Consider the following 1,153,433-nt stretch of genomic DNA (forward strand, 5'->3'; position numbering starts at 1 on the left):
GTATGGCTGGTGATGAACATTTTCCTCATCTTGCAAATGACTGTGTGAAAAGCCTAATCCCGGGTCGGTCAATTAAAATAATTTTGTGAATATCCTGTCAAATTTTTCATTCCTCCTACGAAGATAACGAAAATCTACCAATTAACAACTGAAAGTATTCAGTGGGTGTTAACATTTTTTAAAAAATAACGCTAAATTGGTCAGAGGCTTGTTATGCCTTTTAAGTTATTTTGAGGTTACCTCTATATGTGGAATACATAATTATTATTAATAATACATGGGTCAATTCAATCATTAAATACATAGGTAAATTCTATCAATTTAGTGTAATATTTCTCTTGGGGGAAAATATTTGCATTTTGTTCTTGAATGGCGCTCTATTTGAGAATTAAGAATTTAATTGGTCACGGGATGTCTAGGTTTCCGTAGGAATGTAAGCTATTTCTAATTTACATGTCTGCAAACATAACCCCTGCAAGAGAATCAAATGGACTGAAAAATGCACAACTGAACTTTTATTTGGGTAGTTATCCACGTAATAGGATTGCATATTCCATAGAGAAATAATATTTGAGACGCTATAACTAAAACTAAGATTTAATTGCAAGCTGCGTAGTAGACATAGCCACAGTTGTCAAACAGAAGGTTGGTGTGTCACGAGAGGGAGTGGTTGAACCAATAAAAAGGCTAACGACATGTAAATTTCCCACATCTGGGGACAGTTTCATTCCCTGTACCGCCTATAGTTTCTCAGGGATATCTGCTACTCGAAAAATTGCCCAGGAACAGGTAGAACTTCAATCGAACCTGGGCCCTCCGATCAGTAGGGCAACGCTCTATCAATTGGGCCTCTTGCCGAAATTTAAGAAAGTAAATTGTTTACTCGTGGGACTTCCTCCGTGGGCAGTGCTAGTTCTATTTTAAGTTTAAAACATAGTCACCGATGTTCCACTTTTGTCCGTGCGTGGTAATAATTTTACTTATTGATCATGACAACATCATTTATGTCGAAAAATATTAAATTAGCATTTTCAAATAATGTAGATCATTTTTACCCTGTAAATGATAAAACTTCAACAATATTACGACTTAATTGGCGCAATTTTTCCCCAATTAGAAATCCCAATGGATGGCAACCATGCTCGCCTGTATTTAGGCAGGAGTGTGTAATGTTTTCGGGGCACGGCAGAAAATGATAACACTAACGTTGGAGCGTTGTTGTCGCGAACTTGTTAAAAGAAGAGCGTAAATCATTTTGGCGATCAAAGAAAATAATGTTACTAGCTTCTCTTGAAATGTTGTTCTGAGGTTTTCTGCTCCCATTATTGGCGACAAATTAGTTTTTTCGTTGTGTTCTCAGAGTGTCAATCTGTATAATTAAGGAATGTTTGCGTACATATCTGAGTAAAGGATTGCGTTTGACGTAGTGTATTGCTAATTCCAAATGAGTAGCAATCGTGGAATGGTGGACGAAGTTCTCTTCGAATTTCTGCATGCCGAGTTGGTATCGTACATCTTAGATAATTCCAAAGAATCCAAGGTAACGCCCACATTTTTACTGCCTTTTATAGTTGTGCTAGTATTTGAACCTTCAGCTAATTTTGTTTTTCACAGAAGGGAGATGTAACATCATTGGAATATATCGGCTTCTCTTCGGGCTACCGAATGATTGAAAGGTCGGTACCTGAATCAATTCATGGCATTTACTTTCTCTGTAATACTTATTCAATGCAATCAATTAATTTCAGATTAACGAAAGAATGGCCTAGATTTAAAGATGAGCTAGAAACAATGAAATTTATATGCACGGACTTCTGGTCATCAATTTACAAGAAACAAATAGACAATTTAAGAACTAATCATCAAGGTGTTTACGTCCTTCATGAAAACTCATTTCGTTTTCTCACAAGAATATCTGCCAGCAGGCAGTACTTAGAAGCAGCGCCCAAGGTATTATCGGTTCTTTTTTTAGTAAAAAAATTGCTCTCGTTTACTATAGAAGCAATGCACGATTTAGGTGCTCCTGTAATCGCTCGAAACGAATTACGGCAGCAAACGCTGTTTCCCCCCTGAGTCCCTGTTAATTACCCCATTTTTGGTTGGAAACTCATAATCAGTATTTTAAATTAAGTAAGGGTGGCCACGTTTCTATCTATTTTTCTTGGGGTCACTAAATGTTTTTGTCGTGATTATATTTTGCATTATTCTCGCCTAGTACATTTAAGTCATAAGCAGTATTCATATGATGGCCAGGTCAAAACATCTATTTGCTAATATTATAATGCATTTTTTATGTAAGCCTTCTGTGGTTGCTAATTTTTATGTATTCATTCCTGTTCAGCATTAGCGTTCAGGGAGAAGAAATTAATGTAAAACAGCTAGTTATAGTCTTACCTCCAATGGCAAAACTAACTTGAAACCCAAGTGCTCACAAGAGCAATTTCTCTATTGTGTTTCTTGAGTATTAATGGTTAGCATCAATCCCCAATTATTTTCCGTATCTCTTAGATTCCTGATCTACAATTTAGTTGACAATTCCTGGGTTGCATGCCGTCATCTTCCACCTATCCTCACACTTGGTCCACTCGTAATGGAGTCCCCCACTCCCCCCAATACCCTAAAACAACCTCCGATTTACTGCCACAGCCCCCTCTACAGTAATTCTCAGATCAGGGAAGTCACTCATTTTAAGCCTTCCTTTTCCCTCAAGAGTGATTGGAATCTAACCAGGATATTTTGTCAATTGTCACTTCACTAGCCGTTATTTAAGGTCATGGTGCTCCTGTTGCAGCTATTGTGCGCCAGGGCTTGCATGTACAATGCTCTACAGCAAACAGTAACGAATCCCATTGCTCATGGGATCCAACTAACTCATCAGGAATACTCAGTTCCCATTTATTCCCAATTTGTAGATAAAACGCTCAAATAGCATTGCAAATTCTTCATGCACTGTCTCCTTTGATTGTTTTCCATAAGACACTATTTGTGCCTTCCTTCCAATGTTTTGAATCCTTTCCCTGATGACTGTTCATTACTTTGTACTCCACACCAATCAGTTCAAGTGATTCAGCATTTAATTGGGTCCCAAGGCACTCACTCATCTTTAGAGCAGTGGAGCATCGCAAATTACCATTCAATGTTTCAACCCCTACCTCTCCTCCCTCCTCCCACACAATTAACAGTGCCCACACAAATATATTGACTTAACGCTAGTAAAAATGGAGGGCCAAAGTCAATCAATCTTAGGACTGAACTTAATAAATCAACTTATTTGGTTTCCAATTTCTTATTTCTCCTCCCAAATATGCAGCCTTGCTTTTCAATTTGATGCAAGGGTTTGAAAAAAAAGTTTTCAGAGATTTGTAAAAATAAACAAAACTTTTGCATGTTCAAGAAGTTCTCTCGGGTTACCCACCGGGTCAGGTTGCAGTACACCGACGTGTCGAAGGCTGACTCTGCCATCGTCTTCAGGGTCACCCTGAAGATTTCCCGTGTGAAACCTGAGAGAACTTCTTGAATACCATACGCCGGGAAAACCTGAGATCCTTCACTTTTGCATGTGTTTGACTTTATTTTCAGTCAGCATTTTTAATCTAATCCGGTAGTTTTTTTTAACTTGAATGCATATAACTGTCACTCAACTTAAAAGATAAATTTAATCATGTCCCTCCACTGAAATCTTTGAAGTCCTACCTTTCCAGAGTCCAGCATCCCTCGTCCATGTCATCGGTTTTTTGGTAGTAGTTATGTGTGAGCAACTACAGCATGTACAAGGATGTACAAGTATGTACAAGGATGAACCGCACCAAGAGTTATATCAAGAGCAAAATATCTGAAGAGTCCTCTGATAACTCCCCTTAGAATTGCAACTACTTCCATTGACTCGCATATCGATGCAATAGTTTCTTAAATAAAGTGTCGAATATCTCTCTGGTTTTATCCTGCTCAAAGATGGCTCAAAGTGGCCCAGTTGACCCCAAATTTGGACAGATTTGCTTTAAACCTTGTCAACTGTGGACAAAGACATCGAGACAAACACATCCCGTGGTGCATCCAGGGGTGAAGCATGTGATCTGCCACGCAATTGCAGCTACCATTCTGCAAGATGCATGCACAGGAGGCCCAAAGAAAAAAAAAATGAAAAGGGGCACTTCAAAGGCTTTAAGATTTGCTTTACTGCAAAAATCGTATGGTTTCACGTGCTTTAATTTTAATAAATATTATTTGTTTCAGTTTGTTGCCTTCACCTGTGGGCTCATCAGAGGTGCACTTGCCAATCTAGGATTGGACTGCACTGTCACTGCCGAGATACAGCAAATGCCTGCTTGTAAATTCCACATCCAAGTTCAGAAGAACTAATCAAGTCTGAATATATGTATCTTTTATATTAGTGGTAACATTCCATTGTATACTCCTCATTTATTCTTTGTTATTAAATGTATCTTTGTTAAACGGCAATTTAAATTCATTCATACCTCCTATATTTACCGCTGATGGAATCATTTAGCCCAGCCATTATCATCATCCATATCTTTGCGATCAGTCTGATGATATTATTATTAATTACTCTTAACAAATTATTTACCATTAAGAAAAAGAAGTTTAGTTCATCAGTTAGACCTCTGCTTAAAAGGCGCTCCAATAGGAAGGGAACAGAGCAGCACCCAGTTTTTAGGAATGTCTATTGATGAGCCCTTTAACTGGGGGATTCATACCAATGGCCTATGTTCCACGATGGAAAAAATTGGATTAATCCTGCAAAATCTTGCAAACATGTTAGAATTAAATATACTATAGATGGCTTACTACAGCAACTTTCAGTCACATATGAGTCTTCCATCATTAACTGTGCTCTTTTCATCTGACGATCCTGAAAAAAGTGAACAGATTATATAGTCTTAGTAATTACTTTGCCAATTCAGATTCTAGTGACACACACATTGCAGGCTTGAGAAATATTCATGATTAAGTATAATTGCTTTACTGATTCTTTTGAGAAAGGTTAAATTTGTGTAACTAGTTGAGTAGCATTCACGTTTTCCCTCCATAATATACATATGTTTCTCACCACCTAGGTTTTGTTGTAGTTCAACAGCATCAGGTGAGGTTGAAATTACAGCAGCAAAATATATTTTAAGTGGAAGAAGTAAGTTATGCCTTTCATATCAACATAAAGCATTTCCACAGGCTCACTGGATACAGTAAACCTACTAGGTCTGTTCAAAAAAATATGAGACTGTTTGAATAAATACTTGGATTTTTTTTAGTAACCCTTAAATCCTGTTTATCGCTTTCAAATTACAACTGGTAGCTGCCAATGCAATGCTCCCAACTTTCTTCCCAGCTTTCGAATGTCCCCTGGAACGCTTCTTTTGGGATAGCTGTTAAGTGTGTTGTACAATATTGTGTGGATGTCTTCAATAGTTTCAAATTGGCATCCTTTCAAGGTGGATTTCAACTTAGGAAATAGGAAAGAGTCCAAACCAAAGAGTAAGGTGGCTGGGGCATCACTGGTGTGCTGTTTTTGGCCAAAAACTCTAAGAAACAATCTAAAATGTGTGTGCTGGGGAATTGTCGTGATGAATGCACCAATACTTGTTTTCTGGGTTTGTGCTCTCTTAATTAAATGAAGAATACAATGTGTCTTTCCACTTTCATTGTATTCTTCATTTAATTAACATGAATTTCCACAACGTTGAGCTGGGAACAATTGAATATTGTGGTCTCTTCTGCAACATGGTGTGTTTTAACGTTATCATGACCTCCATTTAGTGCTGCCTATTTGCTGTGGGCACATTCAGAATGAATAATCTCTTCCAATAGATGAAAACGATTGACATCGCCCTCAGGTTCACTCACAACATGCGTGCTTTTTTTGATTCTTGGGGAAGATGGACCCTCCCATTCCCCCAACACTGTGCCGGATTCACTGCAGAATGCCTCTTGAATCATTGCACAAGTTTCAGTTCGATTATTCCTGAAGTTAAAACAAAATTCAGCCCACACACACTCACTATTTCATTCTCACCGACACAAGAATTTGTGCAGCATGTGCCAGCTCGGACAAGAATCTCTGTTGTGTGGAGACAAGTCGAGATATTTCCCTTGGCACAGACATCGCACTATTGGGCGATGTCTCAGCGTGAATTTCTCCATCCGCCATTCTCCACTACTTGATTTCCGCTTATGCTGAGAGGGTCGGTGTGCTGAGAGCCGCGCAGTTTCCACACGCCATCAACCCTCTCTTCCCCGTTTTCATTGAGGAGTTCCTCCTCCAGGTGTGATTCCCAGTGGTCCTTCCGGACTTCTGTTAGAGCATTTTGGACTTCGACATTCAGGGCTCTCAGCTGTTTCTTCAGGTCTGTGGTTCGGTATCGCTGCCAGTGACGACGGATGTTATTCCGGCGCCTGACGAGTGCACGCACCGGGGTTGGGAGTGATATTCGGAGGAAGTGTGGGTGCACCGCCTTCCTTGGAATGGAAGTCTCCATAGCAGTGGTAACCGTCTCCACAAGATGACGTACCATGTCGTCCGCTTCTTCACCCGTCGTGGGTTCCTCAGCTTCCTTCGGTAGCTTCGAGGCGATGTGTCTCCTGTAGGAAGCCCAATCCGCTCTTTTATAATCCCACCTGCTCGCCGAAGGAACACTTGGAGCTTTGGTACCCATGAAGAGGATTATTGGATTGTGATCCGACGAGAGCTCGACACACGTATGTATGCTGAGCGACGTCCTAATACCAAGAGCAATCGCAATATCCAGGACACCGCCCCTAACCTGAGTCGGCTCCGTCGGGCCAAGTACCGTTAGTCCTTCCTCGTCCGCTTGTGCCCTCAGCGCTCTTCCTCTGGGGTTGAGCCTTGCTTCCTCGCCCTATGTGACTACCTCTTTGTGGAGGCGTCCCATTCGTCTTACCAGTCCTTGGGATTACGAAGACATTTTGTGTTCTTCTGCGTTGCCTCTTGGCGGCTTTATTACTTCAGGGAAGTCTTCTTAGCTCTTCCTTGGCTTCTTCCCCGGCGGAAGTGATGCAGGGGTGTCCAGGCTAGCGATGGGTCGTTTGTGGCGATCCCACGGCCAGACCTGTGCCTCGGAGATTCTGCGGATAACAGCAAAGTCCGACTCCGCTGCTTTTCGGAAGAAAGCCTGCGCTGCCTTCGGAAGTAGAACGTCTAGCGGTTCCAAATTCCCGTCGTGGCGCATGCTTGAGGCAGGTTCGTAGCGACCCCGCCCCAATATACACCGAAGTGCAGCAGTCTGCACCACCTGGACTCGGGCAAGACTCGTCTTTGGCACTCCAGACCATACCGGTGATGCGTACGTAATTGCTGGGAGCACGCACGCCTCGGTACTCTTAGTGTCCGCGCTTAGAACTCGCGGGTGAAGAATCGGCCGAAGTCGACTTACTTAAGTGCTGATGGATCGAAAGCTCACCTGGAAATCCCAGTGCGAGCGCGCCCACGCCAAGGGCTTTGCGTCGTTGAGTCGACTTCGGCCGATTCTTCACCTAGACGTTCTACTTCCGAAGGCAGTGCAGGATTTCTTCCGAAAAGCAGCGGAGTCGGACTTTGCTGTTACCCGAAGAATCTCCGAGGCACAGGTCTGGCCGTGGGATCGCCACAAACGACCCATCGCTAGCCTGGACACCCCTGCATCACTTCCGCCAGGGAAGAAGCCAAGGAAGTGCTAAGACGACTTCCCTGAAGTAATACAGCCGCCAAGAGACAACGCAGAAGAACACAAAACGTCTTCATAGTCCCAAGGACTGGTAAGACGAATTGGACGCCTCCACAAAGAGGTAGTCACATAGGGCGAGGAAGCAGGACCCCCATTCCCTTCCCGACTCCTGGACCCCATTCCTTACCCCCATCCCTCACCTGCCACCCTGTCTCTGAGTCCGTCGGTCGTAGGCTCCTACGATCACACCAGAGATGCCCTGCCTTTCCCCGCTCCCTCGTCCATACTCCCCGGTGCCTGAGCCCCATTGCTTGTTAAGGGTTAAGTAAAAGAAGCATAAACCAAATACGACTCTCTCATTATGTGCTATGCTCCCACCAATGATGTCACGGCCGCCAACCACGTGACAACAGAACTGGAGAGCAGAGACGAAGACGCCTTCATCAATCAGCCAGCAGTCCGCAGCAAGACCTATCGCTACAAGCAACATCTTGCTCCGTCCGCACCTACGCACCCCTTGTAATTGAGCAGTGTGACGATAAACGTTCCGCAGTTTTCTTCTATTAGCTTTTTCCTTTCATTTTGGTAGTCGCTTCAGCTTCCCTCTTCGGCCATGACAATAGTCTGTGTCCATCCAAAATCTACCCTAACTGTTAGAATACCAATAATAATAAAAGGAGATCTTATAACTATTCATGAAAATAGAAAATCAATTTTTAATGTTTGCACCTCTTCTACTGGCTCTATCGAGGCTAGTCAAGGTCTGGAGTTCCTGCATCCATTTGTGTTATCCCACATTGGAGGCATCCTCTTCTTCTTCTTAGATCAAGAACCTTGAATTTTCTCATCTACATTTAGATATGCATCTTTATTTTGATGGTTAGTTTTTAATCATTTTGTCCGAGAAAGATTCCATATTAATTTTCATAAAATCAACATGAGATTTTATTATAAATCTTTGAGACGGGAAGAGAATGCATTGTTAAATACAATACTTCCATTGTTGGGAAATTAGATGCTAGTCATGCTCCATTGTCTAAGTGTTTTTATTCTGTTTTTGAGTCTCTCATTTGGGTAGGTCATCCTTGTCTTCAATTGTAAATTTTCAATGTTTTCATGCACATCCAGAGGTGATTTTTTGCTCGTATGCCTGCTATGATTCCATTTGGTAAAATAATGTCCTAGAAAGGAGTTATTATATATTTTATCTTAGATTATTTATCATTTTCCATCACCATAATATCTGCTTAAAATTATTTATACCGCTTTCAGTCATATGCTGTAAGTCAGTATAGGCATTTTGCTAACATTTTTCCACAAATACGACGGGTCTAAGAAATATATTAGCCAAATTTTGCTTGACAGAACAGCAAACGTCTCCCCTTCTGAATGGTTTGAATAAATACTAACAGTTATAATAGATATGGCAATCAACAGGACACAATGCTCACCAGTCAGAGTCAGTCAATGGTTTGCCAAAAGTACAGACACAAGGTGTCATTTATGCTATAGTTTATGCGAAAATGCAATTCGATTTGTGCTTTTTGCCCAATATTAGTGATGTAGTAAGTAATTAATAATACAAATAATATTACCAACTACTTTTAAATGTTTGATGATATGAATGGCATTAAATTAAGTATCTCTAAAGAAATAAGAAAAGCCATTAAAAATTATGAATTTAAAGAGGAATTAATGTAATGAAATTAAGAATACAAAGTAACTTTCCACTGTCCTTTTTTAGCGTACAACCGGTTAATTACGGACAGTCGAAAGTTACTTTGTATTCTTAATTTCATTAAAATGAATTTCCACAAGGTTGAGCCAGGAACAATTGAAGGAATTAATGTATTTTTAAGAGTTTACAGGAATAAATTCACAACAAAGTACACAAAATATTGAAATGAAATAATTTACTTTGTACTTCGACACAATTTTAAGTAGAATCACAAAGTAAATTATTTCATTTCAATATGGTATGCAAATTCCATAAAGTTACGCCTGAGACAACAAATTTTTTGTCTCAGGCATAACTTTCTAGTTGTTGAGTATCATCTCCTGCAGTGTTCAAATTTTTGCCCTGCTATTCTACATTGGCTGCTTGACAGGGGCACCATTCTTCCAAATTTCAGGAAGCAACCCTTATCCTTTCACAACCATAACCTTTGCAGCTGACAGAACAGTCTCCACCTTCTTTGGTGCAGACTCCCTGCTGGCAATACATAGATTGGCCTATTCCTTACTTTCAGCATGTTGTAACGTAACCATGCTTCATCCACAGTAATGAAATGATGCTTCAAGTCCTGTGGTATTGCTTGAAACAGCTGCTCAATGGCCTGGGGATATTCCGCAAACATTCATTTTTAGTTGCCCGTGCTCTTGAGTATTACCTAAATATTTTGAAATTGAACCCGAAATTTGTCAGAAATTCATTTAGAAAAAATAACTCATCTGCTTTATCTTTTTTATTTTCTCTATGATACAAAATAATACTTTACAAACATGATATAACATTAAATTTCCTTTCTGTAAGTATCCATGTTGTTTCTGTGAGATGAATAGTGCATGCATAAATGATATTTCTGATACATATGTAGACTCTTACCAAACCGTACTCAGGCCGGTTTGGAATATCACATTGGCAAACATAGAGAAATTATATACAGTAACATTCATACACAAAAGGTCCAAATCAATCGATGCGTCCCAAAATTGAAATATGTGGATATACCTGTATTATGAGAAACGTGGCCAACATTGTTCACTTAGAAGTGTGAAAAACGGCATATTTTGGTATCTTCCAGTCACATTTAACTCACGGCATCATTTTCTGGGGATTATCTCCCAAGTTTAAAATCAATTTGTTTAATATGTCTTGCAAAAATGCGGGATTTCGTATGTAACAAAAATACCTGCTCTGCAATCCTGTAAACCATACTATTACAAGTTTCACGAAAATTTTACCCAGCCATGTTTATACATTTACCACTTATGTCTGTGGATAACAGGAGTGAATTTATTACCAATGCTCACATACGAGGGTAGTAAGAAAGGTTTTTGGAATGACGCCAGATGTCAGCACTAGCAACCTTATATGAGATGTACAGTGTCAGTGCTCTGGGTGGAGATCTGTGGTGTGGACGGCTCTCTGTTGTTGTTCCCAGTGAAGTGATTTGTGAAAATGGATGAAGTTGAGATTCCAGCAGGAATTAAATACTTTGTAAAGAAAAGAATGAATGTAAAGGAAATTCACACAGACTTTCAGAACACTCTGGGGGACTCTTGCTCTTTCATATTCAACTGTTGCCAAGTGATAAACCGAGTTTAAGTTTGATTGGGACAGCTTAGATGATGATCCATGGAGTGTTTGGCCAAAATATGCCTCATCCCCAGAAATTATTGCAAAAGTGCACAAATAATGTAATGGAGGATTCCCAACTGAAAGTGCAAGAAATTGCTGAAGCTGTTGGGATGTCATCCGAAATGGGTAAATCACATTTTAACAGGGGCATCGGATATGAGTGGGTGCCACAACTTTTGATGCAAATACAAATGCATTGGAGTGGAAATTTTTCAACAATGTTTGATCCGTTTTAAGAGCAACCAACATTCTCTGCCCCGGTTTGTGATCACAGATGAAACCTCGGTCCACCACTATACCCCAGAGACAAAACAACAGTCAAAGTAGTGGAAACATGTTGTTTCAACACCACCAAAGAAACAAATGCAATGCTCCGCCGAAAAGGGGATGGCTCCAGTTTTCTAGGATGTAAAACGAATTCTGCTGATAAATTATCTTCCCACTGGACTACACTATGCTAACATCCTGGACCACCTTCAATATAATAGACATGAAAAAAGGCCAGGCCTGGCAAGGAAGAAAGATACTCTTTCATCAAGTGATAATGCAAGCCTACACAAAATTTTCATTGCCGTAGCAAAAATACATGAACTAAGATACCAAAGGGACCACACCTGACTTATTCCCCAGATTTGGCTCCATCCAATTCCATCTCTTCCCCAAGCTAAAAAATATTCCCCGGCCGATGGAGATTGCCTTCAAAGAAAGAACTAACAGCCTCAGCAGATGGATATTTTTTGCATGCCTGAAGATATCTAATTTTCGAGATGGGATCAAGACATTGGAACATTGCTGGACCAAGTAGATTAGTGTACGGGGAACCTACATTGAAAAATAAAAAAAATTCAATGAGACAATTCATTTATTTCTATTCCATTGGGAGAACTTCCCTAGTTACCCTCATGCATGAGAATAAAATGCGACAAAGAGTGGATGTGCAAATGTTTTCTCACTGAACATTGATGTACAATTTTTACGATAATGAATAGAATAAGGGTCCCTTCCCCAAAGCCATTTGAGTCTACACCTATTTGTCATCTGGCATAAAAAATCCTCTTCTAGGGATAAATAATTTATAAAGAAACAAACAATTTGAGTTAGAGATAGGCTAGTACGACATACAGGACTTTCTAGAAAAGTCTTCAGGACTTTGAACCATTGTTATCTATATTCTATGTTCTTTCTATTCTGCCATTTTTTCATATGATCTATGCTATATTTTTTTTAGTTATTTTTAATTATTATCTTGTAAAATATTTGGGTCAATAAATATTATTATTATTTCTCAGAAACATCATTCAATGAATATCACCCACAAATTGGATAACTTGTCCTTTCAAAGTTTAAGTGTAACTAATTAGGAAGTCAACAAATAAATTATCAGAAAACACCTCCAACACATCTTTTGGCCATCTTGAAAATCAGTCCACTGTGCAGCCAGATATGAGACCAGGAAATTTCAAAGCCCTGCTCCGAAATTCTTCACCCACCTGAAAATACAGAGCAGTATAAGACCTAATATTGAGCACCAGAAATTCCCATGAGTGCACAGAGTATTACGAGTGCCAAACAATAGTGCAAGTGGAAGTCGACCAATCACGGTCTACTTATGGGCATTTTCCAGGGCTCTACATTCAACAGGTATATTCAACCATATATTCATACAAATTTCTCTTACATATTCTTAAAAAAAAATATTTAGTTCACCATGCTATCTGGTTTTTGGTAGGAACATCGGTGTGTCAGTAGATATTTTTCCTGAAGGCTCGTCCGTGCTCCTCAAAGGGTTAGACATAAATAGTCAGTCATTAACAATCTAGAAAGTTAATATCCAATGCTTGAGAGACAAATTAAATCTGCTGGGAGTGGCTATCACCGAGTTCGAACCAGATATTGTGTGTATTTGTCCACATCTGTTAAAAACTGAAGAATTAATTGTCATCTCACTTTCAAATTACTCTCTATTGTCCTGCCATACTACATAGAAAAATGATTTTGTGGCCATATTTGTGCACTGTAGAGAAAAGGATACTATTAAATCATTTGATGTGCCAGTGAAGGAAGAAAAAACGACGAATTTTATTACTGAATGAGAGTCATAGTTTTTCCATTTAAAAAAAGACATCTAATGAAACCAAATGCATAAACAAACTACTTGAGAGAACGATGTGAAAGTTGTCTTATGAAATAATAACACCCTCACCCAGGCAAGAATCATAAATTTTCCCTGATTAGAACGCCATCTCTGTGTCAGGTTGAGAACAATTCACCTTGCCCACAAATGAATGATTATTTATTTTTAAGTATATAAATATTGTGTCTTATCTTGAAAACAATTTCTTACATTCAATCCTCAGCATGGATTTAGATCTGAAAGATCTACTATGACTGCCGTGTATCAGGCAATTGACAGCTTAATTAACTCATTAGATGCTAAACACAAAACTCTTGGGCTGTTTTTTTATTTGCCAAAGGATTTCGTTAAAGTTAACCATAATAGACTAAATAAACTAAATAGAATTGGTATTATAGGCATCCCTCTAAATTGGATTAAGTCTTATATCAAAGATCGGACTTAGAGACTGCTCCATTAAGCAAGCGATGGAATGTAAATTTTTAGGCATTTCTTGGTGCACATATATTTCTTGGGAAACACACGTTAAATCCATACAGTGTAAGCTCAGTTGTCCTCGCTATTTATTAATACATCTGCACAAGACTAAAGGCAAAACAATAATACATAATTTACGCCATGGGGAAAGGTATTCAAATATAACCTGGGGTATGATATTTTGGAGCTCAGCAGCCATTTCCCTCACTCTCTTTAATGTGCAAAAGAACGCCATCAGCATGATCACGGTCACTGGGCAACCTCATAATGCTCCATCAAGGCCATCATTGAATTCCAGGAATTAAATTACTCCTCTGCATTTGTATTAATTTTTTGATTGAAAGAAAAACATTGGCATCCATTCCCTTAACTCTGATTCTCACCGTCATTCCACCAGAGGAAGGTACAGCATCCATTATGGCAACATAAAAAATAAAGCATTAAAATTAGGGCTCAACGAAATGGGCATCATTGCTTAGCATTCTCCCCTCAAACACAGTCTTCAACATGCCATTTCCAAACAAATTGCTTTGCATCCATTTTTACGGCCTTCTCATGACTGCCCCCAGCAATCCTCTTTTCTCCCACACCATACCGAACACTTCCTCATTTGTTTCCCTTTCTGTTCCAATACACTTCCGAAATATGTCAACTGCTGCCCCAGCTCAAGTTTATGAGCATCTATTGTTTTTGCTTACATTTATTCTCATCCCATACTTATCGCAGTGAATTTTCAATTCACTTAGCAAGGCTTGCAACCCCTTGGCTGACCGACAAACGAACTTGGCCATCAGCAAACCTAACTGATTTTACGAATTACATTCATATTTCCAATTCACCCATGCCTCTTTTATCATTTCCTTTACATGTTGAACAGCACTGGTAATAATGGACAACCCTGCCTTACACCTCTTCCTAACACTGCCCATTCGGACTCTCCATTCCGACCCTCCACTCCCAGTCTGAGACATGTACAAAACAGAGAAATAGATCCTGGTTATATTCTACGTTCCTCTCTATTAATGATCTCATTGCTGCAAAGGCATCACGCATTGCTCTCCCCTTACTGAACCCAAACTGTGCACCCCCCAACTATTCATTTGCCCGGCTCACCATCCTCTTGTTAATTATCCTGAGAATCGCTTTAGCTGTGAGCAAAATCAAACTTATTGTTCATAAGTGAAAAATTAAATGTGTATAGTCATAACACAACAAGCTAATTGCCAAAATACTTCTAACAAGGCACACACAAAGATTAGACAATACTTCCTGAACTTCCAGTGATCATAAATTCCCCAAATTAATCAAGTAGTTGTTTTTAAAATTCTAAAATGGTTAGTTACAATAGAATAGAATGATATTAAAGTCCATACAAACAAGAGTTATTCTGACAAATGAAAGCACCTAAATTATAGTATAACGAAAAAAAAGAGGCAATTAACAGAGGACTTACATATACTGATGCAAGTACATTCAGAAGTCTGCAAACTCCTTAGCACACTTTTCTGTTGATGAAATTCGCAGTGGTTCTTCTTCATAGTCATCGAAATTACTTGTATCACAGGGGCTCTTGCATTTTGGTAAAAATGGTGCTTCCACCTATAAAATATTACGCTATAACTTAGAAATGACCACAAGTTTATAGTGAATCAGCATAAACCACTTAATTAGCAGTGTCTCAATAATAAGAATAAATTGTCCAAAGTCCACTAGGTTTCTTTAACCTTTAGAATTAACATCCAATCACCATCAGGACAAGAATTGGGTGATTAAAGGCGTGAGCAGAGATATGCTAAATTTACATCCTAAATGCATAGCGGACATGAAGGGGCTTAACCAAGACATTTTTTAGAAACTTCGGAGTCACATGCGCCAAATTCTCTCTAGAGAGAAAAATGGGGAGGGAGGGGGGGGGGCTCAAAATTAATGTCTAAGTCACAACCTACTCTGAGCTCATCACATACAAAATATCTTACATAGCTCATAGTATTTATTACATATGTATCATAGAATAGTATTTATTAAAAATACCTTTGGTTACAAGAATAAAATCAATTTTAGGGAAAAATCTAATTAAGGTTTCCCAAACCATTACTCATGCATTTATATGAAGAAGGAAAAATCTTATTTAAATTGAATTCCTTACACCAGAGCATGCACTATGTAAAAGCAATAAGTTCGATAAGAAAGAACCGCTTAGAGGAAAGCACTAATTCAAGGAATGGAGAATAAATCAGGGATTTACAGATGTGATTAGAAATTTTACATAATCATACTTTGGATGATCATCCATCAAATAAACTCACAAAGATACATCAACTGTTCCACCTTTTCTAGTCATTGCCATTTTATTTGTACATCCCACCTAGCCTTCCTCATGCTAGAATACTGCACCACTTTGTTTCATTTATATTTATTCATATAATAACCTGATTGTATTCTATATTCCTCTCGATTACTGATCTCATTACTGCAATGGCATCACGCATATGCCTCTTCCCTTCCTAAATGCAACCTGATCATCCCCTAAGTATTTAATTGCCCTACTCTCTATCCTATTGCTGATGATGCTGAGAGCAAGTTGAGCTGGGTGTGAAATCAAACTATTTTTCTGTCTTCCTCACACATGTCTGCGTTACGCTTTTAGTCTATATGAGGTCCCTCTTCCTCTCTGAGTACTTCCTTCCTCCCTTCATCCCGTGCAACATCCCTATCCTGTTCCTTCACTTTCTTCATTTGCCTAACATTCTCCCCTCAATTACAGTCTTCCAACATCCCACTGCCGGTCAATACCCCCTTCATCCACTTTTCCTGCCTCCATAGGATTGCTCCCAACAAACCCCTCTCTTCACCCACCATACCAAGAACTTCCTCATTTGTTTTCTTCTCTGTCCATTTCACCTTCTCCATTCTTCTGCACACCCACATTTCAAATGCCTCCAGTCTACGTTTATCCTCCTGCTTCAATGACCATGTTTCGAATGAGCCTATATAGCCTCTTCCTCCCACATTTTCCTAAGCACTTTAAAAGTTCCACGGGAATGTTATCCACCCCCATGGCCTTATTTAGTTTCATCCCCCTTAATGCCCTTTCTATCTCATCGTCGAGTATGCCTGGACCTACTATCTTCCTCCACGCTATGTTCCTTTCCTATGTCTAAGTTGTTGGCCTAAGTTCTATACCACGCAGTTCTTCTATATTATATTCCATCTATCTCTCCTAAATCTTTTCTATTTCAACTATTATCTTATCTGACTTATCTCTAAATGTTAATACAGATATTCCCTTCTTTCTTCCCATTAGTGTTTTCACCTTCTTGTATAGTGAAACAATTTCACCCTTCCTCTGCAAGCCTTCGATATCCTTGCACTGCATCTTCCGCCATGCCTCTTTTGCTTTATTTGTTACCTGTCTCAATTTATCATTCAATTCCTTGCACTTCTTTCTGCCAAACTCAGTGTGTCCATTCTTCCATTTCCTTCTCTCATCTATCTTTCTAATCATCACATCTATGATCCATGGTTCCTTTGTTCTTTTCCAATTAACGGTTCTCATACTTTCTTTTGCGGCTTTCAATATCCCTTTTTTGAAATATTCCCATATTTCCTCGGGAGTACTCAGCTCTTTACCCTCATTCATTATTTTCTCTACGGCCAGCTGGCACTCCTTCGCCATCAATGGCTTTCGTGAGATGACAACCATGGAAGCATTGCCTCTCCGGCTACTGGGCATGACGCATGGCCGATTGGGTCAAGTTCCATCGTTGCCTGGACACACTTTCTCTATACTGTTCATCATAAAAGCCTTGGAAACAATAACTGAGATGATTTCCTGTTGTCTTCATCAATAGTGTATTTGATGTGACACCATCACTCAATGGCCACCCCAATTCAGATCCAAAATCAGATGCCTTTGCGCCATCTCACTGAGGAACATACGCTGTGCGGACTATCTTTCATCTGGCTCCTAACCTTCGACCTATCTGGCATGGGTGACCCTACCATGACCAATCATCATTGCTCCTGCCAGCACAGCTCCAGGGGTCATCGAAACACACAAGCCCTTCCACCACGTCCATAACCATTAATCAGGGATGGAATTAACACCAACACAATCTGAACAAAATGGTAGAAAAAGAGAAATGGAAAAGCAATTAAATCATAAGAGCACTTGTTTTTAAAATAAAACTACTTTGATGTTAAACATTCCATTATACTGATATAAATTCATGCATGAAAATCTGTAAAAATAGATTAGTGATAAACTATCTAGCTGCATCCAAAGCAAAAAAGTTTCAAAATACATTTCAAGGCTTTTGACTTGACGAAGAACTTACCTTCTTTTCAAAGACGGATATCCAATCAGTGGACTGAAACCACTTGTGTGCCTTGATGTCATTGACTCCATTCCTCAGATTTCCATAACGTTTGGTAAGATCAACTTGCAAAAGATTTCGAAGTAAATCTTTGAGTTCGGAGCTGAAGTGGGAGGGAAAGCGCATCTGCTCAAAAAAAAGAAATAAGAAACACATTTTGTACAGACTTTTTGATCAAGGGCTTGTTAATTTAAGTTATGATATTTAAAAACAAAATAGCTAAGAATCATAAAACTTAAACTACTCCTTAGATAGTATGGAAAATCTCAATATCTGATTCTGGATATTTTCCTCTTATAATGTAAAGATGTTTGGACTACTGGAAAAACTCAAAATAGATTGCAGCAACAAAAGAATAATCTATCATCTATACAAGAAGCAAGTATCCACAAAGCAAACGAGAGATGGAAGCCATAAAGAGGCTAAGATTAACAAAGGAGTCAGACAAAGATGCAACCTCTCACACCTTCATTGTTCAACATGTACCTGGAGGAGGCAATAAGAGAAGCACAAGGCATCGGATTAAACAGAATTGGGATCAATGGAGAAGAGATTAACATGCTATGCTTCACCGACAATATTGCAATGATAGCAGAAAACCAGGAGGATCTTCTAAGGTCACTAAACATACTATTGGATGAAGTTCTACAAAGATTCGAGGGTTGCTATTGATATTTGAGCCTTGACAACACTAAGTTCTTTAGACGCCATCTGACATTTCCATCAAAAAGTTTGACCCTTTTAATGCTAACTTACTTCAGAACATTTTGTCTTTGATCATTACTTGTGTTGTTTACAGTGAATGGAAAATTTTGTCTCAGTGAAAAAAATGGAGTTAACTTGTGAACACTTTTGAGCAATGATCTTCTCCCACTTTTGATGTGGATTATCAAGACAGGAATGCATTGATCAACTTACTTCCTCTTTTGGCGATGACAGCACATCCTTTGCCACTGTGATATGCTGGTATAACGCGTTCCATCATGGCCACCGTTTGCTGTGACGAGGGTTGTTAAGGTCATTCAAAAACAGTTGTTGTGCCAAATAACATTGATGCTGTGCAAGAACTAGTCAAGGAAGATCATCATGTGACTTATCATGAAATTGAGGCATCCTTGGGGATCAGCATCAATAAGATATTGCATGAACATTTAGCTGTGGAAAAAACTTGTTCGCGTTGGATCCTGCATAATTTGACAAAAGTTCAAAAAGATGCTTGTGTTGATAGGTGCAAAGAAATGCTCAATAAATACACTCGTGGTGGATCAGAAGCTGTATATAACATGTAGACAGGTGACCAATCTTGGATCTATGCATATGAGCCTGAAAAAAACAGCAATCCACTCTATGGGTCTTCCAAGACGAGCCAAATGCCACGAAAGAGATTCGAGCACGAAGCACATTGAAGCAAATGATCACCTGTTTATTCGGAATAACTGGACATGTGGAAACTACCTCAGAGCAACATAGAACCATGAAGTCTGAATGGTACAGAAGCATTTTTTTGCAAGAAGTGCTTGGTGAGATACAGAAAAAGATTACGATGAAGACTACTTCCCGAGAGGAAGACCAAGAGATAAATACATTGGACAAATAAAGAAGAAAGTACATAGCAAAAAAATACCAGGAAGTAAGCCAATTAGATAGGGTAGGATGTAGGGCTGAAGTCAACCAATCTTAGGATTGAACGACCAATGAAGATGATGATAATGTAAAGGTTTTCAAGCACTATAAATAATGCGATAATATCATTCCTTAAAATTTAATGGTTTCTCATGAGGGTATTTTAGAGACCACATTTTGGAATCACCCAGCCAGGTCGCAAGCACTCAATGCGGTGTGGAGGGGAAGGTCCCCATTGCACTGAAATCATCATTTTTCAACACCATGACAAGTGCCATACTTTTAATTGGAATAGTTTCTGCCTTAGTCTACATTGTACCATGAATAATCACAATACCATTATGATTATGGATAATATTTCAAATCAACATCTCTGGGTGCATTCACATGAATTTTAGATTTGTAGGATATTACTTTCATTATCTGACAACTTAAAGTCATCCATTTTACCAATTTCACTGCATTTTCAGGTTGTTGACATTTTCCAGAGCAAACCTTACATTTTCTAGCTGACATGTAAACATATGTAAATGACAGAACCAATCATGCAACAAAGTCTCCCATCAATGCATTAATGGACATTTCCATTTCATAGATACTCAATAATATAATTCACCGTAAGCGACCCATTGCATTATATCTTATGACGGGTAAATCTTGAAAAAAAGACTCAAGTCAGATAAACCACAAATTATGAAATTTCTTCACAGCAAGTATTGGTCTCAATACAAATCACAGCAGTAAACACCTCCAATGTATGAATCTGATCCCAAAATTTGTACAAAAGCCACAGTTGTTAATTAACCTTTCAATTTAATGTCGCTTCATATTGCTTCAAAAAGGGTGAAAAAGTTTAAAAAAAAACACCTTTAATGTCAAATAGGAGCTGGGCATTCAATAATAAATATATGTGAATGAGGGGAAATTGCAATGAAGTAGAGCGATCAAATTTCAACACAATAAAGAAGAGGACTCTCCACAAAAACCATGAAAATTTCTTTTCCCAATATAGTTATTTCCTCAGATTCATAAAGAGGTCAGTCAACTTAGAATAATTAATTATGCAAATCATGACAGACATATTACAGTGGATATGACTCAGTCAGGAACTCTAAAACAGTTTAGGTTTGCTGCCAAGAGTGACTAACACAATGATGGAAAACTGACAACAAGTTGCATGGAACACAGATTTATTATTTAAATAGTTATGGTATAGTAAACCATATTTGTTAGGTTGTGGACTTTTTCATTTTGGTACCAATTTGCACAAACACACTGATACTGCTCAACATTTTTCATTTTACCGGGTGCGGCAACATAACTTCCTTTTTTCAAATGCAAAACCCCTTTAAAAAATAGAGTTACGTTGCAGCACCCTATTATATAGTTTAGGCTGATATAAACCAGGAACTTAACTAAAAATAAACTCCAAAATATATTTTATCCTTAATCCTCGTTTTTTAAATAACCTTCGATTTTAACTATGTTTATCATTGGTCCCACGAAAACATAATTTGATTTTTTTCCTACACCAAAGTGAGCTTCTCCAGTTTAACTGAAAATGTGTGCTGTATTAAGTTAGGATCATAAATGCAAATTTGACAAACTTTCATTTGTGGACTAAACCAAAAAAGTGATAGGTGCTGTCCTTACAGATCATAGCACTTAGCATTATCAAAACCAATACAATGATCAATGTGGGTAAGAACTATCAATATTCCAAGCATAAGAAGTTTCAAAAATTCAATAAATAAACCAGTATTTAATGTCATATTTATATTCTTTTAGTTCATACACCTAAAGTAGTAGTAGTTTTGAGGGGAGGCGACCGACAGCTAAGGTCATTTGTGCCATAGGGGATGGACAGGAAAGGATGAAGGGTGGAGAGAAACCCGGCGTCAGCATTAGCCTACTCTTTACGAAAGGCGCCAAGGGGTCCGCAGTTTAACGTCCCATCCGACGGACGGCGTACTCACTCAAAGTGCCCTCCACAAAGCACCTCAAGTAGGGATCGAAATACCTCTGAAAAATATTCAACACCGCCGGGATTTGAACCCTCGCCCTCAGGGTGGGAAGCCAGTAAGTTAGCCCCTGGACCATCTCGATCCCCCCCATACACCTAAAGTTTACTTCTAAACACTCACAGAAATCTCTTAACATATTGCCCACAAAATAATTAAAAATATGACATGCACTAACTCCATATCTAAATGACATACTGGTAAAAATGTTGTTTATAATACCTTTCCGGAGACAATTTTTTCATAAATTTGTATGGGTTGATCAGCAAAAAATGGAGGATAGCCAGCAGCCATTTCAAATATCAGGACTCCAAGAGCCCACCAATCAACAGCTTTATTATAACCCTGAAATTCAAAGATATAAATTTGCTACAGAAAACTAAAACATCACATTATTGAAAAAAAAACATGATGGGATGCATGACATCAACTGAATTCTGCATAACTTCAAGTCCATCAATATTAGGCAATGATTATAATTGAGGCACTTCATGGAACAATGGCAATGCTACATTAATAGATTTTAAGGTTGTCGGGGACATGAAACACACGATATTTTCCAAATAAGCAAAATTGAATTCATTGACAAATGCCTCTAGATCAATGAACATTGAATAATTGACTGAATCATACATATTTAACATTAAATTGCATCTTAAATTGGCGATTTATTGGTCAAACATGACAATATAGAACTCAGGAGAGAGCTATGGGAGTCACTTAATTAGGGAAAAAGAGGAAAAAATTATTTTGAGCAATTTTTTTATTTTTCAACATCTCCTTTCAGCTCAATACACTTTTCCCAGCATTTCTCCAATTTTTTAAAGCCGTCCATTACGTAGGATTCTTGGAGGTCCTCAAAATAGGAACTAGCCATGGTCTGGCCAGGTACTGGCCATGACAACCTCATTTGACGTATCCTGCTACGCCATTTTCTTCAAGTTTGGAGATAAAAAAGGTTATTTGGGACCAAATCGAGTGAATACGTGTAAGCTGTAATAATTCAAACTATAATTCCATGATTTTTTGCCATCAAAACTCCACAGATATGCACTTGTGAATTGTCTTAATGAAAGAGAATATTTTCTCTACCAAATGAGAACATTTTTTCTTGATTTCTTTGCTCAACTGGGGAAATAACAATACATAACACTCTCCACTAAATGTTCACCCTTTCTGCAAGTAATTCATGAAGATGATTCCGAGGGCATCTTAAAAAAAACCATGGCCATCACCTTGTAAGCTGATTTCACCATCTGCTGATCACCTTCAGAAGCCCACTGCTTTGACTGTTTCTTTGTCTCTGGAACGTAGTAGCATATCCATCCATTTATCACCTACAGTTAAGTATCAACAAAAATGCTCGCTCGTCAGGATAGCAACAGAAAAGTGCCAAATCAGCTCCCAAAGTGACCACAAATTGTGTTTAATCTCCACTGGACAGCAAACAGAACGGTAACCTTTTTGCCAAGATTTTTTTCACTCTTGAATTTAGTACAAAATTAAAATGCTGCACTGCCTAGTGATATGCCTGTGACCTTGGCAATTTCATGAACTTTGGTTCGTCCATAACGCATAACTATATCATGGATTTTATCATTCATTATGGAGGAAGTCACTTTCATTGGACATCCCAAACGATGCTCATCAATTGTGGACATACGGCCATGCTTAAACTCATTTATCCCAAAGCAAACATTAGCAGACACATAAGCAGATGTGCCATGAACTTCATCTAACTTGGCTTTGACCTCTTTTGGCATAAAGCCCTTTTAAATGGTAGTGTTTAATCACAACACGAAACTCATTTTTTTCTATACAAACAAATACTGGCTGATTCAATTAACTATAAAAATTAAACCACGCAGTGGATATAGCTGAAACTTAATCAGCAGTCTACAGAGAGATGAGGCTTACTTAAAGGAAACCTTTTCCAATACTAAGAGCACCATCTCTTTGATTTTCTAAGGAATTATTGAACAATCCATGTCTCTATGCAATAAATGGCTCGAAAGATCTTGTAGTTTAAAGGCGTATCTGTTGAGTCACATCTTCCAGCAGGGGTTTGTCTCTCCATCGCTGCTGCCACTTTGGAAACCATTTCAGTCATCCTCCTCAGGGATTCTGAATGCCATTTTGTCAATATTGTCCCATATATAAAGATTTATCCTAGAATCAGGCATTTCCTGATTGGTCTGTAGACCAACATCCATCTTGGTATCTCCTGATTGGCCATATATTTTTCCTGATTTGTGATATGCACCACAGAATAGGTCTTCAGGTATTACATAATTGAGACCCCAAATCCCAATCAAAATTCTTCTTCTTCTTCTTCTGGAGGAGGGGGGTCTCAATATCCCCTTGGACCAATAGCCATGGGAGCAGCATAGTATTTTTGCCTCTTCCCAATATCATGCCGTGATCTCAGCTGATGCTGTGTTTGGTTGTTTTTGATTTCTCCAACTGCCCCGATCTCAGGTACCTTTCATGTTCTCACTACCGGTTGTGTTAGGGGAGGCGACCGACAGCTAAGGCCATTTGCACCATTAGCGGTGGATGGGAAAGGAGGAAGGGTGGAGAGAAACCCTGCGTTGGCATTAGTCTACTCGTAACGAAAGGTGCCAAGGGGTCCGCAGCTTAACATCCCATCTGATGGACCATGTACTCATTCAAAGTGCTCTCCACAAAGTAATTTAAGTAGGATCGAAAGACCAAACCCGGAATTCACACCCGGGCCCTCGGAGTCGGAAGCCAGTACACTAGCCTTCACACCTTCCCGATTGCTTTTGATGTTCTTTCATTCTAGTTTCATTCTTGTGGCCTATTTCACCAATATAACCTCACCACACTTACAGGGTATCTGACATATCTCAGGAGGCTCGAGGCCAGTTAAGTCACGTTGACCAGCAGGTGCCAGATGAATCGTGGTGATGTTGACTCTTCAGATTATTCTGGACATTTTCCCCAACATCCCGGAGATGTGTGGTGGGCAGGCTGTGGCAACAGGTATTTTGTCCATCTCCTATTTTCTTCTTCCGTATCCCTCCGAGGACCTCTTCACAGCCAGGGAGATTTTCCACTCGCCGAATCTATTCTGGAGAAACGTCATCCTCAGGTTTTTTCTGGCCAGTTCTCCTGGTCAACTATACATTTGGCCATGTGTATCAATGATGACAGTATGGCAGAGCGTTGGGGAGGATGTTGGTGGCCGCTAGCATTGAGATCAAAGTGGGTGGGTTTGCAAAAAACGCTCTGCTCTACTCTCCCACCTCTTTTACTGTGCATCAGTATGTCCAGGAAGGGGAACCAATCATTGAACTTCATATCCATTGTGTATTGGATGTTCAGATGCTGGTCATTCATGTGGTCCAGGAAGGAGTTCAAGGCATTTAGCCCATGAGGCCAGATTAAAAATGTGTCATCACGTATATGAAGAAGCACTTTGGTCACTGAGGAGCTGATTTGAGGGCCTCCTCTTCAAAATAAGGCCACCATGGTCAGTGCAAGTGGTGATTTTATGGAAACACCATCTGCTTGCTCATAGACGTTACTCATGCAAAGGAAATAAGTGGATGTTAACACAAGATGGAAATGCTTAACCGTATTGCTGTCGAATCTTATTTCCAGGAGATGCAAGGTGTTGGCAAGCATGACTTGAGTTAATGGAGGATACCACATTGAAACTGGCCACGATGCCGGTTGCTTGGTTGACTTTGGTAGAAGACCCAAGAGGATTTCACTCAACAAATGGCTTGTCATGAAAACAATACCACATTAAAACTCTGAAATGAGGGAAATTTTCCAGTGATTTTGAGTAATTACCATAATATTTTTGTCAATTCAACATACGCACTTTATTAACACTTTGTAAAGCAATAAACTAAAGAACATAAATGGTATCAAAGTCAAGAGTCGCCCATCCAGCAAAATTCAATTTAACTGTTAAAAGGTGATATTCCCGTTCATATGACATCCCAACAGCTTCAGCAATTTCTTACCCTTTTAGTCAGCAATCCTCCAAAACCACTTAATGCACTTTTGTGGTATTTCTGGGGCAGTGGCACATTTTGGCAGACCACTATGCCGTTCATTATCTAGGCTGTCCCGACAAAATTTAGACTCATTTTTCCATTAGTCAGCGGCTGTTGAATACAAAGGAGCAGAGTCCCCCAGAGTGTTCTGTGAGTCGCCATGAATTTTGTTTGCTTTCATACTGTTGTTTATGAAGTATTTAATCAGTGCTCGAATCTCAATTTTTTCCATCTCCACTAATCACTACACAGAAACTACAACAGAGAGGAGTCAGCACCTCAGATCCCTTCCCCGAGCAATGCTGCGTTACATGTTTATTCACATAGGATTACCTATTCATAGGGGATAAAATAGTTGTGCTAGCGCTGACATCTGGTGATGATTTTGAGAGACTTTCAAACTACACATAAATTACAGATTCAGGTGTAGTGCAGTGGAACCATTCCATAATAACAGAGACGAAAACTCCTGCAATTATCTGCTAAATAAATATTTATTTTTGACTAGTTTTGATGCACTACATCATTTACCTAAGAGCCTGCTTGAAAATGTCATCAGTTAAAATTGGATGCATGCATGGCTTTCATTAGCAATGCTCGGAGATAAATTGCCAAAGAAGTTTAATTGGAATACAGTACCTTGCTTAAGATGATTTCCGGGGCTAGGTACTCGGGCGTTCCACAGAGGGTCCATGTCCTGTCCTTAACTTTCTTTGCAAAACCAAAGTCAGTAATCTGTGGAATAAATATGAAATGTTTACAGAAACACCTGAAATTATGGGCAGAGATGAGTGTTAATACAGTGTAACTTAATTTAGCAGAAGTTCACGGGCCAGAAATATTTTCTTGCTTACATTATTCTATCACCCACCCCTAATGTCATATCTATATGGGTTGTGATGCCCAAGGAATATTGAATGACATGAAAACCAACCCCAGAAAGAATAAACGAAGCATTAACAGGACCGTCTTTCAGGCACCTCGTCGTGGCCCCTTTGACATATTCCAGTGATCCAAAATTGTACTCAAAGGGGTTGTACTTAGATTACACCCAAAGACCCATGTCTCGTCACCAGTAACAAAATCCGAGTCACTTTCAAGTAGACCATCTTGGCACACCTTTTGCATGGCTAAATCTTCTGTAAGAATGCAATGCACTGTGGTTTTCTGAATATTTCACCCTTCTGCTAATATCCTGACACTTGGGGGTCAATCTTAATTGAGCATTTGTCTCACTTATTGCACGTTTCCATCAAACTGTGATGTTGATGGATGCCCACGGGGCATTCCCCATCGTCAACCTCCTCTCTACACTCCCAAAACATCCTGTGCAGAAGCAGAAAACCATCACTTGGGACATTCCTCCATCTCCATAAGCATCCTTAACCATGGTCATGATTTCCATACCCAATTTTTCATTCTTAATCTGTACTCATAACGCATATCATTGCTCCATGGAAAGTGGCATTTTAAAATCATAATGCAACCCTCAAACAGGGGTCCAGTCCATCAGCAATCCACAGACTATAAATGCCCACAGTTAACTGGCATGGGTTGTATTGCTTTCCCTAGATCTCCAAATACCTTTTCCACCGAAAATCACCTCACTCCAGCCATCTGCATTGGTGGCAAAAAATCATTCTCCCTATTTTTGGGACTGACCCTGTATGACCAGTGGTAACGCTAAAAAAGACCACAACCTCCAAATAGAATTTTACATACTTATTTAAGAAAAGAATGGCTCAAGCACACTGAATGGATTTTTTTGCCACGAATGAGGGCTGACGAGCAAAATCATGACAATACTTGAGCACCAGAGTGGCCCTCATAGCGATTGCTAATGCTAAGGGCCATTACTACAGCTTGAGAAATTTAAATCACCTTAGAAAGCCTTAGAAAAAGGAAAAAGGGATTGAAAGGAATTCAATGTCGCCGTAAAAACTGCTGTAAAACTGACCAGGTTCGTTAAGTGTGATTCTAGATATAGAATAGAACTCATGAGCCCATCTCCAACATAGCATCAGATATTGATACAGAAATTGAATAATTGTCATTGCAATGCCATCATTTGCAATCTCCAGCAAAATGTACGTAAATATACACAATAGACACTGCCAACGTTAATATTATGCGTAAAGCAAATTACATTTTCTAGAAAGAATTAAAAACCAACTTACCAAAGAGAGCTGTACAAATTCTTGTGATAAGCGGCTCTTTGATTAGATATGGCACAGAGATTAAAAATATGATTCATTAATCAAATAGAGTAACTCACCTTCAAGTAGCCTTGGTTATCTATCAATAAATTTTCTGGTTTGAGGTCTCTGTATATGATGTCCAGAAAGTGAAGGTACTCAAATGCAAGCACAATTTGAGCTGTATAAAACCTGGAGTGAGGTTCGCTGAAATAAAATGGAAAACATTTAATATTAAAATAATCTGAGTTTTCATTTTACAAAAAAATGCCAGAGGCAACTAATATACGAGCCTCCTGAGCCTGGAAAAATAAGGAGAGTGCTTAATAAAACAAGAGCAATTACCTGAACCTTCCAACTTTCCTAAGATGTGAAAACATCTCTCCTCCTGGCACAAACTCTAGCAGCATGTACAGGTTGGAATTGTCCTAAAATAAAAATAAAAATGATAAATTAAACAGTAATGGTCATTATACTGATATGAATGTCTACAAGTACAAAAGGTGGATTTAAAAAAAAAAGAATCGGATGAGTGATTAAAAAAGCTTCATTCAAAGTATGCTCCACTGCTAGTTTGATATTTTTCCCATCTTTTGGGCAATTTTTGGATATCACGCCCACATTTAAATCTTTCATTTATGCCGGGAACCATTAATCGCATCATTTTTTTTGCATCTTTTTGGCATTTTCCCGTGTTCCTTGTCCGGAACATCAAAGTCACTACTTTTGAAATGCCAAAACCATCGTTCACACATGTCTTGCGATAAAGCATGTTCACCAAGACCTTCTCGAAGTAATCCGTATGATTCAGCTGTAATTTTCTTCAATTGAAAACGAAAAGTTAATGATCCCGGTGAATGCTCTTTGTTTGTCACAAATTTTGATAAATTTAGCACAGCAACACAACTTTTCTTCAATTTATCACCCAGGCACGTCTGACACTTGTTCATAGCACAACTAATGGCATAAGTGTCAAATCTTTATATCACAAACTGCATTGGTGCACCATCTGTTGTCTGAAATCTGCATTTCACACTTGCACACCGGGTAATTCAAGTGAGCACGTGCTCCTCAATAATGATGCTGTCAAACTGATATAAACAAATATCAAGTACATGAAAACATAACAAGTGTAAAAATAAACCCTCACCTCACAAAAAGGACACGTGAAATCTTAGTTAATGCAGGAAGGGTGAAGAATTGATGCCACAGTTGGCCTTCTCTTTGTGCAAGGCAACAAGGGGCTAGCAATTCAACCTTCTAACCAACAGATGGTGTTTTCCAATCAACATTGACAAAATAATAAATGAGTAAGGCAAAACATCAAATTTACATTTTTTAGTGAATGAGACAAAAAATACATGGGATTGGGAGTGTTTGTAAGGCGGAGGTAGAGGGATGTGAATTGAGTTGCTTATTCTGATGTTTACCAATTAAATGTCTAACGAGATTATCATAAAATAACGAATGCCAACGCCATCCATTTGCTTATGTGAAGAGGTTCAATGCAAAAAGAAAAATATCTTCACAGTGAAAACTTTGCAGTGTGACTTCAAAAATGTCAAGCTTTATGGGACTTCCTAAGGTTTATTTAATGACTAACCACTTTCTGAAAAAAACTGAAGAAATATCATTGCAGAACAATATAAAAAGAAGTATCCCTCACCATTCTTCGGGGCCTGTCCTTTTCTACTGGCTCAGATATAAAATGCAAATGTCAATTCCTCTAGTTAATTCTTTTCATACGCCACAGAAGAAAATTGACTGTAGTCCATACATTAAGTTTACAGACAACAGTCTAGGACGTACAACAGGTATTAAATTCCTTGGTTTGTTCTTAAATGAATGTCTTAGTTGGGATAGTTGCATTGATAATCTTGCATCTCAAATTGCCTCTGGTTGTTATTTAATCAGAAGGATGAAAAAACTTACGAATACTGACACAGCCATAAGTCTATATTATGCACATGTCTATAGCAGATTGAAATATGGCATAGTGGCATGGGGAAATTCCCCTCCATCTGAGAGAATTTTTAAACTCCAAAAGTGGGCAATAAGAACAATTTGTAATGCTAGTCAAAAAGAGAGCTGTAGAGGCCTATTTAAAAAGCTGAGGATTATGCCTCTATTCTGCATTTATATGTATGAATCCATATTATTTGTAAAAACTTTTGAAGGTAAATTTAACTTAAAAACAAATAAAAATGTGCATAACTATGATACCAGAAAAAAATCCAATTATGTAACAAGTTCTCATAAACTTTCTATGTTCAGCAATGGGCCTACGTATATGGGTTGTAAATTATTTAACAATTTGCCAATAGAAATAAAAAATGAGCAAAGACTGGTGTATTTTAAAATTAAATTAAAAAAATATTTACTTGACAATTGTTTTTACAATGTAAAAGAATTCTTGTTTAAATGACTGTTAATATTGCTGTATGATGTTTAAATCTTGTAATATGTACTACTATTTTAATGTATATTTGACAAGGCCTATATATGTACTAACATATCAACAGGACCAATAAATTTATTATTATTATTATTCCCCATATTCACACCAACTTTTTGCCCGATTAATCGCTCATAACCAATTTTCAACGCGTTTCCATTGTGTCTCAACCAATTAATGATGAGTCTCAAGCAGGATCATTGTGTTGTCCTGAAATAGCATCAGTTTGTTCCACAGATGCAACAGTGTTCTCTTCAATTGCAAACCCTACTATTTATCTGAATTTGAAGTTTTCTTCTAGCTGTAGTCCACCTTCATTAGTTTAGTAGTATGGAATGAAGAACAAAATGTATTTTTCTACTGTTCTTTACTTGGGCACTACTAGTTTCAAGACTTAGACGTCATCATCAGGTACCTGATGATGACGTCTAAGCCTCAAGCGTTGAAACTAATAGCACCCAAATAAAGAACAGAGGAAACATACATGGCGTTCCTCATTCTATGAACATGAACTTCCACAAGGTTGAGCCAGAAACCATCAAATATAGTTTATTAGTACTTCTCAATTTAGAAGAATTGTCAGTTACCATATGAAGGAACTTATTTTTTTGAGTGCATAATCTTTATCTACTAAGAACTCGACAAACTCATGTGAGCATCAGTGACTTCTACCTGGAGTAAAAGTATGAAATGTGGATTTCAGATAATAGATGGTGCACTAATGCAGTTTGTGGTATAAAGATTTGACACTCATGCCATTTTGTTGTGCCATCTACATGTTTTAGATATGCACAAGTGATATATTGAAAAAGTGTTTGCATAGTGTCGTGTTGCTGCGTTCAAATTGTCAAAATTTACACCAAACAAAGAGCATTCCAGGACAGCATTATCATTTTGTTTTTATTTGAAGAAAACTGCCGCTGAGTCATAGCGATTATGATTACTTCGAGAAGGTCATGGTGAACATGCTCCATCAAAAGATATCTGCGAATGATAATTTTGGCATTCCAAAAGTGGCGACTTCAACATTGCAGACAAGGAATACAGCCAAAAAGGTACTAAGGCATGCAAATGCAAACATTGTTGGCCAAAGATGATTCAAAAACACAAATACAACTCTCAAAGCAATTGAGCATTAGTCAACAGGCCATCATTACTGGAGATGAAAAGTGGATTTATTTTGAGAATCCTAAGTGCATATAATCATGGGTAGACACAGGTACACCATCTGCAACGACCACAAGACTGAATCGCTTCGGCAGAAAGGCAACGCTCGGGACCAGAAGGGTGTGGTCTATTATGAGATCTTAAAACCTGGTGAAACAATTAATACTGAACACTAACAAAAACAATTGTTCAATTTGAACTGCTGGCTGCTTGAAATAAGACCAGAATACCAAAAGGTGCAACACGTGGTCATTTATCTTCATGGCAATGCTCTATCACATACAGCAAAACCAGATCGCGACACGCTAGAAGCACTGAGCTGGGAAGTTCTACCCCATGTGGCTGCTTACTTGCCACGCTTGCCCAATTCCAACCACTACTACTTGTTTGCATTGATGGGTGGCGCACTTGCTGAGCAGACCTATAGTTCGTACGAAGATGTGAAAAAATGGCTCGATGACTTGTATGTTGGTATAAAACAGACAGGGAAATGGAGTGAAGTGGGTTTGAAGTCTCCCTGGAGCAGATATTAACAGAGACCATTCACTTCATAGTGCAGAAATCGAGATAGGACTGAAAAAGATAAAAAGGGCTGCGACGGTCAAAAAGTGGGATTTGGATAAACTAAAGGAACTGAATAGGGAGGACGTCCTTGCGAAGATGAAGAGAATGAATACAACAACTGAGGAGAGCATAGAGGAAGAGTGGGAGGGAATAAAGAAAGGCATTGAAGAGGCAGGCAAAGAATCAGTGGGCTGCAGGAAAGAGAAGAGAACAAAGAAGCCATGAATAACACCCGGAATGACTGACACAATTGAGGAGAGAAGAAAGAAGAGAAGTAAGAGGACCATGGAGAGACAAAAGTTGCACAGACAAAGCTAAGAAAGAACGTGCAGAAATAAAAGAGCTGGAAGGCATTGGAAAGCACTAGAACTTCGTGAGTACAGTGGACAGGTATGGAGATAGAGAAGAGGGAAGGAAATGTGATTAAGGAAGGAAGAGAAGAAATGGGAAGATGGCAGGAGTAGATGGGAGATCCACGCATGGCAAGCTAAAACCCTGAACATTTAAACGTGGAGGAGGAGTATGAAGTGGACAAAGACTGAATTGGAGCGGATATCTTGCTGAGTGAAGCTGTAGCAGCAGTAAAACAGATGTAAAACGGAAAGGCACACAGTGTAGATGGAATACCTGTCAAGCTCCTGAAATGCCTGCAGGAAGATACATTGGTGGAATTACAGGGTGCATTCCACAAGTAATGCAACTGAATTTCCCTCTCCACTCATATTGGTTGGAAAAAGGGTCATCAGGACGGGAAAAGACATCCCCTTCACCTGGCAACTCAATCATAACAATGCGCAACGAGTCTACTACGAGTTTCTGGCCAAACTCCAGGTGCCAACGCTGCCCCACCCCCCCTTATAGTCCTGACATCGCCCCAGCAGACTTCTTTTTGTTCCCTTGGATTAAGGCAACCCTGAAAGGAACCCGTTTTTTGTCCATAGGAGAGATCCAATCAGCTCGGTGACGAAGACCTTGTGGTTGGCCCCTGAAGATGCCTTCTAGGGTGCGTACTGTTCATGGCAGAGTGACTGGAAAAAATGTGTAGAGACCCAAGGACAGAACTTTGAAAAATTTTTCAAGTGATTGTGTAAGTCTGTTCAATAAATTACTTAAATAAAATAAAAGCATTACCTTTGAAACACACCCTATACATGATCCCTCTGCAACAGAATTTACTGTAACAGAGAGTGGTAGCTGGATTTTGTGAGATCGGAAAAAGAAGAACAGATATCAAAGAAGAAAAGAACAAGAAAATGCGAGGAGCATCGTACAATAAGCATCATCGCCCGTGCAGCGAAGTTATTTCTGCGCGTCCTCAATAGAAGACTGAACAAAATCATGGAGGAGAACACAGAGGATGAGCGGTATGGCTTCAGAAGAGGAACGGGCACAAGAGATGCAACAGAACTAGTGCGCACCATTGGAGAGCGATGTCTGGAGAAGGGGAAAGGTTTGCGTGTATGTTTTGTTGATTTGATGATGGCTTTTGACTGTGTATGGTGGGAAAAAAACTTATAAAAATCCATAAAGAAAAATGTGTGAACTGGAGAGACAGAATTTTTCTTTTTTACGGGTGACCTAACACCCCCTGCCATAACGCCCTTGCCCCAGCTTGCAGGATGCAATGCAGATGCAGATGTATGTGGCTCGTAATCCAAAAATTAGCACTAACTGAAATAGGAATACATTTCTGCAAATACTATTCGCCTTATCCCTCATGTCTAGAGATAGATTTCTTTCCATTATTTTTATATTTCATCGCAATGATGATAGTAATTATATTCCAAGAAATGGACAAAGTCATGATCCTCTTGATAAGCCAGCAACTTTTTAAAACCACATTGTAAAAACTTACTGGTGGTATTTTTGTCCATGTGAAAATTTGATGGCTAATGAGAAAATGAGTCCATTCGGAGGTGGTGTCCAGTTTTGAGTGCGCATAAATAAAATAGATATTGTTTGAAAGTTTACAAACAACATGGTGCAGCAATTGGCAACTATGCAGAACAAACCAGCAAGCAGAAATTTCATGAATTCAAGAAAATACATGGTATTGGAAAATATTTTTAAAAATAATCCAATATTTATCATCAAGGCAATTCTAATTTAGTTTAGCCCAAAGTCAGAATTATTGCTCCATGGTCAATAGCGTAGTTGTATACGCTTTAATACTACAGTATTAAGTAGATATATGGGCAAATTACATTAGGCTTAATATGACTTTTAAAAAATGAAAAAAAAACATAAAATGAATGGTTAAAAGTAATATTTTTTCTTTGAAATAGAAAATGAAAGCATTGCATTCTAAAATTATCCATGACACCCAAAGTTGCAAAAAAATTACTAAATGGATTCCATTGAGCAATGAGTCATAGCTAAAAATTATTACTATGTGATATCTACCAAGGACCTATCCATCAACTATCAACTATAATTTTTACCAGGACTCTAAAGACATTAGACTAATACGCAAATGTTGACATACCTTGAAGTGAAATTTCAACCCAACCAAAAATGGAAAGCTGATTGCTTGAAGAATTCTTTTTTCATTTAATGTGTGTTCCACCTGTTTTAATTTTACAACCTGCAAGAAAAATTAACAGATAGGAAATAGAATTTAATTAGCAAAGACTTAAAAACATATTACAACAAGGACCCATTACAGACATCAGCAAAACAATTACAACAGAGAAAATTGATGTAACCCAAGCATTACTCCTTGCCCCAGCACGTATTTCAGGGCTCTGGTGACTTCGGGAGATGCCAAAACAGTTAGTTTTCATGGAGTCATCCGCTAAAAGCACATTACAATGTGACAATTTTAAAGTGTAAAAATTATTGGCCTTGCCCGGGATTTGAACCCAAATCCCTCAATGTCAGGCCACGTGCTTCCGCCAGTTAAGCTACCGAGGCATCCTACTGGGACATCAAGGGATCCTGGTTTGAATCCCAGTCAATGCAATCGATTTTTACACTTTGAAATAGTTGTATTGTAATTCAGGATTGCTACCCTGTTATTAAGAAAGTCCCTCATGGGAGCTCAAACAAAATCCTCAGTAAATTTAATAATGCATGATTCTATTTAATAATTACAATCATGATTATTTACGAATATTTGTTGTGGTACCATAATTACTCAGTCTATCAAAAGGTGGCAAGGGTAATCCATTGACTCAGATTTCCTTGCAGACATTCTGTGACCTCAAAGAATTTCAAATGACACCAAATCTGTACAAAGACAAGGTGCCACATGAAATTACTCCATGGTACCTGAACTTAGAATGGTCGTGTCATATTGTCCACAGAATATTACATCCAAAAGTGCACATGCACCAAATCAGAATGGCGATGCCTTCACATAGGCACAACTTCAACACACACATTCTCCTAAAACATTATCAACACAATAATGGCACTCCAAAATAGTGATAAAATCAACACTTCTGCTATTCTTTCTTGCAATTAGTCAAGTTACCAGGCATATAGTATACATTTTTGGGAAAGTCATGCTGCTATTTTTGGACTTAAATGTGTTTTTTATTATTGGAATTTCATCTTGCTATTATTGGACTTCCCTAGGCAAAAGGCGGCTGCTGCAGCAGTCTGACAAAACAAAAACCTAGCATCAAAATAACAGTGCTGACATATGATGACTATCAGTGTGTTTGTTGCAAAATGAGTTAATCACTGGGAGTTGATTATAGGTAACTGCACACAAAATGTATGAAATGTTCCAAGGTCACACCTGCTCAGTAAACGAGCTAAGCTGATCAGGCACTGACAGTTGCTTGATCATTTGCAAATACAAACATAAATGTGCACCATGAAATGAAACAGAAATATTGACCTAATATTATTCCTAGATTAAATTCTCAGCTTTGCAAATACAGTGTAGATAAAAATACAGGTATTTTCATACCTACATTTGGCTAACTTCCAGAATGCTGAGCATCAATTAGTTGCCTTCAGTGTGCGGACAAATATTTAGAATTTAAGCAAAGTGCAACCTGTATTCATGATTTTAAATTGGAATGATATAATCTAAGTATAGCCATAAGAAGGAGAATCGAAAGTATCCATACTGCCATTCCCAGCCACACTAGCCCGTACCCTTACAGTCCCAAATTACTTCCCTGATCTTAAAATATTACCCGAGTGCACTTAAAACGAATATACTACAGCTGAAGGAAAAAAATCTCTAGAATAACATTTTTGTATTTTCGCTAAAAGGAACATAGCCAATATTTAAGGAGCAACATTTCTTGGGAAATTAAATTGAAAACTACTACAGTCCCTATGAGCATGTTTCCATTGCATGAAGACTAATCAATATCATAAAATGATTTATTGATTAACTGTCAAGCAAGATGAATGCCACCCAAGGCATTGCAATCTTTATTCATCAAGGAGCAGCACTTGCCACTATAGAGGTCATCAAATGAAAAACATACGAATACATTCATTCATTACCTCAGTGAAGAAATACACATGTGTTTTAATTACACTCTTGAGAAGTCCAGTTCAAAATATTCACTTAAAGAACGCAAGGGATTTGCAATCAGCCTATCTTCAATTACATTTATGAGCCTATTATAGCTAATCTGTCTTGCAGCATGGGAAGTTTGTTAGAGAATTTGAAGGCAAGGTTATCAGACTGATTGAAGGTCTAGGACAATGTGCATTGGGTTTTGTCTAATATATTTTCTCACCTTGTATTATAGCTGTGTATATTGCCTCTTATTTAAAAGTTATTTACATTATCTTTGACATGAATTAAGCACTGGTAAATGTACATATATGTTAAAGAATGTCACCACTCTTAGTCTGACAAATAGTGGATGACAGTGATCATGATGGCCAGAGCTGGTACTAATTATTATTACTTTCTTTGGTAACAGAAGTAGAGTTATTTGGTTACTTGCATGTCCCCAAAGCCTAACGCTTTAGCTAAGGTGACTTTGGGAAAGAGTCCAAAAGAGGAAAATCTCAATTATTCCTCAGGAACACAGCTTTTAAGTCCCCTGACTAGGAAGAGATTCTTGTCTAACAGAACAAGCATGCATATAATGCAACACTAAAACAAAAGAACTTCATACATAGAGGTTACATAAGTATGGTGAACTTATACAATGCACAAATGATGGAATGATGCTCATTTAAAATGGATACAAATTGTGCGCATACTTTTCTTTGTTGTCTCTGGCATAACTTAATGGAATTTGCATAACATATTGAAATGAAATGATTGACTTTGTAATTCCACACACTTTATTTAAAAACATGACCCAGGTTTCGGCATAGAACGTCGTCATCAGGTGGTGAGCCTAATGAGCTCACCACCTGATGATGACGGTCAACGTTAAAACGTGGATCCTGTTTTTATTTATTTATTTTAAAATATTATTCACATACAGCAGTAGCACCAATTTACGGTGAAAAATATTTTTAAGAACATAATAAAAATAACTAAAAAAAATAAAGTTGTGGAATGGCAAAGTCAATTATCTCATTTCATTTAAATGTGCACATACTTATCTTCAAACCAATCTTCTACAAAGAAATCAACCCATGGTTTAAATGGAGTGGCATTATATTTCGTATAGCTCCATAGATCATACATTGTCTTCATTTTGATGTTTTTGCTCGCTAATTCTGTATGCAAAACTTACTCTGCGTACTTTTTCTCTATATATTTACATTATTATTTTATTTTGGTATTTTACAATGGTAAAATAACAAGCTAAGGTCCCATAACAACAAAACTTGAATGAATATAGTTCCAAAAATAAACTCTCCCGTAGGAGTCAGAAGTGATACCTTCCCACCCATCTGTATGATCCATGATCTGCCCTTCCTCTCGTTTCAAAAAAGATTAATTGGGATTAATTTCCTTCAGGGCAAAGATTGGCTTAAGACCTATTTGGACCTGCATTTAAGATCAAGAAGTAACATCAAACCCTCAAATCCTAATTGTTATTTCTGTACATAGACTTGGTGAAGCTGTGGAGCCAAAAAAAGCTATCTCATGCATGACAATTACTTAATCTTGGACATTGCAGAAGCTTAATATTTAAAACATCAATGACAAAATCAACATACATGTTCGTTCAAGTCATGGATTACTTCAGGACCAGAAAAAATACCTCTGTTGATTTGAAATTCAAGTGTTTACTACCCAAGTCATTCATAATACACAAAGCGAAGGGTTATTCCACAAAAATCGAAATTACAAATTATATAACTTCCAATAAAGGAGCATGTTAATCAACAGATGGAGACATTTTAATTTTATCATCATTTAACCAAAGGTTGACTCAAGTTTTAAACTTGAAAAATGTCATTTTGAGGAACAAAAAGGAAAATATGAAACATAACTAATAGCATTGGATGAATAGGAATGAACTTTAAAAATAATGGAAGAATTATGAAAAAATCTAATTCAAATTAAAAACAATAAATTCAGGAAAATGAAAACAACCACTCTTCAAAGCGTGCTCTTCCTTACTTTTTGTTTATCCAATATTTTCATGGCGTGGTACTCTTTAGTTGACTTGTGCTGAACCAGCATAACCCTCCCAAAAGAGCCAGTTCCCAAAGTTTTGATCCTTTCAAATTCATCAAGACCAGCAGTATTCTGAAAAAAATTATGAACTTGCATTTAAACTTAAGGCAAGTAAATAGCATCAAAACACAAAAAGCATCCTTATTTGTTTCATCAAGCTTACCAAACCCAGAAAAGCCAAGGACGTTCAAGAAGATTCTCTAAATCCTCTGGCAAGAAGGATTTGTCAATCACCAAAGGAAATTTCACGTTGTCTCATATTATGCTACATAAATTGGTAGATTTAATATTTTTCATAACATTGTAGGCAGCCATAAATGTATGCCTGTACCAAAACAAGGCAATGAAAAATTTGGCAAGTAAGATTACATCAAAGGGCCATTACATGGAATTTTAAATGAGAAAAAAGTATACTTAATCAAAAGAACTGCTCACTAGTTAAGGATGTTCCAATTTTTTTGTTCCTAATTGGTTCATGGTTTCAATAGTAACAGTGAAAGGTGCCAAGCCGTCAGAAGTTACAATGGCAAGCTCAATCAACCCTAAATAATTCATTCCCTCATTAGAAATTATGCATATGGTTCATGAGGAGTTCTATACTGTTGAAAATTTAACGATTCTTCTTCAAGATTTTTTTTCAAATCTTAACAATGATGGACAATATTTATAAATGCACATATGATGAATGGCACATTGTTTATTGTCAAGTGGTGAAACATTCCCATATATTTTTCAAGCATCTGTGGGTTTGCTTCGTTTTTTTATGAAAATTAATTTTACTTCCCTTCACAAGATGTATGACTTGGGCATGTAATAAATAATTACTTAAATTCTCCCATGTTATGTATCTTCCCACTAATATTAACAATATGATTTTCATAAAAACATTTAAATTCTTTAGTTTCCCGCATGATACATTGGAACTTTGCCTAACAGGTGACTTGCATTGCAAGTAATTTGTATAATGAAGAAAATTTTATTTTCAAAAAAGACTTGCCTAATGACCGAGTGTCTGCGTGACGAGTGATGGGGAGGGGGGTATTCCCGGAGTCATTGTGTGCCTCCTACAGCACTTTGTCCCTACCACTCATTCTACTAGCAACTTAGTTTTGCAAGTGATTACACATTTTTCCAAACTTGTGTTTAGACACATTATTTGTGATCTTTTGGTGCAAAGTTTAATAATATTTTGAGCATAGTTTCAAAAGTGACCCCGAAGAAAAATCTGTAAGAATAAAGCCTCAAAAGAATAAAAAGAACAGTAGAAATGAGAAGTTAGATCATTGAAAATCAGGAACAAGGGGGGGAGTGTCGCTGATCTAGTTTGCACACCAACCATTTGCATTTTTTTCAAGAGCAAGGCCCAAGTTAAGGAGATGGATGCTTCAAAGAGAGTGACAAGAATATCTACGCAACGATCAGGTGTTCTCAACAATATTGAAAGGCTGCATCTCATATGGATAAACAAAAAGAAATCGCTATGAGACACTACTAATGAGAATCATTTGTCAGAAGAGGAAGACGTTTTTTGCCAGACTCGTTAAGAAGATGCCAGGATCATCAACGGAAGAAGAAGTATTAAAGGGGAGGCGCGTGTGTGGTTTGGGAAGTTTAAAAGAAGAGCCATCATCCACAGTATTGTGAGGCATGGTGAAGCAGTCAAAGGCAGCAGAGAACTTCAAAAGTGACTTCCAGAAGCTTGTAGATTCTCAGAGCTATCTGCTGGCACACGTTCATCATTGTGACAAGAGGGGTCTCTTCCACAAAAAGATGTCGAAGCAAACCTATACATGTACATGTACGAGACAACATAGGTCAATGCATTGATTGGCCACAATCTAATGAAAGACTATCTCACACTCCTCTTACGTGTCAATGCAAGTGGCAATTTGAACATTAGATGCTAGCTTACCATTCATGAACCACATGAGCCTTCGAGTGTTAGTGTTAAGTCCTAAACAGAAGGATAAATGTGACGTGGAGGTCATGGGGAACTGTTGCACCAAACATTGAGATGCACCGCATTAAGTGTTGCATTTTCTCAAAATTTCGAAGCTTCGGCAAAAACAAATGCCTCCAGACAGATTTCTTGGAAAAAATAATTAGGATTGAGTCATAGATGGTAAACTAATGATTTTGATTCTATTTGGTTTTCTACGTATTGAATTCTCATTTCAGGTTAGTTCTATCAGCAATGGAGAAAAAGATTAAAGATGACTAATGATCCCAAACACTACATATAAACTTCTTTGAATAAACCTTGGACATAATTTAATTTTTATTGGAATGGAACACATTATTAGTTCTGACCCATCGTGAACAATTGCGAACCAAATTTTAAATGTAAATAGCAGATCAAATTTTACGTCAATTTAGTTAGGTATCTGTAAAGGGCAACACTAAAAATGCTTATCCACCTATGTTTTCCAACCAATGGAATGCAATCTCGAAGAATATGGCATCATAATTACGAGTAACATGTTTATTTACATGATGCAATTTATCTAGCATTGGCAATTTTACTATTCATTACATATAAACACATGAGTTAGTTAAAAGTTACATTTGTTCCAGTTAAAATATGAACACGTTTCTTAAATGGTTATCTATAAATTACAAAAATAAACACTCCCAATTTGTACTAAATTTCAGTGTCAAAAATTGAATGATACAATAAAGGGCCTGTCCAAAAATGTAAGTGAAATGATTTTTCCTGACGTAGCGGACGACTGGAGTGGGACTATTTGTGGTGTGACAAATGGTGAGAAGTCTTCGGAAAGCAACGCAACCCATGTCAGTTAACTGTGGGAATTCACAGAGTGTGGATAGCTGCTAGACTGGACCCCTGTTTGAGGGTTGCATTATGATTTTAAAATGCCACTTTCCATGGAGCAATGATATGCGATCAAATTATTGTGCATTAAACTTGGAAAATTGGGTGCAGGGACCATGGTTAAGGGTGCTTATGGAGATGGAGGAATGTCCCAAGTGATGGTTTTCTGCTTCTGCACAAGATGTCCCGGGAGGGTAGGAGAGGAGGTTGACGATGAGGAATGCCCATCAACGACACAGTTTGATGGAAACGTGCAAAAGGTGAGACAAATGCTCAATTCCGAGTGACCCCCAAGTGTCAGGATGTGTTAGCAGAAGAGTGAAATATTCAGAAAACCACAGTGCACTGCATTCTTACAGAAGAGAGAGAGAGGTGTGCCAAGATGGTCCCCAAGGTGCCGTCGGAAGACTGCAATCTTGCCTTGGACCTCTTCGACCAATGTGAAAGTGACCAGAATAATTTAGAATAGGTGGTCACTGGTGATGAGACATGAATCTTTGACTGCAACCCAAGCACAACCCCTTTAAGCACCATTTTTGGGCCACTGGATTATGTTAAAGAGGCCGTGACGAGGTGCCTGAACGAGATTCCCATCCGTGACTTCCAGTAAGCGTACCAGAAGGGTGGCAGAGGCACTGGCGTGTTCATGCACAATGGTGATCTTTTGAAGAGGTTTAGTAATTGTGTCTTGATCTGCAATAAAGTTTCCCCCAATTTATTCTACTGATATTTTGGGATGGATCATGGCCTGGCCTATGTACATATTTAAAGGCAATATTCTGAAATATTTCACTATTAATGCCTATTTGACAAAAAAATATTTTAAAAAAGTAACTAAAAGAAAAAACTTTTTCAGCTCTTCATCTTTCATTTCCAGAGGAAAGACTCTCAGTCTCCATTTTGCCGCAAAACAAAGACGACTATCTATCTCTATAAGGCATATGCAACTCAAAGCTAGTCCCAAACAAATTTTAATCATCTTGCAAATATATGAAAGTAAATTAGCACAAGTCCTAGACTTTACCATGAAAGAATTTAATCACACCCATCACTCTTCAGACAATTATATTATTTGCCATCAATCAGCACAGTTATTGTGCATTATCATTTGTTTACAGGTCTATTACCCAATGTAATATTTTCATGTTTCTAATAGCAATGGCAAAACACGCCCACTCACCAATTCTATTTAAATAATAAAAACTCAGAAATAATGATTATCTCGTTGCCACTAACTGATAATCACAACCAAGATTTTCCTTAATTAACTTTTAAGGTGCCAACTCAGTTTCAAGAGCAAAAGACTTAAACCACCATCACAGAATAAAATTCAAGGGTCCAAAAAAATTATCATCAGCATTTGCTCACGTTCACTTGTAGTTTCACGGAGGTTCATACATTATTCACCCGTGTACATGTCATTTCGCTCAAAGCAAAATCCTTACTGCCATGGCCCAGCCCACAGGCAAGCAATCATTAATTTCCCTGGCTTTTCCTTCAACACAAAATGCTTAGAATGAACTCCACTTACACACTAAGTGACATGTGAATGCCATTAAAAAGTGCAAATAAACCAAATTCGAACTTCATAAAAACAAACATGAATTAAGACCATTTAGGTGCAGTCATGTTGGAGCACAAATATCTTCCAAATGCCCTTCGCTAAGGATACTGATGTTACTTAATGTTTGACCTTCAGGTATTTACCCTTACCTCAACAAATTCCCAAGGAAAATAATATCTGTGCATCAAAAACTATCACAAATTTAGCAAAAATATGAAACATGCAGAGTATAATTATTATAGCTGTTAATGCATTGTTTATGAAAAAATGGCTTTCAAATTGTAAATTCAAACAATACTAATTCTACAAGGGCATTCCAATACCCAAAAAACCTCTCAAGCATTGATATCAGCTGCCAAGTCAAACTTGACAAACTAAAGAAAATATAGAACTAAAGTCTATGTATTTAACATCATGCATAACATTGAGGAAGAGAAGACTTCATATATCCAAACCTACTGTCGGGTTCTTTTTCCATTCTTCTTCAAATTCATCCTTGGCTTTCTCAAGGAATTCCTTCACTGAAAAATTAAAAAAAAGGTAAAGATAAAAGGGAATACCACCATGAATTGACAACATTTGCTTTAACAGCTGCTCAACAAATGAACTCATAACTTTAACCTAAATTCCATCCATTTATAATATGGCGCTACATGTGCTAAACTACTATTAATTCATAATGAATGGGAAAGTGGTATCAGCTAAAATAAACTGTTAAATTTAAGAGAAAAGAGAATGCTAACAACTTTCAGTAAATATCTAAAAGTATGCCATTCAAAACACTGCATACGAGTAGACAATTGCAATGAACAGCAAACAATGTAGAAATGTAGTAATGGAGAAACATATATTGAACGATGGATTTTATACCACAATTTTGCGACAAGGTAATTTGGTGAGAATTCTCCCACTCTCCTTGTAAGCTAACAGTTAACTTAGTCACCAATCTCATTGTTTGTTAGCAAACAGGAATGGCATACGAATGTTGAACAAAATGAAGGAAGGAAGTACGTGGATTTGAAGAGGGGCTTGTTGTAGAGCAGGATGTTGGGTTGCCTTTTGCCTGGAGGGATAAGATATATATTTGCTAGTTGTGTCTATCCAACACCTACCTTAACAGGCATATTACCTATAATTATAATAACGACCAACCCCTTTCTGGCTCTCATCTCCTGCACTCTACATCACTCTATAAATAGCACTCCACTAACATTCTAAGTTCCTGTTCCAACTAATTTGATCTTCTTCTTCTACGTCTTCTGTTCTTCTGCCGTCGGTTTTACTTTGCCACAGTTTCGTGAGATGACGACCGCGAGACCCTAGCCTCCCCTGCTGCCGTGGACCACACAAGGCCAATCGGGCCGAGTCCCATGGTTGCCACGACTCATATTCACTCTCCTGTCCATCATTATTCTAAGGAATGACTATTGAGGTGGTTCCCTGTTGCCTTCCTCGAGAGTGTTTTTAATGTGATACCATCACTAATTGGCGGCTGCCCCACTTGGGTTAGACAGAGGAACAGATGCTGCATGGACTACCTTTCGTCTCGCTCCTAACCTTTGACTTATCTGGCTTGGGAGATCCCCTAAGGAGCAATTTTCATTGCTCCTGCCAGCACAGCTCTAGGGTTCATTGGAATGCACAAACCCTTCCACCAAGTCATGGGAGGGAGAGCCTTACACGACCAAGTCCATGGGAGGGAGAATTCAGCTGCTCTCCTCAAAATCTTACGGTTAAATCATTCTCCCATTGTCAACAAGAATCCAGCAATCTTTAACTTCAAATATCATATTCCCTGTTTCTGGAGACTTAAAAGAACCCGAGCAGAACTATAGAAACCCATTGCAGTCTACACAGAATGTCATTTAGTCAAAAATAATCAATAAGGAATATTCGAGGTCTATCCAAGACTGAGAATTATTCTGAATGAGAGATGGTATAAAAATTTTCAGCCAATCAGGTACATCAAGCTAGTAAACTTAATTGATTTACAGCACAATTTTAATGACTAACATTTAGTGGCCAACATTTAGCCCACCATACCAACCCCGACACCAAATTTAATATAAATTAACTTTTTAGAAATGCATAATGAGGACACCTCCATGTCAGATAGTGAATTGGAATTGATTTCAGGGCAACTTTGTGAATTAACACATTCTATGGACTGTAGAACATGCACATCAATGATGACTCGTTAATTCAGAATTGTAATGCCCATGTACTTAATTATTTCGAGAAAACTTAACGTCCCGTTAAGAGAGGTATTAAGTGTCTGCCATTAGCAAAATAATTCTTAATGAAATGAGAATTACACGAGTAAATAAGATGCAACATCAACACCCATCACATTTAAGTAATACAACCCTCTCCTGGTATCAAGGCAGCAAAAAATATCACACTTTCTCACAATTATCCCCGGGTGGAATGCAGGAAATGCCTATAGAAGTACTTTCACTGACTGGAAATTCAAAGAAATTAAATTCTTAGCACAATTATTAGGTTAAGTAGTTGACAAGCAAGGCACGTTTGTGTCCACAGAATATTTAATTTCTTGTACTGAAATAGTGGCATTACAGCTAGTTTTTTGAAAACACAACATACCTCGCTCTGCATACCCCACATTCATTTGACCAAGGTCCGTTTGTGCCATTTACTGCTTGACTTTGTCAATCTATCTTTCATTTTACATTTTGTGTGATATGGCATGTGATTACTGAATTGTATATTCGGCACTTGCACGTAACAAAAATTACAACTATTACATTATGGTTGGCATTTGCAGCTCTAAGGATCCAATAGCACAACTTTGCTATTCGATGGCTACGTCACAACTGTTAGATTTCACAAATTTACCAAAATAGTCCAACAAGACCTCTGGCTTCTGGCGGTATTTCTATTTATAGATCAACTTGGTATTTTTAACCCATTTTAAATTTGGGTGTGATATAGCAATTTCATAGTGACAAAGGCGTACAGTTTACAAAATTATAACCTCATCCTAAGCACATATTGTCTAAACAGCTCATTCACTCATAAGTACCACATTAACTAATTCCACAGTAGGGCATACAGAGTAATTCCAAGGTAGGTTTTGGATGAACACAACTACTACATAAATATTTTGTGACTCCTAACAAAACACAACCCAACATCCTACTCCACATACAACCAGCCCCTCTTCACCTCTGTATAATTCATTCCTCCCTTTATGCCATCCATGATCCCTATGCTATTCCTGCCCTTTCCTCGTTTGCCCAACATTCTCCCCTCTATTACTCTCTTCAACATACCACTGCCGATCAACACGCCCTTCATCCATCTTTCCTACTTCCTGATCTGATTTCTCCCAACAATCCTCTCTCCTCACCCAAAATACCTAGCACTTCCTCATTGTTTTCCTTTCGGTCCATTTCACCTTCTCCACACACATTTTTCAAAACCTCCAATCTGCGTATAACCTCCTGCTTTAGTGACAACGTTTCCTTGCCGTACATAACTACGCCCCAAACAAAGTTTTCACATGTCTTTTCTAAACATCCTTACTCGAGGTCCTCGTTATCAACTCCCTCCTCCTAGAAAAGACTTCTTTACCTTGTGCAATTCTTCTCCTTAGGTCCCTACTACTTGGGACCATTGTGGTCCATAGCACTTCCAAGATACTGAAACGGTTCCATCTGCCTTTGCCCTCCTCTTTTAACGCTTAACTTAGCCTTTATCTTTCTATAAAACCGCATAACCTTCTTTTCATGTAAATGTATTCTCACCCCATATCTGTGGCACTGAATTTCCGATTCACTCAGCAATGCTTGCAACCCCTTGGCTAACTGACAAACTATAGCTTGATCATCAGCAACTGATTTTACGAATTCTCCGCCGACTTTCATTCACACTCCACATATACAGGTACGTTGAACAGGAGAGGTGATATAGACAACCCTGCCGTACTCCTCTTCCTAACACTGCCATCTAGACACTCCATCTCCCACCTGAGCTGTCTGAGACATGCACCGGTGGCGGAATAGCTTCCTGCCCCTCCAATATATTCCTCTTTTCTGAAATATATTCATTCGCTTTTCCAAATTCACTGTATCAAACGCCTTTTCGAAATCTAAGAAACAGGCAAATACGTCCTGATTGTATTCTATATTCCTCGAAATTAGCGATCTTATTACTGCAATGGCAACACCCGTACCTCTTCCCTTTCTGAACCAGAACATAATCACCTAAGTAATCAATTTCCCTGCTCTACATCCTCTTGTAGATGATCCAGAGAACCTTCTTAGCTATATACAAAATCAAACATTGTTCTGTAGTCCTTAAATGATGTAGCCTTTACCTTTTTGAATTAATAACTAACACTGATCTGAAGAAGTCTTCCGGCCAGATTCCTTTCTCATTAATGCTACGGATTAGTTTATATAGACTATTCCTCCCACATATTTCCAAATCTTTAATCGCGAGCAATTAACATTGCTCCTGCCAGCACAGCTCTAGAGGTCATCGGAACGCACAAGACCTTCCACCACGCCAATGTGTTAGTCCACAGGAGGGCATTGGGATTTATGGCAAGAACGTATAAAGGATTGTATTAAGACATTGATAGAATGTAAAAAGGCGTGAGAATTCATTATACACGTCAATTATCTTACCACTCTCAGCTGAATCAGCCTTCCTATTGGTTGCAGGGGCATTTCCCATTTTCTCACCAAAACTATTCGATTTTCAGCGATTATTCACGATGAGGCAGTGTACAAGGGGCACTGTCCTTATTTAGTAACTTATGCGCACCACTTAAGGATAATCTTGCTATGGTTTGGAGCAATTTTGTAGGTGAATGACTAAACTACTCCCGACTGCATCAAACTTCCGTAATAATAAATTGAGACAACTTTCCACATTTAGAAATGACACTAAATGAAGTAGGCGTAGCCACTCTCCGGCAACAGCGATGTTCCCTAATACACACTCATAAGACTACACAACCAGTCTTCCGTACAAGGCAAGGGCCGCCCACTCCCGTAATAAGACCTTTAATTCTATTTTCTTTGGGAACCCCGCTCGAAGATAGGGCTGTTTTACAATTAAACACGACGTAGTTACATTATTCGTTGATAAACAGCGCTGGCAACACATTGCTGCTGTGTGGCTCACATTCCGTCTCATATATATTACTATCCTACTCCGCATTCTCGATAACGTATTCCACGTAATACCCATTTCATACATTTTATATTATATTTTATTACCAAAACGAAGCCCCAACATTTGGAAATGACTTTGGTGATGTTCGCAAGCAAGAAAAGAACCTGCATTGGCTAATACATATTTATTGTACAGCGAAACGCATGAAAGTTCAATTGAAAACCACAAATTATTAATAATTTAAGAATTGCCTCACATGTAAATACCTATTTTTGCCACGATCTTTACAAAAGGACTGCTAATTTTTACAGGAAGCCCTAAAATCTTCCAAAGATGCTACTTTATTTTCTAGTAATTGGCTCTGCAGTAAAATTAAAGAATTGTACCAGAATTGTGGCATTATGCAAGGCATTGTGTGCTTGAGAAAAATGCATATGAAATCCAATCAAGTTACAGTTGAAGGATAAGCTTTCTTTTCGATAATTCATTCTACATCTACAAAATACCCCGCAAGCGGCCGCAAGGGCGTGTGGCGGGGGGTGTTGGGTCACCACCCGTAAAAAAAGAACAATACTACATGCAAAATCAACAGCATGGAAAACTACGCTCACAGCGGCGCACACACTCATGCAAAAATCCCTTCATCCAACACTGATGCAAACACAAATATTATAAACCAACAGACAACTGCACCCCAGGATGCAGCACGAAAGCCATCCAACAACACGCAAGCCAGGACACAACAAGCAAGAATGCAAAACTCCACCACCACATGAACATTCAATACCAAACGCTCTCCCCCCGAGGAGACTGTGAAAGGCAGGGAAAGCGACCCAACGTTGCAGGTATGGCTATGAATACTGCAATTACAAAAAAATAATTAAAATGACAGTAGCACGAAAAGGTTGTAAAAAAAACAAACATTTTAGTAAAATTTTCCACTACCAGCCAAAAGGTTATCTCTTATTTGATGGGAAAACCCCATGTGGAAAAGACATCCCCAGGAGGCATTTGAGGAACCATTAAGTAGTGCAATAGTGCAGTGTTCACTGCCTGAATAATGTGAAAGTGACGGCAATGGATAAAAAAATATATCATCTGCAAAAAATATAGGCCAATATTATTCATGTCCAATCTTTAGAAAATGTGAAAGTAAATAACTGAGTGCGATCTGAAGAATCAGAAACAAGTAGTGAATTAATGCCCAGGGTTAATAAAGGCAGTCAATGAAAAAATAATAAGTAGTTAATTTTGTTTATCTCTATACAACACTGCTTATTGGACACTTCAATGATAATTGAAAGAAAAAAATCGCAAAATTAAGTCTATGAGCGATACCTGAGCCAACATGTGGCATAAAACACATATTGCAATGGTACTGTAACAATATCTCGAGCATACCGCAAACAGAACCAGTATTTCACTAACCGAGACAAGTAGAACCAATGCTTCATTAATCGACTTCCGAATGAGTATAATATAGTTATTTTACATATGAAATAAAATTTGATGATTAATAATGCTAAAAATGATTCCCTAATTCACTGGCAATATATGCGCGTGAGTTCGTTACGTGTAAATCTTATTACGCAACTTACTCACCTCTCTATTACCCTCGGAGAGTTGAATTCCCCTTCATTCACAGCCGAACACCCAACATCTTCTAGTTGCCATAGCTGAATAATGGAATATTCAACAGGAAAAGATTACACTAAACTCTACTTCTTCTGAAACTCGCAAAATTGGATTTTTCCCGGGTAGACGCTTCCTTCCTCCCGCTTCCTCTCATTTAGAAAGAGGGGGGGGGGTCTGTGGCCTTCTCTTAGTTGAAAAATCCTCTCACAGGTGGCTAAAAAATGGACAGGCCACTGTCACAGTCCTGCTTCATTCCGTCCATGTGTGATATCAGCGACATTACCCTGGATTAATACGGGAATAGGAAAAACCAAGCAGGAGAAATGAATTACGATTGGCGTAATATTAGCGAGGAAATTGTTCAAAATGATAGATGATTGATGACTGAAATAACCGTTTTACTGAAAGAAAGGCAAAAAATAGATTAGTTTGTTATAAAATCTTGGGCGCGTGTACTCGAGCATGTGAAACAATTCACTTTTTGGGTAAGTGTTTTGGATGAGGGTTGGGTCGGTGGTGGGGACATCAAAATAAAAATTCCAAGAGTTTCAGTAGGATTTACAAAGTGACTGGAGTTGATGGCGGGCAACCTAAATGATGTTAAGAAAAAACAATTGAAAACTTCAATTAGGTTATTAATTTTGCTTGGTTCGAAATCTTGGACGAGACAGAACCGTGTATTGGTGGCCTTAGAGTTGCAAATGTGAATAAGAATGGAAAAATATAAAATGGATGGATAGGAGGACAAACGGTGAAGTACTAGGCAGGATAGGGGAAGAGGAAGAGTTGCTGGGAGAAACCCAAAGTTGAAAGGTTAAAAAGTTGCAGGAGATACTGGGAGGCAATGGACTGATGGGAGTAATTGTGGGGAGAATTTGGGGAAAGTGAGATAGCGGTAGGAGTGGAATGGGAATTTTGGTTTGTTTAAATGAGGTAGAAAGTTGCAGGGCTAAAAATATAGTTATTTCAATATAGGGTTTATTTTGTAGCATGCTATTCAGGGCTTATGACAACTTAAGTCCGTAGAGTCATCAGATGGCTATTGTAAGCCGTTAGACTACAATTAATGTTAAGTATGGTTTTAACTCAAATCACTGCAGCAAGGAGATGGAGGATGATTTGTAAAGAAAAAACTGCAGAATAAACTTTGTCAAGCATATCTTTCCCCCAACACATTAATCTTCTATAATATTCATTTGATAAAAAATAGCCTGCTGTATTGACATGCTTTCATCCCTGTCATTTCTTTCCCTGCACCTTCTTTCTCTTCTTTCACTGTGCTAAGGTTACTTTTTTGAGTAGTGTTGCTCTGCAGTGATTTTCTCTCGGTAGATCCCCAGGGTGTAGCGCTTTCATCGGGAATAGCTTCAACTTCTTCTGCAGTCAGCTCATTTGCAATCTCCTCTACTTCACAAGTCGTATAATTTTCAGATATTCTGTCTCTGAAACTGATCGATTGTCACTTTCCAGCTCCTGTTCTTGCTGCAATCAATGCATGGATATTAGAATGAATAAAATTGCTCTAATTTAAATTACTGAGAGCAGCAATTGAACAATTTCAATATAGTACTTTGCAATTAATTGCTCTTTTCCCGAACATTACCGAAAGCATTATGGTAACATTCAATACTATGGACACCCCTTGTTGGCTCTCGTCCCCGCCGCTGTATATTATTCTATAATTATCACTCCAGTAATCCCCACATAATCGTAAAATCAGTTAGGTGCGCTGATGACCAAGCTTTAGTTTGTCAGTCAGCCAAGGGGTTGCAAGCAATCCTGAGTGAATAGGAAATTCAGTGCGACAGGTATGGGATGAGAATCAATATTAATAAAACAAAGGTTATACGATTTCCTAGGAAGAAAAAAGCTAAGCTGAATAATAAATAGGGGGGCAAAAACTGGAGCAGGTAGAACAGTTTACGTATCTCGGAAGTGTGTTTGACCAACATGGTCAAAGTAGTAGGGACGTTAGGAGAAGAATTGCGCTAGGTAAAGAGGCTTTCACAAGGAGGAGGGAGTTGATGTGAGGGACATTGAGGAAGGATATTAAGAAAATACTCGTAAAAACTTTGATAAGGAGCATAGCTATGTAGAGTGCGGAAACATCTTTGAAGCTGGAGGATGGAAAGAGATTGGAGGCTTTTAAAATGTGGGTGTGGAGAGGAATGGAGAAGGTGAAATTGACCGTAAAGAAATCAAATATATTTATTTTATATAAATTTTTATTTATTTTTTTTTCATCGCAATTGGGCGATTTTCCTGGTGGCAATGGTCAAGTTTGATCAAAGATAACTCTTGCAGTGAAAATTACATACATACACGCACTATAAAAATAGGTAAGAGACAAAATATTCTTACATACAATGACACTTCCACATCACATACAAAATGCCATCCACTTCACATATAAACAATATTTTAATAACTACAATGAAGTTAATTACCCAGTGGCTGCTTTACATTTATACTTAAAACTTCTAAAATTGGATGTAAAGGGCTCAAACAAACCTCCAGGCAGCTGGTTCCAATCAATTATAGTTCTATTTTAAAAAAGAGTATTTTTTCTAATTTGTTTTTTGGGTCCTTATTTTTATTTTGAAACTATGGTCGTTTTTTCCCTTAAAGTTAGGCTTTTCTATCCCTCATTATTGCAGGGATAAATCTTCCCACGCTTTGTCCTTTTTAACAATTCTATGCATCGCGCCTATCCTACTCCTTTTCCTTCCATTTTTCAAACTCTACCATTTCAGAGATTCTCAAACTGTAACATTTCTGTGACACTATCTGTTCTTTTGTACCTTCCGAGTACATATCTTACTGTCTTTCTTTGAACTTTTTCTATCTTTTTAATATTTCCCACCTCATATGGATCCCATACTATGGAGGAGTATTCTAGGATAGGGATAACCAGTACATTATATGCTTTTTCTTTTGTGGCTAAACTACTTCCTTTTAAATTTCTCATTACCCAATGCAATGCTTTAAATGCCTTCTGTGTCAAATTATCTACTTGGACCCCCACCCAAGATCCCTAGTTAAGTAAATGTCTAAATATTTGCATTGACTGGTACATGGGATTCTTTCTCCAAAGAGGGTGTAAATTTCTTTTTCTGCATTCTTTTTATTTGAAAAATGTGTATGCTTACTCTTACTTATATTAATGCCTATATTATTATTTGTAACCCAGTCACCAAGGCGAGCGATGTCATTTCATTTACTTGCTCTATCCATCTGTATACAATGCAGTTATCAGCAAAGAGTCTTATTTGGGAATGTTAATTGTTTGGGTAGATCGTTTACGTAAATTAGGAAGAGTAATGGCCCTAGAACACTGCCTTGTAAAACTCCTGCTAAAACGCTCACTTCATTTGAAAATGTATCCTCTAATTTTACTCTTTGAGTTGTCTTTAAGGAAATTTTTATCTATATTTTTACCCTCAACCCCAATGGTAACGAATCCAACTTTAACAAAATTTATCGTAAGGCACTCAGTCAAAAGCTGTCAAAAAATCAGCAATTACTGCATCCACATCCTTTCCTTCATCTATATATATTGGCGCTGATATAATGGCTTAATGCCAAAAGCCGCGTTTCACACGAGTATCCCGTTCTAAACCCATGTTGGTGTTTGAATAGCCATCTGTCACTTGTCCAACATTCCCGAATGTAGTCAGCGATTCTTTTTTCCATTATTTTGCAAACAACTGAGGTTATGCTTACCGGTCTATAATTGTTGGCTATTGTTTTATCCCTTTTCTTGAAAATCGGGGTAATATTTGCTTTTTTCCAGTCATTGGGCAAGGCATCATTATTTAAAGTTACTTTGAATAGATGACTCAGGTACAAAGCAATTGCGGTATTACCCAGTTTTAGAATGTCAATTGAGATATTATCCGGTCCCACTGACTTATTTTCCTCATCCTCCTTATTTTTTTCACAAAATATGAGTTCTCTACGATAATACTGTTTGTCGAGGGCAGTGAGCTATTTGGTGCTATTATGCTGATGAAGTTCTCTGTCGTTTCTGAGCTATTTAGGCAAGCCTTATTTTCCTTTTTGTTTTCTATTCCCTGGAAAACATCCGTAAAGCAGGAGTTGAACATATCTGCTATTTCTACCGTGACTGTTACAATACCATTTTCCTTAGTTTTTAATATGTTCACGCTTTCCCTGTTATCTTTCCTCATTCTCATGTATCTATAAAATTTCATTGCATTGTCTTTCGACATTGCATCTATAAGAAATTTTTCCTTTGCCTCCTTCTTTTCCCTATTTAGGTTCCGGACCAAGGTCCTGTAATGGTGTTATATTTCTTTACTTTCATTCTTTAATCTGTGTGCCTTTCTTACCGCTCTCTTTAGTTTTTTTTTATGGTTTTGTTGAAGTACTCCGGATCCATGTTCTGTTTCAACATTTTTTATGGGAACATACTTCATTTGCCCTTCAAGAATTATTTCTTTGAATGTTTCCCTTATTTTCTCCACGGTCGCTCCACTAGCTGCCCATCCAGGAAACTTGCCCCTTAAAAATTCCTGGAACCCTTCCCTATCTGCCCAGGTATATTGCCAAATTTTCTTTTCATCCCCCATACCTCCTTTTGTTGATGTATACCAGTCCATTTGAACAAACACTGCTGCGTGATCACTTATTCCCGGAAAGACATCTATACTAAGGATAGGGTTTGGAGATCTAAGTAGAAAAACGTCGAGCGTAATTTCTCCCCTAGTGGGCTTATTTACTACCCGACTAAACCCTTCGTGGTTAATGAGGCGATTTACCAGATCTTGTGCCTGCCCACCACCCGCTGTTTTGCCCCCCCACCCGTTTTCTGGAAGGTTTAAATCCCCTGCTATGATGATGTTATCTTGGGGGTTTTCAGAACAATAGTCAGCAAGGATCTCCAACAAGTGCATTCCTTCGCTTGGACTTCTATACAGTACAATTATTTTTAACCATTTGCTACTTTCTTCTTCTCGTATCCTTGCACACATCATCTCACAGTTACTTTGTTGCCAATTTAAAAAGCTTATTATGTTGCTACAAACACAAATGAATACTCCTCCACCCCTCCCACCTCGATCCCTTCGATAGACATTATAATTTGACGGAAAAATTTCGGCCGATGTAATGCTATCGTTAAGCCAAGATTCTGTGCCAATTATGATGTTGGGATTACACGCATCTATTACAGTCTCAAATTCCCTAGATTTGTTGAGGATACTTCCACAGTTTACCTGGAGGATATTTAAGCCCTTATCTTCAATTTTACCGTCTATACCGTGCACAATCTCGGGTCTGCTTGTACAGCCACTGGGCAACACTCTGCTCGCCACACATCCCGTCGTTCCTCGCCATTCCCCATCTTCGTGCTCGTTGAGTGTCCTCTGCTTCCGTTCCCTGCTTCAGTTCTTCTTTGTCTGACAGACTCTTCTGTGAACTCTCCCCCGTTGTATGAGGCTGTTGCACAGAAAGTGATTTTGCCTCTGCGGTGGCTGTTGATTTCCACTTCCAAATCACCTCTGTTGACCCCTATAAGTTTCCCTGCTTCTTGTATGTGTTTATTAAATTGCCTAGTAGTCTTCCGTGCTTATGGGAGCCCCTTCTGTTAAGATGGACACCATCTATCCCCAAATCGCCATCGTTAATCCAGCAGTTTGTACCAACAAAGAATAAACCTAGTCTTTGACGCACCCAGTCTATTCCCTCGTTAATATAGTCGATTTTGTGGTCCCAAATATCTTTTCTTCTGATTATCCCACTAATCACTATGTTTGCCTTTTTAAATTTCTTCTTTGCTGCCATGGCTAAATCCCACACCAATCCAACTACATGGTCACCTGTTTTAGTCCCTCGGACATCATTTGTGCCAACTTGTAGGATCACCACTTCCTCTTCCTGCTCACCCTCCATCTCCTCAATTTTGTGTTGCAGTTGCTCCGTTCTTATACCTGGGAAACAATTTACCGTTGCCCCATCTTCCTCGGAAACTTCTCCGCTGAATCTTATGATAGAATCCCCCATGATTCTAATCTTTGTTTTATTCTTCTTTGGTTCACGCATTTCTTGTGGATGTGATTGACCTTCCCTAACTGAATTTACTTCTCTTGTGCTGCCTCCTCCACACAAATCAGCACTGCAGCGTTTTTCTGGTGCTCTCGTTTCCGTCCGTCTCTTACATCTCCTGTCTCTAACAGCCTCGAAACGGCACATTTGTTATCTAGTTGGCATTTTAACCTCTCGTTTTCATCCTTTAGGGCTGCTATTACTTCCTTAGCCGTTTGCAATTCACTCCTTAGCTTTTCTATGGTAGAGTCTTTTTTGCCTAGTTAATTTGAAACATTCTTTTCACATTGTTCACACTTCCACCCTTCTTGAACACACTCCTTCATGGTCTTCTTACTGCACTTGAAGTGAAACCAACATCCACAATCCGTGCATTGGGCACCGTTGGGGAAGGAAATAAGGAAGTACTTGGTATGGTTTGCGAAGAGAGGGTTTGTTGGGAGAAATCTTATGGATGTACGAAAAATGGATGAAGGGCGTATTGATTGGTAGTGGGACGTTGAAGCCTGTAATAGAGGGGAGAATGTTGGGCAAACGAGGAAAGGGAAGGAACAGGATAGGGATGTTGGACGGGATGAAAGGAGGAAGAAAGTACTCAGAGGTGAAGAGAGACCTGATGTAGAGTAGGATGCAGGATTTTTGTGTTTTGTTAGGAGCAATAAAATATTTATTTTGGTAGTTGTGTCCATCCAAAAACTTACCTTAAACTGTAGGTAACCTTAAAAAAACGAAAAATATAGAAATGGCTCAATGGTAGTAGGTGGATGGTTCACTGATACATGCAAATGTAACAGAATCACTATCAAGGTACCTAAGTGCTGAGGTTTGTACTAAAACACAGCTATCTTACTGTGGGAGACCAGAATAAGGATTTAATGTTCTCTACTTCATATGTTACTCTAAACAACCATTGTCATTTTCTTGTGATAGCCTACTATTGCAGTACTCCTCATGTAATCCTTGAGGCCAATTTAACTGGAGAAGCAAGATTTTGCAGGAAACAAAAGTCCATTTGGAAAATGTAGAATGTTGCTGTTTGCAACTTTTATCTTTGATCTGTATCACCTCTAACAGGCACTACAGTCTTTCTTTTGCCAATTACCTCTTGACCCTGAATTTTGCAGAAGTAGTCAAGCTTTCCTCTTACACTCTCCTTTTGCATCTTTTGACCTCAATAATTCTGCATCACACATTTGACTAGGGCTTCGGAGGGAATTCTATGAATCAATTATTTGTTCCATGCATTCTGCGAGTATTTGCAGTAGAAAAAGAGGAATTATTCACATAATAATTGCAAATTATGGAAGAACGAACAACATTCATTGGACAAAGTCTTCCAGTCTTTGCAGTGCTTGAACGATAACATCCGGAAGGAGGGCAGCCAACCCATCACCCCCTAACTCCGATGCATCACTTATCCAATGCTCAGTTTCTCTCTCTCTTGCCTGAAGAAACTCTTTGCCATCCTAGAGGAAGGCCAGTGCTGATGTCTCACAATCGCCCAAGGACACTTGCCTTAGAACACTTTTGTAATACTCGCTACTGCGGCATGTGTCCTTGACACAACCCCCTCCGGCACCCACTTCCTCACCCCTAATGGGCATGGGGGATTTCATACTTGGTGATGCCATTGCCCTGGTGCCCCAGGCTCTCCGTGAGGGAGGGGAAGGCCCCGAGGGCTCTCACCCCTTTGTCGCCATCCCCAAAGTGTAGGCAGCCCCTCTTGGGCCACCGCACATAGTGTATGATGTACACCTCTATGTACATCAGGATTACCAACACAAGGGCACACTCACAGCGATCAATATCGCCAGCTCTGAGGAAGAGGGAATTTCAGGGTATTTGCAATCCAACAACAACAGTGCCTTTTCCAACCAGTTGCGCATTCCTGTTTTAGTTGCTTTTCAAAATTTAACCAAAACCAGCCTCAGATAAAACCCCACAAGACATTCAACTGTGTGCAATGCAAACGTTTTCACTTGGCAATACCAAGGCCTGAGGACGATGGACGGATATTTCCTACTTTAAATTTACAGCAATTTGCTCAATTGATGATCGAAATGCAAAAATTTGCAGGATACACATTTTCATTGATTCTGGCTGTTATTGGGTATCCAGAACAGGGTTCATTGGCGACCTACTCCCCGATCTCCTTTGAATGCCTTGTGCCTCCTCCCGGACTGTGACCTGGAAATGCAGTCGTCCTTGAAGGCCTCTTGAAGGATCTGGAATGTTTTGGTTGCATTCTTTCGAAGTTGCTTGCAAACCCTGATGGCATAATGCTGTTCAAGCAGATTCTCCATCGCACCAAGCTACATAGTCGGAAAACACACTTTACGCAGAGGCATGTCTTGCCACTCAGACTGCTCAGAGCAAACTGAAGACCAGCTGCATTGGAATGGCAGACCCCCCCCACCACATTTCCCAACCAGTGTTACCGCGCTGCCATGAATAGTCGCGTCACAATAAAATCATGTGCATTACTATCATAATTGTCCATGTATGTATGAAAAATATAAGATGAATGGATCTGGATGTGTGCATGCAATCAATGAAATATTTGACATGGCTGGTTAAAAGAAAAGGTGGAAGTTAGATCAAAATTAGATGTTGGAAAGCGATGATATTTTTTCATGCATTACAATTTGTTTCCTCGTCTTGCAAATCAGGTTGATTTCAGTCAGGACCATGAAACTGCACTTGAGCCTCTGATAAACATATTATTTTTGAGAAATTTTACATATATTTGAAAAGGTATGAATTACCATTCACATGACACATCATAATCTATTAGTCTAAAGCCAAATACCATCGACAAATATCTGATGCAACACCTCAGGGGAGATTTGTGTCTTCTGATTCAACATTAAAACTTAAAACCAAAAAAAAAAAGAAAATGCTTCACTGTCTCTTCTATTAGGACTACAGGGTCTGTCCCTAAAATAAGTAGTCTATAATTTATCGCCTTTTTCAACTCAAAAGGTATTATCCATGAAAGTTGGTGACTATTGGATAGACAGTGAATGGTAAGCTTTACGTGAAAGCCCTCGAAAGGTTGCGGAAAAGAGTGCTGTGCAAAGAGACCTTTGACCACTGAATGCTGTGCAATGACAATATGCCATCCCACACCACCTTCTTCACGACCACGTACCTGGCCAAGCACAAGGTGGCAGCACTGCACCAGCCACCCCACAGCCCCAATGGGTTTCTTTTTCTTCACTGGATCACTGCATGACGTCAAAGAGCTCGAGATGAGATGCCAGAATTACTTTGAGTCTACCAGGAAGCCTATTACAAATGGCAAAGGCACTGGTATCGCCGTGTGTGTCGATACACTAGGGTGCTCTTTTCAAGAATTTCAGTTATCTGTGTTTAGATCTGCAAGAATATTTTTTCCCAGATTTATTCCACTTATTATTTGGACAAACCATGGATAAAGGAAATCCATTGAGGATATTACAAAGGATTTCAGATCAAAATGAGAAGACTAGTAAATGACATGATGGAATGGAAGAAAAAAATCATGGGTGACAACTGGTCATAAAATTGATAATGGGAGAAAAAGTTTGCGACAACTAACGGGAAAGTGGGGTTTGGATTTGACAATCAATTAGCTTTGGGAAAAAGAGTTTAAAACTACTACACATGCATATTAGAGTATAGGTTTAGAAGTTATTTCTTTCTGTAGGATGATATAAATTTATCTCAGACAAATGTCTGTATCACAATATTAAGTGAGATTTACGGGGTCAATGAATCAACTTTAAGTTAATGCATTTTATAGTATTTCAGCCACTGTTTAGTGACAAAATCTAAAACAGTCAAATTGTACATAACAATCTCCTCAGAACCATGAAAATATTTGGTCACCCAGCAGTTGAGCAATGCTACTCTACAAAAAACAGATGAGCAAATGGGTCTATGGAACTCACCGTTAATTTGAATATATAATTGCTTAAATGGGCAAATTTGCTGGGTTTTATGAATAATTCTATTGAAATTCCTCAATTCATTGTTCCTTCATTGATTTCTCATAATCACATGTATTGTGAAATTAGGCAAAAAAGTAAATATTGATAATAATGAATTTTGTCATGACTTGGATTATTAAATGAAGAATACAATGTATCTTTCCACTGTCCTGTCCTTTCAAGGACAATGGAAAGATACATTGTATTCTTTATTTAATAAACATGAATTTCCACCAAGTTGAGCCAGAAACAATGGCATATGACTGGGATTGTTTGGTTTAGTTATTTTGCAGCTATATATGGAAGGTTTGCCTACTTAAATGTCAACGAATAAAAGGCAGGAAATTATTATGTCAGTTTATTTCTTGATTGAATCGAAAAATCTCTACCCTATGAATCACTTAGCTGTAGACTCAATTCTTTGTGTAATATACCCAGCTGAAATTATGTTGTTTCTAATTATAATTTGAAAAATTTTAATTCGTGGGACTTTATAATTGCCAAGAAAATAAGAATGGGAAAAAATTCTAGAATTTAGTGCAATCATAATAAATTTATGCTAAAATCTACTCGCATGATACATGGCCTCACTCTGGTGCAAAAAGCTTGAACTTTTGGATTCCAATCAGCATCTACTACACCTTAGCCAGAGCGTTTTTTGCTATCATATTTTAGTTTAATCATTTTCTATTTTTACTTATTTTTATTTAATTTGAATTATTCATTTATTTTTGTTTTTTCCTCTTTAATTTCGCTCACCATATCCTTTGCCCACATGTAAGAGTAAGACGGGTTGATTCTTCCCATAATATTCATAAGATCATACGAGGGTCATCCGGAAAGTATTACCCGTTCGTGCCGCATGAAGTGCTGACGACGCGAGTAGCCGCTGGACGAGGTCAGATAGCTTCAGTGGCTTGTCTGCCTTCTCTGAGCCAAGTTGCGTGACGCTAGCATTGCCTGTGTTGTTTCTGTGATTGTTTACAATGTTTAAAAAAATTGAGAACGCCACCAGTTGTGAAGTGAGGGCAGTGATTAAATTCCTCAATGCAAGAAACGTTCGCCCATGTGATATTCATCGCCAATTAAAGGAGGTGTATGGAGACAATGTAATGGACGAGTCGTCTGTTCGGCGGTGGTGTCGCAACTTCAACATGGGGAGGGGGAACACACACGACGATGAGCGTTCGGGGAGACCGTCTGTCATTACAGACCAACTGGTGAGCTCAGTTGACGAATTCGTGAGGAACGATCGGCGCGTCACAATTGATGACATCTGTGAGCATTTTCCCAATGTTTCTCGAACAATTGTTCATGAAATTGTTAAACACCATCTGCATTATGCAAAAATTTGTGCAAGATGGGTCCCTCGCGTATCTCAATGAGCTGGCGGCGAAGGACTATGCAGCAGGAATACAGAAACTTGTCACACGTTATGACAAATGCCTTAATTTGCTTGGAGATTATGTTGAGAAGTAGTTTAAAGTATCCTCTTTCAAATAAAATTTTTTATGTTTGTTAATATTTACTTTTGTGTCTTTATTTCACGAACGGGTACTACTTTCCGGATGACCCTCGTAGTTACAGTTCGCTTCATACATATGTAAGTGAATTGACCTAAAGTCTGGTGCTTTAACTCCATCTGATTCTCAGTCTGTCTGTCATATATAAGATGAGGCAACCGTACACAATAGTAATTATAACTCCATGTTATGCAAACCCTTGCTTTCAGGTTTTAGACACGCTGTGTACAGAAAGGCAAACATTAGGTTCTTTAAATGGCTGTTGTCCCCCCGCTTCAATAGGAACATCAATGCATTTGTGGGCTTCAAGCAAGTTCTTTTGGTTCAGTTTACTTATTCTGAACATAAAGACATCTACTTTCAGTGATAAAATAGAGTTATTGTTATAGGTGCTTCTGCATAAAGGAAAGCTTGAGAATCCCAACTGAGTTTGTCTGCTTTTCTCTTCCCCATTCAGGATAAAAATGCCCCCACGCATCTCTAGCAAGATGCAGCAGAGAGCCTGCACCATTGAATACTCAGCTGTGCAGCCAGGACCACTCTGCAATGAATAAAGTCTAAGTTTACCCACTCCACATGACCTATGTTTCACAGGAGATACACATGGACTATGAATGAATTTACTTGAAGATTCAAATAAATGGTTATAATTTTCCTCATCCTGAAGTCAATGTTTTGCAACTCCTAAATGTTCCATTGATTCTTGCATAGCCTAGACATTTTGGAATCCAGTGGAAGATACAATGCAAAAGATCCTGTTGAACTCTTTTCGATTTACAAACTCACTAACATAATGCAAAGATGTTTTTTTTTTTGAGGACCTGGTACATTTCTGGAAATCCGTCACCAAAGACACACCTGAGAACAGGTATGCACTCAGGGGGAATCTTTTCTTCAAAGTGGTGTATGGGAATGGTCAGGCAATAGATAAAGCTCATTCTTCATTAACTTACCTGATCACCACAGTCAGGTTATTTCCTGTTTTCATTTTCATCTGGGCAGAAGGGAAACCATTTGTTAGAGAGCTTACTCTCACGAGGTTCTCTTCATTCCCTTCTTTTTTATTATTACTCGCTGCCTCTGGCTTATCTCCTCTGAAGATGCCACAATTATTTGGTTATAAGTTTGGAATTACCAGGATTGTGTACTCATTCAACCATTTACAAGGTATTTAACTGCCAACACAGTTTAAAATTGTAGAAAACTAATATGTTAATTTTTTAAACATAATAGCTCAATGTTTATCATAAAGGTGACTTTTTTCATCCTTCAAGTTGTAAGAGAACATGGAGTGATTTGCTAGGTGTTCCTAAAGAGCATATTTAAAATTAACCATCTTGAAATGAATGTATTAAGCAAAGTTTATGCACGTGAAATGTCTCAACAGTCTGAAGTACTAATAATATTTGAAGTATCTTGGATAGAATCGTCAAAGAGTTGCCATCAGAATAGAATGTTATAATTTTATATACTTGGTGTGATTAATAGTTCATTAAACCTTGGGACTATTCTTTGATTTTTCCAAGGCTTTTGACCTAGTTAATCATCAGTTACTCTTGTCCAAATTAGGACACTATGGCATCAGAGGTATCCCTTATAACTGGATCAAATCTTACCTCAGCGCAAGGCACCAACAGGTTATTTTGTCAAAGAACGGTACTAATTTTACTTCTCCTAGTAAAGAAGTTACATTAGGTGTACCCCAAGGCTCAGTCTTGGGCCCTATCCTATTTTTACTTTACATTAATGACTTACCAAAAGTTCTGCAGTCAGTTCCAGGAGCCGAGCCAATTTTATATGCTGATGACACTAACGTAATTGTATCAGCACCATCGTTAAACAACTTGACCTTGACAGCAGCTAGAGTTTCCGAACTTCTTTGTGAATGGTGTTCACAAAATTCTCTGAAACTCAACCCTGACAAGTCTGGACTCATATACTTCTCTAATAAAAATAAAGCCCCTGCTTCATTGGCCATTGACCTAGGGGGAACGTGTGTACCTCAAATTTCTAGATCCAAGTTTTTGGGAGTTGTTATAAATAAAAATTTATCATGGGATGAACACATATGCAATCTTCGTAGCAGGTTAAATTCCATTTGCTTTCTTATTAGAAGTATTAGGAAATCTGTAAGCCTTGATATCTTACTTTCAATTTATTACGGAGAATTTTATTCTTTAATTATCTATAGTATTCTAAAGGAGATAGCTTCAGGCGTCACTTTGTGGAAACGATACATATTGCAAAGGAAACACTTGGTTTTTCCACATAAAATATTTATTCACGACCTAGGTTTCGACGCTCAGCGTCATCTTCAGGTGAAATACAGGCCAAAATCTTTCTTTATATAACAGAAGGAATGGGGAGGTGGGGGGGGGGTGTATGGATGTAAGAAAGGAAGAGGAGATGGTGGGGGAGGGAAAGGAGCGGGATTGGGGTATTACTGAGAAGGAGGAGTCAAGGTTAGTCTCCGGGGGGGGGGGGGGGGAGGGGGGGGGGGAGGTTAAGGAAGCATGGTAGGGAAAGGGTTGCCTGGCGGGGGTCCGCCTTACCCCCCCTCCCCCCCCCCCCCCCGGAGACTAACCTTGACTCCTCCTTCTCAGTAATACCCCAATCCCGCTCCTTTCCCTCCCCCACCATCTCCTCTTCCTTTCTTACATCCATTCACCCCCCCCCCACCTCCCCATTCCTTCTGTTATATAAAGAAAGATTTTGGCCTGTATTTCACCTGAAGATGACGCTGAGCGTCGAAACCTAGGTCGTGAATAAATATTTTATGTGGAAAAACCAAGTGTTTCCTTTGCTATAGTATTCTGTTCTGGGGTTCTTCCCCTCATTCTGATTCAATTTTTAAAGCTCAAAAATGTTTAATACGATTAATATGCAATGCTCCCTACAATGCACCTTGTCTTTCCTTCTTCAAAAGGTTAAATATTCTGACTGTTCCATGTATTTACATTTATGTCGTATGCATTTTCGCTAAAAGTAATATATCCAATTATATGACAAATGACAACGTTCATTGCCACCAAACCAGAGCCTGCAGAGACCTGCATCAAACTTATTGCAGGACTTTAAATACATCCCTGGGGCCTAAATCAATGGGCCTCCTTGCACTGAACAGGCTCCCTTACGATTTTAAGTACGTAAAGGATCCAGTCCTGTTCAAAAAGAAATTAATATCATTTTTAAGGAAAGAACAGTTTTATTCTGTAATGGAATTCATGGAGAAAAAATAACCATACTGAATATGGAATATATTTTATGCAAAAAATTTATTATTGTGTCATGCTTTTCTGAATTTCATCATTGTTTAACATCTATATGTACATATGACGTGTCCTATACACTTATATGATGTATCTATTACACTGTGTCAGTGTCTTCTGGGCAAGTAAAGATTATTATTATTATTATTAAATCTAAAATTGTATCTTTTAATTTTCATATCTTTCATGAGCCTTTGAATGCTACTTTCATCTCATTAAAATTTTTGATTTTGGAGCAAATTAAATGTAAAGTTGAGGGGAAAATTATAAGTTTCAAATTAATTTGAAAATCAAAACATTGAGCACCAATATTTTAAGCAAAATTGTATAATTTCAACCTGTGCATACATTGATTTGTATCAGTAAGTGCTGTTTAGAGAATGGTTGCCAGGGCTGGTTTCATATTATTGGTCTATTGTCACTGTAAACAAATTTCAGTTGCTATTTATGTCAACAATGGTAGCAAACTTTAATTCTGAAGATATATGTGATCCTTAATGTGAATAAGTGCTGCATCAAATGTAACAACAAATACAAGTTTATTTTTTGGAGGCTGTATATTGAACCATGGGTTTCAATTAAATTAAAAAAAATAAACATTGCTTGAGTATGTGTTATAAACTTTAATTTGAAGTTACATCTGAAAAATTAAAACTCCCCTCAAGCAAGCACACTTTCATCTAATAGCACCTGATTTAATTTTACATTATTTCATACCTTCATAGTAGTCCTTAAAACTTCTCACCCCAATCGAAGGAAAATAGGTATTATTTAATATTTCCTATGTTAGTTTTAAACAACTAGATGTGGTTAAAATGTATGTGTGAATTTTTAAGGTACTTTAGGCAAATTGTTGCATTTTTAAAATATATTTTAAGCACCAAACCTTTCCCTATACTATTAACTTCATACACTTATACAATATTGTTAAAAAAATATATAATCTTTTCAGGGCTTGCAAGAAAAATCAAACGAAAAAATGGAGGTAAGGTTACAAAGATAGTTCATAGGAATGTTATAACTGTGTTGTATATTCAGTTAGTTATTTCATGGAGCATTTAATATTCCAGGAGAACCGAATCAATTGCTTGGAGATGCAAATTAAAAATATGCAGAAAGAATTGCAATGTGTGCAGCTGACTCGAAAACAAGCTGAATTGGAGCGGTGCAGACCCCAAGAAGCCACTTCCTCAATGAGAAATAGGGTAATCTTTCTGCTTCACTAAGAAGGTTCATTATTTTAGCATAATACTACCAATATTCATACAAAGACATCCTCCATTTCAGCCAACAACATCTCCTCAAGTGAACCAGGACAAAATCTGTGAGAATATTCAGCAACTGAAAGAGAAGTATGCTAGAGTTACAGAAGACTACAAGTCTAAAGTGACAGAAGTAGCTGCAATGCATGTTGAAAATGAAAATTTGATCACTGAAGTGGAAGAAAAAAAAAGATGCTTGAAGGAAGCTGAAATCGCAATTAAAGAGCTTCAAGGCAAATTAATGAATGATGACTCTGACAAAAACAGGGTACAAAGTATTAGTATGATTTACACTGATGATATAATCCATGGAGTTGGCACTTTTTAGGCTCGGGTAATATTGCTGTTTGAAGAGTTACAATTGATTTTTTTTTCATATTGATAGGGATCCAAAGGACAAACTAGTCAAGTGATGATTCTTGAGCAACAATTGCGTGATGTAAAAGATGAACTCGAAGAGCTGAATATGAAACAATCAGAATGTGCTTACCAAGAGGAATATTATAGAGAGAAGGTTTGTACAAATTAAGGATATTTACAGTTATAACAAAAAGAAATAACCCAAAGATCCTCTCTGTGGGTGCAAGGTTGTGAAGAAGGTTGAAGCAGTAGTGGTCGAGGTTTGTTTTTTGGGACTCTATAGGCAACTTATTTGCGCCTTCATTTGAAAACAAAAAAAGTTTCTAATTCCACTATAAGAACAGTTGCAGGCACTACTTATTTGTGAAATTAGCTCATGAGAAGTGTTTTTCATTCATCATTAAATTCTACTCTCTTCACCACTCTGTGGCCACAACGAGTATGAACCTACAGATTTTTTTTTATTGTTTCAGGAATACACTAATTACATTTGGTTTATTAATTTAAGAATAATGCTGCAACTGTCTATATATGTTTGTCGCTGTCAGTAAAATTTGATCAAAATATAATAAAAATAATTCCATTCATGATAACCATGATGCAGCATTCAATGAGGCAACCAAAATTTAATTTCAGTACATTGAGCAAATGGGTATAATTTCAATATTCAAGGGGAATATTGTCGTCTTTGATTCACAAATGAAAGTTGTGGTATTCAATATCTTTTCTTTTAGCATTTGCTAGCTCAGCAACAAGTTGAAGAACAATGCCGTAAAATAGAGCTAATGGAGGCAGATAATAGACGAGTAACAAAACAAGTTGAAGAAGAAATTCAAAGAGTCAAGGTAAATTAAATACGAACCTATGCATAATACAAAAAATTTTAATTAAAAAACCTTTTCATAGAATTTTTACTCAAATATGCTTGGATTGAAGTAGCTAAATGTATACATCTCTAATTAAAATAGCAAAGAAAACACTCTTTGCATTTGGAACATTTTAGAAAAGTCAGATTCCCACATTATATTTTTTACTTTATTTTTAAGAAAAATAGCATACATGTCATGTCACAAAAAATGTCCACATTATGTGTCATTAGAGGAGGGCATATTCCTTGTAGTGTGTAGTGAGCCATGGTGTACTGGTAAAGTGTATTAGAGAATGAATCTGTGGATAGGTTAGGTACATCATTACTTCATACATTACCTAAATTCAGATAGAGGACACTATACAGGTATGTTAGTATACTTGTATATTACAGAACAAGCACAACAAAATGCTAGTGGAGGTGCCTAGAATAAGGGCCACAACATTTATTGTCAATTCAGCCATAATTGGTGTTTTGACACCCATAACCTCAGATTTTGACTAAAACAGGCATGTTCTATCACACTGTAGAACTAAGTAATCCTTAAAAACTAAGCTCATCTAACTCTATCAGGTATAATTTTGTAGCTCCTCAAACTCAAGGTAACCTCTTAACTTGTTCGGTTTCGGAAGCTTGCCGCAAAAGATTCTCTTGCACACATACTTCAACACATAACTCATAAATGAATCTTCAAAAACATTTGGAGCTAGATCAATCAGAATGAGAAATTGAGAACAATAAGCATGGGACCTTAAAATATGAAAAGTTCTTGAAAAATATTTTATGATGCCTAGCAACGTTTTTAGGGGAAAAAATGTATAATACTAATAGTAATTTAATTATTAATAAATCATCCTAACATAACTTTCTTTCTGATTTTCATGAAGAATTACTCTTTCATTCTTGGATATAAATATGACAGTGTTTTTCATTTCTTCTTTGTTAGTTGTTAACATTTTTGTGTAGTTTTCATATGGTAGCTGCCAAATAATACTTTTAAACATGTATTCTGAAAAAGTCATGTTTTTCTATGACAGCACTCCACAGAGACCATTTTATAGATCTTTCAATTTAAGATGTCATTTTTCAAATAAACAGTATGACTGTGCAGAAGATCATTTTATTTTTTATCTTTAAATAATTAAAAATGATACTGGTACAGGCATGCACTTGTTTAACTGCTTTAATTTATTGGGCTAATTTAATATAGTAAATAATCGTTCAACTTAATACAATAGAATAGTTTGCCTCTATTTGAATTAAATGAGACAGTAGAATTCTATCTTAAAAATATAATTAAAATTGTAGACAAGTGCATTTTTTACTTTAAAGCAGTTCCATTATAGGTAGGTTTAAATCACAAAAATAACTCCTCCATGTCCACAAAAGAATGATAACTTGGCAGAAAATATGCACTATTACAAAATATATTCAATTGAAAACGAATTAATTAATGAATTTTGCTGAATCTATTTGTGTTATGTAACCAGCCTGCATATATATACATGAACCTTAAATGGATCAATTTTAACAGTGCCAATTTCAAGAGAAATTAGAAGAACTGAAATCATTACCAGATATTCTTAAAACTACTCAATGCAGACTGCAGGAAGCCATTCAGAAACAGAAAGCTGCAGAGGAGAAGTGTTATGAATTTAAGTTGGAGGCGGAAGATTCTCGAGCAAAAGTAACCCGTGCATTTCATTTTCTTTTATTGTGAAATAGCGTTATTTCCTTGGTCAGAAAAATCACAGCCGGTGTTCTTCATTACACAGATGATGGAAGCTACTCAAAAATTGGACCAGTTTTGGAACCAACAGCAGGATTCAATCAATCAGCAGGATTCTCTCACAGCAAAGGCAGAGGCATGGGAGAAAAAATGCAAAGAACTCACTGACTGCAACTGCAAACTTAAGTAATATTCAGCCCTATAACTTACTCCACTTAATGAAAAGGCAGAATTGGCAGTGCATGCTAGAATTTACGGATGCAAATAGTATAAAAATATTCATTGAACATAATCATTCTTAATGCATTGAAAGCTTAAATTAAGCACATTTGTTTTTTTAGGCCAAATTCTATAATTTGAAATAGCAATGACATCACAAAGTAACCTTATTCATACACTCTATGAGTTTAGACTGGCATATATATAACTCTGATTTATTACCTAGTTCTGGTTAGGGATCCATTGTATTTATTAACCCAGTAAAGTAGTGAAACATTTTAAAAATGTCTATTATGAGTAATAGGCAAACAAGATTTTTGAAATACATTAAAAATTGGTATGTACATGGTTTTTATCAAAAGTGTCCAAAGAATTTTCAGCAAAATAGATCTATTACTACAAAGTTCTTCAAAGTAATCGATGGTTTCAGGCGTTATTTTATGGAATCGGTTCATACTTCAGCAGATAAAATAATACTTTGTAATTCCACAGATTTATTTCACAAACACACGACCCGGGTTTCGACGTACAACGTCATCTTCAGGTGTAGACATACAGGCGACCAACATATATATACCCTTAGACCGGGGGGGGGGAAGGGGGGGAGGAAAATAGGGGGATATAAAAGGGGGGGGGCTGGGGAGGAGGATGGTGGGGGAGGGGGTTGGGCAAGGCACGCTTGTGGGTGGAGAGCCAGGCGGAATAGAATGAGTGGGTAATGGAGGGCCGTGGGAGAGGGGGGGGGGAAGGAGTCCCTACCGGATTATCCCTTTAGTGGGAGTCCCCAGCGGGGGGGGGGGGGGGGGGGGGAGGTAGTGGAATTTTTAGGTTCAATATGGATATCTCGGAGGGAAAGGTTAAGGAGAGGGGAATGGGAGGTGTACAATACGTCATTAACAATAATTTTTTCCTTGGAGCGAACATATTTTAAAATCTCCAGTTGCTCTAAAGCGTCAAGTCTATACCCTTTCTTCTCAACATGTAATATTTCTAGCTGAAAGCCACTCTGGTGGTGGTTGTCCAGCAAATGTTTAGCAAAATGCGAAGATGGCTTTTGGTTCCGCACACAGGCCTGGTGTTCCTTCACTCGCGTACAGAATTTCCTTCCTGTTTGACCCACGTACACTGCATCACACTCACAACGTAACATATACACACCGCTCTTTTCTCCTTCTAAAATTTTGTCCTTTGCGTGTGAGAGCAGGTTTTTAAGGCTTGATTTATTATAATAAGCGATTTTTAACTTATCTTTTGGTAGCAATTTGTAAATTTTTTTCCAGGTTTCACCCAGATACAGGATTCTCCGCCATTTGGCAGAGGAATCTTGTAGTGGTTGGGATTTATAAATTCTGTCAATTGCCTGTTTTTTTATTTTATCTAAATATAGTTTATCAATTAATTTATCATCGTAGCCGTTATTACGTGCTATTAATTTAATTGTTGACAGTTCTTTCTTGAAATTGCATAGAGACAAAGGAATGCTTGTCAGTCGGTGGATCATAGAATGGAAGGCGGACAGTTTCTGGGAAAAACAGTGCCTTGAGTTACAATGAATAACTTGGTCTGTGTATGAAGTTTTCCGGAAAATGGAGAATTCCAAGTGATTTTTAACTTTTGAAATATTTAAGTCAAGAAAATTGAGTGAATTGTTTTCTCCTAACTCACAGGTGAATTTAAGGTTCTTATTTAGAGAGTTTTTTTAGTTTAGGTTTGGTTTGGTTTGTTTTTTTTATTTAGAGAGATTTCTAAATAAGAACCTTAAATTCACCTGTGAGTTAGGAGAAAACAATTCACTCAATTTTCTTGACTTAAATATTTCAAAAGTTAAAAATCACTTGGAATTCTCCATTTTCCGGAAAACTTCATACACAGACCAAGTTATTCATTGTAACTCAAGGCACTGTTTTTCCCAGAAACTGTCCGCCTTCCATTCTATGATCCACCGACTGACAAGCATTCCTTTGTCTCTATGCAATTTCAAGAAAGAACTGTCAACAATTAAATTAATAGCACGTAATAACGGCTACGATGATAAATTAATTGATAAACTATATTTAGATAAAATAAAAAAACAGGCAATTGACAGAATTTATAAATCCCAACCACTACAAGATTCCTCTGCCAAATGGCGGAGAATCCTGTATCTGGGTGAAACCTGGAAAAAAATTTACAAATTGCTACCAAAAGATAAGTTAAAAATCGCTTATTATAATAAATCAAGCCTTAAAAACCTGCTCTCACACGCAAAGGACAAAATTTTAGAAGGAGAAAAGAGCGGTGTGTATATGTTACGTTGTGAGTGTGATGCAGTGTACGTGGGTCAAACAGGAAGGAAATTCTGTACGCGAGTGAAGGAACACCAGGCCTGTGTGCGGAACCAAAAGCCATCTTCGCATTTTGCTAAACATTTGCTGGACAACCACCACCAGAGTGGCTTTCAGCTAGAAATATTACATGTTGAGAAGAAAGGGTATAGACTTGACGCTTTAGAGCAACTGGAGATTTTAAAATATGTTCGCTCCAAGGAAAAAATTATTGTTAATGACGTATTGTACACCTCCCATTCCCCTCTCCTTAACCTTTCCCTCCGAGATATCCATATTGAACCTAAAAATTCCACTACCTCCCCCCCCCCCCCCCCCGCTGGGGACTCCCACTAAAGGGATAATCCGGTAGGGACTCCTTCCCCCCCCCCTCTCCCACGGCCCTCCATTACCCACTCATTCTATTCCGCCTGGCTCTCCACCCACAAGCGTGCCTTGCCCAACCCCCTCCCCCACCATCCTCCTCCCCAGCCCCCCCCCCTTTTATATCCCCCTATTTTCCTCCCCCCCTTCCCCCCCCCCCCGGTCTAAGGGTATATATATGTTGGTCGCCTGTATGTCTACACCTGAAGATGACGTTGTACGTCGAAACCCGGGTCGTGTGTTTGTGAAATAAATCTGTGGAATTACAAAGTATTATTTTATCCGCTTCTTCAAAGTACATTCTGTTGGTGTCAACACACTTTTGCCGGCGGTTTGTCTATGACTTGAAGGCTCCTTGGTTGGCGGAAGGTTCTTAAGGATACGTGTGCAAGCTTCTTGGACGGCACTAATGCTCCCATGGAGGTGTCCTTTGAGGGAGGATATCGCTTTTGGGAATAGGGAATAGTCTGCTGGTACCAAGTCTGGGCAGTCCAAAAAGCCAGGATCTTCTTCAATGCGTTACAGAAGGTCTTCGCAAGAAGACACTCGACTCTGCTCTTGGTCATCGGTCAAGACTTTGGGGACAGGTTTAGCACAGCTCTTTTGCATTGGAAAATTTTCAGCAATAATGGTGTACACTGTCATCTTATCAATGCCCATACGATCTATGATCATGAACACACTTAACCTGAATTCAACACTTCACGCATACGGCAGGGAAAAATTGTGACTAGCACTTTTTATGCAAAACTTTTAGAATTATTTTTCATAAATCCTCTGAAAGGTTAGTTTTCTGCACACTATTTATGATTATGGGAGAATTTCTACTGATGCTTATAGCATGTTCATAGAAAAATAATTGCATGAATCAAATTTCAAATTATACATTGCTGGAACATTACTTTCTTCATACTTTTAGAACTCCTATTCTAGAAAATATGAATTGATAATGATGATAAATACTTAAATACAAGTAACAAAAGAAATCTGGCACTAAAATCAAGACAAAGGGAAAAAAAGTAATCTCAATCATTTTGGTGAATAAGATGACCATCCAGTCAGCAATGGTGGTTAGTTACCATGCTGACTGTAGTGAGCATGTACATATACATATATAAGTGTGCTTTCTTTCATTCACAACTGAAACTGGAGGGGATAAATGTATCACTTGAAGAATATCCCTTCTGAACGGATGTTAATCTGAGTGACATTAATATAGCACGGACAACTGCCATCCTATCTTGTAATTGACAACACAATGAATTGACAACGTTTTTGTCCAGAGAAGCCAAAATTTCATGCATTAATGAAATTAGTAGAAAATAGGTTCCACATAGATGCAGATTCTCAAGCCACTTCACACTTGGCCACTTAGGTTATTGGACTTCAATTTAAAAGTAAGTATATATTAAGGACTAGATTCAGTAACTTCTCTCTAGCTTCAGATAGAAATAGGACATGATTACTAAATATATGCATATTATGCTACTTACATTGAGTATAAGTGTACTTTTTCCTTCATTAACTTGTGTTGCAAGTTTTCTCGATGGAAATTTTGCCACAGAATTTCATTTCTACCAAACTACTTTATTGAAAAAAATAGCAGCAGCTCCTACTTTATGATACACGTGGAGAAATTATTTTTAAGGAAAAAAGTACACCAAACATTATTGAATTCTAACATAATATTTGGCAGTATAAATTCAATCACATTATGTACTTTCCCTTTGAGGGCCACAAACTAATGACCAGAAAGTATATGTATTTGAGTTTATAGATATACCTGTTTGTGGACTGATAATTTGCAAAACAAAAGTGGTAGGGAGTAAGTGCTTGTGACTTTCCAGAGGAGAAATGAAAAAACTAGAAGAATGTGCAGCCCAGTGTAGACGACGTGCTGAAGAGAAGTCCATGGAGATACTCCAGCTAAGCAATCAATTGGAGTGCATAAGAGAAGACTCTGCAAGGCAAGTGGCCAGGGCAAAGGAGAGATGTGAAACTATTCGAAGGTCCTATCAATGCCAGATTGAAGACCTTGAGAGGCAACTTGCTCAGACCAGAGCTAGTACCAATGCTGCACAAGCAGAAAGAGATGAGGTAAGCAATTCCATTTACGGCTCATTCCAGTCTCCCTTCTGGGAACAACATCAATGCCAGAATAGAATAAGGGTGGACCTTAGACAGATTTCCCTAAAACACTGCTATCTATGGTTTGAACCAAAATAAAAATGTCAGGACAGGTATTTCAAATGATACAAATCGAGTCTAGTATTGAGGACTGCTGCAGGCCATGAATAATGTTTTTGCATGAACAATCGTACTAAATCTTAACAATTTAAAACGTTTAAACTACTAAATATATAAATAACTAGGTTCTGAAATGTTAATTGCAGCAAAATGGTATCAACAACTTTTCTATATTATTTCAACTTCAGTATTTTTTTGAACCCTGATAAAAATATGTAGTTAATACAAATTATGAACTCAATCTGTTAGTATTTTTTATCGGAATAAGCATTTATAATATTGATTCTTAGGAACCTATAGGTCTTTTAAGAAAAAAAGTTAATGTTGAAATAATTTCCCAATTTTACATGAGATTGAATCAATTTTGAATGCCTTACCCGATTGACTGGTTTGATAAATTCAACTCAAAACTGCCAACAGGTTATGACTTAATGGACTGCAGGTATTATTCCAGGAATCAGAAGTTACTGTGGTTACATTTTGATCATGATAACTTAAAGAACATTTTTTTATACACAGATATCCTTCATCCTACAAATATCGATTTTTACCTTTCTCATATAAAATCATAAATTTTCAAATCCTATATGAGCTTTTTGAAACAAGTGTTTGCCCCTCCACGCTGATATGCTAGTCCTTAAGTTGGTCACATTCAAATCTGCACAGCCACACAAAAATTGCAACTATTTGAACCAATACAAAAAAGTTCTCTTTAGTGAATATGTTCTAGAGATTGATTCATAGGTTATTAGACTCTGGGGGCACGCTCATAAAGGTGTGGAAATACTTTACTGCAGAAAAAGGTATTGAGAATAATAAGATATTCTGGAGCCCATGAAAATTGCATACCTATATTAAAAAACCTAAAAATTTTAACTAAACAGACAGTTTATGATATGCAGCCTCCTGCACATTAAACGAAACCTTAATCTATTCCCAATCTGGTCACTCACTCAGTCACTTGACAAGATCTAAGCAAAATCTTGATATGAACCAGTGTAGGCTCTTTAAGACCTACTGTCAACCTGACAATATGAACGGCAATAAAATCATTCATCAAGATGCCAAGCAAGTCCTAATCAATGAGCAGCATAAGTTTCAAAAATGTAATTGAAAACTGGCTAAAGGTTGGATCACCTCTGGGTCATACCATGATTATGAGATGTGAGAGAAGCATAGAAATGGTAAAATGGACACTATAACACTCACATGCTCTGAGTCTATTTCTAGTTTTCATGCAGGAACTTGCCACTTGGAAAAATCTAATGAAAATTTGGAGCAAGCAACATCTACACAGTTGAAATAGCACGACCTATAACCTTTGGTGAACCACTAAATGGCATGCCCACAGATGAAATGGAACTGAATGCTGGCTTGTCTTAAAATCAAATTATACGTCAGTCGATTGATTTTTGTGACTGCAGACTTCATAGATAGATCAAATGTATTAATGTTCAGCCACTTTAGTATCTGTATTGATTTTCAGGGTTTTTCTACTTTTATGCAGTTACTTCAGGAGAGTTCTTACACATGTTATCATGATTTGTTTTCATTTTATGATTTTAACATTTCATTGGTTCCAGATGTGGTTTACTTCTCCTGACAGGAGTAGTCTTACATTCTTTAGATGTCTTTTCTTTCACTGCAGTACTATTCCATCATTATTACTATAATTAATGCCAAATATGAAATCACAAACATGAACCAATGCATTTTATTGGATAATTCTGAACATAAATGCTGATTATTTTGCAGATAAGGAAGAGAATGCAGTGTGAAATTGGAAATTTGTCAGAGAACTTTGAGCAAGCTCAATCAAGGATTTCCTATCTTCAATGTCATGTGAACAATCTGAAGAGATCTTTTTCTAGCATCCTGGCCGAGTCTCCTGATAATATGCCTATTACTGATTCAGGGGAATTTTGTAACGGCGACTGAACAATCAATTGAGGGAACACACCAAAAGTTGGAAAACAAAAATATGTGCACACTGCATGTTCCTACAAAATGCTTTCTTGCTCAAATTTAATATCATAAATGCATACTAAAATTTTTAAAATTAATTAAAAAACAATTATTATCAAAATAAACTATTGCACTGATTAACCAAGGTTTTTTTATTTGAAATTATTATTTTACTATAATGTACGCACATCTAAAGACCAACATTTCAGTCTTCTTAAATCTCTTGGCACTGATAATTCTAAAGAGCAGATAGATCGTAAATAATTTTGTTATGAAATGTCAGAATATAAATTTCCAAAAAAAAGTTCACACATACCAATGGCACATAATCTCAAATTTTTAATCTAGTCAAGGGAGTAAAAATGAATGAAGGATAACTGGCCAGATGGCCCCCTATCTCAGGGATTAAACAATGCAGCTACTACCTAATTATCCAATATTTTTCAGGAAGTTCAGCTTAACTCAATGTATCACGATATGTTGCTTTGCATTACGAATGTAAAGAAATTCATTGAAGCAATGATTTAAGACTGTCACGAATGCATATGCTGGTGATCTGTGAAATTAAGAGCCTAATAAGTGGAACGAGGAACTTAACTCCTCCTCGCTGGTTCCTAAATCTAAATAGGAATTTAATATGCATGAGAAAATCAAGGCTTGTTGAATTGTGAACACAGCAGGGGGGGAGGGTGGGGCTGCAGGAGAAGGCTGAGCCAACCAACCTCTGCCCTGAACAGTGGGGCTTCATTTTTATTACCAGATAATTTCCAAAAGTGAAGAATGATTAATAACGAAGGATTGATTTCAACTGCTGAACTTTATTTCTAGACAGTCATTCATGAATGAACTCCTCCATACAAACATTAACTGCAATCAATAAAATGCAGGAGTTCCACAGGGTATAAATCATTTACCTTGACCAGGTTTTGAACCCAGGTCTCTCGATTTTGGACTGAAAGCTTTACCCAATCACTGCATTTTAATGCACATTAATGGATGACTCAGTCTATATAAATATTATAGCATTTCCTATAGTACTTTGAAGCTACCAAGAGAAAAACACCTTAGTTATAATACTATGGCTTTAATCCTGTGGACTGTGTCAAGAGTAAGTGTACATGTAACATTGCATGTAAGTTATTTTGTCATGACACCTTATTCTTGGAAAGCCCCTGGAAATTACCACTGTAAGTGGATGCCTTGGTAGCTTGATTTGTAAAAGCACCCTGCTGGGAATCTAGGGATCCAGATTTGAATCCTAGCAAAAGATTTCCATCCAGTGAAATGTCTGATTTCCATACAAATTAATAATAATACTTTATTCATTTTGAAAAATGGTAAAACCATATTAAATGTCGTCAATATAAATATTATTTAACATATAAACATAAGTTCTTAAATGCGATGAAGATTATCACAAAAGAATTCATCAAATGAGTAAAGTGGGCGAGCAAGTAACCAGGTATATACCCTATTCTTGAAACTATGGATACCATCAGATTTCAAATGAGTAGGCAGTTAGTAATACAGTCATATGTTCATATTATGAAATGTGTTGTAAGTTGATGACAATCTACAATAAGTAGCATTTAGATTTGATTTACCTCTTGTGGAGTAGTTATGAATATTATATCTTAATTGGTAAGTTTCTATATTGACTTTCACATGAATAAGAGCCTTTAAGATATATAAACTAAATACAGTCATGATTCCGTACCCAATCAAAAAAAGTTTGCAGAATCACAAGGTGGTATATTAGCAAGAGAGCAAATAGCTCTCTTTTGTAGTTGCAAAATTTGTTTAACATCTGGGGAATGACCCCATAACTCATCACCATAATTCAAATGACATTGAAAGAAGGCATGGTAAAGTGTTAAACGATACTCATTGGAAATGAGAAAGTTGAGCTTTCTTAACATATAAACAGCTTTACTCAGTTTATTACAGGTCTGACTGATGTGTCTCCTAGTTACTTTTGTGTCAATATAAATTCCTAATATTTTAACTGTTTTAACATCAATTATTTTTGATTTAAGACTGCGCACAATATGCTGAGATTTGTTAGTATTTAAATGTAAATGATTAACATCAAACCATTCCTTGGCCTGTCTTTGGGTAGCGCTAGATCGTACCTTTGCATCTTCTAGATGTTAACATTTTTGCTCTAAAGTAGTGTCATCAGCATATAAAACAGATGTAGGTTTCATATAACAGGGCAAATCATTAATCATGATGATGAAAAGTATTGGGCCAAGCACAGAGCCCTGTGGTAGACCACATTTTACTTCAAGAGCTGTAGATTGACAGCCATCAAATTCAACCAATTGGTGACGATCATCCAAATATGACTTCATTAGTTTCAGTGCAACTCCCTTAATACCATAATATTCTACCTTTGTTAGTAATATTGAATGATTAACACAGTCGAAAGCCTTACTAAGATCACATGTTGTTACAGAGACTGACTCCTTCTCTTCAAATGCATTAATGATATAATTAACTATGGCCTCTACTGCCTAAATTGTAGATTTCCCAGATCAAAAGCCACACTGTGATTTGGAAAAGAGATTTGACTCAAAAAAATTACATGCTATATTTGATCTTTCATAATAGCTTCAAAAATTTTACCAAAAACTGGGACTGTGGAAGTGGGGTGATAGTTAGCTAAATCATCTCTATCACCTTTCTTATAGACATGTACTGTTTCGGAATATTTCAGAGCTGTTGGAAAATCTCCTGTTTCAAAACATAAGTTGACTAACATAGCTTATGGTTCTGCAATGAACACAAAAATGTCCTTTATTAGGGAATTGGAGATACCATAAATATCCATACAGTTAGATTTTTTAACAGTTGATATAATATCAAATGGAGTAACGAAATTCCATTTAAAATTTTAATTATTCGGAGGAAGATTTTGCAGCAAATTGCCGATATTGGCCACATCAACGTTTCGAGAGAACAAATTATTTTCAACAGCTTTTAAGAAAAAATTATTTACAGCATCTGGGGTGAAAGGAAGATTTTCTTTTCCATTACCATGACAAACTTCTTCATTGATTACTCTCCATGCTGCCTTTTGTTTATTTTTTGCATTCAATATAAAATCCTTAAAAGCTTTACTTTTTGCACACCTAACTGAATTATAATAATCTCTTTTGTATTTCAAGTAAGCCTCTTTGTCATGCTGGCTTCCACTGGTTTTGTAAGAGTAAGAGTAACTAAGTAAATCATTTCTAAGAGCTAATATTGTAAATATTGGGCTTATTTACACGGCATAAAAAACGCTTCCAGTAAATGTCATGACAGTCCGACTGAGCTTTTAGTGTGATACTACTTCTGCTGGAGCATTTATGGTGATATACACATGAACTAATATCTCAACTAACGACTCTATCTCGTACTTCAAGTCGTGTTTTACAAGAGCCACAGCACTGTACAGACAACGTTGACGCCATCTTGGCTGTTTCCCGATGACTCCAAAGAAGTAATTTTTTCGGCATCACCAAACAGATCTTTGAATATGCAGTAAATATAGCCATTCCCAAATGAATGGAATGGAAGATTTCTTCACAATCCCTAAAACATAAGTCACAAAATACTTGGCTCTTGTTGTCACTTATGGGAACTTTCAATCACTCTTTAGAAAATACCTACGACTTTCAATATAGTATAGCATGTATGTTGTGATCATGTTTTATCCACCTTGTACGGAGGCTATTTTGTGCATGCAAGAGAATTTTGAAACTATGCACAAAATACACTGTCATACTATATGCTGTACATTGTCAAAGTTACTACTACCGATGAAAACCTTCCCCGGACTACAACCTTGACGTGGTGGAAGGGCTTGTGCGTTCCGATGACCGATAGAGCTGTGCTGGCGGGAGTAATAATTATTGCTCCTGGTAAGGTCACCCATGCCAGATAGGTCGAAGGTTAGGAGCCAGACGAAAGGTAGTCCACGCAGCGTCTGTTCCTCAGTGAGGCGGCTGCAATGGTGTCTGACCCCAGTGGGGCGGCCAGTAAGTAATGGTGTCACGTTAAAAACACTATTGAGGAAGGCAACGGGAAACCACCTCAATTATCATTCCCAAGATTAACATGATGGACTATACAGATATTTTGAGTCCTGGCAACCACGGGGCTCGGCCCAATCGGCCGTGTGTCGTGCCCGGCAGCGGGGGAGGCAAGGCTTCCGCGGTCGTCATCCCACGAAACCCTTGCAAGGGAAAACCAGCAGCAGCAGGACAGAAGACGCCGGAGAAGAAGACCAAATTAGTTAGAATAGGAACGTGGAATGTTGGGACAGTGATGACGACAGGGAAATTGGAGAATGTTAAGCGAGAGATGGAAAGGGGAAATATAGATATTTTAGGTCTATGCGAGGTGAGATGGAAAGATAGCGGGGATTACTGGAGTGATAAGTATAGAATAATATACAGCGGTGGGGACGAGAGCCAACGAGGGGTTGCCATAGTATTAAATTAAGAGGTAGGAAGAAGCGTAGTCAACATAGAGCAGGTAACAGATAGAATACTACTAGTGGAGATAAAAGCAGAACCAACGAACTTGGTTATTATTCAGGTGTACATGCCACCGAGCAACCATAAGGAAGAAGAGGTCGATAGGATATACGATCAGTTAGAGGACATAATCCATAATCGCGTGTGTTCCTGCAGGGAAACACTTGATAGTGATGGGGGATTGGAATGCAACGGTAGGCGAAGGCAGAGATGGTGTTGAGGTGGGGGACTACGGTTTAGGCACGAGGAATGACCCCGGGGAGAAAGCAGTTGAGTTCTGCAGAAGACAGGGGCTAGTCATCACCAGCACTTGGTTTAGACACCACAAAAGACGCAGGTACACATGGAAAATGCCAGGTGACTTGGAAAGGTATCAGCTAGATTATATCCTGGTTAGACACAGGTTAAGGAACAGTGTGATAAATTCGCACAGCTTCCCGGGAGCGGACTCAGACCACAATTTAGTTGTTATGAAATGTAGTGTCTGTTTCAAGAAGATAAGGCAGGGGCGGCGAGTTAGAAAATGGAATGTAGAAGCATTACATGGTTTGAAAAGGAAGGAGTACCAACAGGCGGTAGAGGATATCATGGAGGATGGTAAACAGCTAAGTACTATCGAAGAAAAATGGGAAAGTATCAAGATAGAGCATTCGAAAGCCGCAAAAGACACTATTGGAACAGTTAACGCTAAAAGGATTAGGAAACCATGGATCACGGATGAAATGATTACAAAGATAGATGAGCGGAGAAAATGGAAGAATTTAAATACAGAGTAAGGCAAAATGAAGTACAAAGAATTAAACAATAAATTGAGGCAGGCAACAAATAAAGCAAAAGAAGGATGGTGGAACACCCAGTGCGAGGATATGGTAAGTCTGCAGAGGAAGGGTGAAATTGGTGCGCTGTACAGCAAAGTTAAATCTTTATCGGGAAGTAAGAAAGGAAGGTCGATGATAGCAGTTAGAGATAAGGCGGGTAAGAAAATAGTCGACGCAGGAAAGATCCAAAAGAGATGGAAGGAATATATAGAAGAACTGTATAGTAAAGAACTTAGACCAACAAAGTTAGACATAGAAAAGGGACATGACGCAGAGGAAGACAGCTTAGGTCCAGGCACACTAGACAGTGAGATAGAAAGGGCATTAAGGGAGATGAAACTAAATAAGGCCGTGGGGGTGGATAACATTCCCGCGGAACTTTTAAAAGGCTTAGGAAAATATGGGAGGAAGAGGCTATATGGGTTGATCCGTAGTATTTATGAGGAAGGAATCTGGCCGGAAGACTTAGTGAGATCAGTTTTAGTTCATATTCCGAAAAAGGTAAAGGCCACATCATGTGAGGACCACAGGGCAATAAGTTTGATATCGCACGCAGCCAAAGTTGTTCTCAGGATAATAAACAATAGGATAGAGAGTAGGGCAAATGATTACTTAGGGGATGATCAGTTTGGGTCTAGGAAGGGGAGAGGCAGGGGTGATGCCATTGCAGTAATGAGATTATTAATCGAGAGGAATATAGAATACAACCAGGAGGTATTTGCCTGTTTCGTAGATTTCGAAAAAGCATTTGATAGAGTGAATTGGGAAAAACTAATGAGTATATTGCAGAAAATAGGAATAGATTGGAGGGATAGGAGGCTAATCTGCAACCTCTACATGTCTCAGACTGCTCAAGTGCAAGTGGGGAGTCCGGAAGGGCAGTGTTAGGAAGAGGTGTAAGGCAGGGTTGCCCATTATCACCGTTGCTGTTCAACCTGTATGCAGAGGAAATGATTAAAGAGGCATGGGAAGAACTCGAGGTAGGAATGAAAGTGGGCGGGGAATTCGTAAAATCAGTTAGGTTCGCTGATGACCAAGCCTTGGTTTGTCAGTCAGCCAGGGAGTTGTAAACATTGCTGAGTGAATTGGAAATTCAGTGCGACAGGTATGGGATGAGAATCAATATTAATAAAACGAAGGCTATGCGATGTTCTAGAAAGAAAAAGGCTAAGCTAAACATTAAAATAGGAAGGCAAAAACTAGAGCAGTTAGAACAGTTAATGTCTTGGAAGTGTTTTGGATCAACACGGTCAAAGTAGTAAAGACGTAAGGAGAATAATTGTGCTATGCCAAGCGGCTTTCACAAGGAAGAGGGAGTTGATGACAGGGACGCTGAGAAAGGATATTAGGAAAAGACTCATCAAAATTTTGATATGGAGCGTAGTTATGTACAGTGCAGAAACACAGTTACTGAAGCAGGAAGATAGACGTAGATTGGAGGCTTTTGAAAAATGGGTGTGCAAAAGAATGTAGAAGGTGAAATGGACCGAAAGGAAAACAAATGAGGAAGTACTAGGTATGGTGGGCAAGGAAAGTGGTTTGTTGGGAGAAATCCTAACAAGGCAGACAAATGGATGAAGGGCAGGGGGATCTTGAAGACTGTAATAGAGGGGAGAATGTTAGGCAAATGAGGAAAGGACAGGAATAGGACAGGGATGTTGAATGGTATGAAGGGTGGAAATAAATACACAGAGATGACATGTTGTAGCCATAGAGCAGGAAGTTGGGTTATGAGTCACAAAATATTTATTTGGTAGTTATGTCCACCCAAAACCCACCTTGACCAGTAGATTACCAAATAATAATATATATACATACAAATTCAATTTGTTCCAAAGATAAAGCTATCCACTGAGAATAAATTTGTTTTGAAGAAAATTACTAACTTCATGAGTTTGTAGTTACATGTATGTACTTATAAATTTATCACTAAATTTCAAAAGAAAATATATATATAGGCAAAATAAAATCCGTGCAATTATTCAAAATTCCAAACATTGATTTCATTCGCGATGTACATTTGCTTGAAAATTATTTCACTAGTACCTGTCTCAAAAATGCATCTACTAAGTAAAATGACTTATTTGACAGATAATAATAGTTTGTTTTTGAATGCATAAATATTCTGTCAAATATTTCTGTAGAGATAGGAAACAATTTATTGATTGATAGGAATCAATTGATTTCTGAGTTAGAACATACCACTTTATTAAGTTTAGAAAAAGACAACAAGCTGGAGGTTCCAAATGGAAAAATTTAGTAAAAATTATGTTCAGCCCTATTCCTTTTAATAAATCTTGCTAACTATTGCAATACAGAAGTGCTAATCCCAGTATACCACGGTATATTTGAGTCCATAGCTCGATATGGCATCATCTGCTGGGGGAGTTCAGCACATGGAAACATCAATAGAATACTCACCCTCCAAAAACGTGCATTAAGGGTTATATGTAAACTAAACGCAAGAGAATCCTGCAGGGAGTGGGTAAAGATTATCTTCATAATGACCACGGCCGAGTAGCAGTAGAGCAAAAAACCCCGGAAGTTTCAGGATGACTGATCTCTAACCGACTTCCTGAAGAGTTTAAACGAATACTCCCCCAAGGAAATAAATTCAAAAAAATATCGAAAGGTTTATTTGTAAATAATCTTTTTTATAGTGTCCAAGAGTACATAGAAAGAGCCAATGCAGGGAATTCTGTTTTTTAAATCTTCAATACTCGTATATTTCATGCACATTATTATTCCTATGAGTTTGTATATATGTTAATGCACCAATAGATGTAACTGAATCTTAACGAAGCCCATACAATTATGTATTGTTCTATGGCAAATAAATCTATCTATTTATTGGCTCAAATGCAGATACCAGCAGTTTGTTAACTAATGTGACACCTATGCATTTCAATGTCTTGGGTCTTAGCCTCAAGAAAATGTGATATATTTACATTTCTTTTGCATAAAATTTAATAACATAAATATGTATAGGTGTTAACTATCGTAATACAATTAGCAACATACAGTAGTTTACAGTGATCAATATGAGACTCATTACAGATTATTTTGTGTTTTATTTTGCAGAACTAAGTACAGGGCAGCTTTGACACCAGAGGAATTGGCCCATGGTTTTAATCCAGTTAACACGGGGAAACTGATACACGCAAGCAACAAAACAATTAAGTTCATAAATAAGTATAACTAGAATTTCAATATGCATTTCAGGGAAAACTGAGAGAGCAATCATTTTGTAGTCACAAACATTGGGTAGATTGCACTCAACCCCTTGAAACACTGCTAACATATACATCGGATACAATCTTTATATTTCACAGTGTGCCACTAAATTTAACCCTGTAAGTTTGAATGCAGGACGATAATTCTTTACAATGATTAGACAGATTATCACAGGGAGATGTTACTTCACTATCATACCGTCACCTGTCCTCTCTTTAAAAATCCCATAAATGAGCCATTGAGTGCACATTAATAAGCAAAATAACTGTTTCAGATGCCAATTCTTAATATTTCTTCCTTTAGCTCACCTTGGAAGAGTTGCTCATCTTGTATGGAAGCTAAAACTTTCACCTAAATTCATTTAGTTACGTTCCTCTCCAGAAACCAATCCACTTCACCATCCACATGTGCTCGGATACGGTCTGAGAGGTGTTCTTGATGCAATCATAAGACTACCAAGCATCATTTTTAAAATAAGAGAAATGTTTCATGAATAAGTGCTAAGAACTTCAGGTCTAAAATCAGAAACATTTATTCAGTCTGAGGATACACACACATATTAGTACCAAATTCAACTTGAAAAGGGCAATCAAATGATCCTCCCAGATTTTCATATCAGCACAGCATAGAAATGGCCGACAAATAACCAGGGCTTAAATAATTAAAAAAATAAATAATCTTGCCATCAAATCAACTGAAATTAAGAGCACACTCCCAATTTAATAACCGATCCTTATAAGTTATATCACTGCTGCTATCTCCAAGTTTTTGCATTACACTTATTTTGCACTACTATCCACCACTCAATCAATCAACCTCGTCAAATTCTACTCCACACGAGCAATGAGCATTGAATATGACACCATTCACAATCAATTATCCCTGAGATTTACACGATTTCCTAAGAATCAATGAAGGCACAAAGAAAATAATCATTATCTGGAACTATCTGGAATTGAATAAGTAGAAAAAATAAATGAGCATGCAAATAGCTAGGATAAAAAAAAACAAAATTGTGTAATTAAATATTAATAATCAAGTATTTAAACACAGAAGATAATGACAAAACCAAATGATAGTAGTAAATTCCTTTCATCCATTAACTAGATAAGTACCTATGCGTGCACCAATTACATTTATTCAACCTTTTCAGAAGTTTTATTCAATTCATCATACAAAAATAGTAGCCAGTATCTTCTGAGGTTTTAAAACTAACAATTTGCAAAGTGCAACTGGCAACAAAACTACAAGAACATGACTTTATTCTTGTGCCTGTATTTTAATAAGCCATTCAAGAAATCAATACTCCAGTTTAAGCTTGAGGAATTGCAGGAGAGGCAGACATTTAGCAGACATTTATAATTGATTGATAACGTCACACCGTCACTTCACTTGGAAACCACAGTGTGGCAAATTCAATGCCAAATTTTACATTTAAGCTACAATTTATTCGTTCTAATCGGGATGAGAGCTGTTCCGACAGAAAAAATACTACAAAAAGGCACATAAGAGATAGAACTGTTGGTGTGCAAATAATAAAATGTAAATCAGAATGCATTTATTCCAAAAGTAATAAAATGTACCAAAAATTAAATCTTTCAATCCTACTATCTCCTGTGAATAGCATCAAGTGTACTCAGAAATCCATTACAATGAAACATCTAGTTCTAAAATCACCTCAGTATCAGCCTCAGGTTTGACAAGTGATATTTTTAAATTACACACACATTAATGTTGTGCAATGAACACTAGTATTTGTGATGTTTACTTTAAAATACTTCGTGCCAGACTTATATTTAAGGTTGATATAAGGAATTGCATGAATTTTGCAACTGTTGCACGAGTATAAAATTTCACTGTAATTTTTCTGCATGACGACAAGGCATGGAAACTACAAAAATTGCTTTCACTTGATGAATAAATGAATACAAATAATTTGATCAAAGTTGCATGAAGATGTTCAAATCTTCAAATGCCCCTATGCCCAATCATCCATCATTATATGAATGCCAGTTGCTTCCCCTAAACTAAAACAGCTTATGCGTGAATTCTACTGCACAGAGAAAAATTTCAACTTCGCTGATTCCACTTAATATCATTATAGTAAGTAGAATTTAAAAAGTCACAATTTTTCTTTCCACTAAAGATAAGTTCCACAGAGTCAAGCCTGAAATTAAAGATTTTATTCTGAATTTTATTATTTAACAATATTAAATTATTTAATTTTTTTATTACGTGATGAAATCAAATATAATTAATCCATCCTGAGGGTATTCAAGTCTGAAACGCAAAAAAACGAGGATGCACTTCAATTTTGTGATGATTCACCTCAGGGGCCTAAGGAGAAACTCAACGAACATTATGGCGAATCTACACCTTTGATAAGAATGATTTGCAAGTAGTTTCAAAATTTCTGGGAGGCCATACGAGCACATGTAATGCTAAAAGTTCTGGATGGTAGAAGGTTGAGTGAGATTGTTAAATATCTGGAAGCATCTCGAGTGAATGGGTACATAATATCATCATTTGGACATGAGAAAGCAATCTGCTGGACGAATGTCACGATTCAAGTATTTCTCAGGTTTAAAAGAACTTTTCAAACCACAGTCATGACTAACTTTTTAAGAAATAAACAATAGCTATAATAAAAATAACTAATGATCATCTAATAATAATCATGTTTAAAATGAATCAAATATTTACCAATATTTAATAATGCCAGTGTTGGTTGCTTTAACATTTTATTTCTTGCACCATTCTTTGGAGTAGGTAATTGTCCGTGATCAGTGGCACCACCACTAAGCAAAACAACAAGAAGTTCACTATAGGCAACCCGTGCTGAGACAGAGCACGATTTTCTTCCACCACAATAATGCAGGCTTGTGCAAATGAAGACTGATACTATAATCTGTCAATATTAACACAACACCCATCACTGCCATTTCCAATTAGGCAACCTTAACAGATTTAATATCTCTGTTCAGCTTATTGTATGAGTAGCATGACTGGCCTTTGTTCTTCCAAATTTTCAATGTTCTGCTGAGGTCAGGAATAAAGTTGCAACAAAACAAAACGACCTCCTTTATCACTATCTCTTGGCAGGAAACAGCCATACCACCACAAACCCAATTCAGCTCATACGCACAGGCTTCTTGGATTCCTTCAGATTAACTAGGAGGCTAATATTTACTCATAACAGCCTTAGATCCACTCTCTCACTAAGTAGTTTTTGACTCATCAGTGCTGATATGCACCTCCTCATCACAAATTTGGAGAGATCCCTTCATTCACCAAAAATGAGAGAAACTCACAGATGACTATTTGGATCGCAATGTAAAAATGTGGATGCGGCTCAAAATCAAACAGATACATACATTCATACATACATTGCTCGACAATGAGGAAACATACATTGACTGCACGCAAGCATATTCGTGTTCTTGTAACAAACCAATAAGTCTCATATTCAAATGCACATCAACCAATTTGATTTTCAGTTTTATGCCACAATGCCCTCCACTTCATATATTTATACATAAATAAACTCTGGTTTCTCCCATAATTTATCTCAAAGTTTATCAGCCATTTGAAGGGTAAGTTTATCTGAAAGTAAGGACAATATTCATCTTGAAAAAAAATTAATCCTCTTACCTTATATTCATCATGCATTAATTTTCTTTTTGAATGAGGCAATGACTTAAAATTTACTAGACATTTAAATTAATATTCAGTTAAACACATTACATGCATAAAGAGCATGTAACACATCAATAATTTTCATACCTTGAAGCAAAAGATCACAATCAACTGATGTTTGAAATACTTCTCGCTGGAGCCAAACCTCATAATGTTGCTTGAATTCCTCAGTTAATTCAACAGGTCGACCAAGGACACTGGTTATACAATTATCCACAGGTTCAAATTCCGGATCCTAATTGGAAACATTACAAGAGTTTGAGAAATTACATAAAGAATTAAATATATCCTAAAGGTTCACTACAAAGATGGCCAATATTCTGGCATTAAGAAATAAACTTGTGCACAAAAAAAAGTCATTTAACTTATCAAAATCAATGCATCAATGATAAAACAAGGCATAAAACATATTTCCTTTCAGAGCATCATTGGGCAATGCAGTTAATCAGAACATAATGATAAAAAGACGGGTTTTAATAAATGCTGAAACACTCAGATACTTCTGACAACTATATAAAAAAAAAATGACCACCCTTGTTCCATTGCCTTCCTTTTCAGAAGGCTTCAACTCAATGCCAGAGAATGCTGGTTACGACCGATGAAAGATTAAATAAGTAACCCTAATGATTGTTTTTTTTTCTTCAGTTCTTCCACACACAGAAAAGGAGAATGTAATGTTTTCACAGAAAAATTCAACTTCAGGATTAAACAAAAATATGCCTTAACCCTACCTATGAATATGTGAGCCCTTCAACCATTGGAAGGTGCTTGAAGGGTTAATGCATTCTAATGATCCCAAGAGCTGTGCTGGTGGGAGAACGGATAATGAAATGAAATGAAAGATAATGAAAAGAAATGATAATTGCTCTTGGAAGGGCCACCACTCATGCCCGACAGATAAAAGGTTAGGAGCCAGACAGAAGGGAGTCCACGCAGCAATTGTTCCTAAGTGGGATGGCTTACAAAGGGATTTGACCGTGGCGGGGCAGCCATTTTAGTGATGGTGTAACATTAAATAATCTATAGAGACAGCAGGAAACCTCCTTCATTAGAAGACCAAATTATTTAGAATAGGGACTTGGAATGTTAGGACAATGTTGAAGTAGTAGGAGTAGTTTTTGTGGGAGGCGACCGACAGCTAAGGTCATTTGCGCCATTAGGGATGGACAGGAAAGGATGAAGGGTGGAGAGAAACCTGGCGTTGGCATTAGCCTGCCCTTAACGATAGACACCAGGAGGTCCACAGCTTAACGTCCCATGCGATGGACATCGTACTCACTCAAAGTGCTCTCCACAAAGCATCTCAAGCAGGGATCGGGATACTAACTGAAAAATATGTCTTCGCCTGGATTTGAACCTAGGCCTTCGGGGTGGGAAGCCAGAACGTTAGCCACTACACCATCCCGATTCCCTCATAATGTTGAAGGCACTGAAATTAGAATACATAAAGTAGGAGATGAAGAAAGTAAACACAGTCATTTTAGGCCTGTGTGAGGCGAGATGGAAGGATAGCTTGGATTAATGGAAAGATAGTTAGAGAGTTATATACAGTTGAGGAGAACAGAGAAATGAAGATGGGGCATGCCATTTTTAAGAGGATATAGGTGTCCCTGGACGGAAACATTGGATGCTAATAGGGGATGGGAATGCAACAGTAGAGTGAATATACTGTTCAGTAAATCAATATGGAGTACATATGTTAGATCCGTTCTTTTGGAGCTAATCAAACTTATTATTGGACAACCCTTGCCTGTTCTATGCTCTTTGGACAATTTTTTCAGAAACTCGATGCTACAGTCAATGATAGAATAATTTGCTTGACTGCGGAACATGCTCAGAGGGTCGTATTTCTAAACAAGAATTGCCATTATTTGCAAAATATGCTATATTATTTTTAGGAATAAATCTGAATCTAATGATGGATTTTCATGGTAATAAAATAAAAAATATTAATTGACTACAATAATTATGAGAAACAAATTTGCACTTTTCCACAGATTTAAACCTGGGGAGAAGTCCATATTAGTTTCTCATAATGACGAACTTCCACTACATCTCGCCTGAATCTGTTGAATATATTCAGACAACAATAACATTAGCTTTATTACAAAACCCTTTCATATCTAGGAGCTTTATGTACAAAACTCGAGAGATAAAGATTCCCCTCAATCAGATCCCCAGGAGGGGAATACATTGGGGTCAACTACCCATTGTAAGGGATAAGGAAAATAAAGAGAATGCTAAGAAGGGAAAGTACGATGCAAGGAGTGCAAAGGAAAGGATAAGAATAGGGACATGGAATGTGCTCACACTATTTTAGGGAGGTAAGTTGGAAAATGAAAATCATGAAGAGGTAGAAAAGACTAGGAATTCTTAGGATGAGTGAAATGGATGGAGTGGTAAAGAAGAGCTTCAGAAGGGAAAGTCTTAAAGGTCTGTCCCAAAAGTAGTAGGGCTAATTTTTTTCCAGATAGATGGGCGGATGGGCAGCAGTTTCTCTGACTGGGTTCGTGAGAGGGGAGTCTCAGGAAAGGCTGGGGGCCAGTGGCAGTTGGCTCCCAGCCTTTGCCATTCATTCGCAAAACCTGTATATCGTGGCCTCATTACGCTCCATCATGAACTGGTCATTGGAACAGCACTATGCAATCAAAATTTGCGTGAAACAGGGCAAAACCAGTAAAGAGACTCATGACATGACCAAGGCACCTTATGTTGATAATGCCATGGGTAGATCGGATGTTTTTGAGTGGTGCAAGTTGCTTAGGGAGGGATGAGAAAATTTTGAAGATGCCAGACGTTCAGAATTCCCTTCCACCTTGATAAGTGATGAAAATCTTGCAAGATTGAAGGCTTTGTTGGGCAGGGATGGCAGATGAAGTGTTCATATGGTTTCCAATGAACTTGGCATTGCTGAAAGTGATGTGCATCGACATGTGACAGAAAACATAAGCATGAGAAAGGCGTGTGCCAAGTTGGTGTTGCAAGTGCTCTTGGTCAAACCAAAGGAAATATGCATGTAAACCTGCCAAGAGCTTCTTGACCATGAGAAAACAAGCCCCACAGCAGAGAAACCTGAGATGATGATATCATGCTTTATAACCAATCTGTTAAGTTTACAAGAAGAGAAGTACTTATCAAGTAATGTAAGTGAATTACTTAAGGCAATGGCAAATAATAAATTCACTCTGCATAACGTGATGACTGCAAAGTTTTAAATAAATGATCTATGATGTTTTTTCAACTAAGAGCAATTTTTGAGTAAATTACGTAACAAAAGAAAATTTGTGGTGTTTAATTACACATTCAAATATATATCTAGTAATTCAAATACAATCACCAAAGTACTTTTCCTAAATCTAAAAATTATGAGAAACAGGGTGCGGTGGTTATCTTTGGACATATTTCAATTTGAATGTACCACCATATATCATAGTTCCACAGGAGGTCGTGATTGGCGTTCTTGAAAGCTATAGGCATCTAGTAAACAGTTAAAACCACAAAAATGGCCAAGATGTTACATACAAGTGCAAAGTACAATCAAAGAGCCGCTATTACCGAAAGTGCTCGCCCTGGGCGTTATATTTCGAAATAGTTTGATTCTTCTGGTACCCCCAGATCAACTGTTTTCAATATTCTGGCTAAATACAATGCTTTGCAGGAGTTTGGGGAAGGTTTTGCTGACCCGGCGAGGAAATCTTATTCGAGGAAATGCATGCTTGTCTGGATTAAAGCACCGCACCCTGTACGAATAGAAAAATGCAGATTAATCATAGCGCTCTCATTTTTTCTCTCAGGTTACCTTAGAATCCACATAATATCTCCTGTTATTGAACCTGTCCACACATGCCCTCAAAGCACATTCTTCAGCTTGATAGTCCCATGGCCGAGCATCCAAATCTGCAGAATCAAACATTAAAGCTAAGAAAATTATAAAACTCAGAACACATTAACTTATATTAATCTCACAAGCGAGATACCATTGCTACATAAAGAAGTTCAAAGAATCAAGTGACTAACCATTTCCATATGCCCAATCATCATTCAGTCGGTGACGTACTTTCTGATAGATAGCACTCATTGTTTTCATATTTGACTGCCTCCATTTCCTACCTAAATATTTAGTTTGCATTTTGAGTAATTTCAATACATACAACTGCATCATGGCATGCCGTACTTTCAGAGTCCTTTTCAATATTGGTGCTGACTTGAAAACAACCATCATCTAAATACCAAAATACAATTATGAAAAACATTAAATTCCAAAAATGCATTTTTGTATTGAAAATCGCAAAAAACATTAATGTACTCTTACATAAATACCTTTCAACAAAACCAATCTTAATGAATCATATGAGCAAAATGAGCATATACAGATTGTGAATTAGAGAACTTATTGGTCTTAAAGTCAAAAACAGTTAAAATCTGCTATTAATACAAGTTTCAAGACTTGAAAAGTATAAGTACTTGCTGTATCAAAGTACTTGTATCTTCTGGTGATTAAAGAGGTACACATCAAAAATGCCCCCATCCTAAAGGCCGGCTACTTTCTCAAATTTTGCACAAGTAGACGCATTTGGAAAAAGCATTCTGATATTGGCCGGCATAGAATAATAGCTATACTGAAGGGCGATAGAGTTCCTCACAATGACAGAAAGGAATGTTATGCTTTCTTTATAGGCATAGGAATTCCTGCAACTATATCAGGTTCTAGCAGTGAAATAGAATGTAATAAAGTTGAGATATTCAATGCTAGCTAAAATTTCGTTTTAAGGACAATGAATTAAATTGAAAATATGCTGAAGAAATTTGTGATAGCACAGTATTTGAGCTTTGATGATGCAGTAGCAGTCATGGCAAAGAAAATCTAAATATGCAGAATGATTTCCAATTCAGAGAAAGTGGTTTAAAAGTATAAGTTGAAAATAAAAAAAGTCTGTTAATGGTCAGAAGTCGTCTCAAGCAGAAGACTAAGGAAATTTGCTAAGAAGACACCACTATCATCAATAGCCAAAGAAGAAGTATTTAATGGCCGCCGTGCATTAATTCTAGGAGTTTTACAGAAGAAATGACATAATGGCAAGGTGAAACAACAATCTCTCAGCCAATGACAGCTGAGAGCTTCATTGGTGATTTCAAGAAGCTCATGGATTCTGAGGGCTCCCTACTGCAACATACTTTCAATTGGGATGAGAGCGTTTCTTCTGGAAGGAGATACTGAAACTAGCCTATATATATACGAGGGTAATGTGAAAAGTTCTCGGCCTGAAAATGAAAGTCTGCGAGTTTTAGTTACAAAATTATTTTATTTTTCTACATAATCACCCTTGACTTCAACACACATGGTCCAGCATTTCTCCAACATCAGTATTCATTCCCGGAAGTGAGAATCTGGAAGGCTGAGAAAATGTCAATCTATGGCTCTCTCAACTTCTTCATTGGATGCGAAGCTCTTCCCAGAAACAAATTTCTCCAAGTTTGGGAACAGATGGAAGTCTGTGGGCGCTAAATCAGGAGAATAGGGGGATGGCCGAGCAAATCCCATAGTTTTCCCATCACCAATGCACCTTTGGGAGTAGGTGCATTGTCCTGGTGAAAGATGATTTCCTTTTTCTTCAAGCCAGGCCTTTTCTAATTCGTGAAAATTCCCTGCAATATATTTTCCACTGCTAAATCTGGCAATGCCTATCAAGTGGCAACCATGACAAAGTGCTTCTCTCATCTTTTCCATCTTCCTCTGAAATGCGCTGTGATGCATCTAATTCCCGTGAGCACACGCACCAATTTGATACGCCACAGTCGAGTCTAAATTAGGTATTACAGAGACTGCTGTCGGCCCTTTCGCTGGGAGGGGCTGCCATTCCCTCCCTCCTTTCGCGAGAAGAGGCCGTTTGGCTTCTTCTTGCGAATTCTGGCATCCAGCTGGTCAGGAAGTTTGGAGCAATATCTGCCTTTTTCAAGGTTATTGATAAACAGGATCCCTTTTGCATCCCAAAACAAACTGGCCACGACCTTTCTGGCAGATGCCACTGACTTTGCCTTCTTTGGTGCTGAACCACTGACATCCACCCACTGCTCCTTCGACTGCCGTTTCGTTTCTCACTCGTAGCGGTGGACCCATTTCTCATCCATGGCGACAAATTGCCACACAAAATCCATTGGTTCACTCTCGAATCGGTCCGAACATTGCCACAAAATCCATTTGCGAATTTATTCTTGATCAGCATTCAGCAAATGCGGCACCCACCTTGTGCACCGCTTTCGCATCCCTGATTCTTTGCGCTAGATGTTTCTGACCCTTTCTTCAGATATCCCCCCCACGACCCCACTCACCTCCACTCGCCTCTTGCCCAAGACGACATCGTGCACCTTCCCTATGGTTTCCGATGTGGGCGTGGTTTTTGGCCGCCCTTCACATGGGTCATCTTCGAGGGATGCGCACAACCATGTTTAACTTCAGCAGCTCACTTTTAAACGGTTGTCATTGAAGGAGAGCAAGAGTCCCCATTACACTTTGGCTGACTTCAGATGAACAATCTTTAGGGGTGAGTCCATTCAACACAAAGTTTATGGCCGCACCAAAGTTTTTCCAGTTTAAAAAAAAAACACAAAAGACATCTAATGCAACAATACATGTAAACAAACTACTTGAGAGAACAAGTTTAAACTAGTCTTGTGCACTAATACACCCAGGCAGGAATCATAACCTTTCGATGAATGGGACGGCTTCTCTGCATCAGGCCGAGAACTTTCCACCTTACCCTCGTACTTACAGAACACTAAACTGCAGAGGAGAATGCATGCATTGGCAACAAGCCATTGAAAGGTCATCTCACGCTCCTCTTTTGCGTCAATGCAAGGGTCAATTTAAAAGTGAAACTCCTGATTGCATACCATTCAGAAGCTGAATAACTTCATTAAAAATTTCAACCAAGACATCCTCCAAGTAGGAGTGGGTGTCCATAATGCGTTTAAAATTTAACACCCTAAAAACAAAGTCCATAATAATAGATAGCACTAAGCTCTTGAACACTATGAAGTCAAAACTACTTCCCAAATTATTTGTGAATAATGAAGAATTATACTATATCAAATATGCACATGCACCATATCAGAATAATCATCAACCAAATATGGAGTGAAGCCATCCACAAAACGTACAGCAAGCACGGTGGCAGAGACACTGCAACACCAGGAAACATTTTAAAACTTGATGCTCGAGGCAGATACTTTCTGATGCAGTATAATTTTAATTACTGATCATGAGCTTTGTCCAGAGAACATCTTTGAAGAACTGTGGAATACATTATACTAGAGACCTTGCTTTCGACGAGCAATTTACATGGCAAAACCTTAGGCTACTTAACAAAAGAACCTAAAGTGACAATAAGTAATCAAATTAAACAAAATAAAGTGAGATCAAATACTTATTTATAATGTATTTTGATAAACAAAACCAACTATGTCCAGAAAATATATACAAACATTAGTTAAAGAAGATTCAGATAACGAGGAATAATAAGTTTATTAGCCCTATCATAGATGAGCACTCTATCATTGATCAAACATTCTTTTTCACATCATACAAACTGTGCAATAACCTTCCACGTGAAATAAAATACTCTTAAATAAATTTCTACATTCAAAAGGGCACTTTTAAAACATTAGCAAAATTCTTGAAGAATGCAACATTTGAATTAAAAAACTACAGCATTTTATTTTTTGAAATACCTTTCATGCTATCATTTGTATACCTGATAATAAATGCCTACTGAACTAATTATTTTTATAATATGGATATAATCTCCACATTTTGTGTGTACACTGACATCCTTGATAACATGATGTTCAGCTATGATTGGTTGCATTATATTACAATGTCAAAATAAGGATGTGAAAATACAGTTTAAGAAGTCCATCCCAACCAATAAATATTGCCCAACTCTTCACTTCAATGAAGAAGGTTTTCACTCAAGACTCTGATTTGGCTTTTCAAGAGACAAAATTATCTGATGAAGACAAGAGACAAGGGATAACTGAATGGGAAGATTCCTGCAGGAAGACCCCTTCACAAAAAGAGTTAATGGAAGACAAGAATACCAAAAATTGACGTCATTTAAGGTAAAGAGGAAAAACATTTAGTGCAGAAATGCTCTTTCCTATCTATCATTATACTAAGATCAATTATTATTCATGAAATTTAATAGCACACCTTTTCAGAGTGTGACCAATTGGCTACTCCATTTCTAATTTATAATTTGGGTATAAAACACTTTTACTAGAATAAAATCGTGAATGAAAGCTTAAGTAACATGGCAGGCAGTTTGAAGAACACAAGCTTCGGAAAAAAAATTACAATAACTGTATTCTAAATTAGGTAAGCTTACCACAATTCGTGAATGTTTCCATTTTGTCAGTTTGTTTAAAATACGAAGTAAATTGATGCAAGAGAACATATTCCGCCAGCAAAAAAGTTGGTAATCACCAATTTCCAGATTGTTTGTAGTTAACTCAGGTTGATCCCCAATGATGCACGACGGAAAATCCAAAATAGGTATTCTATAGTTGTTTTTTAACATTTGAAAAAAAAATTAAATGTTAATCAATACTAGGAGGAAATTAAGAATTGAAATGAAGTTAATATTTTTCAGTGATCTCATGAGTGAAAACATTATGCATCAATTGGACATCATATCACTGCACACCAATATGCCTTTGACAAAATTCAAGCACCCAACAACCTTAATTTCAAAAGGCAGGCACGAGGATTTGTATGCTCAGCTAGAATAATACAGAAATGCCACTTCAAGTCGTTAATTATACCTTTATGCCAGTTATTCATTAATCATTATCAATGAAATTACAAATAAACCATCACAACCGAAGATTATTACTAAGTGGAATTACAAAGTCAATAATTGCATTTCGATAAAAAGAATGTCATTCCCATTAAGATTTCCCAAAATCATATCCCTGATCTCCATATAAAATTCCTCCCTTCTTGCCCATCACCTCATTTTATCCAATTCAATTTTTGAATTTTTCCTGGCTTATCCAACCGGGAGACCACCCTGACAAGACGGACTCCGAAGAAAAAAGGAATAGAGTGAATATACCACAAAATCTTTTTTCTATGGACAGCAAACTCAAAAATGGTCAAAGCTGTCATGTGGAATGTGTTCCTCCTTTGGATGTTTATTCTCTTCCAAAGGAAAATACAGCCTTTACAGTGCTGATGTTTGTATGACAGGAACTGTTATTGTTAGTTTCCCACTGAAACTTCATCTGATAACAGGGTTGCCTCTATGTTTTCTCATTCAAGTTCGTTCAAAGATTTCAAAAGAATACTTCCTAGCAATCTTTATAAAAACACTTGATGCTAGTGGACCTCATTTGGAAGCAAACCTGTAGAGCATTCAGTTACTGACTGCAGGGCCTGAGATTCATTTGCCCAGACTATGGACACCCTAAGTGTGTAATGATGAGTATCAGATCTGCCTTGGAAACCAAAAGGGACAGTACAAAAACCTACCACAATGTGTGATTTTCATAAACAACAGAGGTTAGTTCAAGGTGAGCTCTACCCTTACCTGTCAAACCAACTATGTGGTTAGTTAATGTGATACGTTGACAATATATTTACAGTGCTTAAGGAAAGGGGTTGGAAGCATGATTTGCTGATTTGAAAGACAAATGCTATACAAATACACAAGTTATGCTGCTGCACCCAGATGCCAAAAACATGTACATCATGAGAAAAGCTCACATTTTAGCAGGTAGTTAGTATTTTGTGGCCAATATTCATCTTCTATTTTTTCAGAGTTGACTTCAAGAATTTTTTCAAGGATTTCCTCATTCCTCGTTTCGACCGTTTTACTAATTCAAGGGCTTTCCTGACAACCCCGCTTGATTCAGTGTGACCGAAATTGAAATTATGCAGAGTTTGGGAGCCACTTCCATTGCCCCCTCGGTTAATTCAAGCAACCTCAACAATGCTCTTGCACAGCCCAGCGCTTGAGGTCACCAGCTAATTCTGAAAACATTGCTCTAATACACAGCAGGAAAAAAATTCAATCTCCCTTAAACTTAAAGACTTGGAAAACTAAACACATAGGCTCTAATGAGTACATTGGTATATATCAATTTTGTAAAATAATCTTTTAGTATTTATACTAAAAAACTATAAAGATTGTACGTAAAACTGTATGAAATTTATCATAAACCATACATATTACTTTTAAGGTGATTGAGCTTCCGTTTACCATTGAAACTGTCATTAGTTTAATACCTAACCATTCACCAGAACTATCAGAATCAGAACTGATTCCAAGAACCAAACCTAAGATCCAAACCTGTGGCAGAACAAAAAAAGTGGACTTGACCGCTCACTGATTAATATATTTCACTTTACAGAGTTCTGGACGTCATGACATTTTATTCTTCTAAACTTTTCCTTTTAATGCTCTCCTTTATCTAATTATAATTGAGGTGGATGATATCTTTGTTTACCCCAAATAGCAGACTGGGGACGTAATGCCCCCCCTATGCCCCCTGCTTCAGTTCCAGGGCCAAAAACTATTCCTTAAAGGGGAAGTGTCTCCAAAGTGTTTAATATAACACAGGTAAGAGTACCTTTCCATATTCACCACCAAATATTATACATTCACATAAAAAGAAAAGTTGCACCATAATGCATACTTACACATTCTTTGCACCAACATATGCTGAGATATTTTGATTAAAGAATTTGAGAACCAGGGGGATGCAGTTAGCAAATACTAAATGCTGAGACATGAATTCAAACTGATAAATGTGATTCAATTTAAAATGCTTCAAGAGTAATAGTAATATTCCAGATACTGCTTTCACAATTATTTCCTGGTGGCGATTTACATCTATGCCAAGTTCCATGGACTGAAGAACACTCATCCTGCAATGAGAAAATATTTCCATGGTGCAACAAATATGGATTAACCATGCCTATTTTAATATTAAATACTGTGTCTGTACATTAAAAATCAAGTTTACTAACGGCATTTCTTCAGGAAGAACATCCGCCATTATGTTCATAGAATCTGTTTTAGCTTTAGATGTTGGAGCAGCAGCAAGTAAGATTTTGAGAAGGGCAATCATATACTGTGATAAGTTGGGAACCATTGCCTGAAAAAATTATGATTGTTACAATCAAGTTCACCTTTGCCACTAAGATATGTTTCATTGCTTACAATAAAGCAGCTACGAACCTGATAGAGAATTTCAACGGGTGTCATAGGAACATCAATTTCAGGATTAGAAACAGGATTTCTGACTAGTTCTTCTTCCCTTTGCACTTGAACCTCAGCTAAAGATGTGTACATGTGCTGCAAACAATACGCATAGCATTAAAATTGGGCAACAGGCTGCATGGCAATATAGCGAAAAATAACTGTGAACATTGCTACCAGAACCATATAAATGACCTTTAAAATTGTTTAAATGCCCAAGAAAACAGGCGATACTTGGCAAAACCAAAATGGGTACTTTGTGGTTTGTCAACACAGGGATCAAACTTTTCCAGGATTTCATAATGCAGTTATTCTTAGAATAAAAAGGTGATTTTTGACTTTTGTTAGATGAATGGAAAGCTGGCATGCATTACCATTATTGACTATTATTGACTTTAATATATACCCAGAAAATCACCATTCCATAATCCATATTGCTTACCTGTTTCAAAACTTTGACTCCTTCGTGAATTGGTTGAGGCAGACCTGCAAGTGAGTCGCGATCACCAAAGAGTGGGAATCCAACGAATTTCTGCCTTGTGCTCTCAAGGAATTGATCGAGATCTTTCTGTCTCACTTTGGGAGCCCACGGCAATCCTTCATAAAAGTACAAGTTCATAAATGTATGCACGTCCAAAAAATCTCACAAGACTAATCATCATTTCAACGATTAGAAAAACTTGATTTTTGGAAACTACTCCCATTAATGATTAACAAGAAATTGAGCTCTACAGCCTCCTAAATATATAAAATAACTATAAGACTTTTGATTTCATTTTATTAACCCATTAATGATTTTGCGCACTACTCAATATGATATATGGTACAATGCAGATGAGATATTGTTCATCAATAAATTAGCTAACTGGGAAAAAATAATGAATAAGTTAAACCTTTTAGTGCTTGCTCAGGGTATAGGAAGTAACAGGAAGATGAAAATTGGCAATGCATGTATTTATGCACTAGCATAACAATGATTCTTACAGAATTCATGCCCGCACGCATTCACATACATGTAAACAAGCAAGGTCCGTCCCACAAGTAGTAGCACTGAGTTGATTTGAAAATTTTTGTTGCCGGAATTGATACATTTATTAAAGTCTTTGAAGCAGTGCCCTTATGCATCCACACGCCCCTGCCAGTGAGTTTTTCATGCCTTGTACGCCTTCTGGAAGATGGGGTCCAGAATGCTGCAAAGCTACCACGTCACTGCCCGTTGTAATGCTTCCTTCGAGCCACGGTGATGTCGTTTTGGCACGGATTTGAGGCAGGGGAAGAGGAAGAAGTCTGGTGAGGAATTGTCCAAAAAATTTGTATCTTCATTCTCATGGTCGAGAAGCTCTTGGCAGAGCCGTGTGTAAATTTCCTTTTCTTCCTCCAAGAGCACTCGTGGCACCAACATACCTCTCTCATTCCTGTGTTTTTCGCCCCAAGTCCATACGCATCACTTTAAAAGATGCCTAGTTCTTTAGCGAGCACTTCATCTGCGATCCCTGTCCAACAAAACATTCAATCTTGCAAGAGTTTTGTCACTTTTTGAGGTCAAAGGGCGTCGTTCAGTGCCTTCGACATCTTCTCTACCCTTCCGAAACATCTCGTGCCACTTGAAAACACGCTCGATCTACCAATTGGCGTTATACCACCATAAGCTGCCTTGAGCATGCCATGAGTCTCTCTCCCGATTTTGCTCAGTTTCATGCAAAATTTGAAGACATGCACGGCTCATATCACAGGCTCATGACGGAGCGTAACAATGTCACGTTACAGAGGTTTTGTGAATGAATAATTGTTGGGTGCCAACTGCTACCGACCTCCAGCCTTTCCTCAGATTCCCCTCTCTCGAACGCTGCCCAAGAAACCGCCACCCGTCCGTCCACATGGGAAAAAATAAGTCACGCTGCTTTTGGGGCAGACCTTTTCTCTAAAAAACTAAAAAACCAGCATAAGCTATTAATTACCAAGGATTACTCAAAAGTAATAACTTCATCATCAGTAAGCAGCGAGTCAATTGATTCTTGGATAACCTGGACTGGTATCCGATGGATGTACGAAGGTACGAACCACACATGGGTGATGACTCCAAAAAAACCAACCTCCCCCCCCCCATTCCCAACAATTCTGCACATCTGTATCTTGACGCAATACACAACGCTAATGTCATGAACATTGAATCAAGGCCTTCTAAATAGTTTTTGCAGTCAACTTATGGTATTTTCCCCTTTCCATTCATGCTGGAGGAATGATACATAAAATTGTCCAAACAAAAGTGAAAACAACATATGCCGACTCTTGTTTGGATGTCATGAATACTTAAGACAACTCATCATACTGTGATAATACACCTACAAGTTACACAAGTGTTTTTGTTATTATTATTATTATTATTAGTGTGCAACAGGTAATAATATTCTACCAGATTAAATGTCATTTGCCGCAGACAAGTAAGGTGAAAACGGTATGGACAGGAGTGCAGAGAAAAGGTTCGCTGGGACCAACAAATGATTCACTCATCTGATAACCTAACGGCAAAAGAGTCTTATGTAGCACAGTCATTTGTAATTAAACTAATATTTCTGGTATTTTCTTTCAATGATGTTTAAAACTCCCACAGGGTGTAATCTCAATACTATTGCTCGTACCATGCTATTTATAGGGTCACCAATGCAAAACATCAATTTCGTCTAAACCTTTTAACATACTCTTTACTGTATATGCAGAGGAAATGATTAAAGAGACATGGGAAGAATAAGAGGTTGGAATGAAAGTGGGTGGGGAATTTGTAAAATCAGTTATGTTTGCTGATGACCAAGCTTAAGTTTGTCAGTCAGCCAAGGGGCTGCAAGCATTGCTCAGTGAATTGGAAATTCAGGGCGACAGATATATGCTGAGATTCAATATTAATAAACCAAAGGTTATGCAATTTCCCAGGAAAAAAAAGGCTAAGCTAAACATTAAAATAGGAAGGCAAAAACTAGAGCCAGCGGAACAGTTTACGTATCTCAGAAATGTTTTGGACCAAAATAGTCGAAGTAGTAGGGACGTAAGGAGAAGAATTGCACAAGGGAATGAGGTTTTCACAAGGATGAGGGAGTAAATGAGAGGGACATTGAGAAAGGATAATAAGAAAAGACTCGTAAAAACTTTGGAATGGAGTGTAGCTATGTACAGTGCAGAAACGTGGTAATTGAAGCAGGAGGATAGAGGTAGATTGGAGGCTTTTGAAATGTGGCAGTGAAGAAGAATGGAGAAGGTGAAATGGACCGAAAGGAAAATGAATGAAAAAGTGCTTGGTATGGTGGGCAAAGAGAGGGGTTTGTCGGGAGTATCCTATGGAGGCAGGAAAAATGAATGAAGGTCATATTGGCTGGAAGTGGGATGCTGAAAACTGTAACAGAGGGGAAAAAGTTTTTTATGTCTGTACCACTGGCAAAATACTTACATGAGCTATGTTGTTATGTAATTGGTACCATTCATAGAAGTAGAAAATTCTTACCCAATCAACTGACAGAAATATCAGCTGTGGGAGTCAAGAGGTATTTTCTCCAAGGCCCTATTCTTGCTTCTGCATTGTGAGAGGAGAAAACTCAATGTTTTCCAGTTATCTTACTATCCACCAATTCCAGAGCAGAAACCCGTGAACACTCACTCAAATGTAGAGGTTTTGAGGAAAGTGTTACCATCAATTATAAAATCATATAGTGATTGCATGGGTGGAATCAACACATCTGATATGATGCTGTACACATACATGCTTCTTGATGAGAGGTGGAATGTGAAATACTGGAAGAAATATGCTTTAACATATTTTCGCGAATGATACTCAACAGCAAATTTACAAGGAAAACCTCCCATCTGAGGAAAACCCTTTGATCTGTTTGCATGTTACTGTAAGCATGGTTACAGATCAGGGAAATGAATGGCTCCTAGAGAAGCCATTACAAAAATACCTTGAAAAAGTGAGGGCTGTTGCATGTGCAGCAAAAGGAGTGAAAGAGGGAAAGGTAAATGAAGAAGGAGCCGTACAATATGTACTAAATGTGAGATAGGTTTTCATGGAGCATATTACCCAGAACATAAGTGCGATTGTTAAATGACATGGTGAGGGACTTGAGTACATATTTCCGTATATTCAATCCACCTTCAAAAAATTAAAGTCAAATACACTAAAATTTTTATGTAAGCTAAGTAGCAGTGTAAGAAGGAAATGCTTAAAAAATTACTGTATAGTATCCGCCGTCACTTTGTGGAAACGATTCATAATGAATAAGAAATACTTGGTTTTTCCACACAAACTTTATTTTTACGACCGGGTTTCGACGAGGATCGTCATCATCAGGTCCATCAACCTGATGATGACGATCCTCGTCGAAACCCGGTCGTAAAAATAAAGTTTGTGTGGAAAAACCAAGTATTTCTTATTCATTAAGCTTAAAAAATTAATAATTTAAAAAAAATATCTACAACAAATTTTCTAATCTAATAGTAAAATCTTTAATTAAATAAATTTTCAAATTATATTTTTTCCCTAATGTGTAGAAGAGAAACCAACATAAATGAATTTTTCATCATACAAATAAGTATGAAAAGTGTACATTAAAAAATATTAGCTCCAAAAAATTCACATTAGGCTTTACATACATTTACAAATTCAAACCTACAATTTCATCAAAAGAGCCCAGGCATTTTTCACGTGTACCAGGGAAAAGAGGATGGCATTAAAAGGGTTTATTTATGATTTAATTTCTCTAATGAATTCTTGCACGCCCCAAAAAACATCCAGCTTTTCAATGCTCTTTTCGATGTATATTATCATAAGTCTGGTCACAAAATAAATAACAATGAGTATATTCCTGGTGAGTGTACACCAGGAGTGTACACACACACTTCATGAAAGAGGACGCACACTTTGTAAGATTCTGAATTAGAAATTAATCTAGATTCTAAGTAAGCAGTGCCTCATGGATGACTATTAATACAAGGGATACCTCAAGAGACAATGCTTAGGTCCAACGAGTTCCATCACAAGTTCAAAATGCACATCTCAAGTCAAGTGCAACCCACTTCCTAAGGTTGCAATCAGATGAGATGGGTGGGAATTGGAGAAAAAATGAGCGGCACTCACTTGCATTTCAAAATCATGCTTCCATTTCTTTCCCTTATGAAAATAAACTGCAACACAGAGAACAAATTATAATTCACAAGACTATGGAAATTCATCAGAAGAATGGCAAATACCAATGGCTTCACTGATGCTAACCTTTATACAAAACATACGTATTTTTCATTGTAGTTGTTACCATACTAATTATTGCCAACAATTGTACTTTCCCCATTCTTAATTACGATTGGAAATAAAGTTTTTTCATTGCATATTTTAAATTTCTTGTTGGTGATGGCTTCTGAAGGTCAAAGTAAAATGGTAGTATTCACTTTTGGATAACCTGAGGATGATTCCCCCGGCTCCCACAGAGCCTATAGTCTAAAAAAAACTGAAACCAGTACTAAACCTACCTTTCATCCTTGAAATAACTGGTGTTAATGGCCGAGGGCTGGGTGGCTGGGGAAGCTCCTCTGCTTCTTCAAGTGCTCTAGGTTCCTCCATTTCCCTCAACACGTCGCACGACTGGTTACTTGGCTGCAAATCAACTCCCATTTGCTCATCAAGATGAGTCTGCTTCCTCAAAGCCTGCAATATTAAGCACACCGTGTATTTCTGCTAAGAGAGCCATGTTATATTCAAGTGAAGTGGAGCATTTTCCAATTTGTGAAACATACTACAACATTGAACAAAATGACATGTAGGGTAAGGAAGCAGCCTAATTTTACTTCCTTGCAGTGCTCTCAGGGTTAAATACCAATTATGCTCAATAAATTGATGACAGCTTAAATACATGACGTGATAACACTCATTGCCTAGACAGGTCACATCTTCCGCCAACCCGACCCAATTTGGGCAAATAATTCAGTTTCTCTCTTAGCTGAAGTCAAGAGTGGATCTGTAGAATCGTGGTCCTAGCCCCATTTATATCACTGACATACGGGTGCAAATTATCGTCACACTTATGATGCCACGCCGATGATGTGAGATTCCGATGAGTGTCAGCTTCCTTCATCACCTATCCTTTTCAAGTAAACATTACAATAAAGCTAGTACAATTAAAATGAATGTTGGTATTTCCCCTCAACTGAGTTAACTCTCTCTGATGACTGCCAATGACTTGAATAGCATAAAAAGACATTTCAGACGTGATATGGTGGAATATCATGATTAATTAAAAATTGGCATTTTTTAATGAAACTTTAATAGCAAGTAAATCAAGTGCAGCTTTTGCAAAGAGTGAAAATACTTCACAGTTTCCATTTAAGCATGGATCATCACGACAACCAAGTGATGGCTGTTTAGAACACTTATGAATTTCATTTTGAATTCTTTCCACAACCGACAGTACTATGCAGCTAAAAAATATAGATATGTACATTGTTTTATTGAAATGGTACATATGTACTTCATCAGCAAGTGTGTGGCAAGCTTTAGGATTTATGCAGACACTTGGCATTTGAGGGGAGAGAGGAAAGGAGAGGTAAGACGTCATGAGAAATTCAAGCAAGGCAGGACAGGCTAATACAGGGAACACTGAGAGCAAACGGGATGCTGAAGTCACTGTGATATAGGGGAAGGTTTTGGGTGAGTGAGCGGCGGTATCCTAATTCAACAAACTGCACTTTTGAATTTTCGATCAATACATTCAATTGATTCAAGAATTTTACCAAATTTGAAGGCTTCAAAGGTCCATGGAACAGCATGGGAATATTAAAAATTAAAATAGAAAGAAAGGATAAAAAATTCTAGAAGAAACAATCACTAATGTGCCTTGTCAAATTTCAACCTGATTTACAAGTACTTTCAATTGATCTAAGTTTTACATGCATGCAATTACAAGTAAAACTAATTTATAGGTTAACATTCTTTCTAATTGTGAGGCGTACTAATGAATCATAAAAATCAAGCATTATCAGCCCTCTGACACTAGCCACACTTCTCTCAGTTTTTCCTTCAATCATGGCACAAAGCATTCTCTGAAAATAAAATAGAATGCCAATGAACCTGCATGACTGACCCCTGCAATAGTATCCTCGCCATATTTAAGACATTAGCAGCTCACTCAACAATAACACAGACCCACAGATATGATACACCTTCACACGAGTCTAGAATTAAAGCCACAATGTTCTGCCCACCATTTTGTCCATATTTGGAGGTCAGTGCAACCCATAAATCTACAAAGAGAATTAATCAACTGTAACACATTACAGTTTCAACGTATATTTAACATCTACACCCTTGGAAAACCAATCCAGTCTGTTATTCTGACTGGAAACAAAAGAACCATCACCACAACCCCCCCTTTACTAGAGATTGTGAACAGTAGCCTTCTCCAATAACACAGTTCTTTGAATCACACATATTCACCAGCATCTATCTCAATAAAATAAACAAACCTTCCGAAATGGTCTATTGTTCCTCTTTTGGCTGTATACTTCAATCAAATCATCAGCAACGGCAGGATGAGAAGACGTCATTGTTTTAGCCACTTCCACCGTGTCTTCCTTTACTTGACTCAGTCCTGCTTGCTCTCTGTAATCTCCTGAAATCAGATGTTTGGCATCATAATCAAAACCAAAACTCACTCCCATTTTATGTCCTTAAAACTGTCCACTTTCAATGTTTCCCTAACTATGTTAATAAAGGAGAAGTTTGGTGTATCAAATACACACAAGACGATAAGTTGATTTACTGATCAATGGATGAAAATCAATTATTAAAATATAGTAATGAGTTAGAACTTCGCAATCAAACTCTTCCAAGTATATTGTTTGGGTGAAAACACTCGGTAATATTTTTAACCTAAGTAAAAAAATGGAAAAGCTAGAATAAAGCAATCAATAACAGGAAGAATGCAAAAGGCACCAGGAATCAAAATTGGAACAGATAAAAAATTATGAAAATAAGTAAGACTTTGGTTCTTCAGCCTAATAAGCAATGATACTCATACAAAATGAGAGATATTGGCGGACAAGATGATAACCATCCTTATATTGCAAATGGCAATGTTCAAAACATTTTGAACACTTCATCTGACTATTAATTCATTAAAAATTATCATAGACACAACAGGACAAAAACAAACACGATCTGAAGTGATGAAATCCGATGCCTCAGAAAACTGGTGAAAATCAAATGGAGATACTGAGCCAAAAATGATGAAGACCTAAGTAAAGAGACATCTGCAGAAAACACAAAGTCAGAGAGAAACATACTAGTCGTACTCAGAGGAAAAATAGTGTAAGGGAGAACTAAATGGAAGGAGCCAGTGAGAGTATGCAGAGAAGATCAAATTACAAGTAGCAAAAGAAGGATAAAGTCAACAAAAGGGTTTATGAAGAAAAGAAGAAGCAGTTAAGAAAATAGAAAGTACAGAGGTCTCCTAGAAACATTCCCAATGACAAGTGACAACCTGTAATAGTAATGAAAACAAGAACAAAGCAGGAACCTGAATTTGCTGCTTGAGTGGCATCCTTCGAGGACATCGGTTTCATTATTGATAAAGAATCTTATTTTCATAATCAGTCCACAAGGTATTAAGTAACTTTCTACAATATCTAATAATCTGATGTTGCCAAAAATCAAATGATTACCATTGAAAATTATAACCATACCATTTTATCAATTGAATGGCATAGTTTCAGGCATGAATGGGTTGAAATGGAACATTTTATTAAAAAAATAATTGTAATTTAACACTTGTGAATGAATTACTTCCCGATCAGTTTTCAATAAACTACATTAGCTTTAGGTTGATGATGGAAGGAGGGAATATGAAGCCTCAATTTTACTCCAATAAAAAGTCAAATAAACGATGATAGTACATGCACCAACCATTTTCTGAAGACTTTATTAAATAATGATTTTGGCAGATAACAGCAAAAAGGAAGCAAGTATGAAGCATTTTCAAACAGAACTGCAAAGCAAGAACAACTAGCTTGAGCGGTAAAAGCTTCCTGGCATGCTATTGCCTATCAAAGCAGCTCAGTCCCTGTGATGCCATAACAGCCAGCTCTTACCATTCCCAGTTCCTCATCATTTATCACTGCAAAATTTCCATTTTAATTTAATTCTAAAAAATACATATTTTTGCCTTTCATTGGAATGGCTGATTCCAGGTGCTCTATTTAAAACAATTAAGGATATATTTTTTGTTTAGATAATCACTGAATTAAAGGCAAACAGTCTTCCCCAAAGTCAACATGCCAATATAACTAGCATGACTTGAGCTTCATGCTGATCATCTACTATCACTGCCATTTACGAAGCCATCACTACCACTACACACCACGACTGTTTCAAAAAGAACAAATCAAGTGCAGACCTGCTAAAAGACTTCTAACTTCGCCCCTGAAAGAAATGAAGGAAACTTACTTTTCAGATTGCGTAGCACATCCATTCCCCCCAGGGACAAAAGTATGATTTTCCAAAGTAATAAAAGCACCTTCTTCATAGGAAAATGAGGAGCTGTTCCACTGCAAAAATTTGTAACCATGCCCAAAAGCTTAACAGCTAACAACTCATCCCCGTTCTGACAACCTGATAATAAAAAATGTCTTGAGAAGAATTTGGAAAGCAGTTTTCCAAACATATAACACAAATATTCACACACAAAATTACCAAGTTCAGATTTAAAACTTTCTTTGAGGTTCTTAATGTCATCAGGGCCATCCTCTGGAATCGATCTAATAACTTCTACCATTATATACAGGACACTCAAGATCACCCTCAGATCAGTAGAATCTGCCAAACTCACAACCAATTTATGGAGAGTCGTAGTTGCTGTAGAATTACTTCTGAAAATAATGGCCATTATAACTAATGCGAATAAAGAACATTATAAATGTCATACACTTATGTCAAACAAATTGTCAATTGTTTCCCATACAGCATGTAACAATATTTGAATATTCAGAAAATACTCCAATGAGGGATCAATTATTTTTGGAACATCTGTATAACATTGCCTGGAATTCATAATTGACTCATAGAATTCATAACATTACACATATTCAAATTGAATGACAATTATAAAAATAAAGTAAGGGTGGTGACCACTGATTTTCAACCAGAAGGAGCTCATGAATAAACATTTTTCAACTTTTTAAATACTTCAATTTCCTTTCCAAAGGTTAAGGGAAGCTTCCAGAAAGGAAAAAAAATGACTAAGTGCTAGGCATTGTGGGGGAGGAGAGATTATTGTTGGGAATAATCATGAAGACACAGGAGAGATGGACGCAGAGCATATAGATCGGAAATGGGATGTTGAAGTCTGTGATGGAGGGGGCAATGATAGGCAAATGAGGAAGGGGCAGAAATAAGATGGGAATGTTGGACGGTATGATGGAAGTATACCGAGATGAAGAGGGGATTCATGGTAGAGTAGGATGTTAGGTCGTCTTATAGGAGAGGCTAAGAAATGTATTATTGTTTCATCTACGCCCATTAAAAACCTACTTTGTGTAATAGAACAATGATACTAAAAATAAAATACTTTTCAAGGACATTCTCGAATAAAATTTGCAGTGATTTAACACTACACAGTGGGACAAAATCTGAAAAGAGGAAAATATAATTTTAACAGCCTGAAAATTTTGATAGATTATGTGCCGAATTATAACGTAATAAGACCAGGCCATAGAGCACACGTATTACCGAGTCCATTGTGGGCTCAGTAATACACATGCTCTCATTTATTTGTCACTTACACAACTGTGTCTTGTGCCTTGCTGCTTTCTTGCTTCACAATCTTGTTTCCAGTTCAGCACTCAACTTTGCTTCCGATGCTCGTTAAAAATATTATTAGTATGAAATGCTATCTTCTAGAAGGAAAGTATGAAAAAGTGGCCGATCAAAAGTTTCCAAATCATAATTCTTGCAGAAATATGAACTAACAGTTGGCTGAACATAATTTACCCTATTTTGGTATTACTTGGTGACAATTCTTGGTGAAAAATTTTAAAGCGCCCGAATGAACCTGAATAATTTGAATGATTAAGAGTTTAAAGTGACTCTCCGTCGTAGCTGTATGGTGCATTTTATATCAGTGGATGGCATTCACACTTTGAAAGAATGACTTTGAGAGAAAATTAAAACATGGACTTCAATTACATCATGACTGTATATATATGTTATAGTTCTTGAATTCTTCCCAGGTGACCTAATTCATAGGTTTTCCAGGATATCCTGGACAGATGCATACCTGACTTAATCTTCCCTTGCATTGAATTGTGAAACCAAACCATGTTGCATGCATCTTTCCACGCGTAACACAGGGCATAATGGGTCAGACAAAAATATTGCATTAAGAATGAACAGCAAATCAGCTTCTGGGCGAGAGTTTCTCTGCTCCATGTTGTGACTCTTCCCAGGACCCCTATGCATATGAAACCCAAGTCAACGATTTATCATTATAGGAATGAATGTAAATAAAATTTTATATGGGAGCAAATTGTATTCCTAGCTACTGATCACAAATATACTTTGAATAAAATATGGAACACAAATAATGGCTGTATAGTTTGATTAAAATATATTTATTAATGTTTCTAACCCATTCCTTGTTTGTTTTTTTTAATATTACTTATTACATCTGGCATGCATTTATTTTTTAACGGTAATACAATTAGTTTCTTCTTGTTGTACTGCTTATAAACAACAGATTAAATCAGAATGAAAATTCATGAATTCTTATTCAATCAACTCACACCAAAACTGTGGCCCAAGTTAAAGATTTAATAATTTTACAAGATTTAACCCACTTCACTTTCTGAGTTAACTCTTTGCATTTATAAGGCATCTTCTATGCACAAGGATTCTTGGGTAAAGGGCATGAGCGGTGAATTTCACTTTTTCCATACCAAAGAAAAGGATGCAGATAGGTAGGAAATAAGGAGATTTGACAAAATGTAAGCTACCACTCAATGAAACAGGTTGCTTCAACTCACACAATTTCAACCCATAAGAGGCCTCGATCGTTAGAAAATAAATGTTGAAATATAGGAAAATAATCACGTCACTTCAATCATTAAATATTATTTAATGCGCTCATTTAATGATTCAATGTTAACATAAAGGATGAACAATCTAGAGAATCATTCAAATGGTATCATCTCAAACACAATATTAACTATAAAGTGATGTTTGAATTCCATGGGTTATACAAATTGTAACAGAAATATTCATAAATATGAGGGAAAATGCGAGGATCCTAAAACACAGCCCTACTCAATGCTAGATGGTCATAGAATTCATATTTAAAATTCATTAACTATTATTAACCATAAAAATTAGAGAAGCCTGATGGTTGAGATAGTTCAAATTTCAACATCTTTCAAACACTTAAAAAAATGCTAACCTAGAGCATTTGAGCAACACACTTGATAATTCCTTACGTAATGTGTGCGATATTTAATAAGTGGTACTTTTTCATATGGATTATATCATAAGTGCAGCAAAAATGAATGCCGAGCTACCTTTCATTACTCACTCTGTTTCGATGTTTAAGAGCTCTACAAAAGATGAAAAAACACCACTTTTGTACAGCAAAAGAACGTTTTTAAATGCCCACCGCTGTTGCTCTTCATCGCTCTGAACTTCAGCCCAGCAACCCTACAACAAAATGTAATCAACAGGTATCAGATCCCACAATCCTGAATGGAACACGAACTAAAATAGTTGATAGTTGTCACCCGGTTGCAGATTGACGACAAGTTTACATAAAAAATAAACGAGAAGCATGCAATTTACAACAACAAATATTTTCTATGGAAGACAAATGTCCTAGACTAGGTAACTAACCTGGGCCAAATAAAGCAGGCATCTTGCAGCTTTCATCCTCATACTTTTGTCTAAAAATTCTAAATGGTCCAACAGCTTCATGACGACCGACTTTCTTTCAGCCTCACTTAGAGATTGCCAACATGGTTTGAGTTTATAATCTTGCATGAAATCTTCGAACGCCTAGGAAAAGTGAGATCTTGAAGATATTGGACCAAAAACTCTATTTTAAACTCAGTGTAACCACCGAACATACCTTCACATTAAGCTGGAACTCAGGCTGTTCGGTGTAGCTGTATAACTCTGCTATCTCATTGGCATGACAGTCCGCGTCTTCGTAGTTAAAATCAAGGTCTTGGCATTCTGCACCTTCCTAAATCAAGGAACCCACATAAATGACATCTCCAAAAATCACGTCGCCAATTACGCATTAACTGCAATATAAAATCAACTTCGCTTCAAATCAATCGGTTAATCCAAATGATTTTCCCATGAAATACGAGGAGAGTATAATTCCGTAAGTAATTGATATAAATGGGGACTCACATCCGAGTCCTGCATTTGTTTCGAAAGAATATGTTTCAAATTCGAAAACCCACGCCTTCCGTTGCCATTAGTATCCATCACTGGCAATAAGTTTCATTTGCGTTAAAAGTCTTTGCGGGGAGAATCATTACACGCCGACAACGTTAAAATATCCCCCACGCACAATTCCAATCATTATGCCCAGATGGCAGTTCAAAACATTCATGTTTAGTCACCTTATTAGATCTTAGAGGGCAGCTGTAGTCCTGTCATTTCTAGCAGACAAGTAATTGAGTCCATCTAAAGTAGAGGAACTCCCTGCCATCCCCTAATCTTCAGCACCATGTTTCAAAGGATTCTACTCTAGTAGCTGTCTCTTCTTAATGCACACCATCTTAGCTTGACCTATTTTCCCATGATTCGCCAAAATTCGTCTATCCCAAGATATACTGCTGCCAAGGTAGACGAAGGATTCCGCGTGCTCTAGTTCCACACTTCGAATTAGTTAACTGAACTTGGCCCACGACTATTTGCCGGCCGTTGAAGCTCTGGATTTTTCAGTCACACCAACGTAAATATTTTTGCATGAAGTAACTAAGTAAATCCCCTAAACCATTGCAGTAATCTCACTACAACGGACAAATTATACTCAGTGATACTCCCTGTAATCACTTGTATTGTAAGACCGGGATGAGTTATGTAGTATATGATATATGGTCCTAGAAAGACATCTACACTAACGCTAGCCCAAGCGGGAAGTCGTCTTTTACAGCGAAAACTGAAAGGTCGTAACGAAAACGTTTTCGACAATATCTGCTCAACTAGAAAGGTACTTTCCTTGAAAGTCACCATAAACACTCGGAACTCCCTTCTCTATCACGACGTAGACATAAAACCCACAACCATATCCTAATTTAGCATCCAGGGCCCAGTGCAGTCACCAGAGTCGCCCTTTCACATAAAAAATAAGAAAGTACTTAACAATCTCTCCTAAACTACATAATTTTTTTCTAAAACATTGCAAAAAACACTAAACCATCTTTCCTCCATCAGCAACCTTTCGCTTGGATTTAGGCATCATTCACCCTAACTGAAACTGCTGCTACAAGAATGGTCATAACGACTACTATAAGGTATGGCTGAAAAGGTATCACGTGTAAACTGTCAGTTTTGATTCAAGATTAGGAATACCAACAGAGAAATTGATTACATTTTTTGGAAAGATTAACTAAATAAATAATTGTAATATTTTTGAGGAACTTCTTTAATTATTTTTCACAAGCTACAGAAATGTTGAGGATACGAGCTAACCACACTGCATGACGCTTGGCAAAACGAACTTGGTGCACATCGGAATGGAGTTGAAGAGTACAGTGGGCCACCAAAAGCTCTTCCTGGGTTTGCATAGCCCTCAGGAGCTGATCCGCTAGATCTTCTCCACACGCCACCTTCACCCAGTCACTTACCATCCCCACCACAGTCCTGACAATAAAGCGACGGTGGCACCACAGGGCTTCGTGGCCTACAAACTGACAAATGAGGTCGGTGTTGACAAGCAACTCACCAATCGCAAGCCTCAACAGGTTCTCACACATGTGCCCCTCAAAACCACCATCCTCTGAGATTGATGCCAAACCATCCCCTGGATTCTCACGAAAATTGCCCAGGGCATGGGCCATGACTTGAATGAACCCTGTATCCTGCTCGCACGTGCCATCGACAACTATACCACCCTCATCATCGCCCTCTGAAGAGCATGCCATCATGCGGTCAAGCAAGAACTGCCGGTACTGCATACCGCTGTGGTCAGAGACATGAGTGGCCACCCACTGACCCGTCTCGCTCCACTCGCGAAGGAGCACTCTCCATAGCAATCCTTTGGGGCAAACATTCTGGATTGTCCAGATTCTATGGTTCCAAGCATGATAATTGTTCGCGTAGCGGTTGGCTGCCAGGCCAGACACATTCAGTTCGCCATTCAGGATGTCTGAGATGGAGCCGAGTGGAGAGGGGAGACTTGGATTGAGGTCAACGGCCTCGCCTCCTCGATGAGGACTGGGAAAAGTTTGGGCAGGGCAGAGGGGGAGGAGGAAGTGTGAGATGACCCACCGTCGGTGGGAGAAAGCCTCCGAGCACTTTGGTTTGTGGGAAAGGACGACCAAGGAGAGGTGGAGGTCTGCAGTGGGGTCAAGATGACTCGAGAGCATCAGGTCCTTGCGCATGTGCCAGAAGGATGACACATCTGGGTTAAGCAGCAGGGCCCCACGCAGGAGGCGGATCAATGTCCCAGGGTCTGGAATGGTAGAAAAAGCAGAGGGATGAATTGCATCGACTATGGAGATTACTGATAGGAAGCATCACACTGATATCTAGAAAGTTATCAGTGTATGACAAGTGCCGGCAGGAAAATGGGGGTATTACATCACACACACAGACCAGCCAATGTCCATATTAAGTCATGGAGCAGTATAGATTCCAACTTGGAATGTGGTACATGTGAAAACTGATCAAGACGTACTCGTGAGAGAGTAATTCCCTTATATGCCTAATTATATTACTCACAGAACCATCTTTCTGTCAGGTTACATTTAAAAAATAAATGATACAAAGTGAGACAATGAAAAATGAATTATAATTTTCTCCTGTCTACTTAAAGACGTATCCATAAGCACATTTACACTTGATACTTCACCTGATATATCAGTATGATGACTGCCCGGCTATCTACTGCATGGGCCAGAAAAACAGGGTGTGTGTGGAGATGAAAAAATAAAACTAAAGAAAAATAAATAATACTAATAATAATAGTAGAAAACCCTCTCTCACTAAGAATCGTGGAACAGCAATCCAAGTGTCACAATCACACACTGGATTTATGGAGAATATCTCCCTTTAGCAGACTTGGATGACACTTATCTGACAGGTGGAATGAAAACGCACTTATTCACTTGCTGGCACAGATAATGGGATTAGCAGAGAGAGAATTGGAGTGGATGGGAATGCGGTTCCAGCAAAGAATGATGAGAATAAAAGGGATAGGCAGGAGTAACAAATGAAGAATATTCAGAGGGAGACAATTTGAAGAGGAAAAGTTATCCAACATCTTAAGGCAATGTATCTTACTGAAGAACATACTTGAGGGAAATACTGTAGAGAGCAATCACTGGGGGGAGGCTAAGAATGAACCAAGAGAAGCAGGTAATGGAAAAAGTTGAGGCAAAAAGCTGAGGAAACGAAGAGATGGCAAGTAACAAAAGAGTTGGAGGAGCTACTAAATACCAATTCTCAGACAGACAACCTGCGATGGTGATGATGATATATATGTATATGTGTGTGTATACATAAACATACATATATATATGTGGGTTGCGGTAGTCCAGGGGGTAGAGTGTTGGACTGCTGACCGGATGGGCCCGGGTTCGATTCCCGGGCAAGTCTCTGGGCACCTACAGCTACACCCAAGCGTTAATTTTTTGGGTACCAGATCTTCCTGGGAAACCATAGCTGGCACAGGGAAAGGAACTGACCCCCTTCCCTGATAAGTATACCGTGTGAATTTCACATGCCGTCGGGCTTAGTACTGGGTGAACTCTACCATCACCCAACCAAACCGACCTTCTGGTTGATTACTGTTTATGGTACACACGTGTATATATATGGTTTATGTACATATATATAAACCATATATATACATTCAAACACGAAATCCCACCAAACGGCGAATAAATACTCATATATACAGAAACAGATATAAGGAAAAGGGATAGGAACACATATAAAGGACGAACACAATAAAGGTGGGGAAGGCGGAATCGAACGGATCACAAGAGTAAAAATATTTCCTTGACCGGGACTCGAACCTCGGATCTTTCCACTTGCCGGGCGGATGCTCTTAACCACTTGAGCTATCGAGGAAACGTAATTTACCCTGAGATCCGTGGGTCTAATATGTCGCCAAGCGCCCCGATTCTTTAGCCAAGAGATGGCGTCAGGGGACTGTTTCACCCACCAAAGGAGAAATAGACAATACACAAGAGGGAAGGACAGTGGTTTAGAATTCATACAACATCATACAGGAAAGGAACAGTGCGTTTCGTGGCATGCATTGGTTAAGAGCATCCGCCCGGCAAGTGGAAAGATCCGAGGTTCGAGTCCCGGTCAAGGAAATATTTTTACTCTTGTGATCCGTTCGATTCCGCCTTCCCCACCTTTATTGTGTTCGTCCTTTATATGTGTTCCTATCCCTTTTCCTTATATCTGTTTCTGTATATATGAGTATATATATATATATATATATATATATATATATATATATATATATATATATATATATATATATAATTATATATATAATTATAAACACAGGAATCTAACCTAAGGTCAGTCTGGCAGGTGATGGTAGAGTTAACCCACTCATATTCAGTCTGCTTTGCAATGGCCGACAATCAATTACTTACATACTTTTAATTTGCCATTCCCTGTCCACTCAGGCAAAATTAAAAAACTTGATGGGCTCGGGCATAACTTGATATAAGGAAAGCATTATTATTAACAAATTAAAAACTAGCTACTTTCACACAGTATTTATTACACAATGAAAATAACTAGTATTGCCCTCTAAGGCATTTATCAGCAAGTACAATTTCGAACAAGGGTAGTGATTCAGGAAGGGGTTGCAAAGTTGTAATTCTTATGGAATACAATCTCCAGCTGTTTCATGGAGTTGATTAAGTCTAAGGACTAAGATTAAGAAGATTGCATGGGGATGAATTCACTAAATCTTCATTCTCTCTAAAGTGTTTTTTTTTAGCAATATGGGACTGGTCAATTTGGGAGTTTACATTTAAAAAGGTGGTCCTTATTTGCTCTTACTTAGAGGTTTTTCTCCATATGACTAATTTAAATGGTGCCTTCTAAGTGTATGGAGTCTTTTCCCCTTGCAGGCAGATGTCGTTTTTTTCTATTTTTCGGGATATACAGTCAAAAATAATTGATTTTTATTCATCGGGGATTTTTATCTGGAGACTCATTGTATACTCAGGAGACCAATGAAAGTTAGCAAGTTCGCCATCATAATGCCCATGGATTTCAGGACATAGAATTTATGATATTAATGGAATATTCATCATTAGCTGTGGTATATTTAATGGTCTGAATTCTTTTCGTAAGATTAGGGTACTTTTTGAGAGTGGAATCAACTGGATTACAAGCAAAACACCTTCCAAGGGTCATAAAATAGCTTTCTATAATTGGAAATATCCCCATAACCTTGTAGCAAACAACAAAGACATAGGGAGCTGGTGAAACACTCCAGGGCTTACAAATAATTGTCAGTATTGAAAGTAGAAACTCATCTACATTGGTCCACGGGTAGTTACCTCAAAATTATGTAAATTGACCAAAAACTCACTTTTTACAAACTACCAAGTAGAATAGTCTAATTTTGCTAAACAATAAGAGAATTAATCGTTTCAGGTGTAAATTTGTTGAATTTCTCCATGCTGAATGATATCAAAATAAATCTTTCTAAATCCAAATGAAAAATAAACTTTAATGCCGCCAAACAGGTTCAACTTAGGTGCGGCATCATAAAGCACCTGATGATGCTGAACCACAGTGAAACCTGAGTCGCGGCATTAAAGTTTATATCTCATTTGGATTTACAAAGTTTTATTTTGACATTATTCATCAAACAAGAGGGAGAGCATTTCAATGACTCTGGTACAATTAACAATACAGAATAAAAGGGCATTAGACTTAACTTGGTGGAACAAGACGCCACACAACATCATTACCACCTAGACAATGACAATCCCTTTCTCAATAATGTCTGAAATTTGATTGCTCAGAAAACTTGAGCCTCCACCACCCCACCTGATCATCCCCCCCCCCCCCTTGCTCCCAATTTAGTTACTTTAGCTGCCTCCATGACTGAGGTGAATCCACCACTCATTCCTGATGCAAATTACCACTGGGCGTACTTTATATCGCTGCAATAGATGCAAGAAATTGTACTGGATGATTCTTCAGAAGGTGGAACTAAGCAGATGTTGGGTAAGAATCAACTTGCTTAACATAATGATAAATGAAAAGGCAGACCCCAGGTCATTTAAAGAATCTTTCTCTCTTCTACCTATTTCTTTCCTGGGTCAATCCACACAAATTAAGGCAAACATTGTTTTGGCATCGATCACCTCAGAAATTTTTTGGACTTTCTTGCGATTTTATTGCCTCTTAAACTTCAGAGAAAGGAATGAAGCAGCAGTTTTCACTTCCGATAGTAAAAGAATCATTAGGTAATGAATTTTACTATTTTCTGTGTACATCGCTTCAATTATCATTCACATCCGTGAGACTTACGTACAAGATATAACGTTGTTCAACATGAATAAAACTGAAGCAAAGAAATAGAAAAGGGCAATGATTAAAATTTCATCATATTGCCAACAAAGTTCCAAAGAACCTCCACAGCAAATTTAAACATTCTCATAAGATACTTTATAAACAGATAGTTGGAAAATAATTAGCTTTTAGTTTCATCTGTTTAATGGAAGATATATTTTCAGTGATGAGGCAATGTACCCTAGTGACAGGTGTCTTCATTGCTATGCCCTGGGTAATGTTATTGAAACTTACATTCAATTAAAACAAAATATCCTAAATGGATAGCAATGGCATCGACTTAAAAAGTTGAGTGAAGACATTAAACAACGGGGATGGCGTAATTCCACAAAGTATCATGGACAAGGTTGTCCAAGAATCGATTTGGAAAAATTTCCTGTATATACAATTCTGCAACTTTGCCAATTTCAAGTTGACAAATGGCCTATGGACAAATGTCATTACACACTTATTAATTGCAAACTTCGTAATAGCAAAATAATTACACAAGCGAAGTCTATGAATTGATTCAGTGGAAATTCTTCCCAAGTTACTTTCGATAAAGCATCAACATGTTCACCCTCTCAATATTTCACGACGTACATATAACAAAACTTACAACATAAAAACATTTTGCAAATTATGACTCGCCACACAATGCATTGAAACAATACTTCTAGAGGGAGGTGCAAAATCGAATTACTTAATTACTGTTTCACGTGGGAAGTGATTAGGGAATTCTCCAAACTAGTGGAAGAACCTTCATAGTTACCTTCTCTCCCGCGCTTTTTTCGCAGGTCCATTAATCTTTGATATATGAAACAAAAAACGTGATGGACACACCATGACTCGAGCCCTAAGGAATGACTAGCATGCAAGACAGGAGACTTGTTTTGATTTTCATTTACAGGTACTATGTCAAACTCCGACCTATAAAAAATATACTTGACGTTTAGTTTATATGAGCTAACTTATCCAAAGATTATAATCAACTAAAAATTAGTGCTATATAATTTCGAGAAACATTTTCATGAAAATAGTTTATATGGAGCCATACAGTAATTTGCGTCGACTCACAATTTCGGGTCCTTTTTGAATACTGATTCAATGTCAGCCAGTATTCTTTCGGCTGCTGGAAAAGGATTATCTTGCATATTATTTTCAATGCTAGGAAAAATTCGGGAAGCGAGCATTAACCACGAAAACAGGCTCGGAAAGTGAACAGTTAACAATTAGGTCAACTCCGACCTTCATTATTCACAATTTGGATGATTCGATTCTATCGATGGTATTTAAGAAGTCGATTACAGCGGTGAAGTCGACAATTGCTTCGAGTTATCTACTTTTCATTTGAAAGTTCTGATATTAAGAACTTAGAATTTGATTTTCACCACCGGTGTTCTGCTATTATACTAAGTCTATCGATGAGCGTAAATTTTATTCTTAGCAGGGTTGATTTTTATCATTAACTTTTGTGTAAACAAGTAATAAAGTATCAGAGCTCCAGTGATAGTAGCATGTGGGCGGTATGCTGAACATTGTTGAAGGCCAACGCGCACGCCCAGTCATTTCCAATTGTACTGCGTATCTTTTCAAAAAGATAAGGTGTACGACTGCATGATTGCGACGAGAGTGGTGTTGTTTGACTGAAATGGCTGATCCTCGACTGAAAACTATTAGGATTAAGTCGGGAGTTGTCAAACGCTTGGCGAAGGAGAAATCCATGTATGAGTCACAAGTCGAACAAGAGAAAGTAAGACTACAGAAATTCAAAGACCAAGGTTTGTTTTATAATTTGACTTCTTACGGCTTTTTATGCTTTTTGTCTTGGGGAGAGTGAAAATATTATCGTTTAAGTTTTTTCTTTGAGAAATATCAAAATTTAGCACATTTAGTTTGTTTTAGCTATGGGCGACTAGAATCCAAAAATTATCAATAGCTAATATGAAGTCCACATTTGCAGGTAAAGATGAATATGATATCAGGAAGCAGGAAGAAGTCATTCAGGAGTCAATTATGATGGTGCCAGAAACCCATAAGCGACTTCTTGCAGCCTTTCAAGAACTAAACAGTATGTTGGAAACAGAGAAGGAATTGGAGGAGGCTGAAGAATATAAAAACGCATTGCTTATTGTAGGTGATGTCAAACTCCTCATTGGGGAAAGCAATTAGTGTGGATAGACAAAGAGAGCCTTGCTTTACCATGAATTTGGACAACAGTGACGATTTGTGCTATATTTGTTTTCGCTTTACGCGTGAGTTTGACTAAAATTCGACTGTGAATAATGGTTTTATTTCGATAACTTGTGACATTTCTTTTTATTCCCAAACATCTGTTTAAATTCCTATTAAGGAAACCGATGGCTGAGTTGCCAAAGGCACATTTTCGCCCTGAAAGGGCTGGTAACAATTCAGTGACGTCGCCCTTTTTCCCCAGCCTCAACTGCAATGAAAATCCTAATGGCGTTCAGGATGTGGGGATGTGTCAGCCTAACAGTCAACATTTCGTGCAAACCTTCGCCCCTCACGGCTGCTCGGCTCCCAGCGTCCAACGAGGAGACTATTCCGGGGTAGAAATGATCAGCAGTGGTGGCCATGGTTCAAATATTCCTTCGTATTTGCAGTACTCCCAATGGTCTCCAAGTTGGAATAGTCCAGGGGTCTCTAATTGTCAACCTGGAGTCATTCATGGAGGGATTTACCCTGCAGGGGGTCCTGCGGCTGTCATTCCTTTCGATGCGTCTGTCCCACCGCCGCTTCCTAGAATCACTGTACAGCCTCCTCACCAACAGTGCGTTCGTAGCCAGGTGTCAGAGGTTGGCCAAGACCTAGCAAGGAAATTTGACGGATCTGGATCACTCATGGAAAACGATCGGATGTGGATTGATTCCTGGTGTCAGCATCGTCAGAATACAGAAGTGATCCAACCCTCTTCCGTCGTTACCCGGAATAAAAAGAACTTGAAAGTAAGGTTGCTTGGGATTATGCCATGGGGTTGTTAATAATTTTGACCGTCAAAGACTTGGATAGACTTCATTGCTCTAGCATCACTAATGGTATGTTTTTACCACATTCCAGATCTGCTACTGATTCGTTTCACATTACATTTAACATATTTTGGCAGTTAAAGAATATTTAAGAGATAAAATGTGCATGTAAGCGTAATTCAAGAAATGATTTCAAGTGCAATAAACATTGTATGCATGGTACTCATATTCATTCCTGATTGTTATTTATTTAATAGTTTGTATCAGTTTAAACACGATCATCATGGTCGTGTTTAACCATTCATTAGGATATTATAGTAAACTGCAATTTGTGGCATTTATTTATCCTGGAGAAATAGATAAATTCATACTTTGTGCTGCAGTAGACTGCATGAGAAGCTTAGGGTATCATATCACTAGTTGAAGCAATAAACTGCATCCTGTGGTTTGTTCAAAAGCTGAGATTAGAGATCATCTGTTGTTTTGTCAAATGAGGAGTCAAAGTCATAATCGCAGGGGAATGGTACAAGTACTTGCAGGATGTGCACTAATGTAGAATTTCTTTCTGCTGATACTTTAAAGTACTTCTAAGGTGTTTTGAAAAATATTTTGGGCTCATTTCAGTAAGACATGTCCCATGCTGCATTTTTTTATTCGTAACAGTTGGTGATAATCTCCCTGCTATTAACACTAAGAGATCTGGTGTTAGCTGCTCGCCTCTAAATATTAGATGCCATCAGTTGTTGGGGGATGAATTCATTTGCTGCATGCATTTCTAAGTTACACTGACATTAGAAACCCATGCTCTCACAAGTACTACGTATGATAAAAAATTAGAAAATTTGTGTTGAATGAAAGAAAATTGTTTATTCATCAATATTAGAGTCTTCGAAGCACCTTTGGAATGCAGTTTTCGGTATGGCTTTCGGCTGCTGCAGTGATTGTTACCTCTACATCCTCCTAGTTGGCAAAAGTGTTGTTCTTCTATAGTTTGTTTTATCTTTAGGAATGGAAAGAAGTGATGGGTGGCCATTTTTGGTGAGTACTGAGGCATCGCAATGGTGTCTGTTTGGCCGAAAAGTCATGGACGAGCAGTAAAGTTTGCTCAGGTGCATTATCATGGTGCCATTGCCATGAGTTATTTGGTCACAAATCTACTTTTCTTTGGATTTCTTCATGTGAATGACTGAGAACGTCCACATAGTACTTATTTCTCTCCATGACCTAGTGGCAAGAACTCATGGTACACTTTTCTGTTTTAATCAAAAAAATATTGAGCAGGAGCTTTACATTTGATTTAACTTGACAAGCTTTTTGGTCTTGGCTCTTCAGGGAGCTTCCATTGGGATTAGTTGGCCTTAGTTTCATCACCAGTTCTGGATTGCAGTTCATTCCGTATTGGTTTCTGGAGAAGTGTCCATTCCGTACTGCTTTTGGTTGAAATTCATCACATTGAAATGAAGGAAGTGACTTTGTAACTCCGTGCACACTTTATTGAAACACGACCTAGGTTTTGAGGTTGGGCGTCATCATCAGGTAGTTCCTTCTGAAGGCAACAAAGAGGGGTTTTGGTCAGAAGGGAGAGTGGAGGGGTTAAAATGTTAGATGGGGAAGGGAAGCACAGCCTGTGGTGTCAATCGTTGGCTATTAACGGGGGTTTGTGTTAGGAGGGGGAGCACTGGACGTGAAAGATTGGTAGATCTAGGATGTGGGAGTGAGAGAGGTGCAAAACTTCATTTGCAACTTCACCCTTGCAACAGGCACTTTTTAAAATTTCTAATTGCACCAATGAATCAAGTCTATGGCCTTTATTTTCTAAATGGAGAATTTCAGGCTCAAAGTCACTTTAATGGTCACGTTTGAGAAGGTGCTTTGCGAAGAGGGATTTCATGTTCCTATCCTTAACATATGTTTCGTGCTCCTTTATTCTTTCTTTAAATATTTGTCCCGTTTGCCAAATATATTCAGTGGAACACTCTGACCACTGTAATTCATACCCTCCACTCCTCTCGTCTTGTCTTTGGCGTGCGAGGTCAGCGTTGGGTCTCATCAAAAATGAATCAGGAAAAATATTAATTGAGCCAGGGAAGATTGAAAAAGAGAGGAAAGAACTGTATTGAGTCACTATATTGTAAAGACATTAGCGCAGCGAGTTGAGGCGTAGAAATAAAATGTCATAGATAAAGAGAGCTGAGGTCCAGGCATACTGAATTGCAAGATAGAAAGGTCATTAAGGGAATTGAAATCAAATAAAGTAATGGGGTTATTATATTCTTAATGTGTCGATCAAGGGTTTAGGAAAAAATAGGGGTAAGTTTGCATGGACTAATTCATAGAATTTACATGGAAGGAATTGTCATCCAGAACATATCATCGATTAGTAGAAGCTCCCATCCCAAGAAAGGGAAATGCAGCCTTGTATTATGGATCAATAAGTTTGATTTCGCTCACATTGAAAGTAGTACCGTGGATAATCAATAGGAGTATGGAGAGAATTAGTGATTACTTAGGAAATTATGAGTTTGGGTTCAGAAAGGTGCAGGTTTTACCGTAGCAGTATTATCATGGAATGTGAGGACCGCTGAATATACTTTTAACTTTATTTAGTACATTTTGAGAAGGCGTGTGATAGAGTTAGAGGTAAAATAAATGCATGTTTTGAAGTAAATGGGAGTAGTTAGGAGGGATATGAGAGTTGTTCTCAGTCCGGACATGTCTAAGACTGCTTGGGTTCAAGTGGCAGATGGAGAGATTGAATGGGCAGTTTTAGGAAGAAAGGTAAGACAGGGGTGTCCCTTATCACCAATGCATTTTGGGATATATGTGGAGGGAATGGGAAAAGAGGCAAGGAAAAATCTAGAGATAGGAATGAAAGTTGGTGGGAATTCATTGAATTGGTTTGGTTGAAACTTCAATCAGCCTAGGGTACAAAATTGATGAGTGCGTTCAAAAATAAGTGTGCTTGGCATGCAATGAGCATCATTGAAACAATACAAAGGTTATGAATTTTAGGATGAAGTAAAATTGTAGTAGTTATATGTAAAATATTATCTTTTCATTGTTCTGGACGATGATAGTCAAAGTAGTATGGACTTCGGAAGAAAATTCCATTGTGGTGTAAAGTCTCCTCAGGGAGGGGATAGAGAGCAGTGACTTTGAAATAGGATGTTAAGAAAAGACCCGTCAAAACTTCGAAATAAATGTTGTTTTGTACGGCATGGAAAAATTGCCATTGAAACATTATGATAGGCAAAGATTGGAGGCTTTTGAAATGTGGGTTTGGAGAAGAATTAAAAAGGGCGGAATGGAAAATGAATGAAGAGTAGTGATGGAGGGGTTATTGTTGGCAGAAAACCAATGAATGTGAGAAAGGTCGATTTATAGCAATTTGACGGGAGGAGATGGAATGTTAAAAACTGGCAAGCGAGGAAGGAAAAGGATAGGTATGTTGTATGGAATGGAGGGAGGTAAGAAGTACGTATTAGGAATTGAAGATCAGTTAAATATACTGTTGGCTGCCAAAGTGTGTGGGGTTAGGACTGGGAAAAAATTTATTGTTGTTCATCTGTGTCCATCCAGAAACTGCCGTAAACAGTTGGCTACCAAATAATAATAATCTATTATGTTTGAATTCCACATAATCACTCCTAAATATTCACCGTTGACTCTTGGTAGCAGCCTTTACTCGTCCATCATTATGCCTCGCTTCCTAATTGAAGAACAGGATTGGAATGCATATTTTTTCCCGCAGGTGTGGGAAGTGAAGCAGTTATTGCAGAGTTGTATGTCACTCTTGGGGGAATTGGAACGAGTGGAGCAGCAGCTGAGAGTGGGGTGCGGGGAAATGAGTGAGGCGGAATGGGACTGGAAGTTGAGGGAGGCAGAAACAAAGAAGGTGAGTGGAGAGGATCAATCCGATTGGCAAGAGGCAGAGGGCATTGTGTGTCGGGAGGGATTGAAGTCTAAGCTGTTTAAAGCCACCTCTTGTTTTTTGAACTAATCTGATATTAGTCTGAGGGTCACAATATTTAAAGTCGTTTGCACTTCCCACTCTGTTCAAAATGGAATGTGAATCAGGGGTTCTTGAGACTTCTTATGTGATCATGCTGAAGTTGGGTGGGAGGTGAGATGCCTCTTCGCTCCATTATATTTTGTTTGATAAATTGATTCAGGGGAGCTGGGAGAAATGGCGTGAAATCCAATGACTCTAATATCACTCCTGTCACAAGTACACTGTTGAGTGGGAGGGAAAATAGTTGGTTTTCAAAGAGGTGCACGTGCAAACAGGGGTGTCGCAAAAACTGAGTTTTTGTGAGGGGCTCTTTAGCCAGTATGTTTGGTTACAGGTGATGCTGAATAAATGCCTGGGAGTCCTTGATGAGGGAGTAGTGTGGAGCGTAAGGTCGGTCCTCGTAAAGCGTAGACGTAAGCGGGCTCGGCTGAGAGGCCGCCGTATTCTGGAGGAGGAGTTGGCAGCCGTCAGGTCGGAGAAGCGGAAGAAGTTGCACCTTCAAGTGGACATGTGGCTGGAAAGGAAGCAGGCAGAAGTAGACTTGCACAAGCGGGTAAGGCTCTCCCACTTCACCACAAGCGCCTGACAACAAGGGAAGACTTTGAAATTATCAAGGAAGTTGGTTAGGGTACATCTACGTCGTCGGTACGCTTGATTTTTGAGATCCCAATTGATTGTATTGGAAATAATTTCTTCGGCCTATTAAAGAAAAACAACCCCCCTTTCTTTTTCAATGAAATCAATTCAAAATGTGGCAATTACGGATGAGAAGGTTCCAAATGGAAAACAAATACAAATATGGCCAACCAAAATTTGGTAAAACCTTGGTGGTAAATAATCTTGCTGGGGTTAAAAAAATTGATTCATCAAATCAAATTTTCATCATTTAAACGGTCACTTTCAATAAGTCAAAGTACCATTTTACTGAAAAATTGGACGTGATGCATTGAAATATTGACATTGGATTCTGAACTTCTTTTAAAAAGTTATATTAAAGATTTCTATAAAAATTGTATTAATTGTGAAACATTTATTGGCACTGAGGCCCATTTCTAATGATGAAAATAATGAGATTATCCATCAATACAGTGGTTGCATCCCAATTTTGATATCTTAAAATGGAAGAATAAGTGCTGCTTGGTTTTTGTGAGCCATCCATGCGTTGATGAGGCATTTAAAAAGTTGGTTTCGATTTATTTGAAAACCCGTTTGATGTGGGATAAGTGATGGGATTTCAGGGCTAACTCGTGGTGTGTCTAATCTGTGCATCTGTTGTTCATTTCTTTTGCTCTCACTCTCAGGAGGAGATGATGAAGCAGGAAGCTGATGCAGTGCTTTGGGAAGTGAGGCGGAAGCAGTCGGAGGGTCGCAAAATATTGTCCCTTCTATCAGCACTTGTGAAACTGCACCATGTTCGTGTGAAAAAGAATGACTCTGCCTCCAATCCTGCCCCCCCTGAGAATGAGGATCAGTTCCAGATTATCATAGGTTTGTTCTCAGTTGACTTAATCCTCATTCCTTGTGGGTGTGCCAGCCTATAGCCAGTTTGATGTAAACAATTTTCTCATTCATAAAAACCATAAACTCAGTAATCAACCCAAAGGTTGGTTTGGTAGGAGGAGGTAGATTTCATCCAGTGCTAAGCCAGATGGCATATGATACTCACGGATTAGGGTTGGGGGGCCAGTTCCTTTCCCTGTGTCATCTATTGTTTGCCTGAAAAATCTCACGGCTTGGTGGCCCGGAGGCTTGCCTGGGAATCGAACCTGGATCCTTTGGACGGTAATCCAATGGACTACCACATCCCATGTTGTCATTGATAATAATTATTTTTTATCATGCAAAAAAGCTTGATATGTGCTATAAACTGTCGAGGAGAAATTCAAGAGAAAAATACATGGAGGATGTTTAAAAAAATTGAAATATGCATTTTCGCAGGCAATATTTTATGCTTGATGGAATTTCTTTAGAATATAAAGCCTCATTTATTGAATAAGAGGGGTTACATAACAGCCTTCATGTATTTAGATCAAAGATGAAGCTTCTTAGAGGTTCATTTTTAAGAAGTACATAGGCATTCATTGATTCTATTGTAGATAAACTGTCAAGCCTGTGGGAGCGTCAAATGTCAGAGTATGATGCTGAGGAGAGGGCACTGCGCGTGATGCTGAAGGATAGCCCTGAAGATGGTGGCCCCGGGGGTGTGGGTGGCTCCAAGGACAGACACAAGGCCACGGGAGACCTGCAGCGCAGCCTTCGCCTTTGGGAGTCACTGCTGTTTGGCACTGGGGCAGCGAGCCCAGAACTCTTGAGCCTGAGGACTGAATCATGCCAATGGCTCTACCTGCAACCCTCCAGATCTCTGGATGCATTAATTGAGAACAGGTGAAGCATAGAAAATTTCGATTGAAATTACATGTATGGTCTCTTCTGTGCATGAATTAGAATAGCAATGGGGCCATCGCTAGTGAGAACCAGTGGTTGCTTCCGAAACCCTGTAATGACTCATGTCTTTAAGAAATTGTGCTCAGCATTATAACTTGGAAACTTTTAATGGTATCGCTTCATTTCAATTTTCCTGATGATTTTTTTAACACCTTCAAGTTTCTCTCTATGTGCAGTGGAACCCTCATTGTATGAGAAGAAGAATCTGTTCCATGGTCTTTCTTGTGAAGCAAAACCCTCATTTAATGAAACGTTTTGTGAATAAATTAATGTAGAATATAGTAATGCTTGCATTGCATGCTGGAAAAACTATATCGTGTCCAAGGTTTATTCTCTGAAAATTACGATATATTGTTTAGAATGGTGGATCACACTCATCTTTTCCTCTTATTGCTGAATGAATCAAAATGAATTGTTAAATTTTTTTGATACGTACCTAATTCCTTTTTATTAAAAAGCTGTCTAGAGACAAGGGTTCGCCAACGCTTCACAATTTGGTAAATATGTGGCTCGGAATGATCATTGAAGAAATTGCTGGCGTGCATTGCCACTGCCTTGCGCAAGGTATGACGCAACAGTTTCCAATGGCCTCATTACATTCAGCCAGTTGTTTTGAACTAAGCACTTCTTGAAGGCTCGTGGAGTGCCTGAATGATAACAATGAGGGGTTTGATTATCAAATCACCATTTGCATTTGTGCAAAATAGCAGCAAGAGACTGCCTTTTATTGCCTCGTGGTTGGGCCATGCATTCTCTTCTACTGTGATGGTCACAAATATAGGTTTGTCTCAGCATCTTCTTCCCAAAGAGAGCCATCTCGCCACAATTAAAGACATGTTGTCGCAGGTAACCCTTAAAATCTAAGAGCAGATGCCACCGATGAAGTTCTCTGCTGCCTTTGAATTAGAACTTCTGCTTCACCATGTCTCAAAATACCAAGGATGACGGTTCTTCTAAACTTCTCGAACAGCACACGGCTTCCCTTAAACACTTGTTTGGCCATTGATGATCCTTGCATCTTATTGACAAGGTCTGCAATAATCACTTTCACCATCTCATTGATAATATTCTGGATAATGGTGTCTCATTGCAATTGCTTTTCCTTCATCCATATGGAAAGCAACCCTTCAACATTGTTGTAAATATGCAACCATTGCATAGTTACTCATGTCACTGTGTTTTAAGCATCTATCTTCTTAGCCTTGTCTGTATTCTTAAAGAAAAGGCCAATGGCTGATTTTGGCAAATTGTTGATGTATGTCCTAGATCAGCCGTGCGCAAACCTTGTTCCCTATTTTCAATGATTTCACTATTCATTTCTAATGTTATTTTTAGTATCTTATGGCTTTCTTACATATTTTTCTTTGGGGTCAATTGTAAAACTATGCATAAAATAATCTTAAACATTATGCAAAAAATATCTAATAATATGTTTGAACGCAAGTCACAAGTTGGGAGAAATTTGTGATTGCTAGCAATGATAAGATGTTAGCAGAACAAGTGCTAGGGACCAACTGCTGCAGGAGGCATGCAATGCCTCCGGGAATACCCCTCTCCTCATGACTCCTCATGCAAAAAGTCGCTCTTTGAGCAATTCATTTTCGGGACTAATATTTTTGCTCAATATGCAAATTATTCGCTGTGCGAGGTGCTTGTTAAGGGAGGTTCTACTGTTATTTGCTCATCCAAGAAGTTTTGCTGGGTCCATTGTTTTGGGGAGAATCATATGGCAGTTTTGAAAGAATTTTTTGCTCAGGTTCGTGGATATAGTAATTATTTAACAGATTTATTTTAATTTTCAATAAATAAAGAAATGTTTTATATCTTGATATATTTCATACTCCCATGGATCCACGAAATATAAAAATATGGTTAATTATTTCATTAAGTAAAATGTAAAAATCAATATATTGTATAATGGTGGACATGTGCTCTGAAAGCATGGGGATAACATTAATTATGGACTGGTGAAATGTGTATTTCTGACTGGGGAAAAACCAGGCATTAAAATTTCTCATGAGAATGGGCTCTATACTTATAAAATTGTAATTGTCCACAAATAAGTTTTTGTATTTTTATGAAACAAAATTGTACTAAATTTTAAATTCTGAAATATCACGCATCAAATAGTTATTTAGTAGAGGGTGATCAAACTTCTTTATTTGCCCAATTTATTTACTAACATTTAATTCTATGTTGTATTGTTAAATTAGTGTGTAATGTAGATGTGTATGGTAGAAGTTTGTCTTTATTAGGGGAAGTTAAGCATTCTCATGCTGTTGCTTTCACTAAACATAGCCGTCAACAATTCAATCAACGACTGGAATTGAAGTTAAAAAAATTCCTTAAACTCTGAATGGCTTTTTTATGGGCCTTAAGAGGATGCCCAAATATTAAGCCAGACCCATGGTGGGAGGAGTTTGCTGCCTACAGGATGAATGTATACATATATGCCCGCCTTGCTTCCGTCCTTTTCAGGCGGCAGTGGGACCAATTCATTTCAAACTCTCCGTTGGCATCATCGATTCCCGTGGGGTGGGTGATTCCTGCAGAAGCTTCATCTGAGGAGTGGAAGGCCCTGATTGGTTCCAAAGGGGATTTTGGCTGATGCTTATTGCTTTATTCATTATTGTTAGGGTTGAGGAATGTCTATCCTCTTCTTTCGAGACTTCGGTCTTGAACAAGTAATGCATGCACGGTGGCTTCGCTGCTGCTTTTCATTGTGTATTCCAATTTTCTTGTCATCAAATTGAATTGATTATTGGTGGTGTAAAATGCATGCTTAAAAATGTGTTGCTTTGAATCTGTTGCTTAAAATATGTTGTTTTAATGACTACAATTAATAAATGGTGGGTCCATGCTTATTTTTTGACTATGTGATTGTGTACTCTCACCTCTGCACCTTGTCTGTCCAGTTTTGACTAAAAGCATGACAATAAATATTTCACTTATGGTCATTAGCTTTGTAATCGCATTGCAATAAAGAACAAAACCCTGAATGACTAAATGTCACTTTTACCTATAGTAAGTGTTTGTGGTTTTACTTGTATTATGTTTCTAAGATTACCCACATTTGCAAATAATATTGAATCATGGTCCAAATGCTAAAGATAAGTGTGGGTTTGTTTTTTTAATGAAATATCCTTCAGAAAAATGTTTGATTTGTCCTCGTGGCCATTTTTGGTTGGCAATAAAAATGTTCACCTAGAGATTATGGGCAGAGACTGAAAAGATAAATAAGAATAAGCTACCATAGATATCCTATGGAAACTTCCAGGGATTGTGGGATAGGGTTGAGTGAAAAATCTTTGTCGAAAAACGTTGAGGCCTGGTGATAATTTGATGCCATTTATGGTGCTGAGTAATGGTGAAAATTTTCAGTTTGATCATTCCTTTGGTTCTATCAGGCATTTGAAAATCTGACTTACTGCCCACTGTGGATGCCTAGACTTCCTCCCCTTATTTCAACAAGTGAATACTTTTGTCATCTCATTGCACATGACTAGTAACTAATAATGGCTCTTCTAATGGGTGAATGAAACTAAAATTTTATCACTGTGTGGTAAACCCATGGTCATGGAAGTGAAATATAAAAATTAATTTTTGGAATTGCCATTTTCTTTTGTCTCTAGAATGGAAAAATTTCACCCAGTAATGGCTTGAACAGTGCAGTGTAAAAAGCAAAAGTTAAGATTTCGAGTTGTGAGAAGCTGAAGTCAACTGATGAGAAATGTTAGATATACACAGAACCATGTAATTGTTCTTTGGCGAAAGAAAAAAATCACGATGCTCATTCAGAAAACGAGAGAAGGTGAGTCGTATTGAAAGATGGCACAAGAGGAGCATATCTGTGTTTTAGAAGACAGTTTGGTGTGCTTTGGTCATGTAATCCTGGCCAGTGGGCGTGAAGCAGCATCTGGTGGAGAGCCATGTTATTTCTGTAAGAACCAAATTGACAATTTATCTGTTGTGTCAGGTGTGTGACGAAACCAGTTTGCATCTGAAGAAAGAGTGGTTCCACGGGTGGTATCAGGTAAAAGTAAGGGAAGCCACTTCACTGCATCCTTCACACCAATGAATGACTGCTGAAGCATCTCATCGCAAGTCCTGACGACAAAACAGGAGACCTAACATTTACGTTGGCAATGTAGGACAGCAATGAGAAGTAGGATTGTTTCAATAGTGGACTGACTCAGTCCATGTCGGATGCAATAATGAGATACAGAATAAGAGAAACCTGAGCACCAGGTACTAGAAATTTGAAAAATCAGTCTCCTAAAAACTTGTGGACTCGGGTTGAACCAAAGTGACTTATGACTGCCAACAGAGTACTTAATCTACATTATCAGAGAACTCTAACATCATAACTTAATTCAAATTTCCTGGTTGTTTGATGCCTTGAAGCTTAACTTAAACCCTGGAAAATACAGCATCATGACTCTTACTCTGAAAACCACAAACCCCTGACATTCAACTATGCCGTTAACTGAGCTCCCTTAAACAGAGTAACAACCATGAAAGTCCTTAGAATTTTAACCCACCAAAAACTGAATTACTCATATCAAATTCAGACTAAAAAATAAGGCAATGTCCCTATTGGGCCTTCTTTACAACTTCACAGAAATTCAAGATCCAATAGCACTCCATTCGTACTTCTCAACAATTGTTCTCCCAATAGTATCATATGGCTCCCCAATTTGATCCAAGTCAGCCACAACTAATCTAAAAGCCCTTGATTGCATCTCTTTGTCAAAATAATCAAACACACAGAGACCCACATTTTCGCAATATGCCATCAAATGCTGTTCTGTCTTCTTTATCCATTTCTAGTCCCCAAAACCACTGACTTAAAGCTGATTCAAAACTCCTCCACAGCACCCTAAACTCGACTATTGATTACCCTGAACTGCTCTCTCTCTCTCTTCAACTTCTGGATACCAACTCAATCCACCCACTCCCTACTCTATCTCTGCCTATTCCTAGGATATCTCTCACCAAGCCCTCACCTTTATTTTGCCTCTCCTCCCTTCTAAATTCACTCCCTCACACTGTCGACCCATTTAACTTATCATGCAACAATGTCACCACCCAAGCTTTATCCCACCTCTCAACAATTAAATTTCCCCTGTCCACATTCAGCTCTTGTTGTTTATTGTTATGCTGTTATTGTATTTTTGTCCTCTCTCATGTTTTTGTAATATTTTTTATGGCTGCATGTGAATAATGTTTCAAATAAATACGCGAGTTAACCAAGGCCTGCTTGTCAGTTAGGTCCATTGTGAAGTGAGATCTTTCATGTTGTGAGTGATAAAGACATATGTGGCACCTCATTAAGCATTCCCATGTTTTCTTGAAAAAATTGGCAAAAATATCATAGATGGAGACATTGGATGAATTGTCATTGAATGCATTTTGAGAATATTATTCTCAGTTTGATAACTAATGAAGACTAAAAAGTACAAATAATAAAAAAGTTGATAGCTGGAGAAGAGTGGCATGAAAAGGAGAGAGAAAAACACTGAGATTAGAGAATTCAGAGTACCACAAGATCTTAACTTTTAAGTTGGTCACTTTATGGACGAATATATGAGATGGTTCGTTTTGAAAATCACAGATCTATCTGCCTCATTTACAAGATGGAAATTATGCTCAACATGTGGAAACAGTCTCCCAAATGAGAGTAAATCAAGTGTTCCATACAATACTCAGTCCAGAATGCAGGGCCAAAGTCATCCAGGTCAGCATGAAATCACCACTGGTAATATTTAAATTGGGCTCCAAAAACATTTTGAGATACTAACTAAACATAAATGGTAAATGTGAACAAGGGAGAATGGTTGGATGGTTGATATATCACACTCCTCACAGTGAGTTTTGTGATTTTCCTGTAAAACAAGCAAAGAGCTCAGCATAGCAAAATTTGTTGTGTGAAGGGACAGGAAATACTTTAATTTAAGTTCCTGTTCAAACATCAGGGCAGTCTTTATTTATTACCAGTTGTGTGGAATGAGTTGATGACATCAGTATAAATGAGTGATGGCGGACCCACCTGGTTTAATGAGCTGCCTCTGCTGTGAGCACCAAGCTGGATTTTCAAGGGTTGGCTCAAACCATAATAAATGGCCTAACTTTAAAAAGTGTTTTACCCTAATGCTTAACTTCATAAATTGCCTACATTTTAAAAAGTATTTCACCCCAATGCTTAACATCACAAATGGCATCAAGTTATCCCTAAGGCTGAAAGAATTAAAAAAAAAAATTGTTTTTCACCCCACTCTATTGTGTGAGCCTGTGAGATGCAGATATCGGCTACGATGAGGAAGATGAGGCCTCATTGTAAGCAATTTCAGAAGTAGTCCTATCCGATCATATTTACTCAAAAATATTGTCCATCGCATGGTGAATGCCGCTTAGATGAGACAAATGATCCTTAAATGCAGAACTAAAGGTATTTGTCTACTGCTCTTTATTTTTGTACAACTAGTTTCAATGCTTAGGCTTCATCATCAGAACTTGACTAATTTTTACCTGATGATGACACCTAAGCGTTGAAACTAGTTGTACAAAAATAAAGAACAGTGTAAATATACATTGCGTTCTTCATTTAATGAACATGAAATTCCACAAAGTTGTGCCAGAAACAATTGAATACATTACCAATGATATATTGATATTTATTGCTTTCTAAAAGACATGCATGAAACATTTCACATTTATTGCAAAAATTCCAGACAAACACAATATAATTGCAATTAAAGTTTGAATACAAATGATAGTCCCAAATAAAAAGGAAAATAGGGGCAATAACAGCATATATAAGAATAAAATTATTTATCGACAGAGATTGATTTGAATTCATCCACAGAATAGAATTGATGTTCATACAGAAACTGATAAAGTGTAGACTTAAATGACAGACATTTTTTATTTTTCTTAGTTTTCTAGATAATGACTCATTTTTTCTGGAGAGAATCATTTTTCTCGCATTTTGGGAGAAAACAAGTTACAGACTAAGATTTGGAGGTTCTCCCATTTTGGGAGATTCTGAAGCAACTTTCTCGGGAGGAAGCAATTTACACACTTGGGCCCCAGGAATTACATTCCAGCATGACAAGAATTCTTAGCAAACATAGTCGAGTTGTGAGCAGTTATCCTCAAGTTATTACAGCCTCCTGTACTGTGCCTATGTACTTGAGCATGGCTTTGTTTTGGTGCACAATAGTAATATCATGGAAAATATACATACTGGGAACAGTTAAAATTAAAAATTTTTTTGAAGTAAAGTCTAAAACTACATGCATTTGGGACTTTACACAGGGTTCTCACGGCCCCCGTTTGCAGCCTAAAAAGGTCCATGAAATGATATGAGTGCCCCCATAGTAGTACGTAAGTAACATTATTTTCTCTGTTTCAATGCGGTAAGAAGAAAATTGAATCTGAAACAATAAGCTCATTTCCATATCTAAACTAATGATAAGGATAAACTAATGTCATCTTTTTTGAATATGTCAGTACAGTATTTCATCATGTAATCTCTTCCTTTTGAGTTTTCATCATTTGAGAAATGGAATTTTTACATTTTGTTTAAATGCCATTTCAACCATTATGAACATCATGTGAGAATCAATATGGTCAGTTTATTGTTGGTGGGTTTACATTGGGCGACTTTTAAATCATCTTCAACAGCCTGATAAAAGTTAATTCTTTCATCTTTGTTAATTTAATGTCAATGAGTGATTCAAAAGTGGCTGCTTTCTCCACAAGTGGAAGAAGTTAAAGAAATTTCATGCCTTTGCTTATATTTTTTAAGTCCAACACAGGAAGTGGGAGCAACCCCTAAAAAATGCTGTCTTCTTGCTAAACATTTCAAAAAGATTTTTTAAGAATGAGGCTCCACAAAATGTTAGCTCTTTTCACAGTCAATACATAGAAGCAATAGGGATGATTCAAATTTACCTAATAGGTTAATTTTAAGTTTTAATCATTTAGCAGAGCAGCTACTATTGGTATCTTCATATCTACTTAGAGAGGAATTAAGGAGTGTCAACATAACCAATTCTTTATGCAAGGTATCAAGGACGTTTGTTAAAGGTCTTCACAGCTGAAGAAACAATTGCATTCTGGGACTTAAACTGCCTACCAACTACTTAAAAATTAATGAAGCCCATATTGGAACCGTAACAGATATGGTAAAGAGAACTAAGTTTGCCCAATATGTATCACTACAAAATCTCTTAACACTCTTGATGTTTTGAGAGGTGGAATCCTCTCTTAAATATCTCGGTTTGTAAGCCATGCAGGATCCTTGCAATCCGATGAGCTGCAGTAAATGCTCTTGAACAAGTTTCAAATAATGCTTGCCTAACTGGTGAATCTTCCCAATAAATGTAATTAGGAGCGCCAGGAATTCAATATTATCTTTCCTCTGTATTTACCTGCTCTCCTTCCTTGAAATTTCACGGTGAAAATGTATTTGTTAGGAGCTCTGGCTCATAACTACATTGAAGAGAAGTGAATATATATATTTACCTCAATGACATTTTAAAAATTATTGAAATAATAGCCACTTAAATGGTTATCTGGCCCACTGATGTGTGAGGCATCACCTTAAGGATAAGTTGATAGATAGGCTTGCATCAGGCAATGAGCAAAAGATCAACTACCTATTAACCATTAGAGAAGGTAAGAATCATTAGAGTGAGTAAAGAACTGTGTACTTCACAGCTGAATGAATAACTTGATTCTGGGACTTAAATGCCCACCAACTGCTTAGAAAATAATGATGCCTCTATTGGAGCTGTAACAGAAATAGTAAGGAGAGCTAAGGTGGCACATATTAAACATTATTTTATAAAAGGGCATGAAAGGTTTTGATGCTCATGCATCATCACCAAGAGTTAGCAATTCAAGCTTGTCCCTCTCGTGTTTTAATAATTGGGAGGAGGAGATTTAGGTTTGGGGAGTGAGAAGATTTGAGGGATGGCTTAATTTAACTCATCAGCTGGATTAAGGATACCTATTCATATCAGATGTTGTAATGCAGGTTAAAATCTTTTTCCATCAAGAATTGTTTTTGATATAAATAAATACTTATCGTCAATGCAGGACGCGGTAATTTTAATGTAACCATTTCTCCTACATATGTAGGTAATCAACTGGTTTAAGGTAGGTTTTGGATGGACACAACAACTGAATAAATATCTTGTATTTCCAAGAAAAACACACTCTACAACAAGCCCTCTTCCATCTCCATATACTTCCTTTCTCCTTTTATTCCACCCAACCTCCCTATCTTATTCCTTCCCTTCCTCATTTGCCTACCATTCACCCTTCTATCACCATCTTCAACATCCCAATCAACAATCAATATGCTTAGCATTCATTTTTCATGCCTCCTTATGTTTTCTCCCATTAATTCGCTCTCCTCGCCCACCTTATTTAGCACTTCATATGTTTTCCTTTCTGTCTACTTCACCTTCTCCACTCTAGCATTTCAAAAGCCTCCAATCTATGCCTATCATCTTGTATCCATGGCCATATTTCTGCATTGCACACAACTACATTCCATATCAAAGTTGAGCCTTTTCTTAACATCCTTAATGTCCCTGTCATCAATTTCTTCCTCTTTGTGAAATCTTCTTTGCCTAACGCAATTCTTCTCCCAATGTTGTCTACCCCCACAGCTTTATTTGATTTCATCTTATCGTTGAATATGCCTGGACCTAAGCTATCGTCCTTTACGTCATGTTCCTTTTCCATGCCTAACTTTGTTGGTCTGAGTTCTTTCCTATACAGTTCTTTTATATATTCCTTCTATCTCTCTTGGATCTTTCCTGTGTCAACTATTATCCTACCCACCTTATCTCTAACTGTTAGCATAGATCTTCCTTTCTTACTTCCCGATAAAGATTTAATTTTGCTGTACAGCGCACCAATTTCACCCTTCCTCTGCAGACTTTCCATATTGTCGCACTGCATCTTCCACCATGCTTCTTTTGCTGCCCGCCTCAATTTATTGTTTAACTTTTTGTACTTCATTTTGCCTAACTCTGTGTTTACATTCTTCCATTTCCTTCTCTCATCTATCTTTCTAATTATCTCATCCATGGTTTCCTAGTCCTTTTCTGATTAAGTTCCTATAGTTTCTTTTGATATTCCTTTTTTCATATATTTCCATTTTTCCACGATATTTCTTTATATAATCCAACTAATACCTTATCTGCCATTTTCCATGTATACCTTTGTCTTTTGTGGTGTCTAAACCAAGTGTTGGTGATGACTAACCCCTGTCTCCTACAGAATTCAACTACTTTCTCCCGCGGTCATTCCTCGTGCCTAAACTGTAGTCCCCCACCTCATCACCATCTCTTCCTTTGCCTACCGTCGCATTCCAATCCCCCATCACTATCAAATTTTCCCTGCCGGATTATGTCCTCTAACTGCTCGTATATCCTATCAACCTCTTCCTCCGTATGGTTGCTCGGTGGCATGTATACCCAAGTTCGTTCGTTCTACTTTTATCTCTACTAGTAATATTATGGCTACCCCTCGTTGGCTCTCGTCCCCGCCACTGTATATTATTTTATAATTATCACTCCAGTAATACATGAATGTATATTTTTGTGTGACTTTTATTTTAAAATTTTACAATAACAAGATGAAATAAATAATAGATATAGATAAGAGTTTTGAGAGAAATGATGCGGAACTGAACGTTACCTATCCTGAATCAGTTGAGGTAAGGGCACAAGGAAATTGAAAAAGGAGGATGTAGCGATTAAATATCATATCACCAAATATGGCTGTTTTATATCCATAGATAGCAATTTCCAGTGTTCCAAAAAATCTACTAGAACATGCCAGTGACAATTATGTAAAATATAGGGGATAAAATCAGAAGAATGACAGTGGTGTATTGTTTTGCTAAGACTGACTTGTTAGAACACCTAAAGCATTTCAAATATTCTTAGATTTAAGTCGATACTAATAACTTTTTTCCCAAATTGTCACAAATGTCTTCTTTAAAAGCTCTTTCTCATTTGAAAACTCATCATCCCATTCCCCAACCCTCTTACTTCAATACATGTGAGTACACCCAAACCTCATTTATCGCTAGCAAAGTGAACCTGATGACGCAAAAGAATATCTCTTGATAATAATGCATTAGCTTTGGAACTAATCTGGTTCTTTTATTAAAAAGAATGGAATATTATAAAGTGCTTTCCATATCTATTGATATGTGATTCCACTAAGTTACCACATCTATCTCCTTAAAGCTTGAATAATATTTAAATGCAGATGCAGTTACTTTATTATTATTACTTTTTATTTGCCCAGAGATCACAATACAAAAATACCAAGTCTTCCTTAGTGGGACTAAGGCTCTAAAGAAAAGAAGAGTTTTTGTGAACAATATTGCGTACAATATTATGCGCCAGCTCTTTCAATTGGCAACATTGAGCAATGGTGATGAAGGGTACAGCCTTTTAAAAGTAGCTTTGCCATCATTCCCTCAACATTACTAGCAATGCATCATAAAAAACTGACATTTCTTAAGACATCTTTTTCTATCTCACTCCTACCTGATATTGCAGTGTTAACTTACTTTCTGACCTTCAAATAAGGTCCACAAATCATTTTTATTCACTCATTTCCTCTCAATTTCTATCATTTAGGACAATTTTTCAAAGCTACAAGTCTATTCATCAGTTCAAGTTAGATGTAGTGAAACAGAAAACCTATCTCAGGGTGAGGGAATAAAAACCAGAGTGCAGTAAACGAATTTGATAATTAGGTGTTGATAGTATTGTGTACATATATATATATATATGTACTATTACCATATATATATTTATGTATGTACACAATGTAATGGTACATATTTATGTACCATTACTTCTATATCTTCAGATGAAGACGGATTGTTTCCGTCGAAATATCAAGAAATAACGTGTGAGTGTTCTTTTTTTGTGTTTTCTGTAAACATTATATATTCAATGAAATTCCAAATTATAATTTCTAAATAGCAAAATATGTAATTTTTATCAAGAATGGGTTTGATGGGGAAATTTGGTGGCCTGGTGTTTTCTCCCCTGCCACTGTAGTTTTGTCAATAAATTCTCAAATCCAGGAACACACAATGCTTCTACTTATTCGTCAAGAAGCATTAGGATTTGGAACAAGGACTCTGGATGCTATATCAACAATGGATGTCAATTACTTAACATGCAGTTCTTTGCTTCTTTTCAGCAATAAAATTGTTAAGCCAACTGCTTTTACATTTCTAAAATAAGCAAATGCTTAAATTTGTTTTTTTCTCTCTCACTTCATCCAGAAAATCTGTTGCAAAAACCTTTACTTGGAGTACATTGTTTTACAGATGTGAAAGTTGGACATTGGGAAAGATGGAGAAGTCTTGGTTGGAAACAATGGAAATTTGGATTTGGAGAGGGATAACAAGAACAAGATAGAAAGACAAGAAAAGCAATGTAGAAGTACCGAGAGGAAAGGAATTTGAAGAAAGAGATGGAGAAAAGGAAAATTAAATTTGTTGGCCATGTTCTGTGGCATAACAGCCTCCTGGAAAAAATAGCAAAGGGAAAAGTATAAGAAGTTGGAGATAACAGAAATGGAAAGACACATACAACTGCCAGGATAAGGCTATGCCCCTAAATGAGAATATTTTTCATTTCATGAACAGAGTTACAATTTAAAATCATGTTGGTCCAAGCCATATTAAAACCAAAAGGTCAATTGCACATTAATAGATTAATTTGCAACCAAGTCGGAAGTTCATAAATAAACAGATGGGAATAAAATAAAATGCCGCCAAACAGTTAATAGGTAGCCATTCACTCTTTATGTTCCATGATCAAACTTACAAATAAGAACAATAATAATAGTCTCACTGACTGGGAGCTGACTCACTCGTCTAATTAATGAATTTTCAAAAATCATCTCGTTTAAAGTACATTCAATATTTCACTCTCCCAATAACACACTGCTATCATTTATGCCACTTATGTTTTTTTTGCGGTAAATTTTATTTTGTTCACACACATTGATTGAAATTGGGCACTTCTTTTCTGCCATCTTTCAGCATGCAAAAGAGCCAAATAATATATTTTATCTGAATAACAAATTGTCTTGCAAGAGAGAAAAGAATGTTGCTTTCACTTTCCAAAAATTCATTACCCTTTTCAATGACCCATTAATTAAACTATGCATATCCATTACAGCCCCCTCCCCAAGCAGTCTTTTTTGCTCAGTCAAGTTTTGATTATTAATCTCAATTAAGATTTCTAGTTTGTAGGACCAACCACAATGTGTTTGACAAATTTTTAAATACCTTACATTGCCATTTTTACATTTGACATTCACTTGAGCTTGCATCTTACTTGTAATAAGATTCAAGCTACGATATTAAAAAAATTATGAGAGCATTCTGATTACATTACTTCACATTTTTCATGGAGAAAGAGGTTCCATTGCCATTAGCTGAAAACAATTTTGGAAGCCTATGCAGCAACCTGATCACCAAAACACTAGGACAATCACTTCTGAATGAGACTTTAATGATTTCTGAATTTTTTCTTTCTTATCATTTTTAACTATTGCCACATAGAACTGTTTGAAAAATAGAGAAAACATTTAAATGCTCTTGAAACATGTGGGTCACAACAAAAAATTTAAGATTCTGGACATCAAAAATCAACCGATGAGCACCAATATAATGGCAAAGCCAACACTTTGATTTCACATCACACGGGTGCATTTCAGTTAACTGGATTGTGTGAGGTTCAACTGGCAGGAAAGTATTGATGCTTTTAGAGACATAGAGCTGAGATAGAGAAGGGATCAGTCAGTTTAATCACCCAATAAAGATTTGATAGAACAACAACAGGAATTTCTCTGAAATAGGGCATCTTAAACTTACTCCAACTTCCTCAAGTTCAGGAACAATTCCACCCATGAATAGCTATTCCAGTGCTGATAAAATACAGTCATAACAATGTAAGCAATGTTATAAACATGAATTGCAATGCAATAGATTAATACACTTCATGTGATCCAAGCCTAAACCACAAGGGAAAGTTTTCATTTCTCATTCCCCTGTTGTCCACATGTGCTAAACATTTGCCAAATAAATTCTTTCAGATAGCTTATAACATGGTAAAATTACAGCCTGACCTACACTGCATGACATAATTCTCAAGAAATAAATTACCATGATGATTATTATGAAAACTCAGCTAAAATATTGTAAATTTTCAGTAACAAAAATTATAAATTAAATTTTCAATACAAGCATACTCACTGCCCATAAAGAAATCAACAATATTTAAAATATTTCAAATATATAGATGTCAAACATTTCAAAATGTATTTTTGCATAGCATTTTATAAGATGCTGATGCATATAAAAGAAGACATTTCTATAAGGAATTTCATAGCTGCTCTCCAGTTAACTTCATTAGAATAAATAATGTCATGTGCCTAATTAAAAAGAAATAAAAAAAACGTCATTTAAAGGTCATTAAAAAATACCTTATAAACACACGCCACAATATGAACAACACACACACATACTTTTTGACTCTTGATCATGGCACCACACAGGGGTTAAAAAAGGTAAATAACCATCCGCTGGATCCCAAACATAGAAAAGAAACAAGATGTAGCCACTCCAAAAAGTTCAGTTCCTATCGTCACAGACAAAATTAAATCCAAAGATGAATCAAGGAGGGCACCACTGTTGTTTGGATACTAGGGGAGTTCACAATTACCCTCATGGCTTATCCAGTCTTTCAGGACAATATACACTTTCAAACACACACACACACACAAAACCAATTTACATTTACCACTCTCTCAACAATTTTCCCTTCCCAACACAAAACCCCATGGATTACATGGGCGAAGAATGCAAGAAGTTGGCTAAGCTTGATTTAGTTACATGATTCTCCTTTCCTTGCACAATACTTGGCATGTATTGATCAAGAAAATCTATATTGCACAAGAGCGAGGGTAGCATCGGCAAAAGTATGCAATATGTTTATCTCTCGCAAGTACAATTTATAGCCTCCAGGGCTTTATATTTCTAAGATCTGACTCCAGCTTGGGGAGAGCGTTGACACTACACTCATTGCCACAGTCCTGCATAGTTGCCATAGAGATTTGCCTGCAGGGGTCCTCCGGCCGTGAACAACCTTGTACCAGATGAGTCATAGCAGTGGGTATAGATGGCAGGTGTGTACTTCAAGTTTTGCATCACATCTAGGAATTCATCATCTGGAAACTAGAGGTGCAAAGAAATTATGGCAGAAAGAAAATTTGCAATAAACCTCATTGAATGACTTGAGAACTTTAAAACAAGATATATATATATATATACATGTATATATATGTATATATATAAATACATATATATATATACATATATATATATATATATATATATATGTATAAATACATATACATATATATATGTATAAATACATATACATATATATATGTATATATATATACAGAAACATATATAAGGAAAAGGGATAGGAACACGTATAAAGGACGAACACAAGACGAGGTGGGGAAGGCGGAATCGAACAGATCACAAGAGTAAAAATATTTCCTCAACCGGGAAATATTTTTACTCTTGTGATCCGTTCGATTCCGCCTTCCCCACCTCGTCTTGTGTTCGTCCTTTATACGTGTTCCTATCCCTTTTCCTTATATATGTTTCTGTATATATGAGTATTTATTCGCCGTTTGGCGGGATTTCGTGTTTGAACGTATATGTATATATATATATGTATATATATATATGTATATATATATATGTATATATATATATATATATATATATATATATATATGTATATATATATATGTATATATATATATATATATATATATATATATATATATATATATATATATATATATATATATATCTATGACTCCATACGTGAGCACAAATGTAAAACGAGAATAATTAATCAACCCAAGACTTACTTTAAACTCAATAGAAACCTCATTTCTATTCTCCCGTCCCACAAAGATAGTGGTAAAGAAAAGACTAGCCAGTAAATTGGAGAATGAATATGATGTACAAATAATGCAATTTAAAAAGGAATCTCATAATTAAAACACAGGCAACTCTGAAAATAAACCCAGGGCAGTGTGGACATTTGTTAAACTTGGCAGCCATAACCAAAAGCGCTCTACTGATCTATCTCCTCCTCCAAATGTATGACATAGATGCAGGTAAACAAATAAATCGCAAAAATTACATTAATATACGCAAACTGGATGCATAGACATCAAAACACTCATGCTAATACACAAGATTAACAGGATATTTGAAAAATAGTACTTTGGAATTATGATAAATTAAAAGCCCCAGCTAAATTTATATGCTTCACATCACCATCATGATGGCTCAGGGCCAAAGAATGAGGATTGGTTAAATAGAGTAAATTTGCCTAGAAATTTGAATATATCAAAATGAACATAAAACATTTCCACAAAGTAAAATCTACTATCGTACCATTTCTGACATGCATTTTTAAATGTAATAACATTTCAGTTAATATAAGAGGATTGCCCCACATTTAAGAGCTGCATAGTAATAAAATAGTATTTTGTACAACACATTCACAACTGAGCAGAAAGAAAAATCAGTGAGAACCCTGTGAGGGAGGTTTTGAAGGAGAGAGAGAATGTACAAAGCGGAATGTCAATTACCACCCATCCCTTGGATGCTTTCATCACGACTGTCCGACTGGAATTGATGCTGGACTCCATGTACTTCCCGGCCCGCAGGTCAAAGAACATGAGGACACCTAGCCCAGTTCCTACCGTGAGGACATTCCTCTGGAAACTTGCTGACCGAATGCCTGAAGAGGAAACACTTCATGAGATTGACATTCAACTGGAGATTAATAGGCTAACATTTGCAGACTCCCACAGGCTTAGCCAATCAAAATGAGAACATGGAAGGATATTAAAAAAAAAGTACCTAAATACTTTAAATTATCAATATTTCTCACAATACCCTCGTGAAAATCCAATATGTAACTTATTTTAGGTGGCCCAAATATACAGGGAATGCTTCAACATCAAACCTTCAAAAATACCTTCTTTCCAAAATATGATGATTTTTGGGGGAGTCAGCTTACATCTGGGGTCAGTTATTATCCAGACCGATACGGTTCTTTTATCTTTATCTAAAACTGTTTCAATGAATTGTTAATAAGATACAAAAACACTAGCAATTGTTACTGAGCCACTTGATTGACCACCACCATCCAAAGTGATAAGGTATCAGAACATGCTGTCATATTATGCAACAAGGAAGGATACATAGGCATTAATAAATAGAGGTGCAACCTACCAACCAGAGGTATGCTTTGTATGGTCCCTTATACAACAAATAAGGTACATCAAGATGATTTTGACATACTAAGTAAAAGCCAAGGTGCTATTCATTGTGACTGATATGTAAATTAAATCAATAACAGTGATATCCACAGATTTTGCCTTTAGTAGCCAATCAATACCCCAAGTAGTTCAGAAGGATTTCAAGGCATGCATGCATTTGGGAGGGGGGCATTCTCTTGGGTTTCACTGCACTCACTATTTGTGCTGAAAACGGTTTTGCTAGTTCCGTGAAACTTGACACTCAAAAGTCTATAAATTTGATGCATAATTTTAGTATGTGTTGTCAGTTGGCAATTCACTGAAACATGCCAAATTAGTGCAGTAAATTCAGTAACACACTCCAGTTAGCAGCCCATATGGTTTATCTATCATATCTATACCCTCTAGGTTTCATTGGTGGTTTACAAATGTTTGCAAGTGTCCATTTAACTACACACAAAAGCATTTTGAGACCAATCCAATGAAATTTCCAACAATTTTATCCACATGCCATCCATTGATTTTTAAGTGGTTTAAGCCTCGATTGATTGACACAAATACTGAAAAAAGCATCACTGTGACTGCACCCAGAGTGTTGGGTGGGAATCATTTCGTTAAATATGAATTCACAAAACCAGCACTGTCAATGTGGTTGGGGGGGAAGCTATTTTTGAGTCTATAAAGAGAGATCATAAACTGGACATTACCACAGCCACTGTATCGAGTGGATATTTTCTTCACAGCTTGCAATGTTCGTGCATCCAACAGCAACGTGTACGACCTGCATCCCACAGCATACATACCTCCCTCTTGAATTGCAAGGCATACATTTTCTTGAGATGACGGTAGTTTCCTTGAAAGTTTCTGAAAAGAGATTTCACAATTCATGTGAAAAGATTAAACAAAACCAGTTCAATAAATGAAACAGTTTCTGGCTTCACTTGGTGGAAATTCTTCATATTGAAATTAAATTTAAAATACTTTGCCTTTCCACATAAAATAACTTTTATTACGATCTAGGTTTCGTTATGGTATAACATCATCATCAGGTGACCCCATGATGTTATACCATAACGAAACCTAGGTCATAATAAAAGTTTTTTCACGTGGAAAGGCGAAGTATTTTAAATTTAATTCCAAAACCAGTTCATTTACTTTAAATGTTACTTCTCTGTATGTCTTTGAATGGAGGATATATAGTCAGTACAGTAGACTTCCTATGAGGTCTTGCTTTCACTGCCTGACACGTAAATGTCTCTCTAACTCCACATGATCAATCATGCAAATATACGAGTACTAGTGGTAGGTATGTTTAGTTCTCTTTTTCTTGCTTCTTGGAGTTGGAAGCAAACAAACAATTCCAGAACTAACACTTCTACCATGCGTGCTTCCACTCACTAAAAACCTCACATGATATTATTATATTGAATGCAGAGAAGCCCATGACTCCGTGAAATGCTTTCCAATGAAGTATTCCAGCCATGTTGCCCTTCAAACATCCACTGCTGCTTACAGGACACTCCAACAGAAACGTATGGCACCAAACTACGCAATAATTGGGAATTAGTGATGGTGACCCCTGGAAAATGATCCACAAAAGCCAATGGCACTCACATGGTCTTGTCTACCCTGCGTGTGATTGAGATGCACATCCCTAAAATGGGATGTTTGTCCTTGAACATTTCATGTTGTGCAGAATTCATGCATTAAAACAACTCCTTGATTGCATGAAAATAATCAAGTGCTGGAGAAGGTGGCCAGCAAAAAACGAAGAGTAAAAACAGGTTGCACTCACATATGACATACTTCATCTAATTTGTCCTCTGGCTAACTGATTTTTTCATCACAACATGTGAGGGTACGTATTACCTTACATACGCATTTTATAGAAACTAAGAGTTAGTTTATAAGTTGACAAGTTCCAAGTCCAAACTCAATAAACCCTATACCATTTAGTCAATAGTCCAATCTATTTCTAGCAGTATGGGCAACCCATAAATTATCATATTTATGGCATGAGTGATAACTGCTCGTCTTCTCTGAAGTTCAACATGTATCTATAAGGTTTATCAAGCTTAATTAAATGTTTTGATAAAGGCAAGGAATAATAACACTACAATTAATTTTGTCAAAGCTATATAAAAGACTTTTTACCAAGTGAACAAAAGCTATATAAAAGCTGTTCAGTGTACTCTAAAAAATGCTTTACACCTACATGGGTATGTAACTTCATAACTTTGAACTACATCTTATAAATTGATGAAATTTGTTGGGATTCATTACGTAAAACTTGTTAATTTCTATTTACGAAAAGAGAAAGAATGTTCAGAAAAAACTGACAAGATATATAAGACACCCCCAAAATATTTGTGCATGCGATACCTTGGAACAAGTTGGTATGAATCTCAGAAATATCACTACTTTTCATCTATTTACTTGGCTTTGCAAGGCAACAGGGCAACAGAAATGTGAAACATACATTCCACCTTAACTGTTTAATAGCCGAGCTGGTGCAATCTGGTGGGTATGATGTGGACTAGAGCCCCCTTAGCCCACTAGCGGCGGTGCTAGTTGCCTGAGACCCAATGGGCCAGCCAGCCTGTCCGCCTGGAGCCAGTTTGTGCTTGGCGGATCGTCTAGCTGTGCGTTAGGTGCCAGTTACGTTAGTTTCTGTTAGTCCTTGTTTTTACTATTCGTCAAAAATGGAAATTGATGAAATTACTGAGCAACGAATCTTCATCAAGGTTTTTTGGGGAAATGCGGTAAAAGTTATCAAGAAATTACTGACATGTCGACAGCTGTTTACGGTGATAATGCTTGCTCTGAAGAAAACATCCGTTTTCAAGTGGGTTAAGTGTTTTAACCACTCATCTGGGTACGCCGTATACATACGTCATGAGGAGATTATCCCTTGGTGGGTATGCGGAGGTGGCTATGCATGGAATTTTTTGATTCATACGGGAAAGGACACAATGTATTCCGGCAAATATAAAGAAGAGATTATCACCGCCAGGATCGTCCTTGATTCAGCGGATAATTGGTTGGGTAAGGGGCATATTATATATTTAGACATTTGGTACACCAGCCCTAGATTAGTGGACTAGTTATCGGAGAGTAGAACGGATGTGGTTGGGACGATGGTGTCAAATAGGAAGGAGTTCCCTCAATCTGTAAAAGCTGCCAAATTGAAGAAAGGAGAAATGGTGGTGACATTTCGAGGGAAATGGATGGTGATGAAATGGAAGGACAAAAGAGATGTGATAATGGTGAGCCCATTTCATGGGACTGAAATGCACGAAACGAAGAAATTGGGGAAAAAAGAGGTGAAACCAATTGTGGTACAAGACTAAGAAAGAATATGGGTGGGGTTGATAAAAGTGATGGACTCATGAACATATACAAAATTGTGACAAATCGACCAAAATAATTCTATCAAAAAATATTTAGGCACTTGATGGACATGGCAAAGTTGAATGCTTATGCGATTTATAAAAAGAATAAGGGAAAATTGAATCGAAAGGAATTTCTGATCTCCCTTGATGAAATACTGATAGCGAAGTATGGAAAAGATACCCAAGTAGTCCAAGGAAGGCATCTAAATCCCCTAAGCCATCTCGCCTTACTGAAAGACTGATTTCCTGATACTGTCCCCCCAACAACCAAAAAGTACCCCGGGAAAAGATGTGTGCTACAAAGCAGGGAAAGGGAATGAAACAAAATATTGGTGTCCTGATTGTTGTGTTGGTTTGTGACCTGCCTCCATGTTTCAGAGTACACCCTGCCCAAAATGATTTCTAAAAATAGATATTCATTGAATTTTAAAATAAATCGTTTTTTTGTGAGTAAAACTAATTGATGTACAGCAAATTTAAAATAATGGCATTGATTTCGCATAAAATTGTTTCAGAATTTCATTTCTCTGCATGTTTGCTTCAAACAATTTCATTTTGTCCTGTAGTCTTTATTTTTTTGATGGTTATATAAAGAGTGAAGTTTTTTTTTGTGTAGAAATAAAGTATTGTAATCATTTAAATATATTTTGCAAAAGAAGAGTACAGAATTAAAAAATACAATTGTAATGTGTGGCTGGCTATTCTGCCTCCTTCATTTTACAAAATTTCTAACTTTGTAATTTACATGTTGCCCATTGGTCGAAACACTCTCCTATCACTGATGAAACCATTTATCTCAAATAGCATTCATTCTACGCTAAAGTTTTCATTAATTGTACGAGTAAGTAAATTGTTATCGTTTTTAACTTTGTTAAACAATCATGGTTTATCATGAACATAAAAATTTAAACCAAAAATTTTCATCATTTTTAATGACTACTCAAAATATTGGTTTTTATACTGCAAATAAATATTTAAAAATGTTTATGTTTAATCATCCTACAACAAAAATAGAAATTTGGGCTCGGTGTAAAATTAAATAACCACCACGGGTTGGACATGGAAATATTAAATACCCCGGTGAGTGGTTAAAGATGGCCGACAAGGCACCAGGGACGATTCAAGGCCGGGATGACCTCCTACCGCCTCTGTTGGCGACAACATTGATCGCGTGCGGCCCCTTGTCCTTACCGATCCTCAAAAAACTGTCCAAATGATAGATGATGAACTGAATTTACGAAAATCAACAATGCACACATTTGGGTTCAAAAAAAGTGTGCAAAAATTGTGCCAAAGCTGCACTGATTGCTCGCCAGTTTCTGGCAAAACATTCAATCACCTTGATCCTTGATCATCCTCCTTATTTGCCAGATCTCACCCCCTGAGACTTTTCCCTATTTCCGAAACGCAAAAAGTGATGAGGGGACATCACTCGGAAGATGTGGACACACTAAAGCAAGAAATGATAAAAAAACTAAAAAGACTAACTGCCGAAGACTTCCAAGGGTGCGCTTAAAATAGTGCAAAAGAAGAGGGTGGAATAAGAAGTGCATAGCAACGAATGGAGAGAGTACTTTGAAGAAGGGGACAAAATCGACGTAGACTAAATTTTGCAAAATAAAGTTTTTATGGCCTAAGATCGCGTATTTATGTACACGTACAATGTACATAAATACGCACTGTACATGTTTCTAACCACAATTACAAAGCTATATCATACAGAAATTATCATTTGATGTTTCTATAAATGTCAAATCATCATTTAGGTTTTAAATTTTAACAAATTCCATAAAGTTTGTATGTAAAATTCTGAAACTATTAATATTATAACTATAATAGAAACTATATAATATTATTGAAACTATTATTATTAATTATTATAGTATTAAACTTCTCAGAAAATATACAGTGTAATAACAGGTAATCTACCACTTAAGGTAGGTTTTGGATGGCCACAACTACGAAATAAATATTTTGTTTCTTTCAACAAAACACAACCCAACATCCTACTCTACAAAAAGCTCCCCTTCATCCCTGTGTACTTCCTTCCTCCCTTCATCCCGTTCAATATCCCTATCCTATTCCTGCCCTTTCCTCGTTTGCCTAACATTCTCCCCTATATCACAGTTCTCAACATCCTTTTTCCAATCAATATGCCCTTCATCCATTTTTTTCTGCCTCCTCATGATTTCTCCCAACAAACCCCTCTCTTCGCCCACCATTTCTTGGACGTCTTCATTTGCTTCCCTTTCTGCCCACTTAAACTTCTCCACATCCACATTTCAATAGCCTCCAATCTATGCCTATCACCACCCTGCTTCAATGACCATGTTTCCGTAAAACATGTTTCCATGTGTGCATAACTACGCTTCATATCATAGTTTTAATGGGCCTTTTCACAAGATCCTCACTCAACGTCTCTGTCATCAATTCTCTCCTCCCAGTGAATGCATTTTTGCAGAGTGCAATTCTTGTCCTTTTGTCCCTCCTACCACCAAATTCTCCTCCTCGTGTTCCCATTACTCCCTCGAAAACCCTATTACCTTTGTTTTATTTAAATACATGCACGAGTTCTCATTGAGTGACAATTTCTTTGAAGGTGACTTAGCTTTTGTTCCATTGTAACTTTGATGGCTCTATGGTTACAAATTCACCCCAACTACTGGAACTGGAAGCGAAACTGACTCATCATTGCGAGAAAACAAAGATGCTCTTCTCATAATGACCAACTTCCACTACTCCTCGCCTGAATCTGTTGAATATATGTCTCATCACTCATGAATCTCATTCAGAAAGCAAAGGTCCCCAAACATAATAAATATTATTAAACAATTTGTATCCTTAAAATTAATTGAAGAACGGTTAAATGGAATGTGGGGTGTCAGATTGTCATTTTGTTAGACAAGCTACGAAGTGTGGTGATGTTCAGTATGAGTCCACCCAACACTTATCTCAAACCATAAATGGTACTCTACTAAATAAAAGCATTTTGTACTTTTACTGAATAACTGACCATTCATATATCTAGCCAGGGGGGGCCCCCATGCTGATAGGTTCACAGTAGACTGATAAAGGGAAGTCTACAGTGATGCTAATTATATGAGTATGAAAATGAATATTAATTATACAATGGAAATACATCGTATTTCCGGCCCCGGTGGCGGCGGGGTAACGTCCTCGTCTGCCATTCCAAGGGTCGCGGGTTCGATTCCCGCCTGGGTGAGTTTCCCTCCATCTAGGGCTTGGGTGTTTGTAAATGTGACATTGTTATCGTTGTTAATAGTTCGATGTAAAGGCCTAAATGTGCTGTTTTCGGACTAATACCGAATAAATAAATAAATAAATAAGTATTTGAAATAACAATTTCATGGATATAAAGTAAACTTTACAACTCTTCTGAGAATGAATAACCATCTTCTGAAATGGTCTTCCAAACTAGGAGTGAGGTACAGTATTATGTTATCAGTACATTTGGTGATTGTTTTTTGTTAGTTGTGTTATCCCACATGAAATTTATAGAAGATTCATTTTCAGAGTGTTTGTTGCCTGATTTCAAGGCGTCCATACAAATGCCAGGAAAGATAAGTTGTCAATGGAGTTGAAACTCTGGCTTCCAATTTCTACTGTTGCAAATGTATGAGAAAAATATTGTTCAACATATAGCACATCAATTTCGTCCTACTGGGCAATGAAAATTATTTTTATCTATTTATTCAGATGTGACTTCATGGGTGCTTAATGACTGGAAGGAGAGGATGCAACAACATTTGCTGTCCATACATTTTGGGGCAGTAGTTGTAAATAGCATAAGCAAGCTGTGAAAGTAATGGTGAGCTAGGGTTGATACCCAAACTAATGGCAGAATTGTGAGAGTAAAGGAAATGTCATCTATGCGTGCAAGTGTTTAAAGAATGCTGCTTAAATGCAAATAGTGCTTAAAAAAACTAGAATCTGATTTTCATATGTGCATCACATGGTGTGGTCTCTTACATCCCACTTTGGTTATTTCATGTGCCCACCCGAATGTTTGTTCACCAAATATAGTGACCATCTTTCTACTTGGCAATTCATTGCTATAAACAACAGTATGGCATGGACAATCACCTTCATCTTAATGTTAACGTGAACATTGCATTTCTTAATGTAATCTATAACCTATGAACCAAATAAGCAGGTATACGATGTAACACATGATGTTGATGTTATGATACTGGTATATCTTAACATAACTAAGAGGATTTAAGTATGACTTCTTTTTTACTCTGTCAATGATATGGCATTTTTGTTGAAAAGGAAGCTATTTCCAATAGTATGTAGATTATTGTCATATGGTGTAGAAGACTTATGTATAACTACTCTATTATATTCTCTCTGTTTCAACTATTTTAAAATACTGTTAGAGTTTTATATCATTCCAGTAGGGAACACATTTAAAAAATCAGTCACATTTCTCATGGTGAAAAATAAATAAATTGCTTTAAAATGCTAATATTTCAAACTTCATAGGAGGAAATGAACTAGAAGATTCAGGAACAGGAACGGCTATTTTTCAATCAATGTTCAAGCTTGTTGTGATGCAAATCTTTATAGAAATGAGACATTGTTGCAAGATGGCCTGGGTTGACACATTGACACAGGTTACTTCTGATGATTCAAGATTAAAAGGAAATTTTGAACTAGGTAGATATGAAAATGGTTTGTTTATGGGGGATTCTGGGTATAAGATTGAAGAAGTATTATTGACTCCAATAAGAAACCAAAGGAGACCAGAAGAACATTTATTTAATAGCAAACATGATGAAACAAGAAATGTAGAGGAAATAATACTTGGAATTTGGAATCGATGTCTCCCCATTTTATCTATAGGCATGAGAATTTCTTCAAAGACAGCAATGTCACTTTAAGTTGCTTGTTCAGTCCTTCATAATTTAGCAATTAAAGGAAAGGAAAATGAACCCCAACTGATATTCATGTAGAAGTAGAAAATAATGAAGATAATATTGCAGGAGAGGAATTCAGCCGAGTTGGGCAAGATGGGCTTTTCCATTGTGATGATCATCACTTGGTTTGGGGATCGTTCCCGTACATCCAATAATCATCACCCGCGACAACCTCCGAAAGAAAATCTAGATTGGTTCAAAACTGTTCTTTCAAGTCTCTCCTGAAATCTGGGCTCTTTCTGAATGTTGCTTAAGAGTCACGGCAGCAGCGTTGATGCCATCCTGGTATGTACTATGCTCCCGATAAAATCCACTGGAATGTGCCATGAGATGATTCCAATGCTACAGATGCCTTGAATGGTCGGCCAAAATTGCATTCTGACCACAGTTAGGTGTAATGCTGTTTGATGGCCACCTTCGGGAACATTCATCGTCAGCACCAGAAACTCAGCCAGGTTTGTAAAGCTTCTTAAACCAGACAAACATTTGTGTTTAACCCAGAGCATCGTTTCCACATGCTTCCGTTAACACTGTGCACGTTTCGGCGGTTGTCAAACTCAATTTCACACACAACTTGAGAGAGAAATGCTGTTCCTTCAAATCAACCATTGAAAAATTGCAAAAAAGCAGACATGAAAATGAAAAACTGTTCACCCACAAGAAACATATTCACTCGTAATAAAGCCGCAAGCCATACTGACTTGTGAGCAGAATGCACAACAGTCCAATTGGCAGCATTTGACACCTAGGTCTGTTTATACATGCGATCTAAATTTTGGGAACTTTAGGATAGCACTTCATGTGATATTTTTTGCATTTATCACATGGCATATTATGAAGTCATCTAAACAAATGTTAGATATCATCAGCAGAGAAACACTTGTCTGGTAAGCAGTAAAGAACTGACTCTACACCTTAGAAATAAGTTGTACCGCGGTGGCATGGTTTTCTTTTGCAAAGGCCCCCCAGATGGTAAATATCCTCATACATACCTGCTTGAAGTTGGAGGCACTCCAGATGTGGATGTAACCATTGAGCGAGAGGGCAGCTATCTCCTCAAAGCAGCGGTTGAAGGCCAGCGATCGAACCTTCTGCGCTGCCTTGCACTCCTTGACCGCAACAGCCTTGATGTGCTGGTACGAGGGGATGTGCAGCTTGCTGGCCCCATTTGACGCCTGCTCATCCTCGTCCTGCTCTCCCACCCCCCTCCGAGCGCCAGCCCCATCCGAGCCACAGCCTTTGGCCCAATCGGAGCTCGACTTGCATATGTGGCCCCCGATCCTCTGGCACTCATGGTACGCTCCTTCCTTGCAAGGGTCATCCTCGATCTTCCACAGTGCCAAGTGAGTGTCCCTGGAGCCGGACACGAGGAACTGGTCGTCGAGCCAGCACAGGTCAAACACCCAGTCCCGATGGGCTTCCTAAGGCGAAAGAAGAAAAGCATAGAACTCTCAACATTCCACTTCTCTCTTGCTGAAACCACCATTTACCAACCCATTTAAGGTGGGTTCTTGGCCGAACCCTTGAAACTATTCTACCTTATAAAGTAAGAAATTCACAGAACAGGAAGTTGAACCCAGATCCCTCAATGTTTTCTATTCACAACAACCATGGGTAAATTATTTAATGATGACCTTGTGCCTCTTATTAAAAATTTAAATAAGTACTAACCATTCACATTACTCCCAAAAGGAGCTTGGACAAAAACCAAGTCATGGAGATAAGGATTGACCAGAAACATACAGGAGAGGCAAAAAAAATCAATTGCCTCATTCTGTATTACCCCATGCATCCCCAAAATATGAAAAGACAGAATCCTTGCTTGCCATAGAACAGTGAAATGAATCTCTTCAGTAAAGAAGACTCGTGCAAAATTCATGGCGACAGCCCAAGGACAATGTCACTGTTGATGTGGAAGACAAAAATGAGGTAAGGCAATGTGTATTTTGCGAATGGAGGTTGCACAAATTGTCAAGCAACTGAATGACTTATACAAGGAAGTTAATTTCCTTTAACAGCACGGAAGAGATTAATCCAACCTTTCCACAAGACAGACCAATAACAAGTCTCACTGTGAGAAAGCACCAAAACTGACAAACAACAGCACTTCACACACAGGTGCTAATATTCTATAAACCCAAGAAAACCACTGAGATATTAGTTCAAGCAGAAGACATTTTCTGAAACGGATGTGAAAATGTTGCCATTAAGGCAAAGTATGTGTGGAAAAAAAACTAAAAGCACTTCATCCAGCCATGGCCACTATGAGAACTGACCTACTAGACTGCGCGTCCTGCCCCACAGCAGAGAGAGCTTCATAGTTGTCATCACAAAAAATCCTAGCAAAGCAGAACTGACAGCAGAAGCACAGAAGAAAACACAGAAGAGGACCAAACCAGTTAGAATAGGAGCTCGGTATGTTAGTGCCAAGTAGAAGACAAGGAAATAAGAAATTATAAAGCATGAAATGGCACTACGAAATATAGATACATATTTTAAAGATATGTGAGGTGAGATGGTACGGTAGCGGGAATTCTGAAGTGATAGTAATGGAGTAATATGCAGCGGAGGGGAGAGAGCCAGCGAGGAGTGGGAATAACATAAACAAAACGGTAGGAAGAAACATTGATAACATAGAGCAAGCAATGGATAGATTATTACCATTAAAAGTAAAAGTGGAACTGACGAACTTGGTCTCAGGTATACATGCCACCAATCATCCATAGGGAGGGAGTTGAAAGGGCGTTTGATCAGTTCAGAGGACATAATTGTGGGTGTTCCCGGGAAGAAAAACTGATAGTTTGGTGATTGGAATGCAATGGTGGGCAAAGGAAGAAAAGAGAGTGAGGTAGGGCACCATGATTTAGGAAGGATGGGGCAAAATGAATAGATTTCTGGAGGAGACAGGGATTAATCATAATGAACAATTGGTTTAAAAACCACAATAGACATTGGTTTATGAGAAAATGCCTGAGTATGTGGAGTTTATATCAGTTTTATTATCATATCATACTTGGGCACGGATTTAGGGAACAAATTAATCTGCAGCTCTCTGGGAGTGAATTCAGGACATAATTTAGCCCTAATGATGGATTAAATCAGATTCAAGAGACTAAAAGAGGGAAGACAGACAGGGAAATGTTAAGTAGAAGCATTAACTGGGACCAAAAGACAGGAGTTAAAGGTGTTAGTAGAAAAAATTATGAGTGAAGACAGGTATGATAAAAGAAAAATTGAAACATATATATAAAAGGATAAGATCTGAAACCAAAAATACAGAAACCGTCAATAAGAAACGCACAAGGAAATCACAGATCACTAATGGGCGATTAGGGAGATAGATTAGAGAAGGAAATGGAAAATTGTTAAAACAGTATTACAAGTCCAAAAACATGAAATTTAAAACTGAGGGGGGAAACTGATACTACCAAAGAAGTATGGCGAAAGATGCAAAGCGAGGATATGGAGAGTTTACAAAGGAAGGGAGAAATGGCTATGGTGTATAGGGAGGCAAAAGCATTTTCAGGAAATATGATGGGAAAATCCATGCATATATATTACTCATACATTATCCATGCACTATTAGAGAACAGGAAAATTAATAATCAAGCTCTGAAAGATTGAAGAAGATATGGAGAGATTGCAATGAGGATCTTACATGATAAAAATACACAGCCAGCAAGCTTGGCCATAGAAAGAGGGATAGCTTAGATTCGGGCATATCTGCTTGAGAGTTGTAAATCAATTAAGGCAGTGGGTACAGACAACGTCCCCACTTCACTATTTAAAGGAAAATGTGGAAGGATTTTTATGGGATAATTTGTAGTATTTATGAGGAAGGAATTAGGCTTGAAGATTCTGATAGATCACAGTTAGTTCCAATCTCAAAATATAGAAAGGCAGCTATGAGGAGTGTAAAACAATGTTAGTTTGATTTTGCAAGAAGTTAATGTGATATTTACTTATCACCATAGAGGATAGAGAGGATGGTAAATGATTTCTTAGGGGATAATCAGTTTGGGTTTGGGAAGGGCAGAAGTACAGGTGATGCCATAGCAGTAATGACATCAGTAATCGAAATTCAAGTGAGAAAGTATAGGTGGATGCAGAGCATTTTAATTAGGAATGGAATGCTGCGATTGATGGGAGAACGTTGGGCAGGCAGGAGAGGAGGAGGAAAAGGAGGCATGTGGGATAGAATGGACAGAGGTATTAAGTAAGTGGAATTAAAAACCGGTTTCTTGTAATGTGAGAAAATGGTTTTTTCTAGCCAGATGAAGCTAAATGACGATCAATCCGGGGCTATCTAAACCGTACTTCAACAGTTAACTACCAATGATGACATCTAAATTAAAGGAGTTAGTGATTTTCCACAGACTTCATTTTACGGTACAACGCGTTTCACAGCCTTGCGGCATCATCAGGCTGTACCTGATAATGCCACAAGCCGGTGAAACATGTTGTACCGTAAAATAAAGTAAGTGCAAAATTACAAACTCCTTTAACATGGACATCATACAATTCCACTAAGTGAAGCGTGAAAGCGTAAAGTATACCAATGATGATGCTGAGAACTTTCCCAGAAACTATCAAGCGACACAGGCAAGAAGGGCCTACCTATTACTGCCCTAATTCATGAATTTCACATGCCATAGGGCTTGCTTATGCGTGAGACCTACTCCCTCCCCCACGAAAAAGATCTTCACTTTGATTACTGCGGTGAAATTCACTTAAAAGCATTACTTTTTGTTAAAACTTCAGTAAACATTGAGTTACCCAAAAAGATACCTCTGCATGATTGATTCAGGTGCAGTCTGAGGTGCATCTTTATATAAGTGGAAGAATGAGTAAATGTCAAGGAGTGTAGTAAACTCACCTCTCCTATGCAAACAGGATCCAGAGTTGGGAGCCTATATACAGCTACTTCACAAGAATTCCGTGCTCCAGTGGCCAGCAATGTCCTTGAGGGATTGATCTGCACCGAATGGATACCACACTGTTGCTCTGGTGGTCCACAACCAAGCCTCCCTTGTAGAGATGGAATTCGATCCAGCCTCTGCGTCGCCACATCATACACCATTAGCTGCGAGTGCAAGGCAGAAAGTGAAACATTTGGTTCGAAAATATGACAAACATGGGCCATGAAACAACACAATAAGACTGCCATGATCGTATTTTGATCAATAACTACTCAAAGGTGTCTGACGAGGAAATGGCACCTCCCTGTCGATCACATTACATATTTAGATGCAGAAAAAACAGCGGGAAATAATAACGGGAATAGGTTTCGCAGAAAGAAAACTTGTGGAATGGGCTTAATGAAGGTGAAGAGTGTACAGAATTGTCTATTTATCAAAGAACTATTCACCTTCATTTTTATCTCGTCCCATTTAAAATACTCTCATACTAATAAAGAGTATCCTTCAGAAATCTTTACCATTTGAAAACACTAGAAAAACAATGTAAAACATAAGACGATGAGTAAAGATACATTAACAATGAGTGAACAAGGGTCACTTGCAACCCTTCCGCGACTAAGAACGTGTATTTCTTATTACTGTCATACGATGGTAGCAAGTAAAACTAGCCAAAAGATGCATGAAAGTGTACAATAACATGTTAGCAAAACAATCGTTTATCCACCAGGCAGACATCTCACGTCAACCTCCCATGATCTTGAACAGTAAGGTTTGAAATTACTGCATTTCAACAAAATATGAATGGCAGACTTCCTATCCTAATAATGATAAACTGGGATCAGGGGGAGCAAAGTCAAAGTGCACATTGAAAAATATAAACCATGCATCGCAGGATATTCATATAAACATAATAATAAACTAGTACGATTTATTATTGAATGAAAGATCACCATATATACCTTATTACATTTGGTTCCAAAAACAACTTGTCGGTCACTAAGCCACTGGGAGCAAAATACTTTGTTCATGCTTCGCAATGAAACAGTATGCTCTTTGAACATTTCGTGTGTTAACATATGCCTCGTTCCATACTCAGAACTAACAGACATTGGTTCCAATCTCTGATTACCCATCTCCCGGCTGCGTATATAATCCACAAAACTAAAAGAGGTATTAAGAACATGAGTGCTCTCCAATTCATCATCATCACTATCTTCATAACACATGAAGTCATCCGGTTTATCAGATTTCCGAGCTCTATCAAGACGTAAAGCTCGAACACGATTTCTTCTTTCTTCCAAACGGGAACTTTCAGCACACGAGGGGCGATTGCCATAAATTGGAAGTCTCTGAATTTGCGCCATTGTGGACCTGAATGAAAAGATACGTTATTCAGGAGCAGATTGTGATAATTTTCCAATTCCTTATAAATAATGAACATGCACGGCCATCATCTGGTCAACCAAAATCTTTAAGGATTAAGAAAAACAGAAAAAATGAGAATGCACAAACAAATAAAACTTTGCAAGTCCACTTACCACTTCCACCGCTTCAAAATTTCTTTATTTTTCCAAACGAGGAGAAAATATTTAAAATCGTTCTTCTCAATCCAAGTACTTAAACATCCTACAACTAATTCTCATATACATTGGATTGTTAAAATATGACGCTTGTATTCTCTCAAGCATTGCTGTTCACTTCTGAGATTTAAATGTTGGTATACATAGAATAAACCTTCTTACTGATATGTCAACAACCCATTATTGTCAATAACTGAAGCAAATAAGTTAAAAAAATATTACCAAGAAGAAGGAAATTTCGAAAGCTTCCGAGAAGTAAAAATTATAGATCACAGCAACTGATGCAGCGAACCCCGAAAATTCCAGTTTTGCTCGTAATACCAAGATAACCGAGACTGAACGATACGCATAGCTCCATAGCTTACATGCGCACCGCCACCATGACAGTTACCATAAACAATTGGAAAATAGTTGAATGTCAATTATTGAAAGAGCAACACTTCTAATGAAAAGTTATCTTTGACTGTCTACCCATTTTATGGTACACAATAACTTCTTTAGTTAGCATAAATAAACCTTTTTACCAATGCGGGTACTGATATAGGGTGATATGCATTTATATGACATTATTGAAATAATTTATTCCTATTTCGACGATGGAGAAAGAACTGCCAGGGATGAGTAGCGTATTTTGTATTTATGATTGCCTGAAAGCTTTCGCGAGAGGTGACCATTTATATTTTTCTTCGCCTCATACCCTTTTTTTTCTAAATTATCTTTAAGATACTTGATAGCTATGTATTACCACATAAGAGTTTGTGATTACCCATCAGTTTATTTAGGTTACTTTTCTACTACAATGATTTGGTTACAACATCGCGCTGAATAAGAGAGCCTGAATGCGGAGATTGTTAGTACTACATATATTCAACATTGATGCGATTCTAAAGTAAAACAGACGAATAATGAAATTGCGTTGCGTCTAGCCAGGATAAGACATGGGGGAATTCAAAGCAACGAATTTTAAGGCATATTCAAGACTTCAAGCAAAATTAACTGAAGACGTTCTTTACTGGAAAAGGCTGGGAGTAAGTCTGAGTTGATGGTTTATAATAATTCGTGATATTCACTCAAGATTTATTGTTATTGAGTTCCCACGTGTTCGCCCTTCGGTGTGTTCGCAGGTACCTGTCATTTTTAAGGAATTTGGAGGAATTGATTACATTGATTTCTCTCCAGTGGAACCATACTGCTTCGCCGTGACATGCTCTGTTCGGGTAAGTACAAAGTTTCGGTAAATATTTGAATTGGGGAACGATTCTCTGCCAATTTATAGGCGATCAAATAATGTGCATACATTTTTGTTCTATGATATAATAATTGAATGACATGATGGCTGTAGCATCTTATCTTGTTTGTTATATTTGCTGCAACATTTGAGTATATATTGCAGTGTTGTGGCACTTCGAAAAATTTGCAACGAGGCAAGTACGAAAGCTCAAAATCACAGCCACGTGTATAGAATATGTATTGAAACATCCCAATAATATATTATTTAAATTCTCTCGAAATAATTTAGTTGTATACACGCATTTGTACATCGTAGGGGAATGCCGGATCTCTCTGACGGCTGTTCGTAATACCTCGTATACAGATTTCACGGGAGGTACATTGTACTCATATTCATTGACAATATCAATCGCTATGAGTAGGATATCGCTCCTAATTGATATTTTGTTATATCGATTGCGCCGTTTACAATTTTGAAAATAATGACCACAAGACACTAATTAACCCTTAGGATGGTTTGAATGTTGAGGGTCGAGCTCACTTCTTTTCAACCGCCATACGGTGAAATTCTTATATCGGGGGCTTTTGTGCTTTCCCATCGTCGCCTGTTTTCCCATGTCAGGTACCAGAAAAATCACCGAAGGTCTGCCCGAATCCAAGCTGATGCTCAAAAATCAGTAGCCCGGTGCTCTAACCAAGCTGGACCAAAACTTTCCGCTTAATATTTATGCCTTCAAATAATTTAATGGCTGGTTAAATCAATTAATAAATAAGTATATTCTTCTCCTCGTGCCCCAGCATTATTTGTTATCAATACCGATAGTCTGAGTGTAGTCAAGTGTAGATCCCAAGTCTGATAAAACTAAGACAACAACAATCAAATTATAAGATTTTCCATTTGGGCATAGTTATACATCGTTTAATTCTAGCACAGGATCTAGATTGCATCACTAAATGGTGTTCAAAATGGGAATTTTCATTAAACCTTATTAAATGTTTGGTGGTGAATTTCTTTGAAAGATCAACAGAATATGATTACAAATTTGCTGGAGTTGACCTAGAAGTAGGTATGTGGGTAGGTAGGTATATAAATATGGTAAAATACCTAGGTGTTACATGTACTGAAGACTTAACTGTGGGGACCCACTTATTTAAAGTTGGTGGGCAAGCATATAATAAATTGGGATTTATTTGATGAATTGTCAGCAGAAGTGACTCCAAGGTCAAGGAATGTTACCATGCTCATTCATGTAAGGCTTCATTTAGAATATGCATGTAGTGTATAGTGAAGGAGGCCTCGTTCAGTAAATTGAGAAGGTTCAATGCTGGGCAGCCCATTTCGCATTATTAACTCTCCTGATAAAACGAAAAGCATCACTGCTATGCTTAATGGAGTTGAAAGTGGGAATCAGAAGATAGACGATTCAATGCTAGGTGTAACTTGCTAAATAAATTCAGATCTGCTTGTTTCAGCACCAAGGTCTCGCCAATTATTTGCACTCTTACATACATTGGTCGCGTGAATCATGCATGTAAAATTCGGGGAAATAGATGCCAGAAATAGCAGACTCTTTCTGCCTTCCTCCTTCTTCCCACGGACAATACGGGATAGCAACTGCAGGGTTATAGATAGCAATAATTATACTTGCCACCCTCGGCGTCTATAAAAAATAATTAGTTCTACTCAATTGCGTGCACTCTCACTGACCTCGTGTGTGTTGTTGTCAAAACCCTTTCTTTCCGCATGACCACATTAGAATGCCATTAAATAATGTAGTGCTCTTTGCAGTATTGCCTGCCCTGTTTTGTTTGTTTTCAAGTTCCCCCTTCCATCCCTCGTCTCTATCTCAGAGGAGGGGCCCTCCCGCTACCTGCAGCGTGGGATCACATTCTTTACCTGTGTCCTTGGGGTAGGAGACTGTATGTTGCATGTCCATGTGGTAGTGGAGTTTCGCCTGCTTGCTATTCTAATTCTAGCTTGCACTTATTGGATAAATGTCTTACTTCAGACTAAGGTATTTGTTAGATGATAGTACATGTATTTGCATGCGTGTAAAATGAAAGGACTTTAGCATGAATGTATACGCCACTGTGGGTATGGGCTGGCGTGTGTGTGTTGGTTTTGTACCCTTTTACGGCTGGTGGCCCCCCGCCACACGCCCTTGCGGTGGCTTGCGGGGTATGCTGTGGAGGTAGATATATTGTGCTTAGTTTTGGGTATTAACTTCCATTGTTTCTCATAGTCCTACCCGATAACCTTGTGGCATAATCAGTATTGCAGTGCTTTGTGTGCAACCCCTTTTTAATGGCCACGGACTAGTAACAAATTGCTACCGTGGTAAGAGTAAGGGATAATTATTCAAGACCATAGGAGGCATGGGATAACCTGAATAATTGTTTCTTTATTTTAAACCCTCGTATGCGAGAAAGTTCCTTTTTTTTGCATCAAGCTGGGGTTTTCATGAGGTCCTAACATATTCTTTGGTTTTAGCGTAATCATATGAGCGTACTAAAGGCTGCCTAACCATCCATTACTCTAATCGTTTTTAAATATCCTAGAGACTGAGGGCCTGAGTTGAGTTACATAACTTACCATAGACCGCTGAAACCGGCCAGGCTCTAGTGGGCTGCATCTAGCACCTTGGAAATTGTCACTCCCAGACTTGTATTCTCTGTTTGAGTCTGTCTGCTATTTGCCAATCCTCCCACTGCATTTTTCTTGAGTTATTTTGTTTTAGCCCTTTCCCACTTACATGCTCCTTCTTCATTCTCATGTCTGAATTTCCTTCCCTTTCTCACTTCTTGGTTTTCATTTCTCCTTCCTTGTGTACCTGTCATATTTATCATTATTTGTTTCATCCTCCTGAAAAGGATATTTTTTGAGGGCTTTGACCCTGTCAGTGCCAAAGTTACTGCGAGCAACACTTGATGAATTATCTCAAAAATGCCATCATTTTTGTAGCCGACCCTTTTTCTCGTTGCCTATAAATGTAAATAACAATGGAATAAATCTTATTTAAATGATTTATTCTTTTATTTTTGTGCTCCATTTAATAAATTTTATTGACATCCCAAATTATAAATTTTATTGACGCTCAGGGAATTATTATTAATAATAATGTTTGCTCAAATATTTTTCATAAATTTTGCATTTCTCTTTGAAATAGCATGGCAGTTTTCACTTGAACGAAGTAATACTTCACTAGGGCCATTATGCTTGGAACTCTAGGGTTAGGAATCTTTAAAAACATATCTGTAGAACAAATAATCAAGTGGAAAGTGCTACGATCAGTTATTCATTCTTTAAACCACAAATTGAGAAAAATTTACTTTAAATAATAAATTGTTTGTTATTTTGCGTCGTGATATCTGCTCTTCACCAGGACCATGATTATGATATTTTTTTAATTACTTCATAAAAGAGGAAGGTATTTTTTGCTCAGGAGGCTTACACGGCAAGGATTTGATGAGCTCTGAATATTTCTCAGGTTTTGACCACGTTTGTTGACTTGGGTAGACAACAGTTTTGCAATCATTCTGGCCAGTCCCTTCAAGTTGGAATGCTGGTGGAACTCTCTATCCAAGCCAACAACTGGTGTAAATCCAATAACTCATTTTCCTATGTCCACTTGAAAATCAGCAAAACTATTTGTCTGAACAACCCTATGTCCCTGAATGCATTAATTAATATCTAAGGTAAACCCCTACTGTGGAAATAGGACAATGTTTCTGTAACTGTTGCATTGGCCTGGCAGTGGCATGTGAACTGCTTCCTAATCTCTGGAATGTTGCAAAGTATGTAATCAAGTGGTAGTCGCCAACACAACGTAGACCTGGAATACAGTACTTCATTACAAGAGAGCTCCCTTGAATATTGACAGTGCTACTTGGGGTCATTTTCTGTATTTTGATGGATACTTCACTGAAATTGCCACAAAACCATGTACAGATCCCATGTCATTTCTGTTGTTCCCCCAAATCAGCACCTGCAAACACCTTAATACAGCTTTTGCCCTTGTTTTGTTCTGTTGACAGGTTAAAGGTTGGCCCTAAGTATTATGATTTTGATTTAACATTCTGCTAATTCCAAGAAATTGTGAGAGATGCCATGAAACTAACTTTTAACGGAGTCATCTGCTATATATGCATTACTATGTAACAATTTCATAGTGTAAGTGTATATCATCACGACCCCTTGTTCCTTTAAAGCCCCCACAATCTGGGAGTGTAAGAGGATGCCTCTCAGTAGGTAAACTGGCTAAAGCAGTTGGCAGGACAGCGAGGGGTGCAGGTTTCGAATCCTGGTCAAGTCAAATGATTTTTACACTCTGAAATTGTTGCATTGATTCTGCTAATTCTCCATGGTCATATTTGAGCAATACTCCCTTGTAGTGTTTGGAAACAGCCAATTACAGTTCAGATGTGTATTATTTGCAAAATGTAAAAGGCTGTAAACTGCCTTTTCTATATCCTTTTATCACAGAGCCTACTCTCATTTAATTTGTTGCTCGAACCTGAAGATATTCCAGCAGTTTAGTTAATCCCTGATGCCTGTGACATGCCACAATTTTAGATTATTCATTATGTAATTTGCTTGGTATAGCAAAATTCAATCCCCTCTTCAGTTTTCTCACTCTCATGAATGAAAATAAGAATATCTAGTTTTCTTGGTCCCTAATATCTAGAAAATTTGAGCCCACAAATATCAGTAATTTCAGAAAGAGAATGACTCTGATCATTCCCCATATTTCTCCTTTCTGGTGCTAAATCATGCACTTGACCTCCCGAATTGATTGAATCTCTTTCTGGTTTAAATATAGACATCATTCATTCATCATCAGTCGTTTTTCAATGGATACGATCCTGTCTTTCTTGGGCGCAAATTGATGAGAGTGTGTACCAATTCTCTCCCTCTGTACCCAACCCATTTCTGCTCATCACCATGCACCATGATTAAATATTTGCCTTGTCATATGAAATCTAAATCAGTTTTATTTGCGGATGACACTACTTTTGTAAAAAAAGTCAAGAAGATGTTAGTCTGTGTAGTCTTCATATACTTTGCTGCTATGTTGGCACCCTTGATATAGAAATGGTCGTCGTCCCACTGCTTCTCTATTGAGGTACCATCATGGTTTTGATCATCTTCATTTTGAAAATAAGGAAGGCTGTATGTACTTCATAATCATTTTCACGAATTTGACTGAAACCCTTTGCCAGTAACACATGTCTTGTGCCTCTATTTGTATCTGCATTTCTCTTGTTCTTCGAAAGCCATTTACTGCTGATTATGTTAATATCCCTTGGTCTTGTGATAAGCTGCCACATCCTCATTGTATCGAAAATTTCAACCTTTCATTACTTCTCAACATTTGTTGTGTTTCATTTTTTTTCTTGATGTTGGACTGCATTGTAAGCATTGTTTTATTCAGAATTTGGCATCTGTTGGCCCTTCTCAAGCGAGATTAATGTTCCTCATCTGCCTCCTCTTGCTCAGACACTTCAACCCTGTTGAGGTTCATCCTATTTTCCCTTGGGCTTGGTACCTCCACCCACAGCCCGTCAGTGTGACTTTTTGCATTTCTCCTTTCCCCTGGGGCTGTCAGAGTTCCATGGCAGTGTCACTGTTTTGCTCTGCACATGATATTATGCTTAAATGAATACACCCAAATAATTTTTGGTCTTAGACTAATGCTTATGTTTGTATAACATTTGATATGAAATTTTTATGGTACCAATGGTATAAAATGTATTTTACAGGGTTTGTTACTAAGCAAATTCTTTTTTCTTTGCAGGTTCAGTTATTTAATCCTGTGTTGAAGCAAGCAACCAGGAATTTTAGTAGATTTGGAAAAGCTGCACATGGAGCAACTTTCAGGTCTGATGGTCATTTGTTAGTTGTTGGAGATGATGATTGCAATGTGAAGTTGTTTGATGTGAATACCAAGTCATTGCTTAGAGTCTTCAAAGGACACACTGGGTGAGTTTAGAGGGAAGGACAATGCCGTGGACATATTACCATGCTTGAATGGATAGAGAGAAATCTCTCAAAATCATGGATGAAAGAAGTTTTTGTAAATTTTGGTTATAGATAAATTCATACTATAAATGATGGTAGGGATTAATTATTTTCAACTTTAAGATAACCAAGGACTTGCATCTATCATGTAAGACTTGGACTAAACTCAGTTTAAAAAATGTTTTAAAGTAAACACTGTATTGCGTGCACAGAAATTTGCCTTGTATGAATATATCTTATAGGGGGGATAGAACCTGGATCTTGAAAAGCCAATGACCAGGGAGGTTAAGGGTGTAGATCACTGATCAAATATTTGTAATGTATGTGAATCATAAACGTGCATCAATTATATTAATACTCATTACACATTTCAGTGCTGTGCATCGTAATTTTTTCACTGCTGACAAAATTCATATAGCTAGCTTTGCGGATGATAAATCTGTGATGGTTTGGGACATCCCGAGTGAGAAGCCAGTGCAGACCTACAATGAGCACACGGTAAGTGTTTGTGGAACACCTTGTATTATATAAGTGTGGAATGTTCTTATAACTGCTTGTCAGCTTTTGTTTGTGTGTGGATTACTTAAAATTCTCCATTGAAGCTTCAGTTTAAACACCATTGCTTTTGAATGCAGGGCAGGGGATAAATGTCTTCATATAATCTCCCAATAATGTGTGTAAAACACACTGATCGTGCCGAAAATTTTTACTTCAATTCATCTGTGCCAGAAATTTCGAGAGACAACCTAACATTATCAAGTAAATACAGGAAAAGCTCCCACTACAATATCTAGCATTTACAACCTTGCTAATGGAATTGCTTAGCAGAAAAAAATCTGCTTACATGGGAGTCCCAAAGGGAATTATTATATTTGGACAAGAAATATAATCTATCCATCTAGATCTATCGATCTAGAAACCGATCTAGCCGAGAAAATAATTAAATGTCATTGTAGAATCCAGGGAAACATTCAATTTAAGTGAGGATGAGCTAGTATAATAATAATAATTTTATTTCCCCAATTGACAGGTACATAGTATGGTACAGAATATCATACAATTATGTAATCGTATAGGGTACATCAAGAATGAGATTGCATTCAACCTTTCCAAGTTTAATTTTTTTTAACTTGCTAGGTAAGAGATTTAATTTAATTTCCAAATGTTTAATATTTTGTTTTGAATTTCTACGAAATATTCTCTATTTTTGCGACTAATCAAAATGGAGAAATCCATAAATAAACTTCCATATAAACATAATAAACTTCCCATCTATAGGTCACGTGTTCAAATCTTTGGCGGGTGCAGAAGATATTTTTCAGTGGTCTCCTGATCCCTACTTGAGATGCTATGTGGAGAGCACTTTGAGTGAGAGCGTGATCCGTGAGATGGGACGTTAGTTAAACTGCAGACCCCTTGGTACCTTTTGTCAAAGAGTAGGCTAATGCCATCATTGGGTTTCTCTCCATCCCTCCTCCTTTTCAATCCATCCCATATGGTGCAAATGACCTTAACTGTTGGTCGGTTGCCGGCGCCCTAATTCTACTTCTACAAGCTTGATTGTGCCATGCACATTTTGCTCACTGAATATTGGTTCTATTGGACTATTTGACTGCCTTGCACCTGATAATTGTTCTTTGAGCCAAAAGGTGCATTGTATAGTAAAGTTGTCTTTTGGTGGACAAGTGCATATATCTTTTAATTCTACAATTTAGAATCCTTCCGTCATATTAAACCAGACTGTGAATATTGCTCAGAAAACTTATGCATATTTTATTTACATTTGTTCTTTGTGTGTCGAGATTTATGAGCTTTGCTTATCATTTAACTTCTGTATTGTGTGAGTGTTGACCGACATTTTTGTGCTTGTAGGATTATGTTCGTGCTGGTGCAACATCTCCAATATCATCGGACTTGGTGCTCTCTGGAAGCTACGACCAGAGCGTTAAGTTGTACGATTCACGTACAGGGAAGGCCGCGATGAGTGTGGATCATGGTGCACCAGTTGAGAGCGTGCTTTTCCTCCCCACCGGAGGAATATTTGTCTCGGCTGGTGAGTTTATTTTTGTGGAGATGTGTTGACGTTATTCCGAAACCACCTGGCCATTTGTGTAATTTTTGTCAGTGTTGAGACGTTTTGGATTTCACGAAATCATTTAATGGTGAATTTTTATTATGTGGATGCACTGGAATACTTACAGGGTATTCTTGCTAGTCACCAGAAACCAATTGGTCACTGCTGAAGGTTGAAAATGTTTTTGATTCACCGTTTCTAGTTTATAGGAAACCCAGGAATTGTATGGGGAATTCATTTTCCCCTAGAAAAATCGAGTTTTGAACCATTCTGGAAATTCTAAAAACTGCATTCTTGCCTGAATGTTAATCATGTGCTCATGTAGATAAAAATCAACCATATGTGTAAAATATACATTTTCCATTATTATTTAGTAATCTACCAGTTAAGGTAGGTTTTGGATGGACACCACTACCGAACAAATATTTGTTTATTCTAACAAAACCCAACCCAACATTTTACTGTACAACAGGTCCCTCTTCATCTCTGTGTACTTCCTTCCTCCTTTCAACCCGTCTAACATCCCTATCATAATCCTTCCCCTTCCACGCTTGCCTAACATTCTCCCCCTTTCTTTGTAAACTTTCCATATCATAACACCATGCCCTCTACATCTACTTAATACCCCGCAAGCCACCGCAAGGGCGTGTGGCGGGGGGGTGTTAGGACACCACCCGTAATTTAGAAAAGAAAAAAAAACCGCATGCAAGAACCACAAATTCATACATCCACAAAAAAAACATGGCATACATTCATGCAAGAACAATTACACCCCACACACATGCAAACACTCAAACTACCAACTAACATACACATGCACCTACAAATATACCTGATGTCTTTGCAGTGTTTAACTTTGCTCCGACTTGTAAATGCAATGTTTTTAATATTTCTAAAGTGACCTAGGTTTCTTACTATTATGATTTCTGATTGTTTGGGGGAAAGAATGAGTATTTGTACCTATCTGTCCTGGAATCTATCTCCCTTATTTTATCTTTGTGGTCTGATCTACCTAAGTAGTGTGGGGCCATTAGAATTCCTTCAGTGTCATAGTTAAACTCGTTTGTTCTGAACCTTTCTAAAAGTCTAAGCCTTGCTTGTTCTCTCCACACTTCAAGTGATTCCCATCCGAATTCCCCTAGGAGACCTGTCACACTTGTGTTCTTAAGATGAAAATTTTTAACGAATCCAGCGGATTTTGTCTGGACTTTATCTAATTCTTTTTGCCAAATTTTCTGCCAAGGATCCGAAATACTTGCGGCATATTCCAAATGAGGTCTAACTAGAGCAAAATAATACCTCTAACTTTTTCAATACATTTCCCCACCACCCGTTTTATGAAGCCAAGTTTCTTTAAAGCTGATCCGCATATTATCCTGGTATGTGCTCCCCATGAAAGGTGTGGTGTTAAAACAATTCCCAAATATTTAACTTGATGGGCCGTAGTCAGTACTGAACCCTCTATTTCGTAGTTTATATCCTGTTCCTCGCTTCCTTTGTTCCAAAATTTCAAAACTACGCATTTATCTATATTAAGTGTTAATCCCCATTTATTGCACCATTCTGAGATATTGTCTAAGTCTCTAGAGAGTAGCTCGCGATCTAGTTGGCTCCTTATTTCCCTGTATACCACCGTGTCGTCAGCAAATGTGTGTGCTTAAGTCATTAATGTATATTAAGAACAGAAGAGGCCCTATTACACTTCCCTGGGGGACCCCCGAAGTTACATCTCTATCCGTTGAGCACAACCCATCTATGACTACTATTTGTTTGCGATTTGACAAGAAGTCTCTAATCCAATTAATAATTTTCTCATTGATTCCATAGTATTTACGTTTATGTAACAGTTTATTGTGTGGGACTTTGTCGAAGGCTTTTTTGAAATCCAGGAATCGACTTGTGTGTTGTTTTCTCCCGATCTAAGTGTATCGTGAATGAAGAGACCAAGTTGTGTTTCGCAAGATCTGCTTTTCCTAAATCCGTGCTGGTTAAGGATAAGTATTTTCCTACTATCAATAAATCTCATAATGTTAGTGACAATAATGTGTTCCAATATTTTACAAGAGATCGATGTTAAAGAAATGGGTCGGAAATGGGTTAAAGAAGTGGGCCCTCCACCATTCTTCTCCCTCTGGTTGTTTCCCCCCTTAGTTTATTATTTAACCCCTCTGATAGAGTTTGTCTTCCTTTCTGTCTAAATTTCTCCCTTCTCTGCCACACCCACATTTCAAAAGCCTCCAATCTATGCTTATCCTCTCACTTATAAAACCAGGTCTCACATTTATAAAGTACTATTCTCCATCTTAAATTATTTAGTAATCCTTTCTTCACATCCTTACTTAACATGCCTGTCATCAATTCTCTATGAAATGCATATTTTGCGAATGACATTTTCTCCCCTAGTGCCCCTGTTACTCTGCCCCTTTATCCCTCTTGCTCCCTCCTATTTGGTTTATCATAGCTTTCTTACTTATGAAGAATGTTATTGCTTTTGATTACATGGGTGTATTCTAAGCACATATCTTGCATGCCAATGTCCATCTTAATTTGCAATGCCTAAAAACCATTTCAATTTTAACTGAAGGGAGATAACCAATTTTTGGCTTGCTTGCTGGTGCAGCGCAATATACTCTAAGCATGTGCATTAAGAGTATTGTGTGGGAATCAGCCTTAAGTGTGTGTGCAAATAAATGCAAATCACACCAAGGTTTTGTGACTTTTGTGAGACCTGGTGGTCTTCATTGCACATACGCTGATGTAGTTATTGTGATTGTTTGGAATCCTCCCATCTATACAGGTGATTGATTCTAAGAATCGTCCTTAGGTAACCGATAAAGCATAAACTTGCCAGCTGCAACTTTTTTATACTGCTTTATTATTTTTAGAAGTACCCTATTTTCCCATCGATTAAGTGCACCTTAAATGTAATATGCATCTAGAACTTAGTAGCTATCATGAATTTGCATAGATACCACGCACCCTTTTTCTCATGGATTTTTGCGATGAAATAGCTGTAACAGTAGCACATCTGTATAAAATAGAATGCAATTGGAAAGGCATGCTTCCTGACAATTTATTTTTGTGAGACTCTTCTTTAAATTTTGTGTACATATGTATGTAAATGTTTGGCTTTTTTCAATTTTCATTTTAGATAACATGCGTAGTCATTTTTTTCGATCATATCAACATTTTTGTATGGATAAAGTGCGCGTTATCGATGGGAATATACAGTACTTGTAGTACTTGATAAGCAATGGTCAAAAAGTGACTAGGAAAACAATTTTTGGGTTAATGCCATATTTGTAATTAATTTCTAAATGATATTTCTTTTTAATTGTCTGCATATGACTTGTTAAAATGGATTTCAAATTTTGGTCCAATTTCGTGTGCAAATTGTGTCTCAATAATTTCATTAGTGCACTCCTGTGTATCCAGAGAAGCTTTTCTTATTGTTTCACTTTGGCTTTCTCCCTTCAGGTGGCACTCAGGTCAAAGTGTGGGATGCGCTGGCTGGTGGCAGGCTCCTTGCCAAGTTATCCCAGCATCACAAGACAGTGACTTGTTTGAGGCTTGCCTCAGGTGGCAAGCGCCTTATGTCTGGTTCCCTAGACAGGCATGTGAAAATCTATGATGTTTCCAACTACCTTGTGGTCCACTCCCTGGATTACCCATCATCTGTCCTGAGTCTGGGAGTCAGCGTGAGTATGATTCTTTTTCCTTTAACTGGAGTTTTCTTGAAAGATATTTGCTTCATTTGTGGGTCGTTCAATGTCCTTATTTAGGAAAAAATAGAGGAACAAATTATTTTGGGTGGATTTTTGTTTCTCCACGTTTATCCAATTATTTTAAGCCATTGAAAAAGTGGGATTTTGGAAGTCCTCAAAATAGGCATCTGTGTTAGCAATTGCCTCTTGGTTTGACATGATTCATTTACTGCTGAGCCATTTTTTCGAGTTCAGAAATGAAAAACATCACTGGGTGCCAAATCTAGTGAGTATTTTGTGATTGTTCGTACTTAAATTCCATAATTTTCGCCATTGTAATTGTACAGGTGTACGTACACTTGTGCATTGTCTTCATGGAAGAGAATTTTTTTCGTTGCCAAACTTTTTCTTGATTTCTTTGCTCATTTGGTGAAATAGCGATGCATGGTGCTCTCTTTTTATTGTATATCCTTTTTGCATGCGATCAATTTCATTTTTATCCCAAAAAACTGCGTTTATCACCTTGTCAGTTGAATTTGCCATCTTTGCCTTCTTCGTAAGCCACCGTTTGGACTGCTCCTTTGTTTCTGGAGTGTGCTTAGTGTTCATGTTTTGTTCACAGTGTATTGATGCAGAAACTCTTCCGCATTGTGATGAGAAAGTGCCAAACCAGCTTCCGAATCGACAGCACTTATTCTTCACTGAACAGCAAACATCCTCTCCAAGATTTTTTTAGCACCCAATTTTTTGTGCAAAATTGAAAGCACTGTACCTTGTGATTTGCCTCTGGCCTCAGCTAATTACCAAACTTAAATTTATCAGTCGCTCAAAACCATATTGTGGATTTTGTCTACAATTTTGGAGGTAGTCACTTCTTGTGGACATCCCAAACAATGTTCATCATTTCTGAATGCCCAGTCATGTTTAAACTCATTCACCCAATTTTTAACAGTTGCAAGCACAGGAGCAGGTGCCATTAACTCCATCCAACTCAGCTTTGATTTCTTTTGGTGTTTAACCATTTGGATGGAAGTGTTAAATCACTGCATGAAACTCATTTTCTTTCATTTTTCTAAATAAAAGTTTCTTGCTTTAAGCAAAGTATAAAAATGGAACCATGCGATGGATATAGCTGAAACTTTAACAGACGTCCAGCAAGAGATACTAATCTGGCTTACTAAGAGCAAATGTTATTCCTTGCTATGAGTGTCTTCTCTTGGATTTCCTACAGAGTTATTGAATGACCCATGCACTCAACTGGGCCTTCAACTTATTAGTTCGTGTGTGTTAAGTATATCCTGTTTAGAGGCTATCTTTAATAAATCAGGCATGTACAAACTGAAATGTGATAATTGCAACACATTATGTTGGTCAGACTGGGAGTAATTTCAAAACACGAGCCCAAGAACATGCCAGGTGTCACAAAAAGCAAAACCCCAAATCCCTCTTTGCAAAACACCTTTTAGATTGTGAACATAATAGCAATTTTGTCCCAGAAATACCACATGTCATCCCTAAAGGATTGCAAATGGACATTCTTGAGCTAATTGACATTCGAAGGCACTTGGCAGATCCCAATATAATACTTCGGAGTGAGCAATTATATGCCCATCCCTCCCCTCTCTTTTCCAAAAAATTGACCTCAAGGGTAAACAAACCCAACAGTTGAACGGACACAGTTGCGCGCCATGACCTATGCGACGTCATAACCAAGTCAACTCTATTTTTCCGTTTTGTTTTCTCTCTCCTCGACCACCAACTTTCACTTCCAAAAAATCCCCTGACCCTTCACAGCCATCCTCTCCCCCAGGGTAAACAAATCCAAGGGTTCTAAGTAGCCATCTGCCCCAACCCCCTCTTAAAACCCTGGCCACACCGAATGCTTAGTCATAACCAAGGTGCCACCACATCTTCTTCCTTCAACCGATAAAGCCACCAAGTCCCAAAGAACTCCCCCTTCCCTCTTAAATTTCTCCCTCTCCTCCGTCTGATGGGTATGCTATATTCAACAACTGTGTGTGTCCCTTGTACCCGATGATGCCGCAAGTCGGTGGAATGCAATGTACTGTGATCTAAAGTCAGAGGAAAATATCAAACTCTTGTGATATAAACTCAATTGGTTCCAGAATATTTTTCTCAAAGTAAACACACTCGTTTAATGAAACAATTTTTCCCACGTAAATTATTGTTAAATGCAGTAATGAATTAATTCCATGTCAAGGAGAATAATTCATGTTCAATGTCTATTTAAAGAATAAAATATATTTGTTGTTTGGGGTGTTGGGAGGTCTTCTCTTCTCTCATGGAAGAAACCAACATGGAATGTGAACTCAATTTTCAAAAACAAAAATAGAATTGACACAATTAGTTAATTATTTATGATATACTTATAATTATTTTTTATGTCTTAAGAGATTTGTTTGGGCCAATGCTTCGAAATTTGGTAAATATGCGACTCAGAATGATAATTGAATAAGTTGTAGGTGAGCATTGCCACTGCCTTGTTAGGGTGATGCTTGGTGTGCATGTGACAATTGAACATTTTCCTATGGTTTCCACATCACATTTAGTCTCTGCTACTAGACTTTACTCTCCGTTGAAGGCTTATTGGGTTACTGAATTATAAGCAGTCAGGGATTTAATTTTCAAATTTCCAATTGTACTTGCACACGCTATAGCTGCGTAAGACCTTCTTTCATTGACATGTGGCCTGACTGCGCGTTCTCCTCTGTTGTAATGCGCACACGCATAGGTTTGCTTCGGCAACTTCTTCGAGAAGAGAGCCATCGTATGGAATATCCCTGTGGGGGCACTCTTTTATCATTCCATCATTGTGTGCTCCCTAAGGAAGCAAAAATAGGCCGTGAGACTCCAAGGTACAGCTCCAACGGCAAGAAGATGTTGACCTTAATTTAAAAATTTTACATTTTCACTATTTCTTGATTGTATGTATATATGTATTCCAAGTTATTATTATTGTTCAGCAAAACAAACCCATGTTCAATTTGATAACCTATGCCTGATGTGCATAGGCACAGTACGAGAGGGTGAAATGACTTGAGGATAACTGCCCATAACTCGACTATGTTTTCTAAGAACCCTTACTACTCTGATGTGAACTTCCTGAAATCATGACCTAGAAAACTAAGGGAATAAGAAAAATTGCTGTCATTCTAAGCAAGTGCTGGAGAACAGCTTGTAATCATGTTTTCTGCACTTGCTCAGTTAACATGCATTTAATTCATTGTCGAATTAATGAGACGTGGTGATTATGGATGTTAAGTGTTTGTTTGTTGGTGCAACAGCTCAAAGAAGACCGAACATTATGTGATAATGAACTCTGAAAACCTTTACGGGCCTAGCTTTAATCATATGTATGATAAACAGTCTCCTTAATGAACAATATATTATCAGAAACTGATCTGAATGAACCAATATAAACATGGAAATATATTTTTCTGTGAATTCTTATTAAAGTATATTAAAGTCAAGGTTGCGTAAGGGTTGAAATATGCTTCTCTTGAATGATCTCCATTGTTTGCCCTATGCTAATATAATTAAAATAGAAAAGCCATATCTGTGGAGCAGAGAGATTTTATGTGAATTTCTAGTCCAAAAATCTTTACTTGGTGTAATTACTGCAGTTATATGGGAATCGGTGTATGCCATAAAAGTCTTTAAGTCTTTTGTTTGAGTATTATGTCGAATTTGAGCATTCACTGTTTCACTGGCATAATTAGTATTATTGACATATTGTCTTTCTCAAAAATATTTGATTCCTCCCTGATGTTTTCCTTCAAAGCAATGCAAATTTTGAAATGCTGAATTCTTTTTGGTGAGGCAGCAAAAATAATTTGGGGTTTTTTCAGGATTAAGTGTTTAAAAAAATGTTGTAGTGGGATCATTCAGCAATTTGGAGCAAGTAGAAATTATCCACTCCAAATGTGAAATCATGGGAAATATTCTTTGACTCCGCAGAAACACACTTAAATACTATTTGACTCCCCATGTTGAACCCCTCCCACCATCCTGGGTTGGATTTTTAGTTCAATTTCTAACTGTAAAGCACAAGTGTCAAGGCATTGCTATTTATAGGATCAGAAATTGAAGTATCCCAGGCTCTCCTGTCTTTTTTACCCCTGACAATCAATTTTGATTCCAGAGCCTTTTGTTTTTGGGACACAAATGAATCCATTCTGGTTTAAATATGCTTTTCTTGATCACTTTGCCGTATTTTTATGGGTGAAAAATTATTTTATGGGATAGACTTTAATATTTCTGACTCTTTGCTGTTGCCAATTTTGCATCTGTTACTGGTATGGGCCATTTTTGAGAGTTTTCTTTTCACTTTCAATATGTTTTGTTTTGCTGATTATTTTAGCTGAGATGTGTATTTTTTTGAATAGATTTTTCAAATCGCATCTAAAAATCATATTTTCTAATGTTATCCAAAAACAGTCCAGAATTGTATGTCCAGTGAGTGAGTGGCAGTTTGGTCTTTTTGCCCACTTTTGCACCATGGCCATCCTCTGGCATTTTGTTTAGATGGACGCAGGCGTTGGAACAAAAAATCATTGATATGATAGTTCTGGGTTTTTGATTTATTATAGTGATTGTATTACATTATGCTGTGTCATCTGATGCCGCACTTCACAGCCCTCAGTTTTTGTCCGTCAAAGGAAGCTTCTTTTCAACACTAACTGTTGTTCCCTTAGTGTGATGTGTTGTATATGATATATGAAGATCATAATGTTCAAGATTGTGCCTGGATGGTTTGGTACTCCTTAATCCTCAAGACTTTCCTGTGGCAGAGAGGTGATCAGGAAAAATTGGTCCTAGGTATTAGCCTGGTGATTCCAAGAGCTCATCGGCAGGTCCTAAGTGTGCCTCTCCCGTCTGTTTCTGAAGCCTAATTTTATGAAAATATGGTTTTTCGGCTTATAATTAGCTCTCTCATTTCTTCCTTTATTTTCATAAGCAAAGGAGGGCAATATATTCAAACCAAGTGTGTATGTATATAAATTTGTGGAATTCTGCGGTAGTGTTCTGGCTAATTAGAATGTTGAGTGAAGTTGACATTTTCTTATAGGAAAATGACTTAACTGTGGCTGTGGGCTTTACTGATGGACTGATATCAATGGCAAGGCGGGAGACAGAGGCTCGACCGAACAAGTTGGAGCGAAAAAAAGTACACTTCCGGTATATCCCCGAAGATTTTCGACCCACAGCTGTAGACATCTTCATGGCTGAGGAAACTGGGAAAATAATGAACAAGCATGATAAACTCCTGAAGAAGTTTGAATATTCCAAAGTGCTGGACTGTGCCATGGTACGATATGTTGTGAATAAGAAGCCGTCAGTTGCAGTTGGCATACTCCAGGAATTGATAAGGTATGTTTGCTTGTAATATGCCAAGTAAATCAAATTTCAGTCAGTGAATGAAATCAATGGTAAGGTGTATTGGAGAGCTGTGTTACAGTAATCTTCAAATTGTTTTACCTCAACCTTGCGGTCAGCGTTGTCATTAGCTTCTTTAAGAGTCACCTGCAACTGGGAAATCCAGGAATAGTAATTTTCAAGATCAATATTTATCTGAGGAAAGTTATAATTTGGTTGAAAGTGAGCAGTTGTTTTTATAAACTTTTAAAAATATAGAAAAATAGATTTATGCATTGAAATCAACTTAACTTTGATGTGATATTTTGAAAGGAAAATGATTTTGTGGCCTCCGAGCAATAGCGAACATCATTTAAAATTGAGTGGTATTATTTAGTTATCTGGAAGCTTTTGATGCCGGTACAGTGGAAAATGTCAATCAAATGTAACAATTTAAAAGTGTAAATATCATTTGCCTTGACTGGGATCGGAACCTGGATCTCTCGATGGCAGGCTACATTCTTAAGCTAGTGAAGCTACCAAAGCATCCTTTTACCCTCCGAAATCGGTGACAAAAACGTCAATATTTTAACTCGCCATATTTTTTACATTTTCTAATGTTCTTTCTATCATCACTGTCCTAACATTCCAAGTTCCTATTGTAACTAGATCAGTCTTCTTCTTCTGCATCTTCGGTACTGCTTCTGTCAGTTTAGCTTTGCAAGGGGTTCATGAGATGATGACCGTGGAAGCCTTAACCCTACTACTGACAGTCACGACGGATGACTGATTGAGCAAAGTCCCATAGTTGCCAGGACTCATTTTCATTATGGTCCTTGAAGTGTTTGACCATCCTTTAAGTGTTGGGATTAATAATTAATGTTTTTTCCTGTTGCCTTCCTCAATAGTGTATTTAATGTGTCACCATCACTCAAATGGCCACCTCAAAGGGATCAGATGTCTTTGTAGCTGTGGCACTGAGGAACAGGCACTGCACAGCCTACCATTTGTCTGGCTCCTTAGCCTTCTGGCGTGGGTTACCCTACTGGGAGCCTACTATCATTTCTCCTGCCAGTACAGATCTAGTAATTATCAGAGCTTGTGAGCCCTGCCACCACGTCAAGGCTGTAGTTCATGGAAAGGGCCTTTATGAAATATATATGTAATGTATGAGTAATATGTGTTTATCTGACTAAGTAAAATGGCATACCACATCATATTTAGTCCTTTTCAGTCACCTATAGGTTTCCGACTGCTTATCGCTCTTTCATCCTAATAATTGAATTTTTTCAGGCGGAAAGGACTGCAGGGTGCATTGGCTGGGAGAGACAGCAAATTTCTGATGAGATTTGTCAAGTTCATTGTTAAAAATGTTGGAGATTATCGGTTTGCCAGAGTGCTGATGGACACGTCTAATATTTTGTTGGGTGAGTCAACGTTGATTGTGGATAAAGACCCAAAAAGAATCGTCCTGTGCTTATAATTGCATGGGACAGCTGGATTAATTTTAATTGCCCTGTCAGCAATTTCCAGTCAATGTCAGTTTGATATGCCTTTGGTCAAATGGAAGAAATTTTGATTTTGATAACAGTGTATGCATTTGCAGGAATACATTTGATTATTTAGGTAAAAGGTCATCTGATACAGCTGGTGCTGTTATTTTCTGTTTTCAGATGTTTATGGAGACTCAGTCAATCAGTCACCTGAAATCACCCTGTCACTGCGCAAGCTGCGGGATTGTTTGCGGGAAGAGGAGGAGTTGACATGTCGAATGCTTGGGCTGCAGGGTGCCATAGAGATGTTTATGGCTGGCGTGTCATCTGGTGGCAGTATGAATTCGTCACAAAACCCCAGAGGTGTGGATTTAGTTAATTCTCTACAGGAGAACAGTGAATTAATGGACACCAGCACCAACCATGGTGATTCACCATCCCAGCGGGCGAGGCCGCTTGTTGCAAGTTGAGGCATATATGTGGCACATTTGAGGAGTAATGCATTTCACTTCTTGTGTTTGAGTCTTCATTATATGTATTTATTTATATAATGTGCATATTCTGTTACTCTTCTTGGAAGTCGCACATCAGCCAAAGCAAACGAGGCCTTTGGATATAAGTAAAACCAACTGTGAGTAAGAATCACTAGGTTGTCAAAAATTGTCATGATTCCTGAAACTGCTGTTTGGTGGGTTTGTTAAACAGTGGGCTTGTTTGATCATCATGTGGCGTTAAATGGGACTCTGGGCTTCGAGTGGCACCCAGGTGCCGGTTGTTTGGTATCTCTTTGGGTGATCATCACCCAGAATACTATGTCAATGTATGGGTGGCATGAAAGTAAAGTGAAGGTAAACAAATGGATTCATAATGTTAATGCATGTTTTCGGTGTTCTCAGTGATATGAAGAGGTCACTACAAAAAACAGTTGACTTGTATCAAGTTTTGTACCTTTGGATTCACCATTCCTACCGGGATTCGTTTGAAGAATTCCCTGGGGAAGGATGCCGGCTCGTTCCTTGATCACTTGCATACCTGTTTATGCTAGGCCTTGGGACAGATCTATGAAGTACATTGCTTATAGTCTGATGGTTACCAGATTTGGAGAGATTTTGATCTTAATGGTAATTGTCTGTTCATGAACATAGTTTTCTAAATAGATGCATTTAAGATGAATGTTATTCCTTTACACAACCTTTCTGCCATGGTAACACTGGGATAGGAATGATTGTATCTGTTGTGATACGAGTGGAAATTACCTCCCAATTCAAAGCAGAATTTCAATTTCACTGCAATGACAGTTATCCCTCCCATTGAAGTGAGTGAGTCATGGAAATGGAGCCCAGCATTTCTAGTGTTGTTTGGTTAAATTCAAAGTGAGAACTCATCAAAATCAATTCCACCCAAGGTATTAGTAGTTAGATTTATTGCAGTGAAGCGCACTAATAAGACCCAATCAATCATCAGTTGATTATTCAGGTCGGTTAACATGATTTCGTGTAACCTTTTTTTACCACCTTGAGACTTCCGAATGTTGCGTGTGATCATGTATTAGGGCCACATCTTACAACACTCACTGCAGTCCTTGGATCTTTACTGAAACCTTTTGGTTAGGGTTAATTTTTGCTTTTATTATAGTTGGAGTCAAGAGGGTACATCATTTTCATTAGTTAATAAAACTTGTTTTTTGATGATATCTTCAGTGAAGCAACAAAAACTTCTTAAAAAATATCAGTTTTTATTCATTTTACTTTAAGGGAGCATGCATGTGACACTGAACCATTTAGAAATGAACCATTTTTGGAATCGGTTGGTTTTGAGAAGGACGCACAAGGATTTTATTATTTTATGAGGTTTGGAAATGTACTTCAATAATTTTGTTTAATGAAAATTTGTATAATTACAGTAATTGCAAGTTACCCATGTACTTTATCATTTTATTGAAAATTAATTTTACTCCTGAACTATTTATTATATCCATTGCAAAGTTAATTATGTTTAATTATAATAATAATGATAAGTTGTCTTAATTGGGGTGGCATTTCAGCCTTAATAGCCCCTCATGTATTCCATATTAAATGATCTCTCCCATGGACTGCAACCTTGACGTAGGGGAAAGGCTTGTGCATTCCATAGCTTGTGCAGAAGCATCAAAGGCTTGTAGCCATACGAAAGGTATCCTGAATCTGTCCCTTACTGACACGACTGCAGAGGCATCTGATCCCAGTGAAGTGGCCATTGAGTGATGGTATCATTTTAAAAACACTATTGAGGAAGGCAATGAGAGATGGGCTAAATTATTATTCCAAAGATTCATATGATGGACAGTGCAGAGAAAATGGGTCCTGGCAACTACAGGACTCGGGCAATTTGGCTGTGTCGTGCCTGGTAGTGGGAGAGGCAAGGCTTCAGTGGTCGTCATCTCATGAAAGCCTTAAAAAGTAAAACAGACTGCAGAAGACACAGAAGAAGGCAGAGTTGCTAGGAATAGGAACTTGGAATGTTAGGACAATGTTGAGGACAGGAAAATTAAGTGACTATAAAGCGAGAGATAGGAAGAGGCATAATAGATATTTCACATCTATGCGAGGTGAGAAGGGTATTACTGGAATGATAGTTATACAGTAATGTACAGCGGAGGGGATGAGGGCCTATCAGAGGTTGCCATAATATTGAATAAAAAGGTAGGAAGAAGCATAATGTGCATAGGGCAAGCAATGGATAGGATATCACTAGTAGAGATAAATGTTGGACTGGCAAATTTTGTCATTCTTCAGAGCAATCATAGGGTGGAAGAAGTCAAGTCGATAGGGTATGCAATCAGTTAGAGGACATAGTCACGTGTGTTCTTATAGGGAAACATTTGAAAGTGATTGGAGGAGTTGAATACAATGGAAGGCGAAAGAAGAGATGGGGATGAGGTGGGGGACTACAGTTTAGGCACGAGGAATAACTGTGAGGAGAAAGCAATTGAGTTCTGCAGAAGACAGAGGTTGCTAATCACCAACACTTGGTTTAGACACCACTAAAGGCATAGGTGTGCATGGAAAATGCCAGGAGACTCAGAAAGGTATCAGATTATATTATGGTTAGGCACAGATTTAGGAAGTGTGATCAATTCGCACAGCTTCCTGGGAGTGGATGTGGATTCTGATCACAATTTAGTGCTCATGAAGAGTAGCGTCCAATCCAAAAGATGAGGCAGGGGTAATGGGAATGTAGAAGCATTAACTGGATTGGCAAGGGAGGAGTATAAGCAGGCTGTAGAGAAAATAATGAATGAGGTAAAAGAGCTGAGTACTACCAAGGAAATAAGGGAATATTTGAAAAAGGGGTATCAAAAGCCATTAAAGAAAATACAGGAACTGTTAATAGGAAAAGGACGAGGTAATCATGGATAAGATTATTTGCAAGATAGAGTAAAGGAAATGGAGGAATTTAAATACAGAGCTAGGTAGAAGGAAGTATGAAAAGTTAGATAATAAATTGAGTAACTATTTATTATCTAACTAACTTAAATTATTTATAATCTAATCTATTATTATTAGTATAATAATTGATAAATAATTGAGTATTAAGTTTCATAATCACATTTTTTGAAAAGTGTCTCGGTTAAGGTTAATACATTTCTCTCAATGTGTAACTAGTTTTTTCATTCCGTCCCCGAAAAACAAGACTTTTCTTGAATCCAGGACTTGAGAGCTGTCTTCAACCTTTTGTCTGATGTGTGTAGTGATTCCCCTTGAGGGGTCTCTTTGAGGAGAGGAAAAAAATAAAAATTGCAAGGCACAAGATCGGGGAGACAATGAAGGGTGTGGAATCTTCAAATTTCAGTTTTCGCAGAGGCTCTCCAGTTGTATGTGAGGTGTGGGGATGTGTGAATTTCACACGCCGTATAGGGTTTAGTACTCGGTGAACTTAAACCATCACCTACCAAACCAACCTTCGGGTTGATTACTGAGTTGAGGTTTTTTTTATATTCATGCAGAAACCTTTATAACTTACATGCATGCAAATGCATATAGTATCAGCAAAGATACTCTTGCACATGTGCTTATGAATATACCTGATGTCTACTCAGAATTTAATCTTGTCCTCACTTGTAAAACAAATGTCTTTGCTATTTGTGTGATGATTTTGGTTTCTTACTATAACGATTCATGATTGTCTGGGGAAAGAAAGAATATGTGTATCCATCTTAACTGGAATCTGTCTCCCTTATCTTATCTTTGTGATCTGCTCTATCTAAATAGTGTGAGGGCCAAAATGAATCCTTCAATGTTATTGTTAAACTGATTTGCTCTGAAAATTTCCAAAAGTCTGTCTTGCTTATTCTCTTTGTATCTCAAGTGGCTCCCTGCCTAATTCTAACAAAAGGCCTATCATGCCTATCTTCTTATTATAACAATTTTTGATGAATGTGGCAAATTTTCTCTGAACTTTTCCGTTGGCAACAATTTCTACCAAGAATCCCGTATACCAACATCGTATCCCAAATGTGGCTTAACTAGAGTGAAATAACACCTATTTTAACTTTCTCATTACATTTCCTTTCCACCTGTTTAATGAATCCAGAATTTAGAGAAGGGCCTGGAAAAATTTTACTGGAATCTTAAAAGAACCAAGAGAGATGAAAAGAATATAGAGCAGAACTGTAAGGTAAAAACTTTTGACCAGCATGATTAAACCAAGCGTGAATATAGACGTATAGACGTAGATGAGGATAGCTTAGGACCAGGCATACTTGATACCAAGATGTAAAGGGGTAAAAAATAAACCCCTGCGGGTAGGGGGATTGAGAATTCTCCCGCAGCATCCCTGCTTGTCGTAAGAGGCGACTAAAAGGGCGGGGAGACAACCCCGAAAAGAAATCCCCAGTAAACAAGGGATGCATCCTGACAATCCAGTAGATCTGTTGGGAGGTTAACAAGGACAGTAATGCCTAGATTAACGAAGAATTTTCTATTTCAAAAAAGATGTGCCTGTTTTGAATGTTTCTACCAGAGTAAGCCCATTACAAGTCTCTGGCCTACCATGAAAACTAGGTTGTGTTCAGACAAAAAAGAAATGGGGAGCCGTCCATACTCTTCAACCTTGGACATGTGGTCGACAATAAAGAGGTCTATGAGGGTAATGGTATTCACAAGATTATGGGTGGATTGGTAGGGAATGAGTAATAGGTTACAGCTAAATAGTAGGTCACTGAGAGAGGTGCTATTGTGCGTTTTCTTCATGATATCAGTGTGAAAGTCACCACACAGAATAACGCCTTTGTAGCTAGGAAGAAGACGGATCAGAGAGTGCTCAAAGTCTTAAGACATATAACCTGTTTTGGGGGGTCTATACACGACGCAAAACAATATTGTACCCTCCTTTCCAGCTATTTCAATGAACATACATTCCGGCCTGAACGGGGAGCCATCAGACTTTAACCACAATTTAAATGATAAGCTCTCGTACAAGTACACACAAACACCACCACCAACTCTTCCTGGTCTGTCATTTGGTAGAATGCTGTAATTACTTAGCTGGATAGATTCCGAGGAGATGTTTTCATTAAGCCAACCTTCAGAAATAGCAATGACTTGATAATTTCGAGCAGAAGAGTAGTCCCGGAACTCATCAAGGTGTCTGAATGATGACTCTACCTTTACAAGGCACATTTGTAATATTTCTGTGGAGTTAGGCATTTATGTGAAATTAATGAGATCTTCGAAACAGGTAATTATATTTTATTCTTCCCCGTCAATTATTCTCGTGTAAATCCTTCCTCCTCGTATCCAAATATATTTGAATTTTCCTGTTCTTTTGAGTTCCCTGGCTTAAGCCTTATGTTTCCTATTGAACTGTGTGAGGGCCTCTTTCATGTATATCGGCTGATAAGGGACATGTCGCGTGTACTAAGGTCGTGTTTAACTCTCTGCCAGATGAGGAACTCGCTAACCATTCCTTGCCTCAAAAATCGAAGCACAATGATGGGGGGCTGATCTGAGTCACTACGAGTTTTCACACGATAGACGCAATTGATGTCCAATGTATCCACTTGAACTCATATTGCCAGGCCTATCTAATGGATGATAGCACTAAGTATTTCACCTTCTTTGATTGGAACCCCCTGGATCTCAATTACATTTCTTTTGGTTTCTTGCTCTAATTGGTGGGTGAACTTAAAGGTAATTGGTATTAAAGAGTTAAAAAAGATTTTCCTGCATTGGCTCTTTCTGTCTTCGTGGGCACTTTTAAAAACATTTACAAAGAAGTCTTTTAACATTTTAAAATTGATTTTCTTAGGGAAGTATTTGTTTTAGCTCTTCAGGAAGTTGATTAAAGAGCAGTTTTCCTGAAACTTCTGGGTTTTTTTGTAGTACTGCTACTCGGCAATGGCCATTATGAAGATTATCCTTATCCTTGTGGGTCTTACATGTGAACGTCCCTATTTCTGGCCAGAGAAGGGGTTTCGGTGCAGGCATACAGAATCACGTTATGCATATAATATATTCAGGGAATGGTCATGATTTTGTGACATTTGAAATACTCCCTGCAGGATTCTCTGGCATTTAGTTAAAGTATAAACCTTGCACATTTTTGGAGGGTGAGTATTCTATTGATGTTTCTATAGCGCGTTGTTGACCGGGGAGAGAGTGGGGGTTGAAATAAAGCTCCCACACGTTTTACACCCGTATCCGTTTATTTGCACACGTGCATGGTACACAAAAATGGCCGCTCGGCTGCCCTATATGCAATCTCCCGTCGCCAAAGTCCGGTAGCAGACTCCCTCCCTTTATCGAGGCGACCTCCCTCTTCACTTTCACGGCGCACGCCGGAACTATCTTCCGGTCGCCCCTCGGGCGTCCGGTGGCCTCTCGCGGGCCTCGAGCGAACTGAGCGGCTAGTGGCGCGCCGGCTCGTCATGGCCGCTACATCACCCCCCCGGTAGTAACGCACCGCATGGGAGGGAGAGAAAGAGAAAAAAAATTATTAGTGCACGAAGTCCTGGAGGTGCTGTGGAAAGTGCACGTGCCGCCCGGCGCGTGTCTTCCTTCCATCCTCCTTGGGCGCCACCTCGGGTGCGCCTCGTTCCTCGGCGGCTGGGGGTGCTCCCTGCGTCTCCCCCATGGGAGGGGTCCTCTCCGAATCGTCTGCGGCCACGTAGGCTGGCTTCAGCCTGTCTATTGCTACCCGCACGTCACGGTTGCCTCGCCGCAGCAGGAAGTTCTTCTCCCCCCTCTGTAGGACCGCAAAAGGTCCGTCGTATGGTGGCTGTAGAGCTCCGCGGACCGCGTCGTTCCGCACGAATACCTGCGAGGCCGTCGGAAGGTCCTGGAAGACGAATGTCCGTCGACCTCCGTGGCGAGATGCAGGGTGCGGGCTGAGCTTCCGAATGTGGGCCCGCAGCTGTGTCACAAAACTGGTGGGGTCCTCGGGGTGTGTCTCCGGTGATGGGGAGAGGAATTCTCCCGGGAGCCGTAGTGATGCTCCATACACCAGGTCGGCGGCGGTCGCGCCGAGATCTTCCTTCCACGCTGCCCGGAGTCCCAATAAAACGGACGGGAGGACGTCCACCCACGAGTCCGTGGAATGGCAGCGGATGGCTGCCTTCAGCTGGCGATGCGCTCGCTCCACCATCCCGTTGGCGGCTGGATTGTATGCGACTGTTCGCAAATGCGTGACTCCTGTCATCTGCGCTAGCTGGTGGAAGAGGTGGCTCTCAAATTGCCTCCCCTGGTCGGTGGTCACACGCAGAGGCGTCCCAAAACGCGCCATCCATCCCGCGAAAAAGGCTCGTGCCACGGTTTCCGCGGTTATGTCTGGGATGGGGATGGCCTCCAACCAGCGTGTGTACCTGTCAACACATGTCAAGCAATAGCGGAACCCCTGGGACGAAGGGAGGGGACCCACCAAATCGACGTGCACATGCTCAAATCGCGAGCCAGGTAGTGGGAAGGTACCCACAGGCGACATTACGTGCCGCGTCACCTTGCCTCGTTGGCACGGGATACACTCCTTCGCCCACTGCCGACAGTCCTTCTTTACCGCCGGCCACACAAAACGGGATGACACTAGCCTCGCCGAGGCTCTCACCCCGGGGTGGGATAGATTGTGGAGGGAAAGGAAAACTTGTTTCCGCATGGGCGCCGGGACGAAGGGGCGGGCTGTCTGCGTAGACAGGTCACAGTAAATATTGGCGTCACAACCGGGGATGTTCACTTTATGCAACTTTAACGCGGAATCGGATTTAAGGAACGTTTTCACTTCCGGATCCGCCTCCTGTGCCTTGGCTAATATTTGGTGACTGACGGGATCCGACACTTCCGCACACCGAGACAACGCGTCTGCGACGACATTCTCCCTGCCCGACACGTGGAGAATGTCCGTAGTGAACTGCGAAATATAATCCAGCCACCGAAACCTCCTAGGCGTGCATTTATCCGTCTTTTGTCGGAATGCGAACACTAATGGCTTATGGTCCGTGAAGAGGACGAACTGTCGACCTTCAACCATGTGGCGGAAACGTTGGACCGCCCTGTATAACGCCAATAGCTCCCTATCATACGCGCTGTATTTCCTCTCCGTGGTATTTAATGTTTTGGAGAAAAAGGCTAAGGGCTGCCATCCCCCTTGGGTGCTCTGCTGGAGAACGGCGCCGATGGCGTCTGCAGAAGCGTCCGCCACCACAGCCAGGCGAGCGGCCGGGTCCGGGTGTGCGAGGAGCGCGGCCTGTGCGAGCGACTCCTTGCACCGAGAGAGGGCGCTCTCGGAAGCGGGCGTCCAACATATTTTCGCGTTTCCCTTCACTTTCGGACCGCACAACAATGCGCTTAGGGGGGCTTGCAGGTTGGCGGCTCCAGGCACAAAGCGCCTGTAAAAGTTCACCATGCCAAGGAAACGCCTTAGCTCTTTGATAACCACGGGCTTGGGGAATCGTTGGATGGCTTCCACTTTCTCCGGTAAAGGTTTTGTGCCTTCTCCCGACACCAAATATCCTAAAAAACACACTTGCTTCTTTCCAAACACACATTTATTGGGGTTGAGAACTAGTCCGTACTCGTTCAACCGCGCGAAAACCTGGCGTAAATGGTGTTTGTGCTCCTCCGCGGAGGACGAAGCGATTAAGATATCGTCTATGTACGCGTATGCGAAATCAAGTCCCCGCAGCACTTCGTCTAAAAACCGTTGAAAGGTTTGCGCTGCGTTGCATAGCCCAAAGGTCATCACCGGGAATTCAAAAAGCCCAAAAGGCGTTGTTATTGCCGTTTTTGGAACATCACACTCGCTTACCGGAATCTGATTATAAGCTCGCACCAGATCAATTGTGGAGAAAATTTCCTTCCCGTGCAGTGAAAGGGAAAAGTCCTCAATGTGCGGCACCGGATACCGATCGGGAATCGTCCTCGCGTTGAGGGCCCGATAATCTCCGCACGGCCGCCATGCTCCCACACCTTTGGGCACCATATGGAGTGGGGAGGACCAGGCGCTGTCCGAGCGCCTTGCAACGCCCATCTGGACCATACCCTCGAATTCGCTCTTGGCGATACGAAGCATGGCGGGGGCCAACCTCCGGGGCCGGCTCGTCACTTGCGGGCCGGGCGTGGTCCGAATGTGATGTTCTATCGCGTGTTTGCGTCTTTTTGGCACACCTGCGGGACGCGTAATATCGGGATATTCCCGTAACAAGGAGAAAAATGGGCACTCATCACCTATACACTTAAATTTATCACATACGCTATGTACAACACTATCTACAGCGCGGCCGGCAAATGATAACGACGTCACACCGTCAAGAAGACGCCGGTGACGTATGTCGACCAGCAACCCGTGGAATGCCAAACAATCTGCCCCGATAATGGGCCTGTCAACGTCAGCGATGATAAAACGCCACTCAAATGCGCGACGGAGGCCTAAATTAAGGGACAACACCATCCACCCGTACGTTTTAATGGTGGACCCGTTCGCCGCGAACAATTCGTACGTAGTCGCCGCAGGCTTACCTTTCACACGGGCGCGCGGGAAGACACACAAGTCCGACCCCGTGTCCACTAGAAACTGGACTTTTGTCCGGGCGTCGGTGACGAAGAGACGGCAGGGGCCGGGGCACTTGTCGCTGGCCGCCATCAGCGATCGCCCCCCGAGTTTTCCGCGTCGTATGTACACGGCTCCCTGCACTTCGTCGCCTTCGGGCCGAATCGGTCGTGGTACCAGCACCATGTGGGATGGCGGGAGGCCGAACGGCCCCTACCCCTCGAATTACTGCGGCGCGACGTGGGTCGGGACCGGGAATTCCCCTCTGCCAGGGATTTGGTAAGGGAAGACACTTGCCGCGTAAGCTCATCCACCCTCCTCGTGAGCGCCTCTACGTCCGGCGCCATCGCCGTGCTGGCCACGCGCGGCTGGTGAGACACCTCGTGGATTTTGTCCGCCAGTTGGGCGACGCTGTTAATCTCCACTCCGGCCTGTGTCGCTAGGATGGTCTGATGGCTGGACGGTAGCCGACCCAGCCACAGCGACCGTAGGAAGTCGTCCGTGACGGATGAGCCGGCGAGCGTCCGAAGATGGCGCAGGAACTGGGAGGGTTTCCGGTCTCCGATCTCCTCATGTTCCAACAATTGCCGGATCCGGGTTTCCTGAGACGCGGAAAGTCGGAGAAGAATCTCCGCCTTCAATTTTGCGTACTTGTCGGTCAACGGGGGATTTGTGATAACATCTTCTACCTCAACGGCGTACCTACTGTCTAACTGGGACACCGCGTACATAAACTTAGTGGCATCTCTCGTAATGCCCGCGAGGCTGAACTGTATTTCAAGCTGCGCGAACCATAGCGCTGGTCTATCAGGCCAAAATGCCGGCAGTTTCAACGCCACACGATTCACACTAACACCGGAATCCTCCCCCGCGACGGCTCCCGCTGGAGATTCCATCGCGAGCACGTGGTTCACAAAAACTAACTCCCCGTAAAAAAAAACTGCGATCACGTCGGGGTCACCACTTTATAGCGCGTTGTTGACCGGGGAGAGAGTGGGGGTTGAAATAAAGCTCCCACACGTTTTACACCCGTATCCGTTTATTTGCACACGTGCATGGTACACAAAAATGGCCGCTCGGCTGCCCTATATGCAATCTCCCGTCGCCAAAGTCCGGTAGCAGACTCCCTCCCTTTATCGAGGCGACCTCCCTCTTCACTTTCACGGCGCACGCCGGAACTATCTTCCGGTCGCCCCTCGGGCGTCCGGTGGCCTCTCGCGGGCCTCGAGCGAACTGAGCGGCTAGTGGCGCGCCGGCTCGTCATGGCCGCTACATTTCTATGTGCTGGACTGCCCCAGCAGACCATGCCATATTGAGCTCTGGACTGAAATATATTATGAAATACTAGGAATAATTCTTCTGCATTACAATAGTTGGGAAGATTTTTTAAAGGAATATCTGAGGATAATACTACATTTTTCCATTTGAAACCTTCAGCTTAACTTGTCTATTTCTAAACAGCTTGTTCCATCTCAGAAATCAATTGGTTTCGTATTTCTAGAGAAATATTTCATTGTAGGTCTATTACTAAATGCCAAGTAAATTTTTCTTGCATTTGCAAATTATTTACATGCTGCCATTGGGCAACTGAATTCACCATAACATAAATATATATATCCAATTGAGATTGTGGCTCGGCTAAAAGGTCCACTAAAATACAGTTCGGCAGACTGCTGGAAATTCAGTTTATTTCCCTGTAAATACAGAAACATGGCGCGTTGCAAACGCAGCCACGTGGTCGTGGTAGCAGAGCGTAGTTGGCTGTCTTGGCTCACGGTGGCACAGCGTGGTTGTCTCTCTGGGCTCCGTGCGCTAACTGTGGCATCCTCGTGTCTCTGGTCGTGAGTCAAGCGTTTTCGCTCGGCGCCCATAGGGTGCGAAGGGCCCATGTCTCTGGTCGTGAGTCAAGCCCATTCGCTCGGCGCCCATAGGGTGAGTCAAGCGTTTTCGCTCGGCGCCACCTCTGGTGGCCAGCCGGAGAACCGGCGACAGTTGACATTCTACCGGCGCCACATAACCCCCTTGGTAATGATATGCCCCATGGCAAAAAAAATTTAGCCCTGGTATCTAAAATGAGAAGAAAAAACAATAAAAAATCAGGGCAAGGATATTAAAACTGGAAATCCCTTAGATGGGAGGGAAGGTTGATCCTTCTTCCTGCCCGGCTGGTGTGCCTATATAGTTCATGTCTGGCGTGCTCTGAAGGGGGGCATCTTGGTGGTTGAGGCACTGGCTCTGCTTGGGGTGGCCCTGCAAAATGAACGCGCCGCTCTTGGGGCCCAGAAGGTTCTTGTACTCTGAGTGGTACAACTGGTGTAGCAGTTAAGGTCCGAGCTGCGCGTGCTTCCCGTGAGACGTCCTCTGCTACGACATAGGCTGGCTTTAATCGGTCTATGGAGATGCTAGCCTCACGGTCCCCGATCTTCACCGTGAAAGTTTTTGCATTCCGTTGAAGGACACGGCATGGTCCATCATATGGAGGATGCAGCGGGCGGGCCCCGGACATCATCATGTCGTACAAAAACATGCGTAGTTGATGCCAAATCCCGAAAAATGAATGTTTTCTTGCCGCCATGAGATCTGGAGGCACCTCCCTTCCGTTGTGTGAATCTCGATCGACTGATCCAATTCAGGCGTCGTCCCACCTATATACCCACCCGGACCCCGAATCCGAGGCCGAGCGGGCATAGGGAGGTAGGACGGTCCGAGAAGGACGGTCGGCCGGATTCAATTCGGAAGGGACATACCTCCAGGTCACATTGCGTGACAATTCCTTTATTAACGACATATATAAAGACATTACATTAGTATTATTAAATATCACACCTCTTCCCCTTGAAAAGCTATGCAACACTGCCGTGTTGTCCACAAAGATATTAATGGCGGTGTCAGGCTCTGCCACACTGACCGCGTGGTGTGCCGCCATTATGGCTGCCAGGGCTTCAGCTATTACAATCGGTGCTTCTTCCTCCAGTGCCCATACTTCTGTTGTATTCAGCATAGGTATTGTCCATGCCACCTGCCATGGCGTAGCGTCACTGTACACGTCCATAATATATTTATAATTCACAAACTCACGTGGCTGGTGCCAGGCTCCTTCATCCCATAGACGGGACAACCATGTTGTGTCGCGTTGCGCTGTCTGAGTGATCAGGAACAACGGTAGCCGAAGAACATAGACACACCATGAAACAAATCCCGCTGCTTTGGGGATATCGCGGGTGCGGATGCGTTTAATCACGTTTTTAATATAGCAAATCCGTCTTAATGAATAACGTGTTAATTTCAGGGTCATATCGACGGTATTAATGTGTACGCCTAGATATTTAATTCTGGTTGCTGGGATTAAACGACTTTTCTTAAGATTTATGGTTATTTGTAGGGTGTCGCGTAAGAACTTTACCACGTCTGGTATTAGGTGTTCTGTTTCCCCATTAAACAACAGCAACCAGTCATCCAAATACGCGACCATTACTATCCCGAATTCGCGGTATACTTCGTTTATCACCGCACGCGCCCACCGCTGCATGATGGCTGGGGCGAGCGCGTGGCCCATGGGGAGACGCGTCCAGACGTATGTCTCTCCTTTGTGATAAACGCCGTAATTATGCCTATGCTCCGGAGCAATAGGTATTTGCCAAAAGGCGTCTTTAAGGTCTATCTTAATCATGAGTGATCCTGAAGGGATGGACTCTAAAGCTTGGGCCGCGGATTTTAAGGTAAAGCGTGGCGTGCGTATGTACCTCGTCCAAGCCGAAAGATCCTGTATCACTCTGACGCCCCCTCCTGCCTTTGGAATAGCGATGAGGGGGAACGCGCTGGTTGCCCGATCCATGGTCAGGATGCCTTGGTTCACCAGCCGTACAATATAACTATCAATAATAGGTGTAGCCCTATTTGGCACGAATACGTTGGGGGCCCCTTGTGGCTTGGGGAGGTTTGCCCCGTACGCCAATGTCCGCCGTGTTGAAGCACATGCGTAATGATATCGCCCCGCCGGCGGGAAGTATTCCACCTCGGTCTCCTCGGGCACCTGCAGCTCCTGGGGACCCGTGTGCTGCTTGTCCTGCTGTGTCCCGTCTTCTTCCTCGGGGTCCGCTTCCTCCGGTTCGTATGGGATGGCCCCAGGCGGGTCGTCCGCTGTTCCCAGCGGCCCAGGGATTCGCCATGCACTTGCGTCGTACTCCGGGTCACTATCCGTGGAACTGACACTAGTCACTGTATCACCATCTTTTTCCTCACCTGGTTCCTCTAGTGATGAGTCGGATGCTGACGACTCCGTTTCCCATTCCTCGGGGTGTTCCGGCTCTCCGCTGTCGCGGAAGAGCAGGAACTCCCCCAAGGCCTGGATAGTAGGCAGCCGAGCGCCGCCCGCAGCCGCAGGTGGAATCGGCTGCCGCACTCGCACTGCCTCAGTTTTCGTATCTGGTCCCGGACCCACGGCCCCCTCCTCGGCGCCCACGGCCTCGAAAGGGCTGCTGCTGTTGGGTGAAGTTTCTGGGTCTGTTTCCTGTAGACTGCGAGGGTCCTCTTTGTTGTTGCGGCGGAGGCTGTACTACTATGGTCTGAGGCGGCGGTGGGATGGCGTTTGGTGGCAGCCGCAGCAGTGCGTTTCCCGCCGTGTCGCCTAGTCTCATGGCCGCCTCCCATCCGTGGGCTTGCACTATTGCCAGCACACGCAATCGGTTATATATGATGTATCGGGACGTAGTTGGCGTCGTCGGCCAATCCGCTATTAATCCTAATAATGCGTCGAGTTCATGCAGGTCACGGCGTGTGAGACGCGGAGAAGCTCGAGCGTTCTTAACTTGTTGCGCTAACCGGAGAACCTCCCCGTCCTCTTCGGGGGGGTCGATCCAAGTTCCCGGGCCGCTATACCGGAACGACGCAAACGTGATGTCTTCTGGCGGTAATACAGGCGTGGCTGAGCGCGGCTCCTGGCCCTGGGTCAATTGTAATTGCGTAGTAGTGCGCCGTAGCTCCTCCTGCCCCTGTTTCAACTCTGTCAGGCTTTGAGTTAAAGAACTCAACTGAGTCATAACCACCTGCCAGGGAATCGGCTCGGACTCTCCCATACTTAGCACGGGTGAGGGATTGTTTCTTCCCGGGGATGACGGGCTGGAGCGCTGGCGGGAGCTCGACCTGGCCCTTGACGTACTCGGCTGTGGTGACCTACCGCGTGCCACGGACACTTGTTTGGTTTTCGCTCGCGTTCTTTGGTTAAGCACGGGGCTCGTCGATCGGGAAGACATGCGTGGTTTGGGATACCGCCGCTGGGAAAAGGAGAGATCTGGAGGCACCTCCCTTCCGTTGTGTGAATCTCGATCGACTCGAGTGCCATGATTTTCATGCCGCTGGTTGTGGGGTTAAACTCCGCAACTGCTTCGCCAGTTGTTCGGCAAAGGAAGTTGCATCCTCTACAGTTGGTGGGGGAGTGGGAGCTAAAAATTCACCCGGAAGGCGTATCGGTTCACCATATACCAGATGAGCGGCCGTGGTTCCCAAATCCTCTCTCCATGATGCACGCAGTCCCAATAAAATGGTTGGGAGCACGTCCACCCATTGCTGCGTTTCCTGACAGCGTATGGCGGACTTCATTTGCCGGTGAAGTCGCTCGACCATCCCATTCGCGGCAGGATGATATGCGGATGTGGAAAGATGCGTAGTACCGGTCAGCCTAGTTAAACACCGGAGAAGGGCACTTTGGAACTGCCTCCCCTGGTCCGTTGTTACCCGTTCAGGTGTTCCAAAGCGGGCAATCCACCCTGAAAAGAAAGCTCGCGCCACACTCTCCGCCGTGATATCTTCCAAAGGAAAGGCTTCGGGCCAGCGAGTAAAGCGGTCAATGCAGGTTAAACAGTACCTATTACCTCTGCAATGTGGAAGGGGGCCAACTATATCTAAATGAACGTGGTCGAACCTCCTTGACGGAGCACTATATTCTTTTAAGGGTGAGGAAACATGTCTGGTTACTTAAGACCTTTGGCACTGTACACACTGCTTTGCCCATTCACGGCAATCCTTTCGTATTGAGGGCCAAACGAAACGTGAGGTAACCAGTTTCATAGTTGCCTTGACACCAGGGTGTGCCAAACTATGTAGTGAATTAAATGCACAGCGTCGAAATGGGGGTGTCACGTAGGGGCGCACGCTCTCAGTGGAAACATCACACAGAAGATCCTTTGCGGTTTCCGAAAGGCGGATCTTTTTTTAAATCAAGAGAGCTCCCGGATCGTAGGAGCGATAACAACTCCTCATCGGTCTTTTGCGACTCTGCTAGGGCGGCGAAATCAATCGCGGGCGAAACTTCTTCTACCCTTGACAGAGCATCGGCCACCACAATGTCCTCCCCAGCAACATGCCGTATGTCTGTGGTGAATTGGCCGATTAAGTCCAAATACCGAAATTGTCTCGGAGAGCACTTGTCCATCTTTTGCCTGAAGGCGTATGTTAGGGGTTTATGGTCCGTATAAATTACAAAATGGCGGCCTTCTAACATATGTTTAAAATATAATATAGCCTTATAGATGGCTAGAAGTTCGCGATCGTATGGGCTATATTTCTTTTGGGCCTTGTCGAGCTTCCTCGAAAAGAAACTCGGGGGTTGCCAAGCTTCCCCGGCCCATTGTTGGAGAACGGAACCCACAGAAAAGTCGGAGGCGTCGGTGAACACTGCTAGGGGTAGGGAGAGTTCAGGGTGGGACAGGAGCGTAGCACCACATAAGGCGTCTTTACAAGCGTCGAAACACTGACGCAACTCAGGGGTCCACTCGATAGGGTCTTTTCCTTTAACATTTCCTTTCAATAACTCGTTTAAAGGGGCCTGGAGCAAGGCGGCCTTCGGTATAAACCGTCTATAAAAATTGATCAGGCCAAGAAATTGGCGAAGAGTTTTTACACTGTTAGGCAACGGAAAATCCCGTATGGCTAGCACTTTCTCGGGCTGCGGCCGTGTTCCTTCCGATGACACAACATGCCCCAAGAACTTCACCTCCTTTGCTCCAAACACACACTTCCTTGTATTAATGACTACCGTGCTTTTTTAAACACTCAAACAGTAACCGGAGGTGTTGTTCATGTTGTTCTTCTGATTCCAAGGCAACTAAAATGTCGTCTATGTACACATAACAAAAGGAAAAATCGCGCAAAATGTTATCCATAAATCGTTGAAATGTTTGTGCTGCATTGCGAAGCCCAAAACCCATAAAAGGAAATTCAAATAACCCGAATGGCGTGGTAATTGCGGTTTTGGCGATATCACTGGGATTAACCGGAATGTTATTGTATGCCCGCACAAGGTCGATCGTCGAAAAAATGTTCTTACCCGACAGTGTCTGTGAGAAATCCTCAATATGAGGCACGGGATACCTGTCTGGGATGGTTCTCGCAGGGCTCGATAGTCACCGCACGGTCTCCGTTCTGGATCTTTCTTGTGAACTAAATGCAGGGGTGAAGACCAGCTACTCTCTGATCTCCTCGCTTTCCCGGTCTGCAGCATTAGCTGGAATTACTTCTTCGCAATTATCAGCTTATCGGGTGCCAAACGTCTGGGCTTACAAGCGACGGGTGGTCCGGGAGTGGTAGGGATGTAGTGCACCGTGTCGTGCTGCGGCTCAGTGGAGATTCCAGGGGGGCGCGTGATTTGCGGAAACAACGCAAGGATGCTGTGGTATCTTGAATTTCCCGCAACCGCTTTCACATGGTGGGATGGGCCGGGAACAACTTTGCCGGGTGCGGAAAGCGTAGTGCCGGCATCGATGAGCCGCTTATTCTTCATGTCGACTAATAGCCCGTAATGCTGCAGGAAGTCAGCGCCGACAATTGGCTTCGTAACCTCGGCAATCACGAATGCCCACACATAATCGCGCCTGAGACCAAAATTCCGTTTCAATTCAATGGACCCATATTTGCTAATAACAGATTCATTGGCCGCATAAAGTTCGTAGTTTGTTTTCTGCCGGGGCCCTTTTATCCGGGATCGTGGAAAAACACACAAATCTGATCCGGTATCAACTAAAAACAGGAGTTTGGTGGTTTCGTCGGACACGAAGAGGCGGCTGGATATAGGGCTTAGGTCGTCAGCCGCGTCTAGCGACCGCCCACGGGGTTTTCCTGATCGAAATTGCAAGGGGAAATGCACTTACGCGCATCGGCGCCAAACCTCCAATGATACCAACATATGGAATCGGGACGCTGGCGAGGCGAATAACCCCTGCTGGATTTGCTGCGGTTTCGACTTCGGGACCGCGACCGATGTCTTCTGGAGGACCAATCCCGTTGATCCTGAGACTGGGAAACCGAGAGTGATGCCACCTGGCGCGTCAGGTCATCCATGCGGTGCAGCAGGGTTGCCAACAAACAAAGCAACAACTTGCCAAGACACAAAGGGGAGTCGGGTGTCAAGAACTGCTGCATTTCTTTGAGGGCACGCAAAGATAGCCTCAATAATAAACGCGAACGGATTATACTGTTTATTGCCAGCAACAAGAATTATTACGAGTATCAATCTTGCGACCATGTGGTGATAATAAAGATGGCTGACTCGCTGTTTTTGTCTCACACGCGCAAGGCTAGAACCGGAACTGGGCTCCACAAGGCTGCAGGAGTTCCGTCGCTCCTCACTGGTGGCGTCTAGTGGCCACTGCTGGAATTAGCAACAAAAGAATGCGGGACGGCGTATGTTGTCTGCTACACCACCCCCCTGGCAATGCCATGGCCAACCTTTAGAATGAGAGAAAAAGGAGGAAAAAAACAATAAATTGTAGGCCTAGGTAATATATTGCCGCAATCGTTTGGGAAAGTGTACTCGTCGGCCAGATCTGGTGGTCTTCTCATGTTCTGCAGCAGGCATGTTGTTCCCTACTGCTGTCTCTGCTGGACCTACGTCTTCTGGTGGAGGCATGTTGCTCCGTGCAGCTGTCTCCTCCGGGCCTGCTTCTCCTTGAAGGGGGAGGTCATCTGGATCGAGAATGTGGGCTGGCTTGAGCCGGTCGATGGAAACTTTGACCTCTCCGCCCTTGATCCGGAGAACGAAGTACTTCGGGCCCGAGCGTACGACGGGGTAAGGACCGTTATACGGCGACCGAAGGGGAGGCTTCACCCCATCGTGTCGCACAAAGACGTGAGAGGAAGACGGCAAGTCATTAAATACAAAAACCTTTCTTGCTCCATGGTGTGACGCGGGTTTGGGAGATATCCGTCGGAAGTGCTCCCCCAAACGGTCGGGAAACTGCGTGAGGTCGGCTCCGACCGGCTGTCTGCTGGGCGAAAGGAATTCTCCAGGTAACCTCAGTGGCTCTCCGTAGAGAAGTTCCGCAGGCGTGGCACAGATGTCCTCCTTCCATGCAGAACGGACTCCAAGGAGGATGGCCGGCAAAACATCCATCCAATCCTCCGTACCATGGCAACGAATAGCCCCTTTCAGTTGCCGGTGAAAACGTTCCACCATACCGTTAGCTGCAGGGTGATATGCTGTTGTGCTGAGATGCGCAACTCCAGTCAGCTCCGAGAGACGCCGAAACAGTTGACTCTCGAACTGTCGACCACGATCTGTTGTAATCCGGAGTGGTGTGCCGAAACGCGCGATCCACCCCAGAAAAAGCGCTTGGGCCACTGACTCTGCGGTGATGTCCGATATTGGAATGACCTCCGGCCAGCGCGTGAAGCGGTCGACGCAGGTCAGGCAATACCGGAAACCGTGAGATGATGGTAGTGGGCCCACCAGGTCTATATGAATGTGCTCAAACCTGGAGCTCGGGACCAAAAAGGTGCCAACAGGTGAAGACACGTGCTTCGTTACCTTAGCACGCTGGCATGGTATGCAGTTCCTGGTCCACGCTCTGCAGTCCTTGGTCACTGATGGCCAAACAAAACGCGCGGTTACCAACTTGGTGGTCGCTCTGACTCCGGGGTGGGCTAGATCGTGAATTGAGTCAAAAACTTGTTTACGGAAAGGGCCTGGTACGACAGGTCGTGCTGATGGCGTCGACACGTCGCACGTAAGTTCGACCGTCGAACCTGGAAGTACTACCTTTTTAAAGACAAGAGAAGAATCGTCCCTTGAAAAGGAAAGCAGGTTTGGATCTTTGCGCTGCCCCTCCGCTAAGGCCTCAAAATTCACAGCGGGTGTTACAGCCTCTACTCGTGAGAGGGCGTCCGCCACGACGTTGTCCTGGCCCGTGACATGGCGAATGTCCGTGGAGTACTGCGCCACGAATTCCAGGTACCGGAACTGCCTTGGGCTGCATTTCTCCGGCTTCTGCTGCAAGGCGTAGGTCAGCGGTTTGTGGTCCGAAATATGACGAAGGTTCTCCCTTCGACCATATGCCGGAACCGCTGGATCGCCCGATAAACCGCCAACAGTTCCCAGTCGTAAACGCTGTAATTAATTTCCGTTGCGCTAAACTTTTTGGTAAAGAACGCCAAGGGCTGCCATCCCGCGTCCGTCCTCTGTTGAAGGCTAGCGCCAATGGCGCCATCTGATGCGTCTGCAAAGAGAGCTAGTGGCAGGTTGCTATTAGGGTGAGCAAGAAGGGCAGCTCGGGCAAGAGCTTCCTTACAATCGGCGAAAGCCCGATCCGTGCCGTCGGTCCAAGTGACACAATCACTTCCCTTCGCACTCCCCTTCAGCAATTCGTGCAGCGGCGCCTGTAATGCAGCGGCATGGGGAACAAAACGTCTATAAAAGTTCAACATCCCTAAAAACTGTCTCAGCTGCTTCGCAGTTTTAGGAGGAGGGAAACTTAGAATTGCGGCAACCTTCTCGGGCGTAGGCTTAGTGCCGCCTCTGCTCACTTGGTACCCTAAGAATGTCACTTCACTCTCCCCAAACACACACTTTGCCGGGTTTATCAATATCCCGTACTCACTCAACCGGGAAAAGAGTTTCGAAAGATGGAATTCATGCTCCTTTTCATCTACCGATGCTACTAATATGTCGTCCAGGTAAACAGCAAAAATCGAACCCCCGAAGAGCCTCATCCATAAACCGCTGGAACGTCTTCCGAAGGCCAAAAGACATAAATGGGAATTCGAAGAGCCCGAATGGTGTCGTGATGGCTGTCTGTTGGACGTCTGCATCGTGGATTGGGATCTGGTTGTACGCCCTGACCAAGTCTATCGTGGAAAACACACACTTGCCATGAAGGTTGGCCGCAAAATCCTCTGTGAGGTACTGGATACCTGTCAGGGATTGTCCGAGCGTTGAGGGCTCGGTAATCTCCGCATGGGCGCCATTCATCTCCTTTCTTGGGCACCAAATGCAGAGGTGATGACCAGCTGCTGTCAGACCTGCGGGCCGTACCCAAGCGGGCCATCAGGTCGAACTCCTTCCTGGCAGCGGTGAACTTGTCTGGTGCGAGGCGACGGGGTTTGGCAGCGACCGGTGGGCCGGATGTTGTCCTTATGAAATGGACCGTCGAATGTTTGGGATGCCGGGGCGCACCGGCGGGTCGCGTTATCTCCGGGTAGCCCGACAAAAGGGCATGAAACCTGGAGGAACCATTTATCACCCGCACGTGCTCCACATGTTGGCTCACGACACTCCCGGCGACAAAAACAGCGGTCTCACTATCTATTAGCCGTCGGTTTCGCATGTCCACCAGAAGTCCGTAATACTTTAAAAAGTCCGCACCGATAATGGGATCGGCGACATCGGCCACCACAAAGCGCCAAGGGAATTCGCGGCGGAGGCGGAGGTTCAAGTTCAACGTGACGTAGCCGTACGTAGCGATAATGGAGCCATTGGCAGCGAAATGTTCGTAGTCAGACTTACATCTGCGGCCCGTAACTTTAGACCGCGGATAAACACAAAGGTCAGCACCCGTATCGACGAGGAAACTAACTCTTGTGGTGATATCCGTTACGAACAAGCGGCTGGACGGTGGGCAACTGCCGGCGGCCGCGTCTACCGACTGCCCTCCGGGTTTCCCTGCACGAAAGAGCAGGGTGCGGTGCACTTGCGGGCCTATTTGCCGAACCGCCAGTAATACCAACACCTCCCGGATTCACGTTGGCCGCTAGGGGTCTGGCTTCGGTGCCTGCTGTGGGAACGGTTGCGGGGGCGCGAGCGTCCCCCGCCGGTCGACAGCACAGCGACTTTGCTGGTTAGATCCTCTACCCATTCCATCAAGCGCTCAAGGGTAACACCAGGGGTACTGGGAGTTGGGCAATAAGCTGCGATTTGCGGTCTCGGAGTCACCTGGTGGACCTTATCGGCCAACCGCGCGAGTCCGTCCAAATCCAGCTCCTGTGACGCCAGAATCGCCTGCACCGTCGTTGGGAGTCGGCTTACCCACAGCGAGCGTAGGAAGTCGTCCGGCACGGAGACGCCGGCCAATGTTGTTAAATGCCGCAGGAACTGCGACGGCTTCCTATCTCCGATCTCTTCCAACTCTACGAGCTGCCTAATCTTTTTCTCTTGGGATGCGGAAAGCCGGCGGATTAACTCCGATTTAATTTTGTCATATTTATCGGACTCTGGTGGATTCACTATGATGTCTTCTACCTCCAAGGCGTACCGGTTCTCTAATAGCGAGATGACGTGTGAAAACTTGGTCCCGTCGCTTGCGATCCCGCCTAACGCAAACTGGACCTCTAATTGCGAGAACCACAATGCTGGTTTTTCCGGCCAAAATGGAGGGAAACGCATCGCAACCCGAGAGATACTCGCCGAATCTAGCGCTCTATTATCGTCACCCAACATAATGACACTGTTTGTGGACGACGAATACCAAGCTAATCACGTCGGGGTCACCACTTTATTGAGGGCACGCAAAGATAGCCTCAATATTAAACGCGAACTGATTATACTGTTTATTGCCAGCAACAAGAATTATTAATGGTATCAATCTTGCGACCACGTGGTGATAATAAAGATGGCTGACTCGCTGTTTTTGTCTCACACGCGCAAGGCTAGAACCGGAACTGGGCTCCACAAGGCTGCAGGAGTTCCGTCGCTCCTCACTGGTGGCGTCTAATAATAATAATTAATAATTAATAATTGGGCCCGTTCGAGCAGGATCGGGCAATTTATTGTTTCAATTTGTTTTTTGGGGTGCCTTATGTTTAAACCCCCAATACAATTTCGTAAATTTTACAAAATACAAAATATGAGTTACATGCCATTCCTTTCCGTTACTCTCCCCGTTCTTACTTTATCTTTTGTTAATAAATCTTTCCAAAATTTTCCTAATCGGTTCCTCATGTAGGTATTGCCCAATTTGTTGGACGTTATACAAATACCCAAGGATAGCTTCCAGTTCGCGTCTTTCCTCGGCATAAATTGGGCAATAAAGGACTCTATGTATTGCCGTGCCCTCCTCCATCATGCATTCACACGTCCCCTCCTTTTTTTTCCCTATTTTCTTGAGGTATGATCTAAACTCCCCGTGGCCCGTTAAAATTTGCGTAATACCGTTGTAAGTTTTAAAGTTGATCTTCATTCTTTCCTTCACGCTAGGTAAAAATTTGTCTGGTTGTTTTACCCTTTTCTAATGTTTCCCATTCCCGTTCCCACATATCCAGGAAATACGCTCCTATAAAATTCCTGTTCCTGCTCCATTTCTCAGTTGGAGACAAAGCTACATTTCCCAGAGTAGCCTCTTCCATCTGTTTCATCCGTACCTTGATTCTTCTTTCCTCTATTGAGAACGTTATCGGCTGTATCCCAGTTATTATTTGTAGAGCTTCATTACAGACCGTATTGTAGCTCCCGGATATTGCAATTAGGCAAGATCTTTGGGCCTCTTCCAGTTTTCTCCGGATTCTGCTGTAATTGAGTCTCTCTCCCCACACCTCACTGCCGTATGCCAATATTGGGATGGTGACTCCGTTGTATATAGTTCTTAAGCTATTAGTGGTGATGCCAAATCGGTTTCTGCACAGCCTTCTTAAGCAGTTAAATATTTTCTTGACCTTGCCTGCTGCGTAATTTGCGTGCTCTTGGAATGTTAGTCTCTCGTCGAATTCAATGCCCAGGTATCTGAATGTGGAGGATCTTTTGATGTGGTGGCGTCTAGTGGCCACTGCTGGAATTAGCAACAAAAGAATGCGGGACGGTGTATGTTGTCTGCTACATCTTCATCACACGTTTGGGAGGCTGCTAGCGCCTTATAGTCAATGGAGGCACTGATTCCTGTCACTCTGCTGAGAGCGTCGGCGACCACATTTTCCACTCCGGAGACATGACAAATGTCCGTGGTGAATTGGTAGAAGTGTAAATGGCGAAATTGTTGAGGGGAGTACTGATCAACCTTCTTTTGCAGGGTAAACGTTGAAGGCTTGTGATCGGTATATACCGTGAATGATCTCCCCTCCACCATGTGGCGGAAATACTTAATAGCTTCGTACACCGCAAGGAGTTCAAGGTCGTACGCGCTGGAACTTCGTTCAGTTGGTGTGAATTTAGTTGTGTAAAAGGCAAGCGGCTGCCACTCTTACCTGCATTTCTGCTGTAAGGCTGCACCGAGTGAAATTTGTGACGCGTCTACGACGAGGGCAAGTGGAGCGTCGGGGTTGGGATGGGCGAGAAGGGTAGCTTTCGCGAGACTTTACAGTTGTTGAATGCCTGCCGCCTCTCCGCCGACCAGTTGATAGGTTGGTTGCTCTCTTTCTGCCCCGTGAGGGCACTGTGGATTGGAGCCTGAAGAGTGGCGGCGTTGGGGATGAATCGCCGGTAAACATGCCTGAAAACTGGCGCGGATCCTTCAGAGTTTTGGGTTCAGGAAAATTGTTTACAGCACTCACCTTCTCGTCAAGAGGCTGGATACCGTCCACAGTATCCTAAGATATCCACTTTAGGTGCACCGAACATGCATTTCGCTGAGTTAATTAACCGGCCGTACCGAGAAAATCTGTCAAATGTCTCCCTCAGGTGTTGCACGTGCTTCTCAGCTAACGAGGAAGCCGCCAATAATAATAATAATAAATTTATTGGTCCTGTTGATATGTTAGTACATATATAGGCCTTGTCAAATATACATTAAAATAGTAGTACATATTACAAGATTTAAACATCATACAGCAATATTAACAGTCATTTAAACAAGAATTCTTTTACATTGTAAAAACAATTGTCAAGTAAATATTTTTTTAATTTAATTTTAAAATACACCAGTCTTTGCTCATTTTTTATTTCTATTGGCAAATTGTTAAATAATTTACAACCCATATATGTAGGCCCATTGCTGAACATAGAAAGTTTATGAGAACTTGTTACATAATTGGATTTTTTTCTGGTATCATAGTTATGCACATTTTTATTTGTTTTTCAGTTAAATTTACCTTCAAAAGTTTTTACAAATAATATGGATTCATACATATAAATGCAGAATAGAGGCATAATCCTCAGCTTTTTAAATAGGCCTCTACAGCTCTCTTTTTGACTGGCATTACAAATTGTTCTTATTGCCCACTTTTGGAGTTTAAAAATTCTTCCAGATGGAGGGGAATTTCCCCATGCCACTATGCCATATTTCAATCTGCTATAGACATGTGCATAATATAGACTTGTGGCTGTGTCAGTATTCGTAAGTTTTTTCATCCTTCTGATTAAATAACAACCAGAGGCAATTTGAGATGCAAGATTATCAATGTGACTGTCCCAAATAAGACATTCATTTAAGAACAAACTAAGGAATTTAATACCTGTTGTACGTCCTAGACTGTTGTCTGTAAATTTAATGTATGGCCTACAGTCAATTTTCTTCTGTGGCGTATGAAACAGCATATAGGATGATTCACTCTTATTTATTAGAACCTTATTATTAGAACACCAACTCTCCATGTTTGTGGCAGCTTCCTGAGCTGGTAGAACCACATTTCCTGCCTGCTTTAACAGATGATTGGTATCGTCTGCATACATGAATACCTCACCATTTAATGAGTTTGGCAGATCATTAATGTATAACAGAAATAGCAGTGGCCCCAGAATGGATCCTTGGGGAACCCCTCTAATAATCTCCTGGTAGGAGGATGACCATTTTTTCATATTTGCACTGGAAATAGTTACACATTGCATTCTCTTTGTCAAGAAGGACCATATTAATTTGGTTGCAATACCTCTTAGTCCACAGCAATGGAGTTATGCAGAAGAATTACATGGTCAACAGAGTCAAAAGCCTTTCTAAGCCCCCTGCGGGTAGGGGGTTAGAGAATACTCCCGCAGTATCCCTGCTTGTCGTAAGAGGCGACTAAAAGGGCGGGGAGAAAACCCCGAAAACAAAACCCAGGCCAGCAAGGGATGCGTCCGGACAGTGCTGTGGATCCACTGTCTGTGAGCGGCCATACCATCTGGCCTGCGATCCGCCCAGGTGTTTGCCGTGCCTGGAGACCCGTAAGGGAGAAAAGGGGATCCTGGAGGGTGAGCTTTCTGGTTCCCAGCAGGGTGTCGGATGCCCTGTATGGACCGGGGAGTGATACCCCTCTTCGGCCCCGGATTTCGTGTAAACGGGAGGCCGGGAGGTAGCCACTCCCGGTCAATCGGCTTCCGTCGCGTTTTCGCTCCGGTGGCGAGTGCCAAGGTTGTGGGGGTCTGCGTAGGGAGGTCGGAGATGTAAGGGTTTTGGTGGGCCCTTGCACCGAAGATCCACCCCGAAACAGACGCCCCCCGCGGGTAGGGGGATAGAGAATACTCCCGCAGTATCCCTGCTTGTCGTAAGAGGCGACTAAAAGGGCGGGGAGAAAACCCCGAAAACAAACCCCAAGCCAGCAAGGGATGCGTCCGGACAGTGCTGTGGATCCACTGTCTGTGAGCGGCCATACCATCTGGCCTGCGATCCGCCCAGGTGTTTGCCGTGCCTGGAGACCCGTAAGGGAGAGAAGGGGATCCTGGAGGGTGAGCTTTCTGGTTCCCAGCAGGGTGTCGGATGCCCTGTATGGACCGGGGAGTGATACCCCTCTTCGGCCCCGGATTTCGTGTAAACGGGAGGCCGGGAGCTAGCCACTCCCGGTCAATCGGCTTCCGTCGCGTTTTCGCTCCGGTGGCGAGTGCCAAGGTTGTGGGGGTCTGCGTAGGGAGGTCGGAGATGTAAGGGTTTTGGTTGGCCCTTGCACCGAAGATCCAGCCCGAAACAGACAACCACTCCAGAAGCGCTATATCCCTCGAGTTAGCCCTGGCGACCGCTCCGGTTTGGCGGAGTGGCGTCCCAAATGTGTGGCTCCGTGGTGGGTGGGGAGGCCGAGGGACGAATCATTTACTATTATGGAGGAAAAACCCTTTCCACCACTAAAAAGATCCCGTCCGGACACCGGCGGGGGAGAAAAGTGTATTGGCGCATGTAAGCGCTATTTAATTATGTCGTGCATAAAGGAAGGTGAAACCTTGAAAAAGGTTTCTCCTTTCTTAATTCGCAGAGTGTTGTCACAGATTGTGCCTGGGGACCCAAAGAGCGCGAAGAAGCTCCGGGATGGTACACTTCTTATAGAGACCCTGAACGATACACAAAGTGAAAAACTGCTTGCTATGGGAATGCTCCATGACATTCCGATTAAGGTGGAGGTGCACCGCACTCTTAACACCTGTCGGGGAGTCATCAGTCACTACGACCTCCTATACGTGGACATCGAAGAAATCAAGAGAGAAATGTTCTCTCAGGGAGTGACTGATTGTCGTCGACTCACCACGAGGCGCAACGGAGAAAACGTGAACAGCACCTCCGTGATCTTGACGTTTGCGCGCGATAGACTACCCGACAAGGTGTTTGTGGGCTATGAATCGGTACCAGTGAGGCCATTCATCCCAAATCCCGTGCGTTGTTTCAAATGCCAACGGTTCGGCCATGTCGCGTCGCGCTGCGAGGGCAAGGCCACCTGCCCGCGCTGTGGCAAAGACGCGCACGAGGATAAAGAGTGCTCTTCGGAACCTCTTTGTGTCAATTGCGAGGGTACACACCCAGTGTACTCTCGTGATTGCCCGAAGATAAAAGAAGAGAGGAAAGTCATGGAGATAAAAACCCTTGAAAAAATCCCATATGCGGAAGCGAGGAGGAAATACAGGGCGCTAATCGCTCCAACTTTCTCCCGGTCCTTTGCTTCCGTTGCAACCACGGAATGTGTAAAGTGTACCATCGCCACGCAGACGGAGATACCGAAAGAATCCCCAATTGAAAACACGCAAGTGCCTAAACCCAAAAGGGTGAAGGATGGAAAGAGTAAGGTGGACAAGGAGCCACCTACTCCTGTGGGCCCTTCAAAGAAGAGCCCACTAAAAACCACCAAGGGGAACACGCCAAAAGGGCGTGAGAATACACCTTCCCCGCCGCCTCCAGTGAAGCCAAAGAAGCCGGAGGTAATTGAAGAGGACCAGAGTATCTCTGATACAGAGGTCTTCGCAAACGAGTGGAAGAGGAAACATCGCTTCAAGCGATAACCTCAATAGAGTTGGTCATCTCCCTTTTTAGTCAACTTATTTATTTATATATTTTTTTATTTATTTTAATTTAACATTTTAAATGTGTTCCATTCTGCAGTGGAACTGCAATGGTTTTTATCGGCACAAGGAGGAGCTGGCCATTTTAATCCAAGATTTTAAACCCTCTTGTATTTGTCTCCAAGAGACCCATTTTAAGGCTGAAGATAAGGGTATTCTGAAGGGATTCACTGTTTTTAGAACGGATGACCTAAGTGGCCAACGAGCCCAAGGGGGAGTAGCAGTTGCGGCCCGTGAGGCCCTTTACACCTCGCGAGTCCAACTGAACTCTCCATTCCAGGCCGTCGCTGTCACGGTGCACACCCCTGAGAGGATGACGTTATGCAACGTGTATCTGCCAGAGGGTGCACCGGTGACCCGCCTGAACCTTGAAGCCCTTGTCCACCAGCTTCCTCAGCCGTTCATTTTGATGGGAGATTTTAATGCCCATGATCCTCTCTGGGGAGGGCCAGAAACCCAAAGCAATAGGAGAGGTCGAATTTTATCCAACTTTATTGAGGATTTTAACCTGTTTTTATTAAATAGCGGCGAAAAAACCCGTTTTAACAGCTTCAATGGGGAATTCTCAGCAATAGATCTTTGTCTATGCTCGAGAAGTCTAGCCCCAAAGCTGAAAATGTCCACCCACAACGATCTCTGTGGGAGTGACCATTTTCCTCTTCTACTCGTTAAAGAAGACTCTTCGCCCACCATTTCAAAACCTCCGGAAAAGTGGCGTATTAACCGTGCGGACTGGCCACTTTTCAAGCGTACGTTTACATATAAACACGACGCAAGTTTCGACGCGTTGCACAACGTCGATAAACTAAGTTCAACGCTGTCGGCGGCAGCTACCAAAAGTATCCCTCGTACGTCCGGGAATATAAATCGAGCTCCTGTCCCTTGGTGGAACGGGGAATGCGACCGGGCGATTCGGGCGAGGAAAAAAGCATTGAATATTTTTAGAAAATATCCCACGGCAACTAATCTGGCATCACTACCGCCGCCTGAGAGCGCGAGCTCGAAGGGCCGTGAAGGAGGCCAAGAGGGCTTCCTGGATAGAATACGTCTCTACCATCAACCATCGCACGCCACTTGGTCAGGTATGGGACAAAGTCAAGAAAATCTCCGGGTCCAAGGGCTCATTTGTCATCTCGCCATTGCTTGTTGCTGGCCGGGTGGTTAATTCACCTGCCGAAATAAGCAACATATTTGCCAGTCAGTTCGCGGCCAATAGCAGTGACGAGGGCTATGCCGCGGACTTTGCGAACCGGAAGAGGCGATGCGAGAGAGTCCCTCTCAATTTTGGTGCAGGTCCTACAAGCGAATATTACAATGAGCCTTTCACGTCCTGGGAGCTTAAATCCGCCATCGAAGACTCCCATTACACCTCGCCAGGGGCGGACGAAATCCACAACGCATTTCTCCGGAACATTCCGGAAACCGCGATTGGGGAGGTCCTAAATACCCTCAACCAACTCTGGAACGAGGGCAGTTTTCCAAATGCCTGGCGAGAGTCCATCGTGATACCAATCCCAAAACAGGGCAAGGACAAAAATGACCCGAACAACTACCGTCCCATATCTCTCACCAGCTGCCTGTGCAAGGTGATGGAACGGATGGTAAACCGACGTCTCATGTGGTGCTTGGAGAGTCGACACCTGCTCTCCGACGCTCAGTGCGGCTTTCGGCGTGGCAGGGCCACGACAGACCATCTGGTTCGCACTGAGAACTTCATCCAGGAAGCCTTTCTCCAACGTCAACACGTCATAGCAGTCTTCTTCGACCTGGAGAAGGCCTATGATAGTGTGTGGCGATGGAGAATCCTCAACACGCTCCACAAGTGGGGATTTAGAGGCAACATGGCCCTATTTATCAGAAATTTTTTAACCAACCGCCTTTTTAAAGTAAGGACTGGGAAGCACTTTTCCCGATCTTTTACACGGGAGAACGGGGTACCCCAGGGTTCAGTACTGAGCGTGACGTTATTTGCCATCGCCATCAACGACGTGGTGGAATGCATTAATGCCCCGGTGATGGCATCGCTCTATGTGGACGACCTAGCCATATTTTGCCGGTCGACACGACTGCCAAACGCTTCCAGGCAAGCCCAGGTGACTCTAAACAAACTGGGAGAGTGGTCGCGAAAGAACGGATTTCGTTTCTCCATGGAGAAAACGAAATGCGTGCACTTTCACCGTCTTCGCGGTTACCACGTTACCCCGACCCTAACCCTGTTGGGTAGGATTCTTCCATTTGTGGAGTCCGTCCGCTTTCTCGGCATGATCCTGGACCAAAAGCTGAACTGGCGGGAGCATATCCGCGTGTTACGCGAGAGGTGTCGCCAAACCCTCAACGTTTTAAAGTTTTTAACTCACTCCACTTGGGGAGCAGACCGCACCAGCATGCTTTTATTGTACAGAGGCTTGGTGCGATCCACACTGGACTATGGTTCCATAGTGTATTCCTCAGGACGAGAGTCTTACTTGAGACCACTCACATGTGTCCACAATGCTGGGATACGGTTGGCCACCGGGGCATTTAGAACAAGCCTAGTCCCAAGCTTACTTGCAGACGCAGGGGAGCCTCCGTTGGAAACCCGCAGGATGATTTTAATGGGCAACTATGCCTGTAAAATTTTATCAGAGACAATCCACCCTTGTTTTAACATAGTTTTTAACCAACGGTTTTTAGACTTATTTAACAGGCGGAGAAGGGCAACTAGGCCCTTTGCCGTTCGTTTTAATGATTTTATTAACGCGTTAAATTTTACATTTCCTCAAGTATGCCCCGTCTCCTATGCTAAGTACCCGCCTTGGTTAACGCCAATGCCGGATATTAAACTCATTGCCAGTGCACGCCGCAAAGCCAAGACGACCGATTCCGAATACCAGCAGCTCTTCAGTGCCGTCCTCGGCTCACTTTCTGACTTTGTCCCAGTCTACACCGACGGGTCAAAGTCAGAATCTGCATGTGCCTATGCGGTCGTGTCCCACTACCATGGAGTCGTGAGGAAAAAACTGCACACTTCTTGCAGCATTTTCACAGCCGAGCTGTCAGCCATAAGGACGGCCCTAGGAGAAATAAAAGAAAGCAATGGCTCTTTCCTCATCTGCACAGACTCGTTGAGCGCCCTAAAATCTATATCGGTCTTTGCACCTGTGCACCCGATAGTCCAGGAGATCCATTATACCCTGTTGTCCCTTCAGAGAAAGGGGAACAGGGTCTCCTTTATATGGACTCCTGGTCACGTCGGCATAAGAGGTAACGAAAAAGCTGACCAGGCAGCGAAGGATGCCCTTCGAGAACCCGAGACCGACTCCACCTTGGTTCCAATGGAGGACGTAAAGGCTGCCTTGCGGAACTCGGTCCTGCATCAGTGGAAGGAGACTTGGCAGTCTCTGCAAAATAATAAACTCAGGGCAATAAAACCGGTCGTTTCACCATGGTCCTCTTCCATCCGGAAAATTCGGAGGGAAGAGGTCATGATTACGCGCCTGAGAATAGGACACTCTGCCCTCACTCATTCGTACCTCTTTGCGGAGGTAAAAGAAGAGCCCCGCTGCAATGAGTGTTTCCAACCCCTGACGATAAAACATATCCTGACGGAATGCACAACATACCAAAGGGCCAGAGACATGTTGAAGATAAGGGGAGACTTAAAAAATATTTTAGGGGATGACTCTGGGTCTATTAACCGAGTCTTAAGTTTTTTAAGGTCAACCGGTTTAATGGGGCAGCTTTAGCTTTGGAGCTCATAATTTTAATGCTTTTGATTTTAGCATTTTCCTTTTTTTTTGTTTATTTTATTTATTTATATATTTATTCGTATTTATTTGTTTACTTATTCCTAGTTAAAAAGGAACATAAGTTTTACGTTATGACAGTGGTGCAAAATGACCATAGCTGTCGACGCACCCTACAAACCCCTAAAACTACTACTACTACGACGCACGTTTCGACGCGTTGCACAACGTCGATAAACTAAGTGCAACGCTCTTGGCGGCAGCTACCAAAAGTATCCCTCGTACGTCCGGGAATATTAATCGAGCTCCTGTCCCTTGGTGGAACGGGGAATGCGACCGGGCGATTCGGGCGAGGAAAAAGGCATTGAATATTTTTAAAAAATATCCCACGGCAACTAATCTGGCATCGTACCGCCGCCTGAGAGCGCGAGCTCGAAGGGCCGTCAAGGAGGCCAAGATGGCTTCCTGGATAGAATACGTCTCTACCATCAACCATCGCACGCCACTTGGTCAGGTATGGGACAAAGTCAAGAAAATCTCCGGGTCCAAGGGCTCATTTGTCATCTCGCCATTGCTTGTTGCTGGCCGGGTGGTTAATTCACCTGCCGAAATAAGCAACATATTTGCCAGTCAGTTCGCGGCCAATAGCAGTGACGGGGGTTATACCGCGGACTTTGTGAACAGGAAGAGGGGATGCGAGAGAGTCCCTCTCAAATTTGGTGCAGGTCCTACACGGGAATATTACAATGAGCCTTTCACGCCCTGGGAGCTTAAATCCGCCATCGAAGACTCCCATTACACCTCGCCAGGGGCGGACGAAATCCACAACGCATTTCTCCGGAACATTCCGGAAACTGCGATTGGGGAGGTCCTAAATACCCTCAACCAACTTTGGAACGAGGGCAGTTTTCCAAATGCCTGGCGAGAGTCCATCGTGATACCAATCCCAAAACAGGGCAAGGACAAAAATGACCCGAACAACTACCGTCCCATATCTCTCACCAGCTGCCTGTGCAAGGTGATGGAACGGATGGTAAACCGACGTCTCATGTGGTGCTTGGAGAGTCGACACCTGCTCTCCGACGCTCAGTGCGGCTTTCGGCGTGGCAGGTCCACGACAGACCATCTGGTGCGCACTGAGAACTTCATCCAGGAAGCCTTTCTCCACCGTCAACACGTCATAGCAGTCTTCTTCGACCTGGAGAAGGCCTATGATAGTGTGTGGCGATGGAGAATCCTCAACACGCTCCACAAGTGGGGATTTAGAGGCAACATGTCCCTATTTATCAGAAATATTTTTACCAACCGCCTTTTTAAAGTAAGGACTGGGAAGCACTTATCCCAAACTTTTACACAGGAGAACGGGGTACCCAAGGATTCAGTACTGAGCGTGACGTTATTTGCCATCGCCATCAACGACGTGGTGGAATGCATCAATGCCCCGGTGATGGCATCGCTCTATGTGGACGACCTAGCCATATTTTGCCGGTCGACACGACTGCCAAACGCTTCCAGGCAAGCCCAGGTGACTCTAAACAAACTTGGGGAGTGGTCGCGAAAGAACGGATTTCGGTTATCCGTGGAGAAAACGAAATGCGTGCACTTTCACCGTGTTCGCGGTTATCACGTTACCCCGACCCTAACCCTGTTGGGTAGGATCCTTCCATTTGTGGAGTCAGTCCGCTTTCTCGGCATGATCCTGGACCAAAAGCTGAACTGGCGGGAGCATATTTGTGTGTTACGTGAGAGGTGTCGCCAAACCCTCAACGTTTTAAAGTTTTGAACTCACTCCACTTGGGGAGCAGACCGCACCAGCATGCTTTTATTGTACAGAGGCTTGGTGCGATCCAAACTGGACTATGGTTCCATAGTGTATTCCTCAGGACGAGAGTCTTACTTGAGACCACTTAAATGTGTCCACAATGCTGGGATACGGTTGGCCACCGGGGCATTTAGTACAAGCCCAGTCCCAAACTTACTTGCAGACGCAGGGGAGCCTCCGTTGGAAACCCGCAGGATGATTTTAATGGGCAATTATGCCTGTAAAATTTTATCAGAGACAAACCACCCTTGTTTTAACATAGTTTTTAACCAACGGTTTTTAGACTTATTTAACAGGCGGAGAAGGGCAACTAGGCCCTTTGCCGTTCGTTTTAATGATTTTATTAATGAGGTAAGTTTTACATTTCCTCAAATATGCCCCGTCTCCTATGCTAAGTATCCGCCTTGGTTAACGCCAATGCCGGATATTAAACTAATTGCCAGTGCACGCCGCAAAGCCAAGACGACCGATTCCGAATACCAGCAGCTCTTCAGTGCCGTCCTCAGCTCACTTTCTGACTTTGTCCCCGTCTACACCGACGGGTCAAAGTCAGAATCTGCATGTGCCTATACGGTCGTGTCCCACTACCATGGAGTCGTGAGGAAAAAACTGCACACTTCTTGCAGCATTTTCACAGCCGAGCTGTCAGCCATAAGGACGGCCCTAGGAGAAATAAAAGAAAGCAATGGCTCTTTCCTCATCTGCACAGACTCGTTGAGCGCCCTAAAATCTATATCGGTCTTTGCACCTGTGCACCCGATAGTCCAGGAGATCCATTATACCCTGTTGTCCCTTCAGAGAAAGGGGAACAGGGTCTCCTTTATATGGACTCCTGGTCACGTCGGCATAAGAGGTAACGAAAAAGCTGACCAGGCAGCGAAGGATGCCCTTCGAAAACCCGAGACCGACTCCACCTTGGTTCCAATGGAGGACGTAAAGGCTGCCTTGCGGAACTCGGTCTTGCAACAGTGGAAGGAGGCTTGGCAGTCTCTGCAAAATAATAAACTCAGGGCAATAAAACCGGTCGTTTCACCATGGTCCTCTTCCATCCGGAAAATTCGGAGGGAAGAGGTCATGATTACGCGCCTGAGAATAGGACACTCTGCCCTCACTCATTCGTACCTCTTTGCGGAGGTAAAAGAACAGCCCCGCTGCAATGAGTGCCTCCAACCCCTGAAAATAAAACATATCCTGACAGAATGTAGAAGATACCAAGGGACCAGAGACATGTTGAAGATAAGGGGAGACTTAAAAAATATTTTAGGGGATGACTCTGAGTCCATAAATCGAGTCTTAAATTTTTTAAGGGCAACTGGTTTAATGAGGCGGATATAGTTTTTGATCTCATAATTTTAATGCCCTTCGATTTTAACAACTATTTATTTATTTATTTATATTTAATCGTATTTATTTATTTATTCCTGAGTAAAAAGGAATTTTAGTTTCAATTTTAATGAGTGGTGCAAAATGACCTTAGCTGTCGACGCACCCTAAAACTCTCAAAACTACTACTACTATTTCCCAATCTGTTTTTTGTAAAATATTACAGAATTCTTCCATTGCCTCTGCTGTGAAGAATCTTTTTTTAGGGCGAATAACACTGTTGTTTAGAGCTTTTGAAACAACTGGTACATTAACTGATGTTATTAAAGCCTTGTGAACAGAGAGATGGGATTCTATCACAGTACCACAAGTGAAAGTCAAGTTTGTGAATATGTTATCAATTATAGTTGCACTATTCATCGATTCTCTGGTAGGTAGGAAAATGGTTTGCTTTAGATCAAATGATGAGAATAAATCCACTAGTTTGCCCTTCTCATTATCATTTTGACTTAGATCGATATTAAAATCTCCACATATTATCAGGAATTTGGTTGCACAAAAGGATTTCTCTACAACTTTAGCTAGATTAGTTAAAAATAACTGTTGATTATCTATTGGTGATCTATATAGACTCATTACATAAATATACTGCTTTTCGATGAGGAGGTCAACCACACAGCATTCAAAGTCCTTCTACACACACAAGTCATCCGATATTTTACATTCATTGGAACATAAACCATTTCGAACAAAAATAAGGACTCCACCGCATTTGAAGTTCTGCCTACAGAACATTGCGGCAATGTAAAAACCATCAATATTCACAGTAACTAGTTCAGCTGGCCTGAGCCAATGTTCGGTGATACAAACCACATCAGCATTATTCTGATTTATCAATAACTCTAAGCAATCTATTTTGTTTCTAATGCATTGAGTATTTAAGGTTAATACTTTTAGGGGCTGCTCTAGTCAGAGCGATGCACTTTGATTAGAAGGTACACCAGCTGCAGGACCATTTAGTTTACTTTTCGTATGGTTTTTGTTGAATCTAAACCTATCAATTTCTGCATTTTCTGGCCACAGACTTAAGTCAAGGACATGGCTTAACATAGGAAAATCTACGGTAATTTTAAATGAGGCATATGGACCCCGGGCGTTTAAAGTCTCAACAATCACGGGAGAATTCAATTTTTGTTCCAGATAATCTTTAATCTCCTTATCTTTAGTTTGCGGTTCGAGCCTCCAAACATGGATACGTGCTTTCCTCTGTATCGCCTTGAAAGGACAGCCCAAACTGGCGTCTCCAGTTCCGAACTTTCTTGACCTCCGCCGATTTCTCTTGCTCTCGTAAACGGTGTATCCCGCGTCATTGTTTTCATCCTGTTTCAAATTTTTCCTTACAAAGGTTCCATTAGGGGATGGAGATGGTTCCCGCGATTTTTCTCAAGTGGCCTTATTTGGCTCATCAGCTGACTGCATCGGAATCTTTTGCGAAGTTGTAAGAGGCACCTTAGATTCAGCTTTTTCCTCGGGCGTAATTGGGTTGGACGTCTTCTTATGGGTGTCTTTCTCGTGATAATCAACTCTCAGCATAGAAGAGAAAGATTTCTTGGCGTCATAATTTTCAGATGTCACATTTGAGGATCTGCATTCGTCAAAAGATACGGATTTCACAGTCTTTTGGTTGATGCCTGCTTGGTTACCACTATTGTTTTTTAGCACTCGAATCTCACTATTGAGTCGCCGTATTTGATTATCTTGTTCTAAAATAGTATCACAGCACTGGGAAACTTTAGACACGAAGCCTTCAACGAGCAACCTTAGGTCTTGCTGTCCCGTCATTAACTGAGACAATGTGCTCGTTACCTTGTGAATTTGGCGCGTAGACAGAACTTGACAGCTATTACACTGATATATCAATTCTCGGCTGGAGTTTAGAGCATTTAAGCTGGTCTTATTTAAAGAGGTGCACTGAAAGTGAAATTTAGCCAGGAAATCGAATGTACACGTAATAATTACGCTATTTTCATCGAAAGTATCGGAGCACAAAGCACAACGAACTTCTCTGGGTTCGGCCATATTGAAAGAAAAAACAATATGTCATCGATGTAACAAAAACAAAAGCCCAACCCTCTGAGTACTTCGTCCATGAACTTTTGAAATGCCTATCCCGCATTGCGTAGTCTGAAAGACATGAACGGAAACTGGAGCAACTCGAAGAGTGTTATGAGGGTAGTCTTAGGGATATCTTGAGAAAATATCGGAATTTGATGGTATGCACGCACAAGGTCTAGCCTGAAAAACAACGATTTGTCGAATAAGGCGTGCGCAAAATCCTGTATGTGAGGCACCGGATATTTATCAAGTAAGGTGCGAGCATTAAGGGCTCTGTAGTCCCCACAGGGCCGCCACTCGCCGGTGTCCTTTAGATAGATAGTGGTCTTTATTTGGGCGAAATTGAGACCAAATGGTCCCTTCTTCCATTTAACCCATCGTCATATAAATATTATATTAGCCATTTAAACTTACAGTTACATGCAAATCTAAACATAAACACATAGAGATATACATAAATTCATTAATCCAAATTTGCACATCGAAAAGAAAAAAGTATATACATATATATAGACACACACATACACATACATACACATACACACACATATATACCTATATGCATACACATACATACACATATACATACATATCCACACACACATACATATACACACATAAAACATACATACATGCATTCATACACATGCATAAATACATACATAAGTACGCACATACACACCCATACATACATACATATACATATATAAATTAAGAATACTCCTTCAAATACTCAAATTAAATGACAGTGAAGATAGAGTACAATAAAATGAGGAAAGTCTAAGCAAAGAATGAGGTTTGTGGGAAAAGCTAGGGAGAGCGTGGCATTGCTCAACTAGTAAAAACCCACGCAGGAAAAACACCCACGAAGAGAAGGGGGGTGTGAAATACCTGCGAAAACCCTAAGAATTAGAGGAAAGATACATGTACATTGTAACAATCATTTTTACAGAGTATACATATTATTAAGTTACTGAAATTGAATTGGAAAAATTTAATACATTGACAACACATGCGGAGTAATGAGAAGCGTGATGTTTCTAAAAATAATTATGCAAACTCCTACCGCTTGAGATGACAAAACAAAAAGCAGGGTAAAAAACAAAGTAGACACAGTGATCTGTATAACAGCTGAGTGGAATGACGGAGGGTATACTGGTTAAGTTAAGTACCTGAGGAAAATGAACTTGTGAAGTGCTCTTCTAAATGTTGTTGTTGATGAAGAGTTTTTTATGTCATCTGGGAGAGAGTTCCACAGACGGCATGCTGTAACATGAAAAGATTTGTGATAGATTTCCGTGCGATGGTGTGGGACAAGAAGTTTATTATTACCCCTGGTATTTCTGTTGTGGATTGAGTTGATGAAGAGGAAGTTTTTGTATAGATATTTAGGTGTGTGCTTTGAAAGTATTCCGTAGAGAAGTGAAAGAATATGTAAATGCCTGCGGCCTTCTAGCTTTAACCAGGATATTCTATTAAATGAGTCGGAAATATGATCGTACTTCCTAAGATCACATATGAACCGCACACAGGAATTATGGGTCTTCTGGAGTTTGGTTTTTAGTTCGCCTGAAAGGTCTTGGTATACTACATCACAGTAATCAAAGTGGGGTATGAGAAGAGTGGACACAAGAAGCATCTTTAAGGATGGGGGAGCAATGTGCTTTAACCTTTTCAGTGAATGCAGGGATGAGTTAATTTTTCTGCAGATAGCAATTGCATGATCAGTCCAAGATAATGTTTCATTTATGGTTAAGCCTAAATTATTTACTGTCCTTAGGTATGGTATGATAGATCCTTGCAATTTTAGTGGTGGTAGTTTATCAATACTTATTTTAGAATGTATTTTATGGTATCCAATTATGATGGACTGACTTTTGATTGGGTTTATTTTCAATAAATTTTTTATTCCCCATAGTGACAAAGCAGCCAGATCTGCATTAATTTCGTTTATAATTGTAGGTAGGTCTTGAAGGCGGGAATGGTGATATATTTGTAAATCATCGGCATAAAGGTGATGATTGCAATTTAAAATGCATTTACTAATATCGTTTATATACAGGGAAAAAAGCAAAGGTCCAAGAATGGATCCTTGTGGAACACCCCTGTGTATTTGAAGCCAGTTAGAGGATGAATTAGGTGTAGTGACACTTTGGAATCGGTTACTTAGGTATGAGCGAATCCACAGTAAAGACGAGGAAGAAAAATTCAGGTTTTGAAGTTTTGCTAAGAGAATATCTTTGTCAATAGAGTCGAAGGCTTTGGTCGAAGTCTAGGAGAGTCATTATTGTCACCTCTTTGCGATCCATGGATAGTCGGATGTCATCTGTTATTTTAAGGAGACCGAAAGCCAGATTGTAGAGGATCAAGTAAGTTATTTTCATTCAGAAACTTTGAAATTTGTTCGTGAATGAGTCTCTCGAATGCTTTTGATAAAGGAGGCAAGATGCTGATTGGTCTGTATTCAGCAATGTTAGTGGGTGTGGATTTTTTGGGGATGGGACGGACGAGGGCACGTTTCCAGAGGGAGGGATATGTTTCAGTTAGAATAGACCAATTAAAGATATGAGTTAAAACAGGAAGTACAATGGGAAGTAACTTTTGTATGAGAATAGCTGAAATTACGTCAGCTCCATCTGAGGAGGACTTGATTTTTTTGAGGGCCTGGAGGACTTCCACTTGTGTGACGGGAGAAATTTTGAATGAGCTTCCAGCAGAAACTGGAGTTGGTTCAGAATTTTGCAAACTGTATATGTATTCATTTTTTGCATTAAAGTCGATTTCCGTCGGTGGGGTTGTGAATAAACGGTTTAGGTCGTCTGGAGAAATGTCAGCAGGTAGGGAGTGTTGATTTTTAGTTTTTCCGACACCAAGGTACTTCTAGCTTTTCCAAATATGTGACGGGGGCTCTTTAGATATTTGGAAGGCATATCTGATTTTGGAATTTCTAATGACTTGTTTAGTTTTGTTACGCAGTTTTTTTGTAGATATTGAATACATTTTCGTTTTTATGTTTTTTAAACAGGCTATAGACTGCGTCACGCCTACGCATCAAGTATTTTATTTCATCTGTTATCCGAGCGGAGCGTGGTTTGGACAGTCGGATTTTTCTAAACGGTGCATGTTTGTCTCCTAGATCATTTAAGAACGTATTAAATAGTTCTACTTTTTTATCTATGTCGTTGATGAATTCTATAGACTGCCATGGAATGGTAGCCGCATCGGATACCAGGTATTTGTCATCTATGGACTTGAAATCGCGAGTAAGAATGAATTTCTGCTTAAATTTAGGACATCTGAGTATGTTAAAAATAACACACCATGCATGGATATTCCTGGGGCAGAAAGTTGCCCATATGTTGTGATTTTGTCAGGGTTGGCTGTAATTATTGCATCAAGCCAAGTGGCTGATGAAGATGTATGATGGGTAGGTTCTAGGGGAAGTATACTAAGACCGAGGGATGACATAGAGTTAGTAATTGTTTTAGAGTCATGAGTTGAGGAAAGAAAGTTGGCATTGAAGTCACCAGTAATAATAACATGGTCATAGTTCGGAATGAGGGAAGATAATGCTTCTTCCAAGTCGGAAAAATAACCTATCTTGGGTGGGCGGTAAACTATGCCTAAAAGAATTTTTTGTAGGTTGAAGGTTATCTCTAAGAATGCAAACTCGGGTCTTTTGCAGTAAACGGAAGAACTTTTTGATATAATTTTGAATGAGAGATCTTTTCTCACGTAGACACCTACGCCTCCACCACCCTTGCCGATACGATCATGTCGATAGAAGTTGTAGCCAGGAATGTCGATGGATGAGGTAGGCATATGAGGCTTAAGCCAAGTCTCAGCGATGGAAATTGCATGAACGTCGTTGTCAGGTAGAAGTTGACACAATTCGTCAAGGTGCGCAGAGAGACTTTGGGCGTTGAGGTAAATTATTTGAAAAGAACGAGGGTGAGATCTAAAAATGCTGCATAAGGTTAATTGATTGTTAAAGAATTTACTTGGAGCCACGTATCGTTCACGTAGATCAATGGTTGCAGAGGAAAGTCTTCGAGACGTATTTTTACCTTCAAGTTGGAAAGAGACGAATTCCGGTGCCAGAGGATTTAGGGATCTGTGGTGGCTTTTAGGGAAGAATTCTGGTGCAAAAGGGTCTAAGGGCGAAAAGGTTTGGGAAAATCCGAACCGGTATTTTGTGGGTAGCTGGGTAAAATGTAATGACAAGGTCATTATCGGGGAATTCAGTCGTGAATGAGGGACAAGGATTAGCGATGTTACCTGTGGGGGTCAAGGTATTTTGAGTGGAAAGGAGTGGGAGAGCATCCTGCGGTGATGGTGTTACTGGCGGGGTATGGCCGAGGGTGTCCTGCCGTGGGAGTAAGGTAGTGGGTATGCGATAATGAGTTTGGGAATTTGGGAAGGCGTAATGGCTTACGGGTGACGACTGGGAAGTTATGTTTTTAGGAACCTGAGAGCCAAAAGAGGGGTTCATCATACTTCTTAGATAAATACTGGAAATAGCGAAGCTATCTAGATTAACACAAGCAGAAGCATACGAGGAAAGAATTAAAAATATTAAAGATCTAAGTATTTACAAGATTAAAAGCATTGGTACGTTAATAGCGATACACTGTATTTGTTAAGGTAGTCTACGAGATTGTTCAGAAAAGCACTAGATGGGATAGGCGCTAAGCACTGCACTACGCAAAGACTAAACAATTGCAGGAAACAAGTAAATAAAGATCCTGCTAACTCAATTGAAAGGAAGGCACTATCAAGTGAGATATGGGAAAAGCATTACGCACTGACACTAAATATAGTAAATTTTCACTAAATTACTTCTAAACACAGCACTACGGGATGATTATTCAAATGGGAAAAAGAATATAAGACACTATTTAAAAGGGAGGCACTATTTAAGACAACTAGGGGAAAAGCACTGGGCACTGACACTAAATCACTTTTCACTTGATGACTTCGCAACGTAGATCAGGAACAGGTGAGCTGGATCAAGCAGCAACAGGGTATAGAAGGTTAGAGATGCAGGAGTAAGATGTGGTGGGAAGTCACTAGCACAGAATGAAAGAAGGCAGATCAGGAGCAATTTCCGGAGAGTGGGCGACGAGAATGTAGAGGCACAAAGCACGGAAGGCAGGAATTTCGAGTACCAAAAGGTAAGAGTGCGGCGCGGTAAGGTACTATGAGGGAATGTGTTCGCGGTAGTAAAGAGAGCACTGGCAAGTCACAAATCACTGTATTTAATTATTTTAATCTATCTGCAAGCTGTTGGTCAAAAATGCTCGTGGTAGGCAAGTATGCCTTCAAGGCAATTCACACACTGAGTTAGCGGCGTCCGCTCCTCGATGAAATATTGCGAGAGTTATAATCAACACTCGCCTGCTGCATGTCTCCTTCATTTGATACATAAATCCTGGAGCCATCAGGTTTTAAAATAGTTATTTTACCATCTTGTGTCCATACGTTCTTCGGCCCGGCGAGATCTTTGGCGGCAAGTAGCAGACGCTTCCTAGTGGCTGTGAGTGACTGTTATGAGAAACCCGCTCGCTTTTAGGTTTCTTTTTGCCCTCCACACTTGATCCCTATCTTGATAGGAGATAAACTTTACGATGATGGGTCGAGGATACTTGTGGGATTCCTTAAATGGACCTATCCTGTGGCTTCGGTCAAGGGACATGGGGTTCACGCTTACCTTTAATTTATTAATGAAGAAATCTGTGGCTACACGCAAACAGTTCTCACCTTTTTCTTCATTGATCCCATGCATAAGAAGACAATTTCTTCTCGAGTACTGCTCAAGATCATCGAGGCGGTAGTCAAACCTGGAGACGCGTTCTTCAATGTCCTTCAACCTTTCAGAAAGATGCTTTAGGTCTCCGTTGATTCCATTTCGAAAGCTGATAAATCTTTCTTCGAGCGACGTAATTTTCACCATCTTTTCTTCGGAGCCGTCCTTCTTTGCCGTTTCCAGCTCTTCTTGGAAACTCGCCATGGTTTTTAATGGAAGATGTGGAGCTATTGGCTGTTAAAGAAATAATCTCAAGGAAGAAGATCCTAAGGCCAATAAAAATAATTACGAAGAACTCCTATACCGGTATTTCGGTCACACAGGTGACCATCAACGGGGAGAAAATCAAATAGGGCACTTGAACTAAGAAGAGGAATGTGCACAGGCACCGTCCAAAGTCAAGTGGGTGTTCAGGTCGGGGGGTGAGGTATATATACCTGGAGGGGCAAGGGGGGAGGGGTTAAGTGATGGTCCGTAGGTGGGGGGGAGTTTGTTGAGGTCACGTGGGAAGGAGTGGTGGAAGAGTGGTGGCTATTAGGAGGGAGCTGTCTTTCTGAAATGACTAACAAAATTAAAAAGTGAACTGTTGATGATGCCTGGTTCATTGTTCATAAGTTTATTCTTGTTTAAGTGTATGTGTAAGCTCTCACAGGCATCGAGTTTATAGTGTTGTATCGGTTTTAATAATGTTAAGTCGTTGGGAGTGATAGAGTGTTCCGTTTCAAAAATGTGTTTGGCGACCGCTGATCTATCGAAACGTCCGTTCTTAAAGTGTCCTATGTGTTCCTTAAATCTGATTTTGGGATTACGTTTGGTCTGTCCAATGTAGGAGAGTTGACAGTGTGAGCAAGTAATTTCGTAAATACCTGATTTGTCTAACTGTGGTGTTATGTCTTTCGGGTTCCCTAAACACGTAAGAAGAGTGTTACGGTTCGCGTAAGTGACTTTGGTGCCAATTTGTTTAAAGACCTTATCAAGGCCTCGGGTTAATGTGGGGAAGAAAGGTAATGCGATAAATTTATTATTGTTGTCTTTCCGTTGTGGTAGAAGTGTAGTATGTTTATTGGCAAGTTTTCTTTTTTTTTGTTTCTAACTAATTTGTCTATAATTTGGGGTCTGTATCCGTTGTTAATGGCTACTTGTTTGATGTTTTCCAACTCTTTGAAATAGCGTTGTTTGTTGAGTGGTGTCGTCAGTAGTCTGTGTATGAGAAACAGTACACTTTTTACAGTTCACTTTTTGTACAGTGAACTGTATAGTTCACTGTACAAAAACTGTACAGTTTTTGTACAGTTCACTTTTTAATTTTGTTAGTCATTTCAGAAACAGACAGCCCCCTCCTAATAGCCACCACTCTTCCCCCACTCCTTCCCACGTGACCTCAACAAACTCCCCCCCACCTACGGACCATCACTTAACCCCTCCCCCCTTGCCCCTCCAGGTATATATACCTCACCCCCCGACCTGAACACCCACTTGACTTTGGACGGTGCCTGTGCACATTCCTCTTCTTAGTTCAAGTGCCCTATTTGATTTTCTCCCCGTTGATGGTCACCTGTGTGACCGAAATACTGGTATAGGAGTTCTTCGTAATTATTTTTATTGGCCTTAGGATCTTCTTCCTTGAGATTATTTCTTTAACAGCCAATAGCTCCACATCTTCCATTTTGAATATGGCCCTCCAGCCTAAGGAGCTCAACTTATTCCAAACCCTCAGATTCAAATCGCACACAACCACTGCCGATATTCACTTCCTAAAACGTTGCAAGAAACACAACGTATTTCCTAAATTCATGAAAATCACTGCTCCTAGAAACAACCTTAACGCCTCGAAAGCTATCCTCTTAGCGAAAAAACATTGGTTAAACACAGAAATCAAACAAAAATACGCTAAACTTGCACACACCGAAACTCAGACTTATAATCTACACCTGAAGATCACGAAACACTTAAATTTCATACAACTACAGACATTTAACGAAAGACTTCTAAACATGGACACAGTAAACCAACACAGACTGCATAAAAAACTTAAAACTTTAGACCGCAAATTCCAAGCTATTCACAAAAATATTCCTTTTCCTGAAAGTAAACCTAATCCCGTAAGAAATTTCATCTTAAACCTTTCCTCCAAACATTTCACTGATGAAGAAAACAACATTTTGAACAAAGGCCTAAAACATTGCCTCCCATGCAAATATCCCCCCACCGAAGATTTAGTTGTGGACATAGAATCGCACATTAAACACCTTAAAGAATCCGAGAAACAATTCGTAAGACATGCCTGCCAATTACAGTTGGAACGCAACAGCACCAAACTTAACACTAGACCGCATAGCGACCCGTTAGAACGCGCACTCATAAAGGAACTTAGAAATAAAGACTGTTATTACATTAAGGCCGACAAAGGTAACACCACAGTTATACTCGACAAAGCTGATTACATTGAACGCACCGAAAACACAATCGTAGAAGGCCCATACATTAAAATACATAAGAACCCACTCAATAAAATGATCACAGACACAAAAACCGCACTCAATCACTGTACTACAATCATTGACAAAAAATTACGTTTCACCTTAAAAACGGAAAACCCTATGGTGCCTAAACTCTACACTTTACCCAAAATACACAAAGCCGGTAAGAAAATGAGACCTATAATTTCAGCTTTGAATTCCCCCACCTACAAATTGGCTAAATGGCTCACCAAACAGTACAAACAATTAGGGTCCGAAGAAACCTTCGGAGTCAAGAATAGCAAAAATTTCATCGACACCATAAAACACCTACGCATCCAGCCCCATGAGATTCTTGTCTCTTTTGACGTGGAACACCTCTTCCCGAGCGTACCCATTGATATTGCCCTTGAAAACATCGCAGATTGGCTACACACAAAAGACATAACACCCATTGAAATTAAAGAATACGTTACTCTTACTAAAACTTGCATGGACATAACATACTTTCAATTCAACCAAAAATTTTACAAACAAACGCAAGGCACAGCTATGGGAAATCCTCTTTCCTGCTTTGTCGCTAACATCTTCCTACATTACTTTGAAATAGACTGTAAACACACGTTTGACTATTTCCCCAACACTTGGCTTAGATACGTAGACGACATTTTTGCCATTTTTGACACCAGCAAGTGTGACATAAATGACTTTTTGGACCGGCTGAACAAAAAACACAATTCCATAAAATTCACCTTTGAAGTCGAACAACATAACTCACTGCCTTTCTTGGACATACTAGTAATTAAAAACCATGAGGGCTTAGAGTTTGACATTTTTAGAAAACAGACCCACACCGACAACTACATCAAAGCAGATTCACACCACCCCTTTCAACAAAAAATGGCAGCTTTTAATTTTTTCATACACAGATTACTGACGACACCACTCAGCAAACAACGCTATTTCAAAGAGTTGGAAAACATCAAACAAATAGCCATTAACAACGGATACAGACCCCAAATTATAGACAAATTAGTTAGAACCAAAAAAAGAAAACTTGCCAATAAACATACTACACTTCTACCACAACGGAAAGACAACAATAATAAATTTATCGCATTACCTTTCTTCCCCACATTAACCCGAGGCCTTGATAAGGTCTTTAAACAAATTGGCACCAAAGTCACTTACGCGAACCGTAACACTCTTCTTACGTGTTTAGGGAACCCGAAAGACATAACACCACAGTTAGACAAATCAGGTATTTACGAAATTACTTGCTCACACTGTCAACTCTCCTACATTGGACAGACCAAACGTAATCCCAAAATCAGATTTAAGGAACACATAGGACACTTTAAGAACGGACGTTTCGATAGATCAGCGGTCGCCAAACACATTTTTGAAACGGAACACTCTATCACTCCCAACGACTTAACATTATTAAAACCGATACAACACTATAAACTCGATGCCTGTGAGAGCTTACACATACACTTAAACAAGAATAAACTTATGAACAATGAACCAGGCATCATCAACAGTTCACTTTTTAATTTTGTTAGTCATTTCAGAAACAGACAGCCCCCTCCTAATAGCCACCACTCTTCCACCACTCCTTCCCACGTGACCTCAACAAACTCCCCCCCACCTACGGACCATCACTTAACCCCTCCCCCCTTGCCCCTCCAGGTATATATACCTCACCCCCCGACCTGAACACCCACTTGACTTTGGACGGTGCCTGTGCACGTTCCTCTTCTTAGTTCAAGTGCCCTATTTGATTTTCTCCCCGTTGATGGTCACCTGTGTGACCGAAATACCGGTATAGGAGTTCTTCGTAATTATTTTTATTGGCCTTAGGATCTTCTTCCTTGAGATTATTTCGCCATGGTTTTGTTTATTGTTTCCAGCATGGACTTTAACTCGGCGTGGTCATGGGAATGATCGTCCTTTGGTCCGTTATGGTTGACCTTGGGAGGCATTGCAGCAGCGAGTATTGTCTGGGAGTGAAAGTGGGACGGAGCGACCGCTAAACACGTCAACCCTCTACGAGCATTCAAGGAAGACTGAAGACCTTTGGGACCAGACGACCAACTGCTTTCAGACCGACGCACAATCCCTATTTTGAGCATTGCCTCGAATTCTCGTTTCGCGAGGGCAAGCCTGTCTGGTGCCAAACGGCGTGACTTACACGAAACGGGCTGACCTGGCGTGGTGCGAATATAATGCATTGTAGTATGGCCTATAGTATGAGGGACGTCTGCGGATCGCGTGATTCCTGGGAAGTCAGCAAGAAATTCGTGGCATAACCGCTCACAGATTTCACTTGATCGGGAGAAGGCTGGGCGAAACTCCTGGGGTGCCTGAGGATCTGGGTACATATATTTTCCAAGATATACGGCACGTCAATGATCATAACATAAAATAATATACATACAAAACGTAGTTACATGCTTAGAAATTCATCAATGGAGGAGAATAAATGCAATATGAAAAACTCCCTCGCTTTAAATTTGAAAATGGGCATTTTTTTCAATACTCTTGATAACCTGAGGAAGGTTATTATACAATGCGAGTCCCATGTTCTGGGGGAAAAATTGGAGTTGCAAGTTCTTCTGAACTTCACATGTAGATGACTACAGGTCCTAGTATAATGGTTGTGAATGCTGTTGTTAGTGGCACATAATGAAATATGGCGTTTAGCATAAACAAGAGTACTTAGCATATACACACAGAGAAGAAGGAGAATACAAAGTTTTTTGAAGAGAGGGCGACATGGAGCTCTAAGGGGTGCATTGCACATTAGTCTTAGTACCCTTATTTGGATTTTAAACAACATGAGCCAAGAATACTAAAAATTAAATGGGCGTAAAACTCACCATAATATATTGACATAAGTACTTCATTATTGACAGTTAGCCTGATAGAACGTACCAAATAGCGCACTGAAAAGTTTTCTGCGTAAACTAGAAATATGGCTATCCCAGTTTAGTCCCATATAGGGTAACACCCAGGGAGGAGGCATTATCACTTTGGAATAATCACATTGTCAGAAGACACTGAAATATCTGTCAGAGGCTTATTTTTGTTTACAAAGTATATTAAATTTGTTTTATCCTTATGAATATGAAGAAAATTACGATCACACCACTTGCAAAAGGTGGCCAATATTGTTATGACTGGATACCAGGCCGTTGATTGAAGAGGCTGACAGTAAGGCATTTGTGTCATCGGCATACAGTATGGAAAGGGAATTATGCACAGAATTAAGCATCCTTGGGAGGTCATTTATATATACGAGAATAAGCACTGGGCCTAGAACAGATCCCTGGGGAACCCCGCAGGATATTTTTTTGCAGGCGATATATGACATTCCATCTTTCGTAACACACACTTGTCTGGTGTTTAGAAAAGATTAATCCAATTAAATGGAGTACCTCTAATGCCAGATTATTGAAGTTTCAGCAATAACGTATGGTGATTGACAATCAAAGACCTTGGAACAAACAAGGCTGAGGACGTAAAGGCTGCCTTGCGGAACTCGGTCCTGCATCAGTGGAAGGATGCTTGGCGGTCTTTGCAAAATAATAAATTTAGGGCAATAAGATCGGTCGTTTCACCATGGTCCTATTCCATCCGGAACATTCGAAGGGAAGAGGTCACGATTGCGCGCCTGAGAATAGGGCACTCTGCCCTCACTCATACTTCTTCACGGAGGTAAAAGAGTAGCCCCCACGGCTCCCATTGCCCCGCTGCAATGAGTGCCTCCAACCCCTGACAATAAAACATATCTTGACTGAATGTAGAACATACCAAAGGGCCAGAGACATGCTTAATATCAGGGAAGACTTAAGTTATATTTTAGGGGATGACTCTGGGTTTATAAATCGAGTCTTAACTTTTTTAAGGGTAACTGGTTTAATGAGGCAGCTATAGTTTGGATCTCATAATTTTAATGCCTTTTGATTTTACCAATTATTGATTTTTTTATTATTTATTTTTATTTATTCATTTATTCCTTCAAAATGAATTGAAGTTTTTCTTCGTCATGAGTGCTGCAAAATGACCTTAGCTCTCGACGCACCCTTAAACCCTTAAAACTACTACTCGGGCTCTATAAAATCGAGTTTTAACTTTTTTAAGGGTAATTGGTTTAATGAGGCAGCTTTTGTTTGGGTCTCATAATTTTAATGCCTCTTGCTTTTAACAATTATTTACTTGTTTGTATATTTATTTTCATTTATTTATTGAATTATTCATTTATTTATTCCTATTTTTCCCTTATGTTTTAGTCGTGTTGACAGTGGTGCAAAATGACCTTAGCTGTCGACGCACCCTATAAACCCCCACTACTACTGCTACTCGACGTATGCGTTTATCAGCACCAGTGATAATGCAACCTGCTTTCCCTAAGCCTTGCCTGCCTTGTACCTCTTCCCACCGCTGCCCATCCGGACTCACGGACCCTACTCTCTCCTGAGCAGTCTGAGCCATTTGTAGGAAGCGGATTCGCCTCCTGCTCTTCCAATGTATTTCACTGCTTTTCACTGTATTTTTCAATAAACTCAATATTTTTCTTATTTTTAGTTTTTGGTACTCTTTTTCAAGATCTACGAAACGGGCGAGTAATTCTTGATTTCCCTATAAATATTTCTCTATTTCTGATCTCATCACAGAAATGATATAATGCGTCTCTCTCCTCTTCCTGAACCAAAACTGTTCAACTCTTGAGGAATTCTTTTCCGTGCCCTCTGTTCTTTTGTCTATTATCCTGATAACTATTTCATCTGCGGGCGAATTTGAACTAAATGATCCCTAGTTCTCACATTTTGCAGTTTTTGACTTTCTCGGAATTTAAACTGGTCTCACAAAGTTTTCCGGCCAGATTAATTCTCATGAGGTACTAAGCATTATGCTATATCAGTTTTTCCTACATTACATTTTTAAATCTTTAATTAGATCTGTGAAAATGTTACCTGCGTCTACGACCTTTTTTCCTCTCATTTCCCTTAACGCCTGTTTAATTGTATCTCATCGTCGAGTATTCCAGACATAAGGCGATATTTATCTACGCCATTTTATTTTTTAATTCTAAGCTTAGAAGGCCTATGATTATTAACGTATGTTTCTTGTTATCATTCGTTCTATTTATAGTTGATCGTTATGTTTTAATAATAATTTACCGGACTTATTCCAATTGTTACCAAGGGTTTATATGTGCTACTTTCCAATAGTACATCAATCATAATGCAATTAACACCAATTTCATCATAACTCCGCAACCTTCGATATACCTGTACTCTCACTGTGACTTCCATCTCGGTCCATTTGCTATATTTGGCACTCGTCTCGTCATTACGTATTGACAGTCATCCATTTCTCTTTCTCCTATGTCTTTTCAATCATCTAATCCGTGTTCCATAGTTTCCTTCTCCTTTAACCTTTAGCAGTTCTTTTACAAGATCTGTCCCGAAAGTTGTAAGACCTTTTTTCCCGAATTATTTGACTGGCGGGTGGCGAATTCTCTGTCTTTCTTTGAGGAAAAGAGCACATGGAGTCTGGTACCGCTATAGCTTTCTTTCTCCGAACAATCAGAAATGATAATAGTAAAAAACCGAAGTCACTTTAGAAATATTAAAAATATTGATTTTACAAGTCGGAACAATTTAATATTGCAAAGATGTCAGGTATACTTGCAGGTGTATGTGTATGTTAGTTGATAGTTTGAGTGTTTGCATGTGTCTGGGGTGTAAGTGTTCTTGCATGAAGGTATGTCATGTTTTGTTTGTGGATGGTATACATTTGTGGCTCTTGCATGCGGTTTTTTTATTACTTAATTACGGGTGGTGTCCCGACACCCCTCGCCACACGCCCTTGCGTTGGCTTGCGGGTTATTAAATAGATGTAGATACCATTCCGTTATAGTGTAGACACGATACTCATTAATGTAAGATAGCAGACAATCTTCTAAGTAACATAACATTTGAACATTGACATCATTAAACGCTACAGTAGAAACGTCTTTTGCCAATATTTGGATTCCTGGGCTCAGGCTGTGGCTCATGGGACATATCGGGGTTTCGGATGTGGATAGTATATTTTATTCCCTGGAATATCCGACGAGAAAATTTTATTTGCTATTAATAAATTGTCGCGGGGACATGATGCTAGTTCTGATGTTTCGGAAAAGCCAAGTAGATGGCAGTCTCAATACACAATGTCGCGGGGACATGATGCATGGACATCTAGAAGGACTCATGCGAGCTAGTGTCCTTTTCGCCGAATCCGCGACAGCAAATTCGGCGAACGGTGGCTGGACAGTCACCCACTACCGAGGTTAACCTGCTCTCTCCCCTACCGCTAATGACACGGAGTTCGGCGCTCTGCGTTTGTACCCTGGAATTCATATATAAACCCCGAGCGCCCCAAGCAAAGCAGAGCAGTGATTGGAGATACTAAAGGTTGTGGAACTCTCTTGCGGAGGCCGAACCTTCTGCTGTCTCTACGCTGCTCCCTCCCCGGAGACACTAAAGGTTGTGGAACTCTCTTGCGGAGGCCGAACCTTCTGCTGTCTCTACGCTGCTCCCTCCCCGGAGGCACTATAGGTTGTGGAACTCTCTTGCGGAGGCCGAACCTGCTGTTGTCTCTACGCTTCCTCTTTCCTTCCGGGCCGGGCTCCTTGTGTTGTAAGTCCAATAAATGTATAGCAATGAAAGCCACTCTTTGATTCCACGAACCCAACCCTACTATGTCCACGCGACAAAATCACTGACCTGAAGACTATTTTATTTAATATACTTTGGCTAGGTTTGGTGCCACTGCTTTTGCTTGGTTTGGTGTCACTGCTCTGGCTTTGGCGTGACCCCATAGTTTTCATTAGTAATGTAAACTAATGAGAAACTAAATATTTGTTCATGGTGTTAATTATTGTTGAATCTGACCTGCCATTGGATTTGGCGATGGGAAACGAGCTAAAATTGAATTATCTACGCCAATGGAAGATGTCCCTGTTACCAGCTGTGCTTTGATGAATGTCTTTGTTGAAAATAAAATTTTCAACCAAGTTTTTAAGCATTAATGCCGCTCAATACTTCCAATCAATCCTATTATATGTTTGAAATGGGTATACACAAGTAGTGATATAACCAACGAGGAAGAATCACGTCAAATAATTATATTTTTAAAAACTAAAAGCATCTTATATGATTTGTGAACGAGATTTTTGAGAAAAAGATTTTTTATCATTTCTTTATTTAAGATAAATCTTTAAAATTCTTCACAATATAAATTGTCGTTAATATTTTTGCCGCTTGGAGGCGACACTTATTGACAATTGCCCTGTATCAATGCATAACAAACCAGTGGGATTAATTGGCAAGATATTATACTTAGCTGTTTTGAAATTGCTTCAGAATTTTTGTCATTTCGGTTTTAATAATCTCTTGACGATAATTTTATCATTGACTAAAAATATCGTGCCATTCATTCAATAGCGTACTGTTGTCTGCGAAGGTTTCTTTCCCGCCTCAGCTGTTGGTGTCCTCGTGTGTCTCGTACCCTTGGGACATGAACATGAGAGCCGCAGAATCATCTGTGGGAAAGTAAAGAGGATAGCCATCTTGAAAATGCACCCAATAATCAAGATGGATGGATGGGTTCGTCGTCCCGGCCAACGGCGATGCTCCTGGGCGTCGACCACGCGTCCTCTGCATCTCCGCTCAGGAGAAGGTGTCGCGTTTTCTCTAGGCGGGGACACACGCCCCTCAGTGGCACCCACACCCTTCTGCCACCATGCCCTCGAGCACCCTGAGGGTGCAGTATTCCCCCTCCGGGTGGCAGGTGAGTGTGGTGAGAGGCAAGAGGGCCGTGGGAGTGCAGGAGGGCCGCGGGGCCGTCCTGGGCCGACCCAGGCGCCTCAGGACCCCCAGTAGTGCGGCGTGGTTGGTTGTCGTCGGGCCCCCATCAGAGTCGGCCAATCGGAACCCGCACTTCCCGACGCACTGGCCGCAATTAAAACCCCTGCGGGAAATAACGACGAGGGTCGGGTGAGGAAATGTCAATGACCATTAGATCCTTAAGTATAATATTAGGATTATCTGGCTGGGCATTGAGGCGTATGGAATTCCAAGATATTTTGCTGAGAAATGGCATATTAAATATATCAAATTATGAATTTGGCGGAAGTCAACTGACGGGAAAGGGAAGAGTGTAGTTAGTAGGCATTTTAAAATTACTTCCTGTATCATACTTTTTACATTTCTCAGACTGCTCAGGGGCTGGAGAATTAGGGATGGAGGGTCCGGATGGGCAGTGTTAGGAAGAGGTGTAAGGCAGGGTTACCCTTTATCACTGGTGCTGTTCAAAGTATATGTGGAAGAAATGATTGAATGGGAAGCACTGAAGTTAGGAATGCAATTCGGAGTGGAATTCATTAAATTCCTGAACAAGTAAAAGACTCATTCTGTGTTGGTCCCCGTCGAAGATTTAAAGGCCCCACCGCACAACTCAAGTCTTTAGAGAATGGTGGATGCATGGCTGAACGTCACTATTAATGAACTCCGAGTGATTAAGTGACTGGCATCGACGTGACCCTACTCCAATAGGAAGAGGACGACAGAACACCTGAGGATTAGACATTGTGCCCTCACAAACTCGGACCTCTTCGCCGAAGATAAACAACCACCTCGCCCCGGAGAGTGTGACCTGCTCCTGACGGTAAATCACACATCTAGGCAGATGGTGACAAATATCCGTGGGCACGAAGTACTTCAGAAGAATAGGCCCCCCCCGCGGGTAGGGGGATAGAGAATACTCCCGCAGTATCCCTGCTTGTCGTAAGAGACGACTAAAAGGGCGGGGAGAAAACCCCGAAAACAAACCCCAAGCCAGCAAGGGATGCGTCCGGACAGTGCTGTGGATCCACTGTCTGTGAGCGGCCATACCATCTGGCCTGCGATCCGCCCAGGTGTTTGCCGTGCCTGGAGACCCGTAAGGGAGAGAAGGGGATCCTGGAGGGTGAGCTTTCTGGTTCCCAGCAGGGTGTCGGATGCCCTGTATGGACCGGGGAGTGATACCCCTCTTCGGCCCCGGATTTCGTGTAAACGGGAGGCCGGGAGCTAGCCACTCCCGGTCAATCGGCTTCCGTTGCGTTTTCGCTCCGGTGGCGAGTGCCAAGGTTGTGGGGGTCTGCGTAGGGAGGTCGGAGATGTAAGGGTTTTGGTGGGCCCTTGCACCGAAGATCCAGCCCGAAACAGACAACCACTCCAGAAGCGCTATATCCCTCGAGTTAGCCCTGGCGACCGCTCCGGTTTGGCGGAGTGGCGTCCCAAATGTGTGGCTCCGTGGTGGGTGGGGAGGCCGAGGGACGAATCATTTACTATTATGGAGGAAAAACCCTTTCCACCACTAAAAAGATCCCGTCCGGACACCGGCGGGGGAGAAAAGTGTATTGGCGCATGTAAGCGCTATTTAATTATGTCGTGCATAAAGGAAGGTGAAACCTTGAAAAAGGTTTCTCCTTTCTTAATTCGCAGAGTGTTGTCACAGATTGTGCCTGGGGACCCAAAGAGCGTGAAGAAGCTCCGGGATGGTACACTTCTTATAGAGACCCTGAACGATACACAAAGTGAAAAACTGCTTGCTATGGGAATGCTCCATGACATTCCGATTAAGGTGGAGGTGCACCGCACTCTTAACACCTGTCGGGGAGTCATCAGTCACTACGACCTCCTATACGTGGACATCGAAGAAATCAAGAGAGAAATGTTCTCTCAGGGAGTGACTGATTGTCGTCGACTCACCACGAGGCGCAACGGAGAAAACGTGAACAGCACCTCCGTGATCTTGACGTTTGCGCGCGATAGACTACCCGACAAGGTGTTTGTGGGCTATGAATCGGTACCAGTGAGGCCATTCAGCCCAAATCCCGTGCGTTGTTTCAAATGCCAACGGTTCGGCCATGTCGCGTCGCGCTGCGAGGGCAAGGCCACCTGCCCGCGCTGTGGCAAAGACGCGCACGAGGATAAAGAGTGCTCTTCGGAACCTCTTTGTGTCAATTGCGAGGGTACACACCCAGTGTACTCTCGTGATTGCCCGAAGATGAAAGAAGAGAGGAAAGTCATGGAGATAAAAACACTGGAAAAAATCCCATATGCGGAAGCGAGGAGAAAATACAGGGCGCTAATCGCCCCAACTTTCTCCCGGTCCTTTGCTTCCATTGCAACCACGCCATGTGTAAAGTGTACCATCGCCACGCAGACAGAGATACCGAAAGAATCCCCAATGGAAAACACGCAAGTGCCTAAACCCAAAAGGGTGAAGGATGGAAAGAGTAAGGTGGACAAGGAGCCACCTACTCCTGTGGGCCCTTCAAAGAAGAGCCCACAAAAAACCACCAAGGGGAACACGCCAAAAGGGCGTGAGAATACACCTTCCCCGCCGCCTCCAGTGAAGCCAAGGAAGCCGGAGGTAATTGAAGAGGACCAGAGTATCTCTGATACTGAGGTCTTCGCAAACGAGTGGAAGAGGAAACATCGCTTCAAGCGATAACCTCAATAGAGTTGGTCATCTCCCTTTTTAGTCATCTTATTTATTTATATATTTATTTATTTATTCATTTTAATTTAACACTTTAAATGTGTTCCATTCTGCAGTGGAACTGCAATGGTTTTTATCGGCACAAGGAGGAGCTGGCCATTTTAATCCAAGATTTTAAACCTTCTTGTATTTGTCTCCAAGAGACCCATTTTAAGGCAGAAGATAAGGGTATTCTGAAGGGGTTCACTGTTTTTAGAATGGATGACCTAAGTGGCCAACGAGCCCAAGGGGGAGTAGCAGTTGCGGCCCGTGAGGCCCTTTACACCTCGCGAGTCCAACTGAACTCTCCAGTCCAAGCCGTCTCTGTCACGGTGCACACCCCTGAGAGGATGACGTTATGCAACGTGTATCTGCCAGAGGGTGCACCGGTGACCCGCCTGAACCTTGAAGCCCTTGTCCACCAGCTTCCTCAGCCGTTCATTTTGATGGGAGATTTTAATGCCCATGATCCTCTCTGGGGAGGGCCAGAAACCCAAAGTAATAGGAGAGGTCGAATTTTATCCAACTTTATTGAGGATTTTAACCTGTTTTTATTAAATAGCGGCGAAAAAACCCGCTTTAACAGCTTCAATGGGGAATTCTCAGCAATAGATCTTTGTCTATGCTCGAGAAGTCTAGCCCCAAAGCTAAAAATGTCCACCCACAACGATCTCTGTGGGAGTGACCATTTTCCTCTTCTACTCGTTAAAGAAGACTCTTCGCCCACCATTTCAAAACCTCCGGAAAAGTGGCGTATTAACCGTGCGGACTGGCCACTTTTCAAGCGTACGTTTACATATAAACACGACGCAAGTTTCGACGCGTTGCACAACGTCGATAAACTAAGTTCAACGCTGTTGGCGGCAGCTACCAAAAGTATCCCTCGTACGTCCGGGAATATTAATCGAGCTCCTGTCCCTTGGTGGAACGGGGAATGCGACCGGGCGATTCGGGCGAGGAAAAAAGCATTGAATATTTTTAGAAAATATTCCACGGCAACTAATCTGGCATCGTACCGCCGCCTGAGAGCGCGAGCTCGAAGGGCCGTGAAGGAGGCCAAGAGGGCTTCCTGGATAGAATACGTCTCTACTATCAACCATCGCACGCCACTTGGTCAGGTATGGGACAAAGTCAAGAAAATCTCCGGGTCCAAGGGCTCATTTGTCATCTCGCCATTGCTCGTTGCTGGCCGGGTGGTTAATTCACCTGCCGAAATAAGCAACATATTTGCCAGTCAGTTCGCGGCCAATAGCAGTGACGAGGGCTATGCCGCGGACTTTGCGAACCTGAAGAGGCGATGCGAGAGTCCCTCTCAATTTTGGTGCAGGTCCTACAAGCGAATATTACAATGAGCCTTTCACGTCCTGGGAGCTTAAATCCGCCATCGAAGACTCCCATTATACCTCGCCAGGGGCGGACGAAATCCACAACGCATTTCTCCGGAACATTCCGGAAACTGCGATTGGGGAGGTCCTAAATACCATCAACCAACTTTGGAACGAGGGCAGTTTTCCAAACGCCTGGCGAGAGTCCATCGTGATACCAATCCCAAAACAGGGCAGGGACAAAAATGACCCGAACAACTACCGTCCCATATCTCTCACCAGCTGCCTGTGCAAGGTGATGGAACGGATGGTAAACCGACGTCTCATGTGGTGCTTGGAGAGTCGACACCTGCTCTCCGACGCTCAGTGCGGCTTTCGGCGTGGCAGGTCCACGACAGACCATCTGGTTCGCACTGAGAACTTCATCCAGGAAGCCTTTCTCCACCGTCAACACGTCATAGCAGTCTTCTTCGACCTGGAGAAGGCCTATGATAGTGTGTGGCGATGGAGAATCCTCAACACGCTCCACAAGTGGGGATTTAGAGGCAACATTGCCCTATTTATCAGAAATTTTTTAAGTAACCGCCTTTTTAAAGTAAGGACTGGGAAGCACTTATCCCGATCTTTTACACAGGAGAACGGGGTACCCCAGGGTTCAGTACTGAGCGTGACGTTATTTGCCATCGCCATCAACGACGTGGTGGAATGCATCAATGCCCCGGTGATGGCATCGCTCTATGTGGACGACCTAGCCATATTTTGCCGGTCGACACGACTGCCAAACGCTTCCAGGCAAGCCCAGGTGACTCTAAACAAACTGGGAGAGTGGTCGCGAAAGAACGGATTTCGTTTCTCCATGGAGAAAACGAAATGCGTGCACTTTCACCGTGTTCGCGGTTACCACGTTACCCCGACCCTAACCCTGTTGGGTAGGATTCTTCCATTTGCGGAGTCCGTCCGCTTTCTCGGCATGATCCTGGACCAAAAGCTGAACTCGCGGGAGCATATCCGCGTGTTACGTGAGAGGTGTCGCCAAACCCTCAACGTTTTAAAGTTTTTAACTCACTCCACTTGGGGAGCAGACCGCACCAGCATGCTTTTATTGTACAGAGGCTTGGTGCGATCCAAACTGGACTATGGTTCCATAGTGTATTCCTCAGGACGAGAGTCTTACTTGAGACCACTCACATGTGTCCACAAAGCTGGGATACGGTTAGCCACCGGGGCATTTAGAACAAGCCCAGTCCCAAGCTTACTTGCAGACGCAGGGGAGCCTCCGTTGGAAACCCGCAGGAAGATTTTAATGGGCAACTATGCCTGTAAAATTTTATCAGAGACAATCCACCCTTGTTTTAACATAGTTTTTAACCAACGGTTTTTAGACTTATTTAACAGGCGGAGAAGGGCAACTAGGCCCTTTGCCGTTCGTTTTAATGATTTTATTAACGCGGTAAATTTTACATTTCCTCAAGTATGCCCCGTCTCCTATGCTAAGTACCCGCCTTGGTTAACGCCAATGCCGGATATTAAACTCATTGCCAGTGCACGCCGCAAAGCCAAGACGACCGATTCCGAATACCAGCAGCTCTTCAGTGCCGTCCTCGGCTCACTTTCTGACTTTGTCCCAGTCTACACCGACGGGTCAAAGTCAGAATCTGCATGTGCCTATGCGGTCGTGTCCCACTACCATGGAGTCGTGAGGAAAAAACTGCACACTTCTTGCAGCATTTTCACAGCCGAGCTGTCAGCCATAAGGACGGCCCTAGGAGAAATACAAGAAAGCGATGGCTCTTTCCTCATCTGCACAGACTCTTTGAGCGCCCTAAAATCTATATCGGTCTTTGCACCTGTGCACCCGATAGTCCAGGAGATCCATTATACCCTGTTGTCCCTTCAGAGAAAGGGGAACAGGGTCTCCTTTATATGGACTCCTGGTCACGTCGGCATAAGAGGTAACGAAAAAGCTGACCAGGCAGCGAAGGATGCCCTTCGAAAACCCGAGACCGACTCCACCCTGGTTCCAATGGAGGACGTAAAGGCTGCCTTGCGGAACTCGGTCCTGCATCAGTGGAAGGAGACTTGGCAGTCTCTGCATAATAATAAACTCAGGGCAATAAAACCGGTCGTTTCACCATGGTCCTCTTCCATCCGGAAAATTCGGAGGGAAGAGGTCATGATTACGCGCCTGAGAATAGGACACTGCCCTCACTCATTCGTACCTCTTTGCGGAGGTAAAAGAACAGCCCCGCTGCAATGAGCGTTTCCAACCCCTGACGATAAAACATATCCTGACGGAATGCACAACATACCAAAGGGCCAGAGACATGTTGAAGATAAGGGGAGACTTAAAAAATATTTTAGGGGATGACTCTGGGTCTATTAACCGAGTCTTAAGTTTTTTAAGGTCAACCGGTTTAATGGGGCAGCTTTAGCTTTGGAGCTCATAATTTTAATGCTTTTGATTTTAGCATTTTCCTTTTTTTTTGTTTATTTTATTTATTTATATATTTATTCGTATTTATTTGTTTACTTATTCCTAGTTTAAAAGGAACATAAGTTTTACGTTATGACAGTGGTGCAAAATGACCATAGCTGTCGACGCACCCTACAAACCCCTGAAACTACTACTACTACTAGAAGAATAGGCGAACTGCAAAATACTTAAGATGACCCAAACTCGTTAAATCAAGTGTTACACTTTTTAAAGAAACTGGTCTAATGAGAAGGCTGAAGAGCTGGTATATTGTTTTATACTTTTGAGTTCAAGTATGTATGAGGCCGGTTTTTTTCAACCTCCGATGGTTCATTAAAGAAAGACAAGTGAATATAGAAAATTTGCAATGGAATCTCAACTCTCCCCCGCTATAGCCAACTTCTTCACGGAAGACTTCGAAGAAAAGGCACTAAAATCAGCCCCGCTCCGCCCGAAACATTTTGTCCGCTCTGTAGACCACACCTTCGCGATTTGGCCACATGCGAAGGATGCACTTAATGAATTCCTGGTGCACATGAATCGCCAGCACCCCAGTATATCCTTCACTATGGAATTGCAAATCGATGGCAAACTCCCTTTCCTCGATATCCTGCCTCAACGGAAGAGTAATGGCACACTCGGACATGGTGTGTATCGGAAGCCGACGCACACTGGGCGGTACCTCAATGGAAACAGCAACCACCACCACCCAACCCAAAGGCGAGCAGTGCTGAACACACTCTTCCAACGAGCCACGGTCATCGCCGACAAAAATTGTTTGCCGGAAGAGATTGACCACCTCAAAACTACCTTCCTCCAAAATCGGTATAGTGGACGCGAAATCTCTTTGACCCTAAAAAGGTCATTCGACCCACAAGCACGGACGATGGAGGAAAAAGAAAAACCAATAGCCAGGGCCTACTTACCGTACGTCGCCTCGATCTCCAGGATAGTGGCGAGGCATAAAATCGAGGCAATCCATAAACCACCGGGAAAAATTAGAAATGTGCTTGTGAGAGCGATGGACCCAATCTGCCTAAAGACCCCAGGCATATACCAAGGCCCGTGTACCTGCGGAGATCTCCACATTGGAGAGACGGGGCGGACCATCGAGACCAGGTTGAAGGAACACAAAAGACACTTACGACTAGGGCAGTTGAAGAAATCAGCCATCTGGATGGACCACTCAATTGATTTCAATGGGACCAAGCTACTTTCCCGCGCCGGTAGCTATCGGGACCGGGTCATCAAGGAATCTATCGAAATCAGAATGGCAGGACGGGATTTCAACAGGGATTCCGGCTATTCCCTCAGTAACACACGGAAGCCTGTGTAATGGATGTGAGAAGAGAGAGGAACAGACCACAATGACCCGGCGGCCAATCAGGAGGCTCCCCCTCCTCGGACCAAGCAGAAGTCACCTGACCCGAGAGCGCATTTATGTAAGACGGCCAAAAACCGAGTGGCAATCATCATCCCTGAGGACGATGCACGAGTCGGACATCGAAACGTCGGCCAATATGGAACCCCTGACCCGGTGGAAGACCCGAGAAAACTTCATGCAGTTCAGCCATATTTAAATTTTCGACGCCATTCAAGTACAACACCATCACTCGTCAAGTTTTCTCCGCACTGTCCCCTTTCTTCAATGGATGTATGCAGAGCTATTCCATTATGCTTGCAGGAAACGTATAACGCTTCGCAATTTGCATTTGGTGGGAGAATCAATTGAGACGGTCATGTTTATGTGACTGCCACTCAGCACAGACAGGAATTAAGCTCAGCAGTGGCAGAGCGTGTGGTGCGGGAGATGATGCTCTTTTGCCTGTCAGGCACGTCTGTTGCTTGTTTGGCATTTATGCTGTGCGATTGGAAGTGGAGAAGAAAAACCTGCCCTTGTATTAATTTCTTTACGTATATTTTTATGTATATGTTTATTTATTTATAAGGTTTTTGTGTTTTAAAACGATGTGACGGTGGTGCAAAATGACTTTAGCCTTCAACGCACATAAATACAACCATTAAAGCGAAAAGACATTCTAGTTTCAGGTTAGGTGTACATTAGGCAGGATATACTATTAAAATATCTTGTAACTGGTGATAGTAATTAAGTTCAATCGACGGTGCTGTCTAAGAAATAAGCCGAGTCATGAAATGCCCCGTTGTGTATATTATTAGCGTATCACCTGGGGGCTGCGATCCATTTTGCCAGCCCGACCTTGCGTAAGTCCACCCAGAGATCTTTAAGTCGGCACCCGTCGTGTTCCCTCGGCGACTGCACCGGCGCCTCTGGACTGGCCCGGTGCCACTCCGCCCATCTAGTTCCGTTGGCCACGCCGTCAACCACGCTTCGCCAGCGTCTCCTAATGACTCCTGCCGCTGACTGCCTCGCAACTGTTTGTTGGTAATAGAGGATAGGTAGAACAAAAAAGTGGACAGTAAGATTTCGGCCCAAACAATTAACGCTGACAAGGGTAATCTTATTTATTTAATCATCTAAAAAAGCAGGCAAAAAGGCACAAAGGCTTTTACGTTGGCTGACAGGAAATGCACACAATATATATGAGAAAAGAGAAAGGGTAGCCGAAAGCAAGTAATGAAAAATTAACAAAATAAATGTCAAGAACGAATGAGATAGCAGGAGAGCACATATATAAGCAGAGATGGCTAAATGACTCTGTGGCGTTGAAGGAAGCTGGGAAACGCGGTGAGTGAGGAAGAGAGGTCCAGGAAAGGATTCTGAATTAGGCCCTTTACACCTCCTAGTGCAACTGAACTCTTCATTCCAAGCCGTCGCTGTCACGGTGCACACCCCTGAGAGGATGACGTTATGTAACGTGTATCTGCCAGAGGGTGCACCGGTGACTCGTTTTAATCTGGAAGCCCTTGTCCGCCAGCTTCCTCAGCCGTTCATTTTGATGGGAGATTTTAATGCCCATGATCCTCTCTGGGGAGGGCTAGAAACCACAAGTAATAGGAGAGGACGAATCTTATTTAATATTATGGAGGATTTTAACCGGTTATTATTAAATAGCGGCAAAAAAAGCCGCTTTAACAGCTTCAATGGGGAATTCCCAGCAAATAGATCTCTCTTTATGCTCGAGAAGTCTAGCCACAAAGCTAAACATGTCCACCCACAACGATCTCTGTGGGAGTGACCATTTTCCTCATCTGCTCGTAAAAGAAGACATTTCGCTCAGTATATCCAAACCGGAAAAGTGGCGTATTAACTGTGCTGACTGGCCTCTTTTTTAGCGTATATTTGTTTATAAACATGACGCAAGTTTCGACGCATTACACAACGTTGAGGCACTAAGGCGAGAAGCTTTTGGCGGGAGCTATCAAAAGTGTCCCTCGTACGTCCGGGAACCTTAATCGAGCTCCTGTCCCTTGGTGGAACGGGGAATGCGACAGGGCGATCCGGGCGAGGAAAAAAGCGTTGACTATTTTTAAAAAATATCCCACGGCAACAAATCTGGCATCGTACCGCCGCCTGAGAGCGCGACTTCGAAGGGCCGTCAAGGAGGCAAAGAGGGCTTCCTGGATAGAATACGTCTCTACCATCAACCATCGCACGCCACTTCGTCGGGTGTGGGACAAGGTTAAACAGCTACCAAAAGTGTCCCTCTTACGTCCGGGAACCTTAATCGAGCTCCTGTCCCTTGGTGGAACGGGGAATGCGACAGTGCGATCCGGGCGAGGAAAAAGGCGTTAAATATTTTTAAAAAATATTTAAAACCAGCCCAGTCCCAAGCTTACTTGCAGACGCAGGGGAGCCTCCGTTGGCTACCCGCAGGATGATTTTAATGGGAAATTCTGCTTTTAAGTTTTATCAGAGACCAACCACCCTTGTTTCGACATAGTTTTTAACCAACGGTTTTTAGACTTATTTAACAGGCGGAAAAGGGCAACTAGGCCCCTTGCCGTTTGTTTTAATGATTTTATTCATGAGGAAAATTTTATATTTCCTCAAATATGCCCCGTCTCCTATGCTAAGTACCCGCCTAGGTTAACGCCAAAGGCGGATATTAAATCCATTTCCGATGCGCACCGCAAAGCCAAGACGACCGATTCGGAATACCACCCCCCCGCGGGTAGGGGGATAGAGAATACTCCCGCAGTATCCCTGCTTGTCGTAAGAGGCGACTAAAAGGGCGGGGAGAAAACCCCGAAAACAAACCCCAAGCCAGCAAGGGATGCGTCCGGACAGTGCTGTGGATCCACTGTCTGTGAGCGGCCATACCATCTGGCCTGCGATCCGCCCAGGTGTTTGCCGTGCCTGGAGACCCGTAAGGGAGAGAAGGGGATCCTGGAGGGTGAGCTTTCTGGTTCCCAGCAGGGTGTCGGATGCCCTGTATGGACCGGGGAGTGATACCCCTCTTCGGCCCCGGATTTCGTGTAAACGGGAGGCCGGGAGCTAGCCACTCCCGGTCAATCGGCTTCCGTCGCGTTTTCGCTCCGGTGGCGAGTGCCAAGGTTGTGGGGGTCTGCGTAGGGAGGTCGGAGATGTAAGGGTTTTGGTGGGCCCTTGCACCGAAGATCCACCCCGAAACAGACAACCACTCCAGAAGCGCTATATCCCTCGAGTTAGCCCTGGCGACCGCTCCGGTTTGGCGGAGTGGCGTCCCAAATGTGTGGCTCCGTGGTGGGTGGGGAGGCCGAGGGACGAATCATTTACTATTATGGAGGAAAAACCCTTTCCACCACTAAAAAGATCCCGTCCGGACACCGGCGGGGGAGAAAAGTGTATTGGCGCATGTAAGCGCTATTTAATTATGTCTTGTGCAAAGGAAGGTGAGACCTTGAAAAAGGTTTCTCCCTTCTTAATTCGCAGAGTGTTATCACAGATTGTGCCTGGGGACCCAAAGAGCGTGAAGAAGCTCAGGGATGGTACACTACTTATAGAGACCCTGAACGACACACAGAGCGAAAAACTACTTGCTATGGGAACGCTCCATGACATTCCGATTAAGGTGGAGGTGCACCGCACTCTTAACACCTGTCGGGGAGTCATCAGTCACTACGACCTTCTATACGTGGACATCGAAGAAATCAAGAGAGAAATGTTCTCTCAGGGAGTGACTGATTGTCGTCGACTCACCACAAGGCGCAACGGAGAAAACGTAAACAGCACCTCCGTGATCTTGACGTTTGCGCGTGATAGACTACCCGACAAGGTGTTTGTGGGCTATGAATCGGTACCAGTGAGGCCATTCATCCCGAATCCCGTGCGTTGATTCAAATGCCAACGGTTCGGCCATGTCGCGTCGCGCTGCGAGGGCAAGGCCACCTGCCCGCGCTGTGGCAAAGACGCGCACGAGGATAAAGAGTGCTCTTCGGAACCTCTTTGTGTCAATTGCGAGGGTACACACCCAGTGTACTCTCGTGATTGCCCGAAGATGAAAGAAGAGAGGAAAGTCATGGAGATAAAAACACTGGAAAAAATCCCATATGCGGAAGCGAGGAGAAAATACAGGGCGCTAATCGCTCCAACTTTCTCCCGGTCCTTTGCTTCCGTTGCAACCACGCAATGTGTAAAGTGTACCATCGCCACGCAGACAGAGATCCCGAAAGAATCCCCAATAGAAACCACGCAAGTGCCTAAACCAAAAAGGGTGAAGGATGGAAAGAGTAAGGTGGACAAGGAGCCACCTACTCCTGTGGGCCCTTCAAAGAAGAGCCCACAAAAAACCACCAAGGGGAACACGCCAAAAGGGCGTGAGAATACACCTTCCCCGCCGCCTCCAGTGAAGCCAAAGAAGCCGGAGGTAATTGAAGAGGACCAGAGTATCTCTGATACTGAGGTCTTCGCAAACGAGTGGAAGAGGAAACATCGCTTCAAGCGATAACCTCAATAGAGTTGGTCATCTCCCTTTTTAGTCATCTTATTTATTTATATATTTATTTATTTATTTATTCTAATTTAACACTTTAAATGTGTTCCATTCTGCAGTGGAACTGCAATGGCTTTTATCGGCACAAGGAGAAGCTGGCCATTTTAATCCAAGATTTTAAACCCTCTTGTATTTGTCTCCAAGAGACCCATTTTAAGGCTGAAGATAAGGGTATTCTGAAGGGGTTCACTGTTTTTAGAATGGATGACCTAAGTGGCCAACGAGCCCAAGGGGGAGTAGCAGTTGCGGCCCGTGAGGCCCTTTACACCTCGCGAGTCCAACTGAACTCTCCATTCCAGGCCGTCGCTGTCACGGTGCACACCCCTGAGAGGATGACGTTATGCAACGTGTAAGCAATAGGAGAGGTCGAATTTTATCCAACTTTATTGAGGATTTTAACCTGTTTTTATTAAATAGCGGCGAAAAAACCCGCTTTAACAGCTTCAATGGGGAATTCTCAGCAATAGATCTTTGTCTATGCTCGAGAAGTCTAGCCCCAAAGCTGAAAATGTCCACTCACAACGATCTCTGTGGGAGTGACCATTTTCCTCTTCTACTCGTTAAAGAAGACTCTTCGCCCACCATTTCAAAACCTCCGGAAAAGTGGCGTATTAACCGTGCGGACTGGCCACTTTTCAAGCGTACGTTTACATATAAACACGACGCAAGTGTCGACGCGTTGCACAACGTCGATAAACTAAGTTCAACGCTGTTGGCGGCAGCTACCAAAAGTATCCCTCGTACGTCCGGGAACATTAATCGAGCTCCTGTCCCTTGGTGGAACGGGGAATGCGACCGGGCGATTCGGGCGAGGAAAAAAGCATTGAATATTTTTAGAAAATATCCCACGGCAACTAATCTGGCATCGTACCGCCGCCTGAGAGCGCGAGCTCGAAGGGCCGTGAAGGAGGCCAAGAGGGCTTCCTGGATAGAATACGTCTCTACCATCAACCATCGCACGCCGCTTGGTCAGGTATGGGACAAAGTGAAGAAAATCTCCGGGTCCAAGGGCTCATTTGTCATCTCGCCATTGCTTGTTGCTGGCCGGGTGGTTAATTCACCTGCCGAAATAAGCAACATATTTGCCAGTCAGTTCGCGGCCAATAGCAGTGACGAGGGCTATGCCGAGGACTTTGCGAACCTGAAGAGGCGATGCGAGAGAGTCCCTCTCAATTTTGGTGCAGGTCCAACAAGCGAATATTACAATGAGCCTTTCACGTCCTGGGAGCTTAAATCCGCCATCGAAGACTCCCATTACACCTCGCCAGGGGCGGACGAAATCCACAACGCATTTCTCCGGAACATTCCGGGAACTGCGATTGGGGAGGTCCTAAATACCCTCAACCAACTTTGGAACGAGGGCAGTTTTCCAAACGCCTGGCGAGAGTCCATCGTGATACCAATCCCAAAACAGGGCAAGGACAAAAATGACCCGAACAACTACCGTCCCATATCTCTTACCAGCTGCCTTTGCAAGGTGATGGAACGGATGGTAAACCGACGTCTCATGTGGTGCTTGGAGAGTCGACACCTGCTCTCCGACGCTCAGTGCGGATTTCGGCGTGGCAGGTCCACGACAGACCATCTGGTGCGCACTGAGAACTTCGTCCAGGAAGCCTTTCTCCACCGTCAACACGTCATAGCAGTCTTTTTCGACCTGGAGAAGGCCTATGATAGTGTGTGGCGATGGAGAATCCTCAACACGCTCCACAAGTGGGGATTTAGAGGCAACATGGCCCTATTTATCAGAAATTTCTTAACCAACCGCCTTTTTAAAGTAAGGACTGGGAAGCACCTTTCCCGATCTTTTACACAGGAGAACGGGGTACCCCAGGGTTCAGTACTGAGCGTGACGTTATTTGCCATCGCCATCAACGACGTGGTGGAATGCATCAATGCCCCGGTGATGGCATCGCTCTATGTGGACGACCTAGCCATATTTTGCCGGTCGACACGACTGCCAAACGCTTCCAGGCAAGCCCAGGTGACTCTAAACAAACTGGGAGAGTGGTCGCGAAAGAACGGATTTTGTTTCTCCATGGAGAAAACGAAATGCGTGCACTTTCACCGTCTTCGCGGTTACCACGTTACCCCGACCCTAACCCTGTTGGGTAGGATTCTTCCATTTGTGGAGTCCGTCCGCTTTCTCGGCATGATCCTGGACCAAAAGCTGAACTGGCGGGAGCATATCCGCGTGTTACGTGAGAGGTGTCGCCAAACCCTCAACGTTTTAAAGTTTTTAACTCACTCCACTTGGGGAGCAGACCGCACCACCATGCTTTTATTGTACAGAGGCTTGGTGCGATCCAAACTGGACTATGGTTCCATAGTGTATTCCTCAGGACGAGAGTCTTACTTGAGACCACTTACATGTGTCCACAATGCTGGGATACGGTTGGCCACCGGGGCATTTAGAACAAGCCCAGTCCCAAGCTTACTTGCAGACGCAGGGGAGCCTCCGTTGGAAACCCGCAGGATGATTTTAATGGGCAACTATGCCTGTAAAATTTTATCAGAGACAATCCACCCTTGTTTTAACATAGTTTTTAACCAACGGTTTTTAGACTTATTTAACAGGCGGAGAAGGGCAACTAGGCCCTTTGCCGTTCGTTTTAATGATTTTATTAACGCGGTAAATTTTACATTTCCTCAAGTATGCCCCGTCTCCTATGCTAAGTACCCGCCTTGGTTAACGCCAATGCCGGATATTAAACTCATTGCCAGTGCACGCCGCAAAGCCAAGACGACCGATTCCGAATACCAGCAGCTCTTCAGTGCCATCCTCGGCTCACTTTCTGACTTTGTCCCAGTCTACACCGACGGGTCAAAGTCAGAATCTGCATGTGCCTATGCGGTCGTGTCCCACTACCATGGAGTCGTGAGGAAAAAACTGCACACTTCTTGCAGCATTTTCACAGCCGAGCTGTCAGCCATAAGGACGGCCCTAGGAGAAATAAAAGAAAGCGATGGCTCTTTCCTCATCTGCACAGACTCGTTGAGCGCCCTAAAATCTATATCGGTCTTTGCACCTGTGCACCCGATAGTCCAGGAGATCCATTATAACCTGTTGTCCCTTCAGAGAAAGGGGAACAGGGTCTCCTTTATATGGACTCCTGGTCACGCCGGCATAAGAGGTAACGAAAAAGCTGACCAGGCAGCGAAGGATGCCCTTCGAAAACCCGAGACCGACTCCACCTTGGTTCCAATGGAGGACGTAAAGGCTGCCCTTCGGAACTCGGTCCTGCATCAGTGGAAGGAGACTTGGCAGTCTCTGCAAAATAATAAACTCAGGGCAATAAAACTGGTCGTTTCACCATGGTCCTCTTCCATCCGGAAAATTCGGAGGGAAGAGGTCATGATTACGTGCCTGAGAATAGGACACTCTGCCCTCACTCATTCGTAGCTCTTTGCGGAGGTAAAAGAACAGCCCCGCTGCAATGAGTATTTCCAACCCCTGACGATAAAACATATCCTGACGGAATGCACAACATACCAACGGGCCAGAGACATGTTGAAGATAAGGGGAGACTTAAAAAATATTTTAGGGGATGACTCTGGGTCTATTAACCGAGTCTTAAGTTTTTTAAGGTCAACCGGTTTAATGGGGCAGCTTTAGCTTTGGAGCTCATAATTTTAATGCTTTTGATTTTAGCATTTTCCTTTTTTTTTTTTGTTTATTTTATTTATTTATATATTTATTCGTATTTATTTGTTTACTTATTCCTAGTTTAAAAGGAACATAAGTTTTACGTAATGACAGTGGTGCAAAATGACCATAGCTGTCGACGCACCCTACAAACCCCTAAAACTACTACGACAGTGGTGCAAAATGACCATAGCTGTCGACGCACCCTACAAACCCCTAAAACTACTACTACTCGGAATACCAGCAGCTCTTCAGTGCCGTCCTCAGCTCGCTTTCTTACTCCGTCCCCGTCTACACCGATGGGTCAAAGTCAGAATCTGCATGTGCCTATGCGGTCGTGTCCCACTAACATGGAGTCGTGGGGAAAAACTGCACACTTCTTGCAGTATATTCACAGCCGAGCTGTCAGCCATAAGGACGGCCCTAGGAGAAATAAAAGAAGGCAATGGCTCTTTCCTCATCTGCACAGACTCGTTGAGCGCCCTGAAATCTATATCGGTCTTTGCACCTGTGCACGCGATAGTTCAGGAGATCCATTATACCCTATTGTCCCTTCAGAGAAAGGGGAAGAGGGTATCTTTTATATGAACTCCCGGACACGTTGGAATAAGAGGTAATGAAAAAGCTGACCAGGCAGCGAAAGAAGCCCTGCGCAAACCCGAGACCGGCTCCACCTTGGTTCCTATGGAGGACGTAAAGGCTGCCTTGCGGGATTTGGCTCTGCATCAGTGGAGGGAGGCTTGGCCGTCTTAGCAAAGTAATAAACTTATAGCAATAAAATCGGTCGTTTCACCATGGTCCTCTTCCATCCGGAACATTCGGAGGGAAGAGGTCATGATTACGCGCCTGAGAATAGGGCACTCCGCTCTCACTCACTCGTACCTCTTCACGGAGGTAAAAGAACAGCCCCGCTGCAATGACTGCCTCCAACCACTGACAGTAAAACATATCCTGACTGAATGCAGAAATTACCAAAGGGCTAGAGACATGCTCAGTATAAGGGGAGATTTAAGTAATATTTTAGGGGATGACTCGGGCTTTATAAATCGAGTCTTGACTTTTTTAGGGGTAACTAGTTTAGTGAGGCAGCTTTAGTTTGGATCTCATAATTTTAATGCCTTTTGATTTAAACAATTATTTTTTTATTTATATGTTTATTCGTATTTATTCATTTATTTATGCATTCCTAATTAAAAAGGGACTGAAATTTTAGTCGTCATGACATTGTTGCAAAATGACCTCAGCTGTCGACGCACCCTTCAAACCCTTAAAACTAATACTCGAAAGATGTAAATATTGGAATCTGCTTCAAACTCGAGTTACGTGTTGGTCGAGGGGGAATGAATTGAGAAGATAGGAAGGCCATTGGAACTGAGAGTTTCGTACAAGATGCCATGTACGAATTTCATATCGCATAGCAATCGACGGCGGTAGAGATGGGAAATACCAAGGGATGAGGGAGTAAGTCCCGGGTTGTATTTTTGAGGAAGGAATGCCATAACGGGAAATGGCGATAAGGAAATAAAGAGTGCCTACAAAGTAGTTAGGGAGGTGGTGGACTGGATTGGTGAACAGTACTTGGGAGGACAACCAAAAAACACCGTCCTAAGGGCAAGAGGATCACGAACATCAGTCTAGCGATAAAGTAGGTCGACTATTGCCAATTGCTTTCGCGACTATCCTTTGAACGTGCTTGCGAAAGTTGAGATGTGCATAAAATATTACGCCTAAATCGCAGTGAGAACTGAGAGATGGGATAGGGTTGTTCGAAAGAGTGTATGAAAGCGAAAGTGGTTTGCGCTTTACAGAGAAGGTCATAAGAAATGATTTTGAATGATTAATTCATTACTGCCAATTTGAGCACGAAGCAGTGACGAAATTGAGAGCAGATTGCAGTGAAACGGCATCAGATGGGCAATCAATCTGTTTGAGAATTTTGCAATCGTCTTCGTAAAGCAAAGTATGGCATACATGGCGGACGACAATGTCAATAATGTCATATAAGTAAAGTGAAAAGAGGAGAGGGCCAGGGACACTGCCCTGTGGTACCCCGGACGGTATTTTATAAGGAGTTACCTAAAATAACTCGGGATTCACGTGTACTCTAGAAACCTATGTGATTTCAAAAATGCCCAATGACGCATGTAATAGTAATACGCATAAATAACATGCGCATAAAAGTCACGACTACTCATGACATGAAATCTTAAGTTATTCATTTCATTAGTTTTCAAGGTGCGATGTTATGTTTATTTGAATAACAGTGAAATTGGATTGCATAACGTTGGAAGCCACTGGGATGTAGAAAAAGTGTCAACGTCAGCCAATTAATGACATTTTAATTGAAACGTAAATTTTGCATGACACTAGGGTAGGGGGGTGAAAAAGAAATTTTGCACTTCCACAGAAAGACTTAATACGTGACACGACCATGATTTCGATTCTGCGCATCATTATCGGGTTAGATACATGAAAAATGTTTCAAATAATATAGCCTGGCTCTAAGAGGGGAGGAAGGGAGGGGGAGTAAGATAGAGGGGGTAAGTTGAGTCCAGTATTAGCGGGCTAGAGGAGGGATGGAGTATGTATTAGATGGTTTCTGGATCAATTTTGTGGAAGTTCCTGTTAAATAAATGAAGAACACAAAGTGCTCTTCCACTGTTCCTGGAGAGAACAGCAGGGGAAAAATACTTGGTGTTTTACATTTAATTGAGGGGGTGTTTGTCTGCAATGGTTTGACCTTCATTAAGGGGCGGTCGATGGTCATCACTGCCTTGGTGGGGGTGGGGTTGGTGAGGAAAGATATTAGAGTCTTTTAGGAATTTTAGGAGGGGGGAAGGGGAGAGGTATATTGTTTCTTCGACCACTTCGAATCTGTCTGACTGCAGAATTGCCCAATTTCCAACTCCTCCAAAGCATTCCACCTGCGTCCTTTCTTTTCTGTGCGAAGAATGTCCGGTGGTAAGTTACTATTATGATTATTTTCCAAGAGGTATTTGTGAAATGGGATTTGCCTTTCTTTCTGAAGCTCGATTGGTGTTCTTTAATCCTAATATCAAATGTCCTCCCTATCTGTCCAATGTAGATGGCGTTGCAGTCCTTGCAACTGAGTTTATAAACCCCGCTTTGTTGCATGATGTCAATTTTGTCATTGGGTGCCCCCATTGTTTTTTTTGAGTGTTTGTGCTGTAAATTGCTATCTTGATTTTCTTCTAGGAGAGTATTTGTTGTATCCTGAGTGAAATGTGGCCAATAAATGGAATTCTTCGCCATCGGTGCCCGACAAGTTTAGATGTGTCGTGTGGAGCTTTCTGGGCTACCTGCGTTTTTTTCTGTTATGCATGTTGTCAATCATTATTCCCTTGTACCCATTGTTGACTGTAATTTGTTTTATAATGCGGAGTTCCCCTTGTTTGTTTTATGGTGACATTGGGATATTGCATACCCTATGTAGCATGGCATGAAAGGCTACGAGTTTTTAGCTTCTTCATAAAGAAATACCACTAAGTTAAACCTAAAACTGTTCTTGAAGGATTCTCGGGTCTTCCACCGGGTCAAGGGTTCCATATTGGCCGACGTTTCGATGCCCGACTCGTGCATCGTCTTCAGGGTTACGACGACGACGAAGTGCCTTGCCGTTTTTTAGGCGGCTTTTTATTTCAGAGGTCGCCTTATTTGGGCTTTTGCTCTGTGTCTTCTGTATTTTTTCCGTCTTTTCCTGGACTACCAATCCAGCGTCGTTTTTTAATTCCCTTTTTCCTTATTTATTTGTCATTATGATCAATTTTTTATATATTGTTTATTATTATTATAATTTTTTCTATGTTTTTGGGGGTTTAACACCATGTTGGTCTCTTGTACTTATCGTATGGACCAATTTTGTTGATTTTAGTGTACGTCATAGCTTCGTTAGAATTTCCTGTCAGTTTTTCGAAGTAATTCTTAGTTTGCCTCTGTAAAAAGTTTTGTAGTGTCTCTATGTCTATTATTTTGTATATATTTTCGTTTTTCTCCCACGGGGGAGTCCAAGGGCCAGTCTTAGTATTTTCCTTTCAGTGGTTTTTAATTTTTCCATTTGGGATCTACTCACTAGCCCCGTCCATGCAGGTGACGCGTAGGTTAAGATTGGTCTGATAGTGGTTTGGTAGATTAGTATTTTTATTTCCTGAGGGGTAGCGCTATTTCTTAGAATTTTTGCCAGTTGTGATGTTTGTATGGCCGCTTTTTGTCTTATTTCCTTAATATGGCTGTTGAAGTTTAATTTATCGTCAATGACAACTCCGAGGTATTTTATGGTGTTACTCCATTCAATTGGCTGCTGTCCAATCCTGATGCACTCGCAAGGAATTTTTGTAGTTCTAGGGGGCGTGAATAGTATGGCTTTTGTCTTGTTTGTATTTATATGCAGTTTCCATTTTTTATACCATTTCACTATTTCGTCCAGTGCATCTTGCGCTCTTTCTTGCATCGAGTTTATATGTTTTCCTTTAACAAGGATTGCAGCGTGTTCCGCATATAGGGCAATTATGCTACGCCAGTCATTGCTGTTTCTTGGGAAGTCGGCTGTATATATATTAAAGAGGAGGGGGCCTAGAATGGAGCCTTGCGGAACGCCGGCTTTGGCACTTGTGCTTGTACTTGTTTCATCCCCCCATTTTACTTTAAAGGTTCTTCCGTTTAAGTATGAAGTCGTCCACTTTACTGTCCATTTCGGGAATTTCCATTTTTCCATTTTGTGTATAAGTTCCCAATGCCATACCTTATCAAAAGCCTTTGATAGGTCTAGGAAGATACCAATGGTTCGTTCCTTTTTGTTAAAAGCGTCGCTGATGAAATCTGTCACTCTGTGAATTTGCTGGTCGGTGGAGTAGCCCTGGCGGAAACCGAACTGCTCTTTCGGAATTACTTTGTTCATTTCCGCATGTCTCCTAATATGTGGTGCAACTACCCTTTCTAATAGCTTACCGAGGTTGGAGAGGGGGGATATGGGTCTTAGGTGTTCTTCTATTATGGTTTTTCCCCCCTTTTTAGGGATGCATCTAATTAGTGCCTCCTTCCATTTTTTTGGGTAGTATCCCAAACAGATTGAGGCGTTGAAAATTTTAACTAGATGTTCTCCTGCCGCTTCCGGGAGCCTTTTTAATAGTTCATTTGGGATGTTGTCCTCCCCAGGAGATTTCTTGTTAGGAAGTTTCGATATTACTTCGGTGACATCTATTATTGTAATTTCCGGTGGTTTTTCCTTTGCCTCTATGTAGCTTCCGTGTTGTTGTTTTATTTCTCCGGTTTCAGTTCCCGAGTCGTTTATCGTAAAAACCTTTTCGTAGAAGCTAGCCATATGTTTGGCTTTTTCCACGGACGTCGTGAGTGTCTTCGTTTTTGCTTTTATAATCGGGTCGCTTGGTGGGGTTTTCCGCAGTTTCTTGGCCAGCCTCCACACAGAGTTGTTGCTTTTATTAAGGTCGCTAAGTTGCTGATTAAATTTTTTGGTTCTTAATTCCTCTATTTGCTTTTTGATTTCGTAGTTGTAGTCTTTAACATTGATTTTTAGGGCACGAGTGCCATGGCGGTAATATAATTTTCTGAGCGTATTTCTTTCTTTGATAAGGGTTTTTACCTTATCGCTCAGCTTAAGATAATCGTCCAGCCGCCTCTTAGCTACCGGAATTGCTTTTCCTATGGCTTCCGATATCGCATTTGTTAAATCTTCGACCATTTCATCTACCAGCTCAGTTGTTTCTGGGTTTATGTTCTTTTTTTCTAAACTGTCCACGATGACTTCCCGGAAGAGCTGCCAGTTTGCTAGTCCATAGGAAGGTCGCTTAGGTCTCGCCAGATTTATTTTAGGTTTTACCCAAATGCTCAATATCACGGGGTAGTGGTCGCTAGTTAAGCTATTATGAGTAATGATGGCTGCCATTCCGTATTTGGCCGTCTTGTATACCTGAGAATAGTCAAAGAATCAATTGAAATTAAAATGGCAGGACATAATTTCAATAGGGATTCCGGCTATTCCCTCAGCAATGCATGGAAACCGGTGCTAAACCAAGTAAAGAAGGGAAGGAACAGACCACAACTGCCCGGCGACCAATCAGGAGGTCCCCCCTCCTCGGGCCAATCACAGGTCACCTGAGGCGTGAGCTCAGGTATATAAGACGGCCAAATACGGAATGGCAGCGCGACAACATTCCCAATGTGGTCATTCGGGAGCTTCCAAAGGCGGCGGTGAGGTACCTGACAAAGCTCCTAAATGGCTGTGTCAGGATTTTCTACTTCCCGACCACTTGGAGAAGAGCGAGAATCGTCTGCCTGCCGAAGTCGCAGAAATTGGAGGTGGGTCCCGGAGAATTCCGGCCTATCTCCTTGCTCGACGGCTTCGGTAAGATATTCGAGCGACTGCTGCAACGGCCGCTGACTGATTTCGTCCGGGAGAATGACATCCTCCCGGAGGAGCAGTTTGGTTTCCGTGCGCAGCATTTCACAGTCCATCAGCTGGTGCGAACGGCGGATTTCATCACGGACAGCTTCAACAGGAATAGGGCGGTTGCTGGGGCCTTCTTCGACGTCAGTAAGGCGTTCGATCGCGTCTGGCATCCGGCTCTCTTGTTGAAGATGAGACGACTCCATTTCCCACCTTGGATTGTTCGGATGGTTCACTCCTATTTGAGAGACAGGACATTCACCGTGCAATGGCTCGGGGCGAATTCAGGGGTGCGTCGGATCTCCGCCGGCGTGCCCCAGGGATCAGTCCTCGGACCACTGCTTTACAATATCTACTCCCACGACATTCCAACTCCACGTGGGAACCTCGAGATCCTGTCTCTCTATGCCGACGATACGGCCCTCCTGTGCTGCTCCTGGCAGAAGGTGACCGCGGTGCGAAGACTGCGGAGCGCTGTGGCGGATCTCCTAGAATGGTACCGCCGATGGCGCTTTGCTGTTAACGCACAAAAGACGAAGGCGATCATCTTCCGTCCGGGAAATGGTCGGCCGCCAGGAGTGAACCTAACTGTGAATGGAGTCGCCCTACCGTGGGAATCCGAAGTTACCTACCTCGGAGTGCTGATGGACCGGAAACTCCTTTGGAACGCCCAAGCGCTTCGTGTACGCAGAAAGGCATTCGTGGCGCTTAATCGGCTCCGGCCGATTATCCGCCCGCCGGTCCTGAGTATGGACACGAAGCGTAGACTGTACCAAGCGTGCGTGCTGCCTGTCATCACGTACGCTGCTCCGGTATGGTCAGGAGTGTCGCGAACGAGTCTCGCTCAAATTCAGGTGGTGCAGAATTCTGCTCTTCGTGACATCATGGCACGCGGTCGTTACGCCCGCGTTTCCGAGATGCACGAGGAAGGAAAGTGGGAAACCCTGGACGTCCTTCTTCCTAGAATGTGTGGAAAATTCTTCAGAAAAGCGGCAGAAGCGGAAGTAAAAGTAATTCGCTGGGTTGGCGACATAAGGGTCTGGCCATGGGACCGCTACAAGCGCCCCATAGCATCCCAAGACGAGCAAGACACCCTTCCGGCAAAGAAGAAGCCAAGGCTGCTCTGAGCGGGAATAAATCAAACGACTGACAACGCAGAAGAATTCTTCCCGCCTTAGTAGCCTTGGAGGCTGGAAAGGCGCAGTGTAAGGGCTACGCAAGAGCCCTTGCAAGAAACTGCTCTAAGTCTAAGAATGGCAGCCATCAACCCTGAAGACGATGCACGAGTCGGGCATCGAAACGTCGGCCAATATGGAACCCTTGACCCGGTGGAAGACCCGAGAATCCTTCACGAATCAAATACGCCGGGAAAGCACCAGATCTTACTAAAACTGTTCTGTTTAACCCTGGGGTATATAATATATAGATTATCTCTATCGGTGCCTATTTACTGTGTGCGTTAATCTGCAGTTTTGAACTGACTGCGAGTGGTGCTGATACTATATCGGCATCGAAGCACCCATCAACCAAAATGCCTGCGTGCGTCATTCAGCGGACTCACCTTCCTGCCCCAGGAGGTCGTTTCTTCGGGTGAAGATCACCAGGGCCGGCTCCTTGCCATGGACAATGCCCCTGCGGGCAAAGCGGACCCGGTCGCCGGCAGTGCGGCCGGTGGACGATGCCACGTGCACGAGGAAGCCCAGGTTGGGCCTCCGTCGGGTCAACCAGTCGGCGACGGCCGCCCTCACGTTGACCACGTGCCACCCGGCGGGCGACGCGTCGGGCCCCACGTGTTGCACGCCGAGCAGTCGGTGCGAGTCGAGCGGGAAGGAGGGAGAGGCGGACAGTCGCTGGTACACTCTGACCTGTTTAAGATGCACACACGCCCACCCGATACTATATCGTCGCGAGGTGCATTTCTACCATTGGTCCTTTCACCAGGACTTATAATTCCTCAATGCCATGTTGCCAGGAAATATTCTCGAGATCAACCGCCTTAAGGCTAGATAGCTCATTAGGACACGTGCACTGAATCTTAATCTCAAGTCTTTGGTGAGGGTTAGATGGTGCCCAGGTGGGATTATTAAACCTGAAAGGCGCGTTTATGTCACAATGAAAAATTCAATTAAGGGAAGTAATTAATTGAGAAACGAATACCAGAAAAAGTGCGGAACACTTATGGTCCGCGCGCATAAGTAAGTCTATATTTAAATCTGAATAGAAATCCTAAATGAGAAATATCCTTTTGAGACCAGTCTTTAAGCTGCACTTCATCCTCGTCATCATCTTTATTTCAGTCTTGAGATTGGTATACTACAGCCCTCCATTCTTCTTTCAAGTACTTGAATTGCGGGTACTGAATTCAATGCGCAGTGTCAGTGAATTTTATGGGATGCGACAAGGTTATGTTCGTGCCTATTGCATATTCAATGATATTCATCAGCAAGTGGACCAGTTTATAGTTATTTATGTAGTTATTTATTAAAATGTGTTTAAGTTTTTAAACGATATGTCAGTGGTGCATAATGACCTTTGCTATCGACACACCATAATTATAAAGATGATCGCTGACAAATCTTTGACACCGTATCGATCTTGCTATGCCAAATGTCTTTTCTGCGTATAATTCCATTGAGCGGGCATACTTTATTTCCCTCAGGGAATCGTTAAAAGTTAACATGTGCTACCGCCTTCCGTTTCCATCGACCTCTATATAATACCCCGCAAGCCACCGCAAAGGCGTGTGGAGGGTGGGTGTTTGATCACTACCCGTACAAAGGCCACCTCTAAAGTAGACCATTGCCACGCAGACTGAGGTCCCAAAAGACTCCCCTATCAACACGCAAGCGCCTAAACCTAAAAGGTTGAAAGATCAGAGGAGTAAGGTGGACAAGGAGCCACCTACTCCGGTGGGCCCATCAAAGAAGAGCCCAGCAAAAACCACCAAGGGGAACACGCCGAAAAGGCGTGAGAATACACCTTCCCCGCCACCAAAGCCAAAGAAGCCGGAGGTCATTGAAGAGAACCACAGTATCTCGGATACTGAGGTCTTCGCAAGCGAGTGGAAGAGGAAACATCGCTTCAAGCGATAACCACAATTACGGTGGTCATGTCACCACCTTTTAATAAACCTATTTATTTATTTATATATATTTCTTTATTTTAATTTTACACTTTTAATGTGTTTCATACTGCAGTGGAACTGCAATGGTTTTTATTGGCACAAGGAGGAGCTGGCCGTTTTAATCCAAGACTTCAAACCCTCTTGCATTTGGGTGCAACAGACATTTTAGGGCCGAAGACAAGGGTGTTCTAAATGGGCTCACCGTTTTTATAACGGATGACACTAGTGGCCAACGAGCTCGAGGTGGAGTATGCACTATGAATAGGCCCTAGTAATACGGCCCTATTAATCTGGAATTTCTTAAGAAACCGCTTTTTTAAGTAAGGACTGGAAGGCACTTATCCCGATCCTTTTTGCAGGAGAACGGGGTACCCCAGGGATCAGTGCTGAGCGTGACGTTATTTTCCGTCGCCATCAACGACGTGGTGGAATGCATCAATGCCCCGGTGATGGCATTGCTCTATGTGGACGACCTAGCCATATTTTGCCGGTTGACACGAATGACAAACGCCTCCAGGCAAGCCCAGGTGGCTCTAAATAAACTGGGAGAGTGGTCGCGAAGGAACGGATTTCGTTTCTCCACGGAGAAAAGGAAATGCGTGCATTTTCACCGTCTTCGCGGTTATCACATTACCCCGACTCTAAGCCTGCTGGGTAGGAATCTTCCATTTCGGAGTCTGTCCGCTTTCTTGGCATGATCCTGTAATGTAGAAAATACCAAAGGGCCAGAGACATGCTTCATATAAGGGGAGACTTAAGTCATATTTTAGGGGATGACTCTTGGTTTATAAATCGAGTCTTAACCTTTTTAAGGGCAACTGGTTTAATGAGGCAGCTATAGTTTTAGATCTCATAATTTTAATGCCTTTTGATTTTACCAATTATTTATTTATTTTGTTATATATTTAATCGTATTTATTTATTCCTAATTAAAAAGGAATTGTAGTTTTATTTGTCATGAGTGGTGCAAAATGACCTTAGCTGTCGACGCACCCTAAAACGCTTAAAACTACCCTAAAATCTATATCGGTCTTTGCACCTGTGCACCCGATAGTCCAGGAGATCCATTATACCCTGTTGTCCCTTCAGAGAAAGGGGAACAGGGTCTCCTTTATATGGACTCCTGGTCACGTCGGCATAAGAGGCAACGAAAAAGCTGACCAGGCAGCGAAGGATGCCCTTCGACAACCCGAGACCGACTCCACCTTGGTTCCAATGGAGGACGTGAAGGCCGCCTTACGGAACTCGGTCCTGCATCAGTGGAAGGAGACTTGGCAGTCTCTTCAAAATAATAAACTCAGGGCAATAAAACCGGTCGTTTCACCATGGTCCTCTTCCATCCGGAACATTCGGAGGGAAGAGGTCATGATTACGCGCCTGAGAATAGGACACTCTGCCCTCACTCATTCGTACCTCTTTGCGGAGGTAAAAGAACAGCCCCGCTGCAATGAGTGTTTCCAACCCCTGACGATAAAACATATCCTGACGGAATGTACAACATACCAAAGGGCCAGAGACATGTTGAAGATAAGGGGAGACTTAAAAAATATTTTAGGGGATGACTCTGGGTCTATAAATCGAGTCTTAACTTTTTTAAGGGCAACTGGTTTAATGGGGCAGCTTTAGCTTCGGAGCTCATAATTTTAATGCTTTTGATTTTAGCATTTTCTTTTTTTTTTGTTTATTTTATTTATTTATATATTTATTCGTATTTATCTGTTTACTTATTCCTAGTTTAAAAGGAACATAAGTTTTACGTAATGACAGTGGTGCAAAATGACCATAGCTGTCGACGCACCCTACAAACCCCTAAAACTACCCCGGAATGCACAACATACCAAAGGGCCAGAGACATGTTGAAGATAAGGGGAGACTTAAAAAATATTTTAGGGGATGGCTCTGGGTTCATAAATCGAGTCTTTACTTTTTTAAGGGCAACTGGTTTAATGAGGCAACTATAGTTTTGGATCTCATAATTTCAATGCCTTTTGATTTTAACAATTATTTATTTATTTATATATTTATTCTTATTTATTTATTCCTTGAAAAGGAATTGAAGTTTTAGTTTTAATGAGTGTTGCAAAATGACCTTAGCTGTCGACGCACCCTTTAAACCCTTAAAACTGCTGCTGGAATACCAGGTAATGAAAACCTGACAAAGCAGCGAAGGAAGCCTTGCGCAAACCCGAGACCGACTCCACGTTTGTAACTGTGGAGGACGTAATGGCTGTTTTGCGGAATTTTTTCCTGAACCAGTGGAAGGAGACTTGGCGGTCCTTGCAAAACAATAAACTTAGGGCCATAAAATCTGTCGTTTCGCCATGGCCCTCTTCCATTCCGAACTTATTTATTTGTGTATATGTTTTGTAGTATATGTATACTTATTATTAAGAAGATGGAACTGAGGTTCTAATAATCTTGAAAGTGGTGCAAAATGACCGTAGCTGTCGACGTACCCTATAAACCCCTAACACTACTATTACTCCTTTCATTCTACATGCATGCAAATAATATATACGATCATCTTATAAAGAATGGCAACCTGGGATGCAATAAGAAATTTATCCAATACCGTGTAATTTGAAAAGTAGGAGGGCGAAACTCCTCCATCACATGGACATGCAACTTAAAACGGTCTCCTTCTCCACATGGAAACAGGTAGGCAATGTGACCGAACGCTGCAGATAGCGGGAGGGTCCCCTCACAGAGAGAAACGAGGGATTGATGGGGACTTTAAGAAGATATAAGGCAGAACAAACAAATTCGTCTTCTTATTGTACTCACCAAATAGTACAGTATAGTTTCGTTGCTGTAATCAACTACGTTCCACAATGGCGCTGGCGTCTTTTCTCGATACAGGTGGAGCTCCGCCTCTATCATCACTTCCGTTGACTCCAGACCGGAAATGTCGAAAGTGATGCTTTCAGATGCTGTGAGGTTGCCTTCTGGAAAATTGAGAAACTGGCCTTCGTTCCGTAGCTATAAAATGTGAGATTATTGCTATGCAGTAAGGCATAACTAGTTCGCGTGCAGTGAATTTCATTCAAGCAGTGAAAGTTATTTTACGACGGAAAACAATTTAATTACATATCGTTATTGCTTTTCATATCAGGATATCAATCTAATCGCCAAGAGGAACGAAGAAAGGATGAAAAATTCGTATTTTTTCACTTTGAGCGTCATCAAAACAATTTAGGGATTGGTTTTTTTCGCCTAACCTCTGTCGTGGCAATCATTATGACCTCTGATTTAATAACGAAATATTACTATTTGCTGCAGCCCTCTTTACTATATTTGTGAGTGGAGAGAGGGGCGTGTGAAACGGTCCGGAGGAACGGTTTGTAATTTTTGCGCATGTGATTTAAAGGATATTGATTTGCAGAAACTCGAAGAATGGCTTTGCACTATTGAAGAAGTAATTCATTTGAGTTCAACGAGAGTTCTTTTGTGTCATAAAAACAAAACAAAACTTCAGGTCATTTCTGTACAACTATATGAAGTCATCATTGTAAATTATCAGTCACATCGAGAGGTACCACAGTTTACGAAGGCCACTTAATGAGTTGTATGTAGATATTTTATCGATCGAAATACCTACTTGAAATTGAATAAATGGAATGACTCCGATAGCCGTAAAGAGTTAACCTTTCAAAACGAAGCACAAATGAGGTTAGTTGGCTAAGGCCACAAGTCAGAGGGTAAGGGTAAAAAAGGTAAGGGATAAGAAAGGTGAATACGAATACGCGTATTTCGGTCACCAAGTAGCCCTCTTCACTGTACTGAAGGTGAATCAACACGACAATACAAGTTGAAGTGAGAACGGGTTGAGAGCATCCGAAGAAAATATAAGGAGTAAGGGTAATAGTGTGAAATGTGGGGGGGGGGGGGGGTGACAAAGACGGGAGCCTATAGGCTGAACTGACAGTTGAGGGGTTAAAATGTTGAAATCAATATTTTTCCTGACTTCATCAATTCGCTCCCTCTTTACAAAAAAACGGAACCTTCATTTGGACATTAAAATTAGGAGGAAGACTTTATTGAGTGAAATTAATTTCATTTATTCCAAGAGAAGCCAACTTAAAGACTGTATCTTATCTGCACCTGAAACTCACGGGGAACTTGACCAACCCGGAATACGTGATCTGGCAGGAGCTAGAGAGGAGAATTTACTCCATGGTGAAATAGAAAGTCGAAAGCAAAGCCCGAGAGACCAGCCGGAAATTAAACGGCTATCAAGGAAGTCCAACTCTTCTCCTCAAAACAGTGACATTATTGAAAACGTTTTAAACCTATGCGTATATCCGTTTGAAACCTATAAGTATTTGCAGAGAAGGAGCCAAAGTTATTATGGATTGAATCTCTATCCAGAATCTCACTACCAATCTTGTAGGTCACTTAGAAGCTTCATTGAAGTAATTCGATCATACCACTGAGGACTTCATCCGCAAAGGTTGTGAGAGACATTAAACATAACGTACAATCATCTATAAATAGCTCATCTTATTCTAAACGCAATTTTGAATTTGTAAAAAGTTTAAAATCTAAGGATTGCTTTTCCCTCAAGACCGACACAGGTAATTTGTGTCATTCTGGGCAAAGGCAAATATTTTGGAAAATTCAGTCTTCCGTTGTCAAACGGTTATTATTCTGAGGGTAAAAAGAACCCAATTAACAAACTCGTGTCACAGTTTAAATCTGTCCTTAATAATTGGCCTATTCTCATCAATAAGGAGGCTAAACTCAAACTTTTTGTCTGATTTCATTTTACCTAGACTTAACTGTCTCCCAAAAGTCCATAAGACAAATTGCCCCATGAGACCTATTGATTCTGGTATTGATCCGTCCACCAACTTATTATCTAAATGGTTTGTTTCCCAATTCTCAAACCTTAACTTCGTCAGCCCTCACTCAATTAAGAATAGCGTTGATTCTGTTTGTCAAATTAAATATTATAACTTCTCAGAGGGTGAAATCATAGCCTCATTTGCTGTATCTAACCTTATCCCTGGTGTTCCTACTAACATTGCGATATGAGCATTGGAAAACTGGCTCAAATCGCTTTCTTTAGATTCCAAAACCATTAACTAATATGTCTGACTCACCAATCTGTTGATGAATCAAAATTATTTTCCGTTCCAAGGTAAATACTTCAAACAAGGGCTTGGAACTGCAATGGGCAACTCACTTTCTCCCTTCTTGGCAAAGGTATTCATGTCTCCTAAAATGCCTTTAAATGTGTCCTTTGAGGACACATTTAAAGACAAATTCGGTTACTTCCTTGTGGTTTATCTACGAAATTAATCAAATTAAAAATTTGGCAATTTTCCACAAAGTAAAATTTATTAATGCGGTCGGGTTCAATGTAACTACATCATTGTCAGAAAAGTCTCTTTTTATTTACGAAATCTTAACGACATCTTTTCCATATTTGATACAACTAAATGTAACCTCCGTAACTTCGTGAATAATCTCAACAGTCTTTTCCCCTCCTCCATCAATTTCACGAAAAGAATTACATCCTCCCTTTCCTCGACCTGTCTGTCCCTCAATAGATCGAACGATAAATTACTCTTTGGCCTACACCGGAAACCTACACGCACAAACGATTACATCCATAAACATTATTTTGACTATTCCAGCAACAAATTCGCTTTTTACCATTCCCTCATAAACAGAATGTTAAATGTCCTTCTGAATACCATGGCCTGCAATAAGGAATTAGAATACATTTAAAATATTGCCAAATTGAGTGGTTTCCAAGAATCACAATTATGGACAATAAATTAAAGAAACAAATTGAAAAAATTAATCTCGACTTCCACCGCACATAAAGAAAGACGTATTAAAGAAATAAATTAAATTATTCTTCTTTCTTCAATTAACCAAAGGTATCGACAACATTTTCAAGACCGTTGACACGAAAATCTCCTACACCAACAACAGCAAACTAAATTAGCTTTTGGGAAACACTAAGGACAAAATACCTACAACTGAGAAGTCGGGTATTCACCAAATCAACTGTAGGAATTGCCAAGTTTCTTATATTGGCCAAACATACAGAAAAATTCTAACTAGATATAAAAAACACTGATTCCTTTACAAACACAATAAACCCGATAAATCCAGTATGCCACAGTATTTAATTGGAACAGGACATCACAGGTCAAAAGACAGTCTTCTAAAACAAACGACGAATAATTCAAACAGGGCCTATTTCCTATTCCTAATTATTCTCCCTGTTAAATGTAAATAGTAAACGGTGCATTGCGGCAAAAAATGCCCCTAATGACAGAACATGTGAGGTCCAGGGGAGTCTATCTTGGGGCTGGTGGAGACTTCCCTGCACGTGAACTGAAATTTCAGAATATCTAATTTTCAGGCATTCTGCACTCCGCGACTCACAAAGATCAGGTGGTGTGACCATCCTCATCGGAGATGATATACCTGCGAAGAGGCTGCAGTTTCCGGAGCCAATGGAGGACCAAAATGAGGGTGTCCTTACGCAAACAGCGATATAATTACTAGGTAATCTACCAGTTAAGGTAGGTTTTTGGATGGACACAGCTACCAAATAAATATTTTGTGATCCCTAACTACATACAAAATCCAGTATGCTTCTCTACATCAGATCCCTCTGCATCTCTGAGTACTTTCTTCCTCCCTTCATCCCGTCCAACATCCCTATCCTGTTCCTTCCCTTGCCTAACATTCTCCCCTCAATTACAGTCTTCAACATCCCACTGCCGGTCATTACCCCATTCATTCACAATTCCTGCCTCCATAGGATTTCTCCCAAAAAACCCCTGTCTTCGCCCACCGTACCAAGTACTTCCTCAATTGTTTTCTTCTCTGTCAATTTCACCTTCTCCATTCTTCTCCACATCCACATTTCAAAAAGCCTCCAGTCCATGTCTATCCTCCCGCTTCAATGACCATACATACATAGCAACGTTCAATATCTAAGTTTTTACTAGTCTTTTCTTAACATCCTTACTCAACGTCCCTGTCATCAACTCCCTCCTCCTTGTGAAAGCCTCTTTACCTAGCGCAATTCTTCTCCTTACGTCCCTACTACTTTGACCGTGTTGGTCCAAAACACTACCGAGATACGTAAACTGTTCTACCTGCTCTAGTTTCCCCCCCTATTTTAATGTTAAGCTTGGCCTTTTTCTTTCTAGAAAATCGTATAACCATTGTTTTATTAATATTGATTCTCATCCCATACCTTTCGCACTGAATTTCCAATTCACTAAGCAATGCTTGCAGCCCCTTGGCTGACTGACAAACTAAAGCCTGGTCATCAGCAAACCTAACTGATTTTACGAATTCCCCGCTCACTTTCATTCCTACCTCCAGTTCTTCTCATACCTCTTTAATCATTTCCTCTGCATACAGGTTGAACAGCAGCGGTGATAATGGGCAACCCTGTCTTACACCTCTTCCTAACAATGCCCAACCGGACTCCCCGTCTCCCTGTGCAGTCTGAGACATGTAAAGGTTGCGGATTAGCCTCCTTTCCCTCCAATCTATTCCTATTTTCTGCAATATACGCATTAGTTTTTCCCAATTCACTCTATCAAACGCTTTTTCGAAATCTACGAAACAGGCAAATACCTCCTGGTTGTGTTCTATATTCCTCTCGATTATTAATCTCATTATTGCAATGGCATCACGCGTACCTCTCCCCTTCTTAACCCAAACTGGTCATCCCCTAAGTAAACAATTACCCTACTCTCTATCCTTTTGTTTATCATCCTGAGAACAACTTTAGCTACGTGGGATATCAAACTTATTGTCCTGTAGTCCTCATATGATGTAGTCTAACTTTTTCGGAATAGGAACTAAAACTGATCTCACTAAGTCTTCCGGCCAGATTCCTTCCTCATAGATACTACGAATGAGCCCATATACCCTCTTCCTCCCACATTTTGCTTAACATTTCAGTAGTTCCGCAGGAAAGTTATCCACCCCACGGCCTTATTTAGTTATCTCCCTTAATTCCCTTTCTATCTCATGGTCGATTATGCCTGCACTTAAGCTATCTTCTTCTGCGTCATGTTCCTTTTCTGTCTAACTTTGTTGGTCTAAGCTCTTTACTATACAGTTCTTCTATATATTCCTTCCATCTCTCTTGGATCTTTCCTACGTCAACTATTACCTTACCCGCCTTATCTCTAACTGCCAGCATAGATCTTCCTGTCTTACTTCCCGATAAAGATTTAAATTTGCTGTACAGCGCACCAATTTCACCCTTCCTCAGCAGACTCTCCATATCCTCGCACTGCGTTTTCCACCATGCTTCTTTTACTTTATTTGTTGCCCGCCTCAATTGATTGCTTAATTCTTTGTACTTCAGTTTGCCTAATTCTGTATTTATATTCTTCCATTTTCGCCGCTCATCCATCTTTGTAATCATCTCATCCGTGATCCATGGTTTCCTAGTCCTTTTCGCGTTAACGATTCCAATAGTGCCTTTTGCGGCTTTAGACACCCCTTCCTTGACACTTTCCCATTTTTCTTCGATAGTACTTAGCTCTTTACCATCCTCCATGATTTCCTCTACAGCCTGTTGGTACTCCTTCCTTTTCAAACCATTTAATGCTTCTATGTTCCATTTTCTAACTCGCCGCCCCTGACTTATCTTTTTGAAACGGACGCTACATTTCATAACAACTAAATTGTGGTCAGAGTCCGCATCCGCTCCCGGGAAGCTGTGCGAATTTATCACACTGTTCCTAAGACTGTATCTAACCGAGATATAATCTAGCTGATACCTTTCTGAGTCACCTGGAATTTTCCATGTATACCTGCGTCTTTTGTGGTGTCTAAACCAAGTGTTGGTGATGACTAACCCCTGTCTCCTGCAGAACTCAACTGCTTTCTCCCCGCGGTCATTCCTCGTGCCTAAACCGTAGTCCCCGACCTCGCCACCATCTCTTCCTACGCCTACCGTCGTATTCCAATCCTTCATCGCTTTCAAATGTTTCCCAGCAGGAACACAAGCGATTATGTCCTCTAACTGATCGTATATCCTATTGACCTCTTCTTCCTTGTGGTTGCTCGGTGGCATGTTTACTTGAATAATAACCAAGTTTGTCGGCTATCCTTTTATCTCCACTAGTAGTATATTATCCGTTACCTGCTCTATGTAGACTACGCTTCTTCCTACCTCTTCATTTAATACTATTACAATCCCTCATTCGTTCTCGTCCCCGCCGCTGTATATTATTCTATACTGATCACTCCAGTAATCCCCGCTATCCTTCCATCTCACCTTGCATAGACCTAAAATATTTTTTCCCCCTTTCCATCCTCTTCTAATATTTTCCCTTCCCCTGCCCTCATCATTCTCATTCCACGTTCCTATTCTAACTAATTTGGTCTTCTTTTCCTGCGTCCTCTGTCCTGCTGCTCCCGGTATTTCCTTGTAAAGGTTTCGTGGGATGACGACCACGGAAGCCTTGCCTCCCCCGCTGCCGGGCACGACACACGGCCGATTGGGCCGAGCCCCGTAGTTGCCAGGACTCAAAATCTCTGTATAGTCCATCATTTAAATCTTGGGAATGATAATTGAGGTGGTTTCCCGTTACCTTCCTCAATAGTGTGTTTTTGACATGACACCATCACTTACTGGCCGCCCCACTGGGGTCAGACGCCATTGCAGCCGCCTCACTGAGGAACAGACGCTGCGTGGACTCCCTTTGGCCTGTCTCCTAACCTAATAGACCAAATAAGTCTTAGAACTTCAGGGCTGACCTTTCGTCTGGCTCCAAACCATCGACTTAGTTGCCATGGGTTACCCTATCAGGAGCAATTATTATTACTCCGGCCAGCACAGCTCTAGGGGTCATCGGAACGCCCAAGCCCTTTTACCACGTCAAGGTTGTAGTCCGGGAAGGGGAAATAGCCTTAGGCGGGACAAAAATCAGCATATGAGTTCTCTACTCAAGGACGAATGACAGTCTTCCTATCGAACCCTTTAAATATATTACCTCTCTTCGGCAATCTTCCCCCCTGCGGGTAGGGGGTTAGAGAATACTCCCGCAGTATCCCTGCTTGTCGTAAGAGGCGACTAAAAGGGCGGGGAGAAAACCCCGAAAACAAACCCCAAGCCAGCAAGGGATGCGTCCGGACAGTGCTGTGGATCCACTGTCTGTGAGCGGCCATACCATCTGGCCTGCGATCCGCCCAGGTGTTTGCCGTGCCTGGAGACCCGTAAGGGAGAAAAGGGGATCCTGGAGGGTGAGCTTTCTGGTTCCCAGCAGGGTGTCGGATGCCCTGTATGGACCGGGGAGTGATACCCCTCTTCGGCCCCGGATTTCGTGTAAACGGGAGGCCGGGAGCTAGCCACTCCCGGTCAATCGGCTTCCGTCGCGTTTTCGCTCCGGTGGCGAGTGCCAAGGTTGTGGGGGTCTGCGTAGGGAGGTCGGAGATGTAAGGGTTTTGGTGGGCCCTTGCACCGAAGATCCACCCCGAAACAGACAACCACTCCTGAAGCGCTATATCCCTCGAGTTAGCCCTGGCGACCGCTCCGGTTTGGCGGAGTGGCGTCCCAAATGTGTGGCTCCGTGGTGGGTGGGGAGGCCGAGGGACGAATATTTAATTATTATGGAGGAAAAACCCTTTCCACCACTAAAAAGATCCCGTCCGGACACCGGCGGGGGAGAAAAGTGCATAGGCGCATGTAAGCGCTATTTAATTATGTCGTGCATAAAGGAAGGTGAAACCTTGAAAAAGGTTTCTCCTTTCTTAATTCGCAGAGTTTTGTCACAGATTGTGCCTGGGGACCCAAAGAGCGTGAAGAAGCTCCGGGATGGTACACTTCTTATAGAGACCCTGAACGACACACAGAGCGAAAAACTGCTAGCTATGGGAATGCTCCATGACATTCCGATTAAGGTGGAGGTGCACCGCACTCTTAACACCTGTCGGGGAGTCATCAGTCACTACGACCTCCTATACGTGGACATCGAAGAAATCAAGAGAGAAATGTTCTCTCAGGGAGTGACTGATTGTCGTCGACTCACCACGAGGCGCAACGGAGAAAACGTAAACAGCACCTCCGTGATCTTGACGTTTGCGCGTGATAGACTACCCGACAAGGTGTTTGTGGGCTATGAATCGGTACCAGTGAGGCCATTCATCCCAAATCCCGTGCGTTGTTTCAAATGCCAACGGTTCGGCCATGTCGCGTCGCGTTGCGAGGGTAAGGCCACCTGCCCGCGCTGTGGCAAAGACGCGCACGAGGATAAAGAGTGCTCTTCGGAACCTCTTTGTGTCAATTGCGAGGGTACACACCCAGTGTACTCTCGTGATTGCCCGAAGATGAAAGAAGAGAGGAAAGTCATGGAGATAAAAACCCTTGAAAAAATCCCATATGCGGAAGCGAGGAGAAAATACAGGGCGCTAATCGCTCCAACTTTCTCCCGGTCCTTTGCTTCCGTTGCAACCACGCAATGTGTAAAGTGTACCATCGCCACGCAGACGGAGATACCGAAAGAATCCCCAGTTGAAAACACGCAAGTGCCTAAACCCAAAAGGGTGAAGGATGGGAAGAGTAAGGTGGACAAGGAGCCACCTACTCCTGTGGGCCCTTCAAAGAAGAGCCCACAGAAAACCACCAAGGGGAACACGCCAAAAGGGCGTGAGAATACACCTTCCCCGCCGCCTCCAGTGAAGCCAAAGAGGCCGGAGGTAATTGAAGAGGACCAGAGTATCTCTGATACTGAGGTCTTCGCAAACGAGTGGAAGAGGAAACATCGCTTCAAGCGATAACCTCAATAGAGTTGGTCATCTCCCTTTTTAGTCATCTTATTTATTTATATATTTATTTATTTATTTTAATTTAACACTTTAAATGTGTTCCATTCTGCAGTGGAACTGCAATGGCTTTTATCGGCACAAGGAGGAGCTGGCCATTTTAATCCAAGATTTTAAACCCTCTTGTATTTGTCTCCAAGAGACCCATTTTAAGGCTGAAGATAAGGGTATTCTGAAGGGATTCACTGTTTTTAGAACGGATGACCTAAGTGGCCAACGAGCCCAAGGGGGAGTAGCAGTTGCGGCCCGTGAGGCCCTTTACACCTCGCGAGTCCAACTGAACTCTCCATTCCAGGCCGTCGCTGTCACGGTGCACACCCCTGAGAGGATGACGTTATGCAACGTGTATCTGCCAGAGGGTGCACCGGTGACCCGCCTGAACCTTGAAGCCCTTGTCCACCAGCTTCCTCAGCCGTTCATTTTGATGGGAGATTTTAATACCCATGATCCTCTCTGGGGAGGGCCAGAAACCCAAAGCAATAGGAGAGGTCGAATTTTATCCAACTTTATTGAGGATTTTAACCTGTTTTTATTAAATAGCGGCGAAAAAACCCGGTTTAACAGCTTCAATGGGGAATTCTCAGCAATAGATCTTTGTCTATGCTCGAGAAGTCTAGCCCCAAAGCTGAAAATGTCCACCCACAACGATCTCTGTGGGAGTGACCATTTTCCTCTTCTACTCGTTAAGGAAGACTCTTCGCCCACCATTTCAAAACCTCCGGAAAAGTGGCGTATTAACTGTGCGGACTGGCCACTTTTTAAGCGTACGTTTACATATAAACACGACGCAAGTTTCGACGCGTTGCACAACGTCGATAACCTAAGTTCAACGCTGTTGGCGGCAGCTACCAAAAGTATCCCTCGTACGTCCGGGAACATTAATCGAGCTCCTGTCCCTTGGTGGAACGGGGAATGCGACCGGGCGATTCGGGCGAGGAAAAAAGCATTAAATATTTTTAGAAAATATCCCACGGCAACTAATCTGGCATCGTACCGCCGCCTGAGAGCGCGAGCTCGAAGGGCCGTGAAGGAGGCCAAGAGGGCTTCCTGGATAGAATACGTCTCTACCATCAACCATCGCACGCCACTTGGTCAGGTATGGGACAAAGTCAAGAAAATCTCCGGGTCAAAGGGCTCATTTGTCATCTCGCCATTGCTTGTTGCTGGCCGGGTGGTTAATTCACCTGCCGAAATAAGCAACATATTTGCCAGTCAGTTCGCGGCCAATAGCAGTGACGAGGGCTATGCCGCGGACTTTGCGAACCAGAAGAGGCGATGCGAGAGAGTCCCTCTCAATTTTGGTGCAGGTCCTACAAGCGAATATTACAATGAGCCTTTCACGTCCTGGGAGCTTAAATCCGCCATCGAAGACTCCCATTACACCTCGCCAGGGGCGGACGAAATCCACGACGCATTTCTCCGGAACATTCCGGAAACCGCGATTGGGGAGGTCCTAAATACCCTCAACCAACTCTGGAACGAGGGCAGTTTTCCAAATGCCTGGCGAGAGTCCATCGTGATACCAATCCCAAAACAGGGCAAGGACAAAAATGACCCGAACAACTACCGTCCCATATCTCTCACCAGCTGCCTGTGCAAGGTGATGGAACGGATGGTAAACCGACGTCTCATCTGGTGCTTGGAGAGTCGACACCTGCTCTCCGACGCTCAGTGCGGCTTTCGGCGTGGCAGGTCCACGACAGACCATCTGGTTCGCACTGAGAACTTCATCCAGGAAGCCTTTCTCCAACGTCAACACGTCATAGCAGTCTTCTTCGACCTGGAGAAGGCCTATGATAGTGTGTGGCGATGGAGAATCCTCAACACGCTCCACAAGTGGGGATTTAGAGGCAACATGGCCCTATTTATCAGAAATTTTTTAACCAACCGCCTTTTTAAAGTAAGGACTGGGAAGCACTTTTCCCGATCTTTTACACAGGAGAACGGGGTACCCCAGGGTTCAGTACTGAGCGTGACGTTATTTGCCATCGCCATCAACGACGTGGTGGAATGCATCAATGCCCCGGTGATGGCATCGCTCTATGTGGACGACCTAGCCATATTTTGCCGGTCGACACGACTGCCAAACGCTTCCAGGCAAGCCCAGGTGACTCTAAACAAACTGGGAGAGTGGTCGCGAAAGAACGGATTTCGTTTCTCCATGGAGAAAACGAAATGCGTGCACTTTCACCGTCTTCGCGGTTACCACGTTACCCCGACCCTAACCCTGTTGGGTAGGATTCTTCCATTTGTGGAGTCCGTCCGCTTTCTCGGCATGATCCTGGACCAAAAGCTGAACTGGCGGGAGCATATCCGCGTGTTACGCGAGAGGTGTCGCCAAACCCTCAACGTTTTAAAGTTTTTAACTCACTCCACTTGGGGAGCAGACCGCTCCACCATGCTTTTATTGTACAGAGGCTTGGTGCGATCCAAACTGGACTATGGTTCCATAGTGTATTCCTCAGGACGAGAGTCTTACTTGAGACCACTCACATGTGTCCACAATGCTGGGATACGGTTGGCCACCGGGGCATTTAGAACAAGCCCAGTCCCAAGCTTACTTGCAGACGCAGGGGAGCCTCCGTTGGAAACCCGCAGGATGATTTTAATGGGCAACTATGCCTGTAAAATTTTATCAGAGACAATCCACCCTTGTTTTAACATAGTTTTTAACCAACGGTTTTTAGACTTATTTAACAGGCGGAGAAGGGCAACTAGGCCCTTTGCCGTTCGTTTTAATGATTTTATTAATGAGGTAAATTTTACATTTCCTCAAATATGCCCCGTCTCCTATGCTAAGTATCCGCCTTGGTTAACACCAATGCCGGATATTAAACTCATTGCCAGTGCACGCCGCAAAGCCAAAACGACCGATTCCGAATACCAGCAGCTCTTCAGTGCCGTCCTCAGCTCACTTTCTGACTTTGTCCCAGTCTACACCGACGGGTCAAAGTCAGAATCTGCATGTGCCTATGCGGTCGTGTCCCACTACCATGGAGTCGTGAGGAAAAAACTGCACACTTCTTGCAGCATTTTCACAGCCGAGCTGTCAGCCATAAGGACGGCCCTAGGAGAAATAAAAGAAAGCAATGGCTCTTTCCTCATCTGCACCGACTCGTTGAGCGCCCTAAAATCTTTATCGGCCTTTGCACCTGTGCACCCGATAGTCCAGGAGATCCATTATACCCTGTTGTCCCTTCAGAGAAAGGGGAACAGGGTCTCCTTTATATGGACTCCTGGTCACGTCGGCATAAGAGGCAACGAAAAAGCTGACCAGGCAGCGAAGGATGCCCTTCGACAACCCGAGACCGACTCCACCTTGGTTCCAATGGAGGACGTGAAGGCCGCCTTGCGGAACTCGGTCCTGCATCAGTGGAAGGAGACTTGGCAGTCTCTTCAAAATAATAAACTCAGGGCAATAAAACCGGTCGTTTCACCATGGTCCTCTTCCATCCGGAACATTCGGAGGGAAGAGGTCATGATTACGCGCCTGAGAATAGGGCACTCTGCCCTCACTCATTCGTACCTCTTTGCGGAGGTAAAAGAACAGCCCCGCTGCAATGAGTGTTTCCAACCCCTGACGATAAAACATATCCTGACGGAATGTACAACATACCAAAGGGCCAGAGACATGTTGAAGATAAGGGGAGACTTAAAAAATATTTTAGGGGATGACTCTGGGTCTATAAATCGAGTCTTAACTTTTTTAAGGGCAACCGGTTTAATGGGGCAGCTTTAGCTTCGGAGCGCATAATTTTAATGCTTTTGATTTTAGCATTTTCCTTTTTTTTTTGTCTATTTTATTTATTTATATATTTATTCGTATTTATCTGTTTACCTATTCCTAGTTTAAAAGGAACATAAGTTTTACGTAATGACAGTGGTGCAAAATGACCATAGCTGTCGACGCACCCTACAAACCCCTAAAACTACTACTTCGGCAATCTTACCTCATCCTCGGTGACCTTAACGCCAGGAGTCAATCACTCCGCGACAGTATCACTGCCAATAAAGTTCGAGAATTCGAGCATTTCATTCAAAAACACGACATAATACGGTTTTATATTCCACCACCGACATGCGAGGGAAAATGCACCTTCATTCCCGGCCATGCTCTTGTTTCGCCGGACATAATACAATTACTTGGTGACGTATTGGTAGATGACTGGCTTGCATCTGACCACATGCCATTCTCCTTTCCGTTCCACCTTACCCCGAGGGCGCACGCAAAGGCTTACACACGAACAGATTACGCCAAGGTAGACCGGAAATCCTTAAATACAAAAATTGGCTGCGCGAACATTGCCAACCCTACGTCAACTAAATATATTGATGCAGCCGTGAAAAAGTCGAAGAGGGATGCAAGGAAGGGCTTCGCAACAAAAACGACAAATCCTAAACGACCGCCACTGCCCCAACGCTTGGTCACCCTCATCAAGGGGAAAAGAATACTATGCAGGGACTGGGTTAAAACTAAAGATTCCACACAAAAAAGAGAGTGGAACAGAACGAATGCCATCATCCGGAGTAAAATAATAGAAGACAAGGAGGCGGCGTGGGAGAGGGTGTGTAATCATTTAGACTACAGGGACGGCGAAATGTTTTGGAACAAATTCAAGGTCCTCAATGGCCAAAAGAGGAGGGAAGCCACTAGCCTCATCGGCCCAGACGGAGCTCCAATTGCCCTCCCCGAGGAGAAGGCTTAAGAGTTGCGTCGGACACTGATTAAAGTTTACCACTCGTTGAAAGACAATTTGTTCCAAGAAGACCATGACCAGATGGTAGAGAATCACGTTGCCAACCTCCCGTTCCCTTGCAGCCTACAACCAACACAATAACCACAGAACCACAACTGAATGACAACTGGAAACAACGATGAAGATGACCTAATGTATGCTAGACCATTGAGGAACACCGCCCCAGGAGAAGATGGGATCACCAGCCAACAAATGAAACATGCCCAATCTTGCAACCCCGCAATCCTTTAAATATTTAACGCCATTGTAGCCATTGGTTATTATCCACAACAGTGGCGAAAAATGACTGCTGCTATGTTACCCAAACCTGGAAAAGACACCATGAAAGCTGAAACCTATAGACCCTGAAGCATCAAAGCAACCTGGGCAAATTGCGCGAAAGAATCGTCATGGGGCGAATGAAAAACATCTTTGAGAATAACGGAGTATTGCCCGCGCATGAGCACGGTTTCCATGTAGGCAGAACTACTGCTAATACCTTTGCACTTCTCACGACAGAAGCGGCGGAGGCAATAAACCAACGCAAATTCATGGCTGCCCTATTCTTAGACATAGAAAGAGCATTCGACGATATATGGCACAACAGGCTCCTATACAAGCTTTAAAAAATTCCAGATGCCTCACCAGTTTTCATTACACCAAAGAATACCTTTCTCTCCGGTAGGGTTACCAGGGTCAAAATTGGGAACAAATACTCATCACCCTTGAAGTAAGATCTGGTGATTTCCCAGCGTATTTGCTTGATGAAGTTTTCTCGGGTCTTCCACCGGGTCAGGGGTTGGCCGACGTTTCGATGCCCGACTCGTGCATCGTCCTCAGGGATGATGATTGCCACTCGGCTTTCATAAATGCGCTCTCGGGTCAGTTGACTTCTGCTTGGTCCGAGGAGGAGGAGCCTCCTGATTGGTCGCCGGGTCATTGTGGTCTGTTCCTCTCTCTTCTCACATCCATTACACAGGCTTCCGTGTGTTACTGAGAGAATAGCCAGAATCCCTGTTGAAATCCCGTCCTGCCATTCTGATTTCGATAGATTCCTTGATGACGCGGTCCCGATAGCCACCGGCGCGGGAAATAAGATTGGTCCCGTTGAAATCAATTGAGTGATCCACCCCGATGGCTGATTTCTTCAACTGCCCTAGTCGTAAGTGTCTTTTGTGTTCCTTCAACCTGGTCTCGATGGTCCGCCCCGTCTCTCCAATGTGGAGATCTCCGCAGGTACACGGGCCTTGGTATATGCCTGGGGTCTTTAGGCAGATTGGGTCCATCGCTCTCACAAGCACATTTCTAATTTTTCCCGGTGGTTTATGGATTACCTCGATTTTATGCCTCGCCACTATCCTGGAGATCGAGGCGACGTACGGTAAGTAGGCCCTGGCTATTGGTTTTTCTTTTTCCTCCTTCATCGTGCGTGCTTGTGGGTCGAATGACCTTTTTAGGGTCAAAGAGATTTCGCGTCCACTATACCGATTTTGGAGGAAGGTAGTTTTGAGGTGGTCAATCTCTTCCGGCAAACAATTTTTGTCGGCGATGACCCTGGCTCGTTGGAAGAGTGTGTTCAGCACTGCTCGCCTTTGGGTTGGGTGGTGGTGGTTGCTGTTTCCATTGAGGTACCGCCCAGTGTGCGTCGGCTTCCGATACACACCATGTCCGAGTGTGCCATTACTCTTCCGTTGAGGCAGGATATCGAGGAAAGGGAGTTTGCCATCGATTTGCAATTCCATAGTGAAGGATATACTGGGGTGCTGGCGATTCATGTGCACCAGGAATTCATTAAGTGCATCCTTCGCATGTGGCTAAATCACGAAGGTGTGGTCTACAGAGCGGACAAAATGTTTCGGGCGGAGCGGGGCTGATTTGGGTGCCTTTTCTTCGATGTCTTCCATGAAGAAGTTCGCTATAGCGGGGGAGAGTTGAGATTCCATTGCCACTCCATTCGCTTTCTCGAAGTATTGCCCATCATACAGGAAGTAGGTGGATGTCAAGACGTGGCGGAATAGCATCACCATGGCAGCGTCGAACTTGCCGTCCAGGAGGCGTGAAGTGTCAGTCATGGGTACCCGTGTGAGAAGGGGTACCACGTCCAAACTCACCAGGATATCCCTTTCTTCTTGATGGATTTCATCCAGGACTTTCACAATATCTGCAGTTTCTGAGATGATGCTCAGAGCAGCCTACATGTGGCGACAGAGCGCCGGTGAGGTGCTTCGCTTGGTTGTAGGTGGGGGAGCTGATGGGACTCACAATTGGTCTCGGTGGTCCCGATTTTGTGGATATAGGGTAAACTGTATAATCTCGGGGGGGGGGGGGGCGGGGGCTGGTGCTTGTGGCCTCAAGTTCTTAGCAATCTCGGTCTTCTTTATGAGTGTTGGTCTTTCTCATGATGGTATCCGTCGGGTCACGGGACAACCTTACGTAAGCTTTGTCTGAGAGAATCTCTCGTAATTTACTATGGTATTCCTTCTTGCCCATGATAACCGTGGCGTTGCCCTTATCCGCAGGTAACATCATGATGTCCGTATTCCTACGCAAAGTTTGGAGTGGTCGTTTCTCCTGGGAGATGTTAGGTTCAGGCGCCAAGGCCCATTTTAGAAAGGGCCTTGCCGCCCATTCTCACTTCAACTTGTTGTCGTGTCGATTCACCTTCAGCACGCTGAAGAGAGCAACTTGGTGAGCGAAATGCGCGTATTTGTATTCACCTTTCTTTTATTCTCTTTTTTACCCGTACTCCATTCTGTGACTTGTGGCGTTAGCCAACTAACCTCATTTGTGCTTCGCTTTGAAAGGTTAACTGTTTACGGCTATTGGAGTCATTTCATTTATTCAATACTGCTATCCGTAAGATCTCAATTCAATCAATATACCTTCTTGAAATGTCTATTCCCCAAATTTGTTTTGATAAAATAGTTTGCTGGTCTTTTTTTAAATTTCGTTGAATACGTTTCAACGGAGCACAATTTAATTGCATTCTGTTATTTCGTTGCATATCATGATATCAATTTAATCCCGACTGAAGGATGAAAACTTCGCATATTTTTAACTGGGAGGGTCATAAAAAAAATCAAATTTAGGAATCGGGTGTTTTTCGCCCAAGCCGTGTGTGCTGATCCGGCGCTTAAAATAGTTCATCCGAAGCCATTAATTGTATTGTGTATTTCAGACTAATGCATTCGGGTATTACCTCGTGCCATAATGATTTCTCATCAACCTATATTTTTAATTTTCTACGCATTAGCTTCCATAATTGATTCTGGAAGTACTTTTTGCGCACAGAAAGAATGTCTATGCACTGAAGTTAAGCGATATCACCTTTCTCGCCGTAACTCCTCACGACGTGTCCCCTTAGAGGGACCCTGGGGTCAGAAGCCACCGCCGTGTAGAGAGCCTTCATGAAGGTCGGCGCTGGGCGGACTCTCCGTCGGCCTCCCCTCGGGAGAGTGGTCCAGGTGAGGCCAGCATCAGTCTCTGGCACCTCGAAAACCTTCGGAGGAGGAAGAGGGGGGTAGAGGAGGTGGAGTATTTACGCGTGACATCTCAATGGACACCGGGAGGTGATTTACTTCCACTAAGGGCAAAGGCTGCGGGCTTCAATATGGAATTTCTGGGAAATGGAGTCAGTCCTCAATGGACCCGAGGGAAAGGAAACACAGCACATTAAAAAAACTTTAAATTTTCATCAATCACATCATATATATAGCTAAAACATACTGCTACCAAAACACTATTTTGAATCGTTTGCTTGAAAGAATGAAATAAAATGCATGAATAAAGGAAAACCCGTGTTTTATAAAATTGGCTTAGCTTAGATAAGTGCAGTAGCTAATGAAATAAATCAATGTCTGAAGTATTTGGAAGGAGTCCGGCTGCAGAATAAGTATTGAATCCACAAGAGCTTATCTCAGCAAGTAAATGAAATATTGAAGCTGTATGGAAGTTAAATAAATGGAATGAGGCAAGGTGCGAATTGAGTAGCTGCAGGCGAGATGAGGTGATGTAATACATTGAAACCCGATCGTAAAATAAAACAATTATCAAGTGGAAAAGTGCTTAGACCAGTTATTCATTAGGCAAGGTACCTTTAAATATTGGCGCTAGAAAACTCAGCGCCACTGGTATTTTACGGTGAAGTGGCACCAGTAACGGTTACCTAGTGACAATACTCAACAACACTGTTAAACGTAATATGGGATCGTAGATTTTCACGGCGTTCAGATGAAAGACTCCATTCTCGGGATGTCACCGCGTAGGTTGTTTTTCTGACAACAGCTTCGCTCGTGTTTCAACGAGCGTCTTCAGGTCGAAGTGCCGGTACGTTTAGTTTTATAGGCCTTTATTTCCGTATAGAGACTGTGTACAAGAAATGCATAAAATATATGATTGAAACATAACATAACAATACGGAAACCCTGTTTTAGGATAAACTCCTCTTCGGGGGCCGGTTTTGGCCGCGTTTATATATGTATCGCCTCTCCCTCCCTGCTCTGTGATTGGTCGGGGGTTTCCCGCCAAATCCTTTTCCAGGCTCCTGATAGGCGGTAGCCATCTTCTCCGTTAAAGTTATCTTTTTCTTTTAGTATCTCGATCGATTCTCTGATAAGCATAACATATACAAACGCGGCCAAAACACGTCCCGGCACTTCGACTTGAAGACGCTCGTTGAAACACGGACGAAACTGTTGTCAGAAAAACAACCTACGCGGTGACATCCCGAGAATGGAGGGTCTTTCACTGTTAAACGTATCCTCGGCAGGTACAATAAAACAGCCTGAGAGATGTGTACTAAATAAGTGATGGAGAATGGGGAATTCACGTTCAGTTTGGTAGATGGGACGTCTTTGCACAGATAATGAACGTAATCAATGAAATAAGTTCTCTATGCAGCATGAAGACCAACGACAAATAAATCAATCCTCTGGAATACATTTCGAAGAGAGAGACATAGAAAATAGCACACGCAGCGTGTTTCACCTGCCAAGGAAGCAGCTTAAGAGGTAAAGGTCGACGAATATCAGCCGTAAAATGCCAATCTATAGTATAATCCAAGTCCGGAAGGTATCCATGGACTAAGAAAATACAGCGACTAGCGAAGAAAGAAAGAAAGAAACAGCTCCAGAAACGGAAGTGATGCTCGGAAACGTTCTTTTGCAGTTTGTTATTTTATGCTCGGTGGCAGAGACCTCAGCGAGAATGGACCAGAGATGTCAAAATAGGAACCTTCAAAATATTGTGAGGAGGCAAGCTTAAGATGAAATGGACGCGTACATGAAAAGAGAAATGCAATGTACAGGAGAGTAATTGAGGAAAATACTTGCTGGCCGTGGCACGGAAAAGGAAAACCAGATGTCTAGGGCCAACTTTTCAGATTCATTAGATCAATGGCAAGCAAAGGGATGGTCCAGCGGGAAGGCAAAGTGATAGCCATTTAATAGAGCTAAATGCAAGCTCATGCTGGGAATAATAAAAGGGCTACATAAAACTAAAACCTTCATTCGTATTCCACTCCCTTGTAACTTTCTTTTTTTTTTCTGTCCATCTTCTAAAAGGAATGCTGTACCCCAGTATTTGGCCGAGGATACTCTCCCCTTAGGAGGAGGGTGCGTCCTTGGGTCGGACTGTAGAAAACACGTACTTAAATTTTCAATCTTTGGATAGAAATACTGATAATGATTTACCACCACACCCAAATGTTACGATTTTGAGGATTTGATTTTAAGTGAATACTGGCTTGTGCCTGTGGCACCAGGCTGCTATTCCTCTCTGACGTTGGCAAAGATTTCTTGATGAGGGCAATCGTTTTCCTTACAATGGAGTCCGTGGGATCCCGGGGTATGGTCCGGTAGGTTGGATCATGGAGGAGCTCTTGGATTTTTCTGTGGTAGTCCTCAGCATTCAGCAGTACAGTGGCATTACCCTTGTCTGCTGGCAGGACCGTAATGGCACTGTTTTTGCGCAAGGTGTTCAACGCTCGTCGTTCTTCTCCCGAAATGTTGGATTTTGGAGGAACGGCCCTTTTAAGGGCCATAGAGATTTCCCCTCTGACGTCTTCCGCTGCTTCAACGGGAAGATTCCGGACAGCCTGCTCCACATTAAGCTGGATCAGCATGACATTCTTGTAAGTTTCGACGTTGTGTCCTTATTTACTAAGATTCCGGTGAAGGACACCATACTGCTGCTGGAAGAGAAGTTTGACAGCAAAATCGTGGATCTCTTCCGCCACGTGCTGACCTCGACGTATTTTCAATACCAAAAGAAGTTTTACGAGCAAGTGGAAGGCGTCCCCATGGGCTCTCCATTGTCTCCGGCGATTGCCAATTTCTACATGGAGGAGTTCGAGGAGAGGGCACTTAGAACGGCCCCACTAAAACCGAGGCATTTCTTCAGGTATGTGGACGATACCTTCATCATATGGCCGCACGGACCGGACACCATCACCAACTTCCTTGGCCACATGAATAGCATTCATCCCAGCATCCAGTTCACCATGGAGATTGAGAGCAACGGTCGGCTGCCCTTCCTGGATATCCTAATTGAAAGGAAAGCGGAGGGCAGCTTAGGCCACAAGGTGTATAGGAAGCCTACCCACACCAATCTCTATTTGAACGGGAAAAGCCACCATCACCCTGCCCAAAAACGAGGGGTTATGTCAACGCTCATCCACCGGGCAAAATGCGTGTCAGGCCAGGAAGGTTTGGAGGCAGAAGTTCATCACCTGAAAAATACTTTCCTTCAGAATGGATACACAAGCCGGGAGGTCAATTTGGCCCTTAAAAGGGCCTTCACCAGAAACGACCGTCAGAGAGAGGAAAGAGAAAAACCCGTTGCCAGGGTCAGCATCCCCTTTGTTTCCACGGTATCCCATAAGATCTCCAGGATACTAAGGAAACATAAAGTGGAAACCATCCACAAGCCACAAGGAAAATTGAAGAACTTCCTTGGCACGGCAAAAGACGAACGGGGTTTGAAGGCGCCGGGGGTATACCGGATCCCGTGTGAGTGCGGCCAGGTATACATCGGGGAGACTGGCCGCACAATTGAAAAGCGACTAACGGAGCATGAGCGATGCATCAGACTCCATTACCCTGAGAAGTCTGCAGTCGCCGAACACAGCATCACGCATGGTCATCGGATTGACTGGGGGAGCACCAAAAGACTTTGTCACACGAACGGCTACTGGGACCGAGTGGCGAAGGAAGCCGTGGAAATCCGACTGGAAGGACAGAATACCTTCAACAGGGACACTGGCTTCCAGATCAGCAGCACGTGGAGACCTGTGCTGAGAAAAATTGAAAGTACGAGACGTCACCGGGGCGGCTCGGCACTTGGGAACACATCGGACCAATCGGAGGACACCTGACCCTACGACAGGGTATAAATACATGGCGAATTCATTGCTCTGCACTTCACCCTGAAGACGATGGCAGAGTTAGCCGTCGAAACGTCGGTGCACACCACGCTGACCCGGTGGGAAACCCGAGAGAACTTCCTGAATACAATACGCCGGGAAAAACTGAGATCCTTCATTAGATGAAAGTATGTTGATGATAAAGCTAGAGGCAGAACCTGCGGATGCAGGAATAGTACAGGCCGACGTCTAGCCATTCAGATGAGGAAATAGAGTAAGTATACGAACCACTGGAAGAGGTTCTAGGAACATTAAAAGGGAAGGAAAACCTCATAGTATTGGGAGATTGGAACGCTGTGGTCGGCGATGGGCGAGAGGGAAGTAGCGTGGGATACTTCGGATTGGGAAAACGAAACGTTAGAGAGACTAAAAAGAGACGTTTCAGGCGTGATATGATGGAATATCATGGTTAATTAAAATTGGCAATTTTCCGCAGCATAAGATTGATTACCACCGGTTTCAAGGTGACTACATGATCATCAGGTAACAGTCACCACTCCGAGTCCAGTATATACTATATGAAGCTGAAAAGCAAGTAAGGGGAGGGTATTGGAAAAGAGGGGGAAGAGGAAGGAAAGGTGGAAGGCAGTATAGGTAACTATGGGAATGGGGGAGGGTAAGGAGAAGATAAAGTAAACGGGTGCAAGGATCTTCATAGTCCAGAGGGAACGTCGTAGCTGGTTGGAGGGGGGGGTTTCCCATTGGGGTTGTCTCCCAAGGAGGGGCGCCAAACTACTAGGGCCGTGGTGAAAGCGGAAAGGTTTTGCCCTATGGTCGTTGACTGGGCGCAAGGTATCAATGTACTAAGAAGCTGTGTGCAAAAAGGGTAAAAATATGATAATTAGGGATTTGGGATCACTTGTGCATATGGTTCAAAGGGGCAAACCCTAGCGAGGGTTTGCGAAAGGGTGGAGGACGGATTTCCCTCACTTTCGAATTGCCAATGAGGGAGGGAGATGTGCCGCGGCGTAGGGCCTTCTCCCCTGGTCCTTGAAGAAAGAGGGTGGGGAGTCAGGGCTCCCCACCTTGGTCGGGAAAGCATGGTCTCCATACGCAGAGGGGAGGGGGGAAATTACTATTAGTAGGGACAAGGGATCACATGCCACATGTTCGTCGTGGGAAGGTGATGGAGAGAAGAGGGGAGGGTGATGATAAAACTTGGACTTCATTGATGAACTCCAAGTCCTTGCGACAGCGTATGATTTTTAGTTGTTCCATGGCATTAGGCTTCTTTCCTTTATCCAAATTGTGAAGCACTTTGAAGTCGAAGTCACAGAAATGGCTGTAATCAAGTAGATGTTTGGCAAATAAAGAATTAGTATGACTTGTAATATAGCATATCCTGTGTTCCTGGATGCGTGTCGAAAAACTTCTGCCTGCCTGACCAATGTAAATAGCTCCACACTCACACTGAATTTCAGAAACACCACTTTTTTATTGCATTCTCTGGGGTCTTTGTTCGAGCGTAAGGCTTTGGACAGAGTAATAGGGGTGTAATATGAAATGCGGAATGTGTCTTTGGGAAGCCTTTTGGCGATTATGTGCGTCATAGAGTAGTGGAACGGAAGTTTGCATCACTTCGTTCCCAAGCAGCGGTGACAGAAAGGGAGAGGTTTAGTTTTAAGGCCTTTTTCTTCTGTTTTTTCTTCAGTAAGTTGCCTATTATGTTGAAATGGTAGCCGTTCTTAAAGGCTATGTGTTTGATCGTCTGGAGCTCTCGTTCGAAATTTGATTAGGAAGAGGGGATACTGGTTAATCCGTGGATCATGGAATTGAAGCTGGCTAGTTTGTGGACGGTGGGATGGCAGGAGTCTGAAGGTATCACTTGATCTGTATAAGTGGGTTTCCTAAATATTGAAAAATGGTGTGTGTTTCTTTTTATTTCAATTGTGAGATCCAGGAAATTCATTTTATGGTCCGCTGCCGATTCCATGGCGAAAGTTATAGATGGGTGGATTGAGTTGATAAATTGTAAGAAGGTGTCTGTCCATCGCTGCCTGTCCAGCAGCATAAAATATCATCCACGTACCTAAGCCAGTATAAAATACTATCGTTAAATTTATTATCTCTTAGGATCTTGTTCTCTAAATTTTCCTTTGGATACTTCTGCAAGGAGTGGGGATAGAGGTGACCCCATTGCCGGTCCAGCCTTTTGTTTGTAGTAGGTGTACAGAATGAAAAGTAATTTTGGTCTACATAAATTTTAAGAAGTGCAATTAATTCTTTAATGAGGTATTGGTTCACATTGGCGCTGATCGATTTATCGGCATGGCATGGAAGTAAAGAGACAGCACACGTCAAACGATACTAACCGTGTGTGGAAAGCGGTCACGAGGGGGAGTGTACGGGGGAGGGTCGATGGGCGCCTCCACGGGTGGTGACTTGGTGTTTGAAGGACCCCGCGCCTTCGGGGGAGGCGCGTGGCAGGAGGGGTCTGTCATGGCGGCTGCGCTTGGCCACATGCTTTTCCCATGCACATACCGAGGGGATTGAGAAAAATAGTGAACTTCGCTGCGCAAAAACTAATTTTCTGCCACGTTTCTTAAGTTTTCATGTTTCAGATAATCAACGTTGGGTCCTTTATTTACTTGATGTGGGATCTTCGACATCGACATAAATACCCCGCAATCCACCTTAAACGGTGTGGCGGGGGTTGCAAGCACCAGGTGGGGAGGGAGGGAGAGTGATAAGGGAGGAAACGGGAGAGGAGGGGAAAAATAATTGTTCAAACACTATCAAATAACGTGAAAATTTGTATAAGTACTGAAGGATAACTCAATTCAAAACAAAGGTTAATTCACTTAATAAAATATTTGATATGCGGAAAAAGTGAATGAGAACTAACCAAAACCATTTATACAACAGGTCTCCACCATAACAACCCAGGTAATGCAGAATTGAAAAGTAGTGAGAAGGGGAAATTCCACCATTACATGGACATGGTCTCCGTCACGAAAAAGACACAAGTAGGGAATGGTGGCACACCGCAGCGGACTGTGGAGGGGTCCCCCCCTCAACAGAGAGAAAGAGAGACGACGGATGGATGGAGAAGCTTCAAATCTTGGGAAAAAATCTCCAACACGCTCGCTTTCAATCAAATGTGTGACAAATGCAGTCTTGATGTTCCTCTTCAGAGAGCATGCATCAATGTTCCTTTATTCCTTCTCCGAATTTTCGACCTATTACATGCTAAATGCTTTCCGGCCGAAAATATGCATTTACGGAAACCTTTTTAAGTGGTGATATCGTTAAAAACCCTTTTTTAAGTAATACCTATGTCTCTTTGTGTTTTCACTTTTCCGTCGCTGTTTCAAGTGAAAGAACTGGATTTAAACCTAGATTAATAGAAATATGCTTAAACGTAATCTACGAAGAAGTACGGTATGTATGTCGTTGCAGGAATTTGTGCCGTTTAATGTAAATTTTGGCGATATATTGGCAGCGTAATCATGTCCAATCTGCAGAAACAAAAACGAGGAATGAACACATGAATCAGTCAGGAGTGTATGCTACCTCGCTGGGAAGGGAAACCAATTCGAATGACGGACACGCGGGTCAGGGCCGATCTTCTGCGTGATCCCAAAGTGAGCAAAAAGGAGTAGATAAATGTTGACCATCTCACCGTCCTTAGCTTTAGCAGGGCCCCGGCGCGCCCAGGGCCGGCGTTGTACCATGCCCCGACTCCCGAGCACCAGACGGAGGCCGCGTGCAAGAAACACCACAAAACCTGAGATCCCATCGTATTCTGAAACGGAAGTAAAGAAGGCGGGTAAGGCTGATTAGGTTGCTATTATTAGTCAGTCCCATCTGGAGAATGAAGCAATGGTACACGATGCGCATTGCAAGATCTGTCCCAAACGTAGTTGGACTGAGTCGATTAAAACAAATTGTTGCCGGAATTACATTCACTCGTAAGTGTTTGTAGTGGCCCCCTTGGGCATTCGCACACCGCTACTAGCGGATTTTCCACGCCTCGAGCACCCGGAATGCTCTTCAGCTCCCTCGTCATGGCCTCGTCTTCCACCGAGCCATTATGACGTTCTTTCAGCGCGGATTTGAGACGGGAATTGAGGAAGACGTCTGGTGGGGTATTGTCTGAAGAATGTGGATCCTCACTTTTAACATGGTCGAGAAGCTCTTGGCAGATGCGAGTTTCGTTTTGTTCGTCCGAGACCACTCGCGGCACCAACTTCGCACGAAGACTTTCCTCATGCCCATGTTTCCGGTCGCAAGTCAATGCATCGCAATTTTAGGGAATCCAAGTTCACCAGAAACCATGCGAACCCATAACCTGCGATCCCTCTCCAACAAAACCTTCATTCTTGCAAGATTTTCGTCACTCTTTGAGGTCGAAGGGCCTCCTGGACGTTCGATCGGCGTCGTCAACACCTTCTCTACCCTCCCGACCCAAACAACATGTGCTACCCAAAAACAGCCGATCTACCAATTGGCATTATACCACCATAAGCTGCCGTAAGCATGCTACGAGTCTATTGCCCGGTTTTGTTCAGTTTCACGCAACATTTTTCGAGTAGCACTATTCCAATCACCGGTTCATGACGAAGCGTAATGAGGTCAGGTAAAAGTGGTATCGCAAACAAACGATCCGTATTCCGCAAAGGCCGGGAGCCAACTGCCACCGGTCTGCAGCCATTCTGGAGACTCCACTCCCTCGGACATTGCCAGAGATACCGCCGCCCGTCCGTCCATGCGTCTTTCCGGGAAAAAAGAAGTCATACTAGTTTTGGGATTGACCTTGTATAATTTTGATTTAAAACATATACAAAACCCCTTTGGGCAGGGGGATAGAGAACACTCAGGCAGTATCCCTGCTTGTCATAAGAAGCGACTAAAAGGGCGGGGAGAAAACCCCGAAAACCAACCCCTAGCCAGCAAGGGATGCGTCCGGACAGTGCTGTGGATCCACTGTCTGTGAGCGGCCATACCTTCTGGCCTGCGATCCGCCCAGGTGTTCACCGTGCCTGGAGACCCGCAAGGGAGAGAAGGGGACCCTGGAGGGTGATCTTTCTGGTTCCCAGCAGCGTTTACGATGGTCTGTATGGACCGGAGAGCGATATCATTCTTCGGCCCCGGATTTCGCGTAAATAGGAGGCCGGGAGCTAGCCACTCCCGGTCAATCGGCTTCCGTCGCGTTTTCGCTCCGGTGGCGAGTGCCGAGGTTGTGGGGGTCTGCGTAGGGAGGTCGGAGATGTAAGGTTTTTGGTGGGCCCTTGCACTGAAGATCCACCCCGAAACAGACAACCGCTCCTGAAGCGCTATATCCCTCGAGTTAGCCCTGACGACCGCTCCGGTTCGGCGGAGCGGCGTCCCGAATGTGGTGGCCGGGGAGGCCGAGGAATGAAGACTTTTCCACCACCCAAAAGATCCCGTCCGGACACGGGCGGGGGACATGGTATACATTCATGCAAAAACCCTTACACCCCACACTAATGCAAACACACAAACTACCAAATAACATACACATGCACCTACATAATTACCTGATATCTTTTTGCAATGTTTAATTTTATTCCGACTTGTAAATTGAATGTTTTTAATATTTCTAAAGTGCCTTCGGTTTTTACAATTACATTACAATTTTTTATTGCTTTGGGAAAGAATGAGTATTTGTATCTATCTGTACTGGAATCTATCTCCCTTATTTTAACTTTGTAGTCTGATCTACCTAAGTAGTGTGGGGCCATTATGATTCCTTTAGTGTCATAGTTAAACTCGTTTGTTCTGAACCTTTCTAAAAGTCTAAGCCTCGCTTGTTCTCTTCGTATTTCAAGTGGCTTCTAGCTTAAATCCCTTAAGAGACCTGTCACACTTGTGTTCTTATCATTACAATTTTTTAACGAATCTAGCGGATTTTCTCTAGACTTTGTCTAATTTTTTTGCCAAAATTTCTCTCAAGGATCCCAAATAATTGCGGCATATTCCAAATGAGGTCTAACTAGAGCAAAATAACACCTCTCTTATACGTTCTCATTACATTTCCCCACCACCCGTTAAATGAAGCAGAGTTTCTTTAAAGCGGTTCCGAATATTGTTCAGATATGTGCTCCCCAGATAGTAAATTTTTTAAATGCGGTAAAACAACTTTATGTAGAAAAGCAGCACTGAACTTAGGAAATACGTGATTTTATTTATGAGGATATTGCAAGGAAAAGTCACGCCGCCATAATCTACATGTACGCAAATTCCCCGCGATCCACCGTAACGGTTGGCGGCAGGGTGTCCAAGGGCCTAGTGGAAGGGGATGAGTGAAAGGGAGGGTGTTCAAGGGAAGGGGGAAAGAGAAAACACTTAAAATTTCTTGACAGGACGTGCGTGGTGGTGCACACGTGTACATATGTAGTTGTTTGCGGCAATCTCAGTTCAAACCAGGTGTCAATTCCACCCTTTTCAGAATTTCTCAAGTATGCGGAATAGGAGGGGATAAAAATAAAAACCGATCAATTATATGAGCGACCGCCACCATGCTAAGTGGGGCCACCATTTAACGCTAGAGAACAAGAAGAAAAAGGAATAATTAGTCATGCAAATTTGAGGTTCCCAATGAAATGTATGAGATGAGTGTAGTATGTATGCATGCAAGTGAAACTATAAATTCCCTGGACGTGGCAAATAGCATTCTTGATTGATGCTGAGTCAACAGTGGATATCTTATATTACCCGTGGAAAGTTCGTGTCCTTGGGTCTGCCCTTTGGAAAAGGTTATCGAGCTAAGGAGATATTTACTGGAAAAGCACACATTACTGGGCGTAATTCGCGGACCCCGGTGGCGGCGGGGTAACGTCCTCGTCTGCTATTCCAAGGGTCGCGGGTTCGATTCCCGCCTAGGTGAGTTTTCTTCCACCTAGGGCTTGGATGTTTGTGAATGTGACCATTGTTATCGTTGTTAATAGTTCGATGTAAAGGCCAAAATGTGCTGTTTTCGGACTTATACTGAATAAATAAATAAGTAACGTAATTATTTTGAAGCGCAGGTTACGACAGTGAGATGAAAATGGCATGTGTGCAGTCCAAGAAATAGCGTTCGTCTACACGAAAATTTGAAGTTTGAAAATAAATTGTATCAATAATAAATTAAATTAGTAAATTAGCTTCAAAATTAAAAACAACTCAACAAATGGAAAATATTATGAGACCAATCTATTTACTCAATAATGGCGATCGATAGTCAAATAAGCAGTGGTTAGCCTGCCCCTAGCCTTCCAGGAGTAGTTCCCTTAAACTGCGGGGGAAGTGAGCGGTGTTGCTGTCGAATTAGGAATAATGGAACGTTTTTGAATTTTGCGATTGGTTTGCCGTGGCGTCGGAATGGGTAGCGCCTCCTCAGCACAACATTTACCCGGATGTGACGCCTGAATGACGCAATGGATACAAAGCTTTCCCGAGGATGCGTATCGAATCTGGTTTGAACAAAACCCTCATCTCTGAGGGAAGACGGCGAGGGCTTACGCAACCCAGGCTCCTGCCTCTCGCATCGAGAGGGGCGTAATTCGATAGAATTCGCCATTGATGCGATATTCCCGACGCTAAGGTATACGCGTCTGGAGTCGTTTAAAGCACCCATTGTTCTAAAATATCGTATTAACCATGCTATTTCGGTTCTATCGACATTGGAAAGGAAGTGCCGATGTCATTGGAAGAATCAAGGGAGACGCAAATGCATACAGGCCACTGTACGTTACCTTGTCCCCTCGACGCGACTTCAAAGGCTCCCTTCCGAAGTCCTCTCTTATCCAGCGCCCTTCCAGTAACCCACCGCAGATGCACTGCACTGACCTCACGACGACCACGCTCTGGAGCGGGTGGATGAACAATCCCACCTCTCCCCTCTCCCGTGGACGACTCCCCCATCAAATCCCCAACACATCTCACTCTATGGGATAATTGAATTAAGCGCCAGAAGATGAGTCTGCATCTTTGCAGTTTGGAAGGCCATCGTTCGTATGGGATGGTTGTCGGACGCTGAAGGGGTTGGCATCTTACGTTAAACGCGGAATTATCCCAGCCAGGGCACATTGGATCCACCATCTTGAATGATATCATTGTTTTCGTCCATTTTCCCTTGCATTGTAGGCACTGTGCAAGCCCCCGCCAGGGTGTATGGCTGGTGGCGAATTATTTCGACGCAAATATATTTACCCCTACCGCGGTCGGACCAAGTTATTTTGATCCCTTATAGTTCATTGAAAAATTGACATCTTAAATCCATCTGTTCTAAAATTAAAACCTTTTAAAAATAGTGCCGGACATAAGAACGTCTTTTTTCCATTATTACTTAAGCGACGAAACTAAATTTGGAAATTGCCTAGTCTAGTGGCCATCTTTCCTTTCAATGCAAATGAAAAAAATTAAGCATTTCACATTACGAAAAATTGGAAATAACTCGATAATGATGTTTTATCGAAACACCGTCGCGGTACGTATGAACTTGCGCTTAACAAGGCTTAGAGAATACTATCTGATTGAATTTTATTTAATGGTGAATGAAATTCATAGCCATGAATCAGTGGCCCTCGTCATTACCATCTACAACTGGGTTTTACACTCCGTGGTTCATTTGACATATATATTAATGATGTAAGTGAAAGGGATAGGAATATTCATAAAAGGCAAACGCAGGAATGATAGAGAAGGAAGAACCTAGCAGATTACATGTGTAAAAATATTTTCTTGACCTGGACTAGGACCATGGATTTATAGATTTGACGGGCCGATGCTTTAACCACTTCCGATATGATTGAATTTTCTATCATTCGGTCCAGAATATTATGAAGTTGATTAGCATCGTCCGTTATTTGTGTACTGATTGCAGCATGGTTTTCTTTATATAAATGTGTGTGTATATGTATATATATATATATTTATATATAGATGTATATATATATATATACACACATGCATGTATATGTATGTAAATAAATATGTATGCATGTATATGCATGTGTGTATATATATGTGTATATATATATGTGTATATATATATATATATGTATAAGTATATATATATATATATATATATATATGTATAAGTATATATATATATATATATATATATATATATATATATATATATATATATATATATATATATATATATATATATACACAGTAACACAATATAGAAACAAAAAAAAGAACAATCACACGTCATTTCTTGATATTTCGACGGAAAAAATCCGTAAGAAGTAATTACTTCTATATCTTCAGATGAAGACGGATTGTTTCCGCCGAAATATCAAGAAATGACGTGTAAGTGTTCTTTTTTTTGTGTTTCTATATTGAGTGTTACTGTATAATGTACTATTCGGCACTTCCGTGTTACGTCTGCGAAAGCATATATATATATATATTATATATATATATATATATATATATATATATATATATATATGTGCGGCCCGTACGGTTTTTAGACTTATTTAACAGGCGGAGAAGGGCAATTAGGCCCCTTGTCGTTCGTTTTAATGATTTTATTCATAAGGAAAATTTTATATTTCCTCAAATATGCCCCGTCTCCTATGTTTAGTACCCGCCTTGGTTAACGCCAAATCCAGATATTAAATCCATTTCCGATGCGCACCGCAAAGCCAAGACGACCGATTCGGAATACCAGCAGCTCTTCAGTGCCGTCCTTGGCTCACTTTCTGACTTTGTCCCCGTCTACACCGATGGGTCAAAGTCAGAATCTGCATGTGCCTATGCGGTCGTGTCCCACTACCATGGAGTCGTGGGGAAAAACTGCACACATCTTGCAGTATATTCACAGCCGAGCTGTCAGCCATAAGGACGGCCCTAGGGGAAATAAAAGAAAGCAATGGCTCTTTCCTCATTTGTACAGAGTCGTTGAGCGCCCTAAAATCTATATCGGTCTTTACACCTGTGCACCCGATAGTTCAGGAGATCCATTATACCCTGTTGTCCCTTCAGAGAAAGGGGAACAGGGTCTCCTTTATATGGACTCCTGGTCACGTCGGCATAAGAGGTAACGAAAAAGCTGACCAGGCAGCGAAGGAAGTCCTGCGCAAACCCGAGACCGGCTCCACCTTGGTTCCTATGGAGGACGTAAAGGCCGCCTTGCGGAACTCGGTCTTGCAACAGTGGAAGGAGGCTTGGTGGTCTTTGCAAAATAATACACTCGGGGCAATAAAATCGGTCGTTTCACCATGGTCCTCTTCCATCCGGAACATTCGGAGGGAAGAGGTCACGATTACGCGCCTGAGAATAGGGCACTCTGCCCTCACTCATTCGTACCTCTTTGCGGAGGTAAAAGAACAGCCCCGCTGCAATGACGGCCTCCAACCCCTGACGATAAAACATATCCTGACAGAATGTAGAACATACCAAAGGACCAGAGACATGTTGAATATAAGGGGAGACTTACGTTATATTTTAGGGGATGACTCTGGGTTTATAAATCGAGTCTTAACTTTTTTAAGGGCAACTGGTTTGATGAGGCAGCTATAGTTTTGGATCTCATAATTTTAATGCCTTTTGTTTTTAACACTTATTTATTTATTTATCTATTTATTCGTATTTATTTATTTATTCCTAATGAGAATGGAGGTTTTAGTGGTATTCACAGTGGTGCGAAATGACCTCATTTGGTGTATCCTTAAAACTATTACTACTCCGGGGCCGAAGAGGGATATCGCTCTCCGGTCCATGCAGGGCATCCGCAACCCTGCTGGGAACCAGAAAGATCACCCTCCAGGATCCGCTTCTCTCCCTTACGGGTCTCCAGGCACAGCAAACAGCTGGGCGGATCGCAGGCCAGATGGTATGGCCGCTCTCAGACAGTGGATCCACAGCACTGTCCGGACGCATCCCTTGCTGGCTTGGGGTTTGTTTTCGGGGTTTTCTCCCCGCCCTTTTAGTCACCTCTACGACAAGCAGGGATACTGCGGGAGTATTCTCTATACCCCTACCCTCGCGGGAGGGGGAGTAATATTTTGTTATTATTCTTTTTTCTAACCACTTTCAAAACCATTTATCGAGTAATCGAGAAATATATGGCACTTAACAACTAATATGTTATATTATAATCTTGGTCCAGTTTTCTGTTCAGTAGAATATACCCCCCTGCGGGTAGGGGGTATATTTTCACTATTAAATTGTAAAGTTTACTTATCGAGTTTTCACGATAAGAAGTTGTTCATTGTACTTGTATGAATATTTACTCCCCAAGTACCAACATATATCTCTAAAACGCTCAAAATCTCCGGACAAGTCGACCTGGTCAAAGGAAATGTTCGCCTCAGTTTTTCCAGGGGCACTTGAACCTAATAGAACTTCATGCCCCGGCCAAAAAGTGATTTATTTTTTCCCGGATGGATGGATAATTAGGCGCTGATTTATGTGGATCAGTTTGATTCTGAAAGTCTCTTGAAATCCTGGATTTCGGTTGCAAATAGCTATCAGAATCCTTTTATGAGTGCGGGGAGTTTGTTTGAGGTGAAAATTGAATAAATGAAACACTCCAATTCCATCAATATAACTGTAACGGGACCTCGTCACTTTCATCCATGATCCGGTTAACGGAACAGGGCTAGTCCGACAAGTTTCGTTGGAAACTGGATAAAACCGGGTAATAGAGTTTTAAAATGCTAATCTCATCTTGTGCTGATAAACATAAAGAGTTCATCAGGTTTTTTTTAATCACCCAAGTGGTTTCGGTATTGAAAGAAAAAATGTTGAAGGCGTCGAAAAACCAAGAAATCATTTGGCCTCAGACAATGGCGAAAATACTAACGGAATAAATGATTTTTACGACTTTGATTTTCCATTAACTGTTGGCATGGCCATGCTGTCGTTTGAACCATACGGGTGGGTATAAAAATTCACGCCACAACCCACACGAGGTCCTTCCAGATATATTTTCTTCGCCGCTAAAATCGGATTTGAATGGACGTCGCCAGGGTATGTTGCATCTTTTAGCACAAGCCTTAGGAAGGGAGCTAAGCAGCATTCTGCCTTCCTAAATCCATACAAGATATGAAAAACCCAATGACAACGGAGTGTGGACGCAAAAGGGCACTGGTCTCAAAGCTTTTGAGTGATCATGCCAATCCCGGTGATAGAAATTTTTGTATGGATGAGTGCAATTACATTTGGGACACATCACGTTGTCTCTTATCTCCGGCTTTTAAAAAGTTATTTTTGATATCTTTCCGTATTATACTCGTTAGTTATCAGATTCTGTTTCTCAAAAGTAATTTTCATTCAAGTCTGCAGATTCTTGTTTTGTGTCTTTCAAGTTAATGGCATTTAAAAACTCACAGAGAATGCATTGTTTTTTTAATTGGCCGCTACACTTCATTACCACTAAATTGTAAATAGGGTCCTATTTTTCGCCTCATGGAATCATTATATATTCGTTAAAATTTCCCTCTTTTCATGCCTGATATTATTATAATCTAACTGTTACTTTCCTGGACGTCTGATATGCTTAAACTTGCTAATATTTGGTATAAATACCGTGAATCACTCAACTGCGGAAAATATAATAATATCAATGAGATTCACAAAAAATGTATGGGATATGAGAAGCATGGAATAGGGTCAGGACGAATTAATCTTTTTCCTACATTTACAACTAGCGTTAAATAGATTCATCTGTGAAAAAATTGATTATTTACAAAACTTGATGTTAAATTGGGTGAATACGAGACCAATCTACAAACGGTTTATACTTAAAAGATCTAAGTTGCGAGTACGGGGCCTAAAATATCCTTAGAAAGGATAAGCGGTGCTAGGAAGGGGAGTTAAGAGAGCCTATCCGTTTTTACTGGTGCTGTTTACCGTATATATTAAAAAAAAGGTAAAAGATTCAAAATGAGAATTGGAGATAAAAATTTGGTCAATATGGAACCAAAAAAACCAGATTTCACATTCGACCTGTGCTTTCTTGGAGCCAGGAAATCAATGAATAGCGCCTTAAAATTCATTGAAATAAGCATGGGATGAGAAATAATCGAAGCTTTTTTCGATGCTAAAAATATACGAGGAAAGTAAATTAAATATTAAGAAATTATCGACGGGCCAGTGTTTCCAGAATTCTATTTGATGCGGAAAAACAGGGCATCATGACTTAGAATTGGTTTTGGAGGATTCGGAATTATTTAGAATCCATGAAGTAATGCTTGATGTCAGGGTGTTTCCCTTTTAGTAAGAGGAAAGTTGATTTTGTAAGTTGTCTTTTGCCATTTCAACCTTAAAAATTTCAATCCCAACAATAGTAACAATGGGTTTATTGCTTTCGCAGCGGTAATCCAAGAAATTGGTGCCATGGTACGGCCAAGGATGCGCGCGAGATTAAATTGTAAAAGGTTTGCAAGAAGAACCAGGCAACCTACGTAAACAGTTAATCAATGGAAGAAGGTTGAAGGACGGAAGTAAGAAGTCTTCAATCTATCTGTCGTACATTATATCTCCCTAATATTAATGAAATCATGATCTCAGCCACTGTAGTACGATGGAGGTAATATTAATATATTTTCAACAACATCCCAAGAGACGTCCTTCCAATTTATGCAAATTATGTAATCTTCCTATTTTATATAATATGTTTATAATATGTAATACATTAACCTTTGTTCCATGATGATTCCCAACCTAGCTCCTCCACTAATTTGGCTTCTCTATTTAATTTTTTATTGAAAGGCTTTAGAAACAACCCCTTACTGCGCTGTACCCGCTTTTATTTGACAAACCATCTAATTTCATTAGGATACCATAGACAAGCAGCTTACTCTAAATAAAGCCCATGCAGCGAAATATAACTATTCTCTTTAACCTTTAAAACACATTTACAAAAAATCCTTTCAACAAACGCCTTATTTTTATTCTATTTCATACATCCTTTAAATATTTAACCCAGAAGATCTTGTGACTAGGGTTTACGCTAAAGCAGATGCGCGAGTCTACGCAATCCATTTCGGTGTTCCTAATGAGTAGATGTTCAGGAGGACATATCCTTTTTCCAAAAATTGAAGACGACAGCATTTGAAGTTTGATAATTAGTGCAAAATGTCGTACTCGCGTGGTAAGGCGTAAAGTTTATGCTATACACGTGCTCAATTCTATAGATTACTGATATCTTTGTAAACCACTTCACCGTCGAAAAAAAGGTGTTCTTACTAGTTCTTACCGAGTTAAGGAAGCCACGTAAAGAAGAAATGAAAGAGGTATGACAGCACTTCTCTTGAGAATACACGAAGTGATTTCCAAGGCATTTTAACTAACTGGACGTATGAGTACTCTTCGTACTCGACCTCTCGTATAGTCTTTAATCCAGCCCTTAATATTTTCATCTATGCTTCTAGCTTTTTGACCAAGTTAGCCTGAAGTATTTTGTCTAAAGCATTTTATAAATATTATAAAAACGCCACGACTGGAGTATTGATTTTTTCAGAAATAAGACAGTCAACAAAATGTGCAAAATTATTTTCGCAACGACATCCCTTACGGAAGCCATTAAAAAAATAACTTTAGACTCTCCACATGTCTCAAGATCAAACTAGCTACTTATTGCTCCATGTCCTAGAATTGGTGTAGGCTTGGGAAATCGCTCTAAGCTTGCTTATTAGTTTGCTGTTTCGACTCTGATAATCTTTACTAAAATAGCCTGAATATAATCCATCAGTGGTTATTTAAAATTAAATTTAAAAAGTGCCTTATTAACATTTTTTTGAAAAATAGCATTACTGCACTGAGAAAACCAAAATGCAATGAGTTGACTAAAATAAATATCTAGCCGTTAACCTAATTTACGTTCTCTCCTGGGTGAAAAATATTCGAGGAATATGTGGACAAGCTAACAAAAATTACGATTTTTTTGGAAAATACTGGGCAATTGTGATGAAGAGATAAAAGAGGAATGTTGTCCGTCGCTGGTTAGGCATCATTTAGAGTATTCTGCATATGAGTATATGCAATCCTCACGAAGTTGGATTAATTACCGAATCGGATCGCATGCAAGCGTAGGCGTGTAGAAAACTTAGCAGCGTATCCAGAATATTAAAGGAGCTAGGCTAGGATATAATCCCGTAGCTATGACTAAATTACATATTGAAGCTCTTCAACAAATTGGGATGTCTCTTTAGAGATGTAGTAAATGCATTATTAACCTAATGGCAGTAGAGATCATGCTCTTTAAATAAGGAAAATTATGTGTCGAACAGATATTTGTTGATGTCATTTTTACGGTGAGCGATAAGTATTCATAATGTAGATTGGTCGACCGTGGTAGGGTCATTTCAGGGTAAAAGTATTCTGGTGTGTACTTACCCCCCACCAAACTACCAAGTGGTGACTTGCCGGGCGTGGAAATAAACGAGTAGAAATCTTTCCACGTCGTAAATGTCAAAGATGCAATAAGACTTTTGTTAACATTCATAATCAACGTTATTTTCATCTAACACCACATTTTTGCGGCATTTTCATTGCCTAGCGTAATTCTTTTCCGAATGTTACGGTAACTTAGGACATTTTGGTCCAAAACACTTCCGAGATACGTAAACTATCTGATCTAGTTTAATCCTTTCTATTTTGATGTTAAGCTTGCCTTAACTTTGGCTGGAATGAAACGTTAGCTTCGTATTACTTATATTGATTATAATTTCATATATATATAGCACTGAATATGCAATTCAGTAAGTATGCTTCAAATACCTTGCCTGACTGACCAACTACAGCTTGGTCATCATAAAACTTCGTTTGCCATTTATTAAATGACTTTCACATATGCTCGTGAAGTTTGAGCGTATTCTCATTTTGTTTAGTTTGTAGCAGGGTATCACTCGACCATAGCCACAGTAACCGCCACCGATATGTCCGGTACAAAACGAATTGTTGTACCTTTGGGACAGACTTACTACCGTGAAACATATTAATTTATATCCAATCGCCATCATACTATCCAAGAAGCAGAAAACCAATCGTTTGAATTTCTTGCATTAAGTATTCGGAATATACATTCATAATTTAACTATTTGATATACAGGGTCGTACCCAAAAGTGGTAGGACTGATTCTCTCTGGCGCGAACGGAGCGGTAGAGGGTGGTCTGCCTGGCAGGGTAAGGTGGAGGGGGCTCTTAGCAACAGACCGACTCCAACCTCAGTCGCCTGCGGGCTGTCGTTGAGTGAGGACACCGTTTTTAGTGAAGCAAGTTTTTTGTCCGCGTCGAAAAACAAAATGAATCTGAATTTAGAGCAACGTTATTCCGTGAAGTTTTGTGCGAAACTCGGGAAGACGGAGACTGAGACCCTCGATATGATCAAGCAGGCTTATGGGGACACTACCTTAAGCCGTTCCACAGTATTTGAGTGGCACAAGTTGTTTAAAGAGGGTAGGGAGCTCGTTGAAGACGACCATCGCTCCGGACGGCCGTCGACGGCAAGAACCGACACGAATGTGGACAGAGTGAGGACACTGCTGAACACAGACCGACGCTTAACCAGTGAAGAAATTGCAGACCAGTTGGGTCTGTCTGCATCCAACGTCCAACGCATTATTTCACAGGATTTGGCCATGCGCAAGGTGTGCGCCAAGATGGTGCCGAAAATTCTGAGTGTCGACCAACAGGCAACGCGTGTGCGCATTTCCGAAGAAGTGTTAGCCAATTTGCACCGAGATGAAAATTGTTTGGACACTAAGATAACGTGATGAAACATTGGTTTTTCAATATGACCCCGAAACGAAAAGACAATCGGCGGAATGGCACACTTCTGCGTCCCCACGTCCAAAAAAGGCTCGCATGAGCAAATCAAAAATCAAAACGTTGTTGATTGTGTTTTTCGACCGTCATGGAGTGGTTCACGAGGAGTTTTTCCCACCAGGGGAGACTGTGAACGCGAACTTTTACGTGCAGGTGCTCACCCGCCTCCGAGAACGCGTGATAAGAGTCCGACCGGCCATCGCAAACTGCTGGGTGCTTCATCATGACAACGCGCCGTGCCATGGCGCGCTCGTGGTCAGACAGCTCCTGGCCAAATACGGCGTTGCCATGTTGCCGCACCCGCCCTGTTCTCCCGATCTGGCAACACTGGATTCTCTTTCTTCCCCCCGATGAAAAGACAGCTCAAGGGACGACGTTTTGACTCGATAAAGGCCGTTCAAGAGGCTTCGACGAGGGTCATCAACGGCATCCCCAAAGAAAATTTCCAGCGGGCGTACGGGGAATGGGAGAAACGTTATACTAAGTGTGTAGCAGCTCAAGGAGCATACTTTGAAGATTATTTAGTCGATGTAAGTATATCGTCAATAAAATTCTTGTAAAAAAATCAGTCCTACCACTTTTGGGTGCGACCCTGTATTTCCTTGGACTTAAATGTTTCTTTAAGCATTTTAACCCATGTCAGTTGTTTCTGTTATCCTTTTACTTAAGCTAGTGTTTGGCCCCTTCTTGTAACAATGCTCGGTAGTCACAATAATTCTAAAGAAGCGGGAGAGTATTATTTCATTCTGTGAAATGGAGACATGGCGTGCCTCGAACTCCGCCGATTCTCGACCGGAAAGTTATTCGACGAAGGATAAAAAAAATCCGAGAATACGAGAAAAACTTGTAGGGGAGTAAAAAGTATTAAACGACTGAACGACGTGATAGAAAGCTAATGCTATCACAAAAGGATAGACTAACGGAGATCCTAGGGAATTATGAATAACATGCAATCAGCCAAACGGCGAAACAACAAAACTAGTAGACTGGATGTAGACGGGTTCAATGCATTTGTAAAATATTTATTCCACAAAGTAATTTCGTTTGTTAGCCCTTGAATGATTTTTCATCATACTTGATCTGTGTGTTATTTTTAATATTAAAACATGTTCAAATTTGGACGAATGTAAAATGTAATAATTATTGTTTTTGTGCTTTAAACTTCAATCGAATGGTATAACGTTTTTACGAACGGTTATTTTTAACTTCTTTAAAAATTAAATAAAATAATAGAAGCTTTAACCGGTTAGATAAAATAATTAAATTTCACCGTTGCAAAAAAATATACCACTGAGGAAAAAGTAGTACTAAAAAAAGTGAATTTATCTTACTTTGATTTATTTTTTTTATCAGTTTCAAATTTATTTGTTGAAAAGACACTGGAAGTTCATACAAACGTGGCGTGTATTGTGTGTTCATATCCAATTAAATATTTTCTTTTAAGAACACATAATATTTCACATTTTTCCTTTAAATCAAATAATTTTTCCCAGTACATACGATGATGACGCATTATAATGTTTTTGGGTATTTTTGTGTTTAAACTGGTCTTTGTTAAAGCGACTGACCCCTTCTCAACTCCGTATCAATTCAGGCTAACAAATTGTGTAATTAATCACTGCCCAAACGTTTTGGAGTGGTATATCCGGTGGAGGAACCTGAGAGATACCATTAAAAGGTATTGCTTAACATCGACATAATTATCTCGACTTGGGGTATAAGTATAGCTCGATCGGCCATTGGAAACATACCAGTTGTACCCAAGGAGCCTAAGAGGTAAGTACGGCAAACACCTATTCGAATAACACCCGTCTGACTTTTTGCACGAGAGTAACAGATAGAAGTACGATCTCTCCTGCGTAATTTTTTAAAACAGCATAGAATTAAACCTAAGGTTTAAAACTATTACAAGCTTCATTAGAAGCATTGTGGACTAACGTATTTAATTTCTATTTAAAAATATAAAAAAATAATGAATACCGAGGAATAGAATTAAAATCTTCATTTATAAATAAGGATTAAGAGAGGGTAAAAGGCCTCAATCGATTTGTTGATTTAAATTTGGCGGATTACATTACCTATTTCGGACATGTAAGGCTAATTAAAAATGCGTCGCGAATATTTTTAAACAAATAGATTTATGTAAGAAAGATCATCCATGACTCTGAATTTTTCTAAGTAAACCCCTTAAGAGTGCAAGTTTTGTGCACGATTTTAAAGCTCCCTGGCAGGAGAAACTCCGGAAGGTCATAATGGAAACGCGTGCAGGCTCCATGGGAGGCAGTTAGGGTCCCATGTGGGAGTCCTTTGAAGGAGAATTCCCCTGTTGGTAATTAGACAAAATCTGTATTTAACCTATATTTGTCTATAGCTATTTATTTGATTTATCTTGATCTCTCTCTCTCCCTTGTTTTGTTCACTATTGTGTTCCTTCTTTTCCGTGTATTGTATTATTTCAAATGCGTACGATATAAGACACAGACAGTCAGTCCTTTATTATCTTCATTGATCTGATTGAAGTGATTTGAAAGACAGCACACCGAACCTGGTCGGATTTATTGCACAGCCACCATTCATCGACGCCTGCGGGTTTACAGACCACCATTTTATGGAGTTTGGTATTAATGACAACAAATCAGAGATTCAGATCACAATTCTTAAAATAAAACCACAAGACGGTTGTGGTCATGATTAATGACATTTAAGGCAAGCTTGAAGTAAATAATCATTCGATACCTTACTTTAAATAATAAACTAATGAAATTGTATACTTTAGGGAGTAGAACTAACTTTTGATTATATTTGAGAATAAAGAAATGTGTACAGTTGGCTTCTGTTTCATTTTATTCCGAATGAAAAAGTTTCAGGCAAAGGTTTAATGAAATATTGGAAACAGGATGCCCACCTATACATTCGTTTGTCTGCTAAACTAACTCCGACTAACTAACTCTAACAAGCTAACTAGGCTAACATGTTAGCCGCCCCCCCTGCGGGTAGGGGGTTAGAGAATACTCCCGCAGTATCCCTGCTTGTCGTAAGAGGCGACTAAAAGGGCGGGGAGAAAACCCCGAAAACAAACCCCAAGCCAGCAAGGGATGCGTCCGGACAGTGCTGTGGATCCACTGTCTGTGAGCGGCCATACCATCTGGCCTGCGATCCGCCCAGGTGTTTGCCGTGCCTGGAGACCCGTAAGGGAGAAAAGGGGATCCTGGAGGGTGAGCTTTCTGGTTCCCAGCAGGGTGTCGGATGCCCTGTATGGACCGGGGAGTGATACCCCTCTTCGGCCCCGGATTTCGTGTAAACGGGAGGCCGGGAGCTAGCCACTCCCGGTCAATCGGCTTCCGTCGCGTTTTCGCTCCGGTGGCGAGTGCCAAGGTTGTGGGGGTCTGCGTAGGGAGGTCGGAGATGAAAGGGTTTTGGTGGGCCCTTGCACCGAAGATCCACCCCGAAACAGACAACCACTCCAGAAGCGCTATATCCCTCGAGTTAGCCCTGGCGACCACTCCGGTTTGGCGGAGTGGCGTCCCAAATGTGTGGCTCCGTGGCGGGTGGGGAGGCCGAGGGACGAATCATTTCTTATTATGGAGGAAAAACCCTTTCCACCACTAAAAAGATCCCGTCCGGACACCGGCGGGGGAGAAAAGTGTATCGGCGCATGTAAGCGCTATTTAATTATGTCTTGTGCAAAGGAAGGTGAGACCTTGAAAAAGGTTTCTCCCTTCTTAATTCGCAGAGTGTTATCACAGATTGTGCCTGGGGACCCAAAGAGCGTGAAGAAGCTCAGGCCCCCCTGCGGGTAGGGGGTTAGAGAATACTCCCGCAGTATCCCTGCTTGTCGTAAGAGGCGACTAAAAGGGCGGGGAGAAAACCCCGAAAACAAACCCCAAGCCAGCAAGGGATGCGTCCGGACAGTGCTGTGGATCCACTGTCTGTGAGCGGCCATACCATCTGGCCTGCGATTCGCCCAGGTGTTTGCCGTGCCTGGAGACCCGTAAGGGAGAGAAGGGGATCCTGGAGGGTGAGCTTTCTGGTTCCCAGCAGGGTGTCGGATGCCCTGTATGGACCGGGGAGTGATACCCCTCTTCGGCCCCGGATTTCGTGTAAACGGGAGGCCGGGAGCTAGCCACTCCCGGTCAATCGGCTTCCGTCGCGTTTTCGCTCCGGTGGCGAGTGCCAAGGTTGTGGGGGTCTGCGTAGGGAGGTCGGAGATGTAAGGGTTTTGGTGGGCCCTTGCACCGAAGATCCACCCCGAAACAGACAACCACTCCAGAAGCGCTATATCCCTCGAGTTAGCCCTGGCGACCGCTCCGGTTTGGCGGAGTGGCGTCCCAAATGTGTGGCTCCGTGGCGGGTGGGGAGGCCGAGGGACGAATCATTTCTTATTATGGAGGAAAAACCCTTTCCACCACTAAAAAGATCCCGTCCGGACACCGGCGGGGGAGAAAAGTGTATCGGCGCATGTAAGCGCTATTTAATTATGTCTTGTGCAAAGGAAGGTGAGACCTTGAAAAAGGTTTCTCCCTTCTTAATTCGCAGAGTGTTATCACAGATTGTGCCTGGGGACCCAAAGAGCGTGAAGAAGCTCAGGGATGGTACACTACTTATAGAGACCCTGAACGACACACAGAGCGAAAAACTACTTGCTATGGGAACGCTCCATGACATTCCGATTAAGGTGGAGGTGCACCGCACTCTTAACACCTGTCGGGGAGTTATCAGTCACTACGACCTTCTATACGTGGACATCGAAGAAATCAAGAGAGAAATGTTCTCTCAGGGAGTGACTGATTGTCGTCGACTCACCACAAGGCGCAACGGAGAAAACGTAAACAGCACCTCCGTGATCTTGACGTTTGCGCGTGATAGACTACCCGACAAGGTGTTTGTGGGCTATGAATCGGTACCAGTGAGGCCATTCATCCCAAATCCCGTGCGTTGTTTCAAATGCCAACGGTTCGGCCATGTCGCGTCGCGCTGCGAGGGCAAGGCCACCTGCCCGCGCTGTGGCAAAGACGCGCACGAGGATAAAGAGTGCTCTTCGGAACCTCTTTGTGTGAATTGCGAGGGTACACACCCAGTGTACTCTCGTGATTGCCCGAAGATGAAAGAAGAGAGGAAAGTCATGGAGATAAAAACACTGGAAAAAATCCCATATGCGGAAGCGAGGAGAAAATACAGGGCGCTAATCGCTCCAACTTTCTCCCGGTCCTTTGCTTCCGTTGCAACCACGCAATGTGTAAAGTGTACCATCGCCACGCAGACAGAGATCCCGAAGGAATCCCCAATAGAAACCACGCAAGTGCCTAAACCAAAAAGGGTGAAGGATGGAAAGAGTAAGGTGGACAAGGAGCCACCTACTCCTGTGGGCCCTTCAAAGAAGAGCCCACTAAAAACCACCAAGGGGAACACGCCAAAAGGGCGTGAGAATACACCTTCCCCGCCGCCTCCAGTCAAGCCAAAGAAGCCGGAGGTAATTGAAGAGGACCAGAGTATCTCTGATACTGAGGTCTTCGCAAACGAGTGGAAGAGGAAACATCGCTTCAAGCGATAACCTCAATAGAGTTGGTCATCTCCCTTTTTAGTCATCTTATTTATTTATATATTTATTTATTTATTCTAATTTAACACTTTAAATGTGTTCCATTCTGCAGTGGAACTGCAATGGCTTTTATCGGCACAAGGAGGAGCTGGCCATTTTAATCCAAGATTTTAAACCCTCTTGTATTTGTCTCCAAGAGACCCATTTTAAGGCTGAAGATAAGGGTATTTTGAAGGGGTTCACTGTTTTTAGAACGGATGACCTAAGTGGCCAACGAGCCCAAGGGGGAGTAGCAGTTGCGGCCCGTGAGGCCCTTTACACCTCGCGAGTCCAACTGAACTCTCCATTCCAGGCCGTCGCTGTCACGGTGCATACCCCTGAGAGGATGACGTTATGCAACGTGTATCTGCCAGAGGGTGCACCGGTGACCCGCCAAAACCTTGAAGCCCTTGTCCACCAGCTTCCTCAGCCGTTCATTTTGATGGGAGATTTTAATGCCCATGATCCTCTCTGGGGAGGGCCAGAAACCCAAAGCAAAGGAGAGGTCGAATTTTATCCAACTTTATTGAGGATTTTAACCTGTTTTTATTAAATAGCGGCGAAAAAACCCGGTTTAACAGCTTCAATGGGGAATTCTCAGCAATAGATCTTTGTCTATGCTCGAGAAGTCTAGCCCCAAAGCTGAAAATGTCCACCCACAACGATCTCTGTGGGAGTGACCATTTTCGTCTTCTACTCGTTAAAGAAGACTCTTCGCCCACCATTTCAAAACCTCCGGAAAAGTGGCGTATTAACCGTGCGGACTGGCCACTTTTCAAGCGTACGTTTACATATAAACACGACGCAAGTTTCGACGCGTTGCACAACGTCGATAAACTAAGTTCAACGCTGTTGGCGGCAGCTACCAAAAGTATCCCTCGTACGTCCGGGAACATTAATCGAGCTCCTGTCCCTTGGTGGAACGGGGAATGCGACCGGGCGATTCGGGCGAGGAAAAAAGCATTGAATATTTTTAGAAAATATCCCACGGCAACTAATCTGGCATCGTACCGCCGCCTGAGAGCGCGAGCTCGAAGGGCCGTGAAGGAGGCCAAGAGGGCTTCCTGGATAGAATACGTCTCTACCATCAACCATCGCACGCCGCTTGGTCAGGTATGGGACAAAGTGAAGAAAATCTCCGGGTCCAAGGGCTCATTTGTCATCTCGCCATTGCTTGTTGCTGGCCGGGTGGTTAATTCACCTGCCGAAATAAGCAACATATTTGCCAGTCAGTTCGCGGCCAATAGCAGTAACGAGGGCTATGCCGCGGACTTTGCGAACCTGAAGAGGCGATGCGAGAGAGTCCCTCTCAATTTCGGTGCAGATCCTACAAGCGAATATTACAATGAGCCTTTCACGTCCTGGGAGCTTAAATCCGCCATCGAAGACTCCCATTACACCTCGCCAGGGGCGGACGAAATCCACAACGCATTTCTCCGGAACATTCCGGAAACTGCGATTGGGGAGGTCCTAAATACCCTCAACCAACTTTGGAACGAGGGCAGTTTTCCAAATGCCTGGCGAGAGTCCATCGTGATACCAATCCCAAAACAGGGCAAGGACAAAAATGACCCGAACAACTACCGTCCCATATCTCTCACCAGCTGCCTGTGCAAGGTGATGGAACGGATGGTAAACCGACGTCTCATGTGGTGCTTGGAGAGTCGACACCTGCTCTCCGACGCTCAGTGCGGCTTTCGGCGTGGCAGGTCCACGACAGACCATCTGGTGCGCACTGAGAACTTCATCCAGGAAGCCTTTCCTCACCGTCAACACGTCATAGCAGTCTTTTTCGACCTGGAGAAGGCCTATGATAGTGTGTGGCGATGGAGAATCCTCAACACGCTCCACAAGTGGGGATTTAGAGGCAACATGGCCCTATTTATCAGAAATTTTTTAACTAACCGCCTTTTTAAAGTAAGGACTGGGAAGCACTTATCCCGATCTTTTACACAGGAGAACGGGGTACCCCAGGGTTCAGTACTGAGCGTGACGTTATTTGCCATCGCCATCAACGACGTGGTGGAATGCATCAATGCCCCGGTGATGGCATCGCTCTATGTGGACGACTTAGCCATATTTTGCCGGTCGACACGACTGCCAAACGCTTCCAGGCAAGCCCAGGTGACTCTAAACAATCTGGGAGAGTGGTCGCGAAAGAACGGATTTCGTTTCTCCATGGAGAAAACGAAATGCGTGCACTTTCACCGTCTTCGCGGTTACCACGTTACCCCGACCCTAACCCTGTTGGGTAGGATTCTTCCATTTGTGGAGTCCGTCCGCTTTCTCGGCATGATCCTGGACCAAAAGCTGAACTGGCGGGAGCATATCCGCGTGTTACGCGAGAGGTGTCGCCAAACCCTCAACGTTTTAAAGTTTTTAACTCACTCCACTTGGGGAGCAGACCGCTCCACCATGCTTTTATTGTACAGAGGCTTGGTGCGATCCAAACTGGACTATGGTTCCATAGTGTATTCCTCAGGACGAGAGTCTTACTTGAGACCACTCACATGTGTCCACAATGCTGGGATACGGTTGGCCACCGGGGCATTTAGAACAAGCCCAGTCCCAAGCTTACTTGCAGACGCAGGGGAGCCTCCGTTGGAAACCCGCAGGATGATTTTAATGGGCAACTATGCCTGTAAAATTTTATCAGAGACAATCCACCCTTGTTTTAACATAGTTTTTAACCAACGGTTTTTAGACTTATTTAACAGGCGGAGAAGGGCAACTAGGCCCTTTGCCGTTCGTTTTAATGATTTTATTAATGAGGTAAATTTTACATTTCCTCAAATATGCCCCGTCTCCTATGCTAAGTATCCGCCTTGGTTAACACCAATGCCGGATATTAAACTCATTGCCAGTGCACGCCGCAAAGCCAAAACGACCGATTCCGAATACCAGCAGCTCTTCAGTGCCGTCCTCAGCTCACTTTCTGACTTTGTCCCAGTCTACACCGACGGGTCAAAGTCAGAATCTGCATGTGCCTATGCGGTCGTGTCCCACTACCATGGAGTCGTGAGGAAAAAACTGCACACTTCTTGCAGCATTTTCACAGCCGAGCTGTCAGCCATAAGGACGGCCCTAGGAGAAATAAAAGAAAGCAATGGCTCTTTCCTCATCTGCACCGACTCGTTGAGCGCCCTAAAATCTTTATCGGCCTTTGCACCTGTGCACCCGATAGTCCAGGAGATCCATTATACCCTGTTGTCCCTTCAGAGAAAGGGGAACAGGGTCTCCTTTATATGGACTCCTGGTCACGTCGGCATAAGAGGCAACGAAAAAGCTGACCAGGCAGCGAAGGATGCCCTTCGACAACCCGAGACCGACTCCACCTTGGTTCCAATGGAGGACGTGAAGGCCGCCTTGCGGAACTCGGTCCTGCATCAGTGGAAGGAGACTTGGCAGTCTCTTCAAAATAATAAACTCAGGGCAATAAAACCGGTCGTTTCACCATGGTCCTCTTCCATCCGGAACATTCGGAGGGAAGAGGTCATGATTACGCGCCTGAGAATAGGACACTCTGCCCTCACTCATTCGTACCTCTTTGCGGAGGTAAAAGAACAGCCCCGCTGCAATGAGTGTTTCCAACCCCTGACGATAAAACATATCCTGACGGAATGTACAACATACCAAAGGGCCAGAGACATGTTGAAGATAAGGGGAGACTTAAAAAATATTTTAGGGGATGACTCTGGGTCTATAAATCGAGTCTTAACTTTTTTAAGGGCAACCGGTTTAATGGGGCAGCTTTAGCTTCGGAGCGCATAATTTTAATGCTTTTGATTTTAGCATTTTCCTTTTTTTTGTTTATTTTATTTATTTATATATTTATTCGTATTTATCTGTTTACTTATTCCTAGTTTAAAAGGAACATAAGTTTTACGTAATGACAGTGGTGCAAAATGACCATAGCTGTCGACGCACCCTACAAACCCCTAAAACTACTACCAGAAGCTCAGGGATGGTACACTACTTATAGATACCCTGAACGACACACAGAGCGAAAAACTACTTGCTATGGGAACGCTCCATGACATTCCGATTAAGGTGGAGGTGCACCGCACTCTTAACACCTGTCGGGGAGTCATCAGTCACTACGACCTTCTATACGTGGACATCGAAGAAATCAAGAGAGAAATGTTCTCTCAGGGAGTGACTGATTGTCGTCGACTCACCACAAGGCGCAACGGAGAAAACGTAAACAGCACCTCCGTGATCTTGACGTTTGCGCGTGATAGACTACCCGACAAGGTGTTTGTGGGCTATGAATCGGTACCAGTGAGGCCATTCATCCCAAATCCCGTGCGTTGTTTCAAATGCCAACGGTTCGGCCATGTCGCGTCGCGCTGCGAGGGCAAGGCCACCTGCCCGCGCTGTGGCAAAGACGCGCACGAGGATAAAGAGTGCTCTTCGGAAACTCTTTGTGTGAATTGCGAGGGTACACACCCAGTGTACTCTCGTGATTGCCCGAAGATGAAAGAAGAGAGGAAAGTCATGGAGATAAAAACACTGGAAAAAATCCCATATGCGGAAGCGAGGAGAAAATACAGGGCGCTAATCGCTCCAACTTTCTCCCGGTCCTTTGCTTCCGTTGCAACCACGCAATGTGTAAAGTGTACCATCGCCACGCAGACAGAGATCCCGAAAGAATCCCCAATAGAAAACACGCAAGTGCCTAAACCAAAAAGGGTGAAGGATGGAAAGAGTAAGGTGGACAAGGAGCCACCTACTCCTGTGGGCCCTTCAAAGAAGAGCCCACTAAAAACCACCAAGGGGAACACGCCAAAAGGGCGTGAGAATACACCTTCCCCGCCGCCTCCAGTCAAGCCAAAGAAGCCGGAGGTAATTGAAGAGGACCGGAGTATCTCTGATACTGAGGTCTTCGCAAACGAGTGGAAGAGGAAACATCGCTTCAAGCGATAACCTCAATAGAGTTGGTCATCTCCCTTTTTAGTCATCTTATTTATTTATATATTTATTTATTTATTTTAATTTAACACTTTAAATGTGTTCCATTCTGCAGTGGAACTGCAATGGTTTTTATCGGCACAAGGAGGAGCTGGCCATTTTAATCCAAGATTTTAAACCCTCTTGTATTTGTCTCCAAGAGACCCATTTTAAGGCTGAAGATAAGGGTATTCTGAAGGGGTTCACTGTTTTTAGAATGGATGACCTAAGTGGCCAACGAGCCCAAGGGGGAGTAGCAGTTGCGGCCCGTGAGGCCCTTTACACCTCGCGAGTCCAACTGAACTCTCCATTCCAGGCCGTCGCTGTCACGGTGCACACCCCTGAGAGGATGACGTTATGCAACGTGTATCTGCCAGAGGGTGCACCGGTGACCCGCCTGAACCTTGAAGCCCTTGTCCACCAGCTTCCTCAGCCGTTCATTTTGATGGGAGATTTTAATGCCCATGATCCTCTCTGGGGAGGGCCAGAAACCCAAAGCAATAGGAGAGGTCGAATTTTATCCAACTTTATTGAGGATTTTAACCTGTTTTTATTAAATAGCGGCGAAAAAACCCGGTTTAACAGCTTCAATGGGGAATTCTCAGCAATAGATCTTTGTCTATGCTCGAGAAGTCTAGCCCCAAAGCTGAAAATGTCCACCCACAACGATCTCTGTGGGAGTGACCATTTTCGTCTTCTACTCGTTAAAGAAGACTCTTCGCCCACCATTTCAAAACCTCCGGAAAAGTGGCGTATTAACCGTGCGGACTGGCCACTTTTCAAGCGTACGTTTACATATAAACACGACGCAAGTTTCGACGCGTTGCACAACGTCGATAAACTAAGTTCAACGCTGTTGGCGGCAGCTACCAAAAGTATCCCTCGTACGTCCGGGAATATAAATCGAGCTCCTGTCCCTTGGTGGAACGGGGAATGCGACCGGGCGATTCGGGCGAGGAAAAAAGCATTGAAAATTTTTAGAAAATATCCCACGGCAACTAATCTGGCATCGTACCGCCGCCTGAGAGCGCGAGCTCGAAGGGCCGTGAAGGAGGCCAAGAGGGCTTCCTGGATAGAATACGTCTCTACCATCAACCATCGCACGCCGCTTGGTCAGGTATGGGACAAAGTGAAGAAAATCTCCGGGTCCAAGGGCTCATTTGTCATCTCGCCATTGCTTGTTGCTGGCCGGGTGGTTAATTCACCTGCCGAAATAAGCAACATATTTGCCAGTCAGTTCGCGGCCAATAGCAGTGACGAGGGCTATGCCGCGGACTTTGCGAACCTGAAGAGGCGATGCGAGAGTGTCCCTCTCAATTTCGGTGCAGGTCCTACAACCGAATATTACAATGAGCCTTTCACGTCCTGGGAGCTTAAATCCGCCATCGAAGACTCCCATTACACCTCGCCAGGGGCGGACGAAATCCACAACGCATTTCTCCGGAACATTCCGGAAACTGCGATTGGGGAGGTCCTAAATACCCTCAACCAACTTTGGAACGAGGGCAGTTTTCCAAATGCCTGGCGAGAGTCCATCGTGATACCAATCCCAAAACAGGGCAAGGACAAAAATGACCCGAACAACTACCGTCCCATATCTCTCACCAGCTGCCTGTGCAAGGTGATGGAACGGATGGTAAACCGACGTCTCATGTGGTGCTTGGAGAGTCGACACCTGCTCTCCGACGCTCAGTGCGGCTTTCGGCGTGGCAGGTCCACGACAGACCATCTGGTGCGCACTGAGAACTTCATCCAGGAAGCCTTTCTCCACCGTCAACACGTCATAGCAGTCCTTTTCGACCTGGAGAAGGCCTATGATAGTGTGTGGCGATGGAGAATCCTCAACACGCTCCACAAGTGGGGATTTAGAGGCAACATGGCCCTATTTATCAGACATTTTTTAACTAACCGCCTTTTTAAAGTAAGGACTGGGAAGCACTTTTCCCGATCTTTTACACAGGAGAACGGGGTACCCCAGGGCTCAGTACTGAGCGTGACGTTATTTGCCATCGCCATCAACGACGTGGTGGAATGCATCAATGCCCCGGTGATGGCATCGCTCTATGTGGACGACTTAGCCATATTTTGCCGGTCGACACGACTGCCAAACGCTTCCAGGCAAGCCCAGGTGACTCTAAACAAACTGGGAGAGTGGTCGAGAAAGAACGGATTTCGTTTCTCCATGGAGAAAACGAAATGCGTGCACTTTCACCGTCTTCGCGGTTACCACGTTACCCCGACCCTAACCCTGTTGGGTAGGATTCTTCCATTTGTGGAGTCCGTCCGCTTTCTCGGCATGATCCTGGACCAAAAGCTGAACTGGCGGGAGCATATCCGCGTGTTACGCGAGAGGTGTCGCCAAACCCTCAACGTTTTAAAGTTTTTAACTCACTCCACTTGGGGAGCAGACCGCACCACCATGCTTTTATTGTACAGAGGCTTGGTGCGATCCAAACTGGACTATGGTTCCATAGTGTATTCCTCAGCACGAGAGTCTTACTTGAGACCACTCACATGTGTCCACAATGCTGGGATACGGTTGGCCACCGGGGCATTTAGAACAAGCCCAGTCCCAAGCTTACTTGCAGACGCAGGGGAGCCTCCGTTGGAAACCCGCAGGATGATTTTAATGGGCAACTATGCCTGTAAAATTTTGTCAGAGACAATCCACCCTTGTTTTAACATAGTTTTTAACCAACGGTTTTTAGACTTATTTAACAGGCGGAGAAGGGCAACTAGGCCCTTTGCCGTTCGTTTTAATGATTTTATTAATGAGGTAAATTTTACATTTCCTCAAATATGCCCCGTCTCCTATGCTAAGTATCCGCCTTGGTTAACACCAATGCCGGATATTAAACTCATTGCCAGTGCACGCCGCAAAGCCAAGACGACCGATTCCGAATACCAGCAGCTCTTTAGTGCCGTCCTCAGCTCACTTTCTGACTTCGTCCCAGTCTACACCGACGGGTCAAAGTCAGAATCTGCATGTGCCTATGCGGTCGTGTCCCACTACCATGGAGTCGTGAGGAAAAAACTGCACACTTCTTGCAGCATTTTCACAGCCGAGCTGTCAGCCATAAGGACGGCCCTAGGAGAAATAAAAGAAAGCAATGGCTCTTTCCTCATCTGCACCGACTCGTTGAGCGCCCTAAAATCTTTATCGGTCTTTGCACCTGTGCACCCGATAGTCCAGGAGATCCATTATACCCTGTTGTCCCTTCAGAGAAAGGGGAACAGAGTCTCCTTTATATGGACTCCTGGTCACGTCGGCATAAGAGGCAACGAAAAAGCTGACCAGGCAGCGAAGGATGCCCTTCGACAACCCGAGACCGACTCCACCTTGGTTCCAATGGAGGACGTGAAGGCCGCCTTGCGGAACTCGGTCCTGCATCAGTGGAAGGAGACTTGGCAGTCTCTGCAAAATAATAAACTCAGGGCAATAAAACCGGTCGTTTCCCCATGGTCCTCTTCCATCCGGAGCATTCGGAGGGAAGAGGTCATGATTACGCGCCTGAGAATAGGACACTCTGCCCTCACTCATTCGTACCTCTTTGCGGAGGTAAAAGAACAGCCCCGCTGCAATGAGTGCCTCCAACCCCTGACGATAAAACATATCCTGACGGAATGTACAACATACCAAAGGGCCAGAGACATGTTGAAGATAAGGGGAGACTTAAGAAATATTTTAGGGGATGACTCTGGGTCTATAAACCGAGTCTTAAGTTTTTTAAGGTCAACCGGTTTAATGGGGCAGCTTTAGCTTTGGAGCTTATAATTTTAATGCTTTTGATTTTAGCATTTTCCTTTTTTATCTGTTTTTTTTGTTTATTTTATTTATTTATATATTTATTCGTATTTATTTGTTTACTTATTCCTAGTTTAAAAGGAACATAAGTTTTACGTAATGACAGTGGTGCAAAATGACCATAGCTGTCGACGCACCCTACAAACCCCTAAAACTACTACTACATGTTAGCCGCAATTTTAAACATAGTATGAAGATTTTAATAGCCTTTTTTATTTTCATCTAATTAATTTATTTGTCATCAGGAAGAATGTTTAACCTAATGTTTTAGCAATGGCGATAAAAGGGGTTAAGGGAGAATGCAGCATGTTAGACTTGATAGCACATGTTCAATAGAAAGAAACCCTTTAATATAGGGTTACCATATACATCAATTGACAAATGTCAGAGAAAGGTTCGCGTAGACAATATGATATCGGTATTATAGTCAAATAATCGAAGCTCTCTGAACTCATATAATCGGGAACATCGGAAGCCTTTGCTGCTCGGGTGTTTAATCTCGTGCATTAAACGAATACGCCCACTCTTATGGCACTGATGGCCAGAGGAAGATATCTTTACAAATATTGAAAGCACATTTATCACTACTGAGGAGGAAGGATATGAAAGTTGTTGATGTATTAAATACACTGCCGATTTCGCCGTCACGACCATCTACCCATTAATAAACCCATTGAATACGACTAATTATTTCTTTTATCTTAATTTTGATGTTCTAAATAACTGCTTGCATTATTCCATGAAAAGAAGCAGATTCCACGTGAAAGAGAACCATCCGGAAAGAAGTAAAAATGAAGGCCTATTTATTTCTCTTTGTCGTCGTATCCGTCGCTCTGATGACCCAAGCTCGCTTGATGCCGGAGTCGGAAGAACACGGCGCGAGGGCTGTTCGTCACATCTCGGAAATTCCGTCTTTACATGACATTTTCCACTATATTATAGGTATGTGTGGTGACCTGGCAATCATTCAATACTAATTTTGTAATTAAAGAATCCAAAAGATGCAGAGTAAACCATTATTTCTTTCCCCATTTAAAAGTCATCTACGTTCACCTCCACAATAATTCTCTGCAATCACATTTCGAATGCATCCAGTGTACTTACTTCTATCTTCCGGATTTAATAAACATGTCTCCGCCCGGTATTTAGCTACGCTCTATATCAATGTTTTGATATGCCTTGTTTTGAAGTGCTTATTAGATGTCCCTTTAAACAATTTCCCTCTTCCTGTGATTATATGATATCTGAAATATTTTTGTGGTCCGAGCGTAAGACTACTGACCGGAAGGCATCTTTCAACTTGAATGCACGATACTGGGCGAATTATGTTTAGTCATTAAAATTAATGGGCAACCAAATACATTACAGAGAAAAAACCAATCTTATTCCTGAACTCTAGGAGTAATTATTCAGCCTAGATCTTCTTTGTATTCCTCCCTGACTTCACGAGTCCAGGAACCAAATAAATACCAAGGCTATAAGTGTCAAGCAAAGGGGGCTTATCTATCTCCCTTTGCGTATCATACTATCGCCTGGCAAAACCAAAACCAGCGACATGATATGAGGCGGGCGCCAGCCAGCCCTATTAGTCAAACATTAATCACCTCCCAATCAGGCCATCCTAATCAGCTATGCCGCCCCTGGCCTATCCTGTCGTTCGGGCAATGACCGAGGCTGCCCTTTGTACCCGGCCCAGCCCTTATTAGATCGCGGGTCTGAGTGTCGGTACAACGTCCTCACCCCGCCTGGCCCGCGTTCTCTCCTGTCTCCCACGTAGGACACCAAAAGTGCCCCGCCCCGTCCATACCCTTGCATTCCTCGCGCTCTCTCCGGTCCTTCTCGCTGGGGGCCAGAAGCGCCAACCATCCTTGTTCTCCCATTCTCTTCCCTGCTCCCTCGCCGGTCTCTCTAGGAGGAGTCCTGGCTGCGTGCCTATCCTACCTGCGCTCTATCCTTAACGACACCGCCCCGCTCGGTTTGTAAGCTACCTTTATCATCCAATAGATACCAATAAATGATTGACCACTCGACAACTGGTGTATTCACTCAGGTGCCCTGAACTCTGTGTCGTACACCCCTACGGCAATATTATAGCCATTTTACCTTATTTTATAATATATTTAATCGCGCTTTTTCGTTCTTCGGTGTTTATACATTTTATCATTAGCTTTTAAAATGGTCACTTTAATTATTTGTAGCCGCCCACGGAATGACTTGAAATATAGTACTCCATATAACTGTCGCCTACTCCTTTTTTTTTGCTCCTGAATGATGCCCTTGTTCACCTCTCTGAAATTTTATTCCTTTTTCATCCCTCACAGACACCTCTAGAGCTCAATCATTTGAAAGATAAAATAAAAACTTTTTAAAAACCTAAATGATAGTAATTCTAATATTTTTTTGTGTTTATAACATATAGATATTTTTCTTTTTCATGCTATCCATAAACCTATATCCTTATAAGGCCTAGGAGGTTTGTTTAAATAGAAGTGGTATTTCGCAAAATAATTAACTTTTTCTTTCTTTTTCAGATGAATTGAAATCCTTTCTCTGCACCATAACCTCTGGGGGCTTCTCCTTCTGCTCATGATGATAGCTCATAGCAGATCCAGGGATGCCAACTTATATCCGCATTATTCGAGATGAACCGCTCGTTTCGATGACTCTTCAAATGTGTAGCATTGTTATTACCTCTTCATTTGTTTGCTGTTCGTATCTTATAATAATTTAAAGAACACAGATTTATATAATTGAAAAAATGTTCATCAAAATATTATTTTTGATTTCCCGAAGAAATTTGCAATAAAAAATGTAGGTCTTGATGTTTTTGGCTTCATTGAATTTACCATTTCTGTCCAATTCTGTTGTCTGATCGTGATACAACATTTCCTCGATGAGTAGTGTAAGAGAGGCAAAGTTGGAGAAGAACTTGTGTTGAATTGCATTGGACCAGAAAAAAAGATTACAGAATGCATTTCACCCTAGGAACTCACGATTCCACACACTATTGACTGACGAGAAGTATAAAAGGAGGGGCTAGGGAAATGAAGTGGAGAATAAAAAAGTGTGAGGTGAAGTTTGGGGTTTTTGGTGTTAAAAAACCGATTGAAAATAGTAATAGTCTCTGAAATTCTTGTTGTTTTCAGGTAAACTTGCATAGAATTTGCATTGTCCGAGATTTCACTTACAATCGTGAAGTCCAAAAAATTTTAATCAGTCTTGATTGGATGGCTATCAATTCTATGTATCGGCCAAGGACATTTTGCCTCGAAAGCCATTACTTCTACCATTTTAAAGCCACATAAGCTTATTCAAGAAGAAAAATAATGAAACATTGTTGCCAAATATGTGCATGGGGTTGCGTAGAACATTTAAGGAAAACATTTGTCACTAAATTGCAAATAAATAGGACTGACCTCCCTGCTTCTCCATCTTGATGAGTGTCCTCCGGATTTCACTGGGTAAATCATGACACATAACAGCTATTATGTAAATACGCATTAGTCTAATCGCTGTTTAATACATATTCGTCCTCAGCTCAATAAAAGAGTTTTTCTGCAACCACTTTCAAAACCGCTTGTCGAATAATCAAGGAAAGTGGTAACCCGTTAACTTGTACGTTATACTTTAATCATGGACCAGTCTTCTATTCAGTAGAATCTAGGTTTCATTTATGGACGGAAACGATGAATTACGAAAATTGGAGTTCTATCTTCGGTTGCACAATATTTGATTATTTCCGACAAGTAATAGTAAAAAAATGTTTTAATGCATGTTTTTCCCTGGCAGGAACTTAATTCAATTATTCGTAATATTCTAAGTTGAATATTTTTAATTTGCGTGAATAAATAGTGGTGTTTTAAAATCCCATATTACTCTTTCACCTGCAATAAGCTTTATTTTGGCTCGGAAATTTCCCTTTTCAAAGCCCATTACAAATATTTATCTCTTTAAAAATATTTTCTTTGAGTTATTGTAGTTTTGAGTATTTGTATTTTTTTTATTTTTCCGTCGTCAACGCAAAAATAAAGGTTATCTACATTCTCTTTTAAAGTTTACTTGTCGAATTTTCATTAAAAGTAGTATTTCATTGTATTTGCAAGAATATTTACTCCCTGGGTGCCAACATACCTCTAAAACGAAAAACACCTTAGGAAAGAAGGAAAGTGGTGACCTACTTAATGTAACTTTATGGCTGAGATGGAAAATTCAATCGAGCCAATTTTACATTAGACTGAGAATAACCGTTGCAGACTTTAGATATATTTTTACGTGTGGTGTTAAACCTATGAGTATATCAGGTTTATTTAAATATTCCAGGGGTTTTCATGAATCATTGAAAAAATAATGAAAACGCGAAATTTCGAGACACTCTTGGACCTCAAACAATTACGAATATACCGAAGGAATTGTGGATTTGTACGACAAGGATTTCATATTATCTGTTTGAATGATCATGCCGATGATCAACAATGATGTTGGTGAGTGTCGGTGAATGCACGCCACAACCCACACGGTGTGCTTCTAGACTTCTTTTTCTTCAGCACTCCAAACGGATTTGAAAGAAGGTCATCGGGGCTCAATGGACGCGTTACCACTGGCCTTATGGAGGGGGCTTAGCTACATCCCGGGCGGCGCTTTCAAGAAGGCGTAAGAGCCGTGAAAAAAACCCGTTGGCAACGGTGTGCGGACGCACCAGAGTGTCTAGCCTTTTGAGTGCTGTCAATCCCGGTAATGAACACTTCAGTTTGGCTGAGTAAAATTACATTCATTTCTATCATATTTCCAAATTTTCCTCGATAGTGCTCAAGTTTAGTCTCTCAGTCATGATTTTTTTTACCGGCGGCAGATACTTTTTCCTTGCCATTCCAGAGATTGCCTATGCATTCCATTTCAAAATTTGGTCAAAATACATTATTTTTTCAGTCGAGCACTCCATTTTGTTCCTAGAAAATCAGTATAAAATTCCTCCTTAGCTCCTGGGAGACGGTAAATATTCATTTCAATGTTCCTATCTGTCTGGCTAATATTACTTTAATCTAACTGGTTAATTTTTGAGTCAGGTTACATGTTTTAAATATTTTATTTATTAAATGGCTCATTATTGACATAACGTTTTCCAAATAGCATTTGATAGACTCAATTGTGAAAAGCCAACGAGTATTTGGAGAAAATTGATATAGATTGGATGAATACGAGACTAACCAGCAAACGGAACGTGTTTCAAGCTTCTGAGTTCCAATTGAGAGGCCGAAGTGGGAGCATAGGCAGTGTCAGGATAAAGAGTAAGGCGATATTATTTGTTTTACCAGCTGTGCTGTTCAACGCACACGCTGAGGAAAAGGTAATTATGACAGTAGGATGTAATAATTAAAGTCGGTGTGGAGTCAATAAAATCAGACTTAACATATGATCTTTAGTTCTTTAGCCAGCCCAGTATTTGCGAGCAGAGTGCACTAAACCTGCCTTGGAAAAAATAAGGGGGTAGAATATATTTTAAATATTCGAGAGTACAGTTTTTGAGAAAAGGAAATGAAATATTGAATAATAGATGAATAAAATAGGTAATGTGGAAGAGTTTACCTATTTGGGAAATGTATTGGACCAACATGGGAAAGGCAGTAGGAATAAAAGGCAATGATCGTTTTTCTCGGAAAATGTTCACTAGCAGAATTGATTAGACGACACGGACGTAAAGTGAGAATTATTTGAAAATAGTTTCAATAGCATTGATATTGGGAGGGGCATTACATGGGGCCGGAACGTGGTAATTGGAAATGAATGATAAGAATTCCAAATGTGGGCGTAGGTAAGGATGGAAAAAGTGTAATTGCCAGAAATAATATATAGAGTAGAGCTTTAAGAAGGGCCAGCAGTGTTTTCACAGATCTATAGGATGCAGTGAAACTGATACAGGGCGTTATAATGCGGTTATGGCTTTGGAATGCGCGGCTTTATGTGGAATTGATGAAGGAATTACTGTGTTGTCTCATGTCAAGGTGATTCCCTCTTTATAAGAGGAAAATAAATGTATTTCTGCAAAATTTTTAAACTATTTCTTAGCAATTTAATGCCTGAACAATATAATACTAACAACAATAATAAATGACTACTGCTGTCTCAGCGCTAATCGTGGAAATTTCTGATGAGGAAATTAACCCATGACTAAGCATGCGCGGGATATTAAATTGAAATGTTACGTATAATATTTTTGAATTTGAATATTTATCATTTTTAAATGAATCAGATACAGCAAAACCATTTTTAGTACAGACATAGACTTTTTACTTTGCTTTGGAGATAGGAAGAATGAAATAATATAATGTACTCAAAAATACCAAGGTAGCAGATGAACGTCAAAAATACTGGTAAAAATGTTAGCAGGGAAAACGGACAATTTACACAAATAGTTTGTCAATGTAAGAAGGATATCGGTCAAACAATATGCAAAAACAAAAGAGATTGATACTCAACGATGTAGCGAAATCTCAGTGGCCGTTGCTAAACGCTCAATGGTATTATTGCGAGTGCTATTATGTGGAACGTTGAAACGAATAAGATTTTCGAGATAAAAAAAACTACAGGGTAAAAAGAATAAGTTATTCATGTTCAAAGGTAAGATGTAAGCACGCTTATGTGCGTTAGGTAAGTGCCAAATAACTAAATTGAGAGAATCTGGGAATTCAAACTAGGAAGGAGCTCGTCCCAAGATTTTTACGGCGTATGAAACTCAACTTTACTATAATGTGTAAACAATTCAGGCAAAGGAAAATATATATTTATGATAATATGATTATTTAGGACCGAAATGCTTTAGAAAAAATGGAATTGCCAAGTGAAATAATTGGAAGCGTTATCGAGGCAAAAGAGAAACACACTATTTTGAGACCCCCTCGTCCAAAAAAGAACTCGATGATTTGAATGAAATACATGAATGGAAGAATTTCTCATTACTTCAACACAGAAAAAAAATAAAATTGTGATAAACATACATCTCAGAACATTCAAGAAAATAATGACAAAAATTTAGTGTTTAAATAATGGAAACTTGCATGTCGAAATTAAACACTTTGATTTGCTAAATTGAGTATTTTTTCTTAAGACGTTTGTTTCGCACGTTAAGATTTATGATTAAGTTCACGCTGTGATGAAACCTAGGTCGCAATAAAAATGCACCGTATGATAAAGGAAAGAGACTTCTTTCATTAACGAAATTAAAAAAAATAGCATACAGGTATGTATGTCTGTATGCCTCTTTTTTCAATTACCTTATTGTACATAAAAGAGAAAGGTCCCCCCCCCGCGGGTAGGGGGATAGAGAATACTCCTGCAGTATCCCTGCTTGTCGTAAGAGGCGACTAAAAGGGCGGGGAGAAAACCCCGAAAACAAACCCCAAGCCAGCAAGGGATGCGTCCAAACAGTGGTGTGGATCCACTGTCTGTGAGCGGCCATACCATCTGGCCTGCGATCCGCCCAGGTGTTCACCGTGCCCGGAGACCCGCAAGGGAGAGAAGGGGATCCTGGAGGGTGAGCTTTCTGGTTCCCAGTAGGGTTGCGGACGCCCTGTATGGGACGGAGAGCGATATTCCTCTTCGACCCCGGATTTCGCGTAAACGGGAGGCCGGGAGCTAGCCACTCCCGGTCAATCGGCTTCCGCCGTGTTTTCGCTCCGGTGGCGAGTGCCAAGGTTGTGGGGATCTGCGTAGGGAGGTCGGAGATGCAAGGGTTTTGGTGGGCCCTTGCATTGAAGATCCACCCCGAAACAGACAACCACTCCTGAAGCGCTATATCCCTCGAGTTAGCCCTGGCGACCGCTCCGGTTCTGCGGAGCGGCGTCCCAAATGTGTGGCTCCGTGGCGGGTGGGGAGGCCGAGGGACGAATCATTTCTTATTATGGAGGAAAAACCCTTTCCACCACTAAAAAGATCCCGTCCGGACACCGGCGGGGGAGAAAAGTGTATCGGCGCATGTAAGCGCTATTTAATTATGTCTTGTGCAAAGGAAGGTGAGACCTTGAAAAAGGTTTCTCCCTTCTTAATTCGCAGAGTGTTGTCACAGATTGTGCCTGGGGACCCAAAGAGCGTGAAGAAGCTCAGGGATGGTACACTACTTATAGAGACCCTGAACGACACACAGAGCGAAAAACTGCTTGCTATGGGAATGCTCCATGACATTCCGATAAAGGTGGAGGTGCACCGCACTCTTAACACCTGTCGGGGAGTCATCAGTCACTACGACCTCCTATACGTGGACATCGAAGAAATCAAGGGAGAAATGTTCTCTCAGGGAATGACTGATTGTCGTCGACTCACCACGAGGCGCAACGGAGAAAACGTGAACAGCACCTCCGTGATCTTGACGTTTGCGCGTGATAGACTACCCGACAAGGTGTTTGTGGGCTATGAATCGGTGCCAGTGAGGCCATTCATCCCGAATCCCGTGCGTTGTTTCAAGTGACAACGGTTCGGCCATGTCGCGTCGCGCTGCGAGGGCAAGGCCACCTGCCCGCGCTGTGGCAAAGACGCGCACGAGGATAGGGAGTGCTCTTCGGAACTTCTTTGCGTCAATTGCGAGGGTACACACCCAGTGTACTCTCGTGATTGCCCGAAGATGAAAGAAGAGAGGAAAGTCATGGAGATAAAAACACTAGAGAAAATCCCATATGCGGAAGCGAGGAGAAAATACAGGGCGCTAATCGCCCCAACTTTCTCCCGGTCCATTGCTTCCGTTGCAACCACGCCATGTGTAAAGTGTACCATCGCCACGCAGACAGAGATCCCGAAAGAATCCCCAATGGACACGCAAGTGCCTAAACCCAAAAGGGTAAAGGACACAAAGAATAAGGTGGACAAGGAGCCACCTACTCCTGTGGGCCCTTCAAAGAAGAGCCCACAAAAAACCACCAAGGGGAACACGCCAAAAGGGCGTGAGAATACACCTTCCCCGCCGCCTCCAGTGAAGCCAAAGAAGCCGGAGGTAATTGAAGAGGACCAGAGTATCTCTGATACTGAGGTCTTCGCAAGCGAGTGGAAGAGGAAACATCGCTTCAAGCGATAACCTCAATAGAGTTGATCATCTCCCTTTTTAATCAACGTATTTATTTATTTATTCATTTTAATTTAGAACTTTAAATGTGTTTCATATTGCAGTGGAACTGCAATGGTTTTTATCGGAACAAGGAGGAGCTGGCCATTGTAATCCAAGATTTTAAACCCTCTTGTATTTGTCTCCAAGAGACACATTATAAGGCTGAAGATAAGGGTATTCTGAAGGGGTTCACTGTTTTTAGAACGGATGACCTAAGGGGCAGACGAGCCCAAGGGGGAGTAGCAGTTGCGACCCGTGAGGCCCTTTACACCTCCCGAGTCTAACTGAACTCTCCATTCCAGGCCGTCGCTGTCACGGTGCACACCCCTGAGAGGATGACGTTATGTAACGTATATCTGCCAGAGGGTGCACCGGTGACCCGCCTGAACCTTGAAGCCTTTGTCCACCAGCTTCCTCAGCCGTTCATTTTGATGGGAGATTTTAATGCCCATGTTCCTCTCTGGGGTGGGCCAGAAACCCAAAGATATAGGAGAAGTCGAATCTTATCCAACTTTATTGAGGATTTTAACCTGTTTTTATTAAAAAGCGGCGAAAAAACCCGCTTTAACAGCTTCAATGGGGAATTCTCAGCAATAGACCTTTGTCTATGCTCGAGAAGTCTAGCCCCAAAGCTGAAAAGGTCCACCCACAACGATCTCTGTGGGAGTGACCATTTTCCTCTTCTACTCGTTAAAGAAGACTCTTCGCCCACCATTTCAAAACCTCCGGAAAAGTGGCGTATTAACCGTGCGGACTGGACACTTTTCAAGCGTACGTTTACATATAAATATGACGCTAGTTTCGACGCGATGCACAACGTCGATAAACTAAGTTCAACGCTCTTGGCGGCAGCTACCAAAAGTATCCCTCGTACGTCCGGGAATATTAATCGAGCTCCTGTCACTTGGTGGAACGGGGAATGCGACAGGGCGATTCGGGCGAGGAAAAAAGCATTGACTATTTTTAAAAAATATCCCACAGCAACTATTATGGCATCGTACCGCCGCCTGAGTGCGCGAGCTCGAAGGGCCGTCAAGGAGGCCAAGAGGGCTTCCTGGATAGAATTCGTCTCTACCATCAACCATCGAACGCCACTTGGTCAGGTATGGGACAAAGTCAAGAAAATCTCCGGGTCCAAGGGCTCATTTGTCATCTCGCCATTGCTTGTTGCTGGCCGGGTGGTTAATTCACCTGCCGAAATAAGCAACATATTTGCCAGTCAGTTCGCGGCCAATAGCAGTGACGAGGGCTATGCCGCGGACTTTGCGAACCGGAAGAGGCGATGCGAGAGAGTCCCTCTCAATTTTGGTGCTGGTCCTACACGGGAATATTACAATGAGCCTTTCACGCCCTGGGAGCTTAAATCCGCCATCGAAGACTCCCATAACACCTCGCCAGGGGCGGACGAAATCCACAACGCATTTCTCCGGAACATTCCGGAAACTGCGATTGGGGAGGTCCTAAATACCCTCAGCCAACTTTGGAACGAGGGCAGTTTTCCAAATGCCTGGCGAGAGTCCATCGTGATACAAATCCCAAAACAGGGCAAGGACAAAAATGACCTGAACAACTACCGTCCCATATCTCTCACCAGCTGCCTGTGCAAGGTGATGGAACGCATGGTAAACCGACGTCTCATGTGGTGCTTGGAGAGTCGACACCTGCTCTCCGACGCTCAGTGCGGCTTTCGGCGTGGCAGGTCCACGACAGACCATCTGGTTCGCACTGAGAACTTCATCCAGGAAGCCTTTCTCCAACGTCAACACGTCATAGCAGTCTTCTTCGACCTGGAGAGGGCCTATGATAGTGTGTGGCGATGGAGAATCCTCAACACGCTCCACAAGTGGGGATTTAGAGGCAACATGGCCCTATTTATCAGAAATTTTTTAACAAACCGCCTTTTTAAAGTAAGGACTGGGAAGCACTTTTCCCGATCTCTTACACGGGAGAACGGGGTACCCCAGGGTTCAGTACTGAGCGTGACGTTATTTGCCATCGCCATCAACGACGTGGTGGAATGCATCAATGCCCCGGTGATGGCATCGCTCTATGTGGACGACCTAGCCATATTTTGCCGGTCGACACGACTGCCAAGCGCTTCCAGGCAAGCCCAGGTGACTCTAAACAAACTTGGAGAATGGTCGCGAAAGAACGGATTTCGGTTCTCCGCGGAGAAAACGAAATGCGTGCACTTTCACCGTGTTCGCGGTTACCACGTTACCCCGACCCTAACCCTGTTGGGTAGGATCCTTCCATTTGTGGAGTCCGTCCGCTTTCTCGGCATGATCCTGGACCAAAAGCTGAACTGGCGGGAGCATATCCGCGTGTTACGCGAGAGGTGTCGCCAAACCCTCAACGTTTTAAAGTTCTTAACTCACTCCACTTGGGGAGCAGACCGCACCACCATGCTTTTATTGTACAGAGGCTTGGTGCGATCCAAACTGGACTATGGTTCCATAGTGTATTCCTCAGGACGAGAGTCTTACTTGAGACCACTTACATGTGTCCACAATGCTAGGATAGGGTTGGCCACCGGGGCATTTAGAACAAGCCCAGTCCCAAGCTTACTTGCAGACGCAGGGGAGCCTCCGTTGGAAACCCGCAGGATGATTTTAATGGGCAATTATGCCTGTAAAATTTTATCAGAGACAAACCACCCTTGTTTTACAATAGTTTTTAACCAACGGTTTTTAGACTTATTTAACAGGCGGAGAAGGGCAACTAGGCCCTTTGCCGTTCGTTTTAATGATTTTATTAATGAGGTAAATTTTACATTTCCTCAAATATGCCCCGTCTCCTATGCTAAGTATCCGCCTTGGTTAACGCCAATGCCGGATATTAAACTCATTGCCAGTGCACGCCGCAAAGCCAAAACGACCGATTCCGAATACCAGCAGCTCTTCAGTGCCGTCCTCGGCTCACTTTCTGACTTCGTCCCCGTCTACACCGACGGTTCAAAGTCAGAGTTCTCATGTGCCTATGCGGTCGTGTCCCACTACCATGGAGTCGTGGGGGAAAAACTGCACACTTCTTGCAGCATTTTCACAGCCGAGCTGCCAGCCATAAGGACGGCCTTAGGAGAAATAAAAGAAAGCAATGGCTCTTTCCTCATCTGCACCGACTCGTTGAGCGCCCTAAAATCTTTATCGGTCTTTGCACCTGTGCACCCGATAGTCCAGGAGATCCATTATACCCTGTTGTCCCTTCAGAGAAAAGGTAACAGGGTCTCCTTTATATGGACTCACGGCCACGTCGGCATAAGAGGTAACGAAAAAGCTGACCAGGCAGCGAAGGATGCCCTTCGAAAACCCGAGACCGACTCCACCATGGTTCAAATGGAGGACGTAAAGGCCGCCTTGCGGAACTCGGTCTTGCAACAGTGGAAGGAGGCTTGGCAGTCTCTGCAAAATAATAAACTCAGGGCAATAAAACCGGTTGTTTCACCATGGTCCTCTTCCATCCGGAACATTCGGAGGGAAGAGGTCATGATTACGCGCCTGAGAATAGGGCACTCTGCCCTCACTCATTCGTACCTCTTTGCGGAGGTAAAAGAACAGCCCCGCTGCAATGAGTGCCTCCAACCCCTGACAATAAAACATATCCTGACAGAATGTAGAAGATACCAAGGGACCAGAGACATGTTGAAGATAAGGGGAGACTTAAAAAATATTTTAGGGGATGACTCTGGCTTCATAAATCGAGTCCTAAATTTTTTTAGGGCAACTGTTTTAATGAGGCAGATATAGTTTTGGATCTCATAATTTTAATGCCTCTTGATTTTAGCAATTATTTATTTATTTGTATATTTAATCGTATTTATTTATTCCTAATTAAAAAGGAATTTTAGTCTTAATTTTAATGAGTGGTGCAAAATGACCTTAGCTGTCGACGTACCCTAAAATTCTCAAAACTTCTACTACCAAAGGACCAGAGACATGTTTAATATAAGGGGAGACTTAAGTTAAATTTTAGGGAATGACTCTGGGTTCATAAATCGAGTCTTAAATTTTTTAAGGGCAACTGGTTTAATCAAGCAGATATAGTTTTTGATCTCATAATTTTAATGCCTTTTGATTTTAACAATTATTTATTTATTTATGTATTTAATCGTATTTATTTATTCCTAATTAAGAAGGAATTTTAGTTTTAATTTGAATGAGTGGTGCAAAATGACCTTAGCTGTCGACGCACCCTAAAACTATCAAAACTACTACTACTAGAAGAAGAGGTCGATAGGATATACGACCAGTTAGAGGACATAATCGCGTGTGATCCTACAGGGAAACATTTGATAGTGATGGGGGACTGGAATGCGACGGTAGGCGGAGGAAGAGATGGTGACGAGGTCGGGGACTACGGTTTAGACACAAGGAATGACCGCGGGGAGAAAGCAGTTGAGTTCTGCAGGAGACAGGGGCTAGTCATCACCAACACTTGGTTTAGACACCGCAAAAGACGCAGGAATACATGAAAAATGCCAGGTGAGTCAGAAAGGTACCAGCTAGATTATATCCTGGTTAGACACAGGTTTAGAAACTGTGATAAATTCGCACAGCTTCCCGGGAGCGGATGCGGACTCTGACCACAATTTAGTTGTTATGAAATGTAGCGTCCGTTTCAAAAAGATAAGGCAGGGGCGGCGAGTTAGAAAATGGAATGTAGAAGCATTAAGTGGTTTGAAAAGGAAGGACTACAAACAGGCGGTAGAGGAAATCATGGAGGATGGCAAAGAGCCAAGTACTATCGAAGAAAAATGGGAAAGTTTCAAGAAAGGGTTGTCTAAAGCCGCAAAAGTCACTATTGGAACCGTTAACGCTAAAAGGACTAGGAAACCATGGATCACGGATGAGATGATTACAATGATGGATGAGCGGCGAAAATGGAAGAATTTAAATACAGAATTAGGCAAAATGAAGTACAAAGAATTAAGCAATCAATTGAGGCGGGCAACAAATAAAGTAAAAGAAGCATGGTGGAAAACGCAGTGCGACGATATGGAGAGTCTGCAGAGGAAGGGTGAAATTGGTGCTCTGTACAGCAAAGTTAAATCGTTATCGGGAAGTAAGAAAGGAAGAGCTATGCTAACAGTTAGAGATAAGGCGGGTAAGGTAATAGTTGACGTAGGAAAGATCCAAGAGAGATGAAAGGAATATAAAAGAACTGTATAGTAAAGAGCTTAGACCAACAAAGTTAGACATTGAAAAAGAAACTGACGCAGAGGAAGATAGCTTAGGTCCAGGCATACTCGACGATGAGATAGAAAGGGCATTAAGGGAGATGAAACTAAAAGAAGCCGTGGGGTGGATAACTTTCCCGCGAAACTACTGAAACGTTAAGCAAAATGAGGGAGGAAGAGGGTATATGGGCTGATTCGTAGTATTTATGAGGAAGCAATTTGGCCGGAAGACTTTGTGAGATAAGTTTTAGTTCCTATTCCGAAAAAGGTAAAGGCTACATCATGTGAGGACTACAGGACGATAAGTTTGATATCCCACGCAGCTAAAGTTGTTCTCAGGATCATAAACTAAAGGATAGAGAGTAGGGCAAATGATTGCTTAGGGGATGATAAGTTTGGGTTTCGGAAGGGGAGAGGTACGCGTGATGCCATTGCAGTAATGAGATTATTAATCGAGAGGAATATAGAATAAAACCAGGAGGTATTTGCCTGTTTCGTAGATTTCGAAAAAGCATTTGATAGAGTAAACTGGGAAAAACTAATGAGTATATTGCAGAAGATAGGAATAGATTGGAGAGAAAGGAGGCTAATCCGCAACCTGTACATATCTCAGACTGCTCAGGTGCGGGTGGGGAAGGGGAGTCCGGATCGGCAGTGTTAGGAAGAGGTGTAAGGCAGGGCTGCCCATTATCACCGTTGCTGTTCAACCTGTATGCAGAGGAAATGATCAAAGAGGCGTGGGAAGAACTCGACGTAGGAATGAAAGTGGGCGGGGAATTCGTTAAATCAGTTAGGTTCGTTGATGACCAAGCTTTAGTTTGTCAGTCAGCCAAAGGGCTGCAAGCATTGCTGAGTGAATTGGAAATTCAGTGGGACAGGTATGGGATGAGAATCAATATTAAATTAAAACAAAGGTTATACGATTTTATAGAAAGAAAAAGGCTAAGCTTAACATTAAAATAGGAGGGCAAAAACTAGAGCAGGTAGAACAGTTTACGTATCTCGGTAGTATTTTGGACCAACACGGTCAAAGTAGTAGGGACGTAATGAGAAGAATTGCGCTAGGCAAAGAGGCTTTCACAGGCAGGAGGGAGTTGATGATAGGGACTTTGAGTAAGGATGTTAAGAAAAGACTCGTAAAAACTTTGATATGGAGCGTAGCTATGTACGGTGCGGAAACGTGGTCATTGAAGCAGGAGGATAGACGTAGACTGGAGGCTTTTGAAATGTGGGTGTGGAGAAGAATGGAGAAGGTGAAATGGACAGAGAAGAAAACAAATGAGGAAGTACTTGGTAATATGGGCGAAGAGAGGGGTTTTTTGGGGGAAATTCTATGGAGGCAGGAAAAATGGATGAATGGGGTTATTGATCGGCAGTGGGATGTTGAAGACTGTGATAGAGGGGAGAATGTTGGGCAAAAGAAGAAAGGGAAGGAACAGGATAGGGATGTTTGAAGGGATGAAGGGAGGAAGAAGGTACTCAGAGCTGAAGAGGGACCTGATGTAAAGTATGATGTTGTGTTTTTCTAGGGGTCGCAAATTATTAAATTAGTAATTTTGTCCATCCAAAAACCTACCTTGAGCGGTAGAATATCTAATTATAATAAATAATAATATATGTATATATATAGGATCATGGTAAACCCCACGGGTAGGGGGATAGAGAATACTCCCTCAGTATCCCTGCTTGTTGTAAGAGGCGACTAAAAGGGCGTGGAGAAAACCCCGAAAAAAACCCCCAGCCAGCAAGCGATGCGTCTAGAAAGTAATGTTGATCGAATGTCTGATAGCGGCCATGCCATCTGGTCTGCGATCCACCCAGTTGTTTGCTGTGCCTGGAGACTCGAAAGTGAGAGAAGGGGATCCCGGAGGGTGATCTTTCTGGTTCCCAGCAGGGTTTCGGAAGCCCTGTATGGACTAAGGACCGATATCCCTCTTCAGCCCCGGATTTCGCGCAAACGGGAGGCTAACTTTTAGTTGGGGTCTCTAAATTTTAAATGATTTTTGTTTCAAATATTTATGTATATATTTATGAAAATTGAATTGAGGTTTTAAATATTTTTTAGAGTGATGCAAAATTGCCTTAGCTGTCGATGGGCTATAAAAATCCCCAGTACTACTACTAATTCTGAAAAGAGAAAACTAAATGTCTTCACGTCCTTTGATTTCAAGGACACTATGTCCCACCAACACAAGATCATTCCCTGTTGTATAGGCCAGAAGTATTCTTTGTGGAACAGGTGTTACTTGTACGATAACTGATCTGAACCTGAGAAATTGTCTATATAATTCTCATTACTCTGGTGATACCACCATGTTATTTTAACCTTCCCCAAACCTTCTATTGGAGAGTAACCACAGCTTATTTTTAATTTGCAGCAAACTTCTATTGATAATCACATTTCTAGTAGAATTAAATAACTTGTTTGGGTAAATTATTCAGCAAACAATAGTGTTGTTAAAATATACACAAACCAGTATTATTCATATAAGTTTATTCCTTTTTCAGTACATTTTCTTTTAGTCCACAGGTATTGCAGGGATATTTGCAGTTTTTATTGCTAGACAAAAAGTTGTGAAAATGCATTCTTCCTGCATTTCGGTTCGCTAAGCATTTCTACTGAAAAAAGAATCTGGAAATCCTCTATTTCTAAGGACTTCTGTAAGTCACTCAACTGTCCTAAAGTAATGGAAAGTATTCTGTAGTGAAATCATTTTGCTGAAATTTACTTGTATTAAATTATATGCATGTATTTTCAACACACTCTTTCTCTTTAATACAGAAAAAATATATTTCTTTCCTTAGTTTATAGCACATATCAAAACCATCACATAAACTCTTCTGTGACAGTATAACTATGCTGTAATGGGTTTACATTTAATTTTTTGCATGATTTGGCCATGCATACTGTTCTTCACCTCAAAATTTGATATATGATTTTTATCATTCCTTAAGTTATGCTGGATTAACTTAAAGACTACCTTTTTTCGAAGGCTTGATGTTCTGTAAAGAAATAGCAAGAGACAGAAGTGACGATTAAATTGAGGTGGTAACTATTGGGGGGATGTAGGGTAGTTAATAGATGACATAAAATCAAATTATGCTGATTTGAAATAAGGATGAACATTCATTTTTCAGTTTTGTATTTTTAGGGAGAGTTATGAGGTTTGCAAAATATTATGTTAAAAAATTCTTGCAACCTTATTGCATACATTTAATAAATTTTTTCTAATTCAAAAGTTGCAATGTAGCAATTTTAGAAGAATTCTACATATAAATTAGACAGTTTAAAAAGTTAAACAAATGAGTATGTAAATATTTTGGGCAATTGCTTTTAAGAGTTGCCTTCATGAGTAAAACATGAATTTATTTTATACTGCCATATGTGCTTTGGAAGTGTTGTCACCATATATACTGATGTGTGTTTATGTTTTGTATTGTTAAACTTTATATCTAATTTAATTAAAATACATAATCATGAAATTTATGCATATCAGACAGTTGTATGTGTGTCATCGGGATGCAAATGTACATGCAGAGGTTAAATGAGTTACATACCTGCAGAAAAAATGTGCGAGAAAGGTTTCTTAAAAAGTATCCACATTTTAAGATAAAAAGTGAATTTTTATCAGTGCCTGGGTCTTAGCTTTATTCCTGTGTGTGTGTCCAGAAGGCTATTGACTTTGCATCTCTGTGGGTTGGGGGATTGAGAGCACTCAAACAGAATCCCTGCTTGTTGTTAGAGGCGACTGAAAGGGCATGGACACAACCCCAAAAACACCCCCCCAGTAAACAAGGGATGTGCACAGAAAGTCTAGTGGATCTGCTTTCTGTGTGCGGCCATATTATCTGGCCTGAGATCTACCCAGATGTTTCCCATGCCTGAAGACCCATAAGTGGGAGAAGGGGGCCCTGGAAGAGTGCTCTGGTTCCCAGCTGGGTTTTGGATTCCTGGCATGGAACAGGAAGTGATGCTACTCTTTGGCCCTTGACTTCATGTAAATGAGGCTAGCCAACCCCCCAGTCAATCACCTTCCATAACAATTTTGTTCCAAGGCCATTGCTAAGGCAGCAGGGGTCTGCCTTGATGGGGCCCTGGTCTTGAAGATTCTACGGCCAAAGAGGCAACCACTTCAGAGGTGATATATCCCTCTGGCTAGCCCTGGTAACCATTCCGATTCTGTGATGCGACTTCCTGAGTGTGTGACTCATTGATGGGTGGGGAATGAATGGTAATATTGATATGGAGGAAAATACACTCCCTCCAAATGAGAGATTCCATCTATACATGGGCAGAGGAGAATGTTTAGTATGTGCTAGTAATAAAAATTTAGTAATGCGGTGTTCGAAGGAAAGGGAAACATTTACAGAAGTGTCCCCCTTCCTAATACATAAGACCCTATCTAGTTTGACACCTAGAGAACTGAAGCTCCCCAATAGCACATATTTAATGGAAAAAGCAAATAGGAAACAAGGTGAACATCTATTGTTAATAGTTCTTTGTACGTTGCACAATATTCCTGTCCAGGACGAAGTCCTCAACACAAGTCGAGGTGTAAAGTCGTATTTTGATCTGCTAAGCCACGACATCGGAGAGATAAAAGAGAGATGGCCTCACAAGGAGTCATTGATGCACGTTGGTTGTCAACAAAGAAAAACAGTGAGACAATGAATACAACCTCAATTGTCCTCACATTCTCCTTAGAACAGCTCCCTGGAAAGGTTTTCATGAGATAAGAACTCATCCCAGGTAGAGCGTTCATCCCGAACCCTATGCCCTGCTTCACCTGCCAACGCTTTGGCCACATATCCCTTAGGTGTAATGGAAAGCCAATTTGCACATGTTGCAGTAAGGATAAACATGATTGGACCATATGCGGCACCGGGCCCTTTTGTGTAAACTGTGAAGTAACACATCCTGTATACTCCTGCGATTGCCCTAAAATACAAGTGGAGAAGAAAATAAATGTAAATGAAAACAATAAACCTTCATACTTCAAGGCACAAAGAAGGTGAAGGGAAATGAATGCTCCTACTTTCTCTTACTCATTTGCCACAGTCAAATCTCAGTCAATAAATAAACCTCCCATCTCCACTCAAACTGATAATAGAATATCAGAAACTAAAATTTCTCAACAGATCTTGGAATTTCAAAAATCTGAACAAACGCCAAAGACCCTGAAGGATACATCAAAAATTTTTATTTAATTGAAGCTGGGAAAAAAATCAAAAGCCATTTTGCAAGAATAAACCAAAATAACCGGAGGATGCCCTAGTCACCAGGTTCAATCTAGAGGATCATGTCTGCTGGCTACCTAGGCCCTCTCTTGGTGATTTTAATGCTCATGACCTCCTATGAGGAAGCTCTAGGGCCCAGAGTAGCAGGAGGGGATGGATTTAATCAACTTTAATCAAAATTTTTATTGTTTTTTCATTAAATAGTGGCGTAAAACATGTTTCAACAGTTCCAATGATGGTCTCTTGGTTGTACATAGATCTTGTAATATGTTCGAGCTGTTTGACTACAAAAATGAAAATGTCGATCCATGATGATCTCTGTAGGTGTAATTATTTTCCTTTCATTCTACTCATGTGAGGGAGCCCTGTCATTTTTAATCCCTCTGATTTTAGTTCTTCTGATGCTTTGCTCAATGTCGCGTCGCTATCCTCATCACAGCAGCTATGGCAAGCATACCTCGGTCATCCGGAAAATTTACTTGTGTAACCGTGGTGAAATGAGGAATGCAGCAAAGCTGTCTGGATGAGAAAAAAGGCTGTGCGTATTTGTACAAAACTTCTCGACTGCAACTGAGCTTGCTTCTTTTCGACAGCAGCGTGTGCCAGCCCAAAAATTTGTAAAACAGGCCAAGAGGTAAGAGGCCAAGTCCATCCAGGTCCTGGATAGACTTTGTCTCTCATGACAACCATAGAGCCCCAACTGCACGGGTATGGAATACAATGAAGAGAATCTCAGCTTCAAAAAATTTGTATGGAAACCCACCCACCCTTGTTTCTGCCCAGATGGTGATCTCACCCCCAGGAAATTAGTGAGATTGTTGTCCAGTTTTTGCTGAAACCAGTGGAAATACCAACCATAACACCGCAAAAATTGCTACTTTGCTGCAAAAATACTTTGCAAAAGTAGGGTTTTAGGGTCAATAAGTGCTTTTTATAAAACATTCTTTGATGAACTGTAATTTCAATGTCAGAATAGGAGAACACCTATCCTGATCATATGATCAAGGGAATGGGGTACCCCAGGGATCTGTACTGAGTGTAACCCTATTTGCCATTGCAATCAAAGATGCGATGGGCTGTATCAAGGTGCTGGTTTTGGGGTCACTCTTTGTTGGCGATCTCTCTTTTTTTCTACGGGTCATCCAGACTTGCCAGTGTCTCCAGGCATGTTCAGGTTACCCTGAACAAATTAAGAGAATGAGAATGTACGTGGCAATGGGTTCTACTTCTCTACTGAGAAAACTAAATGTGTACGCTTCCACTGAAATCGTGGACATTGTGTCCTACCGACACCATATATGAATGGTAGAATTATCACCTTCGTAGAGTCCAATCATTTCTATGAAATGGTCCTGGATGGCAGACTAAATTGGAGGGAGCATATGTGGGTACCATGGGGAAAGTGCTGTTGAACTCAAAACATTCATAGGTCTTTAAGCCACACCATATAAATGAGGAGCAGATCATTCTACCATGCTTTTGCTATACCGTGTTTTCGTGTGCTCTAAATTAGATTATGGCTCTTATCATATACTCTTTGGGGAGAGAGTCATATTTTTCATCACCTTTGACTGGAGTCCCTAATGCTAGCAATGGGGAGATGTGTGGGTGAATGTGTCAAATAATAAGCTTTGAGAACATAAAGTCAGTGAAATTGGTGTGGCCCTCATCGATTGGGAAGAACTAGAAGGTAGAGGTGTCTACCTGAAGTTAGGGCATTGCACTCTGACACACTCTTACCTCCTCACAGAGGATAAGCAACAACCTCGCTTCAATGATTGGGACCTTCTGGTGACGATGAATCATGTGAACCCAGTATCACTACCAGAGAGCATGAGATACTCTTAAAAATAGGTGAGATTTGGCTCGTATCTTAGGGGATGACCTGAACTCTTTAAACTAAGTGTTAAATTTTTTAAAGGAAACTAGTCTATGAGAAAACTGTGGCAGAGGTATCTTTTCATGAGGCTATTAGTTTTAATCATTTGTATATTTATGAATTAATTTATTTATGTTAAATAAAAAATATTTGTGGTTTTAAACCATTTGAGATTCACAGATTATATGATATAATTTTGATCTGGATAGTTCAGCGGCAGTAACAGGTACCAGGGTCCATCAAACATGTAACCTGACTAATTTTGTGGAATCATACATGATGTTGTAGATGACAAGGATAATTGATTTTAACAAATGATAATGCACCTTTCCATGGCAAATAAATTATATTTTTACCTACATTTCGACACTACTTCATCTTCAGGTCTGGCCAAATCTTAGTCAAAATATATTCCACTTACAGTGGAATAGCACATAATTATTTGTAAAAAATCTATAATACCAACCAAATTAGACCAATGATATTAAATTAAATAATCATTTGAGTGTTAATTTGTTTTATTTGTTAAATCTTTTTGAAAATCATACAATACTAAAATTTTTTTAAAGATTTCTTTGCTTTATTTTCTGCACTTAGAAAACATTGCCCTCATTTATTAATAATTTTCAGGAAAATTGTTTCTAAAAAGTAATTTCTGTAAAAATGTCTGTTTATGTGGCCTCCTAGCTTTCTTGACCACTTTCAGGTTTTTTTGCCAAACAGGACAGTTTACCTGTTGTATCTCTCCCCCCCTGGATGTCTCTGATCTTTATGGTAGGCAACTTTGTCAGCCTGAGTGAAACCATATCTTAATGGGCCGAACTGGTGTCCTTTTGAAAAGTGTTTTTATTTCCAATTCATGTATTCTACTTACTTCGATTGTTTTGTGTCCATGATGTAAAGCAAGGTAAATTAGTTTTTCAACAGGCAGACAGTCATCCTATGTTGAAAATAATAATCTGTAACCAGTAGAGGTAGTTTTAAACTGATTTCTTTAAATTTTTTTTTCATTATTGTATTTTTTAATTTAGTACAGAGATGACAGGGGGCCAGAGGGTGCTGTATGGGTGCTGATAGAGTTCCTGCCTATCCAGGGCAAATGGCCTTTTAACTCCCACATTCAATCCAACCCTGACCAAAGTAACTCATTGGTTCATATTTTGGCCTCCCAAAATTTTATGAAATATTTTCTACAAATTTATTTTTGCGTAACTTCTTAATGTTTCATTGGGTCCCAAAAGACATTTATATATTCAGTTCAAAATATCTTTCGTTGAAAGTACCGACAGTGTTTCTGAAACATTTTTCTGTAGAGAAAATTCTTTAAAAATCTTTGTTAATCATTAAAAATTATTATTGTTGATCCTTTGCTTGATTAGCATCCCCCCCGCGGGTAGGGGGTTAGAGAATACTCCCGCAGTATCCCTGCTTGTCGTAAGAGGCGACTAAAAGGGCGGGGAGAAAACCCCGAAAACAAACCCCAAGCCAGCAAGGGATGCGTCCGGACAGTGCTGTGGATCCACTGTCTGTGAGCGGCCATACCATCTGGCCTGCGATCCGCCCAGGTGTTTGCCGTGCCTGGAGACCCGTAAGGGAGAAAAGGGGATCCTGGAGGGTGAGCTTTCTGGTTCCCAGCAGGGTGTCGGATGCCCTGTATGGACCGGGGAGTGATACCCCTCTTCGGCCCCGGATTTCGTGTAAACGGGAGGCCGGGAGCTAGCCACTCCCGGTCAATCGGCTTCCGTCGCGTTTTCGCTCCGGTGGCGAGTGCCAAGGTTGTGGGGGTCTGCGTAGGGAGGTCGGAGATGTAAGGGTTTTGGTGGGCCCTTGCACCGAAGATCCACCCCGAAACAGACAACCACTCCTGAAGCGCTATATCCCTCGAGTTAGCCCTGGCGACCGCTCCGGTTTGGCGGAGTGGCGTCCCAAATGTGTGGCTCCGTGGCGGGTGGGGAGGCCGAGGGACGAATAATTAATTATTATGGAGGAAAAACCCTTTCCACCACTAAAAAGATCCCGTCCGGACACCGGCGGGGGAGAAAAGTGCATAGGCGCATGTAAGCGCTATTTAATTATGTCGTGCATAAAGGAAGGTGAAACCTTGAAAAAGGTTTCTCCTTTCTTAATTCGCAGAGTTTTGTCACAGATTGTGCCTGGGGACCCAAAGAGCGTGAAGAAGCTCCGGGATGGTACACTTCTTATAGAGACCCTGAACGATACACAAAGCGATAAACTGCTTGCTACGGGAATGCTCCATGACATTCCGATTAAGGTGGAGGTGCACCGCACTCTTAACACCTGTCGGGGAGTCATCAGTCACTACGACCTCCTATACGTGGACATCGAAGAAATCAAGAGAGAAATGTTCTCTCAGGGAGTGACTGATTGTCGTCGACTCACCACAAGGCGCAACGGAGAAAACGTAAACAGCACCTCCGTGATCTTGACGTTTGCGCGTGATAGACTACCCGACAAGGTGTTTGTGGGCTATGAATCGGTACCAGTGAGGCCATTCATCCCGAATCCCGTGCGTTGTTTCAAATGCCAACGGTTCGGCCATGTCGCGTCGCGTTGCGAGGGTAAGGCCACCTGCCCGCGCTGTGGCAAAGACGCGCACGAGGATAAAGAGTGCTCTTCGGAACCTCTTTGTGTCAATTGCGAGGGTACACACCCAGTGTACTCTCGTGATTGCCCGAAGATGAAAGAAGAGAGGAAAGTCATGGAGATAAAAACCCTTGAAAAAATCCCATATGCGGAAGCGAGGAGAAAATACAGGGCGCTAATCGCTCCAACTTTCTCCCGGTCCTTTGCTTCCGTTGCAACCACGCAATGTGTAAAGTGTACCATCGCCACGCAGACGGAGATACCGAAAGAATCCCCAGTTGAAAACACGCAAGTGCCTAAACCCAAAAGGGTGAAGGATGGAAAGAGTAAGGTGGACAAGGAGCCACCTACTCCTGTGGGCCCTTCAAAGAAGAGCCCACTAAAAACCACCAAGGGGAACACGCCAAAAGGGCGTGAGAATACACCTTCCCCGCCGCCTCCAGTGAAGCCAAAGAGGCCGGAGGTAATTGAAGAGGACCAGAGTATCTCTGATACTGAGGTCTTCGCAAACGAGTGGAAGAGGAAACATCGCTTCAAGCGATAACCTCAATAGAGTTGGTCATCTCCCTTTTTAGTCATCTTATTTATTTATATATTTATTTATTTATTTTAATTTAACACTTTAAATGTGTTCCATTCTGCAGTGGAACTGCAATGGCTTTTATCGGCACAAGGAGGAGCTGGCCATTTTAATCCAAGATTTTAAACCCTCTTGTATTTGTCTCCAAGAGACCCATTTTAAGGCTGAAGATAAGGGTATTCTGAAGGGATTCACTGTTTTTAGAACGGATGACCTAAGTGGCCAACGAGCCCAAGGGGGAGTAGCAGTTGCGGCCCGTGAGGCCCTTTACACCTCGCGAGTCCAACTGAACTCTCCATTCCAGGCCGTCGCTGTCACGGTGCACACCCCTGAGAGGATGACGTTATGCAACGTGTATCTGCCAGAGGGTGCACCGGTGACCCGCCTGAACCTTGAAGCCCTTGTCCACCAGCTTCCTCAGCCGTTCATTTTGATGGGAGATTTTAATGCCCATGATCCTCTCTGGGGAGGGCCAGAAACCCAAAGCAATAGGAGAGGTCGAATTTTATCCAACTTTATTGAGGATTTTAACCTGTTTTTATTAAATAGCGGCGAAAAAACCCGCTTTAACAGCTTTAATGGGGAATTCTCAGCAATAGATCTTTGTCTATGCTCGAGAAGTCTAGCCCCAAAGCTGAAAATGTCCACCCACAACGATCTCTGTGGGAGTGACCATTTTCCTCTTCTACTCGTTAAAGAAGACTCTTCGCCCACCATTTCAAAACCTCCGGAAAAGTGGCGTATTAACCGTGCGGACTGGCCACTTTTCAAGCGTACGTTTACATATAAACACGACGCAAGTTTCGACGCGTTGCACAACGTCGATAAACTAAGTTCAACGCTGTTGGCGGCAGCTACGAAAAGTATCCCTCGTACGTCCGGGAACATTAATCGAGCTCCTGTCCCTTGGTGGAACGGGGAATGCGACCGGGCGATTCGGGCGAGGAAAAAAGCACTGCATATTTTTAGAAAATATCCCACGGCAACTAATCTGGCATCGTACCGCCGCCTGAGAGCGCGAGCTCGAAGGGCCGTGAAGGAGGCCAAGAGGGCTTCCTGGATAGAATACGTCTCTACCATCAACCATCGCACGCCACTTGGTCAGGTATGGGACAAAGTGAAGAAAATCTCCGGGTCAAAGGGCTCATTTGTCATCTCGCCATTGCTTGTTGCTGGCCGGGTGGTTAATTCACCTGCCGAAATAAGCAACATATTTGCCAGTCAGTTCGCGGCCAATAGCAGTGACGAGGGCTATACCGCGGACTTTGTGTACAGGAAGAGGCGATGCGAGAGAGTCCCTCTCAAATTTGGTGCAGGTCCTACACGGGAATATTACAATGAGCCTTTCACGTCCTGGGAGCTTAAATCCGCCATCGAAGACTCCCATTACACCTCGCCAGGGGCGGACGAAATCCACAACGCATTTCTCCGGAACATTCCGGAAACTGCGATTGGGGAGGTCCTAAATACCCTCAACCAACTTTGGAACGAGGGCAGTTTTCCAAATGCCTGGCGAGAGTCCATCGTGATACCAATCCCAAAACAGGGCAAGGACCAAAATGACCCGAACAACTACCGTCCCATATCTCTCACCAGCTGCCTGTGCAAGGTGATGGAACGGATGGTAAACCGACGTCTCATGTGGTGCTTGGAGAGTCGACACCTGCTCTCCGACGCTCAGTGCGGCTTTCGGCGTGGCAGGTCCACGACAGACCATCTGGTGCGCACTGAGAACTTCATCCAGGAAGCCTTTCTCCACCGTCAACACGTCATAGCAGTCTTCTTCGACCTGGAGAAGGCCTATGATAGTGTGTGGCGATGGAGAATCCTCAACACGCTCCACAAGTGGGGATTTAGAGGCAACATGGCCCTATTTATCAGAAATTTTTTAACTAACCGCCTTTTTAAAGTAAGGACTGGGAAGCACTTATCCCGATCTTTTACACAGGAGAACGGGGTACCCCAGGGTTCAGTACTGAGCGTGACGTTATTTGCCATCGCCATCAACGACGTGGTGGAATGCATCAATGCCCCGGTGATGGCATCGCTCTATGTGGACGACCTAGCCATATTTTGCCGGTCGACACGACTGCCAAACGCTTCCAGGCAAGCCCAGGTGACTCTAAACAAACTGGGAGAGTGGTCGCGAAAGAACGGATTTCGTTTCTCCATGGAGAAAACGAAATGCGTGCACTTTCACCGTCTTCGCGGTTACCACGTTACCCCGACCCTAACCCTGTTGGGTAGGATTCTTCCATTTGTGGAGTCCGTCCGCTTTCTCGGCATGATCCTGGACCAAAAGCTGAACTGGCGGGAGCATATCCGCGTGTTACGCGAGAGGTGTCGCCAAACCCTCAACGTTTTAAAGTTTTTAACTCACTCCACTTGGGGAGCAGACCGCACCACCATGCTTTTATTGTACAGAGGCTTGGTGCGATCCAAATTGGACTATGGTTCCATAGTTTATTCCTCAGGACGAGAGTCTTACTTGAGACCACTCACATGTGTCCACAATGCTGGGATACGGTTGGCCACCGGGGCATTTAGAACAAGCCCAGTCCCAAGCCTACTTGCAGACGCAGGGGAGCCTCCGTTGGAAACCCGCAGGATGATTTTAATGGGCAACTATGCCTGTAAAATTTTATCAGAGACAATCCACCCTTGTTTTAACATAGTTTTTAACCAACGGTTTTTAGACTTATTTAACAGGCGGAGAAGGGCAACTAGACCCTTTGCCGTTCGTTTTAATGATTTTATTAATGAGGTAAATTTTACATTTCCTCAAATATGCCCCGTCTCCTATGCTAAGTATCCGCCTTGGTTAACACCAATGCCGGATATTAAACTCATTGCCAGTGCACGCCGCAAAGCCAAAACGACCGATTCCGAATACCAGCAGCTCTTCAGTGCCGTCCTCAGCTCACTTTCTGACTTTGTCCCAGTCTACACCGACGGGTCAAAGTCAGAATCTGCGTGTGCCTATGCAGTCGTGTCCCACTACCATGGAGTCGTGAGGAAAAAACTGCACACTTCTTGCAGCATTTTTACAGCCGAGCTGTCAGCCATAAGGACGGCCCTAGGAGAAATAAAAGAAAGCAATGGCTCTTTCCTCATCTGCACCGACTCGTTGAGCGCCCTAAAATCTTTATCGGTCTTTGCACCTGTGCACCCGATAGTCCAGGAGATCCATTATACCCTGTTGTCCCTTCAGAGAAAGGGGAACAGGGTCTCCTTTATATGGACTCCTGGTCACGTCGGCATAAGAGGCAACGAAAAAGCTGACCAGGCAGCGAAGGATGCCCTTCGACAACCCGAGACCGACTCCACCTTGGTCCCAATGGAGGACGTGAAGGCCGCCTTGCGGAACTCGGTCCTGCATCAGTGGAAGGAGACTTGGCAGTCTCTGCAAAATAATAAACTCAGGGCAATAAAACCGGTCGTTTCACCATGGTCCTCTTCCATCCGGAACATTCGGAGGGAAGAGGTCATGATTACGCGCCTGAGAATAGGACACTCTGCCCTCACTCATTCGTACCTCTTTGCGGAGGTAAAAGAACAGCCCCGCTGCAATGAGTGTTTCCAACCCCTTACGATAAAACATATCCTGACGGAATGTACAAGATACCAAAGGGCCAGAGACATGTTGAAGATAAGGGGAGACTTGAAAAATATTTTAGGGGATGACTCTGGGTCTATTAACCGAGTCCTAAGTTTTTTAAGGTCAACCGGTTTAATGGGGCAGCTTTAGCTTTGGAGCTCATAATTTTAATGCTTTTGATTTTAACAATTATTTATTTATTTATATTTAACCGTATTTATTTATTTATTATTCCTAAGTAAAAAGGAATTTTAGTTTTATATTTAATGAGTGGTGCAAAATGACCTTAGCTGTCGACGCACCCTAAAACCCAAAACTACTACTACTTGATTAGCATTTATTGTCTTTTTTATGTAAAAATAATGTGGAGAAAAGGAAATTTATTAATGACCATGATCATGCATTGTTAATTATTTTTATTCGATTGCCACAGAACATTATCGGATCAATGTCTAGACTGCTATTTTGCACGTGAAACTTGAGATTATCTTCCACCAAAAGGTTATTCTAGAAAGTGAAAGCAAAATATTAATTATATTCTCAAATCTGATCTCCTAGAGTTTGCCAAAACTGCATTTAATTGGGCTACAATGCAGTAGTTATATGCTGGGATAGTTATAATTGTGGTGGCAAAGGAAGTATATCAAAAGTAATTCCTTTCTCTGTCCATCTAGGATCCCCTTGATCCATGTTACTTGAAATGAAAAAGGATTCAGTGTGGTAGGTAAAAATTTCATCAACACTCCGTACAAAGTACGCCAAGTAAAACTCATAAACATTTAAATTTATATCTATTTAATAGCTATTATTTAAAGGGGAATGATTTTCAAAGAATGTGTCATGTTGTACTTCACAGTATCATTTATTATTTTTTCTAAAATGAATTACGTCATTGTTTTAAGTTAACTGCTGTAAAAATGATTATGTAATATATTATTTAGCATTTAGACAAATATTTGCACACCTCTATTGAGTGTGCATAAACTTAGTTTCCAAAATGCAATAATGTTATGATTTTATTTTTAATAAGAAAGTTAAAACACTTGAAGTAACAGGTGATATTCACTTATTAGCATGATGTTGCATACACTGATTGTTAGTAAAGTATTTAAAATTAATGATTGGGGTCACCAATTACATATTAATGTTGTGTGTACTGTGAAAACCACTTTAAGTATCACTTAACATTTACTTTCCTTTAGTTATTATTTCACAACTTTCCTCTGTCCAAAATGTTCATTAGTATGTAGTAGTCATGGACATGCTACGGCCACTGCTGCAAAAAGAAAACAAAAACACATGAAGCAAGTATTGAGTGCCATTTACATTTAAAAAAATGAACATGGAACAATAAGAATAATTATTCACAAAAAGTATGGAACAGAAATTCTTGGGTCTTCTCAAATGTATTATCAAAGTAAATGAATACTGAGAAATCAGTGATTATAACGGGAAGTGATATGCGAAAGAACTTGAAAACAAACGCATATTTTCTAGCAGCACACAAAAAGTAGATTACTTGGTACTTCTACAGCAAGAGTAATTAGAGAATTCTTTCAGTAAATTTTATTTATTATGAATCAGAGGGAAAGTGAATTTTTCAAGGCTCAGGTTAGGAGCAGACGCATGCCTTTTCAGTTGGATGGTAAATCATTTTTGAATGCATATTTAGTAGTTGACCATGTATGTATGAGGCTATGAGGTATTATTGGAATTATGTCCAAATAAATGTGAGGTCCTTTGCATTACAGTGTTCCTCTGTGTTGAGTGGACTATTTTCTTTTTAGAATGGCAGTTTCAGATACCATATGAATGGGAAATATCAAGTATAAAGATTAAAGTAATATTAAAGAGGTATGTATTTAGAAAATAGTTTAAAAAACTGTAAAAGAAGGTTTTATGTAGCTAACGATTAAACTGGTTGAAAGCATGAATAACAATGCAAGTAACTTTCTGAATACAAAAATGAAAGAAGAAACAGATGTGAATGCTAAGATTGAAATAAATAATTCATGCGATGAATCAAATGAGGATAGAAGTAAAAATATTATAATGGAGATCTATGGAAAGTCAATTTGAACTCTTGATAATGAGGAGTCTTAGATCTCTCTTAATACATCATTGGTATGGGCATCAAATAAAGTAGTTTATAATAAGAATAAAAATTAATCACCATATTAACTTTTGAGTATTCTATTATCTGCACAGTTTTTTTAAGTGCATTCAGCTGTATCCTGACTCAAATCATGCTTCAGTTTTTATTTATATAAGTTAAATGTTAACCCTCCTACGTGCATCAAGGGGCCAGGATACACCTGAATCAGTTCACTTACAATTGCTGTTATTCATGATGTAATTAATCATAAGGGAAATAATCAGTAATATGCTTACTGATGACAGGGTGGTATTTGAAAATTCTCTTCAAATGTGTCAGAATGATTTGATAAATACTATATATCAAGAAAATTCAAAGTTAATATGCACTATTTTAGGAGCACTTGTTGCTATGCTGGTGTCATATCATACAGAGCAACACTAATTTTGGTATGTTTAGCATAGCAGTTATTATGGCAGACTGGCTGAATCGCCTGTTGAAATTCATTATTGTAGTGAATAGGGTTAATGATCATAGTTAGAAGTTATTAATGTTTACAGAGCTATAAGTTTGCTTTAAAAAATTCTATGTTCATGCAGAAAAAAACCACAATAATCAACCAACAGGTTGGTTTGTTAATTGAGGGTAGAATCAACTTTGTGCACAACAACATGTGAAATTCACACATAGAGGGGCCAGTTCCCGTTTCCAGATAGATCAAGTATCTTAAAATTCACTTAGCATGGGTGAAGCTAAAAGTACTCTGGGATGTCTAGGTTCCTTCAGTTGATTCGTGATTGATTTCTAACGGTAGACTTCAAGTTTTATTTAAATTCATATTTGCGAAACCATTTTTTGATAAGCTCCCATTTTTCTTCTGCTCTACCCATCTCCACATCCTCACTTATTTAATTTGATGTCTGCCTTTTGGCTCTTCCTCCATTTTGCCCCAGTAAATGCTTGCTCCATTCGATTTCCTCCTCTGTTTTCCCTGATGTATCCACTTGAATCTGATGTTATCCTTTGTTAAAAATTATGATCTGAATCTGCATCTCCTCCAGGGAAACTGCACAAATATGACATTGTCCCTGTAGCTGCAAAAAATAATCTAACAGGTATCTCACTAAATCCTCTGGCATTTTACACGAATGTGTACATACATCTAGTGTTTATTTAAACTTTTTGTAATGATTTACCTTGCCTCCTGCATAACTCTATTGTTTCCTCCGGGTGGTTATGCCGTGGTCCTAAACTAATGTCCCTTATCTCACTCCCATCCCTACCTTCGCCCACCACTATGTTCTGATCACCCATCACTATCAAAAGTTTCCTCCCAGGGATGACTATAATTATATTCTGCAGTTGATTGTATACTCTGCCTATTTCTTCCTCCCTATGATTCATTGCCCAGATATAGTCTTGGATAAGGACTACATTCATTAGCTCAGCTTTTTAGAGTAGTAGAAACGTGGAACTCAAAACTTTTCCCAAGGGTCTTTCATTTTCAAAATTAGAACACTGGAAGTCATTCTACTAACCATTTAACTAATCCAATCCCTCTTTGTTAAAATACTTAATCACTGAAAACATGCAGGGACTTTTTTTAGGCTTTCTTTAGAGTGGCAGAGTAACATGGATTTTAGTTTCTGTATGTGGTGAATTGGGAGATACGAGGGTCATCCGGAAAGTAGTACCCGTTCGTGAAATAAAGACACAAAAGTAAATATTAACAAACATAAAAAATTTTATTTGAAAGAGGATACTTTAAACTACTTCTCAACATAATCTCCAAGCAAATTAAGGCATTTGTCATAACGTGTGACAAGTTTCTGTATTCCTGCTGCATAGTCCTTCGCCGCCAGCTCATTGAGATACGCGAGGGACCCATCTTGCACAAATTTTTGCATAATGCAGATGGTGTTTAACAATTTCATGAACAATTGTTCGAGAAACATTGGGAAAATGCTCACAGATGTCATCAATTGTGACGCGCCGATCGTTCCTCACGAATTCGTCAACTGAGCTCACCAGTTGGTCTGTAATGACAGACGGTCTCCCCGAACGCTCATCGTCGTGTGTGTTCCCCCTCCCCATGTTGAAGTTGCGACACCACCGCCGAACAGACGACTCGTCCATTACATTGTCTCCATACACCTCCTTTAATTGGCGATGAATATCACATGGGCGAACGTTTCTTGCATTGAGGAATTTAATCACTGCCCTCACTTCACAACTGGCGGCGTTCTCAATTTTTTTAAACATTGTAAACAATCACAGAAACAACACAGGCAATGCTAGCGTCACGCAACTTGGCTCAGAGAAGGCAGACAAGCCACTGAAGCTATCTGACCTCGTCCAGCGGCTACTCGCGTCGTCAGCACTTCATGCGGCACGAACGGGTACTACTTTCCGGATGACCCTCGTATATTATTATAGCAGAGGCCATGGCAATAAACAGATGAGTATTAATGAATCCATAGTAGAATGCTAGTTATAAAAGTTATTTTTTTGTGAAGTAGGTAATATAGACTCAGAGAGAGAGAGAGGAATTCATCAATTTTCATTCACCAGAAGCATAGTGAAATTTTAGCAGAAGTCTTTATTTTTTACAAAAAACTATACAACATTTCACATAATATGTAGGTATCATTCATACTTCAACTCTTGCTGTACATTCTATGAATATTATTCACAGTTACCCTTATCTGAGCAGTAAAATTAATTGGAGGGCTTAATCATGCAAAGGACTGTGCCATGGACAGCAATTTGCCCTGAAGTCTTTTAACTGTATGCATGCCTGATTCATGCATACATAATTTAAAATAAATGAAAATTCACTGCATTACCCTTTACAATGCAATGGAGAAGAGTGATAGTGATGCCGATGTACTGCAAAATCTAGTTTTGTTATTCACATGAACAGTAACATTGTGGAATATTTTTTATCATCATTCAGTTTACATAATTATTTCTTGTTTGCACATTTTAATGGAGTACAAATGATATTTGTAATTCCAAGAAATATTAAGCTTAGGAATGATAATTATACTCATAATCTACAGAAATGAGCAATGACTACAGCTAATGGCACAAATGTGCCACATCAGTCTCTTTACCCTGAATGATTTTCTTGTTGAGGATCATCTTGTCCTTATGAAAGCCTTTTCTTGTATCAATGGAATCAGGTTCACTGGATTATAGGAATCAGAATTCCTCTTATAGCATTCCTTCATTACTTCTTTTTTTTCTTTTAAGTCCACATTAATTTTTTTAACCTTCATACAAATTTTAGTCACCAGCTAAAATGCCACATAATAAACAAATGGAACTTATCCAAATATTTATGAAGTAGCTTATGCATGTATTTTGATTGTGATTGGGGAATGTAATTTATAAACTGAGGTATTTACTATGGTGTCACCAAGCTTTCACAAGGTTAAACATTTTTATTGAAGAATGTTTTGTTCAAATTTTGTCATGCATTCTGAGGTTAATTCATTCAGGACATACATTCATTCAATCATTTAGCCATTTTCTCTGGCCTCAGAATATTTTTAATGATTAGCTCCATGTTGCAATCATTTATCTTATCCAAATAATAACAAAACACACAAGCTATGCTTTATATGAATTTTAGCTGTTATGATAATTATTCATAGCACACATGAAATAAGTTATTAGGTGAAAAGACAAATTTGCTAGATATTTCTACTAAGATGAACATGAAACCAAGGGATCTTTGGATCCCTTTTGAGATATGAATAAGTTTTGGTTCACCGTGGAAATATGGTTTGGCATCTACCAACTAGAGCTCCCTGCTTTGTTTTCCTAATGATCCAAAAAATTTATGACAAAAATTAATGAAGTTTTCCTTTGTTAAATCGATTTATTTAGCCAGCCATGGTAAAAATGTGGCTTAATAGGTTCAATGCAATCTCTCAAACTGATTCTGTATGACCCATGAACTGATTTTTGCTTCGTATTGCTTTTTTTCTTGATACTCAACTAGCGTTAATTCATGGCTTTTCCTTGCCATAACTCTCATAAACACGTAGATTTTCTTGAGAGGTTTTGGGTTGAAATTCAATAAAAAATCAGGGTATATGTAGATGAATATTATGAAGATAACTTTTACATCATTTATATTTTTAAAGATCATGTAGTTGATGGTTCTAAGACTAATTTTTTATCTGCAAAAATAACCAATAAAGGATTTTTGTCTATTTCGTAATGAGACAACTTGTGTATGCCACATATACGGTGACAATGGAAATACCAATGCAACTTGATGGAAAGTAATAGCAGCAATAATGGCCTGAATCTTCATTACTGTCTGAAGTTCTCTGAATGAATTTGAGTTGAGTAACTCTTGAGGTAGAAAATTTGCAATCATTTTAAGGTCTTTGTCTGCTAATGTAGGTGAGCTTAAGTCATGAATAATCAAGCCTCATTCAAAAGTGGAGAATGGCCAGTCCCAGGTTAAGTTATGAAATGATCCTTAAAGTTTCAAACAAGTCCTTGAGATGTGTCATTGAAGGGATCCATTCCCATTCACTTAATAGCTTGTTGGTTATTTACTGGTTGTTAGTGATTTAGTCAAACATTTCATGCAATTCATGGTTGCGAACATGATGTGAGTTAGAGTATAATCTTGGATTTATTGGAAAAATTTCAATGGACCTTGTTTCTGTGTACCGGACTGATGTGGTCCGAGACTGTGAGTTGGTTGATGGATTCCTTTTCGGTTTGCTTGAAGTTCCCATGCCCTGGTGGCAGCACTTGCACAGCACCTTGTAGAAGCTGACGCGGAAGCTCTTTGACATGAAGCCATAGACAATTGGGTTGATGCAACTGAGAGAGGAGGAAAATATATTGATTAGCACATTGGTGTTGATTAGATTTGATCAATATTTAAAATCAAAATGGACGTGGTAGAAATTTGAGTAGGATAAGAAATGCATAATCAAAAGGGAACTGAACTGTTGACAGGGACTTTGTGCAAAGAGAATTTGAAAAGGTCAGTGAAAACTTTAATATACAAAGAATATAGAAGTGTTTGATTCTGACGATTGGTCTTTGGGAAAGAGAAAATTTGTAGAATTCAAGTTTAAGGCAGCATAAATGAGGATAAAAAAGGAAGAAATGGGAATGAAATGAACCTTGCCCGTTGAGTTAAGAATAAGATAAATAAAACTGTTAAACTATATGTTAAGTGGAAGGGAGGAAGTTGTGCAAGAAAATTAAATGAAGGTAGAAGAAGTAAATAGAGGAGATCATGGGAGGAATATATCGGGAAGTTGAAAATGGTGTAATAAATATAAAGTTGGTGAAGGACCTCTGTGAGGGAGCTCTAAGGCCTATTGGTCCATTGTACTAGCCTCCTTGAATTATTAAAACGTTCCATGTTACTTTTCTTCTCCTCCACAGTTTTTTCAGGAGGTTGCAATCTCTCACTTTTCACTGAATGAGTGATCAATGCCCCAACATCACCCGGTATTCCTCTCAATTACTCGTGCGTTTTCAGTGGGCATATTTTTAGCATGGCAATTTCCTTAGACAGGTTGGTTATTAAATTCAGAGTCAATTAGCTTCACCTGTAGAAACCTGTCACTATCTGAAGGACTTTGTCTTGTTTACACTCGATTTTTTTAATTGCATCACATGGGCCAAACAAACACTTTTCACATCGATAGAGTAATTGCGAGCTGTTAGCTATGGGATTCGCCACTGATGATATATGATTAGCTATGGTCCAATCGTTCACATCTAGCTCCTTCTTTTACAAGACTGTCTTCCATCTCATTTCCAATTATTCTCTTATGACCAGAACAGTCCTACTTTCCTTCATCTAGGTGCCTATATCATGAAGCCATTCTCTACTAGTAGATGTAAGTTACACCACATAGAGTTAAGGCATTTTAATGCTCTTTGAATGTGCATGCATGTGTGTATTTGTCTATTGTATTCAATGGCCTCTTTAATAACATGTCCACCTACTGTAATGGATAGAGCTAAGAGACTGATCAATTTTCACTTGTTTCCCTGAAGCGATAGAGAGGGTCTTGCAGGGTTTGGTTCAACGCACCCCTGCTCCAACCTTATCGTTAATCTTGGTTATCCTTCAACCTTATACCATATGTTGGCACCTGATATAACTGTGTTTTTCTCCCATTGTACCATCTCTCTCCCATTTGAAGAAAGAATCTCTTAGGTTGAACTTAACCAGCATTCCATCGCACGCTAGCTTAAGGATGGAATGTGTCTTCTGGATCTCAGTCAATAGCTTAAAATGTCCCGACATATTCTCTGTGTCATTCCATGTACCTGTAAACTTTAGGTTAAAAACTACTCCCCTGACCTATTTCTCTGCCTCCACATTTAGGGGAAGAAGCAGATCCAGCAGGGTATCCAGTACTAAGGTTGGGGTAGTTCTTACAGCCCCAGAGATACCTAAATGGGCCATCCTTTGTGCATGGATGAGCTTGCCTCTTGCACATTTATTTTTGCCATGCTCTACTCCAACATGCTATAGAGCAGTACAGTAAACAAGGACTTTCCACAACTGTACATCACCAATGCATGGCTTGCATGTGATAGAAGAGAGAATGTTGTTTAAATAGAAGAGAATGCCATTTTTCGGTTGCACCAAGGCTGAGTAACTTAACAAGGACTTTGTGGAAGGATAAAGTTGTGCAAGCTTTGACAAAGTGTTTTTGAAATTCACAATCATGCCTATTAACTGTGGGGACCCTCCAAACCCAAATCTAGGTAGCATACCACAAATAAGAATTATGCATAGGCAATAATTAATTTATTCATTTTTAAATGGACCAAACAAAACCTCCTCTATATAGAGCCTCCTTTCAAATCCAAATGAACCATGAATCAATGTATTTTTCATCCCCTGACTATACATCCGATGCTTGATTATCATTAGAAAGAATATAGACCGTGGAATACACCTGAAAAATATGAACAGCATTGAACTCAATATGCTGTTTGAAGTTGAATGACAAAATACCAGTGCCTAACTTCATTCATGTTGCATATCATTTTTAAAATTTGGTTTAGGATGTAAAGGCAAAATTTTATGTATGAAAAAGGACCATAGTTTTGTCTTCAAACATTTTCTCTCGATGGTTGTACCATCTTGTAAAGGCATGCAATCTATTAAGAGGGATGATATTTCATGAAAGAGGTACCTGTTGAAGTAGGACATGAGATGGAAGGCATTTCCCATGTGTCTCAGCGATGAGTTGGAGTCTCTCAGCACAGGTAGAACATCATAGGCTTTCAGAACATTGTCAATTAGAACAGGAGCCCAGCAAATGACGAACAGTACCACAACTGTCAAAAGCATCTTTATCACCTTGAAGAAAAGATAATCATTTGCATCAAACCAGAGATAAAACTTGGAAAATTAATGCTTTTGTTACATAGGACAGTATATGAATGTTCCTTATGAATGAATGTGCTCATGTTCTCATGCTTACCTACATCACTATGTATTCTTATAAGATAATCAGTAAATATTAAGAATATTTTACTTACGCAGATAATCATAAGAAAAATTCTGAATTGTATTCTTGAAATCTATAGCTTTAAATAGAATCATCTAGCCAATTGCAATTTCACATTAAGACTGGCTGTAGTGTCCAACTTGGAAAAAGAAATCACTGTATAAAATTATAATACAATATATAAAATTATCGCTCGTGGAATAATTAAATTCACCCAGTGATCCTTTGAATATGACTGTAAGTAATTAAGTTGCTCTGTCAAGAGATTCTTTTCTGGATATTCTAGGCATTATATTGGCCATGGAAAACTACTCTTTGGGTCTCTCTACATGCCACTAAAATTATCTCAGTTGCTCTCAAACAATCCCTAGAAAGGTGTAAAGCAGCATCATAATATACAATAGTTGTTCTCAGGGGAGGCAGATGACAGTGAATGACATAAATCTCAATGTAAATTACGTTTCCTTGATATCTCTAGTAGTTAGAGCATCCGCCCGGTAAGTGGAAAGATCCGGTGTTCAAGTCCTGGTCAAGGAAATATTTTTTCACTTGTGATTTGCTAGATTCTGCCTTCACCACCTCTTCTGTGCTCATCCTTTCTATTTGTTCCTATCCCTTTTCCTTATGTCTATGTCTATGTGAATGAATTTATGTTTGCCGAATGGATGCATATTGTGTTTGAATGTGTGTGTATGTGTGTGTGTGTGTGTGTGTGTGTATACACACACACACACACACACACACATATATATATATATATATATATATATATATATATATATATATATATATATATATATATATATATATATATATATATATTTATATATATATATTTTTATATATATATATATATATATATTTATATATATATATATTTATATATATATATTTATATATATATATATTTATATATATATATATATATATATATATATATATATATATATATATATATATATATATATATATATATATATTAGAGGACTTGAAGAAGGCCTCTGATAGGGCCGAAAGCTCGAACAATTTACCGTGTGAGTGTCCTTTTAAATGTTGCTATTCTATTCTATTTGTGTTATAATGTGTCAGCCCATCAAACGCTTTTTCGAAATTTACGAAACAGGCAAATACCTCCTGGTTGTGTTCTATATTCCTCTCGATTATTAATCTCATTACTGCAATGGCATCACGCATACCTCTCCCCTTCCTAAACCCAAACTGATCATCCCCTAAGTAATCATTTGCCCTACTCTCTATCCTTTTGTTTATGATCCCTAGAAAAACTTTAGCTGCGTAGGATATCAAACTTATCGTCCTGTAATTCTCACATGATGTAGCCTTTACCTTTTTCGGAATAGGAACTAAAACTGATCTCACAAAGTCTTCCGGCCAGATTCCCTCCTCATAAATACTACGGATCAGCCCATATAGCCTCTTCCTCCCACATTTTCCTAAGCATTTTAATAGTTCAGCGGGAATGTTATCCACTCCCATGGCCTTATTTAGTGTCATCTCCCTTAATGCCCTTTCTATCTCATCGTCGAGTATGCCTGGACCTAAGCTATCTTCCTCTACGTTATGTTCCTTTTCTATGTCTAACTTTGTTGGTCTAGGCTCTATGGGCTGATCCGTAGTATTTATGAGGAGGGAATCTTGCCGGACCCCCCTGCGGGTAGGGGGTTAGAGAATACTCCCGCAGTATCCCTGCTTGTCGTAAGAGGCGACTAAAAGGGCGGGGAGAAAACCCCGAAAACAAACCCCAAGCCAGCAAGGGATGCGTCCAAACAGTGGTGTGGATCCACTGTCTGTGAGCGGCCATACCATCTGGCCTGCGATCCGCCCAGGTGTTCACCGTGCCCGGAGACCCGCAAGGGAGAGAAGGGGATCCTGGAGGGTGATCTTTCTGGTTCCCAGCAGGGTTTCGGATGCCCTGCATGGACCGGAGAGCGATATCCCTCTTCGGCCCCGGATTTCGCGTAAACGGGAGGCCGGGAGCTAGCCACTCCCGGTCAATCGGCTTCCGTCGCGTTTTCGCTCCGGTGGCGAGTGCCAAGGTTGTGGGGGTCTGCGTAGGGAGGTCGGAGATGTAAGGGTTTTGGTGGGCCCTTGCACCGAAGATCCACCCCGAAACAGACAACCACTCCAGAAGCGCTATATCCCTCGAGTTAGCCCTGGCGACCGCTCCGGTTTGGCGGAGTGGCGTCCCAAATGTGTGGCTCCGTGGCGGGTGGGGAGGCCGAGGGACGAATCATTTCTTATTATGGAGGAAAAACCCTTTCCACCACTAAAAAGATCCCGTCCGGACACCGGCGGGGGAGAAAAGTGTATCGGCGCATGTAAGCGCTATTTAATTATGTCTTGTGCAAAGGAAGGTGAGACCTTGAAAAAGGTTTCTCCTTTCTTAATTCGCAGAGTGTTGTCACAGATTGTGCCTGGGGACCCAAAGAGCGTGAAGAAGCTCAGGGATGGTACACTACTTATAGAGACCCTGAACGACACACAGAGCGAAAAACTGCTTGCTATGGGAATGCTCCATGACATTCCGATTAAGGTGGAGGTGCACCGCACTCTTAACACCTGTCGGGGAGTCATCAGTCACTACGACCTCCTATACGTGGACATCGAAGAAATCAAGAGAGAAATGTTCTCACAGGGAGTGACTGATTGTCGTCGACTCACCACGAGGCGCAACGGAGAAAACGTGAACAGCACCTCCGTGATCTTGACGTTTGCGCGTGATAGACTACCCGACAAGGTATTTGTGGGCTATGAATCGGTACCAGTGAGGCCAGTCATCCCGAATCCCGTGCGTTGTTTCAAATGCCAACGGTTCGGCCATGTCGCGTCGCGCTGCGAGGGCAAGGCCAACTGCCCGCGCTGTGGCAAAGACGCGCACGAGGATAGGGAGTGCTCTTCGGAACTTCTTTGCGTCAATTGCGAGGGTACACACCCAGTGTACTCTCGTGATTGCCCGAAGATGAAAGAAGAGAGGAAAGTCATGGAGATAAAAACACTAGAGAAAATCCCATATGCGGAAGCGAGGAGGAAATACAGGGCGCTAATTGCCCCAACTTTCTCCCGGTCCTTTGCTTCCGTTGCAACCACGCCATGTGTAAAGTGTACCATCGCCACGCAGACAGAGATCCCGAAAGAATCCCCAATGGACACGCAAGTGCCTAAACCCAAAAGGGTAAAGGACACAAAGAATAAGGTGGACAAGGAGCCACCTACTCCTGTGGGCCCTTCAAAGAAGAGCCCACAAAAAACCACCAAGGGGAACACGCCAAAAGGGCGTGAGAATACACCTTCCCCGCCGCCTCCAGTGAAGCCAAAGAAGCCGGAGGTAATTGAAGAGGACCAGAGTATCTCTGATACTGAGGTCTTCGCAAACGAGTGGAAGAGGAAACATCGCTTCAAGCGATAACCTCAATAGAGTTGGTCATCTCCCTTTTTAGTCAACTTATTTATTTATATATTTATTTATTTATTTATTTATTTTAATTTAACACTTTAAATGTGTTCCATTCTGCAGTGGAACTGCAATAGCTTTTATCGGCACAAGGAGGAGCTGGCCATTTTAATCCAAGATTTTAAAACCTCTTGTATTTGTCTCCAAGAGACCCATTTTAAGGCTGAAGATAAGGGTATTCTGAAGGGGTTCACTGTTTTTAGAATGGATGACCTAAGTGGCCAACGAGCCCAAGGGGGAGTAGCAGTTGCGGCCCGTGAGGCCCTTTACACCTCGCGAGTCCAACTGAACTCTCCATTCCAGGCCGTCGCTGTCACGGTGCACACCCCTGAGAGGATGACGTTATGCAACGTGTATCTGCCAGAGGGTGCACCGGTGACCCGCCTGAACCTTGAAGCCCTTGTCCACCAGCTTCCTCAGCCGTTCATTTTGATGGGAGATTTTAATGCCCATGACCCTCTCTGGGGAGGGCCAGAAACCCAAAGCAATAGGAGAGGTCGAATTTTATCCAACTTTATTGAGGATTTTAACCTGTTTTTATTAAATAGCGGCGAAAAAACCCGGTTTAACAGCTTCAATGGGGAATTCTCAGCAATAGATCTTTGTCTATGCTCGAGAAGTCTAGCCCCAAAGCTGAAAATGTCCACCCACAACGATCTCTGTGGGAGTGACCATTTTCCTCTTCTACTCGTTAAAGAAGACTCTTCGCCCACCATTTCAAAACCTCCGGAAAAGTGGCGTATTAACCGTGCGGACTGGCCACTTTTTAAGCGTACGTTTACATATAAACACGACGCAAGTTTCGACGCGTTGCACAACGTCGATAAACTAAGTTCAACGCTGTTGGCGGCAGCTACCAAAAGTATCCCTCGTACGTCCGGGAATATAAATCGAGCTCCTGTCCCTTGGTGGAACGGGGAATGCGACCGGGCGATTCGGGCGAGGAAAAAAGCATTGAATATTTTTAGAAAATATCCCACGGCAACTAATCTGGCATCGTACCGCCGCCTGAGAGCGCGAGCTCGAAGGGCCGTGAAGGAGGCCAAGAGGGCTTCCTGGATAGAATACGTCTCTACCATCAACCATCGCACGCCACTTGGGCAGGTATGGGACAAAGTCAAGAAAATCTCCGGGTCCAAGGGCTCATTTGTCATCTCGCCATTGCTTGTTTCTGGCCGGGTGGTTAATTCACCTGCCGAAATAAGCAACATATTTGCCAGTCAGTTCGCGGCCAATAGCAGTGACGAGGGCTATACCGCGGACTTTGTGAACAGGAAGAGGCGATGCGAGAGAGTCCATCTCAAATTTGGTGCAGGTCCTACACGGGAATATTACAATGAGCCTTTCACGCCCTGGGAGCTTAAATCCGCCATCGAAGACTCCCATTACACCTCGCCAGGGGCGGACGAAATCCACAACGCATTTCTCCGGAACATTCCGGAAACCGCGATTGGGGAGGTCCTAAATACCCTCAACCAACTCTGGAACGAGGGCAGTTTTCCAAATGCCTGGCGAGAGTCCATCGTGATACCAATCCCAAAACAGGGCAAGGACAAAAATGACCCGAACAACTACCGTCCCATATCTCTCACCAGCTGCCTGTGCAAGGTGATGGAACGGATGGTAAACCGACGTCTCATGTGGTGCTTGGAGAGTCGACACCTGCTCTCCGACGCTCAGTGCGGCTTTCGGCGTGGCAGGTCCACGACAGACCATCTGGTTCGCACTGAGAACTTCATCCAGGAAGCCTTTCTCCAACGTCAACACGTCATAGCAGTCTTCTTCGACCTGGAGAAGGCCTATGATAGTGTGTGGCGATGGAGAATCCTCAACACGCTCCACAAGTGGGGATTTAGAGGCAACATGGCCCTATTTATCAGAAATTTTTTAACCAACCGCCTTTTTAAAGTAAGGACTGGGAAGCACTTTTCCCGATCTCTTACACAGGAGAACGGGGTACCCCAGGGTTCAGTACTGAGCGTGACGTTATTTGCCATCGCCATCAACGACGTGGTGGAATGCATCAATGCCCCGGTGATGGCATCGCTCTATGTGGACGACCTAGCCATATTTTGCCGGTCGACACGACTGCCAAGCGCTTCCAGGCAAGCCCAGGTGACTCTAAACAAACTTGGAGAGTGGTCGCGAAAGAACGGATTTCGGTTCTCCGTGGAGAAAACGAAATGCGTGCACTTTCACCGTGTTCGCGGTTACCACGTGACCCCGACCCTAACCCTGTTTGGTAGGATCCTTCCATTTGTGGAGTCCGTCCGCTTTCTCGGCATGATCCTGGACCAAAAGCTGAACTGGCGGGAGCATATCCGCGTGTTACGCGAGAGGTGTCGCCAAACCCTCAACGTTTTAAAGTTCTTAACTCACTCCACTTGGGGAGCAGACCGCACCACCATGGTTTTATTGTACAGAGGCTTGGTGCGATCCAAACTGGACTATGGTTCCATAATGTATTCCTCAGGACGAGAGTCTTACTTGAGACCACTTAAATGTGTCCACAATGCTGGGATACGGTTGGCCACCGGGGCATTTAGAACAAGCCCAGTCCCAAGCTTACTTGCAGACGCAGGGGAACCTCCGTTGGAAACCCGCAGGATGATTTTAATGGGCAATTATGCCTGTAAAATTTTATCAGAGACAACCCACCCTTGTTTTAACATAGTTTTTAACCAACGGATTTTAGAATTATTTAACAGGCGGAGAAGGGCAACTAGGCCCTTTGCCGTTCGTTTTAATGATTTTATCAATGAGGTAAATTTTACATTTCCTCAAATATGCCCCGTCTCCTATGCTAAGTATCCGCCTTGGTTAACGCCAATGCCGGATATTAAACTAATTGCCAGTGCACGCCGCAAAGCCAAGACGACCGATTCCGAATACCAGCAGCTCTTCAGTGCCGTCCTCGGCTCACTTTCTGACTTCGTCCCCGTCTACACCGACGGGTCAAAGTCAGAGTTGTCAAGTGCCTATGCGGTCGTGTCCCACTACCATGGAGTCGTGGGGGAAAAACTGCACACTTCATGCAGCATTTTCACAGCCGAGCTGTCAGCCATAAGGACGGCCCTAGGAGAAATAAAAGAAAGCAATGGCTCTTTCCTCATCTGCACCGACTCGTTGAGCGCCCTAAAATCTTTATCGGTCTTTGCACGTGTGCACCCGATAGTCCAGGAGATCCATTATACCCTGTTGTCCCTTCAGAGAAAGGGTAACAGGGTCTCCTTTATATGGACTCCTGGTCACGTCGGCATAAGAGGTAACGAAAAAGCTGACCAGGCAGCGAAGGATGCCCTTCGAAAACCCGAGACCGACTCCACCTTGGTTCAAATGGAGGACGTAAAGGCCGCCTTGCGGAACTCGGTCTTGCAACAGTGGAAGGAGGCTTGGCAGTCTCTGCAAAATAATAAACTCAGGGCAATAAAACCGGTCGTTTCACCATGGTCGTCTTCCATCCGGAAAATTCGGAGGGAAGAGGTCATGATTACGCGCCTGAGAATAGGGCACTCTGCCCTCACTCATTCGTACCTCTTTGCGGAGGTAAAAGAACAGCCCCGCTGCAATGAGTGCCTCCAACCCCTGACAATAAAACATATCCTGACAGAATGTAGAAGATACCAAGGGACCAGAGACATGTTGAAGATAAGGGGAGACTTAAAAAATATTTTAGGGGATGACTCTGAGTCCATAAATCGAGTCTTAAATTTTTTAAGGGCAACTGTTTTAATGAGGCAGATATAGTTTTGGATCTCATAATTTTAATGGCCTTTGATTTTAACAATTATTTATTTATTTATTTATATTTAATCGTATTTATTTATTCCTAAGTAAAAAGGAATTTGAGTTTTATATTTAATGAGTGGTGCAAAATGACCTTAGCTGTCGACGCACCCTAAAACTCTCAATACTACTACTACTACTAATCTTGCCGGAAGACTCTGTGAGATCAGTTTTAGTTCCTATTCCGAAAAAGATAAAGGCCACGTCATGTGAGGACTATAGGACAATTAGTTTGATATCCCACGCAGCTAAAGTTGTTCTCAGGATCATCAACCAAAGGATAGAGAGTAGGGCAAATGATTACTTAGGGGATGATCAGTTTGGGTTTAGGAAGGGGAGAGATACGCGTGATGCCATTGCAGTAATGAGATTAATAATCGAGAGGAATATAGAACACAACCAGGAGGTATTTGCCTGTTTCGTAGATTTCGAAAAAGCGTTTGATAGAGTGAATTGGGAAAAACTAATGAGTACATTGCAGAAGATAGGAATAGATTGGAGGGAAAGGAGGCTAATCCGCAACATGTACATGCCTCAGACTGCTCAGGTGCGGGTGGGAAACGAGGAGTCAGGATGGGCAGTGTTAGGAAGGGGTGTAAGGCAGGGTTGCCCATTATCATCGTTGCTGTTCAACCTGTATGTAGAGGAAATGATCAAAGAGGCATGGGAAGAACTGGAGGTAGGAATGAAAGTGGGCGGGGAATTCGTAAAATCAGTTAGGTTTGCTGATGACCAAGCTTTAGTTTGTCAGTCAGCCAAGGGGCTGCAAGCATTGCTGAGTGAATTGGAAATTCAGTGCGACAGGTATGGGATGAGAATCAATATTAATAAAACAAAGGTTATGCGATTTTCTAGAAAGAAAAAGGCCAAGCTTAACATTAAAATAGGAGGGCAAAAACTGGAGCAGATAGAACAGTTTACGTATCTCGGTAGTGTTTTGGACCAACAAGGTCAAAGTAGTGAGGACGTAAGGAGAAGAATTTCGCTAGGCAAAGAGGCTTTCACAAGGAGGAGGGAGTTGATGACAGGGACTTTGAGTAAGGATGTTAAGAAAAGACTCGTAAAAACATTGATATGGAGCGTAGCTATGTACGGTGCGGAAACGTGGTCATTGAAGCAGGAGGATAGACGTAGATTGGAGGCTTTTGAAATGTGGGTATGGAGAAGAATGGAGAAGGTGAAATGGGCAGAGAAGAAAACAAATGAGGAAGTACTTGGTATGGTGGGCGAAGAGAGGGGTTTGTTGGGAGCAATCCTATGGAGGCAGGAAAAGTGGATGAAGGGGGTGTTGACCAGTAGGGGGATGTTGAAGACTGTGATTGAGGGTAGAATGTTGGGCAAAAGAGGAAAGGGAAGGAATAGGATAGGGATGTTGGACGGGATGAAGGGAGGGAGAAAGTACTCAGAGATGAAGAGGGACCTGATATAGAGTAGGATGATGGATTTTGTGTTTTGTTAGGAGTAATAAAATATTTGTTTGGTAGTTGTGTCCATCCAAAAACCTACCTTAACTGGTAGATTACCTAAAAATATATATATATTTATATTTATTTATTTATTTATTTATTTATATATTTATTTATATATTTATTTATATATATGCTATTTTTCAAAGAATTTATGTGATAAATGTCTAGTCTTTCTGAAATGATCTTTTGTCATGTTTGGCCTGTGAGGCTCCATTCATCCAGATAAATATTAAATGATCATGGTGCTAGCCAGGAGATAAAAAATTATAATTGAGAGTGGAAGCATACATGACATGAGATTTATGTGCATTTGTGATTGATCATAACTTGATGCTGTTCGTAGAAAATATTCTGACAATGTGATCAATATACCGTACCTTTCTGACAGTGCCACTCTCCATCTCGGATGTCTCAGTGTTCATCCGCCGTGGGGCACGGAATCTCCGACTGGACTTCTTGCCTCCTGACAAGCGAATGCTCTCCGTCACCCGTGAGGTCTCAGATGACCCTCCATTGCCTAAGGGGTCATCCAGCGGAGGGTTTATCCTGACAAACAGAGAGACAAAAGGTTAAATATTTATCTAAAAAAATATTGCAAACTTCAATAGATGTTTAATAGCCTCTGTCAATCTATAATTTCCTTATATTACCTTCTTCTATCTTACCTAAATGCTTTTCTGCCTTATTTTACTTCCTTATTTATGGGAATTGTGATAAAATACTCTAAAAGTGAAACTTGTTTTAGAGAAAATATATGAAATCATGATTTGTATTCCTTAATCAAATCAAAATTGCTGTTATATCATTTAATTAGAAACCCTCTCTGTATATGAGTGTAGATGCACATTAAAGATGATCTTAGAAAATTTTTTCAGATTGTGATCATGTTGAGTTGAGAATAGTTTTTAAAATGACTTGACAACATGTAAGAATTTTGCATATTTCTGCGTCATACATCTTCAGACTCCATCCAAACAATTTAAATGTCAAATTTGAAAGTTGAAATGAAGAATTTCGGTTATTTTTTAGGGTTGAAAAAATATAGGGGGGTGTCAAACCTCATTTTTCATGGCATATGCCCATTTGCCATAAAAATTTAAGGTAAAAAATGCCATGAGAGTGGTTGCATAATGGTGGAAAGCCAAAAAACCCAAGCACAAAAATGAATGCAAATCAGGATAGGCAACCCAGTGAGCACTTCACTGCCCCCACAGAATTTTTGTCTTGCTGTCCTTTCTGATTTCCACAACCAAGAGCTCACCATGGGTTGGTGGCAACACATTAAGATCATTCTATGCCCCGCTCCACCTCTTGGCCAGATTGGGTTTAGCACATAGGCACTCTCCACAATTCAGGTCTTAGTATTCATGTTTCCCTGTCTTGAATGCGGTTTGTATGGCAATTGTTATAATTAAAAAATGGAATTTTGGCAGTATTTTTATAAATGCTTTGATGGAGCCTCTGGATTTGTGTTAAATAGAATTATCATCTATTTTACGGTGGGTATTTCCAGTAATTTTGTGGTTTCTTGATTTCAATTGCTGCTATCGCCTATTTTAGTATGTAGATGTTTATTGATGATTTTCAAGTCAAATCTCTCACCTTTAAAATTATCTGTTTTTATGGGTCTGCTACATGTCTCTATGTCTCTGGCTAGACAGATATTGATTGCCATTTATTTAGTGGCAGAAAATGAAGTGGGCATGGTGAATGACTAAAAATCTTAATTAATTTTTGTTCCAGGCAATGCATCAATTCGTTAGGAATATTAAAAGCTAACCTTAAAGACATCTTTGGGTTATGACATGCTTGTGAGGTGATTAGCTAAGAGTTATTAATTTGATTTGGATACTCAGTATTACCGTAATTTCCCATCGATAATGCACACCTTATCTACACAAAAATGCTCAGATGATCAAAAAAATGATGATGCAATGAAATTTGAAAAAATCCAAACACTGACATACTTATGCAAAATAATTTATAGAAGAGTTTTGCAAAAATAAATTCGTCTGGAAGCATGCCTTTCTAATTGCATTCTATTTTATACAGATCTGCTATTGTTACAGTTATTTCAATTCATAAATCCACGAGAAAAAGAGGAAACTTCTTCTTTATCCTAATGTATAGTACTTCACATACGCGTAGAGTATATCAGATTATATACACGTAGGTATAAATATATGATAGGATTGGTTGATCACTCAAATCCAAGAAATTCGTCACCTGAATCACAATTAAATGAATTAAGTGCATTTATTATCTCTTCAGGCACATCTCTGAGTTTACTCTCTGAAGTTAACTCTTCCTCATCTTCTAGCACTGGCATTGAAATATTGTCTAAAGCTTTTTCAAATCCATTTTTTACAAAAGTCACTCTGACACCCTGCCAACTTTCCTGGATCCACTGGCTTACTTCTTCATACGACACTCTTTCAATCCTTCCCCATTCTGAGTAGTCTTTCATACAACAGATCATCCACTTTTCCCGACTAGAACGTAACTTTCATTTAAAAGATTTATTAACTGATAAATCCTGGCAGCCTTGCGTTTTCATTTTTCTTTCGCATAATTAATGACTTCTAGCTTACGCATCCCTGTCTACAATTTTCTTCTCCATGGATAATTTTCTTGAGAAAATTCTAAATTACAAAAGCATAACTCAATTCAGGTTTGAAACAATCACCACTTTCATAGAACTTGGAGGGTGTATAGAACAGCTCAGCGCCAGTACTAGGAAAGTGAAGTAAAGCAAACAAAATAAGAAAATTCCATTGCATTATTTTTTTTTATTTTTTAATATTTGATTTCCTGAAAGGTAATTTGTAGAGCAAATAAAAGGCCAAGCAAACCTATGTCTCGTTTTGACTTACAAATCATAGCAAAAAAGCAATAACGTGGCATATTTTGTTGGCTTGTAAATATTTTTCATTTTTTGATCCTTAAGTCATTTGGAATTAATTTCAATCACCTGACTCTATTCTTCTGTATACTTACGGTAGATATAGCCACAGGCAATTATGATTCCATATATATTCCATATATTCATCGGTTGTTGCCATCTATTAGTTTATGGATATAGACATTATATATATATATATATATATATATATATATATATATATATATATATATATATATATATATATATATATATATATATATATATATATATATATACACATATACATATACAGGTATGTACGAGGGTCTCGTATATTCATATTCTATTTTTGCAAGCAATAGCATCCTTGATTTTTGGATGGCCCAGTAATTCTACCATCTCTTGAGGTCATACATATACTATACATGTGGCACAGAATGGAAAGCTTGTGAATCCTGTATAAAATATGGCTGAAATGGAGAATAGGAGGATAGGGCTTTTAATACACTACTGCTCTTATTCCGTACTACAATTCCTGCACTTCGACTCAATGCCCAATGGAACCCTGAGGGAGGGAGGAGTCAGGATAGGGAATGCAAACTAGGGCTTGGGGTGATAATTCAGGGGGAGTTAGGGGAGGAGAGTCAAGCAACTAAGGCAGGGGATACATGGTAACAGAACGCATTGCATCAAATTCAACCTATACTCCGCTGGCGAACCAGATACCCCAACGTTGCAAAGAAATAGCAATCCTTGAACCTGAATAACTAGGACAGAGACAGTAAAATTTCCATTCCTAGTCCTCATCATTAAATACAATGGAAAACATTCTTGTGTGGGTTCAGAAATCCACTGAGGACAGTTTGAAAGTAGAATAATTTGTCATTGATACTGACCTGCATGACTGACCTGATCTGATTGACCTGCATGATTTTATTGAAAAATAATTAACTTTCTCTCATATTCTTAGAAAATTGAAGCTTGAAAATAACGTTTTCTTCAGAAATATTTGGTTGATCACTGCAAAAGAAAGGGGCATTGATTCTGGCAATTCATTTGCGAACTGGGTATTGATTTACTTTGGAAATTATTTTCATGTAGGTTTTTTATTACTACAGGGTGTGTATTTAATGCCACATTACTTTATTGAAGCTATTTCAATTAAAAAAAAGAAAAATTAGGAGGTAACTTTGGTTGACTCAATGCAGCATAGGGCCTACACATTCAGGTAGTTGTAAATATTCCAGAAAAATATCGATTTCAGATCATATCAGAGTATTTTCTCCAATCCTATTTCATAAGCACATATAGCTTATTTTCCTCTCTACTGGTGCGAATCAGAGTCATACTTTTGACCCTTGGTTTAGACTTTTCACATGATAGTAAATTCAAGGCACTCTTAAATTTCTTGATGTATCCTATATTGTTTTGGGTAAAAATAATTCAGCGTAAGGAGATAGGCGCATATAATTATTATGGATAGTTTATGCACGTGGAATATGCGTTCCTCCACTCTTAGGAGGGCAGAGGGTAAATATTGGCAACTGACTGTCGTGTCAATTATTATTTAAAATATATTAATAAAAATACGTAGAACTTGCTTTCGATTAATCACGTTAAACCCCTGAATTTTAATGCTTTTTATTCATGTAGTAATTTTCTGTTCTCTTTATGCTGGAAAAAAGGAAGTAATGATTACGATTACATTAAAAAAACTCGTTTGTTGCTTCGCATAAGGGTGAAATATGTTCCCCGACGTTCTCGTAATATTACCCTACTGACACTAAGTTAAGAAGTTTTTCAATGGTTCAACATAAGTAGTGATCTCTTTTCGCTGCTCGAAAAATCCGCATATTTTAGAATTCACAGACTCATTCTCAGTGTTCCTCCAGCTCAAGTTCGACGTCGTAAAACGCGGCTAAAACATATGCATACATTTTGTCATCCACTTTGTTGAAGATGTGTTGATTTTCACAAAATGTGGATATATTTATGTAAGAATGACCCAGCCCTTTACCTTGACCTTTATTTAAATTCAACCCTGCTTTTTGAAGGTGCAGAGGAAAGTGAGCGCACATTTCAGAGTTTTCAAACGCGCCCGCCGCCTTACCCTTTCCTCCCGCAGGTCATGGCGTACCGCCTCCGCATTACTTTCCATATCTCCCAACAGATGGAGGCGTAGGCGCTGGCCATGACGCACGTCGGAACGACGAGGATGAGGATCAACAGGTAGACCTCGTGGAATTGCCACAGCTTGACGTTGTCCAGGTCCCGGAAGCACCAAAAGGCGCTGATCTTGACCCCCACGGACATGTGGACCTGGAATATAAGGAAGCGGGTGGGTAATTCATCGTAGGTACGTCTCTTGAGGATAAAGTATGACAGCGAAAGCAATGAAAATTCTTAATGCACTTGGCCGTCACCCTCTTAACCGTCAATTAGTTTATTTGGGGATTTTATTCGAAAGTTACCGTAAAAAAATCAAAAGCGATAACAACGGGGAAAAAAAGGAATGTGATCGCAATACATCGTAAATTTGCAACAGCAAATGACAAATTTTGCGGGATGATTAGGGCACCAATTTTGAATCTTTGTACTAAGTGTTTCTGACAGAGTAAAATTATGACCATGATATTGTCTTGATGTTCTAAACATTTTAGCAGTGGTTAATTTGAACATTGTATTGACCCTACTCCATTTATTGCTGACATAAAAATTTGTCCGCTCCGGTGGCGGTGGGGGAAAAACCTTGCCGGCCAGCATAGGGGTCGCGGGTTCGAGTCCCGCCAAGGTTATGGATTTTAACTGTTTTGAGATTTGTTGGAAGAAGAGACTGAAAAGTCTCGATTACGCCCCAAAAGTCGCTAAATAAAAAATAATATTACTGAACCTGTTTGAAACATGTTAAGGATGTTGTCGTACATAGGATTCCTCTACCTAGTACTATTCAATGTATAAAAAGCCATAAACATAGTGATCAACCCTTAAGGCGGTTTGGTTGGTGATGATAAAGTTCACCCAGTACTATGGCCCTATACGGCGTGTGAAAATTCACATATCAGGGTAGGGGGGCCGGTTCCTTTCCCTGTGCCGGTTATAGTTTCCCAGGAAAATCTGACACCCGAAAAATCACACAGCTTGGGTGAAGCTGCAGGTGCCCAGAGTGCCTAGCCCGGGAATCGAACCCGGGTCCCTCTGGTCAGCAGTCCAACGCTCAACCTCTGAAATACCGCGACCCACTATTTAATATATCTACAAGGTATAATAAATGTACCAGAATTGGGCATCAGCAAAGTCTGGGTGAATGACAAAGAAGTTCATGTGATTCGGTTCACAGATGGCATCGCAGTAGTTGCAGAAACGCGAGAGGACCTGGACACAACTCTGTTGCCATGGAATATAAAATGAGCATCAACAAAAAGAGAACTGTAATTCATTGCATGTGGAAGAGTGAGGTTGAAGATTGACATCGCCATTTGTGGAGTGAAACTTGAGCCAGTGGAATCCTTCATCCGTCTGGGCGGGTTCACATGTGTGACTTCGAGGACCTCGGTGGCGAAGAATAGCTCGTGCTAAGAAGGCGTTCTTGACGAAGAGGCAACTAATACGTTCAAAGATTATAAGGTTGCCAGCAAGTAAGTAGTTCGTTAAAACACTCATATGCAGCCGGGCACTCTAAGAATCAGCGGCATGGAACGCTGGAATTGGGATGAAAAAAGTACTAGTATGTCTAAATATATATCAATAAAAATATATAGATATATATACACACACACATGTATATTGTAAAGATAATACCCCATGACGTTCACTTATTCTGAAAGGACACCTGCATTTCATCATGGTTATAGAAATAAAAAGATTGACGAAAACAAAAACTCCACTATTGTTGAGCTGTGATTTGGTTAATCTTTTTATTTGTCTGCTATGCATATGTATGTGTTCATGGCCAATGCTCCAACCGCTGGAGCTATCGAGGAAACGTAATTTACACTGAGAGCTTTTTCTACAGGGTCCGTAAAATAAGTATCGTGACTGGTTCGCTGTAGCCTCAACGGAGAGGTGGATGGGTGTCCGACCGGTCGGCTCGGTAGAGGGGTCCACCACCACTCAGGCGCACTTTAGTTCAGTCGCCTCCCGGCATGCGTTGAGACAGGAGGTGGATTTTTATTATGTGTCATTGTTTGTGGTGTCGTCGCGCCAGAATGAGACCGGGCCGCGTCGGAGACACTTGGACTCATTGAATAGGCTTACGGGGATGATGCCCTAAACCGCACAAGAGTTTCTGTGTGGCACAAAATGTTTAAGGAAGGCCAGGAGCTCGTCCATGACGAGCACGACGTCGGACGCCCGACGACCGCAAAAGTTCATTGACTGCCCAAGCGGGCAAGTATAAACCACTGAGGTGAGTGAAGTCCCACCTTTACCGGTCATTGTACATAAGAAACGCATGGCATCGAAGAAAGAAACATGGCTGAGGTGGAAGTGCGGTTTGCGAGAAAGTGAAACTTAAAACTAGGAATAAAATATGAATTATTAATCTAACAAGAAAGGAAAGCCGACAGGGAACGGCTTTTTACAAAAAAGAAAAAAAAAGCACGTCACTAACAGCACTAACTGCCCACCGGCACACTCTGAGCATAGAGCGGTACAAAATGGAAGCGGAGGCGAGGGTCGCCCATTTCCCACAGCGGGAAATCACACTTGGGCAAGAGGAAGCGGGTGACAGCAAGACCGTGAAGCGGATAAAATAATACTAAAATGACTTGGAGGACGGAGGAAAAGATCCGTCCGGCCGTGAAGCAGCTTAATACTACGAAGAAAATTTAAAATTAAAAGACATAGTAAAGACTCATAGGCGAGTTATATCTTTAGGCAGTGTATAAGTGTGTTTCTCTCCGGGATCATAGTCCCAGATGGTTTGTAGCAGCGGATTTCCAGACGGTGCGAGGCGGGATTCGAAAGACGCGACTTACGAGCGAATAAACTCCGCGACGGACGGGAGTTTATGCGCCGCTCGCACGTCGGCCATCCTAATGAAGCGACTCACTTAGAGTAACGACCGAACAGCCTTGTTTTGAATGGTTTCAAGGTGACGCCAGAGCGTTTTCCGGATGGCAAACACGGGGCAAGCGTACAGAAACTGCGGGCGAATGATTGACCTGTAAAGTCGCATCCTGTCGGCGTGATTCAGGGGAGACATCACGGAAAAAAGGCAGCCGAGACGGCTCCTTGCGACCATTGCCTTCTGACTGAAAATGTCAATGTGCGGCTGAAAAGTGAGCTGGTTGTCTAGAATGACACCAAGAAATCGGTGCGAAGAAGCCCTCGGTATAATGTGTTGGTGGAAGAAAAGAGGAACGTGGGGTGTGCGTTGTCGTCTGCGGGAAAAGTGAATATGGGTGCTTTTGTCAGGATTGATTCGTATTTTCCAGGTCTGTGTCCACCGGTGCAGTTTGTCAAGGTGTGCTGTAAGTCGTCTGATGTTCGCGGAGCGAGTTCGAGATATAGCGGCGATAGCAGTGTCATCGGCGTACATGTAAAGGGAAGTGTGAGGCGTAGAAGGCAGATCGTTGACGTACAAGTTGAATAACAGAGGGCTGATAAGAGAGCCCTGCGGCACGCCCGCCTCGGCTCTCTTTACAGAAGAGAGGGAATCACCCAACGACACGCGGAACGTACGATCGCAGAGGTAATTTCGGACGAGGAGGAGGATGGGGTGGGGGGGGGAAATCGAGGGTATGCATTTTGTAAATGAAGCCCTTGTGCCAAACGCGGTCGAAAGCAAGGGCGACGTCCAGGAAGACGGCGTCCGTCGTACGGCGAAGATTGAAGCCGTGCGAAATTTGTTCACTGAGGCGAAGGATCTGATGACACGCGGGCACACGCGAACGAAAGCCAAGCTGCTCAGGACGGAGAATACCGCGGTCGCGGACGCTCGAACCGGTGCTCAGGTGGCCAAAGAGAAAAAAGTTTTGGACTCCACCAGGCGTTCAACCGGCATAGCCTCCACATCGAAAGAGAAACCTCACAAAAACGTGAAAAATTTGATCTGACTAGGCAACAGGAAATCTGATAGGATTTTCCCTATCAAGATCTTGCATATAATTATTCAATGTGTTAGAAACAAAATTTCTGAATTGGAAATACTGCTAGATGACTATTAACCTGACGTTCTATGTTTATGTGAATATTGGCTGTTTAACCAGGAATTGCCGTCCTTTAAACTCTCAGGTTACAGAGTTCTTGATGTACAGCCGATCCAACAGTAGAAATGGCGGTGTTATGTTTCTTTCAAAGGAAATACTTGAGTATCCCGCAAATGTAATTCCCTTCAAAAATTTGTTGGATTAGCGCAATTTTGAATGCCCTGTGATGGCTTTAATTAATAACAAATTTTCTTTGGCCCTTTGTTCTTTATACAGATCATTCATGGGAAACTTCCCCTTTTGTTGGGATACATTTGTCAGTCTTTTAGAAGTTATAATTGCTAAGTAGCCCACTGGTATGATAATTATTACTGGTGATCTTAATATTGACATGCTGGCTAACACAACTGATTACACTGAATTCTTGGCTATTATTCAATCTTATAACTTGCGTGTACATAATAAGGAACCCACTCACATAACTACACATTCTTCTATCTCACTTGATGGTTTCATTTCTAATTTTGGTGGTGATGAAGTAAGTACTAGGACAATCCCCTCACATCTTTCTGATCATTTACCCATCGTGGCTACTTTTATAATGAATGCTAACACTCCTTTAGAGGTTTATCCCACTCGATCTTTCAATAGCTCTAACATTCATCATTTTATGAATCTCTTGTGGCTTGAGGAGTGGCACAATGTGTAAAACACTGCCTCTTTTGATAAGTTTTATACTAAATTTCTGCACTACTTAAACGTGTCATTTCCTGTTCAGTACAAAAAAAGAACCAAGTCCCCTTAGTGTAAACCTTGGAAGAGTAATGAAATACGTTTCATGGCTCAACATCTTAAAGAGTTTCTATTTCCATTTCTAGTAAAACTAATTGTACACATAAGACAATATTGAAAAAGGAAAAAGCATTACAGTCAGCCAAACGTTGCTAAAATCACCATAGGATCATAACTCTGATAATAAATCTAGAGAAATCTGTAAAATTATTAATACCACCAGAAACAAACCCAGGAAGCAGTCTCAAATTCAGATTAATGATTCATCAGGAATTATTATATAAGACTTTTACAAACTTGCCGGTGACTTTGCTGATCACTTTCAACCTTCTTCTATGCTAAGCAGAGCAACTCTCCTAATTTAGAAGCCATTGCTGTTACCCACTCAAAGTCCCTATTTCTCTATCCCCTCATAAAATCTGAACTAAAAAATAAAGTGAAGACTCTAGGTACAAAACAAACCTCTGGTTTTGATGGAATTCTCGGTTGCATTATTAAGCAATCTATCAAATTCATAATTCAGCCTCTTCATTTTCTCATAAATGAATCTTTCCGATTAGGAGTGTTTGCATCTCCTCTGAAGGTGTCAAAAGTTGTTCCACTTTATAGAAACAAGGGCGATAGACATGACATTAACTCCTACCGTCCAATTTCTCTGCAGAACCAATTCAGCAAAATATTTGAGAAGGCAGGCATTCTATGTTAGGCTAATTTCTTACCTAGAGGTTTCCAATCTCATTTCACCATCTCAGCATGGTTTTAGGGAACATAAATCTACATCTTCTGCTAATTAGCCGTTTGTAACCAAGACTTTAAACGAAGAATCGAACAAAGAATTGCTTCTAAGTGAATCTTTCTGGCCCGAAAATGTTGCCGTTAGGCCATTCTATTTCCCCCGAAACCACACTTCCTCCAGGGAATTCTCAGCGAGGGGCAACATCACAACACAAGTTGCCGATGCCACTGCTGACATTACAGACGTAAGCGTTGAGCCTACGGTCAACTCTCTATTAATTAATTGCTCGTCTGCCCAAGTAAAGCGTCAATCGCCGGGAAAGCAATGAATTTGATATATCTGTAGCAGTATAGTTTCATGATTTAAAAAAGATATATTTCTCAGATATATATTTAATCTTAATTTATATATATATATATATATTCAATCTTTAATTAATTAAATCGGCTCTATGGCAGCGAATTCGGTAAACTATTTTATTTTTTGATTTAAATAATTAAAATAGCCTATGTTTGGTCATTATATGTTAATTTTTAAAAATATGTACTAAATGAAATGATATATTACGATTCAAGGAGACAACTTCAATGATAACACATTTGTCAACTAGATAAAAGTCAATTTAGCATATTCCTTAACATAAGATAAGTCGTGGCTTTGCAAATAATATATCATTCCAACGAAGACAGAATAATGACGAATAATGAATAGAAGGAACAGTGGAGCATGCCTGTGGCTTGTCAAAACAGATTTTTATTTGGAGACATTAATGCTTTAAAATTTTCAAAGGCCTTCCCTTGAGCAACGTAGCGGCTTAATCTTGTCCTCCGTCTTGCCATTAAAAGGAATATTTTTTTTAGCCTCAACTTCCTTAACCTGCTGCGACGTGAATTTCTTACCTATAAAAGCCCCTCCCTTACATTTTTCCTATCAAAATCGGCCTTTTTTTCACCGTCGTACACTTGGGTCTTGTATTTTTTTTAGTCAAAATCTCTGAGGCCCTCTCAGCCTAAAATATGGCCACAAAATATTCCTAGCTGGTGGCAAAGAATTCCTCTTCCTTATTTTCCTACAGGCATTCCGTAGTTCAGTTCATAATTCGTTTTCCAGATAAAAATTGCCAGGAAGGACTACCATTGCAATCTTAAAACTCGGTACGGATTTATTTCGATTGCGCTTTATCCTGTTAGCACTTATTCCTATACAAGGTCACATAAAAAGTATCGGGAGAATAGATTTTTCTCAGTTCCTGCTAAAATGCCTCAAAATTCTTCAGAGCATACATCCCTTGGGCGTCGACACACTTTCGCCAGCGGCTTTCCCACGACTCCAAGGCTTCCTCGTAAGCGGGTTCTGGAAGGTCCTTAAGGGTACGCATTCAACATTCTTTGACGGCACTTATAGCGTCCCATGTTGGTGTCCTTTGAGGGTGTATTTTACTTTAGGGAATAAGAAATAATCTGCTGGTGCCAATTCGGGACTAGTAGGGTTGGAGAATCGTCGCCATGCCTTTGCAGAAGGTCTTCGTAAGCAGACACTCTAATCTACTCTTGGTCGCCCGTCAAGTCCTTCGGAACTAGTTTATCACAGATCTTTCGCATCGCCAAATTTTCAATAATAATGGTGTGCACTGTCATCTCATCAATGCTAATACGATCGTCGTTCATACGCACACTTAACCGACGGTCTAAATTCAGCACTTACCGCACGCGTTGCACGTTGTCGTCGGTTCTTGACGTCGACGGTCGTCTCCCACACTCTTGGTCATCTTTGAAGTGATTGTCATTTAAAAACTGCAGTTTATGACATGCTTTCATCTTTGAACACTTGGCCTTATGTCTCCGTAGCCGATTCAACTTGCCCAATACAAAATTTCATGGTGTACCACTGTTCATTCGTTCGCTGAATTTGCTCTTGCACCGAGTCACAATACAGGGGTCCACCAAAAACACGAACTAGCCTGAACAAACGCTTGCAGGCGATTGGCACTTGGCGGGTGTTCAAGGTCATACCCCCCAACACCGAGCCTGCGTGGTGCGAGCGCGTCGAAAGATACAGTCTCGTGAGGATAATCAGTTCCCGGTACTTTAATACGGACATTTTATTGTGGTTTTGTGCTCTTTTAGTACATGGTCTGTCCCAACAAATAAGTAGAATGAATCGGAGGAAAAATTTATTGTAGACCTAAGTAATGCAATGCACTGTGGTTTTCTGAATATTGCACTCTTCTGCTATCACATCCTGACAGTTTGGGGTCAATCATAATTGAGCATGTCTCTCACTTTTTGCACATTTTCATCAAACTGTGTTTATTATTATTATTATTAAATTATCCCTTATCGTTAAACTCCTCTCCACTCTTCCAGGACATTCTGTGCAGAAGCAGGAAACCATTACATTTTGCCATCTCCATAAGCATCCTTTACCATGGTCTCCGAACCCAATTTCCCGAGTTTAACTCAAAACTTAATCGCATATCATTGCTACATGGGAAGTGGCATCTTGAATTTGTGACGCGACCCTCGAACAGGGGTTCAGTCTAGCAGCGATCAGCAGGCTGAAACGGCCCGCAGATGATTGGCGCGGGTCGTGTTGCTTTCTCGAGATCTCTCGCCCTTTTTCTCGCCCCAAATCGTCCCACTCCAGTCGTCCACTTCGCCAGGAATAATCGTTTTACTTACTTTTTGGGACTGACCCTGGGCAGGGAATACGCACTTTCTCAGCCGTTACGCCGACAATAAATGAATCATTAACGAATTGTTTTGTCGTGCCACAGCGATAACATTTCCAGTACCGTGTATGTGCCATTCTGTGGTTGCTCGTGCCTCTTTCATTTAACTGTTACATTTATGGATTACTCTAAATTCATTTAATGTATGACAATAATATATATTATACTATAATATTACAATAATATTATATTTTAATATTAAAATAATAATATTATTATTATTACAATAATATAGTAAAAACTTGGATATGGAGCGTAGCTATGTACGGCGCGGAAACGTGGTCATTGAAGAAGGAGGATAGACGTAGACTGAAGGCTTTTGAAATGTGGGTGTGGAGAAGAATGGAGAAGGTGAGATGGACCGAGAAGAAAACAAATGAGAAAGTACTTGGTATTTTGGGCGAAGAGAGGGGTTTGTTGGGAGCAATCCTATGGAGGCAGGAAAAGTGGCTGAGGGGGGTATTGACCGGCAGCAGGATGTTGAAGACTGTAGTAGAGGGGAGAATGTTAGGCAAATGAGGAAAGGGAAGGAACAGGATAGGGATGTTGGACGGGATAAAGGGAGGAAGAAAGTACTCAGAGATGAAGAGGGACCTGATGTAGAGTAGGATGATGGATTTTGTGTTTTGTTGGGAAAACCGGTAGATTACCTTAAAAAATTATATATATATATATATATTGCTTTTTTCAAGAATTCATATTCGCTGAAATTTAATTTTGCATGAAGTATCTAGGGTATTTTTTTTAAATTTTCTTTCTTTCATAATTCTATGAATTAATAGTGCTGCTCTTTGCCGTGACATTAAGTCCAAGCGAATCCTAGTCTTAAAAGATCATCAAATCCAAGTTTTTAAAGATCAACTTCGTTGCTATTTATTATACAAATTTTACATTGGAATCATGAATATTTTATTGTGAGGAGTCCATACATAATGAAGAACCACGGAATAATAACGAAGGATATCTGGTGTGGTATCTTTGGGTTTTAAAGTTTGTGCAATGATATTAATTATAGATTTCCAACAATGAGATGACTTAGGAGGGTTTGAAATGTAATGAGCTGTCTGATTTTTTCAAGATGACTCATTTTTCACATAAGACAGTTTCAGGCGTAACATGGTGGAAATCCTTCATAACGAAAGAAGACACTTTGTAGGACTTCACTTTCTCCCACACAATACACTTTGCTTTTCCATATGTATTATTTTTATGACTACCTAGGTTGCGTTATAGCTGAAGATTTTAACCGCGATCAAAAGATTTGACAGACGTCGACCTGATGAGGTTACGCTGCAACGACACCTAGGTCGTAATAAAAATATTCTTTGTGGAAAAGCAAAGTGTCTTCTTTCATTTATTTTCCACAAGCTCATTTTAGAATGTACATCTCTTTTACTCATCAATTTAAGCCTGATTGCATCGGCGTCCACTTCATGAAGTTCCTCTGTAAATTCATCTTCCGCTCTCCCTCCTCCCATTTGCAATGTATAAGCACATGCAATATCTTTTCGTGCCTCGAGGACCAATTGAGAATATTCCACGAACGATTGTTATGAGATCTGGTTCTTTTGCGAAATGTAACCGAATGGGTTGCAGGTTGTCGGAAATAAATTCTTATTTGGGATATCACAAAGTTCTCAAGGTTGGTTTCCATCCCTCTATGATGAATTGCTTACATATCGATGGAAATGTAACTAATTTCATTCATTCCCTTTACGAACTTCATCTATCACGCTTGATTAGGTATCAGTGAGGAATCTTATACTTGGCATCGAAATGCCAAGTCCTAAAGGAGGTTCATCATTTGGATTAAAGTTTCTGAATTTGCATACTTCAGTACGTTCTATTAAAATTATGATGATGAAACAGGGTCGTTCTTTGTTAACGTTTATATGGATGTTCAACGACAGTGGACTACCGTCAGAAGAGTAATGGATTGACGGTGGAGAAATATAAGCCGTTCTCACCGCAAACTGGTATGGTGTGAGTAATTATATGAGTTATTAAAGCGTTAAAATAACATCACCTATCCATCTTTTTTAAATGATGTAAATTAATTTGTGAGAAAAACAGCTGACATTATATGGTTTAAATAATTGGCGTCTCATAAATAGCCCAGGAAAGCTTTCAGAAAAGTTTCAAAGTTAATGACAACCTCGGAGTGCTTAAGACTGTGTATGCACATCATATCTGTTTACGAACATCTACATTTACATGATACTCCGCAAGCCGCCGCAAGGGCGTGTGGCGGGGAGTGTTAGGTCACCAACCGTAAAAAGGAAAAATACCACATGCAAAAAAACAACACGGAAAATTACACCCACAGCAGAACACGCACTCATGCAAAAATCCCTTCATCCAACACCCATGCAAACACATGTACCGTAAACCAACAGACAACTGCACCCCATGATACAGCACGAAAGCCATCCAACAACACGCAAGCCAGGATACAAGAAGCAAGAATGCGAAACTCCACCACCACATGAACATGCATGCAACACAAAACGCTCCACTATTGTTGCATTTATTTTCGTCACTCGTCATTGATGTGGCGTGAACTAAGGGCACACATTTGACTCGTGCGGTCACGGCCCAACCCCCTCAACTTGAGACAATGCAATAGTGAGAGAGTCAAGGCACCTCCAAGCCACATCAATTTCGAAACAGATGTGTTCCTATTGAAGGAAATTTCGTTTTGTGGAACGCTAAAATAGACCAAGGAAAGGATGTCAAGTTCAATCTATAGAGAACCCATTAATTCCGGAATCAACGGCGAATCCAGTCTCGGGAGTTTTAAAGTCGCGATTTTCTGCTCGATCACTCTTGTGAAACTAATTTAAGATTAAGCGAACTTCTCTTTCCATTGGTTCTCATTGGGTTCCCACAATTTTCAGGACGCAATTCTCATTGCATTGGGCAATACTTTACAAAAGACTGAGGCACAGCGGGGCCAATTCAAGTCAAATCGGGAAAAGTAATAATATCGTGCGTAAAAAGTGCGTTTAATGAACCGATTTCGAAATATTTCTTACTTTTTATTCTTCCCAGTCTTCACAGATTATCTTACTTGGAGATAACCTCTATAAGCGCCTAGGTACGCTTATTAAATTATGACTCAAATTAGTTCAAATATGTTACCAATAACCTTTCCCATTTTACGCCTCTTATAAAATGTAAATAGATAGCCAAGCGAGAATTACTTAAGTGCAATTCGTTTATAATTATAATTTTAAATATTTTTATCAAAAGAAGTATCTGTTTCATTTTCATGATATATTTTCCTAAAATGAATTTAATTACATTTAAAAGGATGCTCTCTGAAAAAGAAATGGGCTTCAATAACTGGAATCGTTGGAATATAATTACTATTGTACTTGTACATGTATATTGTACACGTGTTATAAGTACATTGTATTGTATGGCATATTGTATACGTGTATATTGCACGTATTTGGAATATTATACCATTGTTCTTATTAAAATATTGTTTGCATGTGATGTGGACGGTGTTAGAATTAGTATTGCAAAAGTGAATGAGGTGTTGACGGTTCGTGACGGTATGCATATGCATGGTAAGAGTGACCGCTGACCAGACTTGATCACTTCCGTCTGGACCATTGCCTAATTGCAACAATAAATTCTTAAATTCTTAAATAAATAAAATAAAATATGCATTTGTTTGTGATATATCTGGAGCCGTGCTTCAAAGTGAGCTCGCCGGGCGAGTGAATGCAGTTCGCCACGCACGGTGGATAAGTTTGTTTATCTGAAACACTGATCATGGTTCTAATTCATTGTGAGTGAGGTAAAGTAAAAAATTAATACTGTCAATAGGGGGTTTCGTCGGTCCGGGCCCCTGCAAACCCGGGGGAGCTTTTGTCATATGCGTCATTGCCAAACCTGTGGACTTGGGTGCATTCGTCAGAGTCAATCCCGCCCAGCTGTGACGAGCGCAACGGCGCACTCTAGCGTGCATCCTCTGGCGGAGTGGGCCAGCGCAATTGGGCAACTATTAGGGGAGGCCTTCGAGTTATTTTTGGAGATGACTTCAATTGTAATAGCTACCTATTGTCACTGAAATAGTTACTTTATTTTACTAAAAAAATCTGAACTTTTTTGGAGTTTTTACGACATCTTTTCTCATGATTTTGAATTCTATTTTCTGATAATCTTTAAGAATGTATAATACAAGAGTTTATGAGAGATGCAAAATTACCCTAATCATCGGCTAACCCGAAACTCCCTAACACTTTAACTTAAACATATTCATATTTGTTTTTTTAGCTGAACTTTTGCTTTAAAAAATTTTAATGTAAACCAAACTTTAAACGCATTTCCTATTCTTTTATTTATTCTTGGCATATTAAGTTAGTGTTTCGGACGGTAAATGGAAACTGTGTCATATATTCAAGCACTTTAAAAGCTAGTTAGTTATAAGATTTTTTGCTGTGTACATACATGCAATATTTTAATATCTTCTACTTTAGTGGTTTCATACCATGTTAGGGATCCCTGCTTTCATCTCCCCAGCTTTCATCCCATTTTATTTTACATTCTAAGTCAGCCTTCCTATCCCAGCCTATCCATCTACATACTTCCCTTGCCCTCTTTCAAATTTTCCTTTAGGATTTAATTTCCCCTTCCACCATATTCCACTCTGAGATGCAGGGGATTTGGATAGTGCGGTGGCTAATGTACTGGCTACCCACTGAGGGGCCCCGGGTTCGAATCCTGGAGGTGACAGATATTTTTCAGTGGTATCCCGATGAGGTGCTTTGTGGAGGGCACTTTAAGTGAGTACATCGTCCGTCGGATGGGACGTTAAACTGTGGATCCCGTGGCGCCTTCCGATTAGAGTAGGCTACGCCGGGTTTCTCTCCACCCTTCATCATTTCCTGTCCATCCCTAATGGTGAAAATGACTTTAGTTGTCGGTCGCCTTTCCTAAAACTACTAGTAATACTGAATTTCTTGTCTTCCTCTCCGTTTCGCTTATATTTTTGAACCCCAACCTCTCCGTATTTGAGACCAAATCCTCGTTTGAACAGTCATTTAACTGTAACAATTCTGTGCAAAGTATTCTTTTTACATTGCTAATATAGCATTTGCTAAATGAATTGCTCCACTTCCTCTTGTGGGATAATGTGGGGGATCAGTATTTAAAGGAAATGGTGAGGTTAGCTGAAATATGCAGACTCATATTTTTTATTCAGCTAAAAAGTAGCAAATAAATTCAAGCCGAAATTTGGGGAAGATTAGTTAAAGGGAAGAGGGCATGGGAAAATAAATTCTTCACATTCCATCCCCAAAAATATATTTTTTGCCAATGTGATTTATTCCACTCTCGAAATTATGTGGCATTATTTGTCAATCCTTTTCCTCAATACGTACTCTGCCTTCAATTGTTTAGGTAGCATATTCCACATTTAATATTTTCTTGGAAGCTGTAAATTCATGAGAAGCTAATGAAATTCATTGACATGGTTCTCAGTGTTTTCCATTATCATAATTTTTCAGTGGAAATGCTATGGAACGAGTCATATAGCTTAAAAATACCTACACGTTCTTTTTGAATTGCATCTGGGACCACGTCTTTTTTGCATTTCAACAATTTTTGTATGAATTATTAGTAGCGTACCATTTATTTTCTAGAAAATCACAACTTAAATTGTTAACTTTACAGTTAAGAACATTAAGAATTCTACTTATATTGGTGGGCTCTTACCAAGATGATAAAATACCATGCAAAGAGGTACATGTAGTATAAATTGTGCAAGTAAATCCGTATGCATTGCTTTTATAGTGCCTGCATGTGTCGTTTCATGAGGAAACGTTTTTCCCTATGAGAGTTAAACCATTACAATTCTATGAGCAGGACATAAACATTCTCGCCTAATATACGAACGAGCTTGCGGGATAGATGCTATGAACTATACATACTATATGTATTCCATTCATATATATAAGGATGTTAGTTATTCCAACTGCCTTCATTTTCGTAACTATTTACATGTGTAGTTACATTTCTCAATTTCTAGAGTTTATGTAATGCAGGTAATATCGAGTTTCCATTCTTGTCTACGTAAAATATTCCACAGGTGTACATATCCATCCCCTAACTCCTGACAGTCCGCTTTCCCTCTTGCCGAGTGCTGTCTGCCGACACCTCCCGTCCAAATTTAAGCCTTCACATTTCATCGTATCTTTCGGTCAATATATTTCCGCCCCCGTATTGATTTCTCTCATTCATTCGCTCCTTGATTTTCTACGCACGTGCCTCATCCCCCAACTCTGTTCTCGCTTTCTTCATCCCTTTTCCTAATCGACTCCTGATTAATCCCAGACTCCTTGATTCTTTTTGAGTGACTTTCCTAACTTTCCCTTTCACCCCTTGGTACACCTATTTCAGGATCATCCCCGACTATTCTCATTAACTTATTTTCGCATAGATTACCATCGGCTCCTTGATTGCTTCCTTTGTGTTCCCTTTAAATATCCATTGGCCGTTATCACACTCTTCTCTCCCATTTAATCATCTTTATTATAATTGACATGGCCGCTGCATCACATTATAAATATTCAGCATATACTGAGGTTTCTCTTTTGATTGATGGCGGTGTTCTTAAATCTTCGTCCGCACATTATGCTTTCCAGGTGTGATATCCGTCAATAAAGTGGCATTTCTCGCACGGAGTAACCTAATTTATGGCTTGAAGGAAACAAGGAAAAGCCTGTGGAATTGCAAACATTCGTGTTCGAATGGGGTGGGATGGGGAGCTTTGTTGGAGTGTTTGAAAAGGGGAAATCCACACCGTGCCAGAGATCAACTCTTATAAAGTGAAGGCCCATACGTAGGCACGCTCTCACGAGCACCAAGCACTCACGCACCACGTTGTCGTACGCGATAAAAATTGTTCCTCGGTTGTCGCGATACAAATTGTGGTTTCCAAGGGAAGAGTTTAAACGCACCGTAAGGGAGCAACTTAAGTTGGTTGCACTCAACTGAGTGGTTTATTTCCCCACCAGGAACCAACTCGCGTACTAGAATCACACCGAGTTACCCACAGGGTTCCCCAGGGTGGCTTGCTTCGATGTTATGCCTCACGCTAGGGGCTTGATTCGGAAAACAAGCACTCGTGCAAGGAAATCACCCGAGCAGAGTACACCACAACCGTTCGAAGGATTTTAAGTCAAACCAAAAGGAGAGGGTTGGGGGAGCTGGTTGAGGTCACAAGCAGGAACACCGAAGGGAACTGCGCCCCTTTAGTTACGGATGTGCGCCGAGATTATCAATTTTGTTTTGCTTAGTGATGAGATTGGGGTTTCAAATTAAATCTGGAAAAATTGTGAAGTGATGATATTGTGGGGAAAGAAATCTTCAGATCCTCGCGCACACAGACTCGGAGGGGTAGTAAATATGACTGATCTACCATCAGTAAAATACCTATGTTTTACACGATCATCGAATCTAAGTGTTGGAAATACACGAGAAGAAAATTTGTGGAACAGTGGTAAGGAAACCAGGGCTCATAAAACGAATGTCGAGGAGACATCTGAATGAAATTAGCGGAGAGATGTTCTTTCGTGTCGTTGTTGAGACCTAGCGCGTCGGGTGTTTCATCCTTCGCCGAAGGAAAAGAGGCAGGCGCAAAAGTGGCCTAAAATTGAGCCACTTTTTAACTGATAGTCGACTAAATGGTTCAAATACTCGTTCTTTCCGCGGGCAATCAGGAGTCATAATAGTAAGAAGCCAAAGTCACCATTGAAATATTGAAGACATTTAATTTACAAGTGAGAACAAGATTAAAGGTTGCAAAGACCTAAGGTGTATTCGTAGATGAATGTGTATGTCAGTTGATAGTATACTCGTATGTATTTCATAGCATATGTATATGTACTGATAGTTTATGAAGGTTTTTGCATGAATATAGACGACTTTGTGGGTGCAAATTGACATGAATATGTTGGTTTTGAATTTGGGTTTATTCTATTTTGCGGGTGGTTGCGGTGCACCCCCTGCCACACACCCACGCGGCGGCTTGCTAGTTGTTGTGTAGATGAGAGGCAAGAACATCAATTAGAGGGGAAAGAGTGAACATGCTTGTAGTACGTACTTATCATTCTGCCACTATCCGAGGCACATCCCATTAATCGGTACCATTCTAAATTTGGACTCGCCCGAACCAAAATCGATCACTTGCCATGGCGTAGTAAACTATCCTCCATGACGTACTCAATTGAATGTCTCTTGCACACACTATTTCCCCTTCCGCGTGGCCTCGCAGCCCGGGGATAATTCGGACTGACTACAGTGCTGCGACCCCTCGCCTCCCGTCAGAGTAATGTGGGTGTCGCTTTGTGGGGTTAGGGAAAGGACCAGCGGTATTAGGTTGCCTCACCTGAACGAAAAGGATGGGGACAGCCAGGAGCAGGGATGCCACCCAAATCCCCAGCACGATCTTGGTCGCCTGCCCCACGGTGCACGTGTACTTGGCCTTCATTGGATGCACGATGGCGTAGTACCTAGGGGGGGAAAGATGCGTGCGAAGTAAGGTCAATAATTGTATGATCAATACAGCACTAGGTTATCTTCTTTATCGGTTCAGCTCAAATACATCAGCATAACGCGTGTTTGACATTTACGCATACGTCTATATATATATATATATATATATATATATATATATATATATATATAGCCAGGTCCGCGGTTGTCCAGGGGGTAGAGCGTTGGACTACTGACCGGAGGGTCCCGGGTTTGATTCCCGGGCAAGAGACTCTGGGCACCTGCAGCTCCACCCAAGCTAAAGTGATTTTTCGGGTACCAGGTCTTCCTGGGATACCATAACCGGCACAAGGAAAGGAACTGGCCCACCTACCCTGAGGTGTGAATTTCAAATGCCGTCGGGCTTAGTACTGGGTGAACACCACAAAAGACACAGGTACACATGGAAAATGCCAGGTGACTCAGAAAGGTATCAGCTAGATTTTATCCTGGTTAGACACAGGTTTAGGAACAGGTTGATAAATTCGCACAGCTTCCCGGGAGCGGATGCGGACTCTGACCACAATTTAGTTGTTATTAAATGTAGCGTCCGTTTCAAAAAGATAAGGTAGGGGCGGCGAGTTAGAAAATGGAATGTAAAACCATTAAATAGTTTGAAAAGGAAGGAATACAAACAGGCGGTAGAGGGAATCATGGAGGATGGTAAAGAGCTATGTACTATCGAAGACAAATGGGAATGTATCAAGAAAGAGTTGTCTAAAGCCGCAAAAGACACTATTGGAACCGTTAACGCTAAAAGGACTAGGAAACAGAGATGATTACAAAGATGGATGAGCGGCGAAAATGGAAAAATGTAAATACAGAATTAGGAAAAATGAAGTACAAAGAATTGAGCAATAAATTGAGGCGGGCAACAAATAAAGCAAAAGAAGCATGGTGGAAGACGCAGTGCGAGGATATGGAAAGTCTGCAGAGGAAGGGTGAAATCGGTGCGCTGTACAGCAAAGTTAAATCTTTATCGGGAAGTAAGAAAGGAAGGTCAATGATAGCAGTTCGAGATTTGGCTGATAAGGTAATAGTTGACACAGGAAAGATCCAAGGGAGATTGAAAGAGTATATAGAAGAACTACATAGTAAAGAACTTCGACCAACAAAGTTAGATATTGAAAAAGAATATGACGTAGATGAAGATAGGTTAGGTCCAGGAATACTCGACGATGAGATAGAAAGGGCATTAAGCAAGATGAAACTAAAAGAAGCCGTGGGGTGGATAACTTTCCCGCGAAACTACTGAAACGTTAAGCAAAATGAGGGAGGAAGAGGCTATATGGGCTGATTCGTAGTATTTATGAGGAAGGAATTTGGCCGGAAGACTTTGTGAGATCAGTTTGAGTTCCTATCCCGAAAAAGGTAAAGGCTACATCTTGTGAGGACTACAGGACGATAAGTTTGATATCCCACGCAGCTAAAGTTGTTCTCAGGATCATAAACAAAAGGATAGAGAGTAGGGCAAATGATTAATTAGGGGATGATCAGTTTGGGTTTAGGAAGGGGACAGGTACACGTGATGCCATTTCAGTAATGAGATTATTAATCGAGAGGAATATAGAACACAACCAGGAGGTATTTGCCTGTTTCGTAGATTTCGAAAAAGCGTTTGATAGAGTGAATTGTGAAAAACTAATGGGTATATTAAAGAAAATAGGAATAGATTTTAGGGAAAGGAGGCTAATCCGCAACCTGTACATGTCTCAGACTGCTCAGGTGCGGGTGGGAAACGGGGAGTCAGGATGGGCAGTGTTAGGAAGGGGTGTAAGGCAGGGTTGCCCATTATCACCGTTGCTGTTCAACCTGTATGCAGAGGAAATGATCAAAGACGCATGGGAAGAACTTGAGGTAGGAATGAAAATGGGCGGGGAATTCGTAAAATCAGTTAGGTTTGCTGATGACCAAGCTTTAGTTTGTCAGTCAGCCAAGGGGCGCAAGCATTGCTGAGTGAATTTGAAATTAATTGCGACAGGTATGGGATGAGAATCATTATTAATAAAACAAAGGTAATGCGATTTTCTAGAGAGAAAAAGGCCAAGCTTGACATTAAAATAGGAGGGCAAAAACTAGAGCAGGTAGAACAGTTTACGTATCTCGGTAGTGTTTTGGACCAACAAGGTCAAAGTAGTAGGGACGTAAGGAGAAGAATTGCGCTAGGCAAAGAGGCTTTCACAAGGAGGAGGGAGTTGATGACAGGGACGTTGAGTAAGGATGTTAAGAAAAGACTCGTAAAAACTTGGATATGGAGCGTAGCTATGTACGGCGCGGAAACGTGGTCATTGAAGCAGGAGGATAGACGTAGATTGGAGGCTTTTGAATGGTAGGTGTGGAGAAGAATGGAGAAGGTGAAATGGACAGAGAAGAAAATAAACGAGGAAGTACTTTGTATGGTAGGCGAAGAGAGGGGTTTGTTTGGAGCAATCCTATTGAGGCAGGAAAAGTGGCTGAAGGAGGTATTGACCGGCAGTGGGATGTTGAAGACTGTAATTTAGGGGAGTATGTTAGGCAAACGAGGAAAGGGAAGGAGCAGGATATGGATGTTGGACGGGATGAAGGGAGGAAGAAAGTACTCAGAGCTGAAGACGGACCTGATGTAAAGTAGGATGCTGTGTTTTGCTAGGGGTCACAAATTATTAAATTAGTAATTTTGTCCATTTAAAAACCTACCTTAACAGAGAAGAAAATAAACGAGGAAGTACTTTGTATGGTAGGCGAAGAGAGGGGTTTGTTTGGAGCAATCCTATTGAGGCAGGAAAAGTGGCTGAAGGAGGTATTGACCGGCAGTGGGATGTTGAAGACTGTAATTTAGGGGAGTATGTTAGGCAAACGAGGAAAGGGAAGGAGCAGGATATGGATGTTGGACGGGATGAAGGGAGGAAGAAAGTACTCAGAGCTGAAGACGGACCTGATGTAAAGTAGGATGCTGTGTTTTGCTAGGGGTCACAAATTATTAAATTAGTAATTTTGTCCATTTAAAAACCTACCTTAACCGGTAGATTGCCTAATAATAATAATATATATATACATATATATATATATATATATATATATATATATATATATATATATATATATATATAAACACACACACACACAAGGTATGTCCTGAAAATAATGTCAGTGATTTTATTGTGACGCGACTGTACGCCGTACCGCGATCGAACCGGATGAAACTGATAGTGGGGGACCCCAGCTACAAAAGCAGCGTTCGGTCGCTCAGTGTGCCCCCGAGCATCCGGGGAGAGAGAGGGCATGGGCCTGTCTGCGATTGTTGTTCTTCTGCAAATGGAAATGCAGCACTCGTCAGAGCAAAGATTTGCGATCAATTTTAGGTGCGTGAAACTTGGCAAGACCACTAGGGAAACTGTTTCTATGATCAAGACTGCGTAGAAAGAGGATGATGCCCTGTCAGATGGGCTGCAAGTGTTCCGGTGCCACGAGGCCCCTATGGAGGCCCTGGAAGAGGTCGACGACCTCGCCGGACGGCCATCCACGGCCACCTTGGTCGACGGTGTGACGCGAGTGAGGGAACTGTTGATTTAAGACCGAGGATCAAGTGTTCGTGGCCGGCATGTTAAACACTCCGCAAACTTAAGTTTATGAGACCGTTACGAACCATATCGGCATGTGGAAGGTGTGCGCAAAAATGGTTCGAAAAGTCCTCACTGACGACCCGAAGTCACGTCGCGTTGAAACGTGCCAACAAAACCCGGGCATGTGCAAACGTGATCCCAAATTTTTGGACGTCGTTATTGGTGACGAGACATCTCCCCTCGAATTTTCTGTTTCCACTTCTCAAAGAACCCCTGAAAGACAAGCATTTCGGGACAATGGACGGCGTCAAAGCAGCATGCAACGCGCCATTCAAGGACAATCCGAAGGCCTAACGTAACGCATTCGAGAACTGAAAGTCCCGCTGTAGCCCATGTATCGACGCAAAAGGAGCATATTTTGAAGATTTTCAAAGCTCTTGAGACAAAAAATGCAATGAATAATTCGCATTAGACTTACTGACATCACTTTCAGGACAAACCTTGTATATTTTATGTGTATTTCAGCTGCTAGATTTTACTAACGATCTGGACATGGTGATTTTCAGCAAATCAAGAGCAATGGAAAAATATTTGGTGATATTTTTTTAGCATTGGAAATTACCATGGCAATGATCAACCCCAGGCGTACTCTTAATGGTTGCCAAAGGATATGGTGAGGGATTATAAAATCAGAAACACAGTGATCAACGCGTAGGTCGATTTGGTAGGTGATAGTAGAAGTGCTAAGCCCTATACGGCGTGTGAAATTCACACATCAGGGAAGGGGGGCCAGTTCCTTTCCCTGTACCGGTTATGGTTTCCCAGGAAGACCTGGTACCCGAAAAATCACTTTAGCTTGGGTGGAGCTGCAGGTGCCCAGAGTGCCTTACCCGGGAATCGAACCCGGGACCCTCCGGTCAGTAGTCCAACGCTCTACCCCCTGGACTACCGCAACCCACAGGGCAAAAATATATAAAATTATTGAATGTATTTTTATTTATTTATATTTATTTTATCGCGTGTAGGTAGCGGGCGGCTGGCGTAGGGAGAAATCTCTCGTAAGCCCTGTGTGTTTTGAATCCTTGCCGCGGGCGAGGGTGAATGCTATCTAGCGCACCTTAGCCAGAGTGTGTTTTTGTATCGTATGTTGGTTTAATCGTTTTCTCCGTCCTAACCCACAATCATTTTTCATTTAATTTAATTATATATTTTTTTGCCCTGAATATTCCCTCACCGTATCCTTCGCCCACCATTTAGAGTACGGCTGGGGTTGATCTTTCCCATAATACTTATGCGGCCGTATTTACCGCTCCTCTTAATTCTTGGAAATTACGTTTTTAGTTCTTAAATTATGATATTTGCCCGGAAATAAAAGCTATTTTTCACAAGCGATAAGTTCAGGAAATAGCTTGTTAACTCTAAATGTAAAAACTGAATTTACAATTAAATTGAATTAAATTACTAACTAGAAATACCAGTTGGAGCTTGTTTAGGATTCAATGTGAACCGAATTGTGATAAACCTCTGGCTTTTCGTAATTTAAAATATTTTTTATTGACGAAAAACGTCACTATCTATCTTATCTGAGGCAAAATTCAATGAAGCATTAGAGCCGTAGCATAGAAATCCACTCGTAATTCATTATGCAAAATGATACAGAGTAGACACTTTGAAAAATTTAGTATTCGTTAAATATTCGCGAAGATCAGTTGTTGTGAGCTCTGGTTCCATTTCTTTTCTCGCAAAAGAAGGACTTACCTTTCGAGGCTGATGGCTGTCAGAGTTAATACGGAGCATATCGTGGAGACATTCTGCATGTAGTAGACGAACTTGCACAGGAAAACGCCCATCGTCCACGTGTATGAGAACAGCTTAGCCATCTGAAACGAGGAGTTACATAAATTAATTGTTGATATCCTACCGGTTAAGGAATATTTGGACGGACACAGACAATACGGTTCCTTGTCTATTATTATGTGTTACGAAGGAAAAGTACCTCACCAGAAAACACACAAGACGGGGAACCAACATTACACAAGTGGAATCGGTAAAATACTTGGGTTTAACGATAACGGCGGATATGTCCTGGGAAAACACATTGGAACACGTCAAACGTAACACCAATATTTAAAAACGTAGAAAGCCCGAGCAATTGCAGACCTATTTCCCTCACATTCATAGTAGTAGTTTTGAGGGGAGGCGACCGACAGCTGAGGTCATTTGCGCCATAGGGGATGGATAGGAAAGGATGAAGGGTGGAGAGAAACCCGGCGTCGGCATTAGCCTACTTTTAACGAAAGGCGCCAAGGGGTCCGCAGCTTAACGTCCCATCCGACGGACGGCGTACTCACTCAAAGTGCCCTCCACAAAGCACCTCAAGCAGGGATCGAGATACCTCTGAAAAATATTCAACACCGCCGGGATTTGAACCCGGGCCCTCTGGGTGGGAAGCCAGTACGCTAGCCCCCGCACCATCTCGATCCCCTCACATTCATTTCGTGCAAGGTTATGAAACATATAGTTTCCAGTTCGATCCCAAGACACCTCGTTAATCAGAAGTTATTAATGAAAAATCAGCACTGTTTCCGAAAAGGTTGATCCTGCGAGACACAACTTGGGCTTTTTGTTCATGATATTCTTATTTCGGGGAGAGCAATGCTCCAGTGGACACGATATATCCAGATTTTAAGAAAGCCTTCGACAGAGTATCTCATAGTAAACTACTCGCAAAGCTAGAAGCATATGGCATGGATACAAATGTCACGAGTTTGATTAAAGAATTTTTGAATGGTCTGGTTTAAAACGTAGTGATAGATGGAGTTATGCAGTAGAAGTTGCTTCAGGTGTAGAAGTCTCATCATACCTCTTTTATTCCTTCTTTACGTTAACGACATTGACTCCAAAGTCACCAGTAAGATACGTTTATTTGCCGACGATGCAGTGGTTTACAGCAGCTTTGTCAGATTGCCGTGATGCTATAGAACGCTGGTGCGACACTTGACAATTAGAATTAAACTTAAAACAGTACGTAGTGAGGAATTTTTGGAAAAGGAGCAATTCCTTCCCGAACGCCTACTGCATTGGGAACACCGAAATGGAATGTGTAGACTCAATACTCAATACCTAGGCGTTGCCCTCACTCACGATCTCTCCTCGGTGAAACATACGGGGAATTTGTGGACAAGCTAATGAAATATTGGGATTTATTGGAAGGTTGGTAAATGTGATGAAAAGGTCAAAGAGAAATTTTATCTTTTGCTGGTTAGGCCTCATTTACAATAAGCTGCAAGTATATTACGGGATCCTTCTGAAGGTGGATTAATTGCCGAATTGGATCGCGTGCAGCGTAGGAGAGCTATATTTGTAAAACGTTGTAATGATAAACTTAGTAGCGTATTCAAAATATTAGAGGAGCCAGGCTGGCAATCACTCACGGAGCGAAGATTAAATTACGAATTAAATATTTTGCATAAATTGGAAGGATGTCTCTTTAGAAGTGATGCTGAAAATGTAATATAACCCCCATCGTGCTACGGTAGGAGAGATTTAATGTTGAACAGATAGATTTAAGATTTCATTTTTTCCAAGAACGATAAGAAATCAGAATAGCATTGTCCGACCACGGTAGGGGGCAAAGCCGTCGGGTCAAAATAGGTCTTGTATATATTCACCCCCTGCCACACACCCTAGCGGTGGCTTGCAGGGTTATAAGAAATACAAAAATTGCCGCAGGGTTCGTGGCCAGGCATTGCGCGCGTTCAGAAATTCGTTCTACTTGAACAGGTCGCAGGCTGCGTTACCGCACAGGCCTCTGGTTGCTCAATGCAAAATCCGATTCCAGGAAGAGTAAAATTTCTAATGATTTATTTTCATCCGTCTGAAAAGTTTTCTCTCCTTCATTCTCGTGAAATCGTCAGATTTTGAACTGAATTCGGAAGAACGTGTATACTGTTAATGTCTACTTGCGCTTGTTGTGCCAGGAACCTGACTGAAGATTTCATTTGATCAAAAGGGGCGTTGTAGTTGTGGCTGCCATGTCGATCGATGCCTCGGGTCGTTTTCGGGATCTTTGAGCGCCATTTGCTTTTCCTTCCGCGATCTATGTGACTTTTACACATTTCCCGTGCTGCATTGCGACATGCACTTCCATGGGAAAATAAACAATTGGATGATTTTAACTCGCCACACGTGCGTGATTGAAGAGAGAGAGAGAGAGGGAAAGAGCAGTATCCTTCAACCTTCGTATTTTCACGTTTGCAGCCCACTTCACTTTCGAAAGTTATTTGCGTGGCCGTCTGCCGCCAATCTTTTTCTTTATAGCTGCAGACACTCGAGAAGAAAAAGAGAGAGAGAGACCCCAGCGAAGAGTCTTGCCATCGAGTCTGAATATTCTTCCCCCGCCCGCCCCCTTTGATTTCTTCCCTTCTCTCTCTCCAGAAGGAATTCGCTTCGCTTTAAAGACGTTTTAAGTGCCACCACTTCTCGACTCCACGTTCGTTTCGTCAGGCAGCGGGAGTGGATTGGGGTTCGCAGGGGTGGCGGCGGAGGGCGGGCGGGCGGGCGGTTTCCGTCATTCGACGGGAGGGGGCAGGTCGAGCGAGTGAGTGGGTAAACAAGCGGGGAGGACTGGAATGAATTCAATGTGCGTTTCTCTGTACTAAAAAAATCTTCCAAATAGTGAGAAGTGACCTCGCTTTGCGAATGGTTAGGGATCTCGTGCGTCCGCCATAGTGGATATTTTTAAACTCGAAAATTTCGGGCCCCGCCTTCGCCCTATGGGCACCGTCACAGTTGTACATGTTTAGACGTGCGACAGGGAGCTAAATTTTATTTCGGTTGACATTTTATGTACAGCATCTCTGATAATGGTATACTGTCGTTTAATCTAGGTTTTGGACTCTCACTCTAATATTCTTAATATTTCCGCGTCTATAAGTCGTATAAAATATTGAAAGGATGGGGCATTAAAAAGTTTGAGAATACAAATACGGCTAAGTAACAAAAAATGACATTTAAAAACGAGCACTTAGATTATTTTCGAGCTACACAATGTTTTGATACTTAGTTTAATCATATAATTGGAATTATATACTCATGAAATTATTAATTGGCCATGAAATATATTAATCGATGAATAGGAAAGTCAGCCTTTCCTCCAATCTGCAGAAGGACATCGGCATTACATGATCAGGAATAAAATTGAAAGGTAATCTGGACGTTCATTTAAAAATCGTCCGGAAAAGAAAATTGAGACGAGATTCATGGAGATACTAGATTGGGAGTATCTTAAACTTGAAGAAGGAGAGAGAGAGAGATAAATAGATAGATAGAAGTCTTTATTTGAGCGAAATTGAGACCTAATGGTCCCGTCTAGAGAGAGAGAGAGAGAGAGAGAGAGAGAGAGAGAGAGAGAGCCCCCCTGCGGGTAGGGGGGTAGAGAATACTCCCGCAGTATCCCTGCTTGTCGTAAGAGGCGACTAAAAGGGCGGGGAGAAAACCCCGAAAACAAACCCCAAGCCAGCAAGGGATGCGTCCGGACAGTGCTGTGGATCCACTGTCTGTGAGCGGCCATACCATCTGGCCTGCGATCCGCCCAGGTGTTTGCCGTGCCTGGAGACCCGTAAGGGAGAGAAGGGGATCCTGGAGGGTGAGCTTTCTGGTTCCCAGCAGGGTGTCGGATGCCCTGTATGGACCGGGGAGTGATACCCCTCTTCGGCCCCGGATTTCGTGTAAACGGGAGGCCGGGAGCTAGCCACTCCCGGTCAATCGGCTTCCGTCGCGTTTTCGCTCCGGTGGCGAGTGCCAAGGTTGTGGGGGTCTGCGTAGGGAGGTCGGAGATGTAAGGGTTTTGGTGGGCCCTTGCACCGAAGATCCACCCCGAAACAGACAACCACTCCTGAAGCGCTATATCCCTCGAGTTAGCCCTGGCGACCGCTCCGGTTTGGCGGAGTGGCGTCCCAAATGTGTGGCTCCGTGGCGGGTGGGGAGGCCGAGGGACGAATCATTTATTATTATGGAGGAAAAACCCTTTCCACCACTTAAAAGATCCCGTCCGGACACCGGCGGGGGAGAAAAGTGTATTGGCGCATGTAAGCGCTATTTAATTATGTCTTGTGCAAAGGAAGGTGAGACCTTGAAAAAGGTTTCTCCCTTCTTAATTCGCAGAGTGTTATCACAGATTGTGCCTGGGGACCCAAAGAGCGTGAAGAAGCTCAGGGATGGTACACTACTTATAGAGACCCTGAACGACACACAGAGCGAAAAACTACTTGCTATGGGAACGCTCCATGACATTCCGATTAAGGTGGAGGTGCACCGCACTCTTAACACCTGTCGGGGAGTTATCAGTCACTACGACCTTCTATACGTGGACATCGAAGAAATCAAGAGAGAAATGTTCTCTCAGGGAGTGACTGATTGTCGTCGACTCACCACAAGGCGCAACGGAGAAAACGTAAACAGCACCTCCGTGATCTTGACGTTTGCGCGTGATAGACTACCCGACAAGGTGTTTGTGGGCTATGAATCGGTACCAGTGAGGCCATTCATCCCAAATCCCGTGCGTTGTTTCAAATGCCAACGGTTCGGCCATGTCGCGTCGCGCTGCGAGGGCAAGGCCACCTGCCCGCGCTGTGGCAAAGACGCGCACGAGGATAAAGAGTGCTCTTCGGAACCTCTTTGTGTGAATTGCGAGGGTACACACCCAGTGTACTCTCGTGATTGCCCGAAGATGAAAGAAGAGAGGAAAGTCATGGAGATAAAAACACTGGAAAAATCCCATATGCGGAAGCGAGGAGAAAATACAGGGCGCTAATCGCTCCAACTTTCTCCCGGTCCTTTGCTTCCGTTGCAACCACGCAATGTGTAAAGTGTACCATCGCCACGCAGACAGAGATCCCGAAAGAATCCCCAATAGAAACCACGCAAGTGCCTAAACCAAAAAGGGTGAAGGATGGAAAGAGTAAGGTGGACAAGGAGCCACCTACTCCTGTGGGCCCTTCAAAGAAGAGCCCACTAAAAACCACCAAGGGGAACACGCCAAAAGGGCGTGAGAATATACCTTCCCCGCCGCCTCCAGTCAAGCCAAAGAAGCCGGAGGTAATTGAAGAGGACCAGAGTATCTCTGATACTGAGGTCTTCGCAAACGAGTGGAAGAGGAAACATCGCTTCAAGCGATAACCTCAATAGAGTGGGTCATCTCCCTTTTTAGTCATCTCTTTTATTTATTTATATATTTATTTATTTATTCTAATTTAACACTTTAAATGTGTTCCATTCTGCAGTGGAACTGCAATGGCTTTTATCGGCACAAGGAGGAGCTGGCCATTTTAATCCAAGATTTTAAACCCTCTTGTATTTGTCTCCAAGAGACCCATTTTAAGGCTGAAGATAAGGGTATTCTGAAGGGGTTCACTGTTTTTAGAACGGATGACCTAAGTGGCCAACGAGCCCAAGGGGGAGTAGCAGTTGCGGCCCGTGAGGCCCTTTACACCTCGCGAGTCCAACTGAACTCTCCATTCCAGGCCGTCGCTGTCACGGTGCACACCCCTGAGAGGATGACGTTATGCAACGTGTATCTGCCAGAGGGTGCACCGGTGACCCGCCTGAACCTTGAAGCCCTTGTCCACCAGCTTCCTCAGCCGTTCATTTTGATGGGAGATTTTAATGCCCATGATCCTCTCTGGGGAGGGCCAGAAACCCAAAGCAATAGGAGAGGTCGAATTTTATCCAACTTTATTGAGGATTTTAACCTGTTTTTATTAAATAGCGGCGAAAAAACCCGGTTTAACAGCTTCAATGGGGAATTCTCAGCAATAGATCTTTGTCTATGCTCGAGAAGTCTAGCCCCAAAGCTGAAAATGTCCACCCACAACGATCTCTGTGGGAGTGACCATTTTCCTCTTCTACTCGTTAAAGAAGACTCTTCGCCCACCATTTCAAAACCTCCGGAAAAGTGGCGTATTAACCGTGCGGACTGGCCACTTTTCAAGCGTACGTTTACATATAAACACGACGCAAGTTTCGACGCGTTGCACAACGTCGATAAACTAAGTTCAACGCTGTTGGCGGCAGCTACGAAAAGTATCCCTCGTACGTCCGGGAACATTAATCGAGCTCCTGTCCCTTGGTGGAACGGGGAATGCGACCGGGCGATTCGGGCGAGGAAAAAAGCATTGAATATTTTTAGAAAATATCCCACGGCAACTAATCTGGCATCGTACCGCCGCCTGAGAGCGCGAGCTCGAAGGGCCGTGAAGGAGGCCAAGAGGGCTTCCTGGATAGAATACGTCTCTACCATCAACCATCGCACGCCGCTTGGTCAGGTATGGGACAAAGTGAAGAAAATCTCCGGGTCCAAGGGCTCATTTGTCATCTCGCCATTGCTTGTTGCTGGCCGGGTGGTTAATTCACCTGCCGAAATAAGCAACATATTTGCCAGTCAGTTCGCGGCCAATAGCAGTGACGAGGGCTATGCCGCGGACTTTGCGAACCTGAAGAGGCGATGCGAGAGAGTCCCTCTCAATTTCGGTGCAGGTCCTACAAGCGAATACTACAATGAGCCTTTCACGTCCTGGGAGCTTAAATCCGCCATCGAAGACTCCCATTACACCTCGCCAGGGGCGGACGAAATCCACAACGCATTTCTCCGGAACATTCCGGAAACTGCGATTGGGGAGGTCCTAAATACCCTCAACCAACTTTGGAACGAGGGCAGTTTTCCAAATGCCTGGCGAGAGTCCATCGTGATACCAATCCCAAAACAGGGCAAGGACCAAAATGACCCGAACAACTACCGTCCCATATCTCTCACCAGCTGCCTGTGCAAGGTGATGGAACGGATGGTAAACCGACGTCTCATGTGGTGCTTGGAGAGTCGACACCTGCTCTCCGACGCTCAGTGTGGCTTTCGGCGTGGCAGGTCCACGACAGACCATCTGGTGCGCACTGAGAACTTCATCCAGGAAGCCTTTCTCCACCGTCAACACGTCATAGCAGTCTTCTTCGACCTGGAGAAGGCCTATGATAGTGTGTGGCGATGGAGAATCCTCAACACGCTCCACAAGTGGGGATTTAGAGGCAACATGGCCCTATTTATCAGAAATTTTTTAACTAACCGCCTTTTTAAAGTAAGGACTGGGAAGCACTTATCCCGATCTTTTACACAGGAGAACGGGGTACCCCAGGGTTCAGTACTGAGCGTGACGTTATTTGCCATCGCCATCAACGACGTGGTGGAATGCATCAATGCCCCGGTGATGGCATCGCTCTATGTGGACGACCTAGCCATATTTTGCCGGTCGACACGACTGCCAAACGCTTCCAGGCAAGCCCAGGTGACTCTAAACAAACTGGGAGAGTGGTCGCGAAAGAACGGATTTCGTTTCTCCATGGAGAAAACGAAATGCGTGCACTTTCACCGTCTTCGCGGTTACCACGTTACCCCGACCCTAACCCTGTTGGGTAGGATTCTTCCATTTGTGGAGTCCGTCCGCTTTCTCGGCATGATCCTGGACCAAAAGCTGAACTGGCGGGAGCATATCCGCGTGTTACGCGAGAGGTGTCGCCAAACCCTCAACGTTTTAAAGTTTTTAACTCACTCCACTTGGGGAGCAGACCGCACCACCATGCTTTTATTGTACAGAGGCTTGGTGCGATCCAAATTGGACTATGGTTCCATAGTTTATTCCTCAGGACGAGAGTCTTACTTGAGACCACTCACATGTGTCCACAATGCTGGGATACGGTTGGCCACCGGGGCATTTAGAACAAGCCCAGTCCCAAGCCTACTTGCAGACGCAGGGGAGCCTCCGTTGGAAACCCGCAGGATGATTTTAATGGGCAACTATGCCTGTAAAATTTTATCAGAGACAATCCACCCTTGTTTTAACATAGTTTTTAACCAACGGTTTTTAGACTTATTTAACAGGCGGAGAAGGGCAACTAGACCCTTTGCCGTTCGTTTTAATGATTTTATTAATGAGGTAAATTTTACATTTCCTCAAATATGCCCCGTCTCCTATGCTAAGTATCCGCCTTGGTTAACACCAATGCCGGATATTAAACTCATTGCCAGTGCACGCCGCAAAGCCAAAACGACCGATTCCGAATACCAGCAGCTCTTCAGTGCCGTCCTCAGCTCACTTTCTGACTTTGTCCCAGTCTACACCGACGGGTCAAAGTCAGAATCTGCGTGTGCCTATGCAGTCGTGTCCCACTACCATGGAGTCGTGAGGAAAAAACTGCACACTTCTTGCAGCATTTTTACAGCCGAGCTGTCAGCCATAAGGACGGCCCTAGGAGAAATAAAAGAAAGCAATGGCTCTTTCCTCATCTGCACCGACTCGTTGAGCGCCCTAAAATCTTTATCGGTCTTTGCACCTGTGCACCCGATAGTCCAGGAGATCCATTATACCCTGTTGTCCCTTCAGAGAAAGGGGAACAGGGTCTCCTTTATATGGACTCCTGGTCACGTCGGCATAAGAGGCAACGAAAAAGCTGACCAGGCAGCGAAGGATGCCCTTCGACAACCCGAGACCGACTCCACTTTGGTTCCAATGGAGGACGTGAAGGCCGCCTTGCGGAACTCGGTCCTGCATCAGTGGAAGGAGACTTGGCAGTCTCTGCAAAATAATAAACTCAGGGCAATAAAACCGGTCGTTTCACCATGGTCCTCTTCCATCCGGAACATTCGGAGGGAAGAGGTCATGATTACGCGCCTGAGAATAGGACACTCTGCCCTCACTCATTCGTACCTCTTTGCGGAGGTAAAAGAACAGCCCCGCTGCAATGAGTGTTTCCAACCCCTTACGATAAAACATATCCTGACGGAATGTACAAGATACCAAAGGGCCAGAGACATGTTGAAGATAAGGGGAGACTTAAAAAATATTTTAGGGGATGACTCTGGGTCTATTAACCGAGTCCTAAGTTTTTTAAGGTCAACCGGTTTAATGGGGCAGCTTTAGCTTAGGAGCTCATAATTTTAATGCTTTTGATTTTAACAATTATTTATTTATTTATATTTAACCGTATTTATTTATTTATTTATTTATTTATTTATTATTCCTAAGTAAAAAGGAATTTTAGTTTTATATTTAATGAGTGGTGCAAAATGACCTTAGCTGTCGACGCACCCTAAAACCCAAAACTACTACTACTACGAGAGAGAGAGAGAGAGACAAAGCCTCTTAGACAGGAACAAAGAAGGCAATTGAGTTTACTTGTGGCACAAGAGTATTCATCAGAGCCACAAATATACTTTGTTTGCATAAAAAGTTTAAAAAAATATTTTTTTTCAGATATTGCTACAATACCTCAATATTCTTCAAAATACATCCATTAAGCGTCGACACACTTTTGTCCGCGGCTTTTCCACAATTTGAAGGCTCTCTGGAAGGTGGATTCCGGAAGGCCCTCGCTCGAATGGTACGCGCTGTAAGCTTCCTTGACGGCCCTAAGGGTCCCATGGTGGTGTCATTTGAGGGAGGATTTCGCTCTGGGGAATGGGAAATAGTCTGCTGGTGGCAAGTCGGAACTGTTAGGGGTTTGGGGAATCGTCGCGATGCCATTGCAGGTCTTCGCAAGCAGACACTCGACTAAGCTCTTAGTCATCCGTCCACAGAATTTCGGCAGGACAAGTTTAGCGCAGATTTTTCGCATCACCAAATTGTTATTGATATAGTGGTGTGCGCACTGTCACTGCCCTATCAATGCCAAGACGATCTGCGATCTTTCTTAAACCTAAGGCCTGCATTCAGCACTTCAAGCACGCGTCAGTAAAACATTGCTACCGATAATTTTTATACAAACCTTGCATGGGCAACTGGGAACAACAGGATAAAATAAAAGGAGCTTCCTCTCCAGTACGGAAAGATTTCAGTGCTTTTTCCTCCCAACTGTAATCTGCGATCACAGCAAAACCAAAGTCAATTGTCCCAAAAGTATGAGGAAACGCGTCAAGCTCACGTCAGTCTATCCTCCGTCACACTCAGTCAGTGCTCACGATCGGGGCCTGACACTCCCTGCCACACGCCCACGTGGGTTATTCGCCGCACTCGCCGGACGGGCATGTGTGCGTCACCGCCGGCCTGGACACGCGGCCGCATGCAAGTGACACCTATCCCGCCCTTGCCCTCTCTCTTTCGATGGAGAGGCTCCCTTAAGACAAAGCCTTGGCCTGTTTAAGATGACGGGTTGTTGCAGTGGACACTTCGGCGAAGACTTGAGACAGCTTTTTCGAGTTTCAATTTCGCGTAATTTCGAGTAATCGCGGATCTTGGAGTCGCCTGAAAAGGGCTCAAAAGGGTATTATTTACCTATTGCAACCGACTAGCGGGGTAGAAGAAACAGCAATTAACTTTAATATAAAAAAGAAATGGCCTAGCGATACGTTTACACGATGTATGTGTATGTGAATATTATTCGGTACAGTTTTCAGTATGGTTAATTATCCAGTTATATCGCCAACATTGGATACACCCATTACATCTATTAAATATCGCCTTGTATTAATATTACAACTATTAATGCTGGTGAACTTAAACTACCGAGAGAGTTTGTAATTCGATTGATTCCATGACCAATAGCTGAAACCCTAAATAACAAGAAGCCATTTTTCAATCCTACATAACTTCTACCTTCCACCATTCCGTGGACTATGTCCAACATTCTTTTCATTAGTTTACGGGTGCACTCGACAAACCTTAATCAAACACGAAAGGAAGTACTTACATGAAATACAATATTTAATAACAGGATACGTTCATTCAAATCATGCTGTAGAACTGTCTAAAAGATGGGTCTATTAAATAAAAAGAATAACATGCAGGAAGAAACATGCAACATATTGATGAATATATACACTACTAATTCTAATTATATCCTTCGTGATTACTTTCAGATCTAATTTGATCTCTAATGTTTCGAGGAAAAATCTACATGTTAAATCTATTTGTTCTACAATAAATTTCCCTGATTTTACCCTGGTGATCTAATCTACCATAGTAATTTGAGGCCTGTAATATGTTCTTAATATCCTCAGATAAGTAACCTGCGTCAAATTCACGCAGTTAATTTAACTAGTATTTAAGCCTACGGTCAACTAGAGTGGCTCCCTTCCAAATTCTTCCAATAGTGTCGTGACACTGCTACCTTGTTGATTAAACACTTTTCACAAAGCTAGCTACTCTACGTGGTACTCGATCTAGTTACAAAATTGAGCCTACTTCATGAGGATCCCATACACACTTGCAGAGAATACTCAAGGTAGGTCCTAACGAATGTGAAATAACAAAGCTCCTTGATACTTTCAATAAAATCCCCAAGTATTTTTTTAATGAATCCTAACTTTTTATTTGCTATTCCGCAAATTTCACCAATGTGTTTTCCCCAGAAGATATCTGTAGTTATCGTTACGCACAAGTATTTTACCGAATCCACCAATGCAATGTTGGTTCCCTGTATAACGTGTTTTCTGGTGAAGTACTTTTCCTCCAAATATTTATCGAAACACATTTATTCAAATTTAATTCTAGCTCTCATATTTCGCGCAACTTTTGATTTGCCTTTAGGTCGTTAGCTTATGATACTTGATCTTCATGACTGGATATTTCAATATATATTACGGCATCGCTAGTATATAGACGAAGTTTACTGAAAACCTGAGACCCGATGTCATTAGTGCATAAAAGGAACAATAGGGAACCAGCAACACGTCCCTGTGGGACACCCAATGTTTCACTTATTTTGTTTGATGATACCGCTACTAGTACGAAACTTTGCTACTGGCCTGTTAAAAAGTTACTAGTCGAATATATTACACATTTATCAATCCCATAGCTTTGCAACTTTTGGAGCAACTTTTTATGAGGGAATTCGTTGAATGCCTTTTTAAAATGTAGCATTACAGCATCGACCTGAACTTTATTTCCTCCCGAGCATTATGAACGAAAAGTGCCACTTGGGTCTTGAAAGATCTATCTTTTCGGAAATTGTGTTGGTTTTCTGTAAGTAAATTCTGAAATTCGAGATATTTCTTTATTGACCTAAAAATTATGTGATCTAAAACTTTGCCTAAAATTTTGAAAATTAAAAATGAAGGTTCCCTTTGTAGTGTAACTGTTTTCTGGTGAAGCACCTTTCCTCCAAAAATGTGTCGAAACACATTTATTCAAATTTTATTCTAGCTCCCATGTCTCTAGCACCACTTTTAACTTAGGTGCATCAATAAATTGATGGGATTGCGGCGAAGAAAATATCTTAGCTTATGGTTCCAGGGCCAGAGTAGTTAGGTGGAGATGGGGCAGCAGTTGTGTAGGGGCAGGCGAAGCCATGGAAATGGGTGTTAAAAAGATCCGTGCGAGAGTCATACATTTAAATACGACCCGGTGGAAGAATATTTTACACTCGTATAGACTCTCCGCCTATCAGGATTTCCCAAAATTTCGAATTGATTGGTACTTGAATTTTTATCTTTTATTCGGCGACTACTCAAACAGATGTTGACACAAATATAAGTGTGTTATCATCATGCCTTCGCACTTATGAGAATCCACTATCGACGGATTCAAATTGCGTACACTACGACCGGGTTCAAAATGCTTGGTTGACATATCCCTTATCTAAATGATTACTTTAAGTGTTGCTACCTTAAAATGATTCCACCATTTAAAGATTCAATAGGGTTTTAATTCAATCCAATTAATTTGTTAGCGTGTCGCCAATGAAATGTAGCGCAGTCGCTTTAGTTCAACAACATGGCCGTCGAGCGATTTTCCGAAGAAGACATGTTCTTTGTCGTTTCTTGTGTTTCTGCAATATTATATTAGACTCCAAAGTTGTGAATCAAAAGGGCCGATAATCGCTAAAATTTCTTTTCCATTTTATTTGACAATTTTTGAGGAAATAATCTTAATATTAATGAATATTTAAAAGGAACACATCTTGGAGAATCATTAAAATGACATAGCGTGTTCTAACAATGGATAAATTACATATTATTATTATTATTATTATTATTTACACTTCGTTACAATAAGGCAAATGGCCCGGTGGAAACAGTCCAGTAATGCACATCCTTAAAATGCTCAAGAGGAAAAAAATATGTGAAACAAAATGCATTTGCAAGCAATGCCACTTAAAGATTCTCGAATTTCTTAACCGTGGCTGCACCATCACATATGGCCCAGGTTCACGCCATACAAAGCGACGCATCACTAAATAAGTTATCGAGCGATAGAAGTTTGAGAGCAACTATAATATGGCGATAGTTTGTAAAAATTTACGCCCTACAAGAGTATTTTGAAAGGTTCTCGGAATCACTACCAGGTGTCAGCGCTAGTATCACGAGTTTCCCGCGTAGTAATTGGTAATCCTTTAAGAGTAAACACGCAACGCGTCAGTGCTCTGGGAAGACTGGGAAGTGATTGGGTGGCTGGGAAGAGATCTGTGGTGCGGACGCCTCTCTGACACGTTTCACTTGTAGAGAGATTGGTGGGGACGGAAAAAATGAAGATTCCAGCAGTGATTAAATGCTTCATAAAGAAAGGTATGAAAGCAAAGGAAATTCATGCCTACTTCCAAAACGCTTTGGGGGACTTTGCTCCTTCATATCCAACTGTTGCCAAGAGGAATAAGGGGTTTAATTGGGGGAGGGTCAGCGTATATGATAAAGCACTTAGTGATCGGCCAAAGTGTGCCACCACCCCTGAAAGTATTGGAAATATTCATAAAATGGTCTTGGAGGATCGGCGACTGAAAGTAAGAGAAATCACAGAAGCTGGATGTTTGTCGCGAGAAAGCCCATATCACATTTTAACGGTGAAATCGGATTATTAGAAAATTATCTGCTAAATGGGTGCCACGACTCTTGACGTAGGATCATAAATGCTTCAATTTGGAAATTTCCAAAACATATTTGACACCTTTTAAGAGCAAGCAACAGGAATGACTCTAGCGGTTTGTCAATGCAGATAAAACTGGAAAGAAGAGGAGTAAAAGCATTGGAAACATGTCGATTCACCGCCACTGAAGAAAGCAAAGGCAATGCGGTCGGCCGGAAAGGTGATGGCCTCATTTTTCTCGGATGCGAAAGGGGTTCTGGTGATGTATTATCTTCCCACTGGTCAAACGATCACCTGGCAGTACTATGGTAACCTCTTCGACCAACTGCATCAAAAGATACACGCACAAAACGCTGGGTTTGGCAAAGAAGAAAGCCGTACTTCATCAAGACGATGCGCGCCCATACATGAGTGTCATTGCCATGGGAATATATGTGAACTAAGATACGAATCGTTGCCGCACTCGCCTTATTCCCTTGATTTAGTGCCATCGGATTTCAATCTCTCTCCCAAACTCGAAATCTTCTTCGGCGGACGGAGATTAGATTCAAACAAAGAGCTAACAGCCCAAAAGAATGGGCATTTTGCAAGCCTGAAGGAATATAATTTTGGATATGGGATCATCATATTTTGGGATTGGTTCATTACTGGACCAATTGCATTAGTGTACTGGGAGACTGAATTGAGAAATAAAAAAAAAAGTTTCACTGAAGTAAGCAGTTTATTTCTATTCCATTCCGAGAACTTTTCAAATTACCCTCTCAGTTCGCATATCCAACGACACTATACCCCATATTATAAAATGCAATGCCAGTATAATCAATTCAAACCATTGGGAACAGTTTGGGAATTTCTAACAGAAAAAGAAAACAAAAAAGCGTCAGTTATGTAAAAAAAGTATTCAATTCTATTCTTCAAGTGAATTAATCAAAAGCTAAATGATATGATTTTCAAGTAATTTAAATAAATTTTGTTTTTGCAAAATAATTGCAGATTTTCGGCTGAAACAGCGCTCCTTGCCATAGCAGTGAGAGCAATCAGATTCCAAGGACGTATTCTTCGAGACCTAACTACCAAAAGAACGGAGCATATTGGGGATTGTTTTTGGGACTCAACCTTTGATGCCAGAATGTCGAGAATTAGTAAGCCATATTTATAGAGAGCCGTGTTGCATGAGTGCATGAAAGAGACCGATGTGCATCAAATGGCATCATCATATCTCGTCACTGGATGAGTGCAACAACGCGGTCATTGCTTGGGCCTGTCCGCGGATGACGCTTTGGTACACCATAGCAGTTGGCGGGGAGGGTTTGAAAAAAATAGGTGCCAGCACATCCTTGCTGCATATACACATGCATATCTATTAATATAATAGCGTTCTTTCACCGCCCCCCCTTCCGTCAGTTCATCATCCAGTCGGGCGGCGTAGAGTAGGGAGGGGTGGAGGAAGGAGACGTGCTCCTCTCCGCTACTTGCTCTTCCTCAGCTTCGCCGAGTCAAGGGAAAGAGCTCCACTCCCCGGATGAGTTGGAAATGGACACCGAAGGACATTTCTTGATTCCCGAGCGCGTTAGATTGGAGCGAAATCGGATTGACGTTTCCGATGTGCTTTCTCGTCTTGACGCCTACGGAGACGAGATTGGATTTCCAACGCTGTGCATTTCAAATGTCTACATCCGGATCAAGTCACTTTTCGGGCCAGGGATTATCCTTCAAACTTAGATTGGTATCGAGAGACGTGATCGCGCAATCAAAAAAAAAGGAAAGTAAAATAAAGTCCCTCTTTTTTAAAATATCGAGAGTGTAATTGAAATATCGACGCTCTTTCAAAACACCGGTGTACGTATGGTAACATTTGTATTCCGTGTATCTATGAGCAGTATTGAGGCAATATTTCATCCAATAACACATTTAATAACTAAATTTGAGAAGAGAGAAAAAACTACGGGGGGTGTTAGGGCGCCAGATTTGAATTTATATGCATTGTGTATTTACTGATATAGTGTTTTGTGGGAATTTAATCTTGTAAACCCCTATTTTCGATAATGTGTACCTATTATTTTCTTAGGTGTTCCCCTTTTATTGTTGCCGCAAATAGTGTGAGGGAAAAACGAATATTTAAATCAATCAGTTTGACAGTTTAAATCTCTAATTTTGTGACAGTTGTCTGCCTTGCTAATGTAATTAGGGGGCCTAATTATATTTATAATGTCGGAAACCACACTCTTTTTATCCTTGCAATAAGTTTCATCTATCCCTGCGTCTTCGCATATCTGTAGGTTCCCACTCCAGATTCTGTATTAAATGTGTGACGGAAACTCTTTCAGTAATTCCTGTTCTTTCGATCGTTTTTGTCTTCACAGCGATATCACCATCCAATCATCCCCCACTAGAGTCGCATTAGGGTATCGATATACCCTGTCGCTTGATCATCCCTTTATTCCCTCAAAGCTCCTCGCACGATGAAGGAATCTCGCATTTTATCCTTCCTCTGTAATATTCATTTCTTATGTTTCCTTTAATAATGTTCTTCAGGGGGCTGTTTGAATATTATCTTCCGAATTCAATAGTGACTTAATGACAAACGTTTTACATTGTAATCCTTCAAATTGCCTCTGGCAAGCCGCTTATATTCTTCACCGCACTCATGCTCTTCTTAACAGACGCACGAGTCCCTTTTAAGCAGTGCCTCTTGTTCAACATTGACGGCCATGCCGTTTTCTCATATTAAGATGTTATAATCGTGAGAATTGGAATTGTTTACCTTATCAAAAACGCGTTTGGACTGCATCCAATGTACGCTTCAATACTTTTCCCATTCCATACCGCGCCTTATCAATATTTATTCGCTGAATTAATAACTTTGTCTAAGCGATTTCTTTCCATTTTTGTGAGCAAATGATGTTATCGGAAATGGAACTTCATGCATGGCACGAAAGATGCAGATTGAGTAGATAACCATTCGATTATAGCCAATGCTTTTGGTTACATCCATGGTAATTCACCCTAAAAAATATTTGTAGGAACTGTGTTTTATAATTTCTTATTACGCTGTTAGGATGAAGAACGAACCATATTTCAGCGTTCAGTATGTAATTTATTGGTAATTCATTTTTCTTACTCAGGGTGCGGCAACGTAAACCTCCTTTTTAGAGTTTCGCCTCATGAAAATGGACGTTATGTTGCCGCACCCTGTATTTGAAAGAAAACTTAATGCATACTGTGTGCTGCTAATTGGTCGCACTTACGCCATTTTTTAGAATAACGACTTTTGTAATTGTTAAAGCTGTGATATCATATGCTACTAAATGGAGGAAATCTTAATTTATATATTAGCTACATTTTTAAATCCATGCCAATGATTCTGATATGGGAGATGCCATAATAGTTTCCATTCAAAATATCCGAAACATAATTGAAATTCTTTTGGGAATTATTCGGACCTATGCGTAAGATATGTATCATTCGTCGGGGTCATCGGCAGCATCACGCGCCGTCCGGCAGGTATGGTTCCCCTTTCGTCCAGCGACGGCGCCTCTGTTGCATTCGTCCGTGCTCGGAACCTCATCAAGGCCCTCAGGCCACGGGAGGCCGTCTTTTGTTTCCTTTTGCCGTAACCATGGCAACGGGGTATGCCGGCGACGCACGCGAAGATAGCGAAACCAGATTCATCCGCGGGCGTATATACGTAATTGCATTGTATGAGTTATGCATATTATGTGTGCTATTATGCGTTTAATTCCTCGGATGTGAAAATTTGCGCCATTGGATGAATGTCGTCAACGGAGGTCTTGTTAGCGTGTCCCAGAAATGCTCCCGACTGCCCCGCGAATCTGCGTTTCCGGGCGGGTGAGCCCGCACCCGAAAGTATAACAAAAGTAAGGCGACGACCCGCATGACGAGCGAGAAAGAGGGCACGGGCGTGAGGGGCCCGTCCGGGGCGGAGGGTGCTGCCATCCCGCGGCGCCATTAAACTGAAGAGGAGAGCCCCCCCCTCTCCACCCGTTGGCCGTTGATCTCTGAACCGGACGTGCCCCGCATTAATCCCATCCCAGGGGAACGAGAAAACGTCCACTCCCTCCCTCAAACCCCTCCCTCCGCCCCAGTTTCTATGGCAACAGGTCGGGATGAATTGCTCATTCGACGCATTCTACGCCGGCGGCCTCAATTAAATTATGATCGGCGAATGTTTTTCCAGCCCCGCTACATTTACGTACGCAAGGGCATTTCTCTTTTTTATTTTTAGTCAAAACTCCTTACACTTCTCCAATCGACCACTTTCCTCCCGAAGCCCACAGCGTCGTGCGTTTACACAAATATAATTAATATAATGGCAAAGAGAATGATTTAACTTGCCCTTCGACCTTGAAATCGGATGTAGAATATTTAAATACGATCTTAGCCCAGGAACAAAGTAGTTTGTCAGGCTTTTTGCTTCGAATCCTTACATCATTTCTCCCAAAGAATGGATTTCTACCTGCGTCCAAAGAGTCAATATCATAAATGGTAGTCTACAGTTTAAGGTAGGTTTTGGTTGGGCCACCTTTAAATTAGTAAACCTCACCGAACAGCCTTTTTCTCTATGGTAAACCCTTTTTCAATACTACACACTTCCTTCCTCCCTTCGTTCTGTTCTACATGCCTAATCTTTTTCCCGCCAACCAATCCGCGTGTCTGCCTCCCCCTCTCACTCTCCTCATAATTCCATCACCATACGAAATGGTCTGCTCCGCATTTCCTGCCCTCTGTGAATTTCAAACTGAAGTAACTTCTCTCCTCCCCTAACATGCAAATTTACTCCCTCATTTTTATCCCTTTTTTACCGTTTTCTTTCACATTATTCTCCACACGCATCTGGAAATCCTGTTCTGTGGATAATGAAGTTACAAACGAGATCAAATTCACGGATTGTTCGATGAAAAAAATAACAACCGCTGCTGTGTCACGTTGGAAAGTGCACGTAAATTTGAACATGGAAAGGAATGGATGGATTTTCGGATATTCACCTTTCCTCCAACGTTTTCCCACACAATCCAAGATCAATTTTACAATATTTTTTTGCTGAATTCATGGTCATATTCTAGGATGACCACACAATTTTCTTTATACATTTTTACATTTTCCGTCCTATTTTTGGGATTCGAATGCTAAGACTCATCGCATTGACGCTGAAGTCGTGATTTGGTGAATTAAAGTTATTTTTGGAATGTTTGATTTAAAAATAATTTTAAAATGGCCAGTTGATCTCCTCGATTAAACGATCTGTTTTCTATTGATCCATCGTTTTTAAACGAAATTTTTTCCGAAAGTGGTAAACATATACACAGCTTAATTGAAAATAAGGCGTAACTTAAGGATAGAATTCGAAGTTCCGATACGTAAACTACACTTAATAAACAGGCCAGTAACGTTGACGAATAAAACTATGAAATCACGAAAAATTAAAACCGTTTGAAATCATTTATGTTTCTGTGGATTTAATTGACAAAACTGTAACTTGAGCGAATTCCGATTCCTCGATTCTTTTATCTGATTTTTAGATTCTATGAAAATGTTGACATGACGAAACACGGCAGTGTTATCTCAATGCAGTGGCACACTTAAATCTATTGACGATGCCCTGAGAACTACGATGGGTTTGGGTAAACTGAGTGTCGCCAGCAAAGATACGAGAGGACTCCTTTGTTCTCGCACTACTCGATTTAAAATCAGTAAAAATAAAGCAAACAGGAGAAAATCTGGCAAATGACAGGACATTTTGGAGGGAAATATAGGGAAAACATGTTTAAAAGTGGAAAGTAATCACTCTATTGGGCGCTGAAATCAAAGCAGCCCATTGTCGCCTTACCCGAAAGAAAGAAATAACGATGTTAATTGCGCATACATTTGGGGATATCGTGTTATTTGTATTTTTACCTTAAATATATTTCGGATCCTGGACGTGAGGATCTAATTATCACCATCATCATCGGTATTTTAATCCTAGGATTGGTTTACTGCAGCCCTCCATTCTACTCTATTCGATGTCAAATCCCTCAATCCTTGATACCCTCTCTGTTTTATGTCCTTCTTAATTTGTCGTATAAGCATGTCTCTTAACCTTCCACGTGGAGTCTTCCCTTCTATTTTTCCTTCCATTTTTTATTCCTAATCAATCCATTGTGCCTCAATGTGTGTCCGATCCATCTATTTCTTCTTTGCCCTAGAGTTCTCCATATGGTCCTATCCTCTTCTGCTCTTCTATATTCTTACTTCCTCGTTCCTCACTTTGCCTGTCCATTTAATCTTCAGCATTCTTCTCCTGAACCATGTTTCTAAGGCTTCTATTCTTCGCTGGTCCACTTTTCCAATGTTCGAAACGGTCTCGGAACCATAGAGCGCCATGATCCACACGAAATTTTTGACGATTCGCTTCTTTGTTTCAGGATCTAATTTATGAATAGAAAAATATATTATCTTATCGTTGAAAATAGGATAGAAAAGCGAATAAAAGTCGTCACACCGTTTTCTGATAGATGTGTTTTAAGCTTTAAGTTTAGCATATTGAAATGTAATGAAATAATTGACTTAGTAATTCCACACACTTTATTTAAAAACACACGACCCAGGTTTCGACGTTGAACGTCATCATCAGGACGTTGAACGTCATCATCACCTGATGATGACGTTCAACGTCGAAACCTGGGTCGTGTGTTTTTAAATAAAGTGTGTGGAATTACTAAGTCAATTATTTCATTACATTTCAATATGTTATGCAAATTCCACAAAGTTACGCCTGAGACAACAAACTTTAAGTTTAGGTTTATCGTGCACAACTTAGCCGACTGGATAAATAGCGACATTAGGAGTTTACAATGACGTAGAGGGTGAAATTGTAGCATTTTCTTCAATGGGTAGGTGAGAACGAAAACGAAAGTACAGAGAAATGACTGCGGATTAAACAGATACGAGAAATGGATTTTCTCTTTCACATTTGGTGATCAAGTTATTTAAAATTCTTGAACCTGAAAACTAGTATTTGAGAAAATTACATCACGATTAATGGAAATACTCGGGTTAATCGGAAAATTTCATATTTATGGTCACTAATTCATTAATTGTAAAGTCGCGAATAATTGCGCTGGCTGATTATTAAAACACTCCATGTCTCCATTTAAGGCACATTGTCATCGTAACATGTAGATATACATCTGAATAGCACCACGCATGCCGCCGTAAGGAAGTATGGGGGGGGGTGTCAGGTCGTAAGAGAGAATGAAAACATATGCAAAATCAACATATTAATGCCAGCCAACACCCAGAAAGTCGTCTATATTCATGCAAAAACCTTCATAACTGACAAAAATGCAAATACATATACTATCGACTAACACACACGTGCACTTGCGACTACACCTTATGTCTATGCAACATTTAATCTTGTTCTGACTTGTAAATCAAATGTATTTAATTTTTCTATAGTGACTTTGGTTTCCAGCTGTTAAGATTCCTGATTGTCCCGGGAATGAATGAGGAGTATTTGTATTATTTAGTTGACTATCAATTAAACAGTAGCACAATTTTGGGCGAAGACAAGCGACGATGGCAATGTAATGGCGGAAAACACCAGCTTAAATATTGTTATAAAAATTCGCCTAATGTTGATTATGACTTCACTTTTTATACCATGGGAATTGAAAACAATTGGAAAATGGCGCGGCGGAGTTTATTCATTGATGGCGCACGCTTACAATGGCGCTTGCAGACCTACATCTACACAATAACCCGCAAGCCGCCGCAAGGGCGTGTGGCGGGAGGTGTTAGGTCACCACCCGTAAAAGAGAACAAAACCACATTTAAAACCAAATCACGTTACTTTTACACAAATAGTAGTTTGTTCATGCACTTGACAAACCTAAATCACACACGAAAGAAAGTACTTACAATACCTGCAATACAATATTTAACAACAGGATAGGTATATTCAGATCATGCTGTAGAACTGTCTATAATATTGGTCTATTAAATAGAAAGAATAACGTGCAGGAAGAAACGTATAACCTATCAACAAATACATATAAACACTACCAATTCTAATTATCCCCCACGCGATTGCTGTCATATCTATTATGATCTATCAATGGCTCGAGGAAAAAACGATATTTTAAATCTCTCCGGTCTATAATGAATCTCCCTGATTTTACGCTGATGATCTGCTCTACCGTAGTAAGTGGGGGCCTTTTTATCCTCAGCAATAGTGACTCGGGAGAATGCAGATGCTCTGAAATGCATGGGATACATCCCAGTTTTTCTCCTTTATTCTCCACCATTTTACACGTCCCCAAGTATCCACATGGAATTCCTTATCTCTACATCCCATCCGGTTCAAATCCCAGACAAGTTGATTGAGTTTTACACTTTGAAATTAATATATTTTAATAGTAATACACCTGTAAATATTGACAACACGAGGAAAGACAAGAAAATATTTTTTGAAATTAAAGCAAAAGTATCTCTGGCTTCATTAGTTTGAGGCCACACTTGTGGACGAGATTCAATAATTTCTTCGACTTCAGGTACCAGTTTCGACCATTAAACAGGTCCAAGAAACTGCGGGAGATGCCCCAACAGTAACTTTAAACGGTGTCATCCGCTAATATGCATTTCAATGCAACAATTTCAGAGTGCCAAAATCATTCCCCTTGACCGGGATCCGAACCCGGATCCCTCGATGTCCGGCCGAGTGCTTTAGCCAATTAGGCTATCGAGGTGTCCTCTGACATCGAGGGATCCGGGTTCGGATCACGGTCAAGAGGAATGATTTTGGCACTCTGAAGTTATTGCATAATACACGTCGCTAAACATTCCAATGGAATTCCTTATCTCTATATCTTTCTTTGTCATTCAAGTTAATTCTGCTCCAAGCGAATGTAATGGCACGCGCATACATTGACAGGATACACCCACGAATACTGTATGAAGAATTTCACCTCTGCCAGAACATTAAATTCATTCAAATAAAGCAAAAGCATTAATATCCAACGCCAACAGATAAATATAACATTTATTTCATGCACTACTCGGCATCACAAAACAGAACTCCCTCCACAGTCGCAGCCGAGAAATCTTATTGGGATCAGTCAGTCTTTTGTCGAACAAATCTTATATGACCGTAATGAAGATTGATGTTCTATTAACCCCCACCACGCTATCTGGCGGCCAGGGGGGAGTAATGTACATGGGAATAGTTGCCGCACATACTGAATGAACCGTCGCATTGAGATGTGTAAGGCTATTTCATGCAAGAAAATTCGAAAACTCAAAAACCTGGTAAACTGGGGAAATATACACTTGGGGCAGATAAAAATTATTCATTTCCGAAGCCAAAAATCAAGCTCTGAGTTTGGCAATAGTACTACTACTTTGGTGATTGCATGAGAATGAAGACTATCGCGGAAGAACGTAGTACATACTATCATTTTCAAACACCCTTTTGTTAATTTCGAAATCTTCGATGAAGCCAGCGCTGAAAGGAATAATGTACCTTGGGAAGCAATAGTATCTATGGTAAATTGAAGCCACTCAATCGGCAGGAAAGGAAAAATGCATGAAATGGTGATGAGGGAAGACAGAAATCCGGTAATTATCTGAAACCCGGCGATAATGAACATCCTGCAATATTCAATTAAGGTGCCTGATTTTAGAACAGAATTTACCCTCTTATAGTTCCATCCTCACACCTCAGATAGTAAAAAAAACATAAACACAGTAATCAACCTGAAGGTCGGTTTGGTAGGTGATGGTAGAGTTCACCCAGTACTAAGGAAGTGTGAATGTGTGAATTTCACACGCCTCTACGGCAGGGTAGGGGGGCAAGTTCCTTTCCCTGTGCCGGTTATGGCCAGGAAGACCTGGTACCTGAAAAATCACATAGCTTGGGTGGAGCTGCAGGTGCCCAGAGTGCCTTGCCCTGGAATCGAACTCGGGACCCTCCGGTCAGCAGTCCAACGCTCTACCCCCTGGACTACCGCGACCCACCCTCAGAGAGTATCACTGTTGACTTCGCAGTCGACGAAGGATTCACTTCTCTGGGGGCATAAACAATTAACAATATTTTATTTAAAACTGAGTACAAATGTAATATAATATACCTAACTAATTGCGTAGTTTCAGGCCTCATATGATGGCATTTGAACATAATGATTAACAAATGATAACACTCGTGGTCGCGTAATGTATCAAGATCTAGTAAATAAATTATCACGTGATAAATTGAGCGGTAAATTGCTATCATTTGCTCATTACTATGATGTAAATATTTACAAATTCTGTATCTATAACGCTTCAGGATTTTGGGATGCGTGTTTTGTTTAATTTTAAAGGGAAATTGCAGAGGCGATGATTTAATTAAGTTGCTATAGCGGAGCTAGCTTTTATTTTCGTTTAAGCCTTGCGTATTTTATCCCCGCTTAATGGCACCAATGGATATCTCCTTCCTTTCGAATTAAACATTTCTAGACTCTCCATTAACACTAACTCCATTCAATTGAGCTCACGCGCTGTATTCGAAGCATAGTTCCCCGTCAGTGCTTCCTCCAGCAGGCGTCCCTCCTCATCTCCGAAATCCTCCGTTAGTTCCTTGATCCACCCGTTCATTCCACTCATTCTTTGAGCGGCACCACTCTTCCATCGATCACTCGCGATCTCCACCGCTCCAATCGAAACGAACGGAATCGGGAAAAATTGAAACGGCGTTACATCGTAAAAAACAAAGATTCTTTTGAAGGCCCACGATATTTTATTCTTCGCGAATGACTGCATTTATGGAAATTTAAGTGAACAAACCATTTTTTATTCTATTCACATTAAAAAAAAGGATTTCAGCACTTTAATACAAAATAAAAACCTTTCATTAATAAACGCGCGTTTTGACTAGAGAGACATCTTTTGGCACAAGTCTGAAAGTGTGTTCTTGATTCGAAATATGTTCGAAAAAAACTTTTATGTTGCGCAAAAGTGATGAATATTTTTTAAATTTGAATTTATTCCATCTAATCAATCCGTAGAAGTAAGCATTATTTGCATGAGGAAAAATCGGAAACCTTCGATCCCATCTCAATATCCTGTGACTCGCACACACGATGAAAAGTACCACCATGATGAGAATTCGTCACGCTTTTTGAGAGTGATCACATCGAATGTAGACATTGTGGGGGAAGACATTTCAGCCAGCCAGTCAGCCAAGGGACTGGAGGAGCCTCGTCGGGATGGTTATACGCGTTGCAGAATTAGCGTGAGGGGTATAAAATGAATTTAATTAGTTGGAGATTCAGGAGATTTTGAAGAATTAAAAAAGCTTTGGCTCACATTACATTTTCAGAGCATACATTGTGGTTCAAAACCTTCGGAGCTACTACGTAACATAGGCTCGATATTCACCAAAATTGAGGGGGTAATTGCGGATGGAAGTATTTACAAAGGCAGTTTCAAGGAGAGAATTAATAAATAATATTCCGATTGAAGAGGTGAATAAAGATATCTGAACAAGTTAATAGAAGGCCCAGAGTTGCTTAGAATTCTGATTTCCATGGTGAACTCTAAAATGAATACACATGTTTATGAGGTTATCCCTCAGAACACCAATTCACGACCGAAAAAAATATTTTGAAACACCAAGCGGTAGTGTCTCACTTTAGCTGGAAATGATATTTTGGCAAAGCAGTTGAGTGTAGATTGGATAGTTATGAAATACACGTACGGAAAAGAGTTGGCAAAGTAATATGTCGCGTTCTTAAGGAAGGAAAAGAGGGCAGATTTCTGGGCAGAAATTTCAAGTTATTTGCAAAAGTGGGCGGCGGAATTATTGAGGCTGGGCGAGGTGTGCAGATGAATGCCCTGGAGGTAATTGGGGGAAATGGAGGATTATACGAGTATAGGAAGGACATTTTGTCTTTTTGTCATTTCTTAGTAATCTTTAATTAAATGGGCTGTGGCGTTATCATTCCTCATCCCTGCTATCATGGTGACCTACAGCACCAAGGGGAGACCTGAATTTCAACTGCCATCAAACGCCTTCACTGGACCCTCCCTCCCTCTGTACACATTGTTTGTATAACAAGTATCGGGAAAAGTTTCGAAAACGAATATTTATTTCATATATCGTATGCAATGCCTCCAAATTCTTCAATCAGTTCATCCCTTCTTGTACGTCAACACACACTTTTGCCACTGCGGCTTTCCACGACTCGAAGGCTCCCTGGTAGGCGGAAAGTCCTCAAGGGTAGGCGTGTAACCTTCTTTAATGGCACCTAGGGTCCAATGGTGGTGTCCTTTGAGGAAAGATTTACTTTTTGGGAATAGGAAATAGTTTGCTGGTGCCAAGTCGGGACTGTAAGGGGGTTGGGGAATCGTTGCGTTGTCTTTGCAGAAGACCTTTGCAAGCAGACACCCGCCTTGGTCGCCCGTCATGACCTTCGGGAGGACGAGTCTAGCGCAGATCTTTCGAATAGCCTGATTTTCAGTGACAATGGTGTGTGCACTGTCATCAATGCTAAATCAATCTGTGATCACGCGCACACTTAACAGGCGGTCTGAATTCAGTGCTTCGCGCACACATCAGGGAAAAATTGTTACCGATAATTTCTATACAAACTATGGTGCAGTCTGCCTTCGCTAGCATTACGACCTTCTGTTGAACCGTGGTATAAGCAGTGGAAATGAATTCTGGACACTGACCTATAGAATCCTGGAGTCAGACATAAAGTAAAGGTGTGTGGTAAGGTGAATATGAATATACATTCCAACTTGCTGGTCTAAATGATTCTTCAGGTGAGCTGTACGCACGTCTTCCGCTGAAGGAGATTCCCTCTCCCTTAATTCCGCTGAAGGAGAGAGGCCAGTGTCACTGAATATACATTTCAGATCAGAGTGAGTTTTTGTTATATGTGTTCTGTGTTTTTCTTGTCACGGCTATGCCATCCAAAATCTTTGTAAATTATTTCTTCGATAACGATCATAAACAAAAGGATAGAGAGTAGGGCAAATGATTACTTAGGGGATGATCAGTTTGGTTTAGGAAGGGGAGAGGTACGCGTGATGCCATTGCAGTAATGAGATTATTAATCGAGAGGAATATAGAACACAACCAGGAGGTATTTGCCTGTTTCGTAGATTTCGAAAAAGCGTTTGATAGAGTGAATTGGGAAAAACTAATGAGTATATTGCAGTAAATAGAAATAGATTGGAGGGATAGGAGGCTAATCCGCAACCTGTACATATCTCAGACTGCTCAGGTGCGAGTGCGGAGCGGGGAGTCAGGATGGGCAGTGTTAGCAAGAGTTGTAAGGCAGGGCTGCCCATTATCACCGTTGCTGTTCAACCTGTATGCAGAGAAAATGATTAAAGAGGCATGGGAAGAACTGGAGGCAGGAATGAAAGTGGGCTGGGAATTCGTTAAATCAGTTAGGTCTGCCGATGACTAAGCTTTCGTTAGTCAGTCAGCTAAGGGGTTGCAAGCATTGCTGAATGAATTGGAAATTCAGTGCGACAGGTATGGGATGAGAATCAATATTAATAAAACAAAGGTTATGCGATTTTCTAGAAAGAAAAAGGCCAAGCTTAACATTAAAATAGGAGGGCAAAAACTAGAGCAGGTGGAACAGTTTACGTATCTCGGTAGTGTTTTGGACCAACACGGTCAAAGTAGTAGGTACGTAACGAGAAGAATTGCGCTAGGCAAAGAGGCTTTCACAAGGAGGAGGGAGTTGATGACAGGGATGTTGAGTAAGGATATTAAGAAAATACTCGTAAAAACTTTGATATGGAGCGTAGCTATGTACGGTGCGGAAACGTGGTCATTGAAGCAGGAGGATAGACGTAGATCGGAGGCTTTTGAAATGTGGGTGTGGAGAAGAATGGAGAGGTGAAATGGACAGAGAAGAAAACAAATGAGGAAGTACTTGGTATGGTGTGCGAAGAGAGGGGTTTGTTGGGAGCAATCCTATGGAAGCAGGAAAAGTGGATGAAGGGGGTGTTGACCGGCAGTGGGATGTTGAAGACTGTGATTGAGGGTAGAATGTTGGGCAAAAGAGGAAAGGGAAGGAACAAGATAGGGATGTTGGACGGGATGAAGGGAGGGAGAAAGTACTCAGAGATGAAGAGGGACCTGATACAGAGTAGGATGATGGATTTTGTGTTTTGTTAGGAGTAATAAAATATTTGTTTGGTAGTTGTTTCCATCCAAAAACCTACCTTAACCGGTAGATTACCTTAAAAAAAAAACCTTTCCACGAAAATACATAAACTCACCTGTTTTGACAAACTCACGTATTTAACAAAAATGTGGCACAGATGATGGATTGATTTTTGAATGAATTGGCGCTGGATGTGAAAAAAATTTGTTTGGCGCAATAGCTTTCTATCTTACTTAACTTTTACGCTGTCTCATATTTTTGAATAAACAAAAAAAACACTTTTCCGTCATTTGCTTATCCATAGATATAAGCTCTTCGAGGTTCATGCAGGATATAAGACTGCCAAAACGTGTTGTGAAATCGAGTAAGTTTTGAGCCGAGAACTGATCTCATTTCACTTTTTGAAACGCGTGTAAGAGACTTAAGATGAGCTGCCAATTTGATGAATGAGTTTGAGCTATGCCACCTCGTTTCAAAGGTTGCAGGGTTTCCCCATCTCCAACCTCAAACACTCGGGAAGTTTATTTTGTCCGTAACTCAGATGCGATGGAGGCAAGGTGATGAGTGCGGAGGTAATTAATTTTGTTCTTGAAAATGTTATCGGGGGAACGCCTGAGATAAATGGATTTTCTCTCTTTGAAATGTTACTGTATCTAATTCCTCATATGTCCGGGACAATCCTGCGCTCAATGTTTGGATTAGAAGGCTCTGGCTGTCCCAACTGTCCATTTGGAATCTGCCGCTGAGCGTGCAAAAGAGAGTCAGTCCGTAGAAGAGTTGGGTGTTGCTTCGAGGGATAGTTTCTAGATTTACTCGCGGGTTGCGGCATGTCACGACTCCATTCTCTGGTGGCACACCTCGAACTTCAATCCACCGAAAGATTTAACCTCCGGAGAAGACGTCATCGAATGTAAACGAGCGAGATTTCTAATTTTACTCCAAAAATACTTAGAATTTTTTCGAACTGTCAATTGAGGAAAAATAAATGAATTACAAAATAACTTTTTAGTTCCAGAAAATAATGTTTTCCCGTTGATATTTGAAATTTTTCCATTAGAATGCCGAGGTTTTTTAATCAATATAAATTTGTAAATGACTTGAGTTAACATTATTTATTTTACTAAAAATCTAAGATCCATAGATGCGCCTTTTCCAGGAATAACGATTCCCCTCATTCAAAAGCTCAGTTTAATTCGATGGTTGTATGGATTATTTGCAAGAAATATCGTAATGATTGACCACAAAATTCAAAATTGTTGTTTTTGAGTTTCAAATCATTCATCTCGATCCGTGAGACACCTCAGCCATCTGAATATGGAGTGAACAATGACACAAACACATTAGTACGCGTGTTTTTACTTCCCTCCCCGAATACGTGGTGCAAATTCCAGCCCTTTAGGTATTGCGTCTTCCTTGTTTGTTTCTAGATATTCAGAGTACCCACACAAGCTCTCCCATGGACATGCGGCTAGGGTTTCGGAGTGCCAGGGCGGATTTTATATACTAAAATGATTTTAAATAAACATTTACACACGAATACTTAAACAAGAGCCGGTAAAAACATATTTGCGCACACGTCATAGTGAACACGCTTTTGCTATATCAGTCGTTATCAAAATTGTCGAAGATTTCATCACCCCAGTGCACAGGTTTTCTTTTTCTCGGTCATTCTCATATAATGTCCACCCACCGCACAACCAGATGAGCTTTCTTCTGGAGTTTTTCCTGCCAAAGATGCTGCGCTGCCTTGTTGCTGAATAGTCTCCTTCAATTTCACAGTTCAGTGATGCAAAGAACTCAGGCGTAGAAATACCGCAAGATGCGTATGACTGCTGTTAATAGCAATGCCGTCGGTATCTTCGGCAAATACTGCCGCTCATCCCGAGAAGGTGGAAGGCTATGATATACATAGTACCCTGCAAGCCACCAATTGTGAGTGGCAGGGGGTGATGACACACCAGACTACTCTTGACCCAAAACACCTTTCCCTCCTAGCGCAGTTCGACTAACGTTTAAATATTCTGATTCCTATCGTTCGTGGAAAAAATGACATCTTAAATCTATTTGTTCTACTCTTAGTCTTTCTAATTTTACTGTCATGATCTCTCCTACCGTAGTACGATGGGGGTAATAATACATTTTCAACTTCATCGCTAAAGAGAAATACTTCCGATTTATGCAAGAGATTTAATCTGTAATTCAACCTTCGCTCCATTAAATGATTCACAACCCAGCCCCTGTGATAACTTTGATACGCTACTCGGTTTATCATAACAAAGTTTCACAAATCTAGCTCCTCTAAGCCGCACGCGATCCAGTTCGGCAATCATTCCAACTTTGTGAGGATCCCATTTATTCTAATGGAATATTCTAAGTCAGATCTAGCCAGCGAAAGACAACATTTAACCTTATCATCATATTTCCTCAATACTCTTTTAATAAATCTTAATTTTTTGCAAGCTTCCGAGTCATTCCCTATGACTACCTTAGTCGGAAACCTTTTTAAAATCTAGAAAACCCGCGTCCGCTGGATCATTTCTCTCTCCCAAAATAAGAATATCCTGAACAAAAAGCACTTGTTGAGTCTCGCAGGATTTACCCCTTCGGAAACCGTACTGATTTTTCATCAATTACTCCTGCCAATTGACATGTCTCATTACCTAACTAACAATTATATATTCCATGATCTTGCAAGATATGGATGACAGGGAAATAGGTCTCTCAGTACTCGGTTCCTCCTTGTCTCCGTTTTTAAATATTGGTGTTACATTAGCCGTTTTCCAATCACCGGGAGCCTTATGATCTAATAGAGATTCCTTAATGTGATTTCTAGATACTGTGCAATATCCCACGCCAGATCCTAAAATACGCGAGCGGGTCGAGTGAGGAGGATTTATTAGGATTAATATTGTTCAGCAAAATTTCTTATCCATTTTATGAGATTTCAATTTTGGACAGCGGTGAGATAATGGTGAATGAGCTTTGAAACAAGGGATTCAATAGGTCGGCCTTCTCCCAACTGCTAGTCACTCTTTCCCCTTTGTCGCTTATGATTGAATTAACTGCAGACTTATTGCCCAGATCCTCACTGACCTTCGACCAAAATGCTTTCGGATTATCTTTTAAATTTCCCGCTTATCTTTTCCTTTTGAATTCTCTTAACGCTTTCCGAAATTCCTTCTTGGCATTGGCTTTCGACATCGTTTAAGCGTAATATCGTATTAATTTCATCTAAACTTGCCCAGTTTTTATATTTATAACCTTTCTGTCACATAAATGGTTTATTTCGTGCTTATTCTTCCTTCCTTGAAGCGTTATACTTATATATCTATAACGTTCCTTCTCATGAGTGTGTCCCCAACCACATTCACCCTGTACTTCCCCCGTACACTCCTTCTTCTTTAAAGATTTTTTCGGGAATTTCCAAGCTGCTCTTCTAATGCTGGGAGCTGATGCTCTCTCAGACGGAAAATGTAAGCATTCTAGTATTTAGTATATCCACAGAGGGAGGACATCTTTTTTTTAAATTTCGGGCCAACGACATAACATTCGATGGCATAAGAAACAATCGTCTCAAGGAATACAGCGACCGGACTTCCTTGCATCCTCGGCATCTTCGTCAAGCGGAACTTCTTGAGCCCCTTCTCCACTTTCGGATCATTTAATGCACGCAGAGGGCATGAGCCGGCGGAGTGAAGGGATTTTAACGAGCTCCCGTGTCTCTCTCTCGTGCCTAATGCATTCAATTGTGAGGGTAAATTTCTTGATGGAACTTTCCGGAAAGAAATGAATACAAAAAACGGAACAAGGGAAGTGGAACCACGTGGTCTAAATGTGTATTTAAACACAGAACTCTCCCAGGATCAACGTAATTACAACACGCTCCACGAATATATTAAGGGGCTCATTTGAATAATGAATACATTAAAAATGACTGTGTTTTACTGTATCGTCCTACGCTATTTACACATCCGTACCTCTCTATTGTATAGGTGGAATCTATCTCCTTACTTGTCATATGCAGTGAACGTATGGATATGGTATTATTCATATGCAAATGAAATTCGCGTACGCGAGTGTGAGTAGACTAAAATGAGGAGGGCGTGGTATCCCTGAAGAGTATTTTTGATAGAATAGGTGAGATAGGGGAAATAGGGATAATTGAAAGATAAGTAATTTAAGATATTATACGCCGTTTTGTCAAGCTGAGGGTGTTGATGAGAGTTGGATCTTCATACGGATTTTTACTAAGATCGCATTAGCAGTAGTCTGCCTGGTTCGGGGTAAGCTTTCAATGCACCCTGGCCTCTAGAAACCAAATGATGACATGGGAACATTTTGTTCCGATCTCACTTCTCTTCTTCCCAGAGCACTGACGCGTTGCGTGTTGACTCTTAAAGGATTACCAATTACTAGGCGGGAAACTCGTGATACTAGCGCTGACACCTGGTAGTGATTCCGAGGACCTTTCAAAATACTCTCGTAGGGCATAAACGTACGAACAAAATCCAGGTTTCGTCGTTGAAGGTCACCATCAGGTCACCTGATGGTGACGTTCAACGTCGAAACTTGGGTCGTGTTTTAAATAAAGTGGGTGGAATTAGAAAGTCAATAATTTCATTTCATTATATTATATTCATTCCGTAAAGCTAAGCCGGAGACAACAAATTTCAACTTCCCACAACAATCAGATATGAACTTTGGGACTCAGAAAATGGGTGGGCAGACATGATATTTATTTAACATTCCTGGGAGTTAATTAATCTTCACTCTGATGTTTAAGTGAAATAAAATACTACCCCAAAGCTACAATTTCAGAGTGTAAAAATCATTCGCCTTGACTGGGATTCGAAACCAGATCCCTCAATATCCGGTATATCCGGGATATTGGGGCAATATCCGGGATATTGAGGGATCTGGGTTCGAATCCCAGTCAAGGCGAATGATTTTTACACTCTGAAATTGTTGCATTGAAATGCACATTAGCGGATGACTCCGTTAAAAGTTACTGTTAAGGCATCTCCCGCAGTTTCTTTGGAATTTAACCCCAAAACTGTTTAAAAAACAGTTTACCTTCTGGGAATGTATTTGGCAAAGATTTTTATCGGAAATTACATTTACAATTACTGCTCCGGTCTTAAATTAATTACGGCCACAAAGTATTTTTAGCGAGACGGCTGAAAAATACAGAATGTACTCGTATGAAGTCTCGCCATAGTAAATTGTTTTGAGCGATTGGTCTTTCTGGGATTTTTTTCCCTGAAAAATGTTTTATTTATAGAGACTCAAACGTAAAAGGGAGGATAATGGACGGTAGCGAAAAATATTTGCGTGCGTCAAACCGACCGCGGAGGAAATTCCGCGTTTTTGAGAGCTTCTAATTGTTTGGAAGTGAATATGAGCAAACCAAAGGGGGGGGTCTCTGTGCGTTGTCCCTTTAAAAATGGCCCACCCCTGGAATAATCCCCTTCGGTCGCCAGGGGAAACGGGGGGGGGGTGCGGAGCGTGGTCCATCGGAAGTCCGTCCGAGCATAAACATTCACAAGGGGACCTTGAGCACAACGTCCGGCACTTGATCATAATTTGATCCGGCAGCTTCCTAAAATAGTTAATTGAGAACATGGTCACAGTATGAACAGGCAATGCCGGGAGATAATCCTGCCCATGCCAGCCAGCCTACCGTGGGACAAGTGACCTTTCCTAAAATTATTGAATGAGTGAAAATATACTGAACTAATCTTTCAAAACGTATTTATTCCGAAATACATTCAATTAGTAGAATGTACATTTTACTTCGCCAGTCGGAGTCTCTCTAGACTGAAAAAAATCTAATGCAACCTTAAAAGAGTAAACATCAGAACCTGTAAGCTTATCGTAAATTAATGGTAATCCATCGGACGTTTTTATTAGATCCAGGAACAAGTGAAAAACATAATTAGGTGGGCTCCCCCGCCTTTGTCACAATTGGTTGCTAAATAATTGTAATTCTCCTTTTCAGTTCATTTTTATGCCAACATTTTCTTTTAATGAAAAAAAATAAAATATATTGTGTACCTTTACTCTCCTTCTTGAATTTTAAGATAGCATTCATGCCAACTTTCGACATGCCTACCAACTGTAACGCCCAACTCCCGTGGTTTTGTCTTTTCTTCACTCGCTCTCGACACTCGGAAATTCCGACATTTCCCGGGGTTTTCTGAGAATATGAATATTCGTAGGGAGAGGAAGTGATTCACTCAATTTTCCAATGATCCTCCAAATCCTTAGGGATCAAAATGAATTTGGAAGAATATTATGTTTTGCGAGGAGGATTGTGCAAGTATGCGAAGTTTAGAGTCGATTGAGCGTCAGGAAGGGTGTGAAAATATGGACCTGTGAATGTAACAAAACGGCAACATTCTCAGGTTAGGTATCTGATTTCGAGCGATGCAGAGGGCTTTATAGCGGAAATATGGAGCATGATAAGAGAAAGAAGCCTCAGAATAATTAATTGAGTAGTTTCAGGCGTGATGTGGTGGCATTCGAACATAATAAAGAAAATATAGTCGCAATTTTCCACGAGATAAGTTTAATGGTACGACCGGGATTCGATGTATTACATCATCTTCAGGTGAATCTTGACCTGAAGATGATGTGTGAAGACGATCGACACATCGGTCGTACTATTAAACTCGTTCAGTGGAAAATTGGCAATATATTTTCTTTACTAACGAGAATAACTGGTTCAAATCAATTAAAGTTATCATCTGTCTAATTTGGCGAGCAAAAGCGAATTTGAGACAGTTTTCAACTCATTTATGGAATATTCTCTTACATATAGCACAACAAAAATCATAGTAATTTTCACTACCATTTTGCCCTCCAAGATTATTAATTTTGTGCCGTTTTATGATTCCCAGTTCAGAGCTCCATTTCTGTGCGTGGGACGGCCATTGATTTAACGATCGCCTCTCAAGTCCACGCCGCGAATACTACCTTGATCAAAAGGTTCCCGGAATAACCACCGTGTGGCGCTCCCATCGTTCCGATTTGAGTTCTGTTTTTTTTGTTAAATTGGTACATCTGTTGTTGATATTCCCTTTAAATCTTAGTGTCATAACTTGACATTTGCAAAAGTTACGTAGCCAAGAGTACATCTATCTCTGTGTGTGTTGGCGATTTTTTACAATTTCAGAAATGGATTTAAATTTGCAACAACGAACTTGTATTAAATTTTGCGTAAAAAACGGATTTAGTGGCGCACGGACGTTGGAAATGTTGGAAAAGTGTTTCGGCAACGATTCTCTAAAAAAAACGGTCGTTTACCAGTGGCACGAGCGGTTCAGAAGTGGTCGTCAGTCAATCGAAGATGATGAACGCAGTGGCAGACCATCGACATCGAAAGTCGGTGAAAAAATTGATAAAGTAAAAGAAATGTTGGTCAATAACCGCAAATTAACCATCAGAGAAATAGCGGAGGACTTGAACATTGCCTATGGATCCGCCCAAGACATTGTGGTTAATGATTTGGGTTTCCGTCGTGTAGCAGCAAAAGACCTCAATTTCATGCAAAAAAGAGACCGTGTTGACGTCGCAAAAGACATGATTTGCGAGGCTGAATCCGATCCCACATTCATCAAAAGGATCATTACTGGAGACGAGACGTGGGTTTATGAGTACGACACGCAATCCAGACATCAGGCAAGTGAATGGCGTTCACCAAATGAGCCGAGACCAAAAAAACCACGTCGTTTTCAGTCAAAAAAGAAGGCAATGCTGACGGTTTTCATGGATTACAACGGTGTAGTGCATCATGAATTTTTGCCAGAAGGCCAGACAGTAAACAAAGAGTATTATTTGGGCGTTATGAGACGTTTGCGTGAAGCAATTCGCCGAAAGAGACCAGAAATGTGGGCAGAAAACTCGTGGATTTTGCACCATGATAACGCACCGTCGCACAGTGCTATCATTATTCGTAATTTTTTGACGAAAAATGCAACAAATACCATCCAACAGCCACCGAATTCACCTGATTTGGCTCCCTGTGACTTCTTTCTGTTCAATCGAGTTAAAAAAAACCATTACGGGGAACGCGTTTTAGCAGCCGAGAGGAAGTAATGGAAAAATCGCAGGAAGCACTGATGGACATACCGAAAACCGACCGTAACTTTTGCAAATGTCAAGTTATGACACTAAGATTTAAAGGGAATATCAACAACAGATGTACCAATTTAACAAAAAAACAGAACTCAAATCGGAACGATGGGAGCGCCACACGGTGGTTATTCCGGGAACTTTTTGATCAAGGTAGTATGTCACACCAAAGTACATAAACGGCCTTGGCGGGTGAAGCACTAAAAAGAGGTCGTCCTGGTTCTTCTAGTCTAATTTAGTCTACGGCAATGCCGGTTTTCACCCCATTTTTAATTTTTCCCAAACACATTTCTGTTGATTGAGTCAACTTTCTCTGTTTAGTGGTTTTGAAACTCTAATTAACCATGCCTTCGAAATCTTTCACGATATTCGCATGACCGCTTACGTAATCCACATGCGTAAAATCTGAGGTCAAGCAAATAAAAAAATTGGGATTTATTACACACGTTGTTGGCAGGAGTGGCTCTCGAAGGTCAATCAACGTTGTTATCACGCCCTTGTAACGCATCATTTAGAATATGCATGTAGTAAATGGGATCCGACTGAATCGGGAAATTGAGAAGGTTCAACGCAGGGCAGCACGTTTTGCTAAAAAATCTTACGACAAAAACGAAAAGTGTCACTGCAATGCTTAATGGAGCTGGAGTGGGAATCATTAGTAGAAGAGAGACGATTCAATGCTAGGTTGAACTTACTAATTAAAATTCAGATCCGCATGTTTCAGCACCGAGGTCTCGCAAATTATTCGCACTCCTACATACATTGGTCGCTTTGAACATGCATTTCAAATTCGGGAAATAGATGCCAGAACTAGCCGGCTCAAGGACTCCTTCTTCCCACGCACAATACGGGATAGCAACTGCTGGGTTATACGGTATGGCGAAAATGTCACTTGCCAAACCAAGCGTCTAGGGAGTAATGGTTTTGGTTCCATACCTAGTTGGAACCCGGTTTTGGCTCATTTTTATTCCATTTTCTTCGCATAGCAATGGACTAGTTTGTCTGACGACTTAACTTTTGTTTTGAATCGGGTCTTCCTCCAGCAGATATACATATCCATGTTTGCAAGTTATTTGATGGTTTATGAACTAATATTTTTCCCTTTTCCCTTCCTCTCCCATACACTCCTCCCTTATCACTCACCCTCTCCACTTGGCGCTTGCCAACCCCCTGCCACACTCCCTTCCGGTGGATTGTGGGGTATTTTATGACGATGTCGAACCAATGATCACGTGGTTTGCAAGAATGAATGTAATCATGTTCAATTCACTCTCCCTACAAATTCACCTAGCGCTTGCATGACAGTGAAATAGAATAATTTTATTGCCATCAATCTTGCTTTCTCCACTCCGAAGATTAGTTACAAGCACAGTATTCCGTCTTCTTCTCTTACCTTATTATAATTTTCTCGAATGACATTGACCTTTCAACAATATATGTTTCTACATTTAGTCCCCGTATTTGACCCCCGTTGTCATTGTTCCAATGGTCCCTTCTATTTTCTCGTAATTTAATAAATTATTCATAGGCGTGGTGGTCAAACAGGCAAAGCATTGGCATATACTGGCCGCGGAGTCCGAGTTCGATGGATGCTGGGGCACGCCTCTCTGGGCACCCTCAGCTTCGCCCTAGATGTGAGAGTTTTCCAGTTCCACATCTTCTTCCTGGGAAACCACAAAAGAAAGGACGCAGTAACGCCATCCTAATACGTAGTGCGTGAATTTCACAGGTCGTCAAGTTATCTACATTAGCATGCTCTAACCTCGACCCAATTTCGAATTGAGAGCTACGTGCAATTCTGTCCATGCGATCGATACATGTGCAACTAAATTAGTACCTCGCGATCCAACCAAAAGGTGTACGGCAGGAGGTGCAAGCACAAGGCGAGAAGGATAAGGCATAAGGGAGGAAATGGGAGAGGAAGGGAAAGACATCTAACATCAGTGCAAATCTATAGTATATTCAAAACAAGCTCCAATTTCACCCAGTAAAATTGTTCTTTGTCATACGAAAAAGAAGGGAATAAAAAATGAACCATCTGTACGACAGACTTCCACCAGAGCAAGGCAGGTCATGTGAATTTATTGGAAAGTAACAAGGGGATATTCTATTCATTCATCGGCGTTCAGCTAACTCACGGTCTCCGCCCTTGAAGTCACAAGAGGTGAACGTGGCTCACCGCTCGTGGCAGCGAACGGCTTGAGGCGTCACACGTACCGAGAGGGACGACGGATGGAAGGGGGAACTTTAATTTGCGACAAAAAAAGGGTAGGGAATATTGTGCCGAATACAATAGTCATTGCGATCACGTGGGAAGGGATTTGACAACAAAACACACGATAATAGTGAAATTGCATGCATTTAAGTGAGACTAATAAAGCCCATTGACGTTGCGGGTGGCAAGTGGAGATTTTTGTTCTCCAACGCTGCAGTTAATATCCCGTATTGTCCGTGGGAAGAAGGAGCCTTTGAGTCTGCTGGTTTTGGTCTCTATTTCCCGAATTTTGTATTCATAATCCAAGCGACCAATGTATGTTGGAGTGCGAATAAACCATGCAACACTTCGCAAGTCACCGCTAGGATATGTGGCCGGTGGTGATATCACACCAGACTGGCCTTGACCCAAAACACCCCCTTCCCTCCTAGCGCGGTCGAAAAAACGTCATTTTATTCTGATCTTTTATCTTTCGTGGGAAAATAATATCTTAAATCTATCTGTTCAGCACATTATCTCCGATTTTATTGACATGATATCGCCTACCGTACTGCGATGGGGGTAATAATACAGTTTCAACATCACTGCTACAGAGACATCCTTCCAATTTATGCAAAATATTTAATTAGTAATTTAATCTTCGCTACGTGAGTGATTGCCAGCCTGGCTCCTCTAATATTTTGGGTACGCTACGAAGTTTATCATAACAACGTTTTACAAATATAGCTCTCCTACGCTGCACGCGATCCAATTCGACAATTAATCCATCTTCGCGAGGATCCCATTATATACTTGCAGCTTATTCTAAATGAGGCCTAACCAGCAAAAGATAACAATTCTCTTTGACCTTTTCATCACATTTACCCAGTACTACTCTTTCGGAAGATAGTTTTTCATCAATGACCCTTGACTAATGAGGTGTCTCATTATCGAACCAACAAATATATGTTCCATGACCTTTCCTGTTATTTATGTGAGGGAAAGAGGGCTGTAATTCCTCCCTGTCTCCGTTTTTAAATATTTGCTAGGCTAGTCGATTTGCAGTCACTGGGTAATTACTGATCGACTAGGGACTTCTTGAATATGATCCATAGGTACGATGCAATTTTGGACGCTAGTTCCTTAAACATACGACTGGGTATTTAATTGGCCCCGGAGGATTTCTTAGGGCCAATGTTTTTCGGCAGAAGTTCAATTTCATTACACGAGATTATAATTTTGGGCTTCAGTTAGGGAACACGATTTGTTAAGCTAAGTTAAGCCTAATGAGATCAAACCATCCCTATAACCTATCCCGGATGGCGCTCCTTATGACTATGCCTTTCCTAAATTTTCTTATTATATAATATTTGTCTAGTTTTCTCCTGTTTACTTTAGATTCACCCGCTAATCTTTCGCCACGAGCACCAGATTTCAACGTCTGCTGGCATGTATTCTCCCATCATCTTTTCCAAAGCCCCACGTCTCCTATCCAGGAAGCGTGACAAACCACGTTCTTCTTTGGGCGCGCTAGTTCTTTGGTATGCGACCACACTCTTTTCTCGGAGCACGGGGCCGAGGCATCTCTGCCTCCATCGCTTCGCCCATTCCTCTTTCCACGCCCAAGGATCCGTGGAGCATCTTTCCCCCACAGTTGCGCCTTCCGATGTTGTTTCCATCTCTTCCAATTCTCTCCTCGAGGCTTAAAATCTACCCTCTGCATTTTTTTATCACCGAAATTCACACCGAGGAGAAAGACCACACATTCCAGGAACGGAATCATCGAAACATTGTTTGCGGTATCGGACAGCGGTTCTCAGAATTCTGGGAAGTGAATAATAACCCGTCAGGGGTCTCACCCTGCCATCCCTGCTATAACCTTCGCATATGTCTCTCTCTCTGTCTTGCCTAAATTCCTGCCCTTCTTCCCCCTCGCTCCCTCCCCACAAGGCAGCCGGATCATCCCCCCCCCGGCCGTAACCCGCCCACTTCGCGGCGGCTTCGACACCCCTAGGCAGCTTTTAAAGCCGCCTCGCTCATCTCCTCCACCGACCCCGAAATGTTTACCGACGCTGAGTGCAAATGCGCTCGGCAGGGGGAGCGGGCCTGGAGGGGTTTGGGGAGGGGGCGGGCCCCTCGCGAGAAATGAAGCACGCACTTTACCCACTCGACTCCCTCTAACCGCTCTTATCTTTCATCTCCGACCACTTCTGACCAGAGCGGGCAATAGAGTTTATTTATATCCCGCGGATCCGCCGACCTTGGGGCCGAAGGCGGTGCCGAGCGAGTCGATCTTCGCCTCGTGTCTTCGAATTACTCAAGCGGCCTTCCCTCTGCCTCGCATCAACAAACATTCATCTTCAAGTATCGACAGTCGATGTAAAAAATGCCAAAGTGGCTTCGATAAATAGATTCGGTTAAAATTATCGGATTTTTTGAGGAACATCGACCATATGAGTAGAGTACATGGGAGTACTCGCCATACTGCATATCGACAATTGTGTATCCAAAACATCGGTATTATATCGAAATTGTCGACTTTATCGTCAATGACTTCCATTGGGGATATGCTCTGTATGGTCGATTATTAGTATCTCCGTTCTCGTCACATGGAACTTCATAGCACCAATTGAATGCATTAACATATCGCATGTCGTCCTTAAGGACTACATCTACATAATACCACGCGAGCCCCAGGTGGTGTGGCCGGGGGGGGGGTGTTAGGCCAACAGCCTTGTATGCGCAATCATGACCCCGCCAACTTTGCACTTTTTAAAATTGAATCTATACACTGAACTAATTTATTAGTTGAATTAAAATTTCTTTTCATTTGATTCTTCCTCCTGCATTTATACAATCGAACATTATTTGATGCTTTATTACTAAATACATCACTCTTTTCCCTTCCTCTCCCGTATACTTTCTTGTTATCAACCCTTTCCCGCTTGGTGCTTGCATCCCCTGCCCCAACCCTTTTTTTGTGGATCGTGAGGTATTTACGTATATGTAGAACTAGACTAAGTTTACTTGAAACCCGATGCATTAATTACTACAGTTCATATAACAAATGTTTGTCCTTACCTATTTCCACACATACTCTGTCGAACAAATATTGGTAGTAATACACCAATCAGAAATATCAGCCATGTCGTCGACCCTCGAAACATTGATATCGCACTCGAGTCGAAGTGTTGAAGATGATAAAATTTCGATTTGATTTAAAGATTATTAGCACTAGAATGTAGCGTAGCGCTCTACGGATCCGAAAACTGGTCTTTGAGAGGAGAAGATGAACATTTGCGTTGACCAGGGTCTTTTGAGATGTCGGTGTGGAGAGGGGTTAACAAAGTTCGTTGGAGAGAAAGTTAAGGCTGAGGTTATAAATAGGATGGGGGAGGAGAAGAAGATACCGGAGTGAATCCGAAAAAGAGATGGCAAGTGGGTGGAGGAAATATTAATGGGCAGTGGGATGTTTGAGACCGTGGCAGAAGGGAGAATGTTGCGGTAACGGAATAGAGGGAGTAGGGGAGGGGAACGTAGTGAAAGGTACCAAGGGCAGGGCATGCGAAGAACTGAAGAAAGTTATCATGGAGGGAAAGCAAATTAAGGTTCACGCGACGCATATTAGATGCTAGGATTGGCAGCGTACGTATGCATGATAGTTGCCGTCCGTCGAGTCGTCGAAGACCGTCCAAAACCTTTTATTAATAGATGGCTGGCCTTTGAGGATGTAATAGCTATATAAAAGGTCTGTCCCAAAAGTAGTATGACTTATTTTTCCCCGGATGGGCGGACGGACAGTTTCTCTGGCTGGGTTCGGAGGAGGGGAGTCTCTCAGGCAAGGCTGGAGGCCGGTGGCAGCTGGCTCCCAGCCTTTACGGAGTACGGATCGCTGTTTTGCGAAACCTCTGTAGCGTCACATGGTCACGCTACGTTTAAACCGGTTATTGGAGCAACACTACGCCATGAAATTTTGCGTGAAACTGGGCGAAACCGGAATAGACACTCATGACATGTTCAAGGCAGCTTCTGATCATAACGAAATGGGTAGATCGGGTGTTTTGGAGAAGCGCAGGTTGTTTTGGGAAGGTAGAAGAGATGCTGAAGACGCCAAACGTTTAAGACGCCCTTCTACCTCAAAAAATGACGAAAATGTTGCAAGAGTGACGGCTTCGGTACACATGGATCGCAGATTAACTGTTCGCAGGGCTTCTGTTGTAATTGGAAACCCTAGAAGGGATATGCATCAGATTATGACGGAAAACATGGACATGAGAAAGGTGGGTGCGAAGTTGGCGCCGCGAGTGCTCTCGGACGAACAAAAGGTTTTCACCTTCTCGACCACGTGAATGAGTATCCAAATTATTTAGGCAGTGCCTCATCACACTTCTTCCTTCTCGCTCGTCTCAAATGCGTGCTGAAAGGACGTCACCATGGCTCGGTGGAAGCGTTACAATAGTCCGTGACGAGAGAGCTTAGCAGTATTCCAGGCGCCGACTTTCAAAAGGCGTATGAGGCGTGCAAAACCTACTGGCGCCGGGGTGTGGACGCAATAGGGTGCTATTTCAAAGACTTTTGAGTGAAAGTATCAATTCTGCTAGTAATTTTTTTTTGATCGACCCTTGTTACTTTTGCGACAGACCTTGTAGGGCCGTATCTCATAGCTCTATCAATATTACCTCACTCAATGGAATCGTGACTAGTATCTAATCGCTCACATAGGCTATTTTCCTTATTCATATAAATAAATAAATAATATATATATATATATATAGTATATATATATATATATATATATATATATATATATATAGGAATGTATATATATACCTCCCCGGACTACAACCTTCACGTGGTGGAAGGGCTTGTGCGTTCCGATGACCCCTAGAGCTGTGCTGGCGGGAGTAATAATAATTGCTCCTGGTAGGGTCACCCATGCCAGATAGGTCGAAGGTTAGGAGCCAGACGAAAGATAGTCCACGCAGCGTCTGTTCCTCAGTGAGGCGGCTGCAATGGCGCCTGACCCCAGTGGGGCGGCCAGTAAGTGATGGTGTCACGTTAAAAACACTATTGAGGAAGGCAACGGGAAACCACCTCAGTTATCATTCCCAAGAAAAATATGATGGACAATACAGAGATTTTGAGTCCTGGCAACTACGGGGCTCGGCCCAATCGGCCGTGTGTCGCGCCCCGCAGCAGGGTAGGCAAGGCTTCCGCGGTCGTCATCCCACGAAACCCTTGCAAGGGAAAACCAGTAGTAGCAGGAGAAGAAGACCACATTAGTTAGAATAGGAAGGTGGAATGTTATGACAATGATGAGGACAGGGAAATTGGAAAATGTTAAGCGAGAGATGGAAAGGGGAAATATAGATATTTCAGGTCTATGCGAGGTGAGATGGAAAGATAGCGGGGATTACAGGAGTGATAATTATAGAATAATATACAGCGGCGGGAACAAGAGCCAACGAGGGGTTACCATAGTATTAAATAAAGAGGTAGGAAGGAGCGTAGTCAACATAGAGCAGGAAACGGACAGAATATTACTAGTAGAGATAAAAGCAGAACGGACGAACTTGGTTATTATTCAGGTATACATGTCACCGAGCAAACATACAGAGAAAGAGGTCGATAGGATATACAATCAATTAGAGGACATGATCCCGTGTGTTCCTGCAGGGAAACATTTGATAGTGATGGGGGATTAGAATGCGTTATGAATTAGTAGTGGTTAGTGGCTTTGATCTATACTGAAGTGGTGAATTTGTTATTGTGAGGCGAGATGTCTGTGTCAAGAAAGGTGATGGTGGAGTCTGAAATGGAAGGAGTGAATATAACTGGGACAGATGATTTAAGGCCAATAATAAATTACTGAGTGACTCAGATCCGTGTGCCCAGAGAATAAAAATGTCGCCCATGTTGCGGGCCCAGGAAAGACGTTGGAGGGGTTGCTGTGAAAGGAAAGTTATGCAAATACTCGTTCTTTCCGTGGACAATCAGGGATCATTACAGTAAGAATCCAAAGTCACTAAAGAAACATGAAATACACTTGATTTACTAGTCAGAAGAAGATTAAATGCTGCACAGACAAAAGTTATATGTTGGTGTATGTGCATGTTAGTTGATTTGTATTTGCATGCGTATAAGTTAGAAAGGGTTTTTCAAGAATATATACGAATTTTCAGTTGTAGATTGGCATGCATTCGTGGGTTTTGCATCTGGTTTTATTCTCCTGTATGACATAACTGCGTTCCTGGGTATCCATTTCAACTTCGTAGATAGAATCAATTGACTTTCCCTCAAAAATGTTGTATGACCACCCGGATCCCCAAAATTAAAGTAGTTTCACAGCAAATCTTCGTAAAAATGTTTTGCAATCAATGATTCAATAACAGTTATTAAATATCAGACTTAATACCCCCTCCTACATGACCGGGTACCCAATAAGGTCTCTGTGTATGAAAACCTTGTTTTCCATAAGGTGCTGGGCAAAATTGGAAGAAATGTTTCCGTTTTTAAAAGGGGAACCTATTATCAAACTGCAAAGACCAAATTCCCATAATGGAAAGAAGTGGAGTTTATCAATTGTGCTGTGAGTGCTCTGCCTTCTTCATTGGGCAAACCGGGAGGAAATTCAGTGACGTGTAAAGGAACATTACGCCTGTTTTAAAAACGGAAATATTTCTTCCAATTTTGCCCAGCACCTTATAGAAAACAACCACTCCGGTGACCTTGTCCCTACAATTCTACATTTAGAGAAAAAAGGCTTAAGATTAAATGCCTTGGAAAGGTTGGAAATTTCAATGAACAGCCATCATTGGGGTACGTTAGTTAATGAGCTAACTTATTCCTCCCGTTCTCCCCTTCTGGACCTCCCACAGCCCTTCTCCCCCCCATGACGCCCTTCCAACCGCCCTCTCCCACCCAGACGCCATACCCAACCGCCTTCTCCCCCTTCTCCCAAACAAACGCACCAGTTTCCCTTCACTTTTCGTTCCTCTCACTTCACAAACACCTCCCTCTCCTCTTCTCTGTCTACTATGTAAAGCTCTGTGTCTTTCCGTACTTTACCTGATGATGACTTTGCAAGTCGAAACCCGGGTCGTGTTTAATAAAAAAATATATGTGGAATAACCAAATATTTATTTTCTGAAATAAAATCGCTTCCACAAATCGACGCCTCAAACCATTCTCTTTATCAAGCTGCTCGCCGATGGTCAGGAGATCTGTTGTGTTATAATCATTCGCCAAATTACTATTGAGCACCAGTATTGACATCATCGAATCGAATAAAACGAGCGATGTTCCATGAGCGGCTAATCCCCATTGCTGCACGGTACAACGGATGTGAATAAGACTTCCAGTACTACGACTCGCCGCAGGTGGGTACACGGCTATAGAACGAATGGTGAAAGTTCGATTATGGACCGGACGGTTAAGGGTGGTGACCTGGCACCCCCCACCACACGCCCTTGTGGCGGCTTGCAGATATATCTATTCAAAAGTTTCCGTGCTGCTGACGGTGGGCCGAACTGAAAGACTTGACAAGTCCATCGGTGGCTACGGGGGGCCAACGCCTCGGACTGGTCTTGAGGTGTAATTCCCGTGACTAATGAATATTCATGGGAATTCCCTATTCATAGGAATACTACCTTGATCAAAACGTTCCCGGAATAACCACCGTGTGGCGCTCCCATCGTTCCGATTTGAGTTCTGTTTTTTTTGTTAAATTGGTACATCTGTTGTTGATATTCCCTTTAAATCTTAGTGTCATAACTTGACATTTGCAAAAGTTACGGTCGGTTTTCGGTATGTCCATCAGTGCTTCCTGCGATTTTTCCATTACTTCCTCTCGGCTGCTAAAACGCGTTCCCCGTAATGGTTTTTTTAACTCGATTGAACAGAAAGAAGTCACAGGGAGCCAAATCAGGTGAATTCGGTGGCTGTTGGATGGTATTTGTTGCATTTTTCGTCAAAAAATTACGAATAATGATAGCACTGTGCGACGGTGCGTTATCATGGTGCAAAATCCACGAGTTTTCTGCCCACATTTCTGGTCTCTTTCGGCGAATTGCTTCACGCAAACGTCTCATAACGCCCAAATAATACTCTTTGTTTACTGTCTGGCCTTCTGGCAAAAATTCATGATGCACTACACCGTTGTAATCCATGAAAACCGTCAGCATTGCCTTCTTTTTTGACTGAAAACGACGTGGTTTTTTTGGTCTCGGCTCATTTGGTGAACGCCATTCACTTGCCTGATGTCTGGATTGCGTGTCGTACTCATAAACCCACGTCTCGTCTCCAGTAATGATCCTTTTGATGAATGTGGGATCGGATTCAGCCTCGCAAATCATGTCTTTTGCGACGTCAACACGGTCTCTTTTTTGCATGAAATTGAGGTCTTTTGCTGCTACACGACGGAAACCCAAATCATTAACCACAATGTCTTGGGCGGATCCATAGGCAATGTTCAAGTCCTCCGCTATTTCTCTGATGGTTAATTTGCGGTTATTGACCAACATTTCTTTTACTTTATCAATTTTTTCACCGACTTTCGATGTCGATGGTGTGCCACTGCGTTCATCATCTTCGATTGACTCACGACCACTTCTGAACCGCTCGTGCCACTGGTAAACGACCGTTTTTTTTAGAGAATCGTTGCCGAAACACTTTTCCAACATTTCCAACGTCCGTGCGCCACTAAATCCGTTTTTTACGCAAAATTTAATACAAGTTCGTTGTTGCAAATTTAAATCCATTTCTGAAATTGTAAAAAATCGCCAACACACACAGAGATAGATGTACTCTTGGCTACGTAACTTTTGCAAATGTCAAGTTATGACACTAAGATTTAAAGGGAATATCAACAACAGATGTACCAATTTAACAAAAAAAACAGAACTCAAATCGGAACGATGGGAGCGCCACACGGTGGTTATTCCGGGAACCTTTTGATCAAAGTAGTATTTATGCACCTTGTAGGGAGCATTATTCTCCGCTATTCCGAAGGCATCAACTTATTTGAAGATCGAGTGTCTTTCCTTTGAGGAGTTATTGCTTTCGAATCTCGATGCTTCTCCATTTTTACTCATGTCTACGCATACATCATCGTTTTCCAAAAAAACACTAAAATTACTCTACGCAAATGGGAATGAAAACAGTTTTCGGCGGATTTTGCAATCAAATAACTAATTAAAAAATCTTCATGGCTTTATTAAAGTACCGTGTACTTTGAAAATATGCATGAATAATAAATGAATTAAATCAAATAGCAAAAATCGACTTTTTTATTTCCCGAATGATTAGATAATGAGAATAATGGAAAATCTAGGCGAATGTTGAAAGGATAGGTGACTTAATTTGATCTATGCTTCTAGATTAATTCATTGGTTTAAGGAAGGATACGAGAAAGAGGTATAAAGGGTATGAGCATTGGAGTCTGTGAGAGGGAGAGGGAGAGATTTGTCCGTTATCGTCAGTATTTTTCCTCTGAATATGCTTAGGAGAACTTAAAAGAGTGACGTCGAATGAAAGTTAACGGCGAGGTCATTAAATCAGTCATATGATTAAACAATGTATACTAAGACAGCCTACTGATCGCAGTTATCACTGAGTGCATTGAAGAAGCAAAGCGAGCAATGGAATGGAGATTAATCTCAGGAAAAAGAAAGTTATGAGGTTTTTTCAGAAGTAGGAAGGCTTCGTTAAATATTAAGGCAGGTGGGAATATTCCGGAGGAGATTGCATAGTGCACGTATACAGGCAGTACATGGGAGGGGAATGGGCTTTTTATTGGGGGAGTCAGGAGAAGGATTGGATGAAGAGTGGATGGAGTGTTTACGAAACGGAGGACACTGATGAGAGGTACACTAAGAGAAGCTTCAGAAGAACCTAATGAATTATGAAGAGTAGCTCTATGTTTCCGCAACCTGGTAACTGAGCAGATTGAAAGTAATGCATCATATCATTTGCATGGTATAGTTTACCATAGTCTTATTTGACTGAATCCAGAGTAATCGAGGGAGAGGGAAGAACAGAGGCATCCTGCTCAGAAGGAGAAAACATGAAGAAGAGAGATAGGAAATAAAAAGCAGGAGAAACAAGAGCTGAAGATGAGGTAACCCTTGACGACACATGCATATGGGCTGAAATTACCCAAAAACGGTTGGTGACCGAACGCCCCCCGCCACACGCCCTTGCGACGGTTTGCGGGGTAATGTATTGATGTAGATGACTTAAATTTGCTCCATAGTCTATCTATCTCTTTATAGTAGTTTTTCCTAGGTCATACTCGCTATACTGATCCCTAGATGAGAAAAAAAGCGTGCAATTATCCCCACGTACAAAGTTTTTACTTGTCATAATGATTTGAAAATTTGCATCAAAAGGTCGAAATTAATCATCTTAGAGACATTATTGGCATCGCAACGTACGTCAGTCCTAAATAAGTCGTTTATTCTCCTCACTTCTCCAAGTCCTTCAACCTTCATTCATTTCAGGCTTAACCGTAGCCCCAAAATTCTTCCAGCGACCGCCCCCGCAGGCCTTAAATCCACACCGCCGCCCAGCGAGGCGTTCCGCGGACAAGGGGGGCGGATTATTTCGGTCGAGGAAGCCACTCGATAACTCGGCGTGGCTGGTTAACATCTCCCTGGATAGACTGACGGAGTACAAAGTTCGGAGCGTCTCTCTTCAGCACTCAAAGGAAGTTTCGACCGCTCCATTCGCAAAGTTTCCGTCTACGAGGAGGGCTTCCGGAGGCAAATTTCCTTTTCAAACGGTCGAAGATTAAACTTGAGAGAAAAAATGGCGGATTTGAACGAGGAGAATACAAGAAGGTGTGGGAGGGAGGGAAAAATAAAAAAAACACACCTCTCAACGTAAAATTAAGCGTTAAGAAAATTCGTCCGCCAATTTCAATTTGTTGGCTGAAGTTGCGCAACAATTTGCTGGTTTCCTTTCTGGAGCTTTTCCGAATTATTAATGCGTCTCCTCTTGCATTTCTGGACATTCACGAGACACCTTATGACCGCGTGGCAGGTTGTGGCCAAAGCATATCCCTCCATTATGGAAACTTGATTGAGTGCGATTCTGCTCGATTAATCAAAGAAATTGATTCGAATTGTGTTTCGATAGTTGACGTCAGAGCTCTTAAAATGAGACCCAATGCCACTTGCCGTTTCCATGGGTCATCTGGACCCGAACAATCACAGTCCAGGCGATCCTGCGAATGCCATGATGCATATCCGCGGACCTTCTCAGTCCAGAGTTCCAATCAATTGACCATCATGCCCACGTGTTCAAAATTAAAATGTGGAATTTCAGTTAGGTTCATTGATCATACCTTGGAGTGGTAAACTTGTTTTTATCATAATCGTAGATTGTCATAGGGAAGAAATAGTATTGGAATCTTACCGTACTGGAGACTATTCCTCTTACTTAATTAAGGTTGTATTATCTACCAATAGAGTATTATTATTAGGTAATCTACCGGTTCAGGTAGGTATTCCGATGGACACAGCTACTAAATAAAACATTTTGAGACTCCTAACACACAAAACACAAAATCCAGCATCCTACTCTATATCGGGTCCCTCTTCATCTCTGAGTACTTTCTTCCTCCCTTCATCCCGTCAAACATCCCTATCCTGCTCCTTCCTTTTCCTCGTTTGCCTAGCATTCTCCCCTCTATTACAGTCTTCAACATCCCACTGCCGGCCAACACCCCCTTCATCCACTTTTCCTGCTTCCATAGGATTGCTCCCAACAATCCCATCTCTTCGCCCACCATACCAAGTACTTCCTCATTTGTTTTCTTCTCTGTCCATTTCACCTCTCCATTCTTCTCCACACCCACATTTCAAAAGCCTCCAATCTACGTCTATCCTCCTGCTTCAATGACCACGTTTCCGCACCGTACATAGCTACGCTCCATATAAAAGTTTTTACGAGTATTTTCTTAATATCCTTACTCAACATCCCTGTCATCAACTCCCTCCTCCTTGTGAAAGCCTCTTTGCCTAGCGCAATTCTTCTCGTTACGTCCTCACTACTTTGACCTTGTTGGTCCAAAACACTACCGAGATACGTAAACTGTTCTATCTGCTCTAGTTTTTGCCCTCCTATTTTAATGTTAAGCTTGGCCTTTTTCTTTCTAGAAAATCGCATAACCTTTGTTTTATTAATATTGATTCTCATCCCATACCTGTCGCACTGAATTTCCAATTCACTAAGCAATGCTTGCAGCCCCTTGGCTGACTGACAAACTAAAGCTTGGTCATCAGCAAACCTAACTGATTTTACGACTTCCCCGCCCACTTTCATTCCTACCTCGAGTTCTTCCCATGCCTCTTTGATCATTTCTTCTGCGTACAGGTTGAACAGCAACGGTGATAATTGGCAACCCTTACACCTCTTTATAACACTGCCCATCCTGACTCCCCGCTCCGCACTCGCACCTGAGCAGTCTGAGATATGTACAGATTGCGGATTAGCCTCCTATCCCTCCAATCTATTCCTATTTACTGCAATATACTCATTAGTTTTTCCCAATTCACTCTATCAAACGCTTTTTCGAAATCTAAGAATCAGGCAAATACCTCTAGGTTGTGTTCTATATTCCTCTCGATTAATAATCTCATTACTGCAATGGCATCACGCGAACCTCTCCCCTTCCTAAACCCAAACTGATCATCCCCTAAGTAATCATTTGCCCTACTCTCTATCCTTTAGTTTATGATCCTGAGAACAACTTTAGCTACGTGGAATATCAAACTTATCGTCCTGTAGTCCTCACATGACGTAGCCTTTACCTTTTTCAGATTAGGAGCTAGCAATGATATCACAAAGTCTTCCGGCCAGATTCCTAGCTCATACATACAACGAATGAGCCCATATAGCCTTTTCCTCCCACATTTTCCTAAACATTTCAATAGTTCCGCGGGAATGTTATCCACCCCACGGCCTTATTTAGTTTCATCTCCCTTAATGCCCCTTCTATCTCATCGTTGAATATGCCTGGACCTAAGCTATCTTCCTCTACGTCCTTTTCTTTTTCAATGTCTAACTTTGTTGGTCTAAGTTCCTTATTATACAGTTCCTCTATATACTCCTTCCATCTCTCTTGGATCTTTCCTGCGTCAACTATTACCTTACCAGCCTTAACTCTAACTGTTAGCATAGATCTTCCTTTCTTACTTCCCGATAACGATTTAACTTTGCTGTACAGCGCACAAATTTCACCCTTCCTCTGCAAACTTTCAATATCCTAACACTGCGTCTTCCACCATGATTCCCTTGCTCTATATGCTGCCCTCTCAAATTATTGTTTAACTCTTTGTACTTCATTTTGCCAAACTTTGTGTTTCCATTCTTCCATTTTCTCCTCTCATCCATTTTTGTGATCATCTCATCCGTGATCCATGGTTTCTAGTCCTTTTCGCGTTAATGGTTCCAATAGTGTCTTTTGCGGCTAGTTAGTATATTTAGATCAAAATTTTGAAATTGTGTTCAAGGAACACTTCCATTTGTTTTGAAAACCTCTTCAGTGGAAATACCGTTTCCTCAATCGTTGACTGAGAATATTTGATTTCCCCACTTTCCCTGTTGAACGCGGGGGCAGTCGGATGGACTTGATATGGGAATACTCATTCAAAAAGGCACATTAATGGTGGGGTAAAATTGATCATAGCTGACAAAACTAGCAACTATATGCTCCATTTCCACTTTTAGATTATGTCGTAACTGGGAATGAGACATGGGTAAATCATGTCAATCGTGAATCAAAAGAAAATGCTGTCTATGAAATTGAGACTCACAGGTTTCTCCCAGAGAACCAAGTATATGTTTGCAAGCATTTCCAACCAGAAAGTTCAAATGTAACTGTTTTTTGAGATGCTGAGGCTGTGCTCGTGGTCAATCAACAATTAACTCGGATGGATATTGGGAGACATTGAAAAAATTAAGGCGGGTGATGAAAAACAGGCGTGGGGGAAAGCCGAGCTCAAAAGTATTGTTTCTTCAGGCCAACGCGCGTCCACACCCGGTTTATCGTACCCGGGAGCTCTTGGATGGACTGGATTGTGTTTGGTCACCGGCCGTACAGTCCAGATCTGGCGCGGAGTGATTGCCACCTCTTTCCAGCGATGATGAAGACGTGGCTTGCAACACTTTGAGATTAATGACGTAGAATTACATTCTGGTCTAAGCAAGTGGTTAAAATGTAATATTTTTCCCTTTCTCCTTCCTCTTCCATATCACTTACCATCCCCATCTGGGGCCTGCACCCCCTGCCACACACCTTTCTGGTGGATCGCGGGTTATTTATGCTGATGTTGATGGTACTGTCCCCTAAGAAGCAGACGCGCCCCCCCCTAAAGTGGCCTCTTTCCGATTTGCGTGTGAATGGCATTTTGCAATTTAGCAGTGAATTCATAAATTAATATGATATGTCTGCGCTGAAAAAATGAACTTGGTACTTTTACGCGCAAAAACACTTTATACTACCAGTTTCTACGCATAGGCGATTTATACCTGATGATGTCGCCTATACGACGAAACCGGTAGTAATAAAATACAGCGTTTTTGCGTCTAAAAATACCAAGTTCATTTATTCAGTGATCGTGAATTCTCATAAAGCATAGCCTCAAAACCGTCGAATTAATGAATTTGTCGTATTTCTGCGAGTGTATGCCATTGAAATATTTCCTTATCCTTCTCTACTTTCCTGCATTCACTCTGGGAAGGAGTTGACTGAAATGTTGCCCTAAAATACTTGAATAAATGGAAAACTCCAACAGCCGTAAACAATTTACCTTTCAAAACAAAATAAAAATGAGATTATTTGGCTAGCGCTAAAAGTCAAAGGATGGGGTAAATGGTAAATAAGGAAAGGGATAAGAAAGGTGAACACGGAATATGGTTGTAATAAACTTGCAAATGGTCCAGAAAACTCTAGGTATTGAAAATAAAACGAATATTCGAAAACCGTAAATCGATATTGGTGAACGAATCACATGGAAAGTTTGTGAAGTTGAAAGGAAGGAAATCGAATCATCTTCGATTTCGGGATGATTACGGTGAATTAATGAGGCTTGGCCAAGAAGTCGCGGGTTTCTTTTGCCCTTTTATTATAGTGAACATAAGTGCCACAAGCCCATATTTTAAGATGTGAAGTCGTTCCAAGTGGTCAGTTTGTGGCCACTATTACGTATTAATCGGATAAGTTTCGGCCGAGGTTGCTGAGCTGCTGGTTGTGCCATCAGTTCATTTGCCCATCGCTCACTGGGTGCGTCTAATCATCGGGGGACGCTTTCGCCAATGGATCGTTAAGGTCTGCCATCTCTCCTGGCTGCCCTCTCACTATCGACTTCGTGGGGGATGAGCCCTCGACCCACATACGCCCAGATTTCTCCGCGAATATTGCGTCAATCATTAGTGTCCGGGAGGGAAATAATCCTCGCATACGCGTCGTGTTACAGTATGGTGTAATTTAAAGGTTAAATTTGGTTCCTTTCTTAAAGTAGGCTTGGGATTGATGCGAAAGGGGGGCGACTGGTCAAACAATAACTCACTAGTAAGATACGTTTATTTGCCGACGCTTGAAGTGATTTACCGTCATATCCGTGATCATGAGGACACAGCAGCTTTGTCAAATGACGTTAATGCTACACAGCCCTGGTGTGACAGTTGGCAATTAGAATTAAACTTTAAAAAGTGCCTAGTGATGACTTTTTGGGAAAGAAGCAATTTCTTCTCGAAAGCCTACTGCATCGGGAACACCGAAATGGAATGTGTGGACTCGATTAAATACACTTGGGCGTTACCCTCACTTACCACCTCTCCTGGGTGAAACACACGTGGGGACTTTGTGGACAAGCTAACAAAAAGTTAGTATTCATGAAAAGAGTACTTAGTAAATGTGAGGAAAAGGTAAAATAGAACTTTTATCTGCCGTTGGTTACGCCTCATGTAGACTATGTTGCAAGTATATGCGATCCTCACGAGCGGGATTAATTGTCGAATTGGATCGCGTTTTTGTGTGGAGGAGTTAGATTTGTAAAACTATGTCATGATAAATTTAGTAGCGTATCCCAAATATTAGAGCAGCTAGGCTGGGAATCACTCAATGGAGGTTAAATTACAAATTAAATCTCTTGCGTATGAATTGGAAGGAGGTCTCTTTAGCAGTGATGTTGAAAATGTATTATTGCCCCCTTCGTACAACGGTAGGAGAGATCATGTCAATAAAATTAGGGACTTTAAATGTAGAGCAGATAGTTTTAAGATGTCATTTTTTCATCGAACAATAGGGGATTTAGAATGAAATTGTTCAACCGAGGTAGGAGTCATTTTAGGGTCAAAATTATTCTGGTTTGTATTCATCCCCTGCCACACACCCTGGTGGTGGCTTGCAGGGTACATAAATAAGCTTATAAAAAACTCTCACGTGTCCAAGCGAGGTCTGGTGGGATGGGGGCGGTGTGCGCGTCTCCATTGTACGAGTGTAACTGCGACTGCGACACTGCTTGAAGGGATACTTTGCTTAGCGTGTTCGTTTGCCTTCATGATCATGGAGGGGGAGATGTCGGGCGTTGGTTCGTCGCTGTTGATAAGGGTGATTAGTAATACGGGAAAGGAAAAATGGGGCTTCTTTCGGTCTCATTTTAGACTATCTTAAATAATATTTCCATTAGCTTTAAGTAAAGGGTTTTTTCACACCACTTTAAAAGTAAAAAGGGAGGAGGATTTGGGGGATTGCGCTTTCCATAAACATCTACGTGCACATTTTCACCCCATTGTGGTTCTTTAGCTTTTACCTTCGATGTTTTGCCTTCCTCCTTTATTTTCCATTCGTTTCTTTCTTTTGACCGAAGGGCTGAAATTCCTTGCCATTTTTGGTTTTGACGCCAAGCCATCAGGCCATCCAGTGTTTTGTCCGCTTCACAGTATTCCCGAGTGTTGGCATTCCTTTGCTGTAAAACTTGAATGAGTGGGTTTGAGTGAGAGCGTTTGTGCGTTATTCCCCAAAATAGGTCTCTGGCTTCTGGATTAATTCCCTCGCAAACCCATTCGCTCTCTCCCTGCGGAAAGTGGGTGAGGTAGCACAGATCGGTCCCTGACGAGGGAAAAACTTCCCCTTAAACTTGGGGCTAACCTGTGGGACTGTGCAAATTCCCGAATACGGTTCCTGGCAATAGGATTAATTTCCTTGTAAACCTTTAGGTGTGCGAAGATGCAGGGCTAGATTAAACTTACTGCAAAGCTATAAAGCTTGTAGTTTTGCGTCAGAAATTGGAGATATGATGAGGTCCCCTAATTACATTGGCAGGAACGACAATTATCACATAATTAGAGAGTTAGACTGTCGAACTGATAGATTCAAGTATTCGTTTTTCCCGCGCAGTATTTGCGTCAACAATAAAAGGGGGACCACCTATGAAAATAATATGTACGCGCCGGTGAAAATAGGGGTATAGTCCAAGATTAAATTCCCACATTACACTCTCCAAGTGTGGCGTCCCAACGACCCCCGCCGTGCGCCCTTGTGCCAGGTGGGGTGTAGGCGAATGTACGTATATGAATTCTATTATGGTATTTGTGAATTTTCCGTTCGGAAGTCAGGGAAGGTATTCTCCTCCTGAAACCAGGGAAAGATGCCACAATCCCGGGAAATAGTCGTCCGATTACTCTTCTTTCAAACGTCTCGAAAATTTTCGAGAGGGTCATCTACATCTACGTAATACCCCGCAAGCCGCCGCAAGGGCGTGTGGCGGGGGCTGTTAGGTCACCAACCGTAAAAAGGAACAATACCACATGCAAAACAACATGGAAACTTACACCCACAGCAGCGCACACACTCATGCAAAAATCCCTTCATCCAATACCCATTCAAACACATATGCCATAAATCAAAAAACAACTGCACCCCAGGATGCAGCACGAAAGCCATCCTACAACACGCAAGCCAGGACACAACAAGCAAGAATGTGAAACACCACTACCACATGAACATGCACCGCAAAACACTCTACCCCCCGAGGAGACTGTGAAAGGAAGAGGGTCCTTCTGACCCTCCTAGAAACCCACGTCCGCGACCGCGGTATTCTCCGTCCCGAGCAGCTTGGCTTTCGTTCGCGTGTGTCCGCGTGTCATCAGATCCTTCGCCTCAGTGTACATATTTCGCCCGGCTTCAATCTTCGCATTACGACGGACGCCATGGACGTCGCCCTTGCTTTCGACCGCGTTTGGCACAAGGGCTTCATTTACAAAATGCATATCCTCGACTTCCCCCCCCCCCCATCCTCCTCCTCGTCCGAAATTACCTCTCCGATCGTACGTTCCGCGTGTCGTTGGGTGATTCCCTCTCTTCTGTAATGGGACCCGAGGCGGGCGTGCCGCAGGGCTCTCTTATCAGCCCTCTGTTATTCAACTTGTACGTCAACGATATGTCTGCTACGCCTCACACTTCCCTTTACATGTACGCCGATGACACTGCCATCGCCGCCACATCTCGAACACGCTCCGCGAACATCAGACGACTTACAGCACACCTTGACAAACTGCACCGGTGGACACGGACTTGGAAAATACGAATCAATCCTGACAAAAGCACACATATTCACTTTTCCCGCAGACGACAACGCACACCCCACGTTCCTCTTTTCTTCCACCAACACATTATACCGAGGGCTTCTTCGCACCGATTTCTTCGTGTCATTCTAGACAACCAGCTCACCTTTTAGCCGCACCTCGACTTTTGCCGTCAGAAGGCAATGGTCGCAAGGAGCCGTCTCGGCTGCCTTTCCTCCGTGGTGTCTCCCCTGAATCACGCCGACAGGATGCGACTTTACAGGTCAATCATTCGCCCGCAGTTTCTGTACGCTTGCCCCGTGTTTGCCATCCGGAAAACGCTCTGGCGTCACCTTGAAACCATTCAAAACAAGGCTGTTCGGTCGTTACTCTAAGTGAGTCGCTTCATTAAGATGGCCGACGTGCGAGCGGCGCATAAACTCCCGTCCGTCGCGGAGTTTATTCGCTCGTAAGTCGCGTCTTTCAAATCCCGCCTCGCACCGTCTGGAAATCCGCTGCTACAAACCATCTGGGACTATGATCCCGGAGAGAAACACACTTATACACTGCCTAAAGATATTATTCGCCTATGAGTCTTTTCTATGCCTTTTAATTTTAAATGTTCTTCATAGTAATAAGCCGCTTCACGGCCGGACGGATCTCTTCCTCCGTCCTCTACGTTATTTTAGTATCATTTTATCCGCTTCTCGGTGTTGCTGTCACCCGCTCCGCTGTGGGGATAAGGGAGGATTAGAAATTTTAGGCGTAAGAAGGTTCTTCGACCTGAAGACGCCGAATGCAATTTCGGCGAAACTGTTGTCAGCATCAAACAACGACGCGGTCCAACCCGACAATCCTTCAAAACACCGCCGCGAAAACCTACGCAGCCAAATGAGGAATGCGTGTTGTAGAGGGAAATGTGTTTGCGGTAATGGCCACCATTGATTATCAAATCGAGTATTGGCCAATAGAAGCTCTCCAAGCTATTCTATGATTCTTATTCTTTTCATTTCTTCGTGGTTCCCTGATTATATTACGATATGACACTTGTCCGTGCTTCTTTAAATAAGTTCCCGCCTACTCGTGCGCGGGCTTCCTCTTTCACTTGTCCCTTCCGGCTTTACTTCACTAATAGCCGGGAGTAAATTGCGGCGCTTCGGTTGTCTTCGATTAGATTACCTCTTTTTCCCGTCTTGCCAAATGCCCTCATTAACTTCAACTCTTCACTCACTTTTTGAGGTGCTTCTTTGTAAGATACTATGGCTTTCCAAACATACTTGCGAGGCAATCCATTTACCAAACTTTCCATTTATTATTTCTGCTGCATATGGTGTGCATACATGGTTGGTATAAAAAATATCGGAAAAAGTTTAGGGGCAAAACTATCCCTTGAGAGCGTCGACACCCTTTTGCCAGAGCGGCTTTTCCACGAATCGAAGGCTCCCTGGTTGGCGGATTCCGGGAGGTCTTTAAGGGTGATCGTGCAAGCTCCTTTGAGCGCAGTTAAGGTCCCATGGTCTTGTCTTTCGAGAGAGGATTTAACCATTGGGAATAGGAAATAGTCTGCTGGTGTCAAGTAGGGACTGTGAGGGGGCTGGGGAATCGTCGCGATCCCATTGCAGAAGGTCTTTCCAAGCAGACAATCGACTCTTGCTTTCCTGGTCGTCCGTCCAAAGGCCTTCGAAAGGACGAGTTTAGCGCAGATTTTCCGAATCGCCAAATTTTCAGTGATAATGATGTGTGCACTGTCATCTTATCAATACGCCAATGATACGATCTGCGATCATGCGCAAACTTTAACGACGAACTGAATTCAGCATTTTACTCAAACGACAGCGAAAAAAATGTTACTGATACTTTTTATACAAACCTTGTAGTACGTAGGGGATTATGGCTGAAGATGAGAACAGTTTTCCGGAAATTCATTGGGATATCTAGAAAGCGCTTTTTTGGTCAACAGCTATACTTTAAAGGGTCGATTTAGCATCTCTCTTTCGTAGATGTCGTGCCCTAGCCGGGAGCATTTTTAGCGCGGCAGGAAGAAGGGGGCACAGGCTCAGCGTTGAAACCACTCGTTCCCATTCCCCGTTTCGACGCGGCCGAAACGTTTCCGTCCCCGAGAATGTCGATGATAGTGATTTATCGCGTGGTCCTCCGAATGATTCGCCGCGGGGGCGTGGCGTGCGTGCGTCCGTGCGTGCGTCGGCCGGTCTGTCACAAGGTCAGCAGGGGCGAAGGAGGAGGGGCGTTGGGGTGCGCTTAAAATACTTGACGCGGACCAGGGGCGTGGGCGTCGACCTCGTCCGTTTCGGCGACCCAGGTGAGGAGGGATGGCTACAGATTAACTTCCACTCGGCTGGTCAGTCTCAGTTACCCTGGAGATGAATTACGCGCGCGACACGTCGTCGAATGAACACGGCCCGCCCGCCCCTCCCTCCACTTTCGGTTTCCCATCGGGCGCACATTATTAATTCGAGCGCCAATGAGGATAAAATACTAAGCAGGCTGGCCAGGCGGATGAAATTCTCCCTCACGCCTATTGAAACCCGGCACAGCTGACCCTAAGGAAAAGGGCTTTTCGAATCTTTTAGGAATAACGTCGCGCACGAATAACAATTGAAAAACATCTAATTATTGGCATCGTTTGGAGTAGCACTTGACAGAACGCCTTTATTATGAATTTCATAGCTACATCGTTTGGATTTAGTGAAATATAAAACACATAAAAGTAAAATGCGGCAACTCGCCGTTGAATGTTGAATACCTGTGCCTGAAACACGTCCACATTTCACTCTTAATAAAATATTTTATTTTTTGAATAGTTTTGGAAACCAAACCAAGAAATCTGGTCATAAGAGGAAATTTAAAAAGTGGCAATTACATTATTTTAGTCTGTCCTCACGCAAAATTAAGTTTTCAAAACAGGTTGTCGAATAAATATGAACATATTGACTTAACGTAAGATGTTAAATATATTTCTGAAAGGATGTCTATTTTTTCATTATAACGATTGATATTGGCACTCCGGTCAGTAGTCCAACGCTCTACCCCTGACTACCGTTACCCTATATATATACGTGTATATATATATATGTATATATATATACACACACACACATCAATATATATATATATATATATATATATATATATATATATATATATATATATATATATATATATCTTCGAAATGGAACGCCCTTCGGCGACACACAAATATATAAAAAACACAGATGTAGATTTTTAGAGTATAGAGACACAAAGAAAGGACACTCACAATTTGTTATTTTACGTTTCGACAGCACGGCTGTCGTCTTCAGAATGTCTCTATATTCTAAAAATCTACATCTGTGTTATATATATATATATATATATATATATATATATATATATATATATATATATATATATATATATATTGATGATTTCGTCGACGTAACACGGAAGTGCCGAATAATAAATTGGACAGCAACAAACAATATAGAAACACATAAAAAGATCACTCACACGTTATTTCTTGATCATTTCGACGAAATTCTGCTCTGTCTTCATCGGAGGATGGAGAAGTAACGACTCAGTCTCACATTTGACTCAGTCATTACTTCTCTATCTTCCGATGAAGACGGAGCAGAATTCCGTCGTATGATCAAGAAATAACGTGTGAGTGATCTTTTTATGTGTTTCTATATTGTTTGTTGCAGTCCAATTTATTATATATATACGTATATATACACATATATTGTAATATGCTGAATACTTCATTTTACGACGTATATTACAACTTTCTCATTCATTGCGTGCGATACTCCAAAGATTTGAATCCTATGAAGGTAGTCCTTCAGTAAAGAAAAGATCGTGATAATTTCACGATTATTTGGGAAAATATTTCACTCCAAAGAATATTTTAAAACGGTATTAACTCGAGATTAAACAATAATTTAGTCTAAAAAACCTTTTTCAATAATTAACTTAGTCAATCCTCCAGAGTACTCTATTCTCATAATTTGTAGCTTGCACGATTAGTTTTGAATGGAAGGAATCAAATGAAAGCAACGCTTTGCATTAAAGAGAGTACAGAAAATTAATGTGTCTAAGTTTCACGCAGCTGAATGGATCAGAAATATGAGAATGGGTCACTTGGAGTCTGTTGCCTCACCCGTGTCACTAGCACACCTTCCATCAAATTCAGCCGACCATTCCACACTTTTTCGATTTGCACCCACTTACAACATTTCGTTTAATCATAACTGACTCCCTCTGATAAATATTATCCCAGAAGGATCTCAAATGCATCTACACTTTAGCTTTCAGGCTTCCAAGATGAAGTGTGGTCCGAGGTATTGGGTAACCAGCCATTCTAGTAATTGCCGACTGATGATTACTGGTACGGTATGGTATTACTGTATTTGGGAACTACGATTTATATGATACAGTTTATGATCTCGGATAATGCGAGGGAACATAATATCTTACAATGGATCGGTTCTGCAGTCCATATCACTGAGGACTGGCCCGATTGTTTTATGTGGCGCCATTTGATTTCTCGGAGAATGTCAGAGTTTAACTGGAATGATCTGTACTTTCCTCTATAAGTCGCCCGTCGTGCTTTCAGCCCCCCAACGCAGGTTTACCAATAATAATGTGTAGCTTTTTTCGTCGTGAGTAACGATTTTCCACGATACAGGCAGCTTTTCTCCGATTCTTGTTTCATTCCCAATGTTATACCGATCGAGAATTGTCAAAAAAAACAGTCAGGTGAGGTCAAGCCAAAAAAATGTCGGGTGAGGTCAAGCCAACTCGAAATAGCATCTTTCCTTTCACTTCATTATAATAATATATTTCCCCATGCTCTTCGTTCGATGAACCTTGGTTTCCCTTAATGCTGCTCGACGCATCTTCTCAATAAGTTTCACCCATGTTGCTGTGGTTGGCGATAGTGCGATTCCTTGGCATTGTACTTGGCCCGCCTCTCGTACTCCTTACGTGGTGGCACTTGGTGTAGTGTGTGAAATACTTCTGGAGGCAGCGGGGGTAATTACTTCGGACATTTATTCTCCCATGCACATTAAACCATTAGCTTCTGAGCTATGGCAACTCAGAAATGTCTTGGAGCATATATTGAAATTCCTCCGATGGTGCTTAATTGTTGCGAAGCACTGCATTGGAAATGGGCCGATTCATGTTTGTGAACTTCAGGAAATATGAACATTTGCAAACATTTAGGTTGATTTTGTCTTTTATTCATAATTTTAAAGTTTTCATCCTCTAATCACAGCTTTTTTGCACCATAAAAATCGAATTCTGGGAATAACCTTTAATAGATGTATTTCACCGATACCAAACATTTGTCATGAAATACAACACTAATTTCAACTTTCTTTCCAATTATGGCTAAAGCAACAGTTATTTAATAAGCGCCGTTTTTAAATTAAGCAAAGATCTTTCCTTGACATTCTGCAACACTAAGTTTGGGATTATGGCAATAACCAAGGGTATTATGTCCTTTGGAGTAGACAGGCGGGAAAATTAAATTTTATGAAGCAGTTGGAAGTATATTACAAATTTCCGTACAATAGAAATCATTTCAATTATCACCATGCCAACCGGGTAGTTTTTCAAACGGGACGAATTTTTCCTAGAATTGATTCCTTTGATCAAGAGGCGAGTGCGATAATTACTCATACGCAATGTGATCTCCTGTTAGAGCTATATAGTGCGTTATGCTTTGTGTCGTGGCTATTGTCGATTTTTTTTCTCGAAATATCTGATGATTATTCCCTGAATATCGGACATTGCCGCGACGATATTTATTTTAGATTGATTCTGAAATATTTTGTTTGGTGCATTCTTTGCAATTACTTCTGCCTTTCATTTCATTTTGGTAAAATTTTCACCAATGCATAACTGTTAAGCATCTATCCATAGGCTCATTTCCTTTATTTATTCCTTAATTTCGCAGATTGCAAAATTAATGCGACAATATTATTTCCCGATTTTCTGGCAGAATATAGGCCATCAAAAAACACTAAATCTCCTTCTGGAGACCCCAAACCATGCCCAACTTATCCCTTGGCCTAATTTTCATATTTCGAAACCTTGACCATCAAATCTCTTTCAATCGGCGTTCGCGGACGGCACTTGGCGTATGGTTGGGGCCTGGGCTTCTCTGAGCGTTAAGGAATCAAAAAAAAACTTTTAATTAAAAAAACCACTTTTAATGCTTGGGTGAATATGATTTCGTCTTTTCTTCATTCTCTCTGAAACGTGCGGGCTCACCGAGGCTATCGGATACCACTTCCGTCCTTCAGCTCTTTAGCCGGGTTAAGTCGAAACGTGATAAAGTCACGTACGCCGAATTATGATAAAACCGTGCATATTTTTCATTGGCCTTAAAAGTAATAAATCTGCTCGTAGAGTGTTATCCAATCGCTATGTAGTCGGCTCGCAAAAACGTGCAATATATCCTGGTGTTTGGACCAAAGGCCCGAGGAAATTTACTCTTGCCAGTAGCCATAAATTCAATCAATATAAAAAAGTCGATAAATGGCGTCTGAATCTGACAGAAGAACCGGGTAAATAAGGTAACCCTCATAGTATCGCTCCAAATTTATTTTTTTGATATAGCAGACCTTCCTTGGGGAAAAGTGGAAGGAACTGACACCCCTCGGAGGGCGAATTTCAATGATCGAGCAAAATTCGATGCGGATTCAATATTAGGCCTCAATTGTCCGGACAGGCCGTGACTAGACAGTCACCTCAGACGAGGTGACTGTCTAGTCACCTCGTCTGAGGATGAACGTGTAAACTTACACGTAAAGTTAAACCTTTCGAGTGGACTTATTGACCAATCAGCTCCTATAGCATATTAAGCTATAACTATGCTAACGACTCGACGGATCGGAGACATGGAATATTGGAAAAGTGGACCAATGAATAATAGAAGCATTGGAAACATGGACCTGGAGGAGAATGCTGAAGAATAAATTGGCAGACAAAGTTAAGAACGATTAGGTAAATAGAAGAGCAGAAGAGGATAGGACCATGTGGAGAGCTATACAGCAAAGAAGAAATAGATGGATTGGACATACATTGAGACACAATGGATTAGTTAGAAACATAATAGAAGGGAAAATTGAAGGAAGGATCCCTCGAGGAAGGCCAAGAGACAAGTACATAGGGCACATTAAGAAGCAGAGTATTAAAACAAAGAGGGTATCAGAGAGTGAAGGAATTAACACTAAATAGGGAAGAATGCAGTGAACCAATCTTAGGATTCAAATACTGATGGTGATGATGCTAATGACTTAAAACTTTATCCGGGTATCGTTTCAAATGAATTCAGTGCATTGATTCAAATAGGAATTCTCACGATTTAACTACATATCTCCATTCGCAATGCATTCATGGTACAAATGTAATGTTATTGATTATAATATGGGTACTTTTTAACACGGATCATGCTTACCCACCGATGTTCAATGAAATGAAAGAACAAACGACCACGGAGGTGTTCTCGGGGTGAAGCTGGCTGTTACGGAATTCTCCGGTTCGATTCCTACCTGGGTGAGCTTAGTTCAACTTGTTTCTCAGGTGTGTGCGATTTGCCTTTGTTGTTATGTCTTGTTTACTAATTCGTTTGAAATGCCATCTTAGCTGTTTTCAGACTGATTGTTTAAAATATCGAGAAATAAAATTTTAAAATCGTCATATGAAACAGAAAAATTCTCTACCTGTGGCTTAAGAGGCGGAGAGTTGCATGCTCATGTAGTATTGGCGGAATTTCCTCTTCTTACTGTTCAATTATGCATGGCCTATGCTATCGTAGAGGCCTGTCGTACAAATGGTTTCAGTTCACTCTCATTCACTTTACATGCATAAAAAATAACTAATTCATTACAATGCAACAATTTCAGAGTGTAAAAATCATTCGCAATTAACAAATTATTTTTACACTCTGAAATTGTTGCATTGAAATGCACATTAGCGGATGACTCCGTTAAAAGTTACTGTTGCGGCATCTCCCGCAGTTTCTTTGGAACTAATTTATTAGTTGAACTATCGCATATTTTGAAAGAAGTCTTACTCCAGCATGTTTTTTGAGGTCCTATTAAAATTTGCACGTTGTTTGATAGTTTTTCCCTAACAATATATTTTCCCTTTCCCTTCCTCTTCCATGTCCTTCCGTATCTCTTCCCCTTCACACCTGGTGCTTCTACCCCCTGCCACACACATTTTCGGTGGATCGTGGGGTATTTATGTTCTAAGCTGCAGAGGTAAATGAAGCATTAAATTAATTACATGCTCAAATTTTGGCATAGCTGAATGACATTCGGAGATTAAGATTTCAGAATATTAATTTTAGATCGGTAGCAAGACCTTTGATAGTAATATGTTTAACTATATGTTCCTCGACTACTTTCGCTACATTTTCTAGATTATGCAGCGATATAGAGAACCTTATCCTAATGTTCTTCTGTGTGTCGGGGAACGGTTTAGGTGGCTTTTAGTCCATAGGTTGGCAATATATATTCTGCACCCCCAGCCCACCATTCATCGCCCTCCAGCCCTTAATCTCATATTTCATTTCATGGTGTCACGATCACACCAGCAACCACCATTGGCCATCATCATTCATCCAGACTTCGATATCTAATGCGGTAAGAGCTCTTGACCTGGAAGGTTCCTCGATGTTCCAAAAAACCTTCTTCAACTGTTTCACTTTCGTTCGGCGACCTATCCTCGCTTTCTCCTCGGGTCGAGAAAGTCGTATTAGTAGTAGAAGTTTTGAGGGGAGGCGACCGACAGCTGAGGTCATTTGCGCCATAGAGGATGGACCGGAAAGGATGAAGGGTGGAGAGAAACCCGGCGTCGGCAGCCAGGTGGGAAGCCAGTACGTTAGCCCCCGCACCATCTCGATCTCCGAAAAAGTCGTTCCCAGAGATTAATCGCAGTGGATGGCATGGTATCGTGCTATGATTCTTGCTCACCAAAAACTGCCCATTCTGCTAATATTTTTAACGCATTCAATCGCTCTTTCATCGAACTCAAAATGTACAAGGAAACACTTTTTTAAGGTCCATTAAATGCCCCAGCAGACCTTTAAATATAGAGACTGAGTGCAAGATGTCAGGGAAATATAAATTTTACATTTTGCTTTTGTCGTCTTTGTTTGCGATGCTCAGCGCATTACCTATTAACATTTCCTTGGAAATTAGGATTTTTTACTGGTGAAAGATATGGTTTTTTTTAAGGATTTAAATTATTCTTGGCACATTATTCATCATTTTAAAACTTAAATCCTTCATCGCATATTTTTCCGTTTTCTTGAGCAAAACGTTTATTTGAAGTATATAGGGCTACAAGTCTTTGGCTCTGTGACTTAACAAAGAGCTGAAAATTAAATTTATGCACAACAGGAGCTCGTGTACAGGACACGGAAGACACTCCCTCCCAGCCTGCCAATACTCACCCGATTTTTCCCCTAAATGCCTTTAGGTCTGTTATATCTTTGATAATTTTCACATCTTCATCCATATCTTAAATATTTTCACGACAGATTTTCCTTCATCAGATCCGTTTTATAGGTAGTCGCTGAAATACCCCATTTAACCTCGTCTCCCCCGCACTGATTTCGTTCAGACCACCATCTTATTCCATGCGCCCGTCAATTCGATCGCCTATGCGTATGCTTGACTTGATTGAAGTATATCCCTTTTTTCTTGAGTATATCCCTTGTATTGCGTTTCTCTAAGGAAGTAGTGACTCATGACTCTCTATCTGAAACTATTTAAACTCCTCTCTTAAATGTACGTGTGGTGATTTGGCTCCTAAAAATTCTATACATAGGGCAAAAGATATTTTAGCGCTCTTCATATTTCATACTCGTCCACCGCCACTGCCGTTAATTCACGTTTTTCATAATTTTCTTACCGATCTATTTCTCTTTTCGAAAGATCCGCGTCATTTTTCACGATTTATAATGGTATGCAGGACATTAGGGAACATTAAGGATTATTTTCAGTCGGAACATTTGGATCCATGATATTTCCAAGGTATTTTAAAACTGAATCAGAATCATCGATGCGAAGTTGAACGAAGAGAGAGTTTTGTAAAACTTTTGAATGCGTTGTATGAATACGCAGAATTAGAAGACATACATGAAAAGAAAATGCAATAATATGTTAAACAGCCGAGAAAGATGTGGAAACGATTGTGAAGAGGCAGCATGATACAGAAAAATGTAAGATCAAACAACATAAATGTGCATTGCAAATTTGCATAAGGAATTACCAAGATTAGGGCCCTATTTTTACATGAAAGACATCTCCTTGAACGTCACCAGTGAATCTCTACATTTGTTCTGTAGCAATGAAAGACCAGTGGCCAGTAGCGCTTGGGATAACATAAGATATTTGCGCAAAATTTGGTTAAATTCGTCTACTCAGCCTTTAGATTTTTCCTTCATATGAGGTATACTCGTACCACAGCGTTCTGGTTTCTAATAATGAGTAGAAAAAAATAACAATGCTGAATATCGAAATATTATAGGTGTAATTCAGCCTGAAATAGTTTGATAATATTCCAAATGCACCTTTAGAATTAAAATCTGCCTCCAGTTAACGACAGTGATAACGGCTACATTTTTAATTGCAGCTAGTTTGAGTTTCAGCATGATTGATGCAAAGCTCTTGATGAGTAAGTCCTATTTTTTAGAAACCTAACTCTTTTTATCCATCTAATTCTGAAATTGAATCTATTTCATAAAGATCTGGTCAACATTTGAGGTCTAACAATTAGAAGAACATGGCTATCCGCCTCCTCCTCGCGTTTTCCCACCATTCCTTTGATAACTAGCCAGCGCAATTCACGTACAGATTTTTCACAAGAGTGGTATAGGCTTATAGAAAGATTGGAACATTTTGTTTATCCTGCATAAACATTTCCTAGATTTGCTTAGCTCGGTGTGTTCTGGGAGAACACATAACCTTTGCCGAAATCTCCTTAGCCCACGTGTCCTTCGTATGAAATTGCGATTTCCAAGAGCTGTACATCAACGCGCTATCGGTCATTGCAAATTTTTAATGCATTCACCCGAAGTAAAACAAATATACTTGTGCGTAGTCTTTGATCAAAATATTATTTTTTTTAATCGGATCATTAAATTGAATAACGGGGCACTTGGTTGCATAAAGCATCGCAGATCTCGGTGTAAATTACGGATAGCTCAAGTGGTTAAGAGCCTCCGCCCGGCAAGTGGAAAGATCCGGAGTTCAAATCCCGGTCTAGGAAATATTTCTATATTTGTGATCTGCTTGATTCCGCCTTCCCCACCTCTCCTCTGTTCGTCCTTTATGTGTGCTCCTATCCTCTTTCCTTATATCTGTTTCTATATAAATGAGTATTTTTTCGCCGTATGGCGGGATTTCGTGTTTGAATGTATATATATATATATATATATATATATATATATATATATATAATATATATATGTACATTTGAGGGTGTCATCTTCAGAATCTGAATCTGATTCTGAAGACGACGACCGAGCTGTTGAAACATCAAAACAGCGTATTGTGAGTGTCAACATATATATATATATATATATATATATATATATATATATATATATATATATATATATGTGTATATTCCGAAAAAGGTAAAGGCCACGTCATGTGAGGACTATAGGACAATTAGTTTGATATCCCACGCAGCTAAAGTTGTTCTCAGGATCATAAACAAAAGGATAGAGAGTAGGGCAAATGATTACTTAGGGGATGATCAGTTTGGGTCTAGGAAGGGGAGAGGTACGCGTGATACCATTGCAGTAATGAGATTATTAATCGAGAGGAATATAGAACACAACCAGGAGGCATTTGCCTGTTTCGTAGATTTCGAAAAAGCGTTTGATAGAGTGAATTGGGAAAAACTAATTAGTATATTGCAGAAAATAGGAATAGATTGGAGGGAAAGGAGGCTAATCCGCAACCTGTACATGCCTCAGACTGCTCAGGTGCGGGTGGGAAGCGGGGAGTCGGGATGGGCAGTGTTAGGAAGGGGTGTAAGGCAGGGTTGCCCATTATCACCGTTGCTGTTCAACCTGTATGCAGAGGAAATGATCAAAGAGGCATGGGAAGAACTGGAGGTAGGAATGAAAGTGGGCGGCGAATTCGTAAAATCAGTTAGGTTTGCTGATGACCAAGCTTTAGTTTGTCAGTCAGCCAAGGGGCTGCAAGCATTGCTGAGTGATTTGGAAATTCAGTGCGACAGGTATGGGATGAAAATCAATATTAATAAAACAAAGGTTATGCGATTTTCTAGAAAGAAAAAGTCTAAGCTTAAAATGAAAATAGGAGGGCAAAAACTAGAGCAGGTAGAACAGTTTACGTGTCTCGGTAGTGTTTTGGGCCAACACGGTCAAAGTAGTAGGGACGTAAGGAGAAGAATTGCGCTAGGCAAAGAGGCTTTCACAAGGAGGAGGGAGTTGATGACAGGGACTTTGAGTAAGGATGTTAAGAAAAGACTCTTAACGACTTTGATATGGAGCGTAGCTATGTACGGCACGGAAACGTGGTCATTGAAGCAGGAGGATAGACGTAGATTGGAGGCTTTTGAAATGTGGGTGTGGAGAAGAATGGAGAAGGTGAAATGGACCGAGAAGAAAACAAATGAGGAAGTACTTGGTATGGTGGGCGAAGAGAGGGGTTTGTTGGGAGCAATCCTATGGAGGCAGGAAAAGTGGATGAAGGGGGTGTTGACCGGCAGTGGGATGTTGAAGATTGTGATAGAGGGTAGGATGTTGGGCAAAAGAGGAAAGGGAAGGAACAGGATAGGGATGTTGGACGGGATGAAGGGAGGAAGAAAGTACTCAGAGATGAAGAGGGACCTGATGTAGAGTGGGATGATGGATTTTGTGTTTTGTTGGGAGTAATAAAGTATTTGTTTGGTGGTTGTGTCCATCCAAAAACCTACCTTAACCGGTAGATTACCTTAAAAAAAATAACCCTACTGCGGTCAAACAATGTTACTCTGATCCCTTATCGTCCGTGGAAAAAATGGCATCTTAAATCTATCTGTTCAACATTTAATCGTTCTAATTTTATTGGCATGATCTCTCCTACCGTGGTACGATGGGGGTAACAATACATTTTCAGCATCATTGCTGAAGAGACCTCGTTCCAATTTATGCAAAAGCTTCAATCTGTACTTTAACCTACGCTCTGTGAGTGATTCCCAGCCTGGGGTTTTAGGACACCACCCGTAAGGTTGAATAAAACCAAATTAAAAACCAACAAAAAGAATGCCGATTCACACCCACGGAGACGTAAACAAGGGCTGTTTACCAAACTCGTCTATTCAGGCAAAATCATTGTAAATTTAAGAAAAGCAAATACACATACTAGCAACTAACAGACGCATGCCGCAGCCCCTACGAATATACCACATGTCTATGCGGAACCTTTTCCTCGCTTGTAATTCGAATGTCTTTATTATTATCATAATTATGACTTTAATTTATTACTACGATATTATGATTAATGACCGTCCGGGGAATGAACGAATCTGTACTGAAGTCTATATCCCTTATCGCATATTTTTGTGACCTGATATACCTAAATTGCGTGGGGCCATAATACGTGCTATTCCTTTAGTGTTACAGTTAAGCTGGTTGGTTCTGAACTTGGCTAGAAGTCATTAATCTCGCTTGTTCTATTCGAATCTCTGTATTCATGTATGCGTATGCATGCATGCATGTATGTTTATGTGTGTATGTGTATATGTATGTGTGTGTGGATATGTATGTGTTTGTGGATATGTATGTATATGTGTAGGTATGTGTATGCATATAGGTATGTATGTGTGTGTATGTATATGTATGTGTATGTGTGTGTCTATATATATATATACTTTTCTCTTTTCGATGTGCAAATCTGTGCTGAATGAATTGATGTCTGTCTATATGTATTTATGTGTACATATGAATGTAACTATAAGTTTAATGCCTAATATAATATGTATACGACGTTTGGTTAAATGGAAGAAGGGACCATTTTGTCTCAATTTCGCCCAAATAAAGACCTCTATCTATCTATCTATCTAATCTCTCGTGGCTCCCAGCCTAATTCCTCTAAAAGGTTCGTCACACTCGTTCTCTTATTGGAACAATTTTTGATGAATCTGGCGAATTTTCTCTGTGACTTATCCAATTCTTTTAGTAACACTTTCTTTCAAGAATCCCAAATACTAGGAATGTATTCAAAATGTGGCCTAAGTACAGCGAAATAACACCTCTCCTTAAGATTTCCCCACCACCCGTATGATGAAGCCGAGTTCATTTAAAGCGGATCCTCATATTCTCGTGATATATGTTCTCCATGAAAGGCATGGTGTTAGAACTACCCCCAAATATTTAACTTGATCTGTAATTGAACCCTCTCATTTCATTATTTATGCCCTGCTCATCACTTCTTTTGCTCCAAAGTTTAAAAAGTGAGCATTTGTTACGAGCGGTTTCAATCCCCCTTTTCTTGCACCAATCCGATATTGTGTCTAAAACTCTAGAGAGAAGTTCGCAATCCGCAGTCCGTTCCCTGTGCCACCACCGCGCCACCGTTTTCAAATATTCCAAGTGTGCTATTAACGCGTGAGCTTGAGCCATTAAAGTTCATATATTAAGAGCACTATCGGCCCTATTGCCTTCTCTTCCATGAGGGCCGACCGAGGTATCATGTACATGTACCACAATAGATTATAACCTTTCGATGACTAATTATTGTTTGCGATACGGCAAGAAGTCCCCGAGCCAATTTATCACTTCCTCATTTATATAAAATCGTCTAAGTTTGTGTAACAGGTGAACTTATGGACTGTCGAAGATTTTTTAAATCCAAAAATACTGCTTCAAATTGTGTGTCATTTTCTCTCGATCCAAGGGTGTCGTGAACATGGAGGCCCTATTGTGTTTCGCAATATTTGCTTAGAGTCTTAATTCTATCGAGAAAACTCATAACGCTAATGACAATAATATGATCTAATATTGTACATGAAATCATGTTAAAGATTTGGGCCCGCAATTGGTGGGTTTCTCTCCATCCCTTTTTATAGATGGGAGATGTATTTACTACTATCCAGTCACGAGAGGCACTGAGCCTCGTCGTTTCCACGAACTCATGTCACTTTGTAAATGATGTTTCACTTTATGGGAACAAAGGCCACTCGGACAGATTGAAATTTTAATTAGCTCGGCGGAAATCATTTTACGCCATTTAAAAGTGTTCCCCGATTTAATTAATTACCTCGTCCAGTTTGTTGGCTTGGCACCTTCCCCCTTCCCAGGTTGGGGGATGTGCTGTCGGTACGCTACAATCCTGAACCTCGCGTGTTCGCGGCGTTCCTCCTTCCCCTCCCTCCCCTCGCCACTTCCCCTCATCCCTCCCCCTCGCCCTTGTCATTCCTTCGGGCACATACATATGTCAAAACCACGGGGGACAGAATGACATATTATTAAAAATATCTAATGTGATGTAAATAAAAAATGAACGTACCTACGTTCGTGAGGCAACGAAAACGAGATAGCCGAGACCGCAAACTTGATTGGCTCTCGGCTTGTAAAGCGGAAAGCCAATTGTCCCTGGCATTGGAGATATCCTTGCAAACCCTGAGTGCGTGTGTGGATGTGATTCACGAGAGTGACTGTTATTCCTTAACACACCCTAGTGATCGAGTGGTTGTGAGTTTGTTTCCTTATTTAGTAATTTTACTTTTTATTGAGTGGTTGAGGTACACGAGGGTCACTCTTTCCCAAACTGACACCCAAGTGACCTAGTGTCCGTTCCCCATCTTTTCCCTTACTTGTAACATTGTTTTACTCCCCCCTCCCCCTTCACAAGCCTAGTGCCAATCAAGTCTCGGCTATCTCGTTTTCGTATCTCTAATGTGATGCCTTTCAATCAGTGCAATATGACTATGCTAACGATAGTCTACCGCTCAATTTTTGCTCTTTTGATGCACGCTAACCGCCTAACGCGACCGTAAATACCCTTCAACCCTACATGTTCATGAACTATTTTTTAACTCCCTTCATCAATCCAGAATGCCTATTGTTTCTCCTTCTAACTTCTTGCTGTCTTCCCTCAGTCACAGAGTCTCCGCTATCCGAATTTATACTCATTCGGAAGATTAAGCATATATTCTTTTTGAACAGCATTGTCGACCTGCTAGATGCGATATGCTGGAAATGTCTTACATATCATCGATATGTATGACATTTCCAGTATACGATGCACTTTTGTAAGTTCAATAAGTAAGTGCAACTACATCGTTGGCAAATAAGCGTATCTTAGTAGCGACAACGGGAGTCAATGCCTTTAACGTAAAGAAGGAATAAACGAGGTCCGATTACACTTCCCTGGGGAACACCTGAAGTAACTTCCATTGTATTTGAGCCAACTCCAACTATGACTACTCTTTGTACCCGTCCATTCCAAAAGTCATTGATCCAACCCAGCGTTTTTGTTATCTATTCCATCTGCTTCTAGCTGTGTGAATAATTTACTATGAGTTCCTTTATCGAAAGCTTTCTTAAAATCAAGAAAAACCGCGTCCACTGGAAAATTGCTCTCTCTCGAATTAAGGGTATCATGAAAAAAAGCGCAGGTTGTGTCTCGCAGGATTAACCCTTAATTCCGCGGCAGTGCTAGAAGCACCCATCTAGAAGCGTCATTAGAGCAGTCGATTTGGTAACGGATTTCGTTTTGCTCCAGCGCCCAGTGCCTCCTCACGGACTTGCGTCGCTCGTATTTTCCGAGTCGGAAGATGATGACATTCCTGAGCCCCGTGCGCGGCAGCTATTTTTCCGACGGCTAGCTTTTCAAAATACCTCGTCTGAGTTTATTAATACCTCCGTAAAAGTGATTCCTCTTGGCCCACGCCCTATTGCGGGACATCGTCCCCCCCCGCGGTCACTAGGCACGCCCACTCTCACCCCTTCGAAGTGCCCTTCATGCGATGCGAAGGGCCTCTTGAATGTGTTGCCTCTCCTCCTAATTCGTGAATTTGCTCTCTGAATATTAATTGTGTATAATCAGTATCTGTAGCTGTTGCCACTTTCTCTACCCACAAGCACTTGCAGACATTTAGTTAATTGGTTAACATCTGCGGTAACACTTTCAATCACACGTGCAAGTGCATTTTTATAAGATTGAGATTACATTTTTTTCTTCGAAAATAGATTTACGCCACGCTTTTCATTCTGTGTTTGTTTCTTTTCCATAGTCTCCAAATTATTTTCTTCGCCATCACCATTTTATTTCGGGTGTAAAGTTAGCTCGTGATTTTTGTTGCAATAGTTACTTTGACAATTATTTGATTGAATTTCAGTTAACTGTTAACTCTAATTATAAGGAATTTTCCTTTCCATCATGCCCACTGTGTTATCATGACCACACATACCAAATATAAATCCTGGCGTAAAGAAGAAACCTAAAAAGTTGCTTTTCTAAACACAACGTTAACTCTGACTGTAGCAGTCTTCCTGCAGAACTATGCAGGGAGCCCTTCCCAAACAGTACACCGCAAATTTATATTTTAAAGGCGCGACAAGTTCCAAGAAACGGCGGGAGATGCCGCGGCGGTAACTTTTAACGGAGCCATCCGCGAAATGTTCATTACATTGCAACGATTTCAGAGTGTGAAAATTATTCCGGGTCAAGGCAAATGATTTTTACACTCTGACATCGTTGTATTGCATTAAAATTTAAAGCGATAATTGCATTGATATGACAGTCTATGCATTAATGCAAACTGAATATATGTTATCAAATGGCAAATTGCCAACTTGTGACACTTTCCTAAATCAATTGATAATGCTAATTAACGGTTTTCATCTGAGTTATCCTCTAGCAATCGCTCCAAATATAACCCCGTTTCAGTTAAATTCCATTAATAGCATCGAAATCTTACTTAAATATCCCTTCATAATTTATTTTACTTTGCTTCGATCGTTAATTCCAATGGGTGAATTAATACAAAATGATGACGGGGACACAAGTTTAACAATTTATCAACGAATAGTTTCTTGGTGGTTGTTTTAACAAGGACTAATTGATTCCAACTTGAAAAAATCTTAAAATATGAATAATTTATAATAAATAATAATAAGAAGAGTGATGATTTGATAGCATGAAATATTTGGAGTTTTCATTTAGAATTTTTCATGATGTTCCAGTTAAAATTGAGAGGATGTCGACTCTTGATAAAATAGCAACGTTTTTTCCAGTGAAAAGAAACCTATGAGTGAATCCCACAAAGAAACGGAAAGACAATGGGACTAGAGGAAATTTTCACTTCTTTCACCGAGAACAAACAAAAAGAAACAGCTGTCCGCAAGCAATAGTTCGCTTACTGAGACACAGAATTCGTTGAAGGTCACGATTGCAGAAGAGAACTGAGAGGAAATAACAGCGGTGGAAGATCCAGCCTGATGCCGGAAATAATTTGTTGGCTGCGACGAAGTGAGGAGGAACGCAGAGAGATTAGCAGGGAGAGCATATAGTATTTTGAGGGTCGGTAAAAAAATTAATCGTCGTAGCTAATTACATTTGAATTTACACTATTATCAATTTGGCAGGAGATTTTTACTGAAGTAAAATAGCAATGTATCTTTCCAATCAATTATTGAGCGTAAATTGAGTAAAGAGATCCATTGGTATTTATCTTCAATGATAATGGATTTCCACAAAGTAGAGCCCGAAAACATCGAGTATAGGAAATTTTTACATATAGTATTACTTGTAAAGTGTAACAAACTCACTTCAAATCTCAGACAAAGTCACAAATTGTGAAGAAAAAAATGTACCCTTTGTTTTCAAATAAATTTAACAGAACGATAAGGAAATTAATGGTTTGTGGTTCGATATCAAGGTAATCACTTGTCGATGATAAGGGTTATGAATATGATAATGAAGGAACATGGTGAGTCCCTGAGGTGAAGTAAATTTTCGGCTGGCGACACCATATTTTCTTTTGGCTTGCATACGCAACTAGAAATTTTCAACCAACGCCGGATGTGAAGTGTTTATAAAAACTCCTCTCAACTTAAAGAACGATATTGGGTCTATATTTGGATACCTCGCGACTTTCCGCTCCCGAATCCGTGTATTCTGTGCCTACACCACTCGCTTCCAATGTCACTCTCCTCCTCCTCACGCCAAATATTATATCTTTCGCTCGCATTCAAATGTAAATATCTTTCAAATTTTCCTGAACGATTCAAATTCGATACTTATAGCCCATGACGCCATCTTCCGAATGATCATGCACCCATGAAGTCTGTGACAGGGATGCGGAATCAGGGTCAGTGTCTCAATGCAGCACGTGTTTCGTTAAACCCGAGTGATGCACGCCTCGACGTACATGAGGGTATCTTAAATTGTATCGGTGCGCAGCTTTATTGTGTTCCGCGTTCTCCATCACGATCACGCTGAGTGCAGATACGACCGGAGAATTGGTCGTGATATTCTTCCCCTCCCCATGGAAACCACTCCCTGTTTACTTGGGCACACAACAGGAAATGCGTTCTTTCAAACGCAATTTTCATTAGACGAACAGTATCGGTAACAATGAAATAATTTAGTCGCAGTAATGACCTGTTTATATCACTGATGATGTATGATTCCTTTATTTGGCTATATCATCTAGAATTATGTAACTTTCGTGCATTTCAGTGAACGAGCTTGTTCGAAGTGGCCGCTGTGACTGCAGAACTACTCATTGTCATTTTTACTAAAATTAAAAAGAACTAGTAGATAGCATTTCCTAAAAGGTTTTTATTACTTCAGTGTATAAAATCATTCAAACTTATAGCTACATTTCATGTTATATTACATGTCTTTGGATTTATATTTATTTTGAAAGGTTATCCATTCCCCGTGGATTAGTGTAAACTGAAAGTGTGTTTCGTCACTCCAATAACCATGCCATCATATTCAGTTAAGCCACCTGTCATGCTAAAAAAAACTATGTATACATACATCGGGCTTTGATTTTTAATACAGTTAATATTTTTTTGAATTAACGTTCCTCGGGCATATATTTTGATAAAACCATGTAAATGAAAGAAGCTCATTCTTACGCTGTAACGATATTGTCTATTGAGGAGAAATTACATTTTCGAACTAAAAAATCATTATTCAACAACAAAGGACAACATTTTTTTTCACTGTTCGCGAATGCACGTAATATATATATATATATATATATATATATATATATATATATATATATATATATATATATATATATATATATATATGATTAGGAACCAGACGAAAGGTAGTCCACGCAGCGTCTGTTCCTCAGTGAGCCGGCTGCAATGGCGTCTGACCCCAGTGGGGCGGCCAGTAAGTGATGGTGTCACGTTAAAAACACTATTGAGGAAGGCAACGGAAAACCACCTCAACTATCATTCCCAAGATTAACATGATAGACTATACAGATATTTTGAGTCCTGGCAACTACGGGGCTCGGCCCAATCGGCCGTGTGTCGTGCCCGGCAGCGGGGGAGGCAAGGCTTCCACGGTCGTCATCCCACGAAACCCTTGCAAGGGAAAACCGACGGCAGCAGGACAGAAGACGCAGAAGAAGAAGAATAAATTAGTTAGAATAGGAACGTGGAATGTTAGGACAATGATGAGGACAGGGAAATTAGTGAATGTTAAGCGAGAGATGGAAAGGGGAAAAATAGATATTTTAGGTCTATGCGAGGTGAGATGGAAGGATAGCGGGGATTACTGGAGTGGTAATTATAGAATAATATACAGCGGTGGGGACGAGAGCCAACGAGGGGTTGCCATAGTATTAAATAAAGAGGTAGGAAGAAGCGTAGTCAACATAGAACAGGAAACGGACAGAATATTACTAGTAGAGACAAAAGGTTATTATTCAGGTATACATGCTACCGAGCAACCATACGGAAGAAGAGGTCGATAGGATATACGATCAATTAGAGGAAATAATCTCGTGTGTTCCTTCAGGGAAACATTAGATAGTTATAGTTTGGAATGCGACGGCAGGCGAAGGAAGAGATGGTAATGAGATTGGGGACTACGGTTTAGGCATGAGTAATGACCGCGGGGAGAAAGCAGTTGAGTTCTGCAGGAGACTGGAGCTAGTCATCACCAACACTTGCTTTAGGCACCACAAAAGACGCAGGTATACATGGACAATGCCAGGTGACTCAGAAAGGTATCAACTAGATTATATCCTGGTTAGACACAGGTTTAAGAACAGTGTGATTAATTCGCACAGCTTCCCGGGAGCGGATGCGGACTCTGACCACAATTTAGTTGTTATGAAATGTAGCGTACGTTTCAAAAAGATAAGGTAGGGGCGGCGAGTTAGAAAATGGAATGTAGAAGGATTAAATGGTTTGAAAAGGAAGGCATACAAACAGGTGGTAGAGGAAATCATGGAGGATTGTAAAGAGCTAAGTACAATCGAAGAGAAATGGTAATGTGTCAAGAAAGGGTTTTCTAAAGCCGCAAAAGACACTATTGTAACCGTTAACGCTAAAAGGACTAGGAAACCATGGATCACGGATGAGATGATTACAAAGATGGATGAGCGGCGAAAATGGAAGAATATAAATATAGAATTAGGCAAAATGAAGTACAAAGAATAAAACAATAAATTGAGGCGGGCAACAAATAAAGCAAAAGAAGCATGGTGGAAGACGCAGTGCGAGGATATGGAAAGTCTGCAGAGGAAGGATGAAATCGGTGCGCTGTACAGCAAAGTTAAATCTTTATCGGGAAGTAAGAAAGGAATATCTATGCTAACAGTTTAGAGATAAGGTGGGTAAGGTAATAGTTGACGCAGGAAAGATCCAAGAGATATGGAAGGAGTACATAGAAGAACTGTATACTAAAGAACTTAGACCAAAAAAGTTAGACATTGAAAAAGAAAATGACGTAGAGGAATATAGCTTAGGTCCAGGCATATTCAACGATGAGATAGAAAGGGCATTAAGGGAGATGAAACTAAATAAGGCCGTGGGAGTGGATAACATTCCCGCGGAACTTTTGAAATGTTTAGGAAAATGTTGGAGGAAAAGGCTATGTGGGCTGATTCGTTGTATGTATGAGGTAGGAATCTGGCCGGAAGACTTTGTGATATCATTGCTAGCTCCTAATCTGAAAAAGGTAAAGGCTACGTCATGTGAGGACTACAGGACGATAAGTTTGATATCCCACGCAGCTAAAGTTGTTCTCAGGAACATAAACAAAAGGATAGAGAGTAGGGCAAATGATTACTTAGGGGATGACCATTTTGAGTTTAGGAAGGGGAGAGGTGATGCCATTGTTAGTAATGAGATAGTCGAGAGGAATATAGAATACAACCAGGAGGTATTGGCAGTATTAGGAAGAGGTGTAAGGCAGCGTTGCCCAATATCAACGTTACTGTTCAACCTGTATGTAGAGGAAATGATCAAAGAGGCATGGGAAGAACTGAATGTAGGAATGAAAGTGGGCGGAGAATTCGTAAAATCAGTGAGGTTCAATGATGACCAAGGTTTAGTTTGTCAGTCAGCCAAGGGGTTGCAAGCATTGCTGAGTGAATTGGAAATTCACTGCGACAGGTATGGGATTAAAATCAATATTAATAAAACAAAGGTTATGCGATTTTCTAGAAAGACAAAGGCTAAGCTAAACATTAAAATAGGAGGGTAAAAACTAGAGCAGGTAGACCAGTTTAACAATCTCGGAAGTGTTTTGGGCCAACACGGTCAAAGTAGTAGGGACGTAAGGAGAAGAATTGCGCTAGGCAAAGAGGCTTTCACAAGGAGGAGGGAGTTGATGACAGGGACTTTGAGTAAGGATGTTAAGAAAAGACTCGTAACGACTTAGATATGGAGCGTAGCTATGCACGGTGCGGAAACGTGGTCATTGAAGCAGGAGGATAGACGCAGACTGGAGGCTTTTGAAATGTGGGTGTGGAGAAGAACGGAGAAGGTAAAATGGATAGAGAAGAAAACAAATGAGGAAGTACTTTGTATGGTGGGCGAAGAGGGGGTTTGTAATAGAGGGGAGAATCTTCGGCAAACGAGTAAAGGGAAGGAACAGGATAGGGATGTTGAACGGGAGGGAGGGAGGAAGAAAGTACTCAGAGATGAAGAGGAATTTAAAGTAGGGTACTGGATTGTGTGTTTTGTTAGGAGTCACAAAATATTTATTTATTCACTGTATCCATCCAAAAACCTACCTTAACTGGTAATTTACCCAATGATAATCAATATATATATATATATATATATATTCAATGTGATGTAAACGGTTATGATCCGTGTATGGATTCCTAAATTGAAATGCTCGGTCCTGTCACCCATTTCTTACCCGTTACCTTTTTTGTCGCACCCCTTCCACCAATCGCAAGAAGCGACGCGACTTGGGTACCGAACAGACAGCGGACACTTACTGGAGTGGGCAGAAGTCCTTCATCAATCTCCCGTAGTCCGCGTTCTCATCGCTTTTCTCTTCACGCTCCCAACAAACCCTGCCCTTTCCACCCCATTATTGACTGCCTCCGTCTTGTACACCTGTTACACGCTCGCTTCCCCCCGCCACGCCTCCTGAACCTTACTCGCCAGGGCCCACTCCTTCCTCTCCCGTCATGGTCCTCTCTGAATATTTATTCGCTATATGCAAATGTGTAACCATAAAACCATTGTGTTTTAATACGAAAAATAACAAATTTAATAATATTACATATGAAGGCAATCTATCTGACGGGGAGCAATTCACTGAAAACGGGGTAGTACTTTTTTCTCGGACGTCATTTAGAAAATAGATTTACATTATAACTCGCTTTCAAATTTAGCCTAGGGTAAAAGATTATAATGTCTGTCCCAAAAGTAGTAGGACCGGGTCGATAGAAAAAAATGTGCAATCACCGCAATTTGCCAAATTTCTGCTTTCCACAACGTGCACAAGTTTGCCTTGAATGCATAATGTAGGGAAGAATACACGTTTATATATTCCATTTTATTTGGCTTGGACTGGTATTTACTTATTCACCTGCCTACTGCACACGCCATTGCTGGCCTTTGTCTGATTTTCATTTGTCGCACCATTTCCGCCGCATTTCCTAAACACTCCGCCAAGAAATTAAAGGTCACGTGCTTCTTTCATTTCACCATTCACACTTGATATGCAATCTTTCGTCCCATTCTCATCATCAATCACTAACATTTATCAAATGGGTGCATTAACTCATTCATGAATTCAATTAGTAACACGAATTATAATGGCAATTCAAGAACTGAAAACCATTTACAAATCTACAATTATGCACGGAGAAAATACATGGTCACTTTTTCTTGGAGGAAGAATTAAAATATTTACTTACCCTTTCCTTTGCTCAAATCAAAGTTTCTGACAGTTCCAAGATGTGAATATTTCCAATAAAGGCACATGGCGAACATGAACAGCGAATCCTTCGCCGGTTTTCCACCGGTTTAGGGTTTCGGCTGCCGACGTTTCGATGGCTAACTCTATCCTAGTCTTCGGGATGTTGATCAACGCCATGAGGAATATGTTTTTTTCATCAAAACGTCAAGAGTTGAAACCCCTAACCGATAGAAAAATAGCGGAAATTCCACCGCAGTCATTCATCCGGGAAAACGCGAAATGTTACAGTCGAATGTAAGGTTTCCGAGGAAAGGAAAGAAATCTCAAGAGAGCTGTGGTTAGAAGGAAAATAACTTAATCAGACAAATATTGCATTGAACCGTCGGGGCTGTCGAACTGACGGGGAGAACACATGGAAAACACCTCGCATGAGATGCAGGATGAAGTTGAAGGACAGTGAAGTCGTGAAGAGGCGGATGAAGGGCTGCGGTATTAGATTGATAACCATTGATGATGGAATGTGAATGAAATAATATTCATGCCCAGTTATTGCTCTGGAGTCCGATTTGTTCTCATCAGATGCCCGGGAAATATAAGCAATGAGGAGAGGGAGGGTGGTAGAAGGTTACCTACTTCCTATATGCACCTTTGCGGGTCATTTGTCAAACACAGGCCATTCTCACAAATTTGAATTCATCTCGTGACGCAAGGTATTTGACACAAGGATTCTGTTTGGACGCAGGTGACTATTATATTGGAAATTTCCGTTCTGATGAAATGGAGTTGAAAGGGGTTCCATTGTTTCATATGTCGGCAAATATTGATTTTATCCTCCTAATGATGGCCTGGAGTGCGAAATCGGTGGACGCCGCTCCGATCGGAAGATATACATACAGGAGAGCCAGCCATTTGCAAAAAGTAGATCGACAACATCTGGTCTGCCGCTTCGCCCAGTTTCAGGCGAATTGGTCGGTATCGGGCGATGAAGTGGCCGGGACGGCGGGGAGGGGAGAGGGGGGGGTTTTTTCATCAAGCGAATCGTTGCGCGGGGACATCCATCCCACTCATCCTGGCGCGCCAGTCGTCTCTTTACCTTGCGTTATACCGCATCGATGCCGTTCCTTCGCTATCTTGACGTCAATCGAGACTATTTTCTCACCACTGAATGCCCTGAGGACATACTACCTTGATCAAATATTTCCCGGAATTTATTCAGAAAATTAAAAATACAAGTTTATTCATCTAAATCTATATTGTCCCCTTCAAAGTAATCCCCATCGACTGCAACACACTTATGCCAGCGCTTGATCCAATCCTCGAAACATTTTTTATATTCGGTTTTCGGTATGTCCATCAGTGCTTCCTGCGATTTTTCCATTACTTCCTCTCGGCTGCTAAAACGCGTTCCCCGTAATGGTTTTTTAACTCGATTGAACAGAAAGAAGTCACAGGGAGCCAAATCAGGTGAATTCGGTGGCTGTTGGATGGTATTTGTTGCATTTTTCGTCAAAAAATTACGAATAATGATAGCACTGTGCGACGGTGCGTTATCATGGTGCAAAATCCACGAGTTTTCTGCCCACATTTCTGGTCTCTTTCGGCGAATTGCTTCACGCAAACGTCTCATAACGCCCAAATAATACTCTTTGTTTACTGTCTGGCCTTCTGGCAAAAATTCATGATGCACTACACCGTTGTAATCCATGAAAACCGTCAGCATTGCCTTCTTTTTTGACTGAAAACGACGTGGTTTTTTTGGTCTCGGCTCATTTGGTGAACGCCATTCACTTGCCTGATGTCTGGATTGCGTGTCGTACTCATAAACCCACGTCTCGTCTCCAGTAATGATCCTTTTGATGAATGTGGGATCGGATTCAGCCTCGCAAATCATGTCTTTTGCGACGTCAACACGGTCTCTTTTTTGCATGAAATTGAGGTCTTTTGCTGCTACACGACGGAAACCCAAATCATTAACCACAATGTCTTGGGCGGATCCATAGGCAATGTTCAAGTCCTCCGCTATTTCTCTGATGGTTAATTTGCGGTTATTGACCAACATTTCTTTTACTTTATCAATTTTTTCACCGACTTTCGATGTCGATGGTCTGCCACTGCGTTCATCATCTTCGATTGACTCACGACCACTTCTGAACCGCTCGTGCCACTGGTAAACGACCGTTTTTTTTAGAGAATCGTTGCCGAAACACTTTTCCAACATTTCCAACGTCCGTGCGCCACTAAATCCGTTTTTTACGCAAAATTTAATACAAGTTCGTTGTTGCAAATTTAAATCCATTTCTGCAATTGTAAAAAATCGCCAACACACACAGAGATAGATGTACTCTTGGCTACGTAACTTTCGCAAATGTCAAGTTATGACACTAAGATTTAAAGGGAATATCAACAACAGATGTACCAATTTAACAAAAAAAAACAGAACTCAAATCGGAACGATGGGAGCGTCACACGGTGGTTATTCCGGGAACTTTTTTATCAAGGTAGTATTTTTGCTCAAAGAAAACTTTAAATGGACGCTTCCCTCGGTTTGCGTGCCTAGGGACATTGAGCTTCATCATTTACATTTCACGAATGACATTTCATCGTTGAGAAAACGGGAATGGGTTGCTTTAATTTGATCGTGTGGCTTTATCTTAAGAAGCAGCGGTGGAAGAAATACGCGAGAGTAGGAGAGAGAGAGAGGAACTAGATTGCTTTCGCGTGATCCTCTACGACTATCGCTCTGATTTGATGAAAAAAGCAGTCTGAGTAAACTCTAAACTAAATTTTTGTTGACTCGGTTGAAGTCGGAATGTAATCAAATGCACTAATAGCTCAGCAACTCACTCCATGGATGACAGAAGCCACGAACGTCGTGCCCCGCGCTGTTGCGAACATTTTCAAGATCAGCATGAGGGCTCATTAGATCTAAAATTCATTCCTAAGGCAGCCAACTTTTTCAAGGTAAAGACTTGGAATTTTTTTACTTACACCATATCTATATATATATATATATATATATATATATATATATATATATATATATATATATATATTTGGTGCGCTATACAGCAAAGTTAAATCGCTATCAGGAAGTAAAAAAGGAAGAGCTATGCTAACAGCTAGAGATAGGGCGGGTAAGGTAATAGTTGACGCAGGAAAGATCCAAGAGAGATGGAAGGAGTATATAGAGGAACTGTATAATAAGGAACTTAGACCAACATAGTTAGACATTGAAAAAGAAAAGGACGTAGAGGAAGATAGCTTAGGTCCAGGCATATTCAACGATGAGATAGAAAGGGCATTAAGGGAGATGAAACTAAATAAGGCCGTGGGGGTGGATAACATTCCCGCGGAACTATTGAAATTTTTAGGAAAATGTGGGAGGAAAAGGCTATATGGGCTCATTCGTAGTGTCTATGAGGTAGGAATTCGGCCGGAAGACTTTGTGAGATCAGTTTTAGTTCCTATCCCGAAAAAGGTAAAGGCTACATCATGTGAGGACTACAGGGCAATAAGTTTGATATCACACGCAGCCAAAGTTGTTCTCAGGATAAAAAACAATAGGATAGAGAGTAGGGCAAATGATTACTTAGGGGATGATCAGTTTGGGTTTAGGAAGGGGAGAGGTACGCGAGATGCCATTGCAGTAATGAGATTATTAATCGAAAGGAATACTATATAGAACACAACCAGGAGGTATTTGCCTGTTTCGTAGATTTCGAAAAAGCTTTTGATAGAGTGAAATGGGAAAAACTAATGAGTATATTGCAGAAAATAGGAATAGATTGGAGAGAAAAGAGGCTAATCCGCAACCTGTACATGCCTCAGACTGCTCAGGTGCGGGTGGGGAACGGGGAGTCCGGATAGGCAGTGTTAGGAAGAGGTGTAAGGCAGGGTTGCCCATTATCACCGTTGCTGTTCAACCTGTATGCAGAGGAAATGATGAAAAGAGGCATGGGAAGAACTGAATCTAGGATTAAAAGTGGGAGGAGAATTCGTAAAATCAGTTAGGTTTGCTGATGACCAAGCTTTAGTTTGTCAGTCAGCCAAGGGGCTGCAAGCATTGCTGAGTGAATTGGAAATTCAGTGCGACAGGTATGGAATGAGAATCAATATTAATAAAACAAAGGTTATTTGATTTTCTAGAGAGAAAAAGGCTAAGCTAAACATTAAAATAGGAGGGCGAAAACTAGAGCAGGTAGAACAGTTTACGTATCTCTGTAGTGTTTTGGAACAACTCGGTCAAAGTAGTAGGGACGTAAGGAGAAGATTAATTAAAAATAGCAATTTTCCACAAAAATAAAATTTAATGCGACCGGTTTCAATGTTACTACATCATCATCAGGTCTGATGATGATGTAGTAACATTGAAACCGGTCGCATTAAATTTTATTTTTGTGGAAAATTGCTATTTTTAATTAATCATGATATTCCACCATATCACGCCTGAAACGTCTCTTTTTATTTGTAAGGAGAAGAATTGCGCTAGGCAAAGAGGCTTTCACAAGGAGGAGGGAGTTGATGACAGGGACTTTGAGTAAGGATGTTAAGAAAAGACTCTTAACGACTTTGATATGGAGCGTAGCTATGTACGGCACGGAAACGTGGTCATTGAAGCAGGAGGATAGACGTAGATTGGAGGCTTTTGAAATGTGGGTGTGGAGAAGAATGGAGAAGGTGAAATGGACCGAGAAGAAAACAAATGAGGAAGTTCTTGGTATGGAGGGCGAATTCCACCTATCGTTTCAATAAGGCAGCAATATAATTTAAGAAGATGTTTCCTCAAGTGAAAAATGAAAATTAATCGTCGCATCATCAGGGAACTATATTTTTGTCAATTGAACTTTTATTCACTCAGCTGTTCTCACTTAAATTAAACAAAGAGTTACCGATAGATAACAACAAATGTTTCTCTGGTAATGCAGCAGTCCATAATTCATTCCATGGTACTTATGTTAACATATTTTCGAGTCTTCCTATGTGAAATGAAATTAGTTTAAGAGTCCTTTGCTTCGGAAACTTCTATTGCTTAGTTTTTATATTAATCTCCTGTATGGAGAGCCCAAATATTGTTTTAAATGATTTTGTTGCTTAATGATTTTATGCTTATTTTGAATTAGACCTCTGTTTATAATACTCTGAGATCCAGACCTGCGCTGTTTGCAGACTGGGCCGTTAATTCACGTTCATTACGATTTCATTTTCCTTGGGCCGCCCACTGAACTTGCCTTTTGGTTCTTCCTCCGCTGCGCATTGAAACGGAGAAATTGGTTGATGGAGCAGTGATAAGTGAGGAATATTGAAGTGAAAGAATAATTCGTTTAGACATGGATTCAAATCTGAATTCGGGCCGTTTTGTTGCCCATAAGACTTCTTCGTGTTTTTTTAAGGGATTTTAGATATCAAATTGCTCTGATTAATTATCGCATATTCAAGAAGTACTCATAGTTGACAACACAGCACCTCAATCAACAAGGTTAGGGCAACGTTTGATAAGTTAGTGCCTGTGTGAAAGTTTCCGCGGTGTTATGTTGATTTTGAAGGCCTTCGGCATTGTTGAGGATGGACGCCCTTATATGGGCAGTGCATAGCATTGATTGTGAGATTCCCCGTGTCGAATCGTATTCCAGCAGCTTCGTTGTCCAATTGTTAGGATATCCGTCACCGCTATAAAATCACGACAAATTTTCCAAATTTCCGTTAGGCCTGCCATATTTTTTCCCCGAGTATTGAGTCTATGGTCACCGGAAGTGTAAAGACCGATTTAAATTTTCAAGATTCAAACATATTTCATTAAGTCCCTTTATACACATATCATATACTTCATATATCTTTATATTGCAGCTATGGGAAGTTATCGATGCAAAACATTTTATTTCTATTATGTCATCTTATATAGATAGATGTTTTCGTTTTCATATTAAAAATGCTATGTTCTTTCAAGGAATATTTCTTTACCTGAAATTCCGCCTTTAGATAAGCCTGGGGGTTTATCAAACAATGACAAGGAAATTTTGCAGTGAAAAATCACACTCCTTGACCATTTGCGGCCGAGTTCTTTTGAGAGTGACTCAGTGGAAGTCACTTATGCAGTATTATCCGCGGTTTCATGGAAAGATAAGCAGATTTTCATCATTTCTCAAATTTCACGCACCGAGCAGACAATGCATACTCACCAAAATACGGCACTAATTTATTTCCTCCCATCAGTACCCCAAAATTTACGTGATTCATGGTAAAAGCATCAAAAGTTAACCAAGCATCGTTAATTACCTACTTATAACCTGGCTTTAAAGATCAAGCATTCCTAATTTCCTACAATAATCACCAAACAGGTGTGCCTTAGGCCGCATCACTTGTCTTCCCCTATCCCACGCTGTGTAATGGAAGAAGGGACCATTAGGTCTCAATTTCGCCCAAACAAAGACTATCTATCTATCTCTCTCCCCTCTGCCTCGCTACCACGTGCTGCTCACTCCGTGTGCAATCGTCCCGTCGTGCCGTAGGAAACTTCACTCACTAATTCAAACTTCCAATTGTAATAATGCCAATTATTCCAGTTATCATGAGCCTTCGAGAAACTAATTTTTTTCCTGGCATCCGAAGCCTGTTGCGTGGAGGAGAATCTATTCACTACTCGAAACCTTGAAAATCATTTAACCCGCATTGCTCATGGTCTGGACATCATGTGATTTTAATTTGAACTGCCTTTGAAAACATTGTTCTGTCTTTGAACTATGGTCTCCGATAGCGAGAGCAAAAAAAAAGGATGGCAAACCTTTCAAAGGATACCTAATTTGGACGCGCAGGACACCAAGCCAAAGAGACGGGCATTGTTCCGCGAAGATGGGATGATTTATGGGGGAAAGGGGGGAGTCGTGGGTGGAGGATGGGGCAGCGGCTGAGGATAATGTTCCCTTGGCCGCCGCGTGGGTTCCAGCATTCCAGGAGCAGTGGGGAGCGACATCGAGTGGAAGGAAACGTCGAATGGGATTGGGGGGAGCGATTTGCGCCGCCCTCTTTTGATTCTTTCCTTCCCTTGTCCCGAATGCGTCCGTTGAAAAGAGCGGCCTCATTTCTTTTGGGTAGGATTGATGGATATATCGGAGGGGACCAGACGCGGAAACGGAATGCTAGAAAGTTTCATTTGTTATCTGCTTGCGCGATTGCCCCTCTCTTACTTTCAAGAACGCCACCTGACGCAAATGATGATATTCTCAGCCTTCGCCAAGTTCTCTTACATTGACAATATGTCACCAATTGCCTCTCACTCCGCGAGATAGACACATAAGCAACAATATTTGGCATCCTCACATCCAATCAGTTAAAAATTTTATTGTTTCTTCACTGATTCAATCGATTGTTTCTCTGATTGCCAATGGCTCATTCCTGGGCATGAATAATTAATCGCCGCCATTCACTTTCCCTCCACCCTGTCGCCCGCGAAGTTCTAGGAAACCTCATACTCCATGGCTTGGATTTTAATTGAGATGATGAAACAACTCGCGCTAAGTTTGGTTCATTTAATTCCTGGTAACCTGCGCATTAAAGGTAGGCTATCGAAGGGCCCTGTCGGCCATTCGGCTCTGCAGCGGGACCCATGAGGGTAGGCTGAAGACTAATGCATACATGCTTGTAGACCAAAAACAAAATGATCTTCAGAAGGACTCCTGGTAACATTACCCCCCTCAACACGCATGCGCAGGTTTGAAGCCGTTTCATTCATCCAGTGTATTTCGAGAAGTGGAAGTATGGAGACGTGTTCTAGTGCTATGTCAACGCGAGTTAAACAGCGAGACTTAAAAATTGACTCCTACTGAGATTCATCGTCCTTTAAAGGCTGGTTATAGTGACGAAGCTGCTGATAGAGAAAATGAAGATTTAACACCTCTTAAGATTATTTAAGACAAGAGTTTATTAATTAAGGTCTCTCGGATCTACGAAAATAATGCTGCTGATAGGTCTACTGTAAATTGAAATTCGTCTACACCTCCGGCGAAAAAGTTCAAAAGACAACCATCCGCAAAAAAACTTCTTTTGACTGTGTTTTGGGATGCTCACCGAGTTTATGTAACCGATTTTCTGGATCAAGGGGCAACGGTAAATTCTTCTCCGTAAACTCTTAAACACCTCCGACGTCGAGTTCGTTGTGTTAAAGGTAGCCTAGCGCCAATAATCTTGCATCATGGACTACGCTCGTCCACACTCCTCGCGTGGTGCAACTGGGCTCTGCGAAACCTGAAATTTGAACCGATTCCACACCCTCCTTACTCCCCCGATCTTGCGCCTTGCGATTCATATATTTTTCCTCAACTCAAGTGACACCTCAAGGGTAATAATTACACCTCGGACGATGAGGCGAAGGCAGCTGTCTCAAGTCCTTAATTCGAGAAAAGTCGGAAGAGTTTTTAATTGACGGAATGAAAAAATTTGATACACGTTGGGAGAAATGTGTTAGCCTTAACGGTGACTATGTTAAAAAATAAATATATTACTTTGAAACTTAATAATTGTGCCTTCATGTACTTTTGCCCTATCATGCTCTTTGTTTTTGTTCACGCTCTACAAGCATGTGAGCATTACTTTTCAGCCTACCCTCGTATGTCCTTTTAATCCTATATGGTTTATCCAGTTTTTCAAACCTATACACTATCTGCCTTCCCAACTCACGACTGCTTCTTGCACTTCCTCTTCTGACTTGAATTTCCATCCTCCAAGGTGGTTTTTGAGAGCGGGAAACGAGTGGCAGTCGCTGGGGGCATCGCCCGGGCTGTAAATAGGATGGTTTATGATGTCCCAGCCGAATTCATTGAGTAGGGTGGTCGTTTGATGTGAAGACACGTGGACGTGCATTGTCATGATGCAAACACACTCCTTTGGTGACACACCATGTTGTAACCGAGGACCTCAGACACAATATTCTACACGGAGGAGTAGTCACCCTCTTCAATAAGGCCTTCTTTTATCTCATGAAGGGTAATTCTCCGATAATTACGCACCAACTCGTCAATAGGAGCCACCGTTGATTCCGGCAAACTTGGCCGCTGCTCACCGTGGACGTTTTCCCGGCCATCAAAAAACTCCCTGCACCACTTCCACACGTTTTTGATGTCCATACACTTCTCACCGTAGACTTCCACTAAATGGTAATGAATTTATGTCGGAGAAGCAGTCGTCCGTTGGCTTCTCGACGCGGCGGGAGAAAGGTACGACGCCGGTATGAAAAAGCTGCTTACGAGGATGCAAAAGGGATTGATTGTGAACGCAACAATGTAGAAAAATAGTTAAATGCTCAACCTTTCTAACGATGTACGCAAAGTTAAGAATAAATTGGATTTTTCAGGAAAAAAATTGGGGACCTTACTTTTCGAATCTCCCTCGTATAATTTATCATAAGCGTAATAAACAAGATAAGAATGTAAAAGTGGTGAAAATGACTATCTATAAAAAATGGACACAAGCCACTTACACCTTTAAAGACACGTGAAAATGGCTGAGAAATCGTTTGGGAAAGAAAAAATGATTTTCTAGAGAAGGAATTGATCTGGAAAAAGAGTTAGAAGAGTCCTTGCAATGAAGTATGCGAGTTTACAACGGTAGACTCCCTTGAGGTCAGAAAGAAGAGGATAAAAGCCTTTAAGATGCGAATTTGGAGAATGACAAGCATCAATTGGATGAATGAATGGAGGAAATGGGACGTACTGGAGAGGGAAACAGAGGGAAGCACTTTGAAGAGCTCAATCAAGGATTGGGAAGAGATATTAATAAGAGACGCACTACGGAGGAACTGCCTCCTGAAGAATTCCATCCAAAATGCGAGAAGTAGAAGAAAGAGAGAAAATGAAAGAGACATTCAGGAATTCAGAAGAGTAAGAAGGACGAAGAGAAGGTCTGGACATGGCTTTATTCTCTATTTATATCTATTTCCTGTCAATTATATATATATTTCTATATTGTAAATATATATCTTATTATTATTATAATTATTAGGTAATATACAGGTTAAGGTAGGGTTTTGGATGGAGTACTACTAATACTATATAAATATTTTGTGACTCCTAAAATAACACAAAATCCAGCATCCTACTCTACACCAGGTCCCTCTTCATCTCTGAGTACTTTCTTCCTCCCTTCATCCCGTCCAACATCCCTATCCTGTTCCTTCCCTTTCCTCTTTTGCCTAACATTCTCCCCTATATTACAGTCTTCAACATCCGACTGCCGGGCAATACCCCCTTCATCCATTTTTCCTGCCTCCATAGGATTTCTCCCAAAAAACCCCTCTCTTCGCCCACCATACCAAGTACTTCATCATTTATTTACTTCTCGGTCCATTTCACCTTCAAGAGAGACTGGCAGTCTCTCTTGAAGAAGGCCTCTGAGAGGGCCGAAAGCTCGAACAATTTACCGTGTGAGTGCCCTTTTAAATGTTGCTATTCTATTCTATTGGTGTTATATTGTGTCAGCCCATTATATACATATATATATATATATATATATATATATATATATATATATATATATATATATATACATACATACATACATATATAATGTAATTCAGAATTGTTATGGTGAAAATAAGTTGAGGATAATAATTGATGGGCTAGTGTTTAAATGATAAAGAAAATGGTCCATAGATTTGACGTGAAACATGGAAGGAGAGATTTAATGGAAGTTAAGGAAAAAAGAAGTTCCCAGCCTAAAAGATATATGAGTGGGATTTATGGGGATATTTTTGTTGATATCTGATTTCCGGTTATTCCTGTCGGAATAACCGGAAACAGCGATACCTATGTAAGCAGATTAGTCATCACGATGATGCAATGACGCTTAAACATCGATAACGCGTACATTCCCCACATGCCTCTTTGTCGCGTCATGCGTTTGAAGTACATTTGGGGTGTTGACCTGAACAAGGTAGAGGTCATACTCAGAAGTTTCAGGCATAACCTGAGGGAATTTATTTACTCTGAGAATCACTCATATACTTTCCTGGTGACTTGGAGCGTACCATTTAAATGTAGATTCTTTAAAAAATACCTGCTCATATAATATTATATGTTGACATTTTCAAGTTATATATACATATACATATATATATATATATATATATACATATATATATATATATGGCTCCTTTACCTCTTCTTCCCTCACTCTTCCCCCGCTCGTGTCCTCTCCGCTCTTCCCCGAGAATGCTATTCTGATGACGACGGTCGTGCCGTCGAAACGGTCAAAACTACATGTGTGAGTGTCCTTCCTTTGTGTGTCTATGTGCTAAAAATCTACATCAGCGTTTATATATATATGAAATGGAATGCTCTTCGGCGACGACACAAATATGCGTACTACTCCTGAGGATCAGAATCTGATGATGACGGCCGTGCCGTCAAAACGTCAAACCTAAAAATGTGAGCGTCCTTTCTTTGTGTTTCCATTTTTGAATATCTTAATCAATTCTTCGTGTATATGCATATTTTTATAGTTTTGTTCACCAAAATGTATTTATGAACCAATCCAGTGTGTCAGGGAGAGTATCAATCGAAATCGTCGAAGCCTGAGTTTGCTAATGAAAAATTGTAATGGACTCTAAAATATTTTTATGATTTTAATATAAGTGTAAAAGTAAACCCATGAGGGTTTAACCTTCCAATAGAAATACGGGAACTTCTAAACGTCGAAGGTATTAAAAGCAAACGATAAAGGGGCCCCCCATTCAATGTTAATGAATTGGCAGTATCATTGCAGCTATGCTATTATTTTGTCAATGGCGAATTTATTTTGTCCTGAAAGCATGGGTATACAGTTTTGGATATTTAAATCAAGCAGAAATGGAAATTCGAGCGATGGAAAATTAAAAATTGAATCGGTTTAAATCAACATTTACTCGGGACCCACCTGAGGGACGTGGTCGTCTTCGAAGTCGAGGGCCTATTTGGACCCCCCATCCCCGAGGAGGTTGAGGAGGAGGTGGGGGAGGCAGGAGGGTCGAAACAAGTTCCTTTTCCCTTATAAGTCATTTTTTTCCCCTTCTTAAGAAACTCGCCTTTTCAGCGGATCTTTTCTGTCTTTTAATCCCTCCTCTTCATTTATCCCGTTCAAGAAAATTCCCTCTGATTTCGTATCTCGAAGTGTAGGGATATCAAAAAAGAGTTATCCCATCCACCCACTTTGATTTACATTTTCAATTTATTACGAACGGTTTTTTCTTGTACGAGATTTTCGGAGAACAGACGTGATTTCCCCATTAGAGACATTAATTTCGGAACAACTGGCGTGGGAGGCATTCTGAGTATTCTGACCGCCCAAGAAAAATATTACTCCCTGGGACTATAAGACTCGAATGTTTTGCCCCGGGGAAAGGGCTGGGGACCGTAGAGTTTCAACTAAGCTATGCACAATTAAATTGAATTAGTCAACACTGTAAGTCATTAATCCTATTATTATTTCTGATTTTTTTTATTGCCTAAACACAGATTCGACTTTTAAATCAAGGAAGCTGGCAGTCACCATGGACCGATCATTTTTAACAACTCTCATACTCGATTCATTTGGACAGCAATAAAAATATTTTATAAATTATTGGAAGGATGAAGTCGATAGGGTGTATAATCAGTGGGAGGACATAGTCGTGGGTGTTCCTGTAGGGAAACAATTGATAGTGATGGTGGATTGGAATGCGACGGTGGGCATACGTATGGTGATGAGGTGTGGGACTAGGGATTAGGGACGAGGGAAGACCGCGGGGAGAAACCAACTGCTGGAGAGAGGGCTTATTCATCAGAAGCACTTGGTTTCGACACCCCGGAAGGCGTAGGTACACCTGTAGGAATTTTCGAAGGAATACCTTGGTATAAGAAGTACCGAATATCTGCAATACCAAGGTATTCAGAAGGGTATCAGTTTCACTATATTATCTACATCTACACAATACGTCGCAACCCGCCTTAAGGGCGTGTGGCGGGGGGTATTAGGTCACCAGTAATGTATATAAATTCGCAATCATGCTACCTCAACACAAACATTAGTTCGGTCCGCTCGAAAAAATGTACTCGCAAGAAAGAAAGTTTTTAAATGCAACAATGTTCAATTCCATATATGTAATAATTTGATTGATGTGTGGTGTATTGTATTATATGTAATAGCTTAATTTTTTTTTAATTTATCTTTTTTTCTTACTGATTAATGGTCGTAAATGGGATGGGGATTCACTTGTTTTGTTAAAGAGATTTGTGTTTTTTGAAGTCTGGTTTATAACAGGATACGTTCATTAATACTATGCAGTAGAATTATTAAAAAGATAAGTCTATTAAATTCAAAGAATAACATACAGGATATCTACAAATATATATATATATATATGTACATATATATATGTATATATATATATATATGTATATGTATATATATTTATATGTATATATATATATGTATATATATATATATACATACATATATACATACATATAAATATATATATATATTTATATGTATGTATATATAAATATATATATATATATATATATATATATATAAATTATAATTATATCCTTCGCGATTGCTGCCATATCTACTTTTATCCGTAATGATACGAGGAAAAAACGATATTTTAAATCCATCCGTTCTTCAATAAATCTCTCTGATTTTTCGTCGGTGATTCAATCCTCCTAACTAACGTGAAATAACAAGGATTATTAACCCTTTAATTACAATTCCCAAAGTATTCTTTTTATGAAACATAACTTTTTATTAGCTATTGCGCAAAATTCACGAATGCCATACGAATTATTATTAAGCGGAGATTTCGGAACAGCGCAATAAAATCGTGCAGTTTTCTACGAGCTAAAGCGGATTCAGATCACAATTTAGTAATTAAGAAGTATAACGTCCGAATTATAAAAATAGAACGGATAAGGCGGTGTGGAAATTTAATATATGTTGAAGCATTAGCCGGGACTGGGATAAGAATGGAGCGTCAGCAGATTGTAGGGAAAAATACAAGGGATTGAAGGACGAGTGGTAAAATAAAAGAAAGATGGAATCATATAAATAAGTGATGTTGAAAACCGAAATCAACATCAACATAATAATCCGCAAGCCGCCGCAAGGGTGTGTGGCGGCACCACCCGTAAAAGAGAATAAAACCGCGTGCAAAACCAACTCATTCCAATCTACACTCACAAAGTGGTATATATTCATGCAAAAACTTTTTAACGTACAGACATGCAAAAAAATATACCATCAACTAGCATACACATACAACGACACATACCTTTTGTCTACGCAGCATTTAATCTTGTTCTGACTTGTAAATGAAATGTTTTCATTATTTCTGAAGTGACTTGTTTCTTAATATTATGATTTCTGATTTTTCGGGGAAAGAATGAGTATTTGTATCTATCTATACTGGAATCTATCTCCCCTATTTTATCTTTGTGTTCTGATCTACCTAAGTAATTTGGGGCCATTATAATTCCTTTAATGTCATTGCTAAACTCGTTTGTTCTGAACCTTTCCAAAAGTCTAAGCCTCGCTTGATATCTTCGCATCTCAAATGGCTCCAAGCCTAATTCCTCTAAAATGTCTGTCACACCTTTGTCCTAATTATTACAATTTTTAACGAATCTGGCAGATTTTCTCTATAACTTATCTAATTCTTTTTGCCAAAGTTTCTCCCAAGGATCCCAAATACTTGCGGCTTTTTCAAAATGAGGTCTAACTAGAGCAAAATAACACCTCTGTCTAACTTTCTCATTACATTTCCCCACCACTCGTTTTTTGAAGCCGAGTTTCTTTGAAGCGAATCCGCTTATTGCCCTGACATGTGCTTCCCATGAAAGATGTGGTGTTAGAACTATCCCCAAATATTTAACTTGATTGGCCAACGTTAGCACTGAACACTCTATTTTATAGTTTATGTCCTGTTCCTGTCCACTTCCTTCGTTCCAAAATTTCAAAACTGCGTCTACATTTAGCATTAATACTTATTCTTTGCGCCAATCCGATATTATGTGCAAGTCTCTAGAGAGTAGCTCGAAATGTGATGGGGCTCCGATTTCCCTGTGCACCACTATGTCGTCAGAAAATAATATGAGTTTACTACTAACGTGTGATCTTAAGTCATTAATGTGTATTAAGAACAGAAGAGGCCCTATTCCACTGAATTTTTTCCCATCTACTATTACAGTCGAAATGCTTGGCATGTTAAAGAAGGAATCATAGAGAGAGTATGAAGGGCTAGAGATGGAAATAAAAAAATATAAAAATAGAATTAGGTGGAAAAAAGTATGAAGAATTAATCTCTCATGAAGAAGAAGCTCATGTCAGGAAACAATTAGAGCAGAAACAGCGTGATGGAAGGTGCAGTGCGAGGGTACGCACGGAATTAAACAAAGATGATATTGATCAACGTTGAAACTAGTGCGCTTTAGGAAAAGATGAAAGAATATTTAAGAAGTAAGAAGAGAAAAGCCATAGGAACGGTGAAAGTAATTCAGAAAAAATACTATTAGAACGATGTTAGATTCAAGAGAGATGGAAAGAATACACAGAGTAACCATATGGCAAAGATATTAGAATAGCAAGCTAAGACATTGAAAGATATGATTACGTAGATATATGTAACTTAGGACCAGGCATTCTTGAAGCGAAACAGATAGGGAAATAATGATGTTGAAATCATATGAGGCGGTGAAAGTACGTTAGATAAATTTCTAATGTTTAGGAAAAGGCTGGAGGAAGAGTTCTGATGATCTAATTTGTAGCATTTTTGAGGCAGGAATCCGCCCGGAAGATTTGGTTAGATCAGTGTTAGTTAATTTTTCAAGAAAGGGGGAGGTCGCCACATGCACTCTCAAATACCGTGAAACGATTAATATGATTTCGCACGCAGTTAAGTTGGCGATTGAGCTCTTTAATAAGGATGAGGAGAGTCAAAGTAATAATTAGAGGATTATCTATTTGAGTTCAGAAAGGGGAGAGGCACGTGTGATGACAAAAGAGTAATGTGGTCACTAATGGGGAGTAGCAGGGAAATCAATCAGAATGTAAATTTTGTTTCGTTTATTTTGGAGTGGCAATTCATGGAGTAAATAAGGTAGAATTTGTAATGCAGTGCAGCAAATAGGAATATATTAGAGGGACCTGCGATTTAATTGGATTGATTTGCTGTGTGAAATTGTATGTTAAAGCTTAGTTCTGATTTTTTTCTTGTTGATTTAGGAAACTGATGGTCATGAGATGGGGATTTTCTTTTTTCGTGCCAGAGATTGGTGTTTGGAAGTTTTCTTTAAGTGTATTGTTTCATTTCCGACTGATTTTATTCATTATACTTTTTGATATTGATTGGATTTGAGATGTCATGTTACTTTTCCGAGGCAAGTTTGATTAAAATACTTGGAACATCTGTGCCACCTGACATTGTCTATCTGTACATGTGCGTTTCAATGATAATAATAATTATCCACAACTTGTGCACAATTCAGACTGCTCAGGAGCGAGTGGAGGATGGAGAGTCCGGATGGGAAGTGTTAGGAAGGGGTGTAAGGCAGGGTTGCCCATTATCACCGTTGCTATTCAACCTGTATGCAGAGGAAATGATCAAAGAGGAATGGGAAGAACTCGAGGTCGGAATGAAAGTGGGCGGGGAATTCGTAATATTAGTTAGGTTTTCTGATGACCAAGCTTTAGTTTGTCAGTCAGCCAACGGGTTGCAAGCATTGCTGAGTGGATTGGAAATCCAGTGCGACAGGTATGGGATGAGAATCAATATTAGTAAAACAAAGTTATGCTTTTTTGAGGCATAGGAAAGCTGAGTTAAATATTTAAATGGGAGTACACACATAAACTAGAAGATGTGGAACAGTTCACCTTTTCGGAAGTTGTTTGGACTGAGATGGCGAAAGCAGCAAATAAATGAGGATAAAAATGACACTAGAAAAAGGAGCTGTCACATGGAGAAGGAAATTGACGACGTTTGGTATGAATGCTAAGAATAAGAGATCGTGAAAACTTTGATATGGAGCGTGGTTATGTACGGCGCTGAAATCATTGCAGCAAGATGATAGGCGTGGACTGGATGCTTTTGAAGTGCGGGTCTGAAGAAGGATGGAGAAGGTGAAGTGGATATGAAGGAAAACAAATGAGGAGGTATTGGGTATGGTGGGGAAGGAGAGGGGAATGCTGGGAGAAATCATGAGGAGGCATGAGAAATGGATGAAAAGCATATTCTGATTGGAAATGGGATTTTGAAGACCGTATTAGCGGGGAGAACGTTGGGACGAAGAAAGGGCAGGAATAGGATAGGAATGGACCAAATGGAGGAAGGAAGCACGCAGAATTGATGAGGGTTGTATGGTAGTGTGAGATGCTACGCTGTGTTTTATGTTGTGAGGCAAATGCATTTATGGTTGCTTAGTCTGTTTCCATTCAAAAACATAACGTTATCATATACTTAACCTTAACAACTTAAACGCTAAAATGCCAGTTAATAAAAATCTTAATTCTTCCCTCTGCATTTGATCGTCTCTTGCACACTCAAACAGCCAAGTGCTGTAACTGTTTGAATACAAAGCACAATCAAATCGTACACGGCGAAAAATATTTTCAATGAATATTACTTGTTTATGTCATTTCCAGTTCAAAGTTCCTTAAAGTCTTTTGGAATCCGCACTCAAAAACATCTCGCGCTCATTGATACCGATTAATTTCTAAAATTCTACGTTCCATTAAATCGGTTTGCTCATTTGTGCTCACTCGAATGATTTAAATGGATCGGGGGAAATTCCGGACCACACCGCCTTGAGACCTCCTTCCCTCGCCCACTATTGTGTGCCGGGGGAGCGAGCCGCGCATTCTACCCCCGCTCCACCATTTCCTCCAAACCTCGACCGCCTCTCCTCTCGCCTCTGCAAATACTCCCCCCCCCTCCGCAGCCTCGGAGATCGGGGAGGTATCTATGCATGAGAAATTTGTGGCTGATTGTCATTCCCTTCTATTTTTATTTTCTAGTTGAAGGCTTGATACCTTTTGTTATTCGACTGAGAAATTCTAATTGTTCGCTGTTAGGATATTTAGTTGCCAAATGGCGATTGAGACTTTATCGTTCGTTCAATGCCTGCTTAGAAAATTCAGTGAATGGATGGATGGAAAGGTGAATGTTTGGACGATGACCCAAAAGCGTTTCGTTCGTGTGCACGGGAGGTTCAGGGAAACAAGTCGGCAGTGCCATCCCTAAATAACAAAGGGCAAAAACTCAACATTAGGTTAGAAAAACCTAAAACAGTAAACCAATATTTACAAATCGTTTTTACCCATCACTTAGAGGAACAAAGTGAGTCACTACCCGACCACTGCCTTGTACCTATACCTTAAATGGCAATATCTTCTCTTGAAATCGAACCCGAACTTCAAACCACAGTCCGAAAAAATCACCAGGCCCTACTAAAATCGCTACTCGCGTGTAAAAAGCGATGGACTCAAAAATAGCTCCTTTCCTGGCAATAATATATAATATATTCCTGAATAATCGCGCAGCACACAAAACCTGGAAAAAAACCAATGTCAGTCCCACATTTGGTATTATCATTCACTTTTCAAGAGGAAAATTATTTCACCCGAAAACACACTATACAGGGAACCAACATTACACAAATTAATTATTAATTATTTCATAATAATAAATTAAGTAATTATTTCAAAAAATAATTAGTTCTACTTAAATGCATGCTCTTCCACTAACCTCGTGTGTTTTGTTATAATAACCCATTCTTTCCGAATGACCTCATTAGTGTTCTGTTCATCTGGTTTTAAATCACCCTTACAATCCCTCTCCGCGGGGTAATATTCCTGCTACCTGCAACGTTGGGTCGCATTCCCTGCCTTTTACAGTCTCCTCGGGGGGTAGTGTTTTGTGGTGCATGTTCATGTGGTAGTGGTGTTTCACATTCTTGCTTGTTATGTTCTGGGCCTGCGTGTTGTTGGATGGCTTTCGTGCTGCATCCTGGGATGCAGTTTTTTGTTGGTTTGCGGTATTTGTGTTTGCATGAGTGTTTGATGAAGGGATTTTTGCATGAGTGTGTGCGCTGCTGTGGGTGTAATGTAATGTTCCATGTTGTTGTTTTGCATGTGGTATTGTTCCTTTTTACGGTTGGTGACCTAACACCCCCCGCCGCCCGCCCTTGCGGCGGCTTGCGGGGTATTATGTAGATGTAGATCTAGATTATCAGCCGAGATCAAATTGTTACGTATCTTCAGCAATATTATGACAGGAAATTCCCTCCGCGGAGAGGGACGAGGGACTGAAAGGGAAACTTAAAAACAGATGAACAGAACACGAATGAGGTCATTCGGAAAGAATGGGTTATTATAACAAAAAACATAAGGTTAGTGGAAGAGCATGCATTTAAGTAGAACTAATTATTTTTAGACGCTGAGGGTGGCAAGTGGAATTTTTGCTATCTATAACCCTGCAGTTGCTATCCCGTATTGTCCGTGGGAAGAAGGCATCCTTGAGTCTGCTAGTTCTGGCATCTATTTCCCTAATTTTATATGCATGATACAAGCGACCAATGTATGTAGGAGTACGAATAATTTGCGAGACCTCGGTGCTGAAACATGCGGATCTGAATTTATTTAATAATTTCAATCTTGCATTGAATCGTCTCTCTGCCAATGATTCCCACCCCAAATCCATGAGCATTTCGGTGACGCTTTGCGTTTTATCGCAGGAATTTTTTACAAAACGGGCTGCCCGGCTTTAAACCTTCTCAATTTCCCGAATGAGACCTTTTTCACTCGGATCCCACACGCTGCATGCGTATTCTAATTGAGGCCTTACAAGAGCGTGGTAACAACGTTCCTTGACCTTCGAGTCCCTTTTGCCGACAATGCGTCTAATAAATCCCATTTTTTTATATGCTTGACCGCAGACTTTACGTATGTGAATCCCCAAAGTTAAGTCTTTTGTGAATGTGACACCTAGGTATTTTACCGTATCAACTACTGCTAGGTCACCTCCAGCTAATTTGTGAGCAAATTCCGTTGATCTTTTAAAGAAATTTACCACTGAACATTTATTATAATTTAGTGTCAATCCCCAGTTAGAACACCATTTAGTAATGCAATCTAAATCCTGCGCTAGAATAAAACGATCCTCATCCCCAGATATCTCCCGATAGATCACCGTGTCATCCGCGAACATCTTAATTTTACTTTTCACTTCGCGGTTCAAATCGTTAACAAAAATCAAGAAAAGCAACGGCCCGATCACACTTCCCTGAGGTACCCCCGACGTGACTCGATCGCTGTCGGAACTAGCGCCATCAAGGACTACCCTCTGTTCCCGCTCTGAAAGAAAATCTTTAACCCAACTTATGGCGCCCTTGTTTATACCCGCGACCTTTAATTTATGAATGAGTTTACCATGTGGGACCTTATCAAATGCCTTTTGAAAATCTAAGAAGATGGCATCCACTTGCCTACCTCTCTCACCAGATAAAAGTAAATCATGTGTAAATAATCCTAATTGGGTCTCGCAGGAGCGGGTTTTCCTGAATCCGTGTTGATTTTCACTTAAAAAGTTAATATTGTCAAGGTGTCTCATTATTGAACTGACAATTATGTGCTCTAAGATTTTGCAACAGATAGAAGTGAGAGATATAGGTCTGTAATTACTGGGATCCTCCCTGTCACCACTTTTAAAAATAGGCGTTATTTGCGCGGTTTTCCAAATCTTAGGTACTTTGCACTCTGTGAGGGATTTGTTAAATATAAATTCAAGGTACGGGGCAATGTTTGGAGCTAAATGTTTTATCACCCTAGCTGGTATATTTTCGGGACCCGGGGATTTGTTGGGTTTAATCTCATTAAGCAATTTTAGAATTCCTTGTTGGTCCACTGTTATTTTTTCCATGGGTGGAGTATGTATTGTTTCTTGGAGATATGCGGTGGCAACATTATTCGAGAAAACGCTTTGGAAGAATGAATTTAGGATGTTAGCTTTACCCTCGCTGTCTGTATGAATTATATTGCTACAATCCCTTAAGCAAGCCACGGTTTGTTTACTCCCATTTACTTCCCTAACATATGACCAGAAAGCTTTGGGGTCAGTGTCCAAGTGCTCGCAAAGTACTTTGCGTTTAAAGCCCAATAATGCTTTGGTTCTTTAAATAAAAAATTCATTGCGATCACAAGGATACAATCAACCTAAATAAATGAAGGCGTGTTTCCACGTCTGCGTGGGCGTTAGAGTATTTCAACCATTTAGAAGAGATGATCCATACCACGCGAAATCTCCTCCGCTGAGTGTTTGGAAGATTTCCTCCTAGTGCCGCCCACGCTCATGTTAACGAAGTTTCATGATAAACGCACGCCAGGAAATATAATTATGTGTGGGAAAGCTATGATAAAGCTAAGGAGTTGGGAGGATGGGGTCACATTGACCCTCTCTATCTGCTGCAATAAGTTGATAAATACACGCTCCGGATATAAATTCCCAAACGAATCATGTGTGCGATGTTTATGCTTGGCAAGAATCCTCTCCTGTTGGAAAATTTATCTTTCGGAAAACTAAAGCCTTTCTATAAACGCCGTTGAAGGAGAAATGGAGCAGGATACAGAATATTCACATCGATAAATAGTGATTCTGAATAAGCAACCTCCCATCATGATATCCCTCCAGCTTAATCCTTGGAGTGTGGAAGTTTATTTGTGCAACGTTGCCAAATGAGTAGGGGCGGAATCGTGAAATCAATATACTCTACACTTTAACCCTTCATTTCGTGAGAGGATTTGATATCTACATTTAAAGCTTTCGTACTTTTTCACGGACCTAATTTTAAGATACAATGCGTTTCACCGGATTGCGACATCATCGGATAAATGTCATTGACATGCAGCCCTGGAATATATGCGCTTGGGAATTCGGAGAGTAGGGGAGTAGCCCTGGTTGGAGGAAGGGGTGAGAAAGTCTGGGATGTTAAGGGTGGGGGCAGGGGTTATTTGGGTAAGGGTTGTGTCGTAGCTATAACGTGACATTTGGGTGGGTTGGAGGGATATGGCGAGGGCGGGGGTGATCAGGATTTGTCCCATCAAGATCAATTTCTAGGAAAGGAGTTGGGATGATTGTGAGTTCGATTGCTCGCTACAAAATGATGGTCTGTAAAGGGCCTTCCTATCTCGATTTGGTTGTAATCATGGAAATAGTCCAGTAATGAGTTCCCCAGTTTCTCCCCTCCTGGCCGAACGCTTCCTCAATTCACCAGAAGAATATCTTTTCAACACTGGAAATGAAAAATTGAAAAAAGTGGTGCTTTGGTTCCGTTACGTTGAGGGCATTATTTGCGTGTGGACAGGGACAAACCGCCATTTGAGACTCCTACCTCAATGACCTTCTCTCGCTCCATCTGATTCATTCCGTCTACATAGAAATATATATTAACGACAGTTAACTTCCGCGATTTGTCAAATACCATGAGGGAAAAGAGGCAGGAATGTAATGACTATTCCGCTATACAGATCACATAATTCCCAATGATTCCGCCCACCATTTTTCTCACGATGGACTCCGCCCCTGTTTACTTTGTCCACCCCACCCCTTTCCCCTCCCCCACTCACATACGTAGCCACCCAGGCTGCCTTCCACCTTCCCTCCCTCTTACCCTCTTCCCCACTACCCTCCCCTTACTCGCTTTCCAGCATCATATATACTGGACTCGGAGTGATTACTGTTACCTGATGATGATGTAGTTACATTGAAACCGGTCGCATTAATAAATATTATTTATTTTGTGGAAAATGGCCAATTTTTAATTAATTGGTCGTGTATATATGGTTCGATATCCTGCTCGTTATTCTTTCTATTTAATAGACCCATCTTTTAACAGTTTTACATCATGATTTGAATGTGCGTATCCTCCTATTAAATAGTTTTCCATTTATGTATTTCCTCCCTGGTGATTAAATTTTATCGAGCGCATGATCAAACTAATATTTGTGTAGAGGTGCGATGATTGCGATTTAGCATGTGATTTCATTCAGTTTTACGGGTGGTGACATAACACCCCCCGCCACACGCCCTTGCGACGGCTTGCGGGGTATTATGTAGTTGTAGACGAAGTCAAATCCATAAATACAAGTAAACAATTTTGCATTTCTTGACATCCTGGCCGTCCGGCACTTGTTGAGTGTGAAGTGTCTCATAACTGTGCATTTTAGGTACACTATGTGAGTGAAGCCGGCGCTGCTTCTCGTCCCGATGGCAATCAGTTTGAAAATGTCATTTCACCCGTAAATTATCTCATTATTTCATAGATTAAATTCCATAATCCTTATCTTGTGCCAAAATTATTGGCCTGATTTGAATCTAACGGTTTTTAAAAATTGCAACTGCCCCTTAGCCTTATGAAATTCCCAACTTGGTATTTTGTAACCCGAAATACTAATAAACTCACACAATGATGTGTTGTTTTCAAACGATCAGATGTGGGTTTTGATGGAACAAAGTTCTGTTTAATATTTGGCATCATAAGAGGCATTGCAAGAGGAAAAGAGTCTCCATTTCTTGTAATTCTAGAAGGTTTGCTGCGTGTTTTTAACAACTGGCAATTATTTCTGATCTTTGGAAGTGAGTTGTCAGCTAACATTCATTTTTTGCGATCTTCTGTTGGTCTCCCACGATGAGGGTTGTCCTCTAGCAGAACCAGTCTCTCTGTCTTCTGACGTCAGATGGAGAACAGAGTGGGGAAGATTCAAGGTATTGGAGTGCGATTGTCGGTTGAGCGAATCTTTAAAAGAATCGTAATGTGTGTTCGTTTCACCAAGCCCGTGATCTGCTATTTCCCTACACACCGTCGGAAATATATTATTATCTCTTTTACTGCCTCGATCGCCCAAATCACTCTCCTCCACTTCTTCGGTGTTCGACATTTCAATTGACCCAACACGACCATAAATCCACTTTTCTAGCTCATTCGATGCCCTCCCAGTAACCTTCTTTCCTCTCTTATCTTTTTATCAATTTTCCGTTTGCCTTCCTGTCCGTAAAATTTTATTTTCTCTATTTCTCACATTAATCTCATTTTCTAAGCTTCCAAAACACTCTTCTACTTAGACAGTTCATTCACTATTAGAACCTCTTTTCGAAGACACGGTGTTGGAGCCATGGGAATCTTGACATATAGCTTTCTCTGAATATCTCTTAACGTCTTAAGACCCATGTCTTAAGACGTTAACTTACTGTCTTAACTCTCTCCTCTTTTCTCAATGTCTCTTTAGCTAACGTAAGTATTCTACGAATGCCCTTATTGCTTACATATTCTCATTTCCAAATTAATTCCCCGGCTTTCATTAATGCCCTCTTAATTTAATGTTCATAGCTGCTCTTTTATGTAGTGATGCTGTCCACAGCTACAGGAAACACTGTAGATTACATTGAAGTTGAGAAAATATGTCAAATCTACCAATTATTTCTCCCAACCATCAGGACATTGCCTAAAAACATCGAAATCCTCTATCGAAAGTCGTAACACACGTCGGATTTTCATTCATCGAAGATAATTTTAATATGAATTATCATTTCAAACATTTTTGTCAGTATGAGCCTGAAGGAAAGATATCAATTGCATGTACTACGGTGAAGCTGTATTGGGCGCTATTTTAACGAAACCAAAAAAAGTCGGGATTAAAATAAAATTAAAGATTAAATGATTCATGAATCTCTGTCACAAGTGAATCTCCTCTGAGGAACGGAGTTAAAACCTTTCCACGTCGAAAAGATTGGTAGCTGTGAAGGAGATTTACAAAGAAAAATTTTCACGCGTTTCTGCGGGAGCAGTATCTGCCAGAAATTCATTTGTGGGCCGAGGAAAGCCCGTAAAAATATAGCTGTCAGTAAAAATAAAGGGTTTTTCTAAATATACGATGCCTTTGACCGCTCGTTCTCTCAATATTGACTTATTTTAGGTTATTAGGTGGTCTCGTTTCCCTGGTTTCCTCCCTTTCATTTTCAGGGTACCGTTGTCCAATCGATGCTCAAAGGGAATCCTTGGAAGCTGATGAAATTTCGCCATTTTCATTGAATAGATGTATAAATTTCATCTTTATCAGTCCGTCTCTAAGCTCATTCGCCCGGCGGAATAAATTATACCTTTATAATTTTAAATTTACGTATCTCCGAAGTGCTTTGGGCCAACACGGTCAAAGTAGTAAGGCCGTAAGGAGAAGAATTGCGCAAGGCAAAGAGGCTTTCACAAGGAGAAGGGAGAGTTGATGACAGGGACGTTGAGTAAGGACGTTAAGAAAATACTCGTAAAAACTTTGATATGGAGCGTAGCTATGTGCGGTGGGGAAACGTGGTCATTGAAGCAGGAGGATAGACGTAGACTGGAGGCTTTTGAAATGTGGGTGTGGAGAAGAATGGAGAAGGTGAAATGGACAGAGAAGAATACAAATGAGGAAGTACTTGGTATGGCGGGTGAAGAGAGGGGTTTGTTGGGAGAAATCCTATGGAGTTAGGAAAAGTGGATGAAGGGGGTATTGACCGGCAGTGGGAGAAAAAAAAGTGAGAAAAAAATATACATATCTTGTTGATATATGTATATATTTTTTCGCTCTCAACAATGTATTTTTCAACAATGTATTTTTTTGTTATTTTAAATTTTCAACAATGTATTAATTCTTTCTCCCAGCCTGGTAATTTATCAATACTACCAATCCTCCTCCTCCTCCTCTTCCTACCTCAACCAATCATTGCTTTCCTCCCTCCCTCCTCTTCCCCTCCGTCCAGAGCTATATATACTGTTTGACTTGTATTATTACCTGATGATGTTATACCATAACGAAACCTGGGTCGTAAATAAAAGTTTTTTATGTGGAAAAGCGAAGTGTTTTAAATTTAATTTTAATATGAAGAAATTCCACCAAGTGACGCTAGAAACTGTTTCATTTATCAAGTGCGCGAGCAACGCAATTAAGGCCAGTCTTTACCGGAAATTGACCATCAAATACCGAATTGCATCAAAAAACATCTATTTCAACAGCCAGTGCCTAGCCCTCAGAGTTATACCTAAGTACGTGAACATCAAGTGTAAGAGCGCGTCTTCGGCCGGGAGATTCGCAGAAGCAGCCGCGAAAAGGGTATGGATTAAAAGAGAGCTCCACGAATGGTATGTCAAGAGAGAATCTATCTCTCATCACCTCTTTTTATTATATCAAGAATTGACTAGCTCTCTCCATTGGGCCGAATGGATCGCTTTGTGTCCGCCAAAGAACAAGTGAGATCATCTTCAAGAAGAAGGAGGTTATCTCCAGAAAGCTAGTTGCCTTGACCCAAGACAGTCAACCCCCAGCGAAGACGACGAACCCACATGTGTTCAACGGCAGAGTGGTTAACTTTTCCAAACATAAATTCCAAACTGAAGAACTTAGTTTATTGCACAAAGGACTGAAATATTGTCCGAATATTCCCATTTCGATTCGTGATTTGAAAAGATCTGGCCGTGGATTCAGACTTAGCCCTTTGGAAAGATGTCTCCGGTGGGAAAGAACGTATCGCCTCACAGATTCAATCCGCTGTTACCAACTTGCAGTCATCTAATAAAATCCTAAAAAAATACGGAAGACTACAAAGCCTTGCTGTCAATTAAACAAACAATTTCGAAAAAAAGACCTTATTGTTTCCAAGGTAGACTAAGGTAGCGCAGTAGTTGTCCTCGATAGAAGTGACTACGTAAAGAAGTGTGGAGATTTCATCTAGAACAACAAAGCAATAGTTCCAGCTAAGCACCCCACACCCGAATATCAGGAAGTGTGCAAAGCTTCCTTCAACTCATGTAAAGTGATAATAAGCCCCCGGGAGAAACGCAACCTAATACAAATGAATCCATCAGTGCCCAGATTTTTTGGTCTGCCAAAAATCCACAGAATCAGCGTAAACAATCTGTGTAGCAGTGCTCCTATTCGGCCTGTGATTTCCATTGTTTTAGCCCCAAATCACTCATGGGCTAATGAGTGAAAAGTCTTATTCAAAGCTTTTTCCAAATTTTCCCCGAAATTTGGAATAAAATATTCACAAGAACTGGTGGATGTGTTGTCTAAAGAAATAGTAACCCACAAGTGCAAAATGGTATCGTTTGATGTTACAAATTTATTCCCCAGTGTTCCAAGATCAGAAGCTGTAAATCTTTCAGAAGTTACCCTTGTTAAAGCAAAGGTTCCAACCCCAGTAATTTTTGAATTGTGCTCTTCCTTAAAAGTGTGTGTAGAACAAAACAGTTTTGTTTTTAACGGCAAAATTTACCAACAACAAGACGGCTTGGCTATAGGCTCTCCGCTTTCCCCGCTACTAGCAGACATTTACCTGGACAATTTTGAGCAACTAATGTTATCCTTAGAGAATCCCCTCTTAAAGAAAATCCTTTGCTGTTATGGATATGAAGATGGTGTTTTCTGCGTCTGGACGGGTTCTGACAGACAATTAGACAGTTTTTTAAATTTCCTTAATTCTAAAGATAAACATAAAATTTACAAAGGAATTAGAAGCAGATGGATCCCTCAGATTTCTATATTTAACTATTAAAATTAAAAACAATAGGTTTGATTTTTCCATTTTCAGGAAGAGGTGTTACACAGACGAAGTCATTCACCATAATTCTAGGCACTGCTTATCTAAAAAATTATCAGCTTTCCACGCCATGTTGCCTAGAGCATGTTCTATCCCCATGTCTAAAGAGAACACTCTTAAAGAACTCAGCATCATAAAACAGATTGCAGTGAACAATGGGTATAGAGAAGTGTTAATTCATAAACTTTACAACATGAAACTATCCCATTTAGCCAAGTTAGCCTTGTAAAGTTCTCCAACATCTGCAGAAAACCAGCCACAGTGGTGGAGATTCCCTTTTCTTGGCCACTTGTCATTAAAAGTACAAAGAATCCTCCCAAGGGAAAAGGTGAGACTGGCCTTCTACAATAAATCAAAATTAATCAACCTGTTATGCCACACGAAGGACCAAGTTAAACCCATACACAAGAGTGGGGTGTACAAACTCCTCTGCAAAGACCGCAACCATAGATATACGTAGGCCAGACGGGAAGGAGATTTGAAACGAGAATAAAGGAGAACCAAGGATGCTTTAGAAAAACATCTCCATGTCACTCTTCGCCAAACATCGGAGAGACTGTGGTCACAGCAGCGATTTCGTCCCCGAAATCCTGTACTTTGAGAAGAAAGGTCACCGCCTCGATGTGCTGGAGAAATTAGAAATACTTCAGCACATGGATTACGGAGGAGAGGTTTTGACCAACGAATTTCTTTACCCTTCGCGTTCCCCGTTATTGTATTTTCCTCGCCCATCTGCCAACTAAACTGACACCAAGCTAAGCCTTTTCAGCAATGAATTAACTCCTCCAAGCCTGCTACTTAATCACCTAAGTACCCAGTGCCGTTCGCAATACCCATTCCCCCACTCCTCTGCCAACTAATCGACGCCAAGCAAAACTTTTTTTTTCAACAATATTTGTATAAAGATTTTTTTCTCTCTCAACAATGTATTTTTTCAACAATGTATATTTTTGCTATTTTATATTTCCAACAATGTATTAATTCCCTCTCCCAGCCTGCTAATTTATCATTGTTACCATTCCTCCGACCCCTCTTCCTACCTCAACCAATCCTTGCTTTCCTCCCTCCCTCCTCTTCCACTCCGTCCAGAACCATATATATACTTGGTTTAACTCGTATATTTACCTGACGATGTTGTATCATGATGAAACCTAGGTCGTAAATAAAAGTTTTTTTATGTGGAAATGCGAAATGTTTTAAATTTAATTTCAATATGAAGAATTTCCACCAAGTGACGCCATAAACTGTTTTATTTAGTATTTAGATATTTTAGTGCAAAAAGTATTAGAGCAAGATCTATATTTTTTAACGATAGTATTCATCATGTACCTAGTTTTACAATAGCTAATCACTCTAATAGTATTTATTTCTATTCGATGTCACTGCAGATTAAATTCCATTGTACTGCATGCACGACACTGGAAGATGTAATTTTCATAAAAATTAGTGTACTACTTGTAATTCATTCGACATAAAACAACATAAAATATTCAAAAAATCATTTACTTGACCGAAAAAATACTGATATTTCCAGATATATTGACCTCAGTCCGAGTGTGAAGCCGGAATTATTTTGCGGAGCACGAGTATATTGGTGACAGCCTCGAGGGGTAGACCTAATTGTTTGTGGTTACTGAGGGACAAAATGGACCGGCTTGCAACGAGTTTAGGAAATTAGCATTCGATTCGATGTCTACTTTAAGATTTATCTACTTTGGATTTCGAGAAAGCCCCAATTCCTCATAAGACCGAGGCGAAGGAACCCCGTTGGACAAATATATCAGGTTCAGTTCAGCCCTCTCGGCTCTATCGGTCACTTGGAGCAATTGAAGGTTGGAGGTGGCGAATTATTAAAAGCAATAGAAGCAAAACGAATCGACACCATTGGGTAACCTCAGAGAGGAAGCAAAATGACAGAGAGGTATTTTTCAGTTCATGCGCCATCGATCTTTTTGAAAATAAAAAATAAAACAGTTATGTTTGCTCATGTTTAGGGTTGTACGACGCAGAAATGTGAACAGTCTTGTGAAATTGGATAGTAGGATTGGAATCACGGCCATACCGTCGGCGTAGACAACATAGCTTTGAACCATATTATTGGATACAAAGTTATTGTTAACATCTTGAAAAAAATGAGGTCAAACTTTGACGGTCTAAGATAAAATTAGCAATGGATGGGACATAGTTTTTTTTTTAATTTTGCTCCGACCGAAGCATCCATGGTCACGCGGTGATTCCCTTAATTTTTGGTTTCGCTCTCAGAGTCTGATTCGACTCCTTTCGTTTATCTCGCTCCGACATCATGATTTCAATGAAAATCATAAACTTAAACTTTATGTTAAGGTTTAAACGAGCTGATGTCTGGCCATCGAAATGAGACCATGTATTTTCTTGGAAATGCGACCCATAATAGCTCGCACGCCTACGGAGTCTCGGGACAGCCCTTCTCTTATGTCATTCTCCTCCTCACGGTTAAGTGGGGGACGGGGGCAACAAGGGAAAGCAAGGGTTCGCGTCTCCTGATTTCCATTGCTCAACGGCGACCCTGGAACGCGGCTCGCCCCTCCCCCATCCGCCTCAAAGCGCGGGTTCCTCACCCCACGCAGACCCCGTCACCCGTGGCAACCGTCAACTCCCATCCGACGGAAGCCTATCAGTGTGGCAGAGAATAATAATCTGAGTGGTTCCTTCTTTCCCTGCACGGCGATATAGTGTGGATGAGGAAACGGCTCCGGGAAGTCTCCGCCACGACTACGTATCGGGAGCCATTATTTGGAAGTAACATTTGGGGGTCGGTTTACTTTTAAAAATACATTTCGACCATTAACTCCCATCATCAGGAGCTTAAGGTTTTACGAGTATCACTAAGGGTAATCAGAAGATCAGTAAAATGAAAAGTCCTTTTTATATGGATGATGTTCGCAGTAAATTTGAGCATAGTTGAATTGCATCGAATACCTTTCCTACCTGGTGCTTGCACCCCCTGCCAGGCATCTTTTTGGTGGATGGCGGTGTATTAGTGTCGATGTCGAATAATACGGTATCCCGATAGTCTCAAGTTCAAAAAATTATTGGAAGAATTACAAAAGCAATTTCACTCTCCATTTAACCAAGTACTTGCTCGGATGTTATGTTATCTATCCCATTCCCAAAATTCATGCATCTCAAAAGGATATACTTGGCCTAATTATATCAATTGAAAGGAAACTACATGAGATTCCGTGACGTTAACTTTTGACGAAGTCATAATCTAATAGGCATTGCAATGCAATCTAGGCGAATAAATTTCATATTTTGAAATGTTTGTCTGTATTGAGTAGATTTATGAAACACGGACATTCCAATTATACACATTAATTTCATTAAGAGTGGCAATGACTGTATTTCGTTCATAAAGTCTAAATTTTATATTTCCGTTTCAAATCAAGAACTATTAATATTCTATGAGTAACCACAAGTCATTGTTCTAATTAGTTATTAACATGAATTTAGACAATGAATAACTTAATTTGTAGCCATCGTTTAAAAATAACGTTAAGACATATATATATATATATATTGGGCATTGAGCTATGTTTATTATTTCTGTTTAACGCTTACATTTTCATTCCCGTCTCACTTTTTGTGAATGAAACACATTTGATGCGTCATTCTTGTACTCATCATAAAGCCGCCAATCACCGAGGGCTTATCTATATTTCAGAAATCATTTGATATTTCCACACTTTGCGATGCTACCTGTTATACGCAATAGCAATCGCCTCATGCTAATTCACTCAAAAAATCTCGATTGGGAAGTCCGGAATAACTTCTCGGAACAATTGACTGCGACAATAGGGCTTCCTGTTTGCGTCGGGTGGTCCGGAGGTTTATTGCAGAAGAGTTTTCTCGATTTCGTTTCAAACCAAATCTCCTGGATTTATCAATACTCGCATTAGTTAACATATAATTCCATATCGACTTCCGAATCCTTACGGGCACTTACGCATCCTAGAAGAATGGCAGCATTTTTTATTGTTGCAGAATAAGGCACATTCAAATTACAAACCAAACTTCCTTCTTGTGGAAAGAACAAAATTCTTTCTAATTTAATGGGAAAGGGAGCAAAAGGGAAAATCAGGGTTATCTTCGATGTGTATTTTTGGTCCAGTGGGTCTTTTCTGCCGAGGCATTTTCAACAGAGGAGAACCTTTTATTTTCGTCTCTTTTTGTATTCCTTTAGGTCTCCATCGCCATGCTGGATTGACATCGTGGCTACTCAATTCAGCGCATCTCCCTCCGAAAGCCCTCGTCGCTGGATCGAGGGGGTACCCTTTGCTGTCCCTCGAGGGAAAAAAACAATATTTGCCCGCCGGAGAATAAAGGAACCCTCCTTCAGCCAACCGTGGAGCTCTGCATGTCGGACATTTGGCGGTGTATCTTGAAGCCGAGGAGGAAATGCATCGACCCAATACACTCCCTCGATTATCCTTCACTCGTGTTGAGAACTACCTAAGGCTACTTACTACCTGGTGGCATTTCTTTTGTTAGCCCAGACGAGGATGCTTGCCATTTTATACTCCACTTTTCTTCACCGAGAAACTTAAATCCATTACCTGACATAGTTAAGTTACAACATCGGTTTTCAAATAGTGTAAACATTTCTGCATTTGCAATTTGAAATTTTTGCATTACAATGCAAATTCACCGAATGAGGCCGTTAATAGTTACTTCAGCAGCTTGTCCCGCAGTTTCTTGGAATTTGTCAGAGATGGTAGCCAGTTTCTTCAATAATATGGTAATCATATGCTTTTTTTTTGAAAAATACGTTACTTATCGTCAGTCTAGTTTCTAGGATACTGCAGCTTGACCAAAAGCTAGATGTGTCCAAAAAGATACATTTGAATGTGAATTTGACGCTGTAGCTGAGACCACATGGAAAACAATGAACCGAAATCCGTAATATACCCTCTGAGCTAATTAAAATATCATGAAATACGATCTTGGAACAGCGATATAACTCAATGTATGATATGTGTGTATATGAAGAGGAGAATCACCCATTAATTTAAGAAGACTGCAATCTCTACCTTTGAAGAAAAATACAAAATATATTGAAAACTTCAGAAAAATCAGCCTGAAGACCAATGCATAAAATATTTTAGCAATAATAATATACAAAATAATGAATAAACGAAGAGGATTTACGTGAGGGTAAATTTGGATTTAGAAAAGGTATTGTAGATATTTTAGTACCCTGTAAGCCACCGCTAGCAGGGTATCACCGAATCGAATGCTAATTTCCTAAACTCGTTGCAAGCCGGTCCAGTTAATTCACCCAAGACTAATTCTGACCCGAATATGTTTACCTATACTGCGGTCGGGCAATTTTATTTTTGATCCCTTATCGTTCATGGGAAACATGACATCTTAAATCTATCTGCTCTACATTTAATCTCTCTAATTTTATTGACATGATATCGCCTTCCGCACTACGACTGGTGTAACAATACATTTTCAACATCATCGCTAAAGAGATATCCCTCCAATTCATAAGCAAGAGATTTCATCTCTAATTTAACCTTCGCTCCGTGAGTAATTCCAAGCCTAGCTGCTGTAATATATCGGATACGCTACTAAATTCATCACGACAGCATTTTACAAATCTTGCTCCTTTACGCTGTGTGCGATCCAAATCGACATTCAGTCCACCATCGTGAGGATCCCATGACATACTTGCAGCATATTCTACATGAGGCCTGATGAGCGACAGATAGCATTTCTCTTTGGCCTTATCATTACATTTACCCAGTAATTTTAATAAATTATAATTTTTTGTTAGCTTGTTCACATATTCCCCGTATGTGTTTCACCCAGGAGAGATCGTAAGTGAGGGTAACACCCAAGTACCTTGTATTTACTTGAGTCCGCACATTCCAGATCGATGTTCCCGATGCAGTCGGTGTTCGGTAGGGAATTGTTCTTTTTCTAAAAACTCATTACTACGCACTTTTTTAGGTTTAATTCTTATTGTCAAGGGTCTCACCAGCGTTGTATAGCATTAAGGTCATCTGATAAAGATGCTGTGTTCTCAGGATCACGGATATCACGGCAAACCACTGCATTGTCGGCAAATAAACTCATCTTGCTGGTGACTACGGGGTCAATATCGTTAATGTAAAGTAGGAATAGAAGAGGTCCAATAACACTTCCTTGGGGAACACTCGACATAACTTCTACTGCCTTTGAGCTAATTCCACCTATGACTACTCTTTGTATCCGGCCATTCAAAAAGTCTATAATCCGGTCCAGGATCTTTTATGCATGCCATATGCTTATAGTATTTTAGCAGTTTTAGTAGTTGTGAGTAGTTTACTATGAGGTACGTAGGTAGAGGAGCATGAGAAGCTACTCTCTCACTCAGATTCAGCATACAGAAGATGATACTGGAAATTAAACCGACCTAGAATGCATTCCTCGGGCTATGGAAAGCCATCAGCAAGGTGAACTGGATTATGAGAATATGCAGCCTAAAAGAAATTGGAATGAACGACAAGGACAGGAGTATTCTACACTCTCTGCATAAGAGGGTGGTCAGCGGTGATTGGAAGCGCTAGAAGCACGGAATGAGCTGAAATAAAAGAAGGAATAAGACAGGGCTGCTCAAAATCACCATTAAGTAATAATTAATTACCAATGGTAATGGTTAATAATTACTTATTCCATATGGTTGTTGGGAAAATAAATAGAGTAGGTAAAAGATAAAAGCAGTGGCGCACGAAATCAAGGAGAAAGGGTAAACATAGTGTCACTTGCGGACGGAGTTAAAACATAATAGGGAAGAACTTTCTAGGATACTACTAACAAATATTGAGAAAGGGATAAAAGAGAAAAAAATCGATATAAACAAGATCAAAAATACGTCGATGGTTTGTCGTTGAAGCAGGGAGGATATCCTGGGAGAGAACATAGGAATGATGACACCCTGGAAAAGATTGAAGTGTTTCGCTATGTAGGCATCAGGATCACTAGTGTGGGAAGACAGAAGGAGTGGCGAAGAAGGTTTTCAATTGGAAGAAGAAACAGCCAAGGACAAACAGTATACCACCTTGGGCGTAAGGAGGGTATTCACCAAGAGTAACAAATCGCCTTTTTACGTCTGTAACACTTTGGCAATAAGAGCAGCAGAGACAGCAAGATTGAAGGCGGCGAAAATGAAGTTCTACAGAAGAATAATGAAAATAAAATGCCCGAGTAACAAATGAAGAAGTATTTCAAGGAAGGGGGCGAGGGGGGGATGCTGGGGAGGAGGGCGAAGAAGAGAGATGATTACTACCGAAGTCGCCCGCATCGAAAGCCAATCGCATCGATCGATATTAAGTAAGCGTTTAACCGAGATCCCCCTCCCGCCCCCACCTCCCCCCCATCCTCCTCGATCCCGCCCACTCGATTGCGTCACTCGAACGCGCAGCTTCGGGCGGCAACTTGACAATCCGGAAGAGTGCGCGCAGACGTCCTTCACTTGTCAGTTTCCAAATAAAGGAGGGCGTCCACCGACTCGACGCGTCAAATGTCGGCCTGTGCCATTCGCCTCGCCGTTCCCCAACCCCACCCACCCACCGCAGTCAGTCGTTCCTTGAATCCCTGTCGGGGACACGCAACCACTCCACTCTCCCGCAACCCCACTTCTTTCCCAAATCTAACCCAACCTACTCATTTCCACACCAAATATTCATTCATGTTCTTCCATTTTTTTCGTCTAAACGGCCGACCGCCATTTACAAAATCCTTGATTACGCTTCGCTTCTGTAACGGACGCTTTCGTTTCAGTCCTATTCCACATTCGTCATGACTTGTGAATAGAGACTGGCAGTTTCGGGTTCCATTCCAGGTGCCATTTGTGTTTCGTGTACCAACGTTCTGGCTGCTTCCTATCAATTTGTGTGTTTGGCCAAGGGGGTGTCACGTTTTCCAAAGATTACTTTTCCGCTCCTACAGGTCAACCATATGGGTTTCGTCTGGCTGATAGAATTAATCGGCGTGACGGCTTCGAGGGTTTTGATCACCATTCTGGGTCCAATACACTTCTTTTTAGGCGTGAAATTTCCCTCAGAACGACCTTTCTGAAAAAGTTAATTAATTTACCGAACGCAATAACTCTATTAGTATAGGGTGAATATAAAAACCACAATACATTTAAAGTTCTCTCACGATACTATAAACGAAAAAGTTGCAGCAACTGCTATAAATATTACTTTTCCTTTTTCTAATTATTCTAAATGATGCCCTGCACAAAATCACAATGCCAATTTTAATTATCAAATATAGAGAGTTATATATTTGATATGCTACCAGTGGATAATATTTACTGCCAAAATACTCTAAAATACAAGGGAGGAAATAAGAGTATTCGGACTAAAACAGTGTGCCTTAAATTGCATCACACTTTTCATGGAATGTAGTTTGAAAAGGACTGGTGTAAATAGAATATTTCCCAATTAATTTTAGTGCTATTAGTTTTTAGTTTTATGTAGTTCTCTGTGAGTCACTGCTAGGGTGAGTATCAGGGGCGAGAATTAAAATTAGATGAAAATTGCACAAATCAACCTAGGCAAAAAATCCCATTCAATTCATACACATTTTCATATTACATTTAAAGAGTGAAATTATTTAGCCCTAAAGGGACCTGATGGATGTAATTAAATGAAATTGTTCGAAATAAAACTGCTATATTGACGAAAAATGGGAAGTTTATTACGATTTAAAAATATTTTGTTGACACGGGCCTCGAAAGTGGAAATTGAATTTGGTTCACGTCCCAGAAAAGGGAAAGGCAGCCGTTTATAGTGTGAGGAGAGTGGAAACTGCTCGAGGAAGTTTTTAAAAAATTGTGTGCAGGAAGATATTGACAGATAAGCTATCGCAGAGGCTTGTAGAATAATAAGTATGCCTTCGCTCTCAGCTGAATTGGCACTTAAGATCATCAATAATTTGGTGGGAGGACATGCAAATAAGTACTTCGGGTATTGGTTTACCTACGATTTGGGTTCAGAAAGGGGAGAGGCACGCGTGGCGCTATAGAAGTACTATTCTAAAACATGTCCCTCTTTATCTCCATATAATTCCTTCATCCCGTCCAACATCCCTATCCCCTATTCCTGCCCTTTCCTCGTTTGCCTGACAATCTACCCTCTATTACAGCCTGTAACATTCCACTGTCGATCAATACATGGGTATCAAGGAGTTCATAATTTCGATGCTCTGCATATATGTAGATTACCCTAAATTCAGCCACTTACGGCATCGTCCACGGCTGATTAGCTGTCAAATATTATCCTCCTCACAATTTTTTGAAAACTTCCTCGAGCAGCTTCCTTCTCGCACTGTACCTTTTCCATCATGTACACGAATGAAATGTCAATATCTGCATCTGTCAATGTCTGTATGACATCAGCAATGAGGCGCACCAAACGAAGGCGTCCGCCAAATCATCCCAACCGTCAATCACGCACTTCCATCTCTTTCACGTCTGGTTCCGCCAAATTTCGGGAAATGAATCAAAGCTGGACGCATGACTACGGAATATCAAAATCACGATTCGAGAGAAAAAATTACTTTTTTTAAGCCAATGTAATTTTTTTTTTTCCATGTCCATGGTTTTGGTATGAAATGCTCCGATGATGGTCCTATGCATCGAATCATTTTTAGGGAAATTTAACCATTTATGATAGAATTGAGTGTTTTGCTAGCATTTTGACATAAAAAACACGTTACACTGGAATGTCCATGTTTGTGGGGTAACATATTATCATAGATTTATGCGCCATTCCTCCAGAGGAATGCATTCATTTTTCGCTTCAGCGGAAAGAAAAGGAGGGGCAAGAGAGACGCCCAAACCGTAACTAATTTCCCTCCGCCTGCGTCCTTGTCGCTGGGCGACGTTCAACTCTTCCCGAGCGATTGGCCCGTTGCCGCCTCAAGAGAGACTCCTGCGCGCGTGCGAGACGCTTGCCCTGGCCCGAACCTCCAATTCTAGGGCGACACACTCTTATTTAACAAAAACTCGAGATTCCTACAAATAATTCCCTCGCCACCTCCGGGTGAAATCTTTGCGAAGTTTTCTCATTCGCGTCGCATATGATCCTCTTGGGTCCTGAGGAACTATCTTTAATAAGAAAGAGAAATGCGATACCTCTCTAGCGTGTATCATGTTCCCGTCGTCTGATTTAATCTGAAATGTGTAAGGAGAGTTGGAGAGGAGCGCTCTGAGTCTTGTCAATTCCCATTGCAGCAGTGGCTCCCCGTGTTTCGAACTCTCCTTCGAAGGAGAGTTCGAAATACGGGGAGCGGAAAATGTTTTAATGTTTTCGAGCAGTATTCTGCGTAAAGTCTTACAAAAAATCATCATTTACTCTGTCCAGCCGTTTAATGAAGAAATGATTTTACAGAACCAAATGTTTAACTGGAGTTTCTGAGCATTGTTTTCAGGGAAAACATGCCACCAGAGTGTCCCTCAAAATATAATAATATATTATATATATAATATGTATAATATATATACACACACACACACACACACACACACATATATATATATATATATATATATATATATATATATATATATATATATATATAATCTTAATGCGGGGTTTTTGGTGGATCACGGGGTGCCAGGTGCACGAGGAAATAGAGGGAATGCACATAGAATGGCTGGTAACCTACCACCCCCTGCCAAACATCCTTGCGACGGCTTTCAGGGTATTATGTCGATGTTATAAATTTAGTCAGTTATTTTAACTAAGATTCTCCATAGATGGATTGTTTGTAAAAAAAATAATAATAGTGAAATCCATCTGAAATGCTATGCGCAATATTCATTCAATATGTATATATTTTCCCTCTTCCGCCCTTCCTTGCTTTCCATATTTCGACTTGGAAATGTTAAGAGGACGCGGGAAGTATGCAAAATCCCAAAATTTTGTCCTGCGGATTTCATCGCTTACGCAGTTGAAATGAAATATGGTTGAATTCTCTTGTCACAGCACGATTACTTGCAAAAGGTTTAGATTACACATCTAGGCTCAAAGCTACCATTTGGCACAGAGGAAATTCCGAAAAAAAGATGAAATTAGTTGAAGGAATCAAAAGCGCACCGAAACGGCTTTGATTTTAAACCGTCAAAACTCAGAATTCATCCTTTAAGATAATCTGTCACCATAGGGCTTTTAACTTTTTCAAAGGAAAAGGTGACTATTATATCGAAAGAATTGCACTTGTCAGGTACTTGTAACATTACAGTGTCTTGCACCTTAAAATTGCTGTAACATTACATTTTCCACCGTGTAAAACTTTAATCCCCACAACCATATTATGGCATATTCTGATATATGTATGCAACTGTAAGTTATATGAGACATTAAATCAGTGTTATACATGAAATTAAGAGAGTTATGACCAAATTATGCACATTTATTGTAGCAAGGTTAGAAAATAAGCGAAGAAATAACTTTTTCATTCAAAATGAGGAATTAAAGTCCCGAAATTTTAGAGTTTAAGAAATGCCTCGACAGCTTCACTGGGCAAAGCACTCGGCCGGACACCAAGGGCCGATTTGGCTCTGAATCACGGCCAAGAAGGATTTTAACTTTCCGAAATTATTGCAATGTAGTGCACATGTTGCAGATGACTCCATTAAAAGCTACTGTTGCAGCGTGACCCACAGTTTCTTGGAATTTGTAAAATAAGGAATCTATTTGGCATTTTTGATACAAATTTAAAAGTAACATTACGTTATTATTATTAAGTAATCTACCGGTTAAGGTAGGTTTTTGGATGGACACAGCTAATAAATATATAAATATTTTGTGACTCCTAACAAAACACAACATCCTACTCTACATCAGGTCCTTCTTCATCTCTGATTACCTTCTTCCTCCCTTCATCCCGTCTAACATCCCTATACTCTTCCTGCCCTTTCCTCGTTTGCCAAACATTCTCCCCTCTATTACAGTCTTCAACATCCCACTGCCGGCCAATACGCCCTTCATCCATTTCTCCTGCCTCCTTGTCATTTCTCTCCTCTGTTAATCTACCATACATAGCACCTCCTCATTTGTTTTCTTCTAGGTCCATTGCACCTTCTCCATTCTTCTCCCAAGATGTTGTGACGAAATACCGTACATACAATGTCACAGGCATTCGTATTCGTGCGCGAGGCGCCAATGTCCACGAGGTTAAAGCCAACTTTAAACACTTACGGTGTTTACACTTTGACAAATTCCAAAGAAACATCTTGTTCCTTTAAAAGCCCCAAAATTTCAGAGTTTAAGAGGACGCCTCGAAAGCTTAAGTGGCTAAAGCACTCGACCGGATTTTGAGGGATCTGGGTTCGAATCCCAGTCAAGGCGAATGATTTTTACACTCTGAAATTGTTGCATTGAAATGCACATTAGCGGATGACTCCGTTAAAAGTTACTGTTGCGGCATCTCCCGCAGTTTCTTTGGAATTTGTCAAAGTATAAACACCATAAGTGTTTAAAGTTGGCTTTAACCTCGTGGACTGTGGCGCCTCGCGCACGACTACGAATGCCTGTGACATTGTATGTATGGTATTTCGTCACAACATCTTGTTCCTTTAAAAGCCCCAAAATTTCAGAGTTTAAGAGGACGCCTCGGTAGCTTAAGTGGCTAAAGCACTCGACCGGATTTTGAGGGATCTGGGTTCGAATCCCAGTCAAGGCGAATGATTTTTACACTCTGAAATTGTTGCGTGACTTCGGTTTCTTAAAATTATGATTTCTGATTGTACTGGGAAAGAATAAGTATTTGAACCTATCTGTACTGGAATGTATCACCCTTATTTTATCTTTATCATCTACCTAAGTAGTGTGGGGCCGTTATAACTCCTTTATTGTAATTGCTAAACTCGTATTGTGAATTCAATGTTTCTAAAGTGACTTCGGTTTCTTAAAATTATGATTTCTGATTGTTCGGGGAAGGAATGAGTACTTGAATCTATCTATCTGTGCTGGAATCTATCTCCCTTATTTTATCTTTGTTGTCTGATCCACCTAACTAGTGTGGGGCCATAAAATATTCTTTATTGTAATTGTTAAATTAGTTTTTTCTTAACGTTTTAAACAGTCAAATTCTCGCTTGTTCTCTTTGTACTTCAACTGCCTCCCACCCTAAATCCCCAAAGATACCTCTCACACTTGTGTTCTTATCATAACAATTTTAAACGAATCCGCAGGATTTTCTCTGGACTCTATCTAATTATTTTTTACCAAATTTTCTCCCAAGGATCCCAAATAATTGCGGCACCTTCCAAATGAGGTTCAACTAGAGCAAAATAACACCTCTCTTTAACTTTCTCATTACATTTCCCCACCACACGTTTAATGAAGCCGAGTTTCTTTAAAGCGGATCCGCATATTGTCCTGATGTGTGCTCCCCATGAAAGGCGTGGTGTTAGAAGATATTTCATTTTTTAAATGTATTGAAACAACTTTATGTCGGAAAGAAGCACCGAACTTAGGAAATACGTGATTTTACTTAAGAGGATATTGTAAGGAAAAGTCTCGCCGCCATAATCTACATGTACACTAATTCCCCGCGATCCGCCGAAACGGATTAATGCGCATCTTTAAAGCGGGTCCGCATATTGTTCCTGACATGTGCTCCCCACGTAAGGCGTGGTGTTAGAACTTACCCTAAATATTTAACTTCATTGCTGCAGTTAGTTCTGAGCCCTCTATTTCGTAGTTTATGTCCTGTTCGTCACTTCCTTTCTTACCAAATTTCAAAACTACAAGTTGGTATTTATTAAGAATTAACCCCCATTTCTTGCACCATTCCGATATATTGTCCAAGTCCCTAGAGAGTAGCTCGCAATCTAGTTGGCACCTTATTTACCTGTATGCCACCGTATCGTTAGCAAATAGCCTGAGATTGCTACTAACGTGTGCGCTTAAGTCATTAATGTATATTAAGAACAGAAGAGGCTCTATTACACTTCCCTGGGGGACGCCCGAAGTTACATCTCTATCCGTTGAGCACAACCCCATTTTTAACATCCTTACTCAACGTCCCTGTTATCAACTCCCTCCAGGTGAAAGCCTCTTTGCCTAGCGCAACGCTTCTCCTTACGTCCCTACCACTTCAACTATGTTGGTCCGAAACACTTCCGAGACAGGCAAACTGTTTTTCCTCCCCTAGATTTTGTCCTCCGATTTTATTGTTTTGCTTAGCCTTTTTCTTTCCAGAAAATCACATAACCTTTGTTTTATTAATATTGATCCTCATCCCCTATCTGTCGCACTGGATTTCCAATTCGCTCAGCAATGCTTGAAATCCATGGCTAACTGACAAACTAAAGCTTGATCATCGGCAAACCTAACTGAACTTACGGATTCCACGTCCACTTTCATTCGTACCTCCAGTTCTTTCTATGACTCTGTAATCACTTCCTACACATATAATAATGAGGTGATAATAGACACCCCATGCCTTAAACCTCTTCGTAACACTACCCATTCGGGCTTTCCGTTCCCCACTTGCACTTGAGCAGTCTGAGACATGTACAAGTTGCGGATTAGCCTCCTTTCCCTGCAATCTATTCCTATTTCCTGCAATATATTCATTAGTTTTTCCTAATTCGCTCAATCAAACGCCTTTTCTAAATCTACGAAACAGGAAAATACGTCCTGATTTTATTCTGCATTCCTCTCGATCTCATTACTGCAATGGCATCACGCCTGCCTCCACCCTTCACGAACCCAAACTGATCATCCCCTAAGTAATCATTTGCCTTGCTCTTCATCCTTTTGTCGATGATTCTGAGAACCACTTTAGTTGCGTGGGATATCAAGCTTATCATTCTGTAGTCCTCAAATGATGTAGCCTTTATATTTTTCGGAATAGAAATTATTTCTGATCTCACAAATATTTCCGGCCAGATTCCTTCCTCGTACAAACTACGAATCAGTCCATACAGTCTCTTCCTACCGTATTTTCCTAAACATTTTAGTAGTTTCGTAGGAATATTGTCTACCCCACGGCCTTATTTGATTTAATCTCCCTTAATGCCCTTCACATCTCATCGCCGAGTTCGCCTGGACCAAATCCATCTGAATGCCTTGGTATCATTTATGTGTACCCACGCCTTTTGGGCTGTCTAAACCAAGTGCTTCTGATGACCCTGCATTCCCCTTCTCCTGCACAACTCATTTGCTTTCTCCCCGCGGTCATTCCTCGTACCTAAACCGTAGTCCCCCACCTCATCACCATCTTCTCCTTCGCCAACCGTCGCATTCCAATCCCCCATCACTATCAAATTTTTCTTGCTGGGACACGCGGGAATATATTCTCTATCTGATCGTACACCCTTATCTGATGATTGCTTGGATGCATGTATACCTGATAAATGACCAGGTTTCTCGGGTCTGCTTTTACCTCTACTACGAATTTATCCGTTGCTTCCTCTATATTAACTATGTTCTTTCCTCCCTCATTATTCAGTATCATTGCACCCCGTTTATGCTCTCGCCCCCCGTAGGATATTTCTTTATAACTAATGATCCAGCGATCCCCGCCATACTTTTATCTCACCTGATATCTCACCTTAAATATCTATATTTCCACATTCAATCTCTCGCTTTATATTTTCTAATATGCCTGTCCTCGGCACTGTCCAAACGTTCCAAATCCCTTATCTAACTAATATTCTTCTGCATTTTCGGTGCTTCTGCTGTCGGTTTTCCCTTGCAAGGGTTTCGTGGTATGACGACCGCGGAAGCCTTGACTCCCCCGCTGCCGGGCCCGACACACGGCCGGTTGGGTCGAGCCCCGTTTTTGCCAGGACTCGTAATCTTTGTATTGTCAATCATTTAAATCTTTGGGATGACAATTGAGATGGTTTCCTGTTGCCTTCCCGAATAGTGGTTTCAACGTGACACCATCACTCAATGGCAGCCCAACTGGGGTCCGACGCCATTGCAGCCGCCTCACTGAGGAACAGACGCTGCGTGGACTACCTTTCGTCGTGCTCCTAACATTCGGCCTATCTGGCATGGGTGACCCTATCAGGAACTATTATTATTGCTCCCGTCAGCACAGGTTAACGGGGTCATCGGGAAGCACAAGCCCTTCCACCAAGTCAAGGTTGTAGTCCATGGGAGGGTTATGATTTTATGCGTTAATCATATATGTGTTATAAAGCATAATTTACTACAATGGTAGAACAATTCAAGGCAAAAATACTTATAATAATGCAGTTATGATTCTGAAACTGGCACCTAAAAAACCCCAAACGCCTAAGACAGCGGACGCACTGGATGAAAATGTTGAAATTTATCTCAGTCGTGTCGACAATATGCAGCTGTTTTGCGAAAATTGCGCCAAACTGGATGCGAAATCATGATGGCATGAAGGCATCGTCTTTATTTTCCTACCTTGATATTCTAGACTTCCTTCTCTTCCCTATTTGCTTTTAAGAAAATCAATTTTTAATATCCATTGCTGAGGGCGTCTGGAATCGGAGAAGTTATGCGGGAACGAGATAGCGCGGATCACATCCCTTGACGTGAAATAAGCCAAAGTTTGAGGAAAGGGAAGTGTGTACGGAGCGGCGAGATGAGCTATTATTTCCAATATTGATTTAAAAAAATTGTTTTGCGAGAAGCAAGAATGTGGCTTTTCAACTGAGAATTAATCCCCAAGGAATAATGTATTCGGCTGATTTCTTCCCAAACCATTTTCCTGAAATTTTTTCCACAACATTCGATAAAATAGGATGAACACTTATGATTATAGTTTTGTCCACGAATGGAGGATTTTCTGTAATATTGGAATAATTTGCGTCCCTAGAATGACGTTGGATAATCTGAACGTTGGGTTCTTAAAAATAAGGTATTAACGCGACGTTTAACGATTGGTTTTAGAGCGATATTTATAAATGAACGATGGAGTATATAGATGAGCAGAAGAGGAAAGGACTATATGGAAAGAGAGCTCTACGGCAAAGAAGAAATAGATGGATTGGACATACCTTGAGGCACAATTGATTAGTTAGAAACATAGAAGAAGGAAAAATTGAAGGAAAGATCCCGCGAGGAAGGCCAAGAGACAGGTACATAAGGCAAATTAAGAAGGGCGTTAAACAGGAAACATATCAGAGGGTGAGGGAATTGACACTAAATAGGGAAGTATGGAGGGCTGCAGTAAACCAATCTTAGGTTTGAAATACTGATGATGATAACTTAAAAATCAAATAAGTGAATTCAAAGAGTTTCGGATGTTTAGAGGACCGCGAGATTGAAAGTTAAGTGGCATTATGTGTGTGCTTCGGGAAAAAGCAGTCGAGGGCAGCAGATGGAGACATTTGGGGGTCGCTGGGGTCAAGTCTGCGTTCGGGGCAGAGAAGTTTGTAAGGCACCCCCAAGTATAATGAAGGTGTTGGGAACTTGGTGATTGGTCACCCAATCCACCAATAACCTGTGCCATTTACTCGAAGTATAGCATGGCCTCCTGCAAACGCCTTCGCCGACACCCATGACCTCCATCGACCTTCACGTGCGTGACACTCCGGGGCGATTGGCAGTACATGAAGTCAATACTCAGGGCGAGGCAAACGTTACTGAATAGGCGGTTTTGCTGAGACGTTTACGGTAAAATAATGATAACAATCAATAGTAATGGCGAACGTTGAAAGGAATTCCCGTAATAAATCCGTATTCTTACGAATTATTGTTAACCAAAAGGCGGAATATTTTAAGGTGGAATGTCTATACGATGGAAAAGTTCTTGTTTAGCATTCTCAGCTGAGGATTTATCTAGTCTATTCTAGAGCGTGCATGGTTCTAAAATGGAACAATTTAGGATTGGCAACCAGACCGGATCTATCAGTTCGGTTTCGTGGTAGACTGGAGTGTCTAAAGGGATCAAAGAATGGACTTTGTTTTTTTCTCGACATTGGTGCCATGAAATGACCTTATCGTTGTTACGGGCAAGAATTTTAGTATGCATGGCCTACATAAAAAAGTAATTAGAATGAATCGGGGGAATTTTATGACAGATCAAAGTAAAAATTACTAAAACTGTTGAAAACAGCACCCTTGTGCATCAGCACCCACCGAAGCCAGTGCCACTTCCAACAGTTGTGTTGTATGCTTCCTGGAAGGCACCAACAGGACCCTCGCTCAGGCACCTCGTCACGGCCTCATTCACATAATCCCGTGGTCCCAGATGATACTCAAAGAGGTTATAATTGGGTCATCAATCTCTCGTCACCAGTAACCCCCTAGTTTTTTAAAAATTCGGGTCACTTTCACCGCGGTCCAAGGGGTAGGTCCAAGGCACCATTGTCACACAAGCAGTCATCTGAGAAGCACCTTGGGGACCATCTTGGCATACCTTCCTCGTGGCTAAATGCTCCGTAAGAATGCAATGCACTGTGGGTTTCTGAATCTTGCACCCTTCTGTTATCACATCCTGACACTTGGGGGTCAATCTTAATTGAGCATTTGTCTCACTTTTTGCACGTTTCCATCAAACTGAGTTGTTGATGGATGCCCACGGGGCATTCCCCATCGTCAACCACCTCTCTTACCCTCCAAGGACATCCTGTGCAGAAGCAGAAAACCATCACTTGGGACATTTCTCCATCCATCCATAAGCATCCTTAACCATGGTCATGGTCTCCGAACCCAATTTCCCGAGTTTAACTCAAAATTTTATCGCACATAATTGTTCCATGGAAAATCGAATCGAGAATTTGTGATGCAACCCTTGAACAGGGGTTCAGTCTAGCAGCGATCCGCAGACTGTAACGGCCCGCAGGCAACTGATGCGGGTCGTCTTGCTTCCCCAAGACCTCTCACTATTCCAAAGAAACTGTGGGAGATGCCGCAACAGTAACTTTTAATGGAGTCATCCGCTATTGTGCATTTCAATGCAAAAATATCAGTGTGTACAAATCATTCGCCTTGTCTGGGATTCGAACCCGGATCCCTCAATGTCCGTCCGGTCGAGTGCTTTAGCCAGCTAAGCTATCGAGAGGCGTCCTCTTAAACTCTGATATTTTGGGGGCTTTAAAAATGTTGTTCCTTGAAAATTCATGACCATGAGATTTTCTGAGATTAAGAGGACTCCTCGGTAGCTTAACTGGCTAAGGCACTCGTCCGGAAATTGAGGGATCTGGGTTCGAATCCCAGTCGAGGCGAATGATTTGTATACTCCGAAATATTTGCACCTCTCACCATATTTCCCGCTACAAATTGCCCCACTCCAGTCGACCTATTCGCCAGGAAAAATCGTTTTACTTACCTCTCGGGGAAAACCCTGTATTAGTAGCTACTAGGACACAAAACGCGTCAGCTCCGTGTTCAGGGAAATATAGGAAAGAAGTGAAATAAATAAAATGCCGGAAAATCATTAATGGCAGCAAAAGCTCTTTCGAAATCACCATCTAAGACATTCTGCAATAAATAAATGAGTCGAAAAGAAGATTGCAGTGAAGATATATTATAATGAGGAGGAAAATCAGGGAGCAAGTCGAAGACGACAAAATCTGAGGGATCTTTTATCGGCTGTTATCACAAATTGAAATAAGATATGATAAAGCACCGTTGTAACTTAAAGCGTCAGAAGACAAGAGGTGAAAAAGTTCGAAAAAAATTTGGAGCATATTCATTCGAGGCCGTAATGCCGATGTGTGTTATAGAAAATTGTTGAAATATATTAATGTCGGTTCAGTAGAAGGTCGATCGTTGAGCGGGTAAAATTGGATCACAGGTGGTAGAGAAGCATACGGCAATAACATGAGCAGCCATCGATGCGTAAACTGTGGACGAAGGATCCATGGAGGTAATTGGAGAGATGAGAATGAACCTCGGAACTATAGTTTAAAAAAGGCTTACGTCAAAAATAATTTTAATTACTTCAGGACTAATGAATTTTTGGTATTAATTCATATTTAAGGATTAATTCATATAAAGATTATACCATTTCAACAATTAATTTTCACTAAAAACTTTACTTTTGAAAATCCTCAAATTTATGATGCATACGCAAATAATTTACCTTATCACTCTATACAACGTACTCTGAGTTCTCCAGGGACAAATATTGAAATCCAATTAAGCTACCATGAGCACGATGGGGAAGGGCATGGCAAAATCCGGATTTGGTTCCAAAACCGTGGTGCGCACGTCATCCAATGCTTAACTATTTCAAAGGGGTGTCATCCTTGGATGCGAACTAGGATAAGAAGAGGCATTTAATTTTCGATTAGATATACATTTAAAAAGGAATTTTTAGATTACCACATTTTAGATATGGAAACCTGGGTAAATTATGGTATTATTGGTTACAGCAAATGCCTATTGAATAATTAGACAAGAATGAAAAAAACGTGCCTTTAAATAAAATAAATATATTTCAATAATGACCTATTACAATACTCAAGCAGTAATCAATCCAAAACATTAAAATAAAAATCACTGATGATAATTTGGCGAAATACGACCCTCTCTTTCAATTATTTATTGCATTTTTAAGGTACAGTAATGCCTTGAGTCGAATTGTAAGTGCTTCTTCCTGTAAATGTACAAGTGAATCAAGCGATATTATACACTATGCTATGTTGCCATTCTGGACGTTCATGCTCAGAATGACTACAAAGTAGAGTATATTTATTTTGCCACAGAATCTTTAAGACTTGCCCATCCACATTTATTTTAAAAGTTTACAGTATTTAAAAAAAAGACAGACTACGAGTGGCGATGAGGGGCAGCGAATTTGTTGTTCCTCGGAAAATTTGGTATATAAATAAACAGTTACGTTTCAAGTAATTAATACATCCACTGCTTACGAATAACATCGGTCCCATGAGCACATTTCAGTGTAAATAGAGTGGAGTCGATTTAATGCTTGCATCTGTATAAATTAGTTACACTTAGATGGATATGTTCCATGATGGAAGGCCTCAATTTCAGAACCACACGCCAAGTTTCATTTTGAATTATCATCTGCCCCAAGCGTCCTTTCACTCAAGGTTTTCTGCCAATATTTCCTCTCTCTTTCTACACGCTTCTTTTACTGAAAGGATTTTATTCATATTATAAATATCATGCATGTTATCGCCCGTAAGATTTACGAAAGAATTTCAACAGCTACAATTTATGTTTCAGTAAGGCTTCGTATTTCTGAAAACCCCATTATTCTCCTATAATATGCATAAGTTAATCTTCATTGTAAGTAATTTAAATCTTTCAATCTCATTTTATGTTGCGTTCAAGAATTACTGCAACCTCTCTCTTTAAGTAACCATTCTATTTGAAAATTTAACTGGCTTGATGAAAGGATCAAAGACCACCTTCTTCCATTCACTCCACCAGCTCTTCCCTTCCCTTCACAATATCCACTGGAAAAGCTAAATCCCATCTTTCACTCTCACATTAATCAGTTCTCCGCTAGTGTCATCCCCTTTTCGTGAATACAGACTTCGAAAATTCCTCCTTGCAACCAATCCGCTAAACCTGCTCGAGTACTCTTGTTCAATAATATCGTCCGCTTTACTCGACCGAAAGTCGAGAAGCTGCATGATCTATAATGCTCGAACATTCGATGCTCGATTAATGTTCTCATCATCATCAATCCACAGTGTGCTCTTCCTTAATCAAAGCTCATTCTCATGCCTTGGTCATTTTCCTCGGTAATACCTTTTCTTCAAGCGGACCTACTTTGTATCCATGAAGTGACATTCCACTCGTGACACTTCAGTGTGATTTTGTTGACATTACAATGATTAATTCACAGTAGAGAACTGAACACCTCGCTCACAGATTAAATGATGCATGGAAATTTAAAAAATGTATCAATTACCAATGCTGGATCGTTATATAGAGACTATTATCAATTCTTATACTTTCTTTGAGTTCTTTCAATCGCCAGCGAATCAGTTTTTCCTTTACAGTTGCTACATCATCACGATTCAATATTTGATTGATTCCCAACGATTGGGACCTGCCCCTCGTCCTTCGGTGCGCTGGGAAGATTAATGGCCACGTTTCGAGAGTTTAAAGAAACATCGTTAGGACAATAATACTCTATGACGCGAAACAAGAAACAATTCTCATTTGCGCAAAGAAGCGCCTTGATCTACATAATCCACCCAAACCGCTGCAAAGCTGACTGCTCTGGCCTGTTGGTGAGATAAGCCATCCTCTCTTAAATATGTACATTTTTTACACACATTAAAATAATTTTTGCACGCATTCATAAACACCAGTTTGGTTACACGCACATAAAAGGCTGTCTGCATCGTGCACGAATGGGCGCGTTCGATTGAAGCATTTTGATTTGGATTGGAAATGCAGGCGTTCTTGCGTTTGATTTTGTCATCGAGTGCACGAATCCATCAGTGACATCTTTCTCTCTCGTCATTTATCCCGGTGGTCAAGTCTACTAATATAAAACAGGCCACAGTAGTTCCATCGATGTCCTAAGTTAACGTCCACCGCGATCCTTCGTAACCTTGTGCCTCGAATTCTTTTCACATCTTCCCTTCTCCTTCGATTATCTTCCTGGGAAGAGTCCGGTTCCCTCGACGAGGTAACCACCCTTTCCTGCCATTTTATCCTTTGTTTGGTCCTTCAGCAGAAAGAAGGGCGGGGGGAAGGGATCGAGGGCGCCCGGGTCACCTTTTTCGGGTGGGTAGAGCGTTGGACTACTGACCGGAGGGTCCTGGGTTCGATTCCCGGGCAAGGCACTCTGGGCACCTGCAGCTCCACCCAAGCTAAAGTGTTTTTTCCGGTACCAGGTCTTTCTGGGAAACCATAACCGGCACAGGGAAAGGAACTGGCCCCCTACCCTGATGTGTGAATTTTTACACGCCGCATAGGGCTGGGTGAACTCTACCATCACCTACCAAACCGACCTTCGGGTTGATTACTGTGTTTATGGTTTATATATATATATATATATATATATATATATATATATATATATATATATATATATATATATATATATATATGTGTGTGTGTGTATACACACATACATATGCACTTTAATCGGATTCCTTTATGTGAATTGAAGACCAGATGCTTTAATGCAAGCCTATTAATCGAGGGTCCCCCATTCTCCGATGCCTTCCTACAGCCCTCCCCAATCCTTGCCTACATGGACAAGAAATACCCTGAGAGATGTGGCATTGACCCGTGGCGGGTAATGTGCTGCCAACTATGTATGCACCGTGGAAGAATGTTTTAACGGATATCGTGAGATGACAACCTCGGAAGCTGCCCCACTGCCTGGTACGTAGCACGGCCGATTGGGCTGAGTCCCGCAGTTTCCAGGACTCATATTCTCTGTATTGTCCATCATATTTATCTTGGGAATGATAATTGAGGTGGTTTCCCGTAGCCTTCCTCAATGGTGTTTTAAACGTGACACAATCACTTACTGGCCGCCCCACTGGGGTCAGACGCCATTGAAGCCGCCTCACTGAGGAACAGACGCTGCGTGGACTACCTTTCGTCTGGCTCCTAACCTTCGACCTATCTGTCATGGGTGACCCTACCAGGACCAATTATTATTACTACCGCCAGCACAGCTCTAGGGGTCATCGGAGCGCACAAGCCCTTCTACAACGTCAAGGTTGTAGTCTCTGGTTTGGCCAGTGGAAAATTGATATTAATTTGTAATTGCATCATAAAATGTAATTTATATATGACCGTGAATTTAGCCAAAGTATAACGTACTATTTTATCTATCGGTTTTATAAATCTTGCAGGGAGCATAATGTGGACCGTGAAACTTGAATCTCACTTAAAATTAGTTGAGAGTTTCCAGCGCCATTATGGGCCATACGCAAGAGTATTGAAAGCCATACGGTAGGCCGGTGATGGCCTTTTTTCATTAAGAGGCGTTCATCTGTGAACACGTGAACGAGATGGACTAAGTGCGTGACAAATTTGCAACGAAAAATGTTGTAAACCTAAGTAAACAGATTATATTTATTTCGAGGTTGCGCCGTGTCCTACTTTTTGTTTAAAAAAACTCAATTACTTTTCAGTTCAAAATAAGGATTTCCGAAATTTTATCTTTCAGCATACTTTAGAAAGTGGGGACATTTAGTCTCAACTGTTTGATGGAAAGTATTAAGCACTTTATGTAAAAAGGGATTGAAAGCGTCACTCAGATTTCGCTTTTGAGAAGAGCTGTCAGGACAGGGCCCGCCAATTTGGGTGATATTTCTTAAGAGGTGGAACGCGCAGTATGCCTCAGATATTCTTGGAAATAAGCTTCGTAAGGTGGAAGTGACGTCGAAGGTTAAAGCATCGAGTTTCTTGGCAGTGGATCAGGGGGATGGATGTTCTGCCTATTACCTTGGATACTGAGGCCAGGGAAAATAATGCCGGAACACCTGATTCACACCGTAAGGTGCACCTCTCCATATCTGCCAAGCGTTTGGATGCAGCATTGCAATCGATCGTACGTAATCGATTGCAATCATGTATACAAAATTCGGGAAAGAGATGCCTAAACTAGGAGTCTCAAGGACACCTCCTTCCCACGGACAATATGGGATAGCAACTGCAGGGTTATATATAGCAATAGCAATCCACTTGCCGCCCTCAGCGTCTTGGGAATAATTTATAGTTCTACTCAAATACATGCGCTTTCAATGACCTCGTGTGTTTTGCTATCAAAACTCATTCTTCCCGCATGACCACATTAGGGTGCCATTAAATAATGTGGTGCTCCTATCATTATTGCTTGCTCTGCTTTTTCTGTTTTTAAGTTTCCCCTTCCATCCCTCGTCCCTCCCCGTGGGGAGACCCTCCTGCTACCTGCAGCATTGGGTCACATTCCCTACCTGTGTCCTTGGGGGAGGAGACCGTTGTATGTTGCATGTTCATGTGGTAGTTGAATGACGCCTTCCCACTTTTCCAATTTCACGTTATTTAACCAATTTCTTACTGTATCCTAAGGTGCCATTATTTTTAAGATGTAATCATATGCATTTGCAGGTGTGTTTAATGGAAGGATTTTTGCATGAATGTAGTAGTAGTAGTATTTAGGGGAGGCAGCCGACAGCTGAAGTCATTTGCGCCATAGGCGATGGACAGGAAAGGGTGAAGGGAGGAGAGAAACCCGACGTAGGCATTAGCCTCATTAGCAAAGGCACCTCAAGTAGGGATCGAGATACACCTGAAAAATATTCAACACCACCTGGATTTGAACTCAGACCCTCTGGGTGGGAAGCCGGTACGTTGGCTCCCGCACCATTTCGATCCCCCTTGTCACTCAAGAAATAAAATACAATCCAACAAACTTCTTGAAATAACTCCGCCTTTGCCGTGACTGGTTGGATGGATGAAGTTGATAATTTTAGGAATTCTCTTCGCACTGTATAAATTTGCCTCCACGAAACTTCTTGCCCAGAAGAACCTAATTTGGTCGAAGGGTCCTTCAAGGAGCCGCAAAGCTCTGGAAATGCTTCCTGTCCGACACTTCATCATTTTTCTTGACATCCTTAGCCCGCTATTTCATTATCCTCGGGATCTTTTGACCCACATAATAAGTTTGATTTTCCGATTCACTCTCTCCATCCCAAAATATTATCTCCTAACACCTTCTCCAGATCTTAAAGCTTTCCCTCCAGATATGCCATTCTGTGACTCGTTAAAAATCTGCCGTATGTCCATTGCAAACGATGATAATCCCACGTGATAAACCCTCTTTTCCACAACGCCATTATGTGATCGGTTACGGTAAGTACGGAAGAACCGTTACACAGGGCCTCAGCCAACTTTCGTTTAATAGAAAGCCAGCTGGATAGAAAGCGCAAAGAAAGTGCTGGAAAATTTCAATTATGTGACATAGCAAGTTTCAAACTAGTGCTACCACAAAGGCAAACTTAAAAAAATAACCCTAGCTTCGTTATCTGTTTGTTTACAGTGAATATCATTTTTAGATTGACATGAACTTATAATTTTCGGTAAAATTCGGCAACAATCGTGAGTGAATTGACTCGTTTATCTCTCTTCTGGATTCATTAAGCTTTGTTTGAAATTATCCTAAAAACAGCTACGCAAAATTATTCTCTAATTATTGTGTTGACAGTTCCCATTTTGATCCCGTCAACCTGGTGAGACATTTATCAGGCCTTTTTAAAAATTCAACACTGATATAACTTTTGCCTCTCGTAAACATTCTACTTACTCAAACCAGTTCTCCGGGTCAATTTATATTATTTATTTAGGTAATCTACCGGTTAAGGTAGGTTTTTGGATGGACAAAATTACTAATTAAATAATTTGTGACCCCTAGTAAAACACAACATCCTACTTTGCATCAGGTCCCTCTTCAGCTCTGAGTACTTTCTTCCCTTCTTCATCCCGTCCAACATCCCCATCCTGTTCCTTCCCTTTCCTCGTTTGCCTAACATTCTCCCCTGAATTACAGTCTTCAACATCCCGCTGCTGGTCAGTACCCCCTTCAGCCACTTTTCCTGCCTTCATAGGATATCTCCAATCAAGTACTTCCGCATTTGTTATCTTCTCTGTCCATTTCACCTTCTCTATTCTTCTCCACACCCACACTTCAAAAGCCTCCAGTCTACGTCTATCCTCATGCTTCAATGACCACGTTTCCGCGCCGTAAATAGCCACGCTCCCTACGCTCCATATCAAAGTTTTTACGAGTCTTTTCTTAAAATCCTTACTCATTGTCCCCGTCATCATCTCCCTCCTCCTTGTGAAAGCCTCTTTCTCTAGCACAATTCTTCTCCTTACGTCCCTACTACTTTGAGCGTGTTGGTCCAAAACACTACCGAGATACGTACACTGTTCTACCTGCTCTAGTTTTTGCCCTCCTATTCTAATGTTAAGCTTAGCCTTTTTCTTTCTAGAAAATCACATAACCTTTGTTTTATTAATATTGATTCTCATCCCATACCTGTCGCACTGAATTTCCAATTCAATAAGCAATGCTTGCAACCCCTTAACTGACCAACAAACTAAAGCTTGGCCATCAGCAAACCTAACTGATTTTACGGATTCCCCGCCCACTTTCATTCCTACCTCCAGTTCTTCCCATGCCTCTTTAATCATTTCCTCTGCATACAGGTTGAACAGTACCGGTGATAATGGGAAACCCTGCCTTACACCTCTTCCTAACACTACCCAAACAGACTCCCTGTTCCCCATTCGCACCTGAGCAGTCTGAGACATGTACACGTTGCGGATTAGCCTCCTTTCCCTCCAATCTATTCCTATTTTCTGCAATATACTCATTAGTTATTAATTAAATGAATGTCCACAAGGTTGAGCCGGGAACAATTGAATACTCATTAGTTTTTCCCAATTCACTCTATCAAACGCTTTTTTGAAATCTACGAAACAGGCAAATACCTTCTGGTTGTGCTCTGTATTCCTGTCGATTTATAATATCAGTACTTCAATGTAAATCCCGCTTACCTCTCCCCTTTCTAAAACCCAAACTGATCATCCCCTAAGTAATCATTTGCCCTACTCTCTATCCTTTTGTTTATGATCCTGAGAACAACTTTAGCTGTGTGGGATATCAAAATTATTGTCCTGTAGTCCTCACATGACGTGGCTTTTACCTTTTTCGGAATAGGAACTAAAACTGATCTCACTAAGTCTTCCGGCCAGATTCCTTCCTCATAGACACTACGAATGAGCCCATATAGCCTCTTCCTCCCACATTTTCCTAAACATTTCAATAGTTCCGCGGGAATGTTATCCACCCCCGCGGCCTTATTTAGTTTCATCTCCTTGAATGCCCTTTCTATCTCTTCGTCTAGTATGCCTGGACCTAAGCTGTCTTCCTCTACGTCATGTTCCTTTTCTATGTCTAACTTTGTTGGCCGAATTTCTTTACCATACAGTTCTTCTATACACTCCTTCCACCTCTCTTGTATCTTCCCTGTGTCAACTATTTCCTTACCCGCCGTATCTCTAACTGTAAGCATAGATCTTCCTTTCTTATTTCCCGATAAAGATTTAACTTTGCTGTACAGCGCACAAATTTCACCCTTCCTCTGCAAACTTACCATGTCCTAGCACTGCGTCTTCCACCATGATTCCCTTGCCCTCCTCAATTTATTTTTTAACTCTTTGTACTTCATTTTGCCTAACTTTATGTTTTCATTCTTCCATTTTCTCCTCTCATCCATTTTTGTAACCATCTCATCCGTGATCCATGGTTTCCTAGTGCTTTTAGCGTTAACGGTTCCAATAGTGTCTTTTGCGGCTTTAGACAACCCTTTCTTGAAACTTTCCCATTTTTCTTCGATGGTACTTAGCTTTTTACCATCCTCCATGATTTCCTCTACAGCCTGTTTTTATTCCTTCCTTTTCAAACCATTTAATGCTTCTACATGCCATTTTCTAACTCGCCGCCCCTGCCTTATCTTTTTTAAACGGACGCTACATTTCATAACAACTAAATTGTGGTATGAGTGCCTATCCGCTCTTTGGAAGCTGTGTGAATTTATCACACTGTTCCTAAACCTGTGTCTAACCAGGATATAATCTAGCTCATACCTTTCTGAGTCACCTGGAATTTTTCATGTATACTTTCGTCTTTTGTGGTGTCTAAACCAAGTGATGGTGATGACTAACCCCTGTCTACTGCAGAACTCAACTGCTTTCTCCCCGCGGTCATTCCTCGTGCCTAAACCGTAGTCCCCCACCTCATCACCATCTCTTCCTTCACCTACCGTCGCATTCCAAACCCCCATCACTATCAAATATTTCCTTACGGGAACACACGCGATTGTGTCCTCTAGCTGATCGTATATCCTATCGACCTCTTCTTCCTTATGATTGCTCGGTGGCATGAATACCTGAATGATAACTGAGTTCGTCGGCTCTGCTTTTATCTCTGCTTGTAATATTCTATATGTTGCTTGTTCTATGTTGACTACACTTCTTCCTACCTTCCTATTCAATATTATTGCAACCCCTCGTTGGATCTATCCTTTTGGAGCTAATCCGATCCAGAAAATTTAACTAATTTAAATAGAAATAAGCAAAAGAATCGAGATGATATGCAGTTGCTTTTCCTATTACCTTTGTCACTTCGTGAATCAATTCATGAACACATACATCAAAGTGCCTGTAAAAATAGGCACGTAATTAAAATAAAATCTTGCCGTGGAAGATGATGAATGCATATCGTATAAATAGAATCGAAAGTACAATGTATACGCTTCTATCTTTCTTGTAAACAATCAATTCAGGTACAAACGAAAGTAGAATCGTGATACTATGCATTCCTATTATTTATTAATGAAATTTTGGGATGTTTAATAAAAACATTTGAATGGTTGAATCAAAATTATTAGTACCGCAGGAATTGGTTGTTTAATAGTTTGCAAAAGCTTGAATTTATAAATTAGCTACCTTTTTATTGTTTAAGTTATAATTTTATTCTTGAATTCAAATTTGAAAACATGTTTGACGCAAATGAATATCTTAGATTAAGCCTCTAATGTCATGTCTAAATACTTGATCACAACCGTAAAATATCTCCTTAGCACCGCTCTAATGATTTTTCATCCCTCATCCGTACTAGAAGATTGCAAAAGTTGGCGGTCAAAAGTTTTTATTCCATTTCCAGTTCCATTCTATTTTAGGCTCAGCGAACTTTTGAATTTTCTTTTTCGAGTTAGTAAGACGTTTTTATTCCATGGAAGTGACGAAATGGTACTTTTACGCAATTTCACGGGGACAAATTCGTTTGGTTTCACTTTAATACGGAATTTTCCGAACAGAATAAACCTCGTTAAGGTACAACTGGCCGCATTTGTTTGAAGAAAAACTGTGGAATGGGACCAGGTTTTGTAAATTTTTTGCATACACATCATTCCAAAGAAGTGGTGCCAAAAATGTAATGTATTTGACTCAGTTTAATTAATATTGAAGATTTTTATAAAATATCTATCAGAAAGTAATTCAAAATATGATGAAAAGCTTAATTGAGATCTATATAGTTGAGTAACTTGTTAGAGAACTTCCCACTTCTAATTCGAAATCCTTACCTTAGACTTTAATGACCGCATTTCTCTTTTTAAGTTCGTCAATTGTCTTTAGATTTTCCGTTTATCGCCGATATCTCTGGCGACCCTTTCAGCAGCTTGAGGTATTGACGGAAATCCGATATAATGCCCAGCGGCTCCCTCCCAACTCTTCCCTCGCCTGGCACAAAATGCCCTTCTCCAACCCCACCCCCCCTTCCCCCAAACGCCAATGTCCTCGCCACCCTCGTCAACATAATACACCGCTCCCCCACTTGTCTCAACACATCTTCTCGCCTCCAATCTTTTACCCCTGTCCGGGAAACTTTTAACATTAGGTGTTCCTAAGTGCCTCCTCGATCAAATTTGGGCGTTTCTGCATCTCCCTCGAACCTCTCTTTAGAGTTCACTCTCTCTTTCAATCTCGAAATAAGTAGCGTGCCGGAATAATGCAAATTGGTTGATAGGAAGGCACAATCCAGGATATGTAAAATAATTCTTTGATTTGGGATGCGAAATAAATTACAGTGCGAATCACTTCCGATCGGTTCAGTGATTCTCGCCTTGCTCCCGTGAATGATCATTAAAGCGCTTTGAAAGTTCAGGGTTCAATTTTTTCGCTTTTTCTAAACTGGTGCTGAGTTTTTGTACTTTGTTATTTAAGGATAGCACTGTCGATTTGTTTCCTTGAACTTCCCATACACACTTGTATGATTAGAACCCTTTTGAATTATAGTCCAAATATTCACCTAATCATTTATTTTAAAATTCTATTAACGCCTGGCGACATGCTTTCCTTGCTAACTATTTGGCTGTTTTACGGTGAAGTATACGACTTCAATTTTTGTTATTGTTAGACTCGTCCTTTGTAATCTACTAATTTTTAATACTATGGTCTATGGTGTTTTAATGCCTCACGAACTTCTACGTTGCACCACCTAGGTTCCCTCCTGTTAATTCTAAATTTACGAGGCATTTGGATCCCACAGGGATCATCCCTCGGGGAAGACTAAGAGACAAGTACCGAGAACAAATTAAGGAGGAAGTAAACAAAGAAACTATCAGGGGGTGAAGGAATTGAATCAGGCTACAGAAGATTTGAGGATTGTATTAAACTAGTCTTTGGCTTGAAATAATGGCGATAATGATATATTTATTCATTCCGCTGATGATTGAATTTCCTCCGCGGAAATATTAATATAACGTGGAAATTTAATATTCTTCTGTTTCCTTCCTTGTCTGCTCCATGGATTGCGTGTTTGCCATTATTGTGTGTGTGTGTGTTTGTGTTTGCACATTCATTTCTATTGGTATACTCCCAGAGTGCCCCGTCCCGAAACCACCGAGCACACAATCTTTGATGCGGGAGTTTGTTTTGTCGTTTCTGTCGTCCCCACCGACCGACTCTAAGGACACCGAATTGCCAACACTTTGGCTAGCGTGACTTTTCATCTGATGAGTCATAACAATTACCATTAAGTTACATTGTCTATCCGCTTCCGGATACATTATCAGAGACTTGAATTGCGTAATTACTCTCATACTCATCCTTATAAAGAACACGTTCCCTCCCCGCCTTCCTCTCCCCCCGGACCATTCTTTCCTCTCCTGCCCTGCGGACCGATCAAAGACCGGAAGATCGCAGTTTCTCACATACGATATTTATTGAATATTTACATAATTTACAACAATCCAAGATATATGTTCACTCAATATTCTGTGAATCAAAGCTTTCTGAGAGTTTGACGGATCTAGGGGAAGGAGCATTAATATTTATATGCTGATGTACAAGTCTCGTACATTGTTTGCAAGTCTCGGGATAGACGTGTGAATCACCGGTTATGTTAAACACTCTTACAGTGCTTCTTAAGAAAGTTTAAAGGACCAATATGAAACATCCTACGGAGAAGAATAATAGACAAGCACTGAGAACAAATTAAGGAAGTAAAACAAAGAAACTATCATGGGTTGAAGGAATTATCGTCGTTCAAATTACTCACAAGAGATCATTAGCTAATCTTAGTGTTCTACAAATATCATCTTCCCCCTTGCTTGATTGATTGTAGGCGTAGGGGGGGGGGTCCCCCCTACGCCCCCCCTATTCGGGAGGAGTCCCGGTCAATTACACCTTATGGTACCCTGTGCCAAACTGTGTTTAAACTACAAATCATATGCACGAAGGGACAAGAGCTCCACGATAAAGGTATGCAGGGCGACTCATCCAAATGGATTCAACATTGCTTAACTTCGGTGGTCTCTTGGGAATCGATGAGTCAATATGGCTGGCCCCGTTCATCACTTTAATGTAAATCCTCAACCCGAGGTCAACTCTTAGCTATTTAACGTGTTTTACTCTTCCATGTAATTGAGAGAGACGTTTGATGTTGAGCAGTGCGAACAGTAATCCCTTTAGGCTTTGGTGTGAGGGAACGTAAGTCAATTATACTCTTTCGTCGTAGTTTCAAGACTCGCGGAAACAAGAGTGTTTGCTCTTGAGTTAACGCTAAACAATTGCATATTTGTATGTTGGTGAAAGAAACTCCATACCCGAACGCACCTTCTTTCGATGATGTGCCTTGGTTCAACTATGCGCTAAGAATTTTAAAGAAAAATGAAAAAGGATATCGACTTTTAGTGACTGAAACGCTGGAAGATGTATTATTTTTTAAATTTAGTGATGTAGTATTTTGATGGAGTTAATGGGAAAATGACCCGGAAAGACTCTCCGGACGATCAAAAAAATTAATGATAATCCACCAAGCGGTGTACCATGTACTCGATCGGATAATGTTACCTAGGTAATTACAATAATGTCGCGATGTACATATATGACCTATGACCTGTATATTTCTTCGTGCATGAATATCCAATTTTCGGAAAGTATCAAGTTCTTTTTTAAATTGAATTATCATTGAAGCAATAAAGAATAGTGCAGACCCTATAACACATCATATCTCACGAGGGTTGAAATTATTTGTCTTTATTAGAAATCGGGACCGGTGCCGGCATCTTTGCTGAACTATGCAGATGGAAAGACGGCCGCCAAGAATGCGACTTATTATCATATTACTTCGTTCGAGAAATGCATTGGCTTCTGGCGTCATATATCTAAACCTATTTTTTGTAATAAAAATTATGATTCATTTGTCTAGTCATTTTTCTTGATTTATGCATACATTTTGAAAGTTGCACACACCCCTTATATGTCGTACGCAGTTTTAACAATAATGGCAAACATATTTTTTTACAATACTGGGTTAGGATATGTAATAAGAAAATCATGTCATTAGGATGGCTGGTAATAATGCACTTCGATATTACGCATATAGGAATATAAAGTATAGCATATTTCATAGTCCTATGTAGTACCCTTTCCGATATTAACTTGCTAAGTGTGAATTCGAGGAGCGTGGCAACCATCGGAGCAATCTCTGTCAAGCTGACAGATCTTTCTCCACCAAAGGAATTGCGACACTAATGTAAGACAGATGCCAAATTTTTCATGTGCGCAATATGGCAATAATGCGGTTTTTTGATGAAGTAGGTCTTACTTGGAGTTCAATGCTAGGATAAATGCACTTCATTTTCCCAATTTAACCTGGAAGATCTCGATCTCCATCTTTATAACAGCAGCCTTGCCTGCACGTCGACGCTTGGCTGGGACTATTACGAGAAAAACGGCTTCTGTGATACACTAGAGTGGTGTGTCCGTTTTTGACATTGCAGGTCGAGACCGTCGGTTTCGATTTATCGTGCTGCGAATTAGATCTTTATGAAGTATTGATAATGTTATTGTTTGGATAAAGTATTGATTGTGTACCCGCCAATGATCAGGTCTGCTCTCTTATTTTATTTGGCCTATCGTTTTCATGGTGTGTCACGACCATTTGTATCATAACAATTATTTCTACGATATCTTGATGGAACTGAAATATGCTATTTACTATCAAAAATACTTTTACTTTGTTGCTCGCATTATGTTTAGGGGGCTCAGTCATAATATCTCAATGACCATTGACACAATTTTTTATCTTTTCATGAAAGTAGTAAAAAAATCAACTGTCCCGCGCTGGAAATATACCTGATCCATGAAAGAAAACTCCCTCTACAGATCCAAAATATCTCTGCTGTTTATTTCACAAGTGAGATCACTCCGTCAAAATAACTTTCCACTACCCTTCAATTATCTTTTCCCTTCAGTCCGTTTAACGAAGACATATTTCTTCGCGTAATTAAAATACCTTTGCCTCTGGAAAATTGACGGTATTTAAGACAAGGGCCTGTTATTGCTTCAAAGGGAGGTAACTGGCCCTTTCACATTTATCAACGGTAATCTGATTGTTGTATTTTCCTCCATTGAGCGCATCATATTACCAACCGATTTTTACTTTCCATGAAGAACTTTATATTCTATTCGACCTGCTTATCATGAATATGCATCATGTATATTTAAAGTACAAATTTTAAGTACATCCATTCTACGGGGCTTTCCCGAAGGCTTATTTGAATTAAATAAAAATAATACTTATGATTTAATTCCTTTTCATAAATTGTGTTAAAAAAAGTGAGAGTGATGAAGGGGTTTTTGCATGAGTGTGTACACCGCTGTGGATGTAGTTTTCCATGCTGGTGATTTTGCATGTTGTATTGCTCCTATTTAAGGGTGGAGACCTAACACCCTCCGCTACACGCCCTTGCGGCGGCTTGGGGTGTTTGTAGATGCAGATGTAAAATGAAAAAAAGAAATGCTTTTTCATCAAAATACAATTTGCGTCTGAAATAACGAAATACGTTTGCATACAAAAAAATATCCACCTTTGCTAAAGATACGGGTCTTGATGCGATGCATCACGTTGCTTTGTTTTACTGTCAGTTTTAATATTTGACGTCTTTAATATATCAGTCAACATTTTACGTTAGTAGTTGTTAGTTAAACATTTGATTTTAAATGATCAACTACTAATGGAACAATACCTTAGGATCGATTGATTTCCTAAGCGAGCTTGTTCAGAAAAGGTGACAAAGAAATGAACAAGAATCACATTATTTGATGAATTTGATGGAAGGGCGTATTGATCAGCATTGGGATGTTCAAAACCCTAATAGAGGGGAGAATGTTAGGCAAACGAGGAAAGGGCAGGAACAGGATAGGGATGTTGGACGGGATGAAGGGAGGAAGAAAGTACTCAGAGATGAAGAGGGGCTTGATGCAGAGTAGGTTACTGGATTATGTTTTGTTACGAGTCACAAAATATTTATTGGGAGTTGCGTCCAACCAAAACCTACCTTAACTGGTAGATTACCTTATAATAAAACAAATTTTTTATTCATGTAAGAAATGCCTACAAAATATGATGGCGTACTCAATGAATTCATTTGATGAGTACCACGACGAGAAAGCGAATAGCATATCGAGGGCACTTACGAGAGGTAGAAGTATTCCAATTGGAAAAGAAACCTGGGTAAAGATAGTTTACCGGAGGAAATAAGAACCGACTAGAGGGAGGATAAATTACGAGTATCAGGTTATGACAAATGCCAAATAGATAGTGGGTGTGAGTAAGTGGATCGGTATACAGGGTTCGTCCGGAAAATAAGTGTACTGAGCTCACGAAAAAAAATTTATTACACTTTTACATATCTTAAGCTAATATTCCTCAAAATAGGACCCTTGTGAGTCGATACACTTGTTCCAGCGGCGTTCCCATTCCTGGAACGCTCCCGCGAAGGCATCATCGGGAACCTCTCGAAGACTCGTCGTCGACCTCTTCTCTGCCCTCCACGAACATCTTGTGCCACCGAAAGATCATGTTTCTGGACATGGCTGACTCCCCGTAAGCCTGGTTAATCATACCGACAGTTTCGGTAGACGATTTCCCAAGCTTTACCGCAAATTTGATGGAATAACGCTGCTCCAAAAACTTCGGCATCGCGTTCCGTGACGTGGGTCGAGCGTGGAGGTTCGCGTTAACAGAGCTCCTCACTCCACCATAGCTCAGAGCCGACTGCCTTTTTCAGCGTCGCTTGCCAACATACCCCCCTCCAATGCAGCCCGTCAGAGCGGTGCTGGGCGCGCCTGGAGCGGCGCGCCCAGCCCAGGAGTCAGTACACTTATTTTCCGGACGAACCTCTTTTCCGGACGACTGTATAACTCGATAACTTTGAGAACTGATACCACCCGATCCTCAAAGTGAAATAAGAGAGAAAATGAGAGGAAATAAATTCTAGCATACAAGAAATGGCCTCCACAACAGCATTCCTTGGAATAATTTTTCAGCATTTTAAATTTCACTATACCACCACAGTTATAAAGCTTAAATCTTTATATATCGCGTAAAAATGGGATGTTGATCATTAATTCTTGTTTATCACTGTAGCAGTTCTTCCATTCATTTTAGGGTGCTGGGAATTCAAACCTACCTTTCAAAGTTCCCGCATCGTATACCTATATATTCTTACATAAACTAACACCTAAATAGAGAAAAGTTACGAAAAACTTCTCCATCAATTCATTACGTTGGTACTGAATACTACAGCACCCTTATAATAATTCCTTATTTTCTGTCAGCATTCGAACAAGGGCTCTACCCAAAATTTGAATGCATAATTATTTTTCTACATCAATTTGATAAACAGTATATATCAAGCTTACAATACTCCAGAAGAATAAATACCGATGAAACAATGCTCAAAACAATTATTTAAAATTATAAAAAGCAAATAATTTTAAATATTTGTTATTGAAATACGTAACCAATGGTAAGGTAATGAATAATTATCTGAATTTACTTGCTGACTGCCCTCTTTCTGGTTTTTAATTCGACACATATTATCTTGTTTTCAAATTTTGGTCCGTATTGATCACATTGGATAAAATACTGCACCCGGCAAACTACTGGGTCATCACACTTTATCCCAGCTTAGGTGAAATAAAACGTTTGAAATATATTCAAAGATGCAAGGAATAATCTGAGAATTCATTACAAATATACATAATGTGCTATAGAAATATCCGATTGAAGGTTATGGAAATAAATCATTTCGTGATAATTTTATCTCAGCCGAATATAAAATCTAAAGAAAACAATATCCACAAAAAAACTTCTCGTTCCAGTAAAAATCGTAATTGAACGAACTGAAAAGGAATATTGGAAACAAATATTCCGTGGCCGCTGGAAAGGACCCACCAAGACAAATCCAAGAGGCATAAAGTTAATGCAGTCACAGAGAAACCTAGCACTACTTCGCATTGGATAGGCGAGGAGAATAGAAGAAGTTCGAGGAAAATGGACTTCCGGAAAACCAATGTGAGAAATAATTCTTCATTCAAACCACTCGCAATCATTGCACTAGAAAACACATTTAACCTCCGCGACATTTGAAATTGTTACCTGAAAATATGAAAAAATAGTTTTGTAGCAAAATGTACTCACACACACACGTTGTAGACGTTGAAATCAAGTAAGCTCATCTTATCCTTACCTGAAAATAAAGAAATTGCAATATATTAATTATGCAGATATTTGGGGCGATATTTGTGGTAGTTAGGCCTGACTGTATATTGAATACGAATCGTGAGCAAAACGGCTTATTTTTGAATCAAATTAGAATGCAAAGAAAAGAAACTAGTTTCTTTTGAATCGCTCTGAACGAAAATATAGCGTCTCAATGTTATTTAATGCCTTAAGTCGAGATCGCTGGAAAGTTTAAATATAAAGTCTTAAAAAGTTCAAAAATTAAATACAACAGTTAACCCACAAGGGGTTATTACTAACCCAAAGGGTCCCAGAGTGCTTTGCCAATTGAAATCACAAAAAGAACTTAAGATTAATTTTTACCTTCGGGCAGTCAACTTTCGAGGGATTGTATTAAGTAAAATAAATTCATAATTTTCAACATTTTAAAATAATATGCCTTAAAATCCCGCAAAACGTCTTTTATTATCCCAGTATCGCACGAAGTAAAATTGTGTGCGATTAATTTTAGGTTCAAGGAAGATGTACTTTATTCACACGCGATCGCAACAGCTGGAAGAATAAACGTACCGTTTTAAAACAAATGCCACCACATGTGACGTAATTGGGAAAATCACAATGGCTGATGAATAATGAATCCCTTCCACTCATCCTCGCGGCTATTTCAGAGCAACGAAGAAGACGTGGAGCAGGCGTGTTCAAATCTCAACGGCCCACCACAGAGCGCGAGTTGTGATCTGTTTGCGCTCGAATTCTTTCGGTGAACAGTGAGGGGAACGGATTCCCTTCCCTCTGATCCCATTTGCCCCCTCAACCGGAGATGACTTCAGGAGCACGGCATCTAATTTCAGTTTCCGCGCTAGAAATATACAAGTAGTATGTCGTATGCAAGTAGTATGTCATGCAGTTGGCTCCCCATTACTTATCGCAATTAATATCCCCAGAAGCACATGAGGTACTCGGCTCGAAAAAAAGGCAACAACAAGAGGAAAAAAAGAGAATTGTAGGATTGGCATGCGGCTATGAGTATTTCTTTAAATGAGTCAAGAAACATGCCTGGTGACTATCGTAGTGTTCTGAGAATGGGCAAAGAATCATTTCAACGACATCTAAATTCACGATGTAACTGTATGCCAGGTGACCATTCGCTGTGTTGCAAATTCGAGGGGGATCGAGATGGTGCGGGGGCTAACGTACTGGCTTCCCACCCAGAGGGGCTGGGTTCGAATCGGATCGGCGGCGACAGATATTTTTCAGTTGGTATCCCGATCCCTACTTGAGGTACTTTGTGGAGAGCACTTCGAGTGAGTATTGCGTCCGTCGGATGGGACGTTAAGCTGCAGACCTCTTGGCGCCTTTCGTAAAGAGTGGCCCAATGCCGACGCAGGGTTCCTTTCCACCCTTCATCCATTCCCATCCATCCCTAATGGCGCAAATGACCTTAGCTGTCAATCGCATCCCCCTCGATACTACCACTACTGCTGTGAATTCGAGTGCTTGTGATCTACATCTACAGATAATGCCGCCAGTAGTTGCAGGGACGTGAGGCAGGGGGTGGTAGGTCCACAGCCATTCTACATACTTTCACTCTATTTCTTCAAACACCTGAAACCCCCACGATCCACCAAAAACTGCGCGAAAAGGGAGCGACCGAGCACCAATCATGCATCATGCCTACATATATTACGAGTATTACATGGTTAATAGCTATTCTTATGCTTAAACCAATAGGGCAAGAAAATAATTGAAAAGAGGGCAGGCGCACATTCAATTCAGACACGTATTACCGGTTAGTATTCTACGCATTCCGGACGGAAAATTCACAAATACAATAAACCTGGGTGGTCTTTAAAGTTTTAGACCTCAGAAATCATCAGCAATTTCAGAAAAAATGTCTTGTATCTTTGTTAGGCCGGAAACATTTCAGACCACCCATGTACATGATATAGGGGATGTGTCCATAGTAGAAATATCAACATTCAATCGGATTATTTTTTCATATTCTTGGCTCTACCTTGCCGACCAATTGTGAGGGGATCTAGAGGAATGTTTAAAACTCTCAGTGCAGTGGCCTGATCTCATCATTTTATTGGTTTGATGCTCAGATACTGTGTGCGGCACGATTGAATCCCATCTGCGGTGTCCTCTGCACTTTTTTACACGCATATCTTGATTTCCACTGCAAATAATAAATCTCATTCTTTTCGTGTTAACAGGGAGGGACCTCATCGTGCAGTCTCGAGAAATCCCACCGCATTATTTTGTTTCCATAAGACTTTTTACGAATCATAAACATTTTTTAGCTTTTTATGCATTAACATTTAAATATATCTACGTTAAACTACTCGTAGGCGTGTGGCAAGATGTATCATCGCTACCACGTAAATGTGACAGGTGCGGAATCAAGAAAAACATACGACTGAAATTGTTATCCCTTTAATTTTTTTCTGATTAGAATTGCTCAGTTTAATTTCAGCTTATGTGTGGTTTTATTCATGTTTGTATTTCGTAGTAAAAAGATAGATGGTAGACGGCATTAAAGTAATGAGATCACCAATCGAGAGGATTATAGAATACCAACAGGACGTATTTGCATGTTCCGTAGATTTCGAAAAAGCGTTTGATAGAGTGGTTTAGGAAAAACTAATAAGTATATTGCTTATAATAGGGATAGATTTGAGGGACAGGAGACTAATCTGCAACCTGCACATGTCTCAGACTGCTCAGGAGCGGGTGGGGAACGGGGAGTCCAGATGGGCAGTGTAAGGAAGAGATGGAAGGCAGGGTTGCCCATTATCACTGGTGCTGCTCAGCTTACGTGTGGAGGAAAGGATTAAAGAAGCATTGGAAGAACTAGAGGTAGGAATGAAAGTAGGACTGGAATTGGTAAAATCAGTTAGATTCGCTGATGACCAAGGTTTAGTTTGTCAGTCAGGCAAGGGGTTGCAAGCATTGCTGATTGAACTGGAAATTCAGTGCGACAAGTATGGGATGAGAATCAATATTAATAAAACGAAGGTTATGGGATTTTCCAGAAAGGCAAATGCTAAGCTAAGCTTTAAAATAAGACGACCGAAACAAGAGCAGGTAGAATAGTTTACGTATCTCGGAAGTGTTTTGGACCAAAATGGTCAAAGTACTTGTAGTAGTAACTTAAGGAAAAGCATTGCGTCAGGCAAAGATGCTTTCACAAGTCCGTGGTCTCTAGTCATGGAACCTAGCGTGCTGATAATTCTGACATGTGCTGTTCTTCCTGAATATATTTGTTTGCACAGTCATAAATAAGATCAGGCTCATTGATGATCGTTTGGATGGTTAATCTTTGGTCTACTAAGTCCTCCACTTCCTTCTCTGTTGCAACGTCGTCCGTGAGTGATGGTCTTTCACTTCTTCGATGGTCTCGGGGGACATGTCGTCAATTTCAATATTCCATTACTCCTCACAATTGCATCATATGACGGGCTATCCCTTCCAGAGAATGCCATCGTTTCAACGAGGATTGGCCGGTACTGTAACCTTTCAAATGAAGGAATTTGATCACACTGCCAGCCTCTCTCTTCTCCATGCTGCAAGTTACTTCAATCTACGGTTTCCCAAAACAAAACGAATAATGGGTAACATTTGTAATTGACAAAGTTATGTACATAAAAATGTATCTATATTCTGAATCAATGTTTTCCCAATATCTTGGTTATTTCTTAGTAACAATTACAAAAATTTCTTTCCCCCGTATGTATTTTCCACATTTGGCTCATAACCTCATTTCCGAAATATGGCGAGCAAACTCATTGACCTCGTGTGCATCCTTGCACAGAATATAATTAGGACTACATCGATCCCTCCCTATCGTGTGGCTGATTTGCAATTTGCTGCTTCTTTTTGCTTCCTTCCTTCTGAACTGAATGTGCATTTTTCGATTTCGTGATTCTGCTTCAGTAGTTATTAAATGAGTTAGCCTTATTTTACTTGTTAAGCAAGCAATTCATCTCGACGAGTGGAATCCTCCTTAGAGCAATTTGCTTTTTATATTTCTAAAACGAAAACCAAAATATGAAAAGCCTGGCCAAAAACATCCCCTTGGAACACGTACAGAGTTTTTCATCTTGTCCGCCCTTCTGTACGTGCCCATCTCTTCAAAATTCTCCAAGGCTATAAGGGAGCCAATTAAATTCCATAACATATACGCAAGTTCCAATCCGTAATTATTTTAGAACTTCTACGTGATATGTTTCCTTTATCCTCAAAGCACTTTCTCTCTATTTCATGTTTCACGGTTAAGTAATAGATCTGGTGATCATTCAATTGAAAATAGGTCATCGCCATTCCCTTCATTTTAGGCCTCCGTAATAAAGATACGTATGTATTTGGATGGTCTCTAAAAACTATTGCATATTAACTATCTTAATTTTGATATTTGATATTTTAGGACTCTGCAAATCACCGTTAGGGTATGTGGCAGGGGGTCAATGCACAAAGAATAATTTTGACCCGAATATGACCCTCCCGCGGTCGGAATATACGTATATTATTGTAATCCCTTATTTTTCGTGGAAAAATTGGAATCTTATATCTATCTGTTCTACACTTAATATCTGCAATTTCATCGACATGATATCTCCTACTTGAGTACGATGGGGGGTAATAATACATTTTCAACATCACTGTTAAAAAGTCGTCCTTCCAATTTATGCAAGAGATTTAATCTGTAATTTAAACTTCGCTCCGTGAATGATTCCCAGCCTAGCTCCTCTAATATTTTGGATGCGCTCCTAAGTTTACCATAACAACGCTTTACAAATCTAGCTTCTCTACGCTGCACGCGATCCAATGAGGGTAATTAGTCCAACCTCATAAGGATCCCATATACCAGCAGCATACTCTAAATGAGGCCTAGCCAATGGAAGATAACATTTTTCTTTAAAACTTTTCATCACATTTATCCAGTACTCGTCTAATAAAATCCTGGTTTTTTGTTAGCTTGTTCACATATTTCCCCATCTTTATGACCTGTCCTAAGCCTAAACCCTGATTTACCGCACATTACTTCCTTCTTCAGTTATTCATATTTCCTGTAAATCTTCGAGCCGCCCAGTGTTTACCTTTTCTTCCTCTTCTTCGGTCGTGTTTCATTCTCCCTTCTAATGCGACCTTGGGCATCCAACTAACTCTCAACATTCCCCCTCCGTCCGTCTTCCTTACTTTTTCAATTTTGCTACTCTTCGCTAGTCGTCCTCTCTTCGATTTACCCTTCGCCAATAACTTTCTCTCTTTCCCCATCACATTTAGTGCTTCGTTCTCTCTCTGGTTGAATGTTCTCACAAATGTCTTCGCTTTTTTTGTTTGTATTTTGTTAGATGTGCCATTTAATCATGAACTCAATCTTAACTTGTGGCGTTCTGTTTTTTGAAACCGTTGAGTCTTCCATTCCATGTTATGTCGTTTCCGAAGTAGATTAATGTTTTTACTTGTCTCTCCTACCAGCGCAACATTCGTCTTAAGACTTTCTATTTCGGAAAATAGAATTGCTATTTATAGTTATGCAATACTTGATCGCTTGTGTTCAAGGATGCGCGCAGGTCTTCTCAATTGTCAGCAATTATTACTGCGGCGTCACCTGCGAAGCGGAGTACGTTTATGCATGTTTATAGGGTGCGTCAACAGCTACGGTCATTTTGCCGTTAATTCATACTCCGTTCAAATTCGGCCAAATACTTCTTACAAACCCATGGCCTGGCAATGGGATCCCCTGTACCTCCTTTACTAGTGGATATCTATATGGACCAGGCGGAAAGTGATCTGTTCTTCTCGTCCAGCAACTTGGTGAAAAACATAGTCTTTTGGCACCGTTATATTTTGTGTTTGGTCAAGTTCACGAAGACAACTCGACAGCTTCTTGATGGATTTAATTCCTTGGAAAATGCATTAGGCTCTCAATGGAGAAAGAATGAAGAACAAGTCCACTAATATTTTAGAAATTATTATCACAAAAATAATCGGCAATTGGACTTCTCCATTTTCAGGAACGATGCTTGCACAGATCACATCATTCACTTCACTTCAAGACATCATTTCCCACAAAACTTTCAACTCAATGGTCCACCGTTTGACTAGCATTCCCTTGTCTCCAAAACACACCCAAAAAGAACTCTAAATCATAAAAATGATAGCTGAAAATAGCGGATCAGAAAAAATTTAAAAAAATAGTAGTCTTATCCATTTTCAAATCCATCCCAAAGAAAGACACATCGAAATGGAAGAGAATTCTCCTTCTGGAGAATTTATCTCGTAGAGTGACCAGAACATTTCCAGAGAACAGAATAAAACCAACCTTCTATAATAAAGGCAACTTCCGGGAAACTTTTATCAAACATTAAGGACAGAATTCCCCTCGTGGGAAAGAGTGGAGTGTGTATAATGACGTAGTAAGTGCTCTTCTATTTACATTGGACAAACCGGGAGGAAATTCTTTGTACGTGTGAAAGAACATTAAGCCTTTTTCAAAGGTAGAAATCCTTCTTCCCAATTTGCCAAGCACCTAATGGACAATAACTACACAAGTGACTTTGCTCCTGAGATTTTACTTTCGGAGAAGAAAGGTTTAAGTTTAGGTGCTTTGGAACGATTGGAAATTTCCAAGAACACTCATTATTATAAGGGATATATATTCCTCCCGCTGCCCCTCCTGGACCACCCTCTGTTCCACAGCCCCGCTTCCCCCCTGGCGCCACGCCCAACCGTCACCTCCCCCTACCCCATCACACACACACACACCAGTTTCCCTTCTCTCCCCCCTCCTCCCACTTCACCAGCACCCCCCTTCATCTTCTCTGACTACTATGTAAAGCAGTGTGTCCTCTGTACTTCACCTGATGTTTACTCAGTGAGTAGGAACCTAGGTCGTGCATAATATAGCATACGTGTGGATGAACAAAGTATTCTCTTTTCCGATACTCCGTTCACCTTAATGCCTTTGATGCCGAAATTTCTCTTTTCGATTAATGCTATTTCGAAATGCATGATGAATAACGTCGGTGAAAGAGTGAATTCTTGCAAAACCTATTCATTTGCTTTACTTCTCTACATCTACTTAATACCCCGCAAGCCGCCGCAAGGGCGTGTGGCGGGGGGTGTTTGGACACCACGCATAATTTAGAAAAGAAAAAAAATACCGCATGCAAAAACCACAAATTCATACATCGACAAAAAAACGTGGCATACATTCATGCAAGAACACTTACACCCCACACACATGCAAATACTCAAACTACCAACAAACATACACATACACCTGAAAGTATACCTAATACCGTTACAATGTTTAATTCTGTTCCGACTTGTAAATTCAATGTTTTTAATATTTCTAAAGTGACCTTGGTTTCTTACAATTACGATTTCTGATTGTTCGGGAAAAGAATGAGTATTTGTATCTATCCGTCCTGGATTCTATCTCCCTTATTTTATCTTTGTGGTCTGATCTACCTAAGTAGTGTGGGGCCATTATTATTCCTTCAGTGTCATAGTTAAACTCGTTTGTTCTGAACCTTCCTAAAAGTCTAAGCCTTGCTTGTTCTCTCCGCACTTCAACTGGTTCCCAGCCTAATTCCCCTAAGAGACCTGTCACGCTTGTGTTCTTATCATAGTAATTTTTTAACGAATCCGCAGGATTTTCTCTGGACTTTATCTAACTACTTTTGCCAAATTTTCTCCCAAGGATCCCAAATACTTGCGACATATTCCAAATGAGGTCTAACTAGAGCAAAATAACACCTCTTCCTAACTTTCTCATGACATTTCCCCACCACACGTTTAATGAAGCCGAGTTTCTTTAAAGCAGATCCGCATATTGTCCTGATATGTCATATTGTCCTGATGTTCGAGTCACGTCGGGGGTACCTCAGGGAAGTGTGATCGGGCCGTTACTTTTCTTGATTTTTGTTAACGATTTGAACCGCGAAGTGAAAAGTAACATTAGGATGTTTGCGGATGACACGGTGATCTATCGGGAGATATCTGGGGATGAGGATCGTTTTATTCTGGCGCAGGATTTAGATTGCATTACTAAATGGTGTTCTAACTGGGGATTGACTCTAAATTATAATAAATGTTCAGTGGTAAATTTCTTTAAAAGATCAACGGGATTTGCTTACAAATCAGCTGGAGGTGACCTAGCAGTAGTTGATACGGTAAAATACCTAGGTGTCACATTCACTAAAGACTTAACTTGGGGGACTCACATACGTAAAGTCTGCGGTCAAGCAAATAAAAAATTGGGATTCATTAGACGCATTGTCGGCAAAAGTGACTCAAAGGTCAAGGAACGTTGTTACCACGCTCTTGTAAGGCCTCATTTAGAATACGCATGCAGCGTGTGGGACCCGAGTGAAAAAGGTCTCATTCGGGAAATTGAGAAGGTTCAACGCCGGGCAGCCCGTTTTGTAAAAAATTCCTACGATAAAACGCAAAGCGTTACCGAAATGCTCATGGATTTGGGGTGGGAATCATTAGAAGAGAGACGATTCAATGCAAGACTGAAATTATTAAATAAATTCAGATCCGCATGTTTCAGCACCGAGGTCTCGCAGATTATTCGTACTCCTACATACATTGGTCGCTTGGATCATGCATATAAAATTCGGGAAATAGATGCCAGGACTAGCCGACTCAAGGACTCCTTCTTCCCACGGACAATACGGGATAGCAACTGTAGGATTATAGATAGTAAAAATTCCACTTGCCACCCTCAGTGTCTAAAAAATAATTAGTTCTACTTAAATGCATGCTCCTCCACTAACCTTATGTGTTTTGTTATAATAACCCATTCTTTCCGCATGACATCATTCGTGTTCTGTTCATCTGTTTTTAAGTTTCCCTTTCAGTCCCTCTTCCCTCCCGGCGGGGGGAAATTCCTGCTACCTGCAACGTTGGGTCGAATTCCCTTCCTTTTACTGTCTCTTTGGGGGGTTGAGTGTTTTGTGGTGCATTTTCATGTGGTAGTGATGTTTCACATTCTTGCTTGTTGTGTCCTGGCTTGCGTGTTGTAGGATGGCTTTGGTGCTGTATCCTGGGGTGCAGTTTTTTGTTGTTTTGCGGTGTATGTGTTTGCATGAGTATTGGATGGAGGGAGTTTTGCATGAGTGTGTGCGCTGCTGGGGTGTAATTTTCCGTGTTGTTTTTTGCATGTGGTATTTTTCGTTTTTACGGTTGGTGACCTAACACCCCCCGCCACACGCCCTTGCGGCGGCTTGCGGGGTATTATGTAGATGTAGATGTAGATATGTGCTCCCCATGAAAGGCGTGGTGTTAGAACAACACCCAAATATTTAACTTGGTCGGCCGTTGTCAGTACTCAACCCACTATTTCGTAGTTTATATCATGTTCGTCGCTTCCTTTGTTCCAAAATGTCAAAACTGCGCATTTTTCTATATTAAGTGTTAATCCCCATTTATTGCACCATTCTGAGATATTGTCTAAGTCTCTAGAGAGTAGCTCGCGATCTAGTTGGCTCCTTATTTCCCTGTACACCACCGTGTAGTCAGCAAATAACCTCAGATTGCTACCAACGTGTGTGCTCAAGTCATTAATGTACATTAAGAACAGAAGAGGCCCTATTACACTTCCCTGGGGGACGCCCGAAGTTACATCTCTATCCGTTGAGCACAACCCATCTATGACTACAATTTGTTTGCGGTTTGACAAGAAGTCTCTAATCCAATTAATTATTTTCTCATTGATCCCATAGTATTTAAGTTTATGTAACAATTTATTGTGTGGGACTTTGTCGAAGGCTTTTTTGAAATCCAGGAATACTGCATCGACTTGTGTGTTGTTTTCTCCCGATCTAAGTATATCGTGAATGAAGAGACCAAGTTGTGTTTCGCAAGATCTGCTTTTCCTAAATCCGTGCTGGTTGTGGATTAGTATTTTCCTACTATCAAGAAATCTCATAATGTTAGTGACAATAATGTGTTCCAATATTTTACAAGAGACCAATGTTAAGGAAAAGGGTCGGTAATTGGTTGGTTACTTTCAATATATCTTCCGTGTTTCATTTGTATTTTGACGACTCAGTTCTTGTGCAATAGTTATCATCATTATTCTTTGTTTTTTTGTCATCACGAGGGTATTTCCTCGATGACATAAGTTGAATTTGAAGCGTGTCATAACTTAAGCGACTCGACTTCTATCTGCAAGACCCGTGTGTGTTACCGGGGGTCAGACGGGGGAAATTTCGTGCAATTCATGTTGCATTTATTATTACTGATTTCTGCTTGGTTATACACGAGTATGTTACTCGTAAATGTTCATTCATAATTAATTAATACTGTTCTTTAAGATATTTTGGAAATAAACCCGTTAGTGTTATTGCGAGTTGCTATGTGAGGTAGTGTTATTGCTGTAGATGCTTCATTTCTTGAGCTGAAGGGAACTACTTTTGTATTTTTTCATTATATCGCTTTTGTATATTTGATGTTTGGTAATGTTGCATCGAATAAGTTTGTTTTTTTCGTTTTATTTTGTTAATTATAGTAATATCCGGTTTGAATATTAGGATTATATTTTTCAGTGTTAATGCCAGTGTACGTAGGTATTTTGATTCTCCTTTACTATTTCTGGATTGTAGTTAGACCATGGAATCCCTCTATTTTCCTTAAACTTATGTTTCTTTGCTATAAGTTCAAGGTATAATTGTTTACACACTATGTTGCTATGTCTTTCGGTGTACTCATTCTTAGCTGATATGCTGCTTTTACTTGCAACATGCACTACCATGGTTTCTTTTTGTGTCTGGCTCTTTTCAGTTATTACCTGCATCAGTTTTTTCACGATGCGCTTTGAATAGTATTTTGTCCCAATTTTTTTGTCCTCTATCGCTATCCCTCCGTTTCTGCATTTAACTGCCCCCCTGAAAGTTATTTAATGGAATTCTTAAGGTCGGATGGTTATTTAATGGACTTCTTAAGGTCTATATGAAGTTCCGATAGTCGGTAGAAATATTATTCATGCATAGCTTTTTATTTTCCGGTTAATTTTTTTCTCTTTTTTCTTGTCACGATATTATCTAATGGGGTGCATTCTCCGTTACTCAGTTACGATGAATTGGAATTTGCTTCCCAGCATATTATTGTTTTGCGTGTAGATGTATATCATCTGAAGTAGAAATATTTCCCCAAGTGTTGAATCTGATTGTGATGGACATTTTTCACGCGGATACATCCTCGTCGAATTTCGTATTCTCGACTTCATTATTATTACTATTCTCGTTGTTATCAATGTTTTTCCACTACCTTAAACATAACACTGCACTCGAAGGTATCAAAGACCTTCTCCAAGTCCGAAAAAGCTTGGCACAGTGGTTTGTTTTTGATATATATCATTTTCTTAGCAAAAATCCTTCTGCTAAGACTACCTCCTTATGTGCCCATGTTATTTCTGAATCAGAATTGAATTTCCGGCAGATTGTCTCCAATGTTTTGCTCCATCCGTCAAATGATTAGTATTTTGGATGATTTTGGAACCTTGATCAAGGTTCGATGCCCCTCATAATTTCCTCATCGCTTTGGTATCGATTGCAGTCATTCTCTCCTTTTAAAATTCCTCAAATCAACCGTCATCTTCTAAGCCTTGTCACCTCTGATTATTTCAAACGCCAACTCCATAGCTCTCTCAAGTGTTTATACGATTCTTCCGTTCATTATAGCTCCACTTTACTTATAGTACTTAGTAGGACTGCTCAAATTTCATTTCAATGCGTCAATTCCAAAAGGATTGAAATATCGTAGGCAAGATAAATAGATTAGATGACAAAATAATGTCAGGAGAAATATTACTACTAGTATGCTAAGTCTTAGAAAGAAATTTTGTTAAAGGTCATCTAACCTGTAAGTATATTATCATCAATGTCACAAAATGCACTGGAATGAATTGAAATACAATTTTGCTACTATTTAAGAATTTTCAATGCCGTATGCAAGACGATGTATGGTGACCATTGATTATTGAGGTTTTAAGTCTTTAATTGGAGTTAGTTTTGGGAATCAAGTTAAATAGCATTACTTCATATTTTTAATAATCAAAAGGCTCAAATGACGAGGGACATATTTATTTTCAACTTCTATATTTGTTTTAGATTTAATGACAGATTTTTTAAAGTAATTTTTTTAATTTTTATTCTGCTATAATTTTTCCTTGCATCAGAATTGTCATTTTACAGCAGGAAATATAGCAAAACATTGAATAAGAGACATATTCATCAAATTTCAACAATATGAAGGGTGACAAAATATTAACGAAGGCGTGAAATGGAAGAAGATTTAAATTATTTATCCAAGAAATGAGATAGAGCTTGGATGGTAAGGATTATCTTTCCACATAGATACATCGAAAGATAAAGTAAAAAGAATGATGCTATCAGGAAGTGAATTATGAAAGAACGGAGGTTGAGCGTTGATAAGTAATTAATCTAGGAAGGGAAGTGTGGAGTAAGGAGAGATTACAGGTAGATTACGACGGCAATATCAAGTTTATCAGAGTTCAGGACTATCAATTGCAGAGTTAATCTTATTATAAACATGCGTTGATTCTGTTTAAAGCCTGTGATTTGGAAGGCTTCGCATGGAGAATGAAGGCTACCTTTCCCGGAGAGTGGTCGCTTGGATTTATTCTCATCCCTTTTCGTTCGTGAGACAAATTGCATTTGAAATCTCTATAATTAATCTCTCAAATTACGTTGGCATGTTCTCCTCTACTGTGGTACGAGGGGGCTTATAACAAAGTTTTGTCATCATCGCTAGAGATCTTCCAATCTATGCTAGAGATTCGATCTGTAATTTAACCCTTGCTCTGTGAGAAATTCTCAAACAGGTTCCACTGATGATCTGTATATGGTATTTATAAAAATAAAGTTTACCAATTTAAGGTTCTCTATGCTACATGCAAATCAATTCAGCAATTAATCCAACCCCATGTGGATTCCGTGTCCTAGCAATAGATTCTGAGGCCTAACCATCTTGTAAAGTTTCCTAGACATAATATTGCTTAGGTCATGAGGGCTTAACACCGTACGGTCTATAGGGTGGAAGATTTTGATATCAGACTGGAGGATTTCATCCCAGTAAAACATTGTCATGGGGGCAAGGTGTGAGTGATGTCGTACCGCCACAATTGTAGCTTTATTGAGAAGAAAGAATGATTACGCCCATTCATTTATTGCGATTTGCAGGAGGGAATACTTGTACCTACGACCACAAATGTTCTTCTGCGATCGAATAATTGGGATCGCTCTCCCAACTCTAAAAAAATCACTTATACCTCTGAGAAGATGAATGCGGATATGTCCCCTTAGTTCGGAAAAAAATTTCTGAGTCGTTAATTAAAGAAGCCCCGACCTATTAACCAGCTGGGAAACGGGAGGAAGCATTCGAGGTCTGGAGAAAGTATTCCTTGGCGCATCCATTAATGGCTCTCGATGTCCTTCCCATTTACGTCTAATAGCGCGTCGAGGCGGATCACGTAGGTCAAAATAACCTCACGAGGGCCATTACCATGATTCCATGGGAGAGGGTGGAAAAGTTTCCATCTTTGCGTCGGGGAATAAACGCGCTGCGGAATTCCTGAATGGTATTAAAGATTTGGCCCGCACGTCTGCAACCACCCGCAAAGCGCCGAGGGGCGTGGAAGGGGAACGGGGATTTTGGAACGCTGACCATTGTAATAGATAGTAATAATAAGGGAAGGATGATATTAGTTTGCTAGCCTATCGCCCCTGGTACTGTAATCGTATATCTTGTGAAGGAATATGCGAACCGTTGAATTGAAAACCATTGAAAACCGATTTCACAATGCATCTATTTTTCATTTTGGTGGCCTAGACAGACATAAATACTGTGAGAGTGGGAATGAAATTATTTCCGAAATAGCCATGAAAAATTATTTAACGCTAAATTGTGGGATGAGTTGAACCAAATATAGAACTTTGAGCTCTAAGAGCATTCCATCACAGATTGCAGCTTGAGATTGTGTTTCCTGGTAATTTCCTCAAGAACGGGGCGGAGCGGTTAAACGTGTATTTATTTTTTAAAAATTCCTTGATCGCTTTTCTTCCTCACCCTGCTACAGTATTTTCAGAAAAAAAGAATAATGCCATCCCATATATATATATATGTGTATATATACGCATATACACATATCTGTTGGCATTTAAAAATAAGTATGCGTGTATACATGCACACACGCACGCACACAACCCTTTCTGTGAGTGTCAATGCAACAATTTCGGAGAATAAAAATCATTCGCCTTAACCGAGATGTGCGTGTATGTATGCATATGTGCGTGTGTGTATACTGACTTGAAATGCATCCAAGAAAAAGGCACACTATTGAATTTAATCGTAAGAATAGAAAATTTCTGATTCTAGATTATAATTACAATTTTTCTATTTTTTTCCACCACTCGGTATTCAGTGTAGTTTCCTATTTCTACTTTTTTCAACTAGAGATGTGATATCCGGCGGGTACACAAACTCCTATGACTACTATTCACAAATGAATAGGAAGCCAAAGTTTCAAAAAATTAGTCGGATAATTGTCCATTTAAGATGGGCTCGAAAAAATACGATTGATTGAGTGAACATTTTCTGTTTCGGCCCGTGGGGACGAGGTTATCATAAGGACGTTTCTGGGAACTATCAGCTACATCCAAGCAGTGTGTGATCTTCGTCCCATATATTCCCGGCGTTGCCGCAGGCGGTACACAGAAAGGGACTGACCCCTCCTAACCTTACGGACCAATGTAAAACGCTGTTGTTAATATCAAGAGGTCAGCCCCACCCTCTCCATCTGAAGTTGATTACACTGGTTAGTTGGCTTGTTTTTAAATTCTGCTTCTTAAAATATAAGGGAACCGAAACATGTTACGCTATCTGTTGTATAAATTACACCATTAAAAAAATATGCAGTCATCACTATACATGTTTGTCCATGCATAATTATAAACATGAATTTGTATGAACTCTGGTTCAAACCTTGACTAACCGTAGACTCTAAAAGACGGGACACTCAAAAATATCATTGACCTTTCGAGGGGTAGACTTAGATCTGAAGATGAAGTTTTTGGGATGTGAGATGAAAGTATGTCGGGAATTACTGGGGTGATAGTTATAGAGAAATATACGGCGGGGGGACGATAACCAACGAAGGGTTGCCATAATATTAAATAAAGAGGTAGGAATAAGCAGAGTCAATATAGAGCAAGCAACGGATAGATTCGTAGTGGAGGTAAAAGCAGAACCGACACACTTGGTCTTTGTTCAGGTATACATGCCTCCCGAACAACCATAGGTAGGAAGAAGTCGATAGGAATTACGATCATCTAGAGAACTCAATTGTTCCAGCAGAGAAACATTTGATAGTGATGGGGGATTGGAATGCGACGGTAGGCGAAGACCGCAAATTATTGGAACTGTTGATGGGAAAAGGACAAGGAAACCATGGATCACGGATATGATAATTAGAAAGATGGATGAGAGAAGGAAATGGAAGAACATAAATACGGAGTTAGGCCAAAGGAATTACAAAGAGTTAAGTAATAAATTGAGACGTTTAACAAATAAAGCAAAAGTAGCATGGTGGAAGGCGCAGTGCGGGGCAATGGAAAGTTGGCCGAGTAAGGATGAAATTGATGCGCTCAACGATAAGATTAAAATACTATTGGAAAGTTAGAAGGGAAGATCTGTGATATGAGTTCGAGATAATTTGGGAAAGAATAATAGCTGCCCAGAAAAGATCGACGGGAGATGGAAGGAATATATAGAAGAACTGTATGGTAAAAACTTAGGTCCACAAGTGCTAGACAGAGAATATGAAGTATATGAAGATAGCTTAGGTCCAGGCATACTCGACGATGAGATAGAAAGGGCATTAAAGGAGATGAAACTAAATAAGGCCGTGGGGGTGGATAACATTCCCGCTGAACTATTAAAATGTTTAGGAAAATGTGGGAGGAAGAGGCTATATGGACTGATTCGTAGCATCTATGAGGAAGGTATCTGGCCGGAAGACTTTGTGAGATCAGTTTTAGTTCCTATTCCGAATAAGGTAAAGGCTAGATAATGTGAAGACTAAAGGACAATAAGTTTGATTTCCCACGCTACTAAAGTTGTTCTCGGGATTATCTCGATTAAATATTCTGTTCATCTGCTGTGCTTGCCTTATGAAGTTAGCATACACCCCCTGCTACACACATTCCCGATGGCTTGGAGGGTATTATGTAGATGTGGGAATGAATTAACAGGCACACGTCACCTGTAAGAAGAGGAATGGCTATTGTTATTGGCATTACAGGTAGTTATGACATTTCATTATGTATTTGCAAGATTTGTCATAGATTTCGGTCTCCTTGCATTTTCGCCACCTGTGTAGGTCTTCTGCTCGGTTCCGCGCCCTTTGACTGGCCGGTTAATGATTATACCCTTGGATAATCGCTATACAAAGTGGGAGAGGATTATGCCTTTTGTCCAACGAGCCAGAGGCTCTCGATTAAGATAGTGTCGATTTTCTTGGTCACAATGGAATCAATAGTAGCGAGAAGTTTGCGTCAAAAAAGTGGTTTAATGTTGTATTGAATATTTTAATATTTACTGTCGGTTTAGGATTCTTAGGTAAAAGTAGTCTTTACTCCTCGGAGTTACCGAAAATCTATCGCTGAACCTTTTAGAAATAATAATAACAATAATTATATCGGGTAAACGAAGAATTTGTTCATTTAAAAAAATCAACCATTTTTGCCACCATAAATAGTGATATTCTGTATGGTAGATGACTTGTTCGACAAATTTTCACAAAAATATAAATATATTAATCGAATTTTAAACATTATGTTTACAGAATAAATGAAATATTGTAACTTTAAGAATATTTATTTCTACCTGTGCTTCTATCGTATGGTTCTTTAAGATTGCAGGTGGTGGCCAAGCAGGAAAATGTGCTCGACTGAGAAGCACTAAAACATTTCCCATCAAATCGAAACAGTTTTGCGGGGATGATATTTGAATTTTAATTGAAGGGTTGACATGGAGGAGGCAACACTCTAATCGTCTCCGTATCAGTCCACCCTGCCCCAAGCCCTGAGCCGTATGAGGGGACCCTTAATATGCCACGGGGAGCAAGGGGAAATAAGTATTTGCCTGGAGAGAGGTCGACCGAGGGGGGGTGGGGTGGGGAGAGCGTGCCGGAAGGGGATGGAATCCCCGGAATGGCCTGTGGATCCCGGGGAGTGAAAACTGATTGCAGGACAGCCATTGCCTCCGAATATACGGCCATTTAATCGAACACACCACTGTTGGCGAAATCGATTTACATGATTATGATTATACAATTTACCATAACAATAAAAAGGAAGCCACTGAACACAGCATTTCTTGCAAGTAAATTCAAATTTCATTTCAAACGCTCATTCAAAATTTGCATGAGCTACTTTCTAATCATTAGTCAAATTACTGTTTCGAAAAAAGAGAGAAAAATGATTTAAAGGACGCAAACGTATAACAATAGAGAATGTAAATGAGGAAAGAAACCGCGGAAAAATCAGTTTAAATAAATAAAAGTACACTATCCCGCAAAGTGACGAACAGGCCTATTTTTGCAATTACATAGCCAGTAAACCAATCCAAAATGTGTGTTTCAGAAAATACACGAATAACAGAACTTGTAACACGACGCGAGTGATGACAGGATGAATTGTAAAAAAGGATTCAATTAGAACTTTTGGCAACTAGAAGTAAAAGCCCCTCTCTTTGCTCCTCGAATAAAACATTCCTGGACATTGATAAAAAGTGGAAGAAAGGAAATATGCGAAACTAAACAGTAAGAACGTAAACACAAAAATATGTACACCATGAGACTTGCCGTCAGTGGCGACCCTTCTTAGCCATTTCTCAGATGCCACATTACTTAGAGGCAGTTCAGGAGGGGAAGAGGGTTGTTGGGGCGTCGGGAGGTGACGGGGTTGAATGGAGGGGGTAATGCGGGAGGAGATAGGCGTTGCCCATAATCCGAACCTCGGCCTGCTCTTTAGGGGATGGTGGTAGTGCGTTGAGCCAAGGGAAGCGAGGAGAGAGAGGGAGAGGGAAAGGGGTGGGGGACCGCAAATGGGATGCTGGGGCGCGGTTTCACTTTGTGCCCCCGTGCGCTTCCAGGGCTGTTCGCTGAAGTTCTCGCAAAGTTTTTTAAGTGGCAAGGACCCTGTGACATTAATAGTAGCGGAAAAGCGAAGGTTGCAAGCGCCGTGAGCAAGGTGTTGAGGGAATGTCTTGAAGAAGCGCAGACAGGTGTGAAAAATCACCGGTAAAGGTCTGCGAAGTGTATAAGAGGAGGTAAATCCTCGGAGCAAAGGGAAGTCTGATAACCTATAGACGTTAAAAAATATATATATATATACATATATATAAAATATATGTATATAATATAAATATAAATATAAATATATATATATATGTGCTGGCAGGAGTGATAATAATTCCCCCTGGTAGGGTCACCCATGACACAGATACGACGAAGGTTAGGAGCCAGACGAAAGGTAGTCCACGCAGCGTCTGTTCCTCAGTGAGGCGGCTGCAATGGCGACTGACCCCAATGGGGCCAGAACTTTGTAATCCCCCACGATTGAATGCTATATTCCCGAACATCACTACTTATGGACCAAAGAGTCCAATTCTCTTATGCGTCGAAATGCTTATGAGTATGACTTGAGGAAATATTCGAGATCTCATCAAAAATCGATGGAAACAGTCATTTGATCTTAAGAAAACCGCAAATGTCACAAATATCTCTACTTATGTAGACTCGTATCCCTACTACTGCCTGAAACCTATTTGGATACTGTTGGTCAATCTTCTTTTCATCTTCCCACGTAAAGAAAACCTTTCGCCAATTCCTTCGGCTGGCGAGGCGTTGATGACTCTTGGAAGAAAATGTGTGGGTAGAATAATGTATGTTTTTAATCAATGCTCTTTCTCTTCTTCAGTTTATTGACCGAAGGGGGAGGTTCGATTAAGGAGTATCAAGGGGTTTTACGATAAGGAGCGCCGACTCTTCAAATTTTCATTTGACTGGATTTACCACGATACAATATCCCAGGACATGCGATCGGAGGTCTTAAGGCTGGAAAAAACTGTGTATTTATTCTCTTACCGAAAAGTGGTCATCAAATGGCGTGCCAAGGCAACGATTGAACTGTATTATTTACCTAGTATAAGATAAAATGTGTGTAAATTTTGGACAAGTAAAATAAACATTAAAGAAAGTTGCCCTGGGGTTTCTTTTACAATTTTAAGCTAAAAAGATTATTTGTTAATTAATATATTTAAAAGTATTTAAAAAATCCTTCAACATATTTCGGCACAAATAATTACAATAAGATATCGCCGTATGGAATGAAGTGCGAGGTTCGCTGAAAATTTCTTTCCAATGCAAATACAAAATTTTTATTGTTTGTTGGTCGAGTCAGGTAATAGAGTAGCAAAAAGTTTAAAGAACTTCACTCACTTTCAGTGAAACTTATTTAGAATAAAATGAGAATATTTCCGAAAATATGTTCTTATAACCAAAATTATAAAAATATGGAGTTTTATTCACCTTTCTTGAGATGTACTTCAACTTTAAAATTCTCCGGAAGATTATTCGTGAAATAATATATAATTTAAAACAATGTATTCACGTAAGAAGCGCCAAAACTAAGTCCAAGACGCAAGCAGATTGTAAGAGTTATCGATCTTCGATTACAAGTGCGTTCATTTGATATCTTGCGTCTTCATTGAGGAAGATACATATATACAGGTATATACATATATATATATATATATATATATACATATTTATATGTATATATATGTATGCATATATGTATGTATATATATATATATATATATATATATATATATATATATATATATATATATATATCCCTCCCCGGACTACAACCTTGACGTGGTGGAAGGGCTTGTGCGTTCCGATGACCCCTAGAGCTGTGCTGGCGGGAGTAATAAAAATTGCTCCTGGTAGGGTCACCCATGCCAGATAGGTCAAAGGTTAGAAGCCAGACGAAAAGTAGTCCACGCAGTGTCTGTTCCTCAGTGAGGCGGCTGCAATGGCGTCTGACCCCAGTGGGGCAGCCAGTAAGTGATGGTGTCACGTTAAAAACACTATTGAGGAAGGCAACGGGAAAACACCACAATTATCAATCCCAAGATTTAAATGATGGTCACTCAAGAGATTTTGAGTCCTGGCAACCACGGGGCTCGGCCCAATCGGCCGTGTGTCGTGCCCGGCAGCGGGGGAGGCAAGGCTTCCGCGGTCGTCATCCCACAAAACCTTGCAAGGGAAAACCGGCAGCAGCAGGACAGAAGACGCAGGGGAATAAAAACCAAATTAGTTAGAATAGAAACGTGGAATGTTAGGACAATGATGAGAGCAGGGAAATTGGAGAATGTCAAGCGAGAGATGGAAAGGGGAAAAATAGATATTTTAGGTCTATGCGAGGTGAGATCGATGCATAGCGGGGATTACTGGAGTGATAATTATAGAGTAATATACAGCGGCGGGGACGACAGCCAACGAGGGGTTGCCATAGTATTAAATGAAGAGGTAGGAAGAAGCGTAGTCAACATAGAACAGACAACGGATAGAATATTACTTGTAGAGATAAAAGCAGAACCGACGAACTCGGTTATTATTCAGGTGTACATGCCACCGAGCAACCATAAGGAAGAAGAGGTCGATAAGATATACGATCAGCTAGAGGACACAATCGCGTGTGTTCCTGCAGGGAAACATTTGATAGTGATGGGGGATTGGAATGCAATGGTAGGCGAAGGGAGAGATGGTGATGAGGTTGGGGATTACGGTTTAGGCACGAGGGATGACCGCGGGGAGAAAGCAGTTGAGTTCTGCAGGAGACAGAGGTTAGTCATCACCAGCACTTGGTTTAGACACCACAAAAGACGTAGGTATACATGGAAAATACCAGGTGGTGACTCAGAAAGATATCAGCTAGATTATATCTTGGTTACACACAGGTTTAGGAACAGTGTGATAAATTCGCACAGCTTCCCGGGAGCGGATGCGGACTCTGACCACAATTTAGTTATGAATAACTTATCGTAGCACTTTTCCACTTGATAAAAATATTTTTATTTACGACCGGGTTTCGATTACATCATCATGACCTGATGATGATGAAATACATCGAAACCCGGTCGTAAAATAAAATAAAAATTTTATCAAGTAGAAAAGTGCTTCAATCAGTTATTCATTTTGTTCGACTTCCACCGCATCACGCCTGGAGCTACTCAATTTATTCACAACTTAGTTGTTATGAAATGTAGCGTACGTTTCAAAAAGATAAGGCAGGGGCGGCGAGTTGGAAAATGGAATGTAGAATCATTACATGGTTTGAAAAGGAAGGATTACAAACAGGCGGTAGAGGAAATCATGGAGGATGGTAAAGTGCTAAGTGCTATCGAAGAAAAATGGGGAAGTATCAAGAAAGGGTTGTCTAAAGCCGCAAAAGACACTATTGGAACAGTTAAAGAATGTAAATACAGAATTAGGATAAATGAAGTACAAAGAGTTGAGCAATAAATTGAGGCGGGCAACAAATAAAACAAAAGAAGCATGGTGGAAGACGCAGTGCGAGGATATGGAAAGTGTGCAGAGGAAGGGGGAAATCGGTGCGCTGTACAGCAAAGTTAAATCTTTATCAGGAAGTAAGAAAGGGAGATCTATGCTAACAGTTAGAGATAAGGCGGGTAAGATAATAGTTGACGAAGGAAAGATCCAAGAGAGATGGAAGGAGTACATAGAAGAACTGTATAGTAAGGAACTTAGACCTAAAAAGGCGGTATTGACCGGCAGCGGGATGTTGAAAACAGAAATTGAGGGGAGAATGTTAGGCAAACGAGGAAAGGGAAGGAACAGGATAGGGATGCTGGACGGGATGAAGGGAGGCAGAAAATACTCAGAGCTGAAGAGGGACCTGATGTAGAGTAGGATGTAGTGTTTGCTAGGGGTCACAAATTATTTAATTAGTAATTATGTCCATCCAAAAACCTACCTTAACCGGTAGATTACCTAATAATATTAATAATATAGATATACTATATTAAAGAAATTCGTAAATCGTGTTAGTTACACCATTTATAACTCGAGAACGGCTGAACTGATTTTCATGTTTGGTTTTTTCTATACGTGTCAATCCAGAAATGAAGAATAACCATTAAAATATGGTAAAAGTGTCGTATCGTAATATCGCATTGTAAAATATCGTATCGTATCGTCCATTTCAATAATATTTTTTTTGGATTCGTCTCAAACCAGAATAGCAGGTTGGCCATTTAAATATCGTTACGGTATCGTATAGTAATATCGTCTCGTAAAATATCGTAATATTGTATCGTATGATATCTAATCGTATCGCCTCATTGAAGAAATTTCAACTTCGGAAGCAAAGTGGACGCGGTTCCTGGTGATCCGGATATGCGGTCTACTGATACCCTCCTTTTGCATCATTCGTCTCGGAATGAAAATTAAATTTGTTGCGATGGTTTGTGGGAAAAAAAATCCACATTGGCTGACCACAACCTTTCAACCATAATAACATTCTGTAGTAGTTTGCGGGAATATTTTTTCCTCGCCAGTGGCCAACTACTGACACAAACACCCAAACCCAAAGTACCTTCACCAGGTTACAGGGTCTCCGTTAAAGATACCTGGGTTTATGAATACATTAAAAGTATCGTATCTTAACGTTTCATTGTAGAAATTTTAACGTCGGAAGAAAGGTGACGCGCTCCCTGTCATTTGGGACTCGGTAATGGCTGAAGCAACTATTTCTGCATCTCCAAGTCAGATACGCACATTATTTGCCATCATCCTTCCGACATGCTTCCCATCCAATCCACGTGGCCTGTCAGAAGACATTTTACATCGCATTCTTGTAAGTTCAAGAAATCTCGGTATGGAGGAAAATGAGGAGATGCATAACCAGGCTTTGCTGTTGATTGTAGACATGTGTTACCCTCATGAGCGGCAGTTTATTAGTGAAGTTAGAATGGCTGTACCGATTTCAATGATATTTGGTTTTTTGGATTCGTCTCAGCCTAGAATAGTAGAATAACTATTAAAATATCGTAAAAGTATCGTACCGTAATATCATATTAATGATTATTTTTATGTTTAGCAATTTAATGACTGGGCTTTGGAACATTATTAAAAATATTCAGAGAATTGTTGAAAATTCAACTCGAGTAAATTCGAGCTAAGCCCGGCTTGAGTTTACACGTCACTATAGTGTCTGTAAACAAATCACAGACAACAAGCAAACATTAGGTTGCCGGTTAATTTGTTTGCTTAATATTATTATGACGCGACGCAGAAGATCTAATTTTTCACAACAAACCCGTAATGCAATTAGGCTTCGGAACATAATCAGCTCAAACGATAGTGCCCCTGCTGAACCCCCAACAGAAGGAAGTATTTTTTGTTTAGCGGTAGGAAGTTCGCCAGGTCAGCTAGTGTGCATGTCTGTGTTTATATACATATATATAGATATATATATATATATATATATATATATATATATATATATATAGGTATATATACATATATATAGGTATATAGTATATACATATATATATATATAGGTATATATATATATATATATATATATATATATATATATATATGCTATCGTAGACGTGACACGGAAGTGCCGAATAGTACAATACACAGTAACACACAATATAGAAACACAAAAAAAGCGATTGTAGCCATGGCTACAATCGATGTCACCTCCTTATACACATCCATTCCTCACCAAGAAGGCCTTTCTTCCCTACGTTACTTCCTCTCCAAACGCCCTCCCCTCAAATCCCCAGTACCGATTTTCTCATTGATCTTTCCAATTTCATTCTCACCCGCAACTCCTTTTCTTTCAATAATAACCATTACCTCCAAATAAAGGGCTGTGCCATGGGTAGCAGATTCAGCCCTTCATATGCAAACCTCCACCTCGGTGTCTTGGAAGAGAATTTCCTTTCCAACTATCCTCTGCAACCCCTCCTGTGGCTCCGATACACTGACGACATCTTTCTACTATGGCCACACAGCATAGATTCCCTCAATTCCTTCATCTCCCAACTCAATGATTCCTCATCTCTGTCTTTCACCTCGACCATTTCATGCTCTCAGATTACCTTCCTCGATGTTAATATTTCATTCAGTAATATCAAATTCCTTACCTCTGTTCACACCAAACCTACTAATAAACAGCAATACCTTCATTACAGCAGTCGTCACCCCTCCCATACCAAGCGCTCCCTCCCTTACTCTCTTTCTATCCGCGGTCACCGCATTTGCAACCATCCCGAATCCCTTAACAAATACCTCAACAACCTTCACCACTCCCTCCTCCAACGAGGATACCCTGATTCTCTCCTCCATAAAAAATACTTAAACATTCCTACACCACCAAGCCTGCGTCAACCACAGACTCCCAGCCTCTCTCAATCTGTACTACCTACTTCCCAGGCATTCAGTCTCTCAAATTCATCCTCAAAGACCTATTCCCCATCCTCAAAAATCATAAAACTTTCTCCAACCTTCTCCCCAATTGCCCCTCTGTCACCTTCAAACGTTCCGCCAACCTAGCAGATATCCTCAAATCCACCAGGCCACTCTCAAAATCCCCTCACACCCCCAGAGCCATTACCACTCCATGTCATCGAGCAAGATGCAAAACCTGCCCTATTTTCACCACTCCACCCCACTCCATCCAACCATTTAACTCTCTCCCGCCCTTCCCCTATTCCTCTTGCACTTCCAAGAATGTTGTTTATCTTCTGACCTGTAAACTCTGCCCGTCCTTTTACATAGGCCAATGTTCCACACCACTTAACAATAGGATTAATAACCACCGCGACTCGTGCAATCCCTCCTCCCCGTCCGCGGGTCTCCCCATCCCTAAAAATGCTTCCCATCATAATACCCCTTTCAACCAGTGTTACAATGTTTCCGTCCTAGCGTCCCTTCCCACATCCGATAACCCTATAGAATTAAAAACTCTTGAAATGGCATTCATTTACATCTGTATGGCCTATCAGCATCCGGGCCTCAATGTCGTTCACTGATGGGAGTGGCCTAAAATTGTTACTTTGTGGAAGCAAAGCATATCGGGGGGTGGACACTGTGTTTTTCCGAATGAGTTTTGGTGTACGTGGCCTTTGTTTTGACTTGCGAGGTCTTGATCAATACTTTGTCGGTTGAAGCCTGGGTCTCGTATGTTGCAATAGTTGCGGTGAGCATGTTGTTCTATTTTCCGATTTTGTGTCAATTCCACCCCCTCCCTCTCCCTTTCCTCTCCCCAACCATTCCTTTCACCCCTCCTTCACCTCCCGTTCTCCCCTTCCCCTGGCCCCCTTCCCTTTCTCTCGCACCCCTCACCTCAACAATTCCAGCAGTCATTACTTATATATCTTCAGAGGAAGACGGATTGTTTCCGTCGAAATATCAAGAAAATACGTGTGAGTGTTCTCTTTTTTTGTGTTTCTATATTGTGTTACTGTGTATTGTACTAAATATATATATATATATAGGTATATATATATATGTATATATATATATATATATATATATATATATATATACAAATATTTAAAAACACAGATGTAGATTTTTAGAATATAGAGACACAAAGAAAGGACACTCACAATTTGTTATTTTACGTTTCGACAGCACGGCTGTCGAAACGTAAAATAACAAATTGTGAGTGTCCTTTCTTTGTGTCTCTATATTCTAAAAATCTACATCTGTGTTTTTATATATTTGTGTGTCGCCGAAGAGCGTTCCATTTCGAAGATATTATATATATATATATATATATATATATATATGCACACATACGTATCAGTACTGCATCAGTCAGTACTACTTTTTCTTCTGAGAAAGATGGAGCAAAAGTCCGTCGAAATTATCAAGAAATAACGTGCGAGTTTACAACGGTAGACTCCGTTGAGGTCAAAAAGAAGAGGATAAAAGCCTTTAAGATTCAAATTTGGAGAATGACAAACATCAATTGGATGAATGAAGGGAGGAAATGGGACGTACTGGAGAGGGAAACAGAGGGAAGCACTTTGAAGAGCTTAATCAAGGATTGGGAAGAGATATTAATAAGAGACGCGCTACGGAGGAACTGCCTCCTGAAGAATTCCATCCAAAATGCGAGAAGTAGAAGAAAGAGGGAAAATGAAAGAGACATTCAGGAATTCAGAAGAGTAATAAGGACGAAGAGAAGGTCTGGACATGGCTTTATTCTCTATTTATATCTATATCCTGTCAATTATATTAATATATATATATATATATATATATATATATATATATATATATATATTGTATATATATATATCTGATTATTATTATAATTATTAAGTAATATACCGGTTAAGGTAGGGTTTTGGATGGAGTACTACTAATACTATATAAATATTTTGTGACTCCTAAAATAACACATAATCCAGTTTCCTACTCTACACCAGGTCCCTCTTCATCTCTGACTACTTTCTGCCTCCCTTCATCCCGTCCAACATCCCTATACTGTTCCTTCCCTTTCCTCGTTTGCCTAACATTCTCCCCTATATTACAGTCTTCAATATGCCACTGCCGGGCAATACCCCCTTCAGCCACTTTTCCTGCCTCCATAGGATTTCTCCCAACAAACCCCTCTCTTCGCTCACCATACGAAGTACTTCATCATTTATTTACTTCTCGGTTCATTTCACCTTTCCCATTCTTCTTCAAGAGAGACTGGCAGTCTCTCTTGAAGAAGGCCTCTGAGAGGGCCGAAAGCTCGAACAATTTACCGTGTGGGTGTCCTTTTAAATGTTGCTATTCTATTCTATTTGTGTTATATTGTGTCAGCCCATTGTATATATATAAATATAATATATATATATATATATATATATATATATATATATATATATATATATACACATACATATACATATGTAATTCAGAATTGTTATGGTGAAAATAAGTGGAGGATGATAATTGATGGGCTAGTGTTTATATGATAAAGAAGATGATCCATAGATTTGACGTTAAACGTGGAAGGAGAGATTTAATGGAAGTTAAGGAAAAAAGATGTTCCCAGCCTAAAAGTGATATGAGTGGGATTTATAGGAATATTTTTGTTGATATCTGATTGCAATTATAATTTATCCTCGTAAACATTTTGGTAAAATAAGTTGCTATTCATAAACTAGATTCAGGCTCTTGCGTGGTTGGTAAACTTGTTCCATAGTTTATCAACCACGCAATGCTCACAAAAGACGTACCCCGAGGGCAACAAGGATGACAATCACTCGAGTCCTTCATATGATATATTCTCTGATAGAACGGGTGTACTCGTGAAAGCACGAAGCTAATGAGTTTAAAAGAAATGGCCCTAATATTTTGATCATGCTACACCTTTATAAATTTTTTTGCTAGTAATTGAATGCAGTCATTGTCGATAACATGAATTTCGGTCATCATTAAATGGATTAGGTATTATTTTCGGTGTGATATTGAAATAGTATCGTTTTCATTGAGGCATGCTAATGTTCTTATATTCTTCGATTGAGAAAAAAAATGCAGAATATTTGCCACAAGCTAAGCGTGACCAATTGCGCAGTGAGTTTATTAGGAGGTGATATTAATCGGTGCGATAACAAGGGCCCAGCGTTAATGGGTGCCATTTTGTACGCATGAGATTTAATGTATTTTAATTAATCTTATAGTGTTCGGAAATTGTCATTTCCTCGCCAGCTGCCGTTCGGATGTGTCTCAGTTCCCATTCACAAGGGCTAACCAGGAGTGAGGTCAGAGTTGCCCCTTCCCTTGCCCGAGGAAAGGGTCGATGACGTGTCAGTCCACAGGGAGAGAAGGCAATTAGCCCAATGTTTTCTACGTCGAGGAACAGAATAATTATGGAAAAAACGCCGAGCATAAATGGTAACTATTTCCCCTCTTCTCATCCCTCTTCACCGAAGTGTGCTTGCCCCTTGTAATCGTTCCCCTTTCCCCCAATCCGGATCTGAGGTGACCTTCCGTTCCTCCCCCACCTCTGCTCCCGCACTACCCCCAATCTCGCTCTACTCCACAGGATGCAATGCTTGCTATTTAGGGCTCACAGCTTTGAGTTTCAACTTAGTCCGCTTTAAACACCGTTTAATACGTTATCTTGTCCCGACTTGATGCTTTTATTGAATTAAATTAATAAGTTGAATTAAATGGCTCAAATGCAATGTGTATAACAGAGGGTGGGACCAAAGGGATTGTAAATTAATCAACCGAGATAATTAAAAAGGTTTTTTGATTCAAAAAATTACATGCTAAGCAATTTTTTTCATTAGTTTGAAAAATTATTTCATCCAGGTGACCTAGACCTTGGTGAGCGATGCACGTGTTGAGTCGTTCAAGAAAGGTTTCGAAAACTCATCTCAGCATGTCTTTCGTTATTCCAAAGCGATGGCATCTGTAATTGCCTCCTTAAGAACTTCCAAGGCCCTTGATCGAACTTTGTAAACCTCAACTTTGAGATGTTCCCAAAGAAAATAATCACATGGGCTCAAACTCCGGGGATCGAGGGAGCCATGGAACAACATCCCCTCCTCGTTAGGAGATCGAGCGGCCGGGAAATTGTTCTCGCTGGATTTGGTGTTGACGACGGGCGGTATGAGCCATGGCACAATCATTTAGAAATTAAAAAGCAGATTTCTCACCGTACTCTTCCATTTTGGGGGGTAAAAACTTCTCCTGCATCTCACAATAGCACACAGACTTCACAGAAACAGTTGAACCTAGAGGTTCAAACAAGAAAGGCCCAATAATACCTATGGAGGACACAGCGCACCAAACTGTCACTTTGGGGCTATGGGTGAAGTTCGCGAGGGTTGTCAGTCGTCCAGTAACGAAAATGTTGCTTATTAACTGAGCCGGAGGGGTGAAAATGCGCGTCATCAAATGACCACAGAATAGTGTCGGGTTGCACAGATATGCATTGCAAGCATCTGTACATTTCACCCAGTCTCCTGAACTCAATTCTGGAAGAACTTGTAGAACTTGTTGAACACCATCTTATAGGGGTGTAAGTGTATGTCAGAACGTATAAAATTCGCCTTTCCGTTCTGGGCGATATTCCAGCAGCATCGGCATGTTTCCACGCGGAGCGCGATATAGACTGCTCGAAAGACGCTCTCTCTGCCACGATGTTTGCAGGTGCCCGCACACTTTTAGGGCACCCAGTTGGTGTTATAGGAAGTGCACTAGTAATCCATTTCCTAAATGTTTTAACATCAGGAACCCTATCATGACGAGTCAAACCAAACCGCCTGCGAATAGTCCACTGCATCGCCACCAAACTATCATCGTTCTTAAAAGAACGTTTCTACAACAAAGTCTCGATGCTCATCAGACCACTCACTGCATGGTAACCACCAAGAAAGGCATTATTTTCTTCGGATAACGCTACAACTTATGCTCCTTTAATTTACCTGCTCGCTTTTTGGTGATTTTTTTTTAAATTAGGGAGTTCATTCTGCTTCACTCTGTATGTGCGCGATGGAAACTGTAGAGAAGTGGGCGTTGGCATTTTAATAGAATCGTAGAAAAAATTTTTTTTATGATGGTGAAATTGTAAAATGGTAGGGTTTTTGACACTATTATAACATATTAAGTCGAGGGTATTTCTAAAATATTAACTCAATATCAAAATGAATTGGGAAATATTACACATCACACTTTTATCTTACCTGTATTCTGCACCTAGAGTGTTACTATTCTAATCAACCGGATGAGCAGAATTAACAATTTTGAAAGTGCAATGTTAAGTATCCAAATACATGCATAAAATTGTTAAATATACATTTAAACCTTTAATTTTACTTTTAAATGGGATAATTCATTCCCAATGGAATTTCGCCTTCTTACTTTCCAAATTCTAGTTTACACGTAAATGGATGAATGTTTGCAACATTCTAAAGTACATGTGTGTGTTATCTGACGGTTTATGTATTTGTATACTTGTAAGTTAAAAAGGTTTTGGCATGAATGTATGCGTCTGCTATGGGTGTATGGGTTTGGACAAATATGCTGATTTTGCAAGTGGTTTTGTTCTCTTTACAGGTGGTGACCTAACACCTCTTGCCACACCCCCTTGCGGCAGCTTGCGTAGTATTAGGTAGCTGTAGAAGTAAGCTAGTTATGGCCTTGACGGGTCATGTCCAAATCCCTGGGATATGGGAAGAGAGGCGCGCTGGGGTAGCGAGGCCCAGAGTGGTGCACTGCGATTCTTAAACAACATTTATGGACACAACTTCCAGCTTGAACGATCTAAATGGACACCGCTTTCATTTTTATACATGGTTTTCATAAAAAGTTTCGGAAAGAATAGATTCATTACAGATGTTGCTACAATGCCTCAAAATTCTTCAAAGTGAATTCCTTGAGGGTCGACACACACTTTAGCCCTTGCGGCTTTTCCACGACTCGAAGGCTCCTTAGTGAGCGGATTCCGAAAGGTTATTATGGGTTGGTACGCGTGCCAGCTTCTTCGACGGCACTTAGTAATAGTTCCACGGTGGAGTCCTTTGAGGGATGGTGGAATTCACCGGTGTTAGGGGGTTGGGGAATCGTCGCGATGCTGTTACAGAAGGTCTTCGCAAGCACACTCGACTCGGCTCTCTTGGTCGTCCGTCCAAAGGCCTTCGGGACGACGTGTTCAGTGCAGATATTTCGCATGGTAAAATTTTCAGGAATAACAGTGTCTGCACTATCGCAGTTTAATCGATATGCCGATACCATCTGCTGATCATGGGCACACTTGCACATGAAAAAATTTTTAACAATATTTTTTATACACATCTTCTCTTTAATTCATTTTTTTCTGATATATATTTTCCTGTTTGTTTCATAATGGAATTTTGCTCTGCTACTAAATGCATTTTGTCATTTTTTTTCCATTGCAAATGTGGTCTTTGTTTTGACACAAAAGTGGGAACTTAAAACGATGTGCTAAGGATATTTTAAGGAGACTCATGCTCTTATAGGTTGTTCTAATTTTGACCTGATAAATTAGCAAATCAAAAAGTCTGATGAAAGGCATTTGACTCAAAATAAAAACACCAATAGACGTAACGGGTCTCATATTTACTCATGAAATACTTCTCGGTTGGAACATCAGGCGAAAAAGAATATTAACAGCTATCTTACGGAAAGGCAGTTAGTACCAAATATCTATTCATTCAATTTAATCCAGCTGCGGTGCACCGCTTTTAATCAGGGAAAAACACTACAGCTCAAAACTTCTATTAAATAAAGGCATTTGCCAATTTTGCGTTGATTTTAAGGGCTTTATCCAATGCGTTGTAGACAAAGGATAAAAAATTTTTTTTTAAATTTTAGCTGTGGTGACAAAGTAAGGAGATGTGGTAGCATTATAATAGTTTTATTGAAATTTACAATAGATAAAAATTTCATTTATTATAGTTAAATTAGTTCAAATGAAAGCAATTAAACTCCATACGTTGGGCTATTGCATTTGGTCTTTATTCGCGAATTTTTATGCGTATTTTCAATTCTTATTTGAGGTACAACTAACAATCTAAAGAGTATTTAGTTATTGTAACACAATCAATATGGACATGTAGGTAACATGTTAGATTAGTGGGAAAAGTGTTTGGATAGTAATCAGAGGGTCTTAAGTTGAAATACTGTGTTTTATCTCCCGACTGCCCCGTCTAAAATTACAAGCGGTAGAGTACATTCCATACGATAACTTTGTGAGAAAAGCATTTGTGTTAGTGGAAAATGAACCTGCGCATCAAACTTATAATGCGTAAATTACATTCGCTGTGCCCTTAGTTCGAGGTGAAACTATCAAAATCAACCTTCGGGTTTACCACAATGATGATGGTAATAAGTCAATGTGGTCTTAACTCATTTTAACTATGGTTAATTAGAGTTTTCATCAACAAATTACTCATTCTGCTTTCTTTTTGCCAATAGATTCTGAATGGCAAGTTACCACAAGGACTGTCTCAAGCGATGACAGTACTGAGCAAACAATTCATAATGATCATATTTGTGGATTTCTCTAATTTCCATTTGAGGGCTTTGGAAAATATGAATCAATTAAGAATCCATCGACTACAATGGATTTCCATTGCATAATGAACTGCCCAATGTGTCGGAGAGCCACCCATAAATCGCCATTTTTGCATAATATATGCGCATAGGTTCCTCACTCATTGATTTCCTTTTGTCGAAGATTTCATCAAAAATTCCACTTTTTTAATCTTAAATGGGGAATATTTTATATTCGTACTTTCGATAACCCAAGCGGGATTTTGGGAGACTTTAATTTGTTTTTTCAATGGGATAAGAGGAGACCATTTGCCCTGCGGACTTTTAGTATAACATTTCCCGGCCCTACTTTCACTTCCTCCAAACTAATGTGTTCGCTCTTTCGAGGGCAAAACGTTTTTTGTTCATTTATCCTTTCAAGAAAGTCTAGAAATCTTGATTTAAAATTGCGCAAAAGAATTATCTTACGCTTAAAATACAAAAATTTAAATAGATTGTATTTATCCTACGTTTGAGAGACTCCCATTATGTAGAAATGGAAAAGATAATAAAAAACTGCTTGTGTTTGCAAAGTTAAGTTTCCTGCGATTTTTTTCGGGAACTTACAGGAGCAGTCTAGGAAAAATCATTAATTAAACAAATAAGTATCTGTTGCATAAATTATTTATTCTAATTCTATAATTATTCTAATTATAAATCAATATTTACAGTTACGGAATCCCTTTTTTTGGTGGACAAGAGTTAAAGCATACCAAAAGTAAAACCTAATTATTACATCTTCATAATAACCCGACCCTCCCCTTGTTCCTCAAACCCGACCACAACCTTGTTCCTCAAACCTTTTATTACGCGGAGTTTACTGTTGACCTCATTCCCTGGGTGGGCATCCTGAGATGTATCCTGGTCAAAATCGTTGACCTCCTGAACGTAGTAACGGGAAATGTCATTTACGTACATCATTTTTATGAAAAGTATCGAGAAATGTTCCGGTAAAATATATTTATCTCAGATATTGCTACAATGCCTCAATTTTATTCAAGTACATTTGTTAAGCATCGACACGGTTTAGCGAGCGGCTTTTCCACCACTCAAAGACTCCCTGGTGGGCGGAAATTCGTTAAGGGCACGCGTATAAACTAAGCACTTAGGGTCCCTTGGTGGTGTCCTTTGATGGAAGATTTCACTGTTGGGAATAGGAAGCAGTCTGCTGGTGCCAAGTAGGGACTGTAAGGAGGTTGGGGAATCGTCGCGTTAACAGGTCTTCTCAAGCAGACAGACGCTCTACGAAGCTCTTGTCCGTCCATCAAGACCCTCTGGACGACTTCAGCGCCGCTCTTTCGCATCGCCGAAATTGAAGTGGGAATGGTTTGCCCATTGTCATCTTACCAATTCCAATAATGCGATCTTCGCTCACTTGACCGGCGGTCTGAATTCACCATCTGAAGCACACGGCAGGAAAAAATTGTTATCGATGCTTTTTATGGAAAACAATGTTTATTAACATTTATAAAGTATTGAGTGCCTACTTTTGTATACCCATCATTTTTATCACTTCTGTCGTGAAAATATTCAAAACACCCTGATCGCATGCTGTGACATGTATGTTACGCTCCCCTATCAAATTTCCTTCAAGTTTCCTCATCGTTGCGCATTTATATTTCCCGTAATATCTTCGCACAATTTTCCTTTGGTTTTTTTAACATTTACCTTGGTATTTATTTATAACATTTGCCTTGGCATTTATAACATGTATTGCCTATTCAAGATCTGCATGGTTCTTTCAAAGGAAGCGTCTAGAGCGCATTCCTAGAATTTCTCTTCTGTAACGTTCATGTATGGATATATACTCGTATATTTCCTTCTCAGTTTTTTCACAAATATTTTGTGGATCAATTGTCGCCGGTTTCTATTCTCGCCACAAGTACAACATTTCACGAGTTTCACTTTTTTATTTATACCCGTGGAATGTTTAAGGGAGTGAATGAAAGGAGAGTGTAGGGTAAGTAATGCAGAGAAAGGGAGGGATTAGGGCTTCGGAGAAGGATAATGTAAGTCAAAGTTACGAAAAGCCGACGAAGATTATGATGAAAGGCAAAAAAAAATTTATGTTCTCTCAGTACTCAATAGCTAATAGTCGGCAGAAACTGTCCAAAAGCTACATTCGGAAATGTAGAATATATTGAATTGAGTTAATCGATTTACGTTGTCTTCGAGTGTTGACATTGAGCCACGTTTGAAAGTGGTAATTTCATAATAAAGAAAAAATGAGTTTTAATTAAAAAAATCATGATCTGATCTGATCTGAATGACATGGCCTGAATTCTGGTTAGCCATTTGAAGCGTCACCTCACCGTCACGTATGGTCAGAATTTCCTCAAGAGAGCAATGACCAAGGAGAATGTCCCACGCGTCAAAGGTCTCCACTTCCGAGGGAGAATTAGTAGAGCGAAGTCTATTTTGTTTACACAGATTCGCCCCTCCATCCCCATTGCCCGAGAGATATATATTTTTCCTATTTTTATTTTTTGATTCTTTGAGATGAAGCACGGTGAAGCGTTTCTCCAACTTTCTCCGCCGTAAGGCTTCAAGATGGTACAGCGGCTTTAAGGATTTTAAGGGTGGCCCCTCCAATTGATTTCCGAGGAGCGTTGGGGAGCATTGAACGAAGAAAGGCATTGATATCAAAGCGCGGCGCGGAAACAATGAAACATTGCGAAAGCGAAGTTGACGGAGGTCAGAAAGGGCACTCATAATACTCTAAATGAATACGAATGATAATTTAAACTTTCAATTTGAATGCCACATATGATAAGAGATAGAAAAACATTTGCTTAAGGAGCGTCTTGGTTGAAAACAGAAAACCTGCTTGAGAGCATTACATAGAAGGATTGCATTAGGCGAAGGCGTTTTTAGAGAAAAAAAGAGATTGAAAGAAAAGGTCTTAAGAACTAAGGAATATCAGTGAGAAAATGGGGAATATTTTTACACTTACCTTCATGTTTCAAAACCCTGTTGTTGGTTCATGATAGTAAACGTGGATTGGAGGCTTTTTAGAAGTGGTTTTTGGAAGAAAGGGAAATTTATAATGGATGATAAGTAAAACAAAAAAATTCGACATAATAGAGGGAGGGAGGAGATTCTGGGAATGAATTCAAGGATGTGACATTTGGAGTGATGACATGGTTTGCTTCAAATTTACAGGGAACATTAAGGGGCCAATGGTTTCATTTCAGATATTGCTGCTGTCCCCCAAAATTCTTCAAAGTACATCCCTTGAGCGTCGGCACACTTTTCCCATCGGATTTTCTATGACTCAAAGGCTCCCTGGCATGTGGATTCCGGAAGGTCATTAAGGATACGCGTGGAAGCTTCTTTGATGGCCCTTCTACATCTACATCAATATGGGACCTCTTAGGTTCCCATGGAGGTGTCCTTTGAGGAAGGGAGGATTTCACTTTCGGGAGTAGGAAAGTCTGCTCGTGCCAAGTCGGGACTGCAAGGGGGTTGCCGCGATGCCTTTGCAGAATGTCTTCGCAAGAGGAGACACTCGACTCTTCTCTATTGGTCGTCAGTCCAAAGACCTTCAGGAGGACGAGTTTAGCACAGATATTTCGCATCGCCAAGTGTTCATTGATAATGGTGTGCACTGTCATCATATCAATGCCAAGGCGCACACTTAATCAATTGTCTGAAATCAGCACTTGAGGCACACACCGGAAAAAAATTGTACAAGATACTTTTTATGGAAAACCACGTATACTAACATTTGTAAAGTATTGCATGCACTCATTTTTATATCCATCAGATACTTCAATTTTGTCGTAAAAACATTCAAAACACCCTGATTATATGCTGTGACGTAAGTATCCCGCTCTTCTTTCAAATTTTCTTCATTTTTTCTTATCGTTGTATATTTGCATGTCCCGCAATACTTTCGTATAAATTTTCTTAGTCTTTTTTTAATGTTTACCTTGGAAGCCTTTCCCCAAAATAATCGCCAATGACCTTTCCAGTCGACCTCTTATATTCTAACCATTTACTTTTCTCTAACGAAATAATTCATTCTAATTTCAAAAGAAGATCAAACGAGAGTAGCACCTCCTCTTCAAACTTTTTCAAGCAATGGCTTTTACGCTTACTCGCCTGTGTAATACGATAAAAGACATTGTCAGGGCGAGTCAGAGGATCAGTCGACACAAGTCATGTATCATAAAACATTAGCGTTTTGCCTGATTGTTCATTACCATTTATCTTTTCAATGCTGAGGTACCATTAATAATGATTATCAGAAATCAAAACAGTTTAATTTAAAACTGAAAATAAAAATACCCATCGGAAGGGAAATAGGAATTCAGATCTAGTTGAGCATATTCGTATTACGAGGGTCATCCGGAAAGTAGTACCCGTTCGTGAAATAAAGACACAAAAGTAAATATTAACAAACATAAAAAAATTTATTTGAAAGAGGATACTTTAAACTACTTCTCAACATAATCTCCAAGCAAATTAAGGCATTTGTCATAACGTGTGACAAGTTTCTGTATTCCTGCTGCATAGTCCTTCGCCGCCAGCTCATTGAGATACGCGAGGGACCCATCTTGCACAAATTTTTGCATAATGCAGATGGTGTTTAACAATTTCATGAACAATTGTTCGAGAAACATTGGGAAAATGCTCACAGATGTCATCAATTGTGACGCGCCGATCGTTCCTCACGAATTCGTCAACTGAGCTCACCAGTTGGTCTGTAATGACAGACGGTCTCTCCGAACGCTCATCGTCGTGTGTGTTCCCCCTCCCCATGTTGAAGTTGCGACACCACCGCCGAACAGACGACTCGTCCATTACATTGTCTCCATACACCTCCTTTAATTGGCGATGAATATCACATGGGCGAACGTTTCTTGCATTGAGGAATTTAATCACTGCCCTCACTTCACAACTGGCGGCGTTCTCAATTTTTTTAAACATTGTAAACAATCACAGAAACAACACAGGCAATGCTAGCGTCACGCAACTTGGCTCAGAGAAGGCAGACAAGCCACTGAAGCTATCTGACCTCGTCCAGCGGCTACTCGCGTCGTCAGCACTTCATGCGGCACGAACGGGTACTACTTTCCGGATGACCCTCGTAGTTATTATTCAGGTATACATGCCACCGAGCAACCATAAGGAAGAAGAGTTAATACTATCGAAGAAAAATGGGAAATGATCAAGAAAGGGTTGTCTAAAGCCGCAAAGGACACTATTGGAACCGTTAACGCTAAAAGGACTAGGAAACCATGGATCACGGATGAGATGATTACAATGATGGATGAGCGGCGAAAATGGAAGAATTTAAATACAGAATTAGGCAAAATGAAGTACAAAGAATTGAACAATAAATTGAGGCGGGCAACAAATAAAGCAAAAGACGCATGGTGGAAGACGCAGTGCGAGGATATGGAAAGTCTGCAGAGGAAGGGTGAAATCGGTGCGCTGTACAGCAAAGTTAAATCGTTATCGGGAAGTAAGAAAGGAAGAGCTATGCTAACAGTTAGAGATAAGGCAGGTAAGGTAATAGTTGACGCAGGAAAGATCCAAGAGAGATGGAAGGAGTATATAGAAGAACTGTATAGTAAAGAACTCAGACCAACAAAGTTAGACATTGAAAAAGAAAATGACGTGGAGGAGGACAGCTTAGGTCCAGGCATACTAGACCATGAGATAGAAAGGGCATTAAGGGAGTTATCGTGCGGCGTGGTGCTGCGCGATGGTGTCGCGCACCACCACCCCGGTGCGTCGATGCCGTCGTCCTGGCAACTGAACCCTAGGCGGCGATGCAAGTGAGGTACGAAGAATTGCCTGCGATCCAGGATTCCCGGTGCTAGACACTCGGATCTTGACAGCAATGGTGCTGATATGTTTTCTCTTCCTCAATCCTTTGTAAGGGTCCCTAAGATATTAACGCACTTCACTAAGCGTATTCCACGAAGTGTGCTTACCTAAGGCCGCCCATCAGTTCCAAAATGAGTTTGTAATGAAACGTTAGACTTCATTGAGTCGAACGAATACGTTGACAAATACTTACTTAACTCTGAGGTGACATTTTCATGTGGATCTTTCTGCTTACCACCTTCCTTTGTGGTCAAGCAAAATCAAAATTATTTTTTCATTCACAAATGCCAAAATAATAAATTAATTAACCTTTCGTAATTACTCCATCTCTATTCCCTTGCACGCAATCAAACGTCATGAAATGGCGGCACAGAGCACTAGCCAATGGAAAAAAGTAAAGGACAGTGAGAACCCTTTATGAACGATGCTAATACAATGAGATGTATTAAGAGATAAAGAAACTGACTACACCACCGATGAAACTGTTGTTTAGCAAAGACCGAACAACGCGAGAGTATCATGAAAAGTATGGCTTCAGCTATAGTATTATTTGCAAAGAAGATATGCATTTTTGGATCACTAAATAATTGTGCTTTCAGAAATAGACTAAATATAGATGAAAACTGCCAAATTCGTGAAAGATGTCATTGTAGATACAACTTTCACACATGACAACGTATTACTAAATCACAGCAGCTAACTGTACTTAGCTGTACTGCACTTAGCTGTAAACAGGTATTGTGCCATTCGCGTGTCATTTCATAAATGATGATACAAACCTATACCGCATGGATAGACCGGGAAAAAATGACAGAAATACAGTCCTGTGCTGTCGAAACTTATAAAGTCAGGCAATACTACAGATATAATATAGTATACCTATAGCATAGCCATTTTTCTCACATAAGACTAAAAATCATAACCTAAGGAGAGGCGAATACGTGGAAACATCACCATTAAGGTACTGCCAAACGTATTGCTTACACCCTCATAGTCACTAGGAATTTGATTTGGGGACCAAGTGAATCATCTTGAAGTGACAATGCCATCGGTAGAAACATAGAGAAAGAAACCATTTCAGCCCCATCCGGGGCTTGGAATATCTTCGAAGTGGCATTAATGAAACTAAGGTACATCACGCACATGAAAATAATAGGGAGACATTCGAATTAAATTGTTACGGAGGGCTGTTATTTCCATTTTATGCAAGACATTATTTTGTTTTCCATTTTTTTCCATAATATAATAACACGAAATGATTAGTCATCTTTTTTGAACTGTTACCTCTTCATTTTTATATTTTTCTTACACTTTTTATATTTATAATTTTAACACAATTACCCTTTTTGCAGATAGAATAAAATATAATCTTTTAATCCAATTTTCAGTCCACGTTAAGTGTGAAAATTCGATATTTTCTTATCAGATTACACCACATAAACTACAGTGCAATAATTTTAATTTTTTCCAGATATTTTTTAGTCAGTCTTCAAACGATCCTATCTTCCGTAGAGGATTCAAGGGAAAGAGTACATGAAAATTCAAAATATCAGCTTTTATTTTCAAATCACTGTATATATAATTCTTTTTTCAGCACTATCAGATTACTAACTGATGTGAAATTAACAGTGAAATAGGTGCCTTCAAATAAGGGAATGCAATTAAAGGAGGTTACCAAAGAGTACGATCCTCCTGAACCCTTTCAAATCCCTGGAGAAAATTACGAGGATCAACGTAGTTTTAATAGAAATATCGAGTCTTAGGCCCACGGACGGTGCTGTGAGAGGGCTGGAACGAAGGACTGTTTACGTATGAGACCCTCTTTACTCCCATGACAGCCATTCCAAATCCCCAATTCATTCCGTAAAACGTGGAATAATCTCCGCCTGGGATCAACGACCATTCTCAAAGCGTGGAATGGCCCTTCGGAAATAACATCAGAAGGACATTTTCCAGTTACTTCCCAATAGTGTTCGAGAGAAGTTAATTGAGAGCAATTTTATGTTTCGCCATTTCATTCAGTGTGAATATTTCATTTTTATAAGTTCTGATTTACCTAGGGGTGAAACTTTTGTCGAAACTATGAATTTAAATATTATTTATTTAGCTTTTTTAACTTACCTTTCTTTCAAAATTACTATTTTAAATATACGAAATTCAATATGTCCGTAATTAAAACTATTTTAGTTCAAAAAGTTATGCATTAGATACTGTAATACTTTTGTTAGAAATAATGCCATCCCTCATGTTCTTTCAATAAAGCATTTTGCTCAACAAGTCATACAGTTGCTCTCAAAATACATTTCTATCAGTTTTTACAAATATTTTATTTGATTATTTGTCGTTTTTTTTATGAGTCCATTAGATATCGTGAACGCCCATTCATTTCTTGGAAATTATAGATGGTGATGTTTACCCGTTATTTTACTCAGCCGTTATTTTACTCAGCCGTTATTTTATGTAATCACGAAAAATACCTCCTTAGATGGATAGATAATAGAGATCTGAACTCATAAAGTCGTATATAAAAAAGATTTAGGCATACATCAGCTGGAAGAGAAAATTCAAAAATGTATGGTGTATTTTCTTGATTAAAATTGACTGATTAGATAGAAATTAAAACAGAAGATGATTTGTCGAAAGAGAAATATGTAGATCGTTCAGAATTGGGATTTTCATAAACGAAAAGATGCAGAGAATGTATTGGTAAATACTCAAATGTGGAAATTGCACGTTTTGCACGCAATTGTACGTTTCGCAACCTTGATATTTTGAGACAGAAGGATGCCAGATGCGGAAATGGTGATTAGTGGCGAAATTAGGGCATTGTAAAGAGGAGTGCAACTTGCGTAGTTATATGTCCTATCAATAAGCCGTTCATAAAGCTCTGAGTTCTTCTTTATTTCACTCCCACGCTGGCCCAGTGATCCCTCCCATCCCACTTCCTCCCTGCCTCCCCCCTCTTCCGTCTTTGCCTGATTTTATCCTGATTGCTCTCTTCCACAAATGCGGTCTTTCATATATATAAATTTTCGTAGCTAATTTTCACCTTTATTACTTTAAAATGACATTTTTCATCATTTTCCATGCATACGCACATCTCAAAAGCATTCAAAACCTTGTTCCATCTCGTTTATCAAAGGCCATATTTCGGATATATTCTATTGCTCATTTTAAAAGTATTTATAGGTCTTTTTTATGCTCGGTGTGTCTTTGATCAGTTGCACGTATATTATCAGGGATAATTTACTCATTTTTATTAGAGAATTAATGAAAACGTTCCAAATTCGTAAATGATTGTAAGCCTAAATTAACGAAGTCTTTTCCTGGAAACCATCCATCCTGTGCGTCCAACTTGAAAGTGTTTCTTGGCACCTTAAGGGTCTGGATAATAACCCTTTAGAGATGTATTATATGTTTTTGTGACATATTATCTCGGTTGAGGTCTTTGCCGTGCTCTACCGGCTGGATTTTATGGATGAAAACCTTAGCAGGTGTGGCAACCATGAGAATTTTACACCGGCCGAATTAACGGCAAGAAAGAGAATCCCTGAAGGGAAAACTAATATGGTTGTGCATTTGCCCCTGCGAGAAAGATGGTATCTACGCTATAAGTGCCATATTCACCGCTAAAATGACAAACGTAGCTTTTAAAATGAACTTACAGGGTTTGTCCGGAAAATAAGTGTACTGAGCTCAGGAAAAAAATTTTATACACTTTTACATATCTTAAGCTAATATTCCTCAAAATAGGACCCTTGTGAGTCGATACACTTGTTCCAGCGGCGTTCCCATTCCTGGAACGCTCCCGCGAAGGCATCATCGGGAACCTCTCGAAGACACGTCGTCACGGCCTCTTTGACGGTCCCGTATCGCGTTCCTTTCAAACTCCTCTTTATCTTCGGGAACAGAAAGAAGTCCGGTGGTGCCAAGTCCGGGCTGTAGGGCGGGTGCGGCAGCGTTGCCACGCCGTGCTTGGCCAAGAAGTCCGACACGACAAGCGCGGTGTGAGACGGCGCATTGTCGTGATGCAGCCGCCAGATGTTTTTGATCGCTCGCCAGATGTTTTTAATCTCGTGCACTATTGTTTTTGGCACATTACACTGCTCTGCTATCATCCGAACACTAAGACGACGATCAGAGTTCAGTACATCGCGAACTTTTCGCACATTTTCGTCGGTGAGTGTCGTTGATGGGCGTCCAGGCCGTGGTTCGTCGTCGACCTCTTCTCTGCCCTCCACGAACATCTTGTGCCACCGAAAGGTCATGTTTCTGGACATGACTGACTCCCCGTAAGCCTGGTTAATCATACCGACAGTTTCGGTAGACGATTTCCCAAGCTTTACCGCAAATTTGATGGAATAACGCTGCTCCAAAAACTTCGGCATCGCGTTCCGTGACGTGGGTCGAGCGTGGAGGTTCGCGTGAACAGAGCTCCTCACTACACCACAGCTCAGAGCCGACTGCCTTTTTCAGCGTCGCTTGCCAACATACCCCCCTCCAATCGCAGCCCGTCAGAGCGGTGCTGGGCGCGTCTGGAGCGGCGGGAAAAAATCAGTACACTTATTTTCCGGACGAACCCTGTATAGTCATGACAATATGTTACATTATTTATATTATTCAATAGGTCCGTATTTTGGGGCACACACGAACTTTCCCAAAAATGAGTGGAATGATTGTTGTCACTGATGCAGACGGCTGGAGTGGGGTGATTTGTGATGGGAAAGTTAAGGGGAGATCTTGTAAATGTAACCAGACCCACGTTAGTCAACTGTGGACATTTGCAGCATACGTATTACTTCTAGACTGGACCCATGCTCAAGGTTCTCGTGTCGGATTCACGATGCCACTTTCCATGGAGGAATAGAAATGCAATAAAATTATGCATTACTCTGGAAAATCAGGTTCGTAGACCATGACCATGGTTAAGGATATCTTATGGACAGGGAGAAATGTCCCAAGTGATGGTTTTTCTCTCTCTTCACAGGATTTTCCGGGAGGGTAAAGAGGAGGTTGACGATGAGAGGTGCCCTGGACATTCATCAGCAACACGGTGTGATGACAATGTGCAAAAAGAGAGTCAATGCCGATTGACCCTCAAGTGTCAGCGTGTTAGCAGAAGAGTACGGTATTCTGCAAACCACAGTGCATTACATTCTTAAGTAAGATTCAGCCATGAGAAAGGTGTGCTAAGATGGTATCCAAGGTACTGTTAGAAGACTGCTTCTGTGACAATCTTGCCTTGGGCCTCTTGGATCACTGTGGATATGACCCGAATTTTTTAGAATATGTGGTTACTGGTGATGAGACTTGTGTTTTAGCACGACTTAATTATAACCCTTTTAAGTACGATTTTGGGCCACTGGTTTATGTCAAAGAGGCGATAGCGAGGTGCCCGAACGAGGGTCCTGTTGATGCCTTGCGGGAAGCGTACCAGAAGCGTAGCAGAGGCGCTAATATTGGTATGTGGATACATAAGGGCGACCTTAATGGAGAATTTCAGCAATTTGTACTTTGACCGGCACTAATTTTTCCCCAGATTTATTCTACTTATTTTTGGGACGGACTTTGTAAATTCTTACTTTGCCATCGCTTACGCCGCCGGCCCCGGTGTTTCCAAGTTTCGAATATTTGCATTTGTCAATTCCTAAAAACTTCCCTCTTATTCTTCTTTCCGCTTCTTTCATACCAAAGGTCACAAAGCTTCCCCGCGCTTCCGGGTGCCGGGGTAAGATTTGAATACATTCATTAATTATACCATTCACACGGTTCCCTTTGGGGATGTACACGGTAAGTAAAGTTGTTTTTAACGTATATAGATTATGTCACACTCGAGAAAACGTTTATTCTTAAATTAATTCCTTTCTTTCCTCTTATATTCGTAATATCTTTGGACTGAGATGCATTCAAATATTATTTCATCCATACTCCTCTGTCTCTAACTTAAACTAAGTCTAATATTATTATTCATATGAGTTTTATCAACCTCAATGACCCAATATTATATTACTTAGTCTAAAAGAGTTTGAATTTCTATATTCTTTCTATCTTTGTGCCTCGTGATTTCGAAAGAATCTCTTCTTCAGAGGAGAGAGCTTTTTTTATATAGAATATTTTATTGCACATGAGTTCATTAGATGAATTTTGGTAAAGCGATACTCAAAATCAGACAAGCTCTTTTGCAATAAAACTAGAGGAAACAGTACCTTCAATGAGACCTCTTTTTGCTGGGCCATGTTTCCTCGTCACCGAAGGACGAGTGAGGACGTGTCGCCATGTCGAGGACGTGTCCAATTCTAACCGCGTAACATGTTCATCACCGAGATGCATCGATCACATCTTGCCTGTGACAGCATCAGAAGAGAATGGCCACCCGTGCACCGTGCATTCTCAATGGAACTTGGAGAGGGAGTTAGAGAAATACATTTTTCTTTTGTATTCTGCTTAAAAGTTAGTATTTGTGTGAAATTTAGAGGGTTGATTACTAACACATTTGCCGATTCTAATCTTGCATCTTTGAGACCTTCGAAAGATAATTGTTTTTTCTTTGGTGTAATGGCTCACGTTCGGAGCTGCAATTCGATGCAATAGAAGGAAGGAGTTGATGGCGGACATCTTAAGTAAAGATAGACCAAATGAAACTTTTATACTTAATGTGTTTCGGTAACTTCGCAGTTGGGATAAGAGGATATACGTGCAATGGAGACTCTTTCTTACGTGGGTGAGGATAAAAATGAGAGCAATTACAAGGAAAGAGAGAAAGCGAAGTGCTTTATGAAGATAATTAGAGCTATATGAGCATGATAGATGGTGAAAGGCAGCTGAAGGGAAAAAATCGAAGAAACCATGACAAGTTAATGAAGGAGATAGTGAGAGGTAATGGGGTTTCGAAGTATGGATGTAGGATTGCATGAATATGTTGGTTTTACACGTGGTTTTATCCTCTTTTACGGGTGGTAACCTAACACCCCCCGCCATACGTCCCTGCGATGGCTTGCGGGGTATTACGTAGATGTAGATGCATATGTGCCGATGACGTTTGTGGAGGGAAAAATGCTGGGTAAAAGGGATGGGAGGAGGAAAAGAATAAGTTTTTTGGACTAAAGTAAAAGAGCTTGGAAGTGTGCGGAGCTGAAGAACGACTTATTGTACGAGTAATATGTTGGATTGGATTAGCGGATATTTCGTGTCGGGCTAGTCATGGTTCAGAGACACGAACATGAGAGCCTGGGTTGAACGCTTATTGTGTTCGTGTCTTTTTTGCATTCTAATGATGCCTTGTTTGCAAATAAAAACTTCGGATGCATGAAGCAATTGAAAATAATAGGTATATCCTTAGCGTAAACATTCTCCGTCTAGTCAGCATATTTTCTGAAGCATCACTCGTCGGCGCCATAATCTGTTCCCCGCTTTCCCAGGCAAGGGCGTGACTTATAACTTTCGCTATGCTCGACGTGCCGGAAGATGATCAAATGGCGGAGGGGGGTTTGTGCCCTCCGTCGTATCCAAGGTGTAACCACGACGACTTCGGACGCGCTGGGGTCGAGGCGCCCTCGGGAGGTCGCTGAGCGTGTCGCAGGCCACACTCTCCCACGGGAAAGCCTCTCAATCAAGCCAACTGGAGGGAGCAGTGGGATGGGGTCTCCCTCCCCACTCCCTGCTGCCCTGCTACACCCCGTCTCCTCCTCCCGAAGGACGGACTCCATGTTCGCCTCTCGTAATGCGACGAGCGTAGATTTGAACTCCACTTTCGCCTTCACGTGAGTATTTCAAAAGTTCAGTGCGCCATGCGCTGCTGTTTTCGGAATTGAAACTGCGTCTCCGAGGTTTTGAAATGCGAGAATTAGGTGTGCTTCTTTTTCTAGAAATGTTTCGTAAATTTTAAGCTTCAGAACTCAGGCATAAGTGAAGCATTTTTGGTGATACATGGCTACGGAATTTAATGTGGCCGTATTATATTCGCACTGCGGGAAAATATTAATTTAAAGGCTAGTTATTTTCGGAGACATCATCTGTTTTTCCGGCTGCTCAATTAAAACAAATAAATTTTTCTCTAATCAATGCCAGTACTTATTTAACTGCGAAAAAATTCTGTCTTTTGTGTCTCTCCCTTTTCATATTCTGTTTTCTCTCAATGTTTGACTTATCTATCTACTCGTTCTTTTAGCATGCCAATTTTTCACTCATTACCTACCACAACCTTATTTTAATACCATACCATCAAACCAATCTAAACTTAATACTTGATACACGCCCTCCTTGTGCCCTTGGGGGCGGAGATGCCCATGTGACAGTGGAATTTTGCCTTCTTACTTTTCAAATTCTAGTTTACACGTTATTGGATACATTATTACTATACACTAAGGTGCATGTGTATGTTAGCAGATAGAATATGTTGTTGCATGCGTGTAAGTTACAAAGGTTTTTGAATTAACATATACAGGTACGCCACCGCGGTTGTAGTTTTGGGAACGTTGCTTACTAAGGCATTTACCAATTCCAATCTCGCATCTTTGAGAACTGCGACAAACATTTGTCTTTTTCAGTGCAATGGCCCACGTTCAGCGCCACAATTTGGTGTAATAAAAGAAAGGAGTTGATGGCGGAAACCTAAAGTACAGTTAGACCAAATAACACTTTTCTATTTTACGTGTTTCGGTAGCTTGGTAGTTGGAATAAGAGGTTATGCGTGAAGTGGAGACTTTTCTAATGTGAGCGAGGATAAAGATGAGAGTATTAAAAGGAACGAAAGAAAGCGAAGTAATTAGTGCTATATGAGCATGATAGTTGATGAAAGACAGCTGAAGGGAGAAATTCGAAGAGAAGATGACAAGTTAATCAAGGGTATAGTGAGAGGTAATGAGGTACCGAAGTATGGGCGTAGGATTGCATGAATATGCTGGTTTTACATGTGGTTTTATTCTCTTTTACGGATGGTGACCTAACACCCCCCGCCATACGTCCCTGCGGTGGGCTGCGGGGTATAATGTAAATGTAGATGAACATCATTCTGTTTTTCACTCTATCTACCACGTTGACCTTCAGCATCGACCTCCAAAACCATTCGGAGTATTCCCTCTTTTATTTTGATTTTCAGAGGTTCTTTCCTCCGGATGAAGGGTTACCAAAATATTTCATCGAGCCCAGCTCCGAAAGCACTTGGCTCTTTTTCCCGTGAGCTCCCTCTTCCCGTGAGTCGCCCAATGCCAGTGGAGCCTCTTCCATCCCATGCTGCGCTCCTCGGAGGCAGGTGAAAGGTGTGCCTTGCTCCAAATCGCCTCGTCACCGTTAAACTTCTGTCTGAAGCGTCCCTCATATTTTCTTTTTAATAGGGATCTAGTTTTATTTCCATTAATCATCGGTAATTTCTCCCTCTTGCCCAAATAGCTAGGTACTCTAGTTGTGACTGCTTACATTTTCCCCTTTCTTCCAAGCATGGACTAAGATGAATAAATAGCATCCTCTTCCCGCATCATCTCAATTTCTCTCACTTTATTCTTTTATTTTCAATAACATTATATTAATTTCTAGAAATAATTTCAGCGAGGATTTTCGTTACGATGCCCTTAACCCTTATTTTATCTTTCTAAAGGCCTCTTCATGCCAGCAGAATACATTCTGACCTAAAGTCATTTGCTACCTATGACGTAAACGATTCAGTAAAATTTAGTTTTCGAATCATTATTAGTGCGAAATAGGAATCTTTTAAGTCGTTAAATTTTACTTTTGCTGCGATATTTCTACATTGGTCTAACGCTAGCTAACATCAGAACTTCACTCATTCTGCTAAGTTTTTACCCTGGAATTTGCCATTGTAAGGTACACTAGGAGATATTATTTGCGTCATAAAACATTATTGGCATTCGCAATTTCGTCATTAAAATGCAGAAGCAATAAATAAAATGTCCACTTACCCAGTTCTTTTTACTGATTTCTTCCTGGTTTTTTCCTGTTATTCCATTCCTATTATTTATTGGAATGATTCTCGAAAAGATGAATTTATCTAATCGAGTTTTAATATAAGGACTATCTTAAACCTCTACTTTACGTCTTCATGTAGACTTGCTCACGGTGTAAAAATACGAACTTTTCTAACGGTCTCACATTTACATCCATGCAATATAAATTACGCTACACTTAATTTAGTGCTTCTGCATAGCATTCATTCTGATACAACGATAAAATCATGAGCTGCTTCTGTTATTTCTTAATTTTTCAAAGGAACTTATTGATTTTCGTTCTTTAAATCATAATTAAATTCTTAATCACTTCGTGTAAGAGGCGCCTTAGGAATCTTTAAGATGCTGATCTATAACGCAATACAAACAAGGTAAAACCGATCTTAAACGCTGAATATTTTCTGCTCTTTTTCTGAAGTCACCTTTTTTTTGAAGTCGTGCTTATTTACTTGCCGCGCGAGCTCTCCTGAAATGTTATGAAAACCATAAATTTTACCGCTATTTCTTTGGAAAGATATACAGCATTTATTTCATTTATCTCAAAACAAGCATTTATCATGACGTGAGTCGCAGGGGCTTTTAGCTACACCCAGGGCCGGCTCTAAGACGGTGCCTACTGTAGAGATGGAATATGACGCAGTTTAGTGTGTCATAAAACCTTTTTTAAGCCTTTCCATTTTCGCCAATCGCATTTCCCACGCCCCCACAAGGTGAGTGCTCATTTTACGTAGGAGGCCTGCAAAGAGATATCCTAGGCTACATAATATTATGCTTTGATTACGATATTTCACTGTGCTTTATTTCGGACATTTATGAAACATTTCGTAAAATGATAGTCTATAACCAATAAATAGTACCGGATTAAACGTGAATTACAATAATCGGTGGCAAATTGTGTTGGTTGATACGCCATGTAATTGGATATATTTTTACTAAATTCTAAGATGCATGTGTTTGTTAGTTGATAGTACAGGGTGACATAGATGGAAACTCCCTGATTTAACGGGTTAGTTGTAAAAAAACAATATAATTATAATAGTTTCTTATTTATGAAAAAAACATCTGTCATTTTTTTATTAGGTTTTGAACATTATTTCATCCAGGTGACGAGCTTGGTGAGCGATGCACATGCTGAGTCGTTGAAAAAAGGTTTCGAAAACTCGCCTCAGCGTATGTTGCGTTATTCCAGCGATGAAATCCGTAGTTGCCTTCTTAAAAGCTTCAAAGGTTCTTGGTCGAACTTTGTTAACCTCAGCTTTGAGATGTTCCCAAAGAAAATAATCACATTGGCTCAAATCCTGGGAGCGAGGGGGCCATGGGACATTGCCTCCTCGTTAGGAGATCGGGCGGCCGGGAAATTGTTCTCGCAGGATTCGGCGTGAACGACGGGCGGTATGGCCGCCACTGGATGGTAAGTCCGGACTATAGGGCAGTGGGTGATGGCTGTACACAATTTAGGTAGATCAGACCATAGAGAAAAGTAGTAGATTTAGGGGAGGCAGCCGACGGCTGAGGTCATTTGCGCCATCAGGGATGGACAGGAAAGGATGAAGGGTGGAGAGAGAAATCCTGCGTCAACATTAGCCTACTCTTAATGAAAGGCGCCAAGGGGTCAAACAGTTTATCGTCCCATTCGACGGACTTCGTACTCACTCAAAGTGCTCTCTACCAAAAACCACTTCAATTAGGGATCGATATACCGACTGAAAATTATCTATCGTCTTTAGGGTTTAAACCACAGGCCGGTTTCGTGGGAAGCCAGTACTTTAGTCGAGGCACCATCAGGATCTTCCCATTAAGATAAGGTATAGGAGATAGATTCCAATAGAGATGGATACAAATAATCGTTCTTTCCCCGGACAATAAGGAATTATAATAGTAAGAAACTAAAGTCGCTATAGACATAAATTGAGTAGCTTCAGACATGATGAGGTGGCAGTCGAAAAACTGATCGTAGCACTTTTCCACTTGATAAAATTTTTATTTTACGACCAGGTTTCGACGTATCACATGATCTGATGATGATGCATTATATCAAAACCAGGTCGTAAAATCAAAATTTTATCAAGTGGAAAAGTGCTACGATCAGTAATTCGCCATAGATATATAAAATACATTTAATTTATTAGTCAGACCAAGATTAAAATCTAAATATTATTCTATTAAAAATTATATCTTATTCTATTTTACGGGTGATGACCTAACACCCTCCACCATACGCCCTTGCGGCAGCTGGCGGGGTAATATGTAGATGTAGATGACGGTTCGACCGGCGAGTATAGTCATGGAGAAGGCATACGCCCTTCCTCCACACCCGTCTTCTCCGATTTTGAGACTTCAAAATATCACACCTGTCAGCATATCTTGCTATCCCAAGAGCCATAAAGTTGGCCAAACACACCCCGTTTCGAACTCAAAACACATTTGCATTGAACTAATGGCAAACTGTGTTCGTTTGAATTATTACGGTTGGGGCGGAAAGGAATGCAATCGCCGCTAACGTCATCGCCGTTTGGTCTAAGGTGAGAAGTGGAACGTCCAGGTGTTCACCATCCGTAGCAAGTGAAGATGACGAGATGAAAGATGAGGTTCAATGGTTTCCTCAACGACATGGCGGCGTGCTGGCAAGACAGGGACGTGCAAGAACTGCTCCTGAGCCTATAGAAATGCAGTGACCGAAATAGCAATTGCGTAGGAAAATAGAGGATTGCTCAAGATTTAAAATTATATATCAGTTATTGCCAATGAAAGTTTCTTTATTAATTAAAAATAGATGTAGATTTCGACTTCGGGATTAACCTCGTGTCTTTAGGAACGTTGTGAAAGGAAAGTACTCAGGGTGATCACGAGAATCGGGAAATGATAAATAGGGGTATCGCATAAATTTTAAGAAAGTAAGGGAGAAGGAAGATCGCAGAAAAGTAATTGTGGTGAACGAGGGGGATCATTGCGTTAAGGGACTAATCGAGAGGCTGCAGGTATATATAAGAATGGGATGAGAATTAATTAAGCACTTTAATGGTTTCTTTATATTCTGGCCTTTGGATTCAGACCTTGGATGTATGAAATGTGCGATAATAAAGGAGGAATAAAATGATGGTCCTTTGTCGGATGTATTGGAAGTAAAGAGGGCGCCACTTTTGCTTCATGGAAATTGGGTTTCATTAAAGAATGGGAGAGGGAAGAGATGAATTGCACAAATTTCAGAAAAGGGTAAATATCGCTCTTGGGGCTTCCCGCCACCGAGGAGCGAAGACCCGCGTGGAAGCGATCGTAGCGCCGGGGTGGAAGGTCTCCTAAATTCGCAATGAACCCACTTTCTCCTGGACCGTGCGTTGCCATGGCATTTCCCCAGCATATCGACTAGTTTACATACGCGCCAAGCTATTATGAACAATTTTAATTAACCGATATATTCATGACGGTGCTTTATCATCGGCAGGACTACATGGAAGATATTAAATATTTAATATCATGTGCCGTTCACAGGTTTCGAGGGAAACCTTTTCTGCTTCATATTTACTGGTCTTTGGTTTAAAATTGACGAGTAAAAATCATATTCAAATTCTACAAGCTTTGAGGTAATAATAGGCTTCATGGTGGGTACTAAAAAAAAAACTTATCCAAAGTTGCTGAGGACTTACAGAGAGAATTATTATGTTCTATAGATTTTTTACCACATGGAAGAAAAAGTAGTGTGATTTTCCAGAAAGAGAGATCCATGGTTAACATTTAAATGAGAGAGCAAAAACTAGAGCAGGTGGAACAGTCTACGTACCTCGGAAGTGTTTTGGACCAAGATGATCAAAGTAAAAGAGATATAGGGAGAAGAATTGCCTCGGGATAGATACTTTTACAAAGATGATGGAGTTGATGAAAGGAACGTAAAGTAAGGATGTTAAGAAGAAACTCGTCAAAACTTTGACTTGGAGCGTAGTTATTTATGTACGGCGCGGAAACATGGTCAATGAAGCAGGAGGATGGATGTAGATTGGAGGCTTTTGAAATGAGAGTGTGGAGAAGAATGGAGAAGTTTAAGTGGACAGAAAAGGAAGCAAATGAAGAAGTGCTAGGCATGATGGGTGAGGAGAGGTGTTTGTTGGGAGAAATCCTATGTAGGCAGGAAATATGGATGAAGGGCGTATTGATCGGCCGTGGGATGCTAAAAACTGTAATAGAGGGGAGAATATTAGGAAGGAACAGGATAGGGATGCAGAACGGGATGATAGGAGGAAGGAAGTACTTAGATATGAAGGGGGACTCATAGAGTAGGATGTTGGGTTGTGTTTTGTTAGGAGAAAAATATTTATTTGTAAATTGAGCCCATCCAAATCCTACATTAACCGGTAGTTTACTTAATGAATGAATAGATAAATATGAATATATACATTATATTAATTCAAATGGAAATAGGTTTGAGGAAAAGAGATTGGAGCACATATAAAAGGCAAACGCAGGAGAGGTGGGGAAGGCGGAATCATCTTAAGAGAAGTGCGAAAATATTTCCTTGACCGTGACTGGAAGCACTTGAACCGATGTTACGTAGCTAAAGAAGATTACTGTAGTACTCTATATAAGGGTAGCCAATATATGTTCATATATATATATATATATATATAGGGGAGCTTTCGGCCCTCTCAGAGGCCTTCTTCAAGTGAGACTGAAAATATGCTGGAGAGGGGAAAGGGGTATGGGTGGGGAGGGGAGGTGTGGAGGGAATGCTAGGAGAGAATTTGAAGATGGAAGTTAAGGGTGGGAATTTTGAAAGAATGGAGAGCTAATATGTAGGCGGACTCACGAGTTCTCACCTCTATATTGGTGGCTGAATCAGGTAGAGATTCTAGGATGCTGAGAGCAAAACACTGGTCGAATGAAAGGTTGTGGGAATTGGCGTGTGAAGGGATAGGAAGAGAAGAGAGTGAGGCGGAATTCCTGCAATTCTGCCTCACTCTCACACCTCCCCTCCCCGCCCATACCTTATTCCCCTCTCCACAGCAACAGCATATTTTCAGTCTCTCTTGAAGAAGGCCTCTGAGAGGGCCGAAAGCTCGAACAATTTACCCTGTGAGTGTCCTTTTAAATGTTGCTATTCTATTCTATTTGTGTTATATTGTGTCAGCCCATTATTGTGCCGCTCGTGTGAGTTTTTCCGTACAATAGTTATATATATATATATATATATATATATATATATATATATATAATGTATAACACTTAGCACTAGTGGACATAGACAAAAACACAGAAACACACAAAAAAAGAGACTCACTATTTTTCGAATTTTCGGTGGTCGTTGCCACCTTTATCAAGGAAGAGAGGGACAGAGTTCTGAGTTCTGACTGAGTTCTGTCCCTCTCTTCCTTGATAAAGGCGGCAACGACCACCGAAAATTCGAAAAATAGTGAGTCTCTTTTTTTGTGTGTTTCTGTGTTTTTGTCTGTGTCCACTAGTGCTAAGTGTTATACATTATTATTCACGTCCGTGAGACTTTCAAAAAGTGTTATACATATATATATATATATATATATATATATATATATATATATATATATATATATATATATATATATATATATATCTGTGTGTTTGCATATACAAACAATATAAGAACACATAAAAAGATCACTCACACGTTATTACTTGATAATTTCGACGGAATTCAGCTCCGTCTTCATCGGAAGAAATAAAAGTATTGGATTACTAGAGGTGGCATCAGAGAGCTGTTTCACCCACCGAAGGAAAAATAGACGACACAAGAGGAAAGATATTAAGGTAAGCAATCATACAACGTCATAATGGATAGGAACAGTACGTGCCGTGGCACCCATAGCCAGAAGCTCTCGCTTTAATATCGATATTATTCGAGATATCGCGTTCCCGGATGTAGACCAACCAAGTGTAATGGAAAAGATCAGTTGGACGAAAGGATATGGCCTGTAATAATGGCAAGCGCGATGTTTGGGAAACTTTATGGCTTCAGATATTAGTTTCGCAACTCATCATGTACGTATGTTGCCTCACTCACCTGCTGCTGACGATCTGCGAGTTAAGCTCTCTATTTCGAGAAAAGCAAGAGTGAATACATTGACAGGATTGAGGCATTCAGTGGCTGCTTTACAATTTGAAGACAAAATTCTTCTTCATTGATGAAGTCTTAGTCGGATATTCTTCTGATTCCCATCTGCTTCAATTGTCCTCTCTTACACTCTCAAACCGAGTTTTGCGCAATCCATCCATTTTTGTTGAAGGCTATCTTTGTCAACTTTATCCACCTCCGTACAAAAAAATAGCTTCAATCTCCCTAAGTATCATCCAAATGCATTTGTTTGCAAATCGCGAATTGGAAGTCCTAATTGGACCTCAAAGTTGATGATTTTAGGTATCATTCAAGAAATAATGTATCTTTTTTCCTGAAGAAGAATTTTTCTATCCTATTTGTCCGAACCCAGTTATAGTTGCGATCCATTTACGGCTATTTCCGTTTTTTTAAACTCATTGCTGTCTTTAACTTGAAAAAATTTAATTTTTACTACATCGACAGGCTCCAAGTTAAATTATCTGCCATAAAAAATCAAATGCGGGACCGCACTAATTTAATGGAAAAACTGGACAACACTTTTGACTATACATATGTAAATACGCAGATAGGACGAAAGAATTTTCATCATCGATGTATTGCATTGCTCGGCGGGAATAAGCAGCATTTTTTCAAGATGGACTCCTCCTCTTGGTCTACAGTTTTGGCGCCGCTTCAAGTTTTAAATTCAGGGTTTGGAGGCCAGTTAGCATCCCTGTGCCCTCTGGTGAAGTTGAAGGGTATTGAGAGGGGCTAATTGAATTGGAAACAAGGCTCAAAGGCTATCGGCCAAAGTATTTTTCCGAATGGCTACGACGCCAATTCCATTGGTGAAACGAGAATATTTGTCGTAGAGGTCACTACGATTCAAAGGACATTCTATGTCACATAATCGCAGGGAAAACAAACTCTGTTTGCATAAGGAACCAATGACGGGGAATAGTTTTGGCACCTACACTCTCAGCCCATGGTGAAAACGAACATCCAAGTAAATTTTGTGAACAGACTATCGATATGGTTGATTGGAAGAGTTTATTTATTTTTAATTTATTTTATCGCTCATCCTATTACCTTGATCAAAAAGTTCCCGGAATAACCACCGTGTGGCGCTCCCATCGTTCCGATTTGAGTTCTGTTTTTTTTGTTAAATTGGTACATCTGTTGTTGATATTCCCTTTAAATCTTAGTGTCATAACTTGACATTTGCAAAAGTTACGGTCGGTTTTCGGTATGTCAATCAGTGCTTCCTGCGATTTTTCCATTACTTCCTCTCGGCTGCTAAAACGCGTTCCCCGTAATGGTTTTTTAACTCGATTGAACAGAAAGAAGTCACAGGGAGCCAAATCAGGTGAATTCGGTGGCTGTTTGATGGTATTTGTTGCATTTTTCGTCAAAAAATTACGAATAATGATAGCACTGTGCGACGGTGCGTTATCATGGTGCAAAATCCACGAGTTTTCTGCCCACATTTCTGGTCTCTTTCGGCGAATTGCTTCACGCAAACGTCTCATAACGCCCAAATAATACTCTTTGTTTACTGTCTGGCCTTCTGGCAAAAATTCATGATGCACTACACCGTTGTAATCCATGAAAACCGTCAGCATTGCCTTCTTTTTTGACTGAAAACGACGTGGTTTTTTTGGTCTCGGCTCATTTGGTGAACGCCATTCACTTGCCTGATGTCTGGATTGCGTGTCGTACTCATAAACCCACGTCTCGTCTCCAGTAATGATCCTTTTGATGAATGTGGGATCGGATTCAGCCTCGCAAATCATGTCTTTTGCGACGTCAACACGGTCTCTTTTTTGCATGAAATTGAGGTCTTTTGGCACCAACTTTGCTGCTACACGACGGAAACCCAAATCATTAACCACAATGTCTTGGGCGGATCCATAGGCAATGTTCAAGTCCTCCGCTATTTCTCTGATGGTTAATTTGCGGTTATTGACCAACATTTCTTTTACTTTATCAATTTTTTCACCGACTTTCGATGTCGATGGTCTGCCACTGCGTTCATCATCTTCGATTGACTCACGACCACTTCTGAACCGCTCGTGCCACTGGTAAACGACCGTTTTTTTTAGAGAATCGTTGCCGAAACACTTTTCCAACATTTCCAACGTCCGTGCGCCACTAAATCCGGTTTTTACGCAAAATTTAATACAAGTTCGTTGTTGCAAATTTAAATCCATTTCTGCAATTGTAAAAATTGGCCAACACACACAGAGATAGATGTACTCTTGGCTACGTAACTTTTGCAAATGTCAAGTTATGACACTAAGATTTAAAGGGAATATCAACAACAGATGTACCAATTTAACAAAAAAAAACAGAACTCAAATCGGAACGATGGGAGCGCCACACGGTGGTTATTCCGGGAACTTTTTGTTCAAGGTAGTATAGTAGTTACAACAGTTTTGTATCGGCCAGCATGTCTCAGAGCGTCGTTCAATAGACGAAGGGTTCTCTTTAAAGATGGTTCTACTCGATGTAGGCTGCTCTCCGCGCTGCCTGGTCTACACTACATTTCATCAATCCGAGAAACATGCAGACTTTGGTTTTAAAAATTTCGCCACACCGAAAAAATATAGAACAGGGGACTATGCGGTGTGGAAGTATGAGGAAAGGAAAGATTTGAATCGGTCTCACTTTAAATAATTTCGCCGGGGTGGCGGAACGCCCACAAGTTTGTCTGAATTTTGTGATGCTCTTTTAATAAAATTGATATTTTTAGATTCTTTGTGATAATTAATTATTCATATGGATGTCATTTATCCAGAAAATTCTGCAAGGTTTATATTTTCCGACCAAGGTTGCGACCTATACTAAAACGTACCTGTAAAAGCTTTTTTTATAGAGAAGTCTTTACCGAAGGATAATAAGGCATTGTCAACTTTACTTCACGTCACTCATCTGACATTAATGCTTTGCTTTTTTTATTCCAAGTATGAAATTGTAAACTTTTCGTTCCCCACAGTTCACCTTCGGTGAATTAGAGCTCAGCTCTCAGCGAAGCTCTCAGCTTTTTTTTTTGACGGCCAACACTTCCTTCAGCCTACCACATAGAAGTTTACCCTTTGATGCCAGCATGCCGTACACCTTGCTTGATCAAATCAAAACTTAATTTTAGTGATTATCTTTATCATGGATTCGATGCATAGAAATGGTCTCGTTTTCATCTCGCCTTAATTGCGAAATGATAGAACAAGTGAAAAATATCGGTATTTAATAATGTTGTCAAGCAAACTCGGATACCAACTTCGAGGGTTTGTTCCAGAAATCCTTCAAAAGATGAGTATTTTACGAAACCTAATTACCATTTTTTTAGAGGAATTTGACGCATGTGTTTGCATTTGAAGCAATCCTATTCATACGCCCCTGCCACCCCTGCCGCCGTTCCCAGCACCCTCACCTTCGCCCCTGCCATCTTTATCTTTACTCTCACCGTCTTAGCCCTCTGCCCTCAACCGAAATCTCTCGCCTCCATGTCGTTCCCATATTCTCTTTTTGTCACCGTCGTCAACCTCAGCGCTTTGCCCCACGCGATCCCTCTCCTTGAATCTCGTTGTTGGCGGTAATTGGGGCCCTGAAAGGGTGTTCGGGGCAGAATTTCTGAATATGATATTCACCAAAAACGAGGGAATATACAACTCTGTCATTAATTTCGCCTCATTCTGAGTTAAAAGGATTTCTTCAGCTTCCCTATTAAACTCTCGGAGAAGACGTTAAAGAGAAGTTGGTTCGGAGCGCGAGTCATCTACCGATCTTACGAATTTGATTTTTCAATTCGATTTAAAGACTATTGAGACAAGGAGTAGTAGTAGTAGTTTTGAGGGGAGGCGACCGACAGCTGAGGTCATTTGCGCCATAGGGGATGGATAGGAAAGGATGAAGGGTGGAGAGAAACCCGGCGTCGGCATTAGCCTACTCTTTACGAAAGGCGCCAAGGGGTCCGCGGCTTAACGTCCCATCCGACGGACGGCGTACTCACTCAAAGTGCCCTCCACAAAGCACCTCAAGCAGGGATCGAGATACCTCTGAAAAATATTCAACACCGCCGGGATTTGAACCCGGGCCCTCTGGGTGGGAAGCCAGTGCGCTAGCCCCCGCACCATCTCGATCCCTTGAGACAAGGAGGTGTAGGTTTTATACCGAGAGGATTTCATCGATAACTTTTTGGCGATTGTTAAAGGCTACCGAAAATAATTTACGAGCCCGTGTGTTTCATCATCATTAGTGGTGTTCTTTAGTCCTCGAAGAATAGCAGCTCTCCGAATCTCCTTACGGTGACTGGCCTCTATGCGTCTTCAACCAAGTTCTTCTCCTTCTCAGCTCCCTAGGGTGCGTGGCTCTGTTTGTTTCATTCACAAAGATGTCTGCCGGAAGTTGCCTATTTTAAACTTCACCATCAATAAAACAAAGCATCAAATTGGCCCGCTGAATCTCGGTTTAAATTCTTTTGGAAAAACTTTTTCTCATCTACAGACCGTTTCCCGAAGCTACAAGTCAATTTCCAGGATCTAATATTTTGCGGGTGAAATTTTGGATAGAAAAGCTTGAATGGGTTATTGAAATAAGATAATTTAAGTTTGCGGATGAATTTATAGTATTTAAAAATGACCGTTAATATTCAGAAATAAAACTTATATCTATTAATAGGTGATGTTATAACATATGAAGAAATTTAAATTTACTGATCCATTATAGCATTTATTTAAAATATGATAAGAACACTTTTTGTAACAAAAACGTCGTCATCACTACTCCAATTCTAAATTTGATTGGGTACTCAAAAGTATACCCTTGTAGGTCTTCCGTTTAACACCCTTGTTTCGCTGGTTCATATACTTTTTTCCACGGCCCTTCTCGTGTGGCGTTCCAACGGTTCTGAAATGCGCGTAAATTCCCGGAGAATATTGTTCTTCTTTTCCATATCCTACATTTCTGTCGTCACTCTTCTGTCGTCGTTTTCATGCCTTATTTTCTCCTTTATTTTGAATTTAACAATTCCTTTTCAACTCCCTAAGTTTCGAAGTATTTCATCATCTCTTTTCCATTTTTGGAATGTTCCACGCTCGCGATCCGTAGCGTAGCAACCACACTCCACCCAATTGCTTCCGCATGTAGCTCACTTGCTTGAAAGCATATTTAGTTTGAGCGTAGGAGTCGTGGTAGAAGCCTTTTAGCTTGAGATTATTTCCTTTCCTTAACTTAACGCTTTTTTCATGATTTCCTTCTCATTGAATTATTTTATTTTTACTTTAGCATAATGGTTAAACTTTTACTTTTATGGACATCCGCGTGTTCTTGAAAATGAAATTAAGCACTTCATTCGCAATTTAATCCAATTAACAACGTTATCGTTCTATTTTATGTTTTTAAGTCGTAAAATTTATAATAATGGCCTAGAATTTCTATTTCATAATGAAAGCTTGAATATGCTTACAGCTTATATTGCAACGATTGTTTAAATAAGTTTTTAAAGTTCTGAGGAAGATAACTTGCACTCAAAGAAATATAGTATATCAAGCATTGTTTTTTTACTCCTTTCGAGCTCTAAAAATGTTGGCAATTATTTATCTTAGTAATCCGCATGCGTTTCGAGTACCGGTAATTTCCCTTTTCTACTTCATACCCCCCCCCCCTTCTCCCCCAATACCACTCTCCCTCCCCCGATTGACTAACAAAGAGAGCCCTCCGGCTATATATATTAAAATACTTGGCCAATCCTTTCCTTCTGAAATTTATCGCCCTCAGCAGTTGGTGGAAAACTCTATCGAGAACGCCCTCTCATTTCGCAACCCGCTCTAAATCTCGAGTCGCCAGCCCTTCATCCACATACCGCCGACTTGGACCAGCACTTGACGGAGCCTTAAGTTCCGGCGCCACGGGGTGCTTACGGGGAGCTTTAAAGCTCGGTCGCACGTGTGCATAATTAGAGTATTATGAAGGCATTTTGCGAAGTTTTGCGCTTCAAACACTCCGAGGGAATATCGTCGCCTAAATTTGGGGCTTTGATCTAAGTAGACATTTGAGAGCATAATCATAATTTTTTAGAGCAACTTAGCTGGGTATCTTCTGGATTATTACTTCATAGAATTTAAACCGAAGGGTAAAGACTTACCAGAGAGCTGAGCGTAGTTTAGTTCTAATAGGAAGAATGAATTATTTTTGCTTTTGCGTTAAATTAACGACACATTTCTGTTTTATATCATCCGCGTCAAAACTCAAAATATGCTACCCAGAAAATAACCAGATTGGATTCAAGCAGAGTGGGGGCGAGCGTTCAATTGCTCTCTCTACTCGGAGGACGCGCCGCCACCATATTTATTTGCCGATTTTGGATTATTTATATTGAGGTAATCCTGAATACTTCGTCTTAATCATGACGATAAAAGGGTCAATGAAAACACAAGGGTCATCATATATGCTGAGAGATTAGCCCATTGTGAAAAGTGCGTTTTCTTTACGTAACGATCCCTGGCTGAATATTTGTGATCATTACTGAAAAAAAACATTGGTTACGTGAAATCAACAAGGTTTTACTGCTCCGATGAGAATTCAAATGAAATCAGTTAGTTCCATTCCCTTAATAATTTCTGCGTCCAGTTTCGATAGATACGTCATCTTCAAAAAGCTTAACCATTGGTTAATTAAGATCAAGTGGGGTAGGCGGGAGGGAAGAGTTATAAATGGACGGAGAAATGAGAATGTGCTCGATGATGCTCGGATAAGGCCAAAGTATTTGGTTTGCCTTGCTATGAGAAGTCACAGTTATATAGAATCATTTGGAGGCAGGAAAAATGGATGAAGGGCATAGTGATTGACTGTAATAGAGGGGAGAATATTAGGCGACCGAAAAAAGAACATGAATTGAATAGTTGGATGGTATGAAGGCAGGAAGGAAGTACACAGAGATGAAGAGAGACTTGTTGTAGAGTAGAATGTTGGTTTGTCTTTTGTTAGTAGTCACGAAATATTAATTTGTTAGCCGAGTCCATTCAAAACCTACCTTATCCGGTAGGTTACCTAATAATAATAATATACATATGTATGTATATATATATATATATATATATATATATATATATATATATATATATATATATATACACATACACACACATCCATATATAATCTGACTTATTTATTATGAGACCATCCTCTCAGCTTTTCCGTTTTTCTTGAAGGTAAATTTTCCGATGGAGTAATCCCTATGGATTCAAATCCCCACTGTGTCCACGAGATATCTTTGCTTCATTCTGTGATTCATTGCCTTACTAAAATCCCTCCGGAGACTGGAGAATTTTGGGAATAACTTATCGTTATCAAACTTATTGCCACCTGGAAAAGGCAGGGGGGGCTTCACTTAGCGATAAATTGCTACTGCGCCGAAAACGCGAGCACGCCATAGGTTCAGTTTCTACCGCTCCGGAAGTGAAATGGTTCAAGGGACCGCTCAAGCGAGGAAAATCTCAGCAATTAATTAAATTATGGTATGCTACACCCGGATGCTAATACCAATATTATTTTATAACCTTGTAACACTTTGACGAATTAATTTCCGATTCCATAGAAAATTTTAGTATTCATGACAAAAGTGAGCTATAATGGTCCACTGCTTGGGTATTGATTTGTCCCTTTTTACTCTTCCAGTTAGTAAGGCCATGAGAATTGCGAGGCCCAATGCTCACAGCCATCAGTGTGTATGAATTTTTCTTTAATAATTGTGGTTAGAGGTCTGTATGTTGAAAACCTATACTTGACTCTACAGTTTTTATTTTTATTCGATGGTGTTGAATATTTTACGAAAAGGTACTGAACTAAGGTTGTTGGGGAACTATGACATTTTATCTAACTTTAATTATATATGCTATAATGTTTAAATGATCTTTCACCGACTCGTCAAAACTACCAAACGTACAGTAACTTCCTCCCCGTTCAGCATTCCTATTACTTGTCCTAGAATTAGCAATTACACTCTTTTCACGATAAATACTATACCTTGTCACTATCTAACCATATTACGAGTATTAGCTACGCAAGTGGAAGCGAAACATTCATTTCAAGTATGCTAATTGTCAACTTTAAATTTAGCGTACTACTGTATAGTATCCGCCGTCACTTTGTGGAAACGATTCAGTCATCAAGACCTGATGATGACGATCCTCGTCGAAACCCGGTCGTAAAAATAAAGTTTGTGTGGAAAAACCAAGTATTTCTTATTCATTAGCGTACTACGTTAAATGTGTATTTAAATATCGGATATTGCAAGTATGCTGCTGGCTCACTTATCTTTCAACGAAGGTGTTTACGTTTGAAAATGGTCAAATGCCACATCGACCCGCATTAGTGCAATCGAAGTACAAATACACGCCTTTACATAAATTTTCTTTTCTCAAGTTTGATCCAGTAATGTTGCTCAAAAACTAGTATTGAAGACATTTTATGTAATATCTTGAAATAAAATGTCAGCATCTCAAGCATTTGACATTATTACTCATATAATAAAGTATTTAGGATACACTGCTATCTCTTCTTTAAGACATTCTTCTGCTTTTGCGATAACTATTGCCAAAATATAATATTTTGAGAGGAAATATTAGCATTCGAGTAGGACACATTTTTATTTCAAACCTCATATTGTTTTCAGATATTGAAATAAGCTTTCAATATTACAATATAATAATATTGAATGGATTTACACTTTATTAAATGTAGCTGAATTGTCTCTGAGACGATCAGGGAGTGATTTTTGGTCATTTTTAGATTGTTATTTTCAATTATAGATGCAGTTGGAAACACGTATTTCCACTGTTTTCTGTTTATGCCGCGGGATCTAATGATACACCTTTTACGAAATAACCAAGAACTGTTAGGCGATCACTCATATGAGCAACAAAAACTGAGGTACTTATGATGCTAAACAATTGTTGACACACGACAGAAATTGAATCCACTGCAATTAGAGCGAATGGAATGAAAGGAAGGTGATGAGAGTGTTTCCATGATGTTTAGAAGATGTTCTGACGGTTCCTTCAGCACAGTAGCAAATTGAACATTAAAATAACTTTATTGTATTATTTTGTTCGTTTACTCAACGGATGCCAATATGTTTCTCTCAACCTCACCCAGTAATAGAATTATAAATATATTGGCATTCATAGCCCGCGTTCCACCAAAAAGGTTTGCGGCATGGGGTGCTAGCACCAGGTGGGAAGGGGATGGTGTGGGAGAGGAAGAGAAAAGGGAAAATATTGAGTAAAAAAACTATCAGATAACGTGTAAACTTGCATATATTTGCATGCTGGAGAAAGACTTAATTTAAAAAACGGGTGAATTCAACAAATGTATGAGTTGTTTGCTATACGAAAATGTAATAGAAGGAAAATATAGAACGAAAATAAAATTATTATATATAGTATTTAAAAGATTAAAATTTCTTTACCAAAACTTAATTTTGATACATGTTCAAATTTACTGACATTTGAAGTACTGAGGAAGAAAATCCTTTTGCCAATAAAAATAATGAAGAAGAACTCCAATACCGGTATTTCAGTCACCAGGTGACCATCTACGGGGAGAGAATCGAATGGGAACTTGAACTTGGAAGAAGACTATGCACCAGGCACTGTCCAAAGTCAAGTGGGTGTTCAGGTCGGGTGGTAAGGGGGGAGGGGGGGCCAGGGGGGGGAGGGGGTAAATGATGGTCGGTAGATGGGGGGAGTTTGTTGAGGTCGCGTGGGAAGGAGTGGGGGATCTGCATTTATGGTATCATCGACACCATAAAACACCTACGCATCCAGCCCCATGAGATTCTTGTCTCTTTTGACGTGGAACTACTCTTCCCGAGCGTACCCATTGATATTGCCCTTGAAAACATGGCACGCAGATTGGCTACACACAAAAGACGAAACACCTTTATTGAAATTAAAGAATACGTTACTCTTACTAAAACTTGCATGGACATAACATACTTTCAGTTCAACCAAACATTTTACAAACAAACGCAAGGCACAGCTATGGGAAATCCTCTTTCCTGCTTTGTCGCTAATATCTTCCTACATCACTTTGAAAAAGACTGTAGACACACGTTTGACTATTTCCCTAACACTTGGCTTAGATAGGTAGACGACATTTTTGCCATTTTTGACACCAGAAAGTGTGACATAAATGACTTTTTGGACCGGCTGAACAAAAACACGATTCCATAAAATTTACCTTTGAAGTCGAACAACACAACTCACTGCTTTTCTTGGACATACTAGTATTTAGAAACCAAGAGGTCTTAGAGTTTGACATTTTTAGAAAACAGACCCACAACGACAACTACATCAAAGCAGATTCACACCACCCCTTTCAACAAAAAATGGCAGATTTTAATTTTCTCATACACAGATTACTGACGACACCACTCAGCAAACAACGCTATTTCAAAGAGTTGGAAAACATCAAACAAGTAGCCATTAACAACGGATACAGACCCCAAATTATAGACAAATTAGTTAGAAACAAAAAAAGAAAACTTGCTAATAAACATATTACACTCCAACCACAACGGGAAGAAAACAATAATAAATTTATCGCATTACCTTTCTACCCCACATTAACCCGAGGCCTTGATAAGGTCTTTAAACAAATTGGCACCAAAGTCACTTACTCGAACCGTAACACTCTTCTTACCTGTTTAAGGAACCCGAAAGACATAACACCACATTTAGACAAATCGGGTATTTACGAAATAACTTGCTCACACTGCCAACTCTTCTGCATTGGACAGACGAAACATAATCCCAAAATCAGATTTAAGGAACACATAGCACACTTTAAGAACGGACGTTTCGAGAGATCAGCGGTCGCCAAACACATTTTTGAAACGGAACACTCCATCACTCCAAACGACTTAACATTATTAAAACCGATACAACACTGTAAACTCGATGCATGTGAGAGTTCACACATTCATTTAAACAAGAATAAACTCATGAACAATGAACCAGGCATCATCAACAGTTCACTTTTTAACGTCGTTAGCCAATTCAAAAATAGGCAGCCTCCTCCTAATAGCCACCACTCTTCCCCCACTCCTTCCCACGTGACCTCAACAAACTCCCCCCCACCTACCGACCAGCACTTAACCCCTCCCCCTTTTCCCCTCCAGGTATATATACCTCACCCCCCGACCAGAACACCCACTTGACTTTGGACAGTGCCTGGTGCATAGTCTTCTTCCAAGTTCAAGTTCCCATTCGATTCTCTCCCCGTAGATGGTCACCTGGTGACCGAAATACCGGTATTGGAGTTCTCCTTAATTATTTTTATTGGCTATAGGATTTTCTTCCTTGTGATAATTTGTTCAACAGCCAAAAGCTCCACATCCTGCATTAATAAGTACTGAATTCGACAGTTGCCAATTATTGAAAGATACTGCAGAACGTATTTGACACACATTTTTGTACGATATTACCTAAAAGAGCACTTGTAAAGTAGTCATTATATAAAAAAGACAATAATAGATCTAAATACGATCGTCGAAATATATATTATTATTCTTATCACTACATGACTTCAGAGTTTTTATTTTTTCCTTAAAGATGATATGAACGAGAAATAGTTTAAATCGGTAGCGAGATGTACGTAAAACGTAAAATACTAATAAGTTGCTTCTTTTGTTAGCATGGCCAATTTCAACTAAGTGAATTCACCTATTTTACTCTAATAATTTTTCATTAATGCCTATAATGCGTCATTCTAGGAAAATTGTATCATTTAAAACCGTTGGAAGGAGGTCAATTTTGCTTTGATGTAGTCAGGGTTTGAGGAGTGACGGTTGGCGACCGGCGAGGTATTCACTCACTCCGAAGACGGGATATTTACGCGGTGTTCCCAATTTGGTGAGGAAAAGAAAACATTTGAGAAGTGAATGACATTCGTCGGGCTGTGGGGAATATTAACGGCGAAGGGGAAACGAGGGTGATTTATGAAGTTACGGTGTGGAAATAAGGAAGTGTAGGACGCGAAAACAACATAAGTGTGCCATTTCTGTCAATCGGATGGGAATTGGAGCCTTGGATACGTGATACTGGCTGCGTGCACTATATCAAAAGAGGGATGTATTAAGAAGCAGAAAGGTATGCCCAAGTGTACGGGAGGAATAGAGAAGTCCGATAGGGGAAAGAGAGATCAAATGCATTGGGCCCTCCTTAGAACACGATGAAATTTTTCAGAAATATAGTATAGAAGATGAAATAGAGGGGTAGGTAGGTGGGTCCCACGAGGAAAACCAAGGGTGGAAAATATGAGGGATGAATACTAGAGGGATATAGGTAAGGATAGTTAGTAGGAAACCAAAAGGAATTAGCATTGGATCGGGCAGAGTGTAAGGAACCATGCTCAGTCCATATTCAAGTATGCATAATTGGGAATAAGCATGAAAGGTCCTCTATTCGATCAATTCTCACAACGACCATAACATAAACGAAGTCAGCATATGAAACCAATTAACAGCGTGATTGAAAGAACCGAGTATGACCCCCGCTTCCGCAACCCTCATGTCTGTCTCAGCGGTCTCAGTTTTTTCATAGGTCGTTTTTCGTCCCTCCTTATGAGGTTCAAAGAAAACTATTTTAACACCAATGCACACGGTTTTTGGCTCTCTATATCGAGTATTTAGATTTTATCTAAAAAATAATTAAAGATAGTACAAAATTAATGGTACGTTTATTCACCCAAACTGTTTGAATGTGCAACTGCCAGTTAATTCATAAATTTGAACGGTTTCGTTTATTCCTAAGAGATATTTCCTCATTTCGTCATATAGAACTGAAATCCAAATGTCTGATAATAGCTTGTGAAAATTCGAAAACTCTCAGGAAACAAACAAAACCGAATTCGTATATGCATGATAATATGCTCCCATCTCCCATGGACTACAACCTTGACGTGGTGGAAGGGCTTGTGCGTCCCGATGACCCCTTGAGCTGTGCTGGCGGGAGTAATAAGAAATGCTCCTGGTAGGGTCACCCATGCCACATACAGGTAGGTCGAAGGTTAGGAGCCAGACAAAAGGTAGTCCATGCAGCGTCTGTTCCTCAGTGAAGCGGCTGCAATGGCGTCTGACCCCAGTGGGGTGGCCAGTAAGTGATGGTGTCACGTTAAAAACACCATTGAGGAAGGAAAAGAGAAACCGCCTCAATTATCATTCCCAAGATAAATATGATGGGCAGTAGGGTGAATATTAGTCCTGAAAACTACGGCACTCGGCCCCATTGACAGTATGTCTTGCCCGGCAGCGGGAGAGGCAAGACTTCCGCGGTCGTCATCCCACGAAACCCTTGCAAGGCAACACCAGCAGCAGCAGGGCAGAAGAAGCTGGATAAAATAATCGAATTTGTTATAATAGAAATGTTGGGATAATGTTGAGGAGAGAAAAATTAGAGAAAAATAAGCGAGAAATGGAAAAAGGAAATGTAGACATGTTGAGTATATGCGATGTAAGATTGAAGGATATCGGGGATTACTGGAGTTATAATTAAAGAGTTATGTACAGCGAATGGGACGAGAGCCATTGAGGGGTTGCCATAATATTGGATAAAAAGGTAAGAAGAAGGCTACATCTATATCTACTCAATTCCCCGCAAGCCGCCGCAAGGGTGTGTGGCGGGGGGTGTTAGGAAACCACCCGTAATTTAGAAAAGAAAAAAAACCACAAATTCATACTCGTACATCCACAAAAAACATGGCATACATTCATGCAAGAACACTTACAGGGACGCACCCAAAAGTGGTAGGACTAGTTTTCTCTGGCGCGAACGGAGCGGCGGAGGGGGGTCCGCCTGGCAGGGTAAGGTGGAGGAAGCTCTTAGCAACAGACCGACATCAACTCCACTCGCCTGCAGGCTGTCGTTGAGTGAGGACACTGTTTTTAGTGAAGCAAGTTTTTTGTCCGCGTCGAAAAACAAAATGAATCTGAATTTAGAGCAACGTAATTCCGTGAAGTTTTGTGCGAAACTCGGGAAGACGGCAACTGAGCCCTCGATATGATCAAGCAGACTTATGGGGACACTGCCTTGAGCCGTTCCAGAGTATTTGAGTGGCACAAGTTGTTTAAAGAGGGTAGGGAGCTCGTTGAAGACGACCATCGCTTCGGACGGCCGTCGACGGCAAGAACCGACACGAATGTGGACAGAGTGAGGACACTGCTGAACACATACCGACGCTTAACCACTGAAGAATTTGCAAACCAGTTGGGTCTGTCTGCATCCAACGTCCAACGCATTATTTCACAGGATTTGGCCATGCGCAAGGTGTGCGCCAAGATGGTGCCGAAAATTCTGAGTGGGGACCGACAGCTCCTGGCCAAATACGGCGTTCTTCGTTGCCGCAACCGCCCTATTCTCCCGATCTGGCACCACCGGACTTCTTCTTCCCCGTGATGAAAAGACAGCTCAAGGGACGACGTTTTGACTCGATAAAGAAAATTTCCAGCGGGCGTACGGGGAATGGGAGCAACGTCATACTAAGTGTGTAGCAGCTCAAGGAGCATACTTTGAAGATTATTAAGTCGATGTAAGTATATCGTCAATAAAATTCTTGTAAAAAAATCAGTCCTACCACTTTTGGGTGCGACCCTGTACACCCCACACACATGCAAACACTCAAACTAAGAAATAACATACACATGCATCTATAAATGCACCTGATGTCTTAGCAAAGTTTAATTTTGTTCCGAATTGTAAATTCAATGTTTTTAATATTTCTAAAGTGATTTCGGTTTCTTACTATTATGATATCTGATTGTTCGGGGAAAGAAAGAGTATTTGTATCTATCTGTACTGGAATCTTTCCCCCTTATTTTATCATTGTGGTCTGATCTACCTATGACTAGTCAACATACAGCAAACATTGGATATATTCGTAATAGAGGTAAAAGCAGAACGGACGAACTTGCTCGGATGTTCAATAACCAATATATGTATATATATATATTTATATATATATACATACATATATATATATATATATATATATATATATATATATATATATAATTATATATATATATATATATATATATATATATATATATATATATATATATATATATAATATTGGGACGGACTATAGAACATAAATAAAATAGTAACATTTAAAAGGACCCTCACACGGTAAATTGTTTAATCTTCCTCAAGTAAGTAAACTGCTATAGTCTTACTTGAAGAAGGCCTCGGAGAAGGCCGAAAGCTTAAACAACTTACCGTGTGAGTGTCCTTTTACATGTTACTATTTTATTTGTGTTCTATTGTGCCGTCCAAATATTATACTGTTCGTGTGAGAGTTTCCGTATAATCTATATATATATATATATATATATATAATACACAGTAACACATAATATAAAAACACAAAAAAAGAGAACACTCACACGTATTTTCTTGATATTTCGACGGAAACAATCCGTCTTCCTCTGAAGATATAGAAGTATATGGGTATATGGGTACATGTGTATATGGGTATGGGTATATATATATATTTATTTATATATATATATATATAATATATATATATGGGTCGTGGTAGTGCAGTGGGTAGAGCGTTGGACTGCTGAATGGAGGGTCCCGGGTTCGCTTCCCGGGCAAGACACTCTGGGCACCCTCAGCTCCACCCAAGCAATGTGATTTTTCGGGTACCAGATCTTCCTGGGAAACCATAACCGGCACAGGGAAAGGAACTGGCCCCCATACCCTGATGTGTGAATTTCACACGCCGTCGGGCTTAGTACTGAGTGAAGTCTACCATCACCTATTAAGCCGACGTTCGGGTTGATTACTGTGTTTATGGTTTTTTATGGTTTATATATATATTTGTATGTGTGTGTGTGTAAATCCATATTTTATTTATTGATTAACTGGCTAAAGCACTCGGCCAGACATCGAGGGATCTGGGTTCGAATCCCAGTCAAGGCGAATGATTTTTACACTCTGAAATTCTTGCATTGGTATGCATATTAGCGGATGACTCCATTAAAAGTTACTGCTGCGGCATCTCCTGCAGTTTATTGGTAATTATGTATTGGTAATTCATATACTAGAAAATAGATTAACTCGCTGGATTGTGTTAAGATCAATAGCTCTTGTCAGCTATTGAGTGTTCCCCGAACTTATCTGATCAAGGGAATACTTTGTAAGTGAAATTATAGCTACAAAGAATGTGCTTGTTACTTTAAGTTAGATAACTAAAATTTATCCATCATCATATTACTCTTCGAGGCATCTTTTGAACTTGATAGTGCATTATGAGATGGAGAGCTTTGGCAAGTGGATATACACACCATACTATATGTAGCTAGATACGAGTATTAATTCGGGTATGAATAAATATAACATTCCCGTAGAGACCTTGAATCGCGGCTGTATGTCTCGTCCGGGTGAAAACGAGATACAGTATCGAGACGATGGAAGGTGTAACGAGTCCGTGCATTGCAGCAGTCAATGCAGCCCGCCACAGTGGCAGAAGGGACGGAATTGAGGGTGGTTTAATTAATTTTTAGACACCAAAAGACAAATCTACAGGTTACTCAAGCGTAGCAAAAGGAATATAGATTTTCGCGATTTCAAAAGGAACTATTTAAACAAATGGGGCGATTAAAATACCTCAAATGTGAGCTAAGATACCCACGCATAGGCATTCTAAATGCAAATTAAACATTTCAGAAATTTGAACCGATTTTTTCATTTTAAAGAAAAAGCTGGCCAAGGAAATTGGGTTTATCAAATGTCTCCTTGGTTGGGCTACAAAGGATACTTTTATTCCTAAGCCTCTTTATCAGTGGTAAGACTTGGGCGAGACTAAACGATGGTCGCATTTCGTAGATGGACTTTGTGTGTACAAAATGAGTAGGAATACGAGAAGGAAAGTGCCCTTGATGGAGTATACATATAGTATGAGCAACTAGGACCTCCAACCAGGGGTCCCGGCAAATCATATACAACTGATTTGCTTGTCCATCACGCTGGAGCAAATCTGGACCTAAACATATCCGGAGGAACGAGGTAATTTGAGACATAATGAAACACGAGTAATAATACATAAATGCAATGCATGCTTATCCTGAAACATCTTCGGTTGAATTTCTATTTTCAGGAAAAGAAGAGATGCGGTAACGAAAAAGGAATTGTATATTTCTAGTCTACGGAAAAAACCGATTTCATCGAAGTGACGTCGCTAAAAGGGGAAGTGTAAAATTCGAATAGAGTCGAAGAAACCTCTTATTCATTGTTCTCGTCTTAATCCGTTCAAAAAGGACCTCTTCCTCGTACGCTCCCTCTCTCTCTCCATTCCAGCCCCAGTCTTATTGACTGACTACTCTCGAACGCCGAATTCACCCTCCGCTCCTTCGAACGCCACTTTCCTTAGTCCTTCTCCTTAATTTTCTCTCTCTCTCTTCTCCCATGCACACTAAAAGCAAGTACTTCTCTGAACGCTCTCATTCCGACGTTCAAAGCAACACCAACATTGCGAGATTGTTAAATAAAAAAGACAGTAACACGAAATAGAAAATAATGCCAATTGAAACTAAATTTTAAAGTGATTGACCAATTTAAAATTGTTATTTTTCGTTGGTGAGCATAGACATTAGAGTAGATTTAAAAATATATTTCACTAAATTTGAAATGGAGTCATTTCTTGTAAAAAGTATATAATTTGCAAAAAAATATAATCGTGGAATTCAAATATTTACCATGATTGTCATTTTAAGAGGGATTCTTATTATTCAATATTTTTCTATTGAGATAAATTCATATTACACCACGGATGTTTTGCCATTAGTTTAATATGAGTAGTTGAATTGCTACTTTCAAAACCGCCAAGCATGGCCCTCGCCTGCAGCTCGACTGCGCGCTCGGAACACTGAGTGGCCCAACATTTAATGGCATTTAATGAATATTTTCCGAGCAAATGTTTTTTTCTTAATTCCTATACAGCTGCAATTAAAATTGATATTTTTAGTTGTTATGATTAAATGTAAAACTAAAATGTAAGTGTAAGGTGTACTACTACACTATAGTGTAAGGTGTAACTAGGTAGGGACCCTACGTCATCAAATTCTCTGTTTCAGACCATATATATAACTGGACGTGACTATTCAAAATATAAATGATAGATTAATTTTAGATAAAAATAATTTCCTTGGAAACGTTTATCTTTGCGCTCAATCGCTGTCGAGGGAACGTCGACGCGCCTTTCTAAAATTTGCCCATGTTTTCTCAATAAGAATTTAAATTAGTTTTTAATGGGCTTTCATAAGTTTTTGATCTTGAAATAGACTAATAAAAATATAAGTTGACATTAGTAGGCTCAATATTATTTTATTTGTATTTTTAAAAGAATATAATACTATAAAATTCATTTTCTGACGCTTCCAAGCACGGGAAAACAATAGCAATTAGATTATATTGTTAATACTTTGTTGCGCTGTAAAAGAATATTAATAGGTTGCATTGCTGTTCATAGACTGAATGAATGTGGTCTCTAAAATCTATTTCCGAAAGAGGTGCATCCCTCCAGTCATACTTCAAGAGACATGTGTCGCGCACTATTTCCTTATCTCGAGTTTCATATTCTCCTGATGCCTCCATGCCGTCCAGAATACTAGTTTCCTCTGACATTCACTCCAAACCAATCCATTCCTCCCTTTCATTTCTTCTTTCATAAGCGAGGGGAAAATTCCTTAAGCCGTGAGTAGTTGTGACACGGAAGATGAAAAAAATAAGATATAAGAAAAGGGACAAATCTTGTTTTTTTGATTTGAGGATATTTCGATAAATCAGAATGCAAGATATGGAAGCTTCGTTTCATTTTTATGATCCACGTTTTATGCCATTTCTGGCTTGACCAGTTTTTGTCGAAATGAAAACCAATTAAAACAATTATTAAGGTCACTATTGCTAATCCTAGTCAAGTAAATTTATGGATATTCCACTCCATTCCACCTCTCATTATTGTTTTCACTCTCTTTCTGTATTCTTAGACTTTTTCTTGGTGTCTTTATCTGTTCTCCGTTCCCCCCTTCTTTACTTTTATTCCATATCTTCCTACTTTACCAATAGCCGAGTATCATTAATAGCTTTAGGCGTGGCGAATAATATTGGTCGTCACCAGTATTATTACCCCAGGCAGGCAGGTAACTGAAGGCTAATTTAGGATCTCCCTGCGATCATCTCAACTATCTACGAGGTGTGCTCAAAGATTAAGGAGACTTCTATTCACGGGAAACATAGATTCAATTTTTTTTGTTTTGTTGTGCTGGCACAATGCTCAAATATTTGTTCAAATTTTCAATTATATAGCATATTTAGTTTGTTATTGACAGATATAAATGTTACGCGTGTTATGTTGTGCTTGGCGATTTTCTGCTATTAAAATAATGGGCTAAAGAATTTCCATCAAATGTTCTCTAAAAAATAGAATTAAGTCCTTCAAAACCCTTGAAATGTTGACAGTGGCTTACAGAAAGTCTGCTCTGAGTAAAAAAATGTTTATAAGTGGTACAAGCTCTTCCAAGATGGCGGAGAATATTCCAACGAGGAACCTCGCTCTTAGACGCCCCAGCACGTCGACATCAGGGGAAAACGTTGAAGCAGTGGAGAAAACGTTCTGAACAATCGTCAAATCACTGTTCGAGAAGGTGCTGATCATTTTGGAACATCGGTCGGCTCGTGCCATGCTATTTTCCGGATGTTTTGGGCAAGAGACGTGAGTCAGCGAAGTTCGTTCCGAAACTGCTAAACATTGACCAGAAGAGCGAGCATCGCTCATGAGCTGTTGGATGACGTCAATGCTGATCCTGATTTGCGCAAAAGGATCCTAACTGTTGACGAATAATGGATAGATGGTTATGACGTCGAAACTAAAGCCCAATCGTCCCAATGGAAGTACCGAGGAGAACCAAGACAGAAAAAAGCACACCAATTGGTCAAGAAGATTGGAGTTATATTCGCCTGAAATGGTTCTGCCTTTTTTGCGGTAATCAATTAACAGGATACCTTTCTCATTCCAAAACACACTTGCCATGAGCATTCCGGCACATACGATCGACTTAGATTTCTTTGACGCTGAACTACCGGCTTCCAGAAGAAGAAAAAATCATCTTTCACGAAGACAACCTGCTGTTACCTGCTCACAAAGGTACGTTGGCGATTGGAAAGCTGCAGGAGTTAAGGTATACTTTGCTCGGTCATCCCCTCTATTCTCCTGATTTAGCACCCTCAGGCTTCCATTTCTTCCTAAACTTGAAGTAATTTGGAAGAAAGTAAAACCCAAAGCCGTACACTTAAGGGCACTTATAGGTGGAATATAGAAGGGGGTGGGAAAGTTATTGTTTGGCGGGAAGCCAGAGGCCAGTGACCCGTCACTCAAACAAATGAAATTTAAAATAAATAGTTCTACCAATTACTCCCTTGATCAGGTATTTGCACACCAAATTGACCTTCACAAGTCGCAACCACACACACACGCAGGGTTTACGGGGCGGGAAGCCCGACGCCAGTGACCCGTCACTCAGACAAATGAAAAAATAAAATAAATAGTTCAGACAATTACTCCCTTGATCAGGTATTTGCACCACAAATTGACCTTCACAAGTCGCAACCACACACACACGCAGGGTTTACGGGGCGGGAAGCCCGACGCCAGTGACCCGTCACTCAGACAAATGAAAAAATAAATTAAAATTATATAACACTTACTCCCTCGCTCAGGTATTTGCAAACAAATTGACCTTCGCAAGTCACAAACACTCACACACACAGGGTTTACGGGGTTGGATACCCGGCGCCAGTGACCCGTCACTCAAACTCGGACGACACAAAAGTACAGTGCTGGAGGGGAAAGTGCCGAAAAACCTGACACCAGGTGTCACCACCCCATTCCCACCCCCTTCTATATTCCACCTATAAGTGCCCTTAAGTGTACGGCTTTGGGTTTTACTTTCTTTCCATGCACTCGGCCGTAGTACGTTCTTTATCTATTTATTGAAGTAATTTGTTCATGGTAAGCGCTTCTCGTCCAATGAAGAAGTTTAGAGGGCCGTAAATGTATATTTTCACAGGCTTCCAGAATCTTCCGGGAAGAAAAACTGATGCTGGAGAAACGCTGGACTAAGTGTGTTGGTGTCTAGGGAGATTTTTCAGAAAAATTAAATTATTTTTAAACTGAAAATGCTAGTTTTTCAATGTCAAGCCGAGAGCTTTTTACCCAACCCTCGAACATTCATTGAAGCTTCCGTTTTGTGGAAAGGTTCGCTGTTGAAAAGAGAGTAACATAATTTCAGTTAACTCAAAGCTATCCTTTCTTCGACGAGTCAGGATCAAGTGTAAGACAGCTCTTATAGTGTTCGTCAATTAAATCAGTTTTGTTCTAAACAATGAACCATAATTTATCATGCATAACTAAAAGCACATGCCATTAAAACATTTGGAGTACTGATAATATCGAAATATTTAAAATAATCGATACCGATACATATTTAAAGACGAATTTGAATGCATATAGTAAAAAGATGCTTTATTTTGCTCGAATTGATTACTTTTAACCGTGGGAAATGGTAAACATAACAGTTTCAGGTATAACTATGTGGAATTTCTTCATTATGACGTTAAAAAAGAAACTTCACACTTCATGATGCCGCACAGACAGCATAGAAACCACGGCCGTGAAATATTAAATCTTTATTATGGAAGAGCAAAGTTTCTTTTTTACCCTCATAACGTGGGAAATGGTAACCAAACAGAAAATGGAGTCACAGTTTAGGCATCACTTTTATGAAAATTCAAAACATGAATTAGTGTCATTTAAAATCATATTTGAACGATGTTTTATGAAATCTTTACTGTTTATAGATAATATTTTAAATTATTTCTAATTAAAATTTCAACTAGTTAAATGCATATCATAACTTAATGGAAGTACCAACAAAAATCAACATGTGAAAAAGATAAATTCGCCGAACTCCACCGAGAAGGTAATGCCAATGTAAATGAATCTTGTAATGATTTGATTAGACCTTTAGATTAAGGATTAATCCTAACTTTACTACAGTGCGATTCTTACTTTGATAGCTAAATTAAATGGGCAATTTTCATACTCTCCATAAGCCAGTTCGAGGGCTTTGTGTTTGCAAAGCAATGGCTATGTTCAAATGGTATTAGTGCATACGAGTAAAATCAGATTTTGTGTCTCTATGTATGGCGTCTAATATTGTTTTAGGAAATATACGCTCGGTAAATATGCATAAAAACAAAAAGGAAAATAGGGATTGATCCATTGACCTCAATTGGAAGACTTTCCTTAAATAACACCTTTTTTCTTTACGTGCTGTGATTATTTGATGCGGGAGTAAACATATACTTCCTCGTAAATCACCACACCAAGCTTAATATTCCCCTCTGTTTTCTTCTTGCGGTAGTGTAGAGAACCTTTTAAAAATTATTAAACATTCTTTGATTCACTTCTAATTTTTATCCATTCCAACCTGTTTGCTATTGCTTTATGAAGAGTGTTTGGATAAATGCAAGAGTAAAGTTGGCACGGGCAAGGGTATCGGCCTCCACGTTGGCAACCCCGATTGGTGCAGCCCCCGGGCACCTTTTGTTGGTGCCATAATGCTCTTCCGCCATCCTGGCTCTCGCCTTCCTTCCCTCTATATCTTCCGCCTCCGTGACTCCTTTCTCCTCTCCCCTCGCATATCTTCCCATCCACACCTTCCTTCCACTCATCTCTCCGCTTTTCCGGCGAGCACAGCTGGACTCCTATTACTCTTCAATTGCCTCCGTCGATTCGATTTGCGGCGACCCTTTAATGCCTCCTCACCCACGACGTTCCCAACCCTTCCCCGCGCCCTTTGTCCTCCTTTCCCGTTTCCCCGACGCCCTCGGATCTCCTCCCCTCCCTCTCGCCCCCCTCAAACCTCTCCCGATCCCGCACGACATCTCTAAGTGGGAGCGAACTGAGAATGCCATTCTCTATGGCTAATAATCTCCTTTGCCATCCCTATTCCCTCTCTCTCGTTTTCTTCCTCCGTTTTTCTCTCGACGCTTCCCTCTCACGTTTACCATAAGCTGCAGTAGTTTATATTTGTTTTCTCTTGGGAATATTAAAAACTAGCATTTTCCTTCCGAAAATGCTCATGTCCGAGGAACAACCAATTTATATCATAACCAAGCGCAAATGTGAGGTGATACGGTCAATTTTGTATCTATTCGGATGAAATTGACTTTATCGGAAGAGTATTTTTATATTGTCAGATGATTAATAAAATATTTTTCAAATGCTTCCATGATAATCTGTGCCTTATATGGTATACAATTCATGACAACTTAGTATCTTTATTTTGTTTCCTCGTACTACATCCACATATTATTTTATCGAAGTAAGACTGTCTAAAAGGAATAGTATAGTTGTTTTTCATTGTTTATTGTTTTAAATATTTTTGTATTTATTGACATTTTTGTTTAAAGAATATTGTTAGAGTAGAAATTTTGAGAATGGTGCAAAATGACCATAGCTATCAATGCAACCTAAAACAAAACCTGCTACTACTCGAAGTAAGTTTCGACATTTCTTTTTTATAATTTCGGTTGATTTTTTATTAATGATACTACATCAGCTGAAAATAGGAAATTATGTGAGTAACGTTTAAAAAAAGTGCATAAATACATACATACATACACATGTGTACAGACACATATTCATGAATGAATGTGCCCTATGTGATGGCATTGCCTAAAAGAATTTTACAAGAGAGAAGGGAAAGTTGCAGGAGATGTAAAAAGGACGAAGGTCGGGGAAGGGATGCCACCGGTTTCCTTCATAAATGAAGTCATCCCAAATCGGTAACCGAGTCAAGTACCTTTGGGTTTCCAAAAGATATCTAGAGCAACATCCATTTCAGAGAATTCGTTTAGAGATGGAATTGGCAGGGATTCAGGCGATCGAATGCATGAGCAGCGACTTTGGAAAAACATTGAAAACATTATTTAGGGTATTAGCAGTGCGTTTAAAGGCGCAGTAAGGGATGAGAAAAACAATGCACCCAATTGGCTAACACACACATTCATTCAATGCATTGAAGATGTCAGCATTTTGAGCTGAACAACTTGACACACAAATGAGCTACAGAGGCTGACGTCGGGGCAGAGCTTGAGGGAATATACCATAACTCGTTTTTGCAATCATTGCTGCTGGAGCAGTTGTGATCGCTTTCGTAAGAGTTGCTGCGCTATAGAGATCAAATCTCACAAACTAGACGAAAGAATGGACACGCATCGTCAGCTCTTCAGTGCTGCAAAGACGACTAATTCATGCTTGCCGGTGGTTTTATGTGGTGTTATCACGCTTTTTTTAAATTACGGATAATCTATATGACATACCATAGTGCTATGATCTTCATAATATACATTAGTAGCATGCAATAAAATGTATGCGTGGAACACCCATTCTGGTCCTGCAACGACAGTCAGTTTTGCCTTGACAGCAGGTACCACGTAAGCAAACATGAGAGGTTAAAGTGCATGCAATTATCAAGCTACACATTACACTGTGTCACGTTTTGTTCCAAGCCCTATAATCCATTCTGTATAATGGCAAGTCTTTTATTCTCCCTTTCACTGCATTTATTGACTTTAATATTCTTAAATCTTTAGATTTTTCATTCAAAATTAGTGTTACAGTAACCTCCAATTTTCTTCTACCTTGATTTGTGTGAAAATATTTTGTTATATACTTAAAATGGCAATTATTTTTTATTAAATCAGGTATTTTATGTACATTTGTCTTAAAAAGAGCTTCCTATAATGAGGGTATATCTAAACAGCCTGTCTATTGGCAGAAATTCTAATTTTTGAAAGATATTTCTTCAATCTGGAAAATCTGTATTTTTTGATCTAGCCTCAGACATTTTCTCCATAGGATTTTTTGCTGTTAATTTTTGGCATATTAATTTTTGTCGAACCAATAGATCCCCAGATGGTTATACAATATCTTAAAATACTCTCAACCCGTGCAAAATTCACTCTTTCGATGACATTCAAACTTGCAAAACTAGTAATGTAGACAATTTGATGAAGGATGTAATTTAATTTATTAATTAATTTTAAAATATGTTAACCATAGTTAATATTTTTTAAACTTTAACATCAATACTGGTGGATGCAGAGGAAAAAAACCTCGGCTATTACGTACAAGGTCCGAGGTTATCGAAAATGGATCTTCTCAACTAAGGAATTCCACCGTCTCGGGTCTTCGGTTCGTCATCGGGAGAATTGAGGCTTCCACAGGCGTCAGAAGACAAATCCTTTTTCAGACAATTTGGCTGCAGAACCAGAATTAAGGGTACAGAAGATCACCGCAGCCGTTATTAGAGGTATTAGGTATATCAGCAAGATGCTGAGTTCAGGGGAGATGGAGAATATCAAGTAATGGAGAAAGAGTTAAAATATAATTTTATCATGTGAGAAGGAAAGGTAGCGGGGATTATCGGATCGATAGAGATTGTGCAATCTGAATGGAAGGGGAGAAGGGAGAGCGGTTGAACTGTCGGCTGAACTTCATCAAGTGGACACGTTGCAACATTTCCACAAGTATAGCCGTGGCCACGTAGTTTTTCAGATATCAATTTCTATCTCAGCTTGGCCGTGTCTAGTGTTGGTGGCGGTAGTCCACGTCTCTTCGAGTTGTGATGGGTTGGAGCGCAAGCCGTGAGTTGATCAATTGAAAACAACCTTCTCTTCCCTCAATGTCGTTTATTTCGATTGCTTTAAAGGCGTCGCTGTAGTGAATCCGGTATTTATTTTATTGTTAATCTGCAAAGGTGGGCAGCCTCTTGCACCTTATCCTCCGTGGAGAATCAACTCCTTAATTGGCCATCTCCCTCGATTATCGAGGCTGCCACAGTTGGAACACGAATAACGAAGCAGTTTAAGATCCTGTCTCCTGCTCTTGCCCACAACAGGAAGAACGCAATAAAATACGTCCAGAAAACGAAGAAAACGTGGGAAAGAGCCTCAACACGTGAGAATAGCCTCAAGGTAAAGGAATAAAGCGAAGACCTGAAAACACTGAAATCGTGAGAAGGCTCGAGGAGTTTATGGAATTATTGTTGAATTTATTAAAAGCAGTGGGAGCAATACTTCTGAAATTTAGAACGAGCCGCAAGGAGACACGACTGAGAAGAGTTCTCCTGGAGAATTGGTTCCGTAAAAGCTGAAGCCTAGTTTGTGAAACAGGAAAAGGCGGCACGAGTGAATTAATGTGCATGTGAATTAATTAATATATATATTTATATATATATCCCTCACCGGACTACAACCGTGACGTGGTGGAAGGGCTTGTGCGTTCCGATGACCCCTAGAGCTGTGCTGGCGGGAGTAATAAGAAATGCTCCTGGTAGGGTCACCCATGCCACATACAGGTAGGTCGAAGGTTAGGAGCCAGACGAAAGGTAGTCCATGGAGCGTCTGTTCCTCAGTGAGGCGGCTGCAATGGCGTCTGACCACAGGGGGGCAGCCGGTAAGTGATGGTGTCACGTCAAAAACACTATTGAGGAAGGCAACGGGAAACCACCTCAATTATCATTCCCAAGAATCACATGATGGAAAAAACAGAGATTTTGAGTCCTGGCAACTACGGGATTCGGCCCAATCGGTCTTGTATCGTGCCCGCCAGCGGGGGAGGCAAGGCTTCCGCGGTCAACATCCCACGAAACCCTAGCAAGGTAAAACCAGCAGCAGCAAGAATAGGAATGTAGCATGTTAGGACAATGTTGAGGACAGGGAAACTGGAGAATGTTAAGCGAGAGATGGAAAGGGGAAAAATAGATATTTTAGGTCTATGCGAGGTGAGATGGAAGGATAGCGGGGATTACTGGTGTGATAATTATAGAATAATATACAGCGGCGGGGCCGAGAGCCAACGAGGGGTTGCCATTGTCTTAAATGAAGAGGTAGGAAGAGGCGTAGTCAACATAGAACAGGTAACGGATAGATTATTACTAGTAGAGATAACAGCAGAACCGACGAACTTGGTTATTATTCAGGTATACATGCCACCGAGCAATCATAAGGAAGAAGAGGTCGATAGGATATACTATCAGTAAGAGGACATAACCGCGTGTGTTCCCGCAGGGAAACATTTGATAGTGATGGGGGATTGGAATGCGACGGTAGGCGAAGGAAGAGATGGTGTTGAGTTGGGGGATTACGGTTTAGGCACGAGGAATGGCCACGGGGAGAAAGCAGTTGAGTTCTGCAGGAGACAGGGGCTAGTCATCACCAACACTTGGTTTAGCCACCACAAAAAACGCAGGGATAAATGGAAAATGCCAGGTGACTCAGAAAGGTATCAGATAGATTACATTCTGGTTAGACACAGGTTTAGGAACAGTGTGTGATAAATTCGCACAGCTTCCCGGGAGCGGATGCGGACTCTGACCACAATTTAGTTGTTATGAAATGTAGCGTCCGTTTCAAAAAGATAAGGGAGCGGCGGGTTAGAAAATGCAATGTAGAAGCATTAAATGAATTGAAAAGGAATGAGTACCAACAGGCAAAATGAAGTGCAAAGAATTAAAAAATAAATTGAGACGGGCAACAAATAAAGCAAAAGAAACATGGCGGAAGACGCAGTGCGAGGATATGGAAAGGTTGCAGAGGATTTATTGGTGCCCTATACAGCAAAGTTCAAACTTATCGAGAAGCAAGAAAGGGAGATCTATGCTAACAGCTAACAGGCTGGTAAGACAATAGTTGACACAGGAAAGATCCAAGAGAGATGGAAGGTATATAGTATATATAGAAGAACTGTATAGTAAAGATCTTAGGCCAACAAAGTTAAACATATAGAATGAGCATGACGTAGAGGAAGATAGCTTAGGTCCAGGCATACTCGACGATGATATAGAAAGGGCAATTGTCTAATATTTGCGTTTGCCTAACATTCTCTCCTCAATCACAGTCATTAATAGATGTTAAGAAAAGACTCGTAAAAACTTTGATATGGAGTCTAGCAATGTACGGCGCGGAAACGTGTTCATTGAAGCAGAAGGATAGACGTAGACTGGATGCTTTTGAAATGTGGGTGTGGAGAAAAATGGAGAAAGTGAAATGGACAGAGAAGAAAACAAACGAGGAAGTACTTGGTATGGTGGGTGAAGAGAGGGGTTTGTTGGGAGCAATCCTATGGAGGCAGGAAAAGTGGGTGAAGGGGATATTGACCGGCAATAGTGACATGTTGAAGACTGTAATTGAGGGGAGAATGTTAGGCAAACGAGGAACGGGAAGGAACAGGATAGGGATGTTGGACGGGATGAAGGGAGGAAGAAGGTTCTCAGAGATGAAGAGGGACCTGATATAGAGTAGGATGTTATGTTTTGCTAGGGGCCGCAAATTATTTAATTAGTAATTACGTCCATCCAAAAACCTAACTTAACCGGTAGATTACCTAATATACATATTATATATATATATATATATATATATATATATATATATATATATATATATATATATTTTAAGGTAATCTACCGGTTAAGGTAGGTTTTCGAATGGACACAACTACCAAACAAATATTTTATTACTCCTAATTAAACACAAAATCCATCATCCTCCACAAATCCACCATCCTCCTGCATCCCCTAAGTAATCATTTGCCCTACTCTCTATCCTTTTGTTTATGATCCTGAGAACAACTTTAGCTGCGTGGGATACCAAACTAATTGTCCTATAGTCCTCACATGACGTGGCCTTTACCTTTTTCGGAATAGGAACTAAAACTGATCTCACAAAGTCTTCCGGCCAGATTCCCTCCTCATAAATACTACGGATCAGCCCATATAGCCTCTTCCTCTCACATTTTCCTAAGAATTTTAAAAGTTCCACAGGCATGTTATCTACCCCCACGGCCTTATTTAGTTTCATCTCCCTTAATGCCCTTTCTATCTCATGGTCTAGTATGCCTGGACCTAAGCTTTCTTCCTCTACGTCATGTTCCTTTTCTATGTCTAACTTTGTTGGTCTCAGCTCTTTACTATACAGGTCTTCTACATATTCCTTCCATCTCTCTTGGATCTTTCCTGCGTCAACTATTACCTTACCCGCCTTATCTCTAACTGTTAGCATAGCTCTTCCTTTCTTACTTCCCGATGAAGATTTAACTTTGCTGTATAGCGCACCGATTTCACCCTTCCTCTGCAGACTCTCCATATCCTCGCACTGCGTCTTCCATGATGCTTCTTTTGCTTCATTTGTTCCCGCCTCAATTTATTGTTCAATTCTTTGTACTTCATTTTGCCTAATTCTGTATTTAAATTCTTCCATTTTCGCCGCTCATCCATCATTGTAATCATCTCATCCGTGATCCATGGTTTCCTAGTCCTTTTAGCGTTAACGGTTCCAATAGTGTCCTTTGCGGCTTTAGACAACCCTTTCTTGATCATTTCCCATTTTTCTTCGATAGTATTAACTCTTCTTCCTTATGGTTGCTCGGTGGCATGTATACCTGAATAATAACTACGAGGGTCATCCGGAAAGTAGTACCCGTTCGTGCCGCATGAAGTGCTGACGACGCGAGTAGCCGCTGGACGAGGTCAGATAGCTTCAGTGGCTTGTCTGCCTTCTCTGAGCCAAGTTGCGTGACGCTAGCATTGCCTGTGTTGTTTCTGTGATTGTTTACAATGTTTAAAAAAATTGAGAACGCCGCCAGTTGTGAAGTGAGGGCAGTGATTAAATTCCTCAATGCAAGAAACGTTCGCCCATGTGATATTCATCGCCAATTAAAGGAGGTGTATGGAGACAATGTAATGGACGAGTCGTCTGTTCGGCGGTGGTGTCGCAACTTCAACATGGGGAGGGGGAACACACACGACGATGAGCGTTCGGGGAGACCGTCTGTCATTACAGACCAACTGGTGAGCTCAGTTGACGAATTCGTGAGGAACGATCGGCGCGTCACAATTGATGACATCTGTGAGCATTTTCCCAATGTTTCTCGAACAATTGTTCATGAAATTGTTAAACACCATCTGCATTATGCAAAAATTTGTGCAAGATGGGCCCCTCGCGTATCTCAATGAGCTGGCGGCGAAGGACTATGCAGCAGGAATACAGAAACTTGTCACACGTTATGACAAATGCCTTAATTTGCTTGGAGATTATGTTGAGAAGTAGTTTAAAGTATCCTCTTTCAAATAAAATTTTTTATGTTTGTTAATATTTACTTTTGTGTCTTTATTTCACGAACGGGTACTACTTTCCGGATGACCCTCGTAAGTTCGTCGGTTCTGCTTTTATCTCCACTAGTAGTATTCTATCCGTTACCTGCTCTATGTTGACTACGCTTCTTCCTACCTCTTCATTTAATACTATGGCAACCCCTCGTTGGCTCTCGTCCCCACCGCTGTATATTATTCTATACTCATCACTCCAGTAATCCCCGCTATCTTTCCATCTCACCTCGCATAGACCTAAAATATCTATATTTCCCCTTTCCATCTCTCGCTTAACATTCTCCAATTTCCCTGTCCTTAACATTGTCCTAACATTCCACGTTCCTATTCTAACTAATTTTGTCTTCTTCTCCTGTTTCTCCTGTCCTGCTGCTGCTAGTTTTCCCTTGCAAGGGTTTCGTGGGATGACGACCGCGGAAGCCTTGCCTCCCCCGCTGCCGGGCACGACACACGCACGATTGGGCCGAGCCCCGTGGTTGCCAGGACTCAAAATCTCTCTAGTGACCATCATATTTTTCTTGGGAATGATAATTGAGGTGGTTTCCCGTTGCCTTCCTCAATAGTGTTTTTAACGTGACACCATCACTTACTGGCCGCCCCACTGGGGTCAGACGCCATTGCAGCCGCCTCACTGAGGAACAGACGCTGCGTGGACTACCTTTCGTCTGGCTCCTAACCTTCGACCTATCTGGCATGGGTGACCCTACCAGGAGCAATTATTATTACTCCCGCCAGCACAGCTCTAGGGGTCATCGGAACGCACAAGCCCTTCCACCACGTCAAGGTTGTAGTCCGGTGAGGGATATATATATATATATATATATATAATGTATAACACTTAGCACTAGTGGACACAGACAAAAACACAGAAACACACAAAAAAAGAGACTCCTAACGCTCCATTCCTTACTCCCTATCCACAAGGGGACACAGAATTTGTAGTGACCCTGATTCCCTTGATTATTTCCTTTCAAGTCTACACTGTTCCCTCCTAAAAAGAGGTTATCCCGAATCCCTCCTGAACAAAAGAATCCGAAAACATGCGTACACTGCCAAACCTTCCTCCACCGCAGAACCCCACCCTCTCTCAATTTGCACTACATACTTCCCGGGCTTAGAATCTATACGATCAATCCTGAAAGACCTCTACCCTATCCTAAAAAATCATAATGCCACCGCCAACCTTTTTCCCAAATGCCCCTCAGTTACTTTCAAACGCCCCGCCAACCTATCCGATCTCCTCAAATCAACAAATCCACTCCTTAAATCCCCAACCCGTCCTAAAACCACTCCAACGCCTTGCAATAAACCCAGATGTAAAACATGCCCTATTTTCAAAACCAAAATCCCATCCCTCTCCCACCCGCTTTTTAACTCTCTCCCACCAATTCCCTCCTCTACTTGCACTTCTAGCAATGTAGTGTACCTTCTGAAGTGCCAACTGTGCCCTGCCTATTATATTGGGCAAACCACCACACCCCTCAATATCAGAATCAACAACCACCGAGCCTCATGCAAAAACTCTTCCTTCATTGACATGCTCCCTATCCCCAAACACGCCTCCGAACACAACACTCCCTTTGATAAATGCTATAGTGTATCAATCATAGCATCCCTCCCACCCTCTGATCCTCCTCTGAAACTGAAAACACTAGAGCAATCCTTCATCTGGCTTTTGGAGTCCTGGAACTGGCCAGGAATCAATATTAGGCACTAATTACCCTGTTCTAATTATATTTTCATCCCCCTTCCACCCCCATCACCTTCTACATTTTCCCCACCCTTCTAACGCTGCCCCTCCAAACCCGTCCCTTCGGAATTCCCTCCCCACCTTCCCCTTCCATCCATCGCTCCAGCCCTCGTATTCCCTTCAGTTCTGTCCCTCTCCTCCTTGATAAAGGTGGCAACGACCACCGAAAATTCGAAAAATAGTGAGTCTCTTTTTTTGTGTGTTTCTGTGTTTTTGTCTGTGTCCACTAGTGCTAAGTGTTATACATTATTATTCACGTCCGTGAGTCTTTCAAAAAGTGTTATATATATATATATATATATATATATATACACACACACACACACACACACACACACACACACACACACACATATATATATATATATATATATATATATATATATATATATATATATATAAACCACAAAATGAAAACTAATTGAAAGGGGGAAGCTGAATTGGGGGCAACAACTTTTGAATAGCACATCGCCTCATTCGTATGCTTAATAGAGGAGGGGTTAAACTCGGTAGAAGGGCGCTGTATGATAAGACGAGTGAGTAATTGAAGGCGCCCCCAATCTGTTCTTCGATCGGAACGCCCAAAGAGTCGCGGCGAATGCACATGACGGGCGTGTGTGTGACACCCCTTTCCACTGACCTTTCTGGGTGAGAGTTTCGCATTTTACGGATTGGCAAAGGCTTGAATTCATAAACGGTTAACGTTCTAGTTTGTATCATGGGAACCAATTTGACCCGAATATTATCCAATTAAACAATGTTGAAAGACCTTCGATGAAAAATAACTCATTACTGATCGGTTCAACTCGGATTTGGTCTTTAACCAGGGGAACATCTAGTCCATCCGTAACCATTTCCCGCGTATAAATGTCAGTTTTACCGTTAGAGTTTATTTTTTCATTTTTGTACTATTGTTTCTCCTAGTTACTAGCGGTTCGTGCGCCTGACATTTGGAAATGTGATCAAATGGATCGCAAATGTATCTTGTTCATTGTATTCCCCATGCATCAATCTATTTCGTGGTTTGGGGCCTCCATTTTTTTAAGGAAAGCATAAATTATTTCATCAAACTTTGCTCTTTTCTACAAAACTAGCTCTTCAGCTTTTTTTTTAAACTGGATAACATGCCACCATATTTAAAAAAATATGGTGGGGAAGATGAGCAGTACGTTTTTACCGAGGCGATTTGATGACCCACAAATCTCGGGAAATGGTGACATTTGGGGTCTTCAAGCTTTCAGCGGCGGCGGTAAAATCATTTCCCTCTTCCCATAAATCTATCTCACGGAGCTGAAATTTTGGAACCCTTTTGGAACTGTTCGAATTATTTTTACTGTCTTCTGATACATGAACGACTACCGAAGAGTATTCCGTTTTCGAAAAGTACAATATAATTAGCTGTATTCTAACTTGCGCCGTGCTTTATGAAGATGATTTGGATTTGTCTTTAACTGAAATTAATTTGACACTAGCATTGTACTTATTGCCATAGGTACCTTTGTGTAATGCACATTTTGTGATGACATCTATGAGTAATCTTTTTTACTCCCAAGTCTCCCTAGGTAGTAATTAATACTTCTGGTCAGTAATACTTTCACTTTTCTGCCGACTTATTCTCTTGAAATTTGGTGTAAATTAATTTTATCCATTTAGTTTTATTTTCAGGTAGAAAATGCCTTAAGGGACAATAAAATTACGGAGTAATGAGGTATTTGATATTGAGGGATATGCTGTGCGTAGAACATCTATGTGAGTATGTTGTTGATGGCCATGAGAGAAGTGAAAGGCGTTCGTTTTCATCTGAAGGCCACTATGATTACGCATCGTGTGAGGGAGGCAAGAGTAGTGGATTCTCTCTCAGACGGCGTCTCTCTCCCTTATGTTTACTCCAGTCGTCGAATATACCGATTAAATTTGATGCAAAATAATTCCCTCTTTCCGCCAGAAAACCCGATTGTCCTCTTTATGACTAATAGCCTAACTGAATAAAAGCTTAGCCAATGCGGGAGTTGTATTTAATAACTTTAATTACGTTTGAATCGATCATTACAATGGCAGACACTTCTCCTGGCCACCATCAAAGTCCCAAACATTCAGTTTGCCATCAATGAAACCACTTATGCCATTTTACGGATGGTAACCTAACACTCCCCGCCATACGCCCTGGCGGTGGCTTGCGTGGTATTATGTAGACGTAGATGTAGATATGTGGATATTGGCTTTGGGAACACCTAGAGGCTTTGACCAAGGCAATTATCCCGGGGCCCTGCAGTCGGTATCCAGGGCTACTCTCTCTCTCTTTCTCTGTTGTCGTCACTGTTATAATCTCCCGGTTGAGAAATTCGCCTCTTCTGCATCCTTCTTCTATAGTGATTAATTATATGTTTATCTGAAATTGCTCACATGATTCCCGGAACTGAAATCACCAGATTCCAGTAACTTATATCGCTCAACTCCATCTCCTGTAAGATTCTTGAACACATCATTGTTAGTTCCACAATGAGGTACCTCGATGGCCAAGATTTATTGATTAATAACCAACGCGGGTTCCGTAAAGGTAGATCCTGCGAAACCCAACTCGCACTCTTTGTTCATGACATGATGCATTCCGGTGAAATTAATATTCCAGTTGATGCGATATTCCTAGATTTAAAAAAAAACTTCTGATAAAATCCCTCATTGCAAGTTACTCGCGAGGTTGAAAGCTTATGGAATACATGGGAGTATTATATTCTAGATTAGAAAATTTTTAAAAAATCGCGTTCAAAAAGTCGTCCTGGACGGTGCATCATCCGATACTGTCAAGGTCACGTCGGGTGTACCACAGGGAAGAGTCGTAGGCCCCCTCTTGTTCCTTATTTACCTAAATGACCTCAGTACCGTGGTTAATAACAGGCCCCGTCTTTTTGCTGACGATGCGGTGATTTATGGGGACATTCGAAGTCGCGAAGACAGAGTCGCGTTAGCTAACGACCTAAATGCAATCCAGACTTGGTGCGATACATGGCAATTGGAATTAAATATAAAAAAATGCGCAGTAATACATTTTTGAGGAAAGAGTAATTCCCTCCCATTTAGATACAAATTGAAACAAACAGAAATCGCGAGGGTAGATGCCTTTAAATACTTGGGTGTGACAATTACTCACGATCTGTTCTGGGGAAAGCACATCGGGAAATATGCGGTCGTGCTAATAAAAAATTGGGATTTTTAAAAAGAGTGAAAAAGGGTGCTGGGTAAATGCGACGAAAAAGTGAAGAAATGATGTGTTCTTGCCCTAGTCAGGCCCCATGTAGAGTATTCTGCCAGTATATGCGATCCTCAAGAGATAAATTTGATTGATTTCGGAATTAGATCGAGTTCAGCGGAGGGGGCCCAGATTTGTCAAACGTTGTTATGACCTAAGCAGTAGGGTTAGAAGTTAGTAGTTTGCTAGAACATTTAGGCTAGAATTCCCTTATACAGCGGCCTTCACCATATAGATTTAACTTATTAAAAACATTTAAAGACGGGTCCTTTTCCGAAGACATCAAAAATATAAAACGAACCCCAATGTATTCCGGGCGGAGGGATCACGAATATAAGACTAGAGAAATAAATTGCAAGACTGATCGGTTTACATGGTCATTTTTTCCAAGAATATTAAGTGACCAAAATGCTTATAATTGAAATCCCCCAGAAGTCAGCTCGACACAGTAAGTATTAACCTACACGGTAGGAACTGCGCATGGTTATACGAGTATATTTATGTATTTTTTTTGCAGGTTCCCTCCACCTTTCCCCATCCATTTGAAAAACCCTAACCCCCTCATCCCTTAACCTTTCCTCCTGGTGCTGCGCCCCCTGCCACACACCTTTTTGGTTGCTCACCGGGTATTGAAGTAGATGCAGAAGACTCCATGCCATCTAAGTACTCTTTACCCTGCTTCCCAGGATGTAATTCGGCTGTTAAAATGCAAGGACGGTGTGCTTCGACAAACCCATATTCCATGGCGGGTATTAGCGGTTGCTCAAGGTGAGCGAGCGCGTAGTATTCGCCGCAAAATGAGCATCTGGGTGCTAATCCTGAGGGAGATAAAGGGGAGCAGTAGTTGTGTTTGCTCTGATCGGCGACTGCTGATCCACGTCCATTACTCCGGAAGATAAGACGCATCCTCCCCCCATCCCTTATATAAGTGGTTTCCCCTCTCTCAACCGAGGCCACTTCTGCAAGTAGCCGCACGAAAATTATTTTATGAGGGCAGGCTTAAAATGATAAATATGGTCAACACATCTATTAAATTCTCAAATTGGAAATGATGCATCAAAGAAAGAATGTTTTTTGAACGATTGAATATTTCTCTAGATTGCCATTATCGGGCTGTCATGCGACCAATTCCAAATTGTCGCCTTGCCGGGTTCTGCGAACCATGCAGGGGTATAATGCACACACACACACACACACATATATATATATAATATATATATATATATATATAATATATATATATATCTATATATATATATATAGTTACTGTGTATTACTGTGTTACTGTGTATTGTACTATTCGGCACTTCCGTGTTACGTCTACGAAAGCATATATATATATATATATATATATATATATATATATATATATATATATATATATATATATATAAAGAGTCGGGGCAATTGGCTGCATAAATCCCCCGCAGATTTCAAAGTAAATTAGGTATCCTCGATTGTTCAAGTGTTAAGAGCATCGGCCCGGCAAGTCGAAAGATCATGTATCCAAGTCCCCGTCATGGCAATATTTTTGCACTCGCGATCTGCTCAATTTCGCCTTCCCCACCTCTCCCGTGTTCGTCTTTTATATGTGTTCCTATCCCTTTCCCTTGTATCTATTTCCATGTGAATCAAAATATATAAATATGTATATATATGTATATATATACATATGTATTCATTGAATTATATGTAAAATGGCACTATCAGAGTGTTTAAGCGTTCCACCTACTCCGAGGCCTTCTTCAGGCGAGACTCTGGCATGAATTGAAGCCATTTCATAAGGCCATGAAGCTACTCTCTTGAGACACAAAATCGGATTGGTTAGAAGAATGGGAATTAGTGCTTAGCATTGGCAAATGTGCATTTTTATAATTTTGGAACAAAGGAAGAGGCGAACAGGATGTAAACTACGAAATAGAGGGTTCAGTACTAACTACGGCCGATCAAGTTAAATAGTATGGGGTAGTTCTAACACCACGCCTCTCTTGGGTATCACTTATCTGGACAATATGCGGATCAGCTTTAAAGAAACTCGGCTAAATGGATGGTGGGGAAATGTAAGGAGAAAGTAAAAGAGAGGTGTTATTTTGGTCCAGTTCGGGCACATGCGGAATATGCCGCATGTATTTGGATTGGGATCAAATTTGGTAAAAAGAATAAGATATAGTCCAGAGAAAATCCGCCAGATTCGTTTAAAAATTGTTACAATAAGAAGACGGGCATGACGGACCGTTTGAGGGATTTAGGCTGGGAGCCACTTGTGATGCGAAGAGAGCAAGCCAGGCTGAGGCTTCAAGCAAGATTCAGAGCACGTGAGTTCAGCAATGGCACTTGAGGACCTATTATGACCCAATGCTTTAAGTAGATCAGACCAGAAAGGTAAGATAAGGGAGATATACTCCTGTAGATGCAAACACCCATTATTCCCCCAGAGAATAAGGAATCAGAGTAGTAAGAAATCAAAGCCATTATACATCGATTTATTGAAGACGGTTAATTTACAAGTCAGGACAAGATTACACGTTGCTTAGGCATAAGGTATATTTGGAGGTGCATGTGTTTGTTAGTTGATAATATATTTGTATATGTGTAAGTTATAAATGTTTTTGCGTGCGTGGATTGGCATGCACTTGTGGCTTTTGCACGCAGTTCAATCTTAATTACGGGTGATAACCCATGCCACACGCCCTTGCGACCGACTGCGGGGCACCATGTAAATGTAGATGCAGGTCGCCTTCGCGAGTTAAGGAAAGGCCTGTGAAAATATCGATTGGAAGATGTAGCTCATGATGATGCCGACGAATCTCGATATTGATTAAATTACAGAAAATAATTGGCAAAGGCATATATTGAATCGCTTCAATTACAATAAAAATACGGGAGAGAAATAAAAAAGACAAAGGTGAAGGATAATAAGAGAAGACATAAAAGTAAGCGAGACAAGGGCGCTGCCTGTCATGGCGCCGGTCAGAAGATTCTTAGGAGATGAATTCCCGAAGCACGATAAATGAGCCGTGGAGTCAAAAAGATGCATGGGGACACAACTGTAATGCTCCGCTGTGCCGGTGTCGTATCAGCAGCAAGGAGCTCCGAAGGCCTACTACATTCTCAGAGCCTCTCGTGTTTCAGGAAATGGGCTTCAATTGCCCTTGAACTGAAAGGAGACATTGAGAGTGGTTTGTTCTTTGAGAAAAAAAATTTGCTGCTCCACCTTTCTGCTTAGACATATAGTATTCAGTGCAGTTGCTGAAGTTTTATCAGGATCTACTTCTCTAGGGCAAGAAATTAATTTGCCCAGTGAAACATATTTTCTGCAGCAAGGCTATGAACAGAAATCGTAAAAAATATTTGTAAGGGCACGGGAATAAGACGTGAATTTATGATATATTTCAGTGAATATTTGTAAGGGCACGGGAATAAGACGTGAATTTATGATATATTTCAGTGAATATTTGTAAGGGCACGGGAATAAGACGTGAATTTCTGATATATTTCAGTGAATTAAAGACAAATCGAAATTTTATTCTGACTTTTTTTTTGGGCATAAGTAAATTTTAGAAAATAAAAATCGGTGAGGTTGAGATTTCCTAGTAATAGATCTCATTAAACACAAAAGAGGAGTTAACTAACTTTAACCATTGCAAATTTCTGTAACTTTGTTAGAGAGTTTAAGTAATTTTGTTAGAGACATGCTCATTTTCTGTATACTGAAACGCCTACACATGCACTGTTCATCGGAATGTAGGAGTTATACATGATTGAAATTAGTTGCTTAGAAGTTCCTTGGAAGTAGAAAAGTCTTTGACTCAGGGAAACACAAAAATGCATTTAAGAGTACACACGGACTTTGTTGTAATAGTCTTGTAAGCAGCCAAATCAAGGAAACAACCCAGCCATGTAAAGTAATATTTAATGGATGAAGGAAATTCTGCCAATTCTTTGAATAGCAACTGTACTGCTCCAACTACCCGTCGAAATTAACCTTTAAAGAAGCAACGGAAATTGAATTTCTTTCCGCAAAAATCACAATTAAATTTATAACACCAGAGCATTTAATGGCTGGCGATAGTAGAAAAAATGAAGCTATTTAGGAATGGCTTGAAGAAAAGAGAATTGGCCTTTCCAGTTTTAATAAACTAGAGCAGGTGGAGAAAACTACATGTATATACTTTTATGATCAAATCATGATTGTCTATCACTAGGAAATGCCATTTCGGAATGAAATGCCGAAACGATATCTCCAACCTAGAACTTGCTACCTGTGAAGAGCTGCTTCAGTCTACATTTCGTGGTTTCCTTATGAATAGCTAGGAATTTTCACGCTAATTAGTAAGTAAATTGTTGTGACGTTCTCACAAAGAAAGCACACCCTCAAACTGATTAGGAAGTCATTGAATCAAAAATGGGTCTGAAGAGTTTTCCGCAGCGTTGTCGCATTCGTCTCTGCGGCGATATCGGGGCCGATTTGGCACTCTCCCCCTCCCCCCCCCAATCATCCTACAAGAATACTTCGGCAAGAGAAAAAAGTGGCGAATCCAGGGCTGGTTTCCAGAGAGACACATCCCTTCTCTCCGTTCCAACTTTCCCATGTTATTTGACCCGGGCCGAACTTCTGAGAACTCTTGATGTGAAAGGGATCCACGCCCCTCGATGCTCGTTCTCTGAAATGCTGTGAGGAAACAATCTAGTTCCACAAAAACGTCCTGAATTACAGTCAGACAGAAATACGGCTGTTATTCAAAATAAGAATAATTTAACTATTCTTTCAATAAATAACAGAAGCCTCAAAATTACACAGCGAATCTCGAGCACATAATCCAAAGTCATTCCGCTGCCATAGCTAGTATTAGGCACACAGACATGGCTCTGTCATGATGTAAACGACCAAGAAATCTTGCCAACAGACTGCGCAGTTCACCGACGCGCTAGGAGTACAGGACCCGGAGGAGGAGTTTTCGTGGCAGTGAAAAGTAGTTTTGAAAGTAGGAAATTTGTGATTGAAAATAATAACATGTGAGGTTGGTCCCAGAAGTACCCGACCCAACAAAGAAAATACAAAATTTGGAAAAAAATGTATTTATTTTTCAACACAATATCCTTCCAGCTCTATCCACTTTTCCCAGCGATGTAGAATAAGTTCGATGCCCTTTTTATAGTAAGAACTGTTTCGCTCCTCAAAATAGCCATCAACTGCCGACTTCACTTCTTCACGATTGGGACATATTTAACATCGAGCCATTTCTTCAAGTTTGCGAACAGAAAATAATCCGAGGGGGCTGAATTTGACGAATAGGGTGCATGAGGTAGCAATTCAAACTATATTCATGAATTTTGTCCATTGCAATTAAGAATTTGTGAGCTGGTGTATCTTCTAAAAGAAATAACACCTTCTTCTCAGCCAAATGCGACCGCTTTTGCTTGATTTCTTCGCTCAAACGTTTGACTCGGCTGATGAGTAATGAATGGACCCATGTTTCAACTTTTCTAAATACTCAATTGTACACAAGCTATTGTATAAAGCCTATTGTATAAATGCTGGGAGAGCATCCGCCCGGCAAGTGGAAAGATCCGGAATTCAAGTCCCGGTCTTGGAAATATTTTCACGGTAGTGATCTGCTTAATTCCGCCTTTCCCACCTTTACTGTGTTCGTTCTTTATGAATGAGTAAATATATATAAAAATATATATATATACACACACATATATATACATATATATATACACACACACACACACACACACACACACACACACACACACACACACACACACATATATATATATATATATATATATATATATATATATATATATATATATATATATATATATATATATGTATATATATATTTTTTTTAAGGTAATCTACCAGTTAAGGTAGGTTTTTGGATGGACACGACTACCAAACAAATATTTTATTACTCCTAACAAAGCACAAAATCCATCATCCTACTCTATATCAGATCCCTCTTAATCTCTGAGTACTTTCTTCCTCCCTTCATCCCGTCCAACATCCCTATCCTGTTCCTTCCCTTTCCTCTTTTGCCCAACATTCTACCCTCTATCACAGTCTTCAACATCCCACTGCCGACCAACACCCCCTTCATCCACTTTTCCTGCCTCCATAGGATTGCTCCCAACAAACCCCTCTCTTCGCCCACCATACCAAGTACTTCCTCGTTTGTTTTCTTCTCTAGCCATTTCACCTTCCATTCTTCTCCACACCCACATTTCAAAAGCCTCCAGTCTACGTCTATCCTCCTGCTTCAATGACCACGTTTCCGCACCGTACATAGCTACGCTCCATATCAAAGTTTTTACGAGTCTTTTCTTAACATCCTTACTCAAAGTCCCTGTCATCAACTCCCTCCTCCTCGTGAAAGCCTCTTTGCCCAGCGCAATTCTTGTCCTTACGTGCCTACTACTTTGACCGTGTTGGTCCAAAACACTACCGAGATACGTAAACTGTTCTACCTGCTCTAGTTTTTGCCCACCTATTTTAATGTTAAGCTTGGTCTTTTTCTTTCTAGAAAATCGCATAACCTTTGTTTTATTAATATTGATTCTCATCCCATACCTGTCGCACTGAATTTCCAATTCACTCAGGATTGCTTGCAACCCCTTGGCTGACTGACAAACTAAAGCTTGGTCATCAGCAAACCTAACTGATTTTACGAATTCCCCGCCCACTTTCATTCCTACATCAAGTTCTTCCCATGCTTCTTTAATCATTTCCTCTGCATACAGGTTGAACGGCAACGGTGATAATGGGCAACCCTGCCTTGCACCTCTTCCTAACACTGCCCATCCGCAATCCCACTTCCCCACCCACACCTGAGCAGTCTGAGACATGCACAGGTTGCGGATTAGCCTCCTATCCCTCCAGTCTATTCCTATTTTGTGCAGAATACTCATTAGTTTTTCCCAATTCACTCTATCAAACGCTTTTTCGAAATCTACGAAACAGGCAAATACCTCCTGGTTGTGTTCTATACTACCTTGATCAAAAATTTCCCGGAATTTAATCAGAAAATTAAAAATACAAGTTTATTCATCTAAATCTATATTGTCCCCTTCAAAGTAATCCCCATCGACTGCAACACACTTATGCCAGCGCTTGATCCAATCCTCGCAACATTTTTTATATTCGGTTTTCGGTATGTCCATCAGTGCTTCCTGCGATTTTTCCATTACTTCCTCTCGGCTGCTAAAACGCGTTCCCCGTAATGGTTTTTTAACTCGATTGAACAGAAAGAAGTCACAGGGAGCCAAATCAGGTGAATTCGGTGGCTGTTGGATGGTATTTGTTGCATTTTTCGTCAAAAAATTACGAATAATGATAGCACTGTGCGACGGTGCGTAATCATGGTGAAAAATCCACGAGTTTTCTGCCCACATTTCTGGTCTCTTTCGGCGAATTGCTTCACGCAAACGTCTCATAACGCCCAAATAATACTCTTTGTTTACTGTCTGGACTTCTGGCAAAAATTCATGATGCACTACACCGTTGTAATCCATGAAAACCGTCAGCATTGCCTTCTTTTTTGACTGAAAACGACGTGTTTTTTTTGGTCTCGGCTCATTTGGTGAACGCCATTCACTTGCCTGATGTCTGGATTGCGTGTCGTACTCATAAACCCACGTCTCGTCTCCAGTAATGATCCTTTTGATGAATGTGGGATCGGATTCAGCCTCGCAAATCATGTCTTTTGCGACGTCAACACGGTCTCTTTTTTGCATGAAATTGAGGTCTTTTGGCACCAACTTTGCTGCTACACGACGGAAACCCAAATCATTAACCACAATGTCTTGGGCGGATCCATAGGCAATGTTCAAGTCCTCCGCTATTTCTCTGATGGTTAATTTGCGGTTATTGACCAACATTTCTTTTACTTTATCAATTTTTTCACCGACTTTCGATGTCGATGGTCTGCCACTGCGTTCATCATCTTCGATTGACTCACGACCACTTCTGAACCGCTCGTGCCACTGGTAAACGACCGTTTTTTTTAGAGAATCGTTGCCGAAACACTTTTCCAACATTTCCAACGTCCGTGCACCACTAAATCCGTTTTTTACGCAAAATTTAATACAAGTTCGTTGTTGCAAATTTAAATCCATTTCTGAAATTGTAAAAAATCGCCAACACACACAGAGATAGATGTACTCTTGGATACGTAACTTTTGCAAATGTCAAGTTATGACACTAAGATTTAAAGGGAATATCAACAACAGATGTACCAATTTAACAAAAAAAACAGAACTCAAATCGGAACGATGGGAGCGCCACACGGTGGTTATTCCGGGAACTTTTTGATCAAGGTAGTATTCCTCTCGATTAATAATCTCATTACCGCAATGGCATTACGCGTACCTTTCCCCTTCCTAAACCCAAACTGATCATCCCCTAAGTAATCATTTTCCCTACTCTCTATCCTTTTGTTTACTATCCTTAGAATAACTTAGCTGCTTGGGATATCAAACTTATCGTCCTGCAGTCCTCACAAGATATACCCTTTACCTTTTTCGGAATAGAAACTAAAACTGATCTCACAAAGTCTTCTGGCCAGATACCTTCCTCATAAATACTATGGATCAGCCCATATAGCCTCTTCCTCCCACATTTTCCTAAGCCTTTAAAAGTTCCGCGGGAATGTTATCCACCCCCACGGCCTTATTTAGTTTCATCTCCCTTAATGCCCCTTCTATCTTATTGTCTAGTATACCTGGACCTAAGCTTTCTTCCTCTACGTCATGTTCCTTTTCTATGTCTAACTTTGTTGGTCTCAGCTCTTTACTATACAGGTCTTCTACATATTCCTTCCATCTCTCTTGGATCTTTCCTGCGTCAACTATTACCTTACCCGCCTTATCTCTAACTGTTAGCATAGCTCTTCCTTTCTTACTTCCCGATGAAGATTTAACTTTGCTGTATAGCGCACCGATTTCACCCTTCCTCTGCAGACTCTCCATATCCTCGCACTGCGTCTTCCATGATGCTTCTTTTGCTTCATTTGTTCCCGCCTCAATTTATTGTTCAATTCTTTGTACTTCATTTTGCCTAATTCTGTATTTACATTCTTCCATTTTCGCCGCTCATCCATCTTTGTAATCATCTCATCTGTGATCCATGGTTTCCTAGTCCTTTTAGCGTTAACGGTTACATATATATATATATATATATATATATATATATATATATATATATATATATATATATATATATATACATACATATATATATATACACACACACACACACTCATAGCCTAAGTATGCTTCAAGTTTATTGGATCCTCATGAAGAAGGCTTAATTTAGGGACTAAATCGAGTGTAACGTAGAGCGGCTAGGTTTGTGAAAAGTTGTTATGAACAAGGTAGCAGTGTCACAAAACTATTAGAAGAATCATAATGGGAGCTTCTGGCTGTCCGTAGGCTTTAATATATGTTAAATTCAAAGCCTAAATTCGAGGCAGGTTACTTATCTGAGGATATTAAAGACATATTGCATCTCCCTAATTACTATGGTAGATCACATCGCCAACGTGAAATCGCGGAGATTAATTGTAGAAACGGATAGATTTAAAATATCGTTCTTTCCGCGTACCTTTAGATATCATAATAGACTTGAATGCAATCGTGTAGGAGAATTAGAAATGGCAGTATACGAGGGGGGTTCAATAAGTACCCGTTTTAACGACAAAGGGCGTTCCTGAGAGGGGTTTTTGTTATCATCGTGTGCTGCCATCTATCATACGACGGTGAAACAAATTTCAGACTGATTTAAAGGTTAGTTTGGATTTGGCAGCCATTCGAGTAAGACGTGTTTCGTGATTTTCGCTAAGATGGAAAAAGAGCAGTATCGTTCGGTAATTCGCTTTTTGTTTTTGGATGGGAAGAAATGCGAGGAGATGAAAGCAAAGTTGGATGCTGTTAATGGGGACACTTCGCCATCTATGACCACAGTTAGATATTGGTTCAACGAATTTAAACGTGGGCGAACATCTGTTTTTGATGAGGAACGACCAGGACGCCCGGCAGACGTGGTTACCGAGGAAATCATTCAAAAAGTGTCCACGCCATGATTCTCGCTGATCGACGAATGAAAGTGCGCGAAATAGCAGAGGCCGTGAGTGTGTCGACCGGAACGGCAATTAATATTTTACATGATAAGTTGGCGATGAGAAAATTGTCGGCCCGATGGGTGCCGGGATTGCTCACGGTGGCAACGAGCTGATCCGGTTGTCAACGCAGTTGTCGCCGCCAAACTGCATGAACTACGTTATGAATTGCTGCCGTCCCCCCCGTATTCACTCGATTTGGCTCCCTGCGACATTTTCTTATTCCCTAACATGAAGAAATGGCTCGCGGAAAAAAATAGCTCGAACGAGAAAGTTATCGCCGAGACAGAGGCGTATTTTGGAGAGTTCGACAAATCCTATTTTTTGGAGGGGTTAAAAAAATGGCCGGAACGTTGGGAGAAGTGTATCTTTCTAAAAGGGGACTATGTTGAAAATAAATTTTTTTTTGAAAAAATGGTATCTTCATTTATAACACGGGTACATATTGAACCGCCCTCGTAGATTATTATCTATATGTTGCATGTTTATTCCTGTGTTATTGTTTTTATTAAATAGAACAATATTTTTAACAGTTCTACAGTATGATTTGAATGTACTTAGACTCCTGTCATTGAGCATCATTGCGTATAAATACTTTATTTTACGTGATTAACATTTTTGGTCAGTAAAAATTCTTTTTATTCGGGAATGTTTCAAAACTTACGAACGAGTTCAAATAAATATTACGCCTGTGAAATAGCATATATGAAGCGACCAAATGTCTCCACAGTTCTTTGAAGTTCTCGTAAAATTAACTCATGAAACTGACCGCGGTTGGTCAAAGAGATGCGTCATAAAGTGAGCCAGCGCTAATTTGTGCCGAATGGAGACTTACAATTTGCCACAAAACAATGATTAAGGGAAAATGCCCGAGGCTGCGTATGTATTCCATTGCAGGAATTATTGAATGAATTAATTCTGCTCCAACACATCTCTGGCCTTTAATTTAAATTATGAAACAACCGATAGACTGTTCAGTCGCTTCCGAGGATAGTGATTACGGCTTTCATATGGCCACGGTATGTCATATGCCTGAAAAGAGCAGATCGCCTCCATTCAGTGTACTGTCAATCGTTAATGAAGCAAATGAAATTCTTGTCTTCGGCTCTTTCCTTTATTAACGATCAATATTTCATTTCCGATTAGTGAAAGCATCTGCCCTGAAAGAATGGAGCACATCGGATATCAGCACCCTTATTTTTTATATCCCAATATCCTCTCTGTTCTCACTGTAAACGTCAATATAAATAAAAATACTAATGACATGGTAACACCGGAGTGTTTAAACGGCTCGAGTTTACGGATTCGATTTCACAATTTAAAAAGTCATTGAGTCTTTCATTGAGTTTAACGCTTGCTTTCAATTCCAATTCCTCACAGCACGACCTACCTCATGGTCACAATACACGTTACACCCCTCTTCACCCCCATTCCCCAAAAAGAAGGCCTTGAATCCCTGGAATATTACCTCTCCCTATGAGCCACAGATCCCGTCCACAGATACCCTCATCCAACTGACCCAACTCCGCCTCACCAAAAATGCATTCAATTTTAACGACAAAATCTATTTACAAACAAAATGCACTAAAATGGTCACGTGTATGGCTCCTGCATACGCCAATCTTTTTGTGGGTAAAATAGAACATACCTTTCTCCATCAACAAACCATTAAACCACTCTTCTGGGCCCGCTATATTGATGACATTTTCCTCATTTGGTCCCAAGGACGTGAAACTTTATCCTATTTTATTTCCTCTCTCAACGCTGTAGCTGTAGGTTTGAGGGGAGGCGACCGACAGCTGGGGTCATTTGCGCCAAAGGGGATGGACAGGAGAGGATGAAGGGTGGAGAGAAACCTGGCGTCGGCATTAGCCTACTCTTGACGAAAGGCGCCAAGAGGTCCGCAGTTTAACGTCCCATCCGACGGACGGCGCACTCACTCAAAGTGCCCTCCACAAAGCACCTCAAGCAGGTATCGAGATACCTCCTCTCTCAACTCCTCCTCCTCCTCGGTATCTTTCACTTCTTTTATATCTGATTCGAATATCACTTTCCTAGATATCGACATTCACCTCCAAAATAATACGTTTTATACCTCAGCCCATATTAAACCGATCAATAACCGATAGTATCTTCATTACGACAGCTGCCGTCCACCTCATGCAAAACGCTCCGTCCCCTTCTCACTCTCAGTCCATGGTCTCCGTCCTCGGAATAACATTCCCTCCCAATAGAAATAGATGGACCAGCTACATAACTCTCTCAGGAAACGCGGGTACCATTGAAAAACTATTGAGCATTAAAATTCTCAAACCGCCAACCCAATAAAATCCCTCCCCTAACCAAACCACCCAAAATGCCCTTACCTTATCACCACTTTCTTCCCTGGAACACACAAAATTAAGCTTATAATCCGTGAACCCTTCCCAATTACTAATCACAATCAGTACACATCACTTTTATTCCCACATTGTCCCTCCGTTACGTTTAAACGCCAGTCGAACTTGCAAGAAATCTTCAAGTTGACAAAACGGGCACCTCTATCACCTATATCAGAGGGTGGGTTCAGATTGACGCGCTCTCCGTAATGCAACATTTCCTGAACACTGTCATAACTGCATTTCCTGCCAACCACCCTTTGGATGTGGAAGATTCGTGCTGTGAACTTTGCTATGTAGTTTTTTCTTTTTTGAGAAAACTATACTGTGGAGGAATGTCATCGTTATATACTTAAGGGAATGCAATTAGAGAAAAATAGATGACATATTCAGGCTTGGATATCTTTCTCAGGTTGTTTGTGGCCCTACCATATTTTCACTGTTCACTAGATGAAATCGTGATCAATAACTGCTCGATCAAATTAATGAATAGGGCAGTAAGTTAACTGAAGTAATCAGGAAAAGGTATTTCATTTATTTGAATATCGAGTCAATGGTACAGCCGAGGTGACAAGCACATAATGTTTATGCGAGCCAATATTACGGGCGGAGCATTCAACGACATGAGGGTGCGAGCGGTCTTGCCGCGCCTAGATATGCATGGTCTTTTCCCGTCGCCACCTCGGTCGGTTTCAACATCTCCCTCTCCGGGTTCTTCTCTCTCTCGTGACTCAAATGTTCGTCTTCTTTCTCGCTTTCTTCATTTCTTTCTCCCCAACTGCACTTAATATGCCTGCCGTAAGGAGACTAGCTTCACAGTGGAGGTTAGGAGTATAAGTAGGCACTACGAGAACATAGCTGTAAGTGGATATAACATTTACGTTCACAATTTCAGTTTATCAATCATTTTATACGTGGGTGACTTTCAATCCGTGGATGGGTGCCGATTCCCGTACTTAATAGTTGACCCTTCCTCTTCTATCTTCCGCCTTTGTTAGGGGATGGAGACATTTCTGTCAAATATGCTTTACTGATTTTGTCACTTCAGAAATACCATTTCACCGAATAATTTCACTCTGGTTGATATTCGGGAAATAGAATAAACAACTGCAGAATATTAAAAACTCGACGTTTTAATCTCGACGAATTAAAAACTACAGCTACAGCGTTGAGAGAGGAAATAAAATAGGATAAAGTTTCACGTCCTTGGGACCAAATGAGGAAAATGTCATCAATATAGCGGGCCTAGAAGAGTGGTTTAATGGTTTGTTGATGGAGAAAGGTATGTTCTATTTTACCCACAAAAAGATTGGCGTATGCAGGAGCCATACACGTGACCATTTTAGTGCATTTTGTTTGTAAATAGATTTTGTCGTTAAAATTGAAAATAGAAGGAAGTTTGAGAAAGTATCAAGCCAATGAGAAGTGGAGTGCGATACAATAAATAAATGGAAATTTTAAGCTCAGTGCTAGTTTAGTTCGGATTGAATTGCCCAATTTGAAATGGAGCAGCGTGTGTAACGAGGATTCTCAGTGTCTCCATGGCTGTTCAGTGTGTTTCCTGATATGAGATACGGATTATCAATGAATGAGACAGAGAATCATGAGATGAAGATTCATAATTAAGGTGGATGTAATTCGTGGGGATATAACTTTGACTATTTATTTATGCCAATAAGTCACATTAATGGGAGAAATTAATGAATTACCGTGGCCCTTGAAATTAAGACTTTATTATTTAGGTGAGGTAACATATATATATATATATATATATATATATATATATATATATATATATATATATAATGGGACGGCACAATAGAAAACAAATAGAATAGCAACATTTAAAAAGACACTCACATGGTAAATTGTTCGAGCTTTCGGCCTTCTCCGAGGCCTTCTTCAAGTAAGACTGAAAATATGCCGGAGAGGGGAAAGGGGTATGGGCGGGGAGGGGAGGTGAGGAGCAGGGAATGCTGGGAGGGAAATTAGAGATGGCAGTTAAGGGTGGGAATTTTAAAAGATCGGACAGGTAGTATATACGCGGATTCGCGAGTGCTCACCTCTATATTGGTGGCTGAATCGGTTAGGGATTCTAGGATGCTAAGAGCAAAACACTGGTCGAATGAACGTTTGTGGGAATTTGCGTGTGAAGGGATAGGAAGAGAAGAGAGTGAGGCAGAATTGCAGAGTAGGGTAAATGATTACCTAAGGGATGATCAGTTTGGGTTTAGGAAGGGGAGAGGTACACGTGATGCCATTGCAGTAATGAGATTATTAATCGAGAGGAATATAGAACACAACCAGGAGGTATTTGCCTGTTTCGTACATTTCGAAAAAGCGTTTGATAGAGTGAATTGGGGAAAATTAATGAGTATATTGCAGAAAATAGCAATAGACTGGAGGGAAAGGAAGCTAATCCGCAACCTTGTACATGCCTCAGACTGCTCAGGTGCGAGTGGGGAACGGGGAGTCCGGTTGGGCAGTGTTAGGAAGAGGTTTAAGGCAGGGTTGCCATTATCACCGTTGCTGTTCAACCTGTATGCAGAGGAAATGATCAAAGAGGCATGGGAAGAACTGGAGGTAGGAATGAAAGTGGGCGGGGAATTCGTAAAATCCGTTAGGTTTGCTAATGACCAAGCTTTAGTTTGTCAGTCAGCCAAGGGGTTGCAAGCAATCCTGAGTGAATTGGAAATTCAGTGCGACAGGTATGGGATGAGAATCAATATTAATAAAACAAAGGTTATGCGATTTTCTAGAAAGAAAAAGACCAAGCTTAACATTAAAATAGGTGGGCAAAAACTAGAGCAGGTAGAACAGTTTACGTATCTCGGTAGTGTTTTGGACCAACACGGTCAAAGTAGTAGGCACGTAAGGAGAAGAATTGCGCTGGGCAAAGAGGCTTTCACAAGGAGGAGGGAGTTGATGACAGGGACTTTGAGTAAGGATGTTAAGAAAAGACTCGTAAAAACTTTGATATGGAGCGTAGCTATGTACGGTGCGGAAACGTGGTCATTGAAGCAGGAGGATAGACGTAGACTGGAGGCTTTTGAAATGTGGGTGTGGAGAAGAATGGAAGGTGAAATGGCTAGAGAAGAAAACAAACGAGGAAGTACTTGGTATGGTGGGCGAAGAGAGGGGTTTGTTGGGAGAAATCCTGTGGAGGCAGGAAAAGTGGATGAAGGGGGTATTGACCGGCGGTGGGATGTTGAAGACTGTGATAGAGGGTAGAATGTTAGGCAAAAGAGGAAAGGGAAGGAACAGGATGGGATGTTGGACGGGATGAAGGGAGGAAGAAAGTACTCAGAGATGAAGAGGGACCTGATATAGAGTAGGATGCTGGATTTTGTGTTTTGTTAGGAGTAATAAAATATTTGTTTGGTAGTTTTGCCCATCTAAAAACCTACCTTTACCGGTAGATTACCTTAAAAAAATATAAATATATACCATTCAGATAATATTAATATATTTTGAACGGCGAATGATTCTTTCATTGGAGATATCGTAATTAGTTGTTGCATATTTCTTATGACTTTCCTCCCTCCTGATATCTACCTAATTCGAGGAAAATGTAAAGATTTTTTAAAATGGTATGGTAAAGATTTACAAGTGTAAGTTTCCGCCAGTTTGGAGCTTTAAAAAATACAGTAAAAATTACATTTTTTCCACGCCGTTGATTTATGGGCTCTTTCTAACCTGTGCCAGTGCATTGCCTCTTCTTCAATCTATAGCACCCCCTCATGGCGGCTTAAAGGATTATATGCGGCGGCTGGCAGATGTGAAGGATTTTTCCCTTGATTCAAATGAACATCTGAGTACTTTCATAACTGCTTTTTATGCATAATTGATTTATTAAGTGTTTTATATTGGAGGCCTGTACGCCAGATCACTCCAGGAACGAAAAAGGTTTTGATTAAAAGGTTAAATTGGGAGCCCAAGTTGGAAAAACAACCCAATGACATACTACCTCGATCAAAAATTTCCCGGAATTTATTCAGAAAATTAAAAATACAAGTTTATTCATCTAAATCTATATTGTCCCCTTCAAAGTAATCCCCATCGACTGCAACACACTTATGCCAGCTCTTGATCCAATCCTCGAAACATTTTTTATATTCGGTTTTCGGTATGTCCATCAGTGCTTCCTGCGATTTTTCCATTACTTCCTCTCGGCTGCTAAAACGCGTTCCCCGTAATGGTTTTTTAACTCGATTGAACAGAAAGAAGTCACAGGGAGCCAAATCAGGTGAATTCGGTGGCTGTTGGATGGTATTTGTTGCATTTTTCGTCAAAAAATTACGAATAATGATAGCACTGTGCGACGGTGCGTTATCATGGTGCAAAATCCACGAGTTTTCTGCCCACATTTCTGGTCTCTTTCGGCGAATTGCTTCACGCAAACGTCTCATAACGCCCAAATAATACTCTTTGTTTACTGTCTGGCCTTCTGGCAAAAATTCATGATGCACTACACCGTTGTAATCCATGAAAACCGTCAGCATTGCCTTCTTTTTTGACTGAAAACGACGTGGTTTTTTTGGTCTCGGCTCATTTGGTGAACGCCATTCACTTGCCTGATGTCTGGATTGCGTGTCGTACTCATAAACCCACGTCTCGTCTCCAGTAATGATCCTTTTGATGAATGTGGGATCGGATTCAGCCTCGCAAATCATGTCTTTTGCGACGTCAACACGGTCTCTTTTTTGCATGAAATTGAGGTCTTTTGGCATGCTACACGACGGAAACCCAAATCATTAACCACAATGTCTTGGGCGGATCCATAGGCAATGTTCAAGTCCTCCGCTATTTCTCTGATGGTTAATTTGCGGTTATTGACCAACATTTCTTTTACTTTATCAATTTTTTCACCGACTTTCGATGTCGATGGTCTGCCACTGCGTTCATCATCTTCGATTGACTCACGACCACTTCTGAACCGCTCGTGCCACTGGTAAACGACCGTTTTTTTTAGAGAATCGTTGCCGAAACACTTTTCCAACATTTCCAACGTCCGTGCGCCACTAAATCCGTTTTTTACGCAAAATTTAATACAAGTTCGTTGTTGCAAATTTAAATCCATTTCTGAAATTGTAAAAAATCGCCAACACACACAGAGATAGATGTACTCTTGGCTACGTAACTTTTGCAAATGTCAAGTTATGACACTAAGATTTAAAGGGAATATCAACAACAGATGTACCAATTTAACAAAAAAAAACAGAACTCAAATCGGAACGATGGGAGCGCCACACGGTGGTTATTCCGGGAACTTTTTGATCAAGGTAGTACATTGAAACGTGACTTTTTGTCATTTATTTAGAAAAGTAGGCGTTGATATAAATATACGAGAAACTGCCAAATGAAATCCGAGCACCCGCCATAATACACAGTCCTCTGAAAGCTAGGAGATAGCTTTTTATGCATGGATACGGCCATTGCTTTGGTTGGAGAACTGCTTAGTGGCAACTCACAGACGCACGCAGTCGTTGGTCCGCGGACTAATTGTCAGGACGGATGTTCGGTTTTCATTTGTAAACATATGATAACAAAATCATATGTTATAAAATATTTAACGATTAATAAATTTGCGCAACGCTGGTAACAGGAAATATTTGAATAACTTGTTTGAAGTTGTTTCCAGTCGGACTCACTAGACCTTGTTTTGCTTTCGGTTAATCAGTATCGGAGAGAGACGAAATAATGTTGGGAATCGTAGTGCTATGCATCACTATGCTTACAAACAAAGTTGAAATTCTTGAGGCTTAAAAACTATTATCATGAAAATTAGGAACTTTGTCAAATGCAGCAAATTTCCTCTTTTTGGGGATTAATTTTAGGTTCACTTGTGAGGAAAACTTGTAGAGCATATGGAATACATTTTTCCTAATTTTAGTGCAAAAAGATGTTTTTTGATGCTTAGAATTAGAAAACTAAATTTATTTTGCTATCACTTTGATTTTTGCGAAAAAGTAGCGCATTACTGAAAGATTTGTCATAGATATGGTCGAAAATGAATCACGGTTTAGAACAAATGTTTTGACGTTTCCCAGTAAATGGAAATTAATTTACGTGTTAAAACTGGGGAGCATAGGCCAGAGCAGATTAAACAATTCAATAATTACGAAGTATAATGTTTGTAAATGGGGAAATTATTGTAGTAAGGATATTAGGGGAATAATTGTCCAAGGAAATAAAGCATTCAGAATGAGTCTTTTTGATGACACGGACGTTTTAAGGGAGGATGTTAACAAAAAACTCGTTAAAACTTTGCTTTGGAGCATAATATTTTTAGGCTTGGAAGTAACCATTGGTGCGAGGGTGAGTTAAGATTTGAGAGGTTGCGCAGATGTGGCTTTGAATGGGAAAATCGAAATTGGGAGAACGAATACAAACGGAGGTCAAGCCGTGAGAGGAGAGGAGGTAAAGTATCGGGGAGAAATTCGAAGAAGAAGAATAAGTGGATGAAAGGCATGTGAGCGAGGGAATGAGGAATGCTGAAGTAGTGATTGGTATGGTATACGTCTATTTTAGATATTAGATATCTTTAGTACCCTGCAAGCCACTGCTAGGGTGTGTGGCAGGGGGTGAATACGCACAATAGTAGAGGGGACCATGTTTGACGAAAGAGAACGAGGGGAGACAGAATAGGAAGTCATCTTGGACGGATTTAAGGCAGGGAGACGTATAAATACCTTAGTTAAGAAATAACTCATGGTAATATGGGGTTTATAGGTATTTACTATCAATGTTTAGAATACTCCGTAGTCTCTCTGCCCAAATAAAATCGTCCTTGAGCGATGGAATATATTATTAATGATCTTTTTAATTAAAGACAGTTGAATAATTATCACATGTTCAACAAATCGATTTCGAAAGGTGTCGTTTCCCTGGACTGGAAAGTAGCCGGCATCACATCCAATTTTAAAAGCGGAAATAAACAAGACCCCGGTAATTCCCTCTCTCATTTAAGTCTTGGAACACATTATTGTTGGTTCCGTCATGTCATGGACACTCACGACCTATTATCCGACAGACAACACGAGTTTAGAAAGGAGAGAACATGTGAAACGCAGTTGGGGCATTTTAGTAGTAGTAGTAGTTTTGAGGGGAGGCGACCGACTGCTGAGGTAATTTGCGCCATAGGGGATGGACAGGAAAGGATGAAGGGTGGAGAGAAACCCGGCGTCGGCATTAGCCTACTCTTTACGAAAGGCGCCAAGGTGTCCGCAGCTTAACGTCCCATCCAACGGACGGCGTACTCACTCAAAGTGCCCTACACAAAGCACCTCAAGTAGGGATCGAGATACCTCTGAAAAATATTCAACACCGCCGGGATTTGAACCCGCGCCCTCAGGGTGGGAAGCCAGTACGTTAGCTCCCGCACCATCTCGATCCCCTTGGGGCATTTTATAGATGTCGTTCTTCAATCAGGGAAGAGGAACAAACAAGTGGATGCGATATTCTTGGATTTCAAAAAGGCCTTCGATAAAGTCCCATACGCGTAATTGATTCACAAGTTGCAATGATATGGAATAAACGACAAAGTAATAAACTGGATTCGGGACTTCTTTACGGACGGGAAACAAAGAGTAGTGATATGTGGCTCAAGCTCTAATTATCAGTAATCAATATTACGACTACATCTAGTGGGTTTTACAGCTATCACTGTCAAATTTGCAAGACCAACAATGTTACGAGTGAAACAAGTAACGAGACCGTGTGAATCAAGGTTGCGCTGTGGGGAAAATAGCGCCTCCCACCTAGTTGAACGAACTCTGGCTGGATTGCCACACCGCCCCCGAATCATCATTCATAGATTTGGGGCATCCCTCTTCATTTCCTCTTCTCCAAAACGTCGGCGTCGGGGCGATGCTAACGAACAGATCTCGGTATATCAGACGTACATCTGCCGCCGCCGCGGCGAGGAACAATCCGAAACTCGAGAAAAGTTTCCATCACGCGGTGCAAAACGAGGTTTCTCTCCCGCGAGGCCTCCTGGCCGGGGCGAATGAATCCGCGATCAGCGGCCAGATGGCGATGATCTTGGATGGGTGCAGACACGCAACGGCTCGGGCCGCACCGCCCCTATGGAGGCCGATTAGCGGATCCGGAGCCTCGCCTCCCCGTCTCACCCAAACACCCGAATCCGGGCGCGTGCGAATCCATTCCTTGATCCCGATTTTTCCGGCGCTTCACTCTATTCTACTTACTTCGACTCCGCGCGGCCGAAATGCAGTAGCTCGTAGCTACGTGTGGCATGGGGTGTTAGGTCGCCACCCGTGCATAAAGTGGTAAATTTTTGGGAATCCAGTTAAATGGCGAGAGATAATTCACATTTTATAGTTATGGGATTTGGTGGACTAGCGTGTGTTGCATTGCCGACGAACGAAGTTGGGTGTCGTAAAATGATTTATCGATTTTATGTCGGGAAATCCATTTATTGAATAAGTGCGACTCCAACTGAATTACTTTATCATCCGTATCTTGTATGCCGACATGCTTCTCTTGACTTATTTTGATTTTGAACATTATTGCCAGCAAATACCCACTTTCACTAATTTCGTGTGTTTTGCTGTCAAAACCCCTCCCGCATGACTGCATGCGACTGCCATTAAAGAATCTAGAAATCGTTACAGTATTGCTTACCCTGCTTTGTTTTCTTTTCAAGTTTCTCCTTCCACCCCTCGTCTCTCTCTGGGAGGGAGGGGGTGGACGACGCCTCCCCTACTTAGAGTGTCACATTCCCTACCCTTGACCCTTTGGGGGCGGAGGAGACCATTGTATGTTGCATGTCCATGTGACAGTAGAATTTCCCCCTCTCACTTTTCAATTCTAACTTGCCATGCTATTGGACACATTTTCAATTCATTGTAAGGTGCATGTGTATGTAAGTTGATAGAGCATGTATTTATATGCGTGTGGATTGAGGTTTTCGTATGAATATATACGCCTCTATGGGTGTAGGTTATCTTAAGTAAGTTGGTTTTGCAAGCAGTTATATTTTTAGGGTTGTGAAATAAGACCACACGCCCTTTTGGCGGCTCGCGGGGTACTATGTAGATTTAGATGTGGTTACACTCGTCTCCGGGAAGAAGAGAAAGCGTTTCCAATTTTTTTCGGACTCGCAAAATATATAAATTGCCATCACCCTATTTTAGTTTCCCTTTCAGGACTCAGGAGTATTTGTGTCCATCGGTACTGAAATATATATCCTATATCTCATCTTTGTGGTCTGATCTGCCTAAGAAGTGTGGGGCCATTATAATTCCTTTACTGTCATCGTTAAACTTGTTTGTCTAAACTTTTCTAAAAGTCATAAGTCCTTGCGCTTGCTCTCTTTCTTATTTCAAGTGGCTCCCAGCCTAAATCCCCAAAAAAGGCCTGTCCCACTTGTCTTCTTATCGTAACAATGAGCGGATTTTCTCCGGACTTTATCGAATTATTTTTGCCAAATTTTCTCCCAAGGATCCCAAATACTTGCGGCATATTCCAAATGAGGTCCACCTAGAGCAAATTACTACCTCTCTCTTTAATTTTCTCGTTGCATCTCCCCACCACCCGTTCAATGAAGCCGAGTTTCTTTAAAGCGGATCCACATATTGTCCTGATATGTGCTCCCCATGAAAGGCGTGATGTTAGGACCACCCCCAAATATTTGATTTGCCCTATTTGGCACCGAACCAAGTATTTCATAATTGATGTCATGCTTCATTTGCTCCTAAATTTCAAAACTTGAAAAGAATTCAAACGTAATATTTGTAATTGTGCGTTTTATACTAGGTTCGAGACAATTCAGAGAGAGAGAGTAAATAAATATGTACGGATTCGAGGAATAGTGCCCGAGCTAGTGGCATGGATCAAGCAAAATCTAGATTGCAAAACATATTTCATACTCGGAAACTTACACTTTTTTGGCGGATGTGTTGATTTTCAATTTGGCGCCATCGCGCCTGAATCGCCACTGCGTGGGCTATTGACTCTTCCCTCTCTTGTCCGGAAACCCACTTCATATCGTCCGTGATATCAACATCGATATTTCCGCTAGTACACTTGACTGCTCTCCGCGCTCTGGTTGGCTCATCTCTTCGCCCTCTTTCTTGCTCATCGCGCAGAAAATTGGGAGAATTTCGTGTGACCCCCTCCCGGTCCCTCGATGTCCCCCTCCCCAATCCCCATGCCCTTTATTATGTGACGCGGCGAGGGCAGGCCTTTGTCGAGGTGATGGGCCAAGGCTTAAGAGGCGATCGAGAGGCTCGATCTCGCCTCCCGGAATGCCGCCTGCCGGGAAATAAGCTAGCATTAGCCTCTGGAAATCTCAAAATCTCGCCAATCCAAAATATAGCCAAAATCTCACTTGCCATAATTTTACTCAAATACATGCACCTTCCCTAATCTCGTGTTTTACTATACGTATCTTACTTTTCAATTCTAATTTGCACATCTTTGGATACATTTTTGCTACGCTATTAGGTCCATACGCATATGTATGCTAGTATGTTATATATATATACGTATTTGCACGCGTGTGAGTTAAAACGGCGTGAATATACAAGCCACTGTGAGTGTAGGTTTGCATGAATATGTTGGTTTAAGATGTGTTTTTATTATCTTTCACACGTGGTGACCTAAAACCTCCTGCCAAACACCCCAGCGGTGGCTTTCGGGGAATTATGTAGATGTAGAAGTGAGGGAAAGGTGAAGGTGCAAGGAGGGGTTTCTTTCGATGCCATACTGTCCGCCATATTGCATAAGGTTCTCCAGTTAAGCGAAAAGGAACTTCAAATAAATGCATAACATAGTAGCCAATATTTAGCGAGGCGATTTCTCTAGCTTCTCTTATAAGTCATTCTCATAGTCTTCCCCTATTGTTCCCGGTACTTGATTTATTTGAAGCATTCAATTATATCTGTACGAATGTATCTTATGACTCCCCTTTCATCATTCGCCTTGACCAGGATACGAACACGGATCCCTCGATGTCCGGTCGAGCGCTTTAGCCAGTTAAGCTGTCGAGACGTCCTCTTAAACTCTGAAATTTAGATCCCAGTCAAGGCGAATGATTTTTACTCTCTGAAATTATTGCATTGAAATGCACATTAGCGGATGACTCCGTTCAAAGTTACTGTTGCGGCATCTCTCGCAGTTTCTTTGGAATTTCCCCTTGATTTGTTTTTTTACGCTTGAGAAGTCTCCTCCTGTCTTTTTGAAAACTTCTCTTGATGCTTTTTAATTGGATTCGGTCCGAGTGGTTTATTCTGAATCACTTCATATTGCTCATTCCGTACCTTCAGTGTTCTTCATGTTTTGTAAGATTTCCGTAAATATCTGCGCCCATTTTCCACCTCTTGACGGACTCATCCTCTTCTGGTAGCACCTTCGTTGGTGCTCATTGCCATTGTACATGGACCTAAGGGTTTCTTATCAGAATCTCATATGTGTTACTTGGATATGCAACCTTTTACAAGATATAGTATGGTGCTATGCGAAGAACCTTAGTGGTTAATTTTAGTAAGATATTCAATAGATATATTCCCAAAAGGGGCTTTGTGTAAACTATGGCCACGGTTAACGACCAATGATTCAAAAGCATTGGACTCATTAGAGGTTTTTAGAAAGACTTTTTCGAAGAATTTCTTTGAATATAAAACATCATACATAAAAGAATCATCTCTTCCCCTGCTATTGGAATTAATTATATAGAATCAAGTTTGATTTAGCTAATTAATTTTCTCAACAATTTTTTTAAGTTTATGGCTAGCAAGTTCCCTCTACCTATGAACGAATTTGCTAAATTAAAAAAAAATACTTTATAATAATCTGAAGGAAATGAAGGTTTGAGCTTTGGTCTGGATTTCTTAGTTTACTATACATTTGCACGTGGGATTAAAATCAGCACTCTTCCCTTTTGCTCGGTATATGTAAAAAAAAGTCTCGGACTTCGGGGTAAATGTCACTCCTGAGCCTGCCATATAATCAGCCACCTCTTTTAAAATTTATATTAGTTATTTGTGTCGAAACTGAGAGTTAGTTTGCCTGTGGCGGGGCAGTAGTTTTCCATTCCATTCTCTGTCAATTTTATTAGCATTTATTCCTTTAACCTCCCACGTAATGCATGTGAGGCTATTGCCTGAAGGATGGAAGGCCTTGACAAAGATCTCTCCATATTCACTGAGCAAAGAGCTTCGTGTAGTCACGAGCAAATCCATTATGTGCGAAAAAGATCTTTCAGTAGCGTTTTCGTTCCATTTTACAATCCGGGCAGGTTTAAATCCCCGTTTGGAGGAACACATAGCGATTCTCTTCAGTCAAGGCTCGAGGCCTGGATGACAATGCAGACGGTGAGAGAAATCTTCGGTTTGACAATCTTCATATATTCAATTTCCTCACCGCGCTTTCATTGAATTCGTCCTCGGCAGACAAGAGCCCAGGTTGACTGGAGAGAAAATTCCAAGGCCTCTCACCGAAAAGCTTTCTCCCCCCGCCCCGAGTAGTACTTTCGATCCCCCGGAGACGAAGGGAATATTCTCGTCGAAACAGGGGCGCTTTCGCTCGCCATGGTGTCGAAAACGTAATGGGGGGAACCTAGCGGATTGACTGGCGGAGGAGTTATATCGCTGATCCTTCTCACTCGACGCCCGAGAAAAAGACAGGGCGTCTTTCCATGGATTCAATTAGTTCTCGGCTGCTTGAGGAGTGGGCGTCGGGAGTTTGGGAGGGGAAACACGCGGGGAATGCGACGCAGGGTGATTTTCCCCGGGGCGACAGGGGTTTAGGGGAGGCCGGGGTGAGAAGGAAGCGTTCGGAGCGCGGTCTCGGGTTTGGCTCGCTCCGATTGGCGGAAGGGGCGGGCCGGGGAGAGGGAGAGGAAGAGGAGGCTGAGTTATTGGGGGGGCGGGTGAGGGGGTTGATCCATTGATTTAATTAGCCCCGATAACAAACGCGTCGATGCGACCGACCGACCCCTTTCTACGTTCCTTTCATCACTTGCGATCGGACTCCTGACGGGGGATATTCGCCGCAGCTCCTCCTTTTCCGAGAGGGCGTAACGACAGTAGCGATCGCAAGCACCACCCGGAGCCAACCTCACGCGCGCGCACACCGAAGCGATTCCCGGGTGGAGAGTCTTGGCTGGATGTGCCGAATTCAAGTTTTGTTAGATCGAACAACTTTTCCCTCCCTTTCGCAGGTGGCGGGGGGGGGGGGGACTTTAGAGGCCGACGTGGATCGATTGGCGACGAAAAAAAGTAAGGGGTCCATGGGAAACACCGGAGGATGAGCTGCCGCAAATATTATAACGCAACACGACTCACTGAGGACGCTCTTCGGGAGAATAGAGAGGAGTCCACATGAGATAAAGCACAAGTGTATACTTCTAAATTGATATGAAGACGAAACATTCTCTACTGAGTAAACAGTCGTGTCAAACGTGTCCCAGAAATGATGGGCCTTGAAGACGACCTGGTGACTGTCGAAATTACTACTATTGAAATTAATGAAATTGCTTTTAGCAGAAATTCCAACGTATGCAACAATTGCTCCATGAAAAGTTTGGAATGAGAAACGTTATCAATAACTTTCTGAGGTCGTATAAATTTAAGCGTTATCTAATTATTTGAAATGTTTTACGACCTGGTTATAAACGAACGGCTCTCATTACGGTAAGCGGAATGACTCGTGAGTCACAGGCAATGTCCTATTGCATCTACATCTACTTAATACCCCGAAATCCGTGGCAAGGGCGTATGGCGGGGAGTGTTAGGGCACTACTCGTAATTAGGAACAAAACCGCATGCAAAAGCCACAAATTTATACAGTCTGTAAACAAAACATGGTAAATATTCACGCAAAAACCCTTACACCCCACAAACTACCAATAAACATACTAATGTTATCCTTGCTTTTTTGGAGTTGCAATGGGTTCCAATTGATTCGAGGATATTGTTGTTTTAAGATTACATTTTATATGATTTTATAAGTATAAAATGATGGAATATTCCAATGTTACGAGAAAATAGATAGAAATGCTTACGCTTATTAACGAAGTGATTTATCTACTATTGCGAGAGTATATACGCTGTACGTGTCATTTATGACGTTTTTTTGTTTGTATAAAAAGTATCGGAATAATATATTTATTTCAACTAATTCAACAATGTTTAAAAATTTTTCAAAATACATCCCTTCAGCGCTGACACACCTTTTCCAGTGGCTTTTCGATGACTCGAAGGCTCCCTGGTTGGCGGGTTCATAAAAGTCCGTAAGGGTACGCGTGTCAGCTTCTTCAACAGTATAAAGGGTCCCATGGTCTTGTCTTTCGAGAGAGGATTTAACCATTGGGAATAGGAAATAGTCTGCTGGAGCCAAGTTGGGGAGACTGTAAGGGGGTTGGGGAATCGTCGCGATGTCGTTGCAGAAGGTCTTCGCAAGCAGACACTTGACTCAGCTCTGTTGGTCGTCCGCCCAAAGACCTGGAGGACGAGTTTAGCGCAGATTTTTCGCATCGCCAAATTTTCAGTGTTAATTGTGTCCACTGTCACTGTCTTATCAATACCAATAATAGATACTTTCGATCTTACTAACACTTAACCAGCGGTCTTAATTAATCACTTCACGCATACGCCAGGGAAAAATTGTCACCAATACCTTTTATACAAACCATACAGATCAGAGAATATTTAGGAGTAGTCGCAAGATTGTTAACTCTTATTTTATCACAAACTACATTTGATAAGTCTCTATATAGGACTTTAAACCATGTATGTGAACAAACACAATTTCGTTCCTAAAATAAAGCTTCAGGAATCAAACAGATGTGCGAACATTTAAATTACTTTTTAATAACATTTTTCAAATGAATACTCCGAGTTTCGCCATGAAAATAGTTCTCATCTGTTAGTCAGCAACTCGCTTGGACGGTTATGCTCATAAGGGGTTCAATACGTTGCCCATTTCGTCCTAACAAGCCGATCGCGTGAAGTGTCCACCTTATCCTTATTAATGGCCAGGGAATTTCGATTCTTAAATGAGTCTTCATTGACAGGAATGCTGGACAGTGTGAACTGACTAGACGTCCCATACCGGCCCGCAACCTGCAACGTTGGGTTGCAATTCCCTACCTTTCACAGTCTCCTCAGGGGGAGAGCGTTTGGTATTGAATGTTCATGTGGTGGTGGAGTTTTGCATTCTTGCTTGTTGTGTCCTGGCTTGCGTGTTGTTGGATGGCTTTCGTGCTGCATCCTGGGGTGCAGTTGTCTGTTGGTTTATGATATTTGTGTTTGCATCAGTGTTGGATGAAGGGATTTTTGCATGAGTGCGTGCGCTGCTGTGGGTGTAGTTTTCCATGTTGTTGATTTTGCATGAGGTATTGTACGCCCTTGAGGCGGGCTGCGGGGTTTTATGTAGATGTACATCATGCCATCTTAAATTACTATTAATCATGTTTTAGCCTAAAGATGATTTCTAATTTTTGTTTTCATCATGTATAAGTGTAGAAACTCGGCTCTTTTCAGAGTATTGAATGCTTTGAGATAAACGAGAACGCAGGATTTGTTTCATGAACACATTAATGTCTCACTATGGTTGATAAACACTTTCTTTTTTCGCAGTTACTTGGAAAAACGTTAAGCCCCAGTAAACAAATGGGAATCTTACGTCTGTATCTCAGAAGTCAAGATAACAGCAGTAGCTAAAATTCACAACTATTTGATCTTGAGCAACACTCAAATCCCAAAATAAAAAATTTCCAAATATTAATCCTTAATTTATCTTTTGAATCACTCACAAGAACGTTACCTCATCACGAATTTCATCATTATGCTTTTCAAATAAGTTACGCCAAAATTAACGCATGATAAAGCAATTTACTTCCGCGCTGGGCTAATTTCAAATTTTCAATGGGTTTCTGGGGTTTGATTTGGGGCTATAGAGGCTTTAATCAGGTGAAAAAGACAATGCATCTACAAGATAATTATAACAATAATTTTTAGTGAAAATTTTCCATCTTTCGTAGTTGTCATATCATACGATCTATCATATTAGGGAGAGGTGGTTTCGCTTTACGGATGATTTGAGTGAAATCCCTCTCATGGACCAGATGTTTAGGTTGCTTACGCACTGCATCTTCGACTCCTATGGTGATTTTTTCTTTAGGTATCTCCTTTGGAGCGATGGCATATCATAGGATCGATGGCGAGAATCATACGATAGGTTTAATGATGCAAGATAAGGTAAGCATGTATTCTTCATGCTTATAACGGTTTCTAACCCAGGCTTTCAAGCACTTTGTATTGCATTCAGTTCGTTCACACCTATTTTTCACCTACTGGGTAACTTTGTTTTGTAGCATGCTCAACTTTGAAGTTAGATCCTCGTACTCTGTGGACAAAATGCTTGGCGCTTGGTCATGGTGGAATCTAATCATCGAGATATAAGACCTCGTATTACTGAGTACATATCTCTACTATTCGTTTGATGTGGCCTAGTTTTGAAGTGGGAGGAGGGGGGAGAGAAGGGAAACTGGGGAGTGTGTGATGGGGTAGGGGGAGGTGACGGTTGGGCGTGGCGTCAGGGGGGAAGCGGGGCTGTGGAACAGAGGGTGGTCCAGGAGGGGCAGCGGGAGGAATATATATCCCTTATAATAATGAGTGTTCTTGGAAATTTCCAATCGTTCCAAAGCACCTAAACTTAAACCTTTCTTCTCCGAAAGTAAAATCTCAGGAGCAAAGTCGCTTGTGTGGTTATTGTCCATTAGGTGCTTGGCAAATTGGGAAGAAGGATTTCTACCTTTGAAAAAGGCTTGATGTTCTTTCACACGTTCACAGAATTTCCTCCCGGTTTGTCCAATGTAAATAGAAGAGCACTTACTACGTCATTATACACACTCCACTCTTTCCCACGAGGGGAATTCTGTCCTTAATGTTTGATAAAAGTTTCCCGGAAGTTGCCTTTATTATAGAAGGTTGGTTTTATTCTGTTCTCTGGAAATGTTCTGGTCACTCCACGAGATAAATTCTCCAGAAGGAGAATTCTTTTCCATTTCGATGTGTCTTTCTTTGGGATGGATTTGAAAATGGAGAAGACTACTATTTTTAAAATTTTTTCTGATCCAATTTTTCAAATAATTGGGAGCAGAAACCGTTATTTTCAGCTACCGCTTGTATTATTGGGAGTTGCTTTTGGGGAATTTGTGGGGACAATGGAATGCTAACCAAAGGGTGGATAGTTTAGCTGAATGTCGATACATTCGTGGGAAATGAAGTCTTGACGTGAAGTGAATGATGTGATCTGTGCAAATATCTTTCCTGAACAAGGAGAAGTCCAACTGCTGATTATTTTTCGTTATAGTAATGTCTAAAACATTAATGGACTCGTTAAGTTATTTCTCCATTGAGAACCTAATGTTTCTGTCCAAGGAAATGAGAAACATCAAGAAGCTGTCGTGTTATTTGTCTCTATTTATTTGTGTACGATAACGCTCTGGCACCTTAAAATGATAGCATAGAAATTAGGAATACCCCTCGGAGAAATGGTTCCCTCTAGTTCCCCTCTTCCCCTCTGGTTCAAGATGGAAACATTGTATGGCCTCACAATGTGTTGAAGAGCGAAGACAGATTATTCTTGGGTCGCTGTCCGTGGTGCGGCAGGTCCGACGCACTGCTAGCTACGAGAAAACGCAGGAGACGAGTGAGACTTAATATACTATATAACAGCTTGCGCCGAGTTCTTTCGCATTTTACCAGCCGTCGAAGGGGAGGAATCCGGTCCCATTTATCTTGCCATTCATTCATGATACCTCTGCGGATGATCCTACCATTGATCTCGGTCCTATATCCCACCAAACGTGAGAGTTATGGACTTGGGTTTTGGGTTGCCTCTTCTAAGAATGCAAGTGGCATATTTGTCGCATACGATCTTTTGGAGGGATAACGGCGAGTTCGAAAAGAAATTTTTCAATAAGCAGTGTTCCCCCGCCCGTTTCTTTAGTTTTTGACGAGCCAGTGTTTCAATAATGCGTTTTTATTCTATAAATAGAATTCCCTTTGCTTTGTGAAGTACGAGTAAATGTGTCGTCCTGAACAACTCTCTTTGATATGACGTGTATCATTGACATTGGGTGCCGTAGTCTTTGAAAGCCAGGTAAGTTACAAGAAAGGTGTTTTGCCTCTAGTATTTACTAAGAGGCTTACTTTATCGAGGAAATACTTTTAAAAACTCCGCCTTGATTGATTGAATGAAAGAATACGAGTGATTTCGACGCTCTTTGAGAAAAAAAAGAATGTAACTTGAATCTGAAACAAAAACTGAATCATACTCATTGTAGATATGGAATGGAACAGACTCTGCAACGCATGGCACTGATAACAGGAGATCACAACACAGAGGCTGAAAAGAGAGAGGCTTTTTCTTTCTGCTAAGGCAAGTCTCCTTCATCTCAATTGCTTTCAGGAAAATCCTTGAAAAAGGTATTCTTTGAGGGTTGGGTATTTTTTTTGCTGCATTCTATTTATAGTAAGAGGAAAAATTGAACCAAAGTTTGTTTTTCAATAAAAGTTCAGGGATCAAAGGAGGAGAATCTCTCGAGGGATTGGGCTCACAATGTTTCCCAAACACGGCCATTTCACTTGCTCCTGTGCTTTTCACTTCTCGTTCCGTGCAAAATCGCTCGTAAAGCTTTCCTAATCGCACAGATTGGTTCGAAGCAATAGAGAACAGTGGTTTAACCAAATAGAAATGTCGTTTTGGTAGTGGGACAGAAATAATAGAAACTCCAATTAATAATATCGGTAATCTTATAATCGTAGCATTATTCTAAGCTGTTTTCCAGGTCCGGAGACGAACATGATATTGTAAACAAATTCTAAAAACCAAAAAAATGCGTTTTAACGTTAGCAAACTGTATCGTCGCTAAAAAACGAGAGAGTATTATACGCGTTATCAAACTAATCAAAACGAGACACTTTAATATCTTGCGGACTGCTTTACTGATCTTCCACCAGAAGTTATATTAATTATCTCAAGGTGAAAAAGGTGGAAAAAAATGATATCCCTTCTTTTAAATGTCCCCAATTGATTAATGAAACTCACCTGTATTTCAGGGGAATCGGGATAGTGAGCATTCTGTCAGGTTTGAAAGGAGAGATTCTAGTTCGTTTCGTAGACTTTGGGTCAGAAAAAAATTCAACGAATTTGTTGAGGTAGGCATGGAGTTCCATATCATTGCCTCTTTCCCAAACACAAATGACCGCATCACGCGATCATTTTAAAGTCATCATTGTCACCCATCTTGAGCGAAATCCGGACGCTTGAGGGTCCGCTGGCTCCCCCCTGAGCTAGGGATTTTTGGATGCGCAGCGTCCTGCGTCTTTACATGGCCCCGACCCTTTTAGGCTTTGGTTCATTCTCGACCGGCCCTGAGCCGAAAAAGTAACGAAAGCCCCTTTCTTTCTGACTTCTACGTTTTACATTGGCTGAAAGGGTGTGGAGATTCCAAGAGTGAATGATCTGGAATCGTGAGGAAGCCCGCCGGCGTTGTCTCCGCACGGGAGTCCTTTTCCAGGCGCCGGGAGGGGATATAACTATTGAGTTTGGGTGCATGAAGAGTCAACCTTGTGGTATTGACTTAAAATTATACAGAGTGCACTTCGAGGATTCGCCGTTGACGTCTCGACTGACCTTTACGCGAAACATATTCGTGATTGCCCTTTTTTTGTGTTCCTATGATTTCCTCAAAATTAATGCGCAAACATTTCCTCAAAATTACTCCTAAAAAGAGGCAGTTACCTATCACTGGAAATGCTAAGTTCCTCTCACAAATCAACCTAACTGGACTCCCGTCACTTGAAATTCTGGACTACCCTATACCCCTTCATTAAACAGCATCCACCCTCGGGATTATTTTTAACGAAACTCTGACGTAGAGCAATCATTATTAATTCTGTAGATTAAATCTGTAAAACCATATATTAATCTCTTCATTCTCTGAAGTAACTCAAAGACATTCTATCTTTCTCTTTCCGCAAGCAGCTAATCAATGCTCTTATTATACAACACTTCGACTACTGCGATACAGTTTACCAAGACTTGTCACACGAACTAACTTTAGAACTACAACGAACTCGAAATGCCATGTGCAATTTATCTGCGGTCTCTAAAAGCTTTCAAGAAGAGATCCTGCCTCTGAGAGTTATTGCGAACTAAAATGGCCAAAACTTGAGGATAGGCGGAATCTGCATATACTCTCACTTCTATTTCAATGCAATAATAATTATCTACCTAAGTACTCATCTGATACACTTGTCCTCATTAACAATATGCGCAGTGCAACACCCGGGGAAATAATATCTAGTTAATACATCGACACGACACGGTAACTTAACGGCAAATCTTTTCGTGTAACAGCCTGTAGACTCCGGAACACGTTGCCTATAGACATTAATAATTGCCAGTCACCCAAAACAAAAAAAGTTATTCAAAAACAGACACACTCAAAATGATTCTACATGACGAAAATACTTGTCTATAAATCTATTCCTATGCAGACGTATAGCATCTCAACTACCCGCACACCATTTCTGACCATTAAATTTACCTTGCCTTAAAACATGTGCTACTTTATTTTACGTTATTATGGCTGTCTACGCATTCTAATGTATATGTTGTACTGCGCTCCATTGTACATCGTATTATGTATGCATCGCCATATTGTTTTGTACTGTACCTCACACTGTTGTATATGAATTTATTGTACTTCATTTTTTTATTTGTTCAGGGTTCTCTCAGGTTTTTCACTCTCCCCACTCCTTTGCGGGTGTTTACTAAGGACTTCATGTTTGAACTCCCTTTAAGGTTTTCACCACGAAATTATACCTTGTGCATATTTTGTAACTACATTCATGACATTGCATTTAAAAAAAATTATTTTTCTGCTCTATTTCACCCCTAATTACTAGTGTTGTTTTTATGTACTTGGCGAAGGGTTAAATGGAAGGAGGGACATTATGGTCTCAATGTCGTCTGAACGAGGACGTTTATCTAGCTATGTACCTGAATCTATGATTATATGATAAGTTTTGAAACGGAGTTTATGCATATACAAAGTTAATTCGAAAAGCAAGGGCGGTTTTCTTATATATTGACGGGTCAGAAAGAAGTCGTACGCAAGCAGGGCCATCTATTGATTCTCACAAAAGCTCTGAGGTTATTGTTTTGATTGAGTGGTCCTTTCCCTGTTGTTGAATGTAGATAACAATGCCCGCAAAATCGTTGCTCTCGCCAGTTGCATTTGCGTGCTGTGATTAGATTTCTGCGTGTAGAAGGATCGATTCCGATTCCTGGCAAGTGATTTGTTTCAATTTATCTTCCCAGCAAGGGGCTGGACATAAATAAATATGACATGATGCTCGTACTGCGGCTTTCATGCAACGTGAAATAAATCGAAGCTTCGGTAGTTAATGATAATTTTTATGAAACGAGATTGTAACTGTGTATGAAGTTAGAAAACAAATTCAGACACAGATTGAGCTGTTGAAGAAAAGGTTTTCTTTGCTTTCACAAAGATGTGTCGGCTTAGCATTCTGCTGGATAGAATACTTTTTATCTTCCAATAGTTCTGCATCTAAATCTACATAATACCCCGCAAGCCGCTGCAAAGGCGTGTGGCGGGGGGTGTTAGGTCACCATCCGTAAAAAGGAATAATTTTGTTTTTATTTTTTAAATTTTCTTTGCTCTCTTTATTTTTTAAAATTTGTTTTTTATTTATTTGTTTGTTTTTTAGTGAAGAGTTTAATTGACTGGCAAAAGCTTCAATGCCTGCTTTATGGTAATTGTAAATTTTTCTTTTTGGTTTAAAAATCTTTTTTATTTCTTCGTCCAAGTGGACATTAACTGCTTTATGGTCACTCAAGCCCTCGTCAGTTGATACACTAATAATACGTTCAGGCGTGTTTGGAAGAAATAGGTCCAATATGGTCTTTCTACGGGTGGGCATGCGTACTGCTTGATGGAGGGAGTTTCTTTGAACCAATTTCAATAAGAAATTACAAGGTTCAGGATCGCGGGCCCAATATTTCACGCTATTGCTGTCTCAATCGATACCAGGGAGGCTAGTTAGTTAGTTCCTGCATGGACATGGTCTGCTCAAAATATACGAGGGAAGGCTGAAAACTAATGCACACATGCTTGTAGACCACAAACAACAGGACCTTCATAAACACTCCCGGTGGCATGTGGAAGTAACATTCCCCGTCAAAACGCATGCGCAGGTTTTGAGATCAACACATTCATCCAGTGTATTATGAGAAGCGGAAGTATGGAGACGTGTTCTAGTGCCATGTCAACGCGAGTCAAACAGCGTGACTTGAATAGTGATTCCTACGGAGATTGATCGTCGTTTAAAGGCTGTTTATGGTGACGAGGCTGTTGATAGGTCTACTGTGAAGCGATGGGTGGTAACATTTCGTGGTTGAGAGCTTGGAAAAGCCATTCTTGTTGAATAAACACGCAGCGGATGTCCGATCACTGCCACAGACGATAAATATCGCAAACTCGTCGAAGATTTGAATCAAAATGACCGACGAATCACTCAAAAGCGTACCTCTGTCCATATTGGAATATCCAAAGGAGCGTTTCGGCTTCATTATTGAACAATTGGGATACCGTGGAATCTGTGCACGATGGGTGCCACGCCGTCTCACAGACGAGAACAAACAAAACCCTCCTTATTCCCCAGATCTTGCGCTTGGGATTTTTATTATTTTCCTCAACTCAAGAGACGCCTCGAGGTAATCATTATACCTCCGACGATGAGGTGAAGGCGGAAATTCGATAGCAGCACGCTGTTTAACTCGCGTTGACGTAGCACTAGAACACGTCTCCATACTTCCGTTTCTCAAAATTTACTGGCTGAATGCAACGTCCTCAATCCTGCGCATGCGTGTTGAGGGGGAATGTTAATCCCACATGCCACCAGGGGTGCTTCTGAAGGTCATTTTGTTTGTGACAGATTAGCATGTGTACATTAGTTTTCAGCCTAACCTCGTGACTAGCCATGTTATCGTCGTTTTATTCCACTCAAAAGACGAAATTGACAGAGAGTTTGTTCCCCGGGGCAGGCAGTGAGCAGGGAGTTACGCGTGGAAGTCCTCGGAGGCTGCGAAAGAGAGTGCAATGCATCAGGAAGGGGATGTTCGCCAACAGGAGGGCGTACCACGGGAACGTGCCGTGGAGAAAAAATTGCATATCTTAAAGAATAGAAATTTAAAAGTTCCTGAAATTAATACTGCAGGGAAAAGACAAAAAGAAATTGTATGGATTGAAGATAAAAAAAGATGGGAACGTAAAAGTGATGTCAAAGTAACTTACTGAAGGCGCCCTATATTCTCACTTGCTTTAATACCACGCAGAATGCCATTGTATTAAAATTATTTTGACATTTGTACGTATATATAGATGAAAAATAGACGAGTAATCCTTACGCCCCTGGCGTTGTTCTGAAGTTCTTGCCTTGCTTGTTCCAGCAAACCGCAGCCTGTTTGGGACCACGCTACGCGCCCTTCTGAGTGGTGGTGATTATCAGATTAAGCGGATGACAGCCGTGATGTCAGGTCAAAGTCAATAAGTTGAGGGTGTGGTTAACTGCTATTCAGGATCGACCGACCTGGGCAAGAGTTATGATTTGATGGGACAAAAGTGGTTTGGAATCAGGGGAGTCTGAAATTAAAATGTGGATTTCGCCTGGATGTTGTTCAGAGGGAATACGTTACATTAGTGAATAAAGAAATGAAAAAAATATTTTGAAATGTTACGAACCAATTTATTAACTACAGATTAAGATTATAACAGGTAAAAATAAGTATAAAAGACTTTGATTTATGTCAGTTTTCTGTGGAAACCATGGTCGGGAATTTATTGTACGAGTAAATTGTCATGTTACATAACAAAGTGATTTGGATATTCAGCGATGAAAATCCTCAACGAGGTTAAGATTTAATCTGTTTTTTCTGTAATAGTAGAAAATAATGTGTGTTCTACAGAAGGAGAAATCCAATCTATTATCTGTTGGAAGCAGTTAATTGTGGCAAGATTTTTTAGTGTTCCCTAGAGTGCATTACTTTCCGAATAATCACGGCCGGCCTGATATGCTTGGGGTTCATATATTTTACACGATGGATAATTGTGTTTCCGTAAAATAAGCTGATATTCTAGGATAAACGCCTGAATGTTATGGAATCCTCCTTGTAGGTTGTTCACGGACGGAAACCATCATCGATTCGGGAGAATGAGGTGCTCCTCAGCGTGATTTGGATCAAAAGACTGGGAGAAGTATGGAGGTATCGTCGCCACAAAGGAAGAACTTTGAGGAGTAATTCAAAGGAAGATCATCAATGAACAGGATGAAGAGAGTTGATGAGGGGGAAGCTTGCCCGTTATTGAGTAAAATGATTGCGAGCCGTTTCCTGAGTTGTATGGGATTCGGTTTGTGAGGAAGAGAGGGAGGAGGAGGGGAATGTTTAGATTTTGGAAAGGATTTCGAAGTTGTTTCTTTTCAGGGCTCAATTTTTGGAGAATTTCCCTCTGTAGACGAACCTTGATGAAATTAGTGCTGCGTCTTCCACCGCAACACCCTTTGGCATTTCACGCACCAGGAGTGGAGGAGCTCATGTTTTATTCAAATGGTCGCGGACAAAGTTGCTAGTGCGCAGGTCTTCATAAACATCCTACCCAGCGAGCCATCACCAGGTCCACAGCCATGGCTGTGCGCTGGTTTATTGTTAGGATTAGGCATCTTTTTATTTTCGCGTATTTTCAAATGCCTTGCGTGATAATTAGGACGAATGTTCTTGAAGGTTGGTTGAAGAACAGTAGTTACTTCCATATTTCTGATCGGTGGTCAGTTTCAACTTTTCATTTTACACTCGCCTATAGTTGTAATGCAGTGATAGACTTATACGCTCTATATCAGTGGTAATTAATTGAAATTCGGATTTATCTAAGTGTTCTCAGGAAAATCAGGAATCATAATAGTAAGAAACCAAAGTATTTTTCGGAATATTTAAGACATTTAATTTACAAGTTACGACAAGGTTGAACGTCATGTAAACATGAGGTATATTCGTTCGTATTGCACATGCATGTTAGTTGATAATATATTAGTTTGTATGCTTGTAAGTTATAAAGCTTTTTGCATGAATATATGCGACTTTGTGGATGTTAATTGTCATGAATTTGTGGGTTCTGCATGTGTTTTTTTTCTCATTTGCGGGTGGTGACCTAACACCCCCCGCCACTCGCCCTTGCTGCGCCTTGCGGGGTACTATGTAGATCAAGATGAAGTATTCAAGTCGTACTGCTTCGTCGATAATGTCATAAAGTGGCAAGAAAATGAAGAAGACGGTTCAGTCAAAATACCGTGTTCTTCTTGTAATTCTTGCAGCAGGAATTAGTTTAAGTTTCTCGGTCTACATTAAACCCCATTTTCCCCCATCACCATACGAGTAGTTCCGTCTGTCTTACCCCGCTCCCCATGATATGTTGCATACCAAAAACGATGAGTTCCAAACAACACACTAATAGGCACAGGGTTCGCCAACATAACTTCTTTTTTAGAAAGCGTTCTAGGTTTGAAAAAAGGAAGTTATGTTGCCGCACACTGTATTTTTTTTAATGCGGCATTCAGCAAGCTTGATTGAATGTTGCGGAACAGAATAAAAAACAAACTACCACTTCACAGATTGTGTTTATTTAGCACTAATCCAAACACAGCACTTTGGCCTTTATTAATAACATATATGTAAAAATAATTCCAAGTATCCAACCTTATTTGGGGAAAACCCCTAAAAACCAGGAGGGAATCCAACCCGCGATCTCTTGGTTGGCCGGCGAGGACGTTGCCCCGCCGCCACCGGGGTCAGCAATTGTCTACCCTTAGCAGAATTGTGGTCCCATTTCCTCTTTGAAACCTCCCAAGGGGGAATTTCCTCCCTTACCTCCCGACATTGGGGCCTCCCGAGAAAAGAGGGACAGCTGGAAGCGCGGCATCCGGATTACGGAGACGGGCGACCTCTCATCCCGCCTACTGGAGTTCACTTGGACGCCGGAAAGCACTTGAGAGATATTCCCGGACTGAAAGACATGCCTTCGAGGGCTTCGTCTAACTCATCGTCGGCGAGGGAAGCCGTGAAGCACTCTAAAATGGTAGTTAATCGATGCAGTACGCGGTAGAAGTTTTTTTTGTCAGATTCGTGATGACATAGTCAAATAATTAATTCCTTGACATCCCGTCATCGCTTAGTGATTACATTTACGGAAAGAGTTAACACTCCTTGGAGGATACACACGACACGGATTCGCGCCACTTACACTTTGCCAAGAATACAAATTTTAAATCCCGGGAACGGTAGATGTTAGTTTCAGTTCTCTATTTTATGTTGTTGCCGAACACAAGAGCCTAGATAAAGGAAAGATTGGATCGAATGGACTTTCGCATGGCGTGTGTTATCTCTATGGGGGGATCTGCTGGCCTTTATACACGGATTACGAGCTGCAATATCGCCGCATCGAGGCTAAAGAACTCTTTACAGTGCTTACTTGTTGTATTAAATCTTATCGTCGTCGGATGTCCGCGTTTTGATTTACGGGGACGAGTTTCGGTTTATGATTTAATTACCGTCATTATGTAATAATAGCACTTTATCAGTTGACGATAACTATATCATATCATTTTTTCAATCAATGGCATTCTGCCTATTTAATATAGATTTTGGACGGCCCCCTAGCGGCTTTTAACTTCGACGTATCGCGATAACGTCTTGCACGCATTGTTCACTCTATTTTATTTCCTTATTCATTGCATCGTGACTACTGACTGCCTTCATGATGTCTACAAAAGCATATTCTCTTCCATTCTCTGCATCTAATAGCAAATGCTATAATTCCTCTCACAGCCTTTAGTTTGCATCAAGATTTTCATATTTACCTTCTTAAAGATATCTACTACCTCTTTTTATCTTAAGAATTAAGAATTAAAATCAGCATTTCCCATGAATGATTGAAAATTCCCGAGCTCCAAGCGCTTTTTAATACCGAGGCCTTTGTAGGAGGCTAATCTCTTCCCTCGTGATCGGAAGATGTTTTGCGTTTTTTCAGAGGAGCGACGATCGATTGCAAAGAAAGGTAAACCCAGACCTCCAGCAGCTCATTGTGTAGTTAATATTAACACCCTGATATAACTGTGAGTTAAAATCGCCGAATAGCGTTAGAAACAGCGGCGGTATCATTAATTCTTTTTTTCAAACGTAAAAGGCTTTCAAAATTGAAGTTATGTTGGCACGCCCTATATTTGAATTTCATTTGGTGCACTTAAACTTTGGCAAAACTAAAATTTCAGATGAGACGTATTTGCCTGTCCTGACTTCCAAGGTTTTGAATTTAACTCCTAAAACATTTTGTGCATTCCTGTTCTATGTGTAGTCCATACCCTGTCCCATACGGATTTTTTCGATTTCCTTTCGCGAAGAAACATCATGGAATACGTCTTTCATTGTCATAAGCTGGCGTATTCATATTGAACGTGATTATAATTGAGGTTGCTGCAGCAGAGGTAATAATGGAGTAAAATGAATAAAATGTGTACTCCATATAAATTGACCATAAAGCTAAAAAAATTATGCCAATTTTGATTTTTTGAAATATATTATGCAATGACAAATTTATAAACACTTAATTGAACAACCCTCTTGCAAAATTGTCTCTGAGGTTTGAAAACCATTAAGGGCTCTCCGTCCGTTATGGACTCTTCCTTGCATAAATCGGTTGCACGTACACATAACCTAGGTAGTGCAAGCCCTTGAAAATATTTCCCTTGTATCGCTACTAACATCTATTCGAAATAATGAACAGCGCTTGTATGGTGTAAGAACACTATTGACTAGCAAATTCCTTTGTATTTATAGCGTATGATATCAGCCATCATCTACCTATTCAGAGTTTTGAGGAATTTCTAGCGATCTGCTCTGAATAGTTCTAGCGATCTGCTCTGTCAAGTGTGACAGGTCTGTTAGGGGATTTAGGCTGGGAACCACTTGAAGCTCGGAGAGAACAAGCGAGGCTTATACTTTTAGAAAGGTTCAGAACAAACGAGTTTAAAGACGACACTAAAGTAATTATAATGGCCCCACACTACTTTGGTAGATCAGACCACAAAGATAAACTAAGGGAGATAAATTCCAGGACAGATAGATACAAAGACTCATTCTTTCCCCGAACAATCAGAAATCATAATTGTAAGAAACCGAGGTCACTTTAGAAATATCAAAAACATTGAATTTGCAAGTCGGAGCAAAGTTAAACACTGCAAAGCTGTTAGGTATACTTTCAGGTGCACGTGTATGTAAGATGTAGATTGAGTGTTTGCATGTGTGTGGGGTGTAAGTGTTCATGCATGAATGTATGCCATGTTTATTTGTGGTTATTGCATGCGGTTTTTTTTTCCTTTTTCTTTTCTAAATTACGGGTGGTGTCCTAACACCCCCCGCCACACGCCCTTGCGGCGGCTTGCGGGGTATTAAGTAGATGTAGATGTAGAATAGTTCATGCATTTACCTATCCCTGGGGAATCAATTCACCGATGGAAACCCGAGTCGCTCAGTTGATAGAGAGCCCGCTGGCAGTGATTGCGAACGGGCCTATAGTATGTTAAACTCTTACAATAGAGCCTCAAAAATTAAAGCAGATTTAACAGCAAAGCGGGGGAGTTTTTTTGGACAAAGATGGCCAAAGCAGTAGGGGCATAGAAGAAAAATGGCGTTGAGCAGAGAAGTATTCAGAAGTGAGAAAGAAATGATGACAGGAACGTTTAATAAGGAGGTTGAAGTGACGTCTCGCCAAAATATTAATATGGAGCGTAGTTGTGATGGCGCGGAAACGCGGTCATTGAAGCAGGAGGATAGACGTAGAGTGGAGGCTTTTGAAATGTGGGTGTGGAGGAAAATGGACAGAAAGTGAAATGGACAGAAAGGAAAACAAATGGGCAGGCGCTGGGTACGGTGAAAGGGGAGGAGAGGGGATTGCTGGGAGAAATCACAAGGATGAAGGAAAATTGGATAAAAAGCATATCGATGGGCAATGGGACTGTGATGGAAGGGAATGTATTGGGTAAGCGTGGAAGAAGTGAGAAAAGGAGCGTTGGAGAAAACGAAGGAAATGGTAGAATGTATCCGCAATTAAGAATAATTTAATGCAGAGTCGAATATTAATTCTATTTTGCTAAACGAGGCAATGAAATTTTCGGTTATTCAATTTGTATCCATCAGAAATCTACCTTTATGAGTTAAAAAATCATTAAAATATGCATCCCTTCCTTGATTAACTAGTGGAAAAGGAATAACCGAAGAAAAATGGGAGAATGTCGTTTTATACGCTGCGACTTTCACTTTCTTATTCAATTGAAGGGGGGATCGTGATGGTGTGGTGGCTAAAGTTCTGGCTTTCCACCATGGTGGCCTGCGGTTTGAACCCTGAAAATGACAGATATTTTTAAGTTGGTGTACCGATCCCTACTTGAGGTGATATTTGGTAGAGAGCACTTTGAGTGAGTACGAAGTCCGTCGGATGGGACGTTCTGAACTGCGGACCCCTTGGCGCCTTTCGTAAAGTGTAGGCTAATGCCGACGCCGGGTTTCTCACCACCCTTTCTTCTTTTCCATCCATCCCTAATGGCGCAAATGGCCTCAGCTGCCGGTCGCCTCCCATAAAAACTACAACAACTATTCAATTGAAGACCGTAACATGGCAGACGGAACAAAAATAAATGACTAATATTCTTCGTGTCTATCTCATGGTTAGTTTCAGAGAAAAGGAAAACTATAGAAAGTACGTAATGGCGATTCATAAAAGAAAGATGTAGTCAATGTCAATAGTATAGTCAAATGTCAACAATGTCAATAGTTGACCTCTAATTATAAGTGAACCGTAATCTAAATTAGCAATAGATCTTAACTTTTTATTGATGGGAGGCTCCTTTGATTAATGACACCATTACTAATTGAAGCAGAATTAATGTTTCCCATAAAATTTTCAGTGATCATTTGAAAAATAACTGTGAGAAAAATGTTAATTTTTTCACCTTCTATCATTTCAATTCTTCTATTCGTTTGCTGATACCCTCAAGTGCAAATTAAATGATTATCATGTTTAAGGAATGTAAGGTGCACATTAAATGTAGACATTTTTGAAGCATTTCAAATGGATGTTGGGTGGTCATCTACGCGGGAGGGTTAATTGGCCGGAGGAAGGAGAAGGGTGAAAGAAGACATTGAGAGGGAAGATTCGATTGAGAGGAATTAAGGGAGGACGAGGCGCCCTTATTTCAAGCGGCGCCAATATCGTGCCGCTCTCTCTCTCTCTCTACATACACACACACACACTTACTCATACACGCTCACACGCACTCCCACGCACACTCGCTCTCACTCACGCACGCACGCGAGGTCCAATTTTTAAGGAAAAAGCGGGTAATTGTAGTTTTAAATTCCCTTCCCCAAACCTAATGCCCCTTTATTTAATTTTATGATGGTCCCAAAAATGAAACCCCTAGAGGGTCCCGCCGTAAATCAAGGGGTTCTCATTTAAATCATCGTCCATTGGAACATAAATGTATTTTTTTATGCGACCGAAGTCCGACTTTTTCCCTCGAGTAGCAGCGGCGGCGAGCGGTGCGGGGGGCGGAGAGGAAGTGACCACAAAGTGAACGCCACTGCCACCATCCGTCTTAATCCGGAACCCTCGGTCTGCATAAATAAACAAAAGAGCCTCTGGTCTCCTTTAAATCTGAAATACTCGAATATTTTTCTCGCGGTCCCTACATGCAAACTTGGTCAGGTTAAAAAGTAGATAAAAAATACTGACAAATGGAAACGAACGCCACTGTTGGCAGGTATTACTCCATAATGGACCCTAATATTTCTTTTAAAAAGAATTTGATCATTAAGAAGCATTGATGTAGTTGATTTTGTAAGCACCAAACCATTTGCGTCGTTGAGTGTGGTTCGTAGAGGAGAATCACCCGAAAACGAATAGTGCAATAGGGCACGAGGGTGTCCTTTAATTAAAACAAGTGAACGGAGTTTAGACTTCAATGAGTGAAACTAAGAGGGTATGGGGAGCATGACAATAAATATTAAGATTAATTGGGATATGGTTTATGCAGAGGAACTGTTTAGAATTAGAGGGGCTATTTAAAAAAAGAACATATATTTAATCTATCTGTACTGAAATCTATCTACCTTATCATATCTTTGAAGTCTAACCTACCAAAATAATGTGGGGTTATAATAATTCCTTTGTTTCATTAGTCATAGTCAAACTCAAGTGCTCGTGACCTTTCTAAAAGTCTCTCTTGTTCTATTCGCATCTTGAGTTGCTCCCAGCCTAAATCCCCTAAGAGACCTGTCACACTTCTGTTCTTATAATAACATTTTTTAACGAATCTGGCACTTTTTCTCCAAACTTTGTCTAATTATTTTAGCAACAATTTCTCTAAAGGATCCCAAATGCCTTTGACATATTTCAAATAGATAGATAGAGGTCTTTATTTGGGCGAAATTGAGACCAAATGGTCCCTTCTTCCATTTAACCCATCGTCGTATACATATTATATCAGGCATTAAACTTATAGTTACATTCATATGTACACATAAATACATATAGACAGACATAAATTCATTTAGCACAGATTTGCACATCGAAAAGAAAAAAGTATATATATATATGCACACACACACACACATACACAATCATACATAAACATACACACACCTACATACATATATACAGGGTTCGTCCGGAAAATAAGTGTACTGAGCTCAGGAAAAAAAAATTTATTACACTTTTACATATCTCAAGCTATTATTCCTCAAAATAGGACCCTTGTGAGTCGATACACTTGTTCCAGCGGCGTTTCCATTCCTGGAACGCTCCCGCGAAGGCATCATCGGGAACCTCTCGAAGACTCGTCGTCGACCTCTTCTCTGCCCTCCACGAACATCTTGTGCCACCGAAAGATCATGTTTCTGGACATGGCTGACTCCCCGTAAGCCTGGTTAATCATACCGACAGTTTCGGTAGACGATTTCCGCAAATTTGATGGAATAACGCTGCTCCAAAAACTTCGGCATCGCGTTCCGTGACGTGGGTCGAGCGTGGAGGTTCGCGTTAACAGAGCTCCTCACTACACCACAGCTCAGAGCCGACTGCCTTTTTCAGCGTCGCTTGCCAACATACCCTCCTCCAATCGCAGCTCGTCAGAGCGGTGCTGGGCGCGCCTGGAGCGGCGGGAAAAAATCAGTACACTTATTTTCCGGACGAACCCTGTACATACACATACCACAATATACATATGCAGATATGCAATACAAATAAACACACAATAAATAAATACACAATACAAATATGGCCTAACTAAACCGAAACACCACCTCTCTTTAATTTTCTCCTTATATTTCCCCACCAACCGTTCAGTGAAGCAGAGTTTCTATAAAGTGACCCGCATATTGTCCTGAAATACTATATGCTCCCCATGAAGTGTGTGGAGTTAGAAAAGCCCCCAAATATTTAACTTGATTACCGTAGTTAGCACTGAACCCTCTATTGCAGAATTAATGCCTTGAAAATTGATTATTTAGCTCCGATATTACAAAAATGCACGTTTGTTTACACTAAATACTAATACACAATCCTTGCACTAATCCTATGTTGTGTTTAAGTCTCAAGAGAGTAGCCCGCAATCTGCTGGGATCCTTCTTTCTTTGCACGAGTGTAACACCATGCCGTCAACAAATAGTCAGTGGTTGCTGCTAATGTATGAGTTTAAGTATTAGGAATAGTAGTGGCCCAATTACGCTTCCCTGGGGGACGCCCGAAGTAACATCTAAGTCCGTTGAGCACAACTCATTGATGACTACATCGATGGGTTCCTACAAGGAAATTGTTGTACATGAAAGAAGAAGTTCATGGTACGCAAAAAGAAATAGTCGTACTTTGTTTTATTACACATGTATCCAACCTGTAGTATTACCATTCAATTCTTTCTCTTCCTTTTCATTCTAAATCTTGACTCACCGCAATGAATCGGCCGTCGGAGAATATGTGAGAAAGATTACCTCTCCTTTAATTAGCTTCATAGGATTTAATCTCCTATCTTTTTATAACCAATTTTTTAGTTATTAAGGCCGTGCATTTGATTGGTATTTTAAATTAACTATAACTTTGTTTTGTGTTTAATTGAAACTACACAATTTGTGACAAAAACTATCTCTTTAACAACAGCTGCGAATATGAATATGACAATGAATATAAGATGCTGATTTTAAAAGTTCTCGGCCTGAAGATGAAAATGAAGATTTATGATTTCATAAAAGGTTTAATTTTGGATATAACCGCCTTTAATATAAATATCTTTCATCCAGCTGCGTCACAGTGCCATTATTCCTTCTGTGTAGGGTCGGTAGGGACGAAACACGTTGACCAACGTGGATGTTTATGAGTTTATGGAAGAGTCGGAAGAGGTCCGAGGAAGGAAAATCCGGGGAAGAAGGTGAATGATCACAGTGGACTTCATAGCAGGGCGTATCCTCCCATCTGCCACTTTGGTGAACAGATGCATTGTCTTTATGGAAAATGGTTTTTTTCTCTTTAAACCTTACACAAATGCTTGCGTTTAGTTTCGTCTGAAGGTCAGAATAGAACTCCCCAGTTATTGTTTTACCTCGGTCAAGATAACAGATTAATAGAATTCCTTCCGAATACCAAAAAAAAAGACGTCGTGATCTTCCCCGTCGATGACACCGACATCCATCCACTGTATGGATTGTCGCTTCGATTCCATTGTGCGATGGCGAATCCATGTTTCATCCATCGTCACCTATTCTTTCAATTAGCCTCTGCGTGTGCATTCTTGGCTGACTTATTTACGAGTAGTGTATAGTGCCAGGGTCAAACAAAAACCTTTCACAGGAGAAGAGAAAAATATGAAAGCAAAGGAAAGAATGAGTTGAATTGAAAAGATTACATTCGGTGGAAAAGGAGACATTTTGGGGAAATACCAAGAAGGAAAGTGGAAGGAAGATATTATTTATTGTAAAAAATGGGTCTTCGGTGAGAATACGTGAAACATATTAAAACGTGTTGGGAGAGAGCTAGGTTGAGGCGTAAAGAGGAGATTTTAGTCGATAGGAATAGTTTTAAAAACTAAAAGAAGCTGAAGTAAGATGGAATAGGAGTTTGAATTGAATGGGAGTGCTTCTTACTCAATAACAGTAAAGGCTAAGAGGACTACTACTAATTGTAAGAATAAGACCAAATTGTACGCCTCAACGGTGAACTGGCCATGGAGACATTCCCTTCCACCAAGGAGGCATTCGAAGATAGGGTCGAATGATTTATCGTTGAGGGGAGAAAGGCATGCAAGCGCCGGCCGGCATTGCCTCCCCCCATCTCAATTCAAAATTCAAGCAGGAATGAGTGGAGGGGTCGGAAGGGATTTCAAAAGCCTCCACCGACCCTTCCACCCTCTTAAAGTAAATTATGCGAAACCGTGCCTTTTTTGCCGTGTTTCCCAACTCCGGCTCGCGTCCTTTTCATATCCGATTGGCGTGATTACGAAAGCCGTAGAAATATTACAATTTTCATGCTAATCCATTGGAAGAACAATGGTCGGATGCATCCTCGACTAACACCGCAGAATTCGAAATGAATGGCGCTGAAGCCACAAAGTGCCGATCTTTGCAAGCTTGGCTTCCTTATCAAATAATGCAATGGTAATTTTATTGAGCATAGATTTAGAAAAAATAGATGTATGATCACATTTTATTCTTTTAATGAAGGAGACAAGGTACTCAGCTTCGTTTATAAACAAATCACGAAACTATTGAGGATTTACAAAGTTTTCCAACTCCGTTCTCTCAACCTTCCATCGTTTATCAAGAGTGAAAAAGTGCTCTTTTGAAGTCAACTTAAATATTGACCATTATGTAAATTTTGAAGCGTCAAAACCTGTGATGGGCTATATTATGGGTAAAACAAGTACTGGGTAGAGAAAGAAGCTTTGCACTTCCACATTTAGATTTATCACTTCACAAAACCAATGGTTTTGACGCTGCTGATAATCCGTAGCATTCAAACCACGGTCGTGTGAAGTATTAAATCTTAATATGCAAGTGCAAAACTTCTTTCGTTAGCATAATTATGAATGAAATTCCACAAATTTAATCCTGAAACTGTTATGCTTAAAACTAGCTCTGTAAAAATGCGGATGCAAAGTCATTCTAAGACTAACTCTTCATATTTACCGCGCTTTAAGGAAAGATAAACATTTCGCAAATCACATCTTTTAATACAAGAATAATATGGCAATTTAAATACTCCCTTTGGCTCTAGTAACTGTTTTAAACAAGATGCATCATTTCAAAGATTAACTACCGCCTCGTTCGCTTCCTACTGCCCGCACGGTAAAGAAACCGGTTTCCTCCGTCTCATCGATATTTCATGCGCATTGTTTACATGAAGCATGGAACAGTGTCTCATAGTCGTCATTATGAATTGTTTATTTATTGATCTTGGGGGGGGGGGGATGGAGATGGTGCGGGGGCTAACGTACTGGCTTCCCACCCTGAGGGCGCGGGTTCAAATCCCGGCGGTGTTGAATATTTTTCAGAGGTATCTCGATCCCTACTTGAGGTGCTTTGTGGAGGGCACTTTGAGTGAGTACGCCGTCCGTCGGATGGGACGTTAAACTGCGGACCCCTTGGCGCCTTTCGTAAAGAGTAGGCTAATGCCGACGCCGGGTTTCTCTCCACCCTTCATCCTTTCCTATCCATCCCCTATGGCGCAAATGACCTTAGCTGTCGGTCGCCTCCCCTCAAAACTACTACTTGATCTTGGGGACTGAGTTTCCAGGCAAAAATTGGCCTTCGAACGAGTGTTAAAGAATTTTTTGACTACAAGGTGTCAGGAATGAAATCATTGCCGAAAAAATTATTAAATGGTGTTCAACTTTAATCGGAAGTTGATATTCCTATCTGAGCAGGCCATTTAATCACGGACGCGAGCGATATGATTTCTAAACGTCACTCAAGAGAAACTACTAAGGCAGATAACAATGACGCGTGGCGACGTCAACGGAAATCAGTGTGGTTATAAAAGGCCCTTCGCATGGGGGTGTCTTCATTTATGCATTGATCGAAGTTGTTGATGGAACCCTGCTAATTTTTTTTTCCAATTGCTACTTCAGCCAACGTCGATTGGATTTTTAAATTTGATGCGGGACAGAATGCATCTTCGTCACCACATTTTGGTAGCATGTCTTAAAAATTAGAGGAGCTAGGCTTGGGAATCATTCACAGGAAGAAGGATAAATTACAGATTAAAACCCCTTGCATAAATTGGAAGGAGGTCTCTTCAGCGATTATGTCGAAAATGTATTATTAGCCCCATCGTACTATGGTGGAAGAGATCATGGTAGTTAAATTAGAGAGATTCAATGTAGAACAGATGGATTTAAGATGTCATTTTTTCCACGAGCAATAAGGGATTGGAATTTTCATGTTCGACCGCGATAGGGGCATATTCTTGTCAAAATTAGCCTGATGTGCATTCACCCCCTGCCAAACACCATAGTGGTAGGGTACTGAAATAACACTTGCGGGGTACTGAAATAACAAAACAAAATATCTAAATTATCAAATTTAATGGCTCCTAAGATTGAGTTTAAGTCCCACGAACTTTATTAAGTTAAGTTAAAAGTTAATTTTTGTACTTTTTTATGTATAATATAAATTTCCCCAATTAAATTGATAAATTTCAAGATGTGTTAAATATAGGGAGACCATATATTTTTATCAGCTGAATTTATTGCATAAAAATGTTTTCTTATTTTATGGTTTTGTTATTGGGTGATGCGTATGCTGGGAAGTATTATTGATTAAATTCTATTTTTTTGATCAGCGGCAATCACTGAAACATGTTGTTTGCCCACTCTTGGTTCCGATGACGAATAACGCTCAGCACAATGGCTTTTTCCCCAATTTTTAGGAAGATGAAAAAGTCATATAAGCACCTAAAGTAGAGTTGGGGTAAGGAAGGAAATTCTCATTGATTTTTGTGATGGAGTTAGCGGCAGCATTCATGGTGCGCGGCCGAGTGCTGAAGCATCTTACCCGTTGCTTTGCAAGGTAGCTTGCAGATCAGAAGAATTCCTTTAGAATCCTTAAAAAAAACGGCGCCATGGCCTTCCCCGCCTACGGCAACGTTTTTGCTTTCTTCGGGGCAAAATAGCCACCCTCTATCGCGGCACTACTGATGCTCATGTACTGTACACTTTGGTGTTTTGATGCAAGCGTGCAGTGGCGAATCCATCGTCGCATATCGACGCAGGAATTCACTCTTGTTCCTCATAGAGCACGCCAACCACTCTTTGGAATGTGTCTTCTGAATGCGTTTTTGATTCAGAGTGAGCACGAATGGAAACCATCTTGCGTTTCGTCATTTGAGTTTTGTCATTTGCGATTCCTTGTGCATTCCTTGCCGACCCCGGTGGCGGCGGGGTAACGTCCTCGTCTGCCATTCCAAGGGTCGCGGGTTCGATTCCAGCCTGGGTGAGTTTCCCTCCATCTAGGGCTTGGGTGTTTGTAAATGTGACATTATTATCGTTGTTAATAGTTCGATGTAAAGGCCAAAATGTGCTGTTTTCGGACTTATACTGAATAAATAAATAAAATGTTACCGACGAGTTCCTATGATAACGCTGGAGTATTTGAAATTTCACCGTTTCTTCGTGCACCGTGGCCGACTTCAGAGGCTTTCACGGTCTCGTTTACATTCACCCACCCATTCCTGCGCGGTGAAAGTTGATGTAAAGAGATCTCTCTATACACGTTTAAAGTTTTGAATGAATTTCAGTTTCCATTAAACATTACATTTACGAAGAGTTTTGTCACTGCCCGGCATTTGATTTTGTCAATTCTTTCCCCACACTCATCGCAACTGATTCGAACGAACGCCTACAATACACTTCTTGATGGCTTACAATTCTACTCGGCGTCCAATTATAGTTGTGCCAACACCATAGAAAAAATCATGCAGGTTGTGATCACATCTATGAGCGAAGCCAGAACATTTCAGGCCACTCGGGGAAATTGAAAGTATTAATTGGTGTTTAATTTATATCAGACAAGATAAATTATATTTCTATTCAATCGAATTTTTCAGATATATATTGTAGTTATAGTGTTTTTATCAAATATTTCCTTACGATAAACTCTGTCGTAGAAATGTTTTCTTGGGCCACCACACCTTTATTTAATGGCTTATGCATCACACGATATGTATTACCACTACCGTCCATTTTCGTTTCTCCATTCAAGCTTAAAAAGAAATCATCCACAACTCGATGGTTCCGAAAGAGCGACAAAATATAAGAACTCTTTCGCAATATAAAGTTTAAAGGCAAGATAATTTGTCCCTAAATGTTTCTTCGGCCGCGTTTCGATGCGTCTGTAGATTGCCAACTTCCAATGCTAAGCTTCGAGTTAAATGTTTCCAGGAGCACGCAATTCAATGTGACGTGGTATATTCTTTTAATGAAATTAAGAATACAAAGTAACTTTCCACTGTTCTTTATTAGCGTACAACCTGTTTCAATGCTCAAGCGTCATCATCAGGTACAAAATAAATCAGTCGCAGTTCACTTATATACCAATCATGAGGGAGAGGAGGGTTGGGTGAGAGAGGGGGGGAGAAGGAGGCGAAAGAAAATGGAGTTGCGATTGGCGTTGATGGGGAGGGGGGAGAGGGGTGTTAAGTGTCAGGACAGGTGCTTGGTTGGTTTAGAGTGGGGTGGGGGGGTTTGTCGGGTCTATCTGTGAGGGAAAGGGGTACTTCCAGGATTGGGGAGAGGTATTCAAACAATAAATCGTTAACCACATGACCCGTTTTTAAGTTCTTTTTGATTTCAAATTCTTCCCACTTGTCCATCCTCATTCCTTTTTCACTCTTGTGTAACAGTTCTGGGTTGAAATCACTCCCATGGTTTTCTTCCCATAAATGTTTAGCGAAGTGCGATTGTTTTAGGTCACAAGTTCTAAAACAGCGTTTGTGTTCCTCCGCCCGTGTCTTTAATAACCTCCCCGTTTGACCTATATATATAGCACCACAGTCCCCACAAGTTAACTTACAGGGTTCGTCCGGAAAATAAGTGTACTGACTCCTGGGCTGGGTGCGCCGCTCCAGGCGCGCCCAGCACCGCTCTGACGGGCTGCGATTGGAGGGGGTATGTTGGCAAGCGACGCTGAAAAAGGCAGTCGGCTCTGAGCTGTGGTGTAGTGAGGAGTCTGTTAACGCGAACCTCCACGCTCGACCCACGTCACGGAACGCGATGCCGAAGTTTTTGAAGCAGCGTTATCCCATCAAATTTGCGGTAAAGCTTCGGAAATCGTCTGCCGAAACTGTCGGTATGATTAACCAGGCTTACGGGGAGTCAGCCATGTCCAGAAACATGATCTTTCGGTGGCACAAGATGTTCGTGGAGGGCAGAGAAGAGGTCGACGACGAGTCTTCGAGAGGTTCCCGATGATGCCTTCGCGGGAGCGTTCCAGGAATGGGAACGCCGCTGGAACAAGTGTATCGACTCACAAGGGTCCTATTTTGAGGAATATTAGCTTAAGATATGTAAAAGTGTAATAAATTTTTTTCCTGAGCTCAGTACACTTATTTTCCGGACGAACCCTGTATACACACCACTTTTATTTTGCGTACATATTTTGTCTTTAGTGTTATTAAAGAATGATTTTAAATTATAATTATAATAAAAAGCTATTCGAAATTTCTCTCTAGGAAAAAGTTTGGCTAACTTCTGTGAAATTAAGCCATAATATGGGAGTTTGCACCATTTGTAACCTATTTCCTCCGTATTAATAGGTTTGAACAAAAGATTGTGTGCTTTGGAGGAACATTTTCTTTGTAGCATTTTGTCCACTAAATTTTCTTTGTAACCATTTTTCATTGCTAAACCCTTAATCGTTTTGAGTTCTTTAGCAAAATTACTTTTGGAAAGGGGGATGGCTAACAGTCTGTTTAAAAGGAAATGAAAAGTGGAAAGCTTATGCGATATGTGATGACGGGAGTTGGAGGGGATGATGTGATCTGTGGTGGTACTTTTCCGAAAAATTGCAAAATCAAAGTCCCGTCCCTTTCTCAACACTGTGATATCTAAAAAATTTAATTGATTATTCTGTTCTTTCTCACAAGTGAACTTGATACTTTCGCATTGGAAATTCAGGTTGTTCATAAACTTATCTAATTGTCTATCAGTGCCTGTCCATATAGCAAAGATATCGTCTACATATCGAAACCAACAGTGAATATTCTTGGTACAAATTGAGGGGTTGTTGAATAATTTACTTTCAAAATCGTCCATGTACAAGTCAGCAAGTAGTGGTGATAACGGGGACCCCATGGCTAATCCATCCACTTGTTTGAAGAAATCATAGTTAAATTGGAAATAATTTTGTTCCACACACAATCTCAAAAGTGACATGAATTGGCTGAGGAAGGGTGGTTCCGACCCAGCACTTTGCAGCACTCTTTCCGCCACTACCAATGCTTCCAAAACCGGGATATTTGTGAATAGGTTTTTGAAAATATGTTTGGAGGGCGGGGGACCTTTCTTGGAGAGCTGTGCACAGAAATCACTGGAATTTATCACTCCTATATATTTTTATAAACGCTAATAAAGAACAGTGGAAAGTTACTTTGTATTCTTAATTTCATTAACATGAATTTCCACAAGGTTGAGCCAGAAACAATTGAGTATATTCTTTTCTTTGTTGTTCTGAAAAGTGTAGCCGAAATAGGGAATAATAAACGCATGGAATGATCCCTTATGAATCATCCCTTAGTTTTCTCAATGTAAATCTAGGATTTCACCCTTAACTGTATTTTATACTTTTCCGTTCAGCTTCTTTGTGCCCATTCTCGAAATTATAGTATGTACAAGTGCTACGGGTAAGTATGCATTCAAGGTCCTTGACAAAAGCGGTAGGGTTGAGTCGATCAAAAAGAAATTATCGCAAGAATTGATAGATACACTCGGCAGTCTTCCAAGTACAACCCTTGTGCTTCCACACACCGCTAACAGTGGGTTTTCTATGCCCCGTAAGTCTGCTGGAAGGCTCCCCCGAAATGCTGCTAAGTCGTCGCCCTCATCACGGCCTGTTGTAACGCTTCCACCGAGCCGTGATGACATACCTTCAGCATGGAATCAAGGCAGGGTAAGAGGAAGAAGTCTGGTGGGGCATTGTCTAAAAAAATTTCGATCCCCACTCACATGGCCGAGGAACTCTTTGAAGTACCGCGTGCGAGTGTCCTTTTGTTCGTCCGAGAGCACTCGCCAACTTCGAACACATCTTTCTCATGCCCATATTTTCGGCCAAAAGTCGGTGCACATCACTTTTATCGATGACAAATTCATCAATAATGATGTGAACACTTAATCTGTGATCCCAGTCCAACAAAGCCTTCAATCTGTAAGATTTTCATCACTTTTTGAGGTCTTAGAGTCGTCCTGAAAGTTCAGCGTATTCGACAACTTCTCTACCCTCCCGAAGCAAATTGTGCCAACCAAAAACACTCGATCTAGCCATGGTGTTATCACTATGTGCTGCCTTGGGTAAGTGACGAGACTCTTTTCCGGATTTTCTCTGTTTAAGGCAACAACAATTGATGGCGTAGCGCTGTTCCAATAACCGGATCTGTCGGAATGTAACGAGATCGCGTTATAGAGATTTCGCAGTCGATCGATCTGCACTTCACAAAGGCTGGGAGCCAAATGCTACCGGTCTCTAATCCAACTCTAAGACTCTACTCCCTCGAAACCAGACAGAGAAATCGCGCCCCGTCCGACCGTGAAGGTGGGAAAAATAAGTCCTACTAATAAAGAGATATAGAACGTACTACGGCCGAATGAATGGAATGAATATAAAAACCCAAAGCTGTACTCTTAAGGTCCTTACTCCTAACGTACCTTAAGAGTACGGCTTTGGGTTTTTATATTCATTCCAAGTCCTACTACTTTTGGGACAGACGTTATACGTCAAGTTTGATTCAATGGAATACGCCCATAGTGAGATGAAAGACTCATGAGGTCATAAAGCAAATAATACGTATGGTTAAAACACAGTTTTAATATATTTCGTCCATTTAATGCAATTATATTCAGTGTTAAGTGCAATCCATAAAAATTATCAGATTCACGTTTCCGGCTGAACTTCATCACAAAACTTCATAGGAATGACATATGGTTATATATAAATATATATACATATATATACATATATATATATATATATATATATATATATATATATATATATATATATATATATATACATACATATATATAAATATATACACACTATATGAACATTGAAGAACATATTTTCTGCAAACTATACAGGCATTCAAAATTGGAAAATACAGGGATGTTTCTTAATAAAACTTTTTGTTAACCGTATCAGGACTGTTAATCTCCCTGAGCCCTATCGCCCTATTTCCCAATTCACTAATAAATCTCTGGGGTGCTCACTTCTGTGCAAATTAAGTCTCGCCGAATTCATGCTCCACCTGGGCGTGAGAGGTTGAAAGTCGCACAGAACCTGAACGAACGAGTGGTACTTGGAGGATTTCTTTAAAAGGGTAAAGTATTACATCTTATTCTCTCAACCACGCCAAAGGTTGAGGAAACTGCGCCGCAACTCAATGATAACGCGGGCTAACATACCAGTTTCAGGTTTAACTTAGCGGAATTCCTGCATGATGAGGGTGAAGAAAGAAACTTTGCACTTCCACATAAAGATTTGATATTTCACGGCCATGTTTCGATGCTGCGCAACATCGATGTTGCGCAGCATCGAAACATGGCCGTGAAATATTAAATCTATATGTGGAAGTGCATAGTTTCTTTCTTCACCCACGACTACATCGAGGGTGTTACGTGTATCGTATGCTCGTGAAGTTAAACGTCCGAAATAAAATGCGTTTCGTTAATATTATCATGAATTGTCAATTGCCATACGAATAGAATTTACAGTAAATATGATCTAATCTTACAAATTTAAATTTCTTATTTTCAAGTTCGTATCAAAAGTTAGAAAATAAGAACTTGAAAAATAAAGCCAATCGGAAATTTTTCATTTAGCACACTTGGTCACTATCCGGTTTTAATGTTTTTATGCCTTGAACATTGTTACTCATTGTGCGTCGGGTATCCTTTGGTCACCCTGACAACCTTTCCGTTCTCCACTAACGATTTGCTGGCCAGGATGAGACTCCCTTGACGATTCGTCATCCGGGCGCATTGTTTGCATTTAATCTGACCCACAGCGTGCGGACACCGCAGGGATCGACCTGGATTAGACTGCTTGGGACAATACGCATGCCTACATTAGTGGATACCCCGATTTTCACACCCTTGGGCATTCGTAAAACAAGGCATCAATCCTCAGACTCTGGTCCTGAGGCATTATTTATGTGATAGAGCTGCGATCGATTCACGCATTGCTTTTCATCGCCAAATCCCCCTGGAAACGCACCCAGGCTGGGTGAAAGGTGTACCCACCGCGACCGAATTCCTTCCTAAGAACTGAATTTTCAATGCCATTTTTCTTCAGGACATGGGTTTTTAATTGCCTATTTAAATAAACGTCTTTGGATTTATGTGTGAAGTGATTAAATTAAAATAATCCATTGGTTAAAATAGAAGAGGTAGGTTCCTGTTGGTCAACGGGTTTAAAAATAAAACAACATTTAATTGCGTCGGATGCGACACTCAATATCCTAAAGGAACACCATAAAATGGGCCATTATTTAAACATACGTGTTTCCCTACATTCCTTCATTTTGTCCAAATTTCATGATATTTACCTCCTGTTGAGACGATTCCCCGGCATCTATCATTCGCCTCTAGATCTCAGTCTCTAACATTCCAGTTGAATTTACTGTCCCTGCACCCACTTTTCTTCAACACTTCCTTCCATAATTTCCCTCTTCTCACCTATCGTGCCTTGAACTGAATTGTTCCTTCACATTTTCCTTAATCTCTTGTTTTCCAGTTTCCCCTCTCATATAACAATCGCCTCCACTTTATCTCTTTCTTCATGCCTTAACGAATCATTCCGCGGATATTAAAAGTGCGTCAATGTTTTCTTAAATCTCTTCTGATATGTCATCACATGAGGGTACTTACATCATCCGCATCTCCGCAAATGGATATTCGCCTGATTGGGCACTTCTTCCTTACTATACCCACACTCTAAATAAGTTCAGTGCTCTACCACCAGTGCGTGCTCCAAAGTCAACGTTTAACTGAGCCGTCTTATTAAATGAGTACATTATCGCCTGTCTTTCTTCATGAAAATTCTAACCTAGGTAAGGAATTATGAAAAGTGAAGGTCACATCGCATTGGAAACAGAAAGATTTATTTAAATTTTAAGGAAATGAAAATGACTGGGTAAGAAAATTCACCAACTTAGGAAGGCTGTCCGAAAAAATGGACATGGTAAAAGAAGTGGCTATTGAATGAATAATATTGTTCGATAAATAAACCTAAACAAAAAGAATGGAGTAAATTATCACGGCTAGCCGAAGTAAAAGAGGAGAGACGAAATAATTGAGAACTCAATTATAAAACAAAGTATTTTATGATCCGGAAACTTGGTCGTCGAGACAATAGGAAAAGCAACGATACGGTATCAAGGATTTTAAAATAAGTGTGCGGAGAATGATGAAAAAAGTTAAACAGAATGAAAAGAAAGAGAAGAAGACGTGCAGAGCAAGAGAGAAATGTTTGCTTGAAAAGCAAAAGAAGGTGTCTAAGTGGATTCTGGGCACGTCGAGTGGGAATGAGAGTGCTTCCTTGCTCGAGGAATGTCGGACAAAGACCGTGTCACAAACTTTGTCGCAAACTTCTGCGAAAGAGATTATCAGAGCCAACTCTCAGGACAATTAGTGTCACCCGAATTGCATAGACTTTTCACACGGACGAATAGCTTTCGTACGTTAGTGTGCGGAGATTGTGGTTAAAGGTTTGGTGGTGTTGATGGTGGGAGATTTGGAAATTAAATTGCCTCAAACGCCAAATATTGGTTGCAGCGGCATTAATAACCGACAGAGTGGGCGAGGATGATAATCCTTCGGATGAAAGACGCGTTTGTTGAAGGAATCAATGATGTATTGAGTGCTCTGGCGATTCTAAATAACGTATGTTATGTACGTCCGCGCTCTGATCACTTGGTTGAAACGAATGATTCGCAGTTGTTTATTTACAGTCAACTTTGATCCCTTAAGATTTTTTCCATATATTTACTGTAGATTACTTTCATTAACTGTCATTAATGTGAGTTTAATTAAACTTTGGGTTTTCTCTGTAAGTAATTCAGTCATACCTTCTTCCATTGTTTTTCATTATGTTTAGCATATCCCCACCTGTGTACATTTAATTAGAAAATTGGAAGCATCCCTCTAAGGTATGTCTTATCATTCACGACTTCTCCTGGGTGGAACATATGCAGGCTATAGGTGGAGGAGCTAACAAAAAATTTAGAATTTATTAGAAGAGTATAGGGGAAATTAAATAAAATTAAATTAGATTAAAAAAGGTTGCATGGGTGATCAGGCACCCGACAACTGCTGACGCCAAATATTATTCCCTCCGATTGGACCACGTTATTCTGGTCCCTTGTCGTTCGTGGGAAGAATTATATATTAAACATTTCCGTTCTAGCCTTCATCTCTCTGATTTCATGAACATTCTCTCTCCTACCGTAGCGCAATGGCTAATGATATATTTTCAACATCATCACTGAAGAGTAAACCTTCTAATTTATTTAAGAGATTTAAACTGCAATATAACCTTCGCTCCGTGAGTGATTCTCAACCCAGCTCTTCTAATATTTAGGATTCCCTCCTCAATCAGTTTGTCATGACAACGTTTCGCCAGCTCTTCAAAGCTACTCGTGATCCATTTCGGCAATTTATCCAACTTCGTGAGGATCCCATATACTTGCATCATATTCTAAATGATGCCTAACCAGGGAAAGATGATATTTCTCTTCGACCTTTTCATCACATTTACCCAGGGTTCGCCTAATTAATCCTAATTTTTGTTATCTTGTCCAGATCTTCCCCGCATCGAACCCTGGCGAAAATATGACCTTTTACCTTCGCAGAAACAAGAAAATTAGTGCCTCGAAAACGGTGAAGATAATCATTTGAGGGGAATGTAAAACTTATGTTCCCGTTATCCTTCCACGATATTTAAAAAACGAAACACCAGAATTCCACCCAAAAACTCTGACAACCGATAATCGGGGCACTAGGGAATAGTTCTTATATATTATACGCGAAGGAATAAAGATGTGTATTACATTCAAACTGAAATGTGTCAGTAATGAACCTAAATGATACAAGGGAAAAGTCAGAGGGTCTTTGAGAAAACGAACTAGGCTGCAAACAGGTTTTAAATATGTGAAAATTAATTAATTACTTTGAGTAAATGCATCCCAACTGAAATTAAATAAATCGTATGAAACCAAAAAGCATCATGTGAAAAGTCCTGTAATTCTTCAAAACCAAAATGCTATGTGAACATTTTGTGGAAAATCCAGTCATTCTGGACCTATGTCAGAGAAAAACAGGGTAAACCTCCAACTGCACGTTCTTTGAAGATGGATAACGACGAAGTTTTTAAAGAAAGCCTAAAAAAGGGCAATCTTTTGAATTATCTTTCCCAGAGCACCTACAATATTGATACAAACGCACCAAACGAGCTACCATACCCACCCGGGGAGCGCCTGACCAAGAAAGGAACACCATAACACTGACCAAGAAAGGAACACACGTAGAACATCAGGTCAGTAGCAACAAAGCCAACAAAGCACCAGATCTGGAAGAAATACAAGCTAGAATATGGGCGAAAGTATCAGAAAGATATTGCCCCGTTTTTAGGAAGTATTTTTTTAAGTCGATAGAAGAATGTTCTGTACCACGTGACTGGAAATTAGCCAATTAAACTCCCATTTATAGAGGGGACGATAGGGAGAGTCCTGGGGACTTTTACGGAGGTTCAGAGCGCTTGAGTTCAACTACGACACACAGGGAATTATTATAGTCCCAAACTGTGTGGGTAGATTAGGCCACAAAGATTAGATAATGGAAAAAAATTCAAGTACAAATGTTAACAAGTATTCGTTACTTCCTCGGACCCATGAATCCTAATAGTTAGAAATCAACATTATTAAATAAATAGTAAAGAGATTTGATTTACTAGTGACGACAAGTTTACACGTAGCGTAGACATAAGGAATATTCGTAGGTGCATGTGGATGTTTATGTTAGTTGCTAGTACGTATAAATATTGGCACGAGTTAAAATGGCTTTTGTATAAATATTATTCGACTCTGAGGTTGCTAATTGCCATACTATTGCTTGCTTTGCATGTGGTTTTGTTCTGTTTTACGGGTTGTGACCCACGCTCACGGATGTCACGGTAAACCACTGCGTCGTCGGCAAATAAACGTATCTTACTAGTAACTGCGGAGTCAATGTCGTTAACGAAAAGTAGGAAAAAAGAGGTCCGATGACACTTCCCTGGGGAACACCCAAGGTAACTTCTACTGCATTTGACCTAACTCCATCTATGGCCACTCTTCACACCCAACCGTTGAAAAAGACTTTTGTCATGCCGAGGAAATTTTAATCTATGCCATAGGTTTTAAGCTTTCTCACTAGTTTAATCTAGCGATGGCTTTCAGATGATCATATTTGAACCATGATATCGTCTTCAGTATTAAAATTTGGCATTGCCAAATCTTATTTTTTACTTTTTTATTAATTTTAATTGGCCGAGTAAGTGGCTATTTTCCCGTTGACCCCTCATTTAATGCTACTTCAATTTCTGTATTAACTTCAGTTCAAAAGCACAAGGCAATTCCTTCCTGTTTTTCTCTCACTCTTGCATACTTTCCTTTGACTGGTTGTTGCCACAAAACTACAAAAAATAGAAGGCATCTTATCTCGACTTGCATTCAAAGTTGCAAAGAAAACATGGATAAAAGACGCAGTAGCTTCGAAGTACTTTTGCAATATGTTCTTCCACACAGTGTGACATAAATTTTGCCCATGAAATATCGCCATAAGATAATAAGAGAGAGGAAAGAAAGAAATTTTGGATGGACGGAATGGAGGTAAAACGCATCTAGAGTTGAGGGAACTTTATTTGAATTTCATCGCTGTGAAGTGCCATTTTCGGCTGGGTCGGAAAACGCCACTGCCGAGCTGGGTCCACCAATGATATCCAAAATAATGCATGGCATAATTCACTACCAAAAATAACTTCACAACCAAAAATACTAAAATTAACAGACACTTTTCATAATCCGGTTAGTTTCACGCTAACCACTTTGTGAGAGATCCATTGACCCGACTTGACAGTTGCCACCAGGATCGCCTAATTTGCAACGATATTTATGTAGTAATAATGAAAGCTGTCTTGATGTTTTAGTAACGTTCCACATTGTATTGGCACATCGGTACATCTACCTTTCACCTCACTTTACATAGACTATCTGGGTGCAAATATGAAACCAAAACAGACATTTAAAAATTTTTTGTTGAAATCTTCTCGAATTTTCCATAAGATAGGGTTCTACCTCATGATAGCCACGATTGTTTAATTCACTCAGAAAAATGTGGAAAACGCAAATAATGCCTTCAAAAATAGTTTACTAATAGAGGGAAATTAAATGAAAATGTCCAAGTGAGATTAAATGAAAATATTTCTACTCACAACAGTGCAGTACGTACAATAGACATCGAAGTGGTCACATCTTTTCTTACCTGAAAAGAGAAGTACAAGTCGTGAAAATCAAGTTAATCTTATTTTCCTGCAAAAAGAAATAAGAATATTAATGACGTTGCATACATACACACAACATACGGTACTTAGTTCAAGGAATGTCCTTTATTTAATCTTGAAGATATAGAAAGATTAAAGTGAAAGTGCGTCGGTAAAGGATCGAGGTAGTCTCCCTTTGCATTTATAGCCACCTCTTCTAAGTCTCCATCTTAAAAAACTGTCATTTACATTGACGCAAGCATTTGAAGACTCAAAAGGTTGAACCTAAACTGTTGAGACTTGTGTAGTCAAATATTTGATTTACTTATCTCTCAGATACTACACTCGCCTTTGAGCAACTTTGGCCGGCAAGACCTCTGAGCATCTACAAAACGTTTTCATATAACTCCGACCAAGCACATAATTAAACGAGTAGAATACGATACGTTAATGTGCAGACGTCTCAGCTTGATGAATTGTTTCGTGAAAAATGTGCTGTGATACACTTAGTGATAGTAGTAAATTTGGAGGAGCGAGGTCGGAGAGCTGAGGTCATTTACGCCATTAGGGATGAAAGGGAAAGGGGGAAAAGGAGAGAAACCCGGTGCCGGCATTAGCCAACTCTTAACTAAAGGCGCCAAGGGGTCAAACAGTTTACTGTCCCATCCGACGGACGATGTGCTCACTCAAAGCGCTCTCCCCTAAACACCACCTCAAGTAGGGATCGGGATACCAACTGAAAAATATCTGTCATTGTCAGGGCTCAAACCCAAGGCCCCCTTGGTGGGAAGCCCGCACTTTTGCCACCACGCTATCGCGATCCTCCTTTTACAGGCAAGGTTTTGGAGATATTTAATGCAAAATTCTTCAATTTCTTACTTTGATAGAACAACGTATTCTTCATTTTAAGAGAATGTAGCTTATTTTTTGGTCTATCATATTACGCAAAGAGATTTTGAATAAATCCTAAAAACGTGTTTAGTATGTAGTACAACGCGATTAGGGTATGGCACTGATTGTACGGCTTTATAGCTTTACTTTTTTAAATATATTTAGGTCATAAAAAACAATGGAGACGCGCTGATACATATTTACATTTTTACGAAAAATCCTTCTCCATGCGTATATGTACGTCTAGCGTTGTAGGAGACCAAAATTAGAAGTTCAGAGTAATCTCAATCTAATTATGGAAAGTAGTTACTCCTTCGTAATAGATTATGGATTGGGTATGAATTGCATATATTCAAACTATTAAATAGGAGCAATTCATCGGGGGGCAATTGCAAGAACAATTTTACTGTGCAGCGTTATTGTTTCAAGAGAAATCGTAAAATGATTGCCCCAAAAACTATGAATCACTGATTAAAGATCAATGTTAGGCCTCTTCGTGCTGCTTGTCCGTATAATATCTTCCAAAAAACGTGCCGCGAATAAATTCATATGAATTAACTTTAATGGTCTTTGTTTACAAAACAAGGGGAGAAAAAATTGAATGACCTAAAAAACCATGATATTAATATTTGATAAGCACGTTAATGTCGAATTAAGTGTCAGCTTCGATATTCTGGGGATGGGAAATCATTTAATTGCTTGGTGAATACGGTTTTATAATTGAAAATGGGCCTTATTAATTATGATTGACGTCGAAATTTAAAAAAAATTGGTTCAGATTGCAAAAATGGCGTTATTCAGCGTAAATAAATATCACCTTGAGTACGCATAACCAATTCGCGTTCATTCTACAATTTTATATGCATGAATAAATGAATTGAGCAATAAGCAGTGGTAGCAACGCAATGTAGTTACATGTAACGTTGAAGCCCGATGTGAGCGAGCAAGAGGCGCCCCTCAATAATCAGAAGTCTACAGGGTCGCACCCAAAAGTGGTGGGACTGATTTTTTCACAAGAATTTATTGACAATACACTTACATCGACTTAATAATCATCAAAGTATGCTCCTTGAGCTGCTACACACTTAGTATAACGTTGCTCCCGTTCCCCGTACGCCCGCTGGAAATTTTCTTTGGGGATGCCGTTGATGACCCTCGTCGAAGCCTCTCGAACGGCCTTTTTCGAGTGAAAACGACGTCCCTTGAGCTGTCTTTTCATCAGGGGGAAGAAGAAGAAGTCCAGTGGTGCCAGATCTGGAGAATAGGGCAACGTGGCAACGCCGTATTTGGCCAGGAGCTGTCTGACGACGAGCGCGCCATGGCAGAATTTTCGGCACCATCTTGGCCCACACCTTGCGCATGGCCAAATCCTGTGAAATAATGCGTTGGACGTTGGATCAAACTGGTCTGCAATTCCTTCATCGGTTAAGCGTCGGTCTGTGTTCAGCAGTGTCCTCACTCTGTCCGCATTCGTGTCGGTTCTTGCCGTCGACGGCCGTCCGGAGCGATGGTCGTCTTCAACGAGCTCCCTACCATCTTTAAACAACTTGTGCCACTCAAATACTGTGGAACGGCTTAAGGCAGTGTCCCCATAAGCCTGCTTGATCATATCGAGGGTCTCAGTGTCCGTCTTCCCGAGTTTCGCACGAAACTTCACGGAATAACGTTGCTCTAAATTCAGATTCATTTTGTTTTTCGACGCGGACAAAAAACTTGCTTCACTAAAAACGGTGTCCTCACTCAACGACAGCCCGCAGGCGACTGAGGTTGGTGTCGGTCTGTTGCTAAGAGCCCCCTCCACCTTACCCTGCCAGGCAGACCACCCTCCACCGCTCCGTCCGCGCCAGAGAAAATCAGTCCTACCACTTTTGGGTGCGACTCTGTATGTCGAGGGCCACACGTAAATAACTCGCGAGGCGTAATACACAGAGTCCAAGTGCAAATTGCATGAGTTCAATATTGTAAATTAATAAGTCACCTCACTCATCACGCTGTTTGTCGAAAACAGCAATAAAAATGGTGCGTGGGGTTCAAGCCTATATGTACTTTCTGTGCCCTATTTTAATTAATTTACCTTCTTAATTATTCTAGTCCTTATTACATCGACATGCTCTAACATCATTAGTATTACTTGGCAAAGCAGACATGTTCAAGATTTTATTTCCCAGATATTCAATTTCAACTGTGCAAACTTTTTGCTACACAGGCTTGCCAAATCGACGGTCCCGTGGGTCTCTTGGCGTGTTTGGCAATTTACTGCTGCTGCCAAATTTCTCCTGGGATATCTTCACCTGTTGTGATCTGCACCTCGAATCTTTCTGGTAAGCCTGAAAGTGTACCTTTCGTCTGTTTCGTTTGTTTTGGTAATACGACTAGAATACGCAGATCCCTGCCCGTGTACTTGAATGAATCAAAAAGTTATACATTTTAGAAAAAAAATAGAAATTCTCTCTCGAATACCTACTGCATCGGGAACATCGAAATGAAACGGAGAGACTCAATTAAATACCTTAGCGTTACCCTCACTCACGACCTCTCCTGGGTGAAACACGTACTATGGGGAATATATGTGGACAAGCTAAAAAAGTTAAGATTTATTAAAAGAGTACTTGGTAAATGTGATAAAAATGTCGAAGAGAAATATTATCTTTCGCTGATTAGGCTTCAATTAAAATATTCTGGAAGTGTATGGTATCCTCACGGAGTTGGATTAATTGCCAAATTGAAATCGCGTGCAGCGTAGAGGAGTTGTATTTATGAAACGTTGCAATGTTTAACTGAATAGCATATCAAAACTATTAGGATCTACGTTTAAAATCACTCATTGGAGCGAAGGCTAAATTACATACTGAAGCTCTTGCATGAAATGGAAGGATATCTCTTTGACAATGATTTTGAAAATGTATTATTATCCCCATTGTACTACGGTAGGTGTGATAATGATAGTAAAATTATATAGATTAAGTATAGAATAGGTAGATTTAAGATTTATTTTTTCCCACTAACGACAAGGGATTAGAATAACACTGTCCGACTGCGGTAGAGTGGAAAATATCTGGACCAAAATAAAAATTTGTATGTGTGTATTCCAATAGTCTGCTTAGTATTCAACTACTGCCACACACCATATTGGCGGCTTGCAGGGGACTATTCTTATAAATCTGTGGGGAGAAATAAGATTGCGTCAGAACCCTGAATCATTCCTTCATTTCATTCATCCAATTGTTTAAATATTTTCCTCGCTTTTGCTATGCCCAAATTTGTTGACTTTGCATCAAAAGGGAGAAATACAGGTATAATAGTCAGAAATACTCAGCAATACCTGTATATATTAATGAACGTATACGTGAGAAGTTTTATAAAGGTTACTGAATGTTAATTACTTATGATGCGATGATTTAGCCTTGTAGTATTCTGGAAAAAAATTGAAATAAAGAGGATCAAGTCAAAAATTAAGATTTTTATCAATTAATTTATTTTATTAACATTTCTTTGGGAAATTTTCGCTGATCTGCTCAGTTTTGATTATGTCAATGCCATGACAATTCCCAGTCAATCATAAAATAACTCACATTCAGTGAACCGGATGAGAAGAAATTAGGAGCAGGAATTAGTGGAATATTATTGGCTTCATTATCACTCTCATTGCAACTCTCATTGCATTCCATTGCAATTTCCCAGCAAGTAGAGGAAATACCAATCAAAATTTGGAGAACAAGCTACCTACGCCTTTGAATGAGGTCTGATAATTGGTGTGGGAAACGTCAGCACGTCGACATTGTTTAACTTTTCCACTTATTTGTTGCCAGGGTCTTTGTCTGAATTAATTATAAGAATGTGTTGTGTCTAACTCAATTACTTATATCACGTTTTTTATTTCATCGCTCCTTTTTTATGAGGTTTATTGATTTCGGACGCTTTGATAATTTCTTTCGTGGTCCTTCATGAAGAAACCAAAAGAGGAAAATGTAACGTGGGAACGATTTAATTTCCGTCGATGTTCCCAATACTGTAATACGATGAAATTTGATTTAATGCAATATTTTTGCATATTTTATTTCCTCTAACCGCCTGGTATTCCTGATATTAGACGAATATTAAATTTTCCAACGTACATTAATGAAGATGATAAGGCGGCTTATAAAAAATTTAAAATTGATTTAAATATGAACTTAACTGGTAATATTGGTGCATTCAATTTTAAATGAAACCCATCTTTAATTATTTTTTCAATTAGAAAATATGCTTTTAAAAGACTTGCATACGAGTTCATATCCTTACTACTACCGTGAGGGTAATTTGCGTATCAATGACGTTTTCCTAGGTAAAAAATATTTGCTCTGAGGCACCGTATGAAATGGGAATTTTTTTAAATGAGCTCTTCGTTAGCTGTCAAGGCAGCTAATAATCCTTGGAAGCGTGGTTGAATTTGCCTGAGTAGATTAGTTTGGAGGTTAATTTCAGGCTGATAATATTGGCCCAATCGAAGTATCGATTGAGAATATGCCTACACCTTAAAGGGAGAGATCAACCATAAAGTTTATACGGAACCGGTCAGAGGACGGTGAAGATAATTTTGGTGTGGAGATATAATGCGAGTTGAATTTATAGAGAGTGCTTGTAAATTGTTAGCTCTGATTTAATGCAGCCTGGCCACGATTGATCCCACTAAAAGTACGACAGAAGATTAAATCACAAGCATGCCATGGATAATCCATAGCTTGGGGGCAATAATAGGTACCATGTCCATTGCATCAAATTATGATTTCTCGAGAATTATTTAAAAAATAATTATTATTTTGATTTTAATGGAATTCTATCGGTTAAGGTATGCATGCATCGACAATCATATTATACGTAACCAGAGCCAAACTGCTACCTAGCCTCACTTAACACATTTTGCATCGGGAGTACCGAAATGGAATGGATTCGAATGCCAAATTGGATCGCATTGAACGTGTAGGAGATACATTTGCAGACATTTGGCATAAAGAACTGAGTTGCTTATCCTACATATTTGGGAAATTACGTTGGGAATCCCTCAAGAAGCGAAGGTCAAATTACATATTAAATCTCTTGCATAAATTGAAAGGACCTCTCTTTAGCAATGATGTTGAAAATGTATTATCACCCCAATTGTACCACGGTAGATGAGATTTTGTAAATAAAATCATAGAGATAAAGTATTGAATAGATAGATGTAAGATTTCATTTTTTCTACGAACGATAAGGGATCAGAATAAAATTGTCCGACCACGGTATGGGTCATATTTGTGTCAAAATTAGCGGTAAGCGTGTATTAACCCCCTGCCGCACGCCATAGCGTCGGATTTCTGGGTACGAAATTGCTTATCTTAAAATAAGGCAAAAGGTGATGCCGTGCGGTACAAGAAAGGTTTTTACAATTTTGCTCACATCCTGCTTCCTTTCCGTTTGCGGCAACAAGTGTACCTCCCGATATACCGGCCTCTTTTAACCCTTGTCTCTTGACGAGGACGGACGTGTTCGATCTCGCTACTGAGGACCGGTTTAACCGTACCTGAGTCTACCTGCGTTACATTTGTTCCTCTATGCTTGTTCTTCCCTTTTAAAGTGTAGTGTGATGCTAGTTTAAATCTTGTGAAACAGATTATTTAATTTAGTTTTTGTGTCGTTTATTATTAATTTTTAATAGTGGGGTAGTATTCTGCTCCCTTATCGTTCGTAGAAGAAATGAAATCTTAAATCTATCTATTCCATACTTGATCTTAGTGGGTATTCTCAGTGGCTTGTAGATATTCGTTTCCTCCTCCTCTGATTGTTATTCGTGAGCTCTTTTTCTTTTCTTCTACACTAAGTAGCTGCGTAAACTTCCAAGTCCATTAATAATTGCAAACAGATTCGTTTGATTTAATTTAAGGTATCGCCTTAAAGAGGAAAAGCCAGAAAACACATAATACAGGAAATCAAGACAACATTTGTGGAATCGGTGGAATACTTTAATACATTCGTGAAAATAGCGGAATAGCTAATAAAAAATGAATATTCATGGCAGGAATACTTGGAAATATTGATGAAATGATCAAGGAGCTATTTTATTCCTCGTTATTTCGGCCCACCGTGAGTATGGCTGCAAGGGTGTGGGATCCCCATGAATTAGGCTTAATTTTGGAACTAGATAAAGTCAAATCAAACGAAAAGCATCTAGGTGTGTGAAAACTTGTTGTCAGCAAGGTAGGAGTGTCACGACACTATAGGAAGAATAACGGTGTCACGACACTATAGGAAGAATAATCTAGATGTCTGTAGGCTTAAATAAAATTTAAATTTACTTCGTTAATTTGAGGCAGTTTACTTATCTGAGGACGCTAAAAGCACATTACAGGCCCCCACATACTTACAGGTAGATCATATCACCAACGTGAAATCAGAGAGATATATTTTAGAACAGATGGATGTTTAAAATGTCGTTTTTCCTCGTATCATTAGAGAACATAATATATATGACAGCAATCACGTAGGAAATAATTAGAATTGGTAGTGTATTTATTTACAGATACCCTGCATGTTTTTCTTTTTGTTTAATTCCCTCATATATTTAACTGTTCTACAGCATGATTTTAATGTGCGCATACTGTTAATGACCATTGCTGCGTGCAAGTGATTTCATTCGTGTGTGATTAAGGTTCGCCAAGTGCCTGAGCACGCTAATATTTGTGTAGAGGTAACATGATTCTGTTTTGCATGTGGTTTTACTCCACTTTACGGGTGGCAATCTAACATGCCACTCGCCCGCCCTCGGAGCGGCTTGCGGGTAATTGTATAGATGTAGATATAAGTATATAGTGCATACCATTTTCTTCCTCCTATCCCTATCTCCTAACATCATCCCGTTTATCTCAGTCTTCTACATTTTTTTCAATTCCAAATGACATGTATTCACATTTGCTGCATCATTTGGATTTCTCCCAGCAACGCCTTCTCACTATCCCTATAACTTCTTCATTTGTTTTGTTTGAACGCCCACATTTTCATTCTTCTTTTCCATTATATCTTAAAATTCTCCTGCGCATGTTTTTCTAATCATATTGATCAAATTTGCAAGTAACATAATTCTGCTCTATATACTGACGTTGCTACTTATTGCAATGCAATTTGGCAACCGGTGATGGGGCTAGATGCGACTTAACAGAATTTTTATTATATTAAATTTTTCATCAATGTTTCTTTACAGTCTTTCTTTAAGAAGTTGTCGTCATCTCCGTCCTGATTTTAGCTACTTCACCCATCTTTATTGCCTTTTTTTCTATTATTCATTGCCTTATCATCGTCCAGGCACACTCTATGTTGGCCAGATTCCGAAATTTTCCTAGTTTACGGATTCAGGTGCTAAAGTTTACTGTTTTCTTAATGTACTGAGAAAAGGTTATAATGCTAAGGGTTTCCAGTTAACTAAAGCTTTAGTACATACCGCTAATTCAATTGATTTCGCACGATTAATAAACATATCAAAACAAATTTTCCACGCTATAAATTGAACTATCATTTAAAAATCAGGAAATACACCAAGATAAGTTCCGTTTCCATGCTTTTTGGAAACATTTTGCTCTTACAAATGGCTTTCTAGCAAGGATATATTTACGTAGCGAGCCGTGTTAGTTATAAAATGTGTTAATAATTGCAGAATATCTAAAACTGATTTATGAGACAAGCCTGCGCAAAGTTCATAACGGGCAATAGCTTCTCTAAACTTAAAAAAAATTTAATTTAAAGTTTCAAGTTGAAATCTTGATTAAATGCAAAAATGAAATAAATATTTCATACACCTTTACAACTCAGGTAAAAGTGCTCACATTTAAAACAGATTAGGAGCAATTCTTATTTAAGGAAATTATATTTTTTCTTGCCTTGCCAAATGGACATTATTCATATTTATCAAATAGACATTATTTTTAAACTCATTTAATTAAACATAAATAATATGCACAGAGAAAAATTATTCCATCAACAAAAATTGTTCATGAAATAATGAAATCTTTTCTCAATTGAGGGCATCGAAGAATCTGGGGCCTATAAGCAATTTACAATGTTTTCAAATGTACCCCATCCAGTGTTTTCGACATCAAGAGCCGCCTCCTATCCCTTCACTGAGCATTCATGCGGATGTAATGCTACCTCTCCGGCACTTTCCCCTACTCAGTCGGCCGTAGTCGAGGACCACGTAGTGGGCTGACATAATAACCCTTCCAGAGGGTCCAGTCTGGTGCGTATAATGGAGGGGGTGTGGACCTTGGACCAGTTTAGCTAATTTTTGGGAGACTTTTGCCTAAAGCGTTTTTACATTGAGTGTTTCATGCATGCATTATTTCAAATTCCGAAGAAGGATAGAATTCCTTCATTCTGGTGGATTTCGCCCGAGCAACACAATTGTCTTGCGTGGTGAAAGGGTGAATTGTCGATAAACGAGTTTTTGCGAATATTTGTCTGAAGGCAACTGACATACGATAGAGCCAAGTAAAAAGACAAAGAAGGGCGTTCTCAGATGTTTGCAGCATATAGACGAATGTGACTTTAAAGTGGACATCTTTCTTGAAAAAAGATTCGTTTTGAAAATGTTTTTGGATGATGGGACCATTCACTTAAATTTATTTCAAAATGGTGATAGTATTAACCTTTTAAAAAGTCGTCTATTTCGATAGTATTTTTTAAATTAGTAGAGTAAGCGTTTGCACCTCTTTGAAAAGTATTGACTCATATTTCACCAATACTGAGGCTTAATGCTAAAAAGTAACTTTAAAATACTCTCTACGCGGTTGAAAGAAGCGAAAAGAATGGCACAGAACAGAAAGGCATGGAGGTCAACCATAAGTGAAACTGCAACTGAAAAGTTGGTGTCATTGTCAGTCTCAAATATCATTGAGAGAGAAAGAGTCTATCCAAGTCTTTTATTAAAGTTTAAATTTTTCTTCTGATACGTTTACGGCGTTAACTCTAGCGTGACATCCATGCGCCCTTCAGAGGAGGGGGGGAGTCAAACTCCCTCCTCCGTCTCTTGCTCTTTCCCGACGTCACCGCATCGGGCCCATTGAGGAAGGAAGGGAGGGAGAGAGGGAAGTGTAGGTCCGGGGAAGCCCTTCGCATAACATTTATCGAATACTTCCTTCTTCTTCCACCCCTCTCTCCCTTCCCTAACTCTTTCTTATTTGCTGCGGCTCGTCCTCCCCGAGCCGAAGTGTCGCGGCCATCGCCGATATCCCCTCTCCACCTGCTGCGGAAGTACTCGCTCTGAAACTCCCCGAACCGATGACCCTTGGGTTTCATTACCTGGTATATGAGAAGTCACAGCCTCTCCCGTCGTGACCGACCGACCTATTACGCAACATCTTTCCTCTCTTCGATCTCTTGTGCCTCAGGAAGTCTTCCCTGCCCCTTCAACCCGAAGCGGGCGCATGCCCCTGTTCCTGTCCACGTGGAATACGATGACCTGCTCGCCATTTATTTATCCTATATGCAGTGTGAAGGCACGTGCGTTTTCTTCAATATCATCATTCGGACGACTAGAATACCAGGAAATCATGGCACCATTGGCTCACTTGTTTTCCAATGTCCCGTGGATTTTTACGCTGTGCAGGAATCCTTTTGCTATGTCGTATATGCTGGTCTCTCCAGTAAGAGAGATAGAGAGAGGGAGAGAGCGAGCATCATTCTCACTCCAAATTACCCGGGGTCGCATGCAACCGTTATTCTCTGCCCTTTCGGTGCCGCCAACGTCATCGTTCTAGGGGACCATCCCTGAATCCCTTGCAGAATGGCCTCGCTGACGAGTTTCTCGAATGCTGTTCGTCTATTGAATTCGACTCCTTTGTATCTACATGGCGGTGAGGCCTTAGTGTATCTTTTACAAGGAGGTGGCGACGGAGACATTTCCTTTTCTCGTACATAGACGTAATGTCTGTGTCCTTCTCGACTTGTGTTGTAGATGGCTACCATGTATGTTAGATGTTCCAGGGTGTGAGTTCCGTTACAATAATCTTATTATATTTAAACTATCTTATATATTTATTATTTTATTTAAATCATAAAATTTTCAATAAGTTGGAAAAAAATCTGTTATCGGAAGAATACGCTGCTTTTATAAAAGGAACAAAAATGGTAAAAGGCAATGGAAAAAATGGAAAAATGGTATGGTGAAAGTTCATTTCGGCCTTTGACCAATATTGACAGATCACCTACCAATGAAGGATCTCAGGCTTTCCCGGCGAATAGTATTCAGGAATTTTTCTCGGGTTTCCAACCGGGTCAGGTTTCGGAGTACCGACGTTTCGATGGCTGACTCTGCCATCGACTTCAACCCTGATGACGATGGCAGAGTCAGCCATCGAAACGTCGGTACTCCGAAACCTGACCCGGTTGGAAACCCGAGAAAAATTCCAGATCACCTACCAAGTTTCTGAAACGTGTATTCGCCATGTGCACGAGGCGCGAAGTAGAAGAAGGCCACTTCAGGCGATTTCTCCTGTGCTATCACTGAGATGGCCTGATCTGCCTCCATGACGAGGAGCAATATTGAAGTCAGTGGATTTTACAATGAAGTTGAAGGGTTCTTAACCTTTCTGATAATCTTAGTCTTCGTACACTTCGCTTTTAGAGGGACTCGAAAACACTTTCTCCTGCAACCCGGCCATATTAATTGTCACACAGAAGCGATTCTAGTTAAATCTACCGGCTCTCGCAAGTACATTAATTAATTATTAAAAATACACTTTCTCTTGTGAAAGAGATATCAAATAACTGTCCAGTATTCTTAATGTAGTTTTAAAACTCTGAAATAACACGACATGTTTTCAATTTTCCCTCTGCGTTATGTGCTTAAGGGAAACAAGTTTATTTTAGGGCTATGCACATATTTTTCTAGTTAGCATGTTGCCTAATTGGGATTGTAGTGATACAAAAATATCCCAGAGGTGTTGCGAGATAATTAATTTAAAAAACAATTCTCTATCCATTTTTAATTAAGATTCTCTAATTCTTTCTTTCAAACATTTATCACCCCTTATTTTAAGATAGTTCCCATTTCTAACGTTGTTTCAAAATAATTTATAATTGTTGAAAGAGCAAGCCGAATCGGACATTTGGGGCTGAAAATGTGTTTGCTGGATGAAAGAGCAAGCAGCCGTTAATTTATCTGCTTAAAGGGTGTAATGTTGTATTGTGCAGCCATCATATTAGGGTGCATCGGTGCTGAAAGGCAATTGGATGTTAAAGACTGCAACATAGGGAGAAGGGAGAAAGTAGCGAGGGAGGAGGGGGAGATAAGGATACAAGTTGTTAATATTTAGAAAACAGCAGATATTTTAAAGAAATATTTGAAGACGAATCTCATGTAGCACAAGTATAATGTTCCTTTGACCACGAAAGTTCGGGCATTAAATGGAGGAATTTAAACGGTGCAGGTATTAAATGATTTTCTTAACGTTTGAAAATGTTTCACCGCAACAATACTCGACGGAAGACCAGTTTGATTGGTGAGGCAAGAGGTCATCTGGTATTAAACCCAATGAAATGTGAACTTCGCGCATTACGGGGGGTTATTTTCCTTGTGCCGTCTTCGGTTTCCCAAAAATTCAAGGTACCCAAAATATCTCATGACTTGGGTGAAGCTGAGGCTGCCCTGAGAACTCACCTAGAGTCGAACTCAGACCCATTAGCTGGTCGCTCTACTCAGTGGAAGTCCACGTCCTCTCGTAAATGTTTAATAGTAATGCATGTTGTCCCTAACCGTTAAAATGAAAATTTCATTACAATCCGAATCCTATTTAATGCACAAAAATAGCGCCTGGTTTGTTTTGGAAGTGAAAACTGAATGGCTGGATTATTTGCTCCCCTCATGCTCTCTTAGTCACCAGCAAAAGTATGAATGAACGATATTCTGACATAATGCGCCGTATATTTATTAACAGATTAACTGTCATTGGGTAATTAAATTGCGTAATTCAAGCAGTGAGCAGATTAATTGTCATTAGGTGATACAAGTAGTTAGCTTTTAAGTCAAATTTGTTTAAATATGAATATTTATTTTTTAAATAATTTATTTTCCCACCTAATCTGCAAAAATATTTACTTTTTTAATAAAGATACCATCGCTGGATCCACCAAACAAATATCCCATTTTTTATGGATTTAAGAGGCTTTAGTTCCCCGGGACATTCGAGCAGATTAGCTTTAATGAGGCATTCATTTACGAATTTGGAAGAGAAATAAATTCCCACGAGCCTATTGAATTGATCTAGCAGTAGAACTACCACGAAACTCATTTCAACTTAAAAATCTTCTTGACGATATTCTGAATAGCTGGATCCTAATTTTATTTCATTGATAACTAGCTTCCAAGAGCAACGACCTATCCAGTCTATCATAAGACTCAATTAAGTTTTTTAGCCATTTTCAATCCTAAGTTTTATCTAATTTGGAGATTAATAATTTCCTAGAATAATTCAGAGGCAATGCTTTGAAATAGACCTGACCATGATCAGACGTTACAGAAAAGGGAATATCCGATATACACATCAGATTAGGTAATTTTTGGTAATAAATTAAGTGAGGAAACACTTTGGATTTACATGAAATTATCCAAAGGACGGTGAAATATGCAAAGTATGCAACCAAGACGTCGGTGTACTTGCTGATACTGCGAGTGTTGATTGTGAAGTGCTTCCAAGTCGCGCACTTGATTCGCAATTTGATTCACACATTCTGCGTGGAGAAGTGAACAAGAGGAAAGTGCGAAAATATGAACGCGAGAGAGGACGTAGACTGTGTGCGATACGAAGATACAATTGCGAATATGAATTCAGGAGTAAAATGTGAATATGTAAAGATTAAAAAAATGTAAACCAATTACTCCACTTTCTTGCACATTCATTCTTACCGAAAAACTCAAGTACCACAGAAAAGAAGCGTAATTCAGGATTTTGAGTTTTGTAATGGTTTGGAGAAATCAAAGGAAATACTTCTAAACGTTTGAAAGTAACTACATTGCTTGCGATAACACCGCTTCATTGATTTTCCTCTCATCGCCCTCAGCTTATAGCCGATAATGTTTGTGGTCTTTGAAGAGTACGCTTTATGAGAGCGAAGAAATGTGATCCCGGTTGGCCACTTTTGCCGAATCACCCAAAAATATCCTTTCTGTAAACAACATTCTCTGATAAAGAATATGCTCGCCAGGGAAAATGTAAATTTTATGTTGATTCAGAAAATTTCATTAAATGCCTTTTTAAGCCTAGGAGAAATTGTGTACAAAAGCCCCCAACAGTTGGAGGATAAGGAAGGAAATTGGATGACATCCAAAGGGTGTATGGAAATGCGTGAGTGATGAAATATTATCCAGGACTTTGGGAGACTATTATTGAGGATTCATTGACTCGTGTCGTAAATGAGGTTGTGTTAGTAAAATTCTATTGACGAGAAAAAAAAATATCCCGGAAAAGAGTCACAGAGTCACCGAAGAGGACATCAATGGAAAACGACATCATTACATAATGAGTAGACTCTAGGTAAATGATCGATAGATAGATAAACGTCTTCATTCGGTCGAAATTGAGACCATATCGTCCCTACGTCCTTCCTTTAATCCTTCGTCAAGCATATTAAAACAATAATAAGAGGAAATATGAAGACACCCACACAGGAAAACATCCACAAAGAAGAGGGGTGTGAAAAATTCGCGAAAACCCTGCACGGTAGTAGAAAAATAATAAATAATTAAAGAACAAAAAATTCATATATAACAGTGCGTGGGGCAATAAAAAACAATATGTTTCTACATTTACGATACGATATACAATATGGTACAATTCAAGATGTGCTTATAAATATTCAGACATTCATAAAACAGCAAATGAAGGAATCATATGTTTTAGAGCAAGGTAAAGTTAATGGTCAGAAATGGTGCAGGTAAATAGGCTTGGAGATGATATATGTCTGCATAGGAATAGATTTATAGAGAAGAGTTTTCGTCATTTACAACAATTTTAGTGTATATTATTTTTGAATGAAGTGATTGACTGCCTATTTTTAATATCCTTAGGTAAATTGTTCCAAAGTCCAAAGGCTGTTAAATGAAAAGATATGCGTTAAGTTACTGTGTCGTGCCGAGGTATTTAGGAAATATTACTTCCCCTAGTGTTGTCACCTTGCATGCTTTTAATGGGGATAAGTTTATTAGATGAGTAGTTAGGTAGATAGTTATTTTGAAATTTGAAAGATACAGACATGAAATTGAAGTGTATTATATTCCTCAATTTTCCGACGTGTTCCTTCGAATTTACGCCAAATATACTTAAACTCTGTGATACAATTGCTCTCGCAGCTATGGAAAAGTCAAAAAAGGGTAAAGAATGAATTCTTTAAGATATTGTGAAGGAAATGAAGCATAACTGATTTAGTGACTGTTTTAGATTGTGATTGGAGATGGGCTTAATGACAGTTTAAGGCGGCAACGGATGTACCGTGCTCGGTACATGCTTACCAATGATAAATGCTTCCAGCTCGGATGGCGTTACTTCTTCCTGTGAAAAATCAATGGAAATATTTTCTCTTTCTTTTACACAAATATTCAATATTTTCGTGAAAAACTTTAATGAATAGTGACACAATTACATTGTTATCCTATATATGTCGAATTTCGCCTAAATAAATGTTTTTAACAAAATAAAATAAAGCCGATACTCGGCTTATTATCGTGTTTTTCATGAAATTATACATTTGAAGTTTTTAGAGAATAGATGTCCCTGATGATGACGCTTGAGCGTTGAAACTAGTTGTACGTAAATAAAGGACAGTGGGAAGATACATTGCACTCTTCATTTAATTAGAACACATTTATTGAAGCTTATGGAGTTGTTTAGAATATTTTTGGATATATGCATACAATACCACAATCACATACATTCGATTTGAGGGAGATCTGGCGAATGTGAGATTACATTAAACGTTAATCAAAGCAAATAAAAGTGATTGTGAAAAGTGTTGAGGCACTAATTTGTGAAAATATATCATCAATGAGCAATTAAACGTTATATTTTTTCCCAAAAACTTTATTGTAATACTACCAGTTTTGACGCATTGGCGAAATTAGATTCCTGATTCGTCGAAACCTGCAGTCTTGTGACCAAGTTCCTGTAAAAAAATACCAAGTTTAATCTTTTATATCCATTATTGAAATAGAAAGAAAGACTCGTACTTTTCCACAGATTTTATTATACGGCACGACGCGTTTCACCGACTTGCGGCATCATCAGGTACAAATTTGCAAAACAGACAGAGCAAGCATATAGTATATACCCTCAGGACAGAGTGGGGGCGGGGAGGGTTGGAAGGATTTGAGGGGGGTGGGGGCTCGCAGGTGCGTTGATGGATTGTTTTGACCATTTCCAGGCTAATTTCTCGGAGACGAGGGGGATCGAGATGGTGCGGGGGCTAACGTACTGGCTTCCCACCCTGAGGGCGCGGGTTCAAATCCCGGCGGTGTTGAATATTTTTCAGAGGTATCTCGATCCCTACTTGAGGTGCTTTGTGGAGGGCACTTTGAGTGAGTACGGCGTCCGTCGGATGGGACGTTAAGCTGCGGACCCCTTGGCGCCTTTCGTAAAGAGTAGGCTAATGCCGACGCCGGGTTTCTCTCCTCCCTTAATCCTTTCCTGTCCATCCCCTATGGCGCAAATGACCTTAGCTGTCGGTCGCCTCCCCTAAAAACTACTACTACTACTCGGAGAGGAGTGGGGAGGGGTATGGGAATAATTGCTCATTACAAAGTGTCGTGTTGGGGTTCACCAAGTGCCTTCTAATCTTTAATTGCTCGAGAGCGTCCATTTTTAATCCTTTTGGGAGTGTGTGTAATATCTCTGGGACAAAGTCACTGCTGTGGTTGAATTCTAGTAAATGCTTGGCGAAGAGAGAGTTGTTATTCTGATTTTTGTGACACCTAGCGTGTTCCTTGGCTCGTAACTTGATATTCCTGCCGGTCTGACCGACATAAACGCTGTTGCAATCCTCGCATTTCAGTTTATAAATGCCTGATTTGAGAAGGCTATCCTGGGTGTCTTTTCCATTGGCTAGAAGTTTGGAGAGGGTTATGGGTGAGTAGAAGGCTGCTTTGAGTGAGGTGGGTAGGCAGTTGGAAATCCTATATGAAAGATCTCCCAGAAACGGGATCGAGCACCACTTAAAATCTTTAGATACTGCGGGCTGAGATATGAAAATGCTTTTTATGGCCATTGCTTTTTGTTTTTTCCGTAGTAATGTGTCAACTAGTTTTGAAAATTGAAAGATATTGATGTCCCGGAAAAAGCGAGGCTAGTCTCCTTCGACATTAGCAATTTATTTACTTGCGTACCAATATCGGAAACTTTGCTTAGGGTGAAAGAACTACTCAAGGATTCCACCATTGCCCAAAATATCTCAGACGAATTGGTCCCCCTCATCAAAATGACAGTTAACCAGAATTATTTTAGTTTCAACCACACCCTTTACAGCCAAACGGATGGGTTAGCTATAGGTTCCCCACTGTCCCCCTTCCTAGCCGAAGTCTTCCTCAATTCTGTAGAAGAACATCTTTTTAATGCTGACAATCAGCATAACAAAAACGTGGGCTATTGGTTTCGTTACGTGGACGATATACTATGCCTATGGACCGGAACCAACCGACAGTTAGACTCCTTCCTTAATTTCCTAAACACTCTTCATCGGAATATCTCCTTCTCCATGGAAAAAGACGTCAACGGCACCATCAACTTCCTCGACTTGACAATCACAATTAGGGATAATAGACACGAATTTGCAATTTATAGGAAACCCACATATACAGACCATATAATTTCTAATGATTCCGCACACCACTTTTCTCACAAACACGCAGCCCTCCACTCCATGATCCACCGCCTCCTACACATCCCTCTTTCCCCCAAAAACTTCAAAATTGAACTCGTGAATATCACTAATATAGCTACCAACAATGGTTTCAACCCCAAACTAGTTGACACATTACTACGGAAAAAACAAAAAGCAATGGCCATAAAAAGCATTTTCGTATCTCAGCCCGCAGTATCTAAAGATTTTAAGTGGTGCTCGATCCCGTTTCTGGGAGATCTTTCATATAGGATTTCCAACTGCCTACCCACCTCACTCAAAGCAGCCTTCTACTCACCCATAACCCTCTCCAAACTTCTAGCCAATGGAAAAGACACCCAGGATAGCCTTCTCAAATCAGGCATTTATAAACTGAAATGCGAGGATTGCAACAGCGTTTATGTCGGTCAGACCGGCAGGAATATCAAGTTACGAGCCAAGGAACACGCTAGGTGTCACAAAAATCAGAATAACAACTCTCTCTTCGCCAAGCATTTACTAGAATTCAACCACAGCAGTGACTTTGTCCCAGAGATATTACACACACTCCCAAAAGGATTAAAAATGGACGCTCTCGAGCAATTAAAGATTAGAAGGCACTTGGTGAACCCCAACACGACACTTTGTAATGAGCAATTATTCCCATACCCCTCCCCACTCCTCTCCGAGAAATTAGCCTGGAAATGGTCAAAACAATCCATCAACGCACCTGCGAGCCCCCACCCCCCTCAAATCCTTCCAACCCTCCCCGCCCCCACTCTGTCCTGAGGGTATATACTATATGCTTGCTCTGTCTGTTTTGCAAATTTGTACCTGATGATGCCGCAAGTCGGTGAAACGCGTCGTGCCGTATAATAAAATCTGTGGAAAAGTACGAGTCTGTCTTTCTATTTCAATAATGGATATCAATTACTTCCATGAAGTGAAGCCTGAAACAATAGAATATATTTAATCTTTTAGTGACAATGAGAAAGTGTTTTCTTATGATTATAAAAACAGGAGCTGTTCATTTTTTCCTGTGAAAATTGACCCAATAAGATTGAAATTGGCAATAAATATTTACTGCTGTATTTAATTAATGCAATTTCTCAGTTATTGGATATATTAGAGGGATTACGAATACGATTGTATTTACTGGACAATGCAAAATAACTATTTCTGGGCATTTTAAACCCACGAGAAAAATCAATAAAAGCTCATTGTCCTCTAATAATCATGTATTCCCTCGGGATAAAAAATAAATTGCCCTTCACATGCATCGTGAAACGATAGACGATCTGTGCCTTAATTCAACTTGAATTCAATTTTGGCCTTGGTTTATGTCGCAGAAAAATACCTGTGCGAAAACTCACTACTAAACACACCTCGACTGTAGGTGTATGCGGAAAAATTAATTCCATTCAGGAGAGGCCAAATGGCTCAAGTACACTATTATAATAGCGAGAGGTATCTACCTGGATTTTCTGGTGCTCGTATGATGAAAGCGTCGCCATTGGATCCCACACAAGCTTACTTTTTCGCGGATAAATGAAGCTCCACTTGCCAAGTTCCCACGAGCACTCGAGCAGTTTTCCCGAAGTGGATAACGGGATGATTATTTGAAGCGGAGCGATATGGACCACCTTCGACATTTTCAGGCAAAGACATATTCATCACGCTAAGAACTCAGACGGGAACGAAATTTCTTGGGAGTGTTTGACCTAATCCGGCCATCAAAGGAGAAATCTGAACCGAGAGGTTGAACACTTGAGGAGATCGGAGTGTATAAGGAGGAGGGCGGGGAAGGAAATAATGGACCACACAGTTTGGTCAGATTTGCTCTCCACAGACCCAACTTGCCTTACATCTTGTGCAAGACCTGTGCTCAGGAAACCACTTCTCCATCTACCTGTAATTGCACACTTGTGAGATCCCATTTACTGGATGTAGCGTCATTTAAATGGCGGTTGGAGACATTTCTGAGCACGCTGGGATCTTAACCGAGGTATATATTGGAGAGGAATTGGGTGAAATGCGCTAGGGGAGTGTAAGGATAATTGCAAACATAGGAAGGAAAGATATTGATTAAAGTGCGAGTTCCTGAAGCACAAGCCGGAGGATGATTTTAGACTTTAATAAAGCTTACAACAAAGTACCTCAGAAAAAACTAATCGCAAGGGTAGAAGCATGAGGCATAGATAAAAAATTCCTGGTTTGTTACAAAGAGTAGTAATTGATGAGATACCTCGAGTGCAGCCGAAGTTACTTCAGGTGTTACTCAGGGAAGTGTTATGGCACCTTCTCCTTGCCTACTTTCCGCTAACGACATTGACTCCGTAGTCACTAGTAAGACACGTGGTTAACCGTGATATCCGTGATCCTGAGGACACAGCAGCTTTGTCAGATGACCTTAATGCTATATAACGCTGGTGCGTAACTTGGAAATTAGAATTAAACTTAAAAAAGTGCGTAGTGATGAATTTTTTGAAAAGGAGCAATTCCCTCCCCTACGCCCACTGCATTGGGAACACCGAAATGGAATGTTTGGACTCGATTAAATACCTCACTCACGATCTCTCCTCGGGGGAAACACGTACCAGGGGGAATATGTGGACAAGCTATCAAAAAATTACGGTTTATTAGAAGATCACTGGATATATGTGATGCAAAGTCAAAGAGATAGGTTATCTTTCTCTGGTTAGGCCTCTTTTAGAGTAATGTGCTGAAAGTATATGTGATCCTCACAAAGTTGGATTAATTGCGTAATTGAATAGCGTGCATAGCAGAGGAGCAAGATTTGTAAAACGCTGTTATGATAAACTGAGTAGCGAATCCAAAATGATTGGAGGATCCAGATTAGGAATTGGGGTTTTCCCGGGAACAATAGGAAACAACAACGACCTTCATCAACCCCGAGGATAAATAGCATCCTTAGAGGTTAGAGACTTGAACGCTTTCTTCCTCTTTCTATCTAGTGCCGTCAAATACTTTTAATACACATGTTACTTGTTTTGAAAGGTGTCCGTATTTCGTTTTATTTATTTTCCTATATTCCTTTTCCTTACGTGATTTTATTCTGAGATATTTCGGTAGAAATATTTAATTTAATAACGGCTATCATTTTTATTTTTCATGATCTCTTGCTAATGATTATATTCCTTCTTCCTGAATTTGACTTAATTGATTTTAAATTGCGGAATCGGGACAAATGTTTTGATATCTATCGGCCTTCCGAGTGAATTTTAACTCGACGTTTAATGTGCATGACTGAAGTGAATGCAGCCCCTGATGCAATATCGGAAGCTCGCAGGGTATCTTGTACTTGTAGATAAATATTGCTAATAACGTAAAGTTTACACGACGTAAAATAATTTGCTGCAAGAGAAAGGTAATGAAAGCAAAAAGTGCAATCTTTATAAAGAATGCTGCTTTATAAAGGGCTGTTAATATTACACAAAGAAGGTTTTACAACTCTGACACAGTTTTAATATTATAAGTGGTTTAACCCGAAAATTAGAAGCCTCAAATGAGAGAAATTAATTTCAAGGCGTATTTCTATTTGCCCAGACAGAAAAGATACACATTAATCTCTCCCTTAACACTCGTGTAAAAGGCGAATGACGGAAATGGCAACCTCACTCGAACCGTACCGTGCATTCCACAACATGAGTTTCTTCTTTTGCAAATGCATTAGGAAAATTGAGTTTTTGGCGACAACTTGCCACCTATATGTTCGCTATGACCACGGTGGTGTTCCGAACTTGGATGAACGCTATCTTAAGGTGGGTGGTGGAATTTATTAGGTGCTAACTGCTTCGGCCTCCAGACGGTCAGACTGGACGCAGTTGTCCGACTAGCGGTGCGAGTTTTCAACGGAGTAGATCCTCTGGTACGTGCGGACTGTTGCTTGCGTCCCTGCTTCGATCACGTCGAGTGTAGTGGTGAAGAGACAGGGTGGAGGATTACTGAAGAGATCACTTAATATATTCGTTGAAACGATATACAGCCAACTGGTCGATGTGAAAAGTAGCGACATCGTGTCGAAGAATCATTACATTTCATTGGCCTACGAGGGTAATATGAAAAGTTCTCCGAGTGGAATAGAAATAAATGATTGACCTCAATAAAACTTTATTGTTTCTCAATCTAGTATCCCTGTACAATAATGCACTTGATCCAGCGATGTTCCAATATCTTAATCCCGTCTCGAAAATTAGATTCCTTCAGGCCTCCAAAATACCCGTGTCCTTCGGCTCTTAGTTCTGTGCTTGAAGAAAATCTCCGTCCAGCGATGACAATTGTGAGCTTGGGGAAGAGATGAAATCCGATGGAGCCAAATCAGGCCAGTAAGGTGGGTGTGGCTACAATGTATATCTCAGTTCACGTATGTTTGCCATGGCAACGATATTTACTGTGAGTGCGTTGTCTTGATGAAAGATGACATTCCTCCTTTCCAAACCTGGTCTCTAACATGGTACTGTCCAGTAATATTTTGACCAGTGGGAAGATATTCAATTAGCAGAATTCTACTGGTATTCCAGAAAACTGAATTCATCACGTTTCAGACGGACCGTATTGCCTTTACCTTCTTTGGTGGTGGTGACTCAACTAATTTCCACTGTTTCAACTGATGATTTGTTCTCTGAGGTATAGCAGTGGATCCAAGTTTCATCTGTAGCCGCAAACAAGCGCAAAAGCTTTCGTTTGTTGCTCTTAAAACGGGTCAAACATCGCTCGAAAAATTCCATTCTGATTCTCTGGGGAAGTGGCCAGACATTTTGGCCGACCACTGCACGGATCATCATCTAAGCTGTTCCAACCAACCGTAAACTCGTTCGTCCACTCGAGAAAAGGCACCAGATTCCCCCAGAATGTTCTAAAAGTCGGCACGAGTTCCTTTGCTTTCATACCTTTCTTTACGAAGTGCTCAATCATTGCTCGAATCTCAATGTTCTCCATTTTCGCGAATCACTGCACGGGAACGACAACAGAGTGGCGCCCAAACCACTGATCTCTTGCCGGAACACTGTCGCGTTACGTATTCACTCATTAAGTATTACATATTACTTCGCGGGAAACCCATTGCACTTCAAAATAGTCTATCACGGAAAACGCTAATTTCACCAAAAAAGCGTAATTCAACACGCGAGAGGATTTAGCCATTTAATAAAAAACAGATAATGAAGAGATTAGGTATTGCTTTCATTTAGGAGCAGCGAAAAAAGGCAAATAGAATTGAGTCAAAGCAAAAAAAAGGAATGTCAAACCTTGCCACGTTTAGTGTTAATAATAGTGCTTCAAGTGACAATATTTTCCACACTTGGCCATAAAAGTGAGGATGAGCGTTGAATCGTTTGTACCTTCGATATTTGTCGATCCACTCCTCCGTTTAATTTTAAAACACTCTGTTGATTGTTAACTACTAGAACTTGGTAATTGTTATGTAATGAGTAAAATATTGAAAATATACATATTTTTAGTTAAATTTCGTCATCTACTGCTGAAACTTGAAAGTTAATGGTTATCTTTTTTGAGCAAACATTTGGAACTTCAGTGGTAACGGTGATCCAATTTCCGCAATGAGTTATTATTAGCATTTCACTTTTATAAATCATCTTTCAGCAATGTGTCAAAGGTAATGAATCAGTACTGCATTCGTACACTTACATACGCAATTCGCAATTCATTTAATCGATGAAAACAGCATTTACATCCCTGCAGCCTCTTCTCATTCAGTCTCCATCCTCGCGTCCTTTCGCATCTCCTACCTCGAGGGTCGTCAAACCCTCCCGCCGCCGGCCTCTCCTCCCCTTCCACCCTCCCTTCGCACGCACAAAGGGTGCACCAAATCATCCAAACGGCAGTCGCTCGGCCGGATCTTTTCAGAGCCGTTGCCGAGAAGGAAAGCATCATAGTGGTGCTCCACTGGCCTGTCTTCTACCACCTCCTTCGACAGCAAGAGATGCTTTGTTAAGCCGTTCTGATATTCAGCAGAGGACACCCTTCGGTATACAAGTTGGGCGAAGGCCAATGGCTATCTTGCGTCACTTCTAAACGCAGTAGAAATGCATGGAAATTCTAAAATAAGCTCAAAAATTCACCGATACTACGATATCACTATATACACGAGGTTTGCATAGAATTTATCGGTAACAATGTTTTCCTAAAGTGTGCGTGAAGTGCTGAGTTTAGACCGTCGGTTAAAGTTGCGCATAATCGCAGATGGCACTGAAAATTTGGCGATGCAAAAGATCTGCGCAAAACTCGTCACGAAGGTGATGACGGACGGGCGCCGTCAAAGAAGCTTGCACGCATTCCTTTAAGGACCTTTCGGATTCCGGCTACCCGGGAGCCTTCCGAGTTGTGGAAAAGCCGTTTGCAAAAGTGTGTCAACGCTCAAGGGATGCATACTTTGAAGAATTTTGAGGTATTCTAGAAACATATGAAATAAATCTTTTTTCCGGAAATTTTACCGATACTTTTTATGCAAACTATTTATATCCACTCGTATAAATCAAGTCAAACCATTCCCGTTTGCATATATGGAATCAATTTCAACACCCCACTTTCTAAGTTGTGCATTAATATTCTTGGCGCAATGGCATTCTACGAGAACGCTTCAATGTGTCGTCCCTGCGGAGGCCGGATATTGGCTCCTGAGATTGTTCGAAGATTGGTGCTTCCCGAGAGATAACCTTTGTCAAGCAATTTCCCTTCCAAGGCGAGGCATAAGTCATCATGTCTTGGAATGGCATCGCTTATCCGATATTTTGATTAAGTTGAAAACCAATGTGCCGAATGCATTGGTATTTTTAAACAAGAATAAAAAATATAAATAATTCGTTTTTCCTCGGGAAACTTTTAGGGATGATTCTCGTGAGAGTATTTGAAAAATATCTAAAAACCCAATTATAAAGAAAATAGGATGTAGCTTAACAAAAATAATAGGTTCGTACTATTATATTTCATCCCGGGAAACTGAGATAGAAGCTAAGCTGTCATTAATAATTTAGATTTTATTTTTATCCGAAATGCTAACGTCTTCCTATCAGTAGCAAAATCCCGTTCAATATTATCTGCCGCAATCAATAAACGGATAATATGCATTCTGACGTTAATCAATATGAATGGAAGAGGTGGACTCTTAGATTATCGGGTGTACCCCGTCCCGCCCTCTCGTATTCAGTTCATAAACAGTTCCCAATTGAAATACTATTCTTCATCATTCCTATCTCTTTTTGTCTTCTCCAGAACGATGCCCTCTCCACCCCTTTCACCTTGCCTAGTACTCCTTCATTCGATTCCCTTTCCTTCTCTTCCACCTTTCCCATCCTTATCCCCCTCACACGCAATTCTCAGAAGCGACAACCACAATTTTGTTTTGTCTTGTTTTATTTCGAATATTTCTTTGCATAACCTTTTGTTTTTCCCGGAAGGAAGAAGGCTGAGTGCACGAGGGATGGGCATCTTAAGGGAGGGATGAGGTTGGCTAAGGGGAGGGGCGCGTGTTTGGAGAAAGAGAGTCGGACGTGAGGGGGGGGAGCCCCGAGTTGGCAAAGTCCAATGTCGGGTACCAGCACGTTCCCAGAAGCCAATTGCTCGCAGTCTCGAGGTTTTTGAGGTGAAATATCACTTGAAAGGAACGCTGTGAAGTGGAGAGCGTATGGGAAATTGAGGAAAGGCTGACGCGGAAGAAGGGTTGCAGGTGGTGATTGTTTATGCGGAAATTGAGGGATGCGGTGTATATGCAAACGTAAAAAAGAGGGAAAGAGCTTGCAACTCGGGAATACACCGAAAAAGGAAAGGGGTTGTGGCTTCTCATTTTGGAAAGCTTTGGACGCGGGCATTTTCGGGGATATTTTTGATTTAAAAGGACCTCCAGACATCGGCCGTTAAAGGGAGAGAGAGAGAGTCGCTTGTATTGGCGAGAAATTCATCAAATGAGTTGAGCTAATTGCAATGCATATACTGCGTGTGTAGGGTGTAATTGATGTGCGTGTGTGTTGGTATAAATGTGTGTGCGTGTTATGTCTATGCACATATCATAATAGAGTTGATAAGATGAAAGAGGACGGAAATGAGTACACTGAAGTTTCCGTTGACTGAAAACGTAGACTTCAGTCAATTCGCTCCAAAGTTAGTAACAAGTTATTTCCATGAGATAATATGAAGGAGAATTACCTGCCATTGTTTAAAACATGATATTCAATGTACCCAATGATATACCCTCTTGTCTTGAACTAAAACTTCGCGTACATTTACGAAAATGGTCTTAGAAACATTTTGTTGATAACCAAATTCACGAAATGATTAAAAATGTTTATATTTTTTTTACCATTCAACAAGGGCTTTTATGAAAGTGTAACCTGGAATGAACCAAATCTTTGAAGATAACTTGTTAAAGACAATATTCATATTATGTATGGTTTCTCAATAACTTTCAAAAAGATCTATGTCTTTAGACTATGAAGTGCGAGTAATGTAATGTACTCTCAAAGCCTCGGGGACATAGTAGTTACTTTCGAATATTTACGGGGCGATAAAAAAGATACAGCATAGACATTTCTTGCACCTGCAGATTACATAATTAGAAAATCAAAGGTGACTGGGTCAATTAACTACCATAAAGTATAATTTTTTGACAATATATTGTGATCTACAGTGCCAAAAGCTTTTTTAAGATCCAAGAATGTTATTACCGTGGTAAGCTCTCTACGAGGGTGGTCTGAAAAGTTTCCGACCTCAGGAAATTTCAGAAAATTTCAGAAAAAATGTCTTTTATCTTTGTTAGGTCGGCAACTTTTCAGACCACCTTCGTATCTATACCATCTGTGATACTGTTCACAACTAGTTGGAACTAGGAACCACACAACTAGTCTTGTGTGGTTCCTTCATTTCTTTGGAAACCAAATTGAAATTTTGACATTATTTCATTCTTATCCAAGAAATACAGCGATTTGTTTGTCAAAAACCTTTCCATGATTTTTAAAATGGCAGGTGGTGTTGACATTGGGTGATAATTATTCAAATCATTCTGAGATCCTCCTTAGCAAATAGGTCTTATGACAGCTTTTTTAAACCATTAGGGGTTGTTGCAGTGTATATTGAATGATTAATTACATCCTTCATTAATGTAATTACATTAAAGCACCTTTTCAGGTCCATTACTCTAATACCATCATGACCCATCGGTTTCATATCCGTTTTTTTAATAATCTTATGTATGTTTAATAATCCCATGTTGCATATTCGTTTTTTTAATAATCTTAAGTTTTTTAAATAATCTTATGTTGCTAAGGTAATTACTATGTTATTTACTTGGTTCTTTGTATTTACCGAACTCAGTGGTATTTAAAATTAATCGTGATATTTTTAGACAATCGATTATTCATTCATAAAAAAATGTGGGTCTAACGATTGGTCCTTGGGAAATCCAAGACATGGCGTTCGTTTAATCGGAAAAGGTTTCGAAAATATTAGGATTATACCGCAAATTATACACGGCCGCTTTATTTCTCATCCTTATTTCAGTGACATTAGGACTAAAGGTGAGACATTTCGTGGCAACTCGGATAATAGGGGACATTTTACTGTCTTGGAATACATTCCGCAATTAATTTGAAACACTTCATACGTTTCTCCATCGCTTTAACCCCGAGGACCTGGGGGCATTTGAGTGCTTGGTCTCTTGCGCCATTAAATCTTCCACTCCTGGCATCCATGGCGACCTCTCAAGCACATCCCGTTGAGGAGGTCATTATCTCAAGCTTGTCTCGCCTGTGCCCCTCGATAGCCCGGCCCTTTGCTGTGCACCTGCGACCGAATAACTCCGCCCCGCTCCCTTTACTTCTACTTAGAAGGCAATTAGAGTCCGGGTCGGTAGGGACCCCTCTCTCTCCGTTTCTATCCTTAAACATTGCCCATCTGTTAACTGGAATCAAGATACGGCTTAGCACGAATTTCCTGGGAGTCCGATCATGTTAACTTTTAGTTAATTAAATGAATTATAACTATATTACGATGATAAAGGAGATAACTTCAGGCGTCACTTTGTGGAAACGATACATATTGCAAAAGAAACACTTGGTTTTTCCACATAAAATATTTATTCACGACCTAGGTTTCGACGCTCAGCGTCATCTTCAGGTGATATACCTTGAATTAACCCATGAGCTGGAATGGACCGAATGGCTCTGCTTTGACGACATGGTCAGGCAAAAAGCCAGTGAAATCGCCCATATAAAAAGAGGTAATATCTCTCAGAAACTTAAATCCTTGGTGCAAAATAAGAAGTCGGCCTTTAACAGTAAATATATTACCTTACCAGTTCTTGGTAATCACCAATTCGGGGAGAGATTAGTGAACTTATCAGAGCACCAATTTAAACCAGACGAAACAGCCATGTTGACATCCATACACCCACCCCCACCCCCACCTCCCCATTCCTTCTGTTATATAAAGAAAGATTTTGGCCTGTATTTCACCTGAAGATGACGCTGAGCGTCGAAACCTAGGTCGTGAATAAATATTTTATGTGGAAAAACCAAGTGTTTCTTTTGCAATATATTACGATGAAAATATTTAACAAAGTGGGCAATATTTTATTTATTTATATACCAAGGCATGGAGTGAAAGACCGATTGAGTAATAATTATTAGAGAAAGTGAGCAAATCATTTGTGGTATAGTCATCAGATCATCAAGCTAATCTATTATGAGATGACGGGCCTGTTGTGGTATGGACTTTTGAAATATGGCGAATAGTACGCCTACTGTGCTCCATTCAATTCCAGTTTTGCCGCTAATACGAGATTCGATGTGGTGCTCCCAACATCGAGGGATTCGTTGTAAATGGAGGAAACAAAACATCGCTCCGTAAAATAGTCAAAGACTTGAATTATTTAACTTACAAATTATGTTTACTCAAATAAAATTCAAATGCATCACTCGTTTAGCAAAAATGTGTAATTTTAAAGAGTCCATTAATTTGACCATATTGCGGACAGAGATTCAACCAAGTAACGTTTGACAACGTATGGAAATATAATTTATTGTGCATACGAAGGCTTGTATTTGGTAAATTACTGTAAGCGTGTTTATTCTCATTAATGACAAAGGTTTTCGTCAAATTGCTTGCAAAGATGTTGTGAGGAATTTTCAAGGACAATGGAATTTAGTTCTCTGCTGTAATTTTTTTATTTCATGTGTGAAAAATACTTTCACCTCCACCGAGGTAACTTGAAATACTTTTGGAAATCCTTCGGCTGTATTGCATCTAACTTTCATATCGTCGAAGGATTTTTCCTCCCTCATTCTGTCGACGAATTGATGCAAGCAGTTAAATTGCAATGAGAATATGATGGTGTGATCTTATGTCGCGCATATATATTTAATGTAACTATTTTGTGCCTCTCTTTCCTTATTCAAACTTGGCACATTTGGGCATTTTAATATAAGGGTCGATTGAAAATGAGGCCAGTTAATAATGGTTTAATTGTGAATGAAAATCATTCTTACTCTTATCTCTCTTGAGTTACACTTCTAATGGTCTCTGATTGCGGATCATTCCAAAGACATTTAGTAACTCTAACAAGATACCTGCTTAGGACTATAACGCTGGGTGATTGTTTGAGCACAGCCGTATATATCTTCGTTAATTTCGAAATTAAAGACGCTACTGAGAGATTCGTCAAATATATCGGCTCCATTACAAGTGAGGCCACATAGCCTGCCTGGCTTTATCTTCGAATGGGTATTTTTTTATCTGCAAAACCACAAGAGTTTTATCTTGTGGTTTTACAGATTCGCTTTTTTATTCCTAGGAGATATTAAAAAAAAAAATTAATATGTACACCAGTAAGCTGTGCAGCTGGTAATGCGTTTGAATTAGACTAAATGGTAAAAGATTTGGGAGTAAAATTCTTATTTTCAGCTTTTTCGCATAAATATTCCGTCAATCCCTTAGCTATGTAGCTATTTAAACTGGTTACCATAGTGGTCACATTCATCTAGAATTCCTCTCCTTTTATTTGAAATCTATAATATTGAATTTTTATCCTTTGCGACGTCCATTTGATTTTCCTCTTTTAATGGATTGAAATTATTTGTTTCACGATGCGATGCATTCCTGCAATGCGATCGATAGATGAACTACAACCACTGGAGTGGTGCCGAAGAGATAAATGTGAAACGTATCCTGATCAATATAATTATCAAAGGAAAACAAATCCGGTGGGGCACTAAGAAGAAACTAAGTGCATATGCTGTATGGTAGCCACAGAGGAAGAGAGAATGGGGAAGGAGAAGTGTTAGCATTATAAGTAGTTCAATGGATGGGGAATTGTAAGGATGGATAGAGAAGAATTCAAAGGATAGGGATAACGGAAGGAAAGAAGCTTAAGACGTGCATCTATGATGGTTGCCAGGTTAGGCTAGCTTTAGCGTTTCCCTCAACAGCTATTTTCAAAGGAAAGAGGACAGTAAAAAACAGAAGAGAAAACAGTCGTAACTTTTCGCAATCATATTTCTATGCCTCGGCAAGAGACGAAATGAGGTTTCGATGGTATGAAAGTGGCGAATGTTTGCACGGTCCCATGCAAATTCTATTTTGAATCAAATATCTCGTACCATTCAAGGTGCGTGTTGCAAAATCGCATGTCCTTCGTTGCCCATGGATAACCCTTAGGCCGATAATCTCTCACATATACTTGATTTTCATATTTGTTCATATATTCCGTTCGGCTTCAGCTCTCATCTGACCTTTGCTCTCATTTTGGCTCCATTGGAATACGCCGTGGTCATCCATAATGTCTTCTCGATGACGGTGGTGACGAACTTGATTCCGGGTGCGTCGAATTTCCACCAGACAGACCATCCATCCATTTCCACGAGATCCTTTCGCTCAACGACATCCTTTCTTCCTCGACTAAAAAGGGAAATGTTTCCCACGGGGACATTGAACAATTGTGCTAAATTTTTTAATTGATTATTTTGTCCTCTGAACATCATAAATATACAAAGTGTTGGATATGTAAGGAAAATCTCACTAAGGGTCACTGTAGCCTACTTTTCGCTGGAGCAACTGGATCAAGTTTAGTGCGCCGTTTCACCACCACCGGGACATTTAATGGATTATTCGCGAAGTAATAAAACAATACCATTAGTTTAAAGCATTAATTCATACAGGTTTCTTGAGGTTCAACTATTGAAAAACACACTCAATACATTTTCAAGTTTGGGTACAAAAGTTATAACCATTATATTATAGGGAACAGCGCAATTTTCAACAGAATTTCCATCGGTAATATAAATTTCATTGCAAAACCACATCATCACGTAGCGCAGTGCGGTGAAACGCTCAGTTCAAGTGCATATTATTAGGAAAAATTTGTTTTCTTCCTCTGCAATGAATTTACCCAACTTTAAACGAAGCCTGATTCCTTGAAGTTAAATAAAAGATCCAGGTTCAAGAGGTTCTGCAGCCTTGCCACTCGTCCACAGTAAGGTAAGGGGTAACAAATGCCGACTCCTGTTGCGTGCCACTCCATTCTCCTTGTTTAAGCACTTTAGAAGCACGGTTGTGTACGGGTCTCGTATTTAGAGATTCACGACGATGGCAATAAATTCTATGATATTCTGCTGATAAGTTCAGTTGCAACAAAAATTGAATTTCTGTTTTTCAAATTTAAATAAATCAAGCAGACAAGGTTTATTAAATTGATATTTTACACTACACATGTTCAATGTACATAGTAAATATGCTACGTTAACAAAGAATGTAAAAAGTTGGCTGGTGATCATGAATATGTTGCTCAAAGGCTGTAGACGCAAGTCCGAAAACTATCCGACCTGCGTTCCTATCTTCGCGTCAGGGCGCTCGTGCTGCCTCTGCGGGATATGAGCGCAACCAGTAGTCCGTCACGAACTCCCAAATCCGTATTTACCGGGCGGACGCCTTGGGACGCGGGCAGCGTGTGATTGTGTTCAACGTGTGTTTTCCGTTCGTAGCATTTGTTTACTATTTAAAATGACATAAAGAACAGATCAGCGAATTTGCATCAATTTTTGCTTAAATCTCGGCAAGACTTATACGGAGACGCTTGAAATGATACAGGAGGCCTTTGAGGACGAGAGCATGCGCACAAAACAGATAAAGGAGTAGTATAGGCAGTTTAAAAATGGCCGCACATCTGTTGACAGTGACCCTCGTTCTGGTCGACCTTCGCTGACCCTTAAGGACTATGAGAAATCCGCCTACCGAAGGGAGCCTTGATGTTGCTAAAAATCTAATGGCAAAAGTGTGTAGACGCTCAAGGGATGTACTAGGAAGAATTTTTAGGCAATGTAGCGAATGCTCCCGATACTTTTTGTACAAACCATGTTTGTTTTCTTCTATCGTTTAACTACCTTCTCTGTAAGTATAGAAAAAGAAAGCCAGATAATAATTCTATGCTGAGGTAATCTTACGCTTTGAAAATTAGTTTCGCAACTGAGAAATCTGTTGCCTAAAACTTTGAATTCTACGGGAAAATTATCTTATAGGTTGCGGTCTCAGCAGGAATAAAACTGAAAGGAAATGAGCGGCCCAGGTCTTAAATTGAAACAGAAGACGGGATCGTTGATCTAATTTCGTCGCCATGGACTCTAGAGGCCACTCTCTCGTTTCCTTCGACAAACAAGAGAGGACTGTAATATTGAGGCGACTGTACAAGTGGGCGTGCCCCAGTCGCCGTTTCACTTAATAGCGACTCGACGGAGTGCCTCGGCATAAATACCCAACGTTGCCTCCTACGCATTACAATCTCAAATAGGCACTTGTGCCTGACTACATTTTGCTTTATTGTTCCATAAACCGGCGAAAATATTTTAGAGCAAATACTCCGTCGTCGAAAAAAACCAGAATTGCGACTGGAAATTCATTTCTGATTGTGTGATCGTTTATTTCATATAGACCTAAAGGGAGGACTATTAAGTTGTGCTCTCCCGGCGAATTGCTGTGGAAAATGTGATTCGGGTCTTCTACCGGATCAGTTCCTCCATCGATGACGCCAACGTTTCAGAAAATGAGTCGTTTTCAATCCTCAGGGGCTTTCCCTCAATTTTTCGTACATAGTTATCGTAATTAAATCTTTTTCTTTGTAATTTTACGTTGTCTACCGGTATTATTTTAGAAGTTACCGAAGGTAAATATAAAACAGGAGAGAATACACTGGAGCAGGTTAAGCTTTTTTTGAATCTTAACAGTAGCTTAGAAAAAAATGGGCAGTCTAATAGATACATTAGGAGATGAATTGCGTCAGATAAAGGAGCAATTTAAAATTAAGAGAAATTGCTGACGGTTATACTGAGTAAATAAATGAAGAAAAGTTTTGTTTGGATTTTAATGTAAATTATATCAATAACTACAAAAACTTTTATATGGAGCGTAGCTATGTACGGTGCGGAAACGTGGTCATTGAAGCAGGAGGATAGACGTAGATTGAAGGCTTTTGAAATGTGGGTTTGGAGAAGAATGGAGAAGGTGAAATGGACCGAGAGGAAAACAAATGAGAAAGTACTTGGTAAGGTGGGCGAAGAGAGGGGTTTGTTGGGAGCAATCCTATGGAGGCAGGAAAAGTGGATAAAGGGGGTATTGACCGACAGTGGGATGTTGAAGACTGTAATAGAGGGGAGAATGTTAGGAAAGCGAGGAAAGGGAAGGAACAGGATAGGGATGTTGGACGGGATAAAGGGAGGAAGAAAGTACTCAGAGATGAAGAGGGACCTGATGTAGAGTAGGATGATGGATTTTGTGTTTTATTAGGAGTCACAAAATATTTGTTTGGTAGCTGTGTCCATCCAAAAACCTACCTTAACCAGTAGATTACCTTATAATAATATATATATTGGACTTGGAACAATGAGAAATTCAATTGAAAATGATATAGTACATCGAAACTAGTCGGAAATAAATATTTATCAAGGGGAAAATTGTAATTGTATTCGCCTATGTTATTATGGAACAGTTCCATCGCATTACACATGAATCTATTATTTATATTGAAGCGTATTGCTTAACCAATATGCGTTCTGTTGTTTGAGGCGAAGGCGTGAGCCTACATTGTGCGTATGATATTTAGATGTGGGTGTGGCTTAGGAAGTAGAGGAAGATAAAACCCATTGATAAAACCCACTAGAGAGATATTGACAATCTACGATAAGGTCAAAGTTATATAAAGAACAATTCATCTTCCGTCTTAATTGTTGTTTCTTCTTTCATCTCAAATTTAGCTCTTATGCGAAAAGAAGTTTTAAATATTCTGATAAAACATTTCCAAGCTAAAGACTTGTGCTTATAGTGATATGATAGAATATCGCTTTCTCGTTATAAAACATCACACAGAAAAATTAAAAAATAAAAACACGTGATATTTAAAAAAAAATCAGAAGTTTAAAATTATTCCAATTTCGAAAATTGATTACAAACTCGCGGGAATCGGTGACGAGCGAAGCATAGCGATAGCATTCCTAATCACTGATTGACAGGCAGAAGTGCCACCTATCACGAGAGTGTGAATCTCGAGCGCCTAAAGAATAAAAGTCTTAAAAAAATCAATTTGATATCTCCTTGATCTCGACAATTTCAAGCAATGACAGCATTCTGTGAATTAACAGCAGTGAATAATATATTTTACTATTAAATGTTCACTCTTTTTTATTAACAGTCAATAACCAACAACCTGACTGGCTAAAATATTCACACAAATTGCTAAACGCTTCTTATTTAGCTAGAGACTTGAGAGCATTCTCCGAGAGCAACCTTGTTTATAGGTACAACTATGCAAAAATGTAAATAATTTGATCCGAGAAACTGCGGGATAATACTGCCGTGACAGTAACTATTTCAGATGCCATCCTCTAAATGTGAATTGCATTGTTAAAATTTCAGAGAAAAAAGGCAAATGCTTCTTGCACTCTGAAATTGTTGCATTGCAATGCACATTTCTCGGATGGCTCCGTTGAAATTTACTGACTATCCTGCAGTTTCGTGGAATATGTCAAAGGTTGTGTTTAACAGTTGCTGCTAAGTTAGGGAAACTGGTATTTTAACCAGGAAAAATCTATGAGAGGTAGAAGGAATAAAGAGAAGAACTGAATGAATAAGAGTTTAGACCAGCAACCTTTGATATAGAAAGAGGTATGACGTCGAAGAAGATGGCTCAGTTTATGGCTTAATTTACGACAAAATAGAAGCTGGATTTAATGTAAAGAAATAAAATAAGGTCATGAGAGTACCCAGCGAAACTACCTCAAGGCTTAATAAAATATTGAGGGAAGATACTTCATGGGCTATTCAACTGCAGTAATGAGAAGTAAACCGGCCAGTAGAATGTTTTACATCAATGTTGATTACTATTCTAAAAATGATATAACATACTAGGACTAGGTATTGCAATGTGTCTTTCTATCATTTTATTCATCCTTCATATTAAGTAAGAGTTTGGAGAGGGAAACTTTTAATGGCAAAACTAAAATTGAAATAATGATGACACTGGCTATTAAGTTGCTTAAAGTACATTAGCCACGGTTAAAATGTGATTATTTCTTCTCCACATCGTGTTTCACCATCATATTTTAGGATTCAGAATTGAAACCATAGTCTATTACAAACTATTAAGATATGAAGCATTATTCTTTTACACCATATTATATTTTTACGGTTGAGTTAAAAAAAGAAGAACACATGTTTTTTCAACAGGAAATTTTCGTTTTCCATCAAAAGCGGTTTTTATTCCTGGTATCTGTTCAATCTAGGGTATTTGTGTTCTTTCACCTAGCTTCAGGCAATCAATTTAGGTATTTCTCCTGTTTACTTTTTAGTATATAAATTTTAGTAGGACCAGTAAATCCCCATAGGGTTATACTATATCTTGAAATACTCTCATATCTTACAAAATGCACTTCCTTGATCAGATTCAAATTCACAAAACAAATAATGTAGTGAACTTGGAAAAGGATGCACGTAATTTAATTTATGTTTTTAAAAAATATATTCACAAAGGGTAATATTTTCATTGATTTTCGATGATTAGTCCCAAGAAATTATATTTTTTTTTACTTTTCCAAGCATGGGGTAGTTACAGTTATCTGTGAGTAATGTAGGTAGTCATGTAAATGAATCTTGAAAATAATATCTATTATTCAGGAAGTTCTCTCGGGTTTCCCACCGGGTCAGCGTGGTGTGCACCGACGTTTCGACGGCTAACTCTGCCATCGTCTTCAGGGTGAAGACGATGGCAGAGTTAGCCGTCGAAACGTCGGTGCACACCACGCTGACCCGGTGGGAAACCCGAGAGAACTTCCTGAATACAATACGCCGGGAAAAACTGAGATCCTTCAATATCTATTATGTCAGATGTTTTATTTTTAACAAAAAACCTTCGGATTTTTTCCCCAGTAATAACTAGATTATTAGTGGATAAATTGATATTGATTGATTATTAGTTGATTTTTATCTTAAATTTGCCTAGATTTAAATTGTATATGAGTATGATATATAGTACAAAGCAACGTTAAACTGTATTAATGATGTCGTGCGCACTCAATGCTCCTCAAATTGAATATCATGTTTCAGAACCTCATCCGCTTTACTCGTATACTTTATCAGTTCTTACTATTCTACTTTTTCCTTTATTCGGCTTTTGTGTCATCCATCCAATCCTTGAAATTTCGTTTTTTCCTGCCTAGTTCTCCTTATTCTCTTGATGCTGCGCTCATTTTTTCGTTGAAATCCTTTCCAAATACTGGCCCTGCTTTGTTTCTTTAAAGAGCCTACTTTCAGCCCAGAGTAGCTTGCCTGGGAACCAAACTCTGGCCCCCCGGTCAATAGTCAAACGCCCTACACCCGGACTACCGGAAACAACTGATTTATTATGCTCTTAAATTTAGGAATCATTTATTTCCAATTCAGATAATTTTATCTTTTACCGGATTCAGGAAATAAATATTTCCTTCTGCTACTCTTCCCCTTGATTATCGGTGGCCTTAACGCCTAAATAAAAAATATCGATTCCGCGAAAATATAAATTTCCCTTAAATGGGAATATCCAGGCTCGGAAACTCTTAAATCAGAGAAGATTTAAAGCTATGAATTTAAAATACTATGATTCAATTTTCACGTCGAGAAAACAGAAAATCTGTATCTCGCCAAAATTGGACGACATGCGAATAAAAATGTAAAATTATTGAAATACTATAGATGCGAAAATCATTGGGAATATAGGGATTCATTTTATCCGCGATTGAAATTGGAAAGCTCTCATTTCTATATCCCTTCAAACCTCATCCCGTTCTCCGAAATTATTTGCGGCGCATAACTTCACCTTTGATTCGTGGAAGTAACGGCATTTATGTGCGGGTAAATGATTGGAATAAAAGGTGGAAAAGTATAGCTATCTAAAAATAGTATGTATGGTATAGGTATGTATAGTTTCAGTTGCCCCATTAACAGTACATTGAATTTAAGATTGGCTTGATTCAGGAAGCCATTTTTTAAGTATTCAATGTTGATTCGATCACTCCACTCTGTTAAATGCCCTTCATAGTTCGTACTTGTCACTTCGTCATTCTCGCGGGACCTCCCCTTCAATTTCCCCTCCTTTGACGTTTCTAACTAACTTATTGTGTTGCAATTTGCCTCACATCCATCTAGCTCTTCTTTGCCCAATTCTTCTCCAATTGGTTCTTCTGATATTTTCTATACTACCAGGTTCCTCAATTTGTCGGTACATTTAACCTTCCATATATGTGACATATTACAAATTCCTCATTGCTTCATTTTTCTTCATTACTTCGTTCAATGCCACGGTCCATGAGAACGTTTTCAAGGAATTCAAGGAGACAATTCTCCTTTTCGACCACTTTAAATTCTTTGAGCATGGGTAGAAACCTCTTCTTCGTGATCACTTTCTTAGCGTGACCTGTTCTTCAATTTACTGCTGCCTAGGGACATGAAGGATTGCACTTGATCCAGGTTCACTTGCGATATCTGTCTCCAGCTTATCTCTTCCTTTCCTAAGGACTTAAGGCTTTCCATATTGATGATTTGATGGCATCCCCTGAGTGCTTAGTCTTTGACTTGCAGGTCCCTTTTTCTTAACAGCCTCACTCAACGTCCCTGTCACCAATTTTCTTCTTTCTCATGCTTCTTTGCCTAGCGTAGTTTTTCTTCCTAAGTTGTTGCTGCACTGACCATCTTGATCTAAAGCTATGATAGGTAAATAGTTCCATCACCTCTCATTCTTACCCTTCTATTTTAACGATAACCTTAACCTTTTTTGCCCTCGCAAACCTCATAGCTATTATTTTGCTTACATTTATTCTCACCCCATACTTGTTACATAAATTTTCTAATGCGCTCACCAATGACTGCGGTCCCTTGTTTGACGCGACATGATCATCCACAAGTCTCATTTTATGAATCACTCCAACGACTTTTAATTCCTTTTTCCATGTCTAATCAACCATTACCTACACATTATACTTCAGTTGAATAGAACGGGCGATAGAGGACACCCTTCCCTTGCTCCTCTACTATACGAATGAAAAAATAAATACGAAGCGCGCTACGAAACATCGACTTAGGATCAGGATTCCTTAGCAACACAGGAAACGTGTCAAATAGATAATCACACAATAATATCAACGTTTCGGCAGCCCACAAACGTATTCAAATGATTTTTCTTCTTTTGACAGGAGATAGGAGTACCGAAAGAAGAACAGACGAAAGGGTAAGTTTCGTAAGAGTATCAGAGATATAGTAGTTGGCGTGGCTATGACACAGGTTAGTGAGATTGCGCGGGTGCTGATGAGGAGATGTTATTGGACAACATCAAATCCCGGAGTAACGTAGGTATTCCTTGGCCAAACGTTGACCACCTCTTGGTTTCACGCTTGAATGTTACTGGTAGATACAGGGAGGATTTTTGGTACCATAACGTGAACACAGCTATCACAATCTTGGCGTTGGAAGAGAATGGATTGGTAGATTGTCGAAGGCGGTGGATTTGGTTGAAGTGACGGTGATTATTCATTCCAAAGGAATGGGCAGTGGTGTATCCACCGGTGTAGAAGAGAGAACAGAAATAATATGCTGAATTTGGTTGATGGCATGCCTGGACATGCTTGAGAGAGACTGTTCGACTGTTTGGAACTGTTTGCCTGTGGGTCAAAGAGGGGGCAAAACTTTAAAATGATGATGGGCGGTTACAATAAGAGGAGCTGATAGTTGTGTTAAGGGTATTGTTGATTTATCCGGAGATAAATCAGATGAGATTCTAATTGTGCTAAGGGTATTGTTGATTTGTCCGGAGATAAATCAGCTGAGATTCTTTTAAACTATGGACAATATCAGTCTACAGATTCCTTTAGAATCTCTACGCACGGATATCGTACGCACTCTTTACAAATTCACGGCTACGTTAAAATAATTCGTCATCTAACGAGTAATCTTGTCGTGTAACTTTTTCTTTTATTCTTTGGTGTTCATATAACTCAATTCAAAATTATCTGTGATTAAAACATTAAAAAAATTATTGTTATAAATCCTATACCCCTTTAATTTCGGACCTTAAAGTAAATCATAATCTCCAGGATTGTGCAAGGAATAGTTTTTGATTAATCAATGGCGTGAAGAAAAATAACTTCGCTCTAAATTTCGTATTCAAGCGTCGTCGGGATCCTCCGAAAGTGAACGAAGAATTCGAAAACTCCATTCCATAAATACTCAAGAAGGAATATTGTATTTGACCTCCAGACCCGTGTGTAGTCATGCGCAGGACATTTGGGCTGAATCCCTGGAAGGAGTTTTTCAGGATTCTTTCGCAACAGGGGAACCCTTCGCAATCAACGCACCCTTTAGGAGGGAGGACGCGAATGAATGGCTCGACCTGACATCCGATTCGGGAGGGATTTCCGTTACATCTGCGCTCCAATAGTTTTTAAACCTAAGTTTGAGATCTTCCGTCTCCGTGCCCACGAAGCAGGTGCCCGTTGAATTTCAAGTAGTGTCGCTCACGGCGGGAGTCAAGTGTCAGAAATCACTCCTCGATCCTTAAAATTTCATACTAAAAGGCTTGAAGATAGTTAAATTAAGATATGTTTCTGGTGATGACGTCTCTATTAAAATTTTATTACTTTTTCATTCAATATAAGTGCATTAAAACATTTTGATTCTTATATATTTATTTTATTGTTAGGATGCGCAAATATCAATGAAAGCCCATAGTTTTCAGCATTGATGTGCTTAAGTATTTAAAATTGGATTTTTTTGTTTAAATCGTTTCATATTTCTGAAATTTCAAGGATTGATTCCTAGTTACGTATCAAAGTGTTCCATCATTCTCCTCTTTATTCAAGAGGCCGTTCAAACTATGCATTGTCATAATTTTGAGATCTTAAGAAACTGAAATTTTTAATTAGCACGTACAACTGGTTTTGACAATTGAAAAATGCTTCCGGGATATTGCTTTTCACAAATTCAGGCTATTAGTTAGTATGTAACTCCATGGATGGTCTGTGCTATGTCAATGTTTCCATCCGTTAAAATAAATGAAATCACGAATTTACAGGTTAATAGAAACTCGCATGTGAATTTCCATTTGAATGCTCCAATGCTCGCATCAATTGGTCTCTGGTATGCGTGTACTTAGAATCAGAATGAAAATGTTTTCTGAATTTCTTCTATGATATTCAAAATTAAGAATTAAATGCAAATATATTCATGATGCAAAAAATGGTTTTTTAGTCCATCATCGATTTTATTCATAAATTCTGCTGACCTGAAATAAAATGCCATCGGAGCAAAACATTCGACTACCTTGGGATAAGGTCTTGGCCATTTCCTTCAGCGAAGCAGAGAGCTCGCACAAACGGATATAAAACAGTCTTCCGTCTCTCCTCCACCGGATATCTATTCAAATCAATATTCAGTTAACGCAGTGTTTTCGTTCAAATCCAAATATTCAATTGACTCCGCGCAATTTTCCGCATTGTAAGTAACGTTATTTCACTGATGAGACAATCTTTGATACTCCTAAAAACAGTTTCTATGCAATTAAAAGAGAAGTAAAACTTTTTAGCGATGTCTCATGAAAAAAATAGCGAGTGATTGTTTTATAATTTTAAATTTTAGTTTATATTTAAGAGATGTAACTTCGTTAGTTTGTTAAGAATTGCTTTAGCGAGCGTTTTTAGATTATCTAAATTTGTAAGCTGGCCAGAGGGCATTGTAAGTATTTTGAAAGGTATTAGGCGAGGTAGAAACCACGAAAAGATTAGAAAGGATTTGATGAGGGGAAAGAGGCTTACGGTGAGTGGGAAAGCCCGCGAAGAAGTTTAAGAGTGTTCAGTGACCATCCAAGCCTTTCCTCCAGTAAATCGCAGACATTGTAGTGAAAGGCGGCAACCTTTAAAACTTAAATGAATATAAGTGATTAATAAAAACAAGTGAATGTGCACTAATGAACTAGTAATTCTATTGTAAACGCTGATATAAGAGAACATACTTTTAAATTGTAGGAGCGTACGTGTTTGGGAAATTATATGGCGTCGATAAAGAACGTAATGAAGATAAAATAAAAATAATGAAAGATACATGGACTATAAAAGGGAATAACTCCGTTAGCTGAAATACAACTGAAAATAGCGCGGTGATTTATTTTTTGATAAATTTAAAAGTAAAGTAAAAAAATAGACTTAAAAGGAGAGATTAGCTCTTGAAGATTCAAAACTTTAGTCTCTGTGGGCAGAGGATGTATGTAAGGTATTTTAATAGGTGTAAATGAAGGAGAGATGAGAAAAAAGCTGGATGGAAATAAGACAATTGAAAAATACTTGCATGTGATGAAATTTGTAGGAAATAGGCAAAGATAATTAGAATATGGCAGTATGTATTCATGGAGGAAATTGATAAGTGATGGTTCACTGGCCAATGGGTGTCGGGCAGAGAGATGAATGGAAAATCTGATTTATAGACGTGAGAAAGGCTAGAAGGGAGCATACAGATAAGTGGCACGTCTAGGATGACAAAGTATTGTATTTCGGCAACGCTTAAAATAGTTCTCTAAAATAATACAGAAGGTAGTGGAATATTCCTGTGCAGCAGTAATGATATTGTATATTTTTAATAAAAAATTCTCAGCCATTATTATAATATTATTATATATACTTCTTATTTTATCCGGCAAAAAAGGGCTCATGATTTGAAACGTTTCCTTTTTGAGTGAAATAATTAATCTTTTCCATCTATTCAAGCAATAAGTCAGCCTTTTCATTTAGTCAATTCTGGGAATGATGTGTCATTCTTTTAATTCATACAACTCATCCGATTCGTATCTCTTCGACCTTTTCCAACGCGCGCTTGAAAATACAAACACATGCTCACTTTTTCAATTCTCAAGACTGATGACTGCTGGTTAATCACTTAGACCTGCAGAGCATTCATTGTGAATCATTTTGAGGAAAAATTGACCACATGCCTGGCTAATACCTATGTCCGAAATGCATTCTATGCAACGTGCCAACACCCTGATGCTCACCCAGTGTTTTTAGAATAGGTTTGAAGTAGTACACTGTAGTCCATTCGCTTTGTGCCCCGAAGTAAAACCGGAATGTCCACTTTGAAGGTAAGTCGTTCATACAATCCATTTGCTCTTTAGTTTTGTCCCAATCACGTCATAATAATATGTGCAATTGTTTTTAAACGGTTCATATTCAATGTTTTTTCATAAAATATGACTACAGCTAAAGTATAATTTTGATTATAATCCTGTAAAATCCTCAACAGTAGAGCGTAATTACTGGTTTTGATAAATTAGAAAACCTTCTATTATCTTAAGTTAATCAATGATAAGTCTCCATCTAAACCCCATTCAATGATCGCATGTGATAGGTTAGCTGCCATTGCACTTTTTTGTCATTTAATGTCTCAACTGCGCAACTGAAAAAGTTGGCTCAAGCCAATTAAAACGACACGTTTAGAACCAAATGCTTAGCTTAAAGACACAACTCTGCGTTTAATAAGGTAAGCCTTTAAGTAATTTTCTTACATTAAGTTTGCAACGTCTTGCATGGTACTAATTTAATTGAATGCATTTGAATGACTCAAATTAAACACAAAGCAAATGTCTCCTGGTCCCTGTCAGTTGAAAGACAATCCCACCGCTGTTGTCAACTTTTATTCACCATAACATATTCATCGTTCATTTGAATGGTAGTAAAATGGGTACCAAAGTAGGGCTAGTTTTAGCGTCATCGACCTTCTTTGGCGAAAGCAATATTTGCTAAGATGATATTGTTAACAGGTATGCTATGCATTGATAAGTAGTATAAGGTGATAGATTTTTTTGGGAATATAATGCAAACATTTCCAAAACCTTTTATCTGAGACAACAGTTTAAATATAATCTACTGTCTCAGGCTTCACTTCGTGGAAGCAATTTAATATCCTTAGTGAAAGATCTATGCGTGGAAATCTGCGGAAAAGTTCAAAGTCTTTTAGCATGGGCAATAGCTAGACGTTAGACTGAAGACTTCAGAGGTGTGGCTATAAAGAAGAAGAATAAACAGAGCGGAGGGCTAACAATATATGGTGGAGATGGAGAAGGCATCTTTTGAGCGTAAGGTGCAGCCCAATTGAGGGAATGAGGCATTTAGGGGCGCTGGGATGTTGAAGGGTGTTGAGGAAGAAAGAGGCAAGTGGAAGGAGGGTTAAGTAAGCAGAGAGAAGGTGTCAGCTTATTGAAATATATGAAAGGTTCTAAAAAAGATGAAGAACAGCCGAGCGAAATAACAGAGAGAAAAATATGATGTCCTCAGATTATCCAGTAGATATTCAAATAAATGTCTGCTTCTCTTCTAAATCTTATTTTGATTGGTAGGCCAACTATGGCAATAGCGATCAAGTGACGAATACCGGAAAGATTCATGTTTTTGGAAGTGAACTTCGATATAAATGTGTGTGTGAAAGAGTATTAGTTTCAACGGCAATTACTTTTTCAAATTGAGTCTTTAAGCCATAGAACATATCTTTCAATACAATTTACCACTTGGCAGCCATTTTTTCACCTCACTGATCTAACAGGCTAATAAATATCGATGAATAGAAAAAACGTAAGAACAATGATATTGAATCCAATATCAATGATATTTTTAAATTACCTGTTTGGCTGAGAATCTTTTGTAAGGGTGTGCGTAGCTGAAAAAGTGTAATATGGATAATTTATATATGAAATAAGTTAGGAAGTCTATTGAGAGATTTATATACGTATTTAGAAACTAATTAATAATTCTATATTTTTGAAGAATAGAACTTGAAATATATGAAAGATACAAAGAGGATTATCTGATGAAATAACTGTAGGACGAAACGCTTCTCATAAATATATTCAGCAATCAGTATTAAAAATATATAGAGAACAGGTTTTTACTCCATCTAACAAGGGAAGTTTCGAAGCTTTGCTGCGGTGAGTAGAAATTACTTTTTGAGAGATATTGGTCCAGTGGGCGGAACAATAAAGGTGATGGGGATATGGTGGCCGTGGTACGACAAGTGTGACTCGAAGGGTTTTTGGGAGGTATTGACAAGCCCTTTATTTGGGGCGAGAGAAAAGGGATACCCAGCCAAAAGGTAGCTGCGTTGGAATTTTGTTGGAAGTCATCCAAGATTTCAGAGGTGTGGGGGAAGCCGCGTGATTGGACATGAATCCTGCGCGTTTGAGCCCTGGATTTCGGCGAATAACCGGAAGCAGTGATCTCCAACGGCCTGAGCACTTCCTCCTTTTTCCTTATGGTTTTTTTGGATTAAGACCGTCAACGTTAGAATGCTTATGGAAAATGAGTAATCAGACAATCCAAGATTATATGGGTTGTTATAAAATTAAAAATGCTTTCAATGCAAGCAATTTTTTTTCATTTAAATGATTATTCATAAAAATACTAATAGTTATTTTCATTGGTGATCGGAAGTATTTATATTTATATCAATTCATGTTCATAGAAATTCTTGTGTTTATTGATGTTGTGTTCGAGAAAGGTATCAGGCTAAAAATTTCAACGTTGGGGCAGTGTCCTGGTTTCCCTGCAGATTTGCAATGCAGTGTCAGTTATAAATCAAAACGTTAGATTTTCGAGTGTATCCTGATACTCCAGGATTTAAATACTTGGTCAATGGTAGCAACACGAATGGGTGGAAAAAGCTAAATGAAACGTGGAGAGCATAAAGAAAAATGGCGATAAAAGTTATTAAAAATTTATTTGAAAAATCTTTCTTACCCGGTGCGGATCTCAACGCATAACGTGTATTTCATCCTCAAATGCAAATATGTAAGATACATTGGCACCCAGATCGTACAATGAAATTTGTTTTCGAGTGTTTCTCTCTGCTAGAGTTAATGGAAATGTCTTTCCCTAGTCATAAAATAGTTATTAAAATTTTAACAGCAAATTTATAAAAACAATTGTTCATATGAACAATTTTACCAGTGTCGAAAGGTCAATATTAAGAAATAATTTCGCACGCCTTCCCTTTGAGAACTTCCTTTTTGTTTGTCATGGCTGGTGAAACACTCCCTGCTCTTTAGACCTCTCCGCATGTTCTGGGACACGTTGTTGGTGTTGAATACAGTTGATCCCTTTAAAATAAGCCTGTCGGATTGCAGGTTTGTTACTTTTAAAGCGTAGCCATAGAAAAGGAGCTCCCGAGTCGATATACTAACCAGCTTCCGCGATGCCGTGCATCCGTTTGAGACATTCACTTGACGGCGTACCAGCCCTCAATCAAGAAATGGGAATGCCAGACTGCATGAAAGATACAAGCAAATTTCGGGAGTGTATGAATACTATTGACATTATTAGTATGATATCATCATTATCATGATCATAATATACTAATTCAAACTTCGATAAGTAGTATTATTCTTAATTTATGCTGTAATCGTCTAATTTCTTCATTATTACCTAATGGTTACTTGCGCAAGCTTTTTCGCTAACCGTCTTTTAGCATTTAGTCCTTGGGTTTCTTTTGTATTTCATCTTTAAGTTATTGCTTCAATCAAGGTCTTCAGTAATCGTACATAAATATGGTTCTTGTGCTTAATTTTCGCAAATAGTTTTCCTCTTGATAATCTTTTTTTCGTTCGCGCGTCTTTGTTTAGACCGATTTTTTCATCCTCAATACGATATAGGCACTTCTCCATTTTGCGCGTTTTTCATTGCGATATAATAACACTCATCTGCTGTAGCACTATATCTCTATTGCTTCGAATTGATTTATTTTCTACTGCTTCTAATTTTCACCTATAGTAATAAATAAACTTCGCAGACTTTTCGGAATCAGTTTCATAAGTTTGAGCTATAAATACATATTCCTAAAAATCTAAAAAGTTGTATATGATGAGTAAACTAGCAATATCATGGGAGAGAACTAGGGTACGGATTAATTTTAGAAAGGGGAATTGAAAGAATAAAGAATCGAGGATGGGGACGGTGAGCTGAGACGCAAGAAAAAGACAAGTGAAAGATTGAATGTGGTGCGTATTATTTTGGGATTCCACTCAAACCCAGTGAAAAAGAATTTGGAAATATTGTAGTCATCATTTTGAAGTGGAAGAAGAGATATACGTAGAAAATATCTGTATCAAACAGAAAGAGTTAGAAAAGAGCGTGAGTATCTCAGGGGAGAGTGAAATATTTTCAGGATAAAAGAGGTAAGGTGGGGTGCTTGGAAAGGCCAGAGTGATCATGTTGGATGCTGGCAAAGACCAGAATGGATAATGATGGACACCGCAAAGACCAAAATGGATGATGATGGATGCTTGCAAAGATTAGAATGAATGACGTTGGACACTCGCAAAGACTATCGCGATGATGCTGGATGCTTGCAAAGACCAGAGTAATGATGTTGGATGCTTGAAAAAACTAAAGTGATGTCGTTGGATGCTTGCAAAGACCAGAAGGGATGATTTTGGAAATAGCAGCATAGAGAGAGGTTCGGGTGAGATATTTTTACGAGGCATGACGGGATAAGTAGTGGAAAACAAGCTCATAATTTGTAGAATATTTCACATTATACTGGCAATTAAATACAATTACATGTTTCATAAAATATTTTAAATAGATTTAAATAAAGGATTAATAAATGAATAATTATTCTGTGTTTAAACATTAAAGAAAGGAATATTTATCCGTCTAATATATTTCCTTTGAAACAAATGCTGCTTGATATTTTCACTAAGTTTTGAGTCCATCTGCACTCGCTAATGTGACCCTACATATGAATAGAAATAATGCGTTGGCGCTACGTGATGCCCTCTAAATGGTCAGATGGGCCTCGCGAGGAAGGGCGGAGGATTAGGGGGCTTGGAGGTGGTTCGGGTGGGTTTTTTCACACCCCCAGAGTCGGGCAATGCCTCCTTCGCTTCTCTCCGATTCCTTAATGTTGCCTCGGCGCAATTAAAGCGGACGCACGTCCAAGAAAAGATCGATCGGATGTCGAAACAATGGCGATTAATGGACTTGGTTCTTCGCAGCGTTCCTTTTATAGGGGGCTGGCAAATGTGATTCCGGAAACAACTCCCCCTCTCTCCCTCTCTCTCTCTCGCACTTTCAGGCGATGCGTGCGGGACAGACTGCTTATTTGGAATGTGTGCTTCACGGGTCGTTGAATCTCACAGTATTTGCCTCATGCGATGCGAACACACTCGCGTTAAAATGAATGAAGGAACTTTCCTCTAAATACTGAAATCAGCACTTCAATTTTATTAATTCCTTCACCTTCTCAGCATTGTTCTTGACCTTTCTGTGTAACTTGGAACATAATGCTGCAGAGTTTCTATCGTGCAGGAGAAATCTAATTTACAATTTTGGGACTCATTTGCGGCTGTGAAAAAAAAACGGTTTTGGGTTTTTTTCACTTGTGCCCTTGCTTGGAGAAGTAGAAGATTTTCATATGATTTCTTCGTGTGCGTATTTCATTGTAAATTTTGGAGATAAGGAGCTTAGAAGTGTTTTGATGAAGTTCCCCTTGTTATTTTTTAACCTTGATATAAATTTTGGGAACTCAGGCGATGTATGGTAGAATAACCGTATAGAAATATTGCTTCCCTGAGGGATTTACATTTTGGGATTTTGAGTAACATTGTTTGAAAAGAATCAATACATGGTTTTTTAAACACTTAATGTTTAGTACAATGATTCTCAAACTCAATTAGTATATCATAAAATTTTTTTTTCAGGTACTTCCATCTTATAATAAATTGTCTGTTTTTTTTGGGGCATACTTTTAGAAAAACAATTTCTCTTCTAGCCTGCTTCGTACGACATGGAACTCTCATTTGAAAGGAAAAAAGGCTAAAATATTGGATTTGGTATATTAATTCAGAATATTAAGTGATTCAACTAATAGTTTAGGTAATTTGGAAAGGAAAATAAAGGAGTTTTATCAAGTACAGGTGAAAATAATTTTATCTTTGAGTTGCGGTTACTTGTGAACTGCAATAGTTTGTTTCGCTCGTTGACGTACCAATACAGGCAAAATTAAACCTGGAGATTGCGGTTCAAAGCTTACGCTTGAATTTTAAATTTATTTATCCACGAAAGGTATTTTCTGCGGTCCCGTTTACCTACACTGTGGGCTTTTGGGAGTGTGTCATATTTGATGGAAGCAAAATAGTACCATTCGGCCAATATGGTCATCTTATCCCACCTGAATTTCCCCTTGTAATAACTCTTTGAGTTTATTCAGAACACATAAAATCCGCATCTACCATTTTTGACAACATTTACATTTACAAATACCTTCTGTTGAGGTGCATGAACTCGGAAATTTTACAGTTGGCGATTAGGTGTATTTTTGAATTTTATGGCACCAGAAACTCATTACTAAAGATTTTTCCCTCTAAAAAACCTTTCCTCTACTTAGCTAGCCGTTCCTAAATTCAGATTCGAAATGCCAGATTCAAATGCCGAATGGGAACAAAACAGGCTCTCTCTGAACTCCGAATCGAATTCCATCTGAAAGGTTAAATGGGAACCAGAGTGTCTGATCCGTACATGATTAATGATGTCTCGCTAGTTCTTCGTAGTTAGCTAACGAGTGCGAACGATTTACAGTTGATTGATCTGGAACTAACGAGAAAAGAGATTTGCTCAAATGCAGATGGAAATTAAATTCAGTTCCTAGGAGAGCGAGTACGTATTTATAATCTAGAGTCTATTTAACAGGAGTACACCAAAAGTATGAGTACACCATATACATATACACCTTCAATCAGATATTAGTTTTCTCTTGCCCATTTATTAATATCGAATTAGCTGAAACGAGAACCAACGGGATCTGTCCCCACCAACTTAAGAAGTATGGCCCTAAACTGAAATTGCTTTAAACTTCCAAAAAATTCAGTTTTTTTAAGCATAGAACATAATGAGAGGTATTTCTAAAGTGATTTTAATGGTAATGATAAATTCTACATAAATATTTCAAGAATAATATGTCCTTTTGGCCTGACGCGAAGGTCATTCTTTTTAAATTATAGCTAAGAATGGGTCAAAACTGCTCATTATATTTAGGTATCTAAATGTTTACTGAGGTTAGATTTATGCACCGAATAAAATAAGTCATTAATGCATGTATGTGTTGGACTGAGTGCCTATGGGCGATTGACGTTTGGAAAGCCGCAAAGGGTATCAATTCTAAAGTGAATTTTATAATGAACTGTTTTGCAGTGCTTGAAAAAGTCCGGGGGCTAGTCTCTTAGTGCAAGAGTGTATTTTAAATTTGTTAAACAGAGCGTTGACTTGTCCAAATAGATATCTTCTTGTGAGTGTGACTAATTCATTTTTGTTTTTATAATTTTTCGCCAATCAAATTTTGTGGAGATAATAACAAACCATATTAACAGAGATAAAAACACTCTTGCAATGTTCAACTTAATTTTTATTTAGCAAATGGAGAATTGCATGAGTTTTCGTATTAGTTATAATGGAACAGTTCCACTGCATCACACCTGAATCTGTTATTTATAAAACCGTGTTAGTTTGATTTTCACGTGCACTTGCTGTTGAATTTAATGTTTACAATCGTTCTGAGGTCTGCGTTGTCCCGGGATCAGAGGTAATCCTTCATGACATAACGGTTCCTTTAAAAATGAAAACGTCCTTCTAAAACGTGTACAAGCACCTAATTTGACTCCACTAATATTGCATTCAACGCCAATATTATTTAAATTCCAAAAGTTGGCAGACCGCAGCTCTTCAAATCTTCCATTTCCAATCGCTTACCAGCTGATTGCTCCGATGGATTCAATTCTTCTCCACTCGAATTACATTCGTACGTACTTTATGCCTTTGGACTTCACCTTGGGGTCTTCTTATCTATAAGAAATGATCTTCACAAAGCCATTTTATTTTTTCCAAAGGTTGCTGAAATTTATTAATCACAGAAAATACTTCATCAAAAAATTATTAGTCAGGATTTCCTTAAAGGAAGTCTCCTCCTCAACTTGAACGCCCACTTATCCCAACAGTGTTTCCACTTTTTGAAACACTCCTGGAACACTTCTTCCGGAGTGCTCATTAACTCTTCCGTCAAATTTCTCTCTTTCTCTGGATTGGTGGAAAATCTTTTGCCTTTTAGTGGGTTTTTTCAGTTAAGGCAGCAGCAAACAGTCGAATGGGGCAAGGTTCGGTGAGTACGGTGGGTGGAGAGGATCAGCGGCCTTGTTTTTGGCTAAGCACTCACGCGTTCCGAGAGACCATTGATCCGGAGTATTTTAGTGGTAAAAAAAACCACATGCTGCTCCTCCGAAGTTCGGGCTGTTTTCGCCTGATTCTATCTCTTAGGTGTTTCATAACCCCCCGGGAATTCCTCATGTTAACTCTCTGGCCTTTAGGTATGTATTCGCGAAATGCAACCCATTTGCATTGAAAAAAAACAGTTAATATCACCTTGATATTCCAGTGAACCTGTCGAGGTTTTGCGGAGCAGGCGGATGTTTTCCCTATCCATTGTGAAGATTTCACCTTATTTCGTAATCTTAACCATAAACCAATGATTCATTACCTCTTATGACCCTGGACAACGAGGTTTCATCCTCTTCAACTCGATAAAACAGTTCCTGAAGACCTGAACCCGATGTTGGTTCTGGTCTGCTGTCGTCAGGCGAGTTACGAATTTGGAAGCGACTCGAGACATCCTAAAGTTTTCAGTTAGAGTGTGATAGCACGAACCAATCGTGACGTCACACTCTTCTGCAAGTTTCTTGGCAGTCAAATTTCGAGTTGCACGAATGAGATCGTTCAACATCTCGACGTGGGGGGCAATCGGTCAACGCTGATGGTCTTACGGAGGGCTCATCGTCTTCCGCTGATTGCCGCCCCTTTTTGAGCCGGATAAACCACTAATAACACTCGGTATGCTTCATAGCATCCTCACTGTAAAAAGACTTGTTAATCAACTAAAAAGTTTCCTGAAGGATTTGCAGTGATTCACGCTGAATTTCACAGATCAAAGTACTGCTTCTTTAAAGCGCTCATTTCCGTGAATCCGATTTTTCGGCGAACTCCGCGAACGCCGCTTCATATAGTATAAACGGCCGTAACTAGTCAGCAAAATAAATGTCGGCAAAGTAGTTGAATGCTGTTATTTGGGAAATGTCCGCGAACGCAACGCTTTCACGCGAATTAAAAAATAACAAACTCGAGGCGCGCCATTGAAAATTTCGGGAAAAGGTCTTACGCAGTATCTTATTCAGTTAAATCAGTGAATGAATATAAACAAAATTCTTTGGTAAACATATGTGGTGAACTGCATGGACCCCACTGATGCTTCTATGAAAGTAATTTTGAAATGAATTCTGTTAAGCTGTCAATAACAATTGTAAATCCCTTGAGTGCCTGGACCAATATTTTTAAGGTCAATTGTACATTAATCTAACTGAAAATCACCTCACCACCTCCTCCTCATATTCTTAGCCTAAGCCCTTTTCATAATAATCATAAAATTTTATCAGCCCTTGTAGAAAAATACCAAAGTGAGCGGGTTTTCGTACATCACTCCTCCTGGCAATCACTTCCCACTTCCATTTTCCCTTCGATGCCCTTAACTGTGCCATCTGATTCGTGTGTGAGTCGGTTACCCCTTCAGCTCGGTTGATATCAATCCCTCTCGCACGACTATAAGTAAGCCGAGTCCAATCGTAATATCCAGCATTCTTCATCTCATCGCTTCCCTCCACATTTATCATGGTGGTAGTTTTGTGTCAATGGATGCATTTTTTTGTTAACATATTCAACATTTTAACGCGACATCAACCCTGAAATGGTCACCCCGCTAGGGACATGTGCATTCTGCAGCCGCCCTGTTGATGGGCAGACGCTAATTTTCCTCTGTAGCTTACCCTTTGACTTATTTCACATGAATAAGAAAGGGGAAGAAAACTCCAATGACCGTAAAAATTAGTTGCCAAACTCTCGTCAGACCAATTGTTGCGTTGGTGTGACTTTCAACCTTGTGTTGGAGGGGTTTTCCCTTGGGTTCGCTGAAGAGGGCCACTTTGTGGCTGAAAACGCGTGTTCGACGCATTTCCTAGTTGCTCTTTACCTGTGTCCAGATTCTCCCAGAAGTTGGGCCCTTTTGAGTGTGTGTTTCTTGAGTGCTTGTGTGTGTGATTGGTCTGTACCACTCCTAAAGCGTGTGCTTGAGAATATCCTGGAATCTTTAACGGGGTCTACTCTACAGCCTCGTGAAGAATTCCATCTCCATCTGAAATTCTTTAACAGGGTCTCACAGCCTCGTGAAGGATATCAGTCAGGATAGTGAGCGTATGGCTGTGTGTTGGTCCCTGGCGCGGAGTAATTTCCCGTAAACCACCACAGAGGGTATTCTGGTCGAGAGGTTGTGGTTGGTCCCTGACGTGATTCCCGTTAAACCAACGCAACAATTGGTCTGACGAGAGAATGGCAACTAATTTTTACGGCCATTGGAGTTTTCTTCCCCTTTCTTATTTAATTGAGAGGCCGTAGAGCTCATTATTTCTTATTATTTCACATGCGTGAAACTACCAGGGGGAGTAAAAATACCTTCGCCAGTACATCTCTAGGCGTCAACGGAACACGCTATTCCCTTTGCGACGATAAGTCCGTACTCGATGGAATAGGGAGTCTTTTGAAAATAAAAACCATTAAATTACCAGCTGAACTCTTGGAAAAACAGTTGAACAATTGAATTGAGTTTCGTCTACGCCACATATCTCCCAGCCGCTTAGCGCTTGAAGTACTTTCGCCGGAGGTGGTTGCGCTAATATACAGAACCAGGAGTGCGAAGGCCCTTGGGGGTCAAAATGCGTGCAAGGGTCAACCTATCATGCTCGAAAACCATGGGGATTATTGACTTCATGCATTAGGATGGAGGCGCAGCTGTCGAATTCCCCCAAAGCGCAGTTTGGTCCAGCAATAGACCTGTCATGTTCACTGACGCCAACGACGGGGGGTCTAACATTTACCCGCGATTCACCTCCGGACGGAAGATACCTTAGCACTCTTGTGTACCATTCAACCATGGTGCCTACGACACGATAACCTCTCTGGGTTGTGTTGCGACCGAAATGTCACGTATATTTGGGAACTAAATTAAAAGATATGGTACAAGACAGCCTCCTATAAAGATACATTTTAAAACAGCTTTGGATATCCATAGAATTTATGTTCCGACTAATAATATTCATAGCACAATTAGCTACTAGGGACAACTGAAATGGAATACATGTTTGGTAAATTATTGTTTAAAACCTGCCCCGAGCAGAAAAAATAATTTAATGTGCTGGGTGTCTTCGGTGTTGACCAATCCGATCCTCTATCGTTCATGGTGAATGGTGAATTTTTTAAATTATTCATTCTAAAGTTTATATCTATAAAATTAAATTTTGACACCTTTAGTATAATTACGATTGTTGTAACACTTTTTAAAAACAGCAAGATCATCACAATAGAGATTCTAATTTCTCTAAGTCTATAAAACAAAGCCTCAAATTTGTTAGCACCTACTTTTGTGAAAATTCACAAGCGCAATTGAACTTGTCATAATTATTTCTTATATGTCTTCAGACCAATCAAATTGAGACTTTAGCTAATTACAGTCAACATAACTCCTTTCACTACCCACCGTATTTCTTCCTAATCATGCAATGAGAAAATCAACGTTTACTTAATTAAATATTAATTAGCTCTCGGAAAGTAGTATTAGATTTCTGCTTGCGGAAACGTAAACAGGAAATTTAATTACTCAGAAATTAAAAGTAAATTTAGATTTTTTTAGCAGAAAATAAAACTTACTCTCCCCATGAATTCATTCTTGAGATGCGCCGAGGAATATTTTTCTTCCATGGGCCTCTGGAAATGTGGCGTTTGGCCTGGAGGCTGTAGGTGTGGCCTCACTTATTTAACCGTATCCTGGGAAACGGCATTTAACATTTGTTACCAGTCGTCAATATCCTAATATGTCTCTTTCCTCGCCATACCAACGCAATATAATAATTATATTCTCATTTCCTATATTAAACTCTTGTACCATTCGTTTCCACCGCTCTTTAACAATAATGTTCAATTAAGTGAACATATTACTCCTGTTGTTTCTCCATTACGTGCATGGGAAATTAGATCCTTTTGCTCAGGGTTCAAATGCACGGAGTGAAACGAAAACGTAAGCCTAGAAAATTCTGGGTGAATTCTTCTCGGGTCTTCCACCGGGGCAATGGCTCCATAGCTGCCGACGTTTCGATTCCAGACTCGGGCATCGTCATCAGGGCTGATTGCCGTTCCGCCAAAAAGTGTCCAATATATTTATTTATTTACCCGTCTCCACGGCTCAGGTGTCATCTGATTGGTCCCCAGACCCACCATTGTCGGGGCGCCTCGTGATTGGCCGAGGCACCCAACTAATACGCCGGGAAAGCACCAGATCTTTCACTAGAAAATTCTATCATTAACTTTTCATACCCTCGGTTTTATTTCTTTTATTTTTTAAGCCTGTGGCCAGATGTCGGAAAAACTAATGACAACTCACTTCTACTCAAACTTGAAAATGAACTCACCTGATATAATGTTTTCTCGAGAACTTCAACAAAACAATAAATCTTCCATTTTGCAACGAATCTAAGGAAAGATCTCTGAAAGTTTCACGACACGTTTCACCTTTCGGCAAATATTCCAAAGAAACATCAACGGGCTAACATAATGTTGATTATTCTCGGATGTAAGGAATGAAACTTTCTTCGGGCGGATCCGATGTAGTTGATTAGACGATTTCTCTGCTTTCTAACGCCGTTAAAGTCGTTGGTGGGAGCAGTTGCATCCATTAGACCGAAAACCGGAAGGGGAGCGGGTTAGGATCGTTCGGAGACCGACGCGGCAAAATCCTACGGGAGAGGGATAGAAGTGGGGCCTCAAACGGTGGCACTGGGACCCGGATAGTTAATTAAGCAGCACGGTTACAAACGGCCCAGAACAGGGAGATTTTCTTTGCAGATGTCCATCATTTTCTACATGGAATTATCAGGAAAGGCTTGAAAGATTGGATAACTCAATATCTTGATGTACAAAAGGTGGTGTTCTGTATTTTAGGCCCTCATTTAGAAGAGAATAGCATGAGAGCGAATAAATGAATGGGATATTTGAAGATCTGCATGTCGAGATTAATAGGGAAACTTAGATGAGTGGTGAGAAATAGAGTCGAAGAGGAACTGTATCAAAATGCCAAGAAGTAAAAGGAAGAAATGAACAAAGGAGAAAGTATTAAGAACTAATGAGAAAAGACAAGATAGGAAGAGAATGAATCGATATAGGGGGAGAGTGGATAGAATATTAAGGAGGAATTTTAAGGAGAGGAAAAACGTGGGGAGAAAGCAAGATAATCTGAAGAAGGGAAGAGGAGAGAAGAGAGGGTTTATTGAGGAGACACCAACATGACGCAGAGGGATATTTAAGACCTCGGAGTAATTTGTCTTTTTGGTTTATTTTTATCAAAATAAAAGTTACTTATTCGGAATAACTAAATTTATATTATCTCTATGCCTCAAAATTAAAATGAAATTAATGAAAAATATAGAAACCAATTGCAAAAATTAAAAAAAAACACTTTTAAAGAGCTCTTTCATTCCGAAGATATTTCTACAGGGTACGGCTATTAAACATGGACAAATGAAACATTTGTTTAAAAGCAAATTCATTAAAAAAATACAAATGAAAATGAAAATCCTTTTACATGCAAGCAGTAGTATCTATCGAAAGAGTAACATTACCAAATGCAATTACCTCCTTCAGCTGCAATGTCCGCTTCCAATCTTGCCCTGAATCGATCGCACGCACTCTTTAAAACAGCAACATATAATTCAATTCAACAGTCAATATATTAGCGAATGCTGTTACGATATCGGTGCGTAGAGATGCGACATTAGGGTGCCTCGTCTTATTGGTATTTCCTTTCGACTCTGCTGCAAACATACATAATAGTCGTAGGGGTTCAAGTCCGGGCAATTCGGGGCCAGAACTCCTTTGACCAGAACATGTCAATGTTATCTACAACCCAGTTTTGGACTAAATGACTAGAATGAGCTGGTACGCCATCCTGTTGAAAGACAAATTTCTATGTCTTTCAACAGGATAACAAACAGACAACTTTCAACAGACAGACTTTCAACAGGATAACATACAAGAAAGACATTTATATGCCTGCCAGAGGCCACAGTACCATCCACGGTTTCACGGCAAGCTTCAAAATTTGCAGATAGACTTCTTTTGTTGTAGTTTTTTACATTTTCAAAGAAATGGTGCGACATTATATCACCCTCACAGGACGCAGCGCCTATGACGTGTTCGGAAATGTTGTTCGAGCAACAATCGGGACGTCCACGGGGTCGTGGGCGAGACAGCGATCATTTCTCCGGTTGATCTTCGCGTCAACGGTGAAAATGTTTTCATCAGCAAAGAATCTGATTCGCCCCGCAGCTTCATTTTTTAGAGAACACAATAGCAGGTTGCAGCGAGCAATCCGCTTTATTCTGGGTGCCTCTGACCGCTTTTGTCACACTTTTATTGTGTTTGACTTGTATCGTAGGCCCTCCTCTGCCGTCCGACCCAATTTTCGCTCGCTAACATTTAATTCTGATGCCATTTTCCTCAGCGATCGCCCTGGGTCCTCTGAAATCAGCGTCTGAGCCTTCTCGACGACTGCCGCAGTTCGTGACACGCGTTTTACCGAATGAGGTTTCCTCGTCGGGTTAGCGAAACCTTCCAATGAGAGAATTCTCCAATGCAATACAATTAGCCAAAATATCGAAAAAACTTGGTCTGGAGTACCCGAATAATCGCACCATTTCACTGGGGCAACGCCCAGCGAAACACTTTCGACAGGAGCGGATCTTCGATTGTATTCCGCCCTAGTACGTAAAATCACGTACGAATTTCTTATTGTTTTTTGCATTTTTTTGCTCTAAAAAAGACGTAGCCACAGCATTTATTTTCCAAAATAATTACAAATTTAAGAGAATACGCTTCATGGAAATACATATGTATATATTTTTTTCCATGTATATTTTTTTATATATTTCCATGAAACGTATAATTTTCAATATGTAATTATTTTGGAAATTACTTAATTACTAATTACTTAATTACTAACAAAATAACGAATACTCTTTCTATTAAATTGCGTATTACCTGACTTTATCAAAGATAAAAATATAGTATGTATTTTCGCTATTGAATATTAATGTAAAAGTCAATTTATAATATAAATGTTAAATTTGATATAACTTATGAACGACTTTGGAGATATTTTTGATATTTACAACGTCAACTTACTCGCTATATATTATTATTATTATTAGCTAATCTACCGGTTAAGGTAAGTTTTTGGATGGGCAGAGCTACTAAATAAAACATTTTGTGACTCCTAAAAAAACACAAAATCCAACATCCTCCTCTACATCAGGTCCCTCTTCATCTCTGAGTACCTTCTTTTTCCCTTCATCCCGTCCAACATCCATATCCTGTTCCTTCCCTTTCATCGTTTGCCTAACATTCGCCCATTATTACAGTCTTCAACATCCCGCTGCCAGTCAATACCCCCTTCAGCCACTTTTCCTGCCTCCATAGGATTTCTCCCAACAAACCCCTCTCTTCACCCACCATACCAAGTACTTCCTCATTTGTTTTCTTTTCTGTCCATTTCACCTTCTCCATTCTTCTCCACACCCACATTTCAAAAGCCTCCAGTCTACGTCTATCCTCCTGCTTCAATGACCACGTTTCCGCGCCGTGCATAGCTACGCTCAGTATCAAAGCTTTCACGAGTCTTTTCTTAATATCCTTACTCAACGTCCCCGTCATCAACTCCCTCCTCCTTGTGAAAGCCTCTTTGCCTAGCGCAATTCTTCTCCTTACGTCCCAACTACTTTGACCGTGTTGGTCCAAAACACTACCGAGATACGTAAACTGATCTACCTGCTCTAGTTTTTACCCTCCTATTTTAATGTTTAGCTAAGCCTTTTTATTTGTAGAAAATCGCGTTAACTTTGTTTTATTAATATTGATTCTCATCCCATACCAGTCGCACTGAATTTCCAATTTACTCAGCAATGCTTGCAACCCATTGGCTGACTGACAAACTAAAGCTTGGTCATCAGCAAGCCTAACTGATTTTACGAATTCCCCGCCCACTTTCATTCCTACCTCCAGTTCTTCCCATGCCTCTTTGATCATTTCCTCTGCATACAGGTTGAACAGCAATGGTGATAATGGGCAACCCCGCCTTACACCTCTTCCTAAGACTGCCCATCCGGACTCCCCGTTCCCCACCCGCACCTGAGCAGTCTGAGGTACCTGTGGAGCAGCCTGTGGAGTACGGGTTGCGGATTAGCCCCACTGGGGTCAGACGCCACTGCAGCCGCCTCACTGAGGAACAGAGGCTGCGTGGACTACCTTTCGTCTGGCTCCTAACCTTCGGCCTATCTGGAATGGGTTACCCTACCGGGAGCAATCATTATTTCTCCTGCCAGCATAGCTCTAGGGGTCATCGGAACGCACAAGCCCTTCCACCACGTCAAAGTTGCATTTCGGGGAGGGGATATATATGTGTGTGTGTGTATGACTTAATGGCGGGGTGATCGAGATGGTGCGGGGGCTAGCGTACTGGCTTCCCACCTAGAGGGCGCGGGTTCAAATCCCGGCGGTGATGAATATTTTTCAGAGGTATCTCGATCCCTACTTGAGGTGCTTTGTGGAGGGCACTTTGAGTGAGTACGCCGTCCGTCGGATGGGACGTTAAAACTGCGGACCCCTAGGCGCCTTTCGCAAAGAGTAGGCTAATGCCGACGTCGGTGTTCTCTCCACCCTTCATCCTTTCCCATTCATCCCCTATGGCGCAAATGACCTTAGCTGTCGGTCGCCTCCCCTCAAAACTACTACTACTTAGTGGCGGTGGTTGGTTTCTTGACTGTCGAAAGTATTATTCAATCAAATGCTCGTTACTAAAAGTAATTTTGCCTCTCTCAGACGATGGGAATAATATTTTGAAAAGGCCACATCACTAAAGTTAAGAAATGCATGTAATGATGATAATGGAATATAGGGTGGCCTAGCAAAAATAACAAACCATGAATAGTCAGCTCACAGAGCACAAAGTGTTGCAAAGAGAATTTCAACTTGACAACCCATCTAAGTGGTCTGTTGAGGATTGTGTTTCTCCGCCGGCCAAAATGTCTCTGGTTCCATTCCTGCCTTTGGAATTAGAGCTCACAAAAATTTCCCGGTTAGATAATTTAGACGCTGGGTAGACATTAGGGAATGTGCCGAGAAAGGGGTTAGGGAGAGAAACAGAAGTAAAATATAATTTACTTATTCAGTTTTTGGAAGCATTTCGGTTGATAGCAACTGAACAGAACAAATTAAAGAAATATCATATCAAGGTAGGCGTCCTTGATATGATAAAACTTTGAGGGGGGAGGGGTCACGTTGTCCATTTTCCCCATAAATGCACCATCTCTAGGGCATTACAGGAAGCAAAATGAAAAGAATTCGAAAGAAACGGAAGCCATCGGCAACCAATCCCGCGTTCATTATAAAGGGCGGATGCTCATCTTCAAGCCCAAATACATTCTCCATTAGATATCCTTACTATTCATGAATTCAATCAATAATTCCTTGCTCCAATTTTTCTTTCCGGTCATCCTTAATACCATGCCTAAGTTGCCCAAAAGGCATGTGCAGAATCTATTCAGCCATGGAAAAATTATGAGTTCAAGGAAATCATACGTCATCAATGAATCCACCTTAGGAACCATGGCTTTCTGTATTAGTTTTATTGCAAAGATAAGAGTCCTCTATGAAACACAAGACACAAAGAATTCCTAGGTTAGGAGAGAGCTGAACACCTACTAATTGAATCAGGAGATTGAGATTAATGCATCCGTGAATGGTTGTCGATTTCTGATGCAAGTCCCCGGCAATTTCAGAGAACTTCCGGCGCCACAAAAATAACACAGCGGTTATGCAGATGGCGTTGAAAGGCGTGACCCGGATTTAAGCGAAGCCCGTCAGGCAGTGTCTGAACCTTCCGTCCGCTTCATTTATCGTTTTCTTTTATTTAAATAGACATTTTTCGCCACCTCAATAAGGGAATAAGCGCTGTCTTTCAAAGATTTCTGATCAGTGTTATTGATGATCAACGAAACCAGTAGAAAAGTGTATCGTCATTGGTCTTAAATACAAATGTGCACCTTAACTTGAGATATTTAACGTCCAATATTTTAGTACTCCTACAGTGTGAAAAAAATCTGTATACGAGGCCTGTTCAAAAAGTATCACGATTTTTGTGTTTTTTTTTCAAAAATTATTTATTTATTCATGAATATCTATTTTTTCCCCTTCAAAGTAATCCCCATTAGATCTTATACACTTGTGCCAACGTTTTTCCAATCCTTGGAGCGATCCAAAAAATCATTTTTTGTGATCTTGTTCAGCTCCTCCTTCGATGCAGTCTTTATCTCGCCATTACTTGCGAGATAAAGACTGCTAGTTCGCTTTTTTTGCCAAGTGGTTTTTTTTGGGGAATATCAGAACGACTTGAGGAATTGATGTTGAATGTTGGTCTCGTCCTCCCAATGCATAAGACATTGCAAAAATCGCAGCGGAGTGTGTATGCTCGGTTTGTTCGATTTTGTCTTTTTTGGTTCCCAGATCGTCTTTGAGTGTGTCTCTGTTCTGGAAGGAGACATCGACTTTATCCTCTGGGGGTAATTATAGGATCTTAGCGATATTTCCCTAAGGGAAGGGAGCCCATGCCACTCTGACCAGTCGTTCCCTTTGGGTTTAATGTTGTTAACAAGGTATGCATAAAAAGTATCGATAATAATATTTTCCTGACGTGTGCGTGAACGGTTGAATTCAGACCCCCATTTAACCTTGCGTATGATCGCAGATCGCATTGCTATTTATAAGATGACAGTACTCACATCACTAACACTAAAAATTTCTTAAAAGGGCTTTTTGTGTAAATTTTATTGATAAATTTTTAAAATTTGAGTTAGATAACCAAAATAGGGAAAAACAAATGCTGCATATGCATAAATTTTCTCGGACAATTTAAAATTTTATTAAAGAAAAATAATCTTCCATTAGTTGCACCGTAAATCATCCAATTTTCGGTTGAAATTTTGCCAAACTACCGGTTATAATTTAGTATTCCAGGAATTATTATTACAAGAAACCGATAAGACACAAAAAATTCGAAGGCAACGCTTCGGCACTAAATAATCTTTCGAGCGTAAATTTTCCCTGGAACCCGCCTCGTTATTGACCAATGGGCTATTTCAAAGGAATTTCTCTGTTGGGTTCGATGAGTACATAGAGAAAAAACAGTGAAAATTATTCTTTCAACATTCGAATACTTTCTTGGTGGTCAAAATTAATGCTTCATGATTCCAGGATGTCTCTACCCCATCGCTTATTTCTCCCTCAACCCTTTGGCTTCCACCTCGAATATTCTTCGATAAATCTGTTAATTATGGGCTTTTCTATTTGGAACACATTATATTTTTAAAAATTGAATTCAATACTTGTTTTGAATAAGGATGAATCACATACATTTTTGGAAAAAGAGCTTCGAACGTCTACTGAATATTATACACCGAAATGGAATCTGTAGACTCGATAAAATACCTAGGCGTTACCCTCACTCACGATCTCTCCTGGGTGAAACATATATGGGGAATATGCGGACAAGCTAACAAAAAATTAGGATTTATTAGAAGAGCACTGGGTAAATGTGATGAATAGGTAAAAGAGAAATGTTATATTTTGCTGGTTAGGCCTAATTTAGAATATGCTAAAAGTATATGGGATCCTCACGAAGTTGAATTCATTGCCGAATTGGAGGGGGTGTAGCGTAGAGGAGCTACATTTGCAAAACTTTGTTATGATAAACTTAGAAGAGTATCCAAAATATTAGGGAAGCTAGGCTGGGAATCACTCAATGGAGCGAAGGTTAAGTTACAGATTGAAGCTCTTGCCTTTGAATTGGAAGGGCGTCTCTTTAGCAGTTACGGTGAAAAAGTATTATTCCCCAATCTTTCTATGGTAGGAGAGATCACGTTAATAAAATTATAGAGATTACGTGTAGAACAGATAGATTTAAGATGTCAATTTTGGAATTGTCAAAGGATAGGGGATCATAATACAGTGACATAGTCCGACCGCGGTAGTGCCATTTCGGATATAAATTAATCTGGTGTGTATTCACACCTTAGCGGTGGTTTGCCGGGTACGTAAAATAATAATAGTTATTATAGGGTTTTTTAAAGGAAATGATATCAGGGGTTTGTTTTTTATTGGAAAATTGTCGATAGATCTGGGGACTCAAATATAGCGGGTTAACTGCTTTCTCCTCAGTGCTTTCAAAGAACACTGAGGTGGAGGGAGTTAGGGTTGGAAATCGGGGTTCAAAGGGGAGTAATAATGGAGGAGAGAAAGAAGAAAGTGTAGATTTTATGGATGAAATCACGACCCGTTTCATGACAAGTGGAATATTCAGAGGCCGATCGCTCATAGTCTTTTACATGAATATGTCACCTGTGTAATGAAACGGCGATCATTCAAAAAAATTAAATATATACTGCAAACTAAAAGCGTTTCATCCTGCTGAATATTATTTCCCTTGACTTATTGTAACATATGAAAAAGTATGACATCTCACGCAGTTGAAGCTGAATACATGGCTTTTAACTTGGAGAGGGGTGGATGGTGGATGGGGAAGGGGTGCAGAAAGAGAGGGGATGCAAAGAGGAATTAGCATTGAGTAGGGGAGTGGATTTGTTGGAGGAGAATCCAACCGATCCTCCGACTAGGAGTTGAGAGGCAGAGACTGTAGGTGAGAACGGTGATGGCAGAAACACGGCATGGCGTCTGAATGATAGGGAATAATAGGCATTATGAAGTTCAGGAAGAGAATGGAAAAGGAACGCGTTTTTTATTGCGGAGGTAACTGCATTGTGTGCGATAACGGGCCCCCTAAAGGGCGCGGCGAAAGACTGGCGCCTTTGAGGTTGTCTCTGAGCTGTGCGGGTCGTTTGAAGTAAACTGAAAGGCATCAGAACAAATGGCAGAGAGGCGAATTCATCAATCTTATATATTTATATCAGTCTTATATACCTTCGCAATTTCAAAAGGATTCTTGATGCCATATTTAGGGTTTGAATTAGGAAATTCCCTGAAAACTGAATTTAGTTTTTGGCTGAATAAGTGGTTTGGAGCGGACACACAGGAAACAATGGATCTGATGGGGATTACACTTTTGTGGATGTTCAGGTGGACGAAAGATCGTGACGACCTGGGGTTAATTTCCAACAGATATAGAGAAATAAAGAAACTGGTTTTGGGATCCGGGTGTGGAATCTTTAATTTAGGGCATTAGGTTTTTGACACTGATAAAATGTTCTCAATTATCAATGTAATCATCTTTCTGTAACCACTTCGACATCGCCTCGGTCGGCTTATGATATTACCAGATTATAATGCGAGAGAGACCTATCTAACGAAGACAACATGTTGTATTTACGGGCCGGGATGCTATCCCACCTTTGAGTTTCTCCGGGGAAACAGATATTCCTTAATTTGCCTCCAAATTTATTCTTTCACCCCAGAATGGTCTTTCCCGAAGGCTAAGTGGCAATCAACCGCTAGGTGTTTCAATTAGTTAATGGAAATGGGAATATCAGACGAGTATTTGAATCTTTCTTCAAGTATATACATTTCCTCATGTATGAACTTCCTTGGGGATAATAGTTTTACTACCCAGCAGTTGAACTTGTAGTCCGTCGCATGCTGCCTCCGTTGGCGTGGTCGGTTTAGCTCGTCCAGCTTTTTGCATACGGAGGCCTTTTTGATGTAAGCGGTCTCGCTTTGGTGGGATTCATCAACTAAGATACATGTCCAGTTCAGGGGAGGGACATTGTCAATTCCATGAACAGGAGCGACAAGTAATTGAGAGATTGCCTATTTTTTCACGCACATTTCGTGGAGCTCCCTAAAAATTCCACGGGCGTTCGGCTCTTTCCACAGAAGCTGAGGAGTCAAAAGACTTGCGATTGATGCTCGCGTGCTCGGGCGTGACTCCACGGGCGAAGTACTTGCTGTTGAAGAAGATGTTCAGGGGTCCGGCGCTTGCTTATCAGTTTCCGGTAAATGCTAGCTTTTTCTGCGCTCCTGTCCCACTTATCATATGATACTGCATTCGCTGATACTCGGTGTAGTTTCTCCAGTGTATGGATTACAGAAACGCAGGTATTCCATAGTTAATATATGCTGGCAATCGTGCTTTCGCCACTGTGTTTCATTACCAGGTCAAGATATAACGTTAAGCAATGCATATTTGTATACATTTGAGGAAGAAAGCGGAGGGGGGGGGGAGGAGTGAGGGGGTTGGTTTGAAGGGGTATTGGTGTGGGGGGAAGGGTTGATGGGCAGCTCCCGGGGGCCTGGTCGCACCGCGTGGTGCAGGGGAAATGGGTGGGCTAATGGTAAACTAATAAATATTACATATTTAGAGAAATACATATAAGTAAAATAAATATCATGGGAAATGAATATTGTTTGAGCAATACATGTGTAATTCATGTGTTTCTCTTATGTATTGAAAATCACATGAGTAACGGGCGAAACAGTGTCATATACCATTAAGTTGAGGGTAGAAAAAGAAACTTTGTACTTTCGCGTAAGGATTTAATACTTCACACGACCATCATCGTTGACCTTGTGATGATGCCATCATCGAAACCACAGTCATGTGGAGTAATAAATCTTGACGTGGAAGTGCAAAATTTCTTTTTCTATGGTGGAATTCCACAAAGTTAAGCATGAAACTATTATGTTTGCCGTTAAGTTTTCTTTATCAACTCTCTCTTCCACGTAATTAATTGTCACAATACACTCTTTGAGGCGTTACGTGCTGGAAGTCTTTCGTACAAGGCATAAATGAAGGAAGACTAATTCTTCAGATTCCACTAGAATATTCATTTTTTTGGCGACCATATTTTCGTCCCGAGGCGACATCATCACGTCTTGCGACGGAAGCATGATCGTCAAAAGCATATATTCTGGTCGAAGTGGCAAAGCTGATCTTCCTTCAGTTGCGCTTGCTAAGTGATTCCCATCTCATTAATTTCAATTGAATAGTATCGTGGTGGAGTGCGCGGATGAGGCTTGCACGAGTAATTGTAATCCAGTAATTGTATGAACAGGCACACACGCAGATACACGCGGTGCGTGAGTACGCGTGCGTTTGTGCCCTTCCCTCACCCTCCTCTCGTCATCGCTCTTGTCATTCGAACTGGCGATCGCTTTCCGAATAATTGCCTCTTCATTGCTTCCTCGTTTGACCTCGGGTCACTGTCACTCCGGCGATCGCATGAGCTCCTTAATTCCTCGTTTCCTCCGGCTCCATTTCTTTCCATCCACTCTCTTCTGCCCATCCGATTGGCCGCGCGCATCCTAACGTGAGCGGGGCCCCTCTTGCTTAACCCTCTCTCGCTCACGTGGTCGGTAACGGGAAACTTTTATCTCAAGTTATCGCTAAATTGATCCGAAGGTTAATTAAGTGATATATCGATCCGATTCGAGTTGGTCGGCTCGAGAGGGTTGCGCACCCGTTCTTCAATGGAACCCGTTCCGCCGGCGAAACGGGTTCGCATTATCGGACGCACGGACCATCGCACGCATGGGATATCTTCCTCTTCGTCCTTAAATTATACGGGGGAGTGTGGTGTGGGCCGGAGAAACATGTGTATGATTTCCTGCAATGCGTGATGTAAATTGTCCTAGGTTATTTTTTGAAAACAATATTCCTTAAAGTAGAAAGAAATTAAAATGATATTTTTAAATCCCACTAATAATACAGGGTCGCACCTAAAAGTGGTAGGACTGATTTTCTCTGGCACGACGGAGCGGTGGAGGGGGGTCTGCCTGGCAGGGTAAGGTGGAGGGGGCTCTTAGCAACAGACCGACACCTACCTCAGTCACCTGCGGGCTGTCGTTGAGTGAGGACACCGTTTTTAGTGAAGCAAGTTTTTTGTCCGCGTCGAAAAACAAAATGAATCTGAATTTAGAGCAACGTTATTCCGTGAAGTTTTGTGCGAAACTCGGGAAGACGGCAACTGAGACCCTCGATATGATCAAGCAGGCTTATGGGGACACTGCCTTAAGCCGTTCCACAGTATTTGAGTGGCACAAGCTGTTTAAAGAGGGTAGGGAGCTCGTTGAAGACGACCATCGCTCCGGACGGCCGTCGACGGCAAGAACCGACACGAATGTGGACAGAGTGAGGACACTGCTGAACACCGACCGACGCTTAACCAGTGAAAGAATTGCAGACCAGTTAGGTCTGTCTGCATCCAACGTCCAACGCATTATTTCACAGGATTTGCGCAAGGTGTGCGCCAAGATGGTGCCGAAAATTCTGAGTGTCGACCGACAGGCAACGCTGTGCACATTTCCGAAGAAGTGTTAGCCAATTTGCACCGAGATGAAAATTTTTTGGACATTGTGATAACTGGTGATGAAACATGGGTTTTTTAATATGACCCCGAAACGAAAAGACAATCCGCGGAATGGCACACTTCCGCGTCCCCACGTCCAAAAAAGCTCGCATGAGTAAATCAAAAATCAAAACGATGTTGATTGTGTTTTTCGACCGCCATGGAGTGGTTCACGAGGAGTTTGTCCCACCAGGGGAGACTGTGAATGCGAAATTTTACGTGCAGATGCTCACCCGCCTCCGAGAACGCGTGAAAAGAGTCCGACCGGCCATCGCAAACTGCTGGGTGCTTCATCATGACAACGCGCCGTGCCATGGCGTGCTCGTCGTCAGACAGCTCCTGGCCAAATACGGCGTTGCCACGTTGCCGCACCTGCCCTATTCTCCCGATCTGGCACCACCGGGCTTCTTCTTCTTCCCCCTAATGAAAAGACAGCTCAAGGGACGACGTTGTGACTCGATAAAGGCCGTTCAGGAGGCTTCGACGAGGGTCATCAACGGCATCCCCAAAGAAAATGTCCAGCGGGCGTACGGGGAATGGAAGCAACGTTATACTAAGTGTGTAGCAGCTCAAGGAGCATACTTTGAAGATTATTATGTCGATGTACCTGTAAGTATATCGTCAATAAAATTCTTGTAAAAAAATCAGTCCTACCACTTTTGGGTGCAACCCTGTAAGCAAACATTTTATAATCAACCACGTTTATTATTAATTATATAATCGTTTGCATCAATAAAAATGCAATATTGTTGATGTTGTGTTATCATAGTAATGCATTATTATTAAAATATTACACACACGGTCAGTTGACTCTGGGAAGTAGTCTGGGAAATATTTAGATCATGCTAAAATTATGTGAATTGCACAAAATAGTGCAAGTTTCAAAATAATATTACTTACTTCATTTTTGAATTCGTAACATGATAAAATCAAAGCATTGAATTTACTCTCATTACTGCAATGGCATCGTGCGTGCCACTCCCCTTCCTGAGCCCAAACTAATCATCCCCTAAGTAATCATCTAAGCAATCATTATTCCTGAATAAACTCCCATAGAATCCGGTTAATCTTTCCTTTATCATACATATCAGCTGCATATTCCCCATTTTCTCTTTCGGTACTTATTTTGCATTTCATATGTCCAGCCTTAGTTCATAATCTTGTCCATGTTTGAGCTTCTTTTTTTTGCGCGCTTTTGCATATACAATTGGAAAATAGAAATTAGGGCTTTAAAAAGCAATAATATAAGTAGCAGTTTCGAAAAACCGAAGAAGAATATGATGGAAGGCAACAAAGATGTTGTTCCCGCAGTAGCTGATGTTCGGCAGAGACGGTCCGAAAGCTACGTTTGAAAATGTGGAGTACGAGCATATTGAATTGAGTTACGTTGTCTTCGAGTGTTGACATTGAGCCGCGTTTGAAAGTGGTAATTTCATAATAAAGAAAAAATGAGTTTTAATTAAAAAAATCATGATCTGATCTGATCTGAATGACATGGCCTGAATTCTGGTTAGCCATTTGAAGCGTCACCTCACCGTCACGTATGGTCAGAATTTCCTCAAGAGAGCAATGACCAAGGAGAATGTCCCACGCGTCAAAGGTCTCCACTTCCGAGGGAGAATTAGTAGAGCGAAGTCTATTTTGTTTACACAGATTCGCCCCTCCATCCCCATTGCCCGAGAGATATATATTTTTCCTATTTTTATTTTTTGATTCTTTGAGATGAAGCACGGTGAAGCGTTTCTCCAACTTTCTCCGCCGTAAGGCTTCAAGATGGTACAGCGGCTTTAAGGATTTTAAGGGTGGCCCCTCCAATTGATTTCCGAGGAGCGTTGGGGAGCATTGAACGAAGAAAGGCATTGATATCAAAGCGCGGCGCGGAAACAATGAAACATTGCGAAAGCGAAGTTGACGGAGGTCAGAAAGGGCACTCATAATACTCTAAATGAATACGAATGATAATTTAAACTTTCAATTTGAATGTCACATATGATAAGAGATAGAAAAACATTTGCTTAAGCAGCGTCTTGGTAGAAAACAGAAAACCTGCTGGAGAGCATTACATAGAAGGATTGCATTAGGCGAAGGTGTTTTAGAGAAAAAAAGAGATTGAAAGAAAAGGTCTTAAGAACTAAGGAATATCAGTGAGAAAATGGGGAATATTTTTAAACTTACCTTCATGCTTCAAAACCCTTTTGTTGGTTCATGATAGTAAACGTGGATTGGAGGCTTTTTAGAAGTGGTTTTTGGAAGGAAGGGAAATTTATAATGGATGATACGTAAAACAAAAAATATTCGACATAATAGAGGGAGGGAGGAGTTTCTGGGAATAAAATCAAAGTGGGGAAAAGTGAATATTTGACATTTGAAGTGATGACTGAATGTTTATATCGTTTGTGGGAAATGTTTCGGGATAAGTTTGGAAAAATGGATTTATTTCAGATATTGATACACTGCTTCGGAATTCTTCAAAGTACATCCTTTGAGCGTCGACACACTTTTTCCAGCGGATTTTCCACGACTTCTATAGGCACCCTGGTTGGTGGATTGCGGAGGTTCCTTAGGGGTACGTGTGGATGCTTCTTTGATGTCACTTTGGGTCGCATGGTGGGTGGTGTCCTTTGAGTGATGATTTCACTTTTTGGGAATATGAAATTTGGGAATATGAAATAGTCTGCTGGTGCCGAGTCAGGGCTGAAAGGGGGTTCGGGAATGGTCGCGATTCCGTTTGGAATGGTCTTCTCAAGCAGACAGGCAGTCAAACTCTGCTCTTTTGGTGGTCCGTCAAGACTTTCGGGATGAGTTTGTTGCAGATCTTTTGCATCGCCATATTTTCAGTGATAATTATGTGCACTGTCATTTTATCAATGCCAATATACGAATCTCATCATGCGCCCGCGACGACTAGAATTCACTACTTCACGTAAACGTAAGGAAAAAACTGTTGTCGATACTTTTTATGATGAACTATCAAGCTTGGTTGAATATAATAATTTCTTTCCTTCGTGGTGCACCGGCCCTATTTGGCCGGCTTTTCCGCTGCCCAGCATCCCTGCTCTTCTGCGGTGATTCCTTCGCCGCAACCACGGAGTTCCCGGAGGACTCCGTCAGTGTCGTGCCATTTCGGAGCTAAGTGGCTCCGGAATGGCCTTGGCGCTTTCGCCGCTTCGCCGGCGGTTGGTCCTCCGCGTTACCGGTGCCGGCGCTCGGGCGAGGATACTCGTCCCTCGGGAAAATCATGACATCGGTGATGCCGTGGATTTCTCCGTGGGAGGAGGATGCTGCTCGCGTTCTGAAGGAAATCGTCCGCTCCTGAAGGACCTTGTTCAGCGATGGGACCGGCCATTTCCCATAGCGCCTCGTTTCTCGGCTTCCACCCGAGTCGCAGCGTAGCCCGCAGGTTCTTCCTGTCCGCGATGTAGAGCGCGTTTCTTGCGCCTTCCCCCATAACAACGCACCACGCGGGTGCGGCGTATGCAAGGACGGGACACAGTACAGCCGCGAACAGTTGAATTCTGCGGCGAAATGGGAGACAAGGGCTTCCAAAAATGGGCGCCAGTTGGTGCTGCCTGGATGCCGCGATGCCGCGCACCCTCTTCACGTGGTTCTTCATGGAGAGACGCTTGTCGAGGACTACGCCCAGGTACAATAAAGACTTCTGCCAAGGAACTTCTGTTGCCCCGACGAGGATTTCGCCGGGCTCCTTCGGTCCTTTGGAGAAGACGATCGCCTGAGTTTTGTCCTCGTTTACCCCGAATCTCCAGAGAGAGTACCACGCGGTAGGGTCGTCGACCGCCCGTTGAAGGTACAGCGCCGCCTGGTGCTGCCGCGAAGATTTCGCCGTGCCGTCCGCGTATGTCGCGACGAGGACGTTGCTTCCGAAGTCTGCTGGGATGTCCGCCGAGTAGACGTTGAAGAGAAGCGGCGCGAGCAAACTCTCTTGAGGAACGCCTGCCCGGATGTGCCGCTTCTCTGATAATGCTTTTTCCCAGATTACTCGAAAGGTTCGTCCCTGAAGCCAGGATGCCGCGATCGCCGCCCACCAACGAGGGAAACCGAAGCAGTCCAGCTTCCGCAGCAATCCCTCGTGCCACACCCCATCGAACGCCTTGCTGACGTCAAAGAAGGCGCCGACGGTGGTATGCCGTCGGTTGAAACCCTCAGTGACAAAGTTCAGCAGGCGCGCGACCTGATGCGTCGTTGAGTGCTCACTGCCGAAGCCGAACTGATGCCCCGGTAAGATGTTAAGCTCTTCGGTGATGGCGACGACATGGCGGAGGAGAACCCGCTCGAAAAGCTTTTCCGAGCAAAGAGATTGGGCGAATTTCTTTAGAAATAGCGCATGAGATTATTTATTTGTTTTCGTTTCGGTAGGTATTAAAATTGATACTATGAAGAGGTTAATGACACATCGATACTAATTTTTTCCGTTTTCATAAAAAACCTCGTAACGTAAATCACTCAAACGATAGTTAAATAACAACTATAACGTTCAAAGTTACTGCAATTTTCGTAAATACCTTTTAACACATGCGAAAATGCATTTTTCAGCTTGTGTTTCACAGTCCCACCATCTTAATGCTGAAATCGGTAGCTTTTCAGACCACCCTCGAGTGCGTGTATGTGTGTCGCCAACCGACTTGGATTGGTAAACTACTGTTAAATATATTTAGCTATATCATCACAATAGAAAATGACAATAAGAAGCCTCGGCGACTCATATTGTAACATTTAAGTGGGGCCGCTGAAATGGTTCTAATGATCAGGAAACGTTATCGAACTAACAAAAGCACCAACGGTTGAATGACCGCAGATGGAAAATGAGGTAATTAGATACTTGGATATCAGCCGGTGACGCCAACCACCCTCGGATATGTCAATGCATTGGCTTAAGGTTTATTTATTTGCATAGTACCAAGCAAGCAATGGAAAGGGTTTGTGGATGCAGAATACTTTTACCTCCAACCGCTGACGGATAACGTTATTTTGGCCTTAAATCTATCTGTTCTGCATTTAATACCTCTAATTTCATTGACACGTAGTACGATGGGTGTAATAATACTTTTTAAACATCACTGCTAAAGAAACATCCTTCAAAATTCCAAGAGATTTAATTTCGAATTTAACCTTCGCTCCGTGAGTGATTCTCAGCCTAGCTCCTCTTTTACTTTGGATACGCGAATAGTTATAATAATAATAACTTGTATTACAATAATAGTTTAGTAAAAATAAAGTTTTAGTTTTGATAATAGCTTATGATAACGTCGTTTTCAAATATACCTCTTCTACGCTACATGCGATGCCAATCGGTAATCCATCCAACATCATGGGGATCCTATATACTAGCAGGATATTCTAAATGAGGCCTAACCAGAGAAGTGGAACATTTCTCTTTGACCTTTTTGAAAAAATTGCCAAGTATGCTTCCAATATTTTCTTACTTTAATTTTGTGTCCACCTTAAGTTACATTAACTTTATCTGACATGCATAAATTATTTAATAGACGTTATTTAGGATGCTGCAACATATTGTTTTTAAAAATCTTGACGGGACGTAACGAGGTCACGTTAAAGAGGTTTCGCAAAGAGAAGATATATATCTGATGATCATCACTATATTTAAATATCTTCTTAATATCTTTGCTAATTTCTATTGACGGTTGATATTGGCAAGTAGATATCGGAAAGCCATGTATGAGCTATAACTATCTGTGTAGAAACATGAGTGCCCCTCAATGTGACCTCCATATGAGGAGCCCCTTCCTTTGGCTGGCATTTCGAAAGCCAGGGATTTGCATGTGCCCCCTCAATCCACCCCCCCCCCCCCCATCACCCTCAGACCGGCCGCCTGGAGTCTGGAGCCCCTCAAAGGTGGGCTACAGCCCGTTTTAAGCTGATGACGCTGTGCATGGATTCTCGGAGAGTATGCAGTAACAACGCCGAAAAGGTGTCAGCATAAGCCGAATAAAAATCGAAAGAAACGCCCAGCGTCCCTCTTGGGTGAAACCATAATTTTAAGCTTCACTTCGTGGAAATTATGCATTCTTGAAATAAAAATTGCATATTTACGTTTATTCTACTAATTATTTTAATCCCACAACCCCGGCTTCAATGCAAAGCAGGCATATTTGCAAGCTTTGCCGGCAAATATGTACACCTTAGTGTTCCCTGTACACCACGAACACCATGCACCAAAATTTATATCATCATCAGGATTTAAATCCTAGGATTGTTTATTGTAGCCCTCCATTCTACTCTATTCGATGTCAAATCCCTCAATCCTTGATACCCTCTCTGTTTTATGTCCTTCTCATGTCCCTTGGTTTCCTTGTGGAATCTTTCTTTATGTTTTTTTCCTTAAATTTTATTAAAAATGCAGCCTTGCAGAAAAAACATATGTATATATGCATAACACTTATGAGAAAGTTAAACAGATGGGAATAACAATATTTTTCTCCATAGTACTCGGGAAAAAAAAACATTAACACAGATACACACAAAAGGGAAAAGAAACTCACACCGTGTCGAAAGGAAGCTCCAACACCGAAAATTCAAAAAACATGTGAGTTTCTTTTGTATTTTTTGTGCTCCTGTGTTTTTGTCCGCTAGTGCTAACTTGATATGCATTGCATTATATATATGTGGGTGCGTGGATATATATATATATATATATATATATATATATATATATATATATATATATATATATATATATATATACTCATATATACAGAAACATATATAAGGAAAAGGGATAGGAACACGTATAAAGGACGAACGCAATAGAGGTGGGGAAGGCGGAATCGAACGGATCACAAGAGTAAAAATATCTCCTCAACCGGGACTCGAACACCGGATCTTTCCACTTGCCGGGCGGATGCTCTTAACCACTTGAGCTATCGAGGATATGTAATTTACCCTGAGATCCGTGGGTCTTATATGTCGCCAAGCGCCCCGATTCTTTAGCCAAGAGATGGCGTCAGGGGGCTGTTTCACCCACCAAAGGAGAAATAGACAATACACAAGAGGAAAGGTCAGTGGTTAGAATTCATACAACATCATACAGGAAAAGAACAGTGCGTTTCGTGGCACGCATAGCCAGAAGAAAGAGATGAGTCACATTGGCCAAATACACATTCAAACACGAAATCCCGCCAAACGGCGAATAAATACTCATATATACAGAAACATATATAAGGAAAAGGGATAGGAACACGTATAAAGGAAGAACACAATAGAGGTGGGGAAGGCGGAATCGAACGGATCACAAGAGTAAAAATATCTCCTCAACCGGGACTCGAACACCGGATCTTTCCACTTGCCGGGCGGATGCTCTTAACCACTTGAGCTATCGAGGATATGTAATTTACCCTGAGTCTTATTTCCCGATAAAGATTTAACTTTGCTGTACAGAGCACCAATTTCACCCTTTCTCTGCAGACTCTCCATATCCTCGCACTGCGTCTTCCACCATGCTTCCTTTGCTTTATTTGTTGCCCGCCTCAATTTATTGTTGAACTCCTTGTACTTCATTTTGCCTTACTCTGTATTTACATACTTCCATTTTCTCCGCTCATCCATCTTTGTAATGATCTCATCCGCGATGAACGAAAATTGAAAATTCAGTGCGACAGGTATAGGATGAGAATCAATATTAATAAAACCAAGGTTGTGTAATTTTCTAGAAAGAAAAAGGCTCAGCTAAACATAGAGGAGCAAAACAATATGAGGGCAAAAACTAGAGCATGTAGAACAGTTTACGTATCTCGGTAGTGTTTTGGACCAACATGGTCAAAGTAGTAGGGACGTAAGGAGAAGAAATGCACTTGGCAAAGAGGCTTTCACAAGGAGGAGGGAGTTGATTACAGGGACTTTGAGTAAGGATGTTAAGAAAAGACTCGTGAAAACTTTGATGTGGAGCGTAGCTATGTACGGCGCGGAAACTTGGTCATTGGAGCAGGAGGATAGACGTTGACTGGAGGTTTTTGAAATGTGAAAGTGGAGAAGAATGGAGAAGGTGAAATGGACAGAGAAGAAAACAAACGAGGAAGTACTTGGTATGGCGGGCGAAGAGAGGGCTTTGTTGGGAGAAATCCTATGGAGGGAGGAAAAGTGGATGAAGGGGGTATTGAACGGCAGCGGGATGTTGAAGACTGTAATTGAGGGGAGAATGTTAGGCAAATGAGGAAAGGGGAGGAACAGGATAGGGAATTCGGACGGGATGAAGGGAGGAAGAAGGTACTCAGAGATGAAGAGGGACCTGATGTAGAGTGGGACGTTGTGTTTTCCTGGGGGTCACAAATTGTTGAATTAGTTATTTTGCCCGTCCAAAAACCTACCTTAACCGGTAGATTACCTAATAATAATATGTAATTATATATAGTTATATATGCTCACATATATTTATGTGTGTACATTTATATTTTTTATATAGATGTATGTGATGGTAAAGATATGGAATGCATCAGTATTGCCACCAGTGTCTCAATATTGCAATGTTGAGCGGAATTAGCGTGTATGCACTTTTTCTTCCCATTCCATTGGAGGAGGATGCAGAAGGTAGTAAATAAGTGAGTCGTATTTTTTTATTTTGCGGCAAATATCTGCTGCGTGATTTATAGTGCTTCCTTTATTAAATCTTGCTTAATTTGGAAAAATAAAGTTTTCATGCACAAATATTATTTGCCGTATCTTAGCGGTTTTTTCATTGTGTTATATAATCCGTGCACTATTGAATACTGTACTTTGGAGCCATGACGAGCTCATTAGAAAATATTCTTGAGCCTCAATCTATATACTAGGATAACTTTTCATTAGTTCTGCACATTCTAAGTATCCCTAAATTTCATTTAATTGCCTTTTACACCACATCTCCTACGTTACTTCCTTAACATTATCTTCAGTAGCATATTTTTTTGAATCTCATTTAATCTCAGTTTATCATACAACCACATTTCTCTTACTTCGGTATGCCTTTCAATCATATTTCTCTTAAATTAGCTTAATATTTCCAAACAAACATGTTTCTTCCTCCGGCTATGCCTAGCATGTTTCCATTGTTTTTCTTTCCTTTCATATCTTTCCACTATTTTCATTATCCTTCGTCACACTCTCATATCCTATGCCTCCAATCTAAGTATATCATATGCTCACGACGGAAAACTTTCACTTAGTGGTCATTAGTCTTTTATTTACAAACAAATTTACTTAAGTAGCCCTCCCAACAAGTCCAATCTCTTTGTAAAATCTTATTTCCCACAAGAAATCCTTAATTTAATTTCCTTTTTCCACTTTTTTTTCCTAGAAAGATGAACTGCTCTCCTTTTTCTTATTCAGTTCCTTAAAAGTAAATGTTTATCATAACCTTCACATTTATTTGTGATATAATTGTCGGTGTTTATTTAGAATGAATTGTCATCCCTTAAATATCATTACATAATATTATTTATTATGTATAATTATTTAGTATCATAATTAAAGATCATGATTACTTAAACATTATTACTGATTATTTGCCATGCAAAACGTGTAATAATAACAGCCCTTAGCTGCCAACTGCTGGCTGACTGACACCTGGTCATCCACAAATCTGATCTCACGATCAACATCTGCCTTCCTGCCTCCATCCCATTCCATTTCTCTTTGGCCATTTTTCCTCCGCGAAAATTGAATACGTGATAGGAATGGAGCAGGCGAGGCGGGGATTTTTTGGCATAATGTATGAAAAATTCATAGGAATTGAAATAATTTGGCCAACCGTAGTCTTCATATTGTAATTCACTATTGATTTGCGCGAATACAAAATCATCGAAAGTAATATGTTATAAGGTTAATTACGATATTTATTTTGAAAACAAATTATTCAAAACCAGTACCGTAAAATCCCGAAATATTATTTAGAATGTAAATAATTTAAATTTTAATAAAACTTTGGACGTGTCTTTACCATTGATTATTTATCTCCATGATCACTAGTGTTTGATATAGTTCTAGGTGAACTCCACCTATATCAGTGAAACTTTTTCCTGGTTTTGATTGCTGTGACTACAAGCTGTCTCTTATGGAGAACGAAAGATCTGTGCAGAAAACGAAATATTTTTAATTGAATACAATTGATTAAAGAATGCGGACCTGCGGAGAGATATTCTAAGCTTATTGTAAAAAAATGATGAAAAACGTGAAAATGATCGTATTGAGTAGTAAAGGCAGATAGAGACGGTGTGACAATCGAATCCACCTAATTATGAGGGATTTAAATTAAGCAATACGTACGAATAATTTCATATAAACAAATTTATATCATTAAGAAACAAAATAAAAACAGTGTTTCATAGAAAGACCATAATTATTGTGATTTTGCCATTTTTTTTCATTGGCGAAGCGGAGAGCATTTTGGATCAATTCTAGAAAACGCTGATTAAGGAATTAAACAAGAGACCGGAAAAAATTTCTCGGATACTTAAATACTATGCTGACATACTGTAGCAAAAATTTTGTTCAAAATCATTGTAACCTGAGAGAGAATTCTACGTGACATTATGAGAATCAACTGCGGATCCAACTATTGTTAAATTGTCTGCCGTGATGAAATACGACACAGGGTCTGTCCCTAAAAGCAAAACAATTTTTCCTGGCAAAGAGGACGACTGGAATGGGACAATTTGTAAAGTTGCTGTAAAGTTGGTGAGAGATCTGATAAAAGAACACGGCCCGTTTCAGTGTTCTGCGGGCCGTTATAGTCCGCAAATCGCTGCCAGACTGGACCCCTGTTTGATGGCCGCGTCAAAAATTTAAGATGCCACTTTGAATGGATGCGATTGAATTTGGTGTTAAATTCAGGAAATCAAATTTGGAGGCCATTGCCATCGTTGAGGATACTTATGGAAATGGAGCAATGCCCCAAGTGATAGTTTAGTGCTTGCAAGGCATGTTCTGTGGGGGTAACGAGGAGGTTGGCGATGAGGGCCGTAAGGGGAGAAAGTGGTGCAAAACTAAAGAGAGTATTCTGGAGCATATAAATTCATGCATTCACGTGCTTATTCTTGAGTTGATAATGTCAGAAAAAATGCATTATGCTTAAAAATTTACGGATGAAAAACTCATATGAATTATTATTCGGTTACCTGCGTCGTACAGGGTCGCACCCAAAAGTGGTAGGACTGATTTTTTTACAAGAATTGTATTGACGATATACTTACATTGACTTAACAATCTTCAAAGTATGCTCCTTGAGCTGCTACACACTTAGTATAACGTTGCTGCCATTCCCCGTACGCCCGCTGGAAATTTTCTTTGGAGATGCCGTCGATGATCCTCGTCGAAGCCTCTTGAACGGCCTTTATCGAGTCACAACGTCGTCTCTTGAGCTGTCTTTTCATGAGGGGGAAGAAGAAGAGGTCCGGTGGAGCCAGATTGGGAGAATAGGGCGGGTGCGGCAACGTGGCAACGCCGTATTTGGCCAGGAGCTGTCTGACGACGAGCGCGCCATGGCACGGCGCGTTGTCATGATGAAGCACCCAGTAGTTTGCGATGGCCGGTCGGACTCTTTTCACGCGTTCTCGGAGGCGGGTGAGCACCTGCACGTTAAGCGTCGGTCTGTGTTCAGCAGTGTCCTCACTCTGTCCACATTCGTGTCGGTTCTTGCCGTCGACGGCCGTCCGGAGCGATGGTCGTCTTCAACGAGCTCCCTACCCTCTTTAAACAGCTTGTGCCACTCAAATACTGAGGAACGGCTTAAGGCAGTGTCCCCATAAGCCTGCTTGATCATATCGAGGGTCTCAGTCGCCGTCTACCCGAATTCGCACAAAACTTCACGGAATAACGTTGCTCTAAATTCAGATTCATTTGGCTTTTCGACGCGGACAAGAAACTTGCTTCACTAAAACGGTGTCCTCACTCAACGACAGCCCGCAGGCGACTGAGATAGGTGTCCGTCTGTTGCTAAGAGCCCCCTCCACCTTACCCTGCCAGGCACACCCCCTCCACCGCTCCGTTCGCGTCAGAGAAAATCAGACCTAGCCTTGGGTGCGACCCTGTATTTTGTGCGTGAATTTTCTGTTAGAACTTCTTTGGATTTTAGATAATTGTCCCACTCTAAGTTGAAACAAAAAGCGTTAAAATGATTAACGCGCGCCACTCGACTTTTAATTTGGGCCTAGGGCAGAACGTCAACTTGGCTTCGTTTCGAACTGGGTCAGCGAACTCGAAGAACTTTTGTGGGAAAAATTCACCGATTTGCTCGCGGTGGGTATTAAAAGTTACTCGTAAGATTGTGAATGGCGTTATCTTTTTCCCTTGGAATGAACCGTGACATGGACTCGGTGGATTTCTTCCTCTTCTTGACGGTAACTATAAAGTAATTCATGCAACTCGAGAAAGCGGGATAAATACGCTGTGTTTTGGGCCGGAATAAAAAAAACTTGAATCGAACTCATACTGTATTGAGGTTAATGAGGAACATGTAATTATTTCAAATCTAATGGCCAATTATATTTGCTGATTAAACGTAAAATCTCATTCAAAATATGTTCGTATTTCCAATAGTTTTGTATCATGCATCGTCATTCATTGTCAGCTAAATTTTCTACAATAAAGACCACCTACGAACAATTTTTCTTATTTTTGCGTAAGAATCAATTAAAATTATTTTGTATTAAAAAAATATATAAGGAAATGATATAATTGGAAATTAATGCTCCAAAAAACTATAGTTGTTTGTAATTTTTACCGGATCCGATATCGGATTCCACCGATGAGTATAAACTCATATTGGATTGAATGTTCGGAATCATATGTTACCAATCCTAGAATTAGATTTATCACACTGCTTCTGGGAATATCCGCGCATAGCGTAGGATGGCTTTTTAGATAACACTTTGGATATCAATCTCATTGCCAACCTGCTTTCAAACAGGTCTCATTCTGCCGAAGTTAAACCTTTTTTTGGATCGCTTTTGAGTTTGTGAGGATGTGTTTCTTGAGTGCTTGTGTGTGTGATTGGTCTGTACCAGTCACAAAGTGTGTGCTTGAGAATATCCTGGAATCTTTAACGGGGTCTACTCTACAGCCTCGTGAAGGATTCCATCTCCATCTGAAATTCTTTAACAGGGTCTCACAGCCTCGTGAAGGATTTCAGTCAGGATAGTGTGCGTGTGGCTGTGTGTTGGTCCCTGACGTGGTTCTCGTTAAACCAACACAACAATTGGTCTGACGAGAGAGTTGCGACTAATTATTACGGCCATTGGAGTTTACCCCCCCCCCTCCCCTCTTATTTATGCTCAATACATTATACTTTTGCACTTATGATCTGCTTGATTTTGCCATCCCCACGTCTTCTACGTTTGTCCTTTATGTGTGTTCCTTTCCCTTTTTCTGATATCTATATCCATGTGAATAAATATTTGTTCGCCATACGGCAGGTTTTCGTGTTTGAATGTGTAATGAAATGACTCTATTTAATTTTCTTACCTATGAATGGCACCAAGTAATTACAAATTGGTAAGAGATCTTTGAGTTTATACTTAACCAGGCAAAACCTGAGTGACTTGAATTTTCTGAGTGAATTCATTGTGCTCAATCCGCAGCGTGTTTTTTAAACTCTACTGTTCTCAAAGAGCTCTTAAAACATTCTCTGCAAATGTATCAAGTTGATTCCCGGCATTACTACTTATTTCTCATGCTCCACGGACTCCTTGCTATTAATTGCTTGTCACATAAAGTCCCCCCAAGCATAGAATGCTGCCTTCACTCTCAAGGCATTTTTATCTTATGACATCACACACTTCTGCAATCCAACTTGTTACGCCATTTACATTTCGTATAGAGCAAGATTTTTAATAAGTATAATGGTATAATAGCCACTGATCAATGAAGTTTATCATTCAGTGGCTGATTTACACTTATTCTTAAAACTTTTAAAATTGGATGGGAAGGGCTCAAACAAACCTCCAGGCAGCTGGTTCCAATCAATAATAGTTTTTTTTAAAAAGAGTGTTTTTTTATTATTTGTTTTTTGCGTCTTTATTTTTATTTTGAAACTATGGTCGTTTTTTCCCCCAAGTTTGGTTTTTCTATCCCTTGTAATAAATCTTCCCACGCTTCGTCATTTTCAACGTCATTTATTCTGTGCATCGAACCTAACCTACTCATTTTTCTTCCATTTTTCGAACTTCCCCATTTCAGTTTATTTAACATTTCCGTAACACTATCAGTTCTTTTTTCCCTTCCGAGAACATATCTTCCTGCCTTTCTTGGAACCTTTTCTATCTTTTTAATGTGTCCCACCTCATATGGATCCAATACTATGGACGAGTATTCTAGGAAAGGGATAACTAGGACTTAATCATCTTTGTCTTTTGTGGCTTCGCTACTCCCTCCCTTCTCTTAACGAATCAAGTTCGTAATATGACATTCCTAACAGTGCATATGTTCTAATGATATGTATTACTTCTGGCAAAAACACTGGAATACACTAATTTACAGGTACGATATTAAGTTAAAAGTTCTGAAAATACTTCCCCTTATTTTCTTATGCCTTAAACGGCAGTAAAATATTTCAGCTATAGAATAAAAACACTAGCGACGTATTTGAATCTAGCGTCATAACTCGCTTTTACGATTTAAAATGACGCTGTTTCTATGAAGGAAAGAGGACTTCGATTCCAATGAAAACGTAGTAGAGGATGGTCGAGTTTGAGAAGTTTCCGAGAGGACAACAATTTCCGTGTTGCTCATTCTAATCACGGACGTGGAATCCAAGAACGTTGTTGAGCCGAATCTGTGGTTCTTAAAATGGCGTCATTTTTCTTTCCAAGGTCGTGACGGATACCCGAGAATCGGCCACGTCCCCCATGACCTTTACCTTAGAGAGGTGCTCGCCAATCTTTTATGCCCTCAACTCGAAGCCATAGAAACATTGATATCCAATCTAGCATAGTAGGAAAGCCAAGGTCTAACAGGAATGAGAACTTCAATTGGATGAGGAGCATAGATGAAATGCATTTTGAAAATTAAGAAATAAAATAATTACATTTGTAATATATCCACCCAAATTTATCAAATTTCATCCCTTTTCCCCACAATAAAAATTGAATCACATCCTTAGAAAATGGGATATAAGTTTCGTTGGGTCTTGAAACCTCTCGAAGAGAAATAAACGATACAATTATTATTTATTCGAGTTTCACGGAAATTAATAAAATTAAAATCTGTCCTTACATAAAGTGTCATGATTAAAATTCGATCATTATATTCGAACGTTTTTAGGAATGCATTAATAAAATACGAGGTTTTTTTGATGGCTTTAAGTTTCGTATTCGTTTCCAGACTATAAGTCAACCGAACGCAAAACCCCTAAATTGAGCGTATGCGTTTATGTGTATTTGATCATTTTGGGAATCTATGGGAGTTGATCAAAAGATGGGCAGAGTGAAATGAAAGTAACTCGAAGGGAGAAAAGACGGAAGATAATGACGTCTTGTACATTATGTAGGATTAGCAAAAAAGAAAAAATCAGAGTTTACACAGCAAGTTTGACGTTTATCTCATAGTCGACTCACTAAATTTGCAGTTATAAACGCATGTAGCTGTAAATGACAAAGCACGTGTTTAGCAACCATTTTAAATGAATCACTTAATTGAGGAACATGAAAGTCAGATTGAAAAATAAAATTGCAACTAGAGGCGGAGAATCTTTAACATAAATTTCTAATTTTTTTCTAAGTCTTTGTCTTTAACCTAAATTTCAAATCCACCCTCTCAAGTTGGAATAACTCAGCCCGGCTAACTTTTGCATCCGTCTGAAATACATTGTCAAATTAATCTAATGCAATTTATTAAAACCCAATACGATTGGATTTATTTAAATAAAGGAACTAGTCCCGTTAAAAAAAATTGTCACCTCAGCGGATAAAGGAATTAAATTTCATCTCTAGTCCAGAAATTGAACATATTTTATAGCAAACCCAACGCATTATAAGCCAGATTGGTTGCAAGATTGCAGTGTTTAACCGATTAGACTTTGTTGTCCCCTTCACTTGGAAAATGCCTGACTGACCTTTCCCCATTTTAAGGATTTTGAAATCGAATTCTAGGGAAAATAAATTTACGTTGTATAATATTAATTCTATAATATACAGCGGTGGGGACGAGAGCCAACGAGGGGTTGCCATAGTATTAAATGAAGAGGTAGGAAGAAGCGTAGTCAACATAGAGCAGGTAACGGATAGATTATTGCTAGTAGAGATAAAAGCAGAACCGACGAACATGGTTATTATTCAGGTATACATGCCACCGAGAAACCATAAGGAAGAAGAGGTCGATAGGATATACGACCAGTTAGAGGACATGATCGCGTGTGTTCCTGCAGGGAAATATTTGATAGTGATGGGGGATTTGAATGCGACGTTAGGCGAAGGAAGAGATGGTGATGAGGTGGGGGACTACGGTTTAGGCGCGAGGAATGACCGTGGGGAGAAAGCAGTTGAGTTCTGCAGGAGACGGGGGCTAGTCATCACCAACACTTGGTTTAGACACCACAAAAGACGCAGGCATACAGGGAAAATGCCAGGTGACTCAGGGAGATATCAGCTTGATTATATCCTGGTTAGACACAGGTTTAGGAACAGTGTGATAAATTCCCACAGCTTCCCGGGAGCGGATGCGGACTCAGACCACAATTTAGGTGTTATGAAATGTAGCGTACGTTTCAAAAAGATAGGGCAGGGGCGGCGAGTTAGAAAATGGAATGTAGAAGCATTAAATGGTTTGAAAAGGAAGGAATACAAAGAGGCGGTAGAGAAGATCATGGAGGATGGTAAAGGGCTTAGTACTATCGAAGAAAGATGGGAAATGATCAAGAAAGGGTTGTCTAAAGCCGCAAAAGACACTATTGGAACCGTTAACGCTAAAAGGAATAGGAAACCATGGATCACGGATGAGATGATTACAAAGATGGATGAGCGGCGAAAATGGAAGAACATAAATACAGAATTAGGCAAAATGAAGTACAAAGAATTGAACAATAAATTGAGGCGGGCAACAAATAAAGCAAAGGAAGCATGGTGGAAGACGCAGTGCGAGGATATGGAAAGTCTGCAGAGAAAGGGTGAAATCGGTGCGCTGTACAGCAAAGTTAAATCGTTATCGGGAAGTAAGAAAGGAAGAGCTATGCTAACAGTTAGAGAGAAGGCGGGTAAGGTAATAGTTGACGCAGGAAAGATCCAAGAGAGATGGAAGGAGTATATAGAAGAACTGTATAGTAAAGAACACAGACCTACTAAGTTAGACATTGAAAAAGAAAATGACGTAGAGGAAGACAGCTTAGGTCGTGGCATACTAGACAATGAGATAGAAAGGGCATTAAGGGAGATGAAACTAAATAAGGCCGTGGGGGTAGATAACATTCCCGTGGAACTTTTAAAATGCTTGGGAAAATGTGGGAGGAAGAGGCTATATGGGCTGATCCGTAGTATTTATGAGGAGGGAATCTGGCCGGAAGACTTGTGAGATCAGTTTTAGTTCCTATTCCGAAAGGTATGTGAGATCAGTTTTAGTTCCTATTCCGAAAAAGGTAAAGGCTACATCATGTGAGGAAGTGAGGACTATATGACAATAAGTTTGATATCTCACGCAGCTAAAATTGTTCTTAGGATCATAAACAAAAGGATAGAGAGTAGGGCAAATGATTATTTAGGGGATGATAAGTTTGGGTTTAGGAAGGGGAGAGGTACACGTGATGCCATTGCAGTAATGAGATTATTAATCGAGAGGAATATAGAACACAACCAGGAGGTATTTGAGTGTTTCGTAGATATCGAAAAAGCGTTTGTTAGAGTGAATTGGGAATAACTAATGAGTATATTGCAGAAAATAGGAATAAATTGGAGGGAAAGGAGGCTAATCCACAACCTGCACCTGTCTCAGACTGCTCAGGTGCGGGTGGGAAACGGGGAGTCAGGATGGGCAGTGTTAGGAAGGGGTGTAAGGCAGGGTTGCCCATTATCACCGTTGCTGTTCAACCTGTATGTAGAGGAAATGATCAAAGAGGCATGGGAAGAACTGGAGGTAGGAATGAAAGTCGGCGGGGAATTCGTAAAATCAGTTAGGTTTGCTGATGACCAAGCTTTAGTTTATCAGTCAGCCAAGGGGCTGCAAGCACTGCTGAGTGAATTGGAAATTCAGTGTGACGGGTATGCGATGAGAATCAATATTAATAAAACAAAGGTTATGCGATTTTCTAGAAAGGAAAAGGCCAAGCTTAACATTAAAATAGGAGGGCAAAAACTAGAGCAGGTAGAACATTTCGCGTATCTCGGAAGTGTTTTGGACCAGCACGGTCAAAGTTGTAGGTACGTAAGGAGAAGAATTGCACTAGGCGAAGAGGCTTTCACAAGGAGGAGGGAGCTGATGAGAGGGACGTTGAGTAAGGATATTAAGAAAAGACTCGTAAAAACTTTAATATGGAGCGTAGCTATGTACGGTGCGGAAACGTGGTCATTGAAGCAGGACGATAGACGTAGATTGGAGGCTTTTGAAATGTGGGTGTGGAGAAGAATGGAGAAGGTGAAATGGACAGAGAAGAAAGCAAATGAGGAAGTACTTGGTATGGTGGGCGAAGAGAGGGGTTTGTTGGTGCAATCCTATGGAGACAGGAAAAGGCGATGAAGGGGGTGTTGACCGGCAGTGGGATGTTGAAGACTGTGATAGAGGGTAGAATGTTGGGCAAAAGAGGAAAGGGAAGGAACAGGATAGGGATGTTGGACGGGATGACGGGAAGAACAAAGTACTCAGAGCTGAAGAGGGACCTGATATAGAGTAGGATGATGGATATTGTGTTTTGTTAGGAGTAGTAAAATATTTGTTTGGTAGTTGTGTCCATCCAAAAACCTACCTTAACCGGTAGATTACCTTTAAAAAAAATATTAATTCTATGTTAAAAGTGCGTAAACTCCTTCCCACCAAGTTTATCACAACGGATAACTGTCTTTTTCCAGTTTTCTTCACTGATTTATTAGGGGCTCTGCTTTTCTCTTTATAGAATAGTTAAGGGGAAGATAGAAGTCTTTTCCTTCAAAACACACTCCATCCCGGTCGTGTGGTTAGGTTTCCTCTTATGTTTCGAGTCGAAAGAGTTCTTGCAGCACACTTATCGGTTATCTGAGACAGCTCTCAAGCCCGGGGACGACGATCATTTCCTATCTAGGCTGAAGATGACGCACCAATTTTCAGTTCAAATATCGTCTATTAAGCACCTAGACTCAGAAATTGAAACATCAACAAGATTTGTACTAAAAATATTGTTAATAATATTTTCCTAGCTCGTACGTGAAGCGCTAAAATCCTAAATTTTAAGTGTCCGCTTGATTGCAATTATTAGCATTGATAAGATGACAGTGCACATGACTGTCAATAAAAATTTGGCGATGCGTTACATCTGCGCGGAACTTATCCCAAAGCTTGAGCTTGAGCTCTTGAGGCTCCAAGGTAACCGACTAATTGACGAAAAATATCATCGCGACGATTTCCCAACCCCCTCACAGTCCCGATTTGGCACCATCAGACTATTTACCATTACCAAAAGTGAAATCATCACTCAAAGGACACCACACACAAGGGACCCTAAGTGCCGGCAAGGAAGCTTGAACGCGTACCCTTAAGGACCTTCCGGAACCAACCTACCAGAACGCCTACGAGTGGTTGAGAAGGCGCAAGGGAAGGGTGTCGACGCCCGAGGGATGGAATCGGAGGAATTTTGAGGCATTCTGGCAATATCTGAAATAAATCTTTTATCCGATACTTTTTATACAAACCATCTACATCCAACAACTTTAAACAAATGAAACCCAAGATATTTTAAAATATTAAAGCTATTAAATATTCCATTAGTAAACAGTATAACGATTGTTATTACATGATGTTGAATTATAGCGCATTTTTTACGAGGAAAAACATCAAACTTGTTTATAGCTATAAAAATGATCACTATTCAATGGAGATTCGTTGGAAAAACGGGGCCAATTTGAAAATACATCCGATTATTTTAATTATAATAATATTTGAATTTAAATAGTGACGTAATTACTATGGGGCGTCGGGGGTTTAAAAGGAATAGGATAAAGCGATGACTATTGTTACCAGGGAATTTTCCACACCTTCGTGACGTGAATATTGTGCTTGCATGGACCCGACGTTTAATTTGAAATTACGTAGCATATGGATGTTTATAAGGTGCGAGAGGATCTCATATTTCTATGCCATTAGCACGAAGTGATGAGAGGGGTGAAATCTTAGTGCTAGCAAAATATATTCTAAATATGTACCTTATTGCGAAGTGATACTTAAGGGAGACAACAACTCTGTTTGAAGAAGGGAAAACGGGGATGTGAAAGGCGTGTCTCAGAGGTATCGAGTGGTTGAGTGAGAACGAGAGAGGATGCGAGAGAGACGGTATGGAGAACGGGGAGGAAATTTTAGGAGCGTGAAAAAGAATGAAGGAGGAAATAAGGAGGGTTCTTTGGACTAAAAGTGCTTCTTAAGTTGAAGATGGGCCTGTAACGATTTCAAGTACCGTTCTATAATCGTGGATCACCATTTAGGTGCTAATACTATCTATCATTGAAGTACCATCATACCCAATTTATTACACTTAAAAGTAAAAAATAAAACTGCCTTGTGAAAAAATATTAGGGTGCTTAAATGTTGGGAAAATGGCAAATAAATTAGGATACCAAATATTGATTCTTGAAAAGCTTTCAAAGGAAAGAAAACAGCGACGGAAAACATGTTATTGTAATTGAGGGATGGCAAGAATCCATTAGAGGTGGTCAAAGGCCTCGCAGGTTTCAAATCCATCTTCTTTAAGCCCACAGAATACTGCTTCCGTTCAGTTCATGTGAAAAAACGTCAAAATAGCACTATGGAAGGATTGAATATTCCACCACAATTATAAAATGCGAAAGCGGAATGTTTTGAAACCAGGTGGTAACCTAAGTAAACAGACGTGATGCCAAGTTTCATGCCATGTCTCTGAGGTGTAATATTTGATATTTCTACGATAAATTATAACAAATACGTTTAAAATAGAGCTAATTATCGAATCGATTAATTACATTTAGACCTTTTTTTCAAAAAGCTTAAGCTTTTCCACTGTTTCGTTTTAGTTTTAGACGTAAAAGAGAAAATGATACAATTCCTATATGCGTAAGGCGAGTCTGGCATACAAAAATGCATTCATTTTTTAATTATAATTACATTAATTAATTGGCAATTGATTTGACTTCTACTCTTCGTTATCAGCATATATTACAAGTTGAAGATGATGACAATGAAGCCAACACGGGACAAGCAATAAGCCACGTTAAAGGTTTGATTTCACCCAAACAACAAGTCGCCTGAATCTTAGTAATTCAACAAGAGACTTAACTTATGCCCTTTAGCACAGCTATAATATTATTTTTGTGGGCGAATTGAGCATGAGTAAACATGAAACGTCTTCTGATGAAACAACCCAGAAGAAAAACCAATAAACTCGAACCCTTAGTAATTTAGGCATAACTGAATTTGCTCGTAAAAAATTAGCTTACAATTATATTATTCCACAAACTGTTATTCAATTAAAAATGAAGCATCACCATTTACTGAGAGCCCTCATGTTTTAGAAGATACCCGCTCCTAAGAGACGTTTAAAATTGAGGATTTTCAAAATTTTTTTCCTACCATAAGATGAATAAGTATGAAAGCCAAATTTCAACTTCGAGAGACAATATTTCAGTGGCAACGGGGAAAAAACAGTAATAAAGTAAATTCCAAAGAAACTGCGGGAGATGCCGCAACAGTAACTTTGAACGGAGTCCTCCGCTAATGTTGCGGCATCTCCCGCAGTTCCTTTGGAATTTGTCAAGGTATAAACAACCTAAGTGTTTAAAAGTTGGCTTCAACCTCGTGGAATGTAGCGCGTCGCGCACGAATACGAATGCCTGTGTTCGAATCCAAGTCAAGGCTAATGATTTTTACACTCTGAAATGGTTGCATAGTAATGAAGTACTACCCGTGGTCAAGTTAGGTCAAGTGCTTCTTTGCTCCTTGTCGTCTCAGTTGTCGAACTTTCCACTCCATTTGTTGGTCACCTAATTGGCCGAAATATCAGCAGTTCTACATTAGTATTCAATATTGGCTACAGCATTGACATCGACATAGATCTCACATATTCTTTGCCAATAGTTCATATCATCTTCGTAATAGCATTCCTCCTTCCCCTGTTCTATAGTCCTTGTTTATGAAGAATAAATGATAAAAGTTGTTTGTGGTTATAATAGAATTATCTAAGTTCACGATTCGTCATACAATAATGGATTTGCTTATCAGAAAAATAGCAGAGGTTTTACATGCCGACTCTGAATAATTTAAATTAATAATGGGAAAAATTAAGATTTTAATGCGTAATGAGTACGTAATAATCATCATATATGACACGTCCCTCATTCACTGGGATTGAAATAAAATGCTGGATGGATGACGTATAAATACCATTAGCACACAATTCTTCCGTCATTGGTTAAAAAATGAATATTTCTCCTTTTTTTGGTATGCCACACTTTTCCATTGGTAATTTATTTATTCATTATCTCATAGCTTGGTGATTTGAATACGTTAATTAGTACGATACCAATCACTTCTCGAATAAAAAAATATTCAAATCTAGAAATTTGGGATAATAATTTAAATTATTTTTAATTTGCAAAACTGAAAACAGAACTCGCCGAAGCAACGAACGCCACGTATTTCCGTACATTCGCAAAAAGCTGAGGATGTCTTCTTCTAGTAATTTTTTTCAATTTTAGAATTAAAATTTTAACCTACTTGTTTGTATAATTATTCGGAAATTACGATGAAACATTGACATTTGGCTAAATAGGAACGAGTAGTCAAAGTTAAATTGAGGCAATGGGTGAAATTCACTTTCAAGATTAAGACGACAAGTGAGTCTATACTGTCTCTAAATGAAACTAAAGGCCACAAGGCAAATAAGAATCGATATTTAGTGAGATATCGATTATTATTTGCCTGCGCGGCAGTAGGTGTATAGATGTAGCTTCCAATCCGTCCTCCGAGTATCTAGGCCTTGGGGTTGGGGTGCTTCAGTGGGCGTCTTTAAGCAGTTTATTTGCAGGCATTATTCTGTTGGCGACTTATAAATATGCGCATATTGTAGAGGAACATCATTGACATAGCAATATGTATTCGACGACTCGATCAATCTTTAAGTTGATATTGTTGCGGACTGTTTGCAGAGTATTGGGAATGCTTTCATGGTCCCAGAGGCGTCTTTCTCTTTTCGCCGCCGCGTCATTCACATGCGATGGGATTCGTGCTCGCGGAAATTGCCGCCGCCGTTTATGGCGCATAAATAAACTCATTTCGCTCCGCATTACGGTGTTCTCTTTTTTGGGAGTCTCGTCCCACCGACCGTGGATCGATTGCGAACCATTAAAAAAAATAAAAATAGAGAAAACATTGAGGGGTGGGCTCAATTTTTTGTTCTCCTCGTTCATCCATTTCCCCCGAAACGATGTCGAACGTGACTACCAGCATACCCCTAAATCACGGACAGTGATCCGCCGCTGTCAACACAGACCCCCTGGCGGTGGCTTTGGGTGACACACGCGGGGGACATGGGGGTGGAGGAGGTGAGGGCGCCTCTCCTTCGGCCCAATTTTTTCGTTCCTGCTTAAAGGGCAGGGGAGAAAGGCAAATTGGCGAAGTGGAGACTCGGTGGAAATAAGAAATACCACGACGATTTAGGGAGAGTTTTTGGAAGTTTTTTTAAGGGAGGCGACCGACAGCTAAGGTTATTTAAAATGGGAAGGGAAGGATGGGGAGAGAAACCCGGCGTCGGCATTCGCCTACTATATACGAAAGGCGCCAAGGGGTCCCCAGTTTAACCAGCCCTCAATTAGAGATCGGGATAGCATTTAAAAATATTTGTTTTCTTCAGGTTTGAACCCAGGCCCTCTCGGTGAGAAGCCTGTATGTGGCCACTGCGCCATTTCGGCCTCAGAGTAGGCCGAAAGCTCAAATAATCTCAATTGTTAGGGTAATTTTGCGTGTTATCTATTTCATACATATACATATACATATATATATATATATATATATATATATATATATATATATATATATATATATATATATATATATATAAATGAACTATTCGGCACATCCGTGTTACATCTACGAAAGCATATATACATAAACATATACAGATAATTTATTATTAGATAATCTACCGGTTAAGGTAGGTTTTTGGATGGACATAAATACTAATTAAATAATTTGTGACCCCTAGCAAAACACAACATCCTACTCTACATCAGGTGCCTCTTCAGCTCTGAGTACTTACTTCCTCCCTTCATCCCGTCCAATATTTATATCCTGTTCCTTCCCTTTCCTCGTTTGCCCAACATTCTCCCCTCTATCACAGTCTTCAAAATCCCGCTGCCGGTCAATACCCCCTTCGTCCACTTTTCCTACCTCCATTGGATTTCTACCCACATACCCCTCTCTTCGCCTACCATACAAAGTACTTCCTCGTTTATTTTCTTCTCAGTATATTTAACCTTCTCCATTCTTCTCCACACCCACATTTCAAAAGCCTCCGGTCTACGTCTATCCTCCTGCTTCAATGACCACGTTTCCGCGCCGTACATAGCTACGCTCCATATCAAAGTTTTTACGAGTCTTTTCTTGACATCCTTACTCAACGTCCCTCTCATTAACTCCTTCCTCCTTGTGAAAGCCTCTTTGCCTAGCGCAATTCTTCTCGTTACGTCCCCACCACTTTGACCGTGAATAAATAAATATATATATATATATTATATATATAAATAAATATATATAATATAAATATAAATAAATAAATAAATATATATATATATATCTACTCATTTAAATAGAAACAGTTATAAGGAAAAGGGATAGAAACACAAACAAAGGACGAAAACAAGAGAGGTGGGGGAGGCGGAATCCAGCAGATCACGGATGTAAAAATATTTCCTAGACTGGGATTTGAACTACGGACCTTTCCACTTGCCGGGCGGAGGCTCTTCACCACTTGAGCTATCCAGGAAACGTAATTTATACTGACGTCTGCGATTTATTTGTTCGCCGTTTGGTGGGGTTTCGTGTTTGAATCTGTATTAGGTCAATGTGGCTCATCTCTTCCACCCCCACGGCCTTATTTAGTTTCATCTCCCTGAATGCCCTTTCTATCTCCTCGTCTAGTATGCCTGGAACTAAGCTATCTTCCTCTACGACCTGTTCCTTTTCTATGTCTAACTTTGATGGTCCATGCTGTTAACTACACAGTTCTTCTATATATTACTTCCATATATATCTCTTGGAACTTACCTGTGTCAAATATTATCTTACCCGACTTATCTCTAATTGTTAGCATAGATCTCCCTTTCTTACTTCCCGTTAAAGATTTAACTTTGCTGTACAGCGCACTAATTTCACCCTTACTTTTCAAACTTTCCATATCCTCACACTGCGTCTCCCACCATGCTTCCCTTGCCCTATTTGTTGCCCGCCTCAATTTATTGTTTAACTCTTTGTAGTTCATTTGACTAAACTCCGTGTTTACATTCTTACATTTTCTCCTCTAGTCCATCTTTGTAAACATTTCATCCGTGATCCACGGTTTCCTAGTCCTTTTAGTGTTAGCAGTTCCAATAGTGTCTTTTGCGGATTTAGATAACCCTTTCTTCTAACTTTCCCCATTTTCTTGTATAGTTCTTAGCCCTTTACCTTCCTCCATAATTTCCTCTACCACCTGTTTGTATTCCTTCCTCCGTTCCATTTTCTTACCCGCCACCCTTGCATTAACTTTTTGAAACGAACGCTACATTCCATAACAACTAAATTGTGGTCAGAGTCCGTATCCACTCCCGGGAAACTGTGGGTGTTTATCACACTGCTCCTAAACCTGTGTCTAACCAGAATATAATCCAGTTCATACCTTTCTGAGTCACCTGGCATTTTCCATGCATAGCTGCGTCTTTTGTGGTGTCTAAACTAAGTGTCGGTGATGACTAGCCCCTGTCTCCTGCAGAATTCCACTGCTTTCTCCCCGCGGTCATTCCTCGTGCCTAAACCGTAGTCCCCCACCTCATCACTATCTCTTCCTTCGCCTACCGTCGCATTCAAATCCCCCATCACTATCAAATATTTCCCTGCAGGAACACACGCGATCATGTCCTGTAACTGGTCGTATATCCTATCGACCTCTTCTTCTTTATGGTTTCTCGGTGGCATGTATACCTGAATAATAACTAAGTTCGTCGGTTCTGCTTTTATCTCAGCTAGTAGTATTCTATCAGTTACAAACTCTATGTTTACTACGCTTCTTCCTACCTCTTCATTTAATACTATGGCAACCCCTCGTTGGCTCTCGTCCCCGCCGTTGTATATTATTCTATACTTATCACTCCAGTAATCCCCGCTATCCTTCCATCTCACCTTGCAAGACCTAAAATATCTATATCTATTCTCGCTTAATATTCTCCAACACCCCTATCCTAATCATTGTCCTAACATTCCTCGTTCCTATTCTAACTAATTTTGTCTTCTTCTCCTGCGTCTTCTGTCCTGCTGCTGCTGGTTTTCGCTTGCAAGTGTTTCGTGGGATGACAACCGCGGAAGCTTTTCCTCCCCCGCTGCCGGGCATGACACACGGCCGATTGGGCCGAGCCTCGTAGTTACCAGGACTCAAAATATCTGTATAGTCCATCATGTAAATCTTGGGAATGATAATTGAGGTGGTTTTTCCGTTGCCTTCCTCAATAGTGTTTTTAACGTGACACCATCACTTACTGGCCGCCCCACTGGGGTCAGACGCCATTGCAGGCGCCTCACTGAGGAACACACGCTGCGTGGACTACCTTTCGTCTGGCTCCTAACCGTCGACCTATCTGGCATTGGTGATCCTACCAGGAGCAATTATTATTACTCCCGCCAGCACAGCTCTAGGGGTCATCGGAAAGCACAAGCCCTTCTACCACGTCAAGTTTGTAGTCCGGGGAGGGCATTTATGTATATAAATAAAGAAATAAATAAATAAATGAATAAATAAATAAATATATATATATATATATATATATATATATATATATATATATTTATTTATTTATATATATGTGTGTGTGTGTACGTATATATATTTACACAGGGTGATTCAGAATGGACTCCATAGTTTAAAAAATTCACAGAAGAGTTCGCAACTAAGTTAGCGGAGGAGGATTAGTAGCTTTTCCTCGGAAAACAACGCCATTTTGAGTAGTTACCATGCAGTGACCCGGTAAGCATCGAGACTTGGCCTTAGAAACGTTTTTTAAGAACAATATTATTGTGGGGCGATGTAGAGGGCGCTATGGTCTAGTGATGAAGCGCGTTTTTACCTCTCCGGACCAGTAAGTAAGCAACATTTCGTAAATGGGCAACTGACAGCCCTCACAAAATTCATGCAAGACCTCTTTGTAGCCCCAAAGTAACAGTTTGGTGCGTGGTGTAGGCCTTATTGGGCCTGATTTTTTTGAATCTCGAGGTTCACTGTTTCTTTGAACTTTCTGCAATATTAAGAGATGCTGGAGAACGTTTTACGCCTAGAAATGGAAGAGTATTTAAGCTATATGACACAGAAGTCTTTTGGTTTAAATAGGATGGCACCAGGGCTCATACCGCCCATCGCCCACACAATAATCTGCAAGAACAATTTTCTGGACGCCTTATCTTCTTACTAGGGGATGGCCCATGGCCCCCTCGCTCCCCGGATTTGAGCCCATGTGATTTTTTCATTTGAGGATGTCCCAAAGCTGAGGCTTATATAGTTTAACCAAGGAACGTGGAAGCTCTTAGGGAGTTAATTACAGTTTTCGTCGCTGGAATAACGCGATACATGCTGAGAAGAGTTTTCGAAAACTTTCGGTCTTTCTCTCCCTTGAGAAAGGTGGTGTTACTACAGAAAGGATGCTGTTCTGTGTTTTCTTTCGCTGGTGCTATCTTGGTGTATATTATTTTTCTCATATGTGATACTTTCATTCGTGTTATATACATACGCGCGTGTGTGTGTGTATGCAGAGTCTATCCCAAAAATAAGTAGATCTAATTTTTGGCATTAATATAGATGCCTGGATTTGCAGTAGTAAAGCAATGTGACTCACAACAGTTGATAATTGAGGGCAGTTAGGGGTGTGCAAAATTCTGTCAGACATGGTCCCTGTTTAACAGCTACGTCAGAAACTCGCGTTGCCACTTTCCATGAAGCAATAATATAGGATAAAATTTGGCATAAAGCTTGGAAAATTGGATTGGGAGGCCATGCCCATAGTTAAGGATTCTTATGGTAATGGATAAATATCCCAAGTGATGGTTTTTCTCTTTCTTCACAGGATTTTCTGGGAGGGTAAAGAGGAGGTAGACGATGAGGAATGCTCTCGACATCATCAACAGCACAGCGTGATTAAAACTTGCAAAAGGTGGCTCACATGCTGAATTCTCATTCCCCTCCCCCCCCCCCAAGTTTCAGGATGTTAGCAGAAGAGTGCCTGCGTTGCATTCTTCCGGAACATTTAGCTGCGAGAAAGGTGTGCCAAGATGTTCCTTAAGTTGCTGTGCGAAGGCTTCCTATGTGACAATCTTTCCTTTGACGTCTTGGACCACTGTGAAAGTGACCCAAATTTTTTAGAATAGGTGGTTACTGGTGACGAGACATGACTCTTTGAGTACGACCCAAGTATAACTCCTTTGAGTACATTCAGGACCATTGGATTGCATTTTAAAGGGGCTATGACGAGGTGCCTGAACGAGGGTCCTGTTGACGCCTTCCGGGAAGCACACCACAACTGGCCGGGGCACTGGCACTGATGTTTCGATACATAAGAGCTTCACAAGAGCAACCGATAAGGTAGCTTTTATGAAATATCGTAGCCATTGCACCTTTATCTGTAATACACCTTTTTACCCCACTTTATTCTACTTATTTTTGGGACAGGCCTTGTGGCTGGCACGACCTGGACAAAGGAGACAACAGAAAAAAAAGGTTTAGCAATGGGGTCTTTTGAATTCAAGCACTTATGAGACCCCGGTATGAGGCTTAGTGATTTCAATCGAGTTCTTCTACATGATATTTCTAATCTATGTGTAGCTGTGCAATCCTGTTCTAACGCCATAGTTTTCTCTTGGAACTACTCACGACTTATGCATCGAAATGTTTTTGCTGCCGGCAAAGATCACATAGAAGCACATTTTGCATTTAACTAGCAGTGTGATAATTAGAAGCATCTTAGTCAAATTTTCACACCGTTGAAGGTGGATAGAACCAACATAAACTGCAAATGAAACTATTTAGCCTTCATTTGTTTTCCTTGTGCCATGCCTGAGAAAAAACGGAAAATTTAAAATCAAAAGAATTAACACATTTTTTAAATGAGGGGGTATCCCGTTCAAAAATGAGATTTTCATAGTCTTTCCCCCTCGTGGGCATCTTTCTTTTTGTCCATCCCTTTCGCCAAAAATATCTGCTAAATTCCCAGCTTGATTTTCCGCGTATCCTACCTTTGTGGGAAGCCGCAAGTGGCGCCAGTTTGGAGGCCGACCCTACTCTAAATGCGGGAAGTTAACCAGCCGGTGTCCTCCGCATGAGGAAAGACCCGCACACCCTATCCTGCTGTAAACATTAAAGCCTCGCACGACTGCTGCTTTCGGCCGTAATACGGTTAACGTAGAAGTATTTCGAGAAATAAATATCCCATTTAATCATATACAATCTAGATTAAAGGTGATAATCCTTCATTTAAAATGTCTAAGTTCTAAGTAATGTTTCTCGTTTCATGAGCATGCTTCTTTCCCACCGATCGACCTCTCAACGACTTGGGTGTGCGTGTGTGTGCTATGATGATCAAAGGTAGGCAGGCGCCTCTGCCTTCCTATCCTATGTTCTCGGCAACATCGCATGGCATATAAGTTATGCGGATTGTCGCCATACAGGATACAGCGGGGCCTGGCCTCCTTTTGAAATTCAGATGATGTCCTGTGCACTGTGGCAGTTTCCCACCTTCCTGGAATGGAATGAGTTCCACGGAATGGGTCTCACAGGAGTTATTTAGGCCATTGGAAACTCTAAAGCCACCTGCGCACTAGAATTTGCATCATACTCGCAGAGGGGCGCTTATAATATTAAAGAAATTGGTGCCCGGAGATACCCTTTTCATATTGTTTTTAGCCATTTAGTGTATGTTATATTTTGCGCAGTTACGCATTCTAATGCCTCGATCAAGACTGCCGGAAAAAGAAGAAGTTTCCCTTCCTATAATTGAAACCCCTATCTCTAGCATGTAGATTGCGACCTACGTGTACTTTACTTTCGTTTGCTTAAACAACTATGGGCATGTTTATTGTTTAGAAAGAAGATATTCATTTTTATCCATAACTGAGATTACCTCTCGTAAGTTTCCAATATTTTCCCTACTTCTAATTATCTTACCAAACTATAATGTAATCAATGCTGCATTTTTGAAAATTTTTGCCATGGAGGTTTATTCCAATCGTTTCTGTTTGACTAAATGTTTGTTCAAATATATCGTAACTTTCTGAATATTACAGCTATTTTAATGTAAAATTAATAAGACATTTTATTAAAAATAATTGTTTTGGATATACTATAAACTGGAATGTAAATTTGTTTTAAGGACTCTAAAGCTACATAGCCGGTAACCGTTAAACACTATCTCATGCCATTGCTAAGATTATAAATAATAGAAAAATAACCATATTTTTAGCAGGGTATTCAATCAATAGTATCAATATTTGTTTTTTTAATACCTGGATCTTCCACTCATTACTAATTCTAACTTATCATCATTTAATTTTTGATTAATATTGCAAAGAGAGTCTTCATGGAATGCAAAGGAAAAGTATGTTTCTCACTTAATTCAAACAGGCTTGCTCTTTCGGGAGACTCTTCATTACTCTTTCTGTTTTTCGTGTAAAATCGAGATATTTTTACATTTCCTCATCCGTCGACAAAGTAAGATACAATTGCTTCATCATGTAGCCGGAGCAGCAAACTCATACCATTATATTCTCGAGTAAAGCATTCCCTCTGGGCCTCAGAGATTTAATTGACGATAGTGACAATCACAGAGTGCCAAAAAAATCTTAAAACATCTATTCAAATTAACATCTGATTTCAATCTTTCAATCAAATGAAATATCTTAGGGAGAGTGAAATTAAGCTAAGATATTGAAGTAGGGTAATTTGTAACTCATAGGTTTTCTAAACTTATGTATGTTAATTTCAAAATTATTCCTACTTTTGCATTTTAATTACTATTTCCCTTAGTTCAACGCATTATATGAAAACCTCAAGCATTTTTAGGTTACAAAAAATGTTATTTTCTCATTTTCCGAATTCTGGTTGGTTAATAAACATCAAAAGATACTCTTTTGTAAATCATTAGCTCAAGGTGTCGACATTTTTGGCAGAAAAGTTCAATTAGGGAAGATGACATTTCCAGACAGAGGAAATCTTAATTTATACTGACGTTGATACGTTTTGAGGGAATTCCCGGAGCAGTGATCCCAAAATAAAAACCACCTGCGTGACGAAAGCAAAATTGCAGACATCGGGTTTTGTAAACGCCAGCGCCTTATCTCTTGCGGCTCACTCATGAAAGTATTTTAAAGGAATTGTTTTTAATTCAATCTTTGGAGGCGGGCTGAATAAATTCTCATGAGAATCCAATTCCTCAACCTCATATATAAATTCGAAAAAACTGCAGGAGGTGCCGTAGCGGTGACATTTGACAGTTCGAGTCATCTTCTAATATGCATTACAATGCAACAATTTCAGAGTGCAAACATCATTCGCCTTGGCTGGGATGTATGGTAAATTAAATATGAAGCCCTTGCATGAAATCCTTTGAATGCCATAAAATGTTTAAACAGTGCCAATGTAATAGACTACATATTAACAGATAACTAAATTCATTCATTTTTTAATTTTCCTTTCATCTAGGTTTTCTGAGTTCGCATTGATTTGGTTTAATTAGATTTGAGTCTGGACGTTCTTTCGAGAACATAACGTACAGGTAAACACATCCCAATTTATAAGATATTGTAAATGTGTTAAACGTTTCAATGCAACAATTTCAGAGTGTAAAAATCATTCGCCTTGACTGGGATCCCAGTCAAGGCGAATGATTTTTACGCTCTGAAATTGTTGCATTGAAATGCACATTAGCGGATGACTCCGTTAAAAGTTACTGTTGCGGCATCTCCCGCAGTTTCTTTGGAATGTGTTAAACGTTTATTAAGCTGCTAATATTATTATTTATAATACTATACATCTTTCATATTTTGCATATGCTCATGCAGCTATACTTGGGAATCTATTTACTTTACACTCAAGGGTTTATACTCAAGGGTTTGCTATGCTTTGATTAAATACCTAGGAAACGGCTTCTGATGTACCGCTACGATAATTCCAAAGTTAATGAAAATTTGTGTATTATTATTGTGTATCTGCAATGCACTCAATACAAGTTCACATCAATAATATCTCCTCAGCAAGCTCTGTTATTTGATGTCAATCCCCTGATTTCGATGCTTCATTTGCGGTTTGCGAGTATTGGAATACAGAGCTCCCTATCCCTAAGATAATGCATCGTCTTGAGGTTCAGGATGAGACGAAGAAAGAGGGAAGAAGGGCTAAGGAAAAGAAGAAGGGAGAACATAATCATCCTTAAAGTTATATTTGCCAAAGTTACTGCCTCACAGAAAAGGAAATGAAATGGTTTTATCATTTTAATTTAATGTCGTTCCTTTTGCATTAGCTATGTTCATTTTGCATACTTTGGGGAAATGTTGCTCCTCGAAATTCAAATAACCAAATTGCTTTGCTATTGCAATCAGGGGTTTGAAAAATATTTACAATAGGAAAAGTGACGGTATTATTTGTTTTTGTTTATTTGATGCCTACCAAAGGAATAATGAAATAGCTATATGAGTTATAATTAAAAGTAAGCCGTGGATTAATTTTATTCAACATATATTTCGCGGAAGATAATTTAGGAAACAGCGTTTTCAAAGAATTCCTCATCCGCTTAAGGCATAAAAATTTAAAAAAATGTCAGTTTCCAAGTATCAAGGCGATGCTTTTTCTGCTAAACGTTTTTTGAAGTAATTGGAATTTCCCCGTTTTTGATTTTAATTAACTCTTTTGGATGCGCACAGACAAAAAGTTTTTTTGAGAAAATTTTTCAATCAATCAATATACAGTAGAAATTAATTAATATTACATGGTCCTATTAGAGGTAACTTTCTGACAAAATTTTACCTTCCTTTAAAAGCAAAAGTCAGCACAGTAATTTAACTCAATACTCCCGGTACCTTTTTAAGTATAAAAGTTTATAAAGACGTATTATCCCATTTTTTCAAAATAGTTAATTAATGCCATTAGAAAAAAATTTTATCCTAGATTTGCCTACAAATCAGCTGGAGTTGACCTAGCAGTAGTTGATACGGTAAAATACCTAGGTGTCACATTCACAAAAGACTTAACTTAGGGGACTCACATACGTAAAGTCTGCGGTCAAGCATATAAAAAATTTGGATTCATTAGACGCATTGTCGGCAAAAGTGACTCGAAGGTCAAGGAACGTTGTTACCACGCTCTTGTAAGGCCTCATTTAGAATACGCATGTAGCGTGTGGGATCCGAGTGAAAAAGGTCTCATTCGGGAAATTGAGAAGGTTCAACGCCGGGCAGCCCGTTTTGTAAAAAATTCTTACTATAAAACGCAAAGCGTCACCGAAATGCTCATGGATTTGGGTGGGAATCATTAGAAGAGAGACGATACAATGAAAGATTGAAATTGTTAAATAAATTCAGATCTGCATGTTTCAGCACCGAGGTCTCGCAAATTATTCGTACTCCTACATACATTGGTCGCTTGGATCATGCATATAAAATTCGGGAAATAGATGCCAGAACTAGCCGACTCAAGGACTCCTTCTTCCCACGGACAATACGGGATAGCAACTGCAGGGTTATAGATAGCAAAAATTCCACTTGTCACCCTCAGCGTCTAAAAAATAATTAGTTGTATTTAAATGCATGCTCTTCCACTAACCTTATGTGTTTTGTTATAATAACCCATTCTTTCCGAATGACCTCATTCATGTTCTGTTCATCTGTTTTTAAGTTTCCCTTTCAATCCCTCGTCCCTCTCCGCGGGGGGAAATTCCTGCTACCTGCAACGTTGGGTCGCATTCCCAACATCCCTTTTACAGTTCCTTCGGGGGGTAGAGTGTTTTGTGGTGCATGTTCATGTGGTAGTGATATTTCAATTTCTTGCTTGTTGTGTCCTGGCTTGCATGTTGTAGGATGGCTTTCGTGCTGCATCCTGGGGTGCAGTTTTTTGTTGGTTTGCGGTATATGTGTTTGCATTAATGTAGGATGAAGGGATTTTTGCATGAGTGTGTGCGCTGCTGTGGGTGTAATTTTCCGCGTTGTTGTATTGCATGTGGTATTGTTGCTTTTTACGGTTTGTGACTTAACAGCCCTCGCCACACGCCGTTGCGGCGGCTTGCGGGGTATTATGTAGATGTAGATGAATATTTTGAATGGATTTACTTTTCGAAGAATGTCACCGCGTTCCTAAAATTCATTGGTACATTCGAAATTCTGTATGATTGCTGATAATAATCAACCGTCAACGCACTTTTGGAATTAATTATATGCATGTGATAAAATTATCAAAATCCTCAAAGGGCTAGTGGAGAGAGAGAGCAATTTGGGGAATTTGGAGAGGTCAGGCGGAGTCGAGTCCCTGATCAAAGAGCGTTCACAGCCAAGCCTGTCGCCGCGCTCCTTCCTCGACGAAAAGAAATAAAGCTCCATTTGAGCGTTTCGTACTTTCTGTATCGCCTGACTACTCTTTCGAGGTAAACAAAACCTTCGGATGGAGAGCAGAAGTTTATTATTTTAATCATTGAATTTTACAATTAAATTGGAAAATAGGTTGCCTGATCCGTATGGAGGGAAACTTGGCTTTGATGAGAGAGTTTTACTTTATCCTTCGTGGTATAATTCACAGCATGTGGGCTCAAAGGGTCTGCGAGGGAAATCTCGGGCGAATAGTCGCCTTTCATCACTAGGGTATCAGATAAAATTCTCCTTCGATCAATTATGCCCAGTCACATGCGTGGGAAGGGAATGGAGTTTTAATTTAAAAAATACATTAACTTTTCAGGTAAAAAATGATCTGAAACACCCATTCTTCAGAGCCTACTTAAAAAAGTATAATTTGAAAAAGTATATAAATAGGCACTTTGCTAATATGCGTTACTTATCAAATGAGCCATACAAAATGGCTATATTTTTACATTTTATTCGGAAAGGCTCGAAGAGCCTTTCAGATTAAAATGTAAACGTAGAACCATTAGAACCAAGGCGTTTCATTTCTTGCTTTCATCTGCTTCAAATAAAGTATAATTTCTCTTTTCCGCCTCCCCCGCATTATTTTATTCTTGTACGGGGAATCATCGGTGAAAATCAAAATACTCTGTGCATGACACAAAGCATCATGCAGATATAAAGCTTACTGGAAGAGAGTGAAGGAAATTACTGTCAGTTCCGACTTAATACTTTCTGGTCCTCTCTAAACTCTAAATTTTGTACGTTTTCAAAAAGTTACAAAGGACTGATTAACAAGTACAGCTTTTTTTGACAAAACATCAGGAATGAAATGAAATCAAATCCTTAAATTTAGTGGTCCCATACTATATTGCCTTAAATTCTCCGAAACTGAATTGTCATCATATTCACAATGAAATCCAAGTGTCTTTGTGAACTTAAAATAAATATTTCGGTTTATCCAAGCAAATCTGTTCCTATCCACCTATTCAAAAGTTAAGATTGGAAACAGAGATCTGAGGGTATTTCGCTGCAGGTTAGTTTTTTTAAGTTTTATAAATGAAACGGAGGGACTCATTGACCAAAAGACACTCGTTTATAGCCGAGAAATGTAAATGCACTCTACATACGATCTGCGTTCTCTCTTCCACAAAATCCGTGTTCAGTGGCTCTCACAAATTAGAAATTTTCCAAATGGGTTCATTTTAAATTTTCGCGACCTTCCTTTTGGGCGTTCCAATTTTCCCCTTCTTCCCTTTGTCTTCACTTTTAATTTGCACGGCGTGACTTTCTGGATGCTTGAACTTCTTCGGATACCGAAGACGGCGCAAGGCAAGGACTTCCGCTTTTCCACTCACTCACCCACCGCGAGGGCGTGAATCTCACGTCAAAATGCTGTGAGGGGTGACGTACACTCTCTCAGATTAGATCAGGCTGATTTTAGCGTTTTTATTTTTCCCTTAACTTTGGGATGGAATTTCTTCTGGTTTCTTCGGCTTACTCTTTAGACTTTGACAGTATCGTCATGTTGTAAATGAAAAAATAGTAACTTTGAGATTCCACAGAAACTTTATTACGATATGACCCGGGTTTCAACGTTCAACATCATCTTCAGGTGCTCATATTAAAGATGACGTTGAACGTCGAATCCCGGTGGTATCGCAATAAAATTTATGTGGAATCACAAAGTTACGTTTTTTAATTTCCTAAATAAATCGATTCCATAATCTTAAGCCGGAAACCACCAATTATATCAAGTGCCGTCATGGTAATACAAGCAAACAAGCATTATATCTTTCCCTACTTGACACCGTTACATTTCAACTACAAGTTCAAGAGTTCTTAGGAAATAACTTGATACAAAATTTGGCAGCCTTATTTTTCTGTGACAAACAATGTCGTTGCAGCATTTTTTTAATATCTACCCTCATGTACTATGAATGAAGTTATTTTTGTGATCGTAGATGAGCCTTTTATGCATTTATAATACCTTGTTAAACTATTTTTCTGCTAAGTAGTTAATGCGTGTAATTTATTATCAGGGAAAACCATGTCAGCCTCCATAAATATTAATGATGTAGCCTTGCATTAAATACGCTAAACAACTGGACTCGAAAACGAAATCGACACCTAAATAAGATGGTTTCATGGACACACGTAACTATATATTACTGTCCGGGAAGGATCGAGCCATGCATAATTTAAAAGTATAAGAAGTGTACCTAGAAAAATGAGATGTTTTATTTTTATTTTTGAGTGCTCCCCTTGGGACCTCACACACCTTTAGCGACGCTTACGCTATTCATAACAATCGGAGAGGTCCTTTTAATAGGCAATGATCAGCAGTTGCCTCGTCACATTTCCCTTTATCTCGTCAATCTCTTGTTTTTTACAACAGAAATACGACTTCCCTAATTTTAATCACAAATTTTAATTTAAATTCCTCGTACGAAAATGGCATCATTGAAAGTCCAACTAGAATTGTTAGAGGAGTTTGATGATATTTTTCTGTCAATTATTATCCGAAATTACTCCAGAATTAACATAATAGCGTCCAATTCGATCGCTCCACACATTTGTTTACATTAAAGCTGAGCATAGCATTGATTACCGATATACTATGCTGGCGATGCTCTAAATGTTAGACCAGGAGATTATTTTTCTGATTATTTTTTGTTATATTATTACACATGAATCACTTCTAAAGCTAACATGATATTTTCAAATTATATTTATTTCACAGAAAATTCCGAATTTTTTATCTCATAAAAGATGTCCGAGCAGATTTTTGTGGGGTATTTAATGATTGAAAATACCACAAAAATGGTGTCATTCAGCAGTGTTCATGAAAACGTGTTAAGTATTTTCTAAATTTCTGCTCCTGGAATGGTAGCTACTCTGTGAATTTCATATGCTTGATTTACTTCAGGATTGACTCCAGCAGTACTATTGCACTGAAGTGAATCCAGAAGATATACAGTCATCTTTGGATGCAGTGAACCTTGTATTACAATGAGCAATTAGGGAAATGAATTATTTACATTTCAAAAAGCCTGGACTATTCAAACAAATTGAAAGCAGTGCGCATTTAGGCCAGTAAAACGCTTAAAGCTTGGACCTCGTCCATCCAACTCTATTTTCTTCTTATTCGGCAATTTTTTAAATGATTCCTCATAAATTACGATAAATATATATGTTTAAATTACCATTTAGTAAAATTTAAAAATATCTGTTGAATCGGTCAACTACTTTTTTAAAAATATTTGTTTGAATTTGCACATGGGCATATTCTCGTATGCGGACGTACCGATGAAATCACGTTTAATTGTATTCGTGTGCGTGCTATTCTCAAGTAAAAAGCATTAGGTTGGAGTTAACTCGACTTCCTGAGCGTAGTTTCAATCACTTCGTAGGCATCTCTTCTTTGCGATAAATAGAAATTTACTAGAGACTCAAACATGGATCTTTATGGCAGTTAATCCTGGATCCTTATGGCATATGATTATTCAGGAAAGTTCCGTCTATATTACCACTTGACATTGTCGACCCGACAATTCGTACCAATCTCAGGAATCGCGTCATATCTTTGTTTTTTGCCCCATCACAAGGGCCCTGATGAAATGTTAAGTCATATATAAAGTGATTACAGATAATACGAGTAAATTGAAGATCGCATTCACGGTTCACGAACATCTGTTAGTCCTTCCGAGTTGCCTTTCCTCAATTCCCCACCCGAGGGGGGATTCGCAGTGAGGGGATTGGATTCTTCCTCCCGAGAGGGGATTCGTCTAAGGAGTCAGTGACCCGAGGCTCTGCGACGCCGAGACGCTCTTGGTACCGGAACGGGGATGTTGTGGGCGCTAGGATTTGGTCGGGTGGAAGGCGAGGGGCGGGAGGGGGGTGTATCAAGGGTTTCTGGAGTTGGACGACGCGCGGGCGCTGATTGGGTGGACCCGCCACGCACGCAATTACGCACATGCCGCGGTTCCTCGAAAGTCAAGGAATACCTCAAAGGCATGCATCATAATCTTAGAACCCTTTAAGTAAGGCGATTTAATACATGCCTCGGGCCGCCTCCCTCGGTAACCGTAGAGTGTTAATCTCTAGGAAATGGGCTCAGAAAAGCTGAGGTTATGCCAGGTGAGATTTAGGAGGACGAAGGGAAGTTGGATGGGGGGATGAGTCAGGATTAAAAATTGAAAATATTGGGCTTTAAAAATCCACGTAGCTGACTGTGAGCCTTCTCGCTAGATTTCACCGCACAATGCTGACAGCAAAGTTGATTCAGAGATGACTTCCATGACTAAAAGGTGTAAGAAGTTGCCAAAAGATCATTAATAGGAATTGATGTGCTAGATAATTTGCAAAGGCGGTGGATGCTTTGACGGTAATTATGCATCCGGATGGAAAGGTTTGGCGCCGCGGTCGTTAAAGTTGAACGAGGGTTAGAAAATTGGATGATCATCTAGAGAGGAGTCTTTGGGAAAAGCGTGTTCCTGAAGGGAGAGAGCGTCAGTGATTTGGGAATAATATTGTCAGACGGATGCGGGGGCAATGTACTCGTCGTATAACAGTCGTATAACGAATTAAGAGGAAAGTTTGAAGATTTAAAATGAATTTTGCAATGTGTATGGAACCTGTAGATGGGCCTTTCTTCAACAGGAGAATTAAAGCAAAAAACTTAGTAGTAGTATTTAGAGGAGGCGACCGACAGCTGAGGTCACTTGCGCATAGGGAATGAACAGGAAGAGATGAAGGGTGGAGAGAAACCCGGCGTCGGCATTAGCCTACTCTTTACGAAAGGTGCCAAGGTGCCAAGCTTAACGTCCCATCCGACGGACGTCGTACTCACTCAAAATGCCCTCCACAAAGCACTTCAAATAGGGATCGCGATACCTCTGAAAAATATTCAACACCGCCGGGATTTGAACCCGGGCCCTCTAGGTGGGATGCCAGTACTTTAGCCCCTATACAATCTCGATCCCAGATCCCGATTCCAAACAGAAATAAATCTGATTAGTTCATACAAATTCATTATGAAAGGATAAAATAAAAAAAATACCCTCATCCGCAAGATGAAAGTGTCAGCAAATAAAAATAATCCACTAAAGGTTAAACTTAAACAACAGTATATATTTATTCATTTATAAAGAAATATACTGTATTTTTTGCGTTTTGCAATTGGATGCCGGAAACTTTTCCTTCATCGAAATAACAGCATAAGATGGAGTGCCGAAAAGATACAAGGAAAAAGAACAAGAGCAAGAAATGTTTAAAGATGTTAATTTTCCTTGCCTCTTCCGAGTAACTGAGAAAGTTTTCTACGCTTTTAATTGCTTCTGCTGGTTGAACAAGGTAAGCATTCTCTAACCCCTGACTTGGGATAACTGCTTCCCTTTAGAATGTACGGGAGTGTGCAAGATTCCCTGCAGCGGTTTTGGAACGGAATACACGAGGGTAATTGAGACATACTTGGCAGACATTAAATATAACGGAATTTACCGTGTCGTACTCTGGGCATATATTATTAATGGGAAACAAGGAATTTGTTCAGGAATTATCATACTTAACCCTGTTTAAAGAATGGAAAGAATAAAGCAATGGCAATCAAACCTATTTACTGTTTAATAATCTATATGTTAAGGTAGGATTTGGACGGACTCAAGATACCAAATAGTTCCCTAGTTTCTCTCCCCAAAAACACACAATCCAACATTCTACACTATAATAAGCCCCTCTTTCACCCCGTACACTTAAAGTTTGACAATATATCTCCCACAAAAATACAAGGAATGAGCCTTAGATATTCTTCCGTCCCCGTTTTTATAGAGACGTTCGTTATACAAACCCAAGTTTTTTCTATTACTCAGTTAAACTTTTCTTACCTTATGCTAACCTTATTGACAACATTTCCTTTGTACATGCAAAATTCCAAGGCTATTCATTAATAGCATACAGTTACTTCATAAAGTCTTTCCATATTCTCAGAGCCTGTTATTTTTCGATAATAGTTTACCCTTTTAAAAATCTAGTAGTTCTACTAGGATCTGTACGTATAGCTCACCCATTCCACCGTAGAGACGAATACTCTCCATACCCTTGCACTGTTTTTTCCATCACGTTTCCTTGCCTCTATTATTAACTCGACTCAGATTATTGATTAGCCCTTTGTACTTTCTTATACCTAATTTTCTTTTCACGTTTTTCGATATTCCGTTTTGCATTCACCCAGCATTTCATCATTTGCTAACGGGGTACTCTTTCTTTTTGCCCCAGTTCTGTCTTCTGCATTTCATTATCTTATAGACATTGCCTTATTAATTCTCTTTAGGTGAAAGTGTAATTTCATAATCAGCAAATATGATCGGAATCCGCATCTGCTCCCGGGAAATTACGAGGGCGATTCCAAAATTAAGGTCTCCTATTTTTTCCATGAAAAATCAAATTTATCCTCAACTTAAATTACATAGCTAGAAAGGTTGAGTATTTAGCTATTTTTCTACATAGTCGCCTTGATGATCAGTCACTTCTTGCATCCTTGTAAGCAACGTTTTAATACCGGCGTCGTAAATTTCTCCCGCCGCATCGCGAAGCCAACTGATGACTGCTTCACCGATATAAATTCATCATTATTTAGTGGAAGTGTACGGTGAGAAGTGTATGGGTATCAAAAACGTGCGAAAGTGGTGCAGGGAGTTTTTTGATGGCCGGGAAAACGTCCACGATGAGCAGCGGCCAAGTTTTTCCGGAATCAACGGTGGCTTCAATTGACGAGGCGGTGCGCAATAACCGGAGAATTACCCTTCATGAGATAAAGGAAGCCTAAGGAAGAGAGTGGCTACTTCTCCGTGCAGAATATTGTGTCGGAGGTCCTCAGTTACAACAAGGTGTTTCACCAAAGGAGTGTGTTTGCATCATGACAATGCACGTCCACACCAACATGCACGTGTCACATCAAACGACCACCCTACTCAATGAATTCGGCTGCTGGGATATCGTCGACCCCCCTCCTTACAGCCCGGACGTTGCCCCTAGCGACTACCACTCGTGTCCCGCTCTCAAAAAACACCTTGGAGGATAGAAATTCAAGTCAGACGAGGAAATGCAAGAAGCAGTCATCAGCTGGCTTCGTGTTGCCGCGGGAGGAAGGTACGACTCCGGTTTTGAAAAGCTGGTTAGAAGGATGCAAAAAGTTATTGATCGTTGAGGCGACTATGAAGAAAAATAGCTAAATGCTCAGTATTTGCTACGATGGACACAAAGTTGAGAATAAATTTGATTTTTCATTGAAAAAAAATAGGATACCTTACTTTTCGGATCACCCTCGTATGTATTAGGGTTGGTAACGCTAAATATATGCCCAACGTTAGTATAAGCTAATTAACTTCTCAGTGCTGCATTTAGTTCATCGTTGAAACACCTTGTTCATTGAAGTTGACTTCACTATTGACTTCACTCCAAAACTTAATAGGTTTTTTCCTCAGGGTCATTCCATTTTCCTAAACCTCCCTATGACTGCATGCTGCCAGAGACTCCTGGATTACTTCGAGATTAACCAGTGCACCACTTACTTTTCCTGGTAGTATTTTGTTTATTCATCTGTTTCAAATTCGCTTACCTTAACCCTATTTTCCTATTTAGTAATATGGCTACCAAAAGTTGGCACTCCGCCCCTCTGCTATACATAGATTTCAGCTATTGCTCCATTAATCCCCACTATCTTTCCATCTCAGTTAGCAAAGGACTAAAGTGCCATCATTTCCCGCCATCCCTTGCTTGATGTTTTACTGCCATCTTCTCTGCCTTAACGCTCCAAGTCACTATTTCCACCGTGCATTCCTCTTAGTTCTTCTTTCGTCCGCGTTTGTACTTAGAAAACTGCCCATGCTAAGGAAAATTCATCTATTAATTACCGAAGTTTTTACCAGAAAAAAAATTAAAATTAGCCTCAAAGCTACGAGAATGACGTCAACATTGAAATTTTATGGCATTAAGAGAAGTGGTGAATGGATTGAATTCGCAGTCCTCTTTTTGTTCACACGTCAAAGAGGGAGCAGTTTTAAAACCAGGATCAAACAAGTTGTTAGGGAAACGGAGAAAATTGAACAATGGGTTGAGTTAAAACGGGTAATCAAAGGAAATCTTAGCATGAGTTCAGGATGATTCTGACTTTTTACTATTCTAATCATAATATCGCAGGTTAAACGCCATGGAATATTCAGAAAAGCTCGGTGTATTTTGATGTGCAGCTTGTAAATCATGTTAATTGGCGAAAGGAATCGCATGCTGACCTTTTTTTTACTAATCCTCATTCTGATAAAGAATTTAATAAATACATTCTCTCTTCTGCTAATATTATTCCGTTAAAATTTCCCCAAGCATTCGTAAAAACGTTTAAGTATGTTTATAAGTTTACTAATTACAGCTGCACATTTTTTGTCCATGCTCCATATTCATTGTTTTTCGTTCATTATTTACCTTGTACAAAGAGAAATGCATTAAGATCAACCAAGTGGTGATGTACACATATGCATTGAAATTACTAGTACTCAATAAAAAAAACCATGGAAAAAACAAATATTTTTTTCGCTTTTGAGAGGTAGTCGTCACAATTGCTTGTATTCTAAAAGATCAATATCTGAGAATTAAAACTGACCTTGGAGATACGAGCAGCCTTTGCCTCCAAGGTTTTAGGAACACTGTGAGCGTATTCTTCATGGGCATTAGAAGGCGCGATAGACATGCAGAGAAGCCATTTCATAGGATCCGTGAGGTAAACCAGCTAATCGTCAGAGAACTGTCGAATTAGGTGTGAGCGTTGTAAGATAGTTTTTGTAAATCATCAGGTATGCAACATTTGCAGCCATTCCCTCAGAATGGCTTCCATAGGTTGAACACATGAATAGGCACGTCAAGTAGCTGTTCTCGTGATATTTAATCACTGCGATGAGTATACTTAGCCCGATTAACGGTCGCGGTCATGCGATTTCCATCCAATAACCTCGCAAAATAACACGTGACTTTGGTCGCCATGTTTTGTTATAGCCAGGGTCTGAGAATTCCTTCGGGTTAGCATTTTAATGTTTCATCCCACAGTGCACAGTCGAGTGGATGGAGTTGGTGATATCACCGAAGATTTCCAATAAAATAATGAAGATGAAAATAATTGAGTGAATGGGAATTGAAAAGTTTTGATCAAAAAGAGGCGGGATGGATGCCGTAGCTATGATGAGTTCATTAGTTGAATTTAACATACGTAAATTAAAACCTGAGTGTAATTTCATACTTCCTAGACTTCGATATGGTTTCAAAATAGTAAAATAGGTGTAGATAAGGAAATATTTACAGGATATAGGACTCCTTGGCACGAGCATATGTCAGTTTCAATCCTACATCATCCGTTATCCCCTGTTCTTTTCTGTGAAGAGGCAATGGTGTTGAAAGAATGAGAAGCTGGGGAGAAAGTAGGTGAGAATTCGCATAAAGTGTTCGCCTCCAATTTAGAGAATTCTCGGAGAATATGACATTATTCCCGCGGAGTATACGGAAGAAGTGATTGGATTTCTGTGTTTACGGACTATTTTGATGAACTATGACTTCAAAAGACGAACGCGAATGTCAGAACACTCAACGGAGAAGTCGACGAGTGTTTATTCGACGAGTGTTTCTTTGATTAATATGCCAAATCAGGATATTCTGCTTGTTAAACGGATTACTCCACATCTCCCATTAGAGTCCCATCCCTTAGTGATAGTATTGCTGGTGTCGCTCGTGGCAAATGGGTGGTACAGAGCCAGAATTCCAATATATATACATATATATATGTATATATATATATATACATATATATATATATATATATATATATATATATATATATATATATATATATATATATATATGTGCATACACATTCCTACACATATACATACATATCCACACTCTCATAAATTCATAAATTTTCATATATAAATTAAGAATACACCTACATATACTCAAATTAAATGACAGGAAAGATAGGGTACAATAAAATGAGGAAAGCCTAAGCAAAGAATGAGGTTTAAGGGAAAAGCTAGGGAGAGCGTGGCATTGCTCGACTAGTAAAAACCCACGCAGGAAAAACACCCACGAAGAGGGTGTTAATTAAGTTAAGAGGAAACCCTATTAATTAGAGGAAAGATACATTTATATTTTAACAATCATTTTTACATAGTATACATATTATTAAGTTACTGAAAATGAAATGGAGAGATTAAATACATTGACAACACATGCGGAGTAATGAGAAGCGTGATATTTCTAAAAATAATGATGCAAACTCCTACTGCTTGAGATGACAAAACAAAAAAAGTGGACACAGTGATTTGTATAACAGCTGAGTGGAATGAGGGAGGGTATACTGAGAAGACACAAGAAGCATCTTTAGGGAGGGGGAGCAATGTGCTTTAACCTTTTCAGTGAATGCAGGGATGAGTTAATTTTTCCGCAGATAGCAATTGTATGATCAGTCCGAGATAATGTTTCATTTATGGTTAAGCCTAAATTATTTACTGTCCTTAGGTATGGTATGATGGATTCTCGCAATTTTAGTGGTGGTAGTTTATCAGTACTTATTTTAGAATGTAGTTTATGGTATCCGATTATAATGGGCTGACTTTTGATTGGGTTTATTTTCAATGAATTTTTTATTCCCCATAGCGACAAAGCAGCTAGATCTGCATTAATTTCGTTTATAATTGTAGGTAGGTCTTGAAGGCGGGAATGGTGATATATTTGTAAATCATCGGCATATAGGTGATGATTGCAATTTAAAATGCATTTACTAATATCGTTTATATACAGGGAAAAAAGCAAGGGTCCAAGAATTGATTCTTGTGGAACAACCCTGTGTATTTGAAGCCAGTTAGAGGATGAATTAGGTGTGATGACTCTTTGAAATCGGTTACTTAGGTATGAGCGAATCCACAGTAAAGACGAGAAAGACAAATTCAGGTTTTGATGTTTTGCTAAGAGAATATCTTTGTCAATAGAGTCGAAGGATTTGGTAAAGTCTAGGAGAGCCGTAATTGTCACCTCTTCGCGATCCATGGATAGTCGGATGTCATCTGTAATTTTAAGGAGAGCGGTAGTTTTGCTGTGAGAGGACCGAAAGCCTGATTGTAGAGGATCAAGTAAGTTATTTTCATTGAGAAACTTTGAAATTTGTTCGTGAATGAGTCTCTCGAATGCTTTTGATAAAGGCGGCAAAATGCTGATTGGTCTGTATCCAGCAATGTAAGTGGGTGTGGATTTTTTTGGGGATGGGACGGACGAGGGCACGTTTCCAGAGTAAGGGATATGTTCCAGTTAGAATAGACCAATTAAGCATATGAGTTATAACAGGAAGCACAATGGGAAGTAACTTTTGCATGAGAATAGCTGAAATTCCGAGAATAGCTGAGGAGGACTTGATTTTTTTGAGGGCCTGGAGGACTTCCATTTGTGCAACGGGAGAAATTTTGAATGAGCTTCCAGCAGAAACTGGAGTTGGTTCAGAATTATACAAAATGTACAGGTATTCATTTTTTGCAATAAAGTCGATTTCCGTCGGTGGGGTTGTGAATAAACGGTTTAGGCCGTCTGGAGAAATGTCAGCAGGTAGGGAGTGTTGATTTTTAGTTTTTCCGACCCCAAGGTACTTCAAGCTTTTCCAAATATATGACGGGGGCTCTTTAGATATCAGGAAGACATATCTGATTTTGGAATTTCTAATGACTTGTTTAGTTCTGTTACGCAGTTTTTTGTAGATATTGAATACATTTTCGTTTTTATGTTTTTTAAACAGGCTGTAGACTGTGTCACGCCTACGCATCAAGTATTTTATTTCATCTGTTATCCAAGGGGACCGTGGTTTTGATAGTCGGATTTTTCTAAACGGTGCATGTTTGTCTCCCAGATCATATAAGAACGTAAAAAAATTCATGATGCAAATAAAAATGTATGTGATTCATTTTTTATAAAAAAACGAATGTTTAAATTGTGAAAATTCATTTATTATTGATCAGAATATGTCTTAATTTTTGCTAAAGCGTTCCTTATTTGAATCTGAAAACCCTTAATCCTTAAGGATTGTCTTATCTGGCTCGGAAAATCTTTATGTACTGCTATGATCTAAATATAGAGTAGGGGACAATTCCTTCTTTATTTTGGATACCAGGTAGGCATTTTAAATAAGCCCGGTGGATTTGATTCAATGCATGGAATTTCGGCCCAACTCTGACATTTATGGGAATCAATCGAGAAGTCAGAGCAGGAAAGGGGACGACTATGCGGCATTGAAATATGAAAATTGGAATTCGGGAAAGGCAATATGAGCAGGAATAAGGAAAAAAAGAAGCGAATGGATTGAGCACGCATAATGCAAAGGGTATGATGGATTAGTTACCAACGAAATAGCCCGAAATATTTCGCAAAAATATAACGAAATGAAAAAAGGTATTGTGTCACGAGAATTGAGAGCCAAATCTTCTTAAAAAGGAGAAGAAGGATGTTAGATACCGGTGTGAAGAGGCAATGAAACGGTGATATTATATTAAAACACTTTTAATACTGATGATTATATTAATTAGAACACCCCTCAACTATGACTCACAGTTCACTAGGGTCATGTGTTGAGACATGGACCTGTCAAGACATTGTGTTAGGCGTGCAAAGGCCTCGCTAATGAACTAATTTAGTTTCACTTCTCTCTCGCTCCATCTTGACGCAGCACTCGAAATCATTTGCGTTGTGGCACACCCGTGTGAGGAAGTGGACGCCGTGAGGATGAACGCCAATGAGGAAAGGATCTTCACCCGAAGTTGAAGATCCTTTAGTTTAGATGGACGCCATTTAGTTTTTTAAGGCAGAAAATGAATTAATTTATAAATAAATATAGCACTCAATGAATAGATTTCGTTTCATTATGTACGTATCAACTCATTAATATCCAATCTATTCGCCACTTTGGTAAATAAAAAAGAATATTAAGTGAATTATTTTTAATAACTACGCCCGAATTCACGAAAAACTGATTTAAAAATGTCGGTGAATCGACTTTAAAAAATATTAACTCGGTTTTACAAAACAAAAAGGTTTCAAAAAATATTCTGCTTTGCAAACTTTTTCATCAACTTTAAATCCTTTACAAAGGAACTTCTAAAACGACACAATCTCACAAAAAGAGTTCAAATAGAATACACTTCAACAGTATACATACACTTTCTAGAACTTTTCCGATGAGTTTGAGGGAACTTTAACGCATCGCTTTTCTAAAAGTGCCTTCAGATGGCCGTATTTTTAGTGCATATTAATGCGAAGATTAATCCAACCTGGGTAAAGTAACGTAAAAGTTTAAAAAAAGTATTCATCTAAAAATTAAACAGAAAAATGATCAAAACTTTGAGTTTAAAGACTCCGACGCATCTTTTTAAGCTTATCTTACTTCGTAGAGAATTCTATTGTTTCTCTCTTCATTGTTCTTTCGTGAGACGTCAGGTTGCACGGAAAATTAAGCTTAATTAAACTTTAGCAATTACAGTGCCGTAATGCCGACTCTGGGAGGGGGCATTACCATTCACCCATCGACAGACGGGAGAAAAAGTTATAAACATTTACTTTGTCTCTTGGTGAAAACTAAGAAAAGGACGTTTTAACAAATTTAATAGAGTGCGAGTATACATTTTTTCTTTACTTGAGCTTGAGCAACTCAATTTGCACAAGCTATGGTTGTAAGAAAAGTCAGTCAATTTTCCTCGCAAAAGCATGGCTTATAGCATTAATTACTTTCGAAAATACTTTCATGAATTCTTCTTCAAATACGCTTCGGCATATTAATCCAATGTACGTATGTGCGATGCCAATGCTTTTTTGTTTATATTGACGAAGATTATTATGATAATTTTGATCACTGTAAATTCATAGCTACGAATATCATCCAGTACACGGATTCGAATATCAACAAAGAGGCAATTAATTTATATATTTTTTCTTTTCTACGCTATGGATCGAAGATCACCTGTCCTTTGACCTTATCATTGAACACTCTCACGAGGTCATACAGTCTATGAGGCATTTAATGAATAGGTTTGGCATTTCTTTTTATGGCTCACTGAAGCATTGCACTCGTAAATTATCTGGTATATAGCAAAAGCAACACTTTTGTTCAAAAATAACAAATTAAAACTTTGTAGAAATTTTTATATCTGATACAACCTTGTTTCTGTGGCCTAAAACCATCTCTCTAAGGCCAAGGTTTCTCGCTTATTGAAATAGAACTTCTTTACAACTCATTTAAATTGTATGATTTTATACAATTACGCTTGGAAAAATGCTTGGTTTTGCAGTATTTTTATTCATCATATGCCTGGGGAGCAGTTACTGCAAGTGCGTTTGTTACAAGTCAATGTGTGGGTACATATATGTGTGTGTGTTTATATATATATATATATATATATATATATATATATATATATATATATATATATATATATATATATATATATACACACACATATATATAAATGTATGTCTAATATGTATCAGGGAAAGGAACTGACCCCCCTACCCTGATGCGTGAATTTCACGCGCCCTATAGGGCTAAGTACTGGGTGAACTCTACCATCACCTACAAAATCGACTTTCGAGTTTATTACTGTTTATGGTTTATAAAATGTATATTTAAGTGTTTAAATATATTTATGTTTATATATATATATATATAATATATATGTGGGTCGCGTTAGTCCAGTGGGTAGACGTTGGACTGCTGACCGGAGGGTCCCGGGTTCGATTCCCGGGCAAGGCACTCTGGGCACCTGCAGCTCCACCCAAGCTAAAGTGATTTTTCGGGTACCAGGTCTTCCTAGGAAACCATAACCGGTACAGGGAAAGGAACTGGCCCCCCTACCCTGATGTGTGAATTTCGCACGCCGTATCGGGGAACTCTACCATCACCTACCAAACCGACCTTCGGGTTGATCACTGTGTTTATGGTTTATATATTTGTATAGAAATGTATTCAGAGGAATCGTCCGACACACTGGGCGCTTGAAACCAATTGGGTTCTGGGTAAAGATAAAAATACGTAACGAAATATGTGGACGAACGTAAAGCAAATCAAACTGAAAAATTGTGATACATCTGGGTTCGAAATTTATTATATCTAGACAATATGCAGCGTTCTCAGCTACGCTGATGTAAATGGCATTTGGACTGAAGGCATCTTTTGGAGGTGAGGAAGGTTTTTCTGACCCCAGTCGCTTTCATTGCTGTGAGCGAATGCATACGAATATCGTTTTAGTACCGTTAATAAGATGGCTGGGAATATCAAATAAGTGACCAAATTTCTTTTATATGTAAGACTTGTCTAATTTGGTTCTATTTACCAGTGTCGAATTTGTGATATTCTAAAATATGCGTTAAATGCCATTTGTTTTCATAAAATCAGCACTGACCATCAGTATACGCAAGTTTCGTAATTCACGAAATCTGGCCTCGAGAGTGCTTTCCGAACTCTGAACCGTGTTACGAGGCGAGAATTGGACATGTTTCCAAAGAAGTCTTTCGAAAAGTCACTTCCTTTCGCTTCCATTTAAGTGTCAGAAGCAATTGACTGGAAACAACACCCTTATTGAAAAATGTTCGCCCAAAACCTACCACGCATGCAACAACGCCTTTGATGAAGCATTCCATATTTGGAGCTCGTTACCCTTTGGAGTTTAAAGCCACCAATAGCAATATCGTGGAATTTCTTTTGAATATTGTAAACCAGCCTGAAAGACAAACGTTTTTAGGAATATTATTTTAGATTACTTTTAAAAATCTATTACTTTCCGAAGTGAATAAAATCAATCAAATATGCCGCTATTAAGAACATTTTTTTTATTTGGAAGGGATCATAGTATTAATCTGTAATTATAAGAATGCAAGCACAGCATCCGGGTGTTATATGAAATGCTATTTATAGCCGCCTTTCCATGGGTTTCAATTACAGCGTTAATACCAGTCAAAAAAAAACATAATGTACCAATTTCCTAGTTTTGAGAGCCTATTGTGAAACTTCCTCGGTAATTTAATATTTTAACATGCATATTTGATAAAGCGTAGTTTGAAAAGAATAAATAACGCACTTTCATCTAGGCCTCATTGCTCGAGATCAGATTCAATCCGCAACTTCCTGCTCAATAGCTTTGGGCGATCTATTTCCGCTTCGTCTCGCACGGCTGCACCGCAAACACTTCGAAACCCAAACCAAACCTTGCCTGTCCTCCGGCACCCACGCCTGCATCCAGCCGATCGCCAGACCCTTCCTCCCTCCTGCCCCACGAGGTCTCCCTGGGGACGCCTCGTCCGCCGAATCGTCGGTCGCCAGGACATCAAGAGGGCCGAGCGTTGCCATGCGCACCCGGGGTCAATTAACGGCCGAAAATGCCGCGGTTTAAAGCTCTCGATTCCCTTACCTTTCATCTTCCTCTACCGTGTAAAAGTGCGGACTGGGCGGTGTGACAAAATGTTTCAATTCAATGGGAATCCAAAGTGAGCAAGATGAACCTCGTATGAAGGATCCCATCGGCAGATTATGTATACAGATGCATTTGTCGTGGTTTCATAGTTTTGCACAAAGTCCCCATTAACCACTATTTAGTGGTTCATTTCTGTCCCTGTTTTTATATTATAATATTTTCATTCCTCTTTTTCTTAAATAATAATGCTTTTCTGGGATAAATATGCTAATTACATTGGTTATTTGTATTAGACCAAATGAGCACTCAAAGGATTTGAATTTCTATTTGTGATGATCATTCAAAATCCTAAATTGGTTCGGTTTGGATTTTAAAATTCATTAATTAGTAATTCTAATCTCAGTATTAGTATTGAGTTTTCCGTTGTGTTTCCTATTATTATTGATAAGAATTATGTAGCTCCAAAAATACCGGTTGACTGCTTAATATTTTAATTTGATGTCACAATTATTATGCACAGTTAATCTTCGCAACCGTAGGCAAAAGATTTATTTGCAATCGTTTATACATTTTACGAGCAGAGGAAATTAATCATAATCATTGGCTGCTATATCCTTCTTCACCAAAAGACTAGACCGATCCCAAAAAAATAACCTTTTCATTTGGGGTGATATCTGCAATACTTTGAAAGAATTACAGATACGTTTGTCAGTGCTTTTCTCTTTAATACGTTCTCCCCTGATAAAATAAGTCCCTCCACTTCAAGAACCTTGTCAATTAGAGAGACGAAATTAAATATGAGAAGTGAGGGGAAATCCCCGTTGATATTAAGTTCCAATAATGAAAGGTGAGAAAATTGGGAATGTAAAAGAAAAAAAGGTAAAATTTTTAAACATTGCGGTTGTCGGATTTGTTTGAAGTAAGGATGTTACTTCTATTTGATATGTTTTACCTTTTAATTTATTAAAAATAATTGTTCGAAAAGCATTGGAAATTAATGCCAAATTAAACCACATCCCAGATCTGTAGATTTTCCAAGTCTCTTACACTTTCTATCCATCTCAAAGAGTTTCCTCGCAGTTTTAGCAAATCGCGCCAATGACATCAATCAGTAGTCAATGCCTGTACGTCTTCCTGCATGCACCTATAAATGCGAAAAATTCCTACTAAGCTGTTTTATAATTAGCCGAATCCTTATTGAGGTTAAGTTTACCAAAAATGTTCTATAAATAGAGAAATGCTACACTTACAAATAAATTTGAAAAATTTGACCATTTTAATCTTTAACTATTTCCAAAGAATATAATTTGTTATTTATAAACTTATTCAACATATTTTTAAATTTTCTTTTAGGTGATTATAGCAACTATTTATGTCACTGAGGTTTTCGGCGTAGAGAATCGATGAAATTACAGTTAGAATCTAACAGCTTTTTTACCATTGCCGTAATCTAGATAAATGTAGAATATTTGTATGAAAAGTATCGGTAACAATTTTTACCTGATGTGTGTGTAAAGTGCTGAAGTGAGACAGTTGGTTAAGTCTGCGCATGATCGCAGATCTTATTGCGGTGATAAGAGGACGGTACATACCATTATCACTGAAGATTTGGCGATGCGAAATATCTGGTACTCGGGACGAGTTTAGCGAAATAGCATGGTCCGAGTTTCTGCTTGCGAAGACCTTCTGCAACGGCACCGCGACGATTCCCCAACTCCCTTCCAGTCCCGACTCGGCACTAAAAGCCATTTCCTATTCCCAAAAAGGAAATTCTCCCTCAAAGGCACCACCATGGCACCCTATATGAATAGGTTCTCCTTGGGCAAAATGAAAAATTCGATCGTGACTGTATTTAGGGTCATAAATGCCTCAGGCAACGGGGGCAATATGCACAATACTGGTGATATGGACTATTGGTCAAGAATGAAGATACATATGTCATCTGGGGCTGGAAACAATACATACCAGATATTTCGCATCGCCTGTAAGTACATGGAATCAATTTGCGTACTAAGAAGTGTATTGAGATCGTTCCATTACTTTGTGAGTGTTGAATGAAGCTCCATCCATTGAAATCCCACCAGACTAGCATAGAATCTTTTTAAACCTGAATGAAATATATGCGAAAAAGGTTTCCCAATTTGTGAAATATTGCTACCAATCAACATTAAATATCAAGCAATCACCGTAAAATTAGGCGCGGGAATCAAAAGAGAATTATATATTCCATGCAAAGTCCATTCCATTAAAAAGCAAAGCCTCAGGATTTTGAAGGGGTAAAATTGAGTAAAAAATTTTTCCAACACTTTGGCAGGGGATGACGTAATCGTATTAGAAGTATATTGAGGAAAAAATATATATTTTTCTCTTTCTTATTTGGAAAAATACTGTCTAAATATAATAAACATGAACACGAGTAAAGACTATTTCGTTATCTTGAAAAATCCAAATATGTAAGCAGTCCAAGCTGGACAAGCCCGCAAATTCAAGTTAAACAAGGCAGTGATAATGACGCCATTTAATTTTAAGTTTTTTTCCCGCATTATTTTTTTAACGCGATTCGGAGAAATACTCGCTCATGTGAAAGAGGCTTTGTGCTTTCCAACCGCAGCGCGGCTTGACGCAAAGCCTGTGGTTCCGGAGGGGAGGCGAGCGAAACCTCAAAGTCAGTCTGCCTCCTTCCTAATCTATGCCAAGGGCGCAACGGATCTCCACGGTGGATGGATGCCATGGGAAACGGCGTCCACTCGGGAGGGTGGCGGAAATGTCTGCGGTGAGGTCGTCAGGGCGATAGCTCAGATTTGGCTGAATCCGAGGAATAGCACGGCTCATTGTGCCACAACTGGCTGTGCTCCTACGTTTGTCGTCTCCGTGTCAAGAGGCCGGAGGGCGTATCCCATTTGCTTGCAAAGGACTAGAGCTATTAAAGCCGCCTCACAGCAAACTTTATAGTAAGCTAGAAAATTTGCGTCTCTCGTAATGAATTTGAACATACATTTTCGATTGCAGTACAAAAGCACATATTTAACACCACTCGGGTCCTTAGACTAGGTGTTGATGTTTTACTTCGAAATGTGGACCGTGTGTACATCTTGTGGAGTATTCAAGTTTTCATGTTTTAATTCCAGAAGACCCGCCTAAATAAAACTACGTCCGGCGCGGCGAATTCATTCAGGATTAATTTGCAAAGTCCATATTCATACGGACAACCAACTAGTAACAGGCCGTTATTTGTGGGGGTTGTGCTTAAAGTATTTACAATAATTTTCATTGAAGAGAGTTTTGGATGTTTTTTCTCTGATTTTTTTCGTATTTGAAAAAACTGCCATTTTCGCGTTTGGCAATGTACAATTCAAATTACCTAAGTGATTGAATACAGAACATTTTCCATCAGGATTCTAATTACACCCCAAAAATACTTATTCTTCGTCTCAATATTTTCTTGAAATTTTTTTAATGCATAGTATTAATGCAATATTCCTTATTAAAAACGAATCATTATCTTCTCACTTTTTTAACTCATTCATAGCTTGTACTTTTTTATAAACTGAAAAGAAATTCAGTGTTTATCCACGCCCTGTCTAGGAGAAGGTTTTGGAAAAAATTCATGTAGTCAATGACCTACTATATCTCAAGTAGGAAAAAATAGAACTTGATTGCCAAGGAGAAAGATCCATTTTCAAATCCGTACGATTCCTCCGATAAGCTACCCAACTAATCTGAGATATTTGGCCAGGTTACTGACCTATCACATTTGAACTTATTTTGTGCGCGCCGAATAAAACGGTGTATTTATTCTTCAGGAAAACTCAGAATGAGTTGCCATCATCCTTTTTAACAAAGCAAACTTTCTTTCCCCAACAGACTCATCTAAAACCAAGCTCGACTCCTGGTGTACTTAGTGTCATGAAGTCATAAAAATCTCTGATACGGTCTTGCATCCTTGAAAGTGTTCCAGGCGTAGTTAATTAGCCCATCCGTAGAAGCTATGATGACATTTGTCTGCATTCAATACATGATACGTCCAGAAAGTAACTTACGTTTTGAAATAAAACATGAACCGGATGACAATACAAAGTTTTATTATATACACTTGAAGGTCACATTCTTAAACTATTTTTCTACTTAGTTATAATTCACATTGAGGCATTTATCATGATGCATAATCTTTTCAATACCGTCTCTGAAGTCATCTGACGCCTTTCACGATGTTAAATCGACCACTGCGGTGTCCTCTCGTCGAAGACATTGGTGCTGTGATCATTTGTAAACTGAATGCACCACTGCCTCACTCCGACTTCACTCATTATTCTGTCTTCGAACGCTTCACAAAATTCGCCTGTGATTTTCAATTGGCTTGTGGTTTTTTGCCAGTAAAAACCTCATAACAGATCGCATTGACTTGCGGAATAATCTAACGGAGCGCAGATTTTAACAGCTAGCAGTGAGCAAAGTAGAAGGGCCACAGTCGGGACACACACACTACCACAGCGGGATGCGTAATGGGTGCATGGACTGGGTGTAAAGACAAGAAGAAAGCTGCTCTGGCTCAGCCTACCGCTACGCTACGCCAAAATGTAAGTTACTTTCTGGACAGTCTTCGTACCTCGGTCCACACAAATACTTGATTTGCAAAGCAGTATTAACTATATGTGCTCGTACAATAGCGTAACAAAACTCGAAGTATTCACCCAGGAGAGCTGAACAAGGTAAGAATGTTTATTTGTTAAATCCATGTTTTATATTGTCGGGCCTCGATTGGAAGGGGAAATACGGGAGACAGTGATGGAGACATGGTACCTCTATTCAATTAAAAATTATTTCGTGAATGTGATTGGCAAGCAAAGAGGATTTACATAGGAACGATTTCAGCTCTCCCCACGCCTTCGAGGGGTTCGTTCGGATGGTGATGCACAAGAGAGTCACGGGATTGAACCCTAGGAACTTTTAAAGATATTTAAATCCCTGCTTATAACATCCCCCAAGATACATTAGCTGTTATGATTCCAGTGAATGGTAGGGGTATCTGTGGATAGAGGTCGTAGACACCCTTTGTTAAGCCGTTTCTCAAAGGCTTTGCCTCTCGTTCATTAGCTCTGAGCGCCTTCCTATCTAACTTCTCAGTAATTCCTAGTTAACCCAGGAACCCTAGTAACCCACTGGGAAATCACTCCTATCTTTTCATGCATAATATTGTTACTACTAGGAAAATTACTGCAAAAATTTTCCTCCTGGATAAAGTTGATTTTAGAATTTAAATTTAATTCGGAAATGTACTGGACTATTGAATAGAGAGCCCATCTACGAGGGTCATCCGGAAAGTAGTACCCGTTCGTGAAATAACGACACAAAAGTAAATATTAACAAACATAAAAAATTTTATTTGAAAGAGGATACTTTAAACTACTTCTCAACATAATCTCCAAGCAAATTAAGGCATTTGTCATAACGTGTGACAAGTTTCTGTATTCCTGCTGCATAGTCCTTCGCCGCCAGCTCATTGAGATACGCGAGGGACCCATCTTGCACAAATTTTTGCATAATGCAGATGGTGTTTAACAATTTCATGAACAATTGTTCGAGAAACATTGGGAAAATGCTCACAGATGTCATCAATTGTGACGCGCCGATCGTTCCTCACGAATTCGTCAACTGAGCTCACCAGTTGGTCTGTAATGACAGACGGTCTCTCCGAACGCTCGTCGTCGTGTGTGTTCCCCCTCCCCATGTTGAAGTTGCGACACCACCGCCGAACAGACGACTCGTCCATTACATTGTCTCCATACACCTCCTTTAATTGGCGATGAATATCACATGGGCGAACGTTTCTTGCATTGAGGAATTTAATCACTGCCCTCACTTCACAACTGGCGGCGTTCTCAATTTTTTTAAACATTGTAAACAATCACAGAAACAACACAGGCAATGCTAGAGTCACGCAACTTGGCTCAGAGAAGGCAGACAAGCCACTGAAGCTATCTGACCTCGTCCAGCGGCTACTCGCGTCGTCAGCACTTCATGCGGCACGAACGGGTACTACTTTCCGGATGACCCTCGTATTAGTCATATCGGCTTTTTAAATCTCACTAATTATACCTATGGAGACTCCTAGGCTCACCGAAGTGGCGCCATCTTTCGATGTCACCATCGTATGGTGACAGACAGACCTCGTATGAACTATTCCCAATCGTTATTTTAAATGTTTCCTTATTTTCGAAATTGTGAATTCTTAATTAAAATGCAATCCTGAGTGCCTTCAAGGCGGAGTAGAACTCGCCGATATTATGACTGCAGTCAAATTCTCTTAAGGCTCAAAACTGTTGAGATGCAAGCGGAAAGGAGGGTTCTAAAAGAATAATTTACCTACTACTCCGCTGGCGATTTGAGATGAACGGAGATAAATTTTAATGTTTTCTAGAAGCTTAAGGATTTATTAAACAACATACAGAAAGTGATAAAATACGTATTAAAAACTGCACAAACGTGACGACGTTGTTTGAACGGCAGGAGTCGGATTGCATAAGCTGGGGAAGATTATTTATTTGCTCTGAATAGAAAATTGTAGGGTAGAGTAAATTCCAGGGATATAATGAATTTTATTGTTTTCTTCTCATTTCTTGGACGGTGCGGCTTAGTTAATTAGAGGGGTACTTATTCTTCATGCGATCCAAATATGTAAGGGAAAATAAAGTACTTTCTCTAAAATATTACACACATATATTCCACCATAAACCCAAAATGTTATTTTTGCATTCCTGTTACAATACGGCAATTCAGAGTGGTAATATAATTTGGTAATGGTATTCCACCGATTAAGACTGATTTCCGATGGATTGTTCTAAGATCATGCTTCTAAGTTTCACTTATAAAGTTCCCAGGAACAGAAACACCAAGCGTTACAAGGAAACATTGTTTCATTCCGAATATAATCTGCTCCCTTCATTCCGTCTCCAACTCGTAATTCTTTCCGCCCTCGTAAGCTAAGTGCGCGTGTGAATCACCGTCCTCATTCTTCTCCGTAATCTTAGAGCTTTTCTGAGATGACTTATCGTCATCTCACAGTGGCATTAAGCATGGAAATTTGGAAAGGGGAAGAGGATTTCTCTGGAATCTTTCCCCGTCGGATGTAACCTCTTTGCGTGAATAAATACGTCCGAAGGCGGCTCACATGTGAGAGGAAAACAGCCCTCCCTCCCTCCCGTCCACTCTCCGCTCCCCTGCACCCCCCTGCACCCCCTGCCTCCCCCCCTTCCTCGCCCATCGCCTGGGAATCTCTCTCAAGACAGTCGACCGACCAAAAGGCCTCCTCGGAGAGAGGTACTTTTCATTATTTTATTCCCATAAGGCCTTCCGTTGTTCGACAGTCTGTCCGTCATCCTCATTCCGTCCATCTCCCAGCGAAGGGGATGACGATGCGAGCGCCCAATTCCTTCGCGGAATAAGAGAGGGGCTTCTTGTGGAGGCACCCGCCCCTTCGTTGAAGGGATGATCTCAGTCTTCCTTGTTCACCGCGACCCCTGGAGCGATTTCCATGGCAACGCAACGCCTCCCCTTCCTCCATCCCTACCGACCTCATCCCCCGCCGTATCTCGGTGGAATGGCGCCGGGAGGATTTTAAAGTGATGGTCATTATCACTCATCGCTACACTTCACAGGATTGTTCGTCTTTAAGCCTCGCCCTATCCTCTAAAGAGACAATGGCTTACGTTTCGCCCCATTAGGCAAATAAAATTCGGAGATTGGGTGAAATGATGGGTAGTGCATGAGTAAAAACTCTCCGTATTCTGTGCTTCTGAAGAGTAGTTTATATTTCAATCCAGTTCCACTGTCTGATATTTATAGCACATCTATACCTTCCGTTTGACTTAAGTCCTTCCAGATAAGGCACTGATGTCCAACTGATGACAGAGTTGGGTAACCCCTTCATATGTGGTCCAAAGCGGGGTAACATTTACAGTAGTTTTTACTGAAATGTTGCATAATAACTGTGCATTTTATGCATGGGGATCCAATTAGCGAAGGTGGAAGAGTTTAGTTCTTTTGGAATAATATTGGACGAAAATGGCATAGAAATTAGAACATTACATGGAGGCCTATATAATTCTGCTAAAAAAGATGGTTCGTGAGGTGCAGGGGATATCCAAAGCACTGCCAATACCTGAATATGAACCAAGTTCTTTGCAGAGGAGACAACAGTCGGTTTTGCTCCCAGAATTTTATGTGCACACTATCAAGTTTTTGACTTTATGCATTCATCTTAATGTAAACCGCAAGGATTAATTAAAAATATTATACAACTTTTCTTAAGGTACACCAGTTTTTTTTAATTAGCTGTGAGGGCAGGAGATGAAAAGATGGGGTCAAAGGCGGGGAGATGAGAAATGCCCGAGGGAGAGGGCTAGGCAGACGGGAAAATAGACTATCGCTCTGGGCACGACCCTCGCCGAGCAGAACATCTCTTGGATGGGCAGTAAAAGTATTTAATTCTGCGAAAACGTCCTCCGGCCGTTGAGCCTTTTGCGCTAAGAGGCCGTCGATACCAATAACAGAATCATGTTTTCAAAATAAACTAGCATCTGTAAGTCAGAAATTCTGAATTGAGGTATACTTAAAGATGAAAGAAAAGATTCGAGAGAGGCTAACAGGTCCAAAAGATCGATGATAAGAATAAATTAGAGGTTTTAAGTACATGTAGTTAGGATAGGAGGCGGGAGGTGGTTAGTTTTACATCTTGAGGTAAATATTTATCGGACATGTTGAGTGGAAATAGAAAGAAGAGAGAAAAATTGGATTGGCGGGGCGTTGAAATTATGACAAGGATGTTGATCAAGAACGCAATGGAGAGAGTGATCAACCAAATTGCTTTTACCACACACGCTTCACTGCCACTACCTCATTCTACTCTTTACATTGACAAATGTTGATTAGCCCCTAAGAGGAACATGCCATTGATACTGAACCTATTCTTATCGAAAATTTGCAAACTGGTGGAGTTTTTGGACGATTTAATATCTCCGGAAAGATCACTCTGCATGCCGAAAAAGCTAAAGATCCGCTTAGAATTTCAATTGTTTAAAACCAATATAACATTCATTGCTATTCATTCGGCGAACATTCGATATTATGTTTACATTCAAAGGACTTTTTTTGTGAAATATCAGCCGCATTTGAATATCCGACGAATAATTAGGTTAGTATTTACAAAACATCCGTAACCTTTTAATTATGCAATACCACTGTGGAATATACATTATTCCAATAAACATCATCAGATCAAAGGATATCAGAAAGAGTAGATTCACATTTTTTATCATTTTCTAAATATTTACGCGGTCTCGTCAACTGATAATAATCAAGTTCGTTCCCATTCCATAATTGAATATTCTTCCTGCCTCTTGGGCTGGAGGCAATTCCGCTCATTTTCAGATCACATTGAAACTTAGGGTACGAGCTCGTAATTACGATATCTATATATATATATATATATATATATATATATATATATATATATATATATATATATATATATATATATATATTTTGGATTGGTTTTTGGATGGACACAGCTACACAGCTACTAAATAAAACATTTTGTGACTCTTAACAAAACGAAAAAAATCCAGAATCCTACTCTATACCAGGCCCCTCTTCATCTCTGAGTACTTTCTTCCTCCCTTCATCCCGTCCAACATCCCTATCCTGTTCCTTCCCTTTCCTCGTTTGCCTAACATTCTCCCCTCAATGACAGTCTTCAACATCCCACTGCCGGTCAATACCCCCCCTTCATCCACTTTTCATGCCTCCATAGGAGTTCTCTCAACAAAACTTTGTTTTATTAATATTGATTCTCATCCCATACCTGTCGCACTGACTTTCCAATTCACTAAGCAATGCTTGCATCCCTTGCTGGCGGAAACCCAGTATGGTTTTAGAAAATCCCGCTCTACGTTGGATGCCATAAGCGAGGTGGTCAGTACTGCAAAAGACGCAATATCAGGAAAAAGGTATACAAGAGGCTCCAAGCAGTACTGCTTGATTGCCACACTAGATATCAAAAATGCCTTTAATTCAGTGAGTTGGAAGTGTGTCATGGAGGCTCTAAAGGGGTTTAATGTCCCATGGTGTCTTTGGAGGATGGTGGCGAGTTACCTACGTAACAGGTTTCTAGTGTGCAACACAGAAGACGGACCGAAGACGTATAGAGTGACTGGAGGGGTTCCCCAGGGCTCAGTACTGGGGCCACTCCTGTGGAACATCCTCTACAATTCGGTACTGCTGCTGAGACTACCGCGCGAGGTGCGCCTCGTGGCATTCGCTGATGACTTGGCGGTGGTAATTACCGCTAAACTTGTGGAACAAGTCACCGCTATATTCGGGGAGGTTTTCTTTGCGATCAAGAAATGGATGTTTTCTGTTGGATTGCAATTGGCAGAACATAAAACTGAAGCGCTTCTCGTTTCAAGCAGAAGGCGGTGCGAGAAAGTGACTCTTTACGCCGGCAATACCGAGATCAAATCGCGGCCGTTCATTCGGTATCTTGGGGTGACCCTAGACACCAGGCTAAATTTCAAGGAGCAGGTGGGGCAAGTCAGTGGCAAAGCTTCTTTAGTGGCTTCCACACTGCAACGGCTTATGCCCAATGTTGGTGGCCCCAAGCAGAAAAGAAGACAACTGCTGGCATCGGTTATAACCTCAGTGCTAACCTATGGGATACCCATATGGGCTGATGCACTGCTGAGGAAGGGGTATCGAAGGAAGGTAGCAGCGCCATACCGGATTCGTGCTTTGCGGGTGGCAAGCGCTTTTCGGACAGTTTCCGAGGACACCATAAACGTGATTTCGAGTATGTTACCAGTGGAGCTCCTGGCAAAGGAAAGGAAGAAATGGTATCGACAGGAGAATCCGGGTGAGACCAGAGAAGAAATAAGAGAAGAGAGTTTTAATGAATGGCAGAGATTGTGGGACACATCAATGAAGGAAAGATGGACGCACCGGCTTATCCCTAACGTGGCGAAATGGGTAAATCGGTCCCACGGGGAGCTCAATTACTACCTCACGCAGGTGCTATCGGGACATGGGTGTTCTCGGGCGTATCTGCACAAATACAAGCATGAGGATTCGCCGTATTGCCCAAAGTGCCAAGGAGTCGAGGAGAATGCTGAACACGTGATTTTTGAGTGCCCACGGTTCAGTGCATCGCGAGATACCCTTGTATTAAAGTTAAACACTCAACTTACGCCAGAGACCTTGGTGGAACATATGATTTCGTCGGAATCAACCTGGAGCGTGATTTGCGACTTCATTACCGCCATCATGAAGGAGCTACGAGGAGAAGAGCGTGCCAGGAGCGCAACAATGGAAACGGAAGCATAGAACTAGAGGAAAAGCTACGGCTAATGGTCTCTCCTGCGAAGTAATAAGCCACCAGCAGTACCGCAGGAGAAAACAAAGACCATAGAGGAAGAGACGAGGGGTTTTAGTCGGTGGGAGTCCGACACGAGGGACAGGAAACATGAGGGTTTCTTGTCTATCAGTGCATAAAGCATTTCCCCTGAACTCTTTAAAAAAAAAAAACACACACACACACACACACACACATATATATATATATATATATATATATATATATATATATATATATATATATATATATATATATATATATGTATGTATGTATCATATAAATGTATAATGACATTACATTTATATATATGTATATATTTACATGTATACACATATATATATATATACAAATATATATATATATATATATATATATATATATATATATATATATATATATATATATATATATATATATATATCCCTCCCCGGACTACAACCTTGACGTGGTGGAAGGGCTTGTGCGTTCCGATGACCCCTAGAGCTGTGCTGGCGGGAGTAATAATTATTGCTCCTGGTAGGGTCACCCATGCCAGATAGGTCGAAGGTTAGGAGCCAGACGAAAGGTAGTCCACGCAGCGTCTGTTCCTCAGTGAGGCGGCTGCAATGGCGTCTGACCCCAGTGGGGCGGCCAGTAAGTGATGGTGTCACGTTAAAAACACTATTGAGGAAGGCAACGGGAAACCACCTCAATTATCATTCCCTAGAAAAATATGATGGATAATAGAGATATTTTGAGTCCTGGCAACCACGGGGCTCGGCCCAATCGGCCGTGTGTCGTGCCCGGCAGCGGGGGAGGCAAGGCTTCCGCGGTCGTCATCCCACGAAACCCTTGCAAGGGAAAACCAGCAGCAGCAGGACAGAAGACGCAGGAGAAGAAGACAAAATTAGTTAGAATAGGAACGTGGAATGTTAGGACAATGATGAGGACAGGGAAATTGGAGAATGTTAAGCGAGAGATGGAAAGGGGAAATATAGATATTTTAGGTCTATGCGAGGTGAGATGGAAAGATAGCGGGGATTACTGGAGTGATAAGTTTAGAATAATATACAGCGGTGGGGACGAGAGCCAACGAGGGGTTGCCGTAGTATTAAATGAAGAGGTAGGAAGAAGCGTAGTCAACATAGAGCAGGTAACGGATAGAATACTACTAGTGGAGATAAAAGCAGAACCGACGAACTTAGTTATTATTCAGGTATACATGCCACCGAGCAACCATAAGGAAGAAGAGGTCGATAAGATATACGATCAGTTAGAGGACATGATCGCGTGTGTTCCTGCAGGGAAACATTTGATAGTGATGGGGGATTGGAATGCCACGGTAGGCGAAGGAAGAGATGGTGATGAGGTGGGCGACTACGGTTTGGGCACGAGGAATGACCGCGGGGAGAAAGCAGTTGAGTTCTGCAGGAGACAGGGGTTAGTCATCACCAACACTTGGTTTAGACACCACAAAAGACGCAGGTATACATGGAAAATGCCAGGTGACTCAGGAAGATATCAGCTAGATTATATCCTGGTTAGACACAGGTTTAGGAATAGTGTGATAAATTCCCACAGCTTTCCGGGAGCGGATGCGGACTCAGACCACAATTTAGTTGTTATGAAATGTAGCGTACGTTTCAAAAAGATAAGGCAGGGGCGGCGAGTTAGAAAATGGAATGTAGAAGCATTAAATGGGTTGAAAAGGAAGGAATACAAACAGGTGGTAGAGAAAATCATGGAGGATGGTAAAGGGCTTATTACTATCGAAGAAAAATGGGAAATGATCAAAAAAGGGTTGTCTAAAGCCGCAAAAGACACTATTAGAACCGTTAACGCTAAAAGGACTAGGAAACCATGGATCACGGATGAGATGATTACAAAGATGGATGAGCGGCGAAAATGGAAGAATATAAATACAGAATTAGGCAAAATGAAGTACAAAGAATTGAACAATAAATTGAGGCGGGCAACAAATAAGGCAAACGACGCATGGTGGAAGATGCAGTGCGAGGATATGGAAAGTCTCCAGAGGAAGGGCGAAATCGGTGCGCTGTACAGCAAAGTTAAATCGTTATCGGGAAGTAAGAAAGGAAGAGCTATGCTAATAGTTAGAGATAAGGCGGGTAAGGTAATAGTTGACGCAGGAAAGATCCAAGAGAGATGGAAGGAGTATATAGAAGAACTGTATAGTAAAGAACTCAGACCAACACAGTTAGACATTGAAAAAGAAAATGACGTGGAGGAAGACAGCTTAGGTCCAGGCATACTAGACAATGAGATAGAAAGGGCATTAAGGGAGATGAAACTAAATAAGGCCGTGGGGGTAGATAACATTCCCGTGGAACTTTTAAAATGCTTAGGAAAATGTGGGAGGAAGAGGCTATATGGGCTGATCCGTAGCATTTATGAGGAGGGAATCTGGCCGGAAGACTTTGTGAGAGCAGTTTTAGTTCCGATTCCGAAAAAGGTAAAGGCCACGTCATGTGAGGACTATAGGACAATTAGTTTGATATCCCACGCAGCTAAAGTTGTTCTCAGGATCATAGAGTAGTGCAAATGATTACTTAGGGGATGATCAGTTTGGGTTTAGGAAGGGGAGAGGTACGCGTGATGCCATTGCAGTAATGAGATTATTAATCGAGAGGAATATAGAACACAACCAGGAGGTATTTGCCTGTTTCGTAGATTTCTAAAAAGCGTTTGATAGAGTGAATTGGGAAAAACTAATGAGTATTCTGCAGAAAATAGGAATAGATTGGAGGGAAAGGAGGCTAATCCGCAACCTGTACATGTCTCAGACTGCTCAGGTGCGGGTGGGAAACGGGGAGTCAGGATGGGCAGTGTTAGGAAGGGGTGTAAGGCAGGGTTTCCCATTATCACCGTTGCTGCTCAACCTGTATGCAGAGGAAATGATCAAAGAGGCATGGGAAGAACTAGACGTAGGAATGAAAGTGGGCGGGGAATTCGTAAAATCAGTTAGGTTTGCTGATGACCAAGCTTTAGTTTGTCAATCAGCCAAGGGGCTGCAAGCATTGCTGAGTGAATTGGAAATTCAGTGCGACAGGTATGGGATGAGAATCAACATTAATAAAACAAAGGTTATGCGATTTTCTAGAAAGAAAAAGGGCAAGCTTAACATTAAAATAGGAGGGCAAAAACTAGAGCAGGTAGAACAGTTTACGTATCTCGGTAGTGTTTTGGACCAACACGGTCAAAGTAGTAGGGACGTAGGGAGAAGAATTTCGCTAGGCAAAGAGGCTTTCACGAGGAGGAGGGAGTTGATCACGGGGACGTTGAGTAAGGATGTTAAGAAAAGACTCGTAAAAACTTTGATATGGAGCGTAGCATGTACGGTGCGGAAACGTGGTCATTGAAGCAGGAGGATAGACGTAGACTGGAGGCTTTTGAAATGTGGGTGTGGAGAAGAATGGAGAAGGTGAAATGGACAGAGAAGAAAACAAATGAGGAAGTACTTGGTATGGTGGGCGAAGAGAGGGGTTTGTTGGGAGCAATCCTATGGAGGCAGGAAAAGTGGCTGAATTGGATATTGACCGGCAGCGGGATGTTGAAGACAGTAATACAGGGGAGAATGTTAGGCAAATGAGGAAAGGGAAGGAACAGGATAGGGATGTTGGACGGGATGAAGGGCGGAAGAAAGTACTCAGAGATGAAGAGGGACCTGGTGTAGAGTAGAATTTAGGGTTGTGTTTTGTTAGTGGTCACAAAATATTTGTTTGGTAGTTGTGTCCATCGAAAAACCTACCTTAACCGGTAGATTACCTTAAAAAAAAATATATATATATATATATACTTATAAATACACACATGTATATATACATACATACATATATATATATATATATATATATATATATATATATATATATATATATATATATATATATATGTTTTATCATCTTCTTAAAATAATAGTCAGGAATATTTATATAAATAGCCCAATAGCCAGGAAAAGGGTCATTTTTATCTTTTTCTAAGATATGATTGTATTCCTATTTGTTAAATTATCTTTTTTAAATTAGCGCTCCTGTCAAGCTTTATATTCCTTAATTGTTCATTATAATGTTTTCATGGATACGACAGTCTGAATATCCAAAACTATTGGGGTGGTCTCCAAACACTATTTTGCTCGCATTATAAAATAATTAGGTCAGTCACTTTGTTCCTTCGTTCCTGGTCGTATCTGACTCTAAATTACATTTTTGGCCATCACCCGTTCAACGTGCGGGGCAATAAATCAGCATTCATCCCTTGAAAATTCACTGAGGACGATAAAGTAGCTAAGTCAATCTTCTGAAATGCCTCCGTCTAAAATTTCAAATCGTATGTTCTCTATTTAACGGATTCACTCGCGGGCACGTGAGTGGCTGATTCACGTATGTATCAAAGTCAACAAACTCCCGCGAAAAGTATTTGGATCCTTGGTTAAACATCCGACTCAGTCGGATCAACAATCATATCCCTCGCGTAGGAGTACATCAAAGTGGATTCCACGGCCGTGACGGAGGTTTCGCTCCCGTAGTCCCGTCGGGAATCTCCGGAGCAGCGGACAAAAGAGGAGTGATTTGAAGTGTGTGCTCCCGGGATACCTACTGTATATTGATCAATGCTCTTCTTCGCTGGAAAACCTTCAAATCAACTTCGTAACGCCGACATGGCCGTATCCCGTTGAAATTCGATGGTTTACATTGATCTTTAATACTGATATCAACTAGAATTATGTTGCAAACCGTTTTTTCGCAAATTTCTAGGGGAAAGTAGCGAAAAATCATCCCAAATTCATAAGATAAAAAAATATCATTATCATTTTAATCTTGGAGTATTTATTCATGGCTGGCTAATTCATATGCTACAATTTTAACTTACTAACCCCCCGATTATTCCTTCTCATTTGTTGTGAGCTACTTTCTTCACTTTAGTTCTTTTTTTTAAACAGGAAGCTCATGATGTTTATTCGTTGATTTAACACAAATATCCTTATTTGTATGTTCATACGCTGCTCAGCTGTCCTAAAAATTATTTGTGCCAAAATTCCTTTCACTTGTAGGAAATCACGATAAAATGTGCACGCATTTATTGTTCCGGGTACATTTCTAAAAAAAATAGATTCACCTCAGATATTGCTAAAATTCCCTCAAAATTCTTCAAAGAGTACATCCCTTAAGCGTCGATTTAATTTTGCCAGCTGCTTTTGCGCGTCTCAAAGACTCCCTGGTTGGCGGATTCCGAAATGTCCTTGGTATGGTACATGTGCAAGGTTCTTTGATGACGTTTAGGCTCCCATTATGGTGTTATTTGAGTTAGGGAGGATTTCACTTTTGGGAATAGGAAATAGTCTGTTGGTGCCAAGTAGGGACGGTAAAGGGGTTGGGGAATCGTTGCGGTTCCGTTGCATATGGTCTGCCCTAGCAGACAACCGATTCTTTTCTCTTTTGGTTATCCGTCAAGACATGCTGGACAAATTAAACACGGGCCTTTTCACGCTCACGTGAGGAAAAAATTGTTCCTGATAGGTTTTATACAAACATTGTGTAAAAAGCAAAAGTCCAATTAGGGATGGAAAAAATATAACGAGCCGCAGTACTAAGGATAGTTGTTTTAAATAATAATATATTTAATCAATAAAATATATGATATAAAATGCAGATTTGAAAGCAATCATTATTTAAATAGAGGTGGCATGAAGATGTACAGATGCATATTTGTTAAAGAGCCGTGGGAGCCTTAACGATGAACAGGTCACGCCACCGGAAAACTATAATTACTCCGAACAAGGCAGCGCACCCGTGCTGCCGTCAAGATTGCCTTAACTGTTTCCATTTTTATGTAACCGTAGATCTTTAAACATAAAAATTATGATAACTACGAAAAAATAATAATTATCATTTTTTTATCTTTTTATAATAATTTGTATTTTGGTTGTCTTAAGAGTAAAACGGTTGGCAAATTAAAACGACTCCGATCTAATACAATACCAACTGGGTTATTTATTTTCTTACATAAATTTCTCGGATTGGCCAATCACCTCTCCGTGTCTAAACGGTGCCCTCCTCTCTGCCCAAGGACCTGGGAAAGCCTATTGGAAGGCACGCCTCCCGACCATGGCTCCAAAGAACATATTGGCATAAATTTTAAATATATAACGCGATACAATATTGATTGTCTCCAGTATTGCATCAGCCATAGCCCCTGTAACATAGAACGTGGTCAGTTTGCCTACGCTTGCTTCTGATACTGAAAAGCTATTTATATGTCGGCGTTCCCTCATTGATTTTAAATCGAAGGTAATCGTGATTTCGCATGAGTCAGCGCGAGCAAACTTCTCTCAGGTGCATTTGTTCGGTTACCAACGAATGAATAGCACCCAATGCAATTTTCGATATTTCTGAGAGTGCTCTTGGCGTTACTCGACTGTCTTCTCCCACAATGCCGCAGCCGCAATGTTGATTTCTTGATGCCCAGAGAGCAGTGGCTTTGAGAGCACGGTTCACATTTCTTGGGAATTGACTGTCTCAACCCTTTGAAAACTTTCAGCTTTCTTCAAGCCCTTTTACTTGGCGAGAGAAGACTTTCCAAAAGCCTACTGCGGCATCAAAAAGGCCTCGCCTAACGATTCATCCAGGCCAAAGTAAAATTTCAATACAGCGTTTCTTATTTACTTCGTCGTTTCCATTGGAAAACATTTTTAATTTGCAGAAGCTACCTCATAGCTAATTTTTAGTCATATCAATGAAACCATTACGATGTTTATTAAGTTAACCTGTTCTTTCTGAACAACTCTACTATGTATACACTCCATTTTTCACTGAAATTTTTATATGTATTCCCGTCGGAAGTGCTATTAAGACGTTACTGAGTTATTTTTACCTTCCTCCTATGTTTCATTACCTATGTTTATTTATCTAAAGTGCAACCTCCGTTTTCTTGTGGTGTGAGAACTAGTCGAAGGAGACGAATGGTCGTCGCATTGACGCACACAGTAGGTCAGTGCGCCTCGAATTTCAGTGAGTTATGAGGCCGCACCGCTTGTCCTTTGTTTACGGTAGCGAGCCAAATTGAACAATATCCCGTCAAAATTGCAGTTCGTTCAATGATAACGTTTTAACAGATAAAGGAATATTCAATTGTTCCCGGACGCTTGATCGTTGAAACTAATTGTGCGTGAATAAAGGACAGTGGAAAGATACATTGTATTCTTCATTTAATAGATAAAGGAAATTGAAATCTGCTGATTTTTATCGGGAACTGTTCAGAGTAAATGTAATGATTGATTGAGTTTTGCGTCAGTGTTATCGTTCGTTTAAGAGTGGACATGAATACCAATGTTGATGACAGAAGTGGCCGCCCATCTGTGGTTAACCATGAACTGCACCTAAAAATTGATGAATAAGTTCGTAAAAATCAACCTTTTACGATATCTGTAATCTTAAAAAAGTTTTCCAAAGATTTCTAAGACTCTGTTGGAAGGAAATACGACTGAAACGTTATGGCTTTTATATTATTTAAGTTACGTTTGGTGCTCGTCTTGACGAGGCACTAAGAGATTTTGTCATCAGTTGGCTTCGATCTCAGGCGGCAGAATTTGACGCTGAAGGAATTCGTCAGCTAGTTCAGAGATATGACAAATATGTACATCTGTTTGGAGCATATGTATAAAAATAATAGAGATACGTACTTTCGAGTGGAAAATGATACATTTTCAGTATCTATTCCAGTGTCTTTTTTATAGCGTAAGGGTGGCTACTTTCTGGACAGCCCTCGTAGATTTCGTTCCTTATATTCGACCGCATCACATCCCTGGTCCGATGACCAGCCGTTAGAGCCTGTGCGGTCCTGTCGGTGGCAAAGTGCCACCGACATCCTGCTGCATCTGCAGCCACCAAATCTTCAGCGAGCGGTCACCTCCCGTATATCGCCATTTCCATCTTTAATCCACTCCCATCCCACTCCTCGTCTCTCTCATTTCCCTAACGTTGGCCAGTGATACAATATCAAAAATAATTTCCCCTTAGACCAAAATCATACGGCCTTTTTTACATTTACCAATTATTCAACTGATTCCGGCGAGATTAAGTGTGTTTGCCATTAGGAGAAAAAAATGCACTATTCCACTGATAAATCTGTAGAAAATTGCAAATTGTGTTTTTAAATTTGTGGAAAATGTACAAATTAGTATAACATTATGTTTTATGATTTTGTTTTACAAAAAAGAATTCATAGCACTGCTTGAGTATTCGCCAAAAGACCTGAGCAACTTCAGGTTGAAGTAACCACAATGGAATTTTCGTTTATTAAATTTACAATATGTGACACCGTTTTGATAATCTATTCATTCTATATATTGCTCTCGAGAGATGATAAGCGAATGGCAAGGGCTAAATGATTCGCCCCTTAAGTGATTCCCTTAGGTATCTATACTTTTGTGAATGAATCGGCATCACCCTACCTCCATTGAAGAAGCTGTAAAACGGACGGGTTTTACGATTTTTCCGCCAACGCCATAAATCCTTAATACGGCTTCATTTGGTGCGCGACCTTAAGAAATAACGTGACCTTTCCCATTTCTTCCGGAGAAGCGTTAAGATGACCGAATGACCGAACCGCCCGGGCGATACAATTTTCTTCTTTCCATGATGGTCTCCCCCTTGTGATGGGGCGCACGTGCTTTGCGGGACGGACACGGCTCCGCTGGTACCACGTGGTAGATGCATTCGGTGCCCAACCCACCACACTCACTACCGTGATAATCCTTCCCAACGAAAGGAACACTAAAATCCCAATATTGTTCGGACCGCCATATAAAAAGGACGCCGTCGACGAAGTAACGTTACGTGAATCTCCCATTTCCTCATTAGCCATCTGTTTGTCTTTCATTTGATTGAATTCACTTTCCTACCCATGTAGGAAACTATTTCTGCTTGAAGTAAGCACCTTTTCACTTTACTCACTATTCTTGTGTTCTCCTAAATCGCTTTTTATGCCTGTTTCCGTGTGAAACTTTTTTAGCCGTAGTTCGTGCTTGAAAAAAATACATATATATTCCCCCAGATATAGATTTTTAAAACAAAGAAACACCAAGAAAGGAAACTCTTTGGTCTCTATTTATATAACGAATATATATATATATATATAAATAAATAAATATATATAAATATAAATATAAATAAATATATATATATATATATATATATATATGTATATATTTATAGAATATTTTCTTTAGAGGAGATACCCACCCTAACACCATCAGTGGTGGAATTCGTCCCTGAGAAACAGGGTCATGTTAATACCCTGGCCGGCTCCTCTTCCTCCTCAACGACGCTCACAAAAAGGGGTCTTTTTACGGCCATCGGGCGGCGGAAATGCATTTCAATTGGAAGGGAAAGAGGTCAAATCTCGGGTCGCTCTAGACCTCCTGCCCATATAACAAGGCCTTTTTCGCCCCTCTGTGCCACCGAACGCCCTGAACTTGGGTGTCCTGATGTTCTTAACGATTCACTCATTTCCTCCTTATCAGTCTAAGGTATACTATGCGGGAGGAATAACTGATAGAGCCATGCCTACGGTGCAATCCAACCTTAGTCTCATCAAAGCCTCTTCGCTCCTCCCCCTCCCGTTATATGCTCTCCACCTCCTCCTATGCCATGGATTCTATCCTATTGTACCTATTATCCATTGCTAGTGATTTCATTACTGCAACAGTATCGGGCGTGCCTGAACATCTCCTAAGTAATCATTTGCCCTGTTCTCCATCTCATGTCCATGATCCTTCATGATTTCTAGTCCTCAAGTAATGTATTCTCTACCCTTTTCGAAATAGGAAGTAATACTGATCTGGCGAGGTCTTCCGATCAAACTCCTCTCTCCTATATACTGCAAATTTCTCCCATAAAGAGCCTTCCTCACAACTTTTCATAAACATTCAAGTAGCTCCGGAGTTAAAATGTCCACCCCTACAGCCTATTTCAATTGAATTCCCTTGATACACTAACTGCCTCATCGTCGACTCAGCCAGGACATAAGCGATCTACATCTACGTCATTTTTTCTCCATCGCTAATCTTGCCAGCCTAATGCTTTTACCATACAGTTCCATATATCCCTTCCTTCACTTTTGGATATTTTATATTTCCTTTTACAGTTTTCCCGGCTGAACTCTGATTGTTAACATACATTTTCTCTTTCTCTTGCTTGGCAAAGTTGTTAACTTTTCTGAATAGTTCAATAATTCAACCCATTTTTTTTGTAAAATTTCCAAATCCTCGCAAATTCCTTTCCACCACGCTTCTTGCGCTTTATTTTTATCATGTTTATTATTAACTCTTTGAGCTTTCTTCTACCTAACTGCGTATTTACATTCTTACACTTCCTTCTCTCGTTCAGTAGTTTTTATATTTTACATTTCGTCTGTCTCTTAACCTTTGATCAATCTGCCATGAGTGACCTCACCACAAGCAATCGTCATTTCTCTCTCCTCCACAGCTCTAGGGGTCTTCGAAGCGGACGAGCTCCTTCACCACGTTAAGGTTAAGAGCAGAAGAGGAAAGGACCACATGGAGAACTCTACGGCAAAGAAGAAATAGATGGATCGGACACACATTAGAGCAAAATGGGTTGATTAGGAATGTAATAGAAGGTAAGATCCTTAAAATTAAATATATCCTAATTTTGGATAATATTAATATCTGTTAGTGACCTTATTACTCCTATGCTAATTATCATTTTATCTCCTTACCATCCTCTTATTGATGATCCTATTTACCACTCTCCTTTTGTGGGGATGGGAATTAAGCCTCTTCAAAAAATATCTTTCACCATAAATTCCTCCCTCATAATTCTGTGAATTAGTCCATAAAATCTTTTCTACCCAAATTATTCTAGACCTAAAAGTAATTCCGCGGGATAACTATCCATCCCAACGACCTTTCAACATTTCCATTTTTTATGATTTGGTCAAGTATGACTGAACCTAAGTCATCTCTATCCTCTTTATATTCTCTTTCCGTTTATGATCTTCCTGGCCGAATCTCTTTTCCATATTTATTCAAATATTCTCTCATATCATTATCTTTACATTTCACCATTCCTGTATCTACCCAGATTCAGTCAATCATTTTCATGGCGTATCCTTGATTGTCTGCAAGGTTTTTTCTCGGCTTTTTCTGACAACGCATTTACTGTTCTGTATAGCAAACCAATAAATAGATTTATAGTGCGAACCCTGAATTTTTTCTAGGGGCATAACGAGCCTACACGTAGCTGAGTACATGAAGGAATATTCAAGTAATGATGTAATCAAAGATCCAATTTCTTATTTCCCGGATCTGCTTCTTGCCCCAATCTTTCTTCCACTTCTTTTCCTCTCTGCCGATGCCTGCCCGCACGCCTCACCTGGCTCCGTCTTCCACTTTAACCCCAATGACTAAGTACAAGCGTAAGAGGATTGGCAACCCCAGTCCAGCGAGGTGTTTCTTCCCGCGCCGGCGGTGATTGCCCAACACGTATTTCCACTTCGAACTCGAAGGCACTTCGTTTGCATTCGCCGACACGCATTCTCAAGGGTTCTCGCGTTTCATTTTCCAAGTGAACTCATCCCACGTCATCGATTGGCATTCCCTAAATCAAACATTCTCCATTCTCCAACACCCTTTCCCTCCGCATCAATAACCGCCGCTATTCCACATAATTTCCCATCTTCCTTTATTCTCCCATTCCTAGTCACAATGCTCCCAACAACCAATCTTTCGATGACTGCTTCTCTGTTATGATGATTGAAACCCTTCCCAAATCTGAATTGCATAGAGGTTAGAACCCCATGAGATGTCGCATATCTGGGTGCTCCTGTCCTTAATACCTCCCGTACCAAATCAATCCCACTGAATCCATCCAATAGCCGTCTACACATCCCCTTCCAACACCTTGTCCGTTTCCTATTCGTGCCTAACCTCTCCTCCCCTCCCCTTACCCCATACATACCCTCTCCGCTCTTCCCCAGATAATGGCATTCTCATGATAACGATCGTGCCATCGAAACGTCAAAACTACACACGTGAGTGTCCTATCTTTGTGTTTCTATGTTTAAAAAAACTGCAACTTTGTTCGAAGATATATATATATATATATATATATATATATATATATATATATATATATATATATTTATATATATATATATGAATCCCTCCCTGGACTACAACCTTGACGCATTGGAAGGGCTTGAGCGTTCCGATGACCCCTAGAGCTGTGCTGGCGGGAGTAAAAATTATTACTCCTGGTAGGGTCACCCATGCCAGATAGGTCAAAGGTTAGAAGCCAGACGAAAAGTAGTCCACGCAGTGTCTGTTCCTCAGTGAGGCGGCTGCAATGGCGTCTGACCCCAGTGGGGCGGCCAGCAAGTGATGGTGTCACGTTAAAAACACTATTGAGGAAGGCAATGGGAAACCACCTCAATTATCAATCCAAAGATTTAAATGATAGACAAAACACAGATTTTGAGTCCTGGCAACTACGGGGATCGACCCAATCGGCCGTTTGTCGTGCCCGGCAGCGGGGGAGGTAAGGCTTCCGCGGTCGTACACCCGCGAAACCCTTGCAAGGGAAAACCGGCAGCAGCAGGACAGTGGAAGCAGGAGAAGAAGACCACATGAGTTAGAAAAGGAACGTGGAATGTCAGGACGATGATGAGGACAGGGAAACGAGAATATTAAGCGAGAGATGGAAAGGGGAAAAATAGAATGATGAATATGTATTTCAAGGAATGAGAGTGGGAGTTGAAAATTACCTGTCAAGAATGAATAAGCAGGGAAACATTGCATAGAAACCGACCACTATCCTATTGCATAGTTAAGACGTTTAAAATAATCGTAATAGTAAATTTCAACTATGGTGATCATCTTTTATCCTACCAATACCTAGGTCATAAAGGTAGGTCATAAATGACCCGATATATACATTCTCCGATTAACTCACATTTAGAGATTGAAAATAAAATTAATAAAAAATTAAAAAAAATAGCTATCGTAAAGTGATGAGAGATATAAATATTGGGGATTTTTGTTCGAGATTTCCAAAAATTAATAGTCAGGTAGGAGCTAGCATCTTCTAGTCCCATTTTGGATTTTATGTACACATTTGGTTATTTATTCTTCTGAAGCAACTTCAGTAACCCCGAAATACTTTTTTTTATTGTAATTGGCTTATCTTAGTCAAAGTTTTGTAATTGTTCAATTCAATTCATAATTGTCAAGATCAGAGTAAAAATGATTGAGCCCTTGAAATTTATCTGATTTCCAATGCATAAACTGTGTAATAACAATATACTCTTCATTTCCAAGAATAAAATAAAATAATTATTTTTAACAAGAAAATCGGAAGGAAAACGTACTTTTTAGTCTAACTGGGGATTTGTCTTTCCCATATCCTCTTCTGTGGTAGGAAAAATTTCCTCCGCCATTGTTTTATTTTAGCTCCCCGTCAAGCCAAGATTTGTCAACTGAAAATTTTTCAGCTAATTGTTGCGCATAATTTCTTCAAATGTTCTGTTAGTTTTTTATTATATCTATGGATCGTTAGAATGTTTTCTAGTCATGATGGAACGTAATTGGACGCTAATAAAACCCTAAATTTAAACCTATTTTTCCCTTTGTGACCCTTGATTACTTCTGCTTAGTTCAATGGAGAATGCCATTTACTTTAGGAGAGGGGGCTGAAAATTGCACTTTAAATTTAGTTTTTGGAAATTGCGACTCGAGCGCGAGCTGTCTTTTGCTATTAGTTTCAACCTAGCCCCGTTGATCCTTTTTTCTGCATTGTAACGCATTCCAGGTTCACGGAAGTTGTAAAGGATTAAGGGTTTATAAAGCATGCCTAGGGAATTGTTTGTTTACAAAAGCAGGGTCTGAAAGTAACGAGTGATGGAGAGGCAGGCGCCTGCATGCTTTTTGCAGTACCCTCCTACTCCCTCCCTACTAAAGCTATTCTTATGTCGTGATCTTTGGTGCCAGCAAATTTGAGTGTACCTAATGTCATTAAAATAAAAATAAGCGCCACTATAGCAAAAACGCTTTCTTTTTCAAAAGTATTAAGTAAAATATGACAATTTAAAAGAAGGCGAAATAAGGCCAACCCATATAACGTGAAGAATTTGGCACCATCTCGTCGGCTTTCTTTTTCAATGCGTCAATCACACATAAGTTGCCCTTAAAAGACTTAAATCCAATTACTATCGCATGCCCTCCAGAGCTCTGCAATACCAAGGGTCAAAGGTTGCAATACACTAGTCTAGAAAAATGATATATTTTTTTTGGCAGTCGTTGGTCCACTCCCTGTGCGGTTTTCCTGGGAAATCCCTTTGAAGGAGTGGCTGGTTGGCATGGAAACACCTTGTTTTTGTTCCTTTGTCATGCAGCACCCTCGTCTCTTCCCCAAACCCCTTCCTGCCTGTATCCTCATCTCTTCCTCCCTCTTTCCATCCCCTCCTTTGCCCTTTCCTTCATCCCTTCTTCCTCCCTCTCCCTCCCTACCCCCTCAACTAGGAAAATTTCTAGGAAAATAACGAATTCATAATATAACTACTGAAGTGAATTATTATATATTATCAACCCTAGCATACCAGATTGGGGTAGTTTCTCAATGTATTCTTGTATTACCGAATGCCGTACTTCTCTTTCTTGACTAATACGACACAAAAATCCTTTAACTCCATACTGCATAATGCAAGAGTCATTTAACTAGCACTCCATATTTTCTATTTCTATTTCCCTTAGATATATCCAAAATATGGTATTTTTCTCCCTATAACTTGATTTTCTAGCGTTCTCTAGTTAATTCTGGTCTTTCGCATCCCATTACCTCTCAGTATTATCTGCATCCATATGCACTGCCTTTCTCTCAACAACCTTCTCTCTCCACACAACAGCATCCACTCCCATCCCTTACCGCTACCGACTTAACTTGTTCCCTTATCTATCTATTTATTAATTAAATATATGGGTAGTGGTGATGCATTGACGTGGGGATATTTGTCATGAGAAGCAAACTAGAATGCCGATCTAATATACTTCATTCTCCAATTTTCAAAATTGTCTAAACTGTACATACATCGATTTTTCCATCCATACTTCATAATTCATTGTCGTACATTTCTCCGCGAGAAATACTGTCAATATACTAAATACTGCATGTAAAAATTGATCATTCACTAAATATCGTTATCGGTGCGTCCATGTTTTAACTATCGCCAAAAGATTGTCATTTGCGCTTTCGCATGTGACTTTCCCTTAAATTGATTCATATGAGCCCGTTCAATATGAAAAAAATGTCGAATTTATATTGGGCCAATGTGTCGTGGTAACGAGTAGCAGAGCCGGATAATTGTATGGAAGGGTCCCCACACTTCCTCCCTTTCATTTTTTCGGCACTGATGGAGGGGGCGGTTAAGGTCAGAGGACGAAGGGAAGGGGACATTCTCCTCTTTCCATTTTCAAGTGCGCCTCTCACTCCTAATTGCGGGAAAGGTCTCCTTCACAAAGGGCAGTCATTGTAAGGGGTATGCGTCGGTTTGCGGATCTCTCGTCACGTGGGAGCGCGAAATGGCACTCGTAATTGAGGAGGGCGAAGGACACCACGCCCGCTCCATCAGAAATGACGGGGTTGTGGACGCCCGTGAACCTCTGAGCGCGCTCATTATGCGAGCGAGTTATCCGCTGGATCACTCTCAGGGTTTTGAGTTAATAAATGCGTTTCATATTAAGCAGGCCCGACAATTCTGCTCGACTAATGTTAGGTTCGCGCCATCCTTCCCTCCACTCGCCATCACTTCCGGAGTTCTATTCTGCATCCATTCTGAGCGTTACGCTCACAGTAATCAAATCTAAATTCGGTTTAGAACACAACCCGTACCAAGTCCTACGATACTGTAAACTCACAAATCTAGATGAGTAATAAAGGAGAGCCATTTTCATTTTTCTGTTCCATATGCGACTTTCCAAAAAATTTTGCATTTGAGATTCACACAACAGTTTAACAATGTTTAAAGTTATCCAACTTAAGGAGGAATTTTGCGAGTTGCAACCGTAAAAAATTAAATCGATGAATATTTATGTTTAAAATACTCATATTTGATAGGTCACTAGAATTATCTTTGTTTATACTTTGAGGACATGAAATGATCAGCAAATGAGATTTCATCACAATTTTCGCTCAATTATATTCCCTTGTTTCTTTTCTCTTAGTCAAATTCGAATACTTTTTGCCATCAATCAATTAATCTCTGAACGATTAAATTGGCTCTTGTTTTCACAGACAAAAAAGTTGCAAGATGCGCTGGTTTGAATTCCAGCAGAGTTCTACCTTCAACATTTAAACGTTTTCCTGATCATCGGTGTCATGTGATCACTCAGGTTGATTACTATGATCGCCGTAGTCATCTCCCCTGTTGTTTGGCTACGGTCGTGAGGTGTCACATCTATTGGCTCGTGTATTGACGCTTACCTTTTAGAATGGGGCCTCAGTAGATAGGAGGAATGAGCGCCGCAAAATGTGCTCGAGGTTCGTATCGCGAGGTAAGAATAAATGGAGGGTTGCAGTCAACCAATCTTTGGATCCAAGGGAAAGCGAATGAACAACGGCGTGTCATGATAATGGCGTGAATACACTACCACTTTATACCAAGTTCTCTACCCTTTTCATTCTCCCTCGCCCCTCATTCGCCGTTTCCTCGCAAATTATATTGCCTCTCATAGCGCTTCCGCATAATCTTTTTCCCTGAATAAGAAATATTTCAGAGGAATGACGCTTCAGAAACTCTCATCCCCAGCCACAAGTCCCTCTATGCCTACAGAAAATGCAAACAGTTATCAAACCTTCGATTTTTCCCGAGCGAGGACTCACTCAGGACGACAATGGAAGTTTACCGTCAGTGTAAATTTTTTGTGATAGTTATTTTGATATATCTAAAATGTTATTTTATAATTATATATTTAGTATTATAATTTCCTATTTAGTCTTGTAAATATACCTCAACTTTAAACAAGGAAAGAATAATCTTGAAAAAAAATCCAATTAAACGAATTAACCATGATTTGACCGATTCAAAAATGGCCGTTGAAGTAATCAACAAATGACCGCATAGTTAATGCGTAAATGACGTGAAAGCCGCCGTGCGGGATTCCTCAACTGCGAGTGAGGGGCCACAAATGGAGCCAACTTAACGGGATTATCTTCGGATCGGTGTCAGTCCCATCTTTGCTCATTTTTACACTCCACTTTCATTTAATAAATGTAAATTTCTCATAGTTATTTATGAATTTAAATAAAATATATCCAGTGTTTCTGCAAATAATCATATTTGTTTGCGTATACCATACTATCTATCTGTATATCTTTTTTCTTCCCCTAAAATGATGAATGAATGGGCATTCATGTGAGAAATGTGTTGAATTCAGTCCTAATCACCGAGACTGTGTAACTCGACTACTTTAGGGTTTGAATTAGGATGAGTTGCATCGAAGCGACAATTCTATGATTTGAAAAACTTGAAACCTTACGTATCGATGAACCCTGTATTGTTCTAGTGGCTCCTTTTACACTCAGGCACATGGGGCCACCACCACTAATGCCAAATTAATCGTAAAGTTTCGACGAAAATTCAGGAAATAACTTATTTCACTTCAAGTATTCGTCAATGAAGATACGTTTCATGTCTGATAAGTAGATTAATGAATTTTCTGCAGACGGGAAGTTTCAGAAGTTACAACCGATCCTTGGATTTCCTTTACTTATTCAATAGAGTTTTGGGCTAGAGTTGGCTTGAAAGAGAACACAACTTTGAGGAATAAACCGCAATTTTCACCATCTTTGCTACAGGATTATTTTTTATGATTTCTATTTTTCATTATGTTTTCTGTAACTCATGTTTCAAATAACTTCATTTATTACATTACCGATAACTAATGAAAGGAATGTGATCACTAATCTATATTCCGCTGAATGCTTCCTTTTTCCCTTTATCAGTGCTTTTGATTACGATGAAACCATGTTAATTTAACAAAATAATATTTGGACCCATGAGGTGTCAGCTCTACAAATTTTAGTGGAAAGAAAATTATTTTATCCTCGATGAGTGCATTGAAAATAAACATTTAAACTTACTAATAAAGCGAAAGTAATCAGTGTACTGTTTCTTAGGAAATTTAAGCCACAAAATCAATGGGATTTCATTTAGATTGAGCTCCAGAGCTCCAGAACTCATCATAATAAAAAAAATTCAACTTGTTGCTGTTAAATGCACTTGAATGTTAAAAATTGAACAATTTACTGTCGAATGCAATTTTTTGTTGCTGCCATCGTTCATGCATGCACTCTTGTATACAGGCCACTCAATCCGTTGACTTTAAAGTTCCGTCATGAGTGTGCGGTGAGGGAAACACCCCCATCAAACACTTTTGCTCGATTTACAGTATATATGAGTTTCGCCCACGTATGAGCTCAGTCATGCATATCAACATCGATTTAGTCAAATACAGAAACATGTGTTTACATTTTTTAAAATTTGAATTACGTTTCAATAAACTAATTATTTTGTTCATTCATGATTTTGTTTTACTGTTATAAAATTAAAGAAGGAATTCCCTGAAGCAAACAGGAAATTGCCCATTTTCGATGACCAGGCAGACTGGGGATATTCCGTTCGCCCAAGCCTGCTACATATTCGCGCGGAGATCATTGCTGGAGTTAACCCGCATTCCCCCGCCCCCCCCCCCCCCCATGACTCCCCTCGCTTGTAAGCTGACTTTAGATCGCCTCCGCTGTAAACACAGGCGGATCTTTAATTGTTTGCCTAGCTCCCGTGGCGGTCTTTAAAGCATGCAGATGACGTCACGCGAGCATGAAACGTAGCCCCACCTTCCCGGGGGTCTTTTCTGCGCGATTTGCCCGAGATGCGTGATTCACGCCTTTTTATTAAGTGTTGGTCTTCGGAAAGACCTCAAAGCAACATGAGTTGGGTTGTCTGTTTGTGTCTATACGGCTCGCATTCGGCACTTTCTCCTATGTCACTTGCGATCCAGAACTTTTAACCGAAGAGATAATGTGAATCTTAGAAACGGAAATTTTGCAGCGCGTCGTTCGATTGTTTAAATGAGGTGGAGATATTTGGATGTGGGGTCGCGTTGGCGGAAGTTATAAGCGAAAGTTTGCTTTGCCTTGATGATAACTGATCGATTATAAATTAATGTTATCATCCATTCCAAAAAATGTGTTCCATAACCTCATATTATATTTTTAATATTTCTCCTATTGAATTAAAGAAACAATTGCTATTGCTTTCTCTAGATTGGTCTATCTATTATACGATATCTTTACAACATGGGGGTTATTTTTTTTTTATCGGGTAGGAATATAGGCAAATTAATTCATTTGTATATCGATGGTTGACTGTGTGACAATCTCGATATAATGGAATAGACAATATCAACAGTGAAAGCGATAAACAACGTCGACGATACGCAGATATTTCACGTTTTAAAAATAATTCACCTTCACTCGAAACTGGATTCCCTCCATTTCCGGTTGAGTGCTTTGACCAATCAGCATTTAGATTTTTACAATGTGTATTAGTTTTTCGTTTCAATGCTCATCACTGGATGATTCCGTTTAGGTAAATGTCGCGGCATTTTCTGAAGATTTTTGAAGTATGGACGACATTGATGATATGGACTGTGTAAAACATTTGGGCGATATTCTAGGATACATATTGGCATTAAAAAGATTAAAAAAGACAAATTGTGGCCATATTATCGATTAGCCATGCAGTTCCCATGTCAGCAATTATTTCCATATGTATCGGAAGAGTATTGCAATGGCATCGCACTGTAAACGCTTTGATTTGTAATTATATGAGGCCGACATTGGAACATGAATATCGCATAGTTCTTCTTCTAAGCACCTCATTCCTCCCACATTGCTTACTTCTCAAGTTACTGATGCCTTATACCTTCCCTCATGGAATGCAACAATTTCAGAACATAAAAAATCGTTCGCCTTGACCGGGGTTCGATCACGGATCTCGACGTCCGGCCGAGTCAATGCCATTCATCATTGTTGCATTGAAATGCATACTTGCGGATGATTCCGTTAAAAGTTACTGTTGCGGTATCTCCCGCAGTTTCTTGAAATTCCTTCATGGACCCTAAAGTGATTATTATTCGGATCCCTCCTCGCCCAGCTTCACAGCCTTTTGCATCATGCTGCCCCTCTATTCTCCAGCCAAGTTGTCTGCCTTCATATTTAATCGCAAACTATCCTCTATTTCCTCAGAATGTGTCAAAACTTCTCCGCTATTACTTCTCTCCACACAACTGATTTATTGTATTCTATCCATTTTTAAATCTAGATATAAAACCCTCTGTGATCTACGCGTATCTTGCGGTAAATAACCAATTTGGAATCCATGCGATGGTTATGACTCGTTATAGTGTCTATCAATTCTTTTATTGCATCTCAATGTATCGTGTCTGCCATTACTTCACGTGTAATTAATGAATTTTACAAAATCACAAACATTATATAACTATTTCCCCTCACCGGACTACAACCGCGACGTGGTGGAAGGGCTGTGCGTTCCGATGACCCCTAGAGCTGTGCTGGCGGGAGTAATAATAATTGCTCCTGGTAGGGTCACCCATGCCAGATAGGTCGAAGGTTATGAGCCAGACGAAAGGTAGTCCACACAGCGTCTGTTCCTCAGTGAGGCGGCTGCAATGGCGTCTGACCCCAGTGGGGCGGCCAGTAAGTGATGGTGTCACGTCAAAAACACTATTGAGGAAGGCAACGGGAAACCACCTCAATTATCATTCCCAAGATTAAAATGATGGACGAAACAGAGATTTTGAGTCCCGGCAACTACGGGGCTCGGCCCAATCGGCTGTGTGTCGTGCCCGGCAGCGGGGGAGACGAGGCTTTCGCGGTCGTCATCCCACGAATCCCTTGCAAGGGAAATCCTGCAGCAGCAGGACAGAAGACGCAGGAGTAGAAGACCAAATTAGTTACAATAGGAACGTGGAATGTTAGGACAATGATGAGAGCAGGGAAATTGGAGAATGTCAAGCGAGAGATGGAAAGGGGAAATATAGATAGTTTAGGTCTATGCAAGGTGAGATGGAAAGATAGCGGGGATTACTGGAGTGATAAGTATAGAATAATATACAGCTGCGGGGACGCGAGCCAACGTGGGGTTGCCGTAGTATTAAATGAAGAGGTAGGAAGAAGCGTAGTCAATATAGAGCAGGTAACGGATAGAAGACTACTAGTAGAGATAAAAGTAGAACCAACGAACTTGGTTATTATTCAGGTATACATGCCACCGAGCAACCATAAGGAAGAAGAGGTCGATAGGATATACGATCAGTTAGAGGACATGATCGCGTGTGTTCCTGCAGGGAAACATTTGATAGTGATGGGGGATTTGAATGCGACGGTAGGCGAAAGAAGAGATGGTGATGAGGTCGGGGACTACGGTTTAGGCACGAGGAATGACCGCGGGGAGAAAGCAGTTGAGTTCTGCAGGAGACAGGGGTTAGTCATCACCAACACTTGGTTCAGACACCACAAAAGACGCACAAAGTTAAATTTTTATCAGGAAGTAAGAAAGGGAGATCTATGCTAATAGTTAGAGATAAGGTGCGTAAGATCATAGTTGACAGAGGAAAGATCCAAGAGAGATGGAAGTAGTATATAGAAGAACTGTATGGTGAAGAACTTCGACAAACAAAACTAGACATTGAGAAAGAATATGACGTAGAGGAAGACAGATTAGGTCCAGGCATGCTTGATGATGAGATAGAAAGGGCATTAATGGAGATGAAACTAAATAAGGCCGTGGGGGTAGTAGGGACGTAGGGAGAAGAATTTCGCTAGGCAAAGAGGCTTTCACAAGGAGGAGGGAGTTGATGACGGGGACGTTGAGTAAGGATGTTAAGAAAAGACTCGTAAAAACTTTGATATGGAGCGTAGCATGTACGGTGCGGAAACGTGGTCATTGAAGCAGGAGGATAGACGTAGACTGGAGGCTTTTGAAATGTGGGTGTGGAGAAGAATGGAGAAGGTGAAATGGACAGAGAAGAAAACAAATGAGGAAGTACCTGGTATGGTGGTTGAAGAGGGGGGTTTGTCGGGAGCAATCCTATGGAGGCAGGAAAAGTGGCTGAATTGGATATTGACCGGCAGCGGGATGTTGAAGACAGTAATACAGGGGAGAATGTTAGGCAAATGAGGAAAGGGAAGGAACAGGATAGGGATGTTGGACGGGATGAAGGGAGGAAGAAAGTACTTAGAGCTGAAGAGGGACCTGATGTAAAGTAGGATGTTTTGTTTTGCTAGGGGCCACAATTTATTTAATTAGTAATTATGTCCATCCAAAAACTTACCTTAACCGTTGGATTACCTAAATAAAATAAAATATAACTCTTTAACCTTCGCTCGACTCCTTGTGCAAAGAATTACATTCAGCATTTTACTCCTGACGCGTCCTAACATTCATTTATCCAAAAATGCGATAGTAATTGTCTTACCATTAGGCCTCCCGTTTCCCTATTTGCAAAAACAGACAAGCAATATTTGATGAGAAGTTCTTTTTAAAAAAATTCAATTTTTTAGCCTAATGTAGCAAAGAAATCTATGTTGCTAGGATAATTTTCCAGTGTTGAGGAATATATTTCATAAAACTGAAGTTTTACGTTAAACCTACTCGTATATTCACGGTACCAAAAACACCTAAACTGACAGTGAACACTATGGTCTATTATTTTAAGCATTCGTACCCAATGCCGTTTTTTCCGTTTTGTTTTCTATATTTAACTATAAGCGGCTGATTTTAACTTCTGTGAGTATAAAGCATGATTCACCATTTGTTAATTAGCTTCCACTAGTAACCGGCTGCTCCCCCTTGTACTACACGCTATTATCTTATTCTTTTATTAATATAGCGTTGCATCAAGCCACACTGTTTCCAGCACAAAGTGAATAAAAAATTAGCCGCGAATATTTTGAATGTCGGGAGATAAAAGAGTTGTCATGGGCGTAGTTAAGCATGGGTATAGGAAAAATGTAGAGAATCCGCTAAGCTTGTCTAATGTGATGGGAATTCAAATAATTATACAAAGCTCTTTCAATGCAAAAATATGCTTAAATAAGAGAGTGAATGGAAAGATGGAATGTGAAATAAATTAATGAATGAAATTGAGATAAGAAAACAGATTTAATCGGTGGAAAAGTGCAAATGTTTTCTCATAATGACGAACTTTTACTTCAGCTCGCCTGAATCTGTTGAATATATTAAGATCGTGAATCGTTAGGAAACAATGGGTAACAAAATTTAACATTAGGATGAATGTGGAGATAGGGAAACACGCAATAACGTGACCGTGGTGCCTGGCAATGATGAGAAATAATCAAATAAGTTGAAAAATTGAAACGGCAAATGATAATTCCTGGAAAGAGCAAATTGGTGATAGGAATACATTTTAGAGGGCAAACACTGTGGCAACAAAAAATAATTTAAGAGCACCTCGTAGATAAGATGAAAAATAGAGTCGTATAAATAAAAAAATGCAGAATGAATGAGTTGGGAAAAACATAAAGAACTCTATCGTGAATATACTACCCCAGAGTGACACAATATAAAGAGGGAAGGGCTCAATTATCGATGACGCCACTTGACACCCCTAGCTTAACCCAGGCAGTGTGAATATACGGGTGCCTGATCTTCATGGGATGTATAGGCGGCACAGGGAAAGAAACTGGCTCCTCTAATCTAGTAAATTTCACAAAGTTTTGTGCTTTTTCCTCAGAGGTTTTATCTTTTTTTACATTTAGGAACAAAGTTCGGTTCGATTACTGTTGTTGGCATCAATAGTATATACCCCAGCATAGATTTTAACAGAGAAAATTGCCGTGAGAAATGAAGGCTTAATAGACAAACGGGATGAACAACAAAGTCGTATAGAATGTCTGGAATTGAAGGGAAAATAAAATGAATATTTATTAACCAATTTGAATGAGAAATTAATAAATCACCAACAATTTTTGCATTCAATATTTTTGCCTTTACGTACAAAGACAAATATTTTATGATTATACAGGAATAAAAGCATAATTTTGCTCTGAGTAGTCTAAGACAAATCAGATTTATGGTTAATAGGATAATTAAAAAAACGAAAAAATAGACAAAAATTAGTATTTTCCTTTGAAAGGGAAGAGAGAGACTTCATTTTTTCATAGTTTCTGAATGATTAAACAATATGGATTGTAAAAAATAGATACAAATGTCCTTGTTTTCTTCGTCCATTTCTAGGAGATGTTTTGTAAGTTAAGAGGTCCAAGGATTAAAAAAATACGCTCGGTAATACACCTAAAAAATTAGGAGAAAATGATAAACATTGGGATAAAAATCATAAATTTGAAGTCCTTTCATTAAATTTCAATTCACAATGATGGCAAATAGGAAGTAGGAACGCGGGGAAATATGTACAAGAGGAGCAAGGGGTTATCAATCCTCACTGATACCATTCCCATAGGCTCATCAAATTTGAGAGAGACTTGAGAATGACAGGAGGTTTAAATCTAATAGGGCAGAATTTCCGAATGATCAGACTTTGTTAGGTGGGCTGGTCAATTAATTGCAATACTTACGGATGGCATTGTGATGTGAGAATTATGGGGCGAGTCAAAATATAATAAAAGTTATTAGTCATTCATGAAATAGGACGGTAAAGATACATATTAAAGCAGTAGGACGTGAATTAGACAAAAAAAGTACTTTATAAATTTCAATAGTAAATTGAAGGGTACTTGAAAAAAAGGAGAAGAATCATTTTTAAGGACATTTTCCGAGTTTGCAGAATGTTGGAACTATAAGGTGCATGTCTAGGTAAAATAAAATACACCCAGGAGATTAATTTCTTGGAAGTGGGGGAGAGAATATTGAAGACTGTAATTTGATGACATCAGTGAAATTGGATGGAAGATACATGAATGTAGGAAAATAATGAAAGCGGGAGATAGGGTCGAAAATAACATATATTTTGGATATCAAAAATATAAGTAGATACAATAAAACGATGAGATACAAGAGAATAATGGCGTAGAGTGTTTTTGGTGACTGGAGAATCTTTAGTGGTCGACATTAATATTTTTAAGTTTTCAGGCGACCGCGAATGCAAGTATTTGTCTTTTTATAATATATGAAAGCATATTAGCAATAACCACGTTGTGAAATATGCCAACTTATATGGCCCTTCATGGAAGGGCTAAATGGAATATCGAATAGAATCGAAAACAGTCCCCGCACAGTATCGAAATTTGTTCCGGCCGTTGTCAACCTTAGTCACCATACGTTCCCTGAGGAGGAGAGTAATATCTTAAAGAAAGGGTTGAAGTTTGCTCCCCCCAAGAAAGTTTCCGAAGCCGACATTAAAAATCTAGCCGCAGATTGCGAGGTTGCCCTTCGGAACCAATCTCTGGCTACCAAACACCAAGTTGCTGAAATCATCATGTCCTCATTGAAGGAAGCAGTGCCAACAACGACCCGCTTTTCCAGCCTTCAGCAACATACGTCCACCCTCCGACGCCTGAGGAAGACAATTGGCAAGGAAGACCTCATCATCCAGAAAGCTGACAAGGGATCTAGTGTCGTAGTGTTGGATAAACGAGTGTATGTGGAAAAGTGCCTTGAGTTCATCAACAACAATCCTATTACTCCGTTATCCAAAGACCCAACCGCGAGTTTCCAAAGTGAAGTGAAACGTGCAGTGTCCAAGTGTCAGTTTTTCAATGCTAGGGAAAAATTTAGTTTAATCCAAATGAACCCCTCCGCCCCCAGGTTGTACGGACTCCCCAAATTACACAAACAAGCCATACCTATTTGGCCTGTCATCTCCGCTCCTTCACACCTTCTGGCACGAAAATTAAACGTAATGCCCCGAGATCTCACAGGTTTTAAACCTAAATATGGAGTTTAAAACTCAATAGAGCTAACCCGAAAATTGAAAGATATTATTGTCCCGGAAAAAGCGGGACTAGTCTCCTTTGACATTAGCAATTTATTTACTTGTGTACCAATATCGGAAACTTTGCTTATGGTGGAAGACTACTCAAGGATTCCACCATTGCCCAAAATATCTCAGACGAATTGGTCCCCCTCATCAAAATGACAGTTAACCAGAATTATTTTAGTTTCAACCACACCCTTTACAGCCAAACGGATGGGTTAGCTATGGGTTCCCCACTGTCCCCCTTCCTAGCCAAAGTCTTCCTCAATTCTGTGGAAGAACATCTTTTTAATGCTGACAATCAGCATAACAAAAACGTGGGCTATTGGTTTCGTTACGTTGACGATATACTATGCCTATGGACCGGAACCAACCGACAGTTAGACTCCTTCCTTAATTTCCTAAACACTCTTCATCGGAATATCTCCTTCTCCATGGAAAAAGACGTCAACGGCACCATCAACTTCCTCGACTTGACAATCACAATTAGGGATAATAGACACGAATTTGCAATTTATAGGAAACCCACATTTACAGACCATATAATTTCTAATGATTCCGCACACCACTTTTCTCACAAACACGCAGCCCTCCACTCCATGATCCACCGCCTCCTACACATCCCCCTTTCCCCCAAAAACTTCAAAATTGAACTCGTGAATATCACTAATACAGCTACCAACAATGGTTTCAACCCCAAACTAGTTGACACATTACTACGGAAAAAACAAAAAGCAATGGCCATAAAAAGCATTTTCGTATCTCAGCCCGCAGTATCTAAAGATTTTAAGTGGTGCTCGATCCTGTTTCTGGGAGATCTTTCATATAGGATTTCCAACTGCCTACCCACCTCACTCAAAGCAGCCTTCTACCCACCCATAACCCTCTCCAAACGTCTAGCCAATCGAAAAGACACCCAGGATAGCCTTCTCAAATCAGGCATTTATAAACTGAAATGCGAGGACTGCAACAGCGTTTATGTCGGTCAGACCGGCAGGAATATCAAGTTACGAGTCAAGGAACACGCTAGGTGTCACAAAAATCAGAATAACAACTCTCTCTTCGCCAAGAATTTACTAGAATTCGACCACAGCAGTGACTTTGTCCCAGAGATATTACACACACTCCCAAAAGGATTAAAAATGGACGCTCTCGAGCAATTAGAGATAAGAAGGCACTTGGTAAAACCCAACACGACCCTTTGAAATGAGCAATTGTACCCATACCCCTCCCCATTCCTCTCCGAGAAACTAGCCTGGAAATGGTCAAAACAACCCATCAACGCACCTCCGAGCCCCCACCCCTCTCAAATCCCTCCAACCCTCCCCGCCCCCACTCTGTCCTGAGGGTATATATTCTTACTCTGTCTGTTTTGCAAATTTGTACCTGATGATGCCGCAAGTCGGTGAAACGCGTTGTACCGTATAATAAAATCTGTGGAAAAGTACGAGTCTTTCTTTTTAGTATGGATATTAAATACTTCCACGAAGTGAAGCCTGAAACAATAGAATATATTGTTTGGAAACCTTATTTTACGGTAAAGACCTTTGGCAAAATGGATCCGGGATCTTGGTTTCTGGGCTATTGGCCACTCTGGAAATCAGTTTTTCGTGAAATTAGATTCTGAAAAATGTCCGAAAGCGTATAAGATATGGCCTTCCAAATCTCCGGGAACGACTGACTGCGTGTCTTCCGCCATAGAAATATACAGGAGGGGAACTTCTACACCTAAGTTTGGCACTGCGTTGACAAATAAGCATATACCAACTACTTCATCACATGTGGAAATGTGATACAAGGGCTGTATATACATTGCGTCATATTTTCTATATTTACTACAGGCTCACATGGATATTTTAACCAAAAGATATGAATAGATAACACGCATGTAAAAGACATTTTGAATTACCTCTGGCGAGGCAAAAGAAATAGTAATTTTGCGTGAAAATTATTTCGTTAGCTCAACTATCGATTATAAATTTTTATTTGAGGTATCAGATTGACTGGAACATTAGCGCGACCTTTTTGCAAGACCTTGAGAGAGGAAATGGGATTTTACGCTATTGCATGCCTGCTTGTCCCCTTTATTCTGCACATAAATATTTTAAAATGTGGGAAGAGGACTGTGTAATATCTAGATACAGATACAACATATCGCCATTTGTTTCACGAGCCTGATATATCCTTAGATCTATAATTTATCATATTCGTTTAATAAAATTGCATTTTATCCATATGGAACGTTACACCCGGAAGTATTCGCCATGGCTTTTACCTTATTTGTTCATGGTCAAAGCGCTCAAATCTAATTCCCTTTATCCACTTTAAAAAAAAATACAGAATTGATATAAAACACCACTAACTTTACAAATCTCTCCAAGAAAGAGAAGGAAACCAGAATTAGTGAACTGAATAGGACAATCCATCAAAAATTAATATTAGATAGAGGTCTTTATGTGGGCGAAATTTAGACCAAATGGCCCTTTCTCCTATTAACCCGTCATCATAGACAAATCATAATAACCATATAATTCATAAAAACGTGCGTACACAATACCTATACACATTCATGCACTCAAATACATGTAGATTGACAGCCATATATTACGCACAGATACACACATCTAAAAAGTATATACATACATATGCATGCAAGTATATAAATTAATATATACATACAAATAAACACATGCACAAAGTAATTGACAATGAAGGAAAAAGTAATAAAATAGGAAAAGTACAAGTAAAGAATGAGGTCTGTGGGAAAAGGCGAAAATATTTGGTGGGAAGAGAACGATAAAGCGCTCGAGTCACTGACTGGGTGGAGTAGTCGCTAGGGCTCTCTAATTAGCAGATTGTTGAGAGATACTCCTTGGTGAGATCACTTTTTGGTGAGAAGGACACAGAGTTATCACCGTCTGACATCGAAAGTAGTGAAGGGAGTCATTTTATTAGGATGGCTGGAGATAACGTTAATTGAAATATAATGAAAGGAGAGAGTTATAAAGCCCTAAGCACGAAAAAGACCCGTATACAATGTGCAAAAGGGACAGAATTTCTTACTTTAGCTCCATGATGATATTATCATGAAATGACACGAATTATTCCCTCTCAGCTATGTTAGATCGTTGACCGAATGCAATAATCAACCTGAAGTTTTGTTTTAGAGTTGAAGGTATTCATCAAATTGTATCAAGCCAAATGCGTCGAGTTAAATTCACGAATAAGAGCAGGGTGGTGCATTACTGTATTTGCGACCGGGAGCTTCCGTTAAGTGATAGAAGAGTTTGAGGGTGGCACGCAGTGTACAATCGAAAGTAGTTCCTCTGATCAGTATCCGAACGCCCCATTTACTATATAGAACGCTCTCTCACTTCGTGGGAGGAGAGTTCTTAAGTAATTATAGTTGGGGATCTGAATAATAGGCCACACCTGACAAAAATCACTCAGCTTGGGTGGTAGAGCCACCAAAGATGACTTGGGAACCGAGCCAAAGCCCTGGGCTTAGTCCGAGACGTTCTACGAACCAATCTCGATCTACCGTCTTCTAATCTGGTACGAAAATTGTAATTTCGCAAATGATATGTGGAACTTTCTACAGCTTCCTTTAGCAACTATAAACGACGTTTTATGGTTATCCCTACGCATCCATCAATCAATTTGCATGGAACTCAACGTTTTACTCCATCTACTACAAGCACTATGATGTGAAAGCGGTCATTCATGACTGTGCGTTTAGTATGATTGATCTCATTGGAAGGTATCAAACCATCCAGTTGCGAGCGGTCCAATTTGCATCACTCCCCTTCCATCTTTGGGAGCCCTTCCCCCCGTCGTTCGCCCCTTCGACCGTCGCGGCCGCGTGCAAGTGAGGGCCACAAGGGTGAGGGAAACTTCTTGAAGAGACCCCGGGAACCGCGGGAGGAGGGGGGGGAGGAGGGGAACGAGAGTGGGGAGACAATTCGTGGCTCCCCCTTCTCGTCCCGTCGGCCATCCATCAACCGGGCCGCCAAAAAAACGCCGCCCGAGCCCGACTGCCCTTCATTACGCTCCAGTCAGCCTGCGAGCTCATTTCTTTCCTCCTTCCTCTTTTGAGTTATTCGAGAGACGATGACAGGACAAGGGCCCCCTCACAGTCCGCGTTTCGGCTTCCCACTGCTTGGGGCAAGGCTTGTGGGGGCTCAGTGCAATGACGGGGCTTTTGGCTTGATCAATGATGATGATGATCATCAATTTCAATGATGTAGGACACTTACTGTGTGGTCCACGCTGTTTTCTCCCTCATAATAATAATTGAGAGATGATTTCTAAGCAGTCTTTGACTCGAAAAGGAGTCACATCTGGAACTCACTATTTACTTTTTATTTATTAATAACTAATAAAACGATATGAAAAATTGATATGGAGCGTAGCTATGCACGGCGCGGAAACGTGGTCATTGAAGCAGGAGGATAGACGTAGATTGGAGGCTTTTGAAATGTGGGTGTGGAGAAGAATGGAGAAGGTGAAATGGACAGAGAAGAAAACAAACGAGGAAGTACTTGGTATGGTGGGCGAAGAGAGGGGTTTGTTGGGAGCAATCCTATGGAGGCAGGAAAAGTGGATGAAGGGGGTGTTGACCGGCAGTGGGATGTTGAAGACTGTGATAGAGGGTAGAATGTTGGGCAAAAGAGGAAAGGGAAGGAACAGGATAGGGACGGGATGAAGGGAGGAAGAAGGAGGTACTCAGAGATGAAGAGGGACCTGATATAGAGTAGGATGATGGATTTTGTGTTTTGTTAGGAGTAATAAAATATTTGTTTGGTAGTTGTGTCCATCCAAAAACCTACCTTAACCGGTAGATTACCTTAAAAAAACTAATAAAACAGCAAGCTAACTAGGACTTGGCATTAGATTATCAAAAAACCAAGGCAATTAATGAAAATTGATGAAAATATTCTGGACGAATACAATCAACATGAAACTTAAAAGAAACATTTTTAGTCAAGACATTTCATGCGGATGAACTCTAGGCAAGAATAGAGACTGCAGAAAACATAACTGATTATAGTGTACTCAAATTTAAATTGCTTTAATTTACACCTTTGCGAACAGCATTTACTTCAATTAAAAAGTGTTTTACTCATAATTGAGTGAAGAGCATTGTTTTTACGATAGAGTTATTTGAATTTTATTTATATTTATATAAATTACAGGTTCGGGTGTGATGTATTTTACAGCCGTTTCATAATAACATATACGGAAACTGTTGCGATTTTCCACTAACTTAAGATTTGGTTTCAATTAGTTTCGATGCACTACATCATTTTCAAGTCTCAAAATTGATAGACGTCATACAACGAAGCTAGTAGAAATTGGATCTTTATTAGTTGGAAAAATGTAAGAGTTTTCGTCTTTGTTATTATTTATACTTAAAATGTAAAATCTGAGAAGGCAGAAAAGTGGTTGGCGATGATATTGATAGGAAGGTGGTTATTTGAGATGGAAGCATTTTGATTACGCGAGGAAAAGGAATAAAGAAAGGCCTTTTGAGTGATGTGTAAAAGTACTTCAGTTGCTAGAGGGGATTCATTTGAGGAAATAACGTAAGAAATTACAAATGGTGAATAAGAGTTCAGGTTGCTGGGAATAGCTGAGAAGATGTGCAGTTGTAACTTTCTAGAGACCATGTAATCGGCATTATTTACATTTCGTGAAAATTAGGCAGATGACCCGGTGGCAACGGTTCAGGGATGCACCCTTACGATGCAAAAGAAGAATATGTATTAAACAAATTCCATTTAAAACCGATGGCACTTCGAGATTCTCGAATTTCCTATCCGTACCTGGGCCATCACACATGGCCCAGGTTCGCACCATACAAAGCGACGCACCGCCCAACATCACAGTCCGGCAAAAATCATGCGCTGTTCTACACCATGCCCCATCGAAAACGCGCCGTCAATAAATCACACACTATTGCAATCCAACTTCTCACGCCGTCCACATTACGTAAAGAAAAATATTTTGAATGAATAAAATAATATAACAATCGCCGACCAATAATGTTTTACACCCGGTCCTTTGTTCAGAAGCTGCTAACAGTTAGGTGTAGAAATCTATTCTAAAAACTCCTATAATTTGATAGAAAGGGCTCAAAAAACCCTCCAGGTAGTTGAATCCAATCGAAAATATTTATATTTTAAAATTAATAACGATGTGTAGTATTTGTTTTTTGTGTTCTTATTTTTATTTTAAAACTGCGGCCGTTTTTCTCCTGAAAACTTGGTTTTTCTATCTTCATCCATAAATCTGCCCACGCTTCGTCAACTTTAACTATTCTGTGCATTGAAAATTACATACTCTTATTCCTTCTATTTTTTCAACTCTCAAATTTCAGAATATCCAACATTTCCGTAACGCTATCTGACAATTTTGTACCTTCCGAGTACGTATATCGCTGCCTTTCATGGCATCTTTTTAATGTAATGCACAAAGGAACAGTTATAGAAAACAAGACGAATAATATTCCAAATATAATCCTAAGACACTACCCTGCGTAAATAAAATGTATTATTGCAAATAGCAATTGATCGGTCCCATTTTATTTCGTAAAGATTCTGATGAACAGTTAAAACGGAGTGCGTTGGATGCGAAGAGGGAATGACAGTTAAAAGGGGACTATAAAGCACCATAGATTGCGTTTTGCGATACACTTTAGCTTTGAAAACGCATACTAGTCCGTTTACGAAGAGCTAACCATTACTTATTAGACCGCTGCGCAGGCGGGCCTAATCTATCTCGAATGTTAAGGGAAAGGCAATACGCGTGCGCGAACTTCCAATATCATCCCAATATCTTCTTTCATGCACTTGCGTAATGCGCTGCCCTCTATAGGCTGGTTTCTAAACTTAGGCTTGCCCGAACTAGCAATTAGTCAGTGCTCGTGACGTCCGATGTCCATTTTACCCCTCGAACGTACACGCCCGCACTATTCCCTCTTTCTCGGGACGTCATCGCTATGGATTCCTAGCGCAGTACGGTCGTGTATAAGCAACACCGATACGTTTCGAAATTGGTTCAAATTGAAATTTTTATTCGATAGTAATACGATAGCCATCGTTTTTGAATGCCTCGATATTTTTTTCCATATCGATAACTATTTTCGATGCTTGATTTCACGCACGAGTCTTTCAATCTTTCTACGCCAACGATGCGAGGTAGCGTTAAAAATGTTGGGCTGGGAACCTTTAAAAAGTAGAAGAAAAATAAGCAGAATTTGCGGTATGTTCCGCATTCCGAAGGGAGAGAAATCTTTGGCAGAACTAAGGAAAGAGGCGGGAAATGATAATTTTATTGAGAAAAAATTTTGTCTAAAAAAACAATCGTTCAATGCAACAGTTTACCTGCAAAACTATTCGAGCCCCTTCCTAACAGGGTAAATACATACATTTAAGAAAAGATATAAACAATTTATTTTTTAATTTGATTGATATGTTGTGTACAATTGTATGCAACAGCCTAGTTTTGATTTTTTTCTTGTTGTTTGGGAAGCTGATGTGGATGAAGTGGGGATTTTCTTTTTTTTGTGTTAGAGACTTGTGTTTGGAAGTTTCCTTTGAGTGCATTATTTTTTCAGACCTTTTTTTATCTATAATCTTTTGTGATATTGATTGTATTTGAGATTTCATGTTATTTTTCCATGACAAGTTTGATTGAAATACTAGGGGACTCGTGTACCACCTGCCATTGTCTATCTGCACATGTAAGTTTTAAAAATAGAAATTATAATTGACTGGGGAGCATAGTTATGTCAAAAGTCTCTTTCCTAGGTTCATTTAATGAAGATAAACTAACTTCAGACAATGTCCAGGACCTATTCGAAAGGCTGGGACTCCATTCCACATTGTTATTTTCAACGTTATTCGAATTATATTTCAAAGTATTAGAGTATGGGTTCTAAGCGCCCTAAGATACTTCACTTCGATGGTCCAAATTGTCCTTTGCAGCAATGACTCATATGCACTGTATTAATTCTAGTTACGTATGGGCACAACAATATACGTCAATAAAAAATATATTTCTATATTTATTATAACTCAGTGAGCTTTGAGGAATTAACTATTTTTATTATTACTAAAATCCGTGAACCAAATTAATTGGAAAATGCGTATTAATGCCAAGAAGAATTGTTAAACACTAATTCGGGGTATTTCATATTGTTACTGTATGACATCCGAAATTGTATCGATCATTGAATCAATATACTATATATCGATGATTGAATCAATATAGGTGTATTTACCTTATCAGCAGGCTTTCATGGATCCCCTATCGATGAATTCGATTCAATCCGTTCCCCAAGGGGGAAGTTGACGCGGTTTGGGGGTTGGTGCAAGGGGCGGTTACATGGATCTGAAACGACGTCGGGGGAACACGAGATGCTTCCGATAAATCCCGCGCGTGGGCGCTTTCAAAGGAGGGACTTCCCTCCCCCTCGTTTGTGAGGTATCCCGAGTGACGCTGAGGAGCGCCCGTAAACATCCCGAGCCGCTCTTTGCCCATAATCCTCTCCGCTACTCCGTCCCGCCTTCTGTATCCTTTTCGCTCGGTGATATATTCGCCAACCTTTGTTTACATACGTACGCTCGCTCATGAATCGCTTCTGTGACCCTTATTCCTTGCTCCGAACTCTATCTCTGCACGTAAGAGATTTGAGTTGACATCGTACTTTTCTAAGGGAACCTTCCAGTGACGTTTGTATCTTTGGTATTCATGTGACGCGACGCTTCTACGGCGAGCACCTTCGCGAAGGAAGGGAAAAACTTTCCCAGTTTGTTTCTTTCGAAGAAACGATTTTTTTAAATGAAATGAAAGAAAGAAAGACCTAATGTCCTCAATCACAGTCTTTGATCGTCATGTTCCAACGCATCCAAAGCTACAGTTACCGCATTTGATTTTGCCCTAAGATAGTTTTCAGCAGGCCACTGCCAATCAATACGCCCCTCCATCCATTTTTCCTGCCTCCTTATGATTTCTTCCAAAACTCCCCTCTCCTCGCCCATCATACGCCCACTTCCTCGTTTGTTTCCCTTTCGGTCCATTTCACCTTCTCCACCCTTCTCCACACCCACATTTCAAAAGCCTCCAATATACGTCTATCCTTCTGCTTTAGTGTTCGTGTTCCCGCGCCGTACGTAACCACGATACATGTCAAAAGTCTGACGAGTATTTTATTAGCATCTTACTCAACGTCCCTGTCATCAGTTCCTTTTGAAAGCTTCTTTTCCTAGCTCCGTACGTCCCCACTACTTCAGACCGCTTCGGTCCAAAACACTCGAGAGGTAGGTAAACTGTTCCACCTACTCTAGTTTCTGACCTACTTTTATTACTTATGGCATATTTGCGGTGAAAAATAGATTTATTTCCCATAAGCTCTAGGAATAAATAGAAGAAATTCCACATTATGAATATTCATTATATTTGGTTTTCCTATCCGCTAAAGCCCCAAGGTGCGCAAATGTTACTCTGTTAGAAGGCCAGGTCAAGTAGGGAATTTCTTGTGCTTGACACTGTTAAGGATTCCCCTGAGGTCAAATGTACAAAACATGACTCAGTTTGGGGTTGCTTGCTCATGTCACCCGAAGCTCGTTTTCTCAAAGCTATTAGTAAACAAATATTAGCAGCATGCAAAGACTGCAGACGAGACTCCCATCCGGCTTGAATCGGGGATAATTGTTTTAATGTGATTCCTTCATTGATGCATTCCTGGGGATATACATGCAAGTTGACTTACGTCGCAATTATTTTCGTGAGCATTTACGTTTCGTGATCACGGATTCTGGTGACCAATCCCTCCGTCCACCACGGCACCGAGTCCCCTCCAGTGCTGCCCTTTTTCCGCGCATGGGAAGACGATTAAGACCGTGTCAAAATAAAGGTCTTCTTTCTTCACGGATGAAGTATAGAGCCCAGACACCTCCCTTTGGAGGTTTCTTTTATCGAGGGGCCATCCGAATGCAAACAGTTAATTCTTTGTTTTTTTGTGCTTTAAAAGTGGTTACCGAGGCGGAAGGGAAGCCCCTGAGAAGAAGTCTATAAGTGGCCGATCGGGGAGGAAGGGAGGCAGCAGCGTGGTGCTTCAATCGCGGCCCCTTATTGTTTGGAGGCGCCGTCGAAAGATTGGGCCGCCCTCCCTCTCCAACCTCCTCCCGACATGCTTTCATGACGACCCTTGGGAGAAAATAAAACCCTCAAGAAGCATCTGCGCTGGCAACAGGCGCCACAAAACTCTCACCACCCCTCCCTCTTCCCCTTCTCTGCCTCTCTCTCTCGCTCCTCGCCGGCGAATCAGTCCTGCCAACTTCACGGAGAGCATCCTTCTAGGTCAAAAACACAATCGAAGTTGTATGCATTGCCTCCAAAGGATTATGACTCTCCGTAGAATAATGTACAAAGAGATTCCATTTTCGTGTGACCTGTCATTTCTAGGACATTAAGTTGTTTAATAAGGGCCCCTATAACAATGGCTGTCCTTTGGCCGCCTTATTGGGACATCTATTTTTCCCGATCATTTCAGGTACGAAAATAGAATATGCACACATACAGGGTTCGTCCGGAAAATAAGTGTACTGAGCTCAGGAAAAAAATTTATTACACTTTTACATATCTTAAGCTAATATTCCTCAAAATAGGACCCTTGTGAGTCGATACACTTGTTCCAGCGGCGTTCCCATTCCTGGAACGCTCCCGCGAAGGCATCATCGGGAACCTCTCGAAGACACGTCGTCACGGCCTCTTTGACGGCGTCCAAAGTCCCGTATCGCGTTCCTTTCAAACTCCTCTTTATCTTCGGGAACAGAAAGAAGTCTCTAAATGCTCTCTAAAAAATGTGGATCATTTTTGCAGTGATCCGCAAGTTGTGTCGCGCTTCCCAAACGATTGAGTCTTTGATCATCACTGAGCACTTTCGGCACCAACTTTGCACAAATTTTTCGCATCTGTAATTGGTGCCTAATAATCTCGTGCACTATTGTTTTTGGCACATTACACTGCTCTGCTGTCATCCGAACTCTAAGACGACGATCAGAGTTCAGTACATCGCGAACTTTTCGCACATTTTCGTCGGTGAGTGTCGTTGATGGGCGTCCAGGCCGTGGTTCGTCGTCGACTTCTTCTCTGCCCTCAACGAACATCTTGTGCCACCGAAAGATCATGTTTCTGGACATGGCTGACTCCCCGTAAGCCTGGTTAATCATACCGACAGTTTCGGTAGACGATTTCCCAAGCTTTACCGCAAATTTGATGGAATAACGCTGCTCCAAAAACTTCGGCATCGCGTTCCGTGACGTGGGTCGAGCGTGGAGGTTCGCGTTAACAGAGCTCCACACTACACCACAGCTCAGAGCCGACTGCCTTTTTCAGCGTCGCTTGCCAACATACCCCCCTCCAAACGCAGCCCGTCAGAGCGGTGCTGGGCGCGCCTGGAGCGGCGGGAAAAAATTAGTACACTTATTTTCCGGACGAACCCTGTATATTTGTGTTAAACAGAGAGACGGTCCTCTTGGGTCGTTCCGTTGGCAGATATGTAATTTTCGAAAGTTACGGATGGTGAATTCTTTCTTGAGCGGTTATGTTACAGTGACATGGTTCCAGCAAATTTATGGTCCGCCCTTATTCCGAGGCTCTTTTCAGGCCTTCTATCAATCAGATCCAGTTTTGGATTGATGCTTGAAGCTTTATCTCCGAGGCCTCTAAAAGTAAATTCTGCACCTGGGTATTATGCTGCAATCTGGAAAGGAGCGTGTTTTAAGAGGTGTCAGGTCACCATTCGTGTGACTCATTACTAATTGCATCGCCCAAACATATTATGCATGCAACATATTCGAATTGCATCAGTGGTAGAATGTAGATGTTTTCTGAGTATTTGATCAGGGAAAAAAAATAATTCATCGTATCCTCTTATTTGGGGTAACCTTTTCTCATCGCGAGCTCTTCTATAAGTTTAGCCCAGGGGTAGAATATTAATCTCTGCCATAGCAATGATTAACAATTATGACCAAACTTAAGGCTAAGCACTTCATGCAGCCACTGGGTAATAAACTTTATTGTAGATATGAAAATATTGTTTGTATGTGATGTGGACGGCATTTTGTATGTGATGTGGAAGTTTGTTTGTATGTGATGCGGAAGTGCCATTGTATGTAAAAATATTTTGTCTCTTATCTGTTTTTATATGTGTCCGTATGTAATTTTCGTTGTAAGAGATACCTCTGCCAAAACTTGACCGTTGCCACCATGAAAATCGCCTAGTTGTAACGTAATTGTGTAAATAAATAAAAATAAATAGTATCATGCCTCGAGAAGTTAGTGCGTGTAAATGCCAAATTAACACGTACATGGCTATGCCATTGCGTAGTGCAACTTTCTCAGTTCTTTCCCACTGGAATGTAACAGTGGTAGTAATGAGAATGTGGGAGTGGAAAAAGAGGAAGTTGTTTATGTTTTCTCTAAGATGTCTTTTCTACTCGCCATTGTGTGCTTCGGTCCCGCTTTGTCTTTCTTTCTCTCCCTCAAACTGAGGTGGACCAGTTGAAAAGATGGCTTGATGCCCATTGTCCCCCTCCGGCTAGCGTCACACTTCACGCAGCATGAACATTTGAGGCGATCGCACTGGATGCCACAGCTCAAGAGGGCTTATACATACGGGTGCACGGCCTTGATTTTTCAACTGCTGGTATTTTTGCGGGAACACTCTTTATCGTATTTCACTGTTTAATCGCATAACATACTCATAAAAGTTAAAATGAAACAAAATACATTATATATATATATATATATATATATATATATATATATATCTATATATATAAAGGAGAGTGTTTGTTTGTATGTATGTAATTTGTTTACTTTTTGCTGTCATAGATACAGCATTTTTCCAACTATGCCAGCAGGATACTTTTGCAAGAACACTATTGTATTCAGAATTGCCAAGATATTATACGTGGAATACATCAAGGAAAGTCTTTTGTAGAAGAAAAATGGGCAACTTTGATCCTGAGAATAATATTTATTCATGTGACGCATTGGGCCGAGTCTACACAGTCCATCCTAACAACGCCGAATGTTATTTTTTAAGAATGCTTCTACATACCATTAGAGGACCTCGCTCATTTGCCAAATTAAGAACGGTAAACGGAGAAATATGTGAGACATTCAGAGAAGCTTGCCAGAATTTAGGGTTGCTAGAAGGAGATCAACACTGGGATGACTCACTGCGAGAGGCCAGTTTGATTTCTCTTCCAGGACAAATCCGAATTTTGTTTGCCATCATAATAACCTCCTGTAATCCATCTAACCCAAAAACAATATGGGAAAAATATAAAGAATCAATGAGTGAGGATATACTGGCTAAAGTTCGAAGTGAAAATCCTACATTGGATATTACGTTTAACTCCGACATTTTTAATAAAACTTTGATTATTTTGGAGGAAAAGTGTATCACCATGGTTAACAAGACTTTAGTGGAACTCGGTCTTTTTGCACCTGTACAAGATCAACAGGGTGTATTTTATCCAGATTATATACGTGAAACTAGCTACAATGTCTTAGACTTAGAAGCATACATCGCGGATAAAAAGCCACTTCTTAATGAAGATCAGAAATTCGCGTACGAAACAATAATGGATCAAGTAGATAAACAAGAAGGAGGTATCATTTTTCTTGATACTGCTGGTGGCACGGGAAAAACATTTTTGATTAATTTAGTTCTCGCTGAAATCAGGGTTCATGAAGAAATTGCTCTAGCCGTTGCATCTTCAGGTATTGCAGCGACATTAATGGAAGGAGGAAGAACAGCCCACTCTGCCCTTAAGTTGCCCCTTAATATTTCCCGACAAGAAAATCCCACATGTCATATAAATAAAACAAGCGGCCAGGCACAAGTTCTTATAGAATGTAAATTGATAGTATGGGATGAGTGTACGATGGCTCATAAAAAATCTCTTGAGGCCCTCAACGCAACACTTCAAGATCTTAGAGGAAACTGCAGTTTAATGGGAGGAGCTCTGGTACTCCTGTGTGGAGACTTCCGTCAAACTCTGCCTGTCATTCCAAAATCGACTCCAGCCGATGAAATTTATGCCTGTTTAAAACATTCTGTTCTATGGAATCATGTCCAAGAAATTAGCCTTAAACAAAACATGCGAATCCTCTTAAGAGATGGGAATGCTCAAAATTTTGCAAATAAACTTTTGGAGATTGGAGAAGATAGATTAGTTATTGAAGCATTTGGTATGATAAAATTGTCATCAGATTTATGTGTATCGGTGAAAACTGTCCGCGATATGATACGAGCAGTCTATCCTAACGTTAATCAAAATTATAAAAATTTAGAATGGTTGCGAGAAAGAGCCATTCTTGCTCCTAAGAACGATTATGTTAATGAAATTAACAAGGAGATACTAGCCATGCTGCCAGGAGACGTGATTGAATATAAATCAGTTGATACCATAGTGGATGCTGACGAAGCCGTCAATTATCCAACGGAATTCCTAAATTCACTTGATCCAGCTGGATTGCCACAGCATTGCCTAATACTTAAAGTAGGATCTCCAATCATTTTATTGCGAAATTTAGATCCACCAAAACTCTGCAATGGGACACGATTGTGTGTGACAAAATTAATGAAAAATATAATCCAGGCAGTCATTTTAACTGGAAAAGGTGAAATAATTTTTATTCCACGGATACCTCTAATCCCAACTGATCTTCCCTTCAACTTTAAAAGATTACAGTTTCCAGTCCGGCTAGCTTTTTCAATTACCATTGATAAATCACAGGGACAGTCTTTAAAGTTTTGTGGTTTTGATCTAAGATCGCCATGTTTTAGGCACGGGCAACTTTATGTTGCTTGCTCCAGAGTAGGTTCGCCTAAAAATTTATAAATTCTTTCTCCTGGATATGAAACAAAAAATGTAGTTTATAAACAGGTGTTAAATAAAAAAGATTCTTAAATTTGTATGGAGTAGTGTATTATTGTACTTTATAATTTGTTGTTTTCATTTATGTAGTATATTTATATTATTGTTTCTCCCTAACCCGTGCAAAGCCGGGCATTCAGCTAGTATATATATATATATATATATATATATATATATATATATATTATATATATGCTTTTGTAGACGTGGTAATCACTACTTCTATATCTTCAGAGGAAGACGGATTGTTTCCGTCGAAATATCAAGAAAATACGTGTGAGTGTTCTTTTTTTGTGTTTCTATATTGTGTGTTACTGTATATATATATATATATATATATATATATATATATATATATATATATAATGTATATTTGTTTGTTTATATTCATTCGGCTGTGACGGGGAATTAGAAATAAACAGGTAGAAATGTTTTTCAAGCCAAACGTACGAACGAACTATGCCTAAAACAATGGTTAATTAATGAAACGAACTTATCCACTGTGAAAATCGCAGTAAACAGAAAACAATGACGTGGTCTAATTATCCATAACCAAAAGCCTTTCCTATAAAAAAATTACCTATATTAGTGCTATAATATATATTATGAAAATTATTTCTACTGTTTTCAATTGATATAAAAAGACAAGGAGCAGAGAAAAAAATAGGTGAATTTATTACAAGTCCTTATGCAGCAGCAAAAAATGAAGTAATTAAAAAAGCAAAAAAGGAGAGCTCCGTAATGATTTAATATTTTATTGAATTAACATTATCCAAATTAAAATAGTAAATCACCCCGTGAATTGAACAATTGCACAAATTGCTGTTTTTCCATTCTGCTGAGAATACAGTTTTTTCTACCTTCGTGCCAAATTTCAATTCACAAACTCAAATCCAAATCCGGTGAAGGTAGTTATACAAAATGAAGATGATCTTCCATGACAAGCAAAAATTGCAGAAAATGTAACTGAAAATCATTTCTTGCTACTGTAATTTCTTCAACGTTTGCTTTTTTATGGAAGGCCGTCTTCATTTGGTGAAACAATAAAGATCTGAAGGTGTCTCCATCAGATCATTTGTCACTTACATTGATTCAAACAAAGGTTCGATTCCTGGGGGTGAATGTATCGGTTGAAATAAAAATGATGTTGGAAGGTGGGTGGGGGAATAATAGAAAGAACTTCATGGTGATTATTCACCCCAAATGAAGTGCGATTGTCCACTTGGTAGAGAGCTGGGCTATCTGGGCTCAATAATCGGCGATGCCTTTGAAAGGGCCTGGACTGCCAAGCTAAGGATCCTCCCCTTACACTAATGTGAATGAATTAAATTCCTCTGTAGATATTTTTTCACTAAAAAGATTTTTACCATGCAACGCGTTTGAGTTGCATCGTACAATAAATGTCAAATACTTTATTTAAATGAGAAAATCGGGGCCTTGTTTATTGCTTTTTTCACTGTAATTTTTCTAACAATCACTAAAGGAAAAAGTGAGCCAATTTCTTTCAAATCAGCAATATTTTTCTCTTAAAGTTTTCAAAAGCTCTATCAGGTACCAGAAATTCAACAAAGGATGGTTTGTTTTCATATGCTCTCTGATATTTGGTGATTCTGGAGTTAAGAATGTGTTTTCTTGCATCTTTTTTTAATTAAAAATTCATTTCACATACACAGGGTTCGTCTGCAAAGTATGCAATATTCCTAGAAAAGCGGGCTACTCGTGTGAAAAGATATGTGGCGGGAAATATGGTGAGAACTTGGGAAAGCAACGCGACCCTCGACAGTTGTGTACTGGCCGTTACAGTATGCCGATTGATGCAAGATGAAACCCTTGTTTGAGAGTCACTTCATGAATTCGCGATGTCACTTTCCATGGAGCAATGATATGCGATAAAATGTTAGTGTTAATTTCGTGAAATCGAGTTCGGAGAGCATGATCTTGGTTAAGGGTGCTAATGAGGAGGGGGAAATGTCCCAAGTGTCGGTTTTATGCTCCTACCCAGGATGTCCCGGGAGGGTAAGAGAGGAGGTTGACGATGAGGTATATATATATATATATATATATATATATATATATATATATATATATATATATACATATATATATTTATATATAATTGGTCTACTTCGAAATCTATGGTACCCTCTCCGCATTTTCTCCGCTAATACTCTTTAAAGCATTTCTTTTATCTTTTAGAGCTTTCTCGTTTAAATTCGTTATATCTGCCCTCTTCTGTTCCTCGACTTTCTCACTCTATGAATTTCAGTAACATGGTGTCATGATAAGCCGTTTTCTTCTTTTTTTAGGAATATTTCTATTGCAATTCTTTACCCGAGCCTTCTCAAGTCTTTCTCAACTTTCGAATAGTTACATCCCTTGTTCAAGTTAAAATCTCTCCTATGATTTTATGGCCCAAGTTTTTCTATTTTTCCCTTCTTATGTAGCGAGGAATTGGTCTTTAATTTCATTCCTCCAGTTCAGCCTTAATTGCAATTTCTTCAAAGTCTTCCGTGCCAATTGGGGTGGCTAACTTTCGATTGATACGTGCCTTATTTTTATCAGCATTTCCCTTTATTTTCTTGATTTTCATTGGATATTAAATTTATCATCGCTTCAAAATTCAATTTTAAGAGAAAGGTCATCTTTTATTTCGTATCAATGTTTAATAATACACGAGCGGTAATTGTGATTATCTCTCGTGCATCTCACCATATTCAATGAATCTTCTCTTGCTTTTTTCTCCAAGCCCCAATTCATTCAACGTTTCACTTTCTTTATCAAATTTCCAGAGTGTAAAATAATAAGGCAAATGTATTAAAATGTTCATTCATAAGATTAAAATAAGTAATGTGAGGGGACTAAACTATGACCCTATGAAAACACATCAACAAAATAAGACCGGTAAATGACTGTCGACTCTGCATTGTGACCGAACCTCAAGTATAAGCAACAAAATAGCCAGGTATAAAGCCATAAAATCTTGTCCCGGCGAGGAACCCTTCGAAGGGAGCCGGAGTGATATTTTCCTCGAAGGAGGCGAGCCTGGCCTTCGCCTCACAAAATCGCCAAAGAATTGAGGCGATGGCTTCGGGAGAAAGAGGCCCGGGAAAAGGGTCTTTCCGGGGAGCGAATCAGTGTCGCCCACTCTAGCTGGTCAAACTCTGCCGGCTGAGATTTTGAACCTCATGCGGAAAAGAAACAGCGCAAGACAGCTATGGCTGCGTACCCACCACCCCATTGATGGCCGCAGATACAGGGCTCTTCGAAACCTTGTCACCTCCTCCCTCAGAAAGGAAAAACAATCCCTCTGGGACAGAAAGATCAGTTCCCTGTCTCATGAGGATAACTCAGTCTGGCCACTCGCCCGATCACTCCGAAAAAGATCCACTCCCCCAGCTCCTCTGCTCCATAACGGGTCATTATCATACTCCGACCAGGAAAAGTGTGAAATCTTCGCCGACATCTTGGAATCGGTCTTTTGCAACCCAAAACCATCCCATCTTGACTCCACCGCTAACCAAACTTTCGAATCTATTGCGTTTACTCCTCCTCCTGCTATCCCAGCGGCTACAATGACCGACTTAAAGGCCATCATTAATAACTGCAAAGCCAAATCCGCTCCCGGCCCTGACCGCATCTCGTACAACCACCTCAAAAACCTCCCCATACACTTCCTTGATCACCTTTTGTCCATCCTGAACTCATGCCTCTCACTCTGCTATTTCCCTGCCGCCTGGAAGTGTGCAAAAGTCATACTCATACCCAAACCCGGAAAAGATCCAAAGGACCCTGGCAATCACAGACCCATCAGCCTTCTCCCCTGCATGGGTAAGGTCCTGGAGCGCGTCATCCACTACCGCCTTGATGAGGAATTCACTTCACTAAATATCCTACGGCCGGAACAAACGGGTTTCAGAAGAAAAACAGCCACCACCCACCAAATCCTCCGACTTGTCGAGCATATTACTTTTGGTTTTAACATTAAAAAACACACCCAGGTCGCCTTTCTAGACATCAAACGGGCCTTTGACCGTGTCTGGAAAGAAGGGCTCGTCTACAAACTCTCCCAGACTGATATCTCTTTCTCTCTTGTTAAAATTATAGCATCTTTCCTCTCAAGCAGAACTTTCTTTGTCTCTATCAACTCTTACAATTCAAACCCGAGAAATATCCTCGCCGGCGTCCCTCAGGGTGCTGTTTTATCCCCAACCCTTTTCAATCTTTATATAAATGACCTCCCCTCCCACCCTAAAACCCAAGTGTACCTGTACGCCGACGACACCGCCATTGCATCCCAGTCTTTCTGCCCTGACACTGCTGCAGACAACGTCCAGGAACACCTAGACTTAGTTGAAGAATGGATGGACTCTTGGAAACTCTGTGTCCATCCAGACAAATGCGAGCATGTCAACTTTGCAAGAAAGTGGAAGAAACCCTGCTCTACGGCCCTTTTTTATGGTAACTCCCGCATCCCCCTTAAAAACTCAGCCAAATTCCTGGGAGTCATACTGGACAGGAAACTTACCTGGCAGGAGCATACTACGTACGTTCTCAACAAGGCAAACGCGGCGCGTGCCTCCCTGTTCCCCCTTCTAAATCACAGAAGTCCCCTTAAACTAAGTACCAAACTGATCCTATACAAATCCATGATTCGCCCCATCCTGACATATGGCTACCCAGCCTGGGGAGCCATATCCGACACAAACATAAAGAAAATTTGCACTTTTCAGAATCAAGCTATCCGTCATATAGCTAAAGCCCCCTGGTTCTTTCGCAATGATTCCCTCCACAAAGATCTACAGCTACCACCCATCAGTACCTACCTCCAATCCATTGCTTCGTCCTTTTCCAAATCACTGCCCATCACCCAAAACCCCTTATTAGAAAACCTATGGTCCTACGATAAAAATCCGCACTTCAAGCATAAACGTCCTAAACTTACCGCAATGCCCACCGTAAATTAAAAATCCTTTCTCCATAACCACGCCCTAAAATACCCATATCATACCACCGTTTATCAGCATCAGCTGGAAATCGGGACAAGATGCGCAAGGCGCAGTGCTATATCGGTTCGGTTCGGTTCGGTTCAGTGTCGCCCACGAAGACGAGACATTTGAGTCCGAGGACGGAGTTTGTGGAAAAGGAGTCCGGGAGGGAACGAGAGAGGGAGGGAGAGATATGTGGGTAAGATATTATCCTCTTACTACGTTATTTTATTTTTAAGACAAGACTGGCCATCGTGAATGAATTTTAATATTCGGTAATATGGAGACAGGGTAGTCCGGGGGAGCATTGGACTACCAACCAGAGGGTGCGGGTTCAATTACCGGGAACGCTTCCCAGAACGTTCAGCTACATCCGAGCTCTGTGATTTTGCGGGCAACAGAACTTCCTGGGGGGCCATGGCCGGTACAGGGAAAAGAACTTGTTATCAAAATAGAATTAACGCTCTTCGACGACGAATAAATACATAAAAACACTGTTTTACGATTTTTAAACATAGAAATATAAATAAAGGACTCTCACAACTGTAGTTTTGACGCTTCGGCGGCACGGCAGTCATCATCAGAATGACGTCTTCGGGGAAAGGCCGAGAGGATATGAGGGGTGGAGAGAAGAGAGAAGGAGAGTTAAGGGACCAATAGGAAACGGACAGGAGGGTAAGAGGGGAAATAAATATCATATATATATATATATATATATATATATATATATATATATAATGTAGTGGAAGGGCTTGTGCGTTCCGATGACCCCTAGAGCTGTGGTAGCGGGATTAAAAATAATTGCTCCTGGTAGGGGGTCACCCATGCCAGGATAGGTCGAAGGTTAGGAGCAAGACGAAAGGTAGTCCACGCAACTTCTGTTCCTCAGTGACTTTTGGCGTCTGACCCCAGTGGGGCGGCCAGTAAATGATGGTGTCACGTCAAAAACACTATTGAGGAAGGCAACGGGAAACCACCTCAATTATCATTCCCAAGATAAATATCATGGTCATTAAAGCGATTTTGAGTCCTGGACTCTACGGGACTTGGCCCAATCGGCCGTGCGTCGTGCCCGGCAGTGTGTGAGGCAAGGCTTCCACGGTCGTCATCCCACGAAACCCTTGCAAGGGAAAACCGGCAGCATCAGGACAGAAGACGCCGAAAACGAAGAACACATTAGTTAGAATAGGATCGTGAAATGTTCGGACAATGATGAGGACAAGCTTGAAGATTGGAATGGGAGTCAGTGGACAATTCAATACATCAGTTGTGTTTGCGGATGACGAAGCTTTAATTAGTCAACCCCACAAGATGTTGCAAGCAATGTTCAGCGCATTCGAAAATAAGTGTAATGAATATGGGATTGAAATAAAAGCCAGCAAAACAAGGATATGTGGTTTCCGAGAAAGGGCCAAACGTATTCAAGTTATAAAATAAGAGTTCGTAAGCTGGATGAGGTGAGCAGGTTACCTTAGACCAACGCGGTCAAAGAAGTGGAGACATTACAAAAAAGCTATCCAATATTCTTTCGCCAATCAAAACGCTCAGCATCCGAATTCTTGCCTCCTTTCTATTCTTTCTCCCGACTATCTTCTCTTCTTCCACAACATACCTAGGAATTCCTTGGTGGTTTTGCTGCCTGCCCGATTCACTCATCTCATCTTTCTCTGCACCAACATTTATAAAGCCTACAATCTACGTTTATTTTCAATGACCACATTTAGGTACCACGCAAAACCAAGCTCTGTAATAAAGTGTTGACTTGTCTTATCTTAATTAAACATTCCTATCACGAAGGCCCTCCTTCTGATTAATATTCTTGCCTCTGTTGAAATTGCATCTTTCCAGTCGTCTTTCATGAGACTCTTTAGTAATTACGAAGCGGGAAAGTTACTTCCTTTCGTCGAATGCAGTGGTGTGGCCCATCCCGATGCTGTGCTCAGCGAAAGCTGTTCTTACCGTCTTCCCAGCCGTAGGTGTCGTGGGTGTTCCTTTAATCAGTAGAGATTCCGGATTTTCTCTCAGCAACCGTGCAAACGGGTGTTGATGAATGATTAAAGAAGAAAGGAAAATAACACAGCGCCATTGCGACCAATTAGGACGCTCTAGCATCTCTCCCTCCATCAGGGAAAAATCACGAGTCATTTGACCCGTGGCCACACACTCGAATATATACATATATATATATATATATATATCCCTCCCCGGAGTACCACCTTGACGTAGTGGAAGGGTTTGTGCGTTCCGATGACCCCTAGAGCTGTGCTGGCGAGAGTAATAATAATTGCTCCTGGTAGGCTTTGCTGGTCACTCATGCCAGATAGGTCGAAGGTTAGGAGCCAGACGAAAGGTAGTCCACGCAGCGTCTGTTCCTCAGTGAGGCAGCTGCAATGGCGTCTGACCCCAGTGGAGCGTCCAATAAGTGATGGTGTCACGTCAAAAACACTATTGAGGAAGGCAACGAGAAACCACCTCAAGTATCATTCCCAAGAAAAATATGATGGGCAATACAGAGATTTTGAGTCCTGGCAACCACAGGGCTCGGCCCAATCGGTCGTGTGTCGTGCCCGGCAGCGGGGGAGGTAAGACCTCCGCGGTCGTCATCCCACGAAACCCTTGCAAGCGAAAACCGGCAGCAGCAGGACAGAAGACGAAGGATAAGAAGACTGAATTAGTTAGAATAGGAACATGGAATGTTAGGACGATGATGAGGACAGGGAAATTGGAGAAACGGAAACGTGGTCATTGAAGCAGGAGGATAGACGTAGATAGGAGGCTTTTGAAATGTGGGTGTGGAGAAGAATGGAGAAGGTGAAATGGACAGAGAAGAAAACAAATGAGGAAGTACTTGCTATGGTGTGCGAAGAGAGGGGTTTGTTGGGAGAAATCTTATGGATGCAGGTAAAGTGAATAAAGGGTGTATTGACTGGCAGCGGGATGTTGAAGACTGTGATTGAGGGGTGAATATTAGGCAAACGAGGAAAGGGAAGGAACAGGATAGGGATGTCGGACAAGATGAAGGGAGGAAGAAAGTACTCAGAGTTGAAGAGAGACCTGATGTAGGGTAGGATGTTGTGTTTTGCTAGGGGTCACAAATTATTTAATTAGTAATTATGTCCATCCAAAAACCTACCTTAACCGATAGATTACCTAATAATAATAATAATGTCTATGCTATACGCAATTCATCTATGTATGCCCTACACGTCTCTTTATGCCCTACACGGCCCTAGTTCTATTAAATATTGTTCTAACATATTTTAATTTTAGCACGGATTTTCTCTGCTCACTTCAAAAGATGATTGGCCTAGATTGGAGGCTGTTGAAATGTGGGTGTGGAGAAGGTTGGAGGGGGTGAAGGGGGCAGAAAGGAAAACAAACGAGGAGTTGCTAGTTATTGTTGGGTAGGAGAGAGATTATGGTCGGGAAAAGTCCAAAGGATGAAGGCGAAATAGATGGAGGGCGTTTTGATTGGTTTTGGGAATTGAAAGACTATACAAGAGGAGGCAATGTTGGACAAGCGAAAAAGATTTTGGAATAGGATAGGGAGTGGTTCATTCAGGTGTCCGCTGTCACTTTGCGTTTTATTAGATAAGTCGCCGAAATATACTTACCAGTAACAAATGCCTAATTAGCACCCCAAGCAGGAATCGGGGTACTCCTGATTTATGATGCAAACTCCAGAATTTATGATTCCATCACCCTTCTTTGACTCATGCTTATTTCCATTTTCGTTTTTAATGTCTCCAAATTTGTCATTGACAATTAGAATTGTTTTTTGATTGGAATCACTAAGCAAATAATCATTTGTGTATACCTGTAAGTTGTCTCTGTCGAGGAAATATAATAAATCTGCTTCCCAAATGCGTCTATCACATATTCAAGACTTCATTTCACTATGGAAAGGCTGTACTACATTCAAGATCATAGAAGCATCTAAATGGCTAAATGTTCAGGTTTAAGACTTCACAGTTTAAGACTTTTAGGGAATTTTCATTCCCTCTAACGATAGACATTTTTATAAACATGACACTCTGTTTCATGGATGGCACGTGATCTTTACTCTACGCGTAGTGCGCATGCCTGGATTTGATGGAAACTCTGCAACCATCTTTGCTGGCAGTTTGCAAGGTGCAGTGTACTTAAGACGATTCACGTCAAGTACGCAAAAATAAATTTTACTTGAAAGTGCAATATTTAATTAACCAATTGTATGGATTTAAATAATTCTCTGTGCTCTTCGCATTTACATTTGGTGCCATGCGTCATTCCGTTTACTCTCCTTCGCTTCTATCAATTACAGTTACCCCCTTGCTTTTATCTCTGCTCCTCAGGGAAACCCCAATCCCTCCCGTCGAGAGTGAAAGCGCTTCCCATCTTCATGTCACTCTTCTTAATTCTGGCGCGGATCCCGTCCACACCCACGCCCGATGAATGAGTCGGAGGCTTCCTGTGCCTTCAAGAGAAACACGAACTCGTTTCGTTATCTCGGAGGCATGTGTCCCTCTCGGAGTGAGCGAGGGATTCGAGCACCTCGGCGTTTGTCTTTCACGTGTTTTTTTCGCGTAAAGGTCATCGGGGCGAGAGTGGGCGTGAGTGGCGGAAGTCGTGGCGACAAGGGAAGTAGATAAGCAAGTGCTTTCGGGTGATGTTCCATTTGAATCATCACGTCTCTTCTGTCTTCAGTCGCCACCTCTGCTCCGTTGCCAGTTTTCAAAAGATGGGCGGATGCTCGGAGGATTCCGAGTTGTCGGATATGGAATGCGTGGGGATCGATTTGTGAAGTGCGATCTGTTATGAGGTTTTTACTGGCAAAAAACCACAAGCCAATTGAAAATCACAGGCGAATTTTGTGAAGCGTTCGAAGACAGAATAATGAGTGAAGTCGGAGTGAGGCAGTGGTGCATTCAGTTTACAAATGGTCATAGCACCAATGATCGCGACGAGAGGACACCGCAGTGGCCTTGTGCCAGATGAACTGGTGGTGATAAACAGCGTAAAAATTCGTAAAAATCGCCGTTTTACGATTACAGATCTCTCGTTACATGTGGTTTGCAACACAGCGCTTTGAAACTGACGCAGAATTGCATGCTGTTGTAAACTGAAAATGTAAGGCGGCAGATTTTTAAGAGACGGAATTGAAAAGCTCATGTATCGTTGTGATGAATGCCTTAATTTGAATGACGACTATTTACAAAAATAGTTTTAAAAAAGTGCCTTTTAAATGTTTACAATAAAACTTTGTTTTGTCTCTAGCTTTATATTTTATTTCAAAACGTAAGTTACTTTCTGGAAAAAAAAGTATTTAGTTGCTGCGTTAGCCTAAATTCAAGTTATTTATTACCAAAACTTGTGTCTGAAGGCCGAGGTCTCTTGGGTTAAGATGGCGTCCCGCTAAATGTTTCCTGGACGTATATCTTGCTATTTATAGAATTATGAAGAAATCGATTTAGATAAACTCCAAAAACATCAGAGGAAAAATCCCAGAGAAGGAAATATTCCTTCTTAATTATGTTTCTGCATTCAGATCTGAAAATATCTAAGGAGTAAAGGACTTATAAGTAAAGAACTCAAAAATAAGAGTATAAGAAGAAAAAAGAAGAGTATATCAACCACGTAAATGAATCGAATTAGGTCCCATTTATAGGTCCACATCCAATCCTTTGTATTGGGCAAATTACTACAATCCAGTTATTTTTGTTCTGAAACCATTTTGGGATTACTTCACTGAAATATTATTACCATTTAAATTCGTTCATTGTGTAAATGTATTCTTAGTTTCTGTCAAACTTTTTCCTTGGGAAATTTTGATGTACTATCTTTGCTATGAAGGGCATCGTCTAAAACCTAGTACTATTCTTGTAATGATCACTTACCGCTCAATATTAGGCGAAGCCTATCACAAAGTAACAAAGTAAATGAAGGCGCGAGAATGGTCCAAGCAGCTTCGCCACATCCACAGCTTATTGACTATAACTTCCTTCCATCGGCTATTCCTGACATCCAAGGTGCAATATCACCTTTAATTTGCTGAAATTTAACATGGCTTACGTCTCAAAATGACGTATATAATCTTTTAAAAAGTGCCTTGAAGTCAAGCATACGACCTAGATGATGACAGAGAAAGATTTAAGAGGTCCCTATCGTCCCTCCTGATCTAATATTTCGCAGCTGCATCTGTCGTTTCATTCCTTGGAACTCCAGCGGAACAAGAAACCCAAAGAAAATCTATATCAACGGATGTTTCTTTTAAGAAGGAAGATGGAGACAGGAATAAATAAGTGAAAGGCCTCTCGCCGAGATTGAGTGCGGCGACGAGAAATGAATTAAGAGTCCGCTGTAATCGTCGCCTCTTCCAAGGAATCAAGATTGTTTGCTTGGGGAGCTAATCTCAGGAGGAGGAGGGGCGGGCCGTATTCGAAGAGGCCTAGCCGGTGCTGTCTTGTCTGTCGGCCGGAGTATTTCGGTGGGAGTGCGCAGGGGGGATGGCCGGAGGGAGAGGGAATCAGGTCCGGTCGTTCCCACGTGATGCGAGAGGGCGAAGCTACCCACACTCTTGGGTCGCCCCTGTCTGCAGTCAAATCAAGTTGGGTACTTTCTGTTTGAAGTACTAGCACCTCCATTGTGTCACTGTTGACGCGGACAGTGGGACAACGAGGTGACCTACTGCCTGCCACCCGTGGAAAAAATAAATCAGAACACAAAAAGTTATCCCGCTAACCTAAATTCTACCATATGACTTCAAAGGTATGTACCAAAAATGATAAGAATACATCCGCGAAAAAATGTATTGCTGAACGGATTGCACATTGCCATAATTATTTAAAATGCGTGTGACACCCTGTCGGTATATTTTGATTATTTTAACACATTCTTATAAATGGTTTCCGAGAACAAGCACGTTTCCATCACTCGAAGCCTTCGTGCAACCAATCCACTCCTCCATCATCCTCTCAGCAAACCCCGCAGATCCTAACGCCCCGTCCCCACCTCACCTCCGACCCCCCCTCACTAACTCCACTCCCCACACTCTGGAGGCACTGACCCCCCCCCCCCCCCCAACACCCGCCCTCCTCCCCTCGCTCACTCACCGCCACCCCCCTAGGGACGAACGCGAACTGCGAGTGAGTCAGCGGGAGAAAAATACATTCCGCTCGAACTCACTGATGGAATGATTGATGACCGCCGTCATTCCGCATCGTGGCCTCCGCTACTAATCGTGTCGGAGCGCCATCCCGCCGAGGAAACATCTTTGCTCTCCATCGTGATCGGATGCGAGGGTGGAGATGACAGATAATGGGGTTTGGGCCCAAGTAATTGAATTGATGTAGATCTCCCGCTCAAAATACCAAAACAATTATGTTTACAGCTAATATTCCTCCTCTGAAATCGTAATAATTTTAAAAGCATAATCCAGCAAACCTTCCCCATGGGCTACAGCCACGAAGGGCCTTTGTGAGACCCCTAGACTCATGTCGCGGGAGTAATGATATTTTCTCCTGTCAGCCCTGGTTCCAAGGGTAGAAACCAGATGTAAGGTTATTTGTGCAGCACCAATGGGGTGGGAAAGAAAGATCATTTGATTCTATTTGAAATCCTATGACTATGTTGAAGTTTTGGAAGGTAGAAAACGTCACATGAAGGAAATATATACATGTTTGACCTATATTTTGTATAGCAGGAATCAGTTCGTAAGACTGATGTGGGCCAAATGTGGGCCAATAGCAGAATAAGAAAAGGCCAGATAGTCGTAGTCCTGAAAAGTATACTGGGCAGATTCGTAGTTAGCAAAGAAGAGGTGAGTGACATTATTATCAGTAGAAACAAAACGAGAATCGATCAGCAGTACATGGCGGAATGCATTTATGTGAAGAAAGGAGTAGATTGTGTATGGAATCGACAAGATGAAATTAAACTAGATAATGGCAGAAAATTCGAACGTAGTGGTGAGTGATAGTAAAGAGAAGTGATAGGCAAGGGAGAACGAATTTGGAAAACCAAAGCCTGCCGTTAGAATACGGAAGTGCTTTGAAGGAGAAATGCATTAATTATTAATAACACCTGGATTAAACATTGAAGATTGTGTAGGTAGACGTAGAAAATCTAGGGAAATATGCAGGTTCGGATATACATATGTGTATATTGCGTAGATGATTTTATGGTTGAGCTCACGTTTCGGAAAAACCAGATAAAAGCGTGATTAATATTTTATGGCACATACAGAAATAGTAAATATCGATAGTTTTTTTTCAATAATGTTTAATTACAACAAATATATATCCTCGCAAGTTAATCGCCTTAAGAGTAGAGTTTTCTGATGATAAATTGGTTGAATTTGAGATTGGAATTACAAGCAAAACTAATATTTACTGCTTCCAATTCCAGTCTCAAATTCAACCAAAACACTGAAGTTTCAATTTATTTATTATAAGGTGCTACACTAATATGTGCAGCTGCTCATTCTGCATGTACATGTGTACAAAGTGCTCATTTTTGAGAATTCCCTCCGGGAAAACAGGAGTGATATGATGGCGCTAATTAGCCTGTCATATATTCTGAGGGTAATCAAGCCTTTACAGCGAAAATAATCAAATTATCAGTATTGATAAAATCAGTTATAGATTTTCTACAGCTTCATTACTCGTGTATTTTACTCATACTTGTTTATTATTGCATTTTGAATAAGAAGCCATGGAGCATTTAATCCATATTTTGTTGATATATTTTTAGCGGTTTGTTGATAAACAAGAAAATTTGTGAATAATAGACGTAAAATAAACGAGCGTAAGAGACGAAAAGGAAGGAAATTCATTTGAGATTTTGGGAGAGCATACCTTTCTTCCAGGTAATTAATTAAAGAGGATTGGAGCATTTTCTTGTAAGCAAATTATATATATTGAATTACATATTTATTTTCATATCACTGTAACGCTTTCTTTTTCAATGGATGATACTACGTCCCCTTCACTGCAAATGTAGGAAACTTCTGAGTATATTTTCCATTCACCACGACGATAAAAGAGTTACCTTTAATCACCACGTAAAGAGTACTCGTCTCATTAAAAACAGAAGCAAGCATAAGATTGTAATTAAGTGGGTTAGTCTGGTTCGGTGTACTACTACTTATTGCCTTCACCCAGACCATTACAATGATAAAACTTTGGGTGATGGTATCATAAAACGTCAGAAAGATGATTAAACCGCAGTGAAATGTGCTGCCGTAGGTGACCACTGCTCTCCATCCCACCCCCTTCTTTTGCCCAGGTCATTTACCTTAGACGTGACTGAGTTTCCTTAATTAGATGCTGTCTACCGTGTCTAGAAGCTTTCGTTGGATAGGCACTTCGTAGGCACTACTGGAATTCTAAGCCTTACCTATAACGACTCTAAACACTATGCCCTTAAAAACTATGCTACATATAGAAATAACTCGTTCTAGCTCTAGTTCTACTCCATACCACCCTTATTTTAATCCAAAACGCCTTCTCTTTTCCTCCAGATGTCTCTTGTATCGAGTGTTCTTTTCTCAAATACTATGATAACATCCCATTGTCTTCCAGCGTCTCCTGCATTCACTTTTCCACTCACCCACTTCGTATTCCTCCCAACAACATTCTTTACTGCCTTACCACGCCTTGTATTTACTTGCTCACGTCGAAATATGCCAAATGACATCGAATTCTTGCCACGGCGAACAAGTTTCAGAGAGACATATTTGCTTACAATGCATATTCAAGTCAGCGCTAGGCTTTTCTTTTCTGCATCACCACTCTTGTTATCCGTCATCAACAACGCCCTTCTTTTCATCAAATATTATTTGAATTAAAAAATTCTTCAAATCATCATCATTGGTCGTTCAATCCTAAGATTAGTTGGCTGCAAGCCGTCCATCCTAACCTACATCTGATGCCAATTGGCTTACTTCCTGGTAAGTCTTCTTTGAATGTCCTTATTAACTACCTGTATAAATCTGTTTGCATAAATCTGTATGTATCTACTGACGGTGACAGGCGCTGCCCGAACCCGTTCTCTTTACGTGACCAGTCACCTCTTCGCAGCTTAACCCCTCCCTTGCTCTACCGCCTTCCCCTTAAACTCCCGCGACTCATTCTTAATTGTAGCGTAACCCTCTATTCGTCGCTCTAAATCTCCAGGGAGTGCTCTCTCTCTCTCCGACCCATTTCTTCTTTCTTCGCCTTAAATCTTTAAGGCAGGTCCGTTAGACAGCAATTTGTACTCTCGCAATAAAATCACGCGAAGTATCGCACTGAGAAACTGAGAAGATTAAAATTCCAAGAGTAGTATAATTAATTGCTCAATGGTAAACGTAGGCTTTGAGGTAGTGCCAAGCTGGTAAAATGTTGCTGTTTACGAAATTTGGAAAATAATTATATAAACTTCATTGCATTCATATTTCACCAGATGTAATACGTTATTTTTTTTTCAAAAATGTTGATGAAGTCATATTACATACTGAAATAACTAATCCGTCCATTAGAGCGCGGTTGACGAAGCTAGCACAAGTTTGCTGTTGCAAATGAGTTTCTAGAAAATTGTACTCTGGTGGCAAGTGAATATCAATGTCGCGACGTGTTACTCCTGTTCTATTTCATTCCTCCCCTTCCTTGTCGAGTTTACCAAAATATTCAAAGATTGGACGAACCGATAGCGCCATCTTTCTTTACTTATATTTTTCAAAGGTGCATTCCTGCATTATGAACCCATTTCTTTCCTTGTGGCATTTTCTTCTTCAGCTCCTACTCAAGCATTCCATTACTTTCATCTGTCATCCTAGATAAACAACTATTCTCAGTTTCATGTAACTCAATTAATTAATTCCCTCACATATGTGGACCTTAGTGTCCCTTCGGTTTACTTTTTAGCCATCATCGAACTCCCGTCTCTTTTCTCTCGCCTGGGAAGTGAGGTGCGGAAAACACGGTGCCATCATAATACCTCTTTGTTTTTCAAACTCACGTCTTCCAAGCTCTTTTTACACTTTACACCAAATGTACATTTCAAAATATAACATTTTAAAATGGTTACCTCCCTATTAATTGAATAATATTTCTTTAAATTCTAGTAGTTCTTTTTTCAAAAACATATTGACTGGAATAAATTTATTTGTAAACACTTATTCTGCAGTTTTCATAATGCCTCGCCTCTTTATAATTTTGTCGGTTATACTTCATACGTTAAATAATAATAATATAATCTTTATGAGTTAAATGTTTTGAATGGTTATTAGACATGAAAGAATTGATTCAGAGGAATATAGAACACAACCAGGAGGTATTTGCCTGTTTCGTAGATTTCGAAAAAGCGTTTGATAGAGTAAATTGGGAAAAACTAATGAGTATATTGCAGAAAATAGGAACAGATTGGAGGGAAAGGAGGCTAATCCGCAACCTGTACATGTCTCAGACTGCTCAGGTGAGGGTGGGAAACGGGGAGTCCGGATGGGCAGTGTTAGGAAGGGGTGTAAGGCAGGGTTGCCCATTATCACCGTTGCTGTTCAACCTGTATGCAGAGGAAATGATCAAAGACGCATGGGAAGACCTGGAGGTAGGAATGAAAGTGGGCGGGGAATTCGTAAAATCAGTTAGGTTTGCTGATGACCAAGCTTTAGTTTGTCAGTCAGCCAAGGGGCTGCAAGCATTGCTTAGTGAATTGGAAATTCAGTGCGACAGGTATGGGATGAGAATCAATATTAATAAAACAAAGGTTATGCGATTTTCTAGAAAGAAAAAGGCCAAGCTTAACATTAACATAGGAGGGCAAAAGCTAGAGCAGGTAGAACAGTTTACGTATCTCGGTAGTGTTTTGGACCAACACGGTCAAAGTAGTAGGGACGTAAGGAGAAGAATTGCGCTAGGCAAAGAGGCTTTCACAAGGAGGAGGGAGTTGATGACAGGGACTTTGAGTAAGGATGTTATGAAAAGACTCGTGAAAGCTTTGATATGGAGCGTAGCTATGCACGGCGCGGAAACGTGGTCATTGAAGCAGGAGGATAGACGTAGATTGGAGGCTTTTGAAATGTGGGTGTGGAGAAGAATGGAGAAGGTGAAATGGACAGAGAAGAAAACAAACGAGGAAGTACTTGGTATGGTGGGCGAAGAGAGGGGTTTGTTGGGAGCAATCCTATGGAGGCAGGAAAAGTGGATGAAGGGGGTGTTGACCGGCAGTGGGATGTTGAAGACTGTGATAGAGGGTAGAATGTTGGGCAAAAGAGGAAAGGGAAGGAACAGGATAGGGACGGGATGAAGGGAGGAAGAAAGTAGTCAGAGATGAAGAGGGACCTGATATAGAGTAGGATGATGGATTTTGTGTTTTGTTAGGAGTAATAAAATATTTGTTTGGTAGTTGTGTCCGTCCAAAAACCTACCTTAACCGGTAGATTACTTAAAAAAAAAAAATATATATATATATATAATTATTTATAGGGGTAATATATATATATATATATATATATATATATATATATATATATATATATATATATATATATATATATATATATATATATATATATATATATATATATATATATATATATATATATATATATATATATATATATATATATATATATATATATATATATATATATATATATATATATATATATATATATATATATATATATATATATTACCCCTAAATAAGTCACCAAATCCTGTTGGAGTTTGTGTTAATCCTCCAGGGAGAAAAGTTATTATATCTTTAATCATCCACATTCATAGTTAAATAATTTTTATTCTATTTTGATTGATTTTTACGAAATTATATTAAAATTTTTACCTTTATCTAGAGAATAATTAATTTCTTTGGTTGGTGTTTGTGAGTTATAATTTCACAAATTTCACTGAACAAGTTTTATCCTTTTGAATGCAAATGCAAAATATCAAAAACGGACAAATTAGAGTACTCAAGCCTTAAGTTAAGGGAAACAAATCTAGGTGTGGATCGAACCGGAATATCGCCTCTGTGTCACCGGTCGAGGAAGTTATCCGACCGCCACCTGGAGTGTTTAAGGGGAATTATCGCAACTTACCCTTGTGGTTCTCCTGCAAATGTAATTTGGGGATAGAACTATTCATTCCATTTCAGCAAACAGCCCGGTTTATATTTGGCAAATTGAGTCAACAAGTTTTCGTGTAAACCTTTTCGTCCAAATAATTTTCATTTTTCTTCAAAGGAAGACGTATGAGATCCTAAAGCATTTCCAAAAATAGGTAAACCAGAGAACTCAAATTTAATTTTGGATTCGCCGCACATGCTTTAGAACCCAATGGCCCTTAAATCAACACATCGAAGTAGGTTTGAAATTTGTAAAAATGGCGTGAAATTTAATTTTCTGAAACCACCAGCCACCCTTATTCGCAGTTGTGTATGCATAAACATTTTTCTTTTCCAGAGGATGAAGAAAGACAAATAATTGAACCATTCCAATTACCCCACCGTCAAAAAAATGCAAATAACTTAAGCATGACCATTATTAAATAGCGTTGCCGCGGCGTAAGCTGTGATGCGATTGAAAAGATTATCAAATTTAATTTCAAAAGTATTTTTTCTCCTGTCCTCAGCATAAAATAATTTCACAAAAGAAAGTCTAATTCTCTTTGTTATTAATTCATCAAGTTCAAAAGTTTTAAGTACTACGTATTTAAAATAATATTTGTCGTACAATTCAAAATTGAATAAAAATTATTATATGGAAGATTAAATCTATGATAACTTTTATCCCTGGAGGATTAACACAAACTCCAACAGGATTTGGTGGCTTATTAAGGGGTAATATGCAGATATAAAACTGAAATAATGGAATTTTGAAATGGCATACGATCTTATCGCTTAATTATATCAATTGTATTAATTCAAAAATCATTAACATATTGGCTGAGCACGTGGTCCTATAGGTAACATATTTGAGAGACAGAGATGATTTTAGTTTTCTCCAAATTGCCAAAAAAGTATCGTTTATGTTGATAGAGAATCAAAATATATATTTGCGAATTTCCATCAATAAATTTATTTTTTGACATGCTTGATCCGTTATTGCATTCTTTTAACAGATTAACCAACAAATTTCTACTACACCCCTCCTTAAAATATTACCGTTCTCCTCTTATACTTTTCATTCTTCATTTTATTGACGCCTGTTCATTTTGTACTATATCATATTCTCCACTGAAAATCGGAGATTAATGTTGCTTGGGTACTAATACTCTAAAGTAAAAGGACGATTAAAATTAAAAAACCTTTTCCCTATAAATTATTGAGATTAATAGCTTGTATTTTTAAATTGGAGTACACGTTTAAGCCATCGATCAATTGAAACAATTTTAGCTCGTGATAGGTTCTGGTATTTACTCGTACTATACTATCGTTGTGTTTATGAAATTAAAATGTTATCTATGCCACCAAATCTTATCGATTAAAGTAGATTCTAAACTGCCTCGTCATTGGGTCCTAGCATATTGATGGATTTTTAAGTTATCGTTGTAGGCTTTTCCGTCTCCTTTTGTTATAAAGTTAAATGTGATTTTACGTTTTATTCAAGGTTAAATAAGACTTCACAAGAGGTTTTTGGGGGTCATTTATAATTTTATATCAATTTCATTTATATTTTTCACTAAGTTAGTCCCTGGGAATTCCAATTGTTTTTTAACTGTGGACATATTTTCTTATCATTATTTCTTTTGTCGTTTATGCAAACTGACATATTTATTACAAGCACATGCCAATTACTCGAACTTACGCAGTGAAATTCAGTGTTCCGCCACTTTACCTCTCGCTCTTTGTAGGTTTCAGGCTAGCAAAGATGTAATCAGGAATGCCATTTGCTTTCCTCGTTATACCTTTCTCGTCTATGTAAATTCACCCCTCAATCAGAGTCTTCAACAGTTATACTACCTCTTAATCTCCTTACTTCAATTTTCCTATCTCAGAATTTTTCCAACCGTACTTCTTCCTTACCCTACCATTCTTCTTCCTTTGCCTTCCTATCCGTCTATTTTCATTTATCCATCGCTTTCCGTTCCCACGTTTCTAATGATTTGAAATTATGCGTTACATGATCTCCGTTCAACAAAGCGAGAAATTGGTTCTGAAATTTTTAAAAAATGATACCGGATTGCGGTTTCACGAGCAATATGTGCTGTGCACTAATATATATATATATATATATATATATATATATACATATATATATATATATATATATATATATATATATATATATATATATATATATATATATATGGCATGGCGTTTAATAGACGCTAGGCTTTCATATATATATATATATATATATATATATATATATATGAAAGCCTAGCGTCTATTAAACGCCATGCCGTGCATTTAGGAACCAACTCTCAGGGAACGAAATCGACTTTGAATTCATTTATTTGGGTTTTCTGGGCCACTTAGCGCCCGGAGCTTTGGACCATGTGGGTAGGGTACCCTGCGGGTGTGATTATTCAATGTCATGTCTACATGTCGTTTCTCGCGATTAGATATCCCACCCGATTAATGCGTGTTCTTCCCCGTGATGCGACTTCTGAGCCAAGTCAAACTAACGTATGATTATTCTATGTAAGATAAACACAGTCAATTTATTTAAAAAATTTATTCGTGATGAATAAATCATACTGCAAGTTCAAGTGACTTGTCGTTAAGATTTAGAAAAGAGCTCGTCGCCGACAATTCCTATGCTTTTTTTTCAGAATATGTCTTCGTAAAGGTTAATTAATTGGAGAATTTTTTTATTGTTTTCAACATTTTCATGGCCGTTAAATTAGCTGGCTAAAATGGTCCCAAATCGATATCTTTGAGGACGCAGATTGGAGAAGAAAGTAAATTTGGCGAAAATATTATACTAATATTGTTGAAACAGGTTTACATCACCGTTTCTTCTTTGTTTCTTTTGATTAAATATTTCGTCTTGATCGAAGGGTTCCTGGATTAAAATTCCCTGGAGTAAAATTCCAAGAAACCTTTGGTGCCTGTGGTCAGACGGTTCACAAAAGGTCACTGTGTTTCGCAATGCCGAGTGAGAGTTGACCTTGAAATTTCCTCCTTATAATTTGGGCATCTTCGTTAGCGCTAATCTCTTTTCTCTTGGGCGAACTATCTTGGTGATATTCCTCAAATTAATAATTTTCATGATTAAGGAAAAGAAACCTTTTTACTTAAATGACATCAAGCGTGTCTCAAATCCCAGTTATATCGCTCTAATGAAGAAGAAAGCGTGAATTTTTTGCCAAAAATATGAAACGTAAATTTGAATTCCATGACTAAAAGATAAATCTTTGGAAGGTATACGAAATCAAGGTTTTAGGCAGAACGCGGAAAATTATTCGGAGCGGAAGGAATATTCAATAAATTGGATATATTGAAACTTATTGTTGAAGATGTATACACGCTTTATTGTGCCTTTTGGCGTCTTTGCCCTTTGGTGTAAGCTGATTATGTCACAATTCATCTGAGTGAGAAAGTACTCTGCCGACTTGAAAAGAGATGGACGTTGAATATTAGGTAAAACTCAGGGTGATTCCGTAAAAACCTGGTGGTTGAATTAGAATTTAATTTAGAAAATGTCTTTGGATGACCAATTTTCGATGATTGGATGGATGAAATAGCTAGACATGCAAATCTGAAGCGTCTAAGAGTGAAACAGGTATGACTGTATGGCAACCAGCAAAACACTTGGGTGTCCGTTGGATGATGTATCCATGTTGATTCCATTGGAAATCAATTATTTATTTTTTACTGCTATGCAATAAGGTTTTTGAAAAAGAGTCACAGTTTCTACTAATAGCGATTAAATTGCATTTTGATGGGAAATAATTCATAAAAATATATCATTTTGATAATTAGTGGTAAATTAATTGATCACCTTTATTTGCATGTTTCTATGGTTATATTTTCAAATACGGAAACAACATTATATGAACACGAGAAAGACGCATATAAGTTTCTCCAAGAAGCAGGTCATCCGAAGTAGACAGATTCACATGATATGTACCTAAATGTAATCCACGCTGAGCTAAGAAACGAGGGTATTGGGGAGAGTCCGCATCCATGTCCATTATTGAATAACACTCTCTCTTCTCCTGGCGACTGAAGGTCAGTTTTGGATTTTGCAGCGCGTATCGATCTTCTTTGTATTATTTTTTACTTAGCGGAGGCCATTGGGTGGTGGGTTTATCAATTCCCACGAGGGGATCACAGGATCTTTCTCAAATTGATTTCTTTATCCTCCACCTAACCTCGTACGCACGTGATTTTTTTTCTTTGCGATAGCCTTGTTGGCTCATTGGCATATACCGAGTGCGCTCCAAAAGTAATGCAATTATACACCCCACCATTATATAGACCACGCAATACTACAAAATGACATCGATCGCCTTAGTGACTGGGTTACAAATAATAATATGGGCATTAATATAAGAAAAAGTATGCATATCAATTTTTCAAATAAAAAGAATGCAGAAAAGGAAATTTATACTCTCTTTGGAGAAAGAATCCCATGTACCAGTCAATGCAAATATTTAGGCATTTACTTAAATAGGGATCTTGGGTGGGAAGTCCAAGTAGATAATTTGACACAGAAGGCATTTAAAGTATTGCATTGGGTGATGACCAATTTAAAAGGAAGTAGCGTAGCCACAAAAGAAAAAGCATATAAGGCACTGGTTATCCCTATCCTAGAATACTCCTCCATAGTATGGGATCCATATGAAGTGGGACATATTAAAAAGATAGAAAAAGTTCAAAGAAAGGCAGCAAGATATGTACTCGGAAGGTACAAAAGAACAGATGGTGTCACAGAAATGTTAGATATACTGAAATGGGAGAGTTTGAAAAATAGAAGAAAAAGGAGTAGGTTAGGCGCGATGCATAGAATTGTTAAAAAGGATGAAGCGTGGGAAGATTTATGGCAAGGGATAGAAAAGCCTAACTTTAAGGGAAAAAACTACCATAGTTTCAAAATAAAAATAAGGACTCAAAAAACAAATAAGAAAAAAGACTCCTATTTAAATAGAACTATTATTGATTGGAACCAGCTGCCTGGAGGTTTGTTTGAGCCCTTTCCATCCAATTTTAGAAGTTTTAAGTATAAATGTAAAGCAGCCACTGGGTAATAAACTTCATCAGAGTTATTAAAATATTGTTTGTATATGATGTGGAAGTTTGTTTGTATGTGATGTGGAAGTGTTATTGTATGTAAAAATATTTTGTACCTTATCTGTTTTTATAGTGCGTGTATGTATGCAATTTTCGTTGTGAGAGTTATATTTAACCAAACTTGACCGTTGCCACCAGGAAAATCGCCCAATTGCAACGTCACTGTAAAATAAATAAATTATAAATAAATATTATCCCCACGCCGCCCCTATTGGTTGGAGTGGGATCAAACTCCTTGAGGCAGGTGGGGGGGGGGGACGCTAAACTTCGCCGCAACATCAGTGCTCTTCAAGCTGTGGAAATGGCAGGAAGTCGGTCATTGTAAATTTCAGCGCACCGACCGTGTCACGAAAGACCAGGCAAGCGGAAATTTCAAGTGAACTTTTTCAGCGTATAGAAAATGAACCTCATTATTTGGACAACGCCATCACTAGTGATGAAACCTGGGTTTCTGAATACGACCCATAAACAAAACGCCAAAGCTCTGAGTGGCACACTGACCAGTCCCCCAACCCCAAAAAAGGCAAGAATGAGCAAATCAAAAGTGAAAACAATGCTCACTGTATTTTCGACTGTAAAAGAGTGATCCAGAAGCAGTGTGCTCCTCAAGGACAGACAGTAAACGCTACCGGCTACATGAATGTGCTACGTAGACTCCAAAAACGGGTCATCAGGACGAGAAAAGACATCTCCGCTACTTGGCAACTCCATCACGACAACGCAACCTGCGACAACGCGCTACGAGTCCACGAGTTCCTGGCCAAATACCAGGTGCCAACGCTGCGCCACCCCCCTATAGCCTTGACGTCACCCCAGCAAACTTCTTTTTGTTCCCTCGGATTAAGACATCCCTGAAAGGAACCCGTTTTTCGTCCACAGAAGAGATTCAATCAGCCGTGACGAAGATCTTGCGAGAGTTTCCCGAAGATGCCTTCCAGACGCATTGATATTGTTTGTATTCGGCTAATATTTGCAAAATATTGCGGTGATTTACCGAAATGTATGCCAGGAGTGAAGGGAGAGCAGCATATTCATTTCTTAAGTGATTATCTGACACTGCGTGAATCGCGATAAAGGGGACCACTTGTAAATTAGACCCATAAATCGAATTTACAGCTTCGTCCATCCTTCAACGATAGCTCCACTCCCGTTTTTAAGTTTTGACAGTTCTGAATAAGTGAATTGAGATAGCTTCCAAAAACAGCATATATTTCAAATGTCTAAACAACATTAGAGGAAACGAATTCCGGGCTGTTGTTTTATCCTGTCATTTCTATAATGAAATCGCCACCCTTGCAGTGAATTCATGGAGTATTCTTAAGATTCCATTTAGAATCAAGATAAAATACGTAGATGGCGCATTGGATTAGTACACAACTTACACGTGCGATTCCATTACTTTAGCGTTAAACATGAAATTTCCCCTCTTCTTGAAATGCCTTAGCAATTGAACCCCCCGCTCAGATATTATGAGCCTTATAGAATTTTACATAATGACACATCCTGCGAGTTTTCGAACCAAGTTAAATGAAGCTAAAGTTGGGTTCATTGGTGAATGATGGGCTTCGTTTGCGAGTATCTTATCAGGATTCGGGATTAATTCCTTTGCAATTGCCGTCTGGGCTTCCCATGAATTGTTTCATGCAAAGAAAATCTGGGAGGCTGGGGGAATCTGGGAGTATCTAGCTGCAATTCACCCGAATTTCAACGGCAATGATATTCTCAAGAAATAGGAAGGCCACGGATGTAATGAAATACATATTCGCATATTGTGGACTGTCTATGACGAAGAGGGAAGGGCCTTAGGCATGTACAAGGTGTTCTAAATTGTATATTGTCATCAGCAGCGTCCAAACGTGCCAATGCCAACAACTTGTTTGATGAATTTCAGCTTGGAGAAACGGCCCGAATTTATCAAGGAATGGTTCCGAGCAAAGATTGGATAAGGAATAATGAAATTAAAGAAGAATTTCTTTTTGATTCGGTGAGTCGTTCTTTACGCCTCAGAAACTTGGTCTTTGAGGTGAGAGAATGAGAATTAATTGGAGTTAATTTATATATTTCGCATCAAACCAAAAACAGCGTTTGTAGACTTTAAATCATATTTTCATCAAGAAAATAACAACTAAGACCCTTACAATAACCCATGTTCTAGTCGGAGGTAAACCCACCTAGGCGGTAATCGAAACAACGACCTCTGGTTTGTCAGTCCCAAGGCATTCTCAAATTCAAACTCAAAATTCATTTTCTTTTGAGCCATCATTGGAGAGCTTCGTCTTGTTGACTGCTTGTCGAATGGTATTTATAGGTGTAAAACCCAACCAAAACATTTCTTTCTGATTTTATTTATTTTGAGACGTACTTAAAGCCTGGTGTTGGTATCATGCCGATCCCAAGTGTGGGGTGAAATCACACAGGGTACTCTGCAGTTGGTCCCTTTGTTTCATCAGGGTACTCGCTAATTTTAAGGAGTTCATGAAAAGGATAGTATTTTAAACGCAGCAGTGGTGTATATGGTTTCATATGAAACAACATCTATCCAGAAAGTAGCTTACGTTTTGAAATAAAATACAAACTTAGTAACAAGAAAAAGTTTTATTTTATACATTTCGAAGGCACATTCTATAAATAGTTAAATATATATGATTAAAATTTAGGCATTTAACATAACGATACACAAACTTTCCAATTCCGTCTCTGGTTAAATCTGCCGCCTTATATTTTAGCCATTTTTTTGCAACGGTATGTAATTCTGCGTCCCTGTTGCTTTGCAAATCACGTCAGTTAGAGACACACAATCATAAATCAGCGATTTTAAAGAATTTTTTCCATGGTTCTCATCACCAGTTCATCTGTCACCTCAAGGCTAGGCGGACCACTGCGGTGCTTGTCGTGAATATTGGTGCTGTGGCATTTTTAAACTGAATTCACCACTGCCTCATTCCGTCTCCATGCACTTCACAAAGCTGTGAGTGAATTTCAATTGGCTTGTGATCTCTTTGAACCTGATCATAGATCGCACTTCACAAATCTTGGAATTTTCTTCTGAAGTGCACATTTTAACTGCTCGCAGTGAGCAAAGTATAAGAATCACAGTCTAGACATCACCATAGCAGGATGTGCACAGAAGGTTGGGACGTGTGGACACCATGTTGGTGGCTCTAGTTCTACCCACCGTCTCGCTAGGCCGAAACGTATGTAACTTCTTGGTCAGCCCCCGTATTTAGCGCTACCGTTATAACACTCGCTACTTCCAAAACATTCTGTGATTATGTAGAAAGTGGAGGTGAGTAAACTTGGGCACATTACGCCTTAACTTTGCCATATGAACTTAATGTAAGTTCTACAAGTACTTAAATTGAAAGAATTTTTATTTTAAAACATTTATTCTTTAGAAGAACTTCCTACAAGGTCCGTACAATAGGTATCGGGACTGGTTCCAAAAATCAAATTTTTTGCAGCTATCATTACAATTACTTAATATTCTTCAAAATACATTCCTCCTGCATTAATACACTTAGCTCGGCAGTCTGCCACTCCTGAAAAGTCTGCTGGAAGTCCGTTTCTCGAGTACTGTTGAGAGCCTTTGTCGTCGCCACTTGAACCGCCTCGATGGAGTCGAACCGAAATCCTTTTAGCGCCTTTTGAACTATACTTTGAGGTAATAAGGTTGTCGAGAAAATCTTCATCTTCTTGGATGCAGTCTTTCGCAATTTCTTGCGAAATTTCCACCGGCGACAGTTTTTTTTCTTCGCAAGACTTTCGGTAACAGCTTCTCGCACACTTTCCTCATCTCAAGATCCTCTGTTACAATGGTGTGAACGGTTCCGACTGAAAGGCCGGTCTCCTTACTGATAAGGGCGGTGGTTAAACGCCTGTCAGAGTCCAAAACGTTTTTCACTTTGTCCACCTAAGCATCGGTTCAAGCGGCCGTCGGGCGTCCGACGCGGTGCTCGTCTTCGCCGAGCTCCCGCCCTTCCTTAAACATTTAGTGCCGCTCAAAATCTCTGGTGCGGCTTAAGGCATCATCCCCATAAGCCTGTTAAATGAGTTCAAGGGTCTTCGACGCGGATTCCTAGAGTTTAACGCAGAACTTCACAGCGTAGCGTTGCTCGACGGTGCGCTCCATGCTGGCGCGACGACACCACAAACAATCACACGTCACAAAAATCCACCTCCTGTCTCAACGCATGCCCGCAGGCGACTGAACAAAAGTGCGCCTGAGTGGTGGGGAACCCCTTATACCGAGCTGACCGGTCGGACTCCCATTCACCGCCTGTTGAGGCTACAGCGAACCAGTCACGATACTTATTGTACGGACCTTGTATTCAGTTTAAAACTAGCGCTCTTAATTTTGGATCAAGTTAATTATAAAATAAATATCCTGACGAATCCCAGTAATACATACTTTAGCATTGTTCTCGAGTGCGTTGGAATAAAAGCATCAGATTTTGCATGGCCGTCCACTACGAGTCCGCCCTCTGAATAATCTGGTCTGCGGCAGCTGACGACTTGCTCGCTCTCGCCGTCCAATTTAGCCGCCGGCCCTTATTTCGTGTGGCTTTGTCTTCCTCTCGCCCCGTTCCTTGTCTCCCACTCACGTGCCCTAGTTTCAAAGGGCAAGAAACAGCAATACTTGGAAAATGGATTCCCTTAGTCAACAGAAGAAAACCTGGTTTATGTGTTTTGTTTTTGTTGGAAACCTACAGGATTGGTGATTTTAAGATTTGTTCCTTAAAGATGCCTTAATAATAATAGTGTGCCGTTTCATTGATGGTTCTCCTTCACCATATAAAAGGTATACATTAAAAGTATTGGTAATAATTATATTACGACGTGTGCGTGAATTGTTGAATTCAGACCGTCGGTTAGGTGTACGCATATCGTATTGGCATTTACAAGATGACAGTGCATACCATTATAACTGAATATTTGGCGATGCGAAAGATCTGCTTCGCTAAACTCGTCCCGAAGGTGTTGACGGAAGACCAAGAGCAGATTCGAGTGTCTTCTGGCGAAGACCTTCGGCAAAGGCATCGCGACGATTCCCCAAATCCATCACAGTCCCGACTTGGTACCAGCAGAATATTTCCTATTCCCAAAAGTGAAATCCTCTCTCAAAGAACACCATAACGGGACCCGAAGTGCCGTTAAAGAAGCTTACACACGAACCCTTAAGGACCTCCCGGAATCCACCTAAGAGGGAGCCTTAAAGTGCTGGCAATGCCGCTAGGTCAGGAGTGTGTCGAGGGATATACCTTGAGGCATTGTGGCAATATCTGAAATAAATCTTTTTTCCCCGACACATTTTACGCCTGAAGCATGTACATGCATAGCTGCATTTTCACCCACACTATTCTCATCCAAGGAGAATGTTGGTAGAAATCAACAAAAGAAAAATACGCTGGGAAATAGGGAACAAAATCCATTTTATCTTAAATTTCAAAATACTTTTTCAAATTCATAAGTACTGCAGAGTTTCGGTATAAAAGACTGATGAGGCTACGATTTTATATTTACCAACATTTTAATTGGACCTTCTTAAGAGCCCAAACGATTTTTTTCATTTAGAATAATAAATGTAACCTTTAAACAAGTTTATTCCTGTCTCGAATTTGCCGATGTCATATTCGTTTATGCATAAATGAAGAAGTAAAGGAAGAAGTTATGGAGAAAATAATTATTTTGAACTAACTCGCGAATATTCATCAAACCAAATAATGCATTCATTCCATTTGAGTGCACTCGTTTGACAATTCCTTTGGAATTCACTCCGGCCATAAAATGATTGAAATTCGCATTCACTCGATTCCTGTCAAATAATGATGTTATCCAAAGCATAAAAGTACCAGTTATCATATTTAGCTGGTAACCAAGGGGTCAATTTTACCTTTGTCATATTCAGACATTGTTTCGTACGTGCACTTCCCCTCAGACTTAATGCATTGAGTCTTTTCCAATGCATTCTCTCTTAAAATCGATATTATTATCTCTATCAATTACCATCAACCCTTGTCTAAATATTGGTGTATACATGCGCCCTTGAGACACTTATTTCTTATTCATTCCACATATTGCACAAAAACTTCTCATCGATTCGAAAATAACTGATTTTCAATGGTTTTTGTCAAGTATTTCATTAATTCTTATCCTGATATAATTTAGATTTCACTTAAATACTTTTATTGCGACCGCTAGTTGATTTGATAGTGAATTTATCAAGTGTGAAATTCAATTAGTATTGTATAATGCGAATATTTACGAATTTCACTTCTCTTTAAGCTCAAAAGTAATATCGATGTCACGTAGGCCTTGGCTTTAATTAATGCGTGCCGTTCTGCCTCTCAGCTAAGTCAAAGGTAGCCTCAGTTACAAAGCAACATTAATTACGCAGATAACAGACGGAACCAATCAATTAGCTGGCTATGTAATTAGAGCTTGAAAGTTAATGAGACGAGAGCTTGAATATATTAACGATTTAAATAATCCTGTTTTCAAACCGGTATCTTTTGGGGTATTAATAAGATAAGGGAACGTTATAAAACGTCCTAGTGAGATGTTTTACGATGTCTGTCGTAGCTGAAGATAGAATGTGTCGCTGCTTCTATCGCGTATCGCAATATTCACTTGCCTATTAAAATGGACGCCATTATTTTACCACGTTGACGGTCTTGGCATTCCTTACTTCTTCATGCTGCGATGCAACTAATTATTATTGCAATCCTTACAATTATATTTTTAATTAAATCAATTGGTAGCGTATTTTTTAACCCTACAGTTATTTCTTATGAAATGAACTATCTATTATTCCTTTCACCAAACAGGGTGCATTATCTTTGGTATAATCAAATTTTATTCAAAACTTAAACTCCATTCTAATATATTTAAGTTTTCATAAAATCGGAATGGAGAAAATAAAATGGACAGAGAAGAACACCGATGACTAAGTTTTGAATATGGAGGGTAAAGAGAGAAAGCTACCGGTCAAGGGGATCCATAAACAGCAGAGAATGCATGCATGGGAGAAGCGGTGGAGCCTCTTTAGGACCGTGATGGGAGGGAGACTCTTAAGGTAAGCAGCGTATATGAATGAAGGGAAAAGAGCTTTTATACAGCGTGAAAGCAGGCAGAAATACGATTGGTCGTGCAAATATTTGATGAAGGAAATAATTGAGGGCAAGAAAATGAATGTTTTAGTGATTAGTGGAATGTAGTAGCCCTTACGGACCATTCAAAACCCATTGTGAAAATTTTGATTACCAGAAGAGGAATGAGCATTAATAACATTTTGTCCATATTAAATGAAAATTTCTTTTAAATAATATAGGAGAGTGAGCCAATAATGATTTCTTAGCAGTTTAAATATTCATATTGTATTAGCATAAGGCACTAAGACATATTAGCTGCGGTCTTTGTCAGTTTTTAGATACTCCAATATCCGAGGACATATTTTAAGTTTATTCGCAGATAACAATGCGAATTACTGAAAGCAGGTTCTCTCGCCTCTCCAATTCGGTTTGAAATGCACTCTTCTTTTCGCAGAAATTGAAAGGAGCAGTTCCATTTGTACTTATAGTACGCTGTAAAAAAAATAATTTTCTTTGTAGAAAATTCCCATCCACCTTTACGAAAAAATCGTTCGTTTCGACAATTGATCAATATTCGGGAGATATCTGCCCTTTCGCATGGAAATAGAAAATTAATTATGTAGAACTTTAAGACCCTTAATTTTTCTCGTCTTAGTTAACTTTATGGATGCCTTATTTCTCATTGTCTCCGCTTAGAAAATCCAGTGGTTGTTTCCACGGCTAAAGAAGCTTTATGAACTTTCGGCATTATTTTTTTGAACGCATCTCCAGGCACTTAAAAATAATTATAGATCAAAGTACAAATTGATTAAATTCATCACACGAGTGTCGAAACAACAACGCCAGTGCCTCCGCCAGTTGTGGTATATTTCCTGTAAGGTATCAACTTTGGTAAGGACCTTCATCAAGGCTTCTTCGGCAAAATCCAGTGGTCCAAAATGGTACTCAAAGGAGTTTTAATTGGGCCGTAGTCAATTGCTCATGTTTCTTCAACAGCAACCCCCTATTCTAAAAAAATTCGGGTCACTTTCACCTTGGTCCAAGGGGCACAAGGCAAGATTGTCACCCAAGCAGTGCTATAAGAGCACCTTGAGGACCATCTTGAGGACCATCTTGACACACCTTTCTCCCTCTTCCGTAAGAATGCCGTGCACCGTGGTTTTCTGAATCTTGCACCCTTCTGCTAATATCCTGACACTTGGGGGTCACTCGGAATTGAGCATGTGTCTTTTCATCGCACCGTGTTGTTGATGGATGCCCACGGGGCATTCCTCATTGTCAATCTCCTTATAACTCTCCCAGAATATTCTGTGCAGAAGCAGAAAACCATCACTTGGGACATTGCTCCATCTCCATAAGCATCCTTAACCATGCTCATGGCCTCCGAATCAAATTTTTCAAGCTTTATGCACAATTTTATCGTATTTTATTGCTCCATGAAAAGTTGAATCGTGAAGTCGTGACGTGACCGTCGAATAGGGGTCCAGTCTAGCAGCAATCAGCAAACAGCGAACTCCCAAAATTAACTGAAGCTGGTCGCGTTGCTTTCCCAAGATCTCCCAATACCTTTCCAACCACCAATCACCCCACTCTGGCCATCTGCATTGGTGGCATAAAATCATTCACTTATTTTTGGGGGCAGACTCTATACACACAGATTCCATGAGGAGACGTTATTCGCGCTGTCCTCCGTTTATTTCCATGGTTTCTTACTCACATGATGTGTTTGTGTGTGGTTGATAGTGTACCGCCAATGTAGGAAGACCTCAGTCCTACGTAACTCGAGTGAGAATCATTCTAGAGAAGCTAGACGTACTTCCTACTTACTTACTAGACGTACGTATGTTGATATATCATCATAATCATGTGTTTTCAATCCATCTTATGTTTCACGGCTAATAGAACTAATTAGATTCTATGATTAATTTCAACTGAAAAGTAAATAAATAAATGTTCGCCAATCCCAGAATAAGGCGTCACAACAGCGTGCCTTTGAAGTTGAAATCATGAAGACAAAACGACACAACCTTAATGGAATGCAGCGTTTTTTCCCAATATGTTTACTTAAAATATTTCCTCTGTAAATCTTTACATAGTTTGTATTTACATGATATTTGGACCAAAAGAAGATTTTCAGGCGTCCTGATCTTGAAGTTAACCAGACTAATGCATTTTCCTATTTAATGGGTCTATGCCATATCTTCATTTAAACGAAGACTTAGTGCAATCTCCCATGGAAATCATGAAAGTCCATCAATTAATGGCACTCAGGGATACGTACATTTGGCAATTAGCTTACCTAAGAATAATTTTAGAAAAACTGAAGGTTTCACCAATATTTTCACTTGATGACAAACACACTTGTTCTTTAAGTTAAAATATTTCCAAAGAAGTTTCGAACACATTTTAAATGGAAAGACACAGGGGAAGGCCTCATGCACCCTGAATTCGTAAATGTCAACGCTATAGGGATTAAGTTGCAGCGGGGTCTAACGTCACCTTCTGGAAGCAAACCCTCCAGTTGGTCACTTTAATTGAATTTTAAATTAAGAACATCGCCCCGATCACAGTCTTATGATTATTGTAAGAACAGTTTCATGGAAAGCTATGAATCCATGAAAATTCTCATCTCAGTTACGTCTGCCACGAATGGAATCTGCAGAATAAGTTAAAGTGGTGGGTTGGGTTCGGCCAGGATTTGTTATAAGTGACCTGAAGCTTCTGATTCGGTAAAAGGAATGACTTCTGACTCAACTGCTGAAGGGCTCAGAGTTCAAAACAGGTTCATGAGAAGGGTTCAAAGTTCACCACGTTATCCCCAAATTAAATAGCAATTGAAATATTTATCCTCCTGTACTATTTTAATATTCATTAAACTGAGCAGAAATACTTAATATCACAAAAGAGAGTTTCACCAACGTAATGATTGGTGTAAGAAGCAGATGAATGTCGCAAAATTTATTTTCAAAATGTATCAAAAACATCATCACAAATGTCCACTATTTTCTTTAATCAAGTATCATAATTGTGAAACATTATACAGGCACACTAGGGTCATCAAGTATCGGTCCTATATTTGCGTATCGATTCACTAATTTCACTTCTCCATTAACTAAAAAGAAAGCGTAAATCAAATATCAATTAAAACTGCGATCTGACGAGTCTGTTTTTTCTTCAGGAAATTATCACGATACTTCAGTCTTATTGCAATGCATTTCCAAAATAAGAAGAACACAGTTGAAAGGATCTTGTGGGCACAAAGAATTATGAGGCTCCCTGAAGGGAGCTTGATCACATATTCCGCACGGAATGACTTTTGGCAATATTTATTGAACTTTAAATTGACCATTTGGCCCTTATGCATTACGCTTTTCGGAGATATTATTTCCATTAGTTTCGACTGCGAAAAATAGAGAGACCTCACATCACACGAACTTTCATGAAAACTGATTTCCATTCTGTCCTCCGCCACGCGATTTTCATTTCCTCATTATTTCCGACTCTCCGCTCTCGCCGTTTCGTTACGAGTTTTATTCAAGGGGCATGCGAAATAACGACCTCAATAATAAAGTGACGATGGCTGTCCAGAAGGTAAATTACGTTTCGGTCTAGCGCGGCGGTGGGTAGAGCAAGAGCAACCATCTCTGTGTCTAAACGTCCCCACACTCGCTATTAAGCATCCTGCTGTGGTAGTGTGTGTTTGTGTGTGAAGACTTCGGTTATGCTAATTTACTCATTGCGAGCTGTTAAAATGTTCGCTAAAATAGAAAATCCCGCGAGTTGTGAAGTGCGATCTATGATTAGGTTTCAACTGGCAAAAGATTACGAGCGAATTAAAATTCGTGAAATGCGCGGAGACGGATAATAAGTGAAGATAAAGTTCAGTTTAAAAATGACCGCGCCAATGTTCACGCCATAAGCCGCAGTATTCGGCCTAACCACGTGACATGCGGCAGATTTCTTCAGAGAAAGAATTTAAAAGCTAGTCGAGAACCGCAGTGGACCTTGTCACAGATGAACTGGTGGTGAAAACCAAGGAAATAGTTCTTTAAAATTGCTGATTTACGATCTTGGACCTCTCACAGGACGTGACATGCAACGCAACGCTTTGGCAGAGACGCAGAATTGCAGGCTGGTGCAAAACAATGGTTACAATGTAAGGCGGAAGAGTTAACCAGAGCAAGGAATTAAAAAAACTTGTCTATTGTTATGATAAATGCCTAAGTTTGAATGGTGGTTCTTTAGAAAAATAGTTTAATAAAATGCCTTTCAAATGTATATGGCAAAATGTTGTCTTGTCACTAGGTGCATATTTTATTTAAAAACGGTAGCCTTTTCTGGGCATCTCTTGTATAAAACTTGATCATTCTGAGTTGGAGTTTGGTTAGAATAACATTCGATCATAAAATTTAAAATAGTTAACCCGTCTAAATTGCAATGTGATATTGAGTCCACCACAGTTATTTTGTGTGAGTTCTAATTCCAGCAGCAAATCAGGCTAGTCGAAGCCTTTTCCATCCAGTTCGATTAGTAATCAATCATTTTACAAGTATCCATCTAACTCTCGCCTGAATACATTCAATAGAATTTGCATATTGGATTATTAGTGTGGTAATTTATTCTTAGGAATGGAGTATCCAGTCAAATCTGAGGATAATTCCAAAGGGTGAATTTCTGGGAAATGCCATTGATTATTCCTAAAGCATTTTGACCCGGAGGAGTTTACGCTTCAGGCATTACTGGTTAAATACACGCAAATGTGATAGAATATCAACAAAAAGCAAAGGTGCATCTGCGGATCGTGATAAAATGAGCCTGGCTTTATTTAATGATTGGAGGCGATTGTTTTAGTGAAAGAATACGTTGTTTGTGCCATTTTATTATTCACTTTTATAATTTCACTTTTTTTATTTTTCTTAATAAATATCTTGTAACCTTTACTTTAATAAACAATATCAGCTTCACATATGTAATCTCTCATTTCATTCCGCCCAAAATGACTATACGTACCAATCCACACTCAATCTAACCCTTGCCACTGCCCCTCAGTAACTCTGACACCCAGCCTTTGAAATTTGTCTAAAGTCTCCCCTGCCACGTCTGACACTTCCTTGTTTATTTTCACTTGTTCATTTTGTTTTCCCTTGCCAAATATGCACAATTGAAAAGTCTTTAATATATATATATATATACGCCAATATTTTTATGGGTAAACTAGGCCACGACTTTCTGGAACAGCAAACCCTCAAACAACTCTTCTGGGCCCACTATATCGATGATATTTTCCTCCTTTGGTCCCACGGACGTGAAACTTTATCCTCTTTTATTTCCTCTCTCAACTCCTCCTCCTCAGTATCATTCACTTCTTCTATATCCGACTCGAATATCACTTTCCTAGATATCGACATTCACCTCCAAAACAACACGTTTCACACCTCAGTCCACATTAAACCAACTAATAAGCTTCAATATCTTCATTTCGACAGCTGCCACCCACCTCATACAAAGCGCTCCATCCCATTCTCACTCTCAATCCGTGGCTTCCGTCTCTGCAACAACACCCCCTCCCAACAGAAATACTTGGACCAGCTACATGACTCTCTTAGAAAATGTGGGTACCCAGAAAAACTACTAAATAGTAAAATCCTCAAACCGTCAACCCAATACACTCCCCTCCCCAAACCAAACCGCTCAAAATGCCCTAATCTTATCACCACTTTCTTCCCCGGAACACACAAAATTAAACATTTAATTCGTGACCTCTTCCCAATTATTAACAACACTCAGTCCACATCACTTTTATTCCCACATTGTCCCTCTGTTTCGTTTAAACGCCCGTCGAACTTGCGAGACATCTTCAAGTCCACAAAACCAACTGCGAGCACCCCCGTCTCTCCCCCGCCCCTATCTGCACCATGCAACCGCCCACGCTGCAAATGCTGTCATCCTCTAACACCCTCCCCCTCACCCAGTACCAACTCCCAACCGGTCGCCACCTGTACCTCAAAAAATATTATATATCGCCTCTCCTTTTAACTTCTGCCCTGCCTTCTACGTGGGCGAATGCACGACCGCACTCTCCCTCCGCATGAATAACCACCGATATTCCACCAAATCTCCCACATTTCGTAATTATCTCATTCCTATTCGCAATGCTTCCCACAATCAATCTTTTGACGGAGGAAAGGGAAGGAACAGGATAGGGATGTTGGACGGGATGAAGGGAGGAAGAAAGTACTCAGAGATGAAGAGGGACCTGATATAGAGTACGATGATGGATTTCTTGTTTTGTTAGGAGTTAATAATGTTTGTTTGGTAGTTTTGTCCATCAAAAACCTACCTTTACCGGTGGATTACCTTAAAAAAAAAAAAAAAAAAAAATATATATATATATATATATATATATATATATATATATATATATATATATATATATATATATATATAAATGTATAAATACGGTTTGTATAAAGCATGTTAGGATCAATTTTTCCTGACGTGAGCGTTTGTCCCACCATGAAGGCTCGGTGGTGGGGGGTCCTAATATCAACACTCGCCAATTGCCTTCGAGCGTTTGTTTTGGCTAGATCGTGTTTATATCCTAGTCACATACGTATGTACCCCTGTCGAGTGAATAGAGTGCAAAATCCAGCGAGGTACTGAACAGCGGTAAGCCGTCAAGTTTTGTGTTGGAATTCGGGCACAGAGACGTTGTGAATGATTCTACAGGTGATCAAGAATAAAATGTTACAAATTGCAGGTTTCAATCGGCAGAGGTTCTTAAACTATGGACAGAAGAGAGCGGAGGACGGGCCCTGAGCTAAACGACCGTAAAAGTCAAGACCCGACGACAATTTTCCACGTGTGCTTTAAGTGCTGAATTCAGACCTCGGTTATAATTGTGCGCATGATTGCAGATCGTATATTTCATGAATGAGATGACAGTACAAACCATTACCACTGAACACATTGCAATGCGAAAGATCTGCATTGAACTCATCCCGTAAGTCTTGACGGACGGCCAAAAGAGTAGAGTTGATTGTCTGCAAGCAAAGATCTTCTGCAACAACATCACGACGATTCTCCAATCCCCTTACAGTCTCGATTTGGCACAAACAGACGATTTCCTATTCCCAAAAGTCAAATCCTCCCTCAAAGGACTCAACAATGGGACCCTATAAGCACCGAAAAAGAAGCTTGCGTGCGTATCCTTAAGGACCTTTCGGAATCCGGTTACCCGGGAGCCTTCCGAGTTGCGAAAAAGCTGCTGGTGAAAGTGTGTCCACGCTCAAGGGATGCACTTTGAAGAAATTTGCGGTGTTCTAGAAATATTCGAAATAAATTTTTTCCGATAAATTTTCCTGATACTTTGTATACAAACATTTTCCTTGCTCTCAAGTGTTAATGACCAAATATGCGCTGCATATTTGGTCTTTTACAATGCTCTTAGCATTGTAAAATGTCATAAATTTTATTTAATCACGTACATATTATTTGGATATTTGCCTATATAACAACATATGTATATTGCTTAAATAACCTTTTTGTTCGAAAGAGCACTACTATGATACCCCGAAACCTATTTTCCAATTAGATTCGCCTTCCATCCTGCGTGACTAAGGGTCGCCGGAAAGGTATCCATTTCATTCTCCTTTTGGAGCGGCTCAATCCGTCCCCACATTGCACCCCAACAAAGGGCTCATCCCCCACACCCTTCCCAGACCACCGCCATCGCCTGACCGCAAACTCGTTCAATTTCCACCTCGCCCTTCGGCTGACACACGCCTCCCCCCTCCACAACGGCTCCCGCGGACATGAAATGCTCTCGCCAGGAATCACTGCAACACCGTGGTGGAGATTTTTCACACCCAACGGGATCGATATCGCCGTTGATAATGATATGATACTGGACAATTTAAGACCAGCGAGCCGCTAACCGTGAGTATATTAAATGACCATGGAGACCAGAAAGTCATTATTACGATGTCAACCCTATAGCTGATATTTCACAATGCAAGATATGGCCGACAAAACGACAAAGAGAACAAGTTGAAAGCAATTTTGGAGTTAAAAGTTTGGGAAGTTTAAAGAAATAAGACGAATTGGCAATATGACCTACAGGACAGTCTAAGACAAATAGTCCTGTGGACACTACAAAGATATGGGCCATGGAATCGAGGCAAGGTCCAGACGATCAGGCCCATGACGATAACTTGAATGATATTTTGATTTATCGTAGAGAGGAGATTGATACGGCAGTATCTCACTAGTCGGCAACGGATGCAATGCCCTAATCGTCGATAGAATAATACACGATATGTAGTGTCGTTAGCCGCTCTGAGTCGATAATTGGGATGAAAATTTATATTATTAATGTGGTATGCCCGATATACTCGTTAATATGATGACAGATTTCATGTGCAATATGGCAAGTACTAACGGTTTGAACGATGTAAACTGATGCCAGCATAATTAAGGCATCTATATATTGTAGATATTTCGTTACATGTCACATCAAATGTCGATATTAGATGATGGGGAAGGCCTTCACTACTGACCCTTCATTCGAAGCCTCCAATCGCCCCAAGGCCCCACCTCCTGCCCAAGCGCCCCATAGACAAGCTCGCATCGCGGGGTATACCTCCCTTTTTTCCCCCTTCCGGCCGCCCTTGTGTTCCCGGAGTCGAGACGGGGGGTGAAGGGGGCTCGACGGCGGGGTGACGCAGGGCGCCGCCCCAGAGGGCGGCGAACGCAGGCACGCACCCGAGAAAGCGGGGCACGGGAATATCCCTCCCGCATTCCATTAGAAGCGCCTACTCTGTTCAAGGGTTTAACTTCCGATCGTGTGCAGGGGTAATGAAGCTAATTCATTGAGAGCACCGATGCGAGGGCTTTCGGCCCCAGGTCATATTTGCAGACTCATTATAAAGGTAGGGACGAGTATTGGAATTTATCATCGTAAATGGTAACCGTAGGGCGAGATAGATAATAATAATAATTAAAAAATATTTATATTATTTTTATTATTAATTCAAATTTAGTTTCAGTTTTATTTTGTTTTAAGTGAGTTTCAGTTTTATTTGTTTAAATTACAAATCTAATGACAAAATTTATTTGATGATTCTTGCCTGTACCATTAGTGGATTCCCATACATTTTAAATGAGTAACATGTCAATGTCTGCTATAGAGATGGAAGACTAAACAGAAATAAGGCTAATAGGAGAAAAAAAAATGCAATTTGTCCAATGAGCAGTTTATATTTACAATAATTTATACAATTATTGAAAGTAACTCCTGAACTCAACTCCATCCAATTGAATGTATTGCATTGCTATCTGACAAACATGAGATCTAGTTAGCGCCCGGTAAAATATATATCATTAGAGTTAAAAGTTTTATTTCTAAGTTTTTTTTCTCAGGAAAAAATAAACTTGATATTAGTAAACTAAACAGTATTTCACCTTATGTGGTACATACAAACGATTTTCCCACAATTACTCCTTTTACCTCCTTTTAGCTTCAATCTTATATCATTCCAATCAATTTTAATCAGTGTCTGTCCCAAACGGGGACAGACATCGATAAAATGGTGGCGCATAAAACTTGGAAAAAAATTTAAAAAATACAGTGTTTTGGCTTTTAGGTTGATCCAAAATTACAGCAAAAAAACAGTATATCAGAATGTCAATGTATCTTACGAAAGGGTTTTTGAAAATTAGAGAAAAATATTTATGAGAAAATATATTTCATTATTGTTATTATTAACGGTGGTCTGCTGGTTAAGGTATGCTTTGAATGGACCCCTTCCCCCTGGTCAACCCTAAGCCCCCAATCCCAATCGCTTTTTCTACTTCTCCTCTCTCACCTCCTCGGGCCTCTCCACCCCTTGTCTACTAGGTATTATCTTCCCTTCCACCGAAGGGAAGATAATGCTGGGGACAATGTGCACAAAACACAAGGAAACACATACAAATTAAAATCACACACACACGTAGTCCAAATTTTCGGTGGCACCACCAATCCACCTCCACTAATCTCACCTCCGAACCCAAGGACACCCCAGGTTTATCTCCTGCCAAAAATGCACAAATCCAACATCCTCTGTCGCCCTATACGAGTGGTGTCCAGTTTTCACTCTCCCGCCGGAATAATCTCCGAATGCCTGTACTACTATCTACAACATCTTGTACTCTACTTGCCTTCCTTCACGAAAGACACGCATCACTTCATTCTCCATTCCCTCCGCCTCCATCCTACTCATGGCAACCATCGACGTCACCTCGCTTTACCCCTCTATTCCCCATGAAGAAGGCTTACCCTCTCTCCGACATTATCTTTCTCTACGCCCCCCACCCCAGCGCCCCTTGACCCAATATATCCTCAATTTAACCTCTTTCGTCCTGACAAAAAAGACATTTTCGATGCAAAATGTTTTAAAATTTACATAACAAAGGCACAGCAATGGGAGCGAGGATGTCGCCATCATACGCCAATCTCTTCATGGACCACCTTGAAGAGGCTTTCCTTTCAGAGTAACCCCTCCAACCTCTTTTCTGAGTCCGCACGTAGACGGCGTTTTTATCCTCTGGACACACGAGGTCTCGAGGAGAGTACTTCGAAGGGGAAAAAGGCCTCGTCATTGTTTTAGGTAGGCAATTTTTTTTCAAAATGTTGCATTTCTGCTTGGTTTCCGAACACTCTTATTATGCCTAATATGTAATTACTCCCTGCCGTGCACTTTTCCCGGTGCATTCTGTCCTTTAGTTAAGACAAGAGCAGTGACATTAGGAAAAATGTTTCACTTAACGTCCCCAAACTTTTTTGACATTTTCTATATTGTTGCTACTTTTTTACAGCTCACATCGTCTCGGCTAAACTCTTGGGATACCTCCACTTTCTGGGAGACGAAGAAATGGCAACATCTTTCCCTGCGCCGTTCAAATATCGCTCGGAATTCGAGGGAGTGAAATGTGAGCCCACATCCAACACGGAGATTAGGGCGGAACGCGGTGAATGTGGCGGCGTCGGTGGATTTGCCCCAAATGCCCTTCCGCGTGCGTTCGTGTGCGTGCGTGTGTGTGCGTGCGGTGGGATCGAGACTTGAGATGCTGGCTCCACTCGGAGATGTGCGCTCCTGCGCAGTCGACGGCCACAGATGCAACATCACCGAAGGAATGCGAGAGAGAGCCTTGACTTTAAGGTCTGATAAAGTTATTCGTTTTTTGATATTAGGTAAATCTTATGATGAATATTATATGATACTCAGATTTGGATATTCTAGCGCTGGCGGACTGCGGCGAGAAGGTAAAAGACAGCTATTGTCTTTCCCTGGATATGTTCCACGTGTCTTCGTGTATTCTGATTATGCATGGAATTATCGCGAGCTCAATTTAATTAATGATAGAACTGAGCTCTTACGGCTAGTATTATTAAATAAATTAAAAACTCCAATAGCCGTAAATTGTTTACGGCTATTGGAGTTTTTCATTTACTCAATTTCATTGCCGGATTATATTAAGCGATTTCAATGGTAATTATAGCGAAATGAGGAGTAACTCCGTGACATAAATGAGAATCAGTTCCTCTTTTGTTATCCCACTAAAGAGTTAATACCATAGTTTGAAGTCGAACATAATGCTCAGAGAGAAAATACCATGAACATCGCATTAGCTTTATGCATTGTAGAACCGGTCGAAGTTTATATTCAGAATGCCCTCTCCCAAACATTGAGCATTGATAATGCACCTATAACATTTGAATTATTCACTACCATTATCCCAAATGCTGAACTTTTGAACAAATTCTACATCTACATAATACTCCTTAGGCCGACGCAGGGACGTGTGGTGGGGGGTGTTACGTCACCACCCGTAGAAAGGATGAAATTGAATGGAAAACCAAAAGGTCCATGCAAACCTACAACCAAAGAGGCGTATGTATTTGTGGATAAACCTATTTCACTTACACACATGCAATTATCATACGCAAGCACCTAAAAATGTATTAAATCTATTGAATGACGTGCAAATTACAATGGGAAAGTAAGAAGGGGAAATTGCACCATCACATGGACATGCTGCTCATTGTCTTCGTCCCCAAAGACACAGGTGTAAGGGAATGGTGAGACAGAGCTGCAGGTAGCGGGAGGGTCCCCCCACAGAGAGAGACGAGGGATGGAAGGAGAAACTTGAACACAAACAAAGCAGGGCAAGCAACTCTGAAACGAGCGCCACGTTCTTCGATGGATGTCAATGCATCCGTGCTGTCAATCGGGAAGGGTTTTGACAACAAAGCCCTCGAGGCAAGTGAAAGTGTGAAGAGACGAGAGGAAGAGATTGGGCGAAGAGAGAAAGATCCCGGAAGATATCATAAAAAGAGAGAAAATGGGATGAGGACACAATAAAAGACAATGGAGTGCTGCCGGCCGTGATGTAAGAGAACTAATTAGGCCCTATGTCGATCTAATGAAGCCAGGGATAAATTACGAGTAAATGATCAAGGCAATAATGTAGAAAAATACTCATAATGCAGACAATAGTCGTAAGGGAGCATCTCAAATCCCGCTTATTAGGTTGAATGCTTTCTATGAATATCATGTTTCATTCCCATCACCATATCTACGTATAACAACTCCATTTTTGGTCAAAGAAAGAGAGCAGAGGTGACAGACGTCAAAACCATTATCGGTGAGTTTGGCGTTTAATTTAGAAAATGGAATTATTTATGTTTCACGGGGCTACATTAAATTTGTTGTCCATGTTTGTTAAATTAAATCAATTGATTGCACGCATTTTTGAATCGATGATGTGGCCGAAGTCATTTTGTTTTCATTCCTGAACTAACGCGAAAATCCGAAAAAGTGATTTCAATTCACAAGTATGCAATAATTCTTGATGTTCATTGAGCACACTTTAAATAAAATGTTTTTAAAAAATGGAGTGCCATTCATTTCACCGTATTAAAATTCATGAAGTATTAACTGTCACAGTTTAACTAGTAGCTTCACGTATGACAGGTTCTTCTCTTTTATGAGTAGTGGCCTAACACCCCCCACCACACACCCTAGCGGCGGCTTAGCCAGTATTTTGTAGATGTAGATGAGAGCAAGAAGAGCAGCAACACTCGGAGAAAGGTTCGGAGCACTCCAGCTCACCTCTTACATGAAGGAATTCTTAAGACAAAATATCGGCAGATCTACATCTACATAAATACCACGCGAACCACCAAAAAGGTGTGTGGCAGAAGGTGCAAGAACCAGGTGGGGAGGGTAAGAGATAAGGGAGGATATGGGAGAGATAGGGAAAAATATTCATTAAAAATCTATCAAATAACATTTCAGTTTGTATTTATACATGCTGGAGGAAGACTTTATTCAAAATTCAGTCGCATATGCCTGAGTTGTGAGAGTTTTTGCATGAATATATACTTTATAGGTGCAGGTTGGCATGAATTTGTTGGTTTTGCATGCGATGTTATTCTCTTTGACAGGTGGTGACCTAACACCCCCCACCACACATTGTTGCCACAGCTTGTGGGGTAATATGTAGAATTAGAGACGTCATGTTGTCCTCCCATGAAAGAAAGTCGTACTTCCGTTTACATTTCTTTTAGTAAAGAGCTCTTCACTTAGCCTTGCAGCTCAAACGCTTATTGACCAATCACTGCAAACACATTAATGCTATGTAGGCGAGGGATACATATGTGTACATATACGTTATGTTTTACAAAACGCAGTCTGTGGAGGATCTTGGAAATATCTAAGGGGAGTCTATTTTCGTTTATGAATAAAGATAATTTTATTAGTTTACGTGAAAGAAATTTGAACCATCGTATTTGTTTTAGAGGCCTCAGTAGATACACAACCTGCAGTGGTTAATTTTATGCCTTTAGTTTAGCGAATTTCAAAAACTATTTTCGGGTACATTATTACAATTTATTTCCCATTTTATGAAAGCCATAAACGTTTTCCAAGGGGTAAACATAGGGGAATATTTATGTGTTCATAGTTGAAGTTTTACATGGCGGCTAAATATTTTAAATTCACTGCGCTTTCATATATGATTCACAAAACTTAAACTTTGTTTCTCAACGTTATTTCTTTTTCAGTTATTCACTTATCTGTTATGCCGCCAAACAAGCAAATTGTTCTCCTTACTTTTCCCCACTTATCAAACTTTTTCCCACATTTCCTAACCTTTCCCGTCTCTCCTCTTTTCAGTATTATCCCGTCCCGTCAACTTTTCCCGTCTTATCCAAAGTTATCTCAACACCTAAACTCCCCCTTTCCCCATCAAGCGAAAATATTTCATTCCTCATATAAATTCTACCTCTCTCTCCGGACGATTTTCGGCATTCTTTTCACTCTCAGATCGTTAAATTCTTCAATGTGGGCTTGCCTTCTTTACCCAAGAAGCATTTTCTGAGATATCCCTCTTCCTCCTTCTTCAGTGCATTTCTTTGTGACTGAACTAAAACTTCTCTGAACAATTTTGTTTTCTCCTCAAATGTTTATTTTACAGAAACATCTCTAGTTTATCCTAATTTTTTTGGTACCAATATCTTGTTTTAGTTCAACATGCTGCCAGGTACGTGAATTAAATTTGGTCCCTCCGATTAGTTATTTAGTTTGAGAATTAGGTACACAATCATCTTATTGAGAATTTTATTGCTTTCAATTTTTCATGAGGTATTTAACTCTTTTACACTGATTACGTATTTTTCTCAATCAAAGGTCTAATGGTATTTTAATTAATTATTTCCCCGCAAGTCGCTATACCAACTAATGCCATAATATTAAGGTAATGAACATTATATAATTAACAGTTTTATCGCCAGTGATCAACATGTAGGATTTTACTTTCTAATAATTCGATGGGCTGTAAATTTGGTTGCCGATTTTCGTGACTCCAATTATTTTAAGTAAATGAGTGTTCCTTTAATTGCTGTGTCAAATGCTCAATATCCCTTTGCTGTTGTCGTCTCAACCACCAGGGTAATACGGATGTAAACGATTCCCGACATGTACAATCGGTACCAACTGGTTTCTTGTTTATTATTCAGGACCAGCGTATCATTTTCATCTAATCAGTGTCTTAATACATGGAATTTCCAATAAATACGTTTATATTTCAATTTTTTTAGTAATTTTCAGCGGGAGGATCAACTTTCCTCATCATTCCGATATCATTATGTTCATATCAATCAGAATTAGACCTTCTCCATGCGTAGCAGTGTCATGGCAATCTTGGACGAATTAGGATCGGAGCCACAAGTTGACCGTACGCTTGAATACAGGTTAAATATACTGCATACATTTTAGGCAGATTATTTATCTGAGGATGTTAAAAACATATTACTGGACCCGACTTGCTATGGTAGATCAGATGACCAACGTAAAATCGGGGAGATTTATAGTAGAACGGATGGGAATAACAGTTTCAGGTTTAACTACGTGGAATTCCTTCATTATGAGGGTAAAAAGAAACTTAACATTTCCACATTAAAGATTTAATCTTTCACAACCATGGTTTCGATGCTGTGCATCACCACCAACTGATGATGATAATTTGGAGCATCGAAACCATGGTCGTGGGAAAGATTAAATTTTTAATGTGGAAATGTTAAGTTTCTTTTTATCCTCATAGAACGGATAGGTTTTTAATGTCGTTTTTCTTTGAGCCATTAGAGATTAAAATAGAAATGCGAGCAATAGGAAATATTTAGAATTGATAGCGTATATATTTGTCAATATCATGCATGTTTTTTTATTTAACAACCCATCTATTTAACATTTCTTTCGCACGATTTGAATGTGTGTCTCCTATTATAGAATATTGTCGCAAGCACTTCCTTTCGGGTGATTAAACTTGTTTCTGTGCATGATGAAACTAACAAATGTGTGTAGAGGGGTCATGATTGAGATTGCGCATGCGTGGCTGGTCATCCAACGCGCAATAAGCCACAAGACGCTCTTGCGGCGTCTTGTGGCTTATTGTGCTGATGTGGAGAAACATTATCGAACTCTCCACTTGTATTTAAGATGACACGTCGAGGACAATATAAAAAAACTCAATGGACATGATGCCGATACGTCGTGTGGCCCCCGTGCGCGATTCACTGCTCTTTTGTTCCAACGTGTCGAGGGATCCTTGTGATTCCTGACGAACTGAGGCGCCGCGGCTCGGAAGCGGCGGAAACCAAGAATGACGTGAGGGCTGGAGCTTCCGGGAGCTGGAACCGGCCTCGTTTCCCTCGGCACTCGAATGGGAAAGAATGGAAAAGCCCAGGGGGCCGTTATTCACACCCCTGGGAAGGGTTGGTTTTTCATTGTGTAGGGGTTCTCGCGGTCGGAAGGATGAAAGGAAGGGAATAAGGGGGGGGGGTTAACGGTGGGCGAGTGGACGGGAGCATTAAGAGGTGACTTTTATAGCGAATGCGTCGGTGCAAAGTTAAAATAAATCCAAGGGAACGGGGCCTCAGGGGGTCTTTTAATTAGGTGGAACACATAAGAGTGGGTCCCGCCCGAAAAATAAAGAGAAATCCAGGGCCAATGTCTCTTTCGGCTCCTTTTAACGCACTAGTCTGTGACGACTACACCCATATAGATACCCGAGAACAAATATCATATCTACGGTTTCCCGTTTCCTTCTCTCGCTAGTTTTTGTGATACGGCACCAATAGTTGAAATGACATCCTTGTTTAGATGGGATCAGATATTTTTGCTCACACCTCCCTTCTTCCTATCTTCAAGGTACACTCATTCCATTTGAGAATGTTGTCACAGATCTAGGTTTCCTCATAGGAGGAAATTTCTAATGATCTTCACATATCTTTCGAACATGCAGAACTATTAATCAATCGCTCCACTCCCTTGGGAAGCATCAGTATTTTATGCCCATCACATGAAAAAAACAGATAGTTTCGCCTCTCATGATTCCTAACTTTGATTATGGTGACATAGCGAATCAAGCCCATTCAAGCGAGCCGTCGGTAAAACTACAAAGAGCATTCAACTTATGAGTACGCTACATTCACAATTTGAAAATTACAAATCACATTACAGATTATTTTAGCAGACTCAAATGGCTATTTCGAGATTTTCTCCGGAAACACAACATGTTGTCCTCACTCTGCCAAATACTGAATTATAAAAAAAAACTCTCAGTATTTTTCCATTGGTTTCAACAGCTTTGATGGAATGCATAAAATAAATACCAGAGGTAACCTTTAAATCGTTATCCCTCATCACAAAACAACTGCATGCAACCAGCCATATGCAGTCAAAGCATGTCGTCATTGGAATGAGCTATAATTATAAATAATATAATCCATTATAACCAATCCACCATCTCTCCCATCATTCAAGCGCGCATTTCACAAAAATCACTAATTACTCATGAAATCAACCAGTGAAAATACAGCTGTAAGAAGACTTCTAGATCCTTCCTTTTTCTTTCGTAGGAGCATCATGTTTTGCATTGGCGTTAATAAATATAACCAGGAATATTATTTTACAAGTATTGTTTGCATGTATCGGCATGTGTGTGGATACTATTTACATGTATTGTGCGTATGAGAGTTGTGTATCATGTGCGGCGATAGTTACTGATTAATTTGGCAACTAATGTATTTTGCTACTGTCTGTTAGTCCTAAGATATCGTGGGCATTGATTTTCGTACATACTTCCGCATGCATGTCCCCTAAAGTAATGGAGGGGATGAGAAATGTCGTTCAGGTCTCATTCCTCAATGAAGGGAAATATCCAATCACACCTCCTCGAGGTTGGGGACGGGCACCTAAGGGTGGCTCACGTGGCACTGGAGACCGAATGAAGGTCAGTATTAACCTTCTCCTCAATCAGTCGATGGAGGTGGGGCACCCTATCGTCCCAGGGACTGGAAAGAGCCCCCAGAGGCAGAGGAGCCACAAAGATGGCCAATGGCATAGGATGGAGAAGGCGACGAGAAACCACTCCATTAAGGATTCTCATGGATGTCTCGTATTAATACAGACAAGGGCAATGGATCATGGATTGTACAGGTATAGAAAGGAATATTACAGATTATGGGCTTCGGAACCCAAGATCTAACAGGATCTGGGCTTGATGACAAGATTCTGGAATGGGAGACCATTAATGAGGACAGGTAAAGTAGAGGAAATAAAGAAAGTAATGTAAGACAGTGCTTTAGGTATACTGGGTATTTGTTAAATCAGGTGGAGTGGCAACAGAGAGTTCAAGCGCGATGCGTTCCAAGATATACGAAGGTATCTAGGTAATGCACACATGCTTGTAGACCGAAAACAAAATCACCTTCAGAAGCACTCCTGGTGGCATGTGGAAATAACATCCCCCTAAACGCCAATGCGAAGGTTTGAGGTCGTTAAATCCATCCAGTATATTTTGAGAAGCGGAAGTATGAAGACGTGTTCTAGTGCTATGTCAACGCAAACACATGAAATTGCAAATTAGAATATCCTTAGCAAAAACGTTTATTTGGTGTACTTTACTATATGGGTGCGAAATTTGGACATTAGGAAAGAGGGAAAAGGCTCGCTTGGAAGCAATGGAAAAATGTAGATTTGGAGAAGGATTACTACCAGAACAAGTTGGACGGACAAGAAAAGCAACGTAGAACTATTGAGAGAAATTAAAGAAGAAAAAAATCTAATAAAAGAGATGGGTGAAAGGAAAATCAACTTTGTTGGGCATATTATCAGGCATAACAACTTCCTGGAAAATATAATAGATGGGAAAATAATTGGAAAAAAGGAAAATGAAGACGAAGAAAGAATTGTATATATGATAGCACTATGAGAGTAACAGCATGCAATAAACTGAAAAGAACGACCATTGGCAGTGGGGACTAGGCTCTGCCTTTGGATGATGGCGACGATGATTCATGCATAATTTACAAAATTCATGAGCAGTTTTAATATTGTAAAAGTGTGACGAGGGTTTACATGATAGAAGAGACTCCAAAGTCTCAATTTTGCCCAAAAAAAGACGACTATCTATGTATCCCTGATAAAAAAATGCATATGCAGTTTAAATATGAGCCATTCCTTTAAAAACTATCGCACCATTTTCGGTGGTAGACATTGGAATTAAAGGAACAATGTTCCATGTAAAACCAATTAGCATAAGGATAAAATTACTAAATATTTTAGATAGCAATTAATATCTTTCATATTTCTTAATCGATTAAACCGTGTCCTCTACCACTTATAGAGGTTCGCAAACGAACGAATCCGCGTTCCGAAAAAGGTTGAGATCCAAATACCACCGACCTCCAGCCTATCCTGAGACTCCCCTCCTTCGAACCCTGCCAGAGAAACCGCCGCCCGTCTGTCTCTCTATCTGGGAAAAATTAGTCACACTAGTTTTGAGGCAGCCCTTACATTTATACCTTTCAATCCTTAAATTTTCATTTTTAAACACGCGAATAAAGTCCCATTCGTGCCAATCTCCCTCAATGAGAGTGTCATTGCATGGGAATCTGAAAATAGTTGCATGGAATACTAGACCAAACTAGTTGTACGTATTTATTTCGAACCCTATCAGTAGAAATTAAATCCAAAAGCCACACCTGAGCTAAGCGGGCAAATTTTAAGAGGATTAAATACGAGAATTGGATCGATACCCGAGATCGCAATAGGTCAGAGAAACTGTGGTGGAGGAAAATTATTTCATCTAGGCATCGAAGACATTGGTTGACATATGGGCAGGTTTAGCATAATACCATTTGCAATTCAAATGAATTCCCTATTGCTTATTTTACTGGTCAAAAAAGTTATCAATAGAAAATTGATTGGCTTGAACTCTTCATTAGTTTTTCCCAATTCACCCTAACATTTCATTCTACCATACATTGCTCAATACCAAACCCCTCTTCATCTCCGTCTACTTCCTTCCTCTCTATTCATTCCGTCCAATCACCTCCATCCTATAACAGCCCCTTCCTCGATAGCAACTTTGCAATGATTTCAGCGGGCGATGCTTAGCACTGCAGATTTAAACAATTTATCTATCCAAATGAGGGCCATCTCGTGTATTCTCACTTCTATGCTGCTTTCGAATTCAGGGAGGGTTTCAATCACCTACATAGATGAGAAGTTATGAAGGGATTCATGGTGGGAAGCAACAAGAAGATGAGTAGGGATTAATGGAGGTGGGAAGTTTAGTGCGGAGTAGCGGTGGCTATTCGTGCGGATGGAAAGTGTGGTCACACTTTCACCCACGTAGAGGGCGGGGCAAAAGTTACAGGAGAGGCCGTAGAAAATAGGGTTAGCTTCATATCAGAGTTAGAGAATAGAAATATAATATTATTATTAGGTAATCTACCGGTTAAGGTAGGATTTCAGATGGACACAGATACTAAATAAATATTTTATTACTCCTAGAAAAACACAATCCAGCAACCTAGTCTACATCTCTGAGTACTTTCTTCTTCCCTTCATCCCGTCCAACATTCCTATCCTTTTTCTTCCCTTTCCTCGTTTGCCTAACATTTCTCCCTTCAATTACAGTCTTCAACATCCCACTGCCGGTCAATACCCCCTTCATCCACTTTTCCTGCCTCCATAGGATTGCTCCCAACAAACCCCTCTCTTCACCCACCATACCAAGTACTTCCTCGTTTGCTTTCTTCTCTGTCCAGTTCACCTTCTCCATTCTTCTCCGCACCCACATTTCAAAAGCCTCCAATCTACGTCTATCCTCCTGCTTTAATGACCACGTTTCCGCGCCGTACATAGCCATTCTACGCTCCATATCAAAGTTTTTACGAGTCTTTTCTTAACATCCTTACTCAAAGTCCCTGTCATCAACTCCCTCCTCCTTGTGAAAGCCTCTTTGCCAAGCACAATTCTTCTCCTTACGTGCCTACTACTTTGACCATGTTGGTCAAAAACGCTACCGAGATATGTAAACTGTTCTACCTGCTCTAGTTTTTGCCCTCCTATTTTAATGTTAAGCTTGGCCTTTTTCTTCCTAGAAAATCGCATAACCTTTGTTTTATTAATATTGATTCTCATCCCATAACTGTCGCACTGAATTTCCAATTCAATGCTTACAACCCCTTGGCTGACTGACAAACTAAAGCTTGGTCATCAGCATACCTAACTGATTTTACGAATTCTCTGCCCACTTTCATTCCTACCTCCAGTTATTCCCATGCCTCCTTAATCATTTCCTCTACATACAGGTTTAACAGCAACGTCGATAATGGGCAACCCTTCCTTACACCTCTTCCTAACATTGCCCATCCGGACCTGTGTTGAAATTTTTGGTGTCTAGGGATCGCGCGGTGAAAGAAGCCGTTGAAATCCGACTAGTCACCAACAATTTCAACAGAGACAACGGCTTCCAAATCAGTAACACTTGGAATCCAGTGCTAAAGAAAATAAAAAATGCACGGAATAGCACCCGATTGGCCGTGGTGGAGCACATTAACGTTTCCGACCAATCAGGGCACACCTGAACCTTGTCGGAGAGTATAAATACCCGGCTTTTTCCATGCTCTGAACTTCGCCTTGAAGACGATGGCAGAGTCAGCCATTTAAACGTCGGTGTACTGCAACCTGACCCGGTGGGAAACCTGAGAGAACTTCTTGAAATTTTGTCTTTGTTTGCAGAATAAAAAATGGAATATTTTAACCTAGTGGATATTGTACTTGGATACGGCTCCAGACAAATCTCCGGGCGATATAAGCTTCACTCAAGTCTTTTTGGTCCCTTTCTGCCCTTTTTGAGTTGAGGTGTGCCCTTTTAGAAATGACAGATACATTGGAATTGTGCGAGCACAGCTCAGGAACAATTTTCCAATCGGTGTGTGAGCATGAAACATGGAAGCGTTTGCGGCAGTTTGAGCTTCGCACTAAATTACCTATTACATGTAATTTTTTTGATAGGTGGTTTAGGCTGACTTTTTGTGGAAATCAATTTGAAAAGCACGAAGAAAGATTTAATGTCCCATCCGACGGACAGCGTACTTACTCAAAGTGCTCTCCACAAAGCACCTCAAGTAGGGATCGGGATACCACTAAAAATATTTTTTGTCAGCAGGATTTCTTGGTGCCTAGACAAGACTTTTAATTAAAAAACTACTGCTACGAAGAAAGCATCAAATACTTTGTGTTTCCACAGAAAAGTGTGCATGGGTGTCGACTCCATCCATCCAGTTGATTCTATAATTTAGCGAAACTATTTCGACAACAATAAATTCTTTCCTGTGGAAATCCTAGGTCTTTGATACTTTCTTTGTTTATCAATAACTTTGTATTAAATTCAGCAGTATTATGGATGAATTCGCGTACCCACTGGCTTTTGTGTGGGTGCATCATTAATTTAAACATACACCAAGTGTGTGTGATTTCCCGATTAACTTTTAATATTCCGTTCCACTACTCAAATGATTTCGGTGTTTCTTAGATGAATGCCATTTGTTTGAGCACCAATCACTCGCAAAAGGTGGAGTTCAAGTGAATGGAGAGGGAGCCGCTCCACAAAATTGTGGGCCATTTCAGGGTTGATTTTAAACAGAATAAAGGCTCTTAATTCTACATCTACAGAATACCCCGCAAGCCGCCGCAAGGGCGTGTGGCGGGGGGTGTTAGGTCACCTATGGTAATGGTACTGGGACCTAATTATGGTAATGGGACGAGCATTTAGAAAGGCTCGAAGGACATGTTCATCGTTTGCTTTTAGGGTCGGAACACGAACCTTAAACTCCCTTCCAAGAAGGTCTTTCGTTTACTGGGGCCTCTTTCACGAAGTCAAGTCATCTACATCTACATCTACATAATACCCCGCAAGCCGCCGCAAGGGCGTGTGGCGGGGGGTGTTAGGTCACCAACCGTAAAAAAGAAAAATACCACATGCAAAAAAAAAAACAACACGGAAAATTACACCCACAGCAGCGCACACACTCATGCAAAAATCCCTTCATCCAATACTCATGCAAACACATAAACCGCAAAACAACTAAAAACTGCACCCCATGATGCAGCACGAAAGACATCCTACAACACGGAAGCCAGGACACAACAAGCAAGAAATTGAAACACCACATGAAAATGCACCACGAAACACTCTGCCCCCAAAGAGTCTTTAAAAGGCAGGGAATGCGACCCAACGTTGCAGGTAGCAGGAATTTCCCCCCGCGGAGAGGGACGAGGGATTGAAAGGGAAACTTAAAAACAGATGAACAGAACATGAATGAGGTCATTCGGGAAGAATGTGTTATTATAACAAAACACATAAGGTTAGTGGAAGAGCATGCTTTTAAATACAACTAATTATTTTTTAGACGCTGAGGGTGGCAAGTGGAATTTTTGCTATCTATAACCCTGCAGTTGCTATCCCGTATTGTCCGTGGGAAGAAGGAGTCCTTGAGTCGGCTAGTTCTGGCATCTATTTCCCGAATTTTATATGCATGATCCAAGCGACTAATGTATGTAGGAGTACGAATAATTTGCGAGACCTCGGTGCTGAAACATGCGGATCTAAATTTATTTAATAATTTCAATCTTGCATTGAATCGTCTCTCAGCCAATGATTCCCACCCCAAATCCATGAGCATTTCGGTGACGCTTTGCGTTTTATCGTAGGAATTTTTTACAAAACGGGCTGCCCGGCGTTGAACCTTCTCAATTTCCCGAATGAGACCTTTTTCACTCGGATCCCACACGCTGCATGCGTATTCTAAATGAGGCCTTACAAGAGCGTGGTAACAACGTTCCTTGACCTTCGAGTCACTTTTGCCGACAATGCGTCTAATTAATCCCAATTTTTTATATGCTTGACCGCAGACTTTACGTATGTGAGTCCCCCAAGTTAAGTCTTTGGTGAATGTGACACCTAGGTATTTTACCGTATCAACTACTGCTAGGTCACCTCCAGCTAATTTGTAAGCAAATCCCGTTGATCTTTTAAAGAAATTTACCACTGAACATTTATTATAATTTAGAGTCAATCCCTAGTTAGAACACCATTTAGTAATGCAATCTAAATCCTGCTCTAGAATAAAACGATCCTCATCCTCAGATATCTCCCGATAGATCACCGTGTCATCCGCGAACATCCTAATTTTACTTTTCACTTCGCGGTTCAAATCGTTAACAAAAATCAAGAAAAGCAACGGCCCGATCACACTTCCCTGAGGTACCCCCGACGTGACTCGATCGCTGTCGGAACTAGCGCCATCAAGGACTACCCTCTGTTCCCGCTCTGAAAGAAAATCTTTAACCCAGCTTATGGCGCCCTTGTTTATACCCGCGACCTTTAATTTATGAATGAGTTTACCGTGTGGGACCTTATCAAATGCCTTTTGAAAATCTAAGAAGATGGCATCCACTTGCCTACCTCTCTCACCCGATAAAAGTAAATCATGTGTAAATAATCCTAATTGGGTCTCGCAGGAGCGGGTTTTCCTGAATCCGTGTTGATTGTCACTTAAAAAGTTAATATTGTCAAGGTGTCTCATTATTGAACTGAAAATTATGTGCTCTAAGATTTTGCAACAGATAGAAGTGAGAGATATAGGTCTGTAATTACTGGGATCCTCCCTGTCACCACTTTTAAAAATAGGCGTTATTTGCGCGGTTTTCCAAATCTTAGGTACTTTGCACTCTGTGAGGGATTTGTTGAATATAAATTCAAGGTACGGGGCAATGTTTGGAGCTAAATGTTTTATCACCCTAGCTGGTATATTTTCGGGACCCGGGGATTTGTTGGGTTTAATCTCGTTAAGCAATTTTAGAATTCCTTGTTGGTCCACTGTTATTTTTTCCATGGGTGGAGTATGTATTGTTTCTTGGAGATATGCGGTGGCAACATCATTCGAGAAAACGCTTTGGAAGAATGAATTTAAGATGTTAGCTTTACCCTCACTGTCTGTATGAATTATATTGCTACAATCCCTTAAGCAAGCCACGGTTTGTTTACTCCCATTTACTTCCCTAACATATGACCAGAAAGCTTTGGGGTCAGTGTCCAAGTGCTCGCAAAGTACTTTGCGTTTAAAGTCCAGTAAAGCGCTACGTAATTGTGTTTTGGTTTCAATTTTGGAGGATCTATATGTGTCCCATAATTGTTTATTCTCAGGGGATGATGTGTTCACGCCTGCCCTCTTTACCCTAGAGTGTAGCATTCTCTGCTTTCGAAGGGCTTTTCTAACGTCTTTATTGTACCACCTGGGGTCGCGATTTCCTTTAACGTATTTTATAGGTATGAAATCTACGATTCCTTTTTGCATAATATTGACAAATTCTGTCCAAGTTTCTTCCAAGTTGACATGACTTAAGCGGGTTTTGAACTCGGGTAGTGAAGAGTTTAATTGATTGGCAAAAGATTCAAAGTCTGCTTTATGGTAATTATAAATTTTTCTTTTTGGTTTAATGATCTTTTTTATTTCTATGTCCAAGTGGACATTAATTGCTTTATGGTCACTCAACCCCTCATCAGTTGATACACTAATAATGCGTTCAGGCGTGTTTGTAAGAAATAGATCCAATATGTTTTTTCCACGGGTGGGCATGCGTACTGCTTGATGGAGGGAGTTTCTTTGAACCAATTTTATCATGGAATTGCAAGATTCGCGATCGCGGGTCCCAGATTTAACGATATTGTCGTTAAAGTCGTCGTCCTCATGATTACTCTTAATTCTCTTCTTTGCCATTCGAAAGCATTCTTAATTCATTTCGTCTTATTTTGAGATCTGATTGATTGATTGAATTCGGGGAATTGTAACGATCATCTGAAAAATCACTTAGTTAATCACTACCCGAATGAGGTCATCTATGGATGCATTTCTTTCCGTACCTTTATAGTGAAAAGCATTCCCTCATTCCTTGCATCGAATCCCATTGGCTGTGACAGGAGGGACATTTCATTTCCCATGGCACAAATACGGTAGAAGCGAACGCGATTCAACTCAAACCAAATTGTTTGAAAATTAAACGTCCATTACAAAGGCGTTGACATTCTGTGTTATCAAAGGAGTGAAGTTCCCACCACAATAAAATGGTGGCACTAAGCTGACGGCCTTTTGGTGGGGAGTTTTGACTCAAAGGAATAATTTGGTCGACGGGCGAAAACATTATCCGGGAGTTTGGCGAACCGGTATCGTCAAAGTGAGTGGAAACTTCGTGCACATATAAGGAGTCACCGATTTTTCTCTTATTTCACCCTTTGGATCTGAGATTTTCGCGAAAAAAGACGACCTCCCTTGGACATAGAATGTTATAACAACAAAAGTAAACTGATGGACAAAAATAAAATTTGCCATATGTCTTATCTAAAGGGAGATGATGATAGGCGACGGATTAAAAAGAGGAAAAAAGCATACGGGCGTGGAGAATGATTCATTGTGGTGTTAAGTGTTTTGTGTCGGATTGAAAGAGGATTGATTTTCATTCGCAAGCCACCGCGAGGCAACGTGGCGGGAGTGTTGATGATGCTTTGTATAACATTTCTCGTGACTTTCCCTCGGAGTAAAATGGGCCCAGTTTTATATCTGCTTAGTGCCCAAAGTGCTTCATCAAAGTCCCTTTCATTCAGGGGACTGTAACCGTTCCGTAACCGTTCCTGGAAGGCGACTCATTGTTTTTACTGCCCATATCCCCGTGTCTATTGCTCGCTTCTCTTCAAGATGAAGATCAGCTGAACGCAAAGGTATTAATGCAACGAGTTTGAGCAGTGGGATCACATCCTTTCGTCTAATTTCAGCACTGGCACGCAAACTGGGGTTTCGAGTGCGTCGCAGGAACAAGAGAATTCATTTTTAGCCATGTCTTTGGTGATATTTTTTCCAAAACAAAGCGCAGTAATTATTCCTCCCCTCTTCTCATCTGCTACACATTTACTAACATCTAAAGTCATGTCGTCAGTTGTTTTACATCGCCCTTATTGTATTAATTCCCTCTCCATGTTAAATGATTCCTATGTGGATAATGGCTTTTAGAATTATATATTTTTCACAGAAGTGGTTTTTTCACAAATGATAAGTTATTATTCTTCGGATAAAAACTTTTGAAAGTGAAAGTAATAATGATGCTGTCCGTCCTTCTAACTGGTGTGATATGGTTTGATAATTGGAAAATATGTGTAATTTTCTGTTTCTCTGCAAAGCTCACTTGAAATAAAATACATTTTCGATCCATGTATCCATGCACGAGTATTCCACTTTGTAATATCAAATCTCTAAGAGGCACTCGTATGAAAATATGCCCTTCAATTCCAGAATTAAGCTGACGTCTCTTGTAAGAAATTTCACCATTAATTGTTAGCACCAAAAGAGCAGTGGCGAATGTACGATTATTATTAATCATCTATCTAAGATGGGGTCAGTTATGATATTAAAGTCGCTTGCTAGAAGAAGACATTCATGCAAACTATTATTTGAAAAATGGGCGTTGCATAAGTTTTAAATAGTTTAATATAAGTGAAGAAGTTAAGGTTAATTAAGCGACGAAGAATCTGTATGGAAAACATTTAATCTGTAATTTAACCTTCCCTCCGTGAATGATTCCCCAGCCTAGCTGCTCTAATATTTTGGATGCGCTACTAAGTTTATCATAACAACGGTTTACAAATCTATCTCCTCTACGTTGCACGCGATTCAATTTGCCAATCAATCCCATATACATGCAGCATACTACAAATGAGGCCTAACCAGCGACGAGTAATATTTCTCCTTAACCGTTTCATCCCATTTACACAGTACTCTTCTAATAAATCATAATTTTTTGTTATCTTGCCCATATATTCCCCGTGTGTGTTCCGCCCAGGAGAGATCGTGAGTGAGGGTAGCGTCCAGGTATTTAATTAAGTCCACACATTCCATTTCGGTGTTCCTAATGCAGTAGACATTCATTCGTAGCTCTATTTCCAAACATTTATGACTACGCACTTTTTTAAGTTTAATTCTAATTGTTAAGTGTCGCACCAGCGTTGAATAGCATTAAAGTCACCTGACAAAGCCACGGTGTTCTCATAATCACGGCAAACCGCTGGATCATCGGCAAAGAAATGCACGAGTACCTTACTTGTGATTACTGAGTCAATGCCGTTTACGCAAAGTAGGAATAAAAGAGGACCGATGGCACTTCCCTGGGGAACACCTCAAGTACCGTTTACTGCGTTTGAGCTAACTCTATCCATGACTGCTCTTTGTAACCGACCATTCACAATGTCTTTAATCCAACCCCGGATATTTTTACCTATGCCATATGCTTCTCGCTTCGCGAATAGTTTGCTATGAGATATTTTACCAAATGCTTTCTTAAAATCTAGAAAAATCGCGTCCCCTGGAACATTGCTCTCTCTCTCTCTCTTAATAAGGATATGATGAACGATAAGCGCAAGTTGCGCTTCCCAGAATCCATCCTTTCAGAATCCGTGCTGATATTTCATTAATAGCTGCTGATTATCGAGGAGCCTCACGATCGAACTAGAAACTGTATGCACAGCTACAGGCCTGTACATAGCAACTATAGACAGGCCTCTTCAGTTTAAAGGATGTGTTGACCCTGTCGCTAGATAATTTCGAAGACTGCTATTTTATGTTAAGCCTACCCCTGGGTCATCCCCTTCCAATTAAACATATACCAAAAGAGTACGCATTTGAAAGAAATGTCTATCTTACTCTAACAACCGGTTGCCGGCGGTACTTCTTTTTTCGTTTTGCGCGCATTGTTGGTCGACGTATAAAACAGTGCTAGTGCCTTCGCTCATGCTTGTTCCAATCTCTCTGGCGCCCTACCATCTGCAACCCATGCACTGCCATTAAGTGCTGTTTACTCTGTTCAAACGATTTGCATTCTAGAAAAGAGTGGAGCATCGCATCGGCGAGTCGAACCGGTCAGAAAAAAAACAAGGAAGCGATGCGGGGGTTGGTTCTCGGTCGTTGTCTCTCGCGTCCCATTCCTCAGTCCATCGTCACATGGGTGGTAATTAAGCAATGTAAGCAGACACATCTAACACATTTTACTGTCAGTGTAAATTTTCCTATTTAACGTACTCCACAACTAGGCGAAAAATCAAAATACTACCTTGATCAAAAAGTTCCACGAATAACCACCGTGTGGCGCTCCCATCGTTCCGATTTGAGTTCTGTTTTTTTTCTTAAATTGGTACATCTGTTGTTGATATTCCCTTTAAATCTTAGTGTCATAACTTGACATTTGCAAAAGTTACGTAGCCAAGAGTACATCTATCTCTGTGTGTGTTGGCGATTTTTTACAATTTCAGAAATGGATTTAAATTTGCAACAACGAACTTGTATTAAATTTTGCGTAAAAAACGGATTTAGTGGCGCACGGACGTTGGAAATGTTGGAAAAGTGTTTCGGCAAAGATTCTCTAAAAAAAACGGTCGTTTACCAGTGGCACGAGCGGTTCAGAAGTGGTCGTGAGTCAATCGAAGATGATGAACGCAGTGGCAGACCATCGACATCGAAAGTCGGTGAAAAAATTGATAAAGTAAAAGAAATGTTGGTCAATAACCGCAAATTAACCATCAGAGAAATAGCGGAGGACTTGAACATTGCCTATGGATCCGCCTAAGACATTGTGGTTAATGATTTGGGTTTCCGTCGTGTAGCAGCAAAGTTGGTGCCAAAAGACCTCAATTTCATGCAAAAAAGAGACCGTGTTGACGTCGCAAAAGACATGATTTGCGAGGCTGAATCCGATCCCACATTCATCAAAAGGATCATTACTGGAGACGAGACGTGGGTTTATGAGTACGACACGCAATCCAGACATCAGGCAAGTGAATGGCGTTCACCAAATGAGCCGAGACCAAAAAAACCACGTCGTTTTCAGTCAAAAAAGAAGGCAATGCTGACGGTTTTCATGGATTACAACGGTAGAGTGCATCATGAATTTTTGCCAGAAGGCCAGACAGTAAACAAAGAGTATTATTTGGGCGTTATGAGACGTTTGCGTGAAGCAATTCGCCGAAAGAGACCAGAAATGTGGGCAGAAAACTCGTGGATTTTGCACCATGATAACGCACCGTCGCACAGTGCTATCATTATTCGTAATTTTTTGACGAAAAATGCAACAAATACCATCCAACAGCCACCGAATTCACCTGATTTGGCTCCCTGTGACTTCTTTCTGTTCAATCGAGTTAAAAAACCATTACGGGGAACGCGTTTTAGCAGCCGAGAGGAAGTAATGGAAAAATCGCAGGAAGCACTGATGGACATACAAAGGTTTATAAATAGGAAAACATGGACTATGTAACCATGTCTTATATTTATGAGTACATGACTAGTGCCCTAACATCCCTCGCTATCCGCCCGTGCGGTAGCTTGTGCAATATTGAGTATAGTATGTCAATGAATCATCGCTCAGGCAATCAGGTGTTCTAGGTGTCCGTTTTCTCTCACCGGACCCACACACTTTTTTTAGTTAAAATAGCTAGGGAGAGAGGGGATATTAAGCCACGCATACTCGCAGCCGAATTTAAATCAGCTTGCCGATATAATTCCCTCCAGTAACTCATGTTGCAACCCTATCATGATTTCTTTATTCCTTGAAAGAGGTGAAGGCTAGAAGTAATATTCGAGTTCATTTGCATACGAATTATTGGTAAGATATTCGGATATGTTTTCGACAACCTTAGTACCGACTCTGTCGTGATGACGGCTTCGTAATGAGAGGTGTCCATGAGAAATGTCACTTCTAGCATATTTATAAAGGACATATCAGAAGACAAGAAATTGCTTAGGGGAGAGGAGACATATTCTAATTTAAAAGCATTGAATCCTTTTACATCTCCGTATATATATATATATATATATATATATATATATATATATATATATATATATATATATATATATATATATACACGATTGTACGGAAAAACTCACACGAGCGGCACAATAATGGGCTGACACAATATAACACAAATAGAAAAGAATAGACACATTTAAAAGAACACTCACACGGTAAATTGTTCGAGTTTTCGGGCCGAGAGCTCGTTGAGAGGGCCGAAAGCTCGAACAGTTTACCGTGTGAGTGTTCTTTTAAATGTGTCTATTCTTTTCTATTTGTGTTAAATTGTGTCAGCCCATATATATATATATATATATATATATATATATATATATATATATATATATAGATTGGAGGGAAAGGAGGCTAATCCGCAACCTGTACATGTTTCAGACTGCTCAGGTGCGAGTGAGGAACGGGGAGTCCGGTTGGTCAGTGTTAGGAAGAGGTGTAAGGCAGGGTTGCCCATTATCACCGTTGCTGTTCAACCTGCATGCAGTGGAAATGATTAAAGAGGCATGGAAAGAACTGGAGGTAGGATTGAAAGTGGGTGGGGAATTCGGAAAATCAGTTTTTGGAAATTCAGTGCGACATGTATGGGATGAGAATCAATGTTGATAAAACAAAAGTAATGCGATTTTCTAGAAAGAAAAGGGCTAACCTAAACATTAAAATAGGAGGGCAAAAACTAGGGCAGGTAAAACAGTTTACGTATTTGGGAAGTGTTTGGACCAACACGGTCAATGTAGTAGGGACAAAAGGAGAAGAATTGCGCTAGGCAAAGAGGCTTTCACAAGGAGGAGGGAGTTGACTAGAGGGACGTTGAGTAAGGATGTTAGGAAAAGACTCGTAAAAACTTTGATATGAAGCGTAGCTATGTACGGCGCGGAAACGTGGTCATTGAAGCAGGAGGATAGACGTAGACTGGAGGCTTTTGAAATGTGGGTGTGGAGAAGAATGGAGAAGGTGAAATGGACAGAGAAGAAAACAAATGAGGAAGTACTTGGTATGGTGGGCGAAGAGAGGGGTTTGTTGGGAGAAATCCTTAGGAGGCAGGAAAAGTGGATGAAGGGGGTATTGGCCGGCAGTGGGATGTTAAAGACTGTAATTGAGGGGAGAATGTTAGACAAACGAGGAAAGGGAAGGAATAGGATAGGGATGCTGGACGGGATGAAGGGAGGAAGTGAGTACTCAGAGATGAAGAGGGACCTGATATAGAGTAGGGTGCTGGATTTTGTGTTTTGTTAGGAGTCACAAAATGTTTTATTTAGTAGCTTTGTCTATCCAAAAACCTACCTTAACTGGTAGATTACCTAATAATATATATATATATATATTATTTAAATTTTAATATTTATGTACATGAAATTATCTGGTGAACAATTAAACTTTTTTTTTCAGTTTCAATGTTTTTCTTTTATTATATCCTTTTTTACTTTCAACAATTTGTTAATAACGACAAAAACCTTGTAAACGCAGACAAAGTATTCATAACTGCTGATAGTGAATTATATCTCTGTGCGTAGTATCTGCACAGACTATTATTGCGAAGTAGGACAATAAATGAAATAATAGACTGACTACAGTTATAAAAAACGTAGGCACTGCCTTATAATTTAGCATGGACAATTATGTATACAAAGAATTCTTGATCACTCTTGATTATTGAATGTTGCCAAGAGGTGCTAGTGAATTGCCAAAAAAGCTTTGAGCATTTCCTCGCCGTTACTTTTCATCATGACTTGAAGGCTTTTAAGGGAACATGTTGAAGTTGCAATAAAAACAGAATCTTAAAAATCCAATGCTTTTTAGCATCCTGAAATTATATTTTCATCACATGAAAATTAATATTTGAGTGCTCGGAATATGTTCCACAATACCAAGTAGGTCACCGATTTCCTAGTTTCCCCGTGGAAATGAAGTAGAACCTATGGATTATCTAAAAGAAATTGTGCATCGCCATTTGACTAGCGAGTGGAAGTCATTTTTACCATTTCCTCTCCATTGATGCATTAAAACGATTCAGGACCTTCGCGCGAATTACTTCGAATGTCTTTCCCTTCGTTCGATTGGTTCTGCGCCTCCCATTTCGTTTGAACGATGACCCAGACCCAATATAGTCCAAAATGCCCATTTTGCTCATTTGCCCATATCTCCATTTTGGGAAAGGAAAGGTGGCAATTCCAATTCTCTCCGGAATTGAATGTCGTGGGAAATGAAATGAACGCCCACTTCCAGAGACCGAGACGTAATTTTAGCGCTTTAGCGATGGAAATGAATAGGTTACTTCATATCTACGTCCAGATGTTATTATGCGAGCGTTCGCTTGGGTGTGTGGCTGGGAGTGATTCAACCCAGCGCGCGTCCCCCCAATTTTATGGATAATCAAAGCCAACAGAGAAGCAACTGTCGTGTCATTTGAAGGAAATATTGCACCTTTAACCCATTAAATTATGTTTGGTGAAATTAAATGACCCAATTTCGTGTTATCGACTGAAACGCAATAGATTATAGTCCTCATCTCTGCTAAATATCCCAGTCCATTCAAAGTCAAAAGCGTGTGATACATTCAATATTTACTTTTAATTTTCTAAGTGAACTTCGACAGAGTAGTGCCCAAGTCCGCGAGGTTAAAGGCATATTTAAACGCATATATTTGTTTCCAAACAAAGCCGATGGTATTGCACAACATGCGAAAAAGAGAAATTTAGCCGAGACATCGTACTTATACGAGAGATTTCAGGAAAAATGTGTCTCATGAGTACAAGACAGCTTTTGTAAGCCCTTAGATAGCCATGTTGAAAGAGGGTCCTTAATAGCTTAACTATATAAATAAATAGACTTAAATTTATACGCATAAGGGTCAGAATCCGACACTCTTTCTAAAATTTCAAAAGTAGTCCTGTCAAACTCCTCGGCTCGCCGATTCGACCACTTAAACCCTTCTACTGCAGTCGTTCAATATCCTCAACCTTCAGATATTGAGCGGGTCGAAATAAATATTTTTCAAGTTTTAGGCAGGATCTAGCATATTTTCCGTTAAAATTCAATTGTTTCAGGTTTTTATACTTGAGCGATTTAAAATGAGCTAACGAATGTTGCGGGTTGTATGTAGACAAACCAACAATGCGCTGGCAAACATGCCAGGGAAATGATGCGAGGATGGTGGCGCTTTCGTTGGATTCGACAATGACCGAGTGTCCCGATTCCTCGGATAAACCCCTCTTTGATTTCAGTGTAATTCCCTCGACAGCTCAAGTAAAGTCGACATATCCGTGCTTCAAGTCAAGGTCAAGGAAACCTTTTTCGCTTGTGGTCTTCCCGATTCCATCTTCCCCGCCATTCCTGCATTTGTCTTTCAAATGTGTTCCTATCCCTTTTCCTTGTATTTGTGTCCATGCAATTCCTCATATATATTTTTTGAGGTAAAGGTCGATAGTCAAAAGCCTAAATTATGAATAATAATGCCGCCGACCTTGCAATGATAATCAGAAAAGGCATAAAGTTTTGCTCGCCAAGCTTGTCATTCGTATGTGACCATTCTTTGATGAGAATTTATGGATTATTATCCATTGATGAAATGAGATTTTCAGAAGAAATAGCAACATTTTCATTCGTAAATTACTCCCCTAATGGACAAGGGGACATCACGGCATTAAGGATAAATCAAAATATTTAGGAAGAGTTTGTGGTAGTTGCAATACGGAAATGCAAAATTTCCAATTCGGAAAGGAAATTCTGTTGACCAACATGTATACCAACGACAGGGATGAAATGGTGACGCAAAGAGCACGTAGAAATAAAAATAATTCAATGAATGTGTCACCACTAATCATCCACGTAAACGTTGGTTTGATGTTGGGACGCATTTCATTCTGTAAAACGACTTTGAGCATTTGACCAACGCTTTGATTGACAATTCATTTCATTTTCAGCTCTAATCAGTCAAAATTCGAAAATAACATCAAAAGCTATTGTTTTCTATACCTTATTTTCAATCAATATTCACTGGAATGATCATAAAACGTTGACATAAAAACAACACTATCCGTAGCTTTATTTTGATGGAGGACGTGGCCCACAAGCAGCTTATTCAATTTGTCCCTCCCTCTAGAGAGCAAAGAAGAGGGTGATTTCCTGGATGATAGTATAGCACTGACGCTGACTATGAAACTACAAGGATGGCTAATTGTGTCTATATTTCTAGATTGTGTTACCACGGGTGAGGAAGCAACAGGAAGGGGTAAGAAATGCGGAAAGAAGACTGGTGAGTGGACATTATGAGGATCTTTGTAATAAAAGTGAGAGACATTCATTTGTGAGGCAACTGGATGAAGCATACTTAAAATACAAACAAAATCTACCGCAGTATTTGACAATTTTTGGGGAAATTCCATATTTTGGAGGGGTATTCAATATTTGAAGAAATACTGCAAGCTAAAAAATATCATATTTGGTGATAAGAACATAAAATCTTTGCAAACCACTCAATATTAAACAGTTGCGATTACTAATTGTGCGCATGTATTTTTTCAACTGAAAATTTCTCAGACAAATTTTAATATTCACTTTAAAAGGATTATATTCGTTAATAGTTAAGGCGTTATTAATTATGTAGGATGATCTCTATATAGCATTCTTAGAAATAACTATAAGGCTTAATTTTTCACGAACCAGTATGACAAAGATGCTGTGAAGTTTACAAATATGACGCCCAATTATGTCCAAGTTCTGAATCCAGTTCTTTATAGTACGCCTAACCGTGGTTATTGACTATCGCTTTGAAAAAAATCTCTGATATAACAAGAGAAAACATGAATATTAGTGTAATCAAACATTTTTTCTGCTTCTGCGCTAAGCATTAAATACAGTAAGAAACGACAGATCACTCAAGTAGCTTTCATTTTGTAAATTGTTTCTGGAGGATGATATTTTATTTGTAGTGCGATAAAGAGTCATATTTAGCTTCTCTACTTCAATGGACTATCCCCGGACTACAACCTTGACGTGGTGGAAGGGCTTGTACGTTCCCATGACCCCAAGAGCTGTGCTGGCGGGAGTAATAATAATTGCTCCTGGTAGGGTCACCCATGCCAGATAGGTCGAAGGTTACGAGTCAGACGAAAGGTAGTCCACGCAACGTCTGTTCCTCAGTGAGGCGGCTGCAAGGGCGTCTGACCCCTGAGGGGCGGCCAATAAGTAGTGATGGTGGATATATATATATATATATATAAATATAAATATATAAATAAATAAATATATATATATATATATATATATATATATATATATATATATATATATGAATGCTGCAGAATAATTACTCTGCGGATATATAATATAAAAAACTGGAAAAAATCCCAAATCGAGGATTGAAACATAAACCTTTGGAATCCATCATCTGCTTGGGAAGCAGTATAATCTGAGGAGGGAAAATATGACTGACCTCAAACGAAGAATATCTCAAGCTTAGAAGGCTTTTATGAAGAATAGGCAGATAAAATTTCCAAAGAGCCTGAGACTGCAATCAAGGAAACAGTTTGTCAAAATGTTCGCACGGACCATGGCACTATGTGGATTAGAGACATGAAACATTGAAAAAGTGCACCAGGGTAGGATTGAAACACTTTTGCGACAAGGCACTGTAGAGGAAAATCCTGAAAATGGACAAACGAAGTTAGGAATGGGGAAGTGCAATTAGAAGAGCAGGAGAGGAAAGGATTATTCGAGTACTCTGTGGCAAAGGAGAGTCAGATGGATTGGACATTTCTCCAGTTATGAATTGATTTGCTGTTAACATAATAGTGGGGAAAAAAGAAGGAAACATTTACGACGAGGGCCATTAGAATAGAACAGGCGACAAATCGGGAAGAATGTAGAACAGAAAAGCCATCCAATCGCGTTGGAAATAAAACTGAATTGACATGGCTGATTGGACTGCAAGGAATCAATCTTATGGCTGAAATTCTGATGATGATCATTATCAGCTTTTCTTCTTTTGCTCATTTTTAAGTGTTGAAAATATACTGTTCCCAAGGTATACCTAAGTCTCGGTTTCATATAACTCTATGAATGTAAATTATACTATTTTTCAATCGGAAATACCACTGCAAATATATTTTGCGTTCAGGCAAAGCTTTGTTTCCTTGCATTAATGTTCATCAAAAGTAAGTCAGCTTTCCCGAATATATCTTTGAATGGTAATATGACCAATGGATTACCGTTGTCATACATTACTGAAGCATGCCAAAATTAGAATATCAACGTATTTTGTGGGCGAATTTTGGGCCTGCATGTAATCTTCTTAGCCTTTCTCTATTAAAAAATGTAAGTATCATTGCAATGTACACATGTACTTATGAAATTGCTTTTACGATAATTAATCCTTATTTTTAGGGTTTTAAACAAGATAAAAATCATTAAATTTATAGCTATTCGTAATTGTATACAAGAATCGTAATTGGTTCCTTTATGCTGCAATATATGTATGCATCCTATGAATCCTCTATGATTGGCCAAATCATAACCTTCAACGGATATAATCCCAGATTTGAAGGCTTCCTGGCAAATCTTGACAAGGAAAATATTATTACTTGATTGATCGCATATCCTGAGTAATTGATTGGATGGTAATTCACGCTACCTCAGCTTTTGGAACAACCACCTCTACAAACAGATGGTTTTTCTATCGGTACTCAAAGAGGAAACACTTTTCAATTCGATTAAAAAGCCTGTTTGTTTGGCTGCTTAGACCACAATATTTTTGAAAGGAAGAGAAGGCTATTAAAAACCTTTCCTGGAAAACCATTACCATTTCTTATTGCTTGGAAGACGTCCGAGCTTTGGAGTGTAAGAATGTGTTTAGTGTATAGGTCTTTATCACCTGTATGGAATAAAAATGATTGTGTCGCCGACTACAGGCGACTACCATTATGACTAATGTTTCGACCCACAAATACATTTGGTGACGCTAGAGTAGCCTCATTAGAAGGCATCCGCCCATCTTTGCTCAGTAATAATTTACAATTTTTTGTGTTACTACGTACTCTTTAATTTAATATACAAGAGCAGCCTTTAAAGTAATCATAGAAGTATTATTGTCTACCTTTCGACCTGCCGGAGCAGATCTGAGGGGTTGTAGTAAAGTCCACGGTGTAAAATGTGCTTATTTCCATCAGATTTATTTAAAGTTGAATAATTACGTTCAACCTTTGATTTATGAATACCCTTACGTGGCCCATCAACTACTAAGACGTCCCAAGTGCCTCGCTCGTTATCTCCGAGCTAAAATGTTTCGAAACCAAATCGTTTCGCCGCGCCCCTGGACAATCAAAAGATGAAAAAGGAAGCAGGGGCAACAACTCTCAAGAGTGCTGGAAAAGGGAAAATGTTAAGACATGGAGAGCAGAGAAGTTGGATGTTTTAAATTGGGAGAAGGGAGCCAAGGCAAACTCCAGAGGCGCCAGGTAAATATTCATCACTCATTCAGGACAATGATCCTACGAAGTGGTTCTCTTTATTCCTTTGCTTGGAAGGGGATACCTTTCATTTTAATCTATTTAATGATTAACTTACCACATTTAAATTAAAGATATTTATGCAAAAATATTGAAATGACCTTTAAATTCACATATCATTAGAATTCAGTCTTCCGTCATTGTAGCCATTGAAAATTGACTTTCCTATTCAACCATTAAGTGTTATCTTATTCAATGCCTCAATATTCGAGAGTTGTCCAGGTCTATAATTTATCGAAAAGCCAACAATATTTGAGAATAAAGTTTTTCAAAGAGATATTTTTAAATGCAAATTCTATGATCAATATGGAATCTAAATACGGAATAATTATTTATATGGCGTGAAATAAAAATAAACTTAACAGCGGTAAACGAACACCAAATGGGAAACGTTTCGAGTATTGAGACAAGGTAATTAATTGGGTACGAATGTTTTTGATTGCGTTGATGGCGTCCATCAGGCATCCTCTCTGAATTCACATAAACATATAAAAATTATTTTTTTCTGCTTCATTTCTCATTTTCCAAAAAAAAAGCTGTGGTGACTCACGGGAAATTCTATGCAAATAAATATTTCGTCGAACCGTTTACCTGGATCCAGTATGTCCTTTTGAAGCAAATACTACCAGTAATGAAGCTTAACTATCAAAGTTAGTTGTTTGAAAATCAATTTCCTTGCCATTTAGGTCCGTGCAATTGAATGGTTTAATCAAACTACAAAACATTACTGCGTATGTGATAGTTTTGTATCTCGAAACAATAAAATAATCTATAAATTATGATAAAGAAAAAAACAATGATTCGGGACAAGCTTTCACCTTGTTAAATTCTAAGACCAGTTGATGCCATTCAAGCTAAAACAGGAATACCCTACTCCAAGTTCTTCCTATTTAGATCCACTCACTTTCGGGCATCTGTAAAGTTTCGATCGGAAAACTTTGGTCGGTACGCCTCATCATTGGACTAGGATTGGAATTCAACGACAGCGGGACTTGCTCCTTGTTTGATGACGAGTGAAAATGGGATACATACATTGGATTATGCTCCTTATTCTAGCGTAATACTAATACACATCAATCTAATTTGAGCGGAATCGTATCACACATTGGTCTTCATCTTTTAGAGTAAGTAGATCTTTTAGCAGTAGAGTAAGAGATTTAGAGTGGAGTAAGGGCCTGACTAACATGAACATAGGATGACACTAAGACGTGTAAATGTACTCGTTCGAGCGATGATGATAATGCGTGAATTAATTAACTTTGAAGGTCAGTGATGCGCTCGACGTGCATGGATAGATTCGAAAATTCGTGATTTAGAAAACGCGTAGCAAACTTAAACGCGAGAGCTTAACGGAGGAGGTTTAAAGCACGAAAAAGGCGTTGCATTGATATTTCCTGTGGATTAATATTTGCTGAGTTTTTTCAAAAGAGGATTTAGTGCTGAATTGAGCAAAACAATAAAATTAATGATAAGGTTAAATAGGGTATCAATTGAAACTCGCTCTGGCTCATAGAGGGAGTTCAAAATAAAATTACGGCCTCAGTGTTATGGAATGGATAAATGAGACCTTCAAAACTCTTGTTTGAAACACTCTTGCGGTGATCTCATCAACCCTTCTAACAATTTCGATGATCTTGAATATTAAGGAAATGATCCTCTGTCTTTTCATCGACTTTATTATTGGACATATCATTATCATGTTCATTTCTTATATTTTGTTGCTATCTTTAATTAACTCAAATAATATTGAGCACCTAAAAGTGCCATCCAAACTTGCAAATTAGCGTTCGGCAAAGTGGTACTCACCATTATTCTTGTGCTAAGCTTATGAAAAACAACTTGACCACAGTTCCTTATTCTTTATTAGCGCATATTAATGCCCTTTCAGAATGACCGCAAACTATATTAAAACTTCCTCAACACTTCCTTCCAAGAGGTTTCTCAGCAAACAGTCTCTTCTCAATACACGCCTACGGATGTTTCTCTTACTCTTCATGACGGCATCAGTCATGCTTTTCTCCTCACGTTCTCCACAGGGCCTTCTCATTCCGCTGAACACGAGAAAACATCAGCATACGAGGGCTGTCAAGAAAATAACTTACGCTTCATCCTAGCGCGGTGGTGGGTAGAGTTAGAGCCACCATATTTGTGCCCAAACGTCCCTAAACTCGGGTCATGTTCGGGTAAAAATTAGCCTGGTGTGTATTCACCCCCTGCCACACAGCCTAGCAGTGGCGTGCAGGGTACATCGTAAATAAATAAAATAAAAAGTACGCATCCTGCTGTTGTAGTGTGCAGGCACTGGTTCTTCGACTTTGCCCACTACGAACTCCTGCGAAACTTTGTGCTGCAATAGAATATCCAGCGAGTGGTCAGTAAGGGCTTCCCAGGAAGTAAATTACGTTGTGAAATTAATTATTGCCCTAGCGATGAAGATGAATTATAATTATATGCATTGAAAGATGCATTCTTAAGCTATTTTCCACGTATTTTTCATTCAAATGGACGCATTTATCATAAAGATGAACTAACTTTTACATTTCATCTCTCAAGAAGTCTGCCATCTTATATGTTGACCACTTGTTTACACCATCATGGAATTCTGCGTCAAGGTCAAAATGTTAAGTTGCAAGCGACGCCTGGCGAGAGATCTATTTATCGTAAATTGACAGTTTAAACTAATTGTTTCGTTAATATTCACCGTCAACTCATCTGTCACGTGGCAAGGTCAGCCACTGTGGTGCTCGTCCTAAACATTGGCGTTGTGGTCGTTTTTAAAGCACCACTGCCTCACTCCGCCTTCGCTCTTTTATCCATCACTCATTTTTTTCTGAAAAAAATCTAATCACAGTTCACAACTTCATAACTCGCGGAATTTTCAATTGCAGCGTGGGCTTTAACATTTGCATTGAGTTAAGTAAAAGTACCACCGTATGGTAACACTATCACAGCAGGATGCGTACTGATTGTAGAAACGTTTAGACACCGAGATGATGGTTCTAGCCCAACCCACCGCCACGCTAGGCCGAAAGGTCTATGTAACTTTCTGGACAGCCCTCGTATTTCTCCGAACCTCCTTTTGAAAGCGTTTGATCATTTTCATCGCCCTTTCTCAATAACCGTGCCTTAAATTAGCATAGAAGTACGCGACTCAAAATCACATAAAAGTCAATATTTTCCTCAGTTATAAATCCTGCCATTGTTATTCTTAATTTTCTTTCGCTTCCACTTTTCAAGTGTCTCAGTATTTCTGTTTCCAAATACGTGCATACACTGTGGGTGTGGTTATACTTAATCTTTTACTATTTAATTCAAGAGTTATCGGCGTGTTTTAACTAGTCATATTAAAATTAGGTTAGTTTGTGATTGTATTGAAAAAACTGATATTGACTGACTTTGCTTCGTCACGAATTTCTCGGGGGAAGAAAACGTGTTTGAATCTTTACGCACAAAAGTTAACTTCCCCTACTTGATCAAGGTTTTCCCACATACCGATATGATGCGGTATAGTTTGAAGCAAAATGCATTGCCTAACAGATTGCCATATTTTGTGTAATTTAGTTAGATATCTCGAAAATTGCTTTACAGGTAAGTAACGTGGTGGGAATCTTAAAATCATGCCAAATAGGTATTTTTCTTATGAATACTCGCACCTATGGAAATACCAATGTGCCAAATAATATTATGTTCTTGCTCAAACTGGAATTTATGTTGTTACATACATTTATTGGGAAAAGTTGAAGTTCAATTCCATATGGTTACCAATGATATTAAGTCTACCTTTATTGATATTTAAGGGAATATTTTGGATAATCTTGTCGGGTAGTTTTGAAACGTTTATGAAAGAGGAATACTTTGTACATACCTTGACGGGGATGCAGATGAGGATAAGGAGAAGGTCTGCAGATGCGAGGGAGGCCAAGAAGACGTTGGTGGGCGAGGGCGTCTGGAGGCGCCCGGCGGCGGCGGCGGGGGCGCCCGTGTAGCGAGTCGCCGAACCCCCCCACCCCCGGCGGCAGTACGACGTCGTCGCCACGATGATGAGGAAGTTCCCCGTCACGCCGAACACGAAGGTGAGTGAGTATACGACCAGGGCCGGCAGAAGCTCGGCCCAGTTGAACGTCCTCAGCGATTCCTCCAGGTCGTAGTCGTACTCCTCCAGGGGCGTCTCGTTTCCCCCGCCCCCGGGATCCGCGGACGACGGATCACCCGCGACGGGCGCCTCAGTGCTGGTCTCGGGGATCGTCGCCCCCCCTCCCGGTTCTCTCGTCGCCTCCCCCTCCGTCTCTCTCCCGCCCACTTCGGCCTCGATCTGCGGCAAGCCACCATCTTCGGACCCCGACCCTTCGCGCCCAATCGACATCAAGGGCCACTCGCCCGACTCCCCAATGGTAAGTAGGATTGAGAGACAAATAAGGTTTAGGGCAATGCGGGCCATTTTTGCTCAAGTTGGGTGGGACCTTTCCCCACGCCAAGAAGTGAAGGATCTTGCCTTACGCCGAAGCACAGATATCCCCTCCGATACCTCTCTTATTTTAAAAAGTTTGTATTGTCAATGTACACTTGAGTGATCCACAACTTACACAAATCCCTGTGGTACACTGGATTTTGCAGAAATTTTTTCCGCGTCTTGGGTTTTTAAGCGATCACTTTCCTCTCGAATTCAAATTAGTTTGGCGAACTAAAAACGCCTAACTGGAATTTAAATATAAACAATCATGCTGTAACCGAAGTTAGTCACTCATTCGTCCTTGATTCAAACTCATACCTAAAATTGGAGCTTTCAACTGGGAATGCGTGTTTTGGATGCGGTCTCGATAGCACTAACCTCGTTGATATTAGTCCATAGGATTCGCAAATACGCCCGAGTCATTCGAAATGTATTTTCGGGCCCGCGAGTTGGCGTGTGTCAGTCGCTGTCCCACCCTGTAAAAAAGAAAAAATATATTAAAATATGGGTATATTATTGTAACCATTCTTCTATCTGTACTTGGATTGTCTCTTTTTTAAAGTTGAGGCACTGGCATTGCGCAGTCTGTGTCCAATGTCCAATTTAGTTGGATTGGAGGCCATTCATGTCAAATGAGGAATTTAATATTAGATCATGTTAATAAATTATAGAACCAACAGGTATAGCGGATTTGTGGGGATCGTAATTGGATAGATTTTAGTTAAATATTAGAAGGCTCTTTTAGTGCTGTTTGCGTCCGGAAAGGACTCCAGGACATTGTTCTATCAGTAGAACGCCTTTTTCGCATCAGTGCTATTAGAGTGTAACGGTGACTCAATTAAAATTCCAGTCCATTGAATTACCGTTACTCAATGGTAACGGTAACTCAATGGACATTAGCATTGAACTATTTAGTCAAACAATAATGCAATATAAATAATGAGAGAGCAATTAATAGACATAAAAATAATCAAAAACTATTTATATATAACATTAAATTAAGTCAAATTCTCTGAAATATCAGTATTTATTTATTTATATTTTTATAAAATACCCTTAAAACCAATACTACGGTGTATGGCGTGGGGTGATTACACACAAGAAAATACCTTTCCCTTCTGGCGCGATCGGGCAAGCAGTTATTTATTTTGATCCCTTATCGTTCGTGGGAAAAATGAATTCTTAAATCTATCCATTCTACATTTTATCTCTCTAATTTTACTGGCATGATCTCTACTACCGTAAAAAAGGACCAATAAAACATTGCCATCATCCTTGCTGAAGAGACACCCTTCCAATTCATATGCAAAAGATTTAATCTGCAAACATATCCATCGCTCCGTGCATGACGTAGCTACTCTGATGACTTCAATGCTCTCCTCAATTTGTCAAAGGTCCAAATTGAGCGGGAAATTAGTCAAATTTAGAACAAAATCCGAAGTACTGTAAATTGACAGATTAGTCATAGACCTTCAACGGTATGTAAAGAATTTAGGGTTTAAAAAACAAGTAGTCCATGGTTATTTGTTTTTGTTGTAATAAAGGATGTGTTCATGGAAAATACGAGAGCATATATGACACTTATCTCGAACTCATCAATTCTCAAGCTAGAGTAACGAATTATTAGTAATTTGGATCTCATGAGGTAAAAAAAGAGCAGGAGATTAAATCGTGGGGACAAAAGCAATCATTTTATTAGAAAATCGAAACAGTAAAAAAAAACAGTTTTCATATTTATACTCACGACATATCGCATTGCTTATCGTCTCAGTACATTTATAATGATAAACAAACAATTGATTCTGTTTTCAAAACCGGGTAGTTTGTCGTTATCTGAAGAAAAACAGCCGCATTCCCGCACAATTTGGAAACGATCGTCGAAGAAAGACCCCAGTGTCTGCTGCGGATATCCAGTAATGAGTGGAATTACATCATAAAACGTATTACTAGTAGGATTTTCACACACATATATAGGTAGGTATTAAAACAATATATTTTTGACATGAATCATGCATGAATATATTTAATTAATTTTCCATACCAAATTATACAAATAATAATATTTTTGGCTAATGAAAATGAGGACACGTTCCCCTGTAAACTACGCCGGAAAAACTAAGCGTAGATAATTGAGAGCATAAAGAGAAATCGGTTTATTAATAATATTTCCTCCCTCCCAGATGTATTACTTTACCTGCAAAATATTTATCATTGAAGAGGCCTTACTTAAAGAAGGCCTCGGACAAGGCCGAAAGCTCAAACAATTTACCGTGTGAGTGTCCTTTTAAATGTTGCTATTCTATTCTATTTGTGTTATATTGTGTCAGCCCATTATTATACCTATATATATATATATATATAATTTACTTAACACTACGGAGTGTTCTAGGAGTGAGATGTGAGGGAAGGAGAGATTTGAAGTCTGTTAACCGAATTGGGTGTCGGGTAGGAAGAGGCAGGAACGGAAAGATTTTCCCTGGATTGAGTCCGGGAGTCCTTCTCAGCGAAAGGATGACATTGACAGGACGGATGTCGGCAGAGAGGAGATGATAGAAGTGGGATGAAAGATAGAGGGTAGCGACAAGTCGCGTCGCGTTCAATGATATTTTGGAGCTATTTAAAGTGTGCCTCACTTAAATTTTCAAAATTTCGAGATGGAAAATCTTCATCCGATGGGTTTTTATTATTTAAGTTAACTCATTTTTTGAAGTCTGAAGTGAGATTCTCAGGGAAGTGTCAAGGTTCAGTCGAAATTATTTGGGCATTATCAACGAAAAAGTTCATTTTTATAGATTGTATCGGGTGGCAGAGCATTTAAGCTAACGATTTTTTATATTATTATAAAAGTGTTTTGTGGAAATAGAAAAAAATATATGGTAAGTTTGCAAAGGAGGGGTGAAATAGTTGAGCCATAGAGGAAGATGAAAGTACTGCCATGAAGTGAAAAAGGGAAAATCTTTGGAAACATCGAAAAAAAGTCATAACAATTAAATATTAGAACTAGTGAAGGTTGGAAGTGAACAAGTGAAGTTTTGAGATATGGAATAATGTATACATTAGCTTTACGTATGGTGACAAGCACATTCGGCCAGTAAATGTAATCACAGTAGATGGATACTACGTAAACGAGTATATCTAAGCACCAGACATTACTAATGGTGAGACAGAAAGACCATTAAAGAAATAAGACTATAAAGGTAGAAAACATTCCTGTGGAACTCCTTAAAGGCTTATGTAAACCTGGGTGGAAGACTTTTCCTTGACTGTTTTATAACATTTTTGAAAAATAAGTTTGGCCAGAAGATATTACAATAATAAAAATGATTACCATGATAATCATTTAACGTAATAATTTCATTTTTTCCTTCCTTAACGTCACTATCAGTAACCCATTCCTCAAAAATACTTCAATATCGAAATTCTTCGGTCCCAATCAGTTTTTCAATGATTGCCCAGCGTAATGCTTCACGCAACAGAATCATTTGCTCTTGTCTATTTCCTCGATACATCATTCTTTAATTTTAACTTCTATTCCTTAATATTCTCATCAACTTTTGCTATGCTTATATTGATTCTCACAGCATGCCTATCACACCAAATCTGTGCCGAACTGGGGTATAATTTTGTTTCGTTTGTTGAATGAAGTCTGAGGCTAAAAAGAGCTAGCCAACTAAGCAGTAATTTTGGAGTATCGCCGGCGGCCGGAGGTAGGGTGGCGAAGGGGAGATGGAGAGTGAACCCTTGACTTATCCATGTTTCAACTCGAGGGAATATCCGGTTCGGAGCGGAGAGGTATTTATCGGCACGCAGCGAGCGAGATGCGAAGCGGACGTGTTCTCGGGGAAGCAGAGGTGTCTTCCCAATCGATCCCGAGGGAAACGAGAGGGAAGGAGAACCCACTTGGAAGAAGAAGGCAAACTTTCCTCCACTGAAGATGAAAGAATGCGAATCCATCAAGGTTTAAAGAATGGAAGCGATGTTAGTCTTTTTACAGCAACCTAGCGGAAACTGATAGGCTTTTGGGACAGAAGAATGGACGTAGATTGGAAACATTAAATGTGATTATTCAAGGAAAGAAGACGTGAAAAGTAGGGAGGAAATTACTCACTCTTGAGCAGTATTTAAGGGAAAATTGAACTTGTTATTGGGGGTATTTTTTGGTTGATCTTTTTGGAAAAATTAGATTTGCAAACAACAGGGACTCGACGAAATGTACCAACTTTCGTTACTTATTTATGTGAACAAGACATTATTATTGATTAAGAGTTGAATATTAAGCGTAGCGCTAACCGTGTGTTTCGAATTTTTTTGCGGGAGAATACGCGGAGGTAATGAACTTTAAAGACAAACTATTTAAAAAGGACGGGGAAGATAAAAAGCAGTTAGATGGCAGTCATTAATAAAATTAGATAGAAAAGATATTGAGAGGAAATGAGACTCTCCAATGGTCGCGATCGAAGGAAATATTTAGTGTATATAGTACCTGGTCTACGCGTGGTGCATGCTTGGATAATGCATATCCCTGACAGCATCACCGTTTGTGATGGCGGAGTAATTATTAAAAAGATATTAATTCATCACCACAGATTTGAAGCATGTGCTAGTCGGGCAATTTTCGCGATCGGGCATGAAGTGAATATTAAAAACCATCAGCATCGCAATGTCTTGTGTGTTGTTTTCTCCCGATCAAAGTATATCGTGAATGAAACGACCAAGTTGTGTTTCGCAAGATCTGCTTTTCCTAAATCCGTGCTGGTTGTGGATTAGTATTTTTCTACTATCAAGATATCTCATAATGTTAGTGACAATAATGTGTTCCAATATTTTACAAGAGATCGATGTTAAAGAAATGGGTCGGTAATTGGTTGGTTTATCCCTATCGCCCCTCCCCGGACTACAACCTTGGCGTGGTGGAAGGGCTTGTGCGTTCCGATGACCCCTAGAGCTGTGCTGGCGGGAGTAATAATAATTGCTCCTGGTAGGGTCACCCATGCCAGATAGGTTGAAGGTTAGGAGCCAGACGAAAGGTAGTCGACACAGCGTCTGTTCCTCAGTGAGGCGGCTGCAATGGCGTCTGACCCCAGTGGGGCGGCCAGTAAGTGATGGTGTCACGTTAAAAACACTATTGAGGAAGGCAACGGGAAACCACCTCAATTATCATTCCCTAGAAAAATATGATGGACAATAGAGATATTTTGAGTCCTGGCAACCACGGGGCTCGGCCCAATCGGCCGTGTGTCGTGCCCGGCAGCGGGGGAGGCAAGGCTTCCGCGGTCGTCATCCTACGAAACCCTTGCAAGGGAAAACCAGCAGCAGCAGGACAGAAGACGTAGGAGAAGAAAACCAAATTAGTTAGAATAGGAACGTGGAATGTTAGGACAATGATGAGGACAGGGAAATTGGAGAATGTTAAGCGAGAGATGGAAAGGGGAAATATAGATATTTTAGGTCTATGCGAGGTGAAATGGAAAGATAGCGGGGATTACTGGAGTGATAAGTATAGAATAATATACAGCGGCGGGGACGAGAGCCAACGAGGGGTTGCCATAGTATTAAATGAAGAGGTAGGAAGAAGCGTAGTCAACATAGAGCAGGTAACGGATAGAATACTACTAGTGGAGATAAAAGCAGAACCGACGAACTTAGTTATCATTCAGGTTTACATGCCACCGAGCAACCATAAGGAAGAAGAGGTCGATAGGATATACGATCAGTTAGAAGACATGATCGCGTGTGTTCCTGCAGGGAAACATTTGATAGTGATGGGGGATTGGAATGCGACGGTAGACGAAGGAAGAGATGGTGATGAGGTGGGCGACTACGGTTTAGGCACGTGGAATGACCGCGGGGAGAAAGCAGTTGAGTTCTGCAGGAGACAGGGGTTAGTCATCACCAACACTTGGTTTAGACACCACAAAAGACGCAGGTATACATGGAAAATGCCAGGTGACTCAGGAAGGTATCAGCTAGATTATTTCCTGGTTAGACACAGGTTTAGGAACAGTGTGATAAATTCGCACAGCTTCCCGGGAGCGGATGCGGACTCTGACCACAATTTAGTTGTTATGAAATGTAGCGTACGTTTCAAAAAGATAAGGCAGGGGCGGCGAGTTAGAAAATGGAATGTAGAAGCATTAAATGGGTGGAAAAGGAAGGAATACAAACAGGCGGTAAAGGAAATCATGAAGGATGGTAGAGGGCTAAGTACTATCGAAGAAAAATGGGAAGGTTTCAAGAAAGGGTTGTCTAAATCCGCAAAAGGCACTATTGGAACCGTCAACGCTAAAAGGACTAGGAAACCATGGATCAGGGATGAGATCATTACTAAGATGGATGAGTGGTGAAAATGGAAGAATGTAAATACAGAATTAAGCAAAATGATTTACAAACAATCAAGCAATAAATTTAGGCGGGAACCAAATAAAGCAAAAGAAGCATGGTGTAAGACGCAGTGCGAGGATATGGAAAGTCTGCAGAGGACGGGTGAAATCGGTGCGCTCTACAGCAAAGTTAAATCGTTATCGGGAAGTAAGAAAGGAAGAGCTATGCTAACAGTTAGAGATAAGGCGGGTAAGGAAATAGTTGACGCAGGAAAGATCCAAGAGAGATGGAAGGAGTATATAGAAGAACTGTATAGTAAAGAACTCAGACCAACAAAGTTAGACATTGAAAAAGAAAATGACGTAGAGGAAGACAGCTTAGGCCCAGGCATACTAGAAAATGACATAGAAAGAGCATTAAGGGAGATGAAACTAAATAAGGCCGTGGGGGTAGATAACATTCCCGTGGAACTTTTAAAATGCTTTGGAAAATGTGGGAGGAAGAGGCTATATGGGCTGATCCGTAGCATTTATGAGGAGGGAATCTGGCCGGAAGACTTTGTGAGAGCAGTTTTAGTTCCGATTCCGAAAAAGGTAAAGGCCACGTCATGTGAGGACTATAGGACAATTAGTTTGATATCCCACCCAGCTAAAGTTGTTCTCAGGATCATAAAAAAAGGATAGAGAGTAGGGCAAATTATTACTTAGGGGATGATCAGTTTGGGTTTAGGAAGGGAAGAGGTACGCGTGATGCCATTGCAGTAATGAGATTATTAATCGAGAGGAATATAGAACACAACCAGGAGGTATTTGCCTGTTTCGTAGATTTCGAAAAAGCGTTTGATAGAGTGAATTGGGAAAAACTAATGAGTATATTGCAGAAAATAGGAATAGATTGGAGGGAAAGGAGGCTAATCCGCAAACTGTACATGTCTCAGACTGCACAGGTGCGGGTGGGAAACGGGGAGTCAGGATGGGCAGTGTTAGGAAGGGGTGTAAGGCAGGGTTGCCCATTATCACCGTTGCTGTTCAACCTGTATGCAGAGGAAATGATCAAAGAGGTATGGGAAGAACTCGAGGTAGGAATGAAAGTGGGCGGGGGATTTGTAAAATCAGTAAGGTTTGCTGATGACCAAGCTTTAGTTTGTCAGTCAGCGAAGGGGCTGCAAGCATTGCTGAGTGAATTGGAAATTCAGTGCGACAGGTATGGGATGAGAATCAATATTAAGAAAACAAAGGTTATGCGATTTTCTAGAAAGAAAAAGGCCAAGCTTAACATTAAAATAGGAGGGCAAAAACTAGAGCAGGTAGAGCAGTTTACGTATCTCGGTAGTGATTTGGACCAACACGGTAAAAGTAGTAGGGACGTAAGGAGAAGAATTGCGCTAGGCAAAGAGGCTTTCACAAGGAGGAGGGAGTTGATGACGGGGACTTTGAGTAAGGATGTTAAGAAAAGACTCGTAAAAACTTTGATATGGAGCGTAGCTATGTACGGCGCGGAAACGTGGTCATTGAAGCAGGAGGATAGACGTAGACTGGAGGCTTTTGAAATGTGGGTGTGGAGAAGAATGGAGAAGGTGAAATGGACAGAGAAGAAAACAAATGAGGAAGTACTTGGTATGGTGGGCGAAGAGAGGGGTTTGTTGGGAGCAATCCTATGGAGGCAGGAAAAGTGGATGAAGGGGGTGTTGACCGGCAGTGGGATGTTGAAGACTGTGACAGAGGGTAGAATGTTGGGCAAAAGAGGAAAGGGAAGGAACAGGATAGGGATGTTGGACGGGATGAAGGGAGGAAGTGAGTACTCAGAGATGAAGAGGGACCTGATATAGAGTAGGATGATGGATTTTGTGTTTTGTTAGGAGTAATAAAATATTTGTTTGGTAGTTGTGTCCATCGAAAAACCTACCTTAACCGTTAGATTACCTTTAATAAATAATAATCCCTATCGCCGACTATATAGATGTGAGTTATATGGACTAGCCTCCAGTCGCGAGGTACTGAGCCTTATTCTATGGATTTAAGAAAAAACTATTTCCAAAAACGAGGCAATGTTTTCAGCTAATTACTTTAATATCCTGGGAGGTATTTCTCCCGGACCAGGTGGTTTGTTTGCTTCGATACTACGGAGCAGATGTTCTATTCCCTGCTTGGTCAGTGTAATATTTATATTATATGGGTCTTGTGTTCCCCGGCTGGGGGTGGAGTATCGTTTGGTGCGTTTTTGTCTTTATTGTAGACGCTCTGAAAAATATTGATTAAGAATTTTCCCTTTTGCACGCTATCTGTAATAATTTCTCCGTTTTCCGTCTTCAAAGAACGTACAGTTGGAGATTTACCCTATATTTCCGTAACATAGGATCAGAATGACTTTGGATTTCCCTCAAGATATTCGCTTAGCATTTTACATTTAAAAGAGTGTAGTGCTGTGCGCATAATACCTTTCGTCCAACTACGACATTCTTTTAGTTTCTGTTCGGATGTATTCGCATAACCATGTCGTCACTTTTTAAACTCTTTTTAAAATTTGACTGCAGCCTTCTTTGCTTTGTTAATGTCAATCTGACTTCCCCGTTATACCATCTAGGTTCCTTAATGTCGCATTTGAGTTTGAACGGGATGTACGTCTTCATTCCTTCGCGTGAAATATTTAAGAAATATTGCCAAGTGTTCTTAGCGACGGTTGTCGGTGTTTTAAATTCTATTCTGGTAATTCTTTTTTAAAATATTCTCATAGTCCGTAGTTCTTGTTGATTAGGCATATTTTACGCTTTTCTTTGTTTATGTTGACGAACTTAGTTTTTAACTCTACAAGAATAGCCTTATGGTCACTGATTCCGTCCATTATTTGAATGTTTATAATGATTTCGTATATAAATGATCTCCCGGTAATTCTCACACGTGACATTTTGCAGACGACTGCATTATCTACAGGAAAGTCGAAAATGGCAGCGACCGTGATATACTGCAAAAGTGCGCTAATAAAATGGCGAATTGGGTGACAAAAGAATGCGATGGATATTAATGTTAGCAAATACAAATCTATCACTTTTATTAACGAGGTAAATGGAAGCAATAGGGACTATAAATTCTCTGAAAATGTCATTCCTAGTAGTGATAGCTGTAAACATTTAGGTGTACATGTTAAGGATATAGGATGGTGGCTAAATGTGGAGTACATCGATAAGAAAGCTTTCAAATCTCTTCATTGGGTGATGAGAAACCTCAAAGGGAGCGTTAGAGCAACTAAGGAAAAGGCGTAGCAGACCCCGGTAAGACCAATTTTAGAGTACTCATCACCTGTATGGGACCCGCACGAACAAGAACATATCAAAAAACTAGAGAGGATTCAAAGGAAGGCTGCCAGGTATGTATTGGGGCAGCATAGGAGGATGGAGAGTGTGTCTGACTTGCTAAAAACGCTGGGATGGGAATCTTTGCAAAGTGGAAGAAAAATAAGCAGCCTTTGTGGAATGTTCCGCATTCTGAATGGGGAGAAAGCTTGGGCTGATCTTAGGAAAGAGGCAAGGAAGCCAAATTTTATAGGGAGAAATGACCACAAATTCAAGGTGAAATTCCATGCAAAAGGAATGAATAAAAAAATTTTCTAAATAAAACAATTGTTGATTGGAACACCTTAACTGAAAAAAAATATTCGAGCCCTTTCCTGACAGAGTGCATAATTTTAAGAAAAGATGTAATGAATAAATGTAATGATTTGTGTGATGTGTTGTGTAAAATTATATGTAACAGCTTAATTTTTTTAAATATTTTTTCTTGTTGATTGATTGATATCAATGAGATTTTCTTGTTTTGTGTTAGAGATTTGTGTTTGGAAGTTTTCTTTAAGGGTGCTTTTGTTTTACTGACTGAATTTTATTTATATTTATTTATTTATCTATATTTATTATCTTTTGTAATTACTTGGGACTTGTGTGCCACCTGACACTGTCTATGTGCACATGTGAAGTTCGATTATAATAATTATTATTATAAAGATATTCATCAGCGCTGATTTGCAGCATGTGCTAATCGGGCGATTTTCCGTTCCATCGTAAAACTAAAACAGAATATCAAAGGGAAGCGGATGGGAGAGTAAGGGAGAGTTATATTTTATGTTATTTGATTTATTATCAGTAAAGTGAATGTTTGAAAAATTAAGAGGAATATAAAATTGAAATTATTACGCAATATTTGTCAATTTCCAAGCAAAAGACATCTTTAAAGGAGGCATACATATAATGTAAAATTACAATTATTATTTAACGATTAGTGAATGTTACAAACCATTGGCTAATAATTGGATGTTGCAACACGGCAGTTGAGTGCAGAAATTTCACAGTTTAGAAATTAATCGCATTGATCACTGATTAATCGCATTGAATCACGTATTTGAACCCGAACCCTTTCGAGTTCTGACTGAGTTCTTTAAAGACCGAGTGTTTCGTGGGGATTATAAGGATTAGAGGAGTTGTGACGCATTCCCTTGCACTCTGTGTCACATCTAATCGTAGGCATTCGCATTTCGCCACGAAGGTTGAAACCTCCTACAACGTAGAGGAGTTTTCCTTGCACAAACTTAAAGAACTGCGGAATTTGCCGCGACTGTAATTTAAACATTAGGAGTCAATAGCTGGTGCGGGGCAACTTAAGGGGTGATTCACATTTTTCTCAGGGCTTATTTTAACCTCTGTCGGGGATTTATGAAGTCAGTTCGACTATTTTCCCTTACATGCGTTTTCAAATTCATTTGCCATTAAGTTCATACGTCCTAGGAGACAGAATATTGTTCCTGTGCCCTCACACGCACGTACAAGTCGCCTCCACCACATCACTAATCCGTCGTTTACTCCTTCCTCTCCAGCCACTCATTCTATCCCCATGTATATTTCTATTTGGTGTTTCCATTCCTAAACATTATCTCCACGTGATCTATCCACCGTTGTAGACTTCTGCCTTACTCATCTATTCCAAGGATGGCTAATCCACAGTCCTAACGTTCTCACCTCTTCCATTCTCATTGATTCCTCACTATATTACGCCATATTTTACCGAAAATATTTCATGTGCACCCACCGGTCACCGCCAGCATTCCACACTTACGCTTACCCCTGTAACCCCTAGTTCCATTCCTGTAAAACGTTGAATAAATCAGCCTTGTTTTATCGCTATGGATAAACATTCGTCATATTATGAAGATAACTTATTACGAAGGTAGATATTCGTCTTCCAAATGTTACCAAGATTTCTGACACATTCGTACGCCTTAAAAATCTCCTTTTTTAATTCTCTACCTTTTGAGAATATTGCTCTCACCTTTTTCCCGGTTCTTTCGAATTCCCGACCTGTTCCGGTTTTTTATTCTCCTGATCCCTAAAAACGCCGGTGGACCAATTATCTTTTTCTCATTTGTCATTTTCATTCCCTTTATTGCTTCAATCAAACTAACTAACCTGGACTCATATTCAATCTACTGGACTCTCAGCGAGCTTCTCCCTGCTGTTTGGACATAACTTAATTAGTCTTATTCGCCATTTTTGAGAAAAATAAAAACAGAAATGAAAAAAAACACTTTGGGCTTACGTATTATTTTGAGGGGGATATGAATGTGTTTTTTTATGTTTTTGAGATTGAAAGTTTCTGTTTTGAAATTGAAGTTTAATCTGAGACTGAAATTTTCAAAGAAGTTTAAAGAAAAGTTTCCAATTCATCTATACTATAATTTTATGAGTTAAAAAAATAAATTTTTGATCAATCAAACAATTAGTTAAGGAAAAAAATAATGATTTCAAGTTCTAATAAATAAAACATAGCCTTATATGGTACATTTCATTTGTGATGCCATTACTCCCTATCCGTACGGGAATCGTGGTCAACTGGGAATGGCTTTTCAAGCTCCCTACTTATAAAATACAATGACTAATGACCAAGGGACTAGACACAATTTGATGAAACTTGCATCTCAGATGTTGTCTCGTAAACATATGCATAACACATCATTATCTTTTCAATAGACAATTTGTGTTCGCTCTTGAGCTCGACAATCCTCTACCTAAGGATGAGCGTATAATTACAAGTAAGTTCAGGGGCCATAGCACGCTTCGTCAAAACGCAATAAATAAATCGTCGTTTCCAAAATTGACACCCTTATTATTCCAGTTGGTGCACTGGAAAATTCTGCAATGAGGGTTTTCGAAATAATTGTTTTAAGGTTGAGAGGAAAGGACGTCCGATGAGTGTGAAACTATATTTAGTGTTAACATAAAAAACTACTGCTACCATTATTATCGACAACAGAGTAAAAGCCCTCAACGTGAAATATTTTATTCCGTGTCCTCAAGTTGCTATAGCTACTTTGCCTGGAGTGAAGATCATATATTGATATAAATAAAATCTCCCATCATAATGGTACGCGTTTCGCGTAAATTATACCTTAAAATTCTCTATGGCGTGTGAGTGATTGCTGTCAATTTTCCTACCTTCTTTGGTAAAATACTCTTACTATCAAATATACCTTAAAAATTATCAAAAAATCCTCAGCTATAATGTCTGCAATGCCTGTGCCAAAACGCTTCCCTTTTGCTCGTAGGATTACAATAGGATTAAGCAGAGTATATATTTGAGCTAAAAAAATCGCATGTGTGTCATTTGCTTGTGCCTTGATAAATAAGTAACAGTAGATTTGAAAATATTTTTATCGATTCGATGTATTTTGGAAATATGAAATAATGGCAAACTTTGTTATGGTATCTGATCAAAATAAACTGAGTATAAAAAATATTGCTTTATTTAAAATTATTTTTAACGCTTCAATGTAGCATCAGTTGTGTGTACAGAAAAGCGATAATATTTTCAACTGATGCGGAATGGGGCATATGACCACATGCCATAATTGTGGCAAAATCAAATCATTTATTATTGTTAAATGAGTCTCTGAAAATATATCTGTATATCTTAAGGTGATCTTTGTGGTTAAATTTTTTTTCTAAATCGTCGCCAAAACTGAGGCTGCTTTGGTCATTCAAAAAATTAGATTAATTAAATTATATAATTATATTAAATTTAAAATATACATATATTCACAAAAAAATAGCTAAAAATTGAGTATCTTAACACATAATTTCTTTTTAGAATGACTCATTCCACCTAAGTTATTTTCTTTTTTTTCATAAAGAATGTGCTCCTCGCATGATAATTTCATTGCAAAAAGTTTTAAAACGTTCCTTGAGTGACACATACGTTTGTGAAGCCAGTCTTCGCTTTCACTTGCTCCAAAAATTCACCGCGTATCTTATAGGTATTTATTTTTCAGTGAAAATTCGCAGATTATCCGCACGTAGGTCGATGAGGTAATGACGAGCACTTTAAAACTGAGGGATTTTTTGCAGCCGACTGCCAATTCTTGTCGCCCAAAAATAATGGCCCATCCCGTAATGCTAAGACGGAAACCCCTATTATCTCGCTCAATCTCTGTCTGACTACACGTCAAAATAACGGGCCAGAGGAAATGCAAAGGTGTGGAGCCGTGTCATCAGTGGCACGCATCTGCTCCATTTACGCCCGCCCGCCCACAGAGAGATATTTGAACTTTTCCCGAAGCTTTCCCCCCTCGCTGTTCCCTCCACCCAGCAGTGGCACCCCCTCCCTCGCACGCAACCCTCTCTCCGTCCGCCCCTAACCCCCGCCCGACTTGCCAGTTCCAAGGCTCTCACGTATCCTCAGGAAACAGAGTGCGGAGGCGTATGGCGGCGATGGTACCACACCCTAAGTTCCGCACTGTGCATCAACGTAAACCTCGCACGGTGGGAATTTCCCGCAATCCTCCAGAACTCTCGTGAGTTTTCCAACTTCAAATACAGACCGTCGCGCATGTTTGGGGAACACATACAAGTGTGTTTTGGAGCGCCATGTACTCAAGTCTACGTTGAGCGGAAAGAGTAAATAATGTTTTTGTTTCCAAAAATTTCAATAAAGAAAACAACGAATGTTTAAATACTAGAGCCGCAAATATTTAAAGTCTTTTCAAAAATTTATAAAACTATATTTTTTTGCATTCAGTTATATGAACGATGACCTATTTATGTAATAACTAACCTTGTTTGGTAATTCATCTGTCATAGTCTGAACATAAGTGGGTAATTTTGGCTAAAAAATGCGATTTTGAGACAATTGTTTTGTTTGCGTTGATTTTTTAGGAGAGCTTAGCTCTTCTTTTTTGAAATTCTGTCATTTTTATACATTTTTGGATCCAATATGGTTCAGACCCTTAAAATATTTCTTTGTTTAGTCAGTTTATCATTCTTTCTAACTAATATCAAGTTCATCAAATTTTTCTTCTCAAAAATAGCAAATCATTGAAATCGTCTGTTAATTGAAAGTACTAGATTATTATCTTACCTATTATTTACAAATCCTGTGTGAATGTGTATTTCCTCGTTTCAATCTTGAGAAGTAGAAGCACACTTTTACCTTGATCAGTCACCCAATAAAATGAATTTGTGTTCTGCCACGCATCCGCATTGATATTCAGGGAGGGCTCACCATTCGGTGTCCTTATGGAGCCTTAGCGAGTGTTTTTGACTCCTTGGATGTTTCAGGGCACTGATTTGTGAATCACCCACTGCCCGAAGGGAGGTTGATAAGTCACCCAAGGGAACGCGGAGCACGCGTTCGCGGTCGAAGAGGAAACATCACTCACTATGGGGCTCATGAGCACAGGGGTGGAAGGGTAGCAAAAACAGGCGAATAACAACACAGGACACGGTATCACAAATTAATTCCTCCCTTGGCACGCAATCAGTTTGAATTCAAATGAAGGACAACTCCTTCACCGATCCATTTGTTCCAACGATGACCGAATCCAATTTCTCAGAGACTTATAATATACGATTTGCGATGACACCCCTTACTTCCACTCATCACGAACCCCGAGGGCCGATTAATGGTCTTTTCCAGTTCCATGCCGGTATATTTGAAACTATTTCAAGCTGCCACATTCAAAATACAGATGATCGATAGAAAATCCCTCAAGAAACCCTTAAACTGATCGGAATGTCTATTTCTCCTCCTCGGCACCCTTCACTAGATTTGCAAACAAAGTAAACTATTAGGGGAATGCGACAGCGTATCTCTTCTCCTCCTGCTCCGCATCAGCGGTGGCAATCGCGCCTGTTGCCTCGGCGATTCGCGGGCGAAGGGGTTTGCGGTTCCCTGAGGACTCACGCCGCGTTCATTCGGGGGATCGGGAACTCAAAACACAGTTGGGATAAAAACACTCCGATCCATATAAATCCAGGATTTACCCTCTTCTCGTTATCTTTCCAGAAAATCTCATAGTATTCCTGTCCCGAACGTTAACTCCTTTAAAAAAAAGCCAACTCCTCTCTGAGCCTCGGAAGGTCTCCCAGTCGATCGTGGGCTAGCCACTCTCTCGAGAGCAGCCCGAACCCCCACCGGATGATTTGGGGTTTCCTATCTCCCTCCGTTGTTTCTCCAAACTGAGGGAAGCCTTTTCCGGCCTTAGAGGCAACCCCTGAGCTTAAAATATATCAGAATAAAAAAATTAGTTCAAAAAACAAATTCAACTGTGTGTAAGGGACTTCCATGGAGTTCTCGCACTTATCTTGATATTTTGAGCTGATCTTAGCGTGTACCAACCACTCTGTCCACGAATATTTCGAAACAAATTACTCGATTGAATGAGAATGCGAGAGATGCGTGTATACACATATATATTATGTATTTGTTCATTTATTCTTTTTAGGAGAATGCTAGGAGAAGTAAAGGGAAATTTTTAATTAGCAAAATATTTCGCAACCCAGCTTCGTGCTAATGTCACAGAACTATGCCAGTGAGAATATATTTTTAAGAAAAAGAAAAGGAGCCCGCGAAGCATGTAACGGATGTTCACTCGTCATAATGCACGCTGGAAGCACAAATTCAACAAACTCCGCACACCTCCGTCGTTCCCCCTTCATGGGCCATCGGCGTGTTCTCCGTCCCCTCCCCTCCTCACACTCCTTCGCCACCGGGCTAACCTCGCCACAAGGGCCCTCCTTCCTTTCGATGCACCGGCCCAGGAGCGGGTGTAGTTGTCGGAAGAGTAATCTGCGGGGGGAGGAAATAACAGTTTGATCCGAGTGACGCGAACTGCTCAACCCCGGGCCGTGGGTGGCCGACGGAAAGGTGGGCCTCGCCCCGGAAAGCCGCGCGGCTCGGAATGCGGTTGCTCCTCCCACTCGACGCACCGCGAATAAATCTGTCGAAGACACTGTGGAGCGGTTCGCCGCGCCGGCTGGTCGTTCGCCGCTCCGGGGCACCCTCCAACGGCTGCCTCCGCAACTACTCTCCCCGCCCTCCTTCAGTGGCATTGGGGTGAGGCCGGGGGGGGGGCAGAGGGGCGGAAGAGGGTGAGAGAATAGGGGAGGGAAGGGGGCTGAAAACCCGACGGCTAGGGACACATCCATGAATCGGGTTATGGAGATATTTTTTCACATCGGCCACGAATCCGGGTCCTTTATCTTCTTCAGGTCCCATGTATCATTTTCAGAAATGCAGGCATCGAAAATGTTCGTTGATTTCATAATATGAATGATACTGTCCCTATATTGGCGTTATCACTATATTTTCGATGCATTTTATATTACGATGAATTCTATATATTTCGGCCTCGATGGCGCCGGGTTAAAGCCTTCGCGTCCCTATCTAGGGGTTGTGGGTTCGAGTCCCGCCGAGATGGGTTTTCTTTCACCCAGGGCTTGGATGTTTTGTGATTGTCTATCTTGTAATGTATAAGGGTCAGGTGAAAGCGGGACTAGGAAGTCTCAATCTCGCCCCAATAAAACATTATATAAATAAATATCATTACAGCAATTTCGCGATATTTTCGATGCAATTTATACCACGGTACAACCGATAACAAAATATCAGCATAACAACATCTTTCGTGGATTGGTCGGCCTGCAAGGTATTGTCTAGGGTAGGGATGGGAAGCCTTTTGGCGATTGAGTGCATATGTTTAAGATTAAAGAGTTCCTCTTTACTAGCGTGCAAACCTATCGAGTGAAATGGAGGCATCGATTTTTTGTATGCCTAAAAGAGACATAGGATCTTTTTAATATACGAACAATAATAGTGTTAATGCAATTCATAATTATTTTCTTTTAATTTTGAGCATTAAGTCGAATTAAAGGAAAGAATTGAACACCATGAAATATTTAGTCATTAATTAATATGAGTAATTTTATATATTGTTGTGTAAAATATAAATAATATGATACTTTAATAAAATTATACGTCATATGAAATAAATGGAACTAAGCATGATACAGAAATAAATTTTTAAAATAATGAAAATTAGACTTCAAATTAACTGAGTATTCATAAAAATCGAAGAATCCTTTACGAATGTTAGTATGATATCTGTTGGTTGAGCGGAAAATGATAAATTAATCAAATCAGGTTTTTTTTCTCTTGTATTTACGTTACATGAGCGGCAATTCAGCAATCCATAAGATTAAATTTCTTAATATCGGACCCTACTAGGTTAATAATAGATAATGGTGTTGCGTATGTGCTAGCAGAGGCGAATATCGAGACATTAACAAATATTACCAATTGCTATATTTTTCAGACTGACGATTTTTGGGCAAGAAATGTCTTGTTTTCATGGCTTAATGAACTGTATTATTCGGTGTTGACCCAGCTAACCTGTCTCTTTCAATGCTTTCTAATTCATGGCTCGTATCGATACATGTTTGCTTCCAAATACAGCTACTCTGTGAGTTAAATAGATTTTATTTCCAACAAATTCATCCAATTGGAGCATTAACTGCTTCAGTTCTTTTACCTCTCCTTATATTGTATGAATTTTCCTCTTTATTCAAATACCCTGAATCAAGTAAATCTATAAAAGGACCGTTCTATGGGTAAATCAATATTTGATAAGAATTGTATCTGGAGGCTATGAATATCTCTGGCATTCAATCTTCAAGATTAGTTAGGTATTTTTGGATAATTGGGAAACATTTAAACTTGTTAGTGTTTGCTATCATGTTTGAATACTCGTACTTTAAATTAGATTGCTCCAAAAGATATCATGAGGTTAAAAAATAAAATAAAGTTTTTCAAAGCTCTTGCCATTTATATTTCAATCATTTAAGTTCTGCGAAAAATCTGTGAAAACATCGGTTTGAAAATCAACAGGAGATGATAAAATTACTGAAACGACAGTTTCTCATCCATTGTAAAAACATAACGATTTCTTTAAAAATTCAAAAAATCGTTCAAAAATTCAAAACGCAACCTCTACTAAGCCACCAATAAGTGTAGTGCATGAGCAATGAGTAATAAAACGTGCATGCCTCCTGAGTATTCAGTAACTTAGTTGTTCAATGCACCTCACTCAGTACAGTTTGTAATTCCTTTTCTCAACGGACGCACGGAAATAAAATTAGCCAATTTGGCTATAGTATTCATTGATCCACAAAAGTTCTTCAAGATCGGGTTTTGCGCTCAAATGTCTATGAGGAAGAACGCATTGGTACTCTAGAACTGAATACACGACATATATTGCAAGAAAGACGACAAAACTTCTTCCTTATCAACCACACTTGGTGCAAGATCTGTTGTCAAGACCACATGCACCACTTTTGCCAAGTTAAAATTATTAACAATTTCCTCATTTACAACTGCCTTACATTGTAAATTTTAGATGAACTAAACTAACAAGTTAGTAAATAGTGCTGAATGAATGATTCGTCAACCTTTTCCAATTTTACTTTTACGTAACGTCACCTATCGATACAGTAAGGACTAATTTAAGCACTCAAAATGCCTAATAATCCCAAGCATAGTCCTTTATCCTCGATTTCTCCATTGCCACGCCCTCCCCCATTCTATCACAAACACACAGCGTTATTTTGGTGATAGATTGCGAGAAGAATGAATGGGATATGGAGATGCATGAGTGTGGAGGGAATGAAAATATCATTTACCGAGGAAATGTAATCAGAGTAAAGTAGCCAGGCTAATCTCATCGTTTCCAAGAGTTGGAAAATTGAATTGCGCCGCATTCATAAACAAGCAGAAATTAAGCGTTTATGCCTATGAGGTCTTTCACAGCTTTTAACTTTAGCAGGAATATGAAGGTTTTTCATGTAAGTTCGTAAGTAGTCGTTCAAATATTATATTTGTTCAGCAAAATGGCCTGATTTTCATTCATATTTTTAACTTCCACACTATTTAGAATATATACAATATAATGTGGGTCGCGGTAGTCCAGTGGGTAGAGCGTTGGGTTCGATTCCCGGGCAAGGCACTCTAGGCACCTGAAGCTCCACCCGAGCTATGAGATTTTTCGGCTACCAGATCTTTATGGGAAACCATAACCGGCACAGGGAAAGGAACTGGCCCCCCTACCCTGATGTGTGAATTTTCACACGCCGTATAGGGCTTAGTACTGGGTGAACTCTACCATCACCTACTAAACCGACCTTCGGGTTGATTACTTTGTTTATGTTTTTTATACAATAGAATATAATAATTTAATCATTTTTTTAACTGATTGCACCTTTGATGGTCTAGAATTAATGGCCATCCATTAAAGGATAAGGCGGGAATATTTTGATATCATCATTGATGAGTGTACGAATTCTGTTCAGCGCTGTTTTAAATCTTCTTATAAAGAGAAATGATTTTGTTCTAGCGAGAGTTGTTTCATAATAAAATTGAGTGTACAAGAGTTTTCAGTCATCAAAATAATTCTTTTATACTTTCCCATTGAAAAAGTGTTCCTCTGGTACCACTAAAATATGATAGTTAGTTATTTAATTTGGTGGCAGAAAGTGATAATACATTTCGATTATACTTAGGAAATATTTCGAAATAAAAAATTATTTTAAAGATTTAAATGAACTAAAGAGTTGCATTGGTCGTATTATTTGGCTGGAAGTATAAAAACAGCCACTTTGAATCATTTATTAAAAATACGAAAACCTTTGAGGGAACGCTGCTTGAAATTTCTGTTGAATATTTGCGCAATGTCTATAATCGTTTCATCACGGCCTAAGCCAGAAGTAAGTACGGTTCATTTAATAAAATGAAAATGTTTTAATCATGATGTACACTAGCAACTACCATTCTTATTTAACTGTTGGAAAATACACCTTCTTGCATGCACTAAATTCATGAATGTCCAGGTAAACCTATTCAATGCGATCTCTACGGCATTGCAGTATAGTACCATTGTGTACATGACAATTTTTAACATTTTCAATAAGGGCTTTAGAAATGCTTATAAATAGGTGGAAATGACTGATTTCACCATGATTTGAAAATTAACCAGGTGACTGATTTCAACCTAACTAATTATTTATAGAGAATCGATATCAAAATTTATTTGTAGGTAAGTAGCTGCAATGAAAACTTCATTGCCGCATTTACTGCAGTCTTACTGAAGGCAATATTTAAATCTAAACGTTTTCCAAGTAAAATTTAGCCTGTAAAAATGTTTGAAGTATTTCGCAATAACCAAAAAGATTTTTTTACGAATTCATACCTTAGACTCATATTTCAATTTGCTTAACTCATTGAGCTTCACTGTATTTTGATACTAATAGCAATTTAAATTCATAAACTTATACACGGCCAATAATGTCACATAATGCAGAAAACATTATAGCTTATTCTCCTATTGTGATGCATTGAAGTATATTTTTGAAAAAAGCTGAAATTACAAACGATATTCCAAAACCAAGGATTGATATTATTTCAGATGATGGAATACTTATTTTAATAAGTACGAGAAAAGTAGGAAAGCTTTCATATTAGATTCAATTTATTTGCCTTATATTATTCATAATTACAAACCAATTATTGCATGTAGATTTATTCATAAGTGAAGATAGATGCCATCAATCGTCCATGGTTTCAGGCAATAAATAATAATTGGGTATCAACTCTGTCATTGGTTTCTTGAATTTAATACGATATTATAATCTTGAATGCTGGTTTTTCGAGAATCAGCTCAAACACTAACCCTCAATTTCGGATCAATATACCGAATTTATCAATATACAGAAAGGGAAAAACAGCAGCAGCAGGACATTAGACGCAGGAGAAGAAGACCACATTGGTTAGAAAAGGAACGTGGAATGAAAGGACAATGATGAGGACAGGGAAATTGGAGAATTTTAAGCGAGAGATGGAAAGGGGAAATATCGATATTTTAGGTCTATGCGAGGTGAGATGGAAAGATAGCGGGGATTACTGGAGTGATAATTATAGAATAATATACAGCGGCGGGAACAAGAGCCAACGAGGGGTTACCATAGTATTAAATGAAGAGGTAGGAAGAAGCGTAGTCAACATAGAGCAGGTACGGGTAGAATACTACTAGTAGAGATAAAAGCAGAACCGACGAACTTAGTTATTATTCAGTATGCCACCGAGCAACCTTAAAGAAGAAGAGGTCGATAGGATATACGACCAGTTAGAGGACGTAATCGCGTGTGTTCCTGCAGGGAAACATTTGATAGTGATGGGGGATTGGAATGCGACGATAGGCGAAGGAAGAGATGGTGACGAGGTCGGGGACTACGGTTTAGGCACGAGGAATGACCGCGGGGAGAAAGCAGTTGAGTTCTGCAGGAGACAGGGCTTAGTCATCACCAACACTTGGTTTAGACACCACAAAAGACGCAGGTATACATGGAAAATGCCAGGTGACTCAGGAAGGTATCAGCTAGATTATTTCCTGGTTAGACACAGGTTTAGGAACAGTGTGATAAATTCGCACAGCTTCCCCGGAGCGGATGTGGACCCTGACCACAATTTAATTGTTATGAAATGTAGAGTCCGTTTCAAAAAGATAAGGCAGGGGCGGCGAGTTAGAAAATGGAATGTAGAAGCATTAAATGGTTTTAAAAGGAAGGAATACAAACAGGCGGTAGAGGAAATCATGGAGGATGGTAAAGAGCTAAGTACCATCGAAGAAAAATGGGAAAGGATCAAGAAAGGGTTGTCTAATGCCGCAAAATATACTATTGGAACGGTTAACGCTACAAAGACGAGGAAACCATGGATTACGGATGAGATGATTACAAAGATGGATGAGCGGTGAAAATGGAAGAATATAAATACAGAATTAGGATAAATGAAGTACAAAGAATTGAACAATAAATTGAGGCGGGCAACAAATAAAGCAAAAGAAGCATGGTGGAAGACGCAGAGCGAGGATATGGAAAGTCTGCAGAGGAAGGGTGAAATCGATGCGCTCTACAGCAAAGTTAAATCGTTATCGGGAAGTAAGAAAGGAAGTTGTATGCTAACAGTTACAGATAAGGCGGGTAAGGTAATACAGATAGTTGATGCAGGAAAGATCCAAGAGAGATGGAAGGAGTATATAGAATAACTGTATAGTAAAGAACTCAGACCAACAAAGTTAGACATTGAAAAAGAAAATGACGTAGAGGAAGACAGCTTAGGTCCAGGCATGCTCGATGATGAGATAGAAAGGGCATTAAGGGAGATGAAACTAAATAAAGCCGTGGGGATAGATAACATTCCCGTGGAAATTTTAAAATGCTTAGGAAAGTGTGGGAGGAAGAGGCTATATGGGCTGATCCGTAGTATTTATGAGGAGGGAATCTGGCCGGAAGACTTTGTGAGATCAGCTTTAGTTCCTATTCCGAAAAAGGTAAAGGCCACGTCATGTGAGGACTATAGGACAATAAGTTTGATATCTCACGCAGGTAAAGTTGTTCTAAGGATCATAAACAAAAGAATAGAGAAAGGGCAAATGATTACTTAGGAGATGATCAGTTTGGGTTTAGGAAGGGGAGAGGTACGCATGATGCCATTGCAGTAATTAGATTATTAATCGAGAGGAATATAATACACAACCAGGAGGTATTTCCCTGTTTCGTAGATTTTGAAAAAGCGTTTGATAGAGTGAATTGGGAAAAACTAATGAGTATATTGCAGAAAATAGGAATCGATTGGAGGGAAAGGAGGCTAATCCGCAACCTGAACATGTCTCAGACTGCCTAGGTGCAAGTGGGGAACGGGGAGTCCGGTTGGGCAGGGTTAGGAAGAGGTGTAAGGCAGGGTTGCCCATTATCACCGTTGCTGTTCAACCTGTATGCAGAGGAAATGATTAAAGGGGCATGGGAAGAACTGGAGGTAGGAATGAAGGTGGGCGGGGAATTCGTAAAATCAGTTAGGTTTGCTGATGACCAAGATTTAGTTTGTCAGTAAGCCAAGGGGCTGCAAGCATTGCTGAGTGAATTGGAAATTCAGTGCGACAGGTATGGGATGAGAATCAATATTAAGAAAACAAAGGTTATGCGATTTTCTAGAAAGAAAAAGGCCAAGCTTAATATTAAAGTAGGAGGGCTAAAACTAGAGCAGGTAGAACAGTTTACGTATCTCGGTAGTGTTTTGGACCAACACGGTCAAAGTAGTAGGGACGTAAGGCGAAGAATTGCGCTAGGCAAAGAGGCTTTCACAAGGTGGAGGGAGTTGATGACAGGGACGTTGAGTAAGGATGTTAAGAAAAGACTCGTAAAAACTTTGATTTGGAGCGTAGCTATGTACGGTGCGGAAACGTGGTCATTGAAGCAGGAGGATAGACGTAGATTGGAGGCTTTTGAAATGTGGGTGTGGAGAAGAATGGAGAAGGTGAAATGGACAGAGAAGAAAACAAATGAGGAAGTACTTGGTATGGTGGGCGAAGAGAGGGGTTTGTTGGGAGAAATCCTATGGAGGCAGGAAAAATGGATGAAGGGGGTTTTGACTGGCAGTGGGATGTTGAAGACTGTGATAGAGGGGAGAATGTTGGGCAAAAGAGGAAAGGGAAGGAACAGGATAGGGATGTTGGATGGGATGAAGGGAGGAAGAAAGTAGTCAGAGATGAAGAGGGACCTGATATAGTGTAGGATGATGGTTTTTTTTTTGTTTTTTTAGGAATAATAAAATGTTAGTTTGGTAGTTGTGTCCATCCAAAAACCTACCTTAACCGGTATATTACCTTAAAAAAATACCGAATTTAGGTTTAAAACGTTTTATGGAAGTCTGAGAATTTCTAGAAAATAAATAATTAAAAATTCTTTCCCTCGAAATAAGCAAGTGATAAATTCAAGTCCACCTTACCACCCAAGTGATAACTTACACTATTGCCAAAAAATAATATGGAGGCATTTCACCCACCATATATTCTGCGGTGAAACTTTATGGCGAGACAATTCAAAATATCATAACTCCCATGTAAAGCCATTATGATGTTGAGATAATCAGAGAGTGCTCCCAAAAATTAGGGCATCGAGTGCGTCATTTCCTGCTATTAATATTTATTCAGAAGAGCCCCAAAGGTTTGGGTGCCATTCAACATACTTTGTCCGCCATACGCAATGTGTTTACATTTCTCTAACTCTGCTCAATACACCCACTTACATCTACACAATATTTCGCAAACCGTCTTTAGGAAGTGTGATGAGGAAGTGTTAGGTAACCACTCGTAAAAGAGAGTAACATCACGTGCAAAACCATCACATCCATGCCAATCCACGCCAATAGACGCGAATGGGACATTCATGCGAAAACGTTTACAACTTACACACATGCTAATTCATTTACTGTCTACTAACAAACGCATGTGCCTGCGAACATAACATATGTCCACGCACGTTTAATCTTGTCCTGACTTCTAAATCGAATCTCAAGGATATTTCTAAGGTGACTTTGGGTCCTTACCGCTATGATTCCTGATTATTCGGGGAAAAAACGAGTATTTGCATCCATCTGTGCTGGAATCAATCTCCCTTGTCTTATTTTGATGGTATAATCTACCCGAGTAGTGTGGGGCCATAATAATCCCTTTAGTATCATTGTTTAGCTCATTTGTCCTTAAACCTTTATAAAAGTCTCTGTGAGGCTTGTTCTCTTCGCATCTTAAGTGGCTCCCAACCTAATTACCCTGTAAAAAGGTCGGTCACTTTTGTCTTCTATGATGTTACACTTTTTCACGAATCTGGCGGATTTTCTCTGGACTTTATCCAGTTCTTTTTGCCAAATTTTCTCCCAGGAACCAAAATGCTTACGGCATATTTTAAATGAGGTCTAAATGAAGCAAAATAACACGTCTCTTTAACTTTTTCGTATATTTCCCCACCATCCATTTAAGAAAGCCGAGTTTTTTTAAGCGGATCCGAATATGGTCCTGATATGTGCTCCCCACGAAAAGCGTGGTGTTAGAATAACCCCAAAATAATAACTTGATCAACCGTAGTTAATACTGAACCCTCCATTTTGTAGTTTATGTCCTGTTCGCTATTCCTCTGTTCCAAAATTTCAAAACTGCGCATTTATCTATATTAAGTGTTAATCCCCATTCCTTGCACCTTTCCGAGATTGTGTCTGAGCTCCTAGAGAGTAGCTCGCGATCTAATTGGATCCTTATTTCCCGGTTTATCACCTTGTCGTCAGCAAATAGCTCCGATTGCTCCTAACGTGTGTGCTTAAGTCGTTTATATATATTGAGAACAGAGGAGGCTCTATTACGCTTCCCTGGGGGAAATTCAAAACGATTGTACCTGTCATAACACTGGCTTCGACTCATAGATTCGCTAACAAAGGCTTGCTGAGTCATTCCAAATGTCTCCGTAGCACTTTTGTCAATTTCGATACTAAATTTCACGCACACAAGCTGTTCCTATAGCTCCTTCATTGCTGCCGTTGCACGCGGCGACGAACAGGTTAAGACACGTACCGCTGGTGCTGCGCACCAACTCAACGTAAGAAAACACAACAATTCTCGTTTTAGTGGTCAGATCTGTCGCTAGATGACGCGTTGTGTCTCATTTTGATCCGTTGAACAGTTTGCACAGAATAAAATCGGTTTGATCTTTCTTTGATGACACCTTGTATGCATGCAGCGTGCAGAAAGGCTTGGCTTTAGAACAACCCCCAAATATTTAACTTGACCAACCGTGGTTAGTACTGAACCCTCCATTTCGTAGTTTATGTCCTGTTCGCCACTAACTTTGCTCCACATTTGCCAACATTAAGCAGTAATCCCCATTCCTTGCACCGATCCGATATTGTGTCCGGGTCTCTAGATAGTAGCTCGCAATCTGAATGGGACCCTCATATTCCTGTACACCAATATGTCGTCAGAAAGTGATCAGAGGAAAATCTAGATCTCCCTCTTCATCCCCTTTGCCAGCATGAACGCAGCAGATGAAAATTTTGCGAAAAAATACTGGGTAAAACATGTACTACCATTTTGATAGTCTTAAATATGTATATTAAACGGATTAATATTGGCAGACATGCGCCTAAATTAATAAAGAGCTCAAGATATATCTTAGCTCGTTTTACATCAGCATTATGTTTTTAGATTTTTTGCCAATGTGAAATTAAGAAGACTCTGGTATATCGTTTGGAAAAAATGAGCTGGAAGTGGAATGGTTTCTCGCTATGGCGTTCGTTAAGTTTTAATAATGTAGCCACTTCGTGGGAGCCAATCAATACGCTTCTGTGTTAGTTATTGTGGGGAATTAATTAATGCATTCGGATGAGTTGGGCGGATGGCAGTTATTAAAATGGCTTGCGTGTGCTTGGTTTAAAACGAGAGCAGAGGATATCAGTCTCGAAATCCTCCCCCTTTACCGGGAGCCCAACTGCGGCAGTGCCCCGAGGGACTAGACACGCGCCACGGGCTCTTTATTCTCGGAGTTCACCGGAAGTTGACCCCTCTGCTGGTAATGTTCTGCAATCACCTTTCTGCGCACCGCGTTGGAAGTACTGACTGAACTGAACAAGATTGAGGTCCACGGATTCAAGCATATCACCGATTTCATCAATATTTTTTTGTTTTAATTATTAAGAGCAGTCACTCGGTCTGTTATTTATGTTTAAATCATAGAATTATGTAACTGGAGATATACTTTCTTCCTTTTCTCATACTAACACTGCTTTCTCTCGATAGCTCTTCCCAGAGATATCCTCCTTTATCAGACATTATCGAGCACTTAAATCTGCCTTGTGAACTACTTTCCCTCGTGTTTTTCCATCTATGGTAGCAAGGCGATTTTTAACCAACTCATCATGTCTCCAGGTGCTCCCAGTTCATTTAGTTCCCTTTTATGTCCCGTTCCATTCTATCATGTCCTTAGTTTCTTACTCCCGTCGGATTTTGTCCATCCATTTGATTTTAAATACCTGGTCTCATGGGCTAATACAAGGTGTCCCAAAAGTAATCGGGCTGAGTTGATTATAAAAAAATGTATTGCCCTTGTTCCTCCAAACACCTCTGTGCCAGCGGGTTTTCCGCGCCTCGTACGCCCTCTGGAAGGCGGCGCCTGGAATGTTTCTAATCTTCCTCGTCACGGCCTGTCGTAACGCTTCCACCGAGCCGTGTTGGAGTCCTTTCAGCTCGGATTTGAGACGGGAGAGAAGGAAGAAGGAAAGGTGGGGTGACGCCAGGGCTTTGAGGGTGGCTGAGGCATGGTCGAGAAGCTCTTGGCAGATCCGCGGGCGAGTTTCCTCTTGCCCGTCCGAGAACCCTTGCGTTGCCAACTTCGCACACGTCTTTCTCATGCCCATGTTTTCGGTCGCAAGTCAATGCACATCACTTTTAGGGATACCAAGTTCATCAGAAACCATGCAAAGACTTAATCTATGATCCTTGTTCAACAATGTCTTCACTCTTGCATGATTTTCGGGGCTTTTTGAGGTCAAAAGACGTACTGAACGTTCGGTTTCTTCAACATCCTATTGTCCTTCCCAAAATAACTTATGCCACTCAAAAACACCCGGTTTACCCATGGCGTTATCATCTTAAGCAGTTATAGGCAGTTCATTAGTCTCTTTCCCACTGTTAGGTTCATGACGGAGCGTAACGAGGTCGCATTACGTATGGAAGCTTCGCAAAGGAATAACGCCCACCGCAAAAAGCTGGGAGCGAAATGCAGCCGGCCTCCAGCATTTCCTGGGAATCTCCTCCCGCGAACCGCAAAACCGCCGCCCGCGGGTCCCTCTGTCTACGTCAGAGTACTTTTGGGACAGACCTTGTATTATTATCACGTCCGATTTTTCCGATGGTTCCTATATTTTTCGAGTGCAGTTCTAAAATGCTCGAAATTGTTTTTACACATTTAATTCTTATCTTCGTCTGAGTAGAGTAAATTTCCCTCTCCATGTGGCAACCGTATTCTTAGTTTCATCTTTTAAATGCTCATAACTTTCGAGTTTCTTTCGTCTCTCGTCTGGCTACTTCAGATAGAAATCTTATTAAAGAAATGGGCGTAGAAATGCTTTGAGATTGACCACTTCATCATCTTTAAGTGAAATCCTCAGTGGAATATATGCATTGGTAATAATAGCTCTTTGTATTATTTTTGACTAATTCCATTTATTTTAATCTGTCGGACGATGAGTATTTCATATACCTATTTCTATGCAAGATTTCCTATTCCTAATACCTATCTATCGACCCGGCCTCCATCTCCACTTCCGCTTATGGAAAAATAAAGATTGAACGGAATAGAGACGGGTCACAGAGCATATATAAATAAGTGTGAGGTCTCTAAATGGGTTGAAAACAATGGTTGCACCCGGAAGTTCCTAGGCTAATGTGTACAGTCGACGGGTACCTCAAGGCGAATGACTCCGATTAGAAATCTGAGGAACAGAAGAGCACGGGGCAAGTAATGTGGAAAAGCGGCGAAGGCGATAGAAATGTTCATAATGAGGCGGTCGGGGGCAAATTAAGTGCAGGAATGTATCTTTATGAGACCAAGATATGAATACATACACCATTAGGCAAGTAATGAGCATAGTTTTATTGTGACGCTACTATCCAATTCATCCCGGGGAAGTCAGATCGGCATTAAGAAGGCAAAGAAAGCTACAGTCAAATTTTAAAAAGAGTTTAAAAAGTGACGATATAGTTTATATGAATACATCCAAAAAGCAACTAAAAGAATGTCGTAGTAAGACGAAAAGTATTATGCGCACAGCACTACACTCTTTTAAATCTAAAATGCTAAGCGAATATCTTGAGGAAAATTCAAAGACATTCTGGTCCTACGTTAGGGAAATACAGGGTAAACGTCCAACTGTTCACTCTTTGAAGACTGAAAATGGAGAAATCATTACAGATAGCGTGAAAAAGGCAAATATTTTAAACCATTTTTTCCAGAGCGTCTACAATGAAAACACAAACGCACCAAACGATCCTCCACACCCACCCGGGGAACACATGAGCGATCTTACACTGACCAAGCAGGGAATGGTACATCTGCTCCGTAGTATCAAAGCACACAAGGTACCTGGTCCGGAAGAAATACCTGCTAGAATATTAAGGGAATACGCTGAAGAAATTGCCCCGTTTTTACATATTGTTTTTCTAAAATTGATAGAAGAAGGCTCAGTGCCTCGCGACTGGAAGCTAGCCCATATAACTCCCATCTATAAAGGCGGCGATAGGGATAAACCAACCAATTACCGACCCTTTTCTTTAGTATCGATCTCTTGTAAAATATTGGAACACATTATTGTCACTAACATTATGAGATTTCTTGATAGTAGGAAAATACTAATCCACAACCAGCACGGATTTAGGAAAAGCAGATCTTGCGAAACACAACTTGGTCTCTTCATTCACGATATACTTAGATCGGGAGAAAACAACACACAAGTCGATGCAGTATTCCTGGATTTCTAAAAAAGCCTTCGGCAAAGTCCCACACAAAAAATTGTTACATAAACTTAAATACTATGGGATAAATGAGAAAATAATTAATTGGATTAGAGACTTCTTGTCAAGTAGCAAACAAAATGTTGTCATAGATGGGTTGTGCTCAACGGATAGAGATGCAATTTCGGGCGTCCCCCAGGGAAGTGTAATAGGGCCTCTTCTGTTCTTAATATACATAAATGACTTAAGCACACACGTTAGTAGCAATCTAAGGTTATTTGCTGACGACACGGTGATAAACAGGGAAATAAGGAGCCAACAAGATCGCGAGCTACTCTCTAGAGACTTAGACAATATCTCGGAATGGTGCAATAAATGGGGATTAACACTTAATATAGATAAATGCGCAGTTTTGAAATTTTGGAAAAAAGGAAGTGAGGAACAGGATATAAACTACAAAATAGAGGGTTCAGTATTGACTACGGCAAATCAAGTTAAATATTTGGGGGTTGTTCTAACACCACACCTTTCATGGGGAGCCCATATCAGGACAATATGTGGATCAGCTTTAAAGAAACTTGGCTTCATTAAACGGGTGGTGGGGAAATTTAATGAAAAAGTTACAGAGAGGTGTTATTTTGCTCTAGTTAGACCTCATTTGGAATATGCCGCAAGTATTTGGGATCCGTGGGAGAAAATTTGGCAAAAAGAATTAGATAAAGTCCAGAGAAAATCCGCTAGATTCGTTAAAAATTGTTATGATAAGAACACAAGTTTGACAGGTCTCTTAGGGGATTTAGACTGGGAACCACTTGAAGTTCGGAGAGAACAAGCGAGGCTTAGACTTTTAGAAAGGTTCAGAACAAACGAGTTTAACTATGGCACTGTAGGAATTCTAATGGCCCCACACTACTTAGGTAGATCAGACCACTAAGATAAACTAAGGGATATAGATTCCAGGACAGATAGATACAAATACTCATTCTTTCCCCGAACAATCAGAAATCATAATAGTAAGAAACCGATGTCACTTTAGAAATATTAAAAACGTTGAATTTACAAGTCGGAACAAAATTAAACACTATAGAGATGTTAGGTATACTTTCAGGTGCATGTGTATGTAAGATGTAGATTGAGTGTTTGCATGTGTGTGGGGTGTAAGTGTTCATGCATGAATTTATGCCAAGTTTTTTTTTATATATAATTTTGTGGTTATTGCATGCGGTTTTTTTTCTCTCTTTCTTTTATAAATTACGGGTGGTGTCCTAACACCCCCCGCCACACGCCCTTGCGGCGGCTTGCGGGGTATTAAGTAAATGTAGATGTAGATCCCGGTAAAATCGGTTGGAAAATGTGGTGGGGAGCCTGTTATTTCCATGCAGTTGGTTTGCCAGTTTTCTATAAACATCCAAAAGCATACATGTTACAACAACGTTCCTGGGAGAGATTTTTCTGTCGAGAGGAGTTTCAGGGTGCCTTCTTAGGCATGGCAGACACGTCTCCGTAAGTGTATGTATTATTGATGCATGGTATGAGAGAGTATTTTGAAGAATTGTAAGCTTTTGCACAAGAACGTATGCCAATCAATCTATTTTTCCCAGGGAATGAGCGTTACTTTTATAGTATAGTGGACCCCGGAAATCCTTGTTCTTACTCCAGAAGTGAGTGGCGTGTATTCACGCGGCTTACATAAATCTTCATTGTGGGATTTGTACCGGTCGTTAAACACGGATACTTAATCAAGTGCCGCGTTGAATGGCTCTCTCAAATATACGGAAGACATTCCGCATCCGAGACCATTATCACTGCTGTTATCAACCGATGTTTTGCTTCCACCCGATCATCGGGAAGCCATCAATGGAGGCGGTGTTGATATCATCCCTACACGCTGATCAATAGCATGTCAATCCTTTCTCGTTAACCCGGGAGATGTCCGGGATTATACGTATAATGCAGCATAATTGAATTGAAACTATAAGTTCAAAATTGAGAGCGTAAAATTGAATTGTATAGGACATGGAATTATTTCTTAATCTGCGTCTTTTTAAAATATCATAGCCTCAACCAAATTTCGCCACCACTGCCTTGGTAGAATCAGGTCGATATCTCGCACTTATTCATTCAAAAGCGATACTCTGTCGGCATTCAGTAATTGCCATATCCAGAATTATGTGCGAGAATGTCGGTGCGATAGATTTTTGAGCGTTTGGCTGCATTTTTTACCATAATAACATGAATGGAAATAATAAAATACGATGAATGAGTTAATTTTCAAAAATATATGTATGCATTTGATACAATATGGTTATGAAAAACGTCAACACAATTATTATACTCAATTGTTTTTTTGCTTCGTAATTTGATTCTTGAGAAATAGAGATAATTAGTTAAGTAAAGTTGGCCAGAGCTTATTTCCATATTTTTCGTTCAGTAGAACTTATTTGTTCAGGTTCAGCAGGAATTCTTGCAATTTCACGAATTTCTGGAAAATAGGTCATCAGTTAAAAGTAGGTTTTGCGTTAAGAACAGAATTATTTACTTAAATGGAAATGTATCTCCAAATACAATTTAAAGCAGCAATAAAGCACCTTGCATACTTTTTTAAATTCTGTTGTCACATTGGCATTTGACATTTCCAAAGAGTGGAACACAATTCATCATCCATTTATATTTATTACTGGATAAAATGCAGAATTTATTTTTTTCAATGAAAATGATCTGCTGCTCTCAGTGGGGTAGCTTGAGAGAGAGACAGAGAGAATATTATAAAGTGTGCTGTGTCAGTGTGATTATTCAGCTCGTCAGGGAAGATTGTATTACATTCCGACAACCTATTACAATCAGAGTTCTGGCTGAAGTATACAATTCCTTACAAAATTTGGAATGAAGTTTCATGTGTACGAGATGCTTTCATATTTATTTCTGACGAAAGATCCATTGGGTATCACTGTTTCCCTACCAATTTGCAGCGAAAGGAGCCGTAGGGGGAACAGATTTTATTTGTTAGTTATTTTAGACCAATAGTGTTTCAATTATTATTATAACAACTTTGGATTATTTTACGGGTCTACAAAATGTTGCTGGGAGAAATTACCACAATAGCTGGTGATTTAAATAATATTTCCGATCCACGTAAGAAGTAATTTAAAAATTTTAAATATGAAAATATGAAATTAAAATAATAAATGCATCGCCAAAATTATGAGAAATTTGGCGTGCTATAGAAGTTTTCCTTAGCGCCTCTTCCAGGAGAAATGAAGGCTTCTAGTCTTCTAAAGATTTGTTTCGTTGTTCAACAAGTAGGTTTTTAGAATTTTATTTTCTTCCAAATAATAAAGTATTTGATATTCACTAAATTGAAGTCTAATGAGCCATTGAATACTAATTGATTTCTAAATGTCTTGTCTCAGGTTGAAAAATTCTCAAGGACCAAACAAATAATAAGCAACCTCATATCAAAGAAATTTTGAGTTATCGTGCAATTTATAATAAGCGATGAAATGAAGAGCAAAATTAAATCTTTTAAGAACTACACAATTCTGTTATTTCTTTCTGAAGTGTATATGGCTCTTCATTAAAATTCTTAAGAGTTCAGCCCTTTGAAAAAACCATTTTTTGTGATAGCGATATTGCCAGAAATGAGGAATGTGCAGCGTGGTCTCTTCTGAAGGATGAATTATGCCTAGTGTCCCCTTAAGTTCTCTCTTCTTAATAAAAACGTTACCTACGAAGTTAAGGTAACCTCCATAGGATAAATCACTCGGAAAGTGGTCAAAATGTTTTCAGAGAATCTCAAAACATGTATTTGCGTTGAAATTTCAAAAAGAATGTTTTTAATTAACGCAATACTTTTAATAAATTCGTGGCAACCGCGAAAAATGTTCACATTTAACTCGACAAAAGTTTTGAAACAGCAGTTTTTCAAGCTGGCCTTAATATTACATGAACACATTGCATTCACCCAAATTAGTATATAAATGATTCTTAAAATTCATTGCCGTATGTCCTTATAGTGGCTCAAAAGATTTTTCGTAGCTGCAGCTGAATTTTGTCGTTGGAACTTTTAATACTCATTTATAAGCCAAAATTAATTTTTCATCATTTATTTCAACATTGACATTTTTAAAACTGATATATATATATATATATATATATATATATATATATATATATATATATATATATATATATATATATGGAATTGGCACAAAATCGGAAAAATTGTGCCAATTTTCCACCCCCTCCCTTTCCTCTCCCCAACCATTCCTCTCACCCCTCCTTCGCCTCCCGTTCTCCTCTTCCCCTGGCCCCCTTCCCTTTCTCTCGCACCCCTCACCTCAACAATTCCAACAGTCATTACTTCTATATCTTCAGATGAAGACGGATTGTTTCCGTCGAAATATCAAGAAATAACGTGTGAGTGTTCTTCTTTTTTTGTGTTTCTATATTTTGTGTTACTGTGTATTATACTATTCGGCACTTCCGTGTTACGTCTACGAAAGCATATATATATATATATATATATATATATATATATATATATATATATATATATATAACTATTTTTCTGGATTAGCATTTCCCTGTGATATTAGCAAAATTAGATAAAGTTGACATTCTTTCGATACAAGTTAATTGAGAATGAAGCACCGTACAACTTTAGTATTCAGAGAATATTTACTGACTTAAGTAAACCGGAAGCTTAGCTTTGAGTGACCCAAACACTGCACTTTCTTTTTTTGCAGAAATATTTGATTTTAATTGGAATCGGGAAATGCAAATGTTTTCCATCAAAATATAAATTTTTGACGGAATGGGCGATATTTGCGTTCCTCTATGCATCCAGTCATACAAAATGTCGCATACAAACAGGAACATCATCCATTGTTCCACAACCCTTGCAAGCTCTACGATTCACGCTCGAAGGCATTCAGAATAGAGCATGTTCGACTGCTTTACCATTGACTGAATAGTTATTATTGAGACGTCTCACGCTAAAACTCTTTATAACTTCATTTAGAATGTCAATGTTTGCACGTCAGACTGCACGAAAATTAGAAAGCTATAAAATAACGAAAGTAATCCATTGTCGATCTTTATTTGCCATTCTGGTGATAGAATGACCGCAAAATAAAGGTATTAACTTTTATTTCACGATATAAATAAACGCTCCAATGACCAATTTTTAACTTGATTTAAAGTTGTGGCATAAAGGATTTTATTCAGAGTGAAAACTCTTGGAAATTCAAACCCTCAAACCTGGCTCCAAATATCGAGATCCCTGTCGTGCGCATATATAGTATAAGTCCAAAGAGGGCGAATGATCAAATAAAAGGGAAATCGGAGAAGAAGTATTTTATTAATTTTACATTCATTCTTTACGAACCTGATAACACATAGCCATCGCCATCGTTTATTTTAGTCAATTTAGATTTACTAGACAATTTTAATAGTCAAGTCCGAGGATACCTATTCACTCGCTCCTGGTTATAAGATTGGTCTAGTCTGCACTTGAGAATAGCTGAGAGACAGATATGAACGTAAACCAAACATCTCTCCAAATCATGCCTTTGTGAGCTCTACCTCAACAAAATCCTAAAATGTCAAAATTTGATAAGTTAACGTATCCTTATTTTTTTGGTGAACCCCTTTTCAATGTTCCGCTGCTATTGAAACTCTACGGACTGCTTCAGTAATAATTTGATTCTATTGAAGAATCATTTGACAAAATATTTGTTGATTTTAGAGAAGCATATAGAGGAAAATAGCTGAGGGAAGGGTATTAAAGTGTACTGTGAGAAAAAAGAAGACTCAAATGAAAAAAGACCCTGAGAAAAATATATCTTGTTTGGCATGAACACTATTTATAATCACAACTAATACGTGAATAAGGATTTTAGGTTATATATAACTTTTGGTCATTTATCGCGCAGTTATCAATTAGAATCGATTCAAAATGTTTAAGGTGACTTGATAAAATGACCAAGCAAACCCATAGTCCGAACACAGAGTAGACTAAATAAATCAAAACGACAGACACGATACATTCAATACACTTCTCCTTACAAAATATCTCATTGAATCCTTTGTATAACCATTCGGATTATATATTAAAAACGAATCTTCTTCTTTTTTGTGGGAAAAGGCCTTTGAAGGTTCTTTCAAATGAATAATGCAATTTCCGATCACTCTCCTTTAATTTCACGTGGAACTAGTGCATTTCAATGGTGATAGTGTCGTAGGCAGTAGAGTCAACCTCGTTCCGAGGCTCCGATTTGCGGGAGAATCTATTATCATAGCATCAATCGCAGAGTAAGACACGAATGTGCCCGAGGTGTGGCAAGGGATCACATTGCATAGGACGGCAGTTTCGCCAGCGTTGCAGTCGACGTCCTCAGATCAGGAGTTGTTGGTGCTTTATTTTGACTCCAATGACTGCCCACGAGGTCAAAGACACACCGCGGTGGAGGAGAGAGCGACGCCCCTGTGCATGCTCAACTAAACAAGGGCGGAAAGAAAGGCATGGAGTTCGGGTAGGTGCAGTTTACCTGGAATTTGATTTGGAATAAAATTAATATTAAATAAAGCACAAAAAAACACAAATTGCAAACATATTTCATATTAAACATCATAGAGATTCAGAAAAAGGTTGAAATAACACAAAATGGCATATTTTACATATTTCAAATTGATTGATCACATTTTTGTGCTGTCTGTTTTTTATCGCTTGCATTTTGACGATTTTTATGAAAAATTCTTGCACTTGGGATAGCGAGGTTTTTCTCCAATTGAGGGCACTTGTTGCGTCATATAATTACCGAGGGGTCAAAAGCTAAAAGACATAGGATTGACTCAAAGAAAAGATGTCTTTAGGCATTGTAATGGGTTTTTCGTTTGTTTTCAGTAGTTTCATATGCTAACTAGTGGTGGATTTATTGTTTTGCCAAGTTTAGCATGAACATTTTTTATGTTTAATTAGTTTTCAATTTTCCGATTTCCGATTATTTTTTTCTATGGGTCGGAGTTTCTGAAGGGCCTGCGAAGGCGTCAGCCATTCCCTTCAATCTCCTTAGTTTAATAGATTCACTTATTTTGCAGTGTCTCCAATTTATTCCACATAGTTTTGTTTATTGCAAACACTGAGCACCGTATAGAAAAGGCGGGATCCCTTTAAAAAGATGATCCGTTCATGTAGCTTCCTTCTTTGTGAGTGTAGGAGAGGGGACAGCTTGAAAGTAAGGAAGCCCGGACGTCTCTTTAGCTGCGATGAGAAAATGTTTTATTTCCCCCATCGCACTATTGTGGGAGAGATCATGTCAACGAAATTAGAGAGATCTAGTGTAGGATAGAAAAATTTGAGGTGTTATTTTTTCCACGAACGATCGGAGATCAGAATAACATTGTCCGACTGCGGTTAGGTCGCATTCGGGTCAAAATTATTCTGATTTATATTCGGTGCTTGCTAGCGGTGGCTTGCAGGGCACATCAATAAATAAATAAAAATAAAATGAATAAAAAATGAAACAATGTTTTCTTAACAGTGCATATCCAGTATGAATTAAGATGAATGTAGAAATGTATGAATGAAGAAATGAAAAATTGACTTAATTATTTATAACGTTTGCGAACAAATTAGTTGCCATAAAAGTTGACATACCGCAGGGGTCATTGGCTTCAAGGCGTACACAGTTTAACATCAGTCATACAGCCCAATCCATTTGAAGTGATCTCAAAATAGTCCTAAAAAATGAGTCGAAGTGCCTATGAAAAACTACACACCACCTGAAATCCAATCCAGACCATCTGGGTGCAATGCCAGCCCAAAACTGCACGCTACCTGATTTCCCCCGAATAATAAAACACCATATGAAGTGATAAACGCACATACTTTTAATTCCATCATTTTCCTTTCATACTACATAGTCATGCAATTTTAATTATATATTTAGCATCAATATAGCGAATTCGATTGCATTTCATTTAATTGTTTAAACATTGCAAAATCTAGCCAAAAACATTTTAAACATTTTACCAATTCTCATTGGTTGGAGAGCCATATTTCTCTCACATTGCAACTACCCGTTAATATTCTCGTTCTCTTCTCTCCTCTCTAATGCATGTTTGCATACGAATGCAGTGTGAATTGAATTCTAATTGCAGTGGGCCCATGGCCTCATGGGATACCAACACTGTACAGTGATGTGATCTCTAAGAGACTAAGCAGAGCTATTGGGGTACTCCTGACACTAATCACCACAGCAGCCTACATTAATCTATTCCTCAGCTTAGGAACTAATCAGCCTCTCTTCAAACATTTCGAAACATCAATTACTTTCCGCCTTCTATTAAGCTTGCCCAACATACTACCCCCCACCTCTGTAACGAGCATCACATTGCCCCTCATTTCCACATCCATTTTTTCCTGCCTGTAAATTTCTTCCAGCAGTCCAACTCTTTCTCCGCCTAGAACTTCTTTATTTGTCTTTATTTTCGGTCTATTTTATTTTTTCCATTTTTCTATGCTTTCATAACTTTTAAGCTTCAACTTATGCTTTACTTACATCTTTGCACAGTCATAATTTTTTTCCATTTTTTACACACTTTAGGTAACACAAATATTCTCTCACTATTCTATGCTTCCCAGGTTCATCATAAATATATTTCCTCGTAAACTGATTCTTCACTTCTAACTTTTGATTTCCTTCTACAACATTATTCTGAGCCTTCCCATTTTTTGACTACCTCATCACCTTCCTTTTTTTAAGACTAACTCTGATCCCATGCTAATTATAAATGAAAAATAGTAACTTTGTGATTCCACTGAAACATTTTTTTATTATTATGAGACGACCCGGGTTTCGACGTTCAACATCATCTTCAGATGACAACTCTGACGGACATCCATCTATATATATTACACTCCGGTGGGGGCGGGGAGGTGAGAGGGTGGGAGGGGGAGGCAATGATAGTTGGAGGGGAGGGTAAAAACATGAGGCACCCTTTGAGGAGCATTCCTCTTATTGGCGGAGGAAAGTGGATGGGTAAAAGATTTGGTGATTTCCCGGCGTATCGGCTGCGTAAATTCCTCTCGGGTCCTCCACCGGGTTATATCGTCCATATTGGCCGACGTTTCGATGTCCGACTCGGTCATCGTCTTCAGGGCTTCTGAATGCCGTTTGCCTCTTCTTTCCCGTATATACGAGGAGAACGTATATGTATGGTTTTCCCCACTGATACGGACCAATCAAATGACACCTGATTGGGGGTAAAACCATATATATATATATACGGGAAAGAAGAGGCAAACGGCATTCAGAAGCAGCTCGAAACTAAGCGCCGTGTGATATACGAGCATTGAACTCGAGACGCGAACGAAAGCAAGGGAACGCAGGCAGGCGTACTTATGTTCAAGAGAATATTCTCACAGCGTCGCCCAAGGTAAAAGGATTAAGTAGTCTAAGGAATATCTTTGAGGAAGTGTAGTCAGGAATGCTTTCCGGCAGTATTAAGAAAACTGTCGGGCAATCAAGGAGTGGTGGGAAGTGATGGCAACGTGTCGAAAGTGAAACTGCCCTTGACCCCTTCGTCCCGTTTTCACGGGCATGTGGAAAATTCCTGCAAGGATGCATTAGTCGAGGGGATATTCCAAGGAACTCTTTCCTATGATATACCCTTCCAAAAGCAATGAACAGAGCCGAGAAATAACACGGAGGCACTAGAGGGCATCTACGTCGTCGGGGACTTTTTTATTATGGAAGAGGAGAGCTTCGCTTCCATGAATTAATTTTCCCATGGTGTTGTTTTTCATGAAAGTCGATTCAAGAAATCTTGTGCGAGATCATGAATGCCGTCTCGTTTATATTCAAAACACTTTCACGCACAAATTTCCATGCGCGCCCACCGAATTTCCGATCGGCCAAATTAGGCATTTTGCGTCCGTGTAACCATCTAGTTTCCCTCAAAGATGGGCGAAACCTACACAATATGGGTAAATATTTCGTGGTAAAGGTGTCCCACAAAAGTGCTCTGAAATTGCTTTTGGAATAGTAGACATCGCACTGCAGCTAAAGGCATTGTAAATTTTAAAACTATTCAATTTTGAATATATGAGTATTTCCACACTTTCGTTTTGGAATACTTTAAACTGAATTGACCAAAAAGACAGAAAAAATAACCGACCGGGCAAATATATTTGAGAGAATTTGAGAAAATATCTTTAAATCGATGACAGTATATCAGAATCTGAATTTGGCATGGTCCATTAGCCTAATATTGTCCACAAGAAAATGTCCAAGTATTGGATTTAGGTCGTCATCTACATTTACATAACGCCCCGCAAGTCGCCGCAAGGGCGTGTGGCGGGGGGTGTTGGGTCACAACCCGTAACAAGGAACGATACCACATGCAAAATCAACACGTGTGCAAAACTACACCAACAGCGATGTACCAACTCATGCAAAAATCCCATCATCCATCAATCATGCAAACACATATACCATAAACCACCCATCAATTGCACCCCAGGATGCAGCATGAAATCCATCCAACGACGCGCAAGCCAGAATATGACAAGTAAGATGGAGAAATTCCACTACCACATGATAGTGGAATAGCTTTGGGAAGTAAAATGAAAATATTAAAAGGTATTATTGTAAAATGACTTCCAGTCCTATGAGAATACAATTGAGTTCTTCCCTGATATTCATAGTGCCGTATTAGATGGTTTCTGGCTTGACTTTGTGGAAGTTGATGCTCATTAAATGAAGAACACTATGTATTTTTCCACTGCTCTTGGAAGCGTGGTAACATACAGATAGTGTTCTTCATTTAATGGTAGTTCAGTGGTGAGTGCGATTGCTACGGCTTGATGCATGCGATATCTAAATAAGCTGATTTGACTCTAACGCCAGGTGATTATTTTTTCATATGTATTTTATTATCTGCTTTCAATATTAACTTATAAATATTTTTGCTCAGGAAACCGTTCGTGTTAATTGTATGTATTGACAAACATGCGACTGCTTTGATTTGTTACAACCATGACGATTTTTTATGATTTGGCGACGATTTTTTAACAAGCATTGGCACATTTCATAACTGAAATAACTCACTAATTTTCCTAGCAGTATAGTTATCCGCACAATATTTCATGCAGATAAATTACTAATACTCCTCTGCTAACCAGGCAAATTAGACCACCGCAATTGTTTAAGGTGCTTTGGAGATATAATCTAGTGTGTTTTTAGGAAGAATCGATGTGGCTTAAAAAATGACTTGAGTACACGTGTGTTCAAACTTACTGGTCCCACGGCTATATGTGTGGAGATGTGTGTACATACGAGGTGCGTACAAAAAGTAAGGTGACTTTTCAAATTGCGCGGGCAGCATGCATTCGATTCTCAGTTTTTTTGTGTTGGTGCACATGTCCCTAATATTTGTTTGCAGTTTTAACTATGCAGCACACTTAGTTTGTTTTCGACAGATACGCGACGTGTTTTGATGTGCTCGGCGATTTTCTGCTATAAAAAAATGGATCAAAGAATTTCCATCAAAATTTGTGTCAAAAATGGAATTAAGTGCTCCAAAACACTTTAAATGTTTACAATGGCACGCGGTGCGTCTGCTCTAAGTAAAGAAAATGTTTATGAGTGATACAAGCTCTTTCAAGATGGCCGAGAATATTACAATGACGAACCTCGCTCTGGACGCCCCAGCATGTCAACAAAAGATGAAAACGTTGAAGCAGTGAAGAAAATGGTTTCCAAAAATCATCAATTTACTATAACAGAAGGTGCTGAGGATATTAGAATATCGGTTGGCTCATGCCACGCATTTATTTTGGATGTTATGTCAAGAGACGTGCGTCAGCGAAGTTCGTTCCGAAACTGCTTAATTTTGACCAGAGGAACCATCGCATGAGCATCGCTCGGAAGATGTTGATGGACATCAATGGTGATCCTAACTTGCGCAAAACGATCAAAGCTGGAAAATAATCATTAAAATATGGTTATGACGTCGAAACTAACTTAATTTTTAATAACCATAATCCCATTCAGTTAATGAAAGAGGTAACAGAAACTGCACACAATTTGATGAACTGGCTCACTGACAATAAGCTATCTTTAAATGTTAGTAAAACCCATTATTTAAACTTCAATCTCAAGAAGAAGATAATAAATTTTAATCCAATAATTAACAGTTTCCCCACAAAAGACCTAAAGGTAACAAAGTTTTTAGGTATTTGGATTGACTCTAATCTTTCATGGGAGGATCATATAAATAAATTAACTCAAAAACTGGCACAAATCTGTTATGCATTCCGTATACTCAAGGAAATCATTTGCATTAAGGTATTAAGAACTATATATTTTGGCTATGTGCAGTTATTCTCAACTATGGTATTCCCTTTTGGGGCTCCTCTATCTTCCTTCCAAAATTATTTAAAATGCAAAAGAAGATTTTTCGCATAATAACTAATTCTAATAATAGAGCTGCCAGTAAACATATTTTTGAAAAACTAGAATCTTACCTCTTCCTTGAGTATACAGTCTTGAAACAGTGTCTCTTATTAACAAAAATCAAGACATGTTTATTTAAAATTGTGACCATCAGTCATAATACGAGAAGCCAAAATGCATTCCATGTAAGTCAGCACAGAGTAAATAAAACGATTAAAGGGAAAGATCTTCAGGGAATACTTATGTACAATAAATTGCCCGCTTATATTAAAAATATCAAAAGTTCCTTTAAATTCAAGTGTGCCGTGAAAAAACTACTTTCATGTAAATCATTCTGTATTGTAGATGATTTTCTAATGCATACCATTTTAATTGTATAATTGGAATGTGTTAATCCAAAAAAAATTGTAAATTGTATGTATTTGTATTTTTCATATTGTTTTGAAATTGCATAATGTTTTTTATTGATATGAAGTGTAAAACATGTATTGACAAAGCCATGCATAATTTTATACTTATGGTGAATGAATAAATTGAATTGACCAAAGCCCAATCGTGCCCATGGAAGAACCCAGAAGAACCTCGACCGAAAGAAGTACGCCATGTTTGATCAAACGTCAAGGTTTTGCTCACTGTTTTCTTCGATTACCGTGGCATGGTGCATCAGGAGTTCTTACCAAAAGGTCGAACGGTCAACAAAGAGTAATACCTTGAAGTAATGTGCCGTTTGCGAGCAGCAATACCGTAAAAATGTCTGGAATTGTGGAAAAACAACCCATGGCTTTTGCATCCCGATAATACACCTGCTTACTCATCTTGGCTTGTGAGAGTTTTTTGGCCAAACCAACACCACAATCCTCATGCCTCAGCCACCATATTCACCGGATTTGACCCCCTACGACTTTTTCTTGTCCTCAAAACTGAAGAGACATGAAAGGACAGAGATTTGCAACGATTTAGGAGATAAAGACTGCATGACTATAAGAGCTCACGGCTATACCATAAAGTGGTCATCAGAATTGCTTCGAGGATTGGAAAAATTGGCAAAAGTGTATTATATATGGGGGGGATTACTTTGAAGGGGAAACTTGAACATAGAAGAATAAATTAATGTTTTCATAAAAATATAAAATCACCTTACTTTTTGTACACGCCTCGTATATGGAGAGGACCAATCGTTTAAAAATACTTTTTTACCTTTTATTTCACCTTTATGCTTCACAAATTCCAAGAAACTGCGGGAGATGCCGCAACAATAACTTATAACGGAGTCATCCGCTAATGTGCATTTCATTGCGAAAATTTCAACGCCACAACTTCAGCGTAAGAAAATCATTCGCATTGCCCGAGATTCGAACCCAGATCTCTCGATATCCGGACGAGTGCTTTAACCAGTTAAGCTATGGTTCAATTTAATTTAATTTGGTCTAGTATGCTACACTGCTAGTGTTTACATTGTACACAATGTCAGCCTACAGATTATGGTTAAAGCATATTTTTTTCTTTATAAATATATGTATGCATATACATACACATAAACATAAATATGCATATACACACTTATATAGACATACATTTATATACATTGCATAAAACAATTGTGACCATGAACAATACTGTGGAAGGAAATAATAAAGGCAGGGTTCACAAAATACAGAAGAAAATATTTGGATTAGCAGCAAAACATTAGATTTGGTTGGAATTATTGATAGCTTTGAAGCTCAGTTATTCAGAAAAATAACTTTTTAACCACGGACGAAGTGTGTTCGGTACCGGGGGCAGCCACATCCGTTCCACCAATGCTTGCATACCTTTAGCGGAATGTTTATTCGCGATTCTCAACTGTGTGAATCCCACGATCAGGGTGGTCATTATGAAGGATTTCATGCTCGGCAAGAGCCGAAAGTTCAAGGTGATCAGATTTATGTCGGTAATGGCACCAGCACCGAACACGTCCCAGGTTTTATAGATCTTTTTTAGAGCTTCCCATTCTCTGATTTTATCGTTGCATCCAAAGATCAGATGCGCGACGTTGTCTATTCGACCGTATGACGGACAAAAGAGCGAATGGGCTAGCCGAAGGTGGTGCCTCACTTCCCTCTTCATGACTGTGTTCGCGATTAGGTTAAACATTCCACTACGTGCCTCATCGTTCGCCCTGCTGGTCGCCCAGTTTTTCCAAAAAATCGTTCTTTTTGAACGATTCCTTTCGTTGCTGCTCGGTAAGCGCTCTGACATACAGGGTCTTGACCCTAATTGCTTCTCCTTCTCGCAGGAGAGAGGCGACCTTTTGCGTTTCTTCAAATGCCCTCCGGTAGCATTCGTCGCGGGCGAGTTCCTGCCACGCGTCCTTGAGGAGTGCCTTGCGCCACGTGTCATCACCGCCGAGAATGCGCAGGCTAAGCTTCGCGTAGACCACCTTCGCCTTTAGAGATGTATCGGTTAAATTGAGACCACCCTGCTCAAACGGGCCATGGAGCTGGTTGCGGGACACTTTCTTTAGGTAGCCATTCCAGATCATTTGGTTTGTCGCTCTAATAAAGTATGCATTGTATTTAGCGGGTAAGAGCCACAGATGGGCCACATACCATATCCTTGGGAAGACAATCTGGTTGAGGAGGCGGACGCGGGTCACGATCGGGAGGGAAGGGAGTGAAAGCTTTCCAACACTCCATTCTACATGATGGTCAATAATTCCCCAGTTTCGTTCAATCGCGGGAGCCAACTCCTTCTCCCACCAGAACCCTAAGATTTTAGGCGAGAGCGCTTCTGACCAACCGATGGAGGTCGAGGGCCGGTTGCCCTTCAGCAGCGAAAACCTGGATTTCCGGTTGTTGAGGAAGATACTGGCCTTCTCAAATGACCTTAATAAGTCGCGGGCTAGAGCCATGTGGGACGGGTCGTCTGCGAAGAGGGTTATGTCGTCAGCGCATGCGACGCCCAGGCAGACGGCGCCGTGACGGCGTACCCCGATTCCACTGCTCTGCAGTCGTCTGAGTTGGGGGTCTAAGGCCAAGGCGAAGAGCAGCATTGATAGCGGGCAGCCCTGCCGAACGGAGTTACTGACGGGAATGGGCGGCGAGGTGGCATTGTTTATCCTAATTATAGTGTGTTCCGGTGTACATCGTTGAGATGGCACGAATGAAATACTCGGGGAATGCCATCGTCTTGAGCACGGTTAGAATCCATTCGATCCGGACCAGATCAAATGCTTTCTCAAGATCGATAGCTAGCAGTAATAAAAAACCATCGCCATACAAGGGCGCGGAAAAATTATTTTCGCCAATTAAAAGTGCTGCATCGAAGATGTTTCGCATTTTCGACACGGCGTACTGGGATGGGGAGACGACGATGTCGGCAGCAGCCGTCATTCTATATCGTAGGACGTGCGCCAATATTTTATATTCAGAATTTAAAAGGGCGATTGGCCGGAAGTCACTGAATCACTTGGGCCGCGTCATTTTTGGTATAACGGTTATCACGTTGGTCCACTGACTTGCACTCAGAGAGCCGCTAGTTAAAATGCAATTAAAAAGGTCGGTTAAAATGGGTTTTAAAATATCCCAGTAGGCTAAATAAAATTCAAAGGGGAGGCCGTCCAAGCCGGGTGCTTTGCCCTTTGGGAACATGGAGGAGACGCAGTCCAGTTCGTCTGAACTTATGTCTCGACATAAGTCATCTTTTTCATCTGTGGACACCGTAGGGAGAGTGGGGCAGAGGGCGTGTGTCTCCCTCCTTCCTCGGAGGATACCTGTTAGAGGTGTTTTGAAAGTGCCGGGCCGCTTCCCCAAGGAGGTCGGTGTCACCGGCGGCAGATTCTCTGACAGGGATTCTGTCTATATCGGAGCCGGTGTTGGATTTCATCCAGCGCCGAAGCTCAGATAGCGTTAGGGGGCCCCCTACATACGTGTCCAGTTCTTTTTACCACTTTAGGGGAGCGTATTTTTGGAGCTCGTGGTCCGGTATAATTTTTTTTAGGGACGACACTTGGGCGGGGAAACCCTCCGGCGCCACATCCTTACGCAGGAGCTCTTCTAGCGCTCGGCGGTAGAAGGAGATGGTGTAATTTTTTTCCCTACGCCACTCAAAAGTTTTCCTTTTGATGTGGATGACAATGCGGGGTTTGAAAATCTCGTGCCACCATACAGCGAGGTCTCCACCGGGACGGAGTGCCGCGATCAGTTCACACACCCGGGTGCGGATAGAATCACGACGAGTTGCGTCCACCAACACGCGGAGGTCCATGCGCCACACGGAGCCACAGCGGTGGACGTGCGCGCCCGGGGTTGTGTCCGGGCATGTAACTCTCATTATCACTGCGCAGTGATCAGAGAAGAACACCGGGAGGGTGTCCACTGTCTGGACATCATTCTTTAGGGATGCCGAGACGAAGAGGCAGTCAATCCGCGTCCGAGAGTTAGGCCCTGATCGCGTGAAGGGGGCGGGACCGGCGCAATAAGAACGCACTGCGTCAATCGCTCCGATGGAGTCGAGCATCAGTGAGAGTGCCCGGCTTGGATAGTATGTCAACCTATCCCTGTTCGAGGTACTATCTTCTCGGTGATAGATTGAGTTAAAATCTCCGCCCAATACGGCCTTCCCCGAGAAGGAATACAGATAGGGGTGGAGAAGTTCCAATGCAACAATTTCAGAGTGTAAAAATCATTCGCCATGACTGGGATTCGAACCCAGAACCCTCAATATCCGGTCGAGTGCTTTAGCCACTTAAGCTACCTAGGCATGCAAGCATTGGAAGAACGGATGTGGCTGCCCCCGGTGCCGGAAACACTTCGCCCTTGGTTGAAGAGTTGTTTTGCAGAATGATTGTACTTCAAACCTATTGATAATTCTTACCATATACGAGTAAAATGTTTATTTACTAATACAAATTTTCTAACTATATTGTGAACCCTTTTCACAGTATTGCTCATGGTCACAATTGTATATACATGTATATGAATGTATCTGTATTTATGTATGTGAGCATATTCATATCAATGTTTATGTGTACGTATGTATACAGGGTTCGTCCGGAAAATAAGTGTACTGACTATGTGCCGCTCCAGGCGCGCCCAGCACCGCTCTGACGGGCTGCGATTGGAGGGGGGTATGTTGGCAAGCGACGCTGAAAAAAGCAGTCGGCTCTGAGCTGTGGTGTAGTGAGGAGCTCTGTTAACGCGAACCTCCACGCTCGACCCACGTCACGGAGCGCGATGCCGAAGTTTTTGGAGCAGCATTATTCCATCAAATTTGCGGTAAAGCTTGGGAAATCGTCTACCGAAACTGTCGGTATGATTAACCAGGCTTACGGGGAGTCAGCCATGTCCAGAAACATGATCTTTCGGTGGCACAAGATGTTCGTGGAGGGCAGAGAAGAGGTCGACGACGAGTCTTCGAGAGGTTCCCGATGATGCCTTCGCGGGAGCGTTCCAGGAATGGGAACGCCGCTGGAACAAGTGTATCGACTCACAAGGGTCCTATTTTGAGGAATATTAGCTTAAGATATGTAAAAGTGTAATAAATTTTTTTTCCTGAGCTCAGTACACTTATTTTCCGGACGAACCCTGTATGTATAGATATATTTATATGAAGAAAAAAATATATGATTAAACAATAATCTTTAAGCTGACATTATCTATGTTGTAAACACTAGCTGTGTAAATTCTGGGCCGATTAAAGCTTAACTGACTTAAGCACTCGGCTGGATAACGGAGGATCCGGGTTCGAAATCAGGTCAAGTGAAATAATTTTTACACTCTGAAATTTTTGCATCAACACTTCACATGTCTAGAAAATACCAATCAAGTAAATGTGTACTTTGCGGTACGATGAGGCCTGATTTTGATGCTACACCGATAGTTTATCTATTACATTCCGTAACCGCTGTGATCGGTCAGATTTGATCTTGATGATAATGATGTATCATTAAATATAGGGAGGATCGGGATGGTGTGGTGGCCAACATACTGACTTTCCACCGCGAGGGGTCGGCTTCGAATCCTTAATGGCATATTTTACAGTAGTAACCCGATCCCTACTTGAGGTGCTTTGTGGAGAGCACTTTGAGTAAGTACGCCGTCCGTCGGATAGGACGCTGGTTAAACTGGAGACCCCTTGGCGCCTTTCGATAAAAGTAGGCTAATGCAGACGCCAGGTTTCTCTCTCCACCTCTCTTCCTATTCATCCCTCAATGGCGCAAATGACCTTAACTGTCGCTCGCCTTCCCAAAAAACGGCGAAGCATGGGTCTAAGCATTCGGTAATTAATGACAGATATTTTTTTATTTGTAGACATTACAGTTTTTATAAATAACTCTTTGAAAATGTCGTGATTGTCTCCCGATCGATGATTATGCGGTTGCCAATAAATAAATATAGTTTATTTGGTCATATTGTATGAATATTATTCATTTTTGCCAAGAACTAATTAGTATTTACAGTTTCTTGTCTATTAATGAAAAGAAATAAGTCAAGCGTACTATAGAACAATCGGGTAAAATTCATTCTCAAAATCAATATGGGAAACGTTTAGCTCGGGTAAACCATTATGATAATATATGTAGCTAAAAATAGCTGGAAATTTCGTTCATCACAATATTATTAGAAATGTATTCATGAAAAGACGTTTCAATAATATAAATATAAAAAAACATAATGTCTAGATATTTAAAAAGATCGCTTCAGATTTTCTCGGTAGTCTATTTACATTTTTTAAGAAATTATTTTTAAACTACGTTTAAAAAGTAGAAAGGATTCTAATTCTCGACAATCATTAGCCATATCTCTCTACTCGGAAATGAAATTGAGATCGAAATCAGCCAATTCTGCCAGGAGTCCATCGAAGTTCTTCTGCCAGACTCCGCCGTCTATTTTGCCCTTAATTTCCGGGTCTGTGAGCCAATCTGAAATCAGCGGAAAAGAAGTGCGGTCAGCTTGCAACGGCTGGGTCGAAGTGGAAAACCCTTTTTCGCCAGGTGGGCCGAAGGAGGAGGCATCATCCCCTTGAGACATCATTTCACGCAGCCACCTGGCCGCTTCCTTGTCCTCGGAGACCCTCAGCGCAGTCGGGGTTAGCTGCGAAAAGATAGCAGAAGCAGTAACGTCGAACATTTAGACAAATAAAACATAAGCATATCCTTTTTCTTTATAAGTAAACAATTCAACAAAATCAATTCTTCTGGGATGCAAACCTTTACTCTCATGTATTCCACAACCAAATATTGGCTGATCTAGATAATATCTCGCAACCTAACCCACTGAATTATAAGTCATTCTAAAAGTTACATTTTATATCCAGCAAAATGCATAATTTAGATTTTAGAACGGATATTTACGCTATATTCCCATAGTTTCTCTTCACTGGTGTGGCTTTCTAATATATGAGAAGAAATTTTACCCAAGCATAATCATCCATTGAATTTAGATTTTTTTTCTAAACTATGAACAATATCGATTGAAACAATACTTTAATGTCCGGGATTGTCATTCGATTCATGCTCATCAAAAAATGGAATTAAAAAAAAATATGCAGAATAAAAGCAACGTTATACTATTTGGCCCCTCCCCGGACTAGAGCCTTGCGTGGTGGAAGGGCTTGTGCTTTCCGATGACCCCTAGATATGTGCTGGGGGAGTAATAATAATTGCTCCGAGTAGGGTCACCAATGCCAGATAGGTCGAAGGTTAGGAGCCAGACGAAAGGTAGTCCACCCAGCGTCTGTTCCTCAGTGAGGCGGCTGCAATGGCGTCTGACCCCAGTGGGGCGGCCAGTAAGTAATGGTGCCACGTCAAAAAAACTATTGAGGAAGGCAACGGAAAAACCACCTCAATTATCATTCCCAAGATTAACATGATGGACTATCCAGATATTTTGAGTCCTGGCAACTACGGGTCTCGGACCAATCGGCCGTGTGTCGTGCCCAGCAGCGGGGGAGGCAAGGCTTCCGCGGTCGTCATCCCACGAAACCCTTGCAAGGGAAAACCGTCAGCAGCAGGACAGAAGACGCAGGAGAAGAAGACAACATTAGTTAGAATAGGAACGTGGAATGTTAGGACGATGATGAGGACAGGGAAACTGGAGAATGTTAAGCGAGAGGTGGAAAGGGGAAATATAGATATTTTAGGTCTATGCGAGGTGAGATGGAAAGATAGCGGGGATTACTGGAGTGATAACCATAGAGTAATATACAGCGGCGGGGACGAGAGCCAACGAGGGGTTGCCATAGTATCAAATGAAGAGTTATAGAAGAAGCGGAGGCAACATAGAGCAGGATACATTATTACTAGTAGAGATAAAAGCAGAACCGACGAACTTGGTTATTATTCAGGTATACATGCCACCGAGCAACCTTAAGGAGGAAGAGGTCGATAGGATATAGGATCAGTTAGAGGACATAATCGCGTGTTTTCTCTCAGGGAAACATTTGATAGTGATGGGGGATTGGAATGCGACGGTAGGCGAAGGAAGATTACTAGAGGTAGGGGACTACGGTTTAGGCACGTGGAATGACCGCCGGGATAAAGCAGTTGAGTTCTGCAGGAGAGAGGGGCTAGTCATCACCAACACTTGGTTTAGACACCACAAAAGACGCAGGTATACATGGGAAATGCCAGGTGACTCAGAAAGGTATGAGCTAGATTATATCCTGGTTAGACACCGGTTTAGGAACAGTGTGATAAATTCGCACAGCTTCCCGGGAGCGGATGCGGACTCTGACCATAATTTAGTTATGAAATGTAGCGTCCGTTACAAAAAGAAAAGGTAGGGGCGGCGAGTTAGAAAATGGAATGTAGAAGCATTAAATGGTTTGAAAAGGAAGGAGTACCAACAGGCAGTAGAGGATATCATGGAGGATGGTAAAGAGCTAAGTACTATCGAAGAAAAATGGGAAAGTATCAAGATAGGGTTGTCTAAATCCGCAAAAGGCACTATTGTAACCGTCAACGCTAAAAGGACTAGGAAACAGAGGGTTACGGATGAGATGATTACTAAGATGGATGAGCGGTGAAAATGGAAGAATGTAAATACAGAATTAAGCAAAATGATTTACAAACAATTAAACAATAAATTGAGGCGGGAACCAAATAAAGCAAAAGAAGCATGGTGTAAGACGCAGTGCGAGGATATGGAAAGTCTGCAGAGGAAGGGTGAAATCGATGCGCTCTACAGCAGAGTTAAATCGTTATCGGGAAGTAAGAAAGGAAGTTGTTTGCTAACAGTTACAGATAAGGCGGGTAAGGTAATACAGATAGTTGATGCAGGAAAGATCCAAGAGAGATGGAAGGAGTATATAGAAGAACTGTATAGTAAAGAACTCAGACCAACAAAGTTAGACATTGAAAAAGAAAATGACGTAGAGGAAGATAGCTTAGGTCCAGGCATACTAGACCATGAGATAGAAAGGGCATTAAGGGAGATGAAACTAAATAAGGCCGTCGGGGTGGATAACATTCCCGAGGAACTTTTACAATGATTAGGAAAATGTCGGAGGAAGAGGCAATATGGGCTGATCCGTAGTATTTATGAGGAAGGAATCTAGCCGGATGACTTTGTGAGATCAGTTTTAGGTCGTATTCCGAAAAAGGTAAACGCTACATGACGTGATGACTAAAGGACAATAAGTTTGATATCCCACGCAGCTAATGTTGTTCTCAGGATCATAAACAAAAGGATAGAGAGTAGGGCAAATGATTACTTAGGGGATGATCAGTTTAGGTTTTGGAAGGGGAGAGGTACGCGTGATGCCATTGCAGTAATGAGATTATTAATCGAGAGGAATATAGAGTAAAAGCCATTAGGTATTTGCCTGTTTCGTAGATTTCGAAAAAGCGTTTGATAGAGTGAATTGGGAAAAACTATTGAGTATATTGAAGAAAATAGGAATAGATTGGAGGGACAGGAGGCTAAGCCGCAACCTCTACCTGTCACAGACTACTAAGGTGGGTGTGGGGAACGTCGGATGGGCAGTTTTTGGAAGAGGTGTAAGGCAGGGTTGCCCTTTATCACCATTGCTGTTCAACCTGCATGTAAAGAAAATGATTAAAGAGGCATGGGAAGAATTGGAGGTAGAAATGAAAGTGGGCGGGGAATTAGTAAAATCAGTTAGGTTTGCTGATGACAAAGCTTTAGTTTGTCAGTCAGCCAAGGGGCTGCAAGCATTGCTGAGTGAATTGGAAATTCAGTGCGACAGGTATGGGATGAGAATCAATATTAATAAAACAAAGGTTATGCGATTTTCTAGAAAGAAAAAGGCCAAGCTTAACATTAAAATAGGAGGGCAAAAACTAGAGCAGGTAGAACAGTTTACGTATCTCGGTAGTGTTTTGGACCAACACGGTCAAAGACGTAAGGAGAAGAATTGCGCTAGGCAAAACTTTCACAAGGAGGAGGGAGTTGATGAAAGGGACGTTGAGTAATGATGTTAAGAAAAGATTCGTAAACCTTTGATATGGGGCGTAGCTATTTACGGCGCGGAAATGTGGTCATTGAATCAGGAGGATAGACGTAGACTGGAAGCTATTGAAATGTGTGTGTGGAGAAGAATGGAGAAGGTGAAATGGACAGAGAAGAAAACAAATGAGGAAGTACTTGGTATGGTGGGCGAAGAGAGGGGATTGTTGGGCTTTCCTATGGAGGCAGGAAAAGTGGATGAAGGGGGTATTGGCCGGCGGTGGGTTGTTAAAGACGGTAATAGAGGGGAGAATGCTAGACAAGCGATGAAAGGGAAAGAACAGGATAGTGATGTTGGACGGGATGAAGGAACGAAGTACTCAGAGATGAAGAGGAACCTGATATATAGTAGTATACTGGATTTTGTGTTTTGTTAGGAGTCACAAAATATTGATTTGGTAGGTGCGTCCATCCAAAAACCTACCTTAACCGGTTGATTACCTTAAAAAGGTCCTACTACTTAAAATACTATTTGGTATTTGATTTTTAGAAAATATTAAATATTGTCGTATTTTGAGAGTTGGCCATTTGCCATCTTAAACTCCGCACGAATATCACCGTAACTTCAAAAGATTCTGATTATGTGAAATTTGCCAAATTATGATTATGCATGTACCTTTTTCTCTGGCATCTTTCTCACAACCTTAGCCTTATAGTATTTTGCCCTGCGGGTTTTCTGTCTCTTTTCTGGTGAAGTTTTCTTCAAGATGCCCATTATAGTTCTCGAGGAATTATTGAGCAAGCGAATCATTTCTCTAACGGGTAGGAGGTCGTCCTGCGGCTGAAAGTCGCATTGCTTCCGTCGGCGTTGCACCATCGCACTTCTTTGTCCTCCCATACGGATCCGTCTCTCTTCATGAATGTAAATTTTGCCATGAAATGGAAGGAAAACATTCATTAACCTTATTTCTGTTTCAATGCGGAAATACTTCGTAAGCCATAGCTTTGACCCATACATTTCACGTCTCGCCGTAAATGACGTCTGGCGTGTAGCAATTCAGAATTCAGCGTGCTTCAACGATCATAATACGTAAGTAAAGAGTTTATCGTATTATGATCGATGTGTTTTTCCATCTGAAGCAGGCGAGAAGGTTATTTAAGTAAACACATCATTGTCGCTTTGTATACAAACGTAACCCTGGCAACGAATAGGATTTATTCATATTATTTGACGTAAGTAAGTTATATTTTCACTATTCTTTTTGAAGAAAACTTTAATCATCGACATTTCCTGACAAGACTAGGGAATTTATTCATCAAAATGGGAGGCAAAAACTCTGTAGTATTTTGTTTGCGCTCGTGTTTTACTTTCATCTTTTCGTTCGCTAAACTAGGATGGATTCACAAATTATAGCATGGCAAGCACTTTTACTTATTTGCTCATAGCGTAACAAAATTTTTCTAATAGGTTACCAGCTTATTGTCTGGCTCTGGCTATTCTTGTAATTCTCCAGATGTAACGGCGGCACTTATAAATTATTAATAATTCATGAAGTATTTTGATTCTATGCATTCTTTCTGTGTGTGATAGATTGTCTACTTTTATCCATAGCTGATTTTGTGATCTAATCTTCCTCGCTACCAACTTTGGGGTATATTTAAAATCGAATATCTCTCAATGCCCTTGTTCAATCTACAAACACTTTGATTTTTTACTGTATTTTCAGCAAAATCAATAGTGAAAATAAATTCAGCCCTTATATATGCATACAAATGAAAAATCCGACACAAAATTACTATTAAATGATGCCAATCCTTAAAAAAGTGCATCTGAGATAGATTCTATTTCCATGCACACGACGGTAACCTTTCACTACCATTCCCTCGCTCCCTTTGATTCACAGTTTTCCTTTAGAGATGCACGAATATCACCACCTCCAAAACAATAAGCAACTCTGTGTTCCTTCGATAGTTGAGATTTGAAATCATCTTGTGCTAAGCCTTACGCCTTTTATTATACTAAAATGAGTAATGAATCTATGTATGGACATGAATACACCACTAAAATTCAGTTAAAGCTGGAAATTTCTGAAATATTTCGGTAAGGAAGGACTAAAAAGAGCAATGAATCTAGGTATGGACATTAATACATCATGCTTGTCACGTGACAGCTCTTTCTTTTTACCTCTGACGCCATGAGCCCCCTGAAGGGCATGTGATATTTAAAAAAAACACTCAGCTTAAGTAAATCGAAGGGTCTTCAGTGTCGCTCAAAGTTGAACCTGAACCCTTAGGATCAGTGTCCTACCGCCAACTCTCTTCCCACTAGGCGACCACTCCTCAACTTCCTCCCTAAACCCTCGCTAAATTGTCTCGTCAAAATCTGAAAATAAAAGTCGCCGTTATCATGGACCTGTGGCGTGCGTGGTGTGGAGTAAGGGGTGTGTCTCCTGGGAGGGCGGAGTGGGTGTGACAAGCGCTCTTTAATGATTAACGCTGACGCTTCATTGAATAACGTGGAATTAATAAGTTCCCGAGAGGCGCCGCATCGAGTTACGAGGGGACATGGAGAGTGATGGATGTGAAGCCTTGCGTGGATATCAAGTTCGCAATCGCTCTTCCTTTTTTTCAACCGCGATCAAGAACCCAAATCATGCCGTGAGTGATCGGTAAACAGATTAATCAAAATCCTGACTGCCTTCTACGTCAATTGCCCTCACCGACTTTAATTTAACTCTCTTGAGACGGGACTCAGAGGGCATAAGCGGAGTGTTTATGCGTGTTAGAAGATATATATCCGGATAAACTCCAGCTGTTCTTCCGAGAGTCCTCTATCTAAAGGAAAGGTAATTTGTGTGGATTACTGGCGTGTGCGGCTAGCGATGAGTGCAGCGGGCCTTATGTATGGTCGATTATCGATGTTGACATAAATACCCCGCCATCCATCAAAAAGGTGTGAGGCAGGAGGTGCAAGCACCAGGTGGGAAGGGTGAGTGATATGATAGGATATAGGAGAGGAAGGGAAAAGGGGAGAATATTCGTTAAAAATGTGTCAATTAACATGCAAATTTGTATAAATACTTGGGGAAGACCAATTCAAAACAAGTGCTAACTAGCGAACTGGTCACTTACCATGCGAAAAAATGGAATAAAAATTAACCAAAACCTCCCATGCGAAAGGCCTTCACCAAAACGAGACAGGTCAGGAAAAACTAAAATAAACAAGAAGGGGAAACTCTTCTTCCACATGGTCATGCAACTTAGAGCCTCCGCCTCCAAATAAGCCAGTGGGGAGTGTGACACACCGCAGCAGGCAGACGTTCCCCCCTCCCACAGAGAGAGGGACGAGGGGTGGAAGGAGAAACTTGAATACAAACAAAACAGCAAGAAATAATGAGCTCTACGGCCTCTCAATTAAAGAAGAAAGGGGAAGAAAACTCCAATGGCCGTAAGAATTAGTTGCCAATCTCTCGTCAGACCAATTGTTGCGTTGGTGTGACGGGAATCACGTCAGGGACCAACCACAACCTCTCGACCAGAATACCCTCTGTGGTGGTTGACGGGAAACGTAAACCACCACAGAGGGTATTCTGGTCGAGAGGTTGTGGTTGGTCCCTGACGTGATTCCCGTTAAACCAACGCAACAATTGGTCTGACGAGAGATTGGCAACTAATTCTTACGGCCATTGGAGTTTTCTTCCCCTTTCTTCTTTACAAACAAAACAGTTTGAGCAATACTGTAAAGAGCACTGCATTATTTAATGACATTCTGATGCCGTCAAGTGGGAAGGGTATTGATAAGAAAACACATGAGGTTAGTGAAAGTGTATGCATTTTAGTCAAACTAATTAGTCCCAAGACCCTATGGGTGGCAAGTAGAATTTTTGCAATCTATAACCTTGCAGTTGTTATCCCGCATTTTCCGTGGGAAGAAGGCATCCTTGAGTCTGCTAGTTCAGGCATCTATTTCCCGAATTTTATATACATGATCCAAGCGACCAATGGGAGTGCGAATAATTTGCGAGAACTCGGTGCTGAAACATGCAGATCTGAATTTATTTGGGGATTGAGATGGTGCGGTGGCTATCATACTGGCTTCCCACCCAGAGTGTCCGGGTTCAAATCCCGGCGGTGTTGAATATTTTTCAGTGGTATCTCGATCCCTACTTGAGGTGCTTTGTCGAGGGCACTCTGGGTGAGTATGCCGTCCGTCGGTTGGGACGTTAAGCTGCGGACCATTTGGCGCCTTTCGTAAAGTGTAGGCTATTGCCGACGCCGGGTTTCTCTCCACCCTTCATCCTTTCCTGGCCATCCCTAATGGCGCAAAGACCTCAGATCTCGGTCGCCTCCCCTAAATGCTACTACTGAATTTATTTAGTACGTTCAACCTAGCATTGAATCGTCTTTCTTCTAATGATTCCCACCCCAACTCCATAAGCATTTCAGTGACGCTTTTCGTTTTATCGTGAGAGTTTTTAACGAAACTGCTGGCCTGCGTCGAATCTTTTCAATTTCCCGAATTAGGCCTTTTTCACTCGGTTCCCATATTTCAGTCGGAACCCATTAATCAGTTATATCTCTGGATTTTTTTACGACTGAATAATTACGATTTCCCTGAGGAGCATTTGATTACTTCCAGCAATTTTATGGCAGAGTGTAAAAGCTTAACTGAAAGTAAAGATTATTTGGGGTATTTTATCATTACAGGGTGTGACATTGACATGAATTCAATAAAATAAATCCATAAAATAAAAGCTAACACGTTCCACTGTGTTAACTAAACATCACTGAGTATACAGTCTCTGAAAGTTCAAGCTTATCCTTTTTCATTTGATACAGACATTTTTGTAATGTCTCAAATGACAATTAATTGGCCAAAGTTGATTTTGATTAATTTCCATTCTCGAACCAGGGACAAAAAGAAGAGGTCTCACTGTTCTCCTGGGGTTTTCCCACAAGGATCCGTAAGACCAACAAATATCTACTTGAGCATTCCGTTAGATTTGCCTGGTGTTGTATCCATTTTGTATCAATGGGGTCGCTTACTAAATAACCTTACATCAATAGATAAGAATAATTAACCACTCATAACTGTGAGTGGTTAACTATTCTTATGGTGTGGCCTCGCCCCGGAGGCTTCTTATAACGTCCATCGTCCACTGGCGAAGCGACCTGCCCCACAATGGCGCCCCCACCACCATTGCAAGCGGCATTAATCCCTGCCTCTCTGGTGGCTTTTCGGTGCTCTTTTGCCAGAGTTGGCTGCCTTGGAGAGCTAACGCCGAAGTGGTTGTAGCCCATCGGCATAGACATGAAAACCATGCAAATGCCATCAGCACCTCATTCTGAAGATTAGTTGAGTGCAGCCCTTGATTCTTCTATTTTTTAATACCACTCACTCCTGGGCAGCCATTAAAGACATCACTTTGCCTTTGGCATACGTATTGTCCACTTGATCTTATCAATCAAATCAATTATGACTCCACTATTGTCATGCAATGCATCTGTATTTTTATTTTCCTCAGCTGCGGCGTCAATATCCCTATCAATCACATCTTCATAACATCTTTGACTTACATAAAATAAAATTGATGGCTGGACATGGTTTACTTCTTATAGTTGCATGCAATGAAACCCTCTTGGCAATAGTGGAGTCTACTTAAAAAAGAGACTCAATATAATAAAGAGATGGTGAATATTTTGGATACAATATTATCACAACAGGGCTACATCCGAGCTTGTAAATAAAATTTGTATTATTTCAATTCATCGCCACATCTTCATGGTCATAAAGTTATATCAAAATTGGCTGGGATCCTTCTAATTTGTACTGTGCAGTGTGAATTCCCTGTCTTTCCATATACATGATCAGTTTTTTCATATTTTGTCTGTCAATTTGTTTTTCAGCATCTGCATCCGGTATGCTTTCTTGAAGAGTTCTAATTCGGCACGACTGCTTCTCCAGTGGTCTAGGTTACTGATCCATAGTGTGCCACATGATATTCAAAGGCTTTCACATAATACTTATTTGTACATACACTTGAATTCATTGGGCCTTGAAAATGTACTTTTATTTGCCGACACCCGTTTTGAATTTGTTTCTCTCTGTTTGATAACCAAGTTCCTTCTTTTGCATTCTTGGGGGTAATTATCAATATAATTACTCTCCAGTTTTCAATACAACATATTTGGTGAATGTTGGATACATTCCAATTTTTGCAGGAAACATTAAGGAAAAAAAAGTTTTCATGGTTTGTATGAAATCATGGCACTTTATTAATAGAGTACATTTTCATTTGTCACTTTATCTAATAATAATACCGAAGCACATAGTATAAAATGATAGTTTAATATGACACTTGCTATCTGGAGTAACATTATTCCAGAGCAGTGGGTGTTACAAATTACTTTAGCCTATGGGATGCATTACCTATGCCAATAAGACCCTGGGGTGTTATGTGACCCAATATTCTGGTAAAAAGGCAACTTTAAATACCATCAAAGAGGGGGAATCCATTTTACTTAATTTTGGATCTACATACAGTTGCAGTTCAGTGAATTCATAATATTTTACATTTAACTGCAATAGACTGAGCAAGATTTGTCATTTAGGAAACTGATAGTATTGTGAGCAGGCAAAATCCTCTACAATAAACAGAGTCCAATTTAGAATGATGGAATAAGAAAGGAGCCTTACTTTTGATTTTAATTAAGAGAAAGTAAGTTTATTTACCGGTGTTACTTACTGCTGCCACCAAGTGCATGTATTATTATTATTTACTGAATGAGATGACAAGCCAGCCATAAACTTTGCAATTTGGCATTATTATGCTTATGTGTTCCTCCAATTAATAAGTTTTTAAATGCACTCTTACCGGAAAGAAGTACTTAAGTACATCTCACTTTTTTGCTATAGTAGAACCTTGCTTAATGATCACCTTGCGTAATAAGCAAGGGGGAAGGCAGCGCAACCTAATACAAATGAATCCATCAGCCAAAAATCCACAAAATCAGTGTAAGCAATCAGTTTAGCAATGTACCTATTTGGCCTTTGATTTCCAATGTTTTAGCCCCAAACCACTATAGGCCAAAAAGTTAAACATCTTATTGAAAACTTTTTCCAAATTTTCCCTGAAAAATGGAATAAAACATTCACAAGAACTGGTGGATGTGTTGTCTAAAGAAATAGTAACCCCCAAGTGGAAAATGGTAATGTTTAATGTCACAAATTCGTTTCCCATTTTTCCAAGATCAGAAGCTTGTGGAAGTTACCCTTGTTAAAGCAAGGGTTCCAACCCCAGTGATTTTTGAATTATGCTCTTCCTTAAAAGTGTCAGCAGAAAATAACAGTTTTGTGTTTCATGCAAATATACCAACAGCAAGACAGCATGGCTCTTATAGGCTCTCCGCTTTCTCCCTCTACTAGAAGACATTTAACAGGACAATTTTGAGCAACTTATGTTATCCTCAAAGAATCCCCTCATTTCATATATCCTTTCCTGGTATAGATATGTAGAAGATGTTTTCTGCATTTCAACTCTCTAGACTTAACTATCAAAACTAAAAACAATAGGTTTGATTTTTCCATTTCCAGGAAACAGTGCTATACAGACAAAGTCATTCACCATAATTGTAGGCATTACTTCTCTAGAAAATTATCAGCTTTCCACGCCATGTTGCCTAGAGCACGTTCTATCCCCATGTCTAAAGAGAACACTCTTAAAGAACTCAGCATCATAAAACAGATTGCAGTGAACAATGGGTATAGAGAAGTGTTAATTCATAAACTTTACAACATGAAACTATCCCATTTAGCCAAGTTAGCCTTGTATAGTTCTCCCACATCTGCAGAAAACCAGCCACAGTGGTGGAGATTCCCTTTTCTTGGCCACTTGTCATTAAAAGTACAAAGAATCCTCTCGAAAGAAAAGGTGAGACCGGCCTTCTACAATAAATCAAAATTAATCAACCTGTTATGCCACACGAAGGACCAAGTTAAACCCATACACAAGAGTGGGGTGTACAAACTCCTCTGCAAAGACCGCAACCATAGATATACGTAGGCCAGATGGGAAGGAGATTTGAAACGAGAATAAAGGAGAACTAAGGATGCTTTAGAAAAACATCTCCGCGTCACTCTTCGCCAAACATCGGAGAGACTGTGGTCACAGCAGCGATTTCATCCCCGAAATCCTGCACATTGAGAAGAGAGGTCACCGCCTCGATGTGCTGGAGAAATTAGAAATACTTTAGCACATGGATTATTGAAAAGATGTTTTGACCGACAATTTTCTTCACCCTTCATGTTCTCTGTTATTGAATTTTCCTCACCCATCTGCCAAATAAACTGATACTGAGCAAACGTTTTCAACAATGTACTAACCCCTCCCTGCCTGCTACTTAATCACATGACTCATTACCTAGTGCCGTCCTCCCCGTTCACATGACCCATTCCCCCACTCCTCTGCCAACTAACTCAATGCCAAGCAAACCTTTTTCAGCAATGTATTAGTTCCTTCTCCTTGCCTGGATATTTATCAATACTACCAATCCTCCTCCTCCTCTTCCTACCTCAACCAATCATTGCTTTCCTCCCTCCCTCCTCTTCCCCTCCGTCCAGAGCTATATATACTGGGTTTGACTTGTATTTTTATCAGATGATGTTATACCATAACGAAACCTTGGTTGTAAATAACAAAATTTTCCATGTGGAAAAGCCAAGTCGTTTAGTTTCAATTTCAATATGAAATATTGAAATTAGATTTTAAAATATTTTTTAATATTGAGAGTTTAAAAAATATCGCTTCCACATGATTGACTGATGATGAATGGATTGACCAAGAGAGCATTGCTGAAGGTGACTTTGAGCGTCTTGAGACAACCTGGGAAGCCAAAAATCCATGAGATCATATGCTTGGCCAAGGTTATGAGACGGGAGTTGGATAATGATATAATAACCTTGATATTTATATATTATTATTATTAAAAATACACATGTGCTAATAGACATTGTCAGGTGGCACACAAGTCCCAAATAATTGCAAAAGATAGTACATAAAACCAGACTTCAAAACACAAATCTCTTTAACAAAACAAGTGAATCCCCATCCCATTTACAGCCATTAATCAGCAAGAAAAAAGAAGATAAATTAAAAATAAAATTAAGCTATTATATATAATACAATACACCACACATCAATCAAATTATTACATATATGCCTTACATCTATTCTTAAAAGTATACACTCTGTTAGGAAAGGGCTCGAATATTTTTGCAGGTAAGGTGTTCCACTCAACAATTGTTCTATTTAGAAAAGAAAATTTTTTTTTATTTGTTCTCTGTGCCCGGCATTTTATCTTAAATTTGTGATCACTTCTGCCTATAAAATTTGGGTTCCCCGCCTCTTTCCTAAGATCTGCCCAAGCTTTCTCCCCCTTCAAAATTTGGAACATTCCACAAAGTCTGCTTACATTCCTTCTAGTTTCTAGAGGTTCCCAGCCCAGCATTTCTAGCATGTCAGACACACTCTCCATCCTCCTATGCTTCCCCAGTACATATCGGGCAGCCTTTCTTTGCACCTTTTCCAGTTTTTTGATATGACCTTCTTCATGAGGGTCCCATACAAGAGAAGCGTACTCTAAAATTGGTCTTACTAGGGTCTGATAAGCCTTCTCCTTGGTTGCTCTAACGCTCCCTTTGAGGTTTCTCATCACCCAATGAAGAGTTTTGAAAGCTTTCTTAAAGATATTCTCCACATTTAGCCCCCACCCTAAGTCCTTAGTTAAATATACACCGAAGTATTTGCAAGGATCACTTCTAGGAATGACATTTTCTGAGAATTTATATTCCCTATTGTTTCCATTTACCTTATTGCTAAAAGTGATGGATTTGCATTTGCTAACATTAATATCCATCCCATTTTTGGTCACCCAATCTGCCATTTTATTAATGTCCCTTTGAAGTTTGTCACGGTCTCTGTCATTTTCGACTTTCCTGTAGATAATACAGTCGTCTGCACAAAGTCTTATCTGAGAATTAATATTTATTGGGAGATCATTTATATATATTAAAAACAAGAGCGGGCCAAGTACGCTTCCTTGTGGGACTCCCGATGTTACCCTTGCTTTTTCAGAATACACTTCTCCTAATTTGACCCTTTGTGTTCGACCTTCCATGAAATTTCTGACCCAAGAGATTACTCTTCGATCTGTGTGTAGTGGCAATTGGCCCATCTTAAGCATTAAGCGATCATGGTCAACTTTGTCAAAGGCTGTTGACAGGTCGACTATTATAGCATCCACCTCTATTCCCGCATCCATAGAGTCGAACATTTCTTGGCAGAACCCTAATAGCTGAGTTTCGCAAGAGTGCCCTTTTCTAAAACCGTATTGGCGACTATACAACCAATTCTCACTCTCCCACAAGTCCCAGAGATAATCAGCCATTATCTTTTCTAATAGCTTGCATACAACTGATGCCAAGCTTACCGGTCTATAATTATCAACTAGTGCCTTATCTCCTCCTTTGAAAATTGGCGTAAAATATGCCTCCTTTCAAGCATTTGGCAGGGCATTATTGTTTAAGGTAACTTGAATAAATGATTTATATAATTTGAAACTACACTACCACCCAATTTAAGCAAGTCAATTGAGATACCATCTGGCCCTTTTGATTTTTTTGCCCTCATTTTCATAATTTTTTTATAAATTTCTGCGCTCGTCGTTTTAATACTTTTGGTATTTAATATTTTTTCGCCTCCTTGTTGACTCAGAGATGAATCTACAGGATCCTTTTTATTTACCATAACCTTAAATACACTTGCATACCAATTATTAAACGTATTAGCCTTTTCCTTATCATCAACGATTAGTGTCCCATCCTCTTTTTTAAAGCTGTTATGTTTTCCCTGTTGTCTTTCCTCCTCCGGAGGTACTTGTAAAATTTATTTCCATTATCTATTCCGATTATTTTCTGTAGAAAACTATCTTTGGCTATTTTCTTATCTCTATTCAATTCACGAACTAATTTTTTGTAAATAATGAGCCATTCCCAGCTCTCGTTCCGTTTTTTGTGAATCACTCTCAGTTTATTGATTATGTGTTAGAGTTATTATGTTAGTTAGTTATTATGTGTCTCAGTTATTGATGAGTATGTGGCAGAGCAAAGCCAAGAGCTGACCACCAAAGAGCTTATATAGTTACAATGTGCTTCACTGGAACAAGTTGTGGAGGTGAGTTTGTCCGAGAGGGAGGAGTAGAAAACAATGAAGCAAAAATCTTCTGGTGCAAAAATAAAATGCATGGGAAAACTGTTGCATGGTATATTGAAAAGCGTCATCCCTAATAAGGTAGTGGATATGTGAATGACAACTTTACTTAACCACAACACTGCATTACTATTTTGCTATATTGCCAATAATCATCAAAAATAAATTTGGTTACACACATTTCCAGTTAAAAAGAATCAGGCACATGCATGTATCATAAATAATTAAATAATTATTTGTTTTTTTCTGCAACTTGAATTTGCCTTCAAATTTGGCTTGTGCCATGATAGAAGAATACATATAGATAAATAGTTATTCTTGGGAACATACATATTTATATAATTTTCCTTGCATAATTCTTTAAAGAGTTTTTGAGTTTTTCTTAAGTATGGAATATATCATCATTTGGACTTAAATTGAAGTAGGAAAAATAATTTTCCTTAATGTGTATTTGGCATTATACGAATGATTCTGGCATGGATTTTGCTCATTAACAAAGGTTCCAAAAAGGCATAAAAAAGGAATATATGAATCCTTAGAGAATGACAATTTAATTTTTCTATTAAATTTATGACATAATCAAGTGAATCTCAACACAAGTGCAATGGTTTTGCTTTAAAAATTTTGAATTTAAAAGAAAAATACAAATATATAAATATACATATACTTCATCATCACAATTTTTAAACCCTCACTATAGACTAGAACCTTGATGTCGTAGAAGGGCTGGTGAATTTCAATTATCCCTAGAGCTGTGAAATTTTGAGACATTGTCTCAGTCCCTATATATAAATCTATTTTTTCAAAACTTTTCCAAATACTTTTTATGCGAACTACATAATAAAAATGAATCAATGGATTCTTTTGAATGAATTATCTTGAAAAAATAAATGCAATGTTTTCTCCTGTGATATTATCTTTACAATTTCCCTAATTGTAAAATGGAAATATCATTGCTTTAATATGAAATATATTTGAATTTTTGAATGTGAATAACAAATAGTATTCCCACTCAAATTCTTCACTCAATATTATTAGAACATCATTATGCATCATCGAATAAAAATAGTAATTTTTTCTATCAAATGGAAATGAGTCAATTTCCATATTTTACATTTAAATCAAGGTTAGCTATTTAATTTAGGACCAATTTATTGTATTAATAAAAAAATAATTTGGTATTAAAAGAAGCTTGCATATTTGCCCCTCAGGACCTGCCAGAATTTGCATGCCAGTGAGCCTTCGAGTCATGGTAAAGCCTCTGGTGATAGTGGGACGATGCTCAAGGGATGCACTCTGAAGAATTTTGAGGCATTATAGAAAGATCTGAAATAAATTTCATTTCCAGAAAATATTTCCAATACATTTTGTACCAACCATGAAGATCTGTACGAAATGCAGCAACCAAAAAACCAGATTTGGCTCATTTCATTGCAACTGAAAGAAATATTTAGAAGTAATTGAATTAAAGTGGCTCCCAACTTCTTGTGATTTCATCAGCATTTTTCAAATATAATTTATACCATTATAATAGGCTTTGATTTTTTTATCCTCTGGTGGGTGGTTCCAATGCATTAAACCTCCACGTTCCATGTTAAGCTGAATGGTCAATTCATCAAAGGCTATCCATTAGAAAAATTATTTTTAACTCAGATCAACTTTGCAGCTTTGAAAAAGAGCTGGAGTTTTAGATCTGATTGGAGTAATGGATGTCAAAGGGATGTTTCAACGAAAGCACTGACAAGCAAATGTGTGAATGAAAATTATTTAAAGGAATACAGGCATGGAATTTTTATTTGTATGGTATTAGTCCGAAAACAGAACTTTTTGGCCTTTGCATCGGACTATTATCAGTGTTAACAATGGTCACATTTTATTCCTAGGTTTTAGTTTTATTAAAAATTTTTTATTCTCCTAGGACAAATAACTGCAGTGGTATTTTTGTCATTAAGTATTGATGGAAATCTCTTAATTGATTTTAGGAATTGTATATTTAATGAAATCCAGAGAAAAATGTCACACCAGCAAGCTTGAATTTTTCATTATTAAGGTTCTTTCCATAAATTTTATGATTAAATTTAAATAAAAATACAATTCACTTAATATTTTACTCAAGGATAGCAGAGAATATGAATTAAAAAGGATGGTAATTGGGAAGGTATTCATTTTAATATGGGCAATGCAAAAAACCATGCTGAAGAAAATGAATCATTCTCAGAAAGCATTGAGTAATTTTTAGACATGCCCACATTCATTCCTAAAACCTCCTCAATCGCCTTAACATGAAGCACTCTTTTCCCATTTCATTTTGGATCCGAAATGTTTGCCATCACGCCTAAAAGCTCACCAAATACACAAGTCACACCAAGGTTCACACCTCATGCCTGTCCTTAGGAATCTTTCCCAACGGTGCAGTCATTTCCCTACCACTATCTGCTACTCTTCCCGATATCCACCCCAAACTTAATGCATTTTCTTACCAAATATCTTTAGAATACCCCCACCTTATCCTAATGCAATTCCAATGGATTTGTGAACAACACAAATCAAACCTATTTTCCCTCTTTAAAATAATCTCCTTGGCTGCTGCTCACCTAATTCTACAACTCAATGCCATAATTTCGTCTGCCCTACGTTCCCTCCAACAAAAACGTCAAACTCTCCTTAAAAAGCTGTCCAATTTGTGTATTTCCTACTTCCGAGTAGGTCTCGAAATTCCACACTCTCACCCTTTCCCGCCACCTCCTCCTCAACCACCCCCACTCTTTCAATATAAGCCCGACCTCTGCAGCATTTACAACCTTCTCCCTCTTCCCAGATGCCAGCCACCACCGAACGATCCCAACACCCACCCACCCTCCGACAATGCCCATGATATTGAAAACCTTTCAAACACCAGCCTTTCAGACTATGAAATATCCATTCTTAGTTAGGGCCTATCCGTCTCCCCTACACCAAAAATAAACCACAAAAACATACTCACTGATACCCTCAATTTCTGCCGAAACCTTCAATGGCACCCCTTCTGGAAATCACAAATTAAACCTTTCAGTAACTTAAACACCAATCCCGCACTTGACAAATTCCGCTCGGCTTCAACTCATGAGTCAAAACCCCTTCCTAGTAACCATCCTGTCGAAATTTTTATATGTGTCCTTATCGAAAAAGTTTTCAATCAATCCTTCAGAAAACATCTCAGACCAAAAAATAACCTCTCCATGAACGAACGTCATGCCCTGAAAACCCTACAGTCCAATCCTAACATCGTTGTTACCTCCGCCAATAAAGGCTCCTCTGTTGTAATTCTAAACACCAATGATTATATTTCCAAAGCCCTCACTCACCTGAACGATACATCAACCAATACCACCACTCTCACCAAAAACCCAACAAAAACTTTCCTAACCGTAATTCGGTCTATTTTCCTCCACTCCGGACCAGAAGAAGGCCTCACCTCCCAAGACATATCCCTACTTTCACCCCCAAACCCCAGAAAACCCCAGTTTTATCTCCTCCCAAAAATACACAAACCCAACATCCCCTGTCGTCCTATAGTTTCCAGTTACAATTCTCCCACCGAAAGAATCTCCGCATTCCTTGACCACCACCTACAACCACTTGTACTCTCCTTGCCCTCCTTCACGAAAGACACGTACCACTTCCTCGACCGTCTAAATTCTGTCTCTATTCCCTCCACACCCAACCTAGTTATGGCCATCATCAACATTACCTCTCTTTATACTTCTATTCCACATGCAGAACGTTTATCCTCTTGGAGATCCACCAACCCTTTGGCACCCCCCCTGACAAATTTCCTTATATTTCCCCTACCTGCAACCGCCCCCAATGTAATACTTGCCTACTTATTTGATCTACTCCCCTCTCCCTGCATCCCCTTATTGCCCCCCCTCATCTCATTCCCATGCTAATTGCCTCTCAAAAAATATTATTTATCATTTGTCATGCAAACATTGCTCTCCCTTTTACATAGGCGAATGCATTACCCCCTTATCCATCCGAATGAATAATCACCGGTACTCCTGCAATTCTGCCTCACTCTCTTCTCTTTCTATCCCTTCACACGCCAATTCCCACAACCTTTCATTCGACCAGTGTTTTGCTCTCAGCATCCTAGAATCCCTACCAAATCAGCCACCAATACAGAGGTGAGAACTTGAGAATCCATGTCTATATTAGCTTTCCGATTATTTCAATCAAAATTCCCACCCTTAACCGCCATGTTTAATTTCCCTCCCAGCATTCCCTGCACTACTATATATACTACCATATGACTATATATATATATATATATATATATATATATATATATATATATATATATATATATATATATATATATATATATATATATATAGTCATATGGAATAATTTATCAAAAAACACATTAAAAAAAGTTAGAGAAACTCAATGGATTAATGAATGATAATAGAATGTTGGAAGCCATGACAAAGGATTGAATGTTGGTTAAGTGAGGTAGGAGGGAAGGAAGAAGCTATTGCTGCTGTTTGAACCATGAGTTTACGGTAGAATTTTCCAGTTTGACCAGCGGGAAGATAATTTGCCAGCAGAATCCTTTTCACCTCCCAGGAAGCTGATGCCATTAGCCTTCTGGCAGACAGTATTGCCTTTGCTTATTCGATTGGGGTTAATCAACATGTTTCTACTTCTTTGACTACTGCTTCGTCTCTAGAGTATAGAAATGGAACAAGTTTCATCTCTGATCACAAACTGGTGCATAAAACCTTCTTGGTTGCTCTTAAAATGGGTCAAACATTGTTCGGGAAATTTCATTCCAATGCTTTTGTAATCCTGGGTCAAGAGTCAGGGCCTCCATCTAGCAGATAATTCATATCCCACTCCCTTGTTAAAATGTGGTATGCCCATTCAAATGACATGCCTACAGAATAAGTAACTTAGTAGGAGGTGTGCGCAGAAGGGTCTGGGTTGGAGCCTGCCTGAAGCCACCATCGGTGCAGATCTTGGTGGTAGTAACTCTACCACCAAGATCTGCACCAACGGCAGCTCCACACTTTTACTCTGCAATCCTCCATGGTAATGCTATGCACATTTTCAATAATTTCCAGGGAAGTGGCACATTTTGGCAGACCAATACACCACTTATCTAATAGCTCTCCTGACCAAATTTCAACGTGTTCGTCCGCTTGGCAACAGCTGAATATGTGGGATCAGAGTCCCTCAGAGAGTTCTGAAAGTCGACATGAATTTCTTGTAGAGGACAGGGAAATCAGAAAATATAAAGTTTAAATTTGAGAGAGGGAAAAGAGATAAATACAGTTTATGCAGGGTGAAATAGAAGTGCAGTAGGGCGACAGGTATGTAGTAATATGCAGGGAAGAGGAAGAGTTCTGGTGAAGGATGGCAATGGTAAAAAATGTGAAAAAAGCATAAACAAGAGCAAAAGAGGGATAGAATAACATAATTTGAAATGAAAGCTTCACCAATATGCTTTGACATCATTCAAATCTACGTGGTACTGAGTAATCATAGGGAGGGAAAGGTAGGCAAACCAAAATACCCAAACATACTATGTAGTTTGGTGGAAAAAAGTTTTGCTGAAAATATTGTCTGATCATACTGTAGTGTTAATTCTTCCCCAGTGTCAGTCCGAAGGTGGTTAAATAAAAACTAGTCCACTTAATCACTGATAGGGGCTTGGCGAAAATCACAAATATACCTACTCTGATATATCTAATATTAACTGTTTGGAGGGAGTGGGTAGAGCACCGGGGTCTTCTGGCTTGAGGGCTTAGATTTGACTCTGGGTGATGCCTCAGGTCACCCTCAGCTTCACCTGAGCCGTGTGATTTCTCATGTGCCAAAATCTTCTTGGAAATCTATAGGTAGCACAAATAAAAGGGACTGACTACCCTACCCTAATGTGTGCATTTCACCCTCCATTGGGCTTAATACTAGGTGAGCTCTACCCTCAACTATCAAACCAAAATTCTGATTGACATATTGTGATTTTCAAATTATCCTCAGGAGGACTTGGGAAAAAATCTTCATTGCATAGTTACACAGAGAAGGAGTGTGGAGGGATTGGAAGCAGCAGGTGGGTGTGAGAGGAGGTGGGGTTTGGAGCAGCAAAAGGAGGGGCAGGAGGAGGGAGGTGGCCTTGGTTAGAGAGATCTGTATGGAATTAGTAAGGGGACAAGAACATTGGATCCGAGGGGAAGGTTATCTCTCTTAATTGAAGCTGGAACTACTATGGAAACATTCTTTCTCCATTCATCAACTCCATCCCTGATCCCTCTCAACCATCCCACCCAATGAATTCTACCCCTTAGAACTTTCTCTCTTCTCCCCTTCCATCGCCCTCAGGAATGAGGTCTCCTTCCTCTGAACCATTGACCCAATTCATTGAAAACCATTCCGCATCATGCCCACCAACTTCATCTTCTCCAGCACCCCTTCCCCCAGTGATTTCAGTACATCTTACTTGATGGTACTACAGGGTAGCAAATTTAGTCGGATAAATTCAGTCTTTCCAATGGAAATTTACGTGTTGTTTATTCATAGTGCATAATTGTAGAGTGCCTATTGTAACAGTGCATAATTCATAGTGCCTATTGTACATTTGCCTCAACATAAACTTTACAAACTCCTGGTGTTTTTCACTACTCTAATGCTTCTACTTCTCCCTATTTTCGGATAAGATTTATTGCAGTTCGAATAAAATCTTTTGCCTAAATCTTTCCTCAAAAATCTCACAAAGCCCTTATAAAATCTCATCCTTCCAGAATTCCCCAAATCTTTGAGTAGTTCTGAGAGAAAATTATGTGCTTCAATGATCTTGTTCAATTTAAATTCCTGAAATGTCTTCCCAATTACATAATAAAATCGACTTAAAACTAAGCCTTCCTCTATGACATACTTACTTTCAAGAGCACTTGCCAACATTTTCACTGACTTATATAAACTGCCCACATCTAACTAACTTTAATTATTTAATAATGAGAAATAATAATGGAACATCAAACATAATAAATAATATCTCTAAAATGACTTTCTTAAAATCATGATTAGTTACATTTTGTTTCCTCTAATTCCTTGATCTTTCAGTCAAGTATTTCTCATCCTGAGCTATTCCTATTTTTTTCATAATCCTTTGCTTTATCCTAGCTTACCAGTCTATAATCTTTGCCAAATGATTCTTCTGCATATTCTTTCCATATTGTCAGAACATTTATGCTTTAATTATTACTTTACGTGTTGTCTTAGTAATAGTGTTCATGAAGTTTACTTTCCTAAATCCAGAAATTTTATGCACATTTCTATTAAGCAAGTCTGATTTTCCCTGTTCTTTAAAAGACTATATATTTATGTATAATGATCTTTCCATTATGTTAGGATTGCTGTATTAGCTTCTTTCCTCAGCTAATTATTTAGCTCTTTGTACTTTCTTCCCCATATTTCTAATTATGTAATCATATTATTTTCTTCTCTTTCTCTCATTTAATCACATCATCTGTGATCCCTGTCTTTCCAAAATTTGTCCTATTCACAGTTCTTACTGTCTCATTTGCCATTTTCTTTATGCCTTTCTTGAGATACCTCTACATTTCTTCTACAGTACCACAGCTTAGCATTATCCTATCTGAGACGTTTACCAACTACCCTCTGGCATTTTGCCTTTGATCTCCTGGTAATTCTTTTATGATCCATTATCTTTGATTTCTTCCCTTACACATTCTTTAAAATTTAAAACATACTTAATGAGTGCAATTCTCATCCAAATCAATGTTTGCTCTTGAGAAACTATTTGATTTGTTCATTATTCATTGCTATTCATAAACCAATGCCTAATGATAATGCCTCGTATAATCAAACTGATACGTGTATCAGTTTGATTATATTATCTTATCATTAGTTAAGTATCAGCTGAGATTTTTCACTTTTTTCTATGTCTACGATGATGTTTAAACCTGATGTTATTTATAAAACAAGCTATCTTCCTTTAGAACACACTGCAGTTTTCTCCCATGGCCGTTCCTCCCTCTTAAACCATAATCCCCTACCCCAAGCCTATCTCTCCCTTCACCTATAACCGCATTCCAATCCTCCATCACCATCCTGTGTTTTCTTCTTGGTGCATTTGCAATCATTTCATCCAAATGATTGTATACTCCAACTATTTCTTCCTCTCAATGACTAATTGTCGGTATGTGCACCTTATTTACCACTAGATTGATTGGGTTTTGTGTCATTTCTATCAATAGTTTTCTGCTGTTCCTCTGATCTACAGTCGCCACTCTTTCCCAAGTATCCTCTGTGACATTATGGCTACTCCACCTTAATTCCCCACCTCTCCAGGATGTAGTACTCTCTTACTATCTACAATTACTCGTACTACTACCCCAATAATTCACTTTCTCTCCATCTGACCTCACGTATAGCTACATTCAAATATTTACCTCTCTCTTGGCGACAACCAACTTCCCTGTGCTCAGCATCATCCCAGCCTCCCATTGTGCAAATAATTCTGAAGAATGTAAAGAAAGAAAAAGAAATAGATGAAGCTTCTGAATCTGTTATTCAAATGTAACGAAACTTTTTCGCTCCAAGAAAGATGCTATTTGTTGGTAGTATAGTAAAACATAAATATTTAAAACAGCACAGCATAGAAGCCATAGATATAATGCTCCAAGGAGTTGGACGGTCTATAGAACAGCTGAGGGCCAGGACTAACAAAACGAAGTAAAGCAAATAAAACAAGAAAATTCTATTTCATTCATTCTCTTCTTTTTCATATTTGATTTGATGAAAGTTACTCTATGGAGCAAGTTAAAGGTCACACAAACCCCTCTCGTTTCGACTTACGAATCACAGCAAAAAAGCAATAAGGCGGCATATTGTGTTGGCTTGTATACATTGTTTATTTTTGATCCTCCGGTAGTTTGGAATTGATTTCAATCACCTGTCTCTAATCTTTTGCATATTTACGATAGATATAGCCACAGGCAAATATGATTTCATGTATACATTTCTTGTAACCATCTATTAATGTATGGACATAGACGTATTTTTACACATAATCTTTATATTAGATTTACGTGCATAAATATGTATTATCCAAATGCACGGCTTCTATACACGTTCAAGAGAACTGCGAAGCTCTGGGCGCGCGGTATGTATACACATTCATGATAACTACAAAGTTCTGGTTGCGCGTTACACATCAGGTGCGCGTTTATCGATGGGAAAATAGGGTTATATATATTCTCATTCAAAATATAAATAATTGAAGCTTAAAGGTAAAAATAATAATGAAACGTCTTTTTTTGGGGCGAAGGGGAGACTAGATAATCCCTTTCTCCACCTCACCTGGATAGTGGAATGACAGAAGGGAATATTCCACCAAAATGCTTCCGGAAGGAATAAATTAGCTTCTCGGGTGTCAAAATGGATTTAATCTTTTGCAATAAAAGGAACAATTTGTGATTTCAACTACACAGTATCTTGGATGGACTAGGTATAATGATTGTGTAACTTCATTATGTTACCTGACGGTGTCTCACCAAATTGAATCTTAGATTATGCAATATATTTTTATACGTTAAAGCACAAAGTTTGCCACTCATTTGAGAAGGAAATCAAAAAAAACTATATTCACATGACACCCGCTGCCGTTCGTCATTCATCTCTTCTTTAGCCAAAAATGTGGTGATAAATGCACCTTTATGGATATACGAGGAAGGTCCCAGAGGTACCCTGGCTGACCTAGAGATGGCGGTATCTGCTCCAGAGGGTATGCAATCTATAAAGCACCGGGACGATTTATACTTGGGCAGTCAATGAACATTAGTGGATATGTTTCAAGTTTGAAGACGTCACGTTGTTTATTATTTGCTTGGCAGCCATCAATAGTGAACGTTTTCAGTAAATTTGTCCAAATGCAGAAAATTGGTCATCATTATGTGATACGATACTTATATTTGAAGACAGCAACCACAAATGTAAAAGCTGCACTGGATTCTACTCTGGGTGAGCCTACTCTTTCGTTTACAACACTAATATATTGGGTAGCAGAGTTTAAACGAGGCCATACGAGCTCTCAAGACGAGCATCGCATTGGTCGACCAAATGAGGTTATGACTCCAGAAACGGCGATGTAAATCCACACAGTGATACTGAATGGTCGTCGACTGAAATTGCGAGAGCTAGCAGACTTAGAAGGCACTTCAGAAAGTGCGGCACATCGCATATTAACTGAAAAATTGGACATGAGAAAGCTGTGTGCAAGATGGGTGCTCACACTCGAGCAAACCCAGTGTCGTGAAGATGCTGCAATTGAGTGTTCAGTAAAGGTCCAAAGCAACAAAGCAGAACTTTTGCGCCGTTTCATAACCATGGGTGAAACACGGATCCATTACGCGGATTACGCAAGTATATGTCCAAATCTGTATTTATGTGAAAAAATGAAGGATTTCACTTTGTGCACGTCCACTGCAAGACATATAAAGGCACAAGCTTCTGAATTTGTGAAAAACGTTGTAATCTGTTAACAGATTCGGACATGTGCTATGATATTCCTGTTACCAAAGTAATTGTGATTTTACGTACAAATAATCATTCAAGTGAACATGAAATATTTCCATAGGTATTTATGGAGCCAATGCAGTATTTCCCTCCCCAGACTACAACCTTGACGTGGTGGAAGGGCTTGTGCCTTCCAATGACCCATATAGCTGTGCTGGCGGGAGTAAATATAATTTCTCGTAGTAGGGCCACCCATACCAGATAGGTCGAAGGCTAGGAGTCAGACGAAAGATAGTCCACACAGCGTCTGTTCCTCAGTGAGCCAGCTGCAATGGCGTCTGACCCCAGTAGGGCGGCCAGTAAGTGATGGTGTCACGTTAAAAACACTATTGAGGAAGGCAACGGGAAACCACCTCAATTATCATTCCCTAGAAAAATATGATGGACTATATATAGATTTTGAGTCCTGGCATCTACGGGACTCGGCCCAGTCGGCCGTGTGTCGTGCCCGGCAGCGGGGGAGGCAAGACTTCCGCGGTCGTCATCCCACGAAACCCTTGCAAGGGAATAAAAGCAGCAGCAGGACAGAAGACGCAGGAGAAGAAGACCACATTAGTTAGAATAGGAACGTGGAATGTTAGGACAATGATTAGGACAGGGAAATTGGAGAACGTTAAGCGAGAAATGGAAAGGGGAAATATAGATATTTTAGGTCTATGCGAGGTGAGATGGAAAGATAGCGGGGATTTCTGGAGTAATATTTATAGAATAATATACAGCGGCGGGGACGAGAGCCAACGAGGGGTTGCCATAGTATTAAATGAAGAGGTAGGAAGAAGCGTAGTCGTCATAGAGCAGGTAACGGATAGAATACTACTAGTAGAGATAAAAGCAGAACCGACGAACTTGGTTATTATTCAGGTATACATGCCACCGAGCAACCATAAGGAGGAAGAGGTCGATAGGATATACGATCAGTTAGAGGACATAATCGCGCGTGTTCCTGCAGGGAAACATTTGATAGTGATGGGGGATTGGAATGCGACGGTAGGCGAAGGAAGAGATGGTGATGAGGTGGAGGACTACGGTTTAGGCACGAGGAATGACTGCGGGGAGAATGCAGTTGAGTTCTGCAGGAGGGATAGATAGATAGATAGATAGATAGTGGTCTTTATTTGGGCGAAATTGAGACAAAATGGTCCCTTCTTCCATTTAACCCATGGAGGGAGGGCATAGTCATCACCAACACTTGGTTTAGACACCACAAAAGACGCAGGTACACATGGAAAATGCCAGGTGACTCAGAAAGGTATCAGCTAGATTACTTATATCCGGGTTAGACACAGGTTTAGGAACAGTGTGATAAATTCGCACAGCTTCCCGGGAGCGGATTCGGACTCTGACCACAATTTCGTTGTTATGAAACGTAGGGTCCGTTTCAAAAAGATAAGGCAGGGGCGTTGAGTTAGAAAATGGAATGTAGAAGCATTAAATGGTTTGAAAAGGAAGGAATACAAACAGGCGGTAGAGGAACACATGGAGGATGGTAAAGAGCTAAGTACTATCGAAGAAAAATGGAAAAGTATCATGGAACCGTGAACGTTAAAGGTCTAGGAAACCATGGATTACGGATGAGATGATTACAAAGATGGATGAGCGGCGAAAATGGAAGAATATAAATACAGAATTAGGATAAATGAAGTACAAAGAATTGAACAATAAATTGAGGCGGGCAACAAATAAAGCAAAGGAAGCATAGTGTAAGACGCAGTGCGAGGATATGGAAAGTTTGCAGAGGAAGGGTGAAATCGGTGCGCTGTACAGCAAAGTTAAATCGTTATCGGGAAGTAAGAAAGGAAGAGCTATGCTAACAGTTAGAGAGAAGGCGGGTAAGGCAATAGTTGACGCAGGAAAGATAAAAGAGAGATGGAAAGTATATTTAGAAGAACTGTATAGTAAAGAACTTAGACCAACAAAGTTAGACATTGAAAAGGAACATGACGTAGAGGAAGATAGCTTAGGTCCAGGCATACTAGATAATGAGATAGAAAGGGAATTAAGGGAGATGAAACTAAATAAGGCCGTCGGGGTGGATAACATTCCCGCGGAACTATTGAAATGCTTAGGAAAATGTGGGAGGAAGAGGCTATATGGGCTGATCCGTAGTATTTATGAGGAAGGAATCTGGCCGGGAGACTGTGAGATCAGTTTTAGTTCCTATTCGGAAAAAAGGTAAAGGCTACGTGATGTGAGGACTTCAGGACCATTAGTTTGATATCCCACGCAGCTAAAGGTTTTCTCAGGATCATAAACAAAAGGATAGAGAGTAGGGCAAATGATTACTTAGGGGATGATCAGTTTTGGGTATAGGAAGGGGAGAGGTACGCGTGATACCTTTGCAGTAATGATTTTATTAATCGAGAGGAATAAAGAGTACAACCAGGATGTATTTGCCTGTTTCGCAGATTTCGAAAGAGCATTTGATAGAGTGAATTGGGAAAAACTAATGAGTATATAGTAGAAAATAGGAATAGATTGCAGGGAAAGGAGGCTAATCCGCAACCTGCACTGTCTCAGACTGCTAAGGTGCGGGTGGGGAACGGGGGGTCTGAATGGGCAGTTTTTGGAAGAGGTGTAAGGCAGGGTTGCCCATTATCACCGTTGCTCTTCAACCTGTATGCAGACGAAATGATAAAAGAGCCATTGGAAGAACTTGATGTAGGAATGAAAGTGGGCGGGGAATTCGTAAAATCAGTTAGGTTTGCTAATGACCACGCTTAGTTTGTCAGTCGGCCAAGGGGCTGCAAGCATTCCTTAGTGCATTGGAAATTAAGTGCGACAGGTATGGGATGAGAATCATTGTTAATAAAACAAACGTTATGCAATTTTCTAGAAAGAAAAAGGCTAAGATTAACATTAAAGTAGGAGGGCAAAAACTAGAGCAGGTAGAACAGTCTACGTATCTCGGAAGTGTTTTGGAACAACACGGTCAAAGTAGTAGGGACGTAAGGAGAAGAATTGCGCTAGGCAAAGATGCTTTCACAAGGAGGAGGGAGTTGATAACAGGGACGCTGAGTAATGATGTTAAGAAAAGATTCGTAAATCTTTGATATAGTGCGTAGCTATGTACGGCGCGGAAACGTGGTCATTGAAGCAGGAGGACAGATGTAGACTGGAGGATTTTGAAATGTGGGTGTAGAGAAGAATGGAGAAGGTGAAATGGACAGAGAAGAAAACAAACGAGGAAGTACTTGGTATGGTGGGCGAAGAGAGGGGTTTATTGGGAGAAATCCTCTGGAGGCAGGAAAAGTGGATGAAGGGGGTATTGACCGGCAGCGGGATGTTGAAGACTGTAATTTAGGGGAGAATGTTAGGCAAACGAGGAGAGGGAAGGAACAGGATAGGGATGTTGGACGGGATGAAGGGAGGAAGAAGGTACTCAGAGCTGAAGAAGGGCCTGATGTAAAGTAGGATCTTGTGTTTTGCTAGCGGTCACAAATTATTTAATTAGTAATTATGTCCATCCAAAAACCTACCTTAACTGGTAGATTACCTATTAATAATAATAATTCAGTCATTAGGTCATAATTCGTAGCAATGCGCGATAAAGTGATAAATGTAATCAAAACTTGGTAACGATGAACAAAACAAAGATAGTATGTAGTTTTGAGTAAGAGGAAAACTAATTGAAGCAATAAAAGTGGGAAAATTCACCGGACAAGATGGGACGGTTTACTTATCTTGGAAGTTTTTCGCACAAAAATGTTAAAAGCAATCGGGACATGAGAATCGCATTAGGTAAAGAGGTATGGTTAAAAGGAATGCATGAATATGAAAGAGACGTTGGGCAAGACACGTTTAGTAGAAACTGTGATATGAAGCGTGGCTTTGTACGAACTGGAGCATAAGTGGTTCAACGGGTTGATAGACGTAGCTTGAAGGCTTCCAAATAAGAAAATAATAATAATGAAAAATACTAGAGCGATTGCGTGCCATGTTGTTATGTCTACGCATGCAATAGAGGAAGGAGAACCCGAACCTCTCGGTGATGGATGGCGTCATTCCTTTCGTTTTATCCTGGTGGTCCAATCTACCACTATAATTTGTAGCCATAATTATTCCCCAAGTGTAAGCAGGCATATTATTACCATTGCCCTCCAAGTGCCCATTTGCATAGAGACTTGGTAACGATCCTTACCAAAAATGAGAAAACTAATCCTGTTATCAAAAGAAAGGGAACAAACAAAGGGCCCCAAATTACTTAGGTAGCTCAAACCTTAAAGATAATATAAGGGAGATAGATTCCAGTAAAGATAGATACAAATAATCATTCTTTTTCCGAAAAATCAGAAATCATAATAATGAGTAACCAAAGTCACATTAGAAATATTAAAACATTGCATTTACAAGTCCGAACAAAATTATACATTGCAAAGATATTGAGTATATTTGTAGGGGCATGTGTATGTAAGTTGGTAGTTTGTGTTTTTGAATTAGCGTGACCCACCGCTGCAGGTAGCAGGAGGGTCCCCCCCTCGGAGAGAAACGAGGAATGGATAGATAGATAGAGGCCTTTATTTGGGCGAAATTAAGACCAAACGGTCCCTTCTTTCATTTAACCCATCGTCGTATACATATTATAATAGCCATTAAACTTATAGTTACATTCATATGTACACATAAATACATACAGACAGACATCAATTCATTAGCACAGATTTGCACATCGAAAAGAAAAAAGTATATACATATATATAGACACACACATACACACACATATATACCTATATGCATACACATACATACACATATACATACATATCCACACACACATACATATACACACATAAAACATACATACATGCATTCATACACATGCATAAATACATACATAAGTACGCACATACACACCCATACATACATACATATACATATATAAATTAAGAATACTCCTTCAAATACTCAAATTAAATGACAGTGAAGATAGAGTACAATAACAATGAGGAAAGTCTAAGCAAAGAATGAGGTTTGTGGGAAAAGCTAGGGAGAGCGTGGCATTGCTCAACTAGTAAAAACCCACGCAGGAAAAACACCCACGAAGAGAAGGGGGGTGTGAAAAACCTGCGAAAACCCTATTAATTAGAGGAAAGATACATGTACATTGTAACAATCATTTTTACAGAGTATGCATATTATTAAGTTACTGAATTTGAAATGGAGAAATTAAATACAATGACAACACATGCGGAGTAATGAGAAGCGTGAATATTTCTAAAAATAATGATGCAAACTCCTACTGCTTGAGATGACAAAACAAAATAGTAGACACAGTGATCTGTATAACAGCTGAGTGGAATGATGGAGGCTATACTGGTTAAGTTAAGTACCTGAGGAAAATGAACTCGTGAAGTGCTCTTCTAAATGTTATTGTTGATGAAGAGTTTTTTATGTCATCTGGGAGAGAGTTCCACAGACGGCATGCAACGGAACGGCGACGAATGAAAGGAAAACCTTAAAAATAAAATAGGCAGAACAAACAATACTGTAAAGAGCACTACATTATTTAAAGGTATTCTTATGATGTCATGAAAAAAGAAAGGATTTTGACAACAAAACACACGAGGTTAGTGAAACTCGACTATTGATTGCCCTGAACTGCTATCTCTCTCTCTTCAACTTCAGGATACCAACTCGATCCACCCGCACCCACTCCCTAGTCCATCTCTGCCTATTCCTAGGATATCTCTCACCAAGCGCTCACCTTTATTTCGTCTCTCCTCCCTTCTAAATTCACTCCCTTTCTGATTGCTGGTTGTTGGATAGATTTCTTGCTGCACCCTAAGGTGCCATTGTTGGTTAGATGATGGTACATGTGTTTGCGTGGAATGAAAGGATTCTTGCATAAACATATACGCCACTGAGGGTATAGTTCTGCATGTGTCAATTATGCATGTGGTTTTATTCTTAATTATGGGTGGTGACCTAACACCCCCCGCCACACGCCCTTGCGGCAGCTTGCGGGATATTGTACAGATGTAGATGTAGGTAGAAACTCGGCTTCATCAAACGGGTGGAGGGGAAATCTAATGAGAAATTTAAAAAGAGGTGTTCTTTTGCTCTAGTTAGACCTTATATGTGTATAACATCTAGTGGGGATTACTTTGAAGGGTACAAAATAGATATTCATTAATAAATAAATAATTTTTGTAAAAACACAAAAGCCGTGATACCTTTTGAACAGATCTCGTGCATTAATGACTTAAACTCGTACGTTAGCAGCAATCTGAGGTCATTTACTGACAACGCGGTGGTATGCAGGGAAATAAGGAGCCAACTAGATCGCGAGCTACTCTCCAGAGACTTAGACACAACCTCGGTTTGGTGCAAGAAATGGAGATTAATGCTATATATATATATATATATATATATATATATATATATATATATATATATATATATATAGACAAATGCGTTGTTTTGAAATTTTATAGCAAAGAATCAAAGAATCACCTTTCCCTCCATAAAAGACTTGGTGCTCGATATTCTAAAACGAATGGCCCAGTCTCTCAAACGATTTCAAAAGTAAATACAAAATATATTCTGCTGTTTCAGGTTTTACTTCGTGGAAGTATTTGATATCCATACTAAAAAGTCTTTTTTTCTTTTCTACAGATTTAAACCTTTTTTAGTATGAATGAGCTCAAAACAACTAGAGGATTTTATGATGTGGGTTTGAAGAGGGATATAAAAAGTAAAATTGGGTTAAAGAAATACAAACTAAGGAGTTGCTAGAATTTAAAATGGAGGAGATAACTTTCTTCAAAAAAATCCAAAGGAGGCAATAAATGCAGAGCATTTTCATTGGCGATGCAATGTATTAAGACTGTGCTGGAGGGAAAAAAGTTGTTCAGGCGAGAGAGGGGCAGAAAATTAAAATCTGGGCCGTGTGAGGGGAGGGAAGTAGTGTGCGGTATTAAATAGTTTATTGTAGAGCAGGGTGTCAGTTTGTGTCATGCTAGGTTTGACCATGAAGCGGCGGGAAGCCTACGTGTCAACTCAAAACCTGTTTTAATCGGTAGACTAACATTAATAAGCATTAGGAAGTTTATGATTTTAATGCTTTTAATAGGGAATTGAAGACAGAAAGTTCTGCCCTAAGGCAATGGTGCTTATCACGACAAAATTAATCATGCCAGTCACGAACAAATGCTTTTCTGATTGGAGTGAGGACGTGTTTTGCGGTTACCGACGCCAATTACTTAACCTGCCGACTGAACCTAATCATAACCGGTCAAGGAGGAAGCGTTCTACTACCAAGGTAGTATTTATTTTGGCATTATGGCGAGACTACTTGTCTGCCGCAATCTTTTCGGGCTCGCATGCAAGTAACGGCGTTCCGTCGGAAAAGTAAAATTTTCTTCCTCTCGTTGCTCGCGCGTTTTTTAGAGTTCATTATTCCCGGTCAATTCAAGCGAGGGGATACTAAATGAGGGACAGGGTAAGAGGAGAACTTAGGTCGATTCCCTCGAGATAGGGGCACTAATCACTTTGCATTCATGAGATTAAAAAACGCGCGGCGAAAAAGTCATTAAATTGGGGCTGCGAGGCCTATGGAGGGGTTCATTAAAATAAAGAGTAATTATCAAATGCTGTTAAAATAATTTTTACTTGGCTTTAGGGAACATATGACGTTCAAAACCAATTAGTAACAGATATCGTACAGAATGAGAATAGTTGATCTACATTATACTTTATGTTGCGTCATATTAATCGAATATATTAAAGATATTAAATTTTTATCGAGTAATCTTTTGTATTCAACAGATTCAGGAGAGATGTTGCGAAAGTTCATTATTATGAGCAAAACAAATTCAATTAACACTTTTCCACAGATTTATTTGTAACGTACAACGCGTTCGTTTCAGTTCATCTAATCGTCCTCCGGTATAAGACAAAATTCAAATTGTGAATAAATTATTCAAATACCTGTTTGAGGAAAGGGGGTTGAAGAAAAGAGTTAGGAGTATGGTGGGCGGGGAAAAAGAGGGGAAATATGGAAAACCCAAAGAAATAAAGAAACTAAATAAATGGAGAGGTGAAAGGGGGGAAGTAAGCGCTTGACGTCATTATTTGAGAGGACGTTGGCCCGTAGCTGGCGTTAGGAAGAAGGGAAGAATAAATAAGGGTTGAGCGGGAAGGGGACATGGAAAGGATAGAGGCAGGTTGAGGGATGAGACATGAGTGGTTCTAAACAGGACATTATCTGAGAAGGGTTGTTCAACACGTGCTGAGAGTGGAGGGTAGGGGGAGGTTGAACGGGAAAATTCACGAAGGGTGGAGTCAATAGGAGAGAGTGAGTTTCATTTTTTGCTGTGGAAAAGGGATTCTGAGCAGAGGAGAATGATAGGATATATATGGGGGGATATTGCTCTGATATGTGCTCCCCATTAAAGGCGTGGCGTTAGAACTACCCTCAAATATTTCACTTGATTGGCCGTAGTTAGTAATGAACCCTCTATTTCGTAGTATACCTGTATGTCCTATTCGCCGCTTCCTTTGTTCCAAAATTTCAAAACTGCGCCATTTATCTATATTAAACGTAAATCCCCATTTATTGCACTATTCCGAGATATTGCGTAAGTCTCTAGAGAGTAGCTCGCGATCTAGTTGGCACCTTATTTCCCTGTATACCACCGTGTCGTCAGCAAATAACCTCAGATTGCTACCAACGTGTGCGCTTAAGTCATAAATGTATGATAAGAATAGCAGCGGCCCTATTGCACTTCCCTGGGGAACGTCCAAGGTTACATTGCTATCCATTGAGCACATACAATCGATTACTACTAGAAATATTATTCAATAATGTGTTCTATCATCAAACGGACGGCTTTGAAATGGGATCTCCTCGTTCCCCACTACTAGCAAATATTTTATGGAGAATTGAGAATCACAATTATTTAACTCCGGCAATCCTATCCTAACTAATCTGTTCTTTTGGTATCGCTATGTGGATGACATCATCTGCTGCTGGACTGGGAGTATAAGACAACTGAACGGTTTACTTAATCTTTTAAATTCCCAAAACCCCAAAATTAAGTTAAGCAAGGAAATCAAATCCGGGAAAGAGTTGAACTCTCTTGACCTTTCCACATCTATCATAGATGATAAAAATAGTTTTGGAATTTACAGGAAACCATGTTACAGAGATGTGATCATCCCAGCCGATTCCTGCCACCCTAAAAACCGGGAAGGGCATCTTCCATTCAATGATTAACTAACTTGTTAATTTACCCCTAAATATATAAAAATTCTCGATTCAATGGGACATTTCCAATAAGATTGCATAAAAATATACAATTAAGGAAAATTTAATGTATCAATTCATAATCCGCATGCTCTGGGAAAAATCCTTTGGCGCAACCAAGACAAACTAGAACCCTTCTTGCAAATCTGGGATTTACAGGGGGAATTATGATTCCCTTGATATGTGTTACCTAAGACAGGCCAGAAGAAGATTCAAGACTAGAATTAAAGAACATGTAAGGTGGTGGAGGACTTTTGATGTCACATCACCCCTGGCTAAGCGTCTACTACAATCCCACTCATTTAAATGTAATCCTGATATTCTACATTACCAAAATAGGGGAAAAAGTGTTAATATTTTAGAGCAGCCGGATATTGTAAAATTAAATAGGAATGCTCTTTTTAAACGATAATATTTTCATGACCCACTCTCCTCCCCTCAGAATTCCGTTTCCATAGCAAACAGTGAAGCTCCCTCTATCCTATTGACTCCACCCTTCGCGCATATCCCATCTAACCACCATCCCCTACTCTCCACTCTCAGTATGCCTCGAACAACCTTTCCCTGATAATTTCCATTTTAGAATCACTTACGTCTCTTCCCTCAACTTGCCTCCATCCCTTCAATGTTCCCGTAACCCTCATTTATTCTTCCCTCCTTACTACCGCCAGGACACCAGCTACCTGCCGCCGTCCTCTGAAATAATTACCAGAAGTGCTTACTGCCACCCCCCCTCTTTATACCTCTCCATTCCTTTAGTTTCTCTGTTTCTATGGGTTTTCCAAATTTTCCCTCTTTGTCCCCGCCTTCCTTACTCCTCACTCTTTTCTTCCCCCCTCCCTTTACTCAAACAGGTATAAATATGATGCATTCACAATTTGAATATTGCCTTGTACCTTACGAGTAGGATGAGATTCGATGAAATGAAACGCGTTGTACGTTACTAATAAATTTGTGCAAAAGTGAAAATTCGTTTTGTTATAATGTTTTAAATTATAAATATATTAGGGTTAATCAGCAAAGGATTTAGGAGAATAAATTTATTTCTAAGGGGATGAATAATGTGGCAAAGAAGGAAGGAGAGAGGTGATTAGTTCTCCGATATAATTTGTAAAATAGTGCCTTGATTTTGATTAAGAGACAGTCAATGTTTAATGTCCTAGTCAACTAAAGGATTGGAATCATGGCTTATAGCATTGCAGTATCAATATTATAGGTATGTGACCAGGAATATAGAATATGCAAATTATGGAAAAATGAGGACATTAATATTCTCGATGACTATGCCAAACAGCATATTGGAGGTCCGTATATTAGACGAGATACACATGAAATTTCTGGGAAAAGTTTAAGACAAAATGGCCCAAGTGTAGTGTAATTAAGGGAATCATTACACTAATGAATATTTCTGCCCACACAAAAGTTCATTGACTGCCCAAGCGGGCAAGTATAAACCACTGAGGTAAGTGAAGTCCCACCTTTACCGGTCATTGTACATAAGAAACGCATGGCATTGAAGAAAGAAACATGGCTGAGGTGGAAGTGCGGTTTGCGAGAAAGTGAAACTTAAAACTAGGAATAAAATATGAATTCTTAATCTAACAAGAAAGGAAAGCCGACAGGGAACGGCTTTTTACAAAAAAGAAGAAAAAAAAAGTACGTCACTAACAGCACTAACTGCCCACCGGCACACTCTGAGCATAGAGCGGTACAAAATGGAAGCGGAGGCGAGGGTCGCCCATTTCCCACAGCGGGAAATTACACTTGGGCAAGAGGAAGCGGGTGACAGCAAGACCGTGAAGCGGATAAAATAATACTAAAATGACTTGGAGGACGGACTGCCCTTACAAAGAGAAGAGTATTGAAATGAGTAGTCGGATGCAAGTAAGCAAAGAATACAATATTTAAGACATTAATATGGATCAAACACAATGTCTAGTTAGAAGCTAAAGACAAAATAGCTTGTTGGAATATAGATATACACACACACGCACACGCGCACGCGCACACGCACACATATAGTCGTTAAAATTAATTTATCGGAAACACATCAAAACCTGAAAAAAGAGGAGAAATTTATGGATTAAGGAATGATAATGGAATGTTGGAAGTCATATTAAAGGGAAGAATGTTGTTAAAGTGAGGTAGAAAGGAAGGAAGAAAACAAACTTAATAGAGATCACGAAGGCAGGCAGGAAGTCCAAAGGGCTAACGGATATTGAGTGTTGTTAGAATAACGTTAAGCGGTGCTGACTTGCATTTTTTTATTTTTTTAATGAAGCCTCCCTGAACACTAATACACATGTTCCAGCGATGTCCACGGGATTGATCACGAGATATCTGGGGATGAGGACCGTTTTATTTAAGCGCAGGTTTTAGACTGCATTCCTAAATGGGATCATTATTAATCTTAAAGACAAATTAAAAGTTCGGTAGTTATTTTTTTAAAAGATCAACGGGATTTGTTTACAAATTAGCTTGATTTGGCCTACAAGTAGTCGATACGGTAAAATACCTATTTGTTGCGTTCACTAAAGACTTAACTCTTGGGGACCCACATACGTAGGCGGTCAAGCATATAAAAAATTGGGATTTATTAGACGAATTGTCGGCAGAAGTGACTCGAAGGTCAAGGAACGCTGTTACCACGCTTTTTTAAGGCCTCATTTAGAATACAAGGTGTGATAAAAAGTCAGGACTGATTTTATAACTTTTTTATTTCGACTGATACAGGTTAAATGAACTTGTCACCCTCCAAGTACATGCCTTGGCTGACGAAAAATCTTTCCCAACGTTTCTTCCAGCCCTCGAACCCTGCCTGGTAAGCCGCTTTATGGATCCTCTTCAGGTCCGCCGTACAATTAGTTTTAATGTCCTCAGCAGAGTCGAATCCGCGCCCTGTCAAGGTTGATTTTAACTTTGGAAACAAAATAAAGTCTGATGGAGCCACGTTAGGAGAGTAGGGTGTATGCGGGATCAGCGCGGGAAGTTCCGGTTCTGGCGAAAAACTGTGCCAAGATCAGCGCCGTGTGAGCCGGCGCGTTATCGTGGTGGAAACGCCATGCATTGTTTCTCCTCATGTCCGGCCTCTTTCGGCTCAATACTACGTGCCTCAGCCTCTTCATAACCTTTTAAGTAGAAATCTTTGTTGCCGGTTTGACCTTGAGGGGCGTATTCGTAATGAATCATCCCTTGCCAATCGAAGAAACACACCAGCATGACCATCGCATTTGACCGGGATATGCGAGCTATCTTTGGTCGCGGAGAACGAGGACCTCTCCACTGAGAAGACTGCACCTTTGTCTCAATATCATAACCGTAAAGTCAGGTGTCGTCGCCGGTTACAATGGTTTTAAGAAACTCTCGGCCGGCTTTGGTTCGATCCAGGAGTTCCTGACCAACGCCCACACAAATTCCAAAGAAACTGCGGGAGATGCCGCAACAGTAACTTTTAACGGAGTCATCCGCTAATGTGCATTTCAATGCAACAATTTCAGAGTGTAAAAATCATTCGCCTTGACTGGGATACGAACCCAGATCCCTCAATATCCGGTCGAGTGCTTTAGCCACTCAAGCTACCAAGGCGTCCTCTTAAACTCTGAAATTTTGGGGCTTTTAAAGGAACAAGATGTTGTGACGAAATACCGTACATACAATGTCACAGGTATTCGTAGTCGTGCGCGAGGCGCCACAGTCCACGAGGTTAAAGCCAACTTTAAACACTTATGGTGTTTTCACTTTGACAAATTCCAAAGAAACTGCGGGAGATGCCGCAACAGTAACTTTTAACGGAGTCATCCGCTAATGTGCATTACAATGCAACAATTTCAGAGTGTAAAAATCATTTGCCTTGACTGGGATCTCCCTTACAGATCCCAGTCAAGGCGAATGATTTTTACACTCTGAAATTGTTGCATTGGAACGCCCACACGTTTTTGTCCCTGTTCATCAGTCAGGACCCGCGGGATGAATTTTGATGCGTCACGCATCATGCCCAAAATTTCGGTCAAAATTGGTTGGCAGGACCCAAAACTAATGTTCAATTCCTCGGCCATCTCCCTTACAGGTGAACGGCGATTTGCCCGCACCAAATCGTTTACCAATTTGACATGGTTGGGGTCTGTCGAAGTGGAAGGCCACCCCGTTCCCGAATCTTCCTCTGTTGAGGTTCTGCCCGATTTATATCTACATTAACATCTACTTAACACCCCGCAAGCCGCTGCAAGGGCGTGTGGTGGGTGGTGTTAGGACAAAACCCATAATTAAGAAGGAAAAAAAACTGGATGCAAAAACCACAAATTTATGCCACCCTCATACAAAACAATGCATACATTCATGCAAGAACACTTACACCCCAAACACATGCAAACACAGAAACTGCCAACTAACATACACATGCACCTGAAAGTATACCCAATATCTTTGAAATGTTTAATTTTGTTCCGAATTGTAAATTCAATGTTTTTAATATTTCTAAAGTTACTTCAGTTACTTATTAATATGATGTCTGATTGCTCGGGGTGATCAAGAATGCGTATTTGTGTATCTATCTGTCCTGGAATCTATCTCCCTTATTTTATCTCTGTGGTCTGATCTACCTAAGTAGTGTGGGGCCATTAGAATTCCTTCAGTGTCATAGTTAAACTCGTTTGTTCTGAACCTTCCTAAAAGTCTAATTCTCGCTTGTTCTCTCCGCACTTCAAGTGGTTCCCAGCCTAATTCCCCTAAGAGACCTGTCACACTTGTGTTCTTATCATAACAATGTTTAACGAATCCGGCGGATTTTCTCTGGACTTTATCTAATTACTTTTGCCAAATTTTCTCCCAAGGATCCCAAATACTTGCGGCACCTTCCAAATGAGGTCCAACTAGAGCAAAATAACACCTCTCTTTAACTTTTTCATTACATTTGCCAACACCCGTTTAAGGAAGCCGAGTTTTTTTTAGGTGGATCTGAATATTGTCCATGACATGTGCTCCCCATGAAAGGCGTGGTGTTAGAACTGCCCTCAAATATTTCATTTGATTGGCCGTAGTTAGTACTGAACCCTCCATTTCGTAGTTAATGTCCTATTCGCGATTCCTCTGTTCCAAAATTTCAAAACTCCGCATTTATCTATATTAAGCATTAATCCCCATTCCTTGCACCAATCCAAGATTGTGTCTGAGCTCCTAGAGAGTACCTAGCAATCTAATTGGATCCGTATTTCCCGGTTTTCATCTTGTCGTCAGCAAATAATCTCCGATTGCTCCTAACATGTGTGCTTAAGTCGTTTATATATATTGAGAACAGAGGAGGCTCTATTACGCTTCCCTGGGGGAAATTCAAAACGACTGTACCTGTTATAACACTGGCTTCGACTCATAGATTCGCTAACAAAGGCTTGCAGAATCATTCCAAATGTCTCCGTAGCACTTTTGTCAAGTTCGATACAAAATTTCACGCACACGCGCTGTTCCTCTAGCTTCTTCATTACTGGCGTTGCACGCGGCGGTGGAGAGGTTTAGACACGTACTGCTGCTGCTGCGTAATGACTCGCCGTGAACAAACGGAACACATCTCGTTTTAGTGGTCTGATGGGTCGCTAGATGGTGCGTTGTGTCTCATTTCAATCCGTTGATCGGTTTGCACAGAATAAAATCGGTCTGGTCTTTCTTCGATGACACCTTCTATGCATGCAGCGTATGGAATCCGAGTAAAGAAGCATTAATTCGGGAAATTGAGATGGTTTAACCCAGGGCAGCACGTTTTGTTTAAAAGTCTTACGACAAAACGAAAAGTGACACTGCAATGTCTATGGAGTCGGGGTGGGAATCTTTAGAAGAAACACAATTCAATGTTAGGTGTAACTTCCTAAACAAATTCAGATCCCCATGTTTCAGCCCCGAGATCTCGCAAATTATTCGCACTCCCACATTCATTGGTCGCTTGGATCATGCATACAACATTCGGGAAATGGATGCTGTTACTAAAAGACTCAAGGCCTTCTTCTTCCCACGGAAAATACGGGAGAGCAACTGCAGGGTTATAGAAAGCAATAACTCCACTTTCCACCCTCAGCGTCTAGGGAATAGTTAGTTCCACTCGGTTGCATGCACTTCCCCTGATATCGTATGTTTTGTCGTCGAAATTCTTCCGCATGACCTCATTAGAATGCCTTCAAATAATTTAGTGCCCTTTACAATATTATTAGTTCTGTCTTTTATCCTTTTAAGGATCCCATTCCATCTCTCGTTTCTCTCAGCCGGGGGACCCTCCTGGTACCTGCAGCGTTGTGTCTCACTCCTCGCCTGTGCCCTTGGGGAGGACAGCGTTTTATGTTGTATGTTCATGTGGTCGATGAGTTTCGCCTTCTTACTTTTCATATTCTGGCATACGCGTTGTTTGATGAATTTCATGCTGCTTCCTAGGGTGCAATTTTTCGTTTGTTTATGGTGTATGTGTTTGCATACGTGTGGGATGAAGGGATTTTTGCCTGAGTGTTTACGCCACTGTGGTTGTGATTTTGCTCCTTTTTTTACCGGTGGTGACCTAACACTCTCCGCCGCACGCCGTTTCGGAGGCTTGCGGGGTATTATGTAGACGTGGATGTTCCTATGTCTTGATCCCATCTACAAAATTAGATTCCTTCAGGCCTGAAACATACTTGTCTACTTGGGGTGTTAGTTCAATCTTTGAAGAGAATCTCCGTTCAACAAAGAAAATGTGGAGCTAGGGGAAGAGATGAAAATTTGCTGGAGCCAAATCAGGCAACTGAGGCGTGGCAACAACTGGCCGGTCCGGAATTCCTTCCGGTGGGGTCCGCGAGGCTCCGTACCATGCACCATATTCCCATGCACTGTATGCATGGAATAGGACCTCGAATCTTTTTGTTAGTTTTCAGAACTCGAGGTAATGATTAATAGGGGCGGACGGGGGCATTCGTATTGTGACGTTAAAGGTGAAATTATTGGACCGCCGTAAGACGAACCGCCCGAGTTCGAACCATAAACGATGTCAGCTAGCTACCCACCGATGTTGCTTCCACGACTCGGCGGGATACTTCCGGGATGCCAAAGCTCTTGGTTTCCAGGGGAAGTATGGTTGCAAAGCTGAAACTTAAAAGAATTGACAGAAAGGTACCGCCAGGAGTGGAGCCTATGGCATAATTTGACTCAACACGGGAAACCTCACCAGACAAAGACACCAGTAGGATTGACAAAATAAGGGCTCTTTCTTAATTCGGTGGGTGGTGGTGCATGACCGTTCTTAGTTGGTGGAGGAATTTGTGTAGTTATATCCGTGGAAGAATGCTCAGTACCTCACGGTTGGAAGCTAGCCCATAAAGTTAGCATCTATAAAAGACGGCGACAGGGATAACCCAACCAATTACCGACCCATTTCTTTAACATCGATCTCTTGTAAAATATTGGAACACATTATTGTCACTAACATTATGAGATTTCTTGATAGCAGGAAAATACTAATCCACAACCAGCACGGATTTAGGAAAAGCAGATCTTGCGAAACACAACTTGGGGTCTTCATTCACGATATACTTAGATCGGGAGAAAGTAACCCACAATTCGATGCAGTATTCCTGGATTTCAAAAAAGCGAAAAAGTCCCACACAATAAACTGCTACATAAACTTAAATAATATGGAATCAATGAGAATATAATTAATTGGATTAGACACTTCTTGTCTAATTTCAAACAAATAGTAGCCATCGATGGGTTGTGCTCAAGGGATAGAGATTTAAGAATGTGTATCAAATTTTGTGTGAAAAACGAAATTAAGTGCGCGGACGCATTCCGAATGCTGAGTGTGGCATATAGAGAAGATACCTTGGACCGCAGCATCGTTTATTGGTGGTACAAAATGTTCTCAGAGGGCCGAGAAGAAGTGAACGACGAAGAGCGTGCCGGACGCCCAAGCACGTCAACAACAGACGAAAACATTGATGAAGTGAAGAAAATATTATTGGCCGATCGTCGAATCACCGTTTGAGAAGTTGCTGAGGACCTAGACATATCGATTGGCTCGAGCCATTCGATTTTTACAAATGATTTGGGCACGACACGGGTCGCTCGCGGAAATTCGTACCAAAATTGCTCAATTTCGACCAAAAACAGCAACGCATTAACATTGCTAATGAGGTGTAGGACTCCGTCCGCGACGACCCGTGTCTGCTCCAGGTGATCATAACGGGCGACGAGTCATTGGTTTATGGTTGTGATGTGGAAACTAAAGCTCAATCCTCCCAATGGGAGCTGCCACACGAGCCAAGGCGGAAAAAGGTGTCAGCAATTAACCTCAGATTGCTGCTAACATGTTTGCTTAAGTCATTAATGTATATTAAGAACAGAAGGGGCCCTATTACACTTTCCTGGGGGTTCCCCGAAGTTGCATCTCTATCCGTTGAGCACAACCCATTGAAGAATACATTTTTTTTGCGATTTGACAAGAAGTCTCTAATCCAATGAACATTTTTCTCATTGATTGATTCCAAGGCCTTAAAGTTTGTGTGACAGTTTATTGTATGGAAATTCATCGAAGGCTTTGAAATCTAAGCACACTGCATCGACTTGTGTGTTGTTTTCTCCCGATCTAAGTATATCGCGAATGAAGAGACCAAGTTTTGTTTCGCAAGATCTGCTTTTCCTAAATCCGCGCTGGTTGTGGATTAGTATTTTCCTTCTATCAAGAAATCAGATAATGTTAGTGGCAATGATGTGTTCCAATATTTTACAAGAGATCAATGTTAAGGAAATCGGTCGGTAATTGGTTGGTTAATCCCTTTTGCCGACTTTATAGATGGGAGTTATATGGGCTAGCTTCCAGTCGTGAGGCACTGAGCCTTCTCCTATCGATTTTAGAAAAAAATTTGTTAATGCAGGGCAACATCTCCAGCTAATTCCTTTAATATTCTAGCAGGTATTTTTCTCCTGGATCAGATTCTTTCTTTTCTTTCGTTACTACGAAGCAGATGTTCTTCCCCCTGCTGGGTCAGTGCTGTATTGCTCATATGTTCCAGGGGGGGTTGCAGGTACAAGACTTTATGAGACAGGGTGCTTTACCTAATTGCCACAGACTTTGCCAATATTTGCATGGAGAGCACACGATCTTCGGAGAAAAAGTTATAAATATTATAGGATGGAAGATCATCTGCATATTATAATGAAATGGGGAAAGTGGCCGTTGACACACATGCACTTATAAATATTATGATCACGTTTGATGATAGAATGAGTAAGCCTGGAATGATGCGAATCAATTAATAGTTTTGGTAATGATTACTAAACAATAATTTTGATCAGAATAAACACTTTGGATGCAGCATATTGATCCCAGGGTATCGCAGCGGAAGCGATCAGCAAATTGCTCTTTGGGGAGTGTTCTAATACACGGGTGTGAGGAAGGGGCGTTGGGGATGGAAAAGGATGAGGGGCAAGATGGAGGTGTTTTGGACGTGGGTTTGGAGGTTGAAACGAGTGAGATGGGTGAATTAGGGATGCGGAGGGTTTAAACAGAGTTAGCGAGACTTTCAGGCTTTTTACTACGATACGGAAGGGATAATCAAGTTCTACAGGACAATGTGACGTTGTGCTTGGCGCAGCGTCACTTGCCCAGTTCGAATACGCGCGCCCCTCTCGCGAGCCGTAGAACGGCGGGGCGCTATTTGTGGGCGCCGACAATGTATGTAAGAAAAAAAGAAGAGCGGGGCGCGCCGCGCGCGGAGAGTGCCGGCCAACACGTGGTAAGGAGAGTTCGTTGTGAGATGCCCGAGAGAGAAGGTCGTGTGCTATCATCGTCGAGTCACCGACAGCCTGCGAACACCGGGGGTGCGCGTGCCAGCAACCGACCTCGCCGTGTGGGCCCCCCGCAGGCCCCGACCGGAACATCGGGAGCCAGCAGTCGACAGCGAGGCGGCCATCTTCGGCTGCAGCCGAGCGGCCACCCAACATCGTGGCCCAGCAGGCGTCGGCACCGCGCGTCATGTTTGCTTGGGAGCGCCCACACCTTTTCTTGTGATAATAAATAGTTCTTGTGAAGTTTACTCGTCGTAGTCCATTTTTATGCGCCTCCTAGCGTCCCTCGTGATTTCAGCTGAAGAGCCGCTGCCCACCCCGGGGCACATAAAAGGTGAGCGAGCCCTCCCCTGGGACGAGGAGTGTGATGGGCCAGGTGACAGCCAGCGGCGTGACTCTGCGGCTAGCCATGCGGCTAGCCTGGCGCCCTCAAAACAAGTAGAGTCGCGGCCTCCCTTGTCTCGCGGTATCGGGGAAAATTTATCTATGAATTAAATACCGCGTCACAACAAATAATAGAATGAAAAGCGATAAAATTAATTTGTTTTTGCGGGAGCATTACAGGGGCAATGGATGAAGTAGAAGAAGGCGAATGAAGTTTGTAGATAACTCCAAGAGAGGAAGATAGTAAAAGGACACGAAGGAATAGACCAGGATTTAGACAACGTTTGTGTGTTAGACCTGTCACTAAGCAGGGTACCTTGATTAAGGGAAAATGTGAAAACCTTACTTTATCTCAGAACTAATGAATCAGTATGAGTAAATTCCATGTGCCTAGTACAATCTGATAGACGTAGAAAAGTGGGGATCGGAATGGTGCGGTGGCTAACGGACACTACAATTTCCCATCCTGAGGGTCCGGGTTCGAATCGACGGCAGATACTTTGCAGTGGTATCCCGAACCTTATTTGAGGTGCTTTGTAGAGAGCTCTTCAAGCGAGTATACTGTCCGTGGCATAGGATGTTTAACTGTGTATCTTTGGGTGACTTCATTTAAAGAGTGCACTAATGCCGACGCCGGGTTTCTCTCCACCCTTGCTCCTTTTCCATCCATCCCTAATGGCGCAAATGAGTACAGCTGACGGTCGCCTCCTCTAATAACTACTACAATGTAGAAATTATGCTCAGAATGTCTGAAAAGTTTTCTTACACTGACTTCCGGTTGGGACAATCTATTTCAACGAAGGTACTCCTTGAAATTTTAGAAAAAGGAGAAGTCTCATGGAGTTAGGCCTGGACTATAAGGAGGATGAGGAACACATCTCACAATTATATTGGAGAGGTCATCAGGAACAGTGAGGTCATGCATACTCTCGTTGTAGCCTTCAACCTACTGGTTTGAAATGCGGTCTCTTGGAATTGATCTTGCATTGGAGAACCTTCAGCACGCCTCTCTAGTAAGCTCTATTCGCATTTTTGTTCGCTGATAAAACATATCGATACATGATTCCCCGAATTACGGGAAATGATGTGACGCCAACTCACCCATCACAGCCCACCACTTTGCCTTATTTTGGTATCGGGAATTTCGGAGATTTACCCACTGAGTTTCTCAATTCGCTCTCTGAATGATGAAATCGAGTTTCGCCGAAGCCTTCCAAAGATACTCCTCTTTTCTCTATAACACGAACTTGGACTGCCAACATTCGAGGGCTTGAAGATATTTTTCGGATAGAAGCACTCTCAAAACCCACGAATTTCTCATGCGCATTTGTTTTGTTAATTCATTCTGTTGGTTAAAGATTGAATTTTTAACTATCAAAGAATGCTCCAAACGTTTTTTAACACTTCTTTGCCATATCTGGCGCTGACACAGGGGGGGGGGGGTTCCTTCCGCAAGAAAAATAACAGGAGATCCACTCCATCACCATCGATTACAATGCAATCGGTTGTCTCCCTTCTTAAAAACAATCAAATCTATAGGATGCGTTCCAAAAGAAATACAATTAATTTTTTAAATAATTTATTGAAAATATTTGTACAAATACTTAAAATTCTTAAAAGTATTGTCCTTGGGTCTCTACACATTTTTTTCCAGCGACTCTGCCATGACCGGTAGGTCCCCTGGAAGGCGTCTTTGGCGACCTCTCGCCAAGTCTTCCTCACGGCTATGGACAAAAATCGGGTTCCTTTCAGGGCTGCCTTAATCCACGGGATCCAAAAGAAGTCTGCTGGGGTAACGTAAGGTCTATGGGGGGCAGCGTTTGCACCTGGTTTTAGTTCAGGAACTCGGGGACTCGGAACGTGTGGTTGCAAGGCGCGTTGTCGTGATGGAGTTGCCAGGTAGCGGAGATGTATTTTATCGTTCTGATGACCCTTTTTCGGAGTCTTTCCGGCACATCCACGTAGTAGGCAGTGTTATCTGTACTGTTTGAGATTTTCAACATTGTGGATAAGGGCAATAAATTGTTAGCATTAATATGTTCCTAAATTTTGCATCATATCAAAGATAAAGAAATCGACCTGTAATCACTCTCTATCCCTCCCGCCTTTGTCTAGTTTAGGATGGTTAAAGTAGTTCCATTTTAAACCTTCTTTCAGATTAAAATGGAAATGATTAAGATTATATTAAAAGTTATCATAAAAACGAGATATTATTAGCATTTCAATTGTATTCTAGCAGATATATCTTCCAAATTAGGGGTTTTATTATTTTCCATATTCGCAGTTATTTTGCTATTCATGCATGGTGAAATAACGTCAATTCCGTGTTGTTAAAAGTAAATTGAGCAAGCAGATTCAAATTTTGAATGACGTAAGGAATGAGATCCCGGAAGCATAAATCAAAACGTGCAAGGAGGGGAAGGGCGATAAACAATTACAAGAAGCTGAAAATACCGAAAACAGTTCCGAAATTATTCAAGTGAGGCAAGATTTGGGTGCTTCAGAATAATTGTTTTGGGAAAATCGCTTGCGGCACGTGTGATAACCCTTAAGAAAAAGGAGTCCGCTAAATGACTTTCCATGTCCTTTGGGGATATTATTGCTCATTCAGGCATACAGTGGAGATAACCGATTTGATAACTGCATCGAACACCGACTCTTGACTTACAATCTTTGAATTACAGCCCACAAACCAACTTTGGCAGACACCCATTAATAAGTAAATCGTACTTATCTCCTTCAAATTACTATACTTTATGCTCAAAACTTTCGAAGCAATAATTCCTCCCTCCCAAAACCATTTTATAATCTAAGGCGGTTTGCCCAAAATATATACAAATTATGTAATGTGAAAATCGAAGAAAATGAAATATGGAGAGCATTTTGCGATAATGACCTCTGCCTCCATACATCATTCGGGGCGTGTATAAGTAGGGTATGTACATAGAGCGAATTGGAAGGCGAACAGTGCAGTCGGACCCAGAGGGACGCGACGGACGAACGAAGTACATCGTTTGCTGATTCCCGGCCTGTTGAAGAAGGTGCCCATTGAGATTTCAGGTACTTCACAGTAACGAGTAAGTGCGCTGAAACCAAGCACGCATTGCTTCCCAAAGCACACCCCCACCCGCGAAGATCCCACTGGTAGGATCGAGCATTTAGAGAAAGTAAACAAAAGTTGGAGCCACGAAATATTCTTAAACATTCCCCTCACATTGCATCATCATACCATTAATACACGGAAACAAGGGATGAAACTTTTTCTTTACAGCACTGGACACGTTTCTGCAGAATAGGTGGAGGGGTGTGTTGAGGTTGAAATTCCCTGGAGGAACCCACTTATCCTGGTAAGACGTGCTGTGGTGAGATTAATTTCGTGTTACGAACAAGGCCGTAAAAGGGAAATCTACCCCATGCTAACGAAATGATCTTTGGGATGATGTGTGACGGCTTAAGAACTCGAAAGGAATCGAGATGGAACGCGACACAAAAGTGCGTGGGAGGAGGTGTAAGGTCGCCAGTTGATCAAGTTATTCGAAATAGGAATTTGATGGCGGTTGGCGAAGCTCACTCTGTCATTAAGTTATAAAACATTTACACTTCCGCTGTGGTCTCGACTAGTGCGACGAAAATACAATATTTATATTTGAAGTTTCCCACCGCGACCTTTTCAATTATAATGCAAACCTTTCTTTTTGATCGTTGGGTTTGTTCACGAAAGGGACCACTTTTATCTGTATTAGTTCAGCTCCGTAATCAAGTTCTTCAGAGAATGGTTACAAATCTTTGTATATTCCATATGAGGTCTTATTACAGCAAAATAACGCTTCTTAACTTTTTCTGCTGCCATTTCTCCACTCGACGATCGACGTCCCCTCAAAATAATGACCTCGTGTCACGGCAACCAGTGGGGAATCATGGCTGTGATTACCCTCCGCTTTGCCTTTCAATGTTATATTAGAATTCGAACTATTTAGTTCAGTTATTAGAATTCCATCATAGCACTCTCATGAACGTCTTTCAATTTTATTTTATTTCGTCTGTTTCATGCATTTTAACCCACTCTTCTAAAAATATTATTGATTGCAATAAATACATTCTCCATTTCTGCCATTACCTATTACAAGTAAACTCAGAAAGCTAAGTTAGGCACATTTAAGTTTTTAATATGACCAAAATCAAATTACTGTCACACTTTATGGTCATAGTGTAAACTTAGTGTAAACCTCTATTAGTTGGTTAAGGGGTAACACGTATATACTATATACATCTACATCTACTTAATACCCCGCAAGCCGCTGCAAGGGCGTGTGGTTTGGGTGTTAGGACAACACCCATAATTAAGAAGGAAAAATAACTGCATGCAAAAGCAACAATGGTATTCCACCAACACAAAAAACAATGCAAGAACACTTACACCCCACACACATGCAAACACTTAAACTACCAAATAACATACACATGCACCTGAAAGTATACCTAATATAATGTAAATTCAATATTTTTAATATTTCTAAAGTTACTTCGGTTTCTTACTCTAATGATTTCTGATTATTCGGGGAAGGAATGAGTATTTGTGTATCTATCTGTGCTCTAATCTATGTCCGTTATTTTATCTTTGTGGTCTGATCTACCTAAGTAGTGTGGGGCCATTATAATTACTTTAGTGTCGTCTTTAAACTCGTTTGTTCTGAACCTTGCTAAAAGTCTAAGCCTCGCTTGTTCTCTCCGCACTTAAAGTGGTTTCAGCCTAAATCCCCTAAGAGACCTGTCACACTTGTGTTCTTATCATAACAATTTTTAACGAATCCGGCGGATTTTCTCTGGACTTTATCTAATTACTTCTGCCAAATTTTCTCCCAAGGATCCCAAATACTTGCGGCACCTTCCAAATGAGGTCCAACTAGAGCAAAATAACACCTCTCTTTAACTTTTTCATTATATTTCCCCACCACCCGTTTAATGAAGCTGAGTTTTTTTTAGGTGGATCTGAATATTGTCCATGACATGTGCTCCCCATGAAAGGCATGGTGTTAGAACTGCCCTCAAATATTTCACTTGATTGGCCGTAGTTAGTTCTGAACCCTCCATTTCGTAGTTTATGTCCTGTTCGCCACTTTCTTTGTTCCAAAATTTCAAAACTGCGCATTTATCTATATTAAGCATTAATCACCATTCATTGCTCCATTCTGAGATATTGTCTAAGTCTCTAGAGAGCAGCTCGCGATCTAGTTGGCTCCTTATTTCCCTGTATACAACCGTGTGGTCAGCAATTAACCTCAGATTGCTACCAACGTGTGTGTTTAAGCCATTAACTTATATTAAGAACAAAAGAGGCTCTATTTTACTTCACTGGGGGGCGCCCGAAGTTACATCTCTATCCGTTTGAGCACAACCTATCTATGGCTACTCTTTGTTTGCGATTTGACGAAAAGTCTCTAATGCAATTAATTATTTTCTCATTGATTCCATAGCAGTTTATGTAACAGTTTATTGAGTGGGACTTTATCGAATGCGTTTTTTAGATCTAGGTATACTGCATCGACTTGTGGGTTACTTTTTCCCGATCTAAGTATATCGTGAATGAAGAAACCAAGTTGTGTTTCGCAAGATCTGCTTTTCCTAAATCCGTGCTGGTTGTGGATTAGTATTTTCCTGCTATCAAGAAATCTCATAATGTTAGTGACAGTAATGTGTTCCAATATTTTACAAGAGATCGATGTTAAAGAAATGGGTCGGTAATTGGTTGGTTTATCCCTATCGCCGCCTTTATAGATGGGAGTTATATGGGCTAGCTTCGAGTTGCGAGGCACTGAGCCTTCTTCTATCGATTTTAGAAAAACAATATGCAAAAACGGGGCAATGTCTTCAGATAATTCCTTTAACATTCTTGCAGGTATTTCTTCCCGACCAGGTGGTTCGTTTGATTTGATATTAAGTTGTTTGCTTTGAGCAGATGTTCTATTCCTTGGTCAATGTTATATCGCTTATGTGTTCCCAGGGTGGGTGTGGAGGATCGTTTCGTGCGTTTGTGTCTTTATTGTAGACGCTCTGGAAAAAATGGTTTAAAATATTTGCCTTTTTCACGCTGTCTGTAATGATTTCTCCATTTTCCGTCTTCAAAGAACGTACAGTTGGACATTTACCCTGCCTTTCCCTAACATAAGATCAGAATGACTTTTAATTTCCCTCCAGTTATTCCCTTAGTATTTATGTTTTAAGAAGTCTAGTGATAAGGCTAAACTGCTCAGAAGCGGAATATGCGTAAAGAATTTAATCGAGAATAAATATTTACTTTAGGGTTTATTTTCATGAATAAATACCGGATTAACTTTTAGTATCAGTTTGGTCAAATTTTATGCGCTAAAAATAAAAAAAAATACTAGTTAATGGAGTATTGTAAGATTGACTACGAAGAGAAACCTTCCGAATAGCTAATGTAAAAGGCCAAAAACGAGTGTATTGTGAAATAAAATACGACTATCCCTTCAAGGGTATCGCAGTTTTAAGTCCCATCCTACGGACTTCGTACTCACTCAAAGATCTTTCTACAAATCATCTCAAGTAGGGATCGGGATGCTACTGAAAAATATATGCTATTGAAAGGATTTGAACCCGGGTTCTCACGGTGGGAAGCTAATGGGATAGCCACTGCACCATCCCGATCCCTCGGATATTGTGAATATCTCTAAAATTTGAAGGGCAAGAATGTTCGGAATGTAATCCCTTTTCTTTAAAGGCGAGGTATTGCTGAAGGATGTCCAACACAGGATGGCTCTTGGCCGTCCTCTGCTGGCTGGCGTGGGCGACCCTTAGTGCTGTCACGGACGCCAAGGACAACACCACCGCAGTCACCATGGTGCCCCTGGTTGCAAAAGGTAGAAGAGGTTATTAGAGTGGTATCCATCAGGGTGTTTGGAAAAAATATGACTGAATGCATGAGTGGATTATTTTCCACAAGTCTGCTTTTATTTATCCTATTCAGATGATTAAACAACTAGCCAATGGGTTTATATTTTCTTGACATAGACTGCGGAAAATGCTCGCCTTTTTCGTCCATTAGTGATAGCAGACAGTAGTAGTAGTTTTGAGGGGAGGCGACCGACAGCTAAGGTCATTTGCGCCATAGGGAATGGACAGGAAAGGATGAAGGGTGGAGAGAAACCCGGCGTCGGCATTAGCCTACTCTTTACGAAAGGCGCCAAGGGGTCCGCAGTTTAACGTCCCATCCGACGGACGGTGTACTCACTCAAAGTGCCCTCCACAAAGCACCTCAAGTAGGGATCGAGATACCTCTGAAAAATATTCAACACCGCCGGGATTTGAACCCGCGCCCTCAGGGTGGGAAGCCAGTACGTTAGCCCCCGCACCATCTCGATCCCCGTGATAGCAGACTAAATGAGAAGTAATGGGCTAAAAATTGCCACAGATTCAAATGGGAATTGGAAGTGCTGATGGTGAATATTTGCATGGACGCCTCGTCGGGTTACATGGGACTTATGAATTCAAAATACGGAAAGAATTGATTAATGTCCAACAATGGCAAAGTTGAATTCTATCAGATCAGATACCCGAATCGTCTGATAAGCGTTGGGTGACTAATAGCGTAGAATACCAGCAGTGCGAGTATTTGGCAGCATTCGGCTAGATTAGACCTAGACCATTTGATAGAATCATGCGACCGACTCCAGTGACCGGCTTATGCGTGCAATTTTTTTCGATTTTTACCAATTTTGATTTTCCGAATAGTGCCTTAGTGGGTAGATTTATTTCATTAAATATAAACCGTTGAAATTCTTTTACGTCCGAGATTTTAATCATAAATAACAACTCAAATTAATCAAATCTATATTAATTTAAATAAAAAGCAACGAAATCTTATAGAACGTAAAAATGAGTATACTATATTCCGCCATGTCCAATTAACTTAAAAGATTAAGCGATTGGTATGACTTAAACCAAGTACCTAGTCGATAGTTTTTTCTCGAAAATAAATGTCATTTTTAAGTAAAATTTATAATATATTCATTATGTTGCATGAGGACTAATTGCGGATAAAAAAATCCTAAAATGGAAACAAAATGTATCGTGTTATTAGATATAATAAAAACGTAGTTGTAGCTGTATAATATGAACGTAATCGTTTCCAACTGCCATGAGATGGCGTTGGAGAATTCGAAAAAATATTATAAACAATTGCAGCAAAAATTTTCGTTGATTTTGACTATATAATTTGAAAAATCAAATTTATTTTTCGAAATTAGTCAAAAAAAGCTGGAAATTTCTAGTTTTATCGATGTCCTACTTCTTGGCATATTCTAATGAGTGTTATCTGTCTTTTAAAATGTGGTCTAAAATACTTTTCAAAGGCTTTCTTAGAATTTCTCTGTGTTCAAATGTATTTGCATAAAATTTGTCAATATGATTAGTTTCTAATTAATAGTGTTTTTGCCTTGTTCCATGCTGCGGCCTTCAAGCAACGGGTTCTGTATCCAAGAGGAATGACGCGAAGGCAATCCCTGACAAGGCCAAGCTTTTGCAGCCTTGTTCCGGAGGCAACTGTACCATCAACCAACGAGATGGGCGATGGTTCTTCAGCAAGCAAGACTACAGCGAAGAAATATACGATTACATGGACTACAGCGACATGGACTACGGCGGTATGAATAACGGGGACATGAACCACAGTGAAATGGACTACAGCGACATGGACTACGGCGGTATGAATAACGGTGACATGAACTACGGCGAAATGGACTACAGCGACATGGACTACGGCGACATGAACAACGGTGACATGAACTACGGCGAAATGGACTACAGCGACATGGACTACGGCGACATGAACAACGGTGAGATGAACTACGGTGAAATGGACTACAGCAACGAAGGCTACGGCGAAATGGACTACAGCGACTCTGAAAGTAGCCACAACAGCTTAGGCTGGGGCGGGGCCACTACCCCTAATTACAACACCGGGTAAGAATAGACACGTGCGAATAGAACCAAATAATTAACGCGCTTCCTTTTATATAAAAATGTAACATCGCTTAGGGGAACATAATATTTCAGTGCATTTTGTTTTTGGAGGTTACTGTTCAGTTAGTTAATTCTATTCCTGAGCCATCGTAAGCATTATTACACGTTCCATTCTCTGGTGTTTTCACGGACCCATTGAATTTATCGTATCGTTTTACGAAATATCGGCCTTTTGACTAACCTAGATACCCATAGCCTCATGCAAGAAGGTTTTAGGTAATGCTTAATGATATCTGGTATCACTTTTCCCTTGCAGGAACAAGGTGGATCATGGAAATAAAGGGAGCAAGTGCCACGTGTCCTACCCGCTGCCCATATGGGAGACCCGCGGGTTGGAGCAGCCGTGCGGTCTCGACGTTGAGGTATGCCGGATTTGCCGAGAGGCGCCGTACAGGGAACTGAGCGGATTATGCAACAACAGGGATAATAATTTGGGGGTCAGTGGGACCCCTTTCTTGAGGATTCTGAAGGCCAGATACGAAGACGGTAAGGAAAGGGTGGAGTCCCATCCTGTATTTCTGTGCATATATTTGCGAATCGGTGGATCCGTAGAATTATGTGCTCAACTCGCAGATTAGTCGGCGGCAGCATTGCTCTTTCCTGTTCTTCTCCTCAACTCTGTCTAGTAGCTATATTTAGTATTTTGATCTTCTGTATACAACTATGATTTAGTCTTATGCCACATTTCTTTCCCTTCGTCAATCCATTGGAGATTGTTCTAATCAACCTGTTGCCTCATTTGATATCTCTTCATTAAATTCCTCATAATTTTGATAAAATTCCTCATTTATTATTTTGTCTTCCCAACTGAGTTTGAAAATTCTTCTTAAATGCCACCGTTCGATGTAGCTAGTCTCATTTCCGCCTTCATTCCTAACGATAAGGTTTAATGCCTTTCAGGGGAAATACCAATTAAACGTTTTTTACGGGGGTCAAGATGGTGCGGGGGCTAACGTGCTGGCTTCCCACCCAGGGGGCGCGGGTTCAAATCCCGTCGGTGTTGAATATTTTTCAGAGGTATCTCGATCCCTACTTGAGGTGCTTAGTGGAGGGCACTTTGAGTGAGTTCGCCGTCCGTCGGATGGGACGTTAAACTGCGGACCCCTTGGCGCCTTTAGTAAAAGTAGGCTAATGCCGACGCCGGGTTTCTCTCCTCCCTTCATCCTTTCCTGTCCATCCCTTATGGCGCAAATGACTTCAGTTGTCGGTCGCCTCCCCTAAATACTACTACTTCTACGTTTCTTACTAATCTCTCCCTCGCATACAAGCCGTTTGTAGGAAAGGTTCATTTCTTAGTGCTGGGGTTGTAAAACATAGTATGACCACAAAGTCATGTCGACTTGGAAGCAAGCATCATCGGCTCAGGAAATGGGAAAGGACAGATAAATAAAAACTTGTGGCCATCGATGATTACGACTGACGAAAATAAACATTTCTCGGGAAATTTTTAAACTATTTTCCTGATATTTCCGGTGTGTAACTATTTTAATCTTCTCTTTGAATGTGTCCTGTGATCCAGCTACCTTTGAAGTACTGGCGAGACATTCCTGTCTTGTCATACCTAAGCTTTTGAAGCCCTTAGGTTCAATACCAGAGTAGTTAAAATGGATACGTTGTGTGTGGAAAACATAAAATAATTCCGCTTGGTTAAAATCACATGAGAACCAAAAAGTTGTATAATGAATATCAATTTTAAAGTGAACGAATGCAACGATATGTCTTAAAAAACCTCTTTTAAATAAAAAAACGGTAAAAATATTCAATTCTTTATGCTTAAAAATTATGTGGCCATGAGTCAAAAGATAGGTCCATAAATATGGAAATCATGGAAGACCGGCCGGAAGTTTTTCGGTTTATCGTCAAAAATTCCCAAGCGTTTTCATGGAGGTGGTGTTTTCTTCTATCAATAAGACATACGACCTCGTGTGGGTCATCAAAATGCTTCTCTCTGATTACAGGTGTTTGCTACCCGTGAGTCAACTATGCACAAGTATATAATTCCCGTTCCATTTGTAAGTTGTTGAACTTCTTATAAATATCAAGATTTCACTTTTATACACACATATATGATTGTGATAAAGAACATTCTTTGGTTAACTTACCTACAATTCACAGCATTTTCTACTGCACCATTCATATAGGTATGTGTGTTCCAGAAATTCATGTGTGCATTTTCCGAATCGATCGCTTAATTGTAATTTTTCCAATGCTCTAGCATTTTCTTATTCCCTTTATTCATTCTGTGAAGTGAAAAATTCTTCTTAATAATCGGCGAGCAAAAATATTTGCACTACACCAATCAATTCTCACGTTCCTTTGGAGCCCCTGAACCATAACTAATCTTCACTAAGTTACTTTTTTGACATTCCTATTACCTGATTTTTTCTTAATAATTTTCGGAAATCAATTCAGTCTTGAAATATATTTTCTTAACTCTTCTTGTTTCTAATGTTTAAGGCGTGAGCAAGATGATCAAGTCCAAAGCCCACGGAAAACTTCCATCTCCTAGGCTCCTCAGTGCAGCCCTTTTCAAGGACAGGAAACGACCCGATAAAACGAACTCCCTCGTGTTAATGCAGTGGGGTCAAGTTGTGGCCCACGACACCGGATTTCACGTGGAAAAGACAAAGAGTGAGTGGAATGCCATTACTGCTTTGGAAGTATTTCGCGACCAATATCCCTGGACCATATTTCTAAATGCCCCACGCATGTTTTCATTTCCAAACCCTGGTCGTGACTTGGTGTCCAGAGGACGGATCGCCGTTCGACTGCTGCCCGCAGGGCTCTCATTACAACGGTCCCAACGGTTACACCGGTCCCAACGGTTACACCGGTCCCAACGGTTACAACGGTCCCAACGGTTACAACGGTCCCAACGGTTACAACGGTCCCAACGGTTACAACGGTCCCAACGGTTACATCGGCCCCAACGGTTACAACGGTCCCAACGGTTACAACGGTCCCAACGGTTACAACGGTCCCAACGGTTACAACGGTTACAACGGTCACAACGGTTACAACGGTCCCAACGGTTACAACGGTCCCAACGGTTACAACGGTCCCAACGGTTACAACGGTTACAACGGGGGAGGGAGAGGTGGGCGGTGGGACGATAACTGTCTGCCCATCAGCATTCCCAAGGATGACCACTTCTACTCCATATACAGTCAGCGCTGCATGAACTTCGTGCGCTCCGTTTGGATCAAATGCCCCAAAATGTACGGAAGGAGGAGCAGCAGCAGTGGCTCCAGTTCGGAGGAGAGGAGGAAGAAGAGCGGTCGTCATGGAGACAAGTCTGTTCAACAGGTGCGTGAGAATCCTTTCCTGGAAGGAGCAGAAATGCTCCTGAGCGCGCGGGTGTGTGTGTGTGTGTGTGTGTGTGCCCATCTGTCTCTCATATTCCCTATCACACACTCACATACACAGAAATTAATTGAAGCTGAAATGTGAAGAGGTCAAAGGAAGAGATCAGCATTATCGTCATGACAGGGTATATTGTGGTGTGTAAGAATGGATTAATATTGATGATTTGCAGTAATATACTGGTTTAGGATAGCTTTATAAATAGATCGTGGAAATACTTAATTGTGTGGTACACAATCGTGAGTAAATAAGAGACAACATGCCCTTTACAAGACCCAATCCCTTATATGACAAACAAAAACTTGCTCTTTAAAATGTAATAATTTCTACATCCTTTATTTTAATCCTGAATTCCCGTTCCATTCCACCCTTCATCTTGTTTTCTTGATATTATACCCTTGATTACTATGGAATTGATAGGCATCCTTATGTAACCCAAATTAAATAGGAATAAGGAGATAATATTTTAGATACCACGAAAAACAATTTTATATCATAAGCCATGAAATACATTTCCGAAAGGAGATTTTATTTGAAAATGGTGGCATATAGAGCATGAATAATTCCAGAGATCGGAATTTTTTCAGTTTCTTGTGATATGAACTTCTAGGTATGTACACTAATAATCGGTGAAGGAATTAAAAGTTAATTTTCCGTAATTATATTTAACAATTATTTTCCTACTGAAGATGTAATTCGGCTCAACTTTAAAACCTCCAAAATGAATTTTGAAAATGAATTATTTGTAGTTTCCTCTGATTTTCACTTAAAGCGACCGATTGCTTCAAGTAGTCAGTATCATCAAGTTTGAAGTTCTGTGTTTTTGCCAAATACATGGAAACGTGGGTAGGAGATTTGAGAGTAGTGAGCTTAGAGTCAGTATTGGAGTAGAGGAGGGGGTTGCAGGGGAGTATGTTATTTAAGTGGCATAAAGGTCAAGGGGCTTGGAAGTGGGAGAGCTGCGGAGAAGAGGAGGGAGGTTAGTGATTCGATCCAGGGGAGACTATAGATGATGGGTATAGCGGCAATCACGAGCGGTTGAGATGACTATCGGTACTAGATAGGAATGAAGGTTAGGAGGCAATGAGAGGTTCAGGATATTCGAGAGAAACATATCATTTACTATGAGTCCATTTTCACAGTTTATTCTTTCAAGCTGCTCTACAACGTCCATTATTTTGCCCTTTGCTTCTTGGTGGATGATTTCGGTGGTAAAATCTCTAGTATGTAATCGCTTTTCAACCCATGGGTATTTAATTTTCAGGAAAATATTATCAAAAGATCAAATGATCCACCAAAACTCCCGCCTTCACTTCTTTTAGAAGCTAGCTGCCTTTTATTCATTGATAAACGGGCTTATTAGCTTCAAACATGATGTTGTAATCTGTTCGACGAAGCAAGCTGTTTTGAAATTAATTTCAGTGGACTATTGCTACGTTTTCATATTTCATAATTGGTCAAATATTTTTGCATTAAAATTCTTAAATATTTTCTTGGGGGCTATGCTGGTATAATATTGGTAGCGGTATTGTTTTGTTTATGTCTTTTACCTCTGCATTAATTTTGCAAAGATCGTAATGCCAAAATAAATTTTCACAATGAAATGATCTCCAGTTTGATAAAACATATTTCCTTGGCACCTTTATTTTTGTGATCAAAACTATTGAAAATTTTTAAATTTTCACTTCAATTTTATGGGCCCTACACTAAGGACATATTTTAATGAACGTATAAAATCAATACTATTTTACTGTTCTATTATGAAGGTAAGTCATTGAGAGCGTTAGCTGCTACCAATTTTCTCCTTCCTTCCTCCGCAGATCAACCACGTGAGCAGTTTCTTGGACGCTTCCGTCCTCTACGGCAACGACGATATGATTGGCAGTCACCTTCGCGTGGGATGGGGTGGTCTGCTGAAGGCCAGGAAAGTGCGCTCGTCGAGCAAACGCCATTACGAGTCCTACTACCCGGACGAAGAAAGCGATGAGGTCTGTGTCAAATTGCGTCCTTTGCAGTTCGAAGAATGCCCGTTTTCCCCCTTTCTTTCCCCCTCATCAAATACTGGATCTATCCACGATAAACATATTTTGTTTCACAGATAGCCCAACGTTCAATTCATTCTCTCCTGTTTTTTTATCAAGTTTAACATTTACATGTGCGATTATTCCATATTTTTTCTTATTTTAGGTAAACAGTTCTTTTCCTTGCACTCATTCTAAGCAATACCTACACTACACCAGCTGCCACCCTTCGCACACCAAACGCTCGATTCTTGACTCTCTCTCTCTCTCTATCCTAGGAAACCGAATTTGCAACACCACAGCCACTCTCAACGAATACCTCCACAATCTACACAGTGCACTCCACAAACGCGGTTGCCCAGGAAAGCTCCTACAGAATAAAATCCACCGCTCCACCCGGCCTCAAACACAACCAAAAAACAACTCCTCAACCGTCGCACCACCTAGTCCCTGGGATCTCATAGACTGAAAACCTTTCTCAAAGAACTGTTTCCTTTTTTACACCAAAATGACGCTACCTCATCCTGACTGCCTCAATGCCCCTCACTCGTATGCAGATGACCCACTAATCTCAAAAACCTTCTGGAATCCACCAACCCTTTGGCTCGCCCCCCTGAAAAATGTCCTCATATTTGCCCTACTTGCAACCACCTCCGTTGTTGTAAAACATGTCCGCTAATTAGATCTGCTCTCCTCTCCCCACATCCCCTTATTTTCATCCCACCTCATTTCCCCCCCATTGGCTCTCCAAAAATATTATCTATCTTTGGACAAGCAAGCAATGCTCATTTTTCTACGTAGGCGAATTCATTACCCCCTTGCCCATCCGCATGAACAATAACTACAAATCCTGTAATTATACTTCACTCTTTTGGATGTTCAAGCTTCAGTTTTCCACTCAGCCAAGGGGCTGAATGCATCTCGAAGCGAATTGGAATATCAGTGCTTTACATATGGTGTCAGAATAAATGTAAATAAAACAAAGGAAATGCAGTTACAAACAGCAGAAAATCAGAAGAGAAGAATATCAAAGTCATTAGGGGAACTATGTTGGCAATCACTCGCGGAGATAGGGTTATATTACAGGTTTAGTGTCTTGTATAAATTGTAGGGAGATCTATTTAGACGTGATGCTAAAAGGCGTTTGGTGATTCCTTTATTAAACGGTTGGAGAGATCATGCCAATATAATTAAAGGGATTAAGTGTACGAGACATGCACAACAGATATATGTTTAAGATGTAATTTTCCCCTCGAACCATAAGGGATCAGAATAACGTTATTTGACCACGCTCGGATGAAAAAGGGATCAGGTTGGCGCGGTGGCTAACGTACAGGCTTCCCACCGAGAGGGCCCGGGTTCAAATCCTGTTTTTAAATAATCCCTGTAATATTTTTCAGTGGTATACCGATCCCGATAGGTGCTTCGTGGAGATAACTTTGCGGGATGATATCCGTCGGATGGGACGTTAAACTGCGGACCCCTTGGCCCCCTCTGTTAAAAGAGTAGGCTTAGAACGAGGACTCGTTTCTTTCCACTCTTCCATTCCCAATAACTGCTAATGGTGTAAATGACATCACCTGTCAGTCACCTCCCATAAAAAACTAACTGCCTGAACAAATAGGTGGAAAAGTATTTTGGGTCAAAAAAGCCTGGTTCTTGATCCTACCATAGACCCTAGTGGTGGCTTTCAGGGGTTATAGGTAGGTGAAGAGACGATTTTCATTAGGATACGAAGTTTTTTCCCTCATTGACTCAGAAAAAAACCCATTGAGATATGACTATAGCTCAATGGATTTTTTATCTGAGTATAAAAGGGACTTTCAGCTCATGGAACCATTGTTACATAATCTATCAAATCAGCCATCTGTTACGCGCTGAATTTGATATTTTTGAGAGAAAGAGATTGCATACTTTGCATGACAAAGCTTCCAAAACAAACTTAGGCAATTAATCACGTAAATATAGATTTCGATTAATGAATGTAGAGGAATTGAATTTACGGAGATACAAATCATACAGCCGTAAGCAGGCATCAATGACGACTCCAATAAAACTTTTTCTGTGACTACTCACGGAAGAGAAAAGAATTCCATAGCGGCAGTAGCCACAGTGTTGGAGTACGCTACGTATTAATTTGTAGCCTAAATAGAGAAATTACGAACGCCATAACACAGCCTTAGTATAAGTAGAATAATATAAGAGGTTTGTGAGGAACTTAATTCTCACCGGGGGCCGATTGAGTCAGTGAACTTTGTAGTTTGGACAGAATTCAAGAATTGACTTCAAGTGCTGATTTTTATAATTGCCAGGAAGAACTCCCGGGAAACAAATGAAATCAATTATGTTCAGGGAAATCAGGTAGGGTGTTAAACTGGCTGGTTAAACTACTTGCTCGGAGTTGCTAGGAGAATATATCCGATGATGAGGATAGCAAGCGCTAATTGGCGATTATAAACATCCGTCAGAATTCACGTTGAATAAGGGTAACGTTGTGTCACATATGACTTATTGACTTAATTGTTTCATGCCGTCAGAATAATTCACATCTTGGTATGACACAAAATTAACCCAATCTATAGTGTATGAAAACGATAGAATATATCTACTTTTATTTTAATTTAACTCTTTTATTCAAAACATAACACAGCCTAGTGTACACTGGGATGGATGGATGCGGGGACCATCATGGAACAAATACAAATGCAAGTCTGGATACGGAAGCGGATACGGGAGCGGGTACGGAAGCGTATACGGAAGCGGGTACGGAAGCGGATACGGAAGCGGGTCTGGGAGTGGATACGGAAGCGGATACGGAAGTGGGTATGGAGGTGGATATGGAAGCGGATACGGAAGTGGGTACGGAAGTGGGTATGGAAGTGGATACGGAAGCGGTTATGGAAGCGGATATGGAAGCGGATACGGAAGTGGGTATGGAAGCGGGTATGGAAGTGGATACGGAAGCGGGTACGGAAGTGGATATGGAGGCGGATACGGAAGCGGGTATGGAAGCGGATATGGAAGTGGATACGGAAGCGGGTCCGGGAGTGGATACGGTAGTGGATACGGAAGCGGGTACGGAAGCGGGTATGGAAGCGGATATGGAAGCGGATACGGAAGTGGGTATGGAAGCGGGTATGGAAGTGGATACGGAAGCGGGTCCGGGAGTGGATACGGTAGTGGATACGGAAGCGGGTACGGAAGCGGGTATGGGAGCGGATATGGAAGCGGGTACGGAAGCGGATACGGAAGCGGATATGGAAGCGGATACGGAAGCGGATACGGAAGCGGATACGGGGGTGGGCCCGGGAGCGGATATGGAAGTGGGTACGGAAGCGGATACGGAAGCGGATACGGAAGCGGGTACGGAAGCGGGTACGGGGGTTGGCCCGGGAGCGGATATGGAAGCGGATACGGAAGCGGGTATGGAAGCGGATACGGAAGCGGATACGGAAGCGGATACGGAAGCGGATACGGAAGCGGGTACGGGGGTGGGCCCGGGAGCGGATATGGAAGTGGGTACGGAAGCGGGTATGGAAGCGGATACGGAAGCGGGTACGGGGGTGGGCCCGGGAGCGGATATGGAAGCGGGTACGGAAGCGGATACGGAAGCGGGTACGGGAGCGGATATGGAAGCGGTGCTCCTGCATATGGTCCGTACGGAGGGGGCAGCCCATATGGAGGTGGAGCGGGAAGCGGGTACGGTGTGCCCGGGAATAGCTACGGTTTTGGTGGTGGTTATGGGAGCAATCCATGGAATGCATATGGAGGTGGTTACGGAAATCCCTATGGAACCAAAAAAGGGAATAGAAAAGGAAACAGGAAAGGAGGAGCGAAAGAGACGTACGAGAATCACAGAAGCACAGAGGAGAAGAATTATGCTCCGGAGTTCCTTCCCCTCTTCAAGGAAGAGGTTCACATCTGCGCTGAGTATCCACCCAATGGTATACCAACATACTTGGCGGGTATGTAATATTATACACTTTTCATTTTATCACCTAAATGTCTAAAAAAATTCCGCATTTATCTAAAAATACTGGTTGCACAAAAATGAAATTGTCGACAAACTGATCGTAGCAATTTTCCACTTGATAATTTTTTTAATTTTACGACCGTTTTCGGTGCATTGCACCATCATCGGGGGTGCCTGTGCAGCCATACTAGCGTTAAGACTTAATTGAGTAGCTTCAGGGCTGATGCGGTGGAAGTCAAACATAATGAATAACTTGTCGTAGCACACTTCCACTTGATAAAATACTTGATATAAGGCATCAAAATCCGGTCGTAAAATAAAATAAAAATTTTATCAAGTAGAAAAGTGCTACGATCAGTTATTCATTATGTTAGACTTCCACCATATCACGCCTGAAGCTGCTCAATTTGTAAATGAAATTGTGTTTACTTTTTTAACTTTAATTTCGTCTTCCAAACCAATAACTAGACAAAAGCATGGGCGAGGGCAGAGTTCACCAAATATTAAGCACAAGGGTGTGTAAAATTTACCTGTATTAGGGAAGAGGGGGCACTGCCTTTCCCTGCGCCGCCTGTGGCCCGTGAATACAGCTTGAGTGAAGCTTAGATCGCACAAAGGCGTCCACGAAAGTAAAACACGGGTCCTACGGTCAATAGCCCTGCTCTATAACCACCAAACTACCGCATTCCAACTGCCAAATATGTAATTAAAGTTGATGAGTTTGGGCATTACGGTATAGGCACGAGGAGTGGCATTTGAGTTATGTAGGAGACAGGGGTTAGTCATCACCAGCACTTAGTTTGACGCCACAAAAGGCGAATGTATACATTGAAAATGTCAGGTGACTTAGAAATATTTTAGATTAAATTATAATTAGGTAATGATTCAAGAATAGTAAGGTCCATTTGCACAGTTTTCCGGGAGCAAATACGCACTCTGATTACCATTTCGTAGTAATGAACTTTAGCATCCGATTCAATGAGATAAGGCAGGGGCGGCGGGTTAGGAAATGTAATTTAGAAGAATTGAATGAATTGACAAGAAAGGTATATCAGCAGACAGTAGAGAAAGTAATGTATTAGGGTGAAGAGATAGGTACTATCGAGGCAAATGAGAAATTATCAAGAAAGGGATATCGGCAGCCGCAAAAGAAATTATTGAAACTCTTCATGGGGAAAGGACAAGGAAACTATAGATTACGGACGAGATGATTAGAAAGAAAGACAAGGGGAGTATATGAAAGAATATTGACTCAGAGTTAGGTAGAAGGATGGGTGAAGAATCAAGCAATAAATTGGGACCTGTGACAAATACAGGAAATGAAGCGTGGTGGGAGAAGGGAAAGTTTACAGAGAAAGAGTGATATTGGCGCGCTAGAGTAAAAGAATACACTGTCGCGATGTATGAAACAGAAACAGAAAATATCCAAGAGAGATGGAAGGAATACATAGAGCTGTATAGTAAAGAACTTGGGCTAAAAAGTTTAGACATAGAAAGAGAATATGGCGTAGATGAGGAAATCTTCGGTCCAGGCGTGCTTGGCGATGAAATGGAAAGGGTATTGAGAGATATGGAATAAAATAAGGCCGTGGTGGTAAAAAACATTCCTATGGATCTAATTAAAGGCTTAGAAAAATCTGGGAGGAAGTGCTTTTATAGAATAATTCTTAGAATTTACGAGAGAAGAATTTGGCCGGAAGACATCGTCCGATCAGGGCTAGTTGCCTTTTCAAAAAAGAGAAAAACAGAATGTATGAAATCAACAGAACGATAAGTATAATTTTGCACATAGCTCAAGTGGTCTCAGGATCATCAAAAAAAGCATTGAATAGGGCGAATTTTAGTTTAGATAAAGAAAAATTTGGGTTCAGTAAGGAAAGAAGCACGCGTGATACCATTGCAGTAATGAGGTCATTTAAAGAAAAGTTGGTTACAATGCAATCTAATTCGTCCGGAAAATAAGTGTACTGAGCTCAGGAAAAAAAATTTATTACACTTTTACATATCTTAAGCTAATATTCCTCAAAATAGGACCCTTGTGAGTCGATACACTTGTTCCAGCGGCGTTCCCATTCCTGGAACGCTCCCGCGAAGGCATCATCGGGAACCTCTCGAAGACTCGTCGTCGACCTCTTCTCTGCCCTCCACGAACATCTTGTGCCACCGAAAGATCATGTTTCTGGACATGGCTGACTCCCCGTAAGCCTGGTTAATCATACCGACAGTTTCGGTAGACGATTTCCCAAGCTTTACCGCAAATTTGATGGAATAACGCTGCTCCAAAAACTTCGGCATCGCGTTCCGTGACGTGGGTCGAAGCGTGGAGGTTCGCGTTAACAGAGCTCCTCACTACACCACAGCTCAGAGCCGACTGCTTTTTTCAGCGTCGCTTGCCAACATACCCCCCTCCAATCGCAGCCCGTCAGAGCGGTGCTGGGCGCGCCTGGAGCGGCGCACCCAGCCCAGGAGTCAGTACACTTATTTTCCGGACGAACCCTGTATAAACACCATAAGTGTTTAAAGTTGGCTTTAACCTCGCGGACTGTGGCGCTTCGCGCACGACTACGAATGCCTGTGACATTGTATGTACGGTATATCGTCACAACAACTTGTTCCTTTAAAAGCCCCAAAATTTCAGAGTTTAAGAGGACGCCTCGGTAGCTTGGACTTTAAAACCAACTTCTACATGTGTTTCTTCTAGATTTTCTATAATTCTTAATTAACTTCTTTCCCCGTAAGCAGTGTCCTCATCCTCCTTCTCTCCCTCTTCTCTCCCATCTCCCGTTTGGGACTTTCTTCGATTGCGGTGAAAGGTGACGAGCGGGTGGACATTCACCCCTGGCTGGCCTCGAACCACGTGCTATTGCTCAGGGAGCACAACCGGCTGGCGAGGGAGCTGAGGCGCATGCACCGCGATTGGGATGACGAGAGGCTGTACCAGGAGGCACGGAGGATCGTGATTGCGCAAGTGCAGCTCATCACGTACAGGGAATACTTGCCCAAGATAGTCGGTGAGTGGAACCCGGGGCAGAGATGAGAGCAATGGAGCCATCGACTGTAATATAATCCCTATAGTGTCCCCGGTTATTAAGGGGATCACGTTGATTCAGTGTCTTGGGTTCTGGCTTTCCAACCCTGTGGGGCAGGGTTCGAACCCTCTTGGTTACCAGGCATCCAATTATATCCCGATCTTCGAGATCCTATTGCATAGAAAACCAAGGCAAATACTCTGTCCGTCAGATTGGCCGCTAAGCTGCTGAACCCCTCGGCGTTTTTCTTAGTTTGTGATGTCATCCTTCCTTTCCCCTAAGTAATTACTGCTTACTTCAAGGCTTACGTGATGAAGGAGTGCTCATCGAGAGCACAGGTGTAACTGAAAGGTACGTCTACATGCGGAATAATTTGCTAGGGTCCTCTACTAATGGGATGGTGCAGTGTAAAAAATTTAAATGCTTTCGGGGGAAATTTTGGCCACCTGGTGCGTCCATCAGGCCCCTGTGCGGTGCGAGAGGTACTGAAGGCGATGTGGCTTTAGTAATTTGCCACGTCCACTCTCCTCTTTTCCCGGTCTCATCCCAAGCGACGTTTTCTAATGCCATTGTCTCAAATATTATTTGCGGGGTCTAAGATTTGGCAGCACAACACTACGCCATTCAATTTGTGGAAAAATGGTTTTCGACGGAATATGTTCACGAGGACGGCTTTCGAAATATCAAGAAACGTTGCAAGGAAAATGTTTCACTCTGGATGATGAACACGCAGATAAATATTAAAACAGGAAATAAAAATTAAATTTTTCTCAAGTTGATATCTCTTTTCTATTCTTTATATCTATTTTTTCAGCAGCCTTTACACGTTTATGATACCCCCTTGTAGACATTTGATACAAAATAGCATTGGAACTTCGTCCCGAATAAACGGTTTCAATCGGTTGCTTTCTCTTCTATTGATCAAATTCCGAAAAACTTTACCATTTTATTTCCACAGGAAAGGGTATTTTAAAGAAGATGGATATGCTAATGGATTCCAAATGGGAGGAGAAAGGAGGCAGGTATAATTCCGAGGTCAACCCTTCAACTATGCTCGTATTCACCTCGGCCGCCTTCCGGTACCTTCACACCCTCATCACCGGCAATATTGAGTGAGTCACCACTTTTCTCCACTCATTAGCGCACCCATTTTAATAGTAGCTCAATGGGCTGCGATGGAAACGTGTTGCTGTAATTACATTCGAAAGTGACTCACTCAAGACAGGCCTTCTAAATTAATGGGCGTGTTCTTCCAAAGGTTCATTCTGCGCAAATTACATCTACATATACTCAGTACCTCGCAAGCTGCCGCAAGGGCGTGTGTTGGGGGAAGTTAGGACACCACCCGTAATTAAAAAAGAAAAAAAACCGCACGCAAAAGCCACAAATTTATGTTATCCACAAAAAGAAAACATGGTTGCATTCATGCAAAAACACTTACACCCCACACACATGCAAACACAGAAACTACCATCTAATATACACATGTACACACAAATATTCCTGATATCTTTGCAATGTTTAATTTTTTTCCGACTCGTTAATTAAATGTTTTCAATATTTCTAAAGTGACTTTGGCTTTTTACAATCATGACTTGTGATTGGTCGGGGGAAGAATGAGTACTTGTATCTATCTGTGCTGGAATCCATTTCCCTTATTTTGTCTTTGTGGTCTGATCTACCTAAGTAGTGTGGGGCCATTATAATTCCTTCAGTGTCATAGTTAAACTCGTTTGCTCTGAAATTACATCGCGTAGGAATTATCCAAAACTGCCTCTGCATTTTCCATTTTGTTTTGCAGATCCAGAGAAAAACCAAACTCTCAAAATCGCACGAATGATGAGGTCTCAGGCGTGATATGGTGGAAGCGTAACATATTAAAACCACAGGTATTGCAATTTTCCACTAGATATTTTATTTCAACACTACCGGTTTTGATGTCGAACACACCTGATGATGATGTGAAAACATCGAAACCGGTAGTGTTGAAATAAAATATCTAGTGGAAAATTGCAATACCTGTGGTTTTAATCTCAAAATCGCGGTTGTAAATCCATGCAAAGACATGCTTCAATAGTGGAACCTTAATTAAGAGATATGAGTTATCTTGATGGACATTAAACGTGTTTTTCTGTGCCATAAACCAGAATAAATGTAATATAATGTTGACTCAGTCCGAAGGTATGGAATGTATCCTGAATATTAATTTCGTGCCCAACGACTAAAGGTCGATGGAAGAATTTCATCGTGCTTTAGACATTTAACTTAACCTCATTCACCAAAATTTTAACTCCGTTACATATTTTTTTGGTTTATTCAATATATAAATTCCTGTTTACTTCGATTTGGTCGGTGGGCGATACTTTTGAATCAAATTTTGTCAGGTTTGGTGCTTAAAGGATTTTTCCAGCTTAAAAGAAGCTGTATTTACCCTTCACCCTTAGGTGTTGGCTCAGAACTGTTGGTTTCTAGATTAATATTCCAGAATTCTACTCTCTAGACATCATTATACACGCTATAAATTACTACGCCGAATAACATCTTAAGCTACGATGCGTGAGATTTTAAAAAAAATCTTGATTACCATTTGTGTATTCGTAAGAAATATTATTACCCATTTCTATTATGATTTTCTCACCATTATGCATTTACTATTATATTGCTACCAAATTATAAATACTGTGTCTTCCAAAGCTGATTTGAAGGGAATCTTTTTCTTTCATTTTTTAATCATGAAAAATAATACACTTAATTCAATTTTTTTAATGAATGACTTTATTCTTAATAATTTTTTCTTCATTAAAATCATGTGTACTTCATAAATTGGCTCTACTCCTGAAAACTAGTCTTTTTCAAATAGAATTAATACATTTACTCTATCAATCCAATCAATTTTAGGATTCACAAAAAGGATATTTGGGAATTGTGATGAGAGGATCATGGAGCTTTGTTTTATCACATCAATTGGGTCCACCTAGAGTATGCTGCGGATGTGTGGTGTACTGATGAAATAGAGTTAATTTCGGGACTAGATCGAGTGCAACGTAGAGCAGCTAGGTTCCTGAACAGTTGTTATGGACAAGGTTAGCAGTGTCACGTCACTATTGGAAGAGTTAGGATGGGAGCCTCTGGTAAACCGTAGGCTTAAATCCTACCTTCGTGTGATTGACTTTGCTCCAGTGCACATTGCAACTAGTATTTATGTAAATACGTCATGATTGGGATTTTACTAGCATGGTTGGTAACCTAGCACCCCCCGCCACACGCCCTGTCGGCGGCTTGCTGGGTATTATGTGAATATGGATGTCATACACTGTCAATGCTTTCACCGTAGGACTCAAGGCCAAGGGAGATGTCCACTTCAGACGTTTTCCTTCAGCGATCTCCTTTTGCATCCGAACATAATGGAGAAGTCCAACTTTCTGACGTCCATGTTTCGAGGAATGACCAACCAGCCGGCAGACGGCGCAGACGCATATGTTACCGAGGAGGTCAGTTCGAAGGCATAGGGGTCAATGGAAGCTCACTTTGCGATGCCATTTCAGCAAATCGAGGCGCCCTTGACGCTGGATTTGACAGCCATAGTCTGAAATTTCCGGATACTCTTCCTGTTCACGCGTACGAGTGGCGTATTATAAATACATGTGTTTTAGCCTCATGCAATTTAGTTGGACGTAGCATTAAGCGTACGCCTAATGTCCTTAATCTTGTTTACATAATATTTTCAGGAGTCTACGCGATAAGTAGAGTAAATTCATGCGCACACTATTCAAAGTTTACTCGGTTGAGCAGACTTTTCCAAATATACAGTTTAAAATTACTACAAGTCGAGATGCAACGAAAGTATTGACTTTGGAATTCAATGCACTTATTTTGTGAGGAAATAAACTCTTATGAAGAATTTTAGCAATTTGTGCATTGGTCTGCAGTACGTTTTCCCCCTGATTTACTCTACTTGTATTTGGGACAGAAGTGGTATTCCTAGGATTGCTAATAGTCGTAGGCTCAATAAGCCTTTAAAAAGGAGAAATTGTATGAAATTATTTTTTTGAGAAATGAAGGGAGGACTATTTACTCTGGAAACTTATGAAAACTACCAGAGGACCCTCTTTTTAATACAATGCAATTTCAAAAGGTTTAGTCTCATCACACCTACTGCACTGGAAACTGCCCATTCCGAAGTCGAACGCATTTCTGTTAGAAATAACATCTGTCAAACTATTCTAAAGCATCTACATCTGACCATTGGAAGTTCTCTAGGAACTTCAAATTGAAATTGGAATGAAAAAAATGTCATACATTCGGGCATTCAATGATCATTCGTCTATTTCAAATAGGAAATTTTTCAACGAAATATTTCTTAAATTTATCTCAACTAGGTGCCATCGTAACAAAGCGCTAATGAAGATCACAATTTCCAATTTCGAACTGAAAAAAGTTACGATTAAAAGCTTGATGATCTGAGAGTTCATTGACGCGTTAAATATATGTTTTGACATAAAAGCCTGATCAGATTTACTCCGAGGAATACCCTATGATTTAATTTTCGCCAGAGTAACGTTTAACTGTAATAATTTGAACCCTCCGTCGTAACCGGAAGTTCTCTAGGAACCGGAAATTCATATTCGTCACTGCACTAGGTTTTCAGAACTTGACTCGCATGTAACCTATTCACTTTGCTGCTACGCGGATACCCGGGGACAGAGCTTTTCAATGTTATATGACTGCCATTTCAACATACTTTTATATTTGAATTGGTTGTGTCTTATTCCGCTTTCGCCCATTTTATATCGCCACCTGATAAAGTCCACTTTTATTCCAACGTTTTGATTTCAGATCACGAATAAGCTGATGAGGTTGGGGCGTCCCTTCGGAGTGGATCTGGTAAGTATTGACATCCAGAGGGGCAGGGATCACGGGGTGCCCAGTTACAACGACATGAGGAAGATGTGCGGACTTCCCAAGGCCAAAATATTTGATGACTTCAAGGATGTCATGTCTCATAAGGTATTGAATACCACTCCAATGTGACCAGAAAAAATTTTCTAAAATACTGAAATGAAGTACTTTTTGCATATGCTTTAAAGAACCCTTTGGACACTAAACTAGAATCTTAAAAAGAGCACATTTTGGTGGCATGATTCTTAGAAATATGTAAAGTGCTGTTTGGATTCCTGTTGGCATTTTTGAGGAGATCATTTTGATACTCCTACTCCAGGTCTCTCCAAACCATTCAAAATTTGTAAAATTTGACACTTATGAGGAATTAAAGATGCAAAATCGATGTCTTTGGTAGCTTGATTTGTTGTAAAAGCAACAAATTGAGGGGATCTTGTTTCTAGGGAGGTCGAATGATATTTTTGCTGTGAAACTTCTACATTTTGATACGCCGTGGTAGACTAAGGTCACATTCTTTTAGACGTCAGGTCAAGCAGCAAGCTATTTTGAGATTTGGGCAATAAAACTGATGCAGAGATCGTCACCCCACTGCAAAAGAAGTCGAAAGATTCCTTGAATGAAGCGAAAGAGAGAATAATGGATTTTAAACATTAGATTTTAATGCTTTTTCAATAAAAATTTACATAACCTCCTTCCTCTCATTTTTTCCTGGATCTTTCACATCTTCATATAACATTGTGGTCTACAGCTTAGCGCCGAAAACGTTTGAGGATGCAAAGAGTGCCGTGGAAATGCATGAAAGTATGGATGTTTTTTATCTCCTCCTAAAACAGAATATCCAGCAGCTCAAGAACCTCTATCACTCGGTGAACGACGTGGACCTGTTGGTGGGTGGGTACATGGAGGACACCTGCACGTACGAGAAGAACTCAGGCATGGTGGACCACACTTTCGGCTGCATCATCTCCGAGCAGTTCTACCGCTGGTGGAAGGGCGACCGGTATTTCTTCGATAATTTTAAAGGACCCGGAAAGTTTACCCATGGTAATAGCACTTGGAAAATTTTCACAATATCTTGCCAAATAGATATAACAAGTATTTTGCAAACCTAACACCCTCCGCCATCTGCCCTTTTGGCGTCTTTCGGGCTATTGTGTAGATGTAGATGTCAACATTTGGGTTGATTACTGCGGTTTTTTTATTTTTCAATTTTTCGTAAAATACAAATTACATTGTTTTTGGACTGTATCATCCACTAAAAACCTTGATTTGTTGGCAACATCTCATTTCTTCTGCTCGAATGAAAATTTTAAGGTTCCGTTTTCATATCTCACTTATGTGAAAGAATACAAAAAATCACAATTCAAGTATCCGTGTCAGAAAATAATCGAAGGAGCTGGTCATCGTAGAGTATGTTAGTAATTTTAACATGGACTATTGATTACTTGTTTCTTTGCAGAATTAATTTGACTATGTTCTCAGATTGATAGTTTTCACTATGGAGGAGAGAAATTGTATGCTTTCCTTGAGCAGTCAAACATGCAAACGTTTTAACATCAGAGACTCTGTGTATTTTATTTAAGCTAAGCAAGAGCCTGATTATTATGTAGACCACGGCGGCCAAGAGTCCGAAATTGGAAAAATTAAAACTGTAACTTTAAAATCCATACTATTGTCATAGTTCCACACCGACCCTTAACCTAAGGGCCGTAAATAATTAGTTTTCTATGTATGCATTCTGATTTTTTGATACATTTTGGATGTTTACAATGTTTAATAGCGTTAATAAATAAATTAGGCTATAGTGAACATTAAGTGTCTGCCCCATCATGAACTAACAACGTGTTCGGTGACAATTTCATGTCAATTCAATGCTCCAGTTTAAGAACATGATCATTGAATGATGTTCACACGTGGCGGGAATTTCATTTTCAATGCTGATTTTGACTCGCTATTTCAAATAAATGGTAAAAGGTGCGACCACTGCAACTCGAGGCGCACTGACCTACTGTGTGGGTCAATGCGGCGATCATTGGGCTCTCTCTACTTTTTCAGCAGCTTTTGCACTCTCATTTCCAAACTCTTAATTCACCCTGCGTAAATTTTGTCTATTTATAGGGCCTTCTTTGACTCAAATCTGCCTTAGCGTTTTCTCTCTCTTGCCTTTGAATACAAGACTATCCCAAAAAAAGAGTGCAATAAATCTAAGGAAAAAATGCCACTCAGGATCAAAGCATAAATTGCAAAAAATCTGCATAAAAGCACCCTTATATATCCTCACACCAATGCTTCTGCCAGTTGTGTTATGCTTCCTGCAAGGCATCAATAGGACCCTCGTTCAGGCACCTCGTCGTGGTCTCTTTGGCATAGTCCAGGGGTCCCAAATTATACTTTAAGGGGTTGTAATTGGATTCTACTCAAAAGCCATGTCTCGTCACCACCTCTACTATAAAATTTGGGTAATTTTCCAGTGGTTCAAGAGGTCAAAGGCAAGTTTTCCACACAAGCAGTCTTCTTTAGCAGAAGCAAACCTTCTTTAAGAATACAATGAACTGTGATTTTCTGAATATTGTGCGCTTGTGCTTACATCCTGAGTGATGGGGGCCAATCAAAATTGAGCGTGTGGCTCACTCTTTGGACGTTCTCTCCACACTATGTAGTTGATGGATGTCCAGTTCATTCCTCATCGTCAACCTCCTCTCTAACCTCTCGGGACATCTGGAACAACCAGAAAACCATCGCTTAGGACATTGCTGGTTCTCTTGAACCCGATTTATGGAGTTTAAAACATCATTCAATCGCTTAACGTCGCTGTATGTAGCGTGGTATCGTGAATACGTTCCGCGACTCTCGAAAAATGGTTCAATTGAATAGTGATTAGCCCAATGAAAAAGCCCGCAGGCAACTCGCGCAGGTCACGCTGCTTTCCCGAGACCTCCCATTTCCTATTCCACCACAATTTGTCACTCTCGACCCGTCCAAGTTGGGGGAAAAAAATATTGTACATTTTTTTGGACAAACCACGAACTTCTGGACCATAACAATCCGTTTATTAATTAAATCCTTCCCTTTTTCTTTGAGCTAGTGGGCCTAAAGCTTTAGAATAAAACTCATTCAGGTATTTTTCAGTTGTTTCGAATAAATTCTGATTGTATCAGTAACTTCCTAATCTTATTTCTAATCTAAGGTATAATTACTTTCGTAATTATTCCTGGCAATTCTTTTATATTCTGATTTAGCACCAACTGTTCTTGCACATGAAACGTCCAGTTACTCGCCCTGATCTTTCCAGAGTTGTACCCTTGGCCCGATTAGTTCTTACCGCCGTCTATTATTTAATTATCTTTTATCTTGTGCTCATCGTTTCCGCGTTAATCTCTCTTTTCCGCATTGACTCTTAATTATCTCTCTCATGTCTTCTTCACTCTCTTATTCGGTTCCAGTCTCACAGCTCCTTAAATGTGCATTCCCTCCCGTTAATTATCTCAACCCATTTTCCCATGGCCATTTTCTTTCCCTCAATCGATATTTATCGAGTTGCTCTTTTAGATATTTGATTTTGCTCCCGTTAAATCTACACCGCTACGCTGCAGCACTCTATTACTCCTCCTTATATATACTTCTAGACTTTACCTAGACTGCAGACTCACCAGAATAGTTGCGTGAGTTAGTCACGCTTTTCCAAAAGCTGTAAAACCTTTTCATCGATGAAACTACGTATAACTCATTGAAAAACTCAATGACTATACCATATGATCCTAGCGTTGCGGAAATTCAATTCATATGCGCCGCGTTTCACACCCATTGATGACGCATCAATATGCATTGGTTCCAAGTTTTGTCATTTAGACATGATAACAGAATGTAGTGAGATTAATCGTGTCTTAACTAATAGGTGTCATTGAGATCCCGGTTTCCTACCACCTCAGTCAATCCCCCTTGAGGCGACTTACGAGGCATTGCGCAGATGCACTGGGTAAGGACTGTAAAGGAGTTGAGGAATCGACGCAATAACGTCTGTCCTCAGGTACTAGGTTACCATGGAGCCTCAAGCCCTCAAGGCCTTCGGGACGAGTGTAACGAAGATCTTTCGTGTCGCCAAATTTTCAGTGATGTAATTGTGTGCACTGTCACCGTATCAATACGATCTGCATTCGTGCGCACTTTCAACCGGCGGTCTGACTTCAGCACTTAAAGCGCACGTTAGAAATATATTGTGAACGATTCTTTTTTTATATCAACCTTGTGTGCAGACGCGCGGGCGGTGCCCTAACACGTGTTAAGTAAGTGTCTGCCGGACCATAGTGTGCGTAGATACGACATTTTTGGACATCATCTATTCACACAAGGCAATCTGAGTAATCAAACAGTGGATTTAATTGAATTAGTTCATATTCTATCCCATGCATACACACACATGTTCCCAGTAAAAATAAACGTTTGCATTGCCCCCTTGAATTTTCAAATAGCTTTGATGCTTTTGTGCCGACGTTTTCAACGGATGTATAATGCCATTGTCTTCAAGGAATTCATGTAACCATTCATCGTGCTAATAATTACGATTGAGTAAGCCTTTGAAACGTGTGCAGCAAATTTCATGGCCTGATGAGAATTATTGTGCATCACACGGAGGAAGATGTTTAATCCTCGAATTAAGAAAACATTTTTCGGAGATATTTGAAACGAGGAATCTAGTCAACAAAAAGCAGAGGTGTTTTTTATGTGCAGGCGTGAAACATCACCAAGTTAACCCATAAACCGCCACTTTTTTAGGATAGTTTAGTTAATCAAGAAAAAAAGCCCTTTTTCTCGCTGACTCATTTCGTTCAAATCCATACAAGTTAACTCCTTCCAGGTCCACAGACTCGGAAGGTAGTAAGGGTTCGGCAAATGTTGACTACCATAGCAGATGCCTAAGGCAAGGTGGGATGGTTTGATGATGACTTTTTTGAAGGTGAAATATTACCACTGTCTTCAGGGTATAGAGATGATCACTCCAAGTGCTGAAAAAGTTGGCAGGGTAAGTCTTCGCATTGTCAGGAACAAATTTCCTGACCTCTTTTTAACCAGAGAATAATAAATATTTATAAAGCGACAGAAAATATAATATCCTTCAATTATGAAAACCAATTTGAAATAATGTGTGTAGTCAATAAAAAGCAGAAGTGTTTTTTTCAGTTTTGACATTAGATTCCACCAAAGAAAACGCCTTTTTTAGGGTAGTGTAGTTAATAAAGACAAAAGAGCCCTTCTCACACCGAATCCTTCATTTAAAATTCCAACATGCCCAATTCTCGGAGGTTCACAGACCTAGAAGACATTAATGATTGGGCAAAGGATGACTACCACACCAGATAACTGATCGAAGGATTGTTTATTCTATTTTTCAGGTCAGTTCCAGGCCCTGCTGAAGGTGTCCCTGTCATCTCTACTCTGTGAGAACCTAAATGGCCTGAAGTACATGCAGAAGGACGCCTTCAGCATCGTGAGCGATACGTGAGTACTTTAGGGCACAACAAAAAAGGTCCCTTCTCAAATGGAAGCGTTAATCCGCAACATGTCGCCGAATCAGAGAGGAGCATTCATCGTTTATGCATTAGACAAATTCAAAATCTATGTGCTACCTACCATTTAATTTTTAACGTGTGGTTTACTACACCCATATTTGTTTTGGATACATTCCTTCATTAATACGATATTTTAAATGAAAAAATTAAGCAATCCTACCACTTCTCACAAAGTGTATAAATTGAATGACTCAATTTATATGAGATATCTCCGTTTAACGTTGAATTTAATCCCCATTATAACATCAGAATCATCTGGGCTGTGTCATTTTACGAGTGTCGGAGCCAAAAGCGAGATCCAGGATAGGATCTGGCCTACACCACGTGACGTGAGAAATTCACGCCTCGTATTGAATTAGATGAGCTCCACCCTCACCATTCAAATCAACCCCCTGGTCAGTAAATGTGTTATGCTGACACGACTGGTCCATCAGTTTCACAGTTTTGTCATAGATCCCCAATCATCATCCTTCCAATTCTGTCTCCTTCCTCCCAAATTACTTGCCATTAAGCTCCGGAATCAACTGATGATATTCATAATTGTAGTGCACAAAAATTGAATACAAAAAATGGCATTTAAACCATTCATTACATTGATACAAAATATCAATCAAATTAAACGTTTGCTGAAGGTGGTCTATTTTGGTCAAATGTTTTAATTGATCATGATGTGAGCATTTCTTTTACCAGACAACGATAAAATATATTTTGCTGTTGCCTTTAGTGCTATCGGAAGTTTAAAACTGAAATTAGTATGATATAATTTTTCATTCTGTTCCAATAAACGGTTCTTTCACATTTAACGGTCAGCATTTGTGCGTTAGTCAAAACGGAGATACATTTTCCCATTGAGGTTCATATTTTGATCCCACCGCTTTACGGAATAAAAAAAGGATCTTTTTATCTCATGCTAGAGATATTATGTTATTCTTTTATCGTCTATAATCCATGCTTTTTGTATGCCGTTTTTTAGACGTTTTTCCCTGAATTTACCACCTTGAAAATGTCTTGACGCCAAAAAAGTTTGATTTGACCGCTTCATTGCATTCATGAATAAGAAATATTTGTCTTGAACAAAACTAATCCAAATTTATTTTATGGCAACCTCGTTACTTTCTCCATCAAATTTTGACTTTATTGGGAAGATAAGTGATCACGTTATTAAAACACGTTTACGCAAGACTTTTTTTATGCAAGTATGCCTATGTGAATAAAAAGCCTTTTTGTACGTTTATGTTGGGCGTTATTACAAAATAATCACAAAATTATCTCAACATGAGTTGTACTATATACTGAAGCACATGGATATTAATATAAGGAGAATATTTCCGTTCTCATGCAAGTATAATGGCCCAAAAAATTATGCCCATAAGAATGAGGTCTTTTAAATATTTAGTTAGAGGTTTAATAAATGAAGAGAATCATAAGATTATATAAATCCTCACACATTTAGCAGTTCAAGTCCGTCAATAAAAATACTCCGTCATATTTTATTTCCAAAAGTAAAGTGTCAATATATTGGAATTATTGTGGCAATGAATGCCGATTATATATAGCCGCTCTTTTTGACTATCATTACTACTGATCACCCTCGACAAAAGATCGAAATCTCCTGCAGCTAGTGGATGGAAATCACTCAAAATACAATCACCGCCTCCGCCTCCAAATAATGTTCAATTCGAAATTTCGTGCGTCAAACGATAAGAGTTGATCACCATTAAACACCATCAATAAACCATTCTCCACTCTCCACTCAGTGTAACTAGAGCCTAGATGCTTTCGAGGCTCATGAAAGGGCCGATACTTAAGCCACCTTTATCACTCCGTTCACATTTCTCCTTGCAGGAATCCTCTCAAGAGATGCAAAGACATCCCTCGGCTGGACTTGAAACACTGGAAGAACTACCACCCGAAAAATAATTGTGCCAGGAAGAAGAATAAATATGGAGGATATAGTAAGGATTGGACAGGCAACTACGGCGGTCCGTATTGATTAAGCAGTTCCTCAAGCAGCCGACGACGCCAGATGACCCGGATGGATTACTGACTCCGGAAACACTGCATTCCCCCAAATTAACCCTCGAAATGTTAATGATGAAACCGAGGCGCGTAGTCACACAAATTAGGAACTTTTTTGGGCTCCAATCGTTCGGCAGGGCTCAAGCACTCTTTCAATTTCTCTCACGTGGGAATTTGCTTTTTCATTTAAGGCATGTAAGATACTCCATAATAGCCACGTAGCAGATATGAGGTAATCTCAAAAATCTTGAGGATGGTCCCAATCCTTACCAGAAGTCCGCGAAACCTGTTTCATCCCACACGATTGAATGCTATAATCCCCGAACATCACTACTTATGGACCAAAGAGTCCAATTCTTTTATACGCCGCATTGCTTATGATTATAACTTGAGGAAATATTCGAGATCTCATCAAAAATCGATGGAAACAATCATTTGATCTGGAGAAAAACACAAATGTCACATATATCTCTAATTATCTAGACTCGTATCCCTACTACTGCCTAAAACCTATTTGGATACGGTTGGTTACTCTTCTTTTCATCTTCCCACCGTAAGAAAACCTTTCGCCAATTCCTTCGGCTGGCGAGGCGTTAATGACTCTTGGAAGAAATTGTGTGGGGAGAAGAATGTATCTTTTTAATCAATGCTCTTTCTCTTCTTCAGTTTATTGACCGAAGGGGGAGGTTCGATTAAGGAGTATCAAGGGGTTTTACAATAAGGAGCGCCGACTCATCAAATTTTCATTTGGCTGGATTTACCACGATACAATATCCCAGGACATGCGATCGGAGGTCTTAAGGCTGGAAAAAACTGTGTATTTATTCTCTTACCGAAAAGTGGTCATCAAATGGCGTGCCAAGGCAACGATTGAACTGTATTATTTACTTAGTATAAGATAAAATGTGTGTAAATTTTGGACAAGTAAAATAAACATTAAAGAAAGTTGCCCTGGGGTTTCTTTTACAATTTTAAGCTAAAAAGATTATTTGTTAATTAATATATTTAAAAGTATTTAAAAAATCCTTCAACATATTTCGGCAACAACTAATTACAATAAGATATCGCCGTATGGAATGAAGGGCGAGGTTCGCTGAAAATTTCTTTCCAATGCAAATACAAAATTTTTATTGTTTGTTGGTCGAGTCGAGTAATAGAGTAGCAAAAAGTTTAAAGAACTTCACTCACTTTCAGTGAAACTTATTTAGAATAAAATGAGAATATTTCCGAAAATATGTTCTTATAACCAAAATTATAAAAATATGGAGTTTTATTCACCTTTCTTGAGATGTACTTCAACTTTAAAATTCTCCGGAAGATTATTCGTGAAATAATATGTAATTTAAAACAATGTATTCACGTAAGAAGCGCCAAAACTAAGTCCAAGACGCAAGCAGATTGTAAGAGTTATCGATCTTCGATTACAAGTGCGTTCATTTGATATCTTGCGTCTTCATTGAGGAATATATACATATATATATATATATATTTATATGTATATATATGTATGTATATATGTATTTATATATATATATATATATATATATATATATATATATATATATATCCCTCCCCGGACTACAACCTTGACGTGGTGGAAGGGCTTGTGCGTTCCGATGACCCCTAGAGCTGTGCTGGCGGGAGTAATAAAAATTGCTCCTGGTAGGGTCACCCATGCCAGATAGGTCGAAGGTGGGAGCCAGACGAAAGGTAGTCCACGCAGTGTCTGTTCCTCAGTGAGGCGGCTGCAATGGCGTCTGACCCCAGTGGGGCGGCCAGTAAGTGATGGTGTCACGTTTAAAACACTATTGAGGAAGGCAACGGGAAAACACCACAAATATCAATCCCAAGATTTAAATGATGGTCACTCAAGAGATTTTGAGTCCTGGCAACCACGGGGCTCGGCCCAATCGGCTGTGTGTCGTGTCTGGCACTCGGGGAGGGAAGGCTTCCACGGTCGCCATTCCGCGAAACACTTGCATTTAAACCCGGCAGAAGCAAAACAGAATACTCGGGAATAGAAGTATATATATATATATATATGTATAAGAAATATATATATATATGTATATATATATATATATATATATATATATATATATATATATATATATAGTATATATAGATATTTCGGGGGATTACTGAAGTGATAATTATAGAATAATACAGGGTTCGTCCGGAAAATAAGTGTACTGAGCTCAGGAAAAAAAATTTATTACACTTTTACATATCTTAAGCTAATATTCCTCAAAATAGGACCCTTGTGAGTCGATACACTTGTTCCAGCGGCGTTCCCATTCCTGGAACGCTCCCGCGAAGGCATCATCGGGAACCTCTCGAAGACTCGTCGTCGACCTCTTCTCTGCCCTCCACGAACATCTTGTGCCACCGAAAGATCATGTTTCTGAACATGGCTGACTCCCCGTAAGCCTGGTTAATCATACCCACAGTTTCGGTAGACGATTTCCCAAGCTTTACCGCAAATTTGATGGCATAACGCTGCTCCAAAAAATTCGGCATCGCGTTCCGTGACGTGGGTCGAGCGTGGAGTTTCGCGTTAACAGAGCTCCTCACTACACCACAGCTCAGAGCCGACTGCCTTTTTCAGCGTCGCTTGCCAACATACCCCCCTCCAATCGCAGCCCGTCAGAGCGGTGCTGGGCGCGCCTGGAGCGGCGCGCCTAGGCCAGGAGTCAGTACACTTATTTTCCGGACGAACCCTGTATACAGCGGCGGGGACGAGAGCCAACGAGGAGTTGCCATAGTATTAAATGAAGAGGTAGGAAGAAGTGAAGTCAACATGGAACAGGTAACGGATAGAATATTATTAGTAGAAATAAAAGCAGTATCGACGAATTTGGTTATTATTAAGGCATACATGCCACCGAGAAACCATACGGAGGAAGAGGTTGATAGTGTATACGATCAAATAGAGGACATAATGGCGTGTGTTCCCGTAGAGAAACATTTGATAGTGATGGGGGAATTGAATGCGACGGTAGGCGAAGGAGGAGATGTTTATGAGGTGGGGGACTACGGTTTAGGCCCGAGGACTGACCGTGGGGAGAAAGCAGTTGAGTTCTGCAGGAGAGAGGGGTTAATCATCACCAACACTTGGTTTAGACAGCAAAAAAGCCTCATGGAAAATGACAGCTAGATTATATTCTTGTTATACACAGGTTTGGAACAGTGTGATAGATACACACAGCTTCCCGGGAGCGGATGCGGACCCTGACCACAATTTAGGTGTTATGAAATGTAGCGTTTGTTACAAAATTATAAGGCAAGGGCGCCGGGATAGAAAATGAAATGTAAAAGCATTAAAAGGGTAGAGTAGGAAAAAGTACCAACAGGCTAAAGAAAACATCATGGAGGATGGCAAAGAGCTGAGTAAGATCGAAGAAAAATAGGAAAGTATTAAGAAAGGGTTATCGAAAGCTGCATGAGACACTATTGGAACCGTTAATGCGAAAAGGACTAGGGAACCATGGATCACGGATGAGATGATTAGAGCGATGAACGAGAGGAGAAAATTGAAGAATATAAACACAGAGCCAGGCAAAATGAAGCACAAAGAATTAAACAATAAATTTAGGCGGGCAACAAAGAAAGCAAGAGAAGTATGGTGGAAGACACAGTGCGAGGATATGGAAATTCTGCAGAGGTAAGGTGAAATTGGTGCGCTGTACAGCAAGTTTAAATCTTTATTCGGAAGTAAGAAAACAAGATCTATGCTAACAGTTATACATTAGGCTGGTAAGAGAATAGTTGACGCAGGATGATCCGAGAGATATGGAAAGACTATATAGAAGAACAGTATAGTAAAGAATTTCATCCAACAAAGTTTGACATAGAGAAGGAACATGACGTAGAGGAAGATAGCTTAGGGCCAGGCATACTTGACGATGAAATAGAAAGGGCATTAAGGGAGTTAAAACTAAATAAGGGCGTGGGGGTAGATAACATTCCTGCGGAACTACTGAAGTGTTTAGGAAAAGTTTGATGGAAGGGGCTATACATGCTGATTCGTACTATCTATGAAGAAGGAATCTGGCCGGTAGACTTTGTGAGATCAGTTTTAGTTCCTATTCCGGAAAAGGTAAAGGTTACATCATGTGAGGACTACAGGACGATAAGTTTGATATCCCACGCAGGTGAAGTTGTTCTCCGGATTATCAGAAAAACGACTGCGATTAGGGCAAATGATTACTTATGGGATGATCAGTTTGGGTTTACGAAGGGGTACGCGTAATGCAATTGCTGTAATTTTATTATTAATCAGAAGTTATAATCAGAAGTTATAATCAGTAGTTAGAATCAGTAGTTAGATCGGTATTATCAGTTAAGTTATAATCAGAAGTTTGAATGCAATTGATAGATCATCAAAGACTTTTTAAATAGATGGGATTATTGAGGATAATTGAAGATTTTTTAGATTATAAATTGGAAAACGTTTCCAAAAGCTTGAAAACGAGGAAATATCGGCAGTGTGATGTCCTTGGAAGACAACAATCACCTGCACAATAAATAATTTATTTATTATTGTTCGTGTATGTCACTTATACATGACAGAGGTCTCGTCAGAATACAAGTGTGGACCTAAAATGTATCATTAAGAGTTTACCCAGTGTTATGTGTGTAGTGTTATAAGCTGTAGGAGTGGAAATTATTCAAAAATTAAAGGACAACAATTTCATATGACCAGCATCGACAGTGAGAAAATTCACATTTATTTTTACCCAAGGTTTTACAATCTAAAATACGAAAGTATTGGTCCCAATCTTTATTTATGTGAATAAAATGAAGGATTTCATTTTGTGCACGTCCACTGCAAGACATGTAAAGGCACAAGCTTCTGAATTTGTGAAAAACGTTGTAATCTGTTAACAGATTCGTACATGTGCTATGATATTCCTGTTACCAAAGTAATTGTGATTTTACGTACAAATAATCATTCAAGTGAACATGAAATATTACCATAGGTATTTATGGAGCCTATGCAGTAATTAGGTCATAATTTGTAGCAATGCACAATAAGGTGATAAATGTAATCTAAACTGGGTAACGACGAACAAAACAAAGATAATACGTAGTTTTGAGTAAGAGGGAAACTAATTGAAGCAATAAAAGTGGGAAAATTCACCGGACAAGATGGGACGGTTTACTTATCTTGGAAGTTTTTCGCACAAAAATGTTAAAAGCAATCGGGACATGAGAATCGCATTAGGTAAAGAGGTATTTTTTAAAAGGAATGCATGAATATTTAAGTTGGCATATGATTACAATTATCCTCCAAGTGCTCAATTGCAGAGAGACTTGTTGACGATCGTTACCAAAATGGGAAAACCAATCCTGTTGCCGAAATGTGGACATATTTGAGCATTGTGAGCACGAAGACATTGCGGATATGACACCAACAGGTATTGCTGCATTGATGAACACAACGGAGTCACCTGGCGAGCCACATTAAAGAAACTTGTATGGATGGAACGAAATGCTTTGTAGATATTTCAATGCAAAATTTAAGGAGCGGTGAAACTCATTGTTACTTAGATCTTCTCTAAGCATTGAGAGTTAGGGAACAGAAAGGCTTTCTTCCTAAGGACAAGGAAATGGAGTCTGATTGCCAAAAAGAGCTACGAGCAAAAAGGGAGCCCAAAGGACGGAAGAGAGAAACAAGTGTATAGCAATGTTGGAAGACAGAGAAGAGAATGTTGGGAATTCTCAAGGGACTCCCAAGACATTGATATGGGGGGTTGTATACATATCAATGCCTTGGGAGTCCCTTGAGAATTCCCAACATTCTCTTCTCTGTCTTCGAATTACGCGAGCAACAAAACCTACTGGTTGAATCCATATCGGATTAGATGAATTCTGACAAACAAGCAACAATTATGACCCCAAAATATATTTAAAGATGAGAAGACAGTGAGAATTTGAACGAACCAATAAATAGATAAGGGATTTCCCTTTTCCCTCCATACAATACTTGGTCAAGACAGTCCAAAACGAATGGCTCCGTCACTCGAACGATTTCAAAAGTAAACACAAAATGACTGGAGGATTTTATGAAGGGGGGTTGAAGAATAATATAAAAATTAAAATGGAGAAAAATAAATACTACGGAGTTGCTAGAATTTAAAATGGAGGAGATAACGACCTTGAAAAAAGTCCTATTGAGGCAGGAAATGTGGAGCGTCTTCATTGGCGATGCAATGTATTAAGACTGTGGTGGAGGGAAAAAAGTTGGTCAGGCGAGAGAGGGGCAGAAAATTAAAATCTGGGCGGTGTGAGGGGAGGGAAGTAGTGTGCGGTATTAAATAGTTTATTGTAGAGCAGGGTGTCAGTTTGTGTCATGCTAGGTTTGACCTTGAAGCGGCGGGAAGCCTACGTGTCAACTCAAAACCTGTTTTAATCGACAGACTAACATTAATAAGTATTAGGAAGTTTATGATTTTAATGCTTTTAATAGGGAATGGAAGACATAAAGTTCTGCCCTAAGGCAATGGTGCTTATCACGACAAAATTAATCATGCCAGTCACGAACAAATGCTTTTCTGATTGGAGTGAGGACGTGTTTTGCGGTTACCGACGCCAATTACTTAACCTGCCGATTGAACTTAATCATAACCGGTCAAGGAGGAAGCGTTCTACTACCAAGGTAGTATTTATTTTGGCATTATGGCGAGACTCCTTGTTTGCCGCAATCTTTTCGGGCTCGCATGCAAGTAACGGCGTTCCGTCGGAAAAGTAAAATTTTCTTCCTCTCGTTGCTCGCGCGTTTGGTAGAGTTCATTACTCCCGGTCAATTGAAGCGAGGGAAAACTAAATGAGGGGCAGGGTAAGAGGAGAACGTAGGTCGATTCCCTCGAGATAGGGGCACTAATCACTTTGCATTCATGAGATTCAAAAAACACGCGGCGAAAAAGTCATTAAGTAGAGGTTGCGATAGGAGGCATTTAGAGGCCAGTGGTGGGATTCATTAAAATAAAGAGTAAATACCACATTTTTTTTTGATTTTTTGGTGGCTTTAGGGAACAAATGGCGTTCAAAAGCAGTCAGTTACAGATGTTGTAAAAAATGTAAATAATTGTTCCATATTATGCTTTACATTGCGTCCTATTAATTTCAAATATTAAAGATATTATAATTTTTAGAGAGTAAAGTTTGATACTGCAAATATATGTTAAGGTTAATAACCAAAGGATTTAGAAGAGTAAAGTAACTTCTAGGGGATGCTCAATGCGGCTTTAGGAAGGAGATAGGTTATATAGTTTTCCGTTATCACCTGTAGTATTGAGTCTCGATTTTGAATAATTGTAAGTCAAACTTTGATTGCCCAGTCAACTAAAGGATTGGAATCATGGCTTTTAGCATTACAGTATCAATATTATAGGTATGTGACAAGGAATATAGAATATGCAAATCATGGAAAAATGAGGACATTAATATTCTCGATGACTATGCTAAACAGCATATTGGAGGTCCCTATATTAGAAGAGATACACATGAAATTTCTGGGAAAAGTTTAAGACAAAATGGCCCAAGTATAGTGTAATTAAGGGAATCATTGCACCAATGAATATTTATGGACTTACAAAGAGAAGAGTATTGAAATGAGTAGCACATGCAAGCAAGCAAAGAATACAATATTGAAGACCGATATGGATTAGTATGGGTCAACACAATATCTAGTTTGTAGCCAAAGACAAAATAATTAATTGACATATAGAAAATTGATATATATATACGAGTATATATATATAGAGAGAGAGAGAAATTCCACGAATTTCTCAAAATGCGTAGCACGGTAATCATTCCGACATTTAATGGCAATGAGATCACACGGCGCGCAATAGATCTTCTCCTGGACGAGGCGAAAATATTTGCAACCCATCTGAATAATGTCTAATGTGATCGAATGCTGATGGTGCGGATTGAAAATTGGAAAAGGAGCATCAGGGCGGGAGAGCAGATACGCCAAATCGATTGGGAGTAAAGGGTGGGAGCAATGGAAAGGCCGCGGGTGGACCAATGCGGTGGTGAGGCCATCATGGTCTGATAAATAGAAATAAACCTAACGATATCCACTACGCTGCCATTTTTGGGATCCTCTCACCTCCCTTAAGAGCAGATTAAAAAAACAAAATATATGAGTGTTTAAGTTGGCTGAACCTAGAACACCCCTAGCACCTAGAACATACAGGTGCAACACTGTATGACACAGGGTGCTTTACCTAATTGCCACAGACTTTGTCAATATTTGCATTGAGTGAAGTTTGTAGATAAGTCCAAGAGAGGAAGATAGTCAAAGGACACGAAGGAATAGACCAGGATTTAGACAACGTTTGTGTGTTAGACCTGTCACTATGCAGGGTACCTTGATTAAGGGAAAATGTGAAAACCTTAATTTATCTCGGAACTAATGAATCAGTATGAGTAAATTCCATGTGCCTAGTACAATCTGCTAGACGTAGAAAAGTGGGGATCGGAATGGTGCGGTGGCTAACGGACACTACAATTTCCCATCCTGAGGGTCCGGGCTCGAATCGACGGCAGATACTTTGCAGTGGTATCCCGATCCCTATTTGAGGTGCTTTGTGGAGAGCTCTTCAAGCGAGTATATTGTCCGTGGCATAGGATGTTTAACTGCGTACCTTTGGGTGACTTCAGTTAAAGAGTGCACTAATGCCGACGCCGGGTTTCTCTCCATCCTTTTTCCTTTTCCATCCATCCCTAATGGCGCAAATGAATTCAGCTGACGGTCGCCTCTTCTAATAACTACTACAATGTAGAAATTATGCTCAGAATGTCTTAAAAGTTTTCTTACACTGACTTCCGGTTAGGATAATCTATTCCAACGAAGGTGCTTTTTAGAAAAAGGAGAAGTCACATGGAGTTGGGTCTGGACTATAAGGAGGATGACGAACACATCTCAGAATTATATTGGAGAGATCATCAGCAACAGGATTACCTATGTGAGGTCATGCATACTCTCGGTGTAGCCTTCAACCTACTGGTTTGAAATGCGGTCTCTTGGAATTGATCTTGCATTGGAGAACCTTCAGCACGCCTCTCTAGTAAGCTCTATTGACAGTTTTGTTCGCTGATAAAACACATCGATACATGATTCCCCGAATATCGGGAAATGATGTGACACCAACTCCCTCATCACAGGCCACCACTTTGCCTTATTTTAGTGTTGGCGATTTCGAAGATTTACACTCACAGTTTTTGAATTTTCTCTTTGAATTATCAAATCGAGTTTCGCCGAAGCCTTCCAAAGATACTGTCGCAAGTATGCGAAATTGTACTCCTTTCCTTGCTCCTCCGAATACCCCAAGCTACCAAAGAGACAATGTTGCAAGTATGCAGCATGGTATTCCTTCCCTGGCTCCTCCGAACCTCCCACGTGACCAAAGACAACGTTTCAAGAGTATTCCTCCCCCGGCTCCTAAATTGGGCATAAAAGCCCTGACCGCGGGGCGAAAAGCAGTCAGTTGGTTATCTGGCGGTGACCGGTAGGGCACGATGCTTCGGCTATGTTGCACTTGTCGCGACAGCGTGTCCTATTGCTGACTCAACTTCGGACGAGGGCTCTGCCTAGGTTATGTGTGTCGTGACCGCGTCCACCGTGCCTTATCCCTTCCTTTCCGACGGACGAGGGCTCTGCCTAGGTTATGTGTTTCGTGACCGCGTCCGCCCTGCCTTTACCCTGTCCCAGGTAATGTTCTGCCATTTTAATGCTGTCCGCACTCGCGTTGGTTTACCGAGGGTCTAGCCATCCATAATTTGCTTATACCTGTGTATATGGTGCATTATGACTGATGTTGTATAATATACGATTCTTTGGGTAAGACTCGGTGTAGTTATTCTGACTTTCCCCGATACCCTTTGTGTCGCACCATAGAAACGCCCCTTGCGACAATACCTTGCATTTCTCTATGGCAACAACAAACGTGGACTTGAACATGTTTTTCGGACAGAAACACTCTCAGAACCAACCACGCACGAATTTATCATGCGCAATTTTTTCGTTAAAACATTCGGTTGATAGAAGACTAAATTTTTCATCCTTCAAAGAATACTCAGAACGTTATTAAAAGATCCTTTCCCAAATCTTCCGTAAGAAAAATAACCAAATATCCGGTAAATTACGGTTTAATTGATTGTGTCCCCTCTTTAAAAAAATCTACTACAGCGTGCGTTCCAAAGGCATTGTAGTTATTTTTTAAGTAATTTATTCAACAGATTTGCACAAACACATGAAATTCTTCAAAGTACTGTCCTTGGGCCTCTGAGTTTTTCCAGCGACTCTGCTATGACCGGTACGCGCCCTGGAAGGCGTCTTCGGGGACCTCTCGTAAGGTCTTCGTCACGGCTGATTGGATCTCTGCTATAGAGGAAAAACGGTTTCCTTTCAGGACTACCTTAATCCGGGGGAACCAAAAGAAGTCTGCTGGGGCGACATCAGGACAATAGGGTGGGATGGGGTACCTATTGTGTTTGGCCAGGAACTCTCGGACTCGTAGCGCGTTGTCGTGATGGAGTTGCCATGTGGCGGAGATGTCTCTTCTCGTCCCGATGACCCTTTTTGGGAGTCTTTGCAGCACATCCACGTAGAAGGTATTGTTAACTGTTTGTTCTTGTGGATTACTGCCGAAAAAGACAATGATTATATTTTCACTTTTGACTTACTCATTCTTGCCTTTTTGGGTATGGGGGACTGGTCGGTGTGCCATTCAGTGTTTAGTTTCTGGGTCGTATTTAAAAACAAAGGTTTCGTCACCAGTGATGATGTTTCCCAAATAACCGGGTTCATTTTCAATACGTTGCAAAAGTTCAGTTGAAATTTCCGCTCGGTTGGTCTTTCATGGCACGGTCGGCGCGCAGAGGTTTACAATAACTGACGTCCTGCCGCTTTCACAGCTTGCAGAGCACTGAGATTAATTTTGTTGCAAAGATTAGCATTTTCTCCACGTATTCCAAGAAATTTGGTCCCACTCCAACCAATAAGAGTGGCGCGGGAAATTTAATTGCATTACTTTCGGAGTACACTCTGTATTTTATGACCTGTATAAAAAATAAAAATATATTTGTATTATGCATGAAATACTTTTCTTAAGCCTGTGTAGGTAACGGCTGAGATTTTATATATTGTGGATAAAGGACAATAAATTGCTAGCATTAATTTGTTACTAAATTTTGCATCATATCGAATATAAAGAAATTGGCCTGTAACCACTTTGTATCCATCCCGCCTTTGTCGAGTTGAGGAAGTTGATGCCAGTTCTCTTTTGCACCTCTTTCTGCCGATTCGAAAAATAAATAATTAAGATTATATTAAAGGTTATAATTAAAATGAGATATTATTCGCAGTCAATTGCATTCTAGCAGGTATTTCTTCCGAATCATGGTATTTATTTTTTCCATTTTCGGAGCTATTTTGCTATTCATTCATGGGAAAATAATTTCAATTCTGTGCTTTCAATGGTACATTGAGCAAGTAGATTCAAATTTTGAATTACATCAGGAATGAGATAAGGAAATCCCGGAAGCATAAATGAAAATATGTGAAGAGGTGAAAGGCAATAAAAAATTAGAAGAAGCAGACAATGGCCAAAACAGTTTCGAAATTATTTAAACGAGACTAGAAATGTGTGCTTCAGAATAATTGTTTCGAGAAAATTGCTCGCGGCCCTTGCGATTGATATCCCTGTAGAAATTAGTCCACTCAATGAGTTTCCATGTCCTACGGGGTTATTAATGGTCATTCAGACACAATATAGATAACCGATTTGATAAGTGCATCGGACACCGACCCATGACTTTAAATCTTTGAATTCCAGGGTACAAAAAAACTTTGGCAGACACCCATTGAGAAGTAAATTGGACTTATCTTCTTCCAATTGACTAAACTTTAAACTCAATCGTACCGAAGCAATATTTCCTCCCTCCCCAAAAACAGTTTATACCCCTTGAGGGTTCGCCCAAAATATATATATGTAAATGCATGGGAAATCGTTCCCAGATATAATTATAGTATACGACGTCCCAAAAATCGAAGAAAATGCAATATTGAGAACATTTTGCGATAATGACCTCTGCCTCCATACATCATTCGGGGCGTGTATAAGTAGGGTAGGTACATAGAGCGAATTGGCAGGCCACTAGTGCAGTCGGACCTAGAGGGACGCGACGGACGAACGAAGTACAGCGGTTGCGGTTGCTGATTCCCGGCCTGTTGAACAAGGTGCCCATTGAGATTTCAGGTACTTCACAATAACGAGTAAGTGCGCTGAAACCAAGCACGCATTGCTTTCGAAAGCACACCCCCACCCGTGAAGATCCCACTGGTAGGATCGAGCATTTAGAGAAAGTAAACAAAAGTTGGAGCCATGAAACATTCTTAAACATTCCGCTCACATTGCATCATCATACCATTAATACACGGAAACAAGGGATGAAACTTTTTCTTTACAGCACTGGACACGTTTCTGCAGAATAGGTGGAGGGGTGTGTTGAGGTTGAAATTCCCTGGAGGAACCCTACTTATCCTGGTAAGACGTGCTGTGGTGAGATTAATTTCGTGTTACGAACAAGGCCCTAAAAGGGAAATCTACCCCATGCTAACGAAATGATCTTTGGGATGATGTGTGACGGCTGAAGAACTCGTAAGGAATCGAGATGGAATGCGACACAAAAGTGTGTGGGAGGAAGTGTAAGGTCGCTAGTTAATAGAGTGATTCGAGATAGGAATTTGATGGCAGTTGGCAAAGATCCTTCTGTCGTAAGCTGTAAAACATTTATATTTCAGCTGCGTACAGCACAGTGTTGAGAGGTGCGATGAAAATTTAATATTTGAGGTTTCCATCCGCGACATTTTAATTATAATGATAACCTCTTTGTTTGATCAATGTGGTTCCTCACGAAACGGACCGCTTTCATCTGTATCAGTTCAGCTCGTTTCACATGTTCTTTGGAGAACGGTTCCAAATCTTCGACGTATATTCCGTATGAGGTCTTACCAACACAAGATAACGCCTCTTAACTTTTCTCCTTGTATTTCTCCACTCAATGCCTGATGAAGCCAAGGCTCCCCGATAAGCAAGTCCCCTCGAAATAATGACCTTGTGTCACGGCAACCAGTGGGGAACCATTGCTATGATTGTAATCCGCTACGCGTAACAATGTGATGTTAGAAGGCGAACTACTTAGTTCAATCATAAGAATATAAATATATTACTCTCATCTCGCCGTTCCATTATTTTTTATTTTCTCTGTTTCATGCACTTTAAACCACTCTTTTACAAATATAATTGATACCAATAGATACCGTCTCCATTTCTGGTATTAACTAATCCTAGTACACTCAGACAGCTAAGTTTGGCACATCTAAGTTTGTAATATGGCCTCATACTTCATGGCCGTAGTGTAAAAGTTTGCCAGTCACCTACCAGTGGGTTAATGGGGTAGTAGTAGTTTTGAGGGGAGGCGACCGACATCTAAGGTCATTTGCGCCATAGGGGATGGACAGGAAAGGATGAAGGGTGGAGAGAAACCCGGCGTCGGCATTAGACTACTCTTTACGAAAGGCGCCAAGGGGTCCGCAGTTTAACGTCCCATCCGACGGACGGCGTACTCCCTCAAAGTGCCCTCCACAAAGCACCTCAAGTAGGGATCGAGATACCTCTGAAAAATATTCAACACCGCCGGGATTTGAACCCGCGCCCTCAGGGTGGGAAGCCAGTATGTTAGCCCCCGCACCATCTCGATCCCCGTGGGTTAATGTGTACGGTGAATATGTACAAATATAATAACAATTAAGTCCTTCATTCCCGTAGATTAATATTTCAGCTGATGAAATCTCGTGTATTTGCTTAATTTTCCGACGATTAACTCATTATTTAACAATTTATTTAAATTTACCAACTTAATGTCATATGAAGTTGCCGAGCAACTTTCGCGAAACAGCTTTATCATTGATCCTGAAATTTTGCTTTGGTTTTAATGTGTTAAAAATAAAGCGATACTTGATATGTTAGAGGATTAATATTCTGTATTAAACATAACTAAAGAGTTTCATAAACTCCAAGGCGTAGAACTAATTACTTCCTACCCTTTAACTTATCCTGGAGGTCAGTTTTGGTCGCACACAGTTTTGTGTCTTAACTGCATACCAGCGGAATACTCGTATGCGTGAAGGATTTAATCGAGAATAACAATATTCACTTTAGGGTATATTGTCATGAATAAACATCGGATTAAAATTTAGTATCAGATTAAAGATAATTGATGAGTTAAAAATGAAAATAATATTTGGTTGAGTATTGTAAGATTGACTACAAATTGAAACGGTCCGAACTGCCAATTTAAAATGCCAATCACTGGTAGATTACGAAATGAAATAGGACTATCCCTCTAAGTGCTCACAAGCATATTTTTTCTAATGGATTTAGCATTTATTATTCAGACTTCATTGTGTGATGCGGATTCGGATATTGTAGTTAGTAGTTTTTATGGGAGGCGACCGACAACTGAGGTCATTTGCACCATTGGTAATGGATAGGAAAGGAAGGGTGGAGAAAAAACTCAGCATCGGAATTGGCCTACTCTTATCGTAGGCGCCAAGGGGTCCGTAGTTTAACGTCCCATGCGACGGACCTCGTACTCGCTCGCTAATAGAAATATTGTTGTCTTCAGGATTTGAACCCGGGCCCTCACTGTGGGAATCTAATACGTTAGCCGACGCACCATCCCCATTCCTCGGATATTGTGAATATCTCTCAAATTTGAAGGGCGCCCTTGGTAACAGTGTAACCCCTTTACTTTAAAGTCGAGGCACTGCTGAAGGCTGTCCAACACAGGATGGCTCTCGGGCGTCCTCTGTTCACTGACGTGGGCGGCCGTTAGTGCTGTCACGGGCGCCGAAGACAGCACAACCACCATCACCAAGCTGCCTCTAAAGGTAGATGAGGTCATTAATGTTATGGGTCAGGGTGTTTTAAAAAAATTATGACTGAATGCATAAGTTGGTTATCTCCTACAAGTCTGCTTTTCATTCTCCCTCTTCGCTCATTCAGATGATCAAGCAATTATGAAATAGTTTTAGATTTTCTAAGTATAGACTGCGTCATATTTGCTTAACTCATTGCTATAGCGCGCATACAAGGTCTGTTCAAAAGATATCATGACTTTTGGTTTTTTCAAAAACTACGTATTTATTTATTCATGAATATCTATTTTGTCCCCTTCATACTAATCCCCATTACATATTATACACTTTTGCCAACGTTTTTTCAAATCCTCGAAGCATTTCAAAAAATCATTATTTGTGATCTTGTTCAACTTCCTCCTTCGATGCAGTCTATATCTCGTCAATCGTAAGTCAGCGTCGTCCTTTCATGGGCCTCTTCAGCTTCGGGAAAAAGAAAAAGTCACCGAGGGCCAGATCTGGTAAAAATACGGTTGCTGCGGCATCATTAGTGTGTTGTTTTAGGCCAAAGGTTCGCGCACAAATAACGATATGTGAGCAGGGGCGTTGTCATGGTGCGAAAGCCAATTTTTATTCTTCCACCAATCCCGGCGTTTGTGGCCGTTTGCTTTGAGCAAATTGGGCATAACTTGTAAGTAATACTCCTTATTTACCGTTCTACTCCGTGGCAAAAGCTAAAAAAAACAAAAAAAAGTAAACTGTAAGTATGTCTTTCACATTTGCCCGAACTTTGCGCGCCTTTTTCCGTCCAGGCTCGTACTGCAGCTTCCATTGAGATGAGTGAGCTTGATTTTCCACATCATAACCATAAATAAACCCATGATTCGTCGCCCATTATTATGACCCTCCGGAGCAAATATGGGTCGTCACGGACTGAGTCCAACACGTCATTAGCAATGTTAATGCGTTGCTGCTTATGGTTTAAATTGAGCAATTTTGGTACGGATTCCGCGGTGACCCGTGTCGTGCCCAAATCATTGGTAAGAATCGAATGAAACGAAGCAATCGATTTGTTTAGGTCCACAGAAACGTTTCTATTCTGCAGAAAATTTTTTACCACCGATAAACGTTGCTTCTGCCCAAGGTAGCTTCTCCATATGCCACAGTAAACATTCGGAATGCGTTCGCGCGTTTAATTTCGTTTTTCACGCAAAATTTGATACACATTCTTTGATCCATTTTTTGGAACAAACAAATATCGAAGACAAGGCAAAACACGTCCAAGCAAAACAGCTGCTAACAATTAACTGAGCATTCATAGTGGCCGAACGTTTCGGCATAAGTGAGAGACATTATTGCCAACATAACGCCACAAAAAAATCGAAAAGCAAATACTGGTAACTTGCGGAAACACCAAATTCGCGATACTTTTTGAACAACCTCATGCACAATATTTTGCAAGTCGGCTTTATATATCATTACCGCATTGCAGAAGACAGCGGGGGCTGCTGGCAACCTAATGTAAGAATTAATAATTTTCTTAAATATTATCATTATTATTAGGTATTCTTACGTCTAAGGTAAATATTTGGATGGACAGAACTGCCAAATAAATATCTCCTAGCAAAACACAAACAAGCAACCTACTCTACCTCAAGCCCCTCTTCATCTCTGCGTGCTTAATTCCTCCCTTCATCCCATCCAATATCCCTATCGTTTTCCTCGTTTGCCTAACATTCTCTCCTCTATTACAGTCTTCAACATCCTACTGCCGATCAATACGCCCTTCATCCATTATTCCCGCCTCCTTATGATTTCCCCCAACAAACCACTCTCCTCGCCCACCATACCTAGCACTTCCTCATTTGTTCTCATTTCGATCCATTTCATCTACTCCATTCTTCTCCACACCCACATTTCAAAAGCCTCTAGTCTACGTCTATCCTCCTGCTTCAATGACCACGTTTCCGCGCCGTACATAGCTACGCTCCATGTAAAAGTTTTTACGAGTCTTTTCTTAACAATAGTTACTCAACGTCCCTGTCATCAACTCCCTCCTCCTTGTGAAAGCCTCTTTGCCTAACGCAATTCTTTTACTTTAGTCCCTACTACTTTGACCGCGTTGGTCAAAAACACTTCCGAGGTAAGTAAATTAGCCCACCTTTAATAAGTAAGGTATGTAAATTAGTCCACCTTTAAGTCCACCCTGCCGTTTATTGTCTTTGGTGACCATTATGTCGCATATACCTTGCGATAATGGAAACGTTTTGTCGTCCGTGAAAGCCACGATAAAACAAAAGGTTTTGTGCTATATGATTAATGTAGTCATTTCTAAAGGCTATGAGATGACGTTGAAGATTTTAAAAGAATATTTTAAACACCTGCATAAAAATGGTTTCGTTGATTTTGACTATATAATTTGAAAAATCCAATATATTTTTCGAAATTAGTCACAAAAACCTGTAAATTTCTAGTCTTTCCAATGACCTACATTTTTGTTGCTTTTTTTAGGGTTTCTCTATGTCTTAAAGTATTTGCAAATAATTCATAAGTACTAATAATTTCTAATTAATAGTGTTTGGGCCTTGTTCCATGCTGCGGCCTTCAGCATCGGGTTCTGTATCCAAGAGGAAAGGCGCTAAGGTAATCCATTACAGGGCCACGCTTTTAAAGCCATGCTCCGGAGGAAACTGTACCATCAACCAACAAGATGGGCGATGGCTCTTCAGCAGGCCAGACTACAGCGAAGAAATATACGGAAACATGGACTACGGCGACATGAACTACGGGGACATGAACTACGGCGATGTGAGTTACGGCGATATGAACTACGGTGAAAGGGACTACGGTGAAAGGGACTACGGCGACATGAACTTCGGTGAAATGGCCCACAGCGACGAAGACTACGGCGAAATGGACCACAGCGACACCGAAAGTAACCACGACAGCTTAGACTGGAGTGGGGCCACTACCCCTAATTACAACATCGGGTAAGAATTGACACGTCCCTCAAAAGTTATCAATGCTTTACTAGCGGTAGTAGTTGAGAAATGCTGAGTACTGCTGAACAGTGTGCAGTACTGACTAAAGCGTGAGACTCATAAATAGCCGGGTGTGAGCAACGATCAAAATATATCTTTGCGGGAGTTGCAAGCGTTCAGCGGTGTTCCAACAACGCTGGTTTTGTCAATCATTACAGAGGAGGTCACTTCCCCTGGACGTCCTGAATAGTATTCGCCATTTGTAGACGTAAGGACACGTTTAAACACAATTAATACCCAGGTGTAAATAGTCGAAAACACAGAAGCAGATGTGCCATGGAAATTTGATCAACTCGGTTTTGATATCTTGCGGTGTCTAATGACCAATCGAATCTCAATTCTTTACATTTGTCTATAAAAAAGTGCCATTCTTATATTGACTATGGAAATAAAACTAGATGATGGATATAGCTAAAACTGTAACAGAAGTCACGCGAGAGAGGACACTTGTTAAAAAAAAACCTTTTCTGATACTACAAACCCATCGCCATTTCCTGGATATTCTCAGGAGTTTACTGAACGATTCACGCAAGGTTAATTAACGCGCTTCGTTTTAGATAAAAATGCAGTAGAGCTTAGATGAAAATAAGATTCCATTGTATTTTGTTTTTGGAGGCTACTGTTCCGTTAGTTAATTCTATTCCTGAGCCATCGTAAGCATTATTACACGTTCCATTCTCTGGTGTTTTCACGGACCCTTTGAATTTATCGTATTATTTTACGAAATATCGGCTCTTTTGACTAACCTGGGTACCCATAGCCTCATGCTAGAAGATTTTAGGTAATGCTTAATGATATCTGGTATCACTTTTCCCTTGCAGGAACAAGGTGGATCATGGAAATAAAGGGAGCAAGTGCCGCGTGTCCTACCCGCTGCCCATATGGGAGACCCGCGGGTTGGAGCAGCCGTGCGGTCTCGACATGGAGGAGTGCCGGATTTGCCGAGAGGCGCCGTACAGGGAACTGAGTGGATTATGCAACAACAGGGATAATAATTTGGGGGTCAGTGGGACCCCTTTCTTGAGGATTCAGAAGGCCAGATACGAAGACGGTAAGGAAAGGGTGGAGTCCCATCCTGTATTTCTGTGCATATATTTGCGAATCGGTGGATTCGTAGAATTATGTGCTCAACTCGCAGATTAGTCGGCGGCAGCATTGCTCTTTCCTGTTCTTCTCCTCAACCCTGTCTAGTAGCTATATTTAGTATTTTGATCTTCTGTATACACCTATGATTTAGTCCTACTCGACATATCTTTCCCTTCGTCCATCCATCAGTGATTATTCTAATCAACCTGTTGCCTCATTTGATATCTCTTCATTAAATTCCTCAGATGAAATTCCTCAGCATTTTGATAAAATTCATCATTTAGTATTTTGTCTTTCCAACTGATCTTGAAAATTCTCCTTAAACGCCACGGTTTAATGTATTTAGTCTTATTTCCTCCTTCATTCCTAACGTTAAGGTTTATTGCCCTTTCAGGCAAATACCCATTTAACGTTTTTTACTAATCTCTCCCTTGTATATAAGCTGTTTTTGGTAAAGGGGTAATTCTTACCGATAGTCGTAAAATAAATGACGATTAATTTTATCGACTTGGAAGCAAATATCATCGGGTAAGAAAACAGGTAGGGACGGAGCAGGAAAAACTCGCCGCATTCGATGATTACGTCTGACTAAAGTAAACATTTCTCGGGAAATGGTAAAACTATTTTTTCTGATATTTTCTCGTGCGTACCTTTTTTAATCTTCTCTTTGAACGTGTCATGTGATCCACCTACCTTTGGAGTACCGGCGAGCCATTCCTTTCTTGCCACACCGAAGCGTTTGAAGCCCTTGGGTTCAATTCAAGAGTAGTTTTAATGAGTAAGTTGTGTGTGGAAAACATCAAATAATTACGCGTGTTTAAAATCACATGAGAACCAAGAAGTTTCATTATGGAAATCAATTTTAATGTGAAAGAATACAACGATATATTCTTTAAAAAACTTCTTTAAACTCAAAACATGGTAGAAATAATTAGTTCTCTATGCTTAAAAAGAGTCATTATACATGGTCATGAGTTAAGAGGTCCATAAATATGGAAATCATGGAAGACCTGCAGGACGTTTTGAGGTTTCTCATCATAAATTCCCAAGAATTCTAATGGAGGTTGTGTTTTCTTTGATTAATGAGACATAAGAGACCTCGTGTGGGACATCCAAATGTTTTCGTCAGATTCCAGGTGATTGTTACAGGTGAGTCAACAATGTATATATTTCCCATTCCATTTGTAAGTTGGCAATTTTTTTTATAAAATCATGCATTGTCTTCTATACATGCATAGATCATTATGACAAAGAAAGGCATTGGTTAACTTACAATTCACAGCATTTTCTGCTGCACCATCCATACAGGTATATGAGTTCAACAAATTCATATGTGTGTTCCGAACCAATCGTTTTATCTAAATTCTCTAATGTTCTAGCATTTTCTTATTGCCTATATTTATTCCGTTAAGTGAAATGTCTTCTTAATATTCGGTAGACAAAAATATTTGCACAACACCAGTCACTTCGCACGTTCCTTGGGAGCCCTTTAACCCGAGATAATTTTACCCAAGTCATTTTTTTGGCATACCAATTACCCAACGTTTTCTTAATTATATTAAGAAATCCCTTTAGTCTTAATATATTAGTTATTTTCTTAACATTTCTCGTTCCTAATGTTTCAGGTGTTCAAGTCCAAAGCCCACGGAAAACTTCCGTCCCCTAGGCTCCTCAGTGCAGCCCTTTTCAAGGACAGGAAACGACCCGATAAAACGAACTCCCTCCTGTTAATGCAGTGGGGTCAAGTTGTGGCTCACGACACCGGATTTCACGTGGAAAAGACAAAGGGTGAGTGGAATGCCATTATTGCTCTGGAGGTATTTCGCGACCGATATCCCTGGACCATATTTCTAAATGCCCCACGCATGTTTTCATTTCCAAACCCTGGTCGTGACTTGGTGTCCAGAGGACGGATCGCCGTTAGACTGCTGCCCGCAGGGCTCTCATTACAACGGGGAAGGGAGAGGTGGGCGGTGGGACGATAACTGTCTGCCCATCAGCATTCCCAAGGATGACTACTTCTACTCCATATACAGTCAGCGCTGCATGAACTTCGTGCGCTCCGTTTGGATCAAATGCCCCAAAATGCACGGAAGTAAGAGCAGCAGCAGTAGCTCCAGTTCGGAGGAGAGCAGGGAGAAGAGCGGTCGTCATGAAGACAAGTCTGTGTAACAGGTGCGTGAGAATCCTTTCCTGGAAGGAACAGAAGTGGTTCAGCGTGCGTGCGTTCCCTTCTGTCTCTCATATTCTATCACACACACACAGACACAGAAGTAAATTGAAGTTCAGCTGTGGAGAGATCGACTATTATCGTCATGACCGGGTATTTTGTGGCGTGTAAGAATGGAATAATATTGATGATTTGCAGTAATATACTGGCTTAGGATACCTTTATAAATAGATCGTGGAAATACTTAATTGTGTGGTACACAATCGTGACTAACTAAGAGACAACATGCCCTTTACAAAACCCTATCCCTTATATGAAAAACAAAAACTTGCTCTTTAAAATGTAATAATTTCTACATCCTTTATTTTAATCCTGAATTCCCGTTCCATTCCACCCTTCATCTCGTTTTCTTAGTATTATACCCTTGATTACTATGGAATTGATAGGCATTTCATTGCTTATCAGAATCCTTTACATGCAACTTTCCTTTATTCTTTAAATTAATCCCAACTTCTGTCTTTCTTCCCTTTCCTCCACTAAATTAATTATTTTTCATTAGAAGTAGTAGATTAATGTAATTCTACGCTTCACGTGCTCCCAGGGCAAATTTAACTCACTCTGAAATTTGGTCGTGTCAGCGTAAAATCGGATTGCTGGAAATATTGTAAGTCACTCTGCTTCTAACTTTAAGACTCATTTCTCAAGACTCATTAGCTGCGCAATTATTATCAGGTCCATCGTCAAATTCTGAAAATGAACAGAAATATAAATACACTGAATAAAAAGTACTTATTTTTTGGTACATGAGACGTTTTTTGAAGCGCATAAAAAATCGCTTAGCGTTTTGCATGGCTGATATCAGTGGCAGATTTTGACTTTCGGCCGCTAGTATCTGGTATTTTCAGCTAGTTAGTCTAATATACAGCGGCAATAAGTGAATAATTCTCATCGTAAATATGTGCAAGGCAAAACCTTTAATTTACAAGCAGTTTTATCTCTAATAGATAAGTAGATGTAGATCCACATCTACTTAATACCTCGCTAGTCGCCGCAAGGGCTTGTGACGGGGGGTGTTAGGGCACCAACCGTAATTAAGAAAGAAAAAAACCGCATGCAAAAGCCACAAATTTTTACTCTCCACAAACAGAACATGGCATACATTCATACAAGAACACTTACACCTCACACGCATGCAAACACTCAAACTACCAACTAACATACACTAATATAAAACTAATTCTACATTAAAACTAATCCACACCCATGTGAGAGGCAGAGTAAACAATATTGCCATTTACGTTTCGATAATAGCAATGTACAAACCTTGATTGTCTCAGTGATCCTTTGGTTACAGTAGATGCAATAAATTGTTTTGTTTATTTATTCTCTATGTAACCCAAATCAAAAGGATATATTTTTAGGTGCCATGAAACACAATTTTATTTATTATTTATTTGTTCATTTATTTATGAATTTATCGTTACAATTAGGCAATTGTCCTGGTGGCTACGGTCAAGTTTGATGAATGACCACTCTTACCATGTACATACATACATGTATACACACAGAAGAAGAAAAGATAGGAGACAAAATACTCTTATTATACAATGACACTTAAAGATTAGCAATCGCAACTTGACCATCACCCATGGGCTAGGTTCACACCATACGAGTGTATACTATGCATCGCCCATCTCCACACTCCCTCCATAATCATGCCCTCTTTAATTTCATATACCGTTCAAAATCACGCACCGTTAACACAACATTCACTTTTGCAATACAAATTCTAACGCCGTCTACATCACAAAACAATATTTTAATGAGTACAATAGTATAACGATCATAGCCAGAGAGCCCTCCTTATATGTTCTTTCAAGGATCTAACTATCGTTTATTAACTAGTAAAACTAAGGCCCTGGAATGTTAGTACAATATGCTGACAGCTGTACTGTACATTTACAAAAGTATCCCCCCCCCGCCACACGCCTTTGCGGCGGCTTGCGGGGCATTAAGTAGATGTAGATGAATCACTGATCAATGAAGTGTATTACCCAGTGGCTGCTCCACAATCACTCTTTAAACTCCTAAAATTGGATATAAAGGGCTCAAACAAACCTCCAGGCAGCTGGTCCCAATCAACAATAGTTCTATTTAAGAAAGAGTATTTTTTTGCTTTTTTTTCGCGTTCTTGTTTTTATTCTAAAACTGTGGTCGTTTTTTCCCTTCAGGCTTGGTATTTCTATCTCTTTCCGTAAAGCTTCCCACGCTTTTTCCTTTTTAACAATTCTATACATCGCGCCTAACCTACTCCTTTTTCTTCTATTTTTCAAACTCTCCCATTTCAGTATACCCAACGTTTCCATGACACTATTTGTTCTTTTGTACCTTCCGAGTACATATCTTGATGCCTTTCTCTGAACTCTTTCTATCTTTTTAATATGTCCACCTCATATGAATCCCATACTATGGACGAGTATTCTAGGATAGGGCTAACTGGTACATTATATGCTTTTTCTTTTGTAGCTACGCTACTTCCTTTTCAATTTCTCATTACCCAACGCAGTACTTTAAATGCCTTCCGTGTCACATTATCTACTTTACTCCCCACCTAAGATCCCTATTTAAGTAAATGCCTAAATATTTGCATAGACTACTACATGGGATTCTTTCTCCAAAGAGGATGTAAATGTCCTTTTCTGCATTATTTTTATTTGAGAAAGTTATATGCTTACTTTTACTAATATTAATGCCCATATTACTATTTGTAACCCAGTCACCAAGGCGATCGATGTCATTTTGTAATATTAAGTGGTCATTTACATGCTTTATCCGTCTGTATATAATGCAGTCATCAGCAAAGAGTCTTATTTGGGGATGTAAATTGTTTGGTAGATCGTTTACGTAAATTAGGAAGAGTAATGGCCCTAGAACACTGCCTTGTGGGACTCCTGCTACAACGTTCGCCTCATTTGAAAATGCATCCCCTATTTTTAAGTTTTGAATTCTGCTTGTAAGAAAATTTTTCACCCATTGTTTTCCCCTCAAATCCAATGGTAACGACTCAAACTTTAACAATAGTTTATCGTGAGGCACTCGGTCGAAAGCTGCTGAAAAATCACCGATTACTGCATCAACATTCTCTCCTTCATTTTTTGCGTCGCCGATATATTAGCTAAATCCAAAAAGCAGCGTTTTAATCGAGTATCCCGTTCTAAACCCATGTTGGTGTTTGAATAGCCATCTATCTCTTGTCCACCATTCCCGAGTATTTGCTACATTACATGATAAGCCTTGAATTACCTATGCGCCAAAGAGATTTTCTTTGAAAATGGTAACGTGAAGAGCTTGGAAAAAAGGTTTCATTGATTCGCTGCCTCTCTTTGAAGCCACTGAATAATGCCAGAGATCGGACTTTTTCAGTTCTTTCAGATTTGAACTTCCAGGTATAAGCCCTAATGTGCGGCGAAGGAATTAAAAGTTCATTTTACGTAATTAACTTTAAAAATTGATTTCCTAATGAAAATGTGATTCGGCACAACTTTATGAACCTTCAAGATGAATTGTGAAAATTAAAATCTTTGTGGTTTCCTCTGAAGTTTACTTTCAGTGACCGAGTGATTCAAATAATAACATAGAAAGTGTTTTGTGGAACTTACTGCGATCTAATAAGCCCAACATTAATGTTTGCTCTATCTCCAGACCTTCAGACTCAGATTTTAAAACACTTCATACCCTCAATGAACAAATAGACAAATTTACTCGTAAAAATAATAGCAGCATCAATATAATTGGTGGTGAAAATAACCTCCCTGATATCGATTGGAACAGCAATAGCGTTAAATCTCGGACCCACGATCGCGAATCTTGTAATTTCTTATGAAAATTGATTCAAAGAAATTCCATCCACAAAGCAATACGTGAGCCAATCCGTGTAAAGGACCCGGAATATTGGACGTAGCTCTTACGAACAAACCGGAAAGCAATTAAACTCTTCACTGCCCTAGTTCAAAATCCGCTTAAGTCATGCCACCTTGGAAGTAACCGACTCAATTTGTTTTTATGATGCAAAATGGCATCACAGGTTTCATCCCTATAAAGTAATCGCAAAAAGCAAATCGCAACCCAAGAAAGGGGCCATTAAGACGTCAGAAAAGCCCTTCGTAAGCAAAGAATGTAAATAAAGGGGCAAAGAAAGCGGACGTGAACACATTATCCTCGCAGAATAAACATTTATTTGGACAAGTATAGATCCTCTAAGATTGAAACTAAAACACAATTGCGTAGCGTCTTACAGCACTTGAAACGTAAAGTACTCTGCAAGTATTTAGACACTGACCCCAAAGGTTTCTGGTCGTACGTTAGGCTTGCTTAAGGGATTATCACAATATAATTTACAGTGGCAGTGAGGGTAAAGCTAACATTTTAAATTCGTTCTTCCAAATCGTTTTCACGATCGATGTTGCAACCGCATATCTCAAAGAAACAATACATACTCAACCCATGGAAAAATAATAGCGGACCAGCAAAGTATTCTCAAATTGCTTAATAAGGTTAAACCCAAAAAAGCTCTGGTCCCCGAAGATATATCAGCTAGGGTGATAAAATACTTAGCTCCTAACATCCCTTGTACCTAGTACCTTGAATTTATATTTAAAAAATCCCTCACAGAGTGAATGTCCCTAAGAACTGGAAAGCCACCCATAAACGCCTATTTTTAAAAGTGGTGACGGAGGACCCCAGTATTTACAAACACATATCCCTCACTTCTATCTGTTGCAAAATTTTAGATCACATAGTTGTCAGTTTAATAGTGATATACCTTGATAACATTAACTTTTTAAGTAACAATTAACTCGGATTCCGGAAAACCCGCTCATGCGAAACCCAATTAGGATTATACACACATGACTTACATTTACATTGGGTGAAAGAGGTAGGAAAGTGGATGCAATGTTTTTTTAGATTTTCAAAAGGCATTTTATAAGGTTCTACATGGTAAACTCATTTCAAACACTAAACTCAAAAAAATAGACCTATGATCACTGATTTCGTCCATTATTTCAATGTTTTTAATGATTTCGGGCATAGAAGTCGCAAAGATATATACTATGCTTTGGCCTCGTCTTGGTGATTTAACAATTTGTTCTAAGGAGTGTTTTGTGAATATATGCAGGTGTTCTTTGCATTAACCTCTGTTTTTGGCAGATTTTCCTACGCTGTACGTGTCCCAGTGAATTGACGGTAGATTTGTATTACCAGCGATTATAATAATAACACCTGAGCCTTGGCGGAGTGGAGCCTTGGCCTTTTTTATGCTCTGAACTTCACCCTGAAGACGATGGCAGAGTTAGCCTTCGAAACGTCAGTGTACTGCAACCTGACCCGGTGGGAAACCCGAGAGAACTTCTTGAATACCATACGCCGGGGAAACCTGAGATCATTCACACGAATAGGCTTCTGCCGTTGTAGTCCTTAATGTTGCACCAAACGCTTTCTATGTCATTTTGGTCGCATTTGTTCGTTGGCTACTTAGATGTGACTTTACTACAATGAATACTCCCCCACCCAATCTATTAGGTCTGTCCCTTCTGTAAATTGTGAAACCGCTTGGAAAAACCTCATTGTTTGCTATATCTCCCGCGAGCCAACCTTCTTGTTCCAACTACTATGTCTGCGTTTGTACTGACAAAAATATGTTCAATATCCGATATTTGGTTCCTAATGCCACGGCAGTTTAATGTTATAATTTTAATTTGGTCAATTACTTTTTGTTTTTCGCTTTAATGTGTGCTCACAAAACTGTTTCGAGACGATTCGTGGTTAATAGCGGCAAAAGTATTGCATTCACTCGCATTACTATCTTTTATGTAATTTGAAGCACCAATTTTTTTAACTTTACTTGGGTTGTATGTTGTTTTAACGCAAGTGTTCGTTTGTTCAATTTTTTTGGGGATCTGAAAGGCACAACCTGATCTGAAGTGACAAAAAACAATGGATTCCACTTTATTTATCCCAATGTATGACCTACGCTCTTGCCTACTAGCTATGCTAAACCCTCGAAACGTGTTCGTGTAACCTACGCGCTACAAACTGCGATGCGTCGGCAGTATAATGGACCCCGGAGCGATTAAGGACCCGACACGATGAGAGGACAGGCCTCAGGTCAACAAAGTCCGCTATGATTTATTGGCAAAATCCCAGCAATCTCTGTTTTAAAACCTCTATTCGGCTACAAACGAACCTTTCGCGGTCAAAACGCGGCACAATACTACAAATACTTAATTTAATTGGGACCTTCAACTCTGCCTCACTTCCAGTGCATCTCCTTAAAGGAGCGCAGGATCTCTTCATATCCACCCTCCGAGGCGCCGTTAGTTTACTATGCATACATCATGAGTCCATTTTCACTGTTTATTCTTTCATGTTGATCCAAAACGTCCATTGCCCTCTACTTCTTGGTGGATGGTTTTGGGAATGAAATCTTTAGAATGTAATCGCTTTTCAATACAGGAATTTTGAACAACCAGAACACTTAGTATTTTATTCCGTTATGCTGACGAAATGCTCACAGTGAGGACCGGAACTGATCAGCAACTTCATAGTTTTTTTAGGGCCTATAACTATGCTCATCTTAATATCCTCGGTGCCAATGTAGTTATACGTACACGTGTTTTGTAGCGATAACTATGGGTTTGAACTTTCGGGAAAAATATTATCCACGGATCAAATGACCCACCAAAACTCCCGCATTCACGGCTCTCAGAAGCTAGCTGCCTTTCATTCAATGATAAACTTGCTTATTGGCTTCAGACATGATGCTGTGGACTGTTCTACTAAGCCAGCTGTTTTTAAATTAATTTCAGTGGACTAGTACCACGTTTTTATATTTCATAATTGGTCAAATATTTTTACATTAAAATTGTTATAGATTTTCTTGGGAGCTATCTTGGTGTAATCTGGGCAGCGGTATTGTTTCGTTTATGTCTTTCACCTCTGAATTCATTTCGCAAAGATCGTGATGCAAAAGGAAATTTTCCCACTGAAATAACCTCCAGTTTGATAAAATACATATTTCCTTAGTACCTATATTTTTGTGATCAAAACTATTGAAAACTTTTTATTGCATATTTCTATTCTCACTTCATTTTTGACGGGCCCAGCAAAAAGTACATATTTTAATGAAAGTATAAAAATGAATACTACTTTGCTGCTCTAGTACGAAGGTAATTCGTTGGGGTGGTTAGTCGCTGCTAATTTTCTTCTTCCTCCCTTCGCAGATCAACCACGTAAGCAGTTTCTTGGACGTTTCCGTCCTCTACGGCAACGACGATCTGATTGGCAGTCGGCTTCGAGTGGGATGGGCTGGTCTAATGAAGGCCAGGAAAGTGCGCTCGTCGACCAAACGCCATTACGAGTCTTACTACCCGGGAGAAGAAAGCGATGAGGTCTGTGTCGAATTGCGTCCCTTGCAGTTCAAAGAATGATCGTTTTTCCCCTTTCTTTCCCCGCAAGCCGCCGCAAGGGCGTGTGGCGGGGAGTGTTAGGTCACCGCCTGTAAATAGAAACAATACCACATGCAAAAACAACAGCATGGAAAACTACGCCCACAGCAGCGCACAAACTCATGCAAAAATCCCTTCATCCAACACTCATGCAAACACACATGCCATGAACCAACAAACAACTGCACCCCAGGATGCAGCACGAAAGCCATCCAACAACGCTTAAGCCAGGACACAAGGAGCAAGAATGCGAAACTCCACCACCACATGAACATGCAACACAAAACGCAACACAATTCTCTCTTTCTCCCTCATCGAATGCTGAATCTATCCACGATTATCGTATTTTATTCTGCAGTTAGTCCAATGTTCAATTCATTCTCTCCTGATTTTATCTTAAGTTTAACATTTAAATATGCGATCATTCCATATTTCTTCTTTTTTTAAATAATCAGTTCTTTTCCTTACACTCATTCTCATAAATACCTAGCAGCGGACTTAGCATTCTCAGCAATACCTAGCAGTTACCAGCAGACATCCTACTCACTCCAAACGCTCCAATCCTATCTCTCTTACTATCCGGGGACACCGGATTTGCAACACCACAACACCCTCAAAAATACCTTCACAATCTACTCAACGCGGTTGCCCAGACCACTCATGCAAAATAATATCCACCGTTCCACCCGACCACATACACCACAGAAAAACAACCCCTCAATCTTTGTACTGCCTATTTCCCCGGATCCCAAAGACTGAAAACCTTTCTTAAACAAATGTTTCCTATTTTACACGAAAATGACGCTACCTCACCCTTAATGCCTCAATGCCCCTCACTCGAATACAGACGACCCGCCAATCTCAGAAACTTTCTGATATTCACCAACCCCCCCCCCCCCTAAAAACGTCCTCATATTTCCCCTACTTGGCCCCACCCCCGAAGTAAAAACCTGTCCGCTTATTAGATCTGCTCCCCTCTCCCACTTCCCCTCATTTCCCCACCTACCTCGTTCCCATGCTAATTCCCCTCCAAAAATGTTATATGTGTTCGGAAAAGCAATCAATGCTCATTATTCTATACAGGCGAATGCATTACCCCCATTTCCATGCGTATGAACAATCCCCGCAACTCCTGTATTCGGCTTCACTCTTTTGCATGATCGAGCTGAAATTTAGCCCTCAGCCAAGGGGCTGCAGGCATCTCTAAGCGAATTGTCAAGTCTTAATAAACATAAATAAAACAAAGGAAATGCAGTTACAAACAGGAGAAAATTAGAAGAGAAGCACATCGAAGGTATAAGGGGAACTGGAGGGTATGCTGGGAATCACTTGCGGGGATAGGGTTATATTGCAGGTTTAATGTCTTGCATAAATTGGAAATAGGCATGTTATAGGCATGTGATATTAAAAAGGAATTAGTGATCCTTTTGTTAAACGGTAGCAGAGATCGTGCCAATATAATAGAAAGATAATGTTTACAACAGACATATTTAAGATGTGATTTTCTCCACGAACCAAGAGGGGTCAGAATGACCCAAGCGCCCTCGGGTGGAAAAGTATTTTGAGTCAAAAATAGCCTGGCTCGTGATTCCCCGCTGCCAGAGTCCAGGGATATAGAATTAAAAGATGATACGATTTTCATTAGGATATGAAGTTTTTACCTCATTCACTCAGAATGGGGCTATTGCAATAGCTCAACGTGCTTTTTATGTGGGGATAAAAAGGGACTCTCAGCTGACGAAACCACTCTTAAATAATTTATTAAATCAGCCATTTGTGGACTGTTGCGAGCTGAATTTGATATTATTGAAACAAAGAGATTTCATACTTTGCATTATAACGCTTCCAAAGCCAACTTAGTAAATTAATTACGGAAATATAGATTTCGATTCGTGAATACATTCATGAGTTCGGAAAGAATTAAATTTACGGAGATACAAATCATACAGCCGTAAGCAGGCATCATTAAGAACTCTGATAATACATTTTCTGTGACTACTGACGGAAGAGAAAAGATTTCCTTAGCGGGATTAGCCACAGTGTTGGAGTACGCTACGTATTAATTTGTAGCCTAAATAAAGAAACTTCGAACGCCATAAAACAGCCTTGGTATAAGTAGAATAATATAAGAGGTTTGTGAGGAACTTAATATTCACCGGGGGCCGATTGAGTCAGTGAACTTAGTAGTTTGGACAGAATTCAAGAATTCACTTCAAGTGCTGATTTTTATAATTGTCAGGAAGAACTCCCGGGAAACAAATGAAATCCATTATGTTCAGGGAAATCAGGTAGGGTGTTAAACTGGCTGGTTAAACTACTTGCTCGGAGTTGCTAGGAGAATATATCCGATGATGAGGATAGCAAGCGCTAATTGGCGATTATAAACATCCGTCAGAATTCACGTTGAATAAGGGTAACGTTGTGTCACATATGACTTATTGACTTAATTGTTTCATGCCGTCAGAATAATTCACATCTTGGTATGACACAAAATTAACCCAATCTATAGTGTATGAAAACGATAGAATATATCTACTTTTATTTTAATTTAACTCTTTTATTCAAAACATAACACAGCCTAGCGTACACTGGGATGGATGGATGCGGGGACCATCATGGAACAAATACAAATGCAAGTCTGGATACGGAAGCGGATACGGGAGCGGGTACGGAAGCGGATACGGAAGTGGGTCTGGGAGTGGATACGGAAGCGGATACGGGAGCGGGTACGGAAGCGGATATGAAGGCGGTGTTCCCGCATACGGTCCGTACGGAGGGGGCAGCCCATATGGGGGCGGAGCGGGTACGGTGTTCCCAGGAATAACTACGATTCCGATAGTATTTATGGTAGCAATCCAGGGAACGCATGTGGGGGCGGTTACGAAAGTACTTATGAAACCAAAAAAGGGAACAGGAAAGGAAACAGGTAAGGAGGAGCGAAAGAGAACTATGAGAATTACAGAAGCACAGAGGAGAGATGGTCGCGAAGCGTTTCAGATAGTTCCAAGGAGAAGAATTATGTTCCTCCGGAGTTCCTGCCCCTCCTAAAGGAAGAGGTCCGATTCTTTCCGTGGTATCCACCCAATGGTACACCAACATACTTGGCGGGTATGTAATATTACACACTTTTAATTTTAATACCTGAATGTCTAAATACGATTCCGCATTTCCCAGGGTGGACCCAAAAATAACCGGAATGTTGTTATAGATTCTTTAGTTCTCAATATATTTACATTAAATTTTATTCACCTTCAAAGCATTCCCCATTGACCACAATGCACTTCTCCAAACGATGCTCCTATTGTTCGAAAAGAAATTTATTTAAAGGGATGTCCTTTAGGCTTTCTAGAGATTTTTGTTTTACCTCCTCCACATTGCCCAAACGCTTTCTTTTCATGTCCCTTTTAAGTCTGGGGAGTAAATAGAAGTCACAAGGAGCTTAATTCTGTGAGTAGAGGGGGTGGAAAATCAATTTCATGCTTTTTTGGCGAAAACTGCATCACGGAGAGGGCGGTATGAGCCGCCTCGTTGTCATGATGGAAGAACCAGTCGCCTGTGTGCCAAATATCTACTCTTTTTTTCTGAATACTCTACTTCAATCTATTCAAAAACTCTGGGTAAAACTTCTGGTTCAAAGTTTGATCCTGAAGGACAAACTCCGAGTTCAAAATACCTCTCCAATCGAAAAAAAGAGCATTGTCTTGATATTTGATTTCACTTGGCGATCTCTTTTTGGAAGAGGAGGGCCAGCTGTCTTCCATTGGCTTCATTGCTGCTTCGTTCCAGAATAGCACCACGATTCATTACCAGGAATCACCTTGGAAAAAAATAAGAGTCATCTTCGAGCTGATTTTGAGGCTCAAAACATGCCTGAACTCGATGCTCCCTTTGCTCGTTTATGAGATGGGGAGGCACAAATTTGGCTGCAACCCTTTTCATATGCAAATCTTCAGAAAGAATCCTCTGACTAGAACTCAAGGACACACTCCATATACTACCTTGATCAAAAAGTTCCCGGAATAACCACCGTGTGGCGCTCCCATCGTTCCGATTTGAGTTCTGTTTTTTTGTTAAATTGGTACATCTGTTGTTGATATTCCCTTTAAATCTTAGTGTCATAACTTGACATTTGCAAAAGTTACGTAGCCAAGAGTACATCTATCTCTGTGTGTGTTGGCGATTTTTTACAATTTCAGAAATGGATTTAAATTTGCAACAACGAACTTGTATTAAATTTTGCGTAAAAAACGGATTTAGTGGCGAACGGACGTTGGAAATGTTGGAAAAGTGTTTCGGCGGAAAGAGTTTGGATTAAGTGTTCGAGATCCGCTATTTATTTTTTAGGATTCTACAAATTATAAGAATTATAGATAAATTACTTTTATTTTGAATAACGTCCTTACTTGTGACTGACTGTAATTTAGGACGTCTTTGCAGAGAAAGGAGTGTCAAATGCCTTTTTAAATCAATCCCAGGGTTGCTGGTGACTTTTATATTTTTATTAATAATATTATACGCGCTAGATATCACCGAACCACTAAAGGACCTGCCCCCTATCCTAAAAAAAGCCTACAGTGGTCGGGTATCCTATCCGCTACCTTTCTCGCCGCTTCCGCCGTGTAATGGACCCCGGATCGGTTCAGGTCAGTCCTGCACGATCGGAGGGTTGGCCTTAGGTCGACGAAGGAGGCTTCTATGTCCGAGCAGAATCTCCAGTCTCTGGTTAATGCCTGAATATCTACCGAATGATAAGTCTAATTTCGCACAAAGCTAAAGCGGTTCTAAGAATCTTCAGAAAAAGTTGGAGAGTAGGTTAAATTATATTTTAGATAATGAACAATTTGGTTCTGGAAGGAGACAGACACGCGTGATGCCATTGCGGTAATAAGGTAATTTATAGAAATAAACATAGAATACAATCTGGATGTAGATATATATATTTGCTTAGTAGATTTCAAAAAGGCTTTCGATGGATTAAGATGCGTAGAATTGCTGCTTTCATTGCAGCTTTAAGCTTGCTCAAACAATTTAGTTCCTCAGACCCAGAAGTGGAACAGTTTCACTCAATCTTATTCTATTTACCAAAACCAATTTAGTTTGCTTACTTGATTTCAAATACGATGCAGCATTAGAATTAACTAAGCAACATTAAATAACCAAATTCAGTGTTAAACATTGGTATCATGCAAACATCAGCAATGAACATGAACAAATATTCAACATGGACTCTCAAACCAACTTCTACATGTGTTTCTTCTAGATTTTCTATAATTCTTAATTAACTTATCTACATGCCGATGAGGCCCTCGATGTCATCACCTTCCTTCTCTCTCTTTTCTCCCTTCTCCCTTTTGGTTATTTCTTCGATTGCGGTGAAAGGTGACGAGCGGGTGAACATTCACCCCTGGCTGGCCTCGAACCACGTGCTATTGCTCAGGGAGCACAACCGGCTGGCGAGGGAGCTGAGGCGAATGCACCCCAAGTGGAGGGAGGAGCGGCTGTACCAGGAGGCACGGAGGATCGTGATCGCCCAATTCCAGTTCATCACGTACAGGGAATACTTGCCCAAGATAGTGGGTGAGTATCAGAGGACAGAGCATTGAAGGTCTGGACTGTTACAGCATCCCTATCGTGTCCCAAATGTAGAAAAGGATCATTTTCATGCGGTGTGATTTTGTGTATAGGCTTCACACCCCAAGTGGCTTGGTTCGGATCGTAGCGAAGAACAGCCATTTAATTAATACCCGGCTTCTCGAGTGCTTTGTGTATAGAACACCTAGGCAAATACTCTGTCGGTCAGATCGGCCGCTAAACTGTTGAACCCCGCGGCGTTTTCGCGTTAATGTTCATATTTTGATCCCATCGCTTTACGGAATAAAAAAAGGATGTTTTTATCAATATAATCAACGCCTCCGCCTCCAAATAATGTTCAATTCGAAATTTCGTGCGTCAAACGATAAGAGTTGATCACCATTAAACACCATCAATAAACCATTCTCCACTCTCCACTCAGTGTAACTAGAGCCTAGATGCTTTCGAGGCTCATGAAAGGGCCGATACTTAAGCCACCGTTATCACTCCGTTCACATTTCTCCTTGCAGGAATCCTCTCAAGAGATGCAAAGACATCCCTCGGATGGACTTGAAACACTGGAAGAACTACCACCCGAAAAATAACTGTGCCAGGAAGAAGAATAAATATGGAGGATATAGTAAGGATTGGACAGGCAACTACGGCGGTCCGTATTGATTAAGCAGTTCCTCAAGCAGCCGACGACGCCAGATGACCCGGATGGATTACTGACTCCGGAAACACTGCATTCCCCCAAATTAACCCTCGAAATATTAATGATGAAACCGAGGTGCGTAGTCACACAAATTAGGAACTTTTTTAAGCTCCAATCGTTCGGCAGGGCTCAAGCACTCTTTCATTTTCTCTCACGTGGGAATTTGCTTTTTCATTTAAGGCATGTAAGATACTCCATAATAGCCACGTAGCAGATATGATGTAATCTCAAAAAATCTTGAGGATGGTCCCAATCCTTACCAGAAGTCCGCAAAACCCGTTTCATCCCCCACGATTGAATGCTATATCCCAGAACATCACTACTTATGGACCAAAGAGTCCAATTCTCTTATGCGTCGCAATGGTAATTGCAACTTGAGGAAATATTCGACATTTCATCAAAAATCGATGGAAACAGTCATTTGATCTAAAGAAAACCGCAAATGTCAAAAATATCTCTACTTATCTAGACTTGTATCCCTACTACTGCCTAAAACCTATTTGGATACGGTTGGTCACTCTTCTTTTCATCTTCCCACGTAAAGAAAAACTTTCGCCAATTCCTTCGGCTAGCGAGGCTTTAATGACTCTTGGAAGAAAATGTGTGTGTAGAAGAATGTATCTTTTTAATCAATGCTCTTTCTCTTCTTCAGTTCATTGACCGAAGGGGGAGGTTTGATTAAGGAGTATCAAGGGGTTTTACGAAATGGAGCGCCGACTCATCAAATTTTCATTTGACTGGATTTACCACGATACAATTTCCCAGGACATGCACCTCCTGGAAGGCAGCGCCCGAAAACCTACTAAGCTCCCTCGTCACGGCCTGTTGTCACGCTTCCTCCGAGCCGTGGTGACGTCCTTTCCGCACTTTAGAGCTGTAGGGTGCCTGACGCACGGTCCGGAAGATCCCGGCAGATCCGCGTGCGAGTTTTCTTTTGTTCATCTCTTCCTAAATCAACTTGTACCACTCAAAAATACTCCATCTGCCCATGGCGTTAATACCAAGCCAGAGGAACCGCTACCCATCCTTCTATCCGGGAAAAGATCAGTCCTCCTACATTTATAAAACACCCCGCAAGCCGCCGCAAGGGAGTATGGCGGGGGGCTACTGCTTTTGGGGCAGACCTAGCACTAAGCCCACTCCCGTATTTCCCTTTGCCCACCATATCATTTTTGTTAATCACCGGCAAGTGTTTTCTTTAATGTGCAAGTTCACTTATATTCTATTTTTATTCCAATTACAAGGTAAAATATTCTCTCACGTCATTTTTTGTCGCGATTATTTGTTTTTTTCTGAATTTACTAAGACGTATTGCATTCACATATATGTGAAAGTCTCACATATATGTGAATAATAATGGGTATGGAGTTAGCACCGGCGAAAAAAGGCAAAAGCAAAGAAACACACTAAAAATTAAAGAAAATCGATCGCCTTCGAGATTTCGGTGGCACAAGCCACTTTTCTCAAGGAAGAGAAAGAAGGAACCCAATCGCCTTTCTAAAGAGTTTCTTCCTCGACCGACCCGTCTTCTTCTTACATGTAATTGACATAGCTTGGGTCTGAGATAGGTCCACAAGTGGCTCGAATGATTACTGGATTTAGAGATGACTGCCCAGGTCATTGGTGAGTAAATTTCATCTTACTGTCTATCATACAGGTTTGGTTACTGTACATGGTTTGCATGCAAAGGATCGGGTAAAGTTTCGCACAGAAAAATTTCATTTCAGATATTGCTATAGTGCCTCGAGATTCTTCCAAGTCCATCCCTTGAGCGTCAACACACGTTCGCCAGCGGCCTTTCCATTACTCCCAATGACTGTCTGGTAGGCGGATTGCGGAAGATGCAAGCTTCTTTATCGGCACTAAGGTCCCATGGTGGTGTTTCAATCAGGGAGAATCTCACTTTTGGGGATAGGATATAGTCTGTAGGTGCCAAGTCGGGACGGGAAATGGGTTAGGGAGTCGTGATGAAGTCGTTGTAGATACAGGGAAGCACCCAAAAGTGGTAGGACTGATTTTCTCTGGCGCGAACGGAGCTGTGGAGGGGAGTCTGCCTGGCAGGCTAAGGTGGAGTGGGCTCTTAGCAACAGACCAACACCAACCTCTATCGCTTGCGAGCTGTTGTTGAGTGAGGACACCGTTTTTAGTGAAGCAAGTTTTTTGTCCGCGTCGAAAAACAAAATGAATCTGAATTTAGAGCAACGTTATTCCGTGAAGTTTTGTGCAAAACTCGGGAAGACGGAAACTGAGACCCTCGATATGATCAAGCAGGCTTATGGGGACACTGCCTTAAGCCGTTTTACAGTATTTGAGTGGCACAAATTGTTTAAAGAGGGTAGGGAGCTCGTTGAAGACGACCATCGCTCCGGACGGCCGTCGACGGCAAGAACCGACACGAATGTGGACAGAGTGAGGACACTGCTGAACACAGACCGACGCTTAACCAGTGAAGAAATTGCAGAGCAGTTGGGTCTTTCTGCATCCAACGTCCAACGCATTTTTTCACAGGATTTGGCCATGCGCAAGGTGTGCGCCAAGATGGTGCCGAAAATTCTGTCATGGCGCACTCGTAGTCAGACAGCTCCTGGCCAAATACGGCGTTGCCACGTTGCCGCACCCGCCCTATTCTCCCGATCTGGTACCACAGGACTTCTTCTTCTTCCCCCTGATGAAAAGACAGCTCAAGGTACGACGTTTTGATTCGGTAAAGGCCGTTCAAGAGGCTTCGACGAGGGTCATCAACGGCATCCCCAAAGAAAATTTGCAGCGGGCGTACGGGGAATGGGAGCAACGTTATAATTAGTGTGTAGCAGCTCAAGGAGCATACTTTGAAGATTATTAAGTCAATGTAAATATATCGTCAATAAAATTCTTGTAAAAAAATCAGTCCTACCACTTTTGGGATGGACCCTGTAGTCTTCGTAAGCAGTCACTCTAATCTACTCTTGGTCGTTCTTCAAATCCTCGGGATCTAGTGAAACGCAGTTCTTTCGCATCGCCAAATTTTCTGTGATAATTATGTGCACTGTCATATCATCAATGCTAAATGATTTCTCTTAAAAAAGATATATATTTTACGACCCCAAATTTCCTTCGCTTTCCGCGAACTAAAATGGTGATTTAGCTTTTATAATTCATACGGAGAGAGAGATTGTGAAGCTAGATCCCTTAAAAGAGAAATATATTTTACGACCCACAATTTCCTTCAAATCAGTTAATATGACACCTTATGATCATTGAAAAAATCGGTATTTGTATTTTAAAACATTACTAATTTTATGGATGGGAAATGAACTGAACTGAGGCAATTTTCATATACTTTTATTAGATTTAGGAGGGCAGAAAAATAGTCAAAGCTAATCCGTACCGTGTCGTGTGTGATTTGACTTTGTGTGCAAAAGAGTCTTCAGGTGCGCAAATCTACGGGGAGTTGCGCTTTCTAGAGTATGGAGGGCCAGCACTACAATGAGTGAGGGAAAGATAAGGCGATGGTGTGTAGGCTTCAAAGCGATCGAAGGAATAAATATTCACGAGGAGGAAGAGTGGAGTGGTAGGCCGAGAATCCTGAGCGATCGAAGCGCTCGACAAGTGGCCCAAGAACTGCAATTTGATCGAGGATTGAGGATTAATGTTCTGGCTGATATTTTTTTTCGTTGAACGCATCAGTATTTGCACAATTATATCATAGAAAACATGATATCAAAAATTGTGGGCAAGATGGGAACCCAAAGGGAAAAATACCAAAGAGGCTGAAAAAGAAATAAAATTCGCCATTAGCATATTAAAATTCCCTTTTTACCTTCCTTACCTGCCCTTTCGGCCAAACCACGCAAGCATTACGTTGTTCACTCATTGATCTCAATTTTTTTCTCAATTAAAATATGATTGAACAATTTTTTTCCCTGAAGTACATTAGATGTTCTCTTGGATGTTGTAGCTACACGTGCAAGAATTTGGAAGCGTTTTTACATGTTGGTATGGATATATTCATGTGAATGTTATCGTGTGGAAAAAGATATTGTCTTGACTATTGATTGACTTCACTTAGTATCCTTTTGTGTTTTATGTAGATATAAAAGAAAAACACTCAACTGAGCTATGCAAAATGAATGAAAGTATTTTACGAAGCAGGAGTTGAAGGATGGCAAAAGAGACACTACAGATATTTGGTTGTGAAACCTGTGTTGTGTGTCTATGAGACATTAGAGGCCTTTATTTAAACTCCTGAGCATCAATCCCTGAGTTCCAAAGGGAAGGCGCCAGATATAAGACAGAGGTGGTCACTAATCAGGGGTTGCAAAGTCAGTATTTTAGACCGTGGCCAAAACGATTTAGCATGTATACCGAGAGACACATTAACATTAGAGTAGGCGGGAATCAATTCGCACAGGTTGACCTACATACTAAAAACAGAATGTCGTAAAGAAATGGTCGCAGTGGTGGGGAAGACATTGGAAATTATAACGTAAAAAAAGGAATAGAAATGTGGAAAGTTTCCATATTGGAGAGGGATGGTAATAAACTATTGTGATCCCCAGGATACTATTTTTCTTCAGAGGGTCAGTATTTCGACACTTCGTGTCATCTTCAGGTTTCAATGTTTGGAGCTCACTCTATTGGATGAAGTTTAGAAACTTAGTTTCAGGCCCACCACGTAATATTTCTCCATTACCGCAATCCCCACTACGCCGTCAGAAAGCCGTGTGCTTGACCGAGTAACTATCGTATGGGTAGGTTCGGGGAGTGGGCGATTGGCTTATCTGCGAGGCCCTGGGTCGTCAAAACAATGAACCTTTCAGCGTGTACGTTTGGGTTTCCTGGCGTGGTATATCGCACTCTTATCGCTCGTACTCATTACCGTCCCTCTCATTACCTCCTCCCACTAGGATTCAACTTAAGAGCGCAACCGAGGCACACGTAGGCCATTCCAGGAGTTGAATAATGATCGGCCAGCACCACAAATGCCATCGTATTTCAGCAAACACCGCGTGAGGTCCACCGCATTTATTCCGTCAATCCGCCTCCCTCCAAGCGACTTTGAGGAACATTTAGCACGATATCCAGGTTGAGAGCCCCGCTCATCGCGAGGCAGACTCGGTCGCTGGGTCAACGTTTGCCGCGGCCCCTTTACCGGAATCAATGCAGATGGGGTTGAAAGCAGTCGCTCCCAGCGTGGGGAGTTGGATCCTACGGGCGGGTCAGAGCTTAACTTTGGAGTCCTGACGTTGGTGCCATATTTTGGTGCATCGGACAGTTACGTGAACAGACAAACGCGTCCCTTACTCGGACGCGTCCCTCCCCTCAACCTACCCTCTCTGGCCATCCCCCACTCCATTCTAGCCTTCTGAAGACGCCCCGAAACTTTTGCAATGGTTTCGTGGCATAATGGTGGAGTTACAGAAGGCGCCTACCATCGAAGACAAACACCTTTTATCCTTGAACCGCTGCTTTGCATTTATGTCTAATGCATCACAGAATTACACACCTGGCCCTTGACGAGGTCCTTGCATGGAACTGCCATGGCATTGCGAAGACTAAAAACAGTTTCCTTTCCAGAACAAGTTTCTAAACAAAACTTTTTCACTACGCCGCCCAGCTCCATATTGAAGTCATACTTTTAAAGGAAAAATTACTGAAACCCCACCTCTCATTCCATTCGCACCATTACTTTATACTCAGACTCGGCCGTAAGATACATGGCGAATGGGTTGCTGTTTTATTTCGTCCCGATCTTCCGCATTCCCCTCTTGATTTTCCTATTCTCTCTTGCATCGAAGCTCTCGGTATTACAGCCCATTCCACGCGCAGGGTGACCTCAATTTATTCTCTAAATCTACCAACGCATCGGCAAGGCGTATTCTTTGACCATTAGTGATCTTTCGCGGCTGGTTGCACCGCGGAAGAATGGCTTGTGCATAGGAGAATGGAACGCGGACCACACGGTGAGGAAATATTCGAGGACGTATACAAACGGTCGACGTCCGAACATCTTCCTTCAGATCCACAATGCACACGATATCCGTGCGAGAGGAAGGAAAGATTGGAAATAAAAGTATGGGATGGCTTCGTTGTGGTTGCCACGGAAATGGGTGGTTAAAACGTTAGGAAGAGGAAAATATTCTTTCATTAAATAATTTGAGGTGAAATTAGAAAAAAGGAAAATCCAAAAAAATTACACTAGGATAATTATGTGACCCTAGGGTGAGGGCAAGAAAAAGTTGGCCGTTGACACCTTTCAGTGATCGTGTACAAGGTGTCTCAAAGTGTTAACTCATGTGTTGTCTTACCTTTTCCACTCTTAGTCTTTTTCTCTCTGACCACGTTCTTCATTCCCCCGGGGTCGAATGAAGTTCAAAGCCAGGTCTGTGTGATCTCTGGACATCTCCTTTATGGCAGCGGGGGGGCGGCGATCATATGGTCGACCACGCATTAAACCCCGCCAAGTAATAGGTCTGTTCAAAACACATGAGACTTTTCTCCCGACGCGCGAACTGCTCAACAAATCACAATCAACGAGGTAGGTCCTTATAGCGGCATCCGTGATAAGTAAAAGGCCACCTTGTGCGTGGCTGTATCTCAAGTTGTCTCCGCTCAGCAAAGGTACCTGTATAAGCTTGCACGCGCTAGCTCTAAAAATTCCCCCGCCTGTGAGAATGAGGGGGCTGCAGGTGTGCATTGAATTATGCTTTAGCTTCGGTAATAGTCGAACCTAACTTATGCAATCCATCGAGAGGCATTTGGCATTGAATCTATGACTCGGACACAGATTTGAGGGAAGGGGTCATGTCCCCCACGGCTTAAAAACTACTCGTATATCGCGAATTTGATGTTGATCGTTTTCTTCGTTAGGGAAGGGATTATTCGTCATGAATATGTCCCCAAAGGACAAACAGTGAATGGGTAGCACTATGTCGACGTTATGAAAAGGTTAAGACACACCAAGTTGCGTTAGAGACCACAAATGTTGAAACAAGTCTTGTTGCTTTTTTTACGACAACGCACCAGAGCGCACATCTTATCGTAGATTTTTTTTGATTTTTTGGTCAAAAACAACATATAGTTGATTCCCGAGCCAACTTACACTCCAGATCTTGCTCCAGTGGACTTTTTCCTATTTTAGCAGTTGAAATCTACCTTGAATGGACGCCGACCTGAAACTATTGAAGGAACATAACAAAATTACACCGAATACTTGAATATTATCCCAGGGTTAGGAATCCACCGTAGAGTTTCACATAATAGTTACAAACTAACATTAACGGCATCATGCGCACAGCACGACGATCCGCCAAGAACAGACGGCTCCTGATTGGGTCTCAGGCAACTAGCACTACCACTAGTACTATAGTCCGCGCAAATTTTTAAGAAGTACGTACTTTAGAAAGCCTTTATTAGCTTTTTTATCTTCAATGTACCATTTTTATTATTTTCGTACATGGTCCGGCCTAGAAATTAGTAAAACAAGTGTTGGAAGAAATGAATTCCAGATCAAAGCCCGAATTGCTATCATTCGGGGAGATAGCAGCATCGACCCACACGCCGCGATGCCAGCGCCCCAACCAGTCACGATGCGCCTCCTAGACAGCGTCGACTTGAACCTCGCTCAGACACACCTCGTCGCGATATCTTCGACGCTATCCAACGTTCCAAAATGTTTGCCTTTCAAGCTCCCTTTTATTCTTGAGAACAAAATGAAGGTCAGTTAGTCCACGTCGTAGATATATGAGGGTGGTATAAAACGTTTCCGACCAAACAAAGATACAAGACATTTTTTCTGAAATTTTCTGAGGTCGGACACTTTTCAGACCACCGAAGTATGCACAGGTATTTCAGAGCATACGGTGGTGAAATTTGAAATTTTTGCTTGGAGCGAAATTGTGCGAAATTTCAAGCTCCAATATTCAACTATTTCAGAAAACCTCATTTATGTTTTTTTTTGATATCCCCACCTTGACTTTTTTTCAAACTAAATTTTTAATTAATTTTCATTCCAACTAACCTAGGTTGCACAAGTTGGTAGATTTAAACTGTCAAATAATGGTATTAACTGAATAAAAAACTTAGTTACTTTCCAAGACATACCCTCCATGTTGTTCGCCGCAGTTTCAACGTTTTTTCGTACTTTTTCAGTCCATTATGTCTTAAAAATGACTTTTAAACGTTGTCAACTTGTAAACATTGTTGACAAATTTTAAGTAACAGCGTGGATAATGACCAAGGAAGTTTCATTTTTGGAAGGGGAATTAAACAAAGTTAACCCAGTTACGTTTTCCTAAACGAGGGTGTATGAAGGAATATGAAAGATAGTATTGAAAAGGTGAGGGAATGAAAAGTCATGTTATGATATCCCTTATCTTCCCATGAGAAAGTAAAATGACGTGAAGTGTATTTGAAAAACGATAGTGATGACATTATTCTTTTGGAAATTGGTCACTTTGCAGCCACAATTGAAGAAGCGGAGATTGAGCCTAAAGCATGTCTCATGACAGCCCGTCTCACTTGGGCTCCCAGAAAAGGAGTGACTGAGAACATATGACCCAATGTGGGGTCAAACTGGCTTGAGGGACCACGGGGTCTTTCCCTGCTAGAGACTGGTCATATTACACTATCGGTTCATGGGTTCTCAATCGCTAATAAAGGCTTCAAGGAGAAAAAAGCATTGATTGCAATTGTAAGTTTTCTTAAGTACGCAATTCTTAAAAATTTGCGCAGTTGCTGGAAAAGTTTTTTGAAATGTTTAAGGCAATACATTTAATTATTTTACACTTTGAAAATAAATTTTATCAAACTCTATTATCTCAATTTTATGTTTATGGTCATTTTTGGCTGTACGTGGTCTGTGCAACAAATGCGCGAACTTGTGCAATCTGGCGGCCATGACGCGGACTATAGTACTAGAGGTAGTGCTAGTTGCCTGAGACCCAATCAGGATCCGTCTGCGCCTGGCGGATCGTCGAGATGTGCGTATGGTGCCGGTTATGTTAGTTTGCATTGTCCTTGTTTTTAATAGATGCCGAAAATGGAAATTGGTGATATCACAGAGCACCGAATCAACATCAAGTTTTTGGTGAAGTGCAGTTTAAAATATCAAGAAATTACTGAAATGTTGACAGTTATATACGGTATTAATGCTCGGAAGAAAACCTCCGTTTTCAAGTGGATTAAGCGTTTTAAAGTTGGCCAACAAGATGCCACGGATGATGCAAGGCCGGGGCGTCCTCCAACCACCTGTGGTGACGACAACATTGATCGTGTGCGGTCCCTTGCCTTTACTGATCGTCGAAAAACTGTCCGAATGATCGCTGATGAACTGAATTTGGGCAAAGCCACGGTGCACACTATTTCAACCGAACATGATGGATGGATCCTTCACCATGACAACGCACCTGCACATCCAGCACTGATTGTTCGCCAGTTTTTGGTGAAAACATTCGATCACATTAATCCTTGATCATCCTCCTTTTTCGCCCGATCTCGCCTCCTTCCACTTTTTCCTATTCCCAAAAGCCAAAAATGTGATGAGGGGACATCACCTGGAATATGTGGATCCAAAAAAGCTAGAAACGAGGGGAAAAAAAGAGCCTAACTGCCGAGGACTTCCAAGGGTGCTATAAACAGTGGATAAGACGATGCAATAAGTGCATAGCAACGATTGCAGAGTACTTTGAATGGGACAAAATCGATGCATAGGCTGAATATTGCAAAATGAAAGTTTCGTGGCCTCAGTTCGCGTATTAATTTGAAAGAATAGTAAAGAGCATCCTGTAGTTCTGGCATTTCATTCCATAGAGCCACGACTCGTCAATCATATTTTTCTCGAATAGTTATTTCATGCTCTCATAAAGCCCGCTTTCTTGCTTCACATCTCTCCCGGCCGCCACTCGAAATAATTTGGCGGATTTTTTACCCTTACGTTTCTTCCTGATATTCCCCGCACCAAATCTTGGTGCATTTATACAATTTCCTTAATATTTTTATAGACAAAATTGAATTTTGATCCTTAATTAATTATTCATGTTCAGTGGTTCTCTTGAAAAATGCTAATTATCTTTTTTAGCCTACTTAAACCCAATTCTCTGATGATAAGGCACAATACTTATATAAGTTGTGGATAATCGAGTAATTTTCACCAAATGCCACGAATACATGGCATCAAGACTTCTGGGGTATATCAGACTCCATGTGAGTGCGGTAAAGGCTATCTTGTGGTGTATGGCCGTGCAAGTGAAACCCAAATGAAAGGGGATAGAGGGCACCGGATATTGGGACAGTTTGAGAATCAAGCGATCACCGAACACAGCGTTAGTCGGCATCACATGAACAGATTGATCGAGGCAAAAACACAATTCCTCTCACTCGGCTATTGGGATCGGCTGGTACAAGAAAGTATTTGATATCCACCTTTCAGAAGAATAATTGAAGTAGGGATTCAGGTTTTCAACTATGGTACTCCTGGAGATCTATTTTAGTGGTCAAAGTGGGAAGTAGGAGCAACGCACGTCCAATCAGGAGACAAAGGGTTGAATAATGGTCTAAAGACCAACGCAGATAATACCGCTATCTCTGTTTCCTTCGCTGTTGCTCTTCCCGAATTTTCCCTTTCCCGCTTCACTAAATTATTTATTTACATCTTCTTCATTTTGCCCTTGGGCAAATGCTGTTCACGATGGCAATATATCAAGGTTTTTCCGCTCTCGCTTCACTCTTTGTAGATATTATATCTTCCTGTCCACACCGAAAGGGGGCTCCAGATTTTTCGTTCCGGATCCAATTCCTTTATGATTTTCATATTTAATTTTTTATATGTACCTTTATTTCTTCAGTCTCTTTTACGATTGCAGAATAAAAATATTAAAAGCTGAAACTGAACTGGAGGAAGGGGGAGTTCTAAGATAATGAGGGAGATGTCGCGACAGTAACTTTTATCAAGAGTGTAGAAATCATTCGCCTTGACCGAGATTCGAAACCGGATCCATCGATGTCCGGCCGAGTGCTTTAACTAGTTGAGCTATCGATATTTTTGGGGATTAAAGCCCAAAGTCTCGGAGTGCAAGAGCGAGAACGCTTTGGGTAGGTTGACTGACTTGAGTCCTCGGCCGAACGGTGAGGGATCCGGGTTCGAAGATCGGTCAAGGTGAATCATTTGAATGCTCTCCAATCGTTGCATTGTAGCAAAGTCTGAAGCCAAGAGGACAATGAATGAGTCGTTTATCGAAGTTTCGGTAGCAATGGAGGCACTAAAAATCTTTCATCTACGTATTACTGTATTATAAAAATGCCCTCGCGGCTCTATTATAAAACTGCTCTTCATCCCCCGATTAAAAGAGCTTTTCCAACTTGTACATAATATATCTTTACACGCAGTATTTCCAAAGTAAGAATGATACATACACTTCAGGCATGCTTTCGTCCTACTTAAAAAATCGATTGGCTTTGCATGCCCATTCTTTATATCCTAACAAAGAGACGCTAAGTGGCTCCCTCCGAATTACCCCTTCCAAAACAAATGCCGTTTTTCAAATAACCAGCTATTTCATTTCAATATTTTCCTAGCATATTTCCCAACCTAATGCTCTGTAATTTTGCACGGAAAGCATGTAAAGCTAATGGCTCGGTGGAAATCAACACTAATATGAGACTTTTAGACATTTTCAATAGATGGGAACTATGCCTAAGTTTTTTAGTTATTAAATCTCCGGACTTAAACTCTGTTGAAGAAGGCTGGCTTATAAAAAGAGTTGAGTTTTTCTTCCGGGACGTATCTGCACCCATTATACTTTGCTTAATGAGTTGATAAACTGACAATCTCTGTTGGAAATTTTAAAAATGTCCTGTGCTCGTCAAGACGGAGTTGTATTTACTCATGCTTAAATTATTTTTGCACAAATCTTGCTTGTACCATACCCAAGTTTTGCTGAGTAAATTGGTTTTGAGGAAGTTTTATTGAACTCAGCCTCGTCATCGATAATGCTCCCTTGTTATCAAGTGTTCAAATTTGGCAAAAAATTCCGTACTTTCTCAACGAGACGGTGCTTAGCATGTTGGTCGTGACCGGCCGGAACTCTGGTCACTCAACAAAGAGTAAGGCCAATTTTCGAATTGGGGGAAGAACTTCCTAACTTAGGATTACTACATGGCAGCGTCTACAAGTACTCTCATGGACTTTTTTCAGCTTGGGAACCACCAAGCTCTTGATCTGACCTCAATCGGTAAATCCTCTCTAGCCCCTCTACTACCTAGAGAAAACTAAAAATACGACAGATGTCTACCACAAGAGCTGCATGCTACCTACTACAGTTTCTTTTACAAACACTCGCATTATTTTGTTTTCTTTTTCAATAGGTCTTGAAAACCTTTTTGCTTGAAAATGAATAAAAGATCATTCGATGGTTTCCGATGCCAATAAATAAAAAGATTTCCAAAGATTCTATTGTCATGCAGAGGGGTATAGGAATCCAAAGCTAGCTTTTCGAAGAAAAACTACGGGTTTAGAATATAGATTTTTTACTGTCACAGTGGAAAATCACAAAGGACAATGTTTGACTACAAGGGAGAAGAAATAAAGTTACCTCATGAACTATGAAAAAGAAGTAACGTTTCACAGAAAAAAATATGAAAGGCCGTGGACTACTGAAAGCATCGGTGGAAAGATTATGTTATGCAAATGTTATTGAGAGAGGTGGACTTCAAGACAGTATGAATGCAAGCACATTTTGCGAAAAAATTAAAGAAATAAATTAAAGGTGGACATGGACTACTCGATACGTTAAATGCCGTTTACAAAACAACCAAACCTACTTTTTTTACTTTGAAATATATTACCTATAAATGGATTTTAATAATGTTCCATCTTAGTTTAATTTTTGAAGTAACAAATAAAGGTAGGAAATAATTTGCTACAAATTTTAATTGTTGCAAAATCAATGAATATTGGATTATTTTGCCTCAACAATAATAAAAGACTTAAAATGGTACAGATTATGCCAAGATATTCTTCAATTTTAACAAAAATCAATTTCTAAACAATAGTGTAACATCGGCAGAGATGAATTTTGAGCAGTTTTAGGGGCGTGATGCGGTGGAATTCGAATATAATATTAGATGAGAATCACGCCTGGAACAATTCTTTTTTTTCGCAACAATAGTTTGGCCATTTAGGCAAAATCTAGTGGAAAAATCCTGCTAACCTTATTACTACTACGTTCTTTATTAGTGAATTTTTTCAAAATGATCTCCAAACAAACCGAAAACAATTTGGAGTAGATAAATCAGGTAGCCGAGGCGGACACATACCCAGCCAAAGCTTTGTTCCTCAAGGAAATACGACGTTTATTTATGTCAACACAATATTTTTTTTGTTTTGAATAAACTGCTCACATTGGCATTTCAGGTTCCATTTCTTAATTAAGAAATAATTTGTTTTGCTTACGTGATAAGTGTTTCATCATTCGTTTTCGAATGAGCGACCTATCGCTGAGCGTTCTTCAAGCAACTTCGTATCAATTTTCACTAAACATCGTTCAAGCAATCTCCAAAAGATTGCAAATCGGAATATCCGGTGGGGAAATTTGGGTGACTTCCATTAAGTTACTCTGCCATCGTTATCATAGTTCTTGGTGGATGTATAAGATGAGTGACCGAAGGTAATGATGAACCACTTCTGCCCAAGGAACACGGAAGGTAACTTCGGTCAATTCTTATGTGAGCAAACCTTCATCTTGCTATTTGCACGTAAGTAACAGCACAATAGAATTACTATGCATATTTCTAGTGGGCGTGTACTAACGTCGGAGTGGAAGCTATTGATGAACGCATCGGGAGAATGAAGGTCCAGCATGTTTGAGATATGAAATTTGAGCAGATATGAAATATGAATCGCAGTAATATTTCTTATTTGATAATCAGTCTTAAAAATTTGTCGTAACGTTCACCATCCATGATGTAGCTCTTCGTCAAATACAGGTTAACTTAAGTCAAACCTACTTGTCCGAGATCTGTTAAAAAAGTATCGAAAATTTTGATTTTTCGCAGGTTACGTATATTTGATTCTTGATTTTTTATGGCGTTATTCTGGTACCTGTGTCTCTCACTTATGCCGAAATGTTCGGTCATTTTGAATGTTCAATTAATTTTTGACAGATGTTTTGCTTGGTCGTGTTTTGGTTTGCCTTCCATTTTTACCCGTTCCAAAAAATGGATCAAAGAATCTGTATCAAAGGTTTTATGAAAAACGAAATTAAATACGCGGACGCATTCCGAATGTTGAGTGTGGCATATAGAAAATCTACCTTGCACTGAGGCAACGCTAATCAGTGGTACAAAATGTTCTCAGAGGGCCGAGAAGATGTGAACGACGAAGAGCGTGCCGGACGCCCAAGCAATCCAACAACAGATGAAAATATTGATAAAGTTAAGAAAATAGTATTGGAAAATGGTCGAATCACCGTTAGAGAAGTTGTTGAGGACCTAAACATATCGATTTGCTCGCGCCATTCGATTTTCACCAATGATTTGGACATGACACGGGTCGCCGCGAAATTCATACCTCAATTCGTGCTCAATTTCAACCAAAAACAGCGACGGATTACCATTGCTGATGAGGTGTTGGACTCTGTCTAAATCTACCACCCAAAATTTTCTCCAGAGGGTCATAACTGCTAATGAATCATGAGCTTTTAGTTATGATTTGGAAACTCCCAATCTTCTTAATGGAAACAGCAGCTCGAGCCAAGACCGAAAAAAGCGCGCCCAGTTCTTTTGCTTACGGTTTGCTTCGATCACAGGGCACGGTGTATCATGAGTTCTTGCCACAGGGTAGAACGGTAAATAAGAGAATATTACCTGTAAGTTGTGCGCAGTTTGCACGACGCAATCTCCGGACAACAAACGCCCGGATTTGTGGAAAAACTGAAATTGGCTTTTGCACTATCACAACATCTCTGCTCACACATCGTTGATTGTGCTATTGGGCCAAAAACAACACACTCATGATGCCGTAGCCACCACACTCACCAGATCTGGCCCCAATGACTATTCTTGTTCCCGTAACGTATGAGACTCGTGAAAGGCAGTCGCTACGCTGCAATTGACGAATTATAGACTGCATCGAAGGAGAAGCTGAAAAAGATCACAAAAAATAATTTTTGAAATTCTCATAGTATTGGAAAACACGTTGGCACGAGTGAATAATACCTGATGGGAATTACTTTGAAGGGGATAAGTAGATTTATTTTTAGGTAATCTACCGGTTAAGGTAGGTTTTTAATGGACATAATTACTAATTAAATAATTTGTGACCCCTTAGCAACACACAACATCCTACCCTACATCAGGTCCCTCCTCATCTCTAAGTACTTTCTTCCCCCCTTCATCTCGTCCAACATCCCCATCCTGTTCTTTCCCTTCCTCGTTTGCCTAACATTCTCCCCTATATTACAGTCTTCAAAATCCCGCTGCCGGTCAATACCCCCTTCATCCACTTTTCCTGCCTCAATAGGATTTCTCCCAACAAACCCCTCTCTTCACCCACCATACCAAGTACTTTCTCATTTGTTTTCTTCTCTGTCCATTTCACCTCCATTCTTCTCCACACCCACTCTTCAAAAGCCTCCAGTCTACGTCTATCCTCCTCCTTCAATGACCACGTTTCCGCGTCGTACATAGCTACGCTACATATCAACGTTTTTACGAGTCTTTTCTTAACATCCTTACTCAAAGTCCCTGTCATCAACTCCCTCCTCCTTGTGAAATTCTCTTGCCTAGCGCAGTTCTTCTCCTTACGTCCTTACTACTTTGACCGTGTTGGTTCAAAACACTACCGAGATACGTAAACTGTTCTACCTGCTCTAGTTTTTGTCCTCCTATTTTAATATTAAGCTTGGCCTTTTTCTTTCTAGACAATCGCACAACCTTTGTTTTATTAATATTGAATCTCATCCCATACCTGTCGCACTGAATTTCCAATTCACTCAGCAATGCTTTTACCCTTGGCTGACTGACAAACCAAAAATTGGTCATCAGCAAACCAAACTAATTTTACGAATTCCCCGCCCACTTTCATTCCTACCTCCAGTTCTTCCCATGCCTCTTTAATCATTTCCTCTGCATACAGGTTGAACAGCAACGGTGATAACGAGCAACCAAGCCTTACACCTCTTCCTAACACTGCCCATCCGGAGTCCCCGTTCCCCACCCGCACCTGAGCAGTGTGAAACATGTACAGGTTGCGGATTAGCCTCCTTTTTCTCCAAACTATTCCTATTTTCTGCAACACTCTATTCACTCTATCAAACGGTTTTTCGAAATCTGCGAAACAGGCAAATACCTCCTGGTTGTGTTCTATATTCCTCTCGATTAATAATCTCATTACTGCAATGGCATCACGTGTACCTCTCCCCTTCCTAAACCCAAACTGATCATCCCCTCAGCAAACATTTTCCCGTACTCTCTATCCTTTTGTTAATGATCCTGAGAACAAATTTAGCTGCGTGGGATATTACACTTATTGTACTGTGGTCCTCACATCATGTAGCCTTTACCTTTTTTGGGAATAAGAAATAAAACTGATCTCACAAAGTCTTCCGGCCAGATTCCCTCCTCATAAATACTACGGATCAGCCCATATAGCCTCTTCCTCCCACATTTTTCTAAACATTTCAATAGTTCCGCGGGAATATTATCCACCCCCACGGCCTTATTTAGTTTCATCTCCCTTAATGCCCTATCTATCTCCTCGTCTAGTACGCCTGGACCTAAGCTGTCTTCCTCTACGTCATATTCTTTTTCAATGTCTAACTTTGTTGGTTTAAGTTCTTTACTATACAGTTCTTCAATATACTCCTTCCATCTATCTTGCATATTTCCTTTGTAAACTATTACCTTACCCGCCTTATCTCTAACTGTAAGCATGATTCTCACTTTCTTACTTTCCAATAAAGGTTTAACTTAGCTGTACAGCGCAACGATTTCACCCATCCCCTGCATTCCATATCCTCGCACTGCGTCTTCCGCCATGCTTCTTTTGCTTTATTTTTTGCACGCCTTAATTTATTGTTTAATTCTTTGGACTTCATTTTGACTAACTATGAATTTGTATTTTTCCATTTTCGCCGCTCATCCATCTTTGTAATAATTTCATCCGTGATCCATGGTTTCCTAGTCCTTTTAGCGTAAACGGTTCCAATAGTGTCTTTTGCGGCTTTAGACAACCCTTTTTTGATCATTTCCCATTTTTCTTCGATAGTAATAAGCCCTTTACCATCCTCCATGATTTTCTCTACCGCCTGTTTGTATTCCTTCCTTTTCAACCCATTTAATGCTTCTACATTCCATTTTCTAACTCGCCGCCCCTGCCTTATCTTTTTGAAACGTACGCTACATTTCATAACAACTAAATTGTGGTCTGAGTCCGCATCCGCTCCCGGAAAGCTGTGGGAATTTATCACACTATTCCTAAACCTGTGTCTAACCAGGATATAATCTAGCTGATATCTTCCTGAGTCACCTGGCATTTTCCATGTATACCTGCGTCTTTTGTGGTGTCTAAACCAAGTGTTGGTGATGACTAACCCCTGTCTCCTGCAGAACTCAACTGCTTTCTCCCCGCGGTCATTCCTCGTGCCTAAACCGTAGTCGCCCACCTCATCACCATCTCTTCCTTCGCCTACCTACGCATTCCAATCCCCCATCACTATCAAATGTTTCCCTGCAGGAACACACGCGATCATGTCCTCTAACTGATCGTATATCTTATCGACCTCTTCTTCTTTATGGTTGCTCGGTGGCATGTATACCTGAATTATAACTAAGTTCGTCGGTTCTGCTTTTATCTCCACTAGTTGTATTCTATCCGTTACCTGCTCTTTGTTGACTACGCTTCTTCCTACCTCTTCATTTAATACTATGGCAACCCCTCGTTGGCTCTCGTCCCCACCGCTGTATATTATTCTATACTTATCACTCCAGTAATCCCCGCTATCTTTCCATCTCACCTCGCATAGACCTAAAATATCTGTATTTCCCCTTTCCATCTCTCGCTTAACATTCTCCAATTTCCCTGTCCTCATCATTGTCCTAACATTCCACGTTCCTATTCTAACTAATTTTGTCTTCTTTTCCTGCGTCTTCTGTCTTGCTGCTGCTGGTTATCCCTTGCAAGGGTTTCGTGGGATGACGACCGCGGAAGCCTTGCCTCCCCCGCTGCTGGGCACGACACACGGCCGATTGGGCCGAGCCCCGTGGTTGCCAGGACTCAAATTATCTCTATTGTCCATCATATTATTCTAGGGAATGATAATTGAGGTGGTTTCCCGTTGCCTTCCTCAATAGTGTTTTGAACGTGACACCATCACTTACTGGCCGCCCCACTGGGGTCAGACGCCATTGCAGCCGCCTCATTGAGGAACAGACGCCGCGTGGACTACCTTTCGTCTGGCTCCTAACCTTTGACCTTTCTGACATGGGTTACCCTACCAGGAGAAATTATTATTATTTCATCCAGCATAGCTCTAGGGGTCATCGGAACGCGCAAGCCTTTCCACCACGTCAAGGTTGTAGTCCGGGGAGGGGGTAAAGTAGATTCATTAATAATTGAATAATTTCTGAAAAAACACAAAAGTCACGATACATTGTTAACATTCCTTGTATTGTTGCCCGCAGTGATTAAAATTAGTGGTGGCTTCCCACTTGGTGAGACGATTGATTAAAGGTTTTATGTATTTAATACTACTTTGGAGATAATCCTTGGCAAAGGAAGAAAGAACCCCAGATCATATGTAGTGACTGACATCCCCATCGGTCGAATAGGAAGCAATACTTCAATAGTACTATGCTGAGAGCATTCCAAGGGAGTTGACGTAACAAAGATAATTTGAAAGGTGTATTCCTTTACTGGAATAGTTTTCAGCCAATGTAATGTGATCAGCTGACGTGTACTTGATTTAAAATGTTTAAATTTCAAGAAGATCAAAGTAGGCTTGAGAGCAAAAATCCAAATGAGAACATTTAAACTAGGAAATTACAATGTGCATTTGAAAAAGGTTCTAATTAACATGTAGATGACTCAAAGTATTGAAATATAATTTGAAATACAGCTTCAGCTGAGGTACCATGAAAACGTATTCCTACTTTGTATCGGAGTGTTAATACAAAAATTAATTTGCATGTCAATGTTGTCCCAATGTATAAATTCATGTTTATGTATACATATTATTTTGAGTAATTTACTTATATGCTTTCATCTCTTGTTTGTATTTCGAAAATGATAATATGTTCAAATAAACGATTTGTAAAAATTTAAAAAAGAACACATTAATCACAAGAATAAGAAGTCAGAGTAATTAAATTGGTCGGTTTAGCATAGCTGCAGTGACTAACTCAGCTAAGGGTTTGCGGTAATTATCAAGTTCTTTACAAGAAGAACGTAGTCTGTGCAATAAATGCGCGAACCGGTGCAATCTGGCGTCAATGACGTCGACTGTAGCCCCACCCACTAGCGGCGGGGCTACAGTCACAGCAAATGTTGACAGGTATATACGGTATTAATGCTCGGAAGAAAACCTCCGTTTCCAAGTGGATTGAGCGTTTTAAAGATGGCCGACAAGATGCCACGGATGAGGCAAGACCGGGCCGACCTCCAACCACCTGTGTAGACGACAACATTGATCGTGTGCGGTCCCTTGCCTTTACTGATCGTCGAAAAACTGTCCGAATGATCGCTGATGAACTGAATTTGGGCAAAGCCACGGTGCACACTATTTCAACCGAACATGATGGATGGATCCTTCACCATGACAACGCACCTGCACATCCAGCACTGATTGTTCGCCAGTTTTTGGTGAAAACATTCAATCACATTAATCCTTGATCATCCTCCTTATTCGCCCGATCTCGCCTCCTTCCACTTTTTCCTATTCCCAAAAGCCAAAAATGTGATGAGGGGACATCACCTGGAATATGTGGATCCAAAAAAGCTAGAAACGAGGGGAAAAAAAGAGCCTAACTGCCGAGGACTTCTAAGGGTGCTATGAACAGTGGAGACGACGATGCAATAAGTGCATAGCAACGATTGGAGAGTACTTTGAATGGGACGAAATCGATGTATAGGCTGAATATTGTAAAATGAAGGTTTCGTGTCCTCAGTTCGCGTATTAATTTGAAAGAATAGTAAAGAGCATCCTGTAGTTCTGGCATTTCATTCCATAGAGCTACGACTCGTCAAACATATTTTTCTCGAATAGTCATTTCATGCACTTGTCATTGGACAGAGTAATATGCGATAGGTAGGGAATGAAAATGAACTAAGAGAAAATAAATATGATAAAATTTCAAGAAGTAGGATTGCCACGTAAAAATCGTAATTAAGAGGAATAAAGGGTAAATGAAAGAAATAATGAAAAATCAGTCCTCTTCATTTTTATCATCCAGCGGCACGTCCGTCTCTTTTAAACTCCTGTCAAACTTGAGAAGTACCTTCAACTTCAAAAGACCATCTACCTAACGCTCCTTTCCTTATTTCTTTATCATAAGAAGATACAGAATTAGCAATCACCCCGACTCCCTTGATAACTCTCAAATCTTCAACATTCCCTCCTCATACGGGGCTATACTGAATCCCTCTCAAAAAACAATTCGAATACAAACTTACACTCTGAAACCTTCCTCCACCACAGCAATGTATCCTCTTTCAATGTGTACCCTATTTACTTCTCTGGCCCAAAGTCTCTGAGATTAACCCTAAAAAAACTCTACCCTATCCTCGAAAATGATAACTCCACCACCAATACCCTTTCCTAATTCCCCCCCCCATTATTTTAAACGCCCCGCCAATTTACCAGATCTCCTTAAATCAATCAATCCATTCCTCATGCCCCCATTCTGGCCCAAAGCCACTCTTTTGCCCGGCAATAAACCTAGATGCAAGGCATGTACTATTTACTAAACCCGTACTCCCTCCCTATCCCTTCCGCTTTTAAAAACTCCCCCACCAATTCCCTTGTGATATTGTGAAAATAAAAAGAATATTATGGTATTGTGAAAATAAAAATACTATTTTTTAAAGTGTCTATATGAATTATTTTTGTATAGCTTTGAATATTAAAATGTTTTACTTAAATAGTATCATGAATGCAAAATTGAAGGTTAAAAAGCTTAATGATTTAATATAGGTAGTGAGTAATCACTATAGTTTTGCAATAATATTTGGATAATATTAATCGTGCATACAGGCTTCCTACAAGGGCAAAAACTAAATTAAGTGTTGCATATGGATTGAAAAAAACCATTTCTTCTCTGTTTACGCTGATTCTTCCTTCAGATATTATTTAATAAGTCTGCACTTCTAAAAATATGCTTCAAAAATAATTTTAAAAATAATGAAAATATTGACATAAATTTCTTGCTAAAATGGAAAATGAAAAGTACATAAATGCCATGTAATGAAATTAAAGTTATGACGTATTTTATATAATAAATGTAGAAATAAGGTTTCAGTTATTTGAAATTTTGAGCATTTTAAAATTTAAAATTTAGATTCAAAATATTAGATATTAGATTATTCAAATATTTAAAGATATTATTCGTTTTAAAAACTTTTCGTGGCCTCAGTTTAAATTTTCTTCAAGATTATGTCGAAGTCGAATCACTCTGCGTATTTTACGCTGGTTTAAATTGGAGTCTTGGAAAATCGTTGGTTTCGAACACCTCTTTTAAAAAACGGATGTTACTTGAACTTTTATTGGAATATCATAAAGACTTATAATTCGTATCAATTTCCAAGGGGACTTATATGTCCTGCGATTTTCGTCGAAGTCTGAGTTATCAAGGGTAAACTCAAGACCGAAGTGGCATTGAATGAACCCGGGAAGGATTTCGCGGAAGGGCAGTTTGTTTGAACTTAAAATTGACCTTTTTTCAATTTAGCTAACCCATTGAATTTATTCTATCATCAATTTAAGCTTCACGATGAGTTTTCCATCGAAACGATTATAATGTTGGACTTCATGCTTATGCAATTAACTATTTCCGGTGCACACATTTCATTTCATTCCGAGCTTCAATTTCATTCTTTTACTTAAACATCCAAGGCATACGCCCGTAATTCTGGATCCTGACGCTCCCACAGCGGATTCCAAAGCTAACCAATTGCAGCCTTGCGTCGGAGGTAATTGCACCATGCTCCAACAAGCTGAGGGAAGTTTCTCGGGCACCCCAGGGATCCGAGTAAGATAGGCCTCATTCGGGATATTGAGAATGTTCAACGCGGGGCAACCCGTTTTGTAAAAAATTCTTACGATAAAACGCAAAGCGTCACCGATATTCTCATGGAGTTTGAGTGGTATTCATTAGAAGAGAGACGATACAATGAAAGGCCGAAATTATTAAATAAATTCAGATCCGCATGTTTTAGCAACGAGGTCTCGCAAATTATTCGTACTCCTACATACATTGGCCGCTTGGATCATGCATATAAAGTTCGGGAAATAGATGCAAGAACTAGCGGACTCAAGGACTGCTTCTTCTCACGGACAATAGGGTATAGCAAATGCAGGAAGATAGATAGCAATAGCAGAAATTCCATTTGCCGCCCATATCAGCGTCTAGGGAATAATTAATAGTTCTTCTCTAATTGCATGCGCTTTCAATATCCTCGTGTGTGTATTGAATAAATGTCTTAATGTATCCTAAGTTGCCTTTATTTGTTGGATGATAGTATATGTATTTACATTAGTGTAGAATGAAAGGATTTTGCATACATGTATATGCCAACACTTTGGTAATAGTTTTGCATGTGGTTGTGTTCCTTTTTAACGGTGATGACTTAACAAACCCACGCCATACGCCCTTGCGGTGAATTACGGGGTATTATGTAGATGAACTGGGTAAATGTGAATGCAAGGCCAAAGAGCAATGTTATCCGGTTAGGCTTCATTTAGAATATGCTTCAGGTATATAGGACTCTCACGATGTTGGACTGTTTTGTCGCATTGAATCGCGTGCAGCGTGGAAGAGTTTGATTGGTAAGACGTTGCTGTGATAAAGTTAGTAGCGCATCGAAACCATTAGAGTATCTAGGCTGGAAATAATCAGTCACGGAGCGAAGGTTAAATTACAGATGGGATCCCCCGGAAGAGAGTCTCTTTAGTTTGTGATTTTGAAAATGTGTAAGTACCCCCATCGTACCACGGTAGGAGAGATCATGGCAAGAAAATTAGAAAGATTAAGAGTGTAATAGATAGATTTAAAATGCCATTTTTTTCACGAACGATAAGGGATCAGAATAACATTGCCCGGTCATGGTAGGGACATATTCGGGACATATTCTGCCACACACCCTGTCGGTGGTTTGCCTCTTACCAAAATAAAACAAATAAATAACTAAATAAACGTCTTTGTGACTCCATGCAAACCGGACTAAGTTAAATGTAAGGTATAGGATAATTACTTATCTGTAAATAACATTAATGAACAACTTCCACTAATTATTGGCAGGTATTTATTTTTAAAACAAGGAGCTCTCTGAAGCAAGCTGAAGTAGGATGCAATGTATCTTGCTCCTTGCTATTTTTGACTAATTATACAGTAACAGTGATATTTGATTGAATTTTCATTCTGGACGCTATCATTTTCCCCCTTATATGTATTCAAAGTCCATTTCAAGCGTTATTATCCTGTCCATTCTCTGGTGTTTCAGAAGAGGCATGGAATATGTTGTAACACATATGGTATAATAGCGGCCTTTTCGGTCATTCTGGCCGCCCATAATCTCGGGCTGGAGATGTGCATCTATTGCTACATTGTGTATCATGATAAGATCTCTTGCATATTACAGGAACAACATAAATTATGGGAATAAAGACAACATTTGCCACGTGACTTACCCGCTGCCTCTGTGGGAAACTAGAGAATTGAAGCAGCCTTGTGGCCTTAACGCTAAGAAGTGCCGAAGTTGCAGAAATGCGCCGTACAGAGAACTGAGCGGAGTGTGTAACAACAGGGATTATATTTACGGGGTCAAAGGAACCCCTTTTTTGAGGGTTCTGAAGGCCAGGTACCACGACGGTAAGCAAAGAGTGGAGAGTCCATTCCTCAGTTCTTTAAAGTGTCTGCCAATCAATTTCTAACATCTCCTTATCCTTAGATGTTCAATCCGGAGATTGGTCGGCGTAAATAACCCCATTCAACTTTCTCTTTACTAAGGGGATTGTTAATTATTACCTTTCTTACATACCAATGGTGGGGTCTTTATCAATATTTCTTTTCCCTTCGTATTTCCATCCTAGATTGATCTCACCAACGTCCCCTGTCATATTGGATGGTTCGTCCTGCTATCTAATGGATTATGGAACTTCCTGGATTATATATTTTCCCCTGCTCTCTGATTTGAATCACCATTTACTTGTTAGTTTTTCAACTGGTCTTGAGGATTCTCTTTTATCGGTAGGGTTCAAAGTTCTTTCGTATTATTTTTTACTCCATTCCTAATTGGTATTATGGTATCGATTGAGGGAAATGTACAGGTGGAAAAGAAATAGGAGCACACGTAAAAAATAAACACAGGAATGGTGGAGAAATTAGAAGGCTGCATATCACAAGCGTCAGAATGATTTCATTTACCGGGACATAAACCACGGATCTTGAGACTTTCCGAGGCGATACTCTGACCAATCGAGTTATCGAGGAAACGTGCACTTCACTGACATCTGTGGGGGGTTTATTGAACCGACTGTCCCAATTCTTCGGCCAGGAGATGTCGCCCGGGAGCTGTTTCAATCACAATTGGGGAAATGGAAAAACAAAAGGAAAGGACAGTGGGGACCGCAAATCATACGACGCCATAAAGGGAAGAAAGAAGAAAGGGTAGGAACAGTATGATTCATTGCACGGATAGCCTTAAGATGAAAACGAGCCACACTGGTGAAATAAACATTCATATTCGGAAACACTCCAAAGATACAAGCTAACACCTGCCAAGTAAACTCTGTCCAGTTATATTTACATGAACAAATGCACGACGCCCCTGAATATTAGAATGAACAACCACAGAGAATCCTCCCATTCGCCTCCCTCTAACTTCCTAGACCCAAAACTACCCACAAGGAAACTTTCAACATTTGCAGCAAAGTAACCATTAGTTCCTCCCTCCAGCCATCAGCCAAAACAATCCAATCAAAGATCCCAGAATTAGCTAGTACCTTCTTTTTTAATCCTTCCGCCTCCCAAGACTTAATTGTGCCCATTAGCTGGCACCTTCCACTAAACATCTAATCAAAAATTACTTAGGTCTTCTGTTGCCAAATCACTTGAGAAAACTCGGATCATATTCTCTTACTACGATCACATTACTCTTTAAAACGATAATTTGCCCATTCACCAGTCATATCACATTTAAATACCGAGTCACTGACCCCTAATCTATTTCATTAATGTTTTTAATGAAACTTCTTTGCCAGTATTTGGCAATTACTTTCAGAATTACTCTAAGTGTCAAATATGAGGTGTCTTCTGAAGTGAAGTTCTCGGCCCTTTAGGGCTGCATAACATTCACTCGCGTTATTTGATGACAGTTCTGGTATTTCAAATGACTGAGATATGTCCCAATTTCGGATAACTACTCCTCCTTGGCGCGGCGTGGCGTCCGTATACTCTATGATTTCTTCAGTTCCCCTGGGCAGTGCAATTTTCCGGTTGACGAATTCACTGGTCTGTGTGTAATTCCACCACTCGATGTTTCGTTGGAAAACGTGTGTCACTAAGAGGGTAGGCAAGCGTAATACCCAGCAGATCCATGATAAGTAACCTGCCGCCTTGGGTATATCTACTGCTCGTAACTTTGGAATAAGGGGAATCACTCTTCTCCTGGCCGCTGGGGTAAGTTGCACTGTTAAGTCTGAAGTGTTTATGTTAACACCTAGATATTTTAACGTTTGTGTGATGGTTGTGATTGATTCTGGCATTTCGGCATTTTGCCGTTAGCCCAATATTTTTGCTTTTGCGACGACTCCCGCACTGAATTCCGCCCGCGCTTACATACCTTTTGGTGCAATATGACGTTTGCATGGCATATAAAGCGCAGGCGGCACGGCCCGGGAGGGCGCATCAACCCAGACCGTACCAACCTCCGCAGCCCTCAGTCACCAGCAGCACCCGGTCTCGACACCCCGGCAGAGAGCGAGGTACTGCAACTATTTACACTACTAAAGTCAAACCTCTCCTGCGCCCGGTTGAAGCGTCGAGATGTCCACGAGGCTGAGTTCGTCCTCCATGTGGCAGCGGAGTACGAAACATTAACTGACGGTTTAAGAAACGTTATTTACAACAGAGCCCGGCTGCTGCTCACGGTAGCCACATACGGCTGGCCAGAGGCGCTGCGACTAACAGCATCTGTACCGGCCGAAATCCTGCGCCTGCCACCGGGGTACCAGCCTCAACCAGTGCAACCCAGGCAACCATCCACACAGCATCAAGCGCCACAGACGCAGCCCTTTCGAAGGAACCCCGGCAGAGGCCGCGGAGCCAACAGGCAGCGGCGACAGCGCTCCTGCATCGCTGCCCCGTCCTGCCTCTCAGCGAGCGCTCTCTCACCATGGATGAGAGCGAGATGCTACGGTGGGCAAACTCTGCGGAACTCGAGAATCCCGAGCCCCTCCCGTCGGAGGACGAAGATTCAGGAGGCGGAGACAGTCATGGGACGGGGACGGGGACTCAGAGGGTTGCCTGGGTGGCGCATCCCCACCCAGGCAACAACCACAGCGATCCCGATACAGGTCCCGGAAGACCCGGAGCAAGCCCTACCAGCGGAATTAGAGGACATCTTCCCGGAAATTATAGTACAGCCAGAGGCAGCAGTCCCGGCCGTGGAACCCATTCTCCCGCGAGAATACCACAAACAGGTAAATACAGTTATCTCCAAAACCGGTGCATCGCTCCCCAAACCTCGTGAAGCCCGATATATTACAGTGACCACACCTGTCAGTGAAAGCTTGACCACCGACATCAACGGGCTAATTGGAGCAGGAATTCTGGTTCCTTGGACAATTAAGTGTTCTTTCAAATGCTTCCTAATCCCTTTGATGGTCAGAGCTATGTTTATCTGTAAAAAAATCGAACTCTGAAAATCAAAGATATAATAAAAAAACAGAATAGCAATGTGCTTTTCTTCCGAAATAAAAAGCGGTTTATTCCCTAAAATAATCTCGCGACGAAAAACCTATTTTACAAATGTAGGAGTCAGATTTAAAATGCAATCGCTAGGATCTATTTCTTTCAAATAGTACATCCAGTAGGTAATTGTAACAAGTACTTAATTTACATAAAAATGCGTATAAGGTAGTGATTTGCATTAGCTTTAGTATAGCTATTTAAGGTGGATTGAACCAGGTTTTAGCCAAGGTACGACTAAGGTACAGCATTTAATAACAGGATACGTGGGAGTAGATTAAATGTGCCCCTACTCGCAACTGTATATTTAAGGTCTGAGTAACAGGACACAAAATACCTCATTTTTATCGTTACAAATAATATGATTAATGATAACAAAATATTTACGTATTAATAATGCTGTCCTGTTTCAAATAACATCTACTATCTCCTCTCAAAGTAAGTTTACCTCCAAACCACATCAAATTGAGGGACATGAAACAATAGTGATTTTTAATATGGTTGAAATAAAAAACATACACTGTGAATGCTAAAAGCACCAATAATACTTTGACAATGCTGCTTGGAGGACGCGGTCTCAGGCTTCGCTATTCGCAATTTCTTCATATTCTAACAATCTATTTCTCCAATTCTAGCCTCATCGTTACTACTCCAATTCCCCTCAGGAGAATACAGGTTCTCCGCCATATCTCAACAACCATCTGAGATCCACCAAACTTTTGGCGCCCCCTGACAAATTTCCTCACATTTGCTCTACTTGCAACCGTCCCCGATGTAAAACATATCTACTTATCATATCTGCTCCCCGCTTCCTACATCCCATCATTGTCCCCTCACCTCGTTCTTACGCTAATTGCCTCTAAAAAAACATTGTTTATTTTTTCTCGAGCAAAGAATGCACTTCATTTTACATAGGTGAATGCATTACCATCTTATCAAATCCAATTAACAATCGACGGTACTCCTGCACTTCTGCCTCACTCTCCTCTTCCTATCCTTCCACAAACAAATTCCCAAAACCTTTAATTCGACCAGTGTTTCTCCCTTAACATCCTTGAATCACTACCTGATTCAGCCGTCGATATAGAGGTGAGAACTGGTGAATCCACGTACATACCTGCATTCCGATCATTTAAACGCCTAACCTTAACCGCCCCCTTTAATTTCCCTCCAAGCATTCCCTGCACCTCCCCATCCCCCACAAGCAACCAAAGCGCTCTCCAATACATTTTCAGTCTTACTTGAAAAAGGCCTCGAAGAAGGCCAAAAACTTAAACAATCTACAGTCCTTTTAAGAATTAACTATTTTATTTGTGTTCTGGATGGACACAGCTACTAAATAACTATTTTGTAACTCCTAACGAAACACACAATCCAGTATCCTAGTCTACATCAGACCCCTTTTCATCTCTGAGCACCTTCTTCCTCCCATCCTCCCGATAAACAAGCCTATCCTGTTTCTTCCCTTTCTTCCTTTGCCTAACATTCTCCCTTCCATCACAGTCTTCAACATCCCACTGCCGGTCAACACCCCCTTCATCCACTTTTCCTGCCTCCATAGGATTGCTCCCAACAAACCCCTCTCTTCGCCCACCATACCAAGTACTTCCTCATTTGTTTTCTTCTCGGTCCATTTCACCTTCTCCATTCTTCTCCGCACCCACATTTCAAAAGCCTCCAATCTACGTCTATCCTCCTGCTTCAATGACCACGTTTCCGCGCCGTACATAGCTTTACTTCATATTAAAGTTTTTACGAGTCTTTTCTTAATATCCTTACACAACTTCCCGGTCAACAAATCCCTCCTCCTTGTGAAAGCCAATTTTCCGAGCGCAATTCTTCTTCTTATGTCCCTCCCACTTTGACCGTCTTGGTCCAAAAAACTTCCGAGATACGTAAATTGTTCTACCTGCTCTAGTTTTTGCCCTCTTATTTTAATGTTTAGCTAGCCTTTTCCTTGGTAAAAATCGCATTACGTTTGTTTTATTAATATTGAATCGAATCCCATACCTGTCGAACTGAATTTCCAATTCGCTTGTCAATGATTGCAACCCCCTGGCTGACTGAGACACTAAAGTTTGGTCATCAGCAAACCTAACTGATATTACGAATTCCCCGCTTACCTTCATTCCTACCACCAGTTCTTCCCATGCCTCTTTAATCATTTCCTCTGCATACAGGTTGAACAGCAACGGTGATAATGGGCAACCCTGCCTTACACCTCTTCCTAACACTGCCCATCCGGACTCCCCGTTCCCCACTTGCACCTGAGCACTCTGAGACATGTACAGGTTTCGGATTAGCCTCCTTTCCCTCCAATCTATTCCTATTTTCTGCAGTATATTCATTAGTTTTTCCCAATTCACTATATCAAACGCTTTTTTGAAATCTTCGTAACAGGCAAATACCTCCTGGTTGTGTTCTATATTCCTCTCGATTAATAATCTCATTACTGCAATGGCATCCGTGATCCATGGATTCCTAGTCCTTTTTGCGTTAACGGTTCCAATGTGTATTCTGCGGCTTTAGGCAAACCTTTCTTGAAACTTTCCCATTTTTTAGAGTACTTATCTCTTTACCAACTCCATGTTTTTATCTTCATGACTTCATCTGTTGATACTCCTTTCTTTTTCAAACCATTTAATGCTTCTACATTCCATTTTCTAACTCGCCGCCCCTGCCTTATCTTCTTGAAACGGACGCTACATTTCATAACAGCTAAATTGTGGTCTGAGTCCGCATCCACTCCCGGGAAGCGGTGCAAATTTATCAAACTGCTCCTAAACCTAGTTATGTCCAACCAGATTATAATCTAGATAATACATCTCTGAGTCGCTTGGTATGTTATGTATTCCTGCGTTTTTTGTGGTGCCTACATCTACAGCTACATCTACTTAATACCCCGCAAGCCGCCGAAAGGGCGTGTGGCGGGGGTTATTAGGACACCACCCGTAATTTAGAAAAGAAAAGAAAACCGCATGCAATAACCAGTTAATCACATATCCACAAAAAAAAACATGGCATACATTCATGCATGAACACTTACACCCCACACACATGCAAACACTCAATCTACATCTTACATACACATGCTCCTGAAAGTATACCTACAGCTTTGCAGTGTTTAACTTGGCTCCGACTTGTAAATTCAAAGTTTTTAATATTTCTAAAGCGACTTCGGTTTCTTACTATTATGATTACTGATTGTTCGGGGAAAGAATGAGTATTTGTAGCTATCTGTCTTGGAATCTATATCCCTTAGTTTATCTTTGTGGTCTGATCTACCTAAGTAGTGTGGGGCCATTAGAATTCCTTCAGTGTCATAGTTAAACTCGTTTGTTCTGAACCTTTCTAAAAGTCTAAGCCTCGCTTATTCTCTCCGCACTTCTAGTGGTTCCCAGCCTAAATCCCCTAAGAGACCTGTCACACTTGTGTTTTTATTATAACAATTTTTAACGAATCTAGGGGATTTTCTCTGGACTTTGTCTAATTCTTTTTGCCAAATTTTCACCCACGGATCCCAAATACTTGCGGCATATTCCAAATGAGGTCTAACTAGAGCAAAATAACACCTCTCTTTAACTTTTTCATTACATTTCCCCGCCACCCGTTTTATGAAGCCAAGTTTCTTTAAAGCTGATCCGCATATTGCCCTGATATGTGCTCCCCATGAAAGGCGTGGTTTTAGAACAACCCCCAAATATTTAACTTGATTTGCCGTAGTCAATACTGAAACCTCTATTATGTAGGTTATATCCTGTTCCTCGCTTCCTTTGTTCCAAAATTTCATAACTGCGCATTTATCTATATTAAGCGTTAATCCCCATTTATTTCACCATTCCGAGATATTGTCTAAGTCTCTAGAGAGTAGCTCGCGATATAGTTGGCTCCCTATTTCCCTGAATACCACCGCGTCGTCAGCAAATAACCTCAGATTGCTACTAACGTGTGTGCTTAAATCATTAATATATAATAAGAACAGAAGAGGCCCTATTACACTTCCCTGTGGGACGCCCGAAGTTACATCTCTATCCGTTGAGCACAACCCATCTATGACTACTATTTGTTTGCGGTTTGACGAAAAGTCTCTAATGCAATTAATTATTTTCTCATTGATTCCATAGCAGTTTATGTAACAGTTTATTGAGTGGGACTTTATCGAATGCGTTTTTTAGATCTAGGTATACTGCATCGACTTGTGGGTTACTTTTTCCCGATCTAAGTATATCGTGAATGAAGAAACCAAGTTGTGTTTCGCAAGATCTGCTTTTCCTAAATCCGCGCTGGTTGTGGATTAGTATTTTCCTACTATCAAGAAATCTAATAATGCTAGTGACAGTAATGTGTTCCAATATTTTACAAGAGATCGATATTAAAGAAATGGGTCGGTAATTGGTTGGTTTATCCCTATCGCCGCCTTTATAGATGGGAGTTATATGGGCTAGCTTCCAGTCGCGAGGCACTGAGCCTTCTTCTATCGATTTTAGAAAAACAATATGCAGAAACGGGGCAATGTCTTCAGCTAATTCCAAGAGATTCATACCTAGTAAATATATAAGAGTGAATAAGGAACCCAGTTGGAACAACTCTGAAGTTCGGAAATCACTAAGACGGTAAAGGGCGTGTCATGCCAGAATGAAAAACGCAGTTAAAGATTCCTCCCCTGATAAAATCAACGAAACCTTACAGAATTACAAAGCATCTAGGTCCACTGCCAAGAAGGTATTCTGGAAGGCGCTAGCGGAATTGAAAAGGAAAAAATTAGGTGAGCATTTAAACGATAATCCAAAGATGTTTTTGTCCTACGTCAGGGATGTGCAGGGAAAAAAGTCCACCGTAAACTCATTGGACAACGAAAAAGGGGTTAAAGTAACAAGTAGTTTAGATAAAGCCAACATATTAAACTCATTCTTCCACAGTGTTTTCAACAAATGCTCCCAGAATATACCAGAGAACCTTCCGAAAACATTTCTCCAGCCAATGCATGCAATCGACTTTTCCACCCGCGGAATAGAGTTACTCCTTAAAAATATCGACCCCAACAAATCTCCGGGACCTGATGAGATACCGGCTCGCGTGTATAAAGAGCTGTCGTCTGAAATTGTTCCTTATATTAATACAATATTTAAGAAATCATTAGCAGAAGAAAGCGTGCCAAGCGGCTGGAAGATAGCTTCTGTGACACCCATATTTAAAAATGGAGACCGGGAGGACCCCAGTAATTATAGACCAATATCGCTCACCTCCATCTCCTGTAAGATTTTTGAGCACATCATTGTTAGTTCCATACTGAGGTACCTCGATAGCCAAGATTTATTGATTAATAACCAACACGGGTTCCGTAAAGGTAGATCCTGCGAAACTCAACTCGCACTATTTTTTCATGATATAATGCATTCCGGTGAAAGTAATATTCCAGTTGATGTAGTATTTCTAGATTTAAAAAAAGCTTTTGATAAAGTCCCTCTTTGCAAGTTACCGCGAAGCTGGAAACATAATGGAATACACGGGAGTGTTATATGCTGGATAAGACAATTTTTAAAAAATCGTGTTCAAACAGTCGTCCTGGATGGTTTATCATGCAATACTGTTAAGGTCACGTCGGGTGTACCACAGGGAAGTGTCATAGGCCCCCTTTTGTTTCTTATTTACATAAAAGACCTCAGCGTCATGGTTAATAGTAGGCTCCGTCTTTTTAATGATGATACGGTGATTTATGGGGACATTCGAAGTCGCGATGACAGAGTCACGTTTGCTAACGGCCTAAATGCAATCCAGACTTGGTGCGATACATGGCAATTGGAATTAAATTTGAAATAATGCGTAGCAATACATTTTTTGGAAAAGAGTACCATCCCCCCATTTAGTTACAAAGTGAATCAAAAAGAAATCGTGAGGGTAGATTCCTTTAAATACTTGGGTGTAACAATTACTCACGATTTGTAATGTGGAAAGCACATACGGGAAATATGCGGTCGCGCTAATAAAAAATTGGGATTTGTAAAAAGAGTGCTGGGTAAATGTGACGAAAAAGTGAAGGAACGATGTTTTCTTGACCTAGTCAGCCCCCACCTAGAGTATGCTGCCAGTATATGGTATCCTCAAATGATCCAGGAATGTGAAACACCACTACCACATAAACATGTACGACAAAACACTCAACCCCCCCAGGAAAAGTCAGGGAGTGCGACCCAACGTCACAGGGAGCAGGAATATTCCCCCACGGAGAGGGAAGAGGGATTGAAAGGGTGATTTAAAACCAGATGAACAGCACACTAATGAGGTTATTCGGAAAGATAAGGTTATGATAACAAAACACACGAGGCTTGTAGAAAAGCATCTATTTAAGTAGAACTAATTATTCCCTAGACGCTGAGGGTGGCAAGTGGAGATTTTGCTATCTACGAGGGTCATCCGGAAAGTAGTACCCGTTCGTGCCGCATGAAGTGCTGACGACGCGAGTAGCCGCTGGACGAGGTCAGATAGCTTCAGTGGCTTGTCTGCCTTCTCTGAGCCAAGTTGCGTGACGCTAGCATTGCCTGTGTTGTTTCTGTGATTGTTTACAATGTTTAAAAAAATTGAGAACGCCGCCAGTTGTGAAGTGAGGGCAGTGATTAAATTCCTCAATGCAAGAAACGTTCGCCCATGTGATATTCATCGCCAATTAAAGGAGGTGTATGGAGACAATGTAATGGACGAGTCGTCTGTTCGGCGGTGGTGTCGCAACTTCAACATAGGGAGGGGGAACACACACGACGATGAGCGTTCGGGGAGACCGTCTGTCATTACAGACCAACTGGTGAGCTCAGTTGACGAATTCGTGAGGAACGATCGGCGCGTCACAATTGATGACATCTGTGAGCATTTTCCCAATGTTTCTCGAACAATTGTTCATGAAATTGTTAAACACCATCTGCATTATGCAAAAATTTGTGCAAGATGGGTCCCTCGCGTATCTCAATGAGCTGGCGGCGAAGGACTATGCAGCAGGAATACAGAAACTTGTCACACGTTATGACAAATGCCTTAATTTGCTTGGAGATTATGTTGAGAAGTAGTTTAAAGTATCCTCTTTCAAATAAAATTTTTTATGTTTGTTAATATTTACTTTTGTGTCTTTATTTCACGAACGGGTACTACTTTCCGGATGACCCTCGTATAACCCTGTTCACTCTCCAGACTACAACCTTGACGTGGTGGAAGGGCTTGTGCGTTCCGATTACCCCTAGAGCTATTCTGGCGGGAGTAATAATAATTACTCCTAGTAGGGTCACCCATGCCAGGATAGTTCGAAGGTTAGGAGCCAAACGAAAGGTAGTCCACGCGGCGTCTGTTCCTCAGTGAGGCGGCTGAAATGGCGTCTGACCCCAGTGGGGCGGCCAGTAAGTGATGGTGTCACTTTAAAAACACTATTGAGGAAGGCAACGGGAAACCACCTCAATTATCATTCCCAAGAAAAATATGATGGACAAAACAGAGATTTTCCGGCAACTACGGGGCTCGGCCCAATCGGCCGTGTGTCGTGCCCGGCAGCGGGGGAGACGAGGCTTTCGCGGCCGTCATCCTACTAAACCGTTGCTAGGGAAAACCAGCAGCCGCAGCAGTCGAGAAGACGGAGGAGAATAAGACCAAATTAAATAGAATAGGAAACTGAAATGTTAGGACAATAACGAGGACACGGAAGTTCAAGAATGTTAAGCGATAGATGGAATGGGGAAATAAAGATGTTTTAGGCCTATGCGAGGTGAGATGGAAGGATAGCGGGGATTACTGGATTGATCAGTATAGAATAATATACAGCGGCGGGGACGAGTGCCAACGAGGGGTGGCCATAGTATTAAATAAAGAGGTAGGAAGAAGCGTAATCGACGTAGATCAGGTAACGGATAGTGTATTACCAATAGGAATAAAAGCAGAACCAACGAACTTGGTTATTATTCAGGTATACATGCCACCGAGCAACCATAAGGAGGAAGATGTCGATAGGATATACGATCAATTAGAAGACATAATCGCGTGTTTTCCTGCAGGGAAACATATGATAGTGATGGGGGATTGGAATGCGAAGGTAGGCGAAGGAAGAGATGGTGACGAGGTCGGGGACTACGGTTTAGGCACGAGGAATGACCGCGGGGAGAAAGCAGTTGAGTTCTGCAGGAGACAGGGGTTAGTCATTACCAACGCTTTGCTACGAAACCACAAAAGTCGCAGGTATATATGGAATATGCCAGGTGACTCAGAGAGGTATCATCTAGATTATAATCTGGTTAGAAATTACTAGGTTTAGGAGCGGTTTGATAAATATGCACCGCTTCTCGGGAGCGGGTGTGGCTCTGACCACAATTTAGTTGTTATGAAATGTAGCGCCCGTTTCGAAAAGATAAGGCAGGGGCGGTTAGTTGGAAAATGGAATGTAGAAGCATTAAATGGTTTGAAAAGGAAGGAATACAAACAGGCGGTAGAGAAAATCATGGAGGATGGTAAAGGGCTTATTACTATCGAAGAAAAATGGGAAATGATCAAAAAAGGGTTGTCTAAAGCCGCAAAAGACACTATTGGAACCGTTTACGCTAAAAGGACTAGGAAACCATGGATCACGGATGAGATTATTACAAAGATGGATGAGCGGCGAAAATGGAAAAATACAAATTCATAGTTAGTCAAAATGAAGTCCAAAGAATTAAACAATAAATTAAGGCGTGCAAAAAATAAAGCAAAAGAAGCATGGCGGAAGACGCAGTGCGAGGATATGGAATGCAGGGGATGGGTGAAATCGTTGCGCTGTACAGCTAAGTTAAACCTTTATTGGAAAGTAAGAAAGTGAGAATCATGCTTACAGTTATAGATAAGGCGGGTAAGGTATTAGTTGTCGCAGGAAAGATCCAAGAAAGATGGAGGGAGTATATTAAAGATTTGTATAGTAAAGAACTTTGACCAACTAAGTTAGACATGAAAAAAGAATATGACGTAGAGGAAGACAGCTTAGGTCCAGGCATACTAGAAAATGACATAGATAGGGCACTAAGGGAGATGAAACTAAATAAGGCCGTGGGGGTGGATAACATTCCCGCGGAACTATTGAGATGTTAAGGAAAATGTGGGGGGAAGAGGCTATATGTGCTGAGTCTTAGTATCTATGAGGAAGGAATCTGGCCGGAAGACTTTGTGAGATCAGTTTTAGTTCTTATTCCAACTACACTGTAAAAACTACATCATATAAGGACTACAAGACAATAAGCTTGACCAAGACCATTTTCACCGCTCATCCATCTTTGCAATCATCTCATCCGTGATGAGAATATCTCTCTGGTAGGCGGATTGCGGAAGATGCAAGCTTCTTTATCGGCACTAAGGCTCCATGGTGGTGTTTCAATCAGGGAGAATCTCACTTTTGGGGATAGGATATAGTCTGTAGGTGCCAAGTTGGGACGGGAAATGGGTAAGGGAGTCGTGATGAAGTCGTTGTGGATATTCTTCGTAAGCAGTCACTCTTATCTACTCTTCGTCATCTGTTAAGTCTTTGGTATCTACTAAAACGCAGTTCTTTCGCATCGCCAAATTTTCAGCGATAATTATTTGCACTTTCATATCATCAATGCTAATAACATCAGCGAATAAATGTACACTTAACCGATAGTCTAACGCCAGCACTTATCGCACACGTTATCGTCGGTTCTTGACGTCGACGCTCTTCCAGCGCGGGGCTCGCCCTCCACACTCTCTCGATCATCTTTCAAGTGATTTTCATTCGAAAACTGCAGTTTGTGAAATTATTTTATCCTTGAAAACTTGTCGAATAATTACTCAATGTCTCCGCAGCCGATTTAACCAGTCCAACACAGAATTTGATAGCGTTAAGGTTCATCAATCGTTCGCTACACTTGGAGCTCGCAACGAGTCACTTGAAAGGGGTTCATTAAAAGGACGATATTGCATGAACAAGCGCTCGTAGGCGATCGACACTTGGCTCTTGTTGAAGGCCAGACCTCTCACCACCGGGCCTTCTCGGCCTGAGGGCGCTGCGACATATGGTCAAGTGAAAAAAATATTGTTCTTGATACTTTTTATACCAACTGTGTACGTGACCATCTTTAATTCTACTCGGTGCTAAGATCTCAGGGGGGAATGACATGGCATGAGGTCAAATCTTTCAGAAAACCTGGTTCGTGGCCTGAGCGCGGAAAATCGTATTGCTAACTCCTCAGAGAAGAACCCCTCCGTTAAAACGATCATTTTATTCTTTGCGCCTAAATTTTTACCCCGTCTGTCCCTAAGTTACCAGCCTTCCGCTTTCCGCGAACTAAAATGGTGATTTAGCTTTTATAATTCATACGGAGAGAGAGATTGTGAAGCTAGATCCCTTAAAAGAGAAATATATTTTACGACCCACAATTTCCTTCAAATCAGTTAATATGACACCTTATGATCATTGAAAAAAACGATATTTGTATTTTAAAACATTACTAATTTTATGGATGGGAAATGAACTGAACTGAGGCAATTTTCATATACTTTTATTAGATTTAGGAGGGCAGAAAAATAGTCAAAGCTAATCCGTACCGTGTCGTGTGTGATTTGACTTTGTGTGCAAAAGAGTCTTCAGGTGCGCAAATCTACGGGGAGTTGCGCTTTCTAGAGTATGGAGGGCCAGCACTACAATGAGTGAGGAAAAGATAAGGCGATGGTGTGTAGGCTTCAAAGCGATCGAAGGAATAAATATTCACGAGGAGGAAGAGTGGAGTGGTAGGCCGAGAATCCTGAGCGATCGAAGCGCTCGACAAGTGGCCCAAGAACTGCAATTTGATCGAGGATTGAGGATTAATGTTCTGGCTGATATTTTTTTTCGTTGAACGCATCAGTATTTGCACAATTATATCATAGAAAACATGATATCAAAAATTGTGGGCAAGATGGGAACCCAAAGGGAAAAATACCAAAGAGGCTGAAAAAGAAATAAAATTCGCCATTAGCATATGAAAATTCCCTTTTTACCTTCCTTACCTGCCCTTTCGGCCAAACCACGCAAGCATTACGTTGTTCACTCATTGATATCAATTTTTTTCTCAATTAAAATATGACCGAACAATTTTTTTCCCTGAAGTACATCAGTTGTTCTCTTGGATGTTGTAACTACACGTGCAAGAATTTGGAAGCGTTTTTACATGTTCGTATGGATATATCCATGTGAATGTTATTGTGTGGAAAACGATATTATCTTGACTATTGACTTCACTTAGTATCCTTTTGTGTTTTATGTAGATATAAAAGAAAAACATCCAACTGAGCTATGCGAAATGAATGAAAGTATTTTACGAAGCAGGAGTTGAAGGATGGCAAAAGAGACACTAGAGTACCTATGATACTTGGTTGTGAAACCTGTGTTGTGTATCTATAAGAAATTAGAGGCCTTTTTTTAAAAGCCTGTGCATCAATCCCTCAGTTCCAAAGGGAAGGTGCCAGATATAAGACAGAGGTAGTCACTAGAGAATGGTAATAAACTATTGTGATCCCCAGGGTTCTATTTTTCTTCAGAGGGTCAGAATTTCGACACTTCGTGTCATCTTCAGGTTTCAATGTTTGGAGCTCACTCTATTGGATGAAGTTTAGAAACTTATTTTCAGGCCCACCACGCAATATTTCTCCATTACCGCAATCCCCACTACGCCGTCAGACAGCCGTGTGCTCGACCGAGTAACTATCGAATGGGTAGGTTCGGGGAGTGGGCGATTGGCTTATCTGCGAGGCCCTGGGTCGTCAAAACAATGAACCTTGCAGCGTGTACGTTTGGGTTTCCTGGCGCGGTATATCGCACTCTTATCGCTCGTACTCATTACCGTCCCTCTCATTACCTCCTCCCACTAGGATTCAACTTAAGAGCGCAACCGAGGCACACGTAGGCCATTTCAGGAGTTGAATAATGATCGGCCAGCACCACAAATGCCATCGTATTTCAGCAAACACCGCGTGAGGTCCACCGCATTTATTCCGTCAATCCGCCTCCCTCCAAGCGACTTTGAGGAACATTTAGCACGATATCCAGGTTGAGAGCCCCGCTCATCGCGAGGCAGACTCGGTCGCTGGGTCAACGTTTGCCGCGGCCCCTTTACCGGAATCAATGCAGATGGGGTTGAAAGCAGTCGCTCCCAGCGTGGGGAGTTGGATCCTACGGGCGGGTCAGAGCTAAACTTTGGAGTCCTGACGTTGGTGACATATTTTGGTGCATCGGACAGTTACGTGAACAGACAAACGCGTCCCTTACTCGGACGCGTCCCTCCCCTCAACCTACCCTCTCTGGCCATCCCCCACTCCATTCTAGCCTTCTGAAGACGCCCCGAAACTTTTGCAATGGTTTCGTGGCATAATGGTGGAGTTACAGAAGGCGCCTACCATCGAAGACAAACACCTTTTATCCTTGAACCGCTGCTTTGCATTTATGTCTAATGCAGCACAGAATTACACACCTGGCCCTTGACGAGGTCCTTGCATGGAACTGCCATGGCATTGCGAAGACTAAAAACAGTTTCCTTTCCAGAACAAGTTTCTAAACAAAACTTTTTCACTACGCCGCCCAGCTCCATATTGAAGTCATACTTTTAAAGGAAAAATTACTGAAACCCCACCTCTCATTCCATTCGCACCATTACTTTATACTCAGACTCGGCCGTAAGATACATGGCGAATGGGTTGCTGGTTCATTTCGTCCCGATCTTCCGCATTCCCCTCTTGATTTTCCTATTCTCTCTTGCATCGAAGCTCTCGGTATTACAGCCCATTCCACGCGCAGGGTGACCTCAATTTATTCTCTAAATCTACCAACGCATCGGCAAGGCGTATTCTTTGACCATTAGTGATCTTTCGCGGCTGGTTGCACCGCGGAAGAATGGCTTGTGCATAGGAGAATGGAACGCGGACCACACGGTGAGGAAATATTCGAGGACGTATACAAACGGTCGACGTCCGAACATCTTCCTTCAGATCCACAATGCACACGATATCCGTGCGAGAGGAAGGAAAGATTGGAAATAAAAGTATGGGATGGCTTCGTTGTGGTTGCCACGGAAATGGGTGGTTAAAACGTTAGGAAGAGGAAAATATTCTTTCATTAAATAATTTGAGGTGAAATTAGAAAAAAGGAAAATCCAAAAAAATTACACTAGGATAATTATGTGACCCTAGGGTGAGGGCAAGAAAAAGTTGGCCGTTGACACCTTTCAGTGATCGTGTACAAGGTGTCTCAAATTGTTAACTCATGTGTTGTCTTACCTTTTCCACTCTTATTCTTGCTCTCCCTGACCACGTTCTTCATTCCCCCGGGGTCGAATGAAGTTCACAGCCAGGTCTGTGTGATCTCTGGACATCTCCTTTATGGCAGCGGGGGGGCGGCGATCATATGGTCGACCACGCATTAAACCCCGCCAAGTAATAGGTCTGTTCAAAACACATGAGGCTTTTCTTCCGACGCGCGAACTGCTCAACAAATCACCAGCAACGAGGTAGATCCTTATAGCGGCATCCGTGATAAGTAAAAGGCCGCCTTGTGCGTGGCTGTATCTCTAGTTGTCTCGCTTCGGTAATAGTCGAACCTAACTAATTCAATCCATCGAGAGGCATTTGGCATTGAATCTATGACTCGGACACAGATTTGAGGGAAGGGGTCATGTCCCCCACGGCTTAAAAACTACTCGTATATCGCGAATTTGATGTTGATCGTTTTTCTTCGATAGGGATTATTCATCATGAATATGTTCCCAAAATACAAACACTGAATGGTTAGTACTATGTGGGCGTTATTAGAAGCATTATACACACCAACCATTCAATTTGCTCGCAACAATAGTTTGACCATTCGGGCAATATCTAGTGGAAAAATCCTGCTAGCCTTATTACTACTACGTTCTTTATCAGTGAATTTTATCAAAATGATCTCAAAACAAACCGAAATCAAGGGAAACAATTTGGAGTAGATAAATCAGGTAGCCGAAGCGGACACATACCCAGCCAAAGCTTTGTTCCTCTAGGAAATATGACATTTATTTATGTCAACACAATATTTTTTTTGTTTTGAATAAACTGCTCACATTGGCATTTCAGGTTCCATTTCTTAATTAAGAAATAATTTGTTTTGCTTACGTGATAAGTGTTTCATCATTCGTTTTCGAATGAGCGACCTATCGCTGAGCGTTCTTCAAGCAACTTCGTATCAATTTTCACTAAACATCGTTCAAGCAATCTCCAAAAGATTGCAAACCGGAATATCCGGTGGGGAAATTCGGGTGACTTCCATTAAGTTACTCTGCCATCGTTATCATAGTTCTTGGTGGATGTATAAGATGAGTGACCGAAGGTAATGATGAACCACTTCTGCCCAAGGAACACGGACGGTAACTTCGGTCAATTCTTAGGTGAGCAAACCTTCATCTTGCTATTTGCAGGTAAGTAACAGCACAATAGAATTACTATGCATATTTCTAGTGGGCGTGTACTAACGTAGGAGTGGAAGCTATTGATGAACGCATCGGGAGAATGAAGGTCCAGCATGATTAGTAATCAGATATTAAATATGTATCGTAGTAATATTTCTTACTTGACAATCAGTCTTAAAAAATTGGTCGTAACGTTCACCATCCATGACTTTGCTACCTCTTCGTCAAATACAGATTAACTTAGGTCAAGCCTATTTGTCATAGATATGTTAAAAATGTATCGCAAATTTTGAATTTTCGCGGGTTACGTATATTTGATTTCTGATTTTTTATGGCGTTATTCTGGTACTTGTGTCTCTCACTTATGCCGAAATGTTCGGCCATTTTGAATCTTCAAATAATTTTTGACAGCTATTTTGCTTGGACGTGTTTTGGTTTGCCTTCCATTTTGGCCCTTTCCAAAAAATGGATCAAAGAATCTGTATCAAAAGTTTTGTGAAAGACGAAATTAAGCGCGCGGACGTATTCCGAATATTGACCGTGGCATATAGAAAAGCTACCTTGCACTGAGGCAACGCTAATCAGTGGCACAAAATGTTCTCAGAGGGCCGAGAAGATGTGAACGACGAAGAGCGTGCCGGACGCCCAAGCAATCCAACAACAGATGAAAATATTGATAAAGTTAAGAAAATAGTATTGGAAAATGGTCGAATCACCGTTAGAGAAGTTGTTGAGGACCTAAACATATCGATTTGCTCGCGCCATTCGATTTTCACCAATGATTTGGACATGACACGGGTCGCCGCGAAATCCATGCCTCAATTCGTGCTCAATTTCGACCAAAAACAGCGACGGATTAACATTGTTGATGAGGTGTTGGACTCTGTCTAAAACGACCCAAAATTTTCTCCCGAGGGTCAGAGCTTAGCAGAGCAGAGATGAATCATGAGCTTTTAGTTATGACTTGGAAACTCCCAATTTTCTTAATGGAAACAGCAGCTCGAGCAAAGACGGAGAAAAGCGCGCCAAGTTCTTTTGCTTACGGTTTGCTTCGAACACAGGGCACGGTGTATCATGAGTTCTTGCCACAGGGTAGAACGGTAAATAAGAGAATATTACCTGTAAGTTGTGCGCAGTTTGCACGAAGCAACCTCCGGACAACAAACGCCCGGATTTGTGGAAAAACTAAAATTGGCTTTTGCACCATGACAACGCAACGCTCACACATCGTTGATTGTGCTCGAATATTGGGCCAAAAACAACACACTCATGATGCCGTAGCCACCACACTCACCAGATCTGGCCATACTGACTTTTTCTTGTTCCCGTAACGTATGAGACTCGTGAAAGGCAGTCGCTACGCTGCAATTGACGAATTATAGACTGCATCGAAGGAGAAGCTGAAAAAGATCACAAAAAATAATTTTTAAAATTGCTCTATATTCATGAATAAATGAGTAATTTCGGAAAAAAAGTCACGATAATTTGCTAACATACCTCGTACTGTGGCCCGCAGTGATTCAAATTAGTGGTGGCTTCCCATTTGGTTTGGCTAGATGAAGTAGTGAGAGGATTAATTAAAATTTTTAGGAATTCAATACTACTCTGGAGATAATTCTTGGCAAAGGAAGACAGAACACAATATTAATGTGTAATGACTGACATCCCCATCGGTCGAATAGGAAGCAATACTTCAATAGTAATATGCTGAGAGCATTCCAAGGGAGTTGACGTAACAAAGATAATTTGAAAGGTGTATTCCTTTACTGGAATAGTTTTCAGCCAATGTAATGTGATCAGCTGACGTGTACTTGATTTAAAATGTTTAAATTTCAAGAAGATCAAAGTAGGCTTGAGAGCAAAAATCCAAATGAGAACATTTAAACTAGGAAATTACAATGTGCATTTGAAAAAGGTTCTAATTAACATGTAGATGACTTAAAGTATTGAAATATTATTTGAAATACAGCTTCAGCTGAGGTACCATGAAAATGTACTTCTACTTTGTATCGGAGTGTTAATACAAAAATTAATTTGCATGTCAATGTTGTCCCAATATATGAATTCATGTTTATATATACATATTATTTTGAATAATTTACTAATATGCTTTCATCTCTTGTTTGTATTTCGAAAATGATAATATGTTCAAATAAACGATTTGTAAACGTTTAAAAAAGACCACATTCCTCACAGGAATAAGAAGTCAGAGTAATTTAATTGATCGGTTGAGCATGGCTAATTTTAGTTTAAAGAGCCACCTGGAACATTGAAAGTTGTGATAAAATATTTCGTTCTAAAATGTACCGTACTGTAGATGGGAGTTTCCAGGAAATACCAAATTTTAAATATTTAAATCGTTGCCTGTCGCCTCTTTTTTACTTTTCAATATACCTGTATATGCCGAGGAAGTTTAAATGGTAACATTATTATGTAATGGTGCCTTAGTGGGGAATAACTTTTAGCGGCGGTATATTGAAGTAGGTGACGCCTGAAGAGGATTAAGCTGCAGTGACTAACGTAGCCAAGGGTTTGCGGTAACTATCAAGTGCTTTACAAGAAGAACGTAGTCTGTGCAATAAATGCGCGAACCGGTGCAATCTGGCGTCAATGACGTTGACTGTAGCCCCGCCCACTAGCGGCGCTACTTGCCTGAGGGCCAATGAGCCGTCTGTGGCGTGGCGGATCGTCGAGCCAGTTATGTTAATTCATGTTGTCCTTGTTTTTAATGTTTGTCGGAAATGGAAATTGACGTAATCACGGAGCCACGAATCAACATCAAGTTTTTGGTGAAGTGCGATATCAAGAAATAACTGAAATGTTGGCGGCTATTTACCGTGATAATGCTATGAAGAGGACATCCGTTTTCAAGTGGATTAAGCGTTTTAAAGTTGGCCGACAAGATGCCACGGATGATGCAAAACCGGAGCGAAAACTTCAACCACCTGTGTAGACGACAACATTGATCGTGTGCGGTCCCTTGCCTTTACCGATCGTCGAAAAACTGTCCCAATGATCGCTGATGAACTGAATTTGGGCAAAGCTACGGTGCACACTATTTCAACCGAACGTGATGGATGGATCCTTCACCATGACAACGCACCTGCACATCCAGCACTGATTGTTCGCCAGTTTTTGGTGAAAACATTCGATCACATTAATCCTTGATCATCCTCCTTTTTCGCCCGATCTCGCCTCCTTCCACTTTTTCCTATTCCCAAAAGCCAAAAATGTGATGAGGGGACATCACCTGGAATATGTGGATCCAAAAAAGCTAGAAACGAGGGGAAAAAAAGAGCCTAACTGCCGAGGACTTCCAAGGGTGCTATGAACAGTGGAGACGACGATGCAATAAGTGCATAGCAACGACTGGAGAGTACTTTGAATGGGACGAAATCGATGCATAGGCTGAATATTGTAAAATGAAGGTTTCGTGTCCTCAGTTCGCGTATTAATTTGAAAGAATAGTAAAGAGCATCCTGTAGTTCTGGCATTTCATTCCATAGAGCTACGACTCGTCAAACATATTTTTCTCGAATAGTCATTTCATGCACTTGTCATTGGACAGAGTAATATGCGATAGGTAGGGAATGAAAATGAAATAAGAGAAAATAAAGATGATAACATTTTCAAGAAGTAGGATTGCCACGTAAAAATTGTAATTAAGAGGAATAAAGGGTAAATGAAAGAAAGAATGAAAGATCAGCCCTCCTCATCTTTGTCATCTAGTGGCACGTCCGTCTCGTTTAAACTCCTATCCAACATGAGGGGCACCTTCAAATTCACAAGACTATCCACCTAACCCTCCTTTCCTTATTTCCTCACTATTATTATTATATTGATATTAATAGATTGCTATTAGAATGATATTATTATATTTATATTGATATTAATCGCTAATTCTCAGGGCGTGTCACCTTTCACTCAGGGCGAGTCAATGTTGAGGAATGTCCAACAGAGGATGTCTTTTGGTCGTCCTCTTCTCGTTGGCGTGCGCCACCATTGGTGCCGTCGCAGAACCCCAAAACACCAGCACCGGAAACATGGCGCCGCAGGACATTAAAGGTATTGGTGGTGGCTAACATGCAATTGAGACCAATAAGAGGGTTTATTAAACATTGTAACGGAATGCGTCAGTTGATATTTCCAACAAGTTGTTCGCTTTCATCCCCCCGCTGCCGTTCTTACCGAATATTAAAACGTAAAACACTGCTTTGGATATATTCAACAAGTTCAGGTGAGATGCAGTGGAAGTTCGTCATAATGAGAAACAACTTTGTGCTTTACTACATATTTAAAATCTCTCTAAAAAGCAAATTTGTTTGTCGTAATTCTTTCGGGCTTACTCAACTTCTTTCTTATTTACTCCTTACTTTAGATTTTAGCATAAAGAAGCACGGTGCAATCGTCACTATAGTGCGATACTTGGTATCAACGGTGTCTCATAGCAACGGGAGAATTTTATTTTAAAACAATCTAATCGACTTGTATCACTTTTTCAATTAACTATGGTAACCCCATCGCTATAACCTTTGTTTCCCATTGACGAAATTATGTATAACGGATGAAAAATTAGTAATCTTTGCGGAAATTACAAATTGAAATCAATTACATTCTTGTTCATTTGCCAAGTGACACAAACTGTTCTCCGACGTTCTCTTTCATCCTGAAAATTTCGGAAAAATATTCCTTCCATTAAATTTCTATGATGAAAAATTTACGTTTTGGAAATATATGGCATAAATTGAAAGATTTTTCGTTTCAATGAGGCGTATTCCCCGTGCTCTACCCAATTAATCACTCCAAGAACCACGGCTTTTAAAACGAAGATGTGAGTTAGTTTGAAGGAATGGAAATTTTCTAGCTTGGCATTTTATGCGAAATGTACATTACACGTCATTGCGGAGTCAAATTGACCCTTGACCTTTCGGATTCTGATGAAAATCGCAAGACATATTGGCCTTAAAAATATAAACAATAGAATTTGACCAAGGTCGAAAACAGCTGAGCAGCAATTTTCAAAATGAAAGTTTACAATAGCACAAAAATTCCATGACCTTATACCTCCGATCAGAAGGAGAAGTAAAAAGACGTTTATGATAGGTACGACACCGTTCAAAATGAAAATAACATTTTAAATGCGTCTCAGAAATTTCGAAAAATACGTTGACGCATTCCGACTCGACAGCGGCTCATCAAAATGCCAGAGAAGTCGATAAAGTTTAGGTTGATACTATTGGCATTACATGCAATTTTAACAGCGTAATTGCCCTTGATTTTTATGTTAAAATGCAAAACATTTTCTGAATCATTTTTGAGAAATTTTGTCAGTGTCCTTTGCAGTGATATCTTTTATTCGGGAAACAAAATTTAAAAAATGAGAAAACACTCAATAATTTAAAATGAAAAAGCTACTTGAAAAAAGATATATGATGCGATGCGAATAATTTCCCCGTGCAAAAAACGAACTAAATCATAGTTGCACTATTTCAAAAGTTAAACCAGTCTACAATTTAAAAAAATTAGCATCAAATATTAGAACAAAGGACAGTTTAAAAAAGTAAGGGGCAATAACTAAATTTAATGTTGCATGTTGATTGAAAAAACAATTTCTTCTCTGTTTACGCTGATTCTTCCTTCAGATATATACTACTCGCATTTAATAATTCTGAACTTTTAAAATATGCTTCAAAAATAATTTAAAAAATAATGAAAATATTGACATAAATTTCTTGCTAAAATGGAAAATGAAAAGTCCATAAATGCCATGTAATGAAATTAAAGTTATGACGTATTTTATATAATAAATGTAGGAATAAGGTTTCAGTTATTTGAAATTTTGAGCATTTTAAAATTTAAAGTTTAAATTCAAAATTAAGACATTATTCGTTTTAAAAACTTTTCGTGGCCTCAGTTTAAATTTTCTTCAAGAGTATGTCGAAGGCGAACCACTCTGCGTATTTTACGCTGGTTTAAATTGGAATCTTGGAAATTCGTTGGTTTCGAACACCTCTTTTAAAAAACGGATGTTACTTGAACTTTTATTGGAATATCATAAAGACTTATAATTCGTATCAATTTCCAAGGGGACTTATATGTCCTGCGATTTTCATCGAAGTCTGAGTTATCAAGGGTAAACTCAAGACCGAAGTGGCATTGAATGAACCCGGGAAGGATTTCGCGGAAGGGCAGTTTGTTTGAACTTAAAATTGACCTTTTTTAAATTTAGCTGACCCATTATTCTATCTCAATTTGAGCTTCACAATGTGTTTTCCATCCACACGATTATAATTTTGGACTTCATGCTTATGCAATTAACCATTTCCGGTACACACATTTCATTTCATTCCGAGCTTCAATTTCATTCTTTTACCTAAACATTCAAGGTATACGCCCGTAATTCTGGATCCTGAAAAAATCTAGATTTTCCAGCGGCTGTCTGCTATCAGGTCCTTACCCTGTCAATAAATGATCCTGGAATCGTTGGGATGAGAAGTTCCAGTACTGATTTTAAATTTATAAAAATGTGTGCACGGTGGGATATTTCGATTGATGTATCTTGCGATTTCAGACTCTTTTTCTCTTCAGTTAACGATTAGTTTCAATTCTTTCGTCAAATTCAATAACAGTTACAAGTCCTATTATGAATCTACTATTATCATCATAATTCCTATTGTTATTTTCTATGTGTTACCAGCATGGGTAATTAATCCGAATATTTGACCGCAGGGAAATTATGGTGATTTGATCATTTTAAATAGACAGATATTACCCACAAGAAACGATACCAGTATACCTTTCGGAGTATGAAACTTTTATATCATATATGACCATAATTTCAGAAGGCTAGAGCATTAACTCAGCTTTTTTAACATTTCCATTTTCTCAAAGAATTATCCTGAAAATCAAGGCAATAGATTAAAGATAATCAGTACCTGAGAAATGTTTTAGAATGACATTATTTAAGAACACTATCTTAACCATTGGACTGTGTTCACAAAAATAAATTTAAATGTGGTTTGCTTGATATCAATGATGAAAAATTTTCTTAATTAATTCAATAACGTCCCACCTGAAGCAACTGTGCTTTTTTGAATCTCATTAATGGACGCGCAAGTTTTTTTAGGTGCATTGTAGGCTTATGTGTGCAATTTTAACGAATATTTATAAAAGTGGTTTTAAAATGGTTTTTCGCATGCTATTGCACTCTTACTTTGTAAATTACGATGCTAGTATCACTTTAGTAATGAAACTAAATATAGTGATAAAGAACTTTTAAAAAAGCAGTGGAAAATAATTAAATTCGGTTTATTCCTCAGTATTTCATTAAATTAAAAGAAAAATTAATTTCGACGTTCTAAACATAGTTATTACATTAACCGTGGCTTTTTTCTGAAAAGCACAATTACATATTGCGAAAAAGTAAAATAGTTTACATATTACATGAGAATCTAATTTTCCATAAAGATTCAATTTCGGAAACTTTAATTTCCGCATTAACGAGTAAAGTTGGTCGTCCACCGAATCGCAGAATACCAACTTGCAGAAATGTAACTTAACAAATGTCGATCGTTCCATCCGAAAATTGTATTTTATTCCTCAAAGCCATTGAAAATTAGACCAAGAAGTGCTGTGCCTTGAGCCGCTAATATGAATAGCATCCAAAATAAACACTCAACTCCGTTTTCTTTTTGCAAATACCCTTACTTCCCTCCAAATATTTTTTTGAGGAAACACCAATTTCTGCTGTTTTTCTCCCTAACTAAGGGTAAACGGTCGAAGTATTTGTTGATAACTTTGAATGTCCCGAATATTTCAAGCTCCACCGATGACGTTTATTTTGAAATGTGTATCTGGTTCCTATGATTCTAAACACTTTCCCCTTTCGACTTTCATGGTTCTCTCTATTTTTGAATGGTAATTGAAATTTTTCCGATTGGATGAATTCCTAATCTATAGTGATTCTTTAATTTCCATGGGGTGCCCTCCAAGCAACGGCCTTCGTGTCCAAGAGGAAAGACGCTCCCACAGCGGATTCCAAGACTAACCACTTGCAGCCTTGCGTCGGAGGCAATTGCACCTTGCCCCAACTAGATGAGGGAAGTTTCTCGGGCACCCCAGGGAAAGACCAGAGAAGAGGCAAATACATGGAATACAGTGAATGGGATTACGGTGACCAGGACTACGGCGACTTTGACTATGGTGATATGGACTACGGCGACCAGGACTACGGTGACATGGACTACGGCGACCAGGACTACGGTGACATGGACTACGGCGACTACAGTGATATGTACCACGGTGACCAAGACTACGAGGATTCAATGGAATTGGAGTACGGAAACATTGATTACGGCGAAACGGGAGACAACGAAATTGACTACTCTCAAAGTGACAGCAACAGCTTTGGCATGAGCCGGCCCACCAGCACTGATTACAACACATGGTAAGAATAGCCGTGCCCATCTAACGATTTGTGTTTGTGACTGGAGCTAGTTATGGGGAGCGATTGAGGGTCGTGTAAGGCCTGTTCCACTTCGATTTCAATGGAGGAGTTTAAGGAAGTCTTAGGACACCTTAATCCAATTCAATCCAATGTCCAAATTTCTTTCCCAGGCACCCGAACGCGACTTATCGTCGACGCTTGGTGTCGCCTACCACCACTTGTCCCTACTCACGTCATAACCGTTGAACTACTCGATTGGACATGCCCAGTCGAACCTTCGCCAACATCCGTGGACCTGTCTCTGATTACAGAACAAGAGACTGGTTGTTGGGGGAAAGAGAATAAGGTGCCGGGATGGGTACTTAGGGGTATATATTTTTTGCGAACTTGAGATTTACCCAAGAAAACTTTAGCCGACAATTAACGACATCACCTTTGGGGGTTCAAGAGAAACTATGTATTACATTGCGTGGTGGTTATTACAAGGATATTATATTTCTTACACTGATTGTGTTCTTTAGTGAGTTAAAATCTCGTATTATTTTACGAGGTGATAAAAGTATTTTAAAAAGTTAACTACGTATAAATATAGTTGAAGTTTTGAGAATGACCAGGAACGACGTCTTAAATAAAATCACTTCCTTATAATATCATTAAAAAGACAAAATACATGCGCTGATATGGTTTTATCACGTAATATTTCGTCTCAGTGAAATCATGCTGGAAATATTTTCTTCATTTTACTTGAAGCAACTGAAAATATAAGTTCGTTTACCTAACAGTTTTTTATCAGAAAGAAAAATATCCTGAAAAGTTATTTACTGGATCTTGCAATTTATATATCTTTTAATTAAGTAATATTCAGCCATCGTTAAATATCCTTTAAGTTCGCAGCTTTCCTTAAATATTTCTTTGACATTCAGAGTGCTCGTTGTCATGTGCTTTCTTATTCCTCCCACCTTAGCTCAGCAATTTTCATGATATTATATTTATTGTAATTCCTTAAGTATTGATCTAATGCACTAGACGAATATTTAAGTATTAGACAGTAACCCTCTCCTAATTTCCAATCTTAATCTCGCCCCGGCCTTATTCCATTGTATCCACTTGTCCCATCCTTTCCCTACAAGCCATTCTCTTTTCTTAACCTTCGCTTCCTCGCCTCATGCAACCTCCACAGTGGGACAACGACACCTCAATGAAATATTCATCAGATGATAAAGAGACTCCATCTAAAATATCTGTGTATCTAAGAATTCCGCATGTGCTACGTTTAATAAAACAATCTACAAGGTGTGATCAAAAAAAGACACGACTGAATTTATAACTTGTTTAATTCGACGGATAAACAAACTTGACGCCCTCAAAGTGCATGTCTCGGCTGACGACACACCTTTGCCTACGTTACTTCCAGCTCTCGTACCCTGCTTGATAAGCCGCCTTAGGGATCCTCTCCAGGTCCGCCGTGCAATTAGTTATAATGTCCACAATAGAGTTGAATCGGCGACGCTTCAAGATTGATATAAACTTTGGAAACAAAAAAAAAGGCTTAAAGAAACTCTGGGTAGTCATTTGCTTGATCCAGAAGTTCCTTACAAATGTCCACACGTTTTTGTCTCTGTTTATGAGTCACCACCCGCGGGACAAAGTTTCATGTGACGCGCGTCATGCCTTAATGTCTGTTAAAATTGACTGACAGGATCCAAAACTAATCTTCACTTCCTCAGCTATCTTCCTAAAAGTTAGACGGTGATTTCCCCGTACCATATCGTTCACCATCTTGGCATGGTTGGGATCTGCCGAAGTGGAAGGCCGCCCCGTTCGCGAATCTTCTTCTGTCGAGGTTCTGCCCTATTTAAAACGACTGCACCATTTAAAACACTGGCTTCGACTCATAGCTTCATTTGCAATGGCTTGCTGAATTATTCCAAATGTCTCCGTAGCACTTTTGCCAAGTTTGAAACAAAATTTCACGCACACAAGCTGTTCCTCCAGCTTCTTCATTGCTGCCGTTGCATGCGACGACGAAACGGTTAAGACACGTACCGCTGCTGCTGCGTAAGACTCGACGTGAAAAAACACAGCACCTCTTCGTCAGATATGTCGCTTCATGGCATACTGTGTGTCGTTTCGATCCGTTGAACGGTTTGCACAGAATAAAATCATTCCGGTATTATTTTGGTCACACCTTGTACTTACTGCTAATCGTGTTCCTGTAAAGACATGAATTTATTATCAGTAAAGATAGCTACATTGGCGCTGATCTTGAAGAAATAACTAAACGTTCCGCTGTGCATTAACAAAGTAAGATCCCTGTGTTAAAATTACATATATGTTAACGCGAAATAATGTCAGAGAGATCCCCTACGTAATGGATACATACTCAAATTGTTACAATAAGTCAGAAATAATTTTAGAAAAATTAGAAGATACCTGTGTGGCTATAAATTATATAGCGGCACTCCTAAAAATGTGGAATATGAAAAACATTTTCACTGCTGAATTGCATAAGAAGTACAATAAATGAGAATTCAGAACCAATTTGATATTATAAATTATTTTTTTTTATTTTATTTATTTTTTTAATTTGTAAACAACTATTCGTACTATTAATGAAAGTGAGAACGTTATAGGGAAAAAAGAATGCTTGACAAGCATGACAGGTGGATGATAACGACACCTTCTAGTGGTCTTGGGAACTTATTTAGGTCTCTTTTTAGATCTACCCTTACATTAAATGATCTCATTTAAGAATTTATTCGGATGCTAAGCGACCACATTGTCAATGCTCTTTACTGCTACCAATTTATTGTATTTTTTCCTAATGGTTCCTGAATGCATCGCTCATTTGAAATATTATTTTTAATACAATTATATTAATATTATTTTTTACTCTTTGTGTATCGGAAATACATTATTATGTAAATATATACATTTTTATACTATGCTAACTACATAAACACCAGAGATTGCCTGGTGTAAAATGTAAAAATTTAAGTCACAAGCAAGACAACATATGCACCCGATATAGGCTCACAGCTAATAGGATTTAGGGAGAGGCAACTGACCAGAATGACGCTCGGTCCAATATTTTGTCTTTGAAGAACTTTATAAATCTCTTAATAACTCTCCTTCTGGATAATTTGACTTTTTTGGAAGCAAAAGGATTGCCTTGAGGAATAACTGGTGCTTTATCTGGATTTTAACATTTACTAAGCATGGTAGCTTGACTTCAGAATGCCCGTGTTCCCACCTGTAGAAAAATGGTTAATTTATTAATTTACCCCATTTTACATAAAAAGAAAAACACGTCTTGGTCAAGTGGGACGATTTGCCTTCTTTGTTCATGGTATCCTTACTTCGGGAGAGAGCAATGAACCAGTGGACGCGCTATTTTAGATTTTTAAAAAGCTTTCGACAAAATACTTCATAGTTGACTACTTGCAAAGCTACGAGCATATGCCACAGATAAAAATAATCAGGATTGGATAAAAAACTATAAGAATGGCCAGGTACAAAGAGTAGTGATAGCTGGAGTTGGCTCAAATGCAGTAGAATTTTCTCCTGGTGTTCCCCAGGGAGGTGTTATGGGACATCTTTTAGTCCCTCTTTACATTAACGACGTTCACTCCGTATTCACCAATTATAGACGTTTATTTGACGATGATGCCGTGGTTTAACAAGATATTCGTGAGACTGAGGACACAACAGATTTATCAGATGATCTTAAAGCTACAAAACGCTGGTGCGACACTTGGTCGTTAGAACTATCCAAAAAAGGTTCGCAGTGGTGAATTTCTGCAAGAAGGGCAATTCCCTCTGGAATTCCCACTGCATCGGGCACACCAAAATGGTATATGCTGACTGAATTAAATACCTAGGCGTTATCCTCACTCATTATCTCTCCTGGGTGAAATGCTTGCGGGGAATAGGCGGACAAGCTAACGAAAAATTATAATTAATTAGAGGATAACATTACATTAATATTCTATAAGATGACATTTTTTTAAGACTAAATTTAGGGGGCTCACATACGTAAAGTCTGCGGGCAAGCATATAAAAAATTGGGATTTATTAGACGCATTGTCGACAGAAGTGACTCTAAGGTCAAGGAAAGTTGTTTGCGCGCTCTTGTAAGGCCTCATTTAGAATACGCATATAGCTTGTAAGATCCGAGTGAAAAAGGCCTCATTCACGATATTGAGAATGTTCAACGCGGGGCAACCCGTTTTGTAAAAAATTCTTACGATAAAACGCAAAGCGTCACCGAAATTCTCATGGAGTTTGAGTGGGAATCATCAGAAGAGAGACGATACAATGAAAGGTCGAAATTATTAAATAAATTCAAATCCGCATGCTTTAGCAACGAGGTCTCGCAAATTATTCGTACTCCTACATACATTGGCCGCTTGGATCATGCATATAAAGTTCGGGAAATAGATGCAAGAACTAGCGGACTCAAGGACTGCTTCTTCTCACGGACAATAGGGTATAGCAAATGCAGGAAGATAGATAGCAATAGCAGAAATTCCATTTGCCGCCCATATCAGCGTCTAGGGAATAATTAATAGTTCTTCTCTAATTGCATGCGCTTTCAATATCCTCGTGTGTGTATTGAATAAATGTCTTAATGTATCCTAAGTTGCCTTTATTTGTTGGATGATAGTATATGTATTTACATTAGTGTAGAATGAAAGGATTTTGCATACATGTATATGCCAACACTTTGGTAATAGTTTTGCATGTGGTTGTGTTCCTTTTTAACGGTGATGACTTAACAAACCCACGCCATACGCCCTTGCGGTGAATTACGGGGTATTATGTAGATGAACTGGGTAAATGTGAATGCAAGGCCAAAGAGCAATGTTATCCGGTTAGGCTTCATTTAGAATATGCTTCAGGTATATAGGACTCTCACGATGTTGGACTGTTTTGTCGCATTGAATCGCGTGCAGCGTGGAAGAGTTTGATTGGTAAGACGTTGCTGTGATAAAGTTAGTAGCGCATCGAAACCATTAGAGTATCTAGGCTGGAAATAATCAGTCACGGAGCGAAGGTTAAATTACAGATGGGATCCCCCGGAAGAGAGTCTCTTTAGTTTGTGATTTTGAAAATGTGTAAGTACCCCCATCGTACCACGGTAGGAGAGATCATGGCAAGAAAATTAGAAAGATTAAGAGTGTAATAGATAGATTTAAAATGCCATTTTTTTCACGAACGATAAGGGATCAGAATAACATTGCCCGGTCACGGTAGGGACATATTCGGGACATATTCTGCCACACACCCTGTCGGTGGTTTGCCTCTTACCAAAATAAAACAAATAAATAACTAAATAAACGTCTTTGTGACTCCATGCAAACCGGACTAAGTTAAATGTAAGGTATAGAGTAATTACTTATCTGTAAATAACATTAATGAACAACTTCCACTAATTATTGGCAGGTATTTATTTTTAAAACAAGGAGCTCTCTGAAGCAAGCTGAAGTAGGATGCAATGTATCTTGCTCCTTGCTATTTTTGACTAATTATACAGTAACAGTGATATTTGATTGAATTTTCATTCTGGACGCTATCATTTTCCCCCTTATATGTATTCAAAGTCCATTTCAAGCGTTATTATCCTGTCCATTCTCTGGTGTTTCAGAAGAGGCATGGAATATGTTGTAACACATATGGTATAATAGCGGCCTTTTCGGTCATTCTGGCCGCCCATAATCTCGGGCTGGAGATGTGCATCTATTGCTACATTGTGTATCAAGATAAGATCTCTTGCATATTACAGGAACAACATAAATTATGGGAATAAAGACAACATTTGCCACGTGACTTACCCGCTGCCCCTGTGGGGAACTAGAGAATTGAAGCAGCCTTGTGGCCTTAACGCTAAGAAGTGCCGAAGTTGCAGAAATGCGCCGTACAGAGAACTGAGCGGAGTGTGTAACAACAGGGATAATAATTACGGGGTCAAAGGAACCCCTTTTTTGAGGGTTCTGAAGGCCAGGTACCACGATGGTAAGCAAAGAGTGGAGAGTCCATTCCTCAGTTCTTTAAAGTGTCTGCCAATCAATTTCTAACATCTCCTTATCCTTAGATGTTCAATCCGGAGATTGGTCGGCGTAAATAACCCCATTCAACTTTCTCTTTACTAAAGGGATTGTTAATTATTACCTTTCTTATATACCAATGGTGGGGTCATTATCAATATTTCTTTTCCCTTCGTATTTCCATCCTAGATTGATCTCACCAACGTCCCCTGTCATATTGGATGGTTCGTCCTGCTATCTAATGGATTATGGAACTTCCTGGATTATATATTTTCCCCTGCTCTCTGATTTGAATCACCATTTACTTGTTAGTTTTTCAACTGGTCTTGAGGATTCTCTTTTATCGGTAGGGTTCAAAGTTCTTTCGTATTATTATTTACTACATTCCTAATTGGTATTATGGTATCGATTGAGGGAAATGTACAGGTGGAAAAGAAATAGGAGCACACGTAAAAAATAAACACAGGAATGGTGGAGAAATTAGAAGGCTGCATATCACAAGCGTCAGATTGATTTCATTGACCGGGACATAAACCACGCATCTTGCGACTTGCCGAGGCGATGCTCTAACCAATTGAGTTATCGAGGAAACTTGCACTTCACTGACATCTGTGTGGGGTTTTTTGTACCGACTGTCCCAATTCTTCGGCCAGGAGATGGCGCCCGGGAGCTGTTTCAATCACAATTGGGGAAATGGAAAAACAAAAGGAAAGGACAGTGGGGACCGCAAATCATACGACGCCATAAAGGGAAGAAAGAAGAAAGGGTAGGAACAGTATGATTCATTGCACGGATAGCCTTAAGATGAAAACGAGCCACACTGGTGAAATAAACATTCATATTCGGAAACACTCCAAAGATACAAGCTAACACCTGCCAAGTAAACTCTGTCCAGTTATATTTACATGAACAAGTGCACGACGCCCCTGAATATTAGAATGAACAACCACAGAGAATCCTCCCATTCGCCTCCCTCTAACTTCCTAGACCCAAAACTACCCACAAGGAAACTTTCAACATTTGCGGCAAAGTAACCATTAGTTCCTCCCTCCAGCCATCAGCCAAAACAATTCAATCAGAGATCCCAGAATTAGCTAGTACCTTCTTTTTTAATCCTTCCGCCTCCCAAGACTTAATTGTGCCCATTAGCTGACACCTTCCACTAAACATCTAATCAAAAATTACTTAGGTCTTCTGTTGCCAAATCACTTGAAAAAACTCGGATCATATTCTACGTTCTTTAATACGATAATTTGCCCATTCACCAGTCATATCACATTTTAATACCGAGTCACTGATCCCTAATCTATTTCATTAATGTGTTTCATCAAACTTCTTTCCCAATATGTGACAATTACTTTCAGAATTACTCCTAGTGTCAAACATGAGGTGCCTTCTAACCTCTCCTTGGAACAATGTTTCAGGTGTAAGTGAGCCACCCAAGTCTGCCAGCCATACCAAACTTCCATCGCCTAGGCTCCTCAGTACAACCCTTTTCAAGGACAAAAAGAACCCCGATAAAGTAAACTCCCTCCTGCTAATGCAGTGGGGTCAAATTGTGGCTCACGACACCGGTTTTCATGTGGAAAAGACAAAGGGTGAGTGGAATTTCATTGTAACCGCGAACGCTTTATAAGATATTCAGGATCATTCTCCTTGATGTCCCTATCGTATTCATTTTCAATCCCTTGTCGTGAATTGGCATCCAGGGGACGGATCGTCGTTCGACTGCTGCCACGACAAGCACGGGAGGGAAGGCTCTTCGTGGGACGATAACTGTCTGCCCATCAGCATCCCCAAAAATGACTACTTCTACTCTAGGTTCACTCAGAGCTGCATGAACTTCGTTCGCTCGGTTTGGATCAAATGCCAGGGAGGGGACTCGAAGGGCAGCAGCAGCTCGAGTTCGGAAGATAAGGGGAAGAAAGTGCATCATGTCGACGGATCTGTCCAACAGGTGGGCGAAAATCTTTCCTTCAGCCAATCCCTCTCCATTCCATCCAAAGCGCTGGTCTTTTTTCTCCTCCCAACTTGCTTTCTCGACACATTCGAGTATCATCACACTGATTTGCTTTCTATGCCTTTCATTCATCCTTTGCATTCGTACTTGCAATTTTTTTATTTGAATTTCTCCCAAAGATTGTCTCTCGTCCCTTGCCACGGCTGTTTTGTATTTGTTTTTCTTTTAATTGTAAATAAAATATATTTTTAATTCTATACTTTAATTCGATATGAAGATGAAAATCAAAGATATTATAAAAAAACAGAATAGCAATGTGCTTTTCTTCCAAAATAAAAAGCGGTTTTTTCCCTAAAATAATCTCGCGACGAAAAACCTATTCTACAAATGCGGGAGTCAGATTTAAAATGGAGCTGCTAGGATCTATTTCCTTCAAATGATACATCCAGTAGATAATTGTAACAAGTAAATAATTTACATAAAAATGCGTATAAGGTAGTGATTTGCATTAGCTTTAGTATAGCTATTTAAGGTGGATTGAACCAGGTTTTAGCCAAGGTACGAATAAGGTACAGCATTTAATAACAGGATACGTGGGAGTGGATTAAATGTGCCCCTACACGCAATTTAAGCCATCAAATACCTTGGCACCAAATTAATATATTTTTTTTAATGGTGATCTCTACCTTTTGAGTAATATTGTTTTATTTCATCGCTGTTTCATGTGAGGTTCCGCGGAACTGTTCAACTAATGAATTTTGAGTGTGGACAAAATATTCATATTTAACACGTAGATCTTTGGCCACGGTTTATTGGAAGTCGTGAACTGTGCAAACTTTTACTAAAAATGTCATTGTAATCCAAATGAGCCAAGATGAAGTTAATTAAGAAAACTCATTACAAATATTGCCTTTTAGACTTTATTCAATTGCTAACTTTTGAACTTTATTCTGTATTAGGGCTATCAGATGCGGCACAGGGGTTAAATATTTGGTCTTTACACATTGTTTTGCTTATATAATTTTATGAATTAATGGAATTGGTTTTAACTACCATTGCTTAAAATGCTTTTGGAAATTTGCCCAGGGTACCCTTGGCAAAGACTTTTTTTTTAATTTTCTTCTGAATGTATATCTTAAAGATTCTCATTTGCTCTGAATATCCCCACCTCCTCCCTCCGCAGATCAACCACGTGAGCAGCTTCTTGGACGCTTCCGTCCTCTACGGCAACGACAATTTGCTCGGCCGTCAGCTTCGTGTGGGAAAGAATGGCCTGCTGAAGGCCAGGAAAGTGCTTCCGTCGACCAATGGCCATTACGAATCATACCAGCAAAAGAAGGAAAGCGATGAGGTATGTGTTGACTAACCCTCTCCACAATTTGAAGAATGCTTGTTTCCCATGTTCAATTCCTCTTCATCTTTCGCTCCATCTATATGGCGGTGGCGTTGAACTTTTTTCCTTATGCAAAAATAATAGACCAATATTTTACTCCCCCTTTTTCGCGTGCGACCTGCATATATTACTGTATTTTACTCGAGTTTGCATGACGAGCAGAAGAGTCTGTGCTTAATTCATCATTACCATCTTAAAGAGACACATAGATACGTGCATATTAAATTCTTTTCTTCATTTCGTTTCCTTGTTATTTTGTTTGCTGATTGACGAGACTAGGAATCCGTCTCCAGGGCAATATTCCTAAGCCCCCATTCTCCTCTGTTTCATCATTGCAATGGTTCGTGTATTTAATCATTTTGATACAGCAATTAACATTATTATTTCAATTTATTGTCTCTTTATTTGTGTATACGCCTTTCTAGGGCACATTATAAGCTTTTCCACTTTAAGGTTCACAATTATGCCCAGAGCTTAGGACTTCAGATACTTTAGACCAGTTGTTTTAGATTCACTCCTAATTGATAAATATCTTATAACGCTGAAGAAAGGATTATTTTGAAAATGTTACCCTAAAATGTATTTTCCAACTAAAATTCATTTTGAAACTGAATGTTCGCAAAATTATTTGCCTAAAAATGCGGGAGTCTCTATCAAACTGCTAGTTCAAATGCCTAAACATTAATGAGAAACCCCCCGACTGGTGAGGATTTCCGCATGCCTTCTTTTCCAAGGAGACATGCGCTTGATTCAACGATTTTTTTAAATTTAGTTGGCTTTGTAATTTTAATTTTTAAGACACAACATGGGATTTTGTTTTATCCAGGTCATAAGCGCCCATCCTTAAACAATACCCAATCTTTAATGCCCTGCGATGCAAATATTCATTCGTCTGCCCCGCCATTTTTTCCCAGAATCCCAATCTTTTCCTCCGTCTCCTCTTCCTTCCTCGATTTCCTCTCGTTCTA

The 1,153,433-nt window shown here is 40.5% G+C and overlaps 15 protein-coding genes across 19 annotated transcripts; 6 read left to right on the forward strand and 9 right to left on the reverse strand.

Moving 5' to 3' along the window:
* The first annotated feature begins 798 nt into the window (after positions 1-798).
* Positions 799-4,439, forward strand: Trs33 (trafficking protein particle complex subunit Trs33). The gene is made up of 4 exons (XM_071593746.1): positions 799-1,540; positions 1,615-1,676; positions 1,749-1,950; positions 4,234-4,439. Exons 1-4 carry the CDS (start codon positions 1,445-1,447, stop codon positions 4,357-4,359), a joined length of 486 nt encoding a protein of 161 aa, XP_071449847.1. The 5' UTR covers positions 799-1,444; the 3' UTR covers positions 4,360-4,439.
* A 5,684-nt stretch (positions 4,440-10,123) lies between these two features.
* Positions 10,124-48,048, reverse strand: LOC139694910 (cAMP-dependent protein kinase catalytic subunit 1-like). Of its 3 annotated transcripts, XM_071593410.1 has the most exons (12): positions 47,692-47,712; positions 43,499-43,560; positions 38,806-38,967; positions 38,586-38,714; positions 34,566-34,664; positions 28,240-28,322; positions 27,975-28,101; positions 26,339-26,434; positions 21,891-22,013; positions 17,986-18,150; positions 15,102-15,247; positions 10,124-12,527 (listed from the first exon to the last, which is right to left on the reverse strand). In XM_071593410.1, exons 4-11 carry the CDS (start codon positions 38,646-38,648, stop codon positions 15,122-15,124), a joined length of 882 nt encoding a protein of 293 aa, XP_071449511.1. In that variant the 5' UTR covers positions 38,649-38,714; positions 38,806-38,967; positions 43,499-43,560; positions 47,692-47,712; the 3' UTR covers positions 10,124-12,527; positions 15,102-15,121. The 3 variants fall into 3 exon arrangements, with proteins under 3 accessions (XP_071449511.1, XP_071449509.1, XP_071449510.1); XM_071593408.1 differs by lacking the exon at positions 38,806-38,967 and having other exon boundaries at positions 47,692-48,048; XM_071593409.1 differs by lacking the exons at positions 10,124-12,527; positions 15,102-15,247; positions 38,806-38,967 and adding an exon at positions 17,656-17,764 and having other exon boundaries at positions 47,692-48,048.
* Positions 48,049-65,627: 17,579 nt separating this feature from the next.
* On the forward strand, positions 65,628-69,057 carry LOC139695220 (tropomyosin-like). Its single transcript, XM_071593905.1, has 7 exons — positions 65,628-65,633; positions 65,719-65,853; positions 65,936-66,178; positions 66,296-66,424; positions 67,005-67,115; positions 68,673-68,825; positions 68,914-69,057. The coding sequence occupies exons 1-7, from the start codon at positions 65,628-65,630 to the stop codon at positions 69,055-69,057; spliced, it is 921 nt and encodes a 306-aa protein (XP_071450006.1).
* Positions 69,058-84,428: 15,371 nt separating this feature from the next.
* Positions 84,429-113,092, reverse strand: LOC139695146 (striatin-interacting protein 1 homolog). Its single transcript, XM_071593795.1, has 18 exons — positions 112,950-113,092; positions 112,660-112,776; positions 112,425-112,586; positions 112,114-112,235; positions 109,245-109,420; positions 108,999-109,163; positions 107,021-107,166; positions 105,032-105,206; positions 99,963-100,117; positions 99,500-99,616; positions 99,289-99,416; positions 98,959-99,186; positions 96,644-96,815; positions 92,277-92,481; positions 92,059-92,156; positions 88,347-88,494; positions 87,267-88,166; positions 84,429-85,512 (listed from the first exon to the last, which is right to left on the reverse strand). The coding sequence occupies exons 1-17, from the start codon at positions 113,025-113,027 to the stop codon at positions 88,132-88,134; spliced, it is 2,427 nt and encodes an 808-aa protein (XP_071449896.1). The 5' UTR covers positions 113,028-113,092; the 3' UTR covers positions 84,429-85,512; positions 87,267-88,131.
* A 1,090-nt stretch (positions 113,093-114,182) lies between these two features.
* temp (protein prenyltransferase alpha subunit repeat-containing protein tempura) lies at positions 114,183-120,618 on the reverse strand. The gene is made up of 3 exons (XM_071594109.1): positions 120,387-120,618; positions 120,082-120,239; positions 114,183-115,221 (listed from the first exon to the last, which is right to left on the reverse strand). The coding sequence occupies exons 1-3, from the start codon at positions 120,500-120,502 to the stop codon at positions 114,197-114,199; spliced, it is 1,299 nt and encodes a 432-aa protein (XP_071450210.1). The 5' UTR covers positions 120,503-120,618; the 3' UTR covers positions 114,183-114,196.
* Positions 120,619-120,766: 148 nt separating this feature from the next.
* LOC139695381 (tubulin-specific chaperone A-like) lies at positions 120,767-121,481 on the forward strand. The gene is made up of 2 exons (XM_071594110.1): positions 120,767-121,090; positions 121,273-121,481. Exons 1-2 carry the CDS (start codon positions 120,961-120,963, stop codon positions 121,479-121,481), a joined length of 339 nt encoding a protein of 112 aa, XP_071450211.1. The 5' UTR covers positions 120,767-120,960.
* A 188-nt stretch (positions 121,482-121,669) lies between these two features.
* On the forward strand, positions 121,670-134,131 carry LOC139695379 (programmed cell death protein 7-like). 3 transcript variants are annotated; one of them, XM_071594107.1, is made up of 6 exons: positions 121,670-122,275; positions 126,048-126,191; positions 126,643-126,861; positions 127,610-127,796; positions 128,405-128,693; positions 132,386-134,131. In XM_071594107.1, exons 1-6 carry the CDS (start codon positions 121,670-121,672, stop codon positions 132,414-132,416), a joined length of 1,476 nt encoding a protein of 491 aa, XP_071450208.1. In that variant the 3' UTR covers positions 132,417-134,131. The 3 variants fall into 3 exon arrangements, with proteins under 3 accessions (XP_071450208.1, XP_071450207.1, XP_071450209.1); XM_071594106.1 differs by lacking the exon at positions 132,386-134,131 and adding an exon at positions 131,232-131,752; XM_071594108.1 differs by lacking the exon at positions 132,386-134,131 and adding an exon at positions 131,232-131,756 and having other exon boundaries at positions 122,159-122,365.
* Positions 134,132-141,601: 7,470 nt separating this feature from the next.
* DCAF12 (DDB1 and CUL4 associated factor 12-like protein) lies at positions 141,602-161,317 on the reverse strand. Its single transcript, XM_071593907.1, has 7 exons — positions 160,964-161,317; positions 160,385-160,796; positions 159,383-159,589; positions 155,499-155,927; positions 146,882-147,038; positions 145,500-145,651; positions 141,602-144,051 (listed from the first exon to the last, which is right to left on the reverse strand). The coding sequence occupies exons 2-7, from the start codon at positions 160,787-160,789 to the stop codon at positions 143,896-143,898; spliced, it is 1,506 nt and encodes a 501-aa protein (XP_071450008.1). The 5' UTR covers positions 160,790-160,796; positions 160,964-161,317; the 3' UTR covers positions 141,602-143,895.
* Positions 161,318-161,550: 233 nt separating this feature from the next.
* Positions 161,551-182,811, forward strand: LOC139695007 (U3 small nucleolar RNA-associated protein 15 homolog). The gene is made up of 9 exons (XM_071593583.1): positions 161,551-162,033; positions 162,130-162,222; positions 168,031-168,215; positions 168,629-168,752; positions 170,127-170,307; positions 173,806-174,026; positions 179,122-179,423; positions 180,702-180,835; positions 181,082-182,811. The coding sequence occupies exons 1-9, from the start codon at positions 161,944-161,946 to the stop codon at positions 181,369-181,371; spliced, it is 1,620 nt and encodes a 539-aa protein (XP_071449684.1). The 5' UTR covers positions 161,551-161,943; the 3' UTR covers positions 181,372-182,811.
* An 8,199-nt stretch (positions 182,812-191,010) lies between these two features.
* On the reverse strand, positions 191,011-191,814 carry LOC139695221 (uncharacterized). The gene has a single exon (XM_071593906.1). The coding sequence runs from the start codon at positions 191,812-191,814 to the stop codon at positions 191,011-191,013; it is 804 nt and encodes a 267-aa protein (XP_071450007.1).
* Positions 191,815-241,338: 49,524 nt separating this feature from the next.
* LOC139695223 (uncharacterized) lies at positions 241,339-242,307 on the forward strand. Its single transcript, XM_071593908.1, has one exon. The coding sequence runs from the start codon at positions 241,339-241,341 to the stop codon at positions 242,305-242,307; it is 969 nt and encodes a 322-aa protein (XP_071450009.1).
* Positions 242,308-243,153: 846 nt separating this feature from the next.
* Positions 243,154-263,292, reverse strand: LOC139695224 (uncharacterized). The gene is made up of 5 exons (XM_071593909.1): positions 263,275-263,292; positions 262,841-263,035; positions 260,691-260,756; positions 258,494-258,797; positions 243,154-243,365 (listed from the first exon to the last, which is right to left on the reverse strand). Exons 1-5 carry the CDS (start codon positions 263,290-263,292, stop codon positions 243,154-243,156), a joined length of 795 nt encoding a protein of 264 aa, XP_071450010.1.
* A 14,291-nt stretch (positions 263,293-277,583) lies between these two features.
* Positions 277,584-278,387, reverse strand: LOC139695226 (uncharacterized). Its single transcript, XM_071593910.1, has one exon. The coding sequence runs from the start codon at positions 278,385-278,387 to the stop codon at positions 277,584-277,586; it is 804 nt and encodes a 267-aa protein (XP_071450011.1).
* Positions 278,388-344,105: 65,718 nt separating this feature from the next.
* Positions 344,106-929,724, reverse strand: LOC139695179 (gastrin/cholecystokinin type B receptor-like). Its single transcript, XM_071593852.1, has 8 exons — positions 929,394-929,724; positions 388,741-388,862; positions 383,295-383,418; positions 366,596-366,804; positions 361,979-362,147; positions 352,560-352,726; positions 350,038-350,208; positions 344,106-344,538 (listed from the first exon to the last, which is right to left on the reverse strand). The coding sequence occupies exons 2-8, from the start codon at positions 388,860-388,862 to the stop codon at positions 344,502-344,504; spliced, it is 999 nt and encodes a 332-aa protein (XP_071449953.1). The 5' UTR covers positions 929,394-929,724; the 3' UTR covers positions 344,106-344,501.
* A 111,701-nt stretch (positions 929,725-1,041,425) lies between these two features.
* On the reverse strand, positions 1,041,426-1,042,689 carry LOC139695227 (tetra-peptide repeat homeobox protein 1-like). Its single transcript, XM_071593911.1, has 2 exons — positions 1,042,663-1,042,689; positions 1,041,426-1,042,250 (listed from the first exon to the last, which is right to left on the reverse strand). The coding sequence occupies exons 1-2, from the start codon at positions 1,042,687-1,042,689 to the stop codon at positions 1,041,426-1,041,428; spliced, it is 852 nt and encodes a 283-aa protein (XP_071450012.1).
* Positions 1,042,690-1,153,433: the final 110,744 nt, after the last annotated feature.

The sequence above is a fragment of the Hetaerina americana genome, unplaced genomic scaffold, assembly GCF_022747635.1.
Source record: "Hetaerina americana unplaced genomic scaffold, ioHetAmer1.1.p SCAF_6, whole genome shotgun sequence".
Classification (NCBI taxonomy): Eukaryota; Metazoa; Arthropoda; class Insecta; order Odonata; family Calopterygidae; genus Hetaerina; species Hetaerina americana.

Bases quoted from the DNA above. Each gene is read 5' to 3' on its own strand.
- Trs33 (XM_071593746.1), top strand. From the start codon at position 1,445: ATGAGTAGCAATCGTGGAATGGTGGACGAAGTTCTCTTCGAATTTCTG. The intron at 1,677-1,748 runs GTCGGTACCTGA...AATTAATTTCAG, and splicing joins GGCTACCGAATGATTGAAAG to ATTAACGAAAGAATGGCCTA. The intron at 1,951-4,233 runs GTATTATCGGTT...TATTTGTTTCAG, and splicing joins ACTTAGAAGCAGCGCCCAAG to TTTGTTGCCTTCACCTGTGG.
- LOC139694910 (XM_071593408.1), bottom strand. From the start codon at position 47,740: ATGGGAAATGCCCCTGCAACCAATAGGAAGGCTGATTCAGCTGAGAGT. The intron at 43,561-47,691 runs GTAAGATAATTG...TTAATTTTTCAG, and splicing joins GGCTGATTCAGCTGAGAGTG to TGAAGGAATTCCTTGAGAAA. The intron at 38,715-43,498 runs GTAGGTTTGGAT...AATTTTTTTCAG, and splicing joins AATGGAAAAAGAACCCGACA to AATACTGCTGGTCTTGATGA.
- LOC139695220 (XM_071593905.1), top strand. The intron at 66,425-67,004 runs GTTTGTACAAAT...CTTTTCTTTTAG, and splicing joins AGGAATATTATAGAGAGAAG to CATTTGCTAGCTCAGCAACA. The intron at 67,116-68,672 runs GTAAATTAAATA...CAATTTTAACAG, and splicing joins AAGAAATTCAAAGAGTCAAG to TGCCAATTTCAAGAGAAATT.
- LOC139695146 (XM_071593795.1), bottom strand. From the start codon at position 113,027: ATGGATACTAATGGCAACGGAAGGCGTGGGTTTTCGAATTTGAAACAT. The intron at 112,236-112,424 runs GTTAGTTACCTA...ATTTTGTTGTAG, and splicing joins GCCTGCTTTATTTGGCCCAG to GGTTGCTGGGCTGAAGTTCA. The intron at 92,482-96,643 runs GTAAGCTTACCT...TTTGGTATTTAG, and splicing joins GGAAACATTCACGAATTGTG to ATGATGGTTGTTTTCAAGTC.
- temp (XM_071594109.1), bottom strand. From the start codon at position 120,502: ATGCTCGCTTCCCGAATTTTTCCTAGCATTGAAAATAATATGCAAGAT. The intron at 120,240-120,386 runs GTGAGTCGACGC...TATTTTTTATAG, and splicing joins TTCAAAAAGGACCCGAAATT to GTCGGAGTTTGACATAGTAC. The intron at 115,222-120,081 runs GTAACTATGAAG...CTACCATTCCAG, and splicing joins AAAAAAGCGCGGGAGAGAAG to ACCCTGGGACATTGATCCGC.
- LOC139695381 (XM_071594110.1), top strand. From the start codon at position 120,961: ATGGCTGATCCTCGACTGAAAACTATTAGGATTAAGTCGGGAGTTGTC. The intron at 121,091-121,272 runs GTTTGTTTTATA...CCACATTTGCAG, and splicing joins ACAGAAATTCAAAGACCAAG to GTAAAGATGAATATGATATC.
- LOC139695379 (XM_071594106.1), top strand. From the start codon at position 121,670: ATGGCTGAGTTGCCAAAGGCACATTTTCGCCCTGAAAGGGCTGGTAAC. The intron at 126,192-126,642 runs GTGAGTGGAGAG...GTTTGGTTACAG, and splicing joins GGGAGGCAGAAACAAAGAAG to GTGATGCTGAATAAATGCCT. The intron at 126,862-127,609 runs GTAAGGCTCTCC...TCTCACTCTCAG, and splicing joins AAGTAGACTTGCACAAGCGG to GAGGAGATGATGAAGCAGGA.
- DCAF12 (XM_071593907.1), bottom strand. From the start codon at position 160,789: ATGGCGCAAATTCAGAGACTTCCAATTTATGGCAATCGCCCCTCGTGT. The intron at 159,590-160,384 runs GTATATATGGTG...TTGCACTCGCAG, and splicing joins TTGGAACCAAATGTAATAAG to CTAATGGTGTATGATGTGGC. The intron at 155,928-159,382 runs GTGAGTTTACTA...CTTTCGCCTTAG, and splicing joins ATCCTGTTTGCATAGGAGAG to GAAGCCCATCGGGACTGGGT.
- LOC139695007 (XM_071593583.1), top strand. From the start codon at position 161,944: ATGGGGGAATTCAAAGCAACGAATTTTAAGGCATATTCAAGACTTCAA. The intron at 162,034-162,129 runs GTAAGTCTGAGT...GTGTGTTCGCAG, and splicing joins TTTACTGGAAAAGGCTGGGA to GTACCTGTCATTTTTAAGGA. The intron at 168,753-170,126 runs GTAAGTGTTTGT...TTGTGCTTGTAG, and splicing joins AGACCTACAATGAGCACACG to GATTATGTTCGTGCTGGTGC.
- LOC139695221 (XM_071593906.1), bottom strand. From the start codon at position 191,814: ATGGAATCTCCAGCGGGAGCCGTCGCGGGGGAGGATTCCGGTGTTAGT.
- LOC139695223 (XM_071593908.1), top strand. From the start codon at position 241,339: ATGGAATCTCAACTCTCCCCCGCTATAGCCAACTTCTTCACGGAAGAC.
- LOC139695224 (XM_071593909.1), bottom strand. The intron at 260,757-262,840 runs GTGAGTACAATA...TCTACATTACAG, and splicing joins AAACTATACTGTACTATTTG to GATCATGCCAAGAAAGCGGA. The intron at 243,366-258,493 runs GTGAGTCCGCTG...ACCAACAAACAG, and splicing joins CGACCTCCTGGGGCAGGAAG to TTGCGAGGCAGTCAGCGGCA.
- LOC139695226 (XM_071593910.1), bottom strand. From the start codon at position 278,387: ATGAATCGCCAGCACCCCAGTATATCCTTCACTATGGAATTGCAAATC.
- LOC139695179 (XM_071593852.1), bottom strand. From the start codon at position 388,862: ATGGCTAAGCTGTTCTCATACACGTGGACGATGGGCGTTTTCCTGTGC. The intron at 362,148-366,595 runs GTAAGGCGGCGG...TCTGTTTGTCAG, and splicing joins ATGACCTGCGGGAGGAAAGG to GATAAACCCTCCGCTGGATG. The intron at 350,209-352,559 runs GTACCTCTTTCA...CTCCTCTCTCAG, and splicing joins CTCATGTCCTACTTCAACAG to TTGCATCAACCCAATTGTCT.
- LOC139695227 (XM_071593911.1), bottom strand. From the start codon at position 1,042,689: ATGGCTGCACAGGCACCCCCGATGATG. The intron at 1,042,251-1,042,662 runs GTGCAATGCACC...CCAAAACCGTAG, and splicing joins CACAGGCACCCCCGATGATG to CTATTCCCGGGCACACCGTA.